Genomic DNA, 990,061 nt, shown 5'->3' with positions numbered 1-990,061 from the left:
TCCTCAAGTAATAACACTAATTTCAAAATTGTTATTTTGAAATAGTAGTGTGGACTGCTATTTTGGAATAAGTATTCCCCAAAGTAATTCAAACTAATTTTTCCCCAGTGCTTCCTGGGGCTCTAAGTCGAGGTAGCACATACACATTAATAGAGCCTGCCTAGGACTAATTTTGAGTCTTCCCAATAATGCGGACACTCTATTTTGATGTTGTTATTTTGGGAGTTCAATTGATTTTAGGCATTTTGAAATAGTTCCCTACTGTAGAACTAGGACAGAGCCTTTTCCCTCCCTCACTTAATTATGTTACTGTGACAGGGCAGTCAAGCCCCGCATGGGGTGAGGGGCCGGTGCCGCGGATGATGGCGGATGGCCCAAAGGCGGGGGCAGCCGGTGCGTCAGGCGTGGCCGCACCAGCCAGCCTCGAATGCGTATGGGGCGGAGCCAGCTGTTGAGAGGCGTGCTCCAGATGCTGGCGTGAGACGAAGCAGGAGGTGCTCCCATTTCAAAAGGGTGAGAAGCCTCCGGGAGAGGGAAGGAAGGACATGGGGAGGTGGGGGCGAGAGCAGAGCCCCAGCGACCAGGAGGTAAGGCTGTGGAAGGGGACCCCCCCAGGTAAGGCTATCTGGGGGTGCCCCACCGCAGAGGAATAGGGGGAAGGAGTTGGCCCAGGGCGGGACTAATTTGGAGGCCTGTGGGCTGATGTGTTATGGGCAAAGGCCCCATCAGCCAAGACAGGAGGCTAATCTGACTCCATCTTTAGGGCCTTGGGCTGAGACTTGGAGAGAGGGCGGGCCCGAGTCTCCCTTCCCCCAGAGATCTTGTTGCAAGCCACCGAAGTGGCACGCTGGGAAGGCAAACGGTAGTGTACCGGGAGAGAGATGGTGAACTATGCTACTGATGCAATAAGGGGAGGAGCAGTCCCCCTAAAGACATCACCGGACTCGGCATTAGGGGGATGGTTTACGGGAGGGCCCTCACGGGAAGTGGACCCCCGTGGGGCCATTGGCTGCCCAAATACAAAGGGGAGATTCCGTGACCGGGCTAGAGCAATACAGGAGTCGGGCCCGAGGACAGGACGCACCCCAAAAGGGGCGACCCGGGGAGTGACGGCCTGACAGTTACCAAACCAAAGGTCACTGCCACAGTCTCAGGGCAACCCACTCGCTCTAGGGCTGTAGTCACTAACCAGTAGATTGGGATCTACTGATAGATCCTGGAGCCTCTGACTGGTGATCCCGACTGGCAGCTATCAAGTGCTGGCACCTCTCCAACTTGCCATGCTGCTCCAGCCCTTTGCCTCGGAGCTGCCCCCCTGGGAATTCTTGCTTGCTGTGCAGGGTGGGAGAGGAATTGGAGGCAAGCACTGATGTCAGGTGTGACGGACCCCCGCAGGTCCGCACTAGAGCCGGGGCCGGCGGCGCCCCCTTCAGGCCACAGGGCGGGCCGGCAGGGAGCTCTGGGAGCAGGGGAGAGCGGACCCGGGGGGAAATCCCGCCGGAGGAGGGGCGGCTAGCCCCGCGGCGGGGAAGGAGAGGCCGGGAGCAGCCGCAGCCGAGGTGCGGGGAGCCCGAACGGCGCGCCGCTTGACTGGAGCAGCGCAGGTCCGGGGTCGGGACGGCACGCCCCGGCCGTGACGTCAGGGAGCGTCAGGACGCCCGGGGGGCGGAACTGACGCCCCCGGCGTCCTCGCCTGGGCTGCTTGAAAAGCGGCCGGGCGGAGCAAGCAGGGGCGGCACTCAGAGGAGCTGCCGCCGCCGCCCCAGCTGCCAGGGGGAGCCCCCCCCGCATTGGAGGAGGAGAAGGAACGAACCCGAACCCCCACGACGGCCGCGGGACGAGACCGACGCCTCGGGCGGAGTAAGTAACTGCGGGGCCCCCCCCGACGAGGCGGAGGGTGGGGGGAGTGGAAGGAGCCCGGGGCGGGGGCCTTCTGGCGCCCGTGGACAGGTGCGTTACGGGGATAGACCCCACCTGTCGTGGGAGGAACGTCTCCATTGTTCCCCCCCCACTTAGGGCCCCGGGCTGGGACCCGGTGGAGAGGGCGGGCCCGGGTCCCCCACATCCCCCTCCCTACCACGAAACCCCAACCCACGTACCCCCGCAGGGGGTGGATAACCAGAGGGGCGAAGGCCCTTTCCCTTCGCTTGCTCCGACGAGGACCTGGCCTAAGGACAGGCCGCCGGGGGTGGCACCATCTCCTCGCCTCGGCACCCGGACAGACTGGTACCCCGGGATTGCCCTAGAGGAATCGGAACCACGAGTCCGCTGATCCCCGGTCCGGACTCGCGGCCGGGTGATCGCACTCGAACTGCTAGGCGGCGTGTCCAGGGGTTGAAGACCACTGTTCTAGGGCATATCCTGCATGATTCCTATGCCTAAGCATGGGAACCATAATAAATAATCATAGATACACAATGAAAACAAATTCCAAATAAAGAACACACTCAATAGGTAGAATTATGGGTAAGCACTATTATTTATACTACATGTAAATGAACCTGATCACAGCTGGCTTTTTCCTCTTCGCCACTGTAGACGGAAGAGAGTTTGTTCTGTAACTCTATGTCTGCTGGCCCTGGGACTTACAATAATAAATAACAAATGCTACAGGAAACCTAGATCACATGATATTATGCTTGATTTCGTACAATACTCAGTCTCACTAGAGCACACCTACTACATTAGTCTATGCAGCCCTTCTGCAGGGCTTCAGATAACTCCTCGCTTGAGAACCCTTGATAAGAGGGGAAACAGAAGAAAGACCATAAAAACACATTCATAACAACTGAACTAAACAAAAAAGGTTGCCTGATTTTTTTAAATATTTCATGATATAATCAGAGATCACAAGAAAAAATTCATGGATCCCAGAGAGGCAAAGATGATCCCAAGTATCAGTGGGAGATAGTGTCATGATTTATGTCTCAGTTATGGCAACCTGACTCTGGTAACCTCAATATTCTGCCACAAATGTAAATAGTAAACATTAGTTCATGGACTACATTTCCCCGCCTTGCTGCTTCCTGTCAGGGCAGTGTCATGAATGTGTGGCACCTCAAGCAAAGGTTGCCTTCATGCTCAGCAGCACTGCTCTCAGATTCAGGCAAAAGATGACCACAAAAAGGCCCATGTGATCCCACCTTTAGTTCTAGTCTGTATAGCTTCTTAAACCACCCTTATCACCGCATAGCCTTTCAGTAGTGTGAGAAATGATGTTATCAACATCAGGCATCCTTTCTCTAACACCCTACCCTGACCTCCAGTGGTGGGAGAATCGTGTATGGAACATAGTATTTCATTTTTTTCCAGTTTTGTTGTGATGGATTCTTTTTAAATGAATATACATGCTGCTCTATGTTTCTATTGGAGAAGATAATTCGAGTACCCTGTTCTTGGAGTTGTGGATAGGCTAGTTTGTGAGGGTTGTAGTTAACCACTGCCCTCTACTAGATTTTGTTTTGCTGGTGCTCAGTTGGAAATATTTCATTCTAAGCCAGGCGAGTGAATTCCTTGGATCCTTAACTCATGTGGAAAACTACAATATATTAATGATATCTTGATTGGCTTACTATATTTGAAAGAGTGAACTTCCCCCTTGTGATACTTTGACTGCTACATGACTGCATTTTAACTTTAGATAATCCCCTGACATGAATGACTCCTTGCAGAGCATGTTTGTTTGAAATAGCAATATGAAGTAATCACACAAGTGAGATATGGACTAGCCCTAGGAAGACATCAAATCCAAACCTTTTACAACATTTTCCATCATTCAACCCATTTTATCACTAAATTTTCTGCACATCAAACCATGCAGTACTGTGGAGTGCTGCTAAGTGAAGGGATGGTAACAGCTATTGGGAGATTCTTGCAGTGCTGTTGGAAATGCATTGGTCCTAGGACACTGGAAAGACAGGGTGGGTGAGGAAATATCTTTTATTGGAGCAACATTGCTTGGTGAGAAAGAAGCTTTGGAGGTTATGCAGAGCTCATTCTGACATAAGCAGAATGACATAAGCACTGTTGCTTATGAGAAGTTGCTTATATAAAAATAATACATCACACACCCTGTCTTTCTAGCTATTGGGAGACATATTTCCTTAGGTATGTCAAAACTGTGCATCAACTTGGTTTATCGTCTGTCTTGTTTTGGAGTTCCATCTAGTGAGAGCATTAAGAACTACACCAGTCCAGAAAATGGAGGAAGTTCAGCACAGCTTAGATGAATAGTAAGATGTATGATTTAGACACTAAATGGTGAAGTGCGTGGAGTAATGGGGGATACCAAAAATACCCAATATCTTTGATGACCAGTTGGAGATTAGATATCAACTCTTAAGCAATGTACCATAATGTGGAAGTATGTGTATGGGGCCTACCATCATTGGCCCACTACCTGACATATTAGACTTTTCCCACCAATCACCCTAAAACCCACCCACTGGGGTATTAATTCTGGGGGCAAGAGGGACACATGACTGGAAGCAATTGGCTGGTATGTGACCCCTCTAAGAACTCCTTGCATCACCATGTGTCTATCAGGGCTTGTTTTGTCCCTATAGGACCACCCAAGAGGAGTGTTTCAAAGGTTTGCAAACTTTTATAAAATATGCATTTCCTGTAAGAACCAACATACATGCAGAAGCTATGGTTATTTATAGGATATTTACTATGGATAGTTATTCTACAACCATTTTATTTCAAAACAAACCAAAACTTTAAGCATGAAAGAAATGTTTAAAATAAAATAAAAACCAACCCTAGGACACTCAGTGATATCTACAAGGTGCCCCCAGATAGGAGGGGGTACAGTAATATTGAGGATTGCTGTGTATGGTATTTACTGTACTATAAAGAGGCTCTACAGTGCTGTTTTTCCATTGAAACAGGAAATTTTTTTTTTTTTTTAAGCCAAAAGCTTCCCAATCATACAGACAACTTAATTTTCATCCCTCAGGCCATGAAAGGGGGATGTTTATAGTAGGGTTAGAGAGCAACCATTTAAACAGTTGACCAGTAAGCATTAGCTTATCCGTTTCCATTATGGTTTCACGGTAGCTCCCGGCCCTGCTCTTGGAGAGCCGGCTGTCACCCTGAGCTGTGGGCTCTGCAGTATAAGCTTTATGATGCAGAGCCCACAGCAGGTAACCATGTAACTGCTAATATTTTTAACCATATTTAACCACATTATTAACCATATTTTTACATCCTACTTTGGGGAGGGGTATTCTCTCTGGTACCATCTTCTATTCAGATTCTGTCTGAGGGTATGTCTACACTACAGTTGTCAGAAAAATGGCCGTTTTTCCGACAAAACTTGAGTAATGTCCACACTGCAATTGCGTTCTTTCAAAAGTAAATCGAAAGAACAGAGGGGTTTTTTCGGTGTTGGTAATCCTCTTTCTACAAGGAAGAAGCCTTTTTCCAAATGAGCTCTTTCGGAAAAAGGTATGTGTGGATGGGGAAGAGGAAGTTCTTTTGCAAGAAGAGGAAAGAGGAAAAAGCACAGGTGCCCTGGTGGCCATTCTATCCATAGTAATCACAGATTCCATGTGAGATAGCATCCATTCAGTGTGGACGCTATCTGTTGAAAAAGCAGATGGAGTTTTTTATGCGATTTCACAGTGTGGACGCTCTCTTTTGGAAGAATTTTTTTCAGAAGATCTCTTCGGCTATGTCTACACTGCACCGGTTTTGCACAAGAAATATGCGTATGAGGCTAAACGTGGAACATCGTGGAATATGCATAATTGCATAAAAAATGCGGAAGAACGGTTTTTGCGCAAGAGGGGGTTTTTGCGCAAGAAGGAGCCGTGTAGACGGCTTCTTTTTATGCAAAAGCCTCTTGCACAAAAAGTGGCCACTCATTAATTATGCAAATGAGGCTTGACACTATTCCACGCTTAGCCTAATTTGCATATTTCTTGTGCAAAACCAGTGCAGTATAGACATAGCCTTCCAGAAAAGCTTCTTCAAAAGAAGGCTGCAGTCTAGACATAGCCTGAGAGTCAGACTGGGGACCCATCTAGGGAGGCTTTTGGAGAATTTTCTAAATCAGACTTAATGTGGGTATGTCTACACTACAGCGCTAATTTGAACTAACTTAGTTCGAATTAGTTAATTCGAACTAAGCTAATTTGAATTACCGCATCAAAACTTAAAAACTAGTTCGAATTAGCGTTTTGCTAATTCGAACTAGCATGTGCACACAGAGTGGACCCTGAACTGGGGTTAAGGACGGCCGGAAGCAGTGCCAGCAGGGCATCAGATGAGGACTTAGAGCATGGAGCTGCTGTCTCAGGCTAGCCGAGGGCTGTGCTTAAAGGGTCCCGACCCCTACCCTGGACAGACAGTTCTCAGGGGGTTCCCTGCTTGCAAAGCAGTCCTGGCTTGGACTGCCCTGAGTGCCCACACTCGGCACATCACAGCACTCGGCCATCAGACCGGCAGCACTTGCCGCAGGCTGCCATCTGGGGAGAGGGGTCAATCGGGGAGCTGCAGGAGAGTTTCCACCCCAAGGAGCCTGCAGAGCCACCCCAGTCCTCCCCATTGGGGGCTCATACCCCATTCCTCCCTCACCTCCTTCCACTTACCCCTCCCTAGCCCCCCTTCCTGATGTACAAAATAAAGGACAATTGTGGTCAAAAATAGAAACTCTCTTTATTGAACAAAACTAGGGGAGACTGGGAAAAGGAGGTGGGAGAGGGGAAGAGACAGGGTGGGAGAAGGGAGGGCAACTACAATGATGAGGGGTTTGAAACAGGTCCCATATGAAGAGAGGCTAAAGAGACTGGGACTTTTCAGCTTAAAAAAGAGGAGACGGAGGGGGGATATGATAGAGGTCTATAAAAGCATGAGTGGGGTGGAGAGGGTGCATACAGAAAAGTTCTTCATTAGTTCCCATATAGAAGGACTAGAGGACAGCAAAGGAAAGGAATGAGTAGCAGGCTTCAAACGAATAACAGAAAGTTCTTCTTCACAAAGCAAATAGTCAACCTGTGGAACTCCTTGCTGCAGGAGGCTGTGAAGGCTGTGAAGAGTTTAAAAAGAGAAGTTAGATCAATTCATGGAGGTTGGATCCACAGAGTGCTATTAGCCAGGGGGTAGGAATGGTGTCCCTGCCCAAAGTTTGTGGAAGGCTGGAGAGGGATGGCACGAGACAAATGGCTTGGTCATTGTCCTCCATCCATCCCCTCCAGGGTACCTAGTGTTGGCCGCTGTCGGCAGACAGGCCGCTGGGCTAAATGGACCTTTGGTCTGACCCAGTACGGCCATTCTAAGCTCAGGGTCGGGGGTCTCACTGGACCACCCTGATTTTCATGGAAACCTGCTCCTGGGTAGCTATCCTACCCTAGACGGCCACTTTCCTGTGCCTAGTGCGGAAGTCGTGGACAAGGTCCACGATGTCTGCACTAGACCAGGCGGGTGCCTGCCTCTTGCGGTCCTGGGCAGGTTCCCGGGAGCCGCCAGCCTGGTCCCGGGAAGAGGCGGAGGGCTGGGTGGCAGCGGGTGGCTGGCTCGAGCCGTGCCAGGTGCAGGGTCTGCTGGCTGGGTGCTGGCAGGCTTGCACCTGGCACGGGCACCGTAGCCAGCCCATGCCCCTTTAAGGGGTCCGGGGCCGGGAGGGGGGCATACAAGTTTCCCTGGTGTTGGCCAGAGTGGCCACCAGGGAAAGCTGGGGAGGGCTAGCCTCCCACTAGTTCGAATTAAGTGGCTACACAGCCCTAAATTCGAACTAGTCAGTTCAAACTAGGCTTAGTCCTCGTGGAATGAGGTTTACCTAGTTTGAACTAAGCGCTCCGTTAGTTCGAATTAAGTTCGAACTAGCGGAGCGCTAGTGTAGCGCCTATCAAAGTTAATTCGAACTAACGGCTGTTAGTTAGAATTAACTTTGTAGTGTAGACATACCCTGTGAGATTTTCTAAATCAGACTCAATGTGGAATGCCACCCTGCAGGTTGAATTCCAACTCCCCATTCTCAGACATACCAGTTTGAGAGCCTTCAATAGGGGGCATCTCTTTTTGTTTTTTACTCCTCCTCCTCTCTTTAGCCTTTTAAAAAAATTGTACAGTGACCTTGACCATCTGGTTATCCCCCAAACTCTGTCCCCCACTTTTTTTTTTTTTACACCTTAACTGATGTGTATCCTTGAGGATGCCCCTTTCAGACAGGCCCCTTTCCATAACTGTCCTGCACAGAGTCCCCTTCTGGAAAAACTGAAGTGTTTTTCAAAAAGTCACCTCATGCAAGAGCTTTTGCATTTCTGATGTAGTTTCCAGTCCTTTTTTTAAGATCCACTGAGGACATAGCTTCCATCAGCTTTCTGAATGCTTCATCATATGTTCCCCAATTCTTTATAGAATACCATTCATTCGGAACCTCTGAGGGAACAGCATCTATTAGTTTTCCAAACGCAGCGTCGTTTTTTCCAAATCCTTTTAGAATACCTAAAAGCTGCACCAAGCTTATTATGTTGGGAGAATGGTTTGTAATAATCTTTGGATACTTCATAAGGAGATACTTCCTCATGGAAGGAGCTTTCAGTCCTTGATTTTTTTTATTCACCTAAAGTTTGTGCTTTCGGATTCCAAATGCATGTGTTTTTGCTCAGTTTTCTCAAGGCTTGGTATAGTGTTGACTGCTGAAGAACTGGAGTTGTGTTTGCATTGTTGTTTTTTTTTCTTCTTGGGTTTGAAATGGCTGACTTTTGAACTATCCTGATCCTTTATCTGCACTGTTTTGCTGTTTTCCGTTGGTGGGGTTGTTAAAGGTCTCAGAGTAGATTCCCAGTTCTTTGGCAGTTCTGCTGGAGGTTCCCAATAGAAGTGTTTCTCAACTGGTTGTATGCGTTCCCTTAAGGTTACACGAGAGAAATCTGAGGGGTCCATCAACACAAGTGAAATTTGGCAAAAAATGTCCAGGATTTTGCCCTGCAAAGGGTATTGGGAAGGGGGCAGCAGCACATACCTATCGAATTGAATGTTCGGCGCTGCACATCCAGACGTTAACAGCTGCTCTGTGCACGCGCCCCAGCTCCACTGCTCCCGTTCAGGCAAAAGTCCCTTTTGCACAAAACTTTTGCGCAAAAGGGCCAGTGTAGACAGCTGAGATTTGTTTTCCACAAAAAAGCCCCGATCTCGAAAATGGCGATCGGGGCTTTTTTGTGCAAAAGTGCGTGTATATTGACCACGGATGCTTTTCTGCAAAAAGTGCTTTTGTGGAAAAGCGTCCGTGCCAATCTAGACGCTCTGTTCTGAAAATGCTTTTAACGGAAAACTTTTCTGTTAAAAGCATTTGCGGAAAATCATGCCAGTCTAGATGTAGCCAGTGGGTCCTGCACTTCCTGGCAGATTTGCTTGCCTCAGAGGCTCTCAGCAGCCCACAATTTTAGGCACCACACTCAGTGCTTTTAATTTGCTGTTTGTTGAGCTCTTTTCATCATTGGCAAGCATATGGTAAAATGGAAAATAAACTCCACAGTCCTTTTCCCCCAAATGGAATTGGGGAGGTGGGTTTTGGGGTGATACCTGGGCCCACCCTCTACTCCAGGTTCCAGCCCAGGGCCCTGTGATAATAGCTGCTCATGTGAATCCCTGACACCTGCTAGAAGACAGCTCCAAGAGCCCTGGGCTATTTCCCCACACCTCCCCCAGCTCCTTCCTTCTCTCTGGTTCATCCTCCCAGTTGTGATTGCCTTTCCTCCTACTCCCAGTGGTACTCTCTTCCTTCCTCCCAACTGCACAGACCCTACAACTGCAGGCAAGCTTCTTTTATAGTCAGCCTGAACTGGTTTTCTTAATTACCCCAGATGTCCTAATTGACTAGGCTGGCCTGTCTCTGCAGGCCTGGTCAATTAGCCCCACGTGTTCCACTGCCCCTGATTGCCTCTGCTGGTTCTAAACCAGCCCCTGCCTGCTATTCTGGAAGCAGGGTTCTCCTCAGTCTGAGGTGTATTTATATCCCCTCCACTACTTTTTTATGGCCTTCTGCTCTGACCCTGTCACACATCCTCCCCTCCTGCTCAACACCCTGGGGTTGGGCAGCTTCGGTTGTCATGCAATATACTCGTGACAGACCATCTGCATTGCCATGGCAGCTTCCAGCCCAGTGTTGTATGGAGAATTGGAAGAGTTGTAGGGACAAAACCCATCTGGTTATTCTCTTGTTCTTTTCTTTGTTGTGCTGCATCCACTGAAGGGGTGCATGGTCGGTCACGAGTAAATTGTCTGCCCAGTAGATAGTATCAAAGCGTTTCCATAGCACATTTGATGGCGAAACATTCTCTTTCCACCACTGCATATTTCTGCTCTCTCGGTAGGAGTTTTCTACTGATGTAGAGACTTGGGTGCTCATCATCTCCAACTATCTGTAACAAAACAGCACCCAAGCCTACTTCAGACACGTTTGTCTGGAAAGTGAATTCTTTGTCAAAGTCAGGAGCTATGAGTACTAGATTACTATAGAGAGTTGTACGTAAATCCAAGAATGCACTTTCGGCTGCGTCAGTCCACTTCACCATATCAGAACCCTGGGCTTTTATCAGATCAACCAGGGGATTTGCTTTTGTAGCAAAATTGGGAATGAACCATCTATTTTACCCCACTATACCCAGGAATGCTCAGACTTGTTTTTTTCTATTTGGCTGAGGCCAGTTCTGGATGGCCTCCAGCTTATTTGCCTGGGGTTTTATCACACCTCTTCCTACGATATAGCTGAGGTATTTGGCCTTGGCAAGTCCTATGGAGCACGTGAGTGGGTTAGCCGTAAGAACAGCCTGTCTTAGAGTATTCAGCACCACTTTCACTTTTTCTAGATGCGTCTCCCAATTGGGTTTAAGCATTATTATCTTGTTGAGTATGCTGCCGCGTAACTGGTATGGGGGCGTAAGAGCTTGTCTATCAGATATTAAAAGGCGGCAGAAACCCCATGTAGTTTGAAAGGGAGGACAGTATATTGAAATAAGCACACAGCTGTAGAAAATCCAGTTTTTTCTTTTCTCTGGCCAACGACATTTGCCAATCTAGAGTGGTCAAAAATTGAACATTTCCCAAATGATCATCGATACAGGGTATAAGGTATGCATCGAACTTGGATATTTCATTCAACTGCCGGAAGTCATAACAGAACCAAGTGATACCATCAGGTTTGGCACCAAAACAATTGGGCTAGACCATTTACTATAGGATTCCTCAGTGACTCCCAACTCCAACACCCTCTTTACTTCAGCCTTAATTTCTTCCCTCGTGGTGGCAGGGATCCAACAGGGTCTCAGTGATGATAAGCCTCAATTGTTTGGTCCGGCATAGTTGAAACACACTCCGATGTTGGTTGGTCATTTCAATTACCTCACTCTTTTGGTGTGGTGTCAGGTCAGAGGATATCTTGACTTGCTCATGTGAGGTATCTTCCTAGTTTGGGGCCTCCTGGGTGACCACACATGCCTCTCTGGACTATCAAGGTTTCAAAAGATTCACGTGATAAACCTGTTTCTCTTTCTGGTGTCCTGGCTGCCTCACCTTATAGTTTACTTCCCCCATGGCTTCAACCACCTCAAAAGGCCCCTGTCATTGGGCCAAAAGCTTGCTATGGGCACCAAACACATCACTCAATCCCCTGGCCAAAACTGCTAAACCTTTGCCTGGTGGTTGTAATGAGTTTGCTGGGCCTCCTAGGTCTTTTCCAGGTGTTCCCATACAATGGGAGTGACTCAAGCTATTTGTTCTCTCATCTGGAAGACTCTTCCCAGATTTCTTTAGCAATATCCAGGATGCCACACGGGTGGCATCCATATAAAAGTTCAAAGGGTGAGAATCCAGTAGAGGCCTCAGGTACCTCCCGGATGGTAGGTACATCCCAGTCCTTCGCATCTCAACTTACTATCTTCTGTATCATAGCTTTGAGGGTTTGATTGAACCTTTCAACCAGTCCATCTGTCTGGGGATGATAGACAGAAGTCCTTAGGATATGGATATGGATTAGAGTGCAGAGGTCCTTCATCAGTTTTTACTTAAACGGGTTCTTTGGACCGTCAATATTTCCTTCAGTAGCCCCACCCAAGTAAAGATTTCTAATAATGCTTTTGCTATTGTTTTCAAAGATACATTCCGCAGGAGTATAGCTTTGGGAATCTGGGTCACATAGTCTAAGATGTCCAGGATATACTGGTGACCCAGCTTCATTTTCTGTAAAGGTCCTGCAAGGTCCATGGCTATATGCTTAAATGGGACTTATATGATGGGGAGGGGTATTAATGGGTGGCGTCAAGTGGGGCCGAGGGCTGTGCAGTTGATACTCAGGGCATGATGCACAATACCAGCGTACATCCTCATGTACTCCCAGCCAAAAGGCCCTCCGTAGGACCTGTGCTAGGGTTTTTTCTACCCTGAGATGCCCCCCAAACAGATGACTGTGAGTGAGGTTTAATACAGCTTTCTGATGCTTCTGAGGTACTAGTAGATGCTGTACTTCCTCCCCCTGTGTTGAAGTGACCCAGTATAGAGAGCCTTCTTCATGATGAAGTATGGTCCAGACCCCTGGGTTTTTCCTTCCACCTGGACTCCATCCATTTCTGTCACCTCCGTCCTAATATCGTCATATCTAGGATCTTCAGCTTGATCTCAAAATTTTCCCTCACTGGGCTAATCTGCCCAAATTCTGGTGAACTAGTCTCCACTGCCTCTGTCTGATCTGAGATATTAGTATGCGGGTCAGACTCTGACACTTCCTTCTTTGAGAAAGTCTCCTCTCTGGCTGCCTGGGCTGGTCTGCCCACAAGAGCAGCCTTCTGGTACTGGGCTAGAATTCGGGATCCCAATGCCTTTGTGGCCCTCCTTTCTTCTTTTGTCTTTCTGGTCCTCATAGGGGTGGGGAACAAATCGGGATATTTTGGAAAAAATCAGGGGTTGACAACACAAATAGGGCCCTGGGCTGGGATCCAGTGGAGAGGGAAGGCCTGCACTACAAATACCCAGAGCTTTTAAATGTTTGTTTTTACAGCAAATGCTTATTTTATAGAAGAGTGGTGGAGATTTGTGAATACTTGAAACACTTCAGCTTTGGGTTAGACTCTTGTTTGTTTGCAAACATGTTTTAAGCTTTTTAATGACTCAGTTGCTAGAAAGACTGAGCCATAATATTCAATGAACTCCTGAGGCGGTGTTTAAACTGTCCAATAGCATTTACAAACTCCTGGGGTTGTTTAAATTGTCCAACAGTATTCTGCAAACTCCTAAGGTTTTATTTAAATTAATATTAATCACAGCTCACCATTCTCACCCACCTCCCTTACTGTGGGTGTACAATACAGCCATCAAACCTAATTACTGATCACTAATACCTCCAATGGAAACAGGGGTGGATAATCACATATAACTCCAGACAAAGCCTTGAAGGCAGTAGAATCAATGGAGGTGTGGTTAAAATATCAGCTCAACAAGGTGAGTCAGCTCAATTGTACTTAAACATATGTCAAGCATCCCTGTTTTATATACAATAATGTGGTATTTTTGCTTTAGTCTGTTTCCCTCCAGGATCCTACTATACCCTGGCTTTTGCTGTAAATCAGTGTTTCTCAAACTGTGCTCTGCGGAGCCCCATGGGCTCCAAGAGACATCTCCAGGGGCTCAGCAAGGTTGACAAACTGGAAACATCGACAGGTACAATACATATAATCATAAATTGTATGGGGCTCCACATACATTTTTACGCATGTAAAGGGCTCCGGAGCCCCAAAAGTTTGAGAACCGCTGCTGTAAATAGTTCTCTTTACACAAAGACACAAGAGTTGAGTTGTCAAACAATTTTTTTAATTTACGAGGGGGCTGTGCCCTCCTTCTCGCTACACTCACCAACCCCCCTCTCAGGGGGTAGGCAGCCCTGGCTCTTCCCCTGGCAGCCAAAGAGGGCCATGTGGAGGTGTGGCAGCCCTGGCCTGCCCCAGATCTCTCCTCCAGATCTCTCCCCTGACTGCTGCACCCCCCCCCCCCACACACACACAGAAGCCAGGCCAGCCCCCCAGCTCTCCCCTGCCCTCCCAGGGCACTGGGGGCTTCGGCCAGGCCGAGGCCACAGTTGTCCTGGCTCTCTCCCTCTGGCCACTGGGGGTCGGGCCGGGCTGAGGGAGGCCCGGCTCTCTTCCTGACTGCTGGGAGGGGTCAGACCAAGGCTCTTCCGTCCTACCCCCCACACCACCACCAAGTAGGATCCAAGTCTTCCCCAGCCCCAGCTCTTCCACCCTGCACCCAGCCCCGAGGCCACCCTGGGCTCTAGCCCCCTCTTCCCCTTCCTCCCACTGCAGCCCCCCCCCCAGTCCTGGCTCATGCCCCCCAGCCACCAAGGAGGAGGCTAGGGTGAGTTCGCACCTGGTTCTCTCCCAAACGCTGGCAGGGGCCACTCTGAGGCCTTGCCAGGTCCCATGCTCTCTCTTGGTTTTTGGGGGCAGAAGGGGGCTGCTTCTGGGCCTCGCCAGGTCCCACACACTTTCCCCAGTCACCAGAGAGGAAGGGAGACTGCTCCCAGCCCTTGTCAGGCCCCACCCTCTCCCTCCAGCCGCCAGGGTGTGTGGTCGGACTGGTCCAGGGCCGGCCCAGCTCTCCCCGCTGGCCACCAGGGGGTTGGGCTGGGCCAAGCCCTCGTCTGCTGGTGACTCCCATGAGCTGAAATTGCTTTCCTCCTCCAGGGGAGGAATTACTTCTTCTCCATCCTGCTCATTCGTCTTCCTCACAAGCAGCTGGGTTTCGGCATCAGGTTCCAGCATATCCTTCAACGGCTGGGCCAAAGGGCTCCCTTTGGCTGCTCCCTCCTTCCCCTTGGAACTGTCACTGATGTAGTGCTTCTTCCACAGGCGGTCGACGGTCTTCAGACTTAAGACACATTCAAAACTTCTCACAGGTAGTGAAGGAGCCTTTGTTTCCTTTCAGTGTTTCCACAGTTTCTAAAACATCCATTCTTGGAATGAGGTAGGTTCATCCATGTAGGGTTGGCACTTAGGAAGGGTGGTGCTGGGTTCTGATTGGTAGGGGGAGTGCTTCAAAAGGGTCACATGATCCTCTTTTGGGCAGATCACACCACCCTAGAACCTGCCCTTTTTGGTCAAATCCTCTCTTGAGGAGGTCCTCTGCAGTTCAAACCCATCCTAACGGGTAGAGGACGGCGGGGAGACTTCTTAGAGTGGTCACATGACCCTGGAAGTCCCCATGATTGATCACATCTTCTCATGATTGATCACATCTTCTCACATCTTCTGGGGGCAAAACCCAGCCTGAGTGGTAGAGAGCAATGAGAGGAGTTCTTAGAGGGTCACATGTCACATTTTCTTTTAGTCGTGTGCCATGATGTGTTTCCTTCTTCACAAACATCTTGAAGGGGTGACTGTTTAAGATTATGAAACCAGCCAAAATAAACTGGTAAATGATTTGTAATACATTTCTGCCTGGTCTGAGGACTTAGTGAGCTTTGTAAATCACTCTCTCAAGAGCTAGCAAAGGAAAATAGTATATCCTGAAGTTCTAGTGGTGAGCAGGATTTTGTTCTAGCCTTCATGATTTGGAGATCATGCATCTTAACCCTCCACCCTCAAAACCACACCATTTGGATTCCCATCTTGCCTCCCCACAAGACACTTGCAGTTGCATCCTGCTTCAGGCAGCTGCTGACTCCAAAACAGTCCTCCTGGAGTTTGCCACAACCCTGAGATGTCAGTTAAAGTTGATGAATGTTTGCATTGATGAGAGGGCAAATCCATTGTGGTCTGTGCTTGTGTAGCATCCTAACATGTGACTCAGTCACTGATCACATCCTAGTTCTTTTCTTTTCTCCCTCTCTCTTACCAAGATCTCCAAAGGACTTTGACTCTCTTCTAACTTTTCCTCATGCCAATAAGCATAATACTGATTCACCTTTACATTATTGCTACTTTTTTCTTCAACTTAAATTTTCCAGATGCTAATAGCTGATATTAGTATCTAATAAGAATTACAATTTTAAACATTAGCCACTCAATGTTTGCACAGAACTTTGAGCAAATACAATTTTACATGCATACTCAAGGTTTAATTCCCATTTACATTAAGGCCCTTTTACACTGCTAAGGCTCAGTGTAAATTAAAATCAGGCCATAAGTGGTGGTGTTACTAAGCACCTTCATCTATCTGGCTCTTGTGTATATTCTAATTAATACTTATGCCTTCATGTCCATTACCTGTACTTTTGGTGTCATTTCTTGGTGTATTCATGCATGCTCAGTTCATTATGCCCATTCCCATGTTGCATTCCTATTCAATTGATTAAAATAAACAACTGAGCTTTACAGCCTTATGATCACCAGGGGGCATATTACAGCTTGCATGGCATATTATGTAGCACTGTAATGTCAGCACAGCACTGGTTTTACTTGGCATTCTTTTATTTTAGTGATTTTTTTCCCCCTTGGACTTTATCATTTAATTCAGAATTTGACCTTTAAAAATAATTTAATGTCAACTTCTTATAGCTGTTGATTTAAGTGTCTAATAATTCAGCTCTGAAACAATCATCAGTTATTTGTCTTTGTTGTTTGTTTTAATATCCCCAGAAATTTTATGTCCAAGTTTTTAAAATTCTAATAAACAGTAAATATGTTAAACAGAAGCAATAGTACCCAAACAGGTCCCAGCTATAGATAATAATCTGTTCAATTTAGAAAATGTATTTTCTAATTAAATTGTTATTGTCAAAGTTAATCTAATAGCCAGTAAAAACTTACTTTTTAATACCTTTGGTAAATAGCTTTTCTTCAAACATCTCTCTGATAAATCACAAGTTATGAGTATGATTAAAGCTCTACAGGTTTTGATTATTTTTATTTATATTAATGTAGTGCCTAGTAACCCTACCTGAGTTTGGGGCCCCAGTGTGCTAGCTGCCCAACAAACACACAGACCTTCCCCACAGATACTGACAGCATAAATAGATAAGGCAGACAAAGGTGGGGAAAATAGAGTATTATTCCCATTTTACAGATGAGGAACTGAGGCACAGAGTAACTTTCCCATAACAACAGAGGAAGTCTATGGCAGAATCAGGGACCCAGATCCCTTACTTTCACTGCATAGCTTTAACTACTGGATTATACTTCCTTCCCAGTGCTGGCATATATATACAATAAAATTGGAGGCTACTTACCCAAAGGTGAAATTAATACATCCTTTGAATAAACAAGACGAAAGGTCTGATATGTTGCAAAGGCTTGTAATATCAAGTCTAGAAAGAACACTGTAGAATGAGTCTGAAAGTATCATAGGCCAAGACTCATTATTGTTCTCCCACTATAATGTTCTTATTTTCTGAAAAGTAAAGTTGAATTTTGGGGATGAATTTTGTGTTTTCATCAATAGACCCAATTAAGTGAATCCACATAAGAAAAGAGTATATAAAATTAGCAAAACAAGTGGACCTCCTTGAGATGATCATTATTCAGTAATCCAATGAACTATGGATTTAATTTACTTGTTTCATTTAAGCCCCAATCCTACGGACAGTTAATTTAATGTGACTATGATGATTTACATCAGCTGAGGATCTAGCCCTGCCTGCATTTTTACAACAACTTCGTTGTGTGGAGACTCTTTTACGTATATACACTATTGAATACAGCCTCCCAATATCGCGGTAATGGGAGCAGTCCTTGATAATGGTAATACTTTTAAAAAAAGATAACAGGAAATGCAGAAAATCATTATTGTGTGGAATCAGATTCTAATACATAACATTCTTAGCTGGGATAGACTTATTTGTCAGCTACACTAAAAAAGCGTGGATATTATTTTAAAAAGTTCTGAATAAGACTTACCAAAGTACAAATGTAAAAATCACACAGCTTGTTCATTAAATATCTCTCCTGAATTTGATAACATTTCTAAAGCCTCCATCATGAATTTTCTAGGCTTTAGGACTTGAAGACCTTCCCTCTCTCATAGGGTATGTCTACACTACAATGTTAGTTCGAACTAACGGACGTTAGTTCGAACTAACATTCATAGCCGCTACACTAGCGCTCCGCTAGTTCGAATTTGAATCGAACTAGCGGAGCGCTTAGTTCGAACTAGGAAAACCTCATTTTACGAGGATTAAGCCTAGTTCGAACTAGCTAGTTCGAATTAAGGGGTGTGTAGCCCCTTAATTCGAACTAGTGGGAGGCTAGCCCTCCCCAGGTTTCCCTGGTGGCCTCTCTGGCCAACACCAGGGAAACTCTATGCCCCCCTCCCGGCCCCGGACCCCTTAAAGGGGCACGGGCTGGCTACGGTGCCCGTGCCAGGTGCAAGCCTGCCAGCACCCAGCCAGCAGACCCTGTACCTGGCACGGCACAGAGCCACCCACCCGATGTCCCCCAGCCCACCCCCTCTTCCTGGGACCAGGCTGGCGGCTCCCGGGAGCTTGCCCTGGACCGCAAGAGGCGGGCACCTTCCTGGGCTAGTGCGGACCTCGTGGACCTCGTCCACGATCTCCGCACTAGGCACAGGAAAGTGGCCGGCTAGGGCAGGATAGCTGCCAGCCTGGCCACCCAGGAGCAGGTGTGCATGAAAATCAAGGGGGTCCACTGAGACCCCCGACCCTGAGCCCTGAGCTTACAATGGCCGTCCTGGGTCAGACCAAAGGTCCATCTAGCCCAGTAGCCTGTCTGCCGACAGCGGCCAACCCTAGGGACCCTGGAGGGGATGGACCGAAGACAGTGACTCTTGGGCCATTTGTCTCGTGCCATCCCTCTCCAGCCTTCCACAAACTTTGGGCAGGGACACCACTCCTACCCCCTGGCTAAGACTACTCCATGGACCCAACCTCCATGACTTGATCTCACTTCTCTTTAAACTCTGTTGTAGTTGTAGCCTTCACAGCCTCCTGCAGCAAGGAGTTCCACAGGTTAACTATTTGCTTTGTCAAGAACAACTTTCTCTTACTAGTTTGAAGCCTGCTACCCATTCCTTTCCTTTGGTGTCCTCTAGTCCTTCTTTATGGGAACTCAGGAAGAACTTTTCTGAATGCACCCTCTCCACCCAACCCCAGCTTTTAGAGACCTCTATCCTGTCCCCCCTCCGTCTCCTCTTTTCTAAGCTGAACAGTCCCAGTCTCTTTAGCTTCTCTTCATATGGGACCTGTTCCCAATCCCTGATCATGTTAGTTGCCCTCCCCTCTCCCAGCCTTTCTCTTCCCCTCTCCCACCTCCTTTTCCCAGTCTCCCCCAGTTTTGTTCAATAAAGACAGAGTCAATGTTGGAAGAAACGTTATCTTTATTTTGTACATCAATAAGAAGGGGGGCTAGGGAAGGGTAAGTGTAAGGAGGTGAGGGAGGAATGGGGTACGAGCCCCCGATGGGGAGGACTGGGCTGGCTCTGCAGGCTTCTGGGGGTGGAAGCTCCCCTGCAGCCCCCCGATTGCCCCCTCTCCCCAGATGGCAGCCTGCGGCAAGTGCTGCCGGGCTGATGGCCGAGTGCTGTGATGTGCCCAGTGCGGGCACTCCGGGCACTCCAAGCCAGGACTGGTTTTCAAGCGGGGCACCCCTTAGAACTGTCTGTCCGGGGTGGGGGTCGGGACCCTTTAAGCGCAGCCCTCGGCTAGCCTGAGACAGCATCTCCATGCTCTAAGTCCTCCTCTGATGCCCTGCCGGCACTGCTTCCGGCCATCCTTAAGCCCTGTTCAGAGTCCACTCAATGTGGACTTGCTAGTTCGAATTAGCAAAACACTAATTCGAACTAGTTTTTAGTTCTAGACACGTTAGTTCGAATTAGCTTAGTTTGAATTAAGTAATTCGAACTAAGTTAGTTCGAACTAGCGCTGTAGTGTAGACATGCCCATATATACTTACGATCATTATCAGAGTATCCTATAAGATTGTATGACGCAGCGAGGATACTAGCTTAGTCCTTGGGAGAGCTGGGTTCTTTCCTGCCTTAGCCAGTGATGACCTTGTGCAAACCTCTGAATGCCTCAATTTTCTTTTATATGTAAGCAGGAGCTGAACTGCTGCTTGCTATCAGCTAGCTAAAAGGAGAGTGCTGCCCTGGGCGTGGGTGTTCTTGTGCAAGAATCCGCAGAGCATCCACACAGCCCGCCTGCTCCTGTGCAAGAAGATTTACACTACAGCGTGGTAAGAGAGGGCTCCTTGTGCAATAGCTACACTCTTTTTTTAACAGGTATAAGCCCTCTTGCGTAGGAGCTCTTGCGCAAGAGGGCAGTGTGGATACTGGGCAGGGGTTTCTTGTGCAAGAAAGCCCTATGGCTAAAAGGGCCATCAGAGCTGTCTTGCGCACGAGAGCATCCACACTACCATGGATGCTCTTGCACAAAAGCACATCTCGCACATGGAGTGTGGACGTTTTCTTGTGCAAGACTTCTTGCACAAGAACCCTTGGGCAAGATGTTCTTGCGCAAGAAGCTGCCAGTGTAGACATTGTTTAGCTCTGCAAGATAATTAACTATTAACTGTTAATATGTAAATACAGCTCATGCCAGGAGGGGGAAGGAATCTGAGGTGTGGCTATGAGCACACCCACACCCAGGGCAGCTCTCTCCTTTTAGCTGGCTGATAGCAAGCAGCAGTTCAGCCCTTGCTTACATATATAAAAGGGGGATAATGATATTTACCTCCTTTGCAAAGCACTTGGAGCACGATGGATGAAAATGCTATATAAGAACTAGCTATTATAATGTCTCTGTGTCTAGGAGCAGAAGTATCGGCGGGAAGAACCTATTGACAGAGTTGTGAGAGAGATAACTAAGGGAGAAGAGGCAATTTTACTTCTGAACTTTCTGCCTTTTTAAAATCTTTGTATTCTAACAATCAAACTGTGCCAAACAAGCAAAAAAAAAAAAAAAGTCCAAATCAGAACAGAAAACAGCTCAGGTTGGCCCAAGTTCACAAGTCTGTCAAGCAAACCAGGACTGAGCATAGTCTCATGCAAAAGTAGGCAGAATATCTGGCCAAATAACTCCCTTCCCATGAGTTCAGTGAATCCACATAAGAAAAGAGTATATAAAATTAGCAAAACAAGTGGACTTCCTTGAGATGATTAACTGGGAGATGAAATTACAAGATAATCAACTATGAAACTTGAGCTGGAACTGAGGGCAGGAACTTCGAGGAGCACAAAGCAAAATAAGTTTGTTGATATCCTTCTGAAGTGAAGCAAATAAATCTTCCTCTGCTCTGGTAACATCACAAAGAAGTTTGTCAGAAGAGGAGGAGAAGATGAATAAAGCACCAAACCAAGTAGGGATAGTGAAAATATTCTTCTTATGGGCATGCTCAGTGTTATCATTAATTGCTGTCCAGTCTGGGACAATCTGGGAAAGATGCTAAGGTAGGCAGCTGTGTGTGTTGATCAATGGCGACACACTGGCAATAAAGGATGTGGCTCTCAGCATAAAAAGTGAACACCTCTGTATCTGCATTTATGGAAGAACTGTGTAATTTTAGGAATGGTGATAGTTCTCCTTAGCTTGTTTCAAAAAGGAGATCCTGATTAGAGGTAATATTACTTATAAGCTGATCTAGATGTTGTTTTATATGCCTTCACCAAGATTAAATATAATAGTTTTAATACTGAACTGTTCCTCTTTCCATCTAGAAAATATGCACAAGGTTGAGAGAGAAATACTGGGGAAGCAGGGAAACTGTATTCCCTAATGCAAGTAATCACTTCATATTTCAGCTTACATTCATCCCTAAACCCTTGGGCTGTGTCTAGACTGCATCCCTTTTCTGTAAAATCTTAAAATGAGGAAAAAGAGATCTTTCGGAATAGGCTTTATTTTCCGAAAGATCCGCGTCTAGACTGACACTTTTTTCCGGCAAAGCTCTGAGCCGGAAAAAAGCGGCAGCCATTTTTATGCAAATGAAGTGGGGGGATTTAAATCCCCGCTTCATTTGCAATTGCGATGTGTCTAATTTGCATCCCTTTTACGGAAAAGGGATGCAGTCTAGACACAGCCTTGGAGCGTGGGCATGTTGTCCTTAATCAAATACTAGCTTTCAATATTAGGACATGTCTGACCCTACATTATAGTCTGGGCACAGAGCTGGTCATTCTATCAAAAGAGCCTTGATTAAGGCCTGTCAAAAACAATGGTTTAGGATGTGTTAATTTTGTTGGCTTTATCAACAGCATTTGACACTGTTAATCGCTAGTTGTCTCTCCATCAGTTGTCTTCTGGGCTTGTCATAGAGGGAGTTGCACTCAAAGGAAAGATTTTGCTTCCTATCTTTTACTCTCTCCCAACCCAAAAGAAGAAATTTTATGGCAAAGCATTGCCTTGGCATTTTACAGGAAACACAGCAGCTTGTGCTCTAACTTCTTATTTTCTTCCCCCCTTTGTCAGTTCCTCTGACTTCACTGTGGATATATTTGGATCCATCTGATCTAATTAGATTACCATTCAGTTGCAAGTATCAAGATAAACAATAGCATTTATATGCACTAAGATACAACAGCAGAGAGAAAGTCTGTCTGGCCAACAAAATACATTGTTCCTTTTCCTTTGAGAACAGTCAGTTCACATCCCACACTTGGAAATTGCTCACTTACTCTACACAGACTTGCCAGTCTCTAGAAATTCTGACTTAAGGCTCTGAAGACCAGATGCAGAATGAAGTGTCGCATGCAAAACACTTGGTCTCCCCAATTTCAGTTTCTGCTCATTGCTGAAGGAGGAAATTTGAGCTTCCTGTTGTCCTGTCCCTTTTAGAGGATCAGTTTTCCTAGTCTTTAGCTAGCGATAATTGCCAATAATTTAGTTTTTTTGTAGATACTAGGGGGCTGTGCCTTCTGCTCACTATGCTCGCTAACCCCCCTCCTTTCTAGGGGTAGGCAACACCCACTTTCCCCCGGTCACCAGGAAGTGCTGGGCCAAGGCCATGCCAGCTCTGGTCTCCCCACTTTGTGGCTGGGCCACCCTGGTCCTGGTGATGCCAGCCCCAGCTCTCCCCCTCCAGCCAAGGCCTAAATGTAACCTCCCCATCCTGCCACTTGGCCGAGGCCGTGCCAGCTCCAGCTCTGCCCTGGCTGCTGGGAAGGGTGAGGCTGCAGCATGCCAACCCCAGCTCTCCATGTGGCTGCCGGAGAGGGCTGGACTGGTAGTGGGTAGGGCTTGATTCCAGGGACAGGGCCCCAGGTGGAAGGGGCGGGGCTGGAGGCTGGGCTTTACTCACCCATGCCTACCGTCCAGCCTATGAAGGCTATGATGTGATGACGTCACTCTGTCATCCCACAGGAAAATTGTATATATATATAGATAGAGAAAAAAAAGTTTGGATTCTTCTAAATGTTTCTCTTGTTTTTATATGTGGGCCTGAGTACCTGCTAACTGTTAGTGAGAGTGGAGCTTTACATGTCTTTCTGTAGTTCAAAACTCCCCATCGCTGCAAGAGGCATACATGCTGGATTGATGCTCCATCTCCCTAAATTTCATTAGTTAGGAATGTAAGGATCTTAAGTTCCACTGTGAGTCATGTTGACAAAGGGTTGCTTTGAGAAGTTACCTAACTGCTACTCGTCTGTCATGCTTCCTTTTGTGCGATGTGAAAACATCCATCCCTGGAGATGAGTAAATGTGTGGCTAGCAGCCAGCCTCTGGAAGAACATCTTATTTGGAAGTAGTGCTACCAGGTCCATTGGGGGTAAAACTCACAGCCCTCCCGTTCCCCTTCTCCAGCAGAAGAATGAGGCTTTGTGAAAACTCACATAGAATTACATCTCTAAGATGAATTTAATTACATTGAGAGTAATCATTCTTCATATGGGGATTTGAGCTCTGATATCATGTTAAATGTGGGTCTAAGTGATGCAGAAAAATTACTCAATCCTCATGGATTTTAGACAGTGTTTAATGTATTTTATACTGGATTTGGTTTAGATATGATTTTATCTAATTTTGATTTCTAATTCTCTGACACAGGGAAGATCACATAACCAACAAACAAGCTACTCTGGAGTATATTAAAATAATCAGTCTGGGCAGACTATAATTATCCTGGCTCTTGGGAACTGAATGTAAATCTTTTAAAGGCCCTGTAGTGGATTACGCTAATAAAAACCAACAATCTATCAATACTATTAACAAAGTGGTAATCCAGGAACTATAGACACATTTTATGTGATGTGAGCTAATAGGGCTATTAACAATTGATTAAACAACTGAAATTAAATAGGAGGAAAGAACTGGTCAGATTAGGAAAAACTGTAGAAATAACAATTCAAAGAAAATTGTCAGAATATGAGCCGAGTATGCTTTTACCTAATAGAATTTAACAGACACCTGGAGTCCTCAGGCAAAATAAGTGTGAATGGGAGAGCAAAACTGACTGATTAACCATTATGAAATGGGTATTATGAAAGAAGACACTGGCCTGTTTAACGAAGATGCCGGCTTTGTGTATAACTTGTGTAACAGGCTAACAGCACATGCCTGGATTGCTTTAATCTGAATCTTACCAGGAGTTTGTGTTGAATCCCTCCAGGGACTGTCACTCCAGTTCCTGCTCCTGTCACTCCTGATTATACAAGAAAGTCAGTCTCTCTTGCCACTGCCGCTCCCATTCCAGGTGCTGCTCTTGTGACTACTTCTCATAATCATCTATCAACCCAGCAGCTGAGCACAATACCAGAACCTATTCTGCTGCTCAGCCAGTGGTAACAGCAGTCTTGGCTCCTCCATCTTCACCTCTGGTACATCTGCCCTGTTTATGACTCTGGCTTGGTTGAGTTGCTTCCAATCATTGAGCATGGTATGCTTCCTGCCAAGGACTTTGATCATCTTCTGAGCTCAAAATGACCCACCTTTTATTAGCCATCCACTTTTAACCAAGTCCTCCAGAATGAGTCCTAGTAAATCCTGTAACATTCATTCCTCTCATGATCAATCTCTGCTAGTTGAATCTTTCTGAATTCTCTGGAATTTACAGTGTAGATTTGACCCTCTCTAGTTTGAAACTTCAAGAAAAGATTTTCTATTTCATTTTTTATTTCATGAGCCTACTGGTAAAGAGAAGATGGTAGCAAATGAGGGAAGAAGATCTGGAGATGTAGTGGTAACTCTCAAGCTATCTACTATTCATCATTAATACATATTTTGGATCCATATCTCCAGCACTGCCAAGAGGAGGAGGGGGGTTGTGTGTGAGTAAATTGCGACTCTACCAAGATCACCCATCCCTCACACTGATCCCTTGTTTGAGACCTGTGTAGAGATACCTCCGCCCTGTAGAGGCACACTGACGTGTGCTTGTGGAAAGAAAATGCAGGAAGAAACCAGCCAGAAACGTCAGTTGTCAGTTTTGACTGGACAGTCTCTCCCCAATGCTTACTGGTTGGTAGTTCCAATCATCAGTCTCTTCAACTCATCTTAACTTTTCATCTGCCACCACTCCCTTCAGCGTCCTCTCTTTCCTTTTCCTTCCCTTCCCAAATAGCTGATCTCCTCTCCTATTAACTCTGCCTCCAGGGGCAACAGGCCTGTAGAAATTTTGGTGGTGCCCAGAATCCCCAGAACCTCCCCTCCACCTGCCTAAGGCTGTGGAAGGGAGTTTGGGTGGGGAAAGAGTCTGGAGTGCAGGCTCTGGGACATAGTTTGGATGATGGGTGCAGACTCTGGGCTGGGGTGGAATATAGGGAGGGGTGAGAGGGTGGGCTCTGGGAGGGAATGTGGGTGTGAGGGAGTCCACAGTGAAGACTCTGGGACAGAGTCTGTATGCAGGTTCTGGGCTAGGGCAGATAGTGAGGGTGCAGGAGATGGAGTGGGTGCAGGCTCTGGGAGGGAGTTTGAGGGTGGGAGAAGGTGGGGGTGCAGGCTCTGGGAGTGGGGTGGGGAATGCAGTGCTTATCTGGAGCCTCCCCCTCTGGCAGTAGCTCTGAAGCTGGGGAGATCTCTGTTCAGGCACTGACTCTGAAGTTTCCTATTGGCCGCCGGGGTGCTTGGGCAAGGGCAGTGTGCAGAGACACCCTTTCCTTCCAGGGCTGAAGGGATTTGCCGACAGCCACCCTGTAGCTGCTGCACTCTCATTGCACTCCTTCCTGTGGTGGTGGCGCGGACCTGCAGGCCCTTTTAAATCACCATGGGGTGGCAGGCAGGGCTAGGGGAGAGACCTGGCCCCAAACTTTACTGGAGCCAGGTCCTTAGGCCAAGAATATTCCTGGTGCTTAGGCACCACGGGTCCATAAAATTCACCACCCCTGCCTACCTCTCCCCAGCCCTTCCAAAAAAGTGATGGAACTAGCATGTTGTGTACAACCATTATATTGATCACTCTGGTTGTGTGTTATACCCTTTTCCCCGCCTCAGGGGTGTTTTAAATATTTGGATTGTATGACCTTGGGAGGGCTGTTTGTTGCTCTATTTGCATAGTGCCTAGAATAATGAAACCCTGTTCTTGATTGTTTCCTAGGCACCACTGTAACAAACATTATATAATAAACAAAGTACATGGTGTCCACTCCAACTGAACCAGGAAGGAGTTAGACCCCTTAATGTGACTGAAAGTGGTTGATATGTACACTGCAGAGTTAGAGCGCAGAATTTGGAGATGAGAGATTTAATTTCATTTCTTAGTTCTGAAAGACTAACCATGTAGGCCCAATAGGTAGAAATGTAGCTGTGTTAGTCTGGTGTAGCTGAAAAAAAAAACAGGACTGTGTAGCACTTTAAAGACTAACAAGATGGTTTAATAGGTGATGAGCTTTTGTGGGCCAGACCCAAGCTCATCACCTATTAAACCATCTTGTTAGTCTTTAAAGTGCTATACAGTCCTGTTTTTTGTTTCATGTAGGCCCACATATGCCCATCTCTAGAGGAGGAATAATCATTGCCTATATTACAGGGATAGTGGGAGGCGTAATTCATTAATATTTGTAAAGCAGTTTTGAAATTATTGAAGGATTAAAATGAAATGTATTACTGCTATTTCTATACAGCCTGCAATATTTGGACTCTGTCTGCTAAAGAGGCCCCTGCTTGTTTTCATTGGCAGCTAGTTTTGCTTGATCGGCCTATGCTCGAAGTCCTGTAACAGGATCTGTGGGATTTGGGGGTCATGGCTCCTTTAAGCCAGGTCCCCTCGCACAAAAATTTTTCATTTCCAACTTCCTCCAGACAAGGACAGGAGAGAGAACTATGCAGTCCTTAATCTAATGTCTTTAGGATCAAGTATCTTCCCTGTGAATAAGCAAGGCAGGTAATCCTCTATTTTCTCTTTCTTCCTAATCTGATTTTGATTTCAGGAGCTTCCCAAATTAAGAGGGAATAAAGGATATTTCTTGCCTGAGTTTACTCAAATTCTTTCTATGCTCAGAAGGTACCCCTGAAATCTCCACTCCCCCTAGCAACCCAATGGGCTACAGACAGCTTCTTCCTCCCTGCCCACCATCTCTTGTTTTCACACAGCATCGTTAACTACTAATTTATTTACATTGTCAGTTTATAACTCAAGTGTTGACCTTAAAGTCAGTCCTGTCAACACATAAAAGCATTATTTCAAGGCGAGGTGAGTTAGCTGGACCACCAGGGCTATAGGCTAAAGTTTCAGTTAGCAGCTGATGAGTTGTGCTAAGACAATCACTCATTCTGTGCAAGAAACAAAAAACAGGACTATGTAGCACTTTAAAGACTAACAAGATGGTTTATTAGGTGACCTGAAGATTGGCCAGTTAAAATTAAGCAGATAGGGTATGTCTACACTACCCCCCTAGTTCGAACTAGGGGGGTAATGTATGCATACCGAACTTGCTAATGAAGCCCGGGATTTGAATTTCCCGGGCTTCATTAGCATAAAGCCGGCGCCGCCATTTTTAAAAGCCGGCTAGTGCGAACCCCGTGCCGCGTGGCTACACGCGGCACGGGCTAGATAGTTCGGACTAGCAAGCTACTCCGAACTATCTGTACGCCTCGTGGAATGAGGTGTACAGATAGTTCGGAATGGCTTGTTAGTCCGAACTATCTAGCCCGTGCCGCGTGTAGCCACGCGGCACGGGGTTCGCACTAGCCGGCTTTTAAAAATGGCGGCGCCGGCTTTATGCTAATGAAGCCCGGGAAATTCAAATCCCGGGCTTCATTAGCAAGTTCGGTATGCATACATTACCCCCCTAGTTCGAACTAGGGGGGTAGTGTAGACATACCCATAAGGATCAAAGTCAATAGATGGGGCGGGGGAAAGGGATTACTAACACAGGAATCTACACAAAGAGCTGTTTGCGCCTTCATTGGCTAATGGCCTACCCATCCCTCATCCCGATTGAGTCCATTAGCATGAGAATTGAACTTGCAGATGAACTATGGGTAGGATCAGGTGGACACTGTATGACTATAGGTCTTTAAAACTAGTCCTCTATATTAATAGTCTTACTCTGCTGCCTCTAATGCCTGCATGGATTCCCTTGCAAGGAGGAGCCAGGCATTCTCTTTCTTCCTACTTCTCAAAAAAAAATCATATCTAAACCAGACAGATTTAGATAGAGCCAGGAAGGGTTTTTTTTTAATCTCTTTACGGTTTTTTTTATGGCTTTCATTGTATAGCTCACAGCACTGAAACATCTCTTCCCTCTTCACAAATAAGTGGCTATTTTACATGGCTAGGGGACAGCCCTTCAAGTGCGCATTTACTTGGCCCATTTTTTTAAGTTAATAAAGAGGAAGATAGATTCAGAGAGGTAGCCGTGTTAGTCTGTGACTTTAAAAACGAGTAATCCTGTGGCACCTTAGAGACTATCAAAAATATATATATAGTATCATGATCTTTCATCGGCAAAACCCACTTCTTGAAATGAGCTTAAGAAGTCTCTAACGTGCCACACAAATACCGTAAGTGACTTAAGACAGTCCATATGTGGTCAAGTGCAGATCCTCATTTTGCATTTGCAAAGAGGAAAGACGTTCCCTCCACAAACTTGCAGTTGACTAAAAGCTCTTTGCTGCCAGCGGTTACTTTCTGACCAGCACAGTGGGGCTGGCCTGCTGTGCATGTGGAACTGGAGCAGAGACTGCCTGCAAAGGCTACTGTTCCAAATAACTGCCTCCTTTCAGCTCCTGGATAGGTGGCAAAAACTGTGCTTGAGACTATTAAAAAACCTGAACCACTGCCTTAAATAGCATCTCTGTAAATGTCATTCTGACCTTCTTTACATTATTAGCTGTAGCACTGTACAGAGAACAGATCCTATTATTCCAAAAATAATTTTACATGATTGGCTCTGTTAGTTCTCTGTAAACAATCTGTGCTTTGTCCCCTTTCCCTTGTGGTCAGCCTGTTGATTTCTGAACCACAGTTGTGGTATCATGTTAAGAGATTTCATGAATACTGTAATTATGCAGGTCACTTGGCTCAGTAGCTCTCTTCTAGTTGAGTATTTACTATTATGCTTCTGGATAGCTCATTTTAGTTTAACATCAAATCACTGGAATCCTTCGCTTATTTAGAAATACAGTAAAACTCCGGTGGTCCGGCATCCAGTGGTCCGGTATGCCTGATGGTCCGGCACCAACTACAACCCGGAAGTGCTCCGGCAGCTGCTTCAAGTTGTTAGAGTAATTGATTAACTGCGGCTGGATCCACAGCCGACACGCAGTTAATGTAACTTTCCTCTCTACTGCCGGGAGGGGGGGGCCAGGGGAAGGTAGGGGTCGGTGGGAGAGGGGGAGGGGGAGCAGGAGGGGGCGAGGGTGTGCCAAAGCAGCTGCATTCAGGACGTTCTGGTCAGTTACAGTCACTCCGGCTGGATCAACAGCCGACACGCAGTTAATGTAATTTTCCTCTCTACTGCTGGGAGGGGGGCGGGGGCAGGGGAAGGTAGGGGTCGGTGGGAGACCCCTCTCCCTCTCCCTCTCCTTCCCCCTCCCACCGACCTCTACCTTCCCCTGCCCCCCTCCTCCCGGCAGTAGAGAGGAAAATTACATTAACTGCGTGTCGGCTGTGGATCCAGCCGGAGTGACTGTAACTGACCAGAACGTCCTGAATGCGGCTGCTTTGGCACACCCTTGTCCCCTCCTCTTCCCCCTCCCCCTCTCCCACCGACCCCTACCTTCCCCTGCCCCCCTCCTCCCGGCAGTAGAGAGGAAAATTACATTAACTGCGTGTCGGCTGTGGATCCAGCCGGAGTGACTGTAACTGACCAGAACGTCCTGAATGCGGCTGCTTTGGCACACCCTCGCTCCCTCCTCCTCTCCCTCCCCTTCTCCCACCGACCCCTACCTTCCCCTGCCCCCCCTCCTCCCGGCAGTAGAGAGGAAAATTACATTAACTGCGTGTCGGCTGTGGATCCAGCCAGAGTGACTGTAACTGACCAGAACGTCCTGAATGCGGCTGCCTGCCTGTCACCGCCTCTCCTCTTCCGCTCGCAGGCTCTGCCTCCCTGCAGCAGGAGGGAGGGTTTGGCACACCGCCGCCCCCTGTTCTGCTTCTCCTTCGACGAGACCCGCCCCTGCCAGAGTACCTCCTGATAGTCCGGCATTTCTGATAATCCGGCACCACCTGGGTCCCAAGGGTGCCGGATTATCGGAAGTCTACTGTATTGAGTACTAGAAGATTTAACAGGCGTTGCTCAGATCCTTAACCCAATTTTTTGGTTTTTAGAAAATAAAATGAAAATATACTTAATTTAAATCATTGGTCTGGGGATGATGGGTTCCGTTTGCAGGCTGCCCCGGGAAGAGAGCCTTCTCTGTCTGCTGCAGCTTAAGGCCAAGTGAGAAGCACCTCTCCATGATCACTGCAGCTCCAGTGGGGGCAGGTCTAGTTTGTTTGCCCCCTGTGCTCCCCTGCCAGAGTGAGGAATCCAGCAAACTTTACTTTTCCTCGCTTTGTCACGAGGAGGGAACAACCAGCAATGTTTCCATACAAATCCTGCCCTCTCTAAAGGGCATGTGGGGAATGGGAGGTTGGAGAACCTGCCTGGTGACTTTGTCTCTTTTCTGCGTGGCTTTGAGAAGCAATCCCACTCCAGGCCATCCCATTTTCCTGGCACAACCAAACTCTCACCTTGCTTCAAGTTATAAGAGGAAGTTGCGTACTGAATTTGTTGCTCCTAGCTTTTACTGTTTAGGAGCACTTCTTGAATAGACAGACACAGACAAGCTCTCTCAAATATATAGTAAATGTCACTTGTATGGAATGCTTCTGAATATGCTCTAATTTAGGGGTTCTCTAACATTTTATGAATGGGAACCACATCTTATTAGAGATTCATACATCTCCCTTCTAGGCAGCATAGTCAGGACAACTTATCTCTGATTTGTGATCATGTAGCCTTCCTCTGGTAATTCCAGCAACTGTTGATATAGAAAACTGATACACCATAACCTTCATACTCCGGATATCCCGAATTTGGGAAATCCCGTGATATGGACCCAGGCAGGCAGAAGTAGCTCTGCGCACTAGCCCTCTGCAGTGGGGGGCAGTGCCTCAGAATGGCAAGGAATGCAGACTGCCAGGTGAGTGCCTTAGTCCCATCCCCTCACACCTTTCCTGACTCAGCAAAATCTTCAATCCATCAAATCCTGTTTCCCAGGGTTGCTGGATGAAAGAGGTTCAAGTGTATCGGAAAAGTAATGTGTTAGCTGTTTGCTGAAATTCAGACGTGGGAAAAGAGAGTCAGCTATTTGGATACCTCTACTTCCATCAACTTGCACAAGTGAAATAGATAACAAGTGGGTTAGATTTCTTAGACCTTGTAGTAGAACAGCATCAAGGCTTTGAGGGTTTTTAATAACCCACCAATTGGCTTCTTCAAGTGTTCTTCTAAACCAATTACTGCATTCTTTCTTTCTAGCCTTCCTCTCAGCTTAAGATCTAAGCTCTTACAGAGTTCATGAGCTCTTCTGCAGCAGGGGAGGGGAAAAAAACAAGACTACATCTCTAATAAGCTCTTCATCTGTCTTTCTCAGCTGAGGGAGCTGTGTAGCAGGCTATGAAGTGTGTATACAATATGTAGGAATGCACACTGAAAACTCCAGAGTCTGTTGCCTGACTTCAATTATCTAAAAGATTTGATTGGTTGCCTCTGCAAAGACAGTTTTTTTGTACAATAAGAATAAAAGTCCAAAGGATTCCTGATCAGATGTTGTGTGCCAGTGATTATAAAGTATATGTAAAATAGTGACTTTGGAATGTAAAATTAGAGTAGGTGAAATATCAAGCTATTTAAGAGGAACAATATGGTGGGGTGTAAATGGAAAGATGGGTTATTAGTGCTTCAGAAATTTTTCTGAACATAATGTGCAGTAGAGCAGCAAAGATTGTGTTGAAGTGCATACCTAATGATCTTTAAAGATAAAGGGGCATTCTATTTGAAGTATATGTAAACAAATGGACTAACATAGGGAATAAGAACATTAGATGTTACTAATCAATATGTTGTGACGGAAAATGTGGAGCGCACTATAGAAAGGATAGGTACAACGTGGGTGAAAAGGGAAACATTTTTCATTTTATCAATCTGAATGCACAGGTAATACAACTAACGACTGCAGAGTCTAATCATCTGGCAAAGACTAGCAGTGTGGTGACAATTGAAGAAGGAAATATGAATGTGAAGCCAGGAGATGAAGAAGCAAAATCAAGCTTGGAAAAGTAATGCTAAAGAATAGACTGGTTACTGAGTTTACCATGTTTCCAGAACACATTAAATAATACTACTTCCTGCCTCTTTGAATAACATGAGCTTGTCAAGTATCACTAAACCAGGGGTCAGCAAACTTTCCAAAGAGGTGTGCCAAGATTTACCCTCCTGCCATGCACCGTGCTGCTCTCCTGAGAGGTGGGGAGAGGCTCTCTCCACCTTGCATCCCGCTTGGTCTCTTGCCCTGGGCTCTGCTCCAGCTTTTCCTGGAGGGAGGGGAAGAACAGCACATACGTGCTTCCCTAGAAGCCCAATGTGGCACGGAGCTTTGGGGCTTCCCTTCCACCCACAGGAAGTTGGCACTGCGGAGGCGTGATCCTGGATCGCCAGCACAGGCTGGGATCAGGGTGGCCATTGCTGACCCCTGCATTAAACTAATCAACTTAAGCAGGGGCAGATGAGAGTTCTGTGGGGCCCAGGGCAGCACAATTTTGCAGGGCCCCCCCTTTGGAGAAAAAATAGAAAAAAGGCATCCCCCCTGTGCCCACTCCTCCAGTAGCCCTACCCTGATCATGTGAGCTACCCCTCCTCATCCCTTCTTCTAACACCTCCCTGTACACACCAGCCATACCTCTCTCCTCTGGTGCTGGTCCCTCCCCTGTAAGTGTCTGCCCTTCTGCTTCACCCCCAGAATCCCCTGGTACCTGCACCTTCCCTTACCCCTGCACCCTCCTGGTGCCTCCCCCTTCCCTCACTGCCCCTGTGCCCTTTGCCCTCTTTTTCCCTGATGCCCACCCTCTCACCACTCTCTGCCCCCATTCTGCTCATGCCCCTGTGCCCTCACACATGCCTTGCTCCATCCCCACCTTCCTCATGCCCACCCCTCCTTTCAAGCCTTCTCCCAGCACCTCCCCCTCTCCCCTTTAGCCCCCAATGCCCTTACCCTCTCCTCACCCAGCATCACCCTGTCCCCCCTCCCTTGACACCTCCCCTCCTGCCCTTTTCCTCACTGTCTACACTTGGCCCCCTGGCATTTGTCTCTCCCTTGGTGCCATCCCCTTTCTTTTCCTGACCTGCCCCCCTTCCCTCAGCACAAGCCCCTTCCTCTGCCACCCACCTTCTGCCTTCTAGTTTTCAATGCGGCTGCAACCCTGGCTGAGGCTCCAGACCATGTGCCGAACCGAGCGGTGAAATTCTGGGCCATGCGGTTTTAAAGTCCCAGGCCGTGACGTCACGCCACGCCTGGGCATCTCCTCTCTCAGCTGTTGTGGGGCGTTTCAGCATGCTGCGCATGCGCTCCCTCAGCCCCACATGGCCTGTATTGGCCAGCGCCGGGGAATTTAAAGTGCGGGGCTGCGGCACTGCGTCACAATCCCCTTCCTCCTCCAGCAGCCGCCGGCCGGCCCTTCAGCAGACGGCCCACCGGGAAATTCCCGGTATCCCGCCAGACCAATCTGCCCCTGGCGCTGGCGCAGGGCCTATTGAAGCGGGGGGCCCAAGGCAGCCGCCCCACTCACCCTGTCCTATATCTGCTGCTGAACTTAAGTATGAATAAATATCACATCACGATAGGGATGTTAAATATCTGTTAATTGAATAACCTAGTTCATTAGTTGATTAACCTAATGAATTCTTATCGGTTACTTGACTAAATGCTGCTGTGGCAGCACCGCACAGAGCCCAGGGTCAGCAGGGGAGTCTCCAGCTGACCCTGGGCTTCCGCACTTTCGCCTTTGAAGTGTACACTTCAAAGGTGGACGCACCCTATTGACTAATCAAATAGTCGAGGCAAAAATGCATTGACTATTCGATTAGTCAGTTACCCGATACTTAACATCCTTAGCTGTCTGCCCACCGAGCTTGTAATACATTTTAAATGCAGAGGTTCCTCAGGGGTAAGTCCAGAACCTGGCACACACCAGGACTGAGTTGGGCTGCTGGCCAGCCTGCTAAAAAACTGACTGGCAAGGGTGGGGAGGAATGCATATAGTCTATAGCATTAAATGATAAGCTTTGGTAATTGACTACACTATTACCTCCCTATACCACGGTCTTTGAGAAATGCTGTGTTGAAACCATTTTCACATGCCATATGAGGAAGAGATGGAGATATATTTTGCAAGTACAAGTATACACACTTTTTTGTGTTTTACTTTCTCATTCAATTTTTACTGATGTGGTGAAGCTCATTTAAGAGCTGTATGTATCTTGGTTTCATCTTCTGTTAAAGGCCTTTGAAGATGGCTAAAGACAAGCTGAGTTTAAATAAGAATCAGTAAGATTGTCCTATGAACACATGGTGAACTCTTAGCAGGCGGTCTGCGCAGGGAGCTGGTTTTTAAATTGGCTCCCCTTGTTGACCAGTGCCTGCTTGGCACTCCACGCTGCTGCTTCTGATACAGAAGCAGCAGCACAGGGTGTTGTGGCTCCCCAGGAGTGGGGTTGGAGCACGCTGGCTACCGTCCCCGCCCCTGGGGACTATAGAATAGTTGACTAACCAAGAAGAATTATGAGGTTGCTCAACTGTTCAATTAGTTGATATCTAACATCCCTACCATGTGGCTGTGTTCATTATTTATTCAGAGCACATCAGCTTCAACAGGAGAGACTGTGGGAGTCCCACATCAAAATATATCATAGCCCAGTGGTTAGCACAAACTCCCATCCCACTTGTCAGAGAAGGAAAGAGGAACAGGGAGCTGAACCTTTGGTCTCCCACATCCCAGGGGAGTACTCTAACCACTGGGCTTTTAATTACAAGATTAGGGCGTGGCCCTAGTACAACCACTGTTTGCACTTTCTTTGGCTGGATTTTGAATAGAACACCATCTGGTAGGTGCCTGCTGAGCATGCCTCCTGGATTTGGCCCCGTGCATAGCAGAGGTGGCTGAATGTATGTCTGTCCCTGGGCTGGGAATCACTCTGGAACTTAGGCATCCAGATGCTAAGAGCAAGACAGCAATGTGTATGCCCAGAGGCAGAAACATAGATACCTAAGGCATTTTTATTCTAAAAAAATAGATGCCAAATGAATTTGGCGGATATTTTGTGGATGCAGTAGAGACAAAACTGGGACTTAGGTGCCTGAACCTTTATTAAGGCACTTATGTCTAGGATTTAGATGTTTGCATGCCTTTGTAGATTCCTACCTTGCTAGTCTTACTCCTTAATGACTTGCCCAAGCTTACACAGCAATTGAACTTGGTTTTGCCACAGCTCAAGCTAGAGCCTGAATCATCCTTCCGCTATATCAGTGCGAGCAGGGAGCAATATGGAGCTGATCAGTCACTCTGTATTCCAGTATTCTTCTACACATGGGAGTAATTTCTGTATTGAGAAAGTAGGAGTGGTTAAAGAGAAACTTCTGTAAATAGAAGCCATTTAAAAATTTCCATTGCAGGAAATTGGCTGAAAGGAAAGAAGGGTTATTGGCTTGATTCAACAAATACTTTAGTTTCAGCACAGAGAGTGAAAGTTTCTTAAGTTAAAAAGTGAAAGCCTTGTGTCTCAGCTGTTTCCTGTGGCCTTAGTGCTAAGAGTATCCTCTTCAGTTCTGTGCTGAAACTCTGAAATCAGTAGGATCACAGAATGCCAATCAGCTCCATGTCAATAAAATAAAACATTTGTTTGAACTGTTTCTTAAGCTTTGTTATTTGACCTGTTTACGGCTTTTGTTTGCTAATTGAGGCTGGGCTGCTGGAGAAGTCCTTAATCAGCTTGTGCCACTCCAGCCTGAATCAAGGTGAATAGATTGGGGCTGGGTGAACAGCCCTATGTTTGCCTGGTAACAGAGGGAACTTGCTAGTCTCATTAGCAGGAGCTCTAAGGCTGGAAAGAAGTGAAGAGAAAGGGAAGGGGGAGACCACGCTCAGAGGGAGGTAGGAGCCTCCTAGTCTGTTGCTGGCCAGGCCTGTGGTAGGCCAAGTAATTGGAAAGCCTGTATATGGTTGGAAACTGGAGGAGGGAAACTACTCATGAACAAAAAGCACAGGTGTTGCCCCAGACTGCAGTGTCCATGATCCGCTGTGAGAGAGGACAAGGGGCTGAATCCATAGGAGTGTGGCGTGTGCCCTATCACACTTACTAAAATACCTAGGACATTATTCCCAAAGTGATGACCTGGAAACTGGGATATATTCATGAGAATTGTCAGAATGTGATATCTAATCAGGAGGCACTGGCTACGTCTAGACTGGCATGATTTTCCGCAAATCCTTTTAACGGAAAAGTTTTTCCGTTAAAAGCATTTGTGGAAAAGAGCATCTAGATTGGCTCGGATGCTTTTCCACAAACGCACTTTTTGCAGAAAAGCATCCGTGGCCAATCTAGACGCGCTTTTGTGCAAAAAAGCCCCGATCGCCATTTTCGAGATCAGGGCTTTTTTGCGCAAAACAAATCTGAGCTGTCTACACTGGCCCTTTTGCCCGAATGGGAGCAGCATAGTATTTCCTCAAGAAGCACTGATTTCTTACATGCGATCGTCAGTGTTCTTGCGGAAATTCAAGCGGCCAGTGTTGACAGCTGGCAAGTTTTTCCGCAAAAGCAGGTGCTTTTGTGGAAAAACTTGCCAGTCTAGACACAGCCACTATGATGATGTAAATCAGGGCTACTCAACACATGGCCCGCAGGCCGCATGCGGCTAACGGCCCGTTTATTTGAGGCCCACAATATGGTTTGGGTTTGGGTTTGGTTTGGGGCTCAACATGTGGCTCATGGGTGGGAGCCAAAACTAAAAAGTAGTCAATATAACGGTCTTCTGTTGATATGCACTTTAGTCATTAAATTCCTGAAGTCATTGCTCATTAAAAGTGCTGTCATATAGGTGGAAATCAGGTAAATATTGCATTTTATTAATATCAGAACTGACTTAAATGGGGCCTGTGTGTTGTATAGTCTTGCCTTAATCTTTGTATTCATGCCTGTCAGTGTGAAAGAAGGTATTTGCATATATTTGCATATATATTTGCATGTATATGCAACCACACTTGAGTTGCGGATCTCGGCATGTGCTGTGAGTATCATTGTGGCCCCCAGGGCTTCCATAGTTGCGTAGCCCTGATGTAAACTATAACAAGCGGGAAAAACAGAACTGGAGTTGGGTACCGTTACCAGTTTGGGGGAGTGAGATACAGCAAACAGGTATAAAATGGCTACTTTAGGTCTGTAGCTGTTGACTTAGACAAATTATAGAGCCAGTCCCCGGAGAGATGTGCAGGGAGAAAAGTTCCTATAAGGGCAATGCCAAAGTGGAGCAAGGTTAATAGGAACCTCTGCCTTTACTTAAGAAGCACAGGAAATGGTCTGCTAGCTTTTCAATGGCCTTTCAAAACAAATGAATAAAACATGCATGTACTTACAGATTGACCAAATTCATCATGGAGGCAGACTGCACAGCTGAGTTATGGTGAAATCAGGGGGCGGGGTTTGGGCAGAGGTTCTGTATGCAATCTTAATTCTGGCATTCCTGACACATGACAGCTTCACTTTGCCGATTTAACACTTGTTGTGCATAGTTGTATGCAATCTCCTAGCTATTAAAACCAAAAAAGGAAACACTTAGAAAAACTGAAAAACTTAACTCCTATGGCTGAGCTTCTGCTGGCTTCTTCCCTCCTCTCCCCCCCCCCCCCCCAAAAAAAAGCCAACAGCACGTTGTTTCCATAATCAAAGTATTAGGAAAGATTTAGTCAGTTTTCTTTGAAAGTTTGCAGGAGGGAGGCTGCTGTTACCCTCCGTAACTACATAGATTATAATAGGACTGGGCGAAACACATTCCAAAGGGTTAGATCTGGGCCACCAAGCCACTGGATCCAGCCCATGGCCAGACTCAGGCAGACTCCCTGCTTGCCCCACCCCTGCATGTCATTCAGAAAGGTGGCTGCTGGTCCCATTGTTTCACAAACTGTGAGCAGAGAGGCGGGAGAAGTGGTGATTCATTGCTGCTCCCGTTCCCAGCACAATCCCATTGGCTGGTTTCTAGCCAATGGGAGCAGCCTGTTACGATAACAGGCAGCATGTGAAGCACCACTCCCCAATTCCCTCAGGCTCTACAGCCTATGCAGGCCCAGGCTCCTGCTCCTGCCTGAGAAACATGCTGGGCTGCTCACTGGGAGTCCCACAGGTAAATCTCCCGGCCAGAGCCTGCCTCTGGCACTCCAGCTCCTCCCCCACCTTACCCCACATAAGCCAAACCCTCTGTCCCCCTCCTGAGCCCATATCCCCTCCCAGACCTTGAACCATAATCCCCTGCTCTAGCTCACAACCCAAACCCCTGCACCCCAGTCCTGTGCTCCAGGTCACAACTGTCTCCTTCACCCAACCTCCCTCACAGGCCCTTCTGCACTTCAAACCCTTACTCTAAGCTTCTTTCTTCACCCAACGTCCATCCCAGCCCCCGCACCTCCTCCATTAATATCATGGAAGAGTGCAGCCTTCAACCACTTTCCAAAATCTTGGCGTGGCCTCCCCATCAAAAATTATTGCCCACTCCTGGCTTACAAGGTACATTAGAGTAGCTCTCCTTTACCATTGACTCTTATACAGGGGGTTGCTCCTGCCAAGTCTTTGTATCAGTGCAGGCATGCTTTAAACGTGTTTTCCCTAAACAACTAAGGCTCTACTCTTTCATACAGTTCATCACAGGGGGCCTCCTCATTAGGCTTACTGCAGAATTGGAACTTTTAACTGGAGTATTTACACTTCTATAATAATCAACACAGCAAGGTCTTGTGATTGCTTATACTGCCAAACATACAGCTCATAAACCAGTTTTTTAAAAATTCTGAGTGCTCTCTGGGGCATGTTATACAGCCACATCAAATAGTTTTACTGAATTTGTTTCTGGAGATTTCATCCAATTCAGGCGGTCACAGAGAGACTGGTATTTGTTGCCACAGTTCTCAGTTAGAAGTTGATCGGCACTCAACAGGAAAGTGTTACCTTTTCAGCTCAGTGTTTTTATTGTTCATTGAGAATGAAGACTCCAATTGGATTTGACTGTAACTGCAGTAAATATATTTTCTCCACGTAACCTTGCATTGCTTCTCTAGCTCTGGTTCTGCTGAGGAAAAGGTGAGACGCATTTGTTCAATTTATTATGCAGACAGTGTGTCTTAAAATTATCCAGCTGTTTTATATGTATATAATTTTATTTTGTGGCTATGTTAGCAGGCTTTGCAGATGTACTTGGCAAAGGAACAGCTACGTAGATTTTAAATATCTAAGTGTATTGGGCAGCTTGTTTCCATGTGGGGATTGACCTTGCAGTCTCTTCTGCATGTTAAATATTAAGAGTTTTCAATATTACAGTACTTACAGGTGTGTATGAAGGAGGAGAGAGGCAGAGTCACAGAACAACACTCAAGACCTGCATGGCTTGTTTTACTAAATCCTTACACCTTTCTTGGGAGCTAGTCACTCGTGCATGAACTTTAGGGCTTCTCCCAGAGCTGGCTCTGCTGTTGAAAAGAGAACACCCATGTTAATAGGAAGATAGCGTTGGAAAGGAAGAAGAAATAATCAGGATACTGTGAATGATAGCCTGTGTTTCTGATTTGGATGGCTTGAAGTATCTGCAAGCAGAGTAACCCTATGGTAAAACTTATTTCTTCGAAAGAGGGCTAGGTAAGAGCAGCCCATGGACATAGGGTACTGGGTGCTATGTGTAACATTCTAGGTTCAAAGAAGGACCATGCAGCATAACAGCATGTATCAATAGAGTGAGAACCACTTTATTTGCTCTGTGTGACCAATTTATTTATTTTTTGTAAGCTGATGCTTTCATTCTGTAAGTGTTGCATTCTCTAATCATGAACTGGGCTATTATATTAATCTGATTGACACAAGGCTGCACCTCTGATTATATTTAAAATTGGACTAGACTGTTCTGTTACCTAGCTTATTAACGTGAGACCCTGGGTCTTATGAATTTATTTTCCTTCCAAATACTTATAGCTGCTTTACACAACTAAATTCTAGTTGCTTGGACCTGTGCTAACATGATGGGCCAATGGAGTATGTAGTTTCTCATTTAGAGGGGAGAGATATTTATGTGTGCTCTTTCCTAGTGAGAGAATTGCAGCATTTTGTTGGCAAAGATGTGAGATGCTTCAAGGAGAGAAGTGAAAAATCTGAGTTTTCATTGACGTACTTTGAAATTAGCAACTGAAACATTTCACCAAAAAAATAGTTTGCCAATAAATTATTTCCCTTAGTGTGATAGTCCCTCTAATTACAGCTTTATTATGAATACAGCCACCTAGTGAAACTTCTGGACAAATTCAACATGAGACGATACAATGGTATAGTGAGGGAAAATCAAAGATATCTTTCTGTGCACTGTAGTTATCTTGAGGTTTGTTTCAAGTCCAAAGTGTAGAACAAATTCTTTCTAAGTGAACCATTTACAATTGTAGAACAGCTTGGGAAAATGCCTGAATAGTTTAAGCTGGTGAATGTTTATGGTATTATTCATGCAGAACAGTTAATTGAGGAGTTAAAAGTTTTGTGTACATTGTGTAGTGGGATACAGTCGGATACTTTTAGTAGAATAATAGTTTTGTGGTAACAGCATTAGAGAGTTGGAGAATCTGGTTTTGTTCTGGGCTCTTGCAGAGAGTTGTGTGACTTTATGCAAGACACATATGGCCTGGGTTTTTACAAGTTCTGAGTATTTGCAGCTTCCACTGACTTGAAAAGAGATACCTCTTCAGAGGGAGTTGTAGCATGTCTAAAAATCAGGCATCTAATTTCTCTAGTCTTTCCCTATCTATAAAGGAAGGTAAATATCTATTGTGATGCTACATTAATTGGTCTCTGTAGAGCTCTTTGAGAGCATCTGATTGAAAAAAGATAGAGTACACTTAACAATGGTATGTGTAATCTATGTCAGCTGTTGGAAGATGGGTACCTGCAGCTGCAAATAAGTTACTTATCCAGACCCCTCAGGTCTATTTGTTGGGTTTTTTTTTAGTCATATCTAAAGGAAGAGGACTTGTGCTCACATACTGAATGGCAGACTTTGGGGCACTCCTGTTGTGTGGAAGTGAATGTCCTTATCCATCTTCCCCCCTCCCCTTCCCCGATTTCCTTCCCTTATTTATTCTTAGATCTGGACATCCAACACTCCGGTCATCTGAAGAATTGGGTTGTGCCCATGAAAGCTCATGATACCACCTACATATTCTGTTAGGGTACGTCTAGACTACATGCCTCTGTCGCCAGAGGCATGTAGATTAGGCTACCAGACAGTAAAATGAAGCGGCGATTTAAATAATCGCAGCTTCATTTAAATTTACATGGCTGCCGCGCTGAGCCGACAAACAGCTGATCAGAGCGAGCGAGCCGGTAAAAGGGAGACCTGGGGAGGGTGGGGCAGGCGGGGAGATTTAAAGGGGAATCCGCCTCCGCCGTTAAACACCCGGCCCTGCGCCGGGCTGTGGCCTCCGGGCGCTGCAGCGGCCGGTTGGGGCGCACGGGGCATGGTTGGCCCCAGCCCCAGAGACCGGCCGCGGGGAGGGGCGCGGGAAGGGGATGCGAAGTGCCGCCGGGGCTGCTTTAAAAAACTCCCCGCGCTGAGGCTGACTTACATCCAAATTCAACTTAGCATACTAGTTCCGACTTACATACAAATTCAACTTAAGAACAAACCTACAGTCCCAATTTTGTATGTAAGGGGACTTCCTGTAAACTGACATCTGCTGGAGTCTGCAGGCAACCTGTAACAATAGCTCTGAGGTGTGAACGACTTCTTATCTTACTGCAGTAACTGAGGCCTAATGAAGATAATTTATGTTGTCAAACTGCTAACATCATCCTGTTGGTTAAAGCACGAAGGAGAGAGCCTCCATCATAAACAAATCCCCACATTCTGTTGTGAGCGACTTTTCTATTTTGGTGTCATGAGTGGGTTGGGGGAATAGCATTATTTCCTCCACCCCGTATGACCCTTGTTTAATATGCTGTTAATATTGCTTGGTTGGAAAAGTTCATGGAAATGATAAAATTGGGGAGAGAGTATTTGCTAACATCTTTAAAACATGGTTTAAAACTAATAAAAGAAAGTTCTTCTTCACACGGCATGTAGTCAACCTGTGGAACTCCTTGCCAGAGGAGGCTGTGAAGGCTAGAACTATAACAGAATTTAAAGAGAAGCTAGATAATTTCATGGAGGTTAGGTCCATAAAAGGCTATTAGCCAGGAGATAGAAATGGTGTCCCTGGCCTCTGTTTGTCAGAGGCTGGAGAAGGATGGCAGGAGACAAATCATTTGATCATTGTCGTCGGTCCACCCTCTCTGGGGCACCTGATGCTGGCCACTGTCGGCAGACAGGCTACAGGGCTAGATGGACCTTTGGTCTGACCCAGTACGACCCTTCTTATGTTCTTATCTAAGCACAAACATTAGGAGCTAGGAATTTAGTCATATATTTACAATATCAAAGGAGGAAAAGCAGATGCTTGGGTAAACCCAAGGGGCTCGTCTACATTGGCCCCTTTTCCGGAAGGGGCATGTTAATTTCAGAGATCGTAATAGGGAAATCCGCGGGGGATTTAAATATCCCCCGCGGCATTTAAATAAAAATGTCCGCCGCTTTTTTCCGGCTTTTAGAAAAGCCGGAAAAGAGCGTCTACACTGGCCCCGATCCTCCGGAAAAAGCGCCCTTTTCCGGAGGATCTTATTCCTACTTCAAAGGAATAAGATCCTCCGGAAAAGGGCGCTTTTTCCGGAGGATCGGGGCCAGTGTAGACACTCTTTTCCGGCTTTTCTAAAAGCCGGAAAAAAGCGGCGGACATTTTTATTTAAATGCCGCGGGGGATATTTAAATCCCCCGCGGATTTCCCTATTACGATCTCTGAAATTAACATGCCCCTTCCGGAAAAGGGGCCAATGTAGACGTAGCCAAGAAGATAATGACATTTTTTTAAAAAGTTGTAGCCAGGACCCTATAGAACAGCTTGCAGAGATGTCACATTCCTCCCACAGAAAACTACAATATTAGTCTTGGCAACTTTTTGTTAATTTACTGAATAAGAGCTGAGTACAGAAAGATCTGTCTTGTTTTTTCACTTAAAACAGGTACAGTACACAGGAAAGAAAATTAGCGGTGATGGTTTTCTGAGAAAAGCTCTGGTTGGGGAACCTGAAAGTGGTGTTAAGATTTTCTTAAATAATTCTGACTTCTATTTAAAAAATGACCTCTGACATAACCTCGGGTCACAGTTATTAAACACGTAATGATAGAGAGTGTTTACTATGTTTGAGGCTAATCCAAATGAGTGTAGGCATTTAAGCAATGACTAGTTAAAGATCATCTAATTGTCCCTTACTAGAAGACAAAATATTGTGAATTGCAGTCTCCTCTATTTATAGTGTTTTGCTAAAAAGATTAAAGGCTAACACTTTAATTCGGCATTACCTTGAGCTGCCTCCATTGCTTGTTATGGGGAATGGCAAATGCTCACTTGTTTGGTGGCATCTGCATTATAATTGTCTCAGGCTAATTATTACATTTATGTAATTTTTGATGATTGATTCAGATCTCATGCTGAGTAGTGGGCCATTGCTGGGCTCTCATACACAGCAATGGGCGGAAGAATTTTTGTAAAACCATATTTGGTTGTAACTCTTCAAAATAGTGTTAGAAAATACCTCTAGCATATTTGCTCCTAAATGGCTAGATTTCAGAGAGCTAGTCAATGTTAAATCTGTGGTATACTTTCACTATTTGCAAAATTTAGGGTTGCCAGGTGTCTGGTATTGAACCAGAGAGTTTGGTATTTTCACCTTCTGTCTGGTTTAAAAAAAAAAATTCAGAAAATATCGGACACCTAAAATATCTGATACTTTCTGATTCTCCCTCCCACCCCTGGCCCCAGGAGGCAAAAATCCCAGGCTCAATACGGAGGCAGCCTGGAAACGCTAGCGCTTACCAGGTTCTGCAGGGGAGCTGTCTGGCCGCGTGCAGGGAGGCAAGATGGTGGGTGGCTGCCAGCAGCCTGTTAGGGCCCAAAAGCCTCACCATGCTTTTTTTTTTTTTTTTAAACAGGGGCCACTTTTTGGGGGGTATTTTTTCTGAAACCATCTGGCAACCCTAGTAAGCTTATCACAACGGCTACATTTCTATCACTATTCCACAGAAACTGTGTTTTCATATGTGTACAGTGTGGGGCCCTATTCTGTGATGGGAGGAGGAGGCGCAAGATACTACAGCAATGAAAATGATAAATAATTATGTTGACCATACTTCTTTTTTTTTTTTTTTCCCGGAACAGCCCCAGATTTAAAGGTTTTGTCCCTGTGTCCCTATAAAGGAGGCAGATGTCCCGGAAAACGCGTTCAGATCCATCTACAAACGGCACTGCCATTTCCCTCCCTTGCAGACACCCAGCGCTAACTCCATGCAGCCGCAACACCCCACCTTCGCCCTGCACGTAAACGGCCCCCTTGGTGCTTTGCACAGGCAGCCAGGGATGCTTCCAGTGGCGCGCAGTTTCCAGAGCTCCGAGCTCCAGTGCAGCTAGGGTTGCCAGCTGGTTCCAGAAAAAATAACGAAAAACAAAAAAGTCTGAGCAAAAAAAATCCAACCAACCAACCCACCATAGCCCCTTTGAAAACTGCGTGGTGAGGCTTTCTAGCTCTGCCGAACGGGTAAGCACTAGGGTTGCCAAGCTGCCTTCCTAGGCTATGTCTACACTCGCGGCTTCTTGCGTGAGTAATATGCAAATGAGGCTAAGCGTGGAATATTGCTGAGCCTCATTTGAATACCTAACGAGCCACCATTTTTTTCAGAAGAGGCTCTTGCGCAAGAAGGAGCATCTACACTGCCCCTTTTTGCACAAGAGAAACCGTCTTGCGCAATGCCGTTCTTCCTGAAAAGTAATAGGTGTAACGGCATTGTGCAAGAGGGTTTTTCTTGCACAAGAAGGGGCAGTGTAGAGCTCCTTCTTGCGTAAGGGCCTCTTCTGAAAAAAATGGTGGCTCATTAGGTATGCAAATGAGGCTCGGGCGATATTCCACGCTTAGCCTCATTTGCATATTAGCCTCATTTGCATATTACTCGTGCAAGAAGCCCCAGTGTAGACATAGCCCTATTGAGCAGGACAGCTCTGGGTTTTCACCACCTGGCCAGGGGAGGAAAAATCTGTTGTTGTTTTTTTTTTAAACCGGACAGGAGGAGAAAACACCGGACTGTCGGTTCAATATCAGACACTTGGCAGCCCTAAGTGCAGCAGGCGCCGCTGTCCAGCAAGCCCCCACCCCTGCGTGGCCCCTTCCCTCCCGCTGCGGGACGGCCTCCCCCCGCGCGGCTCCTCCATCCGCAGGCGGCCGCCACCGCTGCCGGAGGGGGAGGGGCGCTGGTCGGGGGACGAGCGGGGTGAGCCGCGCCTGCGAGCTGCCGCCAGAGCCTGGAACACTGGGGCTCGGCCCGTGAGCTCCGCCCCGCCCCCCCCCCCGCCCCGCCGGGGGCGTGGCCTGCACGGAGCCGCTCGCACAGCCGCGCTCCGCCAGCCGGCTCTGGTGCGGTGGGGGGGCTTCTCTCCTCCCTCCCCCCCCCCACGCGTTCCTCCTAATGGGCGCCAAAGCTGGTGCGGGGCCTGGAATGCGCTGAAATTAGCCCCGCGGGCGGCCCGGCTCCAGGCCCGGCGAGCGATCCTGCCCCGGAAGCAGCTGGGGCCCGGGCTGCGGGGACTGCTGGGGCCCCACCACAGACTCCAGCCCCGCCAAGTGGAAGGCAGAAGGTGAGGGACGGGGCAGGGGGAGAGCGAGGGGGCAGGGCAGGGGGAGCGAGGGGAAGGCACCAAGGGGCGGGGTGGAGGAAAGACAAATGCCAGGGGGCCAAGTGGAGACCACGAGGAAAAGGACAGGAGGAGGGAGGGGAGGTGTCAGTGGGGCTGGGAGGGTGGCGGGGACAGGGTGATGCTGAGGGGAGGGGCATTGGGGGCAAGAGAGGAAGAGGAGGGGAGGAGTGGTGCTGGGAGAAGGCTTGAAAGGAGGGGTGGGCATGAGGAAGGCAGGGGATGCAGCAAGTCAGGGCACAGAGGGGCATGAGGGGAACTGGGGCAGAGGGTGGTGAGGGGGTGGGCTTCAGGGAGACGGGGGGGGGGGCAGGGGCAGTGAGGGAAGGAGGAGGCACCAGGAGGGTGCAGGGGTAAGGGATGGTGCAGGTGCCAGGGATTCTGGGGGTGAAGGAGAAGGGCAGACACCTTCAGGGGAGGGACTAGCACCAGAGGACAGAGGCATGGCAGATGTGTAGAGGGAGGTGTTAGGAGAGGGGATGAGGTGTAGCTACACATGATCAGAGTGGGGCCACTGGAGAAGTGGGCATGTGGGGAGAGAAGGGCTGGTGCAGGGGGCAGGTCCTAAGAGGGCTGAGGGCAGTGAGAAGGGCAGCAGTCAAGACAGCAGAGGAGGCTGTGAGGGGGCAGCAGGCACCAGGGGAGCTGATGGAGCAAGGGGAGGAGACATGGCGGCAGAGGGAAAAGGTAGAGGTTTACAAAATATTTGTTAATAACTTGGGTATCACAGTGGCACATCTGAACAAGCCACATGAACTTAATACTGGTGCACAACACAATTCATTCTGCTCATGGGAGGAAACCTTAAAGGGAACAATTTTCCCAGCCTCTCCCTTTCTGTTCCCCCCCCTCCCCCCCGAGTTAATGTGATACAAATTGGGTTAATGCAATTGCAGGATAGTTGCATGGGGGGGGGGGGGGGTGTCCCGGTGGGGGCCAAACTCATCCCTATGGGTAGAAGGATGGTGGGAGAAGTTCTTAGAAGGGGTCGCACAACACCTTTTACTTCTATTCATGTGTCCATCTTGACCCCGACAGTGTTATCTCCAGAGGCGTGGCTAATGGGGGGGGGGGAGGTGCGTGGTTAACAGAGGTCGGGGGAGGGGTGGCTAATGTGTCCCTAATTTTGGTTCAGAAAATATGGTCACCATATAAATAATACATCTTGCCTACTGCACAGGATGGTGGTGAGTCTTAATATTTAAAAAGTCTTTTGAGATTCTTGATTGAAGGGTTGTAGGTACAAATTAATATTTATTATGAATTGTATATGGAGAGAAAATACGAGTTTAATATCTTGTGTTTGTCCTGGATGAACAGTGCATATATGTATTCTGGAAGAAAATGGGGTTAATGCATATTTAGGGTCCTTTAAGCATTCATGTGTTTGCACCTATATCCTTTAGTAATGATCGAGAGAAATATTGTGGCAGTCTATGCTACACTGGTATAACCCTTAGGGTACCTTATTATGAAACAGTTCTCCCTGATGTTTAAAGCGTGAATGTATGAATTGCAGGTGGCATCTTCACTGTATCCTCAAACTTGCAGTTGATTAAGAATGCTCCAGTGTAGACATAGCCTATCTTGCACCAGAAGTATGCAAATGAGGGTAAACATGGAATATCGCCGAGCCTCATTTGCATATCTAACGAAAGCAGCCATTTTTGCAGAAGAGGCTCTTGCGCCAGAAGGAGCGGTCTACACTGCCTATTCTTGCGCAAGAAAAACCCTCTTATGCTGATTATTTTCAGGAATAATGCCATTGTGCAGGAGGGTTTTTCTTGCGCAAGAAGGGGCAGTGTAGATTGCTCCTGGTCCTTCTAGCGCAAGACCCATCTACACTGCCCCTTCTTGCGGCTGAATCAGGACTCCTGGGGCAGAGCAGCTGGGGTGCTGACGGGTTGGTCCAGTAGCGCCAAGGAGCGGTGCTGCGGGACCAACCGGCAGCACCCCACCTGCTCTACCACAGGCCTGGGGCTGTGCTCCACGTCTCTCTGGTCTGCTGGGGGGGGGCACTAGCTGCGCGCCTCCCCCCCCCTCCAGCAGACCAGGGACATGGGGAGCAAAGCCTCAGAGGCGCGGGACCCCTCCGCCTCCCCGGCTTTGCTTCAGGTGTCCCTCGTCTGCTGGAGATGGTCCCCAGCAGACCAGGGGCACCCGGAGCAGCTTTTCTTGCCCCGGAGGTCGAGGTGGCGGGACCGTTGCGCTCTGGGCGGTCCCACTGCCTGCGAGCTCCGGGGCGAGAGAGCCCCGTTCGTAAGTGCGGATCCGACTTGAGTCGGATCCGCGTAACTTGGGGACTGCCTGTATATCCCTGGCTCTCCTCACTCAGTTAAATTTACTGCCTAGTTAATAATTTTGGGCTTCTTTGCATTAGGTGGTTAGGCTTTAACTATGTAAGCCTGCTTGCTGTGCTAGCATTAATCTCTAGCTATTTGAACTTCTGGGCTCAACTTGTGTTTAAATTGTGTGATCTAGAATATTACTGTTACTTGTTTACCAGTGTCCTGCACTGACCTTAAATGTTCACCAGTCACATTCTCACTTCAGCCAGCCGCGTGCTGACAATGCTAGTAATGCTGTGGGGCAGGAGCAGTAAGTAGTCTGAGACACAAATCCGTCTTTACATCTTCTGGACTCTCAAGCAGCTTGTTTGCTTAGAACAAGGTAATGACTGAGCTTTAATACTTGAGCTTCAAAACCCTGTTTGGGGAGGTCATCTGGCAGAGGACAGCTATTTTCTTAGTCATGCACCACAATGCAATGACATGGCATGTATTGTTAAATCCCAGACACAGACAGCTGAAGGCATATGTGTATTAATTTCCATCCTGAGGTGGTGATGTTACAGAGTGAAAGAAGCGAAAAGACATGAGAAGGGAAAAACAGTAACTATATTGCCATGGAGAAGGAAGAAGTCCATGCTTTGCTAGATGAGCAGAGAGCTGTGGGCCAAATGATGTCACTGTGACCTAAGCTGTAAATGTAACCCTTCCCCCCCCCCCCCCCCGCCCCCGGACAAACAAACCCCTGGAAGATTTTAAAAGAACACCCCACACTCCCAACTTTGAACTGGATCCTGAAATAAACAAAGAGTTACTAGAGTTCCCATGTGTATCAGTTGATGTTTTCACAGTTGGTGTGTGTATGAATAAGGTCGGGCAAAGCAGAGTTCTTCCTGAGTTGGCATATGGAACACGAAGGCTTGAGGGAAGGTAACTGTCATTTCCTTAATATGCTGTCTTAGTGGCTGGTCTTTTTAAGCCATGTTTTCACTACTCAGAAGATTGATACTTCATGGTCTATCTTCTGGGGCTTGATATAGTGGGTCTAGTGAAGACCCGCTAAAACAAATTCAGAGGGTGCCCTGTTGGCTCCAGTACTCCTGCTCCTCACAAAGAGTAAGGGAAGCCAATGGGAGCATTTGTGTATCTTAATTTGACCTTCCTCTGTAGTGTAGACCAGGCCTTAGTGTTCTTGGATCTAAGAGGAGAGTTGAAAATTCTAAAGCGAGGAACTTTCCCAGCCTCTCTTACTTCCTGCTGGCTTGGTATTCAGGCCAAAGCTGTTTGTAGATTTCATGCCATTTTCCTGTTATGAGCTGGGACAGGGATTGTATGGAAGAGTTGACTCACCGCTGGCATACCCCCTTGTGGCTGGGCATGGGTATAGCAGCTTCTTCATGGTATCTGGGTGTGGTATGGCACCTCTTTTCTCACTAGGGTTCTCTGCTGACAGTACATAGACTCCAACGCCAGAAGGGACCATTGTAATAATCTGGTCTGATGTCCTGTATGACACAGGACAATGAACTCCCCCAAATAAATTCTAGAGCATTTTTAAATTTTGATTTAAAAAATGGCCAGTGATGGAAAATCCACTGTGACCCTTGGTAAAATGTTTCAGTGGTTAATTATTCCTGTCTGCTGCTTGTTTCTCTAGTCAGGCCATACTTCACTTCCACTCCTTTAGAGAAACAAAGTCCATGACACCAGAAATCCAACAATCTATCATCAATGTTTTGCCCCTGATTCTGTGCCCCATGGTCCTTATTCTCTTTGCATGAAGCCTTTCATAAATCCATATCAGCTTACACTGGGGAGCTTTCATGCCACTTTCTCCAGTGTTGATAGGGGATCCCAGGCCCTCCTTCCCGACTGGATACCAGTCCAGAGACCTGATGATGAACAAATAAAGTGCACCATTAGACTCCTTGCTGTTGTCTCCCTTGTCTTCTTCCTATCTTCATTTTGTCAGGCCTTCTATCTAGTCGCTTTCTGGACTTTTGTAATGAGTGATGCCTCCCAAGGCTTCTCCCTGGAGGTCTGGTTTCTGCCCTTGGCTGTGTTCCTAATCCATGCAGCCTTTATGTTAGGGCTTCTGTAAGCAGCTTCCTTCCATTGTTCCATTCCCCAGGTCCGTCTGCCTGCAAGTCTTTACCCTCCTTCTCCATGATTGAGTTCCTGCTCTGTCTTCCATTTCTGCCTGATTGAACTGTTTCTTCCCCTTACCCTGCAGGGCAGATGATTTTTATGGGCCCTGAGGTTATCTCAGCTCTGGCCAGTTCTATCACAGTCCACTCCTACTGCTCCTTCCTGTCTCTCTGCTAAGAGAGTAGTTAAAGTTATTTCTTTACCCACAATCATCTTCAACTCCAGGCTTCCAGCCTGTATAGCACCACACAGCTGGGCTTCATGTTTAATTAGGAATGGTCCACTATCCAGGTGCAACCAGGTGGCTGGCTTAATGTGTGTCTCAGATTAATCTTTTCAGAGGTGGGATGGGATATATAACTCATCACAGACCCCTCTTAAAATGAATTTGGGGAGGAGAGAGGAAATTCAGCGGGACTGATTTTTGGCCAGGAATGACAGCCTAGTGCCTCCTTCCAATAGTCACAGACCTCACTTCGCTGTAGTACTGTGCACCATAGTAGCCTTGTTTTGAAACCCGGGTATGCTGCACTATAGCTTTTGTAGCTATTAGTTTTATTTGTAGGGGTGCAGTTACCCCAGTAGCTGGCTGGTTGAAATCCCAAGTGTAGACAAGGCCTGAGTGTTCCAACTCAAGATGCTCTGTTTGCAATCAAGTTTCATTAATAAGCTTGAGCTTTTTATCGTTGTTATTTGTAAAGACTGGATAACCTCCTCCTCTAATTCCAAACAAAATTTTGCCCTGGAAATGGAAACTTAAGGAAAATAAATAGCCTTTTTATGTTTTCTGCCAAATATGTCACTGAATGTTTTGGTTAAATAGCAAGTTATTGAAAAGATCTGGTCTTCTGGATCTTAGAGAATTGATTTGTGTTAAATGCAGTATTTCATATGTTGTGTACAACATGGGATAAACTGGTGGGATTCAGGGGAGAGGGGCAACTATGTCTCAACAAGGAAGAGGCAGAATATTGCATGTCTATTCATGTAACATAGTACGTGGCAGGCCTCCTTCCTATCATTGTCCTAGCTGCTAGAAAAAGGCTTTTCAGCTCGGGGATCATAAGGTTGTCTTCACTCTGGCACTAACTTATTTCTTTCTCTCCTAATTAAAGCCCTGATTCCTCTTCGATGTCTGAAATAAAGTGCCCATTCTTTCTTAGAAGAAAGTAATTATTAGTGGTCTTTGCAATGGTCAAAAAGGGCATGGCAGTGCTGCAAAAAGAACTAGATCTGTTTGCAGCCAGTGTTTTGTGTGCATGGTGAGTCTGTGTTAGAATAGCACCTTTTCATTGCCAAGGGGTAAATAGTTCTAACACTTGTTGGAGAGGTGTTTTTGGCTAGATAAGTCTTAAAACAGACCTCACTCCATTGTTCTCCTGCAGAAAAAGGGCTAGGGCAGAAGAGCTTGAATAGTGTACAGATCAGCTAGCAAGAAAAACTGTTATAATCAAAGGCTGTAGCTTTTGATCTAATCTGTTTGCTACTTGGCAACTTATCTGAGCCTATATTGACCTTGGCAACATCCTTGACCTTCATTAGCAAGGGCAGTTAGACTTTAGGCAGGTGCTTCGAAGCCATGGTGTAGCAGTAGCTAAACTAGTGAGCCAGCCAGATGTATTCAGAAATCCTACGCATTTGTTTAGTGTCTGGCTGCTTTCATGGCTATAAGTCATAGCTCAGCAGCAACATCCTTTTCTAGAACATTGGGGAAGGATCTTGACTGATGATGAGTTCATTACCTTTATGCAGAAGGACAGCATAAGACTTCACCCCATTTAAGTCATTGGGGCTTAAGTGCTGCAAAAGCTGGCACTTCGTGCAGGGATAAATACAACCTCGTAAAACTAGTAGGTAAATATTTTTTCTTTGAAGAATTTCCACAAATGAAGGAGTAGCATGGTCTGACCTGAGGAACTCTTGGGTTTGATTGACACATTTTGGTCTCAGACAAGTCACTTGGCGCTCAGAATTCCACTGGACTACAAAAGTGTGTTTTTTCTGTAAACTTCAGCTGGAGCATGATCATAGGATTAATCTTTGTTAGTTTCCCAGCGTTAAAAAGGAAATGATTTCTCCCTACCTCAAAGACGTTGTAAAAAGGATTTGTAAAGTGTCTGTCTGGAAGAGTCTGGAGATATAAAGCGGTTTCATGACTATTTGATAGTCCCTGGAAGGAGGCCGGTAGCTAGTGCGCTCCCAGCCCCACTCGGGGAGTTCTCTGCCACCCTGCACAGCTGCCTCTGTGTCAGAGGCAGCTGTGCAGGGTGGCTTGTGGGAACTGGTCTATGAGGGGAGTCAGTTTAAAAATTAGTTCCCTGTGCAGACTCTCTGCCTGCTGCTCCGCATTGCTGCCTCTGTATTTAGTATGGGATGGCAGAAGCCCCTGTCCACAGGGGGACTGAGCTCTCCACAGATAAAGGCTGCTCTGGCATCCCACAGAGCAGCCCCTATATATTGCGGGGAGGGGAGGGGAGATGTCAGTCTGAGCTCCTTGTGGACAGAGGTTGCTCCACTGCAGCAGCCTCTGTCCATGGGGAGCTTGGACCCTTCTCCTACAAGGACAGGGGCTGCTCGGTGGGATGCTGGAGCAGCCTTTGTCTGCGGTGACCCCAGGCTGCTGCGGACAAATGCTGCTTCATGATAGCCCTCTCTCCCCCAACACACTGAGGTTTCTGATAGAGGCAGCAGCGCGGGATGGGAAGGTGGATTTGGTGCTCATGGGGAGTTAGCTTTTAAACCAGCTCCTTATAGGCACAGACTTCTGCTTTCTCTCCCTTCTTCCACCCCCACAAGTGGGAGGGGGAAAGTGCATGTAGTCAATAAGATTAACCTGTAATCCCAGGCTTGTCAGTTAATTGTGTAGCTGTCTACACGTTGACCTCCCTGCACTCAACTGGCCAAATAGCCGCTTGTGGCTAGCTTGTTGGACACCATGGCCTTAGAATGAAACTCTGGGCTGGTTTGCTTCTTCCCATTTCCATTGTGGAGCTCTTTGCCTGCTACAAAATGGACTGTGGAACCCATTCCAAAATGTGTAAGGATATTTAAGGATCTTCAGGAAGCCTGTAACAATCCAGTCTCAAAGCTAAGGATTCCTCTGGAGACCTTGGAGCATCCTGTCACAGAGAGGGTTCTGCAAAGTAGGTGCCCAGGCTTGTACCTTTTTCTTGGTAAGCTTTTCAGGGCCAGATGAGATACTCACTGTACCCTCTTCCACTGTCCCACCTACTGTAGGTTAGTTCCCAGACTCTGGCTTGGCCCTGTCCTTCCTTCCCCTGCACAGATCCTGACATTGCAGAGTGTCTTTTGACAAATAGGATGGTGGTCTCAGTGAGATGCCTTTTTAACTCTTTCCTTCTGCAGAGGAGGAGTTAGCTTGGCAGAGGGATCTTGGTGGCATTTCCAAGATGCTTCCTTAAGTTACTCCCCTACCCTCTCTGGATCTCAGTCATCCCTTCCCAGCTGTATTTTTTTTGTGTGTGTATGTATCTCCCCCCCCCCCCTTGTCTACATATATTTCTTCCCTTTCTCTTTTGAGAGGAAAGTATTACTTTTTAATAAGTTACAAGTCATGCAACCACTTTGACCAATACACTTTGGTGCATTGTGGACACCAACTTGAAACAAAATGCTGTTAATATTTCACCCATCACCCTTTTATTTGAAGATACAGAATATTATGCAGACTAAGCAAGTATATTTTTAATTTTTGGATGGGAGAGGAAAGATTGAAACCTCAAACATAAAATTAAAATAGACCTTGCATTTTATGAAAAGTTGGAATTTAGAGTTTAGTTATAACTCTATAACAGCTCAACTCTGTTTCTTTGATTCTCTTTCAGGGAATTGAGAATGGGTCATCAACAATGCTAGGTCTACAATGGGAAGTGTCACGCTTCGCTATTTCTGCTATGGATGCCTTTTCACATCGGTGACCTGGACCCTTCTGCTGTTTGTTTATTTCAACTTCAGCGAAGAGACCCAATCTTTCAAGAATGTGCCCATCAAGGGGCTGGAACCTCAAAAGCCACTTCCTAAAAAATTCTATCCCCGTTTCACTCGGGGTCCAGTTCATGTTCTCGGACCACAATCGAAAGACAACAATATAAGGAATCCATTTGGAAATCATGCACATGACCTGGTGAAGGGAGACCTGGACCTCTCCCCTGAAATGGGTAAGTAGACTTGGTCACCTTCATTATCAGGGACTTCCATGGACATACAAACACATCTTAGTTAAATTAGAAATGAGATCATGAGACTTTAAAATTGTCTAAGGAAAAATTTTATATTCAAATAGCATATTTTTTTTTATTTACCAAAATGTATAACGTCCAGGGTAGAAACTTGGTATAAAATCTTGCCACTGGTAGCATTTGCATATCTCTTGGTAATTTACCTTGATGGGGATTGGACTAAAATATGTGTGAAATTTTAGAGGCTGCAGAGATGCTCAATTTTTCCAACCTACAGGATTTTAAAAAGTAGTTTGCAATGCATTAGTATGAGACCCGGACTTCTTATGTATGTATCATAGAAATATAACATCTACTACAAATGAGGCTAGAAGTTATGACAGGTTTACTCATCTGACAAGTAGGGTCAAATCTTGCTTGCTTCATTCAGTCAAATAGTCCTGGTGTAATGAACAGACCTACTTAGATCAGGTCTATACTAGACCCAAAAGGTTGACTTAAGGCAGGGCTACTCAACATGTGGCCCACGGGCTGCATGCGGCCCATGGCCCATTTGTTTGTGGCCTGCAGCACAGTTTGGGTTTACGTGGGGCTCAACATGCAGCCCACAGTTGGAAGCCAATATAATGGTCTTCTGTTAATATGCATTTTAGTAGTTAAATTCCTGGACTGTCATTGCTCGTTAAAAGTGCTGTCATATGGGGGGAAATTGGGTAAATATTGCATTTTATTAATATCAGCAGAACTGACTTAAATGGGCCTGCGTATTGTGTAGTCTTGCTGTAATCTTTGTATTTATGCCCATCAGTGTGACAGAAGATATTTCCATATATATGCAACCACACTTAAGTTGCGGCCTTAAGCATGTGCTGAGAGTATCACTGTGGCCCCTGGAGTTTCCAAAGTTGAGTAGCCCTGGCTTAAGGTATGCAACTCCAGATATGTAAATAATGTAGCTGGATTCAACGTACCTTAAGTCGAGCTTGGTGCTGTCTCCAGAGTGGGAGGTCACTGGGAGAAAATGCTCCTATTGGCTTCCCTTTTTCCTCGCGAGGAATAGGAGTACTGGGGGTGCCCTCAGCTTCAATTTAGCAGGTACTTACTAGACCTGCTAAATTGAATGCCAGAAGATTGATCTCCAGTGCAGCAAGTGGAAATGTAGTTTTGAGTATAGCACTTTGATCATAGGACTGGAAGAAGGTAGCACAAGTCACTCCACTTGTGTTTTAACTATTTCTTTTGGAAGTAGAATATATTTTGTCTAGCTGGCAGTGCTGGCTAAAACTCCCTTCATGGTAAAATTTCAATAAAGCATCAGCTGTTGGAGAGTTTTATGGAGTTTCAGAAAAAGCTTACCAAAATGTAAATGTGGACCTGCTCACAGGCATATATGATACATTTTGGAAAGCAGTTTACCTTCTAACAGCCAACTTGTGATGCCACATGGCATGCAAATTTTGTATCGACTTGCTGAATACCAACAGCAACAAATTGCTGGATAGTCCAGAGGTGACCATTTCTTTCCAAGTATTCACTACTCATCAGGAAATGAATTGGGAGAGTTGCAACAGAAAATCTTTGATCCTGAAACCCAGAGACTGGCTGGGCTGGTGAAAGCCAAGTGTATTATATTGCAGGACACTTCTTGTATGAAAATTTGGGAAACAGCTGGGCCTTTGTTACATTAGACTTAGTGTTGGAGGGAAGGGTTTCCTGTCTGTCCGGTCTGGAAAAATGATATATATTCTAAACTGTAAAGTTTAAAAAAAAAAAAAAAAAAAGTTTGTAGCTGAAAAGAAAATAGCACCTGGTAGGGTAATCTATATCTTTTTTTTTTTCCTTATAAGCTTATGAAACACATGCAACACTGCTGTAGTACAGGGTTTGTTGGTGTTTCCATTGCAAACCTCATTTTCCAAGGGTTTAGAATTGTTTGGATTGGAATTTGTCAGGCATTTTGTACGCATGTTGTTAGCCTGCGTGGAGCTCTTCAAAACCATCTTAAATAATATTTATGAGTTTGTCTTTGTTCAGAGAGAGAGAGAGGAAAAAATACTCCTGTGAGGTCAGGCTGTAGAACAAAAACCAGTGCAATTTGGCGTGAAGTTTTCAAGCATGTGGTCCTTCAAGTGGATGAAATGAACAGGCTCGATGGCAGTAGTGGTTGCTGCAATCCAGAAGATGCGAGTATGACCTAATTTAGAGCCTAACAACTCAGTGAAGTTTGGAACTCTAGAGCAGTAGAATTTAAATTGTTTGGATAGACAAAAGCATTGTTAAGTTCAGGTGTGCAGCTCCAAAGAAGGGTTTGTGCCACTGCATTTGTATCTACTGATGGACAAGGAAGGGAAGGTGATGCTATTAATAGTCACATACCTGACCTCTGTTCTTGTTGCATTTCAGTTATCCAGGTGGATACAATCCCATGGAGACAGACTGTATTGGTGTAAATTGTGGCTTCTTCTGAGGTAGCTTGCCATAGTGTTAAACCTCTGCTATCAAAGTGTGAGCTACTGCTGCTACAATAGTGTTGTGGCACTTAAGGCTAAAAAACTCAGTTCAGACCAGGCATAGAGCAGTCCCATTGGAGGGCCAGGTATGCTCCATCTGGAGAGTCACTGTTATATGTTCCAAGATGTAAATCCCATTACTTTGTGATTAGTAAGTCATGTTACATATGTGCTATGAAAGGAGATAAGGACCTATTCTTGCTGTCTTTCCCTTGCAAAAACATTTCTATAGCTTGCATTTCTCCTTCTGTTTTGCCCCTTTCCTTTCTGATTGTGTGGCCTCCCTGGATGGTCTTGAGACTGTCATTGCCCTAGGTCACCTGGATTTTGCATAGCTCTCCAAAGCAAAGTAATATCTTGGGCATATTGCAGAAGATGAATTTAGGGTTTCTTTGCTTATTGGTTTGTCAGACAATCGACATGTTGAGTAAGGGTGAAAAAAAAATAAATGAAGCCACCTGTTTCAATATTTCAGGGCTCGTACCAAGTGTTGAGAGATCTTAATAGTGCAACAACTTAGTGAAGTTTGGAACTCTAGAGCAGTAGAGTTTAAATTGTTGGCCCCAGTCATAGTCAGGGATGGAAAGGATGACATTACAAGACTTTACCATTTGCACTGTTGTGCTTTTTTAAAACATGGATGGCTGCCTTTACCCTCCTATTGCACTCAATTCAAATTGATGTTTCTGCTAAAACAATCAGCGAAGAAATAGTTATGTTGCTATTGAAGTTGTCATTCTGAAGCTTGAGTCTCAACATCTCAGGTATGACAAATGAGGATAGAGCAGGCTTCTTTGATTGCAGCAAGACAAACAATAGCAGTCTTAGGAAAACTGCAGTGCACAAGGGACGTAATTGGAAAGATTTTCTACCATTACAAGGACTGGGAACTTACTGTGTTTAAATAGAAACCTACACTTTTTGTAGACCATTAATCTGCTGTGGGTACCAAATTGATGCATCAAGTGCACTACATCTGGCTGGCTGGTTAGGTGTTTGACAACTGTGTTTTATACTGAGCTAAGAGTGAGGTTTTTAGGAGGAAGAAATGTGTGGGGAATAGGAAATAAACACAATGGGGTATCATTCTTTTTGGGGGGTGTTATGCTGTATTCATATATAGCTTATTTTTATTAAACCTATAAAAGCTCTTCATAGACTTAATCTATTGGGATAGAAATGAAAGTATTCACGCAGATATGTGTTTCGAAAACAGGGGTTTAAAATGATTTGTAAAGGAAGATTGTGATAGCCCTGCATGAGGTTACACTCCATTTTAGTACTTGATCATTGCTAGAGGACATTTTTGACCCTGTGAATTGATTTTGATATATTTCTATTACAGGTATGATTTTTAATGAGCATGATCAGGAGGTGAGAGACTTGGGCTATCAGAAGCATGCCTTCAATGTTCTTATCAGCAATCGGTTGGGATACCATAGAGATGTGCCAGATACAAGGGACGCAAAGTATGTCCTTTATGCCATTTTCTCTAAAAAATATAATGTTATGTTTTCAAGGGCCTAGTATGCTAAATAATGAGACTGGATTTAAACATTTGGCAACTACCCATCTATTACAGTTTGCTTTCAATATATCAGTTACCACTGAAGGCAGAAGTCCAGTCCTTTAATACTTGCAGTCAGATGGCTGGAGGTTATTGTTTTAATTTTGAGGGCTTGCTCTATTGAATACTGTTCAGAATTGGATCTCAAGAGACAAAGGGGAATGAGATGATAATTGTACATAATTAGAAAATTGCTGCTGAGCAGGTCACATTACAGATGAATGCTTCCTTAAGGGTGTGTGGGGGTGGGGGGTGGTTAAGAGCACCAAAATAAGTCCTATCTACCTGCTTTACCACACAGAATTCTCATTGAACTTAGATTTTAAAATATGACTGCAAAGAAATGCATGTAGAGAAGAATCTTTACAAATTAATGACAGGTCAGAGGATTAAGTAGAAATCATTTTATTTTTTCAGATGTTAAATGGATCAATTAGAAAGTACCCTGCTCAATTTAAATATGAGAAGCTATTTGATGGTCACCTCAAAGACCTAACTGCAAATATATGGTAGTGAAATAAGTTAGATCCGTGGTCACCAACCAGTAGATCGTGAGCTACTGGTAGATCTCAGGGGCTCTAAGAGTAGCTCTTGAGCTCTCTCTGAACTGCGCACCTGTGCAGTACATTTACATTAGATTTCCTCATTTGAGGAGCAGCTACTCACCGAGCAACAACACAGGTGAGTAGCTGCGAGGAATGGTGGGAGCTGGAAGGTCGGGAGGGCTGAAACACCCCAGCCAGCTGACTGTGGCTTTCACAGCTGGAGCTAGGCGCAGCCTCCCTGGGCTGAGCGCAGGGCAGCCAGGCTGGAGGGAAGAGAAGCAGCTGCCTGGCCAGCTGGCTATGGTGCTCAGTCAGGGTGCACCATGCTCCACATGGGCTGGCGCAGAGGAGAAGCTGCCTGGCCAGCTGGCTGTGGCGTTCAGCCCAGAGGAGGCTGAACCACGCTCCAGCTGATTGGGCGGCTTCCCCTCTGCGCCTGCCCACGTGGAGCTTGGTGGCACCCTGGCTGAGCATCATGGCCAGCTGGCCAGGCAGCTGCTTTTCTTCGCTCCAGCCCGGCTGCCCTGCGGTCAGTCCGGAGGGAGCGCGGGTCGGAGGCTTCCCTCCATGGCTGGTGTAGGGAACTCCCTGCCCCCAATCTTGTTCCCTCTCCTCTGCCCCAAACTTGTCCCCCGCCCTCCTGGCCCCCTGTTCCCTCTCCCTTGCCCCCCCCCACCCTGCTGCAGAAACTTGTCCCCCGGCAACCTGCCCCCCCTGCAGAAACCAGTTCCTTCTGGTACCCTGTCTCCTACTACAGAAACCTGTCCCCCTGCGCCCCTCTGCAGAAACCTGTCCCCTGCTGCAGAAACCTGTCCTGGCACCCTGCCCCCTCTCCCCCGCCCCCACTGGCACCCTGTTCCCTGCTCCAGAACCCACTAGCACCCCGCCCCAGTACTGTGTCCCCTGCTCCCAAATGACTTTTCTATGGGTCAGTGACCTCTGACTCAAGGCAGGTTCCCTGCCATTCTCATAAATAAAGACAATGCAGAAACTTTTTGTGTTTAACATAGTATTTTATTTAAAAATGAAGCCTGGCCAACAAACCCCCAATTGGGGCCAAGCCCCCATCTGGCCACAACCACTTCTGCAACTCCCCCTTCCCCAGACCCTAGATCTGAGCCTATCAAACACTGGAACCTCATGCCCTCAGCCCCTTACATACCCCAACCCAAATTCCTGCACCCTTACATCCATAAGCCTGTGGCTTGCTTAGTATCCCAACACTGCCCAGTCTGGAGCCCCCTCCCCGAGCCAGTGTCCCCTTCTCCACCTCCTCCTGCATCCTCATTTCCTCCCAGAGTTTGCACCTCTCACCCCTTCCCACACTCAAATACGTCATTCCCACCCCAGAGACTACACATCCTATCTCAACACAGCAAGGGTCCAGCTAGACTGCAGGAGTTTTTCAGGATTCTGGAGATATCCCAGAAAAACTCTTCTGCATCCAGGGTTGCGTTTGTTCTTCCGCTTTTTTAGTGGAAGAGCAAACATGCTCTTTCAGTCACCTTATATTCCTTTATCCACAAGGAATAAGGTGGCTTCCAAAAGAAGGGTTTTTTTCTGACATTTGGTCCAGTGTAGACAGGCCAAATGTTGGAAAAACCTTTTACTACAGAAGAATAAAATAAAAAAATAAAATAAAAAAATAAGCAGCAGTATAAGGATTGGAGATAGCAAGTGACGGAGAGGAGGAGAATAGAGAGGGCGGGGCATCAAGGAAGGGGCGGGGCTTCAAGGAAGAGGTGGGGTGGTAGTTCTGGGCTTGGTCTGTCATTTAAAAAGTGATCTTGGGTATAAAAAGGTTGGAGACCACTGGGTTAGATGATCCTTAGTTAATGTAACACAGAACTTTTGTGTCCACACAGAGAACCAACTAATGGTGATATTGATTCAATGTATTGATCAGAGTATGCTCAAAAGATCTCCATTAATGGACCATGAAGGATATTTCATGTCAAGACCGATACAATGGGCATAGAGATGTTTGTATAGTGCATACATGTATTCTGTACAAGTGTATGCTGACCTGTTAATATTAAAGGGGTGATATGGGGAAAAATTATTTTCCTGTATTAATTACATACTAGATTATTTTAAAAAGAAAGTATTTTTACAATCAGGTTTTTTCCATTTATTCTGTGGAGTGAATAGCAAAATGGTAAGCAGTGTGATGAGCATAACTGGGTGCTAGGTGCCCTTTTCAATATTCAATTTCACTTTTTCTCATGTACCAGTACAATATTAAGGTTTTTAATTAAAAACCTAAATTGTGTGTAAACTTACTTACACGCTTCATGAGCACTAGGGTTTAATAGAATCATAGTGTTGGAAGATACCTTAGATCCGTGGTCCTCAACCCGGTGCCCGCGGGCGCCATGGCACCCGCTGGGCCCTTTACATGTGCCCGTGGAGCAATCTGGGCTGGCCCCGCCCCCGGGCGTGCGGCAGGTGCCAGCCCCGGGCGTATGGCCGGCCCCGGCCCTGGGTGTGCTGCGCGTGCCGGTGCCGACCCTGACTCCTGGCCTCGGCCCCGGCCCCCACGCGTGCCCTTGCCGGCCCTGGCGCCGGCCTTGGCCCCGCTCCCGGGGGCGCTGCGCCAGCCCCAGCCCCGGGGGTGCCACGTGGAACCTGGGCAGCCCCTGCCTGGGATCGCGGCACATGCCGGTGCCGACCTCGGGCGTGCGGCGCATGCTTGGCCACGCCCCCAGTCACGTGGCCTGTGAGTGGCCCCGCCCCCATATGCGCAGCGTGTGAGCGGCCCCGCCCCCAGGCGCCCAGCAGCCCCAAAACGTTGGGGACCACTGCCTTAGATGATTATTTAGTCCACCCCCCTGTATGAAACAGGACCAGCCCCTACTAAATCATCCCAGCCAGGTCTTTGGGTTTGCAGTAAGCTATTTTATTTGATCTAAGAGGTAGCAATTTAGTAACTTAAATATAGGTTGGGGGATAAAGCTCTCAGGAATATACTGTAGCAGAGCAATCTTGCATGCATTTTAGGCAGGGCTAGATAACCTACATTCCTACTCTGTCTCCCTAATTATAAACCCTATGGCTACGTCTACACTGGCATGATTTTCCGGAAATGCTTTTAACGGAAAAGTTTTCCGTTAAAAGCATTTTCAGAAAAGCGCGTCGAGTGGCAGGACGCTTTTCCGGAAAAGTGTCCGTAGCCAATCTAGACGCGCTTTTCCGCAAAAAAGCCCCGATCATCATTTTCGCGATCGGGGCTTTTTTGCGGAAAACACTACTGTGCTGTCTACACTGGCCCTTTTCCGGAACAGTTTTCCGGAAAAAGACTTTTGCCCGAACGGAAACAGCATAGTTTTTCTGGAAAAGCACTGATGATTTTACATTAAATCGTCAGTGCTTTTCCGGAAATTCAAGTGGCCAGTGTAGACAGCTGGCAAGTTTTTCCAGAAAAGCAGCTGATTTTCCGGAATAACTTGCCAGTGTAGACACAGCCTATGATTCTAAATATTCTAGAACAATGTTTTTAGCTTGATTTTTTTTTTTTTTCTCTCATCCCCCAGAGGAACAGAATACCTCTCTCTGACTGAAGATGTTGCAAATTGTTCTGCTCAGTATCTCAAAAATTAGGCCCTTAAAGTTTAAATATTGAAGTTAATGAGTGTTGGAAGTCTTGATGGAGCTTGGGAATGGCAGAGTGCTCTGTCTTTATATACCAGTGCACCTTGCTACAAGCTAATAAAGCCTGGGAAGATATGAGATGCTGTCTTAAATAGGACCCTTTTTTGGTGGTGGGGATGATAGTGCTGTCTATCTAGTGACTCTTTTTATTCAGAAGCACAAGCTTTCTATACTCGATTACACTTTCATGGAGTAAAGCAACCATGACCCCCTCTTCAAAAAAACAAAATTATGGTATAACTTTGTTTTTTGGTTGTAGTTGCTCAGTTGAGTGTAAGTGTAAAGTGAACAACTTTCCTGATGAAACCAGAGTTACCGTTTTAAGTCCTCAGTATTTTGTTATTACTTAATCCCCTCTCAGTTGCCAGTATTGACAATTTACCCTGTGCCATATTTGATTTGTAGATATCAGAGAGAGAAATTGAAATAGGCAAATAAAAATCCTCCTATTTTTGTTGCAAGACTTGCATTGCCTGCTCTAACTACTGTGGCTAGGTCTACACTACAAAGTTTTTGCACAAAAACAGCTGTTTGTGCACAAAAACCCGCAGAGTGTCCACATCTCAAGGGTGCTTTTGCGTAAGTAAATCAACAGTAAAATGGCAGAACAGAGGGCTTTTTGCGTTGGAGTTGTGTCTCCTAGAATGAGGTTTACCTACTTTTTGTGCAACAGCTGTAGCACAAAAAGGCATGTGTGGACGCTCCATAGGGGTTTCTTGTGCAAACAGAGCCCATCTGAAAAAGCACAGGTGCTCTGATGTCCATTCTGTGAATGGCCATCAGAGCTTTCTTGTACAAGAGCATCCATGCAGTGTGGATGGTCTCTTGCGCAAAAGCGATGCCTTTGAGGTGTGGACGCGATTTGCGCAAGAAGTTTTTGACCAAGAACTCTTCCGCAAAAGACTTCTTGCACAAAAACCTTGTAGTGTAGACGTAGCCTGAGTGTTAGGAATGTGACCTTATAGCAATGTATTACCTATTGTAACATGCTGCACTAAACCATATTGATTTATGTGGGTCTGAATTGTGTGAACTGCAGGTCTGAGCTTCAGGGGATAGCCGAGTTAGTCAGTCACAGGAAAAAAAACAACAAATGGTTTGATAGCACTTTATAGACTAACAACTTGTAGATGGTATCACAGCCCACTTCTTCAGATGACCGGCGATAACTCCAGTCATCTGAAGAAGTGGGCTGTGCCCATGAAAGCTCATGATACTATCTACATGTTTTGTTAGTCTATAAAGTGCTACCAGACCATTTGTTGTTGTTTTTTTGCAGGTCTGAGGCTACTCTTCTTCTTTGAGCTCTAATGTAAGTATTGTGTTAATGTATGTTTTAGGCTTGGTCGACACAAAGCAATTTGTCATCCACCAAACTGTAAATGTACACACTACAGCCTTGTTCCTACCAATCAAAAGCCCTACAGCACTGGCATAATAACTACACGGCCATGAGAGGCATTGGGCTTATGCCAATATGATTAGGGCAATCCATTGTCCATTTAGACGCTAGGTTACTTACATCTCTTGGGTGTTACTCTTGTCAGTTTCATGGCTCCACTGGAACTATAAAGCTGACAAAAAAGCTGGCTCCTATCTCTTCAGGCTAGATCTATTTTAAACAGGGATTCCATGCAGGCATCCTGCTCCAGCTGCTGCCTGGGCTCTCCACAGGGAGCACTACTACCAGCCTGGCTCCCTCTTCCCAGTCTTGCAGCTGAGCACCCAGCCAGACTCTGGGTGTGGATCTCCCCTTCAGGAGTCTGGCTGCCTTGCCTCCGGCTCTCAGCTCCCTGCTGCCCACTGGGAGCATGGCTGTGACCAGTGGGGAACTTTGCAGCTCGAGCCTTATGTGGACTGCCTGGGCTCCTGGCAGGGAGCCAAGATGCTCATTTGGGGAAGAGTAGTGGCAGCCAGGCTCCTGGTGAGGAGTTGCTCATGAAGCTGAGAGCCCTGGCTCTCACCTTTCATCCCCACCTCCTCCACACACCCATGCTGCTCCTCTGAAGTTGGTGGAAGCCGTCCTGGTGAGGATGCACATCCCCCCACAGAAGAAGGGCAGTATGGACATGAACCACTTCAGTGATTATTATGGTGTCTGTAAAATGGCCTAACATAGTTTGTCGTACGGTTTATATTGTAAGACACGCTCTTAGTGTAACACTGAAATGTAAGAGAACAATTTCTAATTCAATGTTGTTGTTTCTGTTTATGGAGTTTTGTCAGGAAGTGCAGCCCTGTATAAATGTTCATTGAACACAAGTGTGACTTTTCTTTGTAGGTGCAGAGAGAAGTCCTACCCTTCCGATTTACCGTTTGCCAGCATTGTTATTTGCTTCTATAATGAAGCATTCTCTGCTTTGCTTCGAACAGTACATAGTGTATTGGATCGCACTCCAGCCTATCTTCTTCATGAAATTATCTTGGTGGATGACAACAGTGAATTGGGTGAGTGACGATCTCAGTAGTCACTTGGGCTCACTTGGCACATGTGTGCTTGCAAAGACTGGTGGTGTTTGGCTATCTGATCTCTTCTGTGCTTTTATCTTTTAAACCATGTATTGTATGGACAGGGCTCTTCAAAATAGTTCTGTTAACTTAATTTGGGCCAACTGGAATTAATTCATAATACTTAAGATTTAAATAGCTGGGATCAGCCGAATTATGAATAACATATGAGAATATATAGGAAAGTTTGCTGGACAAGCCTGCTGTTCAGAATGGCTTTTGCAGATGCTCTAAGAATAGGTTTTGTAGGCCACGTTCTGCACAAGCATATATTTACAATGAAAAAGAGTTGCCTTCACCCAGTCCTGTGCTGTGCAATTTTTTCCATGATCATGTAAGTTGCTACAGTACCACAGATGGAGTGTGTGATTTCTGCCAGCTCATTAATTCAGTGGTTGTGGAACCTGGGAGCAGAGTCCAGCTTTTGGGCTGGGAATGCTGTGCATTACTCTCAGGCAATCTTGTGGTTGTCCCAGGAGTAATTTTCACTTTCTTTTGATGGAGCAGTGTCCAACTCTAGGAAATTGGAAGGGGATCAGTCCAGTGGTGGGGCTCCTAGAGGGGGCAGATCTTTCAGAATGAATTGTCAGATATTTGTCTGCAGTTTAATGATCATGCACCAGCCATTTTCTTTAGCATGCTCTGCAAATCAAAACAAGCCACTAACTTGGAAGCATTCTGGCATTTGAATAGCTTAGCAGCAGCTGAAAAATGTCGGTGTAAATAGCAATTACAGCAGCATTATGTGTGCTCCCTATTTTCTTGCTGTATAAACATCCATGGCCTTATATATCTCTTTCATGTGATCCCTTTTTAATGTACATAATTAACTTGTCTTGTTTGTCACCATCTGATTTCAGGCTTAAACTCTCTTGTCTTTGAGGCTGATTACATCTGTATGCTTTAGAATGGAATTCCCTTGTTCTTACAAAGCTAATTTGTTTCTGTTGGCTCAGAGCAAATGTTGAAGTAGGAGAGAAAATTTAGGATTAAATACTCTATCCATTGCCAATAAACATGCCTCATGTTTTAAATTCCTGTTTTGTGCTTGTCCTCTTGGGGTTTGGAAGGAATGCGCATCCCCCACGACAGGCTTTCAGCACTACTTACAGCTTTCAAGTTTCAGAGCCTTTAAGTTCAACAGTAAACTTACCTCAAAATTGAGTCTTCAAGTATGGTATAAACACAGACTTCTTTCCTTGCTGACTAAGCCCTCTGACCCTGCTACTATTTTGGTATCTTGCTATTTTGAAAGCCTAGGGCAGGATGGCTAACCCATTAGAGATGAAGAGCCAAAACAGTGGTGGATAGAGTGTGAAGAGCCACATGGGGGGGGGGGGGAAAAGGGGGTGGAGTTGTTGAGCAAAAAAAAAAAAAAAAACCAAAACCCTCACAACCCATGCTGGGGGAAAATAGGTGCCGGTACACCATCCGGGGGCATACCATCACAAAAAAAAGCACTGGGAAGGGGTGAGAAGTGCAAGCTCTGGGAGGGAATTGGGTGCAGGAGGAAGTAGAGAAGAGGATGCTGGCTCAGGGAGGAGGCTTCATGCTGGAGAGTGTTGGGGTCAGGTGGAGGGTTGGGGTGCTGAGCAAACCGCAGGCTTGTGGCGGTGAAGGTGCAGGAGTTTGGGCTGATGTGCATGAGGGGCTCAGGGCTGGGAGAATGATGGGCTCAGGACACAGATTTGCAGTGTATGGGGGTGCAGGAGTTTGGGGGTGTGAGAGGCTCAGGACAGGGGGTTTCAGTGTATGATAGGATCAGGTTTGTAGTCGGGGGTGGTGGTGCAGGAGTGTTATGATGCTGTGGCCAAATAGGGACTTGGCCCAATTGGGGGCTTGTTAGCCAGGCTTCATTAAGTAAATATTATATCAAACACAAAATGTTTCAGCGTTGTCTTTATTTATGAGGGGGGGGACGACCTGTTTTTGAGTCAGGGGTCACTGACCCACAGAAAAGTCAGTCGGGGCCACATAAGTGAGATGCAAAAACACAACCGCTCCAAAACCCCCCAAGCCTCGCTAATATGGCCCCAACTGTGCTGGTGGGGGCAGGGTGCTGGGGCTGGGTGCTGGGGCAGGGTACTCATGGGAGGGGTCTGGTCAGGAGGAGGGGACAGAGACAGCTTGGGCCAGTACCTGGGGATCCCAGGTCTCAGGAAGTGTGCTGCCCCCCTCCCCCAACCCAATCCCACTTCCCTTCCCCAGAACCAGACACACAGACCCCAACCCAATCCCCCTCTCCCAGAGGCAGGCACTGCCCCCCTGCTTTACCAATCCCCCTCCCCCGCTTTACCTAATTCTTGGGTCCCGGAGCCTCCGCTATAGCCAAGCGTCTCCCTCTGGGTGCGTGTGCTGAGCAGCTGGCATGCCATGTGCCCCCCCCAACCTAATCTCCCTTCCTCCCCTCCCCCACTAACCTTATGCCCAGGTCCCGGAGCCACTGCTGGTGCCACCGCCCCCGGAGCTGCTGCTGCCTGCACCCATCAGCTGGTTGCTGGCATGTGCAGGCTGGGGCGCTGTGTGCGCCCCGGCCTGCATGTGCAGGATATGATGCAGTACGCTGGGGGCCGTGAGTGGAATGCGGTGTGCTGGGGGCCCTGAGCACGCATGCGGCTCACAGCAGCCCAGTTGTGAGACTGGCGGACCTGAGCGGTTCCGGGTTCTGTCAGGAGCTGCAATTATTTAGCGGCTCGTGAGCCGCAGGTTGGCCACTTTGGTGGCCTAGGTAGTCTCAAAGCTTTGATGTCATGCTAATATTTCTTACGTTAAACTAGACTAAAGTGGCAGGAGAATGGGGTGAGATTTCTTCAAACAAAAGGGTTTGTGCACACTCATTGCTAGTGTAATAAACTAACAATAACATTGATACCTTTTAACCAAAGACATTTCACAAGTGAAAGAGCAGAGATGGGTTTTCTCATAAAGACCCTGGACCAAAGCTTTAGTCGCTGGCTCTGTGCAGATTTCTTGTGTGGTCTTGGGTAAATCACCAAATTTCTGTGTACCATCGTTAACTGTGTAAAATGGAGATAATAGCACCTTCTTACTCCCACCTTTTGTCTTGTTTGCTTGGATTGTAAACTCTTCAGGACAAGGATTGTCTCTAACTTTATTAATATATCCTGCTAGTGCAAGGAGGGTTTGGTAGGCTTGGGGCTTGTAGATGCTACTGTAATACAAATAATGGTAGAACTCCATTTGGCTTGTGGGTGTGACTTTTTGGCATTCATTAATTAGAAAAATCCAGTTGTGCTAGTCTGTAACTGGAAAAGACCTACATGCTAGGAGTGTAGGCAGGTAAAATTCAGATATATGAGAAAGGTGAAAAGGCCAAGATTCATGAAATTGCATCTGAAATGAAATTTTGCCCACTTGCTCACCTCTAGTCACATGTGGTCTGCTGCTTAGCCTTGTATTCTGTCGTGCAATGCTCAGGTCTTTGGATTTCCTTCAATAAATTCCTTACACACATGAACAATTTTAAATGGCCTATACAAGCTTTTCTGTGTCTCAGCTGGAAATCATTTAGGCTGGGCTCCCCTTCTTCACTCACTCTGGCTGTCATCCTATCTGATCTCCATCCAGGATTTTCTCCTTCTCTAGGCTACTTCCTCTCCTTCTCTCATTTAATCCCTACCTTACTAGCTACAGCACAGAAGGTGACGACCTCTGTGCTAGTGGCTGTTGGTGTTCTTCCCTTGAGGACAAGAAGAGACCAGAGACAGGAAAATGAGCTGAGAAAGTACCTTCCTCAGCTGGGCTTCCTGCACTGTCACTGTCCCACAGGGTACTGTAGCCAGTGTTCTGTTTTCTCCATTGAAGAAGGCTCCACTACCTCAGCAGAGCAAGACAAAGGTTGGAGACATTTCTAGAGCACCCTTGGTTGCCCAGATGGGGGGAGAAGCTCTCCTTCAGGGGCAGTGGTGGCTTTCAGATGCTGTAACAGACAAAACCAGCCTGCCTTGTGTCTGGGAAGGTGCAAGAACTTCTCTTGTGGGGAAAGAGATGCTAAGGCAGTCTTAAACCTCTCTTCCAGAAGTTCTCTTTAAAAGCCCTCTGTGGGTTCCCTGGGGCCTTACGCTTTTGTATTGCATGGTTTTCAGAAGCTGTCTTGGGGCACATGCAGGATCTTCTGCTACTCCCTTCAACCACGTAGTGTAGCAACAGTGATTTTCTATTTTCTGCTTTCTCTTTGGCGAGACAAAGGCTGCTAAGAATTGGGAAAGGTGGGAACATTTTTTCCCCCATCCACAGAGACTCTCAGGAAACCTTTTTTTCGGCATGTTAGATATAATTTAATTTTAGTAATTGTGTAGCCACAACAATTTTTAATGGTTACATGGTTACTAAAATGTTCCCTGGGGAAGGGGCTGACAGCCAGTGTGCTCCTGGCTCCCGGCTCCAGTCCTGGGGAGCACCTGTCACCTTGCTGCGGAGCCAGTCTGCAAGGGAAGCTGGTTTCAGCTCCCCTTGTGGACCAGCTCCGCCTGCCACTCTGCACTGCTGGCTCTAATACAGAGCCAGCAATGTGGGGCAGCAGCAGCCCGTATCTGCAGGGGGCCCAGGCCTTACCCACAGCAGCCGCCCTTGCTCCCCCCTCCACTGCCTCAGGTAGCTTCCTGAAACCAGCATGCATGGAGAGCCAGCTTAAAAGCTGGCTTCCTAAGCGTATCAGCACCTACCTGCTTCCCCTCGCCCTGCCCTGCTGCCTCTGGTAGAGCCAGCAGAGCAGAGGGAAGGACAGGTGGCTCCATGGGAACTGGTGCTTGCAGAGAGCCCCCCCTTTTTTTTTAAAGCTGGCTCTCCAAGCACCAGCTCCTGCCTGCCCCCTGCGCTGCTGGGAAGGGGGTGGAATGGCTCTGCATGGACTGGCATGTGCAGGGATCCGGCTTAAAAGCGATCTCCCCATGGGCACTGGCTACTGCCTCCCCTCTAGGGAGGGAGGGAGGGAGGGAGAGAGAGAGAGAATATCTCTATACGCCAACATCCCTCCTGTCCATAAAACTTTATTGAAGTTTCATCTTATGTAAAGACAATAGCTGGAATTCCTTTTATTCACTATCTCCCTGGTGAAGAAATGCCTTGTTCACATGGTTGTACAGTTTTGCCACATGGTTGTACAGTTTTGCCACAGCTGCTGGAACTGGTGGTTCAGGATGAAGTGGCCAGTACGTCCAGGGGTACTGGAACTGGAGGTGCTGGTACATGATTTTCACTTTCAACACCCTCACTGTAAAAAAAATTATTCCAGTGCCTCTGCATCCATCTGCTAGACAAGATGGTCAGGGAGGCAACTCCATACTTGGGAAGACCATAAACCTCTACTTGCTAGCAGCCCCCAACCCTCTCCTTGTTTCTAACGATGAGCTTGCTGCATACAGACTGACACACCAACTCCAAGCACCACCAGACCCAGCAACAGACACACAACCTAGAGACTCATCCCCATTGCTGTGACGATCAACATACCTTTCAAGATCTGTGGGTCCTACTCATATCTGACAAATGTGGTATACCTCATCCAATGCACTAAGTGCCCCACTAACAAATGTGTGAGTGAAATCACACAATTACTCATGTTTTTGAAGGCACTCACGCAGGAAAATAAGACAAAAACAGCCTGTCACCTATAGGTGAACACTTCAAAGCGATCATTTTCTATATTTGATCTCTGAGTCCTTGCTCTCAGAGGAAATGTGCACAACTTATTTAAAAGAGGAGTCTGAGACCTTACCTGACATTGCTAGACTTAAACTAAAAAGTGTGCACTGAATAGATGTGTCATATGGCAGGGGCGTCGAGGGGTGGCATGAGGAAGGATCACATGCCCAAAGGCCATGGGCAGGAGGGGCAAGGGGCTGGCCAGCAGCTGGTGGGAGGACAAATGGGAGAAGGGGTTGCTTCCCTTTCCCCTCCCCCCACTCACTGGCAGTGACTGGTAAAACGGAGCAATGCAGTCTCAACTCACTCTTCTTAGCTGCGCTGCTATGGGGAGGGGCGTGACTGCCTCTGCACTCCCCGTCAGCAGGATTATCCATTAGGCACAATAGGCATGATGCCTAGGGCTTACAAAAAAAGTTTAGGACCTACAAAAAATGTAGGGCCAAAAAAAATTAATAATTATATTGAAAATAAAACTGCTAAATCAAACTTTATAATTTGCATCTTTAGTCAACATACAGGTAAAATAGACAGTATAATATTAGGTGTATAGGCGATGGGGCATTTCTCCCATATATATTAATATATAATCTAATTTAAAGGTCTACGATTATGCCAGTGCCTATGAAGACCTGAATCCAGCCCTGCCCAACAGGAAGTGGAGCAGCATGGCCCAAAGAGCAGAGCAAGCTGGGGCCACATTGCTCCACTTTCCTTGCTGCTGCCAGTGAGTGCGGGGGGAGGAGGGGCAGAGAACCCTGGGCTCTGCAGCCAGACCCATGGCCCTGGCTTCTTCCATGGGTCCCTTCGGCTGGGGGAGAAGGCGGAGTGCGGGTAGGGAAGAGGAAGGGGCAGGGATGGAGCAAGGGTAGGGAAAGGTAGGGCCTGGAGTGGAGCGGAATTGTCCCAGTCCTTTCCTGGGTTGGAGGTGGGGTCACGTGGCTGGTGGCCCCCTGGATCCTCTCTCACCAGTTGTTCCAAATGACTGAAGAGTTGTTAACTAGCTGCTTCATCTTGAATGACCCCTTGAAATATGTTAACTGCATATGTTAAATAATCTGCTCCACCTTCTGTTTAGCTGCAACAGTGATTATGCTTTCCAGAGCTGAGTGTTCTCTTTACACTTGTGTCTCTTGTGAAAATAAGTTGCTGCAATACAATATAATACAATAAGAATATAATAGTATAATAACTTGTCCACCTTGTCTTTCTAAGCATATGTCTGTGGTGTAGTATAAGCTCCGGGTTAGTGGGATTTGAGTCAGCTGACCCCTGTTAGAGGGGGACCGTGGGCTTGACTGCCTACATTTTGTTAAATGGATTGGCCACCCCTGATTTAAATACAGAGAGCCAAAACAGAGGTGGAAGGAATGGGAAGAGCCACACCAGAATTGTCAAGTGCAAAAAAAAAAAAAAGACCCCCAGAACAGAATTGTCAAGCAAAAAAAAAAAAAAAAAAAAATTTAAAAGGGGGCAGACCCTTTAAGATGGCAGCCATCTTGGGCACTATTTTTTTAAAACCCTGCAGCTCCCACCCGGTAAGCACAGGGAAGCCGGGAGCCAGCGTGGGGCGAGGGCCGTTGGGGGCGGGGAAGTGCAGGAACAGCTTTGAGAGTCGCACTTTTGGGGGGCTCGCAAACCACGGGTTAGCCACGGCTGATTTAAATCTTACCTGTGGAACTCCTTGCCAGAGGAGGCTGTGAAGGCTAGGACTATAATAGAGTTTAAAGAGAAACTAGATAATTTCATGGAGGTTAGGTCCATAAAAGGCTATTAGCCAGGGGATAAAATGGTGTCCTTGGCCTCTGTTTGTCAGAGGCTGGAGAGGGATGGCAGGAGACAAATCGCTTGATCATTGTCTTTGGTCCTCCCTCTCTGGGGCACCTGGTGCTGGCCACTGTCGGCTGACAGGATACTGGGCTAGATGGACCTTTGGTCTGACCCAGTACGGCCGTTCTTATGTTCTTATGTACTTTAAGGCTTTTCTTTTAGGGCTTTGGCATCCACAGGTCAGTGCACAGACCCTAGTGAAAATAACCGTATCCCAGAGTTCCTAACACCTCCAACCTCAGCCATTCTAGCCCTAGAACTGTGGTGCACTGTGGGAAAACTTCACTCACTGCCCTGAATGTTACAGGAAGTTTGAACAGTCACCAGCACACCCTGTAGAGCAGTCTTGTTCTGTGCATTCCCAGCTGCCAGAGCCAACAATATGTTGGAGGAGGCGCCTTCTCACTAATTTCTCATGCTTGTGCTTTCACTCCTGTGTCAGGAACCTGGCAGAGGATCCATGAGAGGCTGGGGGACATTCTGACCCAGCAGAAGTACCTGATGGATTTCCTGATGGAATAGCAGGAGGAAAAAGCCAGCATTGCAGACACCCTGGCAGATGGTGCTCAGTGTAATTGGCAAAGTTGCTGATGCCCCCTATGTAAACTGCTACTTCTGGCGCAGGTTCACAAGCACAGGCTAGTGGGGCCACATGTAGAAAGCCACATTTCTGGTTTTTGGTTAGCTGTTTGCTCCCATCTGTAGTGTAGAGAGGCTGCTATGAGATCACCTTTACTGTCTAGATGAACATTGCTGTAACTCGCTGGGAGCTGGCTATCCCAGACGGCTCCAGATCCATTGCCAGCCACTTTGGGGTTGGAAAGTTGAATAAGTAGGATGATGTCTGAGGTTTCTGAGGCAGTCAGGAATGTGGTTTACCCTGCGGTGGCAGGCTTTAAAGATATTCCAGAGGTAATAGCTGGCTTTGAGATTCAGGTTTCCTAATGATTTATTGGGCTGCATAGAAGCGTTGCCAGCAGATTGAGGGAAGTGATTATTCCCATTTATTCGGCATTGATGACGCCACATCTGGAGAACTGCATCTGGTTTGGGCCACCCCCGCATTACAGAAAAGTTATGGGCAAATGGAAGAATGTCCTGCAGAGTCCAACGAAAATGGTTCTGGAGGCTGGAGCACATGAGCTCTCAGGAGAGGGATAAGTGTTAACTTAACTGATACCTCCACATCGTTAGTACTGTGGGCTGGGCTGGAGTCCCTGAAGAACAGCAGGCAGTAGAGGTTGAAGGCCAGAAATAGGACAAGATACACATGCTTATTGTCGAGCTTAGTGAAGGAGCATAGAGTTAGTGATTGTGGAAACTCAGACATAAAGTGTGACATTCCTAAACTGAACCAACACACACTATGAAGGGGATGTTTTAATACTTGTACTGTGTCTGGACACAGCCTGGGTTAATTGCAGTTACAGAAGTGCAGAGACAATAGTAAGATTAAAATGATGTATTCTGTTCCATATGTCCTTTCTATGGACTGGGGGCTGTTTAGCGCCCTCTCTGCAAAGTCGTCTTCTGTCGCTTCAGACCTTTCATATTTCTTACAGCAGAAATCCCTCCATTGCTGTAGTAGTACATATACTTCTCTGGCTCTGGGGCGGCTTCTGTTTCCATGGTTCTATGCAGGCTCAGCAGCAGGCTGTTCCACAGGGAGCAGGGTGGGGATCATCAGAGTTCTGCCATGTAGAGACTGAGGATTTGTGGTTGAGCCTGATCCACAGCTGTCTTTAGGACTGATTGCATAACATAAGAATGGCTATACTGATTGTGCAACAAAATGGCAATTGAATTTTAATGTTGATAAATGCAAAGTAGTACATGTTGGAAAGCATAATCCTAACTGTACATACAAAATTATGCAGACTAATTTAGCTATAAACATGCAAGAGAGATCTTGGAATCATATTATAAATACATTGAATAGGATTGGTCTCAGTACGGACCCCTGGGGGACACCAGTAGTTACCCCTCTCCATTCTGAAAATTGACCATTTATTCCTATCCTTTTTCCTGTCTTTTAACCAATTAAGAGAGGACTTTTTAACCAATCCATGAGAGGACCTTCTCTTTTATCCCATGGCAACTAACTTCACCTAAGAGCCTTTGGTGAGGGATTTTGTCAAAGCCTTTCTGGAAATCTTAGTACGCTATATCCACTGGATCCCTTTTGTCCATATGCTTGTTGACCCCCCCCCCCCCCCCCAAAGAACTCTAGTAGATTAGGAAAGCATGATTTCCATTTAAAGAATTCATGTTGCCTTTCCCCCAACAAACTATGATCATCTATGTGTCTTACCATTTTATTCTTTACTATAGTTTCAACTTATTTGCCCAGTACCGACATTAGACTCACAGGTCTGTAATTGCCAGGATCACCTCTAGAGCCCTTCTTAAATATTGGCATCACATTAGCTATCTTCCAGTCATTAGGTACAGAAGCTGATTTAAAGGATAGGTTACAAATCACAGTTAATAGTTCCGCAACTCCAGGGACTGGGGTGCAGGAGAAAGACTAGAGTCTGGGAGGGAGTTGGGATGAAGCAGGAGGTTGTGACCTAGGGCAGGGGACTGGAGTGCAGGGGTTTGGGATGTGACCTAGGTAGGAGGGGATTGTGATCTGGGGCAGGAGATTGGGGTGCCAGATCTGGGAGGAGGTATGGACGCAAGAGGGGGACAGAGGATTTGGGTATATTGAGTGGGGGGGCAGGGAGAATTGGGGAAGAAAAGGGCTAGGGTGCCAGAAGCAGGCTGTGGCCAAGAGATTTACTTGTCAGCTGCCAAACTAGCATCCCTGCCTGCAGAGCTTAAAATGTTTCCCTGCCAGCCTGCCTGCCTGCTTGCCTGGCCATGTGCTTCCTGAATAACTAAGCCCAAGAGAGGGTGCGTGATTCTTCTTAGCTGCATGTTATTCTAACAAGCAGCTCCCATTGGCTGGTTTCGGCCAGAAACTGGCCAATGGGAATGTGCTGGGAGCGGAGCAGCTCCTAAAACTTCCCACCTTCCCTTTAGTTTCAAAACAGAAATGGAGACCTGCAGCCGCTTTTCTGCCCGGGGCTGCGGGGCGAGCAGGGGAGCCTGCATTTTGCCTAGGCCTGCATTATGGTCACTTTTTCCAAGTGAATCAATTATATGTACCTCTTAGGACTTAGGACTGAATCAAGAATTGCTTCTCCTCTTGTGTGTTCCAGAACCAGCTGTTCCAAGAAGCAGTCATTTCAGGTATCAAACTTTATCTCTGCATCCCATCCTGAAGTGATGTGTACCCAGTCAATATGGTGATCGTTGAAATCCCCCATTATTACTGAGTCATTTAGTGTTAATCTAGAGAAGGGGGTAAAAAGTGAGGTGACAAAATTTGCAGATGATACTAACCTGCTCAAGATAGTTAAGACCAAAGCAGACTGTGATGAGCTTCAAAAAGATCTCATCAAACTAAGTGATTGGACAACAAAATGTTAAATGAAATTTAATGTTGATAAATGTAAAGTAATGCACATGGGAAAAATAATCCCAACTATATATATACAATATATAGACTAATTTGGCTACAAGTACTCAAGAGAAAGATCTTGGAGTCATTGTGGATAGTTCTATGAAAACATCCACTCAGTGTGCAGCAGCAGAGAAAAAAGCAAATAGAATGTTAGGAGACATTAAAAAAGGGATAGAGAATAAGGCAGAAAATATCTTACTGCCTCTATATAAGACCATGGTAGGCCCACACCTTGAATACTGTGTACAGATTTGGCCGCCTCATCTCATAAAAGATATATTGGCATTGGAAAAGGTTCAGAGAAGGTCAACAAAAATGATTAGGCATTTGGAATCTGTCCCATATGAAGAGAGATTAAAAAGACTTGGACTTTTCAACTTAGAAAAGAGGAGATTAAGGGGGGATATGATAGAGGTCTATAAAATCATGACTTGTGTGGGAATAAGGAAAAGTTATTTACTTATTCCCACAATAAAAGAACTGGGGGTCACCAAATGAAATTAATAGGTGGCAGGTTTAAAACAAACAAAAGGAAGTTTTCCTTCACGCAGTGCAGTCAACCTGTGGAACTCCTTGCCAGAGGATGCGGTGAAGGCTAGAACTTTAACAGGGTTCAAAAAAGAGCTAAATAGATTCATGGAGGTTAGGTCCATCAATGGCTGTTAGCCAGGATGGGTAGGAATGGTATTCCTAACCTTTGTTTCTCTGGAGGTGGGTGACGGGAGGGATCACGTGAGGATTACCTGTTGTGATCCCTTCCTCTGGGGCATCTAGTATTGGCCACTGTTGGCAGACAGAATACTGGGCTAGATGGACCTTTGGTCTGACCTAGTATGGCCATTCTTATGTTCTTATGACCCTGCAGAGATGGTGCTGGTAGGAACTGGCTTTTAAGGCAGCTTTCCCCAGCAGAAGCTCCTGTCCCCTGCTTGCTGTTTCTCTCTGATAGAGGCAGCAGAGGGGGAAAGCAGCTAGTTGAGTCACTACTTGACTATCCGATAAGTTTATGCTTATCGCATAGTGGATTAGTTGCTTACATCCCTAATCCCAACTGGTAGGCTGTTTCACTGTGACTTCACTTGTTTCTTTCCATGTTTGAGTCCTCTGTTACCCTTCTCTAGTATTATGGCTTTCCTCAGTCATTCTTCCAATGACAACAGCCAGATGCCTGCCTTTCCTTTATGTGGTAAACGTCGGCATTGAAAAGATTCTGGAAGTACAATGCCTCTTAGCGTTATATACTTGTATTACTGTAGTATTTAGGCTGTAATAATCTCTGCTCTCCTTCAAAAGTATGTGCTTTGTCAGGAGTGTCTCATCCGTCTTAGGTTCTGGAAGGTTATCGCTTGCAATTGGAAGCATGAACTACTTCAAATATCTGATGCTGGATGTTATTTTGCAAAAGCAGAGAGAGAAGATGGCCTCATGCTTCCATTATTCCTACCTGCTGAGTTGATGATTGGGGGCAAGGGGGGAACAACTAAGGCATCAAGGCATTTTACCATGGTGATAACTTTCAGACAGTTGTGTGATCGCCTCACTTATTACTAATAAACACCTAAGATGATAGTTACATTGGAAAGGTGAGAGAGAGGGAGTCCCTTTTTTGTGTTCATTAATGCTTATGTAGATAGGGTACATATTTTATGAGGACATGATGCTCTTGAGCCAAGACCATACTGTGTTTGGCACTGAATAAACACAGAGCAAAAGAAGATGGTAAGAGACAGCAGGTGGGGACCAACCGATGGATACAGGCACAAGAAAACATTGAGACAATATTAGTAGGAATGATGGGCTGCGCTGTCAGCACACAGCACTGGGCCAGTTTCAGCCTTTTCCCTGTTTAGCCATTTGCCATTGAGTTTCCATAGCTCTCTCTCCCAGCCATAGAGGAAAGAGAAACCTTTAACAAAGCAACGTGATTGCAAAACTACAGAAAGTGGCTAAGGGGACATGGGACTGGGTGTAGTGCCTTGAATGACTTGAACAGAATTTGTGTTGAAGCTTGTCCTCTGACATAAAGTCCTCCTAAAGGACCTTTTTGACCACTTTGCATGCTACACTGTGTTGCTGCTTTTATTCTCCATGGTAGCTATGGTGAAGCTATCACTAAATTTGCTCCCTGTATTTGTTTTCTTGCTTGCAGTGGATCTGAAAAAAGACCTAGAAGAATATATCAAAAAACATCTTCCAGGAAACACGAAGCTGGTAAGAAATGAAAAGCGGGAGGGGCTGATTCGAGGAAGAATGATCGGAGCATCTCATGCTACAGGTATGCCTTGTCTTCTCTTTTCCTTTAATCCTTTCTCTGTCCCATCTAGGCAGCTAAGGTCCCTCTAAGCTGCATGGCTGCGTGACTTCCCCTTAAGCCCCACGCAGGGGCTTGTGGCTGCAGTGAGGAGAGATCTCTTCCCCAAGTCTTGTAGCTGCTGGGGCCAGCAGAAAGGAGTCTCTCTCAACTGGCCCTAGCACAGAGCTGTCACAGCTGGGGGGAAAGGAGACCCCCTCCTTGTTGCCCTTGCAGGGAGTCACCCAGATAAGCATGCGCCCTAACTCCCTGCTCTATGTTGAGTACCCTCCTGCACCCTAAAGCCCTCATCCCAAGCCCCATCCCAGAGCACCTCCCAAACCTGGAATTCCTCAGCTAGAGCCCTTCCACCCCAACTCTCTGTCCCAGCCCTGAGCCCCTCAGTGCCAGCCCCATCCTAGAACCCACACCCTCCGCTGGAGCTCGCACACTTCTGCACCCCAACCCTCTTCCTCAGCCCTGAGCCCCCGCCCACACTCAGAACTTCTTGGTCCCTTTCCCACCACATGAATTTTGTTATGTGCATCAATATAAAGGTGATGTGTCACACCTCACCTCCACATTGGTGCACATAAGAAAATTCATTCTGCCCCGGAGTGATTAAAAAAATGAGGGAATACTGCTTGGCAGTGCCCGTGTTACTCCTTGGCTTTATGGATTGGAGCATCTGACATATTCCATATGGCAGGGGTGGGGAACCGCAGGCCCTAGGGCTGGATGTGGCCCCCGGCTTACCTGGGTCTGGCCCCCAAGACTCAGGGCTCCCCCACCCTACCACTGAGTTGGAGCATACAGAATTTCCTAGTCTGGGCCCCTCTAGGCTCTGGTGTGTGAGGGGAATGTGGGAAGTGTCTTTCTACTTCTCGGTGAGGGGCCATGTAGTGAGAGGTTTTTTCTTCTCAATTGTGCGCAGCCCCCGACCCAAAAAAGGTTCCCTGCTGCTGCCTGTAGGGCTTTTTGTTAAGATAAAGGGGATGCTGCTGAGTGATGCACTTGCTTTCCTTTAGTGTAGGGGTTGGCAACTTATGACCCATGAGTCAAATATGGGTCACTAGGGAGCCAGATACGGCTCCTTTGGAGCTCTAGCTCAAGCCCCCCAGCTCCCCTCACAGCAGGCTGATGCTACAGCCTTACGGTTCCATAAGATTGAAGCACCAGTGCCAGAGATCAGAGGGCAGGCAGGCGGGTGGGTGGGGGAGAGCCCCAAGCCATCCCCCACTCCAGTCCTGCCTCCGGATCCAGGGTGGCGGGGAACAAGCGGAGCCAAAAATGGCTCCACACAGTTTTCCTTCCCGGGTCCAGGGACCAGCCTCTCAGGGACACACTTCCTGCCGCTGACCAGAATCCGGTGAATGGGAACAGCAGGAGGCATGTTACGCAGTGCTTGCGACGTGGTGCAGAAGCAAATAATTGGCTTCCCCCCCCCCACATGCCCAGACCCAGCATCCTCACTCCCCCCCTAACCTTTCCACTGAGACCCTGCACCCCCAGTCCGCTCACTCATATCTCCCCCAGCAAGACACCCTGCCTCTAGCCTGCTCCTCCCCTCTTTCCCCTTGTCACACACCGTACCCCCAACCTGCTCTCGCACCCTACCTTCCACCCAGACCTTGCACCCTCACCCCCTCCTACACCCTGCTTCCCATCCAGATCCTGCGCTCCCATCCCTATTAAGTCACTGGCAGCCCAGTCCTGCACACTTAACCCCTTGTTTTTGGCTCCACCCCCTAGCCTAGGGGATCCCACAAAATCCACTAACCTTGGAACCCTAGAAGAGTAAATCTGGCCTGAGGCTTTGAACATCAGTCTTCCTTGCCCCTCACCCCCACCATGAAGCTGAAGCACCAGGGGAGTGAGGTGTTTCAATTGGGGGCCACACTAGTGAGGGTTGGGGGGATTTGGAAGGTTTTTTCCTTCTCACTTGTGTGGTCCCCAACTGAATTTTCTATGGGTCAGTGGCCCCCAACCCATAAAAAAAGCTCCTCCACTCCTGCCATAAATGAAGACAATGTTGAAACCTTTTGTGTTGGACGTACTACTTTACTTGATTTAAAAATAAAGCCTGACCAACAAGCCCCCAATTGGGGCCCATCAGAGTCATAACACTCCTGCACCCCCCATGTACACCAACCCTGAGCCCATCATGCACTTGAACCCCCTGCCCTGAGCCCCTTATATCCTACATTCCCAGACTCCTGCACCCCCACATCCCCAGTTCCCTGCTATAACACTCCTGCATTCCCACTCCTCAAACTTGTGCCCTAAGTCTGTCATACACCCCAGTGCAGACTCCTGCACCCCCGAATCCCTACTTCCCTGTCATAAGATTAACAGCCTGAATGCATGCATGAAGCTGGATTTTACCAGCTATGATGTAAAATTCAAAGCAACATGCGAAAAGATGTAGGAACAGAAGTCCCATTAAATAAAGTCTGTGAGTACAATGTTTCATTTATGAAATTATTAATCATTATGTCAATTATCAATAATATTAAGTTGTATATTTTCAGTTATGCAAATGGGCATTATTATATGGCTCTATGACCATTTGTTCTGAATTTTCATGTAGTTTGGCTCTCTAGTTTGAAAAGGTTGCTGACCCCTGCTTTAGTTGGACTGAATTTTCTGACTATGCAGCAGTCTCTTGATGGCTAAGGGGCAGGAAATCAGTGAGAGTTCATATAAGTCAGTCCTTAGCATCACTTCTTAACAACGGTTTTCTAAATCTGTTTTGGCTCATGTCAGTTTAAATGAAAATTGCTGAGTCATCTTTGTACTCTTTCATACAAAATGTATCATGTTTATTTTGTATTTAGTTGCATCAGCTGTTGTTGAATAAAATTCGAGTATTCACTTCCTAGATTCAAGGGCACTTACATGTTTAATTGTTCAAATAAAGCTGCCACCACATAAGATGTATACAGGCAGAAGATAGGGACTGTAGGTTTGTTCATAAGTTGAATTTGTATGTAAGTCGGAACTGGTACATATTGTAGGGGAAACTCTAGCCAAACATTTCTCCAGAGCTCAGTTTTATTCTCCCACACCTCACTTCCCTCAGTCCTTTATTCTCAAGCTGAGGTGTCTGCTGAGAAAAGCCGCTCCGCGTCTCCCTGGTCTGCTGGGAGAGGCGCTAGCTTCGCGTCTCCCTGGTCTGCTGGGGGGAAGCAGCTAGTGCGGGGTTGCCTCACCCTGTTTGTAAGTAGGGATCTGATGTAAGTCGGATCCATGTAACCCGGGGACTGCCTGTTGTTGGTAGAACTGAAGTGCCTTCAAAAGAGTTATCCTTTGTACATAATGAATGAAAGGGAAGCTTGGAGATGAGTAAATGGCCTCTGGATGTGATAATTCTTTCACTTCTCTGAGTTTGGAGACCTGGAGAAAGATGAGGGAACAGTTTTCCTATTAAAAAACAAAAGTGGATCAGGACTCCGGCTTTACCTGACTGCTGAAGCAGCTGGTCGTAAGAGGTGGTGTTGGCTAAGGATGTTAAGAGGTGGGTATTCCACTATTCGTGTAGTCAATAAAAGTTTTGACTACACGATTAGTCAATAAAGGAAGGCTTCCTCAGTCCCAGATTGCATCGAGTCCATGAGCTGCTCCTGCTGCGGCTCTGCAGTTTAAATGTAGTAAGAGCTGGATGTGCAGGCAGCCCAGCTCTTGCTACATTTAAACTGCAGGGCTGCAGTAGGGGTAGCTCCTGGACCTGGTGCAAGCTGGGACTGAGCCAGGATTGCTCAGTCCCGGTTTGTGCTGGGTCCAGCAGCCCCTGTCTGCAGGGCAGTCTCAGCAGAGACCTGGGAGAGCCCCTTCCCTCTCCCCCCCCTTCCAACCGATGGGTAGCTGCTGGAGCAGCCTCTGCCTGTGGCCAGGAGGCTGCTGCTGGAGCAATGTCTGGCAGAGGCTGCTTCGTGTCAGCAGTGGGGGTGGGAGGGCAGGCGGCACCATAGAGGTGGTACTAGGGCGAACCAGCTTTGAAGCTGACCCCCCCAGCACCAGATTCCCCCCCCCCCCCCATTGCTGCCTCTGATACACAGGTAGCAAGCAGGGGAGGGGAAGCAAGTAGTTGACTGGACCAGTGGTTCTCAACTGTGGGCCATATGGTTCCCCAGGGGCCATGCCCTACCTCTAGGGGGCCACATGGAAAAAGCGGAACATTAGGTAAAATATGTACCTTTTTTCCAACTAAGAGCGGCTATGAGGGGGCCACAGAGGTAAACGAGGCTCAGAAGGGGGCCATGAGCAAAAAAAAGTTGAGAAACACTGGACTGGATTACCCAATAGGCCTAGGCTTATCAGGTAGTCGACTACTTGCTCACATCTCTAGTGTTGATATTTTGTTTCACACATGCTCTGAATGACTAGCTTTCTTATAAGTCACTTGTGGGGAAGAGTTATAATTTTTCTAATGAAGAAAATAAAGTGAAGCTTTCAGCTTGTGTCCTGGAAAGGATGTGCACCATCTGTATCTCTTTTAAGCACCAGTCATTTGTGTTAACTCCCTGTACAAGAAACAAGAGGCAAAAAGATCAATTGGTGCTTAGCAGTGATGGCTACAGTCTGCCTTCTTTGGTCTGTAAATTCAAAATAAATAAATTGATTTCAGCAGCTTTGAACAGTGCAAGTGAAGTCAGTATTTTGTCCGTCCGTGTGTGCAATAAACTTTTTACATAACTTACATTTTGGGCCCAAATTGACTTTGGTGTACCTTTTAAAATCTACAAAAATTAAAAACAACAAGGATTCCTGTAACATGCGCTTTTGTGAGTAAAAAACACTTTGCCAGATGCATTTCTGATTTAATTAACACTGGTATCACACTCCCATCGCTTTATCCCTCCCTTTTTTCTTTTCTCTTCAAGCATCTGAAGAAGTGAGTCATATCTCATGAAAGCTTGTGCCTAAATAAATCTGTTAGTCTTTAAGGTGCCACAGGACTCACTGCTTTTGCAAATGCTTCAGAGGAGACAGACTAATGCTGCTACCCTTCTGAAATTAAAACCGTGAGACAAGGAATCACTTCTTGTCAGTTGACTTTTGCAAGAAATGTCTCACTTCACTTAAGTTAATTTGCTGTGATTGGGAAAAGCAAGAGTAGTTCATGAAACTTAGTAAAACAGTGTAGAATTTTCCCTTTCCCACCCGAGAGCCCACCTCATTAAGAGTTACCAGATAGCTTTCAAAAAAATATGGGGTTGGGGTGACCGGGGCTGGTCGGAACGGGGGATTGGTCAGGAGCGGAGCGGGGCTGATAGAGAGGGGGTCAGGGTGAGCGGGGCTGATGGGGAACCGGCTGGCGGGAAGCAGCGCTGGCCGGGAGAGGTGTGGGGGTTGTGGGACTGGCCAGAGGAGATTGGGGGAAGGAACTGGCTGGTGGGAAGCAGGGCTGGCCGGGAAGATGTTGGGGGAGGGGGAAGGAGCGGGGCTGGCCGGAGGGGGAACCGGCACGCGGGGAGTGGGGCTGGCCCGGGTGCACGCAGATCTCAGGGTGCTGCCTGTCCCGTGCACGGTCCTGATGGGGCGCACGGGTGAGTCCAGCCCCGGAGATTCCATCCCACCCCACCCCTGCCCTTCTCTACTGTGTAGCTGCATACAGCCTGGCTGGTAGACACGCTCACGCAGTACGCAACTACGTACTGATACTCATGATAACAATAAAACTTACTTAATTAGAAAATACCGGACATTTATATGTCCGGTATTTTCTTAATTTGTTTCCCGGACAGAAAGCTCAAATACCGGACTGTCCAGTTCAAAACCGGACACCTGGCAACCCTAACCTCATTACATATTCAATAATATGCATGCAGAATACTCTGCCTCAAGTGACATCTATTGAACTGTGAGGTATTTTGCTTTCTCATTAAGGACTTCAGAAACTCTCAAGTAAGCTACTAATTCACATACATCACTGAATTTCTTTTCACCAGTGGTATTTCAGATGCCATTACAGCAGTTAATTGAGATAGAATGAATTTGTACTTTGTGTACTCAGGGTATGTTTTATATTAATGTGCATTGTGAATTCATTATTTGGGATCTGAACAACTGTACTACAAGATAATTTTTAAATTGATCTGTTACTTGTCAGCATTGTAATAGCTTGATCCAAAAGCAAACCTCTTTTGAAGTTTCTAGATTGGGGTGGAGAACTTTTTTGGGGTCGGACACTACTAACCCACAGAAAAATCAGTCAGGGGCCTCGCGCAAAAACCCTCACTGACGTGGCGCCCGACTGCGGAGCAGAAAAACAATCCCTACGTTGCCCTCGCACACCAGAGTTTAAGGGGGCCCAGCATAGTAGGTTTTGTGTATTCTACCCCTGTGGTGGGGCAACAGAGGGCTGGAACCCCAGCTCAGGCTCCCTAATGCAGGAGAGGCCTGGCCTTGGGGGATGGATCCAGGCAAGCTGGGGGCCACATCCGGCCCCTGGGCCTGAGGTTCCCCACCCCTGTTCTAGATTGACATGAATATTCCTTTTTACCTGTGTGTATGTAGTTCATAGAACTCTTCACAATATGTATGACGTTCTCCCCCACTTCTCTTCAGTGAGTCTAATATCACATCAGCTTTCTCTTCTAAAATAACATTTCTGAATATTTTTTATACTTAGCCTGGAGATTGCTCCTTTATTCCCAGTGGTCCCTATCTCTAACTGCAGTGAATAGTGCAACACAAAGTAATGGCACTTACAAGAAGTTGGGTGCTACTTAATGTGAATAAGACTAGCAGAATCTTGCCACCACTTTGCTTTTACGCCACAAATTTCTGAGTGCAGGTGTTATATCTCCCTCTGTATATGCTTTCAGTCCTCTGATAGAAATAATTTCTGTATATATGTTGTGTTACCATGGATCTGGGTTTTTTTGGTTGTCTTAGGAAAAGTGCTGGTGTTCCTGGACAGCCACTGTGAAGTGAATGAGATGTGGTTACAACCTTTGTTGACTCCAATCAGAGAAGACCGCAAAACAGTGGTGTGCCCTGTGATTGACATAATCAGTGCTGACACGCTTATCTACAGCTCTTCCCCAGTTGTGCGTGGAGGGTTTAACTGGGGTCTGCACTTTAAATGGGATCTTGTTCCTTTGTCAGAATTAGAAGGACCCGAGGGAGCCACTGCACCAATCAGGTAAGATTTGGACTGCGTGTTAGGAAGCAAGCTAATAATTATAAGCAACTTGCTGTAAATAGAGACCAGCTCATAAGTGAGACCTGCAACCTTTAAAGGAGAAACTTGCTTTGCCAAGTGTCTGTCTTATTCATTTTTACTGAGTTAAAGAGAAAAATGAACTTTAACAGAGAAAGGCTAACTTAGCTTAATTTTCCTGTCTTTTTAGGGCAAGAAAAATATCTTTTTAGAGATTGTTTATATAGCACCATGTTTGCCATGGTGGTCCTCAGACCAGACATGGTATATGCCCTGAAGCATTTACGGGCTATTTTATATGAAATATGTACTATCAAGTACTTTAATATTAGAACCATTTATTGATGTATGTTTGGCTTAATGATGGTTATTTAGATAATCAGTTATGCCAGAGTGATTGCATTGATCAGTATGTGCATTGATCTGATATGAGCTCTGACTAATCTTATTGAAATGCTAACTTTGGAAGATTCTTTTTGATAACAAGAAAGGTCATGGTCTAAGTTTCCTGTAAGCTGTGCAGCTGCATGACCACACAGTCATTTAATGAGCCCTATGCAGAGGCTCAGAGCTTCTGCACAGGCAAGGAGCTCAGTAGGGATATTAAATATTGGTTAATTATCAGTAAACTAGGCAAATACAACTTAGATGGGACTACTATAAGGTGGATGCATAACTGGCACAATATCTTCATCAACAATTTAGATATTAGCATAGAGAGTATGCTTGTTAAGTTTGCAGATGACACGAAGCTGGGAGGGGTTGCAACTGCTTTGGAGGATAGGGTCATAATTCAAAATGATCTGGACAAACTGGAGGCATGGTTTGAGGTAAATAGGGTGCAGTTTAATAAGGACAAATGCAAAGTAATCCACTTAGGAAGGAAGAATCAGTCTCCCACATACAGAATGGGAAGTGACTGTTTAGGAAGGAGTACTGCAGAAAGGAATCTAGGGGTCATAGTGGACCACAAGGTAAATGAGTCAACTGTGTGATGCTATTGCAAAAAAAGCAAACATGATTCTGGGATGCATTAACAGGTGTGTTGTGAGCAAGACATGAGAAATCATTCTTCCGCTCTACTCTGTGCTAACTAGGCCTCAACTGGAGTATTGTGTCCAGTTCTGGGCACCACATTTGAAGAAAGATGTGGAGAAATTGGAGAAGGTGCAGAGAAGAGCAACAAGAATGATTAAAGGTCTAGAGAAGATGACCTATGAAGGAAGACTGAATGAAAGAATTGGACTTGTTTAGTTTAGAAAGGAGAAGATTGAGAAGGGACATGATAGCGGTTTTCAGGTATCTTAAAGGGTGTCACAAGGAGGAGGGAGAAAAATTGTTCTCCTTGGCCTCTGAGACAAAGCTGCCACAGTCTTACAAGTGATAGAAATGTAGCCATGTTAGTCTGGTGTAGCTGAAACAAAATACAGGACTATGTAGCACTTTAAAGACTAACAAGATGGTTTATTGGATGATGAGCTTTCGTGGGCCAGACCCACTTCTTCCACTATTTGATCTGAGGAAGTGGGTCTGATCCACGAAAGCTCATCATCTAATAAACCATCTTGTTAGTCTTTAAAGTGCTACATAGTCCTGTATTTTGTTACAGTCTTACAAGGATTCTGGAATTGAGCCCTGTTACCTAGTGGGGGAGTGCTGTCCACTGGTGGCCCTGGATCCACTCTGGTTTTGCGTTCACTGGTTGCTTTGTTGTGCTGGCTTTACTGCCCTATGCTGGTCTGCAAAGACTCTGTGGCTACGTCTACACTGGCCCCTTTTCCGAAAGGGGCATGCTAATTTTAAACTTCAGAATAGGGAAATCCGCGGGGGATTTAAATATCCCCCGCGGGATTTAAATAAAGATGTCCGCCGTTTTTTTCCGGCTTGTAGATAAGCTGGAAAAAAGCGTCTAGACTGGCCCGATTCTCCGGAATAAAGCCCTTTTCCGGAGGATCTCTTATTCCTACTTCAAAGGAATAGGGCTTTATTCCGGAGGATCAGGCCAGTCTAGATGCTTTTTTCTGGCTTTTCCCCAAGCCGGAAAAAAGCGGCGGACATCTTTATTTAAATCCCGCGGGGGATATTTAAATCCCCCGCAGATTTCCCTATTCTGAAGTTTAAAATCAGCATGCCCCTTTCGGAAAAGGGGCCAGTGTAGACGTAGTCTGTGTGTGTCTGTGAGCAGTGCCCAGTGGGGGATGGTCCCTGAGGGGAGGCATGTAGGAAGTGGCCCAGCCGCCTGACTAGGTGGAGGAATTTTAACAAAGCAAGGGACATGGCCGCCTGGGGGCTAAGGGACCAGTTGCTGGGAGTTGAGTTGGTCTCAGCTGGGCTAGGAGCAGTGAGGATGTTTTAGACTAAGGAAGGGGGTGCAGCCCTTTCCCCGCCGAGAGGAATAAGGCTGTCTGCCCTGGCTCGTATGTTAACATTGATCCTAAGCTATGCTGTATCTGTGAGAAGCAATAAACCTAACCTGCTGGCTGGCTGAGGATTGCATCTGGCTGCAGATGGGGGTACAGGGTTGGGGGCTCCGTCACAAGCCCAAAGAAAGCATTGGTACTTAAATGGAGTCCTGTCATCTAAGATGACTAAATTTCCTGAGATTGAAAATGACTTTCCTTGTTAGAGACTCTTAAGCAATGCGAGAGCAGTATTTCTGGAAGTTTGTTTTTTAAAAATCTCTGAATATAACTTTCCACCTGATAGAAAGCTTTTTGAGTTGTCATCTATTTAGAAACCTTCATAATCAATTGTACTAGATTCTTCTCTATCCAGGTGTTAGAGGGACAAAACCTACAGCAGAAGACCTGTCAGAACAAACAAGTTAATCCAGTCTTAGGGCTGCTTACCCTTGACATTTTTATTACATTTCTACTGACTAGGATTGTAAAAATACCTGTCTAGCCACTGTCAGTGGCATGTCCGCATGGACTGCTTCCTCCCCCTTCTCCCCCCACACCTTACACTTTGGCAGAGCAACAACAGGGATTTCCTGCTTATAAGCAGGAGGTATTGGCCATACCTGGAGCAGTTTAGGATGTAGATTGTAGAATAGTAATTAAAGTACAGATATTTACAAAATATATTGACAGTAAAAATGCTACACAAGAGAAACTTCATAGAAGGGACAAAAGAACTGGAAAACCTCCAGAGAGAACAAATACTCAACTGTAGAAAGTTATAAACAATTGGAGGACAACTGATTTTTATTAATTATGAAACATCTGTACTTCTGATTTTAAATTCCATTTGAGAGACAAGATCAACTTAATTACACACCATTAGGTTTACTGGATTGTATACTTCAGCTGTGATCCTGGTTTCACCTAGAAGGGGATTTATTACTTATTTCAGGTAACACCAGAAAGTAGAATGTATGCTGGAATGTATGATTTTTCCTCAGACAGGTTAGGATCAGCCTATATTAGCCCTTTATTCATGAGGGAGAAATACACATTCATTTTGATTTGTATTTATATCACTGTACACTTGTATGTATTATGGACAAGTACATCCATACATTTTAGATCAAGAGCAATATAATAAATCCACCAAAAAATGTAGGTACTGTGTCAGAAAAGAGACAAAAATATAACTTGGCTGGATTCTAAGCAGGTACACTTATGCTAGTGATGTCATTGCAGAAGACTAATTTGTTTGGTTTGTAGCAAGCTATTTGTGTTTGAAGGAAAACAAGGCTTGTCTAAATGATAGCCCTGCATTTTGGACTGTGGGTGTGTGGATTGCATTGTGCACTAGTATGCTGTGCTGTAACTCCCCCGTGTGGTGCTGTGAGTATAAACTAAAGGTACCTTGCTCACGTTCACTTAGTTGTATTTAAAGGTATACATCAAATACATGTATGTTATACAGTTATACATGATGGAACAGTGACAGTTTAAGGAATGTATTCATATCCTTTCCTTGAAAAACCAATTATAAGATCTTTTGAAACCTGATCTGACCACATCAATCCTGCAGTTGTAGTCAATGGATTTCAACCATCTGTCTCCAGTAGTAGGTCTGGGAATTGATGACTAAACTAGACTAGCTATTTTTTATTAAAACAAGTATTTAGACAATGGGAACTTTATTTTGAACTTTTTCTCTTTTAGGTCCCCTACTATGGCAGGAGGTTTGTTTGCTATGGATAGAGAATACTTTAATGAACTCGGACAGTATGATAGTGGCATGGACATCTGGGGAGGAGAAAATTTGGAAATATCATTTCGGGTAACAATGTGTTTTGTATTACAATAGATGCTCTACTTGTTCCTTTCCCAAAGCAGAGACTAATTAGTACTGGAATTGCTATTTGCATATTGATGCTCTTCATTCATGAAAGGGGCCTTCATTCCCCTTTCAAAGCATGCTTTCAGTTTACAAAATAATACTAACATTTTTGATCCACTATTGTTACAATTAATTTGCCTGGAAGATCAAAGAGGGGAAAAGTTCTCTCTTTTGACTTTTATTCTATAGTGTTTGACAGCGCTTATCTTTAGCCACTTCTACAGTTTCCCTTTTTGTCTGGGTCTTTCACACAGCAATGCGGAGAGGCGCAAGAGAATGATTTGTAAAATGACAGATTTGGCAGGAGACATGGGCAGATGTGCTGCATGAAACAGCTTTTAACTCAGTTTATGAAATTGACAAGACTTGAAGCTGCGAGTTGCCCTTTTAATATAAACAGGTTTAATTGCATAATATTTATATAGATTTATAGCTGGAAACCTCAGAGGAACTTGAAACACAATTTAGACAGGTACTGTACAAATTAGGGATCATACACACAAGGTTAGTGTCAGAGCTGTTGAAGAAAGATAGGCAGAAAGTTACTATCAGCAGGTTCTACTGCTGTTGGTTCACTAGATTTGTTTTACATTTTCTGCTTTGCTTACAGGATAGAGATAAAAAAATTGCTTTTAACTTTTTAAAAACTAGTAGTATGTACCTTTTGGGTTTAAATTCACGGCCATGAAGAAGGTATCACAAACTGGGGGTCCTGAACCAAAAAGAAGGTGGGGGGGAGGGGTCTGCCACAATGTTATTTAAGGGGGGGTTGTAGTAATAGCCATCCTTATTTCTGCACTGCCTTCTGAGCTGGGTGGTTGAAGAGCTGTATCTGTTGGCCAGTTGCTCAGGTTTGAGGGCAGTGCCCTGCCAGTAGCAGCACAGAATTAAGGGTGGCAATGCCATACCATGCCACCCTTAGCTCTGTGCTGATGCCTCAGGAGTTGGGTGGCTGGCGAGGGATAGCTGCTGACTGAGGGCCCAGATCTGCAGGCAGTAGTGCAGAATAAGGGTAACAGTTCTATACCATGCCATCCTTCTTTCTGTGCTGGTGACGGCTCTGCCTTCAACGCTCAGCTCCTAAGCAGCAGCTGCTGCTGCTCTCCAATTGCCCAGCTCAGAAGGCAGCATTTTTACTATCAGCAGCACAGAAGAAAGGGTGTCAATGTTTTTTTTGGTGTTAGAACCCTTACAATTACAACACTGTGAAATTTCAGATTTAAATAGCTGAAGTCCTGTACAAAATAAAAATACTTCAACAAATCTGTTTGCAAATGGACTCATGACAGGGACACAGAAATTAGGTCATATCAACAGAATGTGGAGATGAATGCTAGAAATCAGTGTCTTTGAAAACAAATTTGGGGTTGTGGTGGAAAACCAGCCTAATTGAGGCTCATATTGTGATACCGTGGCTACAGGCCTAACTCAATTCTTGGATTTATAAGAAGAAGCATAATGAGTAGAAGGAGGGAGGTGGTTATCTCTGTACAGCATTGATAAAATCATTACTGGAATACTGTGTCAAGTATGGCATTCATAGTTTTAGAATCAGGATGATAATTGGAAAGGGTTCAGAGTAGTGTTGTTAGAAGAAAGCAGGGCCTGGAAAATCTGCTTTCCAGTGAGAAACTTCCAAAGGGGAGGTGAAGAGGTGACTTGAATCTGTAAGTACCTATTTAGGGAGAAGATTTCTGAGAGTCAAGAGCTCTTTAGTTTAGCAGACAAACACATAACAAAATCCAGCAGCTAGAAGCTGGAGTTAGGGAAAAATTCAGAGTGGCAAACTCGGATATCTTTCTAAAATGTTCTAGCTTCAGCAGAAGTTATGGGCTTAATGCAGGAATTATTGGTTGGCCTGTTACATAGGTCACACTAATAATCAATGTGATCTTTTCTGGCCTTAAAATCCGCAAATTTTACTTCCAGAAAGATCAAGTAGGGCAAACATTTTGACATATAACCCTTTTTGGGTATCCATATATGTAACTAATGCATGTGTCCGCATAAGCACATATGGGAAACTTGTCTTAATCAACCACTTACAGGACTTGATTGTTCGCTTAACAGAGTTGGTTATATTAAGGTAGAGTAAAAAAATGTTCTTGCTAAGTTTGAGGATATTCTGAAATGGACAGGAGATTGATTGGCTAATCAGGATGATGGCCTGTTGTATGGTTACTGTGTACTGTAGCAGGAGGAGTAGGGATGTTGAAATGAAGGTTAATTATGTGTCCTAATGCCTGGGATTCACTTCAAGGTTACAAAGACAGTCAGAGGTGTGGGTTTTTTTTTTTTGTTTATAACCAATGTATAGCTATATTTGCACAAGTCCTAGTGTATACACAGTAATGCTGGTATAAAGGTCAGGACCTATATGGGAATAGCTGTATTGTTATAAAGCACTTTTATGCCAGTATAACAGTGTCCACACTGGCTGGGGTAGACCTTTGTACTTAACTGCAGACACAGCTTAACAGGCATTGACACCTATAACTTTCTGAAACTTGTGCTTTTCTATAGAAATATTCTATGTTTTGTTCTTTTGTCTGAAAACTACTGAAAGTTTGAAAAATACGGTGGCTATTTCCAATGGAAAGGAGAGTAAGAGAGAATCTTTGTTTTTAGCTTTAAAAAGCACTTGCAACATTTTATTTTGAAAGCCTATGAAGTTGCAGGTAGGTGATCTAGGGAAATTGGTATGAAAATTGCCCTTTTCAAAGAATAAAGCCTTGCCTTTTTCCACCTATAGAAAACTGGGTTTGATTTAACTCCGAGATGAACCTTTAAAAGCTGAACACCAATCACACACAATTCTATCGTAACTATACTCGTTAATAATAAAAAGAAAAAGTGTTGAACCTTTTGTATTCTATAGTGAGATGTCTTCTGCTTTCTTGTGGACAGATTTGGATGTGTGGGGGTAGACTTCTAATCATCCCTTGCTCCAGGGTAGGACACATATTCCGTAAAAGGCGCCCTTATGGCTCACCAGGGGGGAAGGATACGATGGCACATAACTCTCTACGCCTGGCACATGTGTGGATGGATGAATATAAGGTAAGACACAATTACAGAGTTTGAACTATAAATGTTAATTGAATTGTTCCAACAATGACCAGTTTGACACATACCTTCCTTGCTCTAATGAGATACCATCTGTGCACAATTCTTACTTGTATGACTCTGCTTCTTAGTGTGTGAGACTCCAAAAATTCCCAAGTTCTATATGTCCTTTTGGCCTCTGAGGTCAGCATTAGGCACCAAGGATACCAGCCATTCCCATTTGCAGTCCCAAAAGGTCTTCGCTTACTGATTAAGTAGTCTACCTCAGTTCTGTGCCTTTTTTCCTTGTATCAACTGTGGAGTTCTCATGGTTTATCTGTTCTTCTCTGAAAGCTGCCAGGACATTTTTGTTACAACAGATTTAGGGGTGGAAAGCATGTCTGAAGATATTTCCATACTTATCTTATATATAGTAGCCCAATGTCTGTGAGTCTGTAACGCTGTAGCGTTACAGACTCGCCTCTGGGGGGGCGGGGGGCGCTCTTGCCTCCCGCCGTGGCACTCAGCTGAGTTCTGTATGGGGAGCGCAGACTCCAAACGGCCGCTTGCCGCCGCTTGTTCCACTGCTGCGGCCCAGCTGAGCGGTGCAGAACTCACTCGAGCGCCATGGCGGGAGGGAAAGGGGGGCAGGGCGGTGACGTACACAGCTCCGCCCCCTGGCTGTGTATGTCACCACCCCACCCCTCTTCCCCTCCTGCCGTGGCGCGAGTGCTGCGCCGCTTGGCTGAGCCACCGTGGGGGAGCAAGTAGCACAAGTGGCCATTTGGGCTCCCCCGCGGCGGCCTGGCTGAGCGGCGCAGCACTCAGCCGAGCGCCATGGCGGGAGGGGAAGGGGGCGAAGCAGTGACGAACACGGCTGGGGGGGGAGGTGAAGAGAAAGAGAGAGTGAGCGGTAGGACGGAGAGAGAGAGGTAGGAGGTGGAGGAGAGTTGGGGCGGGGAGGCAGGAGGACGAGGAGGTGGGGGAGAGGGGGAGAGAGACCCAAAAAATCCATTCTATGATGGGCTATTGGCTAGTATGTATAATAAACATGTTTGGGGCCAAGACAGGGATATTGACTGATGCTGTAGTGGGATGAATGATACACAAGAGATGCAGAAAGATAAGTAGAGATGGTCTGTTTTCCTGTTTGATTCAGCACTGTACAGCAGCATTTAATGAATAATTAAAAATACTAATATGATAGAGAGGGAAAAGTGAAATAAAATTTGCATTTTAATACTTACTTTCATGAATAATTGTAAATTGTGTATATGCAATATAAGGTCAAATATGTAATACAAAAAAAAGCAAGATACCATAGTTACTTTTAAACATATGGTTACCATAGTTATTTTTAAGGATACTGAATATCCCACTTCATTAATACTTTTATTGAAAAAGAGTAACAGATACAGTAATACACAGAATTATGTTTCATACAGAAAAGTCTTGCCTAATTCACTGTAGCATTGCCCTGGATTCCATTTCACTATATACATGATATGCCTTGTGTTAGATTGTATTAGCGTTGCTCTTACAGCTTCTTTGTGTCTGCTACAAAAATTAGTAATGTTCACCTTGCAGTCATCTTCAGAATCAACAAGTATCAGTAATGATGGATAATTTTAATTAGTGTTGAACAGAAGACTGGAAGATTAAAAATAGTAGTAGAACGTCATTATCGCCAGCAAGTTTCAAACATTAAAATGTAGATCTACCCAGAGAAGTGTCAGGTTTTCATACTTATTGTATCCTAAAGAATGGAGATGAAATTAGCTTAGTCCATAAACAGTGTCTTTTCTGTCTCCCCTGCAAATTCAGTCTAGGATGTGAGGCTCTCCATGGGGATTTTTTTTTTGAACATCACCAGTAATAAAGATTCTACAGGCCATATTATACATGATGATATTTGTGTGAACTAATTAGCTCTTATGACAGCTCTATTAGGGTTGAACAGGTATAACTTTGGGCATAATTAGCCTCTAGAACAATGTTCCTTCTAATCTTTTCCATCCAAGTGCAGAATACATGTTTATGTGCACTGAGGCATGTGCAAATGTTCACTACTAGTAGAAACTACAAATCTAGCTGTGGGGGTACATTCTGCTAATCAGCTGGGTGGCATTTGAATCTCTCCTGAGCATCTGCATAAGTGCACAGCTTACAGGGAACACTGCTCTAGAATCTTAATGACTAGGAATGAGGTAGGATAAGGAAAAAACCCAGCTTGACTCCAAGAACCCAGATTAAAGGCCTGGTCTTGCAAATGTATGTGGACGTGAATAGCTTCAATCACATGAGTCGTCCTTTTGAAGTCAGTGAGACTAGCCACATTCACATGCAAGAACAAGCCCTAAACTTGCATGTCTGGCAGTTAGAAAAACACTTTTTGAGTTGTAAACCGAACAAATTTGTTGTGGAAATCATAGAAGCACAATAATCATTGATTCTAAAATGACATTATGGAATGCCAGTTTTCAGAGAAGAATTAATACTTAAGTCAGTGATTAAATGGAACAGGTAAGTAGTTCAATGCATTAGCTTAATCACCATTTAAAACTAGTATGAGAAGTAATGTAAATAGTTCTCGTATTCTCTCCTATTTCTTGTCTATGTAGGAACAATATTTTGCCCTAAGACCTGAATTAAGGGCCAGGAATTATGGAAATATTACTGACCGTGTGGAGTTGAGAAAAAAACTGAACTGCAGGTCATTTAAGTGGTATCTAGATAATATCTACCCAGAGATGCAAATATCTGGGCCCAATGCCAAAGTTCAGCAACCAGTTTTTATTAACAGAGGGCAAAAACGACCAAAAATACTGCAGCGTGGAAGGGTAAGACATTGTTCAACTTCTTTAGACAATCCTTGGATTCTTTTTTAGATAGTTTTGAAATTTATTATAAAAACTGCACATAGATTTAAGTACAGATTGGACCTCGCTAGTTTGGCACCCCTGACTGGTCCCAAACAAGGGGATTTGCTGGATTAGGGAAGGTCCCTTCCCTTGTGGCCGTGCTGCCTGTCCCAGCTGCTGCCTCAGTCCCCCTTGGGGCTCTCCCTGGCCCTGCTGCTTCTGGGGCTGGAGCGCCACGGCCAGAGCTGCACAGCTAGGACAGAGCTCCACAGCTGCCTGGCTCCATGGCTGGGGACGGAGCTTGCCGCTGGGACTGGGGCTGGAGCTCCCTGGCTGCTGGGGCCAGAACACAGCCGGGACGCCGTAGCCGGGGCCAGAGCTCTCTGGCTGGAGCCTGAGGTCCACAGCTGCGGCCAAGCTAGAGCTCCCCAGCTTCTGGGGTCAGGGAGCTCTGCTGGGGCCAGAACTCCGCACTATGCCGTCCATCTCCCCTCCCCTACACATACTCTGGGCTCCCGGCTTAGTCACTGGTGTCCCTTACAGAGCTCCCGCCCCACTGCCAGGCTTCCCTCTTCCTGGGTTCTGTGGTCCAGCAACGTTCATTGTCCATGCTGGACAATGGATGTTACTGGATCAGGTTGTCCCTGTTAAGGGAGGTACAGTCTGCACAATAAATGGTTTTCACAGCAGGTGCTTTGGCGATAAACCATAGTGAGTTAGTGTTTGTCTTGGAAATGACAAAGGTTATATAGCCATCGGTGAACAGGAACAGGTTCCAGGCCCAGGGCCTTTGCAGTACGGAAGCTTTCAAGCCAGCTCCCCACACGTATTGGCTCCCACAGAACCACCTGCCCCCACGTGCTGCTGCTTCTCTGGGGCGGTAGATTTTAAGTTGGCTCTGTCAGAGCACCAGCTCTCGCCTGCCCCCACCCTGTGCTGCTGCCTCGGTGTCAGAGGCAACTGCACTAGGATGGGGGGGTCAGGCAGGATGCTGGAGCAGCTTCTGTCCACAGCCCCTACCTTCCCCCCTGCTGATAGGAGCTGCTGCCGCCCCACACTGCTGCCTCTATTTAAACGGCTTCCCCTCTCAGGCTGGCTCAGCTTGCCACCCTGCATTGCTGCCTCTGATACATATGTAAAAGTGTAGCTAGGGTTGCCAGGTGTCCGGTTTTGAACCAGACAGTCCAGTATTTGAGCTTTCTGTTCGGGAAACAAATTGAGAAAATATAAACGAGAAAATATAAATGTCCGGTATTTTCTAAATAAGATGTAAAGTAGATTGTGATGTAATGTCAAGTATGTCCGGTATTTTTGTTGAAACCATCTGGCAACCCTAAGAGTAGCTGGTTCAGAGGCAGCAGCACGAGGTGGCAGGGTGCACCCTGAGAGTTGGGAAAGCACTGACTGCTGGCCCTGCCTCCGGAGGGAACATTTTAGTAACCGCTAAAAATTATTTGCTACACAATTACTAAAATAACCAGTATCTTATATCCCTAATGCATACTGGCTCCTGCTTGCTACCTGTGATGCTCCCTCTGTATAAGCTACGCTTTTACATCCCCTTTACAGACCTCTAAGGGTTTCAGAATAAATTACTCCACATCCCACCAGTTTAGCCTTGCATAAATGACATGGCTTTAGTGGTGAGTAATTAACATTCAAAATTTGATCTTCCCTAAAATCTTTGATAGAGAATATCACTTAGAATACTCTCATTCTAAAGCATGTCATCTGTTTGATATACGTAGTGCGAATCAGCAAAGGGACAGCCAGTTATACTGCAAGGCAGGGCATCTGAAGAGGCAAATATTGCTCGTGGTGATGCTCAGAGAAAAATGGAATTTAGTCTGTTATTGTGCTGCCCAGTTATTTAGTATCCTGCCAGAGAGTTGCTGTTTCTTTCTGGATTTATATATCTGTTTTAGGTGTATAGCGTATTCAGAGCAATGCCTATTTGGTTTTATAAATCTAAGGAATAATAAAATATTGATATTTTCCCCCAAGAGTAGCCTAGTAATAAGACAAAAACTAAAGTAACTGCTTGCATTTATCTAAGGCAAAATGGGCTCATTTTTCAGGATGGCTCACAGTCCCAAGGGTGTGAAAGTTATTTTATATTAAGTTCCAGAATGGAGATAAGGGTTTTTTTTGGTGATTGATCATACTGAAGCCAAATAATTTCAGATCAGATTAGAAGCCTTTGAGCATGCTGAGTTACTTCATGGGATGGGTGACCAAATGACCAGCATCAGAATTCAGGGATAAGTGGGAAGATGGTCTGGTCAGACCAGGAAAGCAGCTGAACTGCTAGTAGGAGCTTCATAATTCATCTTGGTAGTAGGCTTTCTTCAATAAGCAGCCATGTGTTAAGTGTCTGGTCCCAGTCTTGCCTCCCTCCCCCTAAAAAAACCCAACAACCCTCCAGGTTATTTGTTTCATGTTAACAATGAGTTCATCCAAACTGGGTTGGGAGCTCATCTGAAAATAGGGGAAGTTTTTGGAAATCAGGTGGCACAAAGTCACTTTCATTGTAACTCCAAAATGGAAGGTGGTAGGGGATGGGGCCAAAAACGTTTTGATTTTTGTAATTGCTATGAATTCTAGAAAGAAAACCCATGACCTATCCTGGCCCTGAGAGCACATGTGAGACTTCTGCCATTCAGAGAGAAGGTGGAATTGATAGGGAATAATTGAATTAAATAGGACAAAATTCTGTTTTATGTGCGCATTGTTTCCAAATCACAGGGGGAGAAACATGTTGTATCTTGCAAATAAAATAAAATTGCTTTACACATGGTTATACTAAAACATTAATTTAAAAAGCAGAATGCCCTGTATGTGAAAAAGGAGGAGGGTTTTTTCTTTGTCAACACTTCATGAGTTCTAGGAAATAGATTGTTAGAAGACTTGCCAAATGTTTCTGGTACTTGCCTTTTAATGATGGTATATATTAAGCTGTCATTGTTTACTTTCACAGCTGTATCACCTTCAAACCAACAAATGTCTGGTTGCCCAGGGCCACCCAAGTCAGAAAGGAGGACTAGTGGCGGTTAGGGAGTGTGACTACAATGATCAAAACCAGGTAGGTGGTTGCTGGCTTGTAAGGATTGTTGTCATGTAAGGATTTTCCAAACTTTGCCAGTGTGTGCTGTTGAGAACGAGCCTATGGCAACACCTGATTTTGGTGAAAAGGCGCCAGCTGCCAAGTACCCTTAACTTCAGTGTGCAAATGGATTGTACATCCCACAATGCCACACTTATGTGCATGCCTAGACATAAAATGTGTCAATGGCACAGCTGCATTACTGCATGTAGACACCTGCGAGGTGGTAGATTAATGGAAGGTATTTCCTTCGACCTACTGTTGTCTACATAAGGACTTGGGGTTAGCTTAATGTCACTTAGAGGTGTGGATTTTTCCAACTCCTGACTAATGCAATTAAAATGATCTAATTTTCTAGGCCCTGATCTTATGCAGGGGAGCCTGCTCTGGTCAGCCCGGAGCATCAGATGCTGGAGCTTTTGTCTCTGTGGGTTGCATCTTTGTATTAATGTGAGCTGCATATGGCTCATGGGCTCCAGTTTGGCTACCCTGATAGAAAATCTGACATTACTTTGCCTATACAAGTTGCTACAGGCAGTGTGTTAGCTAGTTTTCCTCATGGGGACCTATGATATGTACATGCCCCTTTTCTGTCTACTGTCCCCTTTGCATTCTGCCACTGTTCCAGTTTGTTTTTAATTAAGAAAAGTGTTACATTTTCTGGGTATCTTGTTTTGTGGCTCCCTTCACACATTGTGACTTGGGACCTTGTAACTTGAGTTCACAGAGAATCGGGCTCCTTTCAAGGTGCTCACCCATAAATTAAGGCGTCCACAATCACAAGTCAGTTTGGAAAACTTGATGCCATCGTTTCTGAATTAGCAAAGGAAAGTACTGATGCTTTAAGGCACCAAGGGACCTGGTACCTCCACTACGGAGATAATGCATGATGTCACATATTGGAGCTAGGGGCAAAGTTTAGAGCAGGGGTCAGCAAACATTCAGAAGTGGTGCGCCGAGATTTAACTTATTTCTATTTACGGGTCTGCATGCCGTTGATACTTTTTAAAGTCAGTAATAGTCCTACTTACAGCAGCTTCATTAATAAATAAAGATGCAGATCTTACCATTTTAGTAACACAGGATTTTAAAAAGATCATTAAGATCAGAGTTTTAGATAGCTGAATCACTCCAAAAAAATTGTTAATCTTTTTCTTTCTTACGTGGGGATACACAGGCTTAATTCTTGGCTCTATCACAGACTTCTTGAGTGAGGTCAGGTAAGCCCCCAAGAGTACATGTACACTACAACTAGAGGTGTAAGTTACAGCTCAAGGAGACACACATATGACCTTTAGCTTAGCTAGTGCGCTGATGGTAGGTCTGCACTATAGTTAAAAAATTGCTGCTGTAAGATGTGGCGCACACACGCCTCCTGGTAGGACTATGAGAAGCTGAAGATGCATCCGAGTGTCTGAATGCAACACTGAGCTGGTTGAAATTTTTAAAGCCTTTAGGGAGCAGGAAAGGACTCTTTTCTAAAACAAAACTGTCTTATCCCAAATTGTCAAAATGGTTCCTCTTCTGATTTAAAAAAAAAAAAAAAGTCATGCCTTTTCACCAACTCAAACTTCAAAGTATTTTATAACTAGCTAGTACCAGTTTTTGGAGGGGCTTTTTGTAAAGAAAAAATCTCACTAACTTCTTTGTTTGAGGGAAATAAAAAAGATGTAGGACATTTTGAAAAATTGGTCCATTTGGCATACTTGAAATTAAAACGAGTTTGTAAGTTAATACTTCGTTTCCCCCCCTCTGTGAAAATAGGTCATCATATTTCAGCCAGTTCTGGTAACGGAAAAATCATGAGTTATGCTTTTGTTGACAGTTCCCATCAGAGCCTTGAGCTTTTTTAAGATCAAGAGCCAGATATAGAGAGGTATTTGGGTGCCTGAAGAGGCAGATCTATGCCTAAGCTACTTTGCACTCCAGAAAACCCCAGCTGTCTAAATCTCTATTAAAAAGTCAAATGAAAATAAATTCAGTTCCCATTAGACACCTATTTGTCTCTTTAGGTGTTCTCAAATCTAAGCCATTAACATCTCTTCATCTTGCTGCTCCCTTTATCAGCCACTTGACAACACCCCGCCAATCAGCTGAACTCCCTGCCTGTGCTGGGCAGGGGCGGGATTGAGCTCCCACCTCTGTGCCAGTAAAAATCGGCTCCTGTGCCACTGATGGCATGTGTGCAGTAGGTTGCTGACCCCTGATTTAGACCTTGGATCTCTGAAAATTGTGGAGAGATGCCAGAGATCAGCACCTCAACACTCCTCCCTGACGGCTAGGAATGCCGACGTCCTTTACCCGTCTATTCCAGCAAGCCCGTCCACTTGTATCTTTCAGTGCTCACCCCGCATGGGCGACGCCTTGTCGTTGTGGACCATGTTCCCAGTGGAGGCCATGTTCAAAGGATCCCACCCGCGAGCCGTGTGTTGAACCCCACGTAAACCCAAACTGCACCGTGAGCCACAAACAGGCCGCGGGCCACGTGTTGAGTAGTCCTGCCTTAGAGATTAACAAATATCTTTGTATCATGAGCTTTCTTCGGTAAACTCCACTTCATCAGATGAGTTGGAGTGAAAATTAAAGAATCTAGAGCCTTGGATTGCGATCCGCTGGTGGGCATGACCAGTCAATCGCAAGGTGTTCTAGCCCTCCTCTCGTTTCCCCCACCCCACCCCCAAAAAGGAGCCAGCGCTGATGCTACTAGGGTTGCCAGGTATCTGGTATTGTTCCGGACAGTCTGGTATTTGCGGCCTCTGTCCAGTTTAAAAAAAACACAGAAAATACCAGACATGTAAAATGTCCAGTATTTTCTGTTTTTCTTGGATGGAAGGCTGCATGGGACATTCTTCCCCTGCCATGTCTGGCGGGGATGGGGAGAGTGGGAGGCACAATGACCCTTTTTGTTTTGTGTGGTTTGTGGGTTGTTGGGTCCCCCCCCCCCCCCCAACAACTTTGGCAGCCCGTTTTATTTTATTTATTTATTTTTTTTGCTCAAAAAGTTTGGTCCTTTTTTTTTTCTTTGCTCAACCAATTTTTTTCCCTGCCATGCTCAGTATTTTTTTGTGAAAGTATATAGCAACCCTAGGTGCTATCTCCTGAGAAAATGGAGGTAATGCCAGCTTCCTGTAGCAGAGTGGTGGGTGGGGGGGAGGAGGAGAGAGAAGTCCCCGGCTGGGCACTAGATGTGGCATGTCAGCAAGCGCGCGCACTGCTCCTCCCCTCTCCAAAACAGCCAGCACGCTTCCTGAAAAGCTGGATCTGGCACACAGCTGGGGACTTGCTTCCTCATGGTGCCTTCCTTCTCCCCTGGTGCAGGAAGGAAGTCCCCAGCTGTGTGTCAGCTCTGACTTCTTAGGAAGCGTGCCAGCTGTTTTGGGGAGGGGAGGAGCAGTTTGCGCTGCAGGACCCCCAGGTCCTTGCCAACCCCCGTCCCCCCCCACCGCAACAGCACCCTACACCCTCCCCCTGGCCAGATTCCCCAACAGAACCTGCCTGTTGCCCATACCCCCACCAGCCCCTTGCCCCTGCCTTGTGGTCAGACGCCCACCCGCACCCTGCTCCTGCTCCTGCCCCCTCCCTCCCAGCCAGATACCTTCCCTCAGCTTGCTCCTGTACCATATTTTCCATCCAGATTTCCCCCCCCATCCCTATCCCACTCCCTGGCAGCCTTGTCCTGCACACTGGATCCCTCATTTTTGGCTCCACTTCAGAGTGTAGAGGGGCCCACAAATTCCATTAACCCTAGAACCCCAGAAGAGTTAATCTGGCTTGAACCTCAGTCCTATCTACTCCCCCCCCTTCCCCCCCGGGGCTGGAGTGCCAGGGGAGTGAGGTGTCTCAGTTGGGGTCACATCAGTGAGGCCGGGGGGGGGGGTGGGGGGGTTGGAGGGATTGTATTTTTGCATCTCACTTATGTGGTCCCCAACTGATTTTTTTTCTGAGGGTCAGTGACCTGTGACCCAAAACAGATTCCCCACCTCTCTCATAAAGACAATGCTGAAACATTGTGTTTGACAAAATTTATTTAAAAATGAAGCCTGGCCAACAAGCTCCCATCTGGCCACAGCATCATAAGACTGCTGCACCCCCCCAGACCCGAACCCTGAGCCCATCAGATACCTTCAAAAATGTTTGAAGGGGCCCTGGGCTACCCTGCTCCAGGGCCTAACCAGAAGAGGCGGGGCCAGGATGCTTCTGGGCTTCCCCACCCACAGACCATGATTTGTCTGGGGGAGCCCCTTTGCCCCCCCTTCCCACTAGGCATCCATGGCAGGGCGGGAAGAGGCTTTGCATGCTCCTCTGCCCCCAGGTCAATCAGGGTCTGGGGGCAGGGGAGCTGCGCGAAGCTTCCTATGTCCTGCTCCGGCCCTGCGTGAGCGTATGGCACTTTGAAGTGCCGCACACTCCTCACAGGGTGGGGGGGAAGACGGAGGAAACTTTACGCGCTCTTCCCATCCACAGGCCAATCAGGATTCGGGGGCGGGGAGCACGTGACGTCTCCTTCCACTGTGTGAGGAGCGCATGGCATTTCAAAGTGCTGTGTGCTCCTGGTAGGGCGGGAGGTTTGGACTCTGGAGTCATGGATAGCCATCGATGAGAACTGCGACAGTATTGTCAGCAGTAGCGACAAATAACCTACCAAAAATGGTTAAAGCAAAAGCCTGGGTATCGTGTACCTGGATTCTGTTGCTGGTTCCACAGCTGTTAGTAAGTCTCACTCTGGGCCTTGGTTTCCCCATCTGTAAAATGGGGGAAAAGATACTTGAGTACCTCATGGGCGTTTGTGAAGTTTTTACAGATCAGTGCTTTGTATTTCTATAGTGCTTTTCATCAGAAGTGTTTGGCTTGCTTTCCAGACTTTAAACCAGACAAAACCCCAAAATAGCAATGTGTGAATATGTTGAAACAGCATGTTGCTGTTGCCCTTGTCCTTACTGGCCTCGTCCCATCCTGCTTTTTTTCATGTCTAAATGCAGAAAGGAAAGGGTCTAATGCAAGCACCCTTGTGGTACCTCTTCTTCTGGGCATTCTAGAATAGACAACTATTGTTATTAATAAAGTTGCAAACTCATGAATTGAAGTTATTGTCACAATCAGTACAGCTTTTTCTGACTCCCTCTAGGTACTTAAGTCATGAGACTCTTGCAAGAAACTCACTTGACCCGTATAACTTGTTTCTCCTCTTGTACCTGCTGCCTTACTGCTTTTTTTTCAATGCAATCATTTTATTTCAAGCTTGACTTTTTGGAGTTTTGTTGTTGGTAACCTTCCTCTCTGGAAATAATCAAATTAAATAAGGAAACAGTGCCACAGTCCGCCAGAAAACAGGGTCAGAAGGAGTACTCAGTTGCTTGAAGTTAATTGTGTGCTTCAGTGCTTTGTAGGGGGTATTACATTGTTAACTCTTTGGAGCAGAGAACATGTACACTTCAGTAAAATGCAGCAAACTTTTACAATGCAGTACAAGTACATATACATATTTTACTGGTGTAAGCTCTCAAACAGCTTTATAAAATGCCATATCTACTCAAGCTGTGCTATTCTGTGGTGCTGATAGAGGGGAAAATGGAAAACTTTTCTTAAATAATGAATATGGAGAGATTAACACTACCTTTGGCTGAAGAAATGTGTTGTGCCCACGAAAGCTGATGATACTATTTATATATTTTTGTTAGCCTAAGGTGTTACAGGACCATTGTTGTTTACGGTTTTTTTTAGTTATATACTAACATGGCTACTCCTCTGAGACCTTGGATTACATGCATCATCGTCCTTTCTAACAGACAGATCTTTATTTGCAAAGATCTTGCAAATAAAGTTTCATCCTACAAAACATCATCACACCTCTAGTACTTATTATTTCTGACTCATAAGAGCCAGAACTCTACCACATAGCAAAGATCTAGCCTTAATGCAATACAGTTTACCATGTATTAATTTGTAACACAAGATTTAAAAAAAAAATCCTTAAGATCAGAGTCTTAATCTGCAACATTCAAAAACTTCTGTTTTTCTGTTTTCTTTCTTACCTTAAGCCATTAACATAGGGGTGGGCAATAATTTTTGATGGGGGGGGGGATGGGCATCACTCCAAGAATTTGGTAAGTGGTCAAGAGGCGCACACTTCCATTATATTAATGGAGGAGGTGCAGGAGTCTGGGATGGAGGTTGGGTGCAGAAGGGAGTTTAGGGTCAGGGGTTGGGGTGTGAGATCTGGGAGGGAATTTGGGTGTAGTAGGGGATCGTTACCTGGGGCAATGGACTGGGGTGAGGAGGCGATGCAGGACCTGGGAAGGGGTTGTGACCTGGGGCTGGAGCATAGGAGGGGGTGCAGGGATTTGGGCTGTGACTAGGGATAGCAGATTGGGGTGCAAAGACTGCCCCCACCTTTCCCTAGCCAATCAGCTGAGCTCCCTGATTGCATGGGGAGCTCTGAACCTCTGCATGGGGCTCAGAAAAGGGCTGCACATCCGCATGGGCACAGCTTATAGGAAACCTTGGTTGAGAGTATTTCCCTACTTTCATGAAAGGACAAGCAGATCTCCACATCTTTCTACTTGGACAGGACAATGAGGATTGTATTTTTCCTGAGGGGGTGGAGAGAATGCTCAGTATTCAGATTCTATAGATGGAAAACAAAACTGGTGAAAATCCAAAATAATTTAGGGAATGTATAAACCCTGAAAAATTCCAAAATCCAGCCTACCGCTGTTTGAAACTCCCTACAAGAAAAATGATATACAGGCAGTCCCTGGGTTACGTACAAGATAGGGACTGTAGGTTTGTTCTTAAGTTGAATTTGTATGTAAGTCGGAACTGGTACATATTGTAGGGGAAACTCTAGCCAAACATTTCTCCAGAGCTCAGTTTTATTCTCCCACACCTCACTTCCCTCAGTCCTTTATTCTCAAGCTGAGGTGTCTGCTGAGAAAAGCCGCTCCGCGTCTCCCTGGTCTGCTGGAGGGAAGCAGCTAGTGCGGGGTTGCCTCACCCTGTTTGTAAGTAGGGATCTGATGTAAGTCGGATCCATGTAACCCGGGGACTGCCTGTATAACTATCGTTAAGAACTTTGAAACCTTTTATCAGGCTAGAAAGTGAAGACAGAAAATGGGAACCTTGCTACTCTCCATCTGTCTGAAGCACCAAAATAAGCAGCATGTAACAGTTCATGAAATCTTCTTTAAAAACAAGCCACCTGAAGGCTGGATTGCCACCTGGTTGCAATCTAGTAAATAGACTAAAGGGGCTATCAACCAGATGGAACCTTAGCTCTTTTCTACAGTCTCTTCCTGAGCAAGTCCTGATTTACCAAATGTAAACAGCCATCATCAACAGAGACACTAAGAACATCTCTGAAGAAAGAGAGCTGTCCTACAGCATTCAACACAGACAAGCCATGAAAACAAGATCAGTGGGGTGGGAGGAATTCTGCTGAAGAATAGCCAAAAAGGACTAGATTACCTCTAACAATATGAGCAATTCATAAAACTTTAATTGCAATCCACCTGCTTTCTTTGATTTTTTTTTTTTACCCTAAATAGATGATTTGCCTGAGTTTATTATGGGTACACAGAATACCCTTAGCATGGAGGAGACTGGAGCATGTGAATGACTAGTTATCACTGCATATAGCTAGGACTTCAGGTGAACTGAATCAACTCCTTATACTTGCCTGTCTGCCTATATTCACCTGTAGACTCTTGTCCTATGCTAAGATTTGTAAACCCTCTGAGGTAAGGACTGGCTTTTTGTGTTTGGATAGTACCTAGTACACTGGAGTCCTGATTCAAAGGGGCTGTTGGGATAATGTAAATAATCTCCTTACTCCAACAGCTGAAATGTTCTGGTACGCTCTCTAAAGCAAAGAGCCAGTTCAGTCATAGAAGTGAAAACTGGGTGCTGAAAGTTAGAATGGATGGTAGACTCAGCTTGGATATCTTGCTTGAGTGTGAATCCAGACAGTGTGTTCCAAGAATGTGAACAGAGAATTCCCTGAGGCTAGCTGTCTTAGAAGTTTTGCTTCCTATGCAGTGTTGCTCAGTGTGACCTATAATAGCCTTTTGAGGCTATAACAATGAGCCAGTCACAGCCAGTTGTCACGGAGTAAAGTCTGCCCATTTAATATCATTAGTCTAATGTTCAGAGCTATTAGTTATGTAAAACCTTAATATAATAAGAGCAACATTAGGAGCTTTTCAATTGCATCATTTGAACCCCCCCTAGGTTGCCAGTCTGCAGGTCTTTATTACTGTTCTCCTGAAAATGAACAAATTGGGTTTCTAACGTTTTTCAAGCATCCTATTTATTCAAATGGATAACGAGTCTTGTGGCTAAGGAAGAAGCGTTGGAGGTGGTATACCTAAACTTTAGTAAGGCATTTGATACGGTCTCACATGCCATTCTTATCAATAAATGAGGCAAATGCAACTTAAATGGGGCTATTATAAGGTGGGTGCGTAAATGGCTGAATAACCGTTCTTAGAAAGTAGTTATTAAAAGTTCACAATCATGCTGGAAGGACCTAACAAGTGGGGTTCCGCAGGGGTCTGTTTTGGGACTGATTCTGTTCAATAGCTTCATCAACGATTTAAATGATGTCATAGAGAGTACGCTTATTAAGTTTGCAGATGATACCAAGCTGGGAGAGGCTGCAAGTGCTTTGGAGAATAGGGTCATATTTCAAAATGATCTGGACAAACTGGAGAAATGGTCTGAGGTACACAGGATGAAGTTTATTAAGGCAAATCCAAAGTACTCCACTTAGGAAGGAACAATCTGTTTCACACATACAGAATGGAAGGCGACTGTCTAGGAAGGAGTACAGCAGAAAGAGATCTAGGGGTCATAGTGGATCACAAGCTAAATATGAGTCAACAGTGTGATGCTGTTGCAAAAAAAGCAAACATGATTCTAGGATGCATTAACAGGAGTGTTGTGAGCAAGACACGAGAAGTCATTCTTTCGCTCTACTCTGCGCTGATTAGGCCTCTATTGGAGTATTGTGTCCAGTTCTGGGCACACTGCAAGAGAAATTGGAGAAGGTCCAGATAAGAGCAACCAGAATGATTAAAGTTCTAGAGAACATGAGGAAGACTGAAAGAATTGGGCTTGTTCAGTTTGGAAAGGAGAAGACTGAGAGGGGACATGATAGCAGTTTTTAGGTATCTAAAAGGGTATCACAGGGAGGAGGGGGGAAAATTGTTCTCCTTAGCCTCTGAGGATAGGACAAGAAAGCAGTGGGCTTAAACTGCAGCAAGGGAGGTTTAGGTTGGACATTAGGAAAAACTTCCTGTTAGGGTAATTAAACACTGGAATAAGTTGCCTCGAAAGGTTGTGAAATCTCTATCACTGGAGATATTTAAGAGTAGGTTAGACAGACATCTGTTAGGGATCATCTAGACCAGCGGTTGCCAACCCGTTACAGCAAAGAGCCAAAATAGTTGTGAATATAGTGCAAAGAGCTGGGGGGGAAAGTGGTGAGCAAAAAAAAAAGCAATTTTCAGGGGCGGCTTCGCGAGCTACACCATGGGATGGGAGGATAGCTGCACGCGGCTCGTGAGCCATGGATTAGCCATGGCTGATCTAGACAGTACTTGGTCCTGCTGTGAGGGCAGGGGACTTGATGATCTCTCGAGGTCCCTTCCAGTTCTAATACTTGATTAAATGAATTTCAGCTGATTTGCATGGGGTCTTTCTAAAATAGTGCCTTGTACATTAGCTAATGAAGGTAGATGAGTCATTTTAGCATAATTTTCATCTCGCTGTACCCATCGTCTCATTTATTTTGCTTAAACTGCTTTCTGCCACTCCTCCTATTATCCTTTTTCTCTGTTTGACTTCTTTCCATCTTGGTCACCCTGTTTCATATCGTCCCTGTTTCTATACTTCCATTCTCTCATCTTTAATCTTGCCGCCTTTCATTCTTCAAAGAAGGTCTATGGTGGGAATATTAGAGCAGATCCTATAAGGTTAGGGCATTTTTTAATGTAATACCTGCAGCTCCCACTGGAGGCCTTTGCCATATTAAAATAGTTGGATAGCATGAGAAAGATATGCAGTTCACTGATTATCAGACTAACACAGTTGTGTGAGTCATGTTACATTCAAGGGCGGCTATTTTAGAGTTTGCCAGAAAAAATAAAGGCAGAATTCATTTAATTTGCCTGGCTTTAGTGCACTGAATCTGGTGATTAGGACTGGAAGAAAAACTTATGTAGATTTACAGGAGACTTGCATCAAGTGCAATGTGTGATTGTGATGCTATGTGTGAAATCAAACCAATTTGAGAAGAAATAACCCACCTAGGGTTTAGAATACATGTGGCCATGATTTTTTTATATTATTCATTTAGGCTACGTCTACACTGGCACCCTTTTCTGGAAATGCTTAAAACGGAACAGTTTTCCGTTATAAGTATTTCCGGAAAAAGCGCGTCTACATTGGCAGGATGCTTTTCCGGAAAAGCACTTTTTCCGGAAAAGCGTCCGTGGCCAATCTAGACGCGCTTTTCCGCAAAAAAGCCCCGATCATCATTTTCGCGATCGGGGCTTTTTTGCGGAAAACAGTACTGTGCTGTCTACACTGGCCCTTTTCCAGAACAGTTTTCCGGAAAAAGGACTTTTGCCCAAACAGGAGCAGCATAGTATTTCTGAAAAAGCGGCTGATTTCTTACAGTAGATCATCAGTGCTTTTCCGGAAATTCAAGGGGCCAGTGTAGACAGCTGGCAAGTTATTCCGGAAAAGCGGCTGATTTTCCGGAATAAGTGGCCAGTGTAGACACAGCCATTGGGTACATCTACACTACAGAGGAAGATCAAAGCTGCTGCTGTCTAGTTAAGACAGCTAATTCGAAGTGAGAGGGGCACTCTGGTCGATGCCGATAGTCCTGCTTTCTTATGAGGGGTAAGGGAAGTCAAAGGAAGAATGTTTTTTCTTCAACTTCCTGCAGTGTAGGCAACACCAAAACCAGAGTTAAGCTACTTTGACTTTAGCTGCGCAATTAAGATACACAACTTCAGCTACACTAATTCAACTTTGTGCACTAATGTAGACACACCTTTACCCTGGTGTAAATTAGGAACAGTGGAGTTAATGGAAGTGATAGAAGGGAGTTAATGGAATTACTACTTGTATCCATCACTTTTCAGGGGAGCAGGGCTATGAACTTGACCCACCTGTATGTTTTACTTTTCAGATTATGAAAGGTTCAACCACTAGTAAAAATGTTTCTTTTCCATGATGTGTTCTTGCTGAGTCTATTTGCTTTCCTTCCCTTCTTTACAAATTATACGAGAGGTGTAGCTCTTAAGTTCTGTAATAAAGAATTTTCAACTGACATGTCTATTGCATGCATTTTCAATGACTAATATCTTAGGGTATGTCTACACAGCAAAGTTATTTCGAAATAGCAGCCCTTATTTCAAAATAACTTTCCTAGCGTCTACACCACCAAACCGCTATTTCAAAATAAATTCGAAATAGTGGAGTGCTTATTTTGAATTTAGTAAATCTCATTCTATGAGGAATAACGCCAAATTCAAAATAGCTATTTCAAAATAAGTGCTGTGTAGCCACTTATTTTGAAATGGGGGGCCTCAAGCCTTCTCAGGGTGCCCTGGTGGCTACTCTAGCCTCAACCAAGAACACTCCTCTACCTCCCCCCTTCCCTGGAGCCCTTAAAGGGGTAGACTCTGGTCCCAGCAGTCACTGCCCTGGACCCAGCAAGCCACTGGCAGCCAGCCCTCCACTGCTCCCCAGGAGTAGTCTGCCAGCTCCCAGGAGCCTGACAGGGCCGGGAGAAGACGGGCGCCTTCCTGGTCCTGGGTGGGGATCATGGATCTTATTCAGGTTTGGGGGGATGCCCCCACTGTCCATGATCTCTGCACTAGATGGAGGAACGCGGCCATCTATGGCAGGATAGCTGCCAGCCTGGCCACCAAAGGCCACATGTGAACCCAGGAGCAGGTTTGCATGACAATCAAGTTGGTCTGGTGAGACCCCTCAACACTGAGCTTCCCCTCCTCCCTTCCCCTTGTTTCTCCCTTCCAGCTCCTTCTCCCAGGTTTCTCCTTCCCCTCTCCCATCCTCTCTTCTCCCCCCCACCATTCCCCAGTCTCACCGGAGTTTCATTCCCTCCTCCCCTCCCCAGTATTGTTAAATAAAGAGAGTTTGTGTTCATGAAAATACTTGTATTTTATTTGACATCAGGAAGGGGGGTTAGGGAGGGGTAAGTGGAAGGACATGAGGGAGCAATGAGGCACAAGCCCCCAGTGGGGCAGACCAGGGAGGTGCTTAGTGCTCCTCAGGGTGGAAGCTCTCCCGCAGGGCCTCATGGATACTGACAGGCCCCCGATAGACCTCCTGGCTGGCTGCCTGCAGAAAGTGCATCCAGGCTCGCAGCAACACGTCCACAAAAAGCATCAGGGTGCCCAAAGGCAGCTCTGGCTCCATGTTGCAGAGTGCTGTGGTGTCCCGAGTGAGGGCAACCAGAGGATGCAGAGAAAATGCGTTGTTGTCCCTCATCGAGATAGACAAGCAAGCACGGAAACCTGAGAACTGGCTGTCGGGGGGGGGGGGGGGCAAGGAGGCAGGGCCCCTGCCTGCTCCCTTGAAGCACAGACCTCAGATAGCCTCAGGCAGCAGCCCCACATAAGTCCTGACCTGGTACCCTGCTGGAACTGGATCTGGCCAGCCTTAAATGCGATTCAGAGTCCACTCAGTGGACTCTGTGCAAAATGCTATTTCAAAATGCATTTTGTGTGTAGACATGTTATTTTGAAATAACACTGTACTGTAGACATACCCTTAGTTTCTCTGATGTAAAACCACATTGAAAAAATACTTGGTTCTTGCCTGCGTGATAATGTCTCTATAGCTCCCTATTTCCAGGAGTTGCATGCCCTGACATGGAGCCACTTAAAAACTGGGACTCCCAGGCTGGATTTGCACAACTGCTTCAGCTGCAGATGTCTGAGACTCTAAGCCACAGGCTGCCAACCTGACTACTTGAGGCCATTCCTTGATGGTTCTAAAGCAGGCGTCTTAAACTCAAAGGCATTTAGGTGCATATTGAAATGGATGGGAGTTAAAAGGCACCTAAATCCTTGGGATGCTGTCATCTTCCTTGATGAAGTCTTCAGCTACTTCCCTGCATTTGGAGTAGCTGAGTTTCCTGAAGGCTCAGGCTGTGCCTTGGACTATATCTTCATTCCTCATGAGGGCTAGGCCAGGGGGCAGAAGCAGACACACACAGATGGCACCAGTCTTTCACAGCTGACAAGACATCAGCTGTTAGCCAATCCAAAAGGTGCCCATTGTTGGTGCGGGGCTGGATTCTTTTTGAGTGAGGGAAAGCCACACCAGAATAGCGAATCGCTTAGTACCAAGGGTCCAGTGAGCTGCTAGAACCCTGTTCAGATCCCTTCTCCCACCCCAGGAAGAGGGAGGACTGATTGAGTATCCTCACCACTAGGGTAAAGGTTAGAATGGAGGGCTGGTCCTTTCTTGGCCCCTCATATGAACTCTCAAACTGGCCTCTGCATATACCTATCCTAGCTCCCCACCCCCAATGCCTGGAGGTTTATTTTATCTGGTTTGTGACTCATTCTTGCACAGTGGTTCCCAACCTTCTCAGAGGCATAACCCCCACGTACCCTGGCCACGCCCATAGCTCAGGTGGAGGGCACGAGCCAAGATTTGCTAATTTTCTAATTGCAGAACACTAAGGCTGCGTCTACACTGGCATGATTTTGCGCAAATACTTTTAACGGAAAAGTTTTTCCGTTAAAAGTATTTGTGCAAAAGAGTGTCTACAGTGGCATGTGCTTTTGCACAAAAGCATCCGTGCCAGGGTAGACGCTCTCTTGCGCAAGAAAGCTCCGATAGCCATTTTAGCCATTGGGCTTTCTTGTGCAAGAAATTAACGTTGCCTGTTTATACTGGCCTCTTGCGCAAGAGGGCTTATCCCTGAGCGGGAGCGTCAGAGTATTTGCACAAGAAGCACTGATTTCATACATTAGAACATCAGTGTTCTTGCGCAAAGACTCGCGGCCAGTGTAGACAGGTGGCAAGATTGTGTGCAAAATCTTGCCAATGTAGACACAGCCCCTATGTCCTTACCCTGCCCCCTTTCCCAAGGCATGCCTCCCCGCACTCTATTCCCACCTCCCTCCATCGCTTGCTCTCTTTCAGTGGGCTAGGGCAGGGTATGGGGGTGTGGGTGTCAGCTGGGCAGGGGTGGGCCTAAGGCATTTGGGGTGAAGGAGGAGGCTCTAGGCCAGAGGTTCAGTGTGCAGAAGGTGGTTCAGGGCAGGGGGGGGGTGGGAGGGAGTTTGGGTGCAGGCTGGAATTCCAAGCTGGTGGACTCCAGGAAGAGGCTGTGGGAAGAGGGCTGACGCCTCCAGTTTTGGAGGTGCAGTCCAGAAATTAGGGGGCTCTAGATGGGGGGGGGGGGGGGCGGGTCTGTGGCAGAGCTGTATTTGGCTGTCAAAGTGCTTTTCAGAGCAGAACCAGGAGCTAGCCCTTTGGGATCTCTGGCTTTTAGAGCTTCCAGCCCTCTCAGATGCCAAACAGTGAAAAAAGAGGGAACGTTTTCCTGGGCTGAGAACAAGGGGTAAAGGAGCTGAGTTGTAGCAGTCCTCCGCTGACTGCTGCAATACCACCAATTACAAAAAGTAATTCTACAATGAAATAGTGATGGAAAAAATTGGGAACATGATGACAGTTCCACATGTCCAGCTGTCTAGAGTAAGTGTGTCTGCCCCGCGGTATAGTCAGAAACCCCAAGCTTATGGTGCTTTCTGTAACTAGATTTCACCAAACTAATAACAAACATGAACTCCTGCATCACTATACACACACAGTCCCCCTTGGACTCTCGAGTCCCTCTCTTGCCAACCAGCCAAACTTGACAATGATAAGTGGTTGACCACATTCTGGTTGCTCCCAGTCCGAAGACACTAGTCAGTTGCCCTGATTAGTGCAACTCTAGATCTTATACTAAAGATGATGCCTGTAGCCAACCCTTTCTTAAACAAACTAAAGGTTTATTAATTAGGAGAAAGGAATAAGAATTATTTGCTGGTTAAAGCAACCAAACATACAAACACAAATGAGTTACCACTTAAATTCTAACTACACCTCTGTCAAGTTATTTGCCAAAGTGCTTCTCAGAGCAGGAGGTGGTGGTAGCCCTTTGGGAATCTCTGTGATCCTGTCAGATTCCAGACAATAAATAAAGATGGAAAGTTTTCTGCGGCTTTGTTTTCTTTCCTTCTCCAGTTTCCAAATCTACAAAATGAGCTTCCTTGAATAGTGTGTGTCCTAGGTGCCATAGGGCCATTAGCCAATACTTTGTATTGCAATGAATAAACCTTGGTGGCCCATCTGATTTTTATAGGCTTTCTGGATTATGGGTGGCGGTGGAGTGGGGGAATGAAGGGGGATGAATGATTCCTATGCCTGCATTCACAGCAAACATTTTCAAAACGAAACATTTTCTTGTAGCAATGCATATGGACATCGCAACTGTGGGTACTGCTTGCAGTAGCTAGTCCATAGTAAAGTGCAGAATTGCCCTAGGCCCATGTAACTTACCTGCATGTCATCGAGTCTAAACACTACATACTTTCTTATAAAGACTAATACCAGTTTTGTGCAAAATTAACATATGGGTGAACTGGTCTAGGCTCAAGCTCTGAGTCTGTTAGGGCTTAGCTTGTGTCTGCAGCCTGAGCAACATGGGACAGCATTGCACCCCCTCACTTAGACTTTTTGAATCCGGATTGATCTGGTGCAATGCTTTAGCCAACCAGGGATTAATTTAGCAAAGTCCTGTAGGCTGCCCAGACTAAATGAGCACAGTGGAGAAACCTATAGGGCTGTCACATGTACTAAGCCAGCCTTTCCAGGAATGGTGAATTCCAAATAACGGTCCAGTCCCTGGGCATAACCAGCTAGGATTGAAACAAACCGGGTAACATGGTTGTGTCATACCCCTTTAACTCTCTAGATCGGACTCTCGCGCATACTGCTGTGCTAGAGATAACAGTCCCTCCAGGCTTTGCTGTCACACAGCTATTAGCACGCCCAGCAACGTTACCTAAATGTTCTCCCAGCCACTCATGAGGGCTACGTCTACACTGGCATGATTTTCCGGAAATGCTTTTAACGGAAAAGTTTTCTGTTAAAAGCATTTTTTGGAAAAGCGCGTCTAGATTGGCAGGACGCTTTTCCGCAAAAGCACTTTTTGCGGAAAAGCATCCGTGGCCAATCTAGACACGCTTTTCTGCAAAAAAGCCCTGATTGCCATTTTTGCGATCGGGGCTTTTTTGCGGAAAACAAATCTCTGCTGTCTACGCTGGCCCTTTTGCGCAAAAGTCTTTCGGAAAAATACTTTTGCCCGAACAGGAGCAGCATAATTTTTCCAGAAAAGCACTGATGATTTTACATGAGATCGTCAGTGCTTTTCTGGAAATTCAAGCGGCCAGTGTAGACAGCTGGCAAGTTTTTCTGGAAAAGCAGATGATTTTCCAGAAAAACTTGCCAGTCTAGACACAGCCGAACTGTATATACAGGGAGACACATCTGCCAGTACCCACCAGCTCTTCCCTGCCCCTCAAGCCTGTGTCTCTCACCCTGCTCAAGCCCACCATAGAAAATGAGAGCTCATAATTTTATCATTTTATTATGCACTGTCTGGGTGAGCTGCACAGGGACTCCCCAAACACTTCAAACAAAGCTCACTGCTTTACATAAACATCTGCCCTTATAAATGTGTGTTTTAAGGGCTTCTGAGTGATAAAGGGTCAGAATTGGTTACAAAAAGAAATAAGATGATAAAAAATCACTAATTCCAAAACTTTACCAAGATAACATTTGAAGCAAGCAGTTTTCGCTCACCTCTAGATATTGCTGGCAGTTCACAATTCTTAGTACACAGGCTCAGTTCCCTTCCCAGATTGGGACCAATCTCCCTAGTTCAGTCAAGCAAACTTGTTTTAGTAGCGATGAGGTTGCAAAGTCCTTGTGTCCTATTTAAGACCCTGCTCCTCTCCTGGAAAACCCCTCCTTCTGAAATGTAGACAAAACAGTGCCCTGTAGACTTCAGCGATTCAAAGTGTCTCAGGTGAATTTTAAATTTCTTGCTCACACCTTCTGTACACATCTCAAAGGGGTGGCTGTGTTCATCTGCGTCTGCAAAAAAGAGCTGTGCAATGACCCCATAGAGACTTACAGATTAATTAGGGCAGAAGCTTTCAAGGGTAAAACCCACTTAATTAGATGAATTGGAGTGGAGTTTACAGAGGCATGGGTATATAGAATGACAATGAAAGAAAGAGGGAAATAACTAAATTGGATAAACAACTCCTGGAATAATAAAATCGAAATAGTACAGGCAGTCCCCGGGTTACGTACAAGATAGGGACTGTAGGTTTGTTCTTAAGTTGAATTTGTATGTACGTCGGAACTGGTACATATTGTAGGGGAAACTCTAGCCAAACATTTCTCCAGAGCTCAGTTTTATTCTCCCACACTTCACTTCCCTCAGTCCTTTATTCTCAAGCTGAGGTGTCTGCTGAGAAAAGCCGCTCCGCGTCTCCCTGGTCTGCTGGGGGGGCGGGAGCGCTAGCTTCGCGTCTCCCTGGTCTGCTGGGGGGAAGCAGCTAGTGCGGGGTTGCCTCACCCCGTTTGTAAGTAGGGATCCGATGTAAGTCGGATCCATGTAACCCGGGGACTGCCTGTATATCGAAATAGGGGAGCTTCAAAATTAGTCCAAGGCAGACTGCATTATTATGGATGTGCTATCTCAACTTAGAGCCTCAGGAAGCACTGGGGAGTAATTTACTTTGAAATCCACATTAATGCTCGTTTGAAATAACTATTTCAAAATAAGCATTATTCCCTGAGAAAAGCAGGAGTATGGATTTCAAAATAACCAGCCCGTTTTTGAAATAACGGGCTTGGAAATGTGGACGCTCTGCTTGTTATTTCAAAATAACTCCCTAATATAGACAAGGTCTAAGATGCTATAGGACTTTTTGTTGTGTCTTCTCTGTATTAGACTTTTGGGGTGCCATGCAAGGTATTTGTTCTTTCTGAGAAGCCAGACTGTGGGTGTTACCCAGACTCAGTGGCTGTGTCTAGACTGGCCAGTTTTTCCGGAAAATCAGCTGCTTTTCCAGAAAAACTTGCCAGCTGTCTACACTGGCCTCTTGAATTTCTGCAAAAGCACTGACTTCCTACTGTAAGAAATCAGTGCTTTTTGCGGAAATACTATGCTGCTCCCATTCGGGCAAAAGTCCCTTTTGCGCAAAACTTTTGCGCAAAAGGGCCAGTGTAGACAGCTCAGATTTGTTTTGCGCAAAAGCGCGTCTAGATTGGCCACAGACGTTTTTCCGCAAAAAGTGCTTTTGCGGAAAAGCATCCGTGCCAATCTAGATGCTCTGTTCCGCAAATGCTTTTAACGGCAAACTTTTCCGTTAAAAGCATTTCCAGAAAATCATGCCAATCTAGACGTAGCCAGCATGTTTCAATAACAAACACGTAACAAAAGTCTTATAACTCCATATACAAAGTTGATGCACACATTTTAGGAGGACAGAAATACTTAATGGATTATTACTTTTCAAATGATAGCTTACAAAGTGTATTTTGTACAAAACATACCAGTCATCGAACAGAAAATACGTGGACACGGGGAGTTACATAGCTGACAGTATACAACAACTGCCAGCTGTTTCTCAAGAAACACCTCGCCTCACAGCAGGACGAGCAAAAGCATTTGCTCTCACTAGAAGAGCAAGCCCGTAAATTGCACCTGAAAATGTCAGCCCTAACTCGGTTTGCAAGAAGGAACTTCAGCCCCTCTGGGCCACAGAGAGCTTAGCCTCTCTGCCAGGCTAAAAGGCTGCAAGCTCCCCAGCAGACGTAACAGAACCCAAAGAGAAGTGTCCCTGTGGTTCTCTAGGGTCACTCCGGTGACTAGCGGCTGGTGAGCACACTCACGTTTTATGCTGCTTTATTTGGTTTTCCACCCATGGACTTTGCTGACACTGCTCCCAGTCATTGCTAAGCATATGCTTACATGCTTGATTGGCCCAGGGCTCTCATCAGTCTCAGCAAATTAAATAGTCTTTAAATGTTGAAACTGTACTATTGCAGCTCCTGCCACTGCTTTCCCAGACTTCCAGCCTGGACTCTAGGCTCCTAGGCCACTCTGGAAACCACCTCACCGGCATCCCTTATCCTGCCTTCTGAGTGCTAGAGCTGTTTGGCTGCTCCAAGAGTGGGATGGGAGCAGGATTTGAACCCACCACCCTGTAGTCCCTAGGTAAATGCCCTATCCTCTAGACCACTGCAGAACTCTTTACAGCCCCTTCACTGTTTGTTTATTCTCTGTGGATCTTCCTCCACTAAGAACATGTAGGTTTTTGCTTCCTGGATCCATGACCTGATGGTGAGAGAGCCTGGCGTGGTTATAATCTTACTACATTGTCCTGAAGTTAAATGCATGGAGCTGTCAGAGGAAAAATGGCAGATTCTCAGTAAGGGGCTTGTGCTATGTTCTCCGAGCCCAAGTGCCTCCCTTATTTTGCACTGGCGGCGAGAAGCAGAACTCAGGATCTCGGCAGGGGGAAGATGCCTACTTTTAAAAATGCTAGATTACAGCAGGCTCAGAGAAACCGGCGTACAGAGACCACAATCATGTGACATCCCAAGGGGAGACTTCTAGGTAGGGGTAAGACCAGCAGTGGGCAACCTGCGGCCCATCAGGGTTCTGTGTGTGGCCTGTGAAACATTTTGTTTACCGCTGCCCGCATGCAGGGTTGCCAGATTCCGTTGGTTTCTGACCACAGTTTTTTCCTACCAATATTACAAAAGTAACATGCATGTAAATCAAGGGCATGTGAAGTGAGGTGCATGTTGATTACACACAACATTGGCTGTGAGAGCCGTGTGCCCCCGGTGCCTCCGATCCAAGTGCTCTGTCGGTCAGTCGGCACACACTGCAAATTCTAGGTACGCTTGCCCAGTTAGCAAAACTACCCTATTTTGGGCGGACGGGGAGACCATCTTAGTTATGACAGGCTTGCAGCCCACCGAGGTGAAGGAGGGCCACTCAATGCACCCCACTTAACTTGTCTAGGTTGCCCGTCAGGGTTAGACAGTGAAAGATCAGAACTGAGGAATAGACCGGGAGTTGGAGCTAGGAGATGAGATCAAGCAGCAGGGGGCACAAGAAAGGACGGGAGGAAAGATTAAATTAACAGGAGAGGGCCAGGAAGCATCTGAAAATTATAATCTGCCCTGCTTTCTGGATAACCAGAAGAACCATTCAAGGGCACTGAATCCCCATCAACCCTATGTACGTCATGCCAAACATTTTTTCTGTCTCTTCCCCAGATATGGATTTATAATGAAGACCATGAGTTGATTTTAAATAATCTCCTCTGCTTGGATGTATCAGAAACTCGCTCATCAGATCCACCTCGTCTCATGAAATGCCATGGATCCGGAGGGTCACAGCAGTGGACGTTTGGGGTGAGTGGTTTGCGTGGGGAATACTCATACCCATCCCCTTGTTGATGGTGCCGGGCTACACTGAAAAGTTACAGTGAAAATGGCATTTTATGGGAGTCCAGGGATATGGTTTCTGTATCAAATGTGCTCAGTTTAATAGGGAAAATTGCATAGCTGCAAGTCACAATACAACTTGTGTGCAGCACAGACAAGGCTTCACAAGCTGGACTCTAAGTCAAGGTGAATTCTTTTGCTTTCCATAATCAAGATTTGCCAGACCACATTAGGTTCATTCCCATCAAGGAGGCTGCACAGTTATAATGCCAATAAAGTAATCAATTCTGTGATGCACAGGGAGCATTAGAACTCATTCATGGTCTCAGCTGCATTGGCACCGCAGGATGAACAGGGGTAAGAAGCAGTAAAAACATTTGTGTCAATAGCTAGATGGGTCTGAGCCTGGACATGTGCAGGAAGCACATCTGAGGAGTAAAAAGGTGCTGTTGTAATCCACACACCTGCCGGGTGTGGTTCACTGTCTCATATAGTGGCACTTACACCACCCCGAGAGAGAGAAATGAGCCTTCACTGAGAACCAGCTGGCTTTTTGCTCATGTGGCAGAAGCTCATGCCCTAAGCTCCAGAGGGCCCAGGTTTGGTTCTGCCTGTCCGTGTTACACTATTTTTACAGTCACTTCTCAGAGTAGGAGTGTACGTTAAATCAGGCAAATTAAAATTGTTACCTCCACTTGTTTCTCACGTTGCTTTTAAATGGCCGACTTCACAAAGGAGCCGCTGAGCCAAAACTTCACGTCCTTCTCAGAGTTTTAACGCAAAGCCTTCCCCGCTGCTGAGTCAGGACACACTGGCAGCAGGAAAACTTGCTGCCCTTTAACGTAAGCATTAACACAATGGCAGTCGAGCACCAGCAGAACCCCCCCCGGAGAGCGGGTACATTCCTGTGCAGACGGATTGAGTGCGCGCACATGGGGCCTTCTCTAAGAAGAAAAGAGCCAGTGGGTGACTAACTCTAGCTGGAGCTGGCCCCAGATCTCCCCAGACCAGGGTCAGGGGAGGTGAAGTAAAAAGGCCTTGGCAGGTAAAGTAAAAAGTTGGCTTTGCCTAGTTCATCCATCAGCCTGCAGCTCTGAAACTTGTTCTCATAGGATGGGATCTGCTAGCTCTGAGTAGCTCATCCCGCCCCTCTCCTGAGTGCTAGTGCCGGTGTCTGGTGCATGCCCACAGAACCCCCACTGGGCGTTGGGCAGTGTGTCCCTGCCAGAGGGGCAGACAGAACGGCTGGGTCCCTGAACAAGGTGGAGGAGGGTGGGGCCGCTACACATTCCCAGAAGAGGAGGGGTTTTGGGTGGAAGAGGCAGGGCTGGGGGCAGTCAGGTCTCAGCACTGGCCAGATCACACCGTGCTGCCCACCCCTCCTCCCCCAGCCCTTAGCACTGCCTGGAGCATGGCCCCCAAAGGCTTGGGTGATTTATAGGGCCCACAGCTCTCTCTGCTCAGCCAGGAGCCACAAGCCCTTTTGAATCACTAGGCTCAAAGCAGATTCCCTCTTGTCCCCCCCGTCAACAGACTTGGTCTCTACATAACTTGGTCAGTTATGCCTCCATAGAGGGCTGGGACCCCATTCCATGCCTTGTCCTACATGTTTACAAACCATAGCACAGATGTAGCTTAACCTGGTAACTGGGCTAAACTCTTCTCTCCAGCATTTATTGGGACAGATGCTACACTACAGCTGTGAACCAATTGGCTCAGGGGCCAGGTGTATTGCCTTGGTTATAGCTGTAGACTGGATTGGGACGGGAAGACCTTCTGAAGGATGCAGTGCTTTAGAACAGCCCTCTCACTCTGACATCACTCATTTTCAGTTTACGGACAGAGGGAAGGCCAGTGGCTTTGTATTTCCTCTTATTCTGTGTATATATGTACATCTGTTATTTGTTTTCTCTCCAGAAGAACAATAGACTCTACCAGGTCTCTGTAGGGCAGTGCATGAAGGTTGTTGATCCGCTTAGCCATAAAGGATATGTTACCATGGCTATTTGTGATGGCTCCCTCCCTCAGCAATGGCACCTGGAAAGCTGAATCTGAGAAAGCGGCAGAGAGAGGCAATTAGCAGAGATCTGGCTCCTCCTCAGCCATTGGTTTGTAAGTCTTCCTGGAGGGCGTGGAAGGAGCCCTTAGCTGCTATCCCTTACATGGACAGTGTGAAGCATTAGATTATTTAAATGTTTTGCCATAACCACCCAGGTGTTTGGGAAGGTTTGGAAGGAGATGATGCATCATTCAAATGCCGGAGTAGCAGCAGCAGCCCCCTTGCACAGCATTTATCAGCATTTCCTTGGATTATCCTGAATGAATAAACTGTTATTGTTTAAATAAGAGCAAATAATTAGAACAATGTAATTTGAATTGTGGTACTATTTTAACTCCATGAACCTTTTTAAATGACAAAAGACAGAAAGGAAGGAAGTTCTCCTTTCCACTGTTTCATGAGCAGCATCATGATCATTTACATTTTTAGTCTATTTTAATGGCTGAATTATTTTAGCTCATCTGGAATATATTTTAATTTCCTCTTGTCTTTCTGCAAATTGTCATTTGTAATATTTAATTTTAGTTTTGTTAATTTACGGTTTTAGCCCACTTCACATAGTTCAATTTTCAGTTGTCATTTTCCATACAGTATTTAAAACAAAGCTACTATTACAAAGTTTATTTTGATGACTTGTGATGGCATCTGCATTTAAAATAAAGCATTCATGTTTTTTATTAATCACTATGGAGGTTTGATCTGTTGCCTTTGGCTTTAGAAGTACAGACTGCAAGAGACTAGTGCAAGCCAAGGTTTAAATAAACCAGAGTCTGATAATTTGGAGACATTTGTTTGTACTTAAACAGAGGTTTTTGTAAAGATGCTTGTGAAGACACCTCAGCCTCTACACTGTGATCTTTCACCGTAGCGCCTGGTATTATGTGCCGAACATTTAAGATTATGAAGATGGGAAAAAAAAGTTGGGTTCTTCTTTGAGTAGTGTCCCTAGAGCACATCTGGGTACCAGCACTCTCTGCACTCAAGACTTTTTCAGTAGAATCAGGGGGTCCTCACACGTGCCCCAGTGGAGCCCGGGCAGGAGCGATGTTTGGTAGCGAAGCAGCATGTCACCGGCACATTAGAGCATGATGGTTGCGCAAACGCTTGGCGGCATCTAAGTATTAATGGGTAGCAGGTTTAAAACTAGTAGAAGAAAGTTCTTCTTCACACAGCGTGTAGTCAACCTGTGGAACTCCTTGCCAGAGGAGGCTGTGAAGGCTAGGACTATAATAGAGTTTAAAGAGAAGCTGGATAATTTCATGGAGGTTAGGTCCATAAAAGGCTATTAGCCAGGGGATAAAATGGTGTCCTTGGCCTCTGTTTGTCAGAGGCTGGAGAAGGATGGCAGGAGACAAATCGCTTGATCATTGTCTTCAGTCCACCCTCTCTGGGGCATCTGGTGCTGGCCACTGTTGGCAGACAGGATACTGGGCTAGATGGACCTTTGGTCTGACCCAGTATAGCCGTTCTTATGTTCTTAAATGGTTCAGGAAAAGTTCTCCCTCCTGCTCCGGTTTCCCAACTTTTGCCCATCAGAAATAACCAAAATACATGTGGAAAGAATCAGGTTCATTCCCCTCCTCCTGCTACTCTCATTCACTCTTGCTCACTCTCACGTCTTCCCTTATCACCCTCCCCCCTTTGCTGTCTCAGCCGTGACTCTTGGCCTCTTTAAAGCTGTTGCCATTAACTTCTTAGGTCTGATGCCCTTCAGGGACACCTGGGGAATAGCAGGAGTTTTCAGGCTCCCCTGAAGCTTCTCCTCTTACTTTTCTCCCACAAGTTACTCTCTGTCCCCCTCAGCAGAGGGCAAGTTGACACTGTTGCCAATAGAACCAGTAGCCTTCTCCAGCCTTCCACTAGCTCTCCGCTCCACCCTTTGCTCAAGCCCTTCTGTCCACGTGCAGCATAGTTTCAAGTGCCTCTTCCCCCCACAGCCACGACAGTCTCCCATTCCCAACCTTCCCACCCTTTCGTGGCCAGGAAAAAATGCAAAGATGAAGCAGTTTAAGTTAAGCTATTGTTAGTACTACAAGAACCTATTGATACTAGGGCATAAATGAAGTAGAGTTAAGTGGCCCTTGCAGTGCTGAGGAGGAAGAAATGCCACAAAAAGCCAGTTGGAGGGATTCAGTGAATGAGGTGAAAGCACCGGCAGCTCCGATGGTAGTTACAGGAGCTGCAAGAATCACTCAGAAACTGGCCCAAACTTTGTAATTCACAAAATCTGAGAGAGTTGAGGAGCAGCATGTGACCCTACTAGGGCTGTCAATTAATTGCAGAAACAAAGAGTGGCCCCGTGGCACCTTAGAGACTAATAAAAATATATTTTCGTGGGCAAAACCCACTTCATCAGATGATACTGTATATTTTTGTTAGTGTCCAAGCTGCCACAGGACTACTCATTGTTTTTAAAGTTGCAGACTCACACGGCTATCCCTCTGAGAAATTAATTGCAGTTAATTCAAGTAATTAACTCAAAACAAATTAACTCAATTAGAAGTTAAGCACAATTAACTGCAGTTTTCATTGCCCTGTTAACAATAAAATTCCAATTTAAATGTATTATGAATCATTTGAATGTTTCTCTGCCTTTTGAAATACAGCGATTTGTTATGGCATACAAAGTCAATAGCGCTCACTTAGTATTATTTTTATTATAAATATTTGCGCTGGATAAAAGAAATAGTATTTTTCAATTTACCTCATGCAAGTACTGTAATGCAATCTCATTATTGTGGAAGTGCAACTTAGTTTTTAACATAACTGCACTCAAAAACAAAAATGTAAAACTTCAGCGCTTTCAAGTCCACTCTGCCTTACTTCTTCAGCCAATCAAGTGTGTTTGCTTCTTATTTATAGTATGACTTGAAAGTGAGATCAGGCGATTGCATGGCACTGTTGTAGCCAGCAGTGCAAGGTATTGACATGCCAGATATGCTGAAGGGTCAATATGCCCCTTCCTGCTTCAACTTGTAGACCGGACAGTCTTATCTTTTTTACGGTGCAAATATTTGTAATAACAAAGAATATAAAAGGAGCACTCTACACTTTGTATTCTGTATTGTAATTGAAATTGATATATTTTGGAAATGTAGAAAAACACCCAAATATTCATAATAAAGAGGCATTCTTATTATTGTTTAACTGTGCAATTAAAGGTGTGATTGTGATTTTAATTATTTGATAACCCTAGACACTTTTTTTTGGTTGAGCTTATTGCATTCTCCAGTTAACCAGGAGGAGTCCAAAACATACCTGAGGGCTTCATGCAGGAAGCCGGCTACAAAATCATCAGTGGTTTTAAGTGTCCTGTCCTGCAGCAGTTAAAAGGGAAAGTGACATCTTTTCCTCTTTGCTTTCCCAGGGGTTCACCCTCTGTAAGTGTGCCTGTCATCTGTTGTGAGCTCAGTCAATGCTAGGGCAATTACAAGGTTAGTGTTAGCAATGTAGAGAGAAATCTGTTTTTCTCCTTCCGTGATTCTCTCATTTTTCCTCTGCTTTGTCTATTGGCTCCAACTGAAATTGGCCCAGCTGTGCAAACACAATGGGAGACCCTCTCCCAAAGAGCTTGCACTCTAAATAGACCAGGCAGACGAAGAACATTAACCCCATTTACTCCTTCTCCCCTCACCTCATTAATACCCAGGGACACAGCGTCCTGCCGACTGCCCCCCGCCCCCTGCATGCAAACCCTTGGAAAATGCAGCAAATGCCCCACTTCTTCACAATGAGGCTCCTATTCCTTTTTCTCACTATCTTCTCTTCAGCCTGATCACTCTCTCTTTGACCTCATGCTGCTTGAAGGGTTAAGAGAGGTGGCTTTGCACATGAAGGTTCCCCTTCTTTGAAATTTGCTTCTCCTGCTCCCTCCTTCAGCTCCATTGCCCCATTCCCTTATTTCATTGCTCCCACGTGACAGCCTCCTAGTGCGGCCTTCACAGACCCAACTGTTTCCTCAAAGCATGGCAGCTGTTGCATAAGGAATGAAACATGTCTTAACCAAAAATCAGGTAACAGCTTTTCTCGGTCATTCATTTCTAAGGGCCCCCACCTGTGGAATGTGGAGGCAGTCCAGTGTTAATGCTCAAGGATCTAGGGCTAAGTCCTGCTTTTCAGCTCAGGCAAGCAGAAGAGTTCGTTCTAAAGCTGTGGAAATTCTCCAGCAACCAACTATTGGCGCTCAGATGACAACTTGATCTCCTAGATAAATAACCTCATGGTAATTATTTGTCCTAGCCCCCTTTACGGAAACATTTCAGTTTGTTACAAATTGTGTTCCAGGCTGGGTTAAATGAAGCGAGAAATTGCTAACAAAAAATAGTCAGGTAAGAACTGTTTCACCCTGCTACACAACTTCTCTCCTCATTTGTCATTGCTGAGATGCAGCAAGCAATGAACCAGAAGTAGGGAGGGAAAGGATAAGCAGAAAATTTAATCATTGTCAGAATAGACAGGAAAAAAAGAGACGTCTCAGCATTCCCCTCCAGCACAGACCAAGAACCTTGTGATTTAAGGAACTGTTTGGGAACCAACCCAGTACCACCCTCCAACTCAGGGATCTCTCTGTGGAGGCCTGGAAACCTACTTTGCAAATGTTCCTCAGATCATGATTCAAGGAGTTTAGTAACTCAGCCAGATGTTAGAGGTCCATGACAGGAATCATGGATGAGGTTGGGGCTGCAATGTTGCAGGAGGTCAGACTAGATAATTATGATGGTCCTGTCTGGCTGTAAAGTCATACATTCCCTGCCCGCCCCCACATGCTACTAAGAATGTGGTATGGAACGTTGCTTCCTTCACAAATAGTTTTCCAGCATGCTAACTGATGAGGATTTTGCACTACAAAAACATAGCTTGACCAGATCAATTACTTTAATTTCATGGCCGAGTTCTTTCTGGAGCCCCCAAAGCACTGGTGAGCTAATGTAGAATCAAAGGGTGTGTCTAGACTACCTAGTTTTGTCGACAAAACAATACCAGCGTCTACACTACCGCTGAGTTCTGTCGACATAACGTCGACAGAACTCCGCAGTTTTGTCGACGCTGGTATACCTCATTTTACGAGGCATAACACTTTCTGTCGACAGAACTCTGTCGACAGAAGGTGTTATTGCCTGTAACACTGCGTCCAGACTACGGAGTTCTGTCGACAAAGCGGCTTGCTTTGTCGACAGAACTCCATGTGTCTGGACGCAAATTGTCGACGGAAGTTTTGTCGACAGTATCTGTCGACAAAACTTCCGTCGACAAAACGCGGTAGTCTAGACGTACCCAAACACTTTGAACACCCAGCCGTTAACTGTAAGTTACCTGCCTCTGCAGGAAAAAGTCCCTTGTTCAAACAGATCTGGAGTTTTCTGCAGTTGCTGTGGAGGGTTCTTTGGCTGTCAAGTCTGAAGTGCTTTCTGGGCCAGTGGACGGGACTAGGAAGAGGGAAAAAAACAGCAGCAAAGGCTGGTGCAGCAGTGGCTCCCTAGCTGGAAACAAACAGGGCCTTCCTTCCTCTCCCTTTTCCTCTTTCCTTCTCGCTTTATCTGAATGGTCTTGAAAGGTGGCAGATTCTTCTCTGCCCAGAACATTATTTCCATCGCCAAAGCTAGAGAAGCTTTGAACTCTTATCACCCCTGGGTTGGGAAGGGACGTAAACACTCAGACATAATGAAACCTCTAAAAAGGAAGAGGAAGCTTCCGGAGAGCAGGGCCAGCATCAGAGGCATTGGGGCCCAGGGCAGAAAGCTGAATCCCAAGCCCCACTACTTGGGGCTGAAGCTGAAGTCTGAACAACATAGCTTCACAGGGCCCTAGACAATTGCTCTACTTGCTACCCCCCTAATGCCAGCCCTGCCTTTTAAACTTCTGAAAAACAGCTGTTCTAGCCAGGTGGACCATGGAATTTATTATAGCATGTTTGGGAGGAGAGGCTACAGAAAGAAAAAGGCTGAGAACCTCTGGAATATGGGATCTTCTGGAAGGAAGGCCCTGTGTATGTTTCCTGCTAGGAAGCTACTGCTGTACCAGCCTTTGTGTGTGGGTTTTTTTATATATAACATTTTATCTCTGATAGTGTGTTTGCAGTACTTCCCCACTCTGCTTACAGGAGAAAGGCAGCATGCTCTCTGGGGACCCCTCAGTTCAAGAGGTTCTGGTACAAATGAAGGATGTTAAGTACCGAGTAATTTAATAGTCGAGTAGTCGATGGAATTTCAATTGACTAACTTGATTTCAAAGGAGGAATGCGGAACTCCATGTGCAGCCCGGGGCCAGTCCCTGCTGACTCCAGGCTGTACGCAGGTATGCCAGCTTTGAAATGTACAGGAGTCCCCAGTGGGGGGGCTCTTGTGCATTTCAAAGCAGAAGCGCCGGCATGGAGCCTGGGGTCAGCAGGCTGTATGCTGTACTGCCACTTTGAAATGCTACACGGAGCCAGCTGACCCTGGGCTCCACGCGGTGCTGCTGCTTTGAAACGCCATGGCTTTCAGCTTGCTAGATGTTTCTAGAAGTGTGAAAAAATAGAATGTCTGCACGTGTGCACACATGTACAACACATGTATACACCCAGCACTGGCTAGCTAGCACCCATGTCTGCACCCTTGTATCACTCACAAAATCAGGAATCCTTCTGAACATGGAAAGGGATTTCACTTACCTCCCTATAATCCCACGATGGTGCATTGGTATATATGTGAAATGGAGTCTTCATCTGCCTCTGCTGTTCACAGACTGCCTGATGCGCTCCTTAGGGGCAAGAAAAGGGAAGAGAAAACTTCCCCCCCCCATCAGTCACTGAACAACTTTCCTTGGCAGTTTAATGGGCAGAAAACCAAATAGAAACAATTCCCATTCCACTGCAGCCTGAAATCAAAGTCCCCTTTTCCTAGGTCCTTGGGCTGAAATGCAGACAAGCACAATGCCCATTACACCACGGCCTGATACAGCTTCACAGGAGAGACGAACATCTCTGCACACCTAGCCAAGTCACAGGGTGCAGCAGGAGCAGGCTGGCAGAGACAGCACCGAGAGACCTCCTCTGAGGAGAAAAGTCCCCCCAACCATTCCACCAAGGTGGGAAGGACAAAGGAGAAAGGACTTACATGCAGGTTTTTACACTGCTTCCTCACCAACCATGCACAAATGCTGCTTTGCAAAAGGGACACCGGGTTGTACCTTTCTGGAACCTGGAATCTCTGGAGTTTGTAAGATCTTTTCCCGAACAGGCTGAGAGGGGCGCTCATCTGCATGCGAACCCTCATGCGCCTGGGGCAGGCCAGCTGTGGTTGAGGTTTTGGGTGGGATTTGAGGTCCTACACACCTCTCTGACACCATTCTCTGGGGGAAGAGAGGCTCATGACTGCGGCAGCAAGGACATACTTTGCTTCCGGAGGCTCTTGAAAAACTTCCCACAGCACCTCTTGGATGCCTCTGTGCTGACTGAAGAGAGAAACAGCATCAGACAGGGGCTCTTCTGTCTTCTGCTGCTTTTCAGCTGTTACCAGACATGACTCTGTAGCTCTGCTGAACAGAAGACAGGCAGCTATCACATGTCAAGATAACAGGGAGCAGCAGCTGGTTGTGGGGGCTCACAGCAGCGCAGTGGCACTACAGCTCAAGTCCAGGTGATCATGTCCCAAGGTCCTGCATCTCTGACGTTTCACCAGAACTAGGTATAGAGCTAGTTGGTTGCCATGTACCCACCAGGAATCGGACTCCTCTCAAATGCTGAATGACACAACATGGATGGAACAATAGTTCTCTAATGTCCAAGTCAGTCTGAGTGCCTGGGAGGAGCTGCATGTATCATTGAGAAATAAGAGGCGCGTTGGAAGGCTTTCCCCCATTCTTTTTGCTTCTTCCATTTTTCAAATAAATAAATCTTGGGCCCTGGAAATCTTTTCTTTGTGTAAAATGAAGGTGAAGAGGTTCATGTCCTGGCCCTTTATGCAGAAGGGATGCTGGAGGCTTTACTGTGAAGTGGTAGCGACTTGGTGGAGGTTGGTTGGCTCTTCTCTGGGAAGACCCTTTTCTTCTGGTGGATGCAATACTTTGCCCCTTGAGCTGGAGCTTAGTTCCCCTAACTTCAAGTGCCAAGACCTGGTAGATGTTGTGGGCATGGCTTTGTAGCGAACAATTCTGGATACAGCTGGGCTTAGAGGAAGCTGTGCCTGCTAACAGAGTCGTGATGCTCAGCGGTAGAGACAGGTGAGGTAACACTGGATCAAACAGAAAACGGACTCTCCAAAATGAAAACGTGGAATCATCATGTATAGATGTAAAATATTTTATTTGTAAATGCTGATCTTCTAAATCTGTTTTCACAAATTCCAAAACCCATAACACTCTGTATACTTCAAAATTTTTTTTCTTTTTTTCTTTTTTTTTTTGCCAACATTAGATACTATTATACAGAACAGAAAAAACTGTAGGACAAATACTGGTAGGATGTTGGAATATTGTACAAGAGAAGAAAAATATTCAAGAAACAATTTCATACAGCTATTTATCAAGAGAAAAATATATACAATTGATTTATTCTGTAAGATAAAAATACATCATGCCATATACATTACAAGTTCAGAACTGTATTACTGAATATACCAACAGTTTACAGTCCACTTTAATTGTGCACACAAAAAACTTCATTTGTTTTATATTTAACCTGTGAAGTGTCAGTACCAGAATTTTAAGTACAAAATAAAAAGCTAACCTGGTTCAAAATGCTGATTAAGTTTCTACAAGCAAACACAAAACAGTATTTTTTTTTAAAGAAATGTAAACAAAAACAATCCATACAAACACATTTTTAAATTACATTTTCCAAAACCCTATTGCCAGAGTCCTGCAGCTGCAAGCACAATTACATCTAATTTTTTTCCTGGTTTTTTCTTTTAAAGAAGGCTATCATATTAGATTTAAGCTCCCACTACATGATCCTATCCTGTTTACATGATTTAGTGTAAGCTGAACAGTCACCTAATTGTGACTACTTTTTCCGCAGAAGAAACTATATTCATCCTCTATTTTGGGTGGTTTTAGCAGTTATTCACAGTTATCACAAATTGTAAGCACAAAAAACCTGACTTAAGAAATAGGGATGCAACAATATAATACAAATAAAATAAAATCAGTCTAACTTACCGAAGCATCTATAAAAGTCGTAGTTGTAATATACATGCCTTCTACCAGGCTTAAAGTTTACTTAAAAAAAAAAAAGTTCTGTAGACCACAGTTGAGCCAGTTTTAAACATTTAAAATAAATCCTCTCTTTAAATTGAGATTTTGGTTATTCCATAATAATTGTAATGGCATGGTTAGTAACACATGAGATCATATTGTAACATCCCTATTGACATTTTATAATAAGCACCCGAACTGCTGCAGAGTCTGGTAGCATTTGGTCAATAACTATTTTTATACTGTATTTTTTTCTCAAAATATTTACACTTTTTTACAAAGTAACAGGGTTTGTTAGTTCTGCAGGTAACAGCAGCAGCTTGGCTTTCTTCTAACTTTTTTTTTAAAAATAGCTTCATTCACTTATTCAATAATAAATACAAAAAGTTTCTCTTATTTTACAGAAATCAAAAACTACAATAAACTGACTCATGGAATCAAGTATTTTAAATGTATTTTAGTGCAAGTTATTTTTCCCTTAGCTCTATCCCTAAGGAAGTCATTTCAGTACATTCCTTGTTCAGTGGTGTCTACTTTTATTTAAAAATTTTCTTTAATTAGAGGGCCTGCCCCTTTATCAAATAAGGCTGTGGCCAGCACTTTGGACTTCTCCCTTTCGCTGGTGATTTCAGTCTTACATTCATATATGCCCACCTGCCCTCCAGCAGGTCAGCCATCGGTTCTTTGCCCAAATTGAACAGTTTCTCCGTAGTGAGCTCAAAAAACAAAAGTGCTGGACCATTTTATAATTCAGTTTAACCTCCAGGCATCTGGGAAGTTAGACAGCTTCAGATTTTGCCGGCTTGCTTCTGGTGCTTGTTTTACACTTGAATAGAAATTGAAACTCCCAGAAGTGATTTTAATTCCTACAACTCAGGAAGGTAAGAATTTTCTGTCGACAAAATCAAAATGTAAGTCACTTCTTGGGGACAAGCAACCCTCAAAGACAGCAAGGAATGCATTCTAGTTCATCCATTTTCGGCAGTTTACAGCTCCACAGTGACATGGGATCTTGTGCTGGTCATCTTCAAAATCAAACTTATAGTCATAGCAAAGCTGGAATAAAACAAATGTCGAGAGGTGGTTATGAAATTTCTGGTCTGTATTCTTTACACGTTTGGGTCGATTGTTCTATATGCTTCATTATATACTTTTGGGAACTTTAATTCTTGAGGAAGGGGACGGAAAATGTTGGACACCAGGATCTGGCCCAAGTCCGAATAAGCAGTTTGCCTGTGCTAATGATAGTACAACATATATGATCATTTAGGAAAAGAATAAAATCAACGGGAACAACAAAACATAAGCAAATGAGTAAGGTACCTCCTCCCCCTTCTGGATTCTCCTGTTGGAGCTGATGATAATCTTGTGTCCTCTCTCAAAAGTCACCACCTCAGCTACACAGTTAGGTGCACATGAATGGTTAATATACCTACAAAAATAAGATTTGCAATATGTAATTTTAAAAGCTATATAACTGGACACAAATCTAAACTAAACAACCACTGATTATCTTAAGCTTTAGGTTGAACAATTTTTCTAGCTACATTTACATTACCCTGTACTTGTTTCCCTAGAATAATGTTAAAAAAATTTCAAAAAATTACATTTCTTTTTCTACCAGCTGTACATCTTCCATGAAACAGTTGATCAAGGCTATGGAGAGTTAATGAGAAAATTGGCTTTGCTTCAGCGGCTTAGTGTGAAGACTGAATTCTGCAGCTTAGAGAATAAGGCCATTGAAATAAAGCACAAAATGGGATCCCTCACCAAGAGCCAGTCAAGGGAACATGGCTAATTTCCAAACATGAGATCACAGCTCTCTGTAGAGCCACCCACCTCGCAGGCCCTCCTGTCAATGTAGCATCAATGACATGATCATTGTCAATGCGGAACATGTACACTCCACGATTCTGAAAAAGAGTGGGGAGAAAAGCCGCTGTAGATTTTTACAAGAAAAAATCAATGATTAAAAAAAGCAACCATGAACATGGTTTATGTCCAAGTATTTTTCTGGATTCACATTTAGACATGGCCCATTGGCTCTCTAAGGAAGCACTGATTCATACTTTTCACTTACAATGTGAAAATGGGATACTATCACTGATGTAACTACTTATGTGCCATAAACACAAGAGAAAACCTCCCGTGTTTGAATAACTCCCTCAAGTAATATGCTAATATGATTTGTATAGCAGCTTTCTTATAAGCTCGCAAAGCGCTTTACCAATGGATCCTCACAACATCTCAGTGGGCACAAAGAGGTTAACCCTTACTTAAAAAGGGCTCCCTAAAAATTGAAGCCCTAAGCTTTCTGTGCTTATACAACTGTAAGATCAGCGTATGTCCCTTTGACTCAGCTTCCTCAGGACGGAAGTTTTAAAATGCTGGCAACACATCTAATTTTGTTGCATGAATACTAGGAAAACGAAGTAAAAGAAAGGAGAAGGAAAAGAAGAGTAAATAAAAATATACAATACCTGAGATTCATATAGCTTCTCTTTCCTGTTTGCTACCTCATTACGGATGATAGTTCCAATATATTCAATGATCATGGTGTGCTTTTCAATGTCTCTAGCAGCATATAAGCCTAGGCCCTACAAAAGGAATACTCTGATTTAGAACTGGAGAATCAATGCACATTTATATTTGATTGCTTTGAGGTGCCCAAAGCCACAGTCGGAGAAAATCTATTTCTACATATGCAAAAAGGACACTCAGTGAAAGATTAAAAAAGTGACACTGTTGAAAAAACACAAAAGTTCATCAAATGAAAACATAACTTTAGCTTCAGCATATATACATATTCAATATGTTTAACAATACACAATCTGAAATATGAACAGTGATATATTAAGTGACATATTTACCCAGGACACAGGAAAGTTAGGGTACATGTGCAACATGGCTGAATTAATATAGCCTTTTAAAGTCTGAAACAGAGAATTATCTGAGCAGTTACATTCTACGATTTCTTCACTTCTGCATCTCCTGATTTTTTGTGATATTAACTATACAGCTTTAATGGCACAAAATCAGTTTTCTGCATTTAATTTTCTAGTTGTAGTAAAATAAGAGAACATGCTTTGCAATTATTTACCTTGCAGCCAATTGTGATAGTAGGGTTCTTAATTTAGGGCTATCTGACTCCTGCTATACAAACATTGTAAATTCCTTGAACAAATACGGTATTTTCTAGAACCATAGAATTAAAAAAGTGTGCTATAATGTTTTAATCATTTAAATAATTTTTCACAAGACAATCTAAAATATACAGCAAACACATACAAGCCATGGTGTACAGACTTGGCAAGATGTTCAGTGAAGCTGAACACCTGGGAGGACACTATAAGGCAATATATTGACTATTTAATTAACATGACAAAGTATTTTACTCAACATCCTGTTCTCACATTATTTCTGTTCTCCATCACTTAATTAGCTAGTATGGACTAAATAAAACTAGCTACTAGATATGCAGGCGATCCTTCTGCTGCTGGTAAAAAGAATAAGTATATTTTAGGTTTTTTAACGGTTTTAACAGTTTTTAAACGGCAATATGTTTTAAGAAAAAAAGTTAAGACTGTATTTGTAAAACAACACAACTCAGTTTTCCAAGCTAGAGCAGGGGTGGGCAAATTACGGTCATGGAAGCCTCAGGGTATGTTCAGAAAAACAGCCATTTTTCTGGAAAAACTACACTTACGTCCACACTGCAATTGCGTTCTTTTGACAGAAACTCAAAAGAATGCAGGAGTTTTTCTGACAGCAGTAAACCTCTTTCTACGAGGAAGAAGCCTTTTGCCGAAAGAGTTCTTTCAGAAAAAGGCATATGGACAGTGAAGAGGGAGGGGTTTTTGAAAGAAGAGGCCTCCAGGAAAAAGCACAGGTGCCCTGGTGGCCTCTCCGTCCATAGTAATCACAACTTAAATGTGAGAGAACTAGCATCTAATCAATGTGGACGCTATCTTTCAAAAAAGTAGATTGCTTTTTTGATGCACTTTTGAAAGAGAGCGTCCACACAACAAGAGAAGTTTTTCCGTAAGATCTCTTCCTGCCTGCCCCACCTCCACAAGTTGTTCAGAGGAGCTTTCTGAATGCTGTGAGTGTGGATGGGCTGGAGAGGGTGGGAGGAGTAGAGGAGGAGACTTTGCATGCTGCCCTCCCCCTCAGCACAATATTGCAGCTCCCATTGGCCAGTTTCTGGCCTATGGGAGCTGCCTGTTTGCACGAAGTACTTCCCTTCCAGGCTCTCAGTGCTCAGAACCGCACATGGTTCCCATGGCCAGTGCAGGGGCATGGATGGCAGGGACATGGCTGAGGAAACTGCTGGGCTGCTGGCCAGGAACCACCCAGGTAAGCGCCTCCTAACCAAAGCCTGCACTCCTGCTTCAGGTCACAACCCTCTCTCATACCCTTCATCTCCTCATCCACTTCACAATCCTCTTCCACTTCTTGCATTTTAATCCCCTAACTCCAATCATAACCCAGATCCCTGCACCCTGCCCCTGCACCAAGTTGCAACCTCCTCCCAGACTCCTGCACTCCTTCCTGTATCCCTCCCAGACTCTGCATCCCCTTCTGCACACCAGTCTCCTGTCCCAGGTCACAACCACCCTTCTTCACGCAATTCCCTCCCTTCCTGCATCCCAGTCCCTTATCCTGAGCTCCCTTCTGCACCCAAGTTCATCCCAGACCCCACACTTCCTCCATTAATATCATGGAAAAGTGTGGCCCTTGATCACTTACCACATTTTTGGAGTGGGCCCCCATCAAAAATTGTTGCCCACCCCTGAGCTAGAGCTTCAGTCAATTAAATTCAGGGAAAAATGTTACACACAATAGATGGAAATCGATCACCACACACATGCTGCAAATTCCCTTCAGATTTTACTAGACACTACAGACTTATTGGGAATTGTATTTAGGAATAAAATCTCAAAAATACAACTATGTTGTAACTGACCTGAATCCGAGAGCGAGCCAGATATACATTGGATTTCCATTCAGTCTTCATTTTGCGGTATTGGGAGGACTTGGAATGGACAAACTGTTTACTGTAAGGCGCATTTAGCTCTCCTGTCACTGTGCTCTGAAATGACTTTGAGGTGCTGGTGCTATTCAAGGTGTGAGGCCTGTAAGAATTGGGCATATAACAGAAAAAATACAAGAAAAACTGAAGAGTTCTCCGAATAAAATCACAAGCTGAGTTTTATTAAAATTTCTTTCAAACAAACATACACTTAAAAGCCAGCTAGCGTAGACAACAAAGCGGTTCCTTTGATTCGAGCATGCACATACACAGCCAAAGACAACAGGGTTTGTAAGCAGCAGACAAAAGCACAAATAACCCTAAGCAGCCTATAAACCCTGGGCTGTACTATGTGAAGTTAAAACAAAATACCTTAACACAAACCTCTTGACATGGGTACTCATTTTAGGCTCAGCACGGGCACAGCCCGTGGGGTTGATGGCAAGAGGAAGTTCCATTAAAGGGTTTCGGCCATATCGGAAAGTGTAGTTCTCACAAGCCTCAACCCCAGGAAGCTGTAAGAAACAAAGTAATCACATGTTAACACATCAGAAAAACAGCTAACACAACCATCTGTCTTTTAAAACCTGTAACAGGCAAAGTGCTCATAGTTGCTCAGACTGAAGTCTTAACACTCTGTCTCGTGAGAAATCTTCAGTAGCATTTTCTTAACAAAAAGCTGTGTTTTGATTCTTATTTAGATTACATCAGACTAACAAATTTGGAAATAGAGAAATATGGAGAGAGACCCCGAGTTTTAGCACCTGGCTAATTTTCTCTGAAGAACATGTGGAGAGTGCATGCTGCCATATAACAACAGACACTTCCTCTGTAATGCACTGGTTTTTGGGTCGGTACTACGAGGAAAACTGGTAGAAAGTTTCTGTTCAGGAAATTTTCTTACCACCTCATTAGAACTGAAATTTCCTCATGAAAAATCTAGATTTTTCCTTAGGAAATTTCAAAACTTAATTTTTTGTTTTATGTCAACTTAATGATTTGATTTTTGAAAATCACAGAATGTTGGCTTTCACAGTTCTGTTTTTAATTTTCAGGTTGTTCCCTGAAAAACTGTGTAATGTGAAGGCTGAGGGAAAAAAATCTCACGCTCCTTATTGTTTTCCTTTTGCTGTGGGAGTGATTTGATCCAGTAAACCTGTGTCTAGCATGTAGCTACAATATCTCCTGTTCTCAAGGGAACAAAGCAGAACTCCAAATGAAGAAAAAGAGTCACTCTTTAGAGAGTCCAACAGAACCTCTTTGTTCAGGGTTAATCACCTGGGTGAAGTACAGGCTGGGTTTCCCCAAATGCCCAGTCCTCTACAGTGAGGGTAACTTTGGTTTCCCATGGTGACTCCAGGCTTATTAGCTGCAGGCCTGCCAATGCAGGTGGGGTAAGAGGGCAGCAGCCCCGGGTCCAAGCAATTCAAAGTCTCCTGGCTGCTGCTACTGCAGCAGTGGCAGTGACTGGAGCCATGGGCCCTTTAAGTTGCCACTGGAGTGCTGCACCGTGTGACTCTGAGGGCTGGTGGGTAGGCGCAGTGCTGCGGTCCCACTGAAGCTGAAGGCTGGTTTGCCCAGACCCCGCCCCTTCTAGGCATGTAGAGCCTGCCCTCCACCCACCTTGCCAGGAAGCCCACAGATCCATGCTCCCCAGCATGTCTGACGCTACACCAAATCATTCGTCTGTCCCTTTCTTGGAGGTGTTCTACTCACTTTTCAGACACCACTGGCCCTTGCAAGGCTCCCAGGTGGAGGGGAACTTGACAGCACCTTGTGGAATTTCCCTCTCAGCAGACTATCTACTCCAACGGCCTACGGCCTGTTTCGCAATGGCAGAAGCCAGTGTAAACTAAGGGCTCATCTAGACTATGTGGTTTGGTCGAAAGAGGATATGCAAATTCCACAGGAATTTGCATATCTTCTTCCAATTGCACTTTCAAAAGTGACAGTAGTTTAGACATGGCTTTTTCAGCGAAACCCCCTCCCTCCCCTTGTCGAAAAGCCACGTAAACCTCATTTTTTGAGGAAGAGCGAATTCTGACCATAGGGTGGCGGGGGGAGGCAGAGGAGGGTTTGCTGAAAAAAGCCACGTCTAAACTTTCACTTTTGAAAGTGCGATCGGAAGAATATCCTCTTTTGACCGTTCCGCGTAATCTAGATGAGCCCTAAGAGTCAACCTGTTTTTCATTATTAGTATCTATACACATATTTATGCGATAAATTTCACCTGAGATATTCTAATTAAAGTTCTACAACAATTTAGAACTTTGGACAAGAGTCCAGAACTGTTGTGGCAATGACTCACTGATTCAGCGATTCTTGCCACTGCAGAGACTGTCAAACCAAAGAGGTCTTCACCCTTCAAATATCCAGGAAAGAGCTGCAGCATTTCAGAATCCTTTCTAACAGAAGCAACAGTTTCCAAGATTTTATCCCACACACCTATGTAACCAAATGGAAAAAGATTATAATGAGCAAATAAAGAAAGCCCACACACACAGCACTTATACCTAATAAATAAGGAAACCAAAACAGGATACCTGAAACAAAAAAGACCACAGGTACCAGATAGTTAATTTTATAGTTTAACTTCATTAAATGAAATATCCTGCTTCACCACAGTGAAAGTTTGAAATGGAAACTCATCTGAGCTCTGCTGAGTAGACATACAGACAGTGTTATATTTCTGTTACACTTCTCTTGATGTTGAGGAATGTGATCAATACTGAGCACTGGATAAAAAACTTCTCGATATTACAAATTTCTACTGAGGTAAGCAGGCAACTAAGTTTCTCTTGCTAAACATTTTTAAAATCACCACAAAGTAAATAAAGCATCCTAAGTAAATGAAATCTTCCCCTTCCTTAAATGGATGATTTTTCTCTCTAAGGGTGTATCTACACAGCACCCAAAACTCAAAATAAGATACTATAATAGCTTATTTTGTCATTTGGCGCTGTCTACACAGCACTATTGTGAGCCTTCCCTTACTCCTTATACAATGAGGTTTACAGGGAAGGGGAAATAGCACGCCCGCTATATTTTGAAATAGCAATCATGTTCAAAAGACGCGGGGCAGCTATTTCAGGATACCTCTGTCCCTGATGTCTCATGGTGATACAACATGTTGTGATGACTGTAAGATCTGAGTTTGAGACGCTAGCTCAATTATTTCTCATCACCCAAGAATTGCTGGGGATGCTGTAAAGACAAGCATGCTTAGCCAAACAGAATAACTTTAGTTCATTTGGTAGGACACTCTGGCAAGTTTTCAGGAGAAGTGTTAATAGACTAGAGAGCGCATCTTCGAGCCATAAAACAGATGCATCTGGCAAATGGGGATGATAGGACACGATGGTGGCAATGGAGCAAGCATTCTCTCAGCCCCAAGTATCCCATAGCCATGAAGATCCTTAATGTCACCAACCACATGCCTAACAAATATGCCCCATTCTTCTATCCAGCCAATGCTCATCACCATCATCTGAGCTCAAAGGGGTCCTATGCAGTCATTCAGAGCCTTGAAAATCTATCAATTTTCTTGGACATGCATCACCACCCTTGAGATTCTGCACAGCAGTTCAAGAGTAGTTAGTCGGGCTCCCTTCATATGATATTTTTACTTTCATCAGGGTCTGAGTGCATGGCTTGCTTCCAGTACCTCCATGCCCAGAAAGTGACTAAAACCAGGAGAGGGATCCATGTCTAGTACCATGCTCCAGAGCTGGCTAAACAGACTTTCAAATATGGGTCCACTCTGAAAAGTGACTATGTAACATCAACATCTTAATTTGACAGATCTGTTGTGTGTGTTTATGCAGACTCAATTCTATTTTGGTGACAAAAATATTCCTGTTAGCCCTAAAAAACTACCATGGCTAAGACTGAGTGAGCTTGATTCTATTATTATTTGTAAATTATGGATAGAACAGTTTAGTAAGTTGCCCTTGCAGGCATAAACAGATAAAAATTGAGTTGCATGGATGTAAATATCAGGTGTAATGGCCAAGTCAGAAAGGAATCAGCTTGACTCTCAGAACCCAGGATAGGTTTTGTGCAGCTGGAAAAAAACTCATGTATTTTTACTTATAGCATTAACACATCTGATCTTTAGAGCACTGAGCCAGAATGAAAATAGAACCCCAAAGGTCATATTTACAAAGTCACTTTTCAGAGCAGAAACACAAAATATTTTTCTTATTTTATCCAGTGTGTGTGTTGTGTTATTTTGGCTTCTTTCTTAGCTTGCTGCAAGTACCCTTTTTTCTCATTTTATCTCTAGTTCACATTACATTTTATCTATCTAGAACAGTAATTCTACGTCCCCCATGACTATCGCATCTCAGGGTATGTCTACATTTGCTGCCTATTTCAGAATAGGGCTGCAAAATGTAGGGATTCGGAATTGCAAATCAAGCCCAGGATTTAAATATCCCACGCCGGATTTGCATCTTCCTGGCCAGGCGCCATTTTTGAAATTTACAAGTCCAGAATAACTGCCCGTGTCTACATGCTGCAGTGAAACGGACGTTCGAAATAAAGCCCTATTTCGAACTACCTGTTATTCCTCCTGAAATGAGGTTTAACAGGTATTTCGAAATAGGGCTTTATTTTGAACGCCCGTTTTTCACTGCCGCGTGGAGATGCGGGCAGTTATTCTGGGCTTGTAAATTAAAAAAAAAAAAAAAAAAAAAAAGCAGCCGTCCGGGAAGATGCAAATAAAGCATGGGATGTTTAAATCCCAGGCTTGATTTGCAATTCCGAATGCCTACGTTTGCAGCCCTATTCCAAAATAGGCTGCAAGTGTAGACATACCCTCAGAGGATTCATCTTTGAAATGCACAATACTGAGTAAATATAGTACAATTCATGGTGCTAGAAGTACATCTTTGGCCTATTGATATAGCAATTACATTATACAGTAGAATTAGCAAAGAATTAGGCATCAGATAAACAATTTTTAAATTCTAAAATGGAGATCTAAATTGTGAGTCCCAAGTCTTATATTACTCAGCATGTAATAGAAAAATAACAAGAAATCTGCCCAGGAAAACAAGTGCACGTAACATTTGTGTGAACCATTTACTTTACATAGTAAGGAAACTCTATAGTCATGAAAGCCTTCTGTTGAGTTTGCATACTTCTTGTTTACCTTTTGGTGTTGAATCAGTAAGAACCAGATCATCATGACCATGCTCAACAATCCTGATCACAAACACTGGAAAGCCATCCTTCTCCTCAATAGAACACAGATAGCGACACCGCCTGTTTGCATACCGCATGCTCCAATACAACCGGCTGGCCTCGTATCCAACAGGGAAGAGAGCTTTTGAAGAATGGAATGCCTGCATCTGTTGTGGCAGCAGCTGACCAATGGTGTGGAAGATCAGGCTTCCTACACGGAAAGTGTGCTCGCGTTCTCCCCGCTGTACTATACTAGCAATCTGCCGTACCTCATCACGTTGAATGTAGACCCTCCTGAAAACTGCAAAGTAACTAAGTTCTTGCTCATGAGCTCCCTTTGGTTTGTGCATGGGGCAAAGCATGGTTTTGTCTTTAAAAAACATGCATTGTGCTTTAATGGCACAGGTAAAGTGATAAATATTGGTGCATCTTAACCTGTGACAACTGCTGGTGGCACCCATTTTGTGACAGAACATGCATTTCATTTGCAAGCCTCTTCGCAGTGCTAGTTCCACGTTAATTAAGGCACCAGCCTGTGTCTCATAGACCTCTGTAGACCAAAGAGCACAGTTCAAATGGACCCAAAGGTCTAAGTCAAGGTTAAGAAGCCTTGCTGGTCCATCGGTTAGTCCATCACCCTCTTCATGACAGAAGCAACATTTTCTGTAGTCTTTAGGCACAGGGTCAGGTTTAAGGGTTGTGCCCAGTTTCTTGAGGAACTCATCTATTTCCTCTTCACCAGGAGGTTTGAATGATCCTTTAGGAATCACAACATGAATGCTCCATTTTTTCCATTTCATTCCTCTCCATTTCTTGCTTAGAGGGCGACAATCATCAAGGCTACTGTGTATTGTTTTTAACCTAGGTTTTAGCTTCACTGTTACTTTAAGCTCATCTGGCTTTGCTTCTACCTTAGCTGCTTCAAATGCAGGAGGAAATGTGATAGGGGGTGATGAAGGCGGAGAAACTTTTTCTTGCAGCTGAGGGAGACAATGTACATCTAATGTGGAAATGTTGTTGTTGTACTGATGGAACGGTTTCTGGGTCATTTCTTTCATCGGTGACTGTGCGAATGATGGAAGTGAGTCCTGAGAAATATGTAGAAAAAAGCCTCTTTACAACATGTTACAAAATAAACAACAAATACCTCCTAATAATGTTTCCAGGTTAGAAAGAAGAGAAGGGAAGAGAAAGTTTAAGGTAATTTGTCAAGTTGCTGTGCCATAGGACAAAATAAGTTATCTTGATTCATTGGTACTGTGGTATGTTGGGCAATATTTTAATAGTTTTTCAGCTTTATTTTACTTTTGCTCCAATAATTCAAGAACATGGCTTCTTTCCTCTCTCTCAACACTCTGAAAAGTGAAATAGCAAATGGTTTAATTGTCATTCAATAGATTTACAATATATTTATTTTTAGGAATCTTCAGACAAAGTTGTATACAAATCTCTAAATATGAATCAAAAGATAAATTATCAGATAAGGAACTAGTAAGATAGTAGAAAAACATAAAGGGCTGGGAATTAAGGAAGTGTATTTTTTATGGAAATCGGTGAGGAGCGATATCTTGCAAGAACAAACATGCTCTTAAAAAGAGTCAAATTGTAACACAAAATCTACATTTGCAGGTGGACTTCAAAAGAGGGGCAGGATTAAAACTCAGAGGTACAGTAAAACTCCAATTGTCCGGCACTCCCAATAGTCTGGCACCAACTAGAACCCGGAAGTGCTCCAGTGAGCTGGTCAATTGGAGCTGCTCTGCACTGCTTCCCCACGTTCGCTGCTAAAACTGACCAGCTGCGGACCTGGGGAAGCAGCACAGAGCAGATCAGCTGGGATGCTGCCAGGTTGGTCCCGCAGCGCCGCCCCTCGCCCCACTGTTTGGTGCCTGGCAGCACCCCAGCTACTCTGCCCCACGGCTTCCCCAAGTCCGCTGCTGCTGAAACTGACTAGCGGCGGACTTGGGGAAGGGCGGGCAGAGCAGCTGGGGTGCTGCCCGGTTGGTCCCGCAGTGCCGCCCCTCATCAGCACCCGGTTCACCCCACGCCACGCCGTTCCGCCCTCCCCGACCCGTCACCACAGCCCCCCTGCTGAAGTACCTTCTGATACTCCAGCATATCCGATACTGATAAACCAATAATTATATTCTCTATTCAGTTTGCAGCAACAATAAATAAGCAGATAGAGTGCTGTCTTATATTAAGGAGAGAATGTTATATGGCAAATCTAGAGATCATATGCAAACACATTATAGAAGTAAAAATTAAATTTGTGTGTATATATATATTTGTATTTTGTTTGTTTGTTTTTGTAAGCCGCCTTGAATATTTTAAATAGAAAGACAGGGTACAAATATTTAAATAAATAAAATAAATAAGTATAGTATCTAGTTTCATCCACCTTTTTAGAAAAAAAAAAAAAGAACTGGAAAAAGAATAAACATCAGCCTAACTGAAATGATAAATAATTTGAAGGAATTTTACCTTAAAGTGAATGTGGCTACACTGACACTGCTTAAGTCTTCAGAGAAGGCAATTTTACCAGGACGTAATTAAAGCTTTTTTTTTTTTTTTTTTAAACTAACATTACTGAAAAATTAATCTGGATAATCTAATTTAGAGTGTTGAATAAAAAAGAACTTGGGGATATACTGAAAACATACATTAAAAAGGACACACATACCCAAAGAATTTAAGATGATATTCTTAGAGAGTGTGTTAAAGACTTGATTAAACTTCTGTTTGAAGTGGTGGAGGCAAACACTACTAATATAGTCCACAAAACCTACATATATTTATGGAATTTAATAAATTAAAGGATTATTTAGTCAGGTCTATGCTTGAGACCGTCTTTTTTGAGGGAATTATTTGTTGATTATACTTTCTCCCCACAACACTAACTACAGGGATTTTTAAAAAAAGCAAATGGCTTTGCTTTCCTTTGTGGGTTAGTATGGGGGGGAAGAGTAAAGTCTCTATCTGGTTTATTCAAGGAAACGTACACTGAAATTAAGAGTTAAACTATACTTTCCTACTACTCACATCCAAGAATTAAGGGTCTGATCCAACTCTGATTGGAATCAATGGAAAAGTTTCTATTTATTTCAATGGAGTTAGATCAAAACCCTTCTGTTGCAAGATTTTCCCTGCAATGCCCATTAGACCAAGCACAATGTTAGCACATGTACTGGATATATATCTGCAGCAAGGGACCTCACCCCAAACCTCTTTTCTCCTCTCCAAACTAAATAGAATAGGACAACATACAGAAGACTGTCTCTTGAGAGGTACGGAGTAGCTACTGTGAGATGCTCTGTATCCTTCCTAGGAGCCGCAAATAGAAAATGGATTCTTGTGGCTGTCTACAACTGCCAAAACATATGAAATATTTAGATATATAAAGTAAATGGATGAAATTCATTTCCAACTACATGTTCCTGCCATCCTGGAATACACATGAAAAAACTCCTGGGATGTCCATGTTTGCCATCAAATACGTTTCTTAAAACACTATGTAAAATGGCTACTTCCCTAATTATAAACTACTTTTTTCTTTCATTGTCAGTCACCACAGTCTTCATCAATTAATATTTTGGTAATTATTTCTTTAAAACAATCATTTTGCTCAAATGAAAAAAATAGTAAGCATTATTATACATCCTACCTTTTGTGTCAAGAAAATAAAGTGTTCCTGCAATCTCCCTGTTATTTTTTGTACAGTTGTTAATGATTTCTTACTGTGCATAAAGCAAATGAAAATGCAGAAAATAAAGCAACACTTTTAAGGCTTAATGTAATGTTCACCAACTTACAGAAAGCCTTCCATTGATTTCAATGAGAGTCAAAGATTTGGCCCTAAATCTCTGTCAGGATAAGACTGCTGATGTTCTGCCATGAATTTCTCCTAGGTTTAGTTTTTGCAAATATAGATTTTTATTTTAATTCCTGGTCCTTTGCTGCTTCAGAACTTCAATATCCTACTGTAGCATGGCCTCACACTTAAATGCCACTAAAACATAACAGTTTATGGTATTATTCATGTCAAGAATGCTTGGGCAATGGTCTTTATTTAGGATTTTTTTTTCTATTTTATTAGAGAAGTAGCTAATTAGAATGTGACAGAGCTGGGCACTTACCTTGCTCTCTGAGTTTTTTGCTTGCACAGCTGCTGAATAAAGAACAAAGCAGTTGTTGCTACAAAAGACAACATCCTTTTCCACTCTATCAGAGATCTCTCGGGAATCCTGAGAATCAAAGCCAAAAATTGTTATGAGCCCATTCAAGGGAATACAATTTTACAAATTATCATTATTTGTTATACCAATCTTCATCTCTTTGGGACAAAATATACCTCCCTTTTGTAGAATACTGAACACCTGGAGGATCCAATTTTGATCAGGCCTCTGGGCACCATTGTAGTACAAATATTAAACTATGGAAATTTAAAGTTAATAACACCAATGGTCTTATTCTTTAGCATCTTATGACACCAACAAAAGTGCATTAGAATCAATGCAAAGAATTGTCTGTTTTATGCTCACCTAATTTTTACTAAGAACGTATGCATATAGGGCATTTTTCTTTTATTTTTGAACCACAGAAGCACTTCCTGTTTAAGGCTGGTCTAAGGTAGATCACACAAATTTATCATCAAGTGGTGAATTTAAAATGTAGCTGTGGAATCTGGCCCCAAGTTAAGGTATTTAGATGACTAACTCCAACTGAACTCAATGGAAGTTAGGCACCTAAATTCTATAAAAAAATCTGATCCTTTGTATTCTGCATGAGTGCACATACAATTTATGGTTTTGACTATACAGATCTATTACATAGCATGCAAATGATTTCATTATTTAGATCTCATTTTTTAGTTGGGGGCCACTGACCCACAAAATCAGTTGGGGGCTCCACTCAAACAGAAGCAAAACCAAACAACAAAAATAACCCTCACTGACATGACCCCTGACTGAGAAGCAGAAAGACACCCCCCCACACATTCCCCTTGCACACCAGACCCACAGAGAGGGGTGGGGAGGACTAGAGCACCAGCATGGGCTTCCCAATGCTGGGGTGGAGGGAGAGCCGTGAGCCTCAGGGCCAGATCCAGACAGCTGGGGGCCACCTTCGGCTCCTGGGCCTTAGGTTTCCCACACCTGATTTAGGTAAATGGGGATGGTATTTTTGTTGCAGGCCAGATGCATGATTTCCAGAATTCATATCGGTGCAAATATTTTAACATTTGCATGTAGGCATTGAGAGCCAACAGGGACATGTTTTCCCTAACGTAAGAAACAGAGTAGAAAACACACAGAAACAAGATTTAAATGTGATTAATTCCATTCTGCTTGAAAAGGAAAAATATTATTACTCTGCAATGGCTTCCAGAGTCACTCTCCCAATAGTGCACATAACAGTTCAAAGTTATATAGCCCCCTAAAAGTGATATATCATGGTAGCAGCATTTAAATACCTGTCCCAGATTTTACACTGGAACCTACTTAAGAAAACTAACTGAAAGATTTATATAAACTGTATTTCTGAAATTCTTTGTGGTTTCATTTGGTGACTGAAAATTGTGATAAAAAAACTAAATATCACTTTCCACCACAGTACCTGTTTAAGGAAAGATAGATCTTTGAAAGATTTCCGCACACCACTGCCAAGTACAACCACTTTGCAATGAGAACACCACTGAGGTCTCAGTGCTGAGCCTTCTGCAATAGTTTGATTGTGATCTTTATAACTGGCTAGACCTTTAAAAAAAAAAAAAGACAAGTCTGTAAGAAAACACAGTCAGACATTTCTAAATGAAGCAGGAGTTGAAGTTGCCATATTCTTCAGCAGGTTGGTCTCCTACACTGTGCTTCAGGCAAACTTCAAGATAAATAAAGAAGGGGAGATATTCTTCACTCAGACAAAATATTTTGTAGTTCTGGTTTGAATAATAAAGCAAAAAGATTTCCAGTTAATATAATATCAGATTAATAAATAAATAAAAATAGAATAGGAGCATTAATGTATTTAAATGACCATGTACAAATTTTTCAATGGAGGAATAACCTCCCAAATTGGTGAAAGACACATCATTAGAATAATTTAAAATGACAGGACAGAAAACCTGAGAATACCAGCCATTGTTAGAAACAATCCCACACTGGCATCAAAATGGACAAGATAATAATATCATAGGTCTTTTCTAACTCTGATTTTCATTAGTGTGTGAGAACATCAGAGACACAGCGCACAGGTACATGTGCACTGACCACACAGAGACTGTATTATTGAAAACAAGAATCAACTAGTTAATTTTAGTTTGAATTTATACATTTGAAAATTCTCCAATGACAACATGATTAAGAATTCAAACCTAATAATTATAAGAACTGAATGGAAACTAACTCACCATTGCTGTTTGGAGGAAATGGCACATTAGGTTGCTTCAATCCATAAGACCCTACTAATCTGGTGGGGCCTATGGATCCTGCCTGAGGACCATGAAGTAATAAGTGCTGTCTGTATTCCAGAGCTGGATGCATTCTGTGATTGTTTATCATTCCCATGGAGGATGGAACATCTGGGGCATTACTAACTTCGTAGCTGTTGGGAATTCTCACATGCAGTAGATTGGAAAATGCAGCCACGACACTACTAATATTCTAAAACAACAAACATAAATCTGTTTTTATCAATTACGGAGAGTAAGCTGCAAGCATATCAATCATCAGATTATAAGAGCTGCCTCACTATAGTATAACCCACCTTCAAATTAAACTGAACAGTCATTATTTAATATACTACAGAAACACTGTGCTAGAGTTCACATATACATCACTGAAATTTATTTCCCTTACCTCTGCAGCTGTGGGATGTAAAGTAATTGCTACAGATATCAGGCCAGATTTCGGACCATTTTGGGATGGCCCAAGCTGAGAGCCAAAGAAGCCAGAACCAGGTAAAGTTCCTGAACTAGGTTCTGATTTTACATAATTCCTTTTTGCTTCTGAACCTTAAAATGAAATATAATATATATAAAGTTAAGTGGCATGATTTTGAATGGACAGAAACCAGCAATAAGTATATAATCCATTTTACTCTTACCTTTTCCAGTACTGCTGGGTAGGATTGGAATGATGGGAGATGATACAGGCTCCGGGGTTTCTTCCTTTACCAGAGACAAATCTGGATACCTACTTACTTCCATTCCCACCACACTTTCAGGAGAGGAAGAGGGAACAAAGCTGTCAGGAGTGTCCCGGTCATCACAGTGATCTTGAACCCTGGGAGGAAAAACCAACTACAGCTTTAGAAAATGCCTTGTATATAAACTAAATGAAGGAAATAGGTGGATTGTTGGTTGCTAGCAACAATTTTTGTGGCATTTCACCTTATTTCAAGATAAAACTACTCTTCTGGGAAAAACAGACCACAAAATTGTGATGTTAATCAAGCCATGCCCTACAGAACTATCCTACCAATAGTTCACGCCAGCTTTAAAAAAAAAAAAAAAAAAAAAAAAAAAAGCCTAACCAATACATTTCATCTGTGTTTGCAGAATTTTGATATTCTCATTCTTATGAGATACAATTACGCTTCCTTTGTAGTCACTTGTTCATCACATGAACATGAAAATCAGTGAAACAGAATTTAAATGATCTATTAATATCAGATTTGTTTTTAATTATCCTCCTCCAATCCCAAACTAAAGGCAACAATGGCCTACAATCTTGAGATACTTTCATCTCAGCAGATTTGCTGTCTGTGATAAATGTAGATGATGAAACCACTATTCTGCTCTTGAATGTCTAGGAGATGCTAGCTACGCCACTCTTCACAGGTGCAACATGAAAATTTCACTAAACTCAATAGCCACAAATTTGGATGCACTGGCCTATGCAACTGGATTTATAAAATTCATCTATGCATGCATCCATCCATTGTGCCATACAATCTTTCATCTGTATTCATTCCCTGTAAAGCACGATGGGGATTTGATGCAAAGACAGAAGTCGCACAGAAAGTCTGTGCTGGAGCAGGGAATTGAACGCAGGTCTCCCAAGTCTCAGGCTACTGAACTAATCACTGGACCATACTCTCTCATACATCCAATGGCAGTAGTGCCTCCAACTTGCTGTGCTTCCAATAAGGTAGAGAAAGTAATGGAAGGAAGAGTCTTTGCAGAGACTCCTGCTGTACCCCATGGAACACCTCTCCACAGTGATTCAATTTGTGCCTGCAAGGTAAGGGAGTTTTGGTGGACATGAACAGTGGGATTTATGACTTTGTGGATCCTCTGTACAGAACAACCCATTGATATTAATACAGCTGCTATAGCAACCAGCCTGCTGCTGTGTGAACCCAAGTAGTTTCTATAACATGTTTCCATTTTTGGTCGAGCAAAATAATGAATATTTGACAGCTGAATAGGCCACATAGTCTAGTAACAGTGGAAGTCTTCCTTTTAGTGGCACAGAAATCTCAGATATGGAATACTGAGAGATACCTAGTACAAATAATGCCATTTTCTTCTTTTCCTGGTGTGCTCCGGGAAGGTGTGCTCCCTCCTCTAATGGGAGACCCTCATGGATCTCCCATTTACATGGGCTTGCACAGGGTAGAAGGATCTGGGCCCAAACAAACAAACTTCACATTTAAAGGGAAAATTTCTACCTTAATTCTTCCTGATTGTTATGAGGTGGTGTTGGAAGTGAAGCAGGAACATCCACAGTTTTAGGGCCCTGAGCCATAGCTCTTGCTAACAAATCATCTTGTGGCCTGAAAGGTAACTGGAACTGTTTTGGTCCAAGCACTTTGGTAACTAAAACAGAAAAACACAGCACAACCAAGTATGCATAGGTCTGTCTTCATACTGATACACATTGTAAGAGGCTGCTAGTTGCATTCTAATATGATTAATGTTGCACATCAGTTTTTAATCTCTATTTTGTGGTGTCGCTCGTAACTACAAATTTTTTCACTTTTCACATTTCAATTATGTGTGTACGTAGATAAAACTCTTAAACAACTGAAGCAAAAATGGTTCAGCAATTTTTTATTTTAAGGAAAGAAAAATATTTTTTCCCCATTATAAAGCACATTTAAGCCTTTCCTCCCCTTCTTATGTAGCACCCAGTGGCTTATGTAGCACCCATATGACAGGCTTATTTCATAAAAAATCTTCAGGAGAACAATTGACAGAAAACTGATTTTGATTTGACCAAGTTTTCCGTTAAAAACATCTTCGGAACAGTGTCTCTAGATTGGCACAGACGCTTTTCCGCAAAAGCACTTTTTGCTATCGGGGCTTTTTTGCGGAAAACAAATCTGAGCTGTCTACATTGGCCCTTTTGCGCAAAAGTTTTGCACAAAAGGACTTGCCTAATAAGAATAAGAACAGTAATTACTAATAAGTTATTAATAAATATCACCCAAGTTATTAATAAATCTCTTATAAACCTCTACCTTTTCTCTCTGCTGCCATGTCTCCTCCCCTTGTTCCATCAGCTCCCCTGGTGCCTGCTGCCTCCCAACCCCTCACCCTCCTCTGATGTCCTGACTCCTGCCCTTCTCACTGCCCTCAGCCTTCCTGAGACCTACCCCCTCCACCAGACCTTATCACCCCCCTGTGCCCACTCCTCCAGTAGCCCCACTCTGATCATGTGAGCTACCCCTCCCATCCCCTCTTCTAAAACCTCCCTCTACACACCTGCCCTGCCTCTCTCCTCTGGTGCTGGTCCCTCCACTGCAGGTGTCTGCCCTTCTGCTTCACCCCCAGAATTCCTTGGCACCTGCACCTTCCTGGTGCCTCCTCCTTCTCTCACTGCCCCTGCCCCCTTTTTCCCTGATACCCACCCCCTCACCACCCTCAGTCCCTGTTCCCCTCATGCCTCTGTGCCCTCACAGATGCCTTGCTCCATATCCCCACCTTCCTCATGCCCACCCCTTCTTTCAAGCCTTCTCCCAGCACCTCCCCCTCTCCCCTCTAGCCCCCAGTGCCCTTCCCTCTCCTGTTTCCCCCCTCCCACTGACACCTCCCTTCCTGCCCTTTTCCTCATTGTCTGCACTTGGCCCCCTGACATTTGTCTCTCCTGCACCCCTGTCCCTTGGTACCTTCCCCTTTCTTCTTCTCCTGACTTCCTCCCCTCCCCTCCACATAAGCATCTTCCCCATAATTTTACTCTCCCTTTCCCTCCCCACAGCCCAGCCCCTTCCCCTCCCCCAGGGCCAGCTCTAGGTTTTTTGCTGCCCCAAGCAAAACATTTTTGGCTGCCCCCCCTTTTTTTGTTGTCTTTTACACGTTTGCATTTTGCAATGGGGTTTTTGTTTGTTTGTTTTCATTTTTGGCTTGGCATTTTAGCTCTACAAATAGCAAATAGCATTTTCATTCGTTTTTTTCCATAAAGGCAAAGGTGCTTCAAGTGAACTCCCCCTTTCACTCGCTGCTGGGTCACAGCAGCCTTTTCCCTGCCCTGTCCAGCCCCTCCCTGTGGACAAGCACCCTTCACTCCCGACCCACAGGGGGAGCAGGGTGCAGGGACAGCACAGAGCCAGAGGGGTGCAGGGATTGCGGGGGAGCAGGGTGCGGTGGAGGCACGGGGAATGGGATGCGGGGAACGGGAGGGGCAGAGGGATTGAGGTCTAGGGGCAGTGCAGGGAATGGGCAGCACTGAGCTGGGGGGGAGGGATCGTGGGGAGCAGGGTGCGGGATGCAAGGGCAGTGCAGAGCCAGAGGATCACAGGGAAGAGGGAGAGCAGGGGGTCCAGGGTGCAGGGGAGCAGGGTGGCGTGTGGAACGAGTGGCGCGGAGACAAAGGGGGGCTGGGGCCGGTGGGGCGGGGCCTGGCTGTGCCACGCGCCGCAGCCAGCTCCCAAGGACACACGGACAGAGCCAAGCTGCCGTGGCCCTTTAAAATTAGCGGGGCCAGGTCACGCCAGCGTCTTGGCATCCCGCCCCGCCTCCTTGCGCCGGAGCTGCACGCAGACAGCCACGTGGCAAGAATCACCGCACTTCTCCCTTCCCAGCGGTGCTCTGCTCCTCCGCCGGCCGGCGGATCGGATGGGGACGCGCTGCCCGTAGTGTGGGCTTCGCCCTGCCCGTCACAACGGCCCACTGGGCTGGTCCGCCCCTGCACTCGCCAGCTGGTAAAACCTACTTGCCACAGGCGAGCGAGCGTATTTGTCTAGCCCTGCCAATATGATACACCTTTTAAGGAAGCAGCAGACTAAAAGCTTACCATCATGTCCACCCAGCATTCCAGCTTTTCCAGCAAGTTCCTCAGTAGTTGCAAATCCATTCACCATTTTTTGACAAGCTACTGGCGGTGGTGTTGGAGGAAGAGAGGCTGGGGGTGTTGGAGGATTACTCAAATTATTCTGCTGCATGAGATCAAATGATTTTAAAAATTAGCTTTCAACAGGTAAATACAATAAAGATGCACACTTTCAATAAAAGGTAGCTACTTGAAGGTTTTAACATACAGAGGCAGCACCTAATATTTAAAAATTAGTATCTTCTTTCCCAAAACACAAAAAAATAGATGAAAACACCTGCTACAAAACTACTTAGTATACAAAGATATAATATATTTTGTAGTGTCTGGTACAAATTTAAAGATCTTGTTGTAGGAGTGAGGAAGATTTGTATCTAAGTCTTAACCAGGATTCTACAAATTCTGTCTAGGGAAAAACTCGGTGAAGACTCCAGGATCTTTTCGGAGCAGTGTCTACAGACATTAAACTTTATTATTGGTTTCTGAGTTCACCAGCTGTACTTGCTGGGCCAGATTCTTAGCTCAGTAATTCTGGTGTAAAACTGGAATATCTCAGATGGTCTTCATAAAATCATTCCAATTTTATGCTAGAATAAGGGGGTGCCAAATCTAGTCCTCTGTCAACATTATTTCTGTTCTCTCAATGTTACCTTTCAGTCCACCAATATCCTGAGTTTTAAATTGCTTGGGCTGTTAGATCCTCAACAAACAGATTATTTTGTTCATAATTTTTAAGTCCTTAGTCAGGGACTAGTGGACAAATGATGAAAGTCTCTTTCACAACTAGTTATTAAGAAATGCTTTGCTACTCTCAATGACTGTGTAAAGCACTGGAAATTCAGACATTTCTGTTCCAGAAAGCTTTAACACAATTTTCACCAATTATCATCAGTTTGCAATTGCAGTGCTTGTATTTCTTAAATTTATTTACAACATTATTTATTATTTGCTTTCATGTTTTGAAGAGCAAAACAATTAATACATCACAGTTGAATGCAATATAAAGACTAGCAATAGCAAATGTCTCCTTATTAGCTGTGGAGAAGGAGAGACTCCTAAAAGATAATTAATATGAAAAATACCTTTTACCTCATTTCTTAGAGAAGATATAGGAAACCTAGATGGAAAAGCCTACCTTGTAGATCAGCTGGGAATAGTAATCAGAAACCCCATCAAGTGTAGCACTACCAAAACTTCCCATAAGTCGATTTCCACCACTTAGCTGGCCACTGCCATAGGGGAGAAAGTGTGCAAAGCTCACTCCAATTATTGGTTCCATTAGAGGCAGCAGAGAGAGTTGCTATAGGAAAAAATAGATACAGGTGAATACACCAAATATAATAGAAGAAAGTATCTAGACAAAACAGTAAAGTTTCCACAGTATTACCAGTAGAATGGTTGCCACTACAAAGTCTAATAGTCTCTAAAATACACCAGAGTTTCCTTATATTTATTAGAGTAAGAAATAAGATTGTAATTTGGCAAAGGATTTACGCTTGTGGTGACGGACTTTAATCAGAATTAAGGACATATAACATGCAGGGCCACATTATGACTTTTGTGGGCTGTAGGCGCTTTTGCCTTTGTGGGGCCCTCCCACCATAAGAATATCAATATTAAAAAAATTTTTTTTATATAACTTTAAATACTTCAACATTTTTTTTTCCTGTTTTAGGCAAAATTTAATAGATTTTTGTGGGACCTAAAAATTTCATTTTTTTCTGATGTGAGAAAAAAATTAAAACATTTTCTTCGATATTAAAAGTTCATTTTTTTCCTTCTGATTTTAAAAGAAATTAAAACATTTTTGTGGGCTCCTAAAAGTATCGTGGACCCTAGGCACTGTGCCTAATGGATAAGTTGGCCGTGATAACATGTTAGCTTTAATTTTAAGCATGTGCTAACGTGCTCTGATGAATGGGAGCAAAATTTCAAATATTATATGGTAAATATTGACCTTTAAATGCTAACCACGATACACAAGCAGAGAAAAGCTGGTCTGCATGTTTTGTTAAGCACAGTCTTCCCATCTATGAAGTGAAGATGATACTAATCTTTGTAAAGTGGTTTGAGATGAATTGATCAAAATTACTACAGAAGAGTTAGGTAGTATTAATTATTATTATTAAGGTAAGATAGAAAGTTCATAAATTTGAAGTCAAGATGGGGGGAGGTTTTAATACCAGGTGCAATATGACATTCATATCCTAAAAGGCTCAAAACTAGAGCATGTCAGAAAATTTCCAAGGGAATATTGTTCTAGTGAGAAAACACTGATTCATGAAAGTCAAAACAATTCTCAGAGCTTGCTGGTTCCTGGCCTGGAAGAATTTCATTTTGAAGTTATAGAGAAGAAACATTTTGATTGTAGGAAACATTTTTTTTCTGATTTTATGGATAAGTTTGAAATTTGTAGGTTTTGTTCTAAGTTGGAATGAAAACAAATTAAACAAATTTCAAAATCCTTCATGAAATGGAATTATTATTCTCCACCCAGCTTGACTCCTAACTCAGCATAATTGTGAATCACTTCCCTCCCACCCCACACCCACTTTGAATCCATTCTCTTAAAGCTATTCCAGATGGTTGTACATTCTCTAAACTCTCACTTGTTTGAGTTGGATAAATGTATCTGTGTTAGGATAAATAGCCTGTTTCTCCTCTTCCTCTTTTTTTCTCTTCTTAGACCGAGGGGCTGCCTTCTCTCCAGTCCTCTGAGTTCGTTTATTTCGCTGTTTCTTTATTTCATGTCCTACATCTGTTCTCTGAAGCTGGCTGTTACCACATCCAAATACACCTTGCATTTGATTCCCCACAGTTGGCTGATGAAAAAAGGAAAGTAACATGGGATGCATTTGTTTAGATCCATTGTATTTTCACCTTATTATTAGAATTATTTTTGTTGTATATTTCTAATATAAATAATGATTATTACAGAAAATAGCTGATACTTTCCTGTGCATTATACTAATCAATAGAATACATTCGACAGAAGACAAAAAATTGTAAGTTTATAATTTGTTTATCTTGACACCCCACTGACAATTGTAACTATGTATTGAGTGTGAAATATAAGGTATGAACTATATCAACTAAAACTGATGCTTGCAAATGTCCTTAATTATAAACCAAAAGTGTCTTCTGAATGTTTGCTAAAATATACCCTTAATTAGGGGTATTCATTAAGGCATAATAAACAAAGAAATTACTTCAAGAACAATTCATAAAGGTTCGCTTATTATAAATATATTCTTAGATGAGTCGATGTGGGTTTCTGGTTAAAACTAACAATTTTGTTTTGTACCAAGAGTGCAAAAATAGTTTTACAAAAATATTTTTCATGAAGTTCAGAGGGACCGCAAGAGATCCCGCCGCTGAACAGGCTACCTGGTGAGAGTGAGTACACTCACTTTTGGTGTGAGTGAGTTTGCTCGACTGTTTGAACTTTGTTTGTTGAATTCTGATTCTGATTTCTGGTGACTGCAGTTTCAGTTTCAGCTGCTGTGGCAGTTGGGACTGAGTATCTGACCCTTTCTTCCCTCAATTGCTCTCTTGATTGCATCTGGTCAGCCTTCTCCTGTATGATACACGAGGGGGCAGGCCTGGCCTAGGCAAGCAGGCTTTAAAAGCCAGAGGCAGAACCACCAGGGAGCGAAAACAGACAGGGGGGTTTGAGAGGGAGGTTGACAGAGGGAGGCCTACGATGGTCAGGAAGTCCCACAACACCTGTGCCAGCACCGCTTCTGTCTCTTCCACCTGTGTCTGTAGCCAGACAGAACACCTGAGCATGCCTCTACCCAGATTCTGGTGTGGTTTTGCAGGGACTGTGGCTTGCAATTCCCACTTACCGATATCCAGGCTGGAGAGATCATCCAATGCGAAAGGTGCCTGTTGGTGGAATCTCTCAGGCAGCAGGTGGAAGAGCTACAGGAGGACGTGGCTAGGTTGAGGAGCACCCAAATCCACGAGCAATTCCTGTACTGTGTTCATGAGGAGACAGCTGAGGTAGTTGTCCCAGTACACAGGACTGTGGACACACCACTGGTGGAGGAGAAGACGGCTCAGGGTGGACACTGGCAGCTGGTTACTTCTGGCAGCAGGCACTGCTCCACCCCTGCTCTGAACCCTCCCGCCGTGGTACTAGAAAACCGTTATGCTCTTCTTTATATAGGAGATAGGGAATCACCCCCTGCAACAGAGGAGGAGAAGCCTTGTACCCCCAAGGCTGGGAGGTCTGCTGTCACCACTGCGAATAGGAAATGTAGGGTAGTGGTGGTTGGAGACTCTCTTCTGGAGGGGAACGGAGGAGCCCATCTGTCGCCCTGACATTTCATCTCGGGAGGCATGCTGTCTGCTGGGGGCCCATATCCGAGATGTTACGGAGGCATTGTCAAGGATTATCCAGCCCTTTGACTACTACCCCATGCTACTCATCCATGTGGGCACAAATGATACTGCAAGGTGTGACACTGAGGAGATCAAGAGTGACTACAGGGCTCTGGGAGTATGGGTGAAGGACTTTGGAGCGCAGGTGGTATTCTCTTCGATCCTTCCTGTTGAAGGTAGGGGCCCAGGCAGAGACAGGTGCGTCCTAGAAGTGAATACCTGGCTGCAAAGATGGTGTCAGCAGGAGGGCTTTGGCTTCTGCAACCATGGAATGCTATTCCAGGAAGGACTGCTAGGCAGAGATGGCATTCACCTTTCAAGGAGGGGGAAGACCATATTTGGACACAGACTGGCTAACCTAGTGAGGAGGGCTTTAAACTAGTTTCAACGGGGACAGGTGAGCAAAGCCCACAGGTAAGAGGAGAACATGGAGACGGGTCGGAAATGGGAGGGAGCATGGGTTATAATGGCAGAGAGAAAGGACGATCAGGGCAAAACTGGGAGGCAAGGTCAAATCAGTATCTTAGATGCCTATATACAAATGCGAGAAGTATGGGTAATAAGCAGGAAGAATTGGAAGTGCTAATAACTTGGTGGGATAATACACGATTGGAATGTTTGCATAGAAGGGTACAGCTTGCTCAGGAAGGATAGACAGGGAAAAAAGGGAGGAGGTGTTGCCTTATATATTAAAAATGAACACACTTGGAGTGAGGTGGAGATGGACATAGGAGACGGAAGTGTTGAGAGTCTCTGGGTTAGGCTAAACGGGATTAAAAACAAGAGTGATGTCATGCTAGGAGTCTACTATAGGCCACCTACGCAGATGGAAGAAGTGGATGAGGCTTTTTTTAAACAACTAACAATATCATCCAAAGCCCAAGATTTGGTAGTGACGGGGGACTTCAACTATCCAGATATATGTTGGGAAAATAACACAGCGGGGCACAGACTATCCAATAAGTTCTTGGACTGCATTGGAGACAACTTTTTACTTCAGAAGGTTGAAAAAGCTAGTGGGGGGGAAGCTGTTTTAGATTTGATCCTAAGAAATAGGGAGGAACTGGTTGAGAATTTGAAAGTGGAAGGTAGCTTCGGTGAAAGTGATCATGAAATCATAGAATTCATAATTCTAAGGAAGGGAGAACAGCAAAATAGAGACAACGGATTTCAGGAAGGCGGATTTTGGTAAGCTCAGAGAAAAGAACGGTTACTTACCTGTAACTGTTGTTCTTCGAAATGTGTTGCTCACGTCCATTCGAAGTAGGTGCGTGCACCGCGTCTTTCGGAGCGTTTTCCCTAGCGGTACCCATAGCGCCGGCAGGGCGCCCCCTGGAGTGGTGCCGCCATGGCGGGGCATAAGTACCCCTGCCAGCGCTGCCCCACCTCAGTTCCTTCTTGCCGGACACTCCGACGAAGGGGAGGTAGGGTGGGAGTCGAATGGACATGAGCAAAACATCTCGAAGAACAACAGTTACAGGTAAGTAACCGTTCTTTTCTTCTTCGAGTGGTTGCTCATGTCCATTCGAAGTAGGTGAATACCAAGCTAACCCCACGGAGGAGGGGTCGGAGCAGTCATACCACCAGAGCCATGAAGAGAGGTGAACAATAAACAGATTTATTCGAACAATCCAACACTGATAAGGCACATATTAAGAACAATGACAACAGGACATATTTACATTACAGATTCGAGGACTGCAGAGCCTACCCCTGCATCCTCCCTGGCCTGCTGTGGTAGCACATAGTGCGCTGTAAACGTGTGAAGGGAAGACCATGTGGCCGCCCTGCAAATTTCTGTGATTGGTACCTGGGCACCAAAGGCCACCAAGGATGCCTGCGCCCTGGTAGAGTGTGCCTTCACCCTGGGTGGAGTTTTACCAGCCAGTTGAAAACATTCTGTGATGCATTGCACCACCCATCTTGATAGCCTCTGAGTCGAAATAGGCGACCCTTTCACCCTGTCCCCAAACGCAACAAACAATTGTTGTGATTTACGGAACGGCTTGGTTCTGTCAATGTAGAACGCCAGCGCTCGCTTGGCGTCCAGGGAGTGAAGCACCCGCTCCTTAGAGGAGGCATGAGGTTTTGGGAAAAAATCCAGGAGATAAATCTCCTGGGACAGGTGGAATGGTGATACCACCTTTGGGAGGAAGGCTGGATGAGGCCGTAGCCTTACGTTGCTCTGTGAAAAAACAAGGTAGGGCGGGTCTACAGTTAGCGCCCTTAGTTCCGACACCCTTCGAGCCGATGTAATGGCCACGATGAAAGCAACCTTCAATGAAAGGTGCTGCAGGGAACACGTGGCCAGCGGTTCAAAGGGGGGTAGCATAAGCCTGTGGAGGACCACACTGAGGTCCCAGGCAGGAAGCGGGGTCCTCACTGAGGGATACAACTTTTCCAAGCCAGTAAGAAACCTTTTAACCACCGGGTTAGAAAAAAGGGAGACTCCTGCCGTACTAACATGGAAGGCGGAGAGAGATGCCACATGGACGTTGATAGAGGAAAAGGACAGGCCACCAGACCGAAGCTGGAAAAGATAGTCAAGAATAGTTGGAATAGGAGCCGAGGACGGATGTACTCTTCTCCGGGACTCCCAAGATGAGAAGCGCCGCCACTTGGCGGCGTACGACCGTCTAGTAAAGGGTTTCCTGCTACTGAGAAGGACCATCTGAACCTCTTGGGAACATTCCCTTTCAGGTTGGCTCAACCACGGATAACCATGCCGTTAGGTAGAGAGACCAGAGATCCGGGTGAACCATGATCCCCTTGCCCCAGGGTTGAGTTAGCAGTTCCCAGACTGGAGGGAGTGCTATTGGGTCTTAGATAAGCATGTCCATTAGGATGGGGAACCAGAACTGTCTGGGCCACCTGGGGGCTATGAGAATGATCGAGGACCGAAAAGTCCTCGCCCTGGTCAATACCCTAGAAATTAGGGGAACCAGGGGAAAAGCATAGAGAATGCTCTCTGGCCACACAGTCGTCAGGGCATCCCCCAGGGAATATTTCCCCAGCCACAGCAGGGAACAGTAGTTCCTGCACTTGGCATTGCGTGCCGAGGCGAACAGGTCTAGGCAGGGATAACCCCACCTGCGGAAAACCTGGCGGAGAGCAGAGTCCTTGAGTGTTCACTCGTGGGCTCCAAAGGATCTGCTCAGCGTGTCTGCTAGCAGGTTTTTGCACCCCAAGAGGTATTCCGCCTGAGGTGTGATATTGTGCATGACGCACAAGTGCCAAAGTCACAGGGCCTCTTTGCAGAGGGGAGGCGATCGCACCCCACCCTGCTTGTTGAGATAAAAGACCGCCGCTGTGTTGTCCATACGAACCAGGATCGAGCGGTGGGAGAGCCTTGGCAGGAAGGCTTCGCAGGCTCTCCTCACCGCCCGCAATCCCCGGACGTTTATGTGTAGGGCTCGCTCGGAGGGGGACCAGAGGCCTTGAGTCCTGTGCCGCCCCAGGTGTGCTCCCCAGCGCACGTCGGACGCATCGATGACCAGCATCAGGGAGGGGGGAGGGGCACTGAAAAGAACCCCACTGCGTACCACAGTTTCCTGGGTCCACCATAGGAGGGAGTCCAGAATTTCTGGGGGCACCGTAATTATCGAGTCCCAAAGACCCCTGGATTGGCTGAAGGCCCTCGCCAACCACGCCTACAGGGGTCTCATCCTCATTCTGGCATGGCGGACCGTGTACATACACGCCGCCATATGGCCCAGGAGCCTGGAGCAGACCCGAGGGGTCGTGACAGGGGACTGAGTTAACCCCGAGATCAGCTCCACTACGGAGAGGAACCTGCTCTTGGGCAGGAACGCCCTTGCCACCCTCGCATCGAGGAGGGCTCCCACGAATTCTATCTGCTGGGAGGGAGTCAGGGATGACTTTTCGACATTTATCATGAGTCCTAACCTTAGGAAAAGGGCTTTTTTGAGTGCCACGTGAGCTTCTACCTGCTCGTACGAGCGACCTCGGATCAGCCAATCGTCGAGGTATGGGAACACGTGCACCCCCTGTTTGCGGAGATATGTGGCAACCACCGCCATACATTTCGTGAACATCTTTGGTGCCGTACATAAACCAAAAGGGAGCACCGTAAACTGAAAATGGTATTGGCCCACCATAAACCTGAGGAACCTCCTGTGGCTGGGCCTGATCGCCACGTGGAAGTACGTGTCCTTGAGGTCGAGAGTCGTGTACCAGTCCCCTAATTGTAGCACTGGGATGACCGATGCCAAGGTCATCATTCTGAACCTGTGTTTTATGACCGCCTTGTTTAAATTTCAGAGGTCCAAGATGGGGTGGACTCCTCCCTTCGGTTTAGGGACAACAAAATAACGGGAGTAAAAACCCCTTCCTCGCAGATGCGGAGGAATCTCCTCTATTGCTCCTTTTCTGAGGAGCGCAGACACCTCCTGGCACTAAGGACGGAGAAGGGGGTTTTGAGGGCGGTGGGCCTAGGAATGGGATAGAATAGCCTCCATTTACTATGTTCAGAACCCAGGCATCCGATGTTATTAGGGCCCTTGCATGGGTAAAAAGGGATAGCCTGGCCCCAAACGGGAGGCCAGGGCAGGAGATTGGTATGGGACTCTTGAACAGGGCGTCAAAATTGGGGCTTGCTCTGATGGGAAGGACTGTGGGACCTCCCCGCTGGGTATCGGTCCTGGGGCGATGACGTCGACCCCTAGCCCCCTGAGGGTGCGCAGCCGCCCCGGAACCTCCACCGGAGGCCCGGGAGCAGCGCCTCCAGTAATCCCCACAGGGGACCTGGGGCTGCACTCTCCCCTGCTGCCTATAGGGCAGCTGCCGACGCTGCGGGGCCGGCGTGTGGATGCCCAAGGACTTCAAGGTGGACCTTGTGTCCTTTAGGGTATGGAGCCTAGAGTCAGTGTGCTCTGAGAACAGAGTTTTGCCTTCAAAAGGCAAGTCCTGTATCGTATGCTGCACATCCGGGGGAATTCCCGAGACGTGGAGCCATGCCCCCCGACGCATAACGACACCAGTCGCCATCGTGCGGGCTGCTGAATCCACAGTGTCCAGAGACGCCTGGAGAGCAGTTCGCGCGATGACTTTACCCTCCGAGGCAACGGCCGCGAACTCGTGACGGTTCTCCGCTGGGAGTCTGTCTCGGAACTTTTCGACGGCCTGCCAGGTGTTAAAAGCATACCTACTTAGCATTGCCTGCTGATTCGTGATGCGGAGTTGTAGTGCCTCTGTGGCGTAAACCTTATGGCCCAACAGGTCCAGCCGCTTAGGCTCTCTCGCCTTTGGAGAAGGACCAGGCTGAGGGAGTCTTTCCTTTTGGGCCGCGACCTGCACGACTAAGGACCCGGGGATGGGTTGTGAGTACAGGTATTTATGCCCCGAGTGTGGGACGTAATAACGCCTCTCAACCCCTTTTAAGGTAGGGGTCAAGGTTGCCGGCGTTTGCCACAGGGCATTAGTAATTTTTGACACCGTTTTGTTAGGCAGTAAGACCAACCGCGTAGGCGCATCTTCCGTGAGGATGTCCACCATTGGATCCGTGTCCTCGATGACAGGTTCCACCGGAACGGCCAGGTTGGAAGCCATGTGGCGGAGCAGATCCTGGTGCGTGCGGGCATCCATTGAAGGCAGACTCGGTGCAGGGTCTGCTAGTGCCTCGTCCGGAGACGACGACGACGAGGACTCCTGAACTGGCACAGGAACGGTTGTCGCCAACTGCGGTGCCGGTTGGGCAACTTGTTCTCCCTATGGGTCCGCCTCCGGTGCCGCCGATTGCGGTGCCACTGGATCGGGTTGCGGCGCCCGAAGAGGGGAGGGAGGGGCCCGGGACAGGCACACTGAAGGTTGGGAGTGATGCCCTGAAGTCTCCTACCCCAGAGAAGGAGGCAGCTGACCTTGCCACTGATGGTAGACCCAGGGGGTCCAAAAGGACCACTGTGGGTGTGGAGGCCACGTTTGCTGAGTGTGGTCCCTCTGATGTCTGGACCTGGACCTATGGGCCGAGGATGCTCCCGAAGACCCCGATTGGACGGAGACAGCATCCGAGTCCCAGCAGTAATCGGACTCTGGCCAGGGTGGAGCCGAGGAAGAATGCAGGGCAAACCTGGCCACGGACTCAGGCTTACCCGCATGGGTACGGCGGGGCCGAACTATCTGTGGAACCGGGGGACCCATGCCCGGTGCCGGGAGGCCCGCTGACGGTTGCGGCACCAGGGGACCCAGACCCGGTGCCAAGGATTCTACGGAACCCAGTTGTGGCATCGGGGTGCTCAGGCCCGGTGCCGATTGCGTTGCCAGCAGTTGCGGCACCGGGGTGCCCAGGCCCGGTGCCAGTTGAGTCGCCAACAGTTGTGGCACCGGGGTGCCCAGGTCTGGTTGAGTCGCCAACAGTTGCGGCACCGAGATGCCCAGGCCCAGTGCCGGATAAGTCGCCAACAGCTGTGGCACCAAGGTGGTCAGGATCGGTGCCGGTTGAGATGCCGCCATTGTCTGCGGCACTGGGGTGCCTAGGCCCGGTGTCGGTTGAGACGCCAGCAGCTGTGGCACCGAGGTGCTCAGGATCGGTGCCGGTTGAGATGCCGCCATTGGCTGCGGCACCTGGGTGCTCAGGCCCGGTGCCGGTTGAGTTGTGGCCGGCGGTTGTGGCACCGGGGTACCCAGGCCCGGTGCCGGGCGAGACCACTGCGTCGATGCCGGTGCAGATGAAGGCACGGAGACGGATGCTGGCTCCTGGGTGACCTCCATGGAGGAGAGATGTGTCTGAGTGGACGCCACATGGCTACGGAGATATGGCACCGGTACCTCCAGGCGGTGAGCTGGCAAGGAGCTCATCTGCAGCGAAGTTCGCGCATGGCTGGAATCTACCTGAGACTGACGGCTCGGCGTCGAAAAGGGTGCCAAAGTAGCGATCGGTACTGACCCCATATGGGGTGGTCCCGACGCATAAGCCACCTTATCTTGCTGACCTGGGCCATGCGGGGGCGAAGCCGTAGCCAGCCGAGCCTCCGACGATGGTGACCTCGACCCTTCCGAGTCAACCGAGGATGGAGGGGAGGTTGTGAGGCTAATAAGGTCCTGTGCCACTTCAAACGTGTCCAGCGTGGACGGGTGGTGTGGAGGCAGGCGACCAGGACTATCGAGGCCTCCTCGACGCCGACGGTGCGCTGGAGGAGATACGTGCACCGGTGAGCCCACGCTGCGGTGCCCGACCGAAGTTGGCTTCTTTGAAGGGGACCTTCCGCGGGACTTCTTCACCCTCTTGGACAGAGGAGAGTGAGACCAGTGCCGAGACCTTGACGCCGATGCACGGTGCCGGTGTGGAGCCTCCCGCGTGGAAGCCGGTGCGCTGCGCACCGCAGGCTGCTCCAGCGGCACGGGTTGAAGCGCTGTCTCCATGAAGAGAAGCTTCAGGTGGGAAACCCTTTCTTTTCTGGTACGGGGCTTAAAGGACTTACAGATCTTACAGGCAATAGCCAGATGAGCCTCACCCAAGCACTTAAGGCAACTGTCGTGTGGGGTCACCCCTGGGCATAAACTTCCCGCAGTCAGTGCACATCTTGAAGCCTTGCGGCCCTGGCATTCCTTACCCCCAAGGGGGAAGGAACAAAACATAGAACCTAACTATCTAACTACTAAAACTATTTACAAACCAATGTAAGAACGGGAACCATTAACTAATTAATAGACTAAGAGAGATAGAGACGCTCCAACGACTGTCACTGCGGTAAGAAGGAACTGAGGTGGGGCAGCGCCGGCAGGGGTACTTATGCCCCGCCATGGCGGCACCACTCCAGGGGGCGCCCTGCCGGTGCTACGGGTACCGCTAGGGAAAACGTTCCGGAAGACGCGGTGCACGCGGTGCGCACACCTACTTCAAATGGACATGAGCAACCACTCGAAGAAGAACTGATAGGTAAGGTCCCATGGAATCAAGACTGAGGGAAAAACAGCTGAGGAGAGCTGGCAGTTTTTCAAAGGGACATTATTAAGGGCGCAAAAAGCAAGCTATTCCACTGCGTCGGAAAGATAGAAAATATGGCAAAAGACCGCTTTGGCTTAACCACGAGATCTTGCATGATCTAAAAATAAAAAAGGAGTCCTATAAAAAATGGAAAGTAGGACAAATTACAAAGGATGAATATAGGCAAACAACACAGGAATGCAGGGGCAAGATTAGAAAGGCAGAGGCACAAAATGAGCTCAAACTAGCTACCGGAAATAAAGGGAAACAAGAAGACTTTTTATAAATACATTAGAAGCAAGAGGAAGACCAAGGACCACATAGACCCACTAGTCAGTGAGGAGGGAGAAACAGTAACAGGAAACTTGGAAATGGCAGAGATGTTTAATGACTTCTTTGTTTCGGTCTTCACCAAGAAGTCTGAAGGAATGCCCAACATAGTGGGAAAGGGGGAGGTTTAGAAGATAAAATAAAAAAATAAGTTAAAAATCACCTAGAAAAGTTAGATGCCTGCAAGTCACCAGAGCCTGATGAAATGCATCCTAGAATACTCAAGGAGCTGCTAGAGGAGGTATCTGAGCCTCTAAGCTATCATCTTTGGAAAATCATGGGAGACAGATTCCAGAAGACTGGAAAAGGGCAAATATAGTGCCCATTTATAAAAAGGGAAATAAGAACAACCCAGGAAACTACAGACCAGTTAGTTTAACTTCTGTGCTAGGGAAGATAATGGAGCAAGTAATTAAAGAAATCATCTGTAAACACTTGGAAGGTGGCAAGGCGATAGGGAACAGCATGGATTTGTAAAGAACAAATCATGTCAAACCAATCTGATAGCTTTCTTTGATAGGATAACGAGTCTTGTGGATAAGGGAGAAGCGGTGGATGTGGTATACCTAGACTTCAGTAAGGCATTTGATACGGTCTCGCATGATATTCTTATTCACAGATAGCTGCAGCGGCACAGGAGCCAAGCAAACAGAGCTGTAAACAGGGGAGTTTGAGTGGGAGTTCTGTTGGAGGGGCAGTGTGCTGGGAGAGAAGCTGAGCCCTGATTAGGGGGCGGGGCTTCACTGATTAGGGGTCCTATAAAGGTAGCCTTCTAGTCAGGCAGCGGCACAGGAGCCAAGCAAACAGAGCTGTAAACAGGGGAGTTTGAGTGGGAGTTTGTAAGGGGAGTTTGGATATTGGAACTTGTTTGGAGTTTGTTTTTGCTGTGGAGAGGGTGTTTTGGTTTGTTTTTGTGTTCACCGGACTAATAGGATTTTGGTGAGAAAGTAGATAAAACACAGAGGCATTAGTGGCCATGGCCCAAGTAGTAGAGAACACAAGGAGGATGATTGGATGTGGTAGCTGAGGTATGTACATGATTCTGGACGGGGTACCTGAAAGGAGTTTTGTTTGCATGTAGTGCCGCCTGATAGAGCTGATGGAAGAAAAGATCCGAGGACTGGAGATGCAGGTGGAAACTCTGGTCGAGTTTAGAAGGGGGTTTGAGCAGATGATGGGGCAAAGGCATGACGTGGCTGAAGGGGAAAGCTTAGATATGCAGATGGAAGCAGGATCAAGGGCCTCAGAGGGGGGACTGCTGGGCAAAGAAAATGGACAGTGGAAGCATGTGACTCAGAGGACCAGGCAGAGGAAAAGATGGGTCAGTGAAGGAAAAATAGAGCTCAAGAACAGGTATGTGGAGCTGGAAAATGAAGAAGGGGTACACCAGGTAGATAATGAAGATGGAAGGGTAAGGAAGAAGAGAAGAGTGGCTAGTCCCATAGATAAAGGGGAAGACTTAATGGAGACAACGCCAATAATGAGCATTAGGATTACAAGGGAAAATAGGAATGGCAAGGACTTGCAGCCAGAGGAAGCTAGAGATAGACCAGAGAATTTCACTGTCACTAGGAAAAGGCAGGTCTATGTGATTGGGGACTCCTTATTGAGAAGAATAGATAGGCCTGTAACCAGAGCTGATCCAGAGAATAGAAGGGTGTGCTGTCTGCCAGGTGCTAAGATACAAGATGTGGAACTGAGGTTGAAGAGAATTATTAAGGGAGAAAGAAGGAATCCATTGATCATCCTTCATGTAGGAACAAATGATACGGCTAGATTCTCGCTGGAACAAATTAAGGGAGACTATGCTAGGCTGGGGAGGATGCTTAAGGAAATTGAGGCTCAGGTGATTTTTAGTGGGATTCTGCCTGTTCCTAGAGAAGGACAACTAAGATGTGACAGGATTATGATGATCAATAGATGGCTTAGGGAGTGGTGCTATAAGGAGGGCTTTGGGATGTATGGTCACTGGGAGGCATTTATGGACAGAGGACTGTTCTCTAGAGATGGACTTCACCCAAGTAGGGAGGGAAATAGACTTCTAGGATGGAGGCTGGCTCAACTTATTAAGAGAGCTTTAAACTAGGAATTTGGGGGAGACGGTTGGGAGATGCCCAGGTAATCTCTACGCCAGATTTTAACACTGAGAGGGAGGAAAACGAAGTAAGAAAGGATATAGCTGGGGGTGGGAGAATGAACATGAGGAAGGGTGGGGTGGATAGTAGTCTAATACGTCATATTGGAGGTATAAGGTCTTTGCCAAATTGGGTAAAGAATGTGAATGAGGCCAAACAGCAAAAATTAAGATGTTTGTACACTAATGCGAGGAGCCTAGGTAACAAAAAGGAGGAACAAGAGCTATTGGTCCAGGAAGTGAAACCAGATATTATAGGAATAACAGAAACATGGTGGAATACTAGGCATGACTGGAGTACAGGTATTGAAGGGTATGTGCTGTTTAGGAAAGACAGAAATAAGGGTAAAGGTGGTGGAGTCGCATTGTATATCAAAGATGAGGTAGATTGTAAAGAAATAAAAAGTGATGGAATGGAGAAGACAGAGTCCGTTTGGGCAAAAATCACACTGGGGAAGAAAACTATCAGATCCTCCCCTGGGATAGTGCTTGGGTTGTGTTATAGACCACCAGGATCCAATCTGGATATGGATAGAGACCTCTTTAATGTTTTTAATGAAGTAAATACTCATGGAAACTGTGTAATCATGGGAGATTTCAACTTTCCAGATATAGACTGGAGAACAAGTGCTAGTAATAATAATAGGGCTCAGATTTTCCTAGATGTGATAGCTGATGAATTCCTTCATCAAGTAGTTGCTGAACCAACAAGGGGGGATGCTATTTTAGATTTGGTTTTGGTGAGTAGCGAGGACCTCATAGATGAAATGGTTGTAGGAGACAACCTTGGCTCGAGTGATCATGAGCTAATTCAGTTTAAATTAAATGGAAGGATAAACAAAAATAAATCTGAGACTAGGGTTTTTTATTTCAAAAGGGCTAACTTTAGTAAATTAAGGAAATTAGTTAGGGAAGTTGATTGGACTAAAGAAATTATGGATCTTAAAGTGGAGGAGGCCTGGAATTATTTTAAGTTAAAGTTGCAGAAGCTGTCAGAACCCTGTATCCCTAGAAAAGGGAAAAAATGTATAGGCAGGTGTGTTAGACCAAGCTGGATGAGCAAGCATCTCAGAGAGGTGATTAAGAAAAAGCAGAAAGCATATAAGGAGTGGAAAATGGGAGGGATCAGTAAAGAAAGCTACCTTATTGAGGTTAGAGCACGTAGGGATAAAGTGAGAAAGGCTAAAAGTCAGGTAGAGTTGGACCTTGCAAAGGGAATTAAAACCAATAGTAAAAGGTTTTATAGCCATATAAATAGGAAAAAAACAAAAAAAAGAAGAAGTAGGACCGCTAATTACTAAGGATGGAGTGGAGGTTAAGAATAATCTAGGAATGGCCCAATATTTGAACAAATACTTTGCTTCAGTCTTTAATGAGGCTAATGAAGAGCTTAGGGATAATGGTAAGTTAACAAATGAGACTAAAGATAAGGAGGTAGATATTACCATATCCAAGGTAAAAGCCAAACTTGAACAGCTTAATGGGAGTAAATCGGGGGGCCCAGATAATCTTCATACAAGAATATTAAAGGAACTGGCACATGAACTTGCAAGTCCATTAGCAAAATTTTTTAATAAATCTCTAAACTCAGGGGTTGTACCATTTGACTGGAGAATTGCTAATATAGTTCCGATTTTTAAGAAAGGGAAAAAAAGTGACCAGGGTAACTATAGGCCTGTTAGTTTGACATCTGTAGTATGTAAGATCCTGGAAAAAAATTTGAAGGAGAAAGTAGTTAGAGACATTGAGGCTAATGGCAATTGGGACAAATTACAACATGGTTTTACAAAAGGTAGATCGTGCCAAACCAACCTGATCTCCTTTTTTGAGAAAGTAACAGATTTTTTAGATAAAGAAAATGCAGTGGATATGATCTATCTCGACTTTAGTAAGGCATTTGATACAGTACCACATGGGGAATTATTGGTTAAATTGGAAAAGATAGGGATTAATATAAAAGTTGAGAGGTGGATAAGCAACTGGTTAAAGGGGAGACTACAGCGGGTCATATTGAAAGGTGAACTGTCAGGTTGGAGGAAGGTTAATAATGGGAGTTCCTCAGGGATCAGTTTTGGGGCCACTTTTATTTAATCTTTTTATTGCTGATCTTGGCACCAAAAGTGGAAGTGTCCTAATAAAATTTGCGGATGACACAAAGTTAGGAGCTATTGCCAATTCAGAAAAGGATCGGGATATCATACAGGAAGATCTGGATGATCTTGTAAATTGGAGTGATAGCAATAGGATGAAATTTAATAGTGAGAAGTGTAAGGTTATGCATTTAGGGATTAATAACAAGAATTTTAGTTATAAGCTGGGGACACATCAGTTGGAAGTAACGGAGGAGGAGAAGGACCTCGGAGTCCTGGCTGATTATAGAATGACTATGAGCCGCCATTGTGAAATGGCCGTGAAAAAGGCTAATACGATCTTGGGATGTATTAGGCGAGGTATTTCCAGTAGGGATAAGGAGGTGTTAGTGCCATTATACAAGGCATTGGTGAGACCCCAGTTGGAATACTGTGTGCAGTTCTGGTCTCCCATGTTTAAGAAGGATGAATTCAAACTGGAACAGGTACAAAGAAGGGCCACTAGGATGATATGAGGAATGGAAAACCTGTCTTATGAAAGGAGACTCAAGGAGCTTGGCTTGTTTACTTTAACCAAAAGAAGGCTGAGGGGGGACATGATTGCACTTTTTAAATATATTAGAGGGATAAATACCAGAGAGGGAGAGGAATTATTTAAGTTTAATTCCAATGTGGACACAAGAACAAATGGATATAAGCTGGCTAGTAGGAAGTTTAGACTTGAGATTAGATGAAGGTTTCTAACCATTAGAGGAGTGAGGTTCTGGAACGGCCTTCCAAGGGAAGTAGTGGAGGCAAAAGATCTATATGGGTTCAAGATTAAACTAGATGGGTTTATGAAGGGGATGGTTTGATGAGATAACATGATCTTGGTAACTAATTGACCATTCATTATCAGTGGGAAATAGGTCAATGGAGGGAAGATAGGAGTTACTATAGAGAACTTCTGGGTGTCTGGCTGATGAGTCTTGCCCGCATGCTCAGGGTTTAGCTGATCGCCATATTTGGGGTCGGGAAGGAATTTTCCTCCAGGGTAGATTGGCAGAGGCCCTGGAGGTTTTTCGCCTTCCTCTGTAGCGTGGGGTACAGATCACAGCTAGAGGATTCTCTGCATCTTGGGGTCTTCAAAGTATTTGAAGGCTTCAATATCTGAGATATAGGTGAGAGGATTATTCTAGGAGGGGTGGGTGAGATTTTGTGGTCTGCACTGTGCAGAGGGTCAGACTAGATGATCATAATGGTTCCCTTCTGACCTTAAAGTCTATGAGTCTTATCAATAAACTAGGCAAATACAACTTAGATGGGGCTACTATAAGGTGGGTGCATAACTGGCTGGATAACCGTACTCAGAGAGTAGTTATCAATGGTTCACAATCCTGCTGGAAAGGTATAACAAGTGGGGTTCTGCAGGGGTCTGTTATTAAGTTTGCAGATGATACCAAGCTGGGAGGGGTTGCGACTGCTCTGGAGGATAGCGTCATAATTCAAAATGATCTGGACAAATTGGAAAAATGGTCTGAGGTAAACAGGATGAAGTTTAATAAAGACAAATGCAACGTGCTCCACTTAGGAAGGAACAATCAGTTTCACACATACAGAATGGGAAGCGACTGTCTAGGAAGGAGTACGGCAGAAAGGGATGTAGGGGTTATAGTGGACCACAAGCTGAATATGAGTCAGCAGTACAATGCTGTTGCAAAAAAAGCAAACATGATTCTGGGATGCATTAACAGGTGTATTGTGAGCAAGACACGAGAAGTCATTTTTCCGCTCTACTCTGTGCTAGTTAGGCCTCAGTTGGAGTACTGTGTCCGGTTCTGGGCACCGCATTTCAAGAAGGATGTGGAGAAATTGGAGAGGGTCCAGAGAAGAGCAACAACAATGATTAAAGGTCTAGAGAACATGACCTATGAAGGAAGGCTGAAAGAACTGGGTTTGTTTAGTTTAGAAAAGAGAAGATTGAAGAGGGACATGATAGCCGTTTTCAGGTATCTAAAAGGGTGTCATAAGGAGGAAGAAGAAAACTTGTTCATCTTGGCCTCTGTGGATAGGACAAGAAGCAATGGGCTTAAACACCAGCAAGGGAGGTTTAGGTTGGACCTAGTCCTAGTATTCTATGATTCTATATAAAGAATGGGAAGCGACTGTCTGGGAAGGAGTACGGCAGAAAGGGATGTAAGGGTTATAGTGGACCACAAGCTGAATATGAGTCAGCAATACGATGCTGTTGCAAAAAAAGCAAACGTGATTCTGGGATGCATTAACAGGTGTGTTGTGAGCAAAACAATTGTTCTAGGATTTAATGGTGCTAGTGACAGGTTCGAGTAAAATGAAAGGCTACAATATTCAGTATTTCAACTATTGATCTAAACCCAGTGTACTTCACATACATACCAGAGAAAACCCAAATTCACTCCTGGAGTATACCTGATGGTTCCCTAACATTTGCTTATACTACCATCCCCTCACCACTCACTTCTATTTATTTTTCTCAGATTTCAGTCACTCTGAGTTGACTTTATTTACCTTCCTGAATGCACTGAGATTCCATGGAGACATGACACAAATTTAAGGGGAAAACTAGGATACAACAAATAACCAGAAATGTTAACAATGAAGTGATCAGCTGTGCAAGGCAACTGTTGGTAAAGACCATTTTTTTAAAGTTTTTTTTTTTTTTTTTTTTTTAAAGCCAGCACAGAGAGAAAGAGAGAGAAAAGTGAGGAGAGAAAGTGGATGACTGGAGCGGAAAATGAGGGGTACGAAAAAAGGATTTAAATATATTCAGGTGATTAACCTTTCAGTAGACTTAGAACATTATTTTTGCCTTTTTTGAAATTAAAATAGTTAATATTACATTTAAAATGTACAAGACTAACAAGATTGAAGACACATTTTAATAATTAGGCATTATCACTTTCCTAAGATAACTAATCCTAATGCCAGTAGTGTCTTTTGAATTGACTTGCTATAAACACCTCTGTTTCCACCTTGCCAGAAGATGGTGTGCTTATTTTTTGCACAAAAGTATAACCTCTTAAATAATAAACATTTATTTACAAAGATGCCTAGAGGCCTCAAACTGGATAAGGGTCACATTGGATGCTAGGTGCTGTACAAATGTATAAGACAAGGTAGCCCCTGACTTGGAGGGTTTGCAGTTTAAGGCTCAAATCTGCATACTTATACATATGATCAAAACCCTTTTTTGTGCAGAACCCACTGGAGCCACACCAGGGCCTAATTTAAGATAAGAAACAAGTGGGTATTGCATACAAATGAAAAGAACATGGGGGGAAACTCACAATTAATAATGACTATTTGATCTGAGGAAGTGGGTCTGGCCCACGAAAGCTCATCATCTAATAAACCATCTTGTTAGTCTTTAAAGTGCTACATTGTCCTGCATTTTGCTTCAATTAATAAGATGCTTTGAATACTTTTTCCTCTCCTATATTTGTAATTGCCAGATCTTTTGAGTAATAATTAGGGCTGTCAATTGACATACATTAATGCATGTGATTAATGCAGTCCAGGATTAACGTGTTAAATTTTTTAATGCGTTAATCACAGATGTTAATGCTGCGCTGTCCCTTTGAAATGCCACTACAGTGCTTCAAAAAGGCAGCACAACACGGAGCCCAGGATCAGCTGGGCACTGTCCAGCTGATCCCGGGTTCCACTGCCCCTTTGAAACACACAGAGGCAGCATTTCAAAGGGGCAGCTGCCTCTCAGCAGAGCCGGGGATTAGTTGTGCGGCGGCTGCCTCTTAGAAAAGCTGCCTCCGCATGTTTCAAAGGGGCAGTGGCAGTGCCCAGCTGACCCCGGGCTCCACACGGCATTTCCCCAGAACCCAGGATCAGCTGGGGCATCATGCAATTCTTGTATTCACGAACAGGGGAAACTCAAGTAGAATTAGACTATTTCCTCTGTATTTGGCAGTTGTGTGACAGCTGCTGCAATATCGTACCCAGTTCCATTGTTTCCAATTCAAGGAGGATATAGATAAGTTGGAGAGGGTTCAGAGAAGAGACATGAAAATGAATAAAGGAGTAGAAAACTTGTCTTATAGACTCAAGAGCTCAATCCATTTAGTTTAATAAAGAGAAAATCTAGAAAAATCAAGAAGTAACTTGATTACAATCTGTAAGTAATTTCATGGGAACAAATAATTAATAATGAACTCATCAGTCTAGCAGAGAAAGATATAACAGCTGGGCAGAGCCTTAATTCCACACTCTTCCCCACTGACATAGCTCCATGCGTACTGAAGAGAATAGATTGCAACAAGCTTACATACAGCATAGTTTATTCCTGCTTCAGAGTAGCAGGGATATTTGGATGGATATTAGTGACTTGGAGATTTTCCCCTTCTCTTCATAGGGGCTATTCCAGAGGCATCAATACATGCTGCCCCTTGCTTGGCAATAAACTGCAATATCACCATCCAGTCTTTACATATTGACATGCATTTCAAAAGTAGCCAGCTTACCATTGCTTCAGCTGTGTTCTGTTTCTCCACTAGTTTGTTATCCCCAGCACTTTCTTCTGATCGGCAGCTATTCTCTGATTTCTGATTTAGAAGAGAGGATGATTTTTTATTTTTAAGTAAGTGTTTCAGCAGCTCATTCCCTGACTCCCCCTTGGTTGCAGGGGTGCTGGTCGATTGTGGTGGACTCTGTGCTGAAGAGGCAGGGTGTAGTGTGGCCTTGTCTTCTATCATAATACCACTCTGATTTTCTGTTTTAGGCTCAGCTTGGCCAGAACATTGATCAGATTCAGCCTTTTCCAGTTTAATTTCCTGAATGCTGGCTGGAGAATCTGTCTTACCCTGTTCAGTCTCAGGATTGACACTCGATTTCTGGGGAAATTTCTTTTGGAGCAAGCCACTATTGAAATGCTTACATTCCAGCTCTAAGGAAGGCTGGTTCTCTGCAGTATTTGTTGTTGATGAGCCTGTTAGCTCTGCTGACTCCAGCTCATTCTGATGACGAATAAGTTCACTAGGTGTGCTAACTGTTGGGGTAGAGGTAGAATCTGAAACAGCTGGAGTAGGAGGTGCAGTTATATCCGAATGTGGAGTTGATGGTGCTTTTATTGACTCAGCATCATCATCCTTTTTCTTTTTTCGTGTCCTTTTCTTTTTCCCTTTCTCTTCCGGAATTATATCAGAGTACAGCTGAATAAGAGACTGACTTGACCCAGGAAAATTTGGTGCATGGGGTGTGCTGGTGTCTTGGCCACAGGAAAGACCACTACCAGCTGCTGGAGGCACAACAGGTATACCAGGCGCAAATGGAGGCCTGACTTGGTTCTGTGCAAAGCTGGTCCCAGAGATACCCCCATGGGATTGTTTTACAGAATGGAAGTTAGGGGATCCACCAGGAATTGAAGGTGGCTCGGGTCCAAAAGAGGTAGGCCCCAGTGGTCTTCGCTCACTGCTTTGCATAAAATTTACAGCAGGTGGTGAGTTCACAGGGCCTTGTTGCAAAACTTGCCCTATTTGCTGCTGCTGCTGCTGTGGAGACTGCTGAAGAGGACGCGGAGGCTGCATGAAATCACAAGGTAGGTCAGAGTTAAAGAAAGGTATCTGAGACAAGGAAGCTCTGTTATTTAATTCTGACCCTATCATGCCATGTTGTTCCATTTCCATCCTCTGCAGAGCCCTCTGTCGGTCCACCTCCTGCATTAGCTGTATTCGTTGCCGTTCCTGCTGCTCTCGCAAACGTTCCTTTCGCTCCCGCTCTTGAAAACTTTCACTAAATGGATTATTATCATCAAATTCAACCCTTGGTGGTGGCCCTGACTGTGCATTTGCATTGGAACCTGGCACTGGAGTTGGGGTGCCAGGATTCATTGGTAACTGTGTCATTGGAGGTTGCATCCTTGGAGCATTGAGGGGGATGTGATTTGGAGGAGCAGGTGCAGGTTGCCATCCAGGTAAGTTTGGCATTCTGGCTGGGTTGGATTGCCCAGGAATTACAACTGTGTGCTGCTGATGCTGGAGTTGTTGTGCGACTATGGGGAAATTTTGCTGATTCATTGCTGGTGGTGTTCCTCCTGGAACCATAGATGGCTGAGACTGGACGCCTGGCATTATAGCATGCGGTGTTATCCCACATTGCTGCTGCTGCTTGATTCGATATTCCTCAATGAGCTCTGCATGTTCCTTTTGCTGTTTTCGAATCTGAAATGTAGACGAGTCATTACTCATCTTTACAAGGTTCTACTTAATATACAAGACTCAAATATACAGAATATACTACATGGAAATTATTTGTATTGGAAAATATGGCTTGCCCAAGATTAGCATTGGAACACATTAAGCTTATTTACTTATCATTTCATATCCAATATCTGTCATTGGCTACTGTTGGAAGACAGGACACTGGGCTAGATGGATCTTTGGTCTGACCCAGTATGACTGTTCTTATGCACTTATGTCATCTAAACAGAAAGAGTGCAATTCTCTCAAATGCCAATTTCCATGCTATTAACGGACTACACAAAAAATGACCTTTGTATTAAATGTACAATGGGAGCTTGATTGCAATGGCCAGAGGCACTGGTGCTCAATCCTGGAACTAGCAAAGCACTCTTTGGCTTCCAGGCCCTGATTTAGTGATACATTTAAGTACATACTTAAATTTAAACATATTTGAGTTATACCCGCCTCCCACAACGCTGCCCCCTCCTTGTAACTGGCTCTGTTCCTGTTCCTCTACCAATGGGCTCCAGTCCTGCTGCCACAGATCTTGGGTCTGGCCTGCTGCCTCTGGCTGGCTGGGCTCCCCTCCCCCCCGGGACAGAGCTTCCCAGCCACCATGGCCCCACTTTTCTCCTGCCGAGCTGGGGCTCTCCAGCGATGGGGCTTGCCAGCTGCCCTGCTTCTGCTGTGCCCCACCAGGGCTCTCCGGTGATGGGGCTCACTGACTGCTGCCCCACCCGGCCAGGGCTCCTCAGGAATGGGGCTCCTAGCTGGTGTGCACTCCTGGGCACCTGGGCTCTATGGTCCAGCAATATCTGTGGTCCGTTGCCAGACCAGAGAGTCCCGGATTTAGGAGATTCAACATGTACTAAATTAAACTGTAATAAAAGGCGGCATTCAAACAGTAAAATAAAAAACAACTGGCTATTGCAAAAGTGCATCTGGTGATATGATAAAATATGAGAGAAAAATCGTAATCAATGGATTTCGTCAGTGGAAATATGGCTCAGCATTTCAAGATGTCCCTATTCTTATCTAATGGACAGTGCATCTGAATCTTGCATCCAGATCCTTCATAAACTGTAGCTTTCCTTTGCACTGCTGCCACCCAATTTCTCTCTTCTCAAACTTTTCAAAGAGGTTTTTTATTTCCCACTAGTACTGTAATATTTTTTCTGGCAGCTCCAGTAGTGCTGAGAAATTGAATATTATAACTGACATTACTCATGTGAAACATGAGAGGTTTTGTTGTTTATTTTTACATGAATTGCACTATGTTTAATAGTTACAATTAGAACTGTCAATCATAGTTATCTCACGCAATTAAACCAAATTAATTCAATTAAAATTGTGAGTAAGCGCAGTTTTTATTACACTGTTAAACAATAATAAAATACCAATTGAAATTTATTATAAATATTTTGGATGTTTTTCTACATTTCAATTACAGCACAAAATATACAAAGTGTATAGTGCTCACTTGATATTATCTTTATTACAAATATTTGCACTGTAAATAAGATAAACAAAAGAAACAGTATTTTTCAATTTATCTCATTCAAGTACTGAAATGCATGCTCTTATCATGAAAGTACAACTTACAAATGTAGAATTTTTTTTACATAATTTCACTCAAAAACAAAACATTATAAAACTTCAGAGCCTACAAGTCCACTTAGTTCTACTTCTTGTACAGCCAATCGCGAAGACAAACACATTTGTTTACATTTATGAAAAATAATGCTGCTTACTACTTATTTACAATGTCTCTTCAAAGTGAGAACAAGTTTTTGCATGGCACTGTTGTAGCCAGTGTTGCAAGGTATTTATGTGCTACATATGCTAAACATTTGTATACCTTTTCATGTCCTGATCTGTAGTTTTTTACAGTGCAAATATTTGTAATAAAAATAATGTAAAGTGAGGACTCTCCACTTTGTATTCTGTGTTGTAACTGAAATGAATATATTTGAAAATGTATAAAAACATCCAAGATACGTTTAATATATTTAAATTGGTATTTTATTATTAACAGTGCAATTAAAATAGCAATTAATTTTTTCAATCATTTGACCACCCTTGTTACAAAGCATATCTAGCAAATTTAGAGAAATAAGTCATCTTACATCTTAATATTAATCAGAAAAAATGCTGTCCTATTATTCCTCTGCCCCACCCCAACTGGTTACCTGTTCTAGCTGTTTTTGGACCATACTCTGCTGCTCGGTAACATGCTTAAGCTGTTCTGCATCTTCTTCTGGGAATTCACGGCCAGCTTTTTTGGCAGTACGTTGTTTTGCTGAGAGCGCTTTTTTTGATTTTCTGTGCACGCCAATTTGCTCTTCCAGGTATTTCTGTTGCATTTGAAGAAGTTGTTGTGTTTCTTGAAGCCATTCTTCATATTGCTTTCTTTGTGAATCATCTGGGGGGTGGGAAAAAGTAAATATTTGACCACTGATATTATACTAAGGACTCTTATTTTAAATGGAGGCCCCAGTGGCTACTCTGCAGCATAGCTCTCCCCTGTGGGCTCACTGCCCCAAGTGGCCACTCACATATTGCAACCCTTTGAACAGTAGCCCCTTTGCATGTTATGGAAAACTGTCCCTTTCCTGGGGCTTCTGGTTGTCCTAGCACAAGCAAACCCCGCCCTTGTTTTAAATTAAGAGAAGAGGAAGCTGCATACCACACTTAGTAGCCCTAATTCTTACTGTTTAGGAGGAGTTCTTAAACAAGTGGACATGCAGACAGACACAAAGATAGACACACTCTAAAATACATATCTAAATACACTGGGGGCAAACAGGAAGTAAGTGGGAAAAAACTATGGAAAAAGGAAAGGAAACTAGATTTATCATTGCTGGAAGCTAACCCCAATGAACAGAAAATTATTTGCATTTCTGGACTTTGGGTATTGCTGTTCTCTGTTCATAAGAAAAAGGCCAGGAAAGTGGGAAGGTGAGGGAATAAGCCCCCTAACTGCCAAGTCAGGGAACAGGACCAGTTCTCTCATATGATAGTACTGAGGCAATAGACAGACAAACCAGAAAAACAGGGACAGAACTCCATCACACATTTTTTCCAGATATTCTTATGATGTACAATGTTTTTGGCACAACCAGGTCTTCCCTTGTACTCTGATATACACTGTGCTCTATCTTAGCTGCCACAACATTGCAGAATCTAGTGACTCAATTTTTACAGCTATCTACACTCTCGAGGGACACCTTGATTCCATCACTGCTAGATTAGTATCTGTATCTAATAATACAGTCCAAAGAGACACCACAGTGGAAATGTTACAGTGTTTATTTGTGACTATGGAGAGAAAATGTTTGGCTCAGGAAAGTCAGATTGAACATACTGAAATATTAACATGCCCTAATTAAGGGTAACTGCTTGTTGCATCAAAAAAAAAGAAAAAAAAAAAAAAAAAAAAAAAAGCCACCCAGAAAGTGGGATTTTCAAAAGTGCTCAATATTGGCCCAGATCTGTTCTCATTATAGTTAAATCAATGAAGACACTACTGAAAATCCCCCCAGAAAGTCTAGCAAACCTGAATAAAATTTCTAACTGCATTTTGTGCGTTGGGCCACCAATGTATGGAGAGGGGGGAATCTAGCTACTTCTGTTTTGTTATTGAATACTTAGGGAGACTTTTTGCAGACATAAAATCTTCTAAGGTTATGTAAAAAATCGTTCAGTATTTAAATCTAAAGTTAAATCTCATGATAGAATATAAGGGCTACAGTGTGTCTGGGGGAAAATGAAATATTAGGTGTACCAAATAAAACAGATACATGTTTCCAATATTTTTAAAATCACCAATTCTGAATATATAAAATTGTTCTTCCTTTAGGCAGAAGTTTCTGCTCTTAGTTTTTCTGGTTTTCTTTTAAGCTTTACTGAATTAAATTTCCAACCTTTTTTTTAATTTATGTTACAAAAACCTATTTGATTCTTAAATTAAAAATAACTTGTGTTATTGTGGATAACTATTCCAATACAGATCAAGCTAAATCATTATTAGATTTTTCAGATAGTGGATTATAGTTTAATATATAATTAATTACTACTCTTTTGCCATTGGAAAATACTAATTATGTGATTAATATTTCATATTCATCTTTCCTCATATTTTTGAGGACTTTCAGACCAAATGTTATTATGAAGTGTTGATTTTTTAAAAAGTTTAAAGATTTTTTCTTTTGTTATTAATGAATGATTACGAAATGGTTAAATTTAAATAAATTAGAGAATTAGTGTAGTTTGCCAAAATATTCTCCTATGAAGTATTCGTGTGTGTGATATACTTAAAAAAGAAACTGCAATATGAAACCTCACATTCATATACACAACATTACAAGATTTATACTTACTAACAAAACCAGGACCAAAATTTGGAGGAGTAGGCCTTGCAATCTGAGGTGTCAAACTTCCATCCTAAAAATAAAAATGTATAAACAAAGTGATTAAAATCACAAATCATTTTAAGAAGAAAATAAAATATTCACCATTTAAAAATACTTCTGCTGTAACTCATAACAAGTTATGTTACCTGTGTGATTGCTTGCGGCATAAGATTCTGGCCTTCACTAGTCTGTGTTCCTGGCATTGGCTGACCCATAAAGGGAAACCTATTGATACATAAAGATCAATTATAACAGATTTTCAAAAATGGTGAGCACCTTAGTACAGATAAATTGTTTCAAATTATTTCAGCCTAAAACAAAAAAATTCCAAACCTTTTAGACAGATTTGTTTTAACTACTACAGTACAACTCGAATTGTCAGGCATCCAGTGGTCTGGCACTCCTGATAGTCTGGCACTAACTGGAACCCAGAAGTGCTCCAGCCAGCCGGACAATTGGAGCTGCCCAGGGGTGGCGGCGGCGAGGGGGTGAGAGGCAGGCAGCTGTTTAAGGCAGCGGGAGAGGGGGTGCAGCGAGGGGCGAACCCTCTGCCGTGTTGCGGGGAGGCAGTGGAAGCCCAGCACAGCTGGCTTGCAAGCAGGGAAACTCAGCCGCTGGCTTGTAAGTGGCGGCGGCGGAGAGGGGGCAAGAGGCAGGCAGTGTTCCCCGCCTTAAACTGGCTGATCACTGGTTCATTCTCCTGCACATCTACTAAAGTAATATATGCCATCATGTGCCAACAATGCCCCTCTGCTATATACATCGGTCAAACTGGACAGTCCCTACATAAAAGAATAAATGGACACAAATCAGATATTAGGAATGACAATACACAAAAACCTGTAGGAGAACACTTCAATCTCCCCGGACACACAATTGCAGATCTAAAGGTAGCCATCCTGCAGCAAAAAAACTTCAAGACCAGACTTAGAAAAGAAACCGCTGAGCTACAGTTCATCTTCAAGTTTGACACCATCAGCTCAGGATTAAACAAAGACTGTGAATGGCTAGCTAACTACAAAAGCAGCTTCTCCTCTCTTGGTATTCACACCTCCAGATCAGCTACTAGAAGTGGGCCTCATCCTCCCTGACTGGATTCACCTCGTTATCTCTAGCCTGATTCTGGCCTGCATATTTATATCTGCCTTTGGAAATTTCCACTACATGCATCTGACGAAGTGGGTCTTCGCCCATGAAATCTTATGCTCCAATACATCTGTTAGTCTATAAGGTGCCACAGGACTCCGCGCTGCTTTTGCAGATTCAGACTAACATGGCCACCCCTCTGATACTTAAAACTAGGGATGTAATAGTGTAGTCGGTTAATCAATAAGCAAAAGCTTATAGGTTAATGCTATAGACTACACATATTTCCCCTCCCCCATACCACCAGTAAATTTTTTAGCAGCCTGGCCAAGTCCTGGCTTGTGATGGGTTTGGGACCTACCCCCCACCGCGACTCTGCATTTAAAGCGTTATTAGGAGGTAGGCGGGAAGGCAGCTCAGACTTCGTTCCAGCTCACGCCGGGTACAGGAGCTCAGACCCCCATCCTCTGGACAGGGGTTGCTGTCACCCCTGTATCAGAAGCAGCAGCATGGGGAAACAGGCCGTTGGCCCGTAAGGGGAGCTGGTTTTTAAACAGGGTCCCCTCGAGGACTAGCTCCCACCTGGCGCCCCACGCTGCTGTCTCTAATACAGAGGCAGCAGCACTAAGTGACAGGCGGCTCCTTTGGAGTGGGGCTGGAGCGCACTGGCTGCCAACCTCGCCCCTGGGGACTATAGAATAGTCAAGTAACCAATAAGAATTCAAGAGATTACTCAACCATTCAATTAACCAATATTTAACATCCCCAATTTAAACCCAGGTAGGATTACCATGCCTCCAAGGAATTTGGGGCATGGAAGTGGACTGTACCTGGCAAGGATCGTGAGTAAATAAAGGGAAATGTGTATTTAGTTGTGAGTAGGGTTATTTTTCTTTATTGTTGTGGTTTGGTTTGAACTGCTCTGTGTGAATCCATGCCTCCTCTCCCCCATTCACCATCTAAGAGTTGTTCCCAGAGATTTTCTCGGTTTTAATTTGTTTTACTCAGTTGTTCTGTAACACCCAGCAATCAAGTATGCTTTATCAAGTATATCTTCTGTTTTGTAATAAAAATCACTTTTTACGGTGATTATTTGATTCTTGTGTCCTGGAAAGTAACGGGAGGGAGGGAGGGAGGGAGGGAGGGAGGGAGGGAGGGAGGGGTGTGTGTGTGTGTGTGTGTGTGTGTGTGTGTGTGTGTGTGTGTGTGTGTGTGTGTGTGTGTGTGTGTGTGTGTGTGTGTGTGTGTGTGTGTGTGTGTGTGTGTGTGTGTGTGTGTGTGTGTGTGTGTGTGTGTGTGTGTGTGTGTGTGTGTGTGTGTGTGTGTGTGTGTGTGTGTGTGTGTGTGTGTGTGTGTGTGTGTGTGTCTTGCCTAGACAAAGCTACCAGAGACTGCAGCTTGTTTTACTCTTCTTTTTCCAAGCTTTTGGGGGAAAAAGAGCTTGTGGTATCCCTGGGAAAGGAATTCAAGTGTTCCCTCCTGTTTTTTCAGGGTTAAATCACTTGATGGTGGCAGCTTTTATTTCTCGGAGCCAGTGTATCTGTGACTCTGGGGGAAGAGGGGAGGTTTGTAAGCATAGCCTAGAGGCAAGGTATTTAAAGTCTTTGCAGGCCCCCACCTTCTGCACTTGGAGTGCCAGAGTGGGGACCAGCCCTGATAGTGGTCAAGGACCACATTCTTCCATCATATTAATAGAGGAAGTCCGCGGTCTGGGATGGAGGTTGAGTGCAGAAGGAAGCTTGGGGGAAGGCACTGGGGTACAGGAGACCATATAGGGTCTGGGAGAGAGTTTGGGTGAAGGAGGCAGTTATGACCTGGGGCATGGGACTGGGGTGCAGGAGGAGGTACAGGAGTTTGGGCTGTGACCTAGGGCAGGGGTTTGGCTTGTGATCTGGGGCAAGGAATTGGGGTGCAGGAATTGGGAGGGGGTAAGAGTTCGGGATGGGGGCAGAGGTTATGTGGGTGGCAGTGGATTGGCAGAAGGGAGGGGCTGGGGTGCCAGAGGCAGGCTCTGATCGGGAGACTTACCTAAGTGACTCCCATGCAGCAGCCCAGCAGGATTCTCAGGCAGCCTCCTTGCCTGCCCTACCCCTACACAGGATGCAGGTCAATGGGATTTTGCTATGGGTGGGGACAGTGCATGAAGCCTCTCTTGCCTCTTCTCCACAGTTGTGAAACACAAATGGCCCAACAGCCACTTTTCTCAGAGGTGTGCAGGGGTGGGGCAAGCAGGGAGACTCCCAGAGGCTTCCCGCTATGTTTGCAGGCTGGATCTAGTGGCTCTATTTTGCCCAGGCCCGCTGTATAAGCACGGAGTATGAGTTAATAGGTAACACAGACCTTTTTCCATATTTTATGTCTGTGATTCACTGTGAACAGTTGTGATGGTTTATAATTTCCTGATACTGTGGCTGAGAATGACTTTTCAGACTCCAGCGGGACAAGGTGAGTGAGGTAATATCTTTTATTGGACCAAGTTCTGTTGGTAAGAGAGATAAACTTTCAAGCCACATAAAGCTCTTCTTCAGGTCTACTGATGCTGGTAGCTAAAAAAGTATAATACTTGGGTCATTGTTACTTTTTTTAAAAAAAAACAATAGTTTCATCTTTTGCCTACCTGTTCATAACCATTGGTGGCATTCCCATATTGCTCTGTGCCATTACTTTATTGATACCTTTAAGAGCTACCATTTTTGCTTTCATAATGGGATCAGTGATTGCATCAAAGTCTATGAAACAAAAATAATACAGGATGAATTATACATCTGAACATTTTGATTTTATAGAACTATCAACATAATGCATATTTCCAATGCTGGCACTTGTACTAATCACTTTCAGTTTAAAACAACCGCATTACAAGCATTTAACCACGCATACAGAACATTAATTTTTTCCTTCACTTTACAGAGATTAACATGCAGGTTTCTATATCCTGTAAGACTCTTGCACTCCAATAAGCATCTCAGGAATAAGACTGACAGTATCCATTATAGCAATTGAAGTAACTTTCATTACTACGAGTCAAGAAATGCAAAGGAAGGAATATCAGTTTGAGAGAGGCTGGAATAAGAAGACTTGGCCAGAGGGTGAATCTATTAAATTATAAACATTACCAAGTTAATGCAGGTATTTGACAAGGCTCCCTTAGTCACCATGAGGAGTGACTTGGAGGAAGAATTTATTGCTATTGTGAAACAGAATTTATATCTTAAAAAAAAAAAAAATCAGGAAAAGGAGTCTGATTTGTGCACTTAAAAGGCATTATTGACATTGATACATCACTGACAGCTAGTCAGCAACCTCCAATTGTGTTTAGACTCCTGTCCCACACATTGACTCAATGGTGTTCTAGCATTTTCATATTATATTAACAAGCTATGGGATTAAAATACCTGTTTTATACATCTAAATACTATAAAATTGATATGCTATATTACACCAATAAAAACAGATTGCCACTTCTGTTTTGAAATTTTCTATTTTTTTTTTTTTGTTTAGTACATGAAGAATTATTTTTCCCTAGGTCCAATGTGGATGAGTTAATAATTAACTGTACTTTGGTCAAATGCATATTAATTCATATACATTTTATTTATAAAGCACTGCTTCCTCTGAGACAGTTGGGAGTCCTGGACAACATGGTAATTTATTCATCATAAAATAAAAATACAGATGAAAGGTAAAATAATGTGGTACTTTTTATCTGAGGATCTCTTGCTCATACATGGAAAACTGAAGCATAAAGAGGTTAAGAATCTTGCTCAAGGTCAAACACAATTTCAAAAAAAACTGAATAAAACCCTGGCCCCATAGAAGTGAACAGGATTTTTACCACTGACATCAATATAAGCAGAATTTCACTTACATGCTTAAATTTTCAGTCTCCTGCTGAAAGTACTAGTCAATTTGCTCTTCATCATGCCAGCTACAAATTCAGTTTCAAATGCTTTCGTATTTTTGTCAATAGCTAGTCAGATTTTTTATATTCTCTTCTGGTATTTATTTGTTTAGTGAACTAGTGAACTAACCAGCACCAAAAAAGTATTACATACATACCAATATTGGGAAAAAATGGCTCTGAACGCTGACGAATCATGGCTTGCATCTGTCGCTGCTGCTGCTGCTCCTGCCTTTCCTGATCCAGAAGATCCTGCAGAAGAAGGGGCTGCTCCTCTAGCAAAAGAGGTCTCTCCCGATTTTGCTGCTGGGCTAGAGTTTGAGGGAGCATTGCCTGCTGGGGACCAGATATACCACTGGGACCAGGGCGGTTTGCCAAAGTCACGGCTTGATTGCTAGATTGTCCTGTCCCAAAGCCGTGGTTAGTTGACTGACCTTGGATAAATCCTGGATTTACTGTTGCCACTTGAGAGAAGCTATGGTTTACCCGTGGAACCACAGTCAGAGTAGAATTTAAAGTGTTTTCCAAAATTTGTCCAGCAGGTGTCATTAGTGTTTGTGAAACACCTGATACATGATTTGTTTGTGTTACAGGCAAAGACTGAACTGGAGAGCCTAATGTCGGTACGTCAGAGTTATCTGAATTTTCATTGGCCAGCAGACTTGAAAGGACAGGTGTGGATCCAGAAATACTGCAAGAACTTATAACACCCTGAGCAGGCAATTGAGCAGGGCCCTGAACAACATTTGGACTAGACACAGCTGTTTCCTGATTCGTAATAATGGTTTTGTCAGGTAATTCTGGATTATTAGGCTGCACAGGAGCTTTTTCTCCATCATTTAACTTTGTTTCATCAGCAAGCGGAGGACCTGCAGATTCCACATTTCCATCACTTTTTTCATTTTCAGACTTTGTTTCCTCTAATGAGTTTGGAGAAAGCACTTCTGTTTTAATCTCACTTTCCATAGCTGATTTCTTCTGCGGAGAAAGTTCACCAGCGGGAACTGAAGTTTTATCACTTTGTTCTTTCTGTTTTGGTTCTGTCTTGCTCTGGGTACCTAATTTGTCATCTATAGGGACACTAAGATCCAATTCCTCATTAAACATACTTTTTTTATCCTCCAGATCAAGTTCTGGGTCTGTGTATGCAATTATATCAAATTCCCCTGATCTCAAAAGGTCATCAAGGTGAGGATCATTGGTTTCTAGATTATCTAAAGTGTCCAACTCATCTCCTTTCCCATCCTCTGGGTCTAGATTTAGATTTTCAAGATCCTCATCATCTAAGTCCTTGACTTCAACCCCTTCCAGATCTTTGACATCTAAGTCTTTTACAGAGGGATCATCAGGATCAAGTTTCTCTTCTAATCCATCAGTTGGCTGGTTGGGAATTTGTAGATTCCCAGATGCCTCACTGGATGTAGGTGTAGGCAAAGGAGTTCCTGAAAAAGCATCATTAACCAGGGGATGACTTAAAGAATGCATGACAAGCACAGGCGGATGGTCACGATTATCTTGCTGAGATTGTGGCAAATGCTCCAAATTTGTAGACATCTGCAACTGGTTAGTTAGACCTTGAGGATTATTTCTAACTGGATCTGTATGTCGTGGACCCTGAAAATCCTGTCTAGGTACAAATCCTGTATGCCGCTGATGCTGGGGTGCTGTGTCTATAACATTAGCGGCAGAGGGATTAAAGGGGAGTCTTGGTCTGCCATCAGGGGCTCTGTGACGTAACTCAATGAATGCTTGCCCCAGTATATTGTGTTGCTGAACCTGAATACCCTGTGGTGGAAAATGCTGAGACAGTCCAGCTGGATTATTCATTTGTGTGTTGTTCAATGGCCTAGGCATATCTATAGACAAAGACCTTCTCAGCTGTGGTGGAACTCCAGCGCGCTGCATTTGCTGTGGAGGCCCAAGGAAACGTTCTTGGCCTGTTGGTGGACCATGGCCACCTACTGGAAACCCAAATCTGAAATGAAAGATTTTATTAAACAATGAGTTCTCTCTATTCATTGAGCCCACCTGATCTGTTGGAGTTCATAAAATGACTAATTGCTGAAATGTTTTGCAGACTATGTTTTAGCACATATAAATAAATATTTTAATACCAATCAATCTCAAATTTAAATGATTTTTCTGAAAAGAACACAAAAATTAACCAAAATAATTGCATTCATGATGTTTAAATAAACTTTTGCTGTACCAACCCCTGAACACAAACAATACTGGATAAAAATGCTTGCTACAGTAAAAAACATCTTGCTTGACACCCTATGTTTTAATTGAACTCAACAGGCGTAAAAAAAATTGGGGGTCCAATTCCCTCCCCCCATTGATATTTATTTTACCTCTCATGACACAGACTATATATCATTTCTTGATTGTGTATACTTCACATGAAAATATGTTATAGATGCCATATGCAGAAATCAAAACTAAAGTTGGATTAAATAACTTTCTTAATAAATGCCTAAAAATGCAGCTTTGTGGGTTTTGCACATACAAGGGGCATAATGAAAATAAAAGAAAAATCCACCTTTCATCTCCCCCAAATGGCCAAACAACAAAAACAACATCAGAGTACTAAGTTTTAATTTCTGAACAATTTCCAGTAATGCACACAATCAATTAGTGCAAAAAAAGAGGCTGCAATTCCTCAGGTGCTTACATGCACATTTATCTTTATATACTGATTTCAATGTGATTATACATATCACTTTAATAGGGTTCAAAAAAGAGCTAGATTCATGGAGGTTAGGTCCAACAATGGCTATGGTTGTCCCTAGCCTTTTCTTGTCTGAAAATGGGTTACAGGGGAGGGATCACGTGAGGATTCCCTGTTGTGTTCCCTCCCTTTGGGGCATCTGGCATTGGCCACTGTCAGCAGACAGGATACTGGGCTAGATGGACCATTGGTCTGGCCCAGTATGGCTGTTCTTACATTCTTATGCTTAAAGCTAAATATCTGTGTAAGTGGTTACAGGACTACGGCCATGGTAGGCAAATGACATCAATGTTGATAGGCCATCTGACTGGAAATCCCTATAATAGTTTAGAAATCTCAAACACATTTTAAGAAATCAAAAATCATACCTAAGACCATGAGGCCTCATCCCCATGGCAGTCATATCTCCTGGAAACTGGGGTCTATTAAACTGCCCATCAGCAGGAAATGGTCCGCGTTGATCTTTTGGGAATACTGTGAACCTTGGACCACCTGGGGGGATGATGGATGCTCTAATATTCCCAGGGTAGGGAGGAGGAGGTCGATTAAAAATCTGATTGAGATTTTCTTGCTGCCAGTGCTGATGTGGAGCTGCATGGGGAGGTGTGGCTGGATCCTGTAGTGCTTTTTCCTGACGTATAGCATTCTTCTTTTGCTGCTGCTGCTGCAGAATAATTTCACGCAATTTCTGGCGCTGATTTAAAAAAATATGATGTTTACTACTGAAATAAATATACTTTCAAAATATTAGAATCTACTGGTTAAAATTCTCTAGAGCCAAGCATCATGTATAAAAAGAACAATCTTCTCCCCACTCATTAGCACCTCCCCTACAATTCCCTTGCAAATTAACTAAAAACCAGACCACACAATTCAAGGAGGCTAGTGAAACCTTTCACCTCAATGACTCCTATTCATGTAGAGTATGTCCTGATAAACTGTAAATTGCTAAACTACACTTTGGTCCATTACTAAATGTATTCAAGACACCAAACCACCTATACCAGTCTGTTTGATTGCTTTATTGCTGTTTTAAAATCAATAACAGTACTGTACAGGAAGAAAGGCTCGATATGAGACCAATTTTTAGAAAGCCTTCTGATGCAGTGTTGTTAAATTCACCTTACAAAGAAGGTGCTTCCAAAGTTAAAATACTAAAACTACCTCTTTTTATATTCATCCTGTTTGAATGGAAAAAGGTACTCACTGTGCATTGTATGAAACTAGATTTAACCCATCAGCTTTCTATTTTTTCTCATCCCATGGTACATCCATCTATGTTCTGAAGATAGGCAATGCAGTTACTAGGGATATGAATGGCTAACCAGTAAACCTCACCCTTAATGGGTGAGGCTTACTGGCGCTGGTTAACTGGTAGATGGGTGCTCTGTGGGCGAGGGGTGCTCCCATCAGTGGTGGGCCCAGCTCAGGCACATCACGGGGGAAGAGAGGCCACTCCCTCTTTAATTAGTTAACCAGTTAAATATTACATTTAACCAGTTCTCCTATTAAATGGATTTTACATCCCCAGCAGGTATCAAAGGGCATGAAAGCACCTCCTGGGTGTGTACTATAGTAGTATAACAACATATCGTGCTCTTCTCCTTTGAGGCATTCCAGTACTGGGGTGTGAGAGTAACTCCCTACTTGTTATGGTGAAACACCCACCTGTCTAGATCCTGAGAGTTTCCTTATTAACTTAGACTGCAGTTTATTTCAACTAACGCCAAGTATTATGGAATACTTGACATAGGCCAAAAGAACAGTGGGGAGAGGATAAAACATTCAGGTAACATAAGACAACACACTTAAATTAATATTTTGCCTAACGTGTATGTCTTGGCTAACAGGACAGATTATCAATGTTAGTGTAGAATGAGTGGTTATTTAAACTTTAGTGCCCCAATAGGGTCCTTGTGCCATAAGGAAAGATACATTCTGGAGGAGGACAGAAGATCAGAAGTTCAGTCAGGAAGAACTGCTTTTGTTATAATAGCAGTGTCTCTACCCTGGCCAGACCTCCTTCCAGATCAGCAATGTCAATTTTTAGGTTGCATTAAGCTAATAGAGCTCCCTCACGCAAAAAGAGATTAAGCTGCCTTCCATAGCTCTAATCTCATCCCCATTCCATGACAGACTTTTTGCCTTCTAGCCTTTGCCAGAATCTTACGCTAGCAAAGCCCAACAGGAATGTGGTCTAGGACAGCAGTGATAAAGAGCCCTTACTATCTAATATTTATTTGCTATTTGGCGGTTTACATGACATGATTTGGTGTTCTTGATCCAGTTCCTAATGGACAGGTGGATATGCTGCAGAAACCATCAACATAATTGACATGTCAGCAATGTCAAACAGAGAAGGAATAAATTTGCATTTAAACCAATCTATCCCATAACCTCTAGCAGACATCCCTCCATGTAAGCATGAAGGCTTGCTTGTAGAGGACTGGGTGAACTCAAAGAGCCAATAGCCCTGTTGTACCTACTTTGTGGATAAAGAATTTAGATTGTTACAATATTTTTGTTAGTGTTTTTTTCTTTACTTTCCTTTAAAGCCAGGATACATTCATACTACTAAACACCTCACAGGCCTGTCCAACTCTACAAGTTATTGAAAGTGAAGTAAGCTTTTAATCTCCAACATTTAGAAATCTAAAAAAAATGACACAAAGTAGTTTCTCTCTAAATCCGAATGTCACAATTTTTAAGGTCCAATAGCCGGAGACGTGTTAAGGTCAGAAATAATCATATTATAGCAGAGGTGGCAAATATTCTATGCAGAATGCTGAATTACATTTTTGTGATGGTCAGTGGGCCAGGGTTACATGGTTAGGTTCAGACAATGGATCCTCAATCCACACTGTATCACCTGATGATGTTGGGAAGTTTGCTAACAAAACTATAGCTAGAATGAGGCCCTCTGATAGCAAATGTAATTTAGCTACAGCAGAACCACAGAGTTACGGACATGTTGGGAATGGAGGCTATAACACTGAAAAAGATGTTATGAACTTGAGCCAGAAGGTGGCTGGAGTTGCTGCCATGGGAAGAGAGGAGAGTCAGGTCAGGGCTCAGTGTTTCATACTTCTTCCTTATAACAATGGAAAAGAGGTGAATTCCTCCGATTGTGACATTTTAATAGCACAAATATGAAACGGTATATTGAGCTCACCTGTCTTAGTTTCTCTGTGTCTGCCTGAGACATATTCATGGTATTCTGTGTATCTGTTACTCCTGAAGTTGGTGCTGGGCCAGAAACTTGTGAGACTGTGGAAAACTGCTGCCCTTGAGAATTCATTGGAGAATTTGCAGATGCATTAAAATTGCCCTCAGAGACAGACCTTTGCTGATCAGCTTCATGGGCATGCTGACTAGTTCCAAAAGCTTCTGGCTGAGGTCTTGGAGTCATTGGAGGCTGATCATAAGGATCATGTGCTGGGGCTGCTGGAGCACGGTTAAATGATTCTGTGACAGGAGGTCCTGCTGGTCTTGGAGTTTGAGAACATGCATCTGGTGGTCTTACAAAAGGGCCCTGAAGAGCAGTTCCTCTGTTTTGGGATGCCTGCAGGAAAGGATCGCGATTTGGCATTAGTCCTGGCCTTACTGGGGGTCTGTTAAAATTCTCTGGAATCCCTGGCCTTGGAGTTGCTGGTGGCTGAGAATAAGGGTCATTTATAACTGGCCTTGGTGTGCCAGGAGGTTGAGAATAAGGATCAGAATGTCTCTGATTTGCAGGAGACTGAACAAATAAATCTGCTGGCTGTGCAGGTCTTGGTGTGGGTGGTTGCTGCACATATGGATCAACGGTGGTGGGTCGGGGAGTTCCTGGAGGCTGAGAATAAGGGTCACTAGACGGCCGAGGTGTACCTGGAGCTTGGGAATAAGGGTCCTGAGAGGCTGGCCTTGAAATGGGTCCAGACTGAGAGAAAGAGTCACTTTGCTGTCGCATTACCCTGGGTGGATGGGCAAAAGGCTCCTTTATTGCCGGGTGAGGAGTTAGAGGAGGCTGGCTATATGGATCACTAGATTGACTGTGGGAAAAACCATCCACTGGCCTTGGTGTCAAAACAGGCCTTTCGTATGGATCAACAGCAATGCGTCTCGGTGTTGGTGGCACTGATCCATAAGGATCTTGTGGGGACTGTGGTGGGCGCATTGGAGTTTTAAAGGGTCCAGGGTTACCATCAACAATGGGAGTAGGAGTTAGTGGTGGTCGTGCATAGGAATCAGCAGGAGTTATTCTCTGTCTTTGAAATATATCTGTTCTAGGAGCTGGTTTAGTGAATGCGTCATTGCTCCCAGTTGTTAAAGGAGCTTTCCCTGATTGTTCCATAATTATGGGAGATCTTGATACCCCCACAGGTTTGGAAAACTGATCTGTTGTCATTACAGGTCTGGGTGTATCTGGTGGCTTTGCATAGGGGTCACTGCTAACTGGAGATGAAGAACATGCATCTCTGACTGGTGAAGGTCTGTTTCCTGCTGGTTCACTTACTTGAACAGGCCTTGATACAGATGATGCTGGTGGACAGGTATCCACTGGTGTAATGGCATTTCTTCTAACAAAGTTTTGGTTAACAGGTGGTGGCCTGGGTGTTCCCACCATTTTAGCATATGGATCCATTGGAGAAGGCGGTCTGGAGTTTGTAGCATTTGGAGGAAACATTTGTTGTGATGAGGGCTGAGGTGTCTGTGGCTGAGCAAGAGGATCCTGAACTGGAATTCTAGTTGGCGTTGGGGGCGGAGGTGGTGCTTGTGGTTTGAGGAACACATCGTCTGAGGATACTGAAGTAGAGGCACAGGGTAATTGTTGTTTTGTAAATAAGTCTTTATGGAATGTCTGTTGAGCAGGAGACATATTTCCATTGCCAGTCTGAGGCGTTAAGGGACTCTGTATCCCACTGCTTGGTGTGTCTGAGCCAGACTGATTCAGAAGCTGTTGTGAACCAAACTGCTGCTGTTGCTGCTGCTGTTGCTGCTCATTTTTCACTTGCTCAAGTTTCTGTGTGGCCTCAATTTTGGCTTGCTGCTTACTCTTCTGACGCATTTGCTGGTTTAAGATGGGAAGAGAAAAAGGTTACAGTTATTAGTCCAGGGAACATAAGCAAGGGCATTTTGATGACTGAGCACCAACAAATTAGGATCTTTAGAGACACATGTGATCAGCTAAGGATAATTTAAAATCTTAAGTACAGTGAGGGCAGAATGCCTGGCTATTTATGAAAGCTAAATTACATTGGCATGCTCCCCATTGACCGATCAAAGAAGAGCATCTCCTAGATTCCCAGAGGAATAAAGCCATTTCCCAACCTTCCATACTGAAGAATTATGCAGCCTCACTTACAATAGATCAAGGGCTTTGAGAATAACAGAAAAGTGCTAGCTTCTTTCTGAGTCTGAGTCCCCAGGGTGAGGGCCTTTTCTGTGACATTTGACAGAAAAGGGAATGCACCATTGCTCAGGGTTGGCCCCAGAAATAAAGACAATTAATTATGTTCAAAACAACCAAAGTGGTTAAAAAAAAAGTCACAAATATTTGTATATACTACTTCTGCTTATGACCCAAATCTTCACTCTTTGCAGAGTGTATGTTATGAATTTATATTTCCTTCCCTGGACAGATTAAAATTGATTTTAATCTATTAAGCACAGCAACTACCAATACAAAAAAACCCCACAATTATAAATGACCAAATATAACACACCTGTCTGAATTTCCACTCTTGCTCATGTTCTGATTCCCTCTGCTTTAATGGATCTTTAAAGAGGTCTGAGTCGATTCGAGAGCTATGATCAATGCTATCCTGTTGCTGCTGCCTTTTCATGGAGTCATTTGACATCTGCACTTTATTGATGCGTAGAGCAGCTCTATTATCTCTGGCTTTTTGCTGAGAAAAAATATAAATGCAAGTAATTTTTCTTGTTTTCTTTTTATAAGTATAAAGTACTGCATCTACCCATTCTTCCTACAAAATCTACAACCAAATCATTTATGTGGTCTGATTTAATCACACAAAAGCATAGACAAACTAGGTTACTCTCTTGTAACCAGAACTACTAACTGCAAGTTTATAGTCTTGACAAAGTCAAAGTGTGGGATTTATGTATGTCAAACCATGTGGGGCAAAAAAGTCATTAGCAATAGAGGCTTTAAATGTAAGTTACGAGCTTCTGTTCATATGCAGCACTGGCAAATAAATACAAATATATCAGTACACACTTCAAATCTTATATTTGTGTGGTCCTAAATCTGAGGGAAACAGGTGGCTCACAGGTAAGATGAATCAACAGAGGTTCATTTGGAGAACTTCAGTTACAGGAAAAAATATGCATTAGTGGACATTAAATAGCCTCTATGCATCCCACTCAGTCAGGCTAGCAGTACAAATATAGGACTGAGGGTTAAGAACAAAGAAAAACTGGATTTCACAACAACTCTTCAGATAAGCATTTTCAAGCAATAATGGAGCTTTTAAACTTTTAATGGCTGCTTCGGGGAGTCACTTCTGGCTGACATTTTGAATCCAACTCCTTCTGAGTACTAAATCCTGACAGTTGCTTTTTCAGATTAATGTTGCAGTTCTCAAACGGATATTGCACCTAGCAGAAATGAACTTTTTAAAGATTTAAAAAAGCAGTCACAAGGATGGTAGCAGCATATTCACAATGGCAGCTGAATTAGTGCTTGCAGCTTCTTACAAAAATCAAATTGGTGTGACATTTTTGCTCCCCTTTTAAAGTGATGTGATTGTACCTATTAAAAAGTAATAAGGTAAAGAAAGCTACAGTAAGAGCAGGAAAGCTGGGTTTTGAGCTTCAGTCACTTGGCAGTTTTAATTATCTTTTTCAGAATGAATCTGTTAGAGGCAGGACTGTGGTCTCATCTATGTTGGCACAGTGTTAGCCACACTGGTAGCGCACAAATAACCATCACCAGCAATTTGGATTGTTAGCTGTTTGGATAAAAGAGAGTCTCTTAGTTTCTTGTATGTATAGCACTTAGCATACTGATCCTGGTTGGGGCGTCTAGGTGAGACTGTAATATAAATAAATGGATGTATTTTTATATATACCGAATGGCAGAAAAATAGCTTTAGAAGCAAATAAAAAAATACATATGCCTGAAACTGCATCTTCTAGAATCAGTGAATGGTTCAGTGGCTTTAAAATCAAACATCCTACAGGTTAAATGTCTCCCACTGTGTACAAATGCTGGCTGCAGTCACCCTTACCACATATGGTGCTCTTTCTTGTGAGCTTGCTTTTCTCCACAATTTAGCAATCTGCTTCACTCTTGTAGACCAGTCTGCAACCAAAACCGACATATTGTTTTAGTTTGCAGGATTTTAAATTTCTATTTCTTCAGACAATTTTAATAAGTAGAAACAATTAATGCTTTTCTGCAGAAAGGTGCATAACAGAACTGTTACAAAATTTGTGCTCCTATACAATAAATCACTCGCTCACCTGGAAATTCTTCCTTTAGGTTGGGGAAGTTGATATTCGTGTACAGAACAGGTGCTACTGTTGCCATTTCACCTAGTGCTTCTTCTTTCTCCCACTTAAGAGTGCTTCTTTGAGCATTGGACATTGTGTCCCCTTCTCCTTCTATAGGGGGGGCGGATGGCGTCCATGAACTGTTAGGATCATTTACTATTGGATTAAATGCTGGGTTCTTATCCCTGACAAAACAAAACAGAATTTTTTCATTTTTAATTTACACTCAGTATAATTTGAAAGTTTATTTTGTAAACACTCTATTCGCTACTCTAGCAGTTAGTATCACATATTTTGAAAAGACTGAAAAGAGCAAAAATGTTTTATATCCTATCAAATATCTCTGTCAAAGAATGAACATTTAAAATGCACAGTGGCAAGTATGTTACCATTTGAGTTAGGCTAACTTTTAAGCAATTCCACATTATTCAACTTGACTTACCTGTTATCACTGAATGGTGGTTGCGTAATAGGAGAGAAAGTGCCTAGTCCACCTCCAGGAGCCAAAGGAGTATGAGGGAGATGGGAGCTGAGTCCAATCAGGCCATTCATAAGTGGTACTCTTGAAAACACACTTTCCCCTGGAAGGCAAAAGTTGAAACAATTCACGTAAAGAATGAGTGTCTGCAGGCTGTTTCAAAGTGTTTAAAACAAACTTTGGTGAGGAATAGTTTTGTGAGAAACAACTTATTTGTACAGCCTGACTAGCTTTAAATTAAGACTTTGATGTGATTACATGACAGGATATATGATGGGGTTGCCTGTGATAGCAGGGGATTCAACTTGATGACTCAGGAGGCCCCTTCCAGTCCTGCATTCCTATGTGCCAAGCGTAATCTTGTGGAGAGGACTTACGAACACGTCAGGAGACATAGCAAATACAATGAATTGGTGTTCCTAATTAGCATCAGCTATTGCTATTTTCTTCTTTGTCAGGTTACAGCCAGACAAAGATACTCCTCACCTTGTGCAATAACAATAGTTCTTCAAAATGTGTCTCCCCGTGGATGCTCCTCTATATGTGCACTTGCACACCAGTGTTGCTGATTTGAGGCCTTTGGTAGCAGTGTCTTTTGGGTCCACACAGGTGCGGTTGGTCTCTCCTTGTGCTGTGCCATACAGCACATCAGTACACACAGACCAACCATTCTCAGTTCCATCTCTACTGCACAGTCACAGTGAGAACTCCAAAACAGAGGGGAGAAGGGAGGGTAGTGGAGCACCCATAGGGACACTCATCTCAAAGAATCATTGTTCCTGTCCAAGGCAAGTCACCATTTCCTCTTCTCCAAGTAGTGTTCTTAAGGGTGCTCCACTGTGGATGACTCCCAAGCAGAGCCCCCGGCCCCCATGAAGGACTGGGACTTTAGAGTTGGTTTAGTCACAGGTAAGTACTGTGAAGCCAAAGATGGCATCAGAGGCAGAGTTCCCAGTGATTGCATAGTCTTTTGTGAAGATGTTGACTGCAGCTCTGCAGATCTCTGAGGCTGGAACATTCTTAAAGAAGGTGACAGATGATGAGATCAATCTTGTGGAATGTCTGATGGAGTGAGTCTGGAGGGCTAAAGTTACAAATCTGGGAGCGCTCTCTGATGGAGGTAGATGAAGCATGGGGGATGTCGATAAGCTAGTGGTGCACATCTTTAACCTCCTGCAGGGGTATGCAGAGGGAGTTCACTTCTCTTTTTGCCAGAGTGGAACAAGCAGAAGTCACCCATCATAGAAGGTAGAGACAGAATGACCGCTTTGTCTCGCAAAGAAAAGGATACAGCCTTGGATGTAACTGCCTCCTCTGGGTCCACCTCATGCTCCTCCACTTCTTGGGGTTGTGAGGCCCACAATGCTGTTAGCCAAGGGTGTATGCTTGGGAGATTCTTTAATGATGCTCAGTGTCCTTTAAGCAGACTATCATTCTACTGCCCAAGGGTCTCAGTATGGCCATTGTGGTGGCACTGGGCCAGATGCAGGTGCCCACAAACAATGGTACCAAGATGGGGGCTGTGCCTTCTCATGACACATTCCTAGACCCGGTTGATATTGGGTCCCATAAGGAGCTCAGGAGGAGTATTGAGAAACCCCTTCTGGCTCACTGTATGATGGCACTGAGCATGCTGGCATCGGTGCTGGCATTGACGCAGATGGGGATCTTGCCTATACCAATCTTGTCAATATTGAATGGGCCGATGCCACTGGCAGTACCAACAATAGCTCACATAATGGAAGCATCTTAGGGCACCTATCCTTATCTCTAGGTACTGAAGATACAATGCCTGTGCGGAAAGTATCTGTGGCCTATCAACAGTATTGGACACCAATGGTCACTGTTACAATCTTAGTGCTGCTGGTGGTGCTGAGGCTAGCGAATAAGATGGTGATTGCTTTTGGCTATCCCTGGGCTCGATGAGTGGACTTCTTGCTCTCTTTTTCCACTTGTGAGAGGCATTCCTTGACCGTTTCTTTGACCTCTATCCTTCAAAGTTGAAGGATGAGAGGAAGACTCATACCCTCCAGAGGGCCTGGGTTGGAGAATCACTTCCATAAATGTGATTTCTGGCACTCTCCTTATGGGATCTCAATTGGAGCTGCTGCAGAAAGAACACTCTTGTTGGCTGTGGCCCTCACCAAGGCAGAGAATACACTGGGAGTGTTTGTCTGAGACCATGCGCAACACTTTTTGAAGCCCAGAGAGCTAGACATACCTTTGTCCAGGAAGTCCCACCCTTAGGGGGTTGACAGAAGAAAAAATATTTTTTTAAGGCAGAGCTAAATAAAAGTCAAAAGGTGGTAAAGGGTTTCTAAAAGCTTAACAAATGAAAAAGAGTTAACCATCTGCTAATGGGCAGCTAACGGCTCCATGTCTAGCCAGGAGCAGTTGAGATGGAACTGGGGACAATTAGCCAGTCAGTGCTGGACTAGCCTCCTGGCAAAGCACAAGGATAGGCAGCACATGTGTAGGCCCAAAAGACACTGCTACTGAAGTTCTCCAATCCACAGTGCTGGGATGCAGACACACCTATAGAGGAGTACCGATATGGACACCACTCAAAAAACCACCAATGTTACACCAAAAAAAGGAAAAGGAAAACATATCCATAATACCAGATAATTAATTGGTCATTAATTACAAAATGTCCTTTCACAATTATTAAATAAATATTAACCAACAAAATTAGGAATTCCTTTTCACAGACAGTCCATCTACCTAACGTCAATGAAATAAATACATTGGCCAAAGGTATCGTAATATTTCAATAAAATATTCAGTTATCTAGCAATTTTACACCACTATTAAAGTGGGGCATGTTATTTATATCATTAAAATATTAGGGCCGACATGACACAGGACAAAAATGGCAATATGGTCCATTACTTCTAATTTGCTTTAAATTATGTCTTTTTTAGAATTTTCTGAAGTGTTATATTTTTCCAGAAATTCATCCAGATTAAGAAACAAATTATTATTCTCCTTTCTTAGATAACTGTTTGTTCTAGAATTACTCCATTTAGACCAGGGGTGGGCAATACTTTTTGATGGGGGCCACTCCAAAAATTTGGTAAGTGATGGGAGGCCGCACACTTCCGTTATATTAATGGCGGAGGTGTGAGGTCTGGGATGGAAGTGGGGTGCAGAACGGAGCTGGGGCTAAGGGACTGGGATACAGGAGGTGCACAAGGTCTGGGAGGGGGTTGTGATGTGAAGGATGGGGTGCAGGGATTTGGGTTGTGACCAGGGATTGGGGTGTCAGCTCTGGGAGGGGAGTTATAGGAGGGGGAGCAGGATCAGGGAGGAGGTATGAATGCAGAAGCAGAGGTGCTAGGATTAAATGGAGTAGGAGTGCAGGGTAGTGTTCCCTCTATGCTGGGAGACAATACAGCTTCACAGGTGATTAATCAGCCCCACCCAGTCAATTAGCTCAGCCCAGGGAGCCCTGAACCTCTGACTGGGCAGGGCTGATGAGTCAGGGAGCCTGGTGGAGGGATCCGATGGCTTGGTGGGCTGCATCCAGCCCACTGGTCATATTTTGCCCACCCCCGATTTAGACACTGGAATATATTTCTGAAGCACAAATACGTCACAACGATCTCTCTGCTTGCATCTGAGCTAGTGCCGGTTCTACTTACAGACGATGGCTGATGAGAAAGGAGTGCTTTTAAGTATGTTCCTGGATATTATATAAACCAGGTGTTTCTAAACTGTGGGCTGCAACCCCAAAATGGGCCACCAGGCATTGCCCATGTAATGCTCCAGTAGTCCTCAGGTCGGAGGGGACGGAGAGGTGTGACACGCTCCTGCCAATGCTGCGGGTTGGATGCTTCTAGCCCCACCTCTTCTGCCCATGGCCCTACCCTTTCCTGGAGCTCAAAGCTGCCCAGGACCCCAGTAAGTCTGTTGGCCTTCCTGTCTCTCAGGAAAAAGTTTGGGAACCACTGATGTAACCTACCAATGAAATACCAGAATGAAAACCTAGAATTCTAGGTTACATATTCCAGCATTTTCTCAGTAAAATCTATTAAAGACGGTAGAATGAAATAATGCAATTCCTCTTTCTTCTGAAGTCAGAGTTTGGGAAACAACATATTTGATTTGATTTTGCAATAACAACCCTCCTTCCCTATATGCAGACAGCAACACCCTGCATTTGCTCAAGAGAGAAAACAAAAGAGACAAAAATAATTGAAATATTACAAAATGATGCTAATTCTTTCTTCATTGTTGGAATAGTGCTAATCATCCCTCTTAAATTAACCCTGTAACAGAAATTAAACTGAATAGCACTGTCACATTTAAAGAAAAATGTTATAATTAAGCGGCAGATTGATTACTCTTTCTTCACCATTAGTGTGAGCTGCTTGAATGTACTGAAAAAGCAGTGAGACAAAATGTCATTATAGGAGCCCTGCTTTATAACAGACCACTTACGGTACTATACCATGATCACCCAGTGTAATTTAACAAGAAGTCTAACAAAAAGTAACTTTTCCTCTCAGAAATAAAAAATCCATTCACATATGTATCAGATACTCAGTTCCAAGATGACATACACTATGTAGAGTATTTACCCTACCATAGTTAATCATCATTTATACTAGGTATTGGCAATATTCTTGACGGGGGTGGGGGGGACTACTCCAAGATTTTGGAAAGTGGTACAGGGCTGCACTTTTCTATGGAGGGGGTACGGAATCTGGGATGTAGGGCAGGTGCAAAAGGGATCTTGAGGTAGAGGATTGGGGTGCAAGGAGGGAGTTTGGGTGAAGAAAGAGGTTATGTGGGACAGAGATTGGAGTAGAGGGTTGAGGAAGGGGGTGTAGGTGTAGGAGAGGATTCTGGCTTAAGGGAGTGTGGGGTACAGAACTGGAGTGCAAAAGAGGATGTGGGATCTAAGAGGGAGTTTGGGTGAAGGAGGTTGTTACATGGGTCAGAGACTGGGGTAGAGGGTCGGGGAGGGGGTATGGGTGTTGGAGAGGATTCTGGCTTGGGGGAGTACGTACGAGGGGGTGCAGGCTCTGGGAGGGATTTGTGACTTGGGGGAAAGAGGATGTAGAGGGTTTGGGTGGTGACCTGGGGCAGAGAGTTGGGAGGAGGGAGGGGTTGGGGTGCCAGAGGTAGGCTCTGGCTGGGAAGCGCTTACCTAGGCAGCTCCCAGCCAGCTGCCCAGCAGGACCCTCAGGCAGACTCCCTGTCTGCTGCAGCCCCAAGCTCAAAGTGGTTGGCTGCTCCACATGGCTCTTTGCACTACGTGCCAGAGGCAGCAGGCTGGGCAGGAGAGGCTTTCCCACTGTCCCCGCACCAGCACAATCTCTCAGCTCCCATTGGCTTGTTCCCCTCTCCTAGCATGTAGTGCAGAAAGTCCCATAGAGCAGCCAGCTGCTTTGGGCAGTGTATGGGACTGCTCTGTGCCTGAGGGTCCTGGTGGCGAAGACTGCAGGCTGGACTGACAGCCTTGGTGGGCCAAATCAGGACTGCGGGCAGTATTTGTACTCTCCTGATTTATACTATGAAAGATACACAACTGGTTTTGTACAACCCATTTTTAAAAGAAACGGGAGACCATACCTTGATTGTGTAAAGGAATTAACTGAGGTGGAGGCTGCGGCAAAGGAGTTGGCTGAGTGTTTGCAGGACTCAGTACAGCTGTGAACAAGTCTTCCACATCCTTTCCTCCCAGCTCTGTAAAAATAATATTCATAACTTGGCATGTACTGTTATATAAACTAAATTGAATGAGAGACAGCAACACTCAAAAATGCATACCTGGAATTTTATACAGCTTACCAAGAATTGCACCTGGGCAAGGTAAAAACAACAAAATTAGTAATCATTCATTTCAAGCTTCTAGATAAAACAAAATAAAATTAATTCTGTAATTGTAAGAGCAAAGGATAATTTTAAAATTACACAGACAATAATAACAGAAAGAACAAAGCATTTGCTCAAGCATTTGCTTGAAGTGAAGGTGTAAGACATTTACCGTCTGTGACCATTTTGTCTAGTTCTGGACTGAGAATTCCATCTAATTGTTCTTCACTCAAGGGTCGTGAACTCTGAGTGACACTTGGCTGAGGCAGAGAAGAAGGATCATCAGAGATGGGACCGATATCTAGTCCAGCTGAAGAGATAAGAATATTAAGTCAGCTGTAAACAATGAAATCTACTGACACAGGACAAAGATTTCCAAGATGATTTTTGGTTACAATTTAGTTGTAAACTAAAGCCATCTGCTGAAACCTAAAAGATGATTTTCAACGGCGGGGGGGGGGGGGGGGAGGAGGAAAAAAGAAAAAAAATCTCATTGATCTTGCTGCATAATTTGAGGAAGGCATCTAATTTAATCAAATGCTAGAATTAGAAGACTTCAAAATAAATTTTGTTGTAATGGGACTTTTAAATTTAATGTTCTTAGAGCTTTTTATTTTGTTAATTTTAAAAACAGGAAATTTCTGGCAGCAGGTACATTTAGACCTGACTGAAAGTTAAATATCTCCCCAAACTTCCATGACTCCTGCTGTGTTAGAATAAATATCTACTAAAATACAGTTCATACCAGTAAATATCTGGCCTATGACAGGTTGAATCTCCCTAATCTGGACTTCCCTAGTCCAGCAACACTTCTGGTCTGGCATTGTTGGTGACCCTGTGGATGCTATGGGACTGGAACACTCACAGGGAAACACTGGCAGTCAGGGGCCAAGAGCATTGCTGGACTAGAGAAGAACGGAACCTCTGTGGAACCTCGGTGAACTGGAGTAGTCTGCAGCTGAAAAAGGAGTCCTGGCACCAAGAGCAGTGGTGCACCGGGGGGAGAGGAGACAGCCTGGAGTGGAGGGGCAAATACTGATCTCCCCAGATCTGGCAAACTCCCTGGTTCAGGACCGTTCACGTCCCAAGAGTGCCAGACCAAGGCAATTCAGCCTATAGTAAAATAGCAGCAGCTTCTACTTTCAGAAGAGGGCTAAATATTCTGCATCAAATTAGATAATACAATTTGAGAGTGCTGAGAAAATGCAATTGTTACTTATTCTGTAATATTCATAGTATCTTTTCAAAAGCTAAGAAAATATCTTAGAAGCAACAGACCCTTATTTTCCAACCAACTTTAGTACTTGAAAGTGATTGCAGCACCAAATTCCATCTAAGAACCACTTTTAAAATAATGTACCATGGTCCTTCTAGTTATCATGCATCTGTTTTCATATAAAAGTTTAATTAATGCAAAAGTGATTAATCGTTGCCAGTGATAAAAAGACACTGATGTTGATAGTTTTATTCGTGCTTGAAAACTGTCATAATTAAGATGATTTTTAAGTTAACAACAAATATATCAGTAATACTACTATATGCAATATTGTCAAATAGAAAATAAAGTAATAAATGCATAGTTTTGTTTTCTAAAATACACAAAAACAGAAAATTTATTAAAACATTTCCAAAGAAAACTATCTAGAATTCTGTCAAGTGCACAGTGCAGGTTTTGTAAGTTGTGCTTGACTCAAACAACACAAAGATAGAGAAAAATAAAAACATGGATTAGTTACACAGAAGAACGAAGCACTAACAACTATGCATGCACTAACAGTTCTTTCAGCTGAAACCACTAGGAAAGATGACTACTTCTAACCACGGGTCATCCACTGTTTAGTTTCTTACCAAATGGGGAGGGTGAGTTCTCAACCTGGAAAGTGCATAAATCAAGACCTACAAGACCCAAACCAGATAAAATGGATGATTATAACAAGAGAAAAATGAACTAAGAGCATACGCTGCTGCATGCTATACAGGTATGACAGACAACAGCAAATATTTCATTCCCTTATAAGCAGCAAAGCAAAGGTCTAAGTAAAATAAAGAACTGAAAAGGTTTTGGGGTTTTTTTTTTGTAAAAGAAGAGATAAAAGTCCTTCTGAAATTGGAGTATACTTAAGATATAACAGCTACATAAACATCAAAGCCACACATCACATAATCTGTGAACATAAAACATGAAATGAGTCTATAATCACAAGAACAAAGAAAATAGATACCAAGGATCTCTTAAAAGCACATACCCGAATGATCTCCAGATTTTACTAAATCATCAGAAAGTATTCCAAGAATATCATCATCTGTGTTCAAGACCTCTGAAAGGTCAGCTAAAGGGTCATCAGAACTACCTATGTAAAATACAATAACTCAAGATCAGTACAAGCAGGACCCTCACATATTTCTCCAATAATTTGCCCAGTGATTTACATGTATTTAGCAATGTTCTAAATTGAGTAAATGTAACGAATAAGCATGTTGTAAGGGACACTGGCTAGATGATTTTGGGGAAAACATATAAAGGAGAATTTCTTTTAAAGAGTGAAAATACTAATACTATAAATTTAAACAAGTAAACCAACACTAACTCATAATAATATGAAGGAATGTCTTAGTTAACCACAAAGCCCATAAATACAAAGAGAAAATAAAACAAAGCCCGAAGAAAAATTTCTGTTTGATAAGAGTGATTTTCTTATTAATTGGGGTAGGGAACCTTTTTTGGGCCAGGGGCTTCTGACTCCCAGAAAAATCAGTTGGGGGCCACACAAAAATGATAACCAAAAAACAAACAAACAAACAAAAAAACCACCTACAACAAAAGAAACAAAACGAAACAAAACAAAGAAACCCTCATTGACATGGCAGAAAGCCACTCCCCGCCCACAGAGGGGCAGCAGGGGTGGAACAGTTTGGAGCACCATTGCTGGGGGTGGAGTAGGAGTCCTGAGCCTTGGTGGCCAGATTCAGGCATGGTGGGGTGTTTCTTTTTAAAGCCTAAGATCGTGGAGTAGCTGCACAAGCACACAGCTTACAAGGAACACTGATGATCACTCCCTCTCTCCTAACAGCATCTATGGTGCTCCAAAATTCAGTCAGTATTACAAGTCACAAACAGGTCACAGTCCTGTGAATGTTTGTGCACTGCTGTGACCTGCCCATGACTTTTCCTGAATATAACTGTGACTAAAATATAGCCTTACTTATGAGATACTCAGAAAAAGAATTCTTAAAATAGCAGGACAACTGGGAAAAAGAGAAATTGCTCGTTAGCAAAGCTAGCATTTCAATAGCACTTTGGGGCCTTCTGACCATATTCAAGACTCACTATTCATCAGGAAATAACATTTTCAGTTAAGCTTTTGCAGTAGAAAGTGAGAGTTGAAAGCTGCCCTTTGGCTACAAAGTGTACCCTGAAAGAGCATTTAGGCTTATGGGGTACAATATAAAGCAAAAAGAGTCTCCAAAAATCTGAGAAGTCTGGGAACCTAAAGTAATCAATATTTATTTTAATAACTTTAAAATAAATATTCATCAGTACAAAGAACATTTTTAATGCTGCCTTTCCAATTAGTCTACCTTAGTCTTCCATCATGAAGGATTTGTCTACCTAAAACAGGGCTCACCCTGTTTCTAAGTGTTTTGAAAGCATGCAAATTAAATTCAAGGAGACGACTTAGAACATATATAATTCAGGTCAGTGAAAGACCTGTGCCTGTGTACTAGTGACTCCAGAATCCATACCCAATTGTGAATTATCATCCAATAAAACATTAACTACAGGTGGTCCCCGACTTACGAATGCATTGACATACGACCATTCGCACTTACAACCAACCTTCCGTACAGCCGGTCCCCGACTTACAAACGGTGATCTGCGCTTATGAACAGCGTGGTCCCATTTAAATGAATGGGGTCTGACTTATGAACAGATCGAGTTAAGACCAAGTGTTTGATACATAACTCGTTCGTAAGTCAGGGACTAGCTGTAGTCTTGTAATATTAAAGAATGAAAGCAAGGGTATACGCTAAACATGAAAACACAAAAGCATGGGAAAGCTCCTACAACAACAAAACCAAACATGACTGAATTATCACTAACTTTAGCTTTGTATACCTTGAGCTCCCAGTTTCGCTTGAGCTGGAGTTGAGGCTGAGCTAAGTAATGGGTCGGAAGATGGATCCAGAAAATTGGCAGTTTGATTAGTTTTACATGGTAGCAGAAGTGATTCTTCGGATAAATTATCTAAACTCAGCTTACTTTGTCTACTGGTATCTAGGAGATCTTTTCCAAAGAAAGCTTCCTATAATGAAGACAAATGTATATTAAAGTCAGTCTATTTAGGAAAACTCAAATTTGTGTACATGAGAAAGTTTAACCTCTTATACCAATATAATTAAATAGCTTGCATCAGGACACTATTATACCACCCTGGCGTCCACCCTGGAAGGATGAGGGGAGGCATGTGTGTCACTGGAAGAAGGTGGCAGTGGTTACACATCAGTTAAAATTCACACGTTAAGTTATGGACAAACAAACAAACGCAACAACTTCCATCAGGTTAGGTACCAACATAGCTACTGTGATATCAGAACACAACACAGTCCTTCACGTATGTATCCTCACACGAACATCACTATGACTGACTTGACCAAAACCACTCAAGTCTGCGATAGAGAAGGGGACTGACTATGGGCCTCCTGAGACCCAGGGGCTAGTATTCTAACCATAGGACTATCCATGTTTCCTGAATGGCTAACAATTAGCAGAAATCACCACACTGTGGAGCTGAAACAACACAAAGCCTCTTTCTTCATGGAGCATAAAGTTGTTCACTTTTATTAGCAGACTTAAGTACATTGTATAATAGCTGTCATTCACCAACAGCTGAATCATAAAAGTACATCAGGCAGCCACCAACTTGTCAACAGATTAGACAGACAATCTTAAAACCAATTTGTCAGTTGTAGTATTTTTAATTTATTTATTTCCACCTCCTCATTTGGCCATAGAAACCCATAACATTTTCAATACTAATTGTTAGCAATCTAAATAAAATCATAAAATTTCAGTTCCTCTGCTTTAAAGAAGTCAGAACCTACACACAAGAGCTACAGAACTATTCTGTTTCACAAGAATCAGATTATACTAGTGAAAATGAAAATTCATGCCTACTAGGAAGAGAAAGTCTTAATTCATGGATTTTCTCCCTATCCTCCAATGGATAGAGAGTACTTTTTTCTCATAAAATAGTATTCTGTGATCTTTCTGTAAAGAAAATGTAATAATATCAAGGAGAAATGGCAAGATCTGGCTAAGCCTTTTGACAGTATTCAGTATATGCAAGTATACAAATTGAAGGCGTAGTGTTTCAGTGTACTGGAAGAAAAAAATACACAATATAAGTTTTGTGTTACTGTTCAATAGCAAGGGAAGGGAAGATGGAGAGAGAGAGCAGCCCAAATTTGTGGAAGCCTTATATTCAATTTAGTAGCATTATTCTGTCTGCATACCATTCAACAACTTGTACATTAAACACTGTCCAATATTGTTTCAGGGCACATTCTAGGACTCAATGGACAGAATCTTTTTGATTTTGGAGAAAATCAGGACAAATAAAGGGAGAAAACAGTTTGGGACTGTTAGAGCTTCCAAGCAGCTCTATAACTGTTTGGTGGCACCCATTAATACCTTCCAGCACAATTATCTCTCTATTTCATCTCTGTCTACCATTCCAATAGAGTTGAAAATGTTCACACTCTGAATGACTTACCTCCCAGGCTGTGCTCTTGAAAAATCTCTCAGGGTATGTCTACACAGCAGAGTTATGCACTGTCCACTGTGTAGATGTACTCTCAGAGAAAAAATGACAAAAAGACAAAAACACTCTATTCACTATGGGCAAACAGAAAGAGATCACTCTACAATTTGACCTCTCAGTTATCCTCAAAAGGAAATGGGCATACCACCTTCAACAGAGGTGAAGTCTGGAAGCAAAAATTCATAACTTTGCTAGACCTTCAACACAATGAATATGAACACTTGATTTATGGTTTATTACAATATACCATAACCCACTAACAGGGCTGGATTAATGCAGGGGCGTTAGGTGCTGCAGCCCAAGGTCTCGAACGAAGGGGGCCCAGTAAGCCAGATGCAAACTGCTGCTGGAGAACTCCATGCTGTGAGCCAGACACCAATCCGCAAGCCTCGGTGCCCTCCTATGAACTCCTAGGCAAAGGGCTTTTCAGGAAAACTCTATGCCCTCCTTCTACCCCCAGCTCCACAGCTCCCATTGGCTGGGAACCATGACAATGGGAGCTGTGGGGATGGCACCTGCAGGCACAGGCAGCATGCATGGTGCCAAGCAGCCTGGACTCTCTGCCTAGGGGCTGGATATGCTGGTCATAGGGATATGCTGGATATGCTGGTCATGGTTTAGGGAGCAGAGCAGCACAGAGCCAGGGCAGGCAGGCACCAGCTTTATCACCGCTGTGCTGCTGCCTGGGAGACACCTGAGGTAAGCACTTCCCAGTCGGAGCCTGCCCCCCACCGGCCCCTCCTCCTATACCTTACCTCCTACCCACAAGCCTGGAAACCCCTCCTGCATGCAAACTTCCTGCCAGAGCCTGTACCCCAAACCTCCTGCCACACTCTACCCCCAATTTCTATCCTTGGCCTTACTCCAGAGCCCATCCCTCCAACTGGAGGTGCACCCCCTCACGCACGCTAATCCTCTGCTCCAGCCCTGAGCCCGCTCTTGTTTGCCAAAACTGCCAGGGGTTTCACAAAATTTAACAGCCCTGGGTGCACAGGAGAGTTGATCTGGCCCTGCACACTTAACCCTCTCCCACCATCCCTTTCCCCTCTATGACTGGAGAGGTGTTAATCAGCCACTTAACCCATATTTGAAGGGACTGTTCAAGGTGAACTTCTTATGCTAAACCGTTCCACCTTGTGTTTACCTGTGACACTCCAAGCACATTTCCCAGGTTCGAAAGAGAACTCTATGTAAGCTCAAAAGCTTGTCTCTCTCCCTCCAAAAGAAGCTGGTCCAGTAACAGATATTACTTCTTTCTTATCACCCAGACAGAAAGAAGAATAATGGCGAGGAGGGGGATGAAAGAGAGGGGAAGGAAGGATATGGGATAAAGGGGGCTTGAATATAGCCCATGGCATGGGAGGCAGAGGGGAATGGATAGAACCTTTACCATGAGGGATAGGTAAGAAGGGGGGACACAAAGAGAGCAGCTGTCATGCAGGGGTGTATGTATGTGGGCGAGGGGACCCTCGTGGCAGAGTGGGCAGTGGGTAACAGGGACACACAGGCATATGCATAGGCACTCTGCCACGAGGGTCCCCTCGTCCACATACATACACCCTTGCATGCCAACCAGAAGGGTGGGAGAGAGTTGCACAGAGTCCCTCAAACAGAGGGAGGTTGGAGGGTGGCACACAGGGAGTGTGCAGGAGGGGGAAAATCAAGGAATGCAGGGAGTCTCCCTTGTGTGCAGTAAGCTTGCTACAGCATCTACAAAACACAGCTTTTATATATTCCTTTGTGCAAAAGCCACTTGACTGAGTGATGAGATAGATATAAAAAAGTAAACATTTATATTTTACATTTATTAGCAGTTTATTCAACACAGGTGAACATTAGTATTAAATAACACATGACAACTGACTATACCTGCAAATATGCAGGGAAGGTTTCTTCAAGTTTATTTTTCTTTTTCCTGTAACGCTTTTTTATTTTCTCAGTATTTTCAGAAACAGGGGTAGACTCATCAACTGGTGTATCTGGCAGCTGTTCAGTCCAACCTAAAACAACATTCATGCACAAGTACATTAAAATTCTCTTTATATCTCTGGCCCACTATTCACATCTAATGTTTATTATTTAAAGAGGGACAACATGTACTATGCAGCCTGACTCTCTGCAGTACAGTTCAACTCTGAAAAGATCTGTAAAAATAGTACTGTGGGGTTGTATCTTTCTTGTCTTTCAATTTCTATACTGAATTAGCTGATTCAAAATTAAGTGCTGTCACTAAATAAAGCTGAGACGTGACAATTCTGTTAAATGATGTTGCCTATACTTGTGGTTCAAGGTAGGGTGCATGCAGCTACATGCTGAATCCACACTCACTGTGGTAAGTAGCTATGTGTGGCTGTGAAAGGTTCTGGCAGGGAGGAGGTAGCGGGCTCTGGTTCCAGGGATCCTTTCCTCACTGTTCTCCCCCTCCTCCCTCCCTCCACAACGGAGCCTTTCCTACTTGCCAGAGTCTAACTGTGGCAGCGAAAGGCAGGTAGGAGGCAGTAGGATACTACTGCTAAAAATAGAGGTACAGATTGGAGAGCCTTTGCTTTAGCATGTGTAGCCTGCATGGCTGTCTATGCTCTAGGATTCAGGCTTGTAGGTCTACTTGCCTAAGAAGTGCTTCATGGTCTACACTGCTATTTATATCCAGGCTGGCTGGGCAAACAGTCTACACGCTACATGCCATAAGTGTAAACTTATCAAAAGATGCATAAGCCAGGAAAGCATCCAGTTCCCTTTTCACAGTTGTGCTGATTTGGTAAAAGTAACACAGTAAGAAAGCAAATGGCACTGACCTGGAATGCATGCAGGGAGCAGATCACTTTTCTGACCACAAATATATTACAATTTATATATCTTAGAAAAAGAAGGGACTTCCTACATCCTCTTCAGGTAGGCATACGTAGCAAAGAAAAAACCATATCTGGCCCACACCAGACAACTCAGGCTCACCTGGGTTGGCGCTCTAGGCTGTTTCATTGTTGTGTAGACTTCTGGTAGGACCCAGTAGGATGGGATGGTCCTAAAGCCTGTCATTGGAATAGCCCCACAGCCTGAGCCCTACAAACCTGAGTTGGCTGGCATGGGCCAGATGAGGGCTTTTCTTTCCTTTGCAGGCATACCCTTTTTATACCAGCCGCTTACATAAGGAGTAGTTGTATTCCATTCTACTCCACTAAGGCGGGGTGGGGACCACTGATCCACAGGAAAAAAAAAACAGTGAGAAGAAAAACAAACAAAACAAACACACTCACTCACCAGGCCCTCGAGAGAGGAGGAAAAAACCCTTAGAGACATATACCCCAAATGAGAAGCAGGGGAGAAAAAAGCAACACCACAGCTTCAGCACCATCGGAGATGGGGGTAAGAGTGGAGAAGGGAGAGGTGCTGAGGCTCAGGGATTAATCCCAAATTAAATTAATAGGCAGCTGGTTTAAAACAAACAAAAGGAAGTTTTTCTTCACTCAGCGCACAGTCAGCCTGTGGAACTCCTTGCCAGAGGATGTGGTGAAGGCTAGGACTTTAACAGGGTTCAAAAAAGAGCTAGATAGATTCATGGGGGACAGGTCCATCAATGGCTATTAGCCAGGATGCGTAGGAATGGTGTCCCTCGCCTCTGTTTCTCTTGAGGTGGGTGATAGGGGAGGGATCACTTGAGGATTACCTGTTGTGTCCCCTACGTCTGGGGCATCTGGTAATGGCCACTGTCGATGGACCGTTGGTTTGGCTTGGTATGGCCGTCTTTACATTCTTAAAGACTGCCAAAACCTCCCTCATTTTTACCATATAATTATATATAAACATTTGGAATGTAAATATTGTATTTAAATTGCAGCGTATAGTATATAGAGCTGCATGAAATTTTAGTATGTACTGACTTCACTAGTGCTTTTTATGTAGCCCGTTGTAAAACTAATCAAATATCTAGATGAGCTGATGTACCCTTGGCAGACCTCTTCATATCCCTAAGAGCAATGTTCTTCAATGTCAGGGCAACCCAGGATCTACTCCTCCCCTTTCCCAAGGCCCCTCCCCTTAGGCCCTACTCACTCCATTCCCCCCTCTCTCCATCACTTGATCTATCTCACTTTCTCTTACTTTCAGAGGGCTGAGATGGGGGTGAGGGCTCTGGGCTGGAACCGAGGGATTTGGGAGCAGGAAGGAGTGAGAGGTGCAAGCTCTGGGAGAGAATTTGGGTTCAGGAGGGGACTCCGGGCTGGTGCAGAGTGTTGGACTGTAGGAGAGGGCTCCAGACTAGGGCAGTGTGCTGGGGGGTGAGATGGAAGTAGAGGGTACTGTGCAAGCTCCCAGGCCAAGGAGAAAATTCCTTTATCAGCGTAGTCTGGGCTATTGCTTGACTCCACCTGCACACCTAGCCAAGGCAGAGCCTTCTCCCTCAATGCTCACAGGCACCAGCCCCAACTCCCTTTGGCAGCTGGTTAGACAATTTGTCCTAAACTCCTCCCACCCAGAACTTCCTGATGAACACCGAGGAGCAATTCGTGCAAGCAGAGAAATACCTTCTTGAAGGCTAGATCCCCCACTTGCCACAGTAGATAGATCAACTTTCCCATCAGATCCCAATTTAGCCCCCAGAGCACCAGCGGCTTTCCTGAACAAGATCACAGGGTAGTCAAGAGGGAAGGAGGCAGAATCTAGGGCTGGTAGTAGCAGCAGGAGGCAAATCAATGGCAGGGGCAGCAAAGAGTGGGAGGAAGCAGCAGCCAAAAGGGTGAAACGGCAGGGGTGGAGGAAGTAGAAGCAGGAAGGATGAAAATTACAGGGGTCCCAAGAGACTGGGGGGAGGAGAGGAAAGCAAAAGCTGAGGGATAAGTGGGTAAGAGGCAGCAGGAGACAGATGAGCCAAGAGCATGGGGAAGGGGCAGCAGTAACCCGAAGGCAATAGGGCACGAGGAGAAGGCACTTCTAGCAAATGACAAAGGTGTCTATGCGATCAGTGTATGGTTCTAGTGCCCAAAAGAGCTCAGCTGAGACCTGGCTGTCCAGGCCCTCACTCACTCTGCATGGTCATTGCAAGGACCCTTTTCAAAACCAAAGAAATGTGAACAGCTCTGACATGGCTTCATGATCACTGGAGTCCAGTGCTGTTCTCTCCTGGGACTCCATGAAAGGAGAAGGGAGGTGGTTCCTGGTTTGTTATGTTGGGGAAGGTTGAGAGTTCATTGTGCCTGCTCCCTACCCTGCCACAGCTGCAGGAAAATGAAACCCCAGCATGCACTACATTGTAAAGAAGCCCAAATTAATCCCATAAGGAAACCAGCTCTGCTGGAGCTTTCAACAGGAAGATAGGGGGAAGCTGGATGGAGAGTAGGGTCAGCGAAGGGAAGGTAAATTGTCGAGGGTGAGAGATGGGAAGCCTGGCTCCTAGGGAAGTGGAAGGAAATGACACAGAGCAAGTGCAGTGACTGCTGGGAGTGGAAGGAAAGCAGGGATCGTGTGGAACAGAGGGATCAGAGTGGGGCTAGGAGTGGAAAGAAAGCAAATGTGCGATTTGCCATTATCACTTATTTTGCTGAGATATGCTGATAAAAACCCTGGTCCCAAGGACAGCTCACCACAGTACAAACACATGCACATAGCTGTCCACGTAACCACCATCCCACTCCCACACTTGGCTTGCTGAACACCCCAGGAAGAGACTGGATTTTCTTCAGGAAGGCAAATGCCTCCTGTGTGAGATTAGCATTGCCTCTTCCCTGCTAGTCCCTTCCCCCTCTCCCTTCTCCTTATTCAGTATCCTGAAAGGACTCACTCATCATCCCCAATTAACAAAACAATTCATTGGCTATCCCAGTGATGACAATGAATGACCGGACATGAAATACCATTTTGAATTTGCAGGGAGCAGATAATCATTTCATCCCCCTGTCTGGCCAGGAGCACTGGGCTCTGTGCTGGAGACAGGCTCTGCTCCATTCATGGTATTTCAAAGCCCCAGTCAGGAGACAGGAGTATTTCATCGCATGGCTGCTGTTAACCCTTTGCAGCCTATGTCAGGCGCAGGCTGCTCTCTGTTTGGGATGGGGTTGGTACTCACCTTGTATGTGTGTGGATTAACCTGTCTGGTACTTGTTTAATCAAGGCTGCTCTCAAACTGGGGCTTCTTTTGATTGGCAACCTTAAGTCCCTTCCCTCCTTTCCCCCAACCTGCAGCAATTGTTGAGCAGCTGGGGATTCCCACCTCTGCCAACTGCTGCAGCTGTGAGCCTACAAGGACTGGGGAATAGGGACTGCGGGGATTCCCTTCCCCTATCTAGTCCCTTCTGATTGGCTGTGGAAAGGAAGCACCCTTTCAAGCTGGAACTTCTTCTGCTGCAGACACAGCTGATGCACAGTTTTCTGTTGACTCCTCTTCAGGATGAGAGGAGGAGGGAACCTAGCAGCAAATTCAAAGCAGTGAACCCAGACCAGGCCTCTCTCATCACCTCCCTGCCCCTTCAAGTACCTTTCAACTCCCCCACCAGCTGAGAGGCATCCAGCAAATCAGCCTGGGGCTATGGCAGAGTGAGACTTCAGCTCCCCTTTGTTAAAATGCTGGCTGCTACAAAGCAGAGAGAGACTGAGCAGAGATGGACTCTCAAGCCTGGTTGGGGATATCTGCCTAGAGGTACACATATCCCTGGTTGAGAACAGCCCTTCGGCACATTAGTGAGCTATTACTTATGCTCTATGTATAACTTTCACACACAAAAATCCACCCTCAGAAAAAAAACATAACCCAATCACAGGAGGAATATGCAAGTGTTTATGATATGCAAACAAATGCCAATATCACATTTTCTAATAAACGTATCTGTCATTGATATAACAGTTCAATGAATAAAGCTAATAAGAGATTAACTGCTTTCCACACACACTGAGGCTATGTCTACACTATGAATTTTTGTGGCAGAAGATATGCTAATAAGAGACTCATTACAATAAGTCACAATCTCGTTTGCATATTTTCTGCTGATCTGTTTTTTCAGTAGGTGTTTTTGTTCAAAAACAAGCAGTGTGGACGTTCCCTTTTTGCACAAGATCCTTATGCCTCAAAAAAGGAGGTATACCGATCTTGTGCAAAAAGGGGTTTTTGTGCAAAAAGGGAACATCCACACTGCTTGTATTTGTGCAAAACCCCTAGCAGAAAATACAGATCAGCAGAAAACGAGTCCCTCATTAGCATATTTTCTGCCACAAAAAGTCGTAGTGGAGACCTAGCCTTATTGTTTTAGAGCCTTATTTCTTCTCAAGGCATAATCAGCTTTTTGATTAGCCAGGCTGTTGAGTGCCCTTTATCAAGCACTGTTGATAAGGTGTGAAAAATGACCTTTTAAATTGTCACCTGAATGCAGTTAGCACCTTGTCAGGTGCTAAAGCAATGTCTCAAGGCCATAAAAAAGGGGCCGCCCATTGCTACACTACAGTATGTAAGGAACGAACAGGCAAAGAAAGTTGCCCACACCAGCCTGAGCAGACATCCATTCCAAACTAAACATTTACAAAGCGGAGAAACTTAGGGTATGGATACACTGCTCAGAGCTGTGAAAAATTCACACTCCATAGCAAGGCAGCTATACTGAGCTAACCTCTGGGACAGACAAGTTCTAGGTTGGTGGAAGAATTCTTCAGTGCACCGAGCTACTGCCTCTAGAAGAGGTAGATTACTTATGCCAATGGGAGAAGCCCTCCTGTCAGTGTAGGTAGCATCCACATGGAAGCACACAGAATTTTAAGTATGGACATACTCTTACATGTTATACAAACAAATGGAACCACTTGTAAGTAGAGGGCCCAAGCCATAACAGTACGTGACTGGCTGAGCTGGGAATGGAACCTGCATCTCCTGAGTACCAGTACAATATCTACTCTACTAGAGCACACAGGGTCTCTTAGCTGTGTCTCAGTAACCTGAAACATTTTGTTAGCATTTCAGGAAATCTCTAGATCTGTCTCTGTGAATTTTGGACACTGCTGTAAATGAGTAGAGCAGTCAAATTCATAAAATGAGGTGACAGCCAACATTAATATTGTAACCAATTTCCATTGTAATAAATCTGACAGGAGCAGATAAAAACTAGTTCCATCATTTTTCTAAATTAAACATTGGCAATAATTTACAAACAAACAAATGTCAGTACCTACCATCTTCTCTGCTAGGCAACTGCTCAGAAACAGAGCCGGAAGAATCTTTCCTGGAGAGAGATCTCTTAGTTTTACCCTGCCCTGTACGGCTCCTCTGGCGGACCATGAATCCTCCAATGCCTATCAAAGAAATAAAAATACAACAAGCAGATGCAAATGACATTCCTAGACACAAACAAACATCAAATCTTGGAAACAAACTTTTTTTGTTTTGTTTTAAAGAAAGAAAAACCATTAGGAATTAAACATTTTTTGGTTGCCTACATACAAGAACTTCTTCAAAAACACTATTTTCCTTATGGCCTGGTTTATACATACTTTTTGTAGTGGTAGAATTATGCTGGCTATGAGTGAGATTTTTTACTGATATACCAGAACATATCATTAGTAGTGTGGACACTATTAAGATGATATAAAAAGTGCCCTGTACAGACATAGATTATTCTCTTTCCCATTTGGCTATATGTAAGTTGCACCAATATAAGCACATTTCTATCAGCACTAGTGACTATGTGTGGCTATGGTTTTTGGGTAAGTATAAGTGAGGTTTGGTGAATGTGTGTGTTATGCAAGGAGAGTTATGTTGTGTTGAAAGATTTGTGTTTGGGTGGGTGGCAAAATGAGGGATGTGTGCTGCGATGAGGAGTAATGTGCATAGGCGATGTGTGAGGGTACATGGGAGGGGCCGATCAGCAGCTGGCAGTGGGGCTAGTGGCTGGGGGGCTGTGCTGGCACTGCCCCCCTCCCCCCTCACCAACAGCAGCAGCAGGGAAGGTTCAAGATCAAGTGGCACCTACCCCCTGGCACTGCTCCCTGGTTGTGCCCGAGTACAGGGGTGAGGGCATGGCGCATACACACAGGGTGGACCAGCAGGGCTGCGCTGGCAGCAGGAGTCTATGCTGTACCTCCCCCACCACATCTCGCACCCACCAGCAGTGAGCAAGGCACAGGTCAGACAGCTCCAGTTTGCTCGGCACGGATCTGCAGTCCTGCCCCTCTCCACATACAGGAGCACCACACAAGCTGGAAATGCCCAGCTCGTGCCCTCCCCACCGGTGATGGCGGGGGTGTGTGTGCAGTGCAGACCACACCACCAGTGCAGTCCCTCAGGAATGGAGCAAGGATGGGGTAGGGGTGATGCAAGGACAGATGCAGAGCAAGGGACGAAGCAGGGGTAGAAGTGGTCAGTGCCCCCCATCCTCCTGTCACCAGTTGCCACTGGCAATGTGTATTTGGGGCTCTTGGGTAAGTGGTTTTGAAGAACTGTGTCAGTTGGACAGAGTAATCCATCATCTATACAGTGTCCCTTATACAACCATAAAACTGCCGTATGCAAATTAGCTGAAGAGTATAAGGATGGCGATTGGCTGAGTTACTCTGATATCACAATAGTCTAGGACTATGAGCATGGAATCCTCAGTATGGCCAAAAGTCTGTTATTGCAAGGATGCAAGATGTAAAGCAGGGATGGGCAATAATTTTAGGCAGGGGCCACTTCAGAAATTCTGTGCTTCCCTGTCCACAGATCCTGATTGGCCTGGGGGTGGGGGAGCACAAAGTCTTTGCCCCTACCCCTCTCAGAGAGAACGGCCAGCTGTTCTGAACAGCTGGTGGTTCCCTCTAGGTGCCTACGCCCCAGCGGTGGAAGGAGACTTTGTGCTTTCCCCTCACCCCCAGGTCTATCAGGGCCTGGGGTAGGGGGGAACGTGCGAAGTCTCCTCCCACCCTGCCCCCATCCTCCAAGGGGCACACGGTGCTGGTGGGGGGAGGAGACTTCACACGCTTCCCCGTCCCTAGGCCCTGATTGGCCTGGGGGCGGGTGAGAGGGTTGCCAGGGTTCTACCGGATACTCCAGTTTGTGCACCCTCGGTCCAGTAAAAAATTCCAGAAAATACTGGACATGTACAATGTCCGGTATTTTCTTTTTTTCTGGCTGGGCACCAGACGGAAGCCTGGCAGGGGCGGGGGGTGTAGCTGGGACGCAACCACATGATCCCAGCGCCAATCATGGCCCCGCCTCCCAGCTGGGAGCCTGTGGTTGTGTGCAGAAGTCGGGCGGGGGGAGTGGCTGGGAGTCCCAGCCACTTGCCCCGACCCTGCCAGGCTTCTGCATGCAACTAGAGGGAGTCCCAGGCTGGGAGGCAGGGCTGCAATTGGCGCTGGGAGCCTCTGGTTGCATGCAGAATCCGGGCGGGAGGAGTGGCGGGAGGCGGGGCGTGGTCGGCTCTGGGAGCCCTCAGCTGATTGCATCTGAGGAGTGATGCCTTGGGGAGGAGGAGAAGCCCTGTCCCTGCTCCTGAGCACTGTTCAAGCGCGTTCTAGAGCCGTAGTCCAGGAGAGAAACTCACAGGTGCTTTGTTGTTGCGTTTAGGAGCCTTCCAGGGGTTCTAAGCCAAAACTGACTGGGGTGGAATTTCTGCTTCTTCCCACAGGGACACCCACAGACCTGGCTATGGGGGAGTCACCTTCCTACCCATGGTCGCCTGCCCCCACCGCCATTGTGTTGCCCCAGCGTCTGCCTCTGTCTGCTTTGGGTAGCAGGTGGCTGCTTTGCAGAGCAGGCTCTGCTGCCTCCCCCTTTGTTCCCAGCTTGGTGGCTCCTGGTAGCAGCCACACAGGATATGTGTTTGGTTTTTTTTTTTTGGCTTGACAAATTTTTAGCCCATGTATTTGGTATTTTTTGGGAGACCATCTGGCAACCCTAGCAGGGGGAGCAACAGGGCATCTGTGGGTTGGATAAACCCACTTGGTGGACTGGATCCGGTTTGCGGAGGCCCTTTTGCCCACCCTGACGTAAAGTCACCATGTAATTTTGTATACTTTTACCCTCTAGTATAGTACAATACAGGATAAAAGCACACGAAAGAACAGATTTCATGGAGGAGAACAGATTTCATGGTCCATGATACATTTTTCATAACCGAGAATTTGGTAGGGCCCTATTTACCGGACACTTCAGAAAAGAGGTAGTGTATATCTACAAAAGTATTATTTTTAAAGAAGCAAAAAGCGTCCCATAAATACTTCACTGAGTCATAGATAAACATTGTATACAATAGAGTATGTTTACCTGCAACACATATATCCAATTAGAGGTGCACAGTGCTTTGCTTTGTTTTATTACGTTAAAATTGGTTGCAAATCTGATTGTAAATCAATACTTAGAGCATAAGGAAAGGACTGTTGCTGTACAACAACTTGGAAAAACATACGAAGATTATCAGATTGTAAATTATTTTTAACCACAATTGGAGAAACTATTAGATTGCACAATGAGAAAAAAATCACCCAAAGAAGCATTTCCTAAACATGCTGTTTAATCTTCCTATTTTTAAATTAATAAAATATTTACATATAAATTGACCCTCTCTAGTCTGGTCCAGCAACATCCATGCTCTAGCATGATTTTAGTTAGCTGGACATCCACTTATTATGAGTGTGGCTAAGTTTCCCACAGTCCCACAAAGTTTGTTTACAGCCACCAGTCCTGGCTCTGTGATCTATGCAGTTACTTAGCTCTAATTTAACCCAAAATGTCTTCTAAAGCCCAGTAAGCAGTGGAAATGTTGGCAGTGCTGCTAGATAATATTGACCTCCTCTGGTTCAGCAAATTCTCTGGTTCAACACTGGTCAGGTTCCAAGGGTGCTGGATTAGAGAGGTTCAACTGTAGTAGAAAACTTAAACGTGACAAAAAATTGATACAAAATCATCTACATTATGTACCCTACCAGGTCGGTATGGCTTTCTCTTTCTCTTTTTGACTCCATCAGCTCCTTCTGTCACCTTAGTGTCATCATCCACAGTTTCTCGTTCTGGGCTGGAGTCTGATTTTCCATCACAGTCCATAAGATCACCTTCTGGAGAAAAGACAGAATTATAAACTAACCTAAAAATTAAACTTAAAAGGAGGAGAAAAATGCTTTCATTTAGCCTATATAGAGTCAAAAACATTGAAGGGAGTTAGATTTTCCCTCTAATAACAGGAGAATGCAGACATCTGTAGTGGCAAAATGTTCCATCTACATGAATCTTTAATTCTTATAGCTTTATTCTATTGAATTTCTTATACTTTCCTCATCACTGTAATACCTGAGGGCTCTGAAGTACTGCATTAAGCGATGTGACTAACATGACTCACATACAGTTTGTTTCCTCTCTCATATTCGTCTCTAAGGGGAAATTACAAGTGCAGTGGAGTGTTTTATTTAGGTAGGGTTTAATTTTGGGTTGTTTTCGTGTGTGTGTTTGTTTAATGTACAGACTGCACTCTGTTCCTGTAGAGAAGGCAGGTGAAAAAAGCAAGCCTGGAACTTGCTTTGGAAGGTGGTGAGGTTTTATGATGGTCCTCAGATTTATAAGAGGTCTTTCCACAGTTTTGGGCCTGCTCCTGAGAAAGCTCTGTCTTCTGTCCTGCAGAGACAAACTTTACTGTAATGTCAGAAAGTTTCACCGAGTGAGAAAAGCAAAGTTGTCATTCAAAATTCTCATGCCGGAGCTTTAGGCAATTTTTTAGATATCTTTGTCCCAGGCCACTGAATACAGGCAGTCCCCGGGTTACATCAATCTGACTTACGTCGAATCCCTAGTTACAAACGGGGGGGCGCAGCTAGTGCGGGGTGCCTCCCCCACTGTCGCCGCCTCCGGCAGCGCGGGGGGCGCTTCCCCCCAGCAGACCAGGGAGACACGGAGCGGCTCTTCTCGCCGCGGAGGACGTGGGTCTGCTGGGGGGGAAAAAGACACCAGCCAAAAGGGGGCACCCCAGAGCGGAAAAATTAATTTCCTAGGGAACAGCAGGAGCAGCAGGCAGTGAGACCCATTGTGTTACAGTCCCCACCTTGGGAGCAACAGCTCTTTCCCTCTTCAGCACTAGAGCTGCAAGTATCTTGTTAGCGTCACGTGAAATTAACAAGTCCCTTCCAGCCTGGCAGAGGTGAAGCTGAAAAATTACCCAGTGGTGTGGGTGGGCAAGAATGGGGAGGAGCAGGACAGAAAGGAAGAGGGGATAAGCCCCAACCCCACACCCTGGCTGGAGCGGAGCAGGGTAAGCCCCGAGGGGATGGGTCTGGTTGCAAAGTGGGTGAGTGGACAATGAGGACCCACCTGTGGCTAAACTCCTGTTCCCAACACAGAATTTTTCTTTAAAATTAATCCTGTGGATAAATTCACACACACACTTCACAGGAAGGGATTTCCATTTTCTGCTCAGCAGAATACACCAACAGCTTTGATTGTATCAATATTTTACTGTGCTCTCCAATGACTATTGATTACACTTAATACCCATTTCACTGAACCATCTGTAGCAAATTCTATTTGGAACAGTAATATGCACTGAATAAACTTTTTTTAGTTATAAAAAACAAAGATTCTGACTATTAAATGAATAACTGGGATCTTTCAGGCACCCCAACAGGAAGATTTGGATATAGCATGAAACACTGAAGTTTATGATCAATTTTTAATTAAAATATCAACCAAAAAAACCTTCATATCAAAACTGTATGTGTTTTTCTTAGAATAAGGAAGTTGTATGAGAATCAGGGTCTTTTCCACCTAACTCCAGCTCCCCGTCCCTCCCCAAAATATGTACCAGTTCCGACTTACATACGAATTCAACTTAAGAACAAACCTACAGTCCCTATCTTGTACGTAACCCGGGGACTGCCTGTACTTCAAAGATAATAACAGAAACTTTGAACTCACTAAAGCCAGTCTAGACAGCAGAGGTCAAATCTGATGTGCATGTGGTTGCCCATGCTGCTGAGAACAATGGAGTACACCTGCAGTCATTCAGTGTTAGTTATTCTAAAAAGAGTGTCAATAAATGATGACCAATATCGCCCCCCCCCCCAGATCTTCATGTATTCTGTGCATCATACAGGTCTTGACATTTAAAAATATTTTTTTAACTGTAAGACATTGGGAATCAGGGTCTCGATTGCTTTTCTTTCCTGGGGCATTTAAGAATCTGGGAAGTTGTTGCAGAACCTGGAGAAGTCATTCTCTAGTGAAACATTCTTTTCAAGGTGATGGACTTTCAGGTCTTTTATCCTGAATGTGGGGAGCATTAGTAAAGACTTAGTCGACAAAGATGCAATGTGGTCAAGGGTGAATGCTAAATGTATCTCTGTGAAGTGAGCAAAATGTACTTAGTTTTTTATTTATCAACCATTATTGTAAAGGGTGGGGAAAGTAAATGTGCACGAGCTGGTTACCTTTAATAATTTTGCAAGGTTGCTTTAATACATATGCACAACATTATCTTTAAACACACATACACTGAAAAAAATTTTTTTTTAATAAATGCACCTCTGGGCAGTCTATTTACACTGCTGAGTATTGAAGGCTGAGATTCTTTCATGATTTCTAGCAACCATATGCCTTACCGCCAAAGGCTGCACTCCTGACCAGACCTTTTAACTGGATAATACTCCTTCTGAAGTCTATGAGCTCTACTTTTGGACTGTCCAGGAATGTCTCTACTGAATAACACTGAGTCATTTATTTCCTTTACAGAATGAACAAGCCCTCTCAGCAAAACTTCTAGCCCCAAAAAGGATCCAAGTTTTCTTGGCTACCCAAAAGATCCTCTGTGCAATACATTCCCAGTGCTCTCTTTGTCCAAGGGTTTCCTAGTTTCTTTCAAAGCACAAATCTATTAAATATTAACCAAAGAGCCATTCTGAGGCTTTTAACATGCCTCAAGCCAGGCCATTTTTCAAATCCATTGAAACATTTTATCATAGTCACTTAAAGAAAAAATATAGCTAAGGGAATGAGAACTGAAATCAAAAGTTAGATCCCTGTTCCACTGCCATTAAAAATAAACATACCATAAAAATATACATTTCTTCTAGCCATTACAATTAAAGATACGCCAATCAAACAACTGTCATGCTACTTATATCAACAACTTAACACGAGACCATACTACGGTTAAATCACTCTGTTATTTCAAGAACTCTCTGTAGCTACAAGAAAGCCTCTTATGACATTTAATCTGATTAACAGCAAAGACGATGTTGCATAAACAGAAAGCACTTCAGACTGTGGTGAGTTGGGATGTCTGCATTCCACTTGTAATAGACACTTATGTAATTTATTTCCTGACTTTCACACCTGCATTTAGTAAGCCTTTCCTCAGGTTTCAGATTAACGTGAAAGTCCACACTACATTTATCAGTATATACACTGGAATCCACTTAAGACAGATACAGATTGACTATGCAATCCATTTTTTAATCCAATTTCTGCCTTGTTTGGGATATGGAGTCAAGCATCAGGTTATTTAGCCAGAGAAGTAAACGAATGTATTGCTTCAGACTGGGGACAACTTCTCTGTCAGAAATGGCAATTCCATGCTTTTCCCAGAGCTTCTTTGAATCTAGAGAGAACCATAGGGCGGAAGAGACCTCAGGAGGTCATTGAGTCTAACCCCCTGCCCAAAGCAGGACCAATCATCAGATTTCTTTTGGCCCAACAGAAATGAGTTAACTCTCAAGAAATTCATCTACCTCTCAGTGCTTTTTTATGCCATATTTGAAAGAGCCCAGCAAGTCTGGATGTCTCTTTGTTAAGCACTGGTCCTATAACTTTTTAACAGTATTTGTGCTGGGTCTGAGAGTCTCAGAATGCACAGTGCACAAAATTTTCAGATGTAGTGCTGGTGCTCCATGGAAGAGCAGCCAGACCTTGTGTGCTGCCCCTGCTGTTAGCCTTAAAGATATGGTTTCTGTATTGGATACATGATACACGAACTAAAATAACAGAAAGGTCCATCTCCTTGACATGGACAGCTATGACCACCAAAGATTATGTTTTGCAGAGCTAGTCCATCTTAACCATTTAGTACTAGAGTGAAATAGAAGCACCTTTATGAGTAGTAAGCAATACTGACCATTACCTCTACTGTCATCCATCTCTCCATCTCTCGAATGCTCTGACTGGATATCTGGTGGTGTCTGTAGCACAGCTACACTGTTCTGATTTATAATCTTCAATTTAAGCTTTGGTTTTGTCCGTTTTCTTCTTGGTACTGTAACAGTGAGGCTCTGTAACTGAGACATCCCCAATTCTGTCAAACAGACTCCATCTTGGGTATATGTCTTCGGTGGGTCTATACAAATTACATGAATATAAAACTTTTTATACTTTAACTCATAAATCTCAGATGAATTATTTAAACACTTCTTTAAAGAGTTAACCATTCACATGCATGTCAAAGTGTGATAGATTACAAGCACTAGAACTTGAAGGATTATTGGTATAAATAATACAGAGGTACCTGACATTATCTTATAAATTAGAGACAAAGCTTTATAATTTACTGTGCAATGTCAAATACAATAGTACAACATGACACACTGCAAGAACTCATTGAAAAGAATGTTTACATTACAGCAACTGTCATCTTCAAAAGTACTCAGAGCTGTACTCTTAACTGACACAGTCATATAACTAGACAAGTCTCATATTTTTGGTCTCCCGACTCTCTGCCCACCTTAAGCTTAGGCCAGGCCGCTGCCCAGGGGAGGGTCAGAAAAGGGGGGTGGCCCAGGCAGCCCTTTCCCAGAATCCTGGGAGGCTTGGACTCGCCCTCCTCCCCCATCCTTCTGCTCAGGGTGGGGATTTCATATGATCTCCCAAATGCCAAGCACTCCCTGGCTGCTAAGCCCTACTGAGCCTGCAAAAATGTGGTGAGCCCTTCTCTGGGGGCTGCAGGGCACCCCATGTTACCTATCTAACAAACTGCCTATCTAGATGCTTACGTGGTCCTCAAGCACTTTAGTATTGGAATGTCTCATAATTGTTAACAGATTTTATCCTCACAAAACCCTCGCAAGGTAGGGAAAAATTATCCTCACTTTTCAGAAGGGGAGCTAATGGACGGGGGTAAATTAAGTTATTTTCCAAGGTCACATACGACGTCTGCAGGTGAGGTCTAGTCTGCAGTAAAAAGTTAGGTAGACACAGTTACATTCTTGTGGGGGTGAAAAATCCATACTGCATAACAATGTAATTAAGTTGATCTAAACCTTGTGCAGACAGTGCTAGGTACCTGGAAAAATTCTTCTGTTGACTTAGCTACCAGTTATCAGGGAAGTGGATAATTACACCAATGGAAGAACCCCTTCTGTCACTACAGATAATGTCTATACCAGGATAAGGCGTCTAAGACCCACAGCTTGCCTGGATCCAGCCTGTGAGGCTTGGGGCTCCCCCTGCACCGAGACCTCCTCCCATGTGGCTGGGCTGCCAGCACTGGCTCCCCACTGTGTAGGAGAGGTTGGGGAGGAGGAGCCGCAAGCCTCATAGGCTGGAGTGGGTCAGGACAGGGCCGGATCCAAGCCACAGGCTCTGCCTGGTCGAATGAGGAAGCAACTCGCTGCACTGCCATTCCCCCTCCCTACCAGCTGGGGAAATGCCAGCACAGTGAACTGCTTGCTTGGAGGCTTTCCCTCTGTTGCTCCCATTAGCTGAAACTGCAGCCAATGTGAGCAATAGGGGGCTGTGCCTGGGAAGCAGGAGGAGGCATGAAGTCACTTGTGTCCCTAGGGAGCTGTGCAGGTAAGCACCCTCCCAAATTACCCTCACTCTGCTCCTGCACCCTCCCTCCCTCCCTCCCACCCCCAGCCTGCCCCTGCATCTCATCTCCTGCTCAGACCCCGCACTCCCAGCCTTCTCCTGCATCCTACATTCCACCCAGCTCCCACACCCACAGTCTGCTCCTGAACCCTACCTCCTGCCTAGATTCCCTTCTCTCAGCCCCCTCCTGCTCAGACCCTGCACACCACCTTCAGCTCACTCCAGCACCCCTGCCTCCTGCACACTGAACCTCTCATTTTTGGCCCCACCCCAGAGCAACCGGGATCCACAAAATCTACTAAGTCCCCAGAAGAGTTAATCTGGTTTGGAGGAAGACCTGAACCTCAGTCCTCCCCCCGTCGTTCCCATGAGGCTAGAATATGAGGGGAGTGAGGTGCGTCAGTTGGGGGCTACATCAGTGAAGGTTGGGTGTTTGTTTGTTTGGGTTTTCTTTATTTGTTTCTCACTTTGTATCTGGCCCCTGACTCAAAAGGTTCCCACCCTGGTCTACATGGCAGCATTTGTGCCACTATAACATTTCAAGCGTAGACAAACTCTCAGCCAGGAATTGAACCCAGGTTTCTTGAGACCCATTAGACTGCCTCTCTCCAGTGATGTGACAAGGCTATTGAGGTCTGGTGAGAATCATGTGCTGACAGCCGTTTCTTCTCAGTGTAGGCAGGGATTCTTGATTCTTACTCATTTCTTCTAGTAATTAGCAGAGTTCAAGTTTGGCAACCTTCACTCAAGGATAGCACACAAGCAATTAGCACAATAATGGTTTTCACCAGTGAGGCAACTGGCTGGATAACAACGCTTATGGATTTTTCAATATCAGTAACATTCATGCCTTTTAAACAAATGAACAAAATATGTATTCTTGCACATCGTCCCAAAAAGGTAAATCTACAGGTGGTTTGTGCACATACCCATTCTCTAGTGAAGAAGTAACCCAAATATTTACAGCTACATTTTTATGTATTGCATCATACAACAATTTTGTTATACTGTAATTATTTTTAAACACAGTAAATTTCTTATAATAGGTGCTGACTTCTGCCATATGTCAGGACAACATTAAATATGATGGGACTTAAATGAGGCCTTTGAATGCTACTAGATACAAATAACAGTAACTGCTGTGACATTTGCCCAGCTCCAAAAGCAGTGCCACTGCTAGCATCAGCACTCGAGTAAGGGTAGCAGGTACCCTCCCTCCTACAATACCTTTTCTGTGACTCCCCCAAACTCCTTTTTGGGTCATGATCTCTACAATTACAAAAATGTGAAATTTCAGATTTAAATAGCTAAAATAATAAAATTTGGGATTTTAAAATCCCTATGACTGAAATTGACCAAAATGGACTAGGAATCTGGAAGGGCCCTACTCAGAAGATTCAAGTTAAGCACATGCTTAAATTTTGCAGGGTCAGTGCCTAATTTAAGATCATTGTAACAAACTGGGTGTGTCAAATAATAGTTGATAAAGATAAGGGAGTAACAATAGACATTCTCCTAAGATAAAAGATTTTTAGTGGGTGCATCTATGATAAAAATAATAAAGAAAACAATTTCTACATTCCAAATAAAAATTATTCTAGATTATCAAAAGTTTGAGCATTTGTTAAAAATTACCTAGTTCTTTTACTTTTGAAACAATCTGAGCTGCAATTGATGGGTCACAGCAGTCTGAGGAAGGTACTGAAAAATAAAATGAAGTGAATTACAATAAAATTAAATAACTCATTTATTGGGATAGTGTAGATATGATTTAAGGTGACAATATCAACTATTTTTCTCGTAAACTTGTAAAAATATAAACTTGTAAAATGTTCTTATAAACTTATAAAAATCTCCCTTTTATATTATTCTCAACAATTGTCTAGAATCTTAAAAATAAAATGATTATGTTGCTTGCTTTCCCAATGTCATTGAAAAGCAAAAGCAATGTTAAGAAGCAACTCTGGAGTCACCTGGAGCACTTAGATGTCCCAGGCCCAAGTATGGTATGGACACTACAATGGTTGTGGTCTCCTACAATGGGCAGGGGAGAGTACATTGGATTTTTTAGATCATCAAGCAGTTGACTGATGACAGCAAGGTTTTGCCAACCTGACCATGGATTATGGCAGGACTGGAAGGGATCACAGAGTTGCGATTCCTTTCCTTCCAAAAAATTCCCAGAGGACCACACCAGATCATTCATTGCCTCCAAGGACTCCCACACGTGGGATTTCAGAAGGTTTAATCTATCAACCTTATTGTACAATGTATACGCGAGGCTATTGTGAGAGAAAGTGAGGTTCTAGTCTAAGGGTATCTGAATACAAAGAACATGCAGCTCTAGGTTTCTGGTAAACTCAGATGGAGCAGTTAGACTGTTTTCCAAGATAGGAACATGGATAAAAGTCAAATGGCAGAAAGTCAATCTGGAAGTGATGCTAGAAAGTTGAAGGAAACAGCTACATAATGGCTACGTCTAGATTACATCCCTTTTTCGTAAAAGGGATGCAAATTAGACGTATCTCAATTGCTAATGAAGCGGGATTTAAATCTCCCCCACTTCATTAGCATAAAAATGGCTGCCGCTTTTTTTCGGCACGGAGCTTTGCTGGAAAAAAGCGCCAGTCTAGACATGGATCTTTCGGAAAATAAAGCCTTTTCCAAAAGATCCCTTATCCCTCTTGGGGTATCTCTACATTCACACAATTATGAAACTTGGGATAAGGGATCTTTCGGAAAAGGCTTTATTTTCTGAAAGATCGGCATCTAGACTGGCGCTTTTTTCCGGCAAAGCTCCGTGCCGAAAAAAAAGCAGCAGCCATTTTTATGCTAATGAAGCGGGGGAGATTTAAATCCTCGCTTCATTAGCAATTGCGATACGTCTAATTTGCATCCCTTTTGTGAAAAAGGGATGCAATCTAGACGTAGCCAATGAGTATAGCAGGGATGCCAACTGCTCTTGTGATTGGTTTAGATTGTCAGCAATACAAAGGATTGAAAAGCACTATGGAGGTGTAGAACAACAAATAAGGAGAGCCACAGTTATGGGAGACTATTTTGGTAGTTAAAAGTACTTTTCTCCATATGATTTTAATATAATGATTATGACCACTTCTTTCTTGTTATCTAGGCCTCTGTAACATTTCAGTCTGGAGGTCATATGGGGCAACCATAGAAGGCCCTACAGAAGGAATAGTTGGACAATATAGCAGCCTCTATTCCTTTTGGCACCTAGCTATATGGGAAACTATCTCTACATACACACAATTATGAAACTTGAAGTCAGCTTATATGCTTATATATAAGTAGCTGAAATGGCAGCTTCTTGTTTTAATATTATCATCAAACTACAGAATAGATTAATAAAAAGGAAAAGACTACAGAAAATAACTCTCACAGAAAACAAAAAAAAATTAAGAGTAGTGAAAGTTTGGCCTGAACACTGACAGAGTCCCTAAAAATATAGCAGAACAACACACTTACGCAACACAACTTTATTTTGTGTGTCATTTACACAAACTGCAGTTATATTATACCAGAATTACAGATCATCAGAGAATGCAACATGGTACAAATCACAAAAAAGTAATATACATAAGAGTCAGAAATGAACAGGAAAAAAGAAGAAAAGATACATTTGAAGATGAAATTTGGGAAGAGGTGTTGAAATGATGAGGTACAGGGAAAATTGCAGGAGGAAAGACATTTAGCTCCAGTAAGACAACAGGAAAGGACAGAAGCAGAGAGATGCTACTGAATGGAATGGAAAGGTCAGAGTCAGACTTCACATATGAGCTCAACTGATACTTTCCATAGAGTGTTTTAAAATGGGAACCGAAGTAAACAGGAAGCCAATAGAGGTGATTTAGGATATGGTGATTTGATATGCTTCACTGATAAGCAAGACAGCAGGCATTCTGCAGTATGGAGACCTGGGGCTTGTTGAGATCAAACAGGAAAGAAGTGCAATAGTCAAGTAGTTAATTATGGCAAAGGTGAAATTTCTAGAGATGAAGTCAAGGAAGTTACACAAACAAATTATGTTTTGACAGTGGCAATAGACAGATTTACAGATAACTGAGATAAGAAGATTAATATACTCAACAGAGAGAAAAGGCAGATCTGAACTGCGGGGAGAGACAGAAATGGAATTGTGTTCAAGGATATTCTTCTTGCCAAAGGGAAGAACTGTAGTAAGCTTAACCAAAATCATACATTTATTTGGATAAAACAGATAAAGAAGGTATTTAAGGAGGAGTCTTTAAAAAGTGGTGAAGGATACACAGAGTTGAGTATCAGTGTAAAAAAGGTAATTAAGATCAGAGTACATATGAGTGAGAGACAGAGCAGTTAGGCTATGTCTACGTTTTGTTACCAAAATTGACGCTGCTTTAATAAAAGTGCCTTAATTAAACCACTGTTGCAAGTACACACAATGTTTCTTGTGTCGGCAGAGTGCAGCCACATGATCAACTTTTGCATTGACAGAGGGTACGTCCACACTGCATGCTTATTTTGAAATAACATATTCCAGAAGAATTATTCCAAAACAGCTTATTTCAAATAAGCACATCTGCACTGCAGGGAAGCCTCAAAATTAGTCCAAGGCAGGTTTCCCTAATGTAGACATGCTACCTCAATTTAGAGACCCAGAAGGCACTGGGGAGGAATAACTTAGAATGGCCCTGCTGAGGGGCTATTTTGAAATAGGCGTTATTCCTTGTAGACGGGACGATTATAGATTTCGGAACGATCTGTCCGTTATTTCGAAATTATTTAGAAATACAGGCAGTCCCCGACTTACGTCGGATCCGCACTTACGAACGGGGCTTTTCTCGCCCCGGAGCTCACGGGCGGCGGGTCGCCACCCGTGTCCTCCGGGGCGAGAAAAGCTTCTCCCAGTCTCCCTAGTCTGCTGGGGGGGGGGGGTCCAGCAAAGCCGCTGGACCCCCCCAGCAGACCAGGGAGACAGGAGCAAAGCCGCACAGGCGGCATCCCGCCGCCTGTGCGGCTTTGCTCGGGGGCAAAGGAGCAAAGCCACACGGACGGCGGGGTCCCTCCGCCTGTGCGGCTTTGCTCGGGTCTCCCTGGTGCGCCCCTCCCCCCCCCGCAGACCAGGCTTTTGTTGCGGGACAGCTCGGGTAGAGCAGCTGGGGTGCTGCCGGGTTGGTCCTGTGGGAACCTACGGGGCAGCGCCCCAGCTGTTCTGTCCCAGGCTCCAGATTCAGCAGCTGTTGAAACTGATCAGGCTGATTCCAGGAAGCTGGGGGCAGAGCAACTCTGCCTCCGGCTTCCTGTAGTCAGCCCCTTGTCAGTTTCAGTGGCAGCAGCTGAATTCTGGAGCCAGTTCCGACTTACATACAAATTCAACTTAAGAACAAACCTATAATCCCTATCTTGTATGTAACCCGGGGACTGCCTGTCATGGAATGGCTGTGTAGATGCTCACATTGTTATTTTGAAAAGACGCTTGTTATCTTGAAGTAACTGTGCAGTATAGATGCACCCACAAAGAATTGTGCACTGTGGATAGCAACTTGCTGCTTGGGAAAGGTTTGCAATGTCTCATGGGACAGGTACAGCAACATATGATACAGGTTTCTCAATTCCACTGGGCACTTACTGGATTAACCAACCACTTTTCAAATCAAGTGGGCAGGGGGGAGGGAGGGAGTGGAAACAGGGAGCTTGAGTGTGTGTAGGAGAAACAAACAAGAGTGTGTTTTAGGGGAGAGTGAGTTGATCAGCATGTTGCCTCTAAGCTCAGACAGCTACCAGAAGCAAATTCTCATGCAGAAGAGGCGAACACCCCTGCACATGAGCTGGGCCTCCCTGCTGGCTCTGCAAAGAACAGCAATCTTTCACAGACACACACATCCACCATTGCCTGTGTGTTCCTTCTGCAGGAGAGAGCAGTGGCATTCCTTTAATGATTTGGGGTTTCCTGCTGTGAGCTGCATACTTGGCTGTTAGAATTTCTGGGAACTTTGAAAGAAGAGGAGTGCATGCATGCAAGGCAACTGAATTCAAAACAGTGAACAGAGTAGTCACAATGGGAATTGGAGGGTACTGTGGGAGACCAATTATGGTGACATAATGAACGGCAGCATCTACACTGATGCTCTGTCAGGTTTAAACCCCAATAGAGGAAGTATTTCTTCTCACAATGGACAGTCAACCCGTGGAACTCCTTGCTGGAGAATGTTATGAAGACCAGAACTTTTGTGAAGACCAAAGCCTCGGAAGAGAGAGTGGAGAACCACAGAACAAGCATAGGTGAAGCTGAGGGGCAAAGCTAGGAGGGGGGAGCTCAGCTGATGGGAGGCAGAACTGAGGGACTATGGACTAGGGAATGAACTGAGAGGGGAGCTGAATTGATGGAATGGGAGCTGGACTGAAAGGAGGCAGAATGAATTGCTGGAGTGGGGATGAGCACATGTTGGGGTGGGAATTCCTTCAGCAGAGACCAAAATTACTTTCCCAACAAACTTGAATCATAGAATCATAGAACACTAGAACTGGAAGGGACCTTGAGAAGTCATCGAGTCCAGTCCCCTGCCCTCATGGCAGGACCAAGTTGGTCTAGACCATTCCTGACAGATGTCTATCTAAAATGCTCTTAAATATCTCCAGAGATTGAGATTCCACAACCTCCCTAGGCAACTTATTTCAGTGTTTAACCACCCTGACAGTTAGGAAGTTTTTCCTAATGTCCAACCTAAACCTCCTTTGCTGCAGTTTAAGCCCATTGCTTCTTGTCCTATTCTCAGAGGCCAAGGAGAACAATTTGTCTCCCTCCTTCTTGTGACACCCTTTTAGATACTTGAAAACTGCTATCATGTTCCCTCTCAATCTTCTCCTCTCCTTCTCCTAAATAAGCCCAATTATTTCAAAGTCTTCCCTCATAGCTCATGTCTTTTAGACCTTTAATCATTCTTGTTGGTCTTCTCTGAACCTTCTCCAATTTCTTCACATCGTTCTTGAAATGTGGTGCCCAGAACTGGACACAATACTCCAACTGAGGCCTAATCAGTGCATCCCTTTCTGCAGTACTCCTTCCTAGACTGTCACCTCCCATTCTGTATGTGTGAAACAGATAGTTCCTTCCTAAGTGGAGTACTTTGCATTTGTCCTTATTACACTTCATCCTATTTACCATAGACCATTTCTCCAGTGTGTCCAGATCATTTTGAATTATGACCCTGTCCTCCAAAGCACTTGCAACACCTCCCAGTTTGGTATCACCTGCCAACTTAATAAACATATTCTCTATGCCAATTTCTAAATTGTTGATGAAGATATTGAACAGAACTGGTCCTAAAACAGTCCCCACTGTGGAAACTCACTTGTTATACCTTTTCAGCAGGATTGTGAACCATTGATAACTACTCTCTGAGTATGGCTATCCAGCCAGTTATGCACCCACCTTATAGTAGCCCCATCTAAGTTGAATTTGCCTAGTTTATTGATAACAAGATCATGAGAGACCATATCAAATGCCTTACTAAAGTCTCGGTATACCACGTCCACTGCTTCTCTCTTATCCACAAGACTTGTTATCCTGACAAAGAAAGCTATCAGATATGTTTGACATGATTTGTTCTTGATAAATCCATGCTGGCTATTACCTATCACCTTATTTTCTTCCAGATATTTGCAGATGAATTCTTTAATTACTTGCTCAAGTTAAAATGAATGGTCTGTAGTTTCCTGGGTTGTTCTCATTTCCCTTTTTATAGACAGGCACTATATTTGCCCCTTTTCCAGTCTTCTGGAATCTCTCCTGTCTTCCATGATTTTTCAGAAATGATAGCTGAAGGCTCAGAAACCTCCTCTATCAGCTCCTTGAGTATTCTAGGATGCATTTCATCAGGCCCTGGTGACTTGAAAGATTAAATTCTGACAATACTGTCTCACTTGCTCTCACACACAGGGATGAGCAGGGGAAGGAGTTCAAAAATCAAATGACAGACAACTTCCCCCCCCCTTATTAATTTTTTATTCGTGATTTTTGGAACTGTCTCTTGATTTTTGGGGATTGGACTCATGACTTTTGATCTCTTAAGGGAGTCTGACTCATGATTTTTCATCTCTTCAGGTAGGCAGTACTGTAACAGGGAGGAGCACAGCTGTAGCTGTCAAATGATTTTGATGCTTCTCCTGCAGAGGAGTTCTTTCATGAACTGTTTTCAAGAAGGAATTGGCTACAAAGTTCTGGGGGCAGAAGTAGTGGCTTTAGTGGTGTGTGATAATCTAAGATAGGGGAAAGGTCACATACACTCTGGATATTGCTACTGTAACCTAAAAAGGCCTGAAAGTGTTGAGCTAAGGAAGGTTTGCCCTGTCTGGAACTGGAAGCTAATATTCCTGCACAAATATCTTTTAGGAATCTGTTTCATCCTCTCAACACCTTGATTTGAAATAGATCTCAGACTCAAATGTGTTAATGGATATTTTCCCAATCTACATTCAATAAGTTGTTCATATTTCCACTTTCTACCAAATAACTCAACCTTTGACAATCTGCTAAATCTTTCCTGATGCTGTAGTGGTGTTCTGGCAGTGAGTCACTATGGGGTACTAAAGAACCAAAAAAGTGCCACCAAGGCTTAACGACCAAGTAAAAGAAGCAGTGAGAGATAAAAAGGCATTGTTTAAAAAGTGGAAGTTAAATCCTAGTGAGGAAAACAGAAAGGAACATAAACTTTGTCAAATTTAGTGTAAAAATAGAATAAGAAAAGCCAAAAAGGAGTTTGAAGACCAGCTAAATAAAAAATAGAAAAGTAAGAACAAAATGTTTTTTTAAGTACATCAGAAGCAGGAAACCTCCTAAACAACCAGTGGGGCCCCTGGACAATCGAGATGCCAAAGGAGCACTCAAAGATGATAAGGTCATTTCAGAGAAAATAAATGAATTCCATGCTTTGGTCTTCATGGCTGAGGATGTTAGGGAGATTCCCAAACCTGAGCCGTTCTTTTTAGGTGACAAATCTGAGGAATTGTCCCAGATTGAGGTGTCATTAGAGGAGGCTTTAGAACAAATTGATAAACTTAACAGTAACAAATCACAGGGACCAGATGGCACCCACCCAAGAGTTCTGAAAGAACTCAAATGGGAAATTGCGGAACTATTAACTGTGGTTTGTAACCTATACTTTAAATCAGCTTCTGTACCTAATGACTGGAAGTTAGCTAATGTGACACCAACAACATTTTAAAAGGACTCTAAATGTGATCCTGGCAATTACAGACCAGTAAGTCTAATGTCAATTCTAGGCAAATTAATTTAAACTATAGGAAAGAATAAAATTGTCAGACACATAGATGATCGATGATCATAATATGTTGGGGGAAAGTAAACATGGTTTCTGTAAAGGGAAATCATGCTTTACTAATCTACTAGAGTTCTTTGAGGGGGTCAACAAATTTGACAAGGTTTGTCACCAAAGGTTCTTAAGTAAAGTAAGTTGTCATGGGATAAGAAGGAAGGTCCTCTCATAAATTGGTTAAAAGGCAGGAAACAAAGGGTAGGAATAAATGGACAGTTTTCACAATGGAGAGAGGTAACTAGTGGTGCCCCTCAAGAATCCATACTGGGACCAATCCTATTCAACCTATTTATAAATGACCTGGAGAAAGGGGTAAACAGTGAGGTGGCAAAATTTGCTGATGATACTAAACTGCTCAAGACCAAAGCAGACTGTGAAGAGCTTCAAAAAGATCTCATAAAACTAAGTGACTGAGCAACAAAATGGCAAATGAAACGTAATGTTGGTAAATGTACACCAATGCACATTGTAAAAAAATAATCTGATCTCTCTCTCTCCCTCTCTCGATATATATATATACATATATATATATATATATACACACACACACACTCAAGAGAGAGATCTTGAAGTCACTGTGGATAGTTCTCTGAAAACACCCACTCAATGTGCAGCGGCAGTCAAAAAAGAAAACAAAATGTTAGGAATTATTAAAAAAGGGACAGAGAATAAGAAAGAGAATATCTTATTGCCTTTATATAAAACCATTGTATGCCCACATCTGGAATACTACGTACAGACGTGGTTGCCACATTTAAAAAAAAGATATATTAGCATTGGAAAAGGTTCAGAAAAGGGCAACCATAATGATTAGGAGTTTGGAACAGGTCCCATATGAAGAGAGATTAAAAAAAAGAGATTAAAAAGACTGACTTTTCAGCTTAGAAAAGAGGAGACCAACGGGGGATATGATAGAAGTCTATACAATTATGACTGGTATGGAAAAAGTGAATAAGGAAAAAAGTTATTTACTTGTTCCCATAACTTAAAAAGTAGTGGTCACGGTCACCATATGAAATTAATAGGCAGAAGGTTTAAAACAAACAAAAGGATGCTTTTCTTCACACAGTGCACGGTTGGCCTGTGGAACTCCTTGCCAGAGGAGGTTGTGAAGACCAGGACTTTAAAAGGGTTCAAGAAAGAACTAGATAAATTCATGGAGGCTAGGTCCATCAATGTCTATTAGCCAGGATGGGTAGGAATGATGTCCCTAGCCTCTGCCAGAGGCTGGGAATGGGTGACAGGAGAGGGATTGCTAGAAGATTCCCTGTTCTGTTCACTCCCTCTGGGGCATCTGGTACTGTATCCGGAAGACAGGATACTGGGCTAGAGGACCTTTGGTCTGACACAGTATAGCCGTTCTTATGTTCTAACTAGACTTTAAAAATTGGAAAGCCTCCATTCTGCAGTGGTCCAGAACTTTACCAGCCAGAGCACAGAACCATAAAAAACACTCCCAAATCTATTGTATTGCATTGTGCCCTGCTGCCATTTCATCCATTGGTTTCAAAAGTCCTCTTACCATTTGTTGGTGGTATGTATGGCCTACACATGGTACAGTCAAAACCAATATCAGCTATGTTTTCCACTTCTTCTTCTGTGCTTAAATTCTGACAGATTGCATGCATCCATCTAGAAATTAAGTGGGGGAAGGAGGGAAATACAATTTAAAGGAAATGGCTAACATCTTAGGAGACTCAAATATCAGTATATGGCTTTTGAGGAAAAAAGTAAAGGGATATATTTTCAATTTAAATTTTTTAAGAAGAAACAATGATGATCCAAGTTCTCTATATATTTTTTCCTTTATATGCATTTAAATACTGGATATATTCACTTAGATTATCTATTACACTTAATAAGAAATACTCTATAACTGTATTTATGTTACAGACACTCTTTAGCTTTGCTTTGCCTAATGCTCTATTTTATTCTTATCTATTTATATGATACTCTGCAAAGTACTTACACATTTGTCCTCACAACAATCCTGTGAGGCAACCAAATATTACTTTTACAGATAGAGAACCAAGATACAAAGAAATTTAGTAATTTTCCCAGACTCACACAGGAAATCGGTGGCAAAACTGGGAAATGAATTAACATATTCTAAAAATCCCACTCCAGTTGGCTTCACCACAAGACAACCCTTCCTCCCATCCTTATGATGTTACACTAGTGGGGTAAAATGTGACCCATGAAAATCAATTTCACAAAATGTTACCTATCGCATTGCCTACACTGAAGAATGAGCTCTTCTTCTCTATAATTACGAAAGCAGACTGGGCAGGTAGATAAACTTGCACAAGGAGCACACTGTGTGTAATTGTTTTGCCATTCACATCTTAGACCAGGAGAAGTTGCTCCACAGTGTCTGCACCAAACACACCTGCAAAACACAAACAAGAATGTCTTTATTATCTTGGTTTCAAAGTAACCTTCACACAATACAAAGTATTAACGGAAAATAATGATTTCCGCATTAAATTGCGTATGATTAAATAAAAATTGGTAGGATATTTTTGATCATTATATACCTGCTCTCAAACATTATTTGAATTAAATGAGAAATGAAATTAATCTAATGTTGGAAATATTACAATAATAGTTTTAAATACAGTGAAAAGAAAAAGGGAGAACAGTAAACATTTCTGAAACCAGAACCAAACACACCATTTGCACTTCCAGCCTCCTTTGGGAACTGTCTGCAGTGGGGGATCCAGGCAGTAAGTGTGGTAGCTGATGTCACAGTCATCACAGAGAAGCAGTCTTCCTGGATCTGTAGCTTTCCCGCAGGCTTCACACACTGTGCACTCCAGGCACCTCCAGCCTTTACTGAGCACCACCTTTGTAATCTGTACACAGTAAGGAAAGGTGCAACTTATTCCCAAACAACTGTACAGACTTTAAATGTTATATACATTTATTTCACTACAGCAAACATTGGGCCCGAAGCTGCTATCTGTCCCTTATTTACACAGATGGGTGGGAAGTAGCAGAATGGGGAAGGGACTAGAGTGTAGGTTCTGACACAACTATGTGACAGCGTTCATAGCTCAACATCATGTCAAGGAACATATGCTGCACTGGGATCTATACCCAGTGCAGCTTATTCCCAGTGCAACAGGAGAGTCACAAGCTCTTTCCCAGGCTGCTCATGGGGGAGTGCAACAATACGTTTGCCTGTAGCAAAGCCAAGATGAAACTCATTAAAAAATCCTGTTTCATTCCAAATTCTTTTTGAGGCCTCACACTGGGGTTTTAGTGACTAGAACCAAATCATCTATTTAAAGTTATTTAAATATAATTTAAGAGTATCATCTCAATGCAAAATCAAATTGTAGTCTCATGAAAAATGCATACAACTTTTCATAAAGCACATGTAAAAAGCAAAGTAAAACCCAGTGGTATCTTAACAAATATCCACGTTTTACATAACTGCACTTATATAATGAACATCAGACAGTTTATAGTTTATATGCTGTAGTAAATAGCTTATTATGTGCTTGCTAAGTCATCTCATACCATTCAAATTTAATTTTCTCACATTCTTTCCTAGACTAATGAATCTGAAGTGTATTAATTACTCCAGTTGTTGTCAACTCTGACAGCCAACAGACACATTGAATCAACTAAACTTGATGCCCTACAAATGAAGTTGCACTAAATTTCTTTCTTAAAAACATTCTGTTTGTGTTAAGATTTTAAGATTACATTTCAACATATTATTTTAACCAACTGCTAGATAATAAGTGCTATTTATGGCTGCGGAATTAGAAAAAAGGTTAATTTCTCTTGAGGCAGTGCATACTATAAAATGACATTTAATTAAAGTCTTTCACAAGTTGAATACAAATAATGGTCACATTAGCTGAAGAATATTTAACAAGTTAACAACTCTCCTAATTAAAACAAAACTAGAAGCAATGTAGTGCTATGCAAGTAAAATATGCAAATAGTGTCAAATAATTTTAATAAAGCACTTACCTTAATACTGACACAGTATGGATGGTAACACTGACCACACTGAGAGCATGCAAGCAACCTGCCCTCTGCACCCTGGCCAAAACTCCCACAAACTACACACATATCCTAGAATGACAAAAAGAACAGATGTCAAAGATGTACCAATAGACTAAAATCCCAAACTATGAAGCTGCTTTAAAATAAAACCCCACCCTTATACTGGATAATTCAACTCATAACAAAGATATTAATTCCTTTTTCATTACAACAATCAGAATAATGGTATCCCAACCTGATGTAAAGTGAACTTGTCACTGCTAGAAAATAGTACAACTGTATTATGCATCGAATTTTCTTCCTCATCTTTGTTAAATGAAACATCCATTGTAGTGACCTACAAAAGACAACACCATATTAAAATATTTTCATAGCCTAAAATACATACTTTTCACTCCTCCTAGAACTGAACAAGGAGTACAGTATTTTCAGAATACAAAATACACAGACTATTGTAAACTGTAAAAAAAAAAATGCTGTTTCAAGATTCGTACTTCTGTGTATTCATCAGGAAACTATGCAAATGTTTAAGACAAAAATATCACCAGTAAAATCCACATTTGCCAGAAATTACACACTTATGGCCAAACTGCATCTTTTTTCTCTTTTAATCATGCATCCTGTCTCCTTTCATGGTTAGGAAAAGTAAAGCAGAGAGGTCAAATGTTTTGGCAGCAGTCTTCCCCCTATTTCTAAACAGCATTCTGTGCATTTTGGGATTCACAGGGGGAATTGAGAAGCCAGAACAGTTTGAGAGAAATGTGCTTTGTGCTAAATGGAAATTTATCTGAATATTCTAAATTTGCTCTTTTTCTTGCTCATTAATAAATATAAATTTAATGGCACATTTCATTATTTAAGGTTTAGTATATACCTGCAACTGGAGAACAATGATACTGAAGCAATTTATTCTATATTACCTATCTATTTTTTGTACTTGATTTAGATAAGTGCTCCATTTGTAGTAAAGATATGATGGATAGAAATTAAGGTTGTGCAGCTGTTCCCATTCATGAGTTTCTATAGAGTTTTATAATGTGACTGTGAAAATTAGCTCCTGGTTGAAAACTTTGCATAGACATTTAGACCACAGCCTACAAGCAAATCCCCCTGCTCTGAAACAGATACAAAAACATCAATTTAAACATCCAGATTATATGAAGGCAACACACACAGCTCCCAGTCAGATATGAGGACTTTTAAAATGTGGTTTTACGCATCTGTAACACAATGTTTTCATTTTATTAAACAACTGTTCCATACTTTAACTGCAACACAAAGTTATCATTTCATTGAAATATTTTCAAATAACCCGAGCCAGACTTTGGAAAGCTATATGTTATGCATAAAATGGTTCGCCACAAAATTCAGTAAGAATTTTAAAAATGTTATATTACTTTGTAATTGCATATAATTACACCATTGTGTATCTTTATGCTGATTCAGTAATTAGATACAATTGATTAAATAAATAATGATAAAATATCCTTGGCTTATTTTGGAAGTGTCTTAACAAAACTTCATTACAAGATTATGTCTGGGAAACAAACCCAGAAAAGCAGAATAATTCACTGTTTTCTGATTTAAAATTTAACACACAAACTAGTTACCCTTCTGTGCCATATGAGAGCAGCATATAGGAAAGAAAAAAGACAACTAACATTTGACAAATACATAAACGTTATAATGGATTTCTCAAATGCACATACATGAACAATAATTTCTAACTTTTTTTTTTTATGTTCAATCATATTTGGTAAAACACTAAAAAGAATGCTTGAATTACCAAATTTATTCTATTAGAGGTTTTAAAAAAAATATAGAGAAGAAGGGAAAAACTGTGATATTCCAATTCTTTTTTCACTTGAATGAAGGGGGTCTTTTGGTAGGTTCCTTTGGGTACGTCTAGACTACATGCCTCTGTCGCCAGAGGCATGTAGATTAGGCTACCAGACATAGGAAAATGAAGCGGCGATTTAAATAATCGCCGCTTCATTTAAATTTACATGACTGCCGCGCTGAGCCGACAAACAGCTGACCAGCTGTTTGTCGGCTCAGCGCGATAGTCTGGACGCGCGGGTGTCGACATCAAAGGTAATTGTCGACCACCCAGGTAAACCTCATCCCAGGAGGCATACCTGGGTGGCCGACAAATACCTTTGATGTCGACACCCGCGCGTCCAGACTATCGCGCTGAGCCGACAAACAGCTGGTCAGCTGTTTGTCGGCTCAGCGCGGCAGTCATGTAAATTTAAATGAAGCGGCGATTATTTAAATCGCCGTTTCATTTTCCTATGTCTGGTAGCCTAATCTACATGCCTCTGGTGACAGAGGCATGTAGTCTAGACATACCCTTTGATTAGGAGTAGCTCTATTTCAACCTGGTATTAATGAACTAGGTGCTTATTTCCCCTGCTTCTTGGTTGAACAAAATCATCATGATTTTTCAAAACTGATGTGTAAATATGATCAATTAAACTGTTTTGATTTTAAGGAAATCTCCTTATGTATTATGTTCTACTAATTTAGTTTGTTTACAGCCACCAGAGCTGGCTCTGAGTGTTCTGTTCTGTTATTTAGCTCAAATTTACCCTTAAACCTCTTCTAAGAGACCAGTAATGAGTGGAACTGTTGGTAACGCTGCAAGACAATACTGACATCTCATGGTTTGGAAAACTCAATTGGGACCCAAAGATGGAAAGCCTTCTATGGACAGCTCCTCATCAGAGACTCCCAAAACCTTGGATTATCCTCTGGAGGTTATTATAGAGAGTCAAGAGAAGGTGATACAATCCTTGCTTTTCCCATTTCTACAGTGCCCAGTGGAAGTGGAAAAAGTTATTTGGGCCCTCAACAGTGTCCTTTTAAAAGGGAATGTAGCTAGTTTAAAATTGTTCTGGATCAATGGATGAATAACTCTACAGTTATTCCCTATTTGTAACTGTAAGTATATAATTACATTTAATGAAAACTAGATTGTTATCAAAACTATTTCTCAAAGCTTATTTTGTTTAGACATAAAATTTCTCGTAAAAAAAGCTGGATAAATGAAATTATACACCAAATTACATATACTATCAAAAAGATAGTTCTTACCCCTGGAGTGACAACAGCCCCAATTCCATTCTTTAGTTTTGATCTACCTCTGCCACCTCTTCCTGAAAGACCTGCACCACGTGGTCTCCGCTTCCCTGGAAATCCTGATCCACGGCCCTAGTAGAATAAAAGAGCAATTTAAATGCAATCCAGATCTCTTTCAGCACAGGGACACTTCCTTGTAACTATATAAATAAGAGCAGTGTTTTCAAGTGGAAATAGGCAACTATATCATCCTTATTAAATTACTGCATAAATTGTAGTAGAATATCTTTAACTTCAGATTAAAATATTTTCCTCTGTCTGTGATCTTCACAGACTTTAAACTGTAACACTTTAAACCTGTAACACTAATTTTTACTACAGGCACAACCAGTAATACAGAAATACATTTTCTCCATCTTGCCTCCTGCTAAACATTTTGACTGTTGCATGGGTACTTTACCAGTTCTAAAGCAGCTACGCTTCTTTGCTGTAAATAGTCACACAGACATTAAAAGTTCTTAGGGCTTTATCCTGCCCTCACAGGTCAATGACTAAACTCCCACAGATTCAATGGGAACAAGATCAAGACTTTAATTTTTATTAAACAATTATTTATAATACTAAAATAATAATTTTCTTTGTAGTACTGATACTTAGTGCAAGGTGTTTTATTCTTTTTTTCCCCCACCCTTGTTTAAGCTGCAGATGCTTAGTCTGAATTCTGGGTTCATATTCTTTAACTGATGAGGTGAATTCAAATTCAGTGAACTAGAGAAAAGAGGGGGAGTAAATTTCATATTTTTTCAATGTTAATTACCTGAAATTATTATTGTGAATTAATTTGGCTTTCATGAATAAAAGATTTATTTCACACTGAACTGGAAAAACAAATCAAAACACAAAGGAACTCACTCATCACACCCAAAAGAGGAAAATTTTATTATTGACTATGTTTCTATGGAATTGTGGTTGACATTTTTCAGACCAGATTCAGATTACATGTACTTTAGGTCTTTTTTTCTTTATCAATGAGAGTTAAGGTACATGTTCAACACAGCAGATTTTCTGTTGTGCTTTTTTACTATATGGTAAATAATGTTTGTCTTTGTTTTAAACACATTTTAAGAAATTTAAGTTAATAGCTACTTGAACTTAGTTTTGCTGTCCATAAAACATTTACAAGTCTATCTGAATGCTTGCTTAAAATTATTTTAAGATGCCAAAAATTCAAAGACAAAACAATTCACTCAATGAAATATGGTACTATCATTAACGTCAATGGAAGATGCTCTAGATCTATGTGTACAGTCTCCATTGATATTAATACGAATCCCATAGATTGAAGGTAACATTACGGCCTCTATATGGCCAATAGTAGTTTCAGATATACCATCCCCTATTTTTATAGAAGTATGTGGTAACAATTTTTGAGAGGTAGAATCCAAATATCCATTAGTAACAATACTATGCGAACTATAATTTAAAGTAACTCTGCACTTTTCCCACTTTCAGGCTATGCAATCATACAGCAATTTAGATATAAGAATGAAGAAGGAGATATTGCTTGTCAAAATTTAATTTCTCTCTCTTTCTAGATAGAGTGTAAAATATATATGCACTGTAAAGATCGACTTTCTTTAGAAATAAAATGCTCGGACATTCCGCGTTTTAGACGAGACATCAGTATTTTTAATTTCACAAGACTTGCAATGTAACAGAAATAGCACAATATATTAATGTTTATGCTGGACATTATGCTGCAAATTAAAGTTTCAAGCAGCAATAGCTAAGCTAATATCAAATTAAAATAAAGCAAATTAGCATGACAGTTAAAGTGAGATGAAAATAAATCAGTGGAAATCAAAAGTGACTTATTTATGGTTTTATATTTTTCATTAATTTTTCTCTCTTTTTAGTGTAGTAGTAAATCCACAGCAGGCTTGTCTACACAGAGCAGCAACGCACACTTGGAGAGGGGGACATGTAGATTTTGCTAGTGTGCACTAAAAATTATTTAGCCTGCTTTAACGTGGTGCTGTTTGAAACAGCATTATGCTAAAAGCGCATTAGGGAATTTTCAGTGCATACCAGCAGGGCCTATGTGGACCAAGTAATGCACATTAGTGTGCTTTAGAAATCATTCCCTAAAGTGTACACTTGCTGCTCTGTATAGACAAGCCCTCAGTTTCCGTAGATGGTAGATATTAATGGGGCAATAGCCTCGCTCCTTCCAAGACAGTCAAAAAGTTGTGTTTAAACATGTGTCACTGTGAATGCCTTTTGCAATATGTCTCCACAGAAACATACTTTGCCAACAGCCCAGAGCTCAGTCCTTTTCAGTTTGGCTCTCCTTACTGCCAGCAGTCTTCAGGACACACGCTCTCTCTCCCTTAAGTAACTCCTTTGATAACTATTTAACAGCAATAGCCTTCACTCCACTTCACCCCGACCAAAAAAAAAAGTTATTACAATGGTATTATTAATTATTTTGTCCTATTAAATTCAAAATTTATGCAATGCCACAACATTCTGTGTTATGTTCTGGTAAGTTTATATTTTTTAATTGAAAAAGCTCTAGACTTCAATGGTTTTCTTAAAAAGCCAAAGTTAACAGTATTAAAATGGAAGATTAATTCAGTTGAGCTATACACAGTTTTTATTGGTAGCCTCTATAGCAGAAAGATAGCAATGGATACATGAATATAAATACAAATTATTTACCACTTTGATGCTCCAAATGGCACTGCCAGGAAGCTGTCTGGATTTAAAAATGTCCCGACCTTCTGAAATGTCTGGGGACCAGGAAGGTGGGCTCACTGTATTATTGGTACTCCAAGCCCCCTAGGATACGGCAGGTGAGAAAATAGATGTATAAAACTCAGCAACATAAAAATAAAGAAATTAAAAAAATAAAGCAAGCAACCAAAAGTTTCTGGAAAGCAAAGCACATGCAGGCATAGGCACTCTCTCCCAAATTTACTTAGCTGCTAACCTAGTTCATATAGGGAAAATTTCAACCCTTTACTGATTTACGCAGAGTATTTCAACCCTCAATAAGGTTAAAAGGTCTGCGAAATGACTTAAAAAATAAACCTACAAAGTGAAAATGTGAGAAAAGAGGGTTGACTGACATCACCATCATGTCATAGGCAGCAATCATAGCAACACAGTAAGTCTCTAAATTTTGCATCACTATGCCAAGAAGTTATTATTTTGAAATTACGGAAGGGTTTTGAGAATACATTCCCTTCTACACCTCTATCCATATCTTTGAAGGAAGAGACGGCCTTGTATCACTTTTAAATATAAAATTATCAATATTCAAAACAACATGTAGGCTGAGAAGCATGTAAGACAAAGGGTAAAAATAAAACTAAAACATGAAAAAAAATGAAAAATAAATGTGAGCAGTTAACAAAATACCTCTGACCTGCAAGTATACCACAAATGTACAATTATAAAAGTGCACACCTATATATCTTAACTCCAATTGTTTTTGTATTATAACAAACTATAATATCAAACAATGTCTAACATAATACAGGATACATAAAGCTGAACTTAAGAAGTCATAATCTTATTTTATTTGTTCAAAGTCCAGTACAATGTGGTCCCAATTTGATTGGGATATTTGTGTACTCCCCTAACATAAAGAGTAAATCAAGAATAGCGTTACCAATGTAGTGCCAATTTGGAGGTAGGTTAGGAAAATGTACTTAGGTTCCTGCAGTTCTTACTCAGGCAGTCATTGAAGGCAGTAGAAGTTTTGCTTGAACTCTGTGTAAGGACTTCAGGATTAAGCCAGAAATGATTTACCAAGGTAATTTTATCCTAAATTTCATATTTAGCATGGCTAATGAATAATAAAATTTTACCATTCCTTTAGAATTAAGCAAAAACATTGCTAAAGATTAAAATGGTATAAGAAAAAAATGGTTACTTTCCAGAAAACTACATTTAGCAATAGTTTAGGCCCCTAATTTGGCATGCAAGTACGGGTTAGACCTCTCTGATCCGGCATTCTTGGGACCTGACTGGTCCTAAAGGAGGTATTGTGCCGAACCAGTGGAGCTCATTTCTGGTTCCAATACTGCTGGCCCCACCCCTTCCTTCCCCCTCTCCCCTATGGGCTTCCTGGATCCTGCCCCTCCTCTCCTGCCCTGCACTGCACCAGGCTGCCTTCCACTCTTCTCCCCAGCAGTATGCCAGGACTCTGATCCTGGTCCAGACCAGAGAGTTCCAATTTACAGAAGTGCAACCTTTACTCCCAAGTATTCACATATGAAAAAGACTTAAATGCAAAAATATTTGCAGCATTGAGGCCTTAGAACATTGGTCTTTGGGACAATAAGCATAAAGATATATATCACACATCACATTGTTTTAATATAAAACAATGCCAAGCAAAATTAAGTGATTTGGGAAACAATTTCTTTTGAATCTGTCTGTGATGGGCTAGGCCTCGGTGGCATACTGCATGCCAGGGCTACTCCAACTGAATGGCCGGCGCAGCTCCTGTGCGTGACGGACTCAGCCTGGCGCCCCCGCCACAGGCAAGGGCACCTCTGGCGCGAGATGGAGTAGTCCCTGCCTGTGATGGTGGGTCTGCTCCAGTACAGCCACAGTGGGAAGAGAGAGGCACTCCTGGCCAGGTGGACTGGAACAATCTCCTGGCTCTCCCCACCTTTAACTGATTAAACATTGTATATAACCAGTTAGCCAATAAAACAAGATTTTAGATCCTTATTAAAATATTGCAGTATTTTTGTTGAAAGATTATTATTATTTCTATCAATATTAATTGTCAGAATAACTGTCAGATACTATGTTAGCAGATCAGGAGCTACAGGACAGTTAAGATATCAACTCTTTGCTGCTATGCAACATTCTCTTTAACATCAAGGTGTACAGAACATGAGCTTCCAGTCTGGGTAAGAACCAGGGACGTGAAAGGTTAACCAGGTGATGTTTACTGGTTCCAGTTAACTGGCAGGGTAACCACTCTCCACCTGACATGGGCAGAAGCTGCCCCAGACCCACAGGGCCCACCAGGGACAGGGGCATCTCTGGGAGTCGCAGGCAGGGGCTGCTCCAGGTTTCCAGCCTGGCCTGTGTAGGGGCTGCTTCGACTGGGCTGAGCTGGAGCGCAACCCTCCCCCCCCTCAATTGGTTAACCGGTTAAAATGTCTCATTTAACTGTTTAACCAATTACAGGGGATTTTACATCCCCAGCAAGAACAAAAATTTCCAGAAAATTAGATTTAAAAAAATCTCTCTGACATTTCAGATGTTTTCCCCCTAAACAAACAAGTATTTTGTTCTTTATTAACAAAATATAGGACAAATTCTACATATCAAAGTCCTTCCCTCATCCTGTGTTTATAAGACAGAATATAGCACTTGAGCTCCACAATTCAAAAATCTCAAAACACATTACTCAAAGCAATTGTTTAAGAACTAAAACCATTTAGAATCCTATTTGGAATATATTAAATAATTTTGCTTTAGCAAGAACACACTTGCCTAGAAATTACATATTTTTAAATGATTTAAAATGTAATAGAGCTTTAAATTTGAATATGAAATATCCACCTTTCAGAACAAAATGTATTATATATGATTATAAACCACATTGTTATAGTCCAATTGGATCCAACTTTTATTCTAGTAGATCAGAAAGGCATTTGAATTTCTTGTAAGATAAATTTAATTAAAAACACACCACTTCCACAGTAATATGAACAAATTAATTACATCAAAGAGATGCATTAATTATATTTTGGCTTTTAATTAATGCCCATTACAGCACAACACTGGAGGAAAAAGTTGTATACAGTTCATTTATATCAAAACCATGATAATAATTATGTACTTTGACAAACAGGAAGTTCTTATTCTTCATCTTATTCTTGAGTCCTCAGAACTCAACAACACAGCTGCAACTAAATTACAACAAAAGGAAACACAACAACAACAAAGATCAGGAGAGCTTATTACTAAATCACCAGTGGCTGTGGTTAGCAATTGAATGTCTCCTTTATGAAATATACTTTAATCAGAAATAAAGATGAAGAAAACATAAGCATTCGTGTCATTTCAATATTTAATAAAATACCACATATGATCTTTTTAGACTGCAATTGTATATTTTCTCTCAAAGTAAAAATTATACAAGGACTTTGAAATAACAATTATAAATCTAACTCTTGTATTGAAAACAATCCCCCTAATAACAATGAAAACATCATAACAGTCTCTTTCCAGCCTCACACACCAACAAAATGTCCGCTCTACCTAGGTTCTCACATTCACAACCATGATAGTAGTATCTAAACACTTCCATTGTTATTAAAAATGATTAAAAAGCTGGTATAACACAACTCCCAATAGGAAATATATACAACACGGTTGTTTGCTCTCTCAGTAGTATAGACAAAACAGAATCTGTTGGGGTCAAAACCATGTTGGGGAAAGATTGTACAAGAGATTCCACTGGGATAATATTTGGGATGTGTTAGAAACCTTTGGGTTGGGCTCAGACATAGAGAGAGATCTCTTTATTACTATGGCTACGTCTACACTGGCCCCTTCTCCGGAATAGGCATGCTAATTTCGAACTTTGGAATAGGGAAATCCGCAGGGGATTTAAATATCCCCCGCGGGATTTAAATAAACATGGCTGCCGCTTTTTTCCCGGCTTGGGGAAAAGCCGGAAAAGAGCGTCCAGACTGGCGCGATCCTCTGGAATAAAGCCCTTGAAAGTAGGAATAAGAGATCCTCCGGAATAGGGCTTTATTCCGGAGGATCGCGCCAGTCCTATTAGAAAGATAAACTCTACCGGGAATGATGTCATAATGGGAGACTATCAGGCTGTGCCCATGAAAGCTCATGACACCATCTACATGTTTTGTTAGTTTATAAAGTGCTGCAAAGGCCATCTGTTGTTTTATAAGTTTTTCCTAGATAGTGACCGGAAAATAAATGCTATTAATACTGGCTGGGCCCATTTATTGCTGGATGTGATGGATGATGGTTCTCATTATCAAATCATCACTGATCAACAACAGGTGATTCAATTTCAGACTTGATTTTGGTAAGAAGTGAGGGCATCACAGCAGAGCTGATTGCAAGAATAACCTCGGATCAAGCAATCATGAGTTGATTTCGGTCTAAATAAAATGGAAAGCTCATTAAAGCCAGGCTATAAACTATATTTTGTTTTGTTTCAAAAGGGCATTCTTTGAGAAACTACAGGAATTAGTTTAAGATGTCACTGGACTGAACAGCTGAGGGACTTTAATGTAGAGGAGGCCTGGAATTTCATGAAATCAAGTATGAGGAAACTATTGCAATTGCAACCCTAGCAAGGGGGAGAAAACTGTAGGGAAAGGCTCCAGATGAATAGCCACCACAAAGGCTGTTAACAGTAAGCAAAGAACCCATAGAAAATGGAAAATCAGAGTGATCAGCAAATAAAGCTGAAAATTAGGAATACAGTGACACTTGGTAAAAGTCTAATCAAATTAACTCTTGTGAAGGAAATTAAGATTTTTTTAAAACTTGTAAAAATAAAAAGAGTAAGGAAGAATGATGTTGGGCAATTATGCAGAGTTGACGAGGAAGAGTTTATAGATAATCTAGGTATGACCCCAAAACTAAATGAATACTTTGTCTCTGTTTTCAAAATGGAACATGAGCAAGAAGTCAGGATGGTTGATGACCATGAGTATATGGAAATTACCAGCCCTGAAGCAGTAGAAAAAACTTAATGTCCTTAGATTGGAGATTGGATAATTTCCATCCTAGAACTCTGAAAGAATGGAAACATGAGATTGCTAGTGTGGTAGCAAGGATTTTAACTGACCTTTCTATTCAGGAGTACTATTGTATGACTAAAGAATAGCTAACCTTGTACCTATATTTAAGAAAGAGAAAATAAAATATTTGGGGCAATTGCAGATCCATTAGTCTAACCTCAGTGGTATAAGATTTTAGAAGAGATCATGAAAGAAAGAATAATTAAATTAATGGTAGTAAAAAGGGATTTAATGCTATATATGTTTACCAAAGGCAGATTGCATTAGACTAACCTGATTTCCTTCTTTTAGAAAATAACTCATTTTTTAAATATAAGGGAACTTCAGGTAAGCATTTTGGCATGGTACAAAAGAGAAAAGTATTAGTTAAATTGGAGATTAGTTCAAGAATTGTAAAATGGGTAAGGACTTACCTTATTCACTATTTTTATTAATGACCTTGGCTAAGAAAGTAGGAATGTGCTAATGAAATCAGCTGGTACTAAAAAGCTGGGAGACTTGGTTAATACGGAAGAGGATTGGAATATTACATAGGAAGATCTGGATGACCTTGAAGGCTGAGTAACATCAATGGAATTACATTCAATAGTACAAAGTGTAAAGGTCATGTGTGTAGGGTCTAATAATAAGAATTTCTACTACAAGCTGGGGACCAATCACTTGGAAGCAGAAGAGGAGGAGAAACACCTGGGTGTGTGAGTTGATCACACAACGTGATACAATGGCAAAAAAAGCAAATGTGATCCTAGGATGTATCGGGCAAGACATTTCTAGCAGAGATTAATTAAGAAGTATTAATGTTATTTTACACAGCATGGATAAGACCCTATTTGAAATGCTGTGTAGAATTCTGATCACCAATGTTCAAAAAAGATTAATTCAAACTACAGCAGATACAGACAAGAGCTATGACGATGGAAAGGGGTTAAAAAGCAGCCTTAGGGAGGTTGTTTCACAGTAGACAGCCAACCAGAGAAGGGCTGGAGGCGGCAAATTAAGCCCATATATGAAAAGGACTGCAGGACAGAGGAATCAGTTCTCTTTTGAGAGCCCAAGGAGTAAGGAGTGGATACCTGAGAAGTTAGAGGGGGACTGCAGCACCCTGGACAGAGCAATGCTGGGCAGGAGCAGAAGGAGAGTGAGATCCTGCCTGACTGCTGACAGACTGAGGCACCGATACAAGGGCCGGGAAGGTGCTAGGGCTCTGGGGAAGGTCCCAGGGAAAGAGATTGCAGAGTTGGAGGGGACACAGCACATGGCTGCCAACTCTAGGTTCCCTGAGGCAGGACCCAGAGTAGAGGACAAGCTGGGTTCCTACTTCCCCCTCCCTTTGTGGCCACCTGCCACTGAGATAATGTGGCTGGACTGGAAGGGAGGAGAAGGAGTCGGGCACGGCTGGAGAATTGGGACCTGAAGAGGATACTGCAGTCTTTGAGGTCACACAGGTCCAGGAGCGCTCATGATGGCAGCTGAGACACCACCTGAAGACAGCCTAGTCAACTACAGAACTAACTTCTCAAGACACCCAGCAGCAAATACCAGATTGGGGAGTATCATCTGTTAGTTACAAGGAGGATCATGGGAACTGAGAGCCTATATTATGTGAGGAGACTGAAAGAGTTGGCTTGTTAAGCATGGCAAGATGAAAGCTGGAAAGGGATATGACTGCTCTTTAATTACATGCAAGGCTGGGAAGTAAACATCAGGAAGGATGAAGAGCTATTTATGCTAAAGTACAAGGTTGGCTCAAGAAAGGGAAGTTACTCACCTTGTGCAGTAACGACAGTTCTTCGAGATGTGTGTCCCTATAAGTGCTTCACTGTTTGTGTTGGATCATCCTGGCACCACAGACTGAAATTTTGCATAGCAGTAGCTGGTTGGGCTGCGCATGTGCAGCAGGCGCGGCATTCATGCCTTTGTGCCTCGCACAAGCGGGCCGACCATCCTCAGTTCCTCATCTATGCCCGAGTAGCTAAGTACTTTGAAGTAGAGGGGAGGAGGGAGGGTAGTGGAGCATCCATGGGGACAAATATTTCAAAGAACTGTCATTACTACACAAGGTGAGTAATGTCCCTTTTTTCTTCAAGTGATGGGCCTGTGGGTGCTTCACTGTTGGTGACTACAAAGCAGCAATTGAATAGAAAGGTGGGCTTCCGAGTCACTGCTTGGTGGCAGAAGCAAGGACTGCTGTGGCTACTGAAATGTCAGCTGATGGTTGTCGAGTGATGGCATATTATCTCAAAGGTGTGTTCAGATGACCAAGTGGCTGCCTGGCAAATGTCCTTGAGTGAGACATTGTGAAGGAATGCCGTAGACATGGACACGGCATGGGTGTAATGCGCTCTAGGTGGAGCTGGGAGAGTCTTGCTGTGTAGGGAGTAGCAGCGAGTAATGCAAGAGGATATCAGCATGGAGATGGACATGCCCTTGGAATGGCCTGCAATGGAGACAAACAGGTGCTGAGATATACGGAAGTCCATGGTCCTATCAATGTAAAAGGCAAGGGCTCTCCGAATGTCCAGTGTACAGAATGGCCTCCTGACAGGAGGCATGTGGTTTTGGGTAGAAAGCTGGTTTCACCATAGGTTGTTGAGATGGAACAATATGCATACCTCTGTCAGGAAAGTGGAGTGAGGCCATAGGCATCCTTCATAAAAACTGTGAAACACAGGTCTACCATAAGGGCCCCAAACTTGCTGACCCTGCAAGCAGAAGTAATCACAACTAAGAACACTACCTTCATGGAGAGGAGGAATAAGAAACAGGTCGGTAAGGATTGAAAGGGAGGTTGAGTGAGTGAGTCCAAGACTAAGTCCAAATCCCATACTGGTGGTGGCTGTGGAAGACCTTTAAGGAACTTCCTGATAGTAGGGAGCATGAAGACAGAGAATCCATCTACCAGCAGATGGAAGGCTGTCATTGTAGCAAGGGGGATCCAGAGGGATGAGATGGATAAGCCTGCAGTTTTCAACTCAAGGATGTAATCGAGGAGGATATGAATTGGCAAGGAGAAGGGCTCAATTTGCCTCAGAGAACATCAGGCTGAGAAACACCTTTAATTAGAGAGGTAAGTGGTATGAGTGGTTTTACATCTGCTCTGTAGAAGGATTTCTTTTACTTGATCAGAACAAAGTGTTTTAGAGCCCTGGAACCAAAGAGGAGCCATGCATTTAGGTGAAGAGACCGGGGTTGAGGGTGTAGGATCATGCCCTGGTTCTGGGAGGGTAGGTTGTAACTGTCCAGGAGAGGGTACGGAGGCAGAAGAGACATTTGGTGGAGGAATGGGTACCAGGTCTCTCTGGACCATGAGGGGGCTATCAGAATGACTCGAGCCCTGTCCACTCTGATCTTGTGCAAGACCTGTGGGATAAGTGTAGTAAAGCGGAGCACTCCAGGTCATGAGGAATTCATCTCCCAGGGTATGTCTAGACTACATGCCTCTGCCAACAGAGGCATGTAGTCTAGACATACCCCCAGAGACTTCGGCCCTATACCTGCTCAGGAACAGTACTGTGGGTACTTGACTTTGCGACGGAACGCGAAGAGGTCTACTGGGGGGTATTCCCTCTGTTGGAAGATGGAAGCGAGGATTCAGGGGTGAAGCTACCACTCGTGTTCTATGGAGAATTGTTGACTGACGGTGTCTGCTGTAGTGTTGTTCATGCCTAGTAGATATGAAGCTGTGAGCATGACATTGTGGTTGATACACCAATTCCACAGCTGAATCGCCTCAGTGCATAACAAATGGGACTGAGCTCCTCCCTGTTAGTTTATACAAAACATGGTGGTCATGTTGTTGGTCAGAATGCGGACTGTGCAGTTGCGGATACTGGAGGCAAAATGAATGCAGGCGTTTCACATAGCCCTAAGTTCCAGCAAGTTGTTATGAAGTCTGGACACCTGTGGGTACCACTTTCCCTGTTCTAAGTGGTGTTGCAAGTGAGTGCCCCATCCAAACAGGGAGGCATTGGTTGTAATCTGGACAGAAGGTTGCCTTTGCTGAAACGAGACCCTTTCAGAAGGTTGCTTGAGATCATCCAACAGCATAGAGAAATGAGGATGTTGCATAGGAAGGAGACCATTTTGTGTAATTGATGTTTGGAGTGGGGGTAGACCAAGGACAGCCAGTGTTAGAGGCAACAGAAGTGGAGGCGAGAGTGTTAGACTATATACGTAGTTGCCACCATGTGTTCCATAATTAGGAGCAGCCCTAGATGAGCTGCCGGCAACTGGCGCCCCCGTCTCCAAAGCCCTCAGTGGCCGTTTATCTTAGCGCCCTAGGTGACCACCTAGTTCGCCTGTATTGATGGGCTGCCACTGCCTGTAAGCTGTAAGCAGGTGAGAACTGTCACAACAGGACTCGCCGACACTCTGGCAATCAAGTCCTTTATGGCTTGGAAGCAGTGATGCGGTAGATAGGGGCACGCTGTTAAGAATCCAAGTGAGGGCCTATGAACTCTAAAGACTGGGTTGGTTTGATCATGGATTTTTGTTCATTTATTAAGAGTCTTAAAGCCTCGAAAAGTTGCCTGGCGATATGCACAATGTTGATAGTCTCTGCACATGATGGACCCTTAGAAAGCAGTTGGCTAAGTAAAAGAGACTATTAACTCCCATCTGTTGAGATAAGCCATTGCCACCACAAGGTTCTTTGAGAAAACTCTGGAGGCAGAGGATAGATCAAAGGGCAGTACCCACAGAAGTGGTTTAATCCTATGGTAAATCAGAGAAATCGTCTGTGAGAGGGATGAACAGTGACATGAAAATATGCATCCTGATTGTTGAGGGCTGCAAACCAGCCCCCTTCATCCAATGCCAGGATAACTGCTGAGATAGTGACCATTTTGAAACACTGTTTGCGCAGGAATTTGTTTAATCTGCAAGTGATCTAGAATAGGTCTCCAACCCCCATTCTTTTCTGGACAAGGAAGTAATTGTAGTAAAATCCCATGCCCTGTAAAGGTCAGGGTCTCTCTTGATGGCTCCCATGTGTAGTAGGTGGTCAACCTCTGGTGATAGGAATTGCTCATGAGAAGGGTCCCTGAAGAGGGACAGGATAGATGGGGAGGTTGGGGGAAGGGAGGTAAGGAGATAGAACTTATCCCGATTGGATCATCTCCAACACCCACCGGTCTGTTGTACTAGAAGCCCATTGGTGGTAAAAGGGGCGCAAACAGTGGGGGAAAAAAGGTTGGTACACTGTTGCAGCACTAGGATGGAGGAGAGGTCAGGCAACCATCAATCAAATCCTCAAAACTGCTGCTTAGAGGAGTGGGGAGCTAAGGGGCAGCTCTGAGGAGGGTGCTTCTTCTGCACTGTTGACCTGGAGTGGTCATATTCAAATCCCCTCTGCTGTGGGCAAATGTAAGGGGGCTCCCTTTGCCAATGGTATAGTATACAGGCAGTCCCCGGGTTACATACAAGATAGGGACTGTAGGTTTGTTCTTAAGTTGAATCTGTATGTAAGTCGGAACTGGCGTCCAGATTCAGCCACTGCTGAAACTGATCAGTTTCAACAGCGGCTGAATCTGAACGCCAGTTCTGACTTACATACAGATTCAACTTAAGAACCCCAGGCATCCCCAGGTCAGCTGCTGCTGAAACTGATCTGCGGCTGATTCCAGGAAGCCCGGGGCAGGGGCTTCCTGTAGTCAGCCACTGGTCAGTTTCAGCAGCGGCTGACTTGGGGATGCCTGGGGCAGAGCAGCTGGGGTGCTGCTGGGTTGGTCCAGTAGCGCCGCCGCTCCTCGGTGCTACGGGACCAACCCAGCAGCACCCAAGCTGCTCTGCCCCAGGAGTTCTGATTCAGCCGCTGCTGAAACTGACCAGCAGTGGTTGAATCAGGACGCCTGGGGCAGAGCAGCTGGGGTGCTGCCGGGTTGGTCCAGCAGCGCCCAGAGCGGTGCTACAGGACCAACTGGCAGCGCCCCAGTTGCTGTACCACAGGCGTCTGGAGCAAAGCCGCGGAGCACGGGGGCAGCGGGACAGCCAAGACGCGCCATGGCTGTCCTGCTGCCCGCGTGCTCCGCCGCTTTGCTTCCTCTCCCTGGTCTGCTGGAGACCAGGGAGAGGGCCCCGTTCGTAACTGCGGATCCGACATAAGTCGGATCCGCGTAACTCGGGGACTGCCTGTATATCGTCTGCGATGGTAGGGTGGGGTATACATGACCAGTGTGTGCAGAGTTGTGTGGGAGTCTTTGCTGCTATGCAGCACCTCCTCTGTCTTGGCAGCGAAGAGCTTGTCTTTAATCAAAGAGCAGGTCTTTGACTTTGCCCTGGAACTCTCTTGGGACCCCAGAAGCCTGGAGCCAAGAGGCCCTGTGCATCACTATGGAGGCTGCCATAACGCGAGCAGCATCAGCAATGTCCAAGGCAGACTGAAGAGCTATGCAGGCAACAGTGTGGCCCTACTGGATTATGGATTTTAATATAGGACGCTTGTGGTCCGGAAGGTGTTCTATAAGATCCGCCAGCTTTGAATAGCTGTCAAAGTCAAGGTTCGCCAACAAGACAGAATAGCTGGTGATATGGAGCTGAAGAGTGGGTGATGAGGCTGAACACGTCGAGTTGTGTGTGGTCTTTATCCTAGGCCACAGCTTTGAATTGTGGCAGCTTTGATTGACGATGGAGGGCCTCCACCGCCTGGGAGTTTGACTGAGGATGGGAGAACAGAAAGTTCATATCCTGTGGTCATCATCGAGATTGCTGCGTACCGACAGCACTGGGGATTCTTGGGAAGCCTGGGGAACCCCTTGAAGGAGGCAGCATTGGTGACCACTCCCTAGACACGGTGCCGAGGCAGTGAGGCTGCACTGCAGGAGCCGACACCGAAGTGCTATGATCTGGTCTTCTCAGAATAGAGCAGCTTGATGCTGATGCTTTGTCAGCTGCTGCCGATGAATACGGCACTGGTGGAGGTGGCCTGGGTACCAGGGGTAATGAAGGCAGTTCCAGGCTCAGTGCCATAAGTGGAGTTTTAGCCAGCGTGGAAGATTTTGCCTGTGCTTTAGCTGACGATGGCACTTTCTCTGGTTCCTGTGTTTTAGTCAGCACCAAGGTTGATTGTAACCGTGCCAATGAGTGTGACTGGTGGGACTTAAGAGTCTGTACTGGAAGTGGTACAGGATTGGATGGTACTGGAGGTCCTTGGTCTGTCTCCTCTGCTGAGTCTGGCAGATGAAGTATCCGGAAAGGATCAAGCTGGAGAAACCTTCCATCTTACAGTTGACTTTGCCCAAGGGGAATCAGTTCACCTCTCCTGGGCCTTAGGGGGCTCAATTTGGGCTGAGGCGGCGTGAGGCGCTGAGGGCTGAAATGTCTCATCAAAGAGCAGCATTTGGAGACAGAGTACTCTGTCTTGCCACACTCTTGCGGTGAGACTACAATGAATGCACTTCTGAGGGATGTGCCCGCAGGCATCGGATATAGCAGGGCTACTCAACTCTGGAAGCCCCTGGGGCCACAACGATACTCACGGCACATGCTGAGGGCCACAACTTAAGTGTGCTTGCATATACATGCATATATGCAAATAACTTCTTTCACAGTGAAGGGCATGAATAAAAAGCACTTCCCACAATGCCCCAGTGCTCCTGGCACCTCCCCTCTGGGGGCTAGAAACGCTGACACCCTGTACCCATTTATTCCATCCAGCCCATCTGCTTTCATCTTTCAGTGCTCACCCCGCCTGAGACACGCCTCACTGTTGTGGAGCATGTTCCTAGTGAAAACCATATTCCAAGGATTTCTCCCAAAGGCCACATGTTTGCCTCCCCACGGAGAATCACCAGCTGTTCTCACTAGCTGGCAGTTACCGCTAAGTCAGGGCTACTCAACTTTAGAAGTTCCAGGGGCTGCAATGATACTCACAGCACATGCCGAGGGCCACAACTTAAGCGTGGTTGCATATACATGCAAATATATATGCAAATAAATGCAAATAGCTTCTTTCACATTGATGGGCATGAATACAAAGATTAAGGCAAGACTACACAACACACAGGCCCCATTTAAGTCAGTTCTCCTGATACTAATAAAATGCAATATTTACCCAATTTTCACCCATATGACAGCACTTTCAATGAGCAATGACAGTCCAGGAATTTAACTACTAAAATTTTTATCAACAGAAGACTATTGTATTTACACCTCTTTTGTTTTGGTTCCCACCTGCGGGCCGCATGTTGAGCCCCGTGTAAAGCCAAACTGCACTGTGGGCCAGAAACAAACAGGCTGCAGGCCACATGTGGCCCATGGGCCATGTGTTGAGTAGCCCTGCTCTAGGTGCCTGTGCTCCTGACAATGTAAGGGCACTCTCCCCTGCCTCCTGCCTCTCACCCCCATGCCAATCAGGCTTGGAGGCGGGGAGAGAAGTACATGAAGTCTCCTCCCGCCCTGCCCCAGTTCTACAAGGAGTGTGTAGCACTTAGAAGCGCTGTGCCCCTTTCAGGGCAGCAGGAGACTTGAAGCACTCCCCCTCCCTCCAGGCCAATCAGGGCTTGGAGCAGGAGAAGTCTCTCACTCCCTGCCCTCAGGCATATGGTACTCCACCTACTCCCTGGTCCCTAGACCCTAATTGGTCTGGGGACAGGGGAGAAGCAGGGCCTCTGCGAGCCAGATCAACCCTCTTGGAGGACTGGATGCCCGCAGAGGCCCTTTTGCCCACCCCTGCCTTATAACAAAGAAAGAAATGATGGACTATAGACCCTTTAATGCCTGCCCGTTTTCCCTCATTGGGGTTGCTGAACCTCTCATTACTCAACAGTCATCTGCTGGGTGAAGGAGAAGATAGTCGCAAGCTAGGACAACCTGCAACAAAAGCTAAGAACAATAACCTTGTCATTAGAACATGATGACCCACAGACACAGCTGGTGAGGACAGCCTTATATGTTTGCAGTCTTCCAGGAAATCCCCCTCTATACTACACCTTCCCAGGATACATGAGAAGGAAAACATAGCTATAACATGTCAAAGGCAGTTGTAGAGCTCCCAAACAGTTTCCAATATTAAAAAACTCTTTCCTGATCTAAAAAAAAAAGTGAAAGGATAAACTCTAATTTGTTTTTTGTATTGGGTGATATTTAAAAATATATGGTTGTCTAACTATCATTTGGACTCCTGGCCTTCCTGCACTGAAGAATTCCAAATATATGTGTGTGGGGGGGAGGGGGGGAGTGAGGTGGGGGAGCACAGAGTGTCAGGGTGGAGGTAGAGAGAGAGAGAGAGAGAGAGAGTGTGTGTGTGTGTGTGTGACTGTGACAGAGAGAGAGCGAGAGAGAGGTGTGATGTACATATGCATGCATAGAGGAATAAGCATGTCTATTACTTAAGACTTCTCTGCACAGATTTGCCAGGCTTCACTCATGAAGGTGAGTCAAGGAACTCAGGACTGGAATTATCCATCATACTGCATCCATAGGTGAGATGGGGAAACTGGAACTGGGGATTATCCAACCCTGTAGCATTCCATAAAGGTGATCTGGGGAAACAGCACTGATTTTATTATTCATTTATTTCGCTGTTAGGAATTTCAGCCCCGTTTTGCTTCCTCTCTAAAGCAAGAAAATGGAAGGACAGAAATTGTGTAGAAAATATTTCAAGTGGCTACCAAATCCCCAGTCCTCATTGAGGCTCCCATCCCTTGTAGGCCTCAGGAGTGGATGTGCCAGAAGCTCTACCCCTCTCTATAACATGGAATCCATGTGGGCAGATCTGTGTTGGAAACGGGGCGTGAGGCCTCTTGTTAGACTCTCTGGGGTTGGCAGAGACCATGCTCTGGAAAGTGCCTGCCATCTGCAAGCTGTGGGGGGTGAGGGAGGAAATGGCTGAGCTCTACACTCAAGAGGCATGGCTGCTGCTCTGGGCTAGAAATTCAGGCTTAATGTTCCATCTGGCAAGCTGCCCTTCTGGCTTCACTCCCCTTACGGAGCTGGGGCTGCTTGCCCTAGAGACAGTTCTCTACAATCCTATCTGCAATATTTCCCATTGTGGGAAAGGCCCAAGGCAACTTCCTCCTACTTAGCTGCATTTTGCCCAGCAGAGCCAGTGTCTCCAATCCTGCCTGGCTTCTTTCTTGCTTAGAGTAGGGAAGAGCCTCCAATCAGACTGCACTTTGAGGGAAACTGCGCTCAACCTGCAAAGCCAGTTGAATTTCCCAAAGAGACACTCACTAAAAATGAAGCAGGAGGCACAGACCTTTCTGCTTGCTTTTGGCTCTCTCAGTCTAGCTGTCCCCTAGAAGCCTGCAGGGGCACATGACACTGCAAATGCCTCAGAGGGGATGCAGAGTACAGCTCCCCCCCAAGGCAAATGCAGCCCCTGGGACATGACTGGAGATTAGATGGACACATTATTAAGCCAAGTTGTTAGTGAAAAATTTGAAATGCGGCCCTGAATTTCCCTCAGAAAAGCGCTGCAGCAGAGAAACCTGTCTGAGCCACCACAGAGGCAGAAAAAACTGGCAGAAGCTTCAAAGAGCACTGACATGTCTGATTCAATTCCCCTGCTGCAAACAGGGGTATGTGCTCATTGTAACAGGTCTGTAGACCTTAGCACAAAGAAGTGAATTATCTATAATTTTTTTAATTAATTTCCAATGAACAACTTATACAATTATCCTCAAACTTCACCACAATAATTTTCCTTTGGCAGAACACAATATGTGAAATTATGTACAGAATCCTTTTGTTTCTCTGAAGTTAGGAAAGGTATCCAAATAAGGATTATGAAAGAGAAAATCTAGTTACAATATTGACCATGGAGTTACTCCTGTCATTCCACAGTATGTGAATCAACTTCTAAAATCAAACTTAGCACTTGATGGCAGAGAATGCAGTTGACAGTGTGAATCGCTTGTCTACTAAAAATTAGAAAAGTAGATATTCATCCCACATTGAAAGAAAAAGGAGACCTCTATATTTAATACTCACTTTTTAAAAAGCGAGTATACTAAAACACAAGAGGATAAAAATACTGTGTGTTCTCTCAGGTATTAATGAAATATCTTCACAGGAGGTTAATTATTCTAATCCACATTTTCTGATTTGCCACAAGTTCAAGATTATTATAACAATGTTGACTCAAGGCAAATTGTATCAATGCAATTCTAGGTGCTACCCATGAGTATAAAGTTTAACACACGACTTACCCAACTGAGATTTTCCTGTTTGCTTATACATTAGTCAGAGGGGAAATTGTTTACCAGTAATTGGATTTTTCTAAAGCTAGTATCCTCTACAGACCCACGTTCAAAAGATTTCAGTCCCTTAGCAAAGGGAACAGACTAGGAAGTTAATATTATAAAAGTGAGAACCGTCATTGGAAAGAGTTACTGCATTGCCTCAGGTATATGCATATATATGTACATACCTTAGTATATAATGAGAAACTAATCTAAGAGTACAAAAGAATAAACACAGTATCACTAATTTATGACGAAGTTTGAAGTGTGTTTTCAATGGTGCAGCTATCTTTAGAAAACATCAGTTACGAAAAAAAATTCTTTTCCTAAAATATGTTTCCTTTGTAGATCTGCACATCTCTTAATACACTCAAATCCAATCTATAACAATAGGAACAAAATTAAGAAATGATCAACTAAGAGCACAAAAACATAAGATGATACAGTTGTAACAAAACTAGTATAATAAAGAGGAAAGTTGTGTTTACTTTTAATTAATACTTTAATCAAGTAGCCTGAGAGAATATTCTCTCTTACTTTTTGTTCAGTCCTTAATCTGGCAAATTTCCACTGATTTTAAAGGAAGTTTGACAGAGCTAGGGTGGAAAAACAAATGCCTGACAACTGAAGAGTTTAGGATTTGGACCAAAATATTTGCAGACATTTTTCTTACAATGAAATTGCTATTGGAATGATCCAAGTTCCAATGTAGGATATTTGGATTCAATATGCATTCTCTGAAGTCAATGTGACTTTTCATTGCATTCAATAACTTTTAGAATGGCCTTGATCCTCCCCAACTTGGGCAGAGTAAAAAACCAGAAATAAAGAAAGTCTAAATGAGTTGTGTACTATATGACCAGTCTTTTTTTCTTAATTTAAATGGGAGCCATTTAATCACAGGAAATGGTTATGCAGACAAATCCATGTTTCTGTACACTCAAATAACCACACGTGCTATTTCAATTGTTAGACATTAAAACATTAACTACACGTGTTTATTTGAATATTTGATCCATTATGATCACTCCTCAGAGTATTACTATGGTATTATGAAGATGCAGATTTCAAAGACATACACTGGTGACGCTGTTTTCTTTTTAAAATTAACATAGAAATTAAATGCTAAAATCATATTATGACAACATTATGACTGAGATTTTGTTCACTCTAGCCATAATGTTCAATGTTATGGTTCCCATAGCAATTGTAACTTGGCTATATTACATACACTGTATATATTAAGATGTTCATGTCAACAATAGAGGAAGTGTGCAGAATGTACAATATAACGCAGTGCTTTTTGCTGATGTTTTTAAATGTAGAATTATTTTCCTCCACCACTTATGTATATTATTCCTGAATTAAAGCTGGGAAGAAATAAGAAACTTAATGTGATTTTAGTAAAATTCACATAAACTTACAGGTTCTCCAGCAGCTGCTAATTAACAAACATTATCACCAGAACTGTGATTGAACTCTCTCACAAGACATGAGGGAAGTAGTTTGCTGAGGTATGAAATTTTTTAAAAAACCAAAACAACAAAAAAAAACAAATTACTACACTTTGGCATTCTCTCCCCATCACAGACTCCTCCCCCGCCCCCACTCCTCAAAAAGCAGCAGCTGAGGTAATTTTTAAGTACACTACAAAAAAACCTGAATGACAAACTAAATACATTTTAACAGGAAAATATATTTCATTTTCAGACATTTAAGTATAGAAACAGTGTCTGATTATTCTAAAATACTTGACAATGTTCTTTTAAATACCATAAGAAGACATTACAACAGGGGCAAGTACAGTTTCTTTTAGAAGATTAGCAGAAAATTTTTGATTTACTGTGTATTTTCAGCCAATTTCAATATGTGTACATACAGTGAAGCCCATAAGAGAAATGCACAAAACCCCAGCTGGTTGAATTATCTTGTATGCAATTTGCTGGATTTACTGTAGAGGATTAAATTAGTCTTGGATTCTTAATCCTTAGAGGACATTGTTTCTCACCTCTTTAAAAAATCTGGCTTTGCTTGAGCTGGTGAATAGTCTTAACTAAGTACAGGTCTATACTGCAAATTTACAACAGTAAAAGATTCTGGTGAAGACATTCTAAGGTGGTGGAAGAAGCTCTCCTGCCAACACAGCACTGTCTACACCAAGGGTTACAATCAGTGCACTTACATCATTTAGGAGTGTGGATTTCATAGAATCAGAGTCGGAAGGGACCTCAAGAGATCATCGAATCCAGTCCCCTGCCCTCATAGCAGGACCAAGCACTGTCAAGATCATCCCTGACAGGTGTCTGTCTGACCTGCTCTTAAATATCTCCAGTGATGGAGATTCTACAACCCCCATAGGCAATTTATTCCAGTGCTTAACTATCTTGACAGTTAGGAAGTTTTTCCTAATGTCCAACCTAAACCTCCTTTGCTGCCGTTTAAGCCTGTTGCTTCTTGTCCTATCCTCAGAAGCCAAGGAGAACAATTTTTGTTCCTCTTCTTTGTAACACCCTTTTAGATACTTGAAAACTGCTATCATGTCCCCTCTCAGTCTTCTCTTTCTTAAACTAATCAGGCCCAATTTTTTCAGACTTTCCTCATAGCTCCTGTTTTCTAGACCTTTAATCATTTTTGTTGCTCTTCTCTGGACCTTCTCCAATTTCTCCATATTTTTCTTGAAATGTGGTGCCCAGAACTGGACACAATACTCCAATTTGAGGACTAATCAGCACAGAGAAGAGCGGAAGAATGACTTCTTGTGTCTTGCTCACAAAACTTCTGTTGATGCACCCCAGAATGCTTGCTTTTTTTTTTTCAACAATGTCACACTATTGACTCATGTCAAACTTATCATCATAAACTTGTCGAATTTATGACCCCTAAATTCCTTTCAGAAGTACTCCTCCCTAGACAATCATGTCCCATTCTGTATGTGTAAAACAAACTGTTCATTCCTAAGTGGCATACTTTGCATTTATCCTTATTAAACTTTATCCTGTTTCATCTCAGACCATTTCTCTAGTTTTGAATTTTGAATTTTGAATTTTGACCCTATCTTCCAAAGCACTTGCAATCCTTCCCAGCTTGGTATCATCTGCAAACTTTATAATTATACTCTCTATGCCATCATCTAAATTGTTGCTGAAGATACTGAACAGAACAAGCCCCAAAACAGACCCCTGCAGAACCCCACTTGTTATGCCCTTCCAGCATGATTATGATCCGTTAATAACTACTCTCTGAGAACGGTTATCCAGCCAGTTATGCACCCACCTTATAGTAGCCCCGTCTAAGTTGTATTTCCCTAGTTTATTGATAAGAAGGTAATGCAAGACCATATCAAATGCTTTACTAAAGTCTAGGTATACCACATCCACTGTTTCTCCCTTATCCACAAGGCTTTATATCCTATCAAAGAAAGCAATCAGATTAGTTTGACATGATTTTTTGTTTACAAATCCATGCTGGATTTCTCATTTCTCAACCCCATAGCAATGTAGTTATACCAAAGTAAGTGTGTAGAGTAGACCTGGACTAAATGAGTAAGATGGAAAACATCGTATTTACTTTTGAGGACTATGATAAATTTTCCCAAATCACAACTGCAATGACTTGTACCCAATAAATTTAACAGATATCTGCCAACATAACAAAATTATCAGACCATTTGCCATAACCACAAATTTCTGCCCACAGAAAATCTCCAAGCACAAGGACAGCAGGATAGCTGCAGGTTCATCTATAAAGGTGGGTGAAGACGTTTTACCACATCCTGCCTACACATACAATTCACTAATCAATAGGGATATATCTGCAGACTGATATGAAAGACTGAGAAATAAGATTACACAATAAAAACTGCAACATTATGGATATCACTTCTGGGACGTGTGTTTAACATTGCATCTGAGGATCATATAAGACAGGCATTCTCAAACTTCACTGCATTATGACCCACTTTCAACAAAAATTACTTTACAACCCATGAAAAGGGACTGCCTAAGTGTCACAATCTCAGATGAGGGTGGAGAAAGCCTGAGCCCTACCACTCTGGGCAGGGAATAAAAGCTGAAATTCAAGTGTGTCAGCACTAGCCAGAGACTCTGTAGCCTGAGCCCTACCTTCTAGGGCTGAAGCCCTCAGCCTCTGGCTTTGGCCTTGGGCATTGGAATTAAGATTTTAGCCCAGAAAGTCGAAGCCACCTCAGATGACCCCGCAACCCACTTTGGGGTCCCAACCCACTGTCTGGGAACCATGTAAAATTTCTAGTTTGCTCTAATGCTCAGATAATCCAAAAGTAAGGAATTTCCCATTTGAGAACTTCACCATTTCTTAACTTCAATTATTCAACCTATATTTACATAGTTTTTCAAGGCAAATATGTTTAAAATAATAGACTATTAACAATAAACTATATGCCTGATAAACAATGTATATTTTCCAGGACCATTCAAATTGTTTTTCATTAAGCCAAATCTGATGCTTCTTTAAAAAACACAGTATATTGGAAGTTAACAATGATTTGTCTTCCAGCTTCAATACTAAAAAAATATACTTACCTGTCTTGATCTGGGTCTCCCAGGAGAAAATTTTCGTTTGGTGATAGCTGGTTTTCCCATGCCAATTTTTGGAGTGACAGATATATAAGTTGGTGGGAGAGCATTTCCAGCAGAGGAACTCCGAGGTGGAGTATGACTGTGCAGCAAGTCACGTGCAGAATGCATGTCTAATGAAACTCCTGGTGAGCAACATACACTTCTCTTACTTATGTCAACTGATGAAAATGAAGAATAAGTCTCATTTGGTGACTTTATAGGCTTGTCTCCTAAAAGTGAACTGTTATTTGCACAACTCTCAGGAGTGGTTTCTGGTTTCAACAGAAGAGGTGGTGTTTCAGAGCTTTCATGGGTTTCTTTCTTTTCTACATCTTCTTGCATTCCTACTGTCTCCAACTGTTCTTCTATCTTAAAAGAAGCCTCCTCTTTATTCACAGACACCAAGGTTTCTGGTGGTGTAGCTGAGGTCTCAGGTGCTAAAAGGACAGGGTGAGATTCCTTTGTGGATGCTTCTGATATCTCAGCACCTTGTGACAATTGCTGCTCTTCTGCTTGTCTGTCTGACTCCTGCTGGGTTACAGCTTGAATGCTTTCTGTCACTTGCATCATGTGCTCAGTTTGACTGTCCTCAGATACAGGTGTCTTTTTAGGAGATGTTTCCATTTCATCTGTATCAAGTTGATCAGAAACTCCTGCTTCCGGTTCAACAGTCTTTTCATCCCGTGATATGTCTGCAACTAAGTGAGAACATGTTGTTAGAGATTCATACGAAAGCATCAAAAGGAGAAAAGTTTTCCGGTAATTTAAAAATGAAAAGTAGACGATATTTCAATATTAAAATATAAATTTCTCTTCCAGAGGAACAATGCAGGGGATGGAACCTGGGTTTATATGTGGAGGATGCAAGAAAGCAGAATGTTCTCAGGCCTGGACAATACACTTTTAACCACATGAGTATGTCTGTTAAAGATCTGGGAAAAAAAACATACATTAACAGATGTAAGTATGCCAAGCAAAAGCCTTGGGTAGACACAGGTATAGTGGGGGGTGAGGGAGCCATTTGCTGGAGTAGCTTATTTCATTTTGTGACCTTGCATAAATGATATTGTCAAAGAAAAAAACAAAAACAAAACAACAACAACAACAAGAACAAGAACCACCACCACCACCACCACCCACCCTCAGTTTCTGGTATGAGCTATGCTTCCAAACCCTTTCTAGTGTAGACAAGCCATCGCAGGAAACTCTTCGCTGTAAAAATTGCTCTTATCCAGAGATCAGGTTTGACCAAGCTTTGAGACTCTGGAGGAGCAGGTTCAGCAATGTGCTCGTGGATCAAATTATCTAACCACAAATAAAATATTAATATGTGATATGATGGGAAGTGAACTATTTCTCCTCAATGGCTGCAGATATATAGTTAAAATCCATTCATAGTAATTCTACGGGGACACTTTATGAATATAAATAAACATACTCAACTGCTATTATTACCAATCAATTATGTTAAGGGAAAAAGATGTGTAAAAAAAGCAAACACCATAAAATAGCCAAATATTATACATTTCTAAGCCTCAACTAAACTCAGAGAATAGGGTTGCATAGTTTGTTTAAGGGTCTCTCCATCTTCCTTGTTGTTTTTGCTGAAGGAGACTAACAACAGCTACCTCTGAAACAATATTCAGTGGTATAAAATCATTTTAGATTTCAGTATTCAGTAAGTGGATTATCATGGGTTTAATATGAAGCTTCAGAGTTTAAAGAAAGACCCAGTGTAGCACAAATCAGTCAGATAATAGAATATGTTTTCAACAAAAACTGACCACAACCTATATTTTCCAGTGAGTAATTTTCCTTCTGAAAAAACCTCAGAGATTAATAACCCCACAATAGTCACCATAAAAATATCAAAAACAAAGAATCCACAAATTAAATCTCAGCTAGCATAAACAGTTCTTCTTGACAAAAACCTCTCTCAACCCTACCCACCCAACAAACCTTGCCACAACTCTTAGGATCAGGATGAAAGTGTGATTATGGCAGGGGTGTGAAACCTAAGACCGGGGGGCTGGATCCAGCCCCTGGCTTACCTGGATCCAGCCCCTAGGGCTCGGGGCTACCCCAGAATAGGGGAGCCCACACTGGTGAGGGGTGTTTTTTTTGTTTTTCACTTCTGTGCAGTTCCCAACTGATTTTTCTGTGCGTCAGTGGCCCCCAACCCAAAAAAGGTTCCCCAACCCTGGGTTATGGTATGCAAAGGTGGCAAAAAGAAAATTTCTCTCGTCAAGTGGATGTGCGAGCCCGAGCCATACATTTCAGAAGAATTTAAACCTGTATGTTTTCTAAAGTCAGCCAAAACACCATATTTAGGTTTGTTTTTGCAGTAGCATCATATTAAGTGTTCATGTTTGCAATGTATTACCACCAGTGGGATTCTTTGCCTCAAACCACTTATTTCACATGTGGGATAATCTCTATATATGCCGAATATCATTCTGGGAATTTGCCCTATTTTCTAAATTCTCAAGGTCCTATGAAGTTTCACTTGATCTTTTACGATGTTCGCAATCCTTCTTAAACTAGCATCACCATCAAATTTGATTATTTAATCTTCCAAGTAATCTGTGAAGCTATTAAATAGCACTAATACTAAAAGAAGTTCACCTGATACCTCAACCAGTGTTACTTAATCATAGAATACTAGGACTGGAAGGGACCTCGAGAGATCATCGAGTCTAGTCCCCTGCCCTGATGGCAGGACCAAATACTGTCTAGACCATCCCTGATAGACATTTATCTAACCTACTCTTACATATCTCCAGAGATGGAGATTCCACAACCTCCCGGGCAATTTATTCCAGTGTTTGACTACCCTGACAGTTAGGAACTTTTTCCTAATGTCCAACCTAAACCTCCCTTGCTGCAGTTTAAGCCCATTGCTTCTTGTTCTATCCTCAGAGGCCAAGATGAACAAGTTTTCTCCCTCTTCCTTATGACACCCTTTTAGATACCTGAAAACTGCTATCATGTCCCCCCTCAATCTTCTCTTTTCTAAACTAAACAAACCCAGTTCTTTCAGCCTTCCTTCATAGGTCATGTTCTCTAGACCTTTAATCATTCTTGTTGCTCTTCTCTGGACCTAATGACAGAACAATGTATGGTTTTCTTTAAAAACTAAACACCACAAACATATTCCTAAATCTGTTAGTCTTAATAGATATAAATTGCCATTTGAATATTTCCTGTATTGTTTATTTTAATAGATTTCCTAACTGTGGTTTATCCAAACAGCTCAATATATTTACATTTTGAAAACACTTTGTGCGTTCCTCTTGTGCTTTCTGTAATCATACCAGTGAATTCAAACTATCAGTTATTGTTCTGCTACACATTTTCCTATTTGTTTCAAGATCTTGGATACTACTCTTTCAGTCCTATGATTTAAAAGGCAACCAATATCTCCTCTGAACCTATCATTAGAGAAAATTTATTCACATCATCAGCCACACTGATCCTACTATTAACTTGTGGGGCAAAGTACTACATGCACTCAATAACTCAGACATCATACGGGGACACTCTCTGGTTTTATTCTTTTTCTTGGTGAATTTTTAAAAGACTGCTAGAAAAGTAAGTTATTTAACTCTCTTAGAAAAGTATATTATTTGTATCTTTTATCTGAAAAAGTTCACTATTCAGCAATCTTATTCAATGACTTTCATTTTTTCCATACAAATGTGGGGAAATCAGGGAAGTAATTTAATTCAGATGTTTGTGTGTATCATCATGTAATCAAATATATCTTTTCTATTCATTATGCATTACATAAAGACAGCTTTACTAGTCCTTGATTCAAATAAAGAAGTTACTGTTACATTCAAAATTGATACCATGGACATCTATGCCAACAATCGATCAATTTTGGGGAGCAATGGTAAAAAAGCAGAGTAGGATGAAATATAGTTACAATCAAACAGTTCAAGATTTAAACAATTGTTTCTGAAGCCTCTGCAGAGCAAGGAAGCAATGCAGTGATGGCGTAAGAAAAATAAAAAGGACAAAACGTAGTTTAAAAACCGGGGAAAATGTTATCCAGTTGCACTGTTGGGATTGCATGTATTGACCAACCATTCTGAGACATCACCCTAAGCTTCTTTGCCAGGTTAATTAATGTTTTTGAGCTCCTTTTGGAGAAAGTTACACAGAGGGTGAATCTTCTAATGGGGATCTGGAGTTCTTCACTACAGGAGGATCGTTTTTAGACTCCAGTCAAGATAATACCAACATATGGTTGAGTTCACATAACAATAGAGCAGGGCAAATAATGGAATATTCACATACCTGGGGGGGGGGAGAAATAATTTAAAAAAAAACCAATTTAGCAACATTCTGATAATGTCTTTCCCCCTGTCATTGAGTGGGGGAAAAGAAAACAACAGAAACTTTAGAAACGGTGGAAGTGCTAAATGCCATTTTTGCCTCAGTTTTCACCAAAGGATAGTAGCTGAGAATAAAATAGAAAAAGAACAAGTTAAAAATTATATAGACAAGTTAGATGTCTTCAGATTAGCAAAGCCTGATGGAATACATCCTAGACTACTCAAGGAGATGACTGAGGCGATATCTGAGCCTTTACTGATTAATTTTAAAACTTATGGATGAGGAGAGAGATTCCAAAGGACTGAAAGAGGCCCAATATAGCTCCAAACTATACAAAGGAGAATAAGGACTACCCAGAGAATTACAGACTAGTCAGTGTGCAAATATTCAAGCAATTTGCAAAGACCAGAAGACAAAAAGATGATAAAACACATCCAACACAGATTTGTTAAGAACAAATCATGTTAAACCAACCAATAAGACTTTCTGGCAAGGTAACAAGCCTTGTGGATGAGGGAAAGTGGTATATCTTGACTTTAATAGAACTTTTGATACCATCCCTCATGACTCCTTAATCTCTCACTCATTCACACAAACACACATACACCCACACCCAAAAAGGAATATATAGCCTAAATGGAGCTACTCTTAGATTCATATATAGTTGTTTGGAAAACTGTTCCCAGAAAGTAGTTCTATGATCTAGAATGGTGCTTGGTCCTGCCATCAATGGAGGAGATGTAACAAAAAAGGCAACCATCATTCTGGAGTGAATTAGCAGGAGAGTTATAAACAAGACACGAGAAGTAATTCTTCCACTCTACTCTGCTCTAATAAGGCCTTAACTGGAGTACAGGCAGTCCCCGAGTTACGCGGATCCGACTTATGTCGGATCCGCAGTAACGAACGGGGCCCTCCCTCTCCTTGGTCTCCAGCAGACCAGGGAGAGGAAGCAAAGCGGCGGAATACGCGGGCAGCGGACAGCCCAGACGTGTCTGGGCTGTCCGCTGCCCGCGTGTTCCGCCGCTTTGCTCCCCGTCCCCCTGGTCTGCAGACCAGGGGGACGGGGAGCAAAGCAGAGCAAAGCCACGGAGCCTGAGGGCAGCAGGATAGCCACGGCGCGTCTGGGCTGTCCCGCTGTCCCCGTGCTCCGCGGCTTTGCTCCGGACGCCTATGGTACAGCAGCTGGGGCGCTGCCGGTTGGTCCCGTAGCACCGCTCTGGGCACCACTGGACCAACCCAGCGGCACCCCAGCTGCTCTGCCCCAGGTGTCCCCAAGTCAGCCGCTGCTGAAACTGACAGTGGCTGACTACAGGAAGCCCCTGCCCCGGGCTTCCTGGAATCAGCTGCTGATCAGTTTCAGCAGCAGCTGACTTGGGGATGCCTGGGGTTCTTAAGTTGAATCTGTATGTAAGTCAGAACTGGCTTCCAGATTCAGCCGCTGTTGAAACTGATCAGTTTCAGCAGCGGCTGACGCCAGTTCCGACTTACATACAGATTCAACTTAAGAACAAACCTACAGTCCCTATCTTGTACGTAACCCGGGGACTGCCTGTATTGTGTCCAATTTTGGATACTCCATTTCAGGAGAGATATGGACAAACTGGAAAAAGCCCAGAGGAGAGCAACAAAAATGACTAAATGGCTAAAAAACATGACCTCTAAGGTAAGATTATAAAAATGTTTATTTAGTCTGGAGAAGAGAAGACTGAGGGAGAACATTATAACAGTTTTCAAGTACATAAAAGGCTGTTACAAGGAGGAGAGCAAATTTTTTTCTTGTTAACTTCTGAGGTTAAGACAAGAAGCAATGGGCTTAAATTGCAGCAAGGAAAGTTTAGATTGGACACTACGAAAAATTTCCTGTCGGTGTAGTAAAGCACTGGAACAAACTGTCTAAGAAGGTTGTTGGAATCTCCTCCATAGAAGGTTTCTAAGAATAGGCAGGACTATCACCTGTCAGCAATAGTCTAGTTCAGGGGTGGGCAATAAAAGGCCCGTGGTTATCCAGGGTTAGCCCTGGTGGGCTGCCACTACTATATTTACCTGCATGGCCACAGGTAATAGTGCTCACTGCTCCCGTTGGGCATGGATTGCCGCTCCTTACCAATGGGAGTGGTGGGAAGTGGCACAGATCCAGATACTGTTTCTGATAGCTTCCATTGGCCAGGAATGGCAATCTAAAGCCAACTGGAGCTGCAATCACTGGTACTTGTGGCCGTTAAGGTAAATATAGTGATAGGGGCCTGCTAGGAATTAGTCATGGGGGCCTGGATCCAGCCTGCATTTGCCCCCCCCAGTCTAATTATTACTCAGACCTGCGTTAAGTACAGAGGACTGGACTAGGTGACCTACTGTGGTCCTTGCCTGCCCTACGCTGCTATATTTTTTTTCCAAAGAATTAATTTAACAAGTTTATTGGTTACATTACTCAACAAAGAACGAACAGGTACATCCTTATTATAAAATACTATAGACATCAGATGATCTGAAGTGCTACTAAAAATACATAAAAATGGAACCACAGAAAGGTGCATTGTAAAAACTTACAGGTATGAACTTGATCCTTGACATGGTTTACAGTTAAAATGTAGGCTGACAAAGCTATGTTACTGTGCAGTGTGAAAAGTCCAAACCCATGAGTCATGTAGCTAGTCCATCTACATGACACTGTATCACCAGTGGAGATATAGCAAAGTTGACAGTTAATGTTTGTCACTCAGATAGATGATGTTCCTACACCAATGGAAAAACCTTTCTGTGTTTGGATATGCTGGACTATGGGATTACACTGGTGTAACTACAGTACTATGGCAATGCCAGTGCAATCCTCTTGGTGTAGACATGACCCTTTGTGTTCTAACAGGAAAGGGCAGGAAGTTCTGAAGGAGCTGCACATTCAGTCAGCAGGAAAAAGTTTCACATGTTTATCGACAGCACCCTTCATTCCCCTGTCCTCCAAGCCAAATTATATTTTATATTTATTTATATATTTTCACACACACACACACACACACACACACACACACACACACACACACACACACACACTTCTAAATTGGTTTTCATCTGAAGATCTCAAAGTGCTTTAAAACAGGTTTCAGTAAGCAATATCAATGGCAATTTTTGAAGGACAATTCATCTAGCCTCAGACAAAATGGAAAGTTGATGATTACAACAAGGAAAATCAAGTGAATTGAATTTAAAGCTGGAAAAAAATTACTTGCACTATTGCCATGAGCTATTTTTTTATACCTGTAGAACATCCATTTTAAAAATCCACTTGCAAGAAAGATGAAATTATCACACTAGGCTGTGTGACTGTATGATTAAATCTATGTAATAAACATGCTAGTAGCATTCATCCCTTGGATATGTGTCCCAAAACACACAAGAGAAACTTCAGCCACTCATCCGCTCGTGTGCTACTGCCAACATATAAACTCAGTGAAAGTAATAAAGGGATACCGTTCCTCTGGAGTTGGAAGGTGCCAGGTACTTCTAGGTTAACAAACTTAGAGGTGTGAGGGACCGACTTGGGGGAAAAAACAACAACTAATCCTAACCCTGCTGGGAATTACTTTGATCACACTCTGTGAGAATGTACCAGGAGGAGGCTAAGCAAGAGCAAGCCTAGGAGCATCTGGAAGAGGGAACTCCAACACAGGTCCCAATTCTTTACACAGTGCATCTGAGCAAAAGTTTTCAGATTTGAGAGTAGGGCCACAGAGAAAATACTCTAATGGTGAATGAGCAGCAGGTGAAGAACGAAAGGAACCATCAGTTCTGAAAAGCACTCCTGGCCTCCCAGAAACACCTGGAGGAATACTAGTTTGGTTAGCTTCTATTTAAGGGAATATCTACTCCCAGTAAACAGTTAGTTTATAACTTTATAATTGTCTTAGTCAAAATAATCTTTTAAACAACAAAACATAGTTAATATAGTCACTGAAGAATTCTGGTGATGGAATCTACATAGGTCATTTGATTCTGCAAAAGGCAGGGAATCTTCCTATTAGTGTTTATGTAATTCCATGAACCCTTTGTGATCTTTAACTGAAAGCAAATGTACACTGCAAAGATTACTATTTTGTCTGGCTGTGAACCTCTCATTCTTACCTTCTGAGACACATCCAGCTGTTGATTCTTGACCAGGACCATCATCAGTAACTGTTTTTTCCTGAAATGCCACATCCTCTGTATCACCTCCTATGTCCATTTCATTTGTACAAGCTTAAGGAAAAGCAAAGCATTTATCAATTTCAACATGGTGTTTACTGTATTACTCTGGCATCAGTGACTGCTGTCATTGCTTGACCTTTTGGTTTAACAACATGGTATTTAACTGTAATTTGAGATCAGGCAATCAGGACAACCTGAAGGCTAGGTAGAATATACAGCATTTCCTAAAGAGCTTGTGTGAACATGGAGTTACTCAGGAATAGCTATATCTCCATTTATGGAATAACTCCATGTATGAACATTTATTCTGTCCCTCATTAACTTAATCCCACCCTTATGTTACATCTACGCTACAGAGCCCATGCTGGCATATCTATCTAGCACAGTCCCCCAACATAACACAGTGTTTGCCAATGGGAGTTTTTCTGCACTGTAGGAACTCCACCTCCCTGCATGATGTTAGCTACATTGACAGAAGCTCTCTTCTGTAGATATAGTTGTGTCTATCACGTGGTTTTTATCAGAACAGCTATGTTGACAAGGGGCAGGGGTTTCACACATCCATGGCCAATACAGCTGTAATGGTTTAAATTTTAAGCGTAGGGCAGGCCTACATTGCTTAAATCTTAATAGATACAAGCCACTTTTATTCCAGAATAAAACTGTCCACATTTGTTGGTATTCAGAAATCTATATTGCACTATAAATTCACACTGTACTTTAATCCAAATTAATTTTCTTTCAAGTATAAACAAGCTTTGGGAGCCTAATTCTCAATAGTGCTACAGCTGGTTTACACCATCCTAATTTTCTGAACATAATTTATCCTCACTTTAAAATCCCTTTACATTGCCAGAGCCATACAAAAGAGGTTTGGTACAAATGAGAATTAGGCCCTAAGCTCCCAAATCTTATAAATACCTTGCAAAATCATGGCTGCAAATACAGGTTGGATGTCCCTGGTCTGGCACCCTTGGGACCTGACCAGTCCTGGATGAGAGATTTTGCCTAACCAGGGGAGATTATATCAGCCCCACCTCTGACCCCGCAACTACCGGCTCCCCAGCTCTGGACCTGCCACAGGCCTCGCTACCCTGCCAGTCCCCATCCTTCTTTGCTTGCAATGCCAGGCAGCCCTGCCAGCACCGCAGGGCTCCTAGACACTAGCACTCCACCAGGACTCTCTGGTCCTGGAACATTCATGGTTTATAGCCAGTTTACAGAGGTTCAACTTCTATTTATAAAAATGAATAATACAACAAATGAATAATGTAGACTCATGACATAGTGAAGAGGCTCTCTCGTCTATCAAGGTTTAGAACACTGGCCTTTCAACCTACTTCACTGGCTGAACATACTGTGTCAGGAGAGGATAAATTTTCCACTAGAGGCCCGGATCCCATTTCAACTGAAGGAAATTCCATGGAGAAACATATGCTCATTGAGTTAATATGCTACCTCCTGGGCTGAATGCCTTAGTATGGTGCATGGCTACCAGAAGCCTACTGTCTTTTCCCTAAAAGCCTTTATATCTAATAAAATTCATTAAAATGAAGTAGGCAATGTAGTGGACAAGGAAAATGTAAAGTATATACAAATAACTCCAGCTCCAAAATAACTGATCCTCAGAGAATATTAATGTAAAAAACCAAATTGATGATTGCTTTTTGTTCAGGAATGCCTCTTTAAAGTTCAATAAGCCAGAAACTATTAATTGATGCTACTTTTAGCACCTAAAATCCCTCTCAAAGATTATGCCAACATTAGAATGATATTTTAATTTCAATTTGAGGTAATGATCATTTAGACTGGTTCCAAATCTGGGTTTAATGCACAAAAATGATCTCTTGGGTGGAAGATGCTACATGACTACACTCCTATAATAGCTTCAGATTTTCACTAGTCATTCAGATGAAAGCCCAGTACTTCCTGGGGGAAAGAATACATTTCTCAGTGATTCATTTAGCTAAAAACCATAACAAAAGTTGTATTTTCAATTTTAAGCATTAAAATAAAAGCTTCTATTTATTCAGCAGTGTTTTCACTTTAAGGATGGAAAGTTTTTAGGATTAGTTTTCTGTGTTAGCTCAGACTTCTCCCCAAATGACCTAACCAAACGATCTGAAAGTTCAATAACCACAAATAGCCTTTCAAGATAGAAAAGACCTTTTGCTAACCTGTTGTACACATTCATTCCTAACCTCAGCCATCCATTTATTTGTATTTACCTACTGTCACTGTCCTTCTATAAGATCAATTTTTCATTGCTCCCTACTATTCATCAAGGGATTATACATATGGACAGAACCAGCATTGAAGTTGCTTGTTTATGCAAAGAATTAGCCTGTACACACAGGAGAATTGTACTTGACTTTTCTAGTAGTTCAACATTTTCCCTCTCACCAGTGAAGGAACAGTTGGCCGTCTGGCACACAGATACCTTGCAGTTGCTCTCCCTATTTCTTCTAATACAGTAGTTTTCAAACTTTTTTTCTCACAACCTAGTTGAAGAAAATTATTGATGACCGTGACCCAACATACTTAAATCTTTGACTAGAGTAAAGGCTCCAGGGTGGGGCTGCAGGGATGAGGGTACAGGGGGTGAAGGCTTTGCCTGGGGATGTGGGCTCTGGGCTGGGGTCAGAGATGAGGGGTTTATAGTGCTGGCTGAGGGGAGGAGCAGATGGGTTCAGTATGTACCATGGGAGCGGAGTTCAGGGGTGCAGGCTATGGGATGGGCCAGTGATGAGATGTTTATGGTGCAGGAGGGGTTCCTGGGTTTGGGAGGGCTTAGGGCTGGGAAAGGGGATTGTTGGGACACAGACTTACTTCCAGTGACTCCCGGTCAGTGATGCAGTGGTATGGTAAGGCAGGCTTCCCAACTGTCCTGGCACAGTGGAACACACTGCATCCTGGAAGTGGCCAGCAAAAGGTCCAGCTTCACTGGCTGCCCCGCACCCCAAGCTTTGGCTCTACATGCCCATTGGACAGTTCCTGGTTTGTCACCAGGCATTGCTGAGCAAAAATGGATGAAGCTTACTTTGGACTTGTTCTGAAATGGGATTGGCTTCATTTTTTGGCTTGTTTTGCTTTTTTATCTTGTGAGAGTTGGCTACCTGCCTATCTCTAGGAGCTGGACCTGATGCTGATCGCTTCCTGGGTGCAGGGTGGTCTGCAGTGCCAGGACAGGCAGGAAGCTGGCCTTGGCACCCCCTGCCATTTACCTTGTCACCCTACAGCTAGGCGACCAAGTGCCTGACTTTCCAGACTGGAAACTTTGAAAATTACTGTTCTAAAAGAAGCTTACAACACAACACATGAATTGCAAAAATTCACAAGGTGCCAGATTAGCTGATGTTGTCAAAGCAGAATGGGTAGGTCTACACTAGCTTGTTAATTTAAGCTAGGTAGGCAAATCAGGCAACTGGAGCTGCAAATGAAACCCAGGATTTAAATATCCCGGGCTTTATTTGCATATTCCCGTCCGGCCGCCATTTTTAAATCCCCCTTAGTTCGAACGAACTGTCCACGGCTATACGCGGAGGTTTAAAGTTAATCCGAACTAAGTCCATAGTTCGGATTAACTTTTACACCTCATTCCACGGGGAGTAACAGTTAATCCGAACTAAGGACTTAGTTTGGATTATCTTTAAACCTCTGCGTGTAGCCGTGGGCAGTTCGTTCGAACTATGGGGGATTTAAAAATGGCGGCCGGACAGGCACATGCAAATAAAGCCTGGAATATTTAAATCCCAGGCTTCATTTGCAACTCTGGTTGCCTGATTTGCCTACTTAGCTCAAATTAATGAGCTAGTGTAAACATACCCCAGTATAAGACTTAACTAGTACCCTCTCCTAAAGAAGATGTTTTTGGTAAAATTTCTAGCCTGGGCCTTCAACCTTAAACACCAATTGTATTTCTCTCCTGAGACAAAATATGCACAAGAGGAATGAGGATTGTCACCTCATCCACGTGGCAATGTGATGTACTCCACTTATTTTTCAAATGACAATTTAATGAAGCAGCATGTCTTGTTGGCAGAGCAGCAGGCTATTACTTGGGTTGACCTGGCTTCTACCCCCATCTCTGTTGATGGCCTACTATGTAAAGCCCTTTATATTTGTTTCCCCTCTCATTTTTGGTCTGTCTTATAAAATTAGACTTTAGTAAGATCTTTAAGGCAGGGACTATCTCCTGTGTAAATATTTTGTTATGAATTGAACCCATATAGTGATAACACATATTTCACTGAATGCTGTTTAATGATTTAATTAAATACAGCTTTATCAGAACTAACTATTTGATACACTCAAAATTTAAGAAAAAAAAACCAAAACACTTTACCTGTCATACTACCAGATTCGGCAGTAAGTCCAGAAGTCTGCATTAGATCACATGGCTGTGTCTGATCTATTTCTCCTTCTACTTGCTTACAAAGAGTACAGATATAATCTTTTAACTGAGAGTCCTCTTCATTACCTGGAGGTTTGTCACATTCTATATGAATCCACCTGGATAGATTATTAAAGATACATATTCACATCATTATACATACATAAACGCGTGCGTGTGCACACACACAATCTATATCCTCAGAGCAAGTGTGAGCACATAAATACACATGCACACACAAAATGAAAGTGTAAACCAGTGTCCGAAGGGGATAATTATGACTAAATGTACTTTGCACTTTGACATAGATCTAGAGAATGTAATTCTTTTTCCATTACATTGCAGGAGGGAAGAAATAAAAAAAGCTTCCAACACATCAAACATAGAAGACTTTTAAATATCAGTCTAAAATTTGCTTAAAGCCAGCCATAATATTATCCTACAATAGGGATGTAAAATCCCGGTTAACTGGTTAAACCTCAGGTTTAACCAGTGAACCAATTAAGTGGGATCCTGCTCCCACACTGTACCATCCCCCCATGCTCCTGCACCTGGGGGACTGGAGCAGCCCTTTGCCTGCAGTAGGCTGCTCCCTGGAACTGGTTAGCTGGTAACTGGGAAGCATCACTAACAGCAGGGCAAGTTTCTTTGTTATGATCCAGTTTTTAGTATAAGAGAGGACAGTTTACTGACCACAGCCATTTGCTGAAATTACAGAGAAAGGTACCTATTTATTGACAACTCTGGCAATGTTTTATGATGACTCTTGTCAGTTAAATGAAGTGAGATGAATGCATTAATTTCAGACAGGCTACCAAACACTTAAAAATCATTTAAGGAGCTGTAGTTACATATGGCTTCTTACCTTTTGCATATATGACAGTGCAACAAGTCTTTCTGTACGTCTGGGTGACATAATTTTTCACAAAAAGGACAAGGGAGGTTGTCTTGCTGTTGGTAACAATTATCACATACTAGACAGTTGTGGTGCCACTGACAACTGGTTCGTGTGCCACACTCAGCACACACTCTGCAGTTCTGGAGGCCACAGAAAACAAGGATTTAGTCTGTTAATTATGATGACACAACACAGGACTAAACTGTCATTACAGGACATTTTCTAGTCTGATTAAAAGGGACATTTTTAAAATCCTCTCTCTTTTTTTGGCAAATGGTAGCAAATGATGAAAGATTAGTCATCCTTAATCAGGAAGTCTTCTATCCACAGAATATGTAAAGCTTGGCAATAGCAGGAAAAATTTCCTTGCACTGTATTCTCACTTGAGAGACACACAACTTCTTTGGTGAGGGGATACTTCAGTCTCTAATCCCATTCAAATGTCAGCTTCTTATTGAGACTATCAACAAGAGGATCAATTAGTACCAACTATGGTGGTGCTTTTGTTATTCTGATACTTGTATAATGAAAACTGTATTAGGATTCAATTCACGTCACAAAGGTGGCCAAATAAAATCTTATATCATCTATCTTCAGTCTTTATTCCATTTATAACTTCAGAATCAATGGCTATCACCTTTGACATCATGCATAACTATTCAATTGTTGTTCATTTTCTGTGCAGCATGCCAGAAAACGTATTACTAAACTATTGCCATTTATGACAACATAACAATGGGATAAGTCCAGTCCCTTCCTAATAGTGAAAGAGGGTCCTGTGAAGTTGAACTGATGTTATTTTACTGAACAAGGAGTGGCAAGATATCGGGAGCCCTACACCTACTTCATGGCAAAGACAGGCGTGTCACACAAGTCCTTTTAAGAGCAATGTATGCAGGCAGATATGAGCAGGTGCAGGGAAACCATATGAATCTCTATATGGATCATCCCCCTTCCTGTTTCCTACATAGAGGGTTGCTTAAGTGCCTATATGGGCTAATTCAGCCACTGAACTGATGTAGTCTCTGTGGAACAGCTAAAGTACCACACCATAACCGGATGGTAGATCTTCAGATATCACTAGGTTGGGGTTTTTGGCTTGTGTTCTATGTAGGTGGAGATGATCATTATGGTCCCCTCTCACCTTAAAAACTATGCACATTAACTTGATAGATACAAAGAGCATGTTATAAAGATAGGGACACAATTGTTTTCTGGGGGTTGGTGCCCAGAAGCATCCTTTAGCTTGCAGATCTCCCCCTTCCCAAACAAAGTGTTGGGTGGGGGGGGGGGGGGGGGATCATGCATTAGGATCAGTTGCCTCCATGGTATCCTTCCTTTCTCTTTTAGAGGTATACTGAAGGACTTTTTGTAAGGTCCAGGATGTGTGTGGGGAAGGCAGAATGCAATAACACTCAGAAAAAGCATGCCATTAGCTTACTAAACATAGAGAACACAGAGAACTTTGTTTGAAGATAACCTCCATGCAGATGTTACTATAGCTTGAACCCTTATTAACAACTTTTTCTGAGAAAGTAATCCTTGATGTTCTGGAACATTGTATGCACCAGTGCACATAAGCCTTCTGTCACAGAGTGGCTGGCCTCAAGATATGAAGCGACTGCAAAACCCCTGTGCCAGAAAAGGTGCCCCCAGTTTGGCAGGGTAATACCAGAGGCTATAAAGATCCAGGGAGAATCAGAGAGACACTCAGTGAGTCAGAGTGATCTGAGTCAGCCACAAAAAGGGGCAGATGAGAGCTCTGTGGGAAACTATAGCAGGTTCCTGTGGAATGCTGAAGGCAGGAGAGCTGCAAGAGTGTTTGTTGCCAACATCCCCAAATCAGACTGCCAGGGCCTAAGGGATGGGGAGGACTGAAGGTCAGAAAGCAACTGATCAAGTTGCCTATACTGGACAGTGAAAGTGAAGGGCTGGAGAGTGTTGAAGGCAGAAGACCAGTGGAAGGGCTTACTTGCTAATGTCTCCAACCAGGACAGGTTGACCTAGGAGAATTGTTAAAGGGGCAGGGGTGCTCTCCTGGTGAGGATAATACCCCAGCAAAGCAAAGGGGAGATGGTTCCTGTTGAGAAGAGCAGGGCTGCACTCCAGCTGGGAGAGGGAAAGAAGAGGAGTGCCAAGGTATGACAAAAAACCCTGAAGGTGTGGTACTGCGGGTGTCAAGGGACCCCTGGGGTTTTCAGGACAAAATACACCAGATGTGTTAAATGGACTATGTGTGGGGATTTCTGCACAATTTTTATGTACTGACTGAATCAGTCCCACTGAGTGATATTACTGGGGCAGGACAGTTCCTAGAGATACTAGGGACTCAGAAAGAAGAAAACTGAGGCAGGCATAATGGCCATGCCAGGATCTACTGCAGGAGAGCCCTCAAGATGAAGCTATTCAAGGTACTGTTTAATGTTATATCGGGGCAGGAGTCAACAGGGCAAGACTATAAGAATGGTACCACTAATAGGCAGATGCGAAGAACGCCAAGAGGCTGAAAGCCAAGAGGTAACACAAGACCCCTCAAAGAAGAAGGTGACCCCAGAAGATACCCCAAGATCTGTAAGGTTTGGGGTCCAAGAACACTTCCTGTTACATATGAAGGTCATTCCCACACTCTCCCCAAGAAGAAATGATCTAAGAAAAGCGCCAAAAAGCAAACACTGCGCTGTTCTTCCCTCCATATTCGTTCCCTGATGGATTTATTTTATTTTTCATCCAAGGGACAAACCTAACCTACATTAATGAATCTTTAGTTCATTTTGCAGCAGTAACATTATACACATTTAAAAATATATATAGACTTACCACATTATTGACATTTTACACAATTCTGACAGTATAACTGCAAGTCTACATTTGACAGCTGGATACCCCAGCTATGTTAGGTCACAGGGAAATACGATAAGTACATATCAGAGATCAAGTTCAAAAAATTGTCCATAACATTTCAAATCTGTTTTATATCAGACACGTTTTATATCAAAGCAGACAGACATCAATTTAGTAGTCAGACAATTTTTATGATGCCATGAAAAAAAAGTCAAAGAGCATGAGACACTAAAATACTCAAAATGGTTATAATCAAAATTATTATTATGACAGGCTGTTGTCAAATGGTCTTTTCCTTACGGTCTCTTCTGCCTAAAAATGTAGCAACACTGACCAGACTGCTGTTCTTAAAGCTGAAGCCACTAAGCTTGTGACTCTGTTCTATTACACACACAAAAATTATATCTACACTATTGGAATACCAAAGATCAAATATGATTGATATTAGTGCAGTGAAGTGACTGTTGCTCACTGTATCGTTAATGAACAGCCACATTCTGTTGGCAGGATTATCTAGAGGAACAGGTACAAGATTGAAATAAAAAACTCTCTAGTTATATTCTTAGAGCTGCACTGATTGGTTTGAGAATATGAGCAACTTATTTCAGGTTTGTACCTTAATTTTCCAAGCTGCAAAATGGGTGTCAACATACACAGAATGCCTATAGTACTTGCCTTACGTGTATATGACCATATACTATGCAAATATGATTAGATTAAAGATTTCTCATGCATATTTTATTTTGGAATATCTCATCTACAGTAAAATGCAGGACAGACTAACACAGCTACATTTCTATCACTCATCTACAGTAATTTGATTTTAAAGATACAATATATTTTTATGAATATGCTGGTTCCTGTTTGGCTGTCATTTTATTAATTAAAAAAAACCAACAAGTAAATAAACTCTAGACATCCAGCAAGCTGACTGGCTGGCAGAGATTTTTTACAGTAATACAAACATTTGGCTCAGAGGCAACACGTTCTCCACTAAGAAGTGAATAAAAATAAATCATGCAATACTGGAATAAACAATTAAATAAAAAAAGATTATGTCAGTAATGTCTGTGAAATGGAGCTTTAAGCAAAGAAAACAGCATATTTTTAGCTAGCCTCCATATTTACATGCACTAGATGGTATCTAAAAAAATTATACCACTCAACATCACATGTATGAAATTCTCAGGGATTAAGAAATCTAGACTGTTGTCTTAATGTTACACCCTTATGCACATCTATGCCGATTTAAATAAACAAATGAAATTTCTTTTTTCCACTAGCCAGGGCCTGAATTCTGACACTTTTACTCACTTAAAACAACAATCTTACTAATCATTCTGGCCTCAAAAGCAATACATATGGAGTAAGGTAATCCTTAGCATAAGCAACATATCAAGGTTTGGCCCCACATAGGCAATGAACAGTTTTAAAAACTTATTCAACTTACTTTGCATTTCCAGCCATTTGTTGGTACAGAGTCCATAACTGGTTGCAGACAAAAAGTATGATACCCTTTGTCACACGTATCACACACCAGCATCTTGCTGTCTTCCCCAGAATGCCTAACAAATACGTCAATGGCGACACTTAAAAACAAAGCCATTTAAAACAGGTCATACTGAAAAAAACACTCTTTAGAAAATGCTATGGGCCCCCTACTCACTATGTTTGCCAACCCCCCCTCTTGGCTGGGGAGGGCCTGGTGCCAAGCCCACCATAGCCTGGCTCTTTCCCCCCCCCCACACCCCTATGGCCCAGCCCTCCACCTGCTCTTTGCCCCCCAAACTCCCCCCCCCCCCCCCCGAGCAGCCCCAGCTCTCCACCCCACTGCCACCAAGCAGGGCCAGGCCTCGCCAGTCCTGGTTCTTCCCCCAGCAGAGGAGGTGTGTGAGGGGGCTGGAGTGTGGTAAGCAGGGAGGGCATGCACCTCTGGGAGGGGGAAGGGTGTGTGGGAGGGGGCTAGGGCTCAGGAAGGTGGAGACAGGAAGGCATACAGCTCCCCCCAGGGGAGAAGGGAAAACTCCCACCCCTCCAGGAGGAGGGAGATCATGTGGATCCCCGGTGGGGGGAGGGAGATGTGCAGCTCATGCATGCACCCATCTTTCTGGAGCACTGGGGAGGCTGCATGTGTCATCCCCTCCTCCACTGAGTACCAGAGAGGCTGCGCTGCTCCCACCATCTCTCCCTCCCCCTACCCAAGCACCAGCGAGGCTATGCGGGTCCTGCACCGCCCCCCACCCTCTGGAGCAGCTGAATTTAAAGCTCCAGCAGCCGCCAACTTTGTGGCGGCTTCCAGAGAGAGAGCCATCAGCTGTATGGAGGCTCAGGAGCCAGGGTGACTATCAGCCCTGGCCCAAGGTGTCCCACAGTCCCACTTCCCCTGCTGCAGGCCTCTCTACTGGCACCCTCATCTCCCCTGCCATGGGCGTGCCTCATCTCTGGTCCCCCCCCTCCGCCCCATGGGCCTCTCCACCCCCGGCCCCACCATGGGCCCTACCGCCAGAGCAGCTTGTCTTCCAGTCCCACCCCTTTCCATGGGCCTCTGTGCTGCCACCACCTCTCTCCCCCTCCCCGCCGCCAATGGTCTTGGTCCCCACTCCATCTGCCCCACAAGCCCAGCAGCAGCAGCATACTTTCAGTGCTGCTGCTCCCCAGGAGCCATAGGTTGCCAATCCCTGCTGAGTTGGCAGCAGGGAAGAGGGAGGAGGTGGAGCAGCTGAGGGGGGAGGGACCATGGGACTCAGAGTGACATGATTACATCAATCTGTCATTCCACAGGAAAGTTTCTTTTATATAGAGAGAGATTCTAAGAACAAAGCAGAGATAATTCGGCACAGAACTCAGTTTACATCACAACAACGTCATCATCATACAGGCATAATTTTCACACACAGTTGCCTAAAAGGCAGGCTCTTGAATCTATATTAAAGAAACTAAAATGTTGTCTTGTTTTTCAAATGGTCAAACTTAAAATTCCCACACCTTCTGGAAATCAGCTGTTTTTGTTTAGATGGCAATACATGGATTTAAGACCTAGCTTTTGGCAGTCGGAAAGTTAAAGGGAACATGTGGCTAAAATTAACATCTTTAGAGAGAATTCTATCCAGGTGAATCAGTTCATTTGGAAAAAGAGTCTGCCTTGTGTGTGTCTGGAAAATATATGCAATTTTTTCTTCTCAAAACAAATGATTCAATTATATTTTTCACAAAAAAAAGATGCCTATAGCTCAGCCTGTCAATAAGCCTATCATGCTAAACCTATATACATGTAAAAGTGTAGAAATAATTAAGGAATAAGATTCCAAAGCCTATTCTTTTAAAGTAGGGCAGATCTGCAGTTGGTGTATTATCATAGCCCCTTTGGCTTCAGTGATAATTGACAGCTATTGCATGTATCTATATAAAAATAGGCATTCTTTTTTAAAAATACCCATTAAGAAGAAATGAGCTGAGGATCTGTCCAGCATTTTGAGTGTATTTTTAAGTTCTAATAAATAAATGTAATAACTCAATGTACCACCACGGTTTCATTTTGATGAAGAAGTGTAGTTAAGCTGCAGGCTCACACTCAAAACTCATCAGCAAAATGTCATACAGCATATTAGTTGCTATTTCATTAGCTGAGAGACATGGTATTTTGAAAGTAAGGAATAAATGCTGCTCTGACTAGCAAAATGGATAAGACACTGTCCTATGACACTTGCATAACTATCACCCTGTCCCCAACAAAACACTATACTTCATATAATAATTACATTTTATTACCTATTCCATTTGCCATTATGTAGAGGATTTATTAGCAAGGCTTCCCATATACAATAGAAGTCTTCCTGCGGGGGTACTTTTTAGACTGTGCTTCAATACTAATCATTGACTGTTGATATCTACTGTAGTTTGTTTATGATGAAGAAATATAAGACACTTTCTTTGAACCTGGTGTTCTTGGTATATGGAGCAGCATAGGGGAGGTGCATTTTGTCCTTTTTATCAGGCATACCAGGCACTAATTAAGTAGCTATTCACTCTCAGATTGTCCTTGATGATGTCCATAAAACTGAAAATATTATTTTTCTTTTGCAATAGGCCCTTTTAAAAAACACACAAACACATACTAGATAGGTCTAATGGTAATGGGAATAATTGTTCAGGCATATTCCAGTCCCCAGTGAACCCTTGTAAAAATTTATTTCATTGTTTCAAATGCTTGCCTTATCTGTGACTGCTCTTGACTTGTCATCACCTCAGGTAGCCACAAATGTGTTTTAGCAATGACTCATCAGCTCACTCCATCTACAAAGTATCCCAAAATAGAAGGGCCAGTCTTGCACAAACACTACTTCCAGCCAATGGTAAGGTACCTAATATACTGGAGTTCCACAAACTTTTTTTGAGGAAAATTCAGAAGCTTTGGGATTTTATTGTTTTTTTTAATTTAGCACTTATGTGTTAAGTAGATGTACTTTGGTGTACAATCTTTACTTTTTAGACAGTTTAAGGTGGACAGTTCTTTAGTAACGTTTTGTTCTTAAAATCTCAGCATATGTAAAACCATGCCCCGTTGTCACTTACTTGCAATTCTGGCATACTTTGCAGTCAGGACACTGCCAACCCGCTCGTTTTAAAGGTGTAACTTGTATATCCAGGCACATCCCATGATAATGCTGCCCACAGGTGGTACAAAAAAGTTGATCTAAGAGATCTCCAGGGCTGTCACACACTGCACAATTTGCCTCTTCCTTTGCTATAATTTAAAAGTTTTCCAATTATTCAATGAAAAAATAGCTTCCCTGATTTTCTTTCCAAAGCCAAACTTTTCAATACATGTAGAAATCAAGAGATAAATGTTTTCAAAATATAAGTCGAGTTCTTTAAAAGAATAATATACAATTCAAATAGAGAAAGCCATGTATGTTTTTAATCCATTCAAATTTAATTAATTTCCTGATGAATATATTGCTCTGTTGTTGTTTTTTAAACTAGAAAAAACGACTGAATAAAATGTATTGCTACATGAAAAGGTGTGGGTACTAACTAAGTACTTACTAAGGCTTTGATTCAGGAGCTTCCATGCTTAGGAATGGCCCTCACACACTTGCACATGTGTAAATCCTTTCTGAATCAAGCCCTAATTGTTTTAAAATTGCAGAAGACTAGCAATAAACCTTTATCACCCTAACTGAGAAAACAAGAAACACAACTCCATTTGTTGCAAGTTTATATAACAGTCATATACATATACTATTTTTATATTGTATATATCTCACCAGGACATACATCAATACTTGGGTGTAATTACAGACACAATATTAATGTACTCTTTGAATAAACTGGCCCTACTAAATATTAGTAATCACAAAACTGTAGCTATGTAATTAGTTTGTTTCCATTTTACTGATTTAACAAAGAATAATTTTGAAATAATTTCTTTGCCTATACCATTACAAAAGATGTTTATATATATATTATATACACATACAGAGAGAGAGAGAGAGAGAGAAAGAGAGAAAGAGAGAAAGGAAGATGTATTATATAAGGTACAGATAACCATGACTATAATTAAGTTTGCCTGACATTTCATTGTAAGACCCTGTTTTTTCAGTGCTTATAACTTTTTCCAATTTAAAATATTTGGGCTGAAATTTTCTATGCCAGATGTTTATCTCAGGTTGAATTTTTATGGAAAATGTCAGCTGTGGCAAATTCAGATGCTTGTGAGAATGAGGCTGGGGAAAGTATTTTGACCCATATTAAAAAATAATTCATAAGAACGGCCGTACTGGGTCAGACCAAAGGTCCATCTAGCCCAGTATCCTGTCTACCGACAGTGGCCAGCACCAGGTGCCACAGAGAGGGTGGACTGAAGACAATGATCAAGCGATTTGTCTCCTGCCATCCCTCTCCAGCCTCTGACAAACAGAGGCCAAGGACACCATTTTATCCCCTGGCTAATAGCCTTTTATGGACCTAACCTCCATGAAATTATCTAGCTTCTCTTTAAACTCTATTATAGTCCTAGCCTTCACAGCCTCCTCTGGCAAGGAGTTCCACAGGTTGACTACACGCTGTGTGAAGAAGAACTTTCTTTTATTAGTTTTAAACCTGCTACCCATTAATTTCATTTGGTGTCCTCTAGTTCTTCTATTTAGGGAACTAATAAATAACTTTTCTTTATCGGCCCTCTCCACACCACTCATGATTTTATAGACCTCTATCATATCCCCCCTCAGTCTCCTCTTTTCTAAACTGAAAAGTCCCAGTCGCTTTAACCTCTCCTCATATGGGACCCGTTCCAAACCCCTAATCATTTTAGTTCAGACAACCTTTAACTAAAGAAGCATTAGCACCTCTATATTTTGAAGCAGAAAATTGAAATTTAGCAGGGGATAGCTTTTGTAGTATTAGGAATGTACTTTTTGCCATCCCTGTAATAGTTCCCCCAAATCTGTACATGTTCGGTGCAGGTGCATTGGAGTCTGACAGCTAAATTCTCTGAAGACACCATCAGCAGTGAGCATGGGCCATTCCCTTACAGATCCTGCATGCTGACCAGATTGTACATGCAGCATCTTACAGAGTTCATTAATATACTACCATCCCAAGGATGAAGGGACTAAGCAATTTTCCTTCCCAACTGCAGAGGACACTGTTGTGCTAAGTGCCAGAACTGAGCTCAGGGAGAGTAGACTGCCTCTCTTGTGCCCTCAGTGCTTACTCTGTTGGTCACAAGCAGCAAAAAGGAAGAAACTACCTGATTTGAATGCTGAGTATGAGGAATCAAAAAGGTGAAAATATGCCTGGTGGGGGGAACCTTTCATGGGCAACCTTAATTCAGGCACTGCCTAAGCTGTGTGGTTGAATAATAATAATAATGCTCTTAACATATTATTTCTATCTATCTATCTATCTATCTACAGCTGTTCCCCTCCCATTTTATTTTGATTACAAATTAAAACATTTATGCAGGCTCCATTCCTTCAAGTATCTACCTTATTATGGCTCTCTGACTCCACATTATGGAACAGCTGATTTCCATGAGTGACTCTGTTCAAGATTTCAATACTCATTCAATGCACCTGATAACATTTAATTTGATCATATTGAATGTGAGGAAACACAAAACCCTATTCTTTACTTTCCATAAGTCAATCTAAATACAACAGATAAATATTCAATTTACAAACTCAATTTATTTTTGTATAGCCACTATTATACTAGCTTCACAAAACATTTCAGTCAGTTAAAATGCAGGATTTTTCAAAAAATACAATATAAAAAAGATATTACATGACTCGAAAAACAAATCAGACATGAGAAAAGTGAAGGCTGAAGGTGGGCAACAAATGCAAGAGAGAAGAGATACTTTTTTTCTTTGCAGCATTTGAAACCACTGAGACTAATTCAGGGCTGGCAGAGAAATTGCATCACATAGGGAGTAAGCATATAGCTAAGAAAGAGGAAGACAAAGGAAGATTCCAGCTCACCATAGGAAGTAACTAGATCAGAGAAGATGGATGGAGTGAGGCAGTGAGAGTAGCCAAAAACTACTGGGCAGATTTATTAATTCTGGTCTGTGAGAAAATACACCAATAATGTGAATAAATACTAAAGTAGTGTATACAAGCTTAGACACTCATTAAAACATTTTGTACACACTGCAAAGAAATTGCAGTGATTTAGACAGAGGACAAGAGAGAACATGGGCATGGGAAAATGGATGAAATGCAGATAAAGTTAGATGTTGTTAAGACTGATGAGATTGGATTGACTGATATTATGTAGACAGAATTGACATTATGCAGTAAAGGTAGTTTGTGGTGAAGACACAAAAGAAATTTATCCTAGATTATAGATACAGCAGGGTAGTTTAGCATGGTAAAATTAAGCTATGCACCAAGATGAAATGGCTGTAAACAGTGCATGGATTTCTCACAACTAAAGCAATGCGTGCTAAACCCACATTTTACTTAGGGTAAAAGGCATATATGTACAGTGACATGACATTTTCAAACAGTGCAATGGATCCGGACATCAGATTTTTGAGGCACTAACTTAACTGTCATAGATCCTACAAATCATCAGTATGGTGGCAACACCTTATAGATCTAAAGAGAAATTCTAATTAAGAGGATCAAGATTAGGAATATGTGACTTTCAAAAGGTTTTGATAAACACTCAAAAATTCAGACGGGCTAGAAACTCTGCTTCAATGTGATGGAGAAATACAAGAACACCTTTTTTCTTTTTCTATTGCAGCACAATAATGTGGCCTTGTAACCAGAACAAAGTGAAAAAGCGTGCAGAAAATGAAAGACTTTGTGTGCTAATGTGACTGGGTGAAAGAGAGCTGCATTCTGCAGGATCTTTAATATTTAACAGAGTTTGAGATTAGTTCTTATTTTGGCCAAAATGGCTTGCTTAAAAAAAAAAAATCAAGATTTTTTGTTTTAAGAGAATAGACAATTTTAGTGTAGGTATCCACAGGTAAAAATGTAGGGGGGAAAAAGAGTCTAGGGACGAAATATAATGAGATAGGTAAGACATCTGACAAAGCAATTTAAAGCAATGTATTAAATAGGGATAAACTTTCCAAGAGTGATCTTAAGTTTAATGGAAATATGATTCTTATAGAAAGGTCACAAAGAGAACATTGAGTTTGTGGAATAAGTTATGAAAGAGGTTTAGGAACCATGAAAGAAAAAAATTGGAGAATGGGAGGTCAAGAAAGCCAAAGTACTGAGGTGACCCAATCGTAATCTTTTAGAAGAAACAAGACACAAAAATCAGATGGACAGCATGGCAGACTGGAACATGTCTGAGTCAATTAACTTTATCTTGTTCTGTGTGTGGAAAAGTTGGACATGGTGACTGCACAGGTCTGGACATGTCCAAAGCTAAACTATTGTACTACTTTCCATTTAGCAGCCCAGCCTGGGAAAGGTGTTTGAACCCCTTTGTTAAAGGACTAACACAAACAGCCATCAAGATTGCAGTTTGGGGAGAATAGATTTTATTGTCTCAATTACTGGCTAACCGTTCCACTGGAATATATGTAAGGTTTTGTTTTTTTGGGGGGGGAGGGGGGCTAAACACAAGGGTTTGCAGTAGGGAAGGGGCAAGCCTCAGGGGTGGGCAAAAGGGCCTCCACAGGCCAAATTCAGCCAACCAAGCGGGTGGAAGTGGCCCACAGAAACCCTGCTGCTACCCCGCAGCCAGGCCAATTAGGGCCTGGGGAACGCCCCAAGCCTTCTCCACTCTGCCCCTGCTCTGAGAGCAGTGTGCGGCACTTCAAAGTGCCACATGCTCCTTGCAGGACAGGAGGAGGCTTCCCATGCTCCCCCGCCCCCAGGCCCTGATTGGCCTGGGGATGGGGGAGTATGCCAAGCCTCTTCTAGGGCATGGGTGCCCAGCGGGAAGGGGGGCAAAAGGGCTCCCCCACCCCCAGAGCAATCATGGTCAGGAGGTAAGGTAGCCCCGCCCCTTCAAGTTTAGGCCCCGTCCCTTATGGGATGGCCCCGGGCTACTTCAAAAATTTTTGAAGTGGCCCCTGGGAAAAAATTACTGCCCACCCCTGGCCAAGTTGAACTGGTTGGTTGATAGCTACTCAATTTGAGAACATCTTTCAGATGGAAGCCCTATTCAAGAGCAGCATTCTGGTCTGTGCTAAGGGCAGACCACTGCCACATTAAGGGACTTGCAGAAGCAAAAAAGCAGGAAGCTCTATGCCCAGCTTGAATGCTACAAATCTCAGAATCCCACAAGGTACATCACAGAACTTCTGTTGTTTTTAAAGACCTGTCACTCTTGACTGCTTTAAGAGTAAACTCATTGTAATTAAGAAGTTCCTTTGTTAAGTGTCTGCTTCTTGCTTTCCTGCCATGTTGTCCCAGAATGGATTACACTAGAAACCCAACATGTTCACAATCTAGATGCAGCTCGGGGGCGGGGGGTATAAGCAAGTGAGAGGGCTTTGGAGATCACAGAAACTGATTTTGGGACCTAGGGTGGAAACATCATATGTTCTAAGGAACACAAGAGCTATAGCCGTGGTCACCAACCAGTAGATCGCGATCTACCAGTAGATCTCAGGGGCTCCAAGAGTAGCTCTTGAGCCCTCTCTGAACTGCGCACCTGCGCAGTACATTTACATTAGATTTCCTCATGTAATGTAGGCTGGGCTTCAAGGAAGGGGTGGGGCAGTAGATCTTTGCCTGTTCTGAGACTTAAAAAGTGATCTTGGGTGTAAAAAGGTTGGAGACCACTGAGCTATAGTGTTCTAAAGCAAGAAACAGTTACTAGACTCTACCCAGGGATGGGCAATAATTTTTGATGAGAGGGGCACGACAAGGTTTTGTTAAGTGGTCAAGGGCTGCACTTTTCTGTGGAGGGGTCTTGGTGCAGAATGGAGCTTGGGGTAGGGTACTGGTATGCAGGAGATGGTGGGGTGTGAGAGGGAGTTTGGGCGGAGGGGGTTCTGACTGGGGACAGGGATGCAGAGCTCAAGAGGGGATATAAGTGCAGGAGAGGATTCTGGCCTGGGAGAGGGATATACAGGCAGTCCCCAGGTTACGTACAAGATAGGGACTATAGGTTTGTTCTTAAGTTGAATTTGTATGTAAGTCGGAACTGGCTCCAGATTCAGCTGCTGCTGCTGAAACTGACCAGGGGCTGACTACAGGAAGCTGGAGGCAGAATTGCTCTGCCCCCAGCTTCCTGGAATCGGCCACTGATCAGTTTCAACAGCGGCTGAATCTCGAGCCTGGGACAGAACAGCTGGGCTGCCAGGTAGGTCCCTGCAGGATCAACCCGGCAGCACCCCAGCTGTTCTACCCCAGGGTCCACAACAAAAGCCTGGTCTGCAAGGGGGGGGGGTGCACTAGCTGCGCTCCCCTCCCCCAGCAGACCAGGGACACGGGGAGCAAAGCTGCAGCGGCGGCGGGGTCCCGCGCCTCTGAGGCTTTGCTCTGGGTGTCCCTAGTCTGCTGGAGACGGTCCCCAGCAGACCAGAGGCACCGGGAGCAAAGCGGCAGTGGCAGCGGGGTGCCGCGCCTCTGAGGCTTTGCTCTGGCAAAGCCTCAGAGGCGCGGGACCCCGCTGCGGCTTTGCTCCCGGTGTCCCTGGTCTGCTGGGGACCATCCCCAACAGACCAGGGACACCCGGAGCAAAGCCGGGGAGGCGGAGGCGCGGGACCCTGCCGCCGCTGCGGCTTTGCTCCCAGTGTCCCTGGTCTGCTAGAGACGATCTCCAGCAGACCAGGGACACCCGGAGCAAAGACGGAGAGGCGGAGGGGTCCCGCACCTCCCCGGCTTTGCTGTGGCAAAAGAGACGGTCCCCAGCAGACCAGGGGCACCCGGAGCAGCTTTTCTCGCCCCGGAGGTCAAGGTGGCGGGACCGCTGCGCTCTGGGAGGTCCCGCTGCCTGCGAGCTCCGGGGCGAGAAAGCCCCATTCGTAAGTGCGGATCCGACATAAGTCGGAGCCGCGTAATTTGGGGACTGCCTGTAAGAGGGGGTGCAGTGTCTGTGATCTAGGAACAGGGGAGTAGAGAGGTACTGGATGGTGACCTGGAACAGGAGAGTATGGTGACCTGAGGCAGGGAGTTGGGGTGTAGGAGGAAGTGGGGTTCCAGAGGCAGGTTCTGACCGGGAGGTGCTTACCCTGCCTGCTGCAGCCCCAGAGCTCAGAGCAGCTGCTCCATGTGCCTCTCTGCGCCACACAGTAGGGAGGGGGTGGGGGGGAGATCAACATGCACTCCCCATGTGTAACCCACACATCTAGTGTGGTTCACTGTCTCACGTAGTGGCACTTAGATCACTCACAACAAGAGATAAGAACAAAAGAGCTCTACAGCCTAAGAAGAGAGCCAGCTGGTTTTATAGCTCAAGCTGTAGAGACTCCTACACTAATCGCCAGATGTCCTAGTTCAAAACTGTCCGGTAGCAGCTACACATGCACCCAGCATAATCTCTCAACTCCCATTGGCTAGTTCCAGCAAAAGGGAACTGAGAGTTTGTGATGGGGAGGAGTAGCCAATGGTAACCAGCCCAACAGGATCTGAATGATCATGCTGGGGGCAGGGTAGCATGCAAAGATTCCTCCTGCACAGAGAGGCAGATGAGGCAGATACTGTGAGCCCCTGGGCTGCTCCTTTGCCTGAGGGTCTGAGCAGGGTGGCTGTGAGCCGGATTGAAAAGCTTGCCAGGCCATGTGTTGCCTGCCCCTGTGTTGCCTGCCCCATGGCTGATGAGTTGCTTCTCTTATTTAAACATAATAAAATACCAATAAAATTGACTGTTCCAGCTAATACACAGCAGAGCCCCATTTGTCACATCGAATTGGGACCTGGGTCAGATCAGATCCTCAAAACTGAGATAATTAGAAGAATGGGAAAGTGTGACGATGTAGTGCCATCCAGTGGACACATGAGGAATTGCCTACTTTTGGCCCTGTGTGTGTTGGTTGTTGGGTTAACATAGAAAACTGCACAAATGGAAGGTTAGAAGAACAGGACTCTATTGCACCCCCACATCATCTGTAATGACTCCACATAATAGGACACCTCATATTATATACTGCTGCTAGTGACACTCTCACCACAGATCCTCACAGCTCCCCAACCTCCCTTGACATGGAGGCAAGCAGAAGAGGATTGTTACACCCAACTGATAGAATTAAGGAACTGCTCAGAGCCAACCAATGTAGAAAAGAAGAATTTCCCAAGCAGATGATTAGTTCTGGCTCATTTGCTGGGTCTTATAGAGAACAACAGTCCCGAGACTCCTCCCTGTCACTGGGCCCGGCAGCTCATCCAATCAGCAGTGAGACTGAGGGGCAGGAAGCTATGGGAAAAGGGATACGAAAAATGACAAATTCCAATGTCCCCAGTAATAATAAGGGACAAAGGCCTAGGTGGGAAAATAATTCTCCCAATGTTACTGTTTCCCATGCCTTGCATTTGGCCAGCACCAGGTGGGTCAGGCTGCATCGGCACCAAACCTCGCACAGGCTCTTACCTTCTCTACAGGTCTAGTTCTGGGAAAGGAGAACACTCCAAAAAGGCTCCTCTTCATGTTACCCTGAATTCTCTCTCAGGCCTCAAGGGCCAGCCTCAAGAAGCAGAGTCCCTGCAGCAGTCATGGGAGCTCTTGAGATTGCCCCAGCCCCCCATCCTGTCCTACCTGGCCATTTGTAATGGCCTCTCTGTGAGGTCATCGCCTCCCAATGTCCTTTAACCAATAAGCTGAGGTGCTGCAAAAGGCCTTGTGATGTCACTGCCACACTCATCCCTGCCCTACAGGGCTAATGTCCTACCCCGGCCAGTCCCTTTGCATGTTTGAGCTGCTTCCCCTGTGTCATCCCTACTCACTCAAAGTGTTCTGGGATCAAGCAGGATGTACATGCAAACATCAGAGGTTTCTCAGTGCCATATGCAGTTTCTGAGATCTGCAGACTGTAAGGCCAGAAGAGACCGTTCGATCATCTAATCTAAGGGCAGACAATAATTTTGCAGGGGAGCCACTTCATAAACTTTGATATGTGGTAGTGGGCTGGCTCTGGGCCGCCTGGACAGTTCGGGCCTTCAGGCAGAAGGGGTGAGGTTGAGGGCTACAGAAAGAGACATAAAGAGTGTGTGACAGAGACACTGTGTGTGTGAGACACAGACTTTGTGACACAGACTGAGTGTGTGTGGCAGTGTGTACGTGACAGTGACGGTGTGCGTGTGGCACAGAGCATGTGTGTGTTGGCTAAGTTTCGGAGAGAAGCCACACTTTGTCTCTTTAAGGGAAATCAGTCCTGCTCTGTTGTCTCCCCCTCCCTATCCCCTGCTCTGCACTCCTCTGTCACTTACCATCTACATTTCAGATTGGAGCAGCTCTGATGACTATGTCACTCCTTCTCTTCAGAGATGAGGTATAGGGGGGAGAGGAGCTCCCTCACATTAGCACTCCCCTGTCTCCTTACCTCCTCCTCAACTCTGCACAGCTAGCAGGACACTCATGGGAGCAGCTCTGCTGCAGGTCAGTGCAAGGTGGGGGAGGGACATCTGAACATATGTTGCCAGCTGTAAGTATGCACTCTCTGCTAAGCAGCTGGGTGGGCCAAAGAGAAATGCTTGGCAGGCCAGATCTGGCCCCCCCCGGGCCTGATTTTGCCCACCCCTGCTCTACCCAGATCTAGTGGAGTTTAAAGTATTCATGAGCCAGCTACTGGATCCACATGCAATAGGCAGCTAACCATTCACAGCGTATTAGGTCAGCATGTAAGTATGTGGAAAAGCCATTTTCCATGCCAAGTAATGCAAAGCAGCTTTTTCATTATTTCTTCAGCTCATCAAAATATATATTTACACCCCAGATTTCAGTGCATCAGCCTAATTCAAGGTCACAGTGACAAGTTAATAATAATAGTCGGAAGTAGCTATCTGAAAATATACAGATGTCCACAATACCTTTTTACTAGCTGAAACTGTTTCACAGGCTCACTGCTCCTGAAGATGATTTAGCCCCCCTTCTCCCGTGAGTAGTTTAAATCATATTTGCTTGTATGCAATATTTTGCCTGCTTCCCTCTTTCAACTGTTATTTAATAGCGGACTAGGAGGGGGTGCATATGCATGAGACTCTGCTCTCTCAAATCTTCTTTCATCAAATTCAGCTCTGTCCTTATGCAGAAAAATAAGCAGGATCACAATGGAAGAGACGTGCTGTCACTTACTGACACAAAAGCAGCTCAGTGCAAAGAAAAGACCATTTGAAAACATCTGGTCACATCTGAACAGCAGCACTGCTCATATGGCCTGACTCAGCTTTGTACTACTAGCTGAGCAGGCAAGCAGGAAGGGCAGAGGAGGAACTCCTGTATACTCCCTTTCCCCAGCCTTTCCAGCTATAACACATGACTGAAGCACAGCATATGAAGAAAAAAGTTTTACAAATGTGTAACAGAGTAAACCAATTGCACTTTGGAGTTTGGACTAAATCTTCCTTAAAAGCAGGTAGAGCAATGGAAAGTAAAAAGGAATTCAGGATTTGCAATATTGGATTGGGCAAGTGATCTGTGCACTCCAGCAGCTTGTCTCCAATGGAAACCATTAGTTAGAGTGAGTACTTTAAGTAGCCATGTCTGAAATAGGCTTATGGACAGAGAATTCTTGGAGCTGTAGCAATGAGAGTGCAGAGATTTGCACAGCCTGCTATTATTGAGAAATAACCACACTGGTGTTTGTCAGTTCAGTATACGGTGGCTGCAACAATTCTACTTCTGCATTTCATTTAATGTTTCATCTGCATTTTCATTTAATGTTTATTTTAGCAGAACCTCCATTTTTTTAATTAATTTGTGGTTAACTGGCCTTTTGTAAATATACTTATCTTTTTATTTTCTTCTAATTTGCAGAAGTGCTTTAAGAAATGGTTATAATGCCCCTGATGCAGGATTGAGTCCATACTCACTATACAGAGTGCTGACAAATGGGGCCCAATACTCTTGGCTTAAGGCGGTTACTCACATGCTTAAATACAAATGCATTCTTAAATACTTTGCTGGGTTGGACCAGGATGCTCAGCATCTGATACGATCGAATCTTATATGACCAGCATGTGAACCTGTGATATAACCATATATAGTTCACTTTCTTATTTGAATGTTGCTTACTTACATCTTTCAGGAGCCTGGTCAATATGGTCTGGACAAAGGAGGGAGAAGTTACTGAAATCCTGAAAGGTGCCTGCTCCAGCAGCACAGGGGTAATGGTACGTCTGGGCACATTTCTCTTCACAGCATTTGATAGTGGCTCCAAGGTGCTTACAATATGCACATCGCTGAAAAACAGACACGCAGTTCTTTTTATGATGAAAACTGAACACAAAAGCTACAAAATTTGCAGAAGAAATCTCTTTATTGCACAACTCAGAAAATCCATGTTCAGTTCAGCCACTGCGGCCCAAACAATGCCAAAAGTTTTAGTCACAGAAGCAATGCTACGACCAGGTACCTACCCTATAGATTTACACTCTGTAGAGATGACTCACAGCTTTGAATCTGGTGCTCTCTCATGGTCATTCTGACTAAAGCTTTTTTTTTCTTTTTTTTTTTTCAGATCGATTAAGAGTACATTGAGCAGCTTAACACCGCTAGTGAATGGTAGAACTCCCACTGACTTCACTGGAAGCAAAGCTAGGGCAACGCTGAAAAATGTTGAAAGTTCCAACCCTAAGCTACAACATGCTCAGTATTCTGAGGTGCACTACATGGCAGCAATTCCTAGGATGGCAAACATCAACATACAATCAAAATCTATTCTCATTATTTACTGTTGTCTATATAAACGGATTATCATCAGTTGCAAGAACCGTATGTTTCATGTGCATAAATCTTCTCTGGTAACTTCTGACTTTTTGATGAGGTGGGGAAAATATATTTCCTTTACTTTTTATCTATTTGTCTAATTTCAGTTTGGTTTTTTTTATAAAGAGGCCTGTAAAGTAATTCAGAATAGTGCATACAAAGGCATTGTATGCTGGTAAGGGCTGTTACTAGAAATGGTAGAATTCTGATATTGTGAAATAACAGCATACATTAGAATATGAAACTACGTGAAAGTGAACAGGACATGAAAGTGAACAGGAAGTATCATGTTCTCTTTAAAGGATCAATGCATTAGACATTGTATGGAGCAACCCTGACTGACAATGTGATGGATTAGATGACCCAGTATTTCTTTACCATCTCTAATTACTATCATTCTGTGATACACAAGTTCAGGCAACAGACATACTTTGCACGGAATCAATACATCATTAATGACCACATGTGTGTATGTGAAAAGAGAATTCCCCATAAAGAGCTAACAATTTGTCACAGAGCCACGCGACATGAAGTTCCTTCTTCATGACAGGTACACCTACCTTAGTTTCCCTTTCTGAGCCCCCTGAAACAGTCTTTCCTAATGCCAATAGCCTTGTGAGACTAAGTTGTTACCAAAGAAAATTCCCCATGCACACAAGTCCCAATTCCGCAGTGCAGATGTTTCAAATGCAGCCCTGGTGCCCTCACCGCACCCCCACTCTCCAGCACAGATCTAGCGTCCCACACCTTGCCCTAGCTCTCCAATCAGCCCTACTTCCCAGAATAGTCCTCTCTGAGTGTCTGCCAGGGTAGCCACCCCAGTCTTTCCAACTAAGGTGCACCCCTATTCTCCCCAGTGAACCCTCCTCCCCCCCACCCCACCCCCCAGACTCTGCTGGCATCATCCTCACCATGGGAGCAGGCCTATCATGGGAACCTATCATAGTTCTCCTGGCTCCAGTTTTCTGGCGCTGGAGATATCAGCAAGTTAGCTCATCCTGCCTTCAGTCCCTGCCTCGTATGACTGGAAGACACCAGCCAGCAAACCCCTTTTGTTCCTGGGAGAAGACTGAAAGAGAAAGAGCAGACACATTCTGCTTTCTTCTAGACTCCTCCAAGCCCTTCGTTTTTGGCAGGTCTCACTTGCTCATCCTGACAACCAGTCTGCTCTGACCTGCTGGAACCTCAACCTCTCTGGGACTCTCCCTGATTTTCTGTAGTCCCGTGGTGCTGTCCCACCCTCTTAACTACCGAATGGGAGCACCTATTCTGGTACAAGGGAAATGAACCTACTTCATTCATATAGGCCAGCCACTCTGTAACACAACCCCTCTGTTTGAGGTTGGGTGAGGAATTCTATCATCTCTCACACACACACACACCTTTCTGATTCAGTTCATCAATCCTTTTCAGTCTTGGATCTCATTACAATCCCCAAAGTACTGCTACATGTTTTTATACTTTTTGGGGGCATGGAGGAGACACAACATAGACAAATATAGAAAATTTGGAATAAACTGATGAAAAATAGGTCCATGGTTTATGGAAAAGCAACCTTTCCAGAATGGTGTGCCAAGATTTAACCCTCCTGCCTTGGGCCATGCCATTCTCCCAGGGGAGGGAGAGGGGCTCTCTCCACCGCGCACCTCATGGACAACCTGGGTCAATGCAAATCTCTCCACGGACTACCAGTAGCAAATGGAAACTCACCATTAATTACATAATTATGCCTGAGCCATTTTGCTAGTGTTGCAGCAGGGGAGAATGGTTTAATTTAAATTATTAAACAGATTAAGCATTTTAACTTTTTCATGGTAGTTTCTCAAACGTAATTAAAAAAAATTAAAATATGTCCAACACAAAAGGTTTCAATGGTTTCTTTATTTGTGGAAGCAGTGGGGAACCTTTTTTGGGTTGCGGGTCACTAACCTACAGAAAGATCAATTGGATCACACAAGTGAGAAGCAAAAATACTCCTCCAAACCCCCCCAACCCTCACTGATGTGGCCCCCAACTGAGACACCTCAATCTTCTGGCACTCCAGCCCCACAGGGTGAGGGGAAGGGACAGGGAGGACTGAGATTAAGGGCATCCTATAGGCCAGATTTACTTTTCTGGGGTTCCAGAGTTAGTGGATTTTGTGGACCTCCTTAGGCTCTGGGGTGGAAATAAAAATGAGGGGTTCAATGTGTGAGACAGGGCTGCCAGTGAGTGGGACAGGGATGCAGGATCTGGATGGGAGGTGGGGTACAGGATGGGGTAAGGAGGATAGGGTCTGAAAGGGAATTTGGGGTGGGGTATGAGAGGAAGTTTAGGAGTGGGAGGTGTTTGGGGAAGTAACACAGAAAAGGTGAGAGAGTGAGAATGTACCCAACAATGCTGGGGGGGAGGAGGGGGAGAGAAGAGGAGGGGAGTAAAGAAAAGTGCAGCTTCTGAAAAGTAAAATTGTATCCCCCCCTCACATCTTCCCTCTGCTCTAGCCTCACTCCCTTCAGCCTCAGGATCTCCCCAGCTTTTTCCCTGCATCATCCCATTTCCCCCTAGTGCAACACCTGCCCCCTCCCATCTTGCCCCCCCCACATCCTTGTGCCCCCAGCATACTCACAGGCAAGGCAGTAGCGCCGGGACTCACAGCCCCTGGGAACAACACTGGAATGAGGCGAGGCAGGGTTAGGGAGCAGAATTTCTTCCCTGACAGGCCCAGATCTTTGCCTGCAGGCAGCAGCTCCAGGGCTGGGGCAGACAGAGCCTGGGGTTGCCCAGGGCTGGCTTCAGCCCAGCCGGGCACAGTGGGGCACTGGGGAAAGGACTCCCTGCCCCCACACACAGCCCGTGAGGAGCAGCATAGCAGAGCGTGGGCCCCGGTGGTCCATGTGTGCTGGCCACCTATCCCCACCCCATCCTAAAGCAAGAGGCAGCCCCAGGGACACATGCACGCATCTCTACTGTCACCTCTGCTCCAGCAGGAAGCTGGAGGTGGTGCTCCAACCTGCAGTTGCGCAGCTGAGGCGTGAGACTCAGCACGGGCTCTCAGCTGCGTGGGGGGAGGGGCAGAGCTGAGCTCCCCCCTTGCCTGACAGTAAAAACTGGCTCGTGTGCCAGAGGTTGCCGACCCCGATCTACTCCAATAGAACATATGCTTAATTCTTAGAATGTAGAAAATGTACATTGCCTTAATTCTTCAATATTTCAAGAGTCAGCCACAAGGCGTAAATAATACTCTTACAAACTCCTGGATGTCTAAGACAGCTGATTTTTAAGGCAAAGAATTTAAAGTCAGACCAAATCCACGTCCTCAGAGAAACAACCATCTGCACTGCCAACTGAAGGTATAGTGGTAGGAGAAAAATGGCTATTTATTTGCACTATACAAGAAAAATGGTCAGGTCTATAAAATAAGACAGTTGATGGGGGGTAGCTATTATCCAGTATTGCAGCAAGGCTAAAAAAAAATGAGAAAGAGAATGGCAACATACTGTACAGAGAAGACACATTTCACAACCTTTGCTGAAGACAGAAGTCCAGTGACCTCTCAAAAATTGATGAGGATAAGAGGAGTTCTTGCAAACAAATGTACAGAACTGAGCTCTGGGTGCCACATGGTTGGCTATAAAAGATGCAGTGTACTGTCATTGCTTTACAGCTCCTCTGTAAAAATATCCAGGCCATTAAAATATATAGTTCCAGATATGTGAAGACATGGCATAGAAGAGCATACCCAACAGTTCTGTAGGGAAGAATACACAGTGGATACCTAATTCAGAACAGTGATAAGCAATACCGTGAGCATGTGCAAATGATTGCTTTAATATCTACCTGACAGCCAATCTGTACCTATGTATGTTACTAAAGTTTCTGGCTAGTAAGTATTATAAGATTTAAAACACTGTGGCAAAATCACTATTAGTGACCATACATTAACTGAACACTATGATCTAGGATGCTGTGTAGGGTAAACAATAGGACTGAAGGTGAGGTGGAAACCACGCAGCCCCCACTGTGAAGGGTCACAAACTGCAGCTGCATGCTTGTCTTACAACTATCAGACAGCCGGGAGCATAGGTTCACAGTCAATGTTCAAATTGTATAGATCATAAATGCATGCGAGAGGTATGGTAGCATTAACCCTTAGAACATTATAACTCTCCCACCAGATTAACTCTTTAAAAGATGTCCATAGATCTTTCTCATGTTGGGGGAAGGATATGGAGGAATGCATGTGTGTGTTGATGCACACTCTTGCATACACGCAAGAGAGATAAATGAAAGATGAATGAAAACATTCAAAGATCAAAATATTATTCAAAACTCTGAATTATCAAGTTGTAATAAATACCAGTATTAATGACATTTAAGACCTCATGTTTCTGTTTTAAAGTAGCCATCCTAAAATGGTACATAATGAATAATAAAGTAGTTTTAGAGTGAGTCCGTCTCTAAATTTTATGTGGATTCCTGAGATGTCAATTAGTGGACTTCCCATCACTTTTCATAAACTGGATGATCATAAAAGAGTAAAATCTAAGTAATTCTGATAAGCACTGAAAAACACCAAAACCATGCTGATTTACAGCATCACAAAAACTGGGGTGAAAAATGGAAGCCCTAATTACATTTAATTGAACCTTTCAAACCCATCTGCTACAACTACATTGGCAATGAAAAGCATTTGGCAGCTACGCAAAACACATACTTTTAAATAAGGTGGCAGATATCATCTGAACCAAATAAAAATGAAGAATATCAACTTTTCTTGAATTTATAAGACGAAGAGATAAAACAGTCAGAAGTAATACATCTTCCTCACAGGGAGATTTTGCCATAGCTGCTAACTAGAAAACTTATTTCTACAGCAACAGAAGCCAACTCTTCTCTGAAACTGGACTATAAGTTATGGCCAAGAAAAAAATATATAGCTAGTGTAACTGACTAACTTTCGTGAGGGAAGTGTTCAAAAATACTGTATTAGAAGTTTTTATTACTGTGATACAAAAAAGCTCCCAGAACCAATGTTACTTTGGTTTTTTACAGCAAAAATATTTCATAAGGACATTAGAAAAAAAACTATCAAGGCAATACAAGTATCTTTTCCCATCACCACACTGTACATTCAAAGACTTAAGGAAGTTTTGGCATTTTCAAGATGACTCTCAATGGGTAAGTCTGTGAGTCTGTCACAGAAGTCACAGATTGCATGACTCTCCAGGACCTCAGGGTATGTCTACACTACAAAGTTAATTCGAACTAACAGACGTTAGTTCGAATTAACTTCGATAGGCGCTACACTAGTGATCCGCTAGTTCGAACTTAATTCAAACTAGCGGAGCGCTTAATTCGAACTAGGTAAACCTCATTCCACGAGGACTAACGCCTAGTTCGAATAAACTAGTTCAAATTAAGGGCTGTGTAGCCACTTAATTCGAACTAGTGGGAGGCTAGCCCTCCCCAGCTTTCCCTGGTGGCCACTCTGGGCACCACCAAGGAAACTCTTCTGCCCCCCTCCCGGCCTCAGAGCCCTTAAAGGGGCACGGGCTGGCTACGGTGCCCGTGCCAGGTGCAAGCCTGCCAGCACCCAGCCAGCAGACCCTGCACCTGGCACGGCTCGAGCCAGCCACCCGCTGCCACCCAGCCCTCCGCCTCTTCCCGGGACCACGCTGGCGGCTCCCGGGAGCCTGCCCGGGTCCGCAAGAGGCGGGCGCCCGCCTGGTCTAGTGCGGACATCGTGGACCTCATCCACAACCTCCGCACTAGGCACAGGAAAGTGGCCGTCTAGGGCACGAGACCTGCCAGCCTGGCCACCCAGGAGCAGGTTGGCATGAAAATCAAGGTGGTCCACTGAGACCCCCGACTCTGAGCCCTGAGCTTAGAATGGCTGTACTGGGTCAGACCAAAGGTCCATGTAGCCCAGAAGCCTGTCTATTGACAGCAGCCAACACTAGGGACCCTGGAGGGGATGGACCAAAGACAATGACCAAGCCATTTGTCTCATGCCATCCATCTCCAGCCTTCCACAAACAGAGGCCAGGACACTATTTCTACCCCCTGGCTAATAGCACTCCATGGACCCAACCTCCATGAACTGATCTCACTTCTCTTTAAACTCTGTTATAGTTCTATCCTTCACAGCCTCCTGCAGCAAGGAGTTCCACAGGTTGACTCTTTGCTTTGTGAAGAAGAACTTTCTGTTATTAGTTTGAAGCCCGCTACCCATTCATTTCATTTGGTGTCCTTTAGTCCTTCTATTATGGGAACTAATGAAGAACTTTTCTTTATGCACCCTCTCCACACCATTCATGCTTTTATAGACCTCTATCATATCCCCCCTCAGCCTCCTCTTTTCTAAGCTGAAAAGTCCCAGTCTCTTTAGCGTCTCTTCATATGGGACCTGTTCCAAACCCCTGATCATTTTAGTTGCCCTCCCCTCTCCCACCCTCTCTCTTCCCCTCTCCCACCTCCTTTTCCCAGTCTCCCCGAGTTTTGTTCAATAAAGAGAGTTTCTATTTTTGAACACACGTGTCCTTTATTTTGTACATCAGGAAGTGAGGGAGGACTGGGGTACGAGCCCCCGATGGGGAGGACTGGGCTGGCTCTGCGTGCTCCTCGGGGTGGAAGCTCTGCTGAAACCCCTTGGTTGCCCCCCCCCCTCCGGATGGCAGCCTGCGGCAAGTGCAGCCGGTCTGATGGTCGAGTGCTGTGATGTGCCGAGTGTGGGCACTCAGGACACTCCAAGACAGGACTGCTTTGCAAGCGGGGAACCCCTGAGAACTGTCTGTCTCAGATGGGGGTCGGGTCCCTTTAAGCACAGCCCTCGGCTAGCCTGAGACAGCAGCTCCACGCTCTAAGTCCTAATCTGATGCCCTGCCGGCACTGCTTCCGGCCATCCTTAACCCCGGTTCAGGATCCACTCAGTGTGGACATGCTAGTTCGAATTAGCAAAACACTAATTCGAACTAGTTTTTTAGTCTGGATCTGTTAGTTTGAATTAGCTTAGTTCGAATTAACTAATTCGAACTAAGTTAGTTCGAATTAGTGCTGTAGTGTAGACATACCCTCGGTGACTTCTGCAGTCCACAGGTGTGACTTATTCCAGTCTTTCCTCCTCCCAACAGTGGCAGGCCTAGGCCACCCCTGCCAGCAGAAATGGCAGTCCCAGACTGCCCCGTTGCAAGCAGCAATGATTGCGGCAGTCGTGGGCCATCCAGTGTCAACATTGGTGGCAGAGGTCCTGTGCCAGCACAGCCATCTTCTGCTAGCTAGCAGCGACTGTCACCCGCCTGTAGCAGATGCCGCACTCCCAGATTGGCAGGATCCCAGGACAGTGGGCCATCCCCTGCCAACAGTGGTGGCAGCAGTCCCATGTCAATACCAGTGGGCCGCCTAGTAGCCGCCCCCCCCCCCCCCGAGCATTATATGCACCTTCAGAACCCCCTGAACACCAAAAAGTTAGTCAGGGTTATTGAGTACAAGTCATGGACAGGGCATGGGACTACAGATGTGAACGACTAGTCAACTATACGATAAGCAAATGCTTATCGGATAGTCGAGTCCAAATTGCATAGCCTATTCGATTAGTCAATTACTTGAAATTTAACATCCCTACAAGGGACCATTAATTTTGTTGTTATTTTCTATATTTTACTAAAAATTCCCATAACTAAATCTTAGCCTTAACAATAGGTAGATGAAATTACATCAGATTCTTAAGGACACAGGTCAACAGGGCTATTTGGAGCTAGCTAGTTCCAAACTTCCACCCATGCATCCGCTAATTGTTATCAGAATTGGAGTTGACCTCAGACAGAGGACCTCAATGCTGTGAGAAGACTGGCAGAATGCTGAAAGTTCTGATGGTCCACAGCCCCTATTTAAAACTAGCACAGGAACAGAAAGTCATCCATGCACCTAGATCAGGCCTGGGCAAAATTCAGCCCACCAAGCCACCGGATCCAGCTCACAGACACTGTGAGGAGCCCCAGGCTGGCTCCCCCTTGCCTTGCCCCACTCCACACTGCTCAGAAATGCGGCTGTGGGGCGGTTGTTCTTTAAAAACTGTGAGTCCGGAGAGGAGGGGGGAAGTTTTAGGAGCTGCTCCTGCCCCCTGCACAATCCCATTGGCCGGTTTCTGGCCAATGGGAGCTGCCTGTTTCAATAACAGGCAGCCATGAAGTACAGCAGGCTCGAAACCACATGGCTACAGCCTGTGTGGGGGCGGGGCAGGCAGGGAGGCTGATTCGGGAACCGCTGCTGTCTGGTAAGTCTCCTGACAGAGCCTACCTCTGGCACCCCAGTCCCTTCCTTCCCCAACCCTCTGCCCCCCCCCCACTCCACATTCCCGAAATCCTATGCCTCCCTCCTGTACCCATATCCCCTCCCAGATCCAGAATTCCAATCCCCTGGCCAGAGTACAACCTCCTGCAGTCCCTCCTGTACCCCAATACCCTGCCCTAAATCACAATCCAACCCCCTATACCAAGTTCAGTGCCCATCACAACTGCCTTCTTCACCCAAACTCTCTTCCTTACTCCAAGCACTCTTCTGCACCCAACCTCCATCCCAGACCTCGCACCACCTCCTTTAATACCATGAAAGAGTGCAGCCCTCGACCACTTTCCAAATTCTTGGAGTGGCATGTCCATTAAAAATTATTGCCCATCCCTCACCAAGATCCCCTTGATCTGCACTATATTTCTTTTGCTTCCTCCTTCCACTCCTTTGGCTTGACTTCCTGGTATTCCAACTTGGTCTCACTTTGGTTTGAGCCATGATTGTACTGTAAAGTTCATCTCCCACTTCTAATTTCTTGGTGACCTGACCTTGCCTGCATCCTAACACTTAAAAGTCTCAGTTTGCCCTCTGGCCTGGATTGGACTCTGAGTTCTTGGTATCTGACCCATCCTGACTCCTGCTTCGATCACGAAGTCAGACACCCGCCCCCCCGGTCAGGATACCGCTAAAGGGAATGGCATATGGGCCATTTCTTAGAACATTCAATGCTTGATGCAGGAATAAAAAAATTGCCAGCTGTCAAAGCAAGCATAAAATTGTTGTGGTTATAGATACAGAATAACCAATGTTTTATCATCTCCTGGACCAAAGGAAAGTCCTTGCACAATGCTATTTAACTAGAAAGTTCAAGTTTTGTTCACAGCTTATTGAAGAAAATTAGCAGGAATAACAATAAGGCACTTTGCTATTCAAAAGCCCTTCATTGTCTACTCACTGCTTTTTGCATCAAAACCAAGCTTTTCGTGATTGCCTTCAAAGCACAGCAGAACTGCAATCTGCCTACCTTTCTGATTTTATTTTGAATTACTGTTCTCTCCGTCATTTGACTCTGCACCAGCCTTCCAATTAATTGCACCTCTTCATTTTGTTCTCTTTTACTCATCTTTGTGCCTTCATTTATGATACCACATGTGGTAGTAACAGTCTTTCTGAGTTACTGAACCAAATAGCCACAGTCTCCTTCAAATTTCAATTTGAAACTTAGTTTGTTCATTAGGTTCAGTAGACCCAATAGCCCTTGAATACTGCCATTAACCTAATGGAAGAGAATTGTGCTCATGAGTTAAATATCTTTCTGTAAACAGGAAATGCAACCGATTTAATGTTCAGAAATAAGTACAGTGGAGTCCGGATTATCCGACTCCCGGTAATCCGACACTCCGCTTTATCCAACCCTGCAGCTCCCGGGGACTTTGTGATTTGCTCTCTAGGAGCAGCTGCTGCGCTGCTGCCGGGGAAGACGCGGCCCCGGCAGGAGCCCCATCAGCTGCTCCTAGAGAGCACGGGGACAGCTGCTGCTGCCGGGGATGCTTCATCCCCGGCAGCAGCAGCAGCTGTCCCCGTGCTCTCTAGGGGCAGCTGATGGGGCTCCTGCCAGGCCCGCGTCTTCCCCAGCAGCAGTTCCTATCATCCGACATATTCAGTAATCCGACCATGTGTCAGTCCCGTTTACGTCGAATGATAGGGACTCTACTGTATCAAGAGAAATTAAATAGAAATTCTAGAATGGTCACCAAAAGAGTTTATTGGGTACTTACTCCACATAATAAAAAGGTGCATTGATTGATCAAGATTGGAATACATGCAAAGTAGAGATTAGCATACATAAATAATATATCAGCTGAGGGTGCTGCAGGCTAATGTAACTATTTTCTACGTATGCTGTAAAAAAGAAACTTGTTGGTAAGATATGTTGGCCATGGTGTTATACATCTGATAAAAGTAGAGTAAGTTAAAATTATAGAACAAAAGCTTTGTTTTATCCATATATTATCAAAACATCAAAGTACTGATCCTTAGAGATCTACCAGTGCTCGTTGGTTTCCTGGGATGTTGGGGATCAGGCCCTAAAAGCTCAGACAATAGGAGGATTATTGGCTCTGTCCTCACTGTTAAAATATTCTTGATTCCAAGAAGCGCTTTTATGAGAAGATTAAATGCACTATGTTAAAAGATTTCCACTACTGAAATGCTTTGGGAAAATATTCAGCCAAAACCATAAAAAATAAATTAACTGAAAAGATGACTATGACAATATGGGTTCTGATCTCCAGCTGCTACCAATAGCAAATAAAAGGATATATGTAATGCCATATTTTGTAATTCTTTTATAGCTTTTAAGTCTTTCATTAAAGGGGACATGAATCAAACAATTATGAAGAAATCCTGTGGATTTTCGAGAAGAGTCAAAATTATGACTTTGGATGGAAACTTATGTGCAATCTTACCAATACAGCAGAATTTGGTAAAATACAAATTTTACCATTCCGAAACCTATTTTGGATAAAATGATATATACTTTTCTCGGATCAGCTTCATTTAGCTTTTAAAACATTAGCTGAGAAATATCATGGAATGAATGTTTTTTTATTAATAATAGTGCACTGTGCCATGTAGAAGACCCACCTGTTCTTATTTATTGACCTTGCAGAATTTAATCTATACATAGCAGTATGGGTGTTATCTTTGAAATGGCTGAGCTAATTAAAATTGTTGTCATGGATTCATACTAAGGGGATAAAGTGAATAATACCTTTTGGTCCTAGCATTAATGAGACCTAAAAGAAACTAAGTGTAAACAGTGGTTAATGAAACATGCTACTGTGGTTTTGACAAACTTCATTGGTTGCTCTATGGTCTGATAAAGCCAAATAATGCTTATTAGCACAAATCACTATCAGGGTATTGAATATCAAATCCAATATTGTAGATAATTAAGAAAAATTAAACACACCAACATATTGGCAAAGGAAGGTAAGCAATTTTCCATTATATGATGGCTGTGAAAAGGTCTATGTTATTTGCATGTCCAGTAGTACCCATTATTTTCTAACCTTTTAAATGTTGCATTAACAATGCCAAATATAGGGCAATGATTCAAAGCTGATAACAAGCAGGACATCCAAAGATTGGTTAATTTAAACTTGAAAATTTAATTTAAAAATTACATAAACCCTAGGAAATTAAAATTCAGATTGCTCTAACTTAGATTTTAATTACACATTAATGGTAATTTTCTTTTACCACAATAACTTAAGAAATGAAACATTTTGAAGCACCAGCAAACTTTAATGTAATTTAAAAGCCAAACCTGAAACCTTAGTAAACATTTATTACCTTTAGTTTAATAAAACAAAATATGCCTGTGCCACACTCTTGGTGCTTTGATATAATCTTAAAAAACTCACAATATTAAACAAGCTGTGTAGTATGTATTACATACAAAAAAAACTGTGGCAAGAATACCATCTTTGATGGAAAACATTATGATTACATATAAATAAATGCAGCATGTATTTAATGAAAAGATCATATACTATTTTTTCCACAGGATTCCAGCCTCATTCAGAGCACAGGATGGATGGGGCTCAATGAATAGGTATTATTCATTATTTATTTTTATCCTCCTTATTCAGTGTGTGGGTTCTCTGCTGTACTGAATGTTCACCATCCAACCTCGGTACTGAATACTAAAGTATCAGATGTGTCTATAGTGCATTCCTTGTACTATCAGTTATATAAATAATATATTTTTCTTCATACCCTCTGAGAGGTTATGTCTACACTACCACCCTAGTTTTTAAATGTCCGCTAGTGCGGACTCCGTGCCGCGCGGCTACACGCAGCACAGACTAGGAAGTTCGGACTAGGCTTCCTATTCCGAACTACCATTACGGAGTAACGAACTATAGCATACGGAGTAACGGTAGTTTGGAATAGGAAGCCTAGTCCGAACTTCCTAGTCTGTGCTGTGTGTAGCCGCGCGGCACGGAGTCCACACTAGCGGACATTTAAAAATGGCGGCGCCCGGCGAGATGCAAATTAAGCCCGGGAAATTCAAATCCCGGGCTTCATTTGCAACTCCGGTTGCCTACATTACCATCCTAGTTCGAACTAGGGTGGTAGTGTAGACATACCCTGAAAGCTGAAGGGGTATTATCCCTATTTTATAGATGGTGAAAGGAGGCAGAACGAGATTAAGGCTAAAACTGAGAACAGCATACATTAATTTTGGGTGCCCATTTTGATAAATATACCTGATTTTTCCTGAGTACTTAGCATTTTTATAGCCCTTTATAATTGAAGTGGTGCAGTTGCAACTTGGGCAAATCAGGTCACAAGTGTTTGAAGTTGGTCATCCAGAATATATGGCACTTATATTTAGTCACCAACTGTGAACATTATGTCCTAAGTGACTTGCCAACATTACATGTAACCCTAATTTGGGCATATACTAACTCTTGAATACTTAGGTTTCCAATCTTACAATAATTCTAACAGCTTGTATATGAAATTTTCAATTTTTAAAAAAACAAAGCAAAATTAAAAGTATACCCCCGTTGAACTATATTGATCATCAACAAAATTGGGTCCTTTATATTTTTATACCACAGATTTCTATCACTTGAGCCAATGGACTAGCTGGATGGTTACCAGCATCAGCAATAGGCTATTTGCCAGATAGACCAACTATGGGGTGATAGAATGCAACACACATCAATGGTTTAACACAACTGTTTGCAGAGAGCAGGTCAGTATAAAGGCTCAAGAATCCTGGAGGGCTACTCTCCAGTAGTTGAGACCCCCTTCAGCACCATCTACCTCATCTGCCTCCTGCTTTGTAGAGATATATTTGTAGAAGATTATAATTTAGAGTCTTTCCAGTTTGTTTTATTAACAATGTAGTCCTCTCTCATTCACTGGTTTATTATTTAATGAATCACTAGATTGTTACATGGTGACAAAGTTCTGAATGAAAAGCAAACTGTAGTAATTCTGAAGTTAACTTCTGTGTCTGCAACTGAATGCAGAGACAAAGGGAGACACCAAAGAAGCAGGAGCCCCAGGGATGGAGGTTTTTGCGTGTATTTGATGAGCACAACAGTAACTTTATTAGCTTAGAAGGTGTAAAAAGCCCAAAATGGATGTATTTCAACCTTCATCTAATCTGCAATGGTCAGGCAATGCTGCCAAAAACTGAAAAACATTCAGACAGAGATCTAAATTGTATTTAGCAACCATAATGGTAGAGAAGAAAAATAAAATGAAAATATTTTTCATGTTGCTGGGGATGAAGCATTGGATATTTATGACACAGTTAAGTGTGAAGATGATGAAAGTATGAAGTTCAGTAAAATACAGACTAAATTTGAGGAACACTGCATGCCAAATAGAAATGAACCCTTTGAAAGTCCCAAATTTTTATATGCATGCAAAAAAACACGCATAGAGCAATATGTCACAGAATTAAGTCAAGTCAGTAAAACCAGAGATTTTGGTGAGTTGGCATCTCTGATCAGAGACAGAACTGTTTGTGGTATTAAAGACAATGTGTTAAGAAAGAATCTGCTCTGTGAAGGAGATAGAACTTTAAAAAAAAGCTCTTCAAATGTGCAGGGCAGAAGAAACTGAGAAATGACAATCCAGAGAACTGCATTCTCCAAAAGAGGTTATTTATGTGCTAAGTTCACAAGAATATAGCCACAAGAGGCTAAATCAAAGAGTGGATCTACTTGCTATGAAAACCAATGCAATGGTTTGTTTAATAGTCACAGATAATTATTCTCTGTATCCAGAAATTTTCACACTGCACAGCAGTGATGGTAAATCAGTGATAACTGGCTTGAAGGGAAACATTTCCAGACACGGAATTCCAGATGAAGTCTTTAGTGATAACGAGCTGCAATTTTCCAGAACAGATTTTAGGCAATTTGCCAGAGAGAGGGATTTTTCGTTACAAAGCATCTAGTCAAAATTACCTTGAATCAAATGGACTTGAAGAAAGGTCTATACAGAGAGTAAAGAACCTTAAGACAACATTTTTGACAGTGGGAGTGATTTGTATAACGTATTTATGGTTCACCCAAGTACACCCCTGGAGAATTACTTTTTCTACAGCTCAGCTACTAATGGGAAGGAACAGATCTAATTTAACAATTACTGATAACTTGCTGAAATCTCATAACAATGAAATAAAAAAATGAAGGTAAATCAGAAGTGGAAGCAGAAATACTATTTAGACAAAAGGACCATGATCTGCCACCTCTTAACCCAGGTAATATTGTGTGCCTGGGGAATCACATGTCTAATACTTGGGGCCAAAGGGACACCATGAAATAACAGGAATCTATGATTCTATGCAATTAAGGCTGGAAGAGACCTCAGGAGGTCATCGAGTCCAGCCCCCTGCCCAAAGCAGGACCAACCCCAACTAAATCATCTCAGCCAGGGCTTTGTCAAACAGACTTAAAAACCACTAGGGATGGAAATTCCACCACCTCCCTAGGTAACCCATTCCAGTGCTTCACCACCCTGCTAGTGAAATAGTTTAATATCCAATATCCAACCTAGACCTCCCCTGCATCCAAGGTCCTAGGTAGAGACAGACTAGGGAGTATGCATTTGACATAATCTAAGGGATCTAGAAGCAATCCCAGAACATTCCAGCACATTGACAGTATATGTGGACTCTGGCATTTTGCATCTGACTGATCCTTTATCAACACACAAAGGAGAAACAAGGAACAAGAACACTCAGACTCTAATGAAAGGCTGATACTGAGAAGATCAAAAACAGGAGATTAAAATGTCCTGAAAGACTCAGAGACTTAAGGAAAATAAGTGGTAAAAACTCACTCAAGAATGCTGTGCTGATGACCTTTCCTCTCTCTGTAGTTGACTCACTGGCGACGTCTACATTGGCAAGATTTTGCACAAATACTTTTAACGCAAGAGTTTTTGCGTTAAAGTATTTGCACAAGAGAGCATCTACACTGGCATGTGCTTTTGCACAAGAGATGTGCTTTTGCGCAAAAGCGTCTGTGCCAGTGTAGACGCTGTCTTGCAAAAGAAAGCTCCGATGGCCATTTTAGCCATCGGGCTTTCTTGCACAAGAAATTCATGTTGCCTGTCTACACTGGCCTCTTGCGCAAGAACAGTTGCGCAAGAGGGCTTATTCCTGAGTGGGAGCATCATAGTTCTTGCGCAAGAAGCACTGATTTCACACATTAGAACGTCAGTGTTCTTGCGCAAGAACTCCCCGCCAGTGTAGACAGGCAGCATGTTTTTGTGCAAAAGAGGGTACTTTTGTGCAAAATCATGCTAATGTAGACATAGCCATTGGGTTTATGGAAATTTACTAGCTGGGTGAAGAATTTAATTCACTTGCTATTAGATAATTGTTAGCTTGCTCTCCCTCTCTCTCACACACAAATAATTGCTTTTCTTTAAGAAGGAAGATGTAGAGATGTTGGTAGATGTTACAAAGCATGGCGGCATTAAATCTCCCCACAAATCATACACATTTTTTACTATGAGCTAAATTAATTTTTCTTTAATCTTGTTCTCAAAAACATCTGAATTGTTTTAGCTGGAACTTTCCCTAAAACTTCAGCCTGTAACTGACACTCACATAGAATATTTCAGCTTGATTGATTAACATTTGGCAAAGTTAAAAATGACTGAAAATATGATTTTCGAATGAAAAGTGCTGGAAAACCTTAACTTAAGTAATAGCTATCAGCGTAGTCCATAGCTAAATCATTCAGGATATGCATACACTGAAAAAAAAATCAGCAGCAATAAGTCTCAAAGCCCAGGATCTATAGACTGGAGCTCATGTGATAGCTAAAAATAGCTCTAATAACCAAGTAGTGGGTGCATGTTTCTGATTAATTATGGAAGTAGATTAAGCTAATTTGGAATAAAGTTCTCTTAGTCATGAATAAAAGCATCCACACCTGAAATTTAATCAGGAATAGTTAATCCACTTTACACTCACACCCTACCTTATTCTAGATTAACTTTCTTGTGTAGACATACCCTAACTGATATCAGTACAGGTTGAACCTCTCTGGTACAGCATCCTCAAGACCTGATTGGTCCCAAACCAGAGAATTTGCTGGACTAGGAAAGGTCAATGTGAAGGGGGCTCTGCTTTCCTCCTCCTACTGCCACCTGGGTCTTCATGCTCTTCTCACAAGAGGGGGGCTCCGCTTTCCCCCCTGCGGCTCCATGCTCTCCCACAGCAGCTCTGCTGCTGCCCAGGGGTCCACGCTCTGCTCAGGGGCCCCTGCTGCCATCTGGAGTTCCACACTGCACCAAGGGGCCCTACTGCTAGCTGGGTCTCCGGGCTCTACCTAGCTCTTCTGCACCACCCCAAGGCTCTGCACTGCCCCTGACAGCCCTGCTGCCACCCAGGGCTCTGCACATCTGCTCTGCTAGTTGCCATCCTAACCCCAGTGCCTGGGAGCTCCACATTCTGCCAGCAGCTCTGCTGCCCACCAGAGCTCCACTCTCTTGGACCTCTAGTTTGGCAGTGCTTCTGGCCCCAGCCTGCTGGCTTATCCCCGTGAGTGCTCCCACAGGATCACCCCGACGATGCCGGACCAGGGAAATCTGGTTTATCAAGTTTCAACCTATACTACTGACTAATTATCATCACTCCTGAATGTCTGGTGGACTGCCCTGTTTTATCTGTTTCTCCATTTAACTACTTCATTATTATGTTGATTTTTTAAAACTTGAAAGGTAGTTCTAATGAGGAATAAAACATTTGGACAAAATGCTATATGATAGACTGTTGCTTCATTATTTCTGTAGCTTTTGTCTTTCGAGAGTGAAAGACCCTCCCTATTTCCCTCTCCCCTCTAAGCAGGAATATAGAAAAGTTAAATTCCCTGGGCATATTTGAACTTCCTCTTCCCAGCAGCCAGTCATGCCATTAACCTTTGTCTCAATATCCGTAATGATGAATGAGCATGTTAGCACGATGTTTATGACAAAAGAATCAGCAGTGAGATAGTTAACCGTGTTTGACATTTAAATCGTTAAAATTAAGCTTTGAAGGTTAGGTCCCCAAAGAGATGAGTGGAGCAGATCAGACCTTGTTAGTTATTGTTTCAGGCTTCTTGTTTACAGGCTCAGGAACACAATGCTGCATCAGATCTACTTGGTTCATATTCGGAAAGTTTTCATCACATCCAGAAGGGATAGAAACTTCACTTAAGGAGTGGAAAGGAGATAAAGCTTAGATGCTAAAACATAATTATGTAGTAGTGAGTGAACCCTGGAGGAAATACCAGCTCTGCTTATTATAGGTGGGGTTAGCAGTGCTCTCTATTATTAAAGCAAAATGCAGGACAATGTAGCACTTTAAAGACTAACAAGATGGTTTATTAGATGATGAGCTTTCGTGGGCCAGACCCACGAAAGCTCATCATCTAATAAACCATCTTGTTAGTCTTTAAAGTGCTACATTGTCCTGCATTTTGCTTCAACTACCCCAGACTAACACGGCTACATTTCTATCACTACTCTATTATTAAGGTTGCCTGACACTTCTCAATTTAAGACTCTCTTTTTATTGGTTTATAACATTGCCAAATGAACAAGTTGAGCTGAAATTTTGCATGGCAGATGTGTGCTTCAGGCTAATATTTTATTTTATCTTTTAAAAATTGAGTCAAAACAATTCAGCTACAAAAATGAGGCTACAAAAATACATGTTGGGCACATTACTATTTTCTGAGTAACCTCTCCACTGAACAGCTCTCCTAATTTTGGAGCAAGACATTTTGTATGGAGTGGCCTTTGTATTAGGAGTATGCCTTTTGCCATCTCCATGAAAATCCACCCCGATATGGCCATATTATAAGTCTTCATAAATAATCACAATTTGTACATGCTTATAATAGCTAAAATCCCTGAAGATTCTGTCTTCACTGAGCATGCTTGGTCCTCTCTCTTTCAGTTCCCAGTGACGACCAGACTGCACAAGCCACCCCCACAGAATGACTGATCATACTACAGGAGTGGAGCTACACTTTCCCCTATGTGTTCCATGTTGCTCCAGGCCAAGGAGGTTGGGGGTGGGGACTGGTACTAGACAATGAGAGCAAGGAGCTACTATCTCCTTTGTTCTCAATGACTGCATCTACTGGCACAGAGAAGAAAGCAGTCTGAGTCTATGTAGAGGGCCAAATTAGGCCCAAGAGAGAGAAAGAAATAGTTTGGTACTGGGGTGCAAGCAAGAAACTAGTCAAGCAAGGAAACTAGGAGCCAAGAGGAAGTTGGAACTGGAGTTAGTGAGGGAAATAGGAGGGACGTGGCCTAGGAATCAATTGACAGGAGGGGATAGGGAACACACTGAGATCAATTGGGGTATAAGACTGGGACTGGTTTAACAAGGAAATTAGGACTAGGAACCAGAGTGTGGCCAGGGTGATAGATCTGACAAGAAGCTGGGTAGGTGAGGAGGGAGAGAGACATTGCTGCTATGGAGTTGAGGGGTTGAGGAGAAGAGGAACTGGAAACAAACTGGGTGAGGATGAAGATACGTATTGGAAGCTGGTGGAAGGGAAAGAGATCAGATGAAGAACCAAGAAAGGGAAACTAGACTAGTTATACAAGATGACTGGGTAAGGAGAGAGGCAAGAGAGAATTGGGACTAAGATGGCAATTGAACTGGGACAAAGAGCATGGGGGTAGAAAAGAGATATGACTGAAACACAAAGGTTGGAAGGGAAAGGACAGAAATGGTCAAAATTTGGGGGAAATGGGCAGAACTGTCTGTGTCCACTGGAGTATACACCCCTACAGAACCTGAAACGGAACCTGAGAGTATGTCTACATGGAAGGAAAAACAAAACAAAACCAAATCAGCAGTGAGTCGCAGAACCCTGGTCAGTTGACCTCAGAGCCCAGAGTTCATGCTAAAAATAGCAGTGCTGACATTCCTGTTTGGAATGGAGCCCAGGCTATGAAACCAAGCAATTGGGGAGAGTCTTGGAGTCCAGGCCCTAGCCTGAATGAGAACATCTACACTCATATTTCTCTATATGTATCACGGGCCAGACAACCCTGGCTCTGAGACTTGCTACTTTTGTAGTATAGACCAGTGTTTCTCAAACTGGTCTGTGGATCTACTCTGGCCACTCCCATTTGTTTACTTGCCAGTACGCTATTTGCAGCCAAGGGGAATACCAGGAAGCAACAGCCCAGGTCACGCCACTCCCCATGGCTCCCCTGGGCTGCAAAAAGTGAACCAATGGCAGCTGCAAGGCTTCATGGCTCCGGAGCCAGTAAGTAAACAAACTAGAACGGCCCATTAGCAGCTCTCTCAGTATGGGTCTGCAGACCACTTTAAGAAACACTGGTATAGATATACCCACGGATTCCAAAGTCTTACCATTCCTCTGCTGTCAGCAAACATACATGAAATGCATTGGCAAAAAGTGTCCTATCCCTGGTCCACATCAAGGATAATATGCTGCTAATCTGAAGGAATTTGTGTCTTTTCAGTTTGCTTTTATAAAAACCTAGGAAATTATACACACAGAAACTACTGTTGAAAGAACACTACTGTATTAAGGTTGCAAATTTAAGCAATCAAAAGATAATGAAAGAATTAAAGTTTTCTGTGTAACCTTAATTTGGCTCCTTGCGCATATGCATTGTGATACAGCGTTCAATTATATGATCATACACTATTTTTTCCACAGGACCCTGTCTCATTCAGTGCATACACAACTTCAATTCTGGCATTTCCTAGCTTTTGAGTGCTTGACTGCAACCTTAATAATATTCTTTTGACATAGTTTTTTGTAGTATAATATTAATTTACTCTAATGGAAAGGCAATGGTCAAAAAAGCCACTGCACATATTCAATTACAAGTATGTTTTACAGGATGTTGTGGAGGTAGGATTCAACTACAATTTTGGATTATATATGCATATAAAATAAAATAACTTTTCAGCTTTGCTACCTTCTCCAGTACTGAACACTTTGTTGGTATTCCTTCCCCACTGACTGCAATCAGTACCTCATTGTTCATAATTCTTATTTTCTTGGCGGTTCCTAAACTGTGCTCTTCAAATGGCACAGAAACATTGTAAACAAAATCCTACATCTTCAGTTCACTAATTTCTGTAAAATGAGCCCAAATAAAGCAATTAGATGGTATAACTTTAAAACTACCAACTTGAAACATTAATATGATTTCCAACTTAAAAGCTTCACGTTTTATCTGGCTATTGCTTTCATTTTTCACAATTTGACCACATTAGTCAATTAAACAATTTATTCACTCATACCAAAACCACATTGCTCCAAACATCACACATCTTTATTTTTTAAAGCTAATAATATTCCAAGAAAACTAACATCCAATATAGGGTCCTTTTATCTCTTTCTGCTTCCCTCACAATTACAGCTGCGACTTGCGACTGTTCGCACTTACGACCAACCTCCCATTAACCCCATTACAGCTGCTCCCTGACTTACAAACACATCATCTGCACTTTCGAACAGCGCGGCCGTATTTAAAAACATGTATTCCTGACTTATGAACAAATCGCGTTATGAGCAGGTGTTTGGTACGTAACCCGTTTGTAAGTCGGGGACCGGCTGTACTCTTATTGCATTACTTACATTTTTGGGGTAAGTGGCTTAGAACTAATATCTTGACCTAGTTTGAAACGCCTGCATTAATGGTCAAGCATTTAGCATGTATTTCAAATGCTCTTCTATAGTTAATACTTCAGTAGCAAGAGAAAGGTTGCCAACTTTCTGTACTAGGTTTCATAAAACATTAAGTCTGATACTTAGCAGAAGCAGTAACTGTTAAGTAAATGATATCCTTCTGATTAATGCCCTGATCTGAAAAAAACACTGATTTTTTTCTAACCCTTTAGCAATGTCCCAAAACAGATGTACACAACTGCAAACTCTGTTTTCTTTCACATTTACGAAGTGCGATGGCATTTTTATATTTGTGCATGAGCCCTTTTACCCAAGAGTAAAATAAACCATAATAATTCTTCACCATCTGTTTGTTAATTTTGCATTCATTTAACTTTGCATTTTAAACTAATAATCATTTTCTTATAATATAGTTTGTGCCGCGATAGAAATTATAGCTCAATGAGAAAAAGAATAGTTTATAATAATACACAGTATATCTACAAATGATTCCATTGCTCTTAATTTTAGAGATAATAATGTCATTGAATGGAAAGAACTGCCAAAATATAGTGCTATGTTTCATGGGTCATAGAGCTCACTGGTAATGTAAATATTTACTGTGTCCCAGGACCCATTCCCACCTGATCATTTAAATATCTCCCCCATCTTGTACTTTTCAATAACTTTACATTTAGCTGTATATAGCAGCTTTACTGAATGCCTGAAAGAATAAGGTGTGAGCAGTTAACTCTCTTCTCTATTTTGTTTGCAATGTATAGTCAAATACAATTTCATTGCTCCAACTTGTTCATATCACATACTCCATCATGCAAGACCATCTTTTTAACAATTTTATTTGTATGTGACCACAATTAATTAGGACTCTTGGCAGCGAATTACTTTAGATGAAAGCGTTCTATTGCTACATTTATAATAAAACATATAATAACCCTTACACTTTGCAAGCCATTTTTGATTCATAGTAATAAACTGAGATGTAATTGCTGGAGCCTGCACAGAGGTGGAAAGCAGCTACCAGCAGCCGGTTACTCCCTCTCCGAAATAGATTGATAGGGAGTAGGTTGGCAGTGGCAGGGATGGAGTTACTCCCTTGGCTCCGCCCCCTCAATTGCAATGGCTCACACATAGCAGCCAGCAAAGAGGGGGAAGTAAACTGCCAACAAAAAGTCTGGAGCGAATGGGAGGCAGGGTTGAGACCGTCAGAGTCATGCACTAGGTCCTGCTCTACTCTTTGGGCAGTGAATCTAGATGTTGGCCCTTACCTAGGATAGATCATAACTCGACTACCAGGTTACAATCCAGCCCCCTAGAATGTGAACTCATTGGTGCAGAGATGGTTTTCTTTGTTACTTGTCTCTACAGTGGCTCCTTGGGCCTTACCATAATATAAATAGCTACTACTCATCACTAATAATCTCTTCAAGAACCAAGAACCAAGCAGTTCTAGTAACTTCAAGGAGATTACTCACATTAGTTACCCCTATTTTCTAAAACTTCACCATCCTTTCACAGCATGGAAAGCTTAATGCCAGATTACTACCCTAACAATTCAGCAGTGGTCAATATTTTTTTAATAAAAGTGCACACAAAGCAAGAAATGGTATACTAAAAACAGGATTCATGCCAACTGAAGAAGTTAAATGAAGAAAGTAGAAAATTACTTGACATTGTTTTAATGAGGTTGATATTTGTGCAGTAAACTAAATAAATGACCTGCCAGCATTGCTGCACATAACAGGTCCACAGAAAATTAAAAAGATGTGAGAGTATGACCTCTTACGATGTTTTGTGTTTCCTAACTTCAAGTTCCACCTGCCACCTGACTGTAGTACTTCAACCTTTTTATTTCTCAGATGGGTGAGCACTACTGACAGGTCTAGCCTTTACTAGGGGACTTATCCATCACAATATTCTAGGTCTGACAAAGAACAAACTAAAAGTCAGAATCTTTTAAAACAAAATTGCCAATTTAACATTTGGAAGATCTTAATAAATTCTATTACCACAGAAATTACATTAAATTTGCTTGCATTCTGAATAACTACTTTGCTTCCCACAAAGTTCTGAAGCATGATGCCCCACACGGCGAAATACTCCACTCACCTTCAAAGGTTTACCATAAACTTAAGTCAGATCTTCCTGGAAATATTTTACCTGCTATTGTCACAAGGGATACCTAACATCACTAACAGAAAGAAATTAGAGAACATTTAAAAAAAGTTTTTGCTTGTATATTTTACAGCCCTTTTGTCTATAGCTAGTTTCTCTGTTTACTCTGCACAATCAGTCAATTTCCTCAGTAGTCTGTGTAAATCTTTTATCCAACAAAGGCAAAGAAAACATTTTTAAAATAATAGGAAAATGTGTTTGTAAAACTATAAAAATTGTCTGGGGAAACTTGTTTGCAGGTGAAGCTCCTGAAAATACTTTTAATGTATTTTTAAAAAGTAGCTAGATTTCAAGTTGATAATGTCTACTTAATCTCAAGCAATACAGTGCCATAAACAATTTCAATGGTATGTTTTTACATTGCCAATTTCATGTGCACATTTTTCACTTATCTTGAGCAAAATGTTGGCATCTTTAAATGTAACACACAACAGCCAGCAAAAATGTGTTGGCAGAGAAGATGCTCTACAATATTATGGAAGGTGCTAACTTAAGAAATATGCCATTTCATCAGTTTTTTATGGCGATCCACAGACCATTTAGAAGTTGACTCCCAAAAACTGACCTATCATATGGTGCTGGCTTTACTTCTAGTTTCAAGCTTCGATTCACAGAACAGATGGATAGGTGACATAGCAAGAATGACTTTTTCCATAAAATGATCAAATACTTACCAATAAAAATAGCTAAGATACATTAAAATGCTTTTCTAAGTAAGTGAGTACTGTAGCTGCCTCAGAAATATTATGCTATTGTGAATGGGAACCAGGCTGGTCTAGTACATGAAAGAAAATAGGAGAGTGGTGGTCCACAACACAAACTCTTCATATGACAGTTTACATTTGAGATCTCCTGGATTAACAGTATTACTTTACTACTGGTGCGCAAAATCTTAATTCTCAACTGACAATTTTGAGTCTGATGCTGCATCAAAGAAGTCAAAGGGAGTTTGTTCACTGGATTTAGTGAAAAAAAGTAGGGTTGTAAAGTGCCAGTTAACCATTACCCATAAACAGCAACCCGTTACCTGTTTACATCCCTAGAAAGAAGAACTGGGTCTTTATGTGTATGTATTTTTTCCCTTTAAGGGCTTGATTCTGCAAGGTGCTGAGCACTCTGACCCCAATCTTGCAAAACATTTAAGTACTTAAAAGCAAACTGAAGTCAATTGGACAATTCATAAGTTTAATGCTAAACATGTGATATGTTTTTCTGACACAGTGCCAAAGTGTTCAGCACTCTTGAGATCATGCCATGGGTGCACATCCTGAATGCAATTTAATAAAACCTATATAATCTTACCAGGAAAAATAATTTCTGAGACAAATAATCATATACTGTCTACAGGAGTTTTGCTCGAGTAAGGATTACAGGATTTGCAGCAATGATTTTTATATAAAAATTAGACTGAGAAATCAAAAAATGTTTAAGTAAACAAGTGAACTAGAATCTTAAAATGTGGGAAAAAAACAATTTTCATGATCATATAAAAATAAGTTACTGTTTTACTGCAGTTTTTCTGTATTTAGTCATTCTAAGATCACCCTATGACTTACGGCACAATTCTGTAGACATACACCTAAACAATTTTTCTGATGTGAGCAGTCTCATTTATTCACGTGTTTAATATATTGAAGGTGCTTCAAAGCACAGAATACATCTTAATATTCCTATACTGCATCTATTACAATGAAGCCTTATTACTGATTAGGACTTAGATAATATGATAATTTATCTAGCTTTTTGTAACAGTATCTACCACACAAGTGTTTTGCAAAATCAGGACCAAAATCTCTAATACTAAAACAAAAACTAAGTATGGAAAGAGTTGAGTATCAACTACTTAAACAGGAAGCAACTATACTATCAGATTAGTGCTGCATATTAGGAAAAGAAGATGAGGGCTACATTTAGATACACAGAAGTCAATAGGAGCTTTCCATACGTCCCTTTTAAAGCTAGGTGTTTAGTCATGATTTACAAGTACCCAAACCCAACCCAATCAAATTCTAGAAAAAACTTCAGGATTTATCTAAAAGATGTAAAAATGTCCTAGTTGCCTGTTTCTCTTGAAAGAGTTTCTCATTTTCTTTGCTCATTCTGTACAGCAAGAAATCTGGGAGAACTATTAAAATGGCATCCCCAGAGATTACTCCACTGTTTCACTTGATTCAATGGATATTTTGAAAAATGAAGTATTTTTTAAAATCAGTACATTGACATTACCATAACATACATTTTAAGTAGGTTTTTCCCCTGTATTCATCCAAGTGCTGTCAAGCCATCCTTATGAGAAACATGAGGAAGGGAGAAAAGCACAAGAATCTGCCTTCCTACGTTGCGTTAAGCAAAATCACAGCCAGGGTAGACACTGCTCCTGGCTAGCATCCTAAAAGGAAAAAGGGGGTCCTGAATCCCTGGGCAGGCCAGCAAACTTCACTCTCCTTCCAAGTCAGCAGAGTGCATGCTCACTGGGAACCCTCAGAAGTATTTCTGTTTGACTCAGCCAAAATTGTTCCTCTCTTTGCAGCATACGTCTGAGAGCTCAGAGCAGAATCCTGACCTAGGGGACCACCAAAGACTACTGCAATTTTCCTTTAAATGGTATTTCTTCATATGGAGGAATAAATGCCAATTTTTCAATTTGAGACCAGGCATGAGATATTTTAGCCCCAAAGACAATTTGAGATGGTGAAATTATAAGTTTTTGATATAAGGTTCCTAGTGTGAAAGTGCAGCCTCATCTGTAACTATATCATTTGCCTTATTGCTATAATAACTTTAGAGAAAAACTACAAGGAAAAACCAAGTGTAGAAGGTTGTATCTGAGCACATTATGAAGAATGCAGAATCCATGAAGAAAAATGAAAAGTCCATCGCTAAACACATTTCACTGGTTCAGAACACATACTCACAATGTTATTTCAGAGCTTTCAGTAAATAATTTCAAGGAGTATTACCGAATAAAGAAAACGTGCATTAAAAAGTCCTTCAGGCCCTCACTTCGGATGCATCTCAGACAGGCCTTTCAACTTTTATTTTTGTGTGATGTTTCTGCTCGTTCCTCAGTCTCTCCCTTGGTACCTCTTGTCTATTCTGTCTGCTTTCAATGCTTTTCCATAGCATCTGTTCTTTATACCTCCAGTCTAGTCATCATCAAAGCCTTTTTGGAATTTCTTTGTAGTAATAACTTCTCCTCCCTCATTCCAGGCCTGATTTCCAAAATCTAGACTTAAAGAGAAAAGGTCACCTACCATTTCTGGTCAGGTGGCCCATGACTGATGACAGGGACAAGCTCTGAAGTTTGAGGTGCAATAGATAATCAAGTATAAACTGAAGCAAAGCCTACTCCAGAGCCGTCCCTGGGGTATAGAGAATCAGGGCAACCCCTTTGGACTCTGCACTTTGATAAAATCAGGACTGTCCCAATATTTAGCCCTTTGACCCACAACCCAACTGATGTATGATCAGGAAGCCATTTGTGCCAATATTCAGATAAGCATGCAGGCAAGTAAGGAGCAGTGTTACCTGTAAGCTGTGCACTTGTGCGGTCACTCAGGAGAGATTCAAATGCTGCCTAACTGATAAGCAGAGTGCCCACAGCTGGGTGGTGATGCACATTTGCACATGCTTATCCCTGTAAAAATGTGTTCTGCACATGGATGGTAAAAAGTAGAGGGAACATTGGCAAGGAGTATCAGAGGGGTAGCCCTGTTAGTCTGGATCTGCAAAAGCAACAAGGAGTCCTGTAGCACCTTATAGACTAACAGATGTATTGGAGCATAAGCTTTCGTGGGCAAAGACCCACTTCGTCAGATGCATGTAGTGGAAATTTCCAGAGGCAGGTATAAATATGCAGGCAAGAATCAGGCTAGAGATAACAAGGTAAATTCAATCAGGGAGGATGAGGCCCACTTCTAGCAGCTGATCTTGAGGTATGAACACCAAGAGAGGAGAAACTGCTTTTGTAATTGGCTAGCCATTCACAGTCTTTGTTTAATCCTGAACTGATGGTGTCAAATTTGCAGATGAACTGCACCTCAGCAGTTTCTCTCTGAAGTCTGGTCCTGAAGTTTTTTTGCAGCAGGATGGCTACCTTTAAATCTGCTATTGTGTGTCCAGGGAGATTGAAGTGTTCTCCTACAGGTTTTTGTATATTGCCATTCCTAATATCTGATTTGTGTCCATTTATTCTTTTGCGTAGGGACTGTCCAGTTTGGCCAATGTATATAACAGAGGGGTGTTGCTGGCACATGATGGCATATATATTACATTGGTAGATGAGCAGGAGAATGAGCCAGTGATGGTGTGGCTGATCTGGTTAGGTCCTGTGATGGTGTCGCTGGTGTAGATATGTGGGGCAGAGTCAGCACCGAGGTTTGTTGCAGGGATTGGTTCCTGAGTTAGAGTTACTGTGGTGCGGTGTATAGTTGCTGGTGAGAATATGCTTCAGGTTGGCGGGTTATCTGTGGGCAAGGACTGGCCTGCTTCCCAAGGCCTGTGAAAGTGAGGGATAGTTGTCCAGGATGGGTTGTAGATCACTGATGATGCATTGGACAGGTTTTAGCTGAGGACTGTATGTGATGGCCAGTGGTGTTCTGTTGGTTTCTTTTTTGGGCTTGTCCCGCAGAAGGAGGCTTCTGGGTACACGTTTGGCTCTGTTATTCTGTTTCCATACTTCCTCGTGTGGGTATCGTAGTTTCAAGAATGCTTGTTGAAGATCTTGTAGGTATTGGTCTCTGTCTGCTTTACTCTCCAGGCTACTGGCTATCTCTCATGATCATGACACATGCCACCAAATGCAACACCTTCAGGTTCAGGTGGAGAAAATTGCCGTGGTCCTGGGAAAGCAGGTCTGGCCGCAGAGCAAACCACAGTGAGGCAGCTCCCAAAGGTTCAGCAGCATGACAAATCAATGCTGAAATAGCCACTCAGGGGCCATCAGGATAACATTTGCCCTGTCCTGTCTGATCTGCATGAGCACTCTGTGGATCAATGGCACAGGCAGGAAGCTGTACATCAGGGCCCCTGACCATTCCCCAGAGCGAACAAAACACATAGCATTTCCTGTTCTGACTGACACAAACAAGTACTTCTGGAGAGTTTCCCACTTTTGGAAGATCAGACTGACTGCCTCTGGATGGAGTAACCACTCATGGGGTAATGAGTTGGTCCTCATGTGGCAATCTGCTAACACATTCCTGGTTCTAGGCAAGTACACAGCTATAAGATGAATGGCATGCTGCACACAGACGTCCCAAGGCAGACAGCTTCTTGGCAAAGGGTCAATAACATGGCTCCACTCTGCTTGTTGATACAATACATTGCAATGGTATTGATTATGAGGAACCATCTTGCCCTTTAGGTGGGGCAAGAAAGCCTGGCAGACTAGGCAAACATGTTTTAGCTCCGTGATATTGATATGAAGGCCCAGGTTGTTCCACAGCCAGAAGCCTTGAGTGCTGAGCTCACCAGGTGGTCTCCCCAGCACAGGTCCAAAGCACATGAGGCAAGTGTCAGCAACCGGGAGGGGATGACGCCGTGGCTGCGAAGGGAAAACCCATTAACATCAGCAGGGTTCAACCACTGCTCCAAAGATGACAAGGATGTGATCTAGAACCCTGACTACCTGGTATAGATTATGTATTTTGGGGATGTAAACTTATGCTAACCATGCTAGCAAAGGCCAGAGATTTGGGTCTGCACATCCTAAATTCAAAACTCCAGTCATCTAAAGAAATGGGCTGTGTCCACAAAAGTTCGTGATACCATCTACATGTTTTGTTACTCTATAAAGTGCTACCAGACCATTGCTGTTTTTTAAGTTTATCCTGCCCAGACTAACTCGGCTACCCACGAAGCTACATATGTACAGGCAGCCAGGGGGCGCAACAACTACAGGCAGATGTGAGCCATGGTGGGCAGGCGGTCTTTCACATGGAAAATCTGGTCCAACATGGCCTGAAAATGAGCCTCCAGAAGTGTCATTGAACCAGCCTTACGATAGATTGTTGCTCATTTATTAACAGGCCCACCTCAGCACAGGCAGAATTAATCAGAACAAGTCTCCTCTGTATTTGTTCCTGAGACCTGCCTTTGATGAGCCAATCATTGAGATACTGGAAGATCTGGACTCCTTGACATCTCAGATAAGCAGCTACTAGCACCATATATTTTGTGAAGACCCTTAGGGCCAATGAGAGGTGGTGCTGTGAACTGGAAATGGCATCTGCCCACTCAGAAACAGAGGAAACATCTGTGTCCTTGGAATATGGAAATAAGTATCCTTCAAGTTGAGTGTGGTGTACCAGTCTCCTAGATTCAGGAAGGGGATGAATGAAACTAGGGAGACCATATGAAACTTCAATCTCCTGAGAGACATGTAGAGGTATCTCAAGTCCAAAATGAGTCTTAGGCCCCCTTTTTATTTTGGGATTAAAGAAATAACAGGAGCAGAACCCTTTTCTGCCATGTCCTGAGGGATTTCCTCCGCTGCTCCCATGTGCCAGAGGTTCTTGACCTCTTGAAAGAGGACTTGATCTTGAAAAGGGTCCTTGATGATACATAGAAAAGGGGAGGTTGGAAGGAAGGAATGGATGAAAATTGGATGGTGTAATCTTGAGACACTATCTCCAGCATCCAGCTATCTGAGGTAACTCACAAGCAGGCCTACAGTAGAGATAGAGACCACTGAGGAAAAGGTGACTGGGGGCATTGCTCTTGCCCTCACACTCAAAACGAGCATCTCTGTCCCCCAGGGTGCTTTGCCAGGCTTGGGTGGAAAGGTGAGCAGAAGGAAGAACAGTTGTGTTTAAACTAACACCCTTTTCCCTTGTCCTTGCAGACACTGGATGAAGCTGCACAGGCCTCGGTGACATGGTCAACCAGAAATGCTTTCTTGCAGCAGACGGCGGTCTATGCATGCCCAAAGAATGAAGAAGGGCAGGGGGGCCTGAAATGTCTTTTAAGCCATGTAGCCTTACACCTGTCTGTTCTGAAAAAAGGCCGATCCCACTGAATGGGACGTCCTAGACTTAGGTCTGCATTTCCTAGGAGAGGCTAGTAGTCTGAAGCCAGGAATTGCACTTCATAAGCACAGCTGTTGTGATCCCTCCAGCTGCTGAGTCAGTGATCTCCCACAACATTTGGAGGGAGCACAGAGCCACCACTGTGCCCTCCACCACAAGGGTGCTGAATTCCTGAGCTAAACCATGTGGAAGGGATTTCTTGAACTTAACATAGGGAATCCCATAAGTTGAAACTATATCTCTCTGGAAGGGCCTGATGGCTCTGTCACCCAGAATTGTAGACTGGCAATTGAATATATTTCCCTACCAAACAGATGCTATATTTTGAACTCTTTGCACTTCAATAAGGCCACTGTACTGGTCACTGGCTGTATTGCCAAGGTGGTGCTTTTGAAATCAAAGTGGCCTTAGGTGCCCATTCACACCAGAGGAGTCTAGATGAGGGGCTGAACTGCCCTTCTGTGCCAAGGAATCCCTTTCCAGTGGATCTCTTGACACAGAGTCCTTGTTGGATGATGTTGGGGAGTCATGCTCTCTCACCACCTTTTTGGACACTGGTGAGAAGTGGAGCCCACTGCTGGGGGCATACTGTGCACCAATGCTGAGGCACTTGGTAAAATCTGGTGGAATGGCATGGAAGCTGGACGAACAGTGGACTCCAAGAGGAGAACTAAAACAAATATCCTGCTCTTTCTGGGTGTGCGGGCAAAAGTTTTTACAAACAAGGCACTTATCTCTCACGTGTGATTCCTCCAAGCTCTCGTAGCAGCTGCTATAGGGGTCATTTACAGGTATAGGCCTGATACAGACCACACAGGGCTTAAATCTTGAAGTCTGGGATAGGAAGGTTACATAATATTTAATTAAATAATCATGTCACTGCACCAAATCTTATCAGTTACATGATTATTCGATATTCCTTGGGGTGAGGCCAGCAGCTAGTGCACTGCTGGCCTCACTCCCAGGGAGCCCCCTGCCCATGCTGCTGCCTTGGGGCAGGGCAGTCTCTATCCACATGGGGCAGCAGCGTGAGGCAGCAGCAGTCTCTGTCAATGGGGATGCCTGAGCTCCCCATGGACAGAGGCTGCTCCACCATCCATCCCATAGAATAGCCTCTGTCCGTGGGGAGCCAGGCTCTATCGCAGACAGAGGCTGTGCCGGCATCCCACCTGCCCCTCACCCACGTGTGGCTACCTCCGATACAGAGGCAGTAGTATGAAAGAGGGTCGAGGTGGCTCCGCAAAGCTGGCTTCCTTCATGTACTGGTTCCCGCCTGCACCTCTCACACACCGCGCTGCTGCCACCCCATCAGAGGCAGCAGCCTGGACGTTGGAGGGCAGGCAGCTCTGCAGGATCCAGTGCTCATAGGGATCCAATTTAAAAGCTGACTCCTCTTGGGCACCAGCTTCTGCCTGCTCTCAACCTTGCTGCCATTGATACAACGATGTCATTAGGATTAACCAATAAGACCAGGTTTATCAGTTAATCGTTTACACAACTATATGCTAACATCCCTAGACTAGGAGGCATGCCCCACCTGGGGCAAAGTCCCCAGTGGGACTCTAAGTACACCAACTAATATAAACAAATTATTTACAAGGCCCTAAGGCTTGAAGTAAATAAAGACAAAAAACCCGCTAGCCCTCGCTATGCAAGGAAAGGTGCTCTGACTAACCACCACAGGGAATAAGAAGGAACTGAAAAGGCATAGAGTCAGTAGGGCCTGATATGCTGATGCATAAGTGCTGCATTCAAGGGGGCAACATTGCCAATCTCTAATGACCGCACATGTCATCGACATGGAATCAACATGGAATGGAATCGACATGAGCAAGCACTCAAAGAAGAATGAACATTTTTCAAAGCACTCTGATTGAACAAAATAAGGAAAAACTTCTAAGGCTGCCTCCGCTTTCCTGCTTCAATGCCAAGAGTGCACTCTCACAATCTACTTCCTACAGAACATTCTCTTGGCACTGGAGCAGGAAACCAGGAGGAACACTTCAGTGGGAGAAGTAGGTGAGACTGAAAAACAAAATGCTTTTCTTTAAAGGGAAGCCTCAAATACTGTTTTAAGAGTGGGAGGTTTACACTGCACTAGCATGTCCCTTCTTTAGTGTCCTGACTTCATTACCACATTCTACAGACAGACAGACAGACAGATAGATAATGAATAATTGTCTATGATGTAGTTCAATAGGTTTTCTCCTGCCTTTCAAAAGGGACAAAAAAGTTATGTTTCTCTCCATATCTACACTACTAAGTCAGTACGCATTAAAACCAACATCTTAGAGATTAAACAAAATATGTAGAATCATGACCTTTCATGGCACTTGATGGCCTATATAGCCCTGTCCCATGTACACTGACCAAACCAGACAGTCTCTAGGATAAATGGACACAAATCAGACATGAGAAATAGTAACACACACAAACCTGTAGAGGAACATTTTAACCTGCCTGGTCACTCAATCATGAAAGTAGCCATTCTTCTATAAAGGAATTTCACTAACTAATTACAGAGCGAGTCTGCAGAACTGGAATTAATCTACAGATTTAACACCATTACTCTGGGCTTGAACAAAGATATTGACTAGTTGGCACATTATGAAGCCAATTTCTCCTGCCTTTAACATTTGCATTGCCACATCAAAAGTTATGTATGAGACATATTGAGCCCACTTAAATAGCCTCAAACACAGATCTTACAATTGACAGGTACTTCTGCTGTTATATCTATATCTTGGTCTTTTATTTCCACTCCATTTCATCTGATGAAGTGGGTTTTATCCACAAAAGCTCATGATTCTATATATTTTGGTTAGTCTCTAAGGTGCCACAGGACTACTCTTGTTTTAAGTTACAGACTAACACAGCAACCCCTCTGAGATTTTTTAGCAAGCATTAAAGTCACAGAATTCACATTATTATGTATTGAAAGAAAGTTTTCTACTTTTGAAAGAACACTAATGTTATTATCGTGATTAGAGAAGATTGCTTACAAAAAGAGAAAATACAAATATTCCATTATATTAGCTAACCCTTAGCTTTTTCAACTATGGACAGACACTAAAATGTGTCAATTCATTCCACACACAGGGCAGGAAGTAGTAGTAAAACAGGCATCCATCATCAGGTGTAGCTTACCAGGAAACTGATGTTCTATCTGGCATTCAGACAAACTGTCTATAAATTCTTGTATGTGCTTGGATACATCATTTACTTGATCCAAAAGCCCCACTGTTCATACACAATGTGTGGTGGAGTTAAATCAAAATTTAAAAAATAGATTAAAGGAAAATAATCTACATACCTCTTTCCTCCTCTCCCTCTCAGCAAGGGTATGTCTAAACTATATCCCTCTTTTGAAAGAGGGATGTAAAATAGGCAGATCAAAAGTGCAAATAAAGCAGGGATTTAAATATCCCGCACTTCATTTGTATAATCACGTCTCAGCAGTCTTTCAAAAAAGAGTATTTCAAAAGTGAAACTGCCTTCTAGAAGTGGTTCTTTCGGGGGGGGGGGGAGGGGGACCCTTTTTCAAAAGATCCTGTACTCATTTTTTTCAAAAGACCGCTTTTTCGAAAGATACCCCTTTTCAAAAGACTGCTGTGACGTGATTATGCAAATTAAGCATGGGATATTTAAATCCCCGCCTCATTTGCACTTTCAATCTGCCTAATTTACATCCCTCTTTCGGAAGAGGAATGTAGTTGAGACATACCCCAATACTGCTTCAGATTTTGGACTACAGGCTAATACATCACTGCTCTTTCTATACAACTGACAGGTACTGGATTATAAATATTGATTACTTCTTGCTAAATTCACCTCATTACAATATATCCTGTTTCCCATTCAAAAGAGCAGAACTATTGAGACAATTATTATGGAGCAAGCAGATGATGAAGATGGACTGAAAAATCAGTCTGAATATTTATAGAAGTCAGTGAGTGAATAAAGCTTCTATATGTAAACATAACAATAAAAATCCTCTATAATTCATCCACTCCACAATCTGGAATTTTATGATATAATGTTACTGTATTGCATTTCAGCACCTTGTAATAACATTTTATGATTCTCAAGACACTGATGGGACAAGGGATGCACAGAAATGAAAAACAGAGAATGCTGGCATAACACATTTCCATAGTACTTTTCACTTAGAAACATCACAAAATATTCCAGAAATGAAATGCAGTCATCTCTGCACTGAAACATGGCTAACACCACGTGTGTATCTACATTGCAATGTTGGTCCAGGGTGTGCAGGATTCAAATCAACTGACCCATCTTCGAGACTCTCAGGCTTCAACATCTACATTTTATTTTAACCTTATGGTAACATTTTTCTAACGTGGGTTCAAATATAGGGTTCTGCAGTGCATAGACCCAAATCCAAGTAACCATATCTCAGAATCCCTTGCACTCTCACACTCTAAAATGTGGCTGCTCTTGTCCTAGGCCTCTGGCATACTTTACTGCCTGCCTGCATGTTACCAGGAAGAAGTTCACTTTGCAAACGCTTGTCTGGTTTGCTCTCCACTGCAATCCAGGAGGTTCCCTGATCATGTGTTTGCAGATTGGTGATCATAAGAGGTTAGGTTAATGCTGACATTAACTGCTGCTATTCACCAAGGTAGATGGCTCCTGTTTTCAATGGGAGTGGATTGCAGATCGCTGCAACAGACATGGGTAAGGAAGTTGTCCCATGAAATTGTGGGATATTTCCAGCTGGAACTCAAGTGGGGTTGTATGTTACGAAGGGAAATAGTTGAGCAAAAATTGTTTAAAAGCTAGACAAAGATACACGCTATTACCAGATTTGTTCAACTTGGTACAACAAGCTGTAGCACATGTGGGAAGCCAATGAATACCCTTACGTTCACAAATTATATTGATCTCACAGCACTGGGCAAGAGACTTAGGAGTAGCTAACAATGTAAATGGTGAAAGCAGAAAATTCAGACAGAAGATCAGTATGGGAAAGATGAAAACTACGGTAAGGGGAACACAAGGGAAGAAGTAAAGATCAAAATTGGTGACAGAATTAGAACAAGTAAAAAAAAATCTGTATTTTTGGACTAACATAGAAAAATGGGGAATTATGAATATGCTCTGTACAAAGACAACTCAGACTAACTGCTACTGCATTTGAAAAACTCTGTAGGAGCTAGAAAGACATTGAAGTGAAAATGAAAATCAGCATATATAAGAGAATCATTAGGCCAAGGCTGCTGAATGGGTTTGAATGGTTCCAGAAAATAAAAATTAAATTATAGAAGATTCAAGAAAGATAAGTATGGTGGCTTGGGCACATGTAAAAAATGGACCTGGAAAGGAACCCATAACATGATGATACATACGAAAGAGCCAAACTCTAGAAACAGATAAAGACTGAGCTGGTGTTAGATAGACACAACGAAAAAATTATATGATAGAACAAAAATGTATAAAGATGAATGAAGTCATTAATCTAATACAAAACAAAAAGTGATGGAAAAACTTCACTCTGCCCCATTGTTGCTTCTAACCTAATGGACGGGTATCAAAGACGACTCAATAATGATAATCAAAGAAAATAATCAACTCAATTATATCATTTCATTGCACTTTTACAATACTACTTTCTCACCTTGCTTTTTCTTGCAGTAAGATACAAGATGAAGTTTATAGGTACTTTATCATGCAAACATTTCTAAGTGAGCTCTAATTAAATCAATAAACTCAACAATAAGTTAACTTAGTTATCTTCTTAAACAAACCAAGCAACCCTATTAATATGTATTTCAAACCTATTTGCATTACAAATCCAAAGATCTACTTTGGTTTTTGTTAACCAGACAACCCCTTTCTGTTCCTTTCGTCCAACAACAGATTTTGTCTTCTATATTTTAAGGCAGATTTCAATTTGGACACAAGACACTTACTTGTCTCGCACAACATGGTGCAAGTCCAAGTGTAGAATCTATGTAAGTCCTATAATACCCATAGAATATATCCAAGAATAGCAACAGGAATATATGGGGGATGAAAACCTCGCTTAGAGTACATGACTTTTTTGGTTTGGCTTGGTTACATTTTAATATTAATGGATTTTCATAAATATTTACATGTAAATACTGTATCTGTGTATAAAGACAAATTTGAAAATATTCTACTGTACTTGAAAATCTCTGAACTATACAGTAATCATGGACAGTTGCAAACTAGTTTTAAGTAATTAAGCCCAACATTCTGATATTTTAAGATATAGTTATATCCTAATGGAAAAAAATCTCCATGCTTCTAAATAGCTTTGCAGCCTTTATTTCTTTGATACCTATTGCTTCATTACTGAGAAATGTATTAAAAGGCATATATTGACTTGGGAAATTGTAAAGAGTACAAAACAATAGAGTCTTTGGTGGGAGGAAGGAAATTACAACACACTGAAGGATCTAATTTTCTCATACTTTATTGGTTTCACCCTTTGAGTCAGTATGTATTTGGGGGCATGGAGGGCTAGATTGGAGAGTCTCTTCTTTAATTCCAATACTTAAGGTACTACCACTTTATGTCAATATAATTAATATCACTCATGGGATATAAAAAAGCTACCTTTCCCCCAAGTGATGCAAGTTACACCAACCTAAGTGTTGGTGTGCACAGCCCTCTCAGTTAACTTACCTATTCACTTTTGTGGAGGTGGAGTAATTATACCAACAGGATGACTGCGTTAGCTCTCTCCTGTCAGCACAGAGTTTCTTTACCAGATATTCTATAGCAGCACAGCTGCAGGTGCACTGATGTAGCCATTCCAGTGTAGACTAGCTTTCAGTATTAAAATTCGCTTTTCCCTACCTCATATGCTGGTTCTGTTTCCCCACTTCTAAACCCAGACCTGGTTTCTCCCCACTAGTGCAGGCTTTTCAGCTAATGGCGCTCTGCTTCCCCTTTGTTCCATTTCTGAACTCCTTCGGGTACAAAGCTCTCTCTTCTCATTATTGCTGCCTTATGTATTTATTTGAGCCAGCAATCCCGAGGCATTGGCCACGAATCATGTGGTTTGTAAATGGCATCAGGTAGTAATGGACACTAGTACTCATGTTAAATGTGCACTGTAACCAATCGCACCCACATGTAACTTATATTTCTCAGAAAGATTTTTAATAATTGCACACATAGAATCATAGAATCATAGGACTGGAAGGGACCTCGAGGGGACAGAGTCCAGTCTCCTGCCCTCATGGCAGGGCCAAATACTGTCTAAACCATCCCTAATAGACACTTATCTAACCTACTCTTAAATGTCTCCAGAGATGGGGATTCCACAACCTCCCTGGGCAATTTATTCCAGTGTTTGACTACCATGACAATTAAGAACTTTTTTCTAATGTCCAACCTAAACCTCCTTTGCTGCAGTTGAAGCCCATTGCTTCTTGTTCTACTCTCAGATGCCAAGATGAACAAGTTTTCTCCCTCCTCCTTATGACACCCTTTAAGATACCTGAAAACTGCTATCGTGTCCCCCCTCGATCTTCTCTTTTCTAAACTAAACAAACCCAATTCTTTCAGCCTTCCTTCATAGGTCATGTTCTCCAGACCTTTAATCATTCTTGTTGTTCTTCTCTGGACCCTCTCCAATTTCTCCACATCTTTCTTGAAATGCGGTGCCCAGAACTGGACACAATTCTCCAACTGAGGCCTAACCAGCACAGAGTGGAGCGGAAGAATTACTTTGCGTGTCTTGCTCACAACACACCTGTTAATGCATCCCAGAATCATGTTTGCTTTTTTTTTGCAACAGCATCACACTGCTGACTCATATTCAGCTTGTGGTCCACTATGACCCCTAGATCGCTTCTGCCGTACTCCTTTCTAGGCAGTCGCTTCCCATTCTGTATGTGTGAAACTGACTGTTCCTTCCTAAGTGGAGCACTTTGCATTTGTCTTTATTAAACTTCATCCTGTTTACCTCAGACCATTTCTCTAATTTGCCCAGATCATTTTGAATTATGACCCCATCCTCCAGAGCAGTCGCAACCCCTCCCAGCTTGGTATCATCTGCAAACTTAATAAGCGCACTTTCTATGCCAATATCTAAATCGTTGATAAAGATATTGAACAGAGCCAAACCCAAAACAGACCCCTGCGGAACCCCACTTGTTATACCTTTCCAGTGGGATTGTGAACCATTAATAACTACTGTCTGCATACGGTTATCCAGCCAGTTATGCACCCAACTTATAGTAGCCCTATCTAAGTTGTATTTGCCTAGTTTATTAATAAGAATATCACGCGAGACCGTATCAAACACCTTACTGAGGTCTAGGTATACCACATCCACCGCTTCTCCCTTATCCACAAGACTCGTTATCCTATCAAAGAAAGCTATCAGATTGGTTTGACATGATTTGTTCTGAAGGATTACATGAAGGATTACAATTATGATAATGGACAATAGTATGTAGAAGCAAAGGAGACTACTTTCCCAGAATGCTTCACGTCTGGACCAAAAATAAAAGACAAACACAACTATAGAAAAATGGCTACTAAGACAGATGGAGAAGCAGTTTCTACCTAGCCTGTAAATGTAATGTTTGGGGGAAATCCATTATTTAAGAAAAGACGGTTACTTACCTTGTAACTAAGTTTGAGATATGTTGCTTACGTCCATTCCATCTAGTTGTGTGTGCGTGCCCTGTGCACAAGTTCCGGAAGCTTTTTGCCCTTAGCAGTACCCATTGGGCCAGCAGGGGAGCCCCCTGGAGTGGCGCCAGCATATCCTAGCATACAACCCCCTGCTGGCCCTCCACCCCCTCAGTTCCTTCTTGCCAGAGATTCCGACGAAGTTCGAGGTGGGTGGGATCGGAATGGACATAAGCAAGGCTCGACAAATAATGCAATCTACTCGCCCATGGCGAGTAGATTGCAACCCAGAAGAGTCGGGTTCGGGCGATCTGCGCATGCGCAGATCGCTGGACAGCATGGCTGGCGAGCGGGGCTTGCCGCAGTTCGGCGAGCCCTGGACACAAGCAATACATCTCGAAGAACAACTCTTACGAGGTAAGTAACTGTCTTTTCTTCGAGTGCTTGCTTATGTCCATTCTGTCTAGGTCAGGGGTGTCCAAACTTTTTTCAACGAGGGCCAGATTTCAAGAAGTGAACATGCGTGAGGGCTGACCATTTTGCCTGACATTCTTTGAACCATTAAAATTAAATGCAAATTAACTATTTTATGCAAAGTTTATTGCAAACGGCATACTTTTCATTTCGTCACATGGATGACAAATCTAAGCAGGTGTTAAATCACTCTGCCTTTCATATCTGAAGGCCAGATGAAAAAAAAATCCAGGAAGCTGAAATATATGTCAGGAACATTGTAAAGTACATTACATATTATTGGTAATAAAGGTTGTCTGTCAACTTTTAAGTTCAAAAAATATGAACAGGAACATAACACCAAGTATACATGTTGTGTCCAAATATATTTATAACTGATTTAGACCAACTGACATTAACTGAGATTTTACAATGTATTCATCTCAATACATATGGATTCGTTGGGGGCCATAAAAGATAGATATTGCCAAATTACCTGGGGGGCCGTATTAAACCGGAACACGGGCCGCAATTGGCCCGCGGGCCGGACTTTGGACATGCCTGGTCTAGGTGATTCCAGCCAAATTCCTAAGGAGGTGGAGTCGGAACCAAGAGCGAAATGGACTGCAGTAATACCTGACTTACCGCTGCGTCCTGACTAGCTTGTTGTGTAATGGCATAATGCTTGGCGAAGGTGTGGACTGAGGACCAGGTGGCCACCCAGCATATGTCTAAGACCAGCACCTGGCTGTGGAGGAGGCCTGGGCCCTAGTTGAGTGGGCCATGATAGGAGGGGTCACCCTCCCTCTAAGATCATAATAGGTCTTGATACACAATGTAATCCATGATGAAAGACACTGAGCTGATACCGGGGAACCCTTCATCCTGTCTGCTGTAGAGACAAACAAGGGTATGTCTACACTAGCCACCCTAGTTCGAACTAGGGTAGCTAATGTAGTCATTCGAGCTTGCAAATGAAGCCCGGGATTAAAATATCCTGGGCTTTATTTGCGTGTTCCCAGGCGCCGCCATTTTTAAATGCCTGGTAGTTCGGACTCCCTGCCCACGGATACACGTGGCACGGGCTAGGTAGTTTGAACTAAAGCCCCTAATTCGGACTACCGTTACTCCTCCTGCAATGAGAAGTAATGGTAGTCTGAATTAGGGGCTTTAATTCGAACTACCTAGCCCGTGCCGCATGTAGCCGCGGGCAGGGAGTCCGAACTACCGGGCATTTAAAAATGGCGGCACCTGGGAACACGCAAATAAAGCCCGGGATATTTTAATCCCGGGCTTCATTTGCAAGTTTGAAAGACTACATTAGCCACCCTAGTTCAAACTAGGGTGGCTAGTGTAGACATACCCCAACTGAGTGGATTTGCGAAACGACCGTGTCCTGTCTAAATAAAAGGCAAGAGCCCTCCTAAAGTCCAGTGAGTGGAATGCCCTCTCTTCCTCATCTGCATGCAGCTTTGGATAGAACACTGGCAGGAAAATATCCTGGGACATGTGGAACAGGGAAACTACCTTAGGGAGGGAAAGCTGGGTGGGGGTGCATCGCCACCTTGTCCCTCGAAATCACTGTGTATGGAGGTTCAGAGGAGAGGGCCCATAGCTCAGAAACCCTCCTGGCTGAGGTAATGGCCACCAGAAATGCTACCTTCCACGAGAGATGGGAGAGAGAACATGTAGCCAACAGCTCGAACAGTGGACGCATGAGCTCCAGCAGCACCAGGTTCAAGTCCCATTGTGGCACAGGCCGACAGAGATGGAGGTATAACCTGTCCAATTCCTTCAGGAAGCATTTCCCCATATCCTGCGCAAAGAGCGACCTACCGCCCTTCCCCTGGTGGAAAGCTGTAATGGCTGCCAGGTGTATCCTAAGTGATGAGGTGGACAGCCCCTGGCCCTGGAGGTCGAGAAGGTAGTCCAAAAAAAGGGGAAGAGGGGCCCTTTCCAGGGCCCCCCCTTTCTGACTGATCCAAATAGAAAACCTCTTCCATTTGGCTAGATGGAAGGATCTAGTGGAGGGTTTTCTACTTTCCATGAGTACCTTCTTCACCGGGTCTGAGCAAAGGAGTTCCACACACACACACACACCCCACACACACCCCCGCAGCCACTGATCATCCAAGCCTTGAGGTGGAGGGATTGGAGGCTCGGGTGGCACAGCCGACCCTGGTCAAGCTCCTGCGTTAGGAGGTCCGAGACCATCGGCAGCGGGATGGGATCCACGATCAACAGTGACACCAGAGTCGTCTACCAATGTTGCTGGGGCTAATTCGGGGCTATGAGAATGAGCGTGGCCCCGCCCTTCCTGACCCTCATGAGCACATCATGGATCAGGGGGAAGGGAGGGAAGGTGTATCGCAGGCCTGCTGGCCATGTTCCCACGAGGGCAACTCCCATAGACCAACCTCCTGACTTGACCCCTTTACGAAAAGTACCTGAGGCACTTTCTGTTGGCAAGGGTCACGAACAGATCTACTAGGGGAGTGCCCCACCTGTGGAAGAGGGGGTCTAACCACCTCCCCCTTGAGCGACCATTCATGGGCTGAAAAGGTCCGACTGAGCTGGTCAACCAGGGTGTTGCATGACCCCAGCAGGTAAGTGGCCTGAAAATGAACCCCCTGCAAATGAACCCCCTGCACAATGCACAGATCCCAGAGAGCTAGCGCCTCCTGGCACAGGGGAGAGGAATGAACACCACCTTGACGGTTGATGTAATACATCGCCATTGTGTTGTCCGTGGGAACGGACACACACTTCCCCCGTAGCTGGGGCATAAATGTCCAACAAGCCAGCCGAACAGCCCTCAGCTCCCTGACATTTATTTACAGGTTCCCCTCTGCCCCCGACCACATACCTTGCGTACGAAGATCCATCAGGTGGGCACCCCATCCTGCATCGGACACATCGGTCACCAGCTGGACTGTGGGGGAGGGGTGGTGGAATGGGACCCCTTCGCATACTTAGGAGTCCCTCAGCCACCAGTTCAGGGTCGATAGGATCGCTGGAGGGACTGTCACCACCAGGTCGATATGGTCGTGGGCTGGCCTGTGCACCATCACCAGCCAGCTCTGGAGAGGCCTGAGGTGGAGCCTTGCGTAGTGCACCACATATGTGTATGCCGCCATGTGACCCAAAAGCCTCATGCAGTTCCGCGCCGTGATCATGTGGTAGCCTGGAGGCTGTGAATAATGTCGCCCAGGGACAGGAACCGTGGACGTTGGAGGGACGCCCTGCCACATGTCACGTCCAAATGTGCCCCCACAAAAACTCTATCACTTGGGTGGGAGTAAGGGTAGACTTCTCTTCGTTCAGTATGAGCCACAACCCTAAGAACGTTTCCCTGACTAGGTCGATGTCAGACAAAAGTCGGTCCCTCGACTGGCCCCTGATCAGCCAGTCGTCTAGGTAAGAGTAAACGTGCAGCCTTTCCTTCAAAGGAATGCTGCCACTACCGCCATGCACTTGGTGAACACCCTGGGTGCTGTGGAAAGGCCAAACAGCAGCACCGCAAACTGGTAATGACTTTGCCCACCATCAACCGAAGGTATTTCCTGTGGTGGGGAACAATCGAGATGTGGAAGAATGCGTCCTTCAAAGCTAGGGCAGAATACCAGTCTCCTAGATTGAGGGAGGGGATGATGGAGGCTAGCGTCACCATCCTTAACTTTGACTTTCTTAAGAAGGCATTAAGCCCCCTTAGGTTCAGGATGGAGCGGAGACCCCCCTTGGATTTTGAGATCAGAAATAAAAGCCTCTTCTCCGGAGAGACAGGGGGACCTCCTCTACTGCCCCTAGAGAAAGTAGCATGGAGACTTCCTGCCTGAGCAGGGTCTTGTGAGAGGGGTCCCTGAAAAGGGACAGGAAAGGGGGATGGGAGGGCTGGGAAGTAAGGAGTGGGATAGAGTATCCCCTCTGTACCGTGTCCAGTACCCAACAGTCCGTGGTGATAGCGCGCCAGGCCCGGTAAAAGGGGGATAGCCTCCAGCAAAAGAATCGATCTATGAGAGTGACTGGAACTCCGTCCTTGGGCTCACCTTCAAAAGGCCGAGCGTAGGCCTCTAGGATTTATTGGAAGATCCGAAGTTCTAGTCAGGGGGACCCTGCAATCTCCTCCTATTCCCCCTAGCTGTGGGAGCCCTAGGCCTCCTCCTACTATCAAACCGCAGCCCTTGCTGATGGCCTCTCTGTGGCCTCTGGTTGAGTGGACGTCACTGTGGGACTGCCGTGTGGATGCCCAGGGATTTTAGGGTGGCCCTGGAGTCTTTAAGGGTGGGTAGCTTATCGTATGTTTGCTCAGAGAACAACCCGGAGCCCACAAAGGGGAGGCCCTGCAACGTCACCTGGACCTCCTGCGGTATGTCAGAGATCTGGAGCCACGAGCACCTACGCACAACAATGTCCATGGCCATGGCCCAAGCTGCCGAGTCCTCGGCACCCAGGGCAGCCTGCAGCGCTGTTCACGCAACTATTCTTCCTTCCTCCCTCCATAAAGGCGGCAAACTCCCGCTGGGAAGCTTGGGGCAGCTGGTCCTTCAATTTGTCCACCGCCACGCAAGAATTGTATGCATACCAGCTGAACATCGCTTGCTGGTTTGCGATCCTCAGTTGTAGGCCCACCGTAGCATATGCCTTCCACCCCAGTAGGTCAACTTCTTTGGCTCCTTACTCTTCAGAGTAGGGCTCCACTGCCCCTGCCTCTCCCTCTGGCAAGCCGCCTGAACCCAGAGGTGGATGCGCGAAGAGATGCTCGTGCCCAGACTGGGGCACGAAATACCTCCTCTCAACCCTTTTTGTGTCAGGGGAATGGAGGCCGGTGTCTGCCATAAGGTCTTGGTTATTTTTGCCACCGTTTTCTTCAGAGGGAGGGTGATCTTAGCCAGGGCGTCAGCCGTAAGAATGTCCACCATCGGGTCCTCCTCCTCAACTTCCTCTGCCTGTATCCCCAGGTTCTGTGCAAGTTGCCTGAGGAGATCCTGATGGGCTCACATGTCCATCATATACATGCCCGGAGATGAATCTGAAAAGGCCTCATCCAGTGATGAGGATGAAGACTCCAGCAGTTGGGGTTGAACTATAACAGTGGTGGCAGGCTCAGTCCTGGGGCCAGGGCTCTGCGCAGGGCCTGCTGGAAGGGGCTGATGGGGTGGTTCAGCCGCCTCACCTTTCGACCCCGGGGGGCTGGCTCTAGTCTCTGAGCCTGGGTCCCTCGTGAGTGGGGTAGCCAAGGGGGCAGACCTACAGCTAGAACGCACCGAGGTTGCCACAGACCCGGGTCTCGATGAGTCAGGGCCTTGCGCCTGAGGATAGGCCCACAGTGTCCAGAAGGGCCACTGCATAGGCGGCTGCCACTGTGGGTACCGTGTCTGGACCATGGGTGGGCTGCGATGCCCCCAGTGGTGCTGAGACAAGGATCGGTGACCCGACCTGGAGCGGTGCGCCAACCTACAGGACGAGCGAGAGACCCTAGATGTAGCCAACCATTGAGAGAAGGCTGATGAGACCAGAGACTCCGCATCGGACTCTGAAGAGTATTCCGACGCCAACCACTGCAGTGCAGAAGACCCTTGTTCCCACGGCACCACATGGTGAGCCATGGCAGCCGGTTTCCCTCTATTGGGGTACAGGCGGTACCGGTGGGGGCATGGTGCCCTCCTCCCTGGTGCCTCCTGCATCGGGGACAGTGGTGCCGAGCCCTGCTCTTGCCTGGGTGGTGCTGGCTGCGGTGCCAGGGACAGTTTAGGCACATGGGTCTCGCGGCCCGTGTGCTCCTCCATGCCACGTGGTGCTGGGCCTGGGGAGGCCGTGAGCTCTATCAGCTCCCGGACTGCAGAGAACATTTCCAGCATGGATGGCCTCCGGACCTCCTCCAGGGACAGGTCCCGGCCCCCTTGGGCTCCCAATCCTACCAGGCTCCTCCCTTGAAGCACTGGCTCCTGGGGGCAGGCGCTCTAGTCCCACTTCCGCAGCAACCTTTCACTTCATGCTCGTTTACTAGTTGACGGCACCGGCGATTGAGATCAGTGCCGGGAAGGTGCTGTGTGCCTTGGAGCCCCCTGTTCTCTAGTCGGCGCTGGTGCACTCCTTAACGACTCTGGCACCACGGGCTGAAGTGCCGACATTAACCTCCACCCGTCTACCTCCCCCCAGAGTTCTGAAATTTAATTTGTCCTTTTTATATGTGTTCACTTTTTTTGATTGTATCCCTTTGGTATATATGGTCATGACAATTTTCTTCCACAATTTGATCAGAGGAAGTGGGTCTGGCCCACGAAAGCTCATCACCTAATAAACCATCTTGTTAGTCTTTAAAGTGCTGCATAGTCCTGTCTTTTGTTACTCCTAAGGAGAAATTATTTACATAAGAAAGCTAAGGGCGCACTTGCAAAGGCAAGCAGAGCATTCCAGCAACTATAAAAGACAGAAAGAAGGAACTGAGGGGGTGGAGGGCCAGCAGGGGGTTATATGCTATGATATACCGGTGCCACTCTAGGGAGCTCCCCTGCTGGCCCAATGGGTACTGCTAAGGGCAAAAACTCATGCATGGGGCACGCACATACATCCAGACGGAATGGACATAAGCAGGCACTCGAAGAAGAAAGTACCATATGGGAGGTTGGTGGTGCTATAGGATAATAATGTAAAAATGGGGAACATGCTCAACAATCACATCAGAAGAAAAATCGAAAAGAGGAACATCACTGAATATATATGTACACCTTCAATAGCTGCTTATTTCACACAAACATTTAGATGATGCTAAACACAAAGTAATTTCTGAGAGCTCTGCAACTCCTTTGAGCAGATGAGTCACCATATAAATCAGTCGACTATCACTACTGCTGAGAATACTTAATTATACCACCTTTTAATATTCAAAGCACTTTATAAACATGACCTAATTTACCCTAATCCAACCAATGTGGTGGGTATTATCCCCATTCTACAAATGAGCAAACAGTATGAAAAAAGCTTAAGTGACTTGCTTACGCTAGGGAGAAAATACATGTGAGAGTTGGGAGGAGAGGATATAGAGGCCTGGAAATCATCTCTTGAATCATCTCTTCCTTAGGGGGATTCTCCTCAGGAGTCATCTTGGGAGTCCCCAAAGGGAAACTACTCAAAGAAGTTACTTGCCTTGAGCAATAACTGAAGTTCATCGAGATGTATCTATTATGGGTGCTCCGTTTTAGCATGAACCCCTGTGGTTTTGATCAGACATTTCTGGTAGAAGTCCATGTTCAGCCCACACAAGTGCTCCATACATCCTCATGCCCTGCTCTAAGGAAACACAGGCCTGCTCCAAGAACACACAGGTCTGTGAGTGAACCACCCTCTGTCCGTCTATATTATAAAGTCCCACTCAGGAAACTCCAAAGCAGAGGGTAAGGAGAGCATCCAGTTACTGTGCAAGGAGAGTAACCCTCTTCTTCGAGTAATGTCCCTATGAGGACTCCCAAGATGACCTCCAAGGAGTATCCCCCTAAGGAAGAGGTGATTCCTGAGATGACTTCCAGACAACTTGCCCATGACGAAGAGAAAGCTTCAGAACAGAATTCAATACTGAAGACAAAACTGTGTTGCCAACTGTAGCATCTGATCTAGAGACACAAACTGGAGCTTAACAACTAGAGAGTTTGCACAGAGATCCAAGCTGTAGCTCTGCAGATTTCAGTAGCTCGAACACCTTTGAGTAACACCACAGACATAGCCAGTTACCTTGTGAAATGAGATTTCCCTCAAAAGGAGGCTGAACATTAGCCAAATCATAAAAAGTAATAATACAGCCTGAGCTCCATCTAGAAGTCTTTCAGAATGTTTTGAATCTGTCCAGACAAATGGCTTACTCCCTTTGACATCAAGGGAATGGAAGGCAGTTTCCTATACATTCTGATTCTATTTTGGGAAAAAATACTGGAAGATGAATGGTCTGTTTAATATGAACATCAGAAGATGTCTTTATTAAAAACTTACAATATTGCCATTTCAAGACATTTTCCTTGGAGAAAACTATAAATGGAGCTGTTGCCATCAAAGACAAAAGTTCTCTGAACCTCCAGGCAGAGTGCATGGCCACCAAAAAGACCATTTTAACTGACAAATGAATCAATGAACACATAGCTAGTGGCTCAAAAGGATGTTTCATAAGGCAATTAAGAACAAGGTTTAAATCCCACACTGGAGAACGGCATATAATTTATAGAAAAAGATTAATCAGACCTGTTAGAAATTTTGACATAGTAGGGTGAGCAAACACTGAAACATCTTTTACTAGTCTTCAAGAATTCGGCTTTGATCAACAAAAGAAAGTGGGAAATAACCCTACTGACAGGTCTCAGCCCAAGAATGTTGATACGCAGAAGCCATTCTTGGGAAGAGATGGTGGCTAGCATGTGGCCTGAAAATGAGCTCTGCCACCCAAGAAAGTTGCATCTGATATGATAATAGTCAGAAGAACTTGGAAGATGGGAACTCCTGTATAGACATTAAAGAGATTCTTTGATGGAGTGAGTCCACAATTCAACTGGGAACAGAGACCTATCTGTCAAGAGTATATCTGTTTGGCATGAAAATTGTTTTAAATCATCCCTAGAAACATTAGAGATGTATGGGTTATGAAGAAACAAGCTGCAATGTGACCAAACAGCTATAGACAGTATCTCCATAGATAGGTAAACCCTAGCTGTCATTGCATCTAAAGAGGCTTCTATAAAACATATTTGTTGAATAGGGGTTAAAATGTACTGTGAGATTAAGCTGGAGGCCCAACTGGGGAACTAAGACCTCATTACTTGAATTGCCATTTGGATCTCTTGATAAGATTGATCAACTAGCCAATCATCAGTATCAGGAAAGACGACTATCCCTAGTCAACATAGGCAGGCGGCTATGACTAACATGAACTCTGAAAATATGCTCTTTCAATTTGTTTTTTTATTTCTCCAGATGGGTGATTGAGGTTTATAAATGCTTAGTAGAGATCCTGAAGTTTCTGGTCTCTGTCAGTGAGATTAGAGCAGATACGGTTGTATCGAAGGGCTTGGCTATAGACGATGGATCATATGGTGTGTTCTGGATGGGAGCTGGAGGCATGAAGGTCTCCGTCAGTGGGATTAGAGCGGATGACTGACTTATGGCTGACTTAGAACAATGTTTCCTCAGATCCCGTCCCCTTTTACCCCTTTTCTACTTAACGCTACATTGATGATATCTTTATGATCTGGACCCACGGCCAAGAAACACTGGAGACATTTCACAGAGATTTTAACAACTTACACCCTACCATCAATCTCAGCCTGGACCATTCTACACAAGAGATCCATTTCCTGGACACCACAGTACAAATCAACAATGGAAAATTAAACACCACTCTCTACAGAAAACCCACTGATTCATACAGTTACCTTCATGCCTCTACCAGGATCTCTACCAACCATTTATAAACCTCAATTACCCACCTGGAGAAATAAAAAAAACAAATTGAAAGAGACAGATGAATACCCAGAAACCATCTACTTCAAGAAAGACCCAAGAAAACCAACAACAGACCACCACTTGTCATCACCTATAGACCCCAACTTAAACCTGTCCAACACATTATCAATAAACTACAACCTATACTAGAACAGGATACTACACTCCGAGAGGCTCTGGGAGACAGACCCATAGTCTCCTACAGACTACCACCTAACCTCAGGATGATTCTTACCAACAACCACAGGACATACCACACTAATACCAACCCTGGAACTTTTCCTTGCAACAAACCCCGTTGCCAGCTTTGTCCACATATTTACTCTGCTGACACCATTACTGGACCTAACCAATTCAGTTATAAAATCAAGAAAACATATTCCTGCCCATCCAGAAATATAATTTATGTTATCATGTGCCGACAGTGTCCGTCTGCTATGTACATTGGACAAACGTCTCAGACGCTTTGTCAAAGAATCAATGCGCACAAAACGGATATCAGACAGTATCACAAAGAAAAAACAGTTTTCTTGCCATTTCAACCAGAAAGGGCATTGTTTCAACCACTTGATTTCCTGCATACTGCTTCAAAGGCATTTTAACACCAGACTTGAAAAAGAAACCTCTGAACTGTCATTCATTCTTAAATTTGACACTTTATGCCAGAGTCTTATGCCACTTTATGCCAGTTATCTTACCCATTACAAAGATAGCTTCCCCAATTATCACCTAATATGATTAGCTCACAGACATTTACCTCCTCCTCCTTCCTCCCTCCCCCCCAGTTCTGAAATTTGATTTGTCCTTTTTATGTGTGTTCACTTTTTTTTTTATTGTATCCCTTTGGTATATATGATCATGCCTATTTTCTTCCACAATTTGATCTGAGGAAGTGGGTCTGGCCCACGAAAGCTCATCACCTAATAAGCCATGTTGTTAGTCTTTAAAGTGCTACATAGTCCTGTATTTTGTTTCAGCTAGACTAGACTAACACCGCTACATCTCTATTGCTAAATTCAAGGATAGTCTCACTAAAAGTTGATCACCTTGTATGATGGCTTTGAATTGCTGTGGTGTTCCTTGAGTAAACATCCAACAAATGTGTTTAGTTAGTTATAATTCAGGAGGTCATATTTGGACATGATGCTTGATGATCCACTATTCTGAATTGTAAAGTTGCATAGGGATTGCTTTGGAGTCTATAAAGATTAAGACACTTCCAGTGCTTTTCATATGGGGTAGCCTTGGACCAAGGAATTCAGTGCTGAATGTTGTCATGACCTTGAGGGTTAGCCACCAGTCTGGGGATTAAGGGGTTAACTACATCTAAGCAGTGTGGAGTGGCCAATAGGAATGTAGGTAGGAATTTCAAACTCGGACAAAGGAATTTTTGAGTTTTTTCCCTCCTTTGTCCTGGGCAGTTCCTCTCCAGCTACTGAGAGAGACAGACATGTCTCTCTCTCTCCAAGAAACCATTTCTCACTTTCTGTAAGTAGGGCAAAATTTAGATAAATCTGTTAGATTTTATTGTTTTATGGTTTGGGAAATGGGGTCTGATGTCTGCGCACTTTTAAAAAATGTTTTGGCTTTCCTTTCCTAAGTTCTAGGCCCATGGTGAAGTTTCTACATGAGTATATTATTTTGTTATTTTTATGTCCAGTCATTATGCTTGCAACATGAATATTGTGGTGATAATAATAGTTCTCTCTCTTTTCTTTTTATTAACCTGCTATTGGTTAATTTTTGTATCCTGGTTTGTACTTTAGGGTGAGATTTCCCAAGTGGCCTCTCCCCTGATTTTCTGATCAATACTTGGGTGGTGGCAGTAGAGTTTTTTATCCCCAAAATCTAGGTTGTTAAGATTTTGGGGGAAAGTTTTATACCAACGCCTGGTAGATAAGGTTTTGGGGCACTTTTTCTGGCCCCCACTTCTGCATTTATCGTGCCAGAGTAGGGAAGGAGCCATGACAGATGTATAAAAAGAAATTCTGAAAACTTGGATGCAACACAGTATTAATAAACCCTCCTCCCACAACACAAACACTGTGAGCAGCCGAACAGCCAACACAGGTCCCCAGGACTGGAGCTGGCAAACGCATTAGGAAGACAGGAGCCAACACAGGCTTCCTGCATTAGGAAGGCAGGATAAGGGATGCCCTGAAGTTAGGTAGGTGGGTTGGGTTCTGGGGTAGCTTAGGGCAGGGGGCAGGAGAACTAGCGTAAGCAGGGACTGAAGCACCCCACCTCCTCCTTACAGACTGATAGAGTAGTCGATGGAATTTTCATTGATTATTTGATTACCTGATTAATCAAAATTTAACATCTCTAATTCTCCGCAGGAAAGACAATGCTGGACATACCCCAGAAATAAAGAGTCCAAAGAGACTCTGCAAAAGGGGGGTGGAGAACAAAGTAACTATTTGCAACAATAACAGAACTTACTATGTAACCATACTACATTCACTACCCTAGAGGCGCTATTCTAGGCTGAAGGTGGTTGAGAAGAATATAAGAATGGCCATACTGGGTCAGACGAAAGGTCCATCTAGCCCAGTATCCTGTCTGCCAACAGTGGCCAGAGCCATGTGCCCCAGAGGGGGTGGACCGAAGACCATGATCAAGTGATTTGTCTCCTGCCATCCATCTTTAGCCTTTGACAAACAGAGGCCAGGGACACCATTCCTTACCCCCTGGATAATAGACTTTTATGGACCTAACCTCCATGTATTTATCTAGCTCTTTTTAAAACTCTGTTATAGTCCTAGCCTTCACAGCCTCCTCTGGCAAGCAGTTCTCCAGGTTGACTGTGCACTGTATGAAGAAGAACTTTCTTTTATTAGTTTTAAACCTCCTACCCATTAATTTCATTTGGTGTCCTCTAGTTCTTATATTATAGGAACAAGTAAATAACTTTTCTTTATTCACCCGCTCCACACCACTCATGATTTTATATCTCTATCATATCCCCCCCCCTCCCCCCCTCGGTCTCTTCTTTTCTAAACTGAAAAGTCCCAGTCTCTTCAATCTCTCCTCATACAGGACCCGTTCCAAACCCCTAATAATTTTAGTTGCTCTTTTTTGAAGCTTTTTTAATGCCAAAATATCTTTTTTGAGGCAAGGAGACCACATCTGTACGTAGTATTCAAGATGTGGGCATACCATAGTTTTAAATAGGGGCAGTAAGATATTCTTCGTCTTATTTTCTATCCCCTTTTTTAATAATTCCTAGCATCCTATTTGCTTTTTTGACTGCTGCTGCACATTGCATGGATGTTTTCAGAGAACTATCCAAGATAACGCCAAGATCTCTCTCCTGATTAGTTGTAGCTAAATTAGTCCCCATCATATTATATGTATAGTTGGGGTTATTTTTTCCCCAATGTGCATTACTTTACACTTATCCGCATTAAATTTCATTTGCCATTTTGTTGCCCAGTGAATGTTTGGTGAGTTCTTTTTTGAAGTTCTTCATAGTCTGCTTTGGTCTTGACTATCTTAAACAGTTTAGTATCATCCACAAACTTTGCCACCTCACTGCTTACCCCTTTCTCTAGATCAGTGGTCCCCAACCATTTGAGGTTGCCGGGCACCAGGGGGCATGGCCGTTCGCCCGCCGGGCGTCAGGGGTGCAGTCCCCCCATAGCTGCCTGCCCAGGGCCGGGGCCCCCTCCATAGCCGCACGCCAGGGGCTGGGGCCCCCTCCAAGCTCCGTGCGTCCGGGGCCGGCTCCAGCACCGCACATGCGCCACGTGCCCGGGGCCAGGCCAGCCCTGAGCACTTGGCGGGCGCACGCAAATGCGCACGCAGGCACCATGTTTGGGACCACCACTCAATTTATGAATAAGTTGAATAGGATTGGTCCTAGGACTGACCCTTGGGGAACACCGCTAGTTACCCCTCTCCATTCCGAAAATTTACCATTTATTCCTACCCTTTGTTTCCTGTCTTTTAACCAGTTCTCAATCCATGAAAGGATCTTCCCTCTTATGATAACCTAATTTACACAAGAGCCTTTGGTGAGGGATCTTGTCAAAGGTTTTCTGAAAATCTAAGTTTACTATATCTACTGGATCCCCCTTGTCCGCATGTTTGTTAACCCCTTCAAAGAACTCTTAACAGATTAGTAAGACATGATTTCCCTTTATAGAAACCATGTTGACTTTTGCCTAACAATTTATGTTCTTCTACGTGTCTGACAATTTTATTCTTTACTATTGTTTCAACTAATTTGCCTGGTACTGACGTTAGACTTACCGATCTGTAATTGCCAGGGTCGCCTCTACAGCCCTTTTTTAAATATTGGCGTTGTTAGCTGTCTTCCAGTTCTTGGGTACAGAAGCTGATTTAAAGGGTAGGTTACAAACCACAGTTAAAAGCTCTGCAGTTTCACATTTGAGTGGGATGCAGTTCACCCACACAGCCCTATATATACACTCCAAGTGGGGCACAAATATGTGTAGGGCACATCCAGAGACAAAACAGGCATTGCTATAAAACATTCCCAATCAAAGGCCCCTGGAACAGAGCACCCATAAGGACACTACTCCTGAGATCCAGCCCAAAGTATTTTCTGATACAAAGCCGTTAATTGCTTTAAACACTGATGAGTAAGGGTGACACTGACTGGGAAAAGGTGCAATTCACCGTAGTTGGAACTTCTGATGTGTTCTTTTTTAAAATAAAAATCAACAGTCCTTCCAGTTATGAGACTGGATGAACAGGGACCCTTAGAGCAATATCAGAGGGGTAGCCGTGTTAGTCTGAATCTGCAAAAGCGACGAGGAGTCCTGTGGCACCTTATAGACTAACTGAAGTGTAGGAGCATAAGCTTTCGTGGGCAAAGACCCACTTCGTCAGATGCATGTAGTGGAAATTTCCAGAGAGCTGGTGCCATAGGACTCCTCGTCGCTTAGAGCAATAAGAAACTCAGAGTTTGGTCATCTCAGCTGTTTCACTGTATATAAGCACTATGTAATTAGCTGACAATAGTGCTGTTGATATTACAGTAGCTCCAGGAAATCATGGCCCGGCAGTGATCGGTACAGATATACAGACAATTACAATCTCTGTCCTGAGATGTATGTAATCTAAGGCCTTATCTTCATACAGTTTAGCTAACTTGGTGCAACTCTCTAGTATGTTTCTGCCATAATTTCATCCAAACACCTTTGTATTGGTAAAAATGCCCACACTAGAGGGCTGCAGCAAGCTAATTAGTAGAAAAATGGTTTATTTTAAGTTAAATCAGTGTGCGTGCACATACAAACTATAGACAACTCTCAATAAGAGAAGAAACGTTTCAAGGGTGAGAAAAATGCATTAAAATATTTACATTTATATATTTTGTTTATTTTGTTTAAAAATGTAATGAAAAACATTTGAACTATACCAAACTTTCCCATAACTTGCCCCTTTTGGTAAGAGTCATAGAAGTAAGTCTGAGTAGGGATACGAAGGAGGGAAAGGAACTGGCTTTATGGATAAATTCAGGCTGGCCGTTGTATGCACAGTGATAGCACAGGAAAAGGTTTGAAGACAGTAATAAGAGCAATAGGAAACAATAGGGCAGACAAGGCAGTCATCACTGATGGAATGGAGGGATAGAGCATAACACAATAAAAGACAAACAGGATAAACAGGGAGTAGCAGAGTTATACATGTCCTCCGTAACCAACGAGACACAGAGAATTTGAACGTGTGACAGTAGAGAAGGGGAAGACAGTGGATTGGGAGGACTGTTTCACACATCCCATTTCAATTACTTCCTCTACTCGCATTTCAGGAGACCATAAAAAAAAAAAAGGCCCTCTTGATTTCCCTCAATTCCACTTTTCTTCATTCACTATGCTTCTGATGAGCTCTCCTAGCTTTGTAGGCTGCCAAGTGCTATCAGAAGAGAAGGGTGGCTGTGAAAGTTAATACTACTGCAACTTCTTCATTGTGTGGTGTGTGTAAAGGCAGCAATTCAAATGCAATTAAGTCCTTCTAACATGAACAAGAACAAAAAAAAGTGATGTTAAAAAAAACACACACCTTTATTTTAGCATAACACACATACAACTCACTCAAACTGCCACCAAACACAATTTGTTCTTTTGGGCAAACTGCATCTCATTAACAGTGTGTCCACCGAATCCTTACATAGACCTTTCCCAACCCAATCCATTATACTTTTTGACATGCATTGCTTTAATCTAGAATTCAAGTTCCTCTGGATAAGGACTGTGTTATTTTATTTACGTGTGAAATACTATGCACAACTACAACCACACACACAAATGAAGTCTTTCCTTTTTTCAAAAGAAAGAGGAGAAACAGACTACTTTCCAGCTATTTTTTTTTAAAGGAACTACTTGCCAGCAATTCCTGATGGGTGACATTAGCCCATATCCTTCTACAATAGCAACACAATCTGAATTGAGCCATTTAATGGAAACAAGTAGCAATTTTTACTACTGTCTTAGCAGAACACAAGAAAACACCCATCACATCAAAATATGTAAATTAAACATGGGTCTTACACAAAAATACGTAAAGTACCTGAAAATGTTTCAAAATAATCTTCATTAAAAACTCAGCAGCTGTAATCCCCGGGGGCCCCCCAATTTAATTAGAATTAAAATTGGAAATGCACCCTGTATCAAGGTACCAAGAATCAAGTCAGCATATCAAGGATGCAATTTGAGATACCAAAAACTGTAGCCAGAGGTACAGGTAAAAACGGTCTCTCTCTCTCTCTCTCTGTTTTGTTTGGTTTAGTAAGTACAGCCATGTAATCCTGTACTTCCATTTCTCACTTAAAAAGATAAAAATCTCTTGATCCAAAACTGGAAGATCAGATATTAGCCAGAAACAAAGGGTAGAGCAAGTTAACAATATGGCTGCTACTTTGCTTCATTATTTCAGACTTAATTTTCATATACCGTAAGCAGCATTTTAAAGAACTATAATTAGTGGTTTAGTTATATTTTGTATTCAATTAAATATTTAACTGGAAACTTTCCAAAGTTTTAAGAACTATAGTAATCCAATATACAAGCAAAATTAGAGTTGAAATCAAAAGACATCTGAAATGCAAGAGCTGGAATCTATATCTCTGAAGTGGGGATGTAATAGTATAGTCGATTAATTGAAAAGCAAAAGATTATAAGTTAATGCTATAGACTACATGCATTTCCCTCTCCCCTCTCATTGCCAGTACATTTTTAGCAGCCTGGCTTAGTCCTGGTTTGCGACGGGTCCGGAGCCTACCCCTGCTGCGGCTCTACATTTAAAGTATTTTAGGAGTCAGGCGGGCAGGCAGCCCGGCTCAGGGATCTATCCCCGTTTCAGCTCTGCACTTCAAGCATATTAAGAACCTGCCAGGAGGGTAGGCAGCCCAGCTTAGTTCTGGCTTGCGCCAGGTCTAGGAGTTCCAACTGTCCTCGGTCAGGGACTGCTGCCACCCCATGCTGCTGCCTCTTTCTCAGAAGCAGCAGCACAGGGTGACAGGCAGCTGGTCCAAAACGGGACCTGGTTTTTAAACTGGCTCCCCACGTTGCTTCCTCTGATACAGTGGCTGCTGGTCCCACCCCTGGGGATTATAGACTATTCGACTAACCAATAACATTTCATGAGGTTACTCAATTATTCAATTAGCTGATATTTAACGTCACTACTCTGAAGCTTACACCACAATGAACTCAAAAGAATAACCTTGGAGCCCAACAGTCTCATAAATTTTTCACTTGAACAGTAGTCTTCAGAACACTTTCTTTGGCTCAGATGGGTAAGATGAATATGGGTATAAAAAAACCTCAGCTAAACTACACATTAAGTGCCAACGCACATATAATGTCATTTGACCATTTACTTGTCAGCTATGAAATAAAATAACTAGATGCATTAAGTCCCTATGAGAAACCAAAACTTCACAGACATCATGGATATATCAACAATAATCAGACACAAAACGAAGACTGTATAACAAATTCAAAGTAACTAACACAAAACTAGGCAAAAAAATGCAACAAATGAATGTGTCATATCTGAACAAATAAATTGAATGCCTTTCAAAACCAGTGAAATTAAGAAATGGCTCAAAAAATGAAAATCAAAACAATACATTTTGTGAAACATGCATAGATATAGAAAGCGGTGTGGACTATACTTAAAAGTTTTAACCAGCAGAAAGCAAGGATCAAGTGGAAACAGAAAATGATTTGTACGCAAATTTTGAAACAGGTCAGTGAAAATATGCTCACACCAGCTTTATTAATGCAATCACACATTTGATGAAGCCAAATGGACATCTCAACTGGTAAACAGAGTAATAAACACTGTCAAATCCAGTTAAAAGACAATCAGAAACAGATATTCCAAGTACTGAGAAACAATCATGCAAATTCCAAATGAAAAAGACCCTCAAGGTAAGAAAACCTACAAAATGTTTGCAGCAAGAATAAAAAACCACAATCTTACTAACCAAAAAAAATTATTTGCATGTCAAAACTAATCTGCACAAGTAACATAAGGAATGGAGAAAACACCTTCCCAGTTGAGCAAAGATATTACTGCAGTCAACCACATTATAAACTCATGTAATGCCGGGGGACTTCTGGGGGGAAAATAAAAGCAAGTTTGATAGCCTGTTTAAGAAACAACCTACAAATTGTTTTATAGAAAATCATCTAAATAAACCTCACCACATACTCAACACCTGTATTGCCAGCAGCATCCAGAACATTTACAGCATTAGAATATAAAATAACTGCTGGAGCATAACACTAGAAAAGCAAAAGTCAGAGAATTCACAACGCAACAGCTGTAAATATAACTATATCTCACATGAACAACTGTCAAAATATATATTACAAAATAATTTGCATTTATGTAGAATTATTTTGGAGCATTATTATAGTATTGTATAATTTTATATAATAATGTATCATTGCAGGTAATGTAAACCTTTTCAAATTGAGGGACAATCATATTAATATTAATACTCAAGGGCAGTCTCTCTGTCTTGTTATTCCTCAGGTGACACACAATAGCAGCAGAAACCACCCACAGGTCCCCGCCTAGATTCCTTAATTCAGGTACAGAGCTAGCATAATCAGATCCTAAGCTTTCCTTACTAGTCACTGGTACAGAAGGAGGTGCTGAGGGTGGGCAGAGGAAGTGGTTGTAGCACACACTGTACTCCAGCTATAAACTGTTGACATGACACCCTCTGAATCAAACAATTTTGCAACTTAGAGCCACCCCCAAGCTACCCTAATTTAGGAATATTAGTGTGTAGGTGTTTATATGATTAATCAATAAGCCTGGTCTCAATGGTTAATCCTAATAACTACATGCACCCCCTCCTCCGCATGTATTTCAACATATACATGTTTACACAAATAAGTGCATTTTAACATCCCTCCTCTAACCTAGGGCCAATGCAAATAATCTGGACCAATCACTAATTGATTGTTCTGTCTGCTTTTCCTTTTTTTCCACTCTTCTCAGGCTAAGGTGAGGAAGAGGACCCATCTTTATTCGACAGTCTCCTAGACTCCAGCAGAGCCAGCGGAGCTCTCATCCTGCTTTCTCCAAGAGTCTCAAAACCTGGCAGGGGAAGCAGGCAAGGAAGAAGCCAGAACTGCTATCCCCTCTCCCTCCTACAAAGCAGAAGGCAGCCATGAGGGAGCTGCTCAGTACCTGTAACAGAGTCGCTCTTGGAACTGCTCCCTATCTCCACCCCCCACAGCGACAGGTGCAAACCAAATGCTTCAAGTTAAAAACCACAGAGAACAGTTCAGAGGAACATTTTCTGTTCTTAACCAAACACAAATCCTAATGCAGAATCACTAGGGCTTCAGTTCAGATCCTCAAAAAGCTTTGGGCCACTGTATTTACTTGTACTGCTTTTCTTATCCTTTCTTCTGGGAATGTGGGCTGCCTAAGAACCCCAACTGCAACAGTACAGCCCTCTGTAGGGGGAATAATTATGAATGTCAGAAACTTCTAAAATAAATTTTCCTACACGTGAAGTCACACAAATTTAAGGTACCAGATACTACTACAGCTGGATCTGGGTCAAATGATACAGAAGTGATTCCTGGTTTTCAGATGGTACAATGCACAAAAGTCAAGCCTTAAAGGTTCATCAAATAAAGGAATTTAAACCAACTGCAGGTCTAAAATTTAATACTTTACCACCCTGGGCCTTTCACCATTTTAATTTTGTGTTGGGAATTTTAATTTGTTGGATGAAATATTTGTATAGCTGAATTTGTTTTTTGTTTTGTTTGTTTTCCACCTAATGGTGATTGTCTGAATGCTGTTCAGGAGTTCAGTGTTAGGAACAGCCCTACTTGAGATGACCTGGTGAGCACACTGCAGCTGATTTCCCAAAAGGTACGTGATAAATGCAATTTATCATGTAATAGTATAACCATTTAAATGGTTAACCAATCTTCCTGGCCTTCTTGGTTACCATAATCCAGTGGTCCCCAACCATTTGGGGTTGCCGGGCACCAGGGGGCATGGCCGTTCGCCCGCCAGGCGCCCAGGAGGGCGGGGCCCCCCCATAGCCGCATTCCGGGGCCGGCGCTCTCCCCTCAAGCGCCGCGTGCCCGGGGCCGGCGCTCTCCCCCCCCCCCCCCATGCGCCGCGCGCCCGGGGCAGCGCTCTCTCCCCCCCCCCCCCCTTTCCCCAAGCGCCCGGGGCCGGCGCTAGCGCTTTCTCCCCCCCCATGCGCCGCGGGGCGTGAATCCGCGGCACCCCCGGGGCCGGCGCTCACTGAGCGCCACGTGCCCGGGGCCAGGCCAGCCCTAAGCACTTGGCGGGCGCAGAGAAATGGCGCCCGCGGGCACCGTGTTGGGGACCACGGCCATAATCAGATACACTCAGGCTCTAATCCCACTCCCAAGGAGCTGGCTGCCACCCACACTGCTGTCTCTGAATCCTGGGGAGCTGGCTTTCTACTTGCGTATAAGTTTTATACTGCAGAGCCTGCAGCATGTAAGTGTGTAACCACTGAGATTTTCAGCAGTTACAGTTACCCAATAACCTGCTTTCTAACATCCCTAGACTGGACATCATAGCCTCACAACACAATAAGAAAGGCATCCTGAAAGCACGTGGGAGACACTTCTGCTCCTATCCTCCACTCAGCCCTACCTCTCAGGGCATATTTATATTGTAACGGTCCCATACCCAGCCCATGCCAGCTGACTTTGGCTCCAGCTGCAGGTCTGTTTTATCACATAGTGTATGTTCAGAATTGGTCTGCAGCCTGAGCTCTGGGAATGCCCCATATCCCAGGGTTCTATAGCACAGATGCCTATACTGCACTTAAAGAGCCCTGCAGCTGAACTTTACAAGCTCAAGTCAGCAGGCACAGGCCAGGGCAACATGCCCTCAGTGCTCGAGTCTGACCACCTCCTTTCCCCTTCCTCACATTGTGAGGCAGTGCACTGTAGCTGCTTAGCAGGAGGGCTGGAAAGAACAACTCACTGCATTTTTCAAACTCTTCTGCTTGTCTGCCTGATGTTTTGGTAATCTTGTTCATCTACCACACCCCCATGGCTCTCACCAAAGCTCTCTTCTACATCATAGCATTTGTCCACCTCCTCTCTCCCTTCCCCACAATGTCTCCATTCTCCCATTCTTTTCTCCCTCACCCTCTGCAGCTCCCCACTAGGGATGTGAACAGGTAAGCGGTTAACCTTATCGGGTGATGCTTACCAGGTAACAGTTAACTGATGCCAGGGAGTAGCTCCTTGCCCCGCTGGGCCCACCACATCTCCAGTGGGGACACAGAGCCAGCAGGCCCATGTGAGGCAAAAGGGAGTGGGAGCCCTACAGACCGGGGGCTAACATTAAATCTTGACCCTGGCACCATCTCCACCCCTTTAATTGGTGCCACCATTTCTAACCATGTCCATTCTCCCTCCCGTGCACACACCCCATTCTCTTTCTCTCTCTGAGAAGAGATCATAGGCATCCATGCCCTCTTTATATCTCATTCCCTCTAGCTCAAAGTGACCTGGATCTCTTTATCTAATGCTGCTTCTGAAGCTGCCCTCTCTTACAGAGGCCTCTCCTTTTCTCTGACCTGGATCCAATCATGATGCAGGAGCTGGGCTTCACTTCTCCAACTTCACCCTTTCTAACCCCTTCTAGCTCATCTTTCCCACTCTTTCTCCTCTTTTGAAAAATATTGTGTCTGATTTTTCTCATCTCCCTCTCCATACTGCTGTCACTTGTCATCCACCCAACTCTTCCCCATCATCCTTCCTCTCTGGTTCTATTTCTTGCCCCTTAATTTCCCATGCTACTCCTTAATTCCTTCAACTTCTATGTTGATAATCCATCTGAACTTTAGTTACATGTTTCCCTCACTCACACCTGTTCATGAAACATGCAGCCCACATTATTCAACCACTCACCAAAAGGCCAGTTCATTTGATTTGGTTTTCACCAAGCACTGTTCTGTTCAGAAAGGTTGCTGACCCCATGCCAAGATTTAACCTTCCTGCCCTGGAACGTAACACTCTCCCAGTGTGTGTGTGTGTGGGGGGGGGGGCCCTCTTCCTACTGCACACACTGCTTGGTCTCCTGCTCTGGCTTTTCCTGTGGGGAGGTGAGGAGCAGCGTGCGCATGCATCCTGGCACATGGATACAGGATCTGGGTGGGAGGTGGGGTGCAGGAGAATGCTGAGAGTAGGGTGTCTGTCCAGAAGGAGGGGGTAGGAACAGGGTCTCAGCATGGAGGATGCAGGGTCTGGGCAGCACTTACTCTCTCTTCTCTTCCCCCTCCCCCCATGTCTGTAACAGGGTTTATTTATTGTAACAGACACTCACATGTGGCAGCCAGACCCTGCTCCACACATGGAATAAGTTCGCGGCCCACGGGCTGAGTGTGGAATGGAGGCTGTGCCTTGCCAGGAGAGCAGGGAGTCCGGCTGGCATGTCCAGACAGGCTGACCAGGATCCAGCCTGCTGGCACCTGGATGATGGACTCCAGTGGAACCATGGGGCTCTCTGGCAGGTGCGAGTGCACAGTGCACGTGAGAGGTGAGGACAGAGCAGTATGCAGAACAGCGGGGACACGGCCATGGCAGCAGCGGGTCCTTCATGGGCAAGATGGCGGCTGGATCTGCTTTTGCCCCCCGTGCTGCTCTCAGGCTTTCTGTTCCAGGCATGGCTTTCTACTGCTCAATTGGCCAGATTTTGGTCCATGGAGTAACAGGAAAAGCCTGAAGTCAGTGTGCCAGTGTGCACTTTGTTCCTCCTGCCAGGGGAGGAGGAGCATGGGCCCACATGCGTGGAGACATTCATGGCTCTGGCCTTTTCCCCAATTGCACAGCAAGGCTCGGGGCTTTCTCCACTCCCCCGCCATCTCCCATGTGTCACTGAAAATCATCTTAAGTGCCACTTATGGCACATGCTGGGTGTTGCCGACCCCATTGGAGAATACATCTACACTTTGGGATAAGGTTGAATAAAGATACACAACTCTAGCTCCATTAATTGAGTAGCTGAAGTCAATGCACCTTAACTCAAATTTTGGCACTCTGCGGGAGCATACTCTCCCTTCGACTTCCCTTACTCCTCATGGAAGCAGGACTACCGGCATCAACCGGAGCACCCCCCTTAGTTAGAAGTAGCATGTCTTCACCAGACCCTCTAATTGGAACCCCGGAAGACTGACAGAAGCAGCTTCAATCTTCTCTGTAAGGTAGACATACCCTTACTGAGTTCTCCCTCTATCACCCAGTTTTCTTTAGCATCATCCATCAGCCTCCTTCCTCACGGCCTATCACTTGACTTTTTTGTGACTTCCAATCCATAAGCACAGATGACTTCTTGTCTACTTTTAGGTTCTTCTCTCTGCCTTCCATTGATATCGTTGTTCTTTCTCGCAATGCTTTACTTCCTTCCACCCTCATTTCATTTGTTTCTCTTCACCATCGCAAGGTCTGTTCTGCCAATCCCCAAAACTGGCTCATCCTAACATCCAGTTCCTTTGCTCCTGCTCTTGGACCACAGAGTGTCTGCTGGAAATCCCATGACCAAGCTGACCTTCGTCACAGATATATTCTCTCCTCCTTCACTTCTGACATCTTTCTAGCTAAACAACTCTAAACTGCCATCATCTCTTTGTTTACCATTGGAGATGACCACTTTTCACTTTTACTATGCTACCTACCTCTTTGCCATTGCAACATACATAAGCCATTTGTTTTCACTTTCAAGGCTTTTCCCCACCTACCCCCACACTACTTACCATTTTTATTCACTACTGAAATATCAGTTCCCACTCTGATCATCCCATGATGCCAGCACATTTTCCAACATGCATCTCACATATGAGAAGAGCTCCTTGTAAATATCCACAAAGCTACCACACATCCTCCTTCAGAATCCTCCTTTACTGTAATGCACATAACTTGATAAATGGCTGGACTAAACAGCTATACCAAGATCACTGCCTATCTTGCTGACCAATAGCCTGACTGTTTTTTTGTACTCTCCTGTCCAACTAAATCAATCCATTATCTCTTGTCCCATACTGACATTCTAAGTCTTTTGTGACAAAGACTGTATTTTTGTGCTGTTTGTACACCACTTAGCACAACAGGGGCCTAGTTGCTACTAAAATGGAAATAATTTAAAAAAATGAAAGTTTTATATCCACACACTGAAATCACATGGTCTTTTTAAATATGATGTACGCATGCCTGTGAACATATCCATGTGTAATATGCTGATATTCCAGTTTGCCTCCCTAAACACATAATTTCTCTTTCCTTAATTAGGAATCTCCATTCAACATACAGAGCAGAAATTTTCCAACAGTATTTAAAAGTTTTCTTGTGCACATGGCATTCATGACCCACTCACCTGTGACAAAATTATACATAACATATCATTGAGTATTACAAGAGACAAGCTGATACTTCCATTCTAAAATGGAAATTCCTTCTTTAAAACAGTTTTCTGAAAGCCTTTACAGCTAACTTTAACTTGAAGCCAGTTTTACAGCAATTTTGCATTTTTTTTTAAAGCAAATATTCAAAGAAAAAAATCTCTTCAAAGGTCTGACTACAAAAAACAAAGCAACTTGGCAAAGTTAATAGCATGACATTTCCATCATCACTATATTTAAATGTTGTAAAGTCTAGCTAATTTAGAGCTCAGTTCTGCCATTTTTACTCACTTTGAACTGTCTTACTCAGAGCAGTCTCACTGAAATCTATAAAATTATTCATGGAGTAAGGTAAATATTAGGTCATAAATAAAAGTGACTTACAGATTCAAAGGTGAGAAAAATTGCTAAACTAAGAGACTGTCACTCACTCCCACCAGGTAGTACTTCACTGATATTTTATTTTAATATAAGAAATTAAAACTTCACAACACGCAATTATGTAAATAAATTCCAGGTACCAATGTTAATCTCTGAAACAGCAGTAATGATGCCAAATTAGTTTGCACTGTTAAGATGATTTTGTAATGTCAAACTAGGCATGATTTAGTTAAGAATAATAATAGATTATTAAAAATAGTTCACTGAAAATTAATCAGAATACAAAAACATGATTGCATGTAGCTTGGCTTTGGCCTAGATCTTTATGGAATTTTGAAATACAGATTGAAATATCTATTTTCATTCAGGTAAGCAGCACCTTCTTCTCTCAACAAGCCAAAGAAATGGCATTACAAGGAGTCTGCCTTCTTTCAAAACACCTTTTGTTTTCATATAGTTTCTTCTTTAAATGAGAAGAATAAACAACCAACAGATTTTTCTCAATATACAAAATGGCAGTACTTCATTGAAGTCACACTACTGTTTTTTAAAGAGAAAGCATATTTAGATATAACATCATATTAATTGCACTCTTCTTATATAAACTTATAAGGCTAGGATGAATGTTAGTTTCAATGAAGATGGCATCTAATTTTTGTCTACAAACTCCTTGCCAGCTTCTAACAACCACAGGACAGATTCTGCCACATGAAGTCAAGCTGAACAATACTTAATATTCTGAATTTTCTCACTGAAATCAATTGAAGATTACAATCCGACTGCTTGTACAGTAAAGCATTGCTGTGAGCGTAGGAGGCAGAACAAAGCTCTAGGAGCTGATATTTTCAGTAAGTGACATTCTGTACTCTTATTTGAAGTTTTTTTTTTATTTTACAAGCTTAAGAGAGTGTTCTTTTCTTTCTACTCACTTCTGTGCTCCCTGAGACAACAGCTTTGTCCACATTCACCGATAGCTGCTCTTCAGTCTGGCATACTCCCAATGACCACTCCGCACAGCGGTGATGAGCCCAGCAGTGACCTACCATTGAGAAAGTATTGAACAACTTTACAACTTTAACAAGCATCAACTGAGTTTCAAAATTAGCATTAAATGTAAAACTTTTTAAAAAACAATCTGACCTGCAATCCTTACTACAGAATATAGAACTTAATTTTAGTGGTAAATGCTTGCAGAACCGGGACTACAGTCTTTTACTGAAAAAACAGGAAGAGTGGGAGGAGGAAGGAATCAACAATTTCTCTACATATTGCAGTTTTTTTTATATACAAAAAGAAAAACAGATTTTTACACACATTTTTATACCTTTAGCTTCTAGTTTCAAAAAATATACCTGTGATAAGTCTGTGTGTACAGATACACTCAAAGTTAACTTCAGTTTTCTCCTCACTTATTTAACTGTGAACTTCTTGGGATAGGGATCAGCTCCCTTTGTCTGTTGGGAAAGCACCCAGTGCCACCGTAAACAAACAATTTTTTAAAAGGTCACAAAGTGTCATGCACAGGATAAAACAATTTTCTTTTTTTGTAAAAACATTGTGATTACAATAGTGGGTTGTCATTATTCAGGGACAATCACAAAGAAAAACTTGCTGTACTCATACTGGGAATACCTAGACTACAAATGTAGACCTTCCAGGACTCCAAGTACCTGTTAAAATGGCTTTCAATTCACCTGCAGGCCAAAGAATGAAAACCATAAGGATATGGTATAATGAAGAGCTGCTAATATTTATCTTCTCAGTTGAAGATATACTTTGCTGACATACTGTGTAAGACTTAGGTATGTACCTCTTGAAATTTTCTATTGGGCACAGACTATGTATATTGCAATTCTGCATTTAGTAGTACAAAAAAGGGGCTGAAAGTAAACAGAAAGAAATAATTGTAGGTATCTCCCAACAGTGGTAACTTGGAAGAATTAAAATTCTCTCAGCATCAGGCCTCCAGACTCCAGATGTAATTTTTAAAAACATACATTTAAAAGAGGTTTCTATGGAATCAAATTTTGAACCCAATTTTCACAGAATTCTGAAAAAGTAACACTACGACTAAGCTCAATACAAATCTAATAATATTTACAGAACAAGTTCTGAGTTCTCGGTTTCTTCTTTTATGGGATAAGCATATGGTAGAGATTGCTGGTATGGCAACATTTGAACTGAACTGCCCTGTGAAAATACAGGCAGTCCCCGACTTACGCGGATCCGACTTACGTCGGATCCGCACTTACGAACGGAGCTTTCTCGCCCCGGAAGTCGGGGCGAGAAAGCCCCGTTCGTAAGCTGCTCTGGTGCCCCTGGTCTGCTGGAGACCGTCTCCAGCAGACCAGGGGCACCGGGCGGGTTCCCACGCTTCTGAGGCTTTGCCAGAGCAAAGCCTCAGAAGCGCGGGAACCGCTGCTGCTGCCCCTTGAGACCCGGTGCCTGTGGTCTGCTGGGGACGGTCCCCAGCAGACCACAGGCACCCAGACTGAAGCCGCAGCAGCGGCGGTTCCCCGCGCCTCTGAGGCTTTGCTCTGGCAAAGCCTCAGAGGCGCGGGACCCCCCCGCGGCTGCGGCTTCAGTCCGGGTGCCTGTGGTCTGCTGGGGACCGTCCCCAGCAGACCACAGGCACCCAGACTGAAGCCGCAGCCGTGGCGGGGTCCCTCGCCTCTGAGGCTTTGCCAGAGCAAAGCCTCAGAGGCGCGGCACCCCGCTGCCGCTGCGGCTCTGCTCCCCGTGTCCCTGGTCTGCTGGGGGGGGGGGGGGCGCAGCTAGTGTGCTCCCCCCCCCCAGCAGACCAGGCTTTTGTTTTGGACTCTGGGGCAGAGCAGCTGGGGCACTGCCGATTGGTCCTGCAGCGCCCGTGGGCACTACTGGACCAACCCGGCAGCACCCCAGCTGCTCTGCCCCAGGTCCTGATTCAGCCGCTGCTGGTCAGTTTCAGCAGCGGCTGAATCAGGACGTCTGGGGCAGAGCAGATGGGGTGCTGCTGGGTTGGTCCAGTAGCACCCCAGCTGCTCTGCCCCAGGCGTCCCCAAGTCAGCTTCTGCTGAAACTGACCAGCGCTGACTATAGGAAGCCCCAGGCAGAGTTGCTCTGCCCCGGGCTTCCTGGAATCAGCTGCTGATCAGTTTCAGCAGCAGCTGACTTGGGGACGCCTGGGGTTCTTACGTTGATTCTGTATGTAAGTCAGAACTGGCGGTCAGTTTCAGCAGTGTCTGAATCTGGACGCCAGTTCCGACTTACATACAGATTCAACTTAAGAACAAACCTACAGTCCCTATCTTGTACGTAACCCGGGGACTGCCTGTAGCTCAAAGCTGCTTCATTTTTCTGACAGATAGCTACATGAAAAATTTAAGTTAAAAATTATATTAGAATCTTAGGCCCTGATCTTGAAAGACTTTCCTTTGATGACTAATTGTCATTTGTTCAGGTAGCCCCAGTGAAGCCGCATGAGCAGAAGGATTAGGCTATTAGGAGTTACATAAAACTACAGTTTAAATTCTGAAATATTATATCACTGTTTCTTTCTCCACACTCCTCACTTTTCCCAGACAGTCAATTACTATACCAAACTAAAGAATTATTTATTTAAACAAAAGTTTAGTTTGAACTCCACTTAAAACATTACAAAGATATACCACATACATACACACACACACACACACACACACACACACACACACACACACACACACACACAGAGCTGAACGTGATATATATATATATATATATATATATATATATATATATATATATATATATATATATATATATATATATGAATGAATGAATGAATGAATACATACCTGTTGGCTCAAATAAGGCTTGGACATCAATGTCATCTGGTAAGCCAACTAAACTGAGTTCATCCCAGTATTTGACAACCTGATCGTCAGAAGCAGTTTGAGTGCTTACACTTGTACATGATGCTATACTCTGTCGAGGTCTCTCTCTGTACAGAAGTAGAAAAGAAATGTGGGTAGGTAACTGCAATTAAAAAAATCTTAAGTTTATTATTCAATTAGCTATGTGTTTTGGAAATGACCAAACCCCAGAATGCCTCAAATGAGTTTTCCCTAAGTGTGGTGTGATAAAATATACATCAAAGAAAGAGGGGAAACTAGTCTAGTTTCTTATATTTGACACAATATTTATAGCAAAAATGAAGAGCAATGCTTTCAGTTAAAAAGTCATGTGCACCAGAAGAATGACTGTGTTAAATGACCCTTTGTCCAGACTGACCATCTCATTGTTCAAGACACACATACTAACATTTTTCGAAATGTACTTTTTGTTTGACTTGCCTCATCTCAAGAAGTGAATAGATAGATAAGTACAGGAAAATATAGTTCCAGTCAAAGTAGTAATATTTCTCTGGGGACATGGGAAAACTAGGAAACAAAGAGAAGGAGGTGGTGCAAGCAGAGGGTGTCAGCTGCAGTTTTCTTATGGTTTCCTCTCTGCAACCTCGACAGCTGGTCTGTGATATAGCATTGACAATATTCTCAGAGGAGATTCTGCCCTACCAGCCAGAGGTAAGCTGCTAAGATAGCACACAGCAAGTGCATATGGGGGAAGGGTGAAAAAGGCCAAGAATGGAAAAAGATAGATGGAAGCAGATGTCTTTGTCCCACACTCCAAAATTCACAAAATAGCAAAGGGTGAGAGGAAGAGTAGAGAAAAGGAGACTTTAATTATACAAAAAGCACTACATTATGATTAAATCAAACCTATTTTTTTTAAAAAAAACAAGCAACACAGTATATTTGAGCACAGGGAATCCTCTGACTTTTTAACCCATCATACCAAAATATTATCCACTAAATATCAGTGACTAACCCATTAACCAGAGAAACTTGGCTCCCATAACTCGATTCCAAGAAAAAAAAAAAACCCACCACCAAAACACACCACCCACAATATTCTGCCTTGGATTTCTAAAGCACTGCATTAAGCCTTAGTGAAATGTCTAGCCAATAAGCAAATGCTTATGCCCCAGATACTGGGCTCCACATGGAGCTACCACATTGAAATGCCACGTTTCAGAGAGGCAGCACCATGTGGAGCCTGGGTTCAGCTGGGGACTCCCCCGCTAACCTTGGGCTCCATGTGGCGCTACCGCTTTGAAACATGGCATTTCAAAGCAGTAGCACAAAACGTGGAGGCTGGGATCTGGGGCATAAGCATTGAAATGCCGCAGGGAGCACGGGGCCAGTGGGGGAGTCCACAGTAGCAGCAGCATGAAAGTGCCATAGTCCTTGCCAGTTTTCATATCCTTCTGAAAAAGAACAATAAACCTGACAAATTTGTGTTTATTTTGCCATGCTGCTTGGTAAAGCTATGAGTTATGGCAGGCAACAAAGCTATAATATTTGGCTTATTTTGAAGGTTACCTTCAAGAAAATAAGGAGAAGAAGACAGGAAAAATGTAAGTGAAAGTTTAAGTTGTGCAAAAATTGATGGCTAAGATGCCCTCCACATCTGTCAAAAAAAGCTTCTCTCTCATTACTGGTGAGCAGGGGAAGTTTGGCACTATGTTACATCCTAATGACTTAGATGACAACAAAAAAAAGTGTCCAACCTCAGAAATCAAAACCTTCAAGTCTTCCACCTATTACTACGAACAAAATAGTCCCCTTATGAACTGAAGTATTCAATTAACCCATTCTACCCAAAATGGGCAAATACCGATAGGTTCAGTAAAGGCACATATTATTAATATAGGCTCCTATAACTGAGTTACTATCAATTTTGAATCAATCTGAAAAAACGACACATTCATATCTCATTCATAAAAAGGCAATCTGAGCACCTGTTTTTCTTTAATTCATATTTACAGTTCCTTAATATCAAATGAATAAAAGCACTGCCAGCTTTATACAGAGATTCAGCATTCATACTGAATTAAGGGTTATTAAGATCAAATTTATCTGAACAGTTGAATAAACTTAATCTGAATATGGACTTAAATGTAAATGTCTACAGTACTTTTAATGTTACTTATGACTTAATAAATCAGGACTCCTTAAAATGTTCCACCTTAAATCCTTTTAAAAGGCTGCCTCTCTTTGTTATTGTTTCATTTCCTACTTCACTTCTTCACTGTATTGGCAGCAGTCCAAAGCTAGCAACCAATCAGAAAACTCCAACACAACAATGCTTTAGTACTTAAACTTGGATGCTAGCCAGCATGGCACTTGGGGATGATTACATCATCACCCTCAAGGGACAGAGCTGCTTAGTTGTTCCAAGCTAAATTAATTTTGCACTTTCCCATAGGCTACAAAAACCTCTACTAATCAGCCAGCGCAACTAAATCCACATATTAGCAAGGCAGCTCTGGAACAAGAACACATCTAACCATGGTAACAGCAAAAACCCAGAATTACAAAATCCAAATATATATTAAGAAAAAAATCTATTCCATTATGCAAATATTTTTAAAAATCTGTATTTGTAGTTACAGATGTATTTTAAACTTCATTTCCATAAATATATTCAATTACCTTTCAACATGGACCATACAGAGATATGTATGTGAACGTAATTTCTCAGAAATGACTATTAAAAATGCTGTGTTGCAAAAGGGGGCTGGGATAAACAATATTTCCAAGGACTGAAAACAGAAAACGGACATACACAAACACAGAAGAGTTCTAATAACAGCAGAATACACTGTATTAATATAGCACGTTCTTTTCACAATTGCAAAGATTAATTATTGGAGAGGGATGCAGAAGAAAGACTGCAAGATGAAACAGAAATTTCTTGCTTCTTCAACGTACACAAACACGACACTTTAGAAATCAACTGGTTAACGTGTTACTCCTCTTCTGTTCTTTTGCAAGCTCTCTCTAAGATCTATTTTAGAGTACAAATACATTTGCACTTTTAAAGCAAATGTCTCTCTTTTACTTTGGTATTCTACAAAAAGACCACGTGCTCACTTTTAGGGGGAAAAATCCTTAAAAACAAGCAGCAAAAGGAAGACTGCTATTTTTCTCACATGACTTGCAATTTTTCAAACACAGATTAATATTACTAAGCATCAAATTATTTTAAAATAATTTCACATTTTTCAAATTATTCACTTATCACTACACACAATGTTTGTACATGTGCTTCCTGACCTCTCTTCAGTAAATCAACAGTGTAACAAAATCATGACAGAAGTTTTTATGAAGAAACAGACTTACTTCTTCGGTCCTCTTTGTTTGCGTGGCACTGAGTTTTGCCTTGGAGTTCTCTCATAAGTTGCATCGCTGCTGTCATTGGTCTCACTTTTACTTAAAAGCTGTTTCTTCCAGGGGGTGATAAACGTTGGCGTTGGACTGAATTGTTTTAATTCTCCTTGTCCTAATGAGCTTCGTTCACCACAATAACAAAAGGCGCAGAGTTGTTCGCTGCAAAGCAGAGGAAACGTTTTAAAACCAAGATAATCTGGGGCATCTCCTATTAATTATGTTTTATGTTAATTTGACTGTCTCAAACAAAAGACATTAAAGAAAATATTAAGAATTTAAAATGTATCTTTAAATACATTTGAAATTTAACTACTACACATATAATTTCTGATTTAGTTATGTAACAGTAGTTTTGTTTCTCTTCCACAGAAGTCTGCAGAAAATGTAGAAAACCCTCAAGATAATAAAGTGGTTTTTTTTAAACTCGTATACTTAAAGGACCTTAGAGTCTATCAAGGCAAAAACCCTCATATGCTCTACTCACTTACTGTATCCAAAAGATGTATGCAAACCTAAATGGCTGACAACAGAAAGAACAGGAGGTAGTGGAAGAAGGAAAAAGAGATGAACTACCTCATCAAAATCCTACATCCACCAAAAAGGTAATACAGTGAAATACTCACACTACTGACACCACCCCCCCCCACACACACCCATAACAAAGTATGCTTAATACCATATAACCATGTATATACAATACAAATGCAATTATTATGTATTGTATATAAATCACCACACACACACGAAAAAATGAACAGTAAGATCAGAATAACAGAACATTCATGGCAATGACATCATAAAGACACATTATATTTAGAGATATACAAATCTATATAACTACTTACACACACACACACACACACACACACACTATAAACAGAGAAGCCTAAACTTACACTCAAAGAAACTTACATGTATTTAGTACCAGGGTGGATAAAAATCAATGATTATTAAAAAAAATTAAAAATAGGATATTTTATTTATATCAGATTTTTAAAATTTTAAGTCCAATTTTTTTATAAAATGCTTTTTGAGGAAAAAACTATAGTTACATAGTTTCCTCAATGATATAATGATGGAATGGGGATTATAAATTCTAATTCACATAATGTTTAAAAAAAGTTCTGTAAATGAGTTCCAATAGTTCACGGATTAGGGACCCAATATTACAGGGTTCCAGAGGCTTCTGTATAGATTATTTAGGTTAATCTTTCTTTCTACCCAAAAAATGTGGATTTGTGTCTCCAGAGGTACATGTTCATTAACAGCAAAAAGTAATAAGTAAATGAATGAATGAATGAATGAATGAATTAATTAATTAATTAATTAATGTGAGAAATAACAGACCTCAACCCTGTTTGCATACACAGAGTCAAAACATACCAAGTTTCAAAAATTTCAATGAATAGAAGACAATATTTTAAGTTTCTCATATTAACCTGGCTGGCAGTCAATTGAATTTTTTGTTTGTTTGTTTGTTTCATTTAACTGTTTTAGTTAAAAAACAATTTAACAAAAACAAACCTGATTTTTAAAAACTTGAATGTTTAACTAAATTAAAAAATGCATGTTTGTTTTGGTAAATTTTTATGTGTTTGGTATTGTAGAAAAAAATCTAGAATATGTAACATTGTTGTTTTAGTTAAAACAATTTAAAATGTCTGTCTGGTGCGATTCTCCTACTAATACAGCATGGCAAAAAATTCCTCCAAATATTAATGATTAACCTGTTGAACTGGAGAGAGTTTACCTCTCAATGACTTCATAAATATCTGCTTCAATTACCAACAGAAAATGAAATAATCAAACAATCATTCATTTTCTGATACAGCTGTGAAACTAATCTGAAAAGTTTTCAAAATCAATCGCTGTTTTAAAACGTATAGTGTGTGCTTTCTAAAAATGAAACCTATGTCTGACTCTGAGTTGTGAAAAATAGGTATCAAGTTTATGACAACCAACAAGGATACTCTTCTTTGTAGAAAATCATGATTAAATCGAGTCTTCCTGACGAGTGATTTAAATCAGGATTTAGATTATTATTTCAATCAATTTGATTTAAATTAAATCCACTTTGTTTAGTACTGTGACACATTAAGTAAGTTATCCCTGCACCATTTGCTATCTTATAGTAAAACTCAAAACGTAATGATAGTTTTGGCAGCACTCTTTCTGTCACATCATATGGAGGTTATCGCACAATATATCTAAAATAAACACATTCAGAAACCTAAAACATGAACTCTTTCAATTTGCATAAATACGGTTTAAAGAGAAAAACCATTTTTAATGCCTAAGTGAGCAACTTTGTTCTGTGTATATTTATTTTCCTGTGATCCCCAAAATGTGCCTAAGGGAATGTGGCATTTGGGTTGAAGCCTGGTTTGGAAAAAGCTCCCTTTAAATAGAATTTAAGCACATCTCTGAGGTGACATATTTGGACTCTGGGAGCTGTAAGCTGAAAATAAAAAGTCCCCTGGAGGTCCAATTACAGTACAGTGTTCACTAGGAGTTGGAAAAAAAAAAGATTGTCTGCACTGTTAGTCAAGGGAGCTGGTCTATACTACAAAGCTAGGATGGTTTAAACTATATTGCTCAGGGCTGCGTGCAGCGTTTCAAAGCGGCAGCACCACACGGAACCCGTATTCCAGGCTCTGTGTGGCGCTGTCACTTCAGAAGTACTCCCTTCCCCTCCTCTTTGCTACCTCTATTTTATAGAGACAGCTTGGGGGGGAGGGGGGGGGGAGAGCAACTAGTCAACTTGACTAACCAATAAGCATTTGCTTATTGGATAGTCGACTAGTCCTTAACATCCTTACTCTTGGACAGGTGGATTTACTACATCAATGGACTAAGCTCTTCCACTGCTTTAATAAGCTGCTACACTACAGTGCTGCAGCATTTCTCGTGTAGACTTACCGAAAGTCAGGTATAAGCAGTTGTAACAGCCAAATGAAGAAAAGAACTAAAAAGAGGAATGTTGAAGCCTGGAACAGAGGACTGTGAGAGTGCATCTACAATGAACCATAGGTTGAAATAAGATACACAATTTGAGCTATGCATATTTTATTTCAATGTTATTTCGAAATAACTTATTTCGAAATTTGGCGCTGTCTACACAGCACTTATTTCAAAATAAATCACTATTCTGAAATGTCCCCTATTCCTTGTGGAAAGAGGTTTACAGGGATGTCGGAATAGCGAGCCCGTTACACTTCAAAATAACGGGCACACTCCAAAGATGCAGAAGAGCTACATTGGGATACTCGAAATAGCACTACAGTGTAGATGTATCCTGACAATCCAATACAGTCCTTTAACTCTGACAATGCATCTTGAGACTGGACAAAATCTTGCCCTTTCAATACACCACCACTGGAGAACAGAAGACGGAAAAGAGAGGAAGATGGGAAAGAGAAGTGCCTGCAGAGAAAGTCCCTGAGACAACCTCCTAGCACTCACAGCTGGCTGTCTCATATGGAAAGGCCGTAATAAGGAGGATATGGGGGTTTTTTTAGGCACTTCTTAACAATGGCCCAAGGAGGAGCAATATGCTGCCAGCTGCACCACATATGTAGTATTGGCCATGCTAAACTGGCAGATCGCACCTTTTGGGGCCAAGCTGCTTCAATAGAAGCCTTAGTTGGGTCCCCCGCATAGCACTAAAGCAATGCTACAGAAGACCCCAAGCTGCTGCTTTTGGAAAGAAAATTAGTGCATATTCATGACTCAAGTTAACTCCTGTTCAAACGCTACCGATCTCGCTTGACATAGGCTAGGTGCTGGCCTATATTATAACACACAACCCAAACGAGAGATTTTGCTCATAACTGAGTAATAGGCAAGGGATTAATTTCAGAAATCTTCAGAAGAATCTGCCTGAAGACAAAAGTGTTTTGAAGAAAGAAAAATCTAAATTCCATGAAGAGGGCCTAAAGATGAGAGATCTCTCTCTTACATGTTATAATTTTAAATGTAATATGGCAAAGAAACAAATTGGTAGTTATTTATATTTCAGCGAATATGGCCCAATCACAGTATTAGGTGAAAACATGCAATTTGATTTTGTACACACAGGCTATATCTACACTTGCGGCTTCTTGAGCAAGTACGGCCGTTCTTGCACAAGAATCTGCAGTGTGTCCACACTGCCATGGTGGCAGGGGACTGGACTCGATGACCTCTCGAAGTCTCTTCCAGACCTAGTATTCTATGATTCTATGATTCTACCCGCTCTTGTTCAAGGAAATTTATAGTATGGCATGGTAAGAGAGGGCTCCTTGCGCAAGAGTTACTCTCTTTTTTATCAGGTGTAAGCCCTCTTGTGCAGGAGCTCTTGCACAAGAGGGCAGTGTGGATGCTCAGCAGGGATTTCTTGCGCAAGAAAGCCCTATGGCTAAAATTGCCATCAGAGCTTTCTTGCGCAAGAGATCGTCCACACTGCCATGGGAGCTCTTATGCAAAAGCACAGCGCGCACATGGCAATATGGACATTTTCTTGCGCAAGACTTCTTGCACAAGAACCCTTGCGCAAGATGTTCTTGTGCAAGAAGCCGCCAGTGTAGACATAGCCACAGTGTTCAGATCAGGTGACAAAATTATTTAGGGTAGTCAAATCTAAGAACTGTGAGAAACTACACAAGACCTTAAAGGTAGGTGAAAGGGCAGTGCACTGGCTGATAAAACAGTGCTTACAAATGCAGAGCTTTCCACATTGGAAGGAATAATTTGAACTACTCATACACATGTGGCTGGAGTATAAAATAACTTACAAAACAACTTACAAAAGTGGTTGGGATCATTATGAACAGTTAAACAACCACCAAAAAACCCTGCTCAATGTAAAACAGTCAAAATTGCAAACAAAACATTACTATAAGGAATTAAACAGAAGATATTTAAAACATGATGCTATTATATAACCCAGTACTGGAGTGCTACTGGACTTTCTAGGGTTAGTCAACTGCAATATCTTTGCTGCAGGTTGCAGCTTTCTGAAACAGCAATAGGATAAAGTTAACAAAATCAGTCTGTTTCATGGCTGCTATTCAGAATGGTGTGGGCACCTGTGTAAATGTAAAGAATCATGTCAGTTTTGTGGTACTACATGGGAAAAGCTACTAACACAGCAGCTGATGTATGCAGATAGGAAGATGAGGAAGCAAAAAAGAAGCAGCCTTGCTTTGAAGGCTCACTAGCAGAGAGACACTCTCCCATTCAGGAGCCAAGACTGTGAGGAGGAATCGAACACAAATCATAGTGTCTCTCTGCAGATAGAAGACTCTGGGGTTGAGGTAGAAGAAGCAGCTTCTCACATCTCAAAGAAATGTGGGGAAAAGTAGGCTTCACATCTACCAAGTACCTAATGGCCAGACATTTATATGATTTCTCAACCCACTGATAGAAACCTAGGAAAAACCTCAGAAGCTTCCACTGCTCAGCATTCTCAGCAGCTGGTGGGGGGAGCGGTCAGGGTGTGTTGGTATTTTCATGGAGATCACTGGTGCTCTGCCCTCTCATCTTTTGTGCTGACTGAAGAACAACAGACTCAGGGCTTGTCTACACAGAGAGTTATTCCAAAATAGCTATTCCTGACAAGAGCGCCTCATTCTGAATTAATTTAATCTGCAGTGATTACAACTAATCTAGAATAAGGGCATCCACACATTGCAATTAATCAGGAATATCTATTCTGGAATGCGATTCCCTTTGCACATACTCCTGTAAACTTTTAGCTAATAAATGTTTTGTAAATATTTTAAACCATGTATGTATGGAGAAAAGCTAATTCTTTTATGAAAGGATGAAACAATTTTAAAATCCTACTTCTTTCCCATAGATCAATATTCTGTTATTTTAAGGGGAATGGAGAAGAGATCACAATTTCACACTGAAGACAGTAGGAGTTAAGGAAACTCAGCAACTCACAAAGTCAATCCTGTGATCAGATTTAGGATGTTTTCAGAGGAGAGTAACATTTTAAAATGGGGATAACAAGGAAATTAACATACCAGCTAATGGGAAGGGATAGCTCAGTGGTTTGAGCATTGGCCTACTAAACCCAGGGTTGTGAGTTCAATCCTTGAGGAGGCCATTTAGGGATCTGGGGCAAAATCTATCAGGGGTGGTCCAGCTGTGAAGGCAGGGGACTGGACTCAATGACCACTCAAGGTCCCTTCCAGCTCTAGGAGACAGGCATCTCCATTCATTTTCTTTCTTTTTACTCATCTCTTCATAATTTATTAAATTGGAAGAGCAAGCAGACCATCATTATACCTGTATCTTCATGCTATTTCAGACACTGATACAATGAATAGAAATTCATCATATAATCCATCACCTATACATGTCAAATTCTGTTCTCTTATACTGATTAAAATCCAGAGTATGGCCCAGTGCCATTCAGGAGGGAACAACAACACTGCTTTAGGCTTGCTGTAAACATATAACATAGGAAATGTCCACACTTAAACATTACAGCATGATGAAAAATCTTCAGTGAAACTGCTAGTAGAGGATTTTAGATGTTGCATGAAATCTTAGCAGTTACACAACTATTCAACAGTCTCCAGGGTTGGAGCCAGCAGCCCACACTCCAAAGGAGACCACTGCCACCATGCATTGCTGCCTCTCTATCAGAGGCAGAAAGGCGGGGTGGCAAATGGGAATAGGTCCGCCAGGGGAGCCAGTTTAAAAACCAGCTCCACATACAAAGCAAAGCATGTGGGGGAAGCACGGGGCCAGTAGGAGACTCAAGCAGACTGTCTGAGTCCCCCAAAGGCCCCGTGCTCCCCACAGTACTTCCACCTTTGAAATGTAGCAAGAGCTGGCAGGGGTCTTGCTACATTTCAAAGGTGGAGGTGCCCTTATCGACTAATCGAATAGTCAATGCAAACTGTATCAATATTCAATTAGTTGATTAATCTAAATTTAACATCCTTACCATCCCCCGTTGCTGCATTTGGAGGAAGCAGCAAGAGGGCAAAGGGAGGCAGGTCCAGAGAGCCACCACGCACAGGGAGCCTGCTTGAAAACCAGCTTCTCATGCAGATCAGCTCCAGCCTGGCCCCATCACCCTCCATGCTGCTGCCTCTCTATCAGAGGAAGCAGCACAGGGGGAGGAGGAGGCAGGTGAATCCAGTGCTCATGAGGAGCCTGCTTAAAGTCAGCTCTTCACAGGCACCAGCTGCTTCCTCCCCTTTACTACCTCTGATACAGAAACAGCAAGGGGGAGAGGGGAGAGTGTGTATAGTCAACAGGATTAATCGTGTAGTCGACTACACATTGACATCCCTAGCTGCTATTTACACCAATGGGAAAACTACTCCCACCAGCATACGAATTCCACTTCTCTGACACGTGGTAGCTATATCAACACCATTGTCTACACAGGGAAGTAAGTCGAAGTAACTATATCGCTCAGAGGTCTGGATTTTTCACACCTGTGAGCAATGTAGTTATACCAATATACATTCAAAATGCAGACCTGTTTTTCAATTAACCTAGCTTTGTAATCCAGGCTGTGAAAAATTCACCAAGTCCTGCCATAGACTAGGGATCATAGAATCATAGAACTGGAAGAGACCTCAGAAGGTCATCAAGTCCAGCCCCCTGCTCTAGGCAGGACCAATTCCAACTAAATCAACCCAGCCAGGGATTTGTCAAGCTGAGACTTAAACACCTCTAGGGATGGAGACTCCACTACTTCCCTAGGTAACCCATTCCAGTGCTTCACCACCCTCCTAGTGAAATAGTTTTTCCTAATATCCAACCTGGACCTCTCCCACCACAACTTGAGACCATTGCTCCTTGTTCTGCCATCTGTCACTACTGAGAACAGCCTCTCTCCATCCTCTTTGGAACCTCCCTTCAGGAAGTTGAAGGCTGCTATCAAATCCCCCCTCACTCTTCGCTTCTGCAGACTAAACAGACCCAACTCCCTCAGCCTCTCCTCATAAGTCATGTGCTCCAGCCCCCTAATCATTTTGGTTGCCCTCCGCTGGACCCTCTCCAATGCGTCCACATCCTTTTTGTAGTGGGGGGCCCAGAACTGGATACAATACTCCAGATGCGGCCTCACCAAAGCCGAATAAAGGGGAAAGATGACATCTCTGGCTCTGTGGCAATGCTCCTCTTAATGCAACCTAATATGCCATTAGCCTTCTTGGCTACAAGGGCACACTGTTGACTCATATCTAGCTTCTCATCCACTGTAACCCCCAGGTCCTTTTCTGCAGAACTACTACTTAACCGGTTGGTCCCCAGCTTGTAACTATGCTTGGGATTCTTCCGTCCCAAGTGCAGGACTCTACACTTGTCCTTGCTGAACCTCATCAGATTTCTTGTGGCCCAATCCTCCAATTTGTCTAAGTCATTCTGTACCCTATCTCTGCCCTTAAGCGTATCTACCTCTCTCCCCAGCTTAGTGTCATCCGCAAACTTGCTGAGGGTGCAATCCATCCCCTCATCCAGATCATTAATAAAGATATTGAACAAAACCGGTCCTAGAACCGAACCTTGGGGCACTCTGCTAGAAACCGACAGCCATCCTGACATTGAGCCGTTGATCACTACCCGCTGGGCCCGGCCTTCTAGCCATCTTTCTATCCATCTTACCGTCTATTTATCCAATCCACAATCCCTTAACTTGCTGGCAAGAATATTGTGGGAGACCGTATCAAAAGCCTTGCTAAAGTCAAGGTATATAACATCCACTGACTTCCCCATGTCCACCGAGCCAGTTACCTCATCATAGAAGCTAATCAGATTGGTCAGGCATGACTTGCCCTTTGTGAATCCATGCTGACTATTCCTAATCACTTTCCTCTCATCCAAGTGCCTCAATATGGATTCCTTAAGGATCCCTTCCATGATTTTTCCAGGAACCGAGGTAAGACTGACCGGCCTATAGTTCCCTGGATCATCCTTCTTCCCTTTTTTGAAGATGGGCACTACTAGGGATGTATATATTGTTTAAAAATATAACTGTTTTAAGCAATAAATTTATATTCTTTAACCAGTTAAAGGAAGAGGAGCTTTGTTTCCCTGATGTGGACTCTGCAGACAGTTTGTGTCACTCCAGCAGACACTTCTCCTTCACCAATCAGTGCACCATTTGCCTCTGTATTCAAATACATTCCAGAGGCATAGGGGAAGACTGGGGTCTACTTTATCCCCCAACAGGGCCTGCAGCCCTACTTGCTCACCCAGCCTAAACATGCTCCCCCTTCCTAGTGGGAATATCAACTCTGCCCCTTTAAGAGGCAGCTTGATTCCTAGTGATCTCTCATAATGACAGCCCCTTCCTGGTTGCCATAGTCACCTCTTACCAACATCCTAAAAAGACATCTCTGTGGCAGGAGAACTAGTTCAAGAGCACAGGGGGTTAAAAGGATGATTTAATGGTAAGTCTAATACTTATAGTTTAATGTTAATATTTTACATCCTACTGTAAACAACACTAGAGGAATTCTTCCATCAACCTAGCTACTGCCCTTCAAGAGGTGGATTTACTACTATGAAATGCAAATCTTTTCTGAAATTGTAGGAATTGTCTATAGTTGTGCCGCTGTAGTGCTTGCAGTATAGACACTGTTGTATAGCTTCCGTCAGCACTAGCGATGTTAAAAATCAGTTATTTTAACAAGCTTGTAACTGCTTGAATTTTTAGCCATTTCATGGTTACTCAGCTATCATCAGGAGTGGGGGCTGCTGATCCCACTACTGGGAAGCTGCCTGCCACCTTGCACTGCTGCCTCTGTCTGGGGCTGCTGTCACACCATGCTGCTGCCTCTGATACAGGCAAAGCAGCACAAGTTGGCAGGCAGGAGCTGGGCCTCAAGGGGAGCCGGTTTTTAAATTGACTTCCCACATGATCAGGCTCCCACCTGATGCCCTGCACCGCTGCCTCTAATATAGAGGCAGCAATACTGCATGGCAGGTGGCTCCCATGAGTGCTCTGCATTTAAAACTCAGACTGGCAGGTTGGGACTCAGCCCGATGCAGAGCATGCAGAGCATGCAGGAAGGAGGGTGGTTGTTCCAGTTAACTGGGACTGTTAACTGATAAACATCACTTATTGGTTACCAGGGTAACCACTAACATCCCTAGTAGACATTCAGGGTTGGGCTGAGACCCTTACTTCCAGCTTCTAAACATGGACCCTCTACTATGAAATCCAGAGAGTTCAACAACACTCTCAGTAGAGTACTTTGACCCTTTCAAGCCCCTATCCTTCACAGCAATCTGAATCAATATCCACCTCAACACCAGAATCTATTCAAAGACCTGACAACAAACCAAGCAAGATGCCAGTCACATTTCTTTAGTCCTTCCCGCTCATGCATGTCCCAAACAGAAATAAAATACCACCAAAAAAAGCCTAGAATGAACCAATGGAAAAGATTCAAGTCAAGGGGAAAGGAGAAAAATAATCATGATCTCCTCCACGCAAGCAGTGATGAATATTCATTAGAAGCCCTCCTAAAACAGACTTTACTGTTCAAACAATTTCATTTCAGCACACGTAATATTGTGTAAGCAGTTGAACAATATTCACTTAGGCTATGTCTACACTTGCACCCTAGTTCGAACTAGGGATTCAAATGCAGGCATTCGAAATAGTCAATGAAGCAGGGATTTAAATATGGCGAGATCATGCTAATGAAGCGTGGGATATTTAAATCCTCGCTTCATTGACTATTTCGAATGCCTGCATTTGCATCCCTAGTCCGAACTAGAGTGCAAGTGCGAACATACCCTTAGAGAAGAACAAGCTCTTCTTCTTCTAGTGCTTGTTCATGTGCATGCCAATCAGATATGTGCATGCGCACAGTTGCTGGAAGATTTTTCTCCTAGCAATTAGCTGGAGGGTTGACATAGGCACCCCCTGGAGTTGCACCTCCCTGTCGACCCATCACCCCTTCAGATCCTTCTTACTGCTTGTGACAGCTAGCTGCAATTTCCCTGTGCTCTTGTTTCAACAAATGCAGCATCAGTCTATTTACATTTCTCTTGTGTTTAGTATTAATTAGTAGTTTGCAGTGAATAGTTTAGAGTTAGATTATGTTTCCTTGGGGGAGGGGATTACCCCTCTCACATGGTCTTCCTGCCAGGGTAGGGGTGGTCAACCAGTTAGAGATGAAGAGCCAAAATAGCTATGGATAGAGTGCGAAGAGCCACGTATTATATATTTAGATTAGATAGATAGATAGATAGATAGATAGATAGATAGATAGATAGATAGATAGATAGATAGATAGATAGATAGATAGATAGATAGATAGATAGATAGATAGATAGATAGATAGATAGATAGATAGATAGATAGATAGATAGATAGAAAATGTAGTGATAAAATAATATTACACGACATTTCAGACAAAAACCGATAAAAGTCTCTAGTTACTTAAAAAATGCATGGCCAGTCCATAGATCTTCAGATAACTTGACAAGGAACAATCAAATTAAACAACAAGCCTTTAAAAATATAGTAATTCATCTCACACTAAATAAAGCATCCCCACCATGTATTTTAAATTTAACACTACTGCCCTATTATGTCCTGTGAGTTTTCTTTTTAAATTAACTGAACTGAGAAGTAAGGGTATGTGTACACTACCACCCTAGTTCGAACTACCGTTACTCCTCGGAATAGGAAGCCTAGTCCAAACTACCTAGTCCATGCCGCGTGTAGCCGCGCAGCACGGAGTCCGCACTAGAGGACATTTAAAAATGGCGGCGCCCGGTGAGATGCAAATGAAACCTGGGAAATTCAAATCCCGGGCTTCATTTGCAACTCCGGTTGCCTACATTACCACCCTAGTTCGAACTAGGGTGGTAGTGTAGACATACCCTAAATTAGCACAATTTGAAGTGTCTGTTTCACTCTAGCTTGTTGATCTCTGGTATGGTTTCCACTTTTTTTAAGTATGAAGATTATGGTTTTTCTATAGTTCTAAAAATTCAGGAGTGCAAATATGAGAGGTTCAAAAACAATAAGAGAGAGACTCGTATCTCAGAATAATTGCTTCAGCCTGGAAAACAATAGCCTTTGAATTTTCTTTAAAGAAACAAGGACTAAACCATGTACATGCTGATTCTTTTTTTGCTCTGGAATTTAACTATGACATCTATGTTGGCTGCCTTATTCTGCATCCATGAAGACTTTGAGTTTAAGGTGCTTCAGCCCCTCCTCCCCCCCACTCTAACCCAAGGCCCCACCCCTCCCCCAGAGCCAGGCAACCACAGCCCCCTGCTCTAACCAATCCTTGTCCTCACCCCCAGAGCCAGGCACCCCCAGACCTCTGCTCTAACCCAATGCTCTCCCCCAGAGCCAAGAACCCCAGCCCCCACCCAACCCAATGCCTGAGGCCTAGAGTCACCACCACACACTTCTCCCTCCAGGCACTTGGGCATGTGAGCAGAGAGGCTGGCCATGAGCAGGCGCTGGGGCGCGTGTACAGAGCGGCCAGCTCTGAGCAGTCCGGGCACACGACTCAGAACTAGCAAGAGCCGTATTTCTTTAAGCAAAGAGCCGCATGCGGCTCGAGGGTCACAGGTTGGCCACCCTTGTTCCAGGGCATTCCTGGGTCTCTAGGCTTCAAAGTCTGTGAAATCTGTGGCAAGTGCATGCCCACTTCTTGCTTGAAGTTCTTAGGAGACAGCCATCAGAAAAATCATTGTGCCATCTGTTCACTGAGATTGGTGAGCCCATGAGCTGGGATGTGGATGGATACTTGGGACTGGTTGGGCAGGGAGACCAGGAGACTGGATGGATGGCGAGGACAGGCTAGAATTTGATGCACAAGGAGACTGGGTGTGAGGGACGCAAAGGGAGGAGAGCCCAAGATGATTTGCGTGATAGTAGTCAGTGAAAGAAATGGGGGGAGGGGAGGAATCTAAGCCAGTTGGCTAGGAAGTGAGAATACTGAGATCCAACAAGGGGAGATGGTAGACATGAAGTGACACTAGGACTGGATGGACAACTAGACAGGGACAGCATCTCTGGAAAGGTGAGGAAGAGGGGAAAAGCCTAGGCTGTGTGCATCAGGAGGAAGACACAGATCAGATGAGGAATGGGGTGTGGAGCAGGGATGTGAACAAGTGGTCAACTGATGATTAACTGAAAAGCTTAGTTGACTATTCACATTTTCCCCCCACTTGTTGCCTCTGATACAGAGGCAACAAGATAGGGGGAAACAGGAGCCAGTTCCCCCCCCCATACCAGCTCCATGGTGCCACCTGGCCCCCCTCCCGCCAATGGACAGGGGCTGATACAGAGACAGCAGCACAGGGTAGCAGGGGGCTACCTGGGGTGGGGCCAGACTGCACTAGCTACTGACTCCTGCTCCCAGTCCGCAAAGGGAGCCAGTTTAAAAACCAGCTACCCATGCAGACCAGCTCAGACTGCCACTCCTCTGTGGGATACTGGAGCAGCCTCTGTCTGCAGGGAGCTTGGACACCCCATGGACAAGGGTGCTGGCACCACGGATACGGAGGCAGAAGGGGAGGGGGAAGAGGGAAGAATGCATGTAATTGATAGAATTAACCAATAAGGCAAGGCTTATCGGTTAATTGCGTAGTCGTCAACATGTTGGCATCCCTATTTAGGTCTTTAAAAAAGAATATAGTAATCAAGTTTGCAGATGACACTAGACTAGCAGGGGTTACCAATACTTTAGAAGATAGAGTTAAAATTCAGAGGGAACTAGAAAGACTGGAAAACTGGGCTAAGGACACAAAATGAAATTCAAGATGACAAACATAGGGTGCTACACATAAGGAAGAAAAAACTCAAATGCACAAATACAGAATGGAGGCTAACTGGTTTGGCAGTAGCAGTGCTAAAAAGAATCTGAGAGTTGTGGTGGATCACAACTTCAACATGAGTCAGCAATGTGATCCTGTTGCAAAAGCAGCAAATACAATTTAGGTTACCTCTTCTAATGCATGGCATGCATGTCACAGGAGGTGATAGTATCACTCTATTCAGTGATGAGGAGGCCTGCGCAGGAGTACTGTGTCCAGTTTTGGTGACCAAGGTATTGAAAGGATGCAGAAAAATTAGAAAGGATCTGGAGGTGATCAAACTATGCATTTCAGCACTCTGATGGTCCACACAGAAAATGACAATCTGTTATTACTATCAATTACTCTGATAGTTCAAGTGGCAGAAGACTATAAGAACATAAGAATAGCCATACTGAATCAGACCAAAGGTCCACCTGGCCCAATACTTCAGACAGTGTCCAATACCAGGTGCCCCAGGAGGAATGAACAGAACAGGTAATTATCACGTGTTGCCCATTCCTAGCTTCTGACAACAGAAGCTAGAGATACCATCTCTACCCATCTTAGTTAACAGCTACTGATGGACCTATCCTCCATGAATTTATCTCGTTCTTTTTTTAACTCTTATGGTTTTGGTCTTCACAACATTCTCATACAAGGAGTTCCACAGATTGACTCTGTGTTGTGTGAAAAAATACTTCCTTTTACTTGTTTTTAAACCTGCTACCTATTAATTTCATTTGGTGACCCCTCATTCTTGTGTTATAAAGGAGTAAATAACACTTCCTTATCTATTTTTTTCCCACAAAAATCAAGATTGTATAGACCTTTATTATATCCCCTCTTAGTCATCTCTTTTCCAAGCTGAAAAGAGAGTCTCTCTCACTCACACTCCCTCAGAATGTTTGTGCTCTAATAACTTGGACACTATAAGAGCTACTGAAACCAAATTTTGCATGGGATAACTTTTCCTCCAGGAGAAGGTTTTAAGGTACTTTTGGACCCTATCAGGGTCCCACCCTGCCCCCTGCAGCACCTGCAGCCCCGGGTGCGAACTGGGGCACCCCTCCCATGTGTAGCCTCCTGGGACTCACCCCCTTCCACACACGAGGTTACATAACTGACCATCCTCCCCCCTCCCCCGCCGGCATGCAGGGCCCCCACCCCCATGCGCACAACAGCCTGGGCATCCACCCTGCCCTCCGCAGCACCTGCAGCCCCGGTTGTGAGCTAGGGCGCCCCTCCCGCGTGTAACCTCCCTTCCACCCAGGGTCGCTCCCCAACTGCCACCCCCTGCTCCGGAAACCAAAGCCAAAACCGGCCAGCCTTTCTGTTCAGCTCGCTGGGCTTATCCGAGCGGAAGGAATCCATGCGCCTGCTGCAGCACAGGGTGGAAGGGCCGGGTTAAACCCTCGATGCATTACACTGCTGTGAAGCCAGCTGGCTGCTGTTCATACTGCGAGTGGGGCTCTTCTGTGTCTGGTTCCAGCCATCAGGGTTAGATGTGAGCACTGAGCTTTGGCTTGCCACGGCAGGGCAGGTGGATCCCTGAGCCAACCTTGCAAAGAGAAGTCCCCTTGCTACTGGCCGCATGACTGTGTACTGTTCTCCTGGGGGCTGGCTGCTCGGTCCTGCGGGGAGGAGGATCCTGCTGCTCTCAGAGGGTCAGGTGTGGGCCAGGAGCATCAGTCCCCAGGGTCTGTGGCTCTGGGGGTCCCCTGGCTCAGGGTCCCCTCCTTTCCTAAATTTTGTTCCTCTGGTTTCCCGAGCAACGCCGGGTAAGTCCAGCTAGTGAGTGAGTGAGTGAGTGAGTGTGTGTGTGTGTGTGTGGGGGTGTGTGGGTGTGCGCGCGCGTGCATGCGCACATTCTATATTTCTCATTTTCTTGGGGCCCAGCTTCAGAATCCGAGGTCTAACTTGTAGTAATGCTGAACACTTAACAGCTACATCGAAAGTATGTGGGAACTATGCTTTACACAAAAAAAAGATGCAATATAACATTAAGTGCTCTAAAAAATCAAGTCCTAGTCATCTCAAACTGGGCACTTAATATGAGTAAATATTTTTCACCTTAATCTCTTTGGGCCTAGTCTGCTGTCTGTAAAATGGCATTAATAAAAATAACACTTCATTTCACAAAAATGTAGTGAATATAAATTTGTATTCTATATTTCTGAGGAACTCCGAGACTGCTATGATGTGCACCATAGAAAAGCCCATGAGGAAATTAATAATTGAGTCTTTAGAACAGGGTTTGAATAGTGTACAGTAAATAAGGCTTATTCCTACACACAGATCATGCAATTGAAGACTATCATAACTAAGAATAAGATTATGTCACAGAGCTCATGGATTCTGTGACTTTCAGAAACCTCCATGACCATGTCCACTTCAACTCCAGCCCTGCTACCTCAGGGCTATCAGCTGGTAGTGGGTTCTCCAGCTCCTAGCCGCCATCAAAACAGATGCTGAACCCCTGCTCCCCACACCATATCATCTTCCCCACTCGGGCTTTTGTCATCTTTATCAGCCCTCCTGTCCTTCCTCCTCCTCTCCCGCCTCCTCTTATTTTTACTAAACATTACAGACAGATCATGGGCGTCCATGAATTTTCGTTTACTGCCCAGGACCTGTCTGTAATATTTACTAAAAATAGCCATGACAAAATCTTTGCCTTAATTATAATACACCTGCAAAAGGGGGCCAAATTAAGCCTGTGCAGGCAACCTTAATTCTAGCATTTCCCAATTTCTGTGTGAATGACTTGGCAAACATAACAATGTTCTTTTTAAGCACAATTTTTGGTGTGTAACATTAAATACAGCTTACCTCCAGCTGTCTGAAGATTTAATTTCTCTTGCCAGTCCCTGTGGAAGGCTATTCTGTCTAGATAATCTAATTTCTATGCCACTTCACAATTTCTTTCTTTGTTCCTTTCTCCACTGAGAGCTATAAGGAGTTTTGTAATGTCCTGCCTTTGAAGACCAAAAAGATAAAGAACTCTGCTGCTGTTTAATCAGGCACTTATTTTCTCTGTACTCAATACTACATATACAACTGATTCAATAACTAACCACATCTTCCCTGTGAAGTAAAGCAGTATCTCAATGTGCCCTTTTCAATTTCTCTTTCTTTATCCTTTTATAGTATTGCTAGTACGGAATTTACAATGGTATCAACGGTGTGCCTGCACTCAGAAGGGACCCAGGCACCCAGACCTTGGCCCTTCCCTTCCCCCACCTATGCTGCACACCTCATGGTCCCATCCCTGCTCAGTCTCTTTCCCCCTCAAAGGTCCCGCCTGCCACTTGTCCTCTCTGCCTCCTCCCCTCCTCATTCCTCTCCGCTCCTGCCCCCTCCATGAGAGCAGCAAGTTTGGGACCTCAGGACGAAGAGGTAGAGTGGGGGCATGGCCACAGGACAGAGCATGGGAGTTGCCTCTGGGAGAAGAGTCTAAGCAGGGGTGGAACTTTGAGGTGAAGTGTAGGTGAAGCAGGGGTTAAGGCCATGGTCCAGGTGCTTGGACCCACAAAAGATTAATCCAGCCCTGAGTATTGCTAATACTGCAAACAAATACTGGGGAGGTTAGCAGCACTGCTTCTGTCACTGCCATTGCTCCATCCTTGCTTGATATTACTTCTTACCCCTCTCTACAAGGAGTCAATTACCCACTCCACAGACCCCTCCACTCCCTTTTCAGCCTACTTGTGCTCAGGATGATATCCAACGCCATTTTTAATGTTGGTATATCCAGCACACTATTTTCTTAGCCTTACTCTTAAATCTATTACCAAAACTTTCTCCATTTCTTATTCATAATTAGTAGTTCACCCTCGCCTGGACTTGCATACACACATGCATACACGTAAACAAACTTTCTGCTATGAACTTCCATTCAGGTTACAATCTTGGCTCTATTCTCCAGCGTCACCTTCAGAGACATTCAAGTTAGTCTCAAAGGTAGGAAAGATCAGAGAAAAGGACAAAAAAATAAAGCTTTTGATATCAGCTGCATAAACGTAATACTGATATTTCCTATTTACACTGTAGCTTCTTTTCTCCTAAATGCTTCAAAGCTCAAATTCATTAGTTTGGGTGAAGTGCTTTGTCACATATCTCTTCTCAACATAGCAAGAGACCTCAAGAAGAGTCACTGTGGCTTAACCACCATGTAAAAGAAGCAGCGAGGGACAAAAAGGTATCTTTTAAGAAGTGGAAGTCCAATCCTAGTAAGATAAATAGAAAGGAACATAAATACTGTCAAATCAAGTGTAAAAATGTAATAAGAAAAGCAAAAAAAAAAAAAAAAAAGATTTTGAGGAACAGCTAGCCAAAAACTCAAAAAGAAATAACAAAATGTTTTTTAAGTACATTAGAAGCAGGAAGCCTGCTAAAAAACCTGTGGGTCCTCTAGCTGATCGAGCTATAAAAGGAGCAATCAAGGACGATAAAGCCATTGCAGAGAAACTAAATGATTTCTTTGCTTCAGTCTTCACGGCTGAGGACGTTGGGGAGATTCACAAATCTGCACCATTCTTTGTGGGTGATGAATCTGAGGAACTGTCCCGGATTGAAGTGTCATTAGAGAAGGATTTGGAACAAATAGAAAAACAATGTTAACAAATCTCCGGAACCGGATGGCATTCATCCAAGGGTTCTAAAAGAACTCAAATGGAAAATTGCTGAACTATTATCTGTGGTTTGTAACCTATCCTTTAAATCGGCTTCCATACCTAATGACTGGAAGGTAGCTAACGTGACACCAATATTTAAAAAGCGCTCTAGAGGCAATCCTGGCAATTACAGATCGGTAAGTCTAACTTCAGTACCGGGCAAATTAGTCGAAACAACAGTAAAGAATAAAATTGTGAAGCATGTAGAAGAACATAATTTGTTGGACAAAAGTCAACATGGTTTCTGTAAAGAGAAATCCTGTCTTACTAATCTATTAGAGTTCATTGAAGGGGTTAACAAACATGCGGACAAGGGGGATCCAGTAGATATAGTAAACTTAGATTTTCAGAAAGCCTTTGACAAGGTCCCTCACCAAAGGCTCTTGTATAAATTACATGGCCATGGGATAAGAGGGAAGGTCCTTTCTTGGATTGAGAACTGGTTAAAAGACAGGAAAAAAAGGGTAGGAATAAATGGTAAATTTTCAGAATGGAGAAGGGTAACTAGTGGTGTCCCCCAAGGGTCAGTCCTGGGACCAATCCTTTTCAACTTATTCATAAATGATCTGGAGAAAGGGAGCAGTGAGGTGGTAAAGTTTGCAGATGATACCAAACTGTTTAGGATAGTCAAGACAGAAGCACACTGTGAGGGACTCCAAGAAGATCTCACCAAACTGAATGATTGGGCAACAAAATGGCAAATGAAATTTAATGTGGATAAGTGTAAAGTAATGCATATCGGGAAAAATAACCCCAACTATTCATACAGCATGATGGGGGCAAATTTGGCTACGACAAATCAGGAAAGAGATCTTGGAGCTATCGTGGACAGTTCTCTGAAAACTTCCACACAGCGTGCAGCGGCGGTCAAAAAGGCAAATAGGATGCTAGGAATTATTAAGAAAGGGATAGAAAATAAGACCCAGAATATCTTATTGCCCCTGTATAAAACTATGGTACGCCCACATCTTGAATACTGTGTATTGATGTGGTCTCCTCACTTCAAAAGAAGATATTTTGGCCTTGGAAAGGGTTCAGAAAAGGGCAACTAAAATGATTAGGGGTTTGGAACGGGTCCCATATGAAGAGAGGTTAAAGCAACTGGGACTTTTCAGTTTAGAAAAGAGGAGACTGAGGGGGGATATGATAAAGGTATATAAAATCATGAGTGGTGTGGAGAGGGCCGATAAAGAAAAGTTATTTATTAGTTCCCTAAATAGAAGAACTAGAGGACACCAAATGAAATTAATGGGTAGCAAGTTTAAAACTAATAAAAAAGTTCTTCTTCACACAGCGTGTAGTCAACCTGTGGAACTCTTTGCCAGAGGAGGCTGTGAAGGCTAGGACTATAAGAGTTTAAAGAGAAGCTAGATGTTTCATGGAGATTAGGTCCATAAAAAGCTATTTGCCAGGGGATAAAATGGTGTCCTTGGCCTCTGTTTGTCAGAGGCTGGAGAGGGATGGCAGGAGACAAATTGCTTGATCATTGTCTTCGGTCCACCCTCTCTGGGGCACCTGGTGCTGGCCACTGTTGGCAGACAGGCTACTGGGCTAGATGGACCTTTGGTCTGACCCAGTACGGCCGTTCTTATGTTGTTATATTTCTTACACTACTCTCGCTCTCCTGAAATCCAGACTTAACCTTTACTCTGAAAGTCAGAAATCCTGAAGGCATCCATCACCCCAGATTTTCTATTCTCACTTCAGCTTGTCGGCAAATCTGAATCTCCCACCTGCAGAACAATACCAATGTTTTGACATTGCTATGACATTGCCCTCATTGCTATTTTTTCATGCTCTGATCAATTTTTGCCTTGTCTTTTGCAATAATCTCTTTCGTGATTTCCCTAAAACCTCAAAATTGCTAAGTTTCCGGGGTGGGGGTGGGGGATAAATATTTCCTAGGATAAACAAAAAATATTATCTGGCTAGAGCAGGGCTACTCAACACATGGTCAGTGTGGGCCGCACGAGGCCTGCGGCCCATTTGTTTGTGGCCCGTGGTGCAGTTTTGGTTTACGCAGGGCTCAACATGTGGCCCATGGGTGGGAGCCAAAACAAAAAAGTAGTCAATATAACGGTCTTCTGTTGAAATGCGTTTTAGTAGTTAAATTCCTGGACTATCATTGCTCATTAAAAGTGCTGTCATATGGGTGGAAATCAGGTAAATATTGCATTTTATTAATATCAGAACTGAATAAAATGGGGCCTGTGCATTGTGTAGTCTTGCCTTAATCTTTGTACTCATGCCCATCAGTGTGAAAGAAGCTATTTGCATATTCAGTATATTAGCATCTATATGCAACCTCACTTAAGTCGCTGCCCTTGGCATTTGTTGTGAGTATCATTGTAGCCCCTGGGACTTCCAAAATTGAGTAGCCCTGGGACAGAGCTTTAAAATCCTCCTGTTTTCCAAATGACTATGGATTCAAAATCCACCCTACCCCTCTTATTTTAAATCTTTCTGATCGCCTAAATCTTGGCATGTTTTCTCTCTCTCTCCAGACCTGTATACTACAGAAAACTGGGGGTCAATCATTTTTCTAGTCTGCTTCAGCTATCTGGAGTTCTTTCTAACTGAAAGGAGTATAGCCACTCAAAAGCTATTCCCCTAATCCTGCTGGGGTAGATGTGTCACCACCCCTCATGGGTAAAGATATAGACGACAGATCGAAAACACAGCAATTGCTCTTTAGTTCTGCATGTGTTTTAGATGGGTGCAGGATTAGATTGAGAAACAAAAATAAACTGAAACGTGATGTTAAGTCTACTGTCAGAAGGAGACCACTCAACATTGCCATCAATGTAATGTCTATACTACATTCAGGTCTAAAACCAAACTCTTTGGGATCAAGGAAACCTGCAGACCCCAGATACTTGCCTTGTCAACGCCTCTAATAAATGTCCTCCCTAAAAATATCTGAGAAAGGGAAGTAACTAGACCATTTATCAGTAGCATGAGGTGGTTTCTTGAGCAAGGATAAACAATCTCTACATACACACACACTTTCATTTTATTGATATAATCAGTGTAGCTACCACAGATATTTCACGTTTAACAAAAGTCTGTGACCAAATAAAACCTGTAAAAGATATGTGAGGTAGGCAGTTAAGGCGTTTTATACCTGGGGGGCACAGGTTCAAACTCTGACAAGGTGGAAGTGAATTGATTTTGGTTATTTTTAATTCAAGTCTGTCTAAAATATTCATCCATAGCATAAAGTCTCCTAAAATGGACAGGAAAACGGCTCCAATAAACCAAGACCCACAACTGAGCCAATAGCTGTATTCAACGCTTGACTAAAGGAGTATTGCCAGAGTTCCATGATGTTGTTTCAGTGGTGCCTGCCCATGACAGACCCTGTTCTTGCCAGTATCATAGGATCATTACTTTCATTTACACAAGCAATTTACATGTTCCCAAAATTTATATATATTTTATTTCTCACTAGAAAGGCTTTACTAGTGGGTGTAGTGAATCTGCTTGTACACAAACCCCCAAACATTTACATTTAAATACTTAATATTTTGCAATCCAAAGTTTTCCTGTGTAAAGTGATAACTGAGGATGATGCTTAAGAAACAAGCTTTTCCACCCCCAGTTTCCCTGTAGGCTAATTAAACCATCAGTCTCAAATATAGCAGCTGTCAACAAGGTTGCTGCTAATGCTTCAAAGCATCCGCACTATCCCAAGCCTATTCTCCCAGCATTCTCTGCACCATCATTGAACACTTAGCACTTCCCCCACTATTGACTCAGCACCAATCTGCCTCGCTTACTAACCTGGTTTTGGCTTCAACACCAACAGAGGCAGTGGAACTTGCAGACTCCTCAGATACTGAGCGCTGAAGAACTGGTGTTAGCTGCTTGTTACTGTCCACTTCAGTTTGGGCATCCTCCTCTGCAGATTGTTCTTTGACTTCTGTTTGACAAGAAAGAAAACTGCTAAGATTCCATTTGTGTGTCTATAAACATCACTGTATTTACTTTTTCCCCTATGTTTTTAGATAGAGTTGTTACACAGACTAAACTATTAGAAAAGAAATACTGAAGTAGGGAAGTATCATTCCTCTTCATATATACCTTAAATGTAGTAAGAGCCACTGAGCCACAGTGAAGGTAGGTCCCAGACCTGATGGGTCCTGGACCACTGTGCCTCTGCATTTTAAATGTGGTAGGAGCCAGCCAGCAGAAGCGCAACTGTCTGGAATCCGATGTAGCTGGGACTGCTCAGTCCCAGCTCACTCAAGGTCCTGGGCTTACCCCTGCTGCACCTCTGCATTTTAAATGTAGTAAGAGCTGGGTGGCTTTTACTACATTTAAAATGCAGAGATGCAGTGGCCCAGGACCCAGCATGAGCTGGAACTGCTCAGGCCCAGCTCCCAGACAGCTGCGCCTCTGCCTCCCCTCCACAGCATGGAGATGGTGCTGGGAGGGAACTGGCTTTTAAGCTGGCTCCCCCCAGCACCAGCTCCTGCTCCCCCCTTGCTGCCTCTTTATCAGAGGCAGCAAGGTGAGGGAGGAGCGAGTAGTTGAGTAGTGACTCAACTACCTGATAAGCCTTGACTACTCCTTTATATCCCTAGCCAGGGTCAAGGCCCAGGCTGGGAGAGTGTGGAAAGAGGGAAGACTGAGCTGGGGTCAGGAGGAGGGAGGGAAGATCAAGCTTCTTCTGGGGCTAGGTCAGGAGGGGAGAATGTGAGCTTCTGTGTCCCCTCAAAAAGGATCAAATTTAAATTCCTGCACAGACTCCATAACAACCCTTAACACATGAAAATCTGTTATCAGACCCCATACAGTCTTCTTTTCTCAAGACTGTCTCAGTTTGTTTTTTTAAACTTTTCCTCATAGGTCAAGCTTTCTAAATCTTTTATCATTTTGCTCTCTCCTCTAGACTCTCCAGTCTGTCCTTATTTATCCTAAAAGTGTGGTGCCCAAGACTGAGCGAAGTACTCCAATTGAGGCCTCACCAGTGCCAAGTAGAGCAGGACAATTACCTCATATGTTTCCCATACAATGATCCTGTGAATACATCCCAAGATGATATTAACCTTTTTGCAGCTACCTCCTACTGTTGATGCATTAACTATCAACACCCTGTTCCTTTTCAGCACTATTTCTGCCTACCCACTTATTCCCAATTTTCTAGCTGTGCATTTGATTTCTCCTTCGCAAGTGAAGTACTTTGAACTGGTCTTTACTGAATTTATCTTGTTGCTCTCAGAACAATTCTTTAATAGACTTGTGATGATGTAATTAAAGATTGTCATTCTGCATGCACATAAACGGACAAAACTGAGGCTGCATGGCAACCAAATCTATGGCATTTCCTAACTTTCAAGTGCTTAACATTGGATCTTAAATAACTTTTTTTGATAATAAATCTTTATATGTATAATCTCCTAGTTATTCTTATAATATTTATTATTTTAGGGAAAGATAAAACGTTCTATTATGTACAATGGTAACATTCTTCTCCCCCCTTGAATCAGCATCTAAGTGGAACACTAACGCCATAAGTACAGACTTACTACGTGAGCTAAGGCGGGGTGAGCAATAATTTCTGATGGGGGGGGCACTCCAAGATTTTGGAAAGTGGTCGAGGGCTGCACTCTTCTACCATATTAATGGAGAAGGTGCAGGGTCTGAGAGGGAGGTTGGGTGAAGAAGGGAGCTTGGGGTAAGGGATTGGGGTGCAGGAGGGAGAGTGGGGTCTGGGAGGGAGTTTGGGTGAAGGAGGCAATTATGACCTGGGACACTGGACTGGGGTGCAGGGGTTTGAGTGGTCACCTAGGGCAGGAAAGGGTTGTGACCTGGGGTGCAGGAGTTTGGGATGTGACCTAGGGCAGGAGACTGGGGTGTCAGATCTGGGAGGAGATATGGGGGGCAGAAGGTTTGGGTATGTGGAGAAGGGGGGCAGGAGTGGTAGGCAGAGAGTTGGGGAAGGGAGAGGCTGAGGTGCTAGGTTAAGGCCAGGAGACTTACCTGGGTGATTCCCAGGCAGAAGCCCAGCATGTTTCTCAGGCAGGCAGCCTGCCCTGACCCCCCGCACAGGCTGCAGGACCGTGTGTGTGTGTGTGAATAACTACAAGCTGGAGGGGAGGGGGCATGGTTCTTCATGTGCTGCCTGTTATTCAACCAGGCAGCTCCCATTGGCCAGTTTCTGGTATGTGGGTGGGGCAAGGCAAGCAGGGAGTCTGCCAAGGGCACCCTGCAGTGTCCGAAAGCTGGAGTGGCTTGGTGAGCTGGATCTGGCCCACAAGCCATATTTTGCCCAAACCCGAGCTAAGGACTGACTACTTTAACAACACAAGATTACAGTAAATCCTCAAAGATATGAACACCAGAATTATGGATTAACAGGTCAACCAGACACCATGTGAAACCAATAAGGCAGCAGCAGAGCCTCCCCCCCTTCCCCCACTCTCTGCAAAAGCAAACACTGTACTATAGAGTACCTATATTGCATCTTAAAGGTAGGCACTAGGCTGCCTGTCCCATCCCCCCCACCTCCCTTACATGGGACAACCAGTTACATCTAGGAGGTGAAGACACTTCAGCTGACAGCCCAAGAGAGCCAGAGCAGGAACCGTGCTGGGATCAGAGCCACTTTCTCCCCTTCTCCAAGTGGGAAGGTGACACCTTGTTTTTACCCCTCCTCCAGCCAGGAGGGGGATTTTTTCCACTCACCCACCCACCCACCCACACCTCAGCCTGAAGGCAGACAAGCTTGCAAACTCAGTCTGATTCAGGGAAAGAGACCACCTGCAAGGAAGCTTTCTGTGCTGTTGAGGGAGCTCAGCTGCTGCTGGAGGCTGGCCTAAAGGATCAGCTGTCAGAGCTGGAGCTCAGAACTGTGACTTGTTCAGAGTTATGAACATTTCAGAGTTACAACCTCCATTCCTGAGATGTCTGTAATTTTTAGGTTCCGTTGCACTTTCCCTGAATAGGAGGATGGGGGCAAGGGTCCTTCTCTCTGCAAAAAAAAGATTTTTAACACTAGCTCTGCCAAATCCTAATGGATTTTCATAGGAAGAAGAAAAGATATTTCCCCTGCTGGCACAATGGTCCACTAATATCTTATTTGGGGTTTATGAGGATTACTGTAATTCAAATAAAAAAAACTGCAATGACCTTTTGCCTAGCATAAACAGAACCTATAGATTAAGTAGGAAGGCACATCACTGCTACCAATAGGATCTATATAAGGCTAATTGGGTCAAATTTAACAATTTTGCAAGTCAGGGAGGCAGTAGTCACTTCAAACATCTGATTTCACAGTTTAGTTGCTCATCATGCTTATTGTGTTCTCCTGATACACTTTTTATAGGACTTCAGATTGAAAAGAGATTTGGGGTTTTTCAAGATTATAACATTTTATTGGAAAGTTTTCATGTAGGAAGTTTTCCATTGCAAAATTGTTTTGACCTACTACATTGTTTAGAATTCTGCCCCTGCAGAGAGTTGCTTTTATTCCCACCCTCCACTGAAGAACAGACCAGTCACGCCTTACACAGTTAAGTTTTGACAGAATTAATCCTACACAATTTTTAGTTAATATGTTGCCAGCAACTCTGCTATAATGCTAGGTAACTTCCTATTTTTATATTTGTATTTCTCATTCATGTTTTTCACATGTGTTGTTTTTAAGTTATGCTGTGTTTCTTCCTCCTGGGTGTGCTCCTTACATGGAGAGACAGGTGTCTTGAGGGCATGGTTTAAGCCAACCAGGCTTTCTGGGGAATTTCTGCTGTCAAACCCAGTTCTCCCTGTCCTCCATGCCACATGTGGATGAGCGGGTCCTTCGGGGGCTGCACTGTGCATTAGGAATATAAGTGACTGGTTGACTAGTCAACTACCCGACGAGCAAACGTTTATCGGGTAGTTGAGTAGTGACTTGACTAGTCGCTCTCTCCCCCTCTTGCTGCCCCTATCGGGGGGGGGGGGAGGGAGGGAGGGAGGCAGGAGCTGGAGGGAGTCTGCTTAAAAGCCAGGGTCCTCCAGCACAGTCTCTGCAGGGGAACAGGGGAGGCAGAGGCATAGCAGAGGACCAGTCACAAGCCAGGAGTCAGCGGATTCCTGGCTCGCACCCAGTCCCAAACACTGCACCTCTGCTTTTTAAATTTCTTAAGAGCTGCAAGGTTCTTAATACAGTTAAAAAACAGAGGCACAGAAGGTGGGAGTGAGTGCGAGCCAGGAATCAGCTGTCCTGGCTGGTGTCTGGCCCCAGACACTGCACCTCTGCTTTTTCAATATATCAAGAACCTGGTGGCTCTTAATACATTTAAAAGGCAGAGCCACAGTGGGATGAGCTCCCAGGTGCTGCAGCTCTGCAGTTACCCCCCCTTATGAATGAATCATGTAGTCGAAGGAAATTCAATTTACTACTCGATTAGCTGATTAAATGCAATTTAAGATCCCTACTCTGCATGGAGAAGGAGGATATGAATGATAGCTGGAAAGCTACTAGCACCCCAGAGCTAGGGAACAATGCAAAGAGAAAAAAAAGCTATATTTTAAAACTTTACTTTTTACAATTTTTTAAAATGTAACATTGAAATACTCCATTATTATTGAATATAATTTAAGAATTTTTTTGTGGAGGATTTTCAATATTTTCAGTTGGAATATTTTAAACACAATTTTAAGAGCTTATTATTTATATTTACATGAGCCCTGAATTATGGCAGCTCTCAGGCCTAAATGCAGCCAGTACAGAGCAGGTGAACACAAATGGACATGTGATAAAGCCAATGTTCTGAGTTACCAGAACTGTCACCGAAAAGCAGACAGAAGTACTGGACAGATTGCACTAGAATTACTAATTGTTCTCTTGAACTGCAGTGATTAGAGATGTGAACAGCTAGTCGATGATCCGATAAGCAAATGCTTATCGGATCGACAGTAGTCAACTACTCACTCCCTCCACCCCCGTTGCTGCCTCTATAAGGAAGAGTCAGCAAGGGGGGGGAGGGTGCTTCAAAGCAGCAGAGCCACATGAAGCCTGGGGCCAGACCCTGAGCACCATGTGGTGCTGCCACTTTGAAACACCGTGTGCAGCCTGGGTTCAGCTGCAGACTCCCCTGCTGACTCCAGGCTCCATGTGGCACTGCCACTTTGAAATGCCGTGTGGAGCCTGATGCGGTCCTCCCTGCAGCGTTTCAAAGCAGCAGTGCTTCATGGAGCCTGGGGTCACCTGGGGCTCCATGAGGCACTGACACTTTGAAACACCATGGGGAGGATGGGGCCAGCGGGGGACTGCTTGAGTCCCCTGCTGGCCCCCTTGCTCCCGGCAGCACTTTCATCTTTGAAGTGTACCAACATCCATGGGGCAGGGGCAGAGGCAGCCTTATCGACTAAATGAATAGTCGATGTCCATTAATCTAAATTTAACATTCCTAGCAGTGATGCTATCCACACTGATTGCGATTGGTTGTGGCAAGACTCTGTTTAGAGAAAAGGCATGTTAGGCAGTTACAATAGTTAGTAATGCCCAATTGTTCTACCTATTTGACAGCTAAAGACGATGTAGGAGCAGTAACAACAAGGATTCCTGATGAACTCAAAGTGTGACTTCTGGTGAGCAATAATGCCATTTGCCTGTATGTCATGTATTACCACCAGATGACATTCACTTTTTCAACTCATGGAAAAAACAAAACAAAGTTTCCAACTATGCCCAGAGTTGACATGTTTTCTGTTGTGAGACACACATTGTAATAGATCGTATCCTTTCCTCATTGTAACCTTTCCTTCCAGGGACAAACTATGTTCTTGTAATATCTACAGCAATTTGTTGCATGGAGAGAAGTATTTAATACACAATTTCTCCTCCCTCCAGCACTGGAAATATATGACTTTCACTCACAATAATATACTATTGCCCTATTAATCTAGCACAGAGTATGAATGAATTAACTTCACGTGAAATGAGAAATAATTTCTCCATTAATGTGCACTTATACTTTTAAAGTATAACATACTGTATTAAAATATATTTTTGTATGTATCAAATAAATACAATGTGATTTAGCTAGGCAAGATAGCAAACCTTAGTATAAATTTCCCAACAGTCGTCATTTTCACATATTCAGTAATCACTTCAAACACACTAACAAATCTGTTATGGCCAGGCACTCAGATACCACGGAAGAGGCTCTGAGACGAAAGTCTGGAATATATACTTAACACATTTAAAACTGCCTTCACCAAAACAAGGACCTTTCACCAGAGAAGTAGGTTGCGTTATTCTATGGGCTACCCAAATACTCCAAGAGAAATAAATCCCTCTCCAAGTACAGTTTCCTAACTGCCCCCTTCCATCTCACACTGGAATCCATATGGCACATCAAACAATTACAATCCATGTTGAGTGGGGCCATATCCAGAAAGCAATTTTTGCTGAACCCTTTCTTCTGACCTTCAAACTACTCTTCCCCACCACCACCACCATCCCGCTTCTCTAACCACACCAGAAGCAAGCTCCCCATAGATTAGGACACACCAAGTCAAAGTGGAACCAGACTTTACCAGAACAGATGCAAAAACTGGAGACATATGTCCACAGCTAGGATGATCATCACTCCCCACAACACACCTTTCAAGACCTATGGGTGCTGCACATGCCTACCACAACACATGGCCCATGGGTGCTGCACATGCCTACCACAACACATGGTATAACTCATCCAGTGCAATCAATTCCTCAACAATTATGCGAATGAATTCAGACAATCCCTACACTCTCAAATGAATTCACAAGGGAAAATGATAAAAAACAAAAACATCCTATTCATCTGTGGGTGAACGTGTTCCACAAAATGATTGCTCTACACTAGGGATGTAAAATCCCATTTAATTGGTTAATTCATTAAACATATTGTTAACTGACTGAAGGGGGAGCAGGCAGGGGGAGGGGGAGGAACTGCCTCCCCACCACAGACAAAGGGTGCTCCGACCAGGCGGGACCAGCCTCTGCTTGCAGGCACCAGGGCCCACTGTGCACAGAGGAGCCTCAGCCAGTTTACCTAAAAAGTCAACCCCTTTGTCAAAGGAAGACATGCACACTGAATTCTGTTGTCCTTGATCCCACAATGGTTAGGAAATGTAGGGAGAGAAATTTTTGACACTGACCAAATATGTCTAATAAAGAAACACATCTATGGTATGAGACAGATTACAGTATGTGACACCAGAGACCAGACTTCATTTTTTCATGTTTTAATGCAGTGGTTCCCAATCTTTTTTACGCAGTGGACCAGCAAACCAATTCACAAACTTTTGGCAGACCGGTAACATTTTATATATTTGCATATTCATTATGGTAATTAATTTTAAGAGGTCATGTGTTATTTTACATTGCACCTGTAAGCACACAGTACATGTCTTTATAACAGATCAGAATGTGCAGACATCTATAACACTTAAAAAAATCTATTAGAAGAATCTTTTCCTTTTTTATATTGAGCCATTAATACCTATTTAAACTCCGTTTGAAATGTAATCATGCAAATGTCATGAGCTAGGCTTTCGTTCTGCCTGCATCCCAGAAGGAAACAAATTAGGGGACTTTGAGGTGTCTATCTCCCCACTCCAGTGCACTGGTCCTCACCCCTGGAGGGAGACATGCATAGCCAGGCCTCTGAGCCTGCATGCACCACACGTGAACCAGGCAGAGCAGCTCCAGCCTATCTAGTGCCCCTGGGGAAAGCAGGAGAAGCTGCAGGATGAGAAGCCAGGATGCTCCCATCCACCTCCAGGACTGGGGGATTCACATAGCGCAGGTGGGAAGGTCTCACATCTCTGCAGGGGGCCTCTGTCAGCAGCAAGGCCCCCCGGCAGTCCCTCCGCAGCTCTCCAGGCAATAGCTGGGTTCCCTCATGCCTTGGCCGTGCCACTGATCCATGCCGGGCAAAGGAGCTGAAGGAAGCACTCAGCCACAGGGGCAGAACCACAGCAGCCAATACTCCACAGAGCAGGTGAGCCACTGAGAGCAGGTCTCCTACTGGCTTCCCCCATCAGCCCTTGCACCCCGCTGAGCTGGTCAAAGGGGGGGAAGATGGCCAAAGGCCTGGCACCCCCAGCAGGCCATGGGAGAGACCAGCTCAGGAACCATAGGGCGGTGCATTCACATACAGGCCTGTCAAGGCAGAAGTGTGGCCTGGCAGAGCGCTGTGGCCCGGCAGCCAGCGGTTCGCAGACTACCACTGGACCACGGACTGGGAGTTGGGAAATAAGAATGTTGAGGACTAGTCGACTAGTTGCTCCCCTCCCCTTGCTGCCTCTATCAGACAGAGGCAGCAAAGGGTGGGAGAAAGTGGGGGTACTTCAAAGTGGCAGCATTTCAAAGGGGCAGCGCCACACAGCTGATCCCAGGCTCAGTGTGGCGCTGTGGTGGTTCAAAGCAGCAGCGTTGCGTGGAGCCTGGAGTCAGCTGGGAACTCCTTAGCTGACCCTGGGCTCCATACGGAACCCAGGATCAGCTGGGGAGTCCCAAGCTGACCCCGGCTCTGCACGGCATTTCAAAGCGGCACTGCCACATGGAGCCCAGGATGAGCGGGGGACTCTTAACTGCCTAGAGGGTCATGGCTTACACTCAACCACAATCAAGATAAGGACATGCTTTTACAAGTTCCAAAATTCAATGCACTAAACACAGCCTGGCCATGTTACCAATCCCAATCCTCAGGCCTGGGCAAACTTGGTTTTGGCCAGAGAGTGAGATTCAATTTCTTTGTTCCTCAGGACTCATTCAAAAGCCTCAAGATGTTTGGCTATACTGTGTCCAAGGGTAGTATAATGATTATAACTGTGAAAGTGATGTTCAACGGAAGCAAGACAGAACAAAGAGATGGACCCAATTTAAAAAGAAGAGCCACTAAAGAGAGCACCTCTACTATCTGGATTTCTTAGAAGTAGGGGATTTTACCCAATGAAGAAAATATTTTTGTTCCGACAACCAAAGAACCTAGGGGAGGAGCCTACAGCAGCCAAAAGGAAAAAATCTCAGAATTTTATATATCTCATTTTCATTGCACCTCACAGCAGCAGCAGACAAAAAGGAGAAAGTGGCTGCTGAGAAGTTCTTGTGCTAATCTAAATCCAAGTACCTCTTGTGGCCCCCTTTGAGTCCTTGTTCTGCTAATTTTGTTTATAATAGAAGAAAAGAGAAAAAGAACACTTTTCTTAATAGCTAGCTCCCTGGGCTCTGCCAGTTTTTCCATTGCCTGGAAGAAACATAACAACAATTGTGTAAAGCACATAATTCAGCATTTTTAAAAAACAGAAAAGTGATTGGATCTCTAATTGTACTCATTATTATATAAAGATATAAATACAAGGGAATGTTATGGGGCTATGCATATAATCTTGATGCATTCTTGTATGCAATTTGTGTGTAAAATTATATGCACATTATGCTCTGCTCTCAGTGATGAAAAATGGTAACTTCAATTATTTTAGGATTTTCAATGGTGCCCATCATTGTAGTTGATGCAAATTATGTCTGCATTGCAAACTCCTTATTGGACTTCATACATAAAAATCCAGACTCCACCAAAGTAAATGAGAATTTCTGAAATTGATTTAAAAAAGCTAGGATTATACCAAAGAAATTTTCTGCTGTTTTCCCTTCCCTGATCTGAAGGTCTGCTATTGAGAATTATTTTGTTTTCACTTTTGTTTTGCCCAATAAGTTGACACTGGTGGTACATATTTTCTTAGAGAATTAGGGTTTTGCAGAGAACCTTGATGCTGGTCAAATTTTAAATTGGTCTGATCTTCTCTGTAAAACTGTTCCACAGGTGACTCTCTCGATTTCTGAATGAGAACTATATCTCTCTGATTCTCATAGGCTTTGTCCAAGAAGGAAAGAGTGTAATTAGAAAAGCTCACATCATCAATAAGTCATCAACAAGAGTCTAGCAAAAAAAAAAGCAACAGGCCAAACAAATGTTATTGGGTACTATACCATGGTTACCAAAGATATAAAATAACGAGGGGCAAGTGATATCAGTTGACACAATAATCTAGGTTTAGTAAAGCATTTTCCCAAGTACCAAACCAGACGATTCCATGCAACATATAGAAATAGGGATTTATAGGGATTAAGAATTCTAGGTTCAGAGCAGAATGCTTTAGTGTAAATCACTAACAAGATGGTTTATTAGATGATGAGCTTTCGTAGGCCAGACCCACTTCCTCAGATCTGGGTCTGGCCCACGAAAGCTCATCATCTAATAAACCATCTTGTTAGTCTTTAAAGTGCTACATTGTCCTGCATTTTGCTTCAATTACCCCAGACTAACACGGCTACATTTCTATCATTAGTGTAAATCCTCATTGTTGGATTTATCTAGAAGGGTTTCCCAGTGGTAGAACTAAGTTTATTTCACGTATACAAATGTGATGGGGAAGAAAGGACAATTTGCATGGTCTCAACATCTACAGATGACACAAGGACAAGAAGGACTGTGGAATCTAAAGAAAAGGTGAGTAACTTTGAAAGTGTTGATAAGGAAAAACAATGATCGAAGGATCAGCATGCAGAATTCAATTTCAGGATACCTAAAAGGAGAACCAAGGCTAAAGGCAAACTACAATTTCGATGGAAATTTGCTTAAACTACTACAGGAAGGCAATAATCTACAAACAGGAGAATAGAAGCAGGAGCTCAGTATTAGAAATACACAAATAGAAAAGAAAATGACAAAAATGCAAAACAACAGAGGCTCCTCAGATGTATTTGTTTTGTTATTTATTGCTTTAGATTTATGCTGTTACCAAAAAGAGCACATTCCAGGCACCACGTAACAGTAACAATCTTTTAAACATCAATAGATTTCCCAAAATTCTCCAAAAATACAATACTCTGGCAAACAGCAATAAAATTGAGGAGCATTCTAACCCATCATTTCTTGATTCATCAGAAGATGGTGGAATCTCAAAAGTGATTCCCCATGTTATTTTTAGCTGGAAAAATGGAGAGGTCTGACAGATGCTAGAGTCAAGAGGGACTGGGACTCACTGAATCACAAAAGTAGGCTGGAGGTGGTGGTAAAAGGAGGTTCAGAAAGAAAGCAGTACTAGAGAGGACTCATCGAGGAGAAGGGGCTGTCAGGTGGGAGGAATTGGAAAAGGTTCAGAAAAGGGAAACAAAAATGATGAGGGGTTTGGAAAAGGTCCCATTTGAAGAGAAATTAAAAAGACTTGGATTTTTCAGCTTAGAAAAGAGGAGACTAAGGGGGGATATAACAGGGGTCTATATAATCATGACTGGTATGGAAAAAGTGAATAAGGAAAAGTTATTTATTTATTCCCACAACATAAGAACTAGGGGTCACCAAATGAAACTGGCCACTGTCAGCAGAAAGGGTACTGGGCTAGATGGACCTTTGGTCTGACCCAGTATGGCCGTTATAAAGCATACACAGACCATGAAGAGGGAGGGAAATGAGCGAAGGAAAACTGTGGCCAATAAAGAACAGGGATAAGGGACTGGACAGGCCAACAAATCCTGAAGAAAAGAGATGCAGTTCTGGGCTGAAAAGGCAGTGCTGAGAAGCCAGAAAGAGAAGCACCGCCAGTTGGTGAGAAAAGGTATTAGAGGAAAAGATATCTATTGCAAAGGTAACTAGACACTGCAGCAGTTTGTTGACGCAGTAAAAGCATGTAGCATCAACATATTTAAAGAGAAACTGGATTTCTCCTTAAATATGAGGCAGGAGGGTGGGGCAGCAGGCGGGAGCCAGTTTAAAAACCAGCTCCCACCTGCTGCCCCACACTGCTGCCTCTAGAGGCAGCAGCATGGGTTGGGAAGCAACTTCTGTTTGCAGGGAGTGCGGACCCCCAACAGACAGAGGCTGCTGCCATAGAGCAGCCTCCGTCCGCAGAGGCCTGGGCTTGCCATGGACAGAGGCTTTTCCATGGGGTGGCAAGAGGCTCCCCGGGAGTGGTGCTGGGAGCGCCCCCACCCCAAGGGACCATTGATTAATCGTATAACCACTAAGAATTGCTGTGGTTACACAATTAACTACATTAAACAATTTCTAACATCCCTACTCTGAATTCAATTGACACTTATAATACAAATAATACTACTCAAATATTAGAGTGTCTAGAGGCCTCAACCAAGATCAGGGCACAATTACATTTATATAGGATATAAACATATATCAAGAGACAGCCCAGGCCTCAAAGGGTTCATGTTATAAATAGACAAGAGAGAGAAGAACGCAGTTTAGAGGTACAGAGTAGTGGAGTGTGTTACTAAAGGTCACATTACATGTTTATATTTACACGAACTCATTCTGCATTCTCAAACTATTTATCAATAAGGATTATTGCTGAATACTTTAAAGCTCGCCCTGAAACCTACAGGCTGAGCACGAAGCCTCCTCAATACTTGGTAACTCTTAGCAAATGGGAAGCAAGATACCAGATGACACAGCTAAATCTCTTATCCACGTCCTCATAATTTCATGCCCTATCACAGCTTCCTGTTTTATGGCCTTGACAACTGTAACTTTGCTTTACCAAAGTCTATTAAAAATACTGCTACTAAGAGGACTCCTTATTCTGGCCATTCAAGTCCTTCCCTTGGCTTCCCCATAACATCTACATCATATACAAGAGTATTGTCTTTACCTTTAAGGTCCTTCACAACTTAACTTCACTCTCCCTAGCTGATCTAGTAACTCACTGAGATGTGGACACCCGCCTACACTCAGAGCATTCCCAGCCTTTCCTGCCCACCAGTCAGCTGCTCCCTTGAACACTGCTGTGCTTTCTTTCACTCTGTCCAACATGTACGGAAAAAGCTCCCCTAAAAAATCCATATTCTCTTCCTTCCTTCACATGCCTTTTTAAGGCTCATCTCTGTCATATTGCTACAAAATCCTGCCTGGTAATCACAGCCTAAACAGATTTCCAAGAACTACATACATGAAGCTAAGAAAGCTGTGCAAATTCTTCATCATACCCATTCATTTATATGTTTTAATTCATCTCTGTTTTGGTCTTCAGACTAGAAATCCTCCAGGGATTACATCTTTTCTATATCTGTCCCGCACCCAGCACAATGGGGTCTGACTCCTGATTAAGGCCTTTGGGTACTACCTCAATGTAAATATTTACAACAGGACTAGAAAATTGATCTGTTTCCCCCAAACAGCATCAGAGAGCACTAACATTGGCCATCCCTGTGGTATAATTTCCTTAGTTAACTATTACTGTAGGGCAACGAATAACATTGTATTTTAGCATATAATACACAAATGACTGCTACTGTATTTTATTTCTGTTAGAGAGTGGTAGAACTACCAAAAGAACATTTAAAATTTCCCTTTAGACTATTCTTAAAAGGTAGAAAATGCAGTCTTCCGTTTTTATAAACACCTGTTTCATGGTGTCATATTAAAGCAAGAGATTATTTTCCTGCATAACTACATGCACACACCTCTAAAAGAGAAATGACAAGATGACAATGCTGATAGTGTATGTCTCCTTACCTGTTTCCACAGTGTTTTCTGTTTCTGCTGCCTCCAACCCATCCATGCTGTCTTCATCCTCCACTGCAGTTTTTCCTCTACTCCGAGGCCTAAAAATATAAGGACACATTGTGAACAAACACATCTTTTCAGTTTAAATGCATCTAGGATCATAATCATTTTATGGTGATTGAGTCATTGAATTCTAGATAAGCTAGTGATGATAAGTCCAGCAATCATTTATGAAATTAGATGACAGTCCTACCTACACTTTTGTGTGCTGATGGACAGAGTATTATACCATTAAAGTTAACATGGAACTCTTTAATCAGCGACCAGCTCATAAGAATTTGTAATTACTATTAACAGAATCATTCGGTAATTCACATCTTTTGAACAGACAATAGGCCACTGGCATGACTACAAGGGAAAAGTGTTTTGTTAGATCTTCACATTTTTCACTATGCCAAAGGCAACTGGAACCTGATCCAAAATTTGTGCGTTAACAAATCTTACATCCTATACACAGACAAAGATCCATAAAAAGCAGGCCAGAAGATAAAAATTAATTCCAGAGAATATGACCTTATCATTGGAAAAACCAAACTGAACAATAACTAAAGAAGAAGAATTTTGCTACTGGAACAATAGTCCTAAAAACGTTTGTTGACATATTACTTTTAAAATTAAATATTGGAGTGGGTCAGAAATTCTTACAGGAAGCAAATATTTTAGTGATAGAAAATGCCAATCTGAAACAAAAACATTCAACAGAAACTGCAGGCAGAAAGCAGATAGTTTTTTTGAGGACTGCATCCTCTTTAGCCACTTGCTCTGATCTCTTCTTTGACTGAGCCGTTGATCAGTGGATCTCATCTTCTATGATGCCTCTGATGAGCAAGTAAACTAATCCTTGATTGGCAGAGCTGATTACAGATGTCACATAAAAAGCTGCCAGCTGCAGGAGCTGTATGTTCCTTTCGGATCCTACGCTTTTCCTGCAATGCCTGGATACGCTGACACTCAAAGCAATTAAGAACCTGTACAATGGTTTGTTGCCAGGACAAGAGTTTGGGAGATATGCCACATTACTTCATATTGGCCTTTAAGATGTCTTTATAGAGCTTATATTGACCACTGATAGAGCACTTTCCATGAGCAAGCTGGCCATAAAAGACCATCTTTGGTATCCGTGTATCATCCATCCTCATAACATGACCAATCCAGCGAAACTGTTTGTTCATAAGCATTGTTTCCACGCCCATGACACCACACAGTTTAAGAACCTCCGTATCAGGAATTTTGTCCCACCAGTTCACATGGGCAATCTTCCTCAGACAATGCATATGGAACTGATCGAGCTTCAAAACATGGCGACGATATATTGTCCATGACTCCGAGCCATACAACAGGACATTCAGGACAACTCCCTGATAAACTGCTATCTTGGTGTGGAGTTTACAGTGAACCCTCGCTACTTCGCGGTTCGACCATCGCGGATTCACGACTTCGCGGACTTTTTTCATTACATTATGTATATACGTGAATCCGCGATGGTCGAACCGCGAAGTAGCGAGGGTTCACTGTACTGTGAACATAAAATTGATCCTTACCAAAACTTTAAAAAGCCTCGGGGGAAGCCGGCGGGGGGGCATCCCAGGCGCGCCTGGGCTGCTCCCCCGCCGGAGCCCCTCCGCGGCTTTCAAAGCCTCGGGGGAAGCCGGCGGGGGGGCATCCCAGGCGCGCCTGGGCTGCTCCCCCGCCGGAGCCCCTCCGCGGCTTTCAAAGCCTCGGGGGAAGCCGGCGGGGGGGCATCCCAGGCGCGCCTGGGCTGCTCCCCCGCCGGAGCCCCTCCGCGGCTTTCAAAGCCTCGGGGGAAGCCGGCGGGGGGGCATCCCAGGCGCGCCTGGGCTGTTCCCCCGCCGGAGCCCCTCCGCGGCTTTCAAAGCCTCGGGGGAAGCCGGCGGGGGGGCATCCCAGGCGCGCCTGGGCTGCTCCCCCGCCGGAGCCCCTCCGCGGCTTTCAAAGCCTCGGGGGAAGCCGGCGGGGGGGCATCCCAGGCGCGCCTGGGCTGCTCCCCCGCCGGAGCCCCTCCGCGGCTTTCAAAGCCTCGGGGGAAGCCGGCGGGGGGGCATCCCAGGCGCGCCTGGGCTGCTCCCCCGCCGGAGCCCCTCCGCGGCTTTCAAAGCCTCGGGGGAAGCCGGCGGGGGGGCATCCCAGGCGCGCCTGGGCTGCTCCCCCGCCGGAGCCCCTCCGCGGCTTTCAAAGCCTCGGGGGAAGCCGGCGGGGGGGCATCCCAGGCGCGCCTGGGCTGCTCCCCCGCCGGAGCCCCTCCGCGGCTTTCAAAGCCTCGGGGGAAGCCGGCGGGGGGGCATCCCAGGCGCGCCTGGGCTGTTCCCCCGCCGGAGCCCCTCCGCGGCTTTCAAAGCCTCGGGGGAAGCCGGCGGGGGGGCATCCCAGGCGCGCCTGGGCTGTTCCCCCGCCGGAGCCCCTCCGCGGCTTTCAAAGCCTCGGGGGAAGCCGGCGGGGGGGCATCCCAGGCGCGCCTGGGCTGCTCCCCCGCCGGAGCCCCTCCGCGGCTTTCAAAGCCTCGGGGGAAGCCGGCGGGGGGGCATCCCAGGCGCGCCTGGGCTGTTCCCCCGCCGGAGCCCCTCCGCGGCTTTCAAAGCCTCGGGGGAAGCCGGCGGGGGAGCAGCCCAGGCGCGCCTGGGATGCCCCCCGGCCGGCTTCCCCCGAGGCTTTGAAAGCCGCGGAGGGGCTCCGGCGGGGGAGCAGCCCAGGCGCGCCTGGGATGCCCCCCCGCCGGCTTCCCCCGAGGCTTTGAAAGCCGCGGAGGGGCTCCGGCGGGGGAGCAGCCCAGGCGCGCCTGGGATGCCCCCCGGCCGGCTTCCCCCGAGGCTTTGAGGATCCTACTTCGCGGATTTTCATCTATCGCGGTCGGGTTTGGAACCTATCTACCGCGATAAACGAGGGTTCACTGTAATACCATAGTCATTCCATAGGCATTTGGTCAGTTTTCCAAAGGCAGCGCTGGCTTTCGCTAGTCAAGCAGATACATCATGATCCACATTTATGCTAGAGGACAGTACACTTCCCAGGTAGCAGAACTTGTCAACAGCCTTAAGGACTGTACCAGCAGCAGTAATCACTGGAGTGCCGGGCTCTTTCCAGACAGTCTGAGACATAACTTCTGTCTTCTTGAGGCTCACTGTGAATCCAAAACAGTGAGCAGAAGTAACAAAGCGATCAAAAAGCTCCTGTGCATCCTTCACTGAATGAGCCAGCAATGCACAGTCATCGGCAAACAGAAAGTCACAAATAGTTGTAGTAACCACTTTAGTGTGAGCCTGGAGTCTCTGGAGATTGAAAATACTGCCATCTGTTCGAAACCCAACATGCAGTCCTTAAAAGCAACTAACAGCATCATTGAAAAGTAGATGTTGAACAAGAGAGGAGCAAGGACACATCCTTACTTTGTTCCGTTTGATATTTCAAAAGATGCCGATGTGTCTCCATTGTCAAGGACACAACCAAGCATCCCATCATGTAGAGCCCGAACAATGTTGATACATTTTTCAGGACAACCAATTCTTCCAAGTACTTTCCAGAGCCCATTCCTGTTGACCGTGTCAAACGCTTTGGTCAAATCAATGAAAATCACAATTTCCTGCCGGTGGGCTGATGGGAAGCCAGAAGCCTGTAAGCTATGGGAACCCCTGATTCCAGACTCTTCAGCAGCTCACCTGCTGGGCTCCTGCATAGTGAAGCTGTAAGGACTTCCCAGCAGGGAGCCTATCCCTCAGTCAGGGACCACACAGCTTCCAGTGTTTCTAGCTAAGAGGTAGCCCACCTATGCCAGGGAACCCAGAGCTTTCCATTCCATAGATAATTTTGACATTTTTAATTTTTATTCCAAATTGGAATGAAATCAAAATTTCTCAATATTGAAATTCTCCATAGAAAGGACCTACTCGTCTCTACACAACTCTATTAAGTCAAAATAATCAGACTGAAATACTCTCTCTGTACTAAACCAACTGCGCAGTCCAAAGGGAATGTTCCAACCTGCACCACCTCAGATGCTCAAGAACTAAGACAATGGGTGCAGAATTTGAACAGAATTATTTTAGTGAATGCTCTGTTGAGTAGACTGCTGAAGCAAAACATTTCATACCAGAAAGGTAAGTGTCTCATAGTAAGGCAATCTCTCTGGTCACATTAGAACAGTATTGGCTATATGGAGGAACAGAGGGATTAAAATGGAGACAGAAATAGTCTGAAGTCCATGTCAACATTTCATTCATCTTTCAGTCTTGCTGCATCAGACACAATGAAAAGCAAAGGAGTTTTGTAAAAAGCAGTCTTTACTTTTGAGTTTCTTCACTTTGTTTTTGTTTGGTTCACAATAAGAAGGGGAAAGTCCAAAACACGCACATGGCAGAACCACTATTTCAATTTAAAATAAAAAAATAAGTCAGTCAGTCTTATTACTCAAAATGTTAGCTATTATGATAATAGTGCCCAAAGGACGGTACAAATTAACCTCCCAGGAAGCAGGAAGTCTGTGAAACTGGATTGGGTCAGTAATTGTATTCCCTGAGAAGCTACTGACTTAAATTTAGCTACTTGATAAAAGCATTGTGTGTGTGTGTGTGTGTGTGTGTGTGTGTGTGTGTGTGTGTGTGTGTGTGTGTGTGTGTGTGTGTGTGTGTGTGTGTAAGGATGTTTACATGGACTCTCTGGCTGGATGGTACAATTTTGGATTCCCCCCCCCTTTCAAATTATTAGTCCCAAATTTTGATTATCTTTAGATAGCTGCCTATAAAAACAGAGATTTTGGACACCATTTTCATATTATTTAAATGATGTTCAAGTTTTTTTTTTAAGAAAAATGAATGAAATGTAGCCTTTATACATTATTGGGAGGGGAATACAAGTGTTGATTTATACCTCATCTACGCTCCCTCTGTATAACACAGTTAAATTCTAAATCTGACAAAAGCTATTCAACTGATTCCAGCAACGACATTAACTAGAATTAACTATGTTACTTTAAAGAGGGAAGAGGAGGAATCACTTTTCCAAACTGGCATCCTTTTGGTATATTTAAAAAAAAAATCAAAATTTTTTAATACAGTCCTGAACTGAACAGACCGCAATCCAGGAATTGAGCTGAATACAGCTTCTCATCCTGCCCTCAAATGTTTTATCCATGTGGCCTAAAGATGGACAGTTACTGGAGGAAGATACATAGCCTTGTGGGAGTAGAGAGAAGACTACATTTTCTTTAGCCACTTGTTCTTCAGCCCTCCGTAGAGTAAGGATGTAAAAGACTAGTTGACTATCCGATAAGTATTTGCTTATCGGATAGTATTTTGACTAGTCCACTAGTCGATATCTCCCAACACCACTCTTTGCTGCCTCTTTGAGAGAGAGGCAGCAAAAGGGGGGGGGGGGGGCAGGAAGGGGTACTTCAAAGTGGCATTTCAAAGAGGCAGCTGCAGCACATCTGATCCACGGATTAGCTGTGCGGCGGGCTACCCCTTTAAAATGCCGCCTCTACGCCTTTCAAAGGGGCCTCCGTGGAGCCCGAGGTCAGCTGGACTCCCCAGCTGATCCCAGGCTCCCAGCATCATTTCCCCAGAACCTGGGATCAGCTGGGCACTGATCCCAGGTTCCGGAGAAATGCCACAGGGAGCCCAGGATCAGCTGGGGAGTCCCCAGCTGCCCTCAGATTCCACGGTTGCCCCTCTGAAAGGTGCACGGGCAGCAGTTTCAAAGGTGAAGCCACTGAACAGCTGATCTCAGCTGTGTGGTGCTGCCCTTTTAGAAGCGCCCCCTCTGCACATTTCAAAGACACAGTGGAGCCTGGGGTAAGCTGGGAACTCCCCAGGTGATCCCGGGATCTATGCGGCACTTCCCCAGAACCTGGGTCAGCTGGGGAGTCCCCTGCTGACCCTGGGCTCCATGGCTTTGAAATGCACAAGAACCCCTCACTGGGGACTCGTATGCATTTCAAAGCAGGCACACCGCGCGCAGCCTGGAGTCAGCGGGACTTCCTACTGACCCCGGGCTGTATGCAGAGTTCTGCATTCCTCCTTTGAAATGTACAAGAGCCCCCATTGGGGCTCTTGTACATTTCAAAGAAGGAATGCAGAAGTGCCTATCGACTAGTCGAAGGAAATTCCATCGACTAATCGACTAGTCAATTAACCGCATTTTAACATCCTTACTGTAGAGCTCCATTACAGTTTTCTAAAGGTATGTCTACACTTCAGTTAAACCCCACGGCTAACCCTATCTATGCTGCAATTAAACAGCCTCACAGTTAGAGCCCAAGTAGGCCGATATGGGCCAGTAGCAGATTTTTAATTGCAGTGTAGACCCTAACTGGGGGTCGAGCAGGGAGGAAGCATAGTTATCTAATAGAACACATTTGGCAGCACTCTATTCCCTCCCAAAGAAAAAAAAATCTAGACAAGTAAACTGTTAATAGGCTCATAATAATTAGACTATTAAAGACATGTGGAGAAGAACAAAACCTTATGTTTTAATGTTACCTTCTTTGCAGTTCTCTCTATGTATATAACCTAGACACTTGGCACTCCCCATGCTCACATTCAACAAGCAGACTAGAGGCATCTGATATTTATATAACATGTGATGTGTTTCTAGCTGATATCACTAGATGTGATTTATAAAAAGCACCAAAAAAGGTACTCAACAGCAGCCACATAATAAAGGGTAGTAGTTAGAGCTATTACCAAGTTACTTTTCTACCTACCTCCTAGCAATAATACAACTTAAGTCATGGCTCTAGGCAGCAAAAGAGAACAGTGTTTTCCAACTTTTCAAAACAACTGATCAAAAAAATGTTTTCCCCACATAACTATTTTCCACACTACCACTTTGTCTGGAATAGCTCACTGAGTAGTTGAAAATATTCCCTATATTTATTTATTTCACAAGGTATACAAAATTGTGAATTTGTTATAGACACAGGTATACAGGAATAAACAAAACATTAAGGACATGCCCTATACATGTTAAAGGCTTTATTTCAGCACCAGGGTTCACTGTTTAAACCGTGTCATCACATCTTAGCGACTTATTAACATTAGCAAAATCAGAGGTTTGAACTAATTAAACATAATTGCTTCTTTTCTGTGGGAAAACATATCCACATCTGTTTTTATACAGTTCTCCTGTCTGTGCATATCCTACAAAAGGCCTTCCAAATAAAGTTAGGTTTTAGCACTTAATACTATCAGAAGAGAGGCTATAACACTGTATTATGATATAAAGAACAATAAATGTCTCTGCTAATTTTTAAAGAAAGAGCTAAAAAACTCAAAACTTGTGACAATAACAGTGTTTCAAACAATATATAAGAGAACTCAATGGTTAAAAATCTATATAAACAAAAAATCTAAAACTGATGTTTATTTTTCATTAATTTGTATACAAGCTTTGATTATCTTGTTACACAAGCTTCTGGCTGGTTTGAAGAAAGTTCATTCAAGTACCAAACCTACTACTGTAAGCTTTCCTTTTGATTATTCAGTTAAACTTTTAATGAAGTTAATATTTCAGGACTTCATGCACCACTACAGAACATTAAGAAATGCATAATAGATAATAAGTGCTTTGAAGGCACATAGTATTTTACACTGCTCAATGAATTTGTTTCTATTTCCTTGAATTACTAACATAATGAGAACTAAAACTGGTTTTATAGAGGCTCATTCTGAATTCAGCAATAGCTCATGCAGTGCTTTTCAGATAATTAAATAAAAAGAAAACTGAATCCAAATATTGGCTTATCAGCTATTCTTTCTGAAAATTAGCCATGTGATTTTTAACTATAAGGATAAACGTCAGTACTGGAAAGAAAAAGCAAGCTTGGTTAACAGATTGTCTGAGTAACTGCAGTGTCTTCAAATATCTGACTGTATTATGAGCACCAAGTCTGCCTGGTTATGTGGATCTTTAACCCTCACCCATCTAGCCAAAAAATGAATAAAAGTGTTGCTAAGTAAATTCAGACTCTTCATAGCATACATTATTCAAAAAAAAAAATGCTTGTACCTAGCACCTCCTTTACAAAGTGTACATGAACATTTTAATATATTTTAACCTGTTATTAACTAGAGATGGAACAAAGCTGCAGAGGTTGGATCTCAGCCTCCCCTAATTTAAGGGTTTTAAACCAATATTCAATTCAGGCCTACCTGAACAGGAAACAATACCAGGTTAGAGGGAATTAAATAGAACTAAAAACATGAACATGATTAATTATATACAAAACCTCTATGCTACACTCGAGTTAACGTTGGTCTATCTACCATACATTTGAGAGAGCATGTCTGTCTGTGTGTCCATGTGTTCAAGAACTCCCCCTAAACAGTAAGACCACCAAATTAAATATACAACTTCCTCTTATAACAACTTAAAAGAAAGGTCAGGGTTTGGTTATTCCAGGAAAATGTGATGGTCCTGAAATGGGATTGCTTCTCGTAAAATTATACAGAAAAGAGACAGAATCACCTCACATGTGGAAAGGAGCTGGCTAGGGGTGCTCTGCCTCCTCCCGTCCCAGACTGCCCCAGCCTTAAGCCTCTTACCCCCCAGGCACCAGGGAAGCTCTCTGAAAACTTCCACGCAATGTGCAGCGGCGGTCAAAAAGGCAAACAGGATGCTAGGAATTATTAAGAAAGGGATAGAAAATAAGACCCAGAATATCTTATTGCCCCTGTATAAAACTATGGTACGCCCACATCTTGAATCCTGTGTACAGATGTGGTCTCCTCACCTCAAAAAAAGATATTTTGGCCTTGAAAAGGGTTCAGAAAAGGGCAACTAAAATGATTAGGGGTTTGGAACGGGTCCCATATGAGAAGAGGTTAAAGCGACTGGGACGTTTCAGTTTAGAAAAGAGGAGACTGAGGGGGGATATGATAGAGGTATATAAAATCATGAGTGGTGTAGAGAGGGCCGATAAAGAAAAGTTATTTATAGTTCCCTAAACAGAAGAACTAGAGGACACCAAATGAAATTAATGGGTAGCAGGTTTAAAACTAATAAAAGAAAGTTCTTCTTCACACAGCTTGTAGTCAACCTGTGGAACTCCTTGCCAGAGGAGGCTGTGAAGGCTAGGACTATAATAGAGTTTAAAGAGAAGCGAGATAATTTCATGGAGGTTAGGTCCATAAAAGGCTATTTGCCAGGGGATAAAATGGTGTCCTTGGCCTCTGTTTGTCAGAGGCTGGAGAGGGATGGCAGGAGACAAATCGCTTGATCATTGTCTTCAGTCCACCCTCTCTGGGGCACCTGGTGCTGGCCACTGTCGGCAGACAGGATATTGGGCTAGATGGACCTTTGGTCTGACCCAGTACGGCCATTTCATATGGAACATTGCTGGCTCTCTACCTGAAGAAGGGAAAGGGTAGAGTTTGCGACATTCCTCACTCTGGCTGGGGAATACAGGAGGGAAACGAACCTGGACCTGCCCCAGTCAAAAGACATGTACCTCTCCCCTGGCTGTACCAGCTGGGGCTGCAGCAGCCATAAAGAGGCACTTCTCACCTGGCCCCAAACTGCTGCAGTGAGACAGGTCTGGGCTAGTCCTCTCTCCCTGGGGCAGCCTCCATATTGAACCACTCATCCCCAGAGCAATGGTTTAAATGAAGCATGGATATTTTCATTTTTATTTTCCAAATAAAATTAACTGTGTTAAGGACCTGAGCAATGCTCGATAAGTCTTCTAATACATAATAAATAAGGCTACGATTTTGTCATGGGACATAGGTTGTTGGTTGTGTGTAGAGAGCAGCTGCAGATGGTAGAATACTGCATCTGGAGAAATAAGTATTGATGGGTATTGATGGGTGGGACTGCATCATAATGAAGGCTCAGAATGATCAGTGGAGACTGAAGAACTTTTGGATACACAAGGCCACATTTGTGCATCCACATGTCAAGTTTGCCTTAGCCCATCAGTGCAAGCTCAGCAATCTGAGACATGCATTGACGGTGGAGAAGCGAGTGGCAATTGCACTAGATTCCTACCAATCAGAGGGAAGTCAGTTTGGAGCTGGAAAAGCCACTGAAGAAGCCACTGTCACACAAATGTGCAAGTCCAAGTGTGTAATGGCTTCCTATTATGCAAGACTAACTCTTGGCAGACTGCAGGACATACAACCATGGGATTCCCAAACTGTGGGAGGATGACAGACAGCACATACCCATATTCTGACACTAGGCCACTTTGTCTCAGAGCAGAACAAAAAAAAGGGGCAGGTTTCCTATGGTTTTGTAAGCACTGATGGATCGCTGGGGACATATCACTGATATCAACATTGACTGGTTAGAAAAGGTACATGATGCTTATACCTTTAAGACCAGAGGACTGTTCAGAAAACTACAACCAGTGACTTTCTTTTCCAACCAGTGGATTATCATTGGTGACATTGAAATGCCAGTGTTAATTTGGGGGATCCAGCCTACCCCCTGCTTCCCTGGATCATAAAGCTATACATAAGCAACCTTGGCAGCACCAAGGAAAAATTCAATTACCAGTTCAGCAAGTGCAGAATGACAGCTGAATGTGGTTTTGGTAGACTTCAAGGACGCTGGCATTATTTACTCACAAGATTAGATCTAAGTGAAAAACAAATCGCAATGGTTATAGCTGCCTCCTATGTCCAGCTTCTCTTCTTTTTTCACTCCTTCTGGCTGTTCATGCCAATGGCCTGTGGTTCATTCTAGGGATGTAATAGTATAGTCGATTAACCAATTAACCGATAAGCAAAAGCTTAACGATTAATGCTATAGACTACACGCATTCCCCCCCTCCCACCCCCACCAATACATTTTGCAAAATTTAGCAAAATGGCCAGGAACCCAGCTTAGTCCTGGCTTGCGCCAGGTCTGAGTCCTATCCCTGCTACAGCTCTGCATTTAAAGTGTATTAGGAGCCAGGCAGGCAGCCTGGCTCAATTCCAGCTCGTGCCGGATCTGGAAGCTCAGACCCCGCCCACTCCCCGGACAGAGGCTACTGTCACACTGCACTGCTGCCTCTATAGCAGAAGAAACAGGAATCCGGTTCATGAGGAGAGCTGGTTTTTAAACTAGCGGCCCTAATGTACCAGCTCCTACCTAGCACCCCACAATGCTGCCTCTGATGCAGAGGCAGCAGCGCGGAGGGGTAGAGGGCTCCTCAAGAGTGGGGACAGAGCGCATTGGCTGCCAGCCCCACCCCTAGGGACTATAGAATAGTCAAGTAACCAATGAGAATTCATGAGGTTGTTCAACTATTCAATTAACCAATATTTAACATCCCTCATTCAATCTGCTTGGTGGTACCTGTGGCAGTGTGCAGGTGGGGCAGGAGTGTCTCTTTGCCAAACATGTTATGCACTGAAATTTTCAGTGGCTACACATTCACAAATACATGCTTTTTAACATCTCTAAATTCTATTCATATTCACATAATGCTTAATTAGTTTCAAATACTCTTTGGCCTATTACATTTTTTAAATAATCCAATCTCTCAAACATCTTCTTTCTTCAATTTATGTATTCAAAACTCCTAGTTTTGTCATAAAAAAAGAAAAAGTACGAAATAGTAACAGTATAACCCACTGATAGGATTTCAACATATAAATTTAACTTTTCCCTTCTAACATATTGGTTGTAACCCTATTATTAGAATACTGAATATTTCCTCTGTACATGTAAGGAGAGCGAGCTTCTTCACAGAACTACAGCTTCTTTAAATTACAATAAATATTTTTAAAATAGAATTAGATCTAAAAAACTAGTGGACTTTTAGTAATGACCATAAGATTCAGATTTTTGAAGGGTGATACTCAAGAGAAATGAAATCAAACTGTAGACTGACTCAAAGATACTTATACTGATGCAAGAAATTCTTTAGCCTTAAATTTCAAAGTATCTCAGTTTTTGATACAATATATTCTTTGATGTAAACACTAGCTCAATATTTAACACTTTCTCCCTGACTCTGTAAATAACTGAGAAATTTTCAAATTACTTTCCACCCCCTCTAAATTTTAAATTTTCAGTGCAACAATTTAAGAAAGAATCAAATTGATCAACTCTATTTTCACCACATGAACTGCAGAAAAAAGTACTCTAATGACACTTTAAATGACACAGATTAAGATGGCGAAAAGTTGAAGAAATCAGCAGAGCTCACTGTTTCACTTACAGTAATAGTCAAAGCCAGGAGCAGCAGGGAATGAAATGGACACGCAAGGATCCTCTGGGCATTGCTAAACACTCCCTGCCAGGTGTTCTAAAAGATTTTATACTCCATCAATTGCTGCCTTTCCTGTATTATTTTTTTCCTTTTCAGAAATATTGCTAAAGATTAAATTCACCCAACAGCTGGACATAAGACCTGACCACAACTTACTTTTAGCCACCAAATAGCAGCCTTTGCACTGGACCTTTATAAAAGGAGGTGAGTTTTAATTTTTAGCCCTTACTGAGCAGACATGGCGTTTAGATATGAGCACAACCCCAGAGCCACAGCTATGATGGAACAATCCCTGCATGTAGCTATGCTGGCACTACTCTGTTGCACGGACGTAGCCCAAACTGAAAGAGAGGGTTTTCCTATGAGCATAGCATCATCACCTCCCCAAGCAAGGGTAGCAATGTTAACAAAAGACACCATTAAAAAAAACACAATAAGAGAACAAAAAGAGTGCCACCGTGGCTTACCAACCAAGTAAAAGAAGCAGAGAGATATACAAAGGCATCGTTTAAAAAGTGGAAGTTAAATCCCAGTGAGGAAAACAAAAAGGAGTATAAGCTCTGTCAAATGAAGTGTAAAAATATAATTAGGAAAGCCAAAAAGGAATTTGAAGAACAGCTAGCCAAAAACCAAAAAGTAATTACAAAAAAATGTTTTAAGTACATCAGAAGCAGGAAGCCTGCTAACCAATCAGTATGGACACTGGATGACTGTGATGTTAAAGAAACACTCAAGGACAATAAGGTCACTGCAGAGAAACTAAATGATTTTTTTTTGCATCAGTCTTCACATCTGAGGGACATTCCCAAACCTTAGCCATTTTTTGTAGCTTCAGAGGGGTAGCTGAGTTAGTCTAACAGGAAAAACTTCAACAACAACAACAACAAATGGTCTGGTAGCACTTTATAGACTAACAAAACATGTAGATGATATCATGAGCTTTCGTGGGCACAGCCCACTTCTTCAGATGACTTCAAATGGAGTTATGAGTTTGGGATATGAAAACTCAAAATAAATAGGAGAGGGGAAGAAGAGGGGGGAGAGAAAGAAAAAGGGAGAGGGGTGGAAGACAGAACATCATTAATTATCTGGAGAAGGGGTACTTAAACCTAAGCAGATAAATGTCATTCAGGTATTACTAGACTATTTGATGTTAAAGTTTTTCCATTTTTTGTAGGTGACAAATCTGAGAAAAATGTCCCAGATTAAGTGTCATTATAGAAGGTTTTGGAACAAACTGATAAACTAAACAGTAATAAGCCATTGGGACCAGAGAGCATTCACCCAAAAGTTCTGAAAGAACTCGTATGTGAAAGTGTTCACTTTTTTTGATTGTATCCTTTTGGTATATATGGTCATGCCAAATTTCTTCCACAATTTGATCTGAGGAAGTGGGTCTGGCCCACAAAAGCTCATCACCTAATAAACCACCTTGTTAGTCTTTAAAGTGCTGCATAGTCCTGTCTTTTGTTTCAGCAAGATGAGACTAATACGGCTACATCTCTATTACTATTCTGCAGAACTATTAACTGTGACTTGTAACTAGGGATGTTACGTATCGTGTAATTGAATAGTCATGTAAATGCATGACCATCTTAGTGGTTACACAACTATTTGATAATCCCTGAGGGCAGGATTTATCAGAGGCAGCAGAGGGTGGGGAAGGGGCAGGATACAGAGCCGGGGGGGGGGGGGGGGGGGAGGTGCATGCAGTTGACAAGATTATCTGATAAGCCTAGGCTTATTGGTTTATCATGTATTCGTCTACACGCTGACATCCCTAGTCGTAACCTATTCTTTAAATCATCTTCTATACCAAATGACTGGAGGATAGCTAATATGATCACAATTTTAAAAAAAGGCTATACAGGGGATCCTGGAAATTTAGAGTCCAATATGTCTAACTTCAGTACTGGGCAAACTGATTGAAACTAGAGCAGTGGTTCTCAAACTTTTCGGCCCGTGGACCACCTGGCTCAATGTAAGCCTTTCCGTAGACCACCAGCTGCTAATGGAAACTCACCATTAATTTCATAATTACACCCGAGCTATTTTGCTAGTGTTGCAGCTAGGGAGGATGATTTAATTTATATTAAACAGAATAAGTGTTTTAACTTTCTCATGTTAGTTTATCAAACTTCATTTTAAATACAAGTAAAATATTAATTTATGTCCAACACAAAGGTTTCCATGTTTCTTTATTTATGGCAGGGGTGGAGAACCTCTCTTGTGTTGGGGGTCACTGAATCAAAGAAAAATCAGCTGGGGACCACGCAAGTGAGAAGGAAAAAAATCTCCTCCAAAACCCCCAACCCTCACTGATGTGGCCCCCAACTGAGACACTTCACTCCTCTGGTGCTCCTTTAGGGTCTGTGGTGGACACAAAAATGAGGGGTTCGGTGTGTGGGACAGGGCTGCCAGTGAGAGGGATAGACATGGGGTGCAGGACCTGGGAGGCAGGTGTGCAGAATAAGGATATTAAGGACTACTTGAGTCAACTGGTCGACCCCCCCCTTGCTGCCTCTATCAGATAGAGTCAGCAATAGGATGGGGGAGAGAGAGGGTACTTCAAAGGGGTAACACCGCGTGGAGGCCAGGGTGAGCTGGGGACTCCCTAACTGACCCCCGAGCTCCCTGAAGCATTTCTGCAGAACCCAGAGTCAGCTAGGGAGTTTCTAGCTGATCCCAGGATCAGTGCAGCGCTGCCGCTTTGAAATGCTGAGCAAAGCCAAGGGGAATCCAGTGAATATAGTGTACTTAGCTTAAGAGCCTTTGGTGAGGGACCTTGTTAAAGGCTTTTTGGAAATCTAAGTAAGCTATAATGGGATACGAGAGAAAGTCCTCTCATGAATTGATAATTAGTTAAAAAATAGGAAACAAAGGGTACAAATAGTTTTCAGAATGGAGAGAGAAACTAGTGGCATCCTCTCAGAAGTTCATACTGGGACCAATTATTCAGCATATTTATAAATGATCACGTGAGCTAGGTAAGCAGTAGGGTGGCAAAATTTGCAGAGGACACAAAATTACTCACAATAGTTAAGACCAAAACAGACTGTGAAGAGCTTCAAAAGGATCTCACAAAACCAGGTGACTGCGCAACAAAATGGCAGATGAATGTTAATGTTGATAAATACTGCAAAACATAATCCCAACTATACATATAAAATGATGGGGACTAATTTAGCAGTTACCACGCAAGAGAGAGATCTTGGAGTCATTGTGGATAGTTCTCTGAAAACATCCACTTAATGAACAGCAGCAGCCAAAAAAGCAAACAATGTTAGAAATCATTACAAAAGGGATAGAGAATTAGACAGAGACTATCCTATTGCATTTATATAAATCCACAGTATACCCACATCTTGAATCTGCGTGCAGATGTGGTCGCCTTATCTCAAAAAAGATATCTTGGCACCAGAAAAATTTCAGAAAAGTTCAACAAAAATTATTAGGGGTATGGAATGGCTTCCATGTGACGAGAGATTAATAAGTCTGGGACTTTTCAGCTTGGAGAGAGACAACTACAGGGAGACATGATAGAGGTCTATAAAATCATGACTGGTGTGGAAAAATATGAAAGTTATTTACTTGCTGCCATAACATAAGAAATTGGGGTCACCAAATGAAACTAATAAGTAACAGGTTTCAAACAAACAAAAGGAAGTATTTATTCACACAGTGCACAGTCAACCTATAGAATGGGCAATAGGAGGTGAATCACTTGACAATTAGCTGTTTGTGACGGGCCGTCACTGACCCGGGGACGAGACAACCGGAGCCCCCGCCGGCAGGGGGCAGACGGCGGGGCTAGAATCCCCCAGGGCTCCCCCAACGCGAGCCGGAGGGGGCGGAGGACCGGCGTGCTGCCACCACGCCTGCGCCAGCGGCGCAAACGCGGCCCATCTCCCGAGGCCCCGCACAGAGAGAGCGGGGCGGGGGGGGGGGGCGGGTGCCCAGAAGAGACGAACGCTGGGACGCGCCCAGAAGGGGCGGGCCCCAGGCGGCGGCCGGCATGGCGGGCCGGTTCAAAAGGGCCCGCCGCCAGCGTGGCAGAGGACAGACTCCTCGCAGCAGCGGAGGAGTAGCCCCCGCCGCAGCACGGATCCGGATCGACACACCGCCCAGCTGTCGGCCCGGCGCTGGTCCCGTGGCCTCCGAGACAGCCATTGCCCCCGGAGGTCGGTCAGCCCCTCCTCAGACGGCGGACGAACCCCGCCGCGCCGGACCAGGAGGGAACGGGACAGCCGGGAGCGGACCGTACCCAGGCAATCTACCCTGGAGACTTCACCCGGACGTCGTGAGCCTCGGACTACAGAACCAGGGTAGGTTCGGGGACGCGGGGCGTCACCGGCAGGAGGCACCCGCAGGGAGGAAGGAGCCCGGGGTAGGGCGCTTTTGGCGGCCGTGGGTGGACGGGTTACGAAGGGAGTGATCCCCCGTCCACCGCGTCGGGGCACCAGTAGTCCCCGGCACTTAGGGCCCCGGGCTGGGACCCAGAGAGAGGGTGGGACCGGGTCCCCCTCCCTCGCCTAGGGGAGCATCCCGCTCCTAACAACTATAACAGAGTCAAAGGGCGAGCCGGAACCCCGAGAGGGGGGAAGGCTCGAACTAGGGGCGCTGGCCCCATCCCGCAGAGACAGGTAACTAACTTGGGGATCGCTGACCCCCCCCCTTTCCGCTGTGGAGGGGGTGATCGCACCCGAGGGCGCGGACCTCAGAGCGGAGACCCAGGGCCCGGCCAAGGACCGGAGGAGGACGAAAGGGTCCGCAGACCCTCCCTCTCGGTGGTAGAGGGGGTGATCGCACCCCAAACCCCTCACACTGTTCTACTGATTCCTTCTAAAGCACCTGGCATTGACCACTGTCAGAAGAAAAGATATTGGGCTAGACGGATCTTTGGTCTGACCAAATATGACCATTGTTAAAGTCTTAAACATTATTTTGTCACCATAGCTGCGTTCACCTGGGGTTAGGTCAGTAAAACTATGTTGCTATGGAGTATTTTTCACAACTCTGAAAAATATAACTACATCAACCTACATTTTAAGTGTAGACTAGGGATGTTAAAATGCATTTCCTTAAGTAGCCATGTAATTAAGTAACCGAAACTTTTAACATTTACACACCGGGGAAGGTGGGGAGAGAAACAGTCAATTCCCTACGAGCCGGTGCACACATGGAGACAGCTTTTTAGCCGGTTCCCCACACGTAATGGATCTTACCTGCACCCCAACACACAGGCAACAGCGGGGGAGGGGAGCGGGGGAGAAGGGCAGCAGAGGTTGCTACCCAGGAACCAGTGCACGTGAGGAGCTGGACTGAAGCCTGCATGTAATTGTGAATGTTAACCTATGAGCTCAGGTTCATTAGTTAACCATGTACACGGTTACACTTTCACATCCCTAGGGAAGACCTGGCCTTAGAAGCACAAGTGTGTGGTATTTTAATACACACACCCATCTTCCCACTCCAACTTAACCCTAACTAATAAAGATATACTAATCCGTGTTCTCACCTTTCATGAATTTATGTTAAGCCTCACAATATTTCGTATTCTTTCTTAAAAGCCCAACTTACAAGTCCTGCTATTATGGGAGAATTTCTGCTTTTATTTAATAAAAGTAGACTTCCAAGCATGGTTGTAGCATAAAATTTGAGGTTCTGAAACCAAAAGGCAAAATTTAAAAATTCATAATTTTTTTTAAATCATATTTATAATACAAATATAATTTCTGGATGCTCAAAGCTAGCAATATTGTATTAATGCCAAAAAGGAAGTTACTTATCTATAACTGAAGGTTCTTCCAGATGTGTGGCCCTTATTCAGATTCAAAACATGGGTACCATTTGCCAGAAGGATTTTCTAGTGGCATCTGTTGGTCCACATGTGTATCATCAGACCCCCTCGTATTTACAGCTGAGACAATAATAGACTGTGCGGGTTAACACTGCTTCAGTATCCCTCTTATCACTGAGCAACCTAGTCTGTGGCAGAGGAGGTGGACGACAGGCACTGAAAGCCAAACAGGAACCACACATCTTGAAGATCTCTACAAAACTAGGAATGTTAAAATTAGATTAATCAACTAATCGAATACTAATTCGAGCACTATTTCATTTAGTCGATAAGGGCGCTGCCACTTTGAAATGTAGCAAGAACCTGCCTGGCTGTAGCTACATTTCAAAGGAGGAAGTGCCACGCAGTGTTATGCCTTTGAAATGTACAAGCACCCCTGCAGGGGATCTTGTGCACTTCAAAGATTGAAATGCCATGTGGAGCCCGGGGGCAGCAGGAGACCCTGAGTCCCCTGCTAACCCTAGGCTCTACCTGGTACTTCTGCCTTGAAATGTGCAAGAGCCCCAGAGGGAATTCTTGTACATTTTAAAGGTGGAATGCTGCTGCTGCTGCGCCCCGCCCCCTTCCATGGAGGTGGAGGGAACCGGCTTTTAAGCTGGCTCCCCCTCAAGCACCTCCTCCTGGTCCCCCCCTCTCCTTGCTGCGGGGGGGGGGGTGTGAAGCAACTAGTCGATTAGTGTGTTGACTATCCAATAAGCTTTTGCATTTTGCTTTTGCTTATCGGATAGTCGACCAGTCGCTTACATCCCTATACTAACCTCCTCCTCTTCAAGTGATGGTCCCTTCATGGATTCTAAATGCGGGTGAGTAGAAAGCAGTGATCAGAATGGAAGTGGGTGCAAGGTTTAGCAAACTAGTATAGTTTTTAGTACAGCGTAGCCTACAGAAGCATCTGAAGCTAAGTTGACGGTGTAAGAGAACACAATTATGCGTAGAGAGTGCCACGTGGAAGCACAAATATCCAGCTATGAGACACTCATGAGGCAGGCAGATATCTCTTGGTACACTTGCACAGAGTGCACCAGGACTCCTCCTGTTGGCAGTATGTTGGTGAGCGTCTAACATTTGTGGGTGCACCTGGAGAAAATCCATTTGAAGCTTCACTGAGAGGAGAAGGCTTGTCTCTTGCATTTTCTACAAAGGGTATCAGTAATGACCAAAAGGAACAAGTTCACTGGGGGAAGAATGCCACTGCATGGCGAGATTCAAGGAGTGTAGCTGTTGGTCTATGTGGAAGGCATGGGATTTGGGAAACAAAACAGGGAAGTGGAGGCAATGATTTAGGTGGAATTCTGGACACTGACTTAGGTTTGAATTTTGGCTGCAGTCACAAGGAAACCTTATCTTTGTGGAAGATGGTGTTTGGGGCATCTGACATCATGGCCTCCAGTTCATTGCTCTATCCAGCTGAGATGAGATGACCACAAAGAAGATCACTTTCATGTGAAAACATGTTGCCAGGTTCCACAAAGGTGTGGGCTTGAGAACTGGCAGGAGAGTACTGAACAGACCTTTAAGGAAATGATAGTGGTAGGGTATACGAATGTTGAGATGATGAGTGTTGGGTGGGAAAGACACTAAGCATTGCCAGGGGATCCATATGGAGCAGAGGGTCAGGCTCAACATTTTAAGCTTGAGAAGGTAGTCAAGGGTGATAGATATGAATATCACCCGCAGTGGGTGTTGATGGTGGTGGGGCCATGAAGTAAAGCACTTCTACTTTGCCTAGAAGCAAGCCGTGGTGGATGCACCTCCTGCTTTGTGTAAGGATATATCTCACCAGGGAGAAGCATGCCATGTCTATCCTTAAGCTGCATCCAGAAACCAAATCAGCGAGGTGAAGAGAGCCCAGAGCCACCTGGGACCATCCCTATCTTGCTTGAAGAGGTCCTAGAACGTGTGGAGGTGGGAAGGAGTGTTACTAGAGATTTGCAGGTCTGATCAAATACTGATGGGGCTAGGACAGAGCTAGAAATACTACTGTAGCTTGGAATCAGCGAATTTTGTATAGGACTTCTGGAAGCAGGGGAAAGGATAGTGTAGGTTGTCTGCCCAAAGGAGAGGTGAGTCCTCCCCCAGGACTCCTCTGAAGCAATAAAGGAGCAGTTTGTAGCTCTTGCGGGTTGCAAAGTGGCACCCAACTTGCAGAAGAGGAATTATAGTGTGGCATCATGCAACTCCCACTCATGGTTCAAATAGACAGCCCTGCTAAGCACATCTGCCAGAGACTTTTGAGTGCCTGGGAGGTAAATGGCCTGAAGCATGAAATGGTATTTTATTCCCCAGTTCCAAAGGTGGATGGATTGGGAACAGCAAGAGGGAGACTTGGTGATGCCTTGCTTCTTGATTTAAATTACTGCTGTGATGTTGTGGGAGAGTAGTTATGTGTGACAGGCTGTAGCGGGCTCCCACCCCGCCACAGCGCCACCCGCCATCGGCTCAGGGAATTAGATCTGCCGGCAGGGTGGCGGGATTCCTTTCAGGACACTGCCCTCCGGCAATGCCCACAACAGCCTGAGCTCCTCCCCCTTCCGGGAGTGCGTGATAGGCCGGTAGGCCTTCAGGAGGCAGTACCCCCGTCTCCGGCATGGGGTGATACGCCTGTCCCACTGCACTACCGTGCCTTACAATAGTTCAGGGCAGCGAGTTTATTCCCGGCCTTGCTTTAATCCCGGCAGGCAGGTCGGGATTAAAAGGCAATAGTTTGCGTGCCCAGCCTTGCTTCAGGCCCAGGCCGCTGGGGAATTAGTTCAACAACCAGAAGTTTGTAGAAGCTCCTAGTTCCGGAGCGAGGCCGGTAGTGCACCCGCAGCAGCGGGGAGGGAGAGACTGCCACCTGACAAGTGGGTGGCGGGGGGGAAGGGGGAGAGGGCGCGCAGGCCTACCCACTACACTGCGCCCCGGCCCAGGGGCCCTGGATGCAGCCGTGCAGCTGCAACTGGCTCAGCAGGGCTCCTGCCCGCAACTTGCTGGCCGAGGGCTGCACTCAGCCCATGCTATCCCCTGGGCCACTTCTCATCTCCCCCTTTCCCGGTACCTGTACCTCCCGCAGGTCCGCCAGGGAGTCGAGAGCGGTGTTGTCCCAGCAGGGTCCGGGTGGCCCGATCCAGGGGTCAAGAGGTTGGAGCTCTACAACGGCCCGCGGGCTCGTCCGGGCCCGGGGTTCTGGCAACCATCGGGGTTCCAGTTGGTCCACCGGCTCGGGCCAGTCCTCTGGGTCCGCGGGTAGTTGTGCGGGCTGGCTTGCCCAGGCCTCTGTAAACCTGGCAGGGAAGCCTGGGCTGGCCTTCAGGAAGGTGGCTGAGGGAGGCCTAGGCCAGGTCTCAGCCTCCCCAGACAGCAGCTCTGGACAGGGCTCCGTCTCCTTCAGAGGCTCGGCTCTGACTGAGCTCCCCAGCGGCCTTCTTATACTCCTAGCCCCGCCCTTTAGCTTCCGGTCAGGTGAGAGGGCGAGGCTAGGCTGGGCCCAAAATAGCTCTCAGAGGGGTTCCTCCAGCTCCGGCTCAGTGGGTGGCCACTCCACCCCACTACGCAGGCGTAGAAGAGGAGGAGGAATGCCTAGCTTGCAAAACTGACGGTCCTCTCTGGATACTGACCTTTCATAACATGCAGATGCCTGGGCTGTGTGACAGTCCAAGTGGGCTCTCCAGCTCACAAGGAAGGAGTTCGTGATGATGGGCATTGTGGAGTAGAAGATGTAAAGGGGGTACCAACCATGATCTTGGAAGAGTCAACCATATGAAGGACACCAGAATGGTGTGGGGAGTAGGGGCCTACTGTCCAATTGGTCCTGTCTGGTCTGTAAACTAAAAGGATCCATATCTGTAAGCAATGCATGTGATGTCACTAAAGTACAGGCTACCATATGTCCGAGGAGGGAGAGAAAGTGGCCAACGATGGTACAAGGGTTCTGCCATACATGTGCAATCATGGAATTCAGCATGACAAAGCATTCATCATGGCACAAGCCTTCCTCCCAGTAGATACCAATGCTCCTGTAAAGTTGATCATCTGAATAGCTACAAGCATAGACATATTTCTTCTTGATGCAAATACTGAGAGAACTGAAGAAACCATGAGAACTTAGGTCAACCTAGATGAGGGCTTGCTGGCACAGTGCAATGAAGAGCCAGTTAAGGGAATACAAAATAGCCAAGGCAGAGTATATGTGCTGTTATAACAACAAAAGACTTCAGTAAAGATTCACGGCGCCATTGCCATGCTGAAGGGGAGGGGTCAGAACTGACAACGGTGAATTAGACAAATTTCTGGGGGGCTGGGTGAATTTTGATGTAACAACAGATATCCTTCCTGTCAAGAGCTGTGAACCAAGCTCTGTGGGGGAAGGAAGGTGAGAATCAACAATAACCATATGGAGTTTGGCTTTCCTGATAAAGGTGTTGAGCACCCAAAGGTCCACAATGAAGCCCTGTCCTCCACCATTCTGTGGAATGAGGAATTATAGGGAAGCGTGACAGGGTCTAAGGCACCTTTGAAGAGAAAAGTATTGGTTTCTTGTTGGAGGATGCATTGGTGGGATGTGTCCACATGGAAAATCATGAGCAATGAGGTGGAAAGAATAAAAATTCTGTGGCGTGTCCCTCATGGATGATCTCCAGTAGCCGGTAGTCAGTAGTGATCTGGACCCAATTATGGGGCAAGGATCATAAGCAGGGGAGTATTGTAGCATGTGGCATGAGTCTGGACTCCAAGATGGAGCAGAGAAAAAACAAGGGCTCCAACTCTAAGAGGCCCTTGGGCTCCAAGGAATAGTTCCAGGAAGGGTGGCACTACCAGTACCCAAGAGCCACAGAATGGCAATGGGATGACTCACCTTGGTGGAAGCAGCAATGGTTTGTCTGCTGTAGAAGGGAGGAGGTAGTGTGTACAAGTGCAGAGAGGAGTATGTCCTGTGAGTACAGGAAGAGCAGCTCCTCTGTCCATATCAGCACTTCCAGGTGCCCAGAAGTTGAATGCATTGTTTGCGACAATCCCAAGGGTCCGTGTGTCTTCATCAGAGTCAATAGGATGGGTGATGCATGCGCCAGTGTGGGTACCAGGGCAGGCAGTGATGCCCTTGTATCTTGCTTCCACTTTGCCTTACCCTCTGCTCTGGGAAGCATGGGCAATGGTCTAGCCATGCACAACTTCTCACCCAACTTCTGTGAACATGGACAACAACTGATCATTGTGGTCTCAGTAACAGCCCGTAATAGATTTGAAGGTCCCCTCTCAATCTTCTTTTGTCAAGATAAAACATGTCCAGTGTTTTAAAAATTTCCTCACGGGTCAGGTTTTGAAAGCCTCTGTCATCATTTTTGTTGCTCTATCCAATTTGTCCACTTATTTTCTAAAGCATGGCACCCAGAACTGAACACAGTACTCAAGCTGAGGCCCCCACTAGTGCTGACGAGAATAGGGCACTTAAATCCAAAGTCATACACCCCAGAATGATATTAGCCTTTCACAATTGCATCACATTGTTGACTCATATTCAATTTGTGATCCACTAAAACCCCCAGGTCTTTTTCAGCAGTAATACTAACAAGTCAGCTATTTCCCATTTTTTAGCTATGCACTTGATTTTTTCCCTTCCTAAGTGAAGTATTTTGCAATTATCTTTATTACATTCCTTCTTGTTGACTTCAGACTAATTCTCCAATTTGTGAAAGTCATTTTGAATTCTAATCTTGTCCTCCAAAGGGCTTGCAACCCCTTTCCATTAACCAAGTCACTAATGAAAATACTGACTCCTATTGGCCCAAGGGCCAACCATGAAGGGCCTCACTAGAATGAGTCACTGATAACTACTCTTTTCAACCAATTGTACAACCATCTTATAATCACTTCATCTAGACCATGTTTCTCGAGTCTGATTGTGAGGAAGTCATGTGGGACTGTGTCAAAAGCCTAGTATTAAGATGCATCTATTATATTTCTTCCCCCATCTATAAGGCCAATAACCCGGTCATAAAGAATAAAAAAAAAAGGGACAAAAACTAATTTAAAAACTCGACTCATGCACACCTTTGTAGGTCACTTTTTTTAAAAAAAATTTAAACACACTGCATTATTGCCTCCCCCTTGGAATTACTTGTATTCAAGAGAAAGCATAAAGGAACCTTGCCTGCATTCAAGGAGGGCATCACTGATCACAGAGACCTGACTCTTGTTTCAACACCTTCTTACTTCTTTGTAACAAGGAGGTCTACCAGAGATTTCACACACCTCTAAAGCAAAGCCAGTAGTGAGTTTTTCCAGACATTGCTTATACTGAATGCTGCATCTGCATCTTCTGTTATGTGCCAGAAAATGTTCTTTCCCAGAAAAGTGAACTGCCACAAGGAATATGCGCTAATGAATGCACCACTTCTGGAGAAGAATCATCTCTTGACACAGAAGTTGAGAATGAGCTTCCCCATAATATCACTATAGTGTATTCTGTCAGGATTTGTATTTCCTTGTTATAATTATGATTTAATGGCTGGACGAATCACTCATTTTTAGCTTACTTATCTGAACGATGGCTTCTCTGAGCAGCCGTGTTTCCTGCAGCCAACTGTTCTAAATGGGCTCCCTAACCTTGCCAGGTGTCCAACACAATTACCTTCAATGGGAGACTGGGAAAAGGCAAATAGGATGTACTGCCTGCAGGCATTCTCCAAAACTGTCTACCCAAATCATAGACGCACAATCTCTATGGGAGCAATGTCATCTCATTCAAAAATTACTTGTCCCAGACATAATTCTAATAGTCCCAATTCAAATTTTGCAAATGAAAATACAGGAGTATAGGAAGCCATTAGACCCAGAAGCCTGAGGCAAAGCTAGATTGCATGATGAGGTTGGGGTCTGGCCAGGGTGACCATCTTCTGTAGTTTGTCTGCTCTTGCTTAGGAATGTAGGCAATTGCTAATTTGGAGTTTAGAAATGTTCCTGTAAAATATAAGAGCTATATGAACATCAGCTTGTCTTGAGTGATGCTAAGTCCCAAAGACTGGGTCAAGAGATATACTTTTTTCAGGGACAAATGTATACCTTAACAAGACTGAGGCCATACCAACCAGTATTCAAGATACAGAAACCCATTTGTCTTTTGATATCTGAGATTATCAAAATGGTCAGATTTAAATAAAAAAAATCTTTGGTACTGAGAAAAGGCCAAAGAGGGACATTTAATATAGATAATGACTGTTGCTCAAACAAACACTGCTGATCAAATAGCTATATGGAAATATGCATCCTTTAAACCAATGGTTCTTAACCGCTGGCCCAAGGACCAAAGTTGGTGCGGGTTATGGCACACTGCCAGACCATGCATGATTGGCTCGGCGGGGTTCCCAGTAAACTGTACAGCAGCGTGGCTGCACAGCTGCTAATTAAGCCCCTCCCGCAGAGAGCTCCCTGGCTGGGGAGGGCTACAAGAAACACAAACTGGTTAATCCATTAATACTTACTCAAAGTGTTAGGAAAAGCCCAAAAAACTAAAGTACACTTCAAAAGAAAAAGATAAATGAAGGGGAAAAAAACCATCTACACAAGCATAAGCTAACAGATAAAAATACAGTATCATCAGTTTCTCTCAATTTTTAAAAACTAACAGAATTTGAAAAGCTACATGGCATCACCAGTTCCTATATGTTGGAAAGAACTGCTAAAGCACTACTGGTGCAATAAAAATAGCCTAATACTATCTCCAAATATGATAATATATACTCAGAACTAATACATCCTTAAATGGATTTAATAATTTTAGCAAGTATATAGAAATGGACTGTATGGACTCAGCTATTACAAAATTTTCCTACATGGCACCCCGGCCTAGCACTGAAGAGAATGTTTCTGACCTGCTGGAACTTGAATTAAGGCCTTCTGAAAACTGTTGATATTTTAATACTATGAATGGTTAAGAACATAAGAACAGCCATACTGGGTCAGACCAACAGTCCATTCAGCCCAGTATCCTGTCTGCTGACAGTGGCTAGTAACAGATGCCCCGGGGGAGGGATGACAACAGGTAATCCTCACGTGATCCCTCCACTGTCACTCACCTCCAGAGGAACAGAGGCTAGGGACACCATTCCTACCCATCTTTGCTAATAGCCATTGATGGACTGAACCTCCATGAATCTATCTAGCTCTTTTCTTAACCCTGTTAAAGTCCTAGCCTTCACCACATCCTCTGGCAAGGAGTTCCAAAGGTTGACTACGTGCTGAGTGAAGAAAAACTTCCTTTTGTTTGTTTTAAATCTGCTATTAATTTTATTTGGTGATCCCTAGTTCTTATGTTATGGGAATAAGTATATATAAGAAGTAGGAGTCACCAGATGAAATGGTTATTACAAAGAACATCTGAGCTTGTGTTCAGAAGATTGTTAAACTATTCCTTTTCCTGTTTGGAAAACTGATTTATTGCTGTCAATGGGAAAGTTATGAATTTTCTCCACTTTATATTTTGGCACATCACAGTCCATCTCGGTGTTTTCTTTCTTCTCCCCACCACTCTCCTTTCCCCCAAATATATGAATGGAATGTACAACACTACTCTCAACTAAAGTAGGATTTATTTCCTTCATTACTTGGAAATACCTCTGAAGAGACATATGAAAACCAAGGAACATCAGGGAATTGATAAATATATGGTATCAACAGTTGGTGCCCTTGTTTTATCCCCTTCTCATTCCCTGGCAGCTGTAATAAGGGTGCGACTCATAGTACTTCTGGCAGAAGAATGATCTATGCCTTGGCCCGAGTCACATGATATGGGAAAAGATTACAAACTGTCACATGGCAGGGCTGAGCATTCAGCATACATTTTTACAACAGCCACTACAATAGAGGCCATCCAGGATGAGGGCAACTTGGTATCCTCATGTCAAGTTTCTTAAAAATCATCATAAAAAGCAGTGGTTTTCAAACTACAAGTCTCGACCCAGTACTGGGTTGTGGAATGTCAGACATTAGGTCTCATTGCTGCAGGGGGATCAGGTGACCAGTGGGGGTACAAAGGCAGGCTACCTGCCTGTCCTGGCACCACAGATTGCGCTGCACCCCAGAAGTGGCTGGCAACAGGCCCAGCTCTTCGGTGGGGGAGGGCAGAGTGCAAAGGGCTCCATGCACTGCCCCTGCCTTGAGCACTAGCTCCACACTCCCATTGGCTGGGAACCTGCTGCTGGCTGCTTCTGGGATGCAGCATGGTCTGCAATGCCGAAAGGCAGGAAGCCTGCGCTGCATCACTGACTGGGAGCTTCTCAAGGTAAGTCCCTCCTGCTACAGTGCTGTCACCCCCCAAAGCCGAGGCCCCCTCCTACACTCCAAAGCTCTCATCCTGAGTCCCACTCCAGAACCCACACTCTAATCAAATTACATTGGGTTATGGGCATCAACAATTTTCTTCAGCTGGGACATGAGAAAATGTTTGAAAACCACTGATCTAAAGATACACTGAATACTGCATTTACCACTATTCAGTTTGCAACTTCATTCTGATTCTACTGGATCCAAAACAAATTCCCTTAAACCAAAATCTTTATTTTTGACTAATTATGGACTCTCCTTGTAAATTACAAGAAAATTAGAATTTACAGTAGAGCTACATTTAAAATGCTACAGCAGCACAGTAACATTTTAAGTGTAGACACTACCTACAAAGAGAGGATATACCTGAGAGGAATTCTGCAGGACTATGCACCCGCAAAAAACACCACCCGCCCCTCAATATAATTTCTGTACTTCCCGGCAGAAAATGGAAGGGAAGAAAAGGGAATTTGTATGGTGGGTTTTGGGGGAGACCATTGGTGCAGTTTGTGGGGGTACTACTCCTCCAAAATGGTGAGGTATGGGGAGCACATGGTGTTACATGCCACTGCCCCTCCCCCATTTCTGTGAGCATAGCGCTGCACAGCTAGAGATGGCTGTGTCTTCTTCTGCTGACTCTGCAGCGGAACACTACCTCATGGGTCCTAGTGCCAGTCACACTCCCTTTCTGTGCGCTGGAAGACTTCTTGTTTTCTGTGTAACAATGAATGCCCACAGTGGGGCTGGAGGGAAATAAGGGAAGGTAGAGGAGTGGAATAGAGCAGAAGGTGGGGAACGTGGAAGTGAAAGATGGGGAATAAGACAGGGAAAACAGCAGCAGCTGGGGCTAGTGATATAAGCAACTACTTGAGTAGTCCACTACCTCATAAGCTTAGGCTTAATCAGGTAGTTGAGTCAGTACTTGATTAAGCCTAAGCTGGGGGAGGACAGGGTCGTGGGTTCAAATCCCGCCTCCCTGAGGTTGGGTTGGCACGGGGACAGCCAAAACTGGTTGGCCCCATGGCAGGAGGGATAAGGGGTGCCCTGACAGTAAGGTGGTGTATCAGAGGCAGCAAGTGGGGGTGGAAGCAGGTGCTGGTTCTGGGGGGAGCTGGCTCCCCCCAAGCATGGAGGAGGAGGCAGAGTTGCAGCGGTCCCGGAACCGGCACAAACCAGGATTACTGAATCTCAGCTCATGTTGGGTCCCGCGCCGTGGCTCTGCCTTTTAAATGTAGTAAGAGCCAGGTGGGGGACCTGGAAAAATGGTTTTAAATTTGGTCAGAGTTTCTTTCAGTAGTCATTGATATATCTGTTTTAGAAGAGCATTGTTAAGAAGAGTAGTGATCATTAGGCTGATTTTAACTTGAACACGAATTTTTAAGTTTCTAGACTGGTAGTTGCTTGAGTATTTATACTTTTATTTCTGCTTTTTAAAAAAATTATACAGGTTCCTGTATAACACTTATACTTTGGCTACTTTGTGCCACTTAAGAAATGTAAAGTAACCAGAAAGCCATCTTAGCCAAGTCCCTCCAGTGAATACCACAGCAGCAATGAGCTGGCATAGCATTTCTCCATCAACCACCACTCTTGGTCCTCTGTGTAGGGAACAAGACTAGTGGGCAAGGGGGAAGGTGCATAGCTGGAAGATCACATGTTAAAATCTAGCCCCAAATATCCAGATAACTCTAAAAAATATCTAAAAGTGATCAGTTATCTACATGTAAAGCAATTTATCTCACTCAAGTAACTACGGGTAAGGAAGTTAATAGATATGTTCTTACTCCCTACAGCATGTTAAACATATTTCATGTACATTACAAAAAATAAAAACATCAGAGTTCCACATCTCTCATTTTCTCATATAATCAGTCTTCTCATTATCAAGGGCCTGCTGCTGAGGGGCTTCCAACTCCCACTGGTTTACATGGGATTTGTGGATACTTGCAGCCTTACAGAACTGGGCAGCAAGTGACACAGTACTCCAAGAAATAAGAAAATATTCTGTTGAAACTATGAAGGCTAAAACAAAGACTTTATCAATTCTTGCAACCTCTTCACTACAAAATCCAACAGCAAGGTAGTAATTGGCAGGGACAAAATTATGTAGCAATTAGGGCATGACAGCAAAAGCAAACAAAAACTGAAAATGGGTTCGACACTTCTGGTAACAAGCAGGTAATTATCACAGCAGCTTGAAAGGGGCATAATCAACCAAACTGACATCATCCCTCCCACATAATAAAACGTGAAATCCCTTTATGCCCAATGTAGCGCTTACACACAGCTGGTAAATGCTGCTAGTCTAGTCTCCATGTCTGTGTCTGTTTAGCAGCTGAGGTTTCATTCAGGACATTTCAACAGTGAATTTTTTTTAATTAAGGATAATAAGCATCTAACAATGATTTCATCCACAGAGAAATAGAGACTCTTAATAATAATAGTATTTTATGAAACCCTTTGCTTTAATATAGAATTTTTTAAAACAAAATTACACTGGAAGGGGCAGACAAAGTTATCTGGCTAAAAGTCAGTGATTTTCACACACACCCTCTTATCTACCCTTCAAAAAATAGAAAGTTACATATTTTAAGTATAAAAGCTGAAAGTTGTTAGTCTTAAACTGCTGAATTTCATCTGCAACATTTTTAAAACTTAAATTGCATTATGTAAAAAATACATATTTAACTTTGGTAAAAATTACAATACTTTAACTGAAAAATCATTTATTTCATCATAGGTTTTTATATTGAGCTTATCACTACATTATGACTGCATCCCAAACACTAATGTATATATCTTCGCAATACCCTTATTAAGTAAGAGGGTATTATTTTACAGATAGAGAATGGAGACTCAGCAAGAATTTATCAACAGCATCCATGAATTTGCTGTCCACTATCACTTTTTGTACCTTTCAGCTATACTATTACCTAGGTTTCTCACTTTCATTAGAGACATTTAGATTCCAGCTCCAAAAGTTTACATTTTTTCAAATTAAATCTCTTCCAGTTAATTTCTCTACATGTTTCTAATATGTATTTTTTTCTCTCCTGATGTTGGCAAATCAGTTTAATTTAGTATTGTCCATTAATATAATTAATATGCTGTTTTCTTCTTCTTCTGGATCACTAATGAAGGCATTACATAAAAAATTAAGTTAACGTACTGAGCCCTGCAGTCTTGCATTAGCCATCTACCCCAAATAAAAATAACCTTTTCCTTTATGAAGTTTTCAATCCACACTGGCTGGGAAAGAACTATTCTAAACTCATCTGAATAAAGCTTAAATTTCTAGTAATTTTTCAAGTAACATTTCATAAGACTTTATCAAATGCTTTAATGGGAATGTACTGTATTTCCCTCATATCCTAACAGTACACATAGACTACAAAGAGTATATTATCACAGAAATGTTGTTTTAGTAATAGATATAACTCTATAGTTGCAATCTACACTGACAGAGTCTTTCCATCACTGTAGAAAACCAATGGCTTGAATGTAGACGCTTCCTTCCATCAACATAAATATGCCTACTAGGGATGTAAGTTAGTAGTCGACTAGTAGACAAACCGATAAGCCTTTGTCTACTTGTTGGTTAGTTTAATCTAGATGGTGCTTAGTCCTGCCATGAGGGCAGGGGACTGGACTTGATGATCTCTCGAGGTCTCTTCCAATTCTAGCGTTCTATAATTCTACTCCCATTTCCACACCCCTTGTTGCCTTTGTATTTGAAGAAGCCCTTGACTGTGGAGGTCCGGGCAGAGGATGCTCTGGCAGCAGACTCTCTCCACGGGGATCACCATTTAAGTCTATAAAATTTGAAGTCAAGAATTAAGAAGTATCATAGAATCATAGAACCACAGAGCTGGAAGAGACCTTAGAAGGTCATCAAGTCCAGCCCCCTGCCCAAGGCAGGACCAATCCCAATTAAATCAACCCAGACAGAGCTTTGTCAAGCCGAGACTTAAACACCTCTAGGGATGGAGACTCCACTACTTCCCTAGGTAACCCATTCTAGTGCTTTACCACACTCCTAGTGAAATAGTTTTTCCTAATATCCAACCTGGACCTCTCCCACCGCAACTTGAGACCATTGCTCCTTGTTCTGCCATCCATCACTACTGTGAACAGCCTTTTTCCAGCCTCTTTAGAACCTCCCTTCAGGAAGCTGAAGGCTGCTATCAAATCCTCCTTCACTCTTCTCTTCTGCAGACTAAATATACCCAACTCCCTCAGCCTCTCCTCATAGGTCATATGCTCCAGCCCCCTAATCATTTTGGTTGCCCTCTGCTGGACCCTCTCCAATGCATCCACATCCTTCCTGTAATTGGGGGCACAGAACTGGACACAATACTCCAGATGTGGCCTCATCAGAGACGAGTAAAGAGGCATAATCACATTCTGGATCGACCTCTTAATACAACCTAATATGCCAGTAGCCTTCTTGGCTACAAGGGCACACTTTTGACTCATGTCCAGCTTCTCATCCACTGTAATCCCCAGGTCCTTTTCTACAGAACTGTTACTTAGCTGCTGTGCAGCTCCAATTTATCTAAGTCACTCTGGACTCTATCCCCGCCCTCCAGCGTATCTACGTCTCCCCCTAGCTTAGTGTCATCCGTGAACTTGCTGAGGGTGCAATCCATCCTCTCATCCAGGTCATTAATAAAGAAGTTGAACAAAACCGGTCCCAGAACAGAACCTTGGAGCACTTGCTAGAAACCGATCGCCATCGGCAAGAATATTGTGAGACCGTATCAAAAGCCTTGCTAAAGTCAAGGTATATCACATCCCCTGACTTCCCCATATCCACAGAGCCAGTTACCTGGCTAATTAGAAGCTAATCAGATTAGTCAGGCATGACTTGCCCTTCATGAATCCATGCTAACTATTCTTGATCACCGTCCCCTCTTCCGAGTGCTGTAAAATGGATTCCTTGAGGATCCCCTCCATGATTTTTCCAGGGACTGAGGTAAGACTGACTGGCCTATAGTTCCCTGGATCGTCCTCCTTCCCTTTCTTAAAGATGGGTACTACATTTGCCTTTTTCCAATCATCCAGGATCTCTTCTGATCTCCACGACTTTTCAAAGATAATGGCCAAAGGCCATTTGCTAACTCCCTCAGTATCCTCGGATGCATTAAGTCCAGACCCATGGATTTATGTACTTTTAGCTTTTCTAAATAGTTCCTAACCTGTTCTTTCCCCACCCAGGGCTGTCCACCTTCGTCCCATATTGTGTCACTTAGCGCATCAGTCTGGGAGCTGACCTTGTCCATGATGGCAGAGGCAAAGAAAACATTAAGTACTTCAGCTTTCCCCACATCATCTGTCACTAGGTTACCACCTTCATCCAGTAGGGGCCCTACACCTCCTCTGATCACCTTCTTCTTGCTAAGTAAACCAATTCAAATTAAGGAAAAAAATCAATTAAAGTAATTTTTAAAATTCATCCTGATTGAGGAGATGATTTGTCTTCAGTGAACATCAGCATACAAAACAGATATCAGACAAGATCACAAAGAAAAAACAGTTTCTTGCCATTTTAACCAGAAAGGACACTCAATGACTTAACCACCTGCATTCTGCTACAAAGACCTTTTACATCTGCACTTGAAAGGGAATCCTCTGAACTGTCATTCATGTTAAAATTCGACACCCTCCAAAAAGGAATGAACAAACACTCAAACTATCTTACCCATTACCAAGATAGCTTCCCCAATTATCACCTCTAATACCATTAACTCACAAACATCCCACTCTCCCCACCTCTATCATCATCAATTCACAGACACTTACCTTCCTTCTTTCCCCCCCCCCCCGAATTCCCCTCCTGTTCTGAAATGTGATTTGTCCTTTTCATATGTGTTCATTTTTTTAATTGTATCCTTTGGTATATATGGTTGTGACTATTTTCTTCCACTATTTGATCTGAGGAAGTGGGTCTGGCCCACGAAAGCTCATCATCTAATAAACCATCTTGTTAGTCTTTAAAGTGCTACATTGTCCTGCATTTTGCTTCAGCTACCCCAGACTAACATGGCTACATTTCTATCACTACTCAGCATACATACGAGGCTTTGTTATAAAATATAGTTTTGCTCTTATATACACTTCCAAGACGACAGACTTGGTCCTGCAACAAAATCAAGGAGGTTTTCCACTAGGGATGTGATAGTGCACACATTTAAAAACAGTTAACTGATGAGGCTGGGCAAGCACACACATACAACCCATCGCTGCTGTATCAGAGGCAGCAGCAGGGGTGAGGGGCAGGCAGGAGCCAGCTTTTAAATTGTCTCCTTGCACATACTAGCTCCCATGGAGCTGTCTGTCCCCCCGTGTTGCTGCCTCTGATACAGATGGAGTTGAAGGTGTTTAGCGCAACTGGAAAATAAAATCTTTGTGCTTTGGAACACTGCATTCACCCAACTGTATCTGCATATGCAAATAGTTAAACAGTTCTCAGACTGGCAAGGCACAGCAGGAGAGTCCTTCAAGAGGAGGAAGTTTTAAAAAAAAAAAAAAAAGGAGAGGAGAGGAGAGGAGAGGAGAGGAGAGGAGAGGAGAGGAGAGGAGAGGAAAAAAGGACAATATACATTTGCCCAATGACACTACACAATTACATCTCTAACATAGGTGAAGACTGTTGTTAAACTGAACTCCAACTTTTTAATAGGAGCCACTCCGTAAGTACATACCCATGGAGTCCAACCAGCTCTGAAGCAGTTGCCACTATAATGACTACTGATACAATGAACTAGCCACATCCAACTGGCCAAATAGCCGCATGTGGCTAGTGTGTTGGACAGTATGGCTGTGTCTAGACTGGCCAGTTTTTCCGGAAAATCAGCCGCTTTTCCGGAAAAACTTGCCAGCTGTCTACACTGGCCGCTTGAATTTCCACAAAAGCACTGACTTCCTACTGTAAGAAATCAGTGCTTTTTGCGGAAATACTATGCTGCTCCAGTTCGGGCAAAAGTCCCTTTTCCGCAAAACTTTTGCGCAAAAGGGCCAGTGTAGACAGCTGAGATTCGTTTTGCGCAAAAAAGCCCCGATCGCGAAAGTGGCAATCGGGGCTTTTTTGTGCAAAAGCGCGTCTAGTTGGCCACGGATGCTTTTCCACAAAAAGTGCTTTTGCGGAAAACCATCCGTGCCAATCTAGACGCTCTTTTCCAAAAATGCTTTTAACAGAAAACTTTTCCGTTAAAAGTATTTCCGGAAAATCATGCCAATCTAGACGTAGCCTATGGGAATATACAATATGTTCATTTGTTTCCCACTCAGTCAAAGGCATATTTCAAATGATTAATAGGATATATGCAATCAAGTAACACAACTGTAAAAACACACTACTTCAGGGCCTGAGAGTTACTATACAACAGGGGCGGGGAACAGACGTGGCCTCTGACTGAGAAGCAAAAAGACACTCCCCACAATCCCCTCACACACCAGAGCCTGATGAGGGTCCAGGCTAGTAAATTTTGTGTGCTTCAGACCAGCAGTGGGGCAGTGGTGGATCTGGAGCACCAGCATAGACTCCCCAATGATGAAGGAGAAAGCTCTGATCCTCGGGGGCCAGATTGAGGCAAGCTGGGGGCTGCATCCAGCTCCCGAGCCTTAGGTTCCCTGCCCCGCTATACAAGATGTATGCGGAGAGGAATACTTAATAGCTTGCACCATTCAGATAGCTCTCTAATGGCCTCCCTTTCTCTTCCATCCTTTCTATTACGTGTTGCTCTCTGAGAAGTATGACAAAAAAATGAACATGACAAATTTCAAGGGGCTCTGAAGGCATATTTTGCTAACTGAAGATAAATTTTGAAGTATAAAGCAACTTTTAAAAATAATCCTTTAAAACTGAAATTGTGTGTGCTTGGTCCCAGCTAATGATTGAGAAGATTTTTAGAATTTAAATGTACAGCATCACTATTGCAAACCTAATTCAAAACTGTGAAAATTATATTCTATGCCTACCCAACAATGTTGAAAATTTAACACAAAACAACAACACAGCATACTTTAAAAAAAAAATCAAATAAAGAACACTCAAGGTAAGAATGAGGATACTTTAAATAAAAAGAGATCATTCTATGCATTTCAGCAAACACAAAATTCCATCTCCACTATCTAGCACTTACTTCAACATTACATGAACTCAATTCCTTTGCTCATTTCATTAGTGGAACCACCCTGCAAAATGCATTAGTTGACTGACACACTACTTATGAACATCTGCTACTGAAGTTCACAGATTAAATCTTCAATATAGGTTTCTGGATCTTTTCATCAAGCAGTCTGCTTTCTGAATGAGAAGAGGAAACTGCCACAAACCTCCTAATAGTCCACTACAGACATAAAAGTTTTAAAAAGATTTAACAGTTACTTGTTGCTTAAGAAAAGCAATAAAAATGTTAAAGGTGATCAGCTCTTCAACCCACTAACTGAATCAAAAGAAAACGTACGTAATAGGAAATGTGACTCAACTACAGAAACACTATAGATCAAGAATACTGCTTCCTTTCAATCAAGCAGTTAGTTCCACTATTACTGTTAACCCTGGAAGCTGAGTTCTAACACTTGACTCTTCAGATATTGCTTTTGAAGATATATAAGAGTCTAGTGATTTTTATTCATGCCAGTGATTTTAATTAAATACATTTCTAAAAACACATGTATAATGTTTTTAAAAGTGAACGGCAAATACTGAAATTACTGGAAATGTGATTTTAGGAAGTTACATGATAGGATAGGGCACTCAATGAATTTTTCATATTGAATTAGTTGGTCTACATTTGGGAAAGCTACGTAAATCATAACATATTAAGTTCCTCTGAGCAACATGTAATTATACCATTTAATGTATCAAAATGCATCATAAATTAAAAGAATTTAACACATTTGTGCTTTAAAAAGTTTGTGCAAGCCAGAATTTAGCACCAAATTTTACATTTTTACAAACTGAAAAGTTAAGCCACAAAATATTGAGTATATGGCTACTAATATGATCTTCAGTTCAGAGATCATGCAGTTTCTCTTGGGAAGATTTCAAATACATCATTCAAATACTGTTGAGAATCACAATAAAATTAAAATGTCCCCCAAATCTATTTTATGAAGAGAGAGAAACAACATTTTAAAAACTGCCTTTCAAAAAAGTTTGTTGTTTTTATATCTTTTAAAAAATATTCCATAAAAAGAGTATTTTTTCTATGGGGTATAGCCACACTACAGGTAGAACCTCTTTCATCTGGGACTCTGTGGTCCAGCAATATCCATGGTCCGATAGGACCATGGGTGTTGCTAAACCAAAGAGCCCTGGCTGCAAAGATTGAGAGCAGCTAGAGCAGAGCCAGTCTGGTCAGCAGGAGCCGGGAGGACCAATGACCTGGGGGTAGAGAGCTCTGGGAGAGACTGCTGCCGCATGGAGGAAAGGGCAGGAAGTCCCAAGAGTGGCTGCTGCCTTGAACAGTGCCAAGCAGCCTGGAGAAGGGAGCCCCAAGAAATCCCACTGACTATTCGATTAGTTAATTAATAAAAAATTTAACATTCCTAGAATGGGTGCTGCCCTGTGCAAGGCTGGGGTCTGGAAGAACCCCAGGAGTGGGGGCTGCCCCATGCGGGGCTGGGGAGCCCCAGGAGCAGAACCCCATGAGTAGGCTGGGGGCAGCAGAATCAGGCAGGTGAGCCAAAGGTGGTCAGGTCTCTGGGCTCTCCAGGGGCAGCCACCAGAAGGGGAGCCCCGGAAGTGCCCGGATGCCTGACGTCCTCTGGTCCGGCAAATTCCCTTGTTCGGGATCACTAAGTCCCGAGGGTGCCAGACCAGAGAGTTTCAACCTGTACAGGCAAAAAGACACTTAGGGCTGCCAAGCTTAGGGACTTTCAGGAATCTCTAATGATGACTCACCCTGTTTTGTATATGGAGCTTGTACGAAAAAAAAAATCAACTGACATTCTCTAGAGATCTTCATCTACCAAACTTCTTTTTGGTTCTAACATATTGCAGTTAGAAAAAAAATACACAAACCAATCTGAATGTCATGTCTTTTCACACAGTAAATGTATGCTCACTTCCAACAAAGGCTCCAAGATGGCTGCTAATAAAATAATCTTAACTATGTATACACAAACCTAGCTAGATTAAAAATTCCTCATTGTTCCATAGAGCACATTTCCTTGCCTATTGCAATAATGTATTCACCATTAACTACTCTGCCAAACTGACTTCATTCAAACAACTCTTGATAGATATAAAAAAGCATTACTTTAAAAAAAAAAAAAGTTGCTGCAGAGAGCCCTGGAGAGCATTCTGCTGGACCAGCCCTTTAGAAGTATTATTCAAATACACTGAAAAATATTTTAATTTGCTTTTTAGATGCTCTGTAATACTTTAGCTAAATTCCTATACACTGTAACTGTCACAGATACAGCTAACTGTAGATGGATTGGACTGTTCTACTGATGTATCTCTATAAGAATTCCATGTTTTAAAAATCTCTTGCAGTTAATGGAATTTGCTTTAACTGCCTGATCCTTTCCAGACCAATAAAAATAATATTATTTATTCACTCTCAGGCAACAATGTACTGGTTTTTATTACAATTATCCATGTATTAAAATGTTTGAATTTTTTTCCTGGCATCTTTCACAATCTCCTCTGGCTGCAGTTATTCAAGTTTCTTTACACTTCTCGTCCAAGTGCCTTAAACCTAACATGGAAAGACCAATTCCAGACATTAAAAGATTATCTTAGCATTCGTGCCCACTAGGCCCTTTGCCTCTCTGCTAAGCTACCAATACCAAATTAGTATCGTATGTGGTAATTGTTTTAGAGATGAGGGCACATGTCCTCTTGAAACAGGACTGAGGCTCATTTCACACAGGATGCCACACAGCCACTTGACACTAGAAAGCTTCATTCATTACTGGGTCAAATTCCAAATACAGGCAGTCCCCGAGTTATGCGGATCCGACTTATGTCGGATCTGCAGTTACGAACGGGGATTTTCTCGCCCCGGAGGACGGGAGCGGCGGGACGCACGGTCCCGCTGCCCGCCTCCTCAGGGGCGAAAAAAGCTGCTCCCCGTCTCCCTGGTCTCGCTGATCTGGAAGCGCCGCGGTCCGGCCCGGGTCCTCCGCCGCTTTGCTCCGCGTCTCCCTGGTCTGCTGGGGGGGGACGCAGCTAGTGCCCCCCCCCAGCAGACCAGGGAGACGTGGAGCAAAGCCCGGGGCCTGTGGTAGAGCAGGTGGGGCGCTGCCGGTTGGTCCCGCAGCACCGCTCCTTGGCGCTACTGGACCAACCCAGCAGCACCCCAGCTGCTCTGCCCCAGGAGTCCTGATTCAGCCGCTGCTGATCAGTTTCAGCAGCGGCTGAATCAGGACGCCTGGGGCAGAGCTGCTGGGGTGCTGCTGGGTTGGTCCAGTAGTGCCGAGGAGCGGCCGCGCTACTGGACCAACGAAGCAGCACCCGAGCTGCTCTGCCCCAGGCGTCCCCAAGTCAGCCACTGCTGAAACTGACCAGCGGCTGACTACAGGAAGCCCGAGGCAGAGTTGCTCTGCCCCGGGCTTCCTGGAATCAGCTGCTGATCAGTTTCAGCAGCGGCTGAATCTGGACGCCAGTTCCGACTTACATACAGATTCAACTTAAGAACAAACCTACAGTCCCTATCTTGTACGTAACCCGGGGACTGCCTGTAGTAATCTAGTTGAAAGTGCTGTTTCTATTTTCAATCTCAGATATTCAATTCTCCAACAATTTGACTCCCTATTTCTAGATATGGCCACATCTGCAAGTGAAACCAGTTCCTGCTTTATGCCACGTACATGATTTCTCCTTCCCACTGGGAACACACACTTTCCAGAATCTCAGAAATCTTCAGCACAGGAATTTACCAGCCCTGCAGCATCCACATTTTTTTTCCTTTTAAAGATACCTTTTACCTAAGGTAGCTACATGTACCAAATTATCTAGCTCGATAATGTCCCAAGCTCAAACTCAGATATTTTAACTTCTATAAAAGCGGCAAGGAGTCCTGTGGCACCTTATAGACTAACTGAAGTGTTGGAGCATAAGCTTTCGTGGGCATAGACTCACTGCGTCAGATGCATTTTGTCAAGTCTTTGCCCACGAAAGCTTATGCTCCAACACTTCAGTTAGTCTATAAGGTGCCACAGGACTCCTCGCCGCTTTTGCAGATTCAGACTAACACAGCTACCCCTCTGATACTGAACTTCTATAGTATTCTCTATACCCCCTTATTGAATATTGATTCAAAAGCAGGACTAACAATTGATCCAAATCTCAGGTATCATCTGAACTCTTTGGTGTCCCCACCCTAACTTGTACATGCCAAATGGTAGTTTAACTATAACATGATTCCAATAGGTCTATGCCTTTTTTAATAAAAGGCTCTCAATCCTCCAGTTCAAAGGGATCAGTAACAATCTGTGGATCTGAAACTTTAGGTCTCCAGATTTGGAGCATACTGAACTCCACGTTTCAAATAAAACAACTCTGGAAACTTACCCATTTTACTACTTACAGGCACAGCAACAATTGTAGACCTTCTTTGAGAGCAGGCCTGGGCAAAATATGGCCATCGGGTAATATCCGACCTGCTATGCCACCAGATCCAGCTCATGGAGAGAGCAGGGATCCCATCCAGGCTCCCCTACTTGCCCCGCACACCACTCAGAAACGCAGTTGCCTGTCCCAGTTTCCCTTTCAAAACTGTAATCCCGAAGGAAAGGAGGGAAAGCTTCAGGGGCTGCCCCTGCACCCAGCACAATCCCTTTGGCCAGTTTTTGGCCCGAAACTGGCTAATGGGAGCTGCCTGTTTGAACAACAGGCAGCCACGAAGCACCATGCCCCCTCCCCTCCAGCTCAAGCACATGGCGAGGCAGGCAGGCTGGCTGAGAAACATTTTTAGCTCTGAAAGTCTTTAGTTCTGTAAGCAGGCAGGCTGGTTTGGCTGCTGTCTATTAAGTCTCCTGGCCACAGCCTGCCTCTGGCACCCCAGCCCTTCCCTTCCTCTGCCCCCATACACCCTCCCAGATCTAGCACCCCAATCTCCTGCCTCAGATCACAATCCCCTCCTACTCTAGGTCACATCCCAAAACTCTGCATCCCAGTTCCCTGCCCTTGGTCAAAACTACACTACCTCCTTCGCCCAGACTCCCTCCCAAACTCCATTCTCCCTCCTGTACTCCAATCCCTTACCCCAAGCTCCATTCTCCACTCAACCTTCATCCCAGACCCCCTACCTCCTCCATTAATATCATGGAAGAGTGCAGCCCTCAACCACTTTCCAAAATCTTGGAGTAGCCCCCATCAAAAATTATTGCCCATCCCTATCCTAGAGAGCATAGTTCAGTCTGACTGTGTAATCAAGTCCTGACTTTGTAGTGTTCTATTGTTACTCTTTATATAGTGATGGTTAGCATGATTAGGCCCCATCCAAAGATGCTTATTATCACAATTAAATAAATACAATCGTTTTTGGTATGTAGGGAAGGAAGGTACAGGAAGAAATCACAGTCAACAATGAGAACTAAATATTTATCTACAGAGGAGAGCATAGTTTTCAATGAAAACATACTGTACAGTGAATTTGTTTGCTTATTTTTAATTGCCCAACCTCCAGATAAGGAATGGATAGCTCCAGCAACAGTCACTAACTTTAAAAGGGTCAGAATCACTGATAAGATTTCCACCATAAAATGAACTCATTAGAATAACTTTTTCAGTCACTTTCTGATGGTTTTAAGTCAGTCAGCATCCAGATCCAAATTCTTCATGAAAATTAAAGCAAACAAAACATTGTGCAATTGCTCTTTCAACATGCATATTCAATATAGTAAGAAAGATTGTCATGTCTGCAAATTGTGAGGTGATGTAAGAAAAAAATATGGTAGTCTGGATACGGCAAGAAAATGTAAGAACTCTTCCTGGTATTCCAGGTTTCCTATTGCTAGAAGCCAGTTGGGTGTTATTCATTATGCTTCCTTGAAGAATCCCAACAGAAAAAAACCTCTTGTCTTCAGTGGGAAACATGAACTAGGTTTACTCCTTGTTTCTGGGATAGGTAGTAGTTATAATCTAGAATCTATATAAAGAATAACTGCATGAGCAGAAAGCTGTCCCTCACAGATACAAGCCTTTGACTTCAGCAGAATCTAACGGTTAATTTAAAACCTTTCCTTCCAAAATATTTTTTTAAATTCTTCTGGTAATTCAACTAAAAATGGACTCTCCTAGACACTAGACTATTTGATGCAACCTTAGAAGATAACATTTCTGCTAGCTCATTTCAGAAAGCTAGCCAATATCTTGCTAACTTGCAATAATATCCAGCTCCGATAGACAGGACACGCAGTTTCCTTACACATTCTAACAGTGCTCTAACCTTCTACAGAATCAACATTTAACTAAGATCACAAATAGTTGAAAATTAACTACTGTCTGTTTGTCCAATGCATCTCTGAAGGAAACATTTCCTCACAATGATAAGAGGAACTTCTAAGATGCAGAAGATACTATAATATCAACCTGAGGTGGAATCCAGGACTTTGTTCATGTGCTAAAATGTCTCCAAGGAGAGAGACACATGAAGGTGCCAAAATTTTATTGACATTCCTTGTAACTGCGTTTAGCTCAAAAGAGTACATAAAAGTGTACAACCACTTATCCTTGGAGAAGTTTTGGATGGGGCCGATTTACAGCCTATTGCCTTCTTTTCTACTACAAAATAAGTCATCTTCTTCAGGAAAGGCCTCCTATTCCTCATCTGCAAGTCCATGTATTTTAACAGATGACCCAAAGGAGGAGCAACCACTCCAAATAAATTCTTTTGCCTGATCAGAAAACAGAAGAAAGGTTGGGAGTAGCTGTGAGGTTTGACTACAGATAGATCTAGGGATCTATAACCCCTAGATCCCTTTCTGCCGTACTCCTTCCTGGACAGTCGCTTCCCATTCTGTATGTGTGAAACTGATTGTTCCTTCTTAAGTGGAGCATTTTGCATTTGTCTTTATTAAACTTCATCCTGTTTATCACAGACCATTTCTCCAATTTGTCCAGATCATTTTGAAAGAATTAGGTTTGTTTAGTTTAGAAAAGAGAAGATTGAGGAGGGACATGATAGCAGTTTTCAGATATCTAAAAGGTTGTCCTAAGGAGGAGGGAAAAAAAACTTGTTCATCTTGGCCTCTGAGGATAGGACAAGAAGCAATGGGCTTAAACTGTGGCAAGGGAGATTTAGGTTGGACATTAGAAAAAAAAAGTTCCTAACTGTCAGGGTGGTCAAACGCTGGAATAAATTGCCCAGGGAGGTTGTGGAATCTCTATCTCTGGAGATATTTAAGATTAGGTTAGATAAATGTCTATCAGGGATGGTCTAGTCAGTACTAGACCATGAGGCCAGGGGACTGGACTCGATGACCTCTCAAGGTCCCTCCCAGTCCTAGTATTCTAGGATTCTATATTTCTGTCTCCAAATCCATCCTGCCCTCCACCACAGGTTTAACACAAAACAATGTCCAATACTGTTTCATGGAGTGCAAATCAGTGGACATCCTAGAACACTAAAGGAGCTGAACGAGGAGATATCAGCGCCATTAGTAATTATCTTCAAGAAATTAATGATAGACAGAAGAGATTCCAGAGGACCGGAAGAGGAGACTGAAGAGGGACATTATAACAGTTTTCAAGTACATAAATGGTTGTTACAAGGAAGAAGGTGAAAAACTGTTCTCTGGATAGGACAAGAAACAATGAGCTTAAATTGCCATAAGGGAGGTTGGATATTAGGAAAAACTTCATGTCTGTCAGGGTGGTTAAGCACCCTATTTAAGGCAGCAGTTCTCAAACTGGAGTCCACAAGTCATGAACAGGACCACAGGTCCTGTTGATCACCTCCTCCCTCTCCTTCCCAGTGCCTCCTGCATGCTGGACCAGCTATTCACACAGGGAGGGGGTGGAAAGAGACCGAGAAGAGGAGAAACAGGAAGAAGTGGAGCAGGGGGCAGGCCTTGGGACAAGGAGCATAACAGCAATGTAGCCTGATGGGGCCAAGCAAGGGTTGAAAACTCCTGAGGAAAATCAGAAGCCATCTTCAGGATCCATGGAAAATTTTAAAATCTAAAGTTTGAGAAATGCAGATCTGGGGAGCTTGTGGCATCTCTGTCACTGGAGGTTTTTAAGAAGAGGTTAGACCAATACCTGTTAGAAAGGGTCTAGTTATTTTGAAGTCCTGCCTTGAATGCAGGGGACTGGACTAGATGGGCTACTGAGCTTTCTCATAGAGCTACAGGTCTATGATTCTATGAAAGTTAGCTTCACTCTTGTAGTATCAAGAAGATATGAGAAAACAATCTTGCAAAGCACATCTATACAACCAGTCATCCAGTTCTCCATAGTTTGACACTATATAAATATCATATATCAAAATTGGTTAATATCTTCAACATCATTATTGCATAATATCACAACTGCATTATTACATCAATATGCATCATTATTCAAAATGCTACAAAAAAGTAGAGGCTGAATTGCTTAATTCTTACTCTTGCTGGTGGGCATGTACAGTCATAAATAATCCCTTTGATTTCAATTGAATTATCTGTGTTGATGACTCATGCAAATAAGAAATTATACTCTAGACCTGAAGACCTCATCCAAAGCCCCTTAAAATCAAAAGGTCTTTCACTGACTTCAAATTGTTTCTGATGAGGTGCTTAGTGATTTACAGAATAACTTGTCATCTTGATTAGAAATTAAACAAAGTTATACCAAACATATTAAAAACAGTTTTCTATTTGAAAAAGATCGTTCTGAAAAAGCTGCATTCAGAAGATATTTTAACATGTTAAGTTTGTCCTGCAATGAGAAAATGAGCACTTTTACACTTGAATTCCAATAGCAAGTTCTATTATCAATTCTTGGAAGCACCACTTCCTCATCATAATGCTAGCCATGTAATCATGAAACATGAACATCAATAAATTAAAACAACATTCTACCCAACAGTCAAACAAGACTTCAGAAAGTTTTAGAAGCTCAAAAAAAGACCACAGAAATAGCTGAGGTGGTGATTAATTTAGGGTACTTCTACACTTAAAAAGCTATACTAGCTCAAATGCACCAGTGCAGCACATCAATGTAAACAATACCTATGCTGATCAGAACAAGTAATCCATCTCCCAATAGGTGGTAGCTAAGTCAATGGAAGAATTCTTCCGTTGATCTAGCACAGTCTGCATGTGGACTTATGTTATGCTTAACAATGCAGCTAAGGATCTTTCACACCTCTGACCTACATACTGAAACCAACCTAATTTTCTAGTTTAGACCAGGTCTTAGAGACACAGTACTTGGGATCCAAAGATCTCCATGGACATTAATCAATGAGGTTCAACACCTAAATAATAGCTGCCAGGAGTCATTTTCAGAGTTAAGCTGTTTTTTTAAAAATGGTTTCTGATAAAAACTGTATCTTGACAATAGTCATCAGTTACATGCCATCAAATAGACAAGATATACGCTGATATTGAGAGGAAGTAAATAAGCTGTGAAAGAACAATATACTGCATGTTACCCCAAGAGCAAATAAGAACAGAGGTTACAAAAAAATCTTCTTTCAGCTCAGTTTTAGAAGGAGATTCCTCAGAGACTGTATTCGAATCCACACAAGCTATCTCTGAAAACCATTGATCTTGACTCAAAAATTCCCTCCATCACTCTTCAATATGATATTTACCCTTTCAGATCTAGACTTTAAAAATTAATTTTGTGCTTCTGAAATACCGACTGGAATTATCTTTAAAATGGTTTAAAATATCTCCAATAGAAAAGAACAAGAGCCAAATGGAAGGAGACAGCAGCTACATGAACTTGAAAAGAGACAGACACAAACAACAGCACCAAGATGGGCTGTTGTGAAAAGTGACTAAAACCTGTACTAACCCACCCTTAGTTTCTTAGATATTTAATTTTACATCCCTTTGAATTCTGGACTCCTTCCTGCTAATCAAGGTAAGACAATTTGTCTTACAACTTTGCACTCTGGGTTGATATTCTACTCACACCTATGAGCAATGAAGTCTGTTGATACAGCATTGTTCAATTATTTTTATTTTTTTGTTGAAAACATCATGAATCTGTTAAAGTATAATAGCACAGAGACAGATTTTCAATTCAGGCCTCCATTTTGTGAGCAGTTTTGAACCTACAATGATTTGTACTTCTTCCTTTCCATCTCACTGTATACTCTGAGACACGGACAGGTGTGAAAAGACATAGTTCTTTATTTCCTGACCATAGTTACACAACATGAAGGATAAAAATAAAAAGAGATTCTGGATACATTCTCCATTATGTGCCTCAACTATGGCAATATCTTCTGTACCAGTCTTCACTATAGAAAATGTGAGGGAGTTTCATATAGCAGAACCATTATTTTTAGCTGACAAGTGTCAAAAATTGAAGTGTCATTAGCAGAAGTTTTAGAACAAGTTAATAGATTAATCAGCAATAAGTTACCAGGATCAGACGGTATTCATCCAAGAGTTCTGCAAGAATTCGAATAGAAATCTGTAGTACCATTAACTGTGGTTTGTAACCGCACACTTAAAATCAGCATCTGTACCAGATAACTGGTGGATAACTAATGCAATGCCAATTTTTTAAAAAGGACATTAAGGTGATCATGGCAATTACAGGCCTGTTAGACTAACTTCAGTACCAGGCAAGCTGGCTAAAATGATAGTAAAGAATAGAATTGCCAGAAACATAAATGAAGTCAGTTTGTTGGAGAAAAGTCAACATGGATTTCATGAAGAGAAATCACACCTCAGCAATCTATCACAATTTGTTAAAGGGATCAACATATGTACAAGAGTGATTCCATGGACATATAGTACACTTAAAACTTTTAGTAAACCTTTGACAACATCCCACAAAGGCTGTTAAGTAGGCAGTCAAAACTTACAAAGAAAAGTGCTTTCCTGGATGGATAACTCTTTAAAAAAAGGAAACAGAGGGTAGAAATAAAAGGTAAGTTTTCACAATGGCGAGAAATAGTGGGGTCACCCCAATATTTGTATCGAGAATGTGGTATTGAACATATTCATAAATCATTTAGAAAAAGGGGGTGAATAGTGAGATAGCAAATTTTTACATGATACAAAATTACTCATCATAGTTAAGTCCAAAGGTAACTGCAAAGAGAAACTCAATCTCACAAAGCTGGGCAACAAAATAGCACACAATATTCAATGTTGATAAATACAAAGTAATACATACTGGAAAACATAATCCTACATTTACATACAAAATCATGAGGTCTGGATTAGCTGTTACCACTCAAAGAGATCTTGGAGTCATCATGGATAGTTCTCTGAAAACATTCACCCAATGTATAGTGGCAGTCCAAAAGGCTTGCAGACAGAGAAAAGACCATTAGGAAAGGGACAGATAATAAGACAGTAAATATCAAAGTCACTCTGTAAAAATACATTGTATGCTGCATGAAATTCTCGTTGCTCTCTCAAAAAAGATTAGAATTGGAAAAAATGCACAGAAGGGCAACCCAAACAATTAGGGGTATCAAGCAGCTTCTGTATGAAGAGATATTAAAAAGACTGGGACTCTTCAGTTTAGAAAAAGAGATGAGTAAGTAGGGTTAAGGATACAAAATCATAACTGGTGTGGAGAAAATGAATAAGGAAGTGTTATTTATGCTTCATATAAACACAGGAATCAAGAGGTCCACCCAGTGAAATTAATACACAACTGATTTAAAACAGACATAAGAAAGTACTTCACACATTACACACTCAGACTTATGAGCTCATTGCCAACAGATGTTGTGAAGGCCAAAAGTATAACTGGGTTCAAAAGAAGAATTAGTTAAGTTAATGGAAGATAAATCCATCCATAACTATTAGTCAAGATGGTCAGGATTCGACATAATGCTTCAGGTTTCCCTAAGATTCTGAGTGCAGGAAGCTAGGATAACCCAACAGCTAGGATGCCCTCTTGACAGTTCCCCTGTTCTATTCGTTCCTTCAGATGCATCTGACACCAGTCACTGTCAAAAGATAGGATAGTGGGTTAGATGGACCATTGGTCTGACCTAACATGACCAATGTCATATTCCTCTCAAGTCTTTTAGATGACTGCCTCATCCTTCTTGGTTCAGCCAAAATACGGCTGCCAACATTGTCTCTCTTACCCTTCATTTAAAATAAGGCTGAGGAACCTTTTATGGGTTGGGAGCCGCTGACACAGAAAAAAAATCCCTTGGGAGCCACATACAAGTGAGAAGAAAAAAACCCCAACCCTCACTGTCATGGTGCCATGACCTCTGACCAAGAAGCAGAAAGACACTCATATTCCCCTCACACACTACTGCCTGGGGCAGGGCCAGGCTAGTAGATTGTGTGCGCTCCAGCCCCACAGAAGGGAAGGAGGGTCTGGACTGTCAGAACAGGATGCTCTGCTTTGCTCCCCGTCCCCCTTCACAATGCTGGGGTAAAAGCCTGAGGGCTGGATCCAGGCAAGCCATGGAGCCCCACAGCAGTGTTCCCTCTATTGCCCTGCAGCACAGCTTCACAGGTGATTAGTCAGCCCCGCCCAGTCAGAGACTCAGGGCTCCTTGCATGGAGCTGGCTGGGCGGAGCTGATTAATCACCTGTGAAGCTGTGCAGCTTAGAGGGAACACTGGTCCCTGGGCCTTAGGCTCCCCACCCCTGATTTAAAACATATGTCCCAATTTGAGTCACTATGTTGACTCCCTATTGTGCTGCACACCCAGTTCAAATTTCTGTCCCTGGCTTTCAATGTACTATACCTCTGATTTGGTCTTCCTTCACATTCTCTCCATTCTGTCCTCTCTGCTCTGCCAACATCATCAGGTGCTTTTCACACTATCCATCAGGCTTGCAAAGAGTAGACCTTAAAAAAATCTAATTGTCAACTTTCCACCCTTGTCTCACTCAAACCACTCTTAAAAGATACTTTTCATTATGGTGCTCAACACACATGGTTACATTAGGTAGGATTTTTAAAGCTTGGAAAGTACCTACCCATTTATGCTTCAAGATATAATCCAATATCTAATGGATCCGCTATGAAAGTGATTTGATATTTGTCAATTTCAGAGTTTCTTGCACCTTTCTCCAGAGCCGTGGTCACCAACCAGTAGATCGTGAGCTACTGGTAGATCTCAGGGGCTCTAAGAGTAGCTCTTGAGCCCTCTCTGAACTGCGCACCTGCGCAGTACATTTACATTAGATTTCCTCATTTGAGGAGCAGCTACTCACTGAGCAACAACACAGGTGAGTAGCTGCGAGGAATGGTGGGAGCTGAGAGGTCGGGAGGGCTGAAACACCCCAGCCAGCTGACTGTGGCTTTCACAGCTGGAGCTAGGCACAGCCTCCCTGGGCTGAGCGCAGGGCAGCTGGGCTGGAGGGAAGAGACGCAGCTGCCCAGCCAGCTGGCCATGGTGCACCACGCTCCACGTGGGCTGGCACAGAGGAGAAGCTGCCTGGCCTGCTGGCTGTGGTGTTCAGCCCAGAGGAGGCTGAACCGCGCTCCAGCTGATTGGGCGGCTTCCCCTCTGCGCCTGCCCACGTGGAGCTTGGTGGCACCCTGGCTGAGCACCATGGCCAGCTGGCCGGGCCGCCACTTTTCTTCGCTCCAGCCTGGCTGCCCTGCAGTCAGTCCGGAGGGAGTGTGGGTCAGAGGCTTCCCTCCGTGGCTGGTGTAGGGAACTCCCTGCTCCCAACCTTGTTCCCTCTCCTCTGCCCCAAACTTGTCCCCCGCCCTCCTGGCCCACTGTTCCCTCTCCCTTGCCCCTCCGACCCCGCTGCAGAAACCTGCCCCCCTGCAGAAACTTGTCCCCCGGCATCTTGCCCCCCTGCAGAAACCAGTTCCTTCTGGCACCCGTCTCCTACTACAGAAACCTGTCCCCCTGCTCTCCTCTGCAGAAACCTGTCCCCCCCAGCATCCTGTTCCCTGCTCCAGAACCCACTAGCACTCCTCCCCAGTACTGTGTCCCCTGCTCCCAAATGACTTTTCTATGGGTCACTGACCCCTGACTCAAGGCAGGTTTCCTGCCATTCTCATAAATAAAGACAATGCAGAAACTTTGTGTTTAACATAGTATTCTATTTAAAAATGAAGCCTGGCCAACAAACCCCCAATTGGGGCCAAGCCCCCATCTGGCCACAACCACTCCTGCACTCCCTCTTCCCCAGATCTGAGCCCATCAAACACTGGAACCTCATGCCCTCAGTCCCTCACATACCTGCACCCTCACATCCACAAGCCTGTGGCTTGCTTAGTATCCCAACACTGCCCAGCCTGGAGCCCCCTCCCCGAGCCAGTGTCCCCTTCTCCACCTCCTCCTGCATCCAGATTTCCTCCCAGAGCTTGCACCTCTCACCCCTTCCCACACCCAAATCTCTCATTCCCACCCCAGAGCCTACACATCCTGTCTCAACACAGCAAGGGTCCAGCTAGACTGCAAGAGTTTTTCAGGATTCTGGAGATATCCCAGAAAAACTCTTCTGCATCCAGGGTTGCGTTTGTTCTTCCGCTTTTTTAGTGGAAGAGCAAACAGGCTCTTTTGGTCACCCCTATATTCCTCTTTCCAGAAGGAATAAGGTGGCTTCCAAAAGAAGGGGTTTTTTTCTGACATTTGGTCCAGTGTAGACAGGCCAAATGTTGGAAAAACCTCTTCCTACAGAATAATAATAATAAAAAAAAAATAAGCAGCAGTATAAGGATTGGGGATAGCAAGTGATGGAGAGGAGGAGAACAGAGAGGGCGGGGCGGTAGATCTTGGCTTGGTCTGTCATTTACAAAGTGATCTTGGGTGTAAAAAGGTTGGAGACCACTGCTCCAGAGCATGTGGCATTGCTCACATTTAGAGACAGGATACTGGAGTCAATGAACCACTGTTATGAACTAGTATGGCAACATCCTCATTCTTACTTGAACAAAAACCAACAGGCATATATACATCTCAATAGTATAATACACGTGTGTAATTTAAATAACCAATTATTCATATCTATGTCTTTTCTTGAGCCTTCTCCTTCCTCCCTTTTCACTTGTCTGCTAAATTCATCATTTACTGTACTCTGTCTGAGGCAGGGGCATGTTCTGTGCAGAATACCTATGACAACTGTAAAATTATAAGTAGTAAAAATCCACACTGATCCTTCCTCCCACAGAAAATCTTACTAAAGTAATCTAAACTTCATTACAGGGTGGACATGTAGACGACCCCTTTACAGAAGTGGGGCCTCCTTTTATGCATATCAGTGAATAATGGAAACAAAAAAAATCAAGAAGTGGGAAGTACACTGTTTGCAATAAGACCACACAACTATTCAACTTAGGGATGTGCAACTTTCAATATTTAAAACAAAATAACTCATTATTAAAATATTACATTTGCAAAATAGAAGTCTAGATTGAAAATTCAGGGCTTCTGTTTCTAAGAGTGTCCAATTCAATAATACGAGTTATTTAATTTTACTTTTCAATATCACAGCAATTAGAATGAAAACATGGTTTGAATTAGCACACATTTTTCAGATATGGTATTGTAAAAGCACCATTAGCACAAACTACACCTTGTTCAAAACAACATTTAAATAGTGATACTCATACACAACGTGCAGGCTGTGTGTAGGAGCAAGGTAAGAAAAAATGTGTAAAACAAAATCTTAAAGTATTACTAATGATGGAAGTCAAATATCCTTAGTATAGACAAAATTATCTCCCATTAACATTGATGTTGCATGTGCACAGCAATAGGAAAATAAATCCTATACAAAGATATTATACAGTATTATTGCTTAGGTATGCTTTCAAAAGCAGACATTTCTCTGAGAAGTGGACAGTTTTCCTATACAAAAATAGGTATATTTTGTCATTTAATTAAAGCTGTAATGTTTTGCCACTTATTTAAGTACTTGTTTTTAGTCAAAGAAGTCCAGCACTGAAAATACAACTGAGTTAAACATATATCTGTTTAAAAATCTCAGAGGGGTAGCCGTGTTATATCATCTCATCTGAAGAAGTGGGTTTTGCCCACAAAAGCTCTTCTCTCTCTCTCTCTCTCTCTCTCATATATATATGTTTTTTGAATACTTTCCACAAACGTTGGATCCTCCCCAGAAAAAAGGGTTTTATATTTCTATTGGATAACCAGATATAAACATTTAAGACTCCCATTAAACAGTAAACTCCCTACTGATCTAAACTATGATGTGGCCATCACCATAATACATTCCCTACCAGCCCCTTCCAAACTCACAGCGGCATTTCCTGGTTCACTGAAGGTATCCCGGAATGTACAACTATGACAGAGTAAATACCATGGATTGCAATGTGACATTGGATATTCGTGAAAACATGTGGGATATTGCCAGTGAACCAGATTGTGCCAAAAAGATTTAATTGAGGAAAAATACAGTTATAAAAAGGCTAGCTAAAGGCACACAGACAACTTATTTAAAAAAAAAATCTTATTTCTCTGTGAAAATGTTACCTTTAAATCCTAAAATTAATGGAAATGAAATATAGAAATATTTTTCTCCAATCTGTATTTTTAAGTTTGTTTACACTATGCATGTGACAACACTATGTTAGTCATGTTCCCTGTTTTTCCTGCATATAGGCAGTTCCCTTTTTGTTGGGCTGAATTTTTCAGACTCAAGAACAGAGAAAAAAAATGTTGAAAACTGTAAAAACCACAGAAATTGGCAGAGGACTGAAGGATGGAGATGGGGGAAGAGTATTCTTTCCTGCCTTCCCCCCCCCCCCACTTTTTTTTTAAGCTCACTAGATTTCAGGTTGGCAATGTCCCTTTAAGAAGACTTGAAGTGCTGAACAGCCCATACAGCCTGGTCAGAAGATGCATTCAAAGACAAAAATCCATACAGGACTTATTTTCATTTTGGCTATGCAGTTCAACTTTAAGAGAACATTTCTTTGTGGAAATGTGGTGAATAATCTATGCAAAGGAAGTTTACATGCTGTGAGCACATTCCACTGTTGTGGCAAAAACTGACAAAATTAAAACAAAAAACAATTTTAATCAACAATTTCATTAAAACACCACTCTGTGGGGGAAAAAAGAGTGCAGAATAAGTAATCTTTCATTAGTCTAGGATGAGAATCACAAGTATGACAAAGATATTATTCTAGGTAGCTAATACACTCACAGCATATTGTCAGAAGGAAAGGATATTTATGACGGATGAATTTAAAGGGGCATGCATCAACTGCTTTCAAAACATTAAGAAACAAAGTGCACAGTGGTCTTTAATGAGACATTAATGAAAGGTTAGTATAGATGCAGCTGCACAACATTCACACTGTTGATAAAAGTATATCCTGTCTTCTGTTTCCAACCATAGTGGTTAAAAATATTTCCACTAAACAGTCAGTGAACTAGTTTTTTTTTATAGGAACTGTGCATTTTATTATGCAGGAACATAGTAGAGGCAGTCCCCGAGTTATGCGAATCCGACTTACGTCGGATCCGCAGTTACGAACGGGGATTTCTCGCCCCGGAGAACTAGAGCAGCGGGATGCCTGGTCCCGCCGCCCGCCTTCTCCGGGGCGAGAAAAGCTGCTCCCCGTCTCCCTGGTCTGCTGGCGGAGCCAGCAGACCAGGGAGACGGGAGCAAAGCAGTGGAGCACCGGGGGCCGGACTCGCGGCCGCTTCCAGATCAGCTGGAAGCGGCGCGGGTCCTGCCAGGTGCTCCGCCACTTTGTTCAGCGTCTCCCTGGTCTGCAAATCAGGGAGACGCTGCACAAAGCGGCGGAGCACCCGGGGCCGGACCCGCGCTGCTTCCAGCTGATCTGGAAGCGGCGCGGGTCCAGCCGGGTGCTCCGCCGCTTTGTTCAGCATCTCCCTGGTCTGCAGACCAGGGAGACGCTGAACAAAGCGGCAGAGCACCCGGGTCCGGACCCACGGCCGCTTCCAGCTGATCTGGAAGTGGCGCGGGTCCGGCCCCGGGTGCTCCACCGCTTTGTTCAGCGTCTCCCTGGTCTGCAGACCAGGGAGACGCTGAGCAGAGCAGCGGAGGACCCGGGCCGGACCTGCAGCGCTTTCAGCTGATCTGGAAGCCGCGGGTCCGCCTGGGTCCTCCGTGGCTTTGCTCAGCGTCTCCCTGGTCTGCTGGGAGGGGGGGGGGACGCAGCTAGTGCCCCCCAGCAGACCAGGGAGACGTGGAGCAAAGCCGGGGGCCTGTGGTAGAGCAGGTGGGGCACTGCCGGTTGGTGCCGCAGCACCGCTCCTTGGCGCTACTGGACCAACCCAGCAGCACCCCAGCTGCTCTGCCCCAGGCGTCCTGATTCAGCTGCTGATCAGTTTCAGCAGTGGCTGAATCAGGATGCCTGGGGCAGAGCAGCAGGGGTGCTGCTGGGTTGGTCCAGTAGCTCCGAGGAGCGGCCGCGCTACTAGACCAACCCAGCAGCACCCGAGCTGCTCTGCCCCAGGCGTCCCAAAGTCAGCCGCTGCTGAAACTGACCAGCGGCTGACTACAGGAAGCCCAAGGCAGAGTTGCTCTGCCCTGGGCTTCCTGGAATCAGCTGCTGATCAGTTTCAGCAGCAGCTGACTTGGGGACGCCTGGTGTTCTTACCTTGAATCTGTATGTAAGTGGAACTGGTGTCCAGATTCAGCGGCTGTTGAAACTGATCAGTTTCAGCAGCGGCTGATGCCAGTTCCGACTTACATACAGATTCAACTTAAGAACAAACCTACAGTCCCTATCTTGTACGTAACCCGGGGACTGCCTGTATACTAAGTATTTACAGTATGCTGATGTACTATGACTATAGCTATACTCAGCATTTCTGCTACATTTAAATTTATTTGAGCATATATTATTTTTATGTTCACTGACAGCTTTCAGATGTTGGTACATTTGCTTAAGTTTTGAATTGTTTTTTGTATCTTCCACAGGCATAATAAAATGGGACTACTTTAACACTAGCTTAAGGTTCTTCAAAACGCACCTTTTCAACAATGCAAGAATCATATTATACTACAAAGACTGAACAGTCAAATAATAAAAATTACACATATGGTCATGAATGTGTTTCAAGCATACAATGAATCAAATACCTTTTTAGTAACAAATGTTTCACTTATCAAATATTTGATATTTAGTATTTGATATTTAGTATCTAGCATTAGATACATGACAAAAGTCATAGTTTAAGAACAGCACAGATGCTGAATTAACTGGGCCATACGCACAATATTAAAATATCATACTTAACAGTTCTTTTCCCTTATATTTTGTATCAAATTCACTGAACCAAACCAGTTACATAATCCATTCTTCGACTTTTGACTTGTGTGTTCATTGCTTATAGAACACAGATCAAAATATAAGATAGAGCATATACTGGATATTTAAACTATTTTCAGGATATTTAATAAGCCAACTAATAGTATTTTTCTGATTTAAAACTAGTGTGAGCAGAAAATGGATGAGAAAGAAAACCTAAAATTTTGTGGACATGCTATATTTTAAATTATGTGAAAATGTTTAAGACTGCATTGTTTTACAAGAATAGCTATGATCACATGTAGAATATTTAAGAAATATATGGAAGGGATCGTCCTATTCCCTACTGTATTTTTAAGATTCAGAACACCCCTGCTCTAAAAGTGAAGGAAGGAAAGGCTAATAAAATTTATTTATTATATTTAGACCATGTTAAAACAGGACTGTTTTTAAAAGAACGTGTACACTACACAGACTAAGAAACGAAAAGACCATTGGTCATATAATACTTGTCAGTCCTAAGCAGTGTGTGTTATTTGAGGCTGAAGATGATCTAGTGAACCTGTAACTTGGGCTGATACACACATTTTGATCTCAGGAGATGCATTTTCACCAAGGGTGTGAAAAATCTCTCTAGAGTGCTAGTGTCACCACAGTACTCCTGATAAGTTTCCAACCTAGTGCCTCAGGTCCCACTACTCCTCCTTATGTTGATACCCCCATCTGTCTCCATAGAAATATAATGCAGATTGCCATATGCAGCCCCCTGCCGCCTGTCACATTTTGCCCTTTAATACAAAGAAGTTAAATGCAAGACACACTCACCGCCAGCGAATTGGTTTTGCACAGCATAATCCAGAGCCCGAGAACCTCTCACAGACCCTTTTTGGGAAATGGAGGGGCTGGCATCGATGCCCAGGCGTATTGTCCAAAGGAAGAAGTTATTTACATGTTACAATCCGAGCCCACCGTCGTACAGAGACACAAACTGCTCAGCACTCCCTTAGATCAGCCATGTTACTCTCCCAAATCCACCGACGGCTGCGAGCACTTCCCAGGCCACTTCCCCGGGCGCCTGGGCACGGACAAGGAGCAGGAGCGCTTCTAGACGCGTCCTGCCAAAGCCCCCATGGCAGGGGCCGGTCGGCGAGCCCCGAATCGCCTCGCAACTTCAGCTCTCTGGATCCTCCCCGAGCCAGCCTGGAGCCGCCGGAGGAGGAGGCGAGGGGAAGGGGAGGAAAAGAACAGGGCTAGAGAAAGTAGATCCGACGGCTGCGGGCGCCACCAATGTGCGGCCTGGATTCGCCCTGACAGGAGCTGGAACCACCAGTCCCGGCTGCTCTAGCTACGCAAAGCGGGCCCCAGCTTAACTCTTAACTCCCCGCCTGCAGACGTGGTTGGGCGGACGGGTCCCCACCCCCCGCTCCTCAGCAGCAGCAGCCGCCGCCGCCGCCTGGCTGCGGTACTGAAACACTGGGGCAGCAGCAAAGAGGGATACACAAGGGCTTGCATTGCACAATGCAACGCGAACCCCGCAAGAGCATGAGGAACAGCACGTCTCAGTCGGCTGCTCCCGGGAGGGCTACGAAAGAAGAGCCTGTCAGATTAGCCCCAGGGCAGGCGAGTGCAATCTGTCCTCCCCATAGCCCCTTTCTGGCGGCGTAGGAGCCAGACTTCACCACGCTTTAGTTTCCCCTTCTGCCCCCACCATCAGCGAATCGTATTTTCCCATTTAACAAAGCACCACTAAAAGTTGCAACACGTACAAATGGATCCCTCCTCCTCCAGCGGACACACGTCTTGAGTATTAAGAGGCTGTTGCAGGCAGGACTTCAGCTTGAAATTCAAGGGGTTTCTTTAACCCTTTTCTAGAGACGTTGCTACTCCCCAACCCAGTTTGCAACTGACTCGCTAGAAAACCTCGTCCGAAAAATATCCCTTAAGAAACTCACTCTTTCCCACTCCCCCACACGGCCCCTGGCAAAGTTTCCTTCTTTTGGCACTGCGCAGAAAGAAAAAAAATGCAATCATTATTCCATTTGTGCTGATCTATTCTTAAAGGCGAACCAGTTTAAATAACCTGGTAATTATGAGTTTCCTTACTAAAAGGAAATAACACAGGTATTCGTTGGGAAAACATTCTGTTTTGTGTATAGCTTAGTTAAATTGGAGGAGGAAAGAGAGTTTAATACTTGGTTCAGAAAACAGATCTAGTTCCAGTTCACAAATTAAAATCTGGACATCAACACTGAGCTATAGCTGGCAAACCAGAAGAAGACTCAAGAATTTGAATCTCTCACTACAGTATACTGAAAACTGAAAATTGAGTTCAAATTCTGTTCTCAGTTATATACAGTTGTAAATCCAGATTACTTCCAGTAAAATCAACAGGGTTACTCCAGATTTATCCTGTTAAAATAATACAATTTTTGACTCTTAAGGTTTGTCCATATACAAAAGCTTTAAGGATTTCACTATCATTTGAGAAACTGATGTTGTTAAATTGGTGCAGATTTATGTTGTGGACACTTTTCAATAGGTTTAGAATTTCATAATATCAACTTAGAATTCTTACCAATTTAAGACAATTAAGTTAAATAAGTAAAAACATTAGGCCTAAGGCTGGTCTAATCAGAAGCTGTAAAGGTTCTTGGCTTGCCTGCACTTGGAAATTTACTGAATAATTATGTTGGTACAACCCAAAATATCCCCAAAATAAGAATGCCCTTTTACAGTTGAGCTTAATCCATCATATGGACATTTTACGTTAGAGTAATATTTACTTTATTACTTTATTAAAAATCAGAAAAAATCCAAAATAAAATTTAATCGGGAATGGTGTCCACACAGAGAGCTATTTCAGAATATTATTTATTGTTTATTCTACAATATTTGTTCTGCTCAATTTTCCCAACTAGACAAGACCTTAGGTTAAAAAAAGTTTAGTGTAGACAACAGGTATGTCTACTTTGCATCATGCAACTATGCCAGGATATTTCCTTATGGTAGACTCAGCCCTACAGCAAGAAACGGAATTTTTCTGTCAGAAAAAAAAAAACATTATTTTGTCAACATAGCTGCATCTACACTAAGGGTTTGTTGGCAAAGGCTTTTTCCATACTTCTGACCCAAATAGCTATGCCTACACAAATTTTAAGCGTAGACAAAGCCAGTGAAGGGTTCTTCACTCAATTAAGCTAACTCAGCGATTAAAAACATAAAATATAACAATATATACTTTTAAAAAATTATATCACAGCAAATTCCTGGTACAAAAAATCCTTTAGAAGTTTCTATATGTATAAATAGCTCATGCTGAGTACTGGATTAAATTTATGTAATTTCAAAAATGGCAGACAAATAGAGCATTTGAGTTTCTAAAAGTAAAGCAATTTGCTTTGTTCAGAATTAATCTGCAATTTTTTTATTTTACAAAACAACACTATTATAGCAATACAAAAAGTCAGAGGGAGGAAGGTGAAATTCCTGTCTATCAGATCCACAAAAACTAGTTTTTATATTTTGTAAATCAGAAAAATAGGGAAAGTGAACAGGGCTTGGAACTTACGTAACAAGTTTTTATTCGGGAGACACTTTTATAAAAACAAATAATAAGCATCATAAACACTTGAAAAGCGATGTCAGCTTAATGCACTGAGCTTAACGTACACAAACCCCTCTGCCCACACAGCACCCACTCTGATTTAATAGCAGCTCTGCAAATGTGCTGGGTATAGGGGCAAATCTGTTACTGGCAATGGGCCTTAATGCCTACTTAAGTAGTACAGTAAAACTCCAGTGGTCCGGCATCCAATGGTCCGGTACTCCTGATGGTCTGGCACCATCTGGAACCCGGAAGTGCTCCAGGCAGCCGGACAATTAGAGCTGCTCTGCCCCTGGCTTCCCCGATTCAGCCGCTGCTGAAACTGACCAGCGGCTGACTCGGGGAAGCCGGGGGCAGAGCAGCTGGGGTGCTGCTGGGTTGGTTCCCTAGCGCCGCCCCTCAGCGCTGCAGAACCAACCCGGCAGCACCCCAGCTGCTCTGCCCCAGACTTCCCCATGTCAGCCGGTCAGTTTCAGCAGCAGCTGACATGGGGAAGTCTGGGGCAGAGCAGCTGGGGTGCTGCCGGGTTGGTCCCGCAGTGCCAAGGGGCGCTTCCCCCCTCCCACTCCACTCCAGACCCCTCATAGCCCCCCCTTCCGATAGTCCAGCATATTTGATAATCCAACACCCCCTGGGTCCTAAAGGTGCCGGATTTCCAGAAGTTTACTGTACTTCAGTCAGCTAGTCTTCCCACTAACTGCAACAGAGAGTGAATAAGTAAGCAATGAAGGATCAAGCTGTACAGTGATGCAAATATAAAAGACCATCATAATAGAAAAATGTCACATTTTCATTTGAAAAAGTTTTGTAACAGCAAGCAACTTACACTGCAAAATTACTAGAACTGAACAATAAGAAAAATATTTCCTCTTTTTTTTATTTCAGTTTATTTATGTTGTGTGTTTGACAGCATTTTGGTTATCATCAGTTTCCTCTATGATTATGATGGGTTTTTTTACAAGGCATCACGTAAAAGAAAAATATAGAAAATTGATTATAAGTCTACAAAAATTGGCAGCAGGTTTCAGGGGCAGAACTGAATGTACTTCCTTCTCTCTCCCCGCCCCCGCCCCTGCCCCCTCCCCCTGCAATTGACCAGATTTGAAGTTGACAGGTCTTTAAAGTTAAATTATTGTCTCTAGTGGTCTAATCCTGAAAAACCTTACTACCAGCTGTATCGCTTGCAATTACATATAGTCTTACTGAAATCAATGGTATACTGCTTCCTATTATCGTAACTTAATCAAGTAAGAGTTTGGTTGTGCCAGGAAAATGGGATGTGCCTAAAATGGAATTGCTTCTCATAAAATCATACAGAAAAGAGACAGAATCAGCAGGCGGCTGAAAGAGGCTGGCTGGGGGATGCGCCCCCACCCTGTCCAGGACTACCCAAGCCTTTCACCCTGCAGGTACCTCTCCCCCACCCGGATTTATACGAGAACATTGCTGACTGTTCCTCTTCATCACGGAGTGAGGGAAAAGTGCACATTTTGCTGCATTCCTCACTCTGGTTGGGGAGCAGGAGCGGCCCGAGGCCAGCTACGGAAGCTGGCACCCTAGGCAGCGCCCCCGCCTACACGGCTGTCAATGGCCATGACGTGACATCATCACCATCAGGCACCCAGGCCAGCGGCGCCCTAGGCAACTGCCTAGTTTGCCTAGGCTCACGGGCCGCCCCTGTTGAGGAGTGCAGGGGGTAGACGAACCTGGACCTGCCCCTGCCAGGGCACATGCATCCCTCCCCCAGCTGTGCCCACTGGAGCTACAGTGGCCATGGAGAGACACTTCTCATCTAGCCACAAGCTGCTGCTGTGACAGAGGGATGGGGTAATCCTCTCTCCCTAGAGCAGTTTGCATACTCATCCCCAGCCCCAGCCCCAGGGAAATGATTTAAATGAAGAAAAACAAAAATTAACTGAGTTAACAACCCGAGAAATATCAGGTAAATCTTCTAGTTGCAAATAAAAAGATATTCAATATCCAAATGAAATTCCTCACACATATTACAATTCTGACATAGATCACATTTGGGGCTCAACACAGGAAGATACAATCCTTTAGAGTCAAGGAATGCATTTCATGTATTAACTACATTTGCATGTTAACATAATAATATAAGTGTAATTTAAAGATATTAAATTGGGACACATCTCTAGTGAGTATGTCATTAATCAGAATTTAAAACAATAACAAGGCTCAGTAAGGGCAACGGCTCTCTACATAGAAAAGGGCCAAATGCTATCCTGTCACACAGTAACATCAAGGGGATAACACAGAAAACATCAGGTTAAAATTATTTTCATTATATCAATTAAATAAAGCAGTCACAACAAGTTGGGCATGAGTTGTATCACATGCACTCCACTGTGGTTTGGTAGTATACTTTTCAGGATTTTCCAAACATTTTAAAGTCTTAAATTTGGTACTAGATTGCACAAAGCTCACAGTTTCACCTGATCCATCCATCCTATCTGGTACTAATAGTGAACTATCAGAGCAGGATCATGCACCACACAGAACCACTGTGAAAGTGACAATGATCTCATGGTCTGTCAGTTTTACACTTCTGTTAGTGCTGCTATGAGGAAGCTCCTCTGTGCAAAAGCACAGCATGCATAAAGTGCTAATTAAAGTTACTTGGTGTTCCAGAAGGGGGAAAATAAAGCAGGCGGTAATGGAATAAGGAGTTTAAATACCCAGTGAAAGGAAGGAGCAAAAGGAGATCAAGAGCTGGAATAAACAGGATATACCTTGGATCACACCTATAACACTGGAGTGACTCTTGCTTACAATAGTTTTTAACAGTGGGTTCCCCTCAGCTGATTCTGAAAGGTTTATCTGTTAGAATAGATAGGACAAGACTATTTTGCACACATCTACAGGAGGCATGATGAAGACCCCAGCAGAATGGTGTACCCCGCCATTTCTTCAAAGCTTTTGAAAACTTCATTGTCCAGATTACACTAACAGCTGACCTTTTTCCAAAACCACTTGAGATGGCGTGGTAAGGGGTAGCCTTTTCTGACAACTGTTATCAACAACAGATCATTTTTCTACTATATGTGGAACCACGGAGAGAGTAATAACAGGGATGGTGGCAAGAAAAGGGTAGAAGGAAATAAGATTTTACCATAAAAATATTGTAAACCTTATTCTATCAAAATCATACAGAAGGTGAATCCCTTCCAACAAAGAAAAGGTACAGCATAATATTTCATGTTGTATCAGCTAAGTGGAAAAAAAGAGTTTGGGTTTTCTTTCAACATTAACTTCTTATTCTCAGTTAAATTTAAAATCAACTTAATTTAAAAATACTTCAACATTATTTTAAAACATTTACATTAAAGAAAGGCAAAGAAAAATTGGCATGACAGAGTAATGAAGTCATTGGTAAATGCATACCACAAATTGCAGTCTTTAAATTTAGTTCTCCAAATGGTTTACAAATACAATTAAATTTACATAGTTCTGTAATGGCTATAAGGGGGGGTACATTGGGGAGAAGAAACAAAAAAGGAGGATATGAAAGAAAAGGAAAAAGGAGATGACTAGCAAAAGGAGAAGCAACTGAACTAAGAGCTAAGGAAAGTATTATTCATTTTATTTATTTACATATGTTTCCGTTTGCTCCTATCTAAACTCCACACATTTAAAAATAACTACAATCATTCCATTTCGTTAACAATATGAAAAAATTTCCTGGACTACCAAAAAAAACCTCTAATCAATTAATACAGCCACCAGTGTCATTTCCAACATAATTTCTATGCTATCAGTCCTTTTTACATTTTTCCAAGAGGGCATGAAGTCTGAGCATTGTGGATGATCACAGCTGCCATGGGAATCACATGGGGAAAGCGGCCATTCCCACTGTTCCAGTAAAGCAAGTCCCAACCCATTTAATCACGCTTAGGTTGAATGGAACAATCTGTATTTCACCCAAAAATCTACTGGCACGTAGTGCAGACCATATAGCAGAGGTATATCATAAACAAATCATCTCATTTGCTTTAGTCCAATCTTCCAGATGAAAGTAGTTTGAAACCAAGTTCAAACTCTGGCTTTGCTAGGAAGAGGGCCACTGCAGCAAGGCTAAAGGCCATGACTTCACTGACCCAAAAAAAGGCTCATTTTTCATCAGATATTCTACCATTTGTAAAATCCTCGTGGAGATACGGCACTATTGTTTTATCATGTGGCAGTTAGGCAAAGTCAACTACAGGCAAGGTATAGTGTTGGCTTCACCTAGCTACCTTGTGGTAAAAACTTCAGTGCCTTGTCTCCACTAGGATTTTAGCAAGATAATGCATACATTTTAGTTATTCTGCTTAGGAAAAGACTCCACCTTTTTTGCTGTGGATGTGACCTTAGGCTCCAAAATTGCAAACACTTATGCAGAGGTAAAGGTAACTTTACTCATATAAGCAGCTTCACTGATTTCAATAGATCCTCTCCTGTAAGTAACCTTTAATCATGTGCAAAATTTATGTCTACGATAGAAATGTTACAGTGGCACAGCAGGTGCCACTTAACAGTTACCAGGTGATGCTTATGGCTCAGGTTAACTGGTACGGCTGGACCAGCTTCCTGTCTGCCATGGACAGGGGGCTGGCTCCAGCCCCGGAGGCCTGCCGCAAACAGGAGCTGCTCAACTGGAGCAGATGCCCTTTTCTGGTTCTATTATACCTAGGTGCTGAAACACACAGTTGATTATCAAAGAGTTCCCAAAACAGTGGACACTACTCACTAATATATACAGCAGTGAAATATTTTAAATCAAATCACTCAACAAATACACATGGCTCACAATCGTAGGAACTTCTCCAAAGTTACTTAGGAGCTACAATCTCAAAATACCATGTGACTGAGTTAAAGAACAACTCATATGTTTCAGTCTGAGTGCATTATTCATCATCATTGTCTGTTTTTAAACAGATGTCCTGATATTTAAAATTATATTTCTACTCTATGCAGTTTTCATTTCCTTTGTAAGAAAGCCCTACTGTTCTTAGAATCTCATTGTGAATGACCATTGCAGCAAATACCAAAACTGATTTTTTATTATATTATCTGATGAACTAAGCAATGGCTGGACCACAATATGGATGGTGATGCCTCATGACATCTCCAAATGACAGTTAGATTTAAATAGTTCAGGAGATAATTATTTAAATACAGTAGAAACTTGCTCATTTGCACTAATGACAGGGAGGTCTCCATTGCATATTACCCACTAATTCAGTTCAATAAGAGAACTAAAAAAATAGACAAAGGATACTGTATCACAATATCCTTTGCTAATTTATTTTGACCCATGTATTATAGTTTTAATAAGTGATGATATTTCATAATGTATTAATAAAAGTACCGAGTATATTGGCTAGTGTACCTTGAAGAAGCCTGGCATTTTCCAAAAGAATCTCCCATGTCAAAATTATGATCTTGTGTCTATATCAAAGAAGTGGAAGTCAGAAGACTGGGGCCTGTAGTATACAAGCAGTCCCCGGGTTACGTACAAGATAGGGACTGTAGGTTTGTTCTTAATTGAATTTGTATGTAAGTCGGAACTGGTACATATTGTAGGGGAAACTCTAGCCAAACATTTCTCCAGAGCTCAGTTTTATTCTCCCACACCTCACTTCCCTCAGTCCTTTATTCTCAAGCTGAGGTGTCTGCTGAGAAAAGCCACTCTGCGTCTCCCTGGTCTGCTGGGGGGGGGGGGCGCTAGCTTTGCGTCTCCCTGGTCTGCTGGGGGGAAGCAGCTAGTGCGGGGTTGCCTCACCCCGTTTGTAAGTAGGGATCCGATGTAAGTCGGATCCATGTAACCTGGGGACTGCCTGTACCTAAAACTTAGGTCGATACCTAAAACTTATGTTACTATGGGCTGAGAAAAATGTCAAATCCTATCCAATAGTTAGGTTGAGCTAACCCCAATACCGATGCCACTAGATCAACATACACCACTCAATGAGCTAAATTTATTATAGCACTGGAAAAACCCCTGTTGCAGAAGTAAGTGTCCACATTGCAGCAGTGTGGCAGCTTGTGCCATGGTAGTACTTGTAGCGCAGACGTACTCTGGTTTTCTGTTCCTACTTCTGCCACAGTCTTCTTTTGTGACTAATGAAGATAACATTTCCCTCTGTCACAGGGTGTTGGAATGCCTAAACCAGTGGTAGTCAATACACGGATTGTGGGCCAAATCCAGACTGCCAGATACTTTCGAGCAGACGGCAAATTCTTATTTACTTATACTTATGTCACCTGTTGCTGCCTTTGACAGCCAAGGCTGACAGCTCAGAATGTCAAAGGCAGCAACAGGTGATATAAGTACAGACTGATGCCAGAACCCCACTGCCACGGGGCTGAAGAGGTTCTGGGCTGTCAGCCCCAGGCAGCAGGGCTCTAGGCTGTCAGTACCCCCACGATGCCTCATGTTGTCAGTTAAATCTGTGCAAGTGCTCTTGGTGAGAATATCCACCATCAACAGAGGAGGATAGTGGGGACATGAAAAACTGCAGTAATTACTAAAGTGGCCAAATGTTGACCTAACTTAGGTAGACTTAATTTTGTAGTGTAAACTTTCCCTTATTATCATTATTGCTACTGTGATGTAAAAAACATTCTACAGGAGTCTGGACTTTGACTATACTTTGACCAAGAAATTTGGATCTTGACAAAAAAGAATTGACTATACCTGCTTTGAACCTTTAATGTCTGTCAAACTCTTTGAGATCCTTGAGAAAAGGTACTATAGGAAGATAACATTAACTGTGTTAATATGTTCTTCTACAGTTTAATGAACATAGATCATTAAAACAACTCAAACTTTCAAAACTATGGAAACTGTAAAAAAATATAACTCTGGTACCAACCTTAACACCAAATTCATACATACGTACAAATAACAAGAACAATTCACAGTAATAAACATCCTAACAAATCTGCTCATGAAGCAAAACAGTTATAAAACCACCAACATATTCAACAATCTTCTTATTCATCCAGTCCACAAGTTACACTCATAATTAAGAATCAAAAGGTTAGTTTCTTAAATCTTATCTACACAATGGATGTAAATAGTCTGGCCTTCCACCTGTATTGCTTTCTGACTTCTATATTTTTAAAATATATATTTGTAAATTACATAATTTTAATAAATGTTACAATGTAAATGTTCAAAATTAACATTTACAGATTCTAAAAAGACCAAACAGGGCAAGGGGAACCATGGGTATGAATGGTACAACAAGTGTGGGCAGGGGTGAACCACAGAAACATAGTTACCGTAAAGTCGTGAGTATAGTGAGCACTTTTTTTTACTGTTTTTTTAAACACCAAAGTCGGGGTGCGCGTTATCCATAGGAGGTTTTTTTAAAAAGTTTTAAACTCACCCTCAGCAGGCACGAGCTGGGCGGGGGGGGGGGGAGGAAGGAGGCAGGCACGAACAGGGCTGGGCTGGGCGGCCGGCAGGTGCGAGCTCAGCGCGCCGGCAATGGAACGGGAGATGCTCCCCCACCAGGCGTGAGCTCGGCGCGCCAGTAACTGAGTGGGGGACGCTCCCCCGGAAGGCACGAGCTCGGCGTGTGGACAGCTGGGCAGGGGACGCTCCCCCGACAGACGCAAGCTCGGCGCGCTGGCAGCTGAGCAGGGGAGGCTCCTCCAGCAGGCACAAACTCGGGGTGCCAGCAACTGGGCTGGGGAGGCCCCTCCCCCCGGCAGATACGAGCTCAGCACGCACAAGCTCAGTTGGGCAGGGGGACCCCGTGGCAAGCGTGAGCTCAGCTGGGCAGGGGGACCCCGCGGCAGGCATGAGCCCCTTCCTTCCTATGCATACCTTAAAATCTCGAGTATAATGGGGGTGCGCATTATATATAAGAGTTTAGTTTATTCAAGAATTTTGGTCTTTAAAAGGCAGATGCGCATTATACATAGGTGTGCATTATACTCTAGATTTTACGGTAAGCTACAAAAAGAAAATGTAGAACTGCTTTACGAAAACTGGTGTGCATATCATTAAATACTGGCTCACCCTGACACAGATTGCAGTCAAACTAATGAAAAAGATTCTTTTATAATTATTTTCTGGCAAACAATTTGTGCTTTTTGTCTGAAAAACTAACTGTATATGTGAAATCTTGGCATTTTGAAAACCTACTGCTGTGAACGTGGGCCTAAGTAATAATTCAATAATTTAAATAATTTAAAATTAAGTAGCATGCATAAACACTTGTAATCAAACATTTTTCAATGTCTCAGGAAAAGATATTTTCAAATCCTATTTCAAGCATACCCTATTGCAAAGTAAATAAACAAATTTTACTGCAATCAAAAAAGTTAAATGTTGAAAACAGAGTTTAGAAGGAAAGTCTGGACACAAGCATATCCGTAGATCGCATCTACCACCACCCTAACGAATGAGATTATACTGCAGAATATGGCTACTCAATCTTTACTATGAAGTGGTGAGAGAAACACTTTTATGTTAATTACTGCATGGGCACATTAATAAAGTTCTAGTGTATAAAACTACTTTTCAAAAGTCTTATTGCACCTACACAGTGTTATTCTTACAGCTTATCATGGATATCTAGCTGGTAAAATAAGATCAACAAGATCAAAACTGAGTTCTTGATCTTTATCACCAATCTTTTCCCCTTTTCAGACATCACCACCAACACCACCCATCACATGGACGTGATTCTTGACTAAGACCCTTTTCCATATCCATTCATAAAGGTTATGTCTTGCCACTTTCTTCTAAACAACCTTGCCATGTGTAGAGGGGCGCGTCCCCCTTGAGCAGATTCTCATAGTTAAAATTCCCCTATGGTCCACCTATCAGGGTCTGTGCAGCCCAATGGCCAGCATCTGAATCTCCAACACCCCTCTGTCAGAGCCAATACAGCCCTGCAGCTCAGTCTTTGGGATTCCCCCTAGCGAACCAGAACCTCATCAGCCCTGTGGCAGTGGGGTTCTGGCATTCCTCCCTACAGCCCAGTCTATAAAGCAGGCCCCTCTTTTGGGATAAATATGGCCCTGAGGCCTAGCCCAGGTAAAGCTCCCCTCTTGGGGCAAATATGGCCCTGTGGCCTAGTCCACGGGTTTCAGGGACTGTCTCTGCTTTGGAGCACTGCAGAGGGAAGGGTAGGGGGACCCAGACCCTCCCACTCCACTGGGTCCCAGCCCAGGTCCCTGTTGGCAGTGGCTCAGTCCACTGCTTGCTCAACAGGGGTTTCCGTCCCTCAACATGCCGAGCACTTGGGGTTTTCAATTCCCTGTCCTGGGCCACTCCCTACTCCCCACATCTCTCTGCTGCTGTACCTCCAGGCTGTCTCTGGGGCCGTGACTGTCACTGCGGTTGTGGCTGGGGCTGTAGCTGCTGCTGCGTCAGGTCTGGCTGCATTGGCTCTTCCCACTCTGGAGCTCGCTCTACAGTTCCTTCCCCGCCAGCAGTCAACCCTGAGTGAGCGGTTTCAGGGCCTTTTATACTCCTGCTCACCAATGAGCATGCCTGGCATGGTCATGGGGGAGGGGCGCTCTCAGCCAGCTGGGCCCAGCCTATAGGCTGTTCAAAGCGCCCCATCACACCATGATCCAACCTTTCCTTTCCAACCCCATAGCTAACTCTTTTCCAGGCCTTCTTCATTTTGTTTCTCAGTTATTGCAGCCTCTTCTTTTCTGACCTTTACAAACAGAATTTTGTCATCCCTTAAATCCACTCCAAAGGCTACTGTAAAAATCATCTGACTAGCTGTTTTGAACACATCATCCCTTTCTTTTCATCCTTCCATGGGCTCTCTCCTTCCCACCATATAAAACTCAAAATATTTGCCTTCATTTTTTAAGGTCCTTCCTGGATATTCTGGCACTACATATCATCTAACTCCTGCAATAGTATCCTTAGTTGGTCATTTGTCAAATTATCAGACAAATACCATCATATTCTCTCCCATGTCATCCCGTATTCATGGAAGATCTCTGTAAAAATATTCAAGGTCACTATATTATTCCCTTCAAATTTCTCTTTAAAATCTACCTATGCCTTGATGTCTTCAAAACACTTGACAATGGCTCAGAACTACTGCTTATTCCACTGTTCATAACTGGCTTACTGTTCTCTTATACTTTCATCCCCCCAATCTCCTTGTCCTATCCACCTGCTGTCTTGTCTTAAATTTAGACTGTAAAGTCATGTGAGTGGGAACCATTTTTGTATTATATGTCTATATAGTGCCTAACACAATAGCGTCCTGGCCTCTAGGTGCAACCATAATTACAGCAGAGCACTTGCTCTGCTATAGTTATGGTTAAGACCAGCTCCCTGTTTCAATCCCAATTCTTCTAAGTGCTCTAAAATCTACAGTGAATCAGATTGCCTTGATATTTGGTGTACCTCAAGAAGGAATAAGATTTTATTAGTGTTCCAAATGGTCAAGTCCGGTTTGTCATCATAATGCCAGACGCAGAGTGGAAAGTTGATTGCTGTTTGGATCAAAGACCAGTTGCAGACCTTCCACAGACATCCAGTCTGAAAGGTCTTCACCATCAGTTTCATTTACTTCATAGCCCCACATGGTGTAGTGGCTAGTCATGAGACTGTATCAATGGGATACAGTAGCAGCCAGCCTGTTGATCACTGGCAACATGAGTTTCTTGGAACATAAGCATGTCATTGTTATGCCAGGTACTCACACATCTTCCAGAAAAGTCCTTCAATGTTAAATTGGAGGATCCTTGTTCCAGAACTTGCCCTGAAGAGAGCTATTATGGTGTCTGAACTGTTGCTAATGACCGTGAGGTCATTAATCAATGGTCAGTTAGTGGTCATAAATTAGTATATGTGGGTGACCAAAGACATGGAGTCCACCTTAAACAGGACCTAAACACCGTGGAGGAGTATATATGGAAACTGAGGCTCAAGCCAAATCCCTACCAAACAACTGTTATTGCATTCCATATCTTGATAGCAGGAATGCTAAGCGAACCCAGAAAGTGACCTTCTGTAGCAACATTCTGTGACACAGGTCAGAGTGGGGTTATCACACACTAACCTTCCATGACCATTTGAAGAAGGCAGCTGCCATGCTTAACTTGGTGTCTAACTAAACACTGCAATGCGGTGCATCACTGGAACCCTCAAGCTGACCCCAACACTCTGGCTGCCAGTACTGTTGCATGTGAACAACCTTCGGGAATTCAAGAGGATTGTGGAAAATGAATATCTTCCCCTCCACCAGGACTAACAACATCCCTCGCCACTGCTTCAAGTCTCATAAGCTCTTTTGCACTACACAATTAACCTTCAACAGTGTAACTTCAATCCTGATGAAGCTTGGAAAGCTAAATGGACTTCACAAGAAGTCACACATAAACACTTTGTGAAAGATCCAACACAGAAAATCCCTGGCTTTGATCTCTGATGAAGCTCAGGGGCAATCCTACACCATATCAACAAAAATCATAGCAGATGTGGATACTTGCTTCACAGTGTGCGACTGTAATCACCCAGAAAAGACCCTGGAACAGACAACTCAATACCCAATTCACAAATACAAAGGAGGCACCACAGCAATACACTTGGCTATTCCAGATGCAATTATCTGGCTTAACCATCTACATGTAAAAGTATAGTAATTGTTCTACATTTACATCAGCCATATGAAAAACTAGTGATCCAAATTTGGGGAATTTGACCAAAGGATTCCCAAGATACAGGTATCAGAAAGAAAAAAAAAAAAGAGGTTTTCTTAAAGTTGATAGATTCTGTGAACTTTTTTTTCCTACTCACAAACAGAGATCAAATCAGGGTTCAGAATCAGATAATTTCATCAGGATCTAAATCATTCAAACTGACATTCATGCGAAAATTTGAAGGCAAAATATGAATACGAGTCAGCAGTGGCATGCTGTTGCAAAGAAAGCAAACATGATTCTGGGATGCATTAACAGGTGTATTGTGAGCAAGACACGAGAAGTCATTCTTCTGCTCTACTCTGCGCTGGTTAGGCCTCAATTGGAGTATTGTGTTCAGTTCTGGGCACCGCATTTCAAGAAAGATGTGGATAAATTGGAGAGGGTCCAGAGAAGAGCAACGAGAATGATTAAATGTCTAGAGAACATGACCTATGAGGGAAGACTGAAGGAATTGTGTTTATTTAGTTTAGAAAAGAGAAGATTGAGGGGGGACATGATAGCAGTTTTCGGATATCTAAAAGGGTGTCATAAGGAGAAGGGAGACAACTTGTTCATCTTAGCCTCTGGCGATAGAGCAAGAAGCAATGGGCTTAAACTGCAGCAAGGGAGGTTTAGGTTGGACATTAGGAAAAAGTTCCTAACAGTCAGGGTAGTCAAACACTGGAATAAATTGCCCAGGGAGGTTGTGGAATCACCATCTCTGGAGATATTTAAGAGTAGGTTAGATAAATGTCTATCAGGGATGGTCTAGACAGTATTTGATCCTGCCATGAGGGCAGGGAACTGGACTCGATCTCTCGAGGTCCCTTCCAATCCTAGTATTCTATGATTCGAGGGTTACTACCTCCGCAAGTATTGGGGAAAGTCAAATTAAAACATTATTTCAAAAAGATTTTGCTTTTCTAATTTAGGCAACTAATTGATTACACTGAGTACATGCAGACAGAGAAGTTTACAGGACTATTTGCCTTCCAATTTTCACACTAATGTCAGCTTGAGTCTTACTATGGCCAAGAACTTTGGAGAAGGTTAGATGGAATAATTTGCTAAAATCTGTCTCCAAGAGCATGGGGGGTCTATATTCAAAGTATTCTTGTAAAATAAAAAAGATATGTAAATACTTGATGGCAAGAGAGGGGCATGATGGGGAAGGGAAAATGAGGGGAAACAGGGGAGAAGGATTTGAGGCTGTGCTGACAGGAGGAGGAATAAATGGGGATGGGAGGTAGGGCAAGTAAGAGGAAGGGGCAGGGTACAGGAGGCCGAGGGAAAATAGGGGCAGGGACACCTTTTGTGGCCAAACATAGGAGCAGTCTTTTCCTACTGCTTTCATGTGATATAAAACTGGAATCTAGGGAAGACTTGCCTGCCCGATTGGACTCTTAACAGACATACTCAGACAACGCACTAAGAACATACCAAGAGTATGGCTGTACTATAGAGTTTATAGTGGTGCTGCTAATGCAGACACACTAAGCCAAAGGGAAAGAAGAACTCTCCCAGCATCTTAAGTTACTTGAACCACTGCAAGTACTGGCATATATGTTGGCAGGAAAAGCTGTCCTACCAACATTGTACTGTCCACACTGGCGCTTCGGTCAGTATACATTATATTGCTCAGAGGGTGGTTTATTCACACCCCAGAGTGGCAATTTATCTTGATGTAAACTGTAGTGTGTACATGGTCTGAGACTAGTGTGAGTAGCTAAGAATAGGTAACTGCCACATAGTGAAGGCTCTTCAGCACTGGAGAGGTAGAAAGAGAAGAGCTGTGCACATCTAGAAGCTATAGTTTCAGGCTGCATTAATCTCCATTTGGGTATTCTTTCATTTGAGAACATCTCATTGAGATTAATAGGCCACTAAACACCTTTCAAGGCTTGCAACTTCGAAGTCTGGAACAAAAATCTGAAAATGAACTTGTAAACATTTGGCACAAAATCTCTCTCTATAAACAGTTGAATTGGTGAGTTATTTTGTTGCGTGTTTGAGGATTGTTGTTGGGGTTTTTTTAATATGATCTACGTGCTGAAATTATATTTGAAAATTAAATAAATTACACCACTGAATGCTCACTGGGAGGAATGGGGTGAGTAGGGAATGACAGTAGCTGGCAATGGGGAAGATAGGTCTGAAGTGGGGGATATAGGGAAAGAGATAAATGGAAACAGATGATAGGAAAACAAAACGGAATTGAGGGATGCAGTTTAGAAAAGGGGTGGACTGGGGAATAGCTAGGGATGCCTGGCTGAAGCAGGGGTTGGAGTCCTAGTTGAAGGTGGGTAGTAGGAGTGAGGGACCCTGCCAGCATGCAAGTTGGGCCCTAGCCCATTAGTGAGCTGATGCCTGTGATATGCTATTCTGTAGCATAGGGCAGGAGAAAATAAGGTACATCTTCTTACATGTTAATAGTTTCTACTATGCCAACTAATGGCTTAGTGGAATAGGGAAGAGAAGGATGAGGAAGCTGAAAACGCTGGTAGGGGTGGGCTACATGTTGCAAGGAATGGTAGGGGCTCAGTGTGTGGACAGAGAGACCTGACAGTCTTCTCTGACATACTTAGAGTTGTATAACAATCACGTCATAAATCTGTCAAAATTTGGGGACACAAATCTCATTCTAGGTCTCTCATCAGCCTTGTTACCAAATGCGCATTGCAAACATAACAAAGCACTAACCACAGCTGCTTATCAACTGCAGACCCAGGTGATTTAAGTGACCACTAACTACTAACAACATTTCTCTTCATGATTAAAAATTAGGAAGTTGTAGAGCAAAAAACTTCATTAAGACAGAGAGAAGGTTGCCCAGTTACTCTTTGTGCCTTTCCAGAATATCAAGTTCAGCAAAACTCAAACATCTGAAACCAGGAAATACAGCGGTACATTAAACAAATACCCATACAACCTTAACTCAGCCCTCTTTGAACAATACTTCATTATGGTGAGCCGCAGAGCAAGTGTGCATTATGAGCATATTGAACAAACATTACCTGCACTTGTCCAAGAGTCGTACATTGAGCCTACTCACCTGACAGATTACCACACTTAGTAAATTTAACAAACCCTTCACATTTGCACACAGAACACCACTTAAACCTATACTTTACCATATCCATCATTAAATCCACAAAGTGGTTTCATGTCCCATCTCACTACTGACAATAGGCAAGGCAAGAAGACTCAGTGCCCTGCTACTATTTACAACCCATACATTTCTGCATTGAAATGATACAGATTGGCACCTCAAGGTACACACACCTCTTCCTTTGATTACACACATGGAAGAACTGAGACCCAGATCTCTCATATCACTAATGCAGCTCTAATTTATGCAGCTACTCCAATTTATTCCTCCGCCATTTAATGCTGCTACACCTAACAATGTGAATGCAACTGGAATGCATAATTTCCAGTGGCTACTGCCAACACCAAGGGGGAACAGTCAAGGTTGAATGGGCATTTATCTTAAATCAAGGAACACAAAATTTTCAGAAGCTTGACTTTCATTGAACCCAATGTTCTGGAAGGATATGAACTGTCACCAGGCAACCTTAACACTACATTAATGAAGTTTTTTTGCCACTTAAACAGATAATAATAAATAACTATTCACCTAAGATAGTCCCCAAGAAACATCATTCACAGAACTATACATCCAATTCTGCCACATTCTCAGATGACAATCAGAAAAGCTACTGTGACATGCTTCTTTACAGGCAGAAATGCTCAAGGTAATGAAACTGATGAGTCTTTTCTTCATAGTAAATTAATTACTTCTTCATCACCTATAAGCAACTTCCCATGTTTCTTATGCAGAACATGGCACAATGCTTAGTGCACTCGGTACAGTAGGCTAAAAAATGAGGATTTTTAGTCTTTTTATGACGTTAGGTAGTGCTGCTGCCAGAGGCAGGATGCCAGTTTAGATAGAACTGTGTAAATCTCTGCCAGCATGGCAATTTCTATGCTCCCATGAAAAATAAATAAAGGGCCTATATTTGTGAAGAGTTGAGGGTTCTAAGCATCTCAGAGGAGCACACACTATACAGGAAAATGAAAAAAAAAGTCTTAACTCAATCATCCATTTCAAACCATGATCAGTAAGGAAGTGAAATAGCACTAATTGAGTATTTTTCTAATATTGTTCTTTACAGGCAGCACTTTAAACTCATAAAACCTTTTACTTTGACTACGCTGTTTTAATGTACTGATCTTATTTAGAGCATTACTTTAACTGAATATCCAATGGAAAATATTCCAGAATGATATAAAGTGGTTGAACTATCTTATTGGCAACAGTGACTTAAACATATGATTATGGTACCCAACATGCTCAGACAGATCCTCTATTATCTGATTTACAAAAAACATATTAATCCAACTGGAAAGCACGTGAGAGAAGAGGAAGACATAGCTAACCAATCACACAAAAATGGAAACTTTATTTTCACTAAATGTTTATTTAACGTTGAAACGTATTAGACTTGTTTAAACGGTATGCTTAAAAAAACCCTCTCTTTTCAGAAGCACTGGTGATTAAAAACAGTCCAGTCTTCATCTGATCAGTGATACATTGGGGTAACTCTAACACAACCTCCAAAATCCTATTTTAGAAATGCTGGTTCCTTGTGTTACTGAAACACCTCAGGCCACAATCATGAAAGCTTTCCATTCGCATGGTCCTCCTGTGAGGATCAGCTTGCAGCATCAAGTCATATACAGGAACATTAAAACTGCAGAGGAAAACAAACAACTTGAACTGTCTGTTTACTTTTTGCATTTCATTTACCTGATTCATGTGAAGTACATAAAGCTAATGAAAACCAGTTTCATTTTTGTCTCTAGCTACTTTCATTTTCTGGCTCTCATGCATTGACACAGATTTTAGACGTCATATAAGTATTTATAGTTTTAGACTTCTTAAATAAAAATAATCTAGATTTCTCCTTGAAACTGACTGTGTCCCTTTAACACTAGAAATATAATTGAAAAAGAAAATACACTTTTCACAAAGTATACAGATTATCTTAAACTGGCATGGAAGAAACTGCCTTTTCCACAAACGGCAGTATTTTAAAAGTGATTAAATTAATTTTGTTAATTTTTAATATTATGTAGCTACAGAATCATAAATAGGCAGCATTCAGAGTTTCACTATAAAAATACTTTTGTAAAAGTAGCTCAAATGCTTTCTATGTAACTAGATGTTACATATACAAATAAAACAGGATAATGTATTTACATCTAAGGGTAAAGCAGAGGGATCAATATTGAATGCAAGGATTGAACTCTTTAAATCGGAGTGGGGAACCTTTTTTGGGTTGGGGCCACTGACCCACAGAAAAATCTGTTGGGGGCCACACATAAGTGAGAAGCAAAAATACGTGTATTGACATGGGCCCCGATTCAGAAGGAGAAAGACACTGTCCGCAATCCCCTCGCACACAAGAGCCTACGGGGACCCAGTCTAGTTGATTTAGTGAGCTTCAGCCCCGCGGTGGGAGGAAGGGTGAGCTGGAGCACTAGCACATGCTCCGCAATGCTGGAGGGGCCACTGAGTCTCAAGGACCAGATCCAGACAAGCTGGGGGCTGCATACAGCTCTGGACCTTAGCTTTAAATCATGATTTGCAGACTTCAATAATTCTGCCAGAGGTTAGGGGGGTCTATATGAAAGGAGTGGGTGAAATTCTGTGGCCTGCAATGTGCAGGAGGTCTGACTAGATTATTATAATCCTTCCTTCTGGCCTCTATGCTTGAAAGGCACATAAAAAACATCAGCGAGAACTGTTGAAATCACTTTAAACTTCCACTATGGAAAAAATCCATTATTTTAACAAAATGCAAAGATTTAAGAGAGATAGGATTGTGAATTAAATGCTACTAGAAGACACAACCACAATAAAATCAGACAGTCAATGTTAGAAAGCCTTTAACATGAACTGTCAAAAACGGGGGGGGGAGGGAACTAATCAGACTTTTATCTAAAAAAATTGTTTAATCATTACAAGTAACATGGAAGATCAATCCACCTGAATTATTAAATTAACATATTTTCTTCTATGTGTTCAGTTTATTTTATACTCTTAACAGCACTTTGTATATAGTTGGTTTCACAGTTTTCCTTGTACAGTTAGTTTCCACTGTTGTTTGTGTAAGGTCTTTCATTATAAACTACAAAAACTGACTGGGAGACTCAGGAGAAATGATCTAGCTTTAACAAAACATTTTTGTTTTAAATTGCCTAGATGTCAAGTTGACCATGACCCTTTAAAAAAAATACTAAAACATTAAGGCTTACATTTCTAACAAACATAATTAAAATGGTAGCAAACAGGTTTATTCTATTTTTATCCTAGGACATACTCTCTCACTAACAACCAAAACTGAGTACAGTTGGTTTATAAGTAGCACTTTCTGTGGCTACCAGCAAGAGGCCTTTTGGACTTCTGCTTCACAATACAGGGAGATAGAAATTGATCCAAACAAAGATATAGGTTGAACCTCTCTAGTCCAGCATTCTCTGATCTGGCAACATCTGTAGTCCGGCATAAGGGTGTGAAAGATTAACTGGTTAACGGGCCATGCTTACCGGTTGAGGATAGCCGGCAACCGGGGGGCACTGGAACAGCTCCCCCTCTGCCACAGGCAGGGGGCTGCTCCAGCCTCACAGGGGGGCCCGCCAGAGACAGGAATTGCCCCTGTCCACAGCGGGTTCAGGTGCTCCACGGCCAGTGGCTGTTATCACATTCAGAGCAGCCTCTGTCCATGGCAAGCCTGGGCCCACCGTGGACAGGGACTGCTCTGGCAGCAGCATGGAGGTGGCAGCTGGGAGCTGGCAGAGCCAGTCCCAGACCCAGCGTGGAAGCTGGGAATTGGGAGCCAGCGGCAGCACAAGCCCCAGTGCATGGCTGGAGCCAGCTACCAACCCCAGCAAGAGACTGGGAACCCCACGGGCTGAGGGCTGCTCCAGCCAGGCTGAAGTAGTGCCCAGGCCAGATCCTGCTTTAGTTGGTTACATAGTTAAACATTAGGTTAACTCAATGTTTAACCAGTTAACTGATTAACTGGGATTTTACATCCCTAGTCCGGCATGATTTTAGTTAGCTGGATGTTCATTTATCATGGTTGTGGCCAAGTTTTCTGCAGTCCCATAAAGTTTGTTTACAGGGACTACAGAAAACTTGGCCACACCCACAAACCAGTCCTGCCTTTCAGTGTTCTGTGCTGTTATTTAGCCCTAATTTACCCCAAAATGTCTTCTAACAGCCCAGTAAGCAGGGGAAGTGTTGGTAATGCTGCTGGACAATACCACCCTCCTGTGGTTCAGCAAATTCTCTAGTTTGGCACCAGTCAAATCCTGAGGATACTGGACTAGAGAGGTTCAGTCTGTATTACCTTACCCACATGCATGTACCAATTTATATATAAACTGTGGTATGTCTATTAAAACATTAGTTTATGTGTGATAATAACATTCAATGTTATTACACATTTTCACTAAAGAAAAATATTTTGTAATATTCCCTGAAATTGTGTTATGTAAAGCATACTGTCCTCCTGAAAATGAACACAAAGTTATCGGGGTTCTCGTTGACTGTCAGAGAGTTTGTTACTAACTGCACACGGGATATGGAAATTAGATAAAAGGCATTCCTAAACCTCACACTAAAGCACAGCAAGCAAATTATAAAAGGGACCTTCTATTTAAAACCAAACATAGTCCACCTGCACCACATCTGGACGCTGCAGATCACTCCAGCGCTCCCTCGGTTTGTCTGAGATGCGCTGTTGATAGTTGACGCAGCTGCAAGTGGCAGCCTGCCTAACTTCGCTAAAAGTGAACGGAGCACATTCAGTTCCGCCTGAAGCGTGCGGAGAGCGGGGACCAGAGAAGGAAGCTAGCCGGCGACAGCAAACGACAACGCAAAACACCACAATCTTCCCAGCCACCCCCTGTTGTGCCTGCTCCCTTCCTCGCTTCCCTAGCCGGGCCATCCCCAACCCGTCTGAGGCTGTTTGACAGCTCCAGGAAAAAGGCAGCTTCTACTTTCAAACACACTCCGCGGCTGGGTTGGCTGCAGGGAATTGTTGTCTAAACTTTGCGTGTGTGTCTACGTAGACAGAGGTTTGTAGAGTCATCCAGTTAGGGCTAGATCAAGCTTTTCTTTACTCCCCCTCCCCCAGAACACAGCAAGGGACACAGAGGGCAAGCGAGAGCCCTGGAGGAGGAGAGAGATCCCAAGAAGGGCAGAGGAAAGGTGCAAAAGGGAGGGAAGGACTGAGGAAGGGGCCATGCCAGGGAAAAGGGGAGAGAGCGGGTGGGAGGAGGAAAGGGAGAGAAAAGTGAGAGGGAGGGAGAGAAGAAGGAGGCCAAAGGTGAAAAGGGAGAGAGCAGTGGGGGAGGAGGGGAGAGTGCCACGGGCAGAGGAGGAAAAGAAAGAAGAAAGAGGTGAGGGGGGAAGGGACCCTCCCAAAATGGCACTGGGCAGAAGGGAGGGGGCGCTGAGGAGCGAGCCTGTGCTGACAGCTCTGCCTGCCCCCTGCCCCGCTGCCTCTCCCACACGCTCCGAACTTACTTCTTTCTGGCTCTCTGGAAAGGGGAAGCGCCATCTTTGCGAGGCCGGCCCCTAGGTCTTTTGTCTGTGGCTGCTGCTGGGGGGGGAGCTGCGGGCTCGGGGGGCTGCTGCGGCGGCGGCGGCGGCTCCGCCACCCCCGCGGCTAGACTCTTGTCCTCCGTTGACATCCTAGTCAGCAGGACGAGAGAGACACATGGATGAGGAGGAGGGTGGCGATGAGGATCCCGATGCTCCTCCTGCTCCCGATGCGCCTCTCCGCCTCACCTCCGCCTCCTCCACCTCCGCCTCGCATCGCTGGCCTCAGCCGCCGCCGACCAGCGCAGGTAGCAGGGGGAGCGGCATGGGGAGGCGGGGAGTGTGTGTGTGGGGGGGGGGAGGAAGGGGCTCGCGCACAAATAACCGCCCCGCGGAGCGGGCTCGCCAGGGGCGGGGAGGGGGCAGAGACGCGCGGGCACTCCCGCGGCGGGGGCGCCTCGCCTCAGAGGCCCAGGGGACAAGCGGCTGCTCCGGCTCCTGCGCTGCCCGGCTGCTGCGGTGGCCGCCGCTTCATTGTACGCGGCGCCCTCCCCCTGGCGGCGCCCCCGGGGCGGAGGAGGAGCAGGCGGCGGCAGGGGCCGAGGCAGAGAGGAAGTTTTGACAGCTCCAGCTGTTGTGTGTGCCGGGGGCAGAGTCCGGCCGGGCCCCGCTCCCCTCCCGGCCGGGCCGGGAGCAGGAAGTTTACTTGGGGACGGGCACACGGAGGGGGAAGCGCGGGGCCTGCGGCTGGCGAGGGAGCCCGGTGCGGTGGCGGCGGCTGCCCTGGTGTGTAACCCTCGTCAGTGCGACACATAGACACAGAGCCGCTCGGCCTCCTCCCCTCCCCCCGCGGGCCCCACACTGCGCCTGCCCGGCCCGCCCGCCCACCGTCCCACAGCACAGACACCCCTGCGACGCGCCGCCGACGCTGACCTCACGGGCTCGCTGTCTCTGCCGGGCTGGCGGCGGCTGCGGGGAAAGTGCGGAGCCCGGGAGCCGGGACTGGGCTCGGAGCGTGCGACACCCAGTGCGCTCAGCCCCGCCGTGGCTGCGGGCGGCTCCCGGGGAGCTGGCGCTGGGTGTAGACAGACCTGGCTAAGCAAACACGGCCCTGTAGGGAGCGGGTCTCCGGCCAGGGAGGAAGCAAATGCTGCTCTCGTGTGCACCCCTGTGACGCGGAGCCAGCCAACTGATTAGAGGCAATCCAGCTTGGCAGCCGAGTGGTGGAGAGCAGAATGTAGCCCCAAACGCACACAGCTGTCATTTCCCTGGATAAGCATGTGTGTGTGGTGTTAACACACGCATGTGCTCCTTACACGTCGGCAGGGGAAACCCTGACCCCTCAGATGCAGAGTGTTTAGTACACACCTACGGAGCCCAATGGCGATTGTTCCTTGTGCAACCTCTGCGCCCCGTGTGTATGTGGCAGCTTTGCTCTGAGTCAGGCTGTGTGCACGCAGTGTGCAGGGCCCCGGGAGTCTCTTTGGCATGTTCTGAGGCGCAGCAGTGCTGGAGGGGAGGAGGGCCTAGGAGCTTAGCTCGCATCACAGGAGCGAGCAGGGCTTGGCCCTCTGAGACAAAGTCTGGGCAGCGTGGAAGGTTTCCAGCCAACTCCGGCTGTAACAGCTGCGGCTGCTTGAGGGAGGCGGGGGGGGGGGTGTTTGTGCTAATCTCACTCCTCGCTTCCCCCCTCCCCCCCGGGGCAGGGCCTAGCTGGCTGCCTGCCCGCCCGGATTCACTGGGGCTCAGCGCGGGGGTTAAGACTCATTATTACACGGGATTTAATGCGTCCCGCAGCCCGCTGGAGTCGCTCCAAGGAGATCCGCGGCTTGGTGCCCTAATGTCCGGGCATAGGGCGAGGAAGCCGCCCTGGGGAGATGCCGTCATGCCGCATGTATGGGCGTTGGGGCTTGATACCTGAGCAGGACGGGCCGGTTAGCTGCCTTATTTACCCCAGCGGCGCAGCGCACATCTGGACTTTCATCCCGGATCCGCCCCAAACGCGCAGCCCTGGTAGGGAGACTGGGAGGAGGGCAGGAGACGCCTGCTTCCCCCCACCTCTCTGCCTAGAGAGTCAGTTTTGCAGTGTTAAATCTGCCCCTCTTTGCCAGGAAGGACTTTGGTGAATGTGTTTCTGTTCTGGAGATGGTGCCGCTGTCCCTCATTCATTGACACAGCCCTCTCCCCTGTTGCCAACTCCTCAGCAGCTTGCTAGAATATTTCAAGACCACAGCAAACCCTTAACTGTCCACTCTGAGGGATGGTCAGTCTCTCTTCTTTCACAGTGACCTTTACTTTTCTCCCCGGCAAGCCTGGTGCTGTTTCTCCTTTGTGAAAGTAAATTATTCACATCACAAATGCTGAATTATGAAACCGATGTTATGTATGGTAAAGAAAATCCTACAGTGTTTGAGTGTGTATATATATGTGACTCAAATATTTTGTGTGCATGTTTAAAAACTTTGCTGAGGAAACCAGAAATTTTGGTGCTCAGCCTCACAAAAGACCCCAAATTAATAACCTCAAATACAACTTGTAAAGTCCTGCATTATGTGGTGGTCCTTATTTTAGGTTTTTATTTTACTTGTGGGCCCCTACTGATTGAGAAGAATGGGCTTGTTACACTAGGCACAACAGGAGTATAGCTAGCATTTTGAAATGTGTACATGCACTGGCTGATTTGTTGTCTTTTCCCACCCACGCTGTACCCATGATTTCCTGAGAGCCTGCCATTACACACAACTTGACCACTAACAAAGTAGGAGCAGATAAAGCTAGATCTGTCACCAGTGTCTGCGTAAAAGACCGGATGAAGAACAAAAGGAAAAAAGTCCTCATCTCCCCCCTTCCCTAAAAAATTCCTGCTAGCCACCTTCAGAAATTTTGCAAAAATAAAAGATATTGTTTTTCACATTGAGATAGTGCAAGATGCTAGGGGAGACAAAGCACTCAGGTTACCTCAATGAAGCTAATTGAGGTCACCACCATAATGCCCAGGGTTTACCACAACTAGCAACAGTGAGGTAAAAACTCCTATTACTAGAACTTTGTATTTGTATTATGATAGCACTTAAGGGCACCAGTCATAGACCAGGATTTCACTGTGCAAGGCACTGTATAAACACGGAACCAAAAATAGTTGTTTACTCCAACAGACTTACAATTCAAGTGTCTTGTCATCATGAGGATTTTATATGAAGACCAGGTCTATACTATAAACTTTTTGTCAGGATAACTGTGTCTGTCAGGGATGAGATGGGCATGATTTATGATCAACATAGCTATGCCAGCAAAATCCTCTATTGTAGACCTAGCTATTCCAGCAAAACTGGGCTTTTGCCAGTAAAACTTATTTCATTATGGGGGACTAGAACATATATACAGGAAAAAATGCAGTTTTGCTGGTATAAGCTGCATAGCACGTTACGGCTATGTCTACACTGCCGATTTTGCTGGCAGTGAGTATGCAAATGAGATGTGGGTTAGCATATAGTTGCAGCTCATTTGCATAATTTATGCAAGCCTTTTTTTGCACAAAAACAAGCAGCGTGGACGGGGTTTTTTGCACAAAAATTCCTTTTCCTGCCAGATCAGTAAGCCTCCTTCTTGGGGACATAAGGATCTGGCAGGAAAAGGGGTTGCGCAAAAAGGAAACGTCCACACTGCTTGTTTTTGTGCAACCCCTCCCCTCCCAAATCGGATTGGCAGAAAATATGCAAATGAGATTGTGATTTATGCAAATGAGTACCTCATTAACATATTTTTTGCTGCAAAAACTCGTAGTGTAGACATAGTCTACCAGTATAGTGTACTGGTATACCTATAATATGGCTACGTCTAGACCGGCATGATTTTCCGGAAATGCTTTTAACGGAAAAGTTTTCCGTTAAAAGCATTTTCGGAAAAGCATGTCTAGATTGGCACGGACGCTTTTCTGCAAAAGCACTTTTTGCAGAAAAGCATCCGTGGCCAATCTAGACGCGCTTTTGCGCAAAAAAGCCCCAATCACCATTTGCAGAAAACAAATCTCAGCTGTCTACACTGGCTCTTTTGCGCAAAAGTTTTGGCAAAAGGGACTTTTGCCCGAACGGGAGCAGCATAGTATTTCCGCAAAAAGCACTGATTTCTTACAGTAGGAAGTCAGTGCTTTTGCGGAAATTCAAGCGACCAGTGTAGACAGCACGTTTTTCCGGAAAAGCGGCTGATTTTCCGGAAAAACTGGCCAGTCTAGACACAGCCATACTGAAAAAACCTTCAACTATAGACATGTCCCAAGCCTTACACTAAGCAGCACTCTGCATTTTAATGGATGTTAAGAAGGCTTTTCATTTGTATTTAACTAAATAGAACTACTACTAATAATAATTACTAATAATAATTTGTGCCAATCAAGTCAGAGTCCTTTGAAAATGCCAACTGAAGTTATAAACTCCCAAGCCCCCTCAAAGTAAGTGTTTTCAAGTGCCTGCAGAATTGGTTTCAACCTATAACTGAGAGCACCTGCAAGAATATTTAAATGAGGCACATTTCCAGTTTTTGACTTACACATATAAAGTTGTTTTGATGTGCTTAATGACAAACTAGGAGTAAAATTCTAATGCCCACAGATCTGCCAAAACAGGAGTGAAAGGAAGATGGGATCTTGTTATGGAAACCATTAAAGACAAATAAGAACTAGTATGTAAATACTATAGGGTTATTATAGCATTAGAAACAGTATTGTGCAACAAAAATAACAAGGAATAAAATGACTCAAGTTGCTGGTAGTGGGACACAGACACTTTCTCCTTCATGTTACTAGTTCAAATCCAGATCAATCTAATAATGGTTCACTAACGAATATAAAATGAAGAAGTGAGTTGTGCCTATGAAAGCTCATGATACCAGCTACTTGTTTTGTTAGTCTTTAAGGTGCTGCAAGACTATTCGTTGTTTTTTAAGTTTTTCCAGTTACAGACTAACTCGGCTACCCCTCTGAAGCTTTTCAATATAAAACGAGTTAAGGTTTAATTTTGGTTTCTTCAGGACAGGTGTCTGCATGACTCTCAGAAAAAAATAGTCACAATGGCATTGCCTACACTAGGATTTAAGGCAGAATAACAATTTAAAATTGTCCTGTAGGGAAAATACTATGCCTTTGACAGTTGCAAAACTGATCACATGAAAGCCTACCAGAGCTTGGCCAGCTAACATACATCTTAATTAGTGCTGAGTGTTTTTCATTCATGTTAAGCTCACACAGTTGAGATAAGATGATGGAAACACACCTTTTTACCCAACAAGGGCAGGTCTGCATTGAAAACACTGCAGTGGACCAGTGGTATTAGTGCTTTTCTCATCAGCATAGGTACTTCACCTCCACAATAGGTAATAGTGCTGGGAAAAGCCTTCCCATCAATATGGCACTGTGTACACTGGAGGTTAGGTTGGTTTAACTGCATCATGCAGGGGTGTGGATTTTTCAATCTTGTGAGGAATGTTAGTTATACCAACCTATTTTTGTAACATATACCTGGCCCAAGACACATAGGACCCTGCTGTATTCCCACTGGATTTTCATTTAATTGGTTTTGCATATTTTGAAAGCAGAGTACTTTTTCTACACTATGCTTTTAAAATGTATTTAACATGTGTTGACATCAGCCCTTTATACCTTAGTCTAAACAAGGCCTTAGGAATTTTAGATTTTGTCCACACAGGAAAGATTTTTGGTATAAACTAAAGTGTGAATGTAAAACAAAAGTTATACAAATAACTCCATGTAGAAGAGTGGCCTTTTTTGGGAGAGAGGTAGGTGGGAGAGTTAAGATAATTAAAAAAACCACCAGAATAAATGTATTTTCATGGCCAGAGGAAATGGGGCAGGGCTGGAGCTATACTTTTATGACTACACCTATATATTTGTATCAATATGATAGGTAAAATTTTCCTTTAGACAACATCATCTTTCATGGTTGTAAGTTTGCATGTGTTACCTCCATTAAAATGCTTAAAATATTAACAGCACAAATTATTTACAATTAAATCTTCCTATTTGGAACTAATTGATTTTCTATATTAAAATGTGGTATAAATGTTATTCCTTCCAAACACTGGCCCTAATCCTATAAATGCTTAATTAGACATGTAATTAATGATATATGTGAATAGTTCCCCTGAAAGACTAAGATTGCGAAAACAACTCAATCCCCATCATTTCTTAAAACTATCAGTTTATATAATCTCTTTTTATAAAGAAAACTTTGGCAGAACCTAATGCATGCGATTCTATTGAGAGAGGGTGAGAGAGAGAGAGAATTTGAATGTTAAGCATTGAAGTTTATTCTGACCTTCATTCTGTTGTGGAGAAGGATGGGACCAAGGAGGGCACACTTTCACAAATAAAGGACTGAGCGCTTTTCTTTTTGATTTTCCTGACTCGTTTGAAAATGTGTGTCCTGGCAGTTGGTGGTGTAAGGACACAGGGAGCATGGCACTGCATCCCTGACCATTTTGGCTAATAGCCATTGATGGACCTATCTTCCATAAATGTATCTAATTCTTTTTTTAACCAGTTATACTTCTGGGTTTCATATCACCCCTAGAAATGAGTTCTACAGACTATGCATTGTTTGGAGAAGTAGTACCTTTTGTTTGTTTTAAATTTGTTGCCTATTAATTTGATTGAGTGACTCCAGTTCCTGCATTATGTGAAGGAGTAAATAATACTTCCTTATTCACTTTCTCCATCCTGTTCATGATTTTATAGACTTCTATCATAACTCCTCTCATCTCTTTTCTAAGAGAAAACCCACCTCCCATCATTTTAAATCTCTCTTCTTATGGAGGCTGTTCCATATTTATACTCATTTTCATTGATCTTCTCTACACCTTTTCCAATGTTAATGTATCTTTTTTGAGATGGAGTGATGAGACTTAACTATCTCCACCTCGCTGATCATCCACTTTTCCAGATCACTTATTAATACATTGAACAGCATAGGTCCCAATACAGATCCTTGGGAGTCCTGGGTACTTTACCCTCCATTGTAAAAATGGCCCATTTATTGCTACCCTTTGTTCCCTATTTTTAACCAGATATGGATCCTCAAGAGAGACTTCCTTCTTATCCCATGACTGCTTATTTTGCATAAAAACCTTCTAAAAGTCCGAGTAAACAATATTAATTGGCTCGCCCTTGTCCACATCATTGTTTCCCCATCATATTGTGTTTATCTATCTGTCTGATAATTCCATTCTTTGCTATAGTTTCAACCAATTTACCTGGGATTGAAGTTAGGATTACCTGCCAGTAATTAGCAGGATCACCTCCAGAGTCTTTTAAAAAAAATAGTCAATACATTAGCTATCCTCCAATCATCTGGTACAGAGACTTACTTAAATGATAAGTTACATACCACAGTTAGTAGTTCTGCAATTTCATAGCTGAGTTTCTTCAGAACTTTTGGGTAAATATCATTCCATCCTCATGACTTATTATTGTTTAATTTTTCAGTTTGTTCCAAAACTTCCTCTAATGACACCTCAGTCTGGGACACTGCCTGAGATTATCCCCTAAAAACAATGGCTCAGGAGTGGCAATCTCCCTCACATACTGTACAGTGAGGTAAAGTTGAAGGCATGACTCTCCAACTTCATAGGAAGGAAGAGCTTGGACATGTCCATTGAGAAATGGGTGCAATGTGCCTATTAATGGGCATATATTATATTGGCCAGGCAATAGCCTCTACCCATAGGTCTTTCAGCAGACTGTGCACAGAGCTGGTGTCAGCCCAGAAAGTTGGTGTAGATTAAGAGCAAATGCTGCTTATCTTTTAGTTTTCACATCAATGGAACTACATCTGTGGGTAAGAAGAGCAGTTTAACAGGCTAGCTGGCCCCTTATATGAAACTAGGCTCAAGGTTCCTGTTTCAGTCCAGGTGCTATCAATTAAGACAATTAAGAAGTCTGGGCAGGACCTGTGGTTTCTAAAATGTGAGTCAGGAGTTGAGAGTTCATAGAGACAGAATGGGTTGGGGAGAGAAGGTTGATAGCAGAAGAGGAATTTGCTGTCTAGAATCAGGCCTGGAGAGAGCTGAAAGAGGAGGCAGCTGCTGAGGGAGATACCTGTTGCCTCTAAGCCAGAGAGTTAGCACTAAGGGCCAGAGAGGGTTGAAGGAAGGGGGGAAGCAACAGATGTTCTGAACTGCTGATGTCTCTTGTGAGAGAATGATCTTAAGGAACAGTGAGAGAGCTGGGGCTGCAGGGTGTGCTCCCAGCTGAGTGAGTTGTACTTTAGTAGGAAAGGCTGGGGTCCTGGCCGCACACTGAAGGAGTCTAGCTCTAGTAGATGATACTGTGGTATGGTGAGAACAAGGATTATGGTGATATGCACTATGTTTTGGGAATTCTATTATAGACTATTCACACAATATTTTTGTAATAAATTGGCTCTCAGGAGGGATATTCTTTCAGTAAGAGCCTGAAGGGGAGCCCTTTGGTTTAGCCAAGAGGGAAACTGAGGCAAGGGGTCACTTGCAGGGCTGCCAGGGAGGAGGATACCACATGTTTACAAGCAACATTTTGTTCTCCTTCAGCAAGTACATTTATGGGGTCATGACCCCTGTTCTTAGGGTCCAGCCAGAATGTAGCTTTTTACTTGTTAACTCAGAACAATTTTCTCTATATACATTACGGAAGCACAGTCTCCTTAGTTAAGACTGCTGAAATATGCAATGTTACATATAATCTGTCTGTGATCTATGTTATATTCCAGCCTCTAGCAAATACTTTTTGCAAGTCACAGACCCTTGATGAAAACATGATTTTTAATGAAAATCCTGACAGCCTTAATTACAACAGAGCAAACATTACCCTTATAATATAATTTTTGTCCTTAAGCCATGAAAAGCTTCCTAAGAGGATAGATTTGCTTTTGTTTACCAGTGATGAGTTTTATAGAAAAACTCTTATATGGCTCTTCAGATTTGGGGGGATTTTTTTAAACCCCTGTGTTGCTCTGGGGGCAGATTTCAAAGGACTTCTTAATTGTTTACTGGATTTAGGAACAAGTCAGGGAAAGAAGAGATGGAAACCAAGGAGGAAAGGGTGGAGAGGGAGCGAGCTCTGTAAAGGGTACACAGAGGAAATCTGGAGTAGTGGGGGCTGCCAGCCTTGCAGCTCAGCGAGAGGTACCAGGAAGGGGGAGCTGAGCTAACTACCAACCTGTCAAATCCACTTTAGGCAAACTAGGTCAAGCTTCTCTCCCAGCCAGGGGTTCCCCTCCCCCGCGTGGCACTGGGCAGGGCAAAGTCTTGGTCTAATATTCAGACAGAATTTGTCGTGTGTAAACGTCTCTCCTTTAGCTTGGGGAGCCAAACACCGAATGATTCCCAGAAAAAGGAGCCTCCAGGCAGCCTTTCCCAGTCCCGCACATTTTTTTCTGTCGTTTTCCTTCCTTGGCCCGTTCCCCCGGCCGTGTGGGCGGAAGGAGAGGGTTTGAACGGGTAGGGGAGAGAAGCGGGGCAAGAGCAGAGGGATCTGTAGCTTTCCAACTCTTCTCGCTCACCCGCCCTGCTGCTCGGAACAGGGTTCCCTTCGAATCAATGGCAGCTGGGTGGGAAGCCTTGGTTTCTTGCAGGCAGGGGGAAGGGTGAATGGGGGTGGGGGAGAGATCATGGCAGCGCAGAGCCCTGAATTCTGCCCCTCGGTTCGGTGGCTAAGCTCGATCTTATCTAGTTGGATTCGTGTTCGTGAAAGTGTCGGAGGTTGGGGGGGAGGGGGACGGGCTGTCATTTATTCTGGCAGTTTTGTGCGGCTTTCCACCCCTCCCCCCCGTAGCAATCTGTGATCAGAGACCCTCAGAGCCATACGCGATCGGTGTGTCTACTCGCTGGGACAATTTTTTTTTTCGCAGTTTCCATAAGGTGTCCCTTATATTTGCAGAAGCTGAAATATGACAGAGGCACTACTTTGTGTGGAAGGATCAAGATTGAGGTGGTGCGTCGAAAGCAATACACTGTAGTAGGAGCTGCGATGGGTGTTTGCAAGTGTTCACTGGAAACCCTCATGAGCCTCCTGTCTTTCTCTCTCTTTCCGTCTTTTTGCGGGGCTCTTTTTAAAGATAAAGCAGGGCTATCGCATCATGTAAACGTCCATTATCAAATGATGAATTGCAAGCACCTCTTTATGTTTGCTAAACCAAAGAAACAACAAAAACAAAAAGCATGTGACACGGACCATGTTGACAGTGTTTGACAGCTGTAGCCAGTAAGTACAATAAATACATTCACTTTGTATCAGCTAACTACTTTGATAGAAAGCAATATATTTCCACTTGAGCCAGCAAAATTTGCATTATCTAAAACTTAAATTGCAATCTATACCCTGTACACAGTACACTTGTTCAAGTATCACTGTGCAACTTTCACACCATCTGCTTTTAATAGCAAAGACTTGCTATTTGTGCCAATATGTCTGTAATAAACAACTTTTCAGTTCCTCAGCAAAGTTAGAAATTCTTCTTTTGAGACAGTACAATTACAATAACTATTATTAAAATGACATTATAAAGCCTGAATAGATTATTGTTTTTCAAAATAAGTGAATATCAATGTTTATCAGTTCTACTCCATGTCTTTAGTTATTAATTCATACTTACAATATTAATTCATACTTTCAATTTTTCAAATCATTTGGATGTGAAAGTAAAATGTAATTAGTTTTTCATTATCATTAATCACCATCTAAAAGAGAAAGTAGATTTTTGTTTGTCCTGATAAATTTACATGTCAAATTTTCAAAGCAACTTTATTACCATAATAATTTTCTATCAGAAACATGGTAGTTTAATGTATGTCACAAGGAGGAAGGAGAAAATTTGTTCCTCTTGGTTTCTGAGGACAGGACAAGGAGTAATGGGCTTAAAGTGCAGCAGGGGAGGTTTAGATTGGACATTAGGAAAAAATTCCTAACTGTCAGGGTGGTCAAATATTGGAATAAATTGCCAAGGGAGGTGGTGGAATCTCCCTCTCTGGAGATATTTAAGAACAGGTTAGATAGACATCTGTCAGGGATGGTGTAGACGGAGCTTGATCCTGCCTTGAGGGCAGGGGGCTGGACTCGATGACCTCTCGAGGTCCCTTCCAGTCCTATTATTCTATGATTCTATGACATGGTTATAATGTATGCTTGTGATTTATTGCATCTTCCCCATCTTCAGGGCCAGATTTATATGTTACCTGCCCCTATGCACATCTCCAGTGCTCCCCTCCACCCACCTACAGCTGACCTTTGTGTTTTCTGTTTAAACAAAAAACAGAAAAAGAAACTTTTGACTCTCTTTTTACTTTTTTTGTGTCCCTTGAATGCTAGTGCCACTAAGTTTGTGCCTACTGTGCCTAATTGGGAATCTGGCTGTACCCATCCCCTCTCAAAGCAGCAAATCTACATGATCAAAAGAGTTAGGATAAGCAATTTGCCTCTATTTAATTGATCTGAGAGGCCTGATATGAAGGAGGAAAATAAGATGCAAGGATTTGTGTTTTTACTAGCACACACTCAGGATTACTATCACCTGTTTCCACTGAGGAATGTCTGTATTCTTATACAGCCTAAAACCATACATTAAGATTGTTTTTGTTTAAAGAAAAAAAAATTATAGCTATGTTATTAATATCTTGGGTTCCTGTGCTGTGTTAACCAGCCTGGTATCTTACAGCTCTATACAAAAATAGACGTGATAAATCAATAGTATCTTTAAAAATCGTGTTAGATATATATTTATAAATGTTCCTAATACATCTTAAAACACATGCAGTAATGGTCCAGAAACAGCCTGTGTAATAGGCAGTGTGCAGAAGAGCGTGTGGAAATATCGAAGGGGCAATCAGAATCCTCTCCCCCCTCCCCACATATGCTGCTACTCCCCCCATGAAGATCTGAGAGTTTGATTTCATCACTTCTTTGGCTGTCCCCTATCCTGTTTTTCCCCAAGCTCCTGTACAATGAGGCAGAAGGAACATCTGTAAACCACATTCTGTCCCACTGTGCTCTGCAAAAAAGTACCTGTTTCATGTGTTAAAGGCCTTCAACATCCATGAGGGGAAGAGGGAAATATGGGATTTCCTTAAAGAGCATAAGTGATGGATTAACATAAAAACATAACAAAAGAAAGGGCTGTATATCCATTGGAAGGAAAGCACTGAAGTAGGTACCACTTAACATCACAACATATTAATTTTACTTTTTCATTTCTTCATGGATTTTTGTTTCCCTAGTTTCAGCTGGCTCTATTCTCCATTTATATAGTGTCTATACAAATGACTTGCTCTGTATACCTTACTGGTAAATTCTTTTTCATGCTGGAATGGCAAAAGTAATTATATTTATAAATGGAATGACTGTTTTGCCTAAGCACCACATGTATAATTCCCTTTTGTAAGGCGGATTTTTATAATTCCTCCAAAAATGTCTTGGCAAAGACCAACCCCACCACTTGGTAGTGTGAATTGAACTTTTGGGACAGAACTCAGCACTCTTATTCCTTGGGTCAGTAGCCACTATAAGCATCACAGAAATTATCCTTTCCCTGAAGAGAGCAGTGGAGATACTGTAGTCTGTGTATGGCTATTAAACACCCCCAGCAGCTGGTCTAAAAGAGTGCCCTCTTGGTCTCTGCATTAACTATTGAATACAAGGCAGTTTGAAATCTGATATATTCTCTGGCGGGGATGGATATAGTGTGTAGGAGAAGACACTAAACCCTGCTCTTGCTGTGGGATCAACTGATGATCTACTAGGCTAAAAGAAAACAGACTGTTCCACAGTGAAAGGGCGAATGGCCTAGAATCCTGCTTAATCCACTCTAATTTCTTTCTCATCCTGCTTTTCAGGAGGAAGGCAAGAGCTCCCTCTCTTCACCTCAGTAGAATAGGTAAAAGGAAGTTTATACTTTCAAACCTGGGGCTTCACTTGGAAATGTTGATCCAGCCTGACCTGCCTAACTCCCTTCTTTGTTCTATCCCTCTTCCTAAGTTCTTTTTCTCTGCTTCTTCCTTCAAACATAGCACTGTCTCCCTTACTCTCAAAACTCTTTTGATTTCCCCTCCCTCTCCAACTATTGTTTCTCTTCTGCTCTTTTCCTTCAGGCTTATCCAATTACTCAGTGGCATCAACTTCTGCTCCAAGGAGTGAGATGGTGGAGAGGATCCTCAGCTGACACAAATTATTATAACTTTAATGAAATGAACAGTACTATGAAATTCACAGTAGCTGAGGATCTGCCCAATTATTCCTTTTCAGTCAGACTTCTGCTATGTATGAGCCACTGAAGTTACTTATAGATTTTTGGAAACAACTTTAAAGAGATGGAAGGGAAGGGATTCCTTACATAAACATCAGGAGATACGTATGTGTTAATGAGACTTTATTAAACAAGATCTCATGAGAGAAGGCTATGCTTTGGAAATCTAGTTGTTTCCCACAAAGGAAACTGACATATGGGTTCCTCCAGTTGCCAGACAGGGAACCTACCCTTTCACAGCATACTTGACTCCTTTATAAACTGACTGTGACTTCTACTGTCAAGGACAGCACAAAAGACCCAATTTGAAATCCTAGCCCCAGTGAAGTAAAAGGGAATTTTGCCATTTATTGCAATGGATCCATGATTTCATACACCCTAGCTTTTTTGTCATGCTGATTGCAACCAGTAGCAGTATGTTAGAAATTGGAACCCTTATACAATATCACTCTGTTGCTAGGCTGACACTGGTAGAAGATGAATACTGAACAATCTATATAATAAGATTCCAGGAATGTCACTCTAAAGCCTAAAATGTCAGAATCCGTGTACATCAATGGAAACAGCTACCAGAATGGTTGAAAACCCTTTATTGTTTAGAATATCACCAGTTTCAGTCATCACTGGGATTCATGGTCTGTCACCAGCCAGTTTAAGATTTCATCTAGTTTGGGCTTTTTAAAAACACACATGGCTTTACAAATTACAGCTATGTGACAGCATAGGCTTTCAGCTACTAGTATTTCCTATCATGAGTAAGGAATAGATTTAAAGAGACTAGATTTTATGTTAACTCACTTTCAACCATATGAAGAGTTTTAAAAGGCCATTACTCTTGGTCAGTAATGAATAAAAGTGGAGGCCTCTTAAAAGTTCCTGATTATCTGGAGTATTTACTCTCCTCTTCCTGTGTAATCTGTGAAAGATAGCAAAATACACAGATCTTTGGCTCTCATTTCAGAATCAACTTAAACTGTGTTTTAGTATCTTATATGAACAATCCCAAAGTTGGTATAGTCTCTTATATTCATCTTGTCTAATTGATATGACGTCCTTCCACATTTCCACTGAGTTAGACTTGTCTGGAGAGAGATTGATGTGGGTTTGTCACTGGTCAAGCAGTGTGTAGCAGGCATTCCCAGCTTTTGTTTTCTCCTGAGGTGGGTCCCTTTGGCCTTATATCATAGCTAGGGTTACCAGGTGGGTTAAAAACAAATACCGGACTCACTTGATCTCAGCTGGTGGGGGGGGGGGGAACGGGAGGACCAGCAGGGAGGGGAGAGGGGCTGGCCGGGAGGAGGTGGGGGGGAACCAGGTGGCGGGAAGCAGGGCTGGCCAGAAGGCGGTCGGGGGGAGCGGAGCTGGCCGGGGGAGATTGGGAGGAGGGAGGGAGAACCGGACGGCGGGAAGTAGGGCTGGTCAAGGGTAGCGGGACTGGATGGGGGAGATAGGGAAGGGTGGGGGGACCGGCCAGCAGGGAGCAGAGCTGGCCGGGAAGGATTAGGAGGAGGGAGGGAGAACCGGCTGACGGGAAGCAGGGCTGGTCAAGGGCAGTGGGGCTGATGGGGGAGATCGGGGGGGGGGGACCGGCCAGCAGGGAGCAGAGCTGGCCGGGAGGGGGCTGGAGGGGCAAGCGGGGGGAGAGAATCGGCCAGCAGGGAGCCAGACTGATCCAGGTGCAAGAATGAGCGAGTCCGGCTCTGGGAATTCCATCCAGCCCTGGCCCCGCGGCGTGGTTGCATACTGCCTGGCTGGTAGACACACTCACACAGCATGAGCATGTCTACCAACCAGGCAGTTCGCAACTAGGTACTGATAGTTCTAATAATAATAAAACTTACCTAATTAGAAAATACCGGACATTTTATATGTCCAGTATTTTCTCAATTTGTTTCCTGGACAGAACCCTCAAATACCGGACTGTCTGGTTCAAAACCGGACACCTGGCAACCCTAATCACAGCTGGGAGCAAGCCTCCCAGAACCCTAGAAATAACACTGGGGATAATGTAGTTCTGGTGGCAGCTTGGACTCTCCAGACTAATTTTGCTGGTCTCACCACTGGCCAGCCCAAATCTCCCCTGCAGCTACAATAGCCACACTGCTAGTTTTAGCATACTAGCCTGAGCCCAACTAGCAGGAAAGTATCTGTCTGCTCAGGATAGCTCACCCTCGGATGCAGCATAAACATGATCTGAACAAGTTTAAACTTTATAGGGTATCCCAAGCCATCCGTAACTGGACAGGCCCTTTTTTTGACATCGACTGGACAAAAAAAGGATGTGAACACATTGGAAAGATTCCAATGGAGAGCAACAGAAATGAGTAGAAGCACATGACTTATGAAGAGAGGCCAAGGGATTTGCGTTTATTTAGTCTACAGAAGAGAAGAGTGGATGAGGGGGAGGATTTGTTAGCAGCCTTCAAATACCTGAAGGGGGTTCCAAAGAGGATGGAGAGAGGCTGTTCTCAGTGGTGACAGATGACACAATGAGGAGCAATGGTCTCACATTGCAGTGCCGGGGTGTGTGTATGGGGGGGGAGGTCTAAGTTGGATATTAGGAAAAACTATTTCACTAGGAGGGTGGTGAAGTACTGGAATGGGTTACTTAGGGAAGGGGTGAAATCTCCATCTCTAGAGGTTTTTAAGTCTCCACTTGACAAAGCCCTGACTGGGTTGATTTATTGGGATTGGTCCTGCTTTGGGCAGGGGGCTGGATTTGATGACCTTCTGAGGTCTCTTCCAACCCTAGGATTCTATGACTCTTCATTGTCCCTTCCCCCTGGGCCAACCGTAAGTTCTATCCAAATGAAACAGTGCTCAACAGAATTGTGCTCCTCTTTCCAGAATAGCAGGTCCCAAGGCTTCTCTCCTGAGAGTCTCTCAATAGCACTCAGAGCTACAAGTAAAATTAAACGCCACTGGAATGTCTTCTGCTCTTCTTTAGGCCTCAGATTGTCACCCGTCTTGAGCTTCCCTGTAGCTCTTACTTATCTTCAGGAACACCAGCCTGCCAGGACAGCTTTCTTGGAGCCTCTTCCCTCACTGCTCAGATTAATTGTTCTCCTCTAGCACCCCCCTCATTCTAACATCCAGTCCTGGGGTGGCAGGGCTAATTGAACAGACCTGGCTAGCTTCTTAGTCCTGAAAGGGGCAGGCTGCTGCTGCTATATTACAGGGCTGAAACAAAATTCAAAGATGATTGTGCAGTTTCCTGTTCTGGAATTTTAGATAGATATTTACTGAGAAAATCAGACAAGATTCTGATTCCAGATTTTTCAAGGATACCTAACCAGCCTGAGATCCCTGAGATTTCAAGTCTCATTCTATTTTCCAGTATTACCAACTCTGTAAGTCAAGTCACTGTGGTTAGCCAACCTTGTTTTCTATGTCTGTGGTAAAAAAAAAATTAAGTCCAGGAGCCTAACCTCAAAGTCTCCCCCACACCACTCACAGCAAGAAAACAAAGATGACAGTGCATTTCTTTCTTTAGCCTTTGTAACAGGGTTTTTTAAAAGAAAGGGCATGTTTTAATCACAGTGGGCCCCATGGCATCAGCACTAGAGTCATAGGATCAAATTCTGTAGAAATTATTGGGACTTTGTCATAAAAAATTATATTAACTTTACAAATCAGTTTACTCTGGAATTGCAAACACTAAAATGCCTTAACCTTAACGGTATCCTATGGCTTGGTGTCACTACAGGACAAAGTTATGGTTGTTTGGATGCCTTAGCTGTGCATTTTGGTACTATACCATATTTGTATATCTTGTAGATTAATCTTTATAATGTATCTGTGTGGATTATAACACCATTCTCTTACTTCCCAGCCCCTTTAACTCCAGCTTAATATTTTCATGGAGAAAATCCCTTGTTTTTAAATAAAACTATTAAACTTTTTATAAATGAACATTAAACAAGAAACTCCATCAGATCCAGCTATCTTGCTAATCACAGTACCTAATGAGTTGAAGAGATGTAGCATTAACCTTACATCAATTTAAATATTTATCTTGTAATTCAGTATTCTCTAGTATGCTCCGGCTGCTTATTATCACTGGTGCGATGGCCAGTTAAAGTAGGTTTACAGCTGCTTGGCATCAGTGGAGTAGCACAAAGCAAGTGCTAGGCCATGCTAATGAACCTGGCTTTTAACTAGCTAGTACTCAACCATGGAATTAAAAGTCCAGTGACAGGTGAGGCCACTTCAATTACTAGGATTGCCAGCTCTCCCAGACCAGACAGACTGTATGCCATTGCAGTAAATGGCATCCAGTCCAGAGAGTTGGCCATCATATTAATCTACCAGTGAGAACTCTTCACATTTAGATTCACAGTTTATATGTATACAGTCCAGTAATACTAGTGACTCATCCAACCAATAAAAATTAAGCATGCAAATGAGCTGGAGGAGAACAGCTGTAACTTGGTTGAGTTACCTCTGATACCACTACGGTACTATTTAAGAGTGATCTGAGTTATTAACCTGGCCCAATCTGTTAGATACAATTATTAATTACTTAATTACTTAATTACAGCCTAATTGCAACAAGTGCAGCCAGCATACAGGATTTCAATAAGGTTTAACAATATGTCAATTGAAGTGTCTGTATTCTTTATTAAGACCACTTGTGACACTAGTGGTCTGAGAGTAAGTGCTAAATTTCTTTAGGATCCATTTTTTAATGAACTTTAATTTATACTAATTATCAGATTTACTTTTAAGTTCTCAAAATAATAGTTCTTCATTAATTCTGAACATTTGGGGAGGATATACTATAATATTCATATAAAACAAAGCTGAATTTCTCTTCAGTGAAAAACTCATTGCATCCTCAACTCTAGAGTTGCAAATAATGCTTCCATAATTCCATATTAGCACTGAAACCCACATCCACAGAGAGTATGTCTACACTGCAATTAAAAATCCACGTCTTACCTGTACCAGCTGTCTTGGGCTTGAGCTAAGGGGTTGTTCAACTGCAGTGTAGATGAGATGAGAGGGCAATTAAACATCACCTTCTCTTGTGCCCTGTGAGCCTGGCTCTTTTGACACAGGCCAGGTGTGGGTGTCTAACTGCAGTGTAGACACACCCAAAGAGGATTAGGTACAGTAATATTCACTTTCATGGCATCTAACTTTTAGGGGCCTAGAAGCTCACAGGATCATCATAGTGATCCACAAAGTCTGATTCAGATATTCTGGCTACCCATGCAAAAAATGGGGAGAGACAGATGCCTTAGAAGGGAATCTACTAAAGCCAGCAATACTAGGTGGAAACCATCTAAGTTAGGCCATGGGTTAGGTCATAGTTATGTGCATAAGTCTGTGTTGGAGGGAGGCCTCTGTATGTGCTTAGTGATCCACAGCCAGGAGGAACCTGCTGCCTAGCGTCAGGTACATTAGGCAACTAAGCTATTTCTTGCAGGAATGAGTTATGTGTCTGTCTTGCTCTGCACAAAATGGATGGAGGAAGTGACAGCACCCACTCTGTTAGTATAGCTATGTGGTTAGAGCACTCATCTAAGACATGGGAGTCTGAATCTCAAATTTAATTTGCCCTATCTTCCTGAGTGGGAAGAGGACTTAAATAGGACTTTCCTACCTCTTGGGGGCGAGTGCTTTAACAACTGGGCTATCTATAACTTTGTCATCTCTATGATGAATTATGCTCTAATTAAGGCAAGCTCTGAGCATCCTCTGGGAGCTTTAGATGTGGAATGCAGTGGCCTTTTGAGTAGATTTGGTCAATTCTAGCATATGACACCTGAACTCCATCTGCTACACTGGCTATCTCTTCAGTACTGAGCTTTACACCGGGGCTACATCTACACTGCCCTCTCTTGCACAAGAAAATATGCAAATGAGGCAAAGCGGTGAATATCACCGTGCCTCATTTGCATACTTAATGAGCCACCATTTTGCACAAGGGGCTTTTGCTCAAAAAGGAGCCGTCTACACAGCTCCTATTTGCTCAAAACCCCCCTCTTGCGCAAGAGCCGTTCTACCACTTTTTTTCAGGAAGAACGGCTCTTGGGCAAGAGGGGGTTTTTGCACAAAAAGGAGTGGTGTAGATGGCTCCTTTTTGCGCAAAAGCCCTTTGCTCAACATGGTGGCTCAGTAAGTATGCAAATGAGGCACAGCGATAGTCACCGCTTTGCCTCATTTGCATATTTTCTTGCACAGGAGAGGGCAGTGTAGACGTAGCCTAGAACTTCAAAGTTACAAATACTTGGGGAATGGCGGTTGTTTGTAACTCTGAACAAAACATTTTGGATGTTCTTTTAAAAGTTTACAACATAACATTGACTTAATAAAGCTATGAAATCTTAGTATGCAGAAAAAAATGCAGCTTTTTATCATCTTAATTTAAATGAAACCAGCACAGACACAGTTTCCTTACTTTATCATTTTTTAAAACTTTCCCCTTTTTGGTAGTTTACATTTAACGCAGTACTGTACTGTATTTGCTATTTTTGTTTTTCGGTGTGTGTGTCTCTGCAGCTGCTTGATTGTGTACTTCTGATTCCAAGGAGGCCTGTGGTTGACCAGTCAGTTTGTAACTGTGGGGCTCATAACTCTGAGGTTCTACTGTATTTACATTTAACTATGAAGCCTTACCTGGTATGGAACTCAGTTATTAAATAATCCAGGATGATTGAAATTGGCATTGAATGAGGCAGCCAGCAGCAATAGAAAAATCTCTTCCATTTCTACAGCCAAGTAGTGTGGATTGATCTTCTTGCTATTCAGTACAGCAGCAAGTTTTTAACCCTGTAAATTATTGAGGAATCATGCCCTGAGGTCGAGAACTGTTAAGGAGAAATGAAGCATGTGGAGGAAATGAAAAATTATTGGGAGCTTGAACTGTAGTTGGACACAGGTGAAGTAAGTAAAGGTACCAAACTTGGCTTGGCCAGCTCAGCTCTATAAGGATAACTCTGTCCTACCCAATCTTGTTCCTCATCCTTAGCATCAGTGACATTGCAGGAAATTGATAGTTCCCATCTTCCAAGATAGGAAAAAAAATCTCCCAAGGAATGGTGAATCAGAACCCCTCTTCTGAAGAACCCAGAAAACTGAGCAGGATGCTATCTCTTGAAAGTCTGTGAGCTACCAAATCTTTTCTTATTTGTTAGTGTAGATAAGTCCAGGGATTGTAAAATTGCCCTGGAATCCTTCTAGAGAGCGCAAAGACTCATCCTGTGGTTTCCAAAAGTGGTTAACAACCATAGTGTTCTGCACTTCTCTCAGGAACCTCAAGAGATGCAGCCATGATGTCCTGTGCATAACCACCACTGTGGAGATAGACCTGGCAGTGCACCTGCAACTCATATATAGCCTGGGAATCCAGCATGAAGTTGGGATGTTAAATTGCAGGTAGTTGACTAACTGAATAGTTGATGTATTTTGCATCGACTATTCGACTAGTTGATATGGCGTCTCCACCTTTGAAGTGTAGAAACAGCCCTAGGGCTTTTGCTGCACTTTAAAGGTGAAAGTGCCACGTGGAGCCCGGGGTCAGCTGGGGTCTGCCTGCTGACCCTGGGCTCCATGCGGTGCTGCCGCTTTGAAACGCCGCTGTGGGAGCCCAGTGTCAGGCTCGTTCCGGTGTTTCAAAGTGGCAGCACCATATGCAGCCCGGGATCAGCTGGGGAGTCTGGCCCCAAGCTCCATGCTGCACTGCCGCTTTGAAGTACCCCCTTCTCTCCTCCCCCCCCTTGCTGCCTCTTTCTAATAGAGGCAGCAAGGCGCGGGGGGGGGAGGGGAAGCAACTAGTGGACAAGCTTGTTGACTATCCAATAAACATTTGCTTAATGGATAGTCCACTAGTCCTTCTCATCCCTAGCATGACAAGGCATATGGTGCTTGCCCAGGCCAAACAGACACTTGTAACTGAATCTCTGGTCAAGGGCTCAAGGCATACCTGAAGTGGAGCACCCACAGGGATGCCACTCAAACAAGAACTATAGCATTTCCATGGCAAATTTCAGCTCCTCTCCAGGAATAGAGAAAATAGATCACGATAACCTGAACCCATAATAAAGTCTTACCAGATTATGGGTATGTTCACCAGTGGTCTCAATGCAGCTTTCACATTTCCTTGAAAAGAATTCATTAAACTGAAAAAAGCTGGCTTGAAACCAGTCTCTTTCTATAATGGCTTCCATAATTTGCTTCAAGGGACACATTTATAGTCACTGAGATTTTTTTAATAGGTTTAGTGCAAGATGAAGGGTTGGTTCACTGTCGTAACACTGTAATGAATGTTGGTTGCCTGCCACAGCCAAATATTTTTTCCAGCATTTCTACACAGTACAGCCTTTTCTGTATGGACTTTCTCAAGAATATGCAATAGCATGATAGCTGTAGTCTCTAGGACCACAATGATATAATTTCCAGTTTTGTTTCAGGAGTTCCATCTTCAATGTTAATACTTTCAGACACAGCCAGAACATTTTCTAATACTGTACTTTTTCTAATCTTGATCTTTTCAAGGGCTTGAGCATTTCAGCTACTTCTTTTTATTCGTCTTTACTTTTCTGCAAATTTGGAAGGACTTGGATTGTGAGAAGAAGAATTCTCTGCCTAGTGAGCAGCTTTGATACTTTGTCAGATGGCCAGGACTATGGCACACTAATATTTTCAAAATGACTCCTTATCTTACATCTTTACATAATTTTATAGTATAGAACAATGCCTAATTCATGTACCTTCTCTTCCCACACTACTAGTTCAATGTTAAAAAAAAAGGTAAGAAGTTTGCACGTGTAACATTCCTATGACTTCTGGAATGTTGGAAAAGAGCTTGGGTGTTGACCATAAAATCTCATAAATTCAATCTGCAACTTTTCCTCCAAAAGGGGAGCTCTTCAGAACAACAAACTGGAGTTGTTTGGGTGCCTAACTTTGTTGGATGCTTCAAAAATCTCCCCTTAAAAACAAATACAATCTGAAACAGTCTTTATAACAGGAGAGTTGAGGTAGTGAGATTCACAGGATCAAAAAGGGAGCTTCTCTACCACCTGAATGACTTTTGAATTTCATTTTTTTCCCTTTCACATCAATAAATACAATAGGGAAGTCTACGTGTAATTAACTATACAATTAACCATTAAGCTTAGGTTTATCAGTTAACCTTCTAGACTACACACATCCTACGCAGCAGCCTCTGTATTTGCGGAGCTCAGACCCCCCCCTTAGATAGAGGCTGTTGCCACCCCACGCTGCTGCCACTGTATCAGAGATAGCAGTCGGGACAGCAGGCAGCTGGTTTGCATGGGGAGCTGTTTTTTAAACCAACTCCCATTGTGAACTGGCTCCCCCTGCCACCCTGCACTGCTGCCTCTGATTCAGAGGAAGCAGTGTAAGGTGGCAGGGGGCTCCTCAGGAGTGTGGTTGGAGTGCACTGGCTGCTGGTCCCACCCCTGGGATTATTGAATAGTCATGTAACCACAAAGATTTCATGTGGTTACACGACTATTCAATTTCCTGATAGCTAACTTCCCTAAAATATAACCATGAAGTATGTCTGATGCTGGCCTCTTCCCTTTTAACAAGAGGGGATATGATGTATGAATATGTTCAAATTGAAATACCTCTCTCTCTAGACTAATAACTTTCAATTCCAGGACTACGCCCACCCCTCCCAAAACAACAACTTTCAAGTAATAGCCACTACCCAAGACCACTTAAAGAAGGCCCCTGCTATTTTGCATTTTCACACAGTGGAAGATTGGAGAACATAATAAACCTGGTGCAGGAAGTTAGAGTTGGAGGTGTGATGAATTGTTACATGTCAAAAGCGACGAGGAGTCCTGTGGCACCTTATAGACTAACTGAAGTGTAGGAGCATAAGCTTTCGTGGGCAAAGACCCACTTCGTCAGATGCATGTCTCTGACGAAGTGGGTCTTTGCCTTCGAAAGCTTATGCTCCTACACTTCGGTTAGTCTATAAGGTGCCACAGGACTCCTCGTCGCTTTTGCAGATTCAGAGTAACACGGCTACCCCTCTGATACTTGTTACATGTCAAGTCCTTCTTTAGCCCTCACAGAAACTCCCAATGATTTTAGTCTTAGCAGTTCTGAAAATATCAGAAAGGATGGGATTGGTGGTTTCTCTAGTTTAAATGGAAAGCAGTTTGAGATCTGCAATGGATTAGAGACCCTTGATTGTATGCGTGTTTCAATAGGTCATAATTTTTCATGTTGTTCTTTGGCAAGGATCATTGGTCTCTGCTATCACTGAATTTAATAATTGGGGAATAAAAGGGAGAAGACCCAAACTATAGTCCCCTCTAGTGGTCTCTGAAATCTCTTTATACTAATGTAATGAGATATAGTGGTTCTTTAAGCATTAGACCAAGGAAGGTCTAGAAAGTGGCTGACACTGGAGCAGGGAGAGAGGAAGTGGTCCTAGTGAGTTAGCAATTGGTGGGGGAAACCCAGATTAGTATCTGTTTAAGGGCTCAAGATCAAGAACCCTGTAGTACAGGGTGGGGCAGGGATCCCTTCTCTTCTGGCTAAGCAGGACAAGCCCTGGAATGGACAGGGGCAGTGAATATGCTTCCTGCTCCTTCAGAACAGGCAGGAGGAGATGCGGGCTCACATCCATGTGCTGAGTGTTCCAAGGAAAGGGGGCCAAGTATGAAATGGGGGCCAGCTGGAGAGAAGCTGGCCAAAGCCTGCAGCTGGCAGGAATTACAACCCTGCCCCAAGAGAAGGGCTGTAAACTTCTGACCCAAGGAGAGATTGCTTATAGTTTGGCTCAGCCTTTAAAAGAGGGTAGGGAACTCCTTATCCCAGGAGGGACTCCTGGCACTCCAACTCAACCCAGGAAGGTTTATACGCTGATACAAAGGCAGCAGCATAGAGTGGCAAGGAGCTTCTCTGGGGTGGGGCTGGAGTGCACTGGCTGCTGGTCCCACCCCCAGGGACTATTGAATAGTCAGTCTAGTAACCAATAAGAATTCATGAGGTTAATCAACTATTCAATTAACCACTATTTAACATCCCTATCTGAAAGGCACTGGGGCTCAGCTATACATGGTATCAGACAGGCCGGAGGATGGTCAGTAGGATTTGTGGTCTCTGGTTGCAAGTGGACCCCTGTATGGAACAATAGGTGTTGTCAGGGAAGATAGACCAAAATCTCCTCACTATGCAATCTCATGCAATCATGACAAGAAATGCATCTACCCCACACTGTGTTTCCAGTAAACTGTGCACTTGTGCAGCCACTCAGAAGAAATTCAGATGTCACCCAGCAGATTAGCAGATCTGCACAGCTAGGGTTTTTTTAAATCATGGTAGTGCACATTTGCACATGGCTCGTCGTACATAAAAAATGTATTCTGCACATGTGTGGACAAATATTTGCACACGGATGGAAAAGATTGGATGGACTATTGACAGCGAGGTAGGCTACATATCAGAGTAGTCAAGAATCTACTATGTCCAATTATCTTAGGGAGAGATTGGGATTTCCTGGCAGGGAAGTCAAACCACCACCTATGATGGGGAAGGATGTACCCTTGATTGAAAAAGGAGTGGAGGGAACTGGAAACTTATGTAGAGATGTGTGACGTAGTGGGGGTACCTGGCTGGTTTCTATGCTGCTGGCTCTGGGGTAACCCCCACTGGCTGCCGTGGGGACCACGACCCAGCAAAACAGGATGGCCAGACACCCCCCATGGAGGGGAACAAAGGAAGGTGGAATGCTGCCCTGGCTGGGGGGCAGGGCTGGAAGTGAGTTAGTTGGTGGCTGGCTGTCTGTGAGCATGGAGGAGACAGCCTAGGGAGAGGAGCTGGAGTTTAGGGGCCCAGTCTCCCCCCAACTCAAGGGGGCCTGAGGCATCCTAGCCCAGCTCTGTGACCAGATTACATCTGTGCTGTGCTGTATCCTGGAGAGGCAATAAACTTCCTCTATTCCACCGGCTGGTGCAGTCTGTTTGTGCCATTTCGGGGTGCAGGAGACGGGGGACCCCAACGCACCGTCACAAGGTGACCATCTCCAGACCTCTCAGGATCAGCTAAAATGTATTGATGAGAGCTAGAAGATGTAATCACCTCCTGGCAGAAGATTAGTGATTTAGTTGCTAGGACTGGAACAAGAACTACCACAGTCTAGGGTAGAGGCAGAGAGTGGGAAACAGCAGCAGCCCTGCTCCAGACCAAAAAGGAGGTCAGGGAGCAGAAGCTGATGGCAAAGACTGATCAGTTCAGTGTACCATGGGGACTCAAGCAGAACCTTGAGCTCATCAGTGTATTAGGGATCCAGGCAGGCCCATGGAGACAATGGAGATCAGAGTAGAAGCTCAAGCTGAGCAGTATACAGCAGGGACTCAGACAATACCCCAGCAGTATGCTGGGGCCCAGATGAGAAATCAGGGCAAAAACAGTGCTCCAGAGGATACCTGTTTTATGGGTCCAGGCATGAAGACTGGAGAACAGCCTGAACAACTATTGGCCACAGAACATCAGCTATAGTTGATCTGTCAAGAAAAAGATCAGCTGACTGTAGAACACTGGGCCACTTAGCAAAGAGCGTTCACCTGACTCTGAAGGTCAGTGAGCTGGAGGAACAGCTACAGACTCTGCATGGAGATGGAGCAATCTTGATGAGCAGGTGAGCTGTTAGAGACAGTACCCTAGGGGAGGCAGGACAGATGGTAAGGGTGGCTGTAAGGGTGGACAAGGCCTTAAGTGAGGAGAAGTACCACAGGATAACACTGGCCTTTAGAGAAGGAGAGTAGGGCCAGTTCACTTTTATAGCATAATCTGGATCAGTCAATGCAGTACAAGAGGGCACTGAGAGAGAGAGAGGATCAGTGAGTCAGAGCTAAGACTGCCAGAGTCTCCTGGGAGGGGAAGCTGTGAGACCCTGAAAGGTAAAAGGAAAAAATCCCCAAGGGTTTGTAGCCCAGGGTGAGCTGAGAGACCATGTTTGGTTTTTGTTTGTCTGGCTAATAAAATGGTCTCAGAGACTGTGATTGTGGCAGTGTGTCTTTGGGAGCTGGATGAGAAGCCCTGACTCGGTACAGTCCTTTTCTACTGATGTGTTGATGGAATGAATTGATTCCCTGTCTATGTGTGTGAACTTGCATCGTTCAGAGCAAGGGGAGTTTTTCTCTTGATTTGAATGGAAGCCGGATCAAGCTCTATATAGGCATTTGTAATACACTCAGCACCATGGTAACGAAATGCCTGTCCCTTGCCTTCATGTCCTTGATAGTATAAGTGAGTGACTACATTGCTGGTGAGTGGGGGAGGAAAATGAAACCTGCAAGAAAAGAATTCAGTGTATATATGTTTATGCATGGAGAACAGTTGGCCCATTAGAACTGGATTGGACAATTCTAAGATACAGGTATATAATGATTATGTTGTGATATAGTTATCTGGAGAGCTTAAGTAACCAAACTTTTTACTTTCAAAACAAGAACTTTTCTCATGTTAAAAAAAAAATTGTAATCTGGTCATCTGGTTCTTGGGGACACTTATAACTGAATTATAAGGTAGTTTTTTTTCACTTAGTGTCACTTTACATTTTGCTAGCTGGAAGATTCATGAAGCATTTGAAAAGGCAGGGCTTAGTACCTCGGGGAACCTTCCAATACATATGAAAAACTATTTTGTGTTCTCCAATGCTCTTAGCTCATTCCAACGGCAATCAATATTCTAGCCAGGTGGAGGTTGTAGTGTTTGTTTGCTTTTCATCTTTGTGGTTACCAGACTTAAGATGCTAGGTGCAGAGAGTCAGCTTTACCAAGATGGCAGAACAGGAAATCATCTATATAGGGTGCAAAGTATTCAGGGCAGCAAAATGTTCTATAACAGCTAGAGCAGGCATAGATACTGCAGGAAGACTGAATGTTGGCTGGTTTGCCTAGCACAGTAGAATGCTTGAACTGGCCCACTAACAGTCTTGTGTATATATTCTAGGCAGTGTACCTAGACTTTGCGATTTGCCAGGTAAAACACTTTTAAATTCAAGCTCTTTTTTTTTTATGATCAGTTTAGCACTCTGCTCAGGATGCATGGGGCACTGTCCCTGCCCTGATATTTAAGGCCATTATGCTCTCCTACTTCCAATCTTTCCTCAAAGCTTACCTGTGCCACGATGCCTTTAAACAAACCAAATTAATGGCTAGCTGGGGACCATTATTTATTTACTTGGCATGTGCGTAGTCATCTGGCATTGTCAGTGGTGTGATCCAGTTTTTCTAGAGCACCACTGAACGTAGCCAGCGGGCATTCTTCAGCAATGTGCATCGTCTGTGATGCACCACAGCTGCACAAAGGGCTGGCACAAAGGCGTTGGCAATATTGGTTGGCCTGGTCTGGAACCTGTTCATCAGGTACCACGGATGTCAGGGAAGCTAATTATCCAACCAGCGAGCTGAGTTCCATGAGCATGAGCTCAACAAATCCTGGCACAGACATGGCCAGCAACCCCAACATTCACGCAGGTGACATCTATGTCATTGAACCAGCTCTATGCATGTTGCAACTCAATATGGAGTGTTTGTCAGTGACCACGCATGATTTACTGGGGATCATTGGCATTTAGTTTATCTATTTAAAATAACAGAGAAAACAACTTGCAAAGGTATACAAGGTAATAAAATTGTGTATATTCAACTGTATCTGCCATCTCTTAGTTTTCATATGTCGCTTGTTTTCTTAGGCTTAGAATTTGCAAAGAGCTTCATATATGCTAAACTTCACATACATGAGTAGTTTCACTGAGCTCAATGAAATTACACAAACAAAATTAAACATGTGTTACTGGCTTTAGGCTCTGGGCCTTAGATAGTAAACTATTTGGGTCAGGAAATACATAAAATTATATTCAGGAATTAACACAATGGGTCCCAGATTGGTGTCTCCAGGTGCTACAGTAAAATGAATTTTAAATAAGAAATTTCCTCCCATTACCTCTAACCTATTTTCATCACCTCTTCTCTTTCATAGCCTGCAGAACAATTTTGGACAGAAGCATTTTTTTTCTTTGCTGGACCATGGCCATTCAATGGAGTGAGTAGCAGGAAGCTTTGAAAGAGAGATACTGTTAGCACTGTTTCCACATACATCAAAGCCTGATCTTTATGCAGCTGAGACTCCAAGGGATATCCCTTAAAATAAAGGCCAGCTTATTACCCATCTTCTCCAACTCCCAGGGAACTAAATACTCTCAAGTAGAGAGAAATTGCTGCACAATGCTTCTTTATAGCTCTCAGTGTGCCTTCTTTGCTGGCTCCAGCTGCCCCTACACTCTGTTTTTCCTAGTCTTTTCTCCAATATTTTTTCCAGTTGACTTAGTTATTACAGTACATGGACCAGACTGAGGAAAATACACTGAAGGCTGGAGTTGGCAAAGCAGTAAGTGCTATGAGAGGGAAGTACTCTTGCCATGCAATGACATCATCTGGGAGTTAATTGGTCACATTCCTGCTGATGGGAGGTGCTGGCTGGAGTCCTTGGACTTACTTCCGTGATACAGAACAGAGACAGTGCCTGTCTCTTGCCAGCCTGCTTCGTTGCCAGCATTCTGGCAAAGTCTAAGACACTTACAAAAACAGTACAGTACTTGATTTAGCCTGTAGTGAGAAAAAGTCATTTCACGTCTCCAGTTTAGGAGCTAAGCACTAACAAGCAGATTAAATAAAAATTACAAATTAATACACATTTGTTTGGGTTTTTTTCATACCATATCAGCCTCCTGATTTGTGAACTAAATTGTTACTTTTATTGCTGGGAAAGTGGGTTTTCAAATAATAACTAGACCATAAAGCATATTCCATTTAATGGTTCAGTTTTAGTGAACTGAAAATCTGTTCCCCTTGTGGAACCACTCTATATCATGGAATTAATAGCAGTCACTACCTGTGAGAGATCCAGAACTTCCTAGTAGTAAGTTCTGGCTATCCAGTCTCACCCACTTGCATCAGAAAGATCTTGAGAAGATCAACAGGATTTGCAAAGTGACCAGAAGGCTATCACATTCATTCTGATGCAGACCAGCGAGGGTGGGTGGCAGGGTGGGACTCAGGCCTGATGTGATAACAAGGAAGGAATTGTTGAAGTCAGAGGAGGGAATTTGGTAAAGGGAGAAGGAAACTAATGGAAGAGAGAGGAAAAGTTTAGAAGGGAGAAGGGAATGAGGAAGGCAAAGGGTACGCAGGCTGAGACTGAACAGCTGAATGAATGCACTTGTCAGAGAGGGGTGAGAGGCAGGTAGACCAAAACTAAATGGCAGTACCAGCATATGTGAACAGTTATCTAAATGTCAGAGCTAATGGGTACTACATATTTATTCTAACTGTGAGTTTAACTGTAAAAAGTGACAGTAAGGTCATAAGATGTCACAATTACCCTATAATAAGTGTTAATGAGAATAGGTGTAAGGAAACCGGAGAAATTGAAGTAGTCTTAACCTCCATGGTCATGTTGATACAATAGAAGGACTGTTGAAATTATGCTTGTGAAAAATAAATGATGTGGAGATGCCAGCTAAGGAATCAAAATTGGTATGTTGGATATTGGGCCTAACTGGTAAACAAAGTAATGTGGGGATGGCCTATTTTACGCATCAATCCCTTGGTGGGTCCTTAAAGAAAGTGTAAGGGACCCAGATAACCTTGCCACCTCAACTGGCTCCCGCTGAATGCCATATACCACCTGAATGAAAACTACTGAGGGCTAGATCCTGGAAATTGACCCTTGTGGGAAGACCCTTGCACTCATGTGGTTCTATTTATAGGATCTAGCCATTGGGTTGTAAGCAGAGCTGGCCTTACCATGAGGTGAACTGAGGCAGCCGCCTCAGGTGCCAGACTGTGCGGGGAGGGAGGGGGCGCCACTAGGACCCAGAGCGTAGAAAATTGTTTCTGCTGCTGGTGCATATGTATTCTCTCTGCTCTAGATGCATAGAGATGGTGGAGTGCTGTGCTGAAGGAAGGAGGGCACAAGAGACGTAACAGGCAGACAGGAGAAAAGGGGGCATGGGGATGTCATTTGAGCTACCTGCCTCAGGTGCCAAAATGTTGTGGGCCGACCCTGGTTGTCAGTTATTTGAGGGGAAAGACTGTTATTCCTGTACAGCACCTAGCATAATGGGATTCCAATCCCATATGGGGGGTGGAGTCTACCTTCTGTTTCAGTACAAATAAATAGTAGTAATTTGTATAAAACACAGCATTATCCATGATGGGATAAGTGCTCCTATTGTGACTTTATTCTTGGCTATGCTGTAATATTTTATCTTACAAATTCATATCCTATATCTCTAATCCCCTCTTTGTGGCTTCACCATATGTGCACAGCCAGAGATACATCCTCTGATAGCTGTTAATCCTTTGAGTGTTTTTACAATATACAGCATATGTCCAGTGACCATTGTGTCACACAGCTTTAAGGCTCTTCATTGATCGTGGCAAAACACCACTGGAACTAGAAAATTGTGTCATCTTAAGTTGCTGATATGTACTTTCAATGGAAACTCCCTCTTCACACATTTTTTTGTCTATAATTTCCTTGTTTTTTCAAAAGCAGCGAAGAGTCCTGTGGCACCTTCTAGACTAACAGATGTATTGGAGCATAAGCTTTTGTGGGCAAAGACCCACTTCGTCAGATGCATGTAGTGGAAATATCCAGAGGCAGGTATAAATATGCAGGCCAGGATCAGGCTAGAGATGACGAGGTGGATCCAGTCAAGGAGGATGAGGCCCACTTCTAGTAGCTGATCTGGAGGTGTGAATACCAAGAGAGGAGAAGCTGCTTTTGTAGTTAGCAAGCCATTCACAGTCTTTGTTTAATCCAGAGTTGATGGTGTCAAACTTGAAGATGAACTGTAGCTCAGCGATTTCTCTTTGAAGTCTGGTCTTGAAGTTTTTTTGCTGCAGGATGGCTACCTTTAGATCTGCAATTGTGTGTCCAGGATGATTGAAGTGTTCCCCTACAGGTTTTTTCAAGATTACCAAAAATGTTATACTCTGAACAAGAAAGCTACCTTGTGTTATATTAATGATTACAAAATATGCTGCCTTAACCTTAAATAGTTTTTCTTAGATTAACATTTAATGGCATTGTCACTGGTGTACCAGAGCAGTACAAATGGCCAAGGGCATAATGGTTGTTTAAGATGGACTTACAGTTGCTTTGCATTGCTAGAGTAGCACAGAACATATTAGTGAATATTTTACACTTGACATACTGGTTTAAAGCTGGTCTGTTTGCAGTTTTTTAAAACAATTTAACTATATTGATTTAGAAATTGAAACAGTTAAATTGTGACTGCCCTGCTATGAATGCAGCTATACAGGTATAATTGGTATTGCTTATTTCCATAAATTGACAGAAATAAGCTGTATTGACATGATCACCATTTATACTGACATAGCTGTGTCCATACATGGTCTATGTCTAGACTACATGCCTTTTTCAAAAGAGGCTTTTTCAAAAAAGAGCGTCTAGATTGCATTACGTGGATTGAAAAATCAATTTGCTTTTTTGAAAAAGAGCGTCCAGACTGCTGGATGCGCTTTCGGGAAAAAAAAAAAGGCACCCAGAACCGCTTCTGGCAGGGCACGAGGGCAGCATTTACTTCCCCGTGCTGCTCCATGCCCTTTGCAGAGACACGTGCTTAAAGGGATCCGTCTGGACAGTCGTTGCTCTGCTCCTGCTTCTGGCTTGCTTTCCTCCTAGAGGAAAGCAAAGCTGCTGCAGTGCTTGATCTGGTTACCCTGCTTTCTTGGACACCACAGCAGTTTCTTTTCTGGTTGGTTTTCCTGCCTTCCATTGTGTTTTTGGCCATGGAGCCGGAGCTGCCCCTGGGCAGGCAATGGCCCCACGCTGCCATACTGCAGCTTCTGCTGCATCTTCATGACTCTGTCATGAAGCTCCTGCCCCATATGGACCCAGACCAGACCTACGAAACCTTTGTCTGGGATGTAGGAGCTAAGCCCTTGCTTCAAAACTTTTTTGGGGACAGGTGGATTTGGAGGCACGAGACGAGTTTGGATTGGTGGGACCAGCTCGTCATGGAGCTCTGGGACGACGAGCAGTGGCTCCGCAACTTCCGGATGCGGAAGGCCATGTTCCAGGAGCTGTGTGCCTGGCTCTCTCCTACTCTGCAACACCAGGACACCCACCTGCAGCCCGCCATCCCCCTGCAGGCAAGGGCAAGGGGGAGTGCGGGATGGAGTGACACTTGGAGGCGGCTCCTCGGCCAACCCTGAACTGATGCGGGGAAGGGAGGGATCCTGACAAGGGGAGGGAAGGGGTGGGGCAGTGGGGGGGTGTTTCTCCTCCCAAGGACTTAGGTATCCTGTCTAACTCCCTGGTTTCTGACTGTCTATTTGTGTCTTTCTGCAGGTGGTGAGGGCCATCAATGCGGAGCTGCTGAAGAGGCTCGTGCGTCTGGGAGACCTGGACACCATTTTTGCTGGCTTTGCTGGGCTTGGCTTCCCAACTGTAGAGGAGCCCTCGATGGGACACACATCCCAATCCAGGCACCACCCCATCGAGTAGCCCAATTTATTAATTGCAAGGGCTACTTTTCTATAGTGCTGCAGGCCCTGGTTGACTACTGGGGACAGTTTATGAACATTTGTGTCGGGTGGTCGGGGCGGGCACATGATGCCCACATCTTCCGCAACTCGTACCTGTACCACAGGTTGCAGGCAGGGACATTTTTCTCACAGTGAGACTTTGCACTTAGGGACATGCAGATGTCGGTGTGCATCATGGCCAATGCAGCCTAACCCATGATGCCGTGGTTCATGAAGCCCTACACCGGCCACCTGGATGCGAGCAAGGAGCTATTTAACACGCATCTTAGCCAGGCTCACATGCAGTTAGAATGTGTGTTTGGCCGCTTGAAAGGGAGGTTTCGTTGCCTCCTCACACGGCTGGACATGGGCGAACGCAACATCCCTGAGGTGGTGGCCGCATGTTGCACTCTCTATAACTTTGTGGAGAGAAAAGGGGAGGCTTTCCTGGCAGGGTGGAGGACAGGTGCTGCTGGTGAGGGAAGGCAATTGGAGCAGCCTCGGATATATGCCATCTGCCAGGCTCACCAGTCTGGTGTTGGCATCCAAGAAGCCCTGAGGGAGAGATTCTCTGACGGGGCCCACTGACTCTCCCATGGAATGTTTGGCCTGGCCCACCCACATCTTTCCCTCCACAACCCTCACCCTCTTCCCATAAAGCAGTGGTCCCCAGCCTTTGGGGGCTGCCGGGCGCCCTGTGCAGGGCTACTCACGTGCCGGGCACCTGGGGACAGGGCAATGCACGTGCCCGTGGGCGGGGCCATCCATACAGCGCGTGCCCGGTGCTGGCGCTACCCATGCGTTGTACTTCTGGCGCCGGCGCCGCTCCTGGGCTGCGCGCCCAGCTGTGGGACTGCCCATACGCCGTGTGCTGGGGCCAGAACAGCCCATGCACCGCATGCCTGTGGGCAGGGCCGCCACAGCCCGTGTGCTGCATGCCCAGGGCCGGCACCGCTCCTGTGCTGCGCGCCTAGAGCCGGTGCCACCCCTGTGCCACATGCCCAGAGGCTGGCACCGCCCATATGCCACATGTCTGGGGCTGGCACAGCCCTTGCGCTGCGCACCTGGGGGCGGGGCTGCCCAAATACCGCGCACCCGGGGCCAACACTGCCCATGTGCTGCGCACCCGGGGCCGGCACTGCCCCTGTGCCGCATGCCTGCAGCTGGGGCTACCACTGTCCATATGCCATGCACCCGGGGCTGGCACAGCCCTTGCACCACACACCTGGGGGCAGGACCACCCAAACGCTGTGCACCCGGAGGCATGGCCGCCCATGTGCTGCGCGCCCAGGCCCGACGCTGCCCATGCGCCCAGGGGGCTGGCACCGTCCATGCGCTGTGCGCCTGGGGGCAGGGGCAGCCCCATTCACTCGGCGGGCTCACAGATATGGCCCGGCGGGTGCCATGTCACCTGCAGGCACCGCATTGGGGACAACTGCCATAAAGAATATATAAAATACCAATATCTGTTTACAAAGAAAACCAGGTGTTAGAAATAATATCAGTAAGGAAAATGTGCTAACTGTTTAAAACAAAACTTTCTCTTTTTTACTATTCTACTGTTTATATACAAGCTACTTCTTTTACTCCAAAATAAAGATTTTGTTACATCACTGAAATGGTCTTTCACTGGGGTGGCAGGGGGCTTAAAACCTGGAGTGGGGAGGGGGGCTCAAGTAGGCCACTGCTTTCCTGATCGCAGGGTCCTGCCACCTTGCATCCTGGCACTGCCATGGCCTTGCAGTTGGGTGGAGCGAGACCCAGTCCTGGCCTGGGTGGGCAGCCGTTGGGACTGTGAGGGCTCGGGAGCAGATGCTGGACCAGCTAATCCAGCAGTCTGTTGCGCCACTTGGCCTCTGCCTCTATCCTCTGCTGAAGAGTCCTGTTGAGGTCCTGCAGCACCACTACGTGCTCTTGCAGGAGGTCCATGTAGACACGCCAGTGTGGTGGTGGGGCAGGTGTGGTGCTTCTCTCTTGCGTGGGGGTCCGGCTGTGGAGGAAAAGAAGAGGAGACAATCATGTGTGTGTGCACCTGCTTCCCCCGAGGGCACGCCGTTGCTGTAAGGGGCCCGCCTTCGGACAGGAGACTCTCAGAGGTTTTACACGTGACATCGTTGTGTGTGAGTGGGCAGCAGCCTGAGCATCACAGGGGCCCCACAGTGGCAATGGGACCAGATTGCCTCCCGCACTGCCAACCTGCCTGTGTGTGGTGACCCCTCAAAGTACTCACCTGATGTTCCCTCCTTCATGTCGGAGGATGCCTGGGAGGCCTCTGGGGTCTGGAGGACCGGCTCCTGGGATAGGGTCGCTGCTGTCTTCTCCTCTTCCTCCTCCTGGTGCAGTTCTCCTGTCCCTCCTTCCTGTTCGTCCTCCCTCAGGGGTTGGTCCACAATATGGTGGGGTAACCCAGACTCCACTACATGCAGCGGGGTCTCGGCTTCCCCACTGCCCAGAATCTGCTCCAGGTCCGCATAATATGGGTAGCTCTATGGGGCTGCTCCAGAGCGGGAACTCTGGTCTCGGGCCTTTGAAACCCCCTGCCGCAGTTCTTTCACCTTGGCCCTCACTTGGTCCAGGGTGCGGGGGTGATGCCCTTTCTTGGCCAGTCCCTGGGCCATGCGCCCATATATGTTTGCATTCCTGTGGCGCGACTGCAGGGCCTGCAGGGACTCTTCCTGAGACCAGAGCTCCAGAAGGTTTTTTATTTCAGGCCCTGACCAGGCTGGTACCCGCCTTTTGGGGACACTGACTGGGTCCTCTTCACTGTCCCGAGAAGGGCCAGGGGGGCCTTGAGGCTGGGACATGGCTAGCACAGCTGGCACGGGTGCTGTGGCTGGCAATGCCTGTCTGGTTGCCTGTGCCTTTAAAAGGCTGCGGACAGAAACAATAGACTGCTCAGCATGGTAAGGAAGGACTGTCCACCAGGGCTTCTTCCTGGAAGCCCTTTTTTTCGAAAGAACAGGCTCCCTGCGTCCACACACAACTTTTTTCAACAGATCTCTATTGAAAAAGGTGTTTTTCCTTGTAAAACGAGGTTTACTGCTGTTGACAAAACTGCCGCGTTCTTTCGATTTACTTTTGAAAGAACGTGGCGGTAGTCTAGAGGCAGGTAAAGTTTTTTTTGAAAAAAGGCCACTTTTTTGGAAAAAACCCTGTCGTCGAGACACACCCTGAGGGGTTACACCAATTGAATTCCATCAGCTTCGTTAATGCATTCTGGCAATATAGGGGTGGGAGAATCCAGTCTCAGTGTCTGTGCACCTGAAGGCTCCCTCTGCATTCCTTCCTCAGTTCCTGCAGCCGTGCTGTCTCAGTATGCAGTAAACTAATGCATGAGAGCTCTTCAAACACTGATGCCCAAGCTAGCATGTGCCCACTGACTCTTTAAAGAGCTATGAAAGCTGGGTCTCCATAAAACACTTGCACTGACCCAACGGGATCTGGATTCCCTGTCTGGGGTGGTGACAGTATTCTGAGCATGAGTTTAGTTATGGAAGAGGAGCCCATAGCTGGAGCCCTCTACCAACTCTTCCCACCCTCAATATATCACATAAAAAAATCACAGCTGGATGATTAATTACAAACATGCCAGGAACCGTTTACCAAATAATCATCCTGGTACTCAACAATATGTTACTAGGCCCCAGGAGCTGACGATTTTACAATTATCGCTTCCGGGGATGGAGAAGAGCTGAGTTCCTCCATTTCAGTCCTACTTTATACAGGATTAGTGTTTTCCTATGCAGGCTCTACTATATATTCCTAAATGTGCTGTTAGGCTTAAGCTTGACTAACTCTGGTGAGGGAGCATCTGCAATTTATCCTCTTACAGTGTCATTGTTCTACTTTTATCCATGTCTGATGTGATGTATAGGAATGCAGGTCTGGAAGGGACCTTGGGAAGTCATCTAGTCCACTGCCCTGTGCTGAGGCAGGATCAAGTAAACCTAGACCCTCAGTTACAGCTGTTTGTCTAACATGTTCTATAAAACTTCCAAGGTTAGGGACTCCACAACCTCCCTCAGTAACCTGTTCCAATGCTTAACTATCCTTAAAGTTGGAACGTTTTTCCAAAAAGGAGCAAGTCAGGCCTTAAAGACAGAGTGCCGGAGCTGCCAGATCTGGATGGAAAAAAAACGGTATCTGTGACTTGTTAGGCTGCTGGGAGATGGAACTGACAACTGTGCCTCCTAAATGACTAAAAGGAAGAAGAGACTCCTAAAACGTGGCTACATGAGCTATGTTCCTGCAAAGGTAGAAGAGCTACTTTCTGGGCTTCTCTTAACCCTAAGACTCCTGAACAAGAGCCTGGTTAGGAAAGAAAAGGAAAGAATTACTTGGCTGCCTTGTACTGAGGAGGACTCCACTCCCCTTGACTATAACCACAATAAGATCTGTTTTGTTTGTCCTAGCCAGCTGGACTAGAGAGAAGGAAGTTGCCCTGTGCTTATTTCTCCCACCCCTCCGGTTGAGAATAGAATGTGTTTTCCTCCTTTTCTGGGACTTGATTTAAAGGGGCTATGACCTGAATCCCAAGTGTGGCTCATGGTCTCATTGCGCACATCAGCCTTGATCTTCCTGCTGCTTGCAATTGATGGCTTTTAAACATTCAGTAGCAGCTCTGATCCCTTCTTAGGCCTTGCTCCTGTTCTAAGTGGGTGGAACCTCACGGAAAGCAAGGAGGCTCCTTCTGAACTGGTGCATGGGGGATCCTCTCCCTGGGAACTGAGGCCATTAGTCAATTGTAAATAAAAGTAGAGTCACCGTAAAAAGAAAATGTTCCTGAGGTTGGAATGAATGGCAGCGGAAAGTAGACACTGAATTCCATCCATGCTCTTTTTCCTCCCCCGTCCCCACTGTTCAAACCAAGTGAACACTCGCTCAGCCTCCGACACCCCAAGGTATCTGAAGCTAGTAATGCTGGCTGCATTGCTTCTTGCTAGTTTTCCAATGAACAGGTCCTGGCTTCCTCTTTAAAAGCTACATTGAATCAGCAAAGTTAGGAACCAGATGAGAGGTGATGACCACAAATGTCCCTTACTGTTTTTTCACTGCAGTACAGCAAAGTGAAAGTCCTGTGGCCCCATGGCTGTGCTGCAGGGGAGAGGAAGAAAGGGTTTAATATTGGTGGTTATGCAAAGCTTTGCCGTGGACCTGTGGAATCATTAGGCATATGTATTCAAGTACCAGTGCTCTAACTCAGCGCCATCTATTGCCATCAGTGCTTATTTTAGACAATTGTTCTTAAATAACATTTCCACCCTGCCGAAGGCTCTGCCCTTTCATATTTACCAGTTTATCATGGGCAGCTTCCTCTGGTGGGAAAATGGGGTGGGAGGAGGGGCTCTTTATTGTTTCTGGGTGTCATAATTAGAAAGCAAAGAAGTGACTGTTGGGATAGCTATGAAATATTGCAATAATTCCTGGCGTTGCTCTAACCCCTTCCATCCCAGGATCTCCAAGCACTTGAGAAACCACGTAATTTGCCTCTAATTATGGAAAATGGACATTTCATAAATATTAAAGCTGGATGTTTTATATTTACAAAGTGTTTGCCATTTCCCTAGTGTGAAATGTCACAGCTATTAATGCTCAGAATATTATACAGCACTCAAAGCATTTTACAAACTATGGGCCATAATCTCTTCTAAATAGGAAATGCTCCCAGCTAATCCCCTTCCCTCCAAAAAAGGGTAGGAAACATTTTTTCTTGAATCGTTCCGTACGGGTTGGAGTTGGACTTTTCACAGGGCTGGCCAGGGATTTGGCTCTGCAAAGTCACAGATGTCGTAAGAAGTCAGTATATTTCAGGACACCTAAATGGATCCAGTACCTCCAGTGAGTTGTCCTCTTGCCATTGTTTGCCTCCTCTGCAGTGATGAGAAAGCTGTTTAAAAGGACCTAATGAAAGTTATTGCTGTTTCAACCTTCATTTACACCAGATTGGACAGCAGCAGGGAACAACTGCTCTCCAGCTCCCGTTCTGCTCCACTCTTCCCAACTTCAGGGTATGGAGCAGAGCATAGTTTCCTGTCTGCCAGTGCTAAGATCCCTGGACCTTGCTGCAGATCAGCACACAGTAAACGGCAGTAAGACCTGATCTCTCTTTCATGGCTCTTGATTTTCAAGGACTAAGAATCCTTAGAGTTTGGAAAAGCAAAATCCACGTTTCCTACCTAAACTGAATTCAGTTTTACTAGCTCAAAGCCCCTCGATGGCTTTTCCACATTTCACATGGCATTAAGCTGTCACGTTCTTCGCAGACTTGAACAACTCCCTAAAGCGCTGGCTTGCTTTGTTTTCACACTGATAGGCTGCCTATTCCCAAGGAACTCGCATCCTTTTCCAGCACAGAAACGGGCAAGTGAGAGTGTGTCACATGTGGTGTCTGGAAACTGCACTCAGGCGGCCAAACCCTTTCCAGGGGCTTGGCACCTCAGGATGGAATGAGCACATGCAGGTAGAATGTTATTTTGCTGCTCCTTGCGAGTGCTCTGCAGCTATATGTCTCCTGAATCCCAAACTCAAGCAAAAGCGGCTGGCTAAGGTGGGATTTCAAAAATCAATCAAAAGATAACCAGGTCACAGCTTACAGCGAGCTCCAAGGGGAAAGCAGAGTGCAGCATATGTTCTTACTTTGGAAGTGATATGAAAAAGCCTTAATGGAGCCTTTACTGGCTTGTACTACTGGAGCTGTTAATTAATTAAATAACTACATGTGAATGGCATCCTCTGGGGAAGTGCATTGCAGCTTCCAGATGCCAGTTATTGGTCCCATTATGGATCTAAAACTGTTACAGTAAATCATGGCATGATCCAAGAGGAACTGGCACATGGTTGCTGTAAGAAAGAATGGAGCTCTTTTTGTTTGTGAAAATTGGGTGCCAGTTTTCATCTGTTGAGATTAATTAGTACTTTTAGAAGTGCAAGTCAGAGCCCTCAACTATTAAAGTATATTCCATCAATAGAATGAAGACATGCTTAAACAGGACTTTTAAATATGTGGGTGATGATGGGAGGTAGGAGATTTAAAGAGCACTATCAGGTTTTAATTTCTTAATAAAAAACAGATTTATCATTTTTATGCATGCTGGCAATCTAATTTATCTGCCGCATGAACTGTCAGAGAGCAACATTAACATTTGTTCCAAAGCTCAGGTGCCAGGTAAGAAATGTTTTCCTGGGCCAAAATCACTTATTTAAGGCAGCTAGTCAAAAAACTCCCAAGCCAATGAAAGAACATTACACAGCTCTCTAACATGGGTTCCCAGCATGGAGGAAAAGTTCTGAAGACTGGATGGCTGCCCAGTATGTATAACTACCTAAAGAGAGGCCACAGAGTAGTCTTTTCTTTTTTTAATTAACAAGCTAAAAAGTTGCTCATAAAATAGCAGTTATGGGTTTTATTACTGCTCCAAAACTGGATTGAAGAAATGGAGGAGACCTATCAAATCCTCTATGCCATGTTTTACCAGTGCAGAAATTTTGCTTGCAATATATTCTTGACTGCTTTGTCTGGTCTAGTTCTAAAAAGCTATGGGAGATCCACCACTTCCCCAACTGGCTAATGGAAGTTAAATACTTGTTCAGAAAGGTTTTAGGTTAAATCACCCAATGAAAAAAGAACAAGAATATTTAACATATTTCAGAAGGCCTGGGGGCAGGGTAAGAGAGGACCTCTGGGCTCTGGGTATGTCTGCTATAGGCTGTTATCTGGGCTCATAATTGCATATTGCCCATAGCCCCTTTCTGACCACAGATAAACTCCTCTGACCCGTGTTTAGTGGTGCTTTCAATACAGGCTACCTAGCATGGCTGGGGGTGTGGGTAAAAGCCAAGGTATTTTGTTCACTCAGGCTCAGGTTATCGCTGCATAAAGAGCCATGAGGTGTGTCCCCAGAAACCCTAGCAAAACACCTAGGTGAGCGTAGCACCAGTAAGGACACAATAATGCAGGTAGGTGTTTGCATCAAGGCTGCTCACACCCAGGCTAGGCTAATCGGTTATCCAGACCTGGGTGCTGACCTTAACAGTCAGTTCAACCCTATTTGGAAGTCTTTGGGTGGAGCCTTTAGTCTGGCTGAATTTCTTCGTTTGCAGTACTTAGATCCGGAGAAACCAGGGAATGGATCTTGAGTCCTAGAGAATGTATGGGGATTAAGCTGGACTCATGAAAAAGCTTATGTTGATCAAAAGGACGGTTCCCTGAGGTATTCTGGATCTCCCTTGGAAATCTGGAAGATTGCAGCCAAAAACCATGATGCACGATGATCATGTTAGACGGAGAGTGAGCTGCTGCGTCGCTGCTTCCAGGGAGGCTTATAAGAAGATGTTTGTTAGGAGGTGATCTGCCACCATGGTTGCCTGAAATGATTCTAAAGGGAGCTACTCGGAAAATGAGCTAACGTAATGGTAGTTTGTGTGATTACACTTCGCCACTGAAAGTTGGTGATCTGCAACTACAATGCTGTGCAGGAATTGCTTTTGCAATCAAAGAAATCTAGGTGTTTTTGGTTTTTGTCATATAGTATTGCTTTAGAAAGTGGTTGTCTACCACACCCACTGATGGCACCAACCACTAAGCAAAGAATAAACAAAAATTCAGACTCCTTCTCTGCAACATAAGACTTCGTCCCAGCTCCTTCACCTGTTGAAGTTGTGGTGGAGAAGTCTGCACAATAGGTTGAGCAGGTTGAAGTAGACCTCGTTCACAATCAAGGGAACTTGATCAGAGTCTGCCATGGGCAAAATATCCAATGTAATGAATCATATGAACCTCTTCTAAGGGCATATCTACACAAGGAAATTATTTCAAAATAACTAAATTTGAAATAACTCCCGAAATAACAAAATTGAAGTAGTGTGTTCCCATGATGGGGGAGCCTCGAAATTAGTCTTTTCAGAACTGGACACAATACTCCAACTGAGGCCTAACTAGTGCAGAGTAGAGCAGAAGAATGACTTCTCGTGTCTTGCTCACAACACACCTGCATCCCAGAATCATGCATCCCAGAATCATGTTTGCTTTTTTTGCAACAGCATCACACTGCTGACTCATATTCAGCTTGTGGTCCATTATAACCCCTAGATCCCTTTCTGCCATACTCCTTCCTAGACCATCGCTTCCCATTCTGTGTGTGTGAAACTGATTGTTCCTTCCTAAGTGGAGCACTTTGCATTTGGCTTTATTAAATTCTCAGAAGCTGAGAAGGAACTAATTGTGGTTCATCCATGGTGCCTCGTATAGCCTGGTTACAGGGCACAAAGACAGCTCGGGTACATGTGTAAACTGCTTAGGCACTGCTACCAAAAATCTCCAAGCAAAGGTGCATGGGCCACATGTGCACCTGAAGTGGAGCATTTATAGGGACAGCATTCAAAGAAGAAGCCTGCACATGTCTGCATGTTCAGGGATGGGCGGTGTGGAGGGAGATGAAAATTTCCTGCAGTATATATCCTGTTCAGGTTCTCACTACACCGGAGTGTGGAATTTGGGTACCTAAGTAACCATATAATCATATTGTACCCCTTACAAACATGGAAATTCGCAGTGTATGACAACAGTAACTGTCAGCAAGTCCCTCCCTTTCCCCTTACAGCTCTGTGTTTGCAGCAGTGTGTGCGTGTGTTTCTATTTGTATGGTAGTTTGGAGGTCTGGCATAATCCACTATCTGCTACAATGGACACACCATACTTTCTGATCAGTCTGTGGAAGAAGCAAGGAAGAGGAATGTAAAGTCATGCACCTTCTTCTGACAAGATGAGCTTATGGGAAGCTAGGAAGTTTATCATCTGTAAGGGTTTCTCCTTGTGGAAGGATGACTTGGGCCAGTGTTAGAATTCTGGTGCTGTTAATATAGATTCCTTTGAGATGAACATAACTAATAAAGTGATCAGGTATTAATGCAAAAACTATAGCCTAATCCTGCAAATACTTAGGCACATGCTTGACTTCAATCATATCAATAGTTCCAAGTAATGTCACTCTGGCTGCTCACATACTTAACAATAAACATGTGCATAAGCCCTTGCAGAATCATGGCCTATAAATGAGACAACCCAATCACTAAGCCTGAGTACACTTTTTGCCAGAGATGGGGAATCTTTTTTGGGTGGGGGCCGCTGACCCACAGAAAACTCAGTTAGGGGCTGTATAGAAGTGAGAAGCAAAACAAAACAACCCTCACTGGCATGGCTCCTGACTGAGAAGTACATTCCCCACATTGCCTTCCCACACCAGAGCCTGAATGAGAAATTGGAGTGTTAACTAAAAGGTTTGGCTTCAAATAAACACAAGGGATATGTGTCTACATATGTGGAGGCAGCAGTAACAATCAAATGCTCAAGAGCAAAGCATCACTCAAGTTTCATTCACTTACCAGAATAAAAACATTGGGGCTATGTCTCCATTGCGCATTCTTGCTCAAGAAGATATGCAAATGAGGTGTGGCGAGGAATATCAACATGCCTCATTTGCATGCCTAATGAGCCCCCATTTTTGTGCATGGGGCTGTTGCACAAGAAGAAGCAGTCTACACTGCTCCTTCTTGAGCAAAAAAACCCCTCTTGTGGAAGAGCTATTCTGCTGCTTATTTTCAGGCAGAACGGCTCTTGAGCAAAAGCCCCTTGTACAATAATGGTGGCTCATTAGGTATGCAAATGAGGTGCAAGGAGTGTGTGGGAGAAGTTTGGGGAGGTCATGAAAGTAGTTCTGTATGGGCTGTGGGGGTTTAGGGACATCAAGCACACATGATCTACCTTCAGTGCAATTACAGACTTCAGAATTTCTGTTTCCTCCTCCATCATTTTTATCATCCACTTGTGGCCAACAGCAACTTTCTTCTGGCCCTGCTTCCTCTCCTGCCTATTTTAAAATTTGCATGACCTGTCTCTCTCCATGTCCTGTGTTCTTGTTCTGCAGCATCACTGGATTGGAGCTCCTCCCAAAACATGTTCTCCTTATGTTGTTAGTTGTTACCTGCATGGCTGTGTCTAGACTGCATCCCTTTTCCATAAAAGGGATGCAAATTAGACACATCGCAATTGCAAATGAAATGGGGATTTAAATCCCCCATGCTTCATTTGCATAAACATGGCTGCCACTTTTTTCCGGCTCGGAGCTTTGCCGGAAAAAAGCGCCCGTCTAGACGCAGATCTTTCGGAAAATAAAGCCTTTTCCGAAAGATCCCTTATTCCTCTTAAAATAAGGAATAAGGGATCTTTCGGAAAAGGCTTTATTTTCCGAAAGATCTGTGTCTAGACTGGCACTTTTTTCCAGCAAAGCTCCGAGCCGGAAAAAAGCGGCAGCCATGTTTATGCAAATGAAGCGGTGGGATTTAAATCCCCGCTTCATTTGCAATTGCGATGTGTCTAATTTGCATCCCTTTTATGGAAAAGGGATGCAGTCTAGACACAGCCCATGTGTATTCTCTGTGTGCAGCACTGGCTCTGGCCTGATAGCCCATATGGTTGGCTTCATTTGAACTGCCCAGTAAGGTCACAACACTTGTTTAGTAGTGAAGTCACCTGGCCAAATTTATAGTCAACAAACCACAGTCCTACCTCTCTGGATCAATGTCTACAGTTACATGCCCATAACAATGGACTCAGCTCAGTGAAAGGAGTGACTTTCCATCCCCCCTCCGATAACCAAGACACTCCTTCTGAGACACCATACCAGCGCAAGTTACATATTGCCCCTCTGATGCTGTTACTTGCCATCCATTACTTTACATGTTGATTTGATCAAAACATCTCTAGTCAACATGCTGTCATCCTGACCTTATCTTTAGGAGTGGTTAATATGTTCCTGGTATCTTTGGGGAGTGTGTTTGTACCATATTTGGTATCAGGATGTTCTGACAGCATCCTTCTGAAATATGTTTGCACGAGTGTCCTGGTGTTAGTACTTCTCAAGAATGTGGGGATTTTTCTTTTTAATATCAACCCTGTTCTTGCAGGTCCCATAAACTTGGAGGTAGGCATGTTTAATAACAGGGCCTAACTTCTGCTCAGTCTGACTTTTGCTCACTTTGCTTTATATCAGCAGGGCCTGACTACTACTTTAGTTCAGGCCTTAGGCATTACACCAGGCCTCATCTCTTAGGCTCTCTACTTGCTCCTCCTCAGTTGCTTCATAATCTGGTGGAGGAATGTGTAGGGAGTTCTCCTGAAGACCACATCTGCAGAAACAACAAACAGACGCATGGGTGTCAGTGAACTCACACCACCAAATTATAATAGTAAAATTCATCTCTTTCTCACTGTCCCCTGGCAAGCACATAGCCTGGCAAATGCCATAAAAATGGTAAGTTTGGCTGGGGAGAAGAACATCTTTAAGATGGGTAAAGGGTCATAGTATTTTTTTAAGCAACTAGCGACAATATTGTAAATTTGGCCAACATTTTCCACAGGCAGTATCTCACTCCTGAAAATACTCCTAAGGGTACGCCAGGATGCATATGTATGGCTTCAAATCAGGTCCGTATGCTGCTCACCTGTGTGGTGCTTTGGTTTCTGCAGAAGTGATTGCCAATTTGCAAGGGAAAGTTTCCTAAAATGGGGAAAGGAACAAAGCAGCTCTGCCAAGGAACATTTGACAAATGATTGGTGAGTGATCTCTCTGGAGGAATCCTGTGAAATCTAGGTGTTCCATGCCACTGAGTAGCTGCCCAGAGGATTATGAAACAGATTCAAAGACAGCTAGTCTTGAACATTTCTATCCCTTAACCGACTTATAGAGTATAACAAAGGACAGCTCATATAACCAAGCAGTATCTACTCAAAATGATCACTTACCAGAGCTCCCACTCCAGCACCATGGATGCCAGAGAGAGTGCTGCAACTAACTCAAACTCTCCAGGGTTGAGAAGAGGTCCTGGCTTTCCAGGATACTGGGCAACTCCATTGACTCATCTCATCCTCCAACTCTACTTCCTTGTCCACCTCCTGGTTAAAACTACTGGACACAGTCTCCAGAACCCCTAAAGCATCCATGGGGCTCTTGGCCGTTTAGATGGGGTTGCTGGCAAGTATGGCGTCCAGCTCCTTATAGAAATGGAAGGTCTTCAGCACAGCATTTGAGCAACGCTTTGACTTCCTTGCCTTCGGGTATGCCTGCTTCAGCTCCTTTATCTTTGCCTGATGCAGATACATACCCAATTTGTAGATCTTACCCAACATGCCATGAGAACTCTGACTGTAGGTATTGAAGTTGGTATGGCTGCGGTGAAGACTGTACAGCCTCCTCTCCTCACAGATCCAACAACTCTAGTGTGCTCTAAGTAGGACACTGCTGTGTGAAGCTGCTATGGTCAGCTGAGAAGATGAGTTATGAGCTCTCTATGCTGAGCAAACAAGAAGTGGAATTTCAAAAATCCTGGTCCTTTAAAGGGCAAGGGGGTGGGTGTCTTTGTAACTAGATTCAAGTCAGTAGAGTTTGAACTGCTGACCAGAGCGGTCAGGATGGGCATTGTGAGACACCTCCTTGAGGTCATTAATGGTGACATAACCAAATGTAGTGTCTATATTGACATTGTGGATCTAATTTGCTGCAAAAAGCTCTATGCCTCTTGTCAGTAAAGCAGGAGAGTTTTCTCAGTGGGAGAAGCATTGCAGCATGTATGTCTCCACTGTTGGACAATGAAAGCTGAATTTTGCTGACAAAACTGTAGTGTAGACAAAACCTTAGTCACCATTTTGGACTCAATGTGGTATTTTTTTTTATTTAAAAGTTTCATGCTGGAAATAAAGAGGAATATATACTATATATACAGATAGTAAGTGGTAACAGATATAGAAAAGTGGAAAATTTAAAAAAACAATAGCTAAAAAAACTTCTATAGTACATTAGAACCATTAGCACTAAATAGTGTGTGATCATCTATGATCTGTACATTCAGACTACTTGTCACAGAACCAAGTCCTAAGAGGAAGCAGAGAAAGAAGAGAACTTCCTCTCCCTTATGTTGGTTTATTATCCAATTCCAGATTTGATAATACAAGCAGGTATATGTAATTCCAGTCATGGAATTACCCCCATATCAATTTGTAATATAGTTCTAGAAATGGTTTCCAGTCATAATCATTGATATTCATTTGATTAGTATGTTGGAGAATCTTCATATTTGATCACATCAAGGAGGGCAGAGGTTCATGAATCTATGCATGACATGGAGTTGCTGTTTCTGGTCATTTGTACAATTCACTTAGCTGCCAAAACAGTCTGGAGGTGCTAACTTCTTCTCCCAACAATGTAGTTAGAGTATGAAGCAAATTGGTTTCTCCCAGTCTCAGTACCTCTGCATCTCCTTCATGAAGGGTTACCTTCTAAGGTTCATACTTTCAACTGACATCATTCCGACAGAAGTTACCGAAAGAGCACTTCCAGATCCCTTATTGGCTGTAGTTCCCATAAACATCAAAGAGAGTGCGATGTGCTCAGCATGTCTGAAACCTTCACCACTTAATTCAATGCCTAGTAAAGGTGTACAAAAAATAGAAATTCCAATTCATGGAGGATTTAGAGGATTTGTAAATTGTCTTTGTTTCAGTTATTGACCACCACCAAATATTGAAATTCTCCCTCAAAAATTCCAAAATTGTTGTTTCAGATCAATTGGAACATTTTTGTTTTGAAAAGTCAAAATGTTTCATATAGACTATGATTTTTATAATAAAATATTCACAATTAAAAGACGTTTTAAAAATAAAACTAATTAATTCCCACAATGTCAATACAGGAAGTTTCAACAGCATTTGAGCCTTTTCCCAAGATTCTTCTGCAAAACTGACATGAAACTTGCAAAGTATTTTGCTGGGGCTAGAATTGTGGTGTCTGATGGACAATGGTTCAACTGAAGGTTTTTGTTTTGTTTTTTTAATGTCCAGATCTAATGCCTAGTCAGGATCTTGATGCTTCTGGTCCACCTAAGTTAGAAAATCTAGGTTGCAGAATTTTGGGGTACACCATTGTTGTCCACATAATGTGTTTCCAGTCATGGTGTCATGGCTGGGTTAAATAATAAATGGGGTAATAGAGCAGTGCATGGAGAACAGGTGTGAGATGTGGGTGATCAGCACTTGTAAAAAAATCAACCAATTATTTAGGTATCCCACTTTATAAATCCTGATTTGAAAACTCTGGTCTAAGAAGTCAGATGAAAATGTTAAGATGCTCACTATAATATTGCCTCAGTTATCTTGCACATGCTATATGAGATTTTTCTTTTTAAATGTGCAATTTATCACATTGATGTGTGTTAAACTGTGAAACACATATATTGTGAATCATGGCAGAACTAACTTTGCTGTAAGAACCATATTTTGTCCTCTTGCTTCAATTTGAAACAGTAATGTATTTTTTTCCCATTAAATAATGTATAGTATTTTTCCCATAAAGCCCTTTCAAGCATTCAAAGGGCACTCTAGATTAATAAATTATAGGTAGTTTCTTGCCAGAACTGCACTGAATTTCCCATATGGTCTGGAGCTTGTTTGCCAGAGCTGCAACATGCAGCATACCAAATCCTACACACAAATGTTCTACTTGGACTTCATTCATGAAAAGCTTCTTCTAGCTGTTTTATTTGTTCTTCAGTTGCAGGTAGGTGCTTGCAGAATTTGAAATCTCTGCTGAAGCTACAGGCTAAAATGTGTAAATCCAGACCACACAAAGACTGTGCCAAATAAAAAGGCTAAACATAGATGAAAACAAATAGATTACATGATGGGAGTGCTTATTGTTAGCTATGTATCAGGGAACTCAGAGAAGGTAATAGCACCCTGGAAACCAGCAGTACCATCGCTGGAGGCATTTTTTCTTTAGCTTGGATAAAGGTTCAGATGGAAAACTTGGCTTGGAGCCAGGAGGGCATGCCAACCAGACTGAGAATTTAGCATTAAGCCAAGGTGGTGTTCTTTAACTCAGGGGTTAACTTTTTTCTGAGCCCTCTCTGCCCCCCTCCCGCTAACATCCTAAAAAACTGCACAGCCCACTGGTGCCACAGCAACTGCTTTTCTACATCTCCAGTAGATTAAAAGCCAGTGTTGACATTAACGGGAAGCAAGCAAGAAAACTGCCTGGGCTCCCCCAAAGCAAAACTGCTCAGGGTTGAGCTTTACATGGCGGTGGTTGGGCTTTCTTGCCCTGGGCTCCTGTAAATCTAATGCCAGCTTTGCTCTCTGGTTTTATTTTGGAGGTTCACCCTGAAACCAGCTTGTGGCCCCCCACCGGACCCCAGACTCCTGGTTGAGACCCTCTTCTCTGACTCAGTGGTGAAATGAAAAGACGTGTGGGAGAAAACACATTACTTTGTAAGCTTCAGATAAACAAAGGTGGAATTCCAGGCAGTTCAGTGTAAAAAATGTGATTCCTGGGATGTCCAATAGGCTGTTAGCACACTAAACCAGCTTCAGTTTAGATTTCTTGAGCAGGGGATGATCAGAATGAATTTCAGAGTCCTAACAGGGACATACACATTTGGAGGTTGAAAAAGGAACCTATCATGCTACAGAGGCTAGGGTATTTTTAGAGTTTAAATGGATCAAAAGATGAGGCAGAGTAGAAAAGCAGTCTGTTTTTTATGTGAAATGGGTTCCGATAGGACCGTTCCACGGGAACCTGAATTCAGAAGCATTGCTCCTTGGACCATGTGGAGCTCTAGCATCTCCCAGGGTACAGCATACAGAAGTGCTTGCAATATCCTCAAATATACACATATGGAGGATGTGAATTTACTGGATTGCATTATATTTAGTGTGTCTGAATAATATGGAAACAGCAAGTTTGTTTCTTCAGTTATTTCCACAATTTTATAGGCTATACTTGAGTTTTCATATACAATAGTAGGTTGCTTGTTTTCCTATATACATGAAGTTTAATTTACTAGCAAGTGCTTCTGGATTTCTTATCAGTAGCAGTGCATATAATCTTTTTGCTCATTATGTTTACTTTTATTTTCCTTCCAAATCACAAATTTATAATACACAAGTTGTGTAAGGGTGCCTCCATTCTGCCTTCAACAGATAAAAACACAAGATGGTGTGGTAGTACATTACAATCAGCCTCTAGTGTCTGTGAAAGGAATGGAAATTAACAGCCACTGAAACGAAATAATTCTCTATCCCCCATAACGGGCAGGAACTCTGCAAGCTTTCCCCATCATTAATCTTCCATTCTCTAGCCCACTTTCTGTCTAGAAGTGAAAATGTGTCGGTCTCTCTTTATTGAGAATTCCAGGCTTTTGAGATGAGTAATTGTAACACCTTGGAACTGTACTTGGATGAAAATTCATTTCATAGAGGTGAAACATTTGTAACAGGGCAATAACATTTAAAAACATCTCTAAAGGTTATGCAATAAGTGACTTATTGTATGATTGACTAACTAACTCATGCATACTGCTTTGAACATAGAGTGCATGAAGAAATATATGCTGTTTAGCCAGGAGTCTTCTCCTCTGCCATTTTCAAATCATATGGTTCACATTTGTGTGTCTATTTATTAAAATATAGTGTGTAGGAAATAGTAGAGTACAAAGAATGCTCAAATAGTGGAAGTCATGATACAAAACCTAGATCAAAAGAAAATAAATGTAAAGGAGCTTTCTGATAATACATTTTAGCATTATGATGGTCCATATGATCTTTTGGCTTCATAGAAATAATACATAAAAGATGAGATGGGGTAGTGGACTGATGAGCAACTGAAAGTAAGAGAGCCCTATGTTTGGTATTTACACACTGGGATGAGCATTTCTAGACTGATTTTCCAAAGAGTGGCTGAGATAACAAATGAGGCTCTAAACCTAGTTACATAAATCATGTTGCTTATGGTTGTAAGCAACCACAGCCTTTTGGTCCATAAAACCCAGAGATTTTTTTGAGGGGGAGGTAACCTAGAAATTTTATTTCAAATGTTAACTACTTGCTAGGACCGTCTTCAACTTCCAGGAGCCTTGGGCAATCTCCTAAGATCAGTCAACTATGGTCCTATGTCCTATGTCCCTCAACATTGTGAGGACCCCAGATACTTGAAGATCACTAGCAGAGCAGTGACTGCCATCCCTATTTCTGCAAGCATCTGCAGTCCCAAAGTTGAGGAACAGGGCCATGTGATAAATAGGCAGTGCTGGCTAGGAGGACCATTATCAACACTACATACTCTTCCTGGAGGAGGCGAATCCCTAGCACAGGGTCTATGCACAGTATATAGCTCCATGCCAATGAGAATGGATTAAGATCAATATTTACAAAGAGCTAACATTTGCCTGAACACAATCACTAGGATAAGTCATTGGCAGATGGTTATGATGACATAGATCTAATGGTACATTACGTAAGCACCTTAGGACTTAAAGATGCCCTAAACTTTTAGTCATCTTGATTTAATCTTTTTATGCATCAACCATATACAAGCAGTTTCAACATTCTCTATTTTAAGTTAACCTTGTGCAGAAATTCAAAGCTTTAAAACTACTTTGCTCTTTTCTGTGTTTGAGATATTGAAATGCTGGTGATAAAATAAATTTAACATTTAAAAAAAAGTACTTAAACTGTGACATACCAAGATTTACTAGTTTTAAAGACAGTCTGAAGTTAAAACTGAACTCCACATTCTGCAACACTAAATGAACATTTTATGACTTGTTTTTTTTTGGTGTGACAAGAAACAATTGAAAAAGGTTTGCTACTGCTAGAATTACATTGTTTAGAGAAAAATATTCGGTGGGTTACCATTTGTTGCCATGATTTACAAAGATAAGGCCTATAGTCTATATCAGCTTCACAGTGAAGTTTTAAAGGAATAGAGCTCTCTGTGGAGTTTGAAGATTTCTGCATAATTGTTTGTGTGGTTGCAAACAGGGCCAAATGATACTCTCGTACTAGCTTCTCAAGAAATTCACTGCATCTCTTCAGATTCATCTCTTGAATGTTAATGCTCTCCCCTCCATTGCTTCTATCTATCCAATAAAAAGCTGATATGCTATCTAAAATCATAATACAGAGAGAAGGGTGAGTGCAAAACTTGTTTTCTAGAGAGTAAAGTGTGAGAAGCAACTGAGTGCTGCTGTTGCAGTTAACAAGGAAAAGCCTTCCAAGGCACTGTTTGATCATTTCTTCTTTGCTTTGGGACAGTCTGTGTTCAAGAATGGTAACTAGGCGGAGCATATCAAAATGGTAGTCTGTGTCAATGAACATAACTTCTACTTCCAGTCCTCCTCCTGATTTTGGAAGGACACAGCGTGCTACCAGGTGATAAAGCATTTCTGTTTTTCCTGTTCCTTCTGGACCATGGAATTCAATGACATCTCCTGAATAAAAAAAAGAACACAAATTAAAAAACAAACAAACACATGAGATGGAGCATGAATTGCTTACAAACTATTTTAAGTCTTTATTGACCCAATTTTTCAAAGTTGATGAGCACCTACAACTCATTTACTTCACTGCGAGCTGCTATTATATAGACAGCTGCAAGTGCTAATTTCTTCTGAAAATCTGGCCCGAAGACCATTTTGAGCCCCTCTGATCTACATCGACTAATTACAGTTAAACCCAATTTCTACACCTTCATCAAAACTACTTTTAGCCCAAGGAACTCTGTGGCTTCTTGATGTTTTGACAAGTAGAACAAATGTAGAACACTCCCTTCTCCTCCCATTCCTGTCCTACTCAAGTCCCTGAAAGAAGGCGGGAATATACATTACAGATTCAACAGATGCTAGAGGTATTCAGGCCTAAAACATAAAATAAAGAGATCACCTAAAATAAATTTTAAAAACCCACACTGTTTTGACTTTTCACTCCCCAATCCTGCATTGTTTTGCCTAATCTTGATGTCTGAGTTAGCCTTGAAAAAATTCCATTCTTCATGCCACTGTATCAGTATGTATTAAAATGATTACTACAATGGTTAATGCAATATGTTATGAAACAGAAATGAAAATTAGATTTCCCATGAAAAATCCATTTTGTGGCTGATAGTTTAATAGCTCCATACGGTACTGATGACTGGACATGAACACATAATTTCCATTTTCTTTTCCCACTCCCATCCCAAACACACACAATTAAGTTTCACCTGCTGTTAATTAGGTCTTGTCTATACAGAGGGGTTTAGTTTACATGAACTGAAGTTGGTTGGGTCTGCAAATGCCTTTGTACATGACACAATTCTTTGGCGCAAACTAACTCTGTGTTTATCACAAACTCTGGAGTCCTCTTTTGAAATGTGTCATGTTTGATGCAAACTGAATTAATGCAACTGATTGTTCATAGATGCAATGATGCTGCATGCTACTTTGACAGTCCTCCAACTGCTATCTCACACTGCTTTGCAGTGCCCATTATTGACCTGTCTGTTCAGCTGTGCACTCTCCACTGCAATGGAGTGAAGTTGACCAGCTATCCCCACTACAGTTTAAAAGCTGGCACAGTGCCAGGATTGTCCCAATTGCTCCTGAATTCCAATATTATCAGCATTACAGTAGTATTACTCCCACAACCTTTACAAAATGCTTCATACACTTGCTTCAAGCTGTGTCAAAACCCTAGATCTCATTGCTATCTGGGCAGCACCCAGATGATTGCAATAGTCTCTTCTGACCTTGGAATTGGTGCAAGTTAGCCAACCACTCAGCCATTGATAAATCCCTGTCCTTCAGTGTCTGCCTGCTGCATGTAATGTGTCTGGGAGTAAGGTGGCTATTATTCATTTCTCCTCCCTCCGATTCTTTCCAGTTTGAGGGGGAAGGGTATCAGAGATTGTAACTGCTGTGTGTCTGGTGGCTAGACTGGGATTTTTGGGGGTATGGTGTATGCTGTTTGGATTTGCAGTTGTGCCCTGAAGGCTTTGGGGAGGCATTGGGAATTATATTCCTAGGCTGTCTTTGCAATTTGACTGTGCCTTGAAGGTGCTTATACAGTGTTGGAAGGGTAAGCGAGGGATATCTGGAGGCAAACAGGACAGTAATCCTCTCTGCATCCCCATTAAGCTGTCCTGACGCTGGATGTGCCAGGTGACTATGAGGCAAAGAAAGGTCTTATTCAAAGGGGCAAAGGGCAGACCAACAACATAAAAGCTGGTTGCCATTTTGGAAAAGGGGCAGTATGGCTAATGGAGGTGGAAGCTGGAGACTCAGAAACACTCTCAGTTTACATCTTCGAGCAATGGCTGCACACGCAGGGTATCTGGAACCATAGGTGCTGAGTTTCTGATGTGCTGGCGAGTACTCCCCTAGCTCTGCCCCAGGGCCTATCCCTGCTCAATGTCTTCCTCCAGGGCTCCACCCTCCCTCTTCTCACACCATTCCACCCTCTCCCGAGCATGCCCAGCCCTTGCTCCTCCCCCCATCCTCTCAGTGCCTCCTGCACTCCATGCGGGGGCGGGAAGGAGGCAACGATAAGCGGGGTCACCAGTGGTCATTAGACTGACCTTCTACATAACACAGGCTACAGACATTCTCCAAAATAATTCCTAGAGCTGATCTTTAGAACAAAACATCCCATCTTCATTTAAAAATTGCCAGTGATCAAGAAGCCTGTTTGAGGAAGAAAGAATACTCAGGATGAGGTGTTTGCAGATCTCACTGTAGACTCTCCTGAAGAACTTGAAGCCAACAGTGAGCTGAAGATTGCATTTGAGATCAGAGAGAGAGAGAGAGAGACAGGGAGGTATCCAGAGAGAGCACGGAAGTGTCCAGAGACTGTGTTGCTATGGCAAAAGACACTAGAGAAAGAAAGGGACATGCAGAGACAACTCCTGGAGGATAATGCAGAAGCAGAATTCTCTGCTGCAGTGCATGCTGCTTGTGAACACACAAACAATCCCATGCCCTCAACCAGGACCCAGCCATGTTCTGCAGCCACTGGACAATACAGTATACTGGCAATACCATCATAAGTTCCTGCCAAACACTATTTAATTCCCTATCCCAAGCTCACATTAGCAAGAACAATTGCACCTGGGAGCCCAGCTCCTTCAAGCCATCTAACAGCCACAAACTTTGAGCCCTGCCACCTGCCACTGGAAGAGAAAAGAACAAGAAGAGGCAGAGGCAGGATGTTTACCTGCCTATGAACTGGAGCCTCTCTCTGATCCCCTATGCTATTGTGTGCTGCCTTCCAATGCACTGCCTCATTTTAAAACTGTGTTTCCTTGTTGTTTTCAAGGTTTATTTCTGGTTATTACATACTAAAGTATCATTTAATTAAAAAGTTCTTCATAAAGCAACTTCAATGAAGGTAACACAGAAAAACTGTACATTTTGTGTAAGACATGGACATAAGGCATAAGAGAAAGGAAGGAGTGCCATGATGTTCCACTTTAGAAAGTTATGATTCTTTCCTTATGGTATGTGATAATGTCCATGTAGGGCAAGGGTGGGGAACCTATGGTCTATGGGGTGCATCCATCCCACTGCTTAATTTCATCTGGCCTGCGGCACCCCCTGCAGCTCTGAGTGTCAAGAGAGCAGCTCACTGCCACAGGGCTGGAACCCCGAGCTTCAGCGCGCACCTCCTCCCACCACTGCAGGGTGGGAACCCTCAGCCCTGGTGCTTGTCTCCCCACCGCATGGCTGGAACAATGAGCCTTGGTGAGCCTCACATGCATACACACCTGGCCACAGGCCTGGAGACACCAGTTTGCCCCAGTGTAGGGGAAGCCCTGACCCTCCATGCACCCCGGGGTGGGTGAGTGGCCCACAATTGACTATTTTTGTGGGTCAATGGTCCGAGACAGAAAAAAGGTTCCTCACTCCTGATGTAGGGTGCCGCACATTTTGGTATCTGCTGTAATGTGGACATTTAACTGTTCTACAGTGGCAGAATTAAAATGGCACAACTGTAACTGCAGCAAGCTTTGCATTTCCATGACCTAGGCAAGTGTAAACGGGAGAAGAACTTTCCAGAGGAGGAAGGCAAGATCAGAGAATTAATTGCAGCTTTGCACCAACATGTTGATGCCTGTCTGCATTAATAGGGTTTTTCAAGTCATTACTCAACTTTCCTAAGCTATTATTGTTCACAAGTATACAGCCTATCATGGAGAAGTTGGGGTAAGGGAAGAAGCAGGGAATTAAGACTTTTGCTTCACACATTGGAAGTGTTAAAGGTAATTTACACATGATGTGATAGTTCTATCCATTTCAGCAATATAGGGAAACTTTCTCTCCATAATATAAGACTATATGAAATTCAGCAATGTCTTCTCAAATGGAAATTCTACTTTTCTCAATTTTTGATATTTTCAAAATTTACAGACAGGTCTGGGGGTCAGTCAATGTTTACTTATTTGTGCTGAATACCCCTACCTCACATTGCTAGACTATGGATGAGGACTATTCAGTATAATAACTAAATCCTCACTTTCTCCTCCTCTTCCAAGTTTGCCATGTCTACCACTGTTACTTTCAGGCACCTGCTATTCTGGTGTGTCACATATACTATGCTGAGGACATTCCAACAATCACGGGATAATTTTACAATATGAATCTGACATGAAGAATTCCTTTTAAATATGCTGAGTGGTGTCATTTCCTCCAGTTCCTTCTCTGAGTCTCTGAAATGTTTTAGAATGTGTATTCTCCTAAAGAGTGCTTTTCAAAAAGTATAGGCTCTGTCCAGCCTTTGGCTTCTGTACAAGACTTCCATTATCTTCAGTGACAATTCTCAGAGTAGCTCAGTTACTGGATTTGTCAATTAAACATTAAGAATTGTTTCATCCACCTCTGAAGTGAAATACAGCTTGTTCTAAAAACACACAACAATGCTCCATAATGATTTAACGAACATAGGCTTGTGTCATACTTCTCAGTGGTGAGTTTAAGAAAATTATCAACTATTCTATGAAGTGAATATTTGTTTTTGTCAATTTAAGAGATGTTTTCCTTTAGGAGTGTACATTTGTATTCGTGTAAAGTTACCTCCTGTAAACTCTTGCTCTGGGGGAAGAGTTCACAACAAGTATTGGGGCCCTTTATGACCTAATAATTAAACTCTTTGGAAGTTTTCATGTAAATATGGTAAATTACATGAAATATTATTCTAAAAGTTTATCTGAGGATTTATTAGTATTAAGCTAAGGACAAGACATCTTATTCTAACTCCCTCTGAAGTTTGTTGGAGATTGTTGCGTATGACTTACGTCTGGAATGGACTTTGAAGTTAATATCCATTCCCTCAAAAGAAGTAGACTTTGGACTGTAAAAAACTTGAAGGAGCGGGGAACTTCTGTGTCTTTGTGATTATCAAAGAGGCTGCCCACAATAAGAACCAGTATGTAATGAGAAGCCCTTTATAGCATCATTTATAAATTTAGATTTTTGTGAAGAAAGCGACTGTGCTGCTGCTACAGTAAGATAAGAGGAGGAAGTTGACCCCTGTGGATCAGAGCAGGCAAACCATGACACAACAGAGGAAGGGAGAACTGGCTGACAACTGGACATTCAAAAAGCGTCTGACAATGTCTCTCACAAGAGACTGTTGAGGAAACAAAGTAATAAATATTAATGCCACCTGTTATATTTTCATCTCTAGATCTGAAAGTGCTTTAAAAGAGAGGAAATAAGTAGTACTTTGAGATAAGTAGCACTGTACTATTAGAGACTAAGATAAATAGTAGAAAAAAATGGCCAATTTAATATAAAAGATGGTTAACAAAAGATTTCAATATTAGGAAATTCTCAAAGTAGATGAATTATAACACACAAAAAAGTGGTAATGGTATGACAAAGTTTCCAGATGATGCAAAACTAATTAGGTTACTCAAGACTAGAGATTGAGGCCCTGATATCAGATTGAGCAGCCTGATATCAGATGAAATTCAGTACTGTTTAATTCAAGTTGATGTAAAGAACATTCTGGACTATTCACAAATATAAGTTGGTTCTAATTAGTTGTAACCATACAGGAAAAATACTTGGGTGTTTCTGTGAACAGATCAATGAAAATGTTTGTTCAAAGTACAGTGGCCCTCAAAAAAAAAGCATACCTATTCCATATGTATAGGGAATGGAGTAAGAAACTCTGAAGCCACTATGGTTATGTCTACACGATAATGCAAGTCTATAGCTAGTGAAACGCAAGTCAGCTGACTCACACCCAGTGAACCCTTTGGCTTAAGCAGCTACAATTCATTTTAACCCTATGCTAAAGATTTTCTTACTCATGCTTGAACCTAGGGCTCTGGCATCCACACTGCAATGCACTGACTTGAATCAAAATAATCCCATATCTATTGCTCCCCACCCCTACCCGGTGTTGACACTTTAGTCCTACAAACGTGTTGCACTATGGGAAAACTCTACTGGTCACCTTGTTTCCTAACTGTGATGGTGCTATTGATAGCACTCAGCTGCTGGTAAGGAGAATGAGTACATAAACTGCGTCATTAGTTCCCTTGGTGGCTTGTCTCAGTAGAATGGCTGCAGCTTGCGAGGTGTTATACTGAATTACCGTCTAACCTGAGAATTGGGCTCTCCACCTCTAGGCTGAATCACATTGACAGGACAATGCCCATATGCCTGGGTTCTTAGGATACTTAGGACATCAGTCTCCAGGGCTGTCAAACAATTCAAATAAAACTTTGCAAGTCTTAATTTTTACAATCGGATGTTCACTGGAGGTGTTTTTGTTTCTTTTTTTGGTTGAAGTTTTGAAGTTTTCAGAGGGAAAACATCCCCCCTCCCTCCCAAGCTTGGCTACTGCCAGCTGCAGAGTGGTGAAGTGCGTTCCAGGAATTGGGGTGCAGTGTACTCCAGCACCTTCTGGGAATCCCTTATCCCTAAACTCTGGGAGGAAGGGATACGGGATTCCTGGCTGGCTGCAGAGAATTTTTGCGGCTGGCTCACACTCACTACTGGAGTATGCATGCTGACCCACGGAGAGAGAGTTGGGGCCAAAGAATGGAGCAGAGAGCAAGTGTCTGCTCTGCAGGGAGATGGAGGGGCCAAGATGTTAGGAGTCTTCCTTCCCCTGGCTGTGCTGAGCTGGGAGTTCTGCTGCTCCCTCTCCCTGCAGAGCAGCTACATGGTTCTGCTCCGGGTTCTGATTTTTGCTCCAACGCTCCACTTGCCTCCCTCTTGGGCTGTGTGTGCCAGGGCAGCCAGACTGCATTCACTGTCATGGCGGTGAGCGAGAGGCCCCAAACTTCCCCACAGTGAGGAGGAACCACAGCCAGTGTCACCATTGCAAGAGGCTGTGGGGAAGTTTTGAGGCTGGCTCCCATTTCACTGCCCTTACAGTGCATGCAGCCTCTGGGCACCCACATATATGCAACCCACATAGATGAAGGGGGTGTGATGGTGCAGTTGGGGTTCCCCCGATCCTGCACCCCCATAGCAGCAAGAACAGACTGCGCCAGCCGGTAGAATAGAGGGGGTTTATTGCTTCTCCAGGATACAGCACAGCATAGGCGTGATGTGTTTACAGGAGTCTGGGCCAGGATACCTCAGACCCCTGAGATGGGGTCCCTAGGCCCCTAGATTCCAGCTCTCTCCTTAGACTGGTTCCTCCATGATCCCAGCCCAAGACTGACCCTTCCCCTAGCACACACTTCCTTTCTCCCGTCTCTTCCGTTAACAAGTAGAACAGGTTTGGCCACTGTCCTGAGGCCCCTCTTACTGGGCCGTGCTTACAGACAATCGCCAGTGGGGGTCCTCCACAGCCCACCGCCCAAGTATAGCAACCAGCAAGGTACTGACACTACATCACAACACGTGGGTGAGTCAGTGGGAATCACACATCACAGTGCAGGGGGACCCCAGGATACAGAGCAGACAGCACCTCCACTACGCCACAGGGGGGGAGTCCTGGGAGCAAGGGCCAGAGACTGGAGTGGGACTACGAGGCTGCCCTGCAGGGAAGGGGAGCAGCAGAGCTTGGGGAAGCAAACTCCAGTCATTTGAAGAAGTGGGCTGGGCCCACGAAAGCTCATGATACCATCTACATGTTTTGGTAGTCTATAAAGTGCTACCAGACCTTTTGTTGTTTTTTAATTTTATCCTGTACAGACTAACTCGGCTACCCCCTGAAGCTTCCCAACATCCTGGCAGCCAGGTGCTGCCTCCTGTCTGTCAGATTTGCTCCCTGTTCCAAGCAAGCTCCATGCAGCAGCAAGGCACTGGAACAGGACGAAGGAATGTGCTTTGCTGGGCAGTAATGGTGCTTCCTGATGTTGCACTGGCTGCCTCCAGCACTGTTCCTCCTCTGCTGGGAACTCTGGGATACATCCAGAGGACTCCTGGGACCAAAGTCAAGTTGAGGCAATAGGGCTTGGACCTTCCATGCCTGCAGTATTCTGGACTGTGGGTCCAAGCCCTACATTAGCACAACTGGGGTGTTGATGCAAGGGGAATTCATAGGGTTGCCAGATGGTTGAAACAAAAATACCGAACACTCCCCCCCCCCCAAAAAAAACGGGAAAAAATTCTGTTGAAGAAAAAAAAAAAGGGGGGGGGGGAGACCAAAGTTGTTGAGAAAAAAAAAGGACTCCAAGACTTATTAAGCAATAAATAAATAAAATAAAATAAAACAGCATGTCCCCTTTAAGAGTGAGTGCAGGGATAGGAACAGGGGAGAGGTTGAGCACTAAGACCCAGGGGAGTCATTGCTTCCCCTTCGTCTTTTTGCCAGCAGCCATTTCGTGTCAGCAGCCTTGCGGAACCAGGTAAGCATAGAGTCATGGGGATGGAGGTGTTGGGGGCCGGGAGTGGCTCGGGGGGTGGGGGGGGAGGCTGGGCGCTGAGTTTTTGTAGGGTTGCCAGGTACCCAGTATTTTCACTTCCTAGCCGGGGAAAAAAATCAGAAAATACCAGACATCTTAGGTGTCTGGTATTTACTGAAATTTTTTACCAGACAGGAGGCAAAAATACCAGACTGTCCGGGTGAATATCGGACACCTGGCAACCCTAGGAGTTCAGATTACGTAGCTGTGTAGACACTCTCTCAAATGTTATTATATAAATAAATGGGATGTCTTCACCTAGAATATTGTGTTTTATTCTAGCTATTCTATCTCAGAAAGCATATAGCAGCAATGATGTCTTAAGTTTTACTAATTAGCAAATGCTGGTAGAATTATTTCATTGCTCTGCAGCCCAGTTTGAACAATTCTAGTCAGGCTATTATTGTATTTAGTGTTAGTGGTGATAATACATATTATACATATTATATGAGAGGCTGTTGCAGCTTTCACACTGTCAGACACTTTGTGACAATGATAGGTTAGTCATTTAGGAAATTGGGCACAGGCTGTCACTACTTTTTACTTTTTGTAAGTAAGGGTAGGGGGAGGAAATGTTTACTTCAAATTAATTTTGGGTGTCATACTAAAGCTGAAGATTTGAGCTGTACATTAACACCCACACCTCAGCTTGATATTCAAAGTTGGTAGGGAGAAACTTGATTGACAGTAGTGGTAGATTATTTTTGAAGTTCATGCCTTTTCCACTTCACTATTAAAAAATACAGTAAAATATTACCTAGTATGCTGATGTATCCTTAAAGGCACATTTCCCTCGTGATTAGGAACTGTGGCTGGAATATAGTAGCAGCTCCAAACATTTGCTACTTTTCTAGTGTTCTGACTATGCATTATGAATATGTGGTTGCTTGTAATAGAATCCTGTATAATTTATTTAAACACTACAGTGTTGAATGATAAACAAAGTAAAATTTTCACTGACGATATTTATGAAATACTTCACATATAAGGCACAGTAACATGCCCAAGACAATTTACAACAATAAAACTAAATAAAGCGAGAGGACTAACGGAAAGTTGGATTTTCACCAGAAGTTTAAACCAACATAGCTAGACAAAAATCAAAACATCAAGTATATAGATTCAGTTGAGTAAAAATGCCTTACAGGATTCTTTTAATTAAAATCAGAACATAAGAGGAGCCCTCTGTGTATTCAAAATTTTGTATCTACATCCACAAAAATGAACCACAGATATCTCCATCCACATCCATGGATGCCTGCAGATATAAAGTTGATATCTGCAGATTTTCTGGGCTCTAAACATAAAAGCGGCCACAATGGGTTAGCCCAAAGGTCAATCTAGCCCAGTATCCTGTCTTTGGACAGTGTGCAATGCCAGTGTCCTAGAGGAAATGAACAGAACAGGTAATAATCAAGTTATCCATCCCCTGTTGCCCATTCCCAATTTCTGACAAACAGAGGCAATGGACACCATTCCTAATAGCGACTGATGGCCCTATCCTCCATGAATTTATCTAACTCTTTTTTGAACCATGTTAAAGACCTGGCCTTCACAACATCCTCTGGCAAGGAGTTCCACAGGTTGACTGCCGTGTGAAGAAATACTTCCTTTTGTTTGTTTTACCTATTGTTTGCTACCTATTAATTTCATTTGGTGACCTCTAGTTTGTGTGTTATGGGAGCAAGTAAATAACTTTTCCTTATTTACTTTCTCCACACCAGACATGATTTTATAAACCTCTATCATATCCCCCCCTTAGTCTCCTCTTTTCTAAGCTGAAAAGTCCCAGTCTTACTGTTATGGCAGCTGTTCCATACCCTTAATCACTTTTGTTGCCCTTTTCTGAACTTTTTCCAATGCTAAGATATATTTTTTTTTAGATGAGGTGACCACATCTACACACAGTATTCAAGATATGGGCATACTATGGATTTACATAGAGCAGTGTTTTGGGCCACTCCAGTTTGTTTATCTAACAATTCCACAGCCATGGAACCTAGCAACTCCCTTTGGCTCTGGTTTGCCATTTCCAACTGAGGGGAGCCAAAGGAAGCAGCAGCCTGGGTCATGCTGTTTCCTGTGGCTCCCCTTGGCTGGAAACAGCGACTAGAGCCAATGGGTGCCACAAGGCTCCAATGCTGTGGAACCATTAAACAAACTAGAGTGGCCCGTTCGTAGCTACAGGCACTAAGATATTATCTGCTTTATTCTCCATCCCTTTTTAAATGATTCCTAACATTCTGTTTGCTTTTTTGATTGCTGCTTCGCATTGAGTGGATGTTTTCAGAGAACTATCAACAAGGACTCCAAGATCTCTCTCTTGGGATGCATCTACATAACACCCTAAACTTGAAATAAGATGTGCAATTTCGAAATAGCTTATTTTGAAATGTGGCATGTTGTGCATGAAGGTATACTGGGATGACAAAATAGCGCACCCGTTATTTTGAAAAATATTTCGAAATAACGGATGGCTTGAATAAATGTGGGGTAGCTATTTTGGTATCCCAAAATATCCATGCAGCATAGACATACCTCTGGTATCCTAAAATAGCCATGCAGCATAGATATATCCTTGACTGGTAACAACTAATTTAGTCCCCATCGCTTTGTACATATATTTAGGATTATGCTTTCCAACATGCATTACTTCGCATTTATCAGTATTCAAAATCATCTGCCATTTTGTTGCCCAGTCACCTAGTTTTATGAAATTCTTTTGAAGTTCTTCATAGTCTGCTTGATGCTAACTTGAGCAGTTTAGCATCATCTGCAAATTTTGCCACCTCACTATTTAGTGCTGGCCAGCATCTGGTGACTAAAGGGTTAAACTTAAGTAGTTAGCAAAGGTACTGGCAGGGAGCCAGAAGAGCCAATGGGATACAGTGCTGAAATCTGAATTGCATATATATACCTAATCTGCTCTCTTTGTGTGAAAATTCTAAGTTAAAAGCTGGAGGGATAATTCAGTAATCAGAATTATCAGGCCTATTAAAAATATTGGACATGGGAGTGAACTAGGCCTTGAAGTACAGATCAGCATGGATCATGAGTAGAGGGAAAATGTATAGTCGCAGTCAGGTTATTTTTCTTTGTTTTGCTGTTTTTCTTTATTTTGTGTGTAAAATCCATGTGCTCCCCCCTCCCCATTTACTATTTAAATTGTGCCCAGAGATATCTTTTTTTCTCTGTGTTTTAATCTGCTCTTTTCATAGTTGCTCTGTAACCCTTAGTAACCAAGTATGCTTTATCAAGTATATATTTTTGTTTTTATTAATAAAATCACCTGTTTTAAGGTGATTTGATTTTTGTGTCCTGGGAGGAAACAGGAGGTCTGTGTCTGAGAATGCAAGCCTAAGACTGAGAGGTCAGCAATCAGAGACTGAAGTTTATTTTCTCTTTTTTCCGAGTTTTCTTATGGTAAAAGAGCTTGGAGATACCCCTCTGGAAGAAGTCCAAGTGCATCCTTCCTGGATTCAAGAAGAAAGGGGTCTCTTTTGTTTCACTTGGTGGTGGCAGCTACCTCCCAAGGCCAAGCAGTCTGTGGCCTCGAGGAGTTTTTAAGCAGAAGCCCTATAGAGGCAAGGTATTTTTTAAGGTCTCTTGCGGGCCCCCACCTTCTGCATTTGGAGTGCCAGAGTGGGGAACAGCCCTGACAATGTTGACTAGGATTGTTCTTGTAATATTAAGGATCTGAATAACAAAAAATACATTTTAATTAATATAAGTCAAAATCCGTATTTAGTTTACATCCTGTGCAACTCCACTTGTGAAGCCACATTTGGCTCTACCTACATAATTAAGACTGGTTTTATTTTGGTTTCCATCCAGTGAAAAGGAAAGGAAAGAAATCATCCCTAGTAAATCTTGATTTGGGACTTTGCGTCCAAGAAGTTAAAAAAAATAAAATTGAAAAGTCAGTGGCTTTTTTATTTTTTAAAAAAGGAGAAGTTATCCTTTCTGCAATCTTTACAAGGTGTTATTTAAAAGTGCTTATCAATTTCACTAATTGTTTTTATTGCTATTATGGAGTAAGAAAATTGTCCTTACCTAAGAAAACTTCACTAACGTGATTCAACGTTATTGTGAAAGTGTCCAAACGTCACTGAACTAAAAAGTATCACCTGTATGACAGCTTGCTGATGCAGGGTGCTGGAGGAGGGACCCCCAAAAGCAGCTGGTACAGTGAATCTGTCTCATGCTTTCACACTGGAAATAACTGCAGAATTAAATTCTCAACCAAATATTTGTTTAATCTTACAAAAGTAAATGTTGAGAAGTTTGATCTCTTAGTAAAATCCCATACACTGAGATGGTACAAAGAGGAGCTGCAGAAGCCAATGGATAATTTTAATTTAGGTTATGAATTCATACAGCGATCACCGATCTAGGTGAGGGGGAGCCACACATGACCTCTGCCCTCCCTCTCTTCAAAGCATCTCTAAGAAGAACCTTTGGAAATACAGTTGGTTCAAATCTTTTCCATGAATTCTCTCAATCAATTCTAAGCCGCCATATCTCCTTGATTATTACTCAGCTGCTCCAGATGTATGATAGGCCTTAAAATACACCTGCAATATGACTGTAACAATTTACTGTAAGATCATACTGGCCAGTTTTCCTACAACTAGATTTATTCTTTCTCTCATGCTATCCACTACCATGGAATAATCTTTCTGAGCTGATATTCAACATCTTTTACTCGTTTAATTGCCTCCTGTTGATCTCCCAGTTCTGCTACCAAGTCTAAAAGAAATTAGTCAACTATATCATCTCCATATTTTTCCATCTTCAAAAAACAACAATCATCTTAACCATATTGTGATTTACATTGTCCTACTGATGTTGCCCTGTTCTCCCAACCAGCCATGACCTTTGTTCCATTGAGTTTGAAAGTTCCTTGGATCATGGATCACATATTGTTGGACGTATTGTCTAAAAGCTATACATAAATGCTCCACAATTATTCTTTTTTAGACATATACACTTTCTTTTTCTCAATCATCATGATCCTTTTTATTGCCATTTTGTTAATTATTCTAATTCTCCCTATGCTCTTAGTAATTTGGAGGAATCAGAAGTGCACAGAAAGAGTCAGATGCAGTTGCACCAGGGTCACATAGCATGGCACTACTGCCTAATTTTATAAATTCCCTTAGACAAGCGTAACAGCATAGCCATCTCACTCAAAATTCTTTCTAGTTTACTCTATTTGCTGCTTTCCAAATCGATATGTACGCAGTTTATTACTATAGATTTCATAGATTTTAAGGCCAGAAGAGGACCATTGTTGTCTTCTAGTCTGACCTCCTGTACAACACAGGCCATAAGACCCTAAATTAATTCCTATTTGCATTACAGCATATCTTTTAGAATGTCCAATCTAGATTTAATAATTGCCAGTGATGGAGAATCCACCACAACCTATGGTAAGCTGTGCCTCCCACCCTCTGCCACAAAGTGTTGGAATTGCCACCTGTCTACATATTCCTCTACACTAAGGATGTAAGCAACTAGTCGAGTAGTCGACTACCCGATAAGCCTAGGCTTATTGGGTAACTGAAATCACTAGTTGACCAGTCGCTTCTCTCCCCGACTTGCTGCCTCTATTAGAGGCAGCAAGGGTGGGAGCAGGAGCCCGAGCTGGGGAGAGCTGAATTAAAAGCCAGTTCTCCCCTATACCGTCTCCACTGGTGGGGACAAGGGAGGCAGAGGCATAGCAGGGGATGGAGCGCGAGCCGGGACTCATTTGTCCTGGCTCGAGCCTGGCCCTAGATGCCATGCCTCTGCCTTTTAAATGTAGTAAGAGCCGTCTGGCCCAGACCTAATGCGGCTCTGCAGTTTCCCCCATTATCAACTAATCAAGTAGTTGATGGAAATTCCATTGACTACTCTATTAGCTGATTAAACGCAACTTAACATCCTTACTCTGCACACCACGTTTTTTGACAACGGTGGGCATTTATCCTATTTACTCCTGCCAATTGATCAAATTGGCAAGAGCCTATGGGATGGAAGTTCACTTTTGTCTAATAAGTCTTGATGGCCATAACAGAGCTTAAAAAAGGGACAGTACTGGCCAAAATGGGACATATGATCACCTTTCCTTTATTGATAAAATGCTAAGTAGCACAGAGCCAAGAACTGATCCTTGCAAGAGTCCACTAGTGGCACACCCAATCAAACATGATTCTCTATTTAGAGTTATATTTTCAGACCTATCAGTTAGCCAGTTTTCAATCCATTAAATGTGTGTCATTCCAACCTTACTGGCCAGTCCTGTTGAAGCAGCCCCCATCTGCAGTGGGCCTGGCCCAGCGCAGGCAGGGGCACTCCAGTCCATCTCTGTTTAATCAGTTTCATAAAGTTTAGCTGATCAACTAATTAAATGGGATTTTACATCCCTAGTCAACACTTATCCTCTCACTGGGTTCAGGATTTTATATCTATTTGAACGCTAAAGGTAACCTGACAGACAAACTGATACTCTACAGTTTTTTAAGATAACATATGTGGTTGTTTTTTTTACCGTGAATGGGAAATCCTTCATCTGCAAATAGACAAGGTTCAAGATTTTTCAGAGAACTTCTGCCCTCAAGTCGTGCAAGTAGCTTTTAAAACAAAAAATAAAAACACGTGTTAACTAAAAATAATGAATCATGGGAATCAAGTGTATAACATAAAACAGAACTATAGAATGTAGTGTATTTTCAATGATAGCTGTCATCTGATTAATTTGATTTTAAAATGCCTTTCTGCATACATGTGCAAGTTCAGAGAGTGGACAGTATAGCAACAGATGCTGACTTTCTATCTCTCCTAGCAACGAGCACCAGGATTCCATGGCGATAAGTACCATGTAAGAACCTATATTTACAAAGCCACAAGAAAGAGCTACCAGCAGAAAAAACTACTGCAAGAAGAGGTCTTTGAAATGTGGGAATGTTGCCATTTTATAGGATGAAAGGAATGAAGATTCTTTTTATAAGAGCCATCAGAGAGTAACTTCAGACTAGTGATTTGAAGGTGAAAGGCTGTATTTCCCATTATCACTCTCCTGAGTCGTATAATCCCTCAGCGCATTTATAAGTAAAAGCAGCTTACATATTTCAACTTACATTAGATGTAGGACTCTGATGGGCTACAGATCCTATCACCTCACTGTTATTTGATCGAACATAGCACAGGCTAGTAGTGATCAAAAGTCACGATGGCTTTCAACAGCCTTTGTAAGGAAAGTGGGTGTTCTCAGGCCTGTTCCTATAGGGACAGGTGTTCACATAACAAATGGCACTATGGTTGGCAGTCTCAATGAAGAGGCCAACAATTCAAGAAAGGAATACTTCACCCACAGTTAGAAATGTCCTCCCATGCATGAATTAAAGTACACTGGCAAAAAAGCTGCACTCCTGCAAGAGTACACATTGTGAAGACAGAGCATTTTAGTCTCCATAACCGTCTATCCAGCATCTTTAATAAGCTCTAAATTAATGATTTTTAGAATGAAATAAATTCTATACAAGTGTATCAAACCTCCTTCCTAGTCACATCATTTGGACACTTACCACATAACTCTAAACATGGTTTCCCAGAACACATTTCTCTCTCCCCCTCCTGCTCTGAAATGTGATTTGTCCTTTTCATATGTGTTCATTTTTTTAATTGTATCCTTTGGTATATATGGTTGTGACTATTTTCTTCCACTATTTGATCTGAGGAAGTGGGTCTGGCCCACGAAAGCTCATCATCTAATAAACCATCTTGTTAGTCTTTAAAGTGCTACATTGTCCTGCATTTTGCTTCTCTCTCCCTGACACCATATTCGATGGACAATTTTTCCTCTAAATTAAAAAAAAAAATCTGTGTTTTCTTTTAATGGTAGTAAAAAAAACTCCTAAGTGACAATGAATTTGCTTCAAGAGGTTATGACATGAGTCTATGTAACACACTTTCACTGTCATGTTGTTAATGGAAGAGACCAGTACCGTGTATATGCCTTTGTAACTGCTCTGTTCTAGTGTGTTGATAAGTCTCATGAGATGCCCATTAAAAACAGAATATTTTAATTGACCTTATATTGGATCTATGATTCATGCATTTGTTGAATGCATGAAATACTTGTATATGTTGGATCTATGGTTACAATTTGGTGAACAGTGCAAACTGCTATCAATTTTCACTGGAAAAAATATTATAGTATTCTGTATAAACAGGATCAGGGAAGAGATTGAATATAACCTGCTCATTTACTGCACTGCTGCCGTTTCCTCGTGCTGATGGAGTCTATCCCTCCAATGTTTATGATCTCTCCATTCTCATCATTCTGCACTGCATCTTTCCCCTTTGTGAATCTGCTTTCTCTTAACCATTACTTTTGGAGTTCTACTGTATTTTATATGAGGGCAGCCAGGTGAAATTCACCAGAACATCATGATAAGCAAGAACTCTACAAGCGTTTTAACACATTTTACTTAGTTGTGAGACATTTTCTTAGCAAATGGATCATATTTACAAACATTTTATGTATGTCCAGAAGACAACATATATTCACTAATCCACTAGATTGTTTTCCTGCTATCTTACCTCTTTCCGCTTTCATTCTTTTGCTGCTACTTACTAGAAAAAATAGACTATCTATAGTACTTTGTTCTACCAAACAAAATTTTCTTCCCCTCCTCAATTTTCATTTTAGAATAGCAAATATGTTCTACACAGGGAATTTCCTGGGGATTAGTTAAGTGGTACTTGATTGTTTCAATACCTTTCATTCAGTCATTAGTCCTCAGAAAATATCGGATGCATTGATCATCATAGCTTAAATATGAACCTGTGGTTAACTGAATACTTATATATTTGATTGTAAATAACTACAGGTGTTTATCATGAGCACTGCACAGATTATTCACAATTCATTCATGATAATCCTCTTGCGTTTCTATGAAACTTATGTTTACTCCCAGTTTTGAAGCAGAATCTTGACAGATACTTGCTTCATTGGTATCACGCAGTGCACTGTGGGCTTTCAAGACAGGATCAACAAACAACTTTGTACAAACTTTGTGAAAAGTCTGCCTATGCTACCCTTAACAAGCCTGAAGCAAAACTATGTTTAGATAAGATATAAAAGAGGAGACTTTTTTATTTGTAGTTAAAGATCTATGGAACTTTTAGTGAGAGCTGGGATTACCTGGTTTGTTGGCTATATTCTGGCATTACAGTCTCATTTTACCTTCTTAACATTTCTGCTGAATAGGGTAAAATATCTGTAATGATCAAAGTGCTGATCTGCAATAACAGAAGTCACATCCTTCTATCTTTAGTTGTGAATGGCTTTATAAACATTTTAACGGCACTGCTAAATAAGTAACTGAATAGGAAAAATTGGAAAAGATACAGAAACATTTGGTCACTAAAGAGACCATCATGCCATACTTTAATTATGGACGCTTACTTTTTCACTTAACTTTTACCCTTTTTCCACAAATTGATTACCTTCTAGTATTTTTCTCTGTGCAAGCCTACAACATATCTATCATAGTAAAAAAGAGTAAGCCTAAATGTGTTTAAGACATTTCTGAATAGCTGCACTTTAAAAAATTCACTGTGATAAAATGTAATGTTACTATTGGTGTACAAAAAAATGGGGTCTCGGTGGACAAAAGGAATGTACCCATGTGAATGTTTTAGGATAGGGACCTTAAGCTATAAGTTTGCTGGGTCAAGGACAGTGGATAAAATTTTCAAAAAATCACTTAGGAGTCTCACTCTCACTGAGTTAATGGTGCTTCAGTAGAACTTCAGAGTTTTTCTGTGTTGTCAGGCACATTTTTCGATGCCATTCAATAATATGTAACATTTCTAAGTAATACAGTATATGCTATGCAGGCTACAATCAGATAGTGATTAAAAGTGTTAAGAGATCCACTTCAAAAAAGGAGAGTGCTTACCTTTCACAAACTATTTGCTTAATCAGAATTCACTTAATCCCTTTTACGGGCTCTTATAACTTCTATGTCATTGTTTTTACAAAACGACATTTTATGATATTTTTGAAGAATTATTTGTTTGGCACAGAATTCTTTACTTATGAGACACGGTGTTACAACAAGATTTTAAGAGCATTGGTCAGGGTCACAAGGTCAGAGAAGTGTCGGAGGGAGTGAAAAAAAAGTAGATGAAGAATTAAACATAAGCCTTGTTGCTATGAGCACAACTTAACTAGTCAATTTTAACTCTTCCAAGTTTATAAAAAAAAGTGCTTCAAGTGGCTACAATTCATTCATCCCTACGTTCACATCCCTTCAGGTGAACAAAAGTCTCACAGGCTATGTCTACACTGGCGTGTTCTTACGCAAAAACTCTTTTGCGGAAGAGAGCGTCCTCACTGGCATGTGCTTTTGCGCAAGAGATGTGCTTTTGCTCAAGAGCATTCATGCCAGTGTAGACGCTCTCTTGCGCAAGAAAGCTCTGATGGCCATTTTAACCATAGGGCTTTCTTGTGCAAGAAATTCATGTTGCCTGTCTACACTGGCCTCTTCTGGAAGAGCACTTGTACAAAAGGGCTTCTTCCTGAGCGGGAGCATCAGGGTTCTCGCGCAAGAAGCCCTGATTTTATACATTAGAACGTCAGTTTACTTGCACAAGAACACGTGGCCAGAGTAGCCAGGCAGCAAGTTTTTGCACGAGTGGCCGCTTTTGCACGAGATCACGCCAGTGTAGACACAGCCCCAAAGTTTATTGTGAGGTCTTAACTATGCCACTCAGAGCTATGAAAAATGTGGGAGCCAGCCAATATGCCCTCTAATTTTTTCCATTAATGTGTGGAAAACATTTTGTTATGTGCCCCAAGACATGTGCGGATGTGCACTACCAAACACATGTTGTCAGCTGAGAGTGCTGTGCTAATCAGCTGAGCAGCATTTAAATCTCTTCTGGTGACAGCTCAACTGCAAAGCTTACAGGGAACAGTGGTGCCAGCATTAGCGTGGTAACTCAGGAGCTCCTGGGTGGGAATCCTCACCCTAAGCAAGGCAGGTAAGCCAACCTAATCCTGCATGCAGACAGCTCTAGGTTGATCAAAGAATTCTTCTGTGGACCCAATTATAGGTTGAACCTGTCTAGTCCAGCAACATCTGTGATCTGGCATGATTTTAGTTAGCCAAATGTCCATTGGTGTGGCCACATTTCCCATTAAGTTTGTTTACAGCTACTAGTCCTGGTTTTCAGAATCCTGTGCTGTTACTTAGTTCTAAATGTCTTCTCAGAGCCCAGTGCGCAGTAGAAGGATTGATACTGCTGCTAGACAATATTGACCTCTCATGGTTTGGCAAAATCTCTGGTTCAACACTGGTCAGGTCCCAAGAGTGCCAAACTAGAGAGGTTCAACCTGTACCACCTTTTGGGGAGGTGAGTTACCTAGACCAGGAGGAGAACCCCTGGCAGCAGGACAGTGCTGTTATTGACATTGAGGCTGTGTCTAGACTGGCAAGTTTTTCCGCAAAATCATCTGCTTTTGCGGAAAAACTTGCCAGCTGTCTACCCTGGCCGCTTGAATTTCCACAAAAAGCACTGACGATCTCATGTAAGATTGTCAGTGCTTTTGCGGAAATACTGTGCTGCTCCCATTCAGGCAAAAGTCTTTTTCCGAAAACTGTTGTGCAAAAGTGCCAGTGTAGACATCAGATCGGGGCTTTTTTGCGGAAAAGCGTGTCTAGATTGGCCACAGACGCTTTTCCACAAAAAGTGCTTTTGCGGAAAAGCGTCCTGCCAATCTAGACGCGCTTTTCCGAAAATGCTTTTAATGTTAAACTTTCCCGTTAAAAGCATTTCCAGAAAATCATGCCAGTCTAGACGTAGCCGGAGGTTGTACAAATGCACAGGGGGTGTCTGTATTTGGGGGAGGGAGGGTGAAATACAAGCCCGGACTTTTGCCTTCATCCCTATTCAGCAAAGCCCTTCCACAGCTGCTTGGTTCTAGGGACACGCGTCCATGCCCGTCCATGCCCTTTGCGGCCACAGAAATTAAGCTCGCCGCGCCAACACCTGCCGGCAGCGGCCCGGGCGCGCACCGCTCCGCCAAATCCGGGCTAGGACGCCGCCTGTTGGAGGGGGCCGCGAGCTCCGGGTTTCCCACCCCACGCCTTGGGCAGGGCCTGTCCGCCCGCCCCACCGCAGGGCACCCCTGCCTGCCGCCCAGGGCGCTGCGGGGCAAACTGCCCCAGGCCTGGCGGCCGCCCACAACCAAACCCCCAAGGGGCCGTGCGGCGCTGAGGGAACGGCCTGCCCTGGGGGCAGGGGGCGCTGCCTCACCTGCGTGCCCGACTCCGCCTTCCGGAACCCGTCACTCATAGCGCCGAGGAGGGGGTGGGGACCGGGCCCAGCAGCGGCGCCAAGCCCCCGCTCGTCGCACATGCGCAGTGTGCCCCATCCCTCGAGGCGCATGCGTACTCCGCTACGCTGCAGCCGCACGATCGGCTGGGCTTGGGGGAGCCGATGCGGCGCAGGCGCAGTGTCGCGCTCTTTGGTTGTCTTGCGGGTGCAGCCTGAGTTCCCTGGGCGGTTCCAGGGTGGGGTTCGGTACTTGGGGAACTGGGTTAAGGAGGCGCTTTGCACGGATCCCGCTCTGCAGCGTTATTTCCCGTGATGCTCAGAGGCGAGCAGTTTTAAGGGGGATAGTTTTTATTTTTGTTAAATGTGTTACTAGCTGGGCAGAGTGAAATGCAGACCAGTGAAATACAAATAATGGGCAAACCGGCCCTGCCGAAGTGCCTGCAACTCCCCCTGAAAGCAGCTCGGGTCCCGTGGCTGACTCTTTTGTCCACTAGCAGAAAGTTTTGGAAAAGCAGCCTATCCTTGTAGGGATTTGGAGCCAGGGTGAACTGGCAGCTCCCTCCTCCCACCTTCCCTAAGTTCCCTGTAAGGTATGTGGCTTTTCCTCCCACTGCCATGCAGCTCCTGCCCGCTGCTTTGGAGCTGGAGGACGCGGTGTCTTGGTCCACTCCACTCCGCGCAGCCGGGAATGGCGATCCAGGGCCAACAGGACCTGCGAGTGGTTGTACCTGCAAACATGTAGGTAGATAAAAGCGTCTGGTGAGCCTCCAGGGGCTGTCTGGTGAGCCTCCAGGGGCTAACTGGTGAACTGCATCCGGCCTCTGGGCTCTTGTTGCCCAGCCCTGCTCTAGAGTATGAGGCTACATTAACAACATGCTCACCCTTGAGGGCTCAGCTCTTCATCATTTCGTAGCAAGACATTCCCTGGGAAATATTCCACCATCTCAACCAAGCTCCAAAATCATCATTGCTGTGTACTACATTAAAATGGTTTAAAACTTATACTATGTATGTACATACTGTCTTTTATCTGCTGAAAAGAAATTCCCTGGAACCTCCTCCTCCCACATTTACATTAATTCTTATGGGGAATTTGGATTTGTTTAATATTGTTTCATTTAAGGTAGCATTCTTCAAGACCATAACTACAATGTTAAGCAAAGAGTTACTGTACTCATCATGTTTAATAGTCTCAGAGGGGTAGCTGTGTTTGTAGTTAAAAAACTTAAAAAACACTAATGATCCTGTAGCACCTTAGAGACTAACTGAAAATATATATAGATGTTATCATGAGCTTTCATGAACATAACTTACTTGGTCAGATGACAAATATTGATAATATTGCTATTCTTTCACAGCTGCAGGACTTCCTTAACCTAGTATTATGTGCGCGCACACTCTCCGACAAAGTGGGTCTTTGCCCACACACACACCCTGACAAAGTGGGTCTTTGCCTATGAAAGCTTATGCTCCAATAAATCTGTTAGTCTATAAGGTGCCACAAGAGTTCTCATTTTTTTTATGAAGATTCAGCCTAACCTGGTTACCCTTCTGATGCACTCATACAGATTAATTTAGGGAAGACAATGTGCTTGGTACTATACAGTTAGTAAAATTCATCATTACCTTGACATTGCTTCCTACCTTGTCAAAAACAAACAACCCCCCCCCCCTTCATGCATTTAGCATTTAATTACCAATATCATTATCTTTGGGTGCAGATGTGATAATCCAAATGGGACAATGATGGAAGTATCAAACCATAATACAAATATTGTCTAAATATTTAATTATCATCCCAAATTGCTACCCTCTGGACTTCAGCTGTTATCTTCACTAGCCCCTTATTTCCAAAGCACCCCATTGACTATATCCATTGATTTCTGTGATTTTAAATCTACTTGTAGAGTACATCTCTGCCAACTCTTTTTGCTCCCTCAGGATGAAAACTTGGACCCTATGAAGTAAATAGCAAAGTCTCATTAGTTTTAATGGAGCTAAGGTTTCACCCTCAACCTTTGCCTTTCTTCTTTAGTTCTATTTGCATTCCTCCACATTTTTCAAGTAATAGCTCAGAGAGATAATATACTGCATGAAAATACACATTTCTCTCTCTCTCTCTCTCTTTTAAATAAAATAAAATCCTCCTTTGGTGTAGCAGGGCTAAATGGCAGAATATAGTATATAGGGACTTTGCACACTTACAGTTCCATTTATAGAGGTAGGAAATTAGGCTTCTTCTACTTGGCATGTGAGAAGCCTGAGGGTGCCCCTGGAGCCATCAGCAACTGTCTATGTAACAGCATCAGCAGCAATTGTGTAGCAGTTACAGCGGCAAAAGATGCCAAAGTAATAGCTTTTCTGCAGGGAGAGCAGATGCTAGGGGCATATATCTCTTTCTTCTTGAACTTGTCTTCTTGAGAATCTCCTGCCCACTCAATGCAGATTTTACAGGTTTGGAAAAGAGGGTGAGCATGCTACACAATGAATTTCTGTGCTTCCCACTGCACTTGTTTATAATACTTTGCTAGATCAGTGCTTGAGAAGAACGTGTTTAAAGCTGAATTGCAGCCCTAGGCAAAAATGAGTTTTCTGGTCTCTGCTCCTTCCCTACTGAAGATTATATGTCAGTAACAGCAAGTTTAATCCAGTAAAAGGATACTATTTAGTATGGGTCCTCTAGTAGTATGGATCCATGGGAGGGAAAGGCCAGCACAGCTCTGAGTGTTCTAGAGACAACATAATTTACTCTTTATTACAGCAAACACTCTTTTCTTAAAATAAAGCTTAGTTTAAAATAAATTATTCATTATTGAAGAATTATTACAGTTCTATTCCAAATTTTACATTTGCCTATAAATTCCTTGAACAAAGATATGGCTAAGTATTTAAAAGCAAGAAACAAAAACATTAAGGAAGCAAAAACACAGTAAGAATCTAATAATATGGTATAAAGACATCTGTGAAAGACAGTTTATAAAAGACATAAACCCTCAGAAATTAGATAACAGCTGATTTAGAAACTGGAATTAAAATGAGCTAAGTAACAGCTTCCTGTTTTCAATGTTCATTCTGCCAGTGAGTTTGTTCCAAAAGGAGTTTTGTTATGTTTATTGTCATTTAATGTTCGCTTAGTGGAGCTATATGGGTGATATTCCTTTAGCACTGGTTTGGGCTTGAAATCTGCTTGGTAAAGATTCTCCATTTACACTCTATTAAGCTCTTTTAATAGTCAGTTTTTTTCTAATTAACCTGTAGATTATTAAATTGACTCCAAATATGACAAATTGAAGGCCCCAATTTCATTAGGCAGCAGAAGTATCTTGAAAAAGACAATAGAAAAGTTTAATTTCCTCTTCGTGTGTAATCTACCCACCTATCAGAAAACACCAGGCTTGTCAAGTAAATCCTATCTTGGAGTTGGTAAGATGCAGTGAGAATTAATAAAAAGGCAGCCTTCAGGCAGACACTGAATCCACCTATGGTAAAATGAGCAGGGAACTACTATTCACGTTCTGTACAGCATTTCTGGGTGCATATATTCTGTTTCCAATCTCATGCAGCAATTCTCTGTCCCAGTATTCCAGAAATTCTGTTGATCACTGATGTGATCTGTCAATGGATTTCATTAGATCTTTCCTGACACTTTTAACCTGTGAGGAGAGATGCATTTTTTTTCCATTCATGACAGACTGAATTACATTGATGAAACTTTATGGATTTTTGCAAAAGTTAGATCTAAGTTTTCTGTATAAAATGGAAAATATTAACTGAGAAGAAAATTCAGTCTATTGATAGATGCTAGTTCTAGTAAAAAGGATCTGTGGTGTTGACTGAGTCCTTATGTATGAATCTCAGCACCCAATAGTGATTGCTTTATCCAAAATGTTTAATGGCCAGTGATGGCTCTCTGTCAAATTTCATTTTGGACACTGTGGACCTGGTTCAAATCCCTCAGAATCCACTAGGCTGGCTTGTATCCCTCCATAGGTGTTCAGATACTCATTAAGGGCTTGATCCTGCACCCACTGAAGTCAATGGCACAGGATCATGCCTTTAATTAAAGACATTTCTGAAAGTGTCCCTCAGTGCTCTGCTATGACTGCCCAGCTATTCAGTGAAGTAGAAATGATCTTCCTCAAGTCCACCTATTGTACCCTCATCCAGAGGAATGTATGCTACATAGTCACAACTTACACTCCTTTTACAGAGGTCCTCAAAACTTCACTGTGCTGTGACCTCCCCTTCTGACAAAAATTACTTCATGACCTCAGAGCAAGGGGACCAAAGCCTCAGCGCACTCAAGCCCCACTGCGCCAGGTGTGGGGGAGCAAAGCCCATGCCCTACTGCTCCGGGCGGTTGGGGGGATCTGAAGCCAAAGGACTTCAACCGCAGACAGAGGGCCTACAACCTGAGTCCTGCTGTCAGGGCTGAAGCTCTCAGTCTTTGACTTCAGCCGTGGGCAGGGAGGCTCAGGCTCCAACAAGTCTAAGCCACCCCTGGGGATCCTTTTCAAAGGGGGTCATGGCCCTCTTTGGGTCCCGACCTACAATTTGAGAACAGCTGCCCTGATAAAAAGCAACTTTTGTAAATGTAACAAAAAAGCTATTCATCCAGCCTGATCTTCACAAGCAATTGGCACAAGCTCCCCTGCAAGATTTACACTTAACTAACTGTTCCACGGGAGGGTAATTAGAGATGCATCTGTGGAGCTGAGGGTAAGACTGAGTGTAGCAGAAAAGAATTTGCCCCACTTGTCCTTTAAAAATAAAGTAAAGTAATACTGAGAAATAATGTCCAATGTTCATTTCTAACCACTGAATAAAAACAAGAAGAATAACAGATTAATCCAGGTCATTTGCTCCCTTAAAGGGAAGAAAACTGACTAGGGAATCCCCATTTTTACCTTTTTTACACAAATTTAGCATTAAAGTTTCTGGTTATTGTAATCCCCATAGACCTCCTGTCAGAATAAAATATACATTTTTTCTTTTCTTTTTGATCTTAACATTTGTAAGTAATAAATTATTGATAGCCAAAGGAATTCTGGGAATATATTCATCTTAAATTGAGTACTAAACTATTTGCAAATGTACTTAGGCAGCAGCCCAAAAGATACATCAAAAGAATGTCGATTGGCTATTGGGAAGTGAAGTGTCACCATATGTTAGAATTAGAAAGCATGAAATATAATAGAAAGATAATAGCTGTCAGATCTACTACCAGTAAAAATAGGAAAAGGTCTATTTCTATAGAGGGATATTAACTTTTTCTTCAAGCTAGAACACACTTTCAACCTAGTGAGAGCATTGAGGGAATCTGTTGCTTAATGAAAATTAAAGTAACTGTTTTATCTGTCAGCTCAGGACCAAAGATTACAATGAATTTAACCAACTAACCAAGTCTCTCATCCAGTAGATGGACTTCTCCAATGACTCAAATTTGGAGTTGGCTATGCAACCACTCCCACAATGAAAGACCACATCACTTTTCTTCTGGACTGCAAGGAGCACTTAGGTGAGACAAAGGGGAATTTCATGATAGCTTTGTCAGTAGGAACTCTGCTTAGTTTGTGTCATGGGGCATCTGCCCTTTAAAGCTAAAACCCAGTCCTGGGAGAGGGCAGAGAGCAAAGCCCACAGGTGAGGCTAATATTGTCAATTAGGGCCCAGCTGTGGGCTGTATAAATAATGGCTCCAGGAGGGAGGAAAAGAGAGATTCTTGGGGGGGAGGGGGAGTAGGAGAGATCTGGCAGTGAGGGAAGCGGGGTGGGGGTGTGGCCTTCCTGAGACAGAACAGTGTTGGAGATCCCTGGCGTGACCTCATGCTCAGGCTGCAGGGCCTGAGAATACTAGGGCTGGAGTTAGAGCAGTGCTGGGGAACTTTTACCTGACCTTACTCCCAGGCTGCAGTGCCTGAGGCAAGGCCTGAGGGTACCAGGGCTGCAGCCAAGATAGGAAAATGCAGTAGGTCCACACCTCCTTGCCAGTGATGAGTGGCCATTGCTGACTGCAGTTCACCTCTGTGGCAGGAGCTAGATGAAGACTAGTGGTGGGTCACTAAGGCAAGGTGGGTATAGAGAACTGGGGGCTTCCTGGGAGGGGAGAACTTGAGTGTAGAAACTGAAACATTTTGCTCCCCCTCCCCTTCCAGAATGGGGCTGAGAGACCCTGGAGTGGGCACTGCTGGAGAGCAGTGCACTGAAGGGGATACTGTGGTCCAGGTATGACACAAGTTCAGCATAGAGACTGTGGAGTGAGGACATGGGGAGACACCAGCCAGAGAAGGGTGCCCTGTGGGCTAATGAGCTAATTCCTAGGGCTACTGGCAGGAGGTGCTGTGGTGGTAAGTCTGCCTACTTTGAAGTAGGAATAAGAGATCCTCCGGAAAAGGGCTTTTTTCCAGAGGATCGGGGCCAGTGTAGATGCTCTTTTCTGGCTTTTCTACAAGCCGGAAAAAAGCGGTGGACATCTTTATTTAAATGCCGCGGGGGATATTTAAATCCCCCGCGGATTTCCCTATTACGACCTGGAAAATTAGCATGCCCCTTTCGGAAAAGGGGCCAGTGTAGACGTAGCCTATGTGGGTGATATGAGACAATCACTATACTCTCAAATAAGCTGACAGAAAATTGATAATAGACAAAAACACCATGCCACCCAGCTGGGCACATTTTTGACACAACCGTCATTTCAGATCTGGCCACTTAGTCCTTGGCCTCCCAGGAAACCAGCACAACACCTTCAAAAGACAAGCCCGGGAGCTTAAATTCATAACTTCTTTAGGAACTAAAAATCATGGACTCAATAAAGACATTGGATTTATGGCTCATTAGCACAATATATATAAGTCACTAACCCTCCTTTGTCCTACAACTGCAGAGATGTTAACTGCCAGTTTCACCTTAAATTGGCTCTTATGACATGTTAACTCCTTTTATGCTAAAACAGTCTGTTCCACATTGCATTTAGCTATAGCACCCTGTGTTCCTGAACTCTATGTAAGCTTGAACGCTTGTCTCTTTCACCAACAGAAATTGGACCAATAAAAGATATTATCTCAACCACTTTGTCTCTCTAATATCCTGAGACCAACATGGCTACAACAGTGCATACAATTGAAGTCAGTGGGAATTTTGTTTAATTTAAGGGCTGCAGAATTTAGCTTTGAGTTATTTAGCTCCTACAAAAATAGGAACAATTAAAAATATTATCTGCAAAGGAGTTCTAAGTTTTAAATATAGCACAAAACTCAAGCTTTATCATCTGGAGGATTTTTCTTCTTATCTGTTTAAAGTAATGGCCACGAAGTGCTAAATGCTTTCCAGAGATCTTCAAGAAGAATTGGTCCCTGTTCTGAGGAGCTCATACTTTGAGGACAAACCCACAAGGGGCAGAGGGACACATATTGGGGATATAAGTGACTAGTCAACTATCTGATAAGCAAAAGCTTATTGGATAGTCGACTAGTCCCTCGGCTAGTTGCTTCCCCCCCTTGCTTCCTCTATCAGAGGCAGTGGGGTGAGGGGGAGCTGGCTAAAATCTGGCTCCCCCCATCACTGTCTATGTGGGGAGCAGGAGAGTAACAAGGACCAGGTGCTAGCTGGGACTCAGCTGATTCCTGGCTCACACCCAGTCCCAGACTGCATTTAAAAATCAGAAGTGCAGTGGGGGGAGCTGGCATGAGCTGGGCCAGCTGAGATTCCCAGCTTGCACCAGGACCCCCCTGCTGTGCTTTAGCCTTTTAAATGTATTAAGAGTCAGCAAGGTCTTAATACATTTAAAAGGCTAAAGCGCAGCAGTGGGGACCCGGCGTGAGCCGGGAATCAGCTGGCCCGGCTTGTGCAGGGTTCCTGCATACTGCGCACCACCCTTTTAAATGTACTAAGAGCCGTCAGGCTGAAGTGCAGCCAAGAATCATCTGTCCCAGCTCATGCTGGGTCTCCCTGCTGTGCACCAGCCTTTTTAATGTATTAAGAGCCTATAGGCTCTTAATACATTTAAAAGGCAGAGCTGCAGTGGGGTTAGCTCTTGGGGCTGGGGAGGTAACCCCACTGTGGCTCCCCGTTTGACTAATCGATGGAAAATCCATCAATTATTTGATTAGTTAATTAACCTATATTTAACATCCCTAACAGAAACAGGGCAGCTTGATTTCACTGGAAGTAGCACAAGCACATGTCTTTAAGAAGGACTTAAAACTAGATGAAATAATTACAATTTTGAATCAATAAACATTGACTGTGTTCCTTCAAGGAACATTTTTTTTTGATTATCTGAATCTTCAGCATTTTCTTCTCTCTCTCTTGGCAGCATGGAGTATTGAAGGTGAACTATAGGATTTCACATTGCACAATATAAGTCATTCAGGCAACAATTTATGTATACCATTCATTTCAAGAATTCACTCTTGGGTGTATGTATCTAGGCCTTTGCAAAGATCAGTGTGCCCCTTGCCATAACAGCCTCTCCATTATTAGATGGCATGCTTCTCTTCTTTATATACTGAGGTTTGCATGCTGCACTCTGCATGTGGGTGTTCTTCAAGGCAGGTGGCTGCTACATGTTCCCTTCTTCACAAGCAGTTATTTTACTTCATTCCTGTGGTAGGATGCACTTTCCCACTGGCATGTTGGACTCTTGATGGCTCAGTGGCTTGGCCCAGAAAGCCCTTGCTGGGTGATTATTATAACACTGCCTTCACAGAAACAACCGCATGATGACTACAGTACAGAAAATAGATTTCTTTGATTTTTTTCTCCTCTTGGTTAGCCAATCCTTTCCAGTTAAACTAACAACAGGTGAATCAGGCCCAGCCTGTGTTGAAAAGATTGCTAAGAATCTCCACCTGCGAGTTTATAATCTTTTTTGTGTAGGATGAAAATAATGACAATGTAGATTCTAAATATATCTGAGTTCTCAGGTTCTGTGATTGTATGGTAGGCTGTGTGAAATCTGTATTCTATGACATGCCTGTCTGCAATAATGTTTTAAGTGAGAATCTGTCTAATGTCCTAAGACAAAAATCAGAAACACAAAGACCCACCGGGAAATATACTATAGTAACAGGCTGGCAGTTTTTCTTTTAAACCCCTATTCTGTTAGCAGATGATGCGCCTGCTGGAAAATGTTCAGTGGAGTGCTTGCTTATGGTTAGAAAAGGTAACCTCTGTGATAAAGTGAAAGATTTTCTTCGTGTTTTGTGTGAATATTGTGTGTGTGTGAGAGTTTTCCCTGTGTGCTGGGTGTTTAATGAGGGGGGGCAGGAGAGGAGGGAGAAAAGGGTGTTTGTTGTTGCAGAGGACCTAACAGCCTGGACCTCGGACAACAACTTGTAGTTTGGACACTCTAGCAACTGGTGACCCAGTGACCCACCCCACAGTTTTGTCCAGTGGGAGGACAAAGGTCATAAGAACATCCATAGTGGGTCACAGCAAAGGTGCATCTAGCCCAGTATTCTGTCTTCCAACATGGCCAATGCCAGATGCCCAAGAGGGAGTGAACAGAACAGGCAATCATTGAGTGATCCCTCTCCTGTTATTATTTCCAGCTCCTGACAAACAGAGGCTAGGGACACAATTCCTACCCATTCTGGCTAATAAATATTGATGGACCTAACCTCCATGAATTTATTGAGTTCTTTTTTGAACCCTGTTGAAGTCTTGGTTTTTTGTCTTCACAACATCCTCTGGCAAGGAGTTCCACAGGTTGACTGTGTGCCGCATGAAGAAAAACTTCCTTTTTTGTTTTGTTTTAAACCTCCTACCTATTAATTTCATCTAGGTGATCCCTAGTTCTTAAGTTATGTGAACAAGTAAATAACTTTTCCTCATTCACTTTCTCCATACGTGGCATGATTTTATAGACTTCTATCATATCCCTCTTTAGTCTCCTCTTTTCTAAGCTGAAAAGTCACAGTCTTCATCTCTCTTCATATGGCATCTGTTTCAAACCCCTAATAATTTTGGTTGCCTTTTTCTGAACCCTTTCCAATGCCAATATATCTTTTTTGAGATGAGGCGACCACGTCTGCATGCTGTATTCAAGATATGGGTGTACCATGGTTTTATATAGAGGCAATAGGATGTTCTCTGTCTTATTCTCTATCCCTTTTTAATGATTCCTAATATTCTGTTTGCTTTTTGACAGCTACTGCACATTGAATGGATGTTTTCAGAGAACTATTCACAGTGACTTCAAGATCTCTCTAGTGGTTATAGCTAAATTAGTCCCCATCATTTTGTATGTGGAATTGGGATTGTTTTTTCCAATGTGCATTACTTTGCATTTATGAACATTACAATTCATTTGCCATTTTGTTGCCCAATTACCTAGTTTTGTGAGGTCTGAAGGGAGAGGAACCCTGTGACTTGAGCAGCTGTTTCCAGCTAGTGGATGAATAAAGGATGGAAGAGAGAGGGCCCAGGCAACCTTTTTGCCTGGGATCGACAAAAGATAGAGGACTGGCTTTGGGGAAGGTGATATAGGATGTTTGGCTGAAAGATAGATTGGGGACTAAGGGGGCACCTAGATTGGGCCTGGGATTGACTCAAATGGACAAAGCTGAGACTTTTTAGGCTTGAGAGCTCTGAGAACCCTTTGTGCTATGTTCAGAAATTCAATAAACCCTTCTGTTTTATGCTGGCTGAGAGTCACTGCAGTCTAGAGATCAGGGTTGCATTGCTCCCTCTGGATGTGGAGGCCCCAGGGATCCAGGGTGAAGTTGACTCCCTGACGGGGTCCATGGTGAGAGACAGGTATGCAGAAGGCTCAAAGGTACGGTCCCAGGAGGTGGTGGGCCAGAGGGCCTAATCCTGGAGAAAGAATGCAAGCTTCACAGAAGGCTGTCACACTGAAGGGAGGTCCTTCCAATCCCAGGGACTGTATGGCGCTAAGAACGCACAAGGCCTGTGAGTACATGACACCCACCAAAATGCAAAGTAGAAGAGAATGGGAGAGTAGAGAGAGAGGACAAATGGGGATGGGGTGAGCAGCGGTCAGAGAGGAAATCTATGATCAGTCAAACCTGGAGAGAAGATATCACACCAGTGCTGACTGCTGGGGAGAGACACAAGGGGAGCACAGGCCATGTGACCGCTCCCCACATGACTCATCCGTGTGCCATCCCTACCCTGGGAAAGGGCTGTCCCTAAGAGGGTGTAGGGTCTGGGACAACCCTCCCTCCATCCCACCCTTTTTGGCCCCACTCCACCCCTTCCTTCAAGCCGCCACCCACCTTCCCTCCCTTCTCTTCCCCTGTGCCCCTCCATCTCTTCCTCCAAGTCCCTTCCCCTGAGTGGTGCAGCCTTGGGGACCTAGCGTGGGCCTAGCACTGGCAGTGGCAGTCAGGGACGCCCACACTTACCAGCAGTGGGAAGTAGAGCAACCCATCTCCAGCCTGCTCTGCTGGCTCTGAGATGCATCATTCTACTTCCTGCCATGTCGGTGAGTGCAGGAGATGGTTCTACCCCTTCGCCCAACTTCCCCTTCCTTGAGTGACATGGTTGGGAGCCAGGGGAGCAGCGGTCTGGACCTGGGTCACTCCACTTCCTGCTACTGCCAGTGAGTGTGGGGGCGGGCCCAATCCCTGCTGCTGGCACAATGCCCTTGGCCCCACAGAATCTCCCAAAACACAGAGCCTGAGGCAGTTGCCCCAAATCATCACTGGCTGCTGGCCACTTGTCCCTCCCCACATGGTGTTTGGGAAGGGGACATGACTCATTGAGCACTATTTAGCCTCATGAGTTTAATTTTGTGGCACATTCCATTGGTGCAGAGTCATGGAGTACACTGTGCCCTGAGTATATGGTACAAAATTGCTTGCTCCTTTAAAAAAAAAAATTCTGTAATGCAGAGATGTCAGATTCAGGCCCTATCAGAGTGGGGGGCCAAGAGGGCCATTTTAGCCGGGCCTCGGGAGACAAAGGGGCCTGAAATTGTGACATTTTTTTACCAAATCATTTCCATTTATTATACACCCACATAAATATAACCTTGCAGTTATAACAGAGACAACAAAAGAAACTATATATACCTGTAAAATTGATTTAAATCATTGTAGGACTTTGTGCCTTCGCTAATTTTTTGGTCACATCCGAGTTTTCATCTGCATGACGGGAGACTGGAGTAGCTCCTGTGATCTGTTATTCTATGTTGTGAATGCTGTTTATAGTCTTCGCATAGTTCAGAGGTTTGCATAGTTTTAGAAGTGTCAGGGCTGTTCCCTACTCTGGCCCTTCAGGTGCAAAAGGTGGGAGCTCGCAAGAGACCTTAAATACCTTCCCTCTAGAGGCTTTGCTTACAAAAACTCCCCAGAGTCACAGATTCACTGACTTTCTTTGAACCCAGGAAGAAAACACTTGGACTTATTCCAGAGGGGTACCCCCAAGCTCCTTTACCACAAGAGAGCTTGAAAACAAAGAGAAAACAACTGCAGTCTCTGGTAGCTGGCCCTCTTAGTCTGAGGCATGCATACACACCCACAGACAGACCTGTGTCTTTCCAGGACACAAGACTCAAATCATCATCTTAAAAAGGGTGATTTTATTAACAAAACAAAAAGATATATTTGATAAAGCATACTTAGTTGCTAGGTGTTACAGAGCAACAGAATGAAACAAATCAAAACACAGAGAACATAAACATCATTGCAAAGTATATACAATTAAAATTTTGTAAAATTTCACCAATAGCCTTTAGTGAATTAATTTATTGTGTGTTACTGTTTTAAAAGAACCCCTTTATAAAAATGAAGCGAAGATTTGAAAGTGGTGCAAGTAAGAGACAGCGAAAGCAACTGAGTGAAGTAGTAGTTAAGAGTTTATAGCCAATAACATCATTTCTCGTAGAAAAGACGCCTCAGCCATTAATTAGATGGTGACCATATTGACAGTGACGTGACGTAGTGTGGGGTAACTTGCTGGTTGCTATGTTGGGCAGTGGGTTGTGAGTGACCCCCGCTGGCTGTAGCATGGTCCAGCAGGGCAGGGGATGAGTCATTATGCAAAGAGGGTCTCTCAACCTGTCTGACCAGCTACCCCCCAGAAGGAGAAACAAAGGAAGGTGGAATGCCGCCCCTGGCTGGGGGGCAGGGCTGGAAAAAGAGTTTGTTAGTTTCTGTCTGAGAAGCAGGGGAGAAGGAGCTAGGGAGGGGGGCTGGGATTGTAGGGCCCAGCCACCCCCCATCTCAAGGGGGGGCACTGAGGCCCCCTAGCCCCAGTTCCTGTAACCAGATTACATCTGTGCTGTGCTGTGTCCTGGAGAAGCAATAAACTCCCTCTATTCTACTGGCTGGTGGAGTCTGTTCGTGCCATTACGGGGGTGTAGGAGGCGGGGGACCCCAACGCGCCGTCACAGTGACATTTCCCGTTCTGATGATAAAAGCTTTGTATCCACAAATGACCTTTCAATGCCACTGCCTCAAAATGAGGAGGTCATTAATCAAGACACAGAAATACCAACAGTAGCGATAGATGCAGAATCTATGCTCAATTTACAGACTGTGAAGGCAGAAAATGAGGACCTCAGAGATGCACATGAAACTTCAGTATCGCATAAAGATAATTATGTTACATGGAAATCAGCTACTAGAGCAGCACTAGCTGACAATTCAATTGAAAACTTACTCCTGAGTGAAATAAATGTAGAAACTGATAACTGGAAAAACCTACTTGAGTGCATATTGAATGTCATTCTTTTTTTTTTCTGAATGGGGATTGCCTTTGTTTGGTTCCAGTCTATGTATCGATGACCCTATAACTGGAAATTTTCTTGGTATACTTGAGCTTATCTTACCATGTTAAGCATTTTCGTGAATCACAAGAGAATGGAAAACGTATGCAAGTCCATTATCTGTCTATCAGAATACAAAAAGTTTGAGGTATGCGGGACATTTGTGCAAACAACTATTCTTGAAGAGATATGACATGCAAAATACTTTTCAATTATTATTGATGCCACTCTATACTGTTCTCATAAAGAACAGATGACCTTGGTTGAAGAACAATTCATTTTGTTCAATAATTTCACAAAAAATTCCGGAAAAGAAATTGCCACTTGTGTATTAGAAATTTTGGAATGCTTCAAATTAAATTTTCAAGTCTGCATTGGCCAAGCCTATGACAAAGGATCCAGTATGGATGAGAAGTACAACGGAATACAAACAGTCCTTTTTGAGCAAAATCCAAACTGTATTTTCTCCACTTGTGGCAACCACACATTAAATCTTGTTGGTGTTTATTGTGCTGAATCATGCAAGGAAGCAGTCACATACTTTGGAACAATCCACCAAGTGTACATCTTCCTCAGTAGGGATTCAAGAGGGGGTACAAAAGGTTTGCTTTGTGACCTCAGGCAGGGAGCCAGGTCTGGCTGGGAAGCACTTACTTGTGTGGCTCCCAGGCAGCAGCCCAATGGGACCTTGGAGTAGGCTTCCTGCCTGCCACAACCCCACATCCTGTTCAAAGTGGCTGATGGTAGGGGCCATGTGCTTTTTGTGTGCCTATTAGGCCCACTTTGCCTGCAGTGCAAGTGTAACTACCTACAGATAGACCATTTACAATGAGAGATAAGAATGAGTGAGCTCTACAGCCTAAGTTAAGAGCCAGCCGGCTTTATAGCTCAAGCTGTAGCACCTCCTACACTATGCTCCAAAGGTCCCAGGTTTGGTTCTAAGTGCCACTACATGGGACAGTGAACCACACCCACTAGGTGTGTGGGTTGCCCAGGAAGTTCCCATTGGCTCCCTGAGCCAGCCTGCAGCTCCTGCTGGGCTACAGGATGGTGGATCCAGTGGTTGATGGGTTGGACATGTCCCGTGGATCATATTTTGCCTATCCCTGCATTAGACTGACTTAAGTTCTCATGGCGTTCAGGAGCAACACACGAAGTGGGCCTAAGATAATTTATACTAGCAGAGGCTCAGTCCCAAAATTCTTATTTGACTTAGCTTTCCCATATTGAGTCAGAAGCAAGGAAATTACGCCTGTTTGGGAGGTGGGAATAAGAGCAATTTAAGATATAAGCTACATGTCACCACACCTCACATTTTTAAAAATTGTAAGGCATTCAGCTACCATGGTGACGAGTGTGATATAAATAGAAAATAGATTAGCTAGAACTACTTGCTGAATTCTACATTTACAGTAACCACTCAGGAAAGAGAACTAAGAAGTCAGTGGACAGCTCAAGGAAAACATTTGCTAAATGTGCAAGCGGTGGGTAAAAAAGCAAACAAAAATGTACAAAGAATGAGATAGGAAATAGTTCTAAAAATATTATAATGCTGCCATATACAGAGGTGTTTTCTTTCTGAGTTGCTTGGGGGGGGGGGGGGTTATGACACCTGCTCTATCCCAAGCTCCCACCCACACCCTGCTCCCTCCTTCCAGCATGTTCTGCCCTTGCTCTTCCCTCCCGCCACCCCAGTACTTCCTCCACATTGCTGAATAGCTGTTCCATGGAGGGTGGAAGGCACTAGGAGGGAAGAGGAGGAGCTGCTGGTGGACTGGAGATGCTGAGGTAAGGGGGAAGTGCCGAGGGGGGGCAACTAGTGGTTTTCCATGGGTGCTCCAACCCTGGAACACCCCCAGAACCAGTGCCCATGATTTAATATATTGATTATATGCCGCCATCTAAAATACAGGGTTCAGTTTTAGTTACTTTTAGCCAGAGGTATGGGAATAATTTTTATAGTGAGGATCATAGGTGCTAAATTTAATTTTCCCCAGATGTACCTTAGCTCTGGTTCATCTCTACTCTACCCCCTCCCAAAGCCCTATCCTTGGTCTACCTGTTCCTGCTCCCACTCGACCCTCTCCTCTGAGGCCTGGCCCTCCTTCCATCTCTTTCTGCCCCTGCTCTACCCCCGCGCCACTTGATGCTTTCTGCCTTCCCCCAAATCCCTCCCTAAGCTGCCAAATAGCTGATAAGTGGCTCCACCAAACAGCTGTGGCTGGTGAGTGCTGAACACTCACTATTTTTTCTGTGGGTGTGCCAGCCCTGACATCTTTGGTATGCCATTAAAACAAATGGTAAACCCTGTATATAATGGACAGCACTAAAAGCCAGGTAGTACTGTAGCATCCCCAGCATCCCTAGTTCCAGCACCTAGCCTCATAGCTCAAAAAAGTTATAGAAAAAATAGAAGGGATACAGAAATGAGGAATGAAAATCAGTAGAGGTATTGAAAGATGCCCATGAAGAGAGATTGAAAGTACTTTGGGACAGGCACTTAATAAAGTACTTCATTTAATAAGTGTTTGTTGGTGTCTAGCACAATGGGATCTTGCATTCCTGATTAGATAAATTATTAGTCATGAGAGTGGTATATAAAATTGAATCAGGTGCTTCTATTTACCCTGTCTCATAACACAGACTATTCAATGCAACTGAAAGGCAATACATGTAAAACTTATAGAAGGGAGTACTTTTTTACAGTTATGCGATAGATCTTCAACCTGTAGAATTTGCTACCATAAGACACTGAATCCAAGAGCTCAGTAAAATTGAAACAGCTTAAGTTGCTTACTGAAGCAGGGTATTCAACATTTGTCTGGACATTGAAAACAAGAAAACATAGGCTAAAAATAGGTATTAGTGATCCAAGGCATAATTGAACTACAAATTAACAGAATTAGGCAAACATTTTCCTTATTGGCTGGTTATTGCATAATTGCCTATTAAGGAGATTTCTGGATCTTCCTCTGAGCATTTAAGACCTGACCACTGTCTGAGAGAAGATAAGGGCTACATTGAGCATTGGTCTGCATTTATACGTAGAGTATTTATTTGTAGATTGATAGATATAAAGAAAGAAAATCCCCAACAAATTGACTTGTTCTCAATAGGTGTCTACTTGCATTGCTGTCTTTATGCTTTGTTACTTATGGGCTGTGTCTAGACTGGCCACTTTTTCCGGAAAAGCACTGACGATCTCATGTAAGATCGTCAGTGATTTTCCGGAAATACTATGCTGCTCCTGTTTGGGCAAAAGTCTTTTTCCGAAAGACTTTTGCGCAAAAGGGCCAGTGTAGATAGCACAGTACTGTTTTCCACAAAAAAAGCCCCGATCGTGAAAATGGCGATCGGGCTTTTTTGCAGAAAAGCGCATGTAGATTGGCCACGGACGCTTTTCTGGAAAAAGTGCTTTTCCGGAAAAGCGTCCTGCCAATCTAGACACGCTTTTCCGAAAATGCTTTTAACATTTAAAAGCATTTCCGGAAAATCATGCCAGTGTAGACGTAGCCATGCTGTCTTGTTGCTTTCTCAATCAGCAGCTCTGAGGAAAGATCAGTATTCTCAGGAATTGCATTTTTACTGATTAGATAATACTTTTGCTCCCTAACTGGAAAATTGTTACACCATACCATTGAAAGACTTTCCTATGAATTGTATGATGACAGCTGCACAATATCTGCAATTATGTCTCCAAGTTGACCTTTGATTTCAGCTGAGCAGGAATATAATTTTGTTTTTGCAGTACTCACTTCCTGAATTTTTGTCTGTTATTTTTATTTTGCTACCAAGAAAACTAGTCTATGCCATCTGAAGCTGCAACTGAATCTTTGTGAATAAGGCAAAAATGTTTTGCTGGTGAAATCAATGAAAATTGGAGGTTATGATCTAAATGACTTGCAAGTAATAAACAGAACATGGACCTGATAATGTGTCTAGCAGAATTGGATTATCATCCTGTACTTGTGTCACAAATAGGAGCTGCTAAGGAGAGTCTGACGTACCTGAAGAGTGAGGAAAGAGTTAAGCAACTGGAGATGCACCTGAGGAAGGGGGCTCCGGCATTCAGCCAATGAAATGCAGATAGGAATTTCAAACTGAGAGAGGGGTTTTTCTTCGTTTGAGATCAGAGCAGTTTTTATCAGGTATGGAGGGAGATGGGCTTTCCCAGGAATGGACTTCTTGAAATGTGTAAATAGGGAAAAGTTTAGATAGTCTGTCAGGTTTTATTGTTTTCCTTGTTTGGGGGTTTGGAAATCATATCTGAGCTGGTTAATTGTTTTTCTTTTTTGTAACTAAGGATTACAGCTCAGGGATTTCCCCTGAGTCTATGTCACTTCATGGCTATTTAACACTTAGTCATTTACTATGCTTGCAACGGGTTTGTTTTCATAATAAAAGTGTTTTCTTTTTTTGTTTTGATTAACCGGTATTGGTTTATTGTCATGTCCTTAAGTTTACGTGCCTACTTATCCAGGCAGAGTCCATTGTTCTCTGCTGATTCCCTCTGTTTGCTTTCCCAACTCCTAGCAAAATGGAGGTTGGGGCAGGGAAGAGAAGTTTGCCTTAGGGAGGGGATTCCCAAGTGATCTGTTCCCTGGAAAAGGGTTTATGTTATATTTTATTTTATTGGGTGGTGGCAGCAAGAAGTCAGTCTTTGTCTTTTTGGATCTCAGGGGGACTGATATCAAAGAAGTTTGTCTCTGGGATTCACAGAGACAGATTTTACAGAGTTTATTTTACTAGCTGGCTCCCCATCTCCACACTCAGGTTATGTCTACACTACCACCCTAGTTCGAACTAGGGTGGTTAATGTAGGCAACCGAAGTTGCAAATGAAGCCCGGGATTTGAATTTCCTGGGCTTCATTTGCATATTGCCGGGCGCCGCCATTTTTAAATGTCCGCTAGTTTGGACTCCGTGCCCGCGGCTACACGCGGCACGGACTAGGTAGTTCAGATTAGGCTTCCTATTCTGAACTACTGGTACACCTCATTCCACGAGGAGTAACGGTAGTTCAGAATAGGAAGCCTAATCCGAACTACCTAGTCCGTGCTGCGTGTAGCCGCGGGCACGGAGTCTGAAGTAGCGGACATTTAAAAATGGCGGCGCCCTGCAATATGCAAATGAAGCCCAGGAAATTCAAATCCCGGGCTTCATTTGCAACTTCGGTTGCCTACATTAACCACCCTAGTTCGAACTAGGGTGGTAGTGTAGACATACCGTCAGAGTGTTAAGTTGGGGAATTGAGCTGTGACAGCTTGCCAGAAAAAAGTGTAAATAAGCAGTGTCAAGAAGCCTTTTGTTCAGATTTTTTATTGTAGTTTTGCTCTGTTTTTTTTATATCTGCTTTCATTATTTTGTTGGAGGGTAGCAGCCAGCCAGCACATAGACTCAGAGATAGGTGATAAGAATCTTCCAACCTATTGAATCCAGATTCTGCTGTCCCACCCGAGTGGCGACAGGCGTCCATGAGAAAGATTGTTTTAGTGCAGACTCCCTTCTAAAGAGTTGCACCTGAACAGCAAAGATGGAAACCACACCTTTGCCACTAGATCCTGCACTTGTGGAGTCCCACAAGAATCAATTCTCTTCCTGGTTGTATTCAATATCTCATGCAGCCAAACTAGTCAGGTAACATGAACTCTCAGCCAGCAATATGCAGATGACACACAGCTCTACCTGTCTTTCATTACAGCTGACCACACGGCTGCCACCAAGATGGCATAGTGCTTGGATAAGATCAGGTCATAGATGAACAGTTGCTTGAAGCTGAATGGAGAAAAACAGAGGTTGTGTGTAGAAGAAAACTTTATGAGGAATTTGCAGCCACTGTGCAATCTTCTTTATTTGAAGGTATACACTCACAACTAGTCAATTCCATCCTCAAAGTAGAAGTACTTTTGCATTGCTGAGTGCACTATGCTCTCACATATCAGCATTCATAAGTAACCCTCTCTACCATCTCTGATAGTTAGGAGACTTCATCTCTTCCTTGCATATGGTAACCTGGCCTCAGTTATAAAGGCCTTGATCAGCTCATCATGGGATTACAGCTATGCAATATACCTGGGCAGGAAACCGTCAGCCCTTTGGAAACTCTTTCTGGTACATAGCCCTTCAGTGCATTTCCTCAGCATCAGACCTATTTTCTGCTCTCTCTACTGGCTTTCTGCAGAATATTGAGTCAAATGCGAGGTCTCGAGTCTATTCTTCAAGGTACTAAATGGCTTGATCCCAGAATATCTAAAAGATTGACTAAAGCTGTGGGATGAAAACTCTTGTTAACAGCACCGCTCCTTAGGTATAATGGAACTTTCTACTGTAAGGATAAATCTTGTTTGTGTAGGAGACAAAGCTTTGTTGAAGACTAGTCTAGGACTGTGAAACAAACTCCCATAGGAACTAAAGAACATTACCAGCCCCATGACTTTCTGCACCTACTGCCAGGTACACTTCTTCATCCTGCCTTCTTTAATATAAACACAGAGCAACGTGTACAAAACACTTCACCAATGGTTTTCAACATGGGTGTCTTATCTCTAAGGCAAAACAAGGCTGTGCCTACCCAAAGCTGAGCTGTGCTGGCCTCGGCCCTCCCCACCCTCTTTTAGTTGCCATGCAGGGTTGCTGTGGAATGTTGTTAGTGTGGCTCAGACAGGTTCCAGGGTGGCTGGAAAGGCAGAGTAGCAAGAACCTCCTCAGCAGTGCACATGGCAGCAGGGAGGTTTGGGCCCAGGATGCCTCCCTCCAACAGCTACTGGAGCTGGGGAGGCTCAGGCCATGGCTGCCTCCCTCCTGCAGCTTCCTATCTCTCCTGGCACTGCAGACCATGCTGCACCCCAGAAGCAGCCAGCAGCAGGTTCCCAGCCAATGGAAGTGTGAAACTAGATGTCAGGGCAGGGGCAGGGGCAGTGAGCTGTGCACTGAGTTCTCTCCCACATGTACTGAGGAGACAGGCCTGCTGCTGGCCACTACTGGGGTGCTGCCCAGTCTCTGGTGCCAAGACAGGCAGGTAGCTGCCTTAGCACCTCTACTGGTCACCTGATCACCCTGCAGCAATGAGACCCAGTGCCTGACATTCTATGACCCAGCACTGGGTCACAACCCATAGTTTGAAAACCATAGCACTACATTATATACACAGTTCTCGAGAAGAGGCTTAAAGAAAGAACAAACAGTACATGACAAATATTAGTCATGTGATTTACTACTCTGTTGGAAGTAACACAGACACTACAGTGATGGGGATTGAATAAGGGTAGAACAGAATTGCATATACAGTAGAATAGCTCCATCCATGTGTCTCTCAAGCATGAGATACACATAGTAGATTTGTAGATATTAAAAATATGCTAGTCTGTGCTCCTTGGGTCCTCTCTTAAATTTGGATCCCCCTTGATGTATTTCGAATACTAGGTAACATTTCATGTTCTGAGTTATGCAAGAGATCAGATTAGATTATCATAAAGATCCTTTCTGGTGTTAAACTGTGTGTATCTGTGAATATTCCCATGGGCTCTACATGCCCTCAGTCTTGGCTCTATGATGGGGGAGAGCAGGATGGAGAAAAGAGAAGCAGCAGTATCTCTCAATTCTTACTTACTTGGGGCACCAAAAAGAGACTTAGTTGTCTCCAGATCAGAGCTATTTCCTCTGCAGTCTTACATGAGGAATTAAATAGTTAACAATATTGCCATTTAAGTTATTGTCACTGGGTACCTGAATTAATACCTCATTTAGATTAATGAGGCAGTTCGTACCTCTCAGAGCTCACAGGGGTAGAACCTCAACTGGTTCAAATTTTCACAGATCAATGACACAGTTGTTCCAGGTTTTCTGCTGACTTATATCTCTAGCAGTTATATTTGGTTCACAATTTTGTTTTTCTTCACAAGCTTAACAGTGAGAGTCTTACAAAAAAAACTGCTGAAATTCTGGAGATAATGATGATTATCTGTACAGGGGTGCCTAAATGGCTGCATGAGAGTTGTTTCTGAGGCTTGCATGAGAGAGAGAGAGAATTTTAATTAAGGAAGCTGGGCAAACCCCTATTTTCATATTATTTGTACTTTAATCAATGCTTAGGACCACTTTCAAAGGAGGTGGGGTATCCTTATCAGGCTGTGATTCTGTAGTTCTGGGTAGACTGGATGCTTAACATTTCTAAAACAGCCCTTCCAGCTAATTAAATTTGGCTGGTTTACATCATGTCATGATGGAGGAACGTATCTTCCCACATTTGAGAGAAAAATGGCACGAACAAGCATATCAAGTACATGCTCTCAAGCCTGGTCTATATGAAAAAATTAGGTCAGTGTAATATGTCACTGGAGGTGTGAAAAATCCACAGCCCTGAGCAATGCAGTTAAACCAATTGACCTTACTCCAAAGACAGCATTAAGTCAACAGGAGAATTCTCCCATCAATGTAGCTATTGGCTCTCAGGGAGGTAGATTATCTATGCCAAAGGAAGAACCATGTGTTCCATGGCACACCGGTGTGCAGCAGAGAACAACATAGTTCAAAATAGACACCCTTAAAGGGACAGGTGACTTTTTGTTTCCCCTCAATAACTTTTTCCCTGCCCCCCCCTCCCCCTTTTTTTTTGCTCAATAACTGTTCCTCGGCCTCTTTTTTTTTTCTCAACAAAAAGTCCTTGGTGTTCCTCATTAAGAAAAAAATATTGTTTGGTGTTCCTCTGCCTTAAAAAGTTTAAGAAACACTGGTTTAGGTTGAGTCTTCACTGAAGTTCACAGTGTTGTAGCAATTAATATGTAGAGCAGTGGGTCTCCAACCTTTTTAAGCACAAGATCATTTTTTGAATTTAAATGCAATCCAAGATCTCCCTCAAACCCAAATACCTTTGTCCCACCTTCTTTGTGCCCTTTTCCAAGGCTCCACTCCTGTTCACCCCATCCTCCCTCCCTTCCCCACCCTTCTTCACTTTCACCAGTCTGGGGCAGAGGGTTGGGGCACAGGCTATGGTCTTGGATTAAGGAATTTGGAGTGTGAGAGGGGCTCTGAGCTGAGCTTGGGGCAGGCAGTTGGGATGCCCAGAGGGGTTCTAGGTGCAGGCTCTGGGAAGGTGTTTGGATGCAGGGGTGCTTGGGGCTAGGGCAGGGGCTTGGAGTACAGGAGGGGATTCATGACTGGGGTAGGGTTTCGGGATGTGAGCACCAACTGGACCCTGCTTACCGTAGGTGGCTCTTGGGTGGTGGTGCGGGGGGACGGCCCACCCCTGTCCTGGCTCTGCACCACTCCCAAAAGCAGCCAGCAAACTCCATCTGAAGTCCTGCTGTGGCCCCTCTCTGCTCTGTGGAGATAAGATACAGGGTGGGAGAGGGGGCATCTTGACATCAGCACCTCCTTTCTCTCCCCTGTCCTGCACAGAAAGCAGAGGCTCCCAAAGGGGACACTCCAAGAAAAAGGGCAGGAGATGCACAGCAGTCTGTGGGGAGCAGCTGAAGTGCTGGGCTTGATAACCTCTTGGCCAAACCGTTTAGGATCCCGTCAGAGGCTCTAAGATCTATCAGTAGCTGCAGGTCTACTGGTTGATGACCACTGAGTAGAGCATAGCCTCAGACTGTGTTAAGTGACTGAATGAGCCATTTTCATAGCATATCTTTAGTTAGCAGCCTGAAAATATGGAATTCGTACAACTTGGAGAATTTAAAAAAAATAAAAATATTGTGTTGGAGGTGGAAGAGAGGGTGATAAAACCCATATCCTTTCTGGAAGGAAAGTGCATCTTGTGGTTAAGCATTGGAAGTCAGAGTCAGAATATGGGCGCTAGCTGTACCACACTTGCAGCGTGGTCATGGATAAATCATGATGCATTTGTGAAGTGGTTTCTAAGAATGCCCCCCCCCCCCCATTTGACGGGTGTGTAGAAGCTTAATTCATCCTTCTTGTTTCAAGCATGTTGAGATCTTTGCATGGAAGATGAGACCACTATGGAAAGTATTATGCTATTTTTAGTGTGCCAAATTCCACATCTGATTCAGTTACCCTGGATATAACTGGCAGGTGTGTACGTCCTGTAGGGGACTCACCTACATCTACAGAAACAGGACAAGACTGTTGCGATTTAATGACTGGTCCCGAAATCTCATATTGACAGAACAATGCAACGCGAGGGACACTGCATTTTGAAATGGGTCGGAGCCGGCGCCGCCACGTTACGGACACAGCAGGCAACGGCGCCTCGCGACTGCTCCCGGCCTGTATGTCGGGGCAGGACGAGGGGCGCCAGGCTACGCGGTGTCCGGCAGAGGGTGGCTCTGTGCCCCTCCCGCGGAGCGTCTCGCGCTGCTGCCGGGCACGGACCCAGCTCCGCCGGGCTGCAAGGGGGCCCCGAAGTGGGGGGGGGGGAGAGGCGGGTCACGTGGCGTGGGCGTGCGCAGCGCATGCGCCCTGAAGCCGGCGCTGTCAGGCTGCATGGTGCCGGGGTGTGCTGCGCCGATCCCGTGAGGGCCGGGCCGGGGGAGCCGGCGGGGGCAGCAGCCGGGGCAGGCTTGGCCTCGGCGGCCTGGATAGTGGTGTAGGGTCCGCCGTGCCGCCTCCCGAGCATGGCGAGCTGCCTGCCGCCCTGTGTGATAGACGGAGGCAGCGGGTAAGTGCGGGCAGCGAGACCATCCCGCCCCCCGCCCCCTCAGCCCCCGGGAACGGCCCCCCCCTCGGCCCGCCCCGCCCCCCTCAGCCCTTTGGAACGGCCCCCCCCTCGGCCCGCCCCGCCCCCCCTCAGCCCCCGGGAACGGCCCCCCCTCTCGGCCCGCCCCGCCCCCCTCAGCCCCCGGGAACGGCCCCCCCTTTCGTCCCGTCTCGCCCCGTCCAGCCCCCCCTCAGCCCCCGGGAACGGCCTCTTCAGCCCCCGGGAACGGCCCCCGTCCCGCCCCTTCAGCCCCCGGGAACGGTCCCTCCCGTCCAGCCCCCCTCAGCCCCCGGGAACGGCCCCCCCCGTCCCGTCCCGTCCCCCTCAGCCCCCGGGAACGCCATGGGGAGCGTGGCCAGCGGGGCACTCAAGCAGACTCCAGGAGGGACTTGTATAGTGCAGGGTCAGCAGGGGACTGCTTGAGTCTCCTGCTCACCCTAAGCTCCCTGCAGCACTTCTCCATTTGAAATGTAGCAAGAGCCTTACTCGTGCTATGTTTCAAAGGTGGAAGCACTGCCAGTTCCATGCTGCGCCCATGTTCTTTCTCCCCATGGAGACAGTGCTGGGGGGAGCTGGCTTTTAAGCTGGCTCCCCCCAACACTGGATTCTGCTGCCCCCCTTGCTGCCTCTCTCAGAGGCAGCAAAGGAGAGGGGAAGCAACTAGTCGAGTCACTAGTCAGCTATCTGATAAGCATTTGTTTATTGGATAGTCTACTAGTTGCTTACATCCCTAGTCCTGTTGTCCTCCCAGGGAGCCATCTTCCTCTGCTTCTCTTCCCTGCTAATAGCCAGCCCCAAACCTCTAGAAGACACTGCCTTCCTCAGTGCTGTTCTCTGGGACATTGCCTCAGCTCTGGGTCCCATAACCTGGAATCGCTCAAGGACCCTCCTTTTCCTCTACATATGTGATGTCCATGGTACTATCCACCCACAATCCTTGTTTAAATTTTTGTTAAAGATCTTTAATGTTTTAAAGAGTTCATGGTTAAAAATGTTAAATTGTGACTTAATTACTCAATGGCTGCGTCTAGAATGGCATGATTTTGCGGAAATACTTTTAACGGAAGAGTTTTTCCGTTAAAAGTATTTCCGCAAAAGCGCATCTAGATTGGCAGGGATGCTTTTGCGCAAAAGCATCCGTGGCCAGTCTAGATGCGATTTTGCGGAAGAAAGCCTTGATCTCCATTTTAGCCATCAGGGCTTTTTTGCGCAAAACAGTTCTTCCCCGTCTACACAGGCCCTCTTGCGGAAGTATTCTTGCGCAAGAGGGCTTTTTCCCGATAGGGAGCATGAAAATATTTGCGCAAGAAGCACTGATTTTGTACATTACAAAGTCAGTGCTCTTGCACAAATTCAAGTGGCCAGTGTAGACAACTGGCCAGTCTAGACACACCCAAAGTGACTAAATCGGCCAAGGGATCACAGTTGGAAAGCTCACTGTTTTGTGCTTGATAGTATTTCCTGACTGTTGAGCATCTGCTCCTAGTCTTTTCAGATCATTCTGGGACTTTATCTTTTACCTGTTGTCTGTGGTGATGAATGGGAGGTAGATGAAACCTTGGGAAAGTTCTGCACAATCACTTCACTGGCAGGTAAAATGGATACAGCAGCTTTAGAAATCATACCCAGGATGTGAAAGGAAACAGGTCATCTCTCTGAGGAACAGATTCTGCCCACTTGTCTTTGGCCATGGAATGTCATCGCTGAAACTATTTTCTTTCAAAGTATACTTGGACTGAGGTGGAGATGGACATAGGAGACAGACTTGTTGAGAATCTTTGAGTTGGGTTAAAAGGGGTAAAAAACAAAGGTGGCATCATGCTAGGGATCTACTACAGATCACCTAATCAGGTAGAAAAGGTGGATGAGGCTTTTTTAAAAACAACTAACAAAATCGTCCAGAACACAGAATTTGGTGGTGATGGGGGACAAACTATCCAGACCTATGTTGGAAAACTAACACTGCGGGGCACAAATTATCCAATAAATTCTTGGACTGTATTGGAGAGAAATTTTATTTCAGAAGGTTGAGAAAGCTACTGGGGGGAAGCTGTTCTAGATTAGATTTTTAACAAATAGGGAGTAACTGGTTGAAAATTTGAAAGTGGCAGGTAGCTTGGGTGACAGTGATTCTAGAAGGGAGAACAGCAAAATAGAAACAACGGATTTCAGGAAGGCAGGTTTAGTAAACTCGGAGAGCTGGTAGGTAAGGTCCCATGGGGAGCAAGACTAATAGGAAAAACAACTGAAGAGAGTTGGCATTTTTTCAAAGGGACATTATTAAGGGCCCAAAAGCAAACTATTCTATGTAGGAAAGATAGATAGTATGGCAAAAGACTGCTTTGGCTTAATCAGGAGATCTTTCATGATCTAAAAATCAAAAGTCATATAAAAAGTGGAAATTAGGACAAATTACAAAGGATGAATATAAGCAAACAATACATGTATTCAGGGGCAAGATTAGAAAGGCAAAGGCACAAAATGAGCTCAAACTAGCTAGAGACATGAGGGGTAATGAGAAGACATTATATAAATATATTAGAAGCAAGAGGAAGACCAAAGACAGGGTAGGTCCATTGCTCAGTGAGGAGGGAGAAACAATAACAGGAAACTTGGAAATGTCAGAGGTGCTTAATGACTTCTTCGTTTCAGTCTTCACCAAGAAGTCTGATGATGAAAGAATGCCTAACATAGTGAATGCTAGTGGGAAGGGGGTAGGTTTAGAAGATAAAATAAAAAAAGAACAGCTTAAAAATTACTTAGAGTTAGCTGTCTGCAAGTCACCAGGGACTGATGAAATGCATCCTAGAATACTCAAATAGCTGATAGAAGAGGTATCTGAGCCTTTAGCTATCATCTTTGAAAAATCATGGAAGACAGGAGAGATTCCAGAAGACTGGAAAAAGGCAAATCTAGTACCCATCTGTAAAAAGGGAAATAACAACCCAGGAAACTACAGACCAGTCAGTTTAACTACTGTACAGGGAAAGATAATGGAGCAAGTAATTGAGGAATTCATCTGCAAATATCTGGAAGAAAATAAGGTGATAGGTAACAGCCAGCATGGCTTTATAAAGAACAAATCATGTCAAACCAATCTGATAGCTTTCTTTGATAGGCTAATAAGCCTTGTGGGTAAGGGAGAAGATGTAGTATACCTAGATTTTAGTAAGGCATCTGATATGATCTCGCATAATCTTCTTATCAATAAACTAGGCAAATACAACTTCGATGGGGATACTATAAGGTGGGTCCATAACTGGCTGGATAACTGTACTCGGAGAGTAGTTACTAATGGTTCACAGTCCTGCTGGAAGGGCATAACGTGGAATTCCGCAGGGGTCTGTTTTGGGACCAGTTCTGTTCAATATATTCATTAATTATTTAGATAATAGCATAGAGAATATAGATTTATAAAGTTTGCAGATGATACCAAGCTGGAAGGGATTGCAGCTCCTTTGGAGGATAGGGTCATAATTCAAAATGATCTGGAGAAATGGTCTGAGGTAAATAGGATAAAGTTTAATAAGGACAAATGCAAAGTACTCCATTTAGGAAGAAACAATCTGTTTCACATATAGAGAATGGGAAGCGACTGTCTAGGAAGGGGTACTGCAGAAAGGGATCTAGAGAACATAGTGGACTACAAGCTAACTATGAGTCAACAGTGTGACACTGTTGCAAAAAAACCAAACATGATTCTGGGATGCAGTAACAGGAGTGTTGTGAGCAAGGCAGGAGAAGTCATTCTTCTGCTCTACTCTGAACTGATTAGGTCTCAACTGGAGTATTGTGTCCAGTTCTGGGCACCACATTTGAAGAAAGATGTGGAGAAATTGGAGAAGGTCCAGAGAAGAGCAACAAGAATGATTAAAGGTCTAGAGAACATGAGCTATTTAGTTTGGAAAGGAGAAGACTGAGAGGAGACATGATAGCGGTTTTCAGGTATCTGAAAGGGTCTCACAAGGAGGAGGGAGACAAATTGTTCTCCTTGGCCTCTGAGGATAGGACAGAAAGCAAAGGGCTTAAACTGCACAGCAAGGGAGGTTTTGGTTGGGCATTAGGAAACACTTCCTGTCGGTGATTAAGCACTGGAATAAATTGCCTAGGGAGGTTGTGGAATCTCCATCGCTGGAGACATTTAAGAGCAAGTTAGACATCTGTCAGAGATGATCTAGACGGTGCTTGATCCTGCCGTGAGGGCAGGGGACTGGACTCGATGACCTCTCAAGGTCCCTTCCAGTTCTAGTATTCTATGATTCTATGAGTCTTTCTGTTGAGATTTATTAGTCATTCCAGTTATGTTTCATGGGTGAAGGGTACAGAAGCTAGTTTAATCCCGTTGCTGGAATAGCAAACATAGTAGTTTCACTGCTCTGAAGAGGGGAGGCGATCTTTCACCGAAGGAACCTTGACTGCTTAATCTGTGTTAAGAGATCCGTCTTCCAGCTGATTCAGGAAGACAACATTGCATTGGTTGTGTTTGGGAAGGTGCTTTTTCAAAAGTTAAAGAATCGTAAAAGTCTGAGAGCAGACTGCAAGCCATGCCAAGTGTTAGCATATTTAGGACACTGTTCTACCTTATTTGAATTAGGTGAGATGGAGCCAGGGAATGGGAAATCACAGACCATGTCTGAAAAAAGTAATACCTATTTGAAGATTTTTCTGGGGACTCACCTATAGTTTGATCCCTGTGGGAGGTGCCTGCCAAAGTTCATGGCTTCAGTCTTGCTGCTGCTGAAATCCCAAGACCCCTTTTCCTGCTGGGCAGAAGCCCCTACCTCATCAGCCCATTTGCAAGACAGAGGTACGAAACTCTGTGTGTGTGTGTGTGTGTGTGTGTGTGTGTGTGTGTGTGTGTGTGTGTGTGTGTGTGTGTGTGTGTGTGTGTGTGTGTGTGTGTGTGTGTTAAAATTAAAAACAATCCTCTTTGTGCCTTCTCTGAAGAACTCAGAATTAAGGTGAGAGTTAGAAGAAACTGAAAGATTTGGAGGTATCCACATTCATAATTACATTTACTGAACTACCTTTATTCGACTGTGAAAAGCAGGGTGGATTGGTTTAAATCAAATTTATTTAAATTACTATTTAAATCACTAGTCAGGAAGACTTGATTTAATCATGGTTTTCTACATCAAAGTGCATTCTTGTTGGTTGTAATAACCTTAATGTGTATTCTTCATGACTCGGATGTAAGTTTCATTTTTAGAAGGTACACACTATGCATTTCTAAACAGTGATTTATTTTGAAAACTTTTCAGATTAGTTTTACAACTATATCAGAAAGCGAATTATTGTTTGGTTATTTTGTTTTCCAAAGGCAATTGAAGAAGATATTTATGAAGTTATTGACAGGTGAACTATTTCCAATTCAACAGGGTAATCATTAATATTTGGAGGATTTTCTTGCCATGCTGTAGTAGGGGGAGAATATCATTATCATAAATTGACATTTACATTGTTTAACTAAAACAATAATATTATGTATTTTGGATTTTTTTCTTCAACTGCATAGTATTTTAACAAAACAAGCAAGTGATTTTTTGAGCTTAGTTAAACAAAGTTTTTGTTAAATTGTTTTTAAATAGTTAAATGAAATACTGTATTAAAAAAACAAAATTAAATTGACTATGTCAGCTAGGTCAACATGCGAAACTTAAAAGATTGGCTTCTGCAGCTAACTCAGTCATCTTCACCTTAATTTTCCTGTTTGTTCATAATCTGGAAAAGAAAAACAAGCTTTCCTGCTTTTTCAGGTCCCAAACAATTTTTCAATTTGGAATGAATTAGTCCAAAGGAAGAAAATAGTCTTTCTACACTGGCAGAAGAAGCTGCTGCTGTTAAAAGTGAAATTATCACTTCAGCAGCCTCTGAATCTAAGCGCTTAAGTGACTTCCACCATTTCACTGGTGTGACTTTCTTTAGAACATCATCAGCAAACATACATTTCTGGAATGATTCACACTTAGCTCTGAAGTTTATTATAATTGACATTATGGAGGGATGATTGCTGGATGCCCATTTTTTAGCCAACTCCTCTCCTTTAGCAGTTAACGTTTGACCCTGGTACTGAGTGTTGAAAATATTTGCAAGCAAATGAGCTGGAGATAGTGCTTGTCCCATTCGTTGTTTTAATGGTTGTAATTTAACTCTTATCAAATATTTCTCTCTTAAAGATCTCTGTTCCTTCCAAATTTCAGCAGCATCAGCAATAAAACAGCTATTTCCCTGCATTTTGTTCAAGGCTACAGAAATAGACTTCAGGGTACTCAGCGCATGTGCAACATTTCTCTTACATCCCATATTGAGAACTTGGGTTGTGACAGTGCCATCTATTTTTTTATGATTTTGTTCACAAACTGTCATCTGATTAGGCCAGTTCTTGATATAGTGCTCAAACCAGTCCACTACTGAGTTCCATTGCACGTCTTGTGCCAGCTTGGTTCCTCTGACTTTTTTTCAGAGCAGCTGCTGCAAAGTGGTCATTATGGAAGTATTTTGCAATTTCAAACTTAGCCATTATTTCTGGAACAGTGGAGTCTTTGGCTAGGAGGTGCTTCAAATGAACGCTGCAGCTGTATGTTATTAGCATGGGACTCTTTTCTAAATTTCTTCTCATCTTATGTACATTTGCAGCATTGCTTTTGACCAACCTGTGTGCAAAATATTTGATTTTTTTCTCAGTTTGTTATAGCTTTTACTGTTACTTCTTGTAAGTATTCTGCTGTGTGTGTGCATTTTCTGATGTATCATTTCTGCAAGGAAGACGTTCCCTTCTCTGTTGTCACACAATCACATACAACAGGATCATTGTGGACGTTGCTCCACCCATCAAGACTCAGGTTCAAAATTTTACCCTCTAGACTTCTTGCACACTGCTCAATTTCTTTCATACACTTTACCCAGCAATTTACCTGTGACATCTGCTCTGTTGGTTGGACTGTATCCTGGCTTTAATGACTGAACCATGTTAATGAAGTATGCATTTTCTACCAGATGGAGAGTTTGTTGCATAAACAAATCAGACAATTTTTCATCAATTATCTCTTTTTGTAATCTGCTGGTTCTTACAACAAACTTATTTATGGTTGTTTCTGGATGATGGAGCTTTTTTCCCCTCTTTTTGCTGCAGGTGATATACTGTAACTGTGACTGAAACCTTATTGGGACATCACTCTGAAACTATAGAAAATGATGGTGATCTTGAAGGTGTATAATCTTCAGAATCCTGTATGTTGAGGATGAATTTTCTAAACAAAATAAGTCAATGCAATTACAGTGAAACCTTTGTTATCCGGCACTCTGTTAACCATAAAACTTTAACTGGCATTGCCCCCAGCCACAATACTGTCATATCTTCAGGCGCACAGGCCTGGCTTGGTTTACCATGATTGGCTTAACACTTTTTTATTTAAGAAGTACTAATCATCTTTAACTTAAAATAGAAATGTGAGACCAACTGCCTCACATTACAAAACTACCAATATTAAAAACTTGAGTTTTACTATTATTGTCCATTGGTTTTTCCTAGGTTGATGGGACCCTCAGATAACCGGAAGGCCCTAATTCCTGAGCGTGCCGGATAACACAGGTTTTACTGTGTTTAATTACTATTACCATTCTGCTCATTTAATATTACTCACTGCATTCACTGACACAGTACTATTTCAAAGGTGAAATTGTAAAAGGAAGATCTGCCTATTTCAGCTATTTTTTTAATCACAAATGCATAAAAAATGATAGTACCATAGAGTAACAACTATATTTGTATTAAAAAATGAGAATTCAAGAATAGTTGAGAAGTAAGATAGGCAGTCCTTAAGAAAAAAGTTTACCAACTGGAAGATCCTGCATGTTCACACATGTTCCTTTCATCATGCAGCTTTCTCCTAAAAAGGGAACACTTCTCATGATGTGGTTTCATGTGGACAACTAGGCTTTGCATTTCTTTGTTGCAGTGTTTGCATTTTGCTCACATGACTGTCTTACTCACAGGTAGAGGAACTTCATGAAAATATTCCCAAACTGGGTCTCTTTTATGGCCTGCTGCCGTTATAGATTTTCCCTTCTAGTGAAAGAATAGTATGGTAGATCTCAAATCAATGAAGGCTACACTTAGAAAGACCTGAAGACTTCTGGAGTATGCTGCTCAGTTTCACTTTTGTTTCTACTGCTTGTCCCTCCCTTTTCACATTTACCTTTGGACTTCTTCTCCTTGTGTTGATCTATTCTGCCCCCAACAATCTTCTATTCATTGAACTTTTTGAAACTTTTCACTTTTAGAGAGAATTAAAGGATTGACTCTTTGTACGCAAATTTGCAAAGGGATAGTAGGATTGAGGTCTTCTATTTCTCACCTTTTTATTTAAAATCATTTTGCTGTCAACAAGCATGTTATCTCTGGAGTCACAAATCCACAGTTTGAGAACTGCAAAACAAAGCATCCCTGACGGTATCTTTTAGACTGAGCACTGTGTCCCATTGGGAAGATAGACTGTTTAGGTTAATATTTCTATACAGAAGCCTTTGGAACCCCATAAGACTGAGCTCCCTCATCCGTCAACTGTTGGGTCTCATTTACAAAACTTTTCCGATAAATTACATGAATATAGTGATTCAAACTATAGAACTAGAATTTATAATCCCTATTCCATGATGAGATACCTTTGAGCTATAATGTGTCTTAATTTAAACTATCTTTAGATTGGATTTTTTTTTTTGCTAAAATGCTTTTTGAGGAAAATCTGATTTTAAAAAATTCTTTAAAAATAATTGATTTTTTTTTTAATCCACCCTGCTGGAGAGATGCCTTTCCTTTTTTGCATGTAGAGTCTTGAAAATGTGCACCACAAGCATTGATATATTTTTTCCAATGAACACATTTCTGACATCAAAGTCTGATGCTTTTTCCATGCATTAGTCTTTTTTTCTTCTCAGGTAAGTAAGGCTATTAGGAGTTTTGTTCATAGTGGGGAGACAGCAAGAATGTATTGGAGAGTTGCATGGCTGGTGGGCACATGGAATTATAAGGTGTGCAGAAAGTGAATATAGTAGGCTGTGAGGAGGTTATTTCATTTCTCCTGTCAGAAAGGTGAATCTAATAAAAAAATTAATACATTTTCCATCTTCCATGCAAACAAATGTCTCTTAGGAAGTATTTTCTATCTGAGATGACTACTACTTTTTAAAATATCTTAGGTTGCAAACAACTTATCTGACTCACTTCACTTTTGGTGGAATAAATCTCCTTTCTCAAAGGATAAATTTACCTAGTGATCAGTTTACATGTTCACATCTATCTCTGCATGGAAAAGGTCAATCTATTTTAAGATCATAAGAGCTGATATGCCTTTCTGAAACTACTATTAAAATTGTTGCCAACTTTCAAAATGAATTTAATTGCCTAATCTCTAGTCATATACATTAGATGACAACCATATTGTTTACTGGATCCATCTTATATTTTTAAATCTATCTCTCCCACTTTTGCTACGAAGTGGGAGAAAAAAGTTAGAAAACTATTTGAACATTGGGGAACACCTGTTTTGCATATGTAATAATTTTGGAACACTCTTTTTAATTCACTTCTCATTTGATAAAAATTCTTCCTTAGCTCAGTCTCATCTGTCAGCTATGAGGCAGATTTTCCATTGTTTGCAGAATTTTTTGGGAAGAAGGGGTAGTCCAACACTGGGCTTAAAATGGAAATTCAGATACACAGCTAATTACTGAAGTGTCTACTGCCACTCCATAAGTCTTTGAACAGCCATGATACACCAACATTATTTTACTTCCTCTGGTAACCCTATTTAAACATTTATTTGAGCTCTACTCAACTTCTTTTTAGTGCTTCTCAAAAAGTGTCTGCAGTATTTAAATCGCTGCTTCATTTTCCTATGTCTGGTAGCCTAATCTACATGCCTCTGGCAACAGAGGTATGTAGTCTAGACGTACCCAAAGACTCTTTGTATCTTGTACAAAGACTATTATTGTAGTATGTTAGGTGTGAATTTAGAGGTATATTCCAATACAAGAGGGCTTTTAGTTCCATAGATTTAAAAAAAAAACAACTTTTCTACTTCACACATCTTCATGGAAGTCATCCCATTTCAAGTTTCTCAGAATATCTACAGTCAAAATAATGGAATAGTGTGCTCTCTTGTTACAGCCACAGAATTCTGTTGTAATAAATACTTTAGTTGTTAAAATCATTGTCATCAAGTTGGTGGCTTAGCTATGAAAAGTAAGTATTCTTCTTGAATAGGTATGATGAACTGTTTGTTTGCAGGAAATTCATGAAGCCTTTTGATATTAGGTAACCGTTTATTAACTATTACAGACTATGAAACTTCTTTAAAATTCATAAAGAAATGATCCAAAAAGCAGCAAGAACTGAGTTCTTTCTAGAGTGTCAACAGCAAGATTTATCTTTGAGTTTTAACTTTTCTACTATAAACATGGAAGCAACATTGGTGAGCCATGTACTGAGGTCACAGGCACCGGCTTCCAACTTTCCCCAGGGTGCTCAAGTTGTGCTCTTCCCTAGCCCCTGCCTTCACTCCATCCCTTTCCCAAAGTCCTCTACCCTTGCCATTCCTCTTCCTACCTGTTGTTTTTCTTCTCCCAAGTGTGCCATGTCCCAACTCCTCCTCCCTCCCAATACCTCCTGCATGTTGCAGAACAGCTGATCTGCAGCGTGTGGTTGGTGCTGGGAGGGAGCTGAAGGAATTGATCAGCAAGGCTTCTGGAAGGCAGGAGCTTCTGTGTGGGGTGGGAGGAAGGGAGCTTGGCTGCCCTGGGTGATAAGCTCCCACTAATTTTTTCTGTAGATGTTCTAGCTCTGGAGCACCTATGGAGTTGGCATCTGTGATTGAGGCAGATAGTCTGCCACCCAAGTTTAAATATTTATATTCTAGATAATATAACCATAGGTGTGTGTTAGGCTCCAAAGGCTAATTCCCAGGCTGAAGTTCAATTTGGAAATCTAGTCAGTATAAAAAATGAATTAAAAGTAATTCAGGGTGTGGTATCTGTTTCTGAGTCTTTTTGTCATCACAGTCATATTTTCCTACTTTTAAAATGTTTTTCTTCACTCACACACAAAACTGATTATCCCTAAATGGGTGTCAGTAAAATTGAGTATACCCAAACTAAACAACTGAAAATAGATATGTATTCCTATGCATGTAATATACTTTTTCTAATGTATTTATTCTATTAATTTTACAGGTTATTAGTCACAATAATTCAGTTATACTTTTTAGGCAGAACTGTGACTTAATAATAGTCATTCCTTTAAATGCTTCCTGCGGCTCCTCTTGGCTGTAAATGGCAAACTGGAGCCAATGGGAGCTGCAAGGCTCCGTGGCTATGGAGCCTTTAGATAAACAAACCAGAGTAACCTGTTCGCAGCTTTCTCAAAGTAGGCTCCGGCCCACTCTGGGGGAAGTCTAGGTTGGATATTAGTAAAAACTATTTTACTAGGAGGGTGGTGAAGCACTGAAATGGATTACATAGGGAGGTGGTGGAATCTCCATCCCTAGAGGTTTTTAAGTCCCGGCTTGGCAAAGCCCTGGCTGGGATGATTTAGTTAGGGCTGGCCCTGCTTTGGGCAAGGGGCTGGACTCGATGACCTCCTGATGTCTCTTCCAGCCTTGGGATTCTGTGATTCTAGAGACAAGAGGAGGTAGTTGAGAAATTAACAGATTTATTTTTGTATGTCTTTGTATATACACATGCAAGGAGACAGAGCAAGGCCATTTACTTGAAGTGCCCAGAACCATTCTGAAGCAAGGGCTGGTAGTTACTTGGTAATTCAGTGTTCTTTGTGAGCTGGAAAGTACATTTCCATGTGGGTGGAGTCGTGAATATTAATAAATGGAAAACTGAGCCAGTCAGAGCTCAGGGAGGGCGAAGCCATAAAATCGGCGCATGAAACTACTTATGTGGGTTCAGAGGATGATCCTGACGAAAGATATGATGGTGCCTCATAGAGTCAGGGGCTGGATGGCAATACCTGTGGTGACTTTTCCAGTCTCTTGAAACTAGTAGCTCAGTCCCTCGGTCCTCCACAGGAACGAATCCTTAATACAGTTTGGGACTTACATGCTATATTTATAAAGCTTGACCTGGATGTTCCCCTTGATACTTTTTTTTTTTAAGAGAAAAGTAGCATCTAGATCAAAATTTTTGATAGACTCATGGATTCAGCATACTTTTAAAATATTTTGAGATTATGTTTAGACCTTAATTTATTGAATTCAGATTTCATTTTAACCATGTTTATGTTTAAAAAAAAATGTAATTAAATAACATTTAAAAAGTCATCCATTTTCATGTACTCTGGCAAGCAGAAAAGCTTGATTTAAATAATGTATTTTAATGTGTTTTACATTTGAAATTTTCTTTAAGAAAATAACAAATTTAATTTCATTTTTGGTAACCATTAAAACATGTTGATTTTCAAGTAGATAAAGTCTTTATACTAAATTTGATGCTACATTTTGGTAAATAGGAGGACACACTATATCTACATACATTGCATGTTAAGCTGTATGATTGTTTAAGTTGATTCACATCCATTTTTATTTTTTGTACTATGTTAGAGAATGGTGAATGGTATATTTCTTTATTGCACTATTTTCCTACTTGTTATTTGTGTCAAGCTCTGATGAAAATTATTATTCAATTAAAATGCACAAAACCAGTGTGGTGTTTGATTTAAAAAAATCTTAAGTGTACTGGATAGATAAAAATAAATTATCCAAACATGTTTTGCACTAACTGACAAAGAAGATAGTGAATTGAATTGATTGTTTCTGGTAACTATCTACATCATTATTTTAAAATTAGTGGATATCCTCTCACAGTTAGTTTTTATTTATAGCTAAGAAGAGATAAACAGGCTTTCCTGCTGTTTCAACTTTTAAGAACTGTCTTCTTAAATCTGAATGAACTAGTTATTGAACTGAACTAGTTGAATAAACTGAACTGTGAAGAATATATTCCCTCTGCACCTACAGAAGAGGCTATTCCTGTCCAAAACTGTTTTAAAACCAACTCTAGCTCCAGATGGGATCAAATGTGCTTTTTACTTGTTCTGTGGTTTGACTTCCTTTAACATTTCAGTAGCAAACATTACTGCTTACTTTTATATTTTGTTTCTTATTTAAATAATTTAACAGATTATAATAATTGTAGGACTTAATATAGATATAATTTCAAATAGGTTGGTTTTTAGAGCTGAAAATTATTTGATTTAAATAAAAATTGATCTAAAAAAATTAAAATTTTTCCACTCTGTGAAGAAGCTTAGTAACTTGCTCAATGTTACAGAAAATATCTGTATCACAGCCAGGTGTAAAACACTAGTTCCTGGCTCTCAGACTTACGCTTCTGTCTGGGCTGATTCCCCACTGTGGCACTCTGAGTACAGAAGATGGGGGCCTTCAAAGACCTTAAATACGTTTGCCTCTAGGCTCTGCTTCTAAAAACTCCCAGTTACAGATGCCCTGGCTCTAAGAAAAAAAACAAAAGCTGCCACTATCAAGTGATTTACCCTAAAAAAAAGGGGGGGGGGAAACACTTGAATTCCTCCCCCAGGGATACCTGAAGAACTTTTGCCCCAAAGAGCTTGAAAAGAGAGAAACAAGCTGCTGTTTCTGGTAGCGAATTGCCCCATCTCAGGCAGGCAGATATACACGCAGACCCCTGTTATGTTCCAGGACACAAGAACCAAATCATCAGCTTAAAAGGTGATTTTTATTAGCAAAACAAAAGATATACTTGATAAAGCATACTTGGTTGCTAGATGTTATAGAGCAACTAGGAAAGAACAAATCAAAACACAAAGAACCATAGTCCTTTGGGCAATAACTTAAATGGTGAATGCAGGAGGGAAAGCATGGATTCACACAGAGAAATTTAAACCAAACAATCAAAAATAAAGAAAAATACCTTAATCGTGAATAAATACACATTTTCCCTTTATTGATCTCATCCCTTTATTGATCCCTTCCTGGTTCAGTCCACTTCCATGCCCCAAATTCCTTGGAAGCATGGTAATCCTGCTTGGGTTTACATCATTTTGCATCTCTCAATTCCTGGCTTAATTTCTCTATACAAAGAAAACAGGCAAGGTATCTTACACAATTCAAATTTCAGCACTGTGTTCCCATTGGTTCTTCTGGCCCTTTGCTAACCACCATGCTAGCTACCTTTTAGGAGGCCAGCATTCCTCCTATCCATCACAGCTTCAAACATATCTCTTGTTCTCGTCTGCCTCCATTAGACAATATAAACGTAAGGCACAAGTGTGAGAAGTCCTGCTGCTAACCCTGTCAGTGTCCATAGGATTGTGTAGATGTTAGAGTACAAAAGATCTGAATGGGCATTGGGATGGCTCACTAAATGATTACCTGCCCTGTTCATTCCCTTTGGAGCACCTGGCTTTGGCTAATGTCAAAAGACAGGATACTGGGCTAGATGGATTTTTGGTTTGACCCAGTGTGGCTGTTCTTATGTTAACAGAATAATATGTCCCACTGAACCTTTTTTTACAAGTAATAAGTAAGATAGAGAAAACCTTAGTTGAGTTGGTAATTAGGAGGAGGGTGAAGAGGATACCTTTTCACTTGTAAACTGAGAATGTTTGATACTTAAATCATTGGACATAAATATGGAACTCCACCATGTGATATTTAGTCATTTTTCAGAGCAGATCTGTGTCTAACAAAGTAGATGGTCCCTACACTTGTTTAGCTGTCACACTGTACACAGCGTGATCATTGTCTCTGCTTTGTATAGTCAGTTTTGAGCTTGAAAATGAACTGATTTCTTTTGATAAATTTTTTAGGTACACAAAACTTGGCTATGCAGGAAATACGGAACCACAGTTCATTATTCCATCATGTAAGTAACTTTTGCCCCAACTACTGATGTACAAAATTATGATGAGCAATACACAATTTGTTTTCCAGTTCTTTATGCAATCTTCCAAGGTCTCTTGTCCATATGGGAAGGGTTATTCATTATATCCGCATCCTTGGCTCGAGTATAACTAACAGGAACTCCTTCATGAAATTTGCCAGGATTATTTTAATTAAATCTACTTCTGCTTGCTATGACTAAGATAAAAAGAACTCTAGTCCCATTTCCTTCCTATCTCTAATGTTTTTCTGCCAGGATTTTGGTTTAGACAGAATACAAGGTACTTCCTCTCTACCTGACAGCATGGTTGCGGCTTGGGTAGTACTGGGAGACTTCTTGTCAAGGTAAGTACTGAAATGCGGGTACCACTTTCCTGCAGTGTCTATCCAGCTTTATGCAGGCTGGGATTCTAGAAAAAGTAAAAACAAATGCTAAATGATATAGTCCCTTGTTGGAAGCCATGTACAGTATACTCCTCTGTATCTGAACCTCTGCATTATCAGAACCTCTACCTTGTCCCTCAGCATGAGATACATTCTGCTCTACATAGAATTCATGTATCTCATGCTGAGCGACACAGAAGGGAGTCAGGTAATGTCAAGGGTTGGATAATAGAGCAGAGACCCCCAACCAAGACTGTGAGGAGGAGAAGCAGGACAGACGTGGCTACCAGCAAAGCTACCAGGCTGCTGAATGGCTCCTAGAGCTGTGCAGGGTGCCAGTTGAAGCCCAGCTATCATGAGAGTCAGTGAGCAGGGTTATGACAGCTGAACTTCAGAGGCAGGCGGGTGACACTGGACCCTGGCCAAGTGGGGAGGGAGGCTGCAGTCCTAATAGGACAGAGCAGAAATACTGGCCAGAGATGCTGCTTTGCCCTGCCAGGATTGCAGCTTTCCCTGCACTTTGCAGTGACTGGGTATCATCGGCTCTGTGGCAGTACAGGGAGCCCTCTTCAGCCTCTCTGTCATAGCAGTGGGGCCATGACACTGGAGCTGCAGAGAGCTCCCTATGCTGATACAGGGCTGATAACTCCCGATCTCTGCATATGCAAGATGTGGGAGAGCTGCTGTCCTGCTAGGGCAGAGGTGAGCCCCTTGACCAGTACTGCAAGGAAAAGGAAGAGTTCCTGGCTGTGAGGGAAGCCAGTCTGCAGCTGAATTCTTCCTGCCCTCTCACTAAACTGAATAAAATCCATATTCCCTATCCAGTTCAGATAAGAGGAGATTGCTTACTTGTACCTGGAGGTTCTTTATAGGGTCCCTACCTATATTCCACTCGAGGTAATGCACATGGTCCCAGACTCAGACCTTTTCAAAGTAGTATTGCTTAGCAGTCACCACATGCACCTTTGTATTGCCTCATGTTTTGGCACAGGGTGGTAAAGGGCGTGGTAGACTGGCCACATCTCTAGTTCTTTCTCTACTGCAGCCCTCCAGAGCCACAGCAGTGAGGAAGGAGGGTGGAATTAGAATACACAGGGTCTGCACATCTTGAGGAATCTCCAGTTACAATATAGACCCCTTCTGTAGGGGTATGTCTACACTACCCCGCTAGTTCGAACTAGCGGGGTAATGTAGGCATACTGCACTTGCAAATGAAGCCCGGGATTTGAATTTCCCGGGCTTCATTTGCATAAGCTGGGTGCCGCCATTTTTAAATCCCGGCTAGTTCGAACCCCGTGCCGCGCGGCTACACGTGGCACGGAGTAGCTAGTTTGGATTAGGCTTCCTAATCTGAACTAGCTGTACTCCTCATTCCACGAGGAGTACAGCTAGTTCGGATTAGAAGGCTAATCCGAACTAGCTACTCTGTGCCGCGTGTAGCCGTGCGGCACGGGGTTCGAACTAGCCGGGATTTAAAAATGGCGGCGCCCGGCTTATGCAAATGAAGCCCGGGAAATTCAAATCCCGGGCTTCATTTGCAAGTGCGGTATGCCTACATTACCCTGCTAGTTCGAACTAGCGGGGTAGTGTAGACATACCCAAAGACATGGTTTTAAGGAGGGGTGAGGAACCTTTTTTAGGGTCGGGGCTGCTGACCCACAGAAAAATCAGCCCTGACTGAGAAGGAGAAAGACATTCCCCTTGCTCACCAGTGTCTAGGGAGGCCCAGGCTACTGGATTTTATGTGCACCAGCCCCACGGTGCGGTGACAGGAGGGTGAGCACCAGCATGGGCTCTCCAATGCCCATTTGCATGTTAAGGCAACAGGGGATGCTTCACTGCCGCAGCAGGGGGGCAGGAGGGAGTAGGCGGTACCATGGAGGCGGTGTTAGGGGGATCTGACTTTTCAGCCAGCTCCTCCCCACCAGCTCCTGTTCCCTCTCTCCTTCCTGCCTCTGATACAGAGGAAGTGTGTAGGTGGGGGGGAAGTGAGTAGTTGAGTACTTGACTCGCCTACCTGCTTACATCCCTAATAACGGATAGCTGGTAATAATGTGTGGCATCTTTGTATATTACCCAAAGTTCATGAATATTTATATACGTCCTGGTCTCTCGCATTGTCCAGGTGCTGTGTCTCATGTGATCTCCAGCATGAGCACCCTGGCCTGAGAGTGATGCATTTGTTATAACTGTCATGGTCAATGAGAATGGGAGGAAGGAAGTCCTTCCACAGACTTGTATTGGATCTGTCCCCATCAAAGAAATGACCTTTGGTGGAACATGATGCATAGGGGAATAGAGTCTTTGCAGCTAATGTTGCGGACAACAAGGGTGCAGGCTGGCAAAGGACATAACGTATATGCATGCCACGATATGCTCTAGGATGCAGTCATACATGGACTTCAGTGTCAAGTAGTTAGAGATCTGGATCTGTCATCCAGCTGATGAGATGACCTTTCAATCCACGAGTTCCTGTTTCTTACTCTCCGTATGGTTGATCTTGCTGTTGTTGTATTTGTGCCAAAGGAGCTGGACACCAGCTTCTTGGGTGAGGCAAAGGAAGAAACTGCCATGGAGCTGCTGGCACTGCTTGGCACTCATGTGGAACCCTGAGGCAATACAAGGATGCATGCATGAACTGCCAAGCATTAGTCTTTTGAGCAGCTCCAGCTTCAGGACTATGGTGTATGCACATAACACTTGATAGACTACAATAGGGACCATTACTCCCAGTTTTAGGAATATACAATATCCACCTTTTGTGGTGCACAAGTGCTGTGCCCTTAGTGTATTAAAATGGTCTCATTATTTGGATCAGTTACCTGTTTTTATAGATGCATATTAAAGCAAAATGTTCAAATCTAAATTTTATATCTTTTTAAATGCCATTGATTTTAGTTGTCCTTTATTTCAGTAATGTTTTGTATATTATGCTTAAGAGCTTCGGTATGGACTACATATTGCCTTAAATTTGAGATACTAATTATGTTTCTCCTGTATTTTAAAAAGATGTATAGAAATTTGTTCCATTAATCTAATACAGCATGTAGTTTTCTAATGCCCACAGTATTTTTTTTTGTTTGCTTGCCTTGAATGCTGACTTTTTTTGATATATTTTACAAGGTAAGGAAATGCTAGATAAGCCCTGAGGTCCAAGGAAGTAACTGAGAAAGCACCCTTTCTCAGAACTATAGCATAATAATGATGTGGTTCAGTTAATAATTTTTAGTGTTAGGCAATTTTCTAAATCGAAAGAGTTTATAAAGATATATTTATATGTTGAGCTAAATAGGTTTGTGTGTACAATATGGTAGAAAATATTTCTCATAACTATTAATTTAATGTAAATCCTGCTTTTGACAACTGGAATGTTTTGTGGGGTCTGGTTTGAAAAGAAGTCCTTTGTCCTAATACTGATAGTAGCCTTCTTAGGTGATTATTTTACAATACTGTCTGTTCTCCATTATAAGTAGTTGAGTGTGTGATTTTGGCTTAATGAAACAAGATTGTAAATAAGCAGGCTACATTTTACAGTAGTTTATTCTGTTTTTATTCATAGTTTGCCCTAGATTTCTTGCTGCTTAGTCTTTCTGCCTACACCAGCCTTCTGTTAGCGATTTTAGTGATAGTTGCCTCCTGTTAATAACAAGCATGAATGTCTCAATCGGCTTCTCTATAGGGCTGCAAATTGATTTTTTTTACTAGCCGTAATAATGGCTCAGTAATTTACTGTTTCAGAATATTTTTTCTTTATCCAACTGCTTCCCCATTTTCCTTTCTCTGAAATCGCCAATATGCCTGATATATTGAGACCCAGAAAAACCTGTGATTTCCTCACTTCAGGAGTGCCTACTGAATTGGAAATACAAAAATATACCGCTTTCTTGAATCCTGTAGTTGGCAATAAGGTAAATTTTTTAAGTGATCTGTGTGGGGATTTGGTTGCCACTCCCACTGATGATAATTGTAGATGAGTGACCAAATCCTCTGCACTGCACTGAAAATGCAGGCTAATATGTTAGTTTGTCAACTTGTCACATCCTATATTCCAGTCTTTATTTTTGAGAAAAGAAGTCTTGAATGCTTTATTTAAAGCAGGAAAGGAGAATGCTTAACACCTCAGTGTTCCATTAAAAATGAAACTTTTTCTCTGACTTTTATAATGGATTTTTATTTATTTATTTAGGTATTGCAATCAGAGAGTCAGCAAAAGTAGGTGACCAAGCCCAGAGGAGAGTACTGAAGGGGGTTGATGATCTAGACTTCTTCATAGGAGATGAAGCAATAGATAAACCTACGTATGCTACAAAGGTAAGAATATATAATGATGCTTTAAGCATCTTTCAGAAATCTTCCTGAATTGACTCTTTCTGTGTTTTCATTATTGTAGATTATTTCAAAAAAATTTGACAGACATTTAAACAATGATCTGAAGTTTGCTATCATTAAGTATACTACAAATTAAACTTCTAAAATTCAGGACTCTCTGGTCTGGCAACATCGGTGGTCTAGCAGGATCACAGCTATTACTGGACCAGAGAGCCCTGGCTGGCCAGGGTTGGGGAGTGCAGCCCCACTTGGGAGGGAGGCAGCAGGGCTGGTGGCCAGGAGAGCATCTTAGACTGGTGCCCCTAATGCAATGGGGAGCACAGTTCCAGACCCAGGTGGGAGCGCAGCCCCAGCAGGGCTTGTGGCAGTGGGGCTGTCAGCAGGGAGTAGGGCCAACAGCCGGGAGGGGAGAGTTGACCTTCGTGGTCTGGCAAACTCCATGGTTCGGGACTGCTCAGACCCCAAGGGTGCTGAATCAGAGAGGTCCCACCTGTAGTTATTGCAAATGCAGAATGAAAGGATTTACTTTAGTTTGCTTCAGTTTAGCATTTGCAAATGTGGGTGGGTTGGCCTCTTTCTTTTTTTTTTTAAATAGGTATTTTACCAATGGTATAGCAACATTGATAACATGCATTTTTTTGAGGGTCCGTTTATATAAGGCACTTTCTTGTTCCCAGTAGTGTTAGTAACTTGAAATAGTCATAGATGCAAAATCTTTTTATTTCCCCTTGCTGAAAATTAGAGAATATCTATATTTATAATACATTTACTGTATATTTTGGTGCTCATCAATTTGCTTTGAGGAATGTCAGAACTTGTCCTCTGGCCCCTTTGCACAGGGTCATCCTATAAGCCCATTTCTCTGTGCCTCACTATTTCTTTTTCCTATGAAGGAACATTTTTGGGGTGGGGACGTTGATAAAATAAGGGTATATATTAAATTCATAAAATAAATATCAGATTTTTTTTAATGTATTAGGATAAACACCAGTCGTGTGCTGGGCACTGAAAAAATATGCAAAGCTAGTCGTTGCCTGTAGGAACCTATGGTCTAAAATAATATCATACTTAAGACTTGTTTTCTCTATTTATCTTTGATCACTCCAAGATTGTAAAATGCTTCCAAAGGATGAGAAGTCTCACATCCCTGGTTTACAGGTGGGATAACTGATGTAGAGGGAGGTGAAGTTCTTTGCCAAAGGTCACCCAGTAAGGCAGCAACAGAGCTAAGAATAGAACCTATGTCTTCTGACTCCTAGTCCATGAACAGAATCATAGTGGGAGATTCAGGAGAGGACAACTTAAAATTATTGGTTTTCTTTTATAATTAGAATGGTGACACACAATGTTTACCTAGATTTGTATTTATGGTTTTCATTGAAGAAACTAGGATTTTGCTTCTCATGTTCATTGTATTGTTACCTATCAGGGATGTGAATGATTAACCAGTTATTCGGTAAGCCTTACCTTTAATGTTACTGGCTCCAGTTAACTGGCCAGAGCAGCCTCTGTCCATGGCAGGCCTGGCCCGCCTCCACTGCAGCAGACGGGCTGCTCTGACCGGCCAGCTGGAGCATCCCCTGTCCGTGGTGGGTCTGGGCCCCCCTGCTGTAGGAAGGGACTATTCTGACCGGCAGGCAGACTCTGACTGGGAGTCTAGCAGCAGCAGCAGCAGCCCTAGTCCCAGAGCCAGGAGCCTGCTTAGTCAATTAACTGGTTAACTTGTTGATTGGAATTTTGCATCCTTATTACCTATTGGCTCATACACATGATTTAAAATGTTCTATTTCTTCAGTGGCCTATACGACATGGTCTTGTTGAAGATTGGGATCTCATGGAGAGATTCATGGAGCAAGTAATTTTCAAATATCTTCGTGCTGAACCTGAAGATCATTACTTTTTAATGGTGTGTAAAGGAACTGGGTGAGAAAATGCTTCCACAAATGGGAGATGGAATAATTGTGCTGGATATCATTCCAAACACAGGCATTTATTTATTTATATATATAAATCCTAGAAGCCTTTAGTAACTTTTCATTTTTATAGCTTTAGAAATAATTTATAAACTCGCATTACTGGAAACCGACTCTTTACTCCTGAAGTGGGCTTCTTGCTTTGGGCTTTATTTTTTTAAAGCTTTGGGTGGCTTGATTGAATTACATCTGTCAGTAATTGGCTGACTTCAGTCAAACAAAATAAAGCATTACAGTGAAATAGGGAGAAATGTCACTTAGCAATATGCTATATGTTAGCAATCATATGTACAGTTCATAGAATCATAGAATAATAGGACTGGAAGGGACCTCGAGAGGTCATCGAGTCCAGCCCCCTGCCCTCAAGGCAGGGCCAAGCTCCGTCTACACCATCCCTGACAGATGTCTATCTAACCTGTTCTTAAATATCTCCAAAGAGGGAGATTCCACCACCTCCCTTGGCAATTTATTCCAATATTTGACCACCCTGACAGTTAGGAATTTTTTCCTAATGTCCAATCTAAACCTCCCCTGCTGCACTTTAAGCCCATTACTCCTTGTCCTGTCCTCAGAAACCAAGAGGAACAAATTTTCTCCTTCCTCCTTGTGACACCCTTTTAGATATTTAAAGTTATGTATTACCTTCTGTGAAAGGTTTTTGTTGAAGATTAAATTAGTTACCTAATGCAAAATTCTTTTTTTAAATCAGTAGTTGCACATAGGAGGAGACAAATATAAAGACTACATTATTCATAGCTGTATTTTTTTTTAAGTAAAACCACCATTAAGTAGTTAAGGTCCCAGATTGGATGAACCTTAAAACTTGTTCATGATTAAACATTATATGAATTGTTGGGAAAGGTGGTTGTGTGCAACTAGATTTGCTTGTTTGCTTGGAATCCTGAAAAACAATTTGATTTTAGTTTACTTAAAATTTAATGCAGATGATTTCATCTATTTTCCTTGGTAATTCACTGCCTTTCATGTAGGAGTAGCAGGGATGTGAAGAATCATTGGAGGCAAAGTCTTCTTCCTGTACATAATGAAGATTATCCTTTGTATACAAATTCTGCAAACACACATGCACTTTGTCTAACTTTATTATGATGAGTAGTCCTATTGAAATCAATGGGACCACTTGCAGTAGGAAATTGGGAAGTTGCAAAAGTGTTTGTGGGATCACCGTCATTCATTGAATGTGACTTTTTTTTTTAATTCTTGTACTGCTTACATGTCAAAGGCATGCTATTTATTATGGCCACAGTACAGGCAGTCCCTGGGTTACGTACAAGATAGGGACTGTAGGTTTGTTCTTAAGTTGAATTTGTATGTAAGTCGGAACTGGCGTCCAGATTCAGCTGCTGTTGAAACTGACCAGCGGCTGACTACAGGAAGCCCGAGGCAGAGCTGCTCTGCCCCGGGCCTCCTGGAATCAGCCGCTGGTCAGTTTCAACAGTGGCTGAATCTGGACGCCTGGGACAGAGCAGCTGGGGCGCTGCCGGGTAGGTCCCCGCAGCGCCCCAGCTGCTCTACCCAGGTGTTCCCAAGTCAGCCGCTGCTGAAACTGATCAGCGGCTGATTCCAGGAAGCCCGTGGCAGAGCTGCTCTGCTCCGGGCTTCCTGGAATCAGCCGCTGATCAGTTTCAACAGCGGCTGAATCTGGACACCTGGGACAGAGCAGCTGGGGCGCTGCTGGGTAGGTCCCCCGCAGCGCCGCACCTGGGCGCTACTGGACCAACCTGGCAGCACCCCAGCTGCTCTGCCCCAGGCGTCCCCAAGTCAGCTGCTGCTGAAACTGACCAGTGGCTGACTACAGGAAGCCCGAGGCAGAGCAGCTCTGCCTTGGGGACACCTGGGGTAGAGCAGCTTGGGGTGCTGCCGGGTTGGTCCAGTAGCACCCAGGAGTGCCCCAGCTGCTCTACCCCAGGCGTCGGCGAGAAAAGCCTGGTCTGCCTGGATGTCATTTCTGTTCACATGTCAAACCAAAGCTTTTTCTAAATAATCAATAATTTTTCAAAGAAATGTTAACAATCATGTTGTGGAAGGTTGGGCCTGCGTCTAACCTCCAAAGAGTAAATGGATCCAGATCTGTTTACCTGGGACTTATTTGGGGTTCTTGAGTACATTCATAAAATGAAAAAAATTGATTACTGCTGTGTCAGGAGCCTCATTTGATAAAAATCTGAACTGCATTAGATATTTAATAAGGTGACTTTTCTTTACAGACAGAACCGCCACTGAACACTCCAGAAAACAGAGAGTATCTTGCAGAAATCATGTTTGAATCTTTTAATATACCAGGACTTTACATTGCTGTTCAGGTGAACAAAGTGAATCTATACTTCTAAAGTACAGTATAACTGGAGTATGTATGGTCTTCTGCAAGCATATACCTAAAATGTTTGAAGCAGGATTTGGGGTCTGGAAGGAATTTTCCTCCAGGATAGATTGGCTGAGGCCCTGGACGTTTTTCGCCTTCCTCTGTAGCATGAGGCACGGATCCAGGAGTGGGTGGGTGAGATTCTGTGGCCTGCATTGTGCAGGGGGTCAGACTAGATGATCATAATGGTCCCTTCTGACCTTAAAGTCTATGAGGATTATCTAAAATTGTCTATTAACATGTTCTATTCATATCTAAATATTAACTTTGCTTCTTATCTAGGCAGTGTTGGCCTTAGCTGCATCTTGGACTTCACGGCAGGTTGGCGAGCGTACATTAACAGGAATAGTCGTTGACAGTGGTGATGGAGTAACGCATGTAATTCCTGTGGTAGGTAGTAAATTGTAGTTTACAATCTTAAATTCTTTGTGTGACTGTGAAAGTTTCTTTGGTCTTCAGTTAATAAATCAATTTTATTTTTGTCCAGTTTTGGGGATATTAATTGTGGCACTGTGGAAGAGTAGTGGAGATTAGAGGAAAGAATGTATATATGTGTAAAAGGGATGCCGACACATTCATTTTAGAACCAAATTATAGATATGCCTGCAGTAGAGGATATGTAAATATAAATCAAATTTTTAAATTTTTCAATCTTATAGTGGTGATATTAATACAGAACAATCAATATTTTCCAAACCAGTCTTGACAGTGTGATTACAGTAGCTGTAAAACACTGAAATCTAAGTTCATTAAATGCCATTATGGTTCTTTCTCTTTGAGGTCAGAAAGAAATGCCATACTTGGTCCATCTAGCCTAGTATCCTGTCTTCTAACATGAAGGCTTTATAAAAGGAGTCAATATGCCTTTTGGAGAGTCCTATTCTTGTATAAATAGGAGTCTTATTCCTGTCCGTGCATCTTTCTTTATCCAAATTTTTCCAATGATCAATATTTATTAATGCTGCTCAAATATGAAAAAGTTGATCAGTGTGGTGGATAATCTTTCATGATGGTGAGATCATTTCTCCTTTGAAGGTGTAACACTTTTCTGTGTCCTGAGTTCTATACTGAAAATGTTTTTTTGGACATTTGTATAGTATTCTACCTTTTGAATATGGAATATTTCCTCATGATACTGTCTTCACTTTAGTGTACACTTAGTTTGGCTTTGTTTCACACAAGTATATATAAACAAAGCACAGAGAACTAGTTGGTTTCTAATTGTCTAAATGTCTTAGGATACAAAGATTAGAGTAGAGAAATAATGATTGTAATTTCTGTTCCAATTATGGCACTCAGTATATTTGCGGGAGACATAATATGCCTGAATGACCTCTGAATACTGGAATATATTACAGTGCTGTGGGCTCCATTCAAATGTTTAGGTTTATTGCATGTTTGTGATTATCTGTACTGTGCATTATTTGCCATCAAATGGGAACTATTGGAAACTAAACAAGCTTGCCATATGAAGTAGTCATTGCTGTAGTAGTCATTGCTGTTACTGGCTATGGCCAATATTACCCTCTTCCTTTTTCTCAGAATTCCATTACTTCTCTTTACTGTGCTCATTGGCCACTTCCCTTCCCTTGAATACCTTTTTTGTTTTTCGATATTTTTGTAAAGCCTTTTCTTTTCTATCAATTTTTTTATGCAGGATACCTGCTTTCTCTACTCAGGAGTACTTTTTGCATTTTGTAGATCAGTGTTTCTCACCCAGTGGTTTGAGTACCATTAGGGGTACTTGAGAGAAGTCTGGGGGTACATCAACACAACTGAAATTTGGAGAAAACTCAATTTTTGTTTTAAGTTTTACAGAGCTTTGTTGTTTTTGTACTTTTTACACCCAAAAATTGCATCGCCCACCCGGCTACAATTAAGTTATCTAAACAAATGTGTTGCCACGGTAGAAAAAAATGTGCGTCTGAAAACTGTAAATACTGGGGGTACTTATAATTTTTTTTTGAAAAGGGGTACTTTATTAAAAAAAGATTGACACACCCTACATTCCTGAAAAAGATGACATAGTTGGAACATCTCTATCTTCAACATGAATTTAAGATTAGCCTTTTACTCATCTTTTTTTACACTCACTGCTGATATAACATTAAGCAACATCAGTTGTGCACATAGTAATCAAGTACCTTAGAAAGTAGGTGTTTACAAATGTGAGGTCACTCTGAGAGGTGTCAAAGTTTCACTTTTAGTTAAAACAAATAAACTAAGAATCTCCTGGGTAAAAATGAACATTATATGCTTCTGTTAACTTTTGGTGCTTCATACATGAGCTTTTTCTAAGCCTTTTTTTCCCCCCATAGGCAGAAGGATATGTAATTGGAAGTTGCATCAAACATATCCCTGTTGCAGGGAGAGATATTACATACTTCATTCAGCAGCTCCTAAGGGACAGGGAGGTGGGAATTCCACCTGAACAGTCTCTGGAGACAGCAAAAGCTATAAAGGTAAAAATTTGATGTGAAAGTTGCCTTCGTTTAAAGAGAGGCAGATTTTTGTTTTCTTTTGTTTTTAACATACTGTCTGTGGCCCTTTTTACTTACACAAATATAGGAATTGTCTAACTATACTTTTCCTTCTGTTTAATCTCTTCACAAAATGAGGGGAAAATGTGTTCAAAACAGCTGGCGGTTTCCTCTAGGCCCGTGGTCACCAACCTGTCGATCGCGAGGCCTCGACGTGTTGATCGCAAGGCCCTGACCAGTCGATTACGAGGCATTTGGGCAAAACCAGCCATTGGGATTGTGCTGGGGGCAGGGCAGTGCCTGAAGCCTCCCCTTCGGGCTCATAGTTTTTAAAGAAAAATGGGCCTTCAGCCACTTTTCTAAGCGGTCTGCGGGGCAAGCAGGTAGCCTGCCTGGGGCTCCCCGCTACATTTGTGGGCTGGATCAAGCCGGTGGCTTGGCTGGCTGGATCTGGCCCATGGGCTATATTTTGTCCAGGCCCGATGGAAGGGGTGGTTCCCTTTATGTTTCAGACCCCTTCAGGAGGCGCGGGGGCAGAGCTGGACCATGATTACGAACCAAAGTTCATGAATGGGTCCCCCCTGCAAAAGTTATTGCCCACCTTGGTGTAAAGGGAAGCAAGGAGAAATACTGATAATTATCAAACAAGGTTTTTCTTTAGGGTTACTATGTATATGCTTTAAGTGTGAAATTGGCATTTGATTCTGGCTTTCAAGAGAACTTTCTTTTGTCAGGGGCCACACACCAGTGAAGAGCAAAAACAAAAACAAAAAAACCACACAAAAAACCCCCCACACCTTATTACTGACCTGGGTCTAGGCTGCTGGTGCTTGCATTCCAGTCCCAGGCAGAAAGAGGAGGAGGGGCTGCGCCAAGATGCCACGATAGTTAAGAAAATTCATCATAAAACTTTTAGTTTTGGGTCTTATACAATATTATTGAGATGATCACCTAATTCTGATCTTGCAGCTAACTGCATACAGGTGGACCTTCTGTCTTTACAGACTCATTAATTTCAGTAACATTCCATACAGCTAAGGCAGTGGTTCTCAAAGTGTGATCCGTGGACCACTAGTGGCCTGCGGTGGTCTCCCAGGAACCCTGTGGCAGGAGCTCACCCCTCCCCCCGCCCCATGCAGCGAGGAGTTGGCGTTTAGCCGTGAGGCTGTAGCATTAGCTCCAGCCGGCAGGCAGAGAGGTGAAGAAAGCAAACTCACACCCCCACTGCACGGGCTGCGGAGCTACACATGGAGAAGCACCACTGCCATGGAAAGAACGGTGCGTCTCTTGGTTGGTCCTGTGGGCCAGGCAGCAGGTTGGGTTGCATGGAGCTCGGCTAGGTGAGATGGGCTGTCGTAGTGCAGAAGTGGCTGGTGGCCCCCCATTTCCCCGGCAGCAGGTTGGGCTACATCGTGCTCAGCAGTGGTGAGAGGAGGCGATGCTGGAACTGAGGACCCTGCGCACGCAAGAGGCAGGTGGGGTTCGGGGCCCTTCAGGGCTTTGCACCCACGGGGCTTGGTCTGGAGGGAGGGACTGAGCTGCCTCAGCTCCCGCCTCCTGAGAGTGCCATGGACTGTACCCTTGTGGAACCCATCCCCTGCAGGGCTGTACACCCCGGGGTCACCATCCCACCCACCCTCACCTTGCTGCACCACACCCAGCCTTCCTGCCCCTCCATTTCCCTGGAAACCTTCCCCCTCTGAGCCACATTGACCCCAGCCCTATTTCCAGGGGCACTCTGCCTCCATCTCCATGAGCTCCTTCAGCCAGTCTGCCCCCCAGCTTTAGTCCCAGGCACTTCCTGCCCCCATCTTCCTGCCCCTGGCCGGACACCCTGCCCCAAGTCTGCTCCTGCATCCTCCCTCCTGGCTAGACACCCTACCCCCAAGCTGCTCCTGCACTCTCCCCACTGACCAGACCCCCTATTCCTAGCCTGCTTCTGCATCATACCTCCCACACAGACCTTGCACCCTCACCCCCTTCTGCACCCATGTCCCTCCCAGTTCTTGCACCCCATCCCTATCCCGCTTACTGGCAGCCCTGTACGACACACTGAACCCCTCGTTTTTGTCCCCATTCCAGAGCCTAAGGGGGGTCCATGAAATCCATTAACGCTGGCAGCCCAGAAAAGTAAATTGACCTATGGGAAGCCCTGAACCTCAGTCCTCCCTATTCCTTCCCGTGTCTCTGTGGGGCTGGAATGCCAGAGGAGTGAGATGTCTCAGTTGGGAGCCACATCAGTGAGGGTTTTTGGAGGAGTGTTTTCTCACTTGTGTGGTCCCTAACTGATTTTTCTGTGGGTCAGTGGCTCCAACACAAAAATGGTTCCCTACACCTGCCATAAATAAACAATTGAAACCTTTTGCGTTGGACATAAATTAATATTTTATTTAAAATGAAGTTTGATAAACATGAGAAACTTAATTTAAATTATTAAACAGATTAAGTGCTTTAAGCCATTCTCCCTAGCTGCAGCACTAGTAAAATGGCTTGGGTGTAATTATGTAATTAATGGTGAGTTTCCATTTGCACCTGGTGGTCCGTGGAAAGATTTACATTGAGCGAGGTGGTCCATAGGTCAAAAAGTTTGAGAATCACCGAGTTAAGGAGTTTGTGTGGTGCCCCATTGAAATCAATTAGGTCTTGTGCATCTCACTTAAGAATTGGGGGCCTCACATAATAAATTGATCGGACTTTTCCTGAAGAGCTTGTTCCTTCAGAGTAAGGCTAGAACTGTAACAACAGTGTTTACCAAATGTGAATAGAATGTAATAGGTTTAGACCTTTTTTTAATGCTTCAATTTTCCCTGTTTTCCTGAAATATTCCTTAGTATATTTATTATATGTGATCAGTTTAGGCAATTTTAAAGCATGTTATTTCTTTACAGGAAAAATATTGTTACATTTGCCCTGACATAGTAAAAGAATTTGCCAAATATGATGTAGATCCACGAAAATGGATCAAACAGTACACGGGCATCAACGCAATCAACAAAAAAAAATTCATTATAGATGTTGGTTATGAACGGTTTCTTGGACCTGAAATTTTCTTTCATCCTGAGGTAAGTAGTACAGTGCCTAGTAGTACATTTTTTTCAAGACAAAGTATAATATAATTTTTGAGGCAAGAGCACCACCCTGTGGAAATTATAGCAGTAAGTCTTGTCTGAGAGGGCTGGATGACTTGCATTTAATATATGCATAGAAGTACAATAATAGATGGCTAAATTCCCGTTGTTTTGTTTTTCCTTTGTTGGTATATAATGTCTAAATCATCCCGTTTTTCAGAAACCTAAACAAAACAAGAAAAATATACTCTGACATCTCAGAAATTGCCTGAGGCTTTTTTTTTTCCTTTTTAAAAATACTGGTTTAAATGTGCAAACTTCATGAATTATATACAGCATATTTAGTTGTATAGTCAAACCCTGTGAATATTACTCCTACTCATAGCTATTTACCAGAAGTAATATTTTCATTCTTGGACACTTATTTTTGAGGTGCCTTTTTAGATAAGCTCTGTTCATTGGAGTTTTCTTATTAAAATGACTTGTCTTGTAAAACTGAAGGCCAAATTCATCCTTGAATCAAGTCTATTGAAATTAGCTTTCATTAAACAGGTCTGAGCATATGTAAAGTTACCATTGATTGTATAAGCACAACCGGCATGTCATGATATTTCCCAACCAAGTAGCTCAGTTGTGATAGGTGCGGTGAATAGTCAGGCTCCTACAGGATACCCCATGGTAGGGAATGAACTCAGTTTAAGACTCAGGCAGATGGTTTGCAGGGTACCGGTAGGAAGGAGAAGGAAGCAGAGATGCTTACCTTTCTTCCATGCAGACAACTTGTGAACTGTATCCTCTAGGTCAGTGTTCTCCTACCTTTTTACACCCAAGATCACTTTTTAAATCTCAGAACAGGCGAAGATCTACCGCCCGGCCCCTTCCTTGAAGCCCCGCCCTCTCTACTCTCCTCCTGTCCATCAATTGCTATCCCCAGCCCTTACTTACACACTCTGATAAACAGTTTATTTTTAAATTATGCGATACATACAATTAAAATCATGTGTTTATAGTTATGAAATAAATGGTCTGTTTTTTATTCATGCTATTTAAATCTAAAATGAAGCATTTATAATTATACATTTTGTGGGGACAGAGTACTGTGGCTGGGGGCAGTGGAGAGGGAACAGGGTGCTGGGAGGGCAGAGGACAGGGTTCTGCAGCAGGGGACAGAGTGCCAGTGGGGACAGGTTTCTGCAGCTGGGGACAGAGTGCCAGTGGGGACAGAGTTTGGGGAGTGGGGACGGGAGTGAGGACAGAGTTCGGGGAGTAGGGACAGGGGAGTGGGGACAGCGTTCTGTGGCTTGGAAGTGGGGGCTGGGGAGTGGGGTGCCAGTGGGGGCAGAGAGTCACCTGCATCTCCCTCCTTCCAGCATTCTCCCCCCCCCCCCCCCCAGGGAAACCAGTGTGTGCCTGTCCCGAGGCCGACCCCTCCCGCCCACCCTGTGCAGGGAAGCCCCGCGCGCACGCGCCTGCCCAGGGGGCCGACTCCCCCACCCACGCAGGGAAGCCCCGTGTGCGCGCGCCTGCCCCGGGGCCAACCCATGCAGGGAAGCCCGGTGCGCGTGCGCCTGCCCAGGGGGCTGACCCTCCCCCTACTCATGCAGGGAAGCCCATGTGGGCGCCTGCCCCGGGGCCAACTACCCCTCCGCGCAGGGAGGCGCGCGCGCACGTCTGCCCCGGGCCCAGCACCTCCCCCCCCTGCAGGAAAGCCCCGCGCCCGCTTGTCCCTGTGCCAACCCCCCCACACCGGGAAGCCCCTCGCGAACGCCTGCCCCGGGGCCAACACCCCCCCCACGTGCTGGGAAACCCCCTGCGAGCTTCCCGCGGGGCTGACTCACCCGTCCTGTGCGGTGCAGGGGGCCGGCAGAGCAGCTAGCGCACTTCTGGAATTGCCGGAAGTGGCGCTAAGCTGCGGGACTTCTGAAGCCGACACTACCTCTGTTTTCTCTTGAGGTAGGTAGTGGGGCTTCTGAGGGGTGGGAGGGAAATGGGGGCAGGGCGGACAGGATGCCTCGCAAGCGACTGGTCGAGGCCTCGAGATCAGCCAGTAGTTCGCGATCGACCTGTTGGTGACCACGGCTCTAGGTAGTAGGTACACTCCTGCAGAAGGCCAGGATCAGAGGGAAGAGATGCAATCAGTATGTTCAACTTGTGTTAAGTAGCTTACTCTGAAGAAATACAACTGAATAGGAAAGGAAATTTATGTGGCTAGAAAGTATTTGCTGGTACATGGGCCAGTGAGACAGCTTGAAGCAATGGTCTAAACATACTGCAGTAATTCTGGACAATGGTATAGCATCTGTCCAGTTTCAAAGCACTTACTCTTCCTGCTGGGATGTATACAGAAGGGTTTTTTTCCCATCCAAACTTTAAAGACAATCCCTCCCCCCCAAAAACAGATCCCTTTCAACATCTGTGCAAATACTTTGTGTTTGGGGTAAAGTCAATCATGATCAGAATTGGAGGGATACAGCACAGTGGCAGCATAATCAGGATAGAGTAGAATAATGTTGGCAGATGCAGCGATTTTGGTACTGAAAAATATAAAAATCATATATCTAAGGAGGGGGGAAAAAGCAACAGGTGCACACACAGGTACATTTTAATCCCCATTAAAGAAGAGTTTATTTTCATCTTGTCTCATTAATATTGCCTGAATGTTCCTAATGTGTGTCTCTAAAACCTGTTGTAATTGAAAGGAAAGGTTGGCCCATAAGTTAATCTATGAAGAGTGATCCACAGTATGACAGTTTGTCCCTCTTGGGTCTTCATATGTGTTGGCACATGCTGCAGACTGCACCTCTAAATCCATATTCATCCTTAGCATCTGAGTGAAGGGCAATGATCTTTGACAGTCCGAAGATTTATATTTTTTTATCGTTCTTCAGGCCCCTTACATTTTTACAAAGACTTGGCAGGCTGAGTGTAGCTCCCTCTGGAGCCTTCTAGCACTGATCCTGAGATGACAGGAGGCCAAGTGCACTGCCTGCACTACTCAAGAATCCAGGCATAATGAATTGCTATTGAATGTTGGATCCCTGCACCAGACAGAATTGGGTTGGCACGTCAGCTGAATGCGTCAGTTCTGTTAAAACACAAAACAAAATACTTTAGTCCATTCAGGCCACTGATGCAGGGTCTGCAAGAAACATATCTCTGACATTTTTAATAAACACACCACAGAAGGTCCCAGCTGTGGTGAAATGCTTTATCTTCATCTAGTGGAGTGACTTGATGATTGACTTGTAACTCAATACTCTAAGCAAAGTCTACCATTAATGTAGGCTCCAAGCTACAGATGTGTACTGCATGTGTACATATACTCATGATGTCATTCCTTGAGCTAGAGCAAATATAAATCACGAGATAGCAGTGGGAGCATTGGCACTGTTAATAGATGTATGGCAGAGCCTTGTCGAGTACATACTCTTTGCTGCCACTGCTAGTGTTACTGAGTGTTTATGTTCGCTCATACTAACTCAGTGATGGCCAGTTCAAGGATGTGCACATGAGCAGTGGAATTACACCTCTAGCTTATCGTGTACACAAAGCCTTAGAAAAATTATGCCCATTAAATCTAACAGGGTACATCTACACTGCACGAATAGTTATTCTGGAAAAGCTTATTTCAGAATAGCATGTCTACACTGCAGGGAAGCCTCAAAATTAGTCGGAGGCAGGCTTCCCTAATGTTGATGTGCTATCTCAATTTAGAGCCCCAGGAGGCACTGGGGAGGAATAATTTAGAATAGGGGAGGGGCTATTTCAAAATAGCAGCAGTGGAGCCTCTACACACACCTTATTTTGAAATAGCTATTTCAGAATAGGCGTTATTCCTCATAGAATGAGGTTTACAGATTTGGGAATAAGTTCATCCATTATTTTGAAATAATGGAATGGCTGTGTAGACGCTTGCATTGTTGTTTCGAAATAACTAATGTTATTTTGAAATAATGGTGCAGTGTAGACGCACCCTTATATAGAGATCTTTCAGTTTCAGAGGCCATTAGCCAGGTTTGCCTTTAACCTAGCACATGCTAGGGCATGTACAGATAAGGACAAGATTTGTTTTGCCCCTTTTTAAAGGGAAATAATAGGAAGCCAGTGAGTTGGCTTGCTGGAAAAGCTAGCCCCTGGTCTCTCCCTTTGTATCCCTCCTCCCCACGCCTCTTTCTTATAGGATCCCAAAGCACCCTCACCACAGTGCCCTTTTGGCCCCCAGTGCTGGGTGGATGGGGGTGGCAACTTCTTAGGCCTGGTGTGCTAGGCAGTGCAGCCATCACATCCCCTGCTCTGGTGCACTGCAGTCACCTTGCCACCAGCCCTGGGGTGGTGCAGCCACTACTCCCCCAACACTGGCCAACTTGACTCCCTGTGGGAGACATAGCCTGCCCCTGCCTAATTGTGAGGGGAAACTAAATTTATGTTAATGCAGTGTTAGTGTAATCCATGCAAAAAGTGTGACTATCTGCTCTGTTTGGGTCTGCTACTTCCTCTGAGCTACTGGACCTTATTCATTAGCTGAGTACATTTTTAGATCTAGAGATCCCAGTTCAATCCCTGCAGAAAACAGAAGAGTAACATTGGCTAAGATGTTTAGCATTGAAGTCAGAAAATTCCAAATCTCACTCCTGCCTCATTGTTAATCTAATCATGTTTTTTCTGCCCTTCTTCTGGAAATGTAAGTGTTATTTAAAGGTACTGTGACAGGGTCCGGCCAGGGAGCTGCTGCAGAGAGGCAAAAAGGCAGCCCAAAAGGGAAAAACTCCTGTTAGAAAAGCAGAGAACTGCAGCACAATTAGGTGCAGCTGGGAGGGAGCTGGCTCAGGCAAATTGGGGCCAGCTGACTTCTCTGCTGACTCTCTGAGGGCCTTTAAAAGCCTCATCAGTTGGAGGCTGGGGAGAGGAGTGAGAGGACGAAAGGAAGGTGGTGGAGAGGCAGAGAGGAAGAAAAGGAGAGAACAAGTTGGACCAGCATTAGGTAAAGGCAGCAGGGGAGGGAGCCTGTGGGCCCCTGGCTTGGGCTCCCTACCACTGAGACCCGCTGCAAAACCCCAGTAGTGGCTTGGAGAAGAGGGGCCCTTGCCACACGTGGTGCCAGGAGTGGGATCTTGGCTGTGAGGCCTCACAGCAACCCAAATCTAGCTAAGTTGGCCCCTTGCAAAGCAAAGTACCCATGGAGGACCTGGTAAAAGCACTGGTGCAGGCCACGGCGGCTCAACAAGAGGCTACTCGGGTGCAAGCAGCTGCCCAGCAGGAGTCGGTGCGGCTCCAACAAGAAACCAACCAGTTGTTGATGAGTCAAGTAGCCCAGGACAGGGCCACCCTGCAGGAGGTGGTGACCCAGCTGAAAGCCCTGACAGTCCAGGTGCGTGATCAAGATGGGGTTCGACCCTTGCGGGCCAATTTCTACTTACAGAAAATGACAAAAGACGATGAGGTTGAGGCCTACCTCTTGGCCTTCGAAAGGACAGCTTTGCGGGAGGCCTGGCCTCAAGCTCAGTGGGCCAGCATTCTAGCCCCTTTTCTGAGCGGGGAAGCCCAGAAGGCATACCTTGACATGGCAGAGGAAGCTGCATCCGACTACCCCCAGCTGAAAGCAGAGATCCTGGCACGGGCTGGGGTCACGGTCGCAGTGAGAGCCCAGAGATTTCACAATTGGCGATATCGAGATGACCAGGGCCCCAGAACTCAGTTGTTTGATCTGGTTCATCTGGCCCGGAAGTGGCTGCGGCCCGACATCCACAACCCCGACAAGATTATCGAGGTGATCGTTCTTGATCGGTACATGAGGGGTTTACCCCCAGACCTTCGGGAATGGGTGGGCCAGAATGACCCCACGACATTTGATGAACTGGTGGCTCTCGTTGAGAGGCGATTGACAGCTAAGGGACTTTCCCGCAGCCCCAGAGTCGAGGTGCAGCAGAGCAGAAGGTCCACCTTCCCCCCAAGGACCCGTGCCCCTGAAGTTTCTGACCGAGTCCAGACAGGAAGAAAAGAGGCGGAAGAGAGGCCGGGACGGGCAAGAGACCTTGGGGTCTGGACAGGAGAGGGCCAGGGATCAAGACCCAACAGCCCAAAACGAAAGGGGCTGTCCCGCCCAGGTTATAGGTGTTATGCCTGTGGGGAGATAGGGCATATTGCGGTTCAGTGCCCTAACATAGACGAACCTATGCAATGTGACCTGGGGAACCTACAAAGTGTTCTAGTTAACCTCCTAGGGGTAGCAGTGGGCCCCCATCAGAATACCCAGCCCGTGAAAATGAATGGGGTAGAAACTACTGCCTTAGTAGATTCCGGGAGTGCGGTTACATTGGTCTCAGGGAAGCTAGTGGGGCAAAATCAGCTGACTCGAGCCAAGTACACTGGAGTATCTTGTGTACATGGGGATACTAGTTATTACCCCACCATCCCTGTGGAAATAGAAGTACAAGGGCGGGTTACAGAGGTAACCGTGGGGGTGGTCCCAAGGCTCCCCTACCCGGTGGTCATTGGGCGAGACTTCCCCAGGTTTAGTGACCTACTACCACGGGACGGGGAGGAGGAGGATAGCTCCCTCCCAGCCTTCCATGAGTTCTCCCAGGACCTGTTCTCGGTGCCTGGGGAGCCCCGGAAAACCCGACGGGAGAGGAGGGCCTCAAAGAAATTGGGGACCATGATCTTGACCCAAGGTCGGAAACAGACACGGGTAGAAGGGGAGGCCTACCCAACTACTAGAGCCGAAGCCCCAGGACAGGATGAGCCTGAAGCAGGGCCCAGCTCATCAAGGGAGGAAAGGGGGCTAGGTTCCCTGGAGCCTGAGCAGGTGAAATCCCCAAGGGAGACCTTTGGGCAGGACCAAGCCAATGATCCACTGTATCAGAATATCCGTAAGGAGGTGGTTGAAGTTAATGGGGTCCCAGTGGAGGGGAGGAACAAGGGCACGGGGCCCTTCTATATAATCAAGGGGGATCTTCTTTATAGGGTAGTTCATATACAGGGCCAAGAGGTGGAGCAACTCTTGGTACCCCGGAAGCACCAGAGGGCAATACTGGAATTGGCACACAGTCATCTATTTGGAGGACATCTAGGGGTGGATAAGACCCTGGACCGCATTCTTCGGAGGTTCTTTTGGCCTGGGATCTATGTAGAAGTCCAGAGGTATTGTGCTTCCTGCCCGGAGTGCCAACTACATGGGCCCCGACCACACCTGAGGGCCCCGTTAGTACCCCTACCAATAATTGAAATCCCCTTTGAACGGATCGCTATGGACATAGTTGGCCCACTAGAGAAGTCTGCCCGGGGCCATTAGAGCATACTAGTTGTAGTGGACTATGCTACTCGATACCCAGAGGCAGTGCCCCTACGCAACACCCTATCCAAGACCATCGCTAAGGAACTAATTCAAATATTTTCTAGGGTAGGGATTCCTAAAGAAATCCTAACGGACCAAGGGACCCCCTTTGTGTCCAAGCTTATGAAAGACTTGTGTACCTTGCTCCGCATACGGGCCCTGCGGACCTCGGTATACCATCCTCAAACCGATGGTCTAGTTGAACGGTTTAACAGGACACTAAAAAGTATGCTCAAGAAAGTGGTAAGCCGGGATGGCAAAGATTGGGATATGCTACTACCCTACCTCATGTTCGCAGTAAGGGAGGTTCCCCAAGCGTCGACTGGCTTCTCCCCGTTTGAACTTTTGTATGGGCGTAACCCACGGGGCATACTAGACCTTGCTAAGGAAGCCTGGGAGGAACAGCCTAACCTGGGGAGAAATGTAGTTGATCATGTGCTCCAAATGAGGGACAGGATAGCCAGAGTCACCCCCATAGTGCGGGAGCACCTAGAAAAGGCACAGGAAGCCCAACAGGTCTATTACAACCGGCGAGCAACCGCCCGGAAGTTCCAGGTGGGAGACCGGGTGATGGTGCTAGTGCCGACAGCGGAGAGTAAGCTCCTAGCCCAATGGCAGGGGCCATATGAAATAATAGAAGCAGTGGGAGAGGTAAACTATAAGGTTCGCCAGCCTGGCCGGCGAAAGCCTGAGCAGGTATATCATGTCAACCTGCTAAAACCCTGGCGAGACAGAGAAGTGGCCTTGGTTGTGCTGGGGCCACCACCCCAAGGGGAAAACCCACCAAGGCAGGTGGGAATATCTCCCGAACTGACCCCAGACCAACAGGCCGAAGCAGCCGACATGATTGAGAGGAATCAGGATGTGTTTTCGACAGAACCGGGTAGAACTACGGAGGTTTACCATGACATCATCACAGACCCCGGGGTGAAGGTGCACGTTAAGCCATACCGGATACCTGAGGCAAAACGAAAAGAGGTCCAAGCTGAAGTGGAGAAAATGCTGAAGCTCGGAGTCATTGAAGAGTCCCATAGCCAGTGGTCTAGCCCTATTGTTATGGTGCCCAAGCCGGATGGAAGCCGGCGCTTTTGCAATGACTTTCGAAAATTAAACGAAGTATCCAAATTTGATGCCTATCCCATGCCAAGGGTGGATGAACTCATTGACCAACTGGGCAAGGCCCGATTTCTATCCACCCTCGATTTGACTAAGGGTTACTGGCAGATCCCCTTAGCACCAGGGGCCAAAGAAAAGACAGCCTTTTCAACTCCGGAGGGTCTCTTTCAGTACACGGTCCTCCCTTTTGGTTTGCATGGGGCTCCTGCAACGTTTCAAAGGCTCATGGACAAGCTGTTGCGGCCTCATGCCAAGTACGCAGCTGCCTATTTGGATGATGTTGTGGTCCACAGTCCTAACTGGGACACACACATTGAAAAAGTAGAGGCAGTATTGGAGACATTAAGAAGAGCAGGACTTACGGCGAACCCCGCAAAGTGTACAATTGGACTGGCCGAGGCCAAATATCTTGGGTATATTGTGGGAAGGGGGGTAGTGAGGCCCCAGCTCAACAAAGTGGATGCAATACAGAATTGGCCCCGACCAACCCGGAAAAAGCAGGTCAGGGCATTCTTAGGGTTGGTGGGGTATTACCGCAGGTTCATCCCCAACTTTGCCTCCAGGGCCTGCCCTCTGACCAACCTGACTAGAGCACGTGGTCCCGACATTGTAAAGTGGACCATGGAAACGGAAGAAGCTTTTAAAGATCTCAAGAATGCCCTCTGTGGCAATCCAGTTCTCATAGCCCCTGATTTTAAGAAGGAGTTTATCTTGCAGACGGATGCCTCCGAAGTAGGACTGGGAGCTGTATTGTCTCAAATGGTGGGAGAAGAGGAGCACCCAATCCTGTATCTCAGCAGGAAGCTTCTGCCGAGGGAACAAAATTATGCCGTGGTAGAAAGAGAATGTCTTGCAGTAAAGTGGGCCATGGAAAGCCTTCGCTACTACCTTCTCGGGCGGAAGTTTACCCTGGTCACCGATCATGCGCCTCTGCAGTGGATGCATCGAAACAAGGACAGAAATGCGAGGGTTACCCGATGGTTCCTGTCCCTGCAGCCCTTCCACTTCCGTGTGCAACACAGATCAGGGACCCAGCATGGGAATGCAGACGGGTTGTCAAGGGTGCATTGTTGTCCGACCCAAGTAACCCAACCCCATGGGGTTGAGCAGAGTGGGGGGATGTGTGACAGGGTCCGGCCAGGGAGCTGCTGCAGAGAGGCAAAAAGGCAGCCCAAAAGGGAAAAACTCCTGTTAGAAAAGCAGAGAACTGCAGCACAATTAGGTGCAGCTGGGAGGGAGCTGGCTCAGGCAAATTGGGGCCAGCTGACTTCTCTGCTGACTCTCTGAGGGCCTTTAAAAGCCTCATCAGTTGGAGGCTGGGGAGAGGAGTGAGAGGACGAAAGGAAGGTGGTGGAGAGGCAGAGAGGAAGAAAAGGAGAGAACAAGTTGGACCAGCATTAGGTAAAGGCAGCAGGGGAGGGAGCCTGTGGGCCCCTGGCTTGGGCTCCCTACTACTGAGACCCGCTGCAAAACCCCAGTAGTGGCTTGGAGAAGAGGGGCCCTTGCCACAGTACCTTATGACAGACTTAAATACAGGCAGTCCCCGGGTTACGTACAAGATAGGGACTGTAGGTTTGTTCTTAAGTTGAATTTGTATGTAAGTTAGAACTGACGTCCAGATTCAGCCGCTGTTGAAACTGACCAGCAGCGGCTGAATCGGACACGCCTGGGGCAGAGCAGCTGGGGTGCTGCTGGGTTGGTCCCGCAGCGCTGCTCCTCGGTGCTACTGGACCAACCCGGCAGCACCCCAGCTGCTCTGCCCCAGGTGTTCCCAAGTCAGCCGCTGCTGAAACTGACCAGCAGCTGACTACAGGAAGCCTGAGGCAGAGCTGCTCTGCCCCGGGCTTCCTGGAATCAGCCACTGATCAGTTTCAACAGCGGCTGAATCTGGACGCCTGGACAGAGCAGCTGGGGCACTGCTGGGTTGGTCCCTGCAGCGCTGCACCTCGGCGCTGTGGGATCAACCCGGCAGCCCCCCAGCTGCTCTACCCCAGGCGTCGGCGAGAAAAGCCTGTTCTGCTGGGGGGGGGGGGGGGGGGAGGGAGTGCTAGTGCCCCCCCCCAGCAGACCAGGGAGATGCAGAGTGGCTTTTCTCGCTGCGGAGGACGCGGGTGGCGGGACTGCGGCGCGTCTCGGCGGTCCCGCCGCCCGCATCCTCCGCGGCGAGAAAAGCCGCTCCGTGTCTCCCTGGTCTGCTGGGGGGAAGCGCCCCCTGCGCCGCCAGAGGCGGTGACAGTGGGGGAGGTACCCCGCACTAGCGGGGCCCCCCCCCCGTTCGTAACTAGGGGTCCAACGTAAGTCGGACTGATTAACCCGGGGACCGCCTGTATTGCAAAAGAGCTCATACCTAATCTTCTAAAGTACGAGTGCTTAATTTCTCAATCTTAATGTTTTATATTTCCTAAAAATATATATGCCACACACTTGAATTTTAGAAGTCTCAAAGGGGTACTTGTGTTAGTCTGTAACTTTAAAAACAACGAGTAGTCCTGTAGCACTTTAGGCTTTGTCTTCTGAGCCACCGAAATAACATAGTGCACGTTTACACTACATGCCTTTATTTCAAAATAATGTCAAGCTGGAGGACTTCTTACTCTGACTCATGGTAACCCTCATTTCATGAGGAATATGGGAAGTCGAAGGAAGCATGTTCTTTCTTTGACTTCTTGCTATGTAGACCGTGCCAAAAGCCAAATTAAGCTATTTCAACTTAAGCTACACAGTTGACGTAGCTGAAGTTGTGTAGCTTAATTTGACTTTAGCTCTGCTGCGTAGACGTTCCCCTAGAGACTAACAAATTATATATATATTATCATGAGCGTTCCTCAGAGGAAGTGGGTTTTGCCCATGAAAACTCATTTATTTATATTTATAACAAAAAATATTTGTTAGTCTCTAGGGGCATGTCTGCACTAGGAAATTTATTTTGAAATAACTTATTCTGAAATAACTATTTTGAAATAGCGTGTCCATACTACAGAGAAGCCTCGAAATTAGTCCAAGGCAGGCACCCTAATGTGGATGCACTACCTCAACTTAGAGCCCCTGGAAGCACTGGGGAGTAGTTACTTCGAATGATTCTGTGGAGTAGTTACTTTGAAATAGCAGTGGAGCATCAGCACTATTGCTATTTCGAAATAACTATTTCAAAATAAGTGTTGTTCCTTGTGGAAAGCAGGACTTATTTTGAAATAACCAGGCCTTTATTTTGAAATAATGGGCTTGCTAGTGTGTTCATTCCGCTTGTTATTTTGAAATAATTCCTTAGTATACATCAGGGCTAAAGTGCTACACTATTACTTGAACTTTAGTTATTGTGTATGTTTACATATCTGTAGATACATATCCTCCCAAAATATATACTTATGGCATTAAAATACATGATTTGGAATTAATACTACTAAGAGAGGACACACATTAAATTTAGTCTAAAGATTTGGAGTGTGAAATAAAGCCTGTATTTTGTTACAACAGTGAGAAAATGTAACACCTTTGGGATATTAATTCCCTTTTTGTTTATATAGAGAAGGGTTTATTTTGGTCACTATAAGTATAGACCATGTTCAATAAGTAGAAGCAACATTAGCCCTAGTGAATTCTTACAGAAAAAATGTTGCTGCAATGTATCATTCATGGAAATCACATCAGAGGACTTTAGAGTTAATTTGTATGTTTGTATTCCACTTCTTTTAGCTTGCTAATCCAGATTTTATCGAATCCATTTCGGATGTTGTTGATGAAGTTATACAGAATTGTCCCATTGATGTTCGTCGTCCATTATATAAGGTATGGTCTTTTGGGGTAAGACTAACTTACGTACATAGACATACATTGTGAGAATAAGGACCTTTAATTTTCAGGTGAAGTAAATACCATTCCCATTTGGCATGGGAAGTATAAGCTCTAGGTACAAGTAGTTCTTGGGGGTTGTGGGAGACTTTTTTGGGAAATCCAGACAACTTGGATTTCTCATGGGAAACTACCTTGTATTTATTGCCTTTCATTTTCAAAGCATTTGAATTCTTACAATAGTGATGTGAAATAGGTAAGTGTTATATCCATGTTACCAGTGGAGGAACTGAGGCAGAGAAGTTAAGTAACTTGACCAAGCCACACTTGGAATCTGTAACTTGAGTTCCCAGAAATTTATTATTATACAAGTTTTCAAACAATGGTATGTTTTTGGTAATTTTGACTTTTGCATTTCCCACCTTCCCCCCCCCAAAAAACCCTAAATACTGAAGCTAGATATTAAAATACATAAATAAAAAAACAATTACATGATCCAGGCTCCTAACCCTGTATACATTTATCAGGCCTCAGCCAAGAGAGGTCTTTGTTATTGACTTGTTAGAATGTGAAAATGGGGGTACCTTAATTACAGTGCCAAAAATCAGACTGAGGATTTAAAAGCATAGGCCCACAGTGAGCTTTCCTTTTGAGATGGAAGGACAGCTTATGTTGCTAATTGTTTGCCACCCTTGCAGCCATGATACACTTCATATGAATAGAAGATGCCAGGTTATTGTGCAGATATGTTTTTTTATAGGTGGTGGTAGTTTTCATATAAATTGAGTAAGAAGATCACTTGATCTTCTCATTGCTGACCTCAGATACATCTTTAGTTGTTGAATTTTATAGACTCATAGACTTAAGGTCAGAAGGGACCACCATGATCATCTAGTCTGACCCCCTGCACAATGCAGGCCACAGAATCTCACCCACTCACTCCTAGAATAAGCCTCTCACCTATATCTCAAATATTGAAGTCTTCAAATGATGGGTTAAAGACCCCGAGATACAGAGAATCCTCCAGTAAGGGATCCGTCCCCAATGCTAGAACGGAAGGCGAAAAACATCCAGGGCCTCTGCCAATCTACCCTGGAGGAAAATTCCTTCCCGACCCCAAATATGGCAATCAGCTAAACCCTGAGCATGTGGGTAAGACTCACCAGCCAGACACACAGGAAAAAATTCTCTATTTTTAGTGGTGCTTGTTGAGGTGTTTGAGTTATAAAATAATGTTGGCCTTTCAAAGGGGTGTATGTGAGATGCTGCTGGAGATCATTTTGCACAGTAAAGTAGGTATGCTAAGTCAGTCACATTTCAGCACCAGTAGATGATTTGTGACCAAATTTGTGAGTGGGTTATTCACTTAAAAGTTAGGTCTTGGCCTTTCCAGATATGAGTGGGTTTTGTACTTAAAGTCTCCATTTTAATGCTCTCTTCCTTTTTCTTTGCTAGCTCAAAATATTTTGTCTAGAGCAGGGACTAGATAAGAGATCTAATGAATCCTGCACAGCAAGCCTGAACAACAGTTCAGGACAGGAAGTAAAAAATAATCTATAAAGTTGATGAGGTAGGATAACTTTGCAATAGATTACTGGCAGTCCCCGCCGCCCGGGTCCTCCGTGGCTTTGCTCCGCGGCCCCCTGGTCTGTTGGGGGGCCACCCCCCAGCAGACCAGGGAGACGCAGAGCAAAGCCGCGGAGGACCCGGGCGGGGGGACCGCCCAGACGTGCCACTGGGGGGGCCCCAGCAGACCAGGGAGACGCAGAGGACCGGGCGGCGGGACCGCGGCACGTCTCGGTCCCGCCGCGTACGTCTCCCTGGTCTGCTGGGGAGGGGTGCAGCTAGTACCCCCCCCCCCCCCCCAGCAGACCAGGCTTTTCTCGGGGACGCCTGTGGTAGAGCAGCTGGGGCGCTGCTGGTTGGTCTCGCAGCGCCGCTCTCGGCGCTACTGGACCAACCTGGCAGCACCCCAGCTGCTGTGCCCCGGGCTTCCTGGAATCAGCCGCTGGTCAGTTTCAGCAGCAGCTGAATCTGGACGCTAGTTCCGACTTACATACAGATTCAACTTAAGAACAAACCTACAGTCCCTATCTTGTATGTAACCCGGGGACTGCCTGTACCATATTTGGCATTTTGATTAGGATCCCAAGATTTTTTTTCTACATTTGTAAAAAGTCTAATGATATCTTCAGTGCCCACAGGTATTTAGACTGTCTGAACTTTTTTTTTTCTTTTTAAAACACCACCACTCCACCAGGACGTTCCCTGAACCCAATGCTAGGGAATTAATTACTATTGACTTTATGAAAGAATGCCACCTCCTGAATTGCTAGTACCAGTCTCCTCCACATGTAAGTGCTTCTTTTTTGGGGTGGGGAGAGAGAGGGCTCCCTGGCAAATATGGATCAGTTCCATGCTGAATTAATCTGAGGTCTGTCAGGATCATAACGCTATGACTTGGCTGCATGCAATAATGACTACCGGGGTTGCCACTTTGTTAGTTCATAAAAGCTACGGCTGGCAGCTATTTCTGCATCAAAATCAACCTGGCAAGTCACCTTTCCTTGACTAAGTCACCAACTAAGATATTTTTGCCTTCTCCCCCCGTTTACTTTACTTCTTATACATAGTACTGCCAAGTTGGTTTTTTTTTAAATCCCTATTACTCCAGCTTAACTTTATTTCTGGGAAGTATTGATTCCTTTGTTTATACATAAAATTAATAGTTCCAAAATAATGGATGAGAAGTACTGCTCTTTCCTGAAATGGAGGAATATAGATAGGTCAACAGAGACTGGAAGCAGAAAGAAGATATAATATAGAGGCCTATTGTTATGATTTTATTTCTGTACTTGGAATAGAGGAAAGGAGAACAGAAGGAAACTGAAAGGAGATCTTTGAGGCGAACTACCGGTTCAGAAATCATATTAGCAAGTGGGGGGTTTTATTTGGTGATTATGTAATAGAGCTTTCTTCCCTTCTGATTCTTTCTGTGTATCTTAAGTATGTCTAGAATGCATCTAGAATGCAGCAGTAACCTAGATGCTAAACACAGTAATGTAGATTAGTAAAGGGGACACTGTTAGTAGATCACACTCGTCTATTGTTCTCTTCCCCCATTCTCCATTCTTTTCCTCTTCCCTCTCACCGTTTTTCACTCATACAGATTTTCCATTTTGGCAGATAAGTCTTACTAAGATCTTCTGTGCTATGCAGCCCTTTCTCATTGTGTGCTCTTTCAGAAGGCAGAAATCCCACGAATGACCGACAAGAGGTGCTTCTTCCACCATGGCTCAGTCAGGGCAACTAGGGACAAGTCCATCTACCAGTAGAAGCTTCCAAGTAAAAGTTGAATTCAGATCTCCCTGAAAGACATAGCTCATTCTTAAGGGTGGGCCCCAGACTTGTTGATCCACTTGCAGTTTTTGCCTTGTTGAGTAGCCATGATTATTTTCACCCTTTCCATTCTACTGGTTTCCCTCAGTTTATACTTTTTTATTCTTTTATATTAATTATTTTGAAGTCAAAGTTGCTGTCTGTAAAAGTAGCTGAAGAAGGAGAGACCAATAGCCTGGAAAATAAGTTGGGCTTGGCAGAGGAATGTAAGTTTGTCTGAGTCACCAGGTAAATAGTAAGTGCACTTATTTTCAGTTTTACACCTCTAGTCTACACCGGGGTTTGAAAAACCCACCTCTGCTTTTTATAGTTGCATTGCTCCCTGTTGTCTGTACATGGCTATCACTGATGTTATTATTGAATGATAATATTATTGGATATTTAAAACTAATAAAATAAAGTTCTTCTTCACACAACACATAGTCAAGCTGTGGAACTCCTTGCCAGAGGAGGCTGTGAAGGCTAGGACTATAACAGAGTTTAAAGAGAAGCTAGATAATTTCATGGAGGTTAGGTCCATAAAAGGCTATTAGCCAGGGGATAGAAATGGTGTCCCTGGCCTCTGTCAGAGGGTGGAGATGGCACGAGATAAATCACTTGGTCATTGTCTTCGGTCCACCGCCTCTGGGGCAACCTTTTCTGACATTGGTAAACCTCATTCCACAAGGAATAAGGCCTCTTCCGAAATAGCTATTTTGGAAGAAGGCATGTGTGGTTGCGGCACAGGGAGTTTTGTTGGAAAAAAAGGGGCCTCAAGGAAATCCACAGGTGCCCTGCTGGCCACTCCATCCATACTCCTCAGAACCCTGTGCATCAGGACGGTTCCTCTTCCTCTGCATCTCCTAAAGCTGCAGACACAGGGGAAAGCACTTATGGCAGGAAGCTGGCCCTCCAGCCACCCCACAGCTGCCAGTACCTGACATCTGGATATCATGGCAGACCCCCAAGCTCCCCAAGAGCCCTCTGCCCTTCCCAGGGAGCATGCAGAGGGCTCCCAGGAGCTGCGAAAGGTGCATGCTGTCCTAGTCTGGGGCAGAGATCCCGGCCCTCATCGAGGTGTGGGGTGAGGAGGAGAACCTGCAGGATCTCCGCTCCAGATGGTGTATCGCTGACATATATGGCCAGATGGCCCAATAGCCTGGCCACCAAGGGCCATACCCAGACCCAGGAACAGATGAAAGCTCTGCCAGGCCTATGCCAGAGCAGGGGAGAACAGCTCATGCTCCGGGGCAGAACCCCACTCCTGCCCCTATTAAGAGGACCTGCACCACATCGTGGGGGGTGTTGCACCCCTTCCCCACTCCACTTGACGCTGGAGACACCCAGTGTCACCTACCCAGGGGTCCCAGCCGAAGAGAAGGAGGACGTGGCCAGCGTGGTGACCATGCTCACGCTGGAGCCATTACGCCATGGTTTGGATGTGTCCCAGGCATCCTCTGAGGCCGGGGAAGGATCATCAGGTGAGTGGTCTTAGTTTTCTCACGCAGACAGGGTGGGAATGGTGGGCACTGAGGGGCTGTGGTGTGATCGTCACTTGGCCGCCTCAACCTGGGCATCGCGCTGCAATCTGTACACTTGGATGTATGTGCAGTGCCAGTCTGTGCCACACAGCTCCAGGAGGCAGCATTGAGCACCCCTGGGCTCCTGCTCACAGGCTCTGGGGACGCTGGCCACACTTCTGACCCCTGGGGAGGGGAGACATCCTCCTACCATGAACCACTGCTAGAAGGAGGCTGGGGACAAGGACACACACACACACGCACACATAGAGACTCTGGAGTGCCGCCCATGGGCATGCCTGCATGCTCGAGGTAGCACCCATGCCTGGGGACAGTGTTGCAAGGCTCAGGTGTGTGTGCTGTTCACCCTCTCTCTCCCAGTGGCCAGGGATACAAGGTCTCTCCCCTTGGGATGCCACCATTGCTGTAGCTGATGTGTTCATGGCACCGATTGAAGGCCAGGCAGCTCAAGGCCCCCCCTCCGCCCATTGGATCCAGGGTTCCTGGCAATTTACCATGCCTGCTTGTCCCTGGGACGTGTGCGGGTGGGAAGCATGGTCCCCTGGGGATGTCTGGGCCCCTGTAAGAAAGAGCCTGCTGTCCAGGCCACACAAGGATGTTCCCAGGACATCACCTTCCTCTGACCTGTGAGCTGAGACAAACAGTTCCCCAATGAAGACAAGGCTTCAGAGACAGTGTCTCTAGGGATGACTGACCATTTCTCTTTATTGTTCCCAGCCATGACAGTGGCGCAGGCTATGCTTAGCCACCTGACCTCAGGGGAGCCGCAGGCACTGAAGGGTCCAGGATGACATGCAGTGGTGGAGAGACATGTGGACTTAGTTGCTGCAGCAAGACTCAACATGTGCGAGACTGTCCAGGCTCTCCTGACCCACCCAGAGCCAGCTCCTGCTCTTACCCCTGTCCCAGTCCCCGGTCCTGCTCCCCTTTGCATTCTAGCCCCTGCCCCCCCTCTCATGACTGACCCTGCTCCAGCCCTCCCTCCTGCTTATCCTCCTAGCCTCCCCGGATCCTCACACCTTCGAAGTTGCTGAAGTCCCCGCACAGGGGTTGGTATAGGAAAGGCAGAGAGGGGCAAGGCACAGGTCCGTAGCGGGGAGGCCCTGGAAAGAGTGTCACTGGGGTCCTTGTGAGAAACTCTTCCTCAGGGCCTCCTGGATGCTTACCCCCACTTGATGAGCCTGGCGGATGGCAGATGTGCGTGGCTGCTCAAAGGCCCTGCACTCCTGCCTGCCCTCTGCCCCCCACCATGGAAGGAAGGCCTCCCCCTTACTTTCCACTATGTTGTGTAGCACACAACATGCGGACACCACCTGTGGGATGTTCTGCTCCCCCCACATCCAGGAGGGTCAGGAGGCACCTGAGCCTTGCCTTCAGATGCCTGAACGTGCACTCTGCCTGCGTTCGGGCCCTGCCCAGGTGGGCATCTAAGCAGTTCTTGCTGAGGTCAAGGTGGCTGGTGTAGGCTTCTTTAGCCACAGCATGAGGGGGTAGGCCACATCTCCCATGAGGCGCAGTGGCATATCCATGTCCCCGACCCTGATGCTGGACTCAGGGAAGAGAGTGCTGGCCTCCAGCTTGTGGAAGAGGCTGGAGTTTCTGAAGAAGTGGGTGTCATGCACCTTCCCTGATCAGCCGACAAAGATGTCCAAGAACTGGCTGCAGTGGTCGACCAGGGCCTGCAGGACTATCGAAATGTTTCCCTTTCGGTTGATGTGGATGTGGGTTCCATCTGTCACCCCCCCCCACATTTGTGGAATCCCATGATGGCAAAGCCGGCGACGATGGGGTCCACGTCACCCAAGTGGATGACCTTGCGCAGGAGGATTGTGTTGACCTGCAGAAGGAGACAAACAAACAAATAAAACTGAATCAAAGGGATGCCAGAGCCCTTGTAGAAGGCTCAGGGACCTCCCCCCTTATTTCCACAAACACCCCAGGAGACACCTCCTATGAAGCCCGTAGGACTGTGAGAGAGCAGAACTGCAGAACCACCTGGAGAACCCCCTCTTTCCCTAGGGTCCCCCTTTTTAGTACTCCTCCCCTACCTCCAGGGACTATAGCCCAAGAGCACCATAGCTGCATGACAAGGGCCCCAATGGTTTACTTCCCCATGCCGAACTGATTCCTGATGGATTGGTAACTGCCTGGCGTGGCGAGCTTCCAGAGCATGATGGCAACCCACTTCTCCAGGGGCCTGGCAGGTTGCATCTGTCATGTGAGAACAGAGGTGAGCCAGGCATATAGCTCCAGGGATGACTCCTTCCTCATTCAAAAGTTCTGGAGCTACTGCTGGTCATCCCCGCTCCATGATGAGCCAGTCTCACCAGTTGGTATTGATGTCCAGCTGCCAGAAGCAGCACTCCATAGTGGGGTGTGTCTGAAAGAGCTGCACTCCCAGACACATGTTGAGGGTTTCCTCAAGCAGCTTGGGTTTGTGTTCCTGCAGGGCTTGGAGGGCAGCCTGCAGAAAGTGCTGCAGAAACTACAGCACGACAGTCAGAGGCTGTTGCATGCCTAGAGGTAGCTCCAGCCCCATAAAAGGGTGGTGGGCAACCAAAGCACGCAGTGGAAATGCTTTGCTGTCCCGCAGGGAGGTAGGCAAGCAAGCAGAAGAACCTGAGAAATGGCTGTACTGGTTGGGAGGTCCCTTGAAGCATGCATCTCAGCCTCAGGCAGCAGCTTCAGGAAGTCACTGCTAACCTAATGCCCTGCCTGAACTGGTTCTGGGTGGTCTTAAATGTGAGAGAGAGGGTATGTCTACACTACCCCGCTAGTTCGAACTAGCGGGGTAATGTATGCATACCGCACTTGCTAATGAAGCCCGGGATTTGAATTTCCCGGGCTTCATTAGCATAAGCGGGGAGCCGCCATTTTTAAATCCCCGCTGCTTCGAACCCCGTGCAGCGCGGCTACACGGGGCTCAAACTAGGTAGTTCGGACTAGGGTGCCTATTCCGAACTACCGGTACACCTCGTTTCACGAGGAGTAACGGTAGTTCGGAATAGGCACCTAGTCCGAACTACCTAGTTCGAGCCCCGTGTAGCCGCGCTACACGGGGTTCGAAGCAGCGGGGATTTAAAAATGGCGGCTCCCCGCTTATGCTAATGAAGCCCGGGAAATTCAAATCCCGGGCTTCATTAGCAAGTGCGGTATGCATACATTACCCTCCTAGTTCGAACTAGGAGGGTAGTGGAGACATACCCAGAGTGACCACACTAATTGGATGCTATTTCGAAATAGCAAATTGCTATTTCACTGCACTTTTTGTGTATAGATGTGCTATTTCGAAATAAGCTGTTCTGGTAGATATCTTCCAGAATAGCTTATTCCAAAAGAAGCATGCAGTGTAGACATACCCTGAGTGTTGTGAAAGGAGCAGTAGTCAAACATCAGACCAATCGTGAATTATGGGTATAGGCAGAGTAATTTTACAAATGCACACACACGGGAACTTCTTAATCTTTTAAAAAAAGAATATTTCTGTTGGTGACAGGTGGCTTCAGGACTTTCACAGCATGCCATTGTTCTGACCTTTCTGAACTGCCTCATCTTTGCTTAATTAAATTCCATCTCACATTCTCTATTTTACCTTCTTCCAGGTTTTGGGTGGCTGTTTTAATCTCATCTGACCAGGAGGCTGGGATTGATTGGCATATCTGTGCCTGTGTTGGTCAGCAGGAGGGAGTCTAAGTGTAAGGCAGCTGGCATCCCTATCTCTCATTTTTTTTCTTCCTTCCTATTTTCTCTCATCTCCTGAGAACAAATGTGTGGAACCGGTAGGGGAAGCATTGAAAAATGTTCAAGTTATGTAACCACCTGTAACTAGAGATTACCCCCAAAAGATCTTGATTTAATATGATGAATTTAGATCTGGGTTTATGTAGTCATTTTAATACCCATAGCGTCATAAGTATAAATAATGTAATACATTTTTGATGGACAATCATTATGAAAAAACTTAAACAACAAATAGTCTGGTAGCACTTTAAAGACTAACCCGACTACCCCTCTGAAGCTTTTGAATGATTATGAAGTTAACCGTAGAGCATTATGAAGTTAACAGTGTGATGCTGTTGCAAAAAAAGCAAATATGATTCTAGGTTGTATCAACAGGTGTGTTGTAAGCAAAACTCGTGAAGTCATTCTGCCGCTCTACTCTGCACTAGTTAGGCCTCAGCTGGAGTACTGTGTCCAGTTCTGGGCGCCACATTTCAAGAAAGATGTGGAGAAATTGGAAAGGGTACAGAGAAGAGCGACAAGAATGATTAAAGGTCTAGAGAACATGACCTATGAAGCCAGGCTTCATGAACTGGGCTTGTTTAGTTTGGAAAAAAGAAGATTAAGGGGGGACATGATAGCGGTTTTCAAATATCTAAAAGGGTGTCACAAGGAGGAAGGAGAAAATTTGTTCCTCTTGGTTTCTGAGGACAGGACAAGGAGTAATGGGCTTAAAGTGCAGCAGGGGAGGTTTAGATTGGACATTAGGAAAAAATTCCTAACTGTCAGGGTGGTCAAATATTGGAATAAATTGCCAAGGGAGGTGGTGGAATCTCCCTCTCTGGAGATATTTAAGAACAGGTTAGATAGACATCTGTCAGGGATGGTGTAGACGGAGCTTGGTCCTGCCTTGAGGGCGGGGGGCTGGACTCGATGACCTCTCGAGGTCCCTTCCAGTCCTATGATTCTATGATTCTAAGTTTGACATATTCAACTATAGTCATTGTAGTCATTGACAGTTTCAGGGGGTTTAATGGGAGGAATGGTGCTAATTAGCAGAGATTCTGAAATTATCTACCTTTTTCTTTTTTAAAACTCTCATTCTGTCTTTAACGTCTACCTGAGCATATAGCTGAGATAGTGTCACATTTCAGAGTGCAGTACAGACCGGTGAGGTGGTGTCACCACCTTCCCTGCAACCTGGGATGCTTCCCAACGCTTAGCTGTTGTGGCTCCCGACCCAGGCCTCTTACAAACAGCCTATCAGTATGCAGGTAACACCCTGAATGTTAATCAGCATCGCCAACCCTAGCAGCCTGTCAGCAACATATCAGTTACATTCTGGCTTCTAGCAGTCTTGGCTACTACCTACAGTGACCCCAACACATTCCCAATCCTGAATTTTCCCCAGAAATATGGTCTACACTGTCTAGCCCTCTCTTTATCCATCCAGGTATTATTCAAGAGTTTTCTAGTTTAATTGGCATTACCAAATACAGTGAAACCTTTGTTATCTGGCACTCTGTTAACCACAAAACTTTAACTGGCATTGCCCCCAGCCACAATCCTGTCACATCTTCAGGCGCACAGGCCTGGCTTGGTTTACCATGATTGGCTTAACAAGTTTGTATTTAAGAAGTACTAATCATCTTTAACTCAAAATAGAAATGTGAGACCAACTGCCTCACACTACAAAACTACCAATATTAAAAACTTGACTTTTACTATTATTGTCCATTGGTTTTTCATAGGTTGATGGGACCCTCAGATAACCAGAATTTGTAGATAACTGGAAGGCTCTAATCCCCAAGCATGCTGGAAAACACAGGTTTTCCTGTAGTTCAGTTTTAAACACAGTACTGGATTCATTTCGATTTAAAAATATAACAAGATTATTTAATTACGAAGAGTGATTTTAAGTACCAGATATTGGAGTCAGAAATGGTGTCAAGAAAATAAATATTAAATGTTCTCCACCAGCTACAAAGTAGCTAGACGTGGTTCAGGATGGAAAAAAAATCCTTACCACAGGTTCTTAGTTTCAGGGGCAACAAACCGGGAGTCAAAGGGCTGGTTCTTTTGCTGTCTTAGATGAGAGAGAGAGAGAGAGGGTATGTCTACACTACCCCGCTAGTTCGAACTAGCGGGGTAATGTATGCATACCGAACGTGCAAATGAAGCCCGGGATTTGAATTTCCCGGGCTTTATTTGCATAAGCCGGCCGGCGCCATTTTTAAATGCCGGCTTGTTCGAACCCCGTGCCGCGCGACTACACGCGGCACGGGCTAGATAGTTCGAACTAGCAAGCCATTCCGAACTATCTGTACACCTCGTGGAACGAGGAACGAGGTGTACAGATAGTTCGGAATGGCTTGCTAGTTCGAACTATCTAGCCCGTGCCGCGTGTAGCCGCGCGGCACGGGGTTCGAACAAGCCGGCATTTAAAAATGGCGCCGGCCTGCTTATGCAAATAAAGCCCGAGAAATTCAAATCCCGGGCTTCATTTGCACGTTCGGTATGCATACATTACCCCGCTAGTTCGAACTAGCGGGGTAGTGTAGACATACCCAGAGAGAGAGATGAGTTGGGATTTTTTTTTGCTCCTCGCTTATGATCTGGTCACTCTTTGGCATGCACTTTTCTGAGGATTACCCCTCAAAGCAAAGTTCATACAACCAGTAATGAAGGTTACAGGGCAGGAGTGAGCAACAATTTTCAATGGGAGGGGTGTCACTCCAAGATTTTGGCAAGTGATCAAAGGCTGCACTTCTATGGAGAGGTTGTGGCCCTTCTATGGAGGTTGGGTGCAGAAGGGAGCTTGGGTTATGGGACTGGGGTACAGGAGGGGGTTGTGGGGTCTGAGAGGGAATTTAGGTGAAGGAGGGTGTTGTGATGCACAGTTCAGGAGAGGGTAATGGTGCAGGAGAGGATTCTGATCTAGGGGAGGGGCTCCAGGAGGGGTGCAAGGTCTGGGAGGGAATTGTGACCTGGGTGAAGGGGGTGCAGAGGGTTTGGGTGGTGACCTGGGTCAGGGGAATGGGGTTCAGGGTCAAGGAGGGAGTATGGGTGCAGGAGGGGATTCTGGCCTGGGGGAGGGAGTGTAGGAGAAGGGTGCAGGGTCGGGGATGGAGTTGTGAGCTGGGAGAAGGGGGGAAAAGGGGCACAGGGGGGTTGGGTAGTGGCCTGGGGCAGGTAGTCAGAGAGGAGGGGGGGGGGGTGGGTTGCCAGAGGCAGGCTCTGGTTGGGACGTGCTTACCTAGGTAGGGCTCCCATCCAGAAGCCCTGCAGAAACCTTAGGCAGACTGTCTGCCGCAGTCCAAGATTGCTTGCTGCTCCATGTGGCTCTGCTCTGGGCATGAACAGGAAGGAGGCTTCCTGCAGTGCTCCTGCCCTCCAGCAAAATTTCTCAGCTCCTATTATCTGGAAACTGGCCAATAAGAGATTTTCCTGGGGGCATGGAGGCCACATGCGAAGACTCCCTTCCTCCCTCGCAGCTGTCCGAAGTGGAGAGTAGCTGTCTGTTTAAAGCATGAGCTGTTCTCTGCCTAAGGGTTCCAGCAAGGCAGCTGCGGGCCAGATCTGGTAGCTTGTCAAGCTGGATCAGGCCCGCTGGCTGCCTCTTGCCCACCCCTGCTACTAAGAGTTTAGTAGTGAAGGTGGCTCCGTGTTCTTTCTGAAATACGGATGTGCGTTGTTTCCAGCTACTTCTTCTTGCTGTCTCCTAGACTCTGTTTACTACTTTTATGTAAATTGAAGTAAAATTTACTCCTTTGTTTAGGATAGACCAGTTTAACCAATTTTGCTTAGTCAGGGCAGAGTGGGTTTGAACATGTACTATCATCATTATAACTCATAACTTTACATATCATGTCACTATGTACATTTCACCATAATGTTATTGACTAGCAAGATATTAATTTTCAAACAACACTGCACAGGTTATATTTTGTACAAGATTATTACAGTAGCATGTAGGTTGTGTATACAGGGTTGTTTTCAGTTTAAAATGGGCAGTGATCTCTGCTCTCAGTTTAAGGTCATAGGGTGTACTATCTCCCTGTTGCTGGATTATGGGATCAGCATTAGCTGTGAGTCTGTTCTGTTATGAGATTTGAGCTCTAGCTCCCAACTGAATTATCCTGACACCTATCTGAGCATTTGGTAGCACTGTCTGCCTCTAAGCTAGAGAGCTATAAGGTACTCTCTACAATATGTGGTAGGGATGTGATCGTGTACAAGGTTAAATAGTTACATTCAAGCCCCCTCCCTGCCCGTGCTGCTGCAGGCAGGAGCCAGTGCTTGTGGGGAGCCAGCAGCAGCACAGGGTGGGGCAGGCTCCCTGCATATACAGGCAGTCCCCGGGTTACGTACAAGATAGGGACTGTAGGTTTGTTCTTAAGTTGAATCTGTATGTAAGTCGGAACTGGCGTCCAGATTCAGACACTGCTGAAACTGACCGCCAGTTCTGACTTACATACAGAATCAACTTAAGAACCCCAGGCGTCCCCAAGTCAGCTGCTGCTGAAACTGATCAGCAGCTGATTCCAGGAAGCCCGGGGCAGAGCAACTCTGCCTGGGGCTTCCTGTAGTCAGCGCTGGTCAGTTTCAGCAGAAGCTGACTTGGGGACGCCTGGGGCAGAGCAGCTGGGGTGCTACTGGACCAACCCAGCAGCACCCCAGCTGCTCTGCCCCAGACGTCCTGATTCAGCCGCTGCTGAAACTGACCAGCAGCGGCTGAATCAGGACCTGGGGCAGAGCAGCTGGGGTGCTGCCGGGTTGGTCCAGTAGTGCCCACGGGCGCTGCAGGACCAATCGGCAGCGCCCCAGCTGCTCTGCCCCAGAGTCCAAAACAAAAGCCTGGTCTGCTGGGGGGGGGGGGGGGGGAGCACACTAGCTGCGCCCCCCCCCCCCCCCAGCAGACCAGGGACACGGGGAGTAGAGCCGCAGCGGCAGCGGGGTGCCGCGCCTCTGAGGCTTTGCTCTGGCAAAGCCTCTGAGGCGCAGGACCCCCCGCGGCTGCGGCTTCAGTCAGGGTGCCTGTGGTCTGCTGGGGACCGTCCCCAGCAGACCACAGGCACCCTGACTGAAGCCGCAGCCGCGGGAGGGTCCCGCGCCTCTGAGGCTTTGCCAGAGCAAAGCCTCAGAGGCGCGGGGAACCGCCGCTGCTGCCGCTCCAGTCTGGGTGCCTGTGGTCTGCTGGGGACGGTCCCCAGCAGACCACAGGCACCCTGACTGAAGCCGCAGCCGCGGGGGGGTCCCGCGCCTCTGAGGCTTTGCCAGAGCAAAGCCTCAGAGGCGCGGGGAACCGCCGCTGCTGCCGCTTTGACTGAAGCGGCAGCAGCGGCGGTTCCCCGCGCCTCTGAGGCTTTGCTCTGGGAAAGCCTCAGAGGCGCGGGACCCCCCCGCGGCTGCGGCTTCAGTCCGGGTGCCTGTGGTCTGCTGGGGACCGTCCCCAGCAGACCACAGGCACCGGGTCTCATGCGGCAGCAGTGGGGGTTCCCGCGCTTCTGAGGCTTTGCTCTGGCAAAGCCTCAGAAGCGCAGGAACCCGCCCGCTGCTGCCGCTTGGGTCCCGGTGCCTGTGGTCTGCTGGGGACGGTCCCCAGCAGACCACAGGCACCGGCACCCAAGTGGCAGCAGCAGCGGTTCCCGCGCTTCCGAGGCTTTGCTCTGGCAAAGCCTCAGAAGCGCGGGAACCCGCCCGGTGCCCCTGGTCTGCTGGAGACGGTCTCCAGCAGACCAGGGGCACCAGAGCAGCTTACGAACGGGGCTTTCTCGCCCCGACTTCCGGGGCGAGAAAGCTCCGTTCGTAAGTGCGGATCCGACATAAGTCGGATCCGCGTAAGTCGGGGACTGCCTGTACTGGCTACGGCTTGCACCCCCATGCTACTGCCTCTGATACAGAGGAGGCAGCGCTGGGGTGGGAGAGGGGAGAGAAGGAGGTGACTCTACAGGAGCCGGTGCATGCAAGAAGCTGACTTAAAAGTTGGCTCCCTGCCCACACTGGCTTCTGCAGAGCCGCCTTCCTCCTGCATGTAAACATCTAACTGCTGAAAACTTAAGCGTTTACACACTTGCAACCTCCCCCCCACTTGTGAACATCCCTAGTATGTGTCATATAGGAGTTCTACTTGTGCTTATGTGTTGGCATGTAGAGAGTTAAGAGCAATTATGAGTGAGGAAAATTTTCCTCAAGTTTTTTCTAACATATCAAGTCATTATAATCCCTTTCTGAAGGAGGCTTAAGCAAACCAGAATAGTAATAGAGATGTAGCCATGTTAGTCTGGTTCTAAAATCTGATTTGTCAATTTTATGTGTGTTCACTTTTTTTGATTGTATCCCTTTCGTATATATGGTCATGCCAATTTTCTTCCACAATTTGATCTGAGGAAGTGGGTCTGGCCCACGAAAGCGCATCATCTAATAAACCCTTATAAAGATATAAAGATAATCTTGTTATCTTTAAAGTGCTGCATAGTCCTGTCTTAAGCAAACCACACACTGAATAATAGGTAGGTGGCACTGTCTGACTATCATACTGAGGATGTCTGCAGCTTTGATACCTAAGTGTGGAGATATGTGAAATACAAGTGGGGAATTAGTCTGCAGTCGTTGCCAGTTTAACTATTACCAGTTTTCTTTTTTGTATTTTTGTTTCTTCCTAAACTACATGAATCTTTGGAAATGTTATTGAAAACTCAGCTAATCTGTGCTTCAGTAGATAGAAATCCACAGTTGGCAGGTTAGTGGGAGTGTATAGTAGGGAAGCTGGCGGTGGGGTGGGGGGTTACTGCTGGTAGTGAGGCTGTTGGGTCCATGTCACATCATCTCTTGGCACTGAGTCTTGGCCATAGAAGATAAGCAACTTATGTCTGTTTTTCTTCCCACTACTCACAGGGGCACACCATCCTATCAGCACTGTTAACAGTGCAGCCACTAAGGAGCATTAAGGTGGAACCCTTCTTTTCCTCTTCAGTGACCACTCTTGAAAGAGAGCCTGTGTCATTTCCTTGCTACATGGCGAACAGCCCAGCTGTTGGGAGAGATTAGAGATGGCTGCTGTGGCCTCCCTGTGCTGAGGAGAACAGATCTTTCTCAGCTCCAACTTCCGCTTTTTCTCATCCAGAGAGAAGTTATATTCATTTCCCCATTGATCTGTGCTGTATGATAACATCCTGCACATGGATGTCTGAAAATGGTGGTAATGGAGTCATGCTCCAGGTACAGTGTGTTCAGGTGTTGCATAAAGAACCTAAGACTTGACTTACCCATACAGTCTGGATTTTTTCAAGGCTTCTGTTTGTGCCAAACTCTGGTGGTTTTACAGTTCAGACAAATGGGGACTGGGATTGAGCAATTATTTTAGTTTGATACAACTGAAGTTTGGTCCCTATTAACTGTTATGAAGAGTTAGTACATGGTCCATTTGCATCACCTGAACCTTTGCTGTTACAAATTATAAATGACTGTGGTCTTATTAAATGATAATCAGCTTATACAAAATGTAATGTAAAAAGTAGGTTACACTTTACATTGTTATTTGGGATGAGCTGAAACGATCTGTATCACCTTAGAATTTGCTGATAGTTAAATTGATTCTGCAGTAATGTCTGAATTTATTTGGTCATTTGTTCAAATATTCTACAGTTTAATTAGACTTATTAATGACATAGAGTGGTTACAGGGTTGACAGACTCTGCCACTCTTAATCGTTAAGAAGAACAGGTGAGGTGATGCTCTTAAGGTACGTCTATTCCGGAGATGGCAGTGTCATTTCCAGGATGGTTGGATGTATCTGCACTAGCGGGCTAAAGACAGCAGTGAAAATATGACTGCACAGGCAGCAGGACAGGCTGGTTGTCTCAAGTTCCATCCCATCTGAAACTTCTAAGTGTATATTTGGGGCAGCTAGCCTGTCCTGGTGCCTGATCAGCTGCTGCTACATTGCTGTTTTTAGTGTGTTCGTATGTTGTGTCTACTGGAGCTGGATAGTACACCTACTGCCATAAGTATTAAACATTTAGTGTAGAGAAGTGTAATCTTCCACTACCATAAGTATTAAGCATGTACTTTTAGACATAAATTGACAGGGCTTAAAATTTCCTGAAAAGTCAAATTTAGTTCAGAAATAGTGTTGATTGCAAGGTATCTTACTATACATGCAGTATAGTTGTAGTAGGATTTTAATCCCATAATTAAAATACAGTATGGGTACATCTAGACTACAGGCTTTTGTCGACAGATACTGTCGACAAAGCCTCTGTCAACAAAGAGCGTCTAGACTACAGCCAGTTCTGTCAACAAAGCAAGCCGCTTTTTTGACAGAGCGTCTAGAAGCTCTCTTTTGAAAAAGCACAGTGTGGATGCAATAGCACCTTTTGTCGACAGAACTCTGTTGACAAAAGGCGTTATTCCTCATAGAATGAGGTTTACTGTCATCGACAAAACTGCCGCGTTCTGTTGACTTACTGTCGATTGAACGCGGTGGTAGTATAGACGCAGGTATAGTTTTATTTTGTCAACAAAACCCTATAGTCTAGACACACCCTAACAGTAGTGACATGGTTTAGTTATTTTTAAACACATTGTTTTCCTGCATTGAAGTTTCGAGGGAGGTGCCAGGGTAGTTGCTATTGTGGATTTATTAAAAACAAAAAGCAAGAAAACAATTTAATTTATTTTTGACTTCTCTAAATTAATTAAATATAACAATATACAGTGATCACATTAAGATTACAATAGAAATTAAATCAATAGATCAGTAGTCCAGTTTCTCTAGGTCATCAATTACTACAGAGATTGTTACATCAGTTTATAAAGTGAACATAAGAATGACTTCCTTAATTTCCCTGTGAAGTATTGACAAGCACCTTTCTTTTAAATTAAAAAAAATGGGCTAAGTGTCTGCTAAAAGCAGAAGCTGTAGCTGTGCTGTTGTAGAGTAGATGATTCCTATGATGACAGAAGGGGCTGTAGCTAGATTCTCTTGCTTAGTTGTAGACTTTAGGCTTGGCTTAGCTGATGATCAGACTTTTACTTCTTCTCTGGATGGATGGTCCAGGGAAGAGAGCAGGATACAAGTTGAGGTATTGGTGTAAGACAGTGGTGGGCAATAATTTCTGATGGGGGCCACTCCAGGGTTTTGGTAAGTAGTCAAAGGCTGCACTTTTCTATGGAAGAGATGCGGGGTCTGGGAAGGAGGTTGGGTGCAGAAGGGAGCCCAGGGTAGGGCACTGGGGTACAGGAGGGGCCTGGGTCTGAGAGGGAATTTGGGTGAAGGAGGGGATTGTGATCTAAGGCAGGGGATTGGAGGCAAGGTCTGGGAGAGGGTATGGGTACAGGAGAGGGTTCTGGCCTGGGAGGGAGTTGTGACCTGGGGGAGTTGGGGTTCAGAGGATTTGGGTGGTGGCCTGGGGCAGAGAGTTGGGGTGTGTGGTGGAGGTTGGGTGCCAGAGGCAGGCTCTGGACAGGAGGTGTTTAACTAGGCAGCTCCTGGGCAGCAGCCATGCAGGACCCTGAGGCAGGCTTTCTGCTTGTTTCAGTCCAGGACTGCTCAAAAGGGCTGGCTACTCCTTGTGCCTCTCTGCTTCATGTGCTGGGGGTGGGGGTGGGGCTTTGTATGCCGCCTCTGTCCCCAACACAATTTCTCAGCTCCTGTTGGCCAGTTTCCAGCCAATAGGAGCTGAGAAATTGTGCTGGGGGCCGAGACAGCATGCAAAGCCTACTGCTTCTCTCTCTCCCCCTCCCCCCCGGTGCCTGGAGCAGAGAGCCACACTGAACAGCCAGCTGCTTAAAGTAGCATGGAGGTGATTCTGTTCCTGAAGGGCCCATGGACCACTTCCGGTGGTTTGGCATGCCAGATTCGCCCCATGGGCTACATCTTGCCTTCCCCTGGTGTAAGAGAATCCTCCCTTTCCTTTTGCACAGTTAATCTCATATGAGGGTCAGTGCTCCCTTGCACTGCATCAGGACCAGCCTTTTTTAATTAGAGATTCCAAGCTATAACCAATAATTCAGTTTCCTGATATGAGGTCACAGTAGAAGATTCCAATCTGAGGTGGACATTTTCTTGCAAAATCTGTTGCTGATCACCAGCAGAAGTCTTCATTGCAAAAACTTAGGCCCATTCTCATTTTGCTTAATCTAATTAAAGGTTTGTTGTCAATTACTCTTTCACACACTTCCATTCATTCTTTGTGACCGTAAGCGTGACAAGGCAAATGAACTCAGAGAGGAGTGGTAAGCTGAGGATGTTTTCATGGTCTGATTGAGTGCCCTTACACCTAAATTCAAAGCTGCTCTGGCATTCTGTAATACTAAACTGTATTTAGCATTTAACCAAATATGGTTATCCAAGTCCAAACTCAAGTCTGGCCGATGTTTCCTACAACAAGATGTGGTCTAATCTTTTGATTGAGTATAGTAATTGTGTGTATATAACTATCCCAATGATAATATTAGCTGTTTGTATAGCTAAAACTACTTTACAAATATTAAACCCTTTAACAGTCCTTGAAGGCTGCTAAGTATTGTGCCCATTTTAACTGAGCCAAATAAATGAATTGACTTGCTGAAACCACACATATGCTCAACTGATTTTCTATTGGTGCCCAGCAATAAGTCTTTGTATCATGCACAACTTGTGTCAGATTTCTGTGACATGTTAAACCAGTTTTATTTCAGGAAGAAGAGAGCCACTTGACAAAGTATTGTAAGCGAGAAGTTGAAACTTAGGGTAAATGCAAAAGGCAGTGAAACCTGTTCAGGCTCGTAAAGCAAGGGCTAGAAGATGTCTGAGACGAAGTATAGATGAGACTTCAGTATTCCAGAGGGCATTAGAATTAATATTAAAAGCAAGGGACACAGATATAAGGGAACTAGTGGGGTCAACAAACACCACAGGCCCCAGGGCATGGTGTGTGTGGGGGAGTGGCTCTGTGCCCCCAGAAGGGCGGGACCTCAGGCAGAAGGGGTGGAACTGGGGCAGCCAGCCCTCAGTGCCACCTAGATTGTAGCATGCAACACCCCCCCCCCACAACACTCAGAGCCACATGGAGTGGCACTCCAGGGCTCTGGTGGTCATTCAGAGAGGGCTGGGAGCTTGTGCCAAAGGTCTTCCACAAGAGCGCGTCCACACTGCCATGTGCTTTTGTGCAAGAGCGTCCATGGTAGCGTGGACGCTTTTTTGCACAAGAAAGTTCTGATGGCCATTTTAGCCATAGGGGTTTCTTTCACAAGAAATTCATCTTGCCTGTCTACACTGCCTTCCTGTGGAAGAGCTCTTGTGTAAGAGGGCTTATTCCTCGTAGGGAGAGGAATAACTCTTCCGGAAGAAGCCCTGTTTTCCGATGCTGTACTGTAAATTTACTTGTGCAAGAGTGCGCGTGCAGTGTAGACGCTCTGCAAGTTTTTGCGCAAGAATAGCCGTTCTTGCACAAAAAGCCCGCAGTGTAGATGTATCCAGGAGTGGCCTGGGAGCCTAGACAAACTAGGCAGTTGCCTAGGGCGCCGCTGGCCTGGGCGCCCGATGATGACGTCACAGGGTGCTGGGGCATCCTGTGATTACATCATGGCCATTGACGGCCGTGCAGGCAGGGGCGCAGATTGCGCCTTCTGCCTGGGGCGCTAGCTGCCGCAGCCAGCCTCAGGCCGCTCCTGGATGTAGCCCTTCTGTCCCTCCCTCCTCCTGTTAGCAGGCCTAAAGGGAAGTCTTTCTCTTGCTGACTGCTGAGAGCAGTCTTTTTCAACCTGTGGTCCCTGGCCCCTCAATGTCCACTAACATTTCCAAAGGGATTTGTGCTTCCATTTGCAAATTTTTAGGGGTCTACAAATTAAAGCAGTAGTTTTCAACCTTTATTTAAAGAGTAATGTGTTCTCTTCTGGGAGGGATGGAGTTAATTTTCCCAGTTCTCCCTGACATATGAATTCACATGAGGCTCAGTGTGTTGTTTAGCCCATCCCATGTAGATAGTCCTGCATATACATGTTATCTGTTTGTTACAGGAAAAGTACTTTTTAAAAACCACTTTTTTTTTAGGGCTATCTTTATGAAAAATAAGATCTTTTAAACGGTTCTGACTGGCTTCTGTGAGATTTCACGACAGTGTCTGCAGTGGGTCCTGCGATCTGCTTAGGTTTCTTCTGATCTTACAGATTTTCCATGTTCAAGCATAGTATTTTAAAAATCTAGATTAAAGTTGGCTGAGGACAGCTGTTCAGACTACACCTTCCCAGATGGGCTTCCTCGGAAAGCTGCAGAATTCCAGAGCATGTCACTGTGGAGAAATTCTGAGGTTTTCAGTATGACCCATCTTATTTAGCTTTCTTCAGAGATCTTTTGCTCCAGCAGATTTTGTTAATGTAATGCTGAGTTCTACCTGGTAAAATGTTCTGGACAAAAGGGTTTTGGGGAATTTTAATGTTTAATTTTTTTAGAAGGCGTGTGCTTCCAGTGTGCTTTGTCCTTGATTTCTAAATGGTTCTGATGCTTTGCTTGAGTAACAAAAAATGAATGCAGATTCCTTTTGCCTTGTGCACAAAAAATTTTGGCTTTTGTTCTTCCTGAAGAAAACAGATAAAGACCAAAAAACATAGCTGTTTTCTGCTAAGGCTGTCTAGGTTTGGCCCAGCACTGGCAGCAACACATTTCACAGAAGAACTCTGATCTAACTAATGATCTATTAGGGTATGTCAACACTGCAGAGTTTTTTCAGGAAAACGGCCATTTTTCCAAAAAAACGTCATTTATATCCACACTGCAATTGTGTTTTTTTCGAAAAAAAATTGAAAGAACAGAGGGTTTTTTCGACATTGATAAACCTCTTGCTACGAGGAAGAAGCCTTTTTCCAAAAGAGCTCTTTTGGAAAAAGGCATGTGTGGATGGGAAGAGGGAGTTGTTTCGAAAGAAGAGGAAAGAGGAAAAAGCACAGGTGCCTTGATAGCCATTCCGTCCATAGTAATCACAGCTTAAATGCGAGATAGTGTCCATTCAGTGTGGATGCTGTCTTTTGAAAAAGCAGATCACATTTTCGATGTGCTTGGGCAGTGTGGACACACTCTTTCGGAAGAAGTTTTTTCAGAAGATCTCTTCTGGAAAAGCTTCTTCCAAAAGAAGCCTGCAGTCTAGACATAGCCTTAGAAAGTATGATCTAACACTAAAAAGAATTACTTGGTGTGGCAAATGCGCCATTCAAGAAATACTCCTGATCTGCAACAAATTTGATCTGGCTTGTCCAGATATCAGTTGAGCTGACTCACTGTTTTCCCAACATGTTTTAATGCTTCTGATATTCTTCATTTACAACAGTGTTTACAGTCATTTAGAAATCTTTTCTGTGTTCTCTTATGGTATATCCAAGCTGGAAGTACTTTCTGAACAATGTGTAATTTGCCATCTGAAAAAGTTAGCTGTGATAGCAACATTAGCATTAGAGGATATTAGGTTTGCAGTTAGTTACATACTTCCTTTTTTGGAAGATCATTTTAAATCATACACTCTCTAAAGGTACAGCTAGACTGCGAGGATCTATCGGAAAAAGATGCGCAAAATGCGCTCCCCATTTTGCGTATCTTTTTCCAATCCTTTTGTCAGAAGAGGCTCTTCCAAAATTTGGCCCGTCTAGGCAGGGCCAGATTTGAGAGAAACCCTCTCTTTCGAAAGCCCCCTTCTTCCTCGTGGAACGAGGAATACAGGGGCTTCTGAAAGAGCATGTTTGTTCTTCCACAAAAAAAAGTGGAATGCAGTGGAGTTTTTTCCTCTGATATCCTGCGAAACCCCTGCAGTCTAGCCTTACCCTAAGACTTGTACAAAATTCTTCTCTTTTTTTAGCTCTAGCAGTATAGCTCACTTCATCCAACAAATCTACATTCTAACATGCTTTAAATCCTCAACAGAATTATCACTGTCCCTCTCTGTGATGCAGACTTATTCAGCACAGACAGTTTTACGTACGTAGGCAGCAGCATCCGCCATGATGGAGGCATCAAGAATGACACCCTGAGCAGACTAAGTAAGGTCAGAAATGTCTTCAGAAGTATGAACAACGTATGGAGATCTACACAGTACAGTGTCCACATCAAGCTTACGTTGTACCAGTGCTGTGTCATATCAACACTACTACAGCTGGTCTCCAAGTTACGAATGGGTTCTTCATCGAGTAGTGTCCCTGAGGGTGCTCCACTTGAGGTGCTGGGCTCATCCCAGCGCCGCAAACCGGAGGAATTTTTCATAGCAGTAGCCCCCTACCGGACCGAGCATGCGTGACTGCCTCCTCGCGCCTCTCCGCTGAGCGCAGTCCGGTCCTGTCAGTTTCTCTCCAACCGTCCACAGCCGCATACGGAGTTACATTAGGCTCCCTTTGCCTCTCTGAAGGGAAAGGGAGATCTCTTAGTTAGACTGTGTTTCTTGTTATATGTAGATTAGTTGTTTCAGTTATAGTTGTAGATTAGTTGTAATCCCGTTTTCTTAAAAAAAAAACAAAAAACAAAAAAAAACTTTTTCTCTTCTGACAGTCAGTCCGTGCCTAACCGGCATTGATCTGACTGAAATTGACTTAAAAAAAAATAGAAAGGAGGGAGAGCAGAACGATAGGATGCCAAGATCACCTGGATTCAAAAAGTGTATTCAGTGTCTGGAGGCTATACTGGTCTCCTATGGGCATTCCGGATGTGTGAAGTGCCTGGGGGACTCTCATGTCCTGGCAAAGTGCAGCCATTGTGCAAATCTGACAGCTCATGCTAGAAGGGATCGCGAGCTGAGGCGGAGAGTCCTTTTATTTAACAAGGCTCTCCTGCCTCCACAGATCTCCAAGCCGCGCTCTGCAGACGAACATCACACTGGACGAGAGATCCCCCATGGGATCCAGAAGACGCCTGGTGGCAGAGCGGCGAAACCGGGGACCTCTGGCTCTTTGTCGAGGTTCTCCGCAGGCAAGTCGGGCAAGGGTCGCAGCTCCTTGGCCCCTTCTGTAGCCCACCATAAGGACTCTGCTCCGGCACCCAAAAAGGGCTTGCAATCGGAGTCGGTGCCGGCAACGGCTCCAACGGCCGCTGTGGAGCCGGCAGGGGAAGCCCCGGCACCGAGACGTTCTGCGCATGTGCAAGCGCAGACGGCTATACCGGCACCCGCAGGGCTTTCCCTCGGTGCCGTTCCATGCTCCCTGGTGCCAGAGGCACCGGCACCGAATACAGCACCGCAGCAGGAGACTCTGCCGGTGCAGCCTGAGGCCATGACGTCATCACCTGATCCAGCGGCACCGAGCTTGAGCTCTGCAGAGGATCAATTTACAGAGCCTCTCTTGCTGCCTGCCTAGCTGCCACAAGCGGCTCCCCAGCCTTCCTTTACTTCCTCGGTGCCATCCAAGAGGCAACACAGTTTTGCACGGGTCCGGACACCATCACTGACACTGGACCGTAAGACATTCTCCCCCGGACCTGACTCACCTGCCTCGTTCCATTCTGATACCCGTTGTCATTGTCATCGTTACACGCCTCCCAGAGAGCACTACTATAGGTCACCTTGTCGCTCACTGCCACGTCGACACTACTGGGACCACTATTTGCGGTCTCCTTCTCGCTACTCCAGGAGATCCTTATGGCTGTGGTCTCCAAGATGTCCAGCATATTCTTGTTGCTACGACACGCTCAGAAGACACAGCTGATCTCTGTGCTACGACAGGCAGTACGACCAATGTTACCACGAGTACTCTTCCTTTTTGTCTCATCGCAGGAGGCATTCGCGGTCACGTTCACCGCAATTGTCTTGACCTGAGTCTCCACACGCTCCAGGTGAGTCTGCACGTTATGTCACTCCACCGTCCTCTGCTGGAGATGTGGATTCAAGCTATCAGGAAGACAAGCAGGACCACACTCCTCATCAGGAGCAGCAGTGCCCTGATTTTCCAGCACGCCACTCCTCTTTGTCGCCTGATGATGTAGTGGTCCCCAGTGACTTGTCTCCTATGGAGGACCACAAACAATTCCAGGAGCTCTTCAAAAGGGTTGCTCAATCCCAGGACATCCAGACCACGGATGTGCAGCAGAAACAGCATCGGTTGCTAAAGAATTTACAACCCTCCCAGAAGTCGAAGCTCAACTTTCCCTTTGATGACGCTATCTTAGAGGTTGCCAATGACATCTGGCAGACTCCAGCTACATCCCTACCAACTAATAAGAGGTCGAACAAGAAGTACTTCATAAGCCAGAAGGGTATGGAGTTCCTGTTTATACATCCTCAGCCCAACTTCCTTCTGGTGGATGCTGCACAACAAAGAGTAAAAATGTCCCAGGCCAAGAATGCTTCTAATGACAAGGAGGAAAATATATTCCTCTGCTACGTCAGCTCTGAGGATGTATAACTTTGCAGCACAACTGGCAAATCATGATTTTGACAACTATTCAAAGCTGGTCCCTCTATTTGAACACTTGCCTGATTCCAAGCGCCAGATTCTTAAGGCGGTAATCCAGGAGGGCTATACAATCGCCCAAACCGCCTTGCAGATTGCGCTTGACACAGCTGATGCAGCCACTAGATCCACAGCTTCGGCCATAGTCATGCGTCGAGCGTCTTGGCTGCACCAGGCCGCTGTTCTGAAGGAGTTGCAGGCCAAGGTGGAAGATCTGCCTTTCGATCGCCAGTCACTTTCACCCCGTCAACAGATCAGGGCTTCCACTCGGGCAAGGATACATGTACAACTTTAAAAACACTTGGAATGTACACATCTCCCTACAAGCATAGATATGTTCCCTACAATAGACAAAGGCCTTTTTCTTATGCGACACCTCGAAACAAGCCATTTGAACAACAGAGGCCGAGACAGTACCCCCAAAAGCATTGTCAACAGCCTAACAAAGCGTCATCCCTGCACCAGGGCCAACAGCAGGTTCGATATGTTGATTGAGGGACTGTGGACCACCCCTTTGACAGAGACTCCAAATGTCATGCAAGGAGTGTTCCATCATCGTCTCAGGCCCTATCAACATCGTTGGGCTCTCATATCCACCAACCGGTGGGTTCACGACGTAATCACCTCAGGATATGCCATTCCCTTCACTTCTCTTCTCCCTTCCTCCCCCCTTTCCCCGTCCCTTTTCAGAGACCCCTCTCATGAGACTCTTCTTCACCAGGAAGTCTCTCGCTTACATTAGGAGCGGTGGAAAGGGTACTGACTCGCTTTGTGGGAAGAGGATTCTATTCTCGTTACTTCCTCACCCAGAAGTAGTCAGGCGGTTGGAAGCCTGTCCTGGACTTAAGTCGACTCAACCGTCATCTCAGACGACAAAAATTCAAGATGGTCATGTTATCTTCGATCATTCCTGCTCTCAACAAAGGGGATTGGTTCGTGTCCCTCAATCTTCAGGACGCTTACTTTCACATAACAATTCGTCCTGCTCACAGAAGATTCCTTCGTTTCGTAGTGGGGTCTGACCACTATCAGTACCGTGTACTACCCTTTGGTCTCTCGGCGGCCTAGCTGGCTCCAAGCATCCGAGCTCTCCTGCTCTCAGGACGTGAGGCACGTGTTGATTAACAGTAGGCGGCATACGACATGTAAATCCTACCTCCATAAGTGGCATCGTTTTCAGTTATGGTGCTTGGCGAAGGATCTTGACCCTCTGTTGCTGCCTATACAACAGATCCTAGACTATGTGATGCATCTAAAGGCAACGGGAATGGCAATTTCTTCCCTAAGAGTGCATCTAGCGGCAATTTCGGCCTTTCATCTTCCGGTGGACAGTTATTCGGTGTTCGCTCATCCTGTCACAAAAAGATTTCTGAAGGGACTCGGCAATTTATATCCAGCTCACAAGACCCCGCTAGACCCTTGGGACTGGCCATTGGTATTGGACACTCTGACTCGTCCGCCCTTTGAACCGCTGGCAACATGTGATCTACAAACGCTCACGATAAAGACGGTGTTCCTCCTTGCCATCACGTCGGCCTGTCGAGTGAGCAAATTGGCGGCTCTTTCAGCTGATCCACCGTATGCGCAATTCTTCAACCATGCAGCAGTACTGTGTATCCAACCAGCGTTTTTGCCAAAGATCAACTCTGCTGTCCATATAAATGAGCCCATAACCCTTCCAACTTCCTATCCAAAGCCTCACTCCTCATCGGAGGACGCACGCCTGCACACTTTGCATGTCAGGCGAGCACTGGCCTTTTACCTCGATTGAACTCGGATCTTTAGGAAGTCTCAACAGCTTTTCCTTTCTACAGCCGAATGTTCCAAGGGCAAGCAACTCTCTGCTCAGCATATTTCCCACCTGGTCGTCGCTTGCATCACACAATGTTATGCCTTGCGCAACAAATCTCTTCCAAGTGGACTTCGTGCTCATTCCACCCAGGGCATAGCAACATCTATTGCCTATCTTTGCGGAGTACCATTGCAGGACATATGCCGTGCGGCAACCTGGTCGTCTACCCTCACATTCGCTAGACACTATGCCCTCGCGAACGTACTTACCTCTGATTCAAGGGTGGCCCAGGCGGTCTTGTCTACAGCACAGGACTGATAGGTACGAAGCACTCATAGGACAATTGACCATTGCTGTCTATTCACCTTGAGTGGAGCACCCTTGGGAACACTACTCGATGAAGAAAAGAAAGTTACTCACCCTGTGCAGTAACGTCTGTTCTTCGAGATGTGTGTCCCCATGGGTGCTCCACGTCCTACTCTCCTCCCTGCTTCGGAGCTCCTATTTATATCTTTCAGATGCTTCCAGTTGGGAGGAAACTGACAGGTCCGGACCGCACTCAGCTGAGAGGTGCGAGGACGCAGTCGGTCATGCGCGGTCCAGTAGGGGGCTACTGCTATGAAAAATTCCTCCAGTTTGCGGTGCCGGGACGAGCCCAGCACGTCGAGTGGAGCACGCATGGGGGGACACATCTCGAAGAACAGACATTACTGCACAGGGTGAGTAACTTTCTTTTACGGACCAAACACTTGGCCGTAACTCAAAATGTTCGTAAGGCGGACCCCATTGAGTTACATTGCGACTGCGCTGTTCGTAAGTGCGGGTCGCATTCGTAACTCGGGGACTGCCTTTACAGCTGCTTAATAGGAGGTTTGGTCGTAAATGTGAATGGTCTTAAATCGACTGTTTGTAACTTGGGGACCGGCTGTATATGGCTCAGAGTGCTAGTGGATGACAGAGTGAGACCGTGCCAAGCTCTCTTCTGTTCACACCACCAGCCTTCATAAGATACTTCGCATCTTTTGGCTGAAAACAATCTCCAACCACAACCTGCTCCTGCGATGCACCAGGAGGACATGACCACTATCATTATGAGAAGACACTGGAGATGGATAGGGCACATGATGAGAAGGGAGGCAGATACCATTGTAAAGATAGACTTCACTGGATGCCTGAAGGACGACGGAAACGTGGGAGGCCAAAGACAACATGGCAGCGTACTGTTGAGGCAGACATGAAGAGAATGAATTACAACTGGGACACACTGGAGAAAAAGGCCAAAGACTAACAAAAATGGAGAACCTTCATTGCTGCCCTACTCACCAGTGGGCGTAACAGGCATTAACTAACTAACTAACTCTCTGTGTTTTCTTCCAAGTAATGCATTTTGATAGCATCTTCTTAATTGCCATTTCATCAAATAAATTCCAGTGGGTGTTTTTTTAAACAGCTAACAGTTTTCCTTTTGCATACTGAGCATGCAGCCAGTAACCGGTCTGGACATAGAAAAGACCTTGCTTTATTTTTGGTATTTGTGGTAGCTGCTCTGGTTTTGACAGCAGATTTAAGCTTTAAAAAAAAATTGTGTATGCACTTGTGGGTTTTTTGCTTGTTTTGCAAGCACCTCTTCTCCATAGTATTCTTTACTTGCTTATGTTATTGAGTGTAATCTGAATGAACCCCCAAGTCATGCTTTTTCTGTCAACAAGACTTTATGACAAATGCACAGATTATTATCATAATCAAAGAAGCAATCTGTTGTTATTCTACAAGGCAGAATGAGATTTTCTTTCTGTCCATTATTAAAAAGCCCCAAGCAGTTAATTCTGCATCCTGCAAGATGAATGTTTATTACAGATGCCATGGACTCCATGACTTTGTTTTTAAAAAATCTACATGGGGACGGGATGACTCATGGGATTGATACAAGAAGTTTTTCACTTCTGGTTTAGTGGTTGATTTCCAGTCCAGATCTGTGCTGTCAAAAAGCTGCTACGATCTGAGAGAAGCTTGGTCTGTGTGAAATGAGCACCCGATCACATAAATTCCTAGTAGATGTGCTCCACACCACAAAGCAATTGCAGTAAGATTAACTGCACTTGGTATTCCAGTTGCAGCAGACTGAATGGGCACTTACTGAGTTTCTTTCTGACCCTCATGAAGCATGGAGTCAGGGGTTAGACACTTCGTAAAAGGGTTTGTTGTGCTATTGCCCATGCTGTGATAAATAGAGGATTTCTATTTCTGGAGTTCTGTTTGTCATCTTCCAAAGCACTGAGACACTTGAATTAGTTCTCAGTGTTGCAGGACAGTAAGTGAATGTACATGTGATTTAAAATGTCTTGTATTTAGAGTCTTAACACAATCCATTGGAGGGCATGGGCCAGATTAGTAGGCTTTCAATAGGGCACTGAAATTCTAGGGCAGGACAAGTCAATGAGATAGGCAAGCACTTTCTAAAGCAGGGCTACTCAACACGTGACCCGCGGGCTGCATGCGGCCCACAACCCTTTTGTTTGCAGCCCACAGTGTAGTTTGGGTTTATGCAGGGCTCAACACGCAGCCCATGGGTGGGATCCTTTGAATATGGCTTCCACTGGGAATGGCGAGGCATTTCCCAGGCAGGTGAACATTGAAAGACACAAGCAGATGGGCTGGCTGGAACAGATGGATACAGGGTGTTGGCGTTTCTAGCCCCCAGAGAGGAAGTGCCGAGAGTGCTGGGGCACTGTGGGAAATGCTGGCTGCTTAGCCTTGTGGGCAGAGCCTGAGAGGTGCTGACTGGCTCACACTGGCCTTATTTGGGGCTTAAGCTTTGTATTCATGCCCGTCAGAGTGTAAGAAGCTATTTGCATATATTTGCATATATATTTGCACGTATATGTAACTACACTTAAGTTGTGGCCCTCAGCATGTGCTGTGAGTATCGTGGCCCCCGGAGCTTCCAAAGTTGAGTAGCTGTGTTCTAAAGTAAGGCACTTAAGAAAAAGAGAAGTCTGATATATTGCCCCTTTCTCTTTATAGAGTTATTTGTTGGTCAGGTAGCTTTGAAAACATGAAGTGGCACAAAACTCATCAGTAGCTGTATTTGGAGGTCTGGATCTGAATAGGTAAATTGGTTAATGAACTATGCAACTTGTCATTATTATCATGACTTCTCAAAACATATAATGAAAAACTCAAAGCTTTATTTGATACCAAGAATAAAACTTCTTATCTGGAACATCTCCAATAACTTTCCTGGTTATGCAGAATAGAATAACGTGCTTTTATTTTATGCAACTATATTGCTTCTGCATGAGGGTAATAAAACTTTAAAAATGCACTAAGCAGAATTGACCACCACTAAACAAGTATGTGGAGTACAAATATGCCATTTTAATGGCTGTTTTTCTCTTTTTAATCATACGCTCTGCTCAAAACCCTGAAATGTAGCTCAAAGCTGGTATTCTTAAATTTTTTTTGTCAAGCATAAAGTGAAATGTATACTAAATAAAACTAGCTTGCCTACAAGCAAGTCAGCTGAGATCCTACTATGCAAACAAAATGAAGTGTGTTCTGTATATTTCCAGAGCCTCAGAACAATTCTTGTTGGGAAATTTACTTTTGCATATAAAAGAAGAGTTTCTTGTTTTTGTCTTGTAGAATGTTGTTCTTTCAGGAGGATCCACAATGTTTAGGGATTTTGGACGTCGACTACAGAGAGATTTGAAAAGAGTAGTGGATGCGAGATTGAAGCTTAGTGAAGAACTCAGTGGTGGACGGATAAAGGTAAAAAAATGCCAATATATTAGTTAAATGAGTGAGTGAAATGAATGAGAATGCTTTAAAGCAACTATTGTGTTAATAGGAGATTTCACTTCTGCACAGTAACCTGGGGAGCATAGGACACATGAGGGTAACCAGATAAAGAGTTAATCTCCTTCCGCACCACATTAATGAAATTATGGTGATGTAGGTGGTATTAAAACAGGTTGGGAACCAAACACATTGTGGTACAGTGAAAATTTGTTGTACAGGCAGTCCCCGGGTTACGTACAAGATAGGGACTGTAGGTTTGTTCTTAAGTTGAATCTGTATGTAAGTCGGAACTGGCATCCAGATTCAGCTGCTGCTGAAACTGATCAGTTTCAACAGCGGCTGAATCTGGACGCCAGTTCTGACTTACATACAGATTCAACTTAAGAACCCCAGGCGTCCCCAAGTCAGCTGCTGCTGAAACTGATCAGCAGCTGATTCCAGGAAGCCCGGGGCAGAGCAACTCTGCCTCGGGCTTCCTGTAGTCAGCCGCTGGTCAGTTTCAGCAGCGGCTGACTTCGGGACGCCTGGGGCAGAGCAGCTCGGGTGCTGCTGGGTTGGTCCAGTAGCGCGGCCGCTCCTCGACGCTACTGGACCAACCCAGCAGCACCCCAGCTGCTCTGCCCCAGGCGTCCTGATTCACCAGCAGCTGAATTAGGACTCCTGGGGCAGAGCAGCTGGGGTGCTGCCGGGTTGGTCCAGTAGCGCCAAGGAGCGGTACTGCGGGACCAACCGGCAGTGCCCCACCTGCTCTACCACAGGCCCCGGGCTTTGCTCCACGTCTCCCTAGTCTGCTGCGGAGGGCACTAGCTGTGTCCCCCCCCAGCAGACCAGGGAGACACTGAGCAAAGCCACGGAGGACCGGGGCCGGACCCGCGGTGCTTCCAGCTGATCTGGAAGCGCCGCGGGTCCGGCCCGGGTCCTCTGCCGCTTTGCTCAGCATCTCCCTGGTCTGCTGGCTCCCCCAGCAGACCAGGGAGACGGGGAGCAGCTTTTCTCGCCCCGGAGGAGGCGGGCGGCGGGACCAGGAGTCCCGCCACTCCAGTCCTCCGGGGCGAGAAAATCCCCGTTCGTAACTGCGGATCCGACATAAGTCGGATCCGCGTAACTCGGGGACTGCCTGTATTACTATACAGGAGACCTAGGTTAGCAAGCAGCATCAGGTTCCTTTCTGTCAAAAACAATGGAAACCAGGTTCAGAGTGATAGTAGAACTTAATCTCTAATGGGCAAGAGTGTGTCCAGTGTAATACCTGCCAGTGCCATTGCAATGGTGTACACAGGACATGCAACTTCATTCACAAGTCCCAAGGAGACACCAAGATCTGCTTTCCTGAAGGGGAGGTATAGATTGTGTGCTCTGCAGTATGTGTGAAGCTTCCAGCCCTGGATAAACATGTACATATCTCTCATTTAGAGAACTGACTCTTGCCAGGAAAAAAAAAATTGAATGTGATCATTTTTACTTTCTAGCCCAAACCAGTTGAAGTTCAAGTGATAACACACCATATGCAGCGCTATGCAGTTTGGTTTGGAGGATCCATGCTTGCTTCAACAGTATGTCTATGAAAATCTTTTTGAATTGTTCTTCCTGTGCATTCTTTCTGTCATTGGACATGTTTGATCTACATATCCAGTTTAAAATGCTTTCACTTTTGCCATTCAAAATGGTACATGCTGTGTTGAAACTTAACTTAGTGAGCCAAATCCTGGAATCCTTTCCCAGTTTTTGTTTGGAAAAGAAAATTAAACGTACACTTTTTATCTGATTTCAGGACTCCAGAATTTGATCCATTTTTGACCTACCCTGTATTTGACATCTGTAACATAGAGCTTTCTGGATATCAGAAATCAATGCTTAAGAACTGCAAAAACTCTCAGGATTCAAGGCCCAATCCTACTTTATTAATCATAAGAGAAACAAATAAAATAAAATTAGGCACAATTTATACTGATTTCACTAGATCCTTACCCCGTCATATTTCCACCCATTATCTTTCATTTGATATGCCAAATAGTTCCTATTTTACTCTGCTCTTAAAGAGAACTCCCCATTACAGCAGTGTAATCCAGGAAAAGAGTTATGCAAAATGATCTTTACTGATGTAAAGATTTATTGACAGGTTTCTGCAGTGTTGTTCTTGATTTATTTTTTATTTTTCTTAGCCAGAGTTTTTCCAAGTTTGTCACACCAAGAAGGATTATGAAGAATATGGCCCTAGTATTTGTCGTCATAATCCTGTTTTTGGAGTCATGTCATAACACTTGTCTAATCGAAGTCATGAGTTGGTTATTTTGCTGGTGAAGAAACTCTTCAGAAATGGATGAAGATGGCAGTTACCGTAAATATTGAAGCAAGATGTGGGTGTTCATCTCTTGGTGCATTTGGATCTCGTAGTGCACAATAACACTATAAATGGCCCAGAACCATTTCTGTGAAAGACATTTATGTGCTGACTACCAGTCCTTACCTTTCTTCTTGAATGTCAGCTTCAGTCTAGGTAACAGGCAAGTCTCCATTTAGGAGAATGTGAAAACACTATTGGAGTCAGTCTAGAAGATTACAGCACTGCTTTACTGCCTCTGGAGAGGAAAAAGGATTTAAGCCTTTCCCACTTAGGCCATATTCTTGCAATCTAATCTCAGTGGATGAATTGCTGTGCCTATGTGAGTCCTGTTAACTTCAGGGGGACTCGGCTTGGGTAGAAGTGTCTGTCTGCACAGATTAGATTGCAGGATTGGGGCCTTTCTCTGTACATAAATGTTCTAAACTTGGAATAGAAATGTATGCTTGACATCATTTTCAAAGTTCTGATATTGGTAGGGGATAATGACCAGTTCTAAGCACAAACAAAACTCCTGTTGGATTTCTGCAATTGTTGCATTTGGAGCCATAGTAGTGTTGTTGCAGAGTTCCAGTAGGAGTAAAACATCTATCAATAGTATGGAGTGCTGTTACAAGTTTTTAGTTGTGAGATATGTACTGGAGTGATGCTGGTGAGTTTTGTTGGCAAAACAAAAAACAATTTTTTTGCCACAAGTTCTTGAAAATGCTATTTTGTTTGAGTGACATGAACTTCAATTTAATGTATTGTTGAGATTTATTACAGGCTATATATTTTTGTCATGTTTGAACTTTCTAGAAGCTATTTTATAGACAAAGACATTTTGTTTTCTGTTGACGAGTGGTGGATGAAAAGCTCCCTTGCACCAGTGAAATAAAAGCTGTTAATGTCTTTACAAAAACCGTTGCAGTTTGATTTATAAATTCCTTTCTCTGTTTTGTGTTATCCAAAGATGTGTTTTTAATTCCTAGGGCAGCTTTTCATATGTTTATCAATGTATATGATGTATCTACTGAAACTGTAGGTTGGGATGGGCAAAATGCAGCCATTTGGATCCAGCCTGCTGAAGTCCAGTGGCACCCTCAGGCAGGCTCCCTAGCTGCCATTGCCCCATACCCTGCTCCAAGTAGCTGGCTGCTGGGGACAGCATGCATGTATCTGTATGGCATGGCCCTTGTGGGGTGGTAGCTGCGCCTTGCCCTGTCCCCAGCACCATTCTTGCAGCCTTCCAACCAATGGGAGCTGCAAAGGCAGTGCTTGCAAGTGCTTCTAACTCCCTACTCACAAGGAGCGTGCCGCGCAAAGACACACATACTGTCTCCAGCAGCCATCTGCTTTGAGTGTTGTGTGGGGCTGTGGCATTCAGTGATCCTGCCTAAGGTTCCTGCTGGGCTGCTGGCTGGGTGCCTATAGTAAGCACCTCCTGGCAAGAGCCTGCATCTGGCTCTTCCTTACACAGTCCAACCCCTGCCCCAGGTCACAACCCCATCCCACATTCAAACTCCTTCTCTAGCACAGCCCCCCTCCTATACTCCTCCTGCACATTGGAATCCCTGTCAACCCAAATGCCCTCCCAGAACCCACACCTCCTCCTGCAAACTAATCCCCTACCCAGAGCTCCCTTAGCTTTATCTCAGACACTGCATCCCCTCTGTTAATCTCATAGAAAAGTTTGGCCCATACCATTTACCACATTCTTGAAGTGGCCCCCCCCATGAAAAACTGTTGCCTATCTCTGCTCTAGGTGCAGGTATGTGGCTCTAAGTGCAGGTATGTGAGTGTGCTATATACTTGAGAGAGTGTATCTGAGTGTCTAAGAACTCCTCTGATATGATAAGAGCTACAACCGCCAAATTCAGTATGCAATTTCCTCTTGAAACAAGATAAGAGTTTGCTTGTGCTGGGAAAATGGGATGTGCCTAGAATGAGATTGCTTTTCATAAAATCATACAGAAAAGAGACAAAATCACCAAGCAGGTAAAAACAGCTGGCACCCCCAAGGCGCACCCTATTGAGAGGAACCCTCTTTCCCCCCTGATTCATACAGATACATTGCTGGCTGTTTGCCTTTCTCAGGGAGTGAGAGGAAAGTGCACAGTTTGCTGCATTCCACACTCTGGCTGGGGAGTACAGGGACAAACAAACCTGGACCTTTCACAGCTGGGGGACATGAACCCCCTCCCCGACTGTGCCTGCTGGAGATGCAGGGACCATGGAAAGACACTTCTCACCTGGCCCCAAAGTGCTGGGGTAGTCCTCTCTCCATGGAGCAGTCTGCATTCTGAGCCCTTCATCCCTAGCCCCACCCCAGAGCAACAATTTAAATGCAGCATGCACATTTTCATTTCAGTTTCCAAAAAACATAAATTGGGTTAAGGACCCAAGCAATTCCAGGTAAATCCTCTAGTCACTTATATTAAAACAGATCTAGAATCACGACGCAGTATTGACTTAGGGTCCCAAAGAGCTTGGCAAAGAAAACCAAAAACAAACCACAACCAAAAACTCTCATTTCACCCAGTTCCAGTCACCTCCTTAAGCAAAAGCCTGAGTAAATAAACAGCCTCAAATTCCTCAAAAAATGAGGGGAAATTAATTATGGAGTCAGAGTCGCTCCATTGAGAATGCCCTACTTTCAGTTCCCATGTCAGTTCAAGAGGCTGTTAGCAAAGTCTCTTCAGCTGGTCTCTATTGATGTGGAAGGTAAAGCTAGAGGTGGATAATTAGCTTAAAGTGCTCCAATAAAAAGATGAAGCAATAGATTAGTGAACCAAACATATAAATCATATGGGATGTCACAGAATAAAACCAGGATTGGCAGTTAAAGTACAGAGACCGTTAATACTAGTCATTGGCTGCATGATTTTACAAGTCATTTGAGTCTCTATTTTTAAATGAATACATATGCGTTGTAAGAGTTCAGCCTGGATTAATTTTTTTTGGTTGCTTTTCAACAGGATGCAAAACCGCACAAAGTGCTAGTTATTTTGGAACCTTGTACCCAGGGCAATTCTCAACTACAGTTGGTATTGAGACAACACTGCTTGGTACTCAAACAGAAGGGCAAAGTAATTAGGAAATGTATCTGGCCACTTACTAAATTTATTCTTTATTTTGTGTGTGTGTGTGTGTGAACTTAATGCTTATGAAAAGAAAAAAATCAGTTAACCATCCTGGAGATGGAAGGTTTCTAAGCTCAGAAATAAGGCAATGAACAGCTACCAGGCAAGCTCACAAATACTGCTGCTGTTTCAATCCTGAACTAGAGAAGAATCTCGTTCGGGAATGAGAAATTGGATCTGTTTCCAGACTCATTCAGTTCTTCATGTATCTAAGACTAAGGAGTTATATAGACACAGGTTGTGGTGTTGCCTAGTGGATAGAACACATAGCGCTCTGGTTTGAGACTCAAGGCTTGCATTCTCACTATGCCATTTGGGACTCAAGGCTTGCTTGCCCTTGCTGTGCCATTAGCCTACCAGGTTACCTCAGGCAAATCATTTCACCTCTTTGTGCTTCAGTTGGCAATATTGATACATCAATATTCCTTTGCAAAGCACTTTGAGCCTTACTGATGTAAAGGAGTATGCAAGGTATAGGTATTTAAACCAACCTGTACTGCTGTTCGAAGTTAGAGCTGTATGGAGCAGAGTTAACATCTGTTGGTGAGAGAGACAAAGCTTTCGAGCTTAGACAGTTGGATGCAGTTGGTCCAATAAATGATATTACCTCACCCACCTCATTAATATCCTGGGATTGACATGACTACAACTCTGCATACGTCACACGTCTAACAAATGCAGATTTTTATGGTGGTTTATAATGTGGTCATTTGACTGTCATTTCACAATTGAGACCATCAACTCATTCCACGTGAGTCACTAAAGAATTATCAGTTAATGGTTTTTAGTTATTTAGTCCATCTTGGGCTGGTTTTGAACCAGCATCCAAAGGTGGAAGACAACATCTCTCATTATCAATCCCCTGAGCCTTCTCTTTTTCCAGTAGTAAGTATTTAATAGCACTCGAGGTTTTTATGAACCTAATGAACAGCACGCATATGTTCACTGTTGTACTTCTAATTAAATACAATTAGGGAAGCCTGGATGTAACCCAAAGTACTAATCTTTCTATAAGTTCTTTATGATTTCTGTGTTCTCTCTCATTTGGAAAAAAATATGCTTGTGCCACATTTATAGCTGAGATGGATCATGTGACAAGCTTCTTTATGCTTGCCAGTGACATCAAGCTGGGATAGATCACCTCCTGCTTAATTAAAGAGCATTACATTATACTAATAATTAGGTGCCATGTTGATCAAATAATAACAGTAAATTGAGGCTCTGAGGCAAAATTGTGTAGTATAGCTAGTTCTGTCAATCTCATATAGCCAGATTTTTGTAACAGCATTTTTAAACATGGAAAAGGAAGTGGTAAGGAGAAAAATGACCAGCGAAGGCATTTGCATGATTTTAAAAAGTTGTATGTTTCCAGGCAGAATACTAGTGTCATTTGAGAGGTTCAGACTCTAAGACAATAGCACTGTGGCGGTTGGCAAGGGTTAGCCCCTGGTAGGCTACTGCTGCTATAATTACCCGCACAGCTGCAGTTACCAGTGATCACAGTTCCCATTGGCTGTGGATCACTGCTCTTGGCCAATGGGAGTGTCGGGAAGCAGTACAGACCGGGATACCACTTCCTGCTGCTGCCATTGGCTGGCAATGGTGATCTGTGGACAACAGGAGCTGTGATCGCAGATGCCTATGCCTGTGCAGGTAAATAGAGTGGTGGGGGCCTGCCAGAAGCTAACCTTGGTGGACCAGATACAGTCTGCGGGCCAGTATTTGCCCACTCCCGCCCCTAACACAATTCCTGTAGAGTCACAACTTTGGTTCTGTGGTCTGCTTTAGTCAATATTTCAACCCTGACAATTCTGCCATAGGTTCAGGGCCTAATCTAAAGGCAACAGAAAGACTAAGGATCTGATAGCTAAAATGTGTGTCTGCAGGGCTGTGGGTGACACTTGTTTCCACGCTTCCAGCCAGTGGTCTGCAATCAGTTGTCTGTAAACGTTGGGAGATGAGTCACCACAGGAAGTGCTGCCCAGAAAAGATCCAATTAGCAACACTCCTTGTGTCCCCTGACTCATTATGACCCTCTGTTTTGTTTCTGGCACCTTACTCCTGCTCTGACTGCGATGCATGACTGCCCATACCTGGCTTCCTGACACTTGTTGGCTCTGAATGAGGCCCTTGATGGTCTTGAGCATACCCTTGTTGTTTGTCTTCTGTGTTTCAGTTTGCCTCTGACATGCTGTGTAACTTGGTATTAGTCTCTTCACCTCTCTATGCCTCCATTTTCCCTCCTACCCTTTTATCTGGTATAGTGGGGTGTGGAGTTTAATTAGTGGAAATGGGTATGCATGAGGTGCTTTGCATATAAAGAGCAACGGGGAGCTGCAAAGGTTAGAGAGAGACAACTAATGTGAAGCTGATGTGACAGAATCCAGCAGGGAACCTTGAGGCATCAGGAGGGATTGAAGGAGACTAAAGTGAGCGCTGGGAGTGAGTAGGCACAGCAGGGAACTCTTGACTTCAGACAATGAAAGCCTGGGAGACCTCCAATGGGAGAGATTAGGAGAAAGGACTTGAGGGAGACTTGAGAACTTCATTTTGTGAATGGTTTAGTTTTTTAAAGCTAGCCCCAGAAGGTGTATTACTGAGCAAGAGGCGCTGAGGTAAAATTGTGTGGTACAGCTAGATTGATCAGGTTCGTACGGTTTGCTGAAAAGAGGGACATTTGCAGGGCCACCCTAGCATCGTGAATGGGTGTTGATCCTGTTACCACTGGTCTGTGTAGAACAGGGGCTCTCAAAGTGGGGGTTGTTGTGACCCCTCAGAGGGCTGCAAGTTTATTATGTGGGGAGTTGAGTGCTCAGCCTCCACCCCAAGCACCACTTCACCTCCAGCATTTATAATAGTGTTCATAATAAAAAAGTGTTTTTAATTTATATGGGGGGGGGGGTGGTATGTCTCATTCAGAGGCTTGTGGTGTGAAAGGGGTCACCAGTACCCCTGGTGAACCACTGATTAAGAATATAAGATCTTCAGGCACAGGGACTGTCTTTGTATTCATATGGGACCCAGCACAAAGGGTCTCTGATTTTGGTTGGGGCATCTAGATGCTGCTGAAGCTCAGTAGTAGGGTAACGTGTCAGGGAGCAGTGAGTAGTGTGGGTGGACAGGGTAACACAGAAACATTCAGATCATTGCACCACATTTGGAAAATGTGTCTCTGCAAAGACAAGTAGGTTATGTCACTTCTACTTCAAAATGACACCAAGAAATGCTTTCAGTAGGCTCCTCAAAACCTGTGGTAGCCTTGTCTACAATTACAACAGGGCGTGGGGTGTCTGTATGCCCACCGCAGTGAAAGGCCCCGGTAGCTCCCTAATGCAAAAGCCTTTCTCCACTGTTAGAGCCGTTTACTATGACAGGAAACAGTGCCAGCATCAGGACGTTACACAGCAAAAATTAGTAGTACAGCTGTGGGTGGTGCTGCGTTGCATAATATACCTTAAGGTTCAGGTATATAGGGCATTCTCCTAGCCTACGTGGTGCATCACCCCCTGTAACGCTGTTTATACCTGTGCTTCCTAGGTAGGCAGTGTCTGTACTATACATGCTGCTGTAAGCACAGACATGCCTAGTGGCTTGTTTGGGTTTTCACAACTTTTATTCCAGCTCAGTGTTTTGGGGCGACAAGTGACCATCATTTTTGTCAGTTTAAAAGTGGTGCTTATAAAATCCAGCTTCTTCTCTGACAAATAATGCATGTGTTGAGACAGGAATTTTGACAAACTACAGGAAATGCCAGGTCGTCAAATAGCAGCCCTGATCTATATTATGTTGTATTCAGGACATAACAACTCATGCCATGCAGTGGGAAGTGAGTTTTATTAATCTGCACTGACTTCTGTCATGTTATGGAGTGCGAGGAGAAACTTCCAACATCTACTAGTGCAAAGACTGTGTTTTTAAAGGGATTTTGTGTTACCACGTTCTCCCAATCAGAGGAATGTTTTCTGATTTAGTTTAGAACCTACATAGGTTGCCTTCAGTTACTATAAAAGACAAGATAAATACAAAAGTATGGCTTCTTGTGCAAACAAAATGGAGCAAAATTGGAGTGAGGGGTGTGATTTGTGCAGTGCTCAAAGTATAATGTACTTTTTACCACTGCACTAGTATTACAGTGCAAGATGGGTTTTTTTTGTGCTGTACTGGGCAAAAGGTTAATGATCTAACAAATATTCATAAATAAGACAATGGAAAATCTGCCCTATTTTGCAAAGAGTGAAGGAAATTCTATCTTTTCAACTGATTTTCCCTCCCCCACAATTAGGACAAATTTAAGTGGTAATATCATTAAATATTGATTAGGACCTGACCAAATTCATGGTCCATTTTGGTCAATTTCATGATCATAGGATTTTAAAAATAATACATTTCATTATTTCAGCTACAGGCAGTCCCCGGGTTACGTACAAGATAGGGATTATAGGTTTGTTCTTAAGTTGAATCTGTATGTAAGTCGGAACTGGCGTCCAGATTCAGCCGCTGCTGAAACTGATCAGTTTCAACAGCGGCTGAATCTGGATGCCAGTTCCGACTTACATACAGATTCAACTTAAGAACCCCAGGCATCCCCAAGTCAGCTGCTGCTGAAACTAATCAGCGGCTGATTCCAGGAAGCCCGGGACAGTGGCTTCCTGTAGTCAGCCACTGGTCAGTTTCAGCAGCGGCTGACTTGGGGACGCCTAGGGCAGAGCAGCTGGGGTGCTGCTGGGTTGGTCCAGTAGCGCCGAGGAGCGGTGCTGCGGGACCAACCGGCAGCGCCCCACCTGCTCTACCACAGGCCCGGGGCTTTGCTCCACGTCTCCCTGGTCTGCTGGCGGGGGGGGAGGGGGGACCACTAGCTGCGCCCCCCCCCCCAGCAGACCAGGGACACGGGAAGCAAAGCCGCAGCGGCGGCGGGGTGCCACACCTCTGAGGCTTTGCTCTGGCAAAGCCTCAGAGGCGCGGGACCCCTCCGCCTCCCCGGCTTTACTCCGGGTGTCTCTGGTCTGCTGAAGACGGTCCCCAGCAGACCAGAGGCACCGGGAGCAAAGCGGCAGCGGCGGCGGGGTGCCACGCCTCTGAGGCTTTGCTCTGGCAAAGCCTCAGAGGCGCCGGACTCCGCCGCCTCTGCCACTTTGCTCCCGGTGCCTCTGGTCTGCTGGGGACTGTCTCCAGCAGACCAGGGACACCGGGAGCAAAGCCGCAGCGGCGGCGGAGTCCCGCGCCTCTGAGGTTTTGTCAGAGCAAAGCCTCAGAGGCGCGGGACCTTTCCGCCTCCCCGGCTTTGCTCCAGGTGTCCCTGGTCTGCTGGAGATGGTCCCCAGCAGACCAGGGGCACCCGGAGCAGCTTTTCTCGTCCCAGAGGTCGAGGTGGCGGGACCGCTGCGCTCTGGGCGGTCCCGCTGCCTGCGAGCTCCGGGGCGAGAAAAGCCCCGTTTGTAAGTGCGGATCTGACATAAGTCGGATCCACGTAACTTGGGGACTGCCTGTATTTAAATTTGAAATGTCATGCTGTTGTAATTGTAGGGGTCCTGACCCAAAATGGAGTTGTGGGGGGGAGTGTTGCAAGGTTATTGTAGGAAAGGGTTGCGGTACTGTTACCCTGATTTCTGAACTGCTGCTGGTGACAGTGCAGCCTTCAGAGCTGGGCAACTAGTAAGTAGCAGCTGCTGGCTGGGAGCACTGCTCTGAAGGCAGAGTTACCAGCAGCAGCATTGTAAACAGAGCTGGGTCTTTAGCAGCCATCACTCGCCCACTGGCCTGCTCTGTAGCCAGCAGTGCAGAAGTAAGGGTGGCATGGGATTGATAATACTGCAACCCATCCAAACTTAAACATGTGATCCCCCTGCAACTCTTTTTTGGGTCAGTAACCCTAATTTGAGAAATGCTGGTCTCCACTGTGAATATATAGTACAGGTAAAGTCCTGCAAGTTCTCAGATATCTGCTTTATATCCAAGGGTATTTGCATCTGCAGATGTGAATGTGGATAGTTGCGGATCGTTTGTGTAGATGCACAGGGGCGGAGGGAATAGGGAAATCAGATTTCATGGTCCCTTATGCATTTTTCATGGCTGTGAATTTGGTATGGCCCTAAATATGATCAGTGACATTTCTGTCTGTGTAAACAAGAGTAGAGGCGCCACTAGCATGAACCCTAAAAGCAATGTCTTCACACCATATTGCTTTGTGGTAAGTGATGACTTATTGGTGGTTAGTCTCTTCGAGTTACGGTGGTGATATGTCTTTGAGACCATGTTATGTTTCTCTGCCACAGTATTTAATTGAAGAAGTTACTCTCAAATCATGAAAACTATACTTCATTAGACAAACTGGTGGTGAATTTTTTTTAAAGATAGAAGGAAAGGATTCAACCTTGGTGTAATCGTTGGTGTCTGCTTTGGTCTGTAGTTGTTTTTCCACTTCTTTGAGGAACAACAGCAAAATGGTAGCTACTTTTATAAGGAGAAAAAGTCCACATGTGAGAATGAATGGTTGGTTTTTATATGGATTATGAATATTGATTTCCTCCTCCCCTCCAGACCCACATGCCAGCTGAATCCCAATTCACATGTGATTTACAGTTTTGTTATAGGAATTTGAGATGTTGCGTGTCTGGGTTATAATCACACCTGTGCCATGACACGCACAAGGCCTATGCAGTGTAGAAGTTTAATTGATAGGGCTTCGGTGGGACCAAACTGGTTCATCATTGGCTTTAAGTTGTCTTTCTGCATAGAAGTGAATTTCACCCTGTGTGAGTAGTGCACAGTCACTTGGTATATAAAGTTCCTCATAATGATACAGGATTACCCCCAAAACTCACTCTGTAGTACATGCTATAGTCTTTTCTTTAAACAAATGGTATCAGCTTTGTCAGGCTCAGTTTACTGGAGGTTGTTGCTAGCAATCAGTATGGAGAATGGAAATTACAGATATGGCTGCAACTAATTCGCAGTAGCCTCAGGGTAAATGTTCAGTTGCTGCTTTATTTCATTTTGGGATGGGTCAGCATTTCCTGCAAGCAAATTAACATAACTTCCATTCAGACATGTGGCCATCCCAAGAAATGCATTCCTGCCCCTCTGCTTGATGCGATTGATTGGTGGCTGTTTGACACATTTTGCTCTGTAATTAATATTGTGTACATCCCAGGGCCTAGCAAATCCAGCTGTCGATGTGACAAAAATACAGATTGGCGCTATAGCATTTTGAGATTTCTGTACTATATTTTGCATTCCTTATTAATCATGCATCATGTTTAAGACCCTGCTTTGCTGGCAGGGCTGTCGCTTTTATGCGACTGACTTAGAGAATATTGCAGTTCATTTGTTCTTTTAGCCCTATGGTATGTCTTTAATGCATTAAAGGATTACGGCCAGGATATAATTATGGCCCTGTGGAATAAAGGTTTCAAGTGATTTTGCTGCAGTCTATAATTGTACTGCATGTGCCCTGATGGCAAGGATTAATAAGGGATTACAAACTAGTTTCTTGTACCATGCAGTTTATGACCATGCCATTTATAGTTCTGTGGCTTTAAGGAGTTAGTGACCTCTACTTGGAAATTTTATTAAAGGCCACATTCTAAGTGGAATGTCTCCTATACCATGTTTTGCTTATGTCTCTGCATCGCTTTGTCACCCTGTGAGAAGCTTCAGCAGCTGAGATCAGCTGAGGTTCTTCAGCCAAAAATCCCTCGGCCTAGATAGCTGGAGATTGAAAACACTGTGGCTGTAGTGCAGGGCCCTTGACTCTCAAACGTGACCTCTACTGGAGCGGACATGGCTCATCCTTTTTTCACTCAGATTTCTCCCTGAGTGGGAGGGAGGTAGAGCTTGGTGGTTGGATGGGTGATGGGTTGTCTGTTAAATATTGAACAAGTACCAGGAGTGTGTTACACACTTTCACTTATAAATCCCAAAATGATTTACTATGAAAGAGCCTTAATTGTAGAGATTTTGAAAGGAAGAGAACAGTAGCTATTTTGTTATACTGAAAATAGATGAAGACTAATACAAGTCAAGTTTGATAAGTTTAAGTATCGTCTTTGGAATAGCAAAGCTCCCTTGATCCGCAGGTTCAAATCCCAATGTGGTTGACATATCTGTCATCTTTATAAAGTACTGTAGATGGAAAACTGCATGGCTCTCATTTTATCTGTCTTTTAGATGACACTTTTTAATGCAGAATTACTTTAAAATGTCTGTGTAAAAATGTGCCCCTCCCCAAATCTGTTCCCTGTATGGATGCAGAGGTAGTGTTGTCAGTACTTGACTCCTGTGATATTTGGCGTGTTGCTTAAATTCCCAGTTCTTGGAATCTTGTTAATTAATATGTGAGAAAAACCAGCTTTTAAAGAAAAGCAAGTTTCTAGTTATGAGTGCAGAGAAAATGTGAACCTTGAAAACTAAGATAGCAGTGGCAAATAAAAAATCCAAGATTTATTATTTTAAAATTTCATGATTTTTAAGACATTCTAATTATTCTGACCCATGAAATTTGAGAGCATGGGGATACCAATACTGCATAGTTGCTGTCTACACTGACCTAAATCACCCTTTTTCTGTTTTGTACTCATGTTAGCCCTGCAGTGCAGGTCGTTAAGAGAATATGAGCTATAATGTATTTAACTATTTATGGATATATTTTTCACATCAGTGACAAAATTGTTTACTAAATTCTAATCAGTTATATATATGTAACATAACCATGGGTTTTAGGGTTTTCAGGTCTAATTTGGCTTGCAAAAATCTTTTCTGCTGATGATGTGTAAGAAAGAAATGGAAATATCACAGGGTGAGCTTGTAGGGCTAGTAGACAAAGAAAACAGCTTTTTGTCTGTAACCTGAGCACATGTGATTTGGGAATCTTTGATAAACACAAAATATTGAAACTTGCAGTGGTTTTTTGTCATAGTTAGAATTGAGTTTTTTTTATCTATCCTGCATGAGGTTCCACATCTTTTCTTCCCCTCAAGAGTAGCTTACTTTGTCATCAAAATTTCCTTCTTTCCAGTCTTGTGTGTGAAGTATGCTTACACTCTTCAGCAATCAAAAATGCCCAGTGATCAGTTTGCACCATCAGTTTCAGAAGAAAAAAAATGCAACCACCACCATCTAGCAAGGCATAGTCTTTTGAAATTGTGGAATCCCAAATAAGATGGAAAGTTACTGAATATGTAAAACAACAGATTTTCATTCAGCTAGGCAGAGGTGCCACGGTTGTTTGTATAGAAGCTGCATAATAATGAAAAATAGTTTGTGATACTAGCCCAAGACTGCAGCTACACAGGCTGCAGTTTGTTTTTATTTTTAAAAAACTATGCCTGGATCATTCTCTTTGAAATTCTGTGTGGGGATTGGATAATACAGAAAGGCACAAAGTAAAATTTAAACAAGCAAACACCTAAGGGAATGAAATTTGTATTACTTAAGGCATAGACACTCATCTGTGGGAATTCCTAATTCATAACTAGTACTTTAAAAACAACAATCCTACTTTTCATTCTTTGGGGATAGATGTAATCAGATAGATGTATCATTAGTTATATGGTGTAACAATATATCCAAATGATTGTGCTGAGCAAATTGTAGCAAAGCCAATACAGCTTTGTCCCAAGGGGAAGCCTGTGTGTTAAAATCATTATTGGCACTGCAGGTTTTTGCAACAAGAACACAAGTATCTTATAAAAAAAATTGCATTAAAGTAGGATCAACCAGTCTTAAACATATTAGGCTTCTTGCTGTGAGCAAATTTATGCCGCAAGCCCAAAAACTTTGGTGCAATGTTTCTAACTTCTTAAAGTTGTTCCTTAATGTTGTCTCTTATTAGAGCTACTTGTTCCTCCTAGGTGTGGGCAGAGATAAACAGCTTGTGAATAAACACACTTCTGAGGCACAAGCTATAGTATTCATAGATTCATGAGCCACTGTCTTCTCAGAAGGCAAAAAAAATTACACTCTGGAAAATACATTTTAATTTTTAAAGCAGGTGCACTAAATTTTCACACTCAAATAATGAATTATAAGAAAAGTAGGTCTACTCTTAGAGTCTTCTCTTCCTTCTCCAGCTATTGCTGGAAACCCTACGTCAGATCCAATATCCATGGAAGTCCATGGGAGTCTTTTCAATGCCTTCAAGAGGATTTTGGTCAGGTCCTCTGAGATGGAGCTCAACAGATGTTCATTTTTTGAATGCTCTCTGGCCAGAGGGCCTGTCCCATAGAGGGGAATGGGAGCAGAAAGCACCTCAGCTGTTGGCTCATAACATTCCATTTTGAGCTGAAATATTTCAGCGTTCAGCCAGTGTTTCACTTTCAGTGTTTTACTGACAAGCTGAAAATGTTCACTGAGAACATCAATGAAAATAACATTTGGAGCAAAATTCTCTGTGGAATGCTCCCCCGACCCCAGACAAATCTGTTTTCAGATCAGCTATGCATAAGTTGCTTAACTAAGCTGTGCATATTTGGCACCCTCCCCCCCCCCCCAGCCCTTCTCTGACACCAGCTCTTATCCAACACTGCTTCTCCACAGGCCAAATCTTATCCAGGAGAAACACTCCTAGAAAAAGCAGATCTGTACCTGGAACACACATCCCTAGACACCCGAGGGCAGTCAAATGCAGTCAGGCAGCAACCGCTTCACTCAGGCATGCAACAGGGCAGGCAAGCACAAAATCACTGCTTAAAAGGACCCTTATGATTCACAACTTTAGCATAAATTAACCCCCTCAGCCTAGTCTGTGTGAGGGGTGCTTCAGGCTTGAGGCCAGCTCATCTCAGGCTGCCTACTTGCTGCCTCTCAGCCCTAGACTCCTAAAACCCCAAATGTAAGAGAAGATACTTGGTGGCTAATTACTTTGAGCACTTTCAGCTACTGTGATTCCAGGGACCAGTCCTACATGTGCATCCTGCTAATGTATGGCACTGTAAAAAGCGAAGGGTTCTGGAGGGGAGTACCACGTGATGCTGTTTGACACATTGGAGAAGATACATATTGTCCCGGGAGACTTCAGCATCCATGTTTATAATGTTTCTGTTACAGTTAGGGATGTAACATCCCATTTAATTGGTTAACTGGCTAAATGTAGTGTTTAACCGGTTAACCAATTAAAGGGGAACATGAAGGTAGGGGGGACACACACTCAAGCCTGGCTGAGCTAGAACAGCCCTTTCTTACTTGATATGGCAGGCCTGGAGTGGTCCCCCCTGCACTGAAGTGTCCCTGTCCACGGTAGGTGGGGAGCTGCTTTAGCACCCACCGGTTAACTTGAACCAGTAAGCATCACCCATTAAGGGTGATACTTGCTGGTTAACTGGTTAATCTTTCACATCCCTTGTTGCAATGTCCCCAAATTCCTCTTCACAACACTCACCCAAGGTTTCTCCCAACTAGTCTTTGGATCTAGCCAGGAAGCTGAGCCCACTTTGAACCAGTTTTTCAACTTGCATTTAAATATAGAAAATAGAAGAAGCACGTCTCTCTATCCTGGAATGCCCTTCTTTTGTGGGATGAGATCAGAAACCTTTAGCTCTTCAGGCACAAAGCAACAATAATGGACTACTCCTGGGACATCCTGGACAGTCAAATTCCAGAACTTCCTCGCAAGCCCTAGTTCACCAGAAGGCCACAGAGTATATTTAGTGAATTGGTATGATTGTTCATTTTACACCACCACTGACTGTCTGGCATTAAAGTATCAATTCCCTTCCCATCAGCCTCCCAGATCTCCTTTGTTTTCAGACCCAATGGCAGCATAAGGAGGAATGAAGAAAACTTGAGGCTAAGTGGAGGAAATCATGGCTAGAAGCAGACTCCACAATATAGAATTCTTTCCAGATGGCTCTGGCCATGAAAGAGGTGAAGAAAACCCATCTCTCTTCCACCATAGCAACTGCTAAGTCACACCTTACTGAATTATTCCACAGGCCATCTTGTTAAGTCAGAATACCTTAACTCATCTGCAGAATCCAGCATCATCACTTCATAGGTCCCTTATGGGAGATGGTGTTTGAGGAACCTTCCCTCTCTTAGTTTTGCCCATTCACACAAAAGGAAGCCCTCAAAGTGATTTGTGTGTTCACAATTCCACTTTTAAGGACACCTTGCTTCCTATCTATACAGAACTATCAACATTTCTCCTCTCGCTAGCAAACAACTTTGCAGTCACTCCCCCTCACTGTGATCTTAACCACTAATATTGGCACAGATGTTGCCACCACAAATAATAAACAACTCAGCTTAGTCTAAGAGCCCTGGTCAGGGTTCAGAGCCACATTTTCTACTATACAAGTTCATAACAAAAAATGGCCCCTGCTTCAAAGAGTGAATATTTGGATCAGAGAACTCAAAGGTAAACTACTTCCTGCATATGTCTGGATTTTAGAGGTGGAGATGGTTGACACTGTACCATATGAGATACTATAGAATCAATGGCCACAGCATGGTACAATGGATCATTGTACTACTAGAGGTGTGGTCTGGTGGCTGGGACATAGAAGCAAGGTCCTGATTAGTTTCTGTTAAAGATCCTCCACAACACAATTTATCCACCTGGCTTTCAGGAAGAATTCCATTTTGAGTAGTTCTATTGTGCCTAAATGTCTCCTTGAAGTTTTAAACTGGATAAAGTAATCTTTACTTCCTATTCTAAGCTGTTGTACAATCACCCTGTCATCCTAATGATGGATGTACAGTACTTCAGCAGAAGATGACAGAAAGGGCCTATTCGTGCAACCAAAGTCAGGGGCCACATCCCCCAAATTAGATTTATAAATTGCTTTGAGATCCTTTGGGATGCTCTTCTATAGCTTAACTTCTCCAAAATGACAGCAAGAGCTACTGAAAAGATGGCTGTGGAAGAAGAGGAGGCACTCATAACCATGTGTGTGCGCACTTGCTTTCTCGCTCTCTCTTTTACATGTATGCACACATGCAAAGGGACAAAGCATTCCAGCGCTTTTCTGTGGAGGAAAGAGAAATTCAATGTACTTGTTGGAATCTTCCTTGTGTTACTTCTTTTTTGGGAGGAGCTCAGATATTGCAAAGGAAGGTGCCTGATAAGAATCTAGATAGATGAGGGTACAAGGTGCCATATAACTGCAACCTCATTATTATTATGATTGCTCATCTGTTGTTCTCACATTCACATTAATGGGAGTGACTGAGACCTCAAAGTCATTATGGCACCAGTGAGAGAGATGCAGCTGTGTCTTTGCTGTAACAAAGCATTTGCAACAGCTGATCAGCTGCTTCTGGTGTCTCTAATTGATGTACGCTCCAGGCCAGACAACAACAGCCCTTGAATTTCAATACCTAACTTAAGATTCTCTTCCATATGTATGAAAAATATAATGCAATGTTATGCTGAAGATCACAGAAGAAATGTTGTTTTTGTTCTCATGTGACCTAGGCTGATTTGTAATGCAATCCTCTAGCTTATGTGTATTAGGCAATGGGAAAAGTAGATAAAGTATTTACCTCATTTACTGCAAATGAATATACAGACCAATGCAAGATGCATTACCTAACACTCTTTTAATTCATGTGTGTTCAATTTAGGAAATTGCCCCTATTCGAGTTTATACTCACCAACCAAAACATTATGTGACTTGCATCCCTGTACTCCTGTCACCTATTCTTTATACTGTAAATTACTCTAACTTCAGCCACATTTGTTTCTCACAAGGTCATTTTCTGTCTAGTCTGCATATGTTCACATAGTGGGGCATCAGAAGGGTTATTGATATAAGCAGCATCTGAATCAATGCCTCCATTACAGCCAGCTGGAATGGAAAGAAATACCGGGTGACTGTGTCTACACTGGCCCCTTCTTCGGAATAGCCATGCTAATTTAGAACTTTGGAATAGGGAAATGCGCGGGGGATTTAAATATCCCCTGTGGGATTTAAATAAACATGTCCGCCGCTTTTTTTCCGGCTTGGGGAAAAGCCGGAAAAGAGCATCCAGGCTGGCACGATCCTCCTGAATAAAGCCCTATTCCGGAGGATCTCTTATTCCTACTTGCAAGCCGGAAAAAAAGCGGCGGCTATGTTTATTTAAATCCCGTGGGGGATATTTAAATCCCCGGCGCATTTTCCTATTCCAAAGTTCTAAATTAGCATGGCTATTCCAAAGAAGGGGCCAGTGTAGACGTAGCCGGTGTGTTTATGTAAATACAGTTCACTCAGTTTGCTTAGACCAACTAGATATTCAACTATTACAATGGTGTTTTGCCCATTGTAACCAGTTTGGCTGTTGTGAAGTCACAAACTGTGTTAACAGTAAATGCAGGAATTGTGAGATTTGATCACCAATGCTTACAGTTATTATGGGAATGCAGAAAAGTCAGACTGTGTTAACTCAGTTCAAAGGAGAGAAACTGTCAGTATAAAGAACCTGGATGGGCAAGGCTTCCCCTGCCAAAACTCTGTGAAGTTAACTGGGGGAAAGGGCAGGACTATGAATCAGCAGGCTGCATGCCCTTTAGGCAGGAGATGTAAGACTGGTTCAAAGTGTTTTCCCCAGCTCCTCCCTGACATGTTAGAACTAGAGCTAGATAAAACTTTATTATTTTAAATTTACTCCAGAGGATGCTGGAATTTCTTGTGGCTGAACTGTGCTTTGGGCCAAGAGCTGAAATCACTTGGTTAGGCCCACAGTCAAATCCACCACAAGCCAGTGGAAGATGTGACGAGTGGTTAGCAAAGCGGTGGCAGCACAATGAGCAGCCAGCAGAGCTACGATGGAGAGGTGTAATGCACACCCAGCAGAGCGGCAACAGTGAGGTGAGATGAATAGCCAGCAAGGCAGCAGCAGAGTGGCAGAGAGCAGTGAACAGGTAGATGGCAAGTAACCAGTGAAGTGAGTAACATGCCTTCTACCTCCCCCTCCTCAGGATGGGAGGTGAATTCTGCAGATGCACTTTTGAACTCTGGGTCTGCCCTGGCCAAGGACAGTAACTGGAAGTGGGGTGCAGAGAAGGGTTGGGCATGTGAAGGGGACATTTACATTACTGGACTTTAGAACCTGAGAGGAAAAGGACATCGCCCCATCTACTTGGGGTGGGACTTTTACTTGTGGTTTTGGTTATGAACTCTCTGGTATTTTCCCAAATTAATGCCATGCTACTTCCCTCCCCTTTACTAAAGGTTTTCTTTCTACATTCAGGCCCTGTGCTTGCGAGTGGGGAAGCTTTGCCTCCCAGAGGTGCCCAGGGTGTTGTGTAAATTTCCTACGTTTCTAGGTCAGAGATGGAGCCAGTTCTGTGTTGGATGTATGGAGAGGACCCCCTAGATATTGAACCTGGCCTTCGCTGTTGCTGGTGCTACTTGGCAGAAGGGTTATATTGACATAGTTGCTCTCTTCTCAGCTAGCGATGGAAGTCATCTTAAGAACATCTGTTGATGAATCTTGAAGCACATCGCAAGTTTTCTCATCATGAGAAGGTGAGGCAGAATAGTCGGGTGACGTGCTTTAATTGTGAATTTGGTGAACCCAAATGAACAAGAAAACGTGGTATGCAGAGAATGTTAGTATATGCTATATTGACCTATAGATGCTTGTACAATAGAGTGCCTGTGCTAGGCAACATCTTGAAGATGGCATGTTGTTTAAAAAGTGTTACCTACCAGAACATATAATCACCTAAATAGGTACAGTAAGCTATGCTAACTTAAACTAGTAACAGTTAGCACTTATAGAGGGTTTCCATCCTGGGAGCTCAAAGCATTTTACCAAGGCGAGTAAATGTTTCTCCATCTGTAAAAGGAGGGATAGCCTGTGCGGGCCCCTGGGCAAGGTGTGTGTGGGGGCCCTGGCTCCATGCTCCCATAAGGCCTCAGTTGGAAGGCGTGGGGCAGTGAGCAGCCAGCCCTCCGTACTGCCTGGAGTGAGTGGTGTGCCACTTTGGCAGTGATTTAAAGGGTCTGAGTCTCCAGCTTTCACCACTGCCACAATAGCAGTGTAAGTGGCCAGGAGCCCTGGGACCTAGAGCCCCTGGGCAGTTGCCCTCTTTCCCCTTCCTGTCAGCGGGTCTGGGGATAACTGAGGCACTGGAAGGTTGTTAGGCACCCCAAATGTCACAGAGGGTCAATGACAGCTGGGAAGAGACCATTGATATGCTAAAATTCTTCTGTCACCTCTCAGCTTAGATAGGAGATTTCTCCTCTTTACAGAGTTACCTGAATATTAATATTCTATTTCTACGCCTGTGGTGTTGCTCTAACATAGTGCTCATAGGATGGAGTTCTAATTAAATGGTTTGCAAATAGGTGATTTACTGACCTATCCAAATGCCATCTTAATAAAATTGGCTTCCCTGAGGGGTCAGTGTTTTAATGTAAGGGCTATTTCAGCTGAATGGATCTGGAGCCCCAGATACACTCGGGGGTTGTTAGGGTTATCACCAGGACATTTTCTTCGTGCATAACCCAAGAAAGGCATTTTGAGTCAGACATCAATGCTATATTAATGAAAAGACACGAGCAGCCCAAATGTCACTGTGACTCTTTGTCAGAACAGAGAGTCACCTTCTTACCCTTCTGCCTCGGCTAGAAAGAGATTTGCTGCTACTGCTAAACTGTGTGTCAGCTGCCAGCCCAGCAAACTCTTTACGACTCTGCCAGTCCTGGTGTCCTCAATTCCCTAATCACTTGGAAGAGCATCCTCTGCAGTAACTGGCCCCCATCCTTGATCACTGGCAGAAATTCCTGAGTTAGCGGTCTCCAAAGAGACAGAATACACCCCAGTCTGTTGGCTCAGCCAAGGGTGCAGGCCTCATTCTAAAATAACAGCACTGAGATTCATTTGTAATAAAACAAGAATAAGTTTATTAGTAAAAAAACCAGAGATGTAAGTGTTTGAATGAAATGTGTTTGTATGTTCCCACTCATGGGATGCTCTTGGTTCAGCCTGAAGGGTAGAGCATTAGCTAGCCATTGGAGCACTCACATGCACCTCTCTTGTCCCTCTCCTCAATGGACACCAAGTGTTCCAAGGTGAGGGTACAAAAGGGACACAGCAATCCAGTTACCTCAGTTCAGAGCTCTGGCATCTTCCTGGATTCATGATTAGTTAACTAGCTTACATCTTAGTATTGCAGTTAGCTATAATAGTATAGTTGGCACTTGATGGAACCAAAGAAGAAACGTGGTTTCAAAAGATGTATATTTTGTCTGAAGGGTCTTGGTGTCTGATACATAGGCTAGGTGCTGTCAGGTGTGGGACATACACACTCCAGATGTGAAAATTTTCACTCCATTTACATTGAGAGCAAAGACAATGAAATATAGACCACAAACAATTTTATTTGCAATGTTGTTGGCAAATATGTCTGGAACTGGCAGAGATTAGGGCCCTGAGATGATGCATAAACCGTCTCAAGATAGTTCCATCACGAAAAAAAATCTTCTTCCTTCAACTCGCAGAGGGCGAATGACAATATTCATAGGGGAAGAAAACTCTGATGTTTTGACCTCTGTGTCTAGAACTAATTATATCCAACTAGTTCTTTTATCATCCATTTATCATAGTATTATTTAGTTTAATGATAAATGCATATGATATTTGATATATAATCAATGTATCTTAAATAGATTTAAATTGTAGGATTGTAGAAGTATAAGACTCTCTGATATTTAGAAGTGGTGTGTGTGTTAGGTATATAAGTAAAGCATGGTTGTAATGCAAGGACTACAGACTGAAGCTTGTCAGATTTTAGCTCAGCTATACTAGACCATAGGCTTTAGAATGCTTGACATGAGCTACTGACCTCAATAAGAGGTCAATAATAAGATCTTAATAACCTCAATAAAAGGTCCATAAGACCACAAGATTACTGTAACAGATGTGCCAGCAGAAAAATGGACTGTAAAACATCTGATTGTAACAGCATGGAAAGCTCTCTTCTGACCAGAGCTTCCCTTGTGAAGAGTTTGATATGTTGATAAGATGCTAATAAGCAAAAGGGGAACTAACAGAATCACCTATGGAAAACTGGGAACCTAAAAATGTTTGGGGTAAGGAATTAAAGATAAGGAAACAGGAGGCTTGAACCTTCATGTACAAGGAAAAGGTACTAGCATGGGCAGAACACAAGCATAAAAAAAGGTCCTTGGTTAGGTAAAAGTGGAAGGACCCGCAGGAACTGTCCTTTTAGTGATGATCAGATGTGGAGAAATCTAGCAGACCTAGAATGTCTTTAGGGACGTAAGTGTGATTTCAATATTATCATTGCCTAGGTTTTTGTAGGATTTATACATGCCTGGGTAATTGTAAGCTTACTTATTGCTATAATAAATCTTGTAGTGCAGATAAGACTTTGTACTTGTGATTGTGCCTGTGATCATGATTCTTGTTCATGTGTTCCTGGTTTCCCTACAGTTGAGAAAATCACACTCAGAGTGATTTTCTGTTGAGCTTGAAACTGTAGCAACTGGTGCCCAGCCCAAAGTTACTAAATTCAATATATTTAAGCAAATAAATAAAAAAGCTGTACACTCCTCTTAATAAAGATTTGATTCCCAAGACAGAGGTGAAACTTAAAAAAACAACAGATAGTTTAGTACAGTGTTTTTTAAACTGTGGCAGTCAGAGGTGTGCCTCGGAGAACAACAGAATTCAAAATAAATGGCTTTTCTTAATGGGGCAGGCGACCTTTTTTGTTTGTTTTTTGTGGGTTTTTTGCTCAATAACTTTCCCCCTGACCCTTTTCCCTCTCTCCCCGATTTTTTTTTTTCTCAACAAAAAATCCTTGGTGGTGTCCCTCATAAAAAAAAAAATATTGTTTGGTGTTCCCGGTCTAGTAACACCTTAAAGACTCACAAACCATGTAGATGGTCTCCTGAGAGTTCGTGGGCACAACCCACTTCTTCAGATGACAGAAGACAGAGGTGAGTATTCATCCTAAGCGGTGTTGGTCTCTTTTAAAAGAGCCAGTCCATGGGTGACAGATTCACCTGTAAAAGATATTTAAGGAGCCAAGTACTGATGTGCATCACCATGGAATCCAGATGAGCGGGTTCCAGAAAAGAGGCTTACGGCTCCAGCCTCAGAGCTGCCAGGGATGAAGTCCATTAAATTAATGGAATAGGAAGAGCGAAGACTCCACGGCTATGTCTACACTACACGTTTTGCCAGAAGAGGTCATGCAAATGAAGCATGGATTAGCATTTTCTCTCACTTAATTTGCATAATCTCTTCCAATCCATTGTTGCGCAAGAGGTTTTTGTGCAAAAACAAGAAGTGTGTATGTTTCCTTTTTGCACAAGATCCTTATGCCTCCTGGAGGAAAAATCATGGAGCGTGTCATCAAGGAATCCATTTTGAAACACTTGGAGGAGAGGAAGATGATGAGTCCCAGTCAACATGGATTCACCAAGGGCAAATCATAACTGATAAACCTAATTGCCTTCAATGATGAAGTTGACCTTAAAGTCTTTTTTACCTGATGTCCAACAACAGGTAGTTAAGGTGAGAACAGACAATATGATGGTGTTATGGTATTTGAACAAAGAAAGGTGGGGGCTCATTCTGTACATTTATGCATGGTGGTGAAGAGCCCTTGGAATCGGTGTTTGGATCATGATGTTCACCCAGTAACAATTAGTGTAGCAGGGGAGGAAAACACTCTTGCAGACCATCAAAGCAGATAAAAATTACAGATGCATGAGTCGTTTTAGAAGGCCATCATAATACACCCTTTTCAGTTTCTGGGGGAACTTGATGATAAATCTGTTTGCATCCAATAGTAGCAAGATGCGTCAACATTTTTGCTTGAGAGCAGAGTAGGACGTAATCAATATTGGCTGCCTATTTGTGACAGAGCCTGATGTGTGTATTTCTCCCAAGTCTCCTCATCCAGAAAATCATACACAAGAGAAGTGTTGTTGTAGCCATGTCACTCCCTGGATATTAGAGACACAAGGTGGGTGAGGTAATATCTTTTATTGGACCATCTTCAGTTTTAAGAGGGACTAGCTTTTGAGCTTCCACAGAGCTCTGCCTCAAGTCTGTGTAAACTGGAAAGCTTGTCTCTCTCACCAACTGAAACTGGTCTAATAAAAGATATTACCTCCTCCATCTTGTCCCCCCCCCCCAAAAAATAAACAAGATAAGGCAGGACAAGACTGGAGTAATTTTAATAGTGCCAGCAGAGCCCAGGGAGCCCAGAAATATGGCATGTTCTGTTGTCCAGATCTTCATTCTTTCCAGTGGGCATGTGTGTGGCTGAGGGGTGGAGGTAGGACTGTGAAGCTGTTAAAAAGAATTGCTCATTAGATGTCCAACATGTTGTTTTGCATTCTAGGAAAAAGTCCAAAAATGGACAGTCATAAATGGAAAAAATTTTTCATTGTGGATTTCTGTATGTTGGATAGAGCTACTTATGCACCAGTTAGTTATATTTTATGGTATTTGTTGTATTTAAAATACATCTCTCTAACTGATGGTAAAGGTAAAAATTTTAGAGCTATAGGTGGATATCATGTATGATGGGGGGTGACATGAATTTTTATTCAAAAGGGGTTAAAAGTTTCTTAAAAGGCCTCAATAATTTATACCCTCCAATAATACACACTACACTATTTTTTGGTAGAAACATAATACTCGCTCAATTGATGAGACCACCTTTTGAATCTTTGGGAAGCTGTCATTTATTTCATTTGTCTATGAAGATTATATTTTAATAGCCATTACATCTGCATGACCTATCAGTGATCAGCATGAATTGATGGCTGATCTGCCATTCACTCTTTTTCTCATAAAGACCAGGTAGTTCTTTTGTACATAGCCAACCTTTTTACCAAAAGTGATCTCATCAGATTTTCATGTAAATCAGTCTATGATTTTCGGGTTTTTTCCCCAAACACCATACTCATGATGAGGAAGCTATGTTACAAACTTTGGATGCTATAAAGAATTTAGCTTTTTATTTAGACAGGACTAAACAATTATACAGTAACAAAAATTGTTTGTCTATGAATGAAAGAACTAGAGAAAACCTATTTCTGTACAAACACTTTATAGAGAAGTTAGATTGTTTCAAAGTAGCTTATTAATTGAACCAACAAGGAGACCCGTAGCACCTTAAAGACTAACAAATTAATTAGGGCATAAGCTTTTATGGGCTGCAGCTCACTTCATCAGATGCATGAAATGAAAGACTCAACTAGCAGGGATATATAGTGTATACAGAGATGGGAATGTTACATCTGTGTTCCTCCAATACAAATCAGTTGAGTGACAATGTGGAGTTCTGTTCACGCTTTTACTTATCACTACTGACTATTCCTTAGAGGTGGAATCTATATCTGATGTAATATTTGGCAAAGCAGTTATTTAATTTGAACACCCCATTCCCACCATCCTGGTCTGCCTATTAATCTACTTGGGTGTTGGAATATGCAGAGGACACTTGAAGGAGGAATGAAGGTTACTTATCTGTAAATGAGGTTCTTTGAGATGGACTTTGCATGGGAACACTTTTTGCCTGCCTTTCCACACTACCTTGGAGCCCTACTTATGAAAGGACTTGGAGCTGCAGGGGGAAGACACTGAGATGGCTTGAGTGCCATGCCCATTTTGTACCTTTGCTCTGGAACCTTCTGCTTTCTCTAAGGGGAAGGGCACAGAAGGCACATGTGAACGCTCTCAACAGCTACTGCTAGCTATAGCTCTACTGTTTATGCTGCATCAGGCTGGATCCTCCCATGAGTGAAGGTGCACAATCCATTTTGAAAAATGTCAGTTACAGATGTACGTAACCTGCAGGTGTTAAGCAGAGAAAATAGAAGGAGAAATGGTGACAAACAAAACAAAAGTATAACATGCGTCTAAGTCTAAGACAACATATAATGCTAGTTGACGCCAAGCTTTGTCTAAAGCTATTTCATTAGTGTCACTAACCCCCATGGATGGGGATCCATTGTTCATGGATGAGGATCCATTGTTCATAGATGCCAAGAGCCCTGACCTGTCTCTTCCCTCACTGACAAAGAACAAGGTGCCTTTGTGTCTCTCCTTTTATTGCCCAAATTGCACTGTTGTTTTGTCTTAAAAGTAAGGGTTCAGACTGGAGTATGCGCCTAGACTTATCGGGTAATTGAGTCACTACACAACTACTTGCTTCCGCCCCCACTTGTTGCTCAATCCCGGCTCATGCTGGGTCCCGGATCTACCCCCACGGCAGCTCTGCCATTTAAATGTAGTAAGAGCTGGGCACAGAGGTGAGGTGGACAGGGACTCGGTGTAAGGCAGGAGTGCTCAATTTAGGACCTACCCCGCTATATTTCTGTAGTTTAAATATAATAGGAGCCAGGCTGCCTGTGTGCTCAGCTCCTACTACATTTAAACTGCAGAGCGGCAGTGGTGATAGCTCCTGGACCCCGTCTCCCCTTATCAACTAATCGTGTAATCAATACAGATTGTATCAACAACAATTAATAAGCTACTATTAGTCAGTTACCTGCCTCTCAACATCCTTAGCTCTTTCCACATCCTCCTGATAATATGATTGCTTTAGATGCAAATGAACAGCCGATTGTTTCTGGCATCACCACACTCAATTTACATTAGAGACAAATTTACATTAGGACAAACTTGTAGATCAAGTTTGCCTTCAAAACATATTTTAGGAATGCATATGTAACTCTTTTCATGCCATCTGTACATACCTCACACAACGATAATAATGTCTGGTATGCCACCAGCTATCATTTGATACTTCATGCCATACGCTTTATAGCTAAATACTATGTCAGCGATGTGTTAGGAATAGTGAGTGTGACAGACCTGATAAGAGTTAGAGAACAGTGAGCCTTCTGCCAGTTGGCACTGAGGGGCTGTTAGGATCATAACAGTGTCTCAATGTCAGTCTTAAATCCTATTCGAGAAAACAGCTTTTTTCTTCATCTTGACCGCTATCATGAAGATTTTTAGGCCAATGTTATGTAGGTAGATCAAGCAAATCAATAGTCCCCATCTGCATGCACCAAGAGTCTGCACTAGCGTGCACTGTTGGGCAAATCTTATATTTGTGGAGAGCCTTGGATATAGCAGAACCATGTTGCTCTGATGTACAGGGTGAAGATTGAGGTGTTTGAGTGCAGGAGGTTCTTCAAGAAGGAATGAATTGGGGGATTAGTCCACCATTGTCACTGCTGTGTTGGATCCACTAGCTGTTGCTTCCTGCAAGACAGGGATGCAAGAGCAACACAGACTAGAGCAGTGTTGCAGACTGACTCTGATATTGCTCTTTGGCCCGTGGAAAGGGTTTCTTCATTTCATATTCCTTTCTTGGGAACAGAATTTAGCCCTATAAGCCATGCTTGTAATATGTTGGGAGTAATTTTAAGAGGCTTTTCTAGAAAGTCCAGAATAAATGAAACAGGAATTGCATACAAGATCCAAATGGCAGATGGGAATGATAACCTAGGTTCCACGAACATAAAGAATTGTTGGACAAAAAAAAAGGTGGGAGTGCAGCTGATCTCCTTAGCTTTTATTGGAAACCTGTTTCTCTTCTTTGTGGATGATTCTTTTTGCCTTGGCTGCTTTACTTGAACATTACATGCACCTGTAGAGTGCAATGTTGTACTGTGGGTCCTGCAGAAATCTCATCTTAATTTTTAAATTCTGTTCTTTGAATAAAATAATACTTAGGATCAAAGTTATGAGTCAGATCCTCAGCTTGTGTAAATTTGTGTAGCTTTATGATGCCCATGGAGTAATGTCGTAGATGCCATGCAAGGATCGGGGCCTAGGCCTTTAATAAAATGTAAAGCCCCAGTACTTTTAATATGTGATTTGCCTAGACCAAGAAGACTTTCTGGTGTTCTTAATTAAGGAAAGGTCTTAACTTAATTTCTTCATAACACATATTCCTATAACTTGGAATCATGCTAGCTACTTTCTGTTTCCTCTTCTCTAGGGCAATCATTCTTTAATAATGCAATGTGAATAAAAACCCAGGTACCTCAGATGATGCCTTGCTTTTTCTCATTACAGATTTTGTTTGTATTTGTTTTTGCATGCCTTCAAGGTCTCCCACTAGACCATTTGCTTTTTTTGTTGTTGCTGCAAGCACTCACTGTGCTAATGGCTTAAAGGATTTCTCTGCAATAATTACAGCATTCTTTTTTCTGGCCAGTTAATGGCAGAATTCTATTCTGAGCAAGGACATGAAACAATGAACAAAGCATGAACTTACAATAATCTTCAACATCCTCCTAGTGAAATAATTTTTCATAATATCCAACCTCGACTTTCCCCTCAGCAATTTGAGATCATTGCTCCTTGTTCAGTCATCTGCCGAACTGAGAACAGCCTGGCTCCATCCTCTTTGGAAGTAGTTGAAGGCTGCTATCTCTCATTCTTCTCACCTGAAGACTAAATAAGCCCAGTTGCCTCAGTCTCTCCTCATAAGTCACGTACTCCAGTCCCCTAATCATTTTTGTTGCCTTCTGCTAGACTCTCTCCAATTTGTCCACATCTTTTCTGTAGTGGAGGGTCCACAAATGGACTTAGTACTTCAGATATGGCCTCACCCAGTGCTGAACAGAGGGGAACAATCACTTTCCTCAATCTGCCGTCAGTGTTTCTACTAATACAGCCCATTATGCCATTAGCCTTCTTATCAACAAGGGCATAGTGTAGACTCATTTCCAGCTTCTTGTCTACTGTAATCCGCCTGTCGGGTATGGGGTCCTTCGGAGTACTATTAAACTGGTGCCCCTATGCCCGATAGTAATCAAGGGGGATGATTTTTTTTAAGATGTGATTTTTATAATATTCAGCAATGCACTAATGAACTATTTGTAAAGCAAATTTTAAACTAAGGTTCCATAGACTAACGCAGTAAATTCAGAAACTGATTGTATGTTCCTGGAGTTGGAAAATAGCTTCATTACCACTTGAATGGCTCTTTCACAGGCTCAGTGTTCTGCTAATAGGTCTGTCAGGCTTCTCACTTTTAACTAATCCTCTCCGAAGGAAGTGAAGCCATGAAACAGGGATATGAAGAGGTACGTGGGTGGACATTAAGATACATCGGTGCCCCAAATTTTCGGGTGCCCAACACAACTGTATATTCTGCATTTAGGTAAGTACAGCTCTGTCCCAAGTCCTTTTCTTCACAACTGCCACCTACCCAGCTGGTCCCCACTTATAGCAGAGTATGGGATTCTTCTGTCCTAAGCATTTTGTCCTTGTTGAACCTCATCACATTTCTTTTGGTCCGTTATGGTGCTTCCAAAGGATCCTGCAGCTGAAAAATGCCCGTCACCAACCCCACTGCTCTTTCCAGAAATGTAACTGGCCCACATGATGGCAATGTGTCAGTAATAATCAGAACTTCATGTCCATTTGAGTGGCTTATTTGCTCCACTTTCTGGACAAAGTACACTATAAGAGAATGGGGACTCAGAGGGAACCTGTTCTGGTACACAGCATGTAAATCAGGAGTCAGCCTTCGCTTTGCAAAATGGGAATACAGTATTCTTATGTACCTGCCTTGCCTGATTGCTCTGAGGGGTGATTTGACTGCTATTTGTAAAGTGTTTTCAACATGTGAAGCACTGATAAGTGCTAATTACTGTAACTGCTGAGAGGTACATGTGATGCATAACCACACTTTGGTCAGAATACTTCTACAAACAGAAAGAATTTAAGCCAACTTCAAGGGTTCTTTTTAAAGCTGGTTGAAAAACAGAAAAAAGTTTTGTGGAAAAAAAATTAATGTTTTCATTTCACAAGGTTTGAAACTCTGACATCTTTTATTTTTTAATTTTCATGAAATACTTTTTTAAAATAGATTTTTTTTAAAGTTTTGTGTATCCGTTTTTTCCTCTCCCTGTATTTCACCCCTCAGAACTAATGAATGGAATAAAATGAACATCATCTAACATTTTTAGGGTTTCCCATCACTATTTCATTTTTCTTAAAAAAAAAATCTTTTGATACTTAGTAACTTTTCAAAACTTACAACTTTTGCAAATTTAGAGTTTCAGGATTAAAGTTTCATTATTGCTGTTCTGTAACATTTCCAAAGTTAAGGAAGTTTTGAAAAAATTATAAAGTAGAAATAAGAAAAGTGTATCAAGAGCTTTTCTCCCACCAAACAAATCCAATGTAGTCTTCATACCATTGCAGTAAGTGACAAAAGAGGGCATGAAAGGAGAAAAAACAAAAACAAAACAAAAATTCTGAGGTTAGGAATTTTAATTTTTGACACAGCATATTGGAAATATTTGAAAAATCTATGAACTCTTTGTGAAAGTTTATGGTTTAGAGAAAAAGTCCCTTTCAGCCAAATATTCAGATGAAATATTTTGAGTATCTCTAATAATTTTATTTAAATAATAAACATAAATCAGGATCAGAAGAACTACATTCCTTTAGGCCACACTCCTACCTCATTGCCAAATGTGTTTCTTTCATATAGTGATTGGAGGTAGACTAGGCTTTGAAGTCCAGGGCATTTTTTCCTGCTGATTTAGAATGAATTGAATTGATTGACCCTGAGAGGAGACAGATTGATGGACCTTTGGAGTGAAATCATTGTTTGTTATTTGCATTGTATTAGTGCCTAGGAGCCACAGTCTTGGAGCAGGGCCTTACTGTGATGTTTTCTATCTTTTGATGTATGTTGGGAACACATTCCTTTACCTCGCCACTGAAGGTATGTCTACACTACAGAGTTTTGTCGGAAAAATGGCCATTTTCTGACAAAACCTGAGTAACGTCCACACTACAATTGTGTTCTTTCAAAAATAAATTGAAAGAACAGAGGGGTTTTTCCGGCGTTGGTAATCCTCTTTTTACGAGGAAGAAGCCTTTTTCCGAAAGAGCTCTTTTGGAAAAAGGCATGTGTGGACAAGGAAGAGGGAGTTCCCTGCATTTCATGGATTTTTACCTTGTAAGAAGAGAATCTGATGTAATGAGCAAAACTGGTACAAGTTTTCCTTTGAAGAAGACTGTTTACCTGCCTTATGTTTTGGGTGAGGCAATACCTTTTATTGGAGCACCTTTTGTTGGTGGGAGAAACAAGCTTTCATGCTCGCACAAAGCAGAGACATTTCAAAATAGGTTAAAAAAGCTCTGAAAAACTGAAACATGGACAAATTGAATCCTGAAAACCTTAATGTTAACTTAATATCCACAGCAGTTTCAAAACATCTGTTCAGTCCTGGCTTAAACATTACAATACAAGTCCTCCTTATGGCAGTGTTTCAACATTGCTACCAATCACTAATTTTCCCATTGAGCCACCTGTTTATTGGTAGACCTGTTTTAACATTTTTTGAGTGTGTGAATTAAAATAAAGTGACAAACTAGTACAAACTAGCTCCATTCTTATGGAAAGGTGATTTACTGTCCTAATTAGAAAAGAGATGCATAAATGTGACCAGCTTGACTGGGAAAATGCCGGAGGAAGCCAACAATCCACAATTGTATTTCTCAGAAATTCTAATTAGAGATATCAACTGGGTTCTTTTAAAAAATTTTTTTTTGCATGGGCTCCAAGCAACTTGAAACCAATTAACTTTCTTATTACATCTCTGTGTAACTTTCCATACAGATTTTAGTGATAGACGACATTGCTGTTTAACTCTTGCCTCTTGGCATTTAATAGACAATAAGTTAGTTGCAGTTTATTAGCCTATTAGAGAGCACATAAGAAATCAAACTTTTATCATTTCCAGCAATAAGAGAATTCTAGACTTTCATATTCACTTTACAAAAAGTTTCTAAAACTGATTTTTCTGCAACTTTAGAAACCCCAATAAGAATACACATGAATTAAGTTTAGCTGAAAGAACCATCTTTGCAATTAATCTCTAAAGTTCAACTGCAGTTTTATACCATAATGTTCTCTTTTGATATGAGCAGGCATTTAACCAGTGTTTTGTTTTTTTTAAAAAAGGCATGTAATTTTAAGCCTGAGAATTATGTACAACCACACAAGGCATGAGTGCTCACTAAAAATAAGGGTTTTGATATAGCTTGGTATTAATAGATTTTACGCTTCCTTTCTTTGTTTTGTTCTCTCCAGATATGACATTTCCTCTGGAAAATGGCATAACACCATTAGCTAAATCTGTATGAGGATGCAGTTGTCCTGACAAAGAATAGTGTTGAATTGGGTTGGGTTGGAACTGGGAGTTTGGAAGAAACAGGGCCCATCTAGTTCTCAATGGAAAAGATTATTCTAGCCGATTCTGTTTTTAGCTCCATATAATTTCTTCACCAGTTTCCCCTTTGTGACACACTTCTTATGAACTATAGATTCATTGGCTCTTGGGGAAAAATGGTATGTGAATGGTACGCTATTTTAATAGTGAAGTCTGGCTGGGGTTGAAATATCTGGCCTATCTTCCCCTGAGTAACTGTGTGGCCAGGGGGAACACACTTCACCGATCTGTTCCTCAGTTGCCCCATCTGTAAAATGGGGAAAAATGACATAAGAACGGCCATACTAGGTGAGACCAAAGGTCCATTTAGCCCAGTAACCTGTCTGCTGACAGTGGCCCATACCAGCTGCCCCAAAGGGAGGGAACACAACTGGTAATCCTCAGGTGATCCCTCTCCTGTCATCCTGTGATGACACTTTCCTTTCATGCAAAGATCTTAAATATTTGCCAGTGAGGAGGAAAGCACTACACGAGACTGCTTATCATATTTGCAAGGAATTTGAATTGGTGTGGTCCACAGTGTTCTGATGGCACTCTTGAAGTACACTATTTCTCTTTTTAAGCAGATAAGGCAAAATAGAAACTTAAAACCAAGGCCACTGCTTTCAATGACTCTCATGGCAATTATTTTGACAGAGCACTGTTTGTGTGTATCTCCACTCCAAATCTTAACAGAGATAATAAAAAACAGCAAGTAATCCTGTGGCACCTTAGAGACTTAATCAAAATATATCGAATCATGAGCTTTCCTCAGATGAATTGGAATGGAAATAACAGAAACCAAGAGATATCTATAACAGCAGAAGCACCTGTCAATTGTAGGACCGGTGTTAATGAGGCTAATTAAGTGGACTGGATGTATCCCATACGCAGCTTCTGATGTGGAAATTAAAGGCAGGAGAAATTGGCTTTGTTATGCACAAACCAGTTAATGTCTTTATTAAAGCCCCAGGTAATCATGTCAAATCTGTAGATGGATTCTAGTTCTACAGAGTGTCTCTGTCATTGGTTAGTGAAATTCCTTTGTAGAAGAATGGCTGCCTTTAAATCCATGATTGAGTGTCCAGGGAGGTTAAAATGTTCTCCTACGGGTTTATGTGTGATTTATGCCCATTTATTTTTTGTCATAGAGACTGTGTGGTTTGGCTAATATACATGGCAGAGGGGCATTTCTGGGACTTGATTGCATATATCATATTAGAGGATGTGCAATTGTATGAGCCCCTGATGTTGTACCTTTTGTGATTATGTTCTGTGATGGTGTTGCTTGTATAGATGTGTGGACAGAGTTGGCAACAGAGTTCGTTGCAGGGGTAGGTTCCTGGGTAACTGTTTCTGTGGTGTGTGTTTTGTGGCGGCTGGAAAGAATTTGCTTCGGGTTGGGGGGCTGTCTGTAGTGGAGGATTGACCTGTCTGCCAAGGCCTGTGAGAGTGAGGGATCATTTTCTGGGATAGGTTGTAGATTGTCAATGATGCACTGGAGAGGTTTAAGCTGGGGGCTGTAGATGATGACCAGTAATTAACTACATTTTGTTTATCAAAACTCCCAATATATCCATTACATTATTTCCATAGGCTGATATTCTTCTTTTTCTCCCTTCTAAAACCAGACATCTTTTGTATAGTGTTCCTACATCCTACAGCTGCTGCTTTTCACTCCAAAAGAGGCTGCATTATGTATAAACTTAACAATTCCCACTTAACAGATGAAAAAAGAAAGTTGAAGTTGAATGACCAGGATTGACATCCTGACGATGAGATGTATGGTTTTGAAGATGTGGAGAGAGGCAAAGGAAAGGGAGGGAAAGAAAAACCTTCTCTAACTTTTCAGCTAGAATGGACAAAACTCTAAAAATGTCCTTCGGGGACAGTCTTGCATTCTCAGGGAAATGGTCTAGATGACCTACCAAGTCTTATCTACTTTTTCCTCTCTGAAGGTGAGTCAAAGTATAACTTCATACTATAGATATGCCATTGCAGCTATTATTTATTGAGGCTTAGTTCACAAAGCACTAGATCCATATCTGCAGCTTGCTGCATGGTTCAGGCTGGGGTGCAGTGCTATAGAAAATGCTACAGTGAGCTAGAGGGAGCTCTTCCTTTGTCTAAAATCATACAGTCCCAACCCTACCTTTCTGTGAAACATCTGCACTTATTTAACTGGCCTGTGCTGCTTGTTTTGTTCAAGCATTTTAAATACACATTTGGCACAGGTTTTGTCCCAAAATATCAGAAAGAGCGACATTCTGTTTTATTAGTGAGAGCCTGAATTACTAACTTGTGTTTAGAAAAGAGAACGTCAGCTCTGTAGGAGAATTACACTGTTTTAGTTAAGCTGATTTCTGGATGCTAATGATAAATCTGCAGTGTGGTTGGTTCATGTGATTTTCCTGTCAGGTCTTTCAGTATAGGGGGTATTTATTTTACAGCCTCAGCTCCAGGAGTCATGTTATAATCTGAGAATCTCTTTCCATTAAAAGGGGGTGAGGCAGAGGAGCATCTAGCTTTCCTGGTTGGGGAGAAGAGTTTAAAAATGAAAACCTTAGAGGCTTTAAAATACATCCTCCAAATTTAATTTATAAAAAGTCAAATGACTTGTAGGCCAGTCCCTTCCTTTGGGCATGATTTTTGTAATTTGACACGTGATTTTCTAACAGTGCTGAATTTAAGCCAGTATTTCTCAAATGTGGCCACCATGGAGCTTTTCTTGTGGCCACAATTTCCTGGGTGGTGATGGGGAGTGGGAAGAAACAGCCCCTCCCCTAGGGCTGCCAAGGGGGATTGGCCCTTACCCTCCTCAGGAGCTACAAATCCCAAAGGCGCAGGCAGCTAGTGTGAATCCCTCACTTTTCTTGGGACAGTGAGGCTTGGGCTTCTGGCATGCCTCCACACCTGGGAAAGTGCTACTTATATGCATGTAAATTACTAAGACATGCATATAACCCACCCTGAATTCTGATCCCATCAAATCTTAAACTAAGCAGTACTTGAATGGATGGCCTCAAAAAAGAACAAAAGAGGTGAGTGGGTCCATCAGTAGCTGATACTCTGCTGAATTGTTTGGGACCCCTATGCCAAGCTGTTGCTCCCAGGCATTGTGCCTGAGGGTGCATCTACACGGCTCCCGTACTTCAAAATAAGCTTCGCAATTTGAGCTATGCAAATTGCATAGCTTATTTTGAGTCAATTTCAAAATAGCTTATTTTGAAATTTTGTGCTGTCTACACAGCACTTATCTTGAAATACATCGCTGTTCTGAAATGTCCCTTACTCCTCATGGAATGAGGATTGCAGGGACATTGGAATTTGAAGGTAACGGATGTGCTCAAAAGATGAGGAAGCCACAATGTAGATGTAGCCAACTGAAGATATTGTCCATGGATAGTCATCACATGTCTGATGGAACTTTTCCAAAAAACCGCAAATGGGATGGCTCAAGTTTCTGGAGTGAATCCTACTTTGAGTGATCACGGTGCCTACTTTCAACTCCTCTGGGTGTGTCAGTGGAAAACTGCATTCTTCTTTATTTCCTGTCCTTAGCTCTTGTGGGGTTTTGCTGTGAACAATTAAATAGCTGAGGAGTTCCACCTTGTAGGCCACTGGGACTGGCAGGACGTGGTGTGGACCGGGACACTGTTTCCTGAGGAATCTGTTGGCCGGGAATGTCAATTCATGGTCAATGGGAGCTGTACCTGTGGAAGCACAGGTAAACAAAGAGTCTCATGGCCAGCTAATGGCTTGCCTTTACAAGCCGCGACCCAGAGTTTGAAACACCCTGTCTCAGGTTAGGCTAGAGTGGTCATCCTTTTCCCCATTCTTTGCCCGACTTGGGGAGCAAGGATTACCTCTAAATATGTTTTCATATAGGTCCAGAGGGCATATAAGGATGAGCCATAGAGAAGCCATGGCATCATCCATCATACTGGCAACAAGAAGGAATGGGAGATATAGAAGTCACTATGCTAGCTACCGGAAAAGGTCCGGGTAGGAATTGTCAAATTGAGGCAGTAAATGCAGGTGGTTGCGCAGGTGGTGTGGGAGAGAGGGCTTTGGTTTCTTCGACCATTGGACTCTGTTCCGGGCACAAGGATTGTTAGGAAGAGATGGGATCCACCTAACCAAGAGAGGAAAGAGCATCTTCGCGGGCAGGCTTGCAAACCTAGTGACAAGGGTGTAGTAAGTTGAGGGTCAGTAACTAATGCACATACTAATGCACATACCGACCTAGGTTCAAGACCAGGTCGGAACTGACAGCATGAAGGATAGTAAGTAAGCCCCCCTTCCGTAAGGTGAGGGGTGGTAACTAGGCAACAGAGGGTGGTAACCTGGTACGTAAAGAAATGATGTAAGTTGTTTGTACCTGTCTATAAAAGGACACCGCAGAGGGTGCTCTCCGGCCAACCTGGGGGGGGGGGAGTGCACTAGGCGCCTTAATGGCAGGTGTCATTGCCTAAACTTACAGAGTGCACAGTAGCTTAACTTTGACTAACTGCTGTTAATATCTGATATATGGCAATAGGCCTGCCTGGTGTTGGTACCTTGTCAACGCGGGCCATAGTGCCCAGTGGTGTAACATTGTACTGATCTCTGTTACCAACTGGTAGAGCTTCGCATTTGACAATAAACCTGCTCGATTGATTTCAAACCTTGCCTGCATCTGTCGTTTCCGGGGCCTCTCAGAGATCTCTTGTGTTGACCCAAGTGCACGGGGTCTAACACTCTAGATAAAGGGAGTACCGATTGTTACGCACGCAGCTGAAAGTTTATCAACGGAGTAGAGGTCCTGTCAGGAGCGCGCCAGGACAACCCTGACCAGACAACGCTGACACTGACAGTCCAGACCACCGAAGGTACCGAGGTACGAAAACACCGAGACCCAGTGGGCTTTAGGTTCGTTGGGAGACAGTGACCAAGGCCCTGAGGTAAGTGAGGAAGTCGGACCCCAGAGAGAATCTCAAGGAGGAACGAGCAACAAAGGAGGACCCCTGATTTGGATGGAGAAGGCAGGGCAATCAACTAGTTATCTAAAGTGTTTGTACACCAATGCGAGAAGCCTGGGAAACAAACAGGAAGAATTAGAAGACCCAGTTAAAGAACTATGATTTAATTGGAATAACAGAGACTTGGTGGGATAAATCACATGACTGGAGCACTGTCATGGAAGGTTATAAACTGTTCAGGAAGTACAGGTGGGGGAGAAAAGGAGGAGGAGTTGCATTGTATATAAGAGAACAGTATGATTGCTCGGAGCTCCAGTACATAGAGGGAGAAAAGACTGTTGAGAGTCTATGGGTTAAATTTAGAGGTGGAAGCAACAGAGGTGATGTTGTGGTTGGTGTCTGCTATAGACCGCCGGATCAGATGGATGAGGTAGATGAAGCTTTCTTTGGACAACTGAGAGAAGCTAGATCGTAGGCCCTGGTTCTAATGGGTAACTTTAATCACTCTGACATCTGTTGGGAGACCAATACAGCAGTACACAGACAATTCAGGAAGTTTTTGGAGAATGTTGGGGATAACTTCTTGGTACAAGTGCTGAAGGAACCGACCAGGTGCCATGCGCACCTTGACCTGCTACTCACTAACAGGGAGGAACTAGTAGGAGAAGTAGAGGTGGATGACACCCTGGGAAGCAGTGATCATGAGATGGTAGAGTTCAAGATCCTGACCAAAGGAAGAAAGGAGAGTAGCAAAATACACACCTTGAACTTTAGAAGAGCAGACTTTGACTCCCTCAGAGAACTGATGGGCACGATTCCCTGGGATGCTTACATGAAGAGGAAAGGAGTCCAGGACGTCTGGCAGTATTTTAAAGAAGCCTTATTAAAGGCACAGGAAGAAACCATCCAAAGGCACAGGAAGAAAAGCAAATATGGTAGGTGACCAGATTGGCTTTCCGGGGACATTGATGGTGAGCTTAAACACAAAAAGGAAGCTTACAAGAAGTGGAAACTTGGACAGATGACTAGGGAGGAGTATAAATATATTGCTTGAGAATGCAGGGTAGTTATCAGGAAGGCAAAAGCACAATTGGAATTGCAGCTGGCAAGGGATGTGAAGGGTAACAAGAAAGGTTTCTACAGGCATGTTAGCAATAAGAGGGTGATCAGAGAGGGTGTGAGGCCTTTACTGGATGAGGGAGGTAACCTAGTGACAGATGATGTGGGAAAAGCTGAAGTACTCAATGCTTTCTTTGCCTCTGTCTTCACGGACAAGGTCAGCTCCTAGACAAATGCACTAGGCAACGCAGTATGGGAAGGAGGTGGACAGCCCTTGGTGGAGAAAGAACAAATTAGGAACTATTTAGAAAAGCAAAACATACACAAATTCATGGGCCCAGATTTAATGCATCTGAGAGTAGAGGGAGTTGGTGAATGTCATTGCGGAGCCTTTGGCCATTATCTTTGAAAGATGCCTTTCATGACATCTGGATCGGTGGACCATTCATGGTGGTTAGAGAAGAATTTGCTGAGGTGATCCACTGCTTGTTCAGGGACCCTGGGAGATAGGAGGCTTCGAAGTGGATGGAGTGAGCTATGAGGAATTCCCACAAATGAAGAGCTTCCTGGCACAGGTGAAAGGAGTGTACTCCACCCTGCCTGTTTATATAAAACATTACTGTCATGTTGTCTGTAAGAACCAACATGCACCTGCCCTCCAGGTGGAGTTGGAAAGTCTGGCAGGCTAGGAAAACCACCCTGAGATCCCTGACACCGCTGTGTAGCAAGAGCTCTTCCTGAGCCCCGAGGCTCTGAGTGCCAGCATCGTCCAGTGAGCTCCACACCTACTTTGGAGTAGACATGAACAAGCGCCCAAAGAAGAATTATTGTTTTCATTTCTATAGAGCCTTTTTTTGAGAATCTCAAAATATATAAAAATATTATTTGATGAGGGATTGACCCAGAATTGCCAGGATCCTTGTGGGATCCCAGGGAAGGAGTGGAGGGTGCAGGAGTCAGGGTAGAGGGCTGGGAGGTGTGGGGGGGGGGGGCTGAGAGCAGCAGCTGGGGGTTCAGGAGTTAGGGCAAGGAGCTGGGTATGTGGGGGGAGGGCTCAGAACAGGCGGTGCAGGGTGCAGTAGTCAGGGCTCATGGTGGAGGGATGCGGGCAGGGGTTTGGGTGTGGGGGGGCTCAAGGCAGAGGTTGGGGAGTGCAGGAGTCAGGGCAGGGGGCTGGCAGGTGTGGGGGCCCAGGGTGCTGGAATCTGGGAAGAGGGTGGGGGGCTTAGGGTAGTGATTGCAGGTTCAGGAGTGAGGGAAGTGGGTTGGGAGGTGTGGGAGGTCAAGTGCAGGGAGTATGGGGGCACACAGAGGGGTTCCCCCCAGTCCAGCACTGTTTGGGGCAGGGAGCCACTTACCCAGTCCAGTGGCCGGCAATATAGCGAGCCCCATCCCTACCTGGCCACTCTCTTACTGGTGCAGTCACTCCCCTGTGATCACTCTGCAGTACAGCTGTCCCCTGCACTTGCTGCCTCCAGTGATCACTCTGCGGTATAGCTGTACCTCCTATCACCCCCTTCCATTCCATGTTATGGAAAACAATCAAATTCCAGTCATTTCCCATTTTCCTGGCACAAGCAAACCCTGCCCTTGCTTAAAATTCAGAGAAAAGGAAGCTGCCTACTAGATTTGGTGATCCTAGCTGTTCCTGCTTAGGAGTAGTTCTATAACAGATAGACAATACATACTCAGAGACAAGATCTATGCATGTTGCTGGTTACGCTATTCCTCTTAAAGTTAAGGGGCATCCTATGCACAACTTTGAAAATGTAGGTCAGAATTTTATCCAGTACAGGCTAATTCTAAAGTGACTATACAACAAATACAACAAAAAGCTCTGAATTCCCTACCTTAAGGCTGAGAATTTGCAAGTGCCATGTACAAAGGGCATGGAGTCTCCATTTACCTGGCAAAAATACAGAGAAATGAAAACTTCAAAGGCATTTTGATGAAGTCACTTAAACCTTGTGAACTGCTGAAACAGCATATCTGATTAGGATGATCTACTATAGCTGTATGCATCAGGCAGTATATTACTGGGGCTATGTTAGCTTTGACAAGATTAAGTATGCTCCTGTCATAAAGGATTTTCCAATAAAAATTTCATTTCTCTTCTCCACGTACAAATGATAAGTGACTCTGATATTCCCCTGCTCAACTTTATCAATAAAAATGGTTGTGGTTGAATTGCTCCTGGTTGATTCTTGATGAAGTAGCATTCTATGAGGTGCTAGTCAGTCCCCAAACTAAGAAAGACATGTGAAATCTGAACCAGACACTGACAGCAGCAGGAATACATCACACACTGAAACAGAAACACTGTACAACAGATTTGATCCAGGCTGCCCATTAAAAATAGAATCATTGGCTGGAAGAGATCTCAGGAGATCAACGAGTTCAACCCCTGCCTAAAGCAGGATCAACCCCAACTAAATCATCCCAACCAGGACTTTGTCAAGCTGTGACTTAAAAACCTCTAGGGATGGAGATTCCACCACCTCCGTAGGTAACCCATTCCAGTGCTTCACCACCCTCCTAGGGAAATAGTTTTTCCTAATATCCAACCTAGACCTCCCCCACTGTAACTTGAGACCATTGCTCCTTGTTCTGTCATCTGTCACTACTGAGAACATCCCCTTTCCATCCTCTTTGGAACCCTCTTCAGGTAGTTGCTATCAAATCCCCCCTCACTCTTCTGTAGACTAAATAAGCTCAAATCCCTCAGCCTCTCCTCGTAGGTCATATCCTTCAGCCCCCCCAATCATTTTGGTCGCCCTTTGCTGGACTTCCTCCAGTGTGTCCACATCCTTTCTGTAATAGGGAACCCAGAACTGGATGCAGTACTTCAGATGTGGCCTCACAAGTGCAGAATAAATAATCACTTCTGTAACTGTGCTGGCAATGCTTCTTCCAATTCACCCTAATATGCCATTAGCTTTCTTGGTGACAGTGAGAAAGAGTAGACTACCCGATGAAACTGATTCATCCCCTTGAAGCATTTTATTGCTTGCTGAAACAGATATATTGCCTGTTGAATCAGAGAGGCGCCCCCTCCATGCAGATAGATGCATCACAACTGATTTAGACAAAGATCCTAAATTAAAGCTACCACTTGCGGACTGGAATGTATGGGTTGTTGGAAAAGCATCAACAAGGCTACATAAATCCCCCACCTCCAAAATTAAGTATTCTCTGAAGTAGGTGAAAGGTGAATCAACAAGGCCTGAGGTATGCACATTAAACCTAAATGCATGGTGCCATGGAATGCATCTAATACATCAGTTATTGAAACATACTCATCTCCTATTCAAAGCTGATCCGGGGTTAACAGTGGCATTCAGTTATAGTGGTATCCTACCTTTAGTGTGAGCCTTGTAACTGAATAGAAGGCCTCGCAACACAGGTGTGAGGAAAGATGATTTTTTTTAAAATGGGGCTTGTGAGGTACATAAGAACAGCCAATGCAAAGAAAGGGGCAAAGAAAGTATTGAAGCTTACGTGGGTTGGTGAGTCTTGTGTGGGTTGAGGGTAGAGTTCAGTATTTCCCATGGGGTATGTCTACACTACCCTCCTAGTTCGAACTAGGAGGGTAATGTAGGCATACCGCACTTGCAAATGAAGCTCGGGATTTGAATTTCCCGGGCTTCATTTGCATAAGCGGGGCTCCGCCATTTTTAAATCCCCGCTCGTTCGAACCCTGTGCCGCGCGGCTACACGCGGCACGAACTAGGTAGTTCAAACTAGGCTTCCTAGTTCGAACTACCATTACTCCTCGTGGAGGGGGATGCGGGGGGAGGGGGAGATGTGATTTGTCCTTTTCATATGTGTTCATTTTTTTCAATTGTATCCTTTGGTATATATGGTTGTGACTATTTTCTTCCACTATTTGATCTGAGGAAGTGGGTCTGGCCCACGAAAGCTCATCATCTAATAAACTATCTTGTTAGTCTTTAAAGTGCTACATTGTCCTGCATTTTGCTTCAGCTACCCCAGACTAACACGGCTACATTTCTATCACTAATGACAATACTGTGAGTAGTGCAGTTGCGCAGTGTTGGAAGCCATAGAACAAAATCCTGCAGTGACAGCACAGCCTTTGGTGGCATTGACATCACTCCTGACAACCATAACAAGCAGGCTTTAGCTATGAGTGCTATCAGAGGAACTGGTGTTGATAGCTACAAATTGAAAGCATGATACCAGGGTCTTAGTGGTATACACTAGGTAAACTGTATCTAGGAGGCAGTACGACAACTGTTGTTTTCCCTTATAGGTAGGAGAGGTCTCTATCCATCTAACTGTGCATATTCACTGACTGACATTGTTATTAAAGTAGTCTGAACATATGAATGGTCCAGCCTGTTTTTTATGGACCTGCCCCTTTGCTTCCTACTTTTAGCCAGGCCACCTCCATCTTCCACTGACTGCAGGCCTTGTGTACATACCAGCTGTGCATCCCTGAGGCAAAAGAGAAAGTGACTTATCATGCGCGTGTGTGTCTACTATTTTTTAGATTATTTTACCTTGCACTCCTGTCCCTGGCTGCCTAGCATACAGTCAAGAGAATGACCCAGTTCCTCTGATTTAATTTAATTTTTGTTCTCATTCTCCCTTATTATCTAATTTTCTGCTTGTGGACCTTTTTGTACACTCACAGGTTTTGGTAACAGTTTAATTGGACTGATCTTGACATTTTAAAATATTTGTTTGTCTATTCTATTTTTTCAAGGTAGAGAGCTATTCTGGTTAAAGTGTTTTTTCCCCCAATTGATTTCTTCTTAGGCTAAACAAGATCAATCAAATCTGATAAAATGGATAAAGAAGCCATAAAAACCCAACTATATGCCATCTGGCATGTTGAAGATGAATGACAAGGAAACAAAACCACTGCTTAAATTTTAACTTTTCCTTATTGCTTTAAAAACTCATTCACAGTTCATAATGGCCTAACATTTCATTTCAGCCAATGAGATTGATGTCAACGAACACATAATCGCACAATACATCTTTGCATCTTTCCATCTAGATGCAGATAGTGGAGTCATCAAAATAAACTACTAGATAACCCATTTGTTCTTCCCTTCACTAGCACTGTGATAGCAGGAATCAAAGTACAGAGCTCTTTGCAGTTAAGCACAAGGCAGCAAAAAACCCTGTGAAAAGAGCAGCAGGGTGGGATTTTCAAAAGCCATTGTGACCAAGGTGCACAAGACCCATTGAAGCCAATGGGATTTGAATTCTTAAATAGAACTGGCCAAGCCAATTAATTGGAATGATTTTCTAGCAAAAACTACCTTTTTTTTTTTGCACAGCTAATTTTTATGTGGAAAATTTGCATTTGAGGAAAAAAGTTTTCTGTCAGGAAAATCAAAATGGCAGTTTACCTCCCCCCCCCTCCCACAACTCCCAAAGGTTTTATCTGTTTTACTTTTTGCCACTGAAACTGACAACTCTTTCCTGGCGTGCTCCTCAGACTGAGAGACCTGGATTTGGTCATCCTCCCTTTTTCTCCCTCTTCATTCTGGGGCCAGAGTGGCAGAGACCCTGAGCATGTCCAGGCCTAAAATCTGGCCCGAAATCTCCATGAAGAAAATCAATAACAAGAATAAAACAAAGCTATAGGGTTGCACCTGCTTAACCCATCTCTGAATTTGGCTTTAAAACTTAAAGCAGAGATTCTCAAACCAGAGGAACTGGGGAGCCAGAAGCAGACTTGCCATGTCCCCAGCAAAGGTGGAGGGACGGGGACGGGGGATGGAGGGGAAGGCGAGCTCTGCACTCCCAGAAGGGACAAGGCCTTGGGAAGAAGGGGTGAGATTGGGGGCAGCCAGCCCTTAGCACTGCCTGGAGTGCACCATGGCTACTCCCCCTCAGCCAGCCCACAGAGCTGCTCAGAGCACGCGGTGTGGTGCTCTGGTGGTGATTGAAAAGGCCCAGGTTGCCACTCCTCTTGTGGTAGTGGCAGTGGCAATGGTGGCTGGGAACCCAGGCCTTTTTGAATCACTGGGGTGTGGGGCAATCATCCTCCCTTTTTCCTCCTGTCGGCAGGCCAGCCTAGGAGATTTGGTTGCTTATAACCATTTCCAGCACAACTAATCTGTCTGTCAGTTGCTGATAATATCTGTTAACCCTTTAAAAATGATACAGTCCTATGTCCTTAATATAAAGCATGTCCATTGAAGGTGCTTGAAAACTGGGCATCGACATAGAAAATATTGACACACCCATCAACACAACGGCATGGCAAGGATACTGCATATTTAAAATTCAGGTTTCTAGAGGCACCTTAGCTATTTTTAAGACCAGCACTCAGAGCAGCTCATTATCAGAGACGCTTTGTTCTGTTGATATGTTAGTTCAGTGGTCCCCAAACTTTAGAGACTCCCGGGCACCTGGGGGCGGGGCCACTCACACGCCGGGTGCCCGGGGGCGGGGCCGTGCGTCCTGGGGCACGCCAGGGGCGGGGATGCCCTTGCACCCAGCGCCGGCATGTGCCCCGGGGCAAGGGCTGGGGCCGCCCGAGCACCTTGTGCCATGGACCCGGGGCCGGCACCGCCGCCCGAGCCGCACGCCTGGGGCCGGCACCGGCGCTGCATGCCCGCATGTGCCCCGGGGCTGCGGCCGCCCGAGCGCCGCGCACCAAGCGCCGGTGCGTGTCGCGCGCCTGGGGCTGGCACCTCTAGTGCGCCGCGCGCCGGGGGCAGGGCCGGCCCAGGTTGTCGATGGGCGCACACAAATGCCCCGGCGGGCGCCATGGCACCCACGGGCACCGCATTGGGGACCACTGTGTTAGTGTAATACATCAACAATGAAACACTTGGGAGGATCCCACATCTGCTGAATACTTATACAGAACATTGTGTGGGGCGTGTATGTGTGTGCACAAGTCCTCCTGTTGTTTTTCTCTTTGTTTTAAATTAAAATGGCTTAATATTAGTATTCACACCGTGATTCAACACTGAGAGGTAGAACGATATTAGCTTTGAAACTCCAAAAAGCCAAAGAAATCACTGGTGTAACTCTTCTTAACGGTGAAATGAATTTGGACCTGTAATTTTAATGAGATTGTCACTGCAAAATTGTCATGTGAATCTTCACATATAGACCCCGGCTTGTTCATTTCCAGGTTCTGATTGGGTAATTTGGTCTCTGATGCTGTGTTCAGATTCCCGGTAGAAAAACAAATAAGATGTCAGTGGCTTGTATCTTGCTTAGATAGGGCCTGCTCCTGCAAAGTTAAGAATGCTGCCTGATGCTTGCAAAATGACCTCTCTGGACTTGTGCAAACTCATATCCTAATAACTTAAATGACAGATAATGCGCTGAGTGGGCCACTTTTAAAAAGGAATTTAGCCACTTAAAAGTGCAGCTAGGTGCCTTGTGGTGCCTTTCCACCTGAGGAGTTTAAATACCCTCACACTGGGAATTATGTGCTTTTGAGAATGCCACGGATACCTATTTGCCTTTTTCGGGTACTAAATACCTTCAATGTCTTTCATGATTGCGCCCAGGCCATCACTCAGATACCACAGAAGCAAGTGCCATCTGAAGGCCTGGACAGAGAGAACAGGGATCCTAAAAACAACAAGTGAAAAAAAAAATAAGGCAGTTGCGGGGCAAAGGTAATTATATCCTTCCCTTCCCTCTTCTGGATTATTACTTGTAAACAAAGTACTATAGGCTTTAGTAGCAAGTGGAGCTGGTAGTCTGATTTACGTTTTTAAACTTCAGCAGTGTTCCCAGCCCCCCACTGCAGCCTCCACACTTTCCAAGGCAATGTGAAGCTCTTGTTTTGGAAATAAAACCTGTAACATACCGGGCATGCTTCTGCTCATTTGTCTTCTTGTGCCATTACTTAGGGAATTGCGCTACAGTCACTTCATATCAGAAGCCTCCACTCACTCCATAGCAGGGCTGGAGTTGTACCAGAGAATGTGGCCCAGTGTATTCAGTTAGCTTCTATTTTGATCACTCTGCAATCTCATTAGGCACTTCCCTCCCATTTCAGGAAGTTAACTTGGAAAAGTTACCCCTGCCCTTGCACTTAATTTACTTACCCTTTGTATACTGACGTGTAGCCAGTTTTGGACCATGTGGCATTTCCAAGCTAACATGAATTAATTTTTCAAAATAAATGTTGTGCGATACCATATCAAATGCAAATTAATGCCACTCAAAATGGAAAAACACATCTGGTATCATTTTTTATGAGACTACGCATTTGGTTGCTAAAGGTAACGATTGAGATAATATACTTAAATATCTCTAAGGCATTTTACTTTAGACTGTTTATTCAATAAAAATTATCACAGTTGCAAAAATCAATGTAGCCCATATTAAATGGCTTAGAAACTGACAAATAGAACTCTACAAGCAATTATAAATGGAGAATTGTTATCCAGTGTGGTATTGGCTCAATGTTACTCAATATATTTATCAGATATCTAGGGGAAATAAAAAAAATCCATAAAGTTTGCAATGGCACAAAAACTGTGGAGTGATCAATAATAAAGAACCGTCTGAATCAATGTCTAAGCTGGGATCACTCGAATAATGAGTGCTTTAACGCAACCAAATGTAAGGGTATACATCTAAGAACTAGAGAGTGGTTTGTGGGGGGGGGGGGGTTATTTTGGAGGAGGGAAGAACTGTCCTTTGACACATTAAAAAATTAGAGGGCCAAACTCAGCAAACCTGGTGTAGGGAATGGTAAGTTACATTACAGGCATCAGCTTTCCCTGGGAATACTCCACTCCTGCCCCTGCCCCTTCCTCCCTTTTCCTACCCCCTTTCTGCCCTTAAGGCTCTGCCTCACCCAGCCTCTTCCCACCCCTGCTTCACTCCCTCCCCACAGTGCTTCCTGTCTGCTGCTGAACAGCTGATTGGAGGTGGACAGGAGGCACTGGGGGGGGGGGGGGGCGGAGAGAACTGATCAGCTGGGCCTGCCAAATAGCTGATTGGTGGCTGGCTAACGAGTGCTGAGAACGTCTTATTTTTTTCCATTCCTGGAGCACCTATGGAGTTGGTACCTATGAAATCATCTCTTTCTGCAGCAAAGCAACCCTGGGGAAAAGATTCACTTCTGGAAAGGGCTGCTAAACCCCATGTTTTTACCACTGCCTTTCATTGAGCTTTCAATGGGCAGTGGGGGTGAAGCAGTTTTAACACTCTTTAGGGTTCCATAGGAGTTGGGTCAGAGAGACAGACTCAAGTATCCAACTCAGTGTCCATGCAGCACAAGCTCAGCACTACTCACATTTTGCTCTGTTCCAGCCCCTTCCATTTACCCTGCATGAATACAGATTGTGGCTGCTCTAAGTAACTGCTGTCTTTCCCTCCCAGGAGATTTTCTGCCGCTATGAAACTCTGCCAGGATTTTCATCCATCAAACAAGGCTCAGACCCTTTTCAGACAGGCTCAACACTTGCAGTTCCTATTTGACTTCAACGGGACTTGTGTATGTTCTGCCGCTCTGAAAATCAGTTCTATAGTGATTCATCATTTATTGGACAGGCATTTCTATAAGGAAATTCTGTCAGATCAGGGACAAAGATTGAAAGTTGCAGCAAAGAGACCAAAGCAACAGTGACAGGAAAATAGTTGCTGTCCAACTTACTTGGTTATATGCCAACAAATTATGCATTATATCTCTAAGTCAAACAAGCAAGATAAATAAAAAGTAGTTTGATAGACAAAGAATAAAATGTAAAGGACAGGAACTAATGCAATTTCAATGGAAACAGGAAGCTTTATGAAGAATTATCGCCCTGAGCCAAAGAATCTTAGGCTATAAGAAACAGTCAATAAAGCAGCAAGCTAATAGTTTATTATTTTAAGCTGCTAAGGTTTATGAGCAACATCTGTGACATCCCCTCTAATGTCAGAAAATATCCAAGCACCATTACTCTGCTGGTTAACCTTGAAAGCCATCTTGCAGCTTCTTCAAAGTAACAATAACTCACCAGGATCAGATGGTATTCACCCAAGAGTTCTGAAGGAACACTATTATGTGGGGCAGAACTACTAACTACTATCACAACAATCAGCCTCTGCACCAAATAACTGGAAGGTAGTTAATGTACCATCTATTTTTAAAGAGGGCTCCAGTGCCAATCCTGGTAATTATAGGCTGGTGTGTCCAATGCAGTTATGAGCCAATTGGTTGAAACCATTTGTTAAGGACAGAATGATCAGACATATTGATAAACATGATATATGGGGAAAGAGTTACCATGGCTTGGGGAAAGGAAAATCATGCCTCATATCTCTATAAGAATTATTTGAACAGTTCAATAAGCATGTTGATAATGTGAACCAGTACTGGTTACTTGGATTTTCAGATAGCTTTTGAGAAGGTCCTTCACCAAAAGCTCTTAAGGAAACTAAATAGCTATTGGAAAAGATGGAAAATATTCTTTCAGCTGAGTAGCTTCTTGAAAGGTAAGGAGTAAACGGTCCATTTTCATACTGGAGAGAGGTAAAAAGGAAGGGGTCCCCCAAAGAACTGTGCTTGAACAGGTGCTGTTTGACATATTTATTAATGATCTGGAAAAGCGGGTGAAAAGTGAACTGGCAAAGTTTGCAGAGGGTCCAAAATTAGTCAGGGTTATTAAGTCCAAAACTGGCTGCAAAGAGTTACAAAAGGTTTTCACAAAATTGGGTGTCTGGTGGACAAAATGGCAGATGAAATTTAGACAGACATTCATATGGATAATAAGAACACCCACAGTTACTCTAGTTGCTCATAGCTTTTGGGCTGAAGTTTCTCATGGTGGTTTTTTTTTAGTTCAGGGTGAATGTTTTTGGACTATTACAGCCAATACAGTTTAGCTGCTTGCTTGCAAGGATGTGGATGGGGAAAAGTACATCATTTTGCCCATGTTAAAAAATCCTGGCAACCTTTTCTTTGAGAAGCCCTAGCTCTCCCATAGAGCAGGGACTTAAAAACATGGCAAGGAGGAGAAGGTATTTGTGCCAGGGATGTGCTGCTTGCTGTCCCCGTGAAATGTTGGCCAAGCTACAAGACTTTGAAAAACTGCTGTTCACAGATGCTCAGTAAAGATTTGTCAGAGCTTCAACTGCTAGATTCCTCAGTAATTCCATCCACCTGAGGCATGCTCCAGCCTGGGGCTAGAGAGACTGTCATAGCAATTGCAGCTCCAGCTGCTGCTGGCCAGGCTGGTGGGCACTGGAAGTGAGAGCAGGGAGCCTCCCCTGAGCTCAAGCAGCATGGATCAAGAAACTGCCTGATTTGAATACAGAGTGGGCAAGAGGCAGACTTGGGGGGGAGCAGGGAGCCCAGAGGAAGACTGAGGCAGGTGACTGGCCTGGGGAGGGGAGAGAGAAACAGGAACTGAGAACTGGGTTGGAGGAGGCTGGGACTGGCTGGGCAAGGAAGCAGGGATTGGTCATGGAGACTAAGACTGGAAGGCATGTGGGGGAGAGACTGGGAATGAGTGGAAGTGGGAAGAGAATATGATTGGCTGGGCAAGGAGACTTAGAATGGGAACCAGTGGGTCAGGGAGAGAGAGGTAGTGGGCCAGAAGTGGGGGCGGGGACTTGGATTGGCTGGGTAAGGAGACTAGAGAAAAGGAACCAGAGGGAATGGGGGTATTTGACATGGCTGGAAAAGAAGACTGAGATCAGAAGTCTAAGAAGTAGAAACTAGGACTCATTAGGTGAGGAGAGTGGGGGTGGGGAAGGTTGAGGACAAGGACAGGGTGGAGGGAATAAGGATTAAGGGACAAAGTTTGGTGAGAACAGGGAGGAGAATCTGTACCCAGTGGAGCACATTCCCCTTCAGGACCAGGAATGGAAGCCAATATTCTTAAGTTTCACCATTTCTCATTGCCACCATATATTTGTGAAGCCCACTGACAAGGTACCCCATGAGTCTTCAGTATTGCTCCACATAGACGAGGACAACCTACTACTGCTATCAGCTATGCCATTAGCTCAAGTTGCAGAGATCTGTGAAGTAGCTCTAAGGGTTCCAATGCTGATGGTGAACCATGGCAGTATAAATATGATGCCACTGGATACATTTTTTTCAGGTTGCTTTTTTAAAAAACTTAAGGCAATAACACACAAACTATTTTAAAATAACATTATTAAAATTGCAAAGTCACTTCAAAGTTAAGAAATGTCAGAATACAAGTTACTCATGCAAACTTAATTTGGTCCGCTTGGGTATATGAATTATAATATAGGCATTAATTACATACAAAAGCAGTCCTGTGGAACCTTAGAGACTAACACATTTATTATTATTTAGCTTTTGTGGGTAAAATCTACATCATCAGTTGAGTAGTGCCTTTGTAGTACATTAATCAGTTAAGATGTTTATTCAAACCTAAGTTGATAGTGTTGAACTTGTAAATGAACTTCAGTTCAGATGTCTCCCTCTGTAATTGGGCAATAAAATTATTTTTTAGAAGAATGGCTACTTTTAAATCCATTTAAATCCAGAGGGGTAGCCGTGTTAGTCTGTAACTGAAAAAACTTAAAATATAATGAATAGTCTTGCTGCATCTTGGAGACTAACAAAACATGTAGATGGTATTATGAGCTTCTGTGGGCACAACCCACTTCTTCAGGTACAGTAAGACTATTTGTTATTTTTAAAGATTTATAAATCCCGAGGGAGACATCTGAACTGGAGTTCATTTAGAAGTCCAACACTAGCAACTGAGGGTGAATAAAAACCTTAACTGGTTAACACACTACCAAGGCAATTTCTCCACCTTTGATATTCACATTTCCACATCGAATGCTATGAATGAGACGCATCCAGCCTGACTTAATTAGCTTAATTAACACTGGTCCTACAATAGACAGGTAACTGGTTTTGCTGATAAATAAACCCTGGATTCTGTCACTTCCACTCCAACTCATCTGATGAAGTGGATTTTACCCATGAAAACTGAATAATAAATTTGTTAGACTCTATAAAGGGATAACAATAACCCCTCATCTCATGGTGGGATTGTGAAAATAAATGTCTTAATATTTATGAAGCACTCAGATACTATGTAGTGAGCACCACAGAAAAGCTTATAAGGAAATCCACAAAACTGTATTCATTGCATGCTTTGAATAGTGTTCAGGGAGATAACTAGGGGCCACACATTAAACAATGCCGATAAACATTCTGAATAATACGAGGGCAGAAAAGAGTAGCTAATTGTTGGTTGCCAAGTAATTTTATTAAAAAAAAAAATTCTAAAACAATTTAGTCCAGAGAAACAAGAAGTGGTAAGCTAGTTCTTACTAATTGTTTCTCCTATTGCAAACCCAGGGAAAACCAAAATGAAAAGATGGAATTATTGATAGACGCTATTCATGAGACCCTATTATTGAGTCACCGGGCTTGTTTTACACTCCTCGGGACAATGTGATCAAGACAAAGCAAAATAGTCACAATGGTTAATCATGGCTATTTTATTATTGAAGAAAGGATAAGAAAACAGAATGCAACACAAAAGAGAGAACACTATTATTTCTATATGTTTCTCTATGGAGAGATTATAACAGAGATTACCTCTTTGAGCGTGGAGAACTGCTGGAATATTCTTTGTTTAGTGAGCTGAGGCCAAAGTACGTTATTTCGCCAAATTATTGTGAATTCAGTTTTAGGATCTTATTAGACACTTAAAACTGTTTGTGTACGATGATATAATTGAAGGACAAGTGAAACCTGTTTAGTTATTAATAAAGAACTAGTTTATAGTTGTGTAAAGTAAGCAGTCAAATAAAATATTTTAACAAATAACTTAGAAGCAGCAATGTAAGGAGCTGTTTTAAGACAGACCAATTATGAAAATTAAGCATTTTAAATCCAATTAAATCACAGGTTAACAATATTCAGCCTTTCTCTCCTCTCCAGGGATATATGGTCTAATCAACTGATGATTAAACCAAAGAAACTGTTAATATTTTACGTTACAGCCTCATTTCAATATCTCAGTAAAATCATCACAAGAGTTTAAAATCAAATGCCTAAATAGTGTCTTAAGGCATGTCTACACTTGATGATAGAGCAATGCTGCTGTAACAGAAAATGTCGATTTAATGGGTCTGGTGAAGACACACGAAATCAATGGGAGAGCACTCTGTTGGCAGCTTCAGTTACTTCATTTACATAACTGAAATTGCATAAATTAGGTCAATTTACCATGGTAGTATGGACCAGCCCTTAGTTAATATTCTCTCACTAAATCATGTTTAAGACTTATGAAGATTTTTCCATTGTTTTTCCCCCCTTGTGTGTGTTTTCTTACCTATCTTTCTTACTGTTTTCTTGCTCATCTCAAGCAGCTTGCTTGAGATGAGCAAGATTCATCGATATGTGTTTGCTGTTCTAAGCAAGATAGGAGGGGGTGAATGAGGAGGTATTTGCTTCTTTTTATTTCCATGAATTTATGGGAAAACACTTCTTTCAGGCTCGCTTAGCTTTAAAGTTGGTTGCTGTCACTCTTTCACTGGTTCCCTGCCTTCATGGGTAGTCCCTTAAGTGCTTGTTCCTCATATGAATAGATAGTTTGTTAATGCATGTATGAACGGTGTAATTCCTTCTTGACAGTTACATTTCCTTTGTGGTGGGTAATTCTCAGAGCAACTTAAATTTAGAGCTTTAATTCTTTTATTCAATGTATTTTCTGAGATATCCTTTTACTTCTACCAGAGTTTACTAGGGATTGGAATTCTGTTTCAAATAAATCCAAACACGTTTGTTCTCTCTATAAGAAAGAACTCTCAAAACAGTCTGTTCATATTAAGTTCTTAAAGAGGTCATTTAAGCTTAAAGGTCAAAGAAGGTATTGTCTTTTCTTTTTAACAGTCTTTGGAAAAGTTCTTCTTGTCTTCCCAAAGTTTGGTGAGGGATTGCTTAAGAATTGCAAGATGTTTGTTAGTTGGAAAATTAGTTATTTCTATATGCAAATGGTTTTTAATATTAGTAGCCTAAAATGACCTTAATATGCAGATATTTTACTGTTCATATAACAATGGTATTAGACAGAAGGCTTAGATGAAGGCTTGCATTTAAATACAAAATAGCTGCACATGTACAACTTGAGAAACAAAGGGTTTCACCTGTAAGTGGACATTGTATCGGAACTAATCAATCTCTCCTATAAAGCATTTTGAACCGTTCATATTTTCCTGAAGTTGTAAAGGCACAAGCAGACTTCATTTGAAAAGAAAGGGCTTGGGCATGGCCACTCCAGAGACTAGATTTATAGCTGTAACTCACCCTAATCAGCTTTTTTTAAATCAATAGTTTGTCTTTTTATCACACAAATGTTTTACATGGTTTGTTATTTTGATGTTTGAAGGTCCTTGAAAGATAGAATCAGAAACCATTTGGAATCTCTTTGATTGCCTTTACCTTAACTAGCTAAACATAAGTATTACTTCAGAGGGGTAGTTGAATTAGTCTATACAGGATAAACTTAAAAAAACCAACGAATAGCATGGTAGCACTTTAAAGACTAACAAAACATGTAGATGGAATCATGAGCTTTCGTGGGCACAGCCCACTTCTTCAGATGACCAGAGTATTGTATGTCCAGAACCAAAATAAATGGGGAGGAGAAGGATGGGGGAGAGGACAAAAGGAGGCAGTGGGTATATAAATATCAAAGGGAAAACCAAGATGGTATGTAAAAGGCAAAACTATATAGTCTATAAGTATTACTATGTTTCTAAGCATCCTATAACATACTGTGAACTATATTTTACTATTCTGTAATGGTGCAGTGAAGAATGTAACAACCTAATAAAAATAAGGCATAGATAATTTTGCTCCACATCATTTTTATCAATATTAAGATCTCTCCCCTACAGTAGCCCCTCATTATGTGGACATTGTCCATTCTGTACACTGAGGCAGGGGTCCCGTGGAAAACAAATCATGTAATAACATAATGAAAGACCGTCTGCCTTGTGTAAATGAGTTGTCTAGGAAAGAACAACTGACCATATTTATGCATGTCCTCTTGTGGCAACTTGTTCACATAATGTGAGGAAAAACTGCAATTCTTGTACCAACTTAAAGGGGGTATGTGTGTGAAACTGTTTCCAGCAAAAACTCACATGCCATATACAATCTCTTGTGGTTATAGTCTGTCTAGAGAAAAAAAGAGATACTGGGTTTAGATTTACTTTGGTGTAATGGAGATCAGAATCTCAACCATGGAGTCCCGAGTGCTGGGCAATTCCTCCATCATTTGTAAAATGTCTTTTCAGCAGCAGGAGTCATCACTGCATACAGATTCAGGGGTCTTTAGAGGTTAAAACAGATACAATTAAACAATATACAGAAATTACTGACTCACTGGGAATTGTGAGATATTGATTTGAAAGTCTAAAAGAACAAGCTGTAGTCCTGTTAGACTTACCAGTGGCTACATTTCACTACTAATTAAAGTTCATTGGTGTAGTGTTCCCTGGAGTAGTTGTCAATGTACTCAGTGGTGTTCTTGTAAACATCCAGGAACCTCTAAAATAGACAGATTGATATACTCAGGCAAATGGAATTTTGACTAGAGATAGTTTGAGGTTTACTTTATCCTTGATTTAAAGCAAAAAACCATTTCCCCTTCTTTATATGAATGACCTTAGTCATATTAAAATTGTAAATACAGTAAGACCAGCTATAAATTGTTCTAGTCATATATGGTCAGATGATTTGAGGGATTGATTTCTACATAGATTGGAATTACATTACTTTAGGCTATTGGATTACATATCATTTTGTTCAAATGCAGATGCTAAAATAAATAATTGCTTTGCCTCAGGGCTGTAGATTAGTTGTTCAAGAGAATCTTACTATTAACTGCACAGTGAAGATAAATGTGTTAAGGAAAAACTGGACCTCTTATCAATTATTTCCACACAAGAACTTTAGCAAAAACACAAAACAAAACTTGCTGGAGCAGTTTTCTCTTAGTTCTTTTATCATGTGTTAAATAAATCTGTGCTGAGTTTAACATAGACTTTTAAACTATCCAGAGCTAACAAACACTGAGAAATATTACTGGCTGGAGTGCAATTTTATGATCTTTCTGGTATGAGAGGCTGGATTGAGTAGTACTACTCCACAAAGAGACCAGGAAAGGAATTGTGACTTGTTACCTACTTGCTTTGGGCGGGGAGTAGGGGCAGATTTACAAAGGTATTTAGGCATCTAGTAGAGATTACAAAAATGCCTGAAAAGCATAGGTTCCTAACTCCCATGGAAGAGCAATAGGAGTTAGCAATATAACTCACTTAAGGTAGTCTAGACTACAGGCTTTTGTCGACAAAAGTTTTCTCGACAGATACTGTCGACAAAGCTTCTCTCAACAAAGAAGGTCTAGACTACATCCAGTTCTGTTGACAAAGCAAGCCGCTTTGTCGACATGGCAGTGTAGTCGCAAAGGACAGTGTAGATGCAATAATGCCTTCCGTCGATAGAATTCTGTCAACAAAAGGCATTATTCCTTGTAGAATGAGGTTTACAGTCGTTGACAAAACTGCTGAGTTCTGTCGACATTATGTCAACAGAACTCGGCGGCAGTGTAGACACAGGTATAGTTTTGTCAACAAAAGTCCACTTTTGTCGACAAAACCCTGTAGTCTAGACACACCCTTAGGTGATGCTGTAAATTCCACTAGGCAACTAGGGTGATGGGTTCTAGCCCCGCCTCTGCCCAACCTCAGAGCCACCAGACCACCAACACAGGATATAAGGGATGTCCTGAAGGTGCCTAAGTCCCTTTGTAAATCTAATCCTAGGTTACGTCATCCGTTTCTCCAGGAGAGCTTGCTCTCAGAGGGCAGAACTGGATAAGCATCTCTCAGTTCTCAGGTTACTGACCACTGCCTCCTGCTACGTGGGTTCTACAAACCATGTAGGGTGCCCCGTCTGCATCAACAGGAGTCTCACAGATGCTAAATTCATCTAAATCATCTGACTGCCCTGAAAAGGTGTGGGGCTAGGTGTGGGGCTCTTGGGCCCTCACTGCCTGGCTCCTTTCAGGCCGTGTTTATACTACAAAATTAAGGTAGCTATTTTTATTGTGCCCCTTGCCACTATGTAGCGCAGGATGTTTGGGGAAGGGTTGGCAGTGCCTCATGGGGGCAAATGAGTGTTGCCGGGGGTGACTTAAAACATGGGTTAGTGTCCCAGAATACAAGTTTTTTCCATCCCATCATTCTGTAGGGTAAATTGAGGCAGTCCATGGTATCTTGCTGAGAACTGACAAACTCAAATCTGAAAGTATCAGACCAAGCCTGAGAAACATACAGTACAACAGTTACTGTGATCCTGGTTCTCCTGGCAACCACATTCCAAAAGGGCCTCACTTTGATAAGGCTGGTACCAAACAGCCAAACAACCACGTGGGATTGTTTTTCATTGTCTGCTTTGTTCCTAGAAAATTAGCTTGAATCCCAAAGATCACGCCAAGGCAATACCACCCCTGCAGGAAACACATTATATTTCCGGCCGACAAAATGACCATCAACGTGTCTTTGTTTATGTTGGCTTATTTAGCTTGTTAGGAATATACCTGTATTAGTGGTAACATGTTTAATTGGCAATGGGCGGAGATGCTGTGTAACTGTTGTAGACCATTGGCTTATGTGCATATCTCACTTCCGCTGCTAGACCTATCAAATCACTTCTCCTCCATCCATCTGCTACCTATACAATCTAATGTATGTTTTGGTTAAGTTAGTGCTCACCGGTTTAACCCCTGATGAGTACTCCACCAGCTGTGTGAACCAATAAATCCTCTACTTGTTTTCACCTGCACCTCGTGTGTCCAAGAAATTATTCCCTATGGTTCTAAAACCATCCTATTATGTTTTATGCTTCTTTTTAAAAGCCCTGCAAATGCGTGCACCCACCATGTCTGTGAGAAGCATAGATCCTGCACAGCAGGGCGATGAGCATTATGAACACAACGTGCCTGATCCCTGTAGTCTCTAGAGCCATGAGGTGGAATATGAGGCTGCCTTGCCATGGAGGCTGCCTTGTCATGTGCCAGGGAAAGAAAAAAAAAATCAAGGTGGTGCTTGGCATTCGCGGAGTAGGTGCACACAAGGACCCGCCAACCCTGAGCCTGAGAAACAAGGCCTGAGTGGTGGAATTGTATCATCATGCAGGTAGGGGATAAGGAGTAGAACTTTCGGATGCAGAAGGCCACATTCATGGAACAGAGGTCGCTCCAGCCCTCCGGCAGTGACCCCAGATGGGGAGCTGCACTTGGGTTGGAAAAAGGAATGGTGAGCACTGTGTGGGAGTTGGTACAGCCAGATTGCTGTCAATCAGTAATTTGGAGTTGGAAAATTGCTGGGGATTGCTGTAAAACAAGAATGCAGGGCTATTTATTGTATCCTGTTGTTACCCAGGGTTTTTAGGCCCCAAAGCAATGGTAAGTTATCTCTTTCATGCCAGGAAGAGTCATGAATAAATCAAGGGGGGCACAGCTCATCTGTCTGAAAAAAGATTGGCACAAGCAAGAGAGCTTTCTCCTAAAACTACTTTTTATTAGAGTGTGTGTGTGTGTGTGTGTGTGTGTGTGTGTGTGTGTGTGTACGTGTACATGTTCCTGCAGAAGTAGGTTTAGAGCATTTAAAACCCAGAAAGTGTGAAATGGTTTTGAGGAATCAGCAGTCAGCCTTCTCTGGGATCCTGCCTTCTGTGTAGCTCAGGGGTCTCCAAACTTTTCTGCCCGAGGGCCGCATTAACTATCAAACAGCAGTTCAGGGGCCGACTACACACTTGAGGTCCAAATAAAAAACAATCAAAACATGGATGTTGTTTTTAATTATTTATTTAATATTATTTTATTCAGTTATTATTTAATAACACATTGATACACTACACATGAACACCTGTATTAGTGTGAATGGTGAAATTGTTTCCTGGATGCCAAAATAGCAGACATTTCTGGCTTTAGAAATCACTGTTTGAAATTGGGGGTGGTGCTTGTCCTAGTCCTGCAGGAGGGGCTCCAGAACGGGGAAACTGCTGAGAACTCATTTCCACCTGCGCAATGTGATGAAAATTGTAAGCAACATAATCCTGGCAATATGTTCAGCCTAAGACACTCACACTTGAAGAGATGTGATCGCTCTCCTATCATGCAGGGAATGAGGTGACAATTTGTAACATAGCCCCATGGAACAAGGGGCATGCATTTTAATGGGAAAAGCTGGTTTGAAAGCAGACACGTTATCACTTGGTAAAGGAAGTTGGAAAGCAGTGCCCAACGCTCCCACAGACTGATACCCGGCAGGATATCAGGATGAGAGAGACCAGACGTGGAAGGGAGAGGGATGTTTCTTCAGGGCGCACTGCAGGGACCAGGGCAGCGCGCTAGGCACGGCACAGCGTCACCCAGAGGCTGTGCCACAGCAACCAGACCGCCTCCTGCAATGGGCACCAGCTCCTCAGCCCCGCCCCCGGAGAAGTAGCCCCTCGCTCCTAGCCCCTGAGAAACCACCGTCGGGTTTCCTCCCCTCCGTCCAGCCTCCTGCGATCCTCTGCCGCCGGGTCTGATCTGGAGCCCGCCTTTGAGACCCCCCTTTTTCGCCCGCCCGGCCAAGCGGCACGCGGAGCCGTCCCTGACCTGGGCTACCTGCTGTCCCGTGCGCACGCTGGGGCCTCGCGCAGCCGCCTGCGAATCCGTTTCTCCCGCTGACACCAATGCTCGGACTCAAGCTCTCTCCTTCCACCACCGCAGCCACCCTCCGCCTAATTGGCTCCGGTTGGTGCACGCGGAAGAAGGCGGGGCCAGACAAAAAGGTCTCCACGGGCCGGATGAGAGGGCCTCGCGGGCCGCATCCGGCCCGCGGGCCGTAGTTTGGAGACCCCTGGTGTAGCTGATGGGGAGTTTAGATTTCTAATCCTTGTCCAGAGAAAGTACAGCCAATCCCATATAGCTGCACATACACTGACTTGTGGGAGAAACAGTTGTTGTATGTATTTGTGAATGGGAATGACGGTTTTTATCCCTAATCAACTCGACTGCTTCCTTGAAGTTATTTTGAAGTTAGCAGATGAAGTGCATTTTGAAAAGTGGAAAACCTACATCAGAAAAGCCTGTCTTTGAATTTCAAAGTGAATACACACTGGGTTGTGTGATGTGAATGCTCTCATGTGGACTAAAAACTAGAGAGCAGATTATATACAAAGAGTTATGACAAACGGCAAAGTGTGAAGTTGTGGGCAGTAGAAGCCCAATGGAATGCTGCAAGTTTGTGTATTTGAGACGGCTATTCTTCATTAACATGCTGTTCTCACCGTGCCTGATAATTAGTGAAGTCTTGCAATTCAGGCAACATGAAACTTCCAAGACAGCAACATAATAAAGAGGAGATCTAGAGAGATTAGGAAGATGGGCAGAAAATAATGAAATGAGAATAAATTTGGAGAAACACAAACTGCTATTTTCTTAGCGAGGGAGAGAGGATTTAATCCCAAACACAGATTGAACACCAGAGGGAAATTTGGCATGAATAATGTGAAAGGGGAGTTGAGGATATGACAGAAACTTGAAATACTATAAAAAAAAAATCTAAAAAGTCATCTAAAAAGTGTGAGCAGCATACATAGTAGCATCACATCATGGGACTTGGGGGCCATAACCCATTTCGTTACGATGCAGGTACACCTGTCATTTTTGGTCTCTTTTGGGCACCTCATAACCAGAAAGACTGAAAGAGAATGCAGATGAGAGAAAAGCACAGAAAATAGTAATGGGCTGGGGGAATGATTTATCAGAAAAATGTAAGAACCCAATGTGTATAGTTTGTCTAAGTGACAGTCTACAGAAATTAGAACTGCGTAAATACCCAGAAGGAAGAGGAATTATTTAGCATAATAAAAAGAGGTTGTGAGCAGATTCTTTTCCAATTTGCTCTACAGACAAATCCATACAGTATATAAAGGCCAAATTCATTCCTTTCTTAGGGTTTAGCTTTCTTAACAAAAGGATCAGCAAACTCAGTTTATATCTTCTCTCCAGTCTGACTGATGCTGGAGTTTCTCCTTCAGCACTGCTCAGCTAATGCCTGAAATCCTTCCCTTGACAGAAAGTCACTCCCACCTCCCTTGTATCCTCATTGGATAAGAAATCACCAGCATCTCTAGTTAGAAGACCTCCGTAAAGCCTTTCCAAGCAGGAATAATGTAGACCAATGGTCAGTGTGTTATGTCCACTCTCACCCCTTCAGTGCTTAATCCACAGAGCAATTGAGTCTGTTACTATTTCATCTAAGGAGCTTTAGCACAAGATATAGGAGCTTATACTTTATCTCCGAAGGTCCCCTATTCAGTTCCTAGTTTACTGGCCAAGCTAATAGCCAACAAATCGATGCTAGAAAACACCGTGTGTGTGCGTGCGCGCGCGCATGCACTTTAGATAAACACTGCCATCATGCTGCAGCTGCATAGCCCTGATCCAGAATCCCTTAAATATGTAAGTCCCACTGGCTGCCAGGAGCCATGTACTGCTTAGCTCCTCCGAAGGCCTTTGGAAATCACCGATAAGAAGAGAGACTTGAATCCAACCTGCCACTTGGTATCACTGGAACCTAAAAGCGTTGTTCAAGCTCTCAGCATTATTTGTCAATGGCATGTAGCAGTAGTGCTGTCAAAACTGGTGAGATGCCTATAATGGCAGGTCTCAAAACAAGGGAATAGTTTCCCAGTGTCAGGAATGCACAAAGATTTAATGTCTGCATAGTAACAGAGAGAGAGAGGTTGCGAGTATTAGTCCAAACTAATTGTACAAAATAAGGTGAAGTCTTGGGCATTATGGCCCTACCTGCAGGGTAGAGAATTAAGTTTTGTTAACTCAGAGTTCCTGTCAAAGTCACTGGCATACTTTTATAGGGTTTTTATCTAGACTCAATGGCTAACACACTTAAGAATCTGCACATTACCTACATGAGTCAGTAAATATATCATAAGGCAAACAGGACAATGAACAGAACAGTTGAGAAGCGTTGGGAGGTGGGAAGAAATCTTTGAGAACTGAATAGTTTCTAGAAATCTCCCCTCTGCTTTGTAGAGCAGTCCTGGATGGTCCCTACTAGGGTTAACGCTCTCTCTTGCCCTCCCTAGCATCCACCAGAATATCTGCCCTGCAATCTGTCATGCCACATCTCAATCCAGAGGAAGGGTGGAATCTTACTGTGTGCCTTGGGAGACAATCATAGAATCATAGAACTGGAAGGGACCTTGAGAGGTTTTTTTGTCTAGTCCCCTGCACTCATAGCAGGAGCACTATCTAGACCACCTAGGACAGATGTCTATCTAACCTACTCTTAAAAATCTCCAGTGGTGGAGATTCCACAACTCTCCCTAGGCAACTTATTCCAGTCCTTATCCACCCTTACAGGAAGTTTCCCCTAATGTTCAGCCTAAACTTCCCTTGTTGTAATTTAATCTCATTGCTTCTTGACCTGTCCTTTAAGGTTGAAAAGAACAATTTTTCTTCCTCCTTCCTGTAAAAAGCTTTTAGGTAGGAGAAGATTCCCCCTCAATCTTCTCTTTTCCAGACTAAAGAAGCCCATTTTTTCCAGTCTTGCCTCATAGGTTATGTTTTCTAGAACAGGGGTCCTCAAACTTCATTGCACTGTGACCACCTTCTGACAACAAACATTACTACATGACCCCAGAAGGGGGTACCAAAATCTGATCCTCACAGACGCAGGCAGGGTGACCAAAGCCTGAGACTTCAGACCCAGGCATTGGGCCTGTAACCAAGTCCTGTCATCCAGGTTTGAAGCCCTAGGATTTTGCCCCTGGTGATTTGGCTCAGGCCCTAGCAACTCTCAGCCACCCCTGGCAATCCCACTAAATTGTTGTCGTGACCCACTTTGCGGTCCTCACCCAGAGTTTGACAGCCACTGTTCTAGACCTTTATTAATTTTTATTGCTCTTCTCTGGACTTTCTCCAATGTTTCCACATCTTTCCAGAATTGTGGCACCCAGAGCTGGACACAATACTCCAGTTGAGGCCTAATTAGTGCAGAGTAGAGAGGAAGAATCTCTTCTCATGTCTTACTTACAACACTCCGGCTCATACATCCCAGAATGATGTTTCCTTCATTTGGCAACAATATTACACTATTGACATCCACTATAATCTCCAGATGCTTTCCCTCAATACTCATTTCTAGGTCGTCATTTACCATTCTGTATATGTGCAATTGATTTTTCCTTTGTAAGTGGAGTACTTTGCATTTGTCCTTATTTAATTTCATCCCATTTCTCCAGTTTGCCCAGATTATTTTGAATTTTAATCCTATCCTCTAAAGCACTTTCAACCCCTTCCAGCTTGGTATCATCTACAAACTTTATAAATGTATTCTCTATGCCATTATCTAAATCATTGATGAATATTTTGAACAGAACTGGACCCAGAACAGATCCCTGCAGAATCCCACTCATTTTGCCTTTCCAGCATGACTGTGAACCATTGATAACTACTCTCTGGGAACAGTTATACAACCTCCCAGTATCCTGTCTGCCAACAATGGCCAATACCAGATGCCCCCGAGGGAGTGAACTGAAAAGGTACTGATTAAGCGATCCTTCTCCTGCCATCCATCTCCACCCTCTGACAAACAGAGTCTAGAGACACCATCCTGGCTAAAAGCCATTAATGGACTTAACCTCCATGAATTTATCTAGTTCTCTTTTAAACCCTGTTATAATCCTAGCCTTCACAACCTCCTCAGGCAAGGAGTTCCACAGGTTGACTATGTGCTGTGTGAAGAAGAACTTCCTTTCATTTGTTTTAAACCTGCTGCCCGTTAATTTCATTTGTTGGCCCCTAGTTTTTATATTATGGGAACAAGTAAATAACCTTTCCTTATTCACTTTCTCCACACTGCTCATGATTTTATATGCCTCTATCATATTCGCCTCTTTTCCAAGATGAAAAGTCTCACTCTCTTTAATCTCTTCTCATATGGGACCCATTCCAAACCTCTTTTCTGTTGACAGAGAGGTGTAGTCTAGACCCACCCTAAGAGGCTTTTCATCGTGCCCTGGTGACTTGAGGACATCTAATTTGTCTAAATAATTTTTAATCTGCTTTTTCCCTATTTTAGCCTCTGATTTCACCTGAATTTCACTGGCAGTCATTGTGTTAGACACCCAATCACCACCAACCGTCTTGGTGACCTCCCCCCAAGAAGTCATTAAGCATCTCTGCCATTTCCACATTTTCTGTTATTGTTTTTCCCCCTCGTCATTGCATAACAGACTACCTTGACCTTGGTCTTCCTCTTGCTTCTAATGTATTTGTTGAATGTGTTTTGTTACCCTTTGTGTCTCTAGCTATTTTGATGTTATTTTGTGCCTTTGCCTTTTAAATTTTACCCTACATACTTGTGCTATTTCTTTGTATTCATCTTTTGTAATTTCACCAAGTATCCACTTTTTGTATGACTCTTTTTAAAATTTTTATATAATTGAAAATCTCCTGATTAAACCAGCATGGATTCGTGCCATACTTCCTATCTTTTCTATGCAGTGGGATAGTTGGCTGCTGTGTCTCTTTGAAAATCTACCAGTTCTCTTGAACTGTTTTTCCCCTGAGACTTGCTTCCCATGGGATTTTACCTACCTACTCCACGAGTTTGCTAAAGTCTGCCCTAGTGAAATTCAGTGACTTTAGTTTGTTCTTCTCTCTTAGAACCATTCTTTAGCATCATGAAGTCTATTATTTCATGATCACTTTCACCCATCCTGCCTTCCACTTTCAAATTCTCAACCAGTTCCTCCCAATTTGTCGAAATCAAACCGAGAACAGCTTCCTCACAATAGCTTTCTCCACTTTCTGAAATAAAAAATGTCTCCAATACATTCTTGGAGAATGTACTCATTGGATAAACTTTTTGGATAATCTGTACCCTACTGAGTTATTTTTTTCAACAAATGTCTGGGTAGTTGAAATCCCACATCATCACCAACTCCTGTGCATTGGATGTTTTTGCTAGTTGATTCAAAAAAGTCTCGCTCACCTCTTGTTCCTGGGTAGGTGGTTTATAGTAGACCCCAATCATGGTATCTCCCTGGTTTTATTTATAATATTATGTGTATAATAAAGTCACAGCAGGAGTTCTAATGTTATTGGGATAGAGCATGGCCCCAATGTGGCTGATTTGTTTTTTGCCATTTCATCATCTCAAACAGGTTTTGACAGCCCACTGAATAGATATCAGCTCCCTCAACACAGATAAAGGAATAGAAAGAGGACATGGCTGATGTGCTGTTGTTCTCTAGCAAGTCTAACAACCTATTTCTTATTCTTTCCCCAGTCCTTGTGCTATACAACCATTTCCTCCTGCAAACATCCACACCAAACATTCTTTCTCTGGCCTTCTTTCTCCACTCTGAAGTTTGGTTTCCAAAACTGTTGTGCAGTTCTCCAGCCCCTGCCATTGGTGTGATGACTCTGAAACCCAGCAATTTTCCAATTTTGTCTCCCTCCCAGCTGATTTGATTCTCAGGCCCAACTTCCCACCCCAATTCATGAATCAGTTCTCAGACTCTCTTCTCCAGTCTGGGGGCTCTGCTCTAAACATCTCCTCTTTGCTACTAGGTGCTGCCCCTCTGAACTTGTACTTGGCCTGGCAACTCCTTTTTGGCTTCTGACCAGAACTCTGGTGCTGTTGGCCTACTGGCCCCAAAGCCAGTTACCTGCATATCTTCAACACCCTGCACCTCCTGTAGCGATGTGTCCAAAGAAAGTAGATACAGCTGGTGAGAAATGACAGCTTGATGTCAATTAATCAGCTTGTTAAGTGACAGTGAGTCCGTGGTGAAGTTTGCTGGCCACATCATCAGAACTGGTTACATGATGTGTAAGGCTTATTTCTCCTGTGGCTGAGTTGAGCTTTTTAATTTTGCAATGGTTCCCTCAAACATAGCCAACTGCTCCAGTCTCATTAGACTTATTACTGAGCATCAGGGTTAGCCAGAGGCTTGCAACATGGACACACAGTGCAGCCAGGTACTCAGTGAGGGCTCAGCTGGGAGCCTAATTAGTTCCCAGGCAGCTGAGCAAAGGAAACCTGCTGCACAAGCTCATAGAGATGACAGGGCCTGCTAAGTTCCCCCTACAATGCCAGAGGAGCTGGCATAATGCGGAAAGCGAGGCTTGAACGGTGGACAGCATGTCTACTCAATAATGTTAGTTTTGAGCAGGTTATAGGATTGCAGTGCTATATAATCCAGGAACATCTCATGGAAGTTTGACATGGGTGTGACAAAACACATTATCACTCCAGGGCAAGAAATCAGTGTCCCGGCCAGGCCTTGTCAGAGGGAGAGTCAGGAGGACCATTTGGCTAAGCTTATGACAAAGGATCCAGGATGGCTGGGAAGTACGACAGAATACAAGCAGTCCTTCTTGAGCAAAATCCAAATGGTATTTTCTCCAGTTGTGGCAACCACACACTAAACCTTGTTGGTGCTGATTGCACTGAATCATGCAAGGAAGCAATCACATACTGTGTGATTGTACAACCTCTTCAGTAGCAGTCCTCGAAAGTGGAAAATTCGGAAGCAGCATCTGCTTGTTTCCCTTCATGGCATGGCGACAACGAGATGGTTAGCATGCATTGATGGTATTAAGCCAGTTGCACAACATTTGGACTCTGTGAGGAAGGCTTTAAGTGAGCTTGAATCTCTTACTCTCACACCACAGACTCGCACTGAGGTTAAGTCAATTCAGAAGTATATAGCCAAATTTGAATGCATTTTAACGTTGTTCATGTGGATGGAGCTGCTAAAAATGATCTACAAAACTAATCTTGTAATTGAAGCATGCAATGCTTGAGAGGGATAACTCTGAACTAATGAACACTGAAAGTTGAGAGGGATAATACTGAACGACTTCTTAAAGATATTCAAGATTCATGATCAATGGGACACAATCCTTTCTGAGTCCAAATCAGTAGCACAGGATATTGACATTTCATGCAAGTTTTCCACCAATTGCAGCCTAACATCTCAATCTGATGCAGAAAGGCACTATTGAGTCAATGTGGATTTTTTTTTGTTATTATTGACTCCATCAAATCTGGTCTTACACATCAATTTGAGTCATTGAGACAAATTTGTATCCTTTTTGGATTCCTTTGGGAGTTCAGAGAACTAAGGCTATGTCTAGACTGCATTGCTTTTTCGGGATACTGGAGGTATCCCAAAATAGCAACACTGCATCCAAGGAACGCGTCTGCTTTTTCAAAAAATTTTTCTAAAGAACAGATACACTCCTTTGCCATCCCTGTAAACCTTGTTCTATGAGGAATAAGGGATGGCTTGAAAGAGCACTTTCTTTCACAATTTGGCACCATGTAGATGCACCAAATTTTGAAAGAGCCACTTTCGAAAGTAAATTGAAAAAAGATATGGAATTTGCATACCACAAATTGTGTATAATTTTCCGATTTAACAGTGCAGTCTAGACATAGCCTTGGTGATGAAGAGCTGTATTCAGCGGCTGAACACTTTCAATAAAGATACAACGAAATTTCAAGAGATCTCTGTGACGAGATCATCTTCCTGAAATGTATATATTCCTCCAACTTTAGATCAGACTACAAGCCAAAAGAACTGCTAAAAAATATTCAATCTTGGCCTGTTGACTGTATTTCCTAATATCACAATTGCAGTACGTATTTTTGTCAATTTCCCCACATCAGTTGCTTCAGGTGAATGCACATTCAACATGTTAAAACAAGTAAAGGACTATCATCATTCTACAAGAACATTCGAATGGGCTTGCAATGCTTAATATTAACAGTGATGTTGCATGTAAATTAGATTCTTCTTCAATTATAAACACACACACACAGAGCCAGAAAAGCATTCCTAAAAAGAAGAGTTTTGCTTGGAGCGGAAACTCACAATTAAAGTGACATTTTTAATAAGCATGCTATTGGTATAATGACATAATTGTTAATAAATAAAAGTTTCTAGTGCTCATTTTCATATATTCTTTTGGTTTTAGTATGACCCAGTGGATGAGAAGTTAGATACGTCAGGGCTGTGGGGCTGGAGTTAGGCTGGGATCTCTAAACTCAAAGTAGCCTGAGGGGGCCTGGTCACAGCAATGGTGAATCTGCAAAAGCCAAACTGTTCACTGCCAGCACTCGGGACTGAGTGGAAGGGCATCAAAAGTTGTGTAACAAAGTACTTAAATGTTCTCTACTCATGTATCAAATCAAGAGAGCAATTGCCTTTTTAGAGGATCTATTTTCTTTGCTTTATCTTCTGAAAAGAAATGTATGGCTGATAAATTTATGTAATTGAACATAGGCAGACAGCAAGTTCAGAGATGACATTTGCCACTGTTATGAAATCCTACATCTATGCCTTGATATCACGGGTTTCTTATGAAAATTTTAAAGAAATAAACTAGATCTCATTTCATGGGAGAAAAGGCAGTACACTGGCAGTCAAATTCTCTGCAGCTACATACTCTGAGCTTTCTGCTGAAGTTGTCCTTCAGTTTATTCTTGAAAGATGACAGACAAGGATAATGATTAAATTTGCTAAATTCCAGAATATAAATGGACAGATGTACAAAATGCTAGCTATTGAAATGAAGCTAGTTTTAATCCAGGAAGATTACATGTATGTGCCACATATCTCTGGTGGCATTTGTCCAGGATTCATCCCTGAATTTGGTCCACTGCTTGGATCATTAGCTTCCCTGGCCCAGGCTGGGGAATGATGGAGAACATGATGTGCATGCTGATGCATGCCCGGCATGGGGTGACTGAAGTGAACACATAAACAGTATCGACCTCTTATTCCTCTGTGTCTGTCATCAGTGTTTAGAGTAATATCAGGTGTGGACTCCAGTCTCTCTTTCTTAAGTGTCTAGTTGTAAAGAGAAGGAGATTGATCCACCAAAGGGCTATTGAAAAAATAAACTAGCCCTCTACAAAGCCCCCAGAGCATCTCAACCTTTCTCCTTGACCCAGATCAGACAAGGAGAAACATGATCCAACAGCAGGAGCAAGATTGTGCACAGGTGGCTGTGTTAGCGTGCAAGTGGAGAAAGCTGAAATGTCAGAACTTGCTATCCCTGCTGGTAAGTCTCAGCAGGGCCAAGCTCAAAGTAACCCTTGCACATGCCACGAGGGACTATGGGAGGCTAGTTATGCTGTTGCTGTTCCCCTGTCTACAGTCGGCAAGGAGTGGCCTATCCCAGCATAGCCTCTGAGTCGCAGAGCCCGGGGAACAATAGACACTTAATTCTACTGGCTGGAGCAATATTTGGAAATGAAGCCTTGCCATCTAAATGGTATGGATGGACCCACACATGGCAATCTGCATCTGCAAATGGGCATGTAACTGCTCACTAGTCGAGTCATAAGTATGGTGTGTGTGTGTTTGTGTGCGCTACTTGCGAAACATATTGCTCCATGACTATAACCGTGATGTTCAACCAGTTCTGAAGCAGTAGCCACCATAGTGGCTACTTCTACAGCAAACTAGCCACACTCACCCAGCCAAATAGCCACATTGGTCAAACCAACTAGCCACACTCAACTGGCCAAATAGCCACATGTGGCTACTGGCAAATGTATTGGACACCACAGCTCTATAATCTAGGTGCCATTGTCTTCACACTAGTCCTCAGAGATAAAGGGGAAGAAGGAGGCTGAAGAGGACCGAATTCAATACTTCAGTACTTGGACTACAGTGCTTGTCAGTATCCACAGTTTAAAGACAACTATACATGATCTAACTTTTGTTTCTACTTTTCATATGTAACAAAATGGCTACATGTAATGCATCACAATGATCTTGCTCTATGTAAGTCTATGTTGAAACAGAAGTGCGTGCTGTACGAAGTGCTTAATTGAATAACAGGCTTGCTATCATTGGTTTGGAAATGACGAAAATCCCCAGAAACCTTTGTGTATCATGTTCAACTCACTAAGTTACCTCACTTCTTATCCCTGTAATAGCCTCACAATATAATAAAATATGCATTTGAAAAACTAATTTGCTTGGGCTATTGATTTAATTAGCTTGAGTCCATTTGTTTAATCACTAGTATTTGTATTTTAAATGCATAGCATCGAGGTTGCGGAGAAGCATTCCTTACTGTAGTGATTTCTATCTCCGGACCTGAAAGGTTAAAGTCATTTTTGCTTAAGCTTCCTTGCAGGTTCCCTGCTATAAACCTGCACTTCTAAAGTGTTCTGAACTGAGGCCCCTTTCCAATCTCAGGGCTGAAGCTTATTTGTTGTATGACCTCAGTGTGCCCCGTCTACTAAACCTTATGGCTCTGGTGTGGGATCTGGCAAGTTCATAATTTAAATGTGTGGGGGATTTTTGACTGGCCTTCCAGGTAATCCTAAAAAAAAAGTAGCGTGTAAATTATTACTGAATAATTTAGAGTTTTAGCAAAAGTGGTTCCTGCCTCTCAAAAATCACTATTTTAAAAATGAATAATTTATCCAGCTCTCCAGAAACAGTAACACAACTCAGCTACTAGTGACTTGCATATGGGACTTGTTAGAGGAGCTTGGCTATATCTTCTGGAGTATGAGATGTATAACAGATGATGAGCTTTCGTGGGCCAGACCCACTTCCTCAGATCAAATAGTATAACAGATGTATAACAGATCTTCTAGTTAAGACATGGGTCTGGAAAATGTAGGCTGTGTTCTAAAGCTGTCCAACAGATACCCTGTGTGAATTCAAGCTCAGTGATTTAAACCACTCTGGTCTTCATTTTTGCCATGTATAATATGGAACGATTTCTTCCCTGCTTCAATGGGTGTATGAGACTCATTAATGGAGTTTGGGTTCTTTGGGTGGAAGATGCCATAGAAGAGTTAAGTGCCATTCCTGCTAGTGAGTTCAGCCATGCCTTGTTGGTCTGGTATTTCAGAGGCATATTAGACTGGTAAACACAGTCCTACAGTTCCTAATTTAGGATGAAGACATGTTTCACTTTGCACTTGCTTTTGTCTTTATTTTAAATAGAGATAATAAGGGTTACAATATTTCCACTCACAGCAACTGCAATCTGCACTGTTATTATATTCTTAGGTCTATACTGTACTTTAATACAATAGACTGCATGCAGCTTTTTTGGTTCATGGGTTTGTAAATATATTGGAGGAAATATTCATTCTTATACAAGAAGTGGGTTGTGTCGAAAGCTCATGATACCATCTACATTATGTGTTAGTCTCTAAGGCTACGTCTAGACTGCAAGTCTCTTTCGAAAGAGGCTTTTTCAAAAGATACTTTCGAAAAAGCCTCTTTTGAAAAAGAGCGTCTAGACTGCAAACAGTACTTTCGAAAAAGCAAGCCGCTTTTTCGAAAGAGAGCACCCAGGCAGTCTGGATGCTCTCTTTTGAAAAAGCCCTGTTTGCATTCAAGAACACCTTTTTTCGAAAGAGCACTTTCGAAAAAAGGCGTTCTTCCTCGTGAAATGAGGAGTACTGCTGTCGAAAGAAAAGCCGCGTTCTTTCGATTTAATTTCGAAAGAACACAGCTGTAGTCTAGACGCAGGTGAAGTTTTTTCGAAAAAAGGCTAATTTTTTCGAAAAAACCCTGCAGTCTATACACAGCCTAAGAGTAAGTCTACACAGCAACATTGTTTCGAAATAATGTCAACATACAGTCAAGCTGGAGGTCTTCTTACTCCAGCTCCTGTGATCCTCATGTATGAGGAGTAAGGGAAGTCAGAGGAAGAGTGCTCTGTTTTGAAATAAGTGCTGTTTAGACATTCCTATTTAGAAATAAGCTACACAATTGACATAACTTGAAATAAGCTACACAAATTGAGCTAAGCCTTGTTGTGTACATGCACCTTAAGCTGCTGCAGGACTATTCACTGTTTTTTAAAGTTTTTTTTCATTTACAGACGAACATGGCTACCCCTCTGAATATTCTTAAACAAATGTAGCAATAGACTGTAAACTCTTGGAGGCAGGAAAATGGGCCTTCATATCACCTGTATGAAGAACCTAGAAGCTGTTGTCCCTGCTCAAATAATGGGATAGGAGGGCAAAGGAGCATCACTTGTCATCTTCAAGATAGGAAAACTGGTGATAAGAGAATTCAATTTTTACCTTGCAATATCCAAAGATTTCAGTAGATGGCACCATATTTAGGGAAGAACTCAGAAGACTGGGAAGAATGAGAAAGGAAGCTGCTGCCTATATAGAAAAGTCCTATGTAGTCTAATAAGGATTAAATCAATTGCATTCTATAGAAGTTACTTTGAAAACCTCTAGAACTCAATAAAGAGTGGTGGTATTTTTATAGAGTTCAACTATTACAGAATTAAATCTCAAATTGTAAAATGACTTAATGTCTTTTAAATTCTATGGGACACTCTCAAAAATGAGAATGGAGGTACAGCCTGTCTTTATAATATAATCCATTCCTAACAAAGCATGTGAGCACAGAGCAGTGCGTACATTAAAGAAACCCCACAAAATAAAATCCTACCACTACCAAATACTACTACTCTCCCAGTAGGGAGAGGATGAGTATTAGAACAAGCTTTGTATGACAGGTGTTGACTATACTGGCTTAAATCCTCAATGGTATTTTCCTTTGAGGATCTGAGCTGTTGCTGAATGTGCTATTGAAAAGTCTTCAGCTCCTACAGTGATGAGAGTGGTATAAGAAATGACAAAACAGAACACACAGGCTATGTCTAGACTTCAGGCTTCTTTCAGAAGAAGCTTTTCTGGAAGAGATCTTCCGAAAAAACTTCTTCTGAAAGAGAGCGTCCACACTGCCAAAGCGCATCGAAAAAGCAATCTGCTTTTTCAAAAGATAGCATCCATTCAGTGTGGACACTATCTCGCATGTAAGCTGTGATTACTATGGACAGAGTGGCCACCAGGGCACTTGTGCTTTTTCCTCTTCTTTCGAAAGAACTCCCTCTTCCCCATCCACACACGCCTTTTTCCGAAATAACTCTTCCAGGAAAAAGGCTACTTCCTCATAGAAGAGGTTTACCAATGTTGGGAAAACACCCTCTGTTCTTTCAATTTTCTTTCAAAATAATGCGATTGCAGTGTGGACGTAAATGCAGTTTTTGCAGAAAAACAGCTATTTTTCTGAAAAAACTCTGTGGTGTAGACATATTCCATTTGTTCTACTTTATGGCTACTCCATTTCAGACACCTGTTTTCAGTTTACTGCTACACAGTCTTTATAGAATTCATAGCGCTAACTGGTTTAAAAAAGGTGCAATATTCTTGCGTTCTGGAGGCTGGCACATCATCTTCCCACCTGGATTTGCAGTTGATCTTTCACATACTAACCATTCTGAAAGTTGCTCATGAGTGGGTTTTTTTTGTTTTTGTTTTTTTGGCCTGGGAGGAGGTTACAAATCTAAATAAGAACCCAAAGTGTGGACATGTAACTGTGTTTAAATTGCAAGTTGAGCTGGTGTCACTGGATCAGTGGGATTATTCTGTACGTAGGGAGTTGCTCAGAGCTGGAGGAAACCAGACCTCAAAGATGCCAGTAGTGTGCAGATGCACTGCGACATGGAGATAGGTACTGCAGGTGTTAGCCCTTCCAGGTCCCAATAGCCACTCATACATGTGGTTACAAGGGCTAGCAGGAATGGGAACATCCAGGATGCAACAACAGCCATCAGTGCCTCCTTGCAGGATCTCCCTGCCCCAAGGCTGAGAGCCAGGGCCTGGGTAGGAAGGATCCAGCGCTGTGGCTTGCAGGGAAATGCAGGTGCAGGAGCAGGACCGACTGGGAAGCAGACCAGTCAGGACTCTATCTGAGCTGCAGCTTTTCAGCACTGCAAAAACCTAGAAAACTTCCCATTATATTTTAAATCCATCCCCAACAGAGAACGGAGACTCAAAGGAGAGGCTTTGTCTGGGAAAACCTGGATGTAGGGCAACCCTGCCCCATCCAGCTCTTTCCTTATCATGCTGCTTGTATCCAGAGCCTGGCCATTTCCTGGTTCGGGATCATTCCCTTTACAGGGCCAGGGAAAGAGAAGGCAGAGGGAAGGGGCTGGTGGGAGTTATAGTCCACTACTCAGAAGAGCCATCACAATTCATATAAGTAAGGCTTGATTACATTTTGAAATAAAGGCCTAGTCCTCTGAGGTGCTGGTCAACGTCAGATCCTTGTAGGAATGCACAGCACCTGCCTGACAGCTGACAGAATCAGCTACTTAGTGAGCAGAAGGATGAAATCATTCAGTCAATTATGGAAAATGTCCCACTCTTCAGAAACACAAATCCAGACTAATTTAGGAGGAAATACATAATTTCATAGACAAGAATAGTGCTGCTATGCAGTAATAGTTATTACCTTTCTATTACCCATTAACTTTTTCAACCTCTTGACTGTAACGTCTACTGTGGATTTTTTAATTTAGACTGATTTATTCCTTAACTCCGAGAATCTTATACCTGTATTTTGATATCTAAAGATAACTCATGGCGCTAAAGTTTCACAGTTCATTCAGTTTATTTATTTATTTAGATTACATACAGAAATCTGTATTAACAAAATGTTATTTATGTTGCAGAGTTTCAAGCACTCAAAACTGATGAAATACCAGACATAATATTGTCTGTGTTGCCTTCATTCTGCTCCCTTGTGCATTATGCCAGTCCAATGACCGAGACTGGGGTCATGTGGAAAAAATAGTATGTGATCAAGTGATTACAGCTTGTATCATAACGCACAGGCCTGCCAACAGCGGAGAGCAAAGGGGGCAACTGCCCAAAGTCTAGCGATTTTAAAGGGCCTCTGGTTCCCCAGCTGCTGCTACTGCAGCAGTGGTGACACCCAAAGCCCAGGGACCTATAAATCAGTGCTGGAGTGCCGTGCTCCAGGCAGCGCTGACGGCTGGTGAGGGAGGGTGGGGGTGTTGCAGGCTGGGCGGCACTGAGGGGTGGCTGTTCAGCCCCAACCCCTTTGCCTGGGGCTGTGTACCTTTTTGGAGTGCAAACCAGCCCTTCCGCCATCTTGCCCTGGGGTCCAGCAAGGTTCCTTTGATAATAGATACACATGAAGGAGCAGAGTTATGGATGCATGAATATTTCCTGAAGTCTGGTTATTCCTAATTTTTCAATGCTGGATGTTGACTTCACAACCTGAACAACATTATTTTAACATTTTAAAAGCAGTTTCCTAGTTTTTAAGAGGTAAGCATAAACTTCACTGTGTGTCACATTGATCCGAAGTAGCATTTGAACCCTGAACCTTCAACATTGTCCCAGAGACTTCTACTACTAACTGCAATCGCTAGCACCAGAAGGTAGACTATAACTTTTTTCAGCAGTGATGGGCACCAGCGAGGACACATAACTGTTGCTGGAGGGAGGGGACATATTTTGAAACTACTCTCTACAAAAAACAAATTAATAAAAATACAAACCCTGGCAGAAATCTGGGGGGCATGTGACCCTATGTGCCCCACACCCGTGCATTGTCTCTGATGGGCACAGATCAAGTCTTAGATCCCACATCCCTGAAGTTCGCCCACATCCAAAATTGTTTTCCCAACATGAAGGAAATGATGGAATGTAGAATCTTCTAGGGCATGTTTTACTTTCTCCAATATGCTGTTTACTGTCTGACTCCTCTGAATGTCCTCTTCAAAATCTAGAAAGAAAAAAACCTCCAAAGCCTGAAGGAAGAAGAACTTCACCTGGATGGCCAGACAGTGTAAAGTCTGTTAAACCACCTGACTGAAAGGCTCCATGTAACATTACAAAGTCTCTTGTAGGACAATGCTTGGGATAAATTCAATTGTACAAATGCCGACACAGTCTTATTGCCAATGTGTATAACATCGTTCCTTGAAGCTACACAGGAGATGAAAGGGGGGCGGGGGCGGGGAGGGAAAAAGATCAACTCTATCTTTTTGCCTTCATGGCATCTGCACGGGAGCCTTTTCCATTGGCAGTAGGAATAAGCATAAAATTAAAGTACCAGCCAATTATATTAAAACAATCAAGTTCTTAAGATTGTAAAGCTTGGTTTGATTATTTATTTATTTATTTTAAAAAGAGTGTATTGTCTAGCCAACTGGGGTTTTTACTTCCCTAATATAAATAATGATAAAATCCATAATGTCTCTGCCAGACCTTCAAAGATAAACTTGGCCAGCTGCTGCAGCACATTGATACTTTGAAATCTAGGCCATCCATCTTGTAATTGGTTGCAATCAGTAAGGCCAGAAAAGCTTTGCAGTCAGCTTTTCTTAGGCTCAGTGTGTTTTAAAAAAACTTTTGAGCTGAAGACTTCATTTAGCAAAGTCTTTCTTTAATCACAATCAAACCAAATTTGTATTAAATCTCACTCAACACTTGACTGCATGTTACAGTAGCTGTGCCAACAATTAGGGCGAAAATGCCTTTTCCCCCTTTTTTCCTATGACCCTTTAATCAGTGCAATATTCACTGAATCTAACTAACTGCAATCCTCCTCTTTAATCTTAAAATGTAATTAAAACAAAGAAGTGTGAAACTAAAGTCAATCAGATAAAAAAGCAGATTTCAGTCAAAGAGCTTGTGTCTTTTGTTAGGGGAATTTAAATCGGAATGGTTATATAACTTGGGCATGTGTGAGCTGATCAAAGTTATATTGGAAACTTGCGCTAGCTCATGGGGAAAAAACAAGATAAGATGCTATGTGAAATATATTGCCTTGTACTTCGGATCCTGGTAGAGTCAGAGATGGCAAAGGCTAGTTTAGAGTAGACTATAAGGCCTGATCCAATGCTGACTAAAATCAAAGGAAAGACTCCATCACAACTAGAGCCCTTTCTAATGGAAGTCATACAGTGGCCACCATTAAAAAGTCATCACAGCAGTTCCCAACAGTTATCATTCAGTGATATCTCTGTGTGGTGCTTGTCCACCTTTTAAGGTCACTTGCTGCTTTAGGTATTAAATGACTTATATTCCTATTCTCAGCCAAAAGGCAAAGAAATAGCCATGATTCCCCAGCTTTGATATGGAATCTATTCTAGTTCAAACTGTGGCCTGAATGCTCCTGGAACACTCTGCTACCATTAATCAGGTGACACTATCCCCATGAAATTTAAAACAGTGAATGGATTCTAAGGACACATGCTGCATACATGGCAACAATAATATCAACAAGGCAGAACAATCCTTTGCCCATTTGATAAATAGAGGTGGTGAGGTTCCAGCTGGAATTCTAGAGACCTGGGTTCAGTTTCAGAGTCTGCCATAAAATGTCTGTATAATCTGGGGCAAGTCATTTAATCTATTGGTGCCTCAGTTCAGTTTCCCATTGGTAAAATCCGATGATACTTCCTTTGTTTAGACCATGGGGCCGGGACTCTTTTATACTTTGGCTGCATCTAGACTGACAAGTTTTTCCGCAAAAGCATTGCTTTTGCAGAAAAACTTGCCAGCTGTCTACACTGGCCACTTAAATTTCCACAAGAACACTGATGATCTCATGTAAGATTGTCAGCGTTCTTGCAGAAATGCTATGCTGCTCCCGTTCGGGCAAAAGCCCTCTTGGGCAAATGCTTTTTGCGCAAGAGGGCCAGTGTAGACAACGCGTTATTGTTTTGCGCAAAAAAGCCCTGATCGCGAAAATGGTGATTGGGGCTTTCTTGTGCAAAACTGCGTCTAGATTGGCACGGCCGCTTTTCTGCAAAAAGTGCTTTTGTGGAAAAGCGTCCGTGCCAATCTAGATGATCTTTTCCACAAATGCTTTTAACGGAAAAACTTTTCCTTTAAAAGCATTTGTGGAAAATCATGCCAGTCTAGACATAGCCTTTATGTTTGCACAATAGGATCATGCTCTCATGGGGATTTTTGGTGATGCTGTAATATACATAATAAAATACTTGTTACTGTTTGAGCCAAGCAGGTTGACTTGGAACATAAAGTTTTAAATATCAATGTCTGTGCTGATGTAGATATTGCAATCAATCACCACATGTGAAAGCGTATTGCTGAAATGGTCAGGTCCAGGAATGATTGTTTGCAGGTGAACAGATACGTAATAATCAATGTTCTCTTTCCCCAAATAACACAAAGCAAGTCCAGTTGTCCTGAAATATGTCCCTAGTGTGCAATGGCTGGAATGTAAGTTGTTAAAGTGGCAAATATGTTTTATCAGCAATGCTCCCACAGTGGGATAGCCGTTTATAGTCAGATGCCTTTAAAATAGAGTTACAGTGTGTCCTATTAAGATCATTACAATGAATGGGAAAATTTCCATCACCCTTAATGGAATTTACCCACTTGGCAAGCTTTGTCCTTAGTTTGTAACAATCTTCATGATTTTGTAATTCAGAATCTCCACCCCCACAAATTTTCATATTGGACCTTTGCACCCTTCCTGGTTGTGGGTGGAAGTGCACGAATATCTCAAGGAAAAGGCCTTCTGTAAGGCTATTTCTGAACCAGGAAGTCTCATGAACAGGTTGTTTTTGCAAGATTTCTAGCCCAATTATTGAATTTTCAAAAAGTTTGGGGCACAGTCCTGTCTGAAGTTAATGGCGGCATGCAGTGGGCTTGGTAGGAAGGGTAGTAGAGCGGTGTCAGTGAGAGCAGGGTACAAGCACCAGGCTGCCAGGGCAGAGCATCATGTTTCAGAACAATGTGAAGATGGGGAATGTGCTGGCAGATAGCTTACTGCTCTTTTGAAAAGGATCAGGGGACACATCCGGCAGGTTACGTCATACATCTCCACAATCATTAGAGGTTCTTTTCAACCAGACCCCCTCTAAGATTCATTTAGAAGATGGCTTCCTAGGCGCCCTCTGCCAGTTTTAACATGCTGCCACCCATTGGTCTGCTCCCATAAACCGGAGAAGAATGAGGCTGGTTAACTTGAATTTATTGATTGCTAACCTCCCTACTCCTCTTTCTGTTCTCTTCTGTCTTTCCTCTTCTCTCCCTCACCTCACTGTCTCAACTCCGGGCAGGAACCTTTTCCCTATATTTGAGGCATTTATACATTATTCCTTCTTTCATTTGAACTCCCTCTCCTCTTACCTTGAGCCTAAATTGGTTGCCCTTTCATTTAGTTCCACGCTGGCATTTCCCCAGTGATGCTACTGTTCCTCTTTATAACCCAAATTCTTCCTCCTCAGAGGCCTGACTCACCCATGTTCTTTGAATACAGTGACTGATCTTCCCCAGCCAGAATACCATTCACACAAACTCAGCATGCCGACTCTTTGTGCTTTAAAATTTGTTTTATCTGCATTTCAGGTTGTGCCCTTTGCTGCTTACTGCACCCTAATTACTTCTGTAATCATATTCAGTTATCACCTTCGTTTCACTGACCTGACGTCTCCGTCACCTCTCCTAACTTTACCTATTATATTTTTTCTATGAAGTAACTACCATTTACAAGGCCTTTAGCCTCTTTTCCTCCCCTACCTTCCTTGTCTTTTTTTCATCCACCGTTTAACTTTTTTTTCCTCCTCTTTTGATTCCTCCTGGCTCTTGGGCTTCTTTATTCTGGGGATTAGTGCAGTTGCTTTGCTGACATAGCTGCTCTGGCAGGAATCCCTACTGTAAACCTGCTGCCCTAGTGGAAAAAGTGTCGTACACTATTGCAACTTACCTTGACCTGGTTTGAAACCTGCAGCAGTACACATCACATTTTTATACCAGAGAATCACATCCATACTCGTGGTTTCCATCATTGCAAAAACCCCAAACCAATAATCCAACTAAACAAAAAACCTCTCAGTGATGATTAACCCTTAGATACCAATGTGAAAAGCATCTTATACAGGCAGTTCCCAGGTTACCTGGATCCGACTTACATCGGATCCCTACTTACAAACAGGGTTAGGCAACCCCGCACTAGCTGCTTCCCCCCAGCAGACCAGGGAGACGCAAAGCTAGCGCCCCCCTTCCCCCCCCAGCAGACCAGGGAGACGCGGAGCGGCTTTTCTCAGCAGACACCTCAGCTTGAGAATAAAGGACTGAGGGAAGTGAGGTGTGGGAGAATAAAACTGAGCTCTGGAGAAATGTTTGGCTCGAGTTTCCCCTACAACATGTACCAGTTCCGACTTACATACAAATTCAACTTAAGAACAAACCTACAGTCCCTATCTTGTACGTAACCCGGGGACTGCCTCTTGTCGGGACTAGATTGTTCCCGACAAGAGATTTCATAATTGTCTAACCACATCCTCCCCCTTCTTCCCCTCATTCCTACTCCTCCTTAGCTCTGTTGTCTCCAAACAGCACTTCTTCCTTCTGTCCCCCTTTTGTGACTTGGGCTCTGTCCCTTCATTCTCTCAAAAGGCTACATGTCCCACATTCTTAAGCAAACCTCTCGTGACAGTGTCCACTGTTCCTGTTCCTGCCCTGGCTTCCCTTCTCTTGCTCTTATCTAGAACCTGGAACTAATCCGTGATGTCATATCCTTTCTCTTCCCTCTTGCAATTATATTCTTGGCCTTTCTTGGTCTTGTATTTGCATTGTTTTCCTGTCTCTCGCTAGCATGGTCAATGATTTGCTTGTGCCTAAGTCCTGAACTCTTACTTCATTTCTTTTTCTGCTTGAGTTTCTACACCTGTCTGTCTTGACTCTTATATACTTCTCTGACACCATTTTGTCAGTGCCTAAACGGTAACTGGGACGATTCTCTGCTTTCTCCTTCATTGCCTCAGCAAGTATGGCTTTCCAGGCTCTTAAGGTTTTCCTCCTATTGAGCTAAACTTTCAAGGTATCTTCGTTTCTTATCCTTCTCTTTCCTCCTCTCTTGCGGCCTCGCCTATGGCCTTTTGGAGTGAATGAGAGTCTTTCAGCTGATTTCAGTGTCCTTTGTCTCAGTCCTGGATCTCCTTTGTCTTCTCTTAACACTTCGCTTTTGGTGACTTTATCATGCCTATGGCCTACAGTAACATTTATACATTGATGTCACTAATGCATTGCCCATCCCCCTACAATCATATTTCCATTTATTTTAGCCCAATTTCCTCTAACACATAAGAACGGCCATACTGGGTCAGACCAAAGGTCCATCCAGCCCAGTACCCTGTCTGCCGACAGTAGCCAATGCCAGGTGCTCCAGAGGGAGTGAATCAAACAGGTAATGATCAAGTGATCTCTCTCCTGCCATCCATCTCCACCATCTGACAAACAGAGGCTGAGGACACCATTCCTTACCATACTGGCTAATAGCCATTTATGGACTTAACCTCCATGAATGTATCTAGTTCTCTTTTAAACCCTGTCATACTCCTAGCCTTCACAGCCTCCTCAGGCCAGGACTTCCACAGATGGACTATGCGCTGTGTGAAGAAGATTTCCTTTTATTTGTTTTAAACATGCTGTCCATTAATTTCATTTGGTGACCCCTAGTTCTTATATTATGGGAACAACTAAACTTTTCCTTATTCACTTTCTCTACACCATAAAACCAGATACAGTTGGTACAAAGAATGAAGAATGATATTTTCCCTTCCACATTCTTCCTTTCTTCTACTGCCCACTTTTGTGATACCACACTTATCATTTTGATTGTCACCCCTTCTGTTTTCTTTGTCTGCAACGTCTGTCTTCACTGTTTCTAATATACTGCTATGAAATCACCTATTTTTCAATTAGAGGATAGTTCAGACAAATTGTTCTGGTGTTGGTTCATTTCTGGAAATTGATTATGAGGCGGTCTTGTCTTTTCATATATTCAAGGCCAGAAGGACCAACGAGACTGATCTGCATATCATAGGCCATTATGCTCTAGGGCTGTGTCTACACTGGCAAGATTTTGTGCAAAATCTTGCCGCCTGTCTACATTGGCCATGAGTATTTGTGCAAGAACATTGACATTGTAATGTATGAAATCAGTGCTTCTTGCGCAAATACTCTGACGCTCCTGCTCAGGAATAAGCTCTCTTGCACAAGTGTTCTTGTGCAAGAGGCCAGTGTAGACAGGCAGCCAAGACATTTTGCGCAAAAGCAGTCTAAACGGAAAAAAGTCCTAGTGGCCGCTTGGATGCTCCGTACCTGCAGGCAGCTCCAGACTTCCTGGTAACCTGAGACCCCTTAAAGGCAGGCGCAGCCTTGCCCCATGCATCCCTCCCATAGCAATGCCTCCTGCTCCCGCAATGGCACCTCCTGCTCCTGCCCTTCCTGTCCCCGCAACGGACCCTCCTGCTTCTGCTCCTGCCCCTCCTGCTCCTGCAATAGCCCCTCCTGCTCCTGCCCCTCCTGCCCACCTCCTTGTGCTACCTGCCCCGACGTGGCCTTACCCCCATGTGCAGGTCTGCCCTTGCAGAAGCAGTCACAGGGGCCACTCCTCCAGCAGTAGCTCCCCTCCCCAGTTAAAAGCTTCCTCCCCCTCCCAGTTGAGAGCCTCCTCCCCCTCCCATCCTACATCTCCCCACTCTCCATTGTAAATAAAAAGTTCAAATGTTGTGTTAAAAAAAACCTGTGTTGTTGTTTATTGGGAGGTAAGGAGAGGGGAGAGGTAAGGGTAGGGGATGGGAGGGAGTTGTAAAGGGAGACGGAGGTGACCCTGCTACGGGGCCTGGGAGAACATCTCCGTCAGGGCCTCCTGGATGCGCACCCCATCCTGGTGCGCCTGGCGGATGGCAGCTGTGCGGGGCTGTTCGTAGGCCTGGCCCTCACCTGCCATCCATGCGGGGAGGAAGGCCTCCCCCTTCCGCGCCACGAGATTGTGGAGCACGCAGCATGTGGCCACTACCTCCAGGACATTCCGCTCGCCCATCTCCAGATGGGTGAGCAAACAACGGAACCAGGCTTTCAGATGCCCGAAGGCGCACTCTACTTGGTTCTGGGCCCAGTTGAGGTGGTCGTTGAACCGGGCCCGGTTGTGGTCCGGCTGCCCCGTGTAGAGCCGCATTAGCCAGGGCAGCAGGGGGTAGGCTGCGTCCCCCACAACACATGTTGGCATAGGCACATCCCCGACAGTAAATTCCCGCTGGGGGAAGTAAGTGCCCGCCTCCAGCCTGCCAAACAGGCCGGAGTTGCGTAGGATGCAGGCATCGTGTGCCTTGCTGGACCAGCCCGCATAAACGTCCAGGAAGCGGCCACGGTAGTCCCAAATTGAGAAGTACCCCTTGCGGTTTATAAAACGGGCCGCTCAATGCTCCGGGGCACAGACGGGGATGTGGGTTGTGTCCAGGGCTCCCCCGCAGTTGGGGAACCGGAGGGCAGCAAAGCCGGCCATCGTAGCTTCCACGTCATGCAGGTGGATGACTCTCGGGAGCAGGACATCATTGATGGCATGGACAACCTGCAGAAGGGTGCAGAGAAACACAGGGGAACACATCACATAAGGCAGGGTGAGTGCGTGCTCCCTTGGGGCCCCCCCTGTGATGCCCTCTGTCACACACACACACATGCACCAGGGCCCCCTCGCCCCACAACCCGCCACCCCCCAGCAGGCCTGTGCAAGGGAGGGATGGCCCAGACCCCTGGGTGACCCATCCTGGAGTCTTGCCTGCCCCTGGGCATGGAGTGCAGCACCCTTCCCCCGCCCACTCCCCCTGGGACTTACCTGCATGATGACGGCACCGACGGTCGATCTGCCCACCCAGAACTGGTGTGCCACCAATTGGTAGCTGTCCGGGGTGGCCAGCTTCCAGACTGCGATGGTGACCCTCTTGTCGACGGGGATGGGTGCCCACAGTCGGGTGGCGGTTCTCTGCATCACAGGGGCAAGCCAGGCACACAGCTCCTGGAACGTCTGCTTTCACATGTGAAAGTTCCGGAGCCATTGCTGGTCGTCCCATTGCCCCAGGACCAGCTGGTCCCACCAGTCGGTACTGGTGTCCAGTCTCCACAATAGTCTCTTCACGCTGGGGTGGGGATGGCATAGGGACGCCATGGCCTCTGTGGTGAGGGAGTCCAGAGCGACCTGCACCTCGAGGTCCTGGATGAGGAGTGCAGCAGCAGCTGCAGGCACTCCAAAAAGGCTGGAAGGGGCCAGAGCAGGCACATGGTCACCCCTGGCTCCATGGCACAAGAAACAAGCTGAGCTACAAAAATCAGCCAAAGGCACTAAAAGGCACAAGACAGTAGTGTCCAAAAAGGCAGAGGGCAACCACAAATAGAACTGCTACGGCTGTCAGTCCCTGCAAGAGGTCCTAAAGCTCGCAGCAGGAGAGAAAAGGCTGTCCGGGGAGATCCCTTTAAGCGCGTGTCTCAAAGGAGCTCCAGCCCCCGCCCCCGGAAAGGGCTGCTGCCCTTTTGCCCTCTTCAAAATGGTTCCGGGCTTCTGCTTTTGCTCAAAAGCATCCCGCCAATGTAGACGTGCTTTTGAGCAAAAGCGCATCGTTCTTACTATGAGTCCCTGACCAGGATACACGCTCTCTTGCGCAAATACGTTTAAGGCAAAAACTCTTGCGTTAAAAGTATTTGCACAAAATTATGCCAGTGTAGATGCAGCCCAAGTGTTTATCTAACCTGATAAATTGGGATTTTGTTTTGAAAACCAGACCGTTAGCAATGCTTTCCGTCTAGAGTGGTGATGGGCAACCTGTGGTCCAAGGGCTACATATGGCCCCTTGGGATTTTATATATGGCCCATGAGACATTTTGTTTACCATTGCCCATACACAGGGTTGCCAGATTCTGCTGGTTTTCATCTGCGTAGTTTTTTAACCTTAAAACAATGGCATGTGAAGTGAGGTGCATGCTGGTTGCACACAACGTTGACTATGAGAGCTGGGTGCTCTCTCTGCACCCAATCAAAGTGCTGCCATGGGTCAGTCAGCGCACCTCACAATTTCTAGGGATGCAGGCACAGTTAGTAAAACTACCCTACCCCAGGCGACTCTCATGGTCATGACAGTGTTGCGGCCCACTGAGATGAAGAAGGGCCACTCATTTACGAGTCAGGGTAAATCTAGGTTTCCCCTCACTGCTTTAGACCTACCGTGACTCATAAATTTAATGGGGGGAGGAGGAGGAGGCGTTCTGAATAAATTATGTCAGTAGTAGTCCATCATTTCTAAAGAGTGGGACACTGCCTTATGGTGGAAGGTTCTCTCCTGAAATCAAATGCAAATTCACAATTCCCTAATGCAAGTCCTGAGGAGTATTTTGCTGTCCTGTGACCAGCACTGTGCAGAACTTACCCTATACCCTGAGGAACAAAAAGTTAGATCTCTGCCTCATGCTTTATTATTATAGGATAGAGGGTATGTCTACACTACAAAGTTAGTTCGAACTAACAGACGTTAGTTCGAACTAACTTTCATAGGCGCTACACTAGCGCTCTGTTAGTTCGAACTTAATTCGAACTAACGGAGCGCTTAGTTCGAACTAGGTAATCCTCATTCCACGAGGATTGAGCCTAGTTCGAATTTACTAGTTCGAATTAAGGGCTGTGTAGACCCTTAATTCGAACTAGTGGGAGGCTAGCCCAGGGAAACTCGTCTGCTCCCCTCCCGGCCCCAGACCCCTTAAAGGGGCACGGGCTGGCTACGGTGCCCGTGCCAGGTGCAAGCCTGCCAGCACCCAGCCAGCAGACCCTGCACCTGGCACGGATCGAGCCACCCACCTGATGCCCCCCAGCCTTCCCCCTCTTCCCGGGACCAGGCTGGCAGCTCCCGGGAGATTGCCCGGGACCGCAAGAGGCAGGCACCCGCCTTGGCTAGTGCGGACCTCGTGGACCTCGTCTAAGTTAGTTCGAATTAGCGCTGTAGTGTAGACATACCCCCAGTCTTTTCTCTTTGGCACTATTTTCTCTCTTCCATGTCTCTCTTTCTGCATTGTTGCTGTTGCTCTTGAATGTTGAAAAATTCCCTCCAGTCCTCCACTTTTCAGTGTGCTTTCTCCCCTCCAAGTCAATGCAGGAAAACCAATCTTTCTTCCTCTTTCCATTGAATGGGTTGTCCTGGAGCATCAATTTGTGAAAATAAACTGGGTGCAATCTGAGCTTTGAGAAGACCGAGATTCTGTGATTGTCCAGGAAGGTTATTTCTGTGTTCTCTCTGTGCATAATGCATGCTTTTAAGCTTTTAAAAGATTTTTCTGCTTTCAGTGCTCATAAGTATATTTACTGGTGTCCACAGGTACAGAGCTTTCTTACCAAAGCGGAGCTCTGGATATGTTCTCTAATGTTTTCTATTCAGAGTCTGAATAGTGAACCATTTGTTCCAAAGCTTTGCATACCAGCTAAGCATTGCAAGGTCATTCAGAGAAACTCCTTCTGAGCCTTCTGGGATGGATAGTCTGAAAACACAATCCATTAGTGGGGCACACTGAAGTGATAGCATCAGCTCAATTGCAGCTCTTAACCCAAGGCATAGGAACTGAACTGCAGGGTTTAACAGCAGTAAGCCATCTAAGCAGCATTTTTTTTTACATCTTCAACTTTCAGTACATTTGTCTTTCAAATACAGATTCTATTTCTGCCTGAAATATATATGTGCCACGATCTAGTTATTCCTGTATATGTAGATAAATATATCCCAAGGGCCAGATTTTCCTCTGGTGGAAATTAAATCAGCTTCATTGACATGGATATAATGTGATCCCATTGCCAAACAATTGCAGACGTCTGAGGCCTGATAGAATTACCCTACTTCTGCTTCACTGATTTTTCCTCCAAACAGCAGATTATCTAAGTGTTACTTGTTTTATTTACATATGTTTTATTTACAGTCCAGGTAGTCAAATAGCATGCAGGGCAATTCCTTCTGTCAGAAATCTCAGTCCAAAACAAATGCATGGTCCTCAGGATGCAACTCTGTCTCTAACTGGAGTCAATTTTTAAGGCAAAGGCACAAAGCAAATTCTCCTGCTATTCACATATGTCCATCTACCTAGAAACTGTATAACAAAACAATGCACAGCATAACATAACAATGCACAGCATGTCTACCCAAGACTGACCATTTGCTCATGGGCTGAAAAATAGAACCTGGAAGATGAGGTCTAGCAGTACCAGCCATAACAAAAATAATATGCTAGTTATTGACAGGTTGGGCAAAATATAATATTTGTTAATTGTTGGGCAAAAATTGTTTTAAAGCAGTTAGTGTAAAATATTGTAGATGATGTCACCCTTTCCTCTCTTGTTTTATCACAGTCATGTTGAGTGATAACAGTATTTCAGACATGCATTGCCACAAATGTCATATGTCATATGAGACGTGATTATTTTTATACTGTTGTAGCACCTAAATATCCCAAGCAGTTCCTATATGTTTGTACATCATCTGGCACAATGGAAGACATGCTTCCAATATTGAAGCAGATACAATGTAAATAGAGAAGATAGGTGATGGGAAAAGTTAGAAAAGGTGCTGCTAGCTCTATTGGCTTTTGATGGTGGTGGCTTGTTTGCCACATGTCCTAGCTCTATTCCTTTAATCACATGAGGATTACTTGTTGTATTCCCTTCCTCGGGGGCAACTGGCATTGGCCACTATCAGAAGACAGAATACCAGGCAAGATGGTCTTTTGGTCTGGCTCAGTATGGCTGTTCTTATGTTCGTATGTTCTTATGTTCTTAATGAGTTAATAGAGCCAGGGAGTAAGAGGAGGAAGAAAACCCCAGGCAAAGATAGGCAGAAATGTCATAGTGAGAAGAGCAAGAAGGACAGGGAGAGTGATGCTGGCAGTGGAGGAGGAGGTGAGAACAAACAACTAAGCATCAGAGAAGAGAGAGTGGACACCATTGTATAATATACTGCACCAAATACCCAAGGGTACATCTAAACTACCTTTATTTTTGAAAGAGGATATGCAAATTCCCTGGGATTTTGTCTTCCGATCTCACTTTCGAAAGCAGGTCTTTCGAAAGTGAAAGTAGTCTGGATGCATTTTTTTGGCAAAAAAACTTTTTTTTTTCCAAAAAACCATGTAAACCTCATTTTTTTAAGGAAGAGCGGTTTTTTGAAAAAGGGTTTTTCCCCCCAAAAAAACCACAGACAGACTACTTTCACTTTCAAAAGACCCGCTTTTGAAAGTGAGATCGGAAGAAGATATGCACATTCCTGTGGAATTTTCATATCCTCTTTGAAAAATAAAGCATAGGCTAGACATAGCTCAAGTGTACAGCATAGGCTAGACGTAGCTCAAGTGTACAGCTTTGTATAACAATGCTGCACAATATTACACCTAACATCTCTGGCCAGGTATTTACTTCTGAGTCTCACATGGATATTGACTTGTAAATAGGCATCTCAAACACAGAGTCTCCCTGTCTCTGCTGCTGTGCACTTTATCCAGGTGCAAATGACTAAATCAGTGGCAAAGCAGTGAGACCAATTAATTTTAAAGCACATCGCCATCGTCTGAACTGAGATCTTCAGTGTCGGCTCAGAGATTGGCGCTAGGCTCCATACACAGTATCTCCTGCCCTTGTCACTTGTCTTCCCAGCTGGCCCAACTGTGAGTTTGGCACGTCCCCCACTTCCCCTACCATATACCTGATTTCACAGGATCCACAGGCACAAATGCACATGGGAAGACCTCATGCAGAAACAGATGGCCTGCCTGCAGTCCCTCTGCCAAGGCCTCTCTGATGAGCACAGCCCCTTGATGTTCTCTCTGAAAGGCACTGGTGTCCGGATGTTCAAATTCCCAGCCAGACTTTCAGCCTCTGCCTGCATCCTGTCAGAAAAGACTCCCCTTACTTTCGCAAAGGTTGTGGCACACACAACAGGCCACCACCACGAAGTGGGTGTTGTGCTCACTGAGGTCTAGACAATGAGGAGACTCCTGAAGCTCCCCTTTAAATAGCTGAGTGCACATTCAACAACCACGTGGCACCTACTCAGCCTGGCATTTAACTGCTCCTTGCTGTGGTTTGGGCTGCCCTTGTAGGGCTTCATGAGCCAGGGGAGTAAGGGATGAGCTGCATCACCCAGAATGCAAATGGGCATGTCCACCTCACTGACTCTGATGGTGCAGTCAGGGAAAAAAGTGCTGGCATGCGTTTTTTAGAACAGGCAGGGGTTTGGGAAGATGTGAGCATTGTACACCTTTCCCAACCATCGATGCTGATGTCGCGAAGCATCCCTTGTGATCCATGAGGGTCTGCAGCAACAAAGGGTGCATCTACTCAGTTCCCTAAACTTGAAATAAGATACATAATTTGCACTATTCAAATTGTGTATCTTTCCTCAAAACTATTTCGAAATAGCTCATTTTGAAATTTGACGTCTACACAGCGCCAAATTTCAAAATAACGTGCTATTTTGAGCCATCACTTAACCCTTGTGCAATGAAGTTTACCGGGAGGGTGAAATAGCGCACCTGTTATTTTGAAAAATATTTTGAAATAATGGGTGGCTTGTGTAGATGCTGGGTAACTATTTCAGGATACCTGAGGTATGTGCACTGTAGATATAGCCATAGAGAAGTACCCCTTTCTGTTGATAAAGTCAGAGGAACAGTGTTTGGGGGCCAGGATGAGGATGTGTGTGCCGTCTATGCGCCCTCCCCCCTACAGTTGGGGAAGCCATGGTGGCAAAGCTGTCAACGATGGTGTCCATATTCTCCAGAGTGATGGCCCCCCATAGTAGCACATATGGTTGATGTCCTTTACTGCTTGCATGAGCATGGACCTGGCTGTGGATTTCCCCATGCCAAACTAGTTCCCAACAGAGCAGTGGCTGTCTGGCATGGTGAGCTTCCACAGGGTGATGGCCACACGCTTCTGCATGGGGTTGCATGTGAGTGTCCTGTCACCTGAGAGCAGGGGTGAGCCACTCACAGAGTTCCAGGAAGGTGGTGTTCCACATATGGAAGTTCTGAAGCTACTGCTGGTCCATCCAATACCTGCAGGATAATGCGGTCCCACCAGTCTGAACTCATTTCTCTCCACCAGAAGCAGTGTTCTGTGGTGTCCAGGGACAGAGGGGTATGCTCAGCAGCAGGAGAGCCAGGATCTGGGTGAGCAGGGCCTGTGGTCCACCGTGGAGTTTGTCCCACATGTCCTTGTCCTCATCCTGCTAGAGCAACATGTGGGCTGTCTGGAAGTACTGCACCATGAGGCACAGCATGAGACCCATGAGTCTGGTGCAGCTTTGAGCAGCTCTGGCTCCATGCTGTGGCATCCGCAAGAGCAACCAGAGAGCAAAAAGGCACATGCCTACTGTGTCCTTTTTGTGTCCCACAGGGGGAGGCAGTGGAGGAGTGGCTTGTGAGATGCAGCCATGGAAAAAAGCCCCTGAAAGCATGCATCACAGGTTGCTGAACCAAGCTTCCACAGGAAGTATCTGCCCTCCTTGACCCCTCCCCAGAATGCTTCCTGGGGCTCTAAGTTGGAGGCAGGCTCCAGTCAATATGAACATGCTATTTTGGAATAATTCTAAGCTATTTTGAGGCTTCCTCATAGTGGGAACATGCTGTTTCAATTTTGTTAAATCAGGAGTTATAAATTGACTTTAGTAATTTTGAAATAATTTCCTAGTGTAGACATGGCCTAAGGGAGTGCGATATAACGATAGAACCCAGATCAACCTGACCGTGTTCTTATTCTTAGTTGTGATGCTGGACACATTCTTCAATCTCTCAGTGTCCTTGGCTCCCCAAATTGGAACTGAGGATAATGATACTCTCCTCTGTGAAGTGTGTTGAGGACTCTGGATGAATATTTTTAGCACGGCAATCCACCTTCAGAGAGACAACTTGGCAACAATGCCTGCGACCATCCTCTCTCTACTGACACATGCCAGGCAGAAGTAAATGCCAATGCCATCTCATGTTCTTAATGCCATCTCATGTTCTCACATTTATAAACACTCCTGCCAACTTCTGGGTTTCCTGGGGGAATGGTTGGTTGAGAATCTTTAAGACTTACATGAATACTAAGGGACAGAGATTTCATGAAATCTGCTTCTTTCTTTCTCCAGCATGGCTAATAGAGGACCTGCCTCAGTGACATGAAAGACAATTCTAGATGTGATGCCTTTTCACCTCCAGCTCTGCCTTCCGGCACATCCCATCCAAAGCAATCTCACAGCTGTAATTTGGGAAGTCATGCCTTACGTTTCCAATTCCTCCACTGACCGACCTGTTTTGGAGTCTAGGACATTCTTCTAATGGCGATTTACCTTTTGTCACTCTGAGGAATAGGCTTACTCCTTCATGCATTTAAAGTAGTGTTAAAATGACACCTTGTTTTCTCCTTGCTGTGTGCATGTGATGAGGAGAGGTGTATCAGTGAGACTGGTGAGTGACCTGTAGCCCAGGGTCTCTTTCTTTTAAAGAAGCATTTCATTTTGGAGTCAGAATGAAAGAAGTGTTTAATGTCTTGGGGAGACTTTCAACTTTTTGAGCCTCTCCTATCCTATAAGAAGAGCATCATTCCATGCTGGACCTTGACCTTGCTAGAGTAGAACTTTTGCATGGCTTCTTAGAGCAGAAATCCCACTGATTGCTATAATGTTAAACTGGAAATTAGAGTCAGGCACTTCATGGGCCCTGAGGCAGCTCCTGTCTCCTTCAGGTTCGCTGTACCTCAGAGGCTGGGGGAGGGGGGGTCCACACAGCTCTTCCAAGTAGGGACAGGAATTTGCTGTTGATCCTGACCTGCAGCTGCTCAGGGCTTGTGTAACAGGGTCCTCCCGCTTGTGAGCACCCTTCTGTGGCTGAGGGGTGTCTGGTAAGCTCCATGGCTGGCTGTATGTGGCAGAGGAATGTTAGTAGATGGCCTGGGACCAGGCTTCTTCTTGCCCCCTTGCTGTGGCTGCTAAGAGGTTTGGGGGGACTCAGGCCTGCCTGCTCCTCTGGGTCCTGGCCCGCCTGCTATGAGTCTCCGTTCTCTGCTCCTTCCTTGTTCCCTGAGCCATTTCCCCAGGATGCTGTTCTGTCTGGTCATCTCAGGGTTCTGAGGTTGGGTGCTCAATAGACCCTGTCCATGGTGCTATCAACTCTTCTGGTCGGCATGTGGCCAGTCTTTGGCCACTGGACCTGGGCCTCACCCAGGCCTAAAGTTCAGCTTGCACTCGGAGCTGTCTGTGGTGCTGCTGGTCTCCCTTTCAGTAAATAGGTCTGTCTGTCTAGAGCTTGGGTGCGGAACTGCCAGGCTTAGCCCAGCAGCTTCTTTTATACTGGTCTGCTGGGTCCTGATTGGCTGTTGCAGAGGCAGTCATTCTGTCCTTCCTGGAGGACCTCTCTTCTGCTCCTCTCACTTGGTTGGGATGTGGCAAGTCTTCCAGACTTCTGTAGGGGGTGTTGGGGCTTAGTCCACCCCATCACAGGCTGGTTTCATAAACAGAGTCTTTACATGCTCCTTCCCTAGAGCCTGCCACTGGCTCCTATCAGTTCCATTGCTGGATTTGGAGTTAGCAGGCACCACGCACCATGTTGGGTTTTATGATGGATGCAGTGCCTAGCACCAGTAAAACTCCTCATAAAATGGGGCATGATGTTAGCCTGAGTTTTTTTCTTGTCCCTTGTTTTTCTGGTACTTGCTTTTCACCCTCTCTCTGTACTGGTCACCTCTTTGGAAAATCTGCAGAGCTACCAGCTTTTTAGCTATCTGCTAGTTTGTGAGGTCATTCATAGTGCTTTCGGTTTACCAGACTTGCACTAAAGATTCATCAAAATTTGGCAGTGTTCCTGAGATCACGAAGCAGCTTGCATCACCAAAGGCTTTCTGAGAGAGGCTTGCTGAGTTAGGTTTCTAGTGCAGACCCAGGAGTCTTGCCAATACTGTGCTTGCAGCGTGGTGATCAAAGACAAACGGGTTAATGCTGACACATGGAGCTGCTGCCGTAGACCAAGAAAGGGTGACTTCTATTTTCAGCTGAGCTGGCTGGAAATGGTTGGGATAAAGAAAACTGAGGAAGTTGGCCCATGGAATTGTGGGATACTCCTGGTGGACTGCCACGACCAAGTCAAGTGGGGCTATATCTATGCTTTAAAGCAATAGGGCTACACCCAGCTTGACTCATGCTTGGTCCCTGCAGCCTTGCAGGGTCCTGGCACCGGGGTGTAAATATAAGGGAGTTTAAGCCCAGATTTACATTGCATTGTAAACATACCCTTAACATCCAGAAATGGTGCTCTTCTGGCTCAGAAAATGACGGCTACTCATGTGACTCCGAAGGAAGGATGGGACTGCTTCCTGTGTAAAGCACCTAGGACAGTGGGATCCTTGTCCATGATGAGGGTGTCTAGATGCTGCATTAATGGAAATAATAAATAATATGAATACTCCTGGGATCTCTGTAGTGAGTTTGAATTTAGACCCCTTGCGAGTTCCTCATGTTTGTTGGCATGGTGAATTGATTCCCCACTTGAATTAATTAATACATTGCAATTATCTTAGTCTGATTTTTTTTTAAATTTTAGGGACATAACAAAGTGTGTGTGTGTGTGTGTGTGTGTGTGTGTGTGTGTGTGTGTGAAATCCAATTAAACAGTAATTGTACCTTTCATGAGTGCCACAAGCTTGAATTATTGAATTTCTGCAAAAGAGCTTTTATAATTAAAACCCAGAGTGGGTTTGATTACATCAATGGAGTCTGGATTCCATCTGAAATTTCACTCATTAATGCGTGGTGTGTTCTTGAATCTTGCATTAATTTTTAGGAAATGAAATTCAAGATGGCTGTGTTTATGGAATCAGCATCTGTTCTATACAGCTGATTATTCAGTTTTTAAGAGTTCATCATTTTCATGAGAACCCAAAGAGATGCCAGTTCTGTGAACACAGGTGTCCAAATCAACCAGCCGAGACAAGAGGATACATCATGGCAGACAGATATTTTTCATAATCATTTTTAATGCTGAAAGTATTTAGCATATCATGCTTGAAATCTCACTCCTCCATCATAGGAACCTTTTATATGGTGGATAAAGTGATAGTGTCTTTAACTAAATTCTAACCTAGCCCATCTCTTCAAAATTCTCCAGGAGTTATTTTGTATTTTAGGTTTTGGCAAACATGATATAAAAAAATGTAGCCCTATATTAACATTTTAACTGTTGATTGATTGCTTTTATGTTGAAAAACTAAGTGCACAACAGTATGTAAGTTGCAATTATCTTTACTGTGTGATTCATTAAATTCTATAAAGCATGTCTTACTGCAACATTTGGAAGGTAATACGCTAGAAACATTAGCATTTACATAAAAAACAGCAGAGCGTTGCTGGAAATATACTAGCTCTGCCTTTGACAAACACACAGACAGTCCTGTCTCTCTTAGCTATGATTTGACTAACAGCCACAGATAAAGCAGAGTCATATTGATAGTTTCCATTGCAACTAGCACCTTGATCTGAAAATATGACCAGGGTGGGTCCAGTCGAGTGAGAGGGCTGACATGTTTAAGGGTCCAGATTGTATAGACATGATTGCAAAGATGGGGATCGGCATAAAGTCTGGTTTGAGAATATTCTCCAGGGAGGACAATTATACATTTTCTTATTAATTAAGAATTATATGGATCTGTTTGGAGGTAAAGTCTTGCTCAGATTATTCTAGGAGTAGGAAGTAGAATCTGAATAGGTGAAATGATTATAGGGCACTGTAGGGATTCCGACTCCCCCTGCAGCGTCGCTCGTCATCGATTTTGGGGAATTGGCTCCGACGGCGGCGGCGCTATTCTATTCGGGTCGCTGTCCTCCAACAGTGCCCACACAGCCTGGGCTTTACCACTTCTGGGGTTAGTTCGGGGAGTCCAAGCGTGGACGGAATAGTCTGGTGCCCTCTTGCTCCGTGCCCTTATCGTCAACCTCTGTGATGCACCTTTCTCGCCGGTCCCCGGAGACAAATGTCCGGAATGCCCCTTGGTCACTCTCTCGAGTGTTTCCTTCTTAGCTACTCTGGGGGAGGGAAGGGGGTAGAGAGGAGAGAGGGGGGCCTGGGCCCACCCTCACTCCTGGGCCCCAACCCAGGTCTCTAAAGGACACGGACCAGTTTTGGTCCGGGTCCGGCTGACAGGGGCGTCCTGCCGAAACCTGCCAATCTGTGGGGTTCCTATATGACCCCGCCCTGGGCTACTTCCTCTCCATTCCAGCTCCCCTCTCCTGCTGCTGGCTTACCCAGCCCTCCGCGGGCCAGCCGCTCGTTGCTCCAGACGGCCTTCTGGACCCCGTTGCTACACGGGGGTCTGCAATGTCCTGCCTTCCGTGTCCGCGGGTTTGTGCCCTCTCCCGTCCTCTGGGGTCAAAGGCTCCATTCTCCGGCATTTGTCTTTCCAATGCATCCCCCTCCCCCACACAGCCCGGGAGCGGCATTTAAAACTCCCGCCGCGCCCGGCGCTGGAGGGGGACGTCATGCTGACGTCACTGGATAGCTCCGCCCCTCCTGCAGCATCCGTGCCGCGGCCGCCGCCCCTGAGGCTGCCAGCTGGTCTGCAGCACACGTACATCCGGCACAATGCCAGTATGCACCTCCAAGCCACCCGAATAGAGTGCTTGCCATGGGGGCTTTAGTGCAGGGTTGTGGGGCCCTGTCACAGGCACCTAGAGTCTTGATTAAAAAGAAACTGTAGCCAAGAATTATTGTGCCAAAATTCTTAACAACCACATTTAATGGATTTTGCTTCTTTATTATGTATGAATTGTCCATGAGCAGACAGTGATTTGCCACACAATTTTTGTAAATTATACTTGTGTAAATCATCCGTGAGTTGTTCATTGCAAGTAGGCAATGTTACAGCTGTTTGAAGTGGTATCACACCTGGTATGTTTTTTCTTCCCTGACTGGATGAGCCTAAGATGTTGAATCAGGTTCCCTAGATTAATGTTTGTAGTTATGAATTAAAAATTCACTTTATGATTGTAGCTGCACCCTAGTTAAGGTGTGCAACAGAATTAAGTATTAACAGGAGCTCTAAATCTTTATTTTGTAAACATCTCACTTCAATGGCAAAAACAAATATAGAATATGAAATTTGAGCACTATTTGAATTTCACATTTTGATGAGAAATGAACTGATAAGAGGATAATTGTTTTAAAATCACCCCCTTTTAACAACTTTTCACTGGATTGTCTTACTTTTTTTTCTGCTGTTTTTGTATCCCCACTTTCCTCCTGAAACTTTGGGCATGGCCTCAGTCTAGGGGCCTACTCTATGGACTACAACAATAATTGCTACCCGAGTCCTCTGACTCCATTTCCCAGCATGCTTGGAATCATGGGTGGGGACAAAATGGATTAGAAGCTTCCATGGAAGCCAATAGGGTGGCTTCCTCATGAGGTGAGATGGTCAAGCAGTTTGCTGGGTGAGCGATGAGCTCAGGGTGTTCAGCCCCTCGGTGGAAGGAGACAGCCTGACTTGAGACTAAGAGCAGAAAGAGAAGCAGAACAGCTTCTAATTAATGCCCCCTCTCTATAAAGGGGACCTTTTGACTGCTGTGGGAGCTAGTGCATGGGTCAGGCAATTTCAGCCCTTTATTCACCAGACTGGCAGAGATATGGCCAAGAACTGGCTATCAAGAACCAGCAGAGAGCTACCCAGGACTGCAAACTAGGGAGCCAAGAGGGCACACAGCCCCATCCAGGGGAAAATATGCTGTAATGTAAGAGGACCCATTTTGCTTTTTTGTTTAGGCAGGCCAATGTTCATAGCACTGCAGCACTCATCTGTAGACTCACTCTTAGCATACCAGCTGCCTGGAAATGTGCCAGGGAAGGAACAGGGAATTGGAAAGAGTCGTGACTTCAGTGTTGGGATGTGGTGAAGCTGACTAGTGTATTAGTACTTATTGGTTAACCCTACATAAGAATGTAAAAATGGCCATATTGGGCCAAAGGTCCATCTAGCCCAGTATCCTGTTTTCTTACAGTGGTCAATGCCAGATGCCCAGAGAGAGTAAACAGAACAGGTAAAATCATTAAGTGATCCCTCTCCTGTCACCCATTCCCAGCCTCTGACAAACAGAGGCTAGGGACACCATTCCAACTCATACTGGCTAATAAGTATTGATGGACCTAACCTCCATGAATGTATCTAGTTTTTTTTTAACCCTGTTAAAGTCCTGTTCTTCACAGCATCCTCTGGCAAGGAGTTCCACAGGTTGACTGTGTGCTACATGAAGAAATGTTTGCTTTTGTTTGTTTTAAATCTGATACCTGTTGGTGACCCCCTAGTTCTTATGTTATAGGAATAAGTACATAACTTTTCCTTATTCACTTTTTCTATACCTATAATGATTTTATAGACCTCTATTATATCCCACCCTCATTATCTCTTTTCAAAGATGAAAAGTCCCAGTTTTTTAAATCTCTCTTCATATGGCATTGGTTCCAAACCCCTAATCATTTTTGTTGCCCCTTTCTGAATGTTTTGCAAAGCCATGGTATCTTTCTTGAGATGAGGTGAGCACATCTGTACACAGTATTCAAGATGTGGGCATACCAGGGATTTATACAGAGGTAACTGTTTTATTCTCTGTCCTTTTTTTAATGATTCATAACATTCTGTTTGGTTTTTTTGACTGCTGATGCACATTGAGTGGATGTTTTCAGAGAAATATCCACAATGACTCCAAGATTTCTTTCTTGAGTGGTAATAGCTAATTTAGTTCCCATCAATTTGTATGTATAGTTGGAATTATTTTTTCCAATGTGCATTACTTCGCATTTATCAACATTAACATTCATTTACCATTTTGTTACCCAATCACATAGCTTTGTGAGATCCCTTTGAAGCTCTTTACAGTCTGTTTTGATCTTAATTATCTTGAGCAGTTTAGTATCATCTGCAAATGTTGTCACCTCACTGTTTACCCTTTTCTCCAGATTATTTATAAATACATGGAATAGAATTGGTCCCAGTATGGATCCATGGGGGATACCACTAGTTACTTCTTTTCATTCTGAGAACTGACCATTTATTCCTACCCTTTGTTTCCTGTCTCCTAACCAGTTATCAATCCATGAGAAGACCTTCCCTCTTATTCTATGACAACTTACTTTACTGAAGAGCCTTTGGTGAGGGACCTTGTCAAAAGCTTTCTGGAAATCTGAGTACACTATGTCCCCTGGGGTATGTCTACACTACCCCCCTAGTTCGAACTAGGGGGGTAATGTATGCATACCGAACTTGCTAATGAAGCCCGGGATTTGAATTTCCCGGGCTTCATTAGCATAAAGCCGGCTCCGCCATTTTTAAAAGCCGGCTTGTTCGAACCCCGTGCCGCACGGTTACACGCGGCACAGGCTAGATAGTTCGGACTATGTAGCCATTCCGATCTATCTGTACGCCTCGTTCCACGAGGCGTACAGATAGTTCGGAATAACTACATAGTTCAAACTATCTAGCCCGTGCTGCGTGTAGCCGCGCGGCACGGGGTTCGAACAAGCCAGCTTTTAAAAATGGCGGAGCCGGCTTTATGCTAATGAAGCCCGGGAAATTCAAATCCCGGGCTTCATTAGCAAGTTTGGTATGCATACATTACCCCCCTAGTTTGAACTAGGGGGTAGTGTAGACATACCCCTGGATAGCCCCTGTCCACATGTTTGTTGATCTCCTCAAAGAACTCTAGTAGATTAGTAAGGCACATTCCACTTCTTCCACACCGATATTGTGAGGTGGGCTGGGCAAGCCTTAATCATGTCAGTGAGCACTCACCCACCCGAGTAGCCCTGTGGGCATCAAGTTACTTTTATTAGGAAGGGGAACGCCTCTGCAAATCTGTTCAGTGTCTGATAGGCCTCATCTACACTGCGGCGTTTGCCGCAAGAGCCTATGCAAATGAAGTGTGGACTCACATATTTCCATGCTTCATTTGCATAATTTATTCACACCATTTCTGCACAGAAACAAGCAGCGTGGATGAGTTTTTTGTGCAAAAACCCGTGCACAAAAACGTCTTGAATAAATTATGCAAATGAAGTATGACGATATGCTAATATGTGCTTCATTTGCATAGGCTCTTGCGGCAAATGCTGCAGTGTAGATGTAGCCTAAGGGTTGCCTGATATCACTCTTTCCTAATACACCAGGGGTAAAACTTATAGCTTCTTCTGAAAGCTCAGTAACATTGATTATTTTGCTTCTACATAATGCAGATAATGATACTCATCTCCTTTCTAAAATGCTTTGAGGTTCCTGATGAAAAGCACCATGTGAGATGGAGGTGATATTATTGGTATAATTGTTGCTAATAATAAAAGGCTTGCTTGATGATCAATGTGTTTTAAAGCACAGCAGATTGCAAGCTGATACTTTCCTGGCCACACATAATAAGGGCAGCTATAAACTCCTGAGTTATTTATTGCCTCACCACAAATTCAACAATGTATCAAGCAAGAGCAGAAGAGAGCAGGAAAACAATGACGGTTGAATTACTGATACGCTGTGTCTGTTATCATGGTTGGTAAAATAAATCACCGTTGATAGGAGTTTACTTTCCTAAGTGACAGGGTGGAGAAAAGTGGGCTGCAGAAAGTGGAGAAGGTGGAGCAGGAGAAAGAGGTAGGTGGAGTTAAGATGAAGTGTTGAATGACTTGCTTTGTGGCTGTACTGGGGGGAGACCTGCTGCAATCTACTATAAAACCAAGGCTATGTCTACACCAGCACTTTTGTCAATAAAACTTGTCAGTCCAGTGTGTGAAAAAAATGCACCCCTGTCCAGTGAAGGTTTCACCCACAAAAGTGCTGGTATGGACAGTGCTCTGCTGGCAGGAGAGGCTGATGTTGGCAATGTTTCTCGTTGGGGCGGTTTAATGATGCTGGCAGGAGAGCTGTCTCTCGCTGGCAAAGAGCAACAACCCAGCAGACCACACAGCTGCACTGCTGTGCCATTGTAAGATCTGTAGTGTAGACACAGCCCAAGAATGTGTCTCCTGGGAGGTTTACCCTGCTCTAAGGCTGTAGTTATACCATTATCACTCCCCCTTGTGGAGACATTTACTCTGGCATGAGAAGGATTTGTTTGGGCTTAATTTAAACAGCTTCCAAAATGACCCAACTTAAGCTGGGAAAAACCACTGTAATAGCTGAATAACATAGGGCTACACTTAAAACACTGCATCAGTGCAGCTTCAGTGTATAAGTGAAGATGCTTCCAGCATTGTCAACCCACCTCTGTGACAGGCAGTAGGTATGTCATTGGAGAAGCTTTTCCACCAGTATAGTGCTATCTGCACCAGGATTAGGTTGGTATAACTGCATTGCTCAGAGGTGTGAATTTTTCACACCTAAGCAACATAGTTGTACTGGTATAAGTCTGTAGAGTAGATCTGACTTAAGTGTCTATGTGAGATTTATACTGCTAGAGTTATAGTGGTTTAAATTCCCACCCTACCTTATTCTGGTACAGTAGGACTACAAAGATACAAACACCAGAGTTACGGACTGACTGGTCAAGTGAACATCATGTGAAACCAGAAGTAACCAATCAGGTGGCAGCAGAGACAAAAATGTACTGTGCCTGTCTTACATCCTGAAGATAAGCACATTTGTGGCTACATCTAGACTACGGGGTTTTTCCGGGGAGGTATCCCAGAAAAACGCCGCCATGTCCAGGGAACGCGTCTGCTCTTCCGCTTTTTTTGTGGAAGAACAGACATGCTCTTTCAGAAGCCCTGACTTCCTCCTCCCATGAGGAAGAAGGATTCTTCCAAAAGAGGAGGTTTTTCTGAAATTTGGCCCAGTGTAGACGGGCCAAATTTTGGAAAAGCCTCTTCCGAAAAAACTATCGGAAAAAGGTATGCAAAGTGTGGAGAGCAATTTGCGTACCTTTTTCCAATAGATCATTGTAGTCTAAACATAGCGTGGGCTGACTGTCCCCTTCTACCTCCTCTATCCCTACATGTGGGGTAGCCAGTTACAGCTAGGAAATGAACACCTGAGGCTGCCGGCTTAAGGCAGCCAGAGCCAGCAGAGCAGGAACAGTGCTCAGGTCTGTACCACTTTCATCTCCCCTCCTCTTCTGGGAGGTGAATGTTCTATTTTCACCCCCCCCTCCATACACCTCCAGCCGGAAGGGGGACATACTGTCCTCACTCTTCCCCTCCCCCCGCACAGGCTCCCATACATGGCTGGAAGGGGGACAAGAAAAGTGACAGCACCCTGGAGAGAGGACAGCTGCCGCTGAAGCCTGGCCTGGAGCATCAGCCACTGGATCTGGAGCCTGAATGGTGCTTTGTTCAGAGGTACAAACATTGCAGAGCTGCTGACAACCTCCATTTCTGAGGTGTCTGTAATGCTGAGGATCTCCTGTATAATTTTATCAAAGATTTTTTCTGTGGCGTATTTCACAGGTTTCTTAGCTTTTCTGCTCTTCATTCTTTCAGATGGGAGGAAAGTCATTTTTGTGGGCAGGCTGTGAAGTCTGCCAGCTAACAAAATGCTGATTCATATGGTTGCATTGGAAATCGGATTTAAGAAATTAAGATAAATGATCAAACTAAAAGTCACTTTAAATTGAAGAAAGTTTTTTTTTCCCCAACCAGGTCAAATAGCTGATGAATGTTTTAAATGAATATAACCTTCCATTTTCTGCAATGGCTTTACCTTACATGGCTTCCAAAGTGAAGCTGCCTCCTACAAACCCAAAGTGTAAGAAGTATAACACACAAGACCTTATTCTATGTCCTTTGAAAACCATTCATTATGTACCACGGCCAGTTTACTTTCATTCTTCACTAAATTGTGTGGACTTTCATTTCTGAGGCCGCAATCAGCTTTGCTCATTGATGTCCAAGCTGATCTTCTAGGCTCTTATGACACACCTGCAGAAGGCATCAAGATTTTAAACATATCCTTTTTATGTTTGGCACAAAGGTTGAAAATATGAACGATTTCTTTATGTGTTATTTACATGAGTGACAACATTGCTATTCTGATTTCAAGGAAGAAATTACTGCGGGCTTTCTTTTCCAGTTTGCTTGTGGAATTAGAAGAAAAGACTCTACTTTCTGGAAATGGGTATATCACTAGAGGCTGTGCTGGCTTCTTCTCCATACTCCCAGTGCACCTCAAAGGTCAACACCACAGCAGCATGTCTTCCTTCACACCTAACTGGAGTGGGCCAATGGCAAGGTGATGAGAAGGTTATATTGAGACACACAATAAATTCATTTGGGCTACGTCTACACTGGCACCCTTTTCCGGAAATGCTTAAAACGGAACAGTTTTCCGTTATAAGTATTTCCGGAAAAAGCGCGTCTACATTGGCAGGATGCTTTTCCGGAAAAGCGTCCGTGCCAATGTAGACGCGCTTTTCCGCAAAAAAACCCCGATCGTCATTTTCGCGATCGGGGCTTTTTTGCGGAAAAGAAATCTGTGCTGTCTACACTGGCCCTTTTCCGGAACAGTTTTCCAGAAAAAGACTTTTGCCTTTACAGGAGCAGCATAGTTTTTCAGGAAAAGCACTGATGATTTTACAGTAGATCGTCAGTGCTTTTCCGGAAATTCAAGGGGCCAGTGTAGACGGCTTTTCCGGAATAAGTGGCCAGTGTAGACACAGCCTTCATGTACAATCTAAGGTAGATTCAACTGTAGCATTTAAGGTTACTGAATTCATTTGACCATTTTGATCAGAGCTGGTTGGATATTGTCAAGTTATTTTTAGATGCAAACTAGCTTTTTGATAAAATGGAAATTTGAATGGGAATTTTCTTTGCATTGGCCTGTTTTGGGGTTTCATCAAAACAAAACAACAACAAAAAAGGCTAAAATCTTTAGAGTTCTTGAAAACTGAAAAGTTGTTTCCTCCCAATATTCAGCAAAACCTGCAAAATTATGGAAACATGTTTATTGAAACTTCTCATAGACAATAAACCCTCTTTGGACCAGCTCCAGATATGAAGTGTGCTGCAGGCAGGTGGTAGAGGAGAATGGATCCTCCCACCTTCCAGTCTGTGGCGCTGCCGCTACAGCTTTTACTGTGGGATTTTGGGAGGTGCAAGGCTGGCATGACATGAGTAATTGGCCATAGCGAAGATTCATTTTTTTTAGGAGACACGATTAGGAACAGCAGGCGGGAAACAGAATGTCTGTACTCGTTAAGATAAGAGGGGGGGAGACACAAGGAAACAATTGTAGTGACCAAGATAACAAGGGGTAGGATAAACTTGAATGTAAGATGAGATAAAGAGTAAGTCACGCATGGGCGGTGCATGCTGTACAGGAATTGATTCCTATAAAGCGACTAAGCCAATCCCCAAACGTGTAGTGCAATGCAATGTGTGAATGTATATAAAGGAAAGAGTCTGCTGTGTGACTCTGTAGGTGAGGTATGGCCTCTACCCATCCCCTACACTTGTGTCAGATCAACTCAGAATAGCTCTGCTGCATGCCAGAAAAAGGACTTTGAGTGATGAGACTGACTGCCAGGGGAATGGAGTGGAAGAGGTCCTAAGGGAGCCCCAATTGGAGAATCTGCGCAACATTCAATACTCCCACCCATATGCCCCAACTTGCCCTCTAACCACGGGTGCTTGACCTCCTCTCCTGCCCCCAAGCCTCTGCCCTTTCCCCACTCTATGCCTTCTCCCAAGCCCCTGCCTTCCCCCCACTCCACCCCTTCCCAAAAGCCTCGTCCTCACCCTGGCTCTTCACTTCTTCCCCACAGTGTGCCACATCCCCATCCCCCCCCCGAATGTCTTGAACATCACAAAACATCTGTTTGTAGAAGGTGGGAGGCACTTGGAGGTGGGGGAGATCTGCAGCAGGGCCATCAGTGGCTGAGAAGCTCTGGGGATCTGGGGGAAGCACCCACTAATTTTTCCCTGTAGGTGCTCCAGTCCCAGAGGACACTCAGAGTTGGCTCCTGTGCTCCCACCTCTCTTAACAACTCCCCTAAGCCCCAATATACTGGCACTGAGGAGTTTCCTTCTAGCTGAATGCCCTGGTGCCCAAGAGGTACAGACGCCTGCCCACATCCACCTCTTCTGGGAATTGGAATTCTCTATAACCAAAGATCTTTATAGATACTGCAGCTGAGCAAATAATTCACCGCCATTAAATTATCTGGAGCTCATGTATACAAACCTTAGTCACCAAGATGATGCAAATACAATTAGCTCCTTTGAAGCCAGGGCATATGTTCATGTGAGTACGGGTGACTCAGGGCAGGGTGACTCAGGGCTCCCCTGGAATATTTGTTTCTATTTCTGCTCATGGAATATGGAGACAGTCTTTCTTTTCACTATTTGAAATTGCGCAATGGAACATATTGCAAACTATGGCTACTCTGGTTTACTAGTTGAAGTTCTTGCTGCCTTGCTTATATGGTGGTGGTATATGTCACCAGGAGGGGCATAATTTACAATCCAGTCTATGGTGCAAATGTTGGTAGAAAGTGGATTTAAAAATTTTAAAATGTGTGACCTGAAAATGCTTCCTACTATGGTTTGTGCTTGTAAATCTCTGTGAATTAGGATGTGACTTGAGCCTAGTTCCCAGGCAGGGTGCATGGGAAGTCAAGACACCCTCCTATGTCTCCATGAGGGCTACCAGAACTGTGGGACCAGGCACAAGGAGAAGGGAACTGTTAACCTGATCCTTCCTGATTCTGCAGCATGTGTGCTGGGAGTGGGAGGGGAGGGATGGCATTTAGGGTGGATCCTCTGTTCTGTGTCCATATATCAACAGAGAGAAGATAGTTGTTGCACTGCTGACATAGCCCAGCAGCAAATTACTGCCCCTCTGAAGCATGAGAAGAGACAGAACTGTTGGTTCCATGGATGTTGCATACTCAGTGCAGAACTGTGTCCTCCTTGGGTTGAGTTCTGGGATACAATCTAGGATTGTCACATTAATAGGCTTAGGCCATGAAAAGTGAACATAAACAGGGATACTTGTACAGCTTCAAAAACTGAGGATACATATTCAAACTAGCAATCACAGCAAACATGTTCTCATACTAGTTAACAAACAATGCAACTTTGATTTTAGATCTTGTGAACCAGCTGACTCTGATAGCATGTAGATGCTACGAGTTGAGTTGTGGTTTTGTTTATTTATTTGGTCCATTCCTGCATGCCTTGAAGAAGAGCAATACGATTGGCAAATCCCCAGCATGTGGGAACTGATGTGGTGTAAATGGAACTGTCTGGGATGTTGGTTAAATCCAAAAATGAAATTCATCAGAAGTCGTGCAGATTAACTGTGCAGTGCGACACTGAGCACAGTGACATCGGTAGATAAAAAATGACAAATGATATTACTCATGCTCTGTGATTCATGGGGAACAACTCAGAAACCCTGGATTTTTTTTTTTCATCACCAAACAAATTGTTCAGTGCAGACCAAATACTGAAAATAAAGCAACAAATAGGAACACTATAACTATATTACATTTTATTATACATAAAATCTAATTTATCTATCATTAAATGTTTTTCTTAGTACTATTAATCATCTCTGGAAGATGATGTCTTCAAATGCTTCATCAGACACATTTTAAACACTTTTATGGTTATTAGTAAATGGAATTAGAGCACTCTGGAGTAACTTTTACATTTTATGCAACTATAATGCATATAATGTAAGACACAGGTTGCTATACTCCAACCCTTTCTTTTGATTGACTCTTCATGGACTGAAATATTCCACACTTGTTCTGTGTCAAATATCAGAGGGGTAGCTGTGTTAGTCTGAATCTGCAAAAGTGGTGAGGAGTCCTGTGGCACCTTATAGACTAACTGAAGTGTAGGAGCATAAGCTTTCGTGGGCAAAGACCCACTTCGTCAGATGCAGCCGTGTGTGAGTCTGCAGGGAAATGAAGCTGCATCTACTAATGTATTTGTAAAACTCTGGCAGGGTCTCCCAAGTGTAACAGTTTGCTACTGTTACCTGCTAATGCTTTAGTTCAAGTTACTGGACTACTTTGAACTAAAGGAGTAAACTAAATTTCAAGTGGTTGAGGCCTGCGCTGTGGTATGGATGTAAAGACTCCGGATTTGTATCCTGCTGGCAACCTAGTATGGGGTTAGGAGCAGAAGTATTGTAAAATGGGAACTGACTCTACCCCACCCTAAGTTATCATGGTAGGATGATAAGCATGAGAATAGGGGGCTTCTTAAGCAAAAGTTATTCCTCTCCCCATGAGGAATAAACCCTCTTGCACAAGAGCTCATGAGCAAGAGGGCAGTGTGGATGGGCAACAGGGTTTTCTTATGCAAGAAACCCTTATGGCTAAAATGGCCATCGGAGCTTTGTTGCGCAAGAGAGCATCCACACTGCCATGGACGCTCTTGCGCAAAAGCACATGGCAGTGTGGACGCGCTCTTGTTCAAGACCTTTTGCACAACTCTTGTGCAAAACAGTTCTTGTGCAAAAGCCTGCAGTATAGATGTAGCCTTGGTGTTATGCAGAACAGACTGGCTGTGACTCCCTGCTCATGGGGAGGGGAGGGACACTAGTAACTGCAGCAGACTTCCTTTCCCCTGATCTACCTAGTGAGGCTACACCAACAGAGCCTTCCGTACTTTTCCCCAGATCACTCTGGGCTTGAGTTTATGGCTGCAATCCAATTACCCTCTCTATTGAGGCACATCTCAGCTGCTGGTATGACTCCGGGACTGGGTCTGAACATTGAATACTAGAGTGAAGGAGTATTTTATGCTGGTGCTTTTTATGCATACATATGTGAGACAGACATTACATGTGCTATGCTCAAATGATCTTGCCATTTGTGTGGTATCACATGGTAGCCACGTTTTCTAACTCTTTCGTTACAGTCTGAATTGAAGACTCGGAAATGGATAAGCATTTGAAGAAAAGAGATTCTGGGCCCTCCACATCTACTTTCAGTGATGAAGCTGAATGTGAACATAAGAAAGTCAAAGTTAGGGGCAGAGGTATTGCCAGAGGTATTGTCAGGGCAGCTGACACTACTCTGAGAATTATTTGCAATTTAGATTTTCGTGTATGTCTTGTCTGTGGGGAGAAACTCTCAACTGATGCAGTGGTTCCAAGTAAGTTGAAATGATGCCTTACAAGCAAACATCTGCCCCTTGCCAGATGAGTGATCAACATGAAAAAAGCACAAATGATGAAAGATTGTAAAATAATTTCTGATAAACCACTAGAAGCAAGCTACTTGGTTGCTGACCTTGTAGTGAAGGCAAAAAAGTTGCATACAGTTGAAGAAACATTGATTTTTACCAGCATGCAAAGATTATGATGAGAGTTATTGTTAGGAGAAAATACAATGAAATCGCTAAAGTTCCCCTTTCAGAGAATGAAATAAGTCACCATGTTGATGATGTCAGTTGTCATTGAGATTGTGTTCCAAAGGAAAAAAAAATCAAATTTACACTAAAACTTGGTGAATCAACAGATATCGATAGTCATGCTCAACTTTTGGCTAGTGTCAGGTATGTTGATGCAGCTCATATAAAAGAAAATATTTTTATTTTAATTTGCTATAACTGCCAAGTCAAATAACTGGAGAGGAAATCTTAGGGTGCCAATGGCCTACTTTGAGGAGGAAGAATTGCACTGGAAAAATTAGATTTTGCATAGGACTGCCTCCATGACTGGCAAAGAAAAGGGGTTTCTAAGCAAGGTCAAAGAACACAGCCCAGATGTGCTAGTGATCCACTATTTCCTGCACAGAGTATCACAGTGTGTTCTGGGTATGTAATACTCTCATGACCAAAGGACTGCTAGAAGAAATTTCTTTAGGATTAGATGGAGCAGTAAAGATAGTGCTCTTAGTAAAATCATGGTTCTTGAAATTTTGCCTTTTCTCCCTGTTGTGTGAGGAAATAGGAGCAGAACATCAGAGTTTACTTGTGCACACAGAAATATGCAGGCTTTTCCATGGAAAAGTTTTCTGATGCTTACAATGAGCAAAGAGAGGAGTTAAAAATGTTCTTAACTTTGGAGGAATCTACATAGGTGGACTTTGGAGGAATCTACATAGGTGGACTTAATTGCTGATGTGACATGACGTGTAAAACTTGCCTACCTAGCTAATATATTCTACCACCTCATTGAACTGAATAGAAAAATGCAAGTTAGCAATGAGAACTGTCTCTCCTGCATGGATAGACTGCATGATTTAGATTCAAGTTAGCCCTCTGATTAAAAAAAAATCAACAGAAATGTTCCATCAGGAAAATGTGGCAGATTCTACTGGCAGTATTTTGATCAATGTCGTTTCTGAACATCTGAAAAGTCTGGAAACAAAATTTAGATTAACTTTTCCTTCAAACTGTATAGAAGGTCTGGCACCCTTGGATTTCCTCTGCAATGGAAAGTGCTTAAAATTTTACACTACTATGGTACTTGGTCCTGCCACAAGTGCAGGGGACTGGACTTAACCTCTTGAGGTACCTTCCAATGCTATCATTCTACTTATGAGCGTACATTACACAAATACCTATGCAGTGCAAGATGGTATAATTTTGGGTTTATACTCTTTGGAGGGGGGGTGTACCTTGAGAACTGGGTATTATCTTGGCTGTAGCCTCTCTATTGTTGGTTCGGGCAGTGGCTGGCCAAAGTTTGCATGTATTTGCAGCTGGGTGTGTTCCTGTCTGTGTGAATGCTGGTAGAGGTATAAGAATGGGAGCAGCCCAAAGCCGGTCACAGCAGCACAGTGCCGAGAGGGAGCCCATGCTGGTAAGTCGGAGGGCTCAGTGACACTGTAGTTCCAGGTGGCACCCCAGGGGGAACCAGTTACATAGTCCTCCAGTGGGCTCTGCTGCCCCATGCAAGTGGAGCTGCTGTTTCTCACAGGTTTCTGTCTCAGGACTGGAATGGACAAGCCTCCCGCAGCTGCAGTTACTCTGCAGGACTTGCCACCTTCTCCCAAGCTCACGGTCTGCCAGGACCCACCCCGAGCTGGTGCAAGTCATGGCTCCCTGTATGGCTAGTCTGATAGTAGTATGGGAGAGTCACAGGGCTTCCTCAATGAGCCCCATTTCTGCCCTCTTCATCCACTTCACCAGGACCCTCAATGACAATCTCTTGCTCCTTTACAGTGTGTCTGGGATCCCCGGGCTGCTCTCCTCAGGCCCCTCCTTCCCTTGGGTGGCTGTTCCTTTCACTGTAGGTCCTGCCCTCTGGGTCTGTCACTGTGTTCCTGGTGAGTTCTTGCTCCCTGCACCCAACCTCCTGCCCCTACATGCTAACTCTTGCATCACTGAGATGAGGCGGTTGCCTCCAGCCTCCTGTGGGGTGCTTCACCTGCTGACTGCTAGCCACAGAGTCTCTGCTTGGGGCTGCTCTTGCGGCCTTCCTCCTTCAGCATGCATGAAGGCCAGGACATGAGCTTGGACTCCTTGGTTGGCCCAGCTGCCTTGTCAGTGGGACTGACCTGGGTTGCTGGCTACTCCTCTTTGTCCTTGGTCTGGGTGGTTGGGGACCCTTGATGTGCACAGTTTCAATACTCACACTTTACAAATGTAGTTTTTTAATACATTTAGCACAGTCACAAACACCCCAACTTCAAAAGATAGATAGGCAATGCACATCTATATGTCCATATGAGTATGTCTACACTACAAAGTTAGTTCAAACTAACGGACGTTAGTTCGAACTAACTTTCCTAGGCGCTACACTAGCGCTCCGCTAGTTCGAATTTAATTCGAACTAACGGAGCGCTTAGTTCGAACTAGGTAAACCTCATTTTACGAGGATTAAGCCTAGTTCGAACTAGCTAGTTCGAACTAAGGGCTGTGTAGCCCTTTAGTTCGAACTAGTGGGAGGCTAGCCCTTCCCAGGTTCCCTCTGGTGGCCTCTCTGGGCACAACCAGGAAAACTCTTCTCCTCTCCCCCAGCCCCGGGCCCTTAAAGGGGTAGACTCTGGCCAGACGGCACTAGAGTCAGCCAGCCCTACTAGCAGTCTCTGCCCCTGAGCCAGTGGCTGCATGATGAGCCAGGCAGCCAGTGCCAGTGAGACGTCCCCTGCCCAGTCCCCCAAGCACCCAGGGGCCAGCCAGGGGCCGTAGACAGCGCGCGGCCTCCTGGTCTAGTGCGGAGGTCATGGACCTCATTGAGGTTTGGGGGCAGGCCCCCAACGTCCATGATCTCTGCACTAGGAGGAGGAATGCGGCCGTCTATGGGCGCATAGCAGCCGCCATGGCCAGCAGGGGACACAGGTGCACCCAGGAGCAGGTGCGCATTAAGGTTAAACAGCTGCGGCAGGCATACGCCAGGGCCACAAGGGGCGGCGCCGCTGCAGGGGCTGCCACCTGCCCCTACTTCGCTGCCCTCCACCAACTATTGGGGGGCAGGGTAGTCCGTGCCAGCCCGGGGGACATTGAGCCGGGACCAGAGGGCCCTGACCTGGGCACACCAGAAGGGCCACCGCCAGCAGTTCCAGCAGGGTCGTCCAGGGAGAACGTACCGGGTAAGTAGTTTGAATTAAGTAGTTCGGGGGGGGAGGTGGGAGGGAGACCAGAGACCGCGCGCGTGGGCCATGACTTCCACGGATCACGCAGACACCTGTGCACATGCGAGCACGTGCCATGCCACCCTTGGGCAGGTGGCTCCAGCTGCGTGACACCCAGGGGCCATGGCCCAATAGGCACATGCTTTTGCAAAGAGACGTGACATGCTCCCGACCCCGGGGCAGGACCCAGCAGGATGATTTCCCTTCACATGTCCCCTCTACATGGAGGCAGGGGACATCTTCCCTTCCCCCCCACCGCCCCGGCCACACTATACATGGCACAGGGACATGGGTGCAGTCTTGGGGCAGCTCCCAGTCCCGGGGAGAGCCAGACATCCTGACCATGGCCTCTGTACAAGCACAGCGGCTCTGACAGTGCAGGACATGGTCACCCTCACGTTGCGGAGTTGGGGAGGGGGCTGGGCATCATCCTCTGCGTCCCCAGGGAGAACTGACCCCTTCTCTTCTTTCTCTACAGCTGCACCAGCTGCTCGTGCAGGGCGCACCACCCCGCCCGGGACATGCTCCCGCACCCGCGGCCTGCTCCGGACCGCCAGCACGGAGCAGGAGTACAGGGACCAGCACCTGGGGGCCCTGCGAGCCGTGCACCGCACACTACAGGCGTGGATGAGGGAAGACCTGCAGGTCAGCCACGAGCTGCTGGCTGAGCTCCGAGGGCTGAGCACCAACCTGCAGCTCCTGCTGCAGAGCATGGTGCCCCGTGCTGGTCCTGCACCTGCTGCCCCCCCAACTGCTGTCTCTCCTCCCACTCCTGCTCCCCCTCCCACCTCTCCCTCCTCAACCCCCACAACCTCTTCCTCAATGTCCGCACCCCCCACCTCAACTTCCACACCCTCCACCCCATCCCCCCGGGGGCGCCGAGGCCCCCTCCCTCGCCGTGCTGGGAGGCGGTTGGCCCGGCGAGACCCCCACCCCTGATCCTTCAGTTTCCCCACCCCCTCCTTTCCCTTGCTTCCCCCTTTCAGCTCCCTCCTCCCAGTTTTCCCCCTCCCCTCTCCCACCCTCTCTCTTCCCCTCTCCCACCTCCTTTTCCCAGTTTCCCCGAGTTTTGTTAAATAAACAGAGTTTCTATTTTTGAACACACGTGTCCTTTATTTTGTACATCAAGAAGAGGAGCTAGGGAAAGGTAAGTGGAAGGAGGTGAGGGAGGACTGGGGCACGAGACCCCGATGGGGAGGTCTGGGCTGGCTCTGCGTGCTTTTGGGGGTGGAAGCTCTCCTGCAGCCCCCCAATTGTCCCCTCTCCCCAGATGGCAGCCTGCGGCACGTGCAGCCGGTCTGATGGCCGAGTGGTGTGATGTGCCCAGTGTGGGTACTCCGGGCACTCCAAGCCAGGACTGCTTAGCAAGCGGGGCACCCCTGAGAACTGTCTGTCTTGGGTGGGGGTCGGGTCCCTTTAAGCGCAGCCCTGGGCTAGCCTGAGGCAGCATCTCCACGCTCTAAGTCCTCCTCTGATGCCCTGCCGGCACTGCTTCCGGCCATCCTTAAGCCCAGTTCAGGGTCCACTCTGTGTGGACATGCTAGTTCGAATTAGCAAAACGCTAATTCGAACTAGTTTTTTAGTCTAGATCCGTTAGTTCGAATTAGCTTAGTTCGAATTAACTAATTCGAACTAAGTTAGTTCGAATTAATGTTGTAGTGTAGACGTACCCTATCATACTCATGCCATTCCTTCTAGAACAACTTGAGGTGTTATTCATCATCTTCTTCATCACCTTTGTTTTCCCCATCATCACCAAGGACTACATTTTTTTGTCCTACCACCCCTAGGCTGAGATGCCACTTTTATGATATGTTCTGCTGACATTATGGGTGTGTCTAAACTACATGGCTCCATCGATGGAGCCATGTACATTAGGCTGATTGGCAAAAGGAAATGAAGCCGCGATTTAAATAATCGCGGCTTCATTTAAATTTAAATGGCTGCCGCGCTGAGCCGACAAACAGCTGATCAGCTGTTTGTCGGCTCAGCGCGCTAGTCTGGACGCTCCTGCGCCGACCTGAAAGCCCTTTATCGACCTCCCCGTTATGCCTCTTAGGAAGAGGTTTACCGGGGAGGTTGATAAAGGGCTTTCATGTCAGCAGGGGATCGTCCAGACTAGTGCGCTGAGCCGACAAACAGCTGATCAGCTCTTTGTCGGATCAGCACTGCAGCCATTTAAATGTAAATGAAGCCGCGATTATTTAAATCGTGGCTTCATTTCCCTTTGCCGAACAAACAAATCTATATGGCTCCGTCGACGGAGCCATGTAGTTTAGACATACCCCAAGTGTGCTCATGTGGGGATTCTGTTGGGGATGTTTCCTTTTCTTCTTATTTGTATTTCCTAACCTTACTACTTGTGAAGTATCTTTTTCCTCTAGGTCAGTATATCATTGATCTCATTTTATTATCATATACGTCAATTCGCTACCATGGGTCTTCTGTCACTGTCTATCACATTTGCTATTTCTGTTCTACCCAGTTATTCAGTCTGGTTTTAACTGGTTATTTCAGGCTTTTCCAAGTAATGATTTGCCTGCTAAATTTGAGGGTATTTTTGGAGGTCCATATGCTTTAACTAGGTGAAAGGTCCCAAATATATGGGATTGACTTTGCTTTCTGAGTGAAAGGTCAAATACATGCTAGCTTTGCCTTAGCTCAACATACAGGATGTGGCCTGTAAGACCCTTGTGTTACAGCTAAACTACCAATATAAACCTACTGTAATTTATTATAAAAATCATATATCAAAACCACTAGGAAATAATAAATCGATATATCTATAGGGAAGAAAGCAGATTTAGTCCTATAGGCTACCGATATTTTACTGCTTAAGGCAGCTTAACTGTGTTTTTTATTTAGTCAGAGTGAAGGATAGCTAGCCTGAAAAAAACAACACATAGTCTGGTAGCACTTTATAGACTAACACAACATGTAGATGGTATCATGAGCTTTCGTGTGCACAGCCCACTTCGGTCATCTGAAGAAATGGGCTGTGCCCATGAAAACTCATGATACCATCTACATGTTTTGTTAGTCTATAAAGTGCTACCAGACCATTTGTTGTTTTTTTCTGTAACAGACTAACTCGGTTACCTCCTGAAGCTCCTGTAAGATTGAAGACATCCAAACTAGCAGCTACCAACATCCTGCTTGATAATCACACTAAAGGACTGGATCTTTATATGAATGAATTTGGATCCCTGTTTACACTTTTAGTGTAACCTGGAACTTTTCAGTGGCGTTAAATGGAGAAATAACAGTTGAGGATTTGGCCCATTAGTGTATCGAAGTTCTGCCCATTTCAGAATGTTCTCTGGAGTTACTGCAGTTGCATCCTTGGGCTGAGTGCTAATTGGCAGCTGTTCACCTAGAACTATGGCTACGTAAATGATGCTATTTACAGCCATTTCTCTAACTTTTTCTTAGCATCAAATATTGCTGATCTCTTTTCAAAAGCATCTCCGATGGCTGGCTGTGAGTTATATGAGAAGGGGTCAGTTTTTCAAGAATGGTGCTTTGGACTCTGGCTATTTCTAATTAGCAAGCTTTGGGTACATCTATACTGCAAGCTTATTTCCAGAAGATATTTTCTGGAAAAGCTTATTTCAAAATAAAGTGTCCATACTACAGGGAAACCTCAAAATTAGTCCGAAGCAGGTTCCCTTAATGTGGATGTGCTATCTCAATTTAGAGCCTCAGGAGGCACTGAGGAGGAATTGTTTTGGCATGGCCCTGGTGAGGAGCTATTTTGACATAGCAGCAATGGAACATCCACACACACCCTCTTCTGAAATTGCTTTTTCGGAAGACACATTATTCCGTGTGGAATGAGGTTTACCAATGTCAATAAAAGCCCTCCACTATTTTGATTTTCTTTCTAAATAACGCAATTGCTGTGTGGATGCTAGTATTGTTTTTCCGGAATAGTGTCAATTATACCAAAAGGCTACGTCTAGACTACATCCCTTTTTCGTAAAAGGGATGTAAATTAGATGTATCGCAATTGCTAATGAAGCGGGGATTTAAATCTCCCCCGCTTCATTAGCATAAAAATGGCTGCTGCTTTTTTCCCCGCAAGAAGCTTTGCCGGAAGAAAACACCAGTCTAGATGCTGATCTTATGGAAAATAAAGCCTTTTCCGAAAGATGCCTTATCCTTTATTTCATAGTCTAGATGTAGCCAAAAAATGGTGCAGTGTAGTGTGCTAAGCTGTTGTTGCTTTTTTGCTTTTGAAACAGAGCCCCCTTCTGCAAAACTTGCTTATTTGTATCCAGGTGTTTTGGTTTTGATTTGATTTTAAGGGCAGAAATGCTTTGGTTAAGTATTATGTAAAGCACCACTGGCTAGCATGGGTTTAATTAGCTCTGTGTTCCAGAACCTAAATATTCTGTGACCGATTCCTCACCCTGCCTGCGTGGGGCCTGGAGAGCAGGGGACACTGCAGGGAAATGGTGTCTCCCTGTCATCCTCAGCCACCCAGCCCTGCTATGTATTAAGCTGCAGCTTCTAAATAAAAGCACTTGCGGGGATATTATGTCAGGAAAGAATCAGCATATCAGAATTCCACTGTCATATGCTCCCATCTCTTTGTGCCATGCTCTTGGAATGCCCTTGACACTCCCCATTCCTTCCCTTGGGAGAGGCTGGTGCAGGAGACAGCATAACCACCTTGGCCATATTTCTGCCAGCACAGAGTTCTGTACCGGGTAGTTCTCCTAAGGCATTTTTGGGTGCTTTAAGGCCACTATGCGCTGCTAAGTGGTCTTAATGGCTGAGCAAATATTTCCCTCTATCTATAAGGGGATGCTGCCAAAAGAAATAGGTCCAAACTTTAATTATTAATTTTGTATCTGTTAGCTAAGACCACATGTTTCTTGAAAATCTCAGCCCTAATTTAAAGGCCAAACTGAGCCAGACAGTTTGAACAGCAAGCCATGGAGTAAACAAAATTTACAAGCATGTCAAGTACTTTGAATAATGAATACTTTTGGAGAAAATTGCAATGTAAGACCTCAGGGGAAGGGGCAGGTTGCCTTTTCCTTTGCCAGTCTTTTCCACTTAAAGGGCATATCACATGAGAAACATAACTTGATCTAGACATTACAGTTTGACTGTAGAGGCTGGAATTGCATTGTCTTCAGTAGGACTCCAAAGGGCTGCTGGGATCTGTGTCTGCAGGATCAGAGTTGTTGTCACTGGCAATTCTAGGTCTGGAACAAGTAGAATATTGCCCCTAAACAAAAAACATTCACAGCTAAGTGAGCTGTAGGGTTATCTGTGGGCAAGGATGCTGTCAGCAATCTACTGCTGTAGGGGATAATGATTTACAAAGAAACCATGTTCTGTCACTCTCTTTTTGCATTCATTTAATGAAATGCTGATAGACGGCAACCTCTATTATCGAACCCCCCATGTGCTCCCACCCCAGCCAACCCCCTTGCTTCCTGTCACCCGACAGCAAACCCCTGGAACTCCCACTTCCTATCCAGCCCCTCTGCCTCCCGCTCCCATCCAACCCCCTCTCCTCTCCATGCTGGGACCCCCTGCTCTGTATCCAACCCCCCTGCCTGCTTCCCAGGACCACCCCTGCCATCCCACCTCCTGAGTGTGCCTGCATCTGCATCTATAAAGGGAATAATCTGGTTGTTCTTGAAAGAGGACTCTTGTCCATGAATAGCATTATTGTTGTTTGGTAAACTGGGAGTATCATTTTACCAGTTGCTTTCGGGCAATCTGGCCTTTTGGTTGCATTTCAGGAGAAGGAACATGTGGTTCCATTAATAGTTCATGTGCTGAGATGACATCCATGACTGCAGACCAGTGGCTGGATTTTGGCTTGGTCAGAATGGCGATATTTCACATACTTTCAGGAAACGTCTGGCACGTGAACTCCCTCCCTGTTCCAAGCCACTGGATTTTGTCCAGAACGCTGAAGTTTATGACCTTCCCCATTCACGAGACAAAATTACGGTGGGATTTTAAGGAAGTATCTAGTCTGCAATATAGGATCATGGGTGGTCTTTCATTGACCTGTGACCCTACCCTAGGACACTCTGATACCACCTGCTACAGAGAAGCGTGGCACAGCGTGCTGGGAAAGGATGTCGGGGTGGAGCCAAGCAGGCTGCTGGGCTGCTCCAACTCCCGCTGACACCATAAGTGTGGGAGGGCAGGGCAACCCCTGCTGCCACCCCACCCCCCTGTAATCCAACAGCTTGCATTGCTCGGTGCGGGGCAAGGCTATGGTGGGGGCAGGTTGCCCTGGACCCCAAACTGGAATAGTTGGGGGGTTGCCCCAGACTTCTATCCCCTTAGGGAAGGCCCTGCTTATCCCTGACAGATGTTTGCTCTCAAAAACTCCTATGAGGAGTTTCCACAACCTCCCTTACGACCTATTCTTCTGCTTAACTAGTTAGAAAGTTTTCCTAATATCTAATTTAAACCTTTGCTGCAGATTCAGCTGATCGTTTCTTGTCCTGCCTTCAGTGGGCATGGTGAAGAACTGATCGCCATCCTTGTGAAAACAGCTCTTACTATATTTGAAGAGTCTCAGCTGTCCCCTCAGTTTTTTCAAGACTAAATATCTCTATTCTCAGCAGTATTCTCAGATTAACTATACCCATTTTTAAAAACCTCCCCTTGAATTTTTAAAAACCTTTTATCTTTTTTTCCCCTCTGATCTCCCCATTCCAGAGGGTACATAAGAAAAACAATGTGGTGTCACAAACAGGACTGAGACTCTTGGGTCTGCTGTAGGCCAAATGAAGACCATATTGAGTGGATGCATCTTCTCTAACTCTCCGGGACAGTGAGTGAAGGCATTGATGGGGTTCACTTTGATTAGTAGGGTGTGCAAACTGTGTAGTGACAATACTGCTGAGACTAGAGATATTTGCAGACCTATGGGCATAACTTACATTATGGATATATACTGCTGTATAAGTACTGTGTGCTAACCCATTGTGTCACTTGTTTATTAGAAATGGGTCTGAATTGGAACCTGAATCTCAACAGCTTGAGACTTTGGGGTTACGATTTGATAATTTGGCCCAAATTTCATGGCTTGAATCTGTCTCTAACAAGCAAACCTGACATGGTAACTCTAAAGCCCTCCAGACATTTGAGCGTAGATTATTATGAAAAAAATACCTCATCTTGAATCTAAATTTCATGATCAGAGACCATCTGTAACTTGGAAACACGAATGTAAATACTTTTGAACTTTGAGAGGGTGCCAGAGGGAAAACGGATTTGTCCAAAATAGTGCTCAGTATAACCTCCATCTGTAACTTATATCTCTCTTCAATAGCTGCAGCATTAACTTTGGTCCTTTGCTTTATTTTTCCATTAAGCTATTCAGAATACCTGAATGTTTACTGCTGTGGGCAGTGGAATAGGCATGGTACTGGTCTCTGGGCTACTAAAAATCTCTCCTTCCTATTTACTGCTGCAGAAGGATGTCAACAAACACAAAGCCAACTGCTAGTCAGTCATTCTCACAATGCAGAATATGAGCTAGACGTTGTTACCCACCTATTTGTGAACTTGCAGTGACTGTCATGAAAGATGCTGCAGGTGGAGGATCTGAGTTTGCTTTCAGTTAACCCTGATATAAATCAGGAATAATGCTTGCATGGGAGTCGACAGACTTACACTATCATATTGGTGTGGGCACAGAATTTGCCCCAGAACACGTGTTTTTGGTCAAATAGGTGCATAGGGATGCCAGCACCAAACTCATCAGCATAATTACAAACTATTATTTCCATGTTCTGTACAGAGATGCTGGCAAGCAGCAGGGCTGCAGCCTTACCGAGCCCCTGTGCAAGGTGGGCTGTGGGGGTCCTGCTCTGCACCCCTGGAAGGGGCAAGGGCTTGGGTACAAGAGTTAGGAGCAGATACCCTCAGCACTGCCTGGACTGCAGTGAACTCTCCCCCCCCCCGGCCCTTTTTGCTGCCCAGAGCATGTGATGCAGTGATTTAAAGGGCCAAAGGTTCTGGCCATCACTGCTGCTGCAGTAGACAGAAGTCCAGGGCTATTTGTGTCACTGGGCCCCACGGCAACTGTCCCCTTCCCCCGCTCCAGTTGGCAGGCCTGCCGACAGGTATACCTGGTCTACAAATGAATGGCTCTTTAATTTATTAATTGATTTTTTTCCTTCTGTGCCTAACAAAGAAAGAGCCCTAATGGGCTCAGAGGGAAAGAAGGCCTCACTTTGAGCGCTTTCTAATTACACTATAAATGTCTGTGGTTAAGATACCAAATGAATCTGCAGGATGATATTCAGATCTACCATTATGGCGAAACTGGATGACAAGCGATAAAAGCACTCCACTGACCTACATAGTTTCTGAAGGGGAAGTGGAGTTCAGATGCAAGGGAAGAGGCTGAAAGGGAAATTACCAAAGGAGGGAAGGAGGAATGGGGAGAGGAAATATATCACCAGAGAAGTGGGCAGGAATTGGGAAGATCATAAGAAAGAGTACACAGGATAGCTCCATTGATTATTTATGCCCACAGGGAATCTGGCTCAAAGAGAGTCTGTCTGATGGACAAGGGTTATGAGTAAATACTGATTGATGTTGGATCTTTAAACCACTTGAACGTCTGGTTTTTGTTCTGAGCATTGATCAGAAAGGGCCTGATGGCAGCCACAGGTGCAAAGAGATTTGGGATTAATGTAGATCTAGAAACTCCTGCTGTTCCAAGAATTCACCTTTGGGAATTCGGCTTGTGCTCCTATCAGCCATCACGGAAAAAATTGCATCTTGCCCACTGCGGAGGTCACCGTGGAGAAACTAAATTCATTCTTTGCATCAGTTTTCACTGCAGGGGATGTGAGGGGGATTCCCAAACCTGAACCATCCTTTTGAGATGATGAATCTGAGGAGCTGTCACAGATTGAGAGGTCAATAGAGGTGGTTTTAGAACAGATTGATATGTTAAACAGTAATAGATCCCCATGATCAAATGGTATTCATTCTAGCCTTATGACAGACCTCAGATCCAAAATTGCAGAACTGTTAACTATCGCTTAAATGATGTAACCTATCGCTTAAATAAGCTTCTGTAACAGATGACTGAAGGGTAGCTAATGTAAAGCTGGTTTTAAAAGAAGTTTCCAGTAGTTACAGGCCAGTAAAATTTAATTCAGTACCAGGCAAACTGGATGAAACTATAATAAAGAATTATCAGACATGGAGGTTAATATGACAGGTTAGTAATGTATGTTGGAAAATATGATTCCAATTATGCATACAAGATGATGGAGTCTAAATTAGCGGTTACTACTCAAGAAAGAGTCCTTGGAGCCATTGTGGATATTTTGCTGAAAACATCTGCTCAGCATGCAACAGCAGCAGCTGAAAAGCTAACTGTTGTCAGATGTTTGCCTGCATGCACGTGTTCTTTCTACATGCTACACTGGCTCTGGTCAGACAGCCCATATAGCAGGCTTGGATCAAGTTGCCCAGTGACCACAAGATCTGTTAGCATATGAAGGTGCCTGGCCAGGTTTATTGTCGATGAAGCACGGTAATACCCGGCAGACTCTAGGACCTAAGACATATATCTATGGCAATAGATGCAGCTTAGCGAATGGCAGGACTTTCCATCCCTTCCAATCCAGGCTGGCCAGAGGGTTAAAGTGAGGCAACCCAACATTTATGGATTAAGACAAATAGTCAGGGATAAATAACTTACTTGTGACAATATGGGTTTTATGATATGATATCCCCTTATATTACCTCCCCTTATACTTTCTTTCTGGTGTTTCAAAGCATCCCTTTTCTTCACCTGATTTTGTACCTTTACTCTTTGGCTATGTCTACACTGGCATGATTTTCCGAAAATGCGTTTAACGGAAAAGTTTTCCATTAAAAGCATTTTCAGAAAATCACGTCTAGATTGGCAGGATGCTTTTCCGCGAAAGCACTTTTTGCGGAAAAGCGTCCGTGGCCAATCTAGACGTGGTTTTCCTTAAAAAAGCCCCGATCGCCATTTTCGTGATCGGGGCTTTTTCGCGGAAAACAGTACTGAGCTGTCTACACTGGCCCTTTTGCGCAAAAGTCTTTCAGAAAATGATTTTTGCCCAAACGGGAGGAGCATAGTATTTCCGGAAAAGTACTGACGATCTTACATGAGATCATCAGTGCTTTTCCGGAAATTCAAGCGGCCAGTGTAGACAGCTGGCAAGTTTTTCCGCAAAAGCAGATGATTTTGCGGAAAAACTTGCCAGTCTAGATACAGCCTCCATGTTTCAGGCAAAATATCACTATTCATCATTTTTGTCAAACCCTTTTATCATGTCCTAGGTGAGGATGTTCTTGTGCTAGCCTCCAGGAATGTGTTCACATTTTCAGTATGTTTTAGCAATACGAGTGCCTCATTTGTGTATCAGACACTGACTTGCAGGCAAGCATTTGCTTTTGACCATTGCCCATGGCTTGACTGGTGCCCATAGCACAACTTCTTCTGGCTTTGGTTCAGGTCTCAGCCTTTGCACTAGCCCCACACTTCAGGCTCTCTTTCTGTCACATTACTACATCAGTGTTAGAACCATGAGGAAAGAGAGAGAAAATAAGATAGGAAATATCACAATGCCGCTATATAAATCTAGTGTTCCCATTCCTTGAATGGTGCATCCACAGTTCTGGCCATTTCCCCAGGAAGCAGTCTCATCCTAGCCCTTCTCTAGGGCCTAGTTGCAAAGTTCCCCTTGTCTGGGGTTCCTCAGTGTTGCTGCTGACTAGCCTTTTGCCAAAGGATCTAGATCTAGATCTAGCTCCACTTCGCTGCAGGGGCCCAGCACCCACTCAGAGCTGTCCAAGGTGCTGGTGTTCCCAGTCTACTGGCTTGAGCTCCAGGTTGGAACTGCCTAGCCTGCACTAGCAGCTCCTTATATAGTAGCCTGCCATACTCTGATTGGTTACAAAGCAAGCTGCCTCTCTACCCTGCTTGGAGGACTTTTCAACTGCCCTGCTGCTGGCCAGGGTGCTGAAAGGCCTTTAGCAGGGAGGCCGGGTTCTGTCTGCCCATCACACCATCTTAGAAAAGAAATGGGTAATGGCAGATATGATAGAGGTCTAAGAAATCATGACTGTTGTGGAGAAAATAAATAGGGACGTGTTAGTTATCTCTTCACATAACACAAAAACAATGGAGCCATCAATTAAATTAATAGGCAGCAGGTTTTAAACAAGCATAGGGAACAATGCATGGTCAACTTTTGGAACTCATTGCTTGTGGATGTTGTGAAGACCAGAAATAAAAATGGATTTAAAAACCAGATTACTTCCATCAGTGTTTATTAGCCAGGACGGTCTGGCTCACATGTTCCTAAAAGTCTGACTCCCAGAAGCTGGGACAGGATGACAGAGAATGGATCAGTTGATAATTGCCACTGTTGGAAGACAGGATACTAGGCAAGATGAACCTTTGGTCTGATCCAGGGTAGCTATTCATATGTTTTTATGCCCTTGTAATGTTCTAATTAATATAATTTTTATGACACATTCTATAAACTAACATGTACACAAGCCTCAAGTACAATAATAAAGCAGCAGTCGCAGGAATTAGAAACCCTCTGTTTTATATCTTTCCAATTATCTGATGGCAGAAAGTTGGCAAATCACAAGTGACACTGCTTCACAGTCATCAGAAGTAGAGCACCCACAGGGACACTCATCTCGAAGAATATCAGTTATTGCACAGGTGAGTAACCTCCTCTTGTCTCTAACTTTCAGTCTTTGAACTTTGGGGTAAGAATTGTCTTTGTTCCATGTTTGTACAGTGCCTACCACAATGGGATTATAATTCCAGGTGCTACTGCAATAGAAATAATAATACTTAAATAAACTAGATTGCACTGAGATACATCACAAAGGAATTTTGCACTATTCTTATTGTGTTGGGTTCATTCAGTATGAAATAACAGAGGAGAACCTGAGATAAATGCATACATGGGGTTTGCTGATGCTGTGTGTGGCTATTTAAGACAGTGGATAATATTTGCCACTGGGTGGAAACAACGTTAAAAGGACCATATATTAAGTTTTGAAATAAATTTTTTCTTACATGAGTATTGTTACTAAGATCACTTGAGAAAATGAACATTTAATTTAATTTTGTTTTCAAATCCTATTTGTCTCTCTCCATTAAAGTAACTCATTTGGCTGTTAGTAACTGAAAAATCTGAGCTTCCCAGTTTCTAGGTAGGAGCATGGTGACATCTGCTCTTCTTGATATTGTCTGTGTTGCATGAAGGATGCAGAAGCAAGATTTTATGACTGCTGTCTTCTTGGGAACAGCAAGAAAATTAGATATAAGTCTCATGAGATTGTCCCAGTGAGCAACATTTTAAATAAATATACTAATAAATATACTAGGTTAAAGCAATGCTGATTTTGCCTGAGGATGATCTGGCAATTGTATGTACTGCACTAGATCTGTTCTAAGGTCAGATGATTTTAAGAACCATACATTAGAGGTTTTACTGGCCTTCTAGATTTTGAACCTCTGAGATAGTGTGTTATATGTGAGGCCCACAAGACATTTTATTTACTGATGCCCCCATACAGGGTTGCCAGATTCCACTGATTTTCCATTCACATAGAGTTTATTTTTCCTACTGGTATTACTAAAGTGAGAACCACATCTTTGTGCTGATTTATTTTTAAACTTTATTTGTATTGTTTTAAATCAAATATAAACCTATAACCAAACAAACTTCATATAAATACATGTGCAAGATGGAAATACTATTATCCCCTCCCCCCAATTTAGAATGAATGATATGTAAAACCTGGGAAAAATAAACACTCTCCTCTCTCCCTCCAGAAAAACCCCAAAAAGCAAACCTGAACCAATAAAGTTGTGTAGAGCATTAATTATTAAAGTGACTAAATAGATAATTAAGTGAGAACATGACATATAATTGTCAGTGACTAATATACCCTAAACTGCAAAGGTATGCAATAGTTGCATGTATGACCAGACATCCTGGTATTTTTTCCATACCTTTTTATTAGACAGAGTAATTTTTTCCATGAATTCAGTAGAAGAGAGTTCACTAAGCTAACCTGGGTATGAGGGAGGAACAGAAATTGAGGATGTGTGAAAGGCTGGCAAGTGGCTGTTTACATTCCCAATATTCATTGTGTGTTGCTAATCAAGCCCTTAAACAGAGTCAAGTAGTACCTATTTAATATCTTGTGCTGGAAGTACTGCAGTGATTAAGAACTTGAAGTATAAGAACATAAGAACGGCCATACTGGGTCAGACCAACAGTCCATCCATCCCGGTATCCTGTCTGCCGACAGTGGCCAATACCAGATGCCCCTGAGCGAGGGAACACAACAGGTAATCCTCACGTGAGCCGTCCCCTGTCACCCACTTCTAGAGAAACAGAGGCTAGGGACAGCATTCCTACCTCCTGGCTAATAGCCATTGATGGACCTGAACTCTATGAATCTATTTAGCTCTTTTTTGAACCCTATTAAAGCCCTAATCTTCACCGCATGCTCTGGCAAGGAGTTCCACAGGTTGACTGTGTAATGTATCTAATGTATCTTTCACATTAAGTCAGATAGCCTCTTAAATTTCTGTTGTGAAAATAATTGTGGGTCTTTAGTGGCTCAGCCCCTTCGGCCAAGTGACACAGTGAATGAACAAATCCCTCTGGGGTGAAAAGTCCAACATGGTTTGTCTCTGTCTTCAGCTTGGTCTCTAGTCTCAGGCCTGTCTGGGCTAACTTTAAGTCTCTGTCTGCCACGGTACAGAGCAGTACTCCCAGGGGCTTGTCTACACTATGGAGAAGATCGACCCTCTAGAGGTCGATCTTCTAGCGTTTGATTTAGTGGGTCTACTATAGATCCCCAAATCAAACTCTGAGGGCAGCCCCATTGGCGTCTTTTACTCTTCATTCTGTGAGGAGTAAGGGGAGCTGACAGGAGCGTGTGCTCTCGTCGGCCTCCCGCAATATAGATGCTCCGACGGCTCAGCTTAAGGGAAGCCGAATCCATCTATGCAATTTGCATAGCTGGATGGTGTACCATAAGCCAACCTGCCAGCTCTAGTGTACATCAAGCCCCAGGGTTTTCTCCCTGGAGACTCTTTAAGTCCTCTGTAAACAAGCTTTATCTCCTCCTTGGGGCTTAGGCCACCCTGCCAGTGGCCAGTTGGGGGATCCAGGCCTGCCTATTACTCTGGGTCCTGATCCAGGGACCCTATACATAGCAGCCACGTGCTGCTTCCTGTCAGAGTTGCAGGTGCTATTCTCTGGGCCACTTTCCATGTAGCCTCTTCCTCTCCTTCGGCTCTCTGTTTGAGCAGGGTCTCTCCCAGGCCTCCTGGGGCCAGCTAGGGATCCAGTTTTAGTATGCCAGGGAGCACTTCAGAAGAAAACTCATAACATCCCCTCTCCTCTAAATCCTCACCCATGCCCAAGAGATGAAAGTTGTTTCTTTTCAATCTATTTTCTAAGTCATCCTGTTTTTCTTCCAGTTTATTTAGGCTACGTGTTAAGGTGGCAGTTTCTTCTTTAATTTCACTGGTTTCAATGGGAGTCTTTTGTAACGTGTTTTCCAAGTGAGTCATTTGTGATTTTCCATCACCTAGGATCTTTAGAGTGCCCACAAATGTCTTTTGAGATTGAATCCAATCAGTCTGTGAGGAATTCTTTCAGTGTTGCAATATCCTAGGCTAGGTTCTGCTGTGGCCTTGAGGTTTTGCTTTCAGCTGCTTAGGTGATACAGATTTAAGTCTTTTATTGCCTGTCATGTTTTCATCAGAATGCATATACAACAGTTTGATGTTTATCCAGACGACATAAATGTATTGCCAAATTGCTTGGAAAGTAATTATTTGAGATTAATTTATTTGTGGAGAGAGAAGAAGTGTCGATTAGCCAGCCAGTTTTTTCACTGGTACTGTGTGACACCCCACACCTGCTATTTTCTCTCCCTTGATTAGCCTGATAGACGCCTATGACTGCAAGAAGGTATATTTTTTGAAAGGCAAGTTAGTGTGTTAATTTTCACCATGTCTTTTAAAAGTGCACTATACCATGTTCCTTTAAAAATGTAAGCTAAATGTTTCACAGGAACAAGGGAAGACACACAGAGCCTGCTTCAAGGAGATTATGGTGTATATTCCCAATCTATAAGGAGAGCCTTGTACCCCTCATAAACCTTCTGTAGAGAGTTCTGCAAAAGGTGAAGGGAAGCAAGTTTGCCTGTGTGAAAAACGTGCAGAAATGGGGCCTAAATTCAGATATGAGTTAAGGCAATAAACAATAAAAAGGAGGCCAGGGAGAAGTAGAATAAGTATTTGTGGTGCACTGCCTGGTTGCCACTGCACTGACCCAGTGAGAAAAGTGCTGGGTCTGTGAGGCCTCAGCTCCCATGGGTTACCCTTGCAGTGCTGTGTGACAGCAGGCCCCACTCAGGAGAGCTGTAATGTGTCAGGGCTTTCCACACATATGTGGCAGCTGCATGGAAGTCTGCTCAGACACGGCAGTAATGAGACTGTGACTGAGTGCCTGGAATAGGCCACACAGAGAATGCCACACTTAGAGCAGACTTCAAGCAATAAGGCAGACAATCCCCCAAACCTGTGGTTTATTCTATACAGGCAGTCCCCGGGTTACGTACAAGATAGGGACTGTAGGTTTGTTCTTAAGTTGAATTTGTATGTAAGTCGGAACTGGCGTCCAGATTCAGCCGCTGCTGAAACTGACCAGCGGCTGACTACAGGAAGCCCGAGGCAGAGTTGCTCTGCCCTGGGCTTCCTGGAATCAGCCGCTGATCAGTTTCAACAGTGGCTGAATCTGGACACCTCGGACAGAGCAGCTGGGGCGCTGTCGGGTAGGTCCCCGCAGCACTGCACCTCAGCGCTGTGGGGACCAACCCGGCAGCATCCCAGCAGCTCTATCCTAGGTGTCCCCAAGTCAACCGCTGCTGAAACTGATCAGCGGCTGATTCCAGGAAGCCCGGGGCAGAGCAACTCTGCCTCGGGCTTCCTGTAGTCAGCCGCTGGTCAGTTTCAACAGCGGCTGACTTGGGGACGCCTGGGGCAGAGCAGCTGGGGTGCTGCCGGGTTGGTCCAGTAGCACCGAGGAGCGGCACTGCAGGACCAACCCGGCAGCGCCCCAGCTGCTATACCCCAGGCATCGTCGGCGAGAAAAGCCTGGTCTGCTGGGGGGGGGGAGCGCACTAGCTGCGCCCCCCCAGCAGACCAGGGAGACGCGGAGCAAAGCCGCGGAGGACGCAGGCAGCGGGACAGCCGCGGCGCGTCTGGGCTGTCCCGCTGCCCGTGTCCTCCGCGGCTTTGCTCCGCGTCTCCCTGGACTGCTGGGGGGGGGGCTCCCCCCCCAGGGGAGCAAAGCTGCGGAGGACACTGGCAGCGGGACAGCCGCGGCGTGTCTGGGCTGTCCCACTGCCCGCATCCTCCACGGCTTTGCTCCCCGTTTCCCTGGTCTCCTGGGGGGAGCCCCCAGCAGACCAGGGAGACGCAGAGCAGCTTTTCTTGCCCCGGAGGACGCAGGCGGTGGGACCGCAGCGCATCTGGGCGTCCCGCCGCTCGCGTCCTCCGGGGCGAGAAAAGCCCGGTTCGTAACTGCGGATCCGACATAAGTCGGATCCGCGTAACTCGGGGACTGCCTGTAATTAGATTCACCAAGACAGTAACAAAAAGCTTCTGCAGTTAACTGGAAACCAAGTACAGTTTCCTTTAGTCACTCCCATTCTCGGCTCCCATTCCAGACAATCAAGTTTAATACAGTGAGAGTTTATTGAAAACCCATTTCACTATATGTTTTTTCTAATACCAAAGAATCGGACACATATCCACTAGTCAATATGAATTTCAGATCTTACTGAAATAACATGCTGTCGGCCAATCCTTAATAAACTAATTGAAGATTTAATAATAAAAGAGTTATAAATGGTTAGATAGATAGATAGATAGATAGATAGATAGATAGATAGATAGATAGATAGATAGATAGATAGATAGATAGATAGATATCAGGTTTGTAGCATGATGGAATAGACTGTTGGCTTGTTAATTCTCTCTGGTTGTTGTAAATCCATAGTCCAGAGAGCTAGAGCAAGAAAAGAGGTAACATGGAATGTTTCAGGTGCCTTTTTGTATCCTCTGCCATGTGCGTGGAAATGTATTGTCTCAAAGAAAGTCTACTGCCCATCTCTGTGGATAGTAATTGGCCAGGATGGAATTCAAGGTCACATAAGCATATCACATGTCCTTACATGTTTTATTGAATCACAGGGAGAGGTGCTCCTCATTGTCTGAGTTACCTGCAGGCAGACTAGTGGGTGAGATGAATTTCTTCAAGGGCCTATTGTGAGAGCTGAATGTCCTTGATAGGCCATTAATACATAGCTCTCTAGCCCTTATGTAAATGCATCTGGTGTGTGTCACCCTGGAATAGACCACAAGTTTAAAATACAAGTGCATAGCCAATATTCATACCTTCAGATATAAAGATGTACATGGATTTAACCAGGGTAATCATGCCTGATAGACTGTAGCCTTTCCATCAGCACCTTAAATGATACTCATTATGCTTGGTTTTTGAAAATTGTAGAACAGTGGTAATACCATTTATATAAATTGTCATCTTTAATAATACAGCATCAGAGACCATCTCAGTATTTACAGACACAACTTTCTTTCAGCAATGGAGAGGTGATGTGGCATCTGACACTGGACAATCAAGCCTAATGTGAATAATTTTTTTGAACTGGTTTACTTTTGTCCATTTGCTTTAGTTAATTTTTGCTTTTCATTGCATGTCAAGGTTCATATTGGCCACTAAAATGGGGCCAGCACTATCTTTGGGGAACAATTCTGCTCTCATTTGTACCAGTTTTAATCTAAAGTAACTACAGTCACATCAGTGGAGTTATTCTGGATTTATATCAGCATCAGTGAATGCAACATTTGGCTCTTTCTATGTCTGTGTCATAAGATTTACTCCTAGTTGCCAGCTTGGAAAAGCTTATTTGATAATAGCTAGCAATTAGAGCTGGTTGCAAAATTGGGCATGGGGAGAGTTATGGAAAATGCTGTGGGTTTTTGTTGACCAAAAAAATCATGAACTATAAAATTTGAGACAGAAACAAAAAAATTTCAGTGGAAAACTTTTAGCTGCAAACCGAACATTTCAATTCAGAAATGCTTCCGCCATGCCTTATGGGTGTTGCAGTTTGGATGCCTGATGCCTCTTTTATCTTCAATGGTCTGACCAGACTACATCTCCCAGGATAAATCATAGTTCCTTAAGAGGGTGATTAGCCATAGTGCATCATGGGGTATATAACCCTGCTGTAAAAACTGGTCTATAGAGAAGAATAGGACTATAAGGGCACCCAAATTACAATTCCTGTGAGAAAACACTATAGAATTTCTGAATCAATTGTTTTAATTTCCACATGTTCCATTTTTCAATTAAAAGTTGATTTTTTCCACAGAAAGCCGATTTTATTTTTTTTCGAAATTTCATTTAGCTAAAAAACCAAACTTTTTACCACCAAACAATTTCGGTAGAAATGTTTGACCAGCCCTGCTTCCAATTCAGTCTTGAAAGTTTTTCTTTATAGTATACAGTGCAGCCTTTCGGGAGCAAATTGTTTTTGAAAAGTTTGGGAAATGGGTGATGATTAAAAATGCAAAGACGTGCTGAGCTATAAAATTGCACAGCTATACCTTTTAAATTTTATATTAATACATGGTTGTGTAATAAAGTGATAAGTGCATAACGTTTTTGCCTACTATTGCTTAACCTATCCATAATTTATACTTTAAAGCTCTTTGGCTGTCCTAATCACATTACACCATAACTGTTGCTCTCTCAATATATGGTTTTATGTTTCAGTTCTTTGTCCATTAGTGATTTAGGGTCTCATTCCATGCAGCAGTACTAAAAGCCCTGAAAATGAGGGTGCTGATTGCAGTTCAGCACAAGGTCAAAATTGGACAACATTTCATCCTTTGTAACAACGAGGAGATACAAAAGGTGAAATCTGGGGAAAGGACCTATTTATAATTAAGGTTTGATTAATCATTTTTGAGCCACAATGTCATCATCTGGAGCTAATACTGTCTTTTTCATTTCATAGATATTCTGATTTTAGAAAGATGTAATCTTCCTAAAGACATACAACTCTCCAGAAGCTTTAGGAGAACTATTTACTCCAACATATTTCAAATGCAACTGAAATATTCAGTATGGTTTCTTGGCAACCCCTCCAGCTACCTTTAGATGCATGTCCCTTTGGGCGTTTATTCTTATTGCTAAATATTTGTCATAGAGGAAATTTCTTAACATTAATTGCATGTAAAATAAAAAAATCCATCCTTTCCAGTAAGCCACTAACATTTTTACAGAAGAAGAGCACCACAAATGTGATTTGTTTGAGTGTGGTATTAATACAGCTGCTGCAGCTTTAAAAGAACTTTGTGCACAAACTGCTGCTTTTTGTACTGGTAAGAAAAATAAATCTTATAAGTGAAATGGAGATGATCAAATGAAATAGCAACTCTGTTTCCTGTCTCTAATACTAGCTTTTATAAAATCTCCTTTGCTGTATATATTGTTTCTAAAATGTAGAAGATACACAAAACTAACTCATTGTCCTTTCAAAACCTTACTTAAAACTCTCCTCTGCTGTGAAGTTGATAAAAAAAAAGACAGCATTATGGTTGGGGTATGCTATTACCTCTGCTGGTCATCCACGCCAACATTGTGTCTTTGTTTCCTCATTGGATTATCTGTATCTTCCTGTTGTGTATTTGGATCAGGGGCTGTCTTTTTATTCTGTGTTTGTACAGTTCCCCTCACACTGAGAGCTTGGTCCATGAATGGAGCCCCTAGATGCTATGATAATACAAATAATAAATAATGATTTAACCTGTGTTAAACGTAACTTTAGGAAAAGCATGGGACACATTACCTGAATTATAAATTCATCACTAATCTGGTCAATATCTCATTTGAAAAGCAAGGAGGTATTTGATTATTTTAAAAGAATGCTGCCCTGTGGTACCAAAGTTAATGCCACTGACTTCAATGGGGGGAGATTGGACCCTGCCATCATTTTGATTTTGTCTTGTGTTACTGGTGCCTCAGTGAATAGCTGTGATATTTTGATTTGGCTTGCAATGAAATCAATAGATGCTATAAAATCAATCCCAAGAAATTAGGTGTGATATTATAGTGGCACATATAAGCACATTTTTCTTTACAGCTCCCTGACCAGTACTGACGAATCTCAGTATAATATTCCTTTGATAGAAACTTTTGTCGCAGCATTTTTTCCCCCGTGGGGGCTGGTCCTTTAAATTAAGCAGGAAGGAGCAGCTGCAGCCCTTAAATAGACATTATATAACTGCTGCTGACCCACAGAAAAATCAGTTGGGGGCCACACACAAATGAGAAGCAAAAAACCCAAACAAACAACAGAACAACAAAACAAAACAAAAAACAAAATAACCCACCAAAAGAAAATCCTCACTGATATGGCCCCCAACTGAGAAGGAGAAAGACACTCCCCACATTCCCCTCACTTGCTAGAGACTAGGTAGGGGGGTCCTGCTTAGTAGATTTTGTGTGCTCCAGCCCCGTGGTCAGGCAGAAGGGGGGCTGGAGTGCCAGTGCAGGCTCCCCAATGCTGGGGGGGAGCCCTGAGCTTCGGGGGGCCAGATTTGGTCTCAGGGCTTTAGGTTCCCCAACCCTGATTTATAACATCAGAATTAAATCCCTTATCTCTTGAAATGCACTGGATGTTTTCCACTGCATTACTGAAAGCTGGCAAAGTAAAAGATGGTACTGAGGAATATCATGAGGAACAAATGACAAATATACACACATGCCACATTCTCTTTTGTTTCTATAAAGTTTAAATGAAATGTGACCTGCAAATCAATTGAAATGTGTTTTTAATATTAAATATCCCAATATCATATAATAGAGCAATAAACAGTAATGCAAGTGTTCCCAGAGAGTAATTCCCTAAAGAGGAATGACTATTTGATTACAGAATGATTTAGCTTTTCATTTACACTAGCACTGAATGTGTTTCTGTGTTAAATTAATATTTTTAAAAGCGTTAACTCCAGCCCCACAATAAAGAAAATGATAAAGGCAGACCACAGAATGAACTTTATTATCACTGCTACTTTATTTTGCCACTGTAAGTTTTCTGTTGTCTAAAGGGGTATATCTACACTACCCCGCTAGTGCGAACTAGTGGGGTAATGTATGCATACCGAACGTGCAAATGAAGCCCGGGATTTGAATTTCCCGGGCTTTATTTGCATAAGCCGGCCGGCGCCATTTTTAAATGCCGGCTTGTTCGAACCCCATGCAGCGCGGCTACACGCGGCACGGGGTTCGAACAAGCCGGCATTTAAAAATGGCGCCGGCCGGCTTATGCAAATAAAGCCCGGGAAATTCAAATCCCGGGCTTCATTTGCACGTTCGGTATGCATACATTACCCCGCTAGTTCGCACTAGAGGGGTAGTGTAGACATACCCAAGGTTTCCAAATCAATATGGTGAAATAAAATTGAAACACAGTAGTGATAATTTAAATGAGTCATAATAATGAATGGCAGGCAGCATGATTGATGGAGATTCCAGTCTCCCTAGAAAATGTATTCCACTGTTTAACTACCCTAACAGTTAGGAAGTTTTTCCTAATGTCCAACCTAAACCTCCCTTGCTGCAGTTTAAGCCCCTTGCTTCTTGTCTTATCATCAGAGGCCAAGGAGAACAATTCCCTGCCCCTGCCCCTCCCCCCGCATCCTGACACACCTTTATAGATACCTGAAAACCTCTATCATGTCCCTTCTCAGTCTTCTCTTTTCTAAACTAAACAAGCCCAATTCTTTCAGTCTTCCCTCATGGCTCATGTTCTCTAGGCGTTTAATCATTTCTATTGCTCTTCTCTGGACCTTCTCCAATTTCTCCACATCTTTCTTGAAATGTGGTGCCCAAAACTGGACACAATACTTCAATTGAGGCCTAATCAGTGCAGAGTAGAATGGAAGAATGACTTCTAGTGTGTTGCTCACAACATTCCTGTTAAAGCATCCCAGAATCATGTTTATTTTTTTGCAACAGTGTCACACTGTTGACTCATATTTAGCTGTGCTCCACTATGACCCCTAAATCCCTTTCTGAAGTACTCCTTCCTAGACAGTCACTTCCCATTCTGTATGTGTGAAATGGATTGTTCTTTCCTAAGTGGAGTATTTTGCCTTTATCCTTATTAAACTTCATCCTATGTACCTCAGACCATTTCTCCAGTGTGTCCAGATCATTTTGAATTATGACCCTACCCTCCAAAGCAGTTGCAACCCCTCCCAGTTTAGTATAATCTGCAAACTGAATAAGCGAACTTTCTATGCCATCATCTAAATCATTGATGAAGATATTGAACAGAACCGATCCCAAAACAGACCCCTGTGGAACCTTACTGCTTATGCCCTTCCAGCATGACCATGAACCATTAATAACTACTCTCTGAGAATGGTTATCCAACCAGTTATGGACCCACCTTATATTAGCCCCATCTGAGTTGTATTTGCCTAGTTTATTGATAAGAAGGTCATGCGAGACCATATCAAATGCCTTACTAAATCTAAAAAAACAACAAATAGTCTGGTAGCACTTTAAAGACTAACAAAACATGTAGATGGTATCATGAGCTTTTGTAGGCACAGCCCTAAGCTTTACTTGGCACTAAGTGGGCTGTGTCCACAAAAGCTCATGATATCATCTACATATTTTGTTAGTCTTGAAAGTGCTACCAGACTATTTGTTGTTTTTTAAGTTTATCCTGTTCAGACTAACTCAGCTACCCCTTCTGAAGCTTTTTTACTAAATCTAGGTATACCACATCCACCACTTCTCCCTTATCCACAAGAGTTGTTATCCTGTCAAAGAAAACTATCAGATTCATTTGATATGATTTTTTCTTTACAAATCCTTACTGGCTATTTCCTAACATTGTATTTTTTCCCAGGTGTTTGCAGATGAATTCTTTAATTGCCTGCTCCATTTTCTGCCCTGGCACAGAAGTTAAACTGACTGGTCTGTAGTTTTCTAGGTTGTTCTTACAGTATTTCCCTTTTTATAGATGGGCACTATATTTTTCTCTTCCAGTCTTCTGGAATCTCTCCTGACTTCCATGATTTTTCAAAGGTGATAGCTAATATATGTTTAAACATGAGAACAATGCAATAAAATATCTTTCCCAGCATCTTCTGATGTATAAAAGAGAGAGCTTACTCCTTTGGAACAGTAAATACGTAAGATGCAAGGGTAACTAGAATTAACTTGTATTTTAAAGGGGCTCTACAAACAGGATTAAGAAAAGTTCATTCATTTGACTGAACTCTCCAAATAATGATTAGATTGCTCTTCAGCACATTTTTTAGACATACTGGGTCACATCCTCCACTGCTGTGAATTAACATTATCATAGCTCCATTTTATTCAATGGAATACATACCTATTGTTTCTCTCTTTCAAGTCATATGAAGTTATATATTACTACTCCAGATACCAGTGCACTGTGGTGACAATCCATTGGACATGGAATTCCAGTTGCAAGAAGGCAACTTCCCTTTCAGTGTGCTTAAACAGAAGAGGGAGAATGTGTAACGTGTCTGGTTTGATCCCTCCAGAACTCTGGCTGTTACATGGTTCTCCCCTACAACCCTGAACATCAGTCAGCCTAATGTATGAGGAAGCTTGGATGTGAGAATTACCATGGCTTCAAATGCAGCAATTACAAAATTCCTCCAGGACTAATGTGGAAAAGGGGCTGATTGCAACTCAATTTTTAAATGAAAATGAATGCGACTGGATTGTGTGATGTCGTTCTCCCTTTTCCTCATACCTTTTCTATAATTCTTTGAGAGTAAACTGCACAGATTCAGGTCTTCTGGTTCCTGATGCCAAGTCCCAAATATGGATTAGGACCCCAGAGTTTAGGAGACTGATTGATTATGCTGTTACTGCAGCCTATGAGGACTCCTCACTCTGTGCCCTTGTGTCCAGACAGTTAACATGGTGACTTAGTTCTGAGTATTAGGTTGTTTAACACTTTGTAGTACTGGGCCCCAAGTGATTCAGTGTGTTACTTTATACAGGAGTGCTGGTGAATATACACAGACGTGCATTAAAGGATAGCAACAGTGATTGTTTAGCCACCTAAAGTCTTGTAGGTAAATGTGGCAAATAATGTATGCTAAACAATGACACTTCAGACCTTTTATGCGATACCTGCCATGTTCACTATTCAGGGAGCAAGGCTGATATCTCTCTCTCTCTCTAAGTTGGAGGCTAACACTGGGGATTCTTGATTAGACTAGAACAGGGGTGCTGGAACAATTTGTATGTGTATGTGTCTGCTGAGGACCATTGAACCATGTATATCATGGAAACTTCTTCAAGCCAGAGGGTGCGATAACATGTCTGAGTCCCTAGTTCCAGCACCATACCTTCTTACATGGAGGAAATGCAGTTCACGATGGTGTCGCCAGGAGGGATTCGGCTTCCTTGATCACGGGGTGCTCTTCCAAGAGGGACTGCTTGGTGGAGATGGAGTTCACCTTTCCAGGAGCGGGAAGGCCTTGTTTGGACACAGACTGGCTAACCTTGTGAGGAGGGCTTTAAACTAGGTTCGACGGGGGCAGGTGAGCAAAGCCCACAGGTAAGTGCTGCATGTGCGGGACTGGGAGATGGGTTGGAAATGGGGGGGACTATGGCCTATAATGGCAAGGAGAAAGGAGGGTCAGGGCACAACAGGGAGGCAAGATCAAATCAGTATCTTAGATGCCTATATACAAATGCGAGAAGTATGGGTAATAAGCAGGAAGAACTGGAATTGCTAACCAATAAATACAACTATGATATCATTGGTATTACAGAAACCTGGTGGGATGGGACACATGATTAGAATGTTGGTATGGAAAGGTACGGCTTGCTCAGGAAGGACAGACAGGGAAAAAAGGGAGGAGGGGTTGCCTTGTATATTAAAAATGTACACACTTGGACTGAAGTGGAGATGAACGTAGGAGATAGCCGTGTAGAGAGTCTCTGGATTAAGCTAAAAGGAGTAAAAAACGAGGGTGATATCATGCTAGGAGTCTACTACAGGCCACCTAGCCAGGTGGAAGAGGTGGATGAGGCCTTTTTTAAACAACTAACAAAACTATCCAAAGCCCAAGATTTGGTGGTGATGGGGACTTCAATTATCCAGACATATGTTGGGAAACTAACACAGCGAGGCACAGGCTATCCAATAAGTTTCTGGACTGCATTGGAGACAACTTTCTGTTTCAGAAGGTTGAAAAAGCTACCAGAGGAGAAGCTGTTCTGGATTTGGTTTTAACAAATAGGGAGGAACTAGTTGAGAACTTGAAAGTGGAAGACAGTATAGGGGACAGTGATCACGAAATAATAGAGTTCATGATCTTAAGGAAAGGTAGAAGGGAGACCAGCACAATTGAGGTAATGGATTTCAGGAAGGCAGATTTTGATAAGCTCAGAGAACTTGTAGGTAAGGTCCCATGGGAAGCAAGACTGAAGGGAAAAACAACTGAGGAGAGTTGGAAGTATTTCAAAGGGACGTTGTTAAGGGCCCAAAAGCAAACAATTCCGCTGTGTAGGAAAGATAGAAAATATGGCAAAAGACCAGCTTGGCTTAACAAGGAGATCTTGCATGATCTCAAAATAAAAAAGGAGTCATATAAAAAATGGAAACTAGGACAACTAACAAAGGATGAATATAAGCAAGCAACACGGGAATGCAGGGGCAAGATTAGAAAGGCAAAGGCACAAAATGAGATCAAACTAGCTACAGGCATAAAGGGAAACAAGAAGACCTTTTATAAATACATTAAAAGCAAGAGGAAGACCAAGGACAGGGTAGGCCCACTGCTTAGTGAGGAGGGAGAAGCAGTAACAGGAAACTTGGAAATGGCGGAGATGCTCAATGACTTCTTTGTTTCGGTCTTCACCGAGAAGTCTGGAAGAGTGCCTAATGTAGTGAATACAAGCAGAGAGAGGGTAAGTTTAGAAGATAGGATACACAAAGAACAAGTTAAAAGTCACTTAGGAAAGTTAGATGTCAGCAAGTCACCAGGTCCTGATGAAATGCATCCCAGGATACTCAAGAAGCTGATAGAGGAGGTATCTGAGCCTTTAGCTATGATCTTTGAAAAATCATGGCAGACAGGGGAGATTCCAGAAGACTGGAAAAGGGCAAATATTGTACCCATCTATAAAAAGGGGAATAAGAACAACCCAGGAAACTACAGACCAGTCAGTTTAACGTCTGTCCCAGGGAAGATAATGGAGCAGGTAATTAAGGAAATCATATGCAAACACTTGGAAGGTAATAAAGTGATAGGGAATAGCCAGCATGGGTTTATGAAGAACAAGTCATGCCAAACTAATCTGATAGCTTTCTTTGATAAGATAACGAGCCTTGTGGATAAGGGAGAAGCGGTGGATGTCATATACCTAGACTTTAGTAAGGCATTTGATACGGTCTCGCATGATATTCTTATTGATAAACTAGGCAAATATAACTTAGATAGGGCCACGATAAGGTGGGTGCATAATTGGCTGGATAACCGTAGTCAGAGAGTTGTTGTTAACGGTTCTAAATCCTGCTGGAAAGGGATAGCAAGTGGAGTTCCTCAAGGGTCTGTTTTGGGACCCGTACTGTTCAATATCTTCATCAATGATGTAGATATTGGGATAGAGAGTACGCTTATTAAGTTTGCAGATGATACCAAACTGGGTGGGGTTGCGACTTCTTTGGAGGATAGGGACATAATTCAAAATGACCTTAGCAAGTTAGAGAAATGGTCAGAGGTAAACAGGATGAGGTTTAATAAAGAGAAATGCAAAGTGCTCCACTTAGGAAGGAACAATCAGTTCCATACATACAAGATGGGAAGCGACTGTCTAGGAAGGAGCATGGCGGAAAGGGATCTAGGGGTCATAGTGGACCACAAGTTGAATATGAGTCAACAGTGTGATGCTGTTACAAAAAAAGCAAATATGATTTTAGGTTGTATCAACAGGTGTGTTGTAAGCAAAACTCGTGAAGTCATTCTGCCACTCTACTCTGCACTAGTTAGGCCTCAGCTGGAGTACTGTGTCCAGTTCTGGGCGCCACATTTCAAGAAAGATGTGGAGAAATTGGAAAGGGTACAGAGAAGAGCGACAAGAATGATTAAAGGTTTAGAGAACATGACCTATGAAGCCAGGCTTCATGAACTGGGCTTGTTTAGTTTGGAAAAAAGAAGATTAAGGGGGGACATGATAGCGGTTTTCAAATATCTAAAAGGGTGTCACAAGGAGGAAGGAGAAAATTTGTTCCTCTTGGTTTCTGAGGACAGGACAAGGAGTAATGGGCTTAAAGTGCAGCAGGGGAGGTTTAGATTGGACATTAGGAAAAAATTCCTAACTGTCAGGGTGGTCAAATATTGGAATAAATTGCCAAGGGAGGTGGTGGAATCTCCCTCTCTGGAGATATTTAAGAACAGGTTAGATAGACATCTGTCAGGGATGGTGTAGACGGAGCGTGGTCCTGCCTTGAGGGCGGGGGGCTGGACTCGATGACCTCTTGAGGTCCCTTCCAGTCCTATTATTCTATGATTCTATGATTGGAAAGAATAGGAAATTTGAGTTTTTTATGGTCGTCTTTCAAGTGAACCTGGATCAGCTTATGGTTTTGATTAAATTTTGCTTTGAGATTTTGGGAAAGCAAAACCAGACAAATTAAAACCAAAGGTAAGGAAATCCTGAGTCTATACTGCACTTTGTAGATCTCAACTGTTTATCCCAACTAAATCTATTGGTTTATTGCACCCAATATGAGCTATGTGAACAACTGATTTTTTTATTTGTTGGCTGTTCTGAAAATTTTTAAAAAATATTAATTTGAGGTCAACCAGAAAACAAACGTGCTTTGTATTTTTTTGTGAAACAAAATAATCAGAAAATAACTCATTCCACCACATTTCATTTCATTTTTATGCTTTGTTAATAATTTATTTTTCAAAATAAAATTGAAATATATTTCAAAATAATCTATCAAATAACAAAATTGAAACAACTTACCTTGAAAATATCAAAACAAAACTTCTTCAAAGGTTTTGAAAGTGCTTTTTTAAATACGCTGAAACAATTTGGCAAACTCAACGCCTATTCATGAAATGTTTTGGTCAACCAACATTTTTTGGTGAGAATAAATTGTGTATGAAAATCCAGTTTTAGTCACGAGTTACTGTGGGCCAGGTTCTGCTGACTTTAGACTTTGAATAGTCATTGATTTCTTTGGGTCTATTTAAGGAGTGAGGGGAAGTTTTACCTCTGCTGACATTGTACTCTGACCAATTGTTCAACTAAATTCAGTAATGCGAAAAATTTTGCTTATCCATGTAAATAACTGTTTTCTTGAGCGTACTCTCTGTGGGGCTGTTTCCCACATCCTATTAAGCAAGTAATCAGTGTCATGTATGCTGACAAAACTTTGAAGGATGTGTTAATATGCTTAAACCTTTGGTTCTATAGCATACAAAATGAGACTGGCATGAGCTTAAACTGCTGCCATATTTTGATTTATGATTTTATTAAGTTATGATTAAGAGGACCAGTGAGATAGAGTAATAACCTGAACTAGTTAATGTGATGTTATCTGATTAAAATATGACCAGTGGTAGCAACAATGATCTACATAATTGCAACAAATCTTATATGAAGTTTTAAATAGAAAAGGTATGATTTGCTGAATATTATGTTATTTATATGCATATATCATCTTTGTACTTGAAGTTATGAATATTAACTACGTACCTGTATTTGAAATGTTTGCTCATAAGGTAGAACCACAGGATAGTTAGCTTACACATTGTGGAGGAACTGTTCAAGTTGAATAGCCCTTTGAAGAACACTAAACTCACAATAGAAGACATCTGTTTGGTCTTAAAGGACTTTCCTGGAAATATTCTAAGTGGAATGTGGTGGATAGCTTCCATTATGACTAAGCGAAGCATTCATGGATATGTGACTTGCCTATGTGACTCCAAACACCATCTTGTTCACTGTAATTTTCTACAGTGGGTACAATGTGCTTACCTTTACCTGACAGAAGCAATAAAAAGCCCTGAAAAGATCTGCATTTTGCCTCTTTTCTGCTCAAGCCTCTGGAATATGAATTTATACTAATGAAAGTCTCAGAGGGGCAGTCATGTTAATCTGTTACTAAAAAAAATCTTTACAATACAATGAATGGTCCTATAGCAACTTAGGTTACGACTACACTGCATGCTTATATTGAAATAAGCTATTCCGGAATAGTTATTCTGAAATAGCTTATTTCAAAATAGCATGTTTACACTACAGGGAATCCTCAAAATTAGTCTGAGGAAGGCTTCCCTAATGTGGATATGCTATTTTGATTTAGAGTCCCAAGAGGCACTGGGGAAGAATAACTTAAATAGCCTTGGTGAGGGGCTATTTCGAAATAGCAGCAGTGGAGAGTCTACAAATGCCTAATTTTGAAATAGCTATTTCAGAATAGGTGTTATTGCTCACAGAATGAGGTTCACAGATTTCAGAATAAGCTGTCTATTATTTCAAAATTATTTCAAAATAACGGAATTGCTGTGTAGATGCTCGCATAGTTATTTCAAAATAACGCTAGTTATCTTGAAATAATGGTGCAGTGTAGATGCACCCTTAGGTACATCTACGGTTAAAAATGAGGAGTGATGTTAGTTCAAAAAATGAAAAGTAACGTTAATTCGAACCAAAGGGTTTGATACGAACTAATGCATCCTGGAGCTCACTTCCTGGTTCAAATCAGCTGTTAAGCAGAATAACGCACAGGTGAGATTATGCTAATGAAGCGCGGGATATTTAAATCCCTGCTTCATTAGTAATTTCAGTCAGCTACATTTGCATCCCTAGCTCGAACTAGGGAGCAAGTGTAGATGTACCTTAGGAAACTATCAAAAAATATAGATAGTATCATGAACTTTTGTAGGCACAACACACTTCTTCAGATAATGGAGCCCACTTTATTAGCCTCATTTAGCACAGGCACCTTTATTGACAAGTTCTTTCCCCTTCCCTCCTCCCCTCTTTAATCTGCTATTTATTTGTACCTCTGCTCCCCTTGCTCCATTCATCTGAAGAAGTGGGTTGTGTCCATGAAAGCTCATGATACTATCTATATTTTTTGTTAGTCTCTAAGGCTACGTCTACACTATGAGTTTTTGTGGCAAAATATGCTAACGAGGGACTCCTTTGCATAAATCACAATCTCATTTGCATATTTTCTGTCGATCCATTTTTGCGCTAGGGGGTTTTGCGCAAAAACAAGCAGTGTGAACATTTTCTTTTTGCGCAAAAAAAACCTTTTTCCACAAGATCCTTATGGCTGATCCTTATACATAGCTTATTTCAAGCTAAGGGTGTAGTATAGACGTACCCTTAGTTTCCATCAAAAAATATAGATCATGGTTCAGGAATATATGCAGTAACTCCAGTAAATGCAACACAGGCTTTAAAGGTTATAAAAATCTTTGGATAATGCTTGTGGGTGCTTTTTGCTTATGCTGAAATTGAGCCAGCTGCTAGTTTCAGTTAAACCAGCTTTAGTGCAGAGTAAATCAAATGTAAACAACTACAGTAATTCCTCATTTAACACAGTAGATATGTTTCAGAAAATGATTGTGTTAAGTGAAAACGTGTTATGCGGAGTCAATTTTCCCATTGAAAATAATGGAAAAGGTGGGGGTTGTGTTTCAAGTGGTGGTGTCTGTTGGGACCGGGACATACGGTTGGGGGAGAAAGGGGACTGGGTTACAGCAAGGAGGGGAGGTGTTTGGCTCTGGGGAAGGCAAGGGGAGGAGAGAAGAGGGGGATTGGGTTGGGAGTATGCCCCTGTGAAGGGTCTGCTGGGACCCGCACAGCGTCCGGCGAGGGGGGATCACTGGGGAATGGCGCGGCGAGCGGTGAATCCTCTGCCGCTTTGCAGGGAGGCAAGGGAAGCCCCATGCAGCTGTTGGCAACAGGCCAGCTGGGGAAATTGTGTTATTCTGGGGATGGTCGTGTAATTCAAAAAACGTTCCCTAAAAAAAAAATTGTGTTATTGCGAAAACGTGTTAAGCGGGCACGTGTTAAATGAGGAATTACTGTATTCAGATAATTCAGCTTTCTTAGGGTGACTCCTGCTTTGTGCAGGTGTAGCACAGAGCAGAATTAGGAGTAATAATATTATCCTGATATAAATAATACTGAAAGGCCAAATACTTTCCTTGGCCACTGAAGTGCTATTGTCCATAGACACCAGTGGAATTTCACTTGAGTAAATTAGAGCAGAATTTGGCCATGAAGTTTATGGGTGGTTTAGCCCCAACAGAATCATAGTTACTTAATTGGGTTAAATATAATTGTATTTTAATTGGAAGAGAAGATGAAACACTTCCAGACCATCCTAAAATGAATGATTTCATCCTGATTTTCCCAAAGGAAAATAGAATGTATTCAGTAAAATAAATTATATATTCTCATGGAATATTTTGACTTTATGGAAACCATATTTTCTGGGTGCAGAAAGGGGGGGAGCATTTTGACAGGAAATTCCCAGTCAGCTCTAGTTGATAACTGCACAGCAGCCTTGGCTCTGAAAAGTTGCTAAAAGAATCATTTCCATGTAAAATACAGTAGTTTAAGTCTGTCTCATCATCAGATCACTGTCTGAGATGTGTCAACACTCTGTGACATTAATCTACTGTTGTAAATCAATGGCCACTTTAATCCCCTTAGCAGTCAAGATGAGGCCAGTGAAGAAATCAATAGAAAATTGACATCTCAGAGAAAAGGAAAATAGAACTTGTCCTATTTTCATATCACAAGATGTACATAAACACAGTGGTAACAATGTCTCTGGTGTAGCTCACTGCACTTAATTTACTATGGATTTCTTAGCACACTGGTACCAGTTGCACATTCACTATCAAATGATTATTAGGAGTCGCTTCCTGGCATGTTAACACTTTATTGCTAAGATTGTTTCTTAGTCTGTTGGTCTGACCTACCTCAGATCCTTTGACTCCTTGTTCTAGTGAATGGGGTTCACTTGTTCTAGTTTGTTTTTCATGAACTAAGCTCAAGCCCCCTTGGTTCTCCTTCTGGGCACGGTATTACTCCATGACCATTTATCTCTGCCACACCTCTTTTTCTACCTCCTGTCTTGATCCCTTCATCCTTTTCTCCTGCTTGTGGTATCACTCTTCCTTTCATGCCACTCCGTTCACATTGAGTAGTCTTCTTGTGTGCTCATCCCCTTCTCTGTCCTTCAGCAACACTTTCTTTCTAGGTTTGCTCTGAAGTCTTTGGGAGCCTTTCCATTGACTTCAGTCACCGTTGGATTAGGCTCACTGTGCTCTTCTTTGCTGATATCTTACTTGATTATCTCACTAGGACTCCCGCATGTGACCTATCATCCTGTATGTTGTATTAGTCACACCTGGCCTCAAGTCCTGCAACCTTTAAATATGACTATTTTCACTGATGTCAGTGTATTGGAGTGAACTGGATTGTTTTTGTGAGTGAGGACTGCTTAGGTAAGTAGGAGGGTCACAGGATTTGTCCAGACTGCAGAATCCTTGGACAGGAGAACTCTTGGGTCAGATTCTGCTCCAGCAAAAAGTCAGTGGGAGTTTTCCCATTGATTTCAGTGGGCACAGAATTTGCCCCTTGTACTATGTACACTAAGAGCACTCAATAAATAACATCTATTTTACAAATATTGCATAGGTATTCAATATACATAGACATGTTTCAGAAACAATCTTACCAGATCTGAAAAGAGAAAAGGATTGTTCTTAGAATCATAGAATCATAGAATAATAGGACTGGAAGGGACCTCAAGAGGTCATCGAGTCCAGCCCCCCGCCCTCAAGTTCTTGTTATATATATAATTTACTACATTTTCATTTTGAGCAAAGTATGGAAAATAGAGTCCCACCGAACTAATAAAAGGATAAATTCCTTTAGCAGTAGCTTAATTTTTAAATATAAAACACATCCTGTAGCAATATGAAATACAGACTGCAGTTGAATGTGTAAGATAGCAGCAGTAATGTAATATGCCTCTTGGCAACACTTGATGTAACTGCTCTTCTACGAGTTTTACAAGGCAGAAATTTGTCCCACTTGGTAATGTTTTAGCCTGATCCTTTTAATGTCTTTGCATATATAGCATATACTTAAGTGGGCATACATAGATCCACCTACCGTATGCATTCTGTTCCTTCATTTCTGTTATAGTGATATTAATCAGTTCTGTACAAAGGAGAATGATAGTTACTTGTGATCCTATGATCACTCTCTGGTCTACACTACAGCATTATTTCGAAATATCTAATTTTGAAATAGTTATTTCAAAATATTTTATTTTGAAATAACGCATCTATACGCACAAAATGCATTTCAAAATAGCTTTTTGCTATTTCGAAATAGCGCGTCCACAGGGATTGGATGCTGAATCGCATTTAAGGCCAGCTGGAACTAAGTTCCAAAATAAAACTAAGTTCCAGCAGGGCATCAGGTCAGAAGTTACCTTGTGGCTAGGGCGGCCAGCAGGGCACCCTGGGATGGGCTGGAAGCCCCCTATTTTGAAATAAGCATCTACACAGCGCTTATTTCGAAATAGCAGTTTTGAAATTGGCGCTATTCCTTGTGGAATGAGGTTTACCAATTTCGGAATAAGCCCTCCGCTATTTCGAATTAATTTCAAAATGGAAGTTGGCTTATGTAGACACTAGGAAAGTTATTTCAAAATAAGGGCTGTTATTTCAAAATAACTTTGCTGTGTAGACATACCCTAGTAGATTGTGTGACCTTTCTTTGCTTTTATAGATTTTAAATCCAGTAGAGCCAACTGTGATAATTTAATCTGACCTTCTGCATAATCTTATCTGACCCACGTTGTTTACCCATATAGGCACTAACGATATTGCCATGTATGACCCTGAGCAGGTTGTCAGTGACTACAGGGCTCACGGTGTGTGTGTGAAGGTGCTGAGGCCCATTCTTATCCATCCTCCTGGTTCAGGGAAGGGCCCAGGTAGGGGGACACACATCCTGGAGTGCAATTAATGACCGTGCAGATGTTGTCAATGGGAGGGCACTGTTGTTTTGTTAACTATTAGCCTTGCTAAAACATTTTAAAATTTTTATTTCCTTGTGATTATTTCTAACTATGCTTCATACATGAACTCACTTAAAATCCTGTCTCCTTTTGTTGTTAAACTTGTTTTACTTTAAATTTAAACCAACCCCTGTGCTGTGCTTCAACCAGAGTGATAATTAAAGCCGGTTCCAATGATAAGACTGGCAATTTGTCTCTTTAGAGGAGCAACTGAAGTTATTCCTCTGAATCCTTCAGGAGAGGGCTGGACATTGCAGAGCACATGGTTTTGAGAAAACTGGGGGATGATGGGGTCAGTTTTCCAGGTATAACCAAAAGACTGGGAGTGACTAGAGTGGGGCTATTGTGTTGTAAATAGATGGCACAATCTCTTACTGATCTTGTGTGCACCCCAGCATATGACCATGTATAATCTAAAATAGGGCATTAGTATGCCCTGGATGATGGGCAGCATAAAATAAATATTCCACCAAACGCAAGTTAAAAGTGTTGGACTTGTAGCTGCTGCAACTGAATTTAATAAAATCTCACATTCAGGGGTTCGGTTCATTTACCTATGCATTGCTCTTTATTTTTTATTGGTTCAGGTCAACAAGTGTGGGGAAAATTTAAGATGCATTCATTCTGCATTAATCTTATTTGTGATTCCCCAGAACATTTCCTCCCTGTTGTTGAAAGGGTGCTGACAAGTTCTTTAAGCAATTAATACTGAAACTACCATTTTGGGCACCAGTACCAGCACACCCAGGTTTTTGTGACAAACATTCTAGACTTGCCCAACTTTGGCTTAATGAGCAACATGTTGGCTGGGAGCTGACACACCCCTACTTCTTGTCTTTTGTTCAATTATGTGTCCCCCATAGGACAGCCTCAGGAGCAAAATAATGTGCATGAGCAAGAGGTGGCAGGGAAAAGCGAGGAGAGATGAGTATTTACCTTGCTAATGAGGAGTCCTGTGACACTTAGGGTGCATCTATACAGCGCATTAGCACATTACACAGCGCTAATGCTAATAATTTCCTGAACTTTTTTCTGGAACTGAAGTAGTTCTTTGGATGGCATTCGAATCTATTCCGAAATAGCTAATTTTGAAATTAGGCACGTCTACACAGTGCCAAATTTCAAAATAACGCGCTATTTTGAGCCATCCCTTATCCCTCGTCCAACAAGGTCTACCGGGATGGCAATATAGCAAGCCCATTATTTTGAAAAATATTTTGAAATAACAGGCATCTTGTGTAGCTGTGGGGTAGCTATTTCAGGATACCACCAATATCCCAAAATAATCATGCAGTGTCGACATACCTTTAAAGACTAACAGATTTATTTGGGCATAAGCTTCTGTGGGTAAAAACCACATTGTCCAATATATTGGACAAAATCTTTTTACCCACGTAAGTTTATGACCAAATAAGTCTGTTAGTCCTTACGGTGCCACAGAACTCCTCGTTTTTGCAGACTCAGACAAACACAGCTACCCCTCTGAGATTAAAGAGATACAGTTGTATGAAGTGCTTTGATCTTCATATTTAAACAAGCCTTAGGATCTTTTCCTACCTTTTGTCTTGAGAGGGCAAGAAAGCAGTGGTCTTTAGCACTCTGCACAGCTAGACTGGCTCTTGGAGTATAACTTGAGACCAATTCTCCCATTTTGTTCGAGGTAGATAGAGCTTACTTCTCCCTAGTCCTCAAAAATTCAGTTTCCTTGTATTGCGATGTCATGGTAGGGTGCCTCAGGCTCCAAAATGTACTGAAGGAGCAGGATTAGCAACAGGGTCCTATGGACGTTAAATGGGTAGGTCAGCAACCATCTGCACTGAGCTACTTCTATGCTTTGGTGCTGAGTGGTTCATCCTAAATGTCTTGCTTGGAGACAGAAGACAGGAATAGGTCAGCTGCCTGCACCCAGATAGCCCCACAAGTGAGAGATAGATGAGTTAGCTTTCCTGAGAAACACCAGAGCTGAAGAGGGGAGCAGGCCTATGGGGTTGTGACTCAGTGTGATCATTTTTATCTGTTGTATAACTTTTTCTCCTGGAAAAAGTCACTAAGAGTTCATTTCTGTGCTGTTGCTTTTCTTAGTAGTGCCAACCACTTTAGAATCATTCTAGCACAATGCCATCCAAAGAACTACTTGAGTTCCAGAAAAAAAGTTCAGGAAATTATTAACATTAGCGTTCAGGAAATTATTAGCATCCTTGCTGTCACTAGAAAATAAACGGATGGACGTTCTCATGATTGTAACACAAATCTATGTGTCCCAAAGTAGCCAATCTAAAAACAGAAAAAGAAAAATGAACAATAATTAGAATAATATGTGATTTGCTGGAGTTTGCTGCATTACCATTGCAAAATAAGACTATAAAGCATATTCTAAATGCCCTGTTTTTGGTATTGATGCATAATATATTACTTCTTTTGCATAAGAGATCATGGCCTTGAAGTGGCTCTGTTTCAATAGACTATATCCTTAGGTTAGGCTCTGAAGCTAACTTATCAAACCTAGAGTGAAGCAATGAATCAGATAGTTTAAATTTAGCTCTTTTTTTTGTGCATCCCATGGGGTCCATGTGAACTTGGGATCCATGCACACAAAGGCTAAGGATCTCTAGAGAAGTTAAGTCAGAGGGTTAGATCTTCAACCAGTGTACATTTACTTAGCTGAACTGAAGATAATGGAGCTACATTAGAGCCTTCCCAGCTAAGTAATTAATTTTTGTAATACCCCGGAAGAGGAGGCAGAAAAAGCATGATCATCACCTCTATAAACATGGAATACTTGAAACGGAGGAGGAGTAAAGGGTGTCTCCTCTCTTAAGAGATTTTAAGGGCAACTGGTAGGTTGATGATAGCCTATTAGCCACACAGAGTGTCAAGTGCTGGGGTGGACCCAGGTTTGTGCGTAGTTCTGCTCTCATTGGGACTTTGACTAGGCCTAAGAGGAAAGACAGACGCTATCTCTGTGGGAGATCACTAAACCCTGTCTTCTCAGAGCCAGGGCAGCAGGATCCATGGCTGGGTGTCTCAAAATGTGGAGGAGAGGCCCAGCACTGTGAGAGTGCTTGAGTGGCATTTGTCCAGGCCCACAAGGAGATCACACTTTCAGGTCACCAGTGCAATTCTAGGAGAGTCCAGGATATCAGATGGACTAAGAAGCACTTGTTAGGAAGCTTTTCCTGTAGTGTTCTCAGGAATGGGAGTTTAGACTCTGAATGGTGAGGAGGTTATTTGCATCAAGTGACAGTTTTGTAAGCATTGGTTGGACTTTTGGCTATAGGATAAGTGATCAGATTTCCTCTTTACAGGAGGTATTAAAAATCTCAGCACATAGGAGTCCCAAGTGCTCTCTTGTACTAGCCATAACATGTTCCGCATGGATTAGAGTTGCAGAGATGAGTTTCGTTTTACTGCAGTACTTAGTACATTCTTTCTGAATCAGCTGGACTCCGAGAGGGCACAGATAACTGATCTTTGGTGTCCTGAAAGGCCATCCTTAGCTGCTAAGACACAGTCTGATAGTGCCTCACAATGAAAAGTACTGGGCTCCAAAGTTGATTTCAAGGCATCAGGGATTTACAGATCACTCACAGTCTAGAATATTTCTTCATAGTGTGATTTAGCACCTGCTGTTGTGGCGGTAAGGTATGATCCCTTTGTTTCTTCCACAGGAAAGAGGCTCTCTGGGGGAATTCAGATTTTCAAATTGCTTTGCGCTATCTTGGTAATTAAGTGGATGTTTTCATTAGTTTCAGTTCACATGATATTATTTTAATCTAGATATTTAGAGAAAGTGATTTTAGTTGATAATGGAACATGGGCAGCACAATGGAAGCCTACAGGGAGCTCATTACCCTTTTCTCAGCTTATTGTAATTTCATCGGTCATTAATTCTGCGTAAGCCTCCTTGCTGCTAGCATGTACGATGGGCTGACTCTATTTTTCATTTTCAACAACAGGCCACTTTCCTTTTCTATGGAAAGGTAAAGCACAATTATGGGTGGTACTGAATGACTTGACAAAGTGAAAAGCAATGGAAGGGCTCCCCCTGGAGCATATTGACTGAGACAGAAAGGTAACCCTGCAGAGGATTCAGAAGGTAAGAGTTGGTTATCTTCTCACTTAGGTTAGTATAAATCAGTTGTAAGTTCAATGGTGTCACACCAGGTTAAAGCTGGAAGGGAAGAATCAAGCCCTGGGTGTCCTAAACCAGTCCGAATGCAGGCTGGATTTTGGTCCCTAGGCAGAGCTTTAGAACAATGATTCATCAGCCCTTTATGCATGTACTTAGCTCTCCTACCACAAGTCCTACATTTGTCTTCAGTACATTGCACTCATGAGCCAAATAGTCATCTGAGCCTCAACTTTTTGCCTCTTGCCAAAGTGTGCTTCAGCTCATACTATCAGCTGATTCTACCATGAGGTCAAGGCTGGATGTCTTTTAAAAAGATATGCTTGAGAAGGTAAACCAACCCTTTCCCATTTACCTACAGCATCCTTCTGGAAGTGTCCCAAATCCAGGTTTTTGGGCACTTTGGACATCTGACCTAAGAGCCCAAGATCTCCTCTTGAGAACTGTCAGCCCAGTCTGTTTGCTGTTTACCTCAGCATGCCAAGGAATTTGAGCTTAATGAGCTTTTTCCTCTGGAGTCCTTCATACTATTGGTTCTGGGTGATTTAAGTGGTGACACTGATGGTGAGTCCTGTTTGCCAGATAGTTTTAGAGTTGTCCTGACCAATTCTTTACTGCCTTAGACCAGCTAGGGTTATTCATCCTTGTCAAACACAAACATCCACAGAAGTGAATGGTGAGTACAAGGTTGGTAGCATTTTACACCAACTTCACACATCTGTAAATGACTTCACAAATGTGTGAGGGAGAGGAGAGCCAGACCCCATGCATCCATTTTAACAGATTGCTCCTAAGGTAGGTCACATGTTGAGTTTTGTCTTTGGCTAGATTTTAACACAGGAAATCTATCAATAAGCCTGGTGCTATTATCTGTTCTTTAACTGATGCACTGTGATATCAGGGTGATAGGATTTCTATATAGTGATGCAAGAATTACACCCCAGATCCAATCAGGTGCTAGGAGAGTGTGGAAAATAATGGCTACAGAAGGGGGAAGACCTTTAGGGGTAGGCTGCTGTGACAGCTGGACATTGGTGCCCGAGAGATTCAAACGTGTTGGCCATTACTGGATCTTACCGCAACTGATGAGGGAATTTAGGGGGGGGGGAAATGAATGGAGACTGAGATTAGAGGGACTGCATATCAGGACTGACTGGAAATTCCCTCAAATGTTGTGTGCAATGTTATTACAGATCTTAGAGAAGGAAAAGAGAAATTACTTTGACTCTGCACAGACGTTCACAAAGGATCATCTACCTTGCTTAGCTGTTCAAAATAGGAAAGATTCTGTTTCAATGTTCAGTCATTCCCAAGAAAATCAGTCATACTAGAACCAGCCTTTTTTTGCCCCAGGAAGATGGTGTCATCAGAGGAGTGCTCAGGGGAACCCGTGTGGTGAATGTTTTTTGAATGATGGATGCCAGAGAGCTTTCTGTACTGATGACAGCCGATCTGTCAACTCTTCTTGAGATCAGCAATCATGAGAGTGATACTGATCAGATTTCCTGGATTAGCTAGACCTGGGCAATATAATTTATGATTAACTTGGTGGTTTTCAGTTGCAGGCAATTACTAATTACTCATCTCTAGGAACTGTCACAGCAGTAATTTTTATCATCAGCTCTGGTCTAAGGCAATGTCAATGTTTTAAAAACATATGGCTCAAGTGCTGAAGAGCACATGTACAATTTCCATATGTCCAATATATTCATGCAGATTCCTGGATGGGTAAATACTGCCCTAGTCCATGTGCATATCTTGGGAATATGTGCTCCTACAGCAGTAACATGCATGGTTGAAGTAAATCGTGAACTATCACTGTGTCTTTTAGCGGCATAGACGATTAAATGATTTATTTTTCTACTATTGTTTATGTCTGTTTTGTGTCTCATTTGCAGCCATTGGGACAAAATCATGTGTAATAGTATAATTCCTTTCATACATAAGTTACTAAAGTCTGTGTTCTCTTGTTAGTGAGTTAACTTAGTTGCAAATCTGCTGAAATATGTAAGTGGGTAGTATCAAGTAGCTGCAGTGCTCCTTTGGATTGGTGTGTTGTTTCAATAACAATGTGATGGCACAAATCCATGCATCCTGTTCCTCTGCTGCAGCAAAGAAGTTAATTGTTGATTCACTAGCTTGCAGTGAATATGGTGTAGAAACCTAACTTTCACTCGAAATTCTCCATCCATCACAACCAGGTCTGTTCCCTTGTTGGAATGGTCTTGTGTGATAAAGGCTGGTTTTATCCTTCATTGTGTACGTTTATATCTATGGTCAAAGGAACCCCAATGTAATTCTTATGCAAAATATTTGATTTTCCATAAGCTGAAATGCGTGTAGTCCAAATTCTGCCCTCTGTGATGCTTGTACAGTGGCATTGACTTCAGATTTCCTTGCCTGGTGAGTCATCTGGATAGTGAGGTAGAGAGGGTGTTATAGAACTAGAAGAAAAGTACTAGTTTGGGGTTCAGGAGAAGTGGGTTCAATTTCTATCTCTGCTACAGACTTCTGATGTGTTCCTGGGCAAGTCACTTTCTCTAGAGGTCATAGTTCCCTTATCTGAAAAATAGGGATCCAATTCCTGTAACACAGGGTAATGTAGAGGATAATATTATTGACTGTAAGGCCTTCAAATGCAATGGCCATAGAAGTATCTGGAAATATAACCAGGGAGCACTCTCCCTCTGCTTGTAGCATCCATACTCCCAGTTACTATAAACCCAGGTAATATCATTTGATATGAGAGGCAGACACACTAGTTGAGGTATGACATAAAATATCATCACATCTTGGCTTTGAAACCCACCTCCCAAACCCACAGAGATCTACCATGGAAATGCTGCATTTTGCCCATCTGCAAAATATGCCCCTAAAATCTTCAAAGGAAAGTGGGGAACGTGAACATAGATGGTTAATTGTGGTTTCAAGCCACGAACACTAGGATTGCAAAAGCTTTGGAGAAACAAGATGACATTTATCCAACACACAATGTAAATTGTGGAGCCAGAACATGCCTGAATAGATCAGGCTACCCATTAAAGTGGTGTTCACATTCAATGCAAGTTGAGAAGGGAAATGCTGGCTCATTCTCACCCCTGCTGGGGCTTGGGACATCACATGCTGGAGAAGAAATTCATCAGCTGAAAAGGTGCAGTGATAACTTCCCTCTTCTCTGGTGCTGCTTTGCTTACTGGTGCCAGTGGGTGGGCAGCCCCTGGAGATCAGGCAGGATGCTTACAGAGTACACAGACACCACAGGAGGGTCCACGTGCATTCTTCCCCAACCCCATGCAGGGGAGACAAAGATGTGCACTAACTGTGACAGAGAGAAGAAGCAAAGACAATTATCAACCCCCAGCTTTGGGAATCTCTAACTTTCCTTGCGTAATTCTTTTCTAAGCTCGAACTGAGCTGTATTTGAGGGCTGATGCACCCCATGTTTATTTCAGCTATCAGGTCTGCAGGTCTTTCTCCAAAAGCTTCAGCTAAAGGTGAAATCCCACAATTGTTACTTAGGAGAAACTCTCATTTTTCTTGGGTAAAAGACCACGCAACATGGAGCTTAGAGTCCCTTTCCAAGAAATTGATCTGAGCTGGTGAAAACAGATGTTCTGCCATTTCCTCCCTCCCTTTACACTATTTTAAGTAGCCAATGGTAGCTTCTTGGGTAGAGATCATGGTCCAGCTGTATGCAATCATGCAGGGACACATGAGAAAGTTAGCTCTCCCTTGTTGGCACAAAGAGCAAAGCAGGTGATAGGTGCTCAGCAGTTCTCCTACCTCCTTCTGTAAGTGACTGGGCTGGGAAGTGAGTGGATCTGTGGTTCTCCCCTCTAACTGCACCACCCCATCTAAGAATCAGCACCAGATAGTCTAACTCTGCTGGGTTGCTCATAACGTGGTGCCTGGTCATGGCTAGAAGAAAAGGGACCGTCTAGCATAACTAAATTTAGGCTTGTTGTAAATCAGCACTTGAGCAGGCTTATACAGAGAAGAGTATGACAAAACTATACACTATCAGAAAAACTGAAATATAAGCACAGCATAATACTATAATTCACAGAACATATTAGGCACTGAAATGCTTATATCTCGTTTTCTTGAAAAATGATGCGACAAGAGCAGAAAATGGCTAATATGAATCTTATTTCATGACTGTGGTTGCAATGGCTATAGGGAATGGTGTAAATTTAACCCATTCTTGTTATAGAGTGCTGTCAAAGAAGACTCTGGCCATAGGAGCTTGTGTACAACAAAGAGAGGATTTGTTCAGAAATGGGTCTTACAATTTTTGTTCATAAATTGTTTTCAAGCTTTTTGTTTAGCACTTATAGAGTTTGTGTAGTGTTCAAGATGATAGAACATAAGCCTACTTTTATGAGACACTGGCAACCCTGACAGCTCCCCGCCCTGCAAAAAAACCAGATAAGTATTTCACAACAGCCTGCCTGCAGTGGGGCGTGTGTGAAGGGAGGGAACGTGTTCCAGTTCAGTGGAAACAGCCCTACTTTATAGAATAGGTCTGTGAACCTTTGGCGGAATCTGACATTGTTCTGGGTTTGTAACAAAAACTGCTGGTGGGATATCATAGAATCACTGGATCTTTTGCAGGTATTTATATGGCTCCCATTACTGAAGTATGTGAGCACCTCACAGCCTTTAATGTATTTTACCTCACAACACTCCTGTGAAGGAAGGCAGTTCTGTTAACCCTGTTTTTCAGAGGCCTAGAGAGAGTAAATCAATGGGAGTTAGGTGACTAAATACTGGTAATGATCTGGCCTTGAGTGATTTGCTGAAGGTGGGTGGCTATAGCAGAGCAAGGAATTGAACCTTAGCCTCCCAAATCTCAGGATAGTGACCTAATGATTAGATCATTGGGGCTGCTCTGAACTTCCACAACTCCATGAATATTAATGGCGTGACACTGATTTATACTAAGAGAGGATCTGGCCCAGTGAACAAACCTCTGTACTCTTTGCAGTTTATCATTTGTAATCATCCCATTTTATGTTTTAGCCATCCAATCAGGGGGAAGAAACAATATCATGTGATTAAAGTGACTCCGTCATGTATCATGGACAACGAGTAGAAAATAGCTCAAGTTGAACTTCACAAATAAGTTACAGACTGAAAACTGTCCATCCACACTTTTCAGATGAATGCTTGTCGATAATAGTGACGGTAACACGTGTTAGGGATTGGCTCATGAATGATTTGTGAACAGAAAAATGACCAAATTCCTTTGATCACTTATTTGCAATTTGTATTATAACCATATCCAACCTGCTTTTGAGATTGTTGAACAATTTTGCAGAGCTCTGTATCAGTTTAAAATTGCAAGGGAATTTATAAAGGCAGAACATAATTGCTCAAGTTAGGCCAGGCCAGTAACTTGTCTATAATGTACTCTTAATAAACTGAAATGTGGTAAGAATGGTAGTTTTAAATCTTGTCTGAAAGATGCTGCATCTGAAGGCATGCTGTGCTATGGGTGGATAGGGAAGAATACCCCCTATAAATTCATCATCCTCTCTACCCTGTGCAGCACTTACCTTTTTCTAGAGAGGTTTCCTGCCTATGTATGCATCTGGCCCAACACAGCTTAACTCCCGAGATATGACAAGATCACAAATTGTATTAGCATGGTTGCTGTAGTGGTTGGTGCTTGTTGGAAGCATCAGCTAGTAGTCAGGGAGGTCAGTCCTTTCTCATTGTGGACAGAGGTTTATTGAGGAGCCTGCATAGTCTCACTCCACCAGCTCTACTTGAGAGCTCTGTGAATGTTACTGAAGGTCCAGCACCCAAGAGCACCTTAACTCTGCCCTCTCTAGGCCACTTCCTACCCCAATTCTATGGACCAAGTTCTGCAGACTATTGCAAAAAGGTGCTCTTTGCACCGTCAGCCTGTCTAGGACAGTGATCCCCAACGCAGTGCCCACGGGTGCCATGGCATTTACCGGGCCATTTCTGTGCGCCCGCCGAGTAATCGGGGCTGGCCTTCCCCCCGGGCACGCAGCGCATGGGCACTGCTGGCTCCTGGGCACGCAGCGTATGGGCATCCCCACCCCTGGGCATGCGGCACAGGAAAAGCGCTGGCCCCGGGAGTGCAGCGCGTGGGTAGTGCTGGCACCGGACATGTGGCATATGGGGGGCCCAGCCCACCAGGCATGTGTGCAGCCTCACCCCCGGGTGCCCGGTGCATGAGTGGCCCCGTCCCTGGATGCCCGGCAGCCCCGAAAGGTTGGGGACTACTGGTCTAGGACCAGCTGATGCAGCAGCCCCTCTCAGGTACTCCCTGGGCAGGACAATCTCCCTGTGTTATCAGCCTCCTTTTGAGCTGGCTGTTTTCAATTTAAACTCCACCTCCACCTGGAGCATGCTCTGTAGGTGCAGCTGGGTGGGTTTGTCCAGGCCCAGCGTTTCTTTTTAAACCACCCCCTCTCCCTACCAACCCTGGTGCGGAGTTTATACACCTCACCATAGTTCATTTGGTGTGGAGTTTTAGAAACATCCCATATTGATACATCTAATATAAATGTCACCTTATGGTATTTTTTAGTTTTCAGGTTATGTTCTTGCATTAAAACTGTGTGTAAAGAAATTGTGTTTCAGCTTCCTATACTCATTTCTCCAATGCTTTCAGCATGGCAGACTCCGTGGAAATAAATGCCACTCTACATTTGTTAAAATACATGAGCCTAAAGTCATCCCTGCTCTCTTTTTGGATAGCAAAACAACTGAGAAATAACAACAGGGCTGAGACTGTTTCTTCCCAATAAAGCTGGCTTTATGAGCAATTTCCTTGACAATGGATTCTGTCAATGTCCTATACTACATTTCAACACAAAATGAATCAAGTTCTGATACTTGATATTGTCAGGACAATACATTGGATTCACCATCTAATTCTGTCCACATAGAAACAGTGTTGCCATTTACAGAGAAAAAAAGGCTTGAATGCTACATGAATATATAATAAAATGTTTTACATTAAAAGACTTGGTTTTGCTGGTGCATTTCTGTATAATGCAACAAGTAAGAATACCTTTAATTTTCCTGTTTAAAAATCCATTTTCTAAACTCGGTGGATAATCAGAAACAGGCACTGGCTAGTCCTTACAGTCATTATTTTGAAGATTATCCCAGGTTATTAGGTTTGATTAAAAGATTTTACGATTGGCTTGCTTGAGAATAGAGGATTAAGCACTAAGAAGCTTTCTCATGTTCGCTATCTTGGAGCTTATCATTTCAATACCACAGGGCTCTGATTATTTACAATTTTTGTAAACATACAGATTTTGTTCATTTACAGCTTTTAGCTCAGCCAGAACTATTAAACCACTAGGTGATATATTATCTGACAATTTTGTTACACACTAGAGTTGTACTGTTCCTTCTTAGCCTGGGCTGTGTATTTCCTTTGTCAGGTTAAAGCATCCATCTCACCTGGCTTTGTATAGCACTCATATGCAGTTCTTGCTGGTACTTGGGTAACCTGACATGTTTGGTATCTGTCACCCCTTGGGGCCTAACATCCTTCCTGGGAGGTCAGAATATTTTTTGCAGTCTTTAGTTCTTTTTGCACAGTGCATCCTTTTGTCTTCCTGGCTCAAGCGGAAAAGGATCATGGTGCTGTGCTACTCAGACTTGTTAGGTGATGTCCTGCCATGAAGCATGGCTTCCAAGGCTTGTGCAGAGTGTATATCTACATAAAACAAGAAACTATAGTTTGGAGTCATGTGCCTGAAGACAGAGACCCATACACTTTGCAAGTGCATGGAGAAGGATGGGGCCAGATGCTTTCTCATTTATCAGACTCAGAAGAACTCCCTGTCCCCAAACTCCATCCAGCTACAGCACTGGTGCTTAGACTGGTGCTAAGACAGGGGCACACTCAGGGGAAGAAGTGAGTTGGGGCCAAGGTTTGGGATAAAGGGGTGGAATAGAAACACCTTAGTAGGCTTTGGCACCTCAGTGGAGGGTCTGGCAGCACGAGGGAGGGAAGGCTAGTTGCATCTTCAATCCGATACCAGGTACTTGCCGCTAATCCTATAATAAATTAACTAACATGTTATTAACTGTGAAAAAGAAATGTTGAGTTATTTGCAAGGTTAAAGCACATAACATAAAGACGCATACTACAGTCTTAGGTTTCAAAAGGTAAGATAAGTTTCTATGATAAGCAAGTTCTCTATGGGAATGTCTACACAGCAAAGTGCTTTCGAAATAACAACTGTTATTTCGAAATAACTTCACTAGTGTCTACACAAGCCAACCGCTATTTCAAAATTAATTTGAAATAGTGGAGGGCTTATTTTGAAATTGCTATTTCAAAATAAGCGCTGTGTAGACGCCTATTTAGAAATAGGGGGGCCTCCAGCCTTTCCCAGGGTGCCCTGCTGGCTGCCCTGGCCACAAGGTAACTTCTGACCTGATGCCCTGCCAGAACCAGTTCTGGCTGGCCTGAAATGCAATTCAGCATCCAATCAGTGTGGACGTGCTATTTCGAAATAGCAAAAAGCTATTTTGAAATGCATTTTGTGTGTAGACACGTTATTTTGAAATAAGATATTTTGAAATAACTATCTCAAAATGAGATATTTTGAAATAATGCTGTAGTGCAGGCATACCCTATGTCTTTTAGGGCTAACCCAGACTGAACAGCTGGGGATCCCTTGCTCATGCTTAGAAATGTTCATCCTCTAGCATTTAAGCGGCACAGAAATGAAGTTCTTTTTTGTCAGAGATTTTTATTCTCTTTCCTCTAGAGTTCAAATTAATGGGAAGAGTCCTCCGACATGTTTCCTCTTCATGAGTTGGGAGAGAGGGCAATCAACAAAGTCTTTGTCCTTTGATATTTTATAGTGGCCCATTTGGCTTCAATGGGCCTTCCTAGTGGGCAGGATTTAACAGCTTCTTTAGGAAGCCAACACTTTACATTAATGAATGCTCTTTTCCTGTTTGATGATTCACACATTTACAGAGGTTTACAATGCAAACAATATAAACTTATAACATGAGGTACAGATATTATAAGCAGGATTAATATAATACAGACTGCATCCTACGAGCATTTAGAATCATAGAATCATAGAATACTAGGACTGGAAGGGACGTCGGGAGGTCATCGAGTCCAGTCCCCTGCCCTCATGGCAGGACCAAATACTGTCTAGACCATCCCTGATAGACATTTATCTAACCTACTCTTAAATATCTCCACAGATGGAGATTCTACAACCTCCCTGGGCAATTTATTCCAGTGTTTGACTACCCTGACAGTTAGGAACTTTTTCCTAATGTCCAACCTAAACCTCCCTGCTGCAGTTTAAGCCCATTGCTTCTTGTTCTAGCCCCAGGGGCCAAGATGAACAAGTTTTCTCCCTCCTCCTTATGACACCCTTTTAGATATCTGAAAACTGCTATTATGTCCCCCCTCAATCTTCTCTTTTCTAAACTAAACAAACCCAATTCTTTCAGCCTTCCCTCATAGGTCATGTTCTCTAGACCTTTAATCATTCTTGTTGCTCTTCTCTGGACCCTCTCCAATTTCGCCACATGTTTCTTGAAATGCGGTGCCCAGAACTGAATACAGTACTCCAATTGAGGCCTAACCAGCACAGAGTAGAGGGGAAGAATGACTTCTTGTGTCTTGCTCACAACACACCTGTTAATGCATCCCAGAATCATGTTTGCTTTCTTTGCAACAGCATCACACTGCTGACTCATATTCAACTTGTGGTCCACTATAACCCCTAGATCCCTGTCTGCCGTACTCCTTCCCAGACAGTCGCTTCCCATTCTGTATGTATGAAACTGATTGTTCCTTCCAAAGTGGAGCACTTTGCATTTGTCTCTATTAAACTTCATCCTATTTACCTCAGACCATTCTCCAATTTGTCCAGGTCATTTTGAATTATGACCCTATCCTCCAGATTAGTCGCAACCCTCCCAGTTTGGTATCATCTGCAAACTTAATAAGCATACTTTCTATGCCAATATCTAAATCGTTGATGAAGATATTGGACAGAGCCGGTCCCAAAACATAAAGTCTAAACACACTCTTATAAATCTAATACCTATTTTACAATACTAACGCAAAGGTGATCCAGACTGGTTGAACATGTTTTCAGCGTTCAATGTGGCCTTAGGCGTATGAGTTGGCTCCTGGCCTGTCAGCATCAAAGGGCCCATTAGAACTAGTGCATAAACAGACACACCCTCAAGAAGACTCCCTTCTGTATGATGGTGCCTGTAGTGCCGAATGCTCCCAGTCTCCAGTTGCCTTCTCATTTCCTTCACTGCCTGTGACCTGGAAGTCATGTTGTTTGCAAAGGGACCTGGGAGGTTTTTGAGTGTTGTTTATTAGGGACCATTTATAGAACTCCCTCATCTTTTCTTTAGCTGGCCCTCTTTTTAAGACTTCCCTTGCTTGCCTATATTTACAGGGATCATCACTTCAGGCCAAAGAAGGGAGTATGAGCAAAATGCTGGTTTTGTTTTGGGGCTTCAGTGTAGCTGTACCTTTACATATTTGGGATGGGAGGCTTCTCAGTCTTACCTAGCAGAGATTGGAGGAATGAGAAAACTACCCTGGTTCATAATTTCAAAGACCTTTTGGCTGAAACAACTGTTGTTTTTCTTTTGATCACCCAGGCGAATGTATTAACATGTGAATTGTAGTCAGAGATTAAAATCCTTTCACCTGAAATAGCTTTAAAATAGAACCATTTTATTAGTATTCATAAAGACCTCAGATGAGAAATAAGGATGATGAATCATTAATATATTTTTTTCTGATGCTTTAAAAATTAAATCATTTGCACCACAATGTGTTTTACTATTTTATAGCTATAATACGAAGCCCCTGGAGTTGTTCTCATAAAAGGTGATCCATAAATTTTACAAAGCCTTGTGCTGCATTAGATTTTACAGCAATAATCCAGCTTTTCAAAAAAGCTCCAAGGCATCATATTTTTTTTCCAGAGGCCACTATGCAGGAGGGCAGGTGGGGGGAGGGGGAGGGGAAGACATCAGAACTCGCATTGGCAATTTCTAGAGAAAACACCATTCCCAGTTGTATTCTCTGTTCTCAGCATCCATCCTTTTGAACTATGCAAGCCACAGGGATCAGCTGTTTGTCGGCTCAGCGCAGCAGCCATGTAAATGTAAATGAAGCCGCGATCATTTAAATCGCGGCTTCATTTGCCTTTGCCTATGTGTCTAATCTACATGCCTCTGCCGACAGAGGCATGTAGTCTAGACACAGCCTAGGTGACCAGGGTTTAATTCTCTGCTCTCCCATAGACGTCCTGTGTGACCGTAGGCAAGTCACATCGGGTGAGTTCCATTGAAATACACATGTGCCTAAAAGTCACTGCGTTAGGCTCAATAGCAGGGGTGAAGAACCTTTTTTCTATCCAGGGCCACTGACTCACAGAAAAAAAATTAATCACAGGTCACACACAGCCCCACGCTGGCTGGGGGCAGGGCAGAGACTTGGTGCGCCTCCTTGCAGTGGGGCAAGCTAGCGCTTGCAGCTCCAGCCCTTTGGTGGGAGTGTGGAGGCTCAGGTGGGAGCTGAAATGAGGGGTTCAGGATGCAGGAGGAGCTGTGGGATGGGGCTAAGGGATTTGAAGTGCAGAAATGGGTTCCAACCCAGTACAACATGTCTAGGGTGGGGGTGTGAGATCTGGGAGGGAATTGGGATATGGGAGGGGGTGCCAGCTTGGGGCAGTTGGGGTTATGGGCTCTGGACTGGGCGGTCCTAATAGCACAGCAGCTTTAAGCAGGTTTCCTGCCTCTCCTGTCCCTGTGTTGCTCCCAAAAATGGCTTCCATGTCTGGTCCCTATGTGGAAGGGCCAGGTGGCTCTCCATGGTGTATGACACATGAGCCCACAGGCTCCACCCACTGAGCTCCCATTGGCCACAGTTCTGAGTCACTGGGAGCTGCGGGGCTGGCACTGGGGGTGAAGGCAGCACATGGAGCTGCCCTATTGACCCCTGAACCTAGGGGCTGCGGGGGCATGCTGGGACTTCTGGTTCGCAATGCAGCCATTTGCTACAGGGTTGTGTCTGGGGTCTGGAGGTTCCCTACCACTGCTTCACAGAGATCCACAATTAACTTCTGCTGAACCTGTAGGCACCTAAATTCACTTGAAAGCTACATTTTTTTTTGTATAAAAGCTCCCTCAGTGCCTATGTTTCTGTGCCTATGTACACTACTGCCTCACTCTGCCTTACACCTATCTCTGACCTTTCTGTAATTCATGGAGCAGGGAGAGACAGGAATTCATCTGCCTAAATTGCATACAGGAATCAAACTGGTAGGGGTGCTTGAAGACCACCTCATGGATTGGGTCCCATGCAAAATCCAGTGGTGGTGGTGGTGGTTCTGGCAGCAGCAGCAGCAGCAGCAGCAGCAGCAGCAGATGGTGGTGTGGTCCAGCTCACCTTATAACTTTGAGTTCAGTGGTTAGAATACTCATCTGGGATGTCAGAGACACAGGCTCAGTTTCCATCTCTGGCCCAGTGACTGCCACAGTGTGGAAAAATACTTAAATAGTCATTGGGTGAGAGACAGAGCATGAGTATGACTTTATAGGCCAGTGGTTAGGGCACTCACCTGAGTGCTGGGAGACTCCAGGTCCAATCCTTTTGCTCCAACTAGTCTTGTATTATGTGTCCAGAGTCCAAGAGTTTCAGTAAGAGGCTATGTCTAGACTACATGGCTCTGTCGATGGAGCCAAGTAAAATAGTTTATTCGGCATAGGCCAAGAAGTGGGGATTTAAATAATCTCTGCTTCATTAAAATCAAAATGGCCGCCGCACTGTGTACCATGGTTTTATATAAAGGCAATAAGATATTTTCTGTCTTATTCTCTATCCTTTTTTTCATGACTCCCTTTTTTAATGATTCTATTTGCTTTTTTGACTGCTGCTGCACACTGAATGGATGTTTTGAGAGAACTATCCACAATGACACCAAGATCTCTCTCGAGTAGTTGTAGCCAAATTAGTCCCCATCATATTGTATGTATAGTTGGGATTATGTTTTCCAATGTGCATTACTTTACATTGATCATTATTAAATTTTATTTGTCATTTTGTTGCCCAATCACTTAGTTTGGTGAGATCTTTTTGAAGCTCTTCACAGTCTGCTTTGGTCTTAACTATCTTGAGCAGCTTGGTATCATCTGCAAATTTTGCCACCTCACTGTTTACCCTTTCTCTAGATCATTTATAAATATGTTGAATAGGATTGGTCCCAGGACAGACCTGTGGAGGACTCCACTAGTTACCTTTCTCCAACTGGAAAACTTACCATTTATTCCTACCCTTTGGTTCCTGTCTTTTAACCAAATATCAATCCATGAAAGGACTTTCCCTCTTATCCCATGACAACTTACTTTACTTAAGAGCTTTTGGTGAGGGACCTTGTCAAAGGCTTTCTGGAAATGTAAGTATACTATATCCACTGGATCCCCCTTGTCCACATATTTGTTGACCCCCTCAAAGAACTCTAGCAGATTACAAAAGCATAATTTCCCTTTACAGAAACCATGTTGACTTTCTCCCAACAAATTATGCTCACCTATGTGTCTGACAATTTTATCCTTTACTATAATTTGAAATATTTGTACACAATGGGCCGTCTCCCCTTATGGACTGTATCCAGTTGTCTGCAAGGCAGAATCTCTGAATTTTAAATTGGGGCACTGCAATACATTTTCCTTCATGCAAAAACTAGTTTAAGCATGGCCAAATTGAAAACATGATCTCTTAACAAACAAATAATGCAGTTGGAGAAGGATTGTAAACACACTAATTTCTTGCAAATCAACTTCCATGGTTCTTCACTTAAACTCTGTTTTTGCTGTTGTGTTAAGTTCTTAAAGCTTTAGTAAGCCTATTTATATTCATGCTATCTTCTGTGCTTGATTCTGTTCATCAGTATTTTCCATCTTTGTCAGCAATTTTAATCAGAGTGATGAAGCTGGATTAAAACTATTTAAATATGCTAATTCGCTGACTGGCAATTGAATGGCTTCTTATAAATGATTCAAAATCAAACATCGCTTCCTGAGCCTTGCACAGCTGTACCTTGTTAGCTCTGATATTTCTGCTTGTCAAATACATTATATTGCCACTTATTTCCTATGCTGTATGACTTATCTTTCTGATTACTGTAGATTTATTTCATGTTCATCACAAATGGCATCTCTGCCTTTCTGTCATCAGAAAGGTGGCTTTGTAAAACTGCATTGTAAATTGAATGTAACTGCATTTCTCATGCTTTACACAATGGAGATGCGTTTTAGAGAAACCTGTGATTGTGTAATGATTTGCAGTCTTTCAGTGAAAACACTTACATTATAAACCAGCAATCTTTAATGCTTCATATCAATTTTAAACTTGAAAGACTGAAGATTTAAATTCAAGACGTAGCAGTTATCGAATAATTTTGGTGCACTAAGATTAGTAGTATTATGGTAGCACCTAGAGCATCTGATCAGGGACTGAGGACCTAGTGTGGTAGTTGCTACATCCCCCAGTGAAAAGAAAGTTGTTACCCTAAAAAATGTACAACCTAAGAAGAGCTGCCTTTGATTTGTGGTGTTTGTAATTTTGGTAAAGCAAATAAAAGATGAATAAGGGGGAAGAATATGGAAGGTATTAAAGGGAGGGATTAAAATGTATCAAATTCTATATTTTGCATATTTTAAATGTCCATCTAATGCTCTAAAAGAATGAATGGTCCTGTGGCATCTTAGCCTACGTATACACGGCACCTCTCTTGTGCAAAAGCCTATGCAAATGAAGTGTGGATTAGCATATTGCTGCACTTCATTTGCATAATTAATTAGGGGGCATTTTTGCTCAAGAGACTTTTGCGCAAAAAGAAGTAGATGGCTCCTTTTTGTGCAAAAACCTCCTCTTGTGTAAGCACTTGAATGGTTGTGGAAGACACATTTGGCTGTATGAAAGGGAGGTTCTGCTGTCTCTTCCCAAGCCTTGACCTCAGCAAGCAGAACATTCCCCATGTGGTGGTGGCCTGTTGTGTCCTGCACAATATATGCAAGAAAAAATTCCTAACTGTCAGGGTGGTCAAATATTGGAATAAATTGCCAAGGGAGGTGGTGGAATCTCCCTCTCTGGAGATATTTAAGAACAGGTTAGATAGACATCTGTCAGGGATGGTGTAGACGGAGCTTGATCCTGCCTTGAGGGCGGGGGGCTGGACTCGATGACCTCTCGAGGTCCCTTCCAGTCCTATTATTCTATGATTCCCCTGGCTTCCCCCTTCCAGTTCCTTCCTCCCAGTTTTCCCCCTCCCCTCTCCCACCCGCTCTCTTCCCCTCTCCCACTTCCTTTTCCCAGTCTCCCCAGAGGTTAATCCCCCCCGCCAGTTTTGTTAAATAAAGAGAGTTTCTATTTTTGAACACACATGTCCTTTATTTTTTACATCAGGAAGGGGGGCTAGGGAAGGGTAAGTGGAAGAAGGTGAGGGAGGAATGGGGCACGAGCCCCCGATGGGGAGGACTGGGGTGGCTCTGCGGGCTCTGGGGTGAAAGCTCTCCTGCAGGGCCTCCTGGATCCTGACAGCCCTCCGATTGACCCTCCCCCCTCAAATGGTAGCCTGCGGCAAGTGCAAGTGGGCTGATGGCCGAGTGCTGTGATGTGCCGAGTGTAGGCACTCAGGGCACTCCAAGACAGGACTGCTTTGCTGTCCCTCATTGAATTAGACAAGAAAGCGGGGAACCCTGAGAACTGTCTGTCCGGGGTGGGGGTCGGGTCCCTTTAAGCACAGCCCTTGGCTAGCCTGAGGCAGCAGCTCCACGCTCCAAGTCCTAACCTGATGCCCTGCTAGCACTGGTTCCAGCCAGCCTTAACTTCGGTTCAGGGTCCACTCAATGTGGACATGCTATTTTAAATTAGCAAAACACTAATTCAAATTAGTTTTTAGGTCTAGATGCACTAATTCGAATTAGCTTAGTTCGAATTAACTAATTCAAATTAAGTTAGTTCGAATAGCGTTGTAGTGTAGACATACCCCCAGTGACACTCCCCGCTGGGCCTCCCCACAAAGGGCCTTTCTGTAACCTTTCCTCCCCAACCTCTCGTTTCCCCTTTCCTCTCATCCCCCTCCCTTTACCCTGTTGATACAATAAAGCATACCTTTTGTTTTTCAAACATGAAACTGTATTTATGGTTTAGTTGGGGTAAATGTAACTGGGGAAAGAACATAGGAGGGGAGAGGTGGCAGATGGTAGGGGGAGGAGGGGAAAGAGATTCTCAGGGATCAGGCGGAGGGAGATGGTACGGGGAGGAAGGTAAAGAGATTCTCAGAGACCACTACAGGGAATGCAGGGCAGTGATGTGTACCCGCTCTGACTTCTCATGGGCGTATTTGTGGCAGCGGCTCCCATGGCGACAGGAGGCTGGCTCAGGAGGTGTTGCAGGCACCTCGCTTGCAGCAGGTCCAACTGTGAAGAACAAAGAGAAGGGTGGTCATGCCAGGAGACAGGGTGTATGAAGCCTCACCCTCACTTCTGAGGAGATACCGAAAGGTCTCAGATCAGACAATGGCGATGTGCTTGGAACAAGGTCATCGGTGGCCTACATAGCAGGCTCCCAAATGTATGGGCACAGATGTCCCTTGGGGGAGCCTCACTACCTCCACATCCTGGGGATGAGAAGGCATGGGAAAGTGCCAGCCAGGTTGGGAGCCTGTGGGCAGGAGGGGGTGATGGGGCGACTTGGCTTCCCTCTGTGCAACGCACATGTCAGGACTGGCAGTGGTGGCGTCCCACAGGGAGAGGATTTCTATCCCTCATGCTGGGGGAGGGGAGGTTGGAGGGGAGTTGTGTGTGCGTGGCAGACGCTGCTTGCCAGGGAGGGTGCTACTGGGGTCCCCTCCACTTCCTTCCCCTCCCAACGGGCTCCACCTAGTAGAGGCTCGGTGACCTCCGCCTCATTATGGTTGCCCGGGAACGGATGCTGCCCTTAGAGTGCAGGCCTGACCATGTGCTGGGTGCGGCTGTTCTCTGTGTGTGTGTGTGTCCATGTGTGTGTCCAGGACCCCCCTTCCTTAGTGGGGGCTTGTGGTAGGAGGGTGTCCTGCCACGGAGTCGGGATTAAGGTAGACGTGTGCAGGAAGCCGATGAGCAGGAGCACGAGAGGCCTCTATGGTAGCTTCATGCACCTGTCTACTCCAGACTGTGCTATCCGCAGGCTGAGAAGGCCAAGCAAGGAGCGTGCGGCCCCTTCCTGCCCTCCACCTCCCCGCGGCCATGTCTAGGGTGATTCATGGAGCTCACCGATGGGCCTTGCCCTGCATCGTCCAGTCCCTGAGCTACATCCTGGGAGGGTGGTGACAGTTCCAGGGTCAGGGTGAGATCCTGGCTGGTGGGTATCATTGTGATCTGCTTAAACAAAGCACATGAGATCTCTTTTAGGGGAAAAGGCAGTATGCTGCATTATTAAGAATACAACAGTTGCATATGCTTTTCAATTACTCACATACAAACATACACACACACAGTCTTGCCAGATGATGTTATAGTTACCAGTCTAGAGTCTGTATCAATCTAGTGTCCAGCTAGATCGAACACAGAGGGGGAGCTGGACTCTGCCGGTCGATCGATCCGATGCTCCTGGAGTGGCAAGATGAACCCAAAGCTCCATAGCAAAGCACCCTGCTTTTATAATCCTTTTCTCTGTTGAAATCCATGGATTCCACTCTGTCAGCTTGTGACCGGAACGTTATGTTTTTGATGTCAGTGTTCCCAAAGCCCATTCTGTAATCAATCGTCTTTCAGGGGTGCCCGCTTGCTTCAAGGCTTGTCAATCTGCCAATATCCAATCATTTTATGAGTAGAGGTACGCATTGATGGTTATAGATGGCTTCTCTGCCTCCAGGTTGTCTAGTCTTCACCCAAGCTTGCTCACCCTCCTTCTTTGGCCATCTGGTTCTGAGCAATATAACTTTTGCCCCTTATCTCGACACATTCGTTCCCTTTCACATACACATAAGCAATGTTACAAGGACTCTCGAGATTACGCAGATACACAGATCTGCATTGGGCAGAGCAAAGAGGCATTGTAAATCAAGCAGTTAAGGCCTCTCAGCCTTCAACATTCTTCTAATCTCATTAACATAGACAAGGAAATATAGGAGATATATATTTAACTAAAGGATTTGACTTACTACAGTCTTAAATAGGATTATATATTACCTCACATTACTACATTACTAAACCTAAGGTAAGGAACATAAAAAGAATAAAACTTTCAGTTCTAACATCATGGACCCAGTGGCTTGGTCCTGCTCCTGCTACTTCTCCTCCTCCTTGGCTGCAGGCCTGCCCTCCGGGATGGTGACAATGGGTATCTCCCACCCAGAGTAAACAATCACAGTGGGGTAGGGAGGGACTGACTTCTCCCCCCCCCCCTCCCAGAATGTGGTGGCGCTGGTCATAATACTGGCAGCTCTGGTATGCTGCCCTTGAGCGGGAGCTGCACTCCCTGGCCTTGGTGTAGGCCTGCCTGTGCTCTTTCACCTTCATGCACACCTGCTCCTAGGTGCGGATGTGTCCCTTCTGCCCCAAGCTGTTGGCCATCCGACCATAGATTTCAGCATTCCTGTGTCTGGTGTGGAGGTCCTGGAGGTTTGCCTCCTCTCCACAGAGCTCAATGAGATCCAGGAACACTGCACCAGACCACGATGGGGCCCAACTCCTCTGCCCCGATCAGGGGATTGGGAACTTCCTGCAGCTGTGCTGGCAGCTGTGGGGGCTGAGATTCTGTGGTCTGCCATGGCAGCAGGGCAGACAAATCGGGTTGCTGCTGGGGGGCAGGGTGTGAGCTGGGCCTGCCATATGCCACACAGTTTCCCCTAAGACTGCAACTTTAAAGCAGCAGGGATAAGGTGAACTATAGAGTCCTAATGAGTGTGGCCAGAGTGGCCAGCAGGGCACCTGTGGGAAGCCTTGGAGGCCACTTATTTTGAAATAATCACAGCTGCACTGTCTACACACACCCTATTCCAAATTAACTATTTTGTAATAGGCATTATTACTCGTAAAATGAGGGTTAAGGATTTTGGAATAAGAAGTCCATTATTTCAAAATAATGGGCTTGCTGTGTAGACACTCACTTTGGGTATGTCTACACTATCCCGCTAGTTCGAACTAGCGAGGGTAATGTAGTCATCCGCACTTGCAAATGAAGCCCGGGATTTGAATTTCCCGGGCTTCATTTGCATGAAGCCGGCCGGCGCCATTTTTAAATGCCGGCTAGTCGGACTCCGTGCCGGAACGTTCCACGAGGCGTACAGCTAGTTCGGATTAGAAGCCTAATCCGAACTAGCTAGTCCGTGCCGCGTGTAGCCGCGCGGCACGGAGTCCGACTAGCCGGCATTTAAAAATGGCGCCGGCCGGCTTCATGCAAATGAAGCCCGGGAAATTCAAATCCCGGGCTTCATTTGCAAGTGCGGATGACTACATTACCCTCGCTAGTTCGAACTAGCGGGGTAGTGTAGACATACCCTTTGTTATTTCGAAATAATGTGAGTTATTTCAAAATAACACTGCTATGTATATGTGCCCTTAGTGAACATCAGTGTAAACAGGGTAGGATCTGAGGCTCAAACAGAAGAGCAAATTAAGAATTACTTACATAAGTTACTTACACACAGTTGGCAAGGCCTGATGAAGTACATACTTATGGGTCTTTTTGAAGAGCTCTCTGAGTCATTAGTGAGTATCTCTGAGAACACATAGAGGATGGAAAAGACCCCAGAGAACTGGTAAAGGGCAAATATAGTGCCTATCTATAAAATGGGGAATAAGTACAATCCAGGGAATTACAGAAGATGTCAGCTGAACTTTTGTACTTAAAAAGATAATGGAGCAAATTATCAGTTTATGAGCATCTAGAGGAAAATAAGGTGATAAGTTACAGTCAACATGGATTGGTCAAGAACAAATCATACCAGTCTAACCTAATATGCTTCTCTGAGGGTACGTCTAAACTACATGCCTCTGTCGGCAGAGGCATGTAGATTTGTTTGTTCAGCAAAGGCAAATGAAGCCACGATTTAAATGATCACGGGTTCATTTACATTTACATGGCTGCCGCGCTGAGGCGACAAACAGCTGATCAGCTGTTTGTCGGCTCGCGCGCTAGTCTGGACGTTCCCCCTGTCGACATCAAAGCCCTTTGTCGGCAGCCCTGGTAAACCTCATTCCACGAGGAATAACGGCAGCCATGTAAATGTAAATGAAGCCGCGATCATTTAAATCGCGGCTTCATTTGCCTTTGCCTATCTGTCTAATCTACATGCCTCTGCCGACAGAGGCATGTGTTCTAGACACAGCTTGACAGCGCAGCTAGCCTGGTTGATGGGGGAAAGTAGTAAATGTAATGTATCTCAACTTTAATATGGCTTCTGATGCCATTGCACATGACCTTACAAGCAAACAAGAAAAATATATTCTAGATCAGTGTTTCTCAACCTTTTTTTTTAATAAAGTACCGTTTAAAAAATTATAAGTACCACCAGTACCTACAGTTTTCAGACACACAATTTTTTTCTACTGTTGCAACACATTTGTTTAAACAGCTTAATCATAGCCAGGTGGGCAATTAATTTTTTGGGTGTAAAAAGTACAAAAATAATAAAAATGCTGTAAAACTTAAAACAAAAATTCAGTTTTCTCCAAATTTCACTTGTGTTGATGTACCCTCCAGACTTTTCTCAAGTACCCTTAATGGTACCCATACCACCGGTTGAGAAGCACTGTTTTAGATGAAGTGGGTTTTGCCCACAAAAGTTCACGATTCATTCTCTCTCTCTCTCTCTCTCTCTCTCTCTCTCTCTCTCTCTCTCTCTGTAATTACGTAGCTTAAGTCGAAATATCTTATTTTGGTGCCATCCACACTGAGGGAAGTCGAAGGGAACACACTCTCCCTTCAACTTCCCTTACTCCTTGTAGGAGCAGGACTACTGATGCCAACAGGAGTGCCCCTCTCAGTTTGACTTAGCGTGTCTTCATCAGACCCACTAATTCGAACCCCAAAGATCGACTATGGCTGCTTCGATCTTATCTGTAGTGTAGACATGACTTAAGTTGCTACAGGACTACTTGTTGTTTTTTTAAAGTTATAGACTAACACAGCTACTGCTCTGAGACTTCCACTATAGATTGGGTGCACAACTAGCTGGAAAGCCACACTCAGAATAGTTATTGATGGTTCACAATTAAACTAGACTAGCATATCAAGTAGGGTCCCACAAGGATCTGTTCTACGCCCAGGTCTAGTCAATATGTTTGGATTTGGATAATGGCATGGAGAGTACCGTAAAGTTTGAGGATGGTACCGAATGGGAGATGTCTGAAATTGCTTTGCAGGCAGGATTAGAATTTAAAATGATGTGGACAAACTGGAGAAATGGTTGAAGCATGATGAAATTCAATAAGGACAAAAGCAGAGTATTACACTAAGGAAGGAATAATCCATTGCGCAAATAAAAAATAGGAAATGACTATATGGAAAGAATTGCTGAAGGAAAGGATCTTGGGTTACAGTGTGTCAACAATGTGAGTCAACTTAATGTGAGTTAACAATGTAATAATGTTGCAAAAAGTGAACATGATTCTGGGATGTATTAGCAGAAGTGCTGTAAGCAAGACACAAGAAGTAATTCTTTCACTAAGCACTGGTAAGGCCTCAACTGGAGTATTCTGTTCAGTACTGGGCTGCATAGTTTGAGAAAGATCTGGACAAATTGGAGAAAGGCCAAAGGAGTGCTGCAAAAATGATTAAAATTCTGCATGATCTGTTAAGAAAGATTGAAAAAACTGGGTTTGCTTAGTCCGGAGAAGAAAAGATTGAGGCAGCACATGATCCCTGCTTTCAAGTACATAAAAGACTATTATGAAGAGGAACATGATTAATTATTTTCTTTAGTCACTGAGGATAGGACAAGAAGTAATGGGCTTACATTGCGACAAGGGAGTTTTAGGAAAAACTTCCTAATTATCAAGGTAGTTAATCTACTATAGGAACAAATTACCTAGAGATGTTGTGGATAGATGTGTATCTGCATCTGATCCATGGTCTGCAAATGTGGATGAGGATATCCATCGGTATAAAATGGATATCCACAGATTTGTATGGATCTAGTTGTGCAATTTCCATCACTGGAGATTTTAAAGAAAGGGTTACAGAAACACCTGTCAGGGATGGTCTACTTAATGCTTAGTCTTGCCTTGAGTGCAAGGGACTGGAATATATGACCTATTGAGATCTCTTCGGCTACATCTACACTGCAGAGCTATTTCGGGATACCAAAAGTATCCCAAAATAGCTATTCTGCGTCTTTTGAGACAGCCCGTTATTTTGAAATATCACGGGCTTGCTATTCTGACATCTCTGTAAACCTCGTTCCACAAGGAGTAAGAGATATTTCTAAATAAGCTATTTCTAAATTAACTAAAAATAAGTTATGCAATTTGCATAGCTCAAATCGTGTAGCTTATTTTGATCTCCAGATGTAGTATAGACACACCCTTTCAGTCCTACATTTCTATGATTCTGTGATTCCTCTCTGCATCCATCTAATATTAATTTCTCTCCAGGGGTGATCTTCAAATAGCTGGCAAAATATAATAGCAAATTCTGAACTGATATAAGTAGTCCCAATCTTGCAAGTACTGATGCACATGTTTAACTCAAACATGTGAGTTGTTTCACTGAAGTCAATCAGACTAATCACATAAAGTTAAATACATATATAAGTGCCTGCAGGATTGAAGCCTTTGAGTGCACACTGAATTTAGTCCTTAGTTCTAAAAGGCCTAGCAGCCTGCTCCCCCATGCTGTGCCACCCTCCTGGACTGCTGCACTCAGCTTCTCCATGGCGGGAGGAAGTAGAACACCCTGTCCCCAGGGTCTTCCTGTCCTCTGACATTTCAACCTGTTAGTTTGAGTGATACACAATAGGGATAATCTGACTTCTTTTCTGCCACGTCTTTTGTCTTACCTACTAATGCCCCAATTCAAGGGCTTAACCATGCCCTTACATGTGTATCTAAATCCATCCCTATGTAGGACAGCACTTAGGTACATTCATGGATTGATGCCTCAGACTAAGCTGTTTGTAACAGGGAGTGTCCTTTCCTATATATATGGAGAACATAGGCACAATGGAGCCTCAGGTTTGGTTGAGGTCTGTAGGTGTTATTGAAATATAAATTATTAATGATAAAGTGTTAAGGGGAAAGATATAACATAGTTTCAGATTTATTGCTTAGTATCCATGCAATATAAACTCCCCACCTCTCTTGCTAATAGCATTCATCTAATCCTTCAGGGAAGTAAACTTGATTAATTTTACACTTTTGGGGTATTACATTTATCTTTTTACTATAATAATAATCAATAAATAATAATTAATAATACATTAATAACATTCAACCTACAATTCATTCTTGTTGGACTTTTAATGGGATCCATATTGGAATATGTTAATGTGACAATACCAGTGGGGATTTAATTTGGGGGAATTAAAGTTTTTGAAGTATGAAAGTTTTACAAACAAGCCACTGAGTCTGGAATTTCTTTCAGAGGAAAAAAAAAAAGCTGCCCCTTCCCATCCTCACCCCCCAAATTAGTTAAAAATCATATATTTAAAAAAATATTATAGTGAAACCAAAATGCTGCGAGAACACATAGTGTAATCAAATTTCAGAGGAGTAGCCATGTTAGTCTGTTTCAGCAAAAACAAGGAGCTTTGGCACCTTAAAGACTAACCATTTTATTTGGTCATAAACTTTCGTGGGCTGGAACCTACTTTGTTAGATGCACGAAGCGGAAACTTCAGTTTGGCAGAGATATATCATAGAATCATAGAATCATAGGGCTAGAAGAGACCTCAGGAGGTCATTGAGTCCAGCCCCCTGCCCAAAGCAGGAATAACCCCAACTATATCATCCCAGCCAGGGCTTTGTCAAGCCTGGACTTAAAAACCTCTAGGGATGGAGATTCCACCATCTCCCTAGGTAACCCATTCCAGTGCTTCACCACCCTGCTAGTGAAATAGTTTTTCCTAATATCCAACCTGGACCTCTCCCACCACAACTTGAGACCATTGCTCCGTGTTCTGCCATCTGTCACTAATGAGAACAGCCTCTCTCCATCCTCTTTGGAACCTGCCTTCAGGAAGTTGAAGGCTGCTATCAAATCCCCCCTCACTCTTCTCTTCTGCAGACTAAATAAGCCCAAATCCCTCAGCCTCTTCTCGTAGGTCATGTGCTCCAGCCCCCCCCCCCCCCCATTTTGGTTGCCCTCTGCTGGACCCTCTCCAATGTGTCCACCTCCTTTCTGTAGTGGGGAGCCCAGAACTGGACACAGTACTCCATATGTGGCCTCTCCATTGCCGAAATATATAAATACATGCAAAGATGGGAGTGTTAAAGATGATGCCAGAGGATGTTGCGAAGGTCTGATCTTTAACTGGATTAAAAAAGAGCTAGCTAAATTCATGGAGGGTAGATCCATCAATGGCTGTTAGCCAGGATGGGCAGGGATGATGTCCCTAGCCTCTGTTGGACAGAAGCTGGGAATGGATGACAGGGGATGGCACACTTGATGACTACCTGTTCTGTTCATTCCCTCTGGGGCACCTGGCATTGGCCACTGTCAGAGGACAGGACTCTGGGCTAGATGGACCTTTGGTGTAACCCAGGATAGCCATTCTTATCTTCTTATGTACATTACTATCAATGTTAACGAAGCCAATTAAATCAGGGTGGATGTGCCCCCTCAACTCCCAGCAGTTGATGAGACAGTATGAATACCAAAAGGGGGGAAATTGCTTTCTGTAGTGTGCTAGCCATTGCCAGTCCCTATTCAGACCCAGCTGGATAGTGTTAAGTTTGCACAAGATTTCCAGTGCTGCAGTTTCATGCTGCAGTCTGTTTTTGAAGGGTTTTTTTTGCTCAAGTATGGCAACTTTCAGGTCTGTTATCAAGTGTCCATGGAGCTTGAAATGCTCTCCTACTGGTTTTTTAATGTTACCATTCTTAATGTCCATTATTTTACATAGAATGATTTGTGTCCATTCTTTTACATAGAGACAGTCGGGTTTGGCCAATGTACATGGCAGAGGGGCATTGCCTTACACTTTTAGTGTAATCAAAGCATGTTAGAGTGGGTTAACACTATTCAGGCAGAGTGAGTGGCAGGGTGAGAAACTATTTGCATTTCCCTTCCCCTGATGAAGCAAAGAGGCTGGGTGCCCAGGTTGTTTCAAATGAGACAGGGTTTCCAGATGCAGCAGCTGTGAATAAGGATTACTGTCCTTAGATAGGGCCATAGGTGCCCAACATACTTTACAAAATAAGACAAAGGATATATTTTTGAAAGTGACAGGCACTTGAGAACCAAATTCCTATTAACTTTCATTGAGACCATAATTGCTTAATTGATATTGGAAAATGGGCCCTAAACTCTTGAATCACTTTGAGATGCTTTTGAAAAAATATCCCATATTCCTACCACAACAAATCTTTCAATCTAACTTAACCCAGGAAAGCTGGCACTGGAAAGATGTGGAGAAGACAGGGGAGATGTTGGCATACGAAGGCATTATGAAAGAAATGGGATTTTAAGGGACATTTGCAAGCCAGGAAGGATGAGTGCTTGTGAAGGCAGCGGGTTGTTCCAAATGAGTAAGTTTCCCTTTTCTGTGATTTGATGGAACAAATGGAAGAAATCCTGGAAACTGATTATTTGCTAGCAGGAGGACTAAAAGCTCAACTAAAGGCTGAAATATTGTCCCAGCTGCTCTGCCACGAGCCACTAAACTTACTGTGAAATATGAAAGTGCCACTTGGGGCCAGATTGGATTAGTGAACCAATTGCAGCCATTAGCAAAACCTAGAGCACAGTCAGATGCAGTTATCCTATGGAAATGAAGAGGCTGGAATATAAACTGAAGGCAATGCTGGTGCATTTGGCTTATCTGATTTCTAATAGAGTTGGAATTGCTTTTTTCAAAACTTGGATGCTTATTGAATGAGAACAAAAATCCTTTACAAAAATAAATATGAAATAACTTAAAGATCTTAAATCATTACATGGGAAATGTATCCATTGTTAGAAAGCTGCACAGTATAGCCTTGTGCATCATAACTACCCCCTGCCAGGCCATTGTCATATATGGAATCACAGATCTTCTTAAATAGGAGGCATTTAGTAAAAGAAAGCTACTGTTACAGATACAAACAGGCTTCCACATAGTTTGAGTTCTTATGTTGTCTGCTTTGCTTTGCAAGGGCAAACTGTACATTTACTTTTAGTATATTACTCATCCAGGTAGGTGCACATGGTTATAAACTTGGGGGCTGTGTCTACACTGCACCCTTTTTCCCAGTAAAGGGATGCAGATTAGACACTTTGGAATTGCAAATCCGCAGGGGATTTAAATATCCCCCGCGGCATTTGCATTTACATGGCTGCCGCTTTTTTCCGGCTTGGGGATCAGCCGGAGAAAAGTGCCAGTCTAGACGCGATTCTCCAGAAAATAAGCCCTTTTCCAGAGGATTTCTTATTCCTACTTGAAAGCATCTTTTTGTGCTCATTGGTATAGCAGATTTCTCATCAGTTATAAAATCACAATGAATCCAATGCTTCATTATCTAATTGCTTTTCATACTTCCAAGGCTGAAGGATTATTTTAATTGGCAAGCTAAACAAGGTGGTAATTAATTCCATGGTGCAAGTATCAGAACTGTGTGAAGCTGAGACCTTTTGTTGTGTGCTGGTTCATCTGAATGTTTTTATCTTGGTTTTATATCAGTGTGTTTGCTACCCATATGTTGCTTCAAGTTTACAGTTCTCAGCTCATTTTCACCTACGTTGGATTTATACATTTTAAGCCACCCTAGCAATGGCCAGACTGAACAAGAGAGTATGTCAAAACAACAAATACCCAAAGATCTGTGTATTTCATTCATGTATTATTAGCATACTTTTGTATGGGAAAAGAGGCTCAACAGTTTTCATTTGTGCTGCCTTCGTCAAGTCTTTGAAATTTCTTGGAGGAACAGGGTTACTATTTGCAATTCCCTTCCTCTGATGAAGCAAGGGAGGTGCTGAAGTGGGCCAGGGTACCAAACATGCAAACACTCCTCAATACCAATGCCTCTGCTGGCCTGGGCATGTGGCACCAGAGGACATCCTCTATGGTGCATTGGCATCTGGAAAAAGACCTAAAGGGCACCTAAAATTGTGTTTCAAGGAAGATCACACTCAAGACCTCAGCCTTAGGAAAGATCTTCAGAGTTATGAGAGGGAGCAGTCTGGCGTAGCAGAGGAGAAAATAACTCACAGCAGGCAGCGCCCAAAAGGTTGAAACATCACCTTTAAATGTGACACTTAAGTCAGAGATTGTCTCTCTCCAGGCAGTCTCTTCAGCCATGTTCGTGGCTACTAAAAAATCAACCAAGTAAATTCTTTACTTCTCAGGGGCATAGACCCATGGTCTCTTGAAAGTGAAAGATCCTTACTATTTATGCTAAATCTTGCATTTAGCTGCAACACTCTGAGCACCTTTCCCAGACTGAGAAATAGCTTTGAGGAGCTCAAAACCTTCTCTCTCTCACTATTTGATCTGAGGAAGTGGGTCTGGCCCACGAAAGCTCATCACCTATTAAACCATCTTGTTAGTCTTTAAAGTGCTACACAGTCCTGTTTTTTGTTTCAGCTGCACCAGACTAACACGGCTACATTTCTACCTCCAAAATAAGTTGGTCCAATAAAAGATTTTATCTCATCCACCTTGTCTCTCTAATATCCTTGGGTCGATATATATACATCAACACTGCACACATACAGCCAGACGGGACTATATTGATCACCTGGTCTGACCTCCTGCATAACACAGGGCAAAGAATCTCACTCAGTAATTTCTGCATCAAGCCCAGAACTTCTGCTTGAGGTAGAGCATGTCTTTCTAGAAAGAAATCCAGCCTTAAACCCTTGAAGTGATGCAGAGTCCACCACATCACTAGGGAAGCTGTTTGAATGGGTAATGGTCACTGTTCCAAATGTGTCCCTTATTTCTAGACTGATTATGCCCGGCTTCAGTTTCAAGCTATTGGCTCTTGTGACTTTCTGCTAAATTAAAGAGCCCTCTACTACCAGAAGTCCCGGTAGATAACTGTAGACCATTCTTAGACCACCTCTTAACTGAGTCACCACCATGCCAAAATCTCTGAATTGAGTCTAATTTCAGCCCTGCAGCCTAAGTACTTTGCAACCAGTGATACACTCTCCTTTTCTCTCTTACCTTCAAAACATCTTTCAGAGCTTGGCTGCATCTTGGTCTTTCAGGGGCAGCCACCTGTCCTGCTCCCTGCTCCTGCAGCCTTTGGTGGGTGGCAGGTTAGGTTAGCACACTCCCAGAGGGAGTGGGGGCTTCTTCAGGGGACTGAGCTGCCTTTCCACTCGTACCTGGTGGAATTCCAAACAAAGAAAGCAAACTGCTTATGTGGAGTGGGCAGCAATATATCCCATCTCCTTTTCCTCCTGTGTCTTTAACACAGGGATGGGGAACCTTTTATGGGTTGTAGGGCTGCTGACCCATCATCAGTAGGGAGCCACACACAAGTGAGAAGACCCGAACAAATCAACCTGAACAAAAAATCCTCACTGATGTGGCCCCTGCCTGAGAAGGAGAAAGACACTCCCCGCACTCCCCACCCACACCAGAGTCTAGGGGGGGTCCAGCCTAGTAGATTTTGTGTGCGCCATCTCCACAGTGGGCAGTGGGGGAGAGGAAGGGGTGTAGAGTGCCAGTGTGGACTCCTCAGTGCTGGGGGGAGGGTCCTGAGCCTCAGGGGCTGGATCCAGGCAAGCCAGGGGCCAAATCTGGCCCCCCGGGCCTTAGGTTCCCTCCCCTTGCTTTAACAGATTCTCTTGTTTCTTCTCATTGCCATTCTCTGTTATGCTTCACATCCACTTCAAGAGTATCATTCATTCAGTGACGGCACCTGGCATAATCACCAGCCAGGAAAGCTGACAGCATACACGGGGGTGTGGCTCTGTGATGCTGGAAGGGGTGTGGCTTTAGGTGGAAGGGGTGGGGCCAGGCGCAGCCAGCTTGCAGTGCTGCCTGGAGTGCAGCACCTTCCGCCTCACCCCCGCCCAGTCCTCAGAGCCACATGAAACACACAGCTCAACATGATGCTCTGGAGGCAATTTAAAGGGCCTGGGGCACTGTCCACGGCCAGTACTGCAGTAGCAGTGACAGTGGCCGGGAGCCCCAGGACCCTTTGAATCACCGGGCCCTGGGGCAACTATCTCATTGTCTCCCCACTCCACCATTGGAGGGCCTATCACCAGCATCTCCACCAACCAGTGCAGTGGCCTCTTAGCCTGCTCAACCTGTTAGAGATTTTTGAGTACAAACTGGATGTTTCTGCAGTAGTTTGACACTGAAATAGACAATAAGTCTTGTGACAAGGCATCTACGCTGCCTCTTGCCTCCTGCCCCACGCAGCTCAATTATAGTCTATTGAACACCCTGCCTCTTCATAAGGAACGTGATGGTGCTTTTGTGGCTGCAGTTTTGCAGGAGCAGAGTTGGGAGCAGCAATATTCTTGGCAGATGTTATGAAATTAAAGCCCAACAGAGGATGACAAATCCCATTTGTAGCAACGCTGGAGGTTTCAAAATTTGTTTTCATTCTGTGTTGGTAGTAGCTATGAGCAGGAATGTTGGCAGAGTCTGCCCCAAAGTATTTAACATTTAAAATGGAAATCAAAACTGAAAACAAGCCTACCATTACTCTTTAATTCGGTGTTTTGACAGCCCGGTGGTGGAAACTATACAGAACTTCCCAAATCTTTGGGTTGATGATCATTACCTCTGACAGACTTGATAAGCTTCATTTCAGTGTACTTAGAAAAATGTAACCAATGAAACTCCAAAAGGCATTTTTCAAAACAGAGACCATGGGTTACTCAGGGCAAGGCATTTCTGACTTCAGCCATGCAGAACTGGGCCTTATGACATCTGCAGTGGAGCTCAGCATATAATAATTTTTTTGCTCCAATGGCTGAGCTGAAAAATCAGAGAAAAAGTCACATTCAATTTAAACCAAAACAGTTTTTAAATTTTTTAAATCAAATCAGGAAACTTGAAGAAATTCCATTTTAGATCAACTGAAATATTTTGAGTTGACCCAAAATAAAATGTCCAGTTTTTCTATTAGTTTTCAGTCACTTGAACTATTTTGGTAATTTTTTTATAGTTTTGTTTGTTTATGCCATGTCAGGTGTTTTCTCCTTTTTATTTTTGGCTTTTCAAAAAATAAAATGTGAGATTTAAAACTGAAACACCATTCCCAAACACAAAGATTTTTTTTTTTTACTTTTTGAAAACAAAACACTGGGAAACAGTACAAATGACCATATTGAAGTGGTCAAATAAAGGTATTTTTCCAACCAAAATTATCTGATAAATTCAATGCAAATTTGGAGAATAGACATGAAGCCCCCAAAATGAATTTGTCAAAAAATAATTTGCCAATCATTTCCCCCTGTGATTTCTTAGCCATAGACCTCTCACGGATATACACAAAGAACAAGTGACAGAATTTCCACATAGAGGGTGTGAGAGAGATTCTATTTTAATTGTAGCATGCATGGGAAATGCAACCCACTGATTGAAATATCCTTGAAGAACATGTCAAGAACTGAAGTGTTAAGGGCTCTAGGTAGCTTTTCTTTTTGTTCCATGATACCAGTTTGAACTGTTTCCACTGCTCCCTTTCTGCTGCAAGGAAATACATAGAAAGGCAGAAAAAAGCCCATCAAAAATCTAAATTGCAACTAGCCATGTGACTTGGTGATCTTTTCTCTAAAAAAATTTGGTTTTGAATGGCTGTTAATTTTGCAACTGGTGGGACTCAGATCTATCTCATTACCAGTGCGCTCAGCCATCCAGACCACCACCTCCTATTCCATTTTGTTTTAAAGGGACACTGTCAAATAATTCAACTCCGTAAGAAAAGCAATAACATATATGGTCCCATTCTCCACATCCTTTTATCTTGTATGGTTATTTACACTTGTGAGTGCAGGGTCTCACAAAGTTTTAATTTGGTAGCATTTTACATCCACTTTGCTTCTTTCTTAGCTCTGGTGTCTATGAAGATTACAAGATGCAAAGAAGAGGAGAATTAAGCTCTTAAAGTGTATTGGACATGTATTAAATACAGTGTTCCATATTCTCAGCTGAAAAACATAATTGACACACAGTTCGAGTGCTGCAACAGGTTTCACAGAGGGGTATGGTCACTTTCTTTTTCTTTATGGCTAGATGGAAAGGGTAATTTCCATTTTTTTCTCTCATAATGTGTGGTCATGGCATAGAAACATGTGAGAACCATTAGTATAGTTTGATTATTGTTGGTGAGCCATGCTGATTTACACAACTTGAAGATCTGGCCCCAGAGAGCGATATATTAAATAATGGAACCCATAACTTGACTGACATTAATATAGTCATGAACTGACAGGATGTGCTATTTGATGATGTGGGGTTAGATACTTGACAAAACAGTTTTTTGATTGGCATCACTGCTGATGTAGGTAAACAAACAAGATTTTGGTTGTTTATTTCAATGTTAATTTTAACCTCCCCACAAAAAGGTGAAAAAAATCAGCGTATGACAAATGGAAACAGACAAAGTTAGTAGGAAAGATAAAGCACCATTTATTTTCAAGCTCCTAAGAGGCTATTACAAACTATGAAGAGACAAGGAAAATAAAGTTGAACTATGAAAAAGTACTTGAGTATGTCCTTTCAAGTATTCCCTTCCCTAATTTAAAAGGCTAATGACTGTAAATATAAAGAATGCTGCAAATTAGTCCTGTTTTTCTTTTTCTAGCAGAACAAGAGTCAGATTGAACCTGGCTGTTCTTTCCCAAGGGAAAAGATGAAGCTAAATTACAAAGGAGGAAATGTATTATCTATAACCTCTATCCTGGTTATATCTACCTCCTAATGACATAGAAAGGACCTATATGGGAAAGTGGTTTAATTGACAGATTTACATTTTAAAAGGTTTTAATATATTTATATTCCTCCCACAAGCCTCATATCATTCATCACCATTACTAAGCCACTTAGGAGCTTCTGGGTAACTTTTTCTTTTGCAGGTGTCAGTTATAGGTTTAGAGGTGATAACCTATTTATGTGGGTCTCTGACTTCTGGTGCCACACTTCCCAGCTTTCCTGGTCCTACTAAAGTCTTCCAGTATACACAAAACTATTGCCAGACCTACTGATGTCATTAACTAAATTGAAATTCATGGGTTGCAGAGGACAGACATTTATTTTGAGGCATCTGTTGTCTCTGTACTGGGGGAAGAAAAACATTCTCATTTACTTAGCTTACTCTCCCCGGCTCTTCCCCTTCCCAGTTCTCCATGGTCCTTCCTTCTGCCTCAAACAAGAATAATGCCATTCCTTTTTTGTTTTAAATACAAGTCATAGCTAGATGAAAGATGAGCATTCTTTTTTTTCAGAGTGCCTGCAACATTAAATACATAGAATCATAGATGATTAGAGTTGGAGGAGACCTCTGGAGGTCATCTCATCCAACCCCATGCTCAAAGCACGACCAACCCCAACTAAATCAGTCCAGCCAGGGCTTTGTTGAGTGTGGTCTTCGCAACTTCTAAGGATGGAGATGCCACCACCTCCCTACTTAATCCATTCAGGGGCTTCACCACCCTCCTAGTGAAATAGTTTTTCCTAATATCCAACCGAGACCTCCTCCACTGCAACTTGAGACCATTGCTTTTTGTTCCGTCATCTGCCATGACTGAGACTATCTTGGCTCCAACCTCTTTGGAATCCCCCGTCAGGTACTTTCAGGCTTCTATCCAATCCCCTCTCATTCTTCTCTTCTGCAGACTAAATATGCCCAGTTCCCTTAGCCTCTCCTCATAAGTCAAGCACCTCGGTATCCTAACCATTTTTGTTGCCCTGCAATTTGTCCACAACCTTTCTGTAGTGGGGGGACTCAAAACTGGATGCAGTACTCCCGATACAGCCTCATCAGTGCCGAATAGAGGGGAATAATCACTTCCCTGGATCTGCTGACAGTCCTCCTGCTAATGCAGCCCAACACGCTGTTAGCCTTCTTGGCAACAAGGTCACACTGTTGACTCATACCCAGCCTCTCATCTATTGTAATCCCCAGGTCCTTTTCAGCAGAACTGCCACTTAGCCAGTCAGTCCCCAGCCTGTAGCAGTACTTGGGATTCTTCTGTCCCAAGTGTAGGATGTTGCATTTGTCCTTGTTGAATTTCATCAGATTTCTTTTGGCCCAATCCTCCAATATGTCTAGGTCACTCTGGCCCTATCCCTGCCCTCCAGAATATCTGCCTCACCTCCCAGCTGTGTCATCCATGAACTTGCTGAGGGTGCATCCTATCTCATCATCCAGATTATTAATTAAGATATTGAACAAAACTGGCCCATAACTGACCCCTTGAGCATTCCGCTTGATACTGGCTGACAACTAGCCTTGTAATCCATTCATCCAATCCATATTTCTTTAACTTACCGGCAAGAATACTGTGGGAAACTGTATCAAAAGCTTTGCTAAACTCAAGGTATATGTCATCCATTGCTTTCCCATATCCACAGAACCAGTTATCTCATCATAGAAGGCAATCAGATTGGTCAGGTTACTCCATGTTGACAGTTCTTGATCATCTTCCCCTCCATCAGGGGTTCCAAAATAGATTCCGCGAGGATCAGCTCCATGATTTGACCAGTGACTGAGGTGAGGCTGTCTGGTTTATAGTTCCCCAGATTCTCCTTCTTTTGCCTTTTCTAAAGATGGGCATTACATTTGCCTTTTTTCAATTGTCCAGCTCCTCCCCCAGTTGCCATGAGTTTTCAAAGATAATGGTCAATGGCTCTGCAACCACATCAGTCAACTTTCTCAGCACTCTCAGATGCATTGCATCTGGCCCCTTGTTGTTGTGCATGTCCAGCTTTTCTAAATAGTTCTTAATCTGTTCAGCTCTGAAGTACCTGCTCACCTACTCCCCAGTTTGGGAAGTGACTTTGTCTGGGAAAATTGAGGCCAAAGGAAGGAACACTGAGTACTTCAGCTTTTTCCACATTAGCTGTCATTAGGTTGCCTTCCCCATTTCATAAGGGTCCCACGATTTCACTGATCTTCTTATTGATAATGTACTTGTAGAAACCCTCAGAACCTCAGTTGGACTTTGGTCTTTCCTGCATGCTCAAGCAATATTTTTATACTCCTCCCTAGTCATCTGTCCAAGTTTCCACTTTTTGTAAGCTTCTGTTTTGTGTTTAAGCTTGCTGAAGATTTCTTTGTTAAGCCAAGCTCATCACCTGCCATATTTGCTATTCTTTCTGCCCATTGGGATGGTTTCTTCCTGTGCCCCCAATAAGCATTCTTTAAAATACAGCCAGCTCTCCAGGACTCCTTTCCCTCTTGTGTTAGTCTCCCAGGGGATCCTGCCCATCAGTTTCCTGAGGGAGTCAAAGTCTGCTTTTCTGAAGTTCAGGGTAAGTATTCCGCTGCTCTCCTTTCTTTCTTTTTTTCAGGATCCTGAACTCAACCGTCTCATGATCACTGCTGCCACCCCCAACTTTCTTGTGATCTACATACAGGACCCGGTGCTCAGGAACACACCATCGAACATGGACTAACTTGACCTGTTAGCTTTTACACTGATGGGACCCTCTCCTGCATGTCTGTCTCTCTGGGTACGTCTAGACTACAGGCTTCTGTCGACAGAAGTTTTGTCGACAGATACTGTCGACAAAACTTCTGTCGACAAAGAGCGTCTAGACTACATTGAGTTCTGTCGACAAAGCAAGCCGCTTTGTCGACATGGTAGTGTAGACGCAAAGGACAGTTTACATTCAATAACACCTTCTGTCGACAGAAGGTGTTATGCCTCGTAAAATGAGGTTTACCAGCGTCGACAAAACTGCTGAGTTCTGTCGACGTTATGTCGACAGAACTCGGTGGTAGTGTAGACACAGGTATAGTTTTGTCGACAAAAGTCCACTTTTGTCGACAAAACTCTGCAGTCTAGACACACCCTCTGTGGTGCCCAATTTCAGCCTCTCCACTCACTCTCAGTTTCACTCAATCTTGTTTCCCCTCCATTGCTCTGGCTGCCCTCTCCCCTATGTTTTAGACTCTCTGTTTCACAGACTTTATTTCTCTCAGGCTCTCTCCATTAGGCTCCCCATACTGCCTGTTTTTCTCTCTCAGCCAACCCCTCTTCTTCCCCAGTTATTACTTCTGAGGGGCCATCTCCTCCTGCTTTCTCAGAGGGCGGGGCTACCTCCTCTACATAGAACAATGGGAGTGCACTCTGAACAAACCCTAAATCACATGTCCCCATACAGGCTCAAGTCCCTTTATCATATTTACACATACGCAGTGAGGCGGGGGTGGAATGGCATGAAATTAAGTAAAGCAAGGGATAGATTAGGTATCAGAAGAAACTTCCTATGGATGAAATCTATTAAGGGAATGGAGTAATCTCCCAAGGGAAGAAATGGTGGAAATCCAAATTGCTTGTGACATTTAAAATTAGGCTATTCAAGATGCTAAAAATGATGCCAGGGAACAATCCTCCCCTGGCAGGGAGAGGAACGAAGTGACTTACAGTAATAAATTTTCTACCTCTAATGTCTGTGGTGGACACACGTGAGTGCTGCACACTGAACTTTTATGAACTCAGTAAGATTAGATGGAGTTGCAAGCAGATATTGGTGATTAAGATACGCAAAGAATAACATGTTACCTGGTCATAGACCTTAAACGTATTGGTTGAATCACTCCCAGAGTCTGAGAAGTCAAGTTTTGTGTGAGGCACCCCAGAGGGCCAAAGTCAGGCCTGCCGATGAGAGGGGGAAGGACAAAGTGGGCAACTGCCCTGAGGCCTGGTAATCCAAAAGGGTCTGGGGCTCCCTGACTGTCACTGCCATGAGCCCTTTAAATTGCTGCTGGAGTGCCACATAGCACACTCCAGGCAACCCTGAGGGTGGGGAAGAGGGCATGCTGTTGTCTGGGCGGTACTGAGGGAGGTACTGCTCCTACTCCTGGAGGTTCTGCTCCTTCCAGGAGCGTGGAGCTACCTTCTCTCCACTTTGCCCAGGCTGTCAGCTCCCCTGGCCAGAGCAGTACCCACTTCCCAAATGAACTAACTGCAGCACAAGGCTGCTATTCTATCCTTTTGTTATAGATAGGCTTTAATTAGGGCCCTCCACCCATCCAGGATTCCTCTGCAGGATTTGAAGTCACTGAATCCTTGTAAGTGGTGGTCTAGAATTCCCTTTTTTAGCCTAGGCTCAACAGTCTGTTCCATATCAGACTAGCATGCAGCCTACCCTCACCTATCTTGTCCACCAGCAGTGCAGAAGGTCTCTGCCTGGTTGCTTAGACCACAATATTGGCCCTTACGAAAGGAGAGGAAATGTAGGGCTCAGAAGATGCAGAAAGTCTGTTCAAAGCCTCTTTAAATTCTTATTCAGAATGTATATTCACTGTCTTTTTGTTCTGTGTTTGAACAGCTCCCAGCACAATGCTGTAATGATCCATGAGCGGAGCTGTAATTAATTATTTCATGCATGATGAAAAAAAGCGAAGGACAGTATGTATCAATGGCCCCTGTTGTCAGCAATGCTGTATGGACACAGAACAAACATCACACGCCTCTGAGTAATGTTTGCCATCTGATCATGCCCACTTGGATGAATGTGCAGCAAGATCCAGGTTTGTGAAATCACTTATGTGTAGCATGCAAGGTACTTATCATTTTGTACTTCTTTGGGTGACAGCAAACTGTACAATGTGCAGCCTCGGCAAAATGAGTTTGCACCATTTACTTTTGATTGCTAAGATACCGAGGGCAAGCCATTGATTTGGCGTTGGAGGGGAAGTATGCAAAGGTTAGCGGGAGCAGGCAAAGGGTGGTAATTATTGTGCAGCTCATGTATTGAAGTGAATAGGTCACAATTCCCAAAGAACTTAGGCCTTGAAATGTTTATCTCATCAGCACAGCATTCTGTGCAGGAAGCACTCCTAAGAGTCTCGCTGCAATTTGTGAGCCACTTCATCAGGTGAATTGGAGTTTACCTGTTCCAAAGGGAGACAGCTGAACTGGAATTCATTTGCAAATTCAGCACTATCAGCTTAGAAAACAATAAGTGGTCTTGTGGCACCTTGTTTAAGCCCAGGGTAATGGTGCCAAATCTGTAGAAAAATTCCAGTTCTGCAGACTTTCTCTGTAATTGGTTAGTAAATTCCTTTGTAGAAGAATGGCTACATTTAAATCCATGATTGAGTGACGTGGCAGGTTAAAATGTTGCCCGACAGGTTTATGTGTGTTACCAGTTCTGATGTCCGATATGTGTCTATTTATCCTCTGTTGTAGAGAGTGTCCGGTTTGGCCACGGCAGAGGGACATTGCTGGTACTTGATGGCATATATCACATTAGAGGATGTGCAGTTGTACGAGCCCGGATGTTGTGGCTTGTGTGGTTAGGTCCTGAGATGGTGTCTCTAGTATAGATGTGTGGACAGAGTTGGCAATGAGATTTGGAAGTATTCTGTTGGCAAAAGTGACAAACAGCATATACACTACCCAGCCTTTTGTGATACAACCATGCTGCCAAAAGCTGTGCAGTATAGACAAAGCCTAAATCTCATGGGGTGGGATGCATTTAAGAGGACTTAGATAATGCTCCGTCTTTTTGCTAAATACTCTTTCGTCATTAATATAGTTCTAGAGATCAGAGACTGAAAAAAACATTGGACCTAATTCACCTCAGGCAAAAACCCCATCAACTCCATCAGCCTCACTGTAGTTACACAATGGATAATGATGACCCACCCTTTCAAAAAGTGCCCCCTAATTTTGGTGGCTTAGTTTTTGGGTAGATAATTTGAGACACCCTGGGGGCTGCTTCTCCAAAGTTCTGAGCACTCACGACTCTGCTTGAAGTTGGCAGGAGCTAAATCTGCTCAGTTCCTCTGCTAATCAGGCCTTAGTGTGGCAGTCCAGCTCCCTTGCAGGAAGTGTTTTCCTACCATATGTTTTCTAACGTTGTTCATTATTTGCATAGTGCCAGCAGTGTTAAGTGCTCTCTAGGCTTTGTTCAATCCACCTTGACACATCACAAGCAAGCAGGCTTATTTAGTAATGAGCACCTGTTTTAAGGATCAGTAAAACAGTCAGGGTCCTCCACCAAATCCCATGTTAACACTCCATTGCCCTCATACCTAAAACTCCACAAACTAAGGAGAATCACCCAACAATGGTTAGGGCAGTAAAGAGGTGCGATTGCTGCTTATCCCACTGTGCCTAATCATTCATTCAAGTACTTTATACTTTTTTTGTGTCAGTTAAAATGTATTGGTGTTCAAATTTCCTCCATTAACATTTCTATGGAAAACTTCAATGAAAAATATTTTCCCTCCATTTTTATCAAATTGTTTTGGGGTGCAGACCTCCCATTTTTGATCAACTCTACGGTTAGGCAGTACCACAGTGTCAATACTGAATAATAATAAATGTTGGATAATCATGCCATCCTGCACCATATACAATCCAGCTGTTGTCAGTTCCTCTCCTATTCACACGTAACACATTCTCCCAGGAAACCAGGCCTTTCTGTGTTCATTCCTCCAGCTTTTGTTTAATCTTATGGTTAATATGTTTGATCCCATTCTTTTCCCATATAACATGCAACACTGCCAGCTGATCTTCAAGACATATAAATGTTTTCTTGTATGTGCTCGCTCGGAACTAAATGTAGTAGACCCAGGCCTTAGCTAGCATAAATCGCCTAACTGCACTGAAGTCAACAGAGTTTAGACCAGTTGATTATCTCTCCCTGGCGCAAGGGGGAAAAAAACCTTCCCCATCCCTCCTGAATTACTGCTCACTCCCCTCTGCCCACCTGAGTAGCACTTGGGTTTGTGGATGTTTAATGTAAGTGCAGCTCAGCCCCTAATAAGAAGTTCCGTGGACACAGAGAAAGAGCAATTGTAAATGAAAGACGGTTACCAGCAATTAACAGCAGCTGTAGCCAATCAGTCAATGAGGCAGCGCACTCTTCCCATGCAATTAGCTCCAGCTGCAGCAAACCGCCATAATAAGGATAACGGCAGTGGTAATAAAAAAGATAAACAAACCGGTTGAAATCACAAGCGCATCGCGCCTCCTCTCCCTCACCCCAGGGAGCTGAACAGTTTGTCAAGTACAAAGGCAGCCTTGGGCTTCCCTCTCCAAACACAGCAGCATTGCACCATGGTCCTCTTTTTCCCTAGTCAGGGGCAGTTAAGGCAAGTCTTGGATCTTCAGCAAAGCTCATAATTTAGGCCTGGTTTTAAAAGTGGTCACTGAGTTTGAGGACCCTGGCACACCTTACTTCAGAAAAAGAGCTTGTTTTGTAGACCAGCTGTGGAGGCATTTGTGATTCCCCATCCCTTTGATCAGAGCCATGGGTACTCAGTGTAATCTCAAAATCAAGCTTAAGGTGTCATATTGGGTACCCAAAATCAGGGGCCAGTTTTGAAAATGTGGACCTTGTTCTGAAGTCTGGTTCACCCCCTACTCACACTTCAGGTCTTCTCACAAACCATTCACTCCTTAAACGCTGCTGTCAGTTGCATTTAGAAGGATCTAAATAGAAATCCAGACAAACAACTGCCTCATCCAATCAGCTAAGATTATGGCAGAGAAATAAGCAAATGTACGATCCAGACTTTAGCTGGGAAAGTCTTTTGTTTTGGAACACCACAGAAATTATGCAAGGCCTTTCTCTTCCTACACTGTCATATATCTGTAGATCCCAAGAGCATTGTTTCTGATTTCCATCAGTTTCAGTGAGATCAGAATTGGGATTCCAAAGGTTACAGAATCATTACCCAAAGAGATACAACCTGGTAACACCTTGGTGACATTGTGGCAAGCAGGAGGAACCTCTGAGATTTCCATTTTCCTTCTTTGCTCACCCTGCTATTCTCAAGCCAGCCATTTCATGATGACCTTCCCTCTGAGCACCAAACTTCAGCCAGCCAGAAGAGCCATTCAACGTCAGATTGCAAAGTCCCAGACCTTACGCCATAATAATCCCTAGTGGAACCTCCCTGCTACTAGTAGAATTACACCAGAGTGAATCTGGCCCACTGGGGGCACGTTAGTGAATGTAAAATGCCATGTGAAGCAGAGACACTTCAGAATAATAGCAGTAAGGCACAGCCTCTCCTTAAGGTACCAGCATGCTGCTTGCCCAGGGTTCCCACAGTTGAGCTTCTGAAGCTACAGAGAGGGCTGGACAATCTGACTGTGACATTATCCCTACCAGAGACAAATTTGGAATATATTATTCCCACTCACTTCCTGGTACCATGGGGTACTGAGGAAAGCCCAAAGCCTCAAATCCTTTGATTTCAGTGCAAGTTAGGAGCCTACATACCTTTGGGGATCAGGACTTCCATTTCAATCTCCATCTCTGGAGCTATTCAAGAGCAGGTTAGACAGACATCAATGAGAGATGGTCTAGACGGTGCTTGGTCTTACCATGAGGGCAAGGGACTGGATTCGATGACCTCTCAAAGTCTCTTCCAATTCTAGTGTTCTACGATTCTATGGTTCTATAACCTAAGAGCTGCTGCACAATGACAAGGAATTGTGGGGAATAACCTAAGGCCCATAGTGAATCAGGTTCCTGTTGGCCCTGGAAAGCAGAGCTATGGGACAGACACACTCAAGACCATTGGGATAGCCAGTTGCAAGCTATTACAAACTACAAGCATGTTCCTAGCAATGTGCCAGATCCATTTGTGTTGCACAACCACAGTAATTTCACCGCACAGATCAGTTTCTATTTTAGAAAATTATACAATTAAATCAGTGGATAAAATTGATAGACGTTAAAAGGTGGATATCATGAAAGTAAATTGAGGTGAGTAATGTCAAAGCAGGCTTTTCCCCTGCTATTGGCTCCCAAAGGCTTGTTAATTCCAAGCCTTTGTCACCTACAAGGCTGTGTCCAGACTCCATGCCTCCGTCGACGGAGGCATGTAGATTAGCCAGCTCGGAAGAGGGAAATGAAGCCGCGATTAAAATAATCGCGGCTTCATTTAAATTTAAATGGCTGCCCCGATCTGCCGATCAGCTGTTTGTCGGCAGATCGGGAGAGTCTGGACGCGATGCCCCGACAAAGAAGCCTTTCTTCATCGACACAGGTAAACCTGGTTTCACGAGGCTTACCTGTGTCGATGAAGAAAGGCTTCTTTGTCGGGGCATCGCGTCCAGACTCTCCCGATCTGCCGACAAACAGCTGATCGGCAGATCGGGGCAGCCATTTAAATTTAAATGAAGCCGCGATTATTTTAATCGCGGCTTCATTTCCCTCTTCCGAGCTGGCTAATCTACATGCCTCCGTCGACGGAGGCATGGAGTCTGGACACAGCCCAACTGACTCACCTACAACAGTCACGGCCAATAACTAAGGCTGTATTGCTGATGCAAAGGAAAACCTATCAGAGATCCTATATAGCTGATGAAGTTCTTGCTGCAGCAGCATTCTTGGAAACTGGAGACAGAAAGAAAAGGTAATTAATGAAGATTCTTCCTTGTCATTAGTCAGTGATTATTTAAAACCGCTCCGCTGTGAAAAGCTGGATCATGTGCCAAGAAGTCTGTTTGAAGAACTGAAAATCTTGATACAACAGGGAATGAAAAACATCTGGCCAGCTCCTCGGTGGAGTTGTGATGATCTTTTCTTTTTCTATCACAACAAATAAAGCCCAAACGAGGTGTTGATTGGCCAAAACAGTGGGACTCCAAACCTGGTTGTGTTTACTAGGGTTTGGCATCTGTCTCTCTCTCTCTCTCTGAGCGTGCTGCAGTTTTTCTGGAATATGCCTAATTTTTATTTAGGGCAGGGGCTTGTGTCCAAAATAAAAATGAGTCATATTCCAGTGACTTGTGCTCCGTGCTTCTCAGAGGGATGGGAGAGAGCTCACTCTCAGTGCACTGGCCCACACTATAGACCCAAGAGGACAGAGCAGAGGCATATGTGGTCTTATCTCCTCTCTGCCCATTCTGAGTGAGTTGCTCCTTGGAGACATGGAGGACTCAGCAGGGACGACTGTTGCGTAGTGAGGAGAGGCTTTTTGCGTGCTCCCCGCATCTCTTGGGCATTCATGAAAAGGCCAGTCAGGAGCTAGCTTTCTGTGTGCACATGACTTGTATTTTGGGACTATCCTGTGCAATGCCAAGGGGGCCTTTTGAGTCCTGTTCTGATTCTGATCTTGCCTGAAGCCAATGGGATACTTCCTGGGACTGCAGAATCTAACCATCTGTCAGTTGCCTCCAATAGGTCCTTCAGGGTGTGTCTATACAGCAGGGCTTAACTCGAAATAAGCTACGTTCATTGAGCTATGTCAGTTATGTAGCTTATTTCAAAATAGCTTATTTTGAAATTGCGAGTGCCTACACAGCACTTATCTGGAAATAGAGTACTCTTCCTCTGACTTTCCTTACTCCTTCTACAATGAGGGTTACAGGATTCAGAGTATGAAGTCCTCCAGCTTGACAGTATTTCGACATTATTTCGAAATAACTGCCTGCTGTGTAGACGCGGACTAAGTTCTTTCAAAATAACACTAGTTATTTTAAAATAATGTTGCTGTGTAGACATACCCATAATTAATGGGGAGGTGTTAAAATGTAGCTCACAATTGCCACACATTTTGGAGAGGAGTATGGAGGAGGTTAATGATCCATGGCTTGGAAAAGGGTAGACCAGGGACATGAGGGGAAAGACCAGGGCTGGCAGGATGTGCATCCTCCCCCACAAGCCCAGAGGAAAGTTGGTGAGGAGAGCTAATGAAACTGGGGGGATCATGCAGCAGTAAAGGGAGGTTCTTGGGGCAGCAGTGGTTGGAGGAAGTTCTGGCCCAGTGCTTCACTTCAGAGAGAGAATTACAGAGGACCCCGAAATGGACAAAGAGATAACACACCACTGAGAGATGATGGCTAGACCAGGGGAGCTTAGGGCTTGGGAGACAAATGTCAGGTCTCTCCTCTGCCACAGTGTGGTGTGACCTGGGGCAAATTACCGAGGGCCAGATTTTCAAAGGTATTTAGGCATCAAATGGGATTTTCAAATATACCTAGAGGCCTATTTCCCATTTAAACCTATAGGCATAAGGCACCGAACTAATTTTGAAAATCCCATTAGGCACCTGTCTGCAACTTTAGGCAGCCAGACACCTTCAGAAAGCTGGCTCTTCGTCTCTTTGTGCCTCAGTTCTGATGTGGAGGTGATGAGACTCCCCTCCTGCACCAGGGATTGTGAGAGAAGTGGCAATAAAGATTCTGAGATGCTCAGATACTGCAGTAGCAGGGGTCAGATAGGTACTATAGACCCACAGAGCCCTGGTCTCCTTTTTATCTCTTCTGTACCACTGCCCAATCCTGGGGGAGGATGTGGGAGCCTATCGCAGGTTCCTGCCTGCCAGGTTCCCTCTCTGCAGCAGAGAATCATCTGGGCCAGTGTAAAAATTTCCCAAGAGTCCAGGCTGGTATGTAAAGGGAAAGGTTTCAGGCAGCTCTGCTTCACTGTTTCCTGCAGCACAGTCACCAATGGTAAAGCAGATTTGTTGAGGGTGCACTGCTGAGCCGCATAATGCACTGCATTGGTTTGCCTGGGCTTTTGATAAAGTCTTCTAAGAAGGGCACAGCTGGTCTACTTGTTCATCAGGAGAGTAGTAACAGGACAATAACTGCTCTGCGGTAGGTAGGGTTTTTTTATGCTTCTCTTCAAACAGCCAGAACTCCTTGATGAGAGCCCAGGTTCAGAGCCTGTTGTTTTACGATGGAGAACTGATGGGTTTTGTTTTCCTTTAAGTCATCACTACAAGGCTCTCGCATTCCTTTCTGCTTTCCCCACGGTGAGATCTTCAGAAGCCTTTTGGGAACTATTATCTCTCAGGCTTTTTGCAGAGCTGCAACTGAGCCTCCCTGAAAAATAGGACACAGCACAAAGTAGGAGTCTTTATGGGGACAGATTCTTATGTTGGCTTCAAGGGAGGGAATTTTTCCTCTTTACACGCCTGTTCTGAGCACCAAGTGCAGATGTGAGTGTTTTTATTTCAATCAAGCTTTGGTGCGGGGAGCTCACTGGTGCCATCTGAACCCCACTGTTTGAGAAATCTGCCAAAGCAACATTTTCCTTCTGCTTTAGGCTTTCATTGAGGCTGACAAGATACTGCAGTTTCTGAAGTTAAAGTGCTTTATGCTTTGTGGAGGGGTTTAGGATCACTGTGTCATGCAATAACTGTTCGGAATTGCTGAGCTTGCTACAGCTAGAACACTTTAGTTTTGAACCTTGTTAACATTGCAGTTTTTTTACTCCTGAATTCAGAGCTCTACCTTTGTTTGCTTCAGCTCTCCACCAGACATGTGCATGCTTTGAAAAACAGGCAGCGGGTGAAAGGCAATTCTCAAAATGCCATTTAAAGTGCTGAAATGTTGTGTTCAGTAGAGGCATTGAAATAATATTCCAGACAATCTCAGCAGGGCAAATAAGGGCAACAAGAATCATTTGGCTTATAATGAACATGATAGTTTACAAATATCAAAGCTGTGCAGTCCTGTGGAGAAGAGGCTGAGTGCTTTGCTTGTGTGTCATGTAGCCCTATTCTGGGTGTCAACAGTTTGAGCACTTAAACTGGACAATAATTTCTGCATCGAGAATAGCTGGGCTAAGAATGGTTCAGGCAGAATAATCAGCTGGAGAATGATAGAAAATATCTGACCTCTGAGTTCTTCATCCTGCAATGAACCTGTGTGGATAGACCCACCTGGGTCAGCTCAGTGTGGAGAATTTTTCCATAGGGCCTGCCAATGCAGGGCTCGTAGGCTTTAGAAATTAGACCAGGTCATTAAAGAAAAGGAAGAAACGTGGCCAGAGCAGAGGCATGATTAGACATTACACATCAGGGAGAGGAAGACGTGACAATCTGGGTAAAGGCAGCAAGTGTAAATGAATAATGAACCATTTCCAAGGAGTGTGTAAAACTTAGGCCTAAAAGCCAGATAGACAAGACTGTGTAGGTCAGGCATAAAATAGCTGCATCAGCATTTTACATAACATCTAACATGGGCCAATTCCCAAATCAATCAGTTTAAGCCATCTTAATTACCTTTGTTCCACGCTGTAACTCACAGTGATGGACACTACCCAACACATTCAAGAAGATTTACACAGTTATTCCCTTCTGCCATAGTAGAACAGTTTTCAATAACATGTCTCTCTCTGGAGGGTTTTTTTTAATTTTCTCCCATAACCTGGCCATGTCCTGAAGCCCTTACAGAATCCCAACTCCTGGTTCCTATTCAGCCTTTTACTCAGGCAAAACTCACCCTGAAGGCAAAGGATCCAGTCTTGAATTCTTGAAGGTCTCACCCAGTTTTTACTTTCTTCTTATGCAGGTAAAACTCTCATTGAGACCAAATGAGACTTCATGACTTCAGTGGAAGTCAGAGGTGTTCAGCCCTTCTCCACATTTGACTCTGATTTCCATGGAAGGAATTTCCAGGACATCTGTCCAGTAAATAAATCAAATTTCCACCTTAGAGACTCGTGAAAAGAGTTGAGAGAGCATGTTGTTATTGCGGCATTTTAAATGTGCTTTATACGTTTATACCTTATAACAGCAATGGGCAACCATGATTAGTGAGTGCTTCATCTCTGGGGGCTGAAGCAGTCCCTGTTCCACTGGAGTTCCACCTGTAGCCCATGGACCCCCTGTCTGCCCTTCCCCCATGCCTTTCATGCACTGGGGCACTGGAGCCCCACACTTCCTGCTCCACCCTCTCCCTCCCAGCCCTTTCAGAGAGCCATGAATCTGCTGGTTTGTGCTCCGTTCCTGCTCTTCCTCTCCCTTCCAGAGGAGCAGGGATCACAGACTTGACAGGGCCCTGAGCAAGGTGGGGAGCCTGGCTCCATGCTCCTGGAAGGGGTAAAGCCTCGGGTGGAAGGGGCAGGGCTGGTGCAGACAGCCCTCAGCGCTGCCTAGAGATCACCATGCTGGCCCCCCCAGCCCTCAGAGCCATCCGCAGCACACTGTGCAGTGCTCCAGCAGCAATTTAAAGGGCCCAGGACTCCGGCTGCCACCATTCCTGTAGAAGCAGTGAAAGCTCCTAGGAGATCCAGGCCTTTTTGAATCACTGGGCCCCAGGGCAACTGCCCTCTTTGCCCCCCACCAATGGGCTTGACTATGCAAGACACAGTAGAAGACACAGTCTCTTCCCTGAAGTGTTTACACTGTGAAGAGTAAAATACACTAAGATACTTTCTACCTAATATCAACATTTTTTGTAATCTGTCCTGTATATGGTGCTGACATATGCACACCTCAAAGCTTAACATAGTAGATAAGACGCTGCTCAGTCTACTATATATGAAATAACTAATTAGTAGTACCTCCTCAATCTCTTCTTGCACCACAGGCATTCTTGCTTGGCTCTTCCATTAACTTGCCTCTCTTTGATTGTGCTGCTGTGTATTAGCAGGCACTAATGACTGTGCAATAATATGGTAGAATTTGTCAGGGGAGAACGCAATGGCTGGAAATATTTAAATTTGACGTGAGTTGTGCTAATTTACATTCCATTGCTTGTGCTCCGTTGGGCGGCAATTTTGTTAAACAGCCTTTCTGCCAGGCAGTGTGTTACAGAAACTCCATCCCTGGGGGAGGAAGAGATTGCTAATTTGTAACTACAACTAAAGGAAGAACTAGGAGTAAACAAGACTTATTTTATTTTCCCTATGGTTGATTTTCTGTGAAATAAGAAAATGTGTAAACTTTAATGTTTGGCACATGTTGTTTAATCAATAAGATATGCCAGAATCTGCATTTTGGGGTGTTAGTGCACCTTGGGTGGTATGGTATTTATTTCCTTATTTATTTCAATTTCAATATACATAAACAGAACACTTCTTCCTGGCTCTGGGCACTCTGCCAGAGACTTAAAAACTCAATCAAACAAAGACAAAAACAGCACTAGCAAATGGAGACAGACCTTCCAGACCAAAACAGTCATCCATATAAACAAACTCTTGTCCTTCCCCCAAGTTGCATAGACCATCTAAACTTTTTAATGAAAACAACCAAACATCCACCACACCCTCAAGGCCTTCCCAAATACATGAGATTTGCATTGTGCCCTAAAGATCCACAGATTTAGAATAATTAAGACGCAAGTGTGGAGTAGATTCCAGAAGCCAGGACTCTTTGAGTGAATGCTCTTAGGGGCAGCTCCATCCCTTACGTAACAGGGAAACTCTAGTACCTCTGCTGATCTCAAATGTGGCAGTATGGCACAGTGGGGATGGGGGAGGTGAAGCTGCTAGCTTGGAAAGAGGCTGAATGATGTGTTCACAGTTTACAATGATGAATTACTTTCTATCCCTTAGGGAGGTTGTTGAGTCAAGTAACCTTTGGCAAAGGCTGAAGTTTAAACATTTTATAATATGTAGATCTCAATAACTTGTTCCAAAGAATTTTAAAAGAATCGTCTGAGGAGGTCTCTGAGTCGTTGAGGTCAATATTTAATGAATCTTGGAACACTGATGTGATGCTTTATCAGGGTGTCCAAACCTGTAAATCACTGTGTAATTCTACTGCTGCAGCGAGAGAGCTTTCCTGCTGCTATCTGGGTGACAATTCTCTATCACCCTAGTTGGATAGCCACTCCCACACTTCTCAGGATTCTGCCAGTCCTTAGTATGCCTTTCAGATTAACACCCCATTCCCAAACTTCCCAGAAGTGTCTTTGAGTGGGGAGAGGGCACTTGTCACTGAACACAAACATTACTGACCTCGTCCACTGCCTCCAAAGAGACAGCATCCACTCCAGGTTACTTGATTCAACTGAGAATACAAATGCTACTTAATACCACAGTACTTAAAAAGTGATAATAAATGGAGAATAAGGTTCTTAACAAAGAACAGAGAGTCAGAGTCAAATGATTACTGAGTGTGACTAATGGAATAGGAATGGTTAAAATAAAAAGTATAACATTTATCTAAGAGACTCAACATACTTTTAACTGTCTAAAACCTTTGTCTAAGGAAGTTTGTCATCCAAATTAACCTCTCAGTATCACCATCTTCCCCAGAGCAAGGTCCAACTTTGGTAGATTCAAAAAGGGCTATCCTTTCCTGCTCCCTCAGTGATGGATAAGAAAAAGGTTCTTTTCCCTTCCTATGTTATGCTTAAGAAGCACATGGGATTTTTTTCAGGGGAAAAGGCACTACACCATATTTGTTGAAAATACAGCATGAAAAGCAGCAGGTACTGCAAATGGTCTTACGGTTACTAATCTATCATGGCTCAAGTCAATCTAATGGCCAGTTAGAGTGAACATGCGTGAAGAGCTGGGCTCTGTCAGTCACAATCCGATGCTCCAAAGCTTAGCAGGACTGAACCCAGAGTTCCATGGCAAAACACACGATCTGAGTCTATCAATTTTGTAGTGTGATACTGCAGTCATTAATTCTTCAGTGATGATAATCTTGGGTTTTCCACTGTTGATCATTTGATGGTTATTGTTTGGCTTCCCATGGTTATCTTTTTCTTGTTGTCTTGCCTTTGGGAATGTTTGCCTCCTCTCCAAGATTTTCAATTCTGCTAACTCATTTAGCATTAGACACAAAGGATGTTTTCTGATTACCACTTGGTGTCTCCGAGTCTCTCACTTTTTCTTGACCATCTAAACATTTCTGATGGCTTTCACATTTATTCTTAATTATGCACACATCCTTCATTCACACCAAACAATTTTACAGAGGATTTCAGAGAAGATTACATTTTAGGAGAGCTTATATAGTTACTAAAGAAATTACAAAAGAACCTTCCACACCTTAATTTGCAATGCAGGCAAGAGGCACAATTTAATTAGGAATGCATACAAGAAGCACTGCCTCATAGCAAATATTGTAATAAAACCTTGTCCTACGGTAAAAGAAATGACCATAATAAGTCATGGTCTCTTCTTGCCTTAATATCAGGGTGTGCATTCATCAGCTTACCTGATGCATATCTACCAATGGCATAAGACGTTCCTTCCAGCTAATCATGAAAGGTGGCTAGCAGGGTGAAACAGAAGCATACAGAACTTATAAGCAAAACATTATATAGGACTTATTACCTTCATTATACTTACTATATTTTTAAACAAATACTAAAATAATACAGTTTAGCTACAATTTATACTATAGAAAGCCTTTGAAATGGATCCTTCTTAATGTACCTCAAGATAAGATTCTTTTCCCCCACTGCTTGTGCTCTGGCATGCTACAAAATTATCCTCTTCTTGCCTCTTCCTGTTTACTTCACATACAAATGATCTCCCGTTGTGTGTGGCTTATTTTGCTTACTTAATAGCCCAGATCTAGGCAAAAAAGTGAATCAACATTCCTTTGTCTGAAAAAAAATATTTAATGACCTCACTGACTAAATAGTTTCAATATACTCTAGTAACTGCTTACAATCTCTTGAATAATATCTTTATGCATAGTACCTCAGATGACCACTATGATAGAAGCTTCCATTTGCTACCCTATGCAATATGCCTTATAATAATACAATGACAGCAGCATATTGAGTTTAGCAGTCCTGACAAGAATTGCTGAAAGAGTAGTGAACCACCAATGGGCCTCTGTGTCACCACTGCAGATATTTCAAACTCCTTACCAGTGGGGATGATCCTCAAACAGCAGCTGGAACATAAGAACATAATTATGGCCATATTGGCTCGGATGAAAGGTCCGTTTAACCCAGCATTCTATCTTCTGACAGTGGCCAATTCCAGGTGCCCCAGAGGGAATGAACAGAACAGGTGATCATCAAGTGATCCCTCCCCCCCTTGTCCATTTCCAGCTTCTGGCAAACTGTCTAGGGATACCATCCCTGCCCATCCTGGCTAATAGCCACTGATGGACCCATCCTCCAACTACTTATCTAGTTCTTTTTTGAACCCTGTTATAATCTTGTCCTTCACAACATCCTCTGGCAAGGAGTTCCTCAGGTTGACTATTCGTTGTGTGGAAAAAAAAATCTACCTTTTGTTTGTTATAAATCTGCTGCCTCTTACTTTCATTTGGTGAGCCCTCGTTATGTGACACACATCCTTATTTATTTTATCCTCACCAGTCATGATTTTATAGATCTCTGTTATATCCCCCCTTAGTCATTGCTTTTTGAAGCTGAAAAGTCAGAGTAATTTCTTTTCATATGAAAGCCATTCCATACCCCTAATCATTTTTTAACCTTTTCTAATTCCAGTAAAAGTCTGGCGAGACTGCCCTTCTCCCCTCCCACAATTGTAACTCACCTGAAATGGGGAACAATATTTTCTGCATCCTCCAGTTGCTTCCCCCAAACTACCAGCATCATGTTAGTTCTCCATCCATGCCCCAACTCCATGGGTAATCACTGGAATAAACTGCCTCCGGAGGCTTTGGAATCTCTATCACTGGAGATCAATGGCAACAAACACGGCAGCACAAGGGGGCACATACCCCAAAAGCCAGGGGTGGGAGGAACAAGGGTCCGGCAGCAGCTGGCAGGGGAACTAGTGTGAGGAAGGGGTCTGGTGCCCACAGCAAGGGGCAAGCAGGGCAACGGCTCCAGCTCTCCGCTCTCCTTCAGCCGCATCACTCGGGGAGGGGCAGGACCATCCTGCACTGATCTGGAAGCAAAGTGACACAGCTGGGGAGCCAAGAGAGCTTGGACCATGTTGCTCCACTTGCCCTGCTGCTTGTGAGTGTGGGAGTGGAGATGGATCCCTGTTGCCAGTGCCAGCCCGAGGCCCTGCTGGTCCCCCAGCCACATTGCTTAGTGGAGGGGGAAGAGGCAGGGTGGAGGAGGCGCAAGGGCAGGGAAGAGGCGGGGAGAGGGTGGACCTGGAGCAGGGAGGGGCCAAGCAGGGGAAAGAAGAAGCAGGTCTTGGGGCTGAGGGAAGTTACCCAGCCCTTCACATGGCTGATGGCTCTCCCCCATGCTCTTTCACCAGTTGCCCTGTTGGAGATTTTTGAGAGCAGGTTAGGCAAACACCTGTCAGGGCCGGTCTAGACGATAATCATTCCTGCATGAGAGCAGCGGTCTGGACTAGATGGCTGCTCGAGTTCCCTTCCAGTGCTATGATTCTGTGATTACCTCACACTGTGAAGCATATTCGGCTGCATCCTCTGAATTGGCAAAAAATGAAGAAAAAATATTGATTATCGTACTGAAAACATTCCCTGCCCCACAGGGCCACTTGCTATCCTGTCCAGTGACCTCACACCCACATTGAACATGGGTTGAGGCAGGAGATGCTGTCAGAGAGGAGGCTCTTACAGACCCTGCAGCATCTGACTAGGCAAACCTCCCTTCACTCTTTATGTCGGCTCTAGAGCCCTGTGCAGCAAAGGATCTCCATCCCGGCCAGCATTCTCTCCACTGACAAGGTCAAATCACTTCTCCTCCTTGCTGTGAAGCTCCATTGGCAAACTCTATATTGAGCTCTTAACATTCAAAGCCCAATATAAATGATAAATATAATTTTCATAGCTAAGGGAATGAAAATGCCTTTATTATTTACTGAAATGCCTTATAATTAAAGCCAGTATCTACTCCTTCCTCCTCCCTTCTCTCTTCAAATGAGAGCAGAGACTCTGATTGCAATATAGGACTCTTAACAGCCATTCTAACTTCACAATACGCATTTCAAATCTACTGTTCACTCTAAAAACATAAGAAGCGGGAGGGGAAATAGGAGTATTTGCAAGTAAATAGCAAAGGACTTTTCAGGGCAACATGTTTTCGCATTTACATTTAATACGCTGGCCTTGAAACTCTCCTTTCTATAGCTTTCCATCTCATTCTCATAGAACTCTTTATAGCGGCTGGCATCTCTCTCTGAGATCCTACTTTATATGCATGACTCTGCCTTTGCTTTTATTTATGTCATGCTTCGTTTCTGCTGCGAGTGCTTCAGAATCCTGTGCAAAATGGAAGTCTGGGTGTTTTTGAGAGATCATCAGCTAATCAGAGGAGGGGTATTGCATTTGTTGCACGATGCCCAATTTTTCCTTTTTAAATGTGTTCTCTTCTATTTCTTATTCTTTAAACATAGTCAAGAACCTATATGTGGGATTGGACACACAGAACAATTACGTATTTTTGGCAGTGCTTTTCTGCTACCTGTCAGTTAAATCTATTACATTAGTTTTCTTAAAGATTAAGTTACAGCATGAACGTGCATGAAATATTACAGAATAACTCAGAGTGCTCTATGTAGTAGGGAAATTTCAGACACACACTGAAGAGGTCATTTCTGCAAGTCCAGAGGCTACTTTTGTAGGTGAAAGGAATTGCATGTTTCATAATGATTTTTTATATAGTGTGTAAACTGCCTTGATTTGTCATGACAGAGTCAATGGAAACAAGATGCCTCTATGCCCTATTATGTTAAAGCCACTTAAAAGACTTAATTGCTGCTGTGAGTGTCTTAACCTTCTCTTTTTATTAGTGGGTAGTAAGAGGATTAATACATGCAACCTCCTGAATTAAATTCTGAGCTCAAGACAGATCCCTTCTCCTAGTGAAGTTGATGGGCGTTTTGCTATGCCAGTGAGGGCAGGATCATGTCTTCCTCATTACGGTCCAGTTCTGTACAGTGCTGAACATTGTCTCCTCCATTTGAAATTAAAAGGCTATTGTCTCCGGCAGGGGCATAAGGGGGAATCAACAAACCCACCTACCACCCAGGCCTATTGTAGCACCTGTGTGTGAGGAAGCACAGAAACTGCTCCCTCAATGCGCTCCCAGAGGCTTCCTGCCTGTGGAGTGGGCTGGGTGCCCAGGGAAAGCAGATTGCAAAGGTGTTGCAAGACGTGCTGTTCTTGAGGCCTCATCCTTCTCCTGGCTTCTCAGGCTCTGCAGCGCCCACAGCCTAGAGCTAAACAGCAGTTAAACCAAAGGTCACAGAATCCTTACACATTTCCCTTGGAGGCCTGTAAAGCAGAGATAGAAGAGTCAAACTGGTATTTGTAACTAAAACAAGGGTCGTCAGGGCATGAATGTGAAGAATTATTATTATCCTAAATGATCTTCAGAACATTTGGAGGCTTAAAATACAAATACAAAGTACACCCACGAACCCCGAAACACTGCTTGGGTAGCTAAAGAGCTTTCAGGGTCCCAGGCCGAAGGAAAACAGAATATTGACTGTCTCCATTAAAGTTAAATTTGTAGAATACAAGGCCAGGTTGGACCACTGTGATCATCTAGTCTGCCCTCCTACCACAGGCCATAGAATAGTTCTTTTAGAAAAAATATCCAACCTTCATTTAAAAACTCAGAACCATTTTGTAGTCCACATTCCCTAGCCCATCAAATGACACCTTAGAAGCTAGTTTTACTCTAAAATGTGACTATACCAAAGAGGTCAGTTGGCATAATTATGCCTTCTCACTCAACACTCCTGCTCCCTGTGGGTATGTCTACATTGCAACAGGAAAATGAAGCTCCCTGCTTGGGGAGCATGTGCTGAAAATAGCCATGTGGCTCTGGTTGTATGTGTTTTGGGTTAGTTGTCCAATGCAGTCTAAAGCCATATATACATCCTTGAGGGGTTAGCCTGAGCCACCATGTATGCAGCCATGGCCATGCTACTATATTTATCATGTTAATTTGATCACAGAGTGTGTGTGTCCATCTACCCAAGCTCAGAATTACATTTCTCAGTCCCAGGGTAGATATACCCTGTGTATATTTAGTGGCAGATCTGCTGACTTCATTGGCTCTCTTTAAACCCAATAGTCATACAGAGCTAACATTGGTGAGAGAAAATTATCTGGATTCTGCTTCATTTTATGTTTACTAAATTCCATTTGGTTACACCTGGGCTTGTACAGGTAAAACTGTGAGTCCAATTTGACCTGCAGAAACTTCATGACTGGGGATGGTTTTTGAGGAAAAAAAATGCCCACTTGTCTCTCAGATGCCATAGTTTTAGCATATGTCGAGTGCTTGCAGTTTTGGCCACATGTTGATTAACACAATTATAAATTCTAGTGTGGAAAGACAAAATGTTTGCGTAATGCCTACATGAGAATTTGCAGTCATGTCAATATGACTAAACATTCAAGTGCAGATATAGCTTTACTTGTACTGTTATTTGGAACTTTTAGCTTCATTCCACTTGTCTCCCCTGCAGCAACCTTTCTGGTTCAGCTATAAGGGTACGTCTAGACTACAGGCTTTTGTTGACAGATACTGTCGACAAAGCTTCTGTCGACAAAGAGCGTCTAGACTACATTCAGTTCTGTCGACAAAGCAAGTTGCTTTGTCGACATGGCAGTGTAGACGCAAAGGACAGTTTAGATGCAATAACGCCTTCTGTCGACAGAACTCTGTCGACAAAAGGCGTTATTCCTCGTAAAATGAGGTTTACCAGCGTCGACAAAACTGCTGAGTTCTGTCAACGTTATGTCGACACAGGTTTAGTTTTGTCGACAAAAGTCCACTTTTGTCGACAAAACCCTGTAGTCTAGACACACCCTAACAGTATAGCTACATCCACAGAGCCCTCTACTTGCAGATGCAATGCTTATTGACAGAAGGGCTGTGTCCAGACTACACCTCTCTGTCGACAGAGAGATGTAGATTAGGCACATCAAAATTGCTAATGAAGCAGGGATTTAAATATCCCATGCTTCATTAGCATAAACATGGCTGCCACTTTTTTTCTAAATTGAGCTTTTTCGGAAAAAAAATGGCAGTCTAGACATGGATCTGTTGAAAATAAACCCTTTTTTGACAGATCCTGTAAACCTCATTTTTTGAGGAATACGGGTTCTGTCGAAAAAGGGTTTATTTTCAATAGATCTGCGTCTAGACTGTCGTTTTTTTCGAAAAAGCTCCATTTCGAAAAAATGCGGCAGCCATGTTTATGCTAATGAAGTGTGGGATATTTAATTCCCTGCTTCATTAGCAATTTTGACATGCCTAAACTACATCTCCCTGTCGACAGAGTGGTGTAGTAGAGATGTACCCAAGGAGTTTTATGGCTGGTGTAGGAACAGCACTGCTTATGTTGGCAGAAATGCTCTTCTGTTGTCATAGCTATGTTTGCACTGGGGGTTTTGCTGGCATCACTATAGAATCATAGAATCATAGAATAATAGGACTAGAAGGGACCTCGAGAGGTCATCGAGTCCAGCCCCCCGCCCTCAAGGCAGGATCAAGCTCCGTCTACACCATCCCTGACAGATGTCTATCTAACCTGTTCTTAAATATCTCCAGAGAGGGAGATTCCACCACCTCCCTTGGCAATTTATTCCAATATTTGACCACCCTGACAGTTAGGAATTTTTTCCTAATGTCCAACCTAAACCTCCCCTGCTGCACTTTAAGCCCATTACTCCTTGTCCTGTCCTCAGAAACCAAGAGGAACAAATTTTCGCCTTCCTCCTTGTGACACCCTTTTAGATATTTGAAAACCGCTATCATGTCCCCCCTTAATCTTCTTTTTTCCAAACTCAGTGAGGCTTTGTGTTTTCCCCCATGCCTCTGACCAACACAGCTATTCCAACAACTGTTTTACTGTATACCTGGCCATGGCAAAAACAGAACCCTACAATATCATTTTAAGTGTCACTTCCAGGATAATTTCACACTTTAAGCTTAAGATCTGCATGACATCTGTAGTAGTTCAGGACAGCAATACAGTAAATTCAGGATTCACTGGTGTGGCATCCTGACAGGTCTCCTGTTCCATAAGTGAAGATAAATGTTCAGTATGCCAGCTCTGTGCAGGTAACTAGCATAATAGACTTTACAGGAGCCCCCAAAGACCACAGACTCAGATAAGATACAAAGGCACTGGAGTAAGGTTTATTGTCGAACGAAGTACATCAATAGTTGTCAGTAGCCAGATGAGCCCCTATGTATTTGTACCCTGGACAATGGACATGGCTCAATCGATAGTATGGATTTCACTATCACCCCCTAGGCCGGCCAAAGAGGCACCCCAACATTTATAGACAGAAATGAACAATCTATGATGCACACCGTATGTATCATCTTACGCATTCGTGACACATTTGGTACCTCCCCTTGTACTTTCCTCCAAAGCATTCACTACTCTTGTTGTTTCCAACTATTTTATTATGTACTTAGCTAGGTGTCCCTGTATTGTCCTGGTGGAATGTATTTACATACTTCATGTGCTTTTATCAGTGCTAGCAGTTGTAGTGCCGAGAGACACTGACTTGCAGGCAAACATCTGCTGTTGAGACGGCCTGTATATTACTCATAGTATAACTCTTGCTTGCTTTGGTTCAAGCACCAGGCCTATGCTTCAGGCTCTTTATTTCTCCTACAACATCCAGAAAACATCTAATTCTAATCTTAATATCAGCCACGTACCAATACATATCTGAAGAGTGGCTCAAACCAGACCTGCTGTTATTGATCCTGATTTCCAATTTTATATACTAAAACTGAAGCAAACGCAAGGAGTAAAATTTATCATTATCCAAAGCAGATGGATTCAAGATGGCTATGTCTAGACTGGCCAGTTTTTCCAGAAAATCAGCCGCTTTTCTGGAAAAACTTGCCAGCTGTCTACACTGGCCGCTTGAATTTCTGCAAAAGCACTGACTTCCTATTATAAGAAATCAGTGCTTCTTGCGGAAATACTATTCTGCTCCTGTTGCACAAAAGGGCCAGTGTAGACAGTTCAGATTTATTTTCAGCAAAAAAGCCCCAATCATGAAAATGGCGATCGGGGCTTTTTTGCGGAAAAGTGCGTCTAGATTGGCACGGACGCTTTTCCGCAAAAAGTACTTTTGCGGAAAAGCATCCATGCCAATCTAGACACTCTGTTCCAAAAATGCTTTTAACGGAAAACTTCTACGTTAAAAGCATTTCCGGAAAATCATGCCAATCTAGATGCAGCCGATCTGTTTAGTTTCATAGAGGTCACCTCCCAGCAATTATTCATCAGATCACTGCTGCTTGAATTATCCCCTAGAAAAAGAGAAAAACAGAAGAGAGAAAACAAGCAGTCAATAGGACAATGTAATCCATTCAAGCAGCCATACAGAATGATAATACCAATTTAAACTTGACAGGATTGAGTTGTATTGTACTTGAATAAATGTCCAATTCCTACCTGTATGTCAAAATAAAAGACAAAGTGATGGTCAAATCTCCAAAGGTTTTTGATTTTGTTTCAATAAGTATCTGAGAGTTCTGATGATCATTCCCAAAGCTTGTCTGAGAGACATTGAAGACCTGCAATAGGTGCTGTAAATCAGCTTTTCTTGTAAGGTTTCTAGTACTTCCTGATTCAAATCGGGCCACAATTGTGGCCTGATTCAAATCAGGCCACTTCTTGGATGGATCCCAGAAGGGCAAAGGCAAAAGAAAAATTATATTGAAATACAAAAAAAGTTAAGCAAACTTTTTCAAACTGCTGGTAGATTCAGGGCTGGTTTGGGTGGACTTGTGAGAGAGCTGTTCTATATTTTCTCCAAACTATACTGGCCATATCAAACATTCTTGCTTGCACACTTGCCTGTGTATCATAATTTGTCTGTCTTTCAGTCCTTAGTGTAAGAAGCTTCTATCACCAAGCTAAATCCTGCAGAACTTCCAGGGGAAGATGAAGGGAGACACAAAATATCCCACATTCATTGAGCAAAGGGAATTCTCCTAGGGAAGAAATGAAGCCCAACTAGAAAGGTTGCCCATTTATCCATGTTGCTGTTTCAGGTCATGTGGAAAAATCAGTACATGCACTGCTGTTTCCTTACTGGTTGGTGTTTTGGCCATGTGGATCGATGGAGTGAATAGACACCTTGCTTATATCCCTCATATACCCTGAGACTCATGGCAGTGACCTCTGCAGCAGACAGGCCGTGGGGAAAGTTAAATGGGGATCCACACCAGAGGTCAAGGGCTGCAGAAAAGTATTAATGCCATGGACCATATTATTTTTCTGCCTTTCTGATGGGAGAATGAAGCAGGACTGTGCCTACTGTTGGCGTATGTGCTCCTCTGCTGAATGGAGCTGTAGGACCATGGAGAGCTTTTTGAGGGTTCCATGGAAAAGAAATGCTGCTGTGGAGGTGGTTGTGAACCCAGGCAGTATGGAAGAGGGGGGGTGGGGAGGGGGACAGCCGCCTGTGGTTATAAATTGCATGGCCCAGTATGATTTGATGGGATATTTTGGGTTAGATTAGGCCTGACTCTGTTGATTTCAAAGAGCATCCAGGTGCCTGCAGAGAGGGCAAGTGCATTAAGCAGTGGAGAGGATGGCACTGCAATTACAAGAAAAAAAAATTGCAACTTATCCAAAGTTTAATAAGAAACCAGTGAAGCCAATACAAAGTGAGGGCAGTACAGTGGAACAGCCTAGTCTGTGTACTCATTCTGGTAGCCGTGTTCTCTCTGACCTGCCAGAGGGGTTTAGAACTGTGATTTTCAACCTGTTTACAGTTGTGGGCCACATATGCTGCTCTCTACACCCACACAATATATAAGGCAACTGTATGGCCCTGAGGATGACATATAGGCCACGGTGTGTGCTAGGGCTGAGAATCTGGTTTAAAATTTTGTCAAAAGGGCAGCTGGCAACATTGCAGTAATCAAGCTTAAAAATCAGTTGTGGCACAATCTTATTTTCTTCCTGTTCTGCATTACAATCTTTCAGCATCAAAGATGGCTGTGAGCCCTGGGTAATGTTTCAGAAGTGTTCAATCGCCCATCCCTGCAGAGGGACAGGTAAATACAGTGGTGGTGACGCACCAGCGGCTAATCCTGGTGAACTGCTCCCATTTTATTGACCACCCCTTGTCTAAGGGGTCAGACCTCAGGCAGAGGAGAGCAATAAGCAGTCTAGAAGTTGAGGCCCTCAGGTCAGGCAAAACATCAAGGAATCTAGGGGCTCAGGCCCTCAGGTATGGCAAATTACAGTCTATTGCCCGATATCTTGGCTGAGATAGACAGCAGACAAACACAGTCCTCTTGGCTTAAGGTGGGGAGGTTACCACCCCAGGGGTAGGGGGACCTAGGCCCACTCTACTCCTCCAGTTCCTAGCTCCTGACCCTAACAGTGGCAGGGTGTTCTGCTACTGGGCCAGTGGGGCTCCAGCCAAAACACACTAACCTGGATTCAGGCAACAACCCAGCCAGCCTATAATCCAGTGCCCCTGAACTTCCTATCTGACCCCTTTGTTTGGTACCTCAGTCTTGTCCTCTGTCTTCCTGCAACAGCAGTCAACAGCAGTCCCAGCAACTCCTCAGTGCCCTGGTCAGGGATGCTCTTCAGACACTGGCTGCAGCTTCCGCTACAGGTGGAAAGTGTGTCCACTGGCACTTCCAGCCAAAACCAAGTTGCAGGGCCTACCCTTTATTCTTCCTGTACCGTCCCTCTGCTTTTGGCGGGGTTGGCGTGTCTTGGCTCTACCCACCGGGAGGTGTGTGTGGGTTCTTCCCTGTCAAGCTCAAAGGGAAGCCATGTCTCGTGATTACAGTTAATCTTATTTTTAACATGGGAAAATTTAGCCAGTGAGTTCATACATCCAAGAAGCTCAGCAAAAGTGAGGAACAAGTCAGATTAACCAGGTACAGCACTGATTTATTTTTAAGAGGGATGGAATTAATACCTGAGGGGAAGAAAGATGTAACAATGGAAATAAAATATTCATGGATTTGGGGGCTATGATAGCACAAGTATTTTTCACTCAGAATGATAAGGTTAGTCCTCAGGCTAGTCAGTGCTGGTGACATCTTCACTTTTCTTCCTTTCTTCTTTTGGATCTTCAGGCTGGCCAGGAACACAAACATGGGGCTACATCTGCCTCTGCTGCAGTGTTTCTCAAAGTGGTCCATGGAACTACTTTGAGAATGCTGCTAACTGGCTGCTCTCGTGTGTTTACTTACCAGCTCCACGGCCACAGAGCCTTGCAGTTCCCATTGGCTGTGGTTTGTCGTTTGCAGTCAAGGGGAGTCACAGGAAGCAGCAGCCCAGGTCACTCTGCTTCCCACAGCTCCCCTTGTCTGCAAATGGTGAACTGCAGCCAATGGGAGCCACGATGCTCCATGGCTGTGGAGCCAGTAAGTAAACACACCGGAGTGGCCAGTTAGCAGCAGTGTCAAAGTGGTTTTGTGGGCCACATTGAGAAACACTGCTCTAGTGAATGGAAATGGGTTCTACAGTTCTTACCTGCTTTCCACATGAACAGGAGAAGTTCCAGCTGGTGTGTGGGAATGTGTGACAGGACTGTCAAATGTGAAAGTGCCACATGAGATGTGTAACTTTTGGCAGCCATGGAAGTGTGCAAAGGAGTCCCCCACTGGCTTCTTTTCAAAGAATGTTACAGGTACAAAGTTCATGTTCATGGGCTTTCTCTCGCAAATGTACTGGCAAATGGGTTATATAATAAATCTTTTAAAGGGATGACTACTTCTTCACACTACTGTGTGGTATATAGGAAAAACTATTTCACTAGGAGGGTAGTGAAGCACTGGAATGGGTTACCTAGGGAAGTAGTGGAGTCTTCATCCCTAGAGGTGTTTAAGTCTCGGCTTGACAAAGCCCTGGCCGGGTGGATTTAGTTGGGATTGGTCCTGCCTAGAGCAGGGGGCTGGACTCGATGACCTTCTGAGGTCTCTTCCAGTTCTATGATTCTATGAGTCTACTCCTTCTTCTTTTGTTAGTCTATAAAGGGCAATATGTATTCAGAGCTACACCCTATTGCAAAATAGTGAAGAGAAATTTATTTTTAATTTTTTTGAAGTATCTCCAGCACTAAGTAACAGTCACCATGTTTCAGGAAGTCACAGCTTAGAATACCAGAGTCAGGACAAACTACTAAGAAATGGAGCAGGCCAGTCCCAAAACTTGTGATTATTCTTTCACAAGATATATCAGGTCAGTAACAAAAGTAAACTTTTTCTCATCACACTGATTAATAAAAGTAAAAAATGCAGTCTCCTTAGGCATTCCAGCTCTTGTTTCACCCCACCCTTAGATAGCAGACTTAATAATGAGTGGTTATTTAAAATGAATTTAATCAGACAAAAGGTTCTTCTACTCCCAAGATATCTGTCACATAGTCAGGGCAATATGTAAGATCTTAATCAATGATCACACTATTGCCATCCTTTAGTATCTAATATCTAAAGATTTATTTATAAGAGAAAAGAAAGAGGAGAGAGTTAAAATAGTCAAAGAAATCAAAGATATACAACCATTGCAAAATTCTTGTACCAGCTTTGAATCAGTAATATTACAGACTACTGGCTTCTAAAGTCTCTGGTACCTGAAAGGTCCTCAGTCCATTGGTTGAAATGATCCTTTTGTGTAAGTCCATAGTCCAGAAATCAGAGTAGGAAAGAAGCAAAATGAAGTTGCATCCCTGGCCTTTCTATACTTTCTATTCTAAAGAGAGAATGTTCTCTGTCTTAGTTTGTGGAAAAGTACAGACACAAGATGGAATCCAGGATCACATGAAGTTATGTACCCTTGCATGCTACAATGAATCATATGTGTATATTTTGGCTAAAATGTCCCTTGGAAGAGTGGGATCAGGCTTGTTCTATGGTCTATTGTGCAAGCTAAGTATCCTTTAATGGACTATTAACTTGAATAGTCCATTCCCAATGTGCTGGTCAGACTGGATGTAAACTACCTTGTGGATGTTATCCAGGAGCAAACACATTTGCCATATTGGTACGCAGTCAATATTCATAACTTTAGATACACAGATGATACATACTTACAAACAGCATAATCACATTTGATAGACCTCCTAAAATAACCTTGTGATCCCCCTGCAACTCTCTTTTGGGTAAGGACACCCGGCCAGGAAATCTGTATTGTATGGGGCAGAAACATACGAAAGGCCAGATTTGATGGGAGGACACCAGAGCTCATGGTTCATGATGCATATTGCATTGCTATGAATCTGGCAGGGCCCTACGTATGGACACTTGGGCACCCCCATGGCCATTCATGTGTTTGAACATTGGAGTTATTCTGAAAATTATTTTCCCAGGCACCTTTTTTACAAAAACAAAACCATGTTCATTTTTGTTACAGGTTTTTTGGATTTTTTTTGACTTCTTGGTGAAAACTGTAAGATGAGAGATGTAGTCCAACTGGGGAGCCTGTCCTGTGGTGTGGTGGTCACACCCTACACCAGGCCCAAAGCTGTTAAATGACAATCCGAGGCGAGGGTATCTCTGCCCTTCCAGGCCTGCAGAGCATGCTCCAAATGGAGAGGAAGTTTAAAAGGGAGCAGCTCAGCTCAGAAGGGGAAATCTGAACCAATCCAGCTCAGCTCAGAAGGGGAAATCTGGTCCAGCCAGACCAATCCTGTGGCTTCTAAACAAGGGCGCCAAAGAAGTCTGCCTGTGAGGAAGAAGACTGAATGCTGAGTCTAGCTGGGGCTGAAGGTTTAATTCTTTTTTTTTCTTTTTTTTCCTATATCAGATTTGAATGGAAGGGGAAAAGACAGATGGTAGGAGGTGACCCAGCAAGGAAGCTATAAGGGCTCTCTAGTGTGCCAGGTACTGTTGGCTTTCATAGGGCTCTGCACCTGAGCACAGTGGAATGGAGGGTCCAGCCTCTCCAATCAACTGATCTTACTCAGCAGGAACACAAGCCTCCTTTCCACCCCACTCCCCTCTAATAACGGTAAGGATGTTGAAAAGCCTGAAGAGAAGAAAAGTGACGTACAACAATTTGCAAATGGACTGAAAGCCTTTCCCACTGAGAGGTGTGAGATTGAAACCAGGGTGCACTACCCACTAGATCGCATGGCACTTGGAAGACTGCTATGTGGCCCATTGAGGAGAATGGGGAGATGAGGACCAAACTATAATTCTCATGAGGCAAGACCTCTCCTGTTTTTGGTTGAAATCTTTCAACAAAAGAATGAATTTTTCTGTGGAAAGCAGACATCTTGGGGCAAAAATGTTATGTTGAAAAACCAATTTTATTGATACAAATTTCCAGTGGAAAACTTTCAGTCAGTCCTAGTGAACACCTGATTTTCATGCACACACTGAGTATTTGTGTGTGGCTATGTAAGGGATACACACATGTGACACTTGCACTCATCTAATTTACATCTGGACCTTTCGGTTTGGTAGCATAAGGATTGACAGACATGGTTTGTTTGTTTGTTTGTTTGTTTGTTTGTTTGTTTGTTTGTTTGTTTTTTAATCTCAGCTAGTGCAGAAGGCAGATTCTATTTTCATTCATATAAATGTCTAATCCTTTAATGATTCTCACTAAGCTGTGTGCTAGGTGACCCTGGGTTTCCTTGCTCTTTGAGTTATTAGTAATTTTAAGTAAAATAATTAGACTTTGTGGCACGGAGTAAAATGACTTTTCTGCATTCAAAAGACTAAATGAACCAAAGTATTAAACACACTTCATCTCAGCAGTTTCTCAGATGAAATTACAATCACTAAGCTCTTGTAACACCTGCCCCTTTTAATATGAAATCCAGTTATCAATCTGAAAGTAATGTGGCACAGATGACCAGTCATCATAACAAATATCTTAAATTGCACATAACCTTGGTGCAATGTGCAGTACATCATCTATACTGTTCTAATTTTTTTCCACTATGGGAAAATTGCATGAAAAGCTATGTTAAGGTTGCAAAGTCAAGTGCACAAAAGTGTGGAAATACTAGCTTTAAGCTTGTTTTAATTTCCCTCCTTCTCCCTTATATATGGATTCTGGTTAGGCCCCTGAGAAAATAATGAATTGTTAATAGAAATGAGTCATGGGAGTCTCATAGGCAAAGCAGCAAATTTCACAAAATATTCATGGGATACAGTCAGGAAAAGGTCACTGCTTTATTACGTTGCATAAAACTAGCCGCTGTCTGCCCCTTGAACAGTTGTGATTTTTGTTCAACAGTGAAGTGTTAGAAATGGGCATTGGTGCTCACGGACCTTGTGCCAGGTGCAGCTCATAGTCAATGTTCCCTTTAATCTTTCCCATCCACGTGCAGATTTTTTTTCATCCAGGTGAAGAATAATTTTTATGTGCACCACCAATAGAAACACAACACCTAGTGTTTTGCTTTGCTGTGGTGCTTTGCTAATCAGCTGGGCAGCATTTGAATTTTCCCTGAGCATCCACATAAGCACACAGCACTTTGGGGGCCTGCCCTTGCCAGAGTGACCTGTCAGGGCTGTTCCCTGCTCTGGCACTCCAAGTGCAGAAGGTGGGGGCCTGCAAGAGACCTTAAAAATACCTGCCCCTATAGGCTCTACTTACATAAACTCCCCAGAGTCACAGATCCACTGATTTTGCAGGGGGTAGCTGCCAACGCCAAGTGAAATAAAAAAAACCCTTTCTTCTTGAACCCAGGAAGAAAGCACTTGGACTTCTTCCAGAGGGGTACCCCCAAGCTCCTTTACCTCAAGAGAACTTGAAAACAAAGAGAAAACAACTGCAGTTCCTGGTAGCTGAACTCTTAGTCTGAGGCATGCATACACATCCACAGACAGACTTCCTGTGTCTCTCCAGGACACCAGACTCCAACCATCACCTTAAAAAGGGTGATTTTATTAACAAAACAAAAAGATATACTTGATAAAGCATACTTAGTTGCTAGGTGTTACAGAGCAACTGAGTGAAACAAATTAAAACACAGAGAACAAATCTGGGTATGTTCTTACGGTATGTCTACACTGCCACCCTAGTTCGAACTAGGGTGGCTAATGTAGTCATTTGAACTTGTAAATGAAGCCCAGGATTTAAATATCCCAGGCTTCATTTGCATGTTCCCGGGCGCCGCCATTTTTAAATGCCCTGTAGTTTGAGCTACCTGCCCGCGGCTACACGTGGCATGGGCTAGGTAGTTCGAATTAAAGCTCCTAATTCAAACTACCGTTACTTCTCCTGCAAGGGCTTCATTTGCAAGTTCGAATGACTACATTTCCCACCCTAGTTCGAACTAGGGTGGCAGTGTAGACATACCCTTAAATAGTGAATGAGGGAGGAAAGACATAGATTCACACAGAGGAGTTTAACCAAACAACCAAAACAAAGAAAAATACCCTGACGATCGTTACTAAATACACCTTTTCCCTCTACTCAAGATCCATGCTGATGTGTACTTCAAGTCCCAGTTCACTCCCATGTCCCATATTTCTTATAGGCATGGTAATTCTGATTACTGGATCTGTTCCTTCCAGCTCTTAACATATAATTCTTTTTCAAAGAAAGCAGGCAAGTTATCTAAATACAATTCAAACTTCAGCACTGTATCCCCATTGGTTCTTCTGGCCCCCTGCCAACACCCTTGCTAGCTTCCTGCATTTAACCCCTTAGTCACCAGGTGCTGGCCAGCACTGCTCCTATCCATCACATACCCCCTCCCCTGCCAGCCTCTAACATCATTCTTGGAGACAGCTGAACCTTAGCTGCAACTATAAAGGAGTAGTGAAAGGCAGAAACATTGTTAGATTAAATCAGGCAGGGGTTGTCAAACATCATTGCACTGTGACTCCTTTCTGACAACAAAAATTACTACATGACTTCAGGAAGAGAAGACTGAAGACTGAGTTTTCTCACCCTGCGGGGTAGACAAAGCGTCTGCCCCACCATCCCTGGCTGGAAGAAGGGGATCTCACAGTCCAAGCCAAAGAGCTTCAGTCTCAGATGGGGGCCTGTAACCTGAGCCATGATACCCAGGGCGGAAGTCTTTGGACTTAGGTTTGGCCTTGGGTGGTGTGGCTTGGGCTTCAGCCCTGGGCCTCAGCAAGTCTCAGTCAGCCTTGGCTACCCCATTCAAATGGGGTCACAACACACTGTCAGTTCCTGACCCATGATTTGAGCACTGGCTTACATGTATGAGTCACCTTTTAGAGTTTAGGTAACTTTAAACATGGGGGTCATCCCAGTGAAGCCAATGACACCATGTATGTGCTTAAATAAGGTTTGTGTTTAAGTACTTTGCTGATCTAGTGCCATAAAATGGTATGTTGGATAGCTTTGCATGCAAGGAATTGGTACTGTGATTAATATTAGAGGTTGTTTCAGAGCAGACAATGCATGTAAGTAGTTTTTGCTGACCCCTCAATGCCAGTTCAGATCCATGTCGCAAAAATATTTAACTGTATCACTGGAACAACAGTAATTTTATGACACTTACCACAGTGCTGTGTGACTGATATTTCTGTTGCAAGTGTGATTAGTTATTCAAAAGCAGAGGTGGCAAAGACTTAAAATATGAGTTTTGAAATTTTGTCCTCAAGTCTTTGCTAATAGAAAGGCTGAAATCATGGTTATAAGTGTATTCTTTCATGTGGTAAAATAATGGTTTTATTATAGCTTCATTCTGTCATTCGTGGAAACTACCTTTTCAGGGTGACTCTCTAGTCACAATGCAAGCAAGGTATGGTATGTGACCTGCAAACATGGCTCATATAAATCCATTTTTGCTGTGAGCTAGCTGCATGTAAAAACATGGAGACAACTGTGTGTGGTGATATCGCTGTGTCAGGCAAGCAAAGAGCCTTTTCAGGCTGACGGGGTAAGCTCTTTACAGCTCCAAGTGGGTTTGTGAGAATGGGAGGAGCTCTGTGGGCTCGCTCAACAGAGCAGCTACCTGAGGCCCACCAGAGTTTTGACTTGGGTAGCATCTGTAGCAACATACGGAAGCTTATACTGTGAGTCTTCCAACTGCCAGACAGTAGTACCAGGGACCTAGGATTATTATTATTTGCTTATGGTTAAGGCACTACTTCATTTGCAATATTGTGGAAATCGTGGATCCTCAGTATTAGCCTTTCATTGCAGTTTTAATTTTAACTAGCTTACTTTGCTCTGTCTACAATGGTGTATGTATTTTGAGTATGCAGTTAGTACTGCACGAAGATTCAACGCCTGTAAAATGCAAAAGGCTAACATGACTGGACTTGAGTTTTCGTCTTCAGAATTTTATATTGTACTGGTTACTTTTTTAATGAATGTAATACAGTTACTGCAAAATGTCTGGTTAGAAAAATAATAGTAGGCATAACGTACTACTTGAAGGTTTATATAAATTTTATAGCAAATTTTTCTTAAAACAAATAGGTTTACTTTGGCTTTTCCAAATTAGTGCTACTAATAAAGGTCTGTTACTATTTTCCATGTCTTGCCCACAACTCGACACAAATATCTGAAGTTCATCCCACTATTTAAGTGGGGCCTTACTAATGGCAGTATCACTGTGTGCCAGCCACCTTCCAGACACTCAAGAAAGGATGGACCTTGCTTTGAGGAGCTCACAATGTAAGGACGCTGGTGCCTTCATTCCCCTTTTGCAAGATGGGACTAGTGGCATTTCACTGCCTCACAGTGTAGGGGGTTTATAAGAATAAATATCTTAAAAAATGTGAGGTGCTCAGGTTGTATGAGTACCTAAGGTAGATAGGTGAGTTTTGACCCCACACAGGGTGTGTAGATGGGCTATGGGTGAGGTGGGAAAGCCATCTCCTCACATGACCGAAACACGCTTATTAAAAATAGCCATTCTCCCTCAGCCCCTTCAGAAAGTGAGAACAAGTGTGCCATGTCCAACCCTACCTCATTTGAAATTCAGCCTGAATAACTTGCTAGCAAAGTGATCGCCTTGCAAAATCTCTCAACCATTACTACCCACGTACATTCCTCCCATTAGACTCAACAAGCAGACCATGTAATTGATCACTCGTGTAATACTCTCCAGAGAGTTCTGTCACGGGACTCCAAGGCATTTTAAACAAACACCATTTCCTTCTTTCTTTTTTTTTTCATGTTCTGATAGGGTAGCAATAGCAAGGAGCTAACTGTAAATGTCATTCTAAGTACAGTTTGCAGTGGATGGGCCAAATTCCTCTTTCAATCACACCTGTGCTAAGCTATTTTGAGAGTGTGCCAGTGTAACCGATGGTGGAATTTGGCTTGGTTACTTGTTTCTTCCTTTTTTCACTCTGATCCTAGCATAGCACTGTGCTTTAGGCTGCAGTATAAGCAGTTTTATTTTGAGAGGATCTCAAACCATTGCACTAATTTTAATCAGTTAAAATCCCCACAATAGCCCTTTGAAGCAGACACTGGTACTATCTCTATTTTACAGGGGGAAACTGAAGCACAGAATCTATAAGAGATTTTCCCAAAGTGCTGCAGTGGCTCAGCGAGAATGGGGGCATTCTAACCACTAGATAGCCCTATGTGCTGCACAAGATGTGTTTGTTTCTCCCAGGCACAACAACATCTATGTAATGCTGCTGGTTGCATCCTCCAGAATGGAGTGCCAAGCTGTGTGTTAACTGCATGCTAATCACTGATGATACTGTTGTACCTCACAACTTCCCCTAAAGGTTCCATCCATCTACAGCTTGTAAAGGAGAAGGGATGAGTTTGATCACAATAGAACTCTACATACCATACAAAGGCTTGTGAGAACGCATCACTTCACGGGGAGAGCTGTTGGAATGAAATGATTAGCACTGATCTGTCTACACCAGAACACAGAGTTGGGTCAGGAACCTTTTCTTAGTCACCTGTGCAAAAAGCCAAATATGGATTGCAACTTACAGTAAGTGGGAATTAATAACAAGGCTACACAGGGAGATGATATAGGGCCTGCTACTGGTTTTAGTGAAGTGAATAGTAGTGCTCCCACTGATTTCACTAATGCTTAGTGCTAATCTAATCCCCAGTGTGCACTTTGCAGGCACTTGAAAGATCAGAAGAACTGTAGGGGAAGATCAGCTAGAAATCAGTGGAAATCATCCAGGCCTTAAGAGACCAAAGTTTCCTTCATTTTGTTCAAAACTGTAAGAAATTGACCCCATCTACTCTTGGCTCTCTCAGGCTGTGTCTAGACTGCATCCCTCTGCCGACAGATTGTGTATTCCTCAAAAAATGAGGTTTACAGGATCTGTTGAAAAAGGCTTTATTTTCGACAGATCCGCATCTAGACTGCCGTGTTTTTTTTTTAAAAACTCAGTTTCAAAAAAAAGCAGTGGCCATGTTTATGCTAATGAGGTGCAGGATATTTAAATCCTGGCTTCATTAGAAATTTCGATGTGCCTAATCTACAACTCTCTGTCTAGATACACCCTCAGTTTTGCACTCGCAACAAGTGAACACAGCATGGCCCATGATGCGGGAGAGGTTGTCTTCCCTGGTATTTCGGAAGCAAGAGATGCATGAAATATTACGAGAAACCCGCTTGTCTTCTGCTGCTTGACTTTGCACTTCTAAGACTTCAGATAAGCATTTGAATATGCGGATGGTGGTTTTCAAATGAATGTTGATTCTAGAGCTGCATAATCAAGGGAATCTTAAAGGGGAGTATAGAGGATATCCTATCTCTGTATTTTCCATTGGTGCAATCACTACTGAAATACTATGCCCAGTTCTGGTCTCCACAATTCGAGAAGGATGTTGATAAATTGAAGGGGGTTCAGAGAAAGCTACAAGAATGGTTTAAGGTTTAGAAAACATGCCTGATAGTGATAGACTCAAGGAGCTCAATCTATTTAGTTTAACGAAGAGAAGCTTAAGGGGTGAATTGATCACAGTCTATAAGCAACTACAAAGGAATATGTGGTTCTTCAATCTAGCAGAGAATGTCTAACAGGATTTAATGGCTGGAAATCAAGATAGACAAATTCAAACTGGAAATAAGGCTTACATTTTAAACAGTGAGTGTAATTAACTATTGAAACATTTTACCTAATATTGTGGAGTGGATTCTCCATCACTGAATAAACTTAAATCAAGATTGGATTTTTTTTCTAAAAGTGATGCTCCAGGAATTATTTTGGGGAAGTCCTGTGTCCTGTGATACACAGGAAGTAAGACTAGATTATTACAATGGTCATTTCTGGGCTTGGAATCTGTGTATCTATGAATGAGACCCTTGCCTTGGATATTGTTCTGCCTTGGATGTCATTCTATTTACAATGTAGCTGAAACAAAATACAGGACTATGTAGCACTTTAAAGACTAACAAGATGGTTTATTAGATGATGAGCTTTTGTGGGCCAGACCCACTTCCTCAGATCAAATAGTGGAAGAAAATTGTCACAACCATATACTCCAAAGGATACAATTTAAAAAAATAAACACATATGAAAAGGACAAATCAAATTTCAGAACAGAAGAGGATGGGGGGGCAGGAAGGTAAATGTCTGTGAGCTAATTATATTAGAGGTGATAATTGGGGAAGCTATCTTTGTAATAGCAACGAGGAGTCCTGTGGCACCTTATAGACTAACTGAAGTGTAGGAGCATAAGCTTTCGTGGGCAAAGACCCACTTCGTCACATGCATCTGACGAAGTGGGTCTTTGCCCACGAAAGCTTATGCTCCTACACTTCAGTTAGTCTATAAGGTGCCACAGGACTCCTCGTCGCTTTTGCAGATTCAGACTAACACGGCTACCCCTCTGATACTATCTTTGTAATGGGTAAGATAATTATATTCTTTATTCAGACTCAGGTGTAAAGTGTCGAATTTAAACATGAATAACAGTTCAGAGGATTCTCTTTCAAGTGGGGTCTTAAAAGGCTTTTGAAGCAGGATGCAGGTAATTAAGTCGTTGAGACAATGTCCTTTCTGGTTGAAATGGCAAGAAACTGTTTTTTCTTTGTGATCCTGTCTAATATCTGTTTTGTGGGCATTGATCCTTTGGCGAAGTGCCTGAGACGTTTGTCCAATGTACATAGCAGACGGACACTTTCAGCACATGATTGCATAAATTATATTTCTGGATGAGCAGGAATATGTGTTCTTGATCTTATAACTCACTTGGTTAGGTCCAATAATGGTATCAGCAGAGTGAATATGTGGACAAAGCTGGCAACGGGGTTTGTTGCAAGGGAAGGTACCAGGGTTGGTATTAGTGTGGTATGTCCTGTGGTTGTTGGTAAGAATCATCTTGAGGTTAGGTGGTTGTCTATAGGAGACTATGGGTCTGTCTCCCAGAGCCTCTTGGAGTTTAGTATCCTTGGAGTTCAGTACAATGTAGGCATCGAAAATAAACTATTTAGATGCAGAAACTGCATTTCCAAAATCTCTTTGAACTCCGCTTCACTTCTCTTCATCTCAGTTACATAAATCTGACCATGGGGAGCTATTTGCAAATGCAGTCAGGGAATTTCAAACCTGTCTGAGCACCTGGAGTGAATTTCACTGTGGATCAGTCAATACCACAGAGGTAAAATGATGCTCTGCATCAAACTTTCAGCCAAAGCCTCTTCAAGCCCTATTGGTGGATGAAGTCAACAGATGTTCTTCTGCGTGCATAGGCTGCTCACACATTTGGGGAAGAAGGGTATTTATCTCAGCACTGTCGCAAAACTGTGGTACCCTAGAAAGAAATAATGATAACATGAACTTTAATTTTTTTCAGATGGCAGACGAATGCAGAATATTTACTTTCTTAATCCTGTTTCTGTTTTTCCCTACAGATTTGCCACCTAGAGGTATGATAAGGTAACTTAATAACTGATCATAGACGTGGACAGTGGGTTGAAGGTTTTTTACATATCAGTCTGTATAGAGCTATTGTACCATATTTCACAGACTGTCCTGCATTAATTGGTTCCAAAGGCACCATGGAAAAAAGTATTATAATATATTCAAACTGGTTATAGAAATTGAGGCTGCAAAATCATACAAGGCACTAACAAATCACACTCCACAGCTCTAAGTTTTAGAGGAATTGTATTTTAGCTTAAAGAACATGGCTTGTTCTGCCCACCACTGATGGCAAGATCATCATAATCACTTCTTGTAGCACTCTTATTAGTCTATTATGGTATCTACATTAATCACCGTCAACCCAGCTAGCTTACGTGATTCATGTAGAAATCAAGTACATACTGTATCTGTTATCACAGCTTCAGTTTGATGGGTTAATTAAGTGATAATCAAGTGATATTCCAAGGTTCTGGGCCATAATTTACTACAGTAGCAAGCATGATAGATTAAAGCAGTAATTTTGCCTGATAAGATAGACTCCCTGCTATTTTTTTCTCCTTTGAATTCAAACAATAGAATTTTATCCTTCAGGTAAGAGAGGTGATGCCCTTCAAGAATGTTGAGTGTTTCTAGGTGTCTATAAGAGTGGACTGTGATAGAAAGAGATATACACAGAGAGAGGGGATGTCTGTGAGGCCAAAGCAGTACAATGTAGACAGTACTGACAGCTGGACAAAACATCAGCATCACATCTTATTCTTACTTGACTTGCCTTCCTCCCCCCCACCAATCAGCCTCACTTGCTCTCCATCCCTTGCAATTAGCACCTGCCCTCCATCAAATTCCACTCCCACAATGAAATCTATGGGGCAGATGACTGAATATTGTGGGTAGCTGGTGTAAATCAGCATTGAAATTGATGTTAGCTGATGATCAGGTCAATGGTCCTTCTTGAGTTGGATTAGATAAGACTGGATTGAATGGGTTACTTGTGAATGTTTGAGCTGAGTAGCTTCTGGATTTATTATTTATTTACATTTATAAGAACATAGAGCAGTGCTAATTCCAGACTTTAGTGCCCAATAAAACACAAACGGAAACATAATGAAGCCATTATGCCAGATATACCCAGAATTGTACATGACTTAGAGCATGAAATACACAGTTATTTTAGATCCAACATGGAAGTAATGAATTTAAAAAAAAAAACCTTAAAGTTCTGAGCCAAGATTTTTAGGATTTATATCCAGGAACACGTAAATGATATAAAGTTAAAGTAAAATGTGCAATGCAAATGGCTATTAAAAGCTTAATACACATTTAAAAATAATGGGTTTCTCCTGTGAACATGGAGAGAAGAACTGAACAATGATGGACACATTCTTGGTTCATCACAATTTCCTGAAGTGGCCTCTGGAAAATATCAGAACAGAAGGTTTCTTTAATATCTGTCAGCAACTAGCAGCATCAGCTAGCTTGCATCAGCGAAAGATAAAGCATTCAGTTCTCAGGGGCCAACTCACTTGCTTGGTGTCAACATAAATGATGTGTAGTATCAGCGAGTTCATGAAGTTATCAGTGGTGTTGTCAGTGCATTAGATGACCTTGGATTTGATGTTAGATGATATTAATCACTGAATGGTAATAAGGCCTCTGAGTCTTGTGCCACGTTACTTTTCCCTCGCAGCATTTTCCATTTATTCATCCTTGTAGTTTAATTTTTCACAGTTCTCACAGCATGTCACGGTGGCTGCACAGTGTTATGCTTCAAACTTTAACATGAGTGACTGATTACCACACTACTGCTCAGAAGCACTTTGGATAGAGCTCCTGGGAAGGATATTGCAATAGTTGTGAACCCCTTTCTTCTGCCTCCTCTGTGTCCCTGCTCCTGCCCCTGCTGCTCCTCTTTCACTTGAAGCCCTGCCCGCAGGAAAGCTGGAAGCTGGAGAGGTCAGGATCTACAGACCCTCCATCAGTCTGCGAGGGGGGGGGGAAGCACCCAAGAGCAGCCACCAGCCTATGTTCTTGCCCCATGGGCCCTCTGCCCAGGGTAGGTGGGTCTGTGGCTCTCCTGGCTCCTGCTGACAGTTTCGCTGCAGGGACGGAGGGGTTGGGTCTCATAGCAGGGGGGACAAGAGGAGTGGGGGCAGGGCCCATAGCAAAAAGTGGATGGGCCAGGCCTGCTCACTTCAAAAAAGTGGGAGGGCCACAGCTTCCTGACCCTTCCTGTTCTGATGCCCCTGATCCAGGGCCATCAGAGAAGCTGCCTCAGGGCTGAAGCAACAGCCAGAGTTTGGTCAACCCCCTGGAGCTGGAGCAGGAGTGGTTAGTCTCTGCTGCAGGAGTAGCAGTGGGGCCTGGAGCAGCTGCCAGAGGTTAGCCATTGCTAGTCCCCCCCCGCCAGGGTATTTTTAGTAAAAGTCAGGGACAGGTCATGGGCAATAAACAAAGATTCACAGAAGTCCATAACCTGTCCCTGACTGGCACTTAAAATATCTGTGACAGAAGCGTAACCTTAATTGTTAGTGACCGACCAGACTTACCAGCAACCCTCTGGCTCCTTTGCCATTAGGAGGAGTAAAACAATATGCACACTAGCGCCTGCTTTTCTGCACAAGGAGCAACAGTAGCAATGCTTTTAGACACTTGGCTCCTTTCAAATGTCACTTAGGCAGTGAGCTTGATTGCCAGGCTCCCTGACACTGTCAGAGAGGTGTAAAAAGGCTGTAGTATAAATAAAAGTCAGCCCCAGCTGCGTACATTATATTATTATTATCATCATCATCATCAATGGGTATGATTCTATACAACCCAATTCCTGAAAATAGTGTCTGCCCTGAAATGTTTGCAACCTAAGGGTTAGATTCTGCCCCCCCCCTTACTCACACAAAGTACAGACTTGATTCCCTGGTAATCCTATTCATTTCAGTGAGACTCCCAGGAGTGGGGACACTATTCAGTGTGATGAAGAGTGGCAGGATTTTGTGCCTGGGAGGAAGCTAGGGCACATGGGAAGCCCCCAAGGTGGAATAATAGAAGATGTAGATTATATGGGTAGATTGGTTCATTTCTTGTGGGCACCATGGAAAAAAATGTGCTAAAGAGGGACTTGAATGTACAGTCCCTTGAAATGGGGAAAACAGGAATTAAAAGGGACTCCTAATAATCACTTGCATTTATGCAGAACCATTCATGCAGCAAGTTCTCCAAGTTCTGGACAAGGTTTGCCCATAGGACTCACTTCAGCCGTCATGAACATAAGCCCCTGAATGCAACAGCTCTTTAATGACCCATAGCAACATCACACATACACCACAGCTAAGGGCAGGAAGTGACTATTTTACCCATTTGTAACTCCAAGGAGGGTGTTAAAGTAAGGCAGAGTGAAATTACAGTGAATAATATCAGCTAGCTAGATCCATTTGAATACATTTGCAACTGCTGCTTTAGTTTTATATCGGCTAATGTGCCTCTATAATCCAAACATTTCCACTTACAAATTGTTTAAAAAAAAAAGTGTGGAAAATTGTAACCTTTGTCACTTTGTGCATGAATATCCCCCTTCAGCTAAGTACAGAGTTTGCTTAGGGCTAGATTTGTGCCTTCGACATGCAGGCGTACATAACCTGCATCACCACAGGAGTTCGGATGCCAGTCCCAGTTTGAACTTATCTGCTACCTAAGGTGCCTAAATTACCTTTAAAAATCTTGCCTTGTGATTCTGAGAACCAGCAGTGAGGCACAGGTTCCTCCCTTAGCTCCAGGCCTACACCAGCACCTTCCCTCATGGCCGGTGTTATGGGGTGGAGAATCTGTTCCGCTGTCCATCTGCTCTGGTGAAAGGTAAGTAGAAACACAGTCCGAGCTTTGTCCTGTCTGCCTGGACCAAAACTCCATTGTGCATGGCACAATGGGGGCCAGGGCACTTGCCTGTCTGTGGAGCTGGGATCTAGTGTATCTCTGTCCCTAGTTTACACTGTTTTTTGCTGCTCTACCCAAGAGCCACGGATCACTATCAGTGGAAAGTCATCAGGGGCCAGGGAGGTGTAACCCACAAAGAGGACATTACCGGCCAGAGAAGGATGTATCCATAGTGAAGGTTGACTTCATGAATTCTGGCTAAAAGCCTACCAAGCCCCTGGTGGAGCTTAAAGTTGCCTCTGGACTGGGGTACCTAATGGCAGGGCAGGGGGTGAAAAGGAAGTCAACTGCCCTGGGGCCTGGTGATTTAAAGGGGCCCAAGACTGTAGTGGCAGCAGAAGTGGCCAAATCCCCAAACCCTTTAAATTACTGCAGGAATCTCATGTGGGATGCTGCAGAGCCTCAGGCAGTGCACCCCAAATGACACGGTGAATATAGTCTAGGAGGTGCTAAAGACCTGCTGCCCTGGGCCCACCCTTTCGCCCAAAGCTCTGCCCCTTCCAGAGGTGTGGAACCAGGGCCCACCCACCTTGCCCAGGGGCCTAGCAAATCTGTTGGCTTGCCTGTTTAATGGACAGAGAACTTACATGGCAGTCTGGAGCCCTGGGTCCCATTCCTGACTCTGCTGCTGACATGCAGTGTGATAGTAACAGACCTCCAGCTGGATTTGGATTTGGAGTCTGAACACATATGGATTCACTGTCCATGCCCTTTTTCTCTCCTGGCTTTGTCTACACTGCAGGGTTTTTGCGCAAGAAGCTTTTTGCAGAAGCGATAAAAACTTCTTGCGCAAAAGTGCATCCACACCTCAAAAGCGATGTGCTTCTGCGCAAGAGAGCACCCACACTGCATGGACACTCTTGTGCAAGAAAGTTCTGATTGCCATTCACAGAATGGCCATTAGAGCACCTGTGCTTTTCTGATAGGCTCTTTTTGCACAAGAAACCCCCCGTTGAGTGTTCACACACACCTTTTTGTGCAAGAACTCTTGAGCAAAAATGAATTATTCCTTGTAGAAAGAGGTATACCTACACCACAAAAAGCCCTCTGTTCTGCTGTTTTACTGTAAATTTTCTTGCGCAAAACATGTTTGAGGTGTGGACTTAGCAGGTTTTTTTGCGCAAAAATAACTGTTTTTGCGCAAAAACCCTGTAGTGTACACATAGCCCCTGTGTCCTACTGTTATCAATAGAGAAGCAGTTATCAACAAAGAAGTTTAATAAAGAATTTGATATAATCTCGCATGACCTTCTTATCAATAAACTAGGGAAATGCAACCTAGATGGGGCTACTATAAGATGGTTGTATAACTGGCTGGATAACTGTTTTCAGAGAGTAGTTATTAATGGTTCACAATCATGCTGGAAGGGCGTAACAAGTGAGGTTCCACAGGGCTCAGTTTTGGGACCAGTTTTGTTCAATATCTTCATCAATGCTGGGATGGTTTGCAAGTGCTTTGGAGGATAGGGTCATAATTCAAAATGATCTGGACAACCTGGAGAAATGGTCTGAGGTAAGCAGGATGAAGTTTAATAAGGATAAATGCACAGTATTCCACTTAGGAAGGAACAGTTCGTTTTACACATACAGAATGGGAAGCGACTGTCTAGGAAGGAATACTGCAGAAAGAGATTTAGGCATCATAGTGGATCACAAGCTAAATATGAGCCAACAGTGTGACATTTTTACAAAAAAAGCAGACATGATTCTGGGATGCAATAACAGGAGTGTTGTGAGCAAGACACGAGAAATCATTCTTCTGCTCTACTCTGCGCTGATTAGGCCTCAGTTGGAGTTTGTGTCTAGTTCTGGGCACCGCATTTGAATTTGGAGAAACTGGAAAAGATCCAGAGAAGAGCAACAACAATTATCAAAGGTCTAGAAAACATGACTTCTGTGGGAAGATTGAAAGAATTGAGCTTGTTTAGTTTAGAAAAGAGAAGACTGAGAGGGGACACGATAGCAGTTTTCAAGTATCTAAAAGGGTGTTACAAGGGGTAGGGAGAAAAATTGTTCTCCTTGGCCTCTGAGGGTAGGACAAGAAGCAATGGGCTTAAATTGCAGCAAGGGAGGTTTAGGCTGGGCATTAGGAAATACTTCCTAACTGTCAGGATGGTAAAACACTGGAATAAATTGCCTCGGGAGATTGTGGAATCTCCATCTCTGGAGATATTTAAGAGGAGGTTGGATAGACATCTATCAGGGATGATCTAGACAGTGCTTGGCCCTGCCATGAGGACGGGGACTAGACTTGATGATCTTTCAAGGTCCCTTCCATTTCTAGTATTCTATGAGTCTGTGATTCTATGAAGCTCTAATGGAGACTATCTATTTGGCCCAAATTGGATCTGCAGCACCTCCTGCCCACATAACTTGGGCCTTTCTGCCTTTTGTGCCACACTGATTCTGCAGTATTGTGGGTCTTCTGCACCAGCAGAGGTGGGGGTGGGGAGTCGACAGTTGCCTTCTAATAGTAGACAAGCTGCAAATGGAAGTTGTTCTTTTCCCTGTAAAATGGAGGGGAATAGTCTTTAGAAAACCAAAAAAGCCATTGTTCTGCTCCATATATGCTGACAGTGATTTATGTGAAACATAAACATGCAAAATGTTGCCATACTGTTGTCTATTGTCTCCCTCTTGAGAGAGTAATAATTGGAAAGCTGAGAAACCAAAGCCCACTTTACTGTTATGTATAGACCATGTGTATAAATAGCTTGAGAGGCAAGCCGTGAAACAATTGCTTCTTGAAGCTGTTTATTTTTCATTGGCTTTGCTTGCAGGGCAGTAATTCAACACTTGTTTGTGACTTTTATTAAATATGATGCCCACTCATCTTTTATGAAAATTATTTTATGCCAAGTAATCTATTTGAGTTGGCATCTCAATATTTACACAATGAAAATATATTGCATATGACTAATCTTCTTATATTTTACTGCGCCAAGCATTTTACGGAGCAATATAACCAACGTGGGCAGTTTTCATGCTGTGCAATAAAATGCAAATTAATAGAGGCTTTTAACAAAGGTATTTGAACTTATGGATCATAGCTGGGCTGGCAGCAGTTTGCTTGCAAACAACATTTCTTTGCATGGAGAGATTTTCTTTTTCTTTTTTTGTTGAAACAAAATGTTGTGACTTGTGACTCGTGCTTTAGGAATGTGAAATATATATTCTGATGGATGAGTGCCATTTGTTTTCATGCTTACGCTTGGTTTGTCCCTTTTGGTCTCATTAGATATTGTTTAGAGTTGATTAGGTTATTATTTAGAGGCAATAGTAGTAGTGAAATTATCAATGCTTGAATTTTTTCTTTTTTGAGTTTTGGGGGCCTTTTGTGAAAATGCTTTGTTTACTGAGATTTCCCATGTGACGGAAAATGCCATCTGAACTGGGATATCATTGCTAGTGTCCCTGAAAAGATATTGTTAACATCAAATATTCAAATATCATGAGCCAGGCATCCCAGAATCACAATATAGGCTTAATGTGCCGAAAGTGTCCGTCTGCTATGTACATTGGACAAACATCTCAGACACTTCGCCAAAGGATTAATGCCCACAAAACAGATATCAGACAAGATCACAAAGAGAAAACAGTTTCTTGCCACTTTAACCAGAAAGGACACTCTCTAAATGACTTAGCCACCTGCATTCTGCTACAAAGACCTTTTACATCTGCACTTGAAAGGGAATCCTCTGAACTGTCATTCATGTTAAAATTCGACACTTACCACCAGGGACTTAACAAGACTTTGAACTTTCTCACCCATTACCAAGACAGTTTCCCCAATTATCACCTGTAATACCATTAACTCACATACATCCCACTCTCCCTACCTTTAATACCAGCAATTCACAGACACTTACCTTCCTTCCTCCCCCTTCCCACCCCCCCGGATCCCCCTTCTGTTCTGCAATGTGATTTGTCCTTTTCATATTTGTTCATTTTTTTTAATTGTATCCTTTGGTATATATGGTTGTGACTATTTTCTTCCACTATTTGATCTGAGGAAGTGGGTCTGGCCCACGAAAGCTCATCATCTAATAAACCATCTTGTTAGTCTTTAAAGTGCTACATTGTCCTGCATTTTGCTTCAACTACCCCAGACTAACACGGCTACATCTCTATCAATATAGGCTTAGAAAGCCAACTGCTTTTTGAACTTAGGGTTCATGTTTTCAAGATTTTCTCCAGGATCATGAGGGCAAGAAACATTAAAAAAAGGAAGCTGAGGTTCCCATTTAATCACCTGACTCTAGTAGTTTGGGGCTTTAAGAAATTCACTAAATATTGCAAGACTAATAATAAAATAGGAAGAGTTGGCAACACAAAAAATTTAGCTGCAGCTTTGTGGGGGTCATTTTTGAGTTTGGAACTAGGTGGGCTGGATTTGTCGCGCAGTTGAAGTCATATGATGTTTCTTCCAGATCTATTGTTGAAAGAATTCAAAGTAAAATTGGTGTGAGAAATAAATCATGCTCAGAAATCACTTTGCTGGGGGACCTAGCCATGTGCTTACTGTAAAGTAAAGCCAGCCCAGAGAAAATGGCTACTGTAATGAACTGATTCTTGGTTTGGCATCACGGCCAGCCATATGTTGGGGAGCAAAGCAGAACTCTGGTGCCTCCACTACCCAAGTGGAACCTAAGAATATGGAAACTATCTGGCTGTGGCCACTGATTTATGAGGCTACAGATCAACAATGACCCATTGGGTAAGAGTGGGTAAGAGTGGTGGTGGAAAATGGTGCTGGAACAATTTTTAGTGTGTGTGTGCTGAGCTGCGGGCCTCCCCCTTCATTACCCCATCTGTGCCCTTCCCCACCCCAGTCTGGGGCCATATCTGGGGGTGGCAGTTGGGACCCCAGGACCTGCAGTGAAGCTGCCAGAACCCCAAATGGGAGACGAGTGGGAGGTAGTGGGGCCAGCAGCTGGGACCCCCTGAAACTGTCAGCTGGGACTTAGGTGGCAGTGGGGCCTCCAGTAGCAGACTGGCAGCTGGGACACCAGCAAGGGGCACAAAATCTGGGGTGTGCTGCAGCACCCCCTCTACTCCTGCTTCCCATGCCTGTGGTGTCTGAATGCTGCATCAGCCATGTTCATAAGGGCAGAGTTAACAGCAACTCCCTTCCCCGTACAGCGTTTATAAAAGTATCTGCTAATTGCCATTTCAGGCCTTCATTAGTGTAGCCATGTATCACGGCCTATACACATACTCCACTACCCCTCTTATTGATTAGATACTGACACATGCCTGGAAATACTCATTTGTTTTTAGCTTCTACATATTTATAAAAGCAGGCATCCGAATATGCATCCATGCATTCAGCTCATCTTTTGCTGTCTTTGCTATATGAGGAATAGAGTGATCCACTATTCATAATTATATACATGCTTTTTTGCATCTCTGCCTCTGTGCTCTCACTACTTCGCTTTCTAATATAGTCCTGCCCTTCAAATTAGAAATATAGTCCAGCACCCTCTATTTATGCTGCATCATATATATGCACTGCACACTCTGAAATACATTTCCAATGTGAAATATTCAGCTGGTCTACTCTGTTTTCTGTATGTGGAATATTTTAATATTGTACAATTCAGTGTCTCATATTTATTCATCATGTTACTAGGGGACTTTCTCAATAGATGAATGGGATGTGATATGATTCCACTCTATACAATGTTTATGAACATGACGCAGTACAGTGCAGAATAAGGCTGTTTCCAGAACTTTATCATCTGTCCCTTCTCCTGTAACATGACAGCAGATTCCTTGCTTCAAATCTAAGTGATCTGAGATTTCTTATCCACAGGTTGTCTTTCTACTGCACAAAGGCTCTAGTGAGTAGGGCTTTGGACTGAGAGACAGACACCTGCATTCTAGTCCCAGCTTTGCCCCACCAACCGCTGCTTCTTTTGGCAGCGGGTGGAGCTCTCCAGTCTGCTCAGCTTCCCTCTTCGGCAAAAGCCTATGCAAATGAAGCGCAGATTAGCATGTTGCCAGGCTTCATTTGCGTACTTAATTAGGAGCCATTTTTGTGCAAGAAATTTTTGTGCAAAAAACCCCTCTTGTGCAAGAGCTGTTCTTCCTGAAAAAATGAGGAATGCCTAGTGGTCAGAACAAGCTGGCAGGTTGGGCAACAAAATCAAGGGCCAGCACCAAAGTGAATTTCCACTTACAAGAACTGGGGTCCAGCCAGAGTCCAGAGTCAGGACCAGGAATTAAAGCAGGGGGTCAAAGCTAAGGTCACATCATGTATGCCGGAGCCAAGGGTGAAGCCAGAAGTTCGAGCCTGGGGCTGGAGCCTGGACTGGTAAGTGGTCACTGGAAGTGAGGTGTAAGGGCAAGAACTGGAAGCAGGGAGCAGGAATGTGAGCAGGTTGCCTTAACTAAGGCCACAGACCTACGAGTTCCTTGGCTCACCAGCTTTCAGCATCCATTGGGTGGACGCCTAAGCTATGTTCCAGACCTAGGATGTGTCCCCTGATCTGTGGTGGCAGGGTGTTTTCTGTGTGGATATTTTTGCTTTAACTGTTTCCCTATGCAGGACTGTCTGGGATGGTCTAGGCAGATAGGAGAAGATGGTCACCTATCATCACTTAGTTTTTGGCATTGTTCCTTATCCAACCCCTATCAGCTTTGATGGTTCTGGTTCATTCTCCTGGAAAACTATGAACCCGTTGGCCAAAACTCTGTCCCTCCTTGGTCCATGCAAAATGATTTTGAAGTGGGAAAGTTCTTGAATTATTCATATTAACTATTAATTCCTCTGAGTGAGCAGATCATTTCTCTCTTTGTCTGTGTTTTGTTGATTAGGTAATTGCTGAGCTATGGTGGATTGCTGGGTCCATATTACTAATATTTTTCCCTAGAATACTAATGTAGCTTTTCACATGACAGGCAGTAGCCAGAATTACTTATATACCTCATCCACCAGCAGAGGAGAGGCCATGGAGCCTTTCTGTTTCCTTCGAATCTCTATAATAAGTTATGAGTTCTGCATCTGTATGGATTTCTCTGGTTAGAAATGAATATAAACAAAAGTCAAAACAACTGGGCTTTAATTTTGAAAGCCCCAATTCCATAAGGTACAGGCAGTCCCTGGGTTACATGGATCTGACTTACATCGGATCCCTACTTACAAACGGGGTGAGGCAACCCCGCACTAGCTGCTTCCCCCCAGCAGACCAGGGAGATGCGAAGCTAGCGCCCCTCCCTCTCCCCCCCCCCCAGCAGACCAGGGAGACGCGGAGCGGCTTTTCTCAGCAGACACCTCAGCTTGAGAATAAAGGACTGAGGGAAGTGAGGTGTGGGAGAATAAAACTGAGCTCTGGAGAAATGTTTGGCTAGAGTTTCCTCTACAATATGTACCAGTTCCAACTTACATATAAATTCAACTTAAGAACAAACCTACAGTCCCTATCTTGTACGTAACCCGGGGACTACCTGTACTTAAGAACATGGTTAATTTTAAACCCTGATTAATCTCATTCCTATTTAGCAGCACCGTCAGGCATGTTCTAAACTTTAGGCATGTGAATAGCTCCATTGAAATTGCTTCACTGAACAGGGATGGAATTATTCCCATAATAAAGTTATACATGTGCTTTGCTGAATTAGGACCTAACTAAAAAACCTTCCTCTAATAAAAAAGGGAGTAAGGTGCAAACAATGAGGTGGCAAAATTTGCAGATGATGCAAAACTACTCAAGATAGTTAAGTCAAAAGGAAACTGAAAAGTTACAGATGGATCTCTCAAAAAAAGTTACAGATGGATCTCATTTTGAACAACAAAATGGCAGATGAAATTCAGTTGATAAAAGTAAAATAATACAAATTGGAAAACATAATAACAACTATGTACACAAAATGATGGGGTCTAATTTATCTGTAACCACTTAAGGAAGAGGTCTTGGAGTCTTTGTGAATAGTTCTCTGAAAACATTCACTCAATGTGCAGTGACAGTCAAAAAAGCTAACAGAATGCTAGGAATCATTAGATAATGACAGAAAATATAATATTGCCTCTATGTAAATCCATGGTATGCCCCATCTCGAATACTGAGTGCAGATCTGGTTGTCCCATCTAAAAAAAAGATGTCCTGGAATTGGAAAAGATACAGAAAAGGGCAAGAAAAACGATTAGGGGTATGGAACAGAATCTATCAGAGGAGAGATTAATAAGACTGGACCATTTTAGCTTGGAAGGGAGATGACGACGAGGGTATAAAATAGAAGTCTATAAAATCGTGACTTGTGGAGGAAGTAAATAAGGAAGTGTTATTTACTCCTTCTCGTAACATAATTTCACTAAATCAAATTAATAGACACCAGATTTAAAACAATCAAAAGGAAGTATTTCTTCACACAACGCAGTCAACTTGTGGAGCTCATTGCTGGAGGATGATGTGAAGGTCAAGACTATAACAATGTTCAAAATGAACTAGTTACATCCATCGAGGTTAGGTCCATCAATGGCTATTAGCTAGGATGGACATGGAGTCAAAGCCAATCTTTGAAGTGTGCCTAGCTTCTGTTTTCCAGAATCTGAGAATGGGAGACAAGGAATGGATGGATCACTGTTCTGTTCATTCCCTCTGAAGCACTTGGCACCAACTACGGTTGGAAGAAAGGATTCTGGCTGGATGGACCATTGGTCTGAGCCAGTATGGCCATTCTTATGTTCTTATAGTACTCTCTGTCAATACCACAAACTACACATAACTACAATGCTCTGTGCCACACAAAAACTAGTCAGAGTCTTAAATTTAGTGCTGGTGAAAGGTAAGAGACTAATCCTTCTGGATTTCTCTCTATTAACTCACAGAACAGGTACTGTATAGAAAGAGCATGACCACCTAACCCTCTCCACTCCTCCCCTAGCTCTTTGCTGTGATGTCAGAGATACAAATGTTTATAAGACAGAGAAGGTGAGAGAAGGAGGAAGGAAGGAAGGAAGGAAGGAAGGAAGGAAGGATAGGGACCAGATAACAGTTCATTTCCACATATTTTTTCAAGCATCACAACTCTGTTGAGATTGCTGAATAGAATTAACAGTGAAGCCATGGTTTCTGTGATGGGGTAGGGAGGGCACTTGGACTGATGAGGGGAATGATAATGGGATAGGAAGACTTTCATCAGCCCAGACGTGCCCCACTAAAAGCTTAGAGACTGACATTTCTTCTCCAGTTCATCCCCTTGCATCAGGGTATTGCATGTCTCATGTAATGCATATGAGGCAGAACATAAAGTATATTTCTGGAGTTACAACAATTTCTTTGTACAAAAGCCACATGCAATTCCCCATTCTTGCCTTGGAAATTAGGGACAGCAGAAATAGGTTGTCATGTGAAATTGGCCTCTGATAAAATCACTCTCATCCAGACATCCACTGCAGAATCCCCATAGGTTCCTGAAACAAAAAACAGGACTATGTAGCACTTTAAAGACTAACAAGATGGCTTGTTAGGTGATGAGCTTTCGTGGGCCAGACCCACTTCTTCAGATCAAATAGTGGTAGAAAATTCCTTCCCTGCTTGAGTCTAAGGAGACTATTCACATAGGGAACATTACCCACAAGTGTCAGTGTTTGCAGGATTGCTGGCAGAGCTGGGAATAGAATAAGAAACCAGCAGTTTTGATGCCCTATGTAGCATTTATGCACCTACCCTTAAACTACTAATTGTCTTTCATTAGAAAATCAGCACATCAAAATAATCTCTTTGCTACCCCTATTCAGTGGCTCATGATTTCCCGCCATGAACCAGGCACATTCTGCAGTGATCACCTATTGAATCAATCAGTCAATCTAATGTTTGCTTTTTTAGTTGGAATAAAACAAAACCAAAACTTAGTCCCTTGGGCTGAGTTTTCCCCATGGGATATTTATCCGTGCCTGCTGAAAAAACAGTTTTTGAAGTGGAAATGCTGGTATCCTATCCACAATGCCAGAAATGGAAGAACAAAACATGCACAAGAAACCTCCTTACTGGTTTTCAAGTAGAAATGGAACCACATCCACAATTTCTTCCCTAATCTGCACAGGACAGAAATTTGCTTCTTGTTATCTATGGGTTCTATTTTAATGTGTTTTTAATTGCCTATTCAACATACCTAGCAATTAAGGCAGAATGATATCTCTTCTTCTGAAAAATGTATGAGCTTTACAATTCAAAGTAATTGTCCTTGTTAATTAAGCACTGCTCTATTTTCCCTTGGCTGTATTTTCTGTATTAAAGAATGTTAATGGTCTCTGAGATCTCATTAAAGGGCAAATGGTATCATCCTGCTTCCCTGCTGTCACAAAGGGCAAAACGTACCCTTCAACTCTAGGACTGAACAGTCTCTAAAGTCCTATCCCGAGATCTCAAGGGGGACCTTAAAGCTGCCTAGTCTTTGTGCTGGCCCCTCTGTGCCAGTAAGTGAATAACTGGAGCCTATATATGCCACTGTAATACATCCTGTGTATCTCTCATTCACGGAAGTCTCAGATTAGTTACTTGGACTGTAAGCCCTTGGGGCAGGGGCTATCTCTGTGTCATATGCATGTATCATGGCTTATATAGTGATCCCTGGTTGGGGTTCCTAGCACTGCTACTGAACTGAATTTCACTGAACTGTTGTCATTCTACTGCACAGAATGTGAAGGATAGGATGCAGGGAGCTCCCTGGCCCCAGAAAGAAGAGGGGTTTTATTAGACAGGTGATGGGAAGGCCAGCAGATCCATGACTAGACTCATCATATGAACTGGCCAACCATAACGGCAGGTCTATGCCACAAGGCAAATTTGACCTAATTTATACACCTCCCCCTATGGGAATACCATAGCAGCACATCTTAGGTCAAGTTAACATGGGGTCTCCATTGTGGCAGAGAAGAAGGTCCATTGGAACAATTCTTCCATCGACTTCCCTTATGCTTCTCATTCCAGGGAGTGATCGGCAATTGATTTAGTGGGTCTTCACTGGACCCCCTAAATTGACACAAGGGAGATTGATCAATTCCATGCCAATCTCCCTGAGTATTGCAGAGAAGTTGTGATCAGCTTCTGAAATGAAATATTACATTAGAGCTTGTGGAGTGACTTCTGATGCAACTCTACACCCTGAATGTGGGATTCTGAGCTTTTCACTATATTTAACTCTGACTCCCTACAGAGACCAAAATTAAAGTCCTGCATATGAAATTCTTCCATGTACAGAGGGCCAGTACAAAGCCAGTGCAATATTTGAGGTACACTTAACCTTTCTACACAGAAAGTGCATAGGATGTAGGCTCTGGTGGTGGGATGAATTTCAGCCGATACACCCACTGCCTTGTGATTTTCAAGTGTAACCTTTCTGCCGGGTAGGCCTGGCAGTAACCAGGGCTAGGTTCAATATCTTGGGGCCATCACACATAGAACTGGCTCGAGCCCCCACCCAGTAATCTGGGAAATTCACGCACCCCTGGGCGCCTCTGAGAGGCAATGCTTCCCCACTCGCAAGCACAGAGTCTGAGTGTAGGAAAGAAACATTTAATGAAACAGAAAGAGAAGTCATACGGCATTAACTTGGGGAAAACACCACAAACAGTTCATAACCCCAAACATGAGCCAAGCTCCCACTCCAGCCAAGAATCGTCTGAAGTCCAAAACAGTCCGACACCCCAAAAGTCTCTGTCCCTGGCCCATGCCACCCAGAGCCCCAAAGTTCACCGCAGGGTTTCACCTCCCACCCTGGGTAGAAATGGGGGTGGGGGCTAGATAGGGGGCACCTTATACGAAACTGGTGGAACATTATGTTCCTACTTTCAAGTAGGAATAAGAGATCCTCCGGAAAAGGGCTTTATTCCGGAGGATCGCGCCAGTCTGGATGCTCTTTTCCGGCTTTTCCCCAAGCCGGAAAAAAAGCGGCGGCCATGTTTATTTAAATCCCGCGGGGGATATTTAAATCCCCCGCGGATTTCCCTATTCCAAAGTTAGAAATTAGCATGCCTTTTCCGAAGAAGGGGCCAGTCTAGACGTAGCCCTGTAGTGGGCACACCCACCCCTCCTTTTAGCTGGCTGACAGCAAGCAGCAGTACAGCCCCTGCTTACACAAGCAAATGAAAAAAGAAACAGAGTTTTTCTAGCTCTCTCTGTGCTATCTTGTAATGCAACTCAATGCACAAGGAGCATAGTGTTTCGCAAAGCAGCTCTAAAGAGCTATATTAATTCCTCTTGCCAAAATGATCATTCCTGGCCATGATGCCGGTACCTGCTAAGCCATTAGGAAAACAACAGTGTCGTTACTGAATGGCTGGCTCACTTTGCTGTCTTTCAAACATTCAAACAGGAACTTCGTGTTGTGTAAGTTATTTGCATTTTTAATTTTCCTTCGGGAATCACGCCACCCCCAATTATATGATTGTTTGCCTTGTTTGTTCATTTGGCTGCCCAAAGATTGGTACGTGGGGTGAAATGTGTTTTACTGGCTTCTTGTTGGAATATTTTTTGGCCTGAGGGAGACGAGTACTAGAAATGTGTGGACATGTGTGCTTGTTACAGGGGAATCGGATTTAACAGGATGGAGTTTTGACTGGCACACAAAGGCTGACAAAGGGCTCAGCATTTGACCTGAGAATGTTTGAGTTGTGGCAGTGAGGGTTTATATCTGTTCTTGGATGTACAGTGAACCTCCTGTAGCCAGTTACATATGCACAGCTATCCAAGATGGAAAGATGTACCAGAAACGGCCACAAGTTAACTGCATATGGATATGTCTACACTACAGCACTAATTCGAACTAACTTAATTCGAATTAGTTAATTTGAACTAAGCTAATTTGAATTAGTGCATCTAGACCTAAAAACTAATTTGAATTAGCGTTTTGCTAATTCGAAATAGCATGTCCACATTGAGTGGACCCTGAACCGAAGTTAAGGCTGGCCGGAACCAGTGCCGGCAGGGCATCAGGTTAGGACTTACAGCGTGGAGCTGCTGCCTCAGGCTAGCCGAGAACTGTGCTTAAAGGGACCCGACAACCCCCCCTCCCCCCGGACAGTCAGTTCTCAGGGTTCCCCGCTTGCTTGTCTACTTCGATGAGGGACAGCAAAGCAGTCCTGGCTTGGAGTGCCCTGAGTGCCTACACTCAGCACATCACAGCACTCGGCCATCAGCCCAGCTGCACTTGCCGCAGGCTGCCATTTGGGGGGGGGGGGTGTCAATCAGGGGGCTGTCAGGATCCAGGAGGCCCTGCAAGAGAGCTTCCACCCCGAGGAGCCCACAGAGCCACCCCAGTCCTCTCCATTGGGGGCTCCTGTCCCATTCCTTCCTCACCTCCTTCCACTTACCCCTCCCTAGCCCCCCTTCCTGATGTAAAAAATAAAGGACACGTGTGTTCAAAAATAGAAACTCTCTTTATTTAACAAAACTTGGTAGGGGGGATTAACCTCTGGGGAGACTGGGAAAAGGAGGTGGAAGAGAGTGTCATGGCTCCTTCCCCACTCTGGCATGATAAATGCAGAAGTGGGGGGCAGCAAGTGTACCCCAAAGCCTTATCTGCCAGGCTTTAGTCTAAAACTTCCCCCAAGATCTTAAAAACCTAGATCTTGGGAATAAAACTTCCGCTGCCACCACCCAAATGTTGATAAAGAAATCAGGGGAAAGATCATTTGGGAAATCTTACCCCTAAAATAAAAATCAAGGCACACCATTAACCACTGCTAGGTTAATAAAAAGAAAAGAAAGAACTTTTATTATTACAACAATATTCCTGTTGCAAACATAATGACTAGATAGGGAGGTAACAAAATATACTCATGAAGAAACTCCACGGGCCTAGAACTTAGTTACAAAGAAAAGCCCAAACATCTTTTAAGCAGTGCCAGATCTCAGATCCCATACCCAATCCTTAAAACAATAAAACCTAACGAAACTACCTAAACTTTACCCTACTTACAGAAAATGAAGAATGGTGTCTTGGAGAGAGAGAGACATGCTTGTCCCTCTCTGTAGCTGCAGAGAACACTCTCAGAGAGACAAAAGGGAGAAAAGAAAAAACCCCAATTCCTTTGTCCCAGTTTGAAAAGTCCCACCTACATTCCACCTGGCTAGGTGTAGTTAACCCCTTAATCCCCAGGCTGCTGGCTAACCCTTATAATCATGACAGAGAGGAAGAGAGAGGTTGGGTGAGGGGAGGGGGAAACCTGGGAGGAGGGAGCTGGAAGGGGGAAGCCAGGGGAAGAAGGAGAAGGGGAAGTATAAAACTATGGTACGCCATATCTTCAGTACTGTGTACAGATGTGGTCTCCTCACTTCAAAAAAGATATTTTAGCCTTGGAGAGGGTTCAGAAAAGGGCAACTAAAATGATTAGGGGTTTGGAACACGTCCCATATGAAGAAAGGCTAAAGAGACAAGGACTTTTCAGCTTAGGAAAGAGGAGACTGAGGGGGGATATGATAGAGGTCTATAAAAGCATGAGTGGTGTGGACAGGGTGCATAAAGGAAAGTTCTTCATTAGTTCCCATAATAGAAGGACTAGAGGACACCAAATGAAATGAATGGGTAGCAGGCTAAGAACAGAAAGTTCTTCTTCACAAAGCAAATAGTCAACCTGTGTAACTCCTTCCCGCAGGAGGCTGTGAAGGCTAGAACTATAACAGAGTTTATAGAGAAGTTAGATAAAGTCATGGAGGTTGGGTCCATGGAGTGGTATTAGCCAGGGCGTAGGAATGGTGTCCCTGGCCTCTGTTTGTGGAAGGCTGGAGATGGATGCCATGAGACAAATGGCTTGGTCATTGTCTTCGGTCCATCCCCTCCGGAGTAGCTTGTGTTAGCCGCTGTCGGCAGACAGGCTACTGGGATAGATGGACCTTTGGTCTGACCGAGTACAGCCGTTCTTATGTTCTTATGTTCTTATGTTCTAAGCTCAGGGCTCAGGGTTGGGGGTCTCACTGGACCAACTTGATTTTCATGCAAACCTGCTCCTGGGTTCGCATGTGGCCTTTGGTGGCCAGGCTGGCAGTTATCCTGCCCTAGACGGCCACTTTCCTGTGCCTAGTGTGGAGATTGTGAACGTTGGAGGCTTCCCCCCAAACCTGAATGAGGTCCATGATCTCCGCACTAGACCAGGCGTGCGCCCGCCTCTTGCGGCCCTGGGCAGGCTCCGGGGAGCTGCCAGCCTGGTCCCGGGAAGAGGTGGAGGGCTGGGTGGCAGCGGGTGGCTGGCTCATGCCGTGCCAGGTACAGGGTCTGCTGGCTGGGTGCTGGCAGGCTTGCACCTGGCACGGGCACCGTAGCCAGCCTGTGACCCTTTAAGGGCTCTGGGGCTGGGAGGGGTGCGGACGAGTTTCCCTGGTGTTGGCCAGAGTGGCCACCAGGGAAAGCTGGGGAGGGCTAGCCTCCCACGAGTTCGAATTAAGTGGCTACACAGCCCTTAATTCGAACTACTTAATTCGAACTAAGCGTTAGTCCTCATAGAATGAGGTTTACCAAGTTTGAATTAAGCGCTCCGCTAGTTCGAATTAAGTTCGAACTAGCAGTTTGCATGTGTAGCACCTATGAAAGTTAATTCGAACTCACGGCTGTTAGTTCGAATTAACTTTGTAGTGTAGACATACTCTATGTTAGCATATAGTCATTTAAATGACTAATCAATAAGTCTGCGCTTATCAGTTAATCCAAATGACTACATACACTCCTTCCCACTCCCCTTACTACTTCTGTATCAAAGGCAGCAAGGGGGGGCAGTGCCATGGGGAGCCAGCTTTTAAGCAGCTCTACACGAACACCAGATCCCGCAGAGCCGCTTGCTCCCCGCCCCTTATACTGCTGCTGTGATAGAGAGGCAGCAGCAGGCAAGGTGAGGGGGCAGGCACGAGTTGGTACATGTGGGAAGCCAGCTTTCAGGCCGCTCTCTGTACATATTGGCTCCTGGGGAGTTGCTTGCTCCCCTGCACTGCTGCCTCTCTATCAGAGGCAGTAATGTGTGTGTGGGTGGGTGTGGGGGTTGGTAGACACGAGTCAATATGCGTGGGGCTCCAAGCATGCCGGCTCTGCTGAGCAACCTGCCCGCCCCCCGCTGCTTCCAGCAGAGGCAGTGTGTGTGTGTGTGTGTGCAGAAGGGAGCTGGGACTCAGGGGGAGCCGGCTTCATGGAGCCACTTCACCCCCATGCTGCTGCCTCTAATACAGAGGCAGCAGCGTGAGGAGGGGAGCAGGCAGGATGCTGGAGCAGCCTCTGTCTGTGGGGAGCTTGGGCCCCCTGCGGACAGAGGCTGTTGCTGCCCTGTGCAACTGCCTTTGTATCAGAGGCAGAAGCATGGGACCAGCTCCCCTTGCAGACCAGCTCCTGCCTGTCACCCTGCACTGCTGCCTTTGATACAAAAGCAGCAGTGTGAGGTAGCATGGGGCTTCCTGGATGTGGGGCCGAGTGCTCATTGGCTACTGGACATGCCTCTGGGGACCATTGAATACTCATGTAACCAATAAGATTTTGTGAGGTTACATGACTATTAAATTTAAAAAGATCTAACAACTCTGGTGTTGTGTTAGGCACAAAGAGAAGGGGACAGTTTCGGCCCCAACGAGCTTACAATCAGAATAGTGTGTACAAAGTCACAGAGGGAAATAACCTGTTCAAGATCACACAGTGGGTCAGTGATAGAGTTGGGAACAGATGCCAGGTGTTTTGGCTCTCAAAGGATCACTGTAGCCACTGGACCACTCTGCCATATGCACCCATTAGCGATGCACAGTAAGGGGGATGTCTACACTACAGGACAAGGTTGAACAAAGATACGCAACTTCAGCTATGTTAATTGTGTAGCTGAAGTTGAAGTAGTTTAACTCGACTTTTGACACTGTCCACACTGCAGAAGGGATAACACTCTTCCTTCGACTTCCCTTACTCCTTGTGAAATGAGGGTTACAGGAGTCAGAGTAAGTCCTCTATCTCGAGAATATTTTGAAAGAACGGCTTTCTGTGTAGATGTGCACTGTTATTCTGAAATAGCATTAGTTATTCTGAAATAACCCTAATCAGTGACTACAACTGGTTCTTTGTGTTAATGTTGAATTAGGCTTTATTTTTTCAAACCATAGTGAATAAATGACCTGGTTAAAATAAGTTGTTAATAAAACACAAACTGTATTTCTAAAAGCACAAAGGGCATTAGCTTAACATGTGTTAGACTACTCTGGATCACTTTGTTCTGAAGTTTGAAATCCATCATTGCTCCAGATTTACTCTGGGGAAACTGACAAGCAAATTGGGCCCCTGGGGGACAAATCCTAAATTGCTGTACATTTATGAAGTCTAGTATGATCAAAAGACCTGTGTCAGATCAAAGGTTCATCCAGACCAGTATCCTGACTTCCAAAAGTGGCCAATGCCAGGTGCCCTGCAGGAAATGAACAGAACAGGTAATCATCAAGTGATCCATCCCTGTCACCCATTCCCAGCTTCTGGCAAACAGAGGCTAGGGACACCATTTCCACCCATCCTAGCTAATTGCCATTGATGGACCTCTCTTCCATGAATGTATCTAATTCATTTTAAACCTTGTTATAGTCTTGGCCTTCTGTGTTTATGTGCTCCATTTTCATGACTTTAGCTACAGAGTCAGAGACAAATCCAGAGCATTGCTTAGCACCTGATTTCAGTGCGGACTTCAGCAAGAGGGGATGTCATACAGTGGCCAGGGCACTGGAGTAGGAGTAAGGAAAGTTTGGGTCTATTGCTGTGTGAGTTTGGAGCAAGTCACTTAATCCTTCCTCTCTAGCTATATTCCATGTGCATTTTCCATTATTTTCGGGTACAGTCCTGCAAGGTTCTGGGAGCATCCATTGGATGCACAAGCTCAGTGAGCTTGAGTGTGCTTAGCTCCTTACAGCAAGGAGCCCTCGACGAGGAGTGCTGCTCTCGCATGCTTGTGTAGTGAGCACCATCTGCTCTAATTAATCTCCTTTCCCCAAGCGTCTTCTGTAACAGAATTTCACTGAGATCTGATCCCTAAAAAATGGAATCAGACTTTGCAACGAAGTGATTACACTGGGTGTTTTTTCCATTAAAACTTATTAGAGCAAGACTAGGGGGCAGTGCCCCCTGCTTGCTACGCTCACCAACCCCCGTCTCTGGGGATAGGCAGCCCTGGCTCTTCTCCCAGCCGCCGGAGAGGGCTGGGCTGAGGTGTGGCAGCCCTGGCGTCCCCTCTCCATCCTTGGCCACTGCGTGAAGGCCAGGCCAGCCCTGTCTCCCCCCTCCCCAGCCCCTTGGCTGTTGGGCAGGGCCGAGGCCAGGCCAACCCCAATTCTTTCCCACCCCAGCTATCAGGCAGGGTCGAGGGCAGGACAGCCCAGCTCTCCCTCCCCACCACAATCTGTACTTCAGTTTGAACCCCTACCTCCATTCCTGCACTCACCATCCTCCCTAACCCTTCCCGCTCCCCACCCCACACTGCCTATCCTTACCCCCACCTCCTTCCTCCATTCCTATACCCCCATCCTTCCCTAACCCCTCCCCAGTCCCACACTGCCCATCCCCCTGCCTCCATTCCTATATCCCCTGCATCCCTACCATCCCTCCTTACTGCACTGCCCTTCTCCACATAGACCCTATCCCCCTTCCTCCCTCTCTACGCACACCCTGCACCCTCCCGTGAAACTGTTGAGCTGCATGCCCCTCTTGTCATAAAGATGATATAGAGATGTGTGCTTCCCTTGTGCTGCTTTGACACATCATGCTGCCCCACCTGCTCCTCCGAAGGCTTCATGGAGACATTGCTCAAGATGGGGGAGAGAATGGAGCCTGTGGTGTTCACATGAGAGGCGGACGACCTTTTGATTTATGAGGAAGGACCTGAGCCATCAATGGGGGGGTCTAACATGAATCTGATGTCAGAATTATAGGGTAGTGTACCATTTCATCAAATGCTGTAGACCATTCTGGAAAGATTAATACAGACATACGCCACCCCTGTATTGCCTGGCGATCAGAGCTGGTTCAGTTCTATTCCGAGGCATGCAGCCAAATCAGGAAGGATTGGCAGTAGAAAGCTAGCGTTGGATTCTATTTCTGGCTAGTGTCAAGGTCAGAGCCACGGGTGGTAGCTCTGAATGCTGCCAGTACTTCTGCCACCTCTCTTCATGAATGGGTCTAATTGTCTGCATGGGTCAATGTAGGGATTTCAACATCCCTAGTCCTCAACTTGGTTTTATGATGCAAGAGATTATCAAGATCATCTTGGAAGTGGGTGTACTTTGAGCTAAAATATAAGAAAACAGGGAGTCATAGGAGTTAGACATTATTAAGCCATATAGATCATAAAATCCAGACATATGCCTCTTCCCCACTAAAGTACATTTACCAGTGGTTTGTGCTCTTCCATCACTTCCCTGATTATTCCTTTGTCTATTACATTTCACTGGCCCATTTGCCACCTTCCTGTGCACAAATTAGCAAAGATGCTTCTTTATTTGTCTTTTTAAAGGCTGTGATTATTTGATTTAAAGCATCATCAAATGACCCAAGGTGAGGGTGTGAAAAACAGTTAAGCGCTTGATGGTCAGTTCAGTTGATTATATTCTGAAACATATTTAGTAATATGTAAGACTTAAAACATCACCATTGTTTTATACAACATACACATGACTCTACAATACATGTTAGTAATCATTCAATGCGTCTTAGTGTTTGACAACCCTTGCTTCCTTAGTGTGAGGTAACCCAGTGTATGCAGCCCTGTCAGAATAATATGTATCTTAAAACTTATTCCAGTTTTCTTCCACTTCACCCATATGGCAGGGGTCTCAGAGCATCCAGGAGGGCTGTGTTAATGTGATACTGTTTATGCTTGTATGGCTAAGTCAGCATTTTGCTCATAAAGTCAGAGACGGGCATGATTCCTGAAGAACAAAGTAGCCATCCCAAATATGAGCTCCTGGTATCAATGAGGCTATGTACACACTACAGCTTACATCAGTATAACGTATGTTGCTCAGGGATGTGGTCAATCCATCCGCTGAGCAACATAAATTACACTGACATAAATCTCAGTATGGACAACGCTATGTTGGTGGGAGAATTCCTCTTGCTGACATGACTACAGCCAGTCATGGGGCTGGAGTAATCAAATTAACAGAGAGCTCTCTCCCATCAGCTTAGAGGGTCTGCACTAGCAGCAGATCTGCAAGCTTTGCAGTGCAGCCAGCAAACCTGATCTGGCAACCCTCACTGACATAGGTTATCCTTTGACTTACAGGCACTTCTTCTATGAGGAAGGTTTACGCACATGGCTAAGAGTGGCAGATTCAGGCCTGATATTGCAGGGAGGGTGAATTTTGAAATAAAGTGCTCCTTTGAGCCATCCCTTATTCCTTGTAGAATAAGGTTTATAGGGATGGCGAAAAAGCGCATCCACTACTTCAAAAATTTGTCCAAAATAGCGGACGTGCCTTGGACACAGCGTTGCTATTTTGGGATACTTCCGGTATCCTGACATAGCAATGCAATCTAGACATAGCCTATACCTGCAGAAAACCCAGTCATAGTGTCATAGAATCAGAGGATTGGGAGGGACCATGACAGGTCATGCAGTCAAGTCTCCTGAACTTGTGGCAGGACCAAGCACCATCTGACCATCCCTGACAGATGTTTGTCTAATCTTCACTTAAAAATCTCCAATGATGGAGATTCTACAATGTCTGTAGGCATTTTATTCCAGTGCTTAACCATCCTGACCGTTAGGATGTCCAACCTAAACCTAATGGTCAACCTAAACCTCCCTTGCTTCAATTTAAGCCCATTGCTTCCTGTCCTATCCTCAGAAGTTAAGAAGAACAATTGTATCCCTCCTTCTTGTAACACCCTTTTGGGTACTTGAAAACAGTCATCACATCGCCTCTTAGTCTTCTCTTTTCCACACTAAACAAACCCAATCTTTTTTAAGTTTTCCCTCATAGCTCATGTTTTCTAGACTTTTAATCATTTTTGGTGCTCTTCTCTGAATTTTTTTTCCAATTTGTCCATTTCTTTCCTGATATGTGGTGCCCAGAACTGGATGCAATATTCCAGTTGAAGTCTAATCGGTGCAGAGGAGAGTGAAAGAATTACTTCTCGTGTGTTACTTACAACACTTCTGCTAATATACATCCCAGAATGATATTTGCTTTTTTTTGCAACATGTTGATTTACGAGGTTGATTCATGTTTAGCTCATGATGGGGGTACTTCCACCAGGAGCTGAGGAAGGCTTTCACAGCCTTTGTACCATCTGATTGACACAAACGGAGCTTTCAGGGCAGAGAATTTACTTCATATTCTTGCTGCTACCTAAATCTCTCCTCTCACTTCCCACCTCCTTCTCCACTCACCATTTTCATTCCTCTTACATTACCGCTCCTTGTGTTTCCTTTATACCCTCTTTGTTTTCTTCCTTCTATTTGTAGCCCTTCTGCCGGGTAGGCCTGGCAGGAACCAGGGCTGGGTTCAATATCTTGGGGTCAATCTCACAAAGAACCGGCTCGAGCCCCCACCCAGTGATCTGGGAAATTCACGCACCCCTGGGCGCCTCTGAGAGGCAATGCTTCCCCACTCGCAAGCACTGAGTCTGAGTGTAGGGAAAGAACATTTAATGAAACAGAGGAAGAATTCATATGGCATTAGCTTGGAGAAAACACCACAAACAGAGTTCATAACCCAAACATGAGCCCCCACCCCGGCCAAGATTCGCCCGAAGTCCACCGACTCCCCAAAAGTCTCTGTGCCACCCAGAGTCCCAAAGTTCACCCGCAGGGTTTCACCTCCCAACCTGGGTAGAAATGGGGGTGGGGAGATAGATAGGGGGCACCTTATACGAAACTCCGCTACGCTTCACCAGCTGTCTCGTCCCACACCTCTGGACGCTCCGCTGGGCACCTGTCGCCGCTTCTCGCCTGCTGCCGCTCCACGCCACGCCACTGGTCGCCGCTCCTCGCCTGCCGCCGCTCCATGCCACGCCGCTAATGGCCGCTCCTCGCCTGCCGCCGCTCCACGCCACGCCGCTAATGGCCGCTCCTCGCCTGCCGCCGCTCCACGCCACGCCGCTAATGGCCGCTCCTTGCCTGCCACTGCTCCACGCCACGCTGCTAATGGCCGCTCCTCGCCTGCCGCCACTCCACGCCACGCCGCTGATGGCTGCTCTTCGCCTGCCGCCGCACCACGCCACACCGCTAGTCGCCGCTCCTCGCCTGCTGCCACTCTACTGGCTGCAGTAGGTCTGGCTCTCAGCCAAACCAGTGATTTCAGCTTAGTGATTTCAACTCTCAGCCAAACCAGTGATTTCAGCTCTCAAATGAATCCAGCTTTCACTGGACTAGTAAACAAAAAGACTCCTCAGGGAGTCTGCTTTAGGTCTGTCCTTAAAACAAAGGGGGAAAGGTGCAGGCTGGGCCAGTCTTATAGCTCACACCTGGTAGGTGTGAAGCAGGCTGACTCAAGTCCTTTAACCCTTTCCCCCAGCTCTGGCTACTCAACTCTGGAAGGGGGGAGGCTTGTTCTTCCGAGACCTCTTTCCATGATGGTGGTGTCTCTCCTGCAAGCACTGGTGGCATGTTTGACAGTTCCCACATTTAGGGGTAGCATGATTAGTGACCCCCACAACAGTCCCAAATTATATACAATTCTCTACATTCCATTCCAACACTGACCCTCCATCAGCCCTGGCTGAATGGGATTTACATAGCCACACCTTGGATTCTCTCCTGAGCAGTGTTTACATGTCAACAGTTAACAGTTAATTACCTTGTAGAGCTAAACAACTGTAGTGGGCACACCCACCCCTCCTTTCAGCTGGCTGACAGCAAGCAGCAGTTCAGCCCCTGCTTACATCCTCCCCCCAGTCAAAAATTTGCCGTCCCGGCAAAATATGTTCCTGATTATACCAGCAACGTGAGTTCTCTTCAAAGGGTCTAAGGAACCCCACCATGGCCTCTACCAGCCTGTGTGCCAGGTGTATCACATCCTCACTAACCACTCCTGGTGCATTGTAAGTTAGCCTGTTCACTGGTTTTATAACCCTATCACGCCTATCGAGCACAGGCACAGCAGGAACTGTGGGGACTTCTTCTGGGGGAAGGGCTGACAAGGGGTTATGTGTAGGTACCCTCTCTTCAGATACATGCCGTTGCACCTCTTGTTGAGATGCTGGGATGTCCAGGGCACTGGGGACACCTTCCCCTGGAACATACTCTCTGTCCACTGACACAGGTGTGTCATCACAAGCCTGTTCCTCTCCCAGAAGTTCTGAAGATGTAGATGGGACAAACTCATCCTCCGAGGTTTGTCTAGGTGAGGACACCGAACCTCCTTCCACAGGCCTAAATGCCTCAGCCATAGGATTCAGAGCCAAAGAAGTGGAGCTCTCTCCATGTCTCATTGATGGAGTCCGGAATCTGGTCTGCATCCCAGTATACTCAATGGGATCATCTTCCTCTTCAGATTCACTCTCAAAGGTGCTGGGTAGAGGGAGATTAGCTTCACAGGACTCACCACACATGATGGGTGGTTGACTTGGCCGGACACTTCTTTTTCGCTGAGGCCCCATGTCATGGTCCATTTCGTAAGGAGCGCCTACCAATTCTCCCACAGGCAGCAGAAGGTTCCGATGTACTGTTTTTACTTGCCCTGGCCCAGTTTCTGGTTTAATCTTGTAGACCGGTAGATCTCTAAGTTTTTCCACCACCCGGTAAGGCATTGCCTTCCATCTGTCGGCAATCTTGTGTTTGCCAGCAATACCCATATTTCGTAGCAGAACTCTGTCCCCAGGTTGGAGCTCTTGTGGGCGCACTCGCGCATCATATCGGTGTTTATTACGGTCTGCATTTTTCCGGGCAGCTGCAGTAGCCAAGCGATAGGCATTCTGCAGTTTTTCTCGTAATCGGGAGACATATTGCAAGTGTGTCTCATAACTCTCGCCATCTCCTGATACTCCAAAGCATATGTCTATAGGCAGCATCGGCTCTCGTCCAAACATCATGAAGAATGGGGTGACCCCTATAGCATCATTTCTTGTAGCATTGTAGGCATGCACCAAAAATGCGACATGCTGGCTCCAGGATGCTTTCTGGTCTGGGCGTAAAGTCCCCAGCATATTTAGTAGAGTCCGATTGAACCGCTCAGGCTGAGGGTCACCTTGGGGGTGGTAAGGTGTTGTTCTGGACTTCTTAACTCCGGACAATCGTAGCACCTCCTTCAAGAGGTGACTCTCAAAGTCCCTCCCCTGGTCAGAATGTATCCGAGTTGGGAGACCATACACTGAAAAATATCTTTCCCACAAAACTCGTGCCACAGTAGTGGCTCGCTGGTCACGTGTGGGATATGCCTGTGCATATCGGGTATAATGGTCAGTCACTACTAAAATGTTCCCCATATTTTTCCTGTCCACTTCTAAAGACAAGAAATCAATACACACCAGCTCCAAAGGCCTGCTGGTGGTGATATTCTCCAGATAAGCAGCTCTGATAGGCAGAGTTTTCCTATGAACACATCGGGCGCAGGTCTCACATTTTTTTCGTACATCTTCAGCCATTCGGGGCCAGTAAAACCTACTACGGATAAGTTCCAGGGTTTTCTCCATTCCCAAATGCCCAAAATCATCATGCAGGGCTCTCATGGCCAAGGCTCTGTACTCTTTTGGTAGCACTAGTTGCGTTCGTCGATTTTGCAAAGGATCTACGGTGATCCGGTGCAGCACCCCCTGTATTAGTTCCAGTTTGCACCACTCCCGCAACAGTAGCTTACCCTCAGGGGTGGATGTGGCAACTGCACTAGGGCTTTTCCCTTCTCTTTTTGCAAGTAGTGTGTTACGGATGTTGACATCTTGCAGCTGTGCTCTCTGCCAGTCAGAAGCATTGAGCCTGGGCAAGGGGGACTGGTCCAACATAATGTAGTTCACGGAGACAGAGGGTACACTCTCAGGGGGTAGGCCCAGTGTTTCTGCAACACACCCATGAGGACTCTCATGTGCCTTGGATTTCTGATAACTACCGTTGCAGATAGCTCTCACTCCGTCTACAGGAATCTCACCAATTTCTGTTGGCTGTGGACGCCGAGACAACGCATCTGCATCTACATTGTTTCTCCCTGATCGGTACTGTATGCTGAACTCATAGCTGGCCAGGGCGGCCACCCATCGTTGTCCAGTAGCATCCAGCTTAGCACTTGTCAGTACATAAGTCAGTGGGTTGTTGTCTGTCCATACCTGGAAATTAGCACCGTACAAATAGTCCCGAAATTTCTCAGTGATGGCCCACTTCAAGGCCAGGAACTCCAACTTGTGGATGGGGTAACGACTTTCACTGTCAGACAGCCCTCGGCTGGCAAAGGCCACAGGTTTACGGTTGCCGTTCACATCTTGGTACAAGACTGCTCCCAAACCATCCAAACTGGCATCTGTATGTAGGAGGAATGGCTTGTTTGGGTCAGCAAAAACTAAGACTGGAGCATGAGTTAGACAGCTAATGATCTCTCGGAAAGCCCTTTCACATCCCTCCTCCCATCGTGGTCCAAAAGGCTCTAGGGGGCCATATTGTCTTGGATCGGGAGGTCGTGGGGGTCTCCCCTTATTCTTGGTCTTAGCTTTCCTCTTGATGGCCGGGTATCCCCTGGTAAGATCATTCAGAGGCTTTACAATGGTGGCATAATTCTTCACAAACCTCCGATAGTAGCCACTAAACCCAAGGAAAGTCTTAAGCTCTCTGTAGTTTCTGGGGCGCGGCCAGGTAGTGAGTGCTTCTACTTTATCCGGATCGGTACTCACACCTTCTTGGGACACAATATGACCAACATACTTCACTGATGTTCGGCAGAATTGACACTTATCAATGGAAAGTTTCAGCCCATGGGCCTCCAACCTGTCAAGTACTTTAAGAAGTCTCTCTTCATGCTCTTCCAAGGTCCTTCCAAATACAATCAGATCATCCAAATAGACCAAGACTTGCAGTAAGTTCATATCCCCTACAACTTTCTCCATGAGGCGCTGGAATGTGGCGGGGGCCCCAGAGATCCCTTGAGGCATGCGTTCAAACTGATAAAACCCCAATGGGCAGATGAAGGCGGTCTTCTCCTTGTCCTCTGCTCCCAAGGGGATCTGGTAGTATCCACTTCGAAGATCCAATACTGAGAACCACTGGCTTCCCAATAAACAATCTAATGCATCTTCTACTCGGGGCATTGTGTACTGGTCAACCACAGTACGGCGGTTCAGGGTGCGGTAGTCAATACACATCCGAATTTTCCCATTCTTTTTTCGGACTACCACAATGGGTGAAGCATAGGGGCTGTGGGACTCGGAAATGATGCCAGTTGCAGCCAGTTCCTGAAGGTGATGTCGCACATCATCCATCTCTGAAAGTGCAATTTTTCTAGATCTCTCCCTGAAAGGTCGGGGATCATGTAGTCTGATGTTATGCTCAACCCCTTTGGCACACCCCACATCCCACTCATGCAGTGAGAATACGTTGGGTCTTTCAGAGAGCTTCTTCCTCAGGCGATCCTTCCACTCTTCGTCCAAGGGTGAATCTCCAAAGTCAAACCTTGATGGATCTATAGTCTGAACGTGCGGTTCACACTGGGGACTCACAATCGATTCAGTCTCAAAAAGATCTGCTATCTTTTGCCCTTGATTCACAATAATATCACGACTTGTTTCATTCGCAATCAGTACTGTGACTGTGTCCTGGGATGCTGCTGGTAAGGTTATAACTCCACAGGGGACCAGGACCCCATCAGGAAGCTCTCCCTCAGTTGGTTGTTCTACCATGGCGAACACTCGTTTATTGCCTTTCAGCCAGGTGCTCATGACGAGCACTTCCTGCTCTGTCCTTGCAGGCACTACTAAAGGGTTTGCACCTGCATACCTTAGAGTACCCATTGGTAGCTCAGACATCTCCTGTTTAGCATCTTCAATCTTCCTATAGGCTTCAGCACAAAGGGTATGGATCATCAGGGTATCCAGATATTGGTCCCCAGCCCGTCGTCTGCAGTATTCTGCGAGCACCTTGAAGAGACTGGAGTTGGTCCCTATCAGTACTGACACATCAGGGACCCCTTTAGGGTCAGGGCATATCAAGGCTACTGTGTCCACCTCTTCTCTTACCCCTGCCACCTCCTCAGGGAATTCCAAATGCACTATGACATACCCTTTGTAGGGATATTCGTTCATGCTGAGACCACACAGGCCAAGGCCAGTCAATGGCTGGATAGGCAGGTGCCTGAGCACCTGTTGGTAGAATGACTGGAATATAATTGTCACCTGAGATCCAGTATCAAGCACTGCTTTGCACTCCGCCCCTTCAATCCTTACAGTGACCTCTGCTCGAGGCCCTATCAGTCCTGAAGGGATCCTAGCTGAGTGGTCTTTTCTGGGGAATCCATCAAATCCTGGGGGCCTGGGTGGTCCCTGTTCCCCAACCGTCTCATGACTGATTCTCAGCTTTCCATAAACTAAACTGGGGTTTTCCTCATTTGGGCAATGTGCAGCCCTGTGCCCATCTTGACCACACCGGTAGCAGAAGAATGATCCTCTCCTCTTTTGGCTGGGTGGGATGGCAGCTCCAGGCGCTGACTTATCCATCAACACAGCCTGAGGTTCCTCATCCCTGCAAATCCGCGCTTGGTCAATGGCTCTCTGCAACTCAGCAATCCGTTCTGTCAGGACCTGAACTTGCTGGGCAATGTCTCCTCTGGTGCTCACCATGAGCACATCGGCTGTTTGTCGGGGTGCAGCGCTGGTTGGCTTAGGCCTCTGGGCCTCCCAAAGCCCACTGGTAGCCTGCCTTTCTTCCTCCTCTCTGACCTCCTTTATCAGTTGGGAGTACGCAGGGGGGTGTTCCAGTCGTTCTCTTAGCCGGAGGTGTAGTAGAATCGGGCTGTAATATGGAGTTCCTCTTACAATTTGAGCCAATCTGGTCTGGTCCATCTGCTCAGCAGTCACGGCTCCCCTAATGACAGCTCTCTGCAGCAACTTCTCCAACCTCTGTACATAGGCTGAGAGCTTCTCTCCTCGGTGCTGCTTAGCATTGAGAAAGTTACAAAAACTGTCTTCAGGACCCTCCATGCTCCCAAAGGTGTGAGTGAGGGCCTCTAGGCAGTCCTTTACACTGACCTCAGGGTTAGTGAGCTTCAAGGTGCGAATCACATCTAAAGCTGGGCCCCGGAGACTGTCTACTAAACATCTTCGTTTTTCTCTGTCTGGCACAGCCCAATGCTCTAGCATTTCAGTGGTGTGTTCCAGCCAGGGTTCAAACTCCTCTTCCCCAGGGAATAATCTTAACTTACAATAGGAGCTTGCCATAGCATGGGATAGCACACATTTCTCCAAGATTTGCCCCAGGGCTTTTGCCCAATCATCTGCTGAGGTTGCTGCCTCTGAGCTAGAGGCTTCTGGGCCAGGGCCCAACAAACCTGACAGACAAGCCATGATACAAACAGTAATGCCCTCAAATACAAATCACAATTATTTCCCACAACAGCAACTCACTCAACATGTGCTTGCGAGGGGTACTGACCCAGTAAATCCCGGACGAGCCCCCAAAATGTAGCCCTTCTGCCGGGTAGGCCTGGCAGGAACCAGGGCTGGGTTCAATATCTTGGGGTCAATCTCACAAAGAACCGGCTCGAGCCCCCACCCAGTGATCTGGGAAATTCACGCACCCCTGGGCGCCTCTGAGAGGCAATGCTTCCCCACTCGCAAGCACTGAGTCTGAGTGTAGGGAAAGAACATTTAATGAAACAGAGGAAGAATTCATATGGCATTAGCTTGGAGAAAACACCACAAACAGAGTTCATAACCCAAACATGAGCCCCCACCCCGGCCAAGATTCGCCCGAAGTCCACCGACTCCCCAAAAGTCTCTGTGCCACCCAGAGTCCCAAAGTTCACCCGCAGGGTTTCACCTCCCAACCTGGGTAGAAATGGGGGTGGGGAGATAGATAGGGGGCACCTTATACGAAACTCCGCTACGCTTCACCAGCTGTCTCGTCCCACACCTCTGGACGCTCCGCTGGGCACCTGTCGCCGCTTCTCGCCTGCTGCCGCTCCACGCCACGCCACTGGTCGCCGCTCCTCGCCTGCCGCCGCTCCATGCCACGCCGCTAATGGCCGCTCCTCGCCTGCCGCCGCTCCACGCCACGCCGCTAATGGCCGCTCCTCGCCTGCCGCCGCTCCACGCCACGCCGCTAATGGCCGCTCCTTGCCTGCCACTGCTCCACGCCACGCTGCTAATGGCCGCTCCTCGCCTGCCGCCACTCCACGCCACGCCGCTGATGGCTGCTCTTCGCCTGCCGCCGCACCACGCCACACCGCTAGTCGCCGCTCCTCGCCTGCTGCCACTCTACTGGCTGCAGTAGGTCTGGCTCTCAGCCAAACCAGTGATTTCAGCTTAGTGATTTCAACTCTCAGCCAAACCAGTGATTTCAGCTCTCAAATGAATCCAGCTTTCACTGGACTAGTAAACAAAAAGACTCCTCAGGGAGTCTGCTTTAGGTCTGTCCTTAAAACAAAGGGGGAAAGGTGCAGGCTGGGCCAGTCTTATAGCTCACACCTGGTAGGTGTGAAGCAGGCTGACTCAAGTCCTTTAACCCTTTCCCCCAGCTCTGGCTACTCAACTCTGGAAGGGGGGAGGCTTGTTCTTCCGAGACCTCTTTCCATGATGGTGGTGTCTCTCCTGCAAGCACTGGTGGCATGTTTGACAGTTCCCACATTTAGGGGTAGCATGATTAGTGACCCCCACAACAGTCCCAAATTATATACAATTCTCTACATTCCATTCCAACACTGACCCTCCATCAGCCCTGGCTGAATGGGATTTACATAGCCACACCTTGGATTCTCTCCTGAGCAGTGTTTACATGTCAACAGTTAACAGTTAATTACCTTGTAGAGCTAAACAACTGTAGTGGGCACACCCACCCCTCCTTTCAGCTGGCTGACAGCAAGCAGCAGTTCAGCCCCTGCTTACATATTATATTGCTGCTGTCTGTATTCTTCCCTCAAGAGCCCTTTCTCTACTCTCAGAAATACTTCCTCTCTTTCTTCACCATTAGCAGCCCTCAGGCCCTCTCTCTATTGCTCTGTTGTCCTGCATTTTGTCTTGTGCTGTATTGTCATTTCTTATTTACAGTGGGTGATTATTAGCACAGGACACTTTCCTTACCTATACGTGCCAAGCATAGTGCAAGCTAAGAGTGGTATTGAAATGTTTTGTAGCACTAACAACTCTAATGTTTGTATCCAAAATAATCAAAATACATCAGCATAATAATGAAATAAAGCCAAAGGTACAAAACTCCCATTTAGAGAGGTTTATAATTGTTGCCGTTACTATAGCAATTATTATAATCCTCTGGATGAGAATAATGTTCTTTCATATGGCATGGAAGAGAGAAGTATTCAACAGAGGCATATCCCTAAAAGACTGATTTGGCCAGCCTAATTCAGGCTGAGTAGCCCCAACTCACGCAAGTATCCCCCAAACTTGGCATAGAGCAATTTTTACTATATTAGCATGAAGTCAGAATTGCAGGTTATTGTACCCTTATGATAGTTTTCCAAGTCAGACTATTAATAATAGATGTCGAGACAAGGAAATGTATTACCTAGACATTACAAATGTTTTTGATTTAATGAACACAAGTAATGTATCAAATCTTTTAATTTAAGTGCTATTTTCAAAAAAAGATAGGTTGAAGCAAAAAATCAAATAGAAAGAGAACTTGAATAATATCATTAAAAGTCAGGAAGAAAATGCATGGCAGGCTATGGCTGGTGTTTTCCCATCATAGTAAAAAGCACTGAGACAAAATCAACATTTTGATAACCACACAAAAATGACCTTTTATCGGAGGCCATAGTAGTAGAATTGTATAACATGTACAACTGCTGATGAAGATTAGCAAGAGAAGGCAAAACACAACCTTACTGTTTTTCACATTTATTTAGGTGTGTGTGGTGCCTTAAATTCATACAAAAACAAAAACAAAATCACACTGGTTAGCAGCCACATAAAGACCTGATCATGGATATTCTTCAGAGAATGAGTAGACCTCTGTTCTAAGCAGATCACAGAGATGAGGTGAATTCATAGGAAATAAGGTAAAAGAGAAAATGCCTTTGGGAGAATATAATTTATCTAGGAAGCAGAATTCTGAATTGTCAGTGTACTACTGTGCAGTTCAATATTTGGGATTTATGCCTCTCCTCAATTACTTGTCATAATCCTGAAGTTCATGCCTATTACAATGCATATGTCCCAGCCTCTCAGAGCTGGCATTTCACCAGTTTACACAAAGCAGGCAGGGTAAGTGCCTCTGCTTAGAGGCAAGAGGGCAATGATCACTGGGTTTGGAGTTGGTAAATCTGAGCAAACACCCACTGGTCCCAGGTGGGCTGTCTGACTCAGACAGGCTTGGCACAGCCAGGCTCTCCAATGTTAAACCCAGGTTGCTTCCAAACCGAGGCCCTGCTACTGAGGTCATCTCAGCCTTTCTGAGCTCAAGTCTTATCTCAGGGGGACTAGATGCATATTGACCAAGGCCAGCCTAAGCAGGCCCTGCATGCCCCAGTTTGGGCCTAGTTGGCCCAATGTAACCCTGGTCCCTCCTCCTTCTCCATCCTGCCTCATGGGACAGAGTGCATGAGGACCAGCCGCTGACATCAAACTGGCACGGGTCCCAGGCCTTACTTTTATGGGTTGCTGGTGAGACGGCACAGTGCTTGTTGAGGAACCTGAACTATAAATATTGGCAGCATGGTCAGGGTCTGACCTGCTAGCACCAGCTGCCGTGATGATTCTCCTTACACGGGTTAGAATGTCTGATGTGGATGAAATGAAGCCATGTCTAAGCTCCCAGCACTGGGTCCTGCGGGCCTGCATCCTCCAGAGCCTCTTCCTGCCCTGTGGGCTGGGCCCATCCCCGCCCCCATGTGTGCATTGGGCCTGTGCTCTGGGGCTGCAAACCTCACCAGGCTCCTGGTCCTTTCAGGCTCATCAGGAGCTGTCCAGAGCCCTTCTGCAGTCCCTGAGAGCTCCTGCCAGAAGTGGTTCCCATGCCCGCTGACCTGCACTTGTAAACAGGGCAAGAACGTCCAATAAAACAGCAGCAAAATGTCTGAGCTGGTGTCCTTGCTGAGCTGCACGGCACTGCCTTTGAGTGGGCACAGTGTCCCTCCGATGGCTTTACTGGCTACGCAGCAGTGCAAGAGGAAAAGCTTGTTCGTAACTGGTGCTGCTTGGCTAAAACCTAAGCGGCACTTTTAAGAGTGTGCTACAGGCTAGTATCAAGGTAATGGTGAGAGCTCACTTGAAGACTATGATTACACTGACCCACTTGGCCTCGCTGGCTGCAGGAGCCAGCTGAAGGTGGGGGTAGATGGCCTAATGGATAAGGCATCGGCCTAATGGATAAGGCATCAGCTAAAGGTAGGGAGGTGGAGTGGGTCCCAGTGGCCTAATGCAGCGGTGCTCAACCTTTTTTAATTTGTGTCCCCCAGGGCCAGGAAAATTTTGGTTGAACAAAAAAACCCCCCAAAACAAAACAGAAAATCCCATTTTTTTCAGCCCCCTTTATTTTCAAGCGTCGGTCTGCTCCCCTACCACTCCTCCAGCCCCTGCTCCTGCTGTGCACACATCGGACGCCGAGCTGGGAAGACAAAATGGTGGCCAGCCCGGCGCACCCCTGGCCTAATGGATAAGCAGCTGAAGGTAGAGAGGTGGGAGGGGTCACAATGGCCTAATGGATAAGGCTCCATCCTCCGGAATCTGGGATCCAAGTCCCACTCCCCAAGGTCCCAGCAGAGGCATCTTCCTGCTGGTGGGGGGAGAGAGCCCCCAGGGGAACAACAGAGCACAGACACACTGCCTGGAGGCAGTGCTCCCTCATTCCTGAACTCCCATCCTCCTCACATACACACGTCCTGCCAAGACGCCCAGCCAGCTCCTGCACTCTCCCTACTATCCAGACCCCCTCCATGCCCAGCCCGCCTCCACATGCAGGGGGGCCACAGGCCCCAGAGCAAGGGGAGACAGGTTCACTCCCTCAGAAGAGGTGGGGCCCAGGGCAGTCAGTCCTTGGCACTGCCTGGGCCACAGAGCTGCTTCCCCCCAGCTGTGTGCCAGAGCTTGCCCAGCTGTTCCCGGGGCAGGCGTGGCAGGCAGCTTCCTCTGTGTGCCAGAGCTGGGCAGCGTCCTGTCCCCAGCTGCAATCCTGGCTGGCAGCATTGCAGCAAAGGTAGGAGGGGAGGCCTCAATCCAGCTGCAGTGATGCTGGCCTGGTCCCTCATCCAGCCACTGTTGCCTGGGTGCAGCAGACCAGACCTGGCCAGGTAAGGTAATCTGGCCCCAGGCCCCCCTACTTACTCTACTTCACACCTACTCTACTGCCCTGCCTCCTGCACCTCCCACACACCCTAACCCCCTGCACTGAACCCCTCATTCACTCCAATCCTGACTCCTGCACCCCCACATCCTCAGGCCCCTGCCATAAGATTGACAGAAACCAGCCTGAATGCGTGCATGAAGTTGGACTTGATCAGTTAGGTTGTAAATGTCAAAGAAACGTACAAAAAGATGCAGCAGCAAAAGTCCATTAAATAAAGTCTGAGTACCTTTCATGTATGCTGTTATTAACCATCATGTCAATTATCTATAATATTAAGTTGTATATTTTCAGTCATGCAAATGGGCATTCTTATACAGCTCTTTGTTGACCACTTGTTCTGAATTTTGATGTAGTTTGGCTCTTTGGTTTGAAAAGGTTGCCAACCCCGACATATGCCAACCCCGACCTATACCAACCATGCACTAAATGGTTCTTCAAATTGTAAGGTGGATTTTTATATCTATACAGCCACTTTGTTGTCTAAAGTAGGAATAGCTCAGAAAAATGCCCCTTTACAGTCATCGGATGGTGGAAAAGTCTGGTTTCCATATACAGGCAGTCCCCGGGTTACGTACAAGATAGGGACTATAGGTTTGTTCTTAAGTTGAATTTGTATGTAAGTCGGAACTGGTACATATTGTAGGGGAAACTCTAGCCAAACATTTCTCCAGAGCTCAGTTTTATTCTCCCACACCTCACTTCCCTCAGTCCTTTATTCTCAAGCTGAGGTGTCTGCTGAGAAAAGCCGCTCCGCGTCTCCCTGGTCTGCTGCGGAGGGGAGAGGGGGGCGCTAGCTTTGCGTCTCCCTGGTCTGCTGGGGGGAAGCAGCTAGTGCGGGGTTGCCTCACCCCGTTTGTAAGTAGGGATCTGATGTAAGTCGGATCCATGTAACCCGGGGACTGCCTGTACTGTGATTTTATGAGTGCAGCAAATGTCACCCTACCACATGTTGCCTTGCCTGAAAGAGCAGTTGTAATTCCAGGGAAGGGATGGTACCATGTTAGCCTTTGTACAATGTCAGTAGTAACCATAGTCTGAAGGGGGTTGTCTACACTGCCACCCTAGTTCGAACTAGGGTGGCTAATGTAGGTAATTCAAGTTGCAAATGAAGCCCGGGATTTCAATATCCTGGGCTTCATTTGCATCTTGCTGGGCGCCGATATTTTTAAATCCCCGTTAGTGCGGACTCTGTGCCCGGACTCGTGGAACGAGGTGTAACGGTAGTTTGAATTAGAGAGCCTAATCTGAACTACCTACTCCGTGCCGCGTGTAGCCGCGGGCACGGAGTCCGCACTAATGGGGATTTAAAAATGGCGGCGCCCGGCAAGATGCAAATGAAGCCCGGGATATTGAAATCCCGGGCTTCATTTGCAACTTCGATTGCCTACATTAGCCACCCTAGTTTGAACTAGGGTGGCAGTGTAGACATACCCAAGTATATAAACAAAGTCCTACAATCACCCAGGACTATTCTGCATTTGGATAGGACTGCAGTTTTTATATTACTACCTCCAACTGTAAATATGCATTCTGGAGATTTTAACTATACTTTTAACATTAGTTCAGCTCTTTTCACACCAAGTCCACGTGAAATTCTAGAAGGCACCTTTGAAATCATAATATATTAGATATCAGAATTTGTATTTCATTGCCCCTTTGATATGTTATACCAATCACTGATATACTTACCTTACTAATATTTTCCAGTGCCGCAGGCACAAATAATACTCTTTGAAGGAAACATTATATATACTAAGAATAATTTTATTGCACCAGTGCTTTTGGAGCTATTCTGGACCATATTCAGCAATAAGGGTTGGCACTGCATGGGACATTAAGTCAGCAGGTGTTTAACAGTCCAATACAGACACTTTGGATCATAATGTCCAACACAGTGAGAAGCTATACACTGTAGCCTCAGGCATCTGTGATTTTTTTCTCTTTCCATTTTAAGGCTTTTAAATGGAATGGTAAATATGATTTACTACCCTAGGAAGATAGAAAATGTTTTCGGAGAGCACATTCAGCTTGTCTAGATATGACTGCAGAAAAATAGATTTAAAGAAAATATCACCTTCTAACCACATCTTTGTAATAAATGTGTTCAATTTCATCTTTCCATTTTGTATTACTTATACATGGCCTTTCTCTGAATATAATTTTTAAATTTTTTATTTTAGGTGGAACAAGCAAGTAGTATGTATACTAAGGGCGATCTTTTTATACAAAATACCTTATTTGAGTTATACTCATTTTGGTGACATTCTTAAATACCTTTTAAGGCATTTTTTATGTGAGTGGCCGATTCTCTGTATCTTGTCTTCAGCTTAAGATTGGATGCCTTTCTGGGAGATATGCCTCAGTCAAACACATGGGCTACGTCTAGACCACATCCCTTTTTCGTAAAAGGGATGTAAATTAGACGTGTCACAACTGCTAATGAAGCGGGGATGTAAATCTCCCCTGCTTCATTAGCATAAAAATGGCTGCCACTTTTTTTCGGCATGGAGCTTTGCCGGAAAAAAGCGCCAGTCTAGACGCTGATCTTGCGGAAAATAAAGCCTTTTCCGAAAGATCCCTTATCCCTTATTTCATAGAGGTATCCTTTCTTACCAGAGGAGAATACGGTGATGTGGGTATTTTCTTAGGGTAACTTGTTTATTTAAACTATGTACACCAGTCATTGAACAGCAATGGTCACTAAAAGCTTACAGTCAATCTCCTTTGTGAAATCTTAGCAGCCCAAACACCAGTGCTGGGCTCTCAGGAAGAAACAAGGCACCAGATTTGGCACCAGAGAGATAGATGAATGCATAAAGCAAAAAAAAAAATTGCTGTTTGAAGTAGCTTTCCCCAAATCATCTACATCACAAACTTAAAAACCCAACAGCCTTTCTTCAAAGACTGCATAGGTCACTAAACTTCTAAGACGGTGCATAATAACACCCTTTACTGATTCCTGCCAAAACAATATGAATGTGGATTATATTTGTACTTGCTGGTCAGATAATTAATCTGTGCCTGACAGTTTGAGGATTAAAAGATACTGATATTTAAAGGATTTTTACAGTGATATTTGCTTTTACTAGATCTCTGTCTTCGAAATCTCCTCACGTCGTTTGTTGGGAACTGACTGTGCACAGCTCCTAACTCTGTGTTCAGCATTTCACAGGCATGGGGCTTGTGCTCAGATATTCCATCCAGCGGGCTGCTAGAAGGGAAGGGCCTTATGGAACGGGCAAGGAAGTGAAGAAAATCTTTCTCAGGTTTAACATTGCTTTGGCATTCAAAAGCACATGGGCATTTTTGTAAGCTTCAGATTTAATCCATTATATCTATATAAAGTATTTCATTAGAGGGTCCAGTCCCTTTTTGCATCATATTTTGTACAGTGCATCTCCAGAAAAAGCCCTTGGGAAATATTAGAAGCAGGACCCTATTTGTGTTCCACTTCCTGGCTTTCCTTCTCCAAAATGATTCTGTGACAAGTGTGCTTAAAAATCCATTACAATTGCTGGATCAGGTTGTTTGGAGAAAGAAAAGGGAAAAAAGCAGCATAAACAAATTTATATTTCAAGTGCAATTCATGCTGAAACACTCTGCTGTAGCCTAATTTAAAATGCAGACAGATTGGAACAAATAATGCAAAACCACTTTGTTTTAAAATATTGGTATAGATCAAAATGTATTATTCAAGTATGCTCTCTTTTGTAATAGAAAATAGTTTACGTGTATAGCCTTATATGAATAAGTAAGTATGAAGCGTGAAAAGGCAGTGACACATGCGACATCTCTTCATCTACTGTGAGTTCTGTAAATCACAACAGACACTCTCAAAGGATGCCTGCCTCAATGTAAAGTCTAATATCTCCTCCCTTCTTTTTCAAAAGTTCTGGCAAACCTTTTCTCTCCTTCTGTATCCTCTCTGATTTTTCTTGGACACGTGCAAGAAATTTATTTCTAAATTTCAATCCAGCATTGTCCCGGTTTACAACATTCACAAGGAAATGCTTCTTCACACAGTACATAGTCAACCTGTGGAACTCCTTCCAAGGGGATATTACAATGGCCAAATGTGTAACTGGGATAAAAAAAGAATTGGATAAGTTGATGGACGATAAGGCCATTAATGGCTATTAACCACGATGATCAAGTTGTCTCTAAGGGCACATCTACATAGAAGTGTTACTTTGCAATAACTCGCTTTATTCTGAAATAACTAGGTGAGTGTCCACAGAGCAAACCCATTATTTTGAAATTATTTTGAAATAATGGGCATCTTATTTTGTAACCATCATTTTACAAGGAATAACAAGTGTTTCAAAATAGTTATTTCGAAATAGGGCATGTATAGACGGGGCAGTTGTGGTCATTTCAAAATAAGTGGCTTCCATGGCTTCCTGCGGGTGCCCTGCTGGCCACTCTGTCCACACTCAGCAGGACTCTATAGTTCCCCTTCCTCTACAGGCTTTAAAGCTGCAGCCACAGTGGAAACTGTGTGTGGCACACAGCAGGCCCAGCTTGTGCCATGCCACACAGCAGCGCCCAGCTCAGTTTACACCTGGTGGGAGCTGGTCTAAGAGGCCCGCAGCATGCGTGTGGTATACACAGCTTCTGTGGACCACATGGTTGCTGCCATAAAGCTCTCCAGCAGCTGCCCACACTCTGCTCCTCCAGCTTCTCCCCCAGGAACTCTCCCCCCACCCACACGGCTGCCAAGGGCCATGTACAAGAGGCTGTAGGACAGCCCAAGGCAGGCACCACTCCTAGCCCCAGCCCTGAGCCTCTCCTTCCCTTTCCACCTCCCTCCTTTTCCAAGTCCCTCCCCAGCAGCAGTGGATATAGGGCAGGGCGAGCGGAGTGGCTGCCCCAGGCCCCGCGCTGCAACCGCGTGGGGCCCAAACAGCTGCTTGAGCCACTTGCTCCCATGTGGTGTCCCAGCTGAGCGGCGCAGACCTCAGCAGAGCGCCATGGTGGGAGGCGAAGGGGGGTGGGGTGGTGATGTACACAGCTGGAGGAGAAAAAGAGAGAGAGAGAGGCAGGAGTGGGAGGAGAAAAAGAGTGAGGCAGGAGGGGGAAGAGACTTAAATACAAATGAAAATTGTAATTATTAATGCAGAATTTTGTTTAAGAATGACTTACAATATAATTAAAATAAAAATTATCCAATTAAATTAAGTTTCTATCAAATTTATCCAATTCACATTTAATATGAAAATAGCCTTTAATTTGCCCATTTGACGCCTTTTTCCTATTTTTTCTCCAAAGGGGGCCGCCGCAAAATTGTGCTGCCCTGGGCCCCGCAAAACTCTCATCCGCCTCTGCTCCCCAGTTACATTTATCCCAAATAAAAACCAGTTTATTCTTTAAAAATGAAAGGTCTGGTTTATTTTATCAAAGGGAAAGGGGGAAGGAAGGAGAAGAAGGCAGGGCAAAGGGGGGGGGGGTGGAGGAGGAATGGCACAGAGGAGCACTGCAGAAGCCCCTTAGAAGGAGGTCCAGGGGAGAGTCTCACAGCTGGCCCTGCCTGAAACTTTCCCTCAGGGTCTCCCAGATGTGCAAAGCCCCTTAATGGGCCTGCCAGATGGCAGCCATGTGTGGCTATTCAAAGGCCCTGGCGAGCCGCTCAGCAGGAACATCTCCCCATTGTTCTCACAATATTGTGCAGGACACAGCATTCCTCCACTGCTTGTGGGATGTTCCAGTTGCTGAGATCTAGGCGGGTGAAGAGGCAGTGGAACCTCCCTTTCTGATGCCCAAAGTCGCCCTCCACCACAATGTGGGCCCTGCTGAGCCTGCCATTGAAATGTTCCTTTGTGGAAACCAGGTGTCCAGTGTAGGGCTTCATAAGCCATGGGAGCAAGGGGTAGACAGCATCCCTCACTATACGCATTGGCATGTCCGTATCTCCAACCCTGATGGTGTGGTCAGGGAAAAATGTGCCAGTGTGTGTCTTCTGGATCAGGCTGGAGTTGCAGAAGGTGTGGGCATCATGTGCCTTCCCCAGCCACCTGACATTAATGTTCGAGAAGTGGCACTGGTGGTCCACGATGGCCTGTGGGACCATAGAAAACTACCCCTTCTGGTTGATGTAGTCGGATGCCCAGTGGTTGGGGCCCCGGTTGGGGATATGGATGCTATCAATGGCCTCCCCACAGTTGGGGAAACCCATGGTGGAAAAGCTACTGATGATGGGTCCTCGTCGCCCAGGAGGATGAGCCAGCACAGCAGGATGGTGTTGATGGCCCTCTCCACCTGTAGAAAGAGACAAACATGGAATTTCTGGGTTCCAGGGCCCTTGGGAGGTCCCCAAAGCCAGCCCTCCTTCCCCCTTACATCAGGCCCAACCCCAACTAACCCCATCCCCCATTGTGAAACTGGGACTGAAAAACCTTCTGGGAAGGGAGTTTCCACCATCACAACCTCCTTCCCTAGGGAACCCCATGCCAGCAGTTCACCACCCTCCCAATAATATAGGAAGAGAGTCATACCTGCATGACCATGACCCCAATGATCAATCTCCCCATGCCGAATTGGTTCCCAATGGAGTGTTAGCTGTCCAGCGTTATGAGCTTCCACGGTGCAATGGCGACCCACTTCTGGAGGGGGATCGTGGGACTCATGTGGGCACCTGAGAGCAAGGGTGAGCCACTCATACAGCTCCAGGAAGGTGTCCTTCCATTCTGGAGCCACTGCTGGTCATCCCACCGCTCCATGATGATCCAGTCCCAGAAGCGGCTGTACATGGTGCACTGGTGAGGGCAGGAGGGGCTATGCTGCATGAGCAGCATGTGGAGAGAGGTGAGGAGGTACCCTGGTGGGAGCTGCAAGTCCAGATTCTGCAGAGCCATGAGAGCAGCCTGCAAAAACTGCACCAGGAGGTGCATCATGAGAGTGAGGAAGCTGGTGACTGCTTTCCAGCAGGTCCGGCTGCATGGCTGGAGTGCTGTGGTGTCTGCAAGGGCAACCACACCATGCAGTGGAACGGGTTTGCTGTCCCTCAAGAAAGAAAAGAGCCTGAGACACAGCTGTCCTGATGCCCTACCTGAAGTGCTTCTGGGGGGAAGAGAGAGAGGGGAGACTGAAATGCAATTGAGGCTCCAATGTATATAGATGCTCTATTTTGAAATAGCTCAGCACTATTTTGATGGGCATTTGCTGTGTAGACACGCTATTTCGAAATAAGCTATTTCAGAGCTTTTCTTCCTAAATAGCTTCTTCTGAAATAAGCATGCAGTGTAGATGTACCCTAAGTCTGTGACTGGGTAAGGTACTCAGAAAGTCAGAGCTAAAGTTCAGCATAAGTAGTTAGGACATACTCTATAGGGCCATTCATGGAGAAGTGGTATGTTAACATGGAATGCTCCCTTAGATTATGTGCTAAATATTGTGCTAGAGCAGGGGTGGACAATAAGTTTGATGGAGGGCTATTCCAAAATTTTGGTGACTGGCAAAGGACTATACTTTTCTCTGGAAGAGGTACGGGGTCTGGGACCGAGGTTGGGTGCAGAAGGGATCCTGGGGTAGGAGACTGGGGTGCAGGAGAGGGCGTGGTGGCTGAGAGGGCATTTGGGTGAAGCAGGGGGCTGTGATCTGGGGCAGGAGTTTGGAGTGCAGGGTTGAGAAGGGGGTATGGATGCCAGAGAGGATTCAGGCCTGGGGAAGGGTTTTTGTAGAGGGTGTAGAGTCTTGGAGGGAGTTATCACCTGGGGAAAGGTTTGGCTGGGGACCTGGGGCAGGAGCAGGAGGCAGCCTGGGACAGGGAATTGGGGTGCGGGAGGGAGGGTGTCAAAGGCAGGCTCAGGAGGTGCTTACCTAGGCAGCAGGCCTTCAGGACCCCGAAGCAGGCGTCCTGCTTGCTGCTGCCCCAAGCTGCTCAAAATGGCTGGTGGCTCCTTAAGGTTCTCTGCTCTGGGAGCCGAGGGGAGGGGGGAACTTTGCACTCTGCTCCTGCTCACAGCACAATTTTTCAGCTCCTATTGGCCAAAAATCTGCCAACATGAGCTGAGAAATTGTGCTAGCTCTCTGCTATGGGTGCTTTGGGGGAGGAGGAGGCTTTGTGCACTGCCCTCCCCTCAGCACAATTTCTCATCTTCTATTGGACTCCCCCTTTCCCCGGTGCCGAGAACAGAGCCACAGGGAGCAGCCAGTTGCTTGAATGAGTGTCCCTATGGGGCAGCCTGTGGGTTGGATCTGGCAGCCTGCTGAATCTGGCTCACAGGCTGCATCTTACCTATCCCTGTGGTAGAGTATCAGAGTCGTAGCTGTGCTAATCTGTATCTGCAAAAACAACAAGGAGTTCGAAGTGGGTTTTTGCCCATGAAAGCTTATGTCCAAATAAATCTTTTTTGTTAAGGTGCCACAGGACTCCCTCCATTATTACGCTAGACTATCTATTTGATCTTTCATTTAGCTCTGAGTACTTTTTGCACCCCTAAAGAAGAGCTCTGTGTAGCCTGGAAACTTGTCTCTCTCACCAACTGTGGTTGGTCCAATCAAAGATTTTACCTCACCCACCTTGTCTGGCTAAGGCTTTGCCTACATTACCACATATATCTGTAAAACTTCTGTCACTCAGGCTACATCAACATGGGGAAATTATTTCAAAATAATAACTCCCAAAATAACTATTTCAAAATAAGCATTATTCCTCTTCACAAGCAGGAGTTATTTTGAAATAACAAGCCCGTTATTGGTAGTGTGGGCGTCTTGGTAGTGTGGACACTCACCTTGTTATTTCAGAATAACTCCCCAGTGTAGACATGCCCTCAGAGGTGTAAAAAACTACCCCCCTGACTGACATAAATGTCACCAATGAAAGTACTGGCGTGGATAATGCTATGCTGCTGGAAGACACTTGCCTGCTGACATAACTACCACTGCTGGTTAGGGTTAGGTTAATTATGCTGGCAGGAGAGCTCTCTCCCACCAGCACAGAGAGGCTGCATGGGAGACTTTCGAGTGAAGATGCAGCAGTACAGTTGTGCCATTGTAAGGTCTGTAGTATAGATCTAGACTAACTTTCTTTGACTACAGAGACTTAAAGACAATGGGAAAGGCAGTAACTATACTATCTGAGGGGCTGTTATTCAATGCTGACTTGCACTGTACTGTTGTCACTTGCTGATTGGAGTGTGTAGTTGAAATTCAGGGCTCTGCGGTGTTGTAAGTAGAAATTGACGGAGGCTGGTATTTTCTTTGATGCAATGTTATTTATTTATAAAGAATGCACTGAGTCCTATGTCTCCAAATGTAAGAAGGACCAAGAACAAAAGGGGCAGTTTCTTAGCTCATGCCTCCCCACCCCATGCCTCCATAGCCTATAGACCCAGCTCTCTCCAGCTCTTTCCAGGATCATACTGTGTTCACAGGCTACTGCTTGACTTGCTTTTTTTTGCCTCTGGCACTCTCCATTCTTGTCTTTTTCAGTCTTTTGTCTCTTCCAACCTTCCCATACGTACAAGTCTACTCCCACCCCAGAGAAAACAGTATTCCTTTCATGGGTGGGTCCACACATTTCTTTTGTCTTTTTCATACTTATCTTTATGTTAATTGAAGGATGAATTCACGTCAATGAATGAATGGCAATGAGGTTTTACTTCAACCCATAACAAAGTTTTACCCACCTCATAACAGTATTCTCCCCTTTACTGGACCTTAGTATTACAGAGGAACCCAGATATTTGTCTTTCTACTTGAAGCACTGAGTTGATGGAACATTATGTAAAGCAATACTAGGGGCTCAATTCTGCCATTCAGCCTCAGGCAGAATTGTACCTTACTCCGTCAGTTGTTCCAATGATGTCAGTGAACAATTTGTGGAGTAAAGTGATGGCGAGTGGTAGAATAATGCCCGAAAGCATCTGCAAAAGACTGATATTGGGTTACAAACCTCTCTATTTCCACCCCTTGTGTATCAGCAGTCCTGTCCTGCTCTCATAGCAAAAACTTCCTCTGACAAGTGGAATAGTCAACAATTGACATTTCTTCTCACGCGCGGAGGTTAACTGATCTGTGCCCTCTCTCAGGTAATTCCCATAATCTTCAAAGCAGGTCATTTTTGCACAGTATGGTCACTACTGTCCAATGGCTGGTGTCGCTAGATGTGTACTGTGTCTCTGGACAGAGCTCTCCTGGACACATGAGAAAATTACAACATGTGGCTGAATGATGGCATTTAGCCCTGCACTGGGAGTGGTACAGAGTCACAGTGCCCCATGGTGTTCTGCCTCAGGTCAAAGGTTCAAGGTATTTCTCAGCTCACCAAGCTGCAGAGTAGACCAGGTCTGCTAGGCAATGCACAAATGGCCATCCCCAGTGGGGACTGATCTCAGAACCTTTGGTTGTAAAAGCACAAGCGTCTACTCAGAATGCAAGCTCTTTACGGTGGGGACTGTCTTTTGGTTCTATGTTTGTACAGCATCTAGCTCAGTGGAGTCCTTGCACATGACTAGGCCTCATAGGTGCTACAGTAATATAAATCAGTCATAAAGATAAATAATACTGACTGATCTGAGAGACTCAGCTTTGTTATCTGGGATGTTGCAGACTTATCAACCTCTGTATGTGTGCCAGCCACCACAAGAGAGGGACAGAGAGCCACAACATGCATGTATGAGGAGCTGGTAGCTGAAATGCCTTTCTCCCTCCCCACTACTGCACAGGCATGCAAGGGCCAACCACAACGTTGCCCATAGTGAACTGCTAGCGCATATTGCTCAATGGGCAACCAATCTGAAAACGTTCCTTGAAACATGGAGAGCTGTTAAATAAAACACAGTTCCTGCTATCATCATTTCTGAAGGCTGAGAAGCACAGTCATTGACTGAGCCTCATGAGTTAATAATAAACATCCTAGGCCTCAGGGTACATCTACACTGCACTCTTAGTTCAAAATAAGCGACGCCATTTGAGCTCTGCAAATTGCATAACTTATTTTGAGTTTATTTTGAATAGACACCATTCCAAAATGTCCCATAATCCTCGTGGAACGAGGTTTACAGTGATGTCAGAATATCGTGCCAGATATTTCAAAAGCTATTTTGAAATAATGGGAGCACTGTCGGGACATGGAAAACGCTATTTTGGAATACTGGAAGTATCCCAAAATAGTGCCACTATCTACACGCACTCTGGCTGTTGTACCACCATTAGCTGCAGTGGGATTTTGCCCTACTTATAAATAAAAGCACTGAACACCTGAGCATAGTTGAGATTTTCAAAGCTGTCTGAAAGAAGTTACCAGAAATGGTGTGTCTAAAGCCCCAAGGCAGCTTCAAATATCCCACCATAAAGCCTCATCTGAGCTTTTCAGTGTGAAGGAGATCAACTATCGGTTCATGCTCATACTGCAGATGATAGACAAACCTCTCTCTTTCTGAGGGTACGTCTAGACTACAGGCTTCTGTCAACAAAGAGCGTCTACACTACATTCAGTTCTGTCGACAAAGCAAGCTGCTTTGTCGACATGGTAGTGTAGACGCAAAGGACAGTTTACATGCAATAACACCTTCTGTCAACAGAAACTCTGTCGACAGAAGGCGTTATGCCTCGTAAAATGAGGTTTACCAGCGTCGACAAAACTGCTGAGTTCTGTCGACGTTATGTCGACAGAACTCAGCGGTAGTGTAGACGTAGATATAGTTTTGTTGACAAAAGTCCACTTTTGTCGACCAAACTCTGTAGTCTAGACACACCCTGAGTGAACAAGGGCTAGTCTGGCCTTGAAATCTATGAAAAGCAAAGATTTAGCAGGGCTTTAAAATGCTGCATCTTATTAAACTGTACACCCTTCTGTGAAGCTTTGATCAGTTTCCTTTTGACCAACGCAACTACATGGGATCCCGTTTTGTACAAACCCAAAAGTCAGTTATTTATGTGGTGGCTAAGAGCTTGGGAAAATAAGTAAGCCCAGGTTTATACTAGGGAGTTATAACTCTCCTTATTTCAAAATAACCCATCATTTCAAACTAAGGGACTGGTTATTTCAAAATAACAACTCCTGCTTTCCTTGGAGAATAAGCTTATTTCGAAATAGTTATTTCAGAAGTTATTTCAAAATAAGTTATTTCGAAATAATTTCCTAGTGTAGACATGCTCTAAGTGAGGTCAGAGTAAGACTGTCAGAATCTCATACACCGGTGTTTGTCTCAGGGGGAGTTATCAGGATGGCACAATAAAGGGATTATGCATACACGTATTTAATGTTAGTCGGGTGCTTATGCTTCTTGGCAAATTGGGGCCTGAGATAATAGAGTGGTTGGCATTTTGTAAACATCTGTGATGGGTATATTACCGCCTCTTGATGAGTGACAGTCTTTCTTTAAGCAGTCATCTCACACTGCAGAACAGTTGGTGTTTTGGCATGTAGAAGATGTCCTTCCACCTTATACACACATTTTGCTGCAGCTGCTGGAATGGCAGGTTGGTTTTCAGTCTGTGCTAAAATACCAACTTTGCTAAAGTAGCTAAAAACTAGTGACAGTTTGTTCTGGCCGTAACAGAAAATCTGGAAGGTAGCTAACAGGCAGAACAATATAGGCTTTAGTTGTAACTGCTATCAGGGAGAGATGAAAATATCAGTTTAATTTCTCAATAAATATCAGGAGTCACATTTTCCAAAGTGACTAGTCATTTGGGAGCCCAGCTTAAGACATTTTACAGAAACTGGTTCTTCAGAGGGTGAAGTCTCATTAAAGGACTGGGCCTGCGCACCCAAAGTTTTAGTAACTTATGGAAATGTAGGCCCAGAAATTTTAACTGTAGCTATACATTATTTATCCATCTCAGCAATGGCTAATTGAAGAAAAATAAAGTGATATGCTGCTTTGCCTAGCCTTGTTAGTGTGAAAGTAGTGAAGACAAGTATTTTGCTCAACTTCAGATAATTTGTTTTTGATGCCCTAAAAAGGTTTGCAAAGGGGCCACAAGGTGGCAGATGAGTTACAAAGATGATAGATTAAAAACTACAAAACGAAACACAGATTACAAATGACAAGTAAACAGGCATAAAGAATATAACCACTGCTGTCCTTTTGTCTTCTTTCTTATGAAAAAAAACTCTTTCCTGTCAAATAACACTGTAAAGGAGTTTGTACTCCAACTTGTGACAATGGATTCACGCGTTGTGTGTACATAATAGATTGACACTGAATACAGTAGACTTCCGATAATCCGGAACCTATGGGACCTAGGTGGTGCCGGATTATCAGATATGCCGGACTATCAGGAGGTACTATAAGATGGTTATATATATATACTGTATACATTATATACTGTATATAAAGTGTTCTTAACCCTTTTTATTGTACATACTCTATACAGTATACTGTAATATTTTAGGTTTTTAAAGCCTTTTTTACCCTTTATGCTCAGTTCGGCTGCTGCCGCTGTTACCTTGTGACTCATTTTTTGCTGAAGCTCACTCACTAGGCTCTTGCCATTTTGATGCCGGACTATCAGGAGTGCCAGACTATTGGATGCCGGACTATTGGAGTTTTACTGTACTATCAGAATCCACAGAGATATATTTTTCTTGGGGGAAACACTTTTTTTTATCAGCTTTATCTTAAAGATTTTTCTGTGGCTGACATTTCAAGATTCAGATACAATGTCCTAACTGATTAAGGTTGTGTGTAGGGTGGCTTTCAGCTACTTCTTTGAACTATTGTGAAGAACAATGATTTCCTTTTCCTTTGTGTGGAGCTTGGCATAGGTATATGCAGTGTATATTTCCAAGAAAGGGCCCTCACTTTCTGATTAAAAGTGAGTCTGGATCAAATGCAAGCAAGCTACTTACTCACATCAGAGAAGAGGGAGAATAATCCTCTTGGTTTCTACAGTACATCTAGCAAGCTGATAGACAAATACTATACTCAAGGAAACCTGGTTCTCAAATAAATTCAATCTTTATTTCACAGAATCCTTATCCATTTGGTGGTCCATAAAAAGATCCACAGCCCTTTTCCTCCTGAACCAAGCTGAGGTTCCTTCTCATGACATATCCATTGGGCTCATAAAAAATCTTTCTGAAGAACAAACATTTTTCCTCCTAGGTGAACTAGATTATAGGTTCTGTCAGACCTCAACAAACTCTAAATTCTGCATCATCCTTCTTTAGGTTACATAAAGTAACCCCCAGACTATGCCAGTCGTATAACCAAGGGGAAAATAAGCTTAGACGGTGGAATGCTGCCTTTTGCTACAGGACTGTAAAAGTCCCACAGCCATTTGAGATTATAGATGTTTGGGAGTATGCCATGAGTTAGGTCAAGAGGAGATGTGTCAGCGCTGGGGAGTATGCCATGAGTTGTCAAGAGGAGATGTGTCAGCGCTGGGCACCCATATATTTTAGGTTGCTATGGGGATTCTGAGTTGTTGTACGCAGTCATTATCTGGTGCATAGGAAGCTGCTGTGCTGGGAAACAGGTTAACTTTCTGAGCAATGCAGACTCCTTGGGATGCTTAAAGCCACCCTGCTACCTTGGGCTAAATGTACTTCTGCTGTGCTTCCCAGTGGTACTGGGCTGAATTCTCCATTGCCATGCACTTGTGCAGCTCTTCACGCCTATGAACACATGACCAAATCCACATTTGACACTGAATGACTGCACAGAGAAGCAGGAAGTAGCAGGGATGCCCTGTGAATCTTGGGATAAGTGTTCACCTGAGCCCCCCCCCCCGTTCTGCTGGGAGCAAATCTTGTGTCCTGATTCATTGGGATGATTCATCGAAAACTAAATTTTCCACCCACTGATTTTTCTCCCAGAGTTTGAAATGACCTTGTGCTGGTAAATACAGTCTGTGGAGTAACATTCAGACAATAAAAAGCCCTTACCAATAATAATTAACATAATCCAGACAAAGAAAATGTTCCTGGTTAATGTAAATGTTAAATACACATTGCATTTGTGTATTTAAAGTCATTTTACTAAATAATTAAACAGCAATTTATTTCTTTGTGCTTCAAAAGCATTTATCCTCCTCTTCTGCATGTTTTGTTACTGTGCGTTGATTATGGGATTCAGTTGTTTGATCTTTTCTTTGTCATAACAGAGAAGTATTTTTAAAATTTTGTAGCTTACTCTATGTGGCCCTTTGGTCATAAAAGGGCTGTGCAATTATATGAGTGATTCCCTTGTCATAAATAATTCAGTCAGAGTTAATTAAACATTCTTGTTTAGCATCCAGTAGGTTTCAGATCTTTTGTTGGGTAATCTGCAAACTTTTCATGACAACAGTATCTAGTAAAATTACCCTCATTAAAAGAACATGCAAAATATATTCAAAAATCATCCTGTAGTGGTTGCACATTCAGTTCATTCAGTAAATCAGAGGTAATCCGTGCTATGTTCATTTTAAAGGTTTATCCTGCTTCCATCACATTTTCTCAAGTTTGAGCTGCCCATGGAATTTAAGCAATGATGGGGGAAGGGGGAGTGGGGGAGAGGTGAAGAATCCCAGTCTAATTTACAGTGAAAAAAGACAGATGTGTGTAGTGATCCCTGCTTTATGGAATAGAAGATCCACCATCTTAGAACAAAGATCCTTGGTGTTGTGACACTTTCCCAGGGTTCCCTGTAGTGTGAGACCCTCTGACACCAGTGAGAGGAAGATGTGCTTGTATTTAACTGGGTGGCAGCTTTCTGACACCACCAGTCTGAAGTGGCATGACTACACTGCGATAAAACACCTGTGGCTGGCACATGTCAGCTGACTCAGGTTCATGGAGCTCATGCTGCAGGGCTATAAAATTGCAGTGTAAATGTTTGGGTTTAAGCTGGGACCCCATCACAGGCTTCCAAGGCTCAGGCTTTAGCCCAATCTCAATATCTACATTGCAATTTTATAGCCCCTGTCATGGCTCAATCCCCCAACCTGACACTGCACGAAGAAATGGGGGGGGGGGAGGGCAGCTAGCAGAATAAACACTGCAAAACCTGTCTCTGTGATTCCCAGAGACAAACTTATTCAATCTCAGTCCCCTTGAGATCCTTTAAAAAAAAAAAAAAAGACTGCTTCCAACCGCCGTTTTACTTGGAGTTGGGAAAACAGAGGGAATCCACAGACAACAAAGGACTTTGTGGATGCTGGCCTGAACTGGGCCAGGGTTCCGGTGGAGTGCACCTTTGGCCGCCTCAAGGCATGGTTCAGGTGCCTTCTGACCTGCCTTGACGTGGGGAAGCACAACATCCCCGAGGTGGTCACAGCATGTTGTATCCTCCACAACATTGTGGAGAGGAAGTGGGAGGCCTTCCTCCTGGGGTGCGGGGCAGATGCCAACCACAAGGGAAGACCTTTCAAGCAGTCACAGACAGCTGCCATCCGCCAGGCTCATCAGGCCGGGGTACGCATTCAGGAGGCCCTGAGGGAGAGGTGCTCCGAAGGACCCCAGTAAATTTCCCCAGAGCCTCCCCAATAGGGGCCTCTGTCTTGCTGCCCTATCCCTTCCCCACCACAACCCCTCTCTTCACCCCTTCCCTGACCTCTCAATAAAGACACCTGTTCGGTTTTGAACAAAACGAACTCTGTTTTAATCTTTCAGTAAAAACAGCTAGGGAGGCGGAGAGAAGCTCAGAACCTGGAGGGGGATGAGGGCTCATAACTTGGAGGGGAGGGAGGCTCAGAGTGGCTTGGGGGGGGCAGCTGGATGTGCCACCGCGGGTGCGGGGACCTCATTGGACTTGGGCTTGGGTGGGTCCAGGGACCACAGGGAAGTGAGCCGGGGGAGGGGGGGGGATGGACAGGGCTGGAGTGGGGTCACGGATGGCAGGGAGGGCATGGGGAAGGGGCATAGGCATCTCTTGGGGGGAAGGTCGAGGGGGAATGGGCATGGGGGGCCGGAGGGTGGTAGGCAGGAGCAGTGACAGCAGGCGAGTGTGCCATCATGTCGCGCATGATAGCCCACATGCTATTGCACCACTGCTTGAGCTGGTCTCAGGCATGGTTCTGCCACTCTGTGTCCTCCTGGTCTGTGGCATGTTGCAGAGGATGGTGACATGCTGACACATGAGGTCCTCCTGGACCCCGGTGTGTTTTTGGGTCCCCCGGGCTCTGGTGGCTGGCTCGGGTGGTGTGGCTCACCCCTCAGTCCTGATTCGTCTCGCTGTGGAGAACACAAAGAGGGAGAGGTGGTCAGTCATCCATGCAGACACTGTCCCTGAGGCCGTGCCCTCCTCTGTGAGCAGTGACCAACAGTCCTTGGGCCAGAGGAGGGGGATGTCCCGGGAGCAAGGCCATGTGTGGCCTGCATGGCAAGCCCTGCCTCACAGGGGCCCCGAGATGCCCAGGGGACCATGCTGCCTGCTCCCCACAACACACGGACAAGCAGGTAAGGGAAGTGTCTGGCCACAGTGGGATCCCATGAGCAGCAGAGGAGCCGGGAGCAACCTGGCCCTCCCTGGGGTCCACACACACACCTGCGGCTCTCAGTACTGTCTGTGGGAGCACGTGGTGCCTCGCACATGCAGGCAAGCCTGTGTTTTGTGTGTAGCACTCCTTGGTGTGTCTGGGGCGGTGCCTGTGCCCTTGTGGCTAGCCTGCTTCCAGATGTGGCAGGTGCTGGGAGGGCCCCCTCCAGGGCCGGATGCATGAGGCCTCCTGTGAGCCTGGGAGCAGGATCCCCCTCATGCTCAGGGGCTGCCTGCTGAGTCCGTGTAGTGCACACTAATGCTGCACGTGGTTTCATGTGCACGGACTGCAGCACGATGTCCAGCCCAAGCAATGGTCATGCCCCGCCCCCTCTGTGCCTGCTTCCTTCACCCTGTCTGTGTGACAAACTGAGAGCACTCATCTGAAGATCCCTCCCTGGCATCAGACGAGGCCTAGGAGACATCCTGGCTGACAGGAACCAGCTCCAGGGATAGGGTGATGGTGTCTGTCTCATCCGCGGCCTCCTCCTGCTCCTCCTCCTGCTGTCCCTGGTCCTCCTCCACCATGACCACTGTGATGACGGGGGTCTCGAGGCCAGAGTCCACCCTGACGGATGGGGAAATGGCTTCCCCAACCCCCAGGATTTGGTGGAGCTCCTGGTAGTAGAGGCAGGTGTGGGGTCCTGCCCCTGAGCATTAGCTGCACTCTCTAGCCTTGATGTATCCCAAACAATGCTCTTTCACCTTACTCCGGATCTGTTCTAAGGTCTGGGGTGGGTGTCCATGCTCTGCCAGGGATTCGGCCATCCAGCCATAAAAGTCTGTGTTGCAGCGCTTGGAGCAGAGATCCTGCAATGTTTCCTCCTCACTCCACAGCTCGAGGAGGGACAGGATCTCTTCTCTGGACCAGGAAGGTGCCTGCCTCTTGGTCCCCCTGGGTGGGTCTTGGGAATCCTGGGGCTGCTCCCTGTGAGGGCCAGAGAGGTCTTGGGGGGCTTTCGGAAAAGGTATTGTTCCTCATAGAAAGAGGACCACCAGGGTACGTCTACACTACATGCCTCCCTATATGGAGCCATGTAGATTTGTTTATTGAGCAAAGGGAAATGAAGGCGATTTAAATAATCGCCGCTTCATGTAAATTTACATGGCTGCCGCGCTGAGCCGACAAGCAGCTGATCAGCTGTTTGTCGGCTCAGCGCGCTAGTGTGGATGCTCCCCTGCCGACATCAAAGCCCTTTGTTGGCAGCCCCGGTAAACCTCATCCCACGAGGAATAACGGGGCTGCCGACAAAGGGCTTTGATGTCGGCAGGGGAGAGTCCAGACTAGCGCTCTGAGCAGACAAACAGCTGATCAGTTGCTTGTCGGCTCAGCGCGGCAGCCATGTAAATTTAAATGAAGCGGCGATTATTTAAATCGCTGCTTCATTTCCCTTTGCCTACAACCCTAATCTACATGGCTCCGTCGATGGAGCCATGTAGTCTAGACACAGCCCCACTGTCAGAAAAACCCCTCTGTTCTTTCAATTTTCTTTTGAAAGAACGTGAGTGCAGTGTAGACATAACTCAAGTTTTGTCAGGAAAATGGCCATTTTTCCAACAAAACTCTGTAGTGTAGACATACCCTTAGTCACTGGGTGCTGGTCAGCACTCCTTCTTATCATGACAGCCCCATAGCCAGTGCTTGAGTCAGCTGATATGGGCCAACCCTGGATATTTCTTTGCAGTGTAAACATACTGTTTGCTGCCCAAACAAACCGTCTCCTTGGGCTTGACTCCACCAGTCCCTAAGCCTTGCAGATTAGCAATAGGTGCAGCTCAAGCCCTCTTGAAGTGTTTGGTTCTTAACTGCTAGATACTCAGAAATGACCAGAGAAATTGTCTCCACATGAACAGCGAACACACAAGCTAATTTGGTTCAACTGAGGATCTGCTCCAACGTAGCATCACAGCTCTGAGCTGTTTATAGTGAAAACTATATTTATATTGAAAACAACCATATTTTTATTATCAAAGATTAATGAAAGTGGTGGAAAAAGAAATGTTTATGTATAAAACAAAAGTATACAATGCTTCTCAGAGTCTAACTTAACTGTAACAGATAAACTATTTTGTCTAAAGTAGTTTCTCTCATATAAGGCAATCTCTCAATGTCTCCATCAACATGATGTAGATTGTTTTTCCATGAATGCAAAAAGCATGGCTCTGTCTGCTTCTTAAGGGAACGATGAAGAGAATCCTTTTGGCTTTCTCTTAATATTCCCCAAAATCATTGTTTTGTTCCCGGAGCCAGGATGACTCTTATAATTTATTCCCTGATACGCTGTTTCCAAGTTACCTTCACATTCTCCTGTTAATGTCATATGTAAACAAGCTTCCATTATATTGGCTTACAATGCTTATTTGCCATGTGAACTGAGGCAGACAAATGAGTATACATACCTCTTTAGTCAGGTCAAAATCTGCTTGTTAACCTTGCTTTGATTCAGATTTTCAAACATGTTCTAGAATATAGCTACGTCCAGAGTTTCATCTGTACAGCCATCTCACAGTGATTATGAGAATCGGTCTGACATAAGCTTTTATTGGACACCTCATTTGACCCTTCGGATAAATACGGTGAAATCAATGTGTTGGGTGTAGTGAGTTTGTTAGACCTGCTAAGAGGTGCTGTTACAGAACAGTGAATCCTTTGCCAATGGCACCAATGGGACTCTGTCACAGAGTGGAGGTAGAGGCAATTTCATTGGTGCACTTGAGTTCAGTCAAAATGAACTTCTACTTTGCATTGTGGGATCAGCATAAATCTTCTGGACTGTACCAATTAATCTTCACAGCACAAAAATGCTCTGAACTAAATTTCTGAAGTTCTGAGATTAAAATATCACTAAAAGTAAGTCCCAATCCTGTGAGGGGCAGAGCACCCCTAGCTGTGATTGAAGGATGGTCAACATTCAGCTCCCCAAAGATTTAGGCCTTATTTTGAAAGTTTTGGCTAGATATTGAAATACCACTTGGAACAATGGATGATTGAATGGTGGTCCATTGTCTGCAGTACTTACAGAAAAGTGCTTGATTAAACATAGCAGACAGTGATTGCCTTGTTGTTGTTTTTTTATTATTTACCTTAACAAGGTTAGTTTAAACTGGGATTTAAACAATTCTCAGTTATCCAGGTTTATCAGAACATAAAGCAATGGTAACTTGACAATTTCACTCCAGGCTGTGTTAGGAATAAATCAATGGGAACACACATTCCCGGCTGATTAAAGACTGATTGCAAGTAAGTGTGTTCTTATCTAAAATTAAAATGTATTAGATATAAGCACACACAAACATAAGCAAGATGTTTATAGCATCCTAAATAATTACCTAGAATCGGAAATGGTATTAAGTAATTAGCAGCATGTCAGTGATGGCCAGTTGCTTCCCCTCTGGAAACTATAGTGTCAGGAAATACTCAGGATAGCACCAGAGAACTGCTCCAAAATACACTCTTATCTAGTTTTCTTATAACTTTTTCAAAACACACAGTGCATAGTGATGCCCACTGGTCATCATATATAACTTCAGTAAACTACTTGTCAACAAAACATTCCCAATAATCTTAGTCATAATAAGCTTCTATAGCAAAGATGCCGAAATTCCAGGTCTCCATCCACCTTTTTTTCTTTCAGACTCAGTTTTTTGACTCTTTTCTCCTTTCCTCCCATTCTAATTATCAGAAATTGCAAACCTTCAGCTATCATTTGACCTTGAGAAGCTTTGCTTGTAAAAATGAACTCTTAATTATGTGGTGTGTTACTTTATTAATTCATGGTGGCTGCTGAATGCACACAATATGGTTGCAATTAGCTTGACCAAATTCTGGGGTAACACACCAATCCACTCTGGAGCCCCATTTCTAAAGAGAAACCAGTGTTTTTCGTCACCAGAAATATTATACAAATTGAACTCTTCATATGAATTTGCGTTTTTTGTATAGTATTGTTTAGAAATTAAACCAGCGAGATTTGCTAATTCTGTGTGGTCTTGTTTGCCCACAATACTGGCATTATCGAGCAGATTATACTCAGCATTTTGCACTTCAAGGGTTTTGCACCAGAAACAGCCACTTAAGAGGGGAAAGTAGTTTTGTGATTTTTGTTACATCTCTTAGACATTTTGACTCTCTTGAGCCATGTTTCAAATGCTGTCTTGTGTCTTGAATAAAAGGGATACTGCATTTCAACACCTCCAGTTTTGAGGCTCTTTGTCGGTGTGAGAATATTGAGAGGACTTTATTCAAGCATGGTATAAATATGGTTTCAATGGCATTAAAATAGTGTAAAACTAGAGCAACACAATCCTGAATTAAGTGCACTGAGTGGTACTGCCCAAAACAGTAAGAGAGATAAACCAACATAATTATTTTTGTATTTATTATATCTGAATGTGATTCCAATATATGTCTTTGATCAGAAAATGTAGAAAAGCTTTTGCTACAGACCTGATCTGATATTATGGCTTATTTGCCAACTATTAAAAAAGGTTCTATTTTTCATATTGACCACCTTTAATCATAGCATTCATCATTGAAAATTAGTATGTACATACTGATTCGCCACAGTTCTATCTAAGATAGCTCAGCTATTTTCTATTCTAATTATAAAGCGGCAGTATGGTTGTGATCTGGGAGACCAGGTGCCAGCTCATGCCAAGGTTCCTAGACTTCACTGAACATTGACAAATGCATAGTCTGGATTGCCAGTGTTAGTATTGTTAAAAAAATTTATAGACATGTGTTTAATGTATGGACTTTGTTAACTGCTTGTTAGGTGTTACATGCATTAATCTCACTTATAATATCAGTATCCTGTGTTATAAAGTAAAATTTAAATGTTTGCTCGGTAGCTGTGAAAATGTTTGTTAGAAAACTAGAAACCCTCTGTCAGGAAAGAACATTATGAAGTGTAAAATACTAGTTTAGCATAAGAGGTATCACCTCCTACCCCTAGAAACGAAAGACTCCATTGTAGAACAACAAGGGTATGTCTACACTGTGGGCCAAAGTCAAGTTATATACACAGCTTCAGCTATGTTAATTGTGTAGCTGAAGTTCAAGTACCCTAACTCAGCTTTTGGTGCTGTCTACACAGCAGGAAGTCAAAGGAAAACCACTCTTCCTTCGACTTCCCTTACTCCTCATGAAATGAGGGTTACAGAAGTCGGAGTAACAAGTAAACAAAATTATTTAAAAATAATGGCACGCTGTGTAGACACGCACTCTGTTATTTCAAAATAACATGCAGTGTAGATGTAACCCATAGGACATTTGAGGTTCACAGGATCTTTCGAAAAAGTGCCCCATTTTCGAAAGAACCACGTCTAGACTGCGGTTTCAATTTCAAAATAGTGCTTTTTCAAAAGAGCGCCATTACGTGATTATGCAAATGAAGCATGGGATATTTAAATCCCTGCTTCATTTGCACTTTCGAAGTGCTTCATTTACATCCCTCTGCCGACAGTGGGATTTCATCTAGACACACCCTCAGTAATATTATTGCTGGACTCTGACCCTACTGGTGACATATTTTTAATTCTGAAAGGCAAAGACACAACCATCAGAACTGCAAGATGACTGTCTGCTTTCCCAGCTATATTCTTTTTCTCTGCATCTACTTTTTTTCTGCAGCTAATAATTTTCCATCTAGTAGATGAAAGTCAGTTACAGTTATCAATGGAAACAGTGTTCTCTAGCACCAAGATTGTTGAATCAGTAACCAGTTGGTCTTTATCTTTCACAGTCTAGCTGGTCATTATTCTGATGCAAAGATTCCTGCACTATTGGCTTACGCAGAGTGATTCTTAAGGGCAGATTACTTCATAAGGTTTCATCTCCTGGTTATTGCATAGCATTGTTGTCTGCAGTCAGTCTTTTTGTCTTAATAATCAGCAGGTTAGTTCTAATAATGCAGACAGCTCAGAACCTGTAGATTTCTGACAATAATTCAGAATGCATTTTTCTCACTTACAGCAGATTTACAAAGCATCCATAATGTCCAGAGAGTCTGTCTTCCCTGGGAACTTTTGTTGGACAAGGATGTTGGGAGATAACTTGGACCTTGCCTAACAAGGCAAAGCTGCATTATACATTGATACACCACAAATATCAGCACTTAAAACAAAATATTTATCTGCTGAGCTGAAGGAGTACCCCTTTTCTCTATAAATTAAAAAAACAAGCATATATAGCTGGTGAGGCCATCTTTAGTAGACATGGTCACATTGATAGTCTATGTGTTACTATCCTTTTTAAACAAACACTTCTAAGCTCCTTGTGAAGAATTCAGATAATATCTGGGGTGGCTTTTGTAATAAAACATGGCTGCTTACATGTGGACACAATAGCTATTAGCAGAAATTAAATCCATGACCTTCAATACCAAAAGGTCAAGCCCTTATTATATAAGCTAAAAGAATAGCTTCTTCAGCTGTGAGAAAGTAGCAGGCTATTATAGTAACTGTGGTGCAGGAACATATGTTTACACACTAAGCCAATTTATTGTTCACATCCTCCTCTGATGAAAGTGCTCTTATTCTCTCAATTCTCTCAATAAATTCTCTCTTATTCTCTCAATTTATTCTCTCAATAAATCTGATCCAATACCTACTGAAGTCAATGTGAATCTTTCCATTGACTTTAACAGACTATAGATCATGCTCTATATGCATGTTTTGCCACTGAGAACTGTGCACGGATATGGAGAAGAAATCATCAAGTCCATATGTCCCATGTAGCAGCTTGGATTTGAAACCTCTAAGATGGTAACTGAAGAGGGACAGATACATAATTTGTGGGATCAACCTGAATGTATAGTGCAGTGGGAGACGACCAGAGTGACTGGGGAAGGAGGGAGATTGGTGTTCCCAATCTCAAAGAAAGGAGCCAGAATCATGAAGCTTCTATGTAGGCTATTCCTTCTGCTGTTGTTTTGATAGGTTTGCTGCCATATTTCTGGTGCAGATTTTCTCTTGAAGCAGCTTCCTTGTAATAACCAGCACTTACTTGTTTTAGGTTTGTCTTTGACTCTTTACTTTGCTATTGGTTTCTCCAGGGGCTGTGTTCTTTGCCTGGGTTATTTTCCTGAGCTGTTTCACTCAGTGATCTTGTGACAGTAAGGGCCAGTACACACACCATAATAAATACATGGGAAATTTAATCATACCTAGCCTTTATTTTGATTGCTCAACATGGTCTAGGAGCTGGAAGACCAGCTCAGGATGGTCTAGGAGCATTCTCCATTGTAGGGGGGATTTTAGGTCAGTGGAGCTACACACTCATGGATCCCAGGGTCCTTCAGTGCCTGACAGCTCCCAGCCACCTTTTGCTCTGGCCTCCCTGCACAGTTACTGAATATGACCGACAGAAACCTGGCCATACCAAGCTGAATTTTGGCAAAAATGGGGCTTAAATCAATTCAGCGACAATGTGATTGCTGCCAAGTTAGTAACTGGTCCAAACCCCTGTGCCCAAAGGCAACAGAAAGATTCCCCTGAACTTCAAGATTCAGGGCCTTTGAGAATGGGCAAATATTACAGCTAACAAAGCCATCACACAGATACTGGATGGAACAAAACATGCTTTGCATTCTGAGGCCTGGTTTAATTACCTCATACTCAGGGCTGGTGGCCAGATGCTTGAACGAACAAGGCTGTGGCCTTTTGAGGTTAATTTTATAGTGCAGGGAAATCTCTTTGGGAAGCCCATCATAATTGCTTGTCTCCCTGTGCTAATTCTCCATTAACAACTACATTAAACTCTAAATTAAATACACATGCTCTTCTCTTGGCTCCAGATTACCCCAAATCCAGGCACTGATGTAGCTGCACCATTGCAAACTCCACATGCAACCAGGCAAAGTCACCATGTATGCCAGTAAAAACAACCCCTGTGGGAAATTGTGATGTGTAGCAATTGATCCCAGCTATAGGGCTTTGTACTAGAGTAGCTAGAGCAGTAGATGGATTAAATCAGGATAAATTGCTAGTATAAATAAGATCTAAATCAGTAAACATGCTCAGTAGAGACTTTATTTCAACCAACTACTATTTCCACTTGTGGAGATTAACATGTGATAGGCAGTAAAATATGCCTGGGAAGCTAAATATCTCCTATAGACAGAGCAGCACACCATAGGCATCTGTTTTCCATAAGAATGAGAGCTAATGAACAAAAACGTTGGCACACCTAAACTATCATAAATCAGGTATTTACAGGAGAGATACTCTCCTAATATCAGCCACACAGCACAGGCAACTTTCAGCTTTTCAAGATAATCAAAAGCCCTTTAAAGTCAGTGGAAAGACACTCAATGACTTAATTGGGCCTTGGAATCAAGCCCAAAATAGCTTGTTTCCAGCACCGCCCAAATGCCTGACACCAGTATGGGTTACAGCAAACCCCATGGCACCCTATTGGTGTTTAAAATTCAATTTGTAATTAATTTAACTGGGAAATCTTGCAAAAGTAGGGTTGCCAGATGGTTTCAACAAAAATACCGGACATACTTGACATTACATCACAATCTACATTGCATCTTATTTAGAAAATACCGGACATTTATATTTTCTCAATTTGTTTCCTGAACAGAAAGCTCAAATACTGGACTGTCCAGCTCAGAACCGGATACCTGGCAACCCTGTGCAAAAGACCACAACTGTTAGGGCCTGGCTGTGGGCATCCTGTGTGCCACTGTCAGCTGCTAAGTGACTTCAGGCAAGGAGCATCGGAATCAGGAGCAAACTGGGCCAGAATGCCAGCAAATCAGAGTCAGGCACCGAACTGCAGGTGGCAGGTGAACAGCAGCGTCGAGATCTCTCTGAGCCAAGATAGGAGGAAGTCAGAGTCAGGTGACAAGCTATAGGCAGCAAGGAAATAGCAAAGTAAAGGACAAAACAGGGTCAGAAGCCAGAATCTTCAGCAAGCAGGGTCTGGAGCAGAAGCCGTCAGGCAGTCTCCATGGTTCCTCAGGCAACTTTGGCCTCAGCCAGTAAATCAGTGGGTTGTGAGAGGTCCCCACTCATATGTTGCTGCTTAGCCTTACCAAGCCACAAAGTCCTCTAGCAGAAACCCAGCCTCAGCTTCCATGGGCAGCCTGGCTGCATGTGTGGCCTGAAAACTCCCACAGCTTCTTACAATATCACAGGAAGAGCCATACAAGTGCCAGGATCCCTGTAATTTTCCATTAATGCAACTTCCTGCAAACAGTTTGATTGGTACTCGTTTCTTTTCATGTGCCTGTATATTTATACCTGCCTCTGGAATTTTCACTACATGCATCTGATGAAATGGGTCTTTGCCCACAATAGCTTATGCTCCAATACATCTGTTAGTCTATAAGGGTATGTCTACACTACAGCGCTAATTTGAACTAACTTATTTTGAATTAGTTAATTCGAAATAAGCTAATTGGAAACAACATATCTAGACCCAAAAACTAATTTGAATTAGCGTTTTGCTAATTCGAAATAGTGCGTCCACACTGATTGGACGCTGAGTCGCATTTAAGGGCAGCTGAAACCAGTTCTGGCAGGGCATCAGGTCAGTAGTTGTTTTATGTGGCTGCTGCCTGAGGCTATCTGAGGCTCGTGCTTAAAGGGACCCCCCTGGACAGCCGGTTCTCAGCTTTTCCGCTTGCTTGCCTACCTCACCGAGGGACAGCAAAGCGTTTTTCTCTCCACCTGCCTGTGTCGGTGCTTCCCATTGGGGATGCCGCCGCAGTTGACACCATGGAGCCAAAGCTCGCCCTGGGCATGCTGCTGCAAGCCTGCCAGCAATGAGTGGAGGCTGCCTTGCACCATCTGGTGCACATCAACCCCCTGCCTCTCCCTAGTCTCCCTGGGGGCTGTGGAGGAGCCACAGAAGCGCCCGGACACCAGCGAGCCCCGACACATCTGGCGTCTGGACACCAGCAGTGACTGGTGGGACCACATCATCCTGGAGCACTGGGGAGACCAACAGTGGACCCAGAACTTCAGGATGAAGGACACCTTCCTGGAGATCTGCGAGTGGCTCGCCCCTGCTCTGAGGTGACGGGACACTTGAATGAGGCTCGCAATCCCCCTCCAGAAACGTGTGGCCATCGCCCTGTGGAAGCTCTCCATGCTGGACAGCTACCGATCCGTTGGGAACCAGTTCGGGGAAATCCACCGTCAGAGCAGTGCTCATGCAGGTATGGCACTCACCGGCCACGGGGCTGGGGCGGGGGAGAAGGGATTCAAGGAGGGAATGGGCTGCCCCAGGGAAAATGGGGGGGGGAGGCGAAAGTGCCCCACACGGGAGGGTTTGGTCTGTCCTGGCCGTACTACATGCCGCCCGCAATGGCTAGGATCGCAGCGGGGGTTGCTTCCGGGTGTGGGGCACAGGGCAGTGCCAGGAAACAAACACTCCCAGCCACCCAGGCGCCCCGGGGATTCGAGGTTTGATGTGTCTCTCTGCAGATGGTCAAGGCCATCAACCGGGTGCTGCTCTGCAGGGTGATCTGCCTCGCGGACCCGGACGCCATCATCCAGGGGTTCAGCGCCCTCAGCTTCCCCAACTGCGGGGAGGGCCATCGACGGGATGCACATCCCCATCCATGCCCCAGAACACTAGGCCTCCCAGTACATCAACTGCAAGGGGTACTTCTCCATTCTCCTGCAGGCCGTGTCTGACCATCGGGGCCAGTTCACAGACATTAATGTGGGCTGATCTGGCAAGGCACATGACGCCAATGTGTTCCGCAACTCCTCCGTGTGCCAGAGGCTGCATGCCGGGAACTTCTTCCCCGACCACCACATCAGGGTCAGGGATGTGGACATGCCCGTCTGCCTGGTGGGGGATGTGGCCTACCCCCTACAGCCCTAGCTGATGAAGCCATACACGGGGCACCTCAACGGGGCACCTCAACCCCTCCTGGCAGGCCTTCAATGCCAGGCTACCAGGGCCCACACTGTGGTCAAGGGGGCCTTCAGACATCTGAAAGCCCGATTTAGATGCCCCCTCACCCGCTTCGACCTCGTTAAGCACAATATCCCTCCCATGGTGGCAGCATGTTCTGTGCTGCACAATTCATGTGAGTGGAAGGGGGAGGCTTTCCTGCCAGCCTGGAAGGCTGAGGCTGAGTGCATGGCTGGCCAGTATGCGCAGCCCCGAACTGCCGCCATCCGGGAGGCCCAGCGGGGTGCCGTCCAGATCCGGGAAGCCCTGCGTGAGAGCTTCCATGTGAAGGAGGACTGAACTCTCCCTGCATGCTCCACTGGGGCTTTCTTCTACCCTCCCTTCCTTCCCCTTTCCCCTCCCTAACCCCCCTTCCTAATGTAAAATAAAAACACCTGTTTTGCCAAAAAACCTCTCTTTATTGTACATAACTGGGGTGGGGGGAGGGAGGAATGAGGTTGGGAGAGGGGAGGGTGAAACCTGGGAGGAGGAAAGGGAGGAAGGGAAGGGAAAGCTCAGGGTTGGGGGTCCTGCTGGCTCTCCTGTCTCGTAGCACTGCGGGTGCAGGGGCATTGGGGGGGAGTGGGTGTGGAGGGTGGGGCAGGAGGGATGGGGGGTGCAGAGGAAGCAGGAGGGGGAGCAGGGGTGGGAGGAGGAGTGAGAGCTGGGGCGTCCACAGGGGCTGGAGCAGGAGGAGGCAGGAACCTGTCCACCAAGGTCTGGAGGTGGCCTCTGAGGGCACGGCCCTGCTCCTCCAGTGCCTCCAAGCTCCACTGCAGCAGCCGCAGATCCTCCCGGACCCAGTGGTCTTGGGTGCAGAGCAGGTGCTCCAGTAGCCGCAGGTGCTGCTGCTGGTAGTCCTCCAGGTTGTGCTGCTGCTGGTAGTCCTCCAGGTTGTGGGTGTGCCTGCTGTCCTGGGTGCAGGTGGCTGTTGCAGGCGGGGTGGTGCGCCCTGTAGTCCCAGGTGCTGCGGCTGTGGTGAAACAAGAGCAGTGGTCAGTTCTCCCTGGGGACACAGTGGGTGAAACCCAGCGAGGTCAGCATGTGGGGAATGGTCCTGGGCCCCTGCATGACACCCAGCTGCTGCTCCATGGTGGGTATTGCCCAGGCGCACAGTCCCTGGGTCCTCTCTCCCCCCACCTTCCCCATACACATAAGGGCACTCACATGTGGAGCCCTCCCCGGCCTCAGATGACACAGCTGATGTGCTCTGTAGGGTGCCTCGGGGGTCCTGAGTCCTGGGCAGGCTCCTTGCAGACTCCTGGCTCTCGGCGTTCTGCTCCTCCGTGTCAGGGACGGGGCCCTCTGCCCCGGGGTCCATCACCACCCAGGGGGCATAGACTGTGTGAGCTCCCAGGATGCAGTCCAGGGCCTCATAAAGAGGGCATGCCTCTGGGTCAGCCCCTGGCTGGGAGGCCCTGAAGTAGGCCTGCCCCAGGTCTTTAATCTTACAACGGACCTGCTCCTGGGTCCGCATGTGGCCTCTGGTGGCCAGGCTGTCAGCCATGCGGCTATAGACAGCTGCATTCCTGTGGCTAGTGTGGAGATCGTGGACGTTGGAGGCTTCCCCCCAAACCTGGATGAGATCCACGATCTCCGCACTAGACCAGGCGGGCACCTGCCTCTTGCGGCCCCGGGCAGGCTCCTGTGAGCCGCCAACCTGTTCCTGGGAAGAGGTGGAGAGCTGGGTGTCAGCGGGTGACTGGCTCGTGCCGTGCCAGGTGCAGGGTCTGCTGGCTGGGTGCTGGCAGGCTTGCAACTGGCACAAGCACTGGAGCCAGATCATGCCCCTTTAAGGGCTCCAGAGCCGGGAGGAGAGTAGAAGAGTTTCCTTGGTTTGGCCCAGAGTGGCCACCAGGGCAAGCTGTAAAGGGCTAGCCTTCAACTAGTTGGAATTAAGTGGCTACACAGCCCTTAATTCGAACTATTTAATTTGAACTAGGCATTAGTCCTCGTAGAATGAGGTTTACCTAGTTCGAATTAAGTGCTCCACTATTTCGAATTAAATTCAAAATAGTGGTTTACATGTGTAGCCCCTATTCAAGTTAATTCGAACTAACAGCTGTTAGTTTGAATTAACTTTGTAGTGTAGACATACCCTAAGGTGCCACAGGGCTTCTCATTGTTCCTGCAAATTGTCTTCCCCCAAGCCCACACACAGAATGGGAAAGCAGAGAAGGGGGATTGACCTACCTAATTTGTGACTTGTGAGATCTATAGGAAAATGCCCTGTACTTTGTCATCTCAGTGGGAACTACTCAGAGAAGCAAAGGCTACAAGATTAGGTCCTTCTCCAAAGTATCGCTACTGTGCACTATTTTAACTTTAGTGTCCTGCTTTCTGGATGGCTCAGACTGACTGTGATCCATATGATACCAGGGGACACATGTTGTGGTTGAATGAATGACTTGCAGTGACCTGCTTCACTCCACAGAGAACCAATGAAAGGGATGCTTGTATTTTGCTTGCAATTTGACTCAGCAAACATGCCACACTGTGTGTCATCCTTTCAATAACCATTGCAGACCAGGAATTAATACAAAAAGAAATGTAAATATTATTTACAAAATACATCATAATGATCACATTAGCTACATTTTGGAATATTAAATAGTATGGACCTGATCAGTGAACATTCTGAGATCTTGCAATTGACTGGTCAACCCAAATAAAAAAAGACAGAGTGAGATCTTGGGGCAAGGACCATATTGATTCTCTGTGCACAGTGCTACTCAAAATGCAGACTCATTTCCTGAGTAATAATTGTTCTATCATAGAATCAGGGAGTCATAGAAGATTAGGGCAAGATTAGGGAAGAGTTCTCATCTAGTCCAAACACTACCAAAAGCAGAACCAACCCCAACTAACTGATTCCTGCGAGATGTGGCAGGCTCACAATTTGAACCACTGAAATGTTCAATAGTGGATCAGACTGTTTTGGCTTGGTTTGACTATTCTTTTTGTAAGTCAGGGGTGGACAATAAATGATGGCAGTTTGCCAGCCTTAGTGCCTGGTGGGCCCCCACAGCTATATTGGGACTGGGACTGGGACTCCACTTCCTGCAGCTCCCATTAGATGGGAACACCAATCCACAGCCAATGGGATCTGTGATCACTGGTACTTGAAGAGGTGCAGGTAAATTGGGGGCCATCAAGTGCTAACCCTGGCGGACTGGATCTGGTCCACAGGCCGATATTAGCCCAGCACTATTCTAAGTGACCTGATCTGCACCACTCTCTAGCTCCAGACATGGAATAAGATGTATGAGATTTTTCAGGGGGTTTGTTCCTTTGCTGGTGTAGCGATGTATATAAAATTTGATGTCATTGTGTTTTTGTGCATTGTGCTCTTAAACATCGGTGAATCTCCCATGCACCTACAGAGTCATTTTGTATTTCAGATCACATGCAGAATGTTACTGAGTGAATCCCTATTCTCTCTCTTTTGTTTACCTTGGAGACTTTATATCTGCTCCTTCTTTCTTTTCTCTTTTCCTTAATCTGAAAATATAAATAACCTGGAATGGAAAAACATAGTATTTGCTCTTTGTGTATAAGAAAATAGAATACATTGTATTGGTTTTCAGCCAATAAACTAATTCAGCACTGCATAATACAGCAATACATAATGCCAATATATGTAGAAAAATAAAACCAATAATGCAATGAATCAACAAGGATAATGTAATAAAAAATGACAATTTTTCAGACTCATTCTTGCATTAGTATCTGTGGTACATAGTCAAAAAGGGTTTTGTGTCCTGCAGGGTAAATGACCCATACTAGGGACATGCTGGTAGATAATGTGTGTGGTTTTGTGTGTTTATATTGTTAGATATTAACAATGTAACCAAACAGTTCCTGTCTATACTATATTCATCTCTCTTTGAAATGTATAGTGAATTATCTGCAAATGATAGGCATTTGTCTTATATTAATTTGTATAACTAGATAAGGTGATGTTTAAGACATATATCTCCAGGATTGCCTCTTGTTTGCCTAAAGACTCTGAGGGTATGTCTAGACTGCGGTGCTATTTGGGGATACTGGAAGTATCACAAAATTGCAGCACCGTATCTTTAAATGCTCCCACTATTTCCTGAAATAGTGGGTGCATTATTCCACACTAGTTCCACAAGGGTTAAGAGATTTGTCGGCATAGTGCCTTATATTGAAATTTGGCGCTGTCTACAGCCTGTGACTGTGACTTTCAGCTTAAAAAAGAGGAGATTAAGGGGAGTGAGTATGATAGAGATCTATAAATTCATGACAGGTCTGGAGAAAGTGAATAAAGAAAAGTTATTTACATGTTCCTATAAAATAAGAACTAGGGGATCACCGAGTGCAATTAAAAGGTAGCAGTTTTGAAACAAATGAAAGGAAGTTTTTCTTCATGCAGTGCATAGTCAACCTGTGGAACTCCTTGCCAGAAGATGTTGTGAAGACCAGGACTCTAACAGAGTTAAAAAAGGAACTAGATGAAATCTTGGAGGTTAGGTCCATCAATACTTTTTAGCCAGAATACATAGGAATGGTGTCCCTTAGCCTCTGTTTGTCAGAGGCTGGAAATGGATGACAGGAGAGAGACCATGTGATGATTCCCTGTTCTGTTCACCCCTCCCCCCACTCTGGAGCATCTGTCATTGGCCACTGTTGGAAGGCAGGATACCAGGCTAGATGGACCTTTGGTCTGACCCAGTATGTTTGTTCTTATGTTCTCTCCCCCACCCCAGTTGCCCTAGCCTAGCTGCTGCTTGCTTCTCTGAGTCCTCCTTTTGCTGTCTCCCTGCTCAGCCTCCCCCTTGTCAGTGTGTGAAGTGGTGGTGGGCTTTGCTTCCCACAGCCTGAGCTGCTGCCCAGCTGACTGCTGGGTCCTCTTCTCCTCCCCTTGCTCTATCCTCACAGTCCCCCCACCTTGATAGTGTGTGGAGTGGGGGAAGTTGCCTACCCCAATCAGCCCTGCAGGTATAACTGCCCAATTCCCTCCCCACATACTTACTACAGTCCCCTCCCTGTTCAGTGCTAGGTCTCCTCCCTCTTGCTAGTGTCTGGTGGGTTTCCTCTTACCCACTAGTGCCATCCACCTGCTCCCTGGTTCCTCTTCCTCTCGTGCTCCTGCTCCTGCTCCTTTTTTATGCTTGTGTTTGGCCCCCTGCCACTCACTTACTTCAATTTCCCTCCCCCATTCTCTCAGCTCCCCATCACTCTTTGGCTACGGCTATACTATGAGTTTTTCTGCAAGAGGCAATTCAAATGAAGCGCGGATTAGCATTTTCCTGCGCTTCATTTGCATACTTTCCTTCATTCCATTTTTGCGCTAGGGGTTTTTGCACAAAAACAGGCAGTGTGGCCATGGCTGTTTTGTGCAAAAAACCCTTTTTACTCGACTAGCCTCAGTTGGAGTATTGCATCCAGTTCTGGGCATCACATTTCAAGAAAGATGTGGAAAAATTGGAGAAGTTGCAGAGAAGAGCAACAGAAATGATTAAAGGCCTAGAAAACATGAGCTATGATGGAACATTGAAAGAATTGGGCATGTTTAGTTTAGAAAAGAGAAGACTGAGAGGGGACATGATAGCAGTTTTCAAGTATCTAAAAGGGTGATATAAGGAGGAGGGAGAAAAATTGTTTTCCTTGGCCTGTGATGATAGGACAATAAGCAATGGGCTTAAATTGCAGCAAGGGAGGGTTAGGGAATTAGGCTGGACATTAGGAAAATCTTAGGTCAGGGTGATTAAGCACTGGAATAAATTGCTTAAGGAGGTTGTGGAATCTTTATCACTGGAGATATTTAAGAGCAGGTTGGATAGACATCTGTCAGAGATGATCTAGATGGTGCTTGGCCCTGCTGTGAGGGCAGGGGCCTAGACTAGATGACCTCTTGAGGTCCCTTTCAGTTCTAGTGTTCTATGATTCTATGACTCCAGAACATGGATATTCAAAAATATTTTGGAGTGGACTCTAAAAAAAGCCCATTTCTGTAAAAAATTGCTTGTAGAAACCACACATGCACTGAGAATGAATATAAAGAATGCACTGCTATTCCGGGGCATGGGGAGAGCAGGGAAGAGAGGAGGGAGACAATGGACAGGGGGCAGGGCACAGTTGGAGCAGAGGGTAGAGTATGGCATTGCTACAAGTAGAAGAGGCAGGCTGGGGAGCTACTGCCTCCCCAACAAGAAGCTTCACCTACCACCCATGATTACGGTGCATAGTGCTCCTGATTCTCTTCTCCTCCTGGTACAATCCCATCAATTTACTCCTGATTTACACCAGCCTGAAAACAAACCAGGCCTGCTGCGATGCAGTTCCACCTTCCAGCATAGATAATCTGCAGGATGTCAGTGTCTTTCCTTTTCACGGTGTCCCTACAAGCTAATCATTAAACCCCATGCTTGCTCCCTTTCTCACATATGGACTGGATGCATAATAGACCCTCCACAAGAAACTATTGGATTTAAAGGGAGTGATCCTTGCAACAGTAGCTCCTTGACCTTGCCAGTTCTCTGAGTCTGTATTCTCCTCACCCTCCTCTCCAGCTCAGTCCCCAGCACAAGCTTAACAAGCTGAACAATTCTTTGATTTCAAAATCTCACTTGTTCAAAATGCAGTTTAACAAACTGTGAAATCCTCAGTGCTACAGACACAATATTAACAGGAGATGATTAGAGCTACCATAGCCCAACTGCTAATTGGATTGTTACAAATGAAACCCATGGACCATTAAAAGGACATCAAACATGGTGGTTTGGATTATGGAGCAGGCTTTGGCAAGGATAAATTGTTCATTATGGACATATGATGACTATAAGTAATGGTTGTTAAAACCAAATTTCTCTCTAATGGGATGCTATCAGAGACCTGGCTAATTTTCCTTTTCAACTTCCTGTGCTGCTTTAATGAGTTTTCTTTTTCTTTTTTTTTTGCGGGGGCGGGGGGGAAATTTTATTCTGTTTTTTCATTGTCAGTGGTTTGCATCATGTCCAGACAGCCTTTCAGCAGTTATTCTCTTTGCCTGTTTGTGCAGCCATTTCTTGACTAATTCAATGACTTATGCAAAGAGGCATATCAATCTATTTTTTGCTTAGTGCGAATGCTCCACCACCAATGATAGCGTCCTACTATTCCTTATCATCCTTTTTTCATTTCACTACTTTGTTCCTGAGATTCTTACAAATATATCCTTTTTGTCATCCCGGATACATTCTCAGAGCCTGGAAATTCCTGTAATCATGCTCCTTCTTTTATCTGTCTTAATGGAAATGGGGAAAAATTCCAGAGGCATCAATAAAATAACATGAATGTAAAACTTGTATAAGTATGTTTGGAATCAGGCCCCTTGGAAAAAGATTTCCAAGCAGGACAAGAGGGATTTTGAATGCTCTGTGGTTTTATCATTTCTAGAGAGAAATCACAGTTTGTTTATCAGATGTAATTTTAGGCTGGACCTTTCTATTTCTCAGGCGGCCATTCTTTGTTACTTCATTATCTCAAGCTATATCTACACCACCAGCTAAATTGGCACTGTCAATTTAGTGGGTCTGGTGAAGACACATTTGTGAAACTACCCCCCATATTAATCACAGTAAAATTATTATATGCTTATGGCATACCTGTAATGCATTTTGTACGAAGCGGATCTTGTAAGTTACAATTTTCTGAACGTGTATCCTATTTGTGAGTATATGTATCCTATGTGTATGTTTGTATCAAAAGTTATAAATATTGACTACATCTGTGTTTCAAATGTGGTTACACTTGAGAAACACTCACTAGGCAAGATGCCTCCAGTCTAGACAGCTGGTTGTAGAGGTCCTTTTCAGGGCAATAGAGTGTTAGGAATAACAATAGGTTTTAGGAAAACCTTATTCTCCACCTGGTGGTCCTTCCAGATAATGCTCCAGGAAACCTTTGTAAGTCATGGCTGCTATAACTCATGACCAAACCACATGACTCTGGATTCCATTTTGGGTACCTGTTTTTTTCCACAAACTGGGCTGGGAACTGTCAGGGTTTTGATCAGGGAAGCACAAAAGAGCTTTGAGGTCCTAGGCTGGGAAGCTGCAGGTAGTTTTTGGTTCGTGGGTCTGGCCCACGAAAGCTCATCATCTAATAAACCATCTTGTTAGTCTTTAAAGTGCTACATTGTCCTGCATTTTGCTTCAACTACCCCAGACTAACACGGCTACATTTCTATCACTATTCTGTCTGGCCAAAGGCGCATAACACTGCAGCTGGGTGTGTCTCCGCTTGTGTAAATGCTGGTAGGAGTGTAGGACCAGAAGTGGTTGTTAGACTGTCACAGCAGCACAATGCTGAGGTCAAGCCCAGGCTGGTAAATCAGAGGGCTAAGTGGTACCCAGGTAAAACCATTACAATGCTAAGTCAAAGGGAGAGAGCTCTCCTTGTGACGTCTGCACCCTACCTTTGAGAGGCAGGAGCTATGTCAATGAGAAGGTGTTTCCTGTCAATGTAGTACAATGTAGACACGGCTGTAAGATGACCTATGTTATGTTAAGTTCAGTTATGTAAGTCATGTAATTGACTTGGAGTAATTTAGATTAATTTACAGAGATAGTATAGACCAGCCCTCAGTGACAATGACAACTCAGCATTTATGCTTGACATTGAGCAGCTAGCCATAGTATTTAGCAAAGGATTGATACTAATTGTGATGTCATCTTAAAGGCGTGTGTGTGGTGAGAAAAGGGAGAAAACTTAGACAAGAGATTAAATGTTGGGGTAGAAGTATCCTGAGTACTTAAGGGGTGCTGGAATTACTGCCAATGTATGGTTTATACTTGATGTATCCATCTTAATTAGCTTACAGCATATTTGAATATAGACATGATAAATAAAGCCATTGGAATTCAGGGGCCTGCCTACATGAAGGAACCTGTAACATCGGTGTTCTATATGCTATTGTAGTAGGATAGGCCATTTATAGATGATTATGTGTTTGGCAGGTAGGTAGGCAAGTAGATCAACTGATACCTGTCTGTCGTGAGTGGCAAAAAGTTGCACAAGATACCCTTTCTCTTGAAAAATAAATGTCACTGTATTTATTCAAATACTTTATTATACAGTAGTTGTAAATATGCAGGTATGGGGGTATAATGAGTTGGACTCACTGCTATGGTGCCTCCTGCCAGTCAGCCTGAAAATTATCTCTGTTTGTCAACAGAATGCCCCCTGTGGGTGGTGCCTCACCTATTGTCACTCTGCTCTGCTCTTTCTATCATGTATCTCTCGACCCATGTCACTTCCTTGGACTGTGATGTCAGCTTCATTACCCTGCCTTCTGGCAGTGCCCACCACTGTGCTCTCCATCATTCAGGACTATTGACAGTTCTCTGGCTTGCACCTGCCTCAGCAGCTGCAGTCTATATCAGTCAAGCTCCTCCAGGGCAAGGTGTGGTGAATAGGTGGAAGGGAGAAACCAGGTCTGCTCACAACTGTGGGCCCTGACCCAGGGATCCTCTAGTGGCAGCCTTATTCTGCTTTCCTTCACTCCACTTGATTCCCTTGCTTACTTCCTCATAGCCCATGAACCCACTCAGCCTTTGTATCAAGGTCTAAAGCCTGGCCGTGGTTAGCCACAGTGCTCACTGCCCGGCATTGCTTTGTCCCAGGTACAGCTCTCAGTTTCTGAGAGCCTGTCCTTCCTCCTTCCTGGCCAAAGCAAGAGTGAGCTCCTCTTAGCCCTGCACCCTTTTATAGGGCCCCATCTCGCCATGATTGGCAGACTTCTCTCCTCTGATTGGCTAGATTTGCACAGGTTCTCTCTAGCCTGATTGTCACCTTTTCCCTGCTGTAGTGGGGCAGCCACCCCACTACAGGGTTTTTGGGTTAAGATTTCAATCAGACACACAGTGGCCATTGGATGTAAATACAGCAATTGGCTTTGTGTGAGCAAACCCTTCCACCCAAGTAGAACCTCTCTGAAATTAAAGAGGTTCCCAGGAACATCTGGCAATCTGCCCATACAGAGCCAGTTTCAGGGTTAGACCCATAAATAAACTGTGATGCCAGGTGCTAGAGAAAAGCCTTAGCTAGATAGGTAAATATTTAAATTAAGGATTTGAATGTTCTGATTATGTGACTCTCCTTTGTTGTTAGGAACACTGATTTTACACACACACACTATCTGCCTAAACCTTCATGTTTGACTCTAAAGTAATTGAAATAAGATATTTCCCATTCATGCTTACAGTGCTCCTTGGTTGGCTGAGAAATGACTTTTCACGGGAATAGTCAATCTCATTTCTGCTTCAATCTTTGTAAACTTTGAAATCTAATATTTATAATTACTTCCAATTAGCTCACATAATAGATCATCGTAATCCTGAGAGTTATTGATGTCACTTGTGCTTGTTTGCGCTTGTTAGGCAAATAATATCCCGCAAAATCTTTTGAGCTAAATTAATTGCCCTATCTATTATTGATCTGTTTGGTTCATGCCAATGATTTACCTTTATCGCTGATTGACTAATGGTATTTGCAAAAAGACTTGATAGGCAAAACCTTTTCCAGTCCAAAAAGGCCAAAAAAGAAGCTGCCTAGCAAAATGTTTTCCATTGCAAAAGGATCTATATAACTATAGGTAAATAGGCTTGGCACAATTAATAAAATGCAATGGTAATTTAAGCTGGGAAGCATGTATTGCAGGGGTGGGAATAAAGTGGCAGTGGTTCACCAGAGTTAGACCCTGGCAGGCCACTACCGCTATATTTACCTGAACCTCCACAGGTACAGGCAATTGTAGCTCTCATTGTCCAGGAACAGTGATCCGCAGAGGCACAGGTAAATACAGCAGTGTGAGGACCCACCAGGGCTAAACCTAGCAGCCTGGATCTAGCCCATGGGCAGGCCCACGTTTGGCCTAGCCACTACTTATTGCTGATAACATAAGATGGGGGGTTGGAAATGAATTGGGATGATTAATGCAATAGAAGGTAATGAGCACATTATAAGTGAAGTAGGGCCCCTCAACATGGTGTCTCCACCTTTCACAAGTGGTTAGTGCAGGGGGAGGTAAAAAAATGGCAGTGGTTCACCAGGGTTAGCCCCGGTGGGATGCTGCCACTATATTTACCTGCCTCACCTCAGGTACGGGCAATTGCAGTTCTCATTGATGGGGAATGGCAATCCAAGGACAACAGGAGCTGTGATCCCCTGTACGTGGGGAGGCACAGGTAAATACGGCAGTGTGGGGACCCACCAGGGACTAACTCAGCTTGGCCAGATCCGGCCCATGGGCCAGTATTTGTCCGTCCCTGATGTATTGTAATAAACAAAACTAACTTTTAAGAATTACAAAGCTCTTTCAGGTCTTTTGTCCACAAAAAAAATGTTCCCTACAGATAAAGACCATATTCCCAAAACACACATTACATACTTCAGCATACTCAAGATATAAGGAATCTCTGTCATGATATCAGTCTTTTTACTGTAAATACAAACTGTCTCCTGGAATTGTTGTATTCATAATGGCAGTTATGGTCAATGAGGGATGGATGGTCCAACCACGACTACTTTTTTCACTTGGGTGTAAGTGAGTGAACAGGAGTTTTGTGAGAGAATGGGGATATATATATATATATATATATATATATATATATATATATATATATATATATATATATATAAAACTTTCCTTTAAACTTAAACCAGAAAACAGTCCTGATAAAGCAAAACATCAACAAAGGAATGAGCTATGGGAATAAAAAGAAAAAGGAGCACTCCTCAAGTATAATAAGGATATTACAATAATGTTTTTTGAGTGGTCTTTATGGCTGAGGAGGTGAGGGAAATTCCCAAACTTGAAATATCCTTTTTAGTGGCAAATCTGAGGAACTGTCCCAGATTGACGTGTCATTAGAGGAAGTTTTGGAACAAATTGTGAGTAAGAAGTCACCAGGACTAGATGGTGTTCACCCAAGAGTTCTGAAAGTTCTGAAAGGAACTTACATGTGAAATTGAAGTGTGGTCTTAACTGTGGTCTGTAACCTATAATTTAAATCAGCTTCTGTACCAAGTAACTAGAAGATAGTTAATATGAAACCAATTTTAAAAAGGCCTCCAGAAGTGATCCTGGCATTTACAGGCCAATAAATGTAACTTCAGTACTGGGCAAACTGGCTGAAATTATAGTAAAGACAATATTGTTAGACATATAGATGAACGAGGAGTAATGAGGAGCTACTCAAGTAATGGTAGTTCAAATTAGGATCTTTAATTCGAACTACCTACTCCGTGTCGCATGTAGCCGCGGGCACGGAGTTCAGACTAAGGGGAATTTAAAAATGGCGGTGCCTGGGAACATGCAAATGAAGCCCGGGATATTTAAATCCCAGGCTTCATTTGCAACTCCGCTTGCCCTCATTACCCTACCTAGCTCGAACTAACGAGCTAGTGTAGACGTACCCTCAGAGATTAAGTGGGTGTGAGTAACATGTACACTGCCACTGTCATATAGTTCCACAGGTAAGCACAGGACTTCATCCTCTAATACTGCCAGCCTGGCACCCACCATTACATTAATTGTTAGTTCATAAGAAATGCTCCAGTTCTGATCTGATGACATTTAGCTCCCATGCTGCACTTGCTTTGCACATATATAAATGCCTGCATGAGGAAATGAAGGATCAGGCCCCTTAGTCCTTAATCCTGTGTATGTTGAAGTCAATAGCAAGCTGTCCATTGACTGCTATGAGTAGGACTGGAATCCTAGGAACCCACAGTTTCCTCTAAAGTTAATGAAAGTTGGAGGTGCTGAGCCAGATGGAATTTGGCTCTGTGAGTGTAACTTCTGTTCTCTACTAACCACATAACCTGTTGCTTCCTACCACTTAATCAGAAAATATAGAACTGTTAATTCCTCTGAGGCAAAACATACGATCTTATTAAAAATGCTCAGCACCTGCTTAGTAGCACCTCAAGAGCTTTTCCTGCACATATTGCTCTCTGTTATTCAGGCATAATGACCTTGAAACAATTTATGCAGAATGCTGAAAAATGACCAAGAGCAACATTTTAATAACTTCCACAACACATCACATTACAGAGAAAAAGCGACTTTCATTGTGTTGAACAGCTGGTACACATTCCAAAAGGATTTACTGAAAAACATTTGCTTCTAGCTTTGAGATGAGTCATAATTGATCCCACCAGGATAACTGAACTAATCTCTGAGCAAAATATAATTATGATAAGTATTCTGGAAAATTTAATGATGTTTGCCTCTGGGAATCCAAGGCCTTTAGGACTGATCAGCTCCTAACCAGATCTATTTGGACCAATTTAGTGATAGTAAAAGGACAAATATTTAAGACTCCGCACAACACAGGCTCAATTTATATTTCATTTAAAAAGTAAAAGGATAAGTTCTGCTCTTGGTTACATAAATGTATGGGACAAAACTTGATCCTGCTGGAGTCAATGCTTATCCTATCATTCCATGTTACAAAAGTAAAATGTTTCCGATTTTGCTCCCACCTAGCCATACAGAGAGGTAGGTCAGATCTCATGGAGTCTTGTTGCAATCACCTGGAGGCTGTGACCTCCAGGTTGCCAACCTCTGGGTTACATTTTTTAACGTGTTGGTATGCTCTGAAATATGACTACACAACAACAACTTTGTTTGGCTAGCATGTAAAAACTGTGATCCCTATAAACAACCTTCAATTTGAAAGTCACCCTGGAGTGGTTTTTACTTATGCATCCTTTCCAATAATGAAAGTTCTTTGGGTCAGACTATGCCATCAGCTATAGCTATGCAATCCCATTCGCCTTCATGAGGACTATAAGATTTCAATGGGTGTAACAAAGTGCATAATTTGAAGAAAATGGCATTGCCCTATTGACTAACTACTGTCCTTTTTCCGTGCAAATATGTTACATACACGTCTCCATTACCTTTATTTTTTACTCTACAGGATGCTGGATTTTCATCATTTGTGAGGGTTTTGAACTGTTTTCTTGCTCTTGCTGTCTATCTGGCGTTCTTTATTTATGCTGAAGTGGAGATGCCGCTTAGATGAATAAATGAGTGGGTGCAAGGTTAAATATTGATTAATTGTTAGGAAGTCTGGATTCAGAGTAAATAACCATTCGAAGGGTTAGGCATACATGAGAAGGAGCAATTGTCAGTAAGAAATTTTGTGAAGTGCAAGGGCCCATTTTTTTCATATGTTGCTGTTAGTTGAACAGGTAGACTTGTTGTACATGACTGCATTGTATTTAATAATCATCCTTAGAACTTTACATAGCACTCTTCAGCAACGGATCATACTGTTGTTTATGAAAGAGAGTGTGATGGGGGGAGGTCACAAACGATCCCAAGGGGTGATTCGTGGGGTGCTAACAAGGCCACTGTCACCCTCCTTTTTGCCCTCTGGGGCTTTCATTCACACATTTAGAAACCATAAAACACTCCACACCCCGTATGTCTGAAAGGCACAAAGACAATGTGTCTGGCCATTGTGGAGACTTTTGAGCACTTCTGTGACTGTATAGGGAAGGTCCAGCTTATAATGGCTAAAATTTTCAAACCAGATTCCTTTGAATCAGACACCACTTATTTAGATGCCTAAAGATGAGTCTGAGACACCCAACTGTAGCCATGTTTTTGGTGTATATTCTTGTTCTTTGTACTGAAAGTGGCTGCCCCAGTGGTTGCAAGCATGGCTGTGAAGAAGATAAGAAACATTGCAGAAGCAAAAGCAGTGGAGATTTCTGGTTTCTAGTACTGAATAGTGACTTTCCAAACGTTGTTGTTTGCTTCTGAGAGGTTGGAAGGAATAGGACTCCATGAATTCACCATTCTCAAAGGTAGCACATTTGATGGCCTATGAGCAGCTTTGTAGCCTACTAAAGTAGTAGGGAGCTACAGCTGGTTGATATGACTGGGTGTCTACCCTCACAGAGATGGTGAAATGTTTAATGAAGGCATGAAAGACCAAATAATACACCTGTTTTCAGCTGGAGGGAGACCGGGCATAATTAAAGATGAGGACCAGCTGGGTAGAAGCCATCTACTGTTACAAAGAGAAGAAGCTTGAAACAGAAGGAGCTACAGGAAGAGAGATAAAAACTCTGCTGTCATTCTCTTGGCACTAAAGAGGGAGAGAAACAAGAATGCTTCAGGGCACAAAAAGGCTCCTCCAGGATGAGGAAGAAGCTGGAGGAGAGAAGATACCTGCAAGGCCAAGGGTTGGACCAAGCTTCTATGTCTGATCCCAATACAGAGGCAGACTGAACCTCTGGGGAAAAGCTCTGGGAGATGCTTCTTGGTACACAAAACCTGAGAGGCTGGGAGGGAGGGGAGAATCTGAAACTAGGTTAATAGTAGGAAGAAGTCCAGGGAGGCAGGTAGTGAGGCGTCTGATGGCACAGTCCTTGGCTATTCATCTTAGAGTCCCTGGACTAGAAGCCAATGTAAAGAATGGCCTGAGTTCCCCTCCCAGGCACAAGAAAGGGGTGTGAAGCTCCTCTGACAACTGATATGGATAATTTTAAACCTCAAGAGAAAGATGTAAAGATTACTCAGTGCAGAGTTAGGTACCTGAATCCAGACTAGAATTATTGGATGGTCTTTTGGTCTTTGGCCTTTCTGTTAACTTAGAAATGGAACAAAAATGTGTCTGGTGGACCTAGTCATGAGAAGATGCAGACCACAATAGGGAGACCATCAACAGAGATGCTAGGGAAGAGTAGCTTGCTACATCACACCCAGCCACAAGAGGGTGCGCCAGTGGTCAGCTGATCTTTCTACAGGGAGTTACTCCATGATGGGATGGGGTATACAAATCCCACACTGGGCCTGCAGAAGTTAAAAGACAATTCTGAACCCAGGTACCCCTGCCCAAACAAGTGTGCAAGGGGTGGTGGACAGGCTGTGGGAGAAAGGAATCCTACTCCAGACTGCCAGACAGAAAGTGATGCTTGAGAGGGGACCATAGAGTGGGTAAGGCCCACAGGTAGTGCCTTCTCCTCCATTACCTCATTTGAGAACCAGCAGAACCTGCAAGACCCTGTTCCTTTGGACAGTCTTAAGAGTGGTTTTGGAATATAGGGGCCATGCCCTGAACTGAATGGACCTATTGGTAGGCCATATTTCAGGGAGATAAACTTGGACTTACTACAGGGAGGACATTGTCAGCAATGCTTCACACAGATCTCTGGACTGGCACATGTTGGAGAGGAGGGGCTGGGTTTCCTGACCACAAGGCTAAGGTCCAGATGCAGAGGGGAATCCAAAAATCCCCAATGTAAGGTCAGGAACAGATACTGCTACCACACTAACAGAAGGAGAATGGGGCTGGATGTTAAATGGTATAACCACCAAGTCACCAGAATTTCTGAGCCACCATTACACACGGCTGCTACTCTTTGTTTCCTTGCCATCAACTGGCATTTTAGTGCTGTAAGAAATTTGAGTTTCTGATGATCAGCCTGCTATTATGCACTATTTAACTGCTGACATTCTACTTTGGGACAAAACACACACTGAGCATGAAACCACAGAAGATGAGAGCTTTGAGGCTACTTATCCATGCTGATAAATCCAAGCAGCACTATGCTATGCCATTGCTGCACATTTAGCGTGCAGATTTCTCTGAGGCGCTGGATCAGCAAAGATTTGAAAACCTCAAAACATAACTCAGTGTAGGAATTTAGTCCAATTTTTGTCTTCAAGTTACAGAGGGATAAATTCTGATTAGCTAAACAACTAGGCTACATCTAGGCTACATCCGTTAAAAGCATTTTTGGAACAGAGCGTCTAGATTGGCACGGACGCTTTTCTGCAAAAGCACTTTTTCCGGAAAAGCGTCCGTGCCAATCTAGACGCACTTTTCCGCAAAAAAGCCCCGATCACCATTTTCGCCATCGTGGCTTTTTTGCGGAAAACAAATCTGGGCTGTCTACAGTGGGCCTTTTGCGCAAAAGCTTTTGCGCAAAAGGACTTTTGCCCGAACGGGAGCAGCATAGTATTTCCTCAAAAAGCACTGATTTCTTACAGTAGGAAGTCAGGGTATGTCTACACTACCACCCTAGTTCGAACTAGGATGGTTAATGTAGTCATACGAACTTGCAAATGAAGCCCGGGATTTGAATTTCCCGGGCTTCATTTGCATGTTGCCAGGCTCCGCCATTTTTAAATGTCCGCTAGTTCGGCACGCGGCTACACGTGGCACGAACTAGGTAGTTCGGACTAGGCTTCCTATTCCGAACTATCTGTATGCCTCATTCCTCCCGTGTAGCTGCGGGCACGGAGTCCACACTAGCGGACATTTAAAAATGGCGGCGCCCAGCAACATGCAAATGAAGCCCGGGAAATTCAAATCTCGGGCTTCATTTGCAAGTTCGTATGACTACATTAACCACCCTAGTTCGAACTAGGGTGGTAGTGTAGACATATCCTCAGTGCTTTTGCGGAAATTCAAGCCGCCAATGTAGACAGCCTGCAAGTTTTTCTGGAAAAGTGGCTGATTTTCTGGAAAAACTGGCCAGTCTAGACACAGCCCTAAAGTGGAGCCTTTGGTTTCTCTTCTGTTCTGTGAGCAGTGGGTAATGAGCATGTTTCCATGAACATGTGAGACCAACAAAGAGCCTTGATATGGCTGGCTCTGTGAGCACCCCACCTGGTCAGCCTGGCTACAGAAACTTCACAGGAAGAGAAAAGCAATAGGTGTTTGCTTCAGCTTCTCTTTGGGTATGTCCACTTTCACTGTGCTGGAGATCGATGTTCTGGTGTTCGACTTAGCAGGTCTAGTATAGACCCGGAAATTGAATGCTGAAGTCTACTCGATCTGGTGCCTGTACTCCTCGAAGTTGCAAGGAGTAAAGGAAACCAATGGGAGCATTTGTTCCCATTGGCCTCCTGCCGTGTGGATAGCGACAAGATCAGAATAAGATAAGCCGACTCCAGTGCGGTATTCTACATAGCTGGAGTTGCGTACCTTAAGCCAAATTTCCAGGTCTAGTGTAGACCTGGCCTTATAGCATCAGCCCTGATTGCCCCGCTCTGTGGAAGTGATACATTCTACAACTGCTGATTTGAGAGTCCTGTAAAACTATTGCTGAAAATACTAGTTGTTGCAGGCTGTAGATCTAGGGGAGGCCAGGCACCTGTAGGTTAATTGATATGTAAGCAGGGTCTGAATCAATGTTTCCATTACAGCCAATTGGAATAGGAAAGAAATCTTGGGTGTGTTTATGTAAATAATTTTGCCCCTGCTTTGCTTAGATGTGTTAGATATTTGGTTGCTACAATGGTGTTTTGCTTATTGTAATCAGTTTGGCTGGTGTTGGGTCACATATTATGTTAATACTAATTGCAATGTCTGTAATTATTGGGGGAACACACAAAAAAAGTTTGTGCTTAACCTGGCACAAACTCTCAATTTAAAGAATGAGATTCTGGGTGTGGTTATGTAAATACAGTTCACTCAGTTTGCTTAGACCTGCTATATATTCAACTGTTACAATGGTGTTTTGTCCAGTGTAACCAATTTGGCTGCAGTGGGGTCACAAATTGTGTTAACACTACATGCAGGAATTGTGATATATAACCACCAATTCTTGCAGTTATTGCAGGAATGCAGAAAAGTCAGATGTGTTTAACTCATTTCAGAAGGAGATGCCCTGTCAGTGTAAATACTTGGATGGACAGAGGCTCAACTTCCAGAACCCTATGAGATTAAGCTGGGGAGGGAGGTGAGTCAGCAGGCTGCATGCCCTCCAGGCGTGAGCTGTAAGACTGGTTGAACCTGTTTTTCCCCACTATTTCAATGATAACAGCTAAAGAAAGGCTCCATAAGGAGTCTCTTTTATTATTTAAATTCACTCCAGTGGATGCTGGACTCTCTTGTGACTGAACTGTGCTTTGGGCTAAGAGCTGAAATCACTGGGGCTATGTCTAGACTGCAGAGTTTTTCCAGGATATTGGGGAACATGTTCGCTTCTTCAGAAAGGAATACGGGATGTTCCAAAAGAGCAGGATTTTCTGCAATTTGGCCCCAAAAAAACCCAACCCTGCAGTCTAGGCGTAGCCTGAAAGCTGAAATCACTAGGTCTGGCCCAGAGCCAAATCCACCACAAGCCAGCGGAAGATGTGACAAGAAGCAGGATGAACACCCAACAGGGCAGCAATGGAGAAGCAGGAGGAGCACCCAGCAAAGCGGCGGCAGCAAGGGGCAATGAATGGACAGCAGAGCGGTGCCAGAGAGCAGTGAGCAGGTAGATGGCAAGTGACCAGTGGAGTGAGTAAGATGCCTCCGACCTCCCCCTCCTCCAGATGGGAGGTAAATTCTGCAGATGCACCTTTGAACTTTGGGTCTGCCCTGGCCAAGGACTGTGAGAGGGGTACAGAGAAGGGTTGGACATGTGAAGGGGACATTTACATTGCTGGACTTAAGAATCTGAGAGGAAAAAAACTTTGGCCAACCTACCTGCGCTGGGACATTTATTCATGGTTTTGGTTATGAACTCTGTGGTGTTTTCCCAAATGAATGCCCCTTTACTTCCTTCCCCTTTTGTTAAAGGTTTCTTTTCTACACTCAGTCTCTGTGCTTGCGATTGGGAAAGCATTGCCTTCCAGAGGCACTCAAGGGTGTTGTGTGAATTTCCCTGGATACTGGGTGGGGATTCTGTGTTGGATGGATGGAGAGGAACACCGAGGGTATGTCTACACTACCCCGCTAGTTCGAACTAGCGGGGTAATGTATGCAAACCGCACTTGCTAATGAAGCCCGGGATTTGAATTTCCCGGGCTTCATTAGCATAAGCGGGGAGCCGCCATTTTTAAATCCCCGCTGCTTCGAACCCCGTGTAGCGCGGCTACACGGGGCTCGAACTAGGTAGTTCGGACTAGGGTGCCTATTCCGAACTACCGGTACACCTCGTTTCACGAGGAGTAACGGTAGTTCGGAATAGGACCCTAGTCCGAACTACCTAGTTCGAGCCCCGTGAAGCAGCGGGGATTTAAAAATGGCGGCTCCCCGCTTATGCTAATGAAGCCCGGGAAATTCAAATCCCGGGCTTCATTAGCAAGTGCGGTATGCCTACATTACCCTGCTAGTTCGAACTAGCGGGGTAGTGTAGACATACCCCTAGATATTGAACCCAGCCCTAGCGGCTGCTGGTACTACTGGCAGAAAGGTTACAGATATATCAGTGCTATAAGCCAGAGGGAGGGCGGGATTTTTAGACATCAGTCAGTGCTGGCCTAGCTCTGTTCCCATTAGAGTCAATGAGAGTTTTATGATAGCTTTTCAGCTTCATGGCTCTGGGAACTCCCAGGAGGCGTTTTGACTAACTTAGCCCAAATGCCTCCTTGGAGCTCTTAGAGTACACGTGGCAGCGGCAGCTCCAGCACTCTTTAAACAGAGGCAGTGTGTCTTATCTCCACAGGGAGAGGTACCATTAGCCTGCTGCTTTTTGGGTACCTGGCACTGAAGAGGATGCTAGTGGGAATCAGTGACTTATTCCTGCACAGGGATACCGGAGCAGTGACAGAGACAGTAAAGAGGTAGGCAGGAGGGTGGGTCCCTTGTTAAATTTCTGCTTCGGTGCTGCCGCTAAAGATTATGAAGCCCCTGTCTCTGGAGTAGTATTACACACCATTTATTCCGTTATTGACTGATACAGGATGGGCAAACAGAGCCTAGAATTCCATTCAGTGTGCTGAATTCATAGTAGTCCTTGGATACAGTATAGGAATGATGGTGCAGTGCCATGCTGCTGGCTGGCGACCAGATGGATGGAAAGCTATGAAGATTTCTGATGACACACCATAATGCAGATTTGTGTGTGCTTGTTTAGCATCCTGTGTTTTCTTAATAATTTATCCTGCTGACTGGTTCTTAGTGCTGACAGCTGCAGTCACAGTCCCTGCTGGTCAACAGAACACAAAGGTGTTTCTGAGATCTGTGAAACACAAGTAAAGCACACATTAGAATTCCCAGTGCATTTCATGGAGCTGCCAGATGATAAATATTTGATCAGTCGTAGATCAATAAAGCGCATATCTCACCTGCTGAGGTATTTTTTTAGGAACACGGTCTTAACTGTTAAGACTATTGCAATGCAACTCTTTTTAAGTGTGTAGGAGCAGGAGACCCTAGTGGTACTTGCAATCTTTCTTTCAGTCTCTTGTAATCTCATTTGAATTAGATGATTGCTATCAATTTTCTGAGGCTTCTTTTTAGCAGCCATAGTGTTGGAGAAGTTGCCGCTGCACTGCTGATGAAAGCCAGATGCTACCTGTGCTACCTGAAGCTCTTCCATTTGAAAAGTGAACTGAAATGTTGAAAAAAGAACTCTAGTATGCCCTTTATTCCTCTAGGATGCATAAAGACTCCATCTATCCTTTTGTTTGTTTTTTGACCGAAATATCAGGCCTTGACTTCTTATTTTTTTGCTGGCAGGTGCTTGGGAGGAAAATAAAGTTAATGGCACAAAGAAATAGACAGAAGCACTCCCGAAAGCTTGGTTCTGTGACAAGCTCACTGGATGGGGCATCAGAGGAGGTGCACTCTGTTCTGGGTACTATGACCTTCTGCAAGTCACCTCACTTCAGTGTGTCTCTGTTCCCTCCCTTTACTGCCTCTGTTTAGTTTCTAAGCTCTTTGGGGTAAAGACTGTCTTTTACTGTGCTTGTACAGCGCCTAGCATGCTAAAGTTTGAACAATATTGCCCTTCTGCTGGGTAGTAGCACATAGGGGCTGTATCTAGACTGGCAAGTTTTTCCGTAAAAGCAGATGCTTTTGCGGAAAAACTTGCCAGCTGTCTACACTGGCTGCTTGAATTTCCGCAAGAACACTGACGATCTCATGTAAGAAATCAGTGCTTCTTGCGGAAATACTATGCTGCTCCTGTTCGGGCAAAAGTCCGTTTGCACAAAAGCTTTTGCGCAAAAGGGCCAGTGTAGACAGCTCAGATTTGTTTTGCGCAAAAAAAGCCCCGATCGCGAAAATGGCGATCAGGGATTTCTTGCACAAAAGTGCATCCCGATTGGCACGGACGCTTTTCCGCAAAAAGTGCTTTTGCGGAAAAGTGTCCGTGCCGATCTAGACACTCTTTTCCGCAAATGCTTTTAACGGAAAACTTTTCCTTTAAAAGCATTTGTGGAAAATCATGCCAGTCTACACATAGCCATCAGGTTTTGTAGTCAGCTTCCTGCTGGAGGAGAAATCACTGACAAGGAGTCTAGGTATACTCTGTGTAATTTTAGTTTACACGTACAGACACAAGTCCCGGAACAGATGTGGTCACAAATGGTCCACAGGTCCTCTTGAAGGGATCCCAGCCCAAATGCCAATGCTAATGCCTGGATCCCAGACTGCAACTCTGCCTCAGTAATTAACGGAAAACTCTCCTTCTGCTTTTCTACACCAGAAAACCAGCAATGAAATAGCATTTTCTTCCCAAAGCAAACGTTTGCTTGCATGTATAGAAAATGTTCAGAATGAGTAAGTGTAGGGGTAACAGCTATAAGTGCTGGACCTAGGAGCACTGCCGCATCCCTTGGCTTGAAGTGGTTTCCATCATCTATAGGTTTAAAGTTTATTTCATTGGCTCTCAGTACCCTCACTATACAAATTGTTCCAAAAGCCCTAATAACAACACCATCTAATGCACCATATCAATACCAAACACGTAAGTTGCAGTTTTCCCTGCCCACAGTAAAGACATATTCAGTAAGACTCCATTCAAAATTTTCATTGTTGTTGAGTCAAACACTATTTAACAAGAACACAAGTTTAATCCTGCAGTGATTCAAAAGCCTCATTTATTTCAGCTAAGAGCATGGAAATCTGCCACTTGAGTTTCAAGCTAGTATCGTGTCCCCCTAGGTCTCCATTCCTCCAAAATAACCTCCAGAAAAACCAGGGCCATGAAAACTTGATATTCCTGATATTTCTGCCTTCCAGTTCTGGAATGTTGTTTTTTCTCTTGGTGCATGTGTTATAGGAAACACAGAGAGAGACTGTATTGAGTTAAAATGAAAAGATTAGATGTATAGTCACATCAGTACAGCTAGGATCACGTTGGCTAGCAGTGAAATTGATGAATGCAGTGTTGTTGGCCAAGTGAGCCTTAGGAACAGAGTCTTCTGAAAAATGCCCAATATTTTGGCTGTGGGAATGAGGAAAAGTATTAGAAATAAGAAGAAATTTACTGCATAATTCAGTATAATGTTGAAAACTCAATGTATGTAGATGAAAACTGCCTGGAATCCAAGGGCTTCCTATGTTCACCTCTGGAAAATTGTTGCTCATCCAACTGTGAATATCTGACAGCTGGTCAGAAACCCTTGGGGTTCTCTTGAGAACAGTCAGTTTCAGAGGATACCAGTACATCATCAGCATACATGTGCCAAGTCATAATGCGCTGATGAGATCTATTCCCAAATGGCAACACAGATCAAAACCAATATTGTAGGCCAGCAACCGTGGCTCTGGAAATTGCTGTGGGTTCGTTAAATGAACAGAAGTTGAAAACAAATGACCTTTAGATGCTAAGTGGTGATGGGGGATGACTTGAAGTAACATGGTCCCTTCTGGGGAATTTTACAAAGAACCACGCTGGGACTCTAATGGAAGATTGTGTAAAAAGCAATAGTCAGGAGAAAAACAAAGGTACAAGAAGAGCAGGTGGATTGAAAAGTGGCCTGTAACCACATTAAAAGTGGCCATTGCTGAGTGTGCTTGGGAAGCACACCTCTAAAGAGGAGTGCAGGAAAGTGTATGGCAGTTTGATTAGAGAGCAAATAGGCAAATGTAAAATGACAAGGCTAAGGCTAAATTTGTGAAATGAACATGGATTGCAGTAGCAATTCTAAAGGATAAGAGGAGGCAAAGAGTTGATGAGAAAAGGGGCCTCTATAGATATCCCCATGCAGTGTGCGCCCATCCTGCCATCTTCTGTGCACGTCAACTTTGTGTCCCATAGACAGAGCACAAAATGGGACGAGTTAGCCTCAGACTGATCCAGTGACAGGCTAGGTTCTCCAAAGGAAGAGCATGAGCATTTCTAGTTGGTTTGGTGCCTGTATATTTAGACCCTTGTTTCTCCAGGTGGAGTCTTACTGCACTGAGGAGAAGACTGGTGCACTGATTAAAAACTAACTCTGGGCCTCAGCAGTTCTGGGTCAACTCCCTGCTCGGGCACAGGCCTCCTATGCAATCTTATGCAATTCTCTCCAAGTTTCCCATCTGTAAAATGGGGATAATGGTACTTCCTTTCCTCACAGCACCATGTGTGGTGCTCAGCAACTGGAGTGCTAGGGGCCAGCTAGGTCCTGTCATGGTCTAGAGGAGAGAAAGAGATGGCATGTTTGTTGCTGATGCTTTTAACTTTAGAGCTGGTTGGAAAAAAATCCAACAACACATTTTTTGCCTGGAATTTGACAATTTGTTACGAGGGAAATGTTGTGTGGAGACGGCTTGATTTTGCCAACATTCTGATGGAACCTAGGTTAGAAATCTTGGAAATACACCTGCTTTTCTGCCAGAGCTACCTGCCCAGCTCCCTGACAGCCTGGGAAACCAGGCTTCCTAGGTCTGTATCTTTCGGGCAGCCTGCCAGGCTGACTGCCCCGGAGTGGGGGCTTCATCCCCCTTGGAAATGTAGTGGTGTTTGTCAGAACAAAACCAAATGTCAGAACATTGAAATGATCTGTGAAATCTAATTACCTTTCTCTGCTCAGCTCTACTTAGGCTGAATCTAAACTGGCATGATTTTGCACAAATAGTTTTAACGGAAAAGTTTTTCCGTTAAAAGTATTTGCGCAAGAGAGTGTCTATACTGGCATGTGCCTTTGCGCAAAATATTTGCTTTTGCACAAAAGCATCCGTGCCAGTGTAGATGCTCTCTTGTGCAAGAAATCTCCGATGGCCATTTTAGCCATCGGGCTTTCTTGCGCAAGAAATTAACTTGGCTGTCTACACTGGCCTCTTGCGCAAGAATACTTGCGCAGGAGGGCTTATGTCTGAGCAGGAGCACCGGAGTATTTGTGCAAGAACCACTGATTTTGTACAGTACAAACTCAGTGTTCTTGCGCAAATACTCGCAGCCGCTTTTGTGCAAAATCTTGCCAGTCTAGATGCAGCCTTCCTGTGTCTAATTGTACAACACATCACCCTAGAATTCGTGTGTGAAGGGAAACAATGTATTTGTTTCTTTTATCTGTGCTTTTCTATCTACTTTTTATGAGGGGGACTGGTTTTTTGCAGCCTTTTTTCTCAGTTTGCTGTGGCACACTATTTCTCTTCAGCCACTCAGTTCTATTTTCAATACTGTCTTTATGCCGTGCTCAGACACATTTGTTATTTTCACTATTTTCTGCTTAATCAAAACCAGCAGAAGAAAGGCTCATCACCGGGACAGAGCAGCTCTGTATTGTTCTATTCCTGGTTATGACCTCACACAAGTCACTTGGGGCCACATTTTCAAAAATGTTTAAGTGACTTAGGCATCCAAGGCCCACATCTTCAAAGGCATTTAGGCATCTGACTTCCACCAAGTACCTAGGTGGGTTACATTTTAAAATGGGTCTAAGACTTTTCTTTCACTTAAGAGATTTTGAAAACCTATCCTTATCTCTTCATGCCTCAGTTTCCTCTAACAAAACATTTTCCTCTGTAAAAAATGGGTCCAGTGATGCTTTTCTGCCACTCACAGGTATAGTAAGGCTGCTACATTTTGCAGAATCTATATGGGAAGTTTCCTGTCCAGACCAAGGCAGATAGTCACCACCAACTTCACACTCCACAACAGAAACACTAATCCAGGAATCTATCCCTGCAACAAACCCTGTTGCCAGCTCTGTTCACACATCTATCCTAGTGACACCATCACAGAACCTTACCACATCAGCTATACCATCAAAGGGCTCATTCACGTGCACATCTGCTAACGTGATATATACCATCATGTGCCAGCAATGCCCCATCTGCCATGTACATCGAACAAATGGACTATTTCTATGGAAAACAATAAATAGACACAAATCAGACATTAAGAATGGTAACATCCAAAAGCCAATGTGGGAGCATTTTAACCTCCTTGGGACAGTTTTGGACTTTCAAGTTGCCACTCTCAGGGTACGTCTACACTACAGCGCTAATTCGAACTAACTTAGTTCGAATTAGTTAATTCGAACTAAGCTAATTCGAACTAACGCGTCTTGAACTAAAAACTAGTTCGAATTAGCGTTTTGCTAATTCGAACTAGCAAGTCCACATTGAGTGGACCCTGAACCAGGCTTAAGGATGGCCGGAAGCAGTGCCGGCAGGGCATCAGAGGAGGACTTAGAGCGTGGAGATGCTGTCTCAGGCTAGCCGAGGGCTGCGCTTAAACAGTCCCGACCCCCACCCCGGACAGACAGTTCTAAGGGGTGCCCCGCTTGCAAAGCAGTCCTGGCTTGGAGTGCCCGGACTACCCACACTGGGCACATCACAGCACTCGGCCATCAGCCCGGCTGCACTTGCCGCAGGCTGCCATCTGGGGAGAAGGGGCAATCGGGGGGCTGCAGGAGAGCTTCCACCCCCAGAAGCCCGCCGAGCCAGCCCAGTCCTCCCCATCGGGGGCTCGTACCCCATTCCTCCCTCACCTCCTTCTTGATAAAGCATCAACCATTACATTTCTTTTTCCTTAATATAACCAAGTCCTTATTACATTCTTGTAGGGCCAAACTTCAACAAAGTAACCTAGAAATTTTTCCCTTAGATTGGGGAAGCCATATTAGAGGGACATAATAATTTAAAACAGTATTCTCTCTGATGTGCAGATAAAATGTAAGCTGCTTAACAGCCCACACAATGTCATAGCATTCTTTTTCAATTGAAACCTTCCCAAACTCAGAGCATATCTACACTGTAAACTTAAGCTGGTCTATGTTAGGCTGACTTAGAGCCACTGCAGTAATTTCTGCAATGGTTCATGCCCACGCTGCCCTTCTTCTGACACAGTGCATGTCCTCACCAGTCACCAAGGCCAGCCTCAGGGGTGAGCCCCTGGATGATCGTCCATGGTGCCATAGACCAGGGAGCATTGTGGTGAAGAGGCAAGGGGATCAGTCTCTCCCTTGCTACATTGTCCTGCATTTTGCTTCAGCTACCCCAGACTAACACGGCTACATTTCTATCACTCATTGCTCTATGCAGGATGCGTCTGCTTCTCTGCTCCTAAGTGGAGGCTCCCTGCTTGCCAGCCCACCTGGTTTCTCAACCTGGCTTTTAGTACTTCCTCCACATTCTGTGAGCCAGCAGCCTCTTCCCCCCTCACCCTCTGGAATTATACAAACCTGGGTCCTTCCCTTGGGTATGTTTACTGTCTGTTGTTTGTGGTGTGCTCTTGCTGTTTGACTGAAATATACCATAAGATATATTGCTGTTTAGGGAACCGTGTACTGACCATATGTGTGCTGAGCTAGTCAAGGCTGAGAGCTGAGAACTTCTTACCTGGGCTTTGAACCCTAAGGCTAAGTCTACATTGGCCAGTCTTGTGCAAGAACATATGCAAATGAGGTGCAGCGATGAATATCACCATGCCTCATTTGCATACTTAATAAGCCACCATTTTTGCACAAGGGGCTTTTGCACAAGAGCCGTTTTGCCTGAAAATAAGTGGCAGAACAGCTCTTGCACAAAAGCCCCTTGCGCAAAATGGCAGCTCATTTGCATATGTTCTTGCACAAGACTGGCCAGAGTAGACATAGCTTAAGTCTTTTAGCACTAATCTGTAATACAGTACATGGGGTTTGGGGGCACTACCAAGAGATTCAAATCAGGGCAAATTACTAAGAGATAAGGCTACTTACAGCCCAAGACTATGGGTTATCTACTATAAGGCACACACAGAACTGGTCACAAAGAGCACTTGTGTTCTTCACACTGGCTACAAAGGTGTTATCACCTTAGGCATTCCAGCTTTCCCCTGTCATCATCAGTATCACCTCTTATACAGATGAGAGGTTATGAAAACCAAACTCACGGAATAAGAACAGGTTTTTCCAGTTCCAAAGGACCAGCCACATTCCCAGGTCAATTTATACCTCAGATCTTACCCAAAAGAGTACACTCTGCCAATCCTTTAGCATCTGAAATCTAAAGGTGTATTAATAAAAGGAAAGAAATGGTGAGAGTAAAATTGTTAAAGGAATCAAATACATACACCAATTTCAGCAGAGATGGAATGATCTGCTGTCTTAACACATCTGGAATACATCCTCTGTTAGGATAGTTCAACAATCCTTTAGACTTCAGTTCAAAGCAGAATCCTTCATAGGTAATTAACATGATTGAAGATGGGATTGAAGATGAGTGGAAGAGTCCTCAGAGCCCTCTTTATTTCCTTGCCCGTGCAGAGGGAATCCCATTGTTCTTCCTGGATAAAAGTACGTCCCAAGATCAAGTTTGTTACATGAGCAAGTCACCTATCCATGCATGATTCAGTCATTTTTAGGGAGTAGCCATCGCTTGCATGCTGGTGTGAACATGCACAACAAAGCTCATCAGCTGTGGATTGGCATAACCTGAGATGCACTATCAGTGACATGCTGCTATTCTCTTGTCTAGAGACCCTTTCCCAATAGGTTGGCCAAGTCTGTTAATGTTTTCCAGAAGCAAACATTTGAAATACAAGTACATAGCCAATTCTCATAACTTCAAATACAAAAATGATACATGCATACAAGTAGTATAAACAGAATCAGTGAGTTATAAGAATTCAATAGACACCTTACTTGACCCACTTTGTATAAGATTTGGTGAAAACATATAATAGTGGTTGCAACAATGATTTGTTTGTTCACAATCCAGTAATGTCACACCTTAGTTAAGGGACGGGGCTACGCAGGAAGACCAGGGCATTAAACAATCTGCTCCAAAGTGACCAGAACAGCTTGTGAACAGGAGCGGCTAACTGGAGAAGTTTGCAAGGCAATTTAGAGGGCAGAGGGTTAGATTCTTTTCACTAAAGAAGCTTCCTTAAATAATAATCGAGCTGTATTAAAATATAGCCCTTCCTTCGCTGAGACATTATTCTGTGCTGCAATTCTCTCATGTTCCAAAGAACGGGATGGCTCTTCCGTGTGGGCAGGGGACTGGACTTGATGACCTCTTGAGATTCCTTCCAATTCTAGTGTTCTATGATTCTATGAAACAATTTTGCTGAGCAAATACAAATTTCTTTTGTATTTCATTTAACTCCAGAAAAGATTCTGCTTCAACAGAATCCGTTAGATCTTTCCTCACCTGGCAAGCAGCCATTCTCAACATACAGTTCATGGGGAAGAGGGCTGGAAGTGGGGGTGGAGAAAGGAGATTACTCTCCCCTTTACAATTCTCACTTGTGATCTGGTTATGTCATTAACCTCTTAGACATAATTACAATGTTATTTATCAGAATATCAACGGGTAGCAAATTCCTCGTGCCAACTACAATGTCACCTTTTAAAATCTTCTCACTCAAGGTTAATTTTAGCCAAAGGCACAGTCACTGAAAATTCAGCTAAAGCCAAAAGATTTATACACCTACCAGGCAATCTCTTCTCTTGCAAAAGTTTCTGTAACCAAAACTTTCTGTAACCAAAGTGGTGTGAGGGCCACATTACGCCACCCTATACATGGCTTGTCATTTTTTAAACACAATCTCCAGTATGTGATAGTGGATATAACCAAGTGACTAACTCACAGTGAACAGCATTTTTGACAACTGTAGCCCCCTTTTCTACTGGTAGAATATTTGTGGGCAGATTGGGATGCCCTTAATGGATTAGCTTTTCAGATTTATTCAACAATACGTATCTGGAGTGTGACAGGGTGTGTACACCCCGCACGAGAGTGGTGTGTGTGTGTGTGTGTGTGTGTGTGTAGAAACCTTGTGGGCAGAGGAAGTGCTTGTGTGTGTGTGTGTGTGTGTGTGTGTGTGTAGTGTGTGTGTGTGTAGTGTGTGTGTGTGTGTGTAGAAACCTTGTGGGCAGAGGAAGTGCTGGGGCAGCATAACAGGACAGAGAGCAGCTCAGTCTGGGCTGGCCAGCGAAGGAGAAGGACCTCCAGCCTGAGCTCCCAAGCCAGCGACCTAGGCAGAGTGAACCAAAGTACCAGGAGACTGCTGCTACACAGCCTCGGCAGAGCACCAGGGAGAAGCCACTGCTGGGGAACCGTGAGGCCCAGCTGCTACAGGGGACGCTGCCTCACCAGCACTGATAGGAAGTGACCCAGGGAGGGTGCAGGAGCGGCCTCTCCCACTCACGTACACTCGGCATGTTTTGCTGAATCCCCCATTGAGGGAGTGGTAGGCCAAGCTGCAGCTCACAGGGCCCTGGGTTGGGACCCGGTGGAGCAGGGTGGGCCTGGGTCCACCCACTGGAGCTCTGGCCCCCAGTCCCACTGACTCTGGCCATTGGGCCATACTGCTCTGAGACAAAGGCTGCCCACTGACTCTTGCCTTTAGGCCACATTGCCCTAAGTCAAGGGCTGCTTACAGACTCTGGCCATTAGGCCATATTGCCCTGGAGTAGGGGCTACTTATGGACTCTGACCGGCAGACTCTACTGTCCTGAAAGAAGGGACAGTATTATTGGCATGAGTTACTAAGCTCAAATACTCTAGACAGCAGGTGGATCTTTATGGACTATAGAGACTGACGACAACCCTGTGCTTGACCAGGTGGCGTACACACCCCTGAATACTTTCACTCCTCTCCAGGACAGACATAAGGATCTTGCATAAAACGGTGTTTTGTGCAAAAAGGAAACATCCACACTGCTTCTTTTTGTGCACAAACCCCTTGCGCAAAAAGAAATGGCAGAAAATATGCTAATGATGTTGTGTCTCAGGCTGAGTCCTTCATTAGCATATTTTCTGCCAGAAAAAACTCGTAGTGTAGACGTAGTCTCTGTGGATTGACTGTGACTAATTTGAGAATATTTCAGACCCCATAATCAAAACTCCATCAGTATCAGGTCTGTGTGATTGCTGAGGCCAGGCACACCCTGTTAGATGATTTGCATGCTGCCCTGTACAGGGGATGGTGTACTGCCTTAAGGAGGTAGAATTCCTTCTTTCATTCCCAAGGGTTCAGGTGGAGAATCCACTCTTCTACGCTTGTTCAGGAGGTGCAGCATGCACAGCTGCATGGTAAACTCCCCTGAACTTGATCCTTTGCTGCTTCAAGTTCCAGGCCTCTAGGCCTGCTGCCTTTCTAACTCCCTCCAGGGCTGCATAGCGGAGTACCAGCAAGCCACAAATGGTTCTCTGTAGCTGCCACTCTTCTCTATATCTGAGCACAGCTTGGACACAGTACCAGATTGGGACCTTAATCTTTATTTTTCTAGTGGAAATGGGGTAATTTTAGAAGTAAAAAAACAAAAAACAAAACAAGTTAAACATCACTTAGAAAAGTTAGATGTCTTCAGTCACCAGGGCCTGATGAAATGCATCCTAAATACTCAAGAAGCTGATAGGGATGGTATCTGAGCTTTTAGCTATCAGCTCTGAAAAAAATGTAAAAAACCAACAAATACTTTGGTAGCACTTTAAAGACTAATGAAACATGTAGATGGTATCATGAGCTTTCATGGGCACAGCCCACTTCAGATGACCAGAGTGTTGGATATCCAGGACCAAAATAAATAGGGGAGAAGAGAGGGGGAAGAGGGAGGTGTGTGGAAAAAGGAAAAGACGCGTGTGTGGGGGGGGAGGACAAGAAGAGGAAGTGAGTAAAAAATATATCAAGGGGAAAGCAGATCTGGAATGTAATAGGAAAAAAAATAGTTTCTAAGTACCTAAAGGCTGGATAGTCAAAAGAGGCAGATAAGAACCATTAATTAGCAAACAACAAATGGTCAGGTAGCACTTAAAGACTGACAAAATATGTAAATGTGATCACGAGAGTCTACATAGACAAAGAATCATTGTCGCCTTCATTGTTTGGTAGGTTGATAATGACCCAGCCATCCAGTATCATTATTCAGTCCATGGGTGTGAGAATTGAACTTGTGAATGAGTGGTAGTTCCAGTCCTTCCCTGTGTATTTGGCTTGTGGAATTGGTTTGTAACAAAACAGGTACTTGAAGATCTGTTAATGAATACCCAGGGAGATTAAAGTGTTCTCCAACAGGTTTTTGTATGTTCCCTTTACGGATATCTGATTTGTGTCCATTAATTCTTTCCCATAGGGACTGTCCAGTTTGTCCAATATATATTGCAGTGGGGCATTGCCATCATTTGATGGCATAGATTAAATTACTGGATGTGCAGTTAAATGAGCCTCTGATTTGGTGGCTTATGTGGTTGGCTCCAGTAATGAATTCAGTTGTATAGATATGTGGGCAGAGTTGGCACTGTGGCTGATTGCAGGGCTGGGTTCCTGGATGCTTATGATGTAGTTGTATTGCAAAGTTACTGAAAAGAATTTGTTTTAGGTTGGGGGGTTGTCTGTAAGTGAGACTGGTCTTTCCCCCAAGGCCTCTGAGAATGAGGGATCATTTTCCAAGATAAGTAGTAGATTGTGGATAATGCATGGGAGGGGTTTGAGTTGTGGACTATAAGTCATAACAAGTGGAATTCTGTTATTTTTGCTTTTGGGTTTGTCTTGAAGTAGTTCATGTCTGGGTACTTTTTTGGCTCTGTCAATCTGTTTTTTCACTTCTCCAGGTGGGTATTTCAGTTTCAAGAATGCTCTATAAAGATCCTGTAGATCAATGGTCTCCAACCTTTTTACACCCAACATCACTTTTTAAATCTCAGATCAGGTGAAGATATACTGCCCCACTGTCTGGGGGGGGGGGGGGGGGGTCCCTTTAAGCACAGGCCTCAGATAGGCAGCAGCCACACAAAGTAACTCCTGACCTGATGCCTTGCTGGACCTGGTTCCGGCCAGTCTTAAATGCGATTCAGCATCCACTCAGTGTGGACGCGCTATTTCAAAATAGCAAAACATTATTTCAAAATGCATTCTGTGTGTAGACGTGTTATTTCGAAATAACTTATTTCGAATTAACTATTTCAAAATACGATATTTCGAAATAATGCTGTTGTGTAGACATACCCTTAGGTGACACAGGACTGCTAGTTTTTGTATAATTAATAGTGATTAATATAATTATAGTCAGGGAATGTGTAAACTAGGAAATTATTTTGCAATAATTTATTTCTAAATAACTCCCAAAATAATCCCAAAATCTGAGATTAAGGTCCATTGTGTTAAGCATTTTGAAAACATATATGAAATATGTCCTCTGCCCCACAGAGCTCACAGGTTCTAATGGGTGGAAGAGGGAGGTCTGGGTAATGATAACAACTGTGTGCATAATTGATTATTTGGATCACTGGCCGAAACAAAATATAAACAAACAAACAAGAGTTGGCTTGACTTGAAATGAAACTCTTCTGCAATTTTCAGCAGACTGAAAGTCACATTTTTGTTTTGGGTCAAAAGAAACTATTGCTCAGCCCAAAATGGAATGTCTGGGATCATTTGAACGTTTTTAACCTTTTCCAATAAAATGGTGTTTATTTGGAGGTGTGTCCAGAATCTTTTTTGTTTGTTTGTTTCAGAAACTGTTCAGTGAATTCCACATAAATTCACAGGGTATTTTGATCTACCTTTATCTGTATTTTTCATTAAAAAAAAAAAGTTCCTTCTGTGAAAATTCACCCAATTCTAAACATGGGCATGTTTTCATACATTCTAGGCATACAGGTTTTATGCTCTATAAATAAAATCGAATATAAACTTGGTGTGATACTAATAGGAGAAAGGATAAACTTGCCAACATGATCTGGAGTTTTTATTTTGACGTGATAGGCCATTTAGAAAAAATCAATATAGATTTTCTGTCTTTTACTAGATCCACTTCCTCTCCCACAAGGAAACTAGTGGAAAGATAAGTTTCACACTCTTGTTTTATAACTGTTGCTGTTCTTAGGTGTTTATGTTGCTGCTCTAATGGAAACATTTTAAATCATTCACTTCAGATTGCTATTATTTTCACATCCATTTCTTATTCTTAAGCAAAGCACCCATTTGCCAATTGTTATCTGAGTCGGTGATCAAAAAAATACCAAAATGTCTAGTGTCAACAAGTAAAACTCATCATTTATTGAATGCCCATATGTGTAATTGCTCATGAATGCTATTTGTGCATACAATTATACATTTTCAGTATGCAAATGCTGGGTCTGTGTGTGTGCGTGCTGGTAGCAGATGTACAAAGGTATAATTTATTTGCCTATATATGAAAACATCGTCTTGGAAAATTCACACATAGCTGTAACATATGCATAGTTTGGTAACATATTTCTCTCTGGTGGCTGGTCTAAAGCAGTGTTTCTCAACCAGTGGTATGAGTACCTTTAAGGGTACTTGAGAGAAGATGGGGGGGGGGAGGGGATATATCAACACAACTGAAATTTGGAGAAAACTGAATTTTTGTTGTCAGTTTTACAGTGCTTTATTATTTTTGTACTTTTTACACCCAAAAATGTCATTGCCCACCTGGCTACAATTAAGTTGTTTAAACAAATGTGTTGCAACAGTAGAAAAAAATTGTGTGTCTGAAAACTGTAGGTAGTGGGGGGGGGGGGGTACTTATATTTATTTATTTATTGGAAAAGGTGTACTTTATAAAAAAAGGTTGAGAAACACTGGTCTACAGAAGCTGACTCTCCTATGACTAGCAAAAGCAGTCACTTCCTTAGTTCAAGCAGCTGATTTCAGCACGGGAGTCCTCAAGTCAAAGCTGGTAACAATGCATTACTGATGCTTGTCAAAAAGTTTCCATTGACAGTGATGGTGTGTGTGTGTGTGTGTGTGTGTGTGTGTGTGTGTGTGTGTGTGTGTGTGAATAACAACTTTCTGTATGAATGTGTCAATGTTGACAATAGTTACTTCTGAAAAAATATTCAAATGAAACATTTTGAGAATGTCAAAACATTCCATCCTGACATTTTCAGAAGAGGGAGTTTTGTTTTATTTGATTCCCAACAACTTTTCTGTGTTGAATATTTTTAAACAGAATGTAAGAGAAAAATGTAGAAATCAAAATGAAGCACTTCAGTTTTATCACGAGAAACTGAGGGTATGTCTACACTAGCCCCCTAGTTCAAACTAGGGTGGCTAATGCAGGCATTCGAACTTGCAAATGAAGCCCGGGATTTAAATATCCCAGGCTTCATTTGTATGTTCCCGGGTGGGCGCCATTTTTAAATCCCCTTAGTTCGAACTAACTTCCCGTGGCTATACGCGGCAGTCAGAAGTTAATCCGAACTAAATCCTTAGTTTGGATTAACTGTTACACCTCATTGCAGGAGGAGTAACAGTTAATCCGAACTAAGGACTTAGTTTGGATTAACTTCTGACTGGTGTGTGTAGCCGCAGGCAGGCAGTTTGAACTAAGGGAATTTAAAAATGGCGCCCACCCGGGAACATGCAAATGAAGCCTGGGATATTTAAATCCCGGGCTTCATTTGCAAGTTCAAATGCCTACATTAGCCACCCTAGTTCAAACTAGCGGACTAGTGTAGACATACCCTAAGTGATTTTTTTCCAAAAATTCCCTTTTGCGGGACCTTTCAAAATGTTTTGTTCTCAGTTCAGTTTGAGTGCTGAGGAAGGCAGAAAGCTTGGTGAGTCTGGGGGAAAGTCCTTTCTGGAGTTGTAGAATGTGCTCCTTTAGTCTTCTACCTATCACCACTAGCTCTGTGTGGGAAGAATCATCCACTCTTGCCCTCTTGGTTACACCAACACTTCTCTGTGCATTCAAACCAAGAAGTACAGGCCCTGGCATTGCCTATTTCCTGCAAAGGAGTACAAGAGTAAAGAAAGGGATTGGCAGCCAGAATCAATTTGTCATATGGGTCAGATCATAAGACAATGTAAATCAACTTTTTATTGTGATTGAAATCAATGGAATGATGCCAATTATACACACACACTAGTGGCTCAGAGCGTGTGTTTATATTAGATCAGTGTATGGTATCTTATTTTACAGGAAGCCCCCGACTTGTGAAGCGATTTGTTTCCGGGAAGCGTCGCAAGTCGGGGGTGTCGTAACTCAAACCCTCATTTATGATAGGCACCGTGCACTGTCATAAATGCAGGCCGAGTATGTAAGTCAGAGTTTTTTTGGCCTCTTTTGCACTTACAAAAATGGTTGTAAATGTGAGGGGTTGGAACTCACGCAGTTGCATGTCGGGGGTTTCCTATACTCTAAAATTAAGACAAACCACAGCAGTTAAATGTTACTGCTTCAAACTTGAGTAAAATCTTAACAATTAATGCTTTGTCAAGGCTGCATTTAATAAATAACAAAACAGAAATTAAGGAACCGTAATACAAAACTTTGCTCCAAAAGATACATAAAAAGGATTTTATTATAATCTGTAAATCAAACCAGTTGTGTGTTGCTAATTCAGATAGTCATACCCACTATTTATTATATATCTTGTGGTGTCCCCCTCACCCACTTGCTGGTAATTCAGTGAGACAAACTTACCAGAGGACTGATACAGTAGTAATGTAATTACAACCCCATAAATCATATTTGCACAGTGCTTGGCTTTCCATCCCTTTTTAATTTGTTCCTGATGCATTAGGGCATGTTTTAGTTAAGATGAGGGATTGTTTCTTTATGGTTCTTGTTTTTGCAGGTCTGCTTCACAAAACAAACCCAACTGCAAAAAGGGTGTTCGAATTATATGATGGCTCTGGCACAAAACCACAAACATGAGGGATTTCAGAGCAGAATTGCCATTACCTATCTATTGTATGGATAAGGAAACTGTGACTGTAGGGTAATAGCATTAGCATATTCCCCAACTGTAGACAGAGCTGATTAAGGGCAACACTGACTTATTCCTTGCCTGATCCCCTGGTTATCTGTGGGAGGAGTAGAGTGTAAGTCATTAGGACTGTCAGCGATAGGCAATGGCTGTGAAGTCACACACTGCATTGCAGCATTCAGAGAATCTCCAGACACATTCTTGCTGACTCAGCCAAAATTCCTCCATGGGCTCTGAGAAGTGCACCTTGGAGCAGAAACTCTGCAAGCCTTCCCCCAAATGCCCTGTACATTCCTCCCTATGCAGCCGAGCTCTGTTGGTGAAAGCCAAAGGGAGACGGTCTACAGCAATATAGTTGCTCAACCTCCTTCTATTTTCTCTCAGGAACAGGAGCGGCCCAAGGCTGGCTGTGGCAGCTGGCGCTCCAGGTGGAAGGCGTGTCCCCGCCTCCATGGCCGTCAATGGCCTTGACATAATCATCGGGAGCCCGGGTGCCCCATGATGTCATCATCGGGCGCCCTGTTGAAGGCCGTGCCCTAGGTGACCGCTGAGTCTGCCTATTCTCACGGGCCGCCCCTGCTCAGGAATCTCTCACCAGTGGCAGCTCTAGTCTCATACAGTCCTTGTGCTTGGAGACTGCAGCAGGAAAGACAGGTGGAATGAGTGAGTGCTACACCACACCCACGCAGGGCCAGCCACGAACACATCTATAGGCATCCTGTAATGCTGCAGTACGTAACACTCTTTTCAGAGCTTAAGCACACTTTCCTTCTGCCCTTTGGGTGTGTCTAGACTACAGGTTTTTTTTGAAAAAACGTCACCTGTGTCTAGACTGCTGCCGCATCCTTTCGAAATTAAATCGAAAGAACGAGGCAGTTTTTTTGACTACAGAAAACCTCATTTTATAAGCAATAATGCCTTTTTTCGAAAGTGCTTTTTTGAAAGAAGTGGTTGCCATCTTGACGTTCTCTTTAGAAAGAGGCTTGTAGTCTAGATGTACCCCTAGGGTGTGTCTAGACTACAGAATTTTGTTGACAAAAGTGGACTTTTGTCGACAAAACTATACCTGCGTCTACACTACCGCAGAACTCAGCAGTTTTGTTGATGCTGGTAAATCTCATTTTACGAGGCATAACGCCTTCTGTCGACAGAGTTCTGTCGACAGAAAGCGTTATTGAATGTAAACTGTCCTTGCGTCTACACTGCCATGTCGACAAAGCAGCTTGCTTTGTCAACAGAACTGAATGTAGTGTAGACGCTCTTTGTCGACAGAAGTTTTGTCGACAGTATCTGTCGACAAAACTTCTGTCGACAAAACTCTGTAGTCTAGACGTACCCCTAGTGTCTTGAATGGTAGCTCTCCCCTCTTCCCCAATTCAGCCAGTCATTTAGGCAGGAGCTGAAGTCCATCCTTATTCTGCAAAGCACACACTTAAATTAAATGTTTTGTTAAATTAGGGGTCCTTGGATTCCTTCTTCTGCCATCACTGGATCAAGCCTGCATTTCTTTGTTTTTCAGATCCACACGCTCATTTGATTGCACTGATTTTCTGTGGTCTTATTTACTTTCTCTGTGCTATTACTGTCTAATGACGGGTTGTCTATATTCAGGACAAAAATGTAAAACAAGTACTATTTATTTTAAAGACTGTAACAGCCCTTTTGGAGAGAAGCCATTATGTAGAATTTTTATTCCTACTTAATAAAATATATCAATCCTTATTAGAACGTATGGCATAAATACAACTGTATAAATACGGGGGGTCAAGCTCACTGAATAGTCTTCACTCCCGTGACAAGTTCTTTTTGAACAGAAAGAATGTTTTGCATTATGCAGGGAGGTTGGGAATGGTTCCTGAGGTTTGATCCTACAAAGCAGTTTTTCTGTTACCTTTCATCTGCAAAAATGTTTTGTATGATGGACATTTTATTTATTATATGATATCTGTCCATAAAATAAGTCAGAATCATTAGCTACACTGGGGCTATTTTGCACTGCACCAGCAAAACAAAACAGGCATAAAGTCAGCTTAACTACCCAATTGGTTTCATGGCTTCTTTGTGTTGCCAGAGCTGCATGAAGTAGTCAGAGCCATCATGTGAAGCTGGACCAATGAATTTAATATAAATTTTAAAGGCTTCAAAATACTAAAAATAAACAAACAAGGTATTTCAGTTACAAGAATACAAAGGTAGTAGACCCAAATACATTTGTTTTCTTGTTGTAACTGTACAATTTAAATGACAACCTGCCAAATGGATTGCTTTAAAAACTGATAAAAATAATAATTCCTGATTCATGTGGAAACAAATTCTCTTTCAATCAACTCTTATCTTTCAGGTAGCACTAAACAGAATTCAGGTATGATTTTTCTGTTATTATTATTTATTGTGGGTGTGCCTAGAAGCTCCAGTCATGGCCTAGAACTCTCTTGTGCTAGGTACTATACAAATAGGAAAGAAAAGACAGTTCAAACATCAAGGAGCATGCAATGTTATTACCCAGAGTTCGTTCGTTCTCTCTCTCTCTCTCTCTCTCTCTCTTTCTCTGGACAAATGTCATTGTAAAAAGTTTGGGAATATTTTAATAAGGATAGAATGTAAAATTTTAAAAACAAAACTACTTTGTTGTACTCTTATATGTTTGTGAAATGAAATGTGCCCCCTGCCTGGAATAAGAGGGTGTCAGGGGTAGCTATGCCTACTCTGCAGTCAGAGGTATAATTTGCAGCATGGTGGGGTGGTGGGCAAACCCACCTTGTTTTTAATCTAGCCAGCATGGAACATGGTTAGTGAATCTGCAGCAATGTGGGTTTCAGCATGTGCTAGGAACACAGGAATATGTATCCAGGGATCCAGGTAGGATTATACTGCTCATGCCTATGCCCCTATGGCTTTCCTGCTATTTTCACCCGTGCACGACAGATTGAAGTTTACAGTGAGATATCTACCTGAGCTGCAATCACCTATTCAACTACAATGTAGAAACACCCTGAGTTTATTCACCTTAACGCAGCCACACTGATTTACACCAGCTGAGGACCTTGCTCATTTTTTTTTCCCTTTTGACATGTTGACACTACCTCTTCCCTTCCACACCCCCTCCTCTTTGTCTCCGATTCATGGACTTTGATATTTTGGCATTAAAGCTTCAGCCAAGCTTTTAAACACAGCCAGAAAAGCTTCAGTTGTTAATTTCTGAATATGTGTCCTACCTCTTGCCTTCTTGAGCGTGAGCAATATGTATGACCTAAGACTAGGCACTTGTGAGGATCCAAGGTGCCAATGAAGGTGAACAACTGCTGATAGAAAGTCACTTGCTCCAGGCCTACACTGAGGGCATAGACATTAATCAAGTTCCACACCAGCCACTCCACTCATTCCCAGACATGTAACAGGTGATCCAGCAAGATCTTGGTGAGCCCCAGCGCTGTTGGTCCTAGGTCAGGAGAGAACAGGGTGGCCACCCCAACTGAATGGATACTGACAACCCATGTCCCCACTCCAGCCTCTCGCTAGTCTTAGTGGCTGGATACATGTGGGTCTCCTACAGGAAGTTGATAGAGTACCCCCACTGCTAACAGAAGGAGAGCACCTGCACCTGTGGAAGCCCACCCTACAATCCCACGTGACCCAGGTGGCAAAGATGTTTGGTTTCATAATGGGGGGCTGAGGAGGTGAGAGTGCTAACATAGCCATCCCATTCATAGGACAGTTCAGAGCAGTTGCCCAAGGACTTTGTGCTTCTGGGGCACATGGGGCTGGGCAACACAGGGGGCTGGCAGCAATGCTACCAGCCCCACTTCACTATGCTCCACCTTACCAGCTCCTAGAACCGCTCAGGAGAGGAGGGGGAGAGGTGTGGGGGAAAGGCTAGAGTGGGGGGCAGGATGGTGGCAGGATGAGGCAGAACAGGAGTGGTAGCTTGAGGAGGCAGAGCTTGAGGCTGAGAGGGGAGTTGTCCTGGGCCCCAGGATGACCTGACATGCTGGCATCCCCCAGAGGGCCTCACAACAATCTATGACTGACCCTGAAAGCCATGGGTGGGCCACAATGTCCTGCCTCTTTTTCCCCCACTCATACTTCAAAATGGGCCTCATGGCCTGGAGGATGACATGAAAATCCTCCCAGTGCTGGAAAGCAAGCTGCACCTGTAGCAGAAAAGTCCCTATTTCCTGTTTTTAGTGATTATATAAAACATTCTACACTTTTACGTTTTAATGTATTCAGTCCTAATATGTGTTGTGTTTGTATATTTTTGTCAAACCATTTTGAAGTAACAATAGATTTAGAGTCTTATGTTCTGAAGTAGATATTGCAATATAGTAAAGTGAAAATATGTAATGACTTGCTTTTTGAAGTTCTGTTTGGAGCACTTGTTATGTGTATGGGAGATAAGTGACGGTCACCATCAGACTAGATGCTAAGGAGAGGACCCAACAACCAATGAAAGGCTCCAAAGATTACTGCATATCAAAAGAAGGAAGACTGAAACCCTGGGACACTGAGGGAAAGAGCAAGCAGTTACCAATTGGGACAAGATATTTGAGATTGAAACCAGCATAGCATGACAGAACAAAGAAAATAAGGAGCAAGAGAAAAAAACGGACATAACAAATATCCATCAGAAAAACAGCATGATGATGCAAAACCTACAGATTGCAATGAAGGAAAACTGCTGTAAAAAGGAGCTGTCTTGCCATCATTTTTGGGATGTCCTGACAAGGCTGGAGCATTGTTCTGGACTGATAGACCCCTGCTCCTCTGCCCGTGATCAGTCTGGTTGGTCACAGACCATGGACTGGTAAATATCACATTGATTGGTGGGACTGTGTGTGTGTGCGTGTGCGCGCGCGCAGCTGGTTCCAGATGATTGGACGGCCTTAACCTCCTCAAAGATGGAGCTGAAGTCATTCTCCATGGCCCTGGAATCCTCCCTGCCAGTAACTGAGTCAACAATTGCCTCAATGATGACAGGAAGCACAGATGGCAAAGGGAGATTCCAAGAGATGGGTTGTGCTATGGTGGCTTCTGCCTGCACCACCTGCTGGGCTCCATCAGAGGGCATGGTGGAAGAGTTGGCAGTGGGAGCCCTCCGCAATACCTTGCAATGAGCCTCTTCTTCCTCCTCATCAGAGTAGAGGGATTGAACCTGCAGACCAAGTTTCTGGTCAACCTGTCACTTTTAGGGCCCTAGGCTGCAATACAGAGGGGTGGGTGGGCCTGTGTCTTCTCTACCAACCCGAAACCTGGCATGGCAGTCTCACCTTCTCTGGGCAAAGAAGTGTGTGTTTGTCGGCCATCTGCCAGAGCTAGGATGCCTGACCCCCTTGCTGCTCAGCTCTGAGTCCATGCCTGATCCACAGACTCTTGCTGCCCCACTCTAAGGGTCCAAGCTCATTAACTTCTTTGCTGCTCAGCCCTGAATACAGGTCAGAGTTACCAACTACTTCTGCCCACTAATTCCTCACATTAGCCAGCATGCAGAGATGTAGTGAGACAGTGCCCTCCCCCACTGAGCCAGGGTGAGAAGAACTACTACACGGCTCTTATTTCCAAAACAATAAAATAGAATATTTCAGATATTCCATCCTCTCATAATCAATGTGATAGGGTCTCATATTGTACACTTGCATGTGACAAAGTGGGTCTTTTCCCATGAAAGCTTATGCTCCAATAAATCTGTTAGTCTATAAGGTGCCACAGGACTTCTCATTGTTTATGCAGATTTAGACTAACACGGATACCCCTCTGACATAGGTACAGTAACACTCTCAAATGGAGTCTCACAGCACCTACTACTATGAGGTAGGCAGGAGAGGATTGTTATCCTTACTCTGCAGAGGGGGAGACTATGCTGAGAAAGGGGAAGTAATTTGTCTTGGGTCACACAGCCAGTCAAAAGAAGGGTTGGAAACAGGACCAAGGAGTCCTCACTTTCAAACTAACTAAGGGTGCATCTAGACTGCAGGGGGGGTTTTTTCTGGAAAAACAGCTGTTTTTCCAAAAAAAAACCCTTTACATACGTCCACACCGCTATTGCATTCTTTCAAAAGAAAATCGAAAGAATGCAGGTTTTTTTTCTGAAATTGGTAAACCTCTTTCTGCAAGGAAGAAGCTTTTTCTGAAAGAGCTCTTTCAGAAAAAGGCATGTGTGGATGCAGAAGGGAGTTTTTTTCAAAAGAAGAGGAAAGAGGAAAAAGCACAGGTGCCCTGGTGGCCACTCCGTTCATAGTAATCACAGCTTAAATGCAAGATAGCGTCCATTCAGTGGCAGATCACTTTTTTGGTGCACTTTTGCTGTGTGGACGCTCTCTTTTGGAAGCTTTTTTGTAAGATCTCTTCCAAAAAAGCTTCTTTCAAGAGAAGCTTACAGTCTAGACGTGCCCTAGCTATCACATCTACATGTTTTGTTAGTCTATAGAGTGCTACCAGACCATTTGTTGTTTTTTAAATTTATCCTGTACAGACTAACTCAGCTACCCCTGAAGCTTCTGTCACATCTTGAATTTCATACATGGAATAACCAGAATAAAATGCTCTCAGATGAGCTACAGACCAAAAATTGTTGATAGTCGTTATTCAGCAAGTGTTTTAGAAGAAATAGGACATTAGAGAGACACATGGACCACTCAGACAATTATAGGAGACAAGCAGAAAGACTAATGAAATACATGATAGGTTATGTCTTATATGCTTGGTCATAAGAAAGGCCATATTGGGTCAGACCAAAGCCCAGTGTCCTGTCTTCTGACAGTGGCCAATGCCATGTGCCCCAGAGGGAATAAACAGAACAGGTAAGCCTCAAGTGAGGAGGGAGCGGTCAAAAGTGGGGGATAGAGGAAAGAGCAGGGTGTCTTAAAAGAGAATAAATGACTTGAGTCTCCTCCTTGTCAATAGCTCAGCCAATCAGCACTGAGACTCGTAGGGGGTCTCACCAGATGTCCTGAATAACCACCTAGATCAGAGGAAAACAGTTTCAGAACACTATTCCAGCCCCATCTCTTTGTGAGAGCCTCCACAATTAGAGAACCACCCTCCCAACACACCCACACAACTTGGTAGGGGGAGGGAAGCATGGAAAAGGGAAAAAAGAAGCAAATGAAGAAGAGAAAGGGAGGGGAAAAGGTAAATAGAAACCGAAGGACAAACCTCCTAGGCTACGTCTTCACGGCAAGTTCTTCTGGCAGAAAATATGCTAATGAGGGACTCATTAGCATAAGCCACGATCTCATTAGCATATTTTCTGCCATTTCTTTTTGCGCAAGGGATTTTTGCGCAAAAGGAAGCGGCATGGACTTTTTTTTTTGGCGCAAAAACCCCATTTTGTGCAAGATCCTTATGCCTGTCCCGGAGAGGCACAAGTGATGTGCTTTTGTGCAAGAGAGCCTCCACACTGCATGGACATGCTTGCGCAAGGAAGTTCTGATGGCCATTCGCAGAATGGCCATCAGAGCACTTGTTCTTTTTGTGATAGGCGCTTTTTGCGCAAGAACCCCCTTCGGAGTGTCCACACATGCCTTTTTGCGCAGGAGCTGTAGTGCAAAAAGGAGTTATTCCTTGTGGGGAGAGGAATAACTCTACCAGCAAAAGCCCTCTGTCCTGTCGATTTACTGTAATTTTTTTTGTGCAAAAACGCGCTTGAGGTGTGGACGTTCTGCCGGTTTTTGCGCAAAACCAGATGTTTTTGCGCAAAAACCTTGTAGTGTAGACATAGCTTGGGTCTTATTATGCTTTTCCCTGTGAGATTAGAAGGCCCTTTAATATCCAGTATTTTCTCTCCATCAGAAGGTACTTAACTCCCTCAATGAAGTCACCTCTCAATCTTCTTTATTATAAACTAAACAGACTGAGGTCTTTCAATAGTTCACAGGCGGGCATTTTTTACCCCCTCTCACAAAGCCGGCCCAAGCTACGGGCTGACCGGGCTACCACCCAGGGCGCCCCACTGTAGGGGGCACCTCATGGGACTTCAGGACCAGGCAGGGGTGGGGCCGCGCATGTGCCAGGCACACGGGGGCAGGGCCACACTTCCAGGGCCTGGGGCTCATGAATGGCTCGGGCCGGCCCTGTGCTCTCAAAACATTTTATGGCTTTTTGCTGCACCATCTCCAATTTTTCAAAATCTTCTCGTTTTATAATGTGGATGCCCAAACAGGTTACAGCATTCCAATCTCAGATAGATGAGCAGAACAGTGACTAGGGTAAGGAGGTGATTAAGCATCATTGTGACCAACGGTGGCTTTAGCCCTGTTCACCACAGCATCGCCCTGGGAACTCAAGTTGAATGGCTTGCCCAGTGTGCCCCCTGGAGTCACTGCACTCCAGGATGCAGTTTGAATGGATCCTAATTACCAAGTGATCCAGATTGCTCTGTAGCACTGCGCTGGCCTCATCATCATTTACCACACTGCCAGTATTTTATCATGCACACATTTGTATCAGCAGTGATTCTGTATTTTCTTCCAGTTCATTGATAAAAAATTGTAGTTGTTGAGAACCTCTCCAGACCCCTAATATCAAGTACCTGCCCCCAATAGCACAGCAGGAAAGGTATAATGGTTATGCACAGAATTAACATATGCCTAAGAGCTGTGTTATCCATGGGCTCTGAACAACAGCAGGGGGTCAGTTGTTTACAAATGCAACTCTCAGTTTCTTACCCTGTAAAATGGGGATAATCAAAGAAACCTTGATTATTTCTATTTTATAGTTGGGGAAACAGGCACACAGATGAAGTGACTTGCTTGTTGGAAACAAGCAAGTCTTATGATTGTCAGTCATGGGCTCTAGCTCTGATTATCCTGGCCTCTCTACTCTAACAATAGCTGTGTTAGTCTGGTGTAGCTGAAACAAAAAATGGGACTATGTAGCACTTTAAATACTAACAAGATGGTTTATTAGGTGATGAGCTTTCGTGGGCCAGACCCACTTCCTCAAATCAAATAGTGGAAGAAAATTGTCACAACCATATATACCAAAGGATACGATTAAAAAAAAAAGTGAACACATATGAAAAGAACAAATCAGATTTCAGAACAGAAGGCGGATGGGGGGAAGGTAAATGTCTGTGAGCTAATGATATTAGAGGTGATAATTGGGGAAGCTATTTTTGTAATGCGCAAGATAATGTCTTTGTTTAAACTTAGGCGTAAAGTGTCAAATTTAAGCTTGAATGTCAGTTCAGAGGATTCTCTTTCAAGTGTAGTCTTAAAAGGTCTTTGAAGCAGGATGCAGGTAATCAAGTCATTGAGACAATGTCCTTTCTGGTTGAAATGGCAAGAAACTGTTTTTTCTTTGTGATCCTGTCTAATATCTGTTTTGTGGATATCTTTTGTTTGGAATCAGTGTCTGAGCAGGGTGAAACCTGGCATGCAGCTTTTTGGAAGAGATGAAAAACAATGCTCTGATCACTCTAGTGCTCATTCGGCCCACCCAACCCACTTTTAAATATAGCATGCTTTCTTAAATACTTGTCCTTAAAGGTTTTTCAACAGCTAGTGTTGATGCTGTACAAACTATCACCTTTCAGCTGCATTTCAATAGAAGATAAAATAGCTCCTCTTTCATGAATCTGACTCAAACCCCAGTGAAGTCAATGAAGTTGACAGAAAGACTCTAATGAGCCCTGATACAGGTCCTATAGGCATTGAAGATGGCCTTATTAGATCATAACCTGACCAAACCTCTCCAAGAATTACTTTATATAAGAGCCTGCTATAAAGATTAATTATATGGTAAGGCATTTAGCAGCCTTCTGAAGATCTCTTGATTATGTCTTGAATGGATGGCAGGCCTGCCAGAGAAGGAAAGGGTTCTAGAGTTTAGACAACTGTGTAATGGGCTTCATTGTAAAACAGGAAAGTGAACATAAAGGATTTTTACTTTTTTTTTAACTATAAATGTACTTAAATTTCAAAACAAAATTGTGTCAATTCCAAAAAAGTAGAACAACATTGTTTAGAAAATGTTGAAAATGGGGGTGGGGCTCTCCAATAATTTTTAAAATATTTTTTCTTTTTTTTTTTAGTTTTAGCAAGAAGTTTGTCTCAAGCATTATTTTCCCATGAGCAGTTTTAGTTTCAACTAATCAGCAGTTTCCAATTTAAAAAAAACTGTAATAAAGAGGTTATCCTCTTGCTCTAGATCTGAGGGTTAGCCCCATTGCTGCTATGAACTCCAAGGTGTATCTCTGACCACTTGCTTGATGCAATCCAACTAAAAGGCTACAGTGCCAGACTGATACACTGCCAATCTCTCTGTTGGAGCTGCTCCACTCTGAAATATTCACTGAGCCAGAAACAAAGATTGATGCTATAACCTGGTGAGCCTGACAGCCAAGTTCCCTGCACGGATGAATCAGTTCTGGGAACTAAGCTGGGGTCTCCCACATTCAGGAAGACTGTCACAGTTAATGGTGATTCTGGGGTCTCTGCCTCTTTCATGTGTTTTCACAACAGATTTCAAAAGGTCATAGTTTCATTCAGCATTGGAATGAAAACAAACTTCAAAAACTGGCCCATTTTTGCAAAATGGAATATTGTTTTCCAGTCAGTGCAAGGAACTGCTCCTAATATACTTTATGGGTCATGGAGAAAAACAAATACATATTCTCTGGAAGCCACGTCTAAGGCCTGTGGTGCATAGGTCTTCATTACAGAATGGGTAGAGGGTTAGGCAGGAGCACCATGCAGCCTCACAGTTCAATTCTCTCTGAGTGAAATCCTAAAATCTTTTTCTTCTCCAACTGGAAACACAGGGTGACTACACATCCCTGTTTTGTCCAGGACAGTCCCCTTTTTTAGCTTTGTCCTGGCTGTTCTAACTTGAACAGTTGGCAAAACCAATGGGAGAAATATCCACTTTTGTTAAAAAGTGGATTGCAGAGAAATATGAGTGTGTGTGGGGGAGGGGGGGAGGGGGACAGAACAAGAGATAATACTCACCCTAAGCAGGGAGGAAGGCAGGTCTTGGTTGGGGAACACAGAAGTCTTGGGTAGGAGGCAGGCAGGCAGGGCTTGAGTAAGCATCATCATCAGCCCCAGGCTTGCATGTGGGGCAAGCAGGGCTCAGGTGAGCAGTGATGCTGAGCCCTAGCAGAGGTGGGAGGGAACAGACTTGGGAAAGTGGCTTGGGCTAGTCCCACAAAAGAGGAGTGGGCTATATCCATGACTCTTAAACTAAGTACTAACTTGGTGAAAACCCCAGTTTCCTCACTGGCTAGTTTGAAGGAAGAGGGGGAGCTTTTTTGCATGTTGCTGAGTTCTGTCAGTCTAGGTCAGTGTTTCCCAAATGGTGTTCTGTGGAACCCTGGAGTTCCGCAAAGTGAAAGTAAGGGTTCCACGAGAACTCGGCACTCCCCTACCCCCTCTTAAAGAGACAGAGACAAATTGCAACAGGACTTGGACTGGGCAGGGTTTTTTTTTTTTTCTCAACAAACTGCTGCGGGCCAAGGTGAAAAGGGTTCTGTGAAAATTGGGAAACACTGGTCTAGGTACTTATGATTCTCATCTGTGCACATCATAGACATTAATGACAGAATCCAAATTCATTCACTGTCTATAAAGATACTCCTGGGGTGATTTCTATCACTGGTTCATCAAGATATTTCTTGAATTGTTTTTGGGAATGCACTAGATTGCAACAAATGGCAGATATTAAGAGAATGTCCATGGGAACAAAACTTCCAACCTCGTTAAATCTCCCTCCCCCAACAGCATGCTCGGGACCAGATATTTAAAAGATTGTGGGCACCTAAATCCTCTTGATATTTTAGCAGCTCTGATGTTTGTCCTCATTTAGGACAGCGAGATTTGAGGTCAGTTGCCAGGGGCAGGCATGGAGAGCTTTTTATGCAGCTGGCAGAGTTTGGAATTCACTGCACTAGCATTGCAAACAGGGGAGAATGAAATTTTTGCAGCAGCTGGTCATATCATTCTTCGTTCAGATGTAAGGGACTGGCTGCTCTCAGGCTGAGAAAAGCAAACCAAATATCCACTAGGAAACTGGAAAAAAAGTGCTAAGCTCAGTAGTCCATGCACATGGACATTGGCAGAGTTTAGGTTAAGGTTGCCTATCACTTCCCATTATAAGACCCTATTTTAAATTACATATAAGTTAGTTGAACTTTAATCAATTGAGCTGAAATTTTCCATGCCAGGTGTTGCCTCTGAATGAAGTTTTTTGGAATGTTACAATAGAAAGGTTCAGCCACTTCAAAGAATGAGATTAGGAAGAATATGTTGTTTGTCCACGTTAAAACATTCTTACAGCTGTTTCACGGAGAAGCCTTAATACTCCCGGGCTGTGTCTAGACTGGCAAGTTTTTCCGCAAAAGCAATGCTTTTCTGGAAAAACTTGCCAGCTGTCTACACTGGCCGCTTGAATTTCCGCAAGAACACTGACGATCTCATGTAAGAAATCAGTGCTTCTTGAGGAAATACTATGCTGCTCCCATTCGGGCAAAAGGGCCAGTGTAGACAGCTCAGATTTGTTTTGCGCAAAAAAGCCCCGATCGCGAAAATGGCGATCGGGGCTTTTTTGTGCAAAAGTGCGTCTAGATCGGCATGGACGCTTTTCCGCAAAATGTGCTTTTGAAGAAAAGCATCCGTGCCA

At 43.9% G+C, this 990,061-nt stretch overlaps 4 protein-coding genes, 3 long non-coding RNA genes and 1 other non-coding gene across 37 annotated transcripts; 6 read left to right on the top strand and 2 right to left on the bottom strand.

Annotated features, from left to right (window-relative positions):
- The first annotated feature begins 39,479 nt into the window (after window positions 1–39,479).
- GALNT11 (polypeptide N-acetylgalactosaminyltransferase 11) lies at window positions 39,480–122,865 on the top strand. 6 transcript variants are annotated; one of them, XM_075922800.1, is made up of 13 exons: window positions 46,091–46,313; window positions 49,510–49,588; window positions 54,652–54,984; window positions 58,861–58,984; window positions 65,560–65,726; window positions 78,938–79,063; window positions 85,979–86,228; window positions 90,362–90,479; window positions 93,447–93,599; window positions 96,206–96,424; window positions 99,423–99,527; window positions 119,955–120,092; window positions 122,043–122,865. In XM_075922800.1, the coding sequence occupies exons 3-13, from the start codon at window positions 54,690–54,692 to the stop codon at window positions 122,172–122,174; spliced, it is 1,827 nt and encodes a 608-aa protein (XP_075778915.1). In that variant the 5' UTR covers window positions 46,091–46,313; window positions 49,510–49,588; window positions 54,652–54,689; the 3' UTR covers window positions 122,175–122,865. The 6 variants fall into 6 exon arrangements, with proteins under 6 accessions (XP_006129381.2, XP_025043654.2, XP_075778917.1 ...); XM_006129319.4 differs by lacking the exons at window positions 46,091–46,313; window positions 49,510–49,588 and adding an exon at window positions 39,480–39,645; XM_025187869.2 differs by lacking the exons at window positions 46,091–46,313; window positions 49,510–49,588 and adding an exon at window positions 39,935–40,197.
- A 7,581-nt stretch (window positions 122,866–130,446) lies between these two features.
- Window positions 130,447–484,796, bottom strand: KMT2C (lysine methyltransferase 2C). Of its 15 annotated transcripts, none has more exons than XM_075922783.1 (61): window positions 484,592–484,796; window positions 484,328–484,495; window positions 405,705–405,793; window positions 391,981–392,119; window positions 369,686–369,892; window positions 366,296–366,441; window positions 363,410–363,519; window positions 297,752–297,914; window positions 286,669–286,840; window positions 283,547–283,685; window positions 279,223–279,395; window positions 278,310–278,476; window positions 273,902–274,015; window positions 265,406–266,139; window positions 244,571–244,690; window positions 241,865–241,981; window positions 239,004–239,105; window positions 238,733–238,837; window positions 237,419–237,600; window positions 236,970–237,134; window positions 236,268–236,377; window positions 227,049–227,114; window positions 223,726–223,944; window positions 219,557–219,685; window positions 215,828–215,947; window positions 209,552–209,682; window positions 205,978–206,164; window positions 204,107–204,211; window positions 203,709–203,756; window positions 202,033–202,170; window positions 201,816–201,848; window positions 201,618–201,731; window positions 196,002–196,140; window positions 195,530–195,744; window positions 195,295–195,368; window positions 193,768–193,950; window positions 191,235–193,112; window positions 188,431–188,756; window positions 185,490–187,306; window positions 184,048–184,159; window positions 180,491–180,569; window positions 180,312–180,375; window positions 178,122–178,354; window positions 174,217–175,911; window positions 155,451–155,663; window positions 153,977–154,141; window positions 152,806–152,947; window positions 150,242–150,389; window positions 148,673–148,851; window positions 148,426–148,580; window positions 147,978–148,230; window positions 147,188–147,327; window positions 145,711–145,818; window positions 141,543–142,662; window positions 138,696–138,832; window positions 136,760–136,902; window positions 136,322–136,490; window positions 133,836–133,952; window positions 133,195–133,268; window positions 132,679–132,787; window positions 130,447–132,411 (listed from the first exon to the last, which is right to left on the bottom strand). In XM_075922783.1, exons 2-61 carry the CDS (start codon window positions 484,492–484,494, stop codon window positions 132,319–132,321), a joined length of 14,991 nt encoding a protein of 4,996 aa, XP_075778898.1. In that variant the 5' UTR covers window position 484,495; window positions 484,592–484,796; the 3' UTR covers window positions 130,447–132,318. The 15 variants fall into 15 exon arrangements, with proteins under 15 accessions (XP_075778898.1, XP_075778908.1, XP_075778903.1 ...); XM_075922793.1 differs by lacking the exon at window positions 484,592–484,796 and having other exon boundaries at window positions 191,235–191,624; window positions 192,558–193,112; window positions 484,328–484,502; XM_075922788.1 differs by lacking the exon at window positions 484,592–484,796 and having other exon boundaries at window positions 136,772–136,902; window positions 484,328–484,502.
- On the top strand, window positions 295,565–298,565 carry LOC142827396 (uncharacterized). Of its 2 annotated transcripts, XR_012902121.1 has the most exons (4): window positions 295,565–295,686; window positions 295,958–296,112; window positions 297,761–298,083; window positions 298,193–298,565. It is a non-coding gene; the product is annotated as an uncharacterized LOC142827396 (long non-coding RNA). The 2 variants fall into 2 exon arrangements; XR_012902122.1 differs by lacking the exons at window positions 295,565–295,686; window positions 295,958–296,112 and adding an exon at window positions 297,034–297,193.
- Window positions 379,051–401,075, top strand: LOC142827397 (uncharacterized). Its single transcript, XR_012902123.1, has 3 exons — window positions 379,051–379,137; window positions 397,715–397,776; window positions 400,942–401,075. It is a non-coding gene; the product is annotated as an uncharacterized LOC142827397 (long non-coding RNA).
- LOC142827395 (uncharacterized) lies at window positions 483,646–518,794 on the top strand. Of its 2 annotated transcripts, none has more exons than XR_012902119.1 (3): window positions 483,646–484,009; window positions 484,500–484,650; window positions 517,006–518,794. It is a non-coding gene; the product is annotated as an uncharacterized LOC142827395 (long non-coding RNA). The 2 variants fall into 2 exon arrangements; XR_012902120.1 differs by lacking the exon at window positions 483,646–484,009 and adding an exon at window positions 484,116–484,200.
- A 16,265-nt stretch (window positions 518,795–535,059) lies between these two features.
- Window positions 535,060–557,372, bottom strand: XRCC2 (X-ray repair cross complementing 2). The gene is made up of 3 exons (XM_006129322.4): window positions 557,222–557,372; window positions 551,442–551,523; window positions 535,060–536,495 (listed from the first exon to the last, which is right to left on the bottom strand). The coding sequence occupies exons 1-3, from the start codon at window positions 557,351–557,353 to the stop codon at window positions 535,780–535,782; spliced, it is 930 nt and encodes a 309-aa protein (XP_006129384.2). The 5' UTR covers window positions 557,354–557,372; the 3' UTR covers window positions 535,060–535,779.
- A 24,005-nt stretch (window positions 557,373–581,377) lies between these two features.
- ACTR3B (actin related protein 3B) lies at window positions 581,378–657,304 on the top strand. Of its 9 annotated transcripts, XM_075922780.1 has the most exons (14): window positions 581,388–581,590; window positions 589,161–589,220; window positions 596,484–596,539; window positions 596,813–596,901; window positions 601,127–601,251; window positions 603,065–603,175; window positions 605,468–605,563; window positions 605,905–606,012; window positions 607,941–608,084; window positions 610,991–611,164; window positions 623,313–623,405; window positions 653,889–654,014; window positions 655,514–655,597; window positions 656,211–657,300. In XM_075922780.1, the coding sequence occupies exons 6-14, from the start codon at window positions 603,104–603,106 to the stop codon at window positions 656,343–656,345; spliced, it is 1,032 nt and encodes a 343-aa protein (XP_075778895.1). In that variant the 5' UTR covers window positions 581,388–581,590; window positions 589,161–589,220; window positions 596,484–596,539; window positions 596,813–596,901; window positions 601,127–601,251; window positions 603,065–603,103; the 3' UTR covers window positions 656,346–657,300. The 9 variants fall into 9 exon arrangements, with proteins under 9 accessions (XP_075778888.1, XP_075778890.1, XP_075778889.1 ...); XM_075922779.1 differs by lacking the exon at window positions 596,813–596,901; XM_075922773.1 differs by lacking the exons at window positions 589,161–589,220; window positions 596,813–596,901 and having other exon boundaries at window positions 581,378–581,590.
- A 253,779-nt stretch (window positions 657,305–911,083) lies between these two features.
- On the top strand, window positions 911,084–911,218 carry LOC112546866 (small nucleolar RNA SNORA76). The gene has a single exon (XR_012902163.1). It is a non-coding gene; the product is annotated as a small nucleolar RNA SNORA76 (small nucleolar RNA).
- The last annotated feature ends 78,843 nt before the right edge of the window (window positions 911,219–990,061 follow it).

The sequence above is a fragment of the Pelodiscus sinensis genome, chromosome 2, assembly GCF_049634645.1.
Source record: "Pelodiscus sinensis isolate JC-2024 chromosome 2, ASM4963464v1, whole genome shotgun sequence".
Taxonomy (NCBI): Eukaryota; Metazoa; Chordata; order Testudines; family Trionychidae; genus Pelodiscus; species Pelodiscus sinensis.
Note: the sequence above shows the minus strand (reverse complement) of the source record. Positions and strands in the feature narration are given on the sequence as shown.

What these genes read in the sequence shown, in the direction of transcription:
- KMT2C (XM_075922783.1), bottom strand. Translation starts at nt 484,494, where the DNA reads ATGTCAACGGAGGACAAGAGTCTAGCCGCGGGGGTGGCGGAGCCGCCG. An exon ending in CAGTGTAGGCAATGCGATAG is followed by an intron (nt 236,378 to 236,969) that starts GTAACATTTTGT and finishes CTTAATTTCTAG; the next exon opens with ATGGATGCATGCAATCTGTC. An exon ending in GTTGCCTAGCAGAGAAGATG is followed by an intron (nt 209,683 to 215,827) that starts GTAGGTACTGAC and finishes ATGTTGTTTTAG; the next exon opens with GTTGGACTGAACAGCTGCCA.
- XRCC2 (XM_006129322.4), bottom strand. Translation starts at nt 557,353, where the DNA reads ATGCGCCTCGAGGGATGGGGCACACTGCGCATGTGCGACGAGCGGGGG. An exon ending in AGGCGGAGTCGGGCACGCAG is followed by an intron (nt 551,524 to 557,221) that starts GTGAGGCAGCGC and finishes TTGTTTTAAAAG; the next exon opens with CTACTTGCACGACTTGAGGG. An exon ending in TGAAGGATTTCCCATTCACG is followed by an intron (nt 536,496 to 551,441) that starts GTAAAAAAAACA and finishes TTTTTTATTCAG; the next exon opens with GAGATGTCATTGAATTCCAT.
- ACTR3B (XM_075922773.1), top strand. Translation starts at nt 581,547, where the DNA reads ATGGCGAGCTGCCTGCCGCCCTGTGTGATAGACGGAGGCAGCGG. An exon ending in AGACAGCAAAAGCTATAAAG is followed by an intron (nt 608,085 to 610,990) that starts GTAAAAATTTGA and finishes ATTTCTTTACAG; the next exon opens with GAAAAATATTGTTACATTTG. An exon ending in AAATTTTCTTTCATCCTGAG is followed by an intron (nt 611,165 to 623,312) that starts GTAAGTAGTACA and finishes CACTTCTTTTAG; the next exon opens with CTTGCTAATCCAGATTTTAT.
- GALNT11 (XM_006129319.4), top strand. Translation starts at nt 54,690, where the DNA reads ATGGGAAGTGTCACGCTTCGCTATTTCTGCTATGGATGCCTTTTCACA. An exon ending in CCAGATACAAGGGACGCAAA is followed by an intron (nt 58,985 to 65,559) that starts GTATGTCCTTTA and finishes TTTTCTTTGTAG; the next exon opens with GTGCAGAGAGAAGTCCTACC. An exon ending in CACAGCAGTGGACGTTTGGG is followed by an intron (nt 120,093 to 122,042) that starts GTGAGTGGTTTG and finishes TTTTCTCTCCAG; the next exon opens with AAGAACAATAGACTCTACCA.